The 1,109,872-nt window shown below is 49.6% G+C and overlaps 6 protein-coding genes, 1 long non-coding RNA gene and 2 pseudogenes across 27 annotated transcripts; 4 read left to right on the top strand and 5 right to left on the bottom strand.

Moving 5' to 3' along the window:
• Positions 1-13,832: 13,832 nt before the first annotated feature.
• On the bottom strand, positions 13,833-70,726 carry LDB3 (LIM domain binding 3). 10 transcript variants are annotated; one of them, XR_004815284.2, is made up of 14 exons: positions 69,848-70,004; positions 69,650-69,765; positions 61,412-61,563; positions 60,814-60,889; positions 59,187-59,461; positions 49,703-49,872; positions 49,405-49,441; positions 36,043-36,185; positions 29,505-29,859; positions 28,370-28,550; positions 27,717-27,837; positions 22,328-22,443; positions 16,519-16,725; positions 13,833-14,919 (listed from the first exon to the last, which is right to left on the bottom strand). XR_004815284.2 is itself a non-coding variant. In XM_049109097.1 (14 exons), the coding sequence occupies exons 2-14, from the start codon at positions 69,740-69,742 to the stop codon at positions 16,636-16,638; spliced, it is 2,013 nt and encodes a 670-aa protein (XP_048965054.1). In that variant the 5' UTR covers positions 69,743-69,765; positions 69,848-70,004; the 3' UTR covers positions 13,833-16,635. The 10 variants fall into 10 exon arrangements, 9 of the variants coding, with proteins under 9 accessions (XP_048965054.1, XP_025290236.1, XP_035571327.1 ...); XM_049109097.1 differs by adding an exon at positions 54,648-54,851 and having other exon boundaries at positions 13,833-16,725; XM_025434451.3 differs by lacking the exon at positions 59,187-59,461 and adding exons at positions 54,648-54,851; positions 55,817-55,839 and having other exon boundaries at positions 13,833-16,725.
• A 1,415-nt stretch (positions 70,727-72,141) lies between these two features.
• LOC112651684 (uncharacterized) lies at positions 72,142-74,009 on the bottom strand. Of its 2 annotated transcripts, none has more exons than XM_049109100.1 (2): positions 73,452-73,996; positions 72,142-72,858 (listed from the first exon to the last, which is right to left on the bottom strand). In XM_049109100.1, the coding sequence occupies exons 1-2, from the start codon at positions 73,786-73,788 to the stop codon at positions 72,287-72,289; spliced, it is 909 nt and encodes a 302-aa protein (XP_048965057.1). In that variant the 5' UTR covers positions 73,789-73,996; the 3' UTR covers positions 72,142-72,286. The 2 variants fall into 2 exon arrangements, 1 of the variants encoding a protein (XP_048965057.1); XR_003130959.3 differs by having other exon boundaries at positions 72,403-72,660; positions 73,452-74,009.
• A 295-nt stretch (positions 74,010-74,304) lies between these two features.
• Positions 74,305-87,719, bottom strand: OPN4 (opsin 4). Its single transcript, XM_025435445.2, has 17 exons — positions 87,652-87,719; positions 85,499-85,586; positions 85,322-85,385; positions 84,828-85,208; positions 83,517-83,706; positions 83,177-83,279; positions 82,509-82,769; positions 80,865-80,930; positions 80,617-80,807; positions 79,493-79,626; positions 79,067-79,270; positions 78,366-78,537; positions 77,881-78,045; positions 77,084-77,191; positions 76,196-76,376; positions 74,679-74,849; positions 74,305-74,337 (listed from the first exon to the last, which is right to left on the bottom strand). The coding sequence occupies exons 1-17, from the start codon at positions 87,717-87,719 to the stop codon at positions 74,305-74,307; spliced, it is 2,580 nt and encodes an 859-aa protein (XP_025291230.2).
• Positions 87,720-98,546: 10,827 nt separating this feature from the next.
• On the top strand, positions 98,547-98,922 carry LOC112651990 (60S ribosomal protein L34-like; annotated as a pseudogene).
• A 33,125-nt stretch (positions 98,923-132,047) lies between these two features.
• LOC112651483 (uncharacterized) lies at positions 132,048-138,618 on the bottom strand. The gene is made up of 2 exons (XR_003130834.3): positions 138,344-138,618; positions 132,048-134,527 (listed from the first exon to the last, which is right to left on the bottom strand). It is a non-coding gene; the product is annotated as an uncharacterized LOC112651483 (long non-coding RNA).
• Positions 138,619-138,885: 267 nt separating this feature from the next.
• Positions 138,886-220,701, top strand: WAPL (WAPL cohesin release factor). Of its 5 annotated transcripts, none has more exons than XM_025434197.3 (19): positions 138,886-138,966; positions 141,808-142,328; positions 165,502-166,545; positions 168,662-168,762; positions 194,564-194,659; positions 195,694-195,846; positions 196,092-196,228; positions 196,925-197,036; positions 197,646-197,873; positions 201,366-201,477; positions 201,846-201,943; positions 202,930-203,006; positions 205,994-206,169; positions 206,511-206,626; positions 207,000-207,164; positions 210,213-210,420; positions 212,648-212,736; positions 217,748-217,843; positions 218,336-220,701. In XM_025434197.3, exons 2-19 carry the CDS (start codon positions 141,830-141,832, stop codon positions 218,399-218,401), a joined length of 3,573 nt encoding a protein of 1,190 aa, XP_025289982.1. In that variant the 5' UTR covers positions 138,886-138,966; positions 141,808-141,829; the 3' UTR covers positions 218,402-220,701. The 5 variants fall into 5 exon arrangements, with proteins under 5 accessions (XP_025289982.1, XP_025289980.1, XP_048965047.1 ...); XM_025434195.3 differs by having other exon boundaries at positions 168,644-168,762; XM_049109089.1 differs by lacking the exon at positions 138,886-138,966 and adding an exon at positions 138,994-139,327.
• Positions 220,702-282,714: 62,013 nt separating this feature from the next.
• Positions 282,715-922,364, top strand: GRID1 (glutamate ionotropic receptor delta type subunit 1). 3 transcript variants are annotated; one of them, XM_035715125.2, is made up of 18 exons: positions 282,715-282,870; positions 284,836-284,991; positions 415,121-415,405; positions 471,027-471,232; positions 675,232-675,285; positions 693,375-693,431; positions 707,666-707,836; positions 719,237-719,398; positions 720,887-721,006; positions 807,277-807,378; positions 808,794-808,991; positions 813,261-813,585; positions 814,701-814,839; positions 879,429-879,624; positions 905,511-905,677; positions 911,723-911,963; positions 912,215-912,305; positions 921,649-921,787. In XM_035715125.2, exons 1-17 carry the CDS (start codon positions 282,792-282,794, stop codon positions 912,302-912,304), a joined length of 2,748 nt encoding a protein of 915 aa, XP_035571018.1. In that variant the 5' UTR covers positions 282,715-282,791; the 3' UTR covers position 912,305; positions 921,649-921,787. The 3 variants fall into 3 exon arrangements, with proteins under 3 accessions (XP_035571018.1, XP_035571017.1, XP_025291180.1); XM_035715124.2 differs by lacking the exon at positions 912,215-912,305 and having other exon boundaries at positions 921,649-922,364; XM_025435395.3 differs by lacking the exons at positions 693,375-693,431; positions 912,215-912,305 and having other exon boundaries at positions 921,649-922,364.
• LOC112651968 (basic proline-rich protein-like) lies at positions 364,768-368,353 on the bottom strand. 5 transcript variants are annotated; one of them, XR_007410187.1, is made up of 5 exons: positions 367,124-367,247; positions 366,557-366,668; positions 366,342-366,443; positions 365,853-366,236; positions 364,768-365,617 (listed from the first exon to the last, which is right to left on the bottom strand). XR_007410187.1 is itself a non-coding variant. In XM_049109088.1 (5 exons), the coding sequence occupies exons 1-5, from the start codon at positions 368,277-368,279 to the stop codon at positions 365,239-365,241; spliced, it is 1,215 nt and encodes a 404-aa protein (XP_048965045.1). In that variant the 5' UTR covers positions 368,280-368,351; the 3' UTR covers positions 364,768-365,238. The 5 variants fall into 5 exon arrangements, 2 of the variants coding, with proteins under 2 accessions (XP_048965045.1, XP_048965044.1); XM_049109088.1 differs by lacking the exons at positions 366,342-366,443; positions 367,124-367,247 and adding an exon at positions 367,747-368,351 and having other exon boundaries at positions 364,768-365,283; positions 365,477-365,617; XR_007410188.1 differs by lacking the exon at positions 366,342-366,443 and having other exon boundaries at positions 365,853-366,121.
• On the top strand, positions 656,931-658,323 carry LOC112651967 (glutamine synthetase-like; annotated as a pseudogene).
• Positions 922,365-1,109,872: the final 187,508 nt, after the last annotated feature.

Genomic DNA, 1,109,872 nt, shown 5'->3' with positions numbered 1-1,109,872 from the left:
AGCCAGGACCCAGACGTGCTTGGGGAGCCCCGACCGCGGCACCTTTCTTAGAACTGACTTTCTTAGCCCTTTCCTTGTGCTTGAAGCCCTGGCCTCCCAACCCATGTGGAACTTGAGGTTTCTCTGCCTGCCTGGACTCTGCTCTCTCGAGTCGGCCCCAGCCCTGCAATGCACTCTGCTGTGCACGGTTTCCCTTGGTGGCAACACTTAGTGACCTCCGGCTGTTTGTTCCAGATTCCCTCTGCCCGTATTCTGCCCATGTGCCCTCCTCTACCCATTACCTCGGGCTGGACGTCCTGATGCCTGCTGCTCTCCCGGACTACCACCTGTTGTTTGCTCAGCTCTCTGGCTATCAGGCACTGCCTAGAGGCCTGGAGTTCCTCTCACCTGGCACCTGGAGCTGGGGCCTCCCCACCCCAGCTCCGCAGTAAATCTTTTCCTTCTCCATTTTTAGCAGTCCCTCACCCTGCCTTTCCCTTTCCCGAGAGCAGTGGATTTATGACTTACTGTACTTTGGTTATTTGTTAACCAGATAAAACCAAAACACAACTGGAGCGCCTGGGTGCCTCCTTCGGTTGTCTGCCTTGGGCTCAGGTCATGATCCCAGGGTCCTGGGATCCTCCCCCACATGGCGCTCCCTGCTCAATGGGGCGTCTGCTCCCCCCCCCTTCTCCACTCACCCCTGCCATTGTCATGCTCTTTCTCTCGCTGTCTCTCTAATAAATAAATAAAATCTTTAAAAACAAAGACAGCAACAAAAAACAACTATATATATTATGTGTGTGTGTGTTTGCTTTTATCTGGTTAACAAAGTATAGGAGGTGTGTGTGTAAAAACCCATATCTGATTCTACTCGCTGCTCCTAAACACCAGTTCTACTCAAGTATTTCTTTGGGACCAGAAGCGCAGAAACCCCTGCCTCTGGAGCTGAGGGTGATTACCTTGTGAATGGCTAGTTGAAGGAAGACAAGGTGTCGTGGTAAAGATCCGGGCTGAGATAACGGGGGAAGTGCAGTCCTGGATCAGGAGTGCTGAGTCATGAGCAGCTGTACTGCACCTGCTCTCTGTGGCCTGCATGGTTACCCAGATGTGTCCCAGGGGTGGGGGGTGCCACCGATGCGACCAGGCATTCTGGTTTATCCACCACACACGCTGGGGGTGCCTGTCTTTCTGCTGAACACAAAGTTCTGGGGGATAGAGACCATCTTATTTTCACTCCCCTGTATCCCCAGGATCTAGCATATGGCCTGGCACACGAGTAGGTGGTTAGTGGATGAATGACTGAATGCACTGGGATTTTATTGGACTCCTATCTTCTAAAGGTTTAAAATCTAGTAAAAAAAAAAAAAAAAAAAAGACCTGCAGATAACTCCTTCATTTGATATTTGCTTCTGAGTCAAGGTTTATTGCCCTGAAGATTGTTGATACTTCATTTTGTTCTCTACTGCTAGTTTGCCCTTACTCATTTATTTTGTTTTTATCAACTAAGGCAGGGTTGTATCATTAACTTTGAATTCCAACAGCTGGTTTTCAATAAATACAACTTGAGTTTTAGAGTTCTATATGCTCTTTAAGACAACTTCCTCACTTCTTTCACGGGGAAGCATAATCATACAGATATACAACCAGCAGCCAATACCTGTCAGTGTTTCTATAAAAATGTAGATTATTTTACATGTAGTTTGCTGCCCACCTTGACACCTGTCTTCCTCACTATCTACCTGAATTGTACGAGCTGTCCTCCGACTTGGTCATTCCCTCTTTAACTGCTCTTGCTCAGTTTTTCCAGCTTTCTCTTAATGAAACAATACTGTAATCAAACATCTGGGAGCCACCGACGTGTGGCAATATTCTGTTAGGCTGGTCTCTCTGACCCTGCAACATGGGCCACATTCATTCTTTTGATGTGATTCCTGCCTGCGATGCCCAAGTACCGCCTCTTGTGGGAGTCCTCCTAGATGGCTCCATCCTAAACCCCTTAGGCTTTTCTCTCTATATCATTGACATTTTTCATAATCTCTTTTTTTTCATAGTTTCTTAGGTGTCTCTCCTAAATAAGATTTTATACCTTGATTCTCTTACGTGTGAGTAGGGGCTTCCGAGCCCCCCAGCCTGGGGAAGGATAGGTAAAGACTGTCAGCATGCAGGGGGTCTCAAAACAGCAGCCCCACGCTGGGGCCTACCACTGTAATTGCGAAAGCCTTGCCTCTGCCAATCCTTTGTTTTCAAAGTCCAACCAGGGTCAGAGGTGGTCCCAAACTCCTCAGCGCATCTGCCGGGCTGCCTCAAGGTCAGAGAGGGCATTCCTCCCTCCTTTCTGCCCTCCCTTCCCTGGCTCTTAGCACGGTTGCTGTGGTCACTGCACTGAGCATCAGGGTGCTTATGTAGCAGGACTTGACACCATTTGGATCCTGCTCCGTAGGAAAGGTGCTCCCTGGGGTTATGCAGCCTAATACCTCCACCTGGCCCTGCTGAACCCCAGAAAGCTACCACCCCAATTGCAGGCAGGGAGCCTCATCCCAGGCTTGCTTGAAGAACCAGCTTTTTTTTTTTTTTTTTTTAATTTATTTATTTATGATAGTCACAGAGAGAGAGAGAGAAAGAGGCAGAGACACAGGCAGAGGGAGAAGCAGGCTCCATGCACCGGGAGCCCGATGTGGGATTGGATCCCGGGTCTCCAGGATCGCGCCCTGGGCCAAAGGCAGGCGCCAAACCGCTGCGCCACCCAGGGATCCCAAGAACCAGCTTTTTAATTAACATTATACATTTTACATAATGTTAACATATAATAATACGTACATGTACTATATACGTGTAACGTATCTTATTGTATAACATTAAATACCTTATACCTGGGCCACCTGGGTGGCCCAGTGGTTTAGCGCCTGCCTTCGGCCCAGGGCGTGATCCTGGCGACCCAGGGTCAAGTCCCACGTTGGACTTCCTGCATGGAGCCTGCTTCTCCCTCTGCCTCTCTCTCTCTCTGTGTGTCTCTCATGAATAAATAAATAAAATCTTAAAAAAAAAATACCTTATACCTTTCAGGGCATTTGGGGGAAATGAAAATGGCAGGATGCGTATTTGTCAGAATTAAGTCAGTGAGAATCCCATGTGAGATGTGTGATTAATCAAAAATTTTATTTATTTGATCAAAGTGGATGTTCTTAATAACAAAAGTTGTTTCAGGTTGCCTGGGGGGCTCAGCAGTTAAGCGCATCTGCCTTTGGCTCAGGGCGTGACCCCGGGGTCCTGGGATCGAGTCCCGCATCGGGCTCCCTGCATGGAGCCTGCTTCTACCTCCGCCTGTGTCTCTCTGCCTCTCTCTCTGTGTCTCATGAATAAATAAATAAAATATTTAAAAAACTATATTAAAAAATAACAAAAACTGTTTCATTGTTATACTTACAAAAATACACCCTTCTAATAAAAATTTAACCATATACACACCATATTTCATCAAAACTAAGATGTTATCGGTTGTAAGAAGCATTATTTCATGTACAACTAGGAAAGAAAAACACTGCCAATTAAATTAAACTCTGACACATTATCTGTTGTAAGACATTCGAATTTCAAAGATGATGGAATGTCCAAAAATGTGCATCTAAGAATTGATGAAATACAGTGTGTTTTAAGGCATCTACAAGGCAAAGCAACACCATACAGGCCAATAGTTTGAAATGCTGAGTTTCTAGGTTTTGACATATAATCTTATTTGTTTGTTATGCACAATCCTCGAATAGCCACACTATGAATGTTAACCACAAAAGCAGAAACAGCACAGTTCAACTGTATATAAACATGTAAAACAAAAGTGAATATCTTGGGATTCAGTCACAAAGTTCAGAAGAAAGGCCATCGAGTCACAGGCATGGGTTATATTACAAATAAAAAAGTAACTTTTTGACAGCTGCTTATACTGAAAACATGCAACGACCAGAAGAATTGTAACGTGGATGTTACCCAGGTTTTTGTCTTTGGAAAAGTCAAACCAAACAATCATAAAAATCTCGGCGGCGCAGTAGAATGACTTTACATCTATCCCGGAAGCTGAACAATGGTGCTCGTAGCTTATGGGGCCATCAGGAAAAGCCAGCTGTGGATTTCTTTCTAGTACAATTAATTGCTTCCGCTGTATATAAAATTGAAAGAATTGGGTGCTTTAGTGCGGAAAAAGGATATCCTGCTACACTGCTCCTATTTCCTCACAGAGGCTATTAGCGAGCCTTTTGCCATTAATTCACATGCATTGGATTATCCTGTGATGAAAGACCAAAGGCTTTTCATTTTTATAGTCTCTTATCTCCTATTTATTTGGCACCTCTCTGGAGATACCTGCTCTTCTCCCAGGACTGGCTAATTGCTAGGATGTCAGAAGGTGGCTAATGACCGACTTCCTTTCCAGAGACTAATTGTGAGCCCGTCTCCGTATTTTTCTTTCTTGGAGTGGCCCTTGTCATCGCTGAGGAGTATTCTGAGCTACGTCATTATGGGAGATGACGGATGCGGCCTGCTGGTGCCAAGTGTCAGTCCCTGCCCGTCGCCCACTTTGGGACCAGCAAGCGACCCATCTCTAAGCGCCTGCGGGGGCCTGAACTGCAGGGGGTGCGATAGTCACTGGCCGTGTGTCACTGTGTACATTTTAACTCAGTTCGAAGTAAATAAAATTAAAATTCAGTCTCTCAGCCTAGGCCCCCTAGTGCTCAATCGCCACATGAGGTTAGTGGTGACCATCGTGGAAGAGTGTGGCTAGAGGACATTTCCAACCTCACGGAAAGTTGTGTTGGCCCCGGTGATAGCGCCTGTGACCTGCTCGGCTTGGGCCTCCTGAACCGTATCTGAGCCCGTCTCCCGAACCGACTCTTCTCTGTTCCTGTTCTCACCATGCAAAACAAAGAGCAGACAGACAGCTATCAGGCATCACTGCTATAGTTTGCTACCAGCGAAGTCTTGGTGGACGTGTCAAAGTGCCAGAAATAGAGGGTTGCTGTTCACGAGGTATAACATTACAGTTACGTGATAAGTGTTCTCACCACAGTAAAATAAATAATAAAGTTTTTAAAGAGTAGAAAATAAAAATAAAATAAAACCCTAGAAAATAAGCCAAAATACTAATAGTGGTTGTCTCCAGGTAGTGGGACTAGGATTGCTTTTTTCTTCTTCCTGTTTATATGTTGTTTTTTTTTTTTTTTTTTTTGGATTTTATTAAATACGTATAGCTTTCTTAATTAAAAAATTACATCTGTTAAGCTTCAGGCTAAGGTGGTTTTATCCAGTCCCTGAGTCTGAGACAGAAGGTAGTCATTCTGAGCCACTGCTTCTTTAAAAACGACTCCCAGCCAGCAGCTTTTAATTGAGAGATCAGTATTCCCGTTTGATCGTTGATCGTAGCATGAAAACCGTCAGAACCAGCCAACGGGGTGCCCTCGAGCCCTGCTAAATAGAACTGCGGTCCATCCCTCTGGAAGAGAGGGCTCGGGGTCACTAGCAGTCCCCCCACCACCCCGATCTGTTGAGCACCGCGCCCTTCTAGAGTGCGGGGCAGTCTCGGGATCAAGGCCTCGCAGGTTACGGAGGCTCGTCGAGCTGAAGAGGGCTCTGGTTTTACCGCTGAGAAGAGAACCATAAAAAGGAGCCCTCGTTTCCTAAAAGTTCAGGCATGATCGTACAGGTTTAATTAGGAACAGCAAGGCTGTTTACAGCAAATTATAAACTGTATAAAGCAGACCTCAGAGGACACGCCCAGAGGATGTCCCATGAACCCTTACTTCTCCAAGTCCAGATTCAGCAGATCTGGCCTGGTGAGGTCGGGTGCTGCAGTGCCAGCCAGAGGAGTATCCCAGAAGTCCCTTTCCAGAACTTTCCATGACCAAAGGAGATGGCCAAATCGCTCGTGGAAAACGTATGTTTTTCTTTCCTTTTGTCCTCAAAACTTGCAGCCAATCCACCGTTTTCTGGCCTGCTACTGCCCCCACCCAGCAGAGAGACACTTCAGAACGAGCTAAGCAGTACGATACGGAGTGCAGAACACCAACTTTGGAGTCAGCATTCTGGCTGAACTTCTTGATTTTTGACCTTGTGTGGACTTGGTCAAACTCTCTGAATCCCAGGCTCTTCCTCTGTAACACGGGGACAAGTAACTAATATCAAACCTAATGAGACCGATGTGAAGATGACCTGAGAATATATGGAAACCAGTTGGCATAGAGTCAACACTCAATTAATTCTCGATACCTTTGTTTTTCCTTCTAGAAAGTGATCGGTCCATCAGTGTTTATGTTGAAGGGGAAAGAAAACAAACTGTAAAACTCTTAATGAGACTTACTTCAAATACAGCCCAGCACAGTTCAGTAATTAGTATAGAAGCTCTGGTGCAGCTTGGGCTGGGCTCCAGTTCTCCGTTCCAGCGTTGGCTCAGGAATTTCCTTCCCTAGGAAGCCTTCGCTGCCCACCCCAGGCTGAACTATGTCCCTCCTGACTGGCCCCGTGGCACCTCAAGCTTATTTCTGGCCTATCATTTACCTCGCATTCTGCTTCTCAGTCCAGAGTACCTAGCATTGGGCATGGAGTACATGATGTTATGGGGCATCTTCTCCAGGGCATCGGTTTACCTAATAATAAATGACTTAAAGCAAAGGGTGTAAAAACAAAAAAACAAAAAACAAAAGCAAAGAGCGTACCTTTTTTTTAAAGCTAAAAATTAGATTATAAAAGAAATTTCAGAATTGCATAGGGTCCCTGGAATGTTGTTTTTTTTGTATGTTGGTGGCCCTTTGCTTATAAGTCTGCTTTGCAGAAAAGCTGGAGAAGCATTTATTACCATAGGATAGTGAAATCACAGGGGAACTCGTGAGATTCTTCCACCAGACTGTGAGCTCTTTAGGGCAGGAACTGTGCCTCATCAACCTCTGAACTCACAATATATAGCTACTTAGCCTGAGGCCAGGCTCCAAGTAGAGGCTCCGTGAATGTGGACCTGAACTCAACTGTCTTCTCCCAGGACTTTGAGGAGAATATCGTATTTCCACTCAAGACAGGAACTTTGAAACTGTATAACGGACAGGACTTCACATTGAGTCCCTAATGGGAAGAATACAATTCAAGCTGTACTTTTTGAGGAGAGTATTTAACCTATCTGACCTCTGGCTTCCCGACCTGCCAGGGTCATGAAGATTCAGTGAAAAAAGATTCATAAGTGCCAACCACTGTCCTTGATACAGAGAAGGTGCATGGAAAAAAAAAAAAAAAGAAAAAGAAAAAGCTTATTTACTTTCCCCTGAAGTCACATTCTGGTTGTTAATCTACAAGCTTAGAGATGATTCTTACCATTTTAATGATTCCAAGCATCTCAAAAAGGACCTGATATCCATGGTTCAGGCTGAGCCAGTGCCTGGGGCTTCTTGTGCGACACTCTGGTCCTTCCTCCTAAACCTCCGACCTAATATTATATTGCCATTCCACAGCTTACTTACTGCCTCCGTTACCTTTCCATCAAATCTGGGCTTATCAGCTGGGAATAATTTAAGAAGAGGGTAGAAAGATACAACCACCTGTTAGGAGCTACAGGCTGCGAGTCAGGGCCCATTTCAAGCCTTACCTCACTCAGTAATCTGATTTACTCTCCCCACTTTGAGGCATGTCTCTGTCCTGGTTCTGGAGACAGCTCTGGACAAATATTGCCAATTCCTACCAGAGCATGAGCCAGGCAATCATGATCCCCAGATGGCTTCATTCTATTGGCCTGGGTCCAGGCTAGCTTTACCAGGAAACTAGTGAAGCTTAAGCGTCAGGGTCCCTCACTTTCAAAGGCCCCTGTGAATGCTGAGGGGCTGGAATGTTCTAGATTGAGAGAGGGAAGTCAGGTTACAACTGGGGAGCATTCCTCCTTTTTTTTTTTTTTATAAGATTTTATTTATTTGTGAGAGACACACAGAGAGAGGCAGAGACACAGGCAGAGGGAGAAGCAGGCTCCCTGCAGGGAACCCGCTGTGGGACCTGATCCCGGAACCCCAGGGTCACGGCCTGAACTGAAGGCAGACGCTCCACTGCTGATCCCCCGGGCTCCCCAGGGAGCAGTCATATGTACACTTTCCTGACAATCTGCTTGAAGAGCTTTCAGAAGAAAGAGACCTAGCGATCCCATGGTTCTAATCATTTGTTCTGATTCTTTCTTCTCATTTTAAATGACTGCTTGGTTTTAGAATTAATTTGGTGTTTGGAATTTTATTATAGTCTTTTTCTTAAAGATGGACCCATAAAACCTGGATCCCAAACCGGATCAGGTCCTTACCCAACCTTTGCCTACTTTTCTTCAGTGCCTCCTTAGCCGAAGAGTCACAAGCGTGGAAGGGGACCCTGCAGGGGTGTCTGTAGTGATGACAACACGCAGAATGGATGTGCCCTCACTGCTGGCCGTCTAGCTTGGGCCGCAGGCACACACTGGAGGCCTTTCACCAATTCTGCAAATGCAAGGACCCTCTGGCATTCAAAGTGCTTCATTAGAAGTGAAAGATAAGACTCTAGTAACTGGATTCTCCCCCTGAATCTGCAAACTCTTTTGAAATAGTCTCTTTATACCTACTTTTATGCATCAATGAGACTTTGAGATGGGCTCAAGGAAGAGGACAGCTGACGTGCAAAAGGAATTTCAGCCCTCAGAATTTACTTAATGAAATGTTTTGGTTTTTTAAATGGGATTTCTTTGTGAAAGAAGGAACTCGGCTCCCAGCTAAGCCGCATCAACGGTGCCATGCTTTTGCCATTTCAGTCCTAAATCTCCCCAGCGCACTGCCGAGCCATAGATGGGGTTGGGGGAGATGGTGACCAATGCTTACGCTGCTGTGGAAAAGCGTTCAGTTTTCACAGTTTGGCTAACCCATAAAGGTGCTCCAAACGGCTGTTGCTTCTAGCTGCTTCTTGTGTAAACAGGTGAGAAAGACTTGGATAAACAGTCCGTTATTAAGTAATGGGAAAGTGCAAGAAGGCTGTGGAAGTACTGAGGGCAGAAGGCTGGCCCCAGGGAGGCTGGCACCAGAGGGTAAGGCCATGACAGGGCGACAGGCAGGGAAAGCAATGGGGCTGGCGTGTGGGGTCTCGTGTGCAGGCCACTTTGGGCTCCACTGAGGGGTGGCGGGCAGCCATCTGTCGGGGGAAGCAGGAGGTCGCACGGTCAGATTTATGAAGATCTCACTACGGGTGGTGGGAGGGAGGGGGTTGCGGGGGGGGGCCCAGGTCCGGGAGCTGGGGAGCTGACCGCGAGGGAGCCGTTTGGAGCCAGGAGGGTCCTGAACTCTCCAAGACAGGTGAGGACATAAACCAGGCAGTGTGCGGGAGAGCGACCCGGTGACTCCCAGATTTCCGGGTGCAGTGTCGGGGTGCCATCCCCTGCGGGGAGCAACGCGGTGGTGACTCGGCCGGGCAGGCCCGGGACTCCTGGGGGAAGAGGTGCCGGCAGCAGGACGGGGACTGGTCCTGGGCTACGTGCGCAAGACCAAGCACCAAGCACCCTGTCTCTTCAGACGAACGGCAGGGGTGAGGAGTGGCAGGCAGGTTACTGGGGCTGAGTTCACCCTGAACTAGTTGGGGGGCTCCTGGTTGCAAGTGACAGAAACCCAATGTAAACAAGCTCCAGGGGCGAGGGGACAGGCCTTGAATCAATGAAGAGCTGCAGGCCCCGGCCCCAGGCTCCGTGCTGCTCACGTCTAACCTCGGTTCTCGGTGCGTTGGCTCTGTGCCCTCCTGCCTTGGCACTAGCGGCCTCGCAGCTCAGCCGCCAGCCAGGGCAAAGCCCATCTCCCTCCAAGCTCCGGGTTCAAGCAAACCTCAGGGGAAGGTTCTGGTAGTTCGCTGTGGTTCGCAGACCTGCTTCTTGAACCCAGCACCTGCCTGAAGGGAACCTGGGGAAGAGAAGGCAGGACTACAGCCACGGCCACTCCTCCGGCCTCGGCCTCGGGGGAGGCTTTCAGGTGGGCCAGGAGGCTGACCCCGGATATGCGGGTCTGAGGGTCTGAGGGGGCGCCCGAAGATGCAGATGTTTACCCATCAGAAAAGCAGCTCCAGGCCTTGTCAAAATTCATGGCTCAACCTATTCCCACGAGCTCAATAAGTAGATTAATTTAGGATCATTATTATTGAGATATCTCTTAATATGGATTTTATGGGGTTTCTTAATCTATTTTTTTTAAATAATCTCTAGGGATCCCTGGGGGGCTCAGTGGTTCAGCGTCTGCCTTGGGCCCAGGCCATGACCCCGGGGTCCCAGGATTGAGTCCTGCGTCGGGCTCCCCGCATGGAGCCTGCTTCTCCCTTTGCCTGGGTCTCTGCCTCTCTCTGTGTCTCTCATGAATGAATGAATGAATGAATGAATGAATGAATAATAAAATAAATAAAAAATAACCTGTACACCCATCTTGGGGCTTGAGTGATGACACTGCGCTCAAGAGCCACATGCTCGGCACTGAGCCAGCCGGCACCCGTCGGGGTTTAGGCAGGACCCGACTGTGAAGCTTGTAGTTGAAACGTGAACGGTTTCCAGAAGACGGCAGGTCTCCAGGCAGTACGTGTGGTAGGGCTCCAGTCAAGCAGGACACGACGCGCGTGCGGTTGGCGTGGCTGCGAGCACAGCGTGGGGCTGTTTGCCACGTTTTGGAGGCCGGCGTGGGCCGCGTGCACAGAGCGGCCTCCCACCCTTCACACAACCGCGCGGAGCCAGCTTTGCCATATGCAGCCAGAACTGCTGGATGGACAGTCTCGATGGTTTTTTTCAAGTGAAATGTATTGCAGGAAAAGTTAAAAAAAAAATTGCTTTTTGAGTGAGGGAGCGAGCAGGGTGGGGACAGGGCCGGAGCAGAGGGAGGACCCTGAGGGGAGCCCACCCCGGTTCGGCCTCGCACTCCAGCATCACGGCCTGAGCTGCATCAAGAGTCGGGGCTCGCAGCCCACGAGCCGGCAGGTGCCCCGGGACGAGCCGAATATATTCTTCTCTGCAAGTGGGAGTTCTCGCCCTCCCCCAACGGCCCTGGCCACCCTCCTGCCACCCCGACCCGGGCCCCCCGGGGCCGTCAGCCCCACCTCAGCCCAGGTGTCACCTGCCCAGCAAGGTCTTCCCCGTGCGGCCCAAGTGGCGCCTTGCAGGCCCAGCTGCTGGGTGTCCCCACGTGTCTCGGGTCACAGCATCACCCGCTTGTCGCTCGTCCCCCGTCCCCACAGCAGGCTTGGCTGCAGGCTGAACGGCCGCCGCCGGGACACGTTGCCGGGCCAGAGCTCCGTGCGGTCAGGAGCTGCGAGAGGCGGCCACCCGCTGTCACTGGCCCGGGACGCCTGAGCGAGGCCCGGGTGGGTGCTGTGTGGCGCGGGAGCAGGGCACCTGGGGAGCCTCGCTGTGAGCCTGAGGCCGCTCTGAAAACTAAATCTGCTTTTTAGCAACAACAGCAACCACATACGGTGGCCCAGGTGTTGAGAGGCTCTCGGGGAGGGACGGGAACGCCGCGGGGGCCGCCCCGCGAGCTCGGCCGGGAAGTGGGGGGGCGGGAAGCCCACGCCGGCCCTGCGGTGCTCTCCAGCCGGTCCCACCGGCTGCATCCAGGCAATAGGCGACAGGTGAGGGCCAGCCACGGGGGCTGAAGCCCTGGGGGCCCAGCAGATGCAGCCACATCCCAGGGCCCACCCAGAACCCCTTCTTCGTGCCAGGTCTGTATCATTAAGGAGCCTAAGTGCAGGGCAGCCCGGCGGGGGGGGGGGGGGGGCGGGGGGCAGCGGTTGAGCACCGCCTTCAGCCCAGGGCGTGACCCCGGGGTCCCGGGATGGAGTCCCACGTCGGGCTCCCTGCATGGAGCCTGCTTCTCCCTCTGCCTGTGTCTCTGCCTCTCTCTCTCTTTCTGTGTCTGTCATGAATAAATAAATAAAATCTTAAAAAAAAAAAAAAAGACTAAGTCCCACTGAATGCCAGCGGATACTCCTGGAGCAGCTTTAAATGATCATGTATTTCTCTTCAGAACCAACCCAACAGCAGTCAGTTATCATCCTGTTTTGCTGATTCCAAACCGCTGGAACCTAAGTTCCGGGAGAATAGTGGTTTTTGTCTCTTTTATTTACTATTATGTTCCCAGGGTCCAGAGCAGCGTTTGGCATATAGCAGGTGCTCAGGAAACATCTGTCGAAAGAACAAATGAATGTACCAATAAACAATTCTGTGAAAAGGGAAGAAATTTAAAAAAGAAAAAGAAAAAGAAAAAGAAAAAGGGCAGAAATTCTGGTACAAGGTAATTATACCAAACTGATCTGGGTGGTTCATATTTCTGGGCTATTTGTGTAACATTTCTCTTTTTGTGTAACATTTCTCTTTTTGTGTAACATTTCTCTTTTTTAAAGATTTTTTTTTTTTTTTTTATGATAGTCATACAGAGAGAGAGAGAGAGAGGCAGAGACATAGGCAGAGGGAGAAGCAGGCTCCATGCACCGGGAGCCCGACGTGGGATTCGATCCCGGGTCTCCAGGATTGCGCCCTGGGCCAAAGGCAGGCGCCAAACCGCTGCGCCACCCAGGGATCCCTTTTTTAAAGATTTTAATTAACTTATTTGACAAAGAGAGAGAGAGAGAGAGAGAGAGAGGGAGGGAGGGAGGGAGGGAGGGAGCCCAAGCAGGGGGAGCAGCAGAGGCGCAGGGAGAAGCAGGCTCCCCGCCGCTCAGAGAGCCCATGGTGGGGCTCGAGCCCAGGCCCCCCGGGATCATGAGCTGAGCCGAAGGCCGACACTTAACCCACTGAGCCCCGGCGCCCCGTGTGATAGGCATTCTTGTTGCCCGCTTCCCCCAAGCATCTCTTTCTGAAGGGACACGCAGAAGGACTTAAGGAATCCAAGGATGGGCCCACCCCATTGCTGGTAACGCTGATGATCCTGTTGGTATTTCCAACAAAAGTCACTGCATTTGGCTCTCGAAACACCTGTGAGGCAAGTGTCATTACCTCCACTTTGCAGAGAGATGAGAGACACTCTCCCAGTGTCACCGCAGTGATGCTAGATCAGCCTTGACCTGAGCCCTGGTCTTAACGTGTCAAAGCCCCTGCTCATTCCGGGGCCCCGCTCCCACATCTGGAAAATGCCCAGGGGCTCTTAGAGGCCCTCCAGCTTTACAGTCTGTGATTCTAGGAGCCTGGGGGCCGGGTGTCTGCATCTAAATTGCTACAGCTTTAAAAAGTGCTAAAATAGTATCTTGTTCCTTCTTGCAATTGCACAGCTCTTCTAAAATCTGATTGAGGTGCTAAAAAACTCAAGTAAATTGTGAAAAATTTCTCTTTTTATGTAATGCCTGGAAACAGAATACCTTAACAAAGAATGAATTGGTTTTGTGGAGCATGATATCCCCTGAAAGGTCTTCCTTTTTAAAAAAAAAAGAAAAAAATTGCCTTGAGAGAGTTTCTCGGAACTTATCTCAAAACAAAAGACATGGAAGAAAATACAGCAACTTTTCTAGAAATGAAGCCATTTAGAATAAAAATAAATAAATCTGAAATATTTCATCACCTAGTAGCCAAATAAAAAAACCTTTCCAGAAAGAAAAAAGCAAAGCTTGGTCTTCACTTTATTATTTACGTGGTAAATTCCCTTTTATGCAAGATATTTGTATTATTCGCATATCTCTGTCTGTTGAAACGAGTCAATTAAACTGCTTGTTGGGCCAGACAGCCAACAGAGCAAGTGAGTTTTATGTGCGTTCATACTCCACAGGACATTTTGTTTTGTCTCAAACTTTTATTTTTTTTTTTTTGCAGCCACACAGAAATAATCTGCTTTTGGTGTCATGTAAAAAAAAAAAAACCTTAACACAGAAAAATCTGTATTTGCACATCCTTTTTAGGTTTTATTGTGCTAAAAAGTAGATTCACACAAGCAAAAAAACAAAACAAAACAAAGAAACATGCAAAACATTTTTGTGCACACGTCTAACACACTACTTTCCACTTTTGAAATCTGAAAATTAAAAAAAAAAAAAATCCCAAAGCAAGAGTACTTAGGTTGAAACGCTAACATTATAAAAGCTACATTCCTGACAGGAACACTGCAGACACAAGTCACTCCATTGCAAAAAGTTAAGGTTTCTAAGTGTTACATAAACGTCAACAATGAGGAGACAAGAACTGTAGATCCAACGTGTACTCCCCAGAGGAACTATTAGAAATTGCCTGGCGTCCTAGGACACTCTGATGTTACCTTGAAGTAGATCCCACCTTAACCCCAAAGCTACACCCACCCTGCAAACACCGAGGGAACCCGGTAATCAGAGCTACCTCCTTCTCCTGCTGCCTTTAAGATGGTTTTGCCCTTCTTTTGTGTTTTGGTGAATGAGAGTCCCTCGGATCGACACTCGCTCTGAGATGTGGAAAACCCGAATCAGTTAGTGACCCGACGAAGTCCTCCGGGAGGCCTCCCTTCTCGTTCCATCCATCAGGTACTTTGAAATGATCGCACGTGCACGCGGGCACGGCCGTGTGTGCATGAGGCCTTTTAAAAGGTATTTTTGGAGACTTAACTCTCAGGAACTTTTCTTCCTTTTCTCGAGACCAGTCCCTGAAAACGTGTTTTCGTTTGTGCTTTAAGAGAAAACCTTTTTTTTTCTTTTTTCCTAGAGCTTTTCTGTACAGCCAGCGACCTCCTTATCCCCGTATATTTGAACTTTCCAAAAATAACAGAATGCTCCAAGGTACTTGTTTGCAAGTCCTGAAAAATCTCAGTCACTCCCAGCAGGTTTTACTGTGTGGTCCTGGAGATGGACTTTCTTACTGCGCCGCAGGTGGAGAAGGGCCCTGTGGTAGGAACACATTTAAGGCCCTCCTGGTGCTCCCTCGGGGACGGCTCCCCCCTTGGGAGAAAGGCCAGGGCCTCCTGCCGCTTCTTAGGGACGCATCCTGCGGCTTCTTTCTCCCTGGGGAGAGGGGACACACTAGGTAGGAAGGCAGGCCCTTGGAAGCCTCAATTCTCAGAAGAAAACATGTTCTAATGCATTCTCGGAAAACATGCAAAGAGAAAACCCAAAGCAGGAGCGAGGAGAGGGGCGGGGCGTTGGAGGGGCCCGGGGCAATCGCCCGGCACCCCTGGAAGGCCTGCATCCCGTGGGCTCTGTGGGCTCGGGGCTTCCCAGAGGGAGAGGCTGTGCCCCAGCGGCTCCGCCCCAGCTGTGCGGTTGCCGGGCCCCAGGGATGATGCCGCGACAATCTCATGATCTCGACTCTCGGCCTGAGCGGTGGGCAGGTACGTGGGCCCTGTTCCCTCCCTGTTCCCTCCCGGTTCCCTCCCGACAGTCAAGGCCATGGCCCGGGGAGGCCAAGCAGGTCCCGCCCAGACACCTGCCTCTAGGGACGCGGGAGTGCGCTCCCCTTCCCAGCCTGGCTTGGGCTGGAGGGGGGGGCGGGGGGGGGGCATTCTGCAGGGCATGGGGGTGCTGGAGGGCAGGGGGTGCGGGGGTGTGCTGGAGGGAAGGGGGGGTTGGAGGGCAGAGGGGGGCTGGAGAGCAGGGGGGCTGGAGAGTGTGGGGGGTTGCTGGAGGGCAGGGGGTGCTGGAGGGCAGAGGGGGGCTGGAGGGCGGGGGGCTGTAGGGCACGGGGTGGATTGGAGGGCAGGGGAGCTGGAGGGCACGGGGGTGCTGGAGGACAGGGGTGCTGCAGGGCGGGGGGGTGCTGGAGGGAAGGGGGTGTTGGAGGGCAGAGGGGGGCTGGAGGGCACGGGGGTCCTGGAGGGCAGAGGGGCGGGGCTGGAGGGCGGGGTGCTGGAGGGCTCGGGGCAGCTGGAGGGCGCGGGGGTGGGGGCTGGAGGGCGGGGGCTGGAGGGCGGAGGGGGGGTAGAGCAGCCCAGGGCTGGGGGTGCAGTAGGAGCGCGGCCCCACGGGAGGCAAGACACCGGAGTCGCCTTGAGATCTCCTCTCACGCAGCAAAGCAAAACTGGAGAAGCGCAGCTCCACCTCCCCGCGCAAGTCAGGAAGGAGCTAAGCCTTCGGGAACACGGGATGTGGGAGACGGAAGTGCGGTGGCGCAGGGCCCAGGCGGTGTGGGGTGTGGGCCGCAGCCCTCCAGCCCCCTCCCCGGCCCCCCTCCCTGTCCCCGGGGACACCTGCTGGGCCCCAGCCCTGCCTGCCGAGGGACAAGGGACAAGGAACGGAACATGCTTCCTTTTTAGGCGCCGAGAGCCACCCTCGGCCTTGGCTCTAAATATAGCCAATGGGCGGGTGGCCTGCGGGGGAGGCCTGCGGGGGTGGCCCCGGGGGGGGGGGGTGGCCTGTGGGGTGGCCTGCGGGGATGGCCCTGCGGTGGCGGCCTGCAGTGGCCGCGGGTCGGCTCCCCCACCCGGGAGCGCGGCGCCCCGCAGGGTGACCAGTGTCCCTGCAGTCCTCGAAGCCTGCCCCAGCCCAGCGGGGACCTACAGCTGCAGCCGCGGACTCCCTGGAGCTCGGTCAGGCATCTTCGTTTGGCTTCTAGACTCAGCTATGCAAGTACGCACTCTGTGTGCAGAAGAAGGACTAAAATCTTACTTCAAAGGGCTCAGTAGCTTCCTGTCTCCCCCTTTCCCCCCAGAAACACCAGCCTCCTCGCTCCTCTGTCGCCGGCAGCAGGCGGCCGGCCTGTCAGCGTCAGGTGCTCCGGGCTCCCTACACGTTGATGGCGTGCGCGTGCTTCTTGCACAGGGGCTTGTCCTTCTTGGAGTAGAACGGCTGTCCCTCCAGATTCACGTGGCACACCTGCGAGAGAGCGCGGCATGAGGCACGGCCTACCTCTCCCCGCCCCAAGCCCTGGCGGGCTTTCTTTAGATTGTGTTTATTTATTCCTGAGAGACTGAGAGAGGCAGGGACACAGGCAAGGGGAGGAGCAGGCTCCCTGCAGGGACCCAGAGGCGGGACTTGATCTTGATCTTCGGGGTCACGACTGGAGTGGAAGGCAGATGCTCCCCCCCGCTGAGCCCACCAGGCACCCCTCACCACTCCAAAGTCTTAATGCTGTAAGCAGAGTAGAGAGTCGAACTACAAAAAAATGTAAGACTTCCAAAGAGGAGCGGGGAACTAAATTCAAATGAAATTAAATGGAATACACAAAATACAAAAGATGAAGATGATCCATCGATGCTCTCCAGAAGGTACAAGAAACCAATACAAACTCGTGAGTCACTATCCGCAGAGGTGATTAACATCAAAAAAAAAAAAAAAATACCGTGAGTAAATGAACAAACCCATCAGAAAAAATTATCCTCACTAATAATTAAAGGAAAAATAAATCAAAATCTCCCTGAGAGACCACTGGGTATCTGTTAATCTAACAAAATCAAACAAACAAACAAAAACCCTCAATCTTTTGTTATCTTTAATGTTACAAGACCGCAACCAAAGTAAAAGAGAAAAAATAAAATACAAGCAACAGTGAACAATGCCAAGGGGGTCAGGCCTCCTTGCACCCTGCTAGGGACACAGCCCAGGGAATCGCCCCAATCTCCCGCGGGGGATGCGGCAGCCCGAGGGAGCCCTATCGCACAGGAGGCGTTTATCTTGCCAAACCTACTGCATGGGACAAGGTAGGCTCAAGCGCAAAACCGAAAACCACTAAAACGTCTCTCTGCAGGGAGACGATGACGTAAATTCCCGCCGTACGTTGTCCAGTGGGATGCGGTCACGGGAAAGGTCAGTTCAACATGGGAAATGGCATGCGGGGAGATACTACAGGAAACGAAGAGGCAAAGTTATATGTCCCTGTGATGACAACACATGAGGGCAGTTTGAAGATGGCGTCATCACAGAAAGAAGAAAACCAAGTAATATTTGTTGAGGTTACGGCGGGTCAGGCGGGAGCCCAGACCCTCTGTCTGCATGATCCCATTAATTCTCACGAAGACGTACGGGAAGGTATGACTTTCCCCCATCTCACAACTGAAAACGGCAGCTGCGAGAGCCAAGTGTCTCGCTGAAGCTGCAGACCAGGCAAGTCGGGGAGCTGGGTCTCCGGCTCCAGCTCGATTTCCCCACGCCCCCCAGCAAGAGGGGCTACACTTACTTGAAATTGTTCTGGGAGTACGGACGTGCACGGAGGTAGCCCTCCACGTTTGCTGGACTACGGGTGTGTAGGCCGGCCCTGGGTGCGGGATAGGCCAAGGTGTCGGAGTCCGCTGGGAAGTCACAGTGGCTGGGATGCGGCCCAGTGTCATAGAGGACATGGAATACACCAAACAGGGAGCACAGCTGGGGGCCACATCCCAGACACTGACATCAGAACAGGTGCAGGAAGGGCCGCTCTTGTGGCTCAGCGTATGCCCTTGGGCTCAGGGCATGACCCCGGGGTCCTAGGATCGAGTCCCGCATCAGGCTCCCTGCAGGGAGTCTCCTTCTCCCTCTGCCTGGGTATCTGCCTCTCTCTGTGTGTCTCTCATGAATAAATAGATTAAAAAAAGAAGAAAAAAAAAGATTCTCTCTCCCTCTCCCTCTGTCCCTCCTCCCCTCTCTGAAAGAGGCGGCAGGGAGAGTTCACATACAGAGGCACAAGGATAGACAAATCAGCCTCTCGAGAGGATCTCAGGTCTGCACGTGTGACGGCTCCGAGACAGCTGGAAAGAAAACTGGTGCCATAGTGGGCCCCTGAGCCAGTGAGAATTTTATGCCTGGGATTACTCAGGGCTGCCGACGGGCCCTGGAAACCAATGACCTAAAACGAGTGACTGAGCGGCACCTGGGTGGCCCGGTCAGTTAGGTGTCTGCCTTTGGCTCAGGTCGGGATCTTGGGGCCCTGGGATCGAGTCCCACATCAGGCTCCTCGCTCAGCAGGGGAGCTGCTCCTCCTCGTCCTCCCCCATGCCTGCTCCTGTGTGTGCGCTCTCTCTCTCTCTCAAATAAAGAAATAAAGAAATAAAATCTTTAAAACACAGAAGTGGCTGAAAGCATCGCAGGTGGGCGCGGTGATGTTGAGTGTAACCAGGCTCTCGTGGGCTTCAAGCTGCTGGTGAAAACATGAAGTCGAGCCCAAGGTCCGACCGTGAAGATGGGCAGGATGGAGACAGGCGGCTCCGGAGCGAGTCGTCAAGGAGCTGCCTGAGGACATCTGGGGCTCCGGCTACAAGACCCCGCCTTGTCTGGGACAACGCTGCCCACTTGTGAGACCTCTGGGGTGAGCTGGAGAGCTACCGGGAGGCTAAAGAACAAGAAGGGAGGACGGGCCAGAGCCTCGGGGGTGGCCCATTGATAAGATGGAGCTGAGGGCAGAAAACATCATAGAAAGGTCGGGCTCAGTGTCCTGGGCTGGGAGACTGGGGGATGCACGGTGCTTCCTAGTGGAGACCCCCAAACTACTCAGCAGAAGGTCCAACCCGCGGGCTCCGTGGTCTAGTGACATCAGGACCTGGTAGGAAGGAGTAGTGGTCATGGCCAGTGTTGGGAGGCAACGAAACAGAGCAGCGGCCGTGGCCTGTGGCACCGCCTGCAGGTCCTCTGCTGCCCTCCTCCCCGATGCCCACACCAGTGGGGACGGGCTGGAGGCCGGGAAGACTCCCGGGAAGAGAGGAGCCCCAGGAAGACACCTCTGACCCGCTGAGATGGGCCCCACATCCCTTCCGTTGGAACTCAAGTTCCAAAGCCAGGCAGGAGCTTAATCCCTCACCCCACCTTGACACAGCCCTTCTCAGCCATCATTTTATTTTTTTACTTTTATTGTTTTTCTTATTGAGAGAGAAGAACAGAGAGAGAGAGAGAGAGGGTGAGCAGGGAAGGGGAGAGGGAGAAAGAATCTTCAGCAGGCTCCAGGCTCAGCACAGAGCCTGATGCGAGGCTCAATCTCGCAACCCTGAGATCGTGAGCTGAGTCTAAATCAAGAGTCGGACGCTGAATTGACCAAGCCCCCAGGGGCCCCATCTCAGCCATCATTTTATATGCCTGAGGCTTTAGAGGGGCTGTCTTGTTCTATAATTGCTTGTATGTGCCAACTTTGTTTTCCTTTCAAGATCCAAACTCCTTGAAGGTGGAGATTTGTATTTCCCCAAACTCAAGCAATATTTGGTAAATTGAAGTAGCCTCAAGTTATCTGCTCTCCTGAGATCTGACTGATGGGTAAACAGCTTATCAGCTGGAAGAGCCAGTTCTGATCTTCCTAAGTCTGTTTGTTTTAGTTATAAGAAAACATGTTCATCAAAGATGAGTTAGAAATATAAAGTGATGGAAAAGGACTCCCCTCGCCCCCCCACCAAAAAAAAATCCTCAGAGTTTTCCCATCAAAAGATTGCCTTCCAAAAATCAAAACCAAAACCATGTTCCTCTTCGGTACATCTCAGCAGGGCAGTGAGTGGCCCAGAGGCCCATCCTGGTGGAAGACGCAGGATTCACCAGGCTGAGTCTCTAAAGGACAGGATCTGCCTGGCTTCCCGGGTAGACCCTTTGTCAGCGCGACGGGTCTCTCAGGCTTTTACTGGAACTTGCTTGTAATCATGGCCTGAACAACCCTATGCTCTCCTGCTCCTTCTGGTTTCTCTCTGGGGTTTGTGCCACTGTCAAGCTCAGCCAGACTCAGTGGCGCAAGGGAGCAGCCTCAGGCTCACCCTTTGCCATGGTGCCCTCTGCATGTGACATCAGCCTGCCCTGAGAGCACAGACCTTCTGTGCCACGGCCTGCCCTGGACCTTCTCCAAAGTCTCTTGGATCCTTCTAGAAGTTGGGCCACCAGGCTTGCAGGCGGTGTCTTAGCCTCAGACAAGCCACGGCTTGAACGTAGGGGTCAGAGGGCCCTGCGGGCCTCACTGAGCCGTGGCTCTGTAGGGGCAACCCGAAAGCCCATAAATTTTTTTTTTTAAAGCCCGTAAATTAACATTGTTGTCCCTCTTCGGTGGGGAGGGCCTGATGTAGGTAAAGGACCCTAAAAGGCCATTAGAAACACATTTTCCCAAAGCTGGAAAATCAGAGTGTTTTGACTGAATTGTGTTGTTTCCTCCCCCAAATTCACATGCCGAAGTCCCGACTCCCGGGACCGTCAATCGACTCGGTGCAGGGACACACCACTGACCTTATCCAGAAGCAGGATCTTTGCAGATATAATTAAGCTGTGAGTTAAATAAGATGAGCCCTTAATCCAACACGACCAGCGTCCTTATAAGAGGAGAAACATATAGAGACGGACGCACGGAGAGAGCCGCCTAAGGACACATGCGCAGCGGGCAGGCCGCCGGGTGACCCCGGGGCCAGAGACTGGGGTCCTACGGCTGTGACTCAAGGAACACGAGGACTGCTGGCAACGGCTGGAAGCTAGGCCCTGCCGACACCCGAAGCTGGACTTCCAGCCTCCAGAACCACCGAGAGCAGTAGCGTTTAGTCGCTGAAGCCATCAGACTGTGGTCGTGTAACCCCAGCCCCGGCAAGCGAAGGCTCGGAGTCAACACGGGGCACCCACCCCATCACCCCCTAAAAGGTGGAGTGTGGCCGTGGCGTGGAGCCCGGAGCGCAGCAGACTTTCTGGTGAGGGTGGTCCTCTACCGGAAGTCTATAAAATTGTCCGGTCTAAACCGCGTGGATGCCTTAGCCGTTGCCACACTTCACCTCAAGCAGCTCTGCTAAAACAAACAGGACAGTCGTCGTCGCAGCTCGCTGGTTTTCCCAAGTAAAGTCCAACTGATCGCAGACTCACATTACAGGCCTTTCCCAGGGAGGAATAATTCTCGGATCTAAGCAGAGTCTCCACGTCAGTGAACTGACTTCCGTGTCCCCTCTCCAACCCCACCCCTCGCAGGGAAATGCGTCTCACGGGGAAATGACCCGGCCGTTGAGTAGACCTCGACGGCACATGGGTAAGAGTTCATCCTGGGCCCATGTCAAGGCAGCTGCCTGTCATGTCAGGAGCTTAGGAAAGTAAAGGGATGCAGGTTCTATCAAAGGAGCCTTCTCTCAGCTTTTCATAGAATGAGTCAACGGGCTCCAATCCAGTGTTTCGGGGTGAAAATCTGGGGGAAAACGCTCGAATCACTTCATCATATCCACAGCAACTGCTAGGAAACCAGCCTGCTTGGCTCTGACCCGAGCATCATTTGCTGCTTCCAACTATGAGGGCCGTGCTGGTGAGGAAGCTGCTGGCTTGAAGATCCTGAGAGGACACCCTGTTTTCCTTAATGGAACGGGGAGCCACAAGGCCACGTTGGTTCCTAAGTAACTATTAGTAATAAAACTCCGCTAGACTGTGACGTACGGAGGCGCCATGGTACCTGCCGGCTCTTAAAAACCATCAGAATATCAGAATGTCACAGTGAAAGGATGTGGAGAGCTGACCGCGCGGCCCCACTAGGCCCCTCCTGCCCCTCCTCGGAGAGCGAGAACCCCGGCCAAACACATACTGCGCAGATGAAGCAGGTGTCGTGCCAGGTATGCCCCAGGGCTTCGATAAACTTGTCGCCGGCCTCCACAGGGAAATCACAGCCATGACACTTGGTGCTGAACAGGTTGACGTAGTCTGAAATGAAAGGCAGAGTGAGGACCGGGCCTCTGGGCGGGCTGGGAGAAGCATGCTGGCCACGCTGACCCGCTGCCACAGCAATGACACAGCCCCCCGGGTCACCGAGCTGGGGCAGCGGGTGGGACCTGCTTGGTTCCTCGTCATCATGCAGACGAAATGCTCAGCTACAGGGCTGTGTTCTTTTCCTTGCAATAATTGGCCCTGGGGTCGTATGGATTCACGCTTAGTTGCTACTCTGTGCTGGTTTGATTTGCAAACACTTTCCAGATCTCTCATTAACTTTCTACAGGGTGATTTTCTCCTCTTTTCTCTGTCACCCAAACAGACCAATCTCCCCAAAAAAAGAAAAAAAAAATCATGTTTCCCAATAGCTATGCTTAATTTGGAAGAAGGAGAGCTGTTAGACAGTATGTTCTTTGCCTGGCGGTTCTTTGGTCATTGGGCATTTGGGTTAATAACAAACTTCCGCTCCTGGAAACAATATTTGAGCTACTGCGTGAAGACATGCCTCCCCGCCCCACATCACCGAAGCGGTAACAGTACTATGTACTGTTTGTATGATGCTCTACAGTTCGCCAAGCTTTCCCGCACACATAGCCTCCTCCACCAGCATCTCGATGTCCCGATCTGTGGGTTAGTCAGTCCTAGTTTTCTTCCCACCCTCGACACGGTGCCTGGCACACAAGTCAGTACCCGACATACGTGTGGCCTGAGAGCGTGAATGGATGAACCAGTGAGTCAACAAGCCCATGAATGAACTTAATCTTCTAAAAAAGTCCCTCAGACATTGAACTTTCATTATTTTTCTGTTTTGTCTTGTGGATGAGGAAGCCGAGGCTTGCCAGAGTCACGGAGCTGAGACGCGGTGGGCCAGGTCCTAACTCCAATGCAAGGGCTGTGTTCTCTGGGCCCGAGGGCAAGCGGCCGACCACTCGGTGCAGAACCTTCCAGATTCCTTCGGAGCAGCCAGATGCCTCTCACAAAGCCTTCATTCCCCTCCAGGTGCCCTTGCCTCTCCTCGGCTCTGCCGCCCATGGCCTCCCCTTACGGCTTCCTGTCTCTGCTCCGACCTCCTGTGGGCGGTGTGCGCGCTCGCCACCCCCGCCCGCGAGCCAAGAGGCAGTGTGCCACGGGGACGGTGGGTTTGGGTTCTGAAGAACCAAAGCTCTGAGCTCAAGTCCTGGCTCTGTTCAGGAACCGGTCCTTCCAGGGGAGTTGCCTAACCTCAGCGCCTGTTTCGGCGTCTGCAGAACGGGAGCATGAAGCGGTACTCGGGTCCCTGGGCCCTGAGCCGTGGGCTTGCTGTGCGGGCTCGGGAAGGTCACGTATGTGGAAGGACTTGGCACAGGACTCAAAAACGTGGCTCTTACTGTGAATGTCTTTATAAATGACGAAAGGAGGGGAAGAAACGTGGTTCTGGGGCCTACTCGGCCCCAGCCCCATACTAATGCTTTTCTAGGTTTCCCGTTTCATCTTCACTGTGCAAAGATGCATTATTCCCATTTTAAAGACGAGGCAACTGGCCGCAGAGGTTCTATCCCACCGGCAGCACGGGGCCTGAGCTCCCTCCTCTTTCCAGGACTTCATATGGGGCCGAGGTCCCTCCTCTTTCCAGGACTTCCCACGGTCTCTAGCTCTCCGTCTGCCTTTGAGCTCTGATACCTTCCATCTCTCGCCTACTTTTCCCGATGCACGGTTTCCCGGTCCGTGTCTGACTGGCGTTTGCCACGTGCAAATGCTGTCACAAAGTCAGAGCAGGTTTACGACAACTCTGTGCTCTGCAGGAGCCGGCGTGGGTGAGAAGCGGGGCCCCGGCCTGCCGTATCTCCGTGGGGTGGAGCCCCGTGCCCCTCCTCGGCCTTCTCGCGCCTCACTCCGGGCCCAGGTGCCCTGGGCTCTCTCCTCTACCTCAGGCCTGTGCAGGAACCAGGCCCGGGCCTGGAAAGCCCTCCCTGCCTTGCCTACCTGGATCTCCCAACCCTTTGGGCCAGGTCTTGCTTCCAGAAAGTCCTCGTCCCCCACCCCACCCAGGATGGCTGAGCTGGCCTTCCTGAGGGCTTCTCTGGGGTTTCCCTGCCTTCTCACCAGATTCGTTCATTCATTCAATCATTATCTCTTGACTATCCATTTATGGGCCAGCATATCGCAGGATAAGGTATCCGCTTGAGGTTTTTGAGGGCAGAGACCCACTCCTAATGCTCAGCGTCTTTCACAGTAACTGGCACACATTTGATGGACCCGTGACGAATGGACAAATAAATGATTCGGGAAACCTTATTAATGATTCCTTCTCTTGTTGTGCAGCCTAATAGTAAAGCTCTTACAATGGAACGTCCAGTCTTGCCTGCCGATAGGTTTTTCTGCCTTGTACTTGATTCCGTATGGTCTGGAGAACTGCCACTTTGCTTTAAAATCTGGTAGCACAGGTCTTGATCCTAATACATTTTTTTTTTAAAGTTCACATATTTCATCATTTACCCCACCCCCTAAAAAATCTGAGAATATAATTGGAATTAAGTTTGTGCCTGTGGCTTCCCCACCATGAGCAAAATCTAGTTCCTCATGTATTTATTTCTTTATTTCTCCTATTCGGTCTTTGTAATTTTCTTTGACTAACTCACTTATGCCCCAAGTTGAATTCATACCCTGTAGTTAATGGATTTTATTGCTATTGTAAAAGGGTTTCCATCCATCAAATCACAGGTGCTCTCTCTGTTGAAAAAGGGCTTAGTGCTTTCCGAGAGCAGTGGTTCTCCAACGTTAGGATCACTCCAAGGGTTCACTAAAACACAGATTGCTGGGCCCCACCCCTCAGAGTTTCTGATTCAGCAGATCTGGGGTGGGGCCCAAAGATCTGCATTTCTGTGATCCTGATACTGCTGGTCTTGGGGTTATACTTTGATTCTCAAACTTAACTGAGTATAGAATCATCTGGGTGGAGGTAGGAGGGTGATGAAATTCTGCATCTGTAGGTCTGGGAATTGGCCTTCTATACTTTAAAGCTTCCCAGGTGACCATGATGCCCCATCAGGTCTGGGCGCTGCTCAGGGACAGGCCCATCCATGAGGGGGGCTGACCTTCCTAACTCTCTCATTCATGCACAAGGGATCATATGTGACAGTGTCAGCTCATCGTGGCAGTTGACAAAATCTTTTTGAGTCTAGATCCTATCATTCTGGCATTCTCCCTTCTGTCTTTTCTTCCAAGTTGTTGATAAAAATGATGACAAGGTACCACAATGAGACACCACCTCACCCTCATTAGGATGGCTGCTATCAAAAACCCAGTAAAATAGCAAGTGTAGGCAAAGATGGAGTAAAATCGGAACCCCGTGCATGGTTGGTAGGATCGTAAAATGGTGTGAGGCTGTTATGAGCATATTATGGAGGTTCCTGAAAAACTCAAAAATAGAAATACCATGTGACCCAGCAATCTTACCTTGGGGCGTATACCCCCAAAGAACTGCAAGCAGTTCATAGCAGCATTATTCACGATAGCCCAGAAGTGAAGCAACCAAAACGTCCATCAGATTGGGGGGGGGGGGTGTTACTATGGAGAGGGGCAGTGATGATAGTAGAAATCTATCATTCTTCTGCAAGCCTCAGACACGAATTCTAGAAGTTGTAATGCTTTTAGTCAATTAATAATAGCAATCCGGGTTTTTGTGGGTTTTTTAAAAGGTCTTATTTATTTATTTATTTAGAGAAAGAGCATGAGCAGGGAGGAGGGGCAAAGGAAGGGGGAGAGAGAGAGAATCCCAAGCAGACTGCGCACTGAGCACGGAGCCCAACATGAGGCTCCATCCCATGACCCTGAGATCATGACCTGAGCTGAAACCAAGAGTCCGATGCTTAACCGACTGAGCCGCCCAGGTGCCCCAGTAACAGAGTCTGTACTGGACTGGCATGACGACACAGCTACCAATTATCTGCTAATTATCTAACAATTATCACCACACACTCCCAATAAGGGAAAAGACATTCTTATGTTCTCCCTTTTACAGATATGGAAACTGAGATATTGAGTGACCAAGTAGCTAAGTCATTCAATGGGTGAGACCTACAAAGAGATATCAGCCAAGAAGCTTTTTGTCCTATAGTCTGTTGCCAGGGGAGAATAGCGTTGCTGCTCTGCTTGCCCCCTGGAGGGGCTGCGGTGTTCTCTCCCTCCTGACTCTCAAGTCTGCGAACTCCCTGTGTTTCTTTCCGCCCTCAGCTTTGCTGCGCAGGCGCCGTTGCTCTGTTTCCCTTCAGCAGCAGCACGCTGGCTTCTCCCTCTTTTATTTGGTGCTGATTTTTTAGTTCGATCGTCTTAACTCCATGTCTAGGCACCTCTGCTGGAATCGGCCTCGCGTCCTCTTCCGAGAGAGGCAGTCTAAGGGGCACCTGGGCGGCCCAGTCCGTTGAGCTCCCGACTCTGGATTTCAGCACAGGTCATGATCTCAGAATAGTGCCATCAAGCCTGGTGTCCAGCTCCCCCTGGGGAGTCTGCTTCTCTCTCTCTCTCCCCCTGCTCCTGCCCCTTCCCCACCCCACCCCCCACTCAGGTGCTCTTTCTCTCCAAAATAAATAAATAAGTCATAAAAAAAATAGGCCGTCTATGAATAAATGAATAAATAAATGAGAAAGTGGCTCATCAGCCAGGACAGCTAATTCTCTAATGGAGTGCTCCCTCTACAATAACTTATTCCAAGTTTTAAGGTTAAATGTAGCATTTTGGGGAACAGAGAAACTCTGAATTCAGGCAGGGAGATTACGGGACTCTGAAGGAACATCAGAGGAGCAGGGAAAGGGATTTTCACGGGCTCGTGCTCGAGGGTTGCCCACTTCCTGGGGTTAGTTCTCACCACGCCACGTGGGGCAGGTGTTTCACAGGCCCCTTTGTACAGATGCGGGCAGTAAGGCTCAGACAAGCTGAGTAACTCGTCCAGGGTCACAGAGCCAGCCCAAGGTGGAGCCTGAACAGAACCTAAAATGAAGTCCAGAGCCACAGCCTTTTCAAACTCCAGATCAAAATCATCTGGAAGGTTTCCCAGGTGGTTGCAAGATGCCAATGCGTGACCCACATATTTGGTGCAGAGAAGGGAACGGAGATCAAGCATGCAAAAAAAGAGAAGATGAAGAAGACGGTGCTACAGGCCTGGCCCCCGCCCAGCAAAGCCCGATTCTGCTGCTGGGAGCCTCCTAAGGGTGCCCCAGAGTGCGTGCAGGCAGGGGTCCCCGTGCCGCCGCCCCCCCACGTGGGGCCTCCCTCAGGCACCGTGGTCCTACCTTTCTCACAGTAGGGCTCCCCGTCTTCCATGTGGAAGAGGCTGTTCCCGAAGGGCTTTTTGCAAGCTGCGCAGACGAAGCAGGTGGTGTGCCAAGTCTGCCGCAGGGCGTGCATCACTTCCTGGGGGAAAGCCTCAGCTCAGGCTGGGAGGGCCGGGGGCAGCGGGAGCTGGGCGCCCTCGGCCTCCGTGGGTGCGTCCCATCGGGGAGCAGGGCAGGCGAGCCCGGGAAGGGGGTCAGACGCGCAGAGCCCAGGCCCGGAGGGCAGGGAGCTCACACTCGCGCGTAGCGCTTGCTGGGGGCTGGGTTCTGTGAGCAAAGCACCCTCGAGGCGGTTAGGGAAGCTGTGGTTCTCCCAGCTTTGCCGGGAGGGAGCAGCTGCCCATGGGGGCCGGGCCACCTGGGCACGGCGGGGTCACCGAAGGCAGCCTGTAAATGGACGACTTGCTTTGCGGCAAGGGCCCCGGCACCCAGTCACCTCTGCCCCTGTGCTCCTGGGGCACAGCCCTCCTCCCCCCCCCGCCGCCCCCCCGCCCAGGACAGCAAGCGGCTCTCGCTGTCAGCCACCTCCTCTTCCTAGCTTCCCAATGGGGCCCCCATGGAGGTGGTGGACGGCGAAGACAAGGGTCGGGGGAGGGGTGCCGCCCACTTACCCCCATGATTTTGGTGTTGCACTTGGCGCAGATCGGAGCAAAGAACTGCTCATAACAGCGCTCGCAGTAAACGTTGCTCTGCTCCTCCACGAAGCACACGTCCGCCAGGGAGGTCTTGCAGTAGGCGCAATTGAACTCCTCCGGGTGCCAGGAACGGCCCATGGCTACCAGAAAGGGGCCCCTGGGGGAGCGGGGAACGGCACCTGTCAGGCACCCTGAAAGCCTGGGGCCAGAGATTCCGGACCCCCAGCAGCGTGCAGACTTTGGCCCGATGACCCTGACTTTGTGACCATTCTAATGAGCAAATGTGAAGTTCGGAAAAAGCTCTATGCAAACCGAGATTCATCGTTGCATCAATAACAATAAAGAGACAGCGGGGAGGGACTCCGATATCTGCCGGTGGGGGGCAGGAGGCACGGGTACCCCGTCCTTCAGTGGACAGCTGATGACCGATGATCCATCGAGGAGGGCTCCCCTGCCCTGTGCGGCTTAAGAAGAAACGTGCCTTTGCCAGCTTGTTTAGGCCTCACAACAACTCTAACAGGTAGGACTGTGGTCCCCACTTTCAGATAAGGAGGCTGAGGCACAGAGAGGCGAGGCCAGCTGTTCAAGGCCGCAGACCCCGGGCACAGCCTGGGCAGCCCAGCTCCGGCCTAGCAGCCAAGCAGTGAGACTACGAGACGTTTTGCATTTTAAGTTTTACTTTTCTGAACTCTATACATCCGTGAAAGGACTGGGCTTCCTTCCAGGGTGGCTGCTGCACGCCTCAGGCCTGAGCGGCCCTGGCCTGTCTGGGAAAGACCCAGGGGCAACCCTAAGGGAAAGCTGGGTCAAGGCCAGCACCACCCGCCGGCTTGCAGCATGCCCACCAGACCCACCAACAGCAAGACCCGGGGTCCCCGAACTCGGCCTTGGCCCGGGGGCGGCCCTGGCGCCCGGCAGCCTGCTGGGAGCTTCCCCCGCTTACCTCACACAGTCGTCCCGACTCCCCAGGGACGTGGGTGTCCCACGGGTGTGGAAGCTGGAGCCCCAATGGGGCCAGACAAGCTGGCGAGCCGGGGGAGGCTGAGGCCGCCAGCGGGCAGCCTTCGTGTCCCCCCCTGCTCCCCAGGGCTCAGGGCACAGCTGACCGTACCTGATGACGTTGTTGCAGTGGCCGCAGAGCGGGGTCCTGCTGCTGGCCGGGAAGCGCTCCGCCCGCTGCACGATGCCCCTGGCCAGGGGGGACACTTGGGGCCCGGGGGGGCCGTAGGTGGGGGCCCCTCGCGGCAGGGTCTGTCTGCTGGCCGAGCTGCTGCTCTTGCCGGGGGCAAACTTCTGAGAGAAGCTGTCGTCTGCCACCCACGGGGGACGGCTGGCCGACTCCACGGGGCCGCCACCGTAGGCCGCGGACGGCGTGGGGCTGTAGCCCGGGCCCGGGGCCGGCGAGGGGGTGTAGGGAGCTGGGCTGTAGCTGGGCCCCGGGGAGGGGCTGTAGGTCGCCGCGGGCACTGCCAAGCCAAAAACAGCCCAAGAAAAGCACATCAGGAATTCCTTTCCCCCGCGCCCACCCCGGCCAGGGCCCCAGAACAGAGGCCTGTGACTTGCCGCCCAATCCCCGTGTTTGTGGAGGACGCGGTTCCCAACCTCCAGATGCCCAGTGCTGGACCTGGGAGCCCGCATGGGCTGGGAAGGGACGTCAAGTCTCTGGAGGCACCACCAGAGGCCTGCAGGTCGCGGGGAGCGGGCCCGGCGTGCCTAGGTCCCCCCGCTGGGCCGGGCCTGGAGCCGGGCAGCGTGGCCTTGACCCCAAGTGCTCTCGGTTGCACTCTGACCGGCGGTGGGACACCCGAAGTGCCTCAGGTCCGTGTACTTGCTGAACCGGGACCTAGTCCAGCCCTTGGGACAAAGGGGCGATTGGATTTTCGGGTTCAGGTTTCACGTTTAGCCATAATCATCAGCTCAATTTGTACTGGGGGGAGCATTTCACCTTGGTTTGATCAGGGTGGGGGGTCTGAACCATTCAGAGGGAGCCTGCGCACAGGGGCTGGGGTGACACAGATTGGCTGCTTCTGGGAGCCCCTGCTCCCCGACATGGTTTTGGGGGGCACAGAGTAGGCCTGGGCAGCTGCGAGGACATCACCGTGAAGTCAGAGCACAGGACAATGTGCTGCGTCCCTTCTGGAACCCCTTCCTGCAGCTTTCCCAGAGCTGAAAATTCTTTTGGGGTGACAACACAGAGGAGCACTGCAGCTGCTCACCCGAGGCCCTCTGAGGCCCGGGCCCTCAAAACGTAGGCTTTGAGGTTCTGCTTCCTCCCACGTGGAGCCTGCACGCACATTCCAGCCAGGGAGGTTCCAGAAGCCTCACCTGCCGTCCTGGGGAAGCATGTTGGGGCAGCCTCCCTCCATTCCCGAGCCTGCCCCTGTGGCTGCATACGCCGAGGGGTGCTGAGACAGACCCCGCGGTGTCTGGCTGGGAAGGAAGGTCTTGCTCAGGGGCTCACGTCCCCCCTGCCTCTGTCTCTCCCACCTCGTCCTCCTGACCACCTGGGGTGGCCTGTGGCCAAATGCTCTCCTCCCAGATGACTGGCCCTTCAGAGCCAGGTAACACAGGAACCAGTGCTGTGGGTGGGTGGATGGTGGGTGGGTGGGTGGGGAGTGGGAGGGGTAAGTCCTCCAGGCCCTGCACTGGGGCCATCCTGGGAGCGATGCTGGCTTCAGAATGTCACACCCTGTCCGTGAGGAATCCATCTTCTTCCCACTTACTAAGGGAGTGGCTGGGCTCCTACCAGGTCACCGGGCTAGTCTCCTGAACGGTGAGGTCACTGGGGTGCAGACAGAGCCAGTAAGTGGCAGAGTGAGTCTCCAAAACCATTCCTTTGCCCCAAGCTGCCTCTGTAAAGATGAGTCTAATTTCCAGAAAATCTTGCCGCACCATGTCATTGAAGAATAACGACTGACTTGGAGGACATCCTACGCACCGGCATCTGCGCAGCACAGCCCTAGGTCGGGGCCCAGCACTACTACGCCCTGGCCATGTGTCCTCGGGGAAGTCCCTTACCCTCTCTGGGCCAGAATGTCCTTCTTTAAAAATGGCATTAATCATTCTTAGTACCTTGCGGGGTTATCATAAGGATTCGAGGGGACAAGGAATATAAAGCGCTTAGCCCAGTGCCTGGCATAGTGCATCACTTCACGTTAGTGAGGACAGTGACTCTGGGTCACCGGGTCTTTGGGCCTGGGTGGACTGTGAGCTCATCTAACTGCCTGATGGGCACCTGAGGGAACCGGTCCAGGGAGACTGAGGGGTGTCGGGGGTGGGGATGCGAGATGCAACATACTGAACTCAGATAACCTGGGACCGAGTCTGTGGCCAGAGGTAGGAAGCATGATGCTCCTGCCTGCCTCAAAGGGAGTGGCAGGGACCTCCTGGAAGGACATGATGCATGCACTCTGCATATATGGGAGGCCTAAAGTCGAAGCGTCAACACCCTTCCTAACAACCTTGTGTAGCACCCAAGTGCCCAGAGTAGGGGGTCTCAAAGTGCTAGCAGCAGGGGTGATGAGGGGAATGCCAGCAGGGAGACGGTGTGGGGATAGCTGATCTAGTAGAATTTCAGTGCAGCTTCATTCCTCTCTTTTACACATAATGGGGTCCTAAGCAAGATTTTGTCCCCCACTCCTTTGCTTTGTAAAGTGGGGGATCTCGGCGGAAAGGGATTAAGAACAAAGCCCCAATCCTGTGCCACTGCACAGCCCTCTGTGGCCGGTAAACTCTTGAGATGTGGCGAGTCCAAATGGAGACGTGCTACAAACATAAAATACACGCCAGATTTCAGGGCTTGGCTACCGTAATGCTACAAAATGCCTCATTAATAATTATTTTATATTGATCATATATTAAAATGACGCTTTAAAGATACTGAGTTAAATAAAATGTCAACATTATTTTCACCTGCTTCCTTTTCCCTTAAAAATGTGGCTCACCAGGAAATCTGTTTTTACTGGGGCTGCTGCCCTCATCAGCACAGCGGCCACCTGGTCTCGCTGCACGCAATGCTCGCTGCGACCCCTGAGGCCCGGGGTGCTTTCCAGCCCGTTCTGCAGCCAAAGGAGCGGAGCTGGGTGAGGAGCCTGGGTGACACCACAAGGTTTGGGGCTCCGATGTCCTGCTTAACCGCGGAACAGACCCAGCGCGCCCCTTCCAAATCGGGCCCTTGCCCACTTTCCTGCTTCCCTCCAGCAACGCGAGCCTGTTCCCTCCGCAGGGCAGACTGTCCGCCCCCTTCGGAAGGCCTTCTGGGCTCCCCGGGCCAGCCTGGTCTGCAGCCCCCCCTCCCCCCCGCAGGGCTCGGCGGGTTGGAGGCCGGCGGACTTGGGCCCTGCTGGGGCGCGCTAGGGACCTCGGGTCCCGCTGGGCTGTGCTAGGGGCCTTGGATCCTGCTGGGGCTGCAGGTAGGGACCTCGGGCCCCGTTGGGGCTGCGGGTAGGGACCTTGGGTCCTGCTGGGGCTGCGGGTAGGGACCTTGGGTCCTGCTGGGGCTGCAGGTAGAGTCCTCGGGGTGTGCTGGGCCGCACTAGGGACCTCGGGTCCTGCTGGGGCTGCGGGTAGGGACCTTGGGTCCCCCTGGGCCGTGCTAGGGTCCTGGGCCCCCGCCGGGCTGCGCTTGGGACCTCGGGGCCGCTGGGGCTGCGGGTAGGGCCGGAGCAGCGGCCGCCCCGCCCCCCCCCCCCCCCCCCCCCCCGTGGCCTCCGCGCCCTTCCCGCCCCTGCCCGCGCCAGCAGCAGCTCCGCATCTCCCATCTCCCATCTCCCACCTCCCATCTCCGGGCCGGGGCTGTTGCTATTTCTACCCGACGGGCTGAGGCCCGGCTAAATTAGAAGGTGCGGGTCCATCTCTAATTGGCAAGTTCAAAAGGCCCCTATCGCACTCGGGGGCCGCGGGGATGTGTAATTAAACAAGGTGATTTCCGACTCCTTCCAGGTCGGGCCTGCCTCTCCCCCCGCCCCTCCCCCTGCTCCCCCCCGCGCCCCAGGTGCTCCCCCTCCCCCCTGCTCTCCCCCCCGCGCCCCAGGTGCTCTCCCCCTCCCCCCTGCTCCCCCCCGCGCCCCAGGTGCTCTCCCCCTCCCCCCTGCTCCCCCCCGCGCCCCAGGTGCTCTCCCCCTCCCCCCTGCTCCCCCCCGCGCCCCAGGTGCTCCGCCGGGCGCCGCGCAGGCGCGGAGGAGGCCGGCGGGGTCGGCGGAGGGCGGGAGCGGCCCGGCCCGCGTCCCCGCGTCTCCCCGGGCCGCCTGCTAGCCGCCGGGCTCTCGGGACAGGGGACAGGGGCGGCGGCCGGGCGCCTCCTCCCCCGCGGGCGGGCGTGAGTTCACGTCTGTGCGGCCCGGGAGCCGCGGAGGGAGGGGCCGCCTGCGCCCGGCCCGGGGAGGAGGGGGCGGCGCGGGCCGCGCGTCTTCGGAGCCCTGCCGCCCCCTGGCGGATCCGCCGCCGACAGCCCGCGCCCGGGGCCGCCCCGAAGGTGTCCCGGAGGCCTCGCCCGAGCAGGGAGCCGCGCCCCGCCGCCGAAACGCTCCTGCTCCTGCGCGGGCGGGGGGGGGTGGGGTGGGTGCAGAGCCTCACCTGCACGGGGGGGGGGTGCGTGTGTGCAGAGCTTCACCTGCACGGGGGGGGGGGGTGCGTGTGTGCAGAGCCTCACCTGCACGGGGGGGGGGGGGGGTGCGTGTGTGCAGAGCTTCACCTGCACGGGGGGGGGGGGGGATTGCGTGTGTGCAGAGCTTCACCTGCACGGGGGGGGGGTGCAGAGCCTCATCTGCGTGGGGCGGCCGCAGCCTCACCTGTACCCGCTGGGCTCACCTGAACTCCTCCCCACCCTCTGTCCCCTGGCCCCAGCCTCAAAGGGCAGCCGTGTCCTCAGGCTCCCTGGCTCCCTGGGAGATCGTCCCCCATCACAGCCAGCTCCAATTGCTCCCTAATCCTGTGGATTTGGAACCTCAGAACTCGGAGTCCCTGCCTCTCCAAGGACAGGGGAGGACACCTCCCAGGTGCCAGGTGCTGGGCCGCATGCTTCATTTCATCCCCAGAACACGAGGTCTACATAGCTTCCTGCCCATTTTTCCAGAGCTGGGAATTCAGGTGGCGGGGATGAGGTGCTCTGCCCGGGTGGGTGTGGGTGTGAGGCCCACTCAGGATCCGGTGTGATGCTGAAGTGGCCCCTCCGCCCTGCCGTCCGGGTGAGGGCCCCCGCGGCCCCCCACAAACACCCAGGCAAGCTATCCGCAGTTGAGGCCCTTGCTGCCCAGTCCCCAGCTGCCCCCCACATCTGCTCTCCAGCTCCCCTGGGGTCTCTCATTGTCCCTAAGAACTCCCGTCTGCCTCTGCTGTTTCCTTTACCTCATCACTTCTTGATCAACTCTCCCTCTCTTGCAAGACACAGAGAAGCCCCGTCCCTGTCCCCATTCTTCCCCAACCGAGTCATCAGCATCCTCACCCCACCACTGTTACCATAGGTAAGCAGAGTGCGTGTGTAATAATTTGCGAGGGGGCAGAGAACAGTGGGAACACTACTGCAGGAGGAAGACGCCACCGTGCCCTTGTATTCAGGGTGGCCCTAAGAGAAAGTGTAATGCTCTCTACGAGAAGTGTGCACGCACCTCAAATCCTATCTCAGCCACCCATGAAACTCGCACCAGGGTCGCCCCGGGAGCCCTTGTGACCATGGCCCATGTGTTTGGCTGCCGGAGGGCATGGTGCACAGCCTCTCCTCGTGCCACTCCTTCCCCCCGATGTGGGTTCCTTGCCGGCATCCACACACTCATTTATACCTTCACTCACGACCTGTGCTGAGCAGGCCGAGTCCTAGGCCTGGGTTGGGTGCGGGGCGTACAGGGAAGAAAACCCGCCGCAGCCCTCCCTGCCTTCCTGGGAAGGAGGGGCCAGTGCGGTCTCCGGCGGCAGCAGAGATGCCCACAGCCCTCCTGTGACACACCCATAGGCCAGGCACGCAGGCCCCCCGCCAGCCGGGGACATACCAGCTACAGGGCTCTCAGCTGTGCTTCGGGGAACGGGGGCGGGGGTGCAAGCCACATTAGAATTGCCCTCGGGCTCTGGGGAGCCTGCCAGCCTGTGCCTAGGAAAGAGGGGCTCCAGGCCGAGTCCTCATGCCTGTGAGGGGCCGGGCAGTGATGCAATAGGGACCAGAGCAACAGAGCCGACGGCCAAGTGAGCTCGGCTGGCCCTGTGCTGGGTCACCGCTGCTGATGGTGTCCCCCCACCCCGCGCCCCCAGCACCCTGCCTCAACGCAGGAAACCAGCACCAGGCGGGATGCGCATCAGGGCTGCCGAACCCTGCAGCATTTTCACTGCACCTGCAGCTGCCCCTTGCAGCTCTCCCCGGCCCCACACTCCTGGAGGAGCTAGCTCCTGCCCTGAACCCTGGCATCCTTCACCTTGAGCCTGGAGATGCCCAGCCAGGAACCCTACCGTCCTAGAGCTGGGCGGCTCCGTCCCTAGCTGCCACCTCCTTCCCAGGACCAGAGGCAGACTCCACAGGACTCTGGCCCACACTGGGGGCGGGGGGCGGGGGGGCGGCTCGGAGCCTCATTAGCAGGGCGCTTGTGGCCACGAACGCTCTGGGATGTGGCCGAGCAGCCACGTCCAGCCTGACCGCACGGCCTCCCCTCCCTTCTGCCTCTCACCTGGCTGGTAGACAGAAGGCCGGATGCTGGCGGTGGTGACAACCCGGGGCTTGGGCGCAGGGGCAGCTGAGGCCTCACTGTATGGATGAGAGGCGGGTGCCGGAGAGGTCGCCTTGGCCGGGCTGTAGGCAGAGGCCTGGGGCCTGAAACCAAGCGGGGAGGAGTTAGCAGCCAGAAGGATAGCCCCACCCAGGCCCTGGGGCCTGCAGCCCTGGACCGGCTCCCCCATCTTCAGGAGCCCCTGCGAGGAGGAAGCCTGACAGAGGTCACTGGGGAGCTGCCCGAGATCGTGAAGGAAAGACCCTGGTGGCCTTGGAGGGGGGGAGCTGCTTTTGAGTCTGGTTATAACACAGAGCCCCCTGCTGGTGCCGCCACCTGGGGAGGAGTCACCAGCCACACGGGGGACATATGGAAGAAGCCCCTGACTCCCTGGGGAGCCAGGTGGGGCTGAGCTGAGCAGGAGCGGGCGAGGGGGGGCAGAAGTGGGGAGCTGCCCCCATCCCTCAGCCTTTGGACCTTCTGGAGCACAGCCGCTGACCCCCCATTCCGCTTCCTGCTGTTGCTGGAGGGAGCCAGCAGGCCTCAGGTCTGGGTGCTCCAGGGAGGGCTCCTGGGAAGCCGGGGACCCCCATCCCCAACACACACACACAAGTACATGCAGAGGTTTCTCTGCACAGAGTTCCTGTTGGCCTCTTCCCACGGAGTTGGCGGCCAAAGGCTCCGAGCAGCCTCTTGCCCCTTATGACCCAGGAACCATGGGATCTCAGGGCTGGGGTGGGGGTGGGGGGGAATGTGCCCCAATTCATCGCCCGCCCTCAGGAAATGCCGTACTGGGCCCCTCCCCTCGGAGAGCTAAAGGCTGCAAGAACTGGGGTGAAGCAGCGTGTCCAACTTTGTCTCATTCCCAGTTCCACTCATCAGTGAACAAGCCCCCCCACCCCCGCCCTTTTTAAAATTTAAAACAGAAGGACACCTTATAAGCATGCCCTTGGTCTCTCCCTACATCTTTCAGATCCCGTTGGGGACCACAGGTGCACACCCTGGGCAAATGGGGCCTTGATGGGGATGCTAGTGACCCCCCACCCCTGCCGCCAGCCCATGGCTTCCCGCCTTCCTTCCAACTGCTCCCCACGGGCTGGGGTGCTGGGCAGAGTCAGTGGGTCAGGAGCCACCTTCTTCCCCAGGAGGGGTGGCCCTGGCTTAGATCCCACTGCCAAGCTCCTGAGTGGATCCATAAGGGCGTGCGGTGCCCCTGATCGTACGGAGTAGAAGCAGCCCTGAGGCCCGTGTCCCAGGCTTCGGGGAGCACACTTACCGCGCCCAGTTACCTCTCCCGGTGGGGCCGGGCCGTTGTCTCCCCTCCCTGAGCCTGCCTGCCCTGCTCTGCCCAACCAAGTGCAGGAGGAGCCTTACTGGAGGGGGCAGCACCGAGGGGTGCTCAGCTCCCACGGCGACAGGAGGAGGCTGCGGGTCAGGGGGCTTAGCCACTCTCCGTCGTGGAGGAAGCTTTGCCAGCACCCCGGCAGCCACAGGTCCTGTGTCAGGGGTTGGCGCTGGGGAAGGAGGCAAGGATGGAGGCAAGTCCCCATGCCCCCCACGGGCTCCCGGGGCATGGTCCCTTCTGCCCCACACAACGCTGGAACTCCCCCCTGAGCCGGGCTGGCGTCTGGAGCTTCTCCATCCGACTGGGGCGCATCTGCGCACCTGCCCACATAACAAGACATTCCTTACCCCCGCGAGCTTTCTTCCGTGTGTCCTTACCTGGAGAGACTCGTGTGCAGGGGGCAAGCGACGCGCTAAGGGACCCCAGGAAGCTGGAATCCAACAGCCCCTGGAAGCCCGGGCGGGCTCCCCCTGAGGCTGGAGTGGGGCTGGGCAGCACCGGGTCCTCGTGGAGCTGGGGGGGGCCGTGGCACACAGGCCCACGGGCCACTCTGCCCACCCGCTGTCCTGCCTCCAGCCGCGCCAGGGACTTCTGAACCCCGCCCCAGGGAACCCTGGACCTTGGCAGTGAGACCCTGGGAGGAGAGCACGGGACACTGGGAAAGCAGCTTGACAGCTCGAGGTGCCCACAGAGGGTTGTCCATCTGGCAGCGACCCCGCGAACCCCCCGACCCCACGCCCCAGCCTCGGCTGGGAACACAAGAGGTCAGACTGAAATGCAGCAGCTCCCGACACTCAGGACGCTCTGCGGGCCAGGGGTTTGTGCCCACTGTGTCCCCATCCTTAAACACAGATGTTGTGTCGACGTCTTAGCAGATGAGAAACTGAGCTTCAGAGAAACTAAGTCATTTTCTGTAGATTAGAGGCGGTAAGTGGAGCAGAGATTTAAGTCGCACGACGTCAGGTGCCTCTGGTGTCGCCTGCTCTCTATCAAGACAGCAGAGAGGGTGAAGGAAGAGGGCGCGCCAGTCACTAAGTATCTGCCCAGACCTGACCCACTTTACGTGGTCGGGTCAACACTGCCTCTGCTGCCTCCTCCAGGGAGCCTCCCTTGACTTCCCCAGGCCATAGGGACAGTTGCCATTCTTCCCTTTATCCGGGTGGTTCAGGGCCTCTCTTTGTTATCTAACTGTGTGTGTCTGTGTGTGTGTGTGTGTGAGAGAGAGAGAGAGAGAGAGAGAGAGAGAAGGAGAGACAGAGGCAGAGGGAGAGAGGGGGAGACTTTGCCCCCATCTTCAGAACACATGCTGGACGCAGGGCAGCACGGCCCCGGCCCCGCGCTGAGCCCCGCAGTGACCCCCAGTCTCCCCTTCGCTCTCAGGACCAGCCGCGCTGGGTCTGGCCCCCCAAGGACCCCGGGGTCCTCGCCCCCTTGGACCCGGTGGCCAAGGGGTGGACGTGGGCAAGGCCTCTCCTGCCTCCCGGCAGAGGGCATGGCGGGCACCATGGGCAGTTACCTCGGGCTGTCCGCAGGGCTGGAGGCGGGGGTGGCGGCGGCGGCACAGGCAGCGGCTGCGCTCGGGGGTGGCGAGGCTGCACTGCGGGGGGCGGCAGCGGGCGGCTGGGCAGAAGCGGGCGGCAGCGGGGTGGCAGCCTGGCTGGTGCACACTGGAGCATGCTCAGTGGGGGTGCTGATGAGGCGGGACCAAGAAAGACAACAGGTCAAGGGGGCCCCTGGCATGGGGGGTTGGGGGGCTGCAGCAGAGGCAGGCTGGGCGGAAGGCACCATCCACACTGCAAACGGAGTAGAATCTTCCGGAAGGCGTGTTTCCGGCTCCAGAAGAAAGCTCCCGAGGGCCCAAGAAGGAAGGGTGGCAAGCACTTGGGGGACCTCAGGACCGCCAGAAATGGTCTCCAGCCTGGCGAGTCCCCCCCAGTTTCTGGGTACGTCCTAATTCGTCCTTCTCGGTCTATACTGTGTCTATACTGTGAAGATACAGCGTGGTGGGAAAGCGGACTGCAGTGCCACCCGGGGCTCCGTGCCCATCTGTCTTCCTGCCCCTGCCCGTGTGGGCGCTACAGGCACTACGCGGGCCTGAGTGCGCCTGGAGGTGGATGGATGCGGGCGGCCAGGTCGATGGCACCTGGACCAGAGGGACGGCGGGGGGATTCCAGAGGACAGGCAGCCGTGTCCCCGACTGGGAGAAGCCCCACGGTCTCCCACTCGTGCTGGCTGCGGTCTGGCCAGCAGACCCAGGCAGCCCAAGGATCCCCGGGCCCTGGGGGGCCTAGGGGCTGGGAGGCTGCCCCACGCCCCCGAGGGACGGGCACATGCGGGCCATGCAGTGGGGACGGAGAGGTGCTGCGCTGCCAGCATGGACGGGCGGCCCGGGCGGTGGGAGGGGACGTCCCAGCAAAGGGCGGCAGCAGCCGGGGACCAGGTGCCCGCAGGCCCACCCACTCCCAGGCTCCTGTAAGCGCCCGTCCCCCCGGCCAGGCTGGGCACAGGAGAGCGGTGGAGCCTGTGGCGACGGGACTGGGCTCCTGCCATCCACACAGCAGGGCACCATAAAGATGCAGTTACGGGAAAGCAAAGAAATGCACGTTCTCTGCTTACGAGAGTCTCTGCACGAAGACTTGTAGTCGCTGCAGTAGCAGCAGGACACACAGCTCCCGCAAGTGGACGAGACCACCCAGGTGCCTGAGTCACTGGTCTGGCTCCTACCACCTGCCAGGCACGCGCACGTCCTTCGTCCTCACAACAACCCCTGGTTACGGACTGTTTCACCCGCGAGGGAGTGGAGGCCGAGGCAAGGCAATCCTGCAACCTGAGCCCGCACTGGTGCTGCCTGCAGGATCCGAGTGACGTGCAGGGGTCGGGGGGGCCTTACCCAGCGCCCCAAGCGGAGCCTCAGGGAGAAAGAAACTTCTTGTGATTAGCGAAGCAGACTCTTTGCCCAACAAAACACACTCTTCCCCCTTGAGGACAAGCGGGATCCTAACCTCCCCTCTGGGGGTGCTTCCTGGGCCTTGTGCTCAACGACTGAGCAAGGATCCCCCCGTTTGACCCCTGCCACCGCCCTGAGCGACGGGCATCGCCCTCCTGGTTTTAGGGGTGAAGAGCCCGAGGTCCAGAGAGACCGAATCTCCACTCCGTGGCACACGGAGCCCTGGGGAGGGCTGGGGGGTGCTGGGGGGGCGTGAGCCCTAATCACCACAAGCCTCAGCCTTGAGGAAGGCGGGCTGCCCGGGAATCTTGGTCGAGTGTGGCCTCAAGCTCAGCAGGCCTGGGGGCCGGGAGTCTACACTGCGATCGGCCCGCTCTGAGCTTGTGGCACCACGGAGGGCCACGGAGCACCATGGAGGGCCACGGAGGGCCACGGAGGACCACAGAGGGCCACTGAGGGTTGTCCTGTCCCTGGCAGAAGCGCGGCGTGAGAAAGGCATAGGGAGCGTGACCGGGCCGGGGAGAAGGGCACAGCGGGGGCCATGGCCGGTGGCAGGCACTGTCTCCGGGGGGGGGGGGGGGGGGTGTGCGGGGAGCGTGCTTCGGCCCCGTGACTGTGCCGCAAGCATCCGGGGTGGACAAGGCGGTGGCCGCGTCCCGTGTAGCCCTTTCTCAGCCTAGCAGCTGCACTCTCAGGCCCGCGTCAGTGCCACGAGGCCACTCTGCCGCCCGCCATGGAAGACCCTGGTTTCTGGAAGCCGTGCCTCTGAAGCCCCTGCCTCAGGAGGCACAGGGAGCGGCCCCCAGGCCCCCCAGGCCCCCCCCCCCCCGGCGTGGGCAGATGTGTGGGAAGGCTCAGGCTGACACAGGGCAAGCGTCTCCCCTCTTTGCCCTCCTTGACCCCGTCGCCTGCTCCTAGTGGCTTCTGGGAACCGAGGACACCCGGCAGGGCAAGAGTGACGGTGACGTGAATTCTGGGGGCGGGAGGGCGGCTGCAGGCAGGCCCCAGGAGGATTCATGGTCTTGCGTCCTGTGGGTGGACACACTGAGCCGCCGGGGCCTGGGGAGGCAGGGGCGGCCCTGAGGCTGTCCCGCAGGATCTTGGGTTCTTGTTCAGATCTCTCCTGGCCTGAGGTTCCATAGGCCCCAGGATCCCGAGAGCAAGCGCCCAGGGAACGTCCCTGCCTCCGCTGCAGGCCAAGGCCCAGGATTCGACCACCACCCCCGACTCAGTCATCATCCACCTTAAACATCAAAGCAAAACCCAAGCCAAACCAGCAAACCCCGTACATCCTCCGACGCTCACAGCCCCGCGGGAAGGAAAAGCACAGTCTGGCTGCGGCCCCCGGCTCACGTCTCCCCGCACCCTGGCTGGCACCAAGGAGAGCGTGGCCACCCCACCCCTGCCGGGTGCGATGGCCCCCGATGGGGGGAACAGCTGGGCCTGGGTGACGTGCTGGCTCTCAGGGTCTGGGGTTGGCGGGCCTGGGCTGGCACCATGGGGTGGCAGTGCCGTGGCTGAGCTGGGGAGTGGCTGCCCGCTGAGGCCGTGATGCTCTTGCTCTTTGTTAGAAGAATGGAGCATGAACGTCTCCACCGATTGGACGACGGCTGAACAGCCACTGGGCGGCTGGTCTGGAAGTCGTTCATGCCACCAACGACCTAGCTGGCATGCCATCCCACAGCCTCGTGCTGTTGCCCAGGTGGCCCTGGCCACACGGGAACAGTGGCGGGCGATCCCCGTGGGCTATAGTGTGAACCCTGAACCTCTGCTCGCTCCACGTGGCCTTCAGGGTGCCAAGTCCCCCGGCTCCGGACCACTGACCGTGATGTCCATCCCAGCCACGGGGGACTAGCTCATGGTTCCGGACACCCCCCTTCTCATCAGCACCCGTCGCCCCACTCAGCGCACCTGTCCACCCCCCGCTCCAACAGCACCTGCCCCATTCCTAAGTAGTCGTGCAGATGCCCTCCTCCAGGGGGCTTTCCTGGTCCCTTGCGGGGAGGTGTGCCCCCCGTCTCTGGGCCTCGCGTGACTGGCCCTGCGCCATGATCAGCACCGTCCACAGCGGCCCTTCTCACTCCCTTGGCACCCAGGCCGTCAGGCTTGGTGCCTTGGCCGATGCCCACAGACGCTGAGCGCCAGGTGCAGAAATCTGTCCCGTTTACTCCAGGGGGCTTTATGCAGATCCCTGGCCCGGGGCTGCCCAGGGCGCTCGTGCAGGGGCCGGGGTGTTGGGAGACACCAGGCAGGCCGGAAGCTAAGGAGGGCCTTGGGGCGGGGGGCAGAGGGAGGGCTGAAGGCAGGCGGCCACAAGCCCGGCAGCTCTGACCGGTTGGCCCAGGTCCTCTGCCAACCGCAGGACGCCCACGGCCTAGGACGTGTCTCCCTCTGGCAGCCCGAGGCCCCCACCTGCCCCTGGGCCTTGGAAGTCCCACTAAAGGTCAGCTAAATATAGGAAGGATGCCCTGACATGAGCAGAGCCCGCACCTGCACCCCCGCCCTGGCCTGGCCATGGCCCTACACTCAGTGCGGGAGCCAGGGAGGGGTGCGGGGCCCAGGCGCAGCAGGCTGGCACGGCCTGGGGCGCAGCTCCTGGTGGGCGGAGGGGCTCTCTCTGCGGCCAGCCCTCTGGTGGGTGGCCAGGTCCCTGGAGGCACAGAGGAAGCCCAGGCCCCGGTGAGGGGAGGGGAGCCGTGGGGGCAGCTGGGGGGCCCTGCGGACGGACCTTGGCATCTGCCTTTATTTCCAGCCTGTGGTTCCCTCAATCGGGGGTGGGCTGAGGGGTGGACGGGGGCAGGGAGGACAGGACCTGGCAGCCGTAACCCTCCTCAGTGCTCAGGGCGAGGAGGGGGCCTTCCATACCCGCCTGCCCGTCTCCCAGCTCCCCTCCTCTGAGTCCGGTCCGGGGCCCACCGAGGCCCCCAGCGGTTCCCCCGTGAGCTCTTTAGTCGGGGGGGGGGGCTTCTCTGGCTTCCCGGACCCACCCGGGCTGGCGTGACTCCTCGTGGGGGGAGCTCTGACCTGGGGGAGGACGGGCTCACCTGCTGCTTGCGCCTGGCTGTGGGAGGGCAGGCCGGGGCATTCCAGAACCACCCCCAGCCCCACCGCCTTCGGGGGGCCCTGGGGTCGGGACATCAGCAGTGGGGGGCGCTGCTCTGGGCCTGCCCCCGCCCCGGGGAGCACGCCGTGCCCCTGTCCTGGTGGTGCCTGGCCTCGCCCGCCTCGGGGAGCCCTAGCCCCTTGAACGGGGCACGCACGGGCACAGCAAGACGGGGGCCGGTTCGATTCACTTTAAATCCTCTTTATTTCAGAACAGGCCTTTATCTATGTACAGGGGGGAGCACTAGGGACACAGCACACAGCGCGGGGGAGCACGGCCAGCGTCACTGCGGCCTGCGGAGCCTCGGCCGCCTGCCCCGGGGACGCATGCCCTCGGCAGAGCCTGCTCCGGCCGCCCGGGCCGCTCCGTGGGCTTATTCCGGGACGGCCCGGGCCAGAGCGCCTCTCTCCGGGGCGAGGACGCTGGCACTGGGCCAGGGGCACGTCCCGCTTCCCCTGGGTCTGGGCTACTTGGCAGCAAGCCCTGCCCCGACCTCTGATCTACGGCGAAGGGCCTGGGCGGGGGGCAGAGGCTCGGGCCCTGTGAGGGGTGCCGAGGGGTGTAGCCGGGCGGGGCGGGGCGGGCGGGGCGGGGGCCGGACCTTTGCTGTCGGCTCTGGGGCAGGCAGGCGGCTATCAGAGGCGCCCCCAGCACAGCCGCACATTCTCAAGCATCACCGTGGGGCTCACATGCCAGAGCTGTGTGGGGTGTGGAGGGTGGGAGTCCAGCCTGAGAGGAGTGGGGGGTTCCAGACAGCCTTTTAGCTTTTAACATTAAGGATTTGGGCCGAAAGGCCATGGTGCCAGTTGCGCAATTTGGCAAAACGTGGGCTGTTACGTTCCGTTTCAAACCTTTCCCTGTGGCACAGAGAGAGAGAGAGAGACAGAGACAGAGACAGAGAGAAAAGGAGGAAAGAAAGGGGTTAGGGGATGTGTCCCATCGCCCTGGTGACAGCTTGGGCAGGGGGCATGGGAGTGAGGGGGCTGGTCCGAGAGGCTTTGCCACCCACGGAGCACTTTCCAGGCTTGGGGCGGGATCAGAGTCCCGAGGACCGGATGGGGGTGAGTGGGAAGCTGTGGACAGGGGCCTGGCTGGTGGGCCTGGGGGCCGGGCAGGGCTGCTTTGGCCGTGGGCTCTAGGACTGCACCAACAGGCAGGTGGGCCTAGCGAGGTCCCTGTCCCCAAGCTGGGCATCAAGAAGGAGCAACGCCTGTTCCCGTGACGAGGAAGCCTCTGAACCACCGCCGACTGCTCCCCCCGCCCAGGCCTGAGCACAACCAGGCACACGTGAGCACACGCGCACTCACGAGGCCACCGGCACACACACAGAGGACCCAGACATCCCACCGCTTCCCCCCAGGGGGGCCTCTGGGCTCCCCACCCAGCCTGCTGGGCCCCGGGCACAGGACGAGACCCGCAAGGCGCCCCCAGACACGTGGGGACCCAGGAGAGGGCGCGCCCGGGGGACACCAGGGCCGCAGGTGCCGGAGTCCTAGGCCGTGGAGGCAGCAGGGCCCGCTGGCATCCTCCAGCCCAGGCGTGCAGCAGGCGGCCCAGGGGCCACGTGTGGCCACACATGCCACGTTTCCAGGCGTGTTTAACCCGGACAGTGTTTGAAACTCCTTTTGAAACGTGATGGCTACATCCAGACCGGGCGGTAGTTAGTATTCAGTCGCCAACAGACACAGATGACCAGCTGGCACGCCCAGTAACTTGGGCGAACCCCCAGGGAGTGAGGCTGACAGGAGGAAACCAGCCCCGCAGGTCACGGGCTCAAGGACTCCGCGTACGGGACGTGGAGACGGAGGACGGCAGCGGCTGCCCCAGGCTGCGGGGCGCGAGCACGGCGGGGAGGGGGCTGCACCTGCAGACAGGGGAGGCTCCTGGGGGTGACGGAAACACCCTGCGAGCGACTTTTTGCCGCAGGTTTGCAGAGCTGTGACCGTGGGACCTCTCTGCGGGAGGTCTTACGACCTGCAACTCCCTCCCGACGCGACGCTGACCCAACGAATTGCCAGCAGGGAGCTGGGAGAGGAGCTGGGTCCCCGCATGGGAGGCGGGGGCAGTGCTGGTCTTACGTTCCTCGCGCAGTCGCCTTTCCACCCGCCCACGTCTGCCCAGCGGCCGGCTCGCCCTCCACGCCTCAGCCCTGCTCCGCACCTCCATCTGCGATTCCTACATGAGCCGCCCGCGGCCCACGTACTGGGAACTGAAGCCTCCCCCGTGCCAACGGGAAGCCAAGGCCCAAAGCCCGTGGAGGCTCAGCCACAGGGCTGCGCTCTACCTGGGATCTCGGGGGTGGGGGGCAGCTCACGCGGGGGCCCTGCTGGTTGCACGGTGCACGGCAATGGTGGGCCGACCCATAGAGACACCCCAGACACAGACCCGGCCGCCATCCTCGGTGCTCAGGCACAGCCCCGGACAGCGGGCGACTAGCGGGGCTCTTCTGCTCGCTGCTGTTGGTGAATCCCCAGGAGAGAAAGGACATGGGGACGTGCTGGGGCTTCTCAGGTGCGCCTGGCGGGGTCCTGGTTCCTCCAGGTGCGGTCGCCAAACGTTCCAGGCTGGCGAGCGCCAATAATGAGAAATCCCCGAGACGGACGTTCCCGTGGGGGAGGGCTGCAAGCTGGGCTGGCAGCAGGGGACGGTCAGCCCCAGGCGTGGGGATACAGCGGCCCGCGCGGGGCGGGGGGTGGGGGGAGAGGGCACTGAGGTGCCCAGAGGGGCCGCAGAGGGGACAGCGTAGACCCAGCGAGAGCCCCTGGGCTCTGTTGGGGGTGGGGCCCCGGATGGGGACCTGGAAGGGTTTTACTCGGTTTGTGGAGGACGGCACGAGGCCACCCTCACCCTCGCTCCTCTGTGAACGCGTCACTCGCCGCTTTGTTCCTTAACACTTGAGGCCTAAGGGAGGTGCCCAGGCGAGCACCAGGGAAATGCAGAAATCGCTCCGGTAAGACGTTTGAGCTACGAGCTGGGGGCCAGAGGACGTCCCTTGTGCACAGGTGACCTCCGGGATGGTTCCCCCAGGCACCAACAGCCCTAACCCGGCCTGGGACAAGCAAGGTTCGCCTCCAAGGCCACCCCTGCCAGGGCTGCCCAACGTGGGCCCACCTCCAAGCCAGCAGACCGCCGAGCACGGGGGCAGCTGTGGAGACCTCTCAGCAATGGGAGGCACCGCGGGTGCTCTGCTGCTGCAGACGGAGGCCAGCAGCCCCGGTACCCCTGCCCCTGTGGGTCGCCGGCCTACACTTTCCTAAGGCACGGGGGCCTCTCCTAGGAGGGGAGCCAGGTCCGCGGCAGACGCCTGGGCTATCCAGGGGCCCACCCTGCCTCACCTGTAAGGACAGGGGCCCTGGAGGGTAGGCTCTGCCTTGGGCTGGCCGGCAGGTGGGCACTGGAGCCCCAGAGGGGAGCCACCTGCTACCAGGGGCTGTCCAGGAGGATGGCGGGGGCTCCTGCGGGCCGGGGAGGGGAGAGCATGTGGGGCCCTCTGACAGGTGGGGCGGCCCCGACCCCAGGCCACCAAGTTGCCGCCTGCTACGGACCCTGCCACAGCTCACGCGCTCCTGCCTGTGCCCACCACACAGCCAGTGGGGAGCAAGCACCTCTGCAACACGCAGGGCCCCTGTGGGCCGTCAGCTGTCCCGGGCCAGCCTGGCAACCTCAGCGGAGTCAGCAATTGGAAGCCCCCCGGGGGAACCCTGAGGTTCCTTCCTGCCAGCACGCCAAACCAGGAGAGAGAGGAGGCGGTGGCCGCCCTTGGCCCACAAGACGGATCCACAGGGCCTGGGAGCGCAACTTCCGCCTTGGGCGTGCAGAAGGGTGGGCATGGGGCTCGGGCCCTGGGGAGCAGGATCCCTGCCCCACCCAGACCCCGGCTGGGGACAAGTGTGCTGCATCCTTCTCCCGGTGGCCCCTCGGGTGAGCCCGGGGCCCTGGCCGTGAGCAGTGGCCACAGCCACTATGTCGGATGCCGATCACAAGCCAAAGGGCATCGCCGCACCCGCTGCGAGCCTACTCTCAGGTCCTCGGGCTGCCGGGATGCAGGGAAGCACCAGTGCCCACCCACCTCCTAGGGCGGTGGGGAGAGTGCACATTTGGGGGAAGGCTTGGAGGACGACTCCCCAGAAAGTAAAGTGAGGAAGAGGGAGAGGAGCGGGAGGCCTGTGCCTTCCAGGCCCGGGCAGGCAGGTCAGCAGGTGCCACAGGGCCCTCACTGCAGGGCCAGGGGCCCCGGGCTGACGGCAGGGCAGGGCCTGCGGGGGAAGCCGCTTTCTCGGGGTGGGGGCCCACACTGAGAGAGGAGCGGGACAGAGCCTCTTGCTGGGCCCTCTTTCCAGGTTTCCCTTCAGAAACTCCTGCAGTAGCAGCTGGCGGGAGAGGCTACAAGGCCTGCAACCGAGTTATCACACCCCAGGGTCCCCTGCCTCCTGCTGGGGGCTGAACTATACCCCCCCGGGGATCGGGCCCTGGGAGGAAGGACTAACCTGCCCACATATCCCCAGGACTAGGGACAGCCAGCCCCAGCAGATGCTTCTGGAAGGAGGGAACGGCCTACGAGGCCCGGAGGTGCCCCTTCATACCCCCTTCGGTGTTGTCACTCAGTAGCCCGGCAGGTGTCCCCGAGGAAACACGCAGGAGGGGAGGCCTGCCTCGTACACGGGGTCTGCTTAGGGTGACTGGCCCCCGAGGGACCCCCCAGGCAGGGCTCTGTGTCGTGGGAGGGATGGGACAGCCCGTGGGCCCCTGGCGGGGGCTGGGGAAGCTGAGGCGTTGTCAGGCCCTTCCATCGGGGCGCCCACTGGGGAAGGCGGCAAAGCCGACACAGCGTGGCAGCGACGGAGCAGAGCAGCAGGGTGGCCGCGGTGCCGTCCCACCCCACACGCTGCCAACTAGCTTTGGAGTGCAGCATCTCATCGTCCCGGTTCGCGCCCTACAAGGTTAGGACCTGTCTGCGCCTCGTGAGCAGACCCGAGGGACCGCACCCCCAGCCGGGGCGCCCCAGCCCAACAGCCGGAGTGGCCGGGATTGGCCAACATAAGGGCCCGGAAGCAAAAGCCACGTCAACTCTGAGCCGGCGCTGGAGCCCCACTCACCACGCAATCCTGGGGTCACTACGTGCAGGTGAGCCAGGGCCCAGGTTCAGGGGCACCTGAGGCCCCGCCCTGACAGGGAGGCTGCCGCACGGTGTGCCGGCCCCGGCCACTGGCCCCGGAAGAACACGCATGACCCCGGCCGCCCAACGTGGAGCCGCGACGCAGAGCCCTGGCCTCACCAGGGAAGGCCCTAGCAGGTCCCGGCGGGCTCCGGGGTGGCGCGGCCCCTCGCGCCCAGGTCCACGAGCACCCGGCGGGGCGCAGGTGGAGGTTAGTGGCCGTGCCCCAGGCCGGCCACCGTGGGGGGATGTGCCTTGAGCCCCCAGCCCGGCAGTGGCGATCGTGCCTCGAGCAAGCCACGGAGCTCCTAGGCCAGCATACTAGGTGTGCACGGCAGAGTCCCAAGGTCGGTGCCCGTGCCCAGCACACCCTTGGCGGGCCTGCTGCCCAGCCTCCAGACTCACAGGGGACGGGCCCGAGGGGAGTGGGCAGGCAAGGCAGCCGGCTCGGTGCCCTCGCAGGGAGAGGTGCCCTCGTTCTCAACAGCCCAGCATAGGCCAAAGCAGCCCTGCCCCCTGCCCGGGGACAGAGCCAGGAGAGCCCACAGTCCTGATGCCTGCAGCCTGGGCCCGGGGGAGACGCTCGCTGACCCCCTCGCTGGCCTGGGACCAAGGCCTCCAGCCAGCCTGTGCTGGAGCCCGTCAGGGGCCAGGACCTTCCAAATACGTAAACTTGAGAGGTTCCTTCCGTGACTCATGTGACCTGGGAGCTGCCTGGGGAGGGACTGGGTTACAGGAGGGACACGGCCACCGAGCTGAGTCCAGGCACTTACCTTGACCTCCGCAGAGCTTCCTCATCAGGGTCTTGCACTGTGGGTAGAAAATTGCCAATGAGGAGGACACGCGGGGGACACGGGGTCCCTACCGACGACTGAGCGGTGCTTGCCCCTGGCCCAGAAGCTGGCAGGGAAAGGCTAGGCCCAGGGTGGGGCTCAGCCGTGGGTGGCCCAACGCTGGGGTCAGGTGCTGGGCGCAGGACCCGTGTCGCCCCGCAGCCCGCCCCGAGGTGCCATCTGTCCTGACGGCTCAGCCCCCGTGCCTCCCCGGGCGCCCCGCGCCCGCCTCACTTACTGTACTCTGTCCCGGTCATCTGGGCCAGGATGCGGAAGGAGCGAGACTGCAGGTTGGAGGAGCGGCGGGCCCACTCGTCAGCCTCGTCTTCTGGCTTGTTCTGGTTCTTGATCACGGCCTGGTACACGGGAGATGCGCTGTCCACGGCCAGGTCCTTAATAGGGAGGCTCCTGCGGGGCGCAGGGGAGCCGTGAATGGGGGCCAGGCTGGAGGGGCTCCTGACCCCGCACTCCGCCCCCAGCCGCCCCCTGCCACTCACCCGCTCGCACCCCACACCCCGCATGCCCAGCCCGCCGTGCCCTCCCCCCACCGACCCCGGGGGCCCGGACGGGGCTTGGCCTGGGTCCTCAGTGCTCAGGGTGGACGGCGAGACAGCGACTCCTCTCGGATCCCTCCTGCCACCCCCCAGCCCGCCCTGGGCTGACTGCACACACTGACCTGAAACTCCCAGCGTCCCAGCCGCCTCACCCCCCAGGGGGACGGCTGGGTCTCTTTTAAGGGAAGGAGGGGCAGGATAGGTCGTCTGAAATAATTTCCACCTCCCTGAGCAGCTCAAGTTTGGGGCTGGGGACAAAGGGCCTCCGGGGGCCTCAGAGGCTTCTTCAGGGTCAGTCCTAGTCCTCCTCGCACTGTGGGACCCACACGGGGAACCCCCAGGGCCGTGACCACCCTGGGAGGGGCTGATGGGCTCTTGCGCAGCAGAGGGGGCAGGCTCGGTGGGGCGGTGGCATGAGGAGCCAGGCAACAGGCTTGTGGGCCTGGCACTGCCTGCAGGGGGAGGGAGGGCCTTCTGGGCTGGGAGGGTGAGGGGCAGGGGGACCATCAGTCCTCTGCTCCAGGGCAGCATGGCCTTTGGAGGGGGACCCTGTGACCTTCCCTTACACCCCCAGGGTCTGGCACCCAGCAGGTGCTCCAAATGTACTTGAATGAATAACCTTAGCTCAGGGCCAGAAGGGACCCCAGAGCCCCTCGGGTCCAGTGCCTCCCAGCCTGAATCCAACTGCCCCGGCCAGTGAGAGCTGGGGGGCCTGCTGTCCACCCCCCTCCCAGGAGTTAGGGTGAACCAGGCTCAAGCCTATAGCAATGATGGCCTGGCTCCCCACCCTGCAGACCCGGGTAGAGGGGTCCAGCCTCTGCCTTACGGACGCCAACACTAAGGTCCCCGCAGGTCAGCCCATGAGCTCTCGGTGACGGCACCGAGGGGCCTGCTGATCACAGCCCAGGCTTCCCGAGTCCCACCCACTGTCCCTTCCTTCAAACTCGCTGCAGCAGCAACAGCTCAGAGAGGCGGTGTCTGCCCACCACCGGGGCCTCGCAAACCCCGGATGCTCACGCCTGGAGGCATGGCCTGGCCCAGGCGCTCGCTTGGCCAGGCATCCCCTTGCCGCTGCTATGGTGGGCCCTCCCTGCCCGCCAGAGGGCCAGCTCCTAGGAGAGGGACCTCCCCGGGGCCCTCATCTTCTGGCCTCTCTGCAAGGAGCTGGAAGGAGGCACTCGCCTACTTTCCCAGAACTGGTCCCCATGTCTGGCTCAGCGTGGGCTCTCAGCAGAGGTGCACAAAGGAGAGCAAGACTGCATGGAGCTGCCCCTGCTTCCCCGAGGGCCCTGCCCTGCCCCACAGAGCGACAGCTCCTGGCAGCCTCGGATCAGGTGGGGAAGACCAGTGGATCCTCGGGGCCCAGCCGGGAGAAGCCCGGGGCCGCCCAGGGAGCAGCGGACACGGTGGGATCTCCCTGGGGAGGCCGCTTCTGGCACCGGCAGGAGTCCCAAGGGCTCCCACACGGGTGCAGTAGGAAGGGGTGCAGTAGGGGGCACACGGGAAGGAGGAGGACCGTGCCACAGGAGAGGGAAGGTGTCCGCCCGGGCCCGGGCCTGCCCTGAGCCTGTCTACACAGCTCCGTGGTCCAGAAAGTGGCTGCAAGGTGGTGGCTGCCATTTCCCTGGAACGTGCCCTTGAGGCGACTACCCTGCTCCCTCCACAGCCCCGAGGGCTCCAGAAAGCTCCGCGGGTGAGTCCCTTAGGAGTCACATGGGCGGCTCCACTTCCCGCAAGGCTTTGCCAAGACCAGGGACTCGTGCTGCTGCTGCGATGGGCACTGGGAATCGAGGGAGGATGGGACGCGCCCCAGGGTCCCGGGCCCTGGGTCCGAGGCTGCTCTGGAGCCACTCCCGGCAGGGGCCTCTCACCACCAAAAGCCTTCACAGTCACCACAACGTCAAGGTCACCCCGGACACTGATTCCCCTGCACACTGCCCCAAATCTGCCTCGTCTTTGGCCTCGCCTGGGTGCTACTGCAGGCGCTGGCTCCTCCAGGTCCATCTCCCGTGAGGATCCCAGGGGGCCTCCAAAGCCCCTTTGTCCCCTTCTCCCCGCACAGTGGCCGGGCATGGATTGCAACATTGGTCTATGCCATCCCAGAGCAGACAGGAAAGGCGGTGGGGAGCGCCCGCAAAGCACAGCAGAGATCTGTTCCCAGCCTTGGGTGCAAGGGGGCCCGTGTGATGTCGTGACTCTGATTTCCGCGTCCACAGGAGGCGACCCCCGAAAGCACTTGCCTGCACAGGCCGCTGAGCATGTCGTTTGGCTGTGAGGTGGGTGTGAGGAGGAACACGCACAGAAGCACCGTCCTCGGGCATTTCCCACCAAACCCCACGCCATCCCTCAACCAGACAGACGACGACTGGACAGACACCGCGGGATCTACTTACGCCAGCGGCGATGCCCTGCCAAGCAGAGGAAAGCCCAGCAGTGAGTGCGTGTCCATCAGGGGATGGCAGGGGCCGCGCACACACAAGGGAGCGGGGGTAGGGTCGCAAGTGAGTTACGGGAGTGCGGGGTAACGGAGGAAGAGAAAGAGACAAAAAGAAAACTGTCAGTGAGGAAGGAACTGCGGATTCACAGCAGAGAAGGAGCACCTTAGGGCGCAGGGGGCAGCGCCTCCCCTGCACCGTGGCAGCGACAGCCCTGCAGGGCCCGGTTAGAAGGGAGGGGCGGGCGCGTCGCTCCCCTGCAAGGGGCGGGAGGACACGGGAGGGGACATGGGGGCAGACGGGAGAGGGACTCTGAGAAGCCCAGATTAGGTCCACGGTGCATCACGTTAAAAAAAAAAAATCACGGGTGCCCCAGGGGTAAAACCACGTGATAATCATCTTTTTTTCCAAGGCACAGAAAATATAAAGTTAGCGAAGAGCCATTCTTCCCTTATTTTCCACCGAACTTCCCTTTGGCGACGGTCACCACTCTTGAGAGCACACCAAGGACACACAGGGCCACCAACTGTTCGCAGGAAATCCCCGCGAGCCTCCTGGCTTAGTTGGGCAGCCTGGGTTTTCTGGGCGCACATGAGCTAATGGTTGTGTTTTTAAGCTGGCGGGGTCTTATTTTCTGCTTTGAACAGTGGGATTGAATAAATCAGCACTGTCTGGAGTTCTCCCAAGGGCTGCAGCTCCGAGCTCGGCAGGGGTGAGGCCCAGGGCTCTGGGGACAAGCAACCTCTGTCCCCCGGGGGCCCCAGGGAAACGGGTGAGGCTCAGAGGGGAGCCGGGAGGTCGCACCACACTCCATCCTGGGGCCGCTGGAGCCTCGGCCTGGGAGCATGCAGGTGGGTCCCGGCCATCAGGGCCCGGGTTCTGCAGGGGCCCGATGCCGCAGGAGTTACCCCGGACTCTGTACCCCTTTGCCCCCCCCACAACGTCTGCTTTCCCTGCAGCTTTGGGAAGGAACGCAACCGTCGCTTAAGACTTCCTGCCTTGAGCATTTTTGAGATCCTGACTTGGGGATGAGAAGTTGTCCAAAGAGATAATCGGTCGATTCCGACAGTCAACGACGACGACATTGTCAAGTAGAAAACAGTGAGAGTGTGTGAGAGACAGAGAGACAGACAGGGAGGCAGAAGCACGGAGGTAGAGAGAGAGACAGAGAGGAAGGCAGAGATACAGAGACAGAGACACAGAAAGGGAGAGATACAGAGCGACAAAGAGAGACACAGAGAAAGAGAAAGAGACAGAGGAAGACAGAGCTAGAGAGACAGAGACACAGAGAGACAAAGAGACACAGAGACAGAGACAGATAAGAAGACAGAGATAGAGAGACAGAGACACAGAGAGAGATACAGAGAGACAGACTAAGAGAGACCCAGAGAGAGAGACAGAGACAGAGAGGAAGACAGAGACAGAGAGGCAGAGACACACAGAGAGAGACAGACTAAGAGAGACACAGAGAGAGAAAGGGAGAGCGGTCCCTATCAACCTTTGCACTATTAGCGTTTCTTTCCCGCAAGTGACTTCAGCCAGCCGATTCCCTATCCAATGCTCGCGTTCCTCAAGCAGAGCTAGGAGGCAGACCCGAGGAGGGAAGGACGTTCCAAACCCCAGTGTGCGGGGCCAGGGCCGCCCCGGAGCACCAGGAGCGGGGGCGGCTGTGCTGGCTGCTTCCCAGAGGGCTGACGGCCCAGCACCTTGGACGCCCGCCCGGACGCCCCCCAACAGGACACCTGGTCACGCATCGGAAATCGCTCTCCTCATCGGAAGAACGCGGCCAACCCAAAGAATGGCTTAGTGTGTGAGAAGACTGGCTTATCCAGGACGTGACCCAGGGTTCCAGAAGTCTCTTTCTAAACCGACCCCCTCGTGGAGCCCCGGAAGACGCAGAAGCTGCAAGAAGCGCTTGGAGCAACCAGCACGTTCTTCGACTCTCCCCCTTCTCCTAAAGCTGACTGCGAGACTGAATCTGGAGGGAGCACGCGGTGTTCCGGAAGGCCCTGGCAAAGCGGGCTCCCCTCCGATGGTTGCGCCCAGAGGCCCAGGGCGAGGGGGAGAGCGGGTGGCGAAGCCTAAGGTCTCTGCTGGCGCCCGGCGGCCTGGTGCCTTGGCCTCCACGGGTGAGGAGGCCCAGCCAGCGGCGGAGGCTGCCCGAGGAGCGACGGCGAGGAGGGGAGGCGCTTACCCACTGAAGTCACTGCCCTGGGCCTGGGCCTGCCCAGCAATGGCGTCCATGATGGCGTCCTGGGAGTACATGCTGATGGGCGTGTTGTACTGCGCGTGGATGATGGTGGCCTTGCCGCCCAGCCCCTTCACCTCGATGGGCTTGTGGGTGGACAGGGCCGAGTCCTTCAGGGCGCTGGGGTTGAACCGCTCCTGGTAGTCGGCGCTGGGGGAGGCGGCGGGGGCGCAGGAGGAGGGAGGGAGGGAGGCGGGAGGAGAAAAGGCAACAGGTGGTGTTACAGGAGGCCGGGCCGAGGGCGGGCGGCGGAGACACTCCCCAGGCCGGACCGGTGGCCCACCCGAGCCGCCCAGCTGTGGCCCGCTGGCTCTGGAAGGGAGAGCCCTCAGCGCCCGAAGCGCTCCGCAGGCGGTCCTGCCCGTCCACCGCCCGGGGCAGCAGGGGGCGCCAGGCAGCGGCGCGCTCTCACCCCGCGGCGGGAAGCGGAGACACGCGGGCTGGGCCTCGAGCAGGCAGCGGCGGCCCAAGCCCAAGCAGGGTCGGGAACCCCCCAAAGGCAAAAAGCAGCTGCACGGGGCGCCCCGGGGCTTCGGAGCACGTTCCTCCGCGCAGGACCTCGTCCTGCTGGGCCTCCCGCTCGGTGGCGCGGGGCTCCGCTGCGCCGGGGGCTCCGGGGCAGGTGCGTCTTCCTCCAGGCCGGACGCAAGGCTGCTCGGCCTCCCGCAAGTCCACCTGGCCGCGGCCTCCGGGGCCCACCCAGCGCGCTCTCCCCGCCTAGGTGAGCACGCTCAGGTGAGAGGGGGCGCAGCCCAGCCAGGGCCTCCAGGATGCTGGCGTCTTCGGGCTCCCGGGGACCCAGCCCCGGTGCGGCACACCTGCGCGGCACACCTGCACCCGCCGCCCCCACAGCCGCCTGCGGGCCTCGAGCAGCCGCAGCAGGCAAGAGGGAAGGGAAGGCAATGAGACAGCGCTGGCGCCCTCCCCGGCGCCTCCACTCCGACCCTGCAGCTCCACACACATGCAGGCTCGCTCAGGGGCACGTAGGCACGCCCACGCACACATGCACACGCATGTACACATGCTGCCACGGCCGCGCTGTCCGGGTCTATGCACACGGACGCATGCGGGGATGTGCACACGAGCGCACGCACATGCTTTCCTTTGATACTAACTTGGCTGGAGAGTTGGCTACCACCTGGGAAGGAAAGAGCACAAAAGACAGAGGCATCAGTGAGGTCCTGAGGGCCGGGGCGCAGGGACCACCCCCAGGACCACCCCGCGTCCACAGAGGACGGGGGTGGGGGTGCAGGGAGCTCAGAGTCAGGGGCGGCCAGAGTTTGGGTCGGAGGTGCTGGCGGCGCTGTGTCCCCCTCAGTAGGCGCACAAGTCCCCAAAGCTTTGCCGGGAGTATGGGGTCTCCAGTCCATGTTCACAGGCACCCCACGCGCCCTGGCTGGAGACCCCAAGTCAGGAAGGTGCAGAGGGAGACGGGACGACGGCGGCTGCCCCGGGCGAACCAGAACCTGGGCTGCAGGTGCCTCCAGCTGGTCAGCGGCTCCGGGCCTCCCACTTACAACTTCCACGTTTAACAGGGTCAGTTCTGGGGGCTCCTCTCCTGGAGCAGGATTGCCGCAGTGGCCGCGGTGCTGGGGTGCACGCTGGGGTCACCCACCGCCCCCTGACATACCCTCCCTCCCGGAAGAGTGCAGGCAGCCCTGGCGGCTCCTTCTGGGGCTCCAGGGTGGGTGCAGTCCCCAGTGACTGCCCCTAAGGGCCCCATGGAGAGTCAGGAGAGCTACTGGCTCCAGGGCTTATTGCAGGAACGACCCCTGCCAAGGCAGCACAGCTTGGACACAGGGGACCCCACCCTCACTTTCGTCTGGAGCGAACCTCCGGGAACACTATGTCCTGGGGGACACAGGGTCTGCGGGACGTTTCCTTAGATGCATATCCCTGGCAGGGCAGGCCCTGGCGGAAACCTGAGAGGAGAGTGTAGAAGGTGGCACCCCTGCCCCCAAACTGCCGCTGTCCCAGCTCAGGCCGCTGCGGGCTCTGGCTGGGAGCCTGGGCCCCAACCGCCTGCCCCTGCCCCTCCCTGGGCCAGCACTGCGGGAGCCGGGCCAGAGCCGGGGGGCATCGAGCCCCAGGCCCTACGCTGCTTGGGAGCTGATACGGTTCCCTCGGTTCCAGGTCCTCTGGCTCCCACGGCGCCCAGCGGAGCTATATTAGGAAAGACGTTCCTTCCCATCTCCATTTCGGGCCAGCGCCGACAGCTGCAGGGTCAGCCCTCGCCCTGACCAGCCCGGGGCCCTAGGGAGGGCGGCGCCAGCCAGGGTGGGAGGGGTCCCGGCGCCTGGCGGCCAGCACCTTCCTTGGCTTTGACTCTGGCTCCCCGCTGGGCTCTGCCTGAGGCCCTGGAGGCTGAGCGCCCGCAGGGCAGGGCCAGGGGACAAGAAGCTGAGGAGGTAGGACCCACCCAGCGGCCCGAGGGATTGGCCTCTCACGCCCTGTCACGGAGGAGGGAAGCGGGCTGCAGGGACCTCTGCCACCTCGCCCCTGCTCGTCCCTCCCATCCCCCCCGAGGGGGCTCAGGCTGCTAAGCAGTCGCACCTGCGAGTCCAGAGAGGACAGGAGGGAGCTCCCTTCCGGAGCCAGGCCGGACAGAGTTCAAATCCCGACCCTGCGTCCTCCTGGGGACTCTGCCCAGGTCCCTGCCTGCCAGTCTCAGCCTCAGCCCCTCACTCACGGAGTCGGGACGGCGGTGCCCACGGCGCAGACGGGTCGTGCACCCTAAACAGAACCCTGAGCATAAAGCCCTCGGCGTGGCTTGAGCGTGTACCGGGCGGATGCGAGGATTGGCCTTTACCAACCCTGTCTCCCTGGAGCGCTTAGCCACTGGGCCATGGCGCAGCCTCGGCCAGCCCAGGTCAGGGGCTCCCCTCCCTGCCCGCGTCGCCTGGGGGCCGCAGCGCCAGCCTTGCCCGAGGGTGAAGCCCTGCGCCCCTGCCTGCGGCCCGCCTCCCCGCAGACACGCTTGGGCCCTGCTGCTCTGAGCACCCGGTAATAATCAGACGTTCGCCAGCTTCCGGGAAGCCCCTGCAACGGCAGGAAGGTGCCACCAGGGCCGCGGGAGGCTGGGGCGGGGCTGGCCCTCGACCTCCCTGGGCAGCCCGTCAGGTAGGGAGGAGCCAGGCCTTCCCGGCGGCCAGCCCGTCTGCCCTCGCTAGCTGTGTGCCACCTTGAGCCACTCACCTGCTCCGGGCATCTAGATCGCACTAAGAGGAGGGAGAGACACGGCTGACCTCTGAAGCTGCGGGGAGCCAAAGGTCACGGAGCACGCGGACCATTAGCTGGCTCCAAGCCTAGACTGCGGGCCCGTAACGGGACTGCCCCGTTCTTTGGGTTTTCTGGCGGAATGTCCTCGCTAGGAAAAGCCCGTGGCCCATGGCTCTGCCACTTTGGTCCAAGGGAGCAAGGTCCGGGTGCTTGGGCTGCAACGTGCACGAGGCCAGCTTCACTCGGGGTCCCAAAGAGCTGAGGGTCATGGGTGGCTGGTGGCAGGCGGGAGAGCAGCAAACTGTTGGGGGGCAGGCCCTCGCTGGAGCAAAGGCAACGGAAAGGCACGGACGCGGGTTAGGATTGTGATGCGGGGGCGCATCGGTGTGACCCAGGGAGCACACGGCAAGGGCGCCCGTAACCCGGAGAGCCTGCACGGAGGGGAGCCCTGAAGCCCTGACCGCCGGGCTCAATCGCCTCGACTCCGTGTGCTCTGCCTCTGGAGCACACGGATCCTGGGATCGCGCGGGAAAGGGTAGAGGACCCACACAGGAAGGGCCTAGAAGCTGGTAGGGCCTGGGCTCGGGGGTCCGTCCCCTCAGCCCCCGCACGATGCCTACCCTGGGCTGTAGGTTCCTTTAGCTCCTGCGCTCGCAGAGCCCCACCAGCTGGCTCGGGGTGGGGGCGGGCCCCTTTCCCCTTGGGGTCCTGCTTCCTTGCCTCGTCCCTCCTCAAGGGTCAGTCCTACAAGCCCAGGACACCCACCCCATCGCTGCACCTTTCCGCACCCAGCTCAGGCGCCCCCTCCTGCAGGCAGCCTTCCCAGCCCACGCCCAGCCCCCGAATCATGCCCTGCTCCTGCCTCACGGCTGCTGGGGGGACCAGCCTGACCCTCGGCCCAGTTCCTGGAGGCAGCAGGCATCCCCCTACCTGGGGTGGCGGCCTGAGCCTGGGGAAATCCGCGTCTCTCGAATTCAGACCTCACTCAGCCCCTTAGCAGCGGGACAGCTGGGCCTCGACTAGACCTCCTCTGAGCCTCAGTTTCCCCCTCCGCAGGATCCAGCAGTCACCCCAGGCTGTGTAAAGCAATGACCCGTCGGCTCAACTACCTCAAGGCGAATCTACCCGCAGGGCCGTTGCTTATCTGGCTTGGGCCTGGCCACCTCCTGGGCTGTGGAGGGCCGCTCCTGGGCCACCGCCTGCCAGGCCCTGGTGAGCACTGAGGACCCGGCCTGGACCAGCTGCAGGGAGCCGGGCGCTACCTACCCTCCTGGGAGTCCGGCCCCCCAGGCCTTCCCTCCGAGGCTCATCCGATACACCTGAGCCATCTCCCTCAGGGTCTCGGCCGAGTACAGCCCAATGGGGTTGTTGTACTGCGCGGGCCTGCCCTGCCCTCTCGGTCCCGGGGCTCCCTCCGTGCCCGGGCCGCCCCTTGGGGGACTCTGGGAGAAGGAGGGGCTAGAGCTGGGCCCGAGCTCCGGGGGGCCCAGGGGTCCGGGGCTGCGTGCCGTGGGGCTGCCGCTCATGTCCCCAGCAGGGTCCTGGCCGGGGCAGCGCCGTGAGGGGAGAGAGGAGAGAGCAGTTAGAGGCCACAGTGTCCCAGCGCCCCTGCACCCCTGCGCCCACCTGAAACAGGGGCGGCTGGCGAGCACCCTGTGCCCCCCAGCCTGCACCCCGCATTCTGCATGCACCCTGTGCCCCACACCCCACATCCTGCACCCCACAGCCTGTACCCCGCACCCACACCTGTGCCCCACACCCCAGGTCCTGCACACCACAGCCTGCACCCTGCACCCACACCTGAGCCCCATGCCCTGCGTCCTGCACCCCGCGCCCCTCAGCCACTGCGCAGAGCTCAGGAGGGCACAGGCCGACACCTGGAAGGGAAGGGCTTTGTCGGCAGGCTGAGGGAGCCGCGCGTCCCTGGCCCTGAGGCTGACAAAGTGGGGGCCCCACCTGAAAAGTCAAGCCCTCCTGCAGGGCTGGGCAGAGAGGGGCGTGGATCTCAGGGAGTTGGGGAGCCCCTTCTATCCTCTCTCTGCCCCCCTTCCCCTGAGTGGCAGCTCCTGTGGCCCAGCCCCACCTCCTGCCCCCGACCCCACACTGAGATGCCCCCCACCGCCCTCCGCTGGCAGGTGCAAGGCGGGGGAGACTAGGGAATGACCTTTGCTCACAGCCCACCTCTGCAACTTCTCCCGAGCAGCCCTCTGCCTCTTTGCCCAACCTGTCACCCACCCCAAGCCCATCAGCCTCTTCCTGTCCCCTGCCCCACCTGCCTATCCCCCCCACCCACTGGACAGACAGGGGGCAGTATGGAGTGGTGCAGGGAGGGGTGAGGCGAGCACCCCCGGTTTGGGTCAAGGCCTTCCGCCCACAGGCTGAGCTGCTTACAGGGACCCGGGAGCATGGCAGGTGTGCTGGGGAGGTGTGTCCCCCTGCACCTGCTGCCTGGCTACCACCCGCACCTCCAGTGGGGCTGACGGGTGGTCAGTCGGGAGGGAAAGTGGGAACCGCTGCGAGACCCGAAGTCAAAGGATAAACCCTGAGGCCCAGCGGGCCCCTCCCTGCCCGGGGTGGCCTCCGGCTTTCACGCCCCCTCCCAGTACCCTGTAGGCGAATGAGGGTCAGAGCCCTCCGGATACCTGCCTCCTTCGCCCCCCAGGCTGGCAGGTTGGTCCCTCTCCTAAAAACATCACGGCCTAGGCTGGGTTCCCAACAGCCCAGCCGTGAGGCCCCGGGGGGCGCGAGCACCCAGGCAGGCAGCCCGCACCCGGTATTTCACGGGGTCCGCCCCACAGCATCAGCAGGGGCAGGGCAGGGCTGCGCCAAGCCAGGACCAGGCAGGCCGATTCGGCGCAGTACCCCAGGAAGCGCAGCCAACCTCAGCACCTACCTTCTGGTGGGGGATCACCGGCAGAGGGGACTGGACCGGGGGCGCTGTCGTGGAGATGGGGATGGGGCGCTTCGACCTGGAGAAACCAGAAAGAGGGCCAAGTGAGGACACTTGCCAGGAGGACCGGGAGCTCCTGCGGGGGCAGGGCTGGTGACAGGAGAGCATCAGAGAGCTGGGGAGCCAGGCCAGGGACCCCGAGGCCCGCTGTCCACCGCACGGACTGGAGTGACCCCAGGAAGGCCCCGGGCCTGGTCAGGATGGAGGAGGCATGGCCCTTGGGCACTCTGCACTCATGGCCTCTGTTAGGTCCCTGGGAGGCTGTCTGGGGCAGCAAGGAGGCAGGGAAGACCCCAGCTGCCAGGCCCGCCTGCCCACACGCTGGCAGCACTGTGACCGCCCCCCACCCCCGACCTCATCCGTACAGTGAGACTCAGGCATGGCAGGCGTGGAAGGCCCGGTCCTTCTTCCCGTCCAGAGGCCGCCTCACCTCTCCGTGTGAGCCTGCAGCACGGGCCGGGCCCATGTGGCTGCTGCGGACACCCTGTCTTGGGCCTGATGCCCCCACCCCTTGACCCGTGCCCTGCAGAGCTCCACTCACTTCTGCAGCGTGAGACTCAGGTTGTAGCTGGCAGACTTGATCTTGTTCTGGGCTTCCAGGTGGGTCATGGTGTCTGTGTTGACTCCATCGATGGCTACCACGAGGTCACCCTGGCTGAGCTGGGACTGGGCGGCCTTGCTTCCTGGTGTGATCTGAGAGGATGGCAGATGGGGGGGGGGTGAGCGCATGAAGGGGGGGGCTGAGGATGGGCCAGTCGTCGGGGAAGAGTCCCCTGGGGTCATCCAGTAGAGGCCTGCCAGGTCCTCTTTCGTTCACTGTGGCCAGTGCCCGCTGCTTGCCACGTGCGACATCCCCACCCGGCGCACCGCCACCCCTGTGCCTAGCGTCCTGCGTCGAGTGCGACCGCGAGACTAGCTCTGCCCAGGGGACCGGGGCGGGAGCAATGCCACCGCCTGCAGGCCTGCCCCCAGCACCCGTCCTTACCACGCTGCGCTCCCTCTACTTGTCGGCAGGCTGGGCACAGAGGGCCCAGAGGGGGACACTGAGCCACTAATGGAGGGACCTGAGCCCTACGGTCGCTGCCTGGAGGACGGATGATTAAGAAGCGCTGCATCAGATGTCGCACGAGCGAGAAATGAGCTTCTGCTAGGCTAAGCCGTTGAGGCCTGGGGGCTTTGTGACACCAGGTCCCCTAACCTGCAGTCCGTACAGTAGCACTATGATGTCTGCACCCCCAAACACCCACGGGGCACTTTCTGGGCTCCGGGAGAGAGGGTATGCGTACAAGCGGACACTCAGCACCACGGCAGACTCGACCAGGCTAGCAGGCAGGACAGATGCACCGTCACAAAGTGTCCCGGTGCAGGTGCCTAGTGCCACCATGTGGGGGAGCTGGGGAACCCCGCCTGGGGAAACCAGGTCCCCAGGGGCAGGCGGCAGGGCTCAGCGTTCTGGGGCTGGCTCCGTACTTCCAGAAGGTGTGGGGACCATGTCCCAAATCCCTGCCAGCTAATGACATCACCACGTGTTAGAGTCCAAGGGTCCCCCACCGTGTGATCACTCAGAACACTGCAGATGCGGCACCCCGAGAATACCCCGTGCACGTCAGGAAGGCTGCACTCCAGGGACATCATGTGGAACGTCATGGTGGCTCAGACCCTCTCCCGATGACGTCATGCACAAGGCCAGACCCTGCAAGCCTGGCCCCTGGTAGCGGCGGGCTGAATGCGGTGGTAGCCACTCCCCTCCTCGGTGACGTCACTCAAAGCGCAAAATTCTGGAGGGCCTGGGTGATGTCACCTACAATGACTTGACGGCTGACCCCTAGTGACGTCACATGGGATGGATGAAGCTCCGCTTCTAAAGGCGTCTCGTGGAATGCCACAGAGACTGGCCTTACCCCGCGCCCCACATTGTGTCACCGCACGAAGTACCAGGCAAGCCCTACCCCCTACTGTAACACGCAGAATGACCTTACAACGCGACGCCCAGGACATCACGGGGAGGCCCCCCTGGGACACCGCGGGAATGCCGGCCAGGCCTCTGGGAGGCTGTAACTGGAGGACGGCCCTTGGCTCTTCTGCGCCAGCATGCCCACCGGCCAGCTTCCCGGCTTCCCAGTCACCTTCCTGTCTACCCCAGGGACAAGGCTGGCTTCTCGAGCTGGCGGGAGCCGTTTTCTGGCGCTGGCCCGAGGGACCATCCTAGAAGGAGTCCGAGGAGGACTCAGGGGAAGGCCCCTACCCTGGGTGCCAGGCCTGGGTGAGCCTCTGGCCGGCCTCCTGCCCCGCCTCCCAGAGGGACCTTCCCCGAGCAGGGCCACTGCATCACCAGCCTCCAGTCCCCGTGGGCTCTACAAGGCAGGCCACGAGCCGCGAGTGCTAACCCGGGGACAGCAGCAAGAGGGGGGTCCTTGCGGTGGCAGCGCCCGTTCGCCCTGGGCCCGAGCTAACTTCACAAGCACTGGCCCCTTGTGCCCAGACAGCTCCCCCCCGCCCACCCAGCCCCGAATCCGCTGAGTGTGGCGGGGACAGCGGAGGCAGCACCCCTGGGCTCTGGGAAACCAGGCCCAGCCCCCTCTCCTGCTCCTGCAGGCCCCTCCCAGGCTCGTGGCTGCGGGGCCTGCACGACCCACAGGAGCCGGTTATTTCCTGATTTCAGGGCTTGAACAAAGGGTAGAAACAGAAGAAAACAAAACACTTCCTGGCTGAGAGGGGACTCCCGAGGGCAAGCTGCCCGCCCAGAAAATCGCCTTTCCCGACGGTCAGACCCGTGTGATACCCGACGTCGGACTATCCACATCCTCAAGCAGAGAAAACCCGGAGAGAATTCTACGGAGGGCCCGCACACGCCTCGGCGGGCGTCTACACCAACGGGATGGGCGTCTACTGCGGCGTGGTGGGTGTCTACCCTGGCATGGCCGTGGGTGTCTACCCCGGTGTGCGGCATCGTCTGCCCGCCTCTCGCTGTGTCCCCCACCTTAGTCTACACACATTTCCCGGAAATGGCAGATACCATCTTGCTTCCTCGGGTGAGCTGTATAGCGCCTCTGCTGCCCTAGCAGGACACCCTAGGGGGGGTCCCACTGGACTCCCCCCACCGGGGTCACTCTCCAGGCCCCCCCACCGGGGTCACCCCACCAGGCTCCCCACACCAGGGTCACCCTCTCAGGGCCACCCTTCCAGGGTCACCCCCCAGCTGCTTCTCACCATCTCCAGAGTGGTAAGGCGCCCCGAGGTGGGCCACCCCAGACCCCAGACAGAGCGGAGGCTGCCAGGGGTGGAGCATGTTGGGGGAGCACAGATGACCGTGGGAGCAAGGACAGCAGGGTGGCGTCCAGGAGCGGCTGGGCCCGATGAGCTGGGGCCATGTGGGCCTGTCCGTGTCCCCCCCGCAGCGGCCCGCGACGTCTGCTTCCTCAGGAACCAGCGCACCACACCTTCCTACCAGGCCACTGCCTCCCCCTTGCCCACTGCCCGGTCCTCGGGTGTAGGCCAGGCAATCCCCGTTCCCGGGGTCCCAGCAGGCTCCTGCCTGCCCCGGCGCCCTCCTCCTGCACCTGTGGCTGCTCGTCAGGGCTCGGCTGGCCCGGGCAGGGTAAGGGTGCCGGGGGCACTGCTCGGGCTCCGGGAGCACAGTCCGGTCTCAAAGCCCCTTGGGACAGGCTCTCGGTGTTTGGGGGGCCAGGCCTGCCAGCAGGTCAAGGAGCCCTTCCTCCTCTCGGGCCATGGTCGAAGGCACCTGAGAGGGGACCCAGGGCTAGTCGGGGTCAGGGCGCAGCCATGGCCCCCACTACCGTGGACGCCTGGTGCGAAGGCAGTAGAGCCGGGCCGTGGGCCGGAACCAGGCCTGAGGGTACAGGGCGGCCTGCACAGCCCGCGTGAGGACAGCGGCAGCGCCCTCCTCCCACGAGGGCTGGGAGGGTTACATTTTTAAATGTGTTGCTCTGGAAGGAGGTGCAGAGCCGAGAAGGTTTCCGGGGGGGCTCCTGACAGGGGAAGTGCAGGTGCTGGCCGTGCCCGGGCCCCTCGAGGGTGCCCGGCTGGTGGCTGGGAAGCTGCGTCCCTGGCTCCACGGGGAAACAAGATCTGGAGCTGGCGGGGGGCCCCCTCCTACTGGCTGGGCCCAAGCCAGCCTGCCATCCCCAGAGGGGCCGAGCATCAGCCGGAGGGGAGAGTGCTGCCCAGGGTCCCAGGGAAGCAGGGCGCTGGCCAGGCCCAGCCGCCAGGGGCCTCTGTTTCCCCAGGTCCCCGCAGCAGAGTGGGTGGCGGGGCCCTCGGCCATTCCCAGCCGTTATGCTCCGTGCTCAGAACCACAGGCCCCGGCCTCGTTGCCCCTCTGGGTGTGCGGCGTCGGTGGGGCCGGGCCCAGGTGGCAGGGGGAGGTAGAAGGTGCCGTGGGCTGCGCAGTTTCCAGCTTCTCCTCCGCACCCGCCCACGCCGACCACCCCAGCACACTTGCCACAGAGCCCTAAGTGCATTCGGCTTCGTGTGATTAAGTTACCATCCCCGTGCTCTGCTCCCTTCCCATCTGGCCTCCCCGGGGGCCTTGCTCCATCCCTCATGCTTTCACCGGAACCTTCTGTCTCTGATAAAGAAGCCAGGATCGTGTCTAGGCTCCAGAAGCCCCTCGTTGCACAGAGGATTTCTGTGGCAGAGAGAACATCTTCTGTGATGCCGTGTTGTGGGTCTGTGTCGTTGGCCCCAGCCCGTGGAGGGAACCACACGAGGAGTGGACCCACGTGTAAACTGTGGACCCTGGGTGATACTTGTGTGCCAGTGTAGGTTTAGGATTTATAATAAACATGTCACTCTTGATAACGAGGGGAGGGAGGCTGTGCATGTGTGGGGCGGGGGGCATCTGGGAACTCTGTTACCTTCCACTCAATCTAGCTGGGAACCTAAAACTGCTCTTGAAAAACTAAGTCTTTGGGACGCCCGGGGGGCTCAGCGGTTGAGCGTCTGCTTTTGGCTCAGGGCGTGACCCCGGGGTCCTGGAATCGAGTCCTGCGTCGGGCTCCCTGCATGGAGCCTGCTTCTCCCTCTGCCTGTGTCTCTGCCTCTCTCTCTCTCTCTCTCTCAGGAATAAATAAATAAAATCTTTAAAAAACAAAACAAAACACTAAGTCTTAAAAAAAAAGAAAAAGGTCCTCCCTGCCTTAGCTCCTCCCACTGGCTCTTGTGGTCTCGTTTCTTCCCCCTGCTGGCTTCTCGGAGGATGAGCAGCAGGCCCCGCTCCCCGCTGCCTCCCACCCCTCTAGCGCCCAGCCCCACCGCTTCACACATTCCAGTGACCTCCCTGTGCCCCAACCTGGGGACACGGGTCCCCTCTTCTGCTGGCCACACCGTTCCCTGGCCTACGAGCCTGTCTCCCCGGATCCCGCAGTGCCGTGTCCTGGTGTCAGTAGAAGGCTCCCATGGGCCCGTCACTCCCAGTGGGCCCCAGTCAGCCCTGGCGGGGGGTGGGGAACCCCTTCGTGCCTCGTGGGCTGCTTCCTGGCTCCAAGGAGGCGCCGACGCTGTGTGCAAGCTGGCCTTGCTCAGCGCTGCCATCCCCCCGCGGCTTTAGCTCAGGAGCCCCGGGGCCTCCCCGGATGGGCCCGTCCTGTGTCCTGTGTCCTGTGTCCTGGCCACGGCCGGGAGGGTGCGCTCCTCAGGGCCCGGCCGCCTCCACCACCGCCTTCGGAGCCCTCACTGGGTGCGCAGCGGCTCCGCACCCCCGAAGGAGGCAGGCCGGGCTGGGGCCTGGCAGGGACCTCCACGACGCGTCCCCGGCCGCGGCCCCTGTTGGGTTAGCCTCCCCACTTGCGGCCAGGAAAGGGCCCTGCCAGCCTCCCAGCAGCCTCCGGAGGCTTGCCTGACCTTCAGCGCGGCTATAAACAGCTCAGCCTGTCAGCACCATGAGGCGCTGCCCGAGAAACCGCGCTATGGCCTCAAAATTCCAGGAATGGCCGGCACAGTTAACCCGGAATAGTCCCAGCCTGCGCCCCCCCTCCACCGGGGACCCTCCGTCCTCTGAATCCCCACACCCCCTGCAGCTAGGAGATCTGACACAGACTGGAACAGAGAGGCGCGAAGGAGCAGAGGCCTCTGGGCTGGTGCCCCGGGGAGCCTGCAAGGCCCGAAGGATGAGGCCGTAGGGCCAGGGCCTTGGAGCAGGCAGCCGCCCCCCCGCCCCGGGGGGCTCCCCGGGCTCAGCCCACAGCTCCCCAGCCTCGCCGCTGCCCGCCACAGGGAGAACCAGGAGGAACGACAGGTGCCCGCGGCTGCCCTGGTGGTGCTGGAAGCACTGCCACGTGCACGTCCCCACGTCACAGAGGCCGTGACAAGGTTGGGCAGGAAAACCCTCTTTTCTCAGGCGACGCTGGGAGCAGAGGACCAGGGCGCGCCTCTTCTCCTGGCAAGGGGAGGCTGGCCTCTGCAGCCGCTCCTTGGGGCCCCCCCACCCCTGGAGAGCTGGCTGGGGCTGGGGGGCGGTGAGCGGAGCTCATGTTGCAGGCCCAGCCGCACCTGTCCGGGATAAATAAAGGCATTTCCCCTCCGCCCTCCCATTCTGCCTCCTGCGCCCCTTCTCTGCGGGTCCTCAGCCTGGGGGTGGGCAGGCCGCCCAGGGCTCTCCCGCTGATCCCTAGCCCAAGGGCGGAGGGCGGGCCAGGGACGAGGGGTGACTGAGGTCACCGAGCGCCTGAGTCTGGGTGAGCAGGCGCCCGCCTCTCCCAGGACGCGCCCAGCCCGCCCCCGCGGCCCCGCCTCGCCCACCCCCCAAGGCAGATGCCACCCGCGCCCTGCCGCAGAGCCTCCGCCGCCCCTGGCAGCCACTGCAGAAGCCCCCCACCCGGCAGGACACGCCGCAGCCCAGCGGGACAGGGGCCCAGCGGCCGGGGCATTGGGGATCGGGGCTCCCAGGGAACCGGAGCGCCCAGCGCAGCTGGCCCGTGGCCCTGACGACGGGGGCGCCCCTGAAGGAAGCAGCCGGGCCCTGCACTACCGCCCGCCGCCCCCCGGAGCCGCGGCTCCTGCTTATAAAAGCCCTCAGGCGTGGGCTCCGTGCCGTCCCAGCGTGGCTTTCCCTGCGGTGGGGACAGTCTTCCTGCTGTCTAGCTTAAGGCCTCCCTGCTGCAATACAAGCCCGGGCGGCCGAGGCCAGGTGGCGCATAGATCCCGGGTGAGGTCATGGGCTATCCTGGTGCCACTGAGCCCGGAGGCTGGTTGCCACCCACTGGGGCAGGGGCACCAGCGTGAGGCCTTGAGGACTGTGGGGCTGGGGGACACGTGGCTCAGGCCCAGGCCTGGGGGGCTGTGGACCCATGACAGGGAAGAGGACAGCCCCCGGGCTGCTGGGGCACCATGTGGGGCCCTGGGGGCCGGCCGCGTGCACAGGGCTCAGATGCCCACGCAGCACATCAGCAGGCGGGGGTGTCAGGCCCTGGGTGTCCTTGGGGCTGCACGCTGTGGTCCCCAGGGTGGAGGGCCTGCAGCTCGACCTCCGGTGGGTGATGAGCATGGCCCCTCTCTGGGCTGGAGCCAGGCCAGTGCCACCCCCCCACCCCGGGGAGCATGGCCTCTCTAGCTGTTACAGCAGCCCAGAGGGGGCTCCTCCTTCTTGGGGTCCCCCCGAGGGCCACTGCTCCTACACTACCCCCTCTGCTGAGCCCTCCAGACCTCCCGCGGCTGCCCACTTGCCCGCCCCCACCCCGAGGCCCACGGCAAAGTCTCTGCTGTCCTGGCCCATCCGTCCCCCCCAGTGACAGCCTGGAGCCTCAGCCCGCGCCCTGGACCCCACAGCAGCAGGGACCCCATCAGGCAGGGCTGGTCTCCACCCACCCACACCTCACATCCCACCCTGAGCCCCGGGGTCTTCACCCCAGCTCTGCCAGACTTGCTGGGGGCCGCTCGACGAGGGTGACCAGAGTGCCCGCCGCGCTCTGGACGCTGGTGTAGGTCCTGGGGACCCTGCAGCTCTTGAGACCCGGAAAGCTTGGTCCCAAGCACATTGGGCTTCTCGCCTCTCTGGACCTGAATGTCTCCGGCCGGGCCAAAGACGGACTGAGCTGTGACGCCCCGGCAGGCTGGTCCCTGACCACAGACGACGCAGAACTCATGCATGGGCTGTTCCCCCCCGGGTGGGCGAGTGGAACGAGACGTCAGACAGGCAGTCAGGGCTGCTGAATGGGTGGGGGCTCGGCCAGGGGAGGGAGGAAGCTGCCGGAGGTCCCCAGCAGGCCCCGGAGGGCGGCGGGGGGCTGAGGTGACACAGTCACCCAGGTCCCACGGCGGCGTGGGGGCTGGGGCACAGTTACCGGCCAGCGCAGGCCCGGGCCCTGACAGCAGGCAGCCAAAGTCATCAGTCTACCCGCGTCCACCTGCGCTCTCCGTGCTAGGAGTGCTCTGGCCACAAAGCAGCTGCCCAGGTCCCCTGAGACGCTCCAGGCTTGGGGGCACCCTGGGCCCACACTTCCTGGGGAGGCCTTAGGCGGGCACTACACCTGGCCACCTGCTGCCCACGCAGCAAGCGTGGCATTGCCTTCTTGGCTCAAAACACCCACCACCTGCCCATCTTCCGCACCCACGATGGGCTGGCGGGCTCAGGTGGACCGCAGCCACGGCTGAGACCAGGGCCCGTGGCCGGCGTATCCCGTTGGAGCCCCAGACTGCGGATGGGCATGCGCGGCTTTGCCGGAGCCTCCGGGAGGGTGGTGGAGGGATGGAGGGAGCCCACCGCCTCCTCTGGCTGTGCCCCGTCCCTGTGGGTGCCAGGCTGCGCGGGCGGCACACTTACCCGGGAGATAGTGAGCGGCATGTTGAAGTCCTTGCCCCCCTGGAGACGGAAGCCCCAGGGCCCGGGCCCGGTCAGGGTCACGCTGTACGACATGCTCGTGCTGACCGCGGCGGCCTCTGCGGGTGAGACAGGAGGGGAGTGAGGGCCCGCGGCGCCCAGCTCCCGCCCGCAGCGCGCCCCACCCCGACCCAGCCTTGCCTGCTCCGTCCCTCGGTCTGGCGGCTGCGTGGAGCTCCCTAGACGCTCCTAAGAATAGCTGGGAACGAATGCCCTGGACACTGATATCTGCCCTCCGCTGCGCCCATAAATGGGCTGTAACCCTATACTCCGCCGCCCGCCGCCTCCCACCGTGACTCACCGGCTAATATTGCCCCCGGGGAGGGGAGTCCAGCACCCAGCACCCCCCGGTGGCAGGATGGGGCCGGCCGCACTGGCGATAACGCTGCCCCTGCCCTGGACAACCCAGATGTGTGTGCTCCCCGCTGCGCTCAGTCCCGCCCCTCCACCCAGGGATGCGGCGGGCTCCCCGGCGGGGGCTCCGACGAGGGCATCTGTCCATCCTTGCTGCCTGCAGAGCCCCCCAAGGGTGCGGCGTTTTCCCAGGACGGCCCGGGACCAGGCTGCACCTCCAGCTGCTCTGGACAGAGTCTGCCCGGGAGGCCGGCGCCCGGCCCAGGGTCGTCCAGCTGTAAGAGTGACGGCGACGGTAACGGGAGCTCTGGGCTTGGCCCCGGGAGCCCAAGGAGCCGCCCCACCTCCCTGCAGCCACCCGGGCTCAGGGAGGTGACGTGACGTTTCCAAGGTCACACAGGGAGCGCACCCAGGCCACCTGGAGCACCTGAGTGCTGCTTGTTCCTTCTGCTCTCGTGCCGGGTAGTGAGAGCCCCGCGGCCATCGGCGGCTCCCGACGCCCACAGCAGGCACCGAGTGAAGGGCACAGGGGCCTGGCTCAGGGTCAGGAAGCCGGTCGGTGCCCGGCAGGCTCACACCCTCCAGACCCCCCAGGGGCCCGGAGGTTATTCGTGGCTCTCCTGTCTCATTTGTGCTCTGGAAAACTTGACAGCAGCATGGAAAGCTCCAGCTGCCAAGGTCGCATGCCAGGTCCCCGTGCCCTTTGCACTGGAATGGCAGGGGGCAGGGAGGAGGGGAGGAGATGCCATTTGCTCAGCTGCTGGGACGGGGAAGTGCGTGCGGCATGTCAGCCCGTAACCCAGAGACAGTGTGTTCTGGGCAGGGTGGGTCCCGGGCCCCCAGGTCTCTAGCCAGGGAGGCCTTTGGGCCAAGATCCCTCCAGAAGCCCTTCCTCAGAAGAGACCTCAGGCCCTGTGAGGCCTGGAGATAGTTCAAACCTTTCTGGCTCTAGGCTGGGGAAACTGAGGCTCACTGAAGGGGAAGGTGACCGGACTGGCTGCTCCGCGGCCCTGAGGACCCAGTGCATGGACTGCAGGCCTGGCAGGGGCCCCACGCCACAGGGGCACCTGTAATCCACTGAAGTCCACAAAGATACTGAGTGCAAGGAGCAAAGAGCAACGTGTACCCCTTGCCCACGGAGCCACCTCGCCTGCTGTGTGTCCCGTAGCCCGACCTCCTACCCCAGTCACATCTGGCCCAGAAAGCCCAGCTGGGGCCAGCACCCCACAGCCCCCCCCCCCCGCCCCAGGCCATCCCCTGCTCCAGCCCCAGCCACATCCCATCCACACCCACCTGCAGTTTTACCCCCTTTCCTGGGAGGGGCTGGTCCTGCCAAGCTGGAGAGGACCCAGCAACCAGTCAGACTAGGGTGGGGAAAGGATGGAACCCGAGCTGCCCCCACAGGGGGAGGGGAAGCAGGGGGTGGGGAACGGAGGGGGGCCCTGTAGGCTCTTTCTGAGTCTTTGTTCTGGGTTAGGAGCCTCTGGGGATGGAGCGGGAAGGATGCTCTTAAAGGAGAAGGCCAGCCTCCCTCCATCTGCCTCCCCTGAGAGGCCAGAAGCCAGCCCAGCCAGAGAGCAGCTGGTCCCCACTGTGGGCACAAACTGCTTCCTGCTAACAGCGGCTCCTGGGGCAGTGAGGACGGCTGGTGGGCAGGGGGGACAGCTCCTGGGGCAGTGGGGACGGCTCCTGGGGCAATGGGACGGCTCCTGGGGCAGTGGGGATGGCTCCTGGGAGAGTGGGGACGGCTCCTGGGGCAGTGGGGACGGCTGGTGGGCAGTGGGGACAGCTAGTGGGCAGTGGGGACGGCTGGTGAGGAGTGGGGACAGCTCCTGGGCAGTGGGGATGGCTCCTGGGCAGTGGGGATGGCTCCTGGGGAGTGGGGATGGCTCCTGGAGAGTGGGGACGGCTCCTGGGGCAGTGGGGACAGCTCCTGGGCAGTGGGGACAGCTCCTGGGCAGTGGGGATGGCTCCTGGGGCAGTGGGGATGGCTCCTGGGCAGTGGGGACGGCTCCTGGGCAGTGGGGACGGCTCCTGGGCAGTGGGGATGGCTCCCGGGGCAGTGGGGATGGCTCCTGGGCAGTGGGGACGGCTCCTGGGCAGTGGGGACAGCTCCTGGGGAGTGGAGACGGCTCCTGGGCAGTGGGGACGGCTGGTGGGGAGTGGGGACATGGGAGTCTGCTGTGTCCCTCCTCCCTCTGCCCCTCGCAGGTTGAGATGGAGGCCTCAGGAGTGAGATCTGCGGGGCGGGGGGACAGAGAAAGAGGCGGCCCAGGGAGGCAGAGGCCGGGCCTGGGTCTCTCCCCGTCCGGGCACCACAGATGGAGACCATGCTCGTTGGGGAGAATTTGTCTGCTCTTTATTTCCCTCCGCCGCTGGAGCCGTGCCCCTGGGGCGACTTGGACCACGGATTGGAGGCAAAGCGCAGGCGGGATGTGTGCACGCTTGTGCATGGTGTGGGTGCAGAGGCGCTTGTGTAGGGGAGCGTGGGCCACAGGGGCGAGCAGAGGGGCAGCTCGGCTGCAGGCTTGTCCCTGTCACTGAAACGCCCAGCCCGGGTGCAAAGGCGGGTCCCACGCCGCCGTCGCCGTCGTCACCACCTGGACAATCACAGCACACGGCGTCTGAGGACCGGTGGACAGCTCGGGGCACAGGAGGGCCGGGGCTCCCACGCTTGGGGCTGAGCCAGGGAAACAGGCTGGGGAGATGCGAGGTGGGTGCAGAGCACCCGCAGGCAGGGGTTGTATGGTGCGGGCCGTGGATCCAGCATGGCCTGGGGGATGGGCCACTTGCAATGCCTGCGGGCACATGGGGTCACCCTGGGTCTGGGGACGGGGGGAGCCAATGGGCGCCCTCCCTGCTGGGGTCCAGGCTGGGGAGCCGCCCCTTGGTTGGCAGACGGCACACGTGTTCAGTCCAATGAGTACTCCCCTCCCCTGCAGCCGTGTCCCCGTGACCCTCCCCGGACAGGGTCACCGAGTGGTAGAGGGGGGCTGCTTGGAGGGGCCAGGCTGTCCTGCCATCTCCGACACACCACATGGCCAGATGGCCCGGGTCACCCACAGGATAGGACGTCTCCCAGGCTCTCAGGCTCCTGCAGTTGGTGGGGGGACCCCGGCTCGCCTCCCCCCCGCCCCCGCCGCCTCCCCTTTCCCTGCTGCCTTCAGGGCATCCCACACGCCCCAGCTCCTGCAGGCTTCTCCCCACTTGCTCCCGGCCCCCGCAGGGAGGCCCCGGTTACCTCAAGGCTGCCCCAGCCGTCCCAGGGCCTCCGTGGAGTCCTCCCAGGGTCCCCTGTGCCCAGGCTCGTGGCTGGATGCCCCTCAGCTCCACACCTGATCCACCCGCCCCCTCCCCCGGTTCCCGGCACCTCCCACCTTCTCTCCCTCACCTGTGTCCCCAGCGCCCGCTCCCAGAGTCCCTCTGGCTGCTCCCGGGCACACAGCAACCCTGTGTCCCAGGACACAGCAGGCCTCCCAGGCCCCGCCGCGTTCGCACAGCCTGGACCGCGCACCATGACCCCCCCACGTGGCCTGGAATCCTTGCTTCACCCCCACCTTCGCCGGGGGAGCCCTCGGGGACTGGCCTCTTCTTTCAGCACCCTGTGTGCTGATACCTCGATGGCAGTGCTTATCGCATGTGTTAGGTGACTGCTGTCGTGCTGTCCCTCTTGCCCCGTGTCCCGACCCCGCCAGGACTCCCTGCAGGCCAGGCCCGGTGCCTTTCATCACCGCCGCCCGCCCTGCCCCAGCCCAGGGGGCACGCGTCTCTGTCCTCTGCCCAGTGCTGGGTTCAGGCTGGGGACTCGGTCCTCCCTGGGGCTGGAGCTTCAAGGGAGCGGCCAGGCGTCCCCCTCCCCGGGACCCCCAGGGACCAGCCTGGGGACACGTGCGGCAGGACTTGTGTGGGGCCCCTGGGGAGAGCCCGGGAGCCGGGGTGCTGGGCAGGTGCCCGCGGAGGGGCGGGTGGGGAGCTGTGCGCTGGGGGTGGCCTTGGGCCTATGCACACGGCATTTGCAGCGTTCCAGAATATGGCCTTCTCTAATCGCCATCGACATTCCGTTCCATAGGCACTTGGGCTGACAGCTGGCCTTCTTTTAATAGCCACAAGTATTCTGGGTGACATCCTAATCTCAGGGCACTCAGAGCAAGCACACACCCGGCTGGCGGCACCCGCCCCAGGTATGTGCGGCCTCCAGCCACACACAGAGAGGTACACGCCACCCACGCTGGGTCACTCGCACCTCAGACGTGGTGGGGCACACGCAGTCCTGGCTCCTGGGACACAGGGACAGAAACACGCGCCGGGCACAGGGGCACACTCCCTTACACACGTGCTGGACAGCCACCACCACAGGCTCCATGTGTGCAGAGTCAGGGTCACACAATCACACCGACACTCAGGGGCCATCACAGAGCACACCCGGACCTGCTGGGGGCCTCTTGGACTCACAGAGACACCCTGTGCCTCCCGCCCGCCCCCCGCCCCGTACCCCAAGCAGGCAAGGGAAATCTGGGTGGGGAGGGAGGGACACCCAGAGAGCACTGGCCTGCCCAGGAGAACCGCTCCCTTTCCCGGGCCTCCCCTGGGTGACCAGCCCCCGTCCCCACCCCTTTACGGATGGGCAGGGGCCAGGCCCAATCACCTTCCCAGGCGTCTCCACCGCCTGTCCCCGGGGCCTGAGAGGGGCCTTGGCCTCCGCGTCCTCCAGGCCCTGAGTGCAGAGGAAGCGCCCGCCCGCTGGCTGGGCAGCCCCCCACACAGCTGCTGCCTCGGTGTCCATCCAGCCCTGGGGAGGGTGGAGAGTCCCTGTGAGGCTCTCCTGCCCCCTCCTGGTCCGAGCCCGCCCACCCTGCACACAGGACCTCCCTGAAGCGAGTGAGGCCCATGACGGCAGAGGCTTGTAGTCAGCACATCCTCGTGTACGGTGCGCCCATGTGCACGCGTGTGCATGTGTCTGTGAGCATGTGTGTGTCTGTGAGTGCATGTGCATGTCTGTGTGCACGTGTGCACTTGTCCCTGAACACACATGTGTCTGTGTACGCGTGTGTGCATGTGTGCGTGTGTGTCTGTGCACGTGTGTGAGCACAGGTGCACATGTGTGGGTGGGTGTCTGTGCATGTGTGCACATATGTGTCCCTGAGTGTGTGCCCATATGCAGGTCTGTGTGCATGTGTGCACATGTGCATGTGTGTCTGTGAGCGCATGCGCACATGTGTGGGTGTGCATGTGTGCACGTGTGTGCTCAGGCTCATGCCCCATGTGCCTGCGGAGGCGTGTGGGATGGCTCCATGTCTGTGAGGGTCTAGGCCTCCGCTGACAGACAACGTGCACCCCTTGCTGCCATCTGCTGCGTGCACAGGGGAAGGGGCCCCGACAGCTGCCCCCTCGGCCCCTTGAGCCAGGCCCGGGAAGGAAGCAGTGGGGGGAGGTCGCAGGAGGCTCTGGGGGCCACCCTGGCCCTCCGGTTACGGAGACGGAGGAGCCCCACTGCGGCTGGGTCGGGAGCACGGAGGGCTCCCCTGGGGCCCCGGGCCGGGCAGGCTGGCAGCTCCCAGGGCTCACGAGCACTGTGCGGTCAGCATCCGCTCACGTGCACCCTGGTCCGTCATGCACGGACAGACGACTGTTGTCCCTTTCAGAGAAGGACCCGGAGGCCCAGCACGGGTGAGTGACCTGCGCAAGCTCGCGCGGTGAGGAGGCGGTAGGCGGAGGCTTGAAGCCGGTCCCCTGACTCAAGGGCCGGGACGCCTTCCGCTGCACGCTCTGGGGTCCCCGTGGTCCCCTGGGGAGGGCATTGATGCTGAGAACGGGGGCCCCGAGCCAGCTCCTGCCTGTCTCTGGGAGGCCCCTCGAGGCCAGAGGCACCTGTCCTGTCAAGCTGCAGCTCTGGGCCCCCGGGGTCCTGCCGGCACGGAAGGCAGGGGCCTGGGTGGGGACACGCATGGTGGGTGGGTGGGTCCTGGCCCTGCTACTGGGCGACCTCGGGCCCACCCCCTGCCGTGCCCGGCTCTTGCTGCCGGCATCCCAGGGTCCTGAGGTTAGAGTCCCAGAGGCAGCCCCGCCCCGGGCCTGAGGCTGGCGGCTGAGGGGAGGAGGTGTGGTGCCAGGCTCCGGAGGCCATCGCAACCTTACCACCTCGCTCTCGGAGCCCAGGGACGCCTGGCGCCTGCGTCCGGAGATCCAGCTGAGGTCCGAGGCCTGGCTGCTCAGGGTGGAGCGGTGGGTGGAGCGGTAGCTGGCGTAGGGACCCGTGCGCTGGCCCGACACACCCAGCAGCACCCCCAGGCAGGGCAGGTGCTGGGCAATGGCCATTCTGCAGGGGTAGGACATCTGGTTAGGGGGACGGACAGGCGGACACCAGGACACGATGGCGGATGGACAGACTGATATGGGGCTAATGGGGTGGACGGGATGGGGAAATGCGGTGGCCCAGACATGGGGTCATGAGGACAGACAGACTGGCAGGCTCAGAGCTGGGGAGGGACACACAGACCCTGGGGCCACGGGCACGGAGGGAGCGCCTTTGGGTGGCGGGTTGGGCAGGGGCTTGGTGTCGGCGCCCAGGTGGCTGGGCCGAGCCGTCTCCCGCAGTGAGGACCAGGGACAGTCCCAGCAGCCTCCGGGGCTGCAGCCGGCCTCAGCCGGGCAGCGCGTTGCTGACACCTCCAGGCAAACGGGAGCACCGACAGGCCTCTGAGGAGAGCGGGCAGGGCTGGGCTCCCGTCAGCCAGCGGAGCCCCCCACCCCAGGCCAGGCCAGGGGGCTCCAGGGTACTGCTGCCTCGGGCCTTCGCTCTGTGGGGTACCACTGCCGAGCGGCCATCCTGGCTGGCCTGGATCATCCATCCAGGCAGGACTGGGCCCTCATGTCACCCCAACCGCCCCCCGGGAAACGGGAGCAGCAGAGGGGGGCACGCCCGCTCCAGACCCCGCCCCGAATCATGGCTTCGTGCTCAACGGGAGACCAGGAGGATGGCCTCGGCCCCATGCACTCCTTCAGGCCCTCCACCCCGGGGCACACCTGTACTTGGGGTGCGTGATGGCGTAAATGATGGGGTTGTGGATGGCGGAGGCCTTGGCGATGACGGCTGGCACGGAGTTCATGTAGGGCGTCAGGACGTGCGAATACCTAGGATGGAGGCGCTGTGGTCCCCTGCCGGCTGGCCCTCCCCGACCCTCTGCAGCCCCCTGCCCTCTCAGGGGCCTTCTTCCTCTGGGCCAGGCCCTGCGGGGTGTGGCCTGGCCTGGCCCAAAGTCCCCGGCCCACGAGAGGGACTGCTCTGACATGGGGCGAGTGGGGATCTGGGGGGCGTTAAGGCAGGGTCGCCAGAGGACGGTGGGCCAGGCTGCGGGGTCTCCTAGGGCCTTGATCCCTGTCCACCCCCGGGGCCCCAGTGCTGAGACCCCTGCCCTCCCACTCTCTCAGACTGACTCCCCAGGATCCCAGGCCCAGGCCCTTCCTGCACAGGCAGGTGTCGCACCCAACCCCCCCAGGTGGGTAACTCGGCCCGCGTCACAGCCGAAACTGGCCGTTGTCCACGCCGCTGCAGCCATTGCAGTCTGCACCTTGCGGCTACGCAGGACCCGCGGCAGGAGGCCCGCAGCCCAGGGGAGGAGGGAACAGGGCTCGGGGACGTCGCGTGCTCCCATGGATGTGGCAGGTGCGGGAGTCCTCGGGGCCCCAGGCCCAATTCAGCGGGGCCCTCAGGGAGACGGAAGAGGCGCGAGGCCCACGAGGCAGGGAGGCTGGCTGGGCTCCAGCTTGGGCCCTGCCGTCCCCCCGCACCCCCGCCCGCCCCAGCCCCTGCGCACGCTCACCCAGCGAAAGCCGTCAGGGCCACGGCAGAGTAGGGGGCCCAGGAGAGCACGAAGAGCAGGATGACCAGCAGCTCCATCTTGGCCATCTTCCACTCTCTCTGTAGCCGCTGCCGCTGTCGGGGGGACCTGGCCCCGCCCTCACAGGCCCTGAAGGTCTGGAGAGCCCTGGGGGGAGCCTGAGTCTGACCCGCCCTGTGGCCGTGAGCTGCCCTCCGTCGGGGCTTGCGGGGCGGTGGCCCGGGGAGCGCAGGCACCCCAAGGCTCCCCATCACGCCCCGCAGCAGCCTCCCTGGGTCCCCCCACGGGCCTCCCCATCAAGCCTAAAGGCCCCGCCCCAGAAGCCCCCCCACTTCTCCAGGCTCCCCCCCCCCAAGCGCATGTGCTCCTCTTGCCATGGCCTCGGAGCCCGGAATGTGGGGGGGGGGTGTCCTGGGAACCTTAGGCAGCGTAGCCCCCCCTTCCCCGCGCCCAGCGGCCGCCCTTACTGGCCTGTCTCCCGGATGGCCCTGAAGATGAACACGTAGCAGTAGACGATGACCAGCAGCGGCAGGAAGAACACGAAGCAGAAGAGCAGCATGGTGTAGGCGCGGACCGACGGCGTGAAGCTCATGTAGTCCCAGGAACAGGAGGTCAGCAGCCCCTCGGGGACGTAGGCACCTGGGGTAGCAGCAGGTGCTCAGCCGGGGGCTGCAGGCTTCGGGCCGCATCCGCCTGGGAGCCGTGGACGCTCGTCCCAGCGCCCGCCCTCGGGGGCTCCGTGGGAGCCCGGGCACCTGGAGGAGAGCTTGCCACCCGCCGCAGCCCATTTCCCCCAGCTTGGAGCAGAGCCCTCACCAGAGCCCCCAGCGTTTGCCCAGGTTTTTGATCCTGCCACTGAAAGGTGGGAGCCTAACTGCTACCTCTCCCCGCTGTGGGAGCCTCGCACCCCAACGCCTGCCCGGCTGACGCTGCAGCTCCTATTAGATGCACCTGTGCCTTCCCACCAAAACCGGGGACGGGAGCCCGGTTGTCCTCCGATCGCTGATGGTGCGAACTCAGTTTCCCCTACTGCAGTCATATCCCCTCAGTGTCCACCTGCCTTGAGGCTCAGGTGCTCCCTCGGGCGTGCGGGCCAGCCCGTCCACCCACCGGCCCCCTGACAGCCCCTCCAAGCGTATCGTCCTCTCCCGGGGCCCTGCGCACTCACTCCAGCCGAAGAAGGGCGGCAGACTCCAGGCCAGGGCATAGAGCCAGACGCCCAGCAGCACGAGCGCCGCCCGCCTCTTGGACACCACCCCGACGGCGGCCAGGGGGTGCGTGATGACCAGGTAGCGGTCCAGAGCGATGGCCGTCAGGGTGATCATAGAGGTAATGCCGAACAGAGCCCCGCAGAAGGCGTAGAACTCGCAGCCTGTGGGCATGCTCCCTGACCTCAGAGGGTGGCAGGAGCTGGGAGCTGCCCCGGGAGGGAGGGCCGGGGATGGCACACGTTCTCCAGCAGCTCTCCGCCTGTGGCCCGGAAGCCGCGCCTCCCCTCTGGTGGGCCACCTGGTGTCCTGAGGCCTCTCGCGGCGGGGTGTCCCCTGCCACAACCCTCCCCCTCCCTCCAGCCGGGGGGTCCTTGGCCGTCTACCTGCCTCCCCAAAGAGCCACCGCTTATGGAGGCTGCTGGCAAAGAAGACGGGCGCCTGGGTGAAGGACATGAAGAAGTCGCTGACAGCGAGGTTGATGATGAACATGTTGGAGGGTGTCCTGAGGCCTCTGGTCCTGTGAGGGCGAGGAGCAGAATCAGGAGGTGCGTGTGCCGGGGAGCTTCCCTGGGTTACACGCGCGCACACACACACACGTGTGTCCCTGCTCCGGCCCTCCGGCCCCCTCTGCAGGACCCACATCCCCTTCTCGGACACACCCCTCGTTCTCGGAACCCTCCAGGCTAATTCTCGCCGGGGGCTCCCCCTCTTGCGTGCTCAGCATTCCCCGAGCTCCTCACACCTCCTTCCTGCCCAGGCGCCCCTCCTGGTCTCCGCTCTTCTAGAATCTCTGCACTGTTCATTCTCAGGGACAGCCCAGGGCGCAGAGGCCGGCGCTTGCACAAATGCCTCCCCCCCCCCACCCTCTGTCACCCGCCTTTGCTTCTATCCCTCCCTCTTTCCCAGGGGGGAGCACTGGGGCCCCCGCTTGTCCAGACAACAAATCCTACAAGCAGCACGGCCAGGACTCAAGTAGTCGTTTGATGGGCCCCGCAGACGTGGACTTGCACAATCCTACATCGACTCCGTGAAGCGGATCCCGCCGCATCTTGCAGACAGGAAAATGGACCCGCAGAGGATAAGTGACTTGCCCAAAGTCAGTTCAGCTAGTAGGTAGCGGGGTCAGGGGGTCCCTTTGTCACCTGCCTGTCAGCCATTCAGCCCGAGAAGGGGGGCGGCTGGGGAAGGGAGCTGGGGTGGTGGCCAGGGGGCTTGGGGACGCAAGGGCTGCCTGCCGACACCGAGGGAGGATGCCCATGGGGGCAGGTGGCGTGGAGGTGAGCTGAGAGCAGGGCGCAGGGAACAGAAGCGTGTGGGCCCTAGGGACCCTCGTCCTACCCAGAGGGTGTGCCTGGAGCCCAGCTGGCATTGCCACTCATGTCGCCCTGGACCACTCCTCGCCCCTTCCCTAAGCTAGAAGACAGAGGCCTGTCCTGAGAGCTCCGAGGGCTTGGCCGTGCCGTCCCCTCTGTGGCTCAGTGGTGTCCTGGGGGAGCTGGCCCCGCACGGCTGGCTGCCCTTGATGCCCACGCCCGCCCCACCCACCAGGCACCTGCAGAAGGTATAGATGACCATCAGGTTGCCCAGCATCCCCGTGAGCCCCACCAGCAGGATCACGGTGCCCAGGATGTAGTGGGCGTGGTCTGGGACATCCACCGTTGGGAAGGGGGCCCAGGCCGCAGCCCGGGCCCCGGCTGCCTGCAGAGACACAGACCCCAGCTCGTCACCTCATCCCGCCATCTCCAGACAACTGACGAGGAACCGTTGGGGAGACCGAGGCTCAGCGTGGCACAGCCGCTTGCCCGCCATGCCCGGAGGTGGCTGAGTCCGGGTGGAAATGCAGGGCCCTCCCCGGTGAAGCCTGAGCACACCTGCAGCACGGCTCAGAGGGGATGCTGAGGGCAGCCGGCCACTCGGTCCACCACCCCTGGTGCAGACCCCAGGGCTTCCAGGGTCAGCTACGGAGGCTGCACAGACACATGGACACGTGTCGGATAAGTGAAGCCACGGCCGGGGTGAGACTACGACTCCCTGGGGCTGGGGGGAGCCATGCCCAGGCGCTTCCCCCCTCCCCCCATACGGCCCTGCCCCAGGCCCTCCAAGTGGTTAGCAGCGGTGCTCCCGGCCCTGTGGACCCCGGGGTGGGGGGGCGCCCTCCTCCGGAGCTGACCCCCAGCCTCAAGGAAGGGCTTGGACCCCCATGACTGGGTAGTGCCAACCTGGACACCTGGCAGGAGGCACAGGACAAGAATTCCCCTTATAATAGGACGCTTAGGGGCGCCCGGGGGGCTCAGCGGTTTAGTGCTACTTTCGGCCCAGGGCGAAACCCCGGGGTCCCGGGATCGAGTCCTGCGTCAGGCTCCCTGCAGGGAGCCTGCTGCTCCCTCTGCCTGGGTCTCTGCCTCTCTCGCTCTGTGTGTCTCATAAATAAATAAATAAATAAATAAATAAATAAATAAATAAATAAATCTTTTAAAAAGAAAAGGAAGCTTAGGTGACCCTTTGCTGGCAGAGGCGTGGCTCTTGATTTCGGGCAGGGTGACGGTCTGAGCCCCACATTGGGTGCAGAGAGTACGTAAATAAGAACATAAACTTGGCCCCTTGGGTGGCTCAGTGGGTTAAGCATCCAGTGCTTGGTGTTGGCTCAGGTCATGATCTCGGGGTCATGAGGTCAAGCCTTGCGTCGGGCTTTACGCTCGGCAGGGCTTCTTAGGGTTCTCTCTCCCTCTTCCCCTACCCCCCCTATATATAAATATATCTTAAATAAATAAATAGACGTAAAAAAGAAGAAAGAAAGCCTGGGTCCCCCAGGGTCCTGCAGGGAGGTCATGACCCTGTGAGGCCAACACAAGCAGCTTTAAGGAACCCTCAGGCTGACTCCTTTCCTGGGAAGGAGGGCAATTGGGTCCCTGCCTTGCCCCCCGCAGCTACAGAGCCTTCCCCCCCCCAGGATGCAGGCTGACGTCCCGGGGCCTCGGGGCCCCCTCGGCGTCCCCAGTTAACAGGGGGTTGGCGGGCTGTGACCCTGGGGCCCCGGCCAGACCACGGAGGCGGCACAAGGTACCCAACAGGGGACCCAGAGGCCCCTCCTCTCTGGAAGGCCCCGTGGGGTTTCAACCACCCTCAGAAAAGACCGGGTGCAGGTCTGGGCTGTTCCTCCGGTCCTTTAGGGCTGGCCTTTCTGTTCCTTGGATGCTTTCCGTGGGGAAGGACATTGCTTGCACCCCCTCTCTTGTCCTCTTTGTGTAGAACAGGCTCCACAGGTCCTGTCACACGCCCAAGGACCCCGCAGGGGCTCGGGCCTTTCCTGCCCCCCCACCCCGTCAGAACCCCCGTGTGTCCCCAGCGGGGAGGCTGGGCTGGGGAGGCTCTGGGCACGCCCACCTGGCCCGGGCTTACCGTGGGACCCGTGGGCAGTGCCTGGTCCAGGCCGACGGTGCTGCGCGGGGAGCCGTGCCACCTGCCGGGCGACGCTGCGGTGGCCACGCAGCCGGGCTCCTGGGCACCGGGCCCCGAAGGGGGGTTCATCCTGGGGGTGGTCCCTTCTGGAGCCCAGGAGAAGCCAAGGGCCCGGGAGCTCAGGGCATCAGCTGTGCCCACCCGCCTGCCGCCTGCCCTCTGCTGTGTGCGGCCGGCCCGGAGCTCTCCCCGCTGACGCCGCTGTGCCCAGTGAAGCACGACGGATGAGTCACAGCAGCCGCGGGGTCGGCCCGGCCTTTAAGGAGGGCGCCGGGCGTGCACGTGCCCCGTGGCTCAGCGCCGTGGGCTCCCGGGTGTCCCTGCGCGAGGCCTGAGGACAGCGGCGTGCACGTGTGAAAGTACGTGCGTGTGTCAGGGGATACGGTCCTGCCTGGGCCCGAGCTCATCTGAGCTGCATGTCCTGCCCTCAGCCTCCCGCCAGCCAGGGCCACTCGCCCTCCGCCTGGCACCCACGGCAGACGCAGAGTGAGGACCGTGGGATATCACGGCAGCGGGCTGAGATCAGCTCATGAGGCCCTTGTTTGCTTGTTGCCTTTTGACAAGAAACTTCTATTGAAGCATAAAGATTTTTTCTTAAAAAAACCCACCGAATGCAGAGCTGGTGGGAAGTCCGACCTGAGATGCGTGAACATCAGCAGTGGAGGGGCCCCGGCTGGCAGCTCCATCCTCCCTTGCAGGAGGGAGCAGGAGCTGGAGGGGATGGCAGCTGGGCCATCCTCAGGGGGCCACTCCACTGCCAGAACGTTCTAGCTGGGGCACGTCCTGAGACCCAGTGCGGAGGTTCGTGGAGCCGTGGAGCACAGGTGGCACCATCTCTTGCTCCAGGATGCCCCCCCCCCACCATCTTCACAAACAGTGGTCCTTGAGCCCCAGCGCTGGGCCGGGGTGGGAGCGCCCCCTCCTGCAGGGAGAAGCTGCCTGCCCCACGGTGTCAGCTCGGGGCTTGGACGCTTCCTCCGGAGGCCTTCCTTGGCAGGTCCTAGCTCGCAGAGGCTCCCCTGGGACACCCAGTGTGGCCTCCCCAGCCCTCGGCTCCCGGCTGCGGAGCCTCGCCTACTGGTCACAGCTGGGAGCAACACCGAGCTGCCGGGGGCCCGGGGGACATCCTTGCGGGAAGCTGTGGCCCCAAGCCGTAGGGTTTGTTGGGTGGGCCGATGGGAGGGGCCCCAGGGCACCACAGGCCCAGGAAGCACCTCTCCCGCTGGGGAGCCTTCGGAAGCCCATGCTACACATGCTCATGTCCCCAGAGGGCTCCTCCCAGCCTTACTCCCCTCGTGGGCCCCCCCGAGTTGCCCCCTGTGTACCCCATGGCAGCCCAAAGTGGGGCCGCCCGGGGTATCGCCATGGGGCAGGGTGAGCCCCTTTCCTGTCCCTCAGGAGCACCACAGGGGCTCCTGGGCTTGCCACCTCCCAGCCTGGAGTCCTGACCCGGCGCCTTCAGGGCTTTCCGGTGCCTGTCGTGCCCGGGCCACGCATGTTCTCAGTAAGTCCCGTCGGGGTGTCCCAACCTCACGCCGTCCCAGGACCGCGCGTTTGTCAAACGACCACTGTGTGCTAGCGCCGGGCCCGCATCAGTTACGGCGGCTGCCCTGGCACCTTCGCTGTGTCACCGGGAGGGGAACAACCCTCAGCCCCCCTCCGCCGACCCCAGAAACTAGCCTCTTCCTGCCCATAGCTGGAAGCTTCTGTCAAGGGCAGTCAGGGCTGGTTCACAGGTGCAAGAGAGGAGCAGGGACACAGAAGGTCAAGGAAGTACGAGCAAGGCCAAAAGAACCCTTTTTTTTTTTTTTAATTTTATTTATTTAGAGACAAAGCACATGGGTGCGGGAGCCGGGCGAGGGGCAGAGGGAGCAGGAGAGGGAGGGTCCCAAGCGGACCCTCCTGAGCTCCAAGCCTGACCCGGGGCTCCATCCCACAGCCTGGGGCCCAAGTCAAACCACTGAGCCACCCGGTGGCCTGGGAACAAACTTTTATCCTGAAAGCTGACCACACGCCCTGGGGAGGCATGCGCCTTGGGCGCCCCCGGGAGCCAGCAGGTGCAGGAGCTTGCCACCGGGTTCCAACCCCGGGCCTCACTGCCAGAGCCCTTGGCGTTCCCGGGGCTTGCCGAGCACCTGCCGGTGCACACACGCGGTCCTGGGCCATCTTGGGACTGTATACATATATTGTTTTGTTTTGACGTTTTGGTAACATGCTGGAGCCGCAGAGGAGCAGCCTTCCCCCCCACGATGCTCTGGCCTGCAGGGTGGCGCGAGGCTGGGGGAAGGGGCCCAGCGTCCCCGCGCTCTGTGACGCTCGGCTCCTGGCCGCTCGAGGGGACAGGCGTGGGGAGGCCACGAATCTCCAGGGACACGGAGGCGTGCTGGGCGCAGAGCAGCTCTGGGGGTTGCCTCAGGAACCAGGGGCCCCGTAAGGCCTGGGGTTCCCGAGCGTCCGCGTGCGGCCCTGGCGGAGCTGAGTGGGGCCCGTGGACCTCAGACGGCTTGTCTTCGTGTGTGACTGCGGCCCTGTGAGCCTGGCGGGGGCTCCAGAGGCCCAACACGCTCGGTGCCCTCCCAAGCCAGCCCCGCGGTCGGCAGCCCTGGCGGCCCCCAGCTTGGCCCCGGCTGCTGTCAGGACCTGGAGGATCAAGACCACGGAGGCTTGGTGTCCTCCTCAGGGCGACGGCGTGGACGCTTGGTCACAAGCCCCGCGGCCTCACCCAGAGGCGGCCCGAGGTTACAGGGCTTCACCCGGCTTCACCCTGGCTGTGATGCTGGCCCGGGACAAGTGCTGCAGGACCGTGCAGCCCAGGAGCTGCGGGACTTAGGAGCTGTCCCCAGCCTCAGGGGACTCTGCGTCACCCTCCGAGGGCCCCTCCCCATCTGCAGGATGGACATGGCTGCACTTCATCGGCGGCGGGGCTTCACTTGAGTCAGCGCCCCAGAGCCCAGCAGGCGGGAGCACCGCGGCCCGCAGTCCTTCTCCGTGCCGCCGGGGACCGAGAGGACAAGCAGTCTGGGCAGGGGCAGGGGTGGTGGGGTACAGGGCAGGCGTGGGGGGCGCAGCCCTGTTCCCCGAGTGGAGAGGCGAGCGAGCGTGAGCCCCTTGCCCCAGAACCCGGCCGCGTGTGCCCAGAGGCCTGGCCACCCGCAGGAACCTGGGGGCTGCTCTTTGGGGGGCTGGGGCTGGGGTGGGAGGTGCTCGTTCTCTGCTCTTTGAGGCTCCCCGACTCGGGAGCTGCCGGCAGTTTCCCGCGGCAAAGCCCAGGGCAGGGGCATCTGGCACCCTCTGCTCCGGGCTCTCAAAGTGAGCAGAAAGCTTCAGAGCCCCCAGGCCCCCTGCAGCCCCCACCTGGTCCCCTCCCCTCTCGGGCCGCTTGAGGCCCTGTCCTGAGGAGCCCGACCTGCTGGACAAACGTCCCGCCCCCTACCCGCCGCCGCCCGATCCCCGGAGTCACCAGGGAGCCCGGAACATGGGCGCGGAGCCCCCCGCAGGGACTCTGGCTCGCTGGACCCGGGGTGTGGCCCAGGCATCGGGATTTTGCCAAACGCCGCCTGACACGAAGGCTCACGTCTCTGCTTGTGCCTCGTACACGCCCACCTGGACTCACGGTGAGCCCGCGCCCACCCGCAGTCCCTCCTCACCGCGGCGCCCCCCCCCCCCCGGAGCAAACATCCCCCCCCCCCCCCCCAGCTTCTCCGACCTGGGCAGGGCCCGAAGTCAGGCTCCAGCGACCCGCCTGCGCCCTGCAACCTAGGAGAAGGGCTGGGCGCCAGGGGTCCGAGTGCCTGGCGCCCAAGGGCGGGGGGCTCAGGAGCGGCGCCAGAGGCAGGGCCCCTAGCTTAACCCCTCCTAGTCTGCAGGTGAGGCCGGGCATCCACGAACTTGGCTGAGGAAAAAGTGGTGTTGTCTGCAGTGACCCGAGCTGGGACCGAGCGCTCTCCTCCATTAGCAGCGTGCACAGAACCCCCGGTAGTGTTGCCCGTGACTTTGTCACCCATGGAAATCACTGCTACTTTCATAGGCCAGTGGGACTGTTGCACACGGGCACAGTGCTGGCTTTGCTCACCACTGCTTCAAAATGACGGGCCTGCTTACACCTGCCAGCAGGCCTCGTTGATCCGTTAAAGAAGAAGCAGGTTACGCCACCACATATTTATTCAACATTTTAGTGATGACATTTCGCCAGGATTGGTTTCCTCTTTTATTTATCGTATGCATTTTACACAACATTCCTGAAAAGGGCCCCATAGGCTGTGCAAGACTCCAGACGGGTCCCTGGTACAAAGGTTAAGAACTGTGGCATAGGGGCACCAGCGTGGCTCAGCAGTTGAGCAGCTGCCTTCAGCCCAGAGCGTGACCCCGGGTCTCAGGATCGAGTCCCGCTTCGGGCTCCCCGTGTGGAGCCTACTTCTCCCTCTGCCTGGGTCTCTGTCTCTCTCTCTCTCTGTGTGTCTCTCATGAATAAATAAATAAAATCTTAAAAAAAAAAAAAAAAAAAAAGAACTGTGGAGTAGAGGTTGAGGCAGGTATTCAGAGACCAGGGTGTAGAAGCCACGATCGAGGGCGACTGCATGGCCTCCCCTGAGGACCCCACAAAGGCTGCCTGGAGGTCTCAGGAACCGGGAGACACCTGCCTCGGACAAGGCCCTGGATCCTTCAGGGCTGATTATGTAGCTTGGCCTGGGCCCCTCGAGGCAGCCAGAGTCTGGCCAGAAGGGCCCGGCCTCAAAGCCCCACCAGCCACCCCAGTCCCTGAGCCCCGGCGCCTGGCTGTAAGTCCTGCCTCCCCCTTTTCTCAGATAAACCTCGATTCCCCGCAGCCACAGAGCTGACCGACAGCCCGTGAGAACAGAGTTTGCAGGAGGCCTTGGCCACCCAGAGACAAGGGCACCCAGAGTGCGGCCGCCGCCCCCGAGACAGGCCCGGAGCAAGGGAGTGCGCCTGGAGCCTGCCTTGCTGGCAAGCCAGACGCAGCCTTTGGGGCAGACCCGGGAAGCTGCTGGGCCTCTTGGAGACGGCCGGCCGGAGAGCAGAGGTGCTTTGGAGAGGGGGAGGTGGGCACAAGTGCAGGGCCCACTTGCAGAGCCCGGGGTCCCCCTCGGCTGCCAGCCGGCCAGCGCACACGGGACGGAGGCCCCCACACATGCCCCATAGCACAGACCCTGCAGCCAGGCCCCTCTGCTCTTCTCACTCTGAGAGGCTGTGGTCTCCACCAGGGACTCGGCCTTTCCCTCATCATCTAAAAGCTTCTCAGAATCCTGCTTCTGAGAGCAAAAGCTTCACAGCTTCTCCCTGAGGGCCGGGAAGCCTTGCATCACGCAGCTGCTCTGGCCACCCCCGCGCACACGACCCCACTCGGGACCCTGTGCACCAGCGGCAGGGTGAGCAACCAGCTGACGGGTTTGAAGAGTGAGGGCTCCCCGGCCCCACAAATCCCTGCGGACGACGGGACAGAGCGAGGGGATTCCTGGGATTGTTTCCTAGTTTTTATCTGTGTGATCTAATGGATAATGGCACATCTTTTAAAAATGAAATCTTAAAAAAAAATAAAAAATAAAAAATAAAAATGAAATCTTGGGGGTGCCTGGGGGGCTCAGCCAGTTAAGTATCTGACTCTCAATCTCAGCTCAGGTCTTGATCTCAGGGTTGTGAGCTCAGGCCCCGTGTTGGGCTCCACCCTGAGCATGGAGCCAAGTTCAAATAAAATAAAGTAGGACAAAATTAAATTATAAAATAAATTAAATTAAAATAAATTAAAATAAAATAAAATAAAATAAAAAATGAAGTCGTACCAAAAGGCTTATATGAGAAATAGTGCCCTGTCCATCCCTCCTTCTCCCTGGTTCCACCTCCCAGAAGCTTCCTTCCGCTAGCTGTCTCCATAGTTGTACACAAAACACTTAAGCTGCTGAATCTTGTTCAGAAGGATGTGGAAAGGGGTGCCTGGGGGGCTCAGCAGTTTAGTGCCACCTTCGGAAGCTCAGGGTATGACCCCGGGGTCCCGAGATCGAGTCCTGCCTCGGGTTCCCTGCATAGAGCCTGCCTCTCCCTCTGCCTGTGTCTCCGCCTCTCTCTCTCTCTGTCTCTCATGAATAAATTAAAAAAAAAAATAGAAAGATGTGGAAAGAGACTTTTCCTGTTGTTGGTACAGCCCCACAGCAGAAGCTGAGCAGCTTCAGGGCCCCCACATTGTAGGAAGAAGGTCACAGAGCTGCTCGCCAGCAGGGCAAGGTGGCCTCCGAGGAGCCGGACTGGCCCCTGCCCCCTTCCCCAGCGAGCTAGCCTCCCCCAACCCCCCCACTCCCACCCCAGTGCTTGCAGGAAGCACCTGCTGTCTTCCCTTCCAAGAGGCTGGAGGCCCAGTGAGTCCCCTGCCCTCTACCCCTTCACAGGGGGCCCCATGGGCTATTTCTTGGGGGACCCTGACTCCAGTTTCCCCAGAGAGGAGCACAGAGGACAGGGCTGCTGGGGAAGGGGCACCTCAGCGTTCACCCAGCCCCCGCTCCGGTTCGGTGCCTGCGCCTGATGCCCCCGACCCGCGCAGACCCCCTGATTTGCTGCTCCGGAGGGGCCCTGGGCCTTCGCCGAGCCGGGAGACAGCTGCGCGGGGTGGGCAGGGGGCTGACGGCTCCGGACACGGCGCTGTGACCCCCCTGTCAGCCCCGGTCGCCCTCACGGCGGCCAGGACGGCGGCCCCCACGAGGCGGAGGGACTTGGGTGGTTCCTGGGTGCCCCTTGCTGGCTCCAGGCCTGGCTTTCTCGGGCCACCTGCTCCGGGCTCTCCGGCTCCGCGCCCTGTCTTTGGGGGTTCGTGTTGGTGCGGTGGTTCCTGTGGAAGAGTCGGAGGGGCAGGGCCAGCCCGCGTCCTGACCTGGAGGTCCCATCTGCGCCCTGCGGGGCAGGAGAGGCTGGGTGCTCCCCGCCTCTCCTCTGCCAGCGGGTGACTGAGGACCCGAAGGGCCCGGCCTGTTCCGCCTTCTGCAGGCGCTTCCCTAGTCGCGGGGAGAGCAGCTGCGGCCAGCTCCGTCTCCGAGGTGCCTGATCGGGTCCTGGGCCCGTCACTGCCCCCAGGCCCCGCATGCCCGCCCCTGGGGGCCAGCAGAGGAGAACAGGCTGCCTCAGTGTGGGGGCTGGGGGTGCCGGGGGCTCAGCCTTCAGTTCAGGTCCTGGCCGGGGTCCTGGGAGGGAGCCCGCTTCCCCCCTGCCCTCCCCCCTGCTCGTGATCGCTCTCTCACTCTCTCTCTCTCAAATAAATAAAATCTTAAAGAAAAAAAAGAAAAACATTATTTGATTTTACAGAACCCTGAACTTTTAGGAATCTAAAAGTTCGTAATACATGCTCCCCACCCCCAACTCCAGGTCTAACTGACAAGCATTAGGAGCCCTTCGAATCCCCTCCCTAGCAGCCCAGCCCCGAGCTGCAGTGTCCCTGGGTCCGGCTTCCTGATCTTGAGACTTGCTGCACAGGACAGATGTGTCCCCACGAGAAAGAATCTGGGCCCGGGATCCCATCCCTCTGCTCTCAGCCCCACGGCAGACAGGCGGCTTGCATCTCTGTCTCTTACAGATTTTGCTGATCCTGTCTCTGGTTAGTGCCCCTAGAATTGGGGCTGGGGTGCTGGGTTCGAGACCTCCGGCACCTGTGAACCCCACAGAGGGTCGCAGCCGCAGGCCCTCTCCGGGAAGTCTGCTAAGGTCCTTGCCCCTCTGCCCTGGCCCCGGGCCTGGTCTCAGCCATCCTGTGCTGAGCTGGCTCCTTGCAGAGCCTTGCAACAGGGCTGACCCAGGCAGGGCCCTGGACGGGGTCCCCCGACGCGTCCTCCCTGGACCCCTGCAGCCTTACAAGAGGAAGGACTGTGGCTGGTGTCCTGTGGGCCTCCGGCTCACCGTGCCAGCCGCTGGACCCCGGCCCCCAGCCCCCTGCAGAGCCTGGAGCAGGGCCCTCCCGGCCGGCTCTTGAGGGCTCTTGAGCGTGAACAGCGTGGGGAGCGGGAAAGGCGGCCAGAAGTGTCCTGTCCCCATCTCAGCCTCCGTCCAATGCTCCTGGGAGCTCGGAGTGAGCGACCCTTGGGGCTTAATGGAACCTGGAGATGAGAGACGTGAGGCCGCCGTGCTGTGCTGTGGGCTCCCCTGCAGGCACCCATACACCCAAGCACTTCCAGCTCACTCCAGGGGAAGAGCACCCAGGCCTGCGGAGTGGCGGCTGCAGGACCTGGGCAGGGCCCCCGAAATGCCCGCTGCACTGAGCAAGTAACCGGGATGAGCTTCCCCAAAAGGCCGGTGAGCAGTGAGGCCCAGAATCCCAGAGCGGGAAGGAAGGCCGGCGGTCCCTACACATGGATTCCCAGCTTCTGGTCCTGCTCTGTGGGGATGGGGGGCTCCTTCCTCCACAGGCTAACGTTGTACATTTGTCATCCTCTCCCAAGTCCACCAGAACATCCTGTCCTGCAGCCCGCGGGGTCGGGCTGGCCACTTGGCGACACAGAGCCTTCCTTGGCCAGCGTCTTCTCAGGTGACAGCCGGGACCCCAGGACCCCCCTCACCTCGTAGACTTTCAGGAAAGAGACCGCCTGGCCGACAGGGTTTCTACTGCGCCGAGCCACAGCTCCCTTCCCCCTGCTTGGGGTTTTTGGAGTTGGCCGCCAATAGACATAAAGGCCTAAGTCTTCTAGAACTTTCCCTTCCTCCTCTTTCTATTTCTATTATACAGTGGGATGTTGGTCCCCTCATCTCCCTGGGCACGCCCCACACCCCTAGGGCTCGGGGCGTGAGGACTGCACCTGCCGTGTTGGCCACCACGTCCCCGAGGCCTCTCCGGGTGCCCAGCAAGCAGGAGGCGGCGCTAAGTGACTTTGATCAGAAAGGATGTCACGGGGTTTCTGTGAAAACAAGTGTGAAGAGTGAGCCTTATCTCAGCCTGAGCACCCTGGGAAACAGAATCTGAGGCCAGAGCTTGGATGCTGACGCTTTCTGAGGAGTGAAGCCCAGGGCAGCAGGAGTGAGGCAAGCAAAGGGGAGAGAGAGCCCGGGGGAGGGCTGACCGCAGAGCTGGGGCAGGCGGAGATGGCTCGTGTGAGCCTCCCTGACATCAGGAGGTCGGCCTCAGACGAGAAAGGGGCAAATACGCTCTTGTCCCCCCGCTGAGTTTCCTGGATGCCCCCCGGGGCCTCTGTACCCCTGCCCTTACTGCGGTGTCCCCTGGCCCCGTGGGACCTGGGAGCCCTGGCTCCCGGGGTGCAGGGGGACCCCTGGGGCAAGGCAGCCGGACCGAGGCCAGGGCACACCCCGACTGCTGGCTTGCAGCCCCAGCCCTGCAGGCCGTCATGCACACACAGGTGCCAGGGGTCTGCAGGTGCCTGCGTCCCCGCAGGGACAGGCCCTGGGACGGAGGAGAGCCGAGCAGCAAGAGCGTGGGGTGGGGGCGCTACAAGGCGGGACGGGGCGTAGGCTGTGCCCTGCTCAGCACACCCCGCCCGCTGAGGACCCACACCTTCCCCGTCCTCTGGGGTGGGCGGTGCCACCTGTATGCCAGGCGGACAGCGGCCAAGTAAACCCAGGGACACCGTGGACTGGGTCGGCCATAAGCGCTCCCAGCAGCTACAGGAGAAGACCGCGCCTGCCTCAGAGCTGCGGGGCTGGCCCCATGTCACTCAGGTCCCGTAACCCCGGTTCCCACAAGGAGGTTCTGGGAAGCGCCCCGAGAGCCTGAGACCTCAGCCGAGGAGGAGGGAGGCCGGGGCGTGGGGCAGCGCTGAGGATCCCGAGCCCACGGCCCGGGGAGTGGGCGCCCTGGAGACGAGAACTACGCGGGTGGAACTTCGCCTCGTTTACGGGTGAGCGAGCCAGGCTCAGGGACGCGAGGGTCACCTGCAGGACTAACGTCCCCGAGGGGGAGGGTCCCAGGTGGGCGAGGACTGGCCAGAGGGCTCCCCTGGGTTTGGATCTGCAGCGCGCGAAGGCAGACTCGGGGTCCCAGGGCCGTTAGCATGGGATGCCCCCGAGGGCCAGCAGCGCCACGGGGCTGGTGGCCGCCATGGGCACGACACACGTGCTGGAGCCTTCGCGACGCTGAAGGAGGCCGAACCGGCAGGCGCTGCACCCCTAGGGTGGGTGGGAGGACAGTCGGGGGGAGTGGAGGCCGCGGTCACCCGGGAGGACACGGCGTGGGGGCTGGAGGAGCGGCGGGCCCATCCTTCAGAGGGTCAGTAGCCGGTGGCCTGCAGTGCCCACCCCCCTGCATCAGGGCCCCGCACGCGTTCCCGGCCAGAGTGCGGCAAAGCACAAGTGGCCCGCGGCCCCGCGACCACGCGGGCAGACCGGAGCAGCACCGATGGCTCAGGGCCAAAGGCCACGACCAGCTCCAGTGACAGTTGGAGGGTGTTTGATAACCTTGGACATGTTTAGCGGTTTCCTGGCCGTGAGCCTGGGGGCTGGGCGGGAGCCTCCCTGCTGCCATGGGGGTGCGGACGGGGCGAGGGCTGCAGCGGAAACAAGAGTGCCCCAAGCCACGCAGGGGCGGACCGGCCTGTCCCCACCCACGGCGCAGGGTGGTGGGAGTCCAGGAGCCCCATCGCCCCTCCAGGCCGCCTGGGGCCTCCGTGGCAAGCACTAATGGCTGGGACGATGCTCTGCAGAGAGAAAGCCACCACCGGTCACACACCCGCCGGGGGAGCAGAGGGGACCGCCGGCCTGCACCTTTGGCCTGAGCATCGCCAGGCGTGCCCGGGGAGGCTGGAAGCCCTGCTGGCAACCCCGGCCCCTGCGGTCCCTGCAGAGCCTCGTCGGCTTAAGCCCGGGGCGTCCTCTAGGGATCAGCAGGTTGTCTGTGCGCTGTGACCAGAGAACCTCTGGGGGGTCCAGTCCGGGTGACAAGATCCTGACGTGGCGAGGCGTCCGTCCAGGGCACAGGAATGCCAGGCTGTTGGCCTCTGCCCTCGGTCTCTGGGGCCCTACCTAGGATTCTGAGGCTAGCGCGGGCCCCAGGCACTGGCACGCTCACACCTGGCTCCCGGGGTGCCTGTTGTGCTTGCCTCGTCCCCCTCCTCCCCAGCCCTGGGCACCACTGGGTCCCTTGGGGCCCTCTCAGGTGCTTCTGACATCCAGGCTAGAGGCCTGCTCTGGGGCTGGGTGCCGGGGGGACCCGCACTGTGGAGCAGCCTCAGGAGCCTCTGAGACGGACTCAACCCCACCCGGCTTCAGCAAGGAGAACCAGTCACGTGGGGCACCCAGGTAGCTCAGTCGGTCAAGCCTCTGACTCTTGGTTTCAGCTCAGGGCAGGATCTCGGGGCTGTGAGATCGAGTCCCGCATCAGGCTCCATGCTGGGTGTGTTAAGATTCTCTCTCTCTCCCTCCCCCACTAAAAACAAAAACAACAAAATCAGGATGCACGTCCCTTGCCAGGCAACTCTGTGCCCCCCTTTCTGTGTAGTTCGTGCAGGCATTCGTCACAGACCCGACCCCATTGTGTTGCTTCTCTCCCCCCACACGGGGCGGCTCTCCAGGTCACGCTCAGTCACGCTTCAGCTGTGGGGAGGGCAGAGGGCCCCACAGGCCACGGAGCAAGGACACCGGACAGCAGGTGTCCCCCCTTGCTGCCTCACCGGCTCGGCCAACGTGGCCCACGGAACTGGAACTAAAGATGTTCCAGAAGCAAAGGTGGATGGTCCTTGTTGATTTTCTTTCAGACAGCTAGCCAGCATGCCAGCACTACCCACAGCGATGAACTACCTCCTGGGTTACGTGTTCCAGTCTCAGGGGGGCTGCAATGATGTCTGGGCTCTCTCTCTCTTTTCTTTAAAGATTTTATTTATTTACTCATGAGAGACCCAGAGAGAGAGGCAGAGACACAGGCAGAAGGAGAAGCAGGCTCCCTGCAGGGAGCCCAATGCGGGACTTGATCCCAGGACCCTGGGGTCACGCCCTGGGATGAAAGCAGACGCTCAACCAGTGGGCCACCTGGGTGCCCCTGGACAAAATATTTTTAAAAGCCAACTGTTTGAAAGCATTTGAGGACAAACAAAAGTAGGCAGAAACTAGAGGGCATATGATTCTTGAAAAAAAGGGAAAAACTTGGAGTGAGATCCCCATTTACTCAGCTTTTCTCCCAGGTTTCTCAGTCTGCAGTGCGGGACCGGGTGGAGCAGGTGTGGGTGGAGTGGGGGAGGGGATAGATCTCAAGCAGAAGGAAGTCAACATACCTGGCTGAGGAATCACAGGTCAGGGCCTCAGGGCATCTAACAGTGAGGGGGGAACCCCAGAAAGAAGGGCATGCTGGAGGGCCCCAAGATCTGTGCACAGACTCCTCTGGAGTCCTTGGCTGACTCCTGTGCTGCACACGTGCAGGGCAGGACTCCAAGGAATCCAGAGGAAGGCAAAAGCTAAGCGGAAATTTCAACTGCCATCCAATGCTAGAGAAACAGAATTTTGGAGCTCAAATCCTGTCAAGTTAGAAAAGCCTGGTAAACATTCTACTTTCCACTGAAACCCCAGAAGGTCCACACCTTAAAAGGAAGGGTTCCACTTCCTGGAACCAAGGACTACACCCTAGGACTCGGGGCAAAATTTAAATTTAGATGAAAAAGTCTAAAACCAAGGCTTTGTAGGATCCAAATGATCTGCCTGTGGTTTAAGTTCCTTCAAGAATAAAACCTGACATTTGCAAGTGGAGGATAATGAAATTTAGAGTCTCTAAACTGTATCAACCACAATGTTCAGAAGCCAATAAGAATGTGCTGGCCATGCTGAAAAACGGGAAAATGTGACTCATAATACAGAGGGAAGTGGTCACGAGGACCGTACAAACACATGGTACAGATGTTGAAACTAGCAGACAAGGATTCTAAATACATTGAAGAATGTATGGGAAAGATAAACATAAAAAATAAAGAGATGGGGATTTCAGGAGAGGTGTAGAAATTCTAAGAAAGAAACCAAAGGCAAACTCTAAAACTAAGCACAATAAATAAATAAATAAATAAATAAATAAATAAATAAATAAATAAATATAAAAATAAAAACTAAGCACAAACAATATCCAAAGAACTGTATTATAGGATTTCAGCATCTTGATAGATTAAGTTTGCATATTACTACTAAAATACAGTGCAAAGAGCTCTAGGAAAATGTCAAAAAGGAGATGACATACAGTACTAAAAAAAGTGCTCCGTGGGGCGCCCGGGTAGCTCTCGGTTTCAGCTCAGGCCATGACCTCAGGGTCCCAACGTCAAGCCCCATGGTGGACTCTAAGTTTGGCTTGGGGTCGACTTGAGATTCTCGCCCTCCCCCTCCCCGTTCCCCAATTCGTGCACTGCATGCTTACTCTCTCAAATAAATAAATAGGTTAAAAAATAATAATAAATAAAAATAAATAAATAGATAGATAAATAAATAGATAAATAAATAAATAAATAAATAAAATCTTAAAAAAAAAAAACTTGTTTGACCCAAAAGAAACCAAGACAGGTGATACAAAGCATAAACAAGACAAATAATAAATAGGAAGATGGAGTACTTAAGCTCAATCATATAAAAATTACACTAAATAGGGATCCCTGGGTGGCGCAGCGGTTTAGCGCCTGCCTTTGGCCCAGGGTGTGATCCTGGAGACCCGGGATCAAATCCCACATTGGGCTCCCGGTGCATGGAGCCTGCTTCTCCCTCTGCCTGTGTCTCTGCCTCTCTCTCTCTCTGTGACTATCATAAAAAAAAATTACACTAAATAGAAGTTATTAACTCAAATTAATTTAGAAGGCAAAAGGTAAGGGGCGCCTGGCTGGCTCAGGTAGTAAAGTGTGTGACTCTCCATCTCAGGACCATGAATTCAAGCCCCACATAAAGGAGGCCTGGGGCCTACTTAAACAAATAAACAAGCAAACATAAATAGGCAAGGGCGCCTGGCGGCTCAGTCGGTTACGTGTCCCACTCTTGATTTTGGCTCATGTCATGATCTCAGGGTTGTGAGATCAAGTCCTATGTCGGGCTCCATGCTGGGCGTGAAGCCTGCTTAGGATTCTCTCTCTCTCCCTCTCCCCTCTTCCCCTCTCTAATAAATAAATAAATGAATAATGAAAACAGTAATCATAAAAAATCTGATAGGACTATACTATTATCAGATTAGACTTTAATTGCAAGGAGTCCTACCAAGGGTAGGGAGCATTTCATTATCGTTCTAAACAATTTGATTCAATCCACTGTATTCGCAACAACGTACCCACAGCTCTTTCTTCTCATCTCTGTCTATCTCTTTAACTCGGGTACCTTGAACCCATCAGGCATGGTGGGGGAGTGTTGTGGGATGAACTGCACCACCCCCACCCCAAATCCGTATGTTCAAGTCCTGACCCCCAGGACCTCAGATGATTTGGAGACAGAATTATTTTTTTTACATTTTGTTTATTTAAGTAATCTCTATATCCAGCATAGGGCTCAAACTCACAACCCTGACATTAAGAGTCCTATGCCCCTCTGAGCCAGCCAGGCGCCCTGCAGATGGGGTCTTGAAGAGATAATTGAGGGGCACACATGGGTGGCTCAGTTGGTTAGGCTCTGACTCTTGATGTAGGCTCAGGTCATGATCTCGGGATCATGAGACCAAGCCCCATGTGGGGCTCTGCGCTCAGCAGGGAGTCTGCTTGAGATTCTCTCTCTCTCCCTTTCTCTCTGTCCCTCCTCCTGCTGGCTCATGCTCTCTTTTTCTAAAATAAATATATATATTTTTTTATTTTTAAGAAGAGATGATTAAAGTAAATGAGGTCCTTGGGGTGGACTCTAATCCAATTTGACTGGTGTCTATATAGGAAGAGGCAATTAGGACACAGGCACATATAGAGGAGAGGCCTCATGAAAACAGGGGGGAGAAGATGGCCCGTCTAGAAGCCAAAGGGAGAGGCCTCGGGATGGAAGCAAGACCGCCACAACTCACTGCTCCCTGCCATTCCTGCTTAGGATAACATAGTCCGTTCTTTCCTGAGAATGCCTCTTGACATATCTTGTCTTATATAGTCAATATCAACCAACACAAGCTACTAACATTTGGTTTTTTAGAATCTTCTGGAGTTACAGGCTTACTGGTATCATGATCTACCTTCCAAGTAATTGTAGGTGGTGGTTTTATCAATTGTATCAGTGAGAAACAGCTTCCAAAACCAGCCCCATCAGTGGACTCCTAAGTCAAGGCCACAAAAGTTAGTTTGGTTGTTTTTTTTTTTAAGATTTTATTTATTTATTCATGAGAGACCCAGAGAGAGAGACAGAGACACAGGCAGAGGGAGAAGCAGGCTCCATGCAGGGAGCCCCACGTGGAACTCGATCCCAGGACTGAGCCACCCAGGGATCCCAAAAGTTAGGGTTTTGTGAAGGCACACTTCATCTCTTGGCATCAGTTCCTTCTTCTTCTTTTTTTAAAATTTAAATTCAATTAGCCAACATATGGTCCCTCATTGGTTCAGACGTGAGTTCAGTAATTCATCAGTTGTGTATAACACCCAGTGCTCATCCCATCACGTGCCATCCTTCATGCCCGTCACCCAGTGACCCCATCCCCTCCCCCCACCTCCCCTCCAGAGTCCCTCAGTTGTTTCCTACAGTTAGGAGTCTCTCGTGGTTTTTCTCCCTCCCTGATGACTGCCATCCAGGTTTCCTTCCCTTCCCCTACGATCCTCTGTGCTGTTTCTTCTATTCCACACCTGAGTGAAACCATAAGATAATTGTCTTTCTCTGACTGACTTACGTCACTCAGCATAATGCCCTCCAGTTCCATCCACATTGATGCAAACGGTAGGTATCCGTCCATTCTGATGGCTGAGGAATATTCCATTGTGTACGTGGATATCACACCCTCTTAGCCAGTAATCTGATGATGGACGTCTCGGCTCTTTCCACAGTTAGGCTATCGTGGGCATTCTCAGCATCAGTTTCTGTGTCAATCAGAGTATGCCAACTGTCTTCTGGGGACGGCACCTGTAGGCATTCAGAATGTTCCAGGGTTTGATGTACGGCCGTAAGCTGTCCTACAAGACAGCCTCTAACAGAACTAGGCTGTGCTGAACCCCTGGTAATAGAATCGTTTACCTTTGTCCCAAGAAGATTGGGAAAGCACCAAAATCTGCCCGTGCAAGTGCCCAGGCGGACCTCGAGGAGTTTGTGCTGGAGACCCCCAGTGCTCAGGAGCTTGTCTAAAATGAAAAAACACATCAGCGGGGCCTGTAATGGTTCCTTGTGTGCTGAGTGTGTTTGTGACAGGATCAAGTGTGCCTTCCTTCCCAAGGATCAGAAAACCGTTGTGAAAGTGTTGAAGGCGCAAGATCAGAGTCAGAAAGCTAAATTTAAAACTGAAGACTTTTTTGAGTAATAAAAAAGGCAAAAGAAAGAAAAGAAAGAAAGAAAGAAAGAAAGAAAGAAAGAAAGAAAGAAAGAAAGAAAGAAAGAAAGAACACCAAACCAGCTATGCTAAATTATGTCAAAACCTTAATGTTATGAAACAACGAAGTTTGGGCAGCCCCGGTGGCTCAGCAGTTTGGTGCCGCCTTCGGCCCAGGGTGTGATCCTGGGGTCCCGGGATCAAGTCCCACTTTGGGCTCCCTGCATGGAGCCTGCTTCTCCCTCTGCCTGTGTCTCTGCCTTTCTCTGTGTCTCTCATGAATAAGTAAATAAAATCTTTAAAAAACATAAACAAACAAAAGTTTTCTTTCTTGTTCATTCTGTATGTCTATTGCTGGTTACTTGGTCCCTTGACTTTCTCACTCTGGGATCTAGGCTGATGGAGCCGCTACCATCTTGAACACTGCCAGACTCACAAGCAGACAGATTGTTCTGGAGGGTGACAAATTGGCAACTAGATGTTCTGGTCCTGAAGTGACACATCTCATCTGATCATAACTGATAGGCCAGAAGTGCCATGTAGTGCCCTACCCAAGCACAAGGAGACAAGAAGTGCAAACAACCAGATGCCCTAAGGTAGACAGCAGGAGATATTTGACCAACACCATCAACCCCCCCAAATAAATACACAATAAAATAAATAGTTTTTTAAAAACCAGCATCACCCAGCTGCATTTGAAATATATAATCCAATGTACCCTAGGTCTGGTGAGTAGAGGCCCAGCTTTACTAGAGTGGCAGCCCCAGGTGAGCCCACTTCCAGAGCGAAGAGGCCGCTGACCATGTTTAACAGCACGAGTGTGTCCTATACACCCTCCTCCTAGTCTTTCACCAGGAACGTGTGGTGATCGTGCCGGGGAACTGTGCCACGTAAAGAAAATCCCCTCAAACTTTCAGTTACAATTATCCTCACTCTAAGATGGAACTAATTCCTTGATACTCAGACCACCAACGTGGCCCACCAGCCACGGCCTTAGCAGCATCAGATGACAACTGAGGCTTTGACCAGAGTCAGCACCAAGCCCTACGAAGCAGTAATCATCCGGCGCATTCCCGGTTTCAGAGAGTATAGGTGGCGCAGATGGCCTGAGTGCCGCAGACTGCCACGGACTTGAAGAGTATATCCATTGTAGGGACGCCTGGCTCAGGGTGTGACCCCAGGGTCCCGGGATCGAGTCCCGCATCGGGTCCCTGCAGGGAGCCTCCTTCTCCCTCTGCCTGTGTCTCTGCTTTTCTCTCTGTGTCTCTCATGAATAAATAAATAAAATCTTTTTTTTTTTAAAGAGCCAGTCTATTATAATAGGAAATACCAGGGAGAGGCCGCGGCATAGCCCTCCCGCGGAAGGGGGGCAACAGAAAGGAAATGAACTCCCCTAAGGTCTGGGGTCCTTACAGTTGTGTTTGCCTCGCTCGGCACTTGACTAATTGCTCCCATGTACCATGAAGGGTGCATAAAGCTAGGGGAAGTGCATCGGGGGGAAGCCAGCAGAGCCTCACATAAAAGGGGGCACAGCGAGTGGTACCTGAGGATGGTCACGACCAGGGACCAAATCCAGAGCATATTTAGAAAGTTCTCTGTGAAAAAAAAAAAAAAAAAGAAAGTTCTCTGTGTGGTCCAAGTGCAAAACCTAACCAAGAGCAATGGAAAGAGGAGTGACTTCGCAAAGTTCAAAAATAAATAAATAAATAAATAAAAATAAAAATAAAAATAAATGTGGAAGGACAAGGGAAGTCAGAGTCTTCTCTGGAAATTGCTCTCCTTCTGTAACTGAAAAAGCACCTTATACGACCCAATGCGCGGCAGCTCCTGATCAAAACATCTCTGTTTTTCCTACTTTCGTTCATCGTGACCATGTAAGACTTTTGAGATGTAGGAGAAATAGTTATGTCTGTGTTTATCTAGTGTACTAATTTAGCTAATCGTATTTTTAAATGCGTATTTTATAAAGTAACATTTCAATCTACAAACTTTTGCTTGTTGGTTCCATGTGGCATGAAACAGCCCCAGTGTTTTTATGGCCCCTAGAGCCTCTTGGGGAGTCACCCAACGGGTCTCTTTAAAAAACTCATTTCTTGAGAACAACAAAACCAGAAAGCCTTGAGAATTCCAATTCCCTGCTTACCATCAAAAAGGTCTCCAGGAAACAGGTTTTCATATGGTGCACTTATCATAGGTGGAAATGGGGGCCCCCTTGACAGCTCTGCGGAGGTGTGAAGCTGGCGTGACACCAAGGGAACGCCAGAGCACTGTCTCCTAAAGGGTGGGAAAAGCAAACAACCCTGCAACTCGCGACATGGTCACATCAGATTAGGTTATGGACAAAAGGTCCATATGGCTGCCTAGGTGGGAAAAAACAAAAGAGGGGAACTTTGAGAGATTCAAAGAAATATAACAGTCATGTCAAAAGAATGCAATGAGTGACTGAAACAAACATTTGGTGACAATCAGGGAAATTTGATCCTCAACTAGCTATTAGATGTTTTAAACAAATTATTATTATTATTTTTTTTTTGCAAAAATAAGATGATGGTATGGTGTTTGTGTTAAAAGAGTCCTTTTCTGGGCCACCTGGCTGGTTCCACCAGAAAAGAATGTGACTCTTGATCTCAAGACGGTGAGCTCCAGCCCCATGTTGGGTGCAGAGATTACTTAGGTAAAAACGTTTTGTTAAAAAAAAATTCCTTTTTTTTTATAGGTATATAATGTATAGAACTTAATTTAAAATAATCCAGCAGCAGAGGTTGGGGAGGAAACAGGGAGGAAGTCTGCGTGTGTGTGTGTGTGTGTGCACGTGCATGTGTGTTGGGGGGGAGAGTAAAGAGGAAACAAGATTGGCCACAACTGATAATTGGTCAAGCTGCATGATGAGCACTTGAGGGGTGATTACACGAATCTATTTTTAAGTATGACATCCTCTAATATTAAAATATAGATTAAAATGTTTGCAAAAATTTGTTTTTCTGAGGTAATTTAGAGGGTGTCCTATAACATGAGAGGCTTTTAAGGACTAGACTACTATTTTTTCCAACTAGGCCATTATTCATTAGTTTCTTGAAGCTTCAGGTATGTATAATAAGTACGGAACGCGGCATAGATATGGTCCCTTTCCCTCCCCTTCGAGCAATTTGCAAAGCTTCAAGAGGCTGGTTGACAGTTGAACAACTCTTTACATTTTCATAAGACCTTGCCAGAAGATGTTGTCATGTGTTATCAAAACCACCTGTCACCCCTTGCTAAAATGCTCTGCCACTTAAAATTGGAAATAAAAGTTGAACCTAATAATAATATTTCTTTCTTTCTTTCTTTCTTTCTTTCTTTCTTTCTTTCTTTCTTTCTTTCTTTTTTTTTTTTAACTAGATTGAAATTTTAGCTCTAGAATTTTCTACATGTCTTCACAAGTTCCTCCAGGGGCGCCGGGTGGCTCAGTCAGTTAGGCATCTGGTGTCAGCTCAGGTCGTGACCCCGGGTCCTGGGATCGAGCCCCGCATCGGGCTCCCTGCTCGGCAGGGAGTCTGCTTCTCCCTCTGCCTCTGCCCCCCCATGCCCTCTCTCTGTCTCTGTCTCTCTCTCTCACTCAAATAAATAAGATCTTTAAGAATAACTCCTCTAGCAGGAAAGAAGGCCTGCCACTCGTCCTGCTTGGGGACAGGGAGGAAGCCCTTTGGCCCCAGGCCAGGCAGCTTGAAAACTTCCCAGCTTTAGGCCGCGGCAGAGGAGCCGCAGGGCCCCCATCCCGGGCTCGGGTCACAGACATTGCAGGCGGCCCTTCCCCCTGAAGCAAATGAAGTTGTCTTGTGGGCAGGCAGCTCCGCAGCTGGGAGTCCATCCCCTGCCTTGGATCTAAGGGATCGTCCGCCTCCATCCTACAGGCCCCAGAGCTCCCTCGGCATCGTGCACACTCCATCTGGGATCGCTCTCCTTTCTCCAGCTCGGGGACACATCTAGGCACAGATCTTTCCCGTCTCAGGTCACGGTCAAAGGCCCCCATGGAGTAGGACAGGCTGCAGGGTCGTAGAAGGGCCCGTGGTCCCGGGGCCGGTGCCAGCCGTCAGAGGGTCCTCCTGTCCAGGCAGCGGTCAGGACAGAGGAAGTGGAGGGACCTGTGCTGCCACTCCGGGCTGTGGGGCCGTGTCCTCAGCCGGTGCCAGCAAAGTAGCTCTCAGCGGGACCCACCTTCCCGTCACGGCTTGTTTTTCTTGCCTTTATCTCCCATGGCCAGGACGACTGCTGACTGGTCTTCCCAGTTCAAAGCACAGAACTCTGTCCCAATGGTGGTGACACAGCCTCCTAAATGGCAAAGGGCCACCAGGCTGGTGGGGCCATACGCAGTCACTTGCTGTACACGTTTGCTGGGCAAACCCCACTGGCAGACCTTTTTTGCAGGAATATCCACAAAGAGCAAGGAGCCCCATACAGGACTCAATCCTAGGACCCTGGGTCATGACCTGAGCTGAAGGTAGATGCTTAGCCAACAAAGCCACCCAGAGGCTGAGCATCTGACTCTTGATTTCAGCTCAGGTCATGATCACAGGGTCATAAGATTGAGCCCCGCATTGGGTTCCATGCTGGGTACGGAGCCTGCTTAAGATCCTCTCTCCCTCTCCCTCTGCCCTTCCCTCCCTCTCTCTCTCTCTCTCTCTCTCTCTCTCAAAAAAAAAAATTAAAATAATAAAACAAAATCTTTTTTTTAAAAAGTACAGTTCAGTTAAGAGAGTTGCTATTGTATTTTTGAGGAAATAATGTATTAGTGAGCTCTGATGTGGTAACAAACAGTCCCCCACCCTAATCTCAGTGACTTGCGACAATGCACATTTCTCATTCACACTGCGTGTTGGTATCCGTGAGTCAGTGGGTGGCCCTGCTTCATGCAGCTTCTCATTCTGGAACCAACCTGAAGGATCAGCCCCAGTTTAGGAAATGCCACCTTTATGGCCAAAGAAAACAAACAAGAAACAGACTGCTGACCCATCTAAGGGCTCTTAAAATTTCTGCTTCTGTGGTGTATATCAGACCTGCTCACGTCCCGCTGTCCTGCAGTGCAAGTCATACTGACAGTGGGGCAGGGGGTACACCTGCCTGCGGGAAGGCACTGCAATTACACGTATAATCCCCTTACAGGAAGAGAGCAGGTGGTTGGAATCAATAACCCGATGGCCTGCATCTTCTACTGTTAACTGTTGCTGCGGTAGATCATAGGAATATTGCCGTCATTTTTCTATTCTCATATTTTCCATTTTTGCAGTATTTATATGCTCTTTATAAGTCAGCATCTGTTCTACTGGGGTACACCATAGTGTCCATTACTTGGCCTTTAGTACCTTGGAGACATTTGCTGACTATGAAAATCGTACCATTTATTTTGCATCAATCAATCACTTCACTTGATTTCTTTTAGAACAGAGCCCAGACTGCCCCACTCCTACCTTTACTGCACTTGTGATTGAATCCTGAATCCTGGACACCTACGAGCATTAGGAAAACTATGTGTATGAAAGAAGCTAACAGGTAGTAGATATTCACAAAGTCTTCTTAAATCTGAATTGTGTGTTATTTGTGTAGATAAAAATTTCAATGCAACATAATAAAAATATCTGATTTTATTTACAACACTTTATTTTGTAATTCAACTTGTGTTACAAAAGTAACAAATGTTCATTTTAGGAAGTGACAAAAATATAGAAACACAAAGAACATTGGGTAAAATCACTAGTCACCTCATACCCCAACATAATCACTGTTAACATTTTAGCGACTATGTTTTTAGTGATATTTCTAGTGTATGTTAATATATGAAAAGGGATCATTTTGTGATTGACTAGTCTCACTTTTCGTATGATGTGACTAGCTGTCGATGCCATTAGGTATTATCCTACATTAGCAATGGTTGCACAATATCCTATCCTACAGAAGCACTATAATTTAACTAATTCTCTATTAATTATCAATAATTCTATAAATGTCCTCATGCTCGCTTCAGTAACACATATTTTATAAATTTCTGCATAAATTATTAACTTCAAACAGCCACAATTAAAATTTCCATAGATCAGCTTTCTAGGATCAGAATCCTGGAGCAAATGGTTATATATAATTTTCAGTGCCACGGTATTGAATTTAAAGAAAAATACTCAAAATCATTTTATTTTGACAAACAAACATAGAAAAAAAGAGACAAACCAAAAAAACACACTCTTAACTATAGAGAACTGCTGGTGACCAGAAGAGAGGGGGGTGGGGGGATGCGAGAGATAGGTGACGGGGATTAAGGGGACACATCATGATGAACACTGAGTAATGTTTAGAATTGGTGAATCATTATACTGTACACCTGAAACTAATATGACACTGTATGTTAATTATACTGGAATTAGAATTAAATCTTATTCATTTATTCATGAGAGACACAGAGAGGCAGAGACACAGGCGGAGGGAAAAGCAGGCTCCAGGACGTGAGCCAAAGGCAGACGCTCAATCTTGAGTCACCCAGGTGCCCCTAAAATAATTTTTTAAAAAAATCCTTGTATTTTGGTATCTAATATGTGATTGCAGATCACCTATGCCTTCAGTCTTCCTGCATTCCTCCATCCTCTAGGGAGATACCAAGCTATGACACAATTTTAAACCAAGGAAAAAAACTCTCACTTTCGGAAACAGTGAACTCAATAATTCAGAACTAAGCTCCTCTAGAAGACAATGAAGATAATTCATATGAAAAAGTTTTTTCCTAAAAGCAGAAAAAAAGCTAACAAGGAGCAAGGAATCACCTTGCCAATTATTGGCAAGAGACAATTGCTCAGAAAATGTGAAAATTCAGAGACGAGAGCTCAGTTTGGGGGACACTTTTGCAACTAGAAGGAATGGCCAAAAAGCTGAGGGAGCTCACGCCATGTAAGTTGGAATCTAGGGCTTTTCCAGGCAGGGTCAACTCCGGAAAACTGCTGCACGCTCAGGCCTGTAATCCTGAGGGGCTGCACCCTGGAGGTAAGAGCAAACTGAAAGTAAACTAGCTAGCTCTCTCCTGTACTTCAGCTCAGTTTCAAGTGCTCTGGGTGATTCAGAAAAATCTCAAGCGCTGACAACACCTAAGGAGCTTCCAGGCTGCTATTGCCCCTACGCATTTGCAAAAGTCAATGAAAACCCTTTCTGTAAGAAGATATTAGTCTTAACATTACCCCAATAATTTTTCAAGTACAATTTTCAGCACACAATCAAAGATAATCAGACATAGAAGGAAAGAAAGTAAGAGCAAGAGCCAGTATAAACACTAGACAATAGAGTTTCCACACAGATAGTCCAGACAGTGGAATTATTAGACATAAACAAAAAAAAAACTATTATAGCATGGTCATTAGGATAAAATTTGAACTTTTGATACAAAATTAGAAACGAAACAAAATAGAAGGTGGGGCACGTGGCTGGCTCAGTCAGTAGTAGACCATGAGACTCTTGATCTTGAGGTTGTAAGGACAAGTCCCATGTTGAATGGAGAGATTACTTAAAATAAAATTTTTTAAACTTAAAAATATATATTTAATTTATTTATTCCTGAGAGACACACAGGGAGAGACAGAGGCAGAGACACAGGCAGAGGGAGAAGCAGGCTCCATGCAGGGAGCCTGATGCGGGATTTGATCCTGGGACTCCAGGATCACGCCCTGGGGCAAAGGCAGACACTCAACTGCTGAGCCACCTAGGCGTCCCACTTAAAATAAAATCTTAAAAAACAGAAATTGAAGATTCAGAAGCCGAATAATATAATGGGACAAACTAAGAACCGAAGATCCAGGTCTAAAAACAGTTCGATGAAGAAGGTAGCTTTGAAGAATCCATCCAGAATTTAAAAACTCGCATGTGTTTAGACTTTTACTCTCTGTAGGTTATCTTACGAGTCACAGGTTTGTTTAATATAGTTTTTCAGCTGCTCAGGGCCCGTATTTCCCCATTTTCATCAGAGATGACTTTCCTCCTTGCCTGCAGGGTGAGCATCTGTCATATTTGCTACCCTGTTTCTCATCAGTTCCTGCGGGTTGGGGAAGCCACACCTGGGCTCCGGCGCTGCCCACACCAGGGTGCCTCATTCCCTCCTGGGCCCGCTGTGGTGGTCCCCCCCATTTTCCCTCCATCTGAACCCAGACCTAAGATGTCTCTGCTTCTGGCTTCACCTTAGAGTAGATACATCCTTCCCGGGGGGAGCAGAATGTCCCTCCCCTTTGTCCCAGAGCTGCTCCTTCGTCTCTCAAAGCCAGAATCACTCCTTCTTCTCTGGGATACAGCTACTAGGGATAGCTGATTAGGGAGGCCTACGCTTGTAATGAGTCTTGCCAGTCCCAAAACCAAAAAGGCTGGAAGGTAGGGGCGGCTCAGGGAGAGGAAACAGCCTCTTCTTCTGAGATCAGAAGGCCTGGGCCCCCAACAGTATGACCTAGCGCCTTCTACTCCTCGAGGCCCAGAGACGGTGTGACACTCCCAGGACCGCGCCACGAGGCCACGGCAGCCAGGGCCAGGACGAGGTGGCTCACCAGGCCCCATGGAAGGCTGACTGTCCTCGCCCAGGCCCGTGCTGCGGGGTGAGAGGGACCCACACAGCCCCCATCCCAGGGCTGCGACTGAGAAACAGGGGCGCAGGGAACAGGCCTGGGCGCGCGGCCTCCCGCGTTCAGGCAGCTTCCCAAGGCCACGGTGTCGGTGGCTTCATCACCCCCGTTTTGCGGGGAAACTGAGACCAGGGAAATTCAGGGACCTGCCTGCAGTGTCAGACGTGTGCAAAGCGGGGCTTTGAATCTAGGCTGCAGGGCCGCAGGTGTGTGGGGGCGGGAGGGGGGCGGGGCGTGGGGGGAGGGAGGGGGCGTGGGGGGAGGCGGCGGCTGAGCCTCGGGGAGGGAGAAGGGACCCCGACGGGGAGACCGAGCACGTGCGCCTCCAGACGCAGCAGCGGGGAGCCCGGCCTCCGTGCGAGGACCCCGAGGGCAGCGGGAGGCTCGCCTGGCGTCCCTGCCCCTTCTGGCCTCGGCTGTGGGGTACTGGCAGGCCCTGGGGAGGGGTCCCCGCCCGGACGAGCGCTCAGCAGCGGAGGTGGGGGGGTGGGGGGGCCCGGCGAGCAGCCGCAACACAGCCGGCCCGCCACTGGGTGGCACTGTGACCGCTCGGGGACCGGACGGGCCGCGGGACGGGGGACGAGGGGGGGGGGGGACGGGGGGGCAGGGGGGCGGGGAGCAGGGCTGGGGAGCGGGCCGTGGGGGCTGGGGGGCTGGGCCGCGGGGTGGCGCGCGCGGGCCGTGGGGGGCCGGGGGCCGGGGGGATGGGGCGGGGGGGGGCGACGGGGAGTGGGGCGGGGGTAGAGGGCCGCAGGGGTGAAGGGCCGCGAGGGGACGGGGGACGGGGGGTGACGGGGGGCGGGGAGCGAGCCGCAGGGGGAGCGGGGAGCGGGCCGTGGGGGGACGAGCCATGGGGGAGAAGGGCCGCGGGGGGGAAGGGCCACGGGGCGGGGTGGGGAGCGGGTGGCGGGGCGGGGGGGCGGGCACCCGGCTCTACTGCACTGGGCATCGGGGTTCCACGAAGCACAAGGCCCGGTCCCCGCCTCCGGGAGCCCGCGACGGGACAGACGGGCACGTGGGTAACTAGCTGCCCCCCCGCCCCGGGGCCGCCGCGGGGGGGGCGCCGATGCAGGACGCGCGCCACCCCAGCACCTGGAGGCCGCGGCGGGTCGGCGCCCGGGGCACAGGGCGCAGCCGATGCTGGAGGATGCTGGAGGATGCTGGAGGATGCTCGAGGATGCTGGAGGATGTTGGAGGATCCTGGAGGATGCTGGAGGATGCTGGAGGATCCTGGAGGATGCTCGAGGATGCTGGAGGGTGCTGGAGGGTGCTGGAGGATGCTGGAGGATCCTGGAGGATGCTGGAGGATCCTGGAGGATGCTCGAGGATGCTGGAGGATGTTGGAGGATCCTGGAGGATGCTGGAGGATGCTGGAGGATCCTGGAGGATGCTGGAGGATGCTCGAGGATGCTGGAGGATCCTGGAGGATGCTGGAGGGTGCTGTAGGGTACTGGAGGATCCTGGAGGGTGCTGGAGGATGCTGGAGGATCCTGGAGGATGCTGGAGGGTGCTGGAGGGTGCTGGAGGATGCTGGAGGATGCTCGGGGATGCTGGGGGCACCGGCAACAGCAGGGCACCGGGGTGCGGTCTCCCCGCCAAGCTCCTCTGGGCTCAGCCTGCAGTCCCAGCGCTGCTACCAACCTGCTGTGGGGTCTGGGATCCCACACGCAGCTCTTGGGGCTCCATGACCACCTGTGTACAGGGGTCTTCGTGGGCACAGATATGTCAAAAAATGGAAAAGTTTAGTCAGAGGCCACAGAGTGGGGGAAAGCTGCCGAACAGCCCGAGATTGGGCGTGCTGTACCCACTCACCTGGGGGCACATCCCAGTCTCCTCCCGGCCGGGGGGCAGCTGCAGAGGAGGCCTGGCTCCCGGCACAAAACCAGGCCGTAGCCGTTCGTCCTTGGAGAACGATTTATCTCCACAAAGTCTGTAAGATTTAATAAGCAGAACTCTGCAGCAGGGAAACAATTTAGTATCTGGTAGATAGGTTTTCATTAAAAGTTTAAACATGGAACAAAGAGTCTTTTCAAATCTCCGATTCAGGAGTTCGCTCATCTGGCATCGAAATCCACACGGATGCGGTTGAACTGAAATGAGCTTCCTAAAGCAGGACGCAAGCAGAGGTGGGTGGGGAAGTTTGGGACCCAGGGCTTCAAACCAGCCCTGGTCTGTTGGCCCGGCCCTGCCTGACTCTGGTCCACATGCACCCGTCCCCACAAAGGGGCGCCTGTTGTGCCCCTTATCCCTCCCTGGGCATTGGCGTCGCCAAGGGTGCTCAGGGCCGCAGACCAGGACCCACAGTATCATCTCAAGCCGATGCTCCCCACCTCCTGTTCCCATTTACCAGTGAAACTGGTAAGAGGTGATAAGGTGCTTGGAGGACCCCAGAGCCTGCCAGGGAGGGCGCCACCCCCACCAGGGTCCAGCCCCAGAACCAGACTTGCCCAGCCCAGCTGGGAATCCAGTCCTGGCTTAGAGAGATTATTCCCCTCCCCGTGGAGGCCCCAGAGGAGGCACAGAGCAGAGCACGCACAACCTGCTCATCTAAGTGACACATTACAGTTCGGTTAAGTTACAGTTTTCTGAAGATGCTTTTATTTACACATTTCACTGTAAACAACACAAATTTTATGTGATTATTTCAATAATGATGAGGGGAAGAGGACGGAGGAGAGTTGGTGGAGATTGAGGGAGATAAAGCCCTTCCAGTCCCGCCCTCCCCTCTGCCTTGGTCTCTTTGCTCCTAACCAATTCCTTTTTGGAAGAGTAAAGAGTCAGCAGTAAATCCAGAAATGCTCTTGGCACAGGCTTTGGGGTCCCGCAGTATAGTCAGATGGTACGTAATAACATCCCCAAACTGACACGAAGTCAGCTCAGACCAGACCAGGTGCATAAATGCTTCAGCTCTATGCACAGAAAACTGGCCATGGAGGAGGGCAGCTGGAGTTTCCAGAAGGCACGATACGACGCCCACACACAGATTTATTACCTGCAACTGTGTGTCCCAAAAGAGGCTTTTGAGGCACATGGGGAGTTCTCTATCCCCATCTGTCCCCATCTGTCCTGCAGATTGCTTCGAGTCTCCAGCAGGGCGTCCGTCCTGGCTCCACTGCGGTCCTTTGATATGCTCTAGAGATGGAACTTAACAGCAAGTGACATTGTGACGGTTGGAGCTTACTGTTGACTGTCAGCATCTCGGTGGCGTGTTAACCTTAACCCACAAAGAACACATACAAACCAAATTTCAAAAAAATGAGTGCCCCAATTGAAAAAAGGTGAAAAGACATGAAAAATACAATCCATACAAGGCCGAGAAATGCCCAGTGTTAGCGAGATGCCACGATCCCTCTCCTCCTATGCGTATATGTATAATTTCATACAATTAAGAATTGTTTCCAATGTTTCCAACGTGTACACTCTTGATCAAGCCCTTCCATTTGTGCAAGTGTAGCATGTGGAAACACCTGCCCCATAAGCAGAGATGGAGGTAGCAGGATTTTCCTTGTAGCTTTATTTGCTATAGGAAATCTATTATGGAAAAACTGGGACAAGGCATAAAAGTCCATGGTGGGGGCTCCTCCAAGCCTTGGGAGGCCAGTGCACTTCTTTCCGCCTCGCACCTAGGCCCCTGTGCCCAGGCCCCCAGAGGGGCCCCGCCGAGCCCCCGACAACAGACACCGAGGGCGGCAGGGGAGCCAGCTCCTCGCCCACACACCACCCCACCCCCACCCTCTGTCCCCGCAGGGCAGGCCCGTCCCATCAGCAGGGCCGCTCTCCAGGTCACCTGCCACCGTGGGGCCGTGGCCTGGGGGCGCAGAGCCGGTGCCAGCTAGCCCCACAGTCCACCTGCACCCCCGTGGCCCTCACTGACCTTCCCCACCTGCCAACCTGTACACTCTTTTTTTTTTTTAATATTTTATTTATTCATGAGAGACACACAGAGGCAGAGACACAGGCAGAGGGAGAAGTAGGCTCCATGCAGGGAGCCTGACGTGGGACTAGATCCCGGGACTCCGGGGTCACGCCCTGAGCTGAAGGCAGACACTCAACCACTGAGCCCCTCGGATGCCTCCTGTATGCTCTCTTGATATGTTCACCTTCAGGTTTTCTCGAATGAAGTTCAAAGCAACGCCCCCTCCCAAAAATAATAGATTGGTTAAACTATTGGTAAATTATACACGGCCCACGAGACTATGAAAAAGGATAAAGTAAATCCATACCTCTTGATGTGTGCCAACATGTCCTCAAAATATTGTCAAGCAAAAAAAAAAAAAAAGGCAGATTAAAAACCAGTACATTCCCTATGAGTTCTTCTATGTAAACAAGTAAATTTATATAGACATAAAACCTGGAAAGTTATGCAGCTCATTAAGCTTTTATGATTGGCTACCTTTGGGGTGGATTTAAATTTAAATTTTTGTATTCTCTGGGACATCTGAGTGTCTCAGTGGTTAAAGTGTCTGCCTTCAGCCCAGGCCGTGATCCTGGGTCCCAGGTCAAGTCCTGCATCGGGCTTCCTGCAGGGAGTCTGCTTCTCTCTCTGCCTGTGTCTCTGCCTCACTCTGTATCTCTCAGGAATAAATAAATAAAATCTTTAAAAAAAAATAAACTTTTCTATTCTCTATACATCTGGATTTTTAAAAACCTTCTGTATTTCTTAGTATTATGATCAGTAAAAACAATAGGATTCCCAATTGGGGAAAAAACAAATATTCCAACACTTTAATTCCTGTATCCTGTTACATTTTATGAGCTCTCTGCCTTCTAGAGGTCAGGGAAGAAGCCCGTTGCATCATCACAGTCTTACACACGGGCACCTTGAAGCCCCAAAACAGCAGGTAGCTTGGCCAGGACCACACAGAAGTGCATGCTCACTTCCTCAACTGGATGTTTCACAGTGAACTTTGTTTTGTTTTGTTTTGTTCTTTCTGGGAGCCATCCTCTCTGCCCCAAGGATCTTCAGGCACAGCCACGCTGGAATCCCAGAGTTTCCTGTAACAAATGCTGCCAATGCCCTGCGTGTAGCCTCTTAACCTTTATCATTTCATGGCAAGCCGGCCTGACTTCTGAAGGCCAACAGCTGCAGGTAATTGCCTGAGCGCATCTTCTGGCTGCTGGAGCCCGCTCTGCCTTCAGAACAATCCAGAAGTGACAGAGTGTTAATCCCTCCAGGTAGCAGCACTGAACTTAATCATAGGCGGTAGCTGGTGTATAAATACCCCAGCACCCTCCCCTCACACCTCACAGGGTAACACTGAGGCAGGTGGTCTACACTGCCTTCCAGAGTTTTGTCATGGGACAGACCTCCAGATGCCTGCAGTGGTAACTTGCTTGATAACACACTCTGTGTTGACTTCCTTCCCACTTTCCCACACCCTTTTACTAGTATTTCTGGGAATCTCTTCCCAAACAGAACACTTTCACTGAAATCCTTATCTTAACAGTCTTGGAAAAATTGGACAGCCACATGCAAGAGAATGAAGCTGGACCACTATCTTAGACCATACACGAAAATTAACTCAAAATGGATTGAAGACTTGAATGTAAGGCATGAAACCATAGAACTCCTAGGGAAAAAAACATAGGAGGTAAGTAAGCAGTTTGACATTGGTCTTGGTGATCATTTTTTGGATTTGACACCAAAAGCAAAAGCAACAGGGGGCGCCTGGGTGGCTCAGTCAGCTAAACGTCTGCCTTTGGCTCAGGTGCCTTGACTCTGGGATCAAGCCCCGCATTAGGCTCTGTGCTCAGGAGAGAGCCTGCTTCTTCTTCCTCTGCTGCTCCCCCTGCTTATGCTCTCTCTCTCTCTCAAATAAATAAAACCTTAAAAAAAAAAGCAAAAGCAACAAAAAACAAAAACATATTGTACTACATCAAACTGAAAAGCTTCTGCACAAAAAAAAAGCTTCTGCACAGCAAAGGAACCCATCAACAAAATGAAAAGACAACCTGCTAAATGGGGGTAAAAATTTCCAAATCATATATATATATATATATATGACATAAACAAACACTAGTATATATATATATATATATATATATACACTTTGAATTATATTATATATTATAGTATATGTATTATAATATATTATATTATATTATATTATATTATATTATATTATATTATATTTATATATATAAATGCTTCTCCCTCTGCCTCTTCCACTGCTCATACTCTCTCTCTCAAATAAACAAAATATATATTTTAAAGATTTTATTTATTCATGAGAGGCAGAGACACAGGCAGAGGGAGAAGCAGGCTCCCGGTGGGAAGGGAGCCCCCCCAGGCGCCCCTTAACGAAACCTTTAAAAAAAAAGATGCTCAAAATCACTTATCCATAGGGAAAGGCAAGTCAAAACCATAATGAGCTATCACCTTACACCTGTTAGAATGGCTATTATCAAAAAGACAAGAAATAACGAGTGTTGGCCAGGAGGTAGAGAAAAGGGAACATTTGTGTAATGTTGGTGGAAATATAAATTTGTGTAGCCGCTAGGGAAAACAGTATGGAAGTTCCTCCAAACATTAAAAATAGAACTACCACATGATCTAGCAATTTCACTTTGGTATATTTATCTGAAGGCAACAAAACCACTAACTTGAAAGATATATGCACCCTCACACTCGTCACAGCATTACTTCCAACAGCCAAGACATGGAAGCCGCCTGAGGATCCATCAATAGATGCATAGATAAACAAAATGTGATACAAATAATGGAATATTATTCAGCCATAAAAAAGAAAAAAACCTCACCATTTACAACAACATGGGTGGAACTTAAAGGTATTATACTAAGTGAAATGTGGGATAGAGAAAGACAAATATTCTATGATCTCATTTATATGTGGAATCTGAACAACAAAGCAAACCAAAACTCACAGAGAACAGATTGGTGGCGGCCAAAGGTAGGGGTTGGGGAGGGAGGTGAAATAGAGGAAGGACGTCAAAAGGTACAAACGTCCAGTTATAAAATAAGTCCTGGGGATAAAATGTATAGCATGGTGGCTAAAATTAATAATACCATGCTTTATTAGAAGTTGCTAAGAAAGTAGATCTTAGAAGTTGTCATCACACAAAAAATGTGTAACTATGCGTGGTGACAGATGTTGTGGTCCTTTCACAGTGTATACATATATCGACTCGCTAGGATGTACACCTGAAGCGAACTAGATGTCAACTGTGCCAATTATATCTCAATTTAAAAATATAAGGTGGAATAGAAAAGGCAGAAACAGAACAGTGTAAATAACATGCTACCTATTTTCGTAAGAAAGAGTAAAAAGGGGCACCTGGGAGGCTCAGTTGGTTGAGCATCTGACTTCCGTTCAGGTCACGATCTCAGGGTCCTGGGACTGAGCTCCGAGTGGGGCTCTGCACTTGGGGAGTCTGCGTGTCCCACTTCCCCCTGCCCTCACCCCTCCCCCTGCCCCCCCCCCCCCCGCTCATGCACATTCTCACTCTTTCTCTAATAAATAAATTTTTTTTAAAAAGGTGGGGAAATAAGGAAAAAATATGTTTTTAAGCCACTTTATTGAGGTATGATTGATATACAAAAAGGTGTACAAATTTAACATGTACAACTTCATGAGTAACAGATACTTACCTATATTTAATTTTGATTGAGTTATAATTGACATATTAGTTTCGGGTGTGCTACGTAATGACTCACTATTTATACATATTGTCAAATGATCACCTTAATAAGTCTAGCTAACATCTACCACCCCAGGGACACCTGGGTGGCTCAGCGGTGGAGCAACTGCCTTTGGCTCAGGTCGTGACTCCAGGTTCCTGGGATTGAGTCCTGCGTCGGGCTCCCTGCAGGGGGCCTGCTTCTCCCTCTGCCTGTGTCTCAGCCTCTCTCTCTGGGTCTCTCATGAATAAACAAATTCTAAAAAAAAAAAAATCCATTACCACACATAGTTACAAAACTATTTTTCTCGTGATGGAAACTTTTTTTTTTAGATGTATTTACTAATTTGATAAAGAGAGAGCAGGCTTGCATGGGGAGGCGGGCAGGGGGGGAGGAGCAGAGGGAGAGGAAACTCAGGCAGACTCTGAACTGAACACAGAGCTGGAGGTGGGGCTCGATCCCAGGACCCTGAAATCATCACTCGAGCCGAGACCAAGAGTCGGACACTCAACTGACTGTGCCACCCAGCACCTCATGATGGGGACTGCCATGGCCATCCCAGCAGGCGATATACTGTTATTAGCTTCAGTCACCATTCTGTAGGTTATGCCTATATTTACTTTCATTTGCATAAACAAACACTAGACGCATTTGCAACAAACGAATAGGAACGGTGGTTTACAGAAGGCAGCAGGAAGGCAACAGGCCGAAGGCGGCACAGGTGCAACCAAGGCTTCTAAGCATGAACATTGTAATACCGTTTTGATATTTGAAACAGGTGTTACCTTTATGAAACTCCCAGCAACACGGTATCATCAAATCCAGTGAGGGTGCAGAGAAGCCGTTTTACACTCAGACACACACAGTCACCCCTGCCCAAGCAGCGTCACTCATTTGCCAACCTCAGAGGTCATTTTTCAGCTGGTTTTTAATTTTTTTCTTTAAATCTTCTAGAACTCTGCGGTACACGGCAAGGAAACGGGACATCGGGTGACGACTGGCCGCGCACCCCAGAAGCGGGGGGAACTGTGGGTACGGATGGCAAGAGGGAGCCTCGGCTTCCCTGGAAGGCTGCGCAGCCCTGCCCAATCTCCCCGGGGAAGGCCGAGGCCACCGCTGGGCCCTGCGGCGCACCCAGGCCCGGTGCCCTCCTGCGGCCCGGCGCAGAGGGCACTGACCCCCGGCCCTCCGGCCCCACCTGCACTCTGTGCTGACCCCGCCGTGACCCCCGTGACCCCTCCAGCTCTGCTGTCACTGTGCAGCGGCCCTGGCCACCGAATCTGTGGCTGCACAGCTTGACCTTCCTGCAGCGTGGCCCGCATCTCTGCGGGTCTCCCCCGATCGCCCTTCCATCTGCCCAGATTGGCTTCTGTGGCTGTGGCACCTGACTCCGGATGGCATTAGGGGTTCTCTAGCTGCGGATCGGAGGAAATAAGGGAACCGACAGCCTATAGCCAGGTCTCCAGGCCTTTACCTCTGGCGGAAAAGAAAGACAGAAGGGGAAGGGGCACCTGGGTGGCGCAGGCGGGTAAGGGTCTGCCTCCAGCTCAGTCACAATCCAGTCCTGGGATGGATCCCAGGCTCCCTGCTCGGCAGGCCTGCTTCTCCCTCCGCCCCCCACTCCCGCTCATGCTCTCTCTCCCTCTCTCTCTCTGATGAATGAATAAAATCTTTAAAAAGAGAAAGAAAGGGATCCCTGGGTGGCTCTGGGGCTTAGTGCCTGCCTTTGGCCCAGGGCGCGATCCTGGGGTCCCAGGATCCAGTCCCGCGTTGGGCTCCTGGCATGGAGCCTGCTTCTTCCTCTGCCTGTGTCTCTGCCTCTCTCTCTCTCTCTCTCTATCATGAATAAATAAATAAAATATTTAAAAAAATAAAAAGAGAAAGAAAGAGATAAGAGGGTAAAGCAGTCCCATCAATCTTAAAACTGTGCATGTGCATGCGTGTGCGTGTTTGTGCGTGTTACAGGGCAGCAGTGGGGGTGGGAGTCAGACTGAGAACACAGAGTCTTTCCTGAGACGAGGCCTCTGGTCCTGGCTCCCGGCTAAGCCACATCTAAATGTGTGGGGAAACCGTGACAGCTACACACAGGTGACGGCTGAGGCTAATTAATGATTGCAGGTAAAAACCTGCGAGTGAGGTAGGATGAGGAATCTGTGAGAGCGAGCTTTCTGCCATATAGTTAGTTTGAAATTGTATGATTTTTTTAAAAAGATTATTTATTTATATGATTTTTAAAAAAGATTATTTGTTTATTATTTATTTTAGAGAAAGAGAGAATGCTTGAGCAGTGGAGAGGGGTAGAGGGAGAGAGAGAGAGAAGCACGCTCCACATTGCGGGGCGGGGGTTCGAACCCAGGACCGTGAGATCATAACCTGAGCCAAAGGCAGATGCTTAACTGAGCTGCCCAGGCACTGCACATTGTATGATTTTTTAAAATCGTGATCCTGCGTTCATATGGCACATCTGGCCTTAGAAGCCAGAGGGGACAAAGGGCTGCAGGAGCAAAGGCACGATTGCTCCTCCGTGTATATCCAGAAAGACTGCGATCAGATCTGATTCATTTATTCATTTAACACAAGCTCACTGAGCAGATGCAGAGTGAATTAAAAGTGGGAATCTAATTTCACTCCTCTGAAAACCCCAATAAAACTTCAACAAAACTTCAAGGGTTATAACTCCTGTTTTCTGTGGATCTTTATATCTTTTTTATTGTGGTAAAATATACACAATACAAATTTTTATCATTTTAACCAATCATCCCGTATGCACTTCAATGGCACTAAGTACACTCACGACGCGTGTGGAGCCAAGCCACCACCCAAGTCCGGAACTTCATCTTTGCAGACGGGAGCCAACAGCCCTGCACACCCCGGCCGTGGCCCTGGCACCTCCATGCCTGTGACTTTGCCCACTCCGCACGCCTCACGTAAGCGCGACCCTACAGGATCTGGGGTTTGGCTTTGCTCTGGCTTACTTCCCTTGCAGCATGTTTTCAAGGTTCCTTGCGTTGTAACACGTACCAGAACCTCCTTTCGGAGGCTGGCTGGCACTCATGGTCTAAAGCATCACACAGCCTATCGCTCATCTGTGGGGAGGTCCTTGGGTGGGGCCCCCCAGCTGCTGTGAAGACACTGCTGTCGACGTGGGTGCGCACATACCTGCTGGAGCTCCTGCTTCCTGGTCTCCGGGGATGGCGGGAGGCATTGCTGGGTCACAGGGTAATGCTTTGCTCAACGTTCCGGGGCCCGCCGTGCTGTTTTCTACAGCAACAGCGTCTTTGGTTTCCCCACCAGCAACGTACAAGGGTTCCAAGTTCTCCACATCCCCAGCAGCACTTATTTTCCATTCTCAAAAATAAAAGCCCTCCAAGAGAGCATGAAGCGGTACCTCACTGAGGTGTCATTACTTCTTGATGCATAACCTCACTAAGCCAGGGACATACATCCACGCCTGTCAGACCTGAGCTTTCTTACTCCATATCCTGGTCCTTCTGAGGCCCAAGCACATTCGTTTTAATGAAGTAGAACATCCCCAAACTTTGCAGGACTTAACTTAGATATGCAGTCTTCGGTGTTGATGCCGGGTACCTCATCTTCAGGCCCACACGCTGGAGCCTTGCCTCAGGAACTTTGGGAAACTAAGCCTCAAGGAAGACCCGTGCTGGTGCATAAAAACATCCACCACAACATTTTCTTATAAAGGAAAAGAAAAAAAATCTAAAATAACATAAATGTACACTAGAGGAAGGCCAAATAAATGGCAGCGTATGCTCTTCATGGCTCTCACGCAGTGGTTACAGGACGATCCCTACGAAGCCTTGTTGAGCCACGGAACCACTGAAAACCCCATCAGTGAAGAAAGTGGTCTATATAGCTCTACAATAATATGAAGTCATACGAGCAACGTTGCTGTCTTAGGATGTAGGATTAGGGGTGATTTTCTTTTTAAAAAATGATCCCTGGGTGGCGCAGCGGTTTGGCGCCTGCCTTTGGCCCAGGGCGCGATCCTGGAGACCCGGGATCAAATCCCACATCGGGCTCCCGGTGCATGGAGCCTGCTTCTCCCTCTGCCTGTGTCTCTGCCTCTCTCTCTCTCTCTCTCTCTCTCTCTCTCTCTGTGACTATCATAAATAAATTAAAAAAAAAATTTAAAAAAAAAAATAAATAAATAAAAAATGTCACTCGTGGGATCCCTGGGTGGCGCAGCGGTTTAGCGCCTGTCTTTGGCCCAGGGCGCGATCCTGGAGACCCGGGATCGAATCCCACGTCGGGCTCCCGGTGCATGGAGCCTGCTTCTCCCTCTGCCTGTGTCTCTCTCTCTCTCTGTGTGACTATCATAAATAAATAAAAATTAAAAAAAAATTAAAAAATAAAAATTAAAAATGTCACTCGTGTCCTTACTTTGTATTTTCAATAACAACAACAGCAACAAAAGGAAGGACTCAGGGCGCCTGGCTGGCTCAGTTGATAGAGTATGTTATTCTTGATCTCAGGGTCTCGAGGTCAAGTCCCACTTGGGCATAGAGCCCACTTTAAAAGGAGAGAGTAAATAATAAATTTAAAAAAAAGGAATGCCTGGGTGGCTCAGCGGTTGAGTGTCTGCCTTCCGCCCAGGCCGTGACCCCGGGATCCTGGGATCGAGTCCCGCATTGGACTCCCCACTGGGAGCCTGCTTCTCCCTCTACCTGTGTCTCTGCCCCTCTCTCTGTGTGTCTCTCATGAATAAATAAATAAATCTTTTTTTAAAAATTGAATGTACTCTTCCTATTTTTTTAAGATTTTATTTATTTATTGGTGAGAGGGAGAGCATGCATAGGGGGCAGAGGGTAAAGGTGAAGCAGACTCCCCTCTGAGCCGGGAGCACCATGGGGCTCCATCCCAGGACCCCGGGATCACGACCTGACCCGAAGGCAGACGCTCAACCAACTGAGCCCCCAGGTGCCCCAAGAACTTGCTCTTTTCACTTAGTGATATATTGTTAACAACTTTCCAAATGAGTAAATATAGCTATTCTGCATTTTAAATGGTGGCTTCATAATATTAAGCCACAGCTTTTACGAGTTTTCCCAAGCTGAATATGCCACCAAGTAACACCCACCTACAGCCGGATAGCTTGTTGGTTCATTCGTTCTCTCACTCACTCATTCAAAACCGCATGAAATGTTCACTAAATGCCTAGTGGTGGTTTTGAGAGCATCAAGAACTTTTTAGAGCTGTAAGCCTAATTTTCTAAAGATAATTTTTGCTTAAGTTAGGGGAAATGGTCATCTTCTCTAAACAGGGTTGATTATTGTGATGGGCAACCTTTAAGATGATTCCCACAGCTCCTCCCCTCCTGCTGTTTATCTGGATCTAGTGACCTGCTTCTAACAAATATGCAAAAAGTACTGGGGTGATTAAGTTACAAATGGCCGGGACCTCCGTCTTGCCCTATGGCCCTCTGCATTTGCAAGCTTTAATGACGCTGGCTGACACGTTAGAGAGGTCCAAATGGCAAGGAACTAAATCCTGTCAACAGCCACGTGAGTGAGCCTGAACACGGATCCTTCCTCAGTCCTTATCTTCAGATAAAACCACAACCTTGACTGATAGCTGGATTGCCATCTGGAGAGAGACCTTGACATAGAAGATGTAGGTAAGGGACACCCGGGTGGTTCAGTGGTTGAGCTTTGGCCTTCGGCTCAGGGCGTGACCCTGGGTCCTGGGATCGAGTCCCACATCGGGCTCCCTGTGAGGAGCCGACTTCTCCCTCTGCCTATGTCTCTGCCTCTCTGTGTGTCTCTCATGAATAAATAAATAAAATCTTAAAAAAAAAAAAAAAAAAGATAAGCTGTGCCTGGATCCTAACCTGCAGACACTGAAATACCAAGCATGTTGTTTCAATATCCTAAATTGTAGAATAATTTGTTATGCACCAATAGATGACTAACAGTAATTGTTTAGGGATGAGACCTTGCAGATTATGGCATGTGGTTTCAGAATAAGTGATTTAACTATTGCTAGGGGTTGCTTGGGATGCAATATACACTGAGGCAAGGCTCTGGGGGTCCTAGTGGCTGCTGTCAGAAAGCATCATAGAGGAAACAAGGAATTCAAGGACTACAGACGGGTGAGGCCATTGCTTTGAACACTGGACAGTGTAAAGAAGAAGCTCGAGAAGCACAAGTTCACAGCTTCGTATTCCTCTTCCACTTCTGTTTATTTTTACTCTTCTCTTCTCTTCCCTTATGTTCCTGGAAAGTTCAGTCCTAAAGGCACTAGGCAGGACAGAGCGAGGAAGGTACACTGGGTCAGAAGAGCACCTGTGTAGGAGAGAGGCCTGCCACAGAAAGGGGGAACCCGAGCTGCCTGAGGAGGAGCAGGGCGTTTACATTGGACGGTGGCTTAGCATAAGTGTCAGAGCTGGAGAAGGGTCAGAAGGACAGCACTGCCAGGGGGTAGCTCGGTGAGGGTGTCGCAACCTGAGCAGGGTAATGAAAGTGCATTAGTTATCTCTCGTTGCATTAGAAATTACCCCCAATCCTAGTAGGGTAGGACAATAGTCTTTCACTATCTAAGAGTTTCTGGGAGTTGAGAATTCAGACAGGACATAGCAGGAATGACTTGTCTGCTGTGTGTTGTCTGAGGCCTAGCCTGGTGGACTCGATGGCTGAGAGCTGAAATAATCTGAAGTCTTGGCTGAGGCTGCAAGATCTGTTTCTACAGCGGCTCACTTCATGCCTGAAAAGTCGGCTTACAAGTTGATTTCTTTCTATGTGGACCTATCCACACATGACCCCCTCCGCAGGACTGTTGAGTGTCCTTATAACATGGCAACCGGCTTCCCTGAGAGCTAGTGATGCCAGAGAGTGAGCCAGGAAGAAGTTATCTTTTCTTAATGAAGTAACACAGGAAGTCATATGGCATCCTTTCTTTCATATTTTATTCATTAAAAGTGAGTCATGAAATCCAAACCATAGTCAAGGAGAGGAGAATTAGGTTAGACCTTTCGAAGGGAAGAGTATCAGAGAAATTGCAGATATGCTTTTAAACCACTACAGAAGACATGGAGGGGCAGCCTGGTTGGGGCTGGGGGTTCTCAGACCTGGAGTACAGGGGGGAGGGCGTGTATGCACAGAGGGGAAGCATGGCATGGGTTTTCAGAGCCTGAGCAGGATGGAGAAGGCATCCACGTGGGAGAAACAGACTGGCTGGGAAGCTGGAGCCCAAATGTATTTGAAGAAGGCATCTGTGCTAGTGTGGGGGTGGGAGTAGTGCTGGAAGATGGTTTGCATACAGGCGATTGATCACATAAGTAAATATATTAAGGATAATTAGAGCCAGGCTTCAGGCTTCTCACTGTCAGAAGAGTGAGTTACAAATATGGAAAGAGAGAAAATAACATAAATCCTGTGATCTTGGATTGGGGACTGTAGGTATGAGTGTGAACTCATGGCTTTCAAGGCGGAAAGATGGATAGACAGACAGGAGGTGTGTGTGTGTGTGTGTGCGCGCGCGCGCGCGCGCGCATTTCCTGTTGCTATCCAGAGGGCCTGGAAGAGCAGAATCCTAATAGCAATGAGTACCCAGAGCACCCAGGAATACCATTTCCCCTAAAAGGAACTAGCATTCTTTAGAGAAATGGCAGATTCCAGACTTAGAGCAGGGAACATACAAGATGAGCCCAGAACCCCATTTTAAACTAGAAAGCAAGGACTTGCTCAGGAATGTTGGGGGCATGTCAAACAGGGCTACGAGCCAGCATGAAGGGGCTCCCACTGGCCAAATCTGGGACAGTGTGAGCCAGCCAAAATAAAAAATGCCATTAAGAAAATATATCCCGTTGACATAAAATAGGAAAGCATGAATCTATATGTACTAATAAATGAGTAAATTGATGAGGAATGTGGTATTTACAGAGTTTCAAAGCATCTACTAGGTACTTATTCATTTCAAAGGAGAAACAAAAAAAAAAAAAAAAGGAGAAACAGTGGTTTACAGTGGAGAAGCAGGTGCCATCTTCATGAGCGGCCAAAATGAACACCACCGGTAATGTGACAAATCAAAATCACAGGCCACCTGACTGGATGCAGACAGAAGCACGTGGTATCACTTCTGTGACAACCTGAATCTGGTCATGAGGAAACAGCAGACAAACCAAAACTGGGGGCTCCAGAATAACTGGAGAACGACCTTCCAGAGTATCAAGGACATGAAAGTTAAGGAAACATCGAATAATTGTCTCGGAGTGAAGGGCACTAAACAGACATGAAAACTCAAAGCGAATTGCCGGTGTGAGATGGATCCTGATGTTTTAAGGGACCTGTGGCAAAGCTTGAATGGGATCTGAGGGTTAGATGGCAGCAACACCAATTTCCTGATTGTGATGTGGCTTGATTCTTTGTAGGATGGACATGCTTAGTGTTCTATCAGAGAAGAACAAGGAGCCCTGATACCTGGGGGCACCCCAGATATAATATGCATAATTCTCTCCTTCGCAGGATGCTAATTATGTACCATCTGTGGGAGAATTGGAATAAATGGTCCCTCAAATCCTTTTCTTCTCTTGCCATATTCCATTGAAGAACCCTGGTTGAGAAAGCCTGCACTTTAGTCTTGTAGGATGATCCTGTCTGGGGAGGGGAAAGAAAGAAGTCTGAGGTTGTTTCAAGGTCAAAAAGAAAGAAAGAGAAAAGGAGGAAAATGCTACAGATTCTTAATCCAAGGCACAGCCCAGGGACTCTCTATAATTCTGCTGAAAGAATCACTAAACCTCTTGTAATCACAGGGCTGAGGGAGCTAAAAATCAGATCCAAAGCTTGAGCAGTAATTTAATAAATTACAGTATCAGTTGGATTCATAGCCTCACCATTTAAAAAAAAAGATTTATTTATTTGAGAGAGAGAGTGAGAAAGAGAGCGGCGTATGTGCATGCACACACACGAGTTGGGGGGAAGGGCAGAGGGAAGGAATCTTCACGTGGACTCACTCTGGGTGTGAGCACAGTGCAAAGCTCGACCTCACTACCCACGAGATCGTGACCGGAGCCGACACCAACAGCCAGTCACTGAACCAACCGACTGGGCCGCGCAGGGCCGCCTGCCTCACCATTTCGTAGGTTAAAGTTAAGGCAGCGATGAAGGAAGAGCGGGCTTCTCACAGTTCAGAGAGGGTTACAGTACCTCAGCCACACTCCGTCTCCCGTGTCTGCGGGGTCACCTCGAGCCTGAAGACCCCCTAGAGAATCGAGAGCCAGCGCCTATGAAAGGAAGCCAGTCCCACCGTGCTGGCCCCACACCTGCTGTTGGCCGCTGGAGTCATCACCTAGGAAATCTTCAAACTCATCAGATCTCTGGATTGCATGCCCAGAAATTTTGATTATTGAACTGGTCTGGGGTCCAACCTAATTTGGGTCTTAGCAGCTCCCAAGGAGATCCTAACTTGCAGCCAAGGCTGAGGACTGCCTGCTGAACTAGAGATAAGACCCAGCATGCCCAAAGCTCAGATGACAACATAAAACCCAGGAGCAGCCTCATACGCAAAAGGAATTGCATTACTCGGCTAATTTATGCCAGCAACATACATTAGTTGGAATTTTTCTTCCAAACGGGAGGTTTGTCTTTTTTTTCCCATTTAAAAATTTTTTTCAATTGTTTATACCAGTATGACTCATGGATGTTTATATTTTGGGTTATAATCTAATGCTACTCAGATGGCTCAGATTGCTCCAGTCTTAGCCATTAGGAGCTCTTTCTGTTGGCTTCTGTGTCCCTTTGGCACCCCACAGCATTGTGGGGTCTTGTTTTTCAGTCCTTCCTTACTTTCTGGCACTCTGAGGTGCTCCAGGTTTATTTGTCACCAGCTACACCTTGAGACCTGACCTTCACCGTCCACCTTCTTGTACTCATGGACGTGTCTCACCTTTTCCCCTTAAACTCTTCTTTCTAGCTTACCTCTTAACTCAGGCAGATGGAAACTGAAACAACCCCTCAAGCCAAAGCAACTGCCTTGACAAGACCTCTGGCCAGCCCAGAGCACCCAGACCAATTTGAACTTAATCCTTGACTCATGCCTGTGCAGAGTCACATGGAGTGACCTGTAGAATGACCCACAACTACCTTTACCCCATTATAGCACTAAAATCTCCACCCAAGAAGGAGCACAAGCCTCATTTGTGTAACAAACAGTGTGTATAGAAGCATGTTTCCTTAAGACACACGTGCAACCTTATGCCTGTGTCTACGTGAGGTGACAAGGCTATCTAGCTAAATATTCATCCTAACCCTAAATAAAAGGAATCTTTTTATTCACCCTTGCTCAAGAGTTACAGCTTTGGAAGTCATTCCCTGTGATCTCCTTATTTGCTGCAAATAAAAGTCTTATTGTGCATGACAACTCAGCCTGGTTCAGTTTCTGACTCACCAAGGAGCAAACTCGTGTTGGTTGGGTTACATTATCTTGCACATTTCTTGTCCCAGTCTTAGAGTCAGCTCTTTCTCCAGGGTCCCTGGTTCCTTTTGTTGCAGAATGGTATTTGAAACCAAAATCTGAGAGCCAGGTGTAATTTTTATACCCTGCTATACTACAAGTAAAAAGCAAAACAAAACAAAAAAAGACTCAAATAAAAAAACCTGTTGGAGTTCCCAGGGCCAAGCTCCCCAGATTGGCATACCCAGCCTAGGAATCCTTTCCCTTTCCTGGCTGTCCTTTGGGAGTCAGAGTTGCAGGCTCTCCTGACCATTACTTGTTTGGTGGCCTTCCTTCAGGGGGGCACCAGTCTGGCTCCGGTGGGCACTGATAAATAATAGTGTAGGAAGTGCCCAAAGAGAGGAAAGTAAAGGTTCACAGAGCAAGGAGAAACTAATGTCGTGGGGAGGAGCTGGAACAATTTTTGAGGCTTGAGGGCAGCTCAGGAAGTGCTGCTTGAGAGCAGACGCCACGGCTGACAGGGCCTTGGTACCCAGAACACTCAACCTGCTGCCTGGCCCACCCCCGTCCTACACAAGCACCTGCTGGTGGTTCCACTCCACTGAGCTCAGAGCAGCCCACAGGATACTTGCAGGGCCCTCAGTCTGGGATGCCCGAAATAATGCTCCAGCCCTGCTGCTCGTTCTAGGCAAAAGAATTCTGCAAAATTTCTGATGCTTAAAAATTTATTCTAGGTGCCAGGGAGCCTGACTGGTTCAGTTGGAAGACCATGAGACTCTTGACCTCAGGGTGGTGAGTTCAAGCCCCACAGTGGGTGTAGAGATTACTAAAAAACATAATAATAAACTTTGGGGTGCCTGCGCAGCTCAGCTGGTTAAGTGACTGCCTTTGGCTCAGGTCACGATTCTGGAGTCCTGGGACTGAGCCCCACGTTGGGTTCTCTGCTCAGCAGGGAATCTGCTTCTCCAGCTCCCTCTGCTTGTGCTCTCTCTCTGTCAAATAAATAAATAAATTCTTTAAAAAAATTTAAATTTAAATAATTTTTAAAAAGAATTTATTCTGTGTGCTTTCTGAAGGTGGAGGGGAGGAGGGGAGGGTGATTTCATAGCACCCTTGGTGGCACCAAAGCAGCATTTGAGAGATTATTTTGGAGGTGAAGGTATTGAGTGAGTCCTAAAGTCACCTATGCAACCTGATAAACTAGATGGAGATAAAAGGATGGAGAAGGGAAGTCAAGGCCCTGTCCCAGGCTGTGTCTGTTGTGGGGACTGAGACAAAGCCAACCAAGACTTAACGTGGAGCAGCAGGCTCCAGATCAGAAGGTTCAACCAGGTGCTGTCGCAGTTGGGAGGTGATGACCCGTGGCTGCGGTGGTGGAAGGTGGAGGGTGAGGGGAAGGAGCTCCAAGTGGGGGCTCTCCTGTAGGCAGCCGATGGGAGCAAAAGCACTGAAGCCGCACAGCCCGGATACCTGCCGGGGGATAGCAAGGCGGGTTGGCAAGAGAAAGGAGGACAAGCAGGTAACAGGAGCCTGGGAAGGTCCTGGAACAGGATTCTTAAACCTGGACACATTTCACGGCCTAGAGCCTGAAACCGGGTGCAGAATTGCGCGTGCATTTTCCAGGGCGCAGAGTTAACAGAGCGTTTCCTTTGCCCAAACCTTGACACGCCTGCGGAGCCTCTGCACCGTCCGAGACCTCCTGCAGCTTCTGGGCAGAGCGAGATAAAGCGAGAAGCTGCCTGGGAGCCGACCCTGCGGTTTACCAACAGCGCCAGGGCCTGGGCCGCCCGCCGCCGGGCTCACCGCGCCTCCTAAAACCCTGGGGCGGGGGGGGGCGCGGAATTGCCCTCGTTTTACCCAAACTGACAAGTCATCCCCGCGCACGACCCCCGGGGCCCTCGCGGAGGGGCCTCTGTGATTCCAGGGAAGGGGCGCGGTCGGGGCGGGCGCGGACAGTCCGCCGCAGGCCCTGGGTCTTCGGGGGCAGGGACCCGGGCGCGGACCGGGCGGAGAGGCTCGGGGCCCACAGGCAGGTCGCCCGCGCCGGGGGAGGCCTCGCAGCGGGGGTGCGGGCGGCCGTGGACCTGCACCCGGCGGCCGGGCCTGCGGGGGGCGGGGGCGCGGGGCGCGGGGTCGCGAGGGCGCGCTCGCTGTCGCCCTGGGGCCGCGCAGGCCGCGCCCCGACGGCGCTCGCGGGCAGCCCGGGAGAGGCGCGGGGTGTGCACGCGGGGGGCCGGCCGAGCCCTCGGGCCCGCGATCCCGGGAAAGCGGCCAAAGCCCAGGCTGGGCTCCCAGGCGGGGCCGCGCCTCCTCGGGTGCGCGCAGCTCCGGGCCGCCTCCGTCCGCCGCCCGCATCCGCCCCCCTCACCCGGGCCCGACGCCCCGCTCAGCTCCCCCTACACCCGCATCGGTCCTCTCCCCTCCCCGCACTCAGCCCGCGGGCCGTCCGCACCACCCAGGCGGCCCCGAGCGGCGCCTCCCGTCTGGTAAATGCCAGCCCCGCCCCCGGGCGAGGGGGGGCTGCGGGGGGCTGCGGGGGGCTGCGGGGGGCACCGGCCCGCCCTGCCCCGCCCCGCCCCGCCCCGCCCCCGAGCGCTCGCGTCTGAAATGTTAATGCTGCGCAGCTTCCTTCGGGGCCAGAATCGAGTCGCGGAAAGGCCGCGGAAGCCTCCGGGATTAATGAACAAACCGGCTTTTGGCCTGGGCGGGAACAGGGTAAACATCGTGGGTCCAAGAGGGGCAGGTGCGCGGAGACAGACGCGGGTAAATGATTACACAGCCCGGGCCACGCGCTTTAGAAAGGCGGCTTTGGGGGCGCCCGGGCGGCTCAGCGGTTAGCGCCGCCCTCTGCCCAGGGCGTGACCCCGGGTCCGGGATCGAGTCCCGCGTCGGGTCCCCGCAGGGAGCCTGCTGCTCCCTCTGCCCGGGACTCCGCCTCTCTCTGGGTCTCTCATGAGTAAATAAGAATCTTAAAAAAAAAAAGAAAAAAGCTGCTTTGTGCACCGACCCCAGGATTTGGTGTTCTCCCCACGAGAAGGCCCGCATTTGCACCCTCAGCCCAGGGCCCGGGGGCGCCCCCCTCCGCTCGCGCCGGCGCAGAGGACCTGCGGGCAGGTGGACGCGCGGCGCTCGGGAGGAGCCAAGGCCGGCCCGCCCAGGTGTGCCCCGCCCAGGTGTCCCCCCATCCCGCCCAGGTGTCCCCCCGCCCTGATGTCCCCCCCCGCCCCGCCCAGGTGTCCCCCCGCCCCGATGTCCCCCTCCGCCCCGATGTCCCCCCCCGCCCCGATGTCCTCCCCCACCCCGCCCAGGTGTCCCCCAGGCCCCGCCCAAGTGTCCCCCCCCGCCCCCACCCAAGTGTCCCCCAGGACACGCCCAGGTGTCCCCTCCCCCCCGCTCCGCCTCCCCCCCCCCCCCCCGCCGCAGGGCTGGAGCCCCGCCCGCAGCCCCGCAGCCCCGCAGCCCCGCAGCCCCACCGCCCGCGGCCGCCAGGGTTCCAGCCTCCCGGGGACCCCGACCCCGGGCACCGCGAGGCTGGATGTCTCGGGGGACACGCAGGGCTGTCCAAGCAGGTGCTTCCTAAAAGTCTAGGCGTGCGTTTCCGTGTCCGCAGGCGATAGTTTGTCGGGGTTCTTGCCCGAATACCATGCAGTCGGATCCGCTGCCCAGCCCGCGCTGGCGGTGGCAACAGTCCCGGACCCCGTGGGGCGTCCGCACCCGCGCGCAGCGCCCGAAGCCCACCAGGAGCAACCCGTGATGCCCAAGTCAGCGACGTGCTCCTCTCCAGAACGGGGGCATCGCACGCTCCCCCCTGTCCTCGCAGAGTGCAAGCAAACGGGATTTGGGATCCCGGTTGTACAAGTAGGACTCCACGTGCCGCAGGCTCCGCTGGGCGGCCTGGGGGGGGGCGCGGAGGTGACCTGGGCACCACCGTGATCCTGGAACGCGGCGGGTGTCTGCACAATTCCCCAACTTCCGTATTTAATCCACTAAATCCTCCTCCCAGGCACAGCCTGGTCTTCCAAAAGCTTTTGCCCCAAGCTGGGAAAACCCAATAAAGGAATGATCATTTTTCAGCCATGGGAGCCAGCCTCGCTCATACATAATGAAGCAAGTCACACAAAGGAAAGAATTCTTTCCCATTCTCCTGGGAGAGGCCCCTCAGCCCAGGGAATCTTCGGAGCTGCCCAATCACCCAAACTGTGGGCCAGCCCAGGGGGTTAGAGGGGGGTGGAGGTTCACGGAGGAGCCCTCTTACCGCCCCGACCCCCCCCCAAGACGGAGTTGTCACCTGAAGAAATGCCAGCCCAGGTTATTCATGAACATTTCTTACAAATCCCGATTCCTGCATTTTCTCTGCCCCAAGTGCCAGTTTCGGATTCCCTGGGTCAGCTGAGTGACACAAAGAAGGGACAAAGAACAGCTTAGAGGACCACCCCTCTGGATAACACCTGGATGCCGTCAGAGGACCCAGTGGACAGGGTGGGAAGAGGTTGCACATCAACCCCTTTGGCCTCGGACTGGTAAATAAGCCTGGCCTCGTACACACCCCTCTGCCCCTCTGCCCTCAGTGCTCACAGATACTTGGTCTCCCAGGCTAGTTAGACCTTCCTGCAGGCACTAGACCATTCTAACTCCAACCCGGTCTCTTCCACTAAACACCCCTGGGGGCTCAACCAGATCCTTACTCCTCCAGGACCTCTGGCTGGAAAGGACAGCAAAAGAACAGGGTGGTGGTAAGCACCCAGGGGAGCTTCTGCTTCATGCCTGTGACCTGTGGAGGAAAACAGTCACCTATTAAGTAGCTGAGTGATCATGGGCAAGTCATTGATCTTTGTTCAGTATTCCTTGAGTTTCCCATTGGCAAAGTGGCCAGAAATAGAACACTCCTGGGATGCCTGGGTGGCCCAGTTGGTTAAGCATCTGACTCTTGATCTCAGGGTCATGAGTTGAAGCCTATGTTGGGCTCCACACTGGTCTTGGAACCTACTTAAAAAATGATAATAATAAAATAAAAGGAAAGGAAAGAAATAGGAGCACCTGGGTGGCTCAGTGGTTGAGCATCTGCCTTTGGCTCAAGTCATGATCCCGGGGTCCAGGAATGGAGTCCTACATCGGGTTCCCCACAGAGAGCCTGCTTCTCCCTCTCTCTCTCTCTCTCTCTGTCTCTCATGAGTAAATAAAATCTTAAAAAGAGAGAAAGAAATAGAAGATTCCTGGAAAGAAGGAGATGTGGGGAAACCTGCATCGTAAGCTCAGCATCTGGAAGCCTTCTCACACGTTCTCCTGAGGCTCCACTATATGATGGTAGAGAGGGAACTGTCACCACCACACTGTCATCTGCCCTGGAAGTGAAATGTCTGAAACTAAATCACCTTGGCATCCTGACTTGGGTGAGCTGCAGTCACAGGCAGATTGGCTTTCAGAGCAGGTGACAGCCCAGTGGCCTGTCTCCTATCACTGGAGGCAGGCAGTCAGCTAACACCGCCTCACTGCTGGGATGGATCCTACTCCCAGCGTGGCACCCCACGGCCGCCTGCCTGGGAGATGAGCCCAAGCCGATCTTCACTGACATTAAATAGCCTTGTTCTGCTCCCACTGTTTCCATCTCAAGGATATCAATCCCTAGCCTGCCCGTGGCTATCAGACTTCTTTTTCAACATTTCCGTATCCATTTTCCAAACTTAGAAAGAGGCACAAAGCTCCAAGACGACTACTTTTATTTATTTATCTGACAGAGAGAGGGAGTGCGTGTATGGCTACAAGCTGGGAGGAGGGGCAGAGGGAGAAGGAGAGGGAGAAGCAGGAGCTGGGCAAAGTAGGGAGCCCAATGTGGGGCTCGATCCCAGGACCCTCGGATCATGACCTGAGCTGAAGTCAGATGCTTAACCAACTGAGCCACCCAGTGCCCCTGTATCTACTTTTTAGATTTTTTTTTAAAGATTTTATTTATTTGAGATAGAGTCTGTGAGAGAGAGCATAAGCAGGGGAAGAGGCAGGTGAAGAGGGAGAGGAAGACTTCTGCTGAGCAAGCCCAATGTGGGGCTCTATCCCAAGACCCTGAGATCATGACCTGAGCCGACAGTTCACTGGCAGAGCCACCCAGGTGCCCCTTAATTTAGAATTTATAGAAACAAGGAATGGAGAATGATTGACTTACGTGGGGGGGGGGGGTATGACTCACTGGGTTCCACAAAGTGGAGAGGGAAAAGGACTTTCCAGGTTGAGGGGGCTGCATGAGTCCAGTGGAGGCCTAAGCCCATTGGCTGGTCTGGTACAGCTGGAGGGGAGACGCATTGCCTACAGGGTGGAGGGGAAGTGGTAACAACTATAAACACCAAAGCCCATCCCAGTGGATGTGAAGTATCCCATAGATAGTGGGGAGTCTTTTTTAAAAGAGGAAACTGGTTTGCTGAATTTATGCTTTAAATCATTTTGGTAGCTGTGCAAGGGTGAAGTAATTTTTTAAAATAGATTTTTTAATAATAGTTTGAGGTTCACAGAAAAATTGAGCATATAATACAGAGAATTCCTATATTCCCTCCCCTTCCCATAGTTTATTATTTTTGTCTTGAATTAGTGTGGTATATTTGCTACAGTCAAAGAAGCAAGACTATGCATTAACTCAAGTCCATAGTTTATATTAGGCTTCACTCTTGTCTTGTACACTTCTTTTTTTTTAAGATTTTTTTTATTCATGAGAGACACAGAGAGGCAGAGACACAGGCAGAGGGAGAGGCAGGCTCCCTGCAGGGGGCTCGATGTGGGACTCGATCCCAGGACCCCAGGACCACGCCCTAAGCCAAAGGTAGACGCTAAACCGCTGAGCCCCCCTGGGGGCCCCTGTCTTGTACACTTCCATGGGTTTTGACAAATATGTAATATGTACCCACAATTATAGTATTAGAATCATTTCAAATCCCCTAAAACTTCCCCCGCATTCCACTCCTATTATTCCCAGTTGCGCCCTGTAAGCCCTTGGCAACCACCTACTGCGACACTGTTGCCTTTTCCAGGACACCATATGGTACGTGGACTTTCCAGACTGGCTCCTTTCTCTTAGTCATATGTATTTAAGGTTCTTCTGTGTCTTTATGTGCCTTAATAGAGCAGTTCTTTCAGTAAGCCTTTAAAAAGTCTTTTCCTTTGATAAATATTTACTGTACTTCTGTATCAGTACTGATAGAAATATAATACGGGTCACAAACTTGCTTTTTCTAGTAGCCACTTTAAAAAGGCTAAAAAGAGGGATCCCTGGGTGGCTCAGTGGTTGAGCATCTGCCTTTGGCTCAGGTCGTAATCCCTGGGTCCTGGGATCGAGTCCTGCATCGCGCTCCTGCAGGGAGTCTACTTCTCCCTCTGCCTGTGTCTCTGTTTCTGTGTCTCTCATGAATAAATAAAATCTTAAAAAGCCTAAAAAGTAGAGCAGATGAAATTAATTTTAATAACACATTCTACTTAATATATTCAAAATACTGTCATTTCAGCATTTAATCAGTGTAAAAAGTATTGAGATATTTTATACATACATCTTTTGTACTCATCCTTTTATTTTTTTTTATTTTTAAAGATTTTATTTATTTATTTATGATAGACAGAAAGAGAGAGAGAGAGGGGCAGAGATACAGGCGGAAGGAGAAGCAGGCTCCATGCAGGGAGCCCAACATAGGACTCGATCCCAGAGTCGTGCCCTGGGCCAAAGGCAGGTGCCATCCAGGATCGTGCCCTGGGCCAAAGGCAGGTGCCATCCAGGGATCCCCTGCTCAGCCTTTTAGTATAAAATTCAGTGTGTTCTATTTTTTTCAGCACGTCCCCACTTGGACGGGCCACATTTCCAGCGCTTAGCAGACACACGCAGCAGGACACAGCAGCACTGTGCTGGGTGCTGAAGACAGAGCAGGGGACAAAAGGACAACGTCTCTGTCCTCACATAGTTGACAGTCTAGTCAATGATACAGAAGTAAACACACCATTTTGGAGGGCGAGGTGCCCGTCAGTGGTATCATAGGCTGGGAAGCTGACTTAGTTTGCCGGGGCAGTCAGGGAAGCTTTTCCGAGGCTGGGAACCGAGGAGGAGGCATTAACCATCAATTATCTATTGCCACAATAATGTAGTATAACGAACCACTCCAAAATGCACAGGCTTAGCGTAATAACTATTCATCATCACTCCCGAGTCTAAAGTCACCTGGGCAGCTCGTCTGGCCCCAGGTGGGCTCGCACACGCGTCTGTGGGCAGCAGCGGGTCAGGTAGGTGGCGATGCCAATCCTGGCTTGGCTTGAGTGTCTGAGGCCTGCTGGCTGGACTGGCGTAGGATGACCTCAGCTCTTTTCCATGTGGCTTCTCAGGCTCCAGCAGGCTAGCCCAGGCCTGTTCTTACGGTAGAGGCGGGGACCCAAGAGAGAATGTGCAAGCATTCAAGGTTTCCCGAGACTCCAGCTCAGAACTGTGTCACTTGGGCACGTTCCTCGGGCCACGCCAAGCTACCAGGCCAGCCCAGATCCCGCGAGGAGCTGTGAAGTCCCATTACAAAAGGTGTGCACTCGGGGGGGATGGAAAACTTAGGCGATTTCTGTCTTCCATCCTCCGTATTACTTAAAAGGCTTTCAATTCCACCAGGAAGTTATATGTAAAAAAGAATATTCTAAATTTGTATGTGACCAATAAAATATCCTCAAAATATATAAACACGAAAATAGAACTACAGGAAGAAATGGACACGCTCGCTCCTGACGGCGGCTGGTTTCAGGGGACCTTTTGCCATTATTGACAGGTCCAGCACACACACAGTTAGTGAGGACATAGAAGGGCCGAGCACATTCCCGAGGAATCCAGCGGACACATACAGCAGACGTTGTGTGTGAGGCTCCATTCTAGGTGTGCTGGGCATCTGGCAGTGAACAAGTCAACAATCCCTGTCCTCCTAGAGTTTATAGGCTGGTGGAAGGAAACAAATGATAAGCCAGTTAATAGGTAAGACAACTGTGAAGACTACCATCAAGAAAAACAAAGGGGGTGGATCCCTGGGTGGCGCAGCGGTTTGGCGCCTGCCTTTGGCCCAGGGCGCGATCCTGGAGACCGGGGATCGAATCCCACGTTGGGCTTCCGGTGCATGGAGCCTCTCCCTCTGCCTATGTCTCTGCCTCTCTCTCTCTCTCTGTGTCACTATCATAAATAAATAAATTAAAAAAAAGAAAAACAAAGGGGGAAGGGGAGATGAATGCTAGGCTGGCGGGGAGAGGGACTTAATTTAAACGGCACAGTCAGGGTAGATACTACCCAAGAGACACCTGAGGCCTAAAAGCAGTGAGTCAGGTAGGTGCTTATCTCCAGGACTAGAGGAGGGAACAGCAGCACAGAGGCCCTGAGGAGGAGCTGGTTTGGCAGGTTCTAGCAGTAGGCAGAGGCAGGCCTGGTAAGGTGTGCACCCTGCCAGGAGTGCTCAGGGGCCCAATCACCTGTGGCTTCATAGTTCACAAGACCATTTTGGATTTTAGTCTTGGTGATGGGAAGCTCCAGGAGGGCTTTTGTTGGGGGTGGGGTGGGTAGGAAGGACATCGGGAGCATTAGGGGTGAGAAGATGGCTGTTTGAAGACAATGGTCAGGTCGCCAGACCTTCAGAGGTTGCTGGGTATCAATCCTCGTCAGGCAACGCGTTCCCAGGGACCTTTCCTTGCTTTGCCTTTCAACTACCTAGACAGCAGTTTATTCCCCAAAGGATGTCACCATCTCAGGAGAAACATATTCCAATTATTCTGGAAAACAAGGTAATTGTGACTACAGTAGTGTTCATTTTCTCAATTCTCAGAATGAAAACCGATCCAAGGTGAGAACAAAGGGTAGCTGCAGGTAGCACTCCTCTCCCCCTTGGGAAAACCTAGTCAACTATTTATGGAGCTACAGGTTACTGAAACTATTGTCAGTTCCAAGTCACTTGCAAGATACAATCTTACAACAAAGACAAAGGTAAATGGGGGAGCATTTAAGCAAATACTTACTGAGCACCTACTATGTGCTGATTTAGCAGGACAAAGATCCTTCCCCTCATTGGGAAGATAAACATGTAACATAAACACAAAAATATGTGAGTAGTGAGCATTAGGACTGGGGTGTTACAATTCGAAATGGCCTGCTTGGGAGGGGAGACTACTTGAAAAGTCCTTTCTACCTCCTATGGGCAGAACAAAGAGAAGGGTTGGGGAGTGTCAGGGAGGTAGGGGTAGGGCCTGGCCCTTACACAACCACTATAACATGCAAGGGTGCGATTTGTAATTTATAATTTCATTCGCCGTCCTAAGACAAGGAAACATTTCCTGTAACCAGTGTGATCATCTCTGACTTCTGGTTCTCTGAAGTGAATCGTGTAAATTGTGATACATTTTACTACGCACTATCAGAAAAAGTTTATAGGGCTCTATTTAGCAACTCCAGTTCTGACAGTTCCCATGCCTGGGCTAGAACAGAGACCCAACAATGGCAGAACAGATTGTTCTATTAGTTTTCTTTGCAGGATTTTCTTTTTTCAGCCGAAACAAAGTATGAGTCCACCTGAGTGGCCCTGCCTGAAGAAGGCCCAGGGTTTGAATTTCCTCCAGGAGGGGCCTTAGAATAGGCAGTCTTTATTTTTTTATTTTAAATATTTTATTTCTTTATTCATGGGAGACACAGAGAGAGGGAGGCAGAGACACAGGAGGAGGGAGAAGCAGGCTCCATGCAGGGAGCCCGACGTGGGACTCCATCCCGGGTCTCCAGGATCAGGCCCTGGGCCTAAGGCAGATGCTCCACTGCTGAGCTCCCCGGGCGTCCCAAATAGGCAGTCTTTAGTGTGAGATGCAGGAGAGCAGAGAGCCCTAGCACAGTTCCGTTCAGAATAGACTACGCTTCCACAGACTAAACACACACATATCATTTTGTATTAGATTCAACAGTGTCGTAAGTAGTAATGGGTATCCCACGACCGGTGCGAAAAGATTTGATTTCCTCATTAGCTACCAAGGGAGTAGCAAATGCCAACCTCTCAATTTCCTCACTTGTAAAACAGGGATAACAGGCAGGGATGCAAATGAAAAGCCTGGCATCATACCTGTTGTATAATAGGTTCTCTCTCTCCCTTCCCCCATCTTAACAAAGATCAGAGATTAGGCATATCTATAGGCATCCTTTAAAAACTAGGGCTTCTCGATCCTTAATGTGTAGACCAGTTCCCTGGGGCATCCTGTTGAAAGTGCAGATTCTTTTTTTTTTTTTTTAAGATTTTATTTATTCAGTTATGATAGACACAAAGAGGGGCGGGGGGCAGAGACACAGGCAGAGGGAGAAGCAGGCTCCATGCCGGGAACCTGACGTGGGACTTGACGTGGGACTTGACCCTGGGGCTGCAGAATCATACCCTGGGCCAAAGACAGGCGCTAAACTGCTGAGCCACCCAGGGATCCCCAAAAGTGCAGATTCTGCTTCAGTGGAGTTGGGGCCCGGGGTTCTGTATTCCCGACAAGCTTCCAGGGTAATGACATGCTGCTGAGCTGGGATCACTCTTTGAGTAGCAAGAATTTAACACAATGCAAATTCCAAAAACACAGTTACTGCACAAAAAGCCCCTCAGTGGGCTCCATGGTTTGTCTCTTTCTATAAAAAAATTAACTCTTCTACTGAACGCCTCATGTGGAGTCACTTCCCCAACCAAGTAACCAGGCCAGGTTATAAAGAATACATCTTTTGGCGCAGGAGGGTTCACAGCACTACTTCTGCGGGAAGATCTTGCAATGGTCTCTCCACCGCTTCTGGCTTTTTGATCTTAGCCTTTTCCTCTGATGATAATTACCCTTTAATTAGCACCCACCACTCTGTCATCTGAGTAATTATAGTAAGTGCAGCTTGCACCTCTGCTGGCAATCTCTAAACGAAAAAATGATAAAATAAGATCCTGTATGCTGATGTTTTTTAAAAAGGCCCAAACTGACCCAAATACAAGTTTCTGCACACTCTGCCCAACACAGACCTGCTATAACTTCCAGTCCTGTAAGCCATCGAGAGTTGGTTTATTTTGAAACAACCAGGACAAAGTACGGTCATGATATTTTGGAAAACTGTAGATGTCAGAATACAAATTTTGCCAGCTGCTGCAGCAGCAGCAGCAGTGCAAAAGCAAAAACAATTCAGGCATTATAAACTCCACCTTAAATTCCTAGTGGGAAGGGCCGCAGGATCTCAGAAATTACTTTTTTTTTCTTTATTCGGAGTTTCCCCGAATCTATTGGAGGAATCCGGTTAACTCAAAGCAGATTACCCACATTGGAGGGAGAAGGGGCAGGGTTTTCACTAGAAGCAATTAGTTTTCTAATTTCCCAGGTGCACTCTTCCATTCACCACCCACCCAACAGCAGGGCCGTCCAGGCCCGATGAATCATGAGCCTCTCTCAGCACGAACTGCCTGTACTACTTTCTAGAACGCTGTTTTCCCCACTGCAGTCTTAAAAAAAAAGAAAAAAAAAAAGACAGAAATCCTCCCTAAATTTCCAATTTCTGCATCGGGGATACATTGACACGGAAAAAAAAGAGCCCAAGAGCACGGAGGAGCGCCCGGTGTAAGGGACATCCGAGGGGCTGGGGCAGCGGGCCGCGCAGGGATGGGAGGCGCGCCGCTGGCCTGCCTTGCCCCCTCGCCCCGCACCTGCAGGAGCCCTTTGCAAGTGCATCTCGGACTCCAAACGATCTGACAAAGCTGGCAAAACTTTTTTTTTTTTTCGTTCTTACGTAACCGCATCACCGTTATCACACCGCGCAAGGTCAACGGTGGTTCGTGTCGCCGGGGTCAGAGCCGGGGCGGCCCGGGCCGCAGCGGGAGCATCTCCCGGCCGGGGTGACGTCATCCGCGGTCCCCGCCGTCGGGCCGCCGCCCGCCCGGCTCCCGAGCTCCCCGCTCCCGGGCAGGCCTGGCGCAGCTGCACCGCCCGCCGTCCCCAGGCTCCGGCGGGTCCCTGGGGGGGAAGCGATTGACACAGCTGCCTGCGCCGCGCCCCCGGGGCCTCTCCCGCAGCACCTGCGTCTGTCCGCGGGGGGCCGGGCGCTGAAAGGGGGCTGCGAGCCGCCTCCCGGGCCGCCGCCGCCGCCGCCGCCGCCGCCGCCGCCCGCGCCTCCCGCCGCCCGCTCCCGCGCCCCGCGCCCCGCGCGCGCGCGCGCGCGGCGGCCTCGCGAACGCGGACTACAACTCCCGTCGGGCCCCGCGGCCGGGCCAATGGCGGGCGCCGGCGCATGCGGGGAGCGGCGCCTGCGCGGCGGGTTGAGTAAGCGGCCGCGTGATTGGCTGCGCGGCGCGCCGGCCGCGCGGGGCCTGTGGGAAGCGGAGTGACGGAGCGAGCGGCTGTTGGAGGAAGGAGGTGGGGGCCGGGAGCGCAAATGGCGTTGAGATGGTCCAGGGCCGCGTTCAAACTCCAGCGCTGACCACCCCCCGGCGGAAGCGGCGGCGCGGGAGGCGGCGGCGGCCTCGCGGGGGCCCGTAGCCGGCGCGGCGGCGGCCAGGGAGGCCTAGGCCCGGCGCGGCCGGCGGCGCTCGAGGCGGGGAGGGAAGTTGCGGGGCCGCCGCTCCCCCCCCGCCGGGCTTCCTATTTACCCCGAGCCGCGGCGCGGGCTCCGACGGCGGCCGAGCGGCGCGCGGGCCGGGCTGCTCTGCCGCGCGGGGCCGCGGGGAGCGGGAGAGGCGGTGGCGGCCCGAGGCCCGAGCACCCGCCCGGCGCCGGGGTAAGTGGGGGGGCGCGGCGGGGCGGGCGGGGGCGGCCGTCGCTCGGGTGCCCGCGTTCCGAGTTGCTTCCGGGCCGGCGCTGCCCGCGGGGCCCGGCGGCGGGGGCTTCCGGGGCGCCGGGGGCCGCATCCAGGTCCCGGCGGGGCGCGGCGGGGGGGCGCGGGGGGCGGGGAGGAAAGTTGCGGCCCGGGGCGCCGGCCCCTCCGCGGCAGCCCGGAGCCCGCGGGGGCCGCTGCGGACGCTGCCCTGCGCGGCGGGCGGGCCTCGGCTCCCCCCCTCCCCCCCCCCGCCCTGCGGCCGCCGCCGCCGCACTTGCCTGCACCTCGGACCCGGCCTGGGTCGGAAGCAAGGGCCCAGCGACCTGGGAAGACTTGGCCGCGAGTCCTGCGCCCCTCCCCGGGGCGGCGGAGCCCTGGGCGCCGTGCTCGGGTGCGGGCTCGGGTGCGGGCTGCCCCCCCCCCCCCCCCCGGGTTTGCACGCGCGCGGTCCGCCGGGCTCCCGCACATGCCATCAGCGCCGTCCCCGGAAAGACGGGGAGCCCTGGAGGGGGACCCGGGAGGATGGGGTGTTATGTAACGGGCGCCCGTGGCTCACGCTCAGCTCGGCGGCCGCCGGGTGCTAACCGAGCGTCGCCCCTGCACACCCTGCCCGTGCCCCCCCCCCCCCCCCCCCCGCCTTTCCAATCCGGGGCACCGCAGGCGCTGCTCTGTCCGCCTCCGAGCATCCAGGGCGCGCACAGGACGTGGAGTCTTAGGGGGACGGACGCGCGGTTGCTGCCACCTTCCACCGCGCCCCGCGCAGCGACCTCCCGTATGCCCAGGGCTGGTTTGCAGGCTCTGAACTCGCGGCAGGGCCGGTCCCGTGGCTCCTGGACACCCCCCCCCCCGCCCCCCTCCCGGGGCCCGAAGGAGCTTCAGTCTAGGTTTTTGGTCTGGCCTCTAGTCGACGTTTTTAGGCGATGACTGCTGTGTGAGCGTCTGCGAAAGGTTCCGGCTCCGGTGGTGTCTGCGCGCGCGGTGTGCGCGCCGGGGCCCCGCGTTCCCGCAGGACTGAGACGACCCGACTGCGTGGCCCCCACATGACCCCGGGTCCCCGGGCGGGTGGGGGCCGCACCCAACAGGCCATGCAGGCATCCCCCAGCCTGAGTCCGCCTCTCTCAGGAAAAGGGTTTGCCACCTGCCTGAAGGGCCTGCACCGCTGTTCTCGCTCCGCGCAGGTCTGTAGGACGACTCAACGGTCACTTTGTCAAGTTAGTTGGTCTCTCACAAAAGGAGAGGGAAAATCCTCCGCTGCACGCGTAGGAAACTCAGTTCACCAGCGACGGATGTTGTAAGAATTTAAGTTAGCAAAGGAAAAATGGGTTTACAGACCGAAATGTATTCCATGTCATTCCTAGTGCTGTATTTTAGATTTCAGAGTATGAAGAAGGTTGGCTTTTCAAGACCTACACAATGGTTTATTTTTCTCCCTAGATATTTAATATATGGATATTTAAACTTCAGAAGGTTTTAGTGTAAGAGATAGACAAGAATGGAGTGTTTAAAATGTACTGCAACTTGCTTTGAAAATGTTTTGCTCTTAATTTACTGTCCTGAAGTTTGTCATAGATGGGTTACTGTTCTGTAGACGCATCAGATGAGTACAATTTATCTTTTATAAAGCCGAGAGGGAAATAAACTTCTGCGTTTCCGTTGCTTCCTTTAATAGTCGGCAGGCCAGTGTAATTATGCTGCAGTTCACCAGCTTCAGTAACTCAGCAAGTGAGCACAGCACTAGAGGGACAAGGGAGACAGAACAAGTAGGGGTTCTTATGCACAGGGAGAGGACCAGCTGGGGAATATTTTTCAAGTCACAGTTCAGACCACATGAGACCAAGAATCAGAATCTTTACGATTGTGTTAAAAAATTTCAGGTTCTAATAAATGAAAAATAATACGTTTTTCTGGCTTTTCCCACTTTTTTTTCCTTTATATGAATAAATGCTCTAAAGTTTCAAAGACCTGATTGAGTCAGTTATTTGATGTTTCTGAGATCCTGGAAAAAAATTTACATTTCGTGCTTAAGATTTTATATTAGGAGTAATAACCCTAGTCATATTATTTTTTTAAGGTAACAGTGATATTTATGAGAATTGTGCATAGATTAATTTTAAACTTAAAAAAATTGATGTTCTGTTACTAAGTTGGTATTGGGGATAAGTTGGTTAGTCATTATACTTGCTTACTTTGTCAATAGCATATGAATGTGTACTCTTTGAGATAAGGAGATTAAGTTCTGGAAATCTATAGGATAAAAAAAATGAGTCCCTTTCTTTATATGCCCTTTCCATATTTATTCAAGCATTTTTAAATGTTTGTATCTTGCATGTTGAAAAGCCCCATGGGGAGAATCCCTGGGTTCTTATTTTTACATTCAGTGTTAACATTTGTTAAGTATCTGGTGATTATATGAATTCTTACTTTTTTTTCCCCCCCTACAGAGAATATGAAACAGGTGTCAAAATGACATCCAGATTTGGGAAAACATACAGTAGGAAAGGAGGAAATGGCAGTTCAAAATTCGATGAAGTCTTTTCCAATAAACGGACCACCCTTAGCACAAAATGGGGAGAGACCACATTTATGGCTAAATTAGGGCAGAAGAGGCCCAATTTCAAACCAGATATCCAAGAAATTCCGAAGAAACCTAAGGTGGAAGAAGAAAATACTGGAGATCCTTTTGGATTTGATAGTGATGATGAGTCTCTACCAGTTTCTTCAAAGAATTTAGCCCAGGGTAAGGGTTCCTCTTACTCAGAATCTAGTGAAGCTGCTCAGCTGGAAGAGGTCACTTCTGTACTTGAAGCTAATAGCAAAATTAGTCATGCAGTGGGCGAAGACAGTGTTGTATCTGATAAATGCTTACTTTTGGAAGAAACTTTGGTTGGGAAAGAAAAGAGCACAAACCGAATTTTAGAAGATGATGCAAGCAGAAGTAGCTGTGCTAAATTAGCGACTTCAGGTAAGTTTTGAATTTCTTTATCCTGAGCCAGAAGAGCTTTGTGTAAGCTGTTTTGGTAAATGCTTTAAATTCTAAAATACCGTGCTTCTTGGGTTCTCTTTTTGCATTTATGATTAATGGGGACTATAGACACTCTTGTAGAAGAGACCTAAGAACTTTAAAGAAACCAATTGGGGGTTGAAATTTTACTTAAGCAACTTGGATATGAATGTTTCCAGACTGTTTACTCACGGCACATTTTGGGAACAGTTTTTCCTACGTCTCTAACTCCATTTCCATTAAGAAGCATCTCTTTTTGTTGTGTTAGCGTGACACAGTATCTCGTTTCTGCTACTGTGGAGGGTTTGTATTGTTACTGATAATGGAAATAAGATGAGCATTTACAATGAGGATTAAGTTTAGGAGTGTTAGGCTTTCCTTCAAACCTAGTTTGGAAAGATTAAGGGGGTATTGTGGAAACATTGAAGAATTGAACTTCATTGCAATTTGAGATTTATTTGGAGTCTGGTGCTGGTAGCAACTTGTATTAATAGATTTTAATCCACAAGATCAGTTGTAGTTTTGAAGTGTTAATTTGTAAATCCGGCATCTAGCATTCATTCAAAAAAAAAAAAAAAAAAAAAACTGGTACGTTTTGTCTGTTGTACCTCTACTCCTTTTGTAAAAGATTTGAGACTTAGAGTAAATGGTAAAAGTGCAATTAATTAAAAGACCGAAGAGCTAAGATCAGAGATAGCAGGAGAGATCGCCTGCTTGGTTTATTAGCAACAGGACAAGGATGGCACTGTAGTTGCAAACAGACCTTAGTTTTTGACTTCCTGGCAAAGTTTGGTGATACAAAAAGTTATGTAGATCTCCTATTTTGAAAGGAAGGAAGAACGAAACTTTCCTAGTACTGAATTCTCAAGAGGAGTTTGCTCCCCTGAGGCTTAATGTAAGTGCTTCAAACAGTATAATAAAAGATGTTGCCTTGCATAGTTTTACGAAAAATGCTGAACGTTTTTCACTCTTTTTCTCACCCTTGGATGAGAGGATGAGCCAGCTGTTATTGTCATTCCCTTGATCCTCCCGGTTAATTTCGATTTGGCTGTCCTTATGCTTTGTCACAGTTCTTCTGAAACATTGTTCAAAACTTAAGGTTAGAATAAACTTTTTTTTTTTTTTTTTTTTTTTTAGAATAAACTTTTATTGAAAAAACAGATTAAAAACTGTTTCCCAGATCAGCTCCTAAAAACGTATCATAATCGTAGGACTGTTGAACCTAAATGAACTAATGCAGGTCTCTTTACTTTATAGATGAGGCTCAAAGAGGTCGAGTGACTCTCCAAGGTTGGCTAGTGGCAGAATTGGAATGAGGTTCATTTATCGATTTTTAATGTGTTAAGTGCATACTGCGTACCCTCCACTGTGATAGGCTGTGGGAGTGCCGTTGCACTTCAGTTATCCAGCGTTCCTACTGCTTGCTGTACCTTGTCCTCTGGTAGTTAATCCACAGCGCGGGGCACGTAACCTGGAGGAAGGAAGGTGAGGGTGAGAAAGTGGCGAAACTGGTCAAGGAATGCAGACCCAGCTTCCTCAAGTGCTTTTTGAGAACAGGGTATCCCTGGCAGGCAGGGGGTCACAACAGCAGGATGAACATTTGGGTAGAGGGACAATACGAATTTAGAAATTAAAAATACCTAGACAGCAGTTGCTTATACAGTTTTGCCGGTGTTACATCTGTACTGTGTCCCCACCGCCGTTTGAAGTTGTTTGGTGGGAACTGGAAACAGTTTTCTGTAGAAATGAGATATTAGATTCCCAGTCTGATATAGCTACCTTGTAGTTTTGCTGCTGATACCGTGGACTGAAGGGGAGCCCAAACTCCTGTTATAATAGTTTTGTGAGGAGAAAATGTGTGCTAGAGTACAGATAAATAGATATTTAAGAACATCTTGTCCCTCTTCCTCCTTCATGAGGTATATGTAGTGGAAAGGGCGTGGAGCAGCACTATGAATATTTTTTTGCCCTCTCTTTTCCCTTGACCACCTAGAGCTGCAGCAACCCACTTGTAGCATAAGAGGGAACTTTGAAGGAATGCTTTTAGTTCTCATGGTAGTCTTATTCTAAGTTCTTAAAAACCATTTATATGGGCAGCCCTGGGTGGCTCAGCGGTTTAGCGCCGCCTTCGGCCCAGGGCGTGATCTGGGGACCTGAGATTGAGTCCCACGTCGGGTTCCCTGCATGGAGCCTGCTTCTCCCTCTGCCTGCCTGTCTGTGTCTGTCTCTAAAAACAAACAAACAAACAAAACAAAACAAAAAACACACATTTATAGATTTGTGTGTTTATGAGTTGGTTATAGTTTTGGAAATACTTCTGTATGTTATGGCTTTCCTTTTTTTTGCCCCTACTCTCTAACATCTGGGCAGTTCCCTGTATCTAGACTCTTCTTGAATATGACTGTCAGCTTGTCATTGCCTTTACTCTCATTCAGAAAGCCTTCTGGTTTTAGTTGAAGTTTAGAAACCCAAATTTAAATTTCTGATAAAGGCGGTTTTCATAAATCTAAAGTGGTTCCTAACCTTTTTTGAGTTAAAGATCCTTTGAGAGTGATAAAATTTTGGACTTAGAAAAAAAAAACGCTTGTATGTGTGATGTTTCAAATCCTTTGCAGGTCATTTTTGCACACTTTATTCAAGAGCCTTTGAGAAATTTTGTGTTAACATTTGTTCAAAGTGCACAAGCTAAATTCCGTAATATCCTTTCAGTGGAATGTTCCTGCTCATTCAGATCATTTTCACTGTAGAATTATATCACATCAGTGAGAAGGGCTTATCCAAATTCAAATTTGCTGTATTATTTCTCCTGGCATTAAGTTTAAAGTGCATCTCTTTCTCTGTAGGGGAATATGTGGTTAATTTTTAACTACTATTAAGATTTTTTCATATATTATGTATTATGTTTTATACCTGGTAGTACTTTTATTTTTTTTTTTAAGATCAAGCCCAATCCTGGGACTCAATTCCACGACCCCAGAATCAAGAGTCAGATAGATGCTCAACCATCTGAGCCACCCGGGTGCCCATCAACTCACTTGATTCTTAAAACAACCTCACAAGATAGGTGCTATTATCATCTACATTTTTATTTTATTTATTTCTTAACGATTTTATTTATTTATTCATGAGAGACACAGAGAGGGGGAAAGAGGCAGAGGCACAGGCACAGGTAGAGGGAGAAGCAGGCTCCACGCAGGGAGCCCGACGTGGGACTCTGGGACTCGATCCCCGGTCTCCAGGATCACTCCCCGGGCTGAAGGCGGCGCTAAACCACTGAGCCACTGGGGCTGCCCTAACTCTTTGATTTTTAAAAAACAGAAAACTTAGGGGCACCTAGGTGGCTCAGTCAATTAAGCATCTGCCTTTGGCTCAGGTCATGATCTCAGAGTCTTGGAATGGAGCCCTGTGTGGGACTCCCTGCTCAGTGGAGAGTCTGCTTCTCCCTCTCCCTCGGCGCCCCCTCCCCTTGTGTGTGCACATACGTACGTTCTCTCTCTCTCTGATAAATAAAGTATTAAAAAAAACTTATACCAGCTTCAACAGTTGTCAGTATATGGGAAATCTTGTTTCATTTGCTCTATACTCTTTCTACTTCCCATCCTCTACTCCCTGGATTATTTTAAAGATTTATTTATTTATTTATTTGAGAAAGAGATTTGGAAAGGGAGGGAGAGAAAATGTGTGTATAGGTAGAGGGAGAGAAGCAGGCTTCCCTCTGAAAATGGAGCCCAATACAGGGCTTGGGGCTGATCTCCTGACCTTGAGGTCAAAATTCAAGCCAAAATCAAGAGTCAGATACTCAGCCTACTAAACTACCTGGGCACTTCTCCCTGGATGATGATGATGGTGATTATTATTATTATTAGAGATTTTATTTCTTTATCTGAGAGAGCACAACACGCAACAGAGGGAAGGAGCAAGAGAGAGAAGGAGACTCACTGCTGAGCCTGATGTAGGGCTTGATCTCAGGACCCTGAGATCATGACCCAAGCCAAAGGTGGATGGTTAACTAACTGAGCTATCCAGGCACCCCTCCCTGAATTATCTTTTTTTTTTTTTTTTTTAAAGATTTTATTTATTTATTCATGAGACAGACAGAGAGAGAGAGAGAGGCAAGGACACAGGCAGAGACACAGGCAGAGGGAGAAGCAGGCACCATGCAGGGAGCCCGATGTGGGACTTGATCCCAGGACCCCAGGACCACGCCCTGGGCCGAAGGCATGCGCCAAGCTGCTGAGCCACCCAGGCGTCCCTGCTCCCTGAATTATCTTAATGCAGATTCAGGACTTATATTTTTATCTGCAAGTACTTTAGTTGTAATTGCTGTTGAAGTGAGTTCTCAAAACAGGTGTGCCACTTAAAACTGACTGTTAGCAGGACCTAAAGGATTGCCTTTTTAAGAGGTCTTGGAATATTCTTTAAAGTGTGGAATCCAGGGCTGTGTGCATTAGGGGCAAAAGAAGGCTTCTCTTGCCTTTTGTATGAGGCTACTTCCATTTTCCATGTTTGTGCTTTCTGCTATACGTTTTTAATCTGGACTCTAGAATAAAGTATGCAAAGACTTATATTTCTACTTGGCACACTTTCCTTGCCAGCCAGCTGGGATTCAGTCTACACATCCTGCCAAACATTGAGATAACTACTGCATAGGCTCTTAATTTGCATGACTGGTTTTGTAGCCAATACATTTTTTCCATTTGCTTAAAGCTGTACTGAGTGTTTGTATGTTAGAGGGCTGTTATTGTCAGGAATTTAAGAATTTTGATTTGGAACTGAAGATGATTTTTAGCAAGGGATGCATTGTTCTATTCCTGAAAGCTTAAAGTAGGCCAGGAACTTGTGATGTGAGATGAGATTGTCATCTGCTTATTGGATAAAGTGTAGGTGATTAATGAGGATTATTAATTCTGAAAGTATAGTATCACCAACAATTCCTAGCCTTCATTTAGGTATTGAATGCATTTGTTTAGAATATAATCAAGTCATAACTGAAATCCTTTTAAGAGAAATAGATAAGAGACCTATTACTTATTTAGCTCCTACTTTATGTCGAACCCTGTATATATCAATTGATTCTTAATCACAACTATGTAAGTCAAGCTTTATTTCCATTTTATAGAGGTAGAGCACATTTCAGTGAATAATTTGAATTACTAATAGATCTGAGAAACATCCAAAGTGTTCTTTTCATGAATGAACATAATTTTGTCATATTAAAAGACTTATATTTAAAATAACAATGTTACTGGGGCACCTGGGTGGCAGAGTTGCTTAAGCGACTCTTGATTTTGGCTTAGGCTCGGGTCATGATCTCAGAGCAAGCCTGAGTCAGACTCTATGCTCAGTGGGGAGTCTGCTGGAGATTCCCCGCCCCCCACACCTTGTGTGTGTGCTCTCTCAAATCCTCTTAAAGTTGTTTCTTTTTTTTTTTTTTTTTTTTTTAGATTTTATTTATTTGACAGAGTGAGTGAGCAAGAGAGCGCAAGCAGAGGCAGAGGCAGAGAAACAGACTCCCCTCTGAGCAGGGCCTGGTTCGGGGCTTAATCCCAGGACCTGATCATGACCTGAGCTGAAGGCAGATGCTTAAGCGACTGAGCCATCCAGGCGCCTCGATAAAGAAATCTTTAAAAAAATATCAGTGTCACTGTATAATCAGTTTTATCTTGATGTTGGAAATGACTGATGGGAATGGATTCCCTCTTGCCGTTATTTAAATAGTTTTCTTTTTAATAAGAATTGTGTCCTAAGTAATTATAACAGTGAATAAAACTGACCTTATTTTTATAAGTAATAAGTTTTTTTTTAATTTTTTGTGCTGTGTACAAATGGAAATTCAATATGCAAATTCTGAAAGACTGTAATTTTAAGTTTCGTTTGTTTTAAAGTAGAATTTTTTTTAAAAAACTATTTATTTAGGGATGCCTGGGTGTGGTTCAGCGGTTGAGCGTCTGCCTTCTTTTTTTTTAAAGATTTTATTTATTTATTCATAGAGACAGAGAGAGAGGCAGAGACACAGGCAGAGGGAGAACCAGGCTCCCTGCGGGGAGCCCGATGTGGGACTCGATCCCGGGACTCCAGGAACATGCTCTGAGCAGAAGGCAGACGCTTGGGTAGCCCCAGTGGCGCAGCGGTTTGGCGCCGCCTGCAGCCCAGGGCGTGATCCTGGAGACCCTGGATCGAGTGGGGCCTGCCTTCTGCTCGGGGCATGTTCCTGGAGTCCCGGGATCGAGTCCCACATCGGGCTCCCCGCAGGGAGCCTGGTTCTCCCTCTGCCTGTGTCTCTGCCTCTCTCTCTGTGTCTCTCATGACTAAATAAATAAAATATTTTTAAGAAAAACAGATTTATTTTTTTTTCTAGTAATTTCTGTACCCAACATGGGGCTTGAACTCATAACCCCAAGATCAAGAGTTGCATGCTCTTCCACCTTAGCCAGTTAGGTGCCCCAGAACTTTAATTTCTTGTAAAATGTTTTTTAGTAAAAAAGAGAGTTAGTTTCAAGGTCTAAGTAATAACAAAAGTGCAGTTGGCTACTAAAATTTCTTTTGGATCCAGGTTGAATATCAGCCAGGAGAGGGTAGGTAGTACATAGAAACTATAAGCATAGTCTTTGCCCTTTAGGAATGGAGCTGTTGATTTCTCCTGGTAATAATAAATAACCTTTTTTTTTTTTTAAATAACTGTTTTTAAAACAGTAACAGTACAATTGTATAATACTTGATACTTTTTAGAGATTTTCCATATGCCATATTTTTAAAATTTAAAGCCAGCCGATACATCCATTGTTTTGGTCCAATATCTGACTCCAGGAAGCGGTCTACAACTTTTCCAGATCCCTGATGGAGAGGAGAATGAATTTGTTCATAAGAGGACCTAGGGGATGCCTTCTTTCCAACCATTCAGCAGTTATTTTAATGCCTCTGTATGCTGAGTGCTCATGTATGTCAGTGAACAAGATCTTGTCTGATTCACATTTTTTTTTTAAAGATTATACTTATTTACTCATGAGAGAGACACACACACACAAAGGCAGAGACACAGGCAGAGGGAGAAGCAGGCTCCATGCAGGGAGCCTGATGTGGGACTCTATCCCGGGTCCCCAAGACCACGCCCCATACTGAAGGTGGCGCTAAACCGCTGAGCTACTCGGGCTGCCCATTATTCACATTTTAGGAGGCAAGACAGTGATTGAATAGAGAATAAGAAGTATATGGAAAATCATGGGAAAATACAGGTTCTGAGGTCCCTGGCTGGCACGGTTGGAAGAGCCATGTGACTCTTGATTTTGGGGTTGTGAGTTGAAGCCCCATGTTGGGTGTAGAAATTACTTAACTAAATAAACTTTTTAAAAAAGAAAATAGGGTCCTATGATAGTGTATAGTGGGCTGTTTGCCTGGTCTGAGTGAGGGGTAAGGGCAAGGCTAACATTTAACTTGGGACCTTCTGCTGTACTGAGCAGGGATGAAAGTGGCAGAGCTTAGTGGCATAGGTAGTGAGGAAAAAGGATACATTAAGAATGATTCTTGGGTATTTAATGTGAGCACCTGAGCAAATGGGTAGTATTACTCATTGAAATAAAGGGATATTTTGTGGGCAGCTTCATCAGTTCAGGTTTGGGCACATTGGATTTGAGGTGTTTGTGAGGGGTAGGATATACTAGTATGGAACTTAGATAAGAAACCTTGGTTGGAGATAATACTTTTGAGATTCAGCATGTAAGTGTTATTTGAGGGGTGCCTGGCTGGCTTAGTCAGTTGAGTGTCCAACTCTTGATCTTAGCTCAGGTCTTGATTTCAGGGTCATGAGTTCAAGCCCCGTGTTGGGCTCCGTGCTGGGTGTGGAGCCTACCTAAAATAAATGAATGAATGAGCGAGTGAATGAATGAATGAATAAGTAAATGCTATTTGAAATTACAGGATTAGATGAAGTCATTAAGGAGAATGTTAGAGGAAAAAGCACTGAGCTATGAAGAACTTGCATTACTTAATTGACAGAAGAGGAAGAAAAACTAGATGAGGAAATTGAATAAGAGCAGCTAGAGCACTAAGTAGGAACATTGAGCCAGTGCTGTGTTATAGAAGCCAGCAGAAAGGAGCTCATGAAGGATCAACTGAACTGTAATGCTATTGCAAAGTTCATCAGAATGAGGATTGCAGGGATCCCTGGGTGGCGCAGCGGTTTGGCGCCTGCCTTTGGCCCAGGGCGCGATCCTGGGGACCCGGGATCGAATCCCACGTCAGGCTCCCGGTGCATGGAGCCTGCTTCTCCCTCTGCCTGTGTCTCTGCCTCATTCTATCTCTCTCTCTCCTTGACTATCACAAATAAAAAAAAAAAAAAAAATGAGGATTGCAAAGCTGGTATTGGAGTGTGCAGCTTGGGTTGGAACAGTCTAAATAGTACATAGTGAGGATGGGAGGGTGACAAGTATACACAAATCTTTAAAGATGTTTGAAGGAGAGGAGAGGTTCTGAAAAGTTACGAGATGATGAATTTTGGAAGGTTTAATTGCATGGGAGAGCTTCGGAGCATAGGCTTCAAATCACAGAGGGAAAGTGGTCTTGGGAGAAGGGATGCCACATTTTCTGGACAGAGGAAAGATGGATGAGAATGTGAGCTTACTGAGAGGTGGAAGATAAGGTGGTTTATGGAGGAAAGCATTATTTCCCCCCATGAAGTGATAGAAGAGGTTATCTTGGAAAGGGAGAAAGAAGGGTAAGGAAATGCAAGGGCTGGAATGAAGGAACAAGAGATTCAAACTGATGCAGAAAATGTTAGGAAGGAGCCATGTAGAGAGATTTTCTGAACATTAATGAGACCTTAGTGAAGTTTTATCGTAAAAACTCATGGTTATTTACTTCATTGTGTGAGTGGCCTCCCCTCCCCTTAGTAGGCCCTGTTAGCCAGAACCTGCACAGAATATAGAATAATTGGATAGTAAAATTGGATTATCTTGGATTGTCATTTTTGTCTGACAAGATGTAGAGTGAACAGATAGAAAAGAAAGAATTTAGGGTATTGTCTAGAGAATGATTGAAATGATGGACTATGGAATTTAAAATGTTTAGGAACTGGACAAGGCTGGTGGATAGGAAAAAGAAGGGTCAGTATATTGAGTCTTATTAAATAGGTTAAGAGTGGGGGCACAAATTGGATATTTGGTAGGTTGTGATTGAGAAATGGGTTATCTCATTTTAATATTTAAGAGGTGAAGCCTTCTAGGACATGACAGGTTTCTGCATCAAACAGATTTGGTGTCTGAGCTGGAATGTAGAAGACTATGGATGAGAGAAGGTTAAAGAACCGTGAGGTCAGGGGATTGGGATTTGGTGGAATTCAGCATGATGGGAAGACTGGCATGAAGGGTAGATTGTAAGTCCTGTGTAAAAACCCTTAAATGAAGAATAAGGTTGTTAAGAGACAGGTATGGGGAAGATTAGAAGGTAACTAGCTAAGTGGCACAAACCTCAAAAGAATGGGCTTTTATAAGAGGATGGAATAATAATAGTTTTATAAACAGGCTCTGGAGAGCCAGCATACCAGTGACCCCAAAGCATCCTTCTCTCAGATACTAAAAGGCGCTGCAGGAGAATAGGCGCGTGTAGTCAGGGTCCAGCTAGGGCATGGAAGTGGTAGAGGGAATGAATCCCCAGGTATATGTGAGTGTCTTGATCACTGAAGCCTGTGTGTTTGGATTTAAGGGTTTGGGTGGTGGTGGCGGCACTCAGTTGTTGGATTATGAGGTTGGAAAGAAGTACAGATACATTTTGAGTATTAGAGTTCAGGAGAAGGTAGATGGCAAGATGTATTTACATTTTGGATCATGACCCAGAGGAACAGATGAGAAGCATGGTGGCTTTATTTATTTATTTTTAATTTTTTTTAAGATTTTATTTATTCATGAGACACACACACAGAGAGAGAGAGAGAGAGAGAGAGAGAGGGGCAGACACATAGGCAGAGGGAGAAGCAGGCTCTCCATGGGGAACGCAATCCTTGATCCCAGGACCCCAGATCACAGCCCGAGCCTAGGGCAGACATCCAGCTACTGAACCACCCAGGTGCCCTCCATGGTGGCTTTATTTTATTTTTATTTTTATTTTTTAAAAAGATATTACTTATTAATGAGAGACAGAGAGGCTGAGACATAGGCAGAGGGAGAAGCAGGCTCCGTACAAGGAGCTGGATGCAGAACTTGATCCTAGGACCCCCAGGGTCACGACCTGAGCCAAAGACAGATGCTCAACCACTGAGCCACGCAGGTGCCCTATAGCATAATGCTTTTAAAGAGTATTCCATGTAATAGTATTTAATTTCTTTTTGATTGCTGAGTAGTATTCTATTATACATGTACCATAATTCATTCATTAGTTGAAGGACATTTGGATTGTTTGCAGTTTGGGGCAATTATGAATGAAGCTGCTGTCAACATTCACATTTAGGTTTTTGTTAGACGTATGTCCTTATTTCTTTTAAGTACTTAGGTGTGGGATTGCTGGTCATGATAACATTGATCTTAAATTTATATGCTTGCAAAGGATATAATTTCCCATAAAATAATATAATTTTAAAATAAAACTAACATTTTTAACTGTTTTATTGTAAAATAAAACACAGATATAGAAAACCACAGAATATAATGTATAAAAATATGTTTAATGAATTATTTATATAACCAACACCCACATTAAGAAATAGCATTTTGGCAACTACTCTAGAATCTTTCCATCTGTCCCTTCCTTCACCCCAAGAATAACTGGTTTCCTATCTTTTATCATAATCCCCTTCTTACGTGCAAGTGCTGTAATTATTTAGTGTTCACCTTCATATATTAAAAAAATTAATAAAAGAACAAATTGTTCTTTAACAGACAGAAGATTTACAATACCCTTTTTTTTTTTTTAAGATTTATTTATTAATGAGAGACACAGAGAGAGGCAGAGACATAGGCGGAGTAGGCTTCCTGTGGGGAGCCCGATGTGGGACTTGATCCCAAGATCACGACCTCAGCCAAAGGCAGATGCTCAACCACTGAGCCACCCAGTTGCCTCTCCCTTTTTCTTTTTGAGTTTGTGTTTCTTTTTCCTTTTTTTTTTTTTTTTTTTTATAATTTTTATTTATTTATGATAGTCATACAGAGAGAGAGAGAGGCAGAGACATAGGCAGAGGGAGAAGCAGGCTCCATGCACCGGGAGCCCGACGTGGGATTCGATCCCGGGTATCCAGGATCGCGCCCTGGGCCAAAGGCAGGCGCTAAACCGCTGCGCCACCCAGGGATCCCTTTCCTTTTTCTTTTTAAAGATTTTTATTTATTTATTCATGAGAGATGCAGAGGCACAGACACAGGCAGAGGGAGAAGCAGGCTCCATTCCATGCAGGGAGCCGGACGTGGGACTGGATTCCAGGTCTCCAGGACCACACCCTGGGCTGAAGGTGACACTAAACCACTGAGCCACCCGGGCTGTCCTGAATTTGTATTTCTATTCCACTTCCCTTTCAGAATTTTATCCTAATGAACATATTTATGCTTAGTCTTTTAATGATCATCCTTTTCATAATTCTTTGTGCAAAAATGTGTGTGTGTGTGTATATATATATATATATTTGTTTGTTTAAGCTTAAGCTTCTACGAACTTTCTGTGATTGTAATACCCTGAGTATTTAAAAATTCTTCTAGATTATTATGAACGCAGTTATTAGTGTGTATTTGATCAAATATGAATGCTATACATTTTAAAGGCAAATTTATTGGAAATGTAGGTCTGAATGATGATGGGTGGGGCTTTTTCCAGTTCATGTGTATGACTGTCATTGCTAGGCTAAGAAAAAGCTTTGGCATCAGTCTGTTCTAGGTTTTTTTTTTTTTTTCCTCTCTCTTTTTAAAAATATTTTATTTATTTATTCATGAGAGAGACAGAGAGGCAGAGACACAGGCAGAGGGAGAATTAGGCTCCATGCAGGGAGCCTGATTTAGAAATGAATTTCCTTAAACCTCAGTTGTGCCTATGTATGTTTTGGAAGTTTTTAGTGTAACTCTAGGGGTCTGTATATTCAATTTGAAGAGTTAATTGTCATCTGGAAGGGAGGACCACTGCTTGAGGAGTGACTGGAGTATATAGTACATTTCCAGTTTCCTGGTGGTCAAGATGGCCAGCTTGAGCAGGAGCCATGGTAGGAAATAAGCTCCTTGACTTGCTGGTGGGTTTTCACAGTTAACACAGGCTGTTGATTTGGGGATGTGGGAGGTTGAGTTGATGTGGACTGCTCTGTGATTTAGACTGTGTAGTGGGCCCAGCAGAATAGGACTTTTTTTTTTTTTTTTTAAGATTTTTGTTTATTTATTCATAGAGACAGAGAGAGAGGCAGAGACACAGGCAGAGGGAGAAGCAGGCTCCATGCAGGGAGCCCGACGCGGGACTTGGTCCCTGGTCTCCAGGATCACACCCTGGGCTGCAGGCGGTGCTAAACCGCTGTGCCACCGGGGCTGCCCAGAATAGCACTTTTGAAGTTATTTTATGTTTACTGATTTGTTTGTTTTTTACTGTTTAAATTATAAATAAATTTGGTATTTGATAGGTATGCTTTATAAAATATAAAAATGTTTTAAATTATTAAGAAAAGTTTTTTTTTTTTTTTTTTAAAGTACCTTTTACCATTCAAATCTTTGAGTAAAATTGAACCACTGAAGATGTGGCATCTTTTTCCTTTGGCTTTTTGGGTGCCTCTGATAAATAGCCACATATTCTTGTTACAGTGAAAAAAATCCACTCCCTTCCACAGAAGCAAATGCTGTTGACAGTTCATTTCTTTGTCTCTCTCTCTCTCTCTCTCTCTCTCTCTCGCTTGATTTTATTTATTTATTCATGAGAGACAGAGAGAAGCAGAGACGTAGGCAGAGGGAGAAGCAGGCTCCATGCTGGGAGCCCAATGTGGGACTTGATCCCAGGAGCCTGGGATCATGACCTGAGCTGAAGGCAGATGCTCAACCACTGAGCCACCCAGGCGCCCCTGTTGACAATTTCTTATATAGCTTTTCACAGTCTTCAGTATGCATAGCATATAAATCTATCTATCTATATATATTTAATTTATTCACGAGAGACACACACAGAGGGGGAAGCAGGCTCCTTGCGGGGAGCCTGATATGGGACTCGATCCCTGGACCAGGATCATGCCCTGAGCTGAAGGCAGACGCTCAAACACTGAGCCCCCCAGGCGTCCCAAAAATCTATATATTCTTAAACACACAGGCACATACAAATGATAATGCGATATAGATATAGATATATGTATGAATGTATGTATGGCATATTGTGCCTTAAAAAAACACTTAAATCTTTTAAGATGCACACTTACTAGTATTTATAGATCTACTTGTTTTTTTGTAGCAGTTTCATGGTTTTCCATTGTATGAACATACCATACTTTAAAACTAGTCTGTTAGGATTATTTTGACTGTTTTTAGTTCTTTGTTTTGTTTGTTTTTAGTTCATTATTTGTTGTTACAAATAATGGCTATATTGAACATCTCTCCACTTGTGTTTTTGATCATGTCTCAGTATAGTGGTCAAAGATGTTTCTAGAAGTAGAATGAAAGGGCGTATACATTTAAATTTTCAGTTGATGTTGCCAAATTTCCCATTACCAGTGTGGCGGCTTTTTTTTTTTCCTCCTCTTCCTATCAAACTTTGGACTTGGCCTAACTGAAAGAATACTGTTTATTTTGCAGGGGGGCGGGGGGTGTTAAATTTTTTTCATTTTAGAATAGAAATGGTTGAAAGCTTCCTAGCTCTTTTTCCCAGTCACCCCAGTTCTCCTTGGAGTGGCCATTTTTTGTTTGTTTCAGCCTTTCTGACATACACTGTACACATACAGTCAACACAAGTAGTGACGTGTATTTAAATCCACAAATGTTAACATGCTGTTTTGTACCTTGCTCTTTCTCTTAATGTATCTTGGGTGGTCGTGACGTGGGTATAATTCTTTTTTTTTTTTAATTTTTATTTATTTATGATAGAGAGAGAGAGAGAGAGGCAGAGACACAGGCAGAGGGAGAAGCAGGCTCCATGCACCAGGATCCTGACATGGGACTCGATCCCGGGTCTCCAGGATCGCGCCCTGGGCCAAAGGCAGGCGCCAAACTGCTGCGCCACTCAGGGATCCCTGGGATAATTCTATTGTAATACATTAAAGGGTTCTTTCTGGCCTCTCTACCTTTTTTATTTAAAATACTGCTGCATGGAGGGGTGCCTGGTTGGCTCAGTTGTTTGAGCGTCCGGCTGTCCGGCTCTTGATCTCAGCTCAGCTCTTGATCTCAGGGTCATGAGTTTGGGCCCTGCTTTGGGCTTGGCACTGGGCATGGAGCCTACTTAAGAAAAAAAAGTACTGCTGCGTGGTTATGTCAGTATCTGTGTGCTCTAAATTCCTTAAATGGTTCCTCGTTGATGTGAGACTTTGGTTTGCTTTTTGTCATCTAAGTTGCCTTATTTTTCAAATACCACTCTGTGACTGTCAACCAGTAACATATCTATTATGTTTCATCTGCAAAATGAGGTACAGTTTCACATTTCCTTATCTGAAACCTTAGGGGCCAGATTTGTCTTGGAATTTAGGATTATTTTGGAATAGAGAAAGTATATATTTTACATTAATAACCCATCAAAGTCTGAGGTGGCACTCAACTCAAAGACAGTGTTTAGAAAAAGAAAATACATTCCTAAGTAGGATAAATATTCTAAATAGCTTCATTTAGGTGAGGTCAGGTTTTGCTTCAGAATGTATTATGAAAAAAATTTAGTTTTCAGAGCTTCTTGGGTGTTGGAATTGTAGATAAAGGCTTATGAACTTCTAATAGTACATACTTCACATGGTTGCTATGAGATCAAATGAATTAATATGTGGAAAGTATTTAGAAGCCATTGGGGCACATACTGAGGGCTTAGTAAGTATAAATATTGTTCAGCTTTGTTTTACTTTTTTTTCCTCAACTTTATTGAGATGTAGTTAAACTATAACATTGTGTGCTTTTTTTTTTTTTTTTTAAGAGGCCGCAGGGTAGGGGTGTGGGAGGGGAGGGCAAAAGAAGAGGGAGAGAGAATTGCAAGCCGACTCCACACCCAGCATGGAGCCACACGTTGGACTGGTCTGATCTCAGGACCATGAAATCATGACCTGGGCCAAAATCAGGAGCCCGGTTCTTAACTGACTGAGCTACCCAGGTGTCCCATGTACTTTATTAGTTTTTGATATTTTTTTAAAGATTTTATTTTTAAGTAATCTCTACATCCAATGTGGGAATTGAACTCACAACCCCAAGATCAAGAGTTGCATGCTCGTTGCTTGACTGACTGAGCCAGCCAGATGCCCTGCACTTGGACTTTTTTTTTCTTTTCTTTTTTTTTTTACATTTTTTTTTTAATCTATTCTCTTTTTTTTTTATTTTTATTTTTTTATTTATTTATGATAGTCACAGAGAGAGAGAGAGAGAGAGAGAGAGAGAGAGGCAGAGACATAGGCAGAGGGAGAAGCAGGCTCCATGCACCGGGAGCCCGAAGTGGGATTCGATCCCGGGTCTCCAGGATCGCGCCCTGGGCCAAAGGCAGGCGCTAAACCGCTGTGCCACCCAGGGATCCCTTTTTTTTTACTTTTGATATTTAATTGTTAATGAAATAAAGTTTCTTTTCATAAGTTATTTATTTATATTTCTTTTTCTATAAATTGCCTCTTTATGTCTCTAGCTTTTTTTTTTTTTTTTTACTGAGATGATGGATTTACTGATGTGTAGGATTTTTTTTTTTAATTAAAAATTTTATTTATTTTTCATGAGAGAGAGAAAGAGAGAGAGAGGCAGAGACCCATGCAGGGAGTCTGATGCGGGACTTGATCCTGGAACTCTGGGACCATGCCCTGAGCTGAAGGCAGACACTCAACCACTGAGCCACCCAGGCATCCCAGAAGTTAACTAATTTTAATGAAGTACCATTTTATCAAATATTTCTTTTATAACAAAGGAGTACACACTTTTCCCTAGGTATTCTTTTTGTTGGACAGTTCTAATTTAACTTTAATATTCTTGCTCTTAGCCCTTATAGTTTGTATAAATTGAATGATTTCTACATATCGAGTAAGTTTGTTCCCTCTCCTCATGACAACCACTCCAATATTTAAAGGCAGCTTGCATGTAATGGAAGTTCCTCCTTACCCTATAAATTAATTTTTTTAGTTACCTCCCTGTTATTTAATGAGTAGTGATCTCCAAAAGCTGCTTCTGTATCTGTACAGTCTCCCTAGTCAGAAGTGAAAGGTTTTGTTTGTTTGTTTATTTAAAAGATTTATTTGTTCATGAGAAACACAGAGAGAGGGAGAGAGAGAGAGGCAGAGGGAGAAGCAGGCTTCATGCAGGGAGCCTGATGTGGGACTCTGTCCCAGGTCTCCAGGATCAGGCCCTGGACTGAAGGTGGCGCTAAACCGCCGAGCCACCCAGGCTGCGCAAAGGTTTTGTTTAAATTTAGGCCTCAGCACATCACGTGATAAATTTGTTCAAAATATTCAATATTTAACCTCTTCGAGTGGACCTTTTCTATTAATGTGGATTAAGATGATTTACCTGCTTTTAATATTTCAGTTTTTAGCAGCTACTACTATAGGTAGTATAATGTAATAGAGCTCAGTATGGGCCTTTTTATGAGGTCTTTTGGACATTGATTTAATTGGTAACTGTTGCTGTCATTGGCCTCTCTGGGCCTGTTTTTCCACATCTGTTGTAACAATAGGCTTGGTGAAAGTAAAAATATCTTCACTTTTTTTTTTACAAGAAGGATGAAGGAAGTATATATGTTAGTATATACAGACTAGCATGCAGTTGCACAGATGGGTATATATGTCTCTAGCTTGAGTAAACAATAATTCATAATCTTGTTTCATGTCTATCCCTACCTTCTTTTTTTATAATGTATTATTTTAAAGCAGAGTCCACACATTGTATTTCATATGTAAATATAGTTCTTTAACTCACCTGAGATCATGACCTAAGCAGAAATCAAGACTCTGGCACTTAACCAATTGAGCCATCCAGGCACCCTGTACCATTGTTGTTACTCTTTAAGGTTCTTAATATGTATCCTTGTCAGATTTTATAAGCTTTTGAACAGACTATTTTTTAAACAGTATATAATTCAAGAGATAGGAAAGTCTTTTTCATCAACGCCACCCCTCTGTACATAATATAGACCTGCCTCATTCTTGACTAGCTACATAGTATTTACATATGTAGCTGTATGATAATTTAAGTAGTTTTTTGTTTTTTTTAAGATATTACTTTTTATTTGACAGAGCTACAGAGCAACAAGCAGGGGGGGGCCAGGGAGGGAGAGGGAGAAGTAGAAGTAGCTCCCTGCTCAGCAGGGAGCCCAGTGTGGGGCTCAATCCCAAGACTCTGGGATGATGACCTGAGCCAAAGGCAGATACTTAACCGACTAAGCCACCCAGGCATCGCTAAGTAGTTTTTTTTTTTTTTTTTTTTAAGATTTTATTTATTTATGAGAGAGGCAGAGACACAAGCAGAGGGAGAAGCAGGCTCCATGAAGGGACCCTGACGTGGGACTCAATCCCGGGTCTCCAGGATCAGGCCCTGGGCTGAAGGCAGCACTAAACCGCTGAGCCACCGGGCTGCCCTAAGTAGTTCTTTACTGATAGGTGTTTTATTGTTTATAAAGGCAAAACCCAGGAAATTATAGTGAGTTTTCTTGTTTCTTACGTTATTTCACATTTATTGTTTGTAGAGTAAGTACATAATAAAGCTGCTTGCTTCAAAAGGGTAAGTTCATTTCTTTGACATGGACATTTTTAATTGTGGAAGATACTACCCAAATGCTCTTTGTTAGTGGTTATAAGATATGCTCCTATAGAAAGGTAGTTTTTAAATTTTATTTTATTTATTTATTTTTAAAGATTTTATTTATTAGAGAGAGAGAGAGAGGCAGAGACACAGGTAGAGGAAGAAGCAGGCTCCATGCAGGGAGCCTGACGTGGAACTCGATCCCAGGTCCCCAGGATCACGCCTTGGGCTGAAGGCGGCGCTAAACCGCTAAGCCCTCCGGGCTCCCCTGTAGTTTTATTTTTATTGCTCTGAAGTATTTCTTTGACCAGACCACTTTATTGACTGTCCCATTAATGAATATTTAGATTTCATTGGTTTGGAATGATGTTGCTATGAGCATACTTCTCATGCTGAACCATTTGGAATTGCTAATATTCAGTTATTTTTATTTTTATTTACTTGAAATATTTATTTATTTTAGAGAGAGAGAACACACACAAGCGGGAGGGGGAGAGGGAGAGAAAATCCCAAGCAGATTCTGTGCTGAGTGTGGAGCCTGACTTAGGGCTCGAATCCATGACCATGAAATGATGACCTGAGCCGAAACCAAAAGTTGGACACTGAACTGACTGAGCCACCCAGGCACCTCTGTCTCTCTGTCTGTCTGTCTATCTATCTATCTATCTATCGAATGCATGATTGGGGGTAAGGGAGAGGGAGAGAGAGAATCTTAAGCAGACCTCACACCCAGTGCAGAGCCCAGTGTGCTGTGCTTGAACTCATGACCCTGACCTCAAGATCTGAACTGATATCAAGAGCCTGCCAGGTACCCTTATGGAATATCCTTTCTTATTGAGTGAATGGTCAAGTCTCTTGATCATTTTTTTGGGGGGGGCATCTTTTTACTAGTGAGTTATATGCATTATTTATGTAGTGTCAGTACTTAGTGTTTTATGGACAGACTTAATTTTTGATGAAATTTCTTTTCATTTATGGTTAATGGTTTTTGTATCTCTTTGAAGTAAACTTTCCCTCCCTGAGGTCATAAAGATATACTCAGATATTTTAAAAACGTTCTATTTTTTCCATACTTAGGTTCTCTTAACTCATCTGGATGTGTAGGAGTTCTTTTAATGAAGGGAATTGACCTCTTTTTTGGTAGTATTAATTGCAATTATGTTTTTTACGTTTTATTGTTCCTTTAACTTGCTGAAATTTTAGATTTTATATAAATTAACATGGATTGGGGATCCCTGGGTGGCGCAGTGGTTTGGCGCCTGCCTTTGGCCCAGGGCGCGATCCTGGAGATCCGGGATCGAATCCCACATCGGGCTCCCGGTGCATGGAGCCTACTTCTCCCTCTGCCTATGTCTCTGCCCCTCTCTCTCTCTCTCTCTCTCTCTGTGACTATCATAAAAATAAATAAATTAATTAATTAAAATAAATAAATTAAAATGGATTATGGGCTTTGTCTTAGAGAACTTCCCCATTCCAGAGTAATGTATTTTTTAAAAAGATTTTATTTATTTATTCATGAGAGACACAGGGAAGGAGAGAGAGAGAGAGAGAGGCAGACACACAGGCAGAGGGAGAAGCAGGCTCCGTGCAGGGAACCTAATATGGGACTTGATCCTGGGACTCCAGGATCATGCCCTGGGCCGAAGGCAGGCACCAAACCACTGAGCCTCCCAGGGATCCCCCTAATGTGTTTTTAAAAATTCTGTTTTATTTTATAATATGTATATAGTTTCATTTTCCATATGCAAGTCTTTGTTTAATCTAGAATATATTTATTTTATTTTAAATTTATTTATTCATGAGAAACAGAGAGAGGCAGAGACCCAGGCAGAGGGAGAAGCAGGCTCCATGCAGGGAGCCCGATGTGGGACTTGATTCCGGGTCCTCAGGATCACGCCCTGAGCTGAAGGCAGCGCTAAACCGCTGAGCCACCCGGACCGTCCTAGAATATATTTTAATATTCAGTTTATTTCCCCCAGATGTTTCACTACCCTTGATTGAATAATCCATTTTTCCCATAGAAATTCGAAATTCTAGTCAATATACACTGACATACTGCATATATTTTCCTCCTTCTCTTTTTCGTTTAAACCAATAAAAGTATATTTTAGTTTGAAAACTTGCTGAAACTATACATACTATCCCTGAAAAATGTGTGCACATTTTCATACAGTTTCACAAAATATGAAGAACCTGTGAAACTCATTAATAAATCTCTGCTCACAAACTTACCTTCCTTTAAAATAAAAGATTTTATTTATTTATTCATGAGAGAGAGAGAGAGAGGCAGAGACACAGGCAGAGGGAGAAACAGGCTCCATGCAGGGAGCCTGATGTGGGACTCGATCCCGGGTCTCCGACTCGATCCCGGGTCTCCAGGATCACACCCTGGGCCGAAGGCAGGCGCTAAACCACTGAACCATTGGGGCTGCCCTCAAAACATTTTTTAAAATAAAGTTATATCTATAAGTTTCTTTAGCGAATATAATTTACTCATCTATTCAATTATATGGCAAAAACGGTCTTACAGATGAATTATTAAAGTACATTATGTATTTTTAAGTTTCTGAAATACATTACATAGATAAAAGCCAACGTAACCAACAGTTCTGCCTATGATGTCCAAGTTCTTTATAACCATATTCTAATACACAAAATAAACACTTTCCATAGTCCTTCATCATTTAGCTCTGAAACAAATATTTATAACTATACCTTCAGAAGAGAAAACAATACCTTACCCTGAAATGCAGAACTACTTTCAGCTGTCCTCCTCCCTCAAATACCCCAGCCTCTCTGTCACATAAATCCATTTAGCTTCTTAAAACATCAAGTAGCAAAGAACAAGGTTATTTTTTTGTAATTTTAAAAGATGTTACTTATTTATTCGTAAGAGACACAGAGAGAGCCAGAGACCTAGGAGGGGGAAACAGACTCCTCGCAGGGAGCCGGAAGTGGGACTGGATCCTGGGACTCCAGGATCACACCCTGAGCCGAAGACAGATACTCAACCACTGCTGAGCCTCCTAGGTATCCCATAAACTTTTTAAGTTAGAAGGAGGGACGCCTGGGGGCTCAACAGTTAAGCACCTGCCTTCAGCTCAGGGCGTGATCCTGGAGTCCCGGGATCAAGTCCCACTTCGGGCTCCCTGCATGGAGCCTGCCTTCTCCCTCTGCCTGTGTCTCTGCCTCTCTCTCTTTGGGTCTCTCATGAATAAATAAATAAAATCTTAAAAAAAAAAGGATATTTATTACATAAAGCAATTAGAAACAGCCTAAATTAGTTTTGTAACATTAAGACAATAGAATGCTGTACAATTATAAAAGTGATGTGTAGGGGTGACAGGGTGACTCAGTCGGTGAAGCATCCAAATCCAACTCTTGATTTCTACTCAGGTTGTGATCTCAGGACTGTGAGACTGAGCCAGCGCTCTGGCTGGTAATGGAGCCTGCTTAGTATTCTCTCTCTCCCTCTCCCTCTGTTCCACCTCTGTCTCTTAAAAAAAAGGAGGGGGGTAATACAATGTTTAATGACCTCCCAGAGACCTTCGTGTAGTAAGCATACTAAGTACTCCCATAAGCTATTTATTAGGAAATAATTCCTTCAGTAATGCTGTAAAGTACTCTAGGTCAGTGGCTTCCCTTTTGAACAGATGAAGTTGAAGCCCTCAGGAAAACTCCCAAAGTTAGGGGTCTTGCCTGAGCTCTGAAGAGCTAGTTTAGCCAGGGCAACATAAGTCTCCAGACTCCGCTACCATGCTCTCTCTCCACTTGTTAGTAAAAGCAGTGGTGATATTTTTTCTGGTTTGGTTTTAGCCTTGGTTTTGTTTCTATCCCTTTTAAGATATCAGATGTCAGAGTTAGCTTTTAATTTTTAGCTTTTCAGTATTTTAGGCTTAGCAAATGGTACTTCTGAGATTATGAAAACTATAGTTCTTTGCCTTCTGCTGGGGACTGTTTAAGAATAAAACAGGTCAGGTATTAGATTCCTTCTCTAAAGGTAAGTAAATATAAATCTAACAAGTTAAATTATGTTTAAACCCATTGGGTAGCATTAACAGCTGTGCATTGAATTTATGTTATCATTCCTTTGCCCATACTTGATGGCTTGTTAATTGAGATCTGTAATTGGCTTTTCTTAAATACAAGTGCACTTTTTAAGTACTTTTACTGCTTGGCATAAACGTTTTGCTAGTGTTTTTCTACCACTCAATGCTGGGAGAATTAATCATAATACCAATTCAAATCCTATTTTCATCTCTCATTTAGAAAGGTTAACAGAAATGTTTCTGATGATAAAAATTAAAGATAGCAAAAATGAATTCCTCAAGTTCAAAATGAATAGGAAGTTAAGGTTTACTAAATTGCTGGGGTAGCCAGTTATCCACCAGAGCCACTGTTAAAAAAAGAAAAAAAAAAATCTTTGAGGTTACATGGCATATAGGATTAGGAGAAAGACTGGAAAGCGGAAATAGTGAAAGAAACCTGACCCAGAGATGGGTTTCTTGACAGAGTGGCATGCCTTATGGGAGTTCTTACTCCAGAGAGATACATTGCCAGAATATTATAATTTATTGTGTTATACTGTTTATTATTATTTTTTAAATTTTATGTATTTTATTTGAGAGAGAGCACAAGCAGAGGGAAGGGCAAAGGGAGAGGGAGAAGCAGACCTCTCTGCTGAGCAGGGAGCCCAATGCAGGGCTCCTGGGATCACGACCAGAGCCGAAGGCAGATGCTTAACTGACTGAGCTACCCAGGCACCCCTGTGTTATACTCTTTAGATTCTACTAAGTAAATTTCAATTTAAGCATTATTATTTGCAAAACCTCTGAGAAGATTTGGCTTAGTCATTTAATTCTGAATTGATCTAGTTGCTTAACAATGTTGAAATCTCTTGAATTAAGGGTAACAATTTTAAGGGACTTGAATGTCTAGGGAGAGTTCACTAAAAGACATGAGAGCTCTGTGCTAAAAAAAAAAAAAAAAAGGCCTGGGTGGCTCAGTCAGTTAAGCATCCAACTCTTGATTTCAGCTCAGGTCTTGATCTCAAGGTCCTGGAGATGGAGCCCTGTGTAGGCCTCCCATGCTAGGCGTGGAGCCTGCTTAGGATTCTTTCCCTTTTCCTCCCCCCACCCCTTAAAAATAAAAAAGGTGGAAGGGGAAATGTCAGATATGTAAACATCCATTAATTTCTTCATAATTTAATGTAACTGCAGTTATTTCAAGATTGATTCTGTACTGTGAAGTAGCCAGATTTTCCTATTTGTTTTTTACCCTTGACTTATTTTTAATTTTTATAGATAAAGTGGAGAATTTTAGTGAAGAATATGAAAAGAATAGTCACCATATTTACAAAAATGCTGAAGACAGTACTAAGAAACCCAGTGCAGAAACAACAGTAGCTTCTGTATACAAAGCTGATGAAATCAAGGAAACAAATGACACTTGGAACTCTCAACTTGGAAAAAGGTCAGAATCTCCATCAGAAACATCTCCCATTAAGGGATCTGTAAGAACTGGTTTGTATGAATGGGATAATGATTTTGAAGATATCAGATCAGAAGATTGTATTTTAAGTTTGGATAGTGATCCTCTTTTGGAGATGAAGGATGAGGATTTTAAAAACCGGTTGGAAAATCTAAATGAAGCCATTGAGGAAGACATCATGCAAAGTGTTCTTAGGCCAAGCAACTGTAGGACGTACTGTAGGGCCAATAAAGCAAAATCCTCACAAGGAGCTTCAAATTTTGATAAGCTAATGGACGGAACCAGTCAGGCCTTAGCCAAAGCAAACAGTGAATCAAGTAAGGATGGCCTGAATCAGGCAAAGAAAGGCAGTGTAAGTTCTGGGACCAGTTTTAGAGGGACAGTTGGACGGACTAGAGATTACACTGTTTTACATCCATCTTGCTTGTCAGTTTGTAATGTTACCATACAGGATACTATGGAACGGAGCATGGATGAATTCACTGCATCAACCCCTGCAGATTTGGGCGAAGCTGGCCGCCTAAGAAAAAAGGCAGATATTGCGACTTCTAAGACCACTACTAGATTTCGACCTAGTAATACTAAATCTAAAAAGGATGTTAAACTTGAATTTTTTGGTTTTGAAGATCATGATGAGACAGGAGGTGATGAAGGAGGTTCTGGGAGTTCTAATTACAAAATTAAGTATTTTGGTTTTGATGATCTCAGTGAAAGTGAAGATGATGATGAAGATGACTGTCAAGTGGAAAGAAAGACAAGCAAAAAAAGAACTAAAACAGCTCCATCCCCCTCCTTGCAGCCTCCTCCTGAAAGCATTGATAATTCCCAGGACAGTCAGTCTAGTGCTAACAATGCAGGTAAGCCTTTAAAAAAAAAAAAAAAAATTTAAGTAAATGCCTTTTAGGTTTAAATCAGCAGCTACTTAGTTTCTACTTAGACAATTTTAACTTATGTTCAATTTTAGTAGAAGTACTCTTTAGGACTACAGATTACCTTATCCAGATTTACAGCATTTTAAATGTTAATTCCACATTGTAAGGATCAATTTATAGATTTATAACTGATCCTTATATAATTGTGTTTTAATTCCCATTAGAGAATTTTAAGAGTATGTGTGTATAGGAGTATTAGAGAACTTGATGTTTCCACTTTGAAAATCCAAATGCAGTGGAGACTTAAGGGTAGATTTTGGCAGTTTAGAACTACACTGATAATGGAATGTAATAATGGAAAAATTGGAAAATTAAAATTGATAAAAAGCTTTGTATTTGGCTCAAAATTAATGAACTAATAAATGTTTAAAACATTCTCAAGAAATCTTAAGTCTTAATCTTAAAAATCATCCTCTTGAGTTGATTTAATAAAATTGAAAAGTGCTAGTTAAGTATTTATTCACTCTTAACAGTGAAGTTTGTCTCTTAAAATAGGACGGCCAGTAATGACTAGAGGCTCTCAAAGAGTTGTTAGTCTACTGTGAGAGACAAACAAAAGAAGTAGGTTAGCTTTGCTGCAATTAAGTCATTACCTGACAAGGGTTTTGTGAGGAAGAGTAAGTGAAAGCCTATGGGATATAGGGGCTATATTTATATATATTTAACCAAGTACATAGTTTCTTTGTATTGGTTTACTTGCTACGTAAAGTTTTTGTACTGTAAGTCATACGAGAGGTGTCATTATGGTGAATTAGAATTCTGATAGTATTCTTACGTATAGATTCTCTTGTACATCATCATACTTGAGACTACTCTACCATTTTGTTATATTTGGCCTAAAAATAGTTTTGTTAGAGTCGCTTTTCAAAACTAGAATTTTATAGGAATAGTGCCTAAGGGCTCACTCCTTATTCCCAAAATAAAGTAATAAATAAAGGGTATTGTCAGAATTCATCCAGTGTTGTCTTGAATCTCTTCTGGAGCACTGAAGTTTGCAGCAGCCTTGCTAGTCACATGAGATCTGACTGGGGAGACAGTTTTACAGTTGGTTTCTTGGGAGGATGGTAAAATAATGATGTATGAAACCTGAGCTCCTGTCTTCCCGCAGTTTACTTAGCTCTTATCATTTATTAACTTTGATAGCAAGTTATCTTAATCAGCAATTGAAAATCTCTGGCTGAAATTTACACTTTGGGGTAATATAACTTTTAAGCTTTGAAATGTGAAATCATCAGGTTCAGAAACTTCATGGTGATACCAAATAAAATTTAAAAATTAGACACCATTTGATAGATATAGCCAAAGTTGGAATTTGGGTCTTCATCTGATATATAAAATAGCAAACATTTTTAGGGATTGGGCTAGCAAAAGTCTTCCTGTTTTTCTTTTTTGTGTTTAGGCTAGAAAAAAAAATATAGTCATTTAGGAATTAATCTAATTCTTTGCTTATTTTTTGTATGAAGACCAACAAATCATTGAGCTATATTGTACTAGGTCATTTTCTATCTTTTGCTAAGGATAGCTTCTTTTTTTTTGTTTTGTTTTGTTTTCTTTTTTTTTTCTGTTTTTGTAGATGTAAGCAGACATACTTTGAAGGCCAGCATGATTCAGTTTTACTTAAGTTCTAAGAAAATGTTAAAGGTAGATACCACCTGATATAGTGTGTATGTGTTTAAATTAGACCATCCTAATGTCATTGTCCATAGATATTCAACAGTTATTTTACAGAAAAATTAATTTTTCCATTTACATAAAATAAAACTGAAGCACGTACACTGTAACTAGATTTCTGATTTTCTCTTAGAGTAGGGATCTGATTTTTCTCCTAGAGTAGGGAGCAAACAGGAGGGTGAGAATGGCAAAATGGGACTTAATATTGTTAGGAATATTTTGTCAACTGAGTGGTGATTTTATTCCTTTTATTCTTTTCCCTCCCAATAAATCACTCCCCCAAATGTTCATAGTTTGTTTGGTAGTTAATTTGAAGTATTAGAAAGCTAGCTAGTTTTGATTACCATTTCAGAAAACTTGGATTTTACAGAGGACTTGCCTGGTGTGCCTGAAAGTGTGAAGAAGCCCCCAAATAAACAAGGAGATAAATCAAAAGAAAACACCAGAAAGATTTTTAGTGGTCCCAAACGGGTAAGTAAAGCATTATCAGTGATGTGTGTTATTTATTATTACACTAGGGCGCAGTTTTTACTTTTTCTATTTGAAAATTACTAACAAATTTCATCTTTTGAGGATGTAAGTCAATTTTTCAAACATTTTAAACCATTTTTTAAGTGTGAAAGATATACCTATTAAAATTTTTAGTATATATATAGTTCAGTAACATTAAATACATTCACAGTGTTTTGTAACCATCCCATTATCTATATCCAAAACATTTCATCATCACCAGCAAAAACTCTGTACCCATTAAACAATAATAACTCACCCTTTGTCCTTCCAGCCCCAGCTCCTGGTAAACACTGTTTTACTTTTTGTCTCTATGAATTTGCCTCTTCTGGTTAACTCCTGTAAGTGGAATCATACAATACTTACCTATCTGTGTCTTTATTTCACTAAGCATAGCGTGGTCAGGGTCCATCTATATCATAGCACATATCAAAATTTCATTCCTTTTTTTATGGCTGAAAAACATTATATTGTTGGTATATACTATATTTATTGTTGTTCAAGGGTATTCTGTTTATGAGAAGACCCTACTCTGCCATCCACTGGTACAACTCCTCTATTAGCTGATACTTCAAAAATACTGTTTGTATTAGTTTAAGCCCTAAACTGGCGGATTTAAAAACGTATTTATTCTCTTACAGTTCAACATGCCAGAGGTCCAAAATCAAGATGCTGGGAGGGCTATGCTTTTTCAAAGACTATAGGGGGAAATCCTTCCTTACCTCTTCCAGCTTCTAGTGACTCTGGGTATTTGGTTTGTGCTGCATAACTGCAGTGTATCCCTCTGTCACATGGCCTTCTCATCCTTTTCCCTGTGTCGTCTTTTAGAAGAACATTTTGTATATACAACATTTTGTTTATTCATCATTAGAGTTGTTTTCACCTTTTGGCTATTTGAGTCTCTGCCTTCAATACTTTTGGATATATACCTAAGAGTAGAATTTCTGTTTTAAGCGTCAAACTCTTTTCCACCGTGACTGAACCATTTTACATTTCCACCAGCAGTGCTCAAAGGTTCCATTTTCTCTGTCTTCACCAACACTTATTTTCTGTTTTTGTTGTTTTGTTTTTAAAGATTTATCTATTTGAGAGAACATGGGGGAAGGGGCAGAAAGAGGGGGATACGCAGACTCCCTGCCAACATAGGGGTTGAACTCATGACCCTGAGAGCAAGACCTGAGTTGGCATCAAGTTGGAGCCTAACCAGTTGAGCCACTGAGGAGGCCCTGTGGGGTTTTTTGTTTGTTTGTTTGTTTATTTAATTTTTAAATTTATTTATGATAGTCACACAGAGAGAGAGAGAGAGAGAGGCAGAGACACAGGCAGAGGGAGAAGCAGGCTCCATGCACCGGGAGCCCGACGTGGGACTCGATCCCGGGTCTCCAGGATCGCACCCTGGGCCAAAGGCAGGCGCTAAACCGCTGCGCCACCCAGGGATCCCTGTTTATTTTTTTAATAATAGCTATTCTAATGGGTATGAAATGGTATTTTATTTCCCTAGCTAGAGATATTGAGCATCTTTTTTTGTACTTCTTGGTTATTCTTATATCTTTTTTTGGATAAACAGCTATTCGAGTCCTTTGTGCATATTTGAATCAAGTCATTTATCTTTTTGTTGTTGAGTTATAGGGATTCTTTACATATTAATCCCGTATTAGAGAAATAATTTGCACATTGATACCTCATTCTGTGACTTGTCTCTTTTTAAAAAAAAAAAAAAACATTTTATTTATTTATTCATGAGAGAGACAGAGAGAGGCAGAGACACAGGCAGAGGGAGAAGCAGGCTCCATGCAAGGAGCCTGATGCGGGACTCGATCCTGGAAATCTGGGATCACACCCTGAGCCAAAGGCAGATGCTCAACCGCTGAGCCACCCAGGCATCCCAGATTGAATGTTTATAAACAGCAAAAGGATAAGCGTGTCTAAGAATGAATAAGGCTAAGTCATACAGCCTCATTTTATTTTTATTCTTTTATCTCTGTGAAGAGCTAATTGGGAATCATTTCAGAATAATTGTGCTATACTTTTGTACCCCCATATGCCCACCTCCTCACCAAAAAAAAAAAAAAAAAAAATGCTTAATGCTAATTTTAATAAGCTCAAGTTGTTCTGGGGCCAGGGCAGTGTGGAATATAGTGTGTATGGCCTGTATAGACTTTAGTCATTAATGCTGAGATGATGTTTTTGACTTATATGAGATTGTGTATGGCATATATTGGTTTGCAGAGCAATAGTTACCAATTTCTTTGGTCTCGGGACCACTTTACAATCTTTAAAAATTTACTGAGAATCACAAAGAACTTATTTATTTTTAAGATTTTATTTATTTGACAGAGAACACAAGCAGGGAGAGCAGGAGAGGGAAAAGCAGGCTCCCCACTGAACAGGGAGCCCAGTATGGGGCTCCATCCCAGGATCCTGGGATCATGACCTGGGCCAAAGGCAGATGCTTAACTAAGCCACCCAGATGCCCCCCAAATAACTTTTTTTTTTTTTAAAGATTTTATTTGTTTATTCATAAGAGACACAGAGAGAGGCAGAGACATGGGCAGAGGGAAAAGCAGGCTCGACGCAGGACTTGATCCCAGGACCCTGGGGTCTCAGCCTGAGCAGAAGGCAGAAGCTTAACCATCAAGCCACCCAGACATCTCTAAAGAACTTGTTGGGCAGCCCCGGTGGCTTAGCGGTTTAGTGCCGCCTGGCCTATTTAACTATTTTAATTTTTTAAATTTTTTAAATTTTAATTTTTTAATTTTTTTAAATTTTTATTTATTTTTATTTATTTTTATTTTTTTTAAGTACAAGCTTTTTTTTTTTTTTTGAGAATTTATTTATTCATGAGACAGAGAGAGGCAGAGACACAGGCAGAGGGAGAAGCAGGCCCCTTGCAGGGAGCCCGATGTGGGACTCGATCCTGGGACTTCAGGATCACGCCCTGGGTCCAAAGCAAGCACTCAACCGCTGAGCCACCCAGGTGTCCCCATTTAACTATTTTTAAATAAATAAAATCTTTAAAAAAAAAAGGAATTGTCTAAAGAACTTTTGATTATATGTGCAGAGACAATATTTATCAAGTTAGAGGTAAAAACTGAGAAAAAAAAACTGAGAAAAAGTGAGAAAAATAGGGACTGTTGGGTGGCTCAGAGGTTGAGCATCTGCCTTTGGCTCAGGGCATGATCCCCGGGGTCCGGGGATCGAGTCTCGCATCGGGCTCCTTGTGAGGCGCCTGCTTCTCCCTCTGTGTCTGTGTGTTTGTCTCATGAATAAATAAATAAAATCTTAAAAAAAGAAAGTAGTAAGAAAAATAACATTGTTTTACATTTTTTGCAAATCTTTTAAAAGTGGCTTAATGAAAGACAGCTGGATTCTCAGCCTCCTGCATTCAGTATATTTCATTATGATGTTTTAATTAAAATATATGAAGAAAATTCAGCTTCACACAGATATGTGGACATATTTTAAATAGCCTTTTCAGGTAATTGTGAATGTTCTTTGGTACTACACCAAAACTCAACAAATGGGCATTTTTTAAAGATTAGTTGCAATTGGAATCTAAAACCATGCCAATGAACCTTTCATTCTGTTATATTAAAATCTGTTGGTCTTTTACTTTTTTTTTTTTTTTTTTTGGTCTTTTACTTTTATTATTATTATTTATTCCTGAGAGACACAGAGTGAGGCAGAGAGAGAGAAGCAGGCTCCCTATGGGGAACTAGATGCAGGGTTTGATCCCAGGATCCTGGGATCATGACCTGAGCCACCCAGGCATCCCTGTTGTTGTTTTCTTATTTTTTGGTCTTTGATGTTGGGTGGATTTTTTACACATACATGCTTTGTGACATCATACATTGGGTCATTTGGAAAATATTGGTTACACTGATTTATGTGCATATCTTTCAAATGGTGACACATCTCATTATATGGTATCAAAAAATCGCATTAGTATCACTGCCAAACTCCTTAGAAAAGTCTTTTTTTTAAATTATTTTTAAGCAATCTCTACACCCAGTGTGGGGTTAAACTCATGACCCCAAGATCAAGAGTCTCATGCTCCACCAGCCAGGTGCCCCAAGATAGCATATGTCTTTTAAGCATACATATATATGCATATATATGCATATAACCAATTGCAGTTATATGACTACAGTACTTAAAAACACTAGCCATTCTTTTATATGGTGTGATGTCTAGTCCATATTCTGTTTCCCCCAACTATCTCTGAATTGTCTTTTAGTGTTTTTGTTTTTCTTTCAAACCATAATCATTTAGTTACATCTTTTAAGTCTTGAACAGTCCCCTTGTCTTTTAAAAATTTTCGTGGCACTGATTTATTTTGAAGAACTCATGATATTTGTCTTGTAGAATATTTCACATTCAGAATATATCTGATTTTTCTTTTTCCTGATGGTGTCCTTTACTATATTAAAGTAGTATAGTGGCATAAAACACTGGAAATTAAGTCTGATTAGGTTCAGGTTAAACATATTTTGGCCTGATTAGGTTCAAGTTAAAGGCTGATTAGGTTCAGGTTAAACATATTTTGGCAAGAATAAGTCTAAGTGATAATTGTGTATGTTGCTTTGCATTAGAAGCTACGTAGTACCTGGTTATTCTGCTCAATATTGTTTGACTACCAAATGAAGTTTGTGATCACCAAGTCTCCAATAAGGGCATATTTTTCCTTTTGTAATTTAGTTAGCTCAATTGGAAGTAAACTTCTAGGTACTACTGTGGCACCATGTGAATATACTGTTCCCCGTTATTGTTTCACTTCATCATTTTAGCATCCATTGTTGATCTTTGCATCATTTATTACATTGACAGTTGCAGAATGGTGAGTTTTCTAATTGCTGTTGCTTCCGCATTTAATAACTGGAATTCTGTAAAAAGTTGTCTTCCTCCTTTCCCCACTCGTTGCTTTTTCTCTCTCCTACACTACAGACTCAATAATTTTTATTTTTTAAATATATTTACAGGGGCACCTGGTTGGCTCAGTTGTTTGGGGGTCCAACTCTTGATTATGGCTCCAGTCATGATCTCAGGGTCAAGAGCTCAAACCCCATTTCAACTTCCATGCTAGGCATAGAGCCTGCTTAGGATTCTCTCTCTCCCTCTGCCGCTCCCCTCAACCTAGAATGGTGCGCGCGCGCACACACACACACACACACACACACACACACACACAGGTGTTCTCTCTCTCTTTCCCTCTCTCTCTCTCAAAAAAAAAAAAAAGTATTTACAATAGATTGGGCCATTGTGTACCATTTCAGCATATCACTTGTGTCCTATTGCTGTAACTGCATCATCTTTTTTTTCCCTTAGGATTTTATATTGTTTTTGTAGGTAATTTCTGCACCTGGCATGAGGCTTAAACTCACAATCCTGAGATCAAGAGTTGCTTGCTCCACCAGCTGAGCCAGCCAGGTGCCCCAACCCCATCATCTTTGAGTGTTTCCCTTGCATTTTGCACAAAAGATGACTGGGACTCACCTTGTATTTTACCTCTTTCAGTCATGGAACCATTCATTTATGCAAGGCTCCTTGGTTCTTTAGATGGGGATAGTACTTAGAAACCCAGATCTGGGTGCTGGGTGTCTTTGTTGCTTCTAGGTTCTGTTGTTGGACAGAGCTATGAAACATGTTGAAAAATAAACTGAGTTCATATTGTGATAGTTTCATTTCAAATTTAAGATTACAGAATTTTGTACTAGTTTACTTGCTTTATCCTACAGTACATATTACTTTTAAAATTATAATACCAATATTACTATGAACAGTAAATATACCGAGTGAAGTTTAAGATTTTTCCAGTTCTTTTTGTCTTTAGATTATTTCACTGAGGGGGTGCCTGGTTGGCTCGGTTGAGTGGGTGCCTTTGGGCTCAGGTCCTAGGATCTAGTCCTGCATTGGGCACCCTGCTCAGTGGAGAATCTGCTTCTCCCTCTGCCCCTCCCTCTGCTTGTGCTTACACATGTGTGCTCTCTCTCAAATAAATAAAATCTTAAAATTATTTCACTGATGATGAAGTCATGAAGTAACGTGTTCATAAATTCTGAACTCATTTTATCCTATGTGCTTATGTTACCTGATACTCATTTACATTCATTTATATTCCTTAGTGTTCAGTTTTTATTTATTTATTTTTTTTAATTTTTTTTTTAAGGTATTTATTTATTTATTTGTGATAGTCACAGAGAGAGAGAGAGGCAGAGACACAGGCAGAGGGAGAAGCAGGCTCCATGCACCGGGAGCCCGACGTGGGATTCGATCCCGGGTCTCCAGTTTTTAAACTTAGTTTTAAACTTAACATTGGAGTCATTTCTTTGCTACTAATGTGGCTTAGAAGACAGCAGTGTACATGTACTTGACCCGATTATGAAGCAGTCTCTCTGGCCTAAAGTAAATAGGTCATACCAACCTAGTATGCAGAAGACCTACTTACTGTTGATGGATAGTGTCTGAGAAAAATTGAGAAAGTGATTGCTAATTTATAAAACCAAGAGAGCTATGAAATTGAACTTACTTGAAAAATGTAATATGGGTAGAGCCCTGCCTTAAAACAATAGTCCTAGATAACATTTATTCCCTGAAGAGGCTCAACTTCAGTAAGTGTTGTTTTAACTTCCTTTTTAACCTCCTACTGAAATATTTGCCAAAGCCCTTTAAAGTGGGATTGTGTCAGAATCTTTTTACATTTATTAGTACTATTTAGTTGGATCAGTAATTTTCAAAAATGAAACTTATCCATGTGCTATTGTACTTTTGTACTTTTAAAAATAATAAAAAATGCTTTAGATCCAATGGAAGATATGTATCCTTTCAAAAGTATCTAGGTAAAGAATTTAGAAGTCTACTTCAGGACGAGAGCAACAAGAAGTTAAGCAGTATAAAATAGCTCATAGGAAATAGGTCATCCATTTGCCTTCAAGACACTAAAAGACTACTTCAGAGTTGTTAAAAAGGAGAAAGCCATTGAGAAATAGAAATAAGGGATATTTTACCTGTCAAGTTTTGATGAGTGTAAAGGAAGAGAGGAAATAAATGGATCAAAATTTTAAGCATTTTAAATTATATGTATAAAGTAATACAATGACAATGATAGATTTTTATATATAAGAAATTAGGATTCATGTTGTCTTTGCAAAAAAAAAAAAAATAGAGAAACTCAAGTCTCAAAGGAATTTTTATGTAGGTTACCCCCAAATCTCCAGAGAGAAAAGAAGGGGGGGTAAGTAGGTAGGTATAAGAAATGTTCTCAGCAGTTGTTCCAGTTCTCCTGGAACTGATAGGTCAAGTGGGAGTATCTGGGTCTTCTCTAATCTGATTAAAGACTCTAATGACCTCATTTCCGAGCAAAGAGGTAGTAGCCCATGGCTTGTGGTGGCAAGAGTTTCCCTCCCTACCTTTTGGGAGAGAATACTGTAGATATTTTGGACTGAATAAATCTTTATTTTGGGGTGGGCCCTAGTAAATTGGAGGCTATTTAGCAACACATCTGGCCTCTACCCATTAGATGCTGGTAGAACCTGTACCCCCACCCCCACCCCCAGTTATTTCAACCAAAAATGTCTGCAGATGTTGTCAAATGGCTTGTGAGGGTCAAAGTGGACTTCCCTCCCATTGGGGTGTGTGTGTGTCTTGAGAATAAGTTGCAGACCTGATGCTCATTACTCCTAAATCCTTTAGTTTGTACTTTTTTTCTTTTTCTTTTTTTTTTTTTTTTAAAGATTTTATTTATTCATGAAAGGGGCAGAGACACAGGCAGAGGGAGGAGCAGGCTCCTTGCTGGGAGCCTGATGTGTGAGACTCAATCCTGGGACTCGGGGATCATGCCCTGCACCTAGTCTGTACTTTCTAAACACAAGAGCACTCTATAGCTGCAGCATTCCCATCAAAACCAGGGATTTGTTTTGAAATTAATAAAGTAATAGAGATCCCATTCAGATTTTATTAATTGTCTCAGTAATGGCTTTATGGCAAAACAAATACACTCCTCCCTCCCAAAGAAAGAGCTCATGATCCAGTCCAGAATCACATGTTGTGTTTAGTTGTGACAAGTCGCTACTCCTTCAGTGTGGAACATCTGTGTCTTTCCTGGTCTTTCCATCGCGTTGACATCTTTGAAGAGTTAAGATCAGTTATTTGTTGTGTTGTGATTTAGTTATTTGTATTTGGTGGAAATACCACAGAAGAGGTACTACGTTCTCATTGCTTCATATCAGGTGGCACACAGTTGTCGCTTTGTACCATTACTATTGATGTTAACTGATCCCTTGATATCTATCAGGTTCTTTAGCTTTCCTCATCAAACTTTCACCCACTAATTTTAGCATTCATTTTTACCCATGTCAGTTGTTTACTATGGTGGTTGTTGAATGTTTTTTTCTAATTTGCATCATTCCTTCTACGGTTATTAGCAGTTGGCCCTTCTATTTTAAGAGAAATTTTTCTCACCTTCCTGTAAGACTGTGTGTATTTATATATTCATTTCTTTATGTCGGTATGAACATGGATTCCTGTTTTATTTAATCATTTATTGTTGTTATTTAAATAATAATACTATTGATACTTCAGTGCCCAGATTAGATTTGGCGTGTGGATGTTCTTCAAACTTCTTTTTAATGTGTCTAAGTCTTGTTTATTTCTTTACTTAATGACATACTGAGATGTTCAAGACTCATAGTGGGGCACCTGGGTGGCTAGGTGGTTCAGTGTCTGCCTTTGGCTCAGGTTGTGATCCCAGGGTCCTGGGATCAAGTCCCACATCTGGCTCCTTACATGGAGCCTGCTTCTCCCTCTGTCTGTGTCTCTGCCCCTCTCTCTGTGTCTCTCATGAATAAATAAATAAAATCTTTAAAAAAAAAAAAGACTCATCATATTACTTTCTCAGCCCTGGAATCAACCATTTACCCAAGGACCCCTGGTTGCTTCTTCTTCTTTTTTAATATTTTATTTATTTATTCATGAGAGAGAGAGTGAGAGAGGCAGAGACACAGGCAGAGGGAGAAGCAGGCCCCATGCAGGGAGCCCTACCACGTGGGACTCAATCCGGGGTCTCCAGGATCATGCCCTGGGCTGAAGGCGGCACTAAACTGCTGAGCCACCCAGGCTGCCCCCTTGTTTTCTTTTAGTGGAAAATGGTATTTAGAAATAAAGACTTGGTAGGGGTGCCTGGGTGGTTTAGTTGGTTAGGTGTCTAACTCTTGTTCTCAGCTTAGGTCTTGATCGTAGGGTCCTGAATTTGAGCCCCACGTTGGGCATAGAGATGAATGAATAAAACAAAAAAAGTTAAAAACTAAGAAAGTCTGGTGATTAGGTATGGTCATTTCTTTTGCATTGTCATTGCTTTGAGGAGGACTTTGAATTAAAAGGTAGGAAACATAAATATATGCATCTCCCACCCCCCCACCCTCCACTTACTTTGTATCTATATTTAGAACCATGAGTTCACACGATACCTAATTCAGGTTCAGTGCCATGTTTTATTCTAGGCTTTCCACATTTTGCTTCACTTTGCTGAGAAATCTGGTTTCCATTATCTTCAACATATTTATGTATTTTTTCAGTCTCATGTATATAACCAATTTCCTGACCACACAGGCCATCTCCTTGGCTTTAGTGCAACTAGCCAAGAGGTCCCTCTTGCCTCTCCCTGCCTCCCCATGTTAGAGAACATTACCTTTTTTAAGGATGCTACTCTGGTAATCTCCCCAGCACTTAACCAGGGATGCCAAAAAGGGTTGTTCGTAACAGGCTAGGGGAACACATGTGGCAGAAAGATGAGAAGGGTGAGGAAAACTTCTGGTAAGAATGTAGTTGAAGACACCTGGCTGGCTCAGTTGGTTAAACATCCCAACTCTTGATTTCAGCTCAGGTCATGATCTCTCAGGGTCGTGAGTTTGAGCCCTGCATCAGGCTCTGCTCAGCACAGAGTCTGCTTGTCCCTCTCCCTCTGCTTCTCCCCCTGCGCTCACTCTCATTCTCATGAATGAATGAATGAATGAATGAAAAAAATTTTTTAAGATTTTATTTATTTATTCATGAGAGACACAGAGAGAAGGCAGAGACCTAGGCAGAGGGAGAAGCAAGCTCCATGCAGGGAGCCCAATGTGGGACTCTGCCCTGAGCCAAAGGCAGATGCTCAACTGCTTAGCCACCCAGGCATCCCTAAATTTTTTTTTTTTTAATGAATGTAAAGATGATTTTAAAGAACGTTGAGATGATTACTCAGAAAAATTTTAACTCGCTAGGGAGAAAATTAGAATTTGAGGGATTAGGTTGGAACATATCGGTATTTAAGTGCCTGTTTCTCCTTATGGTTTTATTGGTCATTTGATGCCTTTTTTAAAAAGTGCCATCCTATTTTTGATAGCTGGGTATAGTTTCCCTCAATTCTGTTATTTGCAGTTGTCATATATGTGCTGAAATACTTAAATCATTTCTATTGCCTTCCCTGCTTTTTGCTTTATTTCTAGCTTCCATTCAGCTGCTGCCTTTCTCCTCTTTCTTAAGGGATTATCTGTGTGACCCTCAGTGCTTGGAGGATTCTATTTTACCAGAGACTTGGGTCAACTTACTTTGCTAATTAAAACTGCTGCTGGGTCACTGATGAAACTAATAACCGTATTTGTCAATCTCTGTTTCTTTTTTTTTTTTTTTTTTTAATTTTTATTTATTTACGATAGTCAGAGAGAGAGAGAGAGAGAGGCAGAGACACAGGCAGAGGGAGAAGCAGGCTCCATGCAGGGAGCCCGACGTGGGACTCGATCCCGGGTCTCCAGGATCGCGCCCTGGGCCAAAGGCAGGCGCCAAACCGCTGCGCCACCCAGGGATCCCCTCAATCTCTGTTTCAATTCCCAAATACTTGTATCTTCATTTTTATCATTTTCCTGTAGTTCAGTGTTGGGCCCATCTGACATTATCTTTTGTCTGACTCTCATAGGAACATTCTGGACTTTAGTTTTTTTCTACCTATCATTAAATATGACACTGGATTGCAGGCTTCTGGATAATTGAATTAAAATTTGCTTATCATTGTAAATTACTTGTTATTACATATTTATTATATTAAGATTACATGAAGCTGCAGTTTCACAGTTCAGTGTAATTTTATAGTTTCATAAACTCATTATTTTGTTCCATAAAATGAATTTAAATGGGTTGTCAAAAACAGAATCTTACAATTGAAGAGATTTTAAAGGACAACTCCTACCCAAGAGCAGATGTTCCTTAACAGTATCCATCATTAGCAGTTAACTCATGAAGCAGCTTATTTTTTTTGTCAGATTATTTTACCCACGATTACCTTTGTTGTTTGGAAATTCACTGACCATCCTGGGACCCAGTCATCAAGATGGCAGTGTGAAATTTACTGTATTGTCATGGACTAGAAACCTGAGATAACAGATGGATGTGCAGCCTTAAAAAAAAACAAAAGAGACTGGCCATTGATTTGCAAATCGGGGATACTGGCCAAAGTATAGGAGTAAAAAGCCATAGCTGCCCATTTATAGTTCCTAAGGTGCTGATCCAAAGAGTTGTCGAAGCTGAGCATATTCTGGCTGAGCCAGGCTGTGGTAGAGGGTCAGTTGTAGCTGGCTTTCTTTAGGATTGGTTTTATTCAGTATATACTACTTGGCTTTCCCAGGGCTAGGTGCTGAGAATTTTAAGCATCTTTAAGAGGCTGTCCAGTGAGGAAGAATATTTTTCTCCCTATGGAAGCTTTTTGGTAGTCTTAATATTTCCTCAAATGCGTTATTTCAAAGCAGAAGCATCTGTCATATTTTTTGTTTTGTTTTTTAAACATTATTTATTTGAGAGCGTGGGCCTGCACCAGCGAGCGGAGGGGCAGAGGGAGAGGGACAAGCAGACTCCCTGCTGAGCATGGGAGCCAGGATCACAAGATTGTGACATGAGCAGAAGTCTATCGCTCAGCTGAGCCACCCCGGTGCCCGTTATCTTTTTATATAGATAGAATTTAACTTAAATAGTAAATCAGGTACTTAAATTGTGGATCTGATTTACATAAAGGTTTAGGGAAGTGTGAATTCTTTTCTTGATTAATTCTTGAGAGGCGTTTTCTTGTAATATTTTTTAAAGATTTTAAAAAATGATTTTATTTATTTGAGAGGGCGAGCATGCAAGCAAGAGAGAGTGAGAGAGTACAAGCGGGGGGAGTAGCAGAGGGGGAGGGAGAAGCAGACTCCCCACTGAGCAGGGAGCCCAACATGGGGCTTGATCCCAGGACTCCGAGATCCGAGATCATGACCTGAGTCGGAAGGCAAATGCTTAACCAACTGAGCTCCTCAGGTACCCTATAGGATTTTTAAAAAGATTTATTAGGGTACTTGGAGTACCTTTAAAGTTTGAAAGTTCAAAATATTTTTCCATAACTTACTTCCCAGAAAATGAAGTTTGAAATGAGGAAATGAAACCATAGGTCAGTCAAACCTGACTCTCATTCAAACCTGAGAACTTGGGCAGCCCCGGTGGTTCAGCGGTTTAGTGCTGCCTGCAGCCCAGGGTGTGATCCTGGAGACTCGGGATCAAGTCCCGTGTCGGGCTCACTGCATGGAGCCTGTTTCTCTCTCTGCCTGTGTCTCTGCCTCTCTCTCTCTCTCTCTGTCTCATGAATAAATAAATCTTTTAAGAAGAAAAAAACTGAGAACTTTGGCATATATTTGAAACTTTGCTAAAGCATGTGTACCTGAGTATATTAGGGTGCTTAGATTTTGGATTTTGTTTTTCCATTTTATGATATATTTTAGTTAGAGTTTATTCAGAAATACAGAAAACTCACTAGGCTTTCTTTCCTTTTTTTCTTTTTCTTTTTTTTTTTTAAGATTTATTTATTTGTTTTGTTTTAAAGATTTATTTATTCATGAGAGACAGAGGCAGAGACACAGGCAGAGGGAGAAGCAGGCTCCATGCAGGGAGCCTGACGTGGGACACTATCCCTGGTCTCCGGGATCAGGCCCTGGGCTGAAGGTGGCGCTAAACCGCTGAGCCACTTGGGCTGCCCTTATTTATTTGCAAGAATGAGAGCATGCACATGTTGGGTGGGGAGGAACAAAGAGAGAGAATGAATATCTCAAGCAGATTCCCTGCTGAGCCCACCACAGAGCTGTATCCCAAAACCCAAAGATCATGCTATGATCATTATTAAGAGTCAGATGTGTAACTGAGCCACCCAAGTGCCCTTAGACTTTCTTTTCTTGATACTCTGATGACTTCATGCTAATGATTACCACAAATAAACATAAGATGTGTATTTTTTTTGAGGATGGTGACCCTATATATATTAGTTTTACCTTCATATTTTCTGAGATAAAGGAGGAGTTCATAAATGTTTATTTCTGGGATTCTTAGAAGTATCTTTCAGCAAAGAATATGTATTTAGTACTAAATATATATATAATATTTAATGGTTGCCAACCCTATCAAATTTGGAAAAATTTCAACCAGTATTCTTCAGATACTTTTGTCTCTTTGTTCATCTTTTGGTACTGCAGTGACTCTTGTCCTACCTCAGTCAGCCAAAAATCAACTGGTAAAACCTGTCGTCTGACAGAAACAGGCTTATTGACTTAACTGCAGTAAAGCGTACTGCGTAACAGAGGAACGATGAGACCTCTTACCAAGTAAAAGTTTTTGTAGGACAGGGGAGCTTGAGTGAAATTTAAATGAAACACTGAGAGGCTCAGAGCAAAGCGGTGTTATCTACAGAGGGATTGGTATCAGGTCTGGGCTGCAAAATGGACTAGGGTCTGGTTTACTTGAAACTATGAAGTTGGGCAGCCCGGGTGGCTCAGCGGTTTAGCGCTGCCTTCAGTCCAGGGCCTGATCCTGGAGACCTGGGATCGAGTCCCATGTCAGGCTCCCTGCATGGGGCCTGCTTCTCCTGCTTCTTCCTCTGCCTGTGTCTCTGCCTCTCTCTCTCTCTCTCTCTGTCTCTCATGAATAAATAAATAAATAAAGTATTAAAAGAAAGAAACTATGAAGTTAAAGTAATTAGGGATGTTGTGTCCAGAAACTGTTTGAAGCTGTCTCTCTCTTCAAAGTAGCTTAATTCTCCAAGTGAAAATGGGATATTTTTAAAAAATTAAAAAAATTTTTTAATATTTATTTACTCATGAGAGAGAGAGAGAGAGAAGCAGAGACACAGGCAGAGGGAGAAGCAGGCTCCACGCCCGATGTGGGACTCGATCCCAGGACTCCAGGATCACGCCCTGTGCCGAAGGGAGATGCCCAACCACTGAGCCACCCAAGCGTCCCTTTTTAAAAATTTTTTTAAAGATTTTATTTATTTGAGAAAGAGCATGAACAGGGGGAGGGGCAGAAGGAGAAGCTGACTTCCCCCTGGGCTAGGAGCCTCAAGTGGGGCTCAATTCCAGGACCCTGGGATCATGACATGAGCCTATGTCATATGCTTAACTGATTGAGCCACCCAGATGCCCCCATCTTTTTTTTTTTTTCTTAGTGAATCAACAGTCTATTGCCTTTTTAGTTTTAATTTCCTTATAGCTAACATACAGTGTTGTATCAGTTTTGGGTGTATAGTATAGTGATTCAACAATCCTGTACGTTACTCAGTGCTCATCGTGAGAAGTATTGTCTTTATCCAACCCTTGCCTATTTTACCCACTCCCCACCACTTCTCTTCTGGTAGCCATAATTTCTCTGTAGTCTTTTGTCCATTGTTTTTTGGTTTGTTTTGGTTTTGGGGTTTTGTTTTTTGTTTTGTTTTTTTTTTTTCTGTTTTATTTTGGATGGTTTCTCTTATTACATTTTGAAGTTGTTCTGCAGTATATAGTCAGCTATTAATCTCAACCATTAAAATTTTCATCTTGGGGATCCCTGGGTGGCTCAGTGGTTTAGCACCTGCCTTCAGCCCAGGGCTTGATACTGGAGTCTTGGGATCGAGTCCCACATCAGGCTCCCTGCATGGAGCCTGCGTCTCCTTCTGCCTATGTCTCTCTTTCTCTCTCTCATAAAATTAAAATAAAATAAAATAATAAAATAAAATAATAAAATAATAAATAAAATGAAGTAAAATAAAATAAAATAAAATAGAAAAACAAAATAAAATAAAATAAAAATAAATAAAATAAATACAGACCACAAAAATTTATAAAAAAGTTTTCATCTCTGTAAGTTTAGGTCTGTTTTATGTCTTCATTGTTTCAGTGTTTCCTCTACCTTAAAAATGTGGGATATAGCTACAGTTATTTTTAATGTTCTTGTCTGCTCATTCTGTCATCTGTATTGTTTCTGGGTCTGTTTCTGTGGATTGGTTTTTCTTATGGGTTGTATTTTCCTACTTTGCATGCCGGTTAATTTTTAATTGAATCCTAGTCATTTAGGCTTTTACTTTGTTGGGTGTTGGATGTTTCCGTATAAGATTTGACTTATTCTGAGATGCATCTAAGTTATATTTGATCCTTAAGAAGGTTTTAAATTTTAGGTGAGTGAGAGTCTTTAGGGATCACCCCTCTTCCCCCCAAAATAGATCACCTGATTCCCCTGAATTACAAGGTTTTCCACTATGGCTAGTGGGACCATGAACTTTTTCTAGCTCTGGGAAAGAAGAGTCTGGGGATTATTTCCTTGCTCTTCTGGGGGAAGTTCATGCCCTGCTTCAGGTCCTTTTTTCACGCATTCGCTCATCATTACTCAGCTACGTATTTGATGGGGACCCCTCTGTATGTCCAAAGTACTTTGAGCAGCTCTCTCCTCTGGTACTGTGCTCTACAAACTAGCCACCTTCGTCTTTCTGGTTCTGTCTCAATAAGAGAGAATGCTACTGGTTGAACTGTACTCCCTTCTTGGGCCATTGCCTGGAAACTCAGGCAATTATAGGATTTAGTTCATACTTTTGCCTTCTCAGGGATCATTGTGCTGTGCTGTCTGATGTCCATTTTCCAAAAATGGTTTCATAAATTTTGCCCAGTTATTTTCAGATGAAAAAGTGAATTTGGTCCCTGTTTCAGCATCAAATCCAGAAATGGAAACCCTAGATTCATGTATGTGTTAATGATAATCATTACATTTTTGTACCCTTGTAGTCTAATCATTTTTCTTCATGAGGACTTAAGAATATAAGGATTACCTCCAAAACTAATGGTCCATTCTTATTTCTCTCTCTTATGTTTTTTTTCTCTTTTATCCTTTTAACTGGACTTGATCTGGAATTTTGTATTAAGTTGAAATACAGTTGTATCTATTTATGTTTAGCTATGATTTCTGTGTTGCCCATATAAAAAACATTTGAGAAAGTATACAGATAGAAATTTGGTAGAACCAGGTTGAAAATAAATGAGGAAACTGTTAAGAAATGGTAAGGAATAGAATGAGGTGAAGTCTGAATTCAAGCCTTTTTGTCTTGATGGATTTCATAAGGCCTACCGCGAATAGAACCTTGAGAGTCTTAGAAGCTGGGGCAGAGATGGTTGTCAGTGGCCCCTTTACTTTTTAGGAAGAACCATTAAAAATAGAAAACCCTTACCATCCTTGGGTCAAGTATGTGGGTTATGTTTTAATCATCTTTTTATTACTCTTTGGTTTTTTAGTTGTCTTATCTAAACAACTTTGTCCTTTTTAGTTGTCTTATCTTGTCTGTATTTGATACAGTTGCTTCATGGAAATTAAAATATTAACTGATAGAATGATAAAAGACTTCTATCTTTTCAATTTTTTAAGTTTTCTAAGAGAACTTAAATTTTTAAAAACTGGTTTTATCTGGAAATACTTCGAAAATTACAGGAGAATTGCAAAAATAAACTAATACAAAGCACAGTCCTTATCCTGATTATCTTAGTATTGGGTTTTTCATTTATTTTTTCTGTCTCTTCTTGTGTGTATGTATACTCATATATGTGCATACTTGATTTTTTCCCCTGAATATTTAAAGGTAAATTACATATATCATAGTTTTTTACCCTTAAATATAGTGTATATTTCCTAGTCAGGTATAGGTCTCCATCTGTAGTAATCAAACTGCAGTAGTAAATTTAACATCGTTCCAATATTTTTACCTAATCTGCTGTTTCAGTTTGGTCATTTGACACAGTAACGTCCTTTATAACATTTTCTTCCCTCCTGGTACAGGGTCCAGTCTAGGGTGAGGTATTTTATTTAACTGCTAAATCTCTTTAGTCTCCTCTAACCTGGAATATTTCTATAATCTCTGTCTTTTATAACATTGGCATCCCCTGATCCCATTAAAAAAAGCATCTCATTTTGGTTTAGTCTCAAGTTTCTCTTGATTAGATTCAAGTTATTCATTCTAGGCCCGGTTACTGTATAAGTGATGATGTGTTCTTTTTTTTTTTCAGTGTATCACATCTGGAGGATATTCATTATGATCATCCAGTCAAGGGGTTGTCTCTTTATATATATATATATATATATATAAACTATTTTTTTCCCTTGCAACTCAAAAGCAGTCTTTGAAGAGATACTTTAAAACTATTCAAATACCCTATTTTTCATTAGACTATACTTTTAGATTTAGTATATGTGAGGATTCTTTCATGATCCAGTGTTTATTGTGCTGGTTGCAAAATAATCATTTTTCATCTCTCATACTCCCTCCACATTCACCAGTCAGTTCTTAGTACTGCTATAAGCCTGAGCCAACCCTTCTCCCTACTTTTTCTTTTATCAGTATAGACTCATGAATCTCTGTCCCTCTTTTTAAAGGTTGTATTTATTTGAGAGAGAGAAAGTGCACAAGTTGGGGGAGGGTGGGCAGCCCGGGTGGCTCAGCGGTTTAGTGCCGCCTTCAGCCCAGGGCCTGATCCTGGAGACCCTGGATTGAGTCCCACGTTGGGGTCCCTGCATGGAGCCTGCTTCTCCCTCTGCCTGTGTCTCTGCCTGCCCCCTCACCCCCCCCCCCGTGTATTCTCATGAATAAATAAATAAAATCTTAAAAAAAAAAAAAATCACAAGTTGGGGGAGGGGTAGAGGAGAGGGAGAGAATCTCAAGCTGACTGCAGTGAGTGCGGAGCCCAGTGTGGGACTTGATCTCACAACTCCCAAGATCTTGACCTAGGCCACAATCAGGAGTCAGATCCTTAACTGACTGAGCCACCCAGGTATCCCTCTCTCTCTTTTTTAATGGCTCATAATTCATTACTTATTTTGGAGCTAATTTATCTTGATTTGGCTGGTTAAAAGCTGGAACTCTTGTATCTGTGACATGCCATCTTCTGTGAGCACTTCCTTATTTTCTGGCAGAACACAATGTTCCAGGTTCATCTTGTACCTCTGCTCCATCCCTGGAATCAGGCCCATTCTCTGATGAGTCTCTCCATTCCCTCTGGGGAATGGTATTAGAGGCCAAGATCTGGGCACTAAATGTGTTCTCATTGCTTCTTGACCCTTTTAGCAGATGGCAGTAGGAAGCATGCATGTATATGCATATATGTTCACATACATGTATAGGTTTCTTTTTTTTTTAATTTTTTATTTATTTATGATAGTCACAGAGAGAGAGAGAGAGAGAGGCAGAGACACAGGCAGAGGGAGAAGCAGGCTCCATGCACCGGGAACCCGACGTGGGATTCGATCCCGGGTCTCCAGGATCACGCCCTGGGCCAAAGGCAGGCGCTAAACCGCTGTGCCACCCACGGATCCCCATGTATAGGTTTCTGCATGTGCACATACCTGTTCTAGAAATCATGAGTTCACAGTATCTCGAAACTGAACTATCTCCACAGGGTTCTTTCTTGCTTTCTCTCTAACCTTGACTCCCAGCAACATCAACACATTCACTCACCTATAACCTAAAATAGTTAGAGAATTGTTTTGTCCATTCTGTTAAAATAAATCTCATGTGTTCAGGATTTTGTTTTACTTTTTTGTTTTTGTAATCCTGTACTTGCCCCACCCTATGTTGCTACCTACCGACTAAGGGTATGAAGTGTAATACTGTGTTCATAAGTTGCTTAGATTAGTTCTGCCTGCCTCTTTGTCTTTCTGTCTTTTCTTCAGTGTTTGCTATTCATTTGAATTATGAATAAGTTTATTTGTTCTGGCTTGCTTTCAGTGTTAGGGTTTTTCCCCCTTTCATTCTTTCTAATTTGTTTTTTGAATATTTACAGCATTAATATGCTTCTAAAAATCACAAATACACAAAAAGTTCAGTGAAGAGTCACTTCATTGAGGTATGTTCCAGCCCATCACCCACCCCTTGTAGGGAACCAATTGCATTGTTATCTCCTTTATCCTTTTTGTGTTTCCTTTCTTATTTTAGGTATATGTGTGTGTGTGTGTGTGTGTGTGTGTATTTCTTAAAAGTAGGCTCCACACCCAGTGTGGAGCTTGAACTCACAACTCTGAGATCAAGAGTCGCATGCTTTATCAACTGAGCAAGCCAAGTGCTTGTGTTTCCTTTTTAAAAATAAACATGAATTTTCTTATTTTTGTTCCTTTTTATATAAAAAGTAGTATCTATATGTGCTCTTCTGTACTTTGTTTTTTTAAATTTAGTAATAACTCTTGGAAATCACTCTATAGGTTTATCATATATATATATATAATTTTTTTGAAAATTGGATTTGGATTATATTTTTTCCTTAGTTTCTTTCTTCCTCCATTCTCTTACATGTTGTATACGTCCTTTAAATTATAGTTATATATGTATGGATTATGTAAATATATACAATGTTGGGACAATTTTGTATATTCACATTCTTAAAATTATATGTTTTTTTTTATTTTAATGATATCGTTCTAATTTCAGTTGCAGATTTTATTTACATGTTGCTTTCTTAGCATTGGGCTTAGCTACTATAAAAGAAATCCCAAATAAGTTTTTAAACAGGTAGCTTCTTTTTCTCAGGCTTACCAATCCTTGGCTATTTATCTCCAGACTGATTTCAAGTTGCTCGGTTGTTAAGAGTCCAGCTTCCTCTGTGGTGGTGGTCTATCATCTCTACACTATTAAAGAGTATAGAAGGAGTGGGGAGATGAGGCAGCCATCCATCTCTAGGAGGCCAGGACCCATAAGGTGTACTGTACTTCTGTTCACACATCATTGACTAGGACTTAGTCATGTGCCCACATAAGCAGTAAGAGAAGTTGGAAAATCGGGACAAGCTTGTGTCCAGCTTAATATTTTTAAGAAAAAGAAGAGGAGAATGAATATTCTCTAATCATGGGTATCTCAAGATATTTACAGCTTCTCTTGCAACTGGTCCATTACATACTTAATGGCATTTTTAGTTGTAAAACCTGATACCTATTTTAGCTGATATTTTCACTGTGGCTCATTCTAGCATTTTTAATAGTTGCTGAATTGCAGGCTAAGATATATTAGTTTTCATCAAGTGCCAAATATTGAATTTATCTTTTATCTGGATGTTTTATAGTTTATGCTCAAATTTTGATTTTGAATTCTGATGTGATAATGGCTTGCTTCTATAAAATCATTGCTACCAATCATACTTTTGAAGTTACACTCACAACAATCGATTAGTAGTATGCATTGTTCTTCATGTAGATAGGAGTTAACACAATTTTTTATAAAAATAGCCTATTTCTTTAAAAGGTTTATTTGTGGAGTTTAATTGAATGAGGCAGAAAAGATCTTGAGCTCTTTCTCCCTTGTATCTGTGGATTACATTCTCTGCATAGTGCTCTATATTAACCTATTCTAAATGTCTTATTCTTAGCAGTTCATTCTTTTTTTTTTTTTATTTCTTTTTTTCTTTTTTTTTTTTTTTTTAGCAGTTCATTCTTGATTTTAGTTTAGGGCATGCTTGCATTTTCCCCTTTAAGTAATTTAATAATTTGAATATTTAACAAATTATGAAGATTTACTTAAGGATTCTTTTGGTCACAGGGTGGGACAATTTGAGATTATATAATTATGTTTAAAAGAAATTTCTTAAAGAACTAAAAGTTCTTCTAATCTTGGCAAAACTTTCTCCCTTGAACTCCTTCTCCTTCTCCCATCCGTCTTTTAAAAAATTCTTTGTAACTTTTTTTTAAATCAGTAATGTTATTTTAAAGATTTATTTATTTATTTATTCATGAGAGACACAGAGAGGCAGAGACATAGGTAGAGAAGTAGGCTCCCCATAGGGAGCCTGATACGGAATTTGATCCCAGGACCCCCGGGATCATGCCATGAGCTGAAGGATACACTCAACTACTAAGCCACTCAGGCATCCCAAGTCAATAAATTTTTATTTAAGGAATTTTACATATGATTCCTTTCACTACTGATCACCATAGTTCCTCCAAATTAGAATCATAATCTTCAAAATAGCCCTTTTAAAAAGAACTTTAATTCAGTCCAGTTGTCACTGTCAGTCCAGAGTTCTTCTGGTTAGGCTTCTTTGATCTCCACTTGAATATGGACAGACTTTAAATATTCTCCACCTGTAATCTTCGGGATCCAATTGCTTTACTTTAGCGCCCTAGAAATCAAACTGTGGAAGTACATGGATTGCTATTTTGGCAAGTGATCTAAAATTATTAGTCCTTAATTGTTTCTAATATTGAAAAGTCTTGTCATTTCTGCTCTACTCCATGAGCCTAACAGTAAATGCTACAGGTCTCATTGTCATTACTGCAGTAACTTGTGTCTCAGTGTAGCCACATTAACAATTTCTGGACACTGGGACGCCTGGGTGGCTCAGTGGTTGAGCATCTGCCTTGAGCTCAGGTTGTGATCCCGGGGTCCTGGAATCGAGTTCCGCATCAGGCTCCCAACAGTGAGTCTGCTTCTTCTGCCTCAGATTCTGCCTCTCTCTCTGTGTCTCTCATGAATAAATAAAATATAATAAAAAACAACAAAGAGCAATTTCTGGACACTTTAATTTTTTTTTAAAGCCAAATTTAAATTAATTTTCTGCCTTTTTGAATTGCCACTAAAGCCCTGCATATGCACTTTGATTTTTTGGAACTCATTTAGTTGTAGAGCATGCTGATTGAATTACTTGTGAGTGCAATTCTGTTATGATACCCTTGTGTGGGTAAGGCTAGATGAATTCTAATCAATGTACTATATTTGTCTTCATTTAGTACATAGTCTTCTTTAAAACTCAGAAATAGATTTGGTACTGTTGTTAAAAAAATTCATATGGCTTAAAAGCAGTTATTTCAATTTTTTTTTTTCCTTTTAGGAGCCAGCTCAATGAAAGATAGCATAATATTATCATTTCTTCTTAGCTTTTGATGAAGGAGTTCTTTCCTCTGCTTTATAATTGTGATTCAATAAGCCAATCTGTTAAGCATGGTCTTGGCATTAAAATTGTAAAACCCAATTTTATTCATTATTCTCTTAGAAACTGGGTTCTCTGTCATGGATAAATGCTCCATAGGTTTGTTACTGGCATGTTTTTCCTTTCACTGTAATAGAGTGTTGTACTTGGGTTTTTTTCTTTTTTGTTAGGCCCCTGGAGAATTAAATAGAAGAGAATAGTATGTTTAAGATTACTAGGACTGAAATATGCTAAAATAATTCGAAATCATTTTTTAGACTGTTATTCAGGAGCTTTCTTATTTTGTTCTAAATATTCTTCTCATTAGGTTAGATCAGAACAAGCAGAATCCACAAATATTTTAACACTGAGAAAAGTTCAGGAATTTGGTTAATGTGATATGTCTGCTTTTTAAACCAGAACAGAATTAACCAGATTAAAAAGGTAAGCCTAGTGCAATCTGGATGACCTGGTTAAAACTTAGCTGGGCTGCTGAATGATAAGGATGATTTTCATCTCCCTTGAAAAGTTGATTGCTATATGGCGTATTTACAGATACCGTACAGTGATTTTTACTAAGTGACCATAGCATGTAACATAGTATTTTTGTGGAGTCTCCATATACAAATCACTTAGGTGTATGTGGAATTTGGAGTGATGTAAAGAGCTCAAGAATTAATATCACCCTTCTTATCCACCCCCATCTCTTGTGTATGCGAGTGCATACTACATCCAAATGTTATTTTTTATTTTAATTTTTAATTAGTAGTATGTATCTTCATCTTCTCCCCCTCCTTATAATAAACCCTATATTAACCATGTAGAACTTTGAAGTAATAGTCAAGGAACAGTTCTAATTGGATCCACTTTCTTTTAGATGAGCATTAATATGATAAATCATCAAAACCTTTTAAAATAACAGTATTACTAAATTGCTTTATTCAACAGAGTAAACAAAGTTCATTGAATAGGTCCTTTTAACATAAGTTATTTGGTTATTCTATGTACTGTTAGGCTAAATCCATTTTGAGTTGATTTTTGTGTATAGTGTAAGATAATGGTCCAATTTCATTCTTTTGTGTATGAGACCTAGTTTTCCCAGCATCATCTGTTGAAGAGACTATCCCCATTGTGTGTGTAGGTTTGGCACCCTTGGTGAAGATCATTAGACTATGTACATTTATTTCTTAGCTCTCTGTTTTGTTCCATTGGTCTTTATATCTGTTTATGCCAGTACCTCACTGTTTTGCTGGGAGAGACACAGGCAGAGGGAGAAGCAGGCTCCATGCAGGGAGCCCGACATGGGTCTTGGTCCCGGGACTCCAGGATCATGCACTGGGCCAAAGGCAGGTGCTAAACTGCTGAGCCACCCAGGGATCCCCTCCATCAATCCTTTTTAAAAAGAAGTAAAGCACTTGCACTTTGAGGCATCTGTTCTTTCCAAATGTCCTTTATCTTTCTGGGCTCATGACTGTGCTTTGGGTATTAAAGTTGCTTAAATGAGGGATCTAACAACTAGTAGGCATATATAGCTGATGTTTGAGAGAAAAACAGTAAGGAATAAAGAGCTGGGTTTTAAAATTTATGTTGAGTCTGTTCTATGTGGTTGTGTCTTAAGAGGCCTGATCAAGTCATTGCCTGGATATATAAATTGCGTTAGATTACCATTGTATCCTCACTTTATGTAAATGTGGTATGTAAGAAAAATGGGTTTATATACATAATACAGGTGAGAGACTTTATGCTCCTACTTTCATAGTAGGATTCCTTTTAGTATTAAGCATCTTCTAACATTTAATATGCAAATCAATTTAAACTTTTAGCTTTTAATAAACCAGTTCTTATGGAGCTTACACTTGTTATCTTCATGTCACAATGTGGTTATTTAAAGATAATATTTGAAAAAAGATAACTTTGATGCTTAATTCTAGTCTGTTAACTGCAGCTGGTAAGGGAAGATGGTTACATTTTTGACGTAGACTTTTTTTTTAAAGATTTATTTATTTATTTATTTACTTACTTACTTACTTACTTACTTACTTATGATCGACATAGAGAGAGGAGAGAGGCAGAGACACAGGAGGAGGGAGAAGCAGGCTCCATGCCGGGAGCCTGATGTGGGACTCGATCCCGGGATTCCAGGATAGTGCCCTGGGCCAAAGGCAGGCGCTAAACCGCTGAGCCACCCAGGGATCCTCTTGACGTAGACTTTTGGCCTATCTTAAAGTATGTTTCCCCACTTGTACTCTTATTTTTTGTAGTACTGAAAATGTGAAGATTATTATACTCTCAAAATCAGAAAATCTCTAGGGACACCATTTCTTTGAAGCTTAAAGGATAAAATTTTTGTTTAAAGATTTTATATATTTGGGGGATGGGGAGAGAGAGCGCAAGCATGGGGAGAGGGAGAAGCAGGCTCCTTGGCTGAGCCTGAGAGCCTGACTTGGGGCTTGATTCCAGGACCCTGGGATCATGACCTGAGCCTACGGCAGGTGCTTCACTGTCTGAGCCACCCAGGCACCTCTTTTTTTTGTTTTTGTTTTTTTCAGGCGCCTCTTAAAGGACAAAATTTAACATTACTTTTGTAAAGGATAGAAAAAAAATGTTCTCCATTGTTTAATCAGTCTCCTTTGGAAAGTGAGGATTTTTTGTGGTTTTTATGCAGATTTAATTCTTTGGATTTGATTATAAAGGTTCATGGTTCTTTATTCTCAATTCTGAAATTCAGAGTGTTAAAACTGAAAATTATTTTCATTAAGTTTGCATTAAATTGATTTGCTAGTACACTGACCTGAACTGAGATGGAGCAGTTTACATCTTTATCCCACTTCATGGAAATATATATTTTGCTGCAGGAATCATATATGTTATTACATAGTACTGCTTTAGATTCCCCTGTGTTATGTAATATATGCTGTATATATACTATAACTACTTTTTAAAACTTTGAAAACTTCTTAGTAATGTTACTCATCTGGCCCCAACAGTTTCACTGAAAAATGAATAATATGGATCTTTGTTACTTTTCATAAGCTGCCTTAACATTATTGGAAGAATAAACAGCATGAATCAGTAGTATGTGGAATAAAGTATATGTTGAATTAACTATCTTTTTTTTTTTTTTTTTAAGATTTTATTCATGAGAGAGAGGCAGAGACACAGGTAGAGGGAGAAGCAGGCTTCCTTCCTGTGGGGAGCCTGATATAGGGCTCAATCCCAAGACCCTGGGATCACGCCCTGAGCCAAAGGCAGATGCTCAACCACTGAGCCACCCAGGGATCCCGAATTAACTATCTTGATTAGTAAGTTAGTACAGGCTGGTAATAGTTGCCCACAGCACCAATTGTTGATGTGATAGAACACCACAGTGATTCCATAGGCGTGGGGGCACATGCGAATACAAGCCAGGTATGGTCTATCCTGCTCTGTCTAGGATACGTGTTTAAGTATTTAAGTTATTCTTTGTGATTTTATTTTGTTTAGATGAGACACTTATATAAGGATGCAAAATGAGAAGGAAACAGTTAATCTTTTTCTCATTTCTCTAGTCTCCTACAAAAGCTGTATATAATGCTAGACATTGGAACCATCCAGACTCTGAAGAGCTGCCTGGGCCACCAATAGTAAAACCTCAGAGTGCCACAGTAAGTGAACTAAAAATTTTAATTTCATTTTTTTAAAGCTGTTGCTTTTTATTTACAGTTTGAAAATCTTTGACTTTAACAGTTTATTTTGGACTCCTCATTAAAATTGAGCAGCTTCAGTTTAATTCATGGGAAAAGTGAGGGTTGTGGACACGATTACTGAAGTTCTGATGCTACTAGTTTATAGATAAAAGCCTTAAAAACATTGGAACATGTTTTTCTCCTGACCCAGATCTTATGGAATTACTGTACTTAGTGTTTTAAGGGTAAATTATTTCATATTTGAAGTTTATGTTAGCTATTAAGACTATTATAAATTATATCCTATGTAGCTTTGAGTGGTTAATTTACTTTTTGGAGGAGAACTTTTTCCTGCATTCCAGTAATAGCTTTCAATTAAAAGCACATATGAAAAATTCTTATCAAGTTATTTTCTTTAGAATAACTGGAAGGACCATAGATTAATACTTTTAAATTATTGGTAATACCTCAGTCACAGTATGTCAAGGAATGAATCTTTATAACGACAAAAGAATTAGGGATAGAGCTCTTTCTAAAATATAATAATATACAGTTCCTTGTCTTCTTAAATTTGAATATATTAAACTCTGTATACTAGTATAAAATCATCCTTGTGTATATTAGTAATTATATACCAGGCTTTTATTATGATTATTTATACCCTACATTACAGATTCTTTATTTTAAAAGTTCTCTTGTCTATCTGTTGTGATTTTCTTGTCCCATTCCTGGCCTTTTATCAATGCTATTTATGTGTGTAATTGTGGTTCTTTATTCCTTCTAATGGTCTTGGAGACAAGTAACAAATCATGTCATGAGGTTCAAAAAGACCAGAAGGAATTCCTGAGCGGTTCTTTTATGAGTCTTACCTAGCAGTGCATAGAATTTTAAAGTAGCCCTTATGACCTTTCAGAGGCCTCCTTTTTTTAAATTTTTAAGCCAAATTTGCTAGGTAGATGAGATGTTACTATTTTTATATATTTAGAACAATAATTTAATACCTTTATTAATAGGTGAGGCTGTCTTCAAAGGAACCAAATCAAAAAGATGATGGAGTTTTTAAGGCTCCTGCACCACCACCCAAAGTGATAAAAACTGTGACAATACCTACTCAGCCCTACCAAGATATAGTTACTGCACTGAAATGCAGAAAAGAAGACAAAGAAGTAAGCAGCCATATACAGTTTTACTGCACGTGGATAGATTTTTGTATGTAACATTTAGCCTTTAAAAATGTCTTGAACAGATATCCACGAACTTACCTTTCCTAGTACTACCAGTGTTTTTAAAACATTTCTTTTAGTTGCCATATAATGAACTCTTCTATACACTTCTAAATGAAATACAGCTCATAGATTTTAATGTGCTGGTTCATGGTTACCAAAGAAGTGGACTTATTTTTTCTTCGCAGTTGTATACTGTTGTTCAGCATGTGAAGCACTTCAATGATGTGGTGGAATTTGGTGAGAATCAAGAATTCACTGATGACATTGAGTACCTGTTAAGTGGCTTAAAGAGCACTCAGCCTCTAAACACACGTTGCCTTAGGTGAGGTCTTATTTTTATATTTGATAAATGTATGCATGCTCTCACTAAAATTTTCCAACCAAAGAGCCAAACATTTGTGATTTTGTTATCATGAATATAGTTTATAGCCCATGGTAGTAAGTTAAAAGTGGCTGATTTTTTATATAGGGACTTGATTCTGCATGGACAGAGGAAAGGTGGATGCTTGTACCCTATTAGCCTAGTATATAGGCTTTAATTTAGAGATGCTTAAAAGAAGTGTTAGGCTAAAAAAATCTTTTTCAGTCCCAGATTTTAGACAAATGATAAATGTGTTTGATTTAAGCATGTTTTGATTTGGATCATCCTTCACATACTATAATGGATTGAATATCTTAATTTGATTGAATTATCCAGTCAGTTGGAATATATCCTTTCAAGTATTATCTATAGTCTTCCATGTATCAGAAGCATTATGAAAGGTAGTTGAGACTTTTTGCTTTTAATGGTAGTAGTAGTGTAAGGAATACAATGATGATCATTGTTATTTATACTAATCACTTAACTATGTATGATTTTTAATAATTAGGTTTGCCCGTGTGTTTTATATTGCTATCCATATGGGCAAGTGGCTTGACACCCCTTCCCTTCCCCATTTGCTTCTCTTGGTATTGTGCTAACAAAAAACTAATGACTACTTATTTTCAATACCCCCTAACCTGGTCTGTTTTCTCCTAGTGTTATTAGCTTGGCTACTAAATGTGCCATGCCCAGTTTTCGAATGCACCTGAGAGCACATGGAATGGTAGCAATGGTCTTTAAAACCTTGGATGATTCCCAGCACCATCAGGTATTTTTAAGTTTCTGGTTTTAGGAAGCATTATTTAAAAATTTTTAGTCTATTTGGCAGCACCTGGTGGCTCAGTCAGTTAAGCGCTTGACTCTTGATTTTGCTTGGGTCATGATCTCTTCTTGGTTGTGGGATTGAGTCATCCTAGCTTTATATTTTTGACAAATTTAGCTGTGTTTATTTTATAGAAAAAATAGCTAAGTGTCTGATGCAGACTTTAAGACCCCTATACATTATTGATTTAAGATTAAAATTCAACTTTATTAACTATATCATAAAGTGAGGTAGAGTATAAAAAATTTTGTGTGTATATGCAAAGCTGGAACAATGGTCTATAAATTCAGCATAGAATGGCTAAAGAGAAATGTATTGCCACTCACATTCTTCTAGTTTGGGAGTTTTGATATGGGGAAGACGTCTAGAAAGGAAAATTTTAAGTAACAGCTTTATTAAATTCATATTTTCCTAGAGTATTCTAAAGGAGGGGGGGGCATTTTCATTGAATAAAACATTTTCAAGGCTTCCAACATGTGAACAAATGTCAAAACAGTGTCATTAACTGAAATGTCACCAATTACTCACATTAACTTTTATTTTTATCTTTTGAAGAATCTGTCCCTTTGTACAGCTGCCCTCATGTACATACTGAGTAGAGATCGTCTGAACATGGATCTTGATAGAGCTAGCCTAGATCTAATGATTCGACTTCTAGAACTGGAACAAGATGCTTCTTCAGCTAAGCTACTGAATGAAAAAGACATGAACAAAATCAAAGAAAAAATTCGAAGGCTCTGTGAAACTGTACACAACAAGCATCTTGATCTAGAAAATATAACGGTGGGTTCCTTCCACTGTAAAATCTAAAATTACTTTCAGAAATTTTATATTAGTCACAGTAGGTGTGTGACTTTGAGAAATCATTTAACCTCTTGGTCAAAATTGGGAAGCTCTTCTAAAGTTTAGCTCTGAGCATAATTCTGTTCCTAAATTCCTAAACTATCCCGTGTATATTTAGATGGTTTGCCAGTAAATTTTCTTACATTTTGTCTATCCTTTCTCTTGTGTGTGTGTATATATTAACTATATTTAGGCTATTAGGGATTTTAATTCTCAGTCTCTGGGTTTCAGGAATAAAGATGCAGAGGATTTGCAAGGGCCATTTAAATGAGTAATCACTCCAGAGTATCTCAAGGTGTCTGGTTAACTCCTCCAGGGTCCAAGACCCAGAAGGAAGTTTTGTAGGCACCTGCCTTCCCTGGAACAGTGTTTGTCATAATACTGGGGTCTCTTAGGTTCAGCCCACCTCCTGAAGTTTAATCTGGCTGTCTTGCTTCTGGTTGATTCCAATTCTCCTTTCCTCTGGCTTTTTTTACTTATAGAATCAGTAATATCCCCACAGGTTACTAGCCAGTAGAAGATGATTTGCCTTGTCATTTTGAAAAGATAAGATTATTTATTTATATATAACCTGACTTTCAGATATTTCCAACATCAAAACTGTATAAACATTGTTTTTTCTACTGCCTCGTAAACTGAAGATTGCAGCATTTGCTTCAAAATTTATAGAATGCTTTTTGCTAGCCAACTATGACTTAGGGATATTGGTCTGTTTAAGGTAGAGTAAGATATTTGTATAAAACAGGCTTGAGGGAGAGAAGAGCAGGTTAACATTAAAAGGCAAGATACCAAATTGAATATACTCAGTACTTATTAAAGTTGAAAAAATACCTGCTAAGCTCAGGTGGTGTATAAAGATGCCTCTATCTCACTAGACTATTTGTATACTGTGTTTAAAATATATTTCTAGAGCAGCCCAGGTGGCTCAGTGGTTTAGTGCCGCCTTCAGCCCAGGGTGTGATCCTGGAGACCTGGGATGAGTCCCACGTTGGGCTCCCTGCAGGAAGCCTGCTTCTCCCTCTGCCTGTGTCTCTGCCTCTCTCTCTGTGTGCCTCTCATGAATAAATAAATAAAATCTTTAAAAATATATATTTCTAATTTTTAACACTTTTGCTGCCTATACAGATTTTTATTTAATGATATGAAAGAAGAAGTTTGAGATAATTTTTATTTGCTGCATCATTGAATAAATGTACCTTTTTTGCAGAGGTTTCCCATGTTCAACATTTTAGATTCTTCCCAGGCATTTGCTGTTAAAATAACATGGTGATAAACTTGTTCACTGAATTTTCTCCATGGTTTGTTGAATTTATTAGGATGGTAAATAGTGATATAATAACTTTCTTATATCATGTTAAGTAATTTACTTACTTGATTAAAATGAGAACACAGTTGCTAATTGCCTCTTTTCCCTCCCAATTTCGGTTTTCTTGAATATTGTATTTGTTTTAAATCTTACAACAGATGTTATTTTCTATATTGATTATCCCTCTACTCATTAGGGTTTTTTTTTATTAATTTTTCCTTGATATATGCTATTTTTGAAGTGCCATGGAAGATAATTTAAAATAGTTTTCTCATATAGAATTCATGTAACTGAGAGCTAACAATTGCTGATTAGTATTCTGATTAATGATTTGACTATGCTTTAACTCTCTGAGGACAAGTCCAATTTTTATATAAATTGAATTGTAGGTTATTTTTAATTGCTACCTTACGAGTAGGCTATATCAATATAGCCTAAAACATCAGACAATTCTTTTTATGTCTATAGGAGACAAACTGAAATCCCTTTTTAACATACAAACTTTATGATTTTTTGCTATTTTAACATCAAATTACTGTCCCCTTTCTATAACAAAGAAAGCCTCATTAGGCTTCAGCTTTATTATTACTGTGAGTTAGTATACCTGAATTGATCTCATTAAATTACTTTTTCCGGGACTTAGAATAAGAATTGGGCAAAATAGAATCTTTTTATAGTGACGTTTTCTAATTCTTTGTCACCTTGGACCGCATCAGCCTTTTCTTTTTTTTTTTTTTTTTTAAGGAATAGACTAAAATAGTCTAGATCTCTTCTAAGTCTATAATACTAAGATTTTTGCTGGTAAGCTCTGGTTTTTACATTTCTCTCTATCTAATCTATCTTCTAAATAGGCCAGGAGGACTTAATGTAAACTTGTATCTTTGAAAGGAAAGATGGTTTGGAAAGAAAACCAGGTCTTATCAGCTTTGCTAATTTTGTTATGCTGTTGTTCCTTATTGCAACAGGAACCAGATTGTTCTTTGTTGGAGGGTGGCCATATGCTTTTAAAAGGAAACACAGTGAGAAATAAAAATAATAATTAAAGTCAAATCAAGAGGAAGAAAACCTCTAGTCCAGTTGTAACTTACTGTTCTATGTTTCTTCTAGTGGTAGTTCTCAATCATTATTTACATATACTTTTGTCATGATAACTACAAGCTGCTAACCCTGCATATAAAGTTAAAGATTGGTGAATCTGAACCCCTAAAAGTAACAGGGTATTTATTTATTTATTTATTTATTTATTATTATTTATTATTTTTTTTAGGGTTTTTATTTAGAATAGATAAGAAAATCTACAGAAGAGTAAGAACAAAACAAGTAGCTTTACAAGGAAAATAATGATTGATAGGGGACTCACTTGTAGTAGGAGAAATACAGTTAGTTTATAAATATGTGAAAAAATATACAAGTTTACTGTAGTTAGAAAAATTCAAACCAAAGCAAGAAGAGATCATTGTTTAGCCTTTGGCAAAAATGTAGTGATAATGAGTGCTTTTGAGGATTTGGAGCCACTGACATACCTGCAGTTTGCTCCTGGATTTAAGTGTTACAGCTTTTGTGGTGAATTAATCCAATATAGTGATTTATAGTTAATATACATTTGCACTTTGATTCAACAGTTGTATTTTTGTGCCTCTGTACCAAAAAAATAACAGCACCAATTATTTTATTGGATTGACAAATGATAGACTACTTTAAATAAGGGGTTTTCTCTGTGAAACAAGCCAGTGGTTAAAAATGTTTCTTCAACTTAGACTATTCTGATAAAAATTAGTTCCATTTTGCTTATAAAAGTACTTACTGTATTATATATATATTTTTTAAAGATTTATTTTTATTTATTTATGAGAGAGAGATTGAGAGGCAGAGACACAGGCAGAGGGAGAAACAGGCTCCATGCCGGGAGCCCGACGTGGGACTCGATCCCGGGACTCCAGGATTGCGCCCTGGGCCAAAGGCAGGCGCGAAACCGCTGAGCCACCCAGGGATCCCTACTTACTGTATTATAAAGAATACTATGGGCTGGTCGCGTGCAGTGAACTTGTCTAAAAACAATCTCCAGAAGTGTTGCCTCAGAATTATTGCTAAAAGTCAATATTCATTAATGGTGCCTCTTGTTTTAGACTGGGCATTTAGCTATGGAGACCTTGCTGTCCCTTACTTCTAAACGAGCAGGAGACTGGTTTAAAGAAGAACTCCGGCTTTTGGGTGGTCTGGATCATATTGTAGATAAAGGTATGACATAAACACATACAACATTTTTATATGTTACTTAAAGCCTGAAGAAAATATTCTATGTACATACTTCAGAAAAATTACTGCATTATTTTAAAAGATCTGTTCTTTTTAGTAGCATCTTGTAAAATTTGAACTTTTAAAGGAAAAGCCATTAGATTAGCACTGTGATATTGGGGAATTATGGAAATAATTACAATAAAAGGCTCATATATTTCAACATGTCAGAGTTTTATGAAAGTCAGAATAAATAATGTTCAGAGAGGTTCTTGCATACTCAAATGTATACAGATATCTTTTAATGTTAGTTAAGGGGGCAAATATTGTGATGAGACATACTAATTTTATATCCATTTCATTTCTCCTAGTGAAAGAATGTGTGGATCATTTAAGTAGAGATGAAGATGAAGAGAAACTGGTAGCCTCATTATGGGGAGCAGAGAGATGTTTACGAGTTTTAGAAAGTGTAAGTATGGACAACTGTGTTGAGAAAATTATTTAATTATAACTGTGTGTGGGACACTGTCAAATATTTTATATTAAATGTACCCAAAGTTAGTTAGTTTTACTTCTGTAATCCAAATTGAAACTATTATGCATTCTTTGAGCAGCCAATGTTAATGAACAAGTTAACCAGTTTAGTTTAAGAACATGTATATTGTCACTCTTTGGGAAGCCTTGCATGTTCAGGTTTCGTTTTTTTTACTTCAGAATGTTACTGTTAATGTGGAATTCTGCTTACATATATTAACTTGTTTGTGGAAAATGATAGTTAAGAGGTGTCAGGTTTTTGTTTTTTAATTAATAAGGATTTCCATAACTTAGCTATTTGGGTCACATTGTAATCACAGCTTATATTTGGCTTTGAAGAATGATACTTTTAAACCGCGTGTGCTGTAAGTATATTTGTCCTTTGGCTTTTATGAGTGATTTAACCTAGTTCAGTGTAGGTTACAGTTTATGCTGCCAGTACATTTCAGAATGAATAGATTGGATTAGCTAGGTACTTTTTAAACCTCTGGGAAAATAACCTAGTGTACATTAAAAGTTCCTGGTGTGGGCAAACTGGAAATTGTTCTTCTCACTTTTAGAGTGCTTCAGGTGAATTAAGCCGGTAGTATTTTTTTTATTCTAAATGAATCCACTTAGGAGTTTATTAGTTATAAATTAGAGACTGCTCTTTTCTGACGTTCGGAGTGATTGGTAATTCGTTACAATGAATGTGTAGTGCAAAATTTGTTACTTAATGAGGAAGCAATTATAACAGTGTTTTAATTTTGTAATAAAGGAATAGCTCTCTACTGTAAATTTGGAACATGCTGGTTATTTCCTTAGATGACAAGGGCTGATTCTTTCCTATCTTTGTCTTTTACAGTATAGGGGATAGTATATTGTATGTGAATGAATGATAGCTATGGATTGCCACAGTTATTTCACATTTTCCCCTTTTAGGTAACAGTGCATAATCCAGAGAATCAAAGCTACTTGATAGCATATAAAGATTCACAACTCATTGTTTCTTCAGCTAAGTAAGTTTTTCTTAAATATCATGCTATTTACTCTGGTGCCTGGGTGGTACAGCTGGTTAAGTGTCCAGTTTGGCTCAGGTCATGATCTCAGGGTCCTGGGACCAAGCCCCTGTCCGGCTCCGTGTTCAGCAGGGAGTCTGCTTGAGATTATCTCTCTCTCCCTCTGTCCCTTTTGTTGTGTGCTCACTCTCTCGCTCTCTAAAATAAATAAATTTTAAAAAATAATAAATCTTGCTGTTTATTTAAGGCATTTGAGTTGACCATAAAGGTTTCTACTTCGTAAAATACTTCTGTCAAGTTCTGTGAACCAGAACTAGTATAGTGTAGTACAAAAGTTAGGAATACACATTCTGGAGCCAGAATGACTAAACGTAGTTCCCAGCTTCATGACTTCAGCCCTGTCACTTTGGGCAAGTCATTTACTGGGCTACACGTTCTCTAGAAGGGGGGGTAATAATTGCATCTACCTACCTGTTTTTTTTTTTTTTTTTTTTTAAGATTTTATGTATTTATTGATGAAAGACAGAGAGAGGCAGAGACACAGGCAGAGGGTGAAGCAGGCTCCCTGCAGGGAACCTGATGTGGGACTCGATCCTGGGACCCCAGGGTCACACCCTGAGCCAAAGGCAGACACTCAACCACTAAGCCACCTAGGCATCCCTACCTACCTGGTTGTAACAATAAAAAGAAATTTTATATATATGCTTAATATGTGTTAAACTATATACATTTTCAAAAATATGTATTAAATATGTGTATATGTAAAATATTTTAAGTGATTTTTAAATGTCTCATATACTGTGTACAATATGTATTAAGGTGTTAAAGTATAAAGGCCTAAACAATTCTTAGCATATGGTAAAAACTACATATTAATCCTTATTTTTACTGTATATGGTCTTTTTCTTTTTTTTTTTTTTTTATATGGTCTTTTTCTAACCCTCTTCATCCTTCGTACCTGTTCCTGCAGATCTCTGTTGCAGGTCCCCCTCTTTCACACTCTTTGTCCAGTTTATATGACATCAGGCTAATGCTATCACCTCAGTTCACGTAAAATTGCCAGTTTTTCTCCAGCCTTGGTTCAGTCTTACTACAACAGTCTCTTCCTAATATCTCCGTCCTAGTTCTTGGTATCTCTGCCCTAGTTCTCTGGCCTCCAGCATGTCCGACATGATACCACAGGGGCTCCACTTTTTAAAAATAATCCCAAATTCCAAATCTCTTATTGTCTTTCAGTGTGTGTCCAAAGTCCTTGGAATAATATCAGAGGCCCAGTGTTGCCTGACTCAAGTTCGTCTGTTTTTTAATCTCTTATTTTGGTGCATTTCAAACATAGACAAAAATAGACAAAATAGTATGATAAATCCTGATGCACATGCTATTCATCTTGAATAATCATCACCCATTGGCAGTCTTGTTTCCATCTGTAAACCCTATTTCTATATTATTTTGAAGCAAATTACAGATTTCATATAATTTAATCCATTAAAAACTTGAGTATAATTTCTTAAAAGAGGACTCTTTAAAAGATGTAACCACAGCACTATTTTCATACCCTATAAATGACTGATTGCTTAATATTATCATATGTCTAGTCAGTATCCAGATTTCCAATAGTCTTAAATTTCTGGTAGTCTTTAGTTTTCATTAGATCTATAGGTTTCCCCTCTTTTTTGGCCTTATGTTTATAAATTTTGTATCACACGTAGTACCCTAACACTCCTCTCTCTGGCTTTTTAACTTTTCAGTAGGAACCTGATAAATGCAGGGATAGCATATTGAAAGATGAATATACACCCCCACTGTTCTCCTCTCGTTTACCAACCCAAACCGTGACAATAACAGCATGGTAGTTCTGGTTAACATCTTCAAACATCTGAACAACAAATTATTTTAGATTAGATATGAGGAACACCTTCCTAACCGTATGGTCTGTTTTAAGGAGAAGCCTCTTAGAGAGGGACTAGATAACACCACAATTTTCTTTAAGGGTTTTGTATAGTATATATAGCACATGAGGAATCAACTGACAGAGTCAGCTTACTTCATCTCTCAGAGACTTTTTTAAATTAACAGACTTGATGATTTAAAGAGAGGCTTCAGGGATCCCTGGGTGGCGCAGAGGTTTGGCGCCTGCCTTTGGCCCAGGGGCGTGATCCTGGAGACCCGGGATCGAATCCCACATCGGGCTCCTGGTGCATGGAGCCTGCTTCTCCCTCTGCCTGTGTCTCTGCCCCCCCCTCTCTCTCTCTCTCTCTCTCTCTCTGTGTGACTATCATAAATAAAAAAATAAAAAAAAAAAAAAAGCCAGATTATGGAAATGTTAAAAAAATAAAAATAAAAAATAAATAAATAAATAAATAAATAAGTAAATAAAGAGAGGCTTCAGAAATACTACACTCACTTAAGGATTACATTTCCTTGTTATTTTGGATAGCATCTTGAGAATCTTTGGGATGCAGCTGATACCCTTATATGGCTGGCAGGAGACATGTCAGTTAAATGACTTCATGTTAAAAAATATGATTTGCTCTAATTTTTATGAACTATTTAATACCATCTATGCAGGATTATTTTTTTTATGCAGGATTATTTATTATGTATTATTTACCTGCTAAGAGCTTGCATCCTAAATAAAGAACATCTGAATGAAATTCAGAAATGTCCAGTGTTAGCTTTTAGAGGTTTTACCTTGTTTGGGGAGGCATTGTTTATTGTGTTGGAGAGATTGGTAAAATGGGGACTTTAGTACAAATGTAAACTTCTGCATTGACTTTATAATTTTAGCTTTGCTTAGAAAAATTTAAATTAATTGAGTTTTCTTAAAATTCAATGCTTAGTATGGTATTAATATATGACTAAATAGTTAATACATTATAACTTCTGGAGTAGAAAGAGAAATTAATTTGGCAGCATTTATGACATTTAAAATATTTAAGGTACAAGTAGTAGTTCTTAGTGTATAACTAAATTTGTTTTCTCTTAAGAGCATTACAGCATTGTGAAGGATTGATTCAGCAGTATAACCGTGCTGAGAACAGTATATGCTTACCTGACAGTAAGCCTCTGCCTCACCAGAATGTAACCAACCATGTGGGCAAAGCCGTAGAAGACTGCATGAGGGCCATCATTGGGGTATTGCTCAATTTAACTAATGATAATGGTAAGTAATATTTTCTACACATATTCTCACTGAAATAATGTATATTACATGTAAAAACAAGTTATTACCCTTGTTTCTTTTTTTAATGTAGTGATTTTTTTTTTTTTTTAAATCTCCATCATGTAATTCACTTATGTATATCGGTAGAGCTACTTATAGGGGTGATACTGTCAGGACTGGCCCAGTAGCTTGGTTTACAAGTACAGCCAAAAATATATTTCAATAAAGAAATAGCTATACATTTCTAACTTTTAATATCGATGTTAATGAATATTGTTTAGTATTGTCATATAGAAGAATCCCATTGTATAATTTTCACGTTGTAATCATCTTTATTGCAGAGTGGGGCAGCACCAAAACGGGAGAACAGGATGGCTTGATTGGCACAGCAATGAACTGTGTGCTTCAGGTTCCAAAGTACCTACCTCAGGAGCAGAGATTTGATATTCGAGTGCTGGTGAGTTAGAGGGACTGTTCCAGAAAGGAACATTTGATCTATTAAAATGATAAAAACATCATCTTAGTTTTGGGTTTAAGAACCAGCTGTTTGATATACTGTGGATTTCACTGGTTCCTTGTGAACATAATTCATATCGTACAAAAGGGAGCCATGAGGAGCTCTGTAAAAAATAAAACTGTAGGAACTAAAAGTGGCAATTTTTAAAAAGCGGTAAAATCATCGGAAGCACCACTCTCTTACATACTGGTTTTTAACCTTTAGTGGATGGTAGAGTACTGATTAGTTTTTTAGCTGAACAAAAATTATGTGTGTTGTGTTGCTATGCTTTTAATTCTCACCTGTAGTAATATGCATGTTTTGATTTTTGTAGGGCTTAGGTCTACTGATAAATCTAGTGGAGTATAGTGCTCGGAATCGGCACTGTCTTGTCAACATGGAAACATCATGTTCTTTTGATTCTTCCCTCTGTAGTGGAGAAGGAGATGATAGTTTAAGGATAGCTGGACAAATTCATGCCGTTCAGGCCTTAGTGCAGGTAAGCAGCAACTTAAAAAAAAAGCTAACATCTTCAGGTTGTTGTATTGTCCAACTTGTTCATCAGCTGCACCTCTCCCCCTTCGTCCTCTCCCCCTCCTTGTTTTGTGTGTGTGTGTCTGTCTCTCTCACCATTACCAGTTCACTGAGAGGTACACTGGGTTAAAGTGTATACCCTTCCTTACTTTATTCCACTGACAGTTCAACTGTAATAATCACTCCTTAGGCGTTGTTAGTGAAAAGTAGAAACAAGGTGTATTTGTTGATGAATCAAAAGTTTATTTTTTTCAGATTTTATTTACTCATGAGAGACACAGAGAGGCAGAGACATACATAGGCAGAGAGAGAAGCAGGCTCCCTGTGGGAGCTCAATCCTAGGACCCTGGGATTAATGATTAACTCACTGAGCCACGCAGGTCCCCTCAAAAAAGATCATTAATGACAAATTGTGAATCAAATCTCAGCCCTGATCCCATCCAGTTTCAAATCCTTCAGCATTTATTTCCTGGTCTGATCTAGGTCTAGTACTTTGTGTTCCTGAATATCGGGCCATACCTTTCTGCTTCTTTGGGCAGTGAGAGGGGAGTTACTTTTCAAAGTATGTCTGTGGAGTAATATCCTGGCTTAAGAATTGTGTCAGAGGGCACCTGGGTGGCCCAGTCAGTTAAGTGTCTGCCTTTAATTCAGGTCATGATTCCAGGGTCCTGGGATCAAGCCCAGGAATGGGCTCTCTGCTCAGTGGAGAGCCTCCTTCTTCCTCCCCCTGTCCTCATCCTGCTCACCACCCCCTTGTGCATACATGCACTCTCCCCCACCCCAAATACATAAATAAAATATTTTTATTTATTTTTATTTTTAAAAGATTTTATTTATTTATTCATGAGAGATAGAGGCAGACACAGGCAGAGGGAGAAGCAGGCTCCATGCAGGGAGCCTGACGCAGGACTCGATCCCAGGTGTCCAGGATCAGGTCCTGGGCGGAAGGCAGGCGTCAAACCGCTAAGCTACCCAGGCATCCTGAATAAAATCTCTAAAAAAGAATTGTGTCAGAATATGTATATTTAAAAATTGATGTCTCTGTGGGGTGTCTGGATGCCTCAGTTGGAAGAGCATGTGGCACTTGATTGCAGAGTCATGAGCTCGGGCCCCACGTTGAGTACAGAGATTAATAAATAAACGTAAAAAAAATAAAATTAATGTCCCCAATTCACCTGATCCTAGCCACTAAACATACTCCCTCTCCTCAATTTACATGTCAGTCTTTGTTTCTTAACAGTGGTGGTCATTGCAGTTTTTACTTCTTTTCCAGCCTAATAGGTTCCTAACTACCTTTGTTATTTCTTTCCTTAAATAACAATTGGCTTGTGTTCAGAACTGATAATAAACTATTTCATTGTTTCTGAAATCTTTGCCATTCTGTTAATCCTTTTGGTCTTTTTTCAAACTAGTAATACTTAAAAGAAGGTAATCCACAACAGTTTGATCTTTCCCTGAGTCATAACTAGGACTCCTCATTCTCTTCTCAAATATTTTAATCTCAGGAGTTCTTTTACACTCTTGAAAATTATTGAGGACTCCAGAGAATTTTAGATTATGTGTGTTCGAGCAATTGATATTTACTGAATTTGAAATCAAAACAAAATTACAAAACAAAGGCACTTGTTCCATTAGCCATCAGAGCAATATCAATCACACAGTATGTAGATCCTGGAAAACACTGTACACTTTCATTCGTGAGAGAATGAAAGAGGTCAGTTGACCTCTCAGTATTATTATGAATATGATTTTGACCTCATAGTTTTTCCAGAGGGGTTTTGGGGACCACTAAATTTTTAAAGAAATTTAAAAACTACTTTCATATAAGCTCAGATTTTATTTTCTTAAGGGGTTAATAGCTTAAAATCCACTCTTCCATATACTCAGCAAATTTTTGAGATCTAGTTGGCATTTGATTTTTGGTAGTTGTTTTTAGTAACTTGGAGTTTTTGTCAAATCGTAATATAGTAAATGCTTTATATTCACTCAGAGCACTGTATCAGCACAAGGAAGATAAAGCACATGAAAGCAAGGAATTCAGTGTGTTACCTTTTGACTTAAAAGCTTTCACTGTGTACTTCAAATGTTAATAATATTAGTTGGGGTCCAGTTCTGAGTCTGAGACCTTTTGCTTTTTAATTTACTGGTGCTTATTTATCTCTTTTTATTTAATTTTTAAATTTTTATCTATTTCCGTTAGAGAAAGCAAGCAGGCGGGGCGGGGGTAGTGATGGTGGGGAGGGGTAGAGGGAGAGAGAGAATCTTAAGCAGGCCCCACACCTACTGCAGAGCCTGACACAGAGCTTGATATCATAACCCTGAGATCATGATCTGAGCCAAAATCAAGAGTCCAACACTTAACCAACTGAGCCACCCAGGCATCACTTATCTCTTATCTTCTTTCTTTTTAAAGAAGTTATGTTGCTTTTTCCCAATATTATGTAGTTTTATTTAGTGTCCTTTCTTAATTTATTCAGTCTGCTTAGGCTTTAAAAACATTGTTTTACATCATTCGTATTTTTTGCTTGATCTATCCGGTCATTATTATCCAATTTAAAGGCAAGTGTCGAGATTTGCATTCTTTAAAACAGAATGTCTGTATTATTAGATACATATAATTTATTTGACTCCCAGTAGCATTTTTTTTTTTTAAAGATTTTATTTATTTATTCATGAGAGACACACAGAGAGAGGCAGAGACACAGGCAGAGGGAGAAGCAGGCTCCATGCAGGGAGCCTGACGTGGGACTTGATCCCGGGTCTCCAGGATCAGGCCCCGGGCGAAAGGCGGTGCTAAACTGCTGAGCCACCCGGGCTGCCCCCCAGTATCATTTATACTTCCTTTTTGCCTTCAGTTGGATGTAGAGTAAAACTTTTTATTGTAATTTACCCCTTTTAACCAGATAGCATGCTTCTTAGGGTTAGTGATTGTAAAAGCAAACAGACTTTGTATTTGAGTACATACATGTTAGTTGGTATTCTTTTAACGATCTTCAAAAATAATTTTTATCAGCTATTCCTTGAGCGAGAACGAGCAGCCCAGTTGGCAGAAAGTAAAACAGATGAATTGATCAAAGATGCTCCCACCACTCAGCATGATAAGAGTGGAGAGTGGCAAGAGACAAGTGGAGAAATACAGTGGGTATCAACTGAAAAGACTGATGGTACAGAAGAGAAACATAAGAAGGAAGAGGACGATGAAGAACTTGACCTCAATAAAGGTACATTTATTTTAAGTAGTGTATTCGAATTGAAAATGTTTTCTCCCTCTGCAACATATTTTTAATTTGTGTGTTGTCCTAATCTTGAAATTATTTTCCGGTCTCTCTAGCTCAGTGCAGACAAGCTTTAGTATCTCAGTGCACGTAGGAATTCTTCGCCAGCTCCCTTGCAGTGAGGAAGGCACACTCTAGTGCAGGAAAGGTCTGCCTTTCCTTCCTGCTCTGGCCTTTCTTTACTCACCTGAAAAGAGAGTGATGGAAAAATAGGATTCCTAAAGGTTTTCACGGTTTTGACATTTTGAGATTCTTTTATGAGCCTCACTTTATAAATTGAGATCTATTATCATAAATTACAGTAATAGTTCTCAAATGATATGTAGAAGCTTGCAAGCACAGTAAGGAAAACACTGACGGAGACATTACATTTATTATCTGTTGTCAGCAACTGGTATTGGATTTCTGTTTATGCAAGTACTGCAGGATAACCATTTGTAACCTTGTCACTCAAGTTATGAAATTAAATAATATGTTTAGCCTCACCAAATTAGGAAGCAAGTCCCAGCAAATGTCTTTTTCTGAGCCTAGTCTCTTTCTTATGCCCACTGTTCCACTAATGCCATTAGTTCTAATATTGTAAGAAATTGCCATTCTATTTTCTTATCAAGTATTCATGTTTTCTTTGGCATAATATTTTTGGTTGCTTAGCAGTTTTTTATACTAACAGTTTTATTGGGGTGTTAGCTTGTGAGGACTGCTATAACAAAGTACTGTAGACTGAGTGGCTTAAACAACACAAATGGATTTCCTCACAGTGTCAGGGTTGGTCTCAGGCTTGTCTCTCCTTGGAGTGTAGATGGATATCTTTGGCCTTCCCTCTGTGTATATCTTTGTTCTGATCTCCAGTTATGAGGATAGCAGACAGATTAGGACCCACCCCAGTGACCTCATTTAAACTACCTCTTGAATTAAACACCCTAGCCAAATGTGGTCATACCCTGAGGTACTAGGGGTTAGGAGCTCAACATATGCAGGGGGTGGGGCCAATGTTCAGCCCATAACAAGGTCAAATTCACCCTTTTAAAGTAAACAATTGAGTAGTTTTCAGTACATTCACAAGATTGTGCAACCATCACTACTGTCTAGTTTCAGAACATTTTATCCCCGCCCCCGCCCCTCCCCGCCAGAGAAAACCCCTACCTGTTCAGTGGCCATCACCCCCTGTTCTCCCCTCCCCAGCCAGTGGCAACCACTAATTTTGTCTCTGGATTTGCCTATACTGGACATTTCATGTAAGTGGAATAATCTGTAGCCCTTTGTGACTGGCTTCTTTCACTTAGCCTAATGTTTTTCAAGGTTCATTCATGTTATAACATGTTATTAGTACTTAATTCCTTTTTATAGCTAAATAATGCTCCACTGTTGGTATGTACTACACTTTGTTTAGTCATCAATTGATGGATGTTTGGGTTGTGTCCACCTGTGGCACTTAGGATGCTGCTGTGACATGGCATGCATGTACAATTTTTGTGTAAACATATTTTCACTTCTTTTGGGTATATACTTAAGAGTGGAAGTGTTGAATTATTTCTTAACTCAGGATTTAGCGTTTTAAGGAACTACCAAACACTTTTCCAAAATGACTGCTTCATTTAACATTCCTGCTGGCCACGTATAAGGGTTCTGGTTTCTCCAAATCCTTACAAATAGTTATTTGTCTTTTTTATTTTAGCCATCCTAGTGGGTGTGAAGGTATATGTCACTTGATTTGCAGTTCCCTGTTGAATAAATTGTATCAATATCAAGCATGTTTCCACGTGCTTATTGGTCATTTACATGTCTGTCTACGTTGTCTCTTCATTTTCTTGATGTTGTCTTTTGAAACACAAAAATTTTAAGTTCGATGAAGTTCAGTTTATCTTATTTTGTCACTTTTGGTTTTGGTATGGTATCTAAACAGCCATTTCCTAACCCAAGGTCATAAAAAGTGAGTCCTGTATTTTTGTCTAAGAGTTTTATGGTTTTTGTGCTTATATTAAGATCTTTCTTCCCATTTCAGTAATTTTTTGTTAATTTATTTGGAAATCCCATTTTCTTAGTACCATCTATCAGTGTTCAAGCAGTTCTGAAGAAAAGATAGCTAACAGAATTTTTGGTGTTATGGGGTGGAATTGGTTTTTTATTTGTTTAGGTGGTATACTGTTATAGTTGTTTGTTTAAATATTCTCAGCCCTTCAGCATGCTGGCAAACACATGGAGGATTGCATTGTGGCCTCATATACAGCACTACTTCTCGGGTGTCTCTGCCAGGAGAGTCCAGTAAGTAATAGTTCTGTGTTGTTTTATGTGTCTTAATAAGATTCCATTATGACTTCATACCATTACCTAATTAACTTACATTTTATGTATTTTCCGCCCTCATGTTAAAACTTTCACATATTTGGTGAATTTTTAAAAATTTATTTAATTATTTGGTAAATTTTAGAAGTACATTCCAAAATAATAATTTGGTTTATTTATATATATTTTTTAAAGATTTTATTCATTCATGAGAGACACAGAGAGGCAGAGACACAGGCAGAGGGAGAAGCAGGTTTCCTGGGGGGAGCCTGATGTGGGACTCGATCCCAGGACCCTGGGATCACGACCTGAGCCAAAGATAGATGCTCAACTTCTAGGCCACCCAGGTACCCAAAAGTAATTGGGTTTAATGAGAAAATTTTTTTAAATTTTATTTATTTATTTATTATATTTATTATGATAGTCACAGAGAGAGAGAGGCAGAGACACAGGCAGAGGGAGAAGCAGGCTCCATGCACCGGGAGCCCAATGTGGGACTCGATCCCGGGTCTCCAGGATCGCGCCCTGGGCCAAAGGCAGGCGCCAAACCGCTGCGCCACCCAGGGATCCCGGTTTAATGAGAAAATTTTTGATTGATGGATGAATCCAGTTACATGGCTTCAGTTGAAGTAAAAACATAAAACCTGTGCTCATCTGGCTTAAGATGGAAAAGTCTAGCAGTCTCAGTGATACTGTCAAGGAGTCAGAAAATTTGTCTTTAAACCCTACTCTTGGGGCGCCTGGTGGCTTAGTTGTTAAGTGTCTGCCTTCGGCTCAGGTCACGATCTCAGGGTCCTAGAATCTAGCCCCACATCAGACTCCCTGCTCAGGGAGTCTGCTTCTCCCTTTCCCTCTGCCCCTTCCTTGTGCCCACATTCTCTGTCCTAAATAAATAAATAAAATCTGTAAAAAACAAAACAAAAACATTCTCTGATTGTTGTCTTGTGCTAGGTCTCCTTCTGGCCCCATGCTGGCACTGGCTACATGTTAAATAATGTCAGATGAAAGTGGCCTCCTCTTGTCTTTAAGAGCAGTGCTTTTTTTCCCCCCTAGAATCCCTCCACACCCACTGTGCCAAGTAGACTTTCCCCTTATCTTGGCCAGCATTGGCTCACCTGGCTTTTGTTTAAACCACTTACTGGCAAGGAAAATGGGATTACTATGTGAGATTTAGATTATGATGATTTAACTAGATGTATTAGTGTCCAGATGGTGAGGCTGAGTCAGCATGGAAGTGGATAGTTCTGGCTACTAGGACAGTCATTGGGAAGACTTTTTTTTTTTTAAGATTTTATTTATTTATTCATGAGAGACACACAGAGAGGGGAAGAGACACAGGCAGAGAGAGAAGCAGGCTCTGTGCAGGGAGCCCGATGTGGGACTTGATCCTGGTTTTCCAGGATCACACCCTGGGCCTAAGGCAGGTGCTAAACCACTGAGCCACCCAGGGATCCCCTAGGAGGACTTTTTACAGGAAAGGTCTAATGGAAGAGCCAAAATTTAAAATAAAGGAGGTTCTTTTCCTTAGGAGCCAAGGGTATTCAGGAGGCAAGAATGGAACTCTATTCTATAGTGAAAGGGTTAGCTTCTCTTCTGTGTTAAGTTTTTTTTTCTTTTTGTCTCTTCCATATTTATATTATAGTCAAGCTCTGATCAAATGCATAGTAGCCTGCTCCATTGTGGCCCTTGCTGACACCATCGCTTTCAAGAACAAGACCAAAGTTCTCATCATGATTGTGGAGGGCCCTGCAGGATCTTTATCCCCTTTCCTGGAATCTTTTCAGTTCAGTCCTTTTCCTTAAATTCAGAGACCTTTTTTTTTTTCTTTTTTTTTTTAAGGTTTTATTTATTTAGTCATGAGAGAGACAGAAAGAGGTGGAGAAGCAGGCTCCCTGTGGGGAGCCCGATGCGGGACTCATCCCAGGACCTGGAATCATGCCCTGAGCCGAAGGAAGATGCTCAACTGCTGAGCCACCCAGGTGGCCTAAATTCAGAGATTTTAAGGGCAAATGAGAAGCACACATCAAGCAAAGGGGAAAGAGGAAGAGGCAGGTGTCCAAAAAAAAAAAAAATAGGCATACTATTTAAATTTAATGATTTTTAGATACTCTGTTTTGCACACACCCTAGTTTCAGTTATGTTCTTTCTTAAATATTGGGTCTAGACATTAACTTGTGATTCTAGCACATGTGATTTATTTTTGGTCATTTTTCTCATGTTAATAAATTCCTATTCGTGTATATCTCTTTAAAGAGATCATAAATTGTCTTTAAGTTCTAGGCAATGTGAATTCATAGAACTCTAATGTCTTTATTGCCTTGGGGGGGAATCATTATGATTAACCCCAGAAAAACTAGCTGATACACAAAATGGAAAGGAAATTGATTTGCCGAATGTATAAGTGGAAGAGAGATGAGACAAGAAAGCAGATGGTTGGGGATCCCTGGGTGGCTCAGCAGCTTAGCGCCTGCCTTCGGCCCAGGGCACGGTCCCAGAGTCCTGGGATCAAGTCCCACATCGGGCTCCCAGAATGGAGCCCGCTTCTCCCTCTGCCTGTGTCTCTGCCTCTCTCTCTCTCTCTCTCTCTCTCTCTATGTCTATCATAAATAAATAAATAAATCTTTAAAAAAAAAACAAAAAAACAAGCAGGTGGTTGTACTATAGTAAATGATGCTTTATGGTAAAGGGCTGCATGCTTATGCCCAGGATTCCCTGTGTCATCTTCCATTGCACATCATGGATCTGGTGAATTGCATTGGTCAATCTCCTCACTGGTCTTTGTCTTTCTTGCTTTCTTGGTTCCGTTCCTAAAATCTTGGACACTGCCACCATAGATAACTTCCTTAAGAGCACATCTGACCACTACTCTTCCCAGTCTTTCTTAGCTGACCATCGTTTAGGGAATCATGAACCTTGTTTTAGTACTACAAGTAAAACTTAATAAAACTGCTTCTGTGTTTTCTAAATCTGTCATACCCGTTGGGTACTTTCTAAATTTCCCAAATAGGCCATGCCATTTCTCATTTTTCTTTTTCCTAAGTTTATTTAAGTAATCTCTATACCCAACATGGGGCTCAAACTCACAATTCTGAGATTGAGTTGCATGCTTTTCTGAAAGAGCCTCTCTCATTTTTTTTTTTTTAACCTGCTGCTATTTAAAAACACGTGCTATGACTGCCTTTCCCATGCCAGCCACTGTATGCTGCATTCTGTGGAGTATTGATAGGAAAAGGGTTTGCTTATTGAGGATTTCACTCGAAACCTAGGGTCTAATTTATTCTGTATCATAGCAATATACTTTTCTACTGAGCAGCCTCCATGGTCACCATAGCTACTGCTCTTCCCACCACCATGCTGTCATGCTGCCTTCCTGGAAATTGGCTAAAGACATTCTTAAGCCCAACTTTCCTTTAGCTCTGTAGTTTTCATTGGGACTGCCCTTATTACATTCACCTCTTTGGCATAATTTTTAAAGCATTTTGTAAAATCTGTGTGCTTGGGGCACCTAGGTGGCTCAGTCAGTTGAGTATATCTCCTTTTTGCTCAGGTCATGATCTCAGGGTCCTGGGATCGAGCCCCCTATCTGGCTCCCTGCTCAGTGGGAAGCCTGCCTGTCTCCCTCTCTCTCTGCCTGCTGCTCCCTCTGCTCGTTTTCTGTCAAATAAATAAATCTTATCTATATATACACTGTTTTAGCTGCAAGATTAACTCTGTAGGAATAAATATGTACTCTAGCTCACAGCTAGGGACTGGTAGTGGCTTTAGATGGGAAGGTGGCTCACTTAGAATATGGGTGATTCATATTGCATAATGTAGTGTATGGTTACTTTAGTAACGTTGATTAGGTCTTTTCTGAAACTGTATTCTTACTATTATTTTGTTTCTTTATAATTTCAAAAGTTACCTGACATTTTTTTTTTTTTTTTTAAAGGTATAGAATGGGCGCTTGGGTAGCTCAGTCGGTTAAGCATCTGCCTTCAGCTCAGGTTATGATCCCAAGGTCCTAAAATAATAAAATCCTAAAAAAAAAAAAAAGAAAAAAGAAAAAGTGAGGCAGGGAGAGGTGCCTGGGTGGCTTAGTCATTTGAGCATCCGACTCTTGATTTTGTCTCAGGTCATGATCTCAGGTGCAGATCAAGCCCCCTATTGGGGCTTGATCTGCTCTGTAATGGAGCCTAAGATTTTCTCTCTTACCCTCCTCCCACCCCACCCCAACCCCCGTCAAAAATAAATAAATAAAAAGGGAGAGAGGGGACTGGTGGCAGATATCTTAAAAGCATAATATGTTATCTTCCTCCATGCCCCTATCAACAACAATCCAAAACTCCTCCCACCTTGTGGCCTGAAACTCGGGATAAATTTTCTTTTGTGCTTTTTGTTGTAGGTGAACATGCTTAAAAGAGCCTTTCGTTTTATTGTTTATGAACCTTTAAAACATTGAAAAAATATACGGAAATAGAAGAGGTTTTTAAAAGCAAGTAATATATTTTCCTTTAGCAGATTGGTTATAGATGTAGTTTGGCTGCTCCTCCTTAACCATGAAGGGCAACACCTAATGTCCTTTATTGACATTGCTGACTTTCTCTCATGAAACCAGTGTATCTTTGAAAATACCTAGTTAATTCCTAGCCTACATAGGAACATGAGAAGTCCATAAGCACCTGAGTACATCTCAGTTTCCAAAACACATACACTCAACAGTGCATTTTCTGATCTCAGGCATTTTTCTGTATATTTACAAAAATAAATATGGACACAAGTGTACCTTTTGCCAGTTTTACCTTTCTGAGGATGGGATGGGATAGAGAATGGACACACACACTTGTAGAGTTTTGGAGGGTGGAAAGGGAAATAACATGTTAACCAAGGAGTTCAAGGACCTCATAGAAGTTTGAAACAGGGTATGTGCCCAAACCAGCCACATTGTGCAGGGTGCAAACTCCTCTGTTTTCTGCCTCCTGACCAATATTTCTTTCATCTATTTCCTCAGATCAATGTGACCACTGTGCGAGAATATCTGCCAGAAGGCGACTTTTCAATAATGACAGAGATGCTCAAAAAATTCCTGAGCTTCATGAATCTTACTGTAAGTAACTTCTCTTGCAGTTTCTGTGGTCATAAATAGGATACATTAGTAACCATAGAAATTAAAATACTGTGTGGCCTTCGTGACTAGAAGCAAAAACAGGATTCTCTTTTGATGTGTTCTTTTTAAGATAATTTTTATTTATTTTAAGATTTTATTTATTTATTCATGAGAGACACAGGCAGAGGGAGAAGCAGGCTCCATGCAGGGAGCCCGGGACTCAATCCTGGGTCTCTAAGATCAGGCGCTGGGCTGAACGCAGCGCTAAACCGCTGAGCCACCCGGGCTGCCCTCTTTTTAAGATATTTTTTAATACAATATCACTATATATGACCATAGTAATTATCAAAGCCACAATTTAATCTTAGTGTGTTTTGATTCATAGTGTTCAGTTTAGTGAAGCTAAAGAATTTAAGCTTTGATTTGATGCTTGTTAAAATTTGTTAAATATTAACTGTTACTTCCTCTCTACCCCCCCCCCCCCCCCTTCAGTGTGCTGTTGGAACCACAGGCCAGAAATCTATCTCTAGAGTGATTGAATACTTGGAACATTGCTAGCTGCTTGCTTTACCTTTGCTTCAGGTGCTCGGTAATGCTGGAGCTATTCTTAGACAAAGAAAAGTCATGAAAGAAGTCCTTGAAGATATACCAAGAACATTCATCAGTATCATTCATGTTTGGATTTTTAAGGCCACCTGATTTCTTCGTCATGCATTCTGCATTTGCTAAATGACAGTTACTACATCAATCTGCAACTATCAAAAATGAGGGAAAAGGTTCAGGCTGTTAACAATTCCATGCAGTATTTAAATACACTTACTTTGGCAGAGTTTATACTCTCCCCTTGTTCTCTTGCTTTATTCTGGGCAAGTTGTAAGGGGAAAATTTGTGCTGCTGTTAGTGCAACTGCTGTGTATGTTGAGCCACTGTTGTCATGCCAGCCAGGTGCAGAGGCAGCTTAGCTACTGAGGTATCGAATGTTTTGAGGACATTCTAGACAACAGCTTAGTTCCTTTTTCAGGCTCATTTGCTTTTGCTTTTTGTTGAATGATTCCAATCGTAAATAAAGCTTTTAATAATTTTGTGAATTTTTTTTCTTTGTTGTTCCCTGAACTACTGTCTATATTTAAAATTAGATGGAATCCAAAGACACAAGGGATTAATAGTATATTTTTTTATTTTTCATTTGGTTTGGGTTGTTGAACTATTTTTCACTTTTGAGACCATGACCATATTATCATGCCATGATGAGTCATAGCTGTAGACACAAGAAAACCAACAACAGTTTGAGGGAATATTACATAAGATGATGTGCCCTGTTAAAGGATGAAGCAAAATAGACAAACCCAGGGTAGTTTCAGCTTAATGCTAGAGGAGGCTCTTGAAACATTGTGTTGAGGGAGGACCCTCTAGATATATTTTCTAATGTTCAGTACAATAAATATAAGGAAGCTAAAACACCAATGTGGAATTCATGTTTCCAGAAAATGTGTATATTCTTCTATAGAGTGACAGGATCAAATGCAAAAACGCAAAGCCTTAAATTGCTGGTTCAGAGAAAATCCTTTTTTTTTCCCCCATTCAGATTCTTAGTTCATAGAACAGTGTGTTTGGAAAACAGTCATGGAACACACAAAACACATTTTATATATTTAATTTCACAACATTGCAAATCTTTCTTGTGTTAATTATTGTTCAGACCACTGGTAAAACTTTTCTTTTTTTGTTGATTGGGCCTGAATACAGGCTTTCCAGAGATCTCTTTCATTAATACTTTTAAATACCTTTCGGGTAGTTATGTCATGTTTCTTCATTGGATTTGTAAAACTTGAAGCCATAAAAATATTAGTTTGGTGTGTATTGAGGAAAATAGCTAAAAGTCTAATTGTTACTCATTTAGACTTTGTTATTTCCTTGTATAAAGTGACAAATCGGGGCTCTTGTATCAGTGCCAGCTGTAATGTTTTTTAAATGCAGTGGCTGCCTTCTATTGTCTTCCTATTTTTGATAATGCAGATTGTTGGGAAATCTATAAGGAAGTAACTGATTCCAGGCAAATTGTTTTCTTCCTCCTACCCACCCAACCCCCACCCATCACCTTCTAACAGCATAGTTATGCCAGTGTAACTTGGGAAAGATTGAGGTCTTATTTGCCCTGAGTATAAAAGCTAGCTTAGCAAACTATTTTAAAAGTATATCAGTAAATGATATTCATAAATTGAATTAGTTAGATATATTTTGTTTAAAAAATTTAAAGTGCATTGATATTTATTAATCATTGGATTTAGGAAAAGGAACAGATTTCTGGTAAAACTGACATGCGGCAGATGGTAAAGAATATTATAAAATGTTTGGATGAGAACAATCAGGGCGAACTACATTTTTCTGTTACACTGGTAATCATTTGAGAATTGATTTACCTCAGTGTTTAACAGTTTTTTGTTTTGTTTTGTTTTTTAAATAATAACTAATTGTCAAGCACTGATAGAGATGCAGACTTTGGTGGGGGGGGGTGGGGGGAGAAATCACCTCACCAGCTGCAGTGCATTTGTGTGTTTTTAACCCTCAGAGAACTCTGCATTTTAGGGTACTTGAGGCTGACTTGCAAATTAAAGTTTTAAAGTAACCTTTTTTTCCATTGTAAATATTTCTGTAAATACTACCAATTGGAAATTAGAACAGTAGAGTACTTTTCTGAATCCAATCCTATTTTTATTTTATACAGTATTTCTCAGCTGTGATCTTTGGAGCAAAAGCCAACGGCAGGAAAAAAAAATAGTTTGTACCAGTTTCATGAAGTATGTCTTTGGGTTTTTGTAAATAATTTTAACTCAAATAAAATTGCTACTTTCAATACACATGTTGTCTTTAACATAATCTATTGAACTGTTTTTGATGAAGAAATCTCATGAACTTGATATAAATAAGGGGAAACGTGATGTGTACGTGAATTTCCCTTCAACATACATAAAAACCATTTTTTGTTAAATGTTATGTACTTCTCCATGTTTTTAATACTTCTCTGAATATGTTGACTCTCAGAAACTCAGGTTTATTAAGGATGGTGATTTTCTGCTTGTATAGTTATGCCCTTGATGTGTTAAGTTAGTTGCCTTAGTCTTTTTGCCCCTCTGAATATGACCCAAGACTTCTTTGTTTTTTATTTTTTTTTTACAGCTGCTTTTTAGTTTTTCACTTTTCTTGTCAGACTCTTAAGTTTCCCGCACGGAATACAAGTACATTCCTCGACCTCTCCTCACTGCTTTTAATCATAAAACTAGATTGAAGGGCGTCTCCTGTGAGTTCCCCTCCACTCTCCCTTCTTCCAGACGTAAACACAGTGTATCACCATGTTTTAAGAGTGCAGGCTGTGGATTTACAAAGACCTAAACCACACATACATTTGGAAAGCAAGTGCCGATGTGTTAGAGCAATTTCCCAAACTAACTTTTAACCTGCCTACTCAGCTAGAAGATGGGGTTCCTGCTTGCTTCAGAGTTGTGAAGACTCAAACTGCGTGAGAAGCAGTAGCACCGTGTTCCAAATGCAGGTCTTGGTAAATGTTAGCTTTCACCAAACAATTGTTTGGACTCTAAGTAGTTTATACTTGGTAGACTAATAATTTAGAGATAAACATAATAATCCCTAGAGCCAGTTTAAAAAAATGCAAAGACGTATAGGTAGAGCTACTTACAATAAAAATTCGACAGTGACAAATATTTCACTAACAAAAGGAAGATGGGGCAAGAGTAACAATGAGAAAAATAGAAAACAAAAGTAGCAAGAGCAAATAGATTTTAAAAGAATAAAAGCTTTCCTGCAAGACAAACAATATCCACTAAATCGAACAATACCAATAATTATATTAAATGTAGGTATACCAAATACTCCAATTACAAGGCAGAGATCATCAAACTGAAAAAGAGACCTGCTGCATACAAGTAGTTTGAAAGAAAAAAGGATGGGGAGAAAAAGACCATACAAACACTAATCACAAGTTGGAGTGATTATTTAAGACAAAAGATGAATATTAGGCCTAAAAAGCATTTCGTAATAATAATTATGTCTGTGTACCTAGTGGAATTTTAAAAATACAGCAAAAACTAAAAGGTAGAACTAGACAAGGTCACAATCAGATATTTTAACTCTCCACCCCACCCCCCACGGCCCCTGGGAATTGCTAGGATATATATATATTTTTTAAGTCTGTAGGAAACAGGGACGCCTGGGTGGCTCAGCGGTTGGGCATCTGCCTTCGGCTCAGGGAGTGATCCTGGAGTTCTGGGATCGAGTCCCACATCGGGCTCCCTGCATGGAGCCTGCTTCTCCCTCTGCCTTTGTCTCTGTGTCTCTCAGGAATAAATAAATAAAATCTTTAAAAAAAAAAAAAAGTCGGGATCCCTGGGTGGCGCAGCGGTTTGGCGCCTGCCTTTGGCCCAGGGCGCGATCCTGGAGATCCGGGATCGAATCCCACGTCAGGCTCCCGGTACATGGAGCCTGCTTCTCCCTCTGCCTGTGTCTCTGCCTCTCTCTCTCTCTCTCTGTGTGACTATCATAAATAAATAAAAATGTAAAAAAAAAAAAAAAAAAAAAAAGTCTGTAGGAAACCGTGATCTGAATGATCACCTACCTTGATATAACTGAAATTTATGGGACACTATTCCACAGTTCTTGGGATGTACCTGAAGCTTTCAGCAACACAAACTGCATGTTGAGTCCTAAAGCAAATCTTGACGTATGTATTTCAGATGACTGGAGCCTTGACCACAAGGACTTCTAGGAGACGTGTCAACATGTAGTACAATATGTAGAAAATAACATTTGAAAATCAAGTATACGTCTAACCTACGACTTATCACAAAGGAAATTCGTAGTTTGAGTCGAATGACAAAATACAAATTAAATCTATGGGATGCAGGTGAAACTGCTTAGAAGAAAATTAGCTTTAATGCTTAGGAAGAAGGCTTAAAATCTAAATACCTGAGGAAACTAGGGGGAGGACAAAAAGCAATTACACCCAAGTAAGCTGAAGGGAAAAAAAAAATAAGTGGAAAGCAATAAAAAAAGTTAAAAGAAAACCCAGAAATTTGGGGCGCCTTGGGTGGCTCAGTCAGTTAAACATCTGCCTTCGGCTGAGATCATGATCCCGGGGTCCTGGGGGCCCTGTGTTGGCTCCCTGCGCGACACGAGTCTGCTCCTCCCTCTGGCCCTCCACCCTGCTTATGATCTATCACTGTGTCTCTCAAATAAATAAAAGTCTTTAAAAAAAAAACAAATTTTACCAAAGCCAATATTCAGTTCTTTGAAAAATTAAATGGATAAACACTTAGCAGGACCAATCAAGAAAGAGAAGTCCCAAATTGCCAGCATCAGGAATGAAAGATGCAATATCAGTATAAACTCTATAGAGACATTTATTATTTAAAAATATATATTTTAGAGCAGAGCTATGGGGGGAGGGGCAAAGGACGAGGGATGGGATCTCAAGCCAACTCCTGCTGCCGAAGGGCTGAACCCATCGGGCTGCTGGGCTGGATCTCACCAGCCTGAGCCGAAATCACGAGTCAGAAGCTCCACTGAGCCTTCCAGGTGCCCTGATCTACAGACATTTAAAAGGATAATATTCTGAGTTAAGCAATCAAGTTTTACAACTTAGACAAAATGAGCAAACTCCTTGAAAAACAAAATTTACTAAGATTGACTTAAAGAACCTGGGGCGCCAGGGTAGCTCAGTTGGTTGAACTGACTGGGTTTCAACTCATGGGTCCTGGGATCAAGCCCACCTGGGGCTCTGTACTCAGTGGGGTGTCTGCTTGATGTTCTCTCCCTCTGCTCCACCCCCACTCGCAATGTACTCACTCCTTGAGTGAATAAACCTTAAAAAAAAAAAAGGGGTGAGCAGCCCCGGGGGGCTCGGGGTTTAGCTCTGCCTTCAGCCCAGGGCGTGGTCCTGGAGACCCGGGATCGAGTCCAACATCTGGCTGCCTGGAGCCTGCTTCTCCCTCTGCCTGTGTTTCTGCCTCTCTCTCTCTCTCATAAATAAAAAAAAAATATTTTCTTAAAAAAAAGGGAAACCTGACTTGCCCAATATCTAAAAAAAAAGCAAAAACAAAAAAAAATAAATTTTAAAACATACAAATAGAAGTCAGATCAGTGACACATTGTAAAACATTTAAGAAAAATTATTATGAAAAAAACAAAAAAGAAAAATTATTATGAATCTTACATAGACTTATTGAGAAAGCATAGAAAGGATACCAAATCATGGTATAAGGCTTACCCATAAAACCCCTAATATTAAAGGAAAAGGGGAAAAAAGAACATATAGACCAACATTCCATGACTACAGATGCAAAATCTTTAACAAAATATTTAAAAATAAAATCCTTTAGTGTATATACAAAACAATACATCACAACCAAGTGAGATTTATCAAAGGAGTACAAAGTTGGTTTTACAGTCAGAATCAATGTAATAAATTATATCAACAAATTACTAAAATTTATGTGATCATGTTTACATAGAGAAAACGTATGACAGTGCAGTACTCACTTATGATCCTAAAACCTCAGCAAACTAGTATATTGAAATTAAGATAAAAATCTAAAAACCATTTAAAAAAATCTAAAGACCAAACTGGGATTATAGGAGAACTACTAATCAGATAAAGAACATATATAAAAAGTGCTATTATATAATGTATAACATTTTACTCCTAAGATCAAGGCAAAGATATTCAATCTCAACACTTCTATTCTTTGGTTTTCTTAGACTAGAATTGAGAAACTGACCTAAAATTCACATGGAAATGCAAAGGGCCTAAAGTAATCAAAATAATCTTTAAGAATAACAAAGCTGTGGGGCACCTGGGTGAACCCAGGATCAGATGAGTTCCCCATGAGCCCCCCCCCCCCCCCCCCGCAGGGAACCTGCTTCTCCCTCCGCCTGTGTCTCTGCCTCTCTCTCTGTCTCTCATTCATACACACATACTGATTTTTGGCAGAGGCACCAAAGCAATTTAATGTAGAAACTATTCTAATACATGGTTCTGAAGGAACTGGATGTCAATTAAAACAAAAACGAAACAAAACCCTGACCGCCTACACCTCGTGCCAAACACAAACGTTAATAGCAGATGGATCATACAGACCTAAATGTAAAAGCTAAAACCATGAAGTTTCTGGAAGAAAGGATGAAGGACATATTTATTCATGATTTGGGGATCGGCAAAGATTTTTTTCAGATAACCAATAAAGGAAACAATGGGTTAGACTTCATCCAAATCAAAAACTTCTGCTTTTCAAAATATACCATTAAGAAATGAAAGGGCAAACCTCAGACTGGGAGAAAATACTCACAGATTGTATGTTTGACAAAGGACCTGCGCCCAGGAGAAAAAAACACAACTCAATAATAAAAACCAAACAATCCAATTTTAAAATGGGCAAAAATCCTGAGGAGGTGCCTCACCAAGAATGATATATGAATGACCAATAAATACGTGTAAAAGGGCAAAACATCTTTAGTCATCATTGGAGTGCAAATTTAAATTAGAAGATACTACTTATAAGAACAGATTTCAAAAAATATTAATACTGAATGTTGGCACAAACCAGCAATTGAAACTTTGGTGGGAACGTAAAATAACACCATTTTGGAAAAAATTTGGCAATTCCTTGTAAAATTAAAGATGCAACTGTCCCTCAATCCAGCATTTCCGTTTGGTCCTGAAGAAATGAAAACATTCAGTGGAAAAACTTGTGAAAAAATATTGATATCTACCATATTAACAATACCTACCACTAGAGGGGCACCTGGCTGGCCCTCAGTAGAGCGGGTGACTCTTCATCTCAGGGTCATGAGTTCGAGCACCATGTCAGGTGTAGAGATCGCTTAAAAGCATATGGCTAACACTGGAAAAAAAAAAAAAAACAAATATCTGTCGACAGGCAATGTATAAACAAATTGTGATATATTCAAGCAATTGAATACTACTTAGCAATTAAAAAGGAATAAACTCCTCTTTCAATTAGCAGCATGGATAAATATTTATAATGCTGAAGGGAAGATGAGTAAGAAAGTGAATATGCTTACAGTCTGAATCAATTGAGGCAAAGTTGTAGCGTAGCCAAAACTAGTCTAAGGGAAAAACATTCACAAGTTTATTTAGTAGATAAAAAGTTTGGTGGAAAATACTACATGTTTAGAAATTTTAAAACCCATCTTAATAATTCATAGGTTAAAATGAAATTTTTTAAAAATGTAGAACTCAATAATCGCACAAATAAAAAGGATAAAAAAATTACAGGATACAGCAAAACAGGACCTAACAATAGATGTTAACGTCTATATTTGAAAAACAGAGGAGCTGAAAAAGTCTAAAATACAAACATTCCATTTTAAAGAGAGAATAAACCATTGATGAGTAGAAAGAAGGTAATAGAAATATTTTAAAATTTAGCCTCAAATTGATTATTTGAAAAGGATAACCTAACTTTGAGGACACTGACCAAGAAAGAAGAAATCAAGTATAATTTAAATATTAAATATAAAAATGCATAAGTGCAGGGACAAATTAAAAAGACATTAACTAAATGGTACCTGGCTGGCTCAGTTGGTGGAGTGTGCGACTCTTGATCTCAGTGTCCTCATTTCAAGCTCTACATTGGGTGTGGGGCCTACTTAAAATTAAAATTAAAATTAAAATTAAAATTAAAATTAAAAAAAAAAAAAGAAGAAGAAGAGGGACATCAGGGTGGTATAGTTAAGTGACTGATTAATGGTTTCAGCTCAGGTTGTGATCTCAGGGTCATGACCCACATCAGGCTCCAGGCTCAGTGTGGCATCTACTTCAGATTCTCTCTCCCTTTCCCTCTGCCCCTCCCACCTATTCTCTTTCTAATAAATAAATCAATTCTTATAAAATATATTAACTGAAATAACAAAGATTAGAGGAGAAATAAATGAAACAGAGACTTTGCTTAGGGTTTTCTCTTTCATTGTAAGTAGGCTCCATGCCCAACATGGGGCTTGAACTCAGGACTCTGAGATTAAGAGTTGCATGCTCTACTAGCTGAGCCAGCCAGGCGCCCCTGAAACAGAGACTTTTGTTTTAATTCATTAACTAAGAAGATTTATTTATTTTAGAGAGAAAGAGAGAATGAGTGAAGGGAAGCGGCAGAGGGAGAGGGAGAGAATCTATGGTAGACTCCCTGCTGAGTACAGAGCCTGACACTGTGTTTGCCATGGTGCTCAATCCCACAGCCCCAAGCTCACTGCCCAAGCCAAAATCCAGAGTCAGATGCTAAATGGATTGAGCTACTCAGGTGTCCCTGAAGTAGAGACTTTAAAAAAAAAATAGAAAAGATCAATGAATCTAGGAGTTTGTTCTCTGAAAGGATAAACAAACAAACAAATAAAAAAGGACTTGAATAAATAAAATCAACTATGGAGGAGGAATAAGCACTAATACCACAGAAATGTAAATGATTATAAAAGAATACTCTGAAAAATTATATGCCAACAAATTGAACAACATAGAAGAAATGCATAAATTCCTAGAAACCTATAAACTACCAAGAGTAATCAGGAAGAAATAGAAAATTGGAACAGACTGATTATCAGCATTGAAATTGAATCAGTAATCAAGACCAGGACCAGATAGATGGCTTCACAGGGGACTCCTACCAAACATTTAAAGAAGAGTTAATACCTACCTTTTTTTTTTTTTTTTAAGATTTATTTATTTGAGAGAGAGCATGCATGCACACAAGGAGGGAGGGGCTGTGGGAGAGAGAGAATCTCAAGCAGACTCTTTGCTGAGCATGGAGACCAATGCAGGTCTCAATCTCATGACCCATGAGATCATGACCTGGGCTGAAATCAAGAGTTGGATGCTTAACTGACTGAGCCACCCAGGTGCCCTGAGTTAATATCTATTCTTAAACTATTCCAAAAAAAAATGGAAGAGGAAGGAGACCTTCCAAATTCATTCTTCAAGACTAGCATTACCCTGATACAAAACCAGTCAAGGAAACTACAAAAAAAGAAAACTATAGATTAATATCTTTGAACATAAATGCAAAAATCCTCAACAACATATTGGCAAACCGAATCCAATAATACATTAAAAAATTGTTCACCATGATCAAGTACGATTTATTCCAGAGATGCGAGGGTACTTCAATATTTACAATCAACAGGATACACTGTGTTAGCAATAGAAAGGATAAAAAACATATGATCATCCCGATAGACGCAAAGGAAGCATGTGACAAAATACAACATCCATTTGTGATTAAAAACTCTCAGCAAAATAGGCTTAAAGGGAACGTATCTCAACATGATAAAGGCCATTTATAAAAAACCCACAGATAACATACTTAATAGTGATCAGGAACAAGACAGGGATGTACACTGTCACCACTTTTATTTAACAAAATCCTGGAAGTCTAAGCTGCAGCAATAAGACAAGGAAAAGAAATAAAAGGCACTCATTTTTTTTTTCAGAAATAGGTGAAACTGTCACTATTTGCAGATGACATGACACTTTATATAGGAAACCCTAAGGGCAGCCCGGGTGGCTCAGCGGTTTAGCGCCGCCTTCGGCCCAGGGCCTAATCCTGGAGACCCGGGATCAAGTTCCACGTCGGGCTCCCTGCATGGAGCCTGCTTCTCCCTCTGCCTGTGTCTCTGCCTCTCTGCCTCTCTCTCTCTGTGTCTCTCATGAATAAATAAATAAAATATAAAAAAAAGAAAACCCTAAAGCCTCCACCAAAAAAACTATCAGAACTGATGAATGAATTCAGTAAACTTGTGGGATGCAGAATTAATACATAGAAATCTGTTGCATTTGTACACACTAATAACAAAGTAGCAGAAAGGGAAATTAAGAAAGCAATTCCATTTACAATTGTGCCAAGAATAATAAATTACCTAGGAATAAAGTTAACCAAGGTGGTGAAAGACCTGTACTCCGAAAGCTAAAAGGTCCCAATGATGGAAATTGAAGATGGCACTAAAAAATCCAAATCCATGATTATGGATTGGAAGAATTAATATTGTTAAAAAGTCTGTACTACTCAAACCAATCTACAGATTCAATGTAACTGCCATCAAAATATCAATAGCATTTTTCACTTAACTAGAACAAAAATACTAAAATTTGTATGGAACCACAAAAGACCCTAGATAGCCAGTTTTAAAGTTATTTATTGATTTGTTTGACAGAGAGCAAGAGCAAGCGCGCACAAGCAGAGGGAGTGGGAGAAGGAGAAGTAGGCTCCCCACTGAGCAGGGAGCCCGATGTGGGGCTTGATCCCAGAATCCTGGGACCATGACCTCATCCAAAGGCAGATGCTTAACTGACAGAGCCACCCAGGTGCCCCACAGCCAAAGCAATCTTGAGAAAAAAATAACAAAGGTGGAGGTATCACAATCCCAGATTTTGATCACTGCTCGGCCTTTTGGCTAAGATCAAGTGTACAAGTTTATTTGAGATCTACTGCACAGATGTAGTCATCAAAGCACACAAACAGACACATAGATCAATGGAACAGAACAGAGAGCTCAGAAATAAAGGCATGCTTATATGGTCACTTAATGTACGACAGAGAAGGCAAAAACATACAACAGGGCAAAGACGGTCTCTTCCTAAATGGTGCTGGGAAAACTACGTGTAAAAGAAGGAAACTGGACCACTTTCTTACACTATATAGAAAACGTATACACTATACCCAAAAATAATTTCAAAATGGATTATACACATAAACTTGAGACCTGAAACCATAAAATTCCTAGAAGAAAACACAGGCAGTAATTTCTCTGACATTGGCCATAGCAACACTTTTCTAGATACGTCTCCTTGGGCAAGGGAGACAAAAGCAAAAATAAACTATTGAGACTACAGTTAAACAAAAAAAGCTTTTGCACTGCGAAGGAAACCATTGGCATAATGAAAAGGCAACCTTTTCCATCCTGAGTGGTAAAGATATTTGCGAGTGATATATCCAATAAGGGGTTAATATCCAAAATATTTAAAGAGCTTACACAAATCGACACCAAAGAAACAAAGAATCTGACTTAAAAATGGGCAAAAGGGGATCCCTGAGTGGCTCAGCGGTTTAGCGCCTGCCTTTGGCCCAGGGCACGATCCTGGAGTCCTGGGATCGAGTCCTGCATCAGGCTACAGGCATGGAGCCTGCTTCTCCCTCTGCCTGTGTCTCTGCCTCTCTATCATCAATCAATCAATCAATCAATCCATCTATCTATCTTTAAAAATAAAAATAAATAAAAATGGGCAAAGGCCCAGAATAGTCGTTTTTCCAGAGAAGACATACAGATGGCCAACAGACACGTGACAATATTCTCAAAATCACTGATCGTCAGAGAAATGTAAATCAAAATTACAATGAGATAGCACCCGTCAGAATGGCCACAATCAAAAGGAAAAGGAATAACAAGTGTTGGTGAAGATATGGAGGAAAAAAAAAAGCAAAAAGCCCACCTTTGCGCTGCTGGTGGGAGTGCAAACTGGTGCAGCCCCTGCAGAAAACAGTGTGGAGGTTCCTCAGAAATATTAAAAATAGAAATACCACAGGATCCAGTAATTCTACTACTGGGTATTTACCCAAAGAGAATGAAAACACGATTTCAAAAAGATCCGTGTACCCCTATGCTGATTGCGCATTATTTACAATAGCCAAGACGTGGAAGCCGCCGAGGTCCGCGCTGTTCTGTGGCCATGAAAAAGAATGGGATCTTGCCATTTGCGGCAACACGGGTGGACCCGGAGGGCATTACGCTAAATTAAAGAGAGACAGTCAATTGCCACAGGATCTCACGTGCAGAATCTAAAAAACAAAACAAATAAAACCAGACCCTTAAATACAAGGAGCAAACTGATGGTTGCCAGAGGGAAGGTGGGTGGGTGGGGGGGATGAATAAAATAACGGGGATTAGGAGGTGTAAGCTTCAGGTTACAAAATAAGCCGTGGAGATAAAAAATACAGCACAGGGAATAGAGTCGATAATTTGTAATAATGTTTCTTGGTGACACATGGAGACTGCACTTACGGTGAGTAATGAATAATATATAGAATTGTTGAATCATTATATTGCACATCTGAATATAGATGTTGTTGGTTATGGCCGAGCAGTGATCAACCTATGACATTGTAGGTTAATTATACTTCAGTAAAATATATCAATAATATAAAAACACTGAGTCATATAAAATCACTGACTGAATCATATTTCCACCATAAGTAGACTCTGGAAATAAAGGGATAATAAAGAAATTATAGGGGGTCCAGCTTATACTAAGTCTTTTCCAACTTTCACTGGCAATACTGGTTTCCTGGTAAGACTGTTTAAACTGCAGTCGTTCCTTTTTTTTTTTTAAGATTTTATTTATTTATTCATGAGAGACACAGAGAGAGAGAGAGAGAGAGGGAGAGACACAGGCAGAGGGAGAAGCAGGCTCCCTGTGGGAAACTCAATGCGGGACTCGATCCCAGGACCCCGGGGGCAAGACCTGAGCCTGAGCTGAAGGCAGTCGCTCAATCCCTGAGCCACCCAGGCATCCCTGCAGTCATCTCTTTCAATTGTTAAAACGAAACCAATACTTCCTTCGCAACAGCAGAATTATGCAAATGTATTTGAAGTACTTTCTGGAGCTATTTATTGTTCAGATATTGCCAGAAACTGTAGCAAAGGAATTTGGTAGCTCTCTACTGAAAGCTCTTACTGGATGGGAGGAGAAAAAAAAAAAAAAAATTAACCAATTACTCCAAGTAAATATATGCTAATGAATTCAATAACTTACATGAGGTGAATAAATTTCTAGAACAATAAAGTGAACAAAAATTGACACAAAAAGAAATGGAAAGAAGAGTTTTTTGACTTCTAAAGAAATTTAATTAGCATTAAAAAAATTCCATGATGCATGTAATGGAAAGTTCACGGTTTTGAAAGTTGTTACCAATTTTCCAGATGTGGGTAATCTCAAACTTATGCAAATTATTCTGGAGCACCGAAAAAGAGAGAAATCCTCTACATACTCAATGAAGCCTAGGTAAGGTGGATAACAAAACAAGGACAATAGGAAAAAAATGGTAAGGTTATCCCACTCACAACCACAGGCACTAAATTCTTTTAAAATATGCTAGCAAATTGAGTACAGCAATTTTATAAAATGTATAAAAAAATACAACATGTCCACATAGGAGTTGTCACAGGAATGCAATGATAAATTTGCATCAGAAAAACCGGTAACTCCAACTCACCACATTAACAGAGTAAAGGAAGGACACCCATGGGTTCTTCTCAGTGGATGTACAAAAGGCATTCAATTGAATTCAAGTAATAGTCAAAGATCAATATTCAGAATAAACCAAAAGAGCAGCTAAAAGAAATCTTTTAAGATTTGATATCAATAAATCAAATGCAAGGATATATGTATATATATTTCTATTATATATAGATATATATTTAAGGTTTTAATTCCAGTTAACATACAGTGTTCTCTCAGTTGCAGGTGTACAACATAGTAACTTTTTTTTTTTAAGATTTTATTTATTAATTCATGAGAGACACACAGAGAGAGGCAGAGACACAGGCCGAGGGAGAAGCAGGCTCCATGCAGGGAGCCCTACATGGGACTTGATCCCGGGACTCCAGGATCATGCCCTGGGCCGAAGGCGGGGCTAAACCCCTGAGCCACCTGGGGATCCCATAACTTAACACTTCATATATCACCTGGTCCTCATCACATACGTGCACTCCTTAATCTCCATCACCTATTTTATTTAACCTATCCCCTCTACCCCCCCCAAAAGCAAAGATTTTTAAAGAAAAAAAAATCTTTTAACAAAACAGGAATGGGATTTCTTTGAAACAATTGAAGGTATTTAGTAAAAACCTACAGAAATTGACGTTAATAGTAAGATCCTAGAGGCATTTGCTTTAAATGTAGGGACAAAACAAGGATTTTTTAATGTTAATACTTCTTTTCAATATTACATTAGAGGTCCTAACTAGTGTGAAAGGACAAGAGAAATTGTTATAGATGCAAAAGTTTGAAAGGAATAAATAAAGCCTAAAAACTATTTGTAGATGATATGATTGCCTACAAAGAACATCCAAATATCTATAGATGATTGCTTTACAAATAAAAAGAGTGGCGCCTGGGTGACTCAGTCAGTTGAGTGTCAGAAACTCTTCATTTTGGCTCAGGTCGCGATCTCAGGGTCGTGATCTCAGGGTCTTGAGATCAAGCCCCCCGTTTGTCTCCTTGCTGGCCATGAAACCTGCTTAAGACCCTCTCTGCCCTCCTCCCCCTACCCTGCCCCGCACCGGTCATGCACATGCTCTTTCTCTCTCAAAAAAATCTTATACAAAAGCATTGAAGAGGCGACAGGATGAGAGGTCATCGGGCCTGAGAGGTGGGGAGGAGGCAGCCAGCACTCACGATCACTTTTGCCCTGAGGGATTTGCTAGTCCAGAAGGAACAACAGTGAAACGTCAAAGCAAAAAAAAAAAAAAAAAAAAAAAAAACCACCACAAATCATAAGCATTAGACTGTCACTTCCTAATGATAAAAATGGTCAATTTACAAGATACAAAAATTTAAAAATTGGTTTTTTACCTAATATGACCTCAAAATATGAGTACTGATTTCCATAATTCTAATGATAAATTGGTAAGCTAGACTTTATCAAAATTAAGGACTTCTATTCTTAAAGCATATTTATTCTTTTTACGTTATCTCTGCGCCCAACGTGGGGTTCAAACTCACAACCCCGAGATTGAGAGCCTCACAGTCCTTTGACCAAGTCAGCCAGTTGCCCCCCAAGAACTTCCGTTCTCACAGGGACTGTGCTCGGAGAACTGGCATACAAAACCCACCGACTGAGGAAATATTAGCAAATCTCCCATCAGATAAAAGATTTGAATCCATAATATATAAAGAACTGTTAAAACTCAATAAGGAAACAACTCAATTACAAATGGACAAGGTATTTCAATGGAACTTTGAATTAAAGTTTAGTATTTAGTATTTAGAATGTCGGAAAGCATGAGGAGCAGGAATGTGACCCAAAGCCACTCGCCACGGGTGGGAGGACAGGCCCACACCTGCGGGAGGAAAGCAGGGGCAGGAGCAGGAGAGCCCAGCCCAGGGAGGAGCCAGAGGGGCCTCACACCTTCAAAACTGCTCCTTCAGTTTCCAGCGATTCTAAGTGACATTTGGTTGAAAGTGTTTCCTTCCCAGGGCACTGGGCTGGCTTGGTCAGTAGAGCGTGCAACCCTTGACCTCAAGGTTGTGGGCTCCAGCACCGCACTGAGTGTAGAGGTGACTTAAAAATCTAAAGAAAGTCTTTATTTTTAAATATTTTATTTATTTATTTATCCATGAGAGACACACAGACTGAGGCAGAGACCCAGGCAGAGGGAGAAGCAGGATCCCTGCAGGGAGCCCCATGCGGGACTCGATCCCAGGACCCAGGGTCACGGCCTGAGCTGAAGGCAGATGCTCAACCATCAAGCGCCCCCCAAAAAATCTTTAAAAAGAAGTGTATTCTTCCCTTAGAACATGAAACACCAGGATTTTTTTTTTTTTTTTTTTAACTGGGGCTGGTTTTCTCAGCCACCACGAGGAGTTCCTGACATACAAAATTTGGGTCGAGCTCTGACCTGGGCACAAACTGAAATGAAATCATCACCTTCCAGCAAAATTCAGCTCATCTCTCCCCCAGCCACAAAGCCGTAAAAGTGCGCAACAAAGTCGCGGTGACCTTGGGGAGGAGGCCGGCCGATGTGGGGAAACCCTAAACAGTAAGGGAGGAACCGAGTCCCACAGGGCCGCCTTGCAGTGCTTCGGGGGAACAGGCTCAGGGTGTATGGAGGAGGATGAAGGGAGCTAGTGTTTCTCATCGTAAGCTTTCTCACTTTAAAAATTTTTTTAAGGGGATTCCTGGCTCAGCAGTTGAACACCTGCCTTCGGCCCAGGACGTGACCCCAGGGTCCTGGGATCGAGTCCTGCATCGGGCTCCCTGCATGGAGCCTGCTTCTCCCTCTGCCTCTCTCTCTCTCTCTCATGAATAAATAAATAAAATCTTAAAAAATATATACATTTTTTTAAAGATTTTATTTTTAAGCAATCTCTTCACCCACCGTGGGGCTTGAACTCACAACCCCGCAATGGAGAGTTGTTTGCTCCCCCAACCGAGCCCACCGGGCACCCGTCACTGTGAAACCTTTGACTTTTTAAGGTACCTGCACATATTGCTCTGGGAGGGAGGAAATCTAAATTGTGAAAGCGAGTGGCAGCCGAGCCTGGCTTCCGCGTGGTAACCACATCCTGAGTCGACCCTTTAGACCATGGAACAGTTTCTAAAGTACTTGAGCATGAATTCTTGCATGATGGGTCACGGGGAAAAAATAAAAGGGTCAGGGTCTCCGTACTGTAGCGCCCGCACTCCAGCTGTACAGCGCATCACGGAGAATAAAGTCACGTAGAGCACACAGCCCTTAGGCACATATCGCGGCTCCGACTCTGTTTTCTGCCGCTGCCATCCGAGGGGGAAACACAGGCGTGTCTTCGTAAAAACAGCCCACCTGCACGGAGCGCTCACTATGTACGACGTCCCAGACCCCGCACCGACCACATCCTGCCCGAAACCTTGGCATCCCTCAACAGTTTCTGAAGTCGTGAGCGTGAGTTGCTGCACGGTCTACCGTGGCCAGCCAGAAATAGTTTCGGTGGACTAATATCAAACACAACATTTATTTTTAGGGTTTTAGGAGTGAGTGACATAGCAAAATCACATACAAGAGAAACTAAAATAGCATAAAGTAAACCATCTATTTAAAGCACCTGTTATTTTTTTTTTTTTTTTTCAAGCACTACCTCCTCTTCCCTTCCAACCGGGGATGCTATTTTGGAGGATAATTTATTTTTAAAAGGATTTATTTATTTATTTTGGGGGAGGGGGAGGGGCAGAGGGAGGGAAGGTCTCAAGCAGACTCCGCATTGAGCTCACAGCCCCATGCGGGACTCGATCTCAGGACCCTGACACCGTGACCTGAGGCGAAACTAAGAGCCGGAGGGTCGGCCAGCTGAGCGCCACTGGGCGCCCCTGGAGGAGCATTTTTAATAGGGACTGCTAATGTCCGCCCAGCATCTAGGAGGGGTCTGGCGTGGCTTTTCAATTTTTGGAGGCTTTCAGAAGAGCTGACGAGCCAGCGCTGGCGCTCCGGGTCTGTGCCTGAGGAGTTCATAAAGCGTGGACAAGCTATCTTTTAACGAATTTTCAAGGCAATGTAAAGAGAAAAAAGGAAGGAGGAGGCACCTGGCTGGCTCGGTCAGTAGAGCATGTAACTCTCCACCTTGGGGTTGTGAGGTCAAGCCCCACGTTGGGCATAGAGCTTACATTAAAAAAAAAGAAGAAAAAGAAAGGAAAATTAAAAAAAAAAAGAAAAAAAGAAAAAAAGCTCTATTTTGAGCCTGGCCTGGAAGCTGACGAGGTATTTATGATGCAGGGTGCACATCTCGTCCACACATCACATTCATGCAATAGTTTAACCAAGTTTTGGAGCCGGTCAGACGACTGGACGGAGCCGCGCACGCTGGCCAGGGTGTGGAGGGGGTGGGAGCCCCAGGTACAGGGTGGGGGCGGCGGGGCCGGGCCGCTCCACGTGGCCCCTGGAAGCCAGCGTTTTCTGGGCACCTGTGAGGTGCTCAGGAGGGTGCTCGGGGCTTGGTGGGCGCCGTGGGGGCTGTGACCCGGTTCCCAGGCCTGTCCTGCAACAGCGGCCGCTCCCGGGGCTGCAAGCTTCCGCTCGGCTCCGCGGGTGTTTCCTGAAATAAGCGGCTGCATCAGAAGGCCCGGGCCCCCTGCTCTGCGCGGCTGCCACACGCGCCGCTGTCTTGCTCCACCCACGTTTGCACCAAAGCTTTATTTTATGAGGATCCAATGGGCAGAGCAGCTGAGGAAGTGGCTGGGTCCAGGGCAAGAGCCTCGAGGGGGGCCTGACCGGGTTTGCCCAAGACAGTCTCGGCTCTTTCTTAAAAGAGAGAAAAGGAAATCTTTTTAGGCCCGTCTGAGTGTCCTCACTGTGGGACGGGCAGGGTCTCGGGTGTCCCAGGCGGGTGGCTCAGCACACACAACGGCGGGGGGCCAGCCCGGGGCCCTGGGGTGCGTCCGCGTGCCTGTGTGCCCCTGCAGCCGCCAGCCGGTGTACTGGAGCCGGTGGGCCCCGAGCCCAGCTGCTGCCTTATGTGCTGCCCTAGGTGCTGCCCAGGGCGGCCAGGGCCCTCCGCTCCAGCTGGGAGGTGGCTTGGGTGCCCGGCCTGACCCCGCGGGGTGTGCGTGAGGCTGAAAGGGCAGGTGCAGGTGCAGGTGCGTGCGGCCCGGGCCCAGGTTCAGGGAGCCTGGTGCCTGGACCAGTGACTCCATGGGCAACGGGCTCTCCCCTCCGCATGTCCCCACGCCTCTCCACGGGCCGTGCCGTCGGGCCTCCAACGACACCCGCTCGCGTTGCTATGCTGGCGGCGGGCCCGGGGCATGCGGGCTGGAGAATCCGGCTGGAAGGAGACCCTGGACGATTTTTGAAAAAAAGGTTTTACCTGGACACAGACTGAATTTAAGTGTCTGCCGATGACTATACTGGGCGACCACCAGACCCAATCTGGAACATTTCCACGGCCAGCAGCACCCTGCGTGCAGTGCCCTGCCCTGGGCACCCCGTGGCCCGCCTTCACCTCTATCCTCACTCCGTCCTCACCGGCTGACTGCGGCCTTGGACTGCATATACACGGGCTCCCACAGTACGCGTCTGACTTCTGCTCAAGTGAGGCCAGAGGCCCATCGCGCGGCTGCACCAGCCCTTCCCCGGGACACGGGTGCCCGGATCCAGCCTGACGGCAACACGTGGGTTGTCAGCAGAGGCACGGCCCGGGCCCTCGGCTGCACGTCCAGGGGCCGCGCTGCGGCCCGCGAGCTCCGCCGCTGCCCTCACCTCCGGAGGTAGCGCTCACCGGTCTTCGGAAGCGGGGGGACCCGTCGCTCATGCCCCCCGGGGCCCCTGCCCAAGCGCCTCTGGTCCTTTGCCCATTTCCAGTGGAGTTGTCGGCCCTCCTGGGGGCCTGTAGCTGTCCTAGTCCCATAAGCGCCTCGTGAACCCCCCAGTGCGGTTGCGGGCGGGCTGGCTGGGAGGGGGTCTCTGGCTTCACGGAAGCCCTTAACTTTAACAATCCAGGACCTCAAAAACCAGACCACGTATATGTACGTTATAATGATAATAAAACGAACACCTACACACTGCCCCCAAGTAGAACATGGGCGGGCTCCCTCAGAGATCTCCTGCTCCCGCCTTCATGCTTTAAAAACAGTGTTAGGTATGAATCCGTCTCTAAACAACCTGTTGCTCAGTCTTGCTTCTTTTTGGGATTTATAAAAATAGTGCCTTACAGTGTTTTTTGTTTTTTTTTGCCTTCTGAGGCCTTCTTTTTTTCCACTCACTTTTTGCTTTCTAGGATCCATCTTTATTGCTGCAGACAGGAGTAGGTTCATTCCCACAGCTGGAAAATATTCTATTACACGGATTTTTTGCATTTGTACATTAGCGCATCTTTGGAAACAGCGGTCGTTCTCAGTATTTTTTTTTTTTTTTAATTTCGAAGAATGCTGTTGTGATCCATCTTGCAAATATCTCCTCATTCACCTGTGCAAGACTTCCTCTAAAGTACATCCCTGAATGGAAAATCCTGCTCATGGGATACGTACATATTGGGTCTTACAAAATAGTGAATTTTCCAGAGCGGTTTTCCAAATGTCTCTGAATGTTTTCCAAAATCCTTTATACTTCCACCTGCACTTAACAGTTGCTCCCACGGCCCCATGTTTCCCCCAACACTGTGAACTATCAGATTTAAAATTTTTTTTTCTGATTTTGTGGGTATAGAATGCCATCTCATCATCTTTTAAAGAAATATTATCTGCTTTTATTTATTTTATTTGGGATGATTTATCTTTTATTGGGCTAAGCATGGAGCCCAATGCAGGACACGAACCCACAACTCCGAGATCAAGGCTTGAGCTGAGATCAAGAGTCAGATGCTTAACCAACGGAGCCTCCAAGACACCCGTTTTTATTTTTAAAAAAACTGTCTTACATAAGCTCTATACCCAACATGAGACTTGAACTCATGGCCCCGGCATCAAGAGTCCTACGCTCTACTAACTGAGCCCACCAAGTGCCCTGCATCATCTGAACCTCCATTTTCCTCATGACTAACGAGGTGGAGCATGTTTATGGACCACTGGTCTCATGTCTGTATTTCTGTTGGGTTATCTTTTCCTTGCTGGCATTACAGTTATTTGTCCTCAGTACTGTTCCTTTGTTGGTTATGTATGTGGTGAATATCTCCTCCCAGTTTGGGGCTGGACCTTCCACTTTCTTTACAGTATCTTCCAACAAACAGAAGTTCTTAATTTTAATGTAGTTGCATTTGCTAATCTTTTCTTTCATGATTATGACTCTTTAATATTATTTAATGCAGGCATGCTCAGGATATATTGGGGGTTCAGTTCCAGACCACCACAATAAAGTGAGTCAAATGAATGTTTGGGGTTCCCAGGGCACATAAAAGATATGCTTATGCTATACTGTAGTCTATTTCGTGTGTGACTGTGTTGGGTCTAAAAAATGTGCCTACCTGAATTAAATACTTCACACTTGCTTTCAGCAAATCGTAATCTTTTTGCTTGTAGAGGGTCCCACCCCCATGTTGATGGCTGCTGAATCCCCAGGTGGTGGCTGCTGAGGGCGGGGGCGGCTGGGGCGTCTCTTACAATAGGACAACAGTGAAAGGTGCTGCACCGGTTGGCTCTTTGACAATTTCTGTGCAGCAAGCGGTGCTGTTTGACAGCATTTTACCCACCGTAGGGCTCCTTTCAGAACTGGAGTCAGTTCCCTCAAAACTTGCCACTGCTTTGTCAAATAAGTTTCTGTAATATTCTAAGTTTTTTGTCATCATTTCAACGATCTTCACAGCATCTTCCCGAGGAGTGGATTCCCCCTCAAGAGACCATGTGCTCCGAGAGGCTGGAGCCGTTCAGTTGCACCTTCAGCCTCCGCTTCTCATTCTAGGTCTCGGGCCATTTCCAGCTCATCTGCAGGTACTTCCTCCACTGAAGTCTCTGCTCCCTCAAAGTCATCCAGGAGGGTTGGAATCCACTTCTAAGTTTTGTGAATGTTGATACTTTGGCCTCTTCCCAAGGATCGTGAATATTTTTAATGGCTTCTAGAATGGCGAATCCTCTGCAGAAGGTTTTCGATGCACTTCTCCCCAAGCCCTTAGAGGAATCACTACCCATGGCAGCTGCAGCCATACGAAATGTATTTCTTAAATAATAAGACCTGAAAGTTGAAGTTGCTCCGTTGTCCCCAGGGTGCAGAATGGGTGCTGTTAGCCGGCATGAAAACATTAGCCTCGCTGTACATTGCCAGAGCTCTTGGGTGACCGGGTGCCTTGTCAGTGAGCAGTAGTATTTTGAAAGGAATCTTTATTTCTGAGCCCCATGTCTCAACAGTGGGCTTAAAACACTCAGTAAACCATGTTGCAAACAGATGTGCCATCACCAGGCTTGTGCTTCTGTTCACACGGCACAGAGTGGGTGTAACGGGATTCTTCTAGAGCCCGAGGGCCCGCAGGTGGCCAATGAGCGCTGCCTTCAGCTCAAAGGCAACAGCTGCACCAGTACCTACAGAGGGACCCGGCCTGTCCTTTGAAGCCAAGCGTGGACTTCTCTCTAGCTCTGAAAGTCCTGGAAGGGATCTTCTTCCAATTTAAGGCTCTTTTCTCCATATCTAAAATCTGTTGCTGAGGGTTGCTACCTTTGTCTATTATCTTGGCTAGATCTTCCAGATTACGGGCGCTTCACCTGCACTTGCACGTTCTGCAGGTGGCCTCTTTCCTTACGCCTCGGAACCAGCCTCTGCAGCTTCCTCACCTCTCCCAGCCTTCATGCAACGGGAGAAAGCTAGGGCCTCTCCTTGGCCTAATCCATGAAGGAATGTTGTGGCTGGTTTGATCTCTCCAGCCCAATGTTGTGGCTGGTTTGACCGCTCTAACTTTCTCCGTTTCACTCTCTTATCACGTACGTGTCGCTGGAGTGCACTTTTAATTTCCTTCACAGACTTTGCCTTTGCAGTGACAACCTGGCTGTTTGGTGCAAGAGGCCAAACCTTGGCCTGTCTTAGCTTTCGACATGCCTTCCTCACTAAGCTACGTCATTTCCAGCTTTTGATTTAAAGTAAGAGACATGCAACTCTTTCTTTCCCTTGACACTTAGAGGCCATTGTAGGGTTATTAACGGGCCTAATTTTAATATCGCTGGGTCTCTAGGAATAGGGAAGCCGAGGGAGAGGGAGACAGATCGGGGAATGGTCAGTAAGGGGAGCGGTCAGAAGACACACAACATTTGTCAATTGAGTTTACGGCCTTAGATGGACGCGGTTGTGGCATCCCAAAACAATTACAGTAACATCAAAGATCACCAATCACAGATTATCACAATAATGAAAAAATCTGAACTATTGAATTACCAAAACGTGACACAGACACAAAAGTGAGCAAATACTCTAGGGAAAATTGCACCGATAGACTTGCTGGATGCAGGGTTGCCACAAAATTTCAATTTCTAAAAAACACAATTTCTGCAAAGCACAATAAAGCAAGGCACAGGATATGATGGGATATGCCTGTAAATCATTCTCGACCTAAGTTGATAGACATTCTTCTATATTATCTTCTAAAAATATTAAGCTTTCCTTTCCACATTAAAAAAAAAATTTTTAGAGTACGCCAGCCCATGTAGGGGGAAGGACAGACTCCCTACTAAGTGCACAGCCTCACGTGGGGCTTGATCCCATGACCCATGAAATCATGACCTGAGCCAAAACTAAGAGTCCATCTCGCACGACCAACTGAGCCAGCCAGGTGCCCCCTTTTTCACATTTAAGGATGTGATCTATTTGGGATTGATTTTGTGTCACGAAGATCAGTTTCATTTTTCCGTACGAATAACTGACGACCTCGGCTCCATTTCTGCCCTCGCTCTGTCCGTCTCTGTGATCGGCTGAGTAATGGGTCCCCAGAGATGTCTGCTTCCTAATCCTTGAGACCTGCGAGCATGTTACCTGATACTGCAGAAGGGAATCGGCAGGGGTAGTTGGGACCCCAGGGTGGCTCAGTGGTTGAGTGCCAGCCTTCGGCCCAGGGCGTGGTCCTGGGGTCCCAGGATCGAGTCCCACGTCAGGCTCCTGCAGGGAGCCTGCTTCTCCCTCTGCCTGTGTCTCTGCCTCTCTCTCTCTGTGTGTCTCTCATGAATAAATAAATAAAATCTTAAAAAAAAAAAAAGGGTGGCGAGGATGGGAGATGATCTTGGATTATGTGGGTGAGGCCCATGCAGCCAGGAGGGCCCCCCAAGGAGGGAGGAGTTAGCGCAATGCTGTGCTCTGGAGAACAAGGAAGAGGTCACGGGCCAAGGGTGAGGGCAGCCTCTGGAAGCTAGAAAAGCCGTAAGACCACATTCTGCCCGAGAGCCTCCAAAAGGAACACAGCCCTGTAGACACACAGAGAGCCCTGCCTTCCAGAACCATCTGACTCAGTGTTGCTTTAACCGCTTAGTGGGTGGCGATTTGTTGCAGCGGTAACGGGAACTATGCAGTGTTCAGTGTCCCCTTCTGTCCTGTGCTAAGGGTTCACACTCCTCGGAGGCCGTTGTGAGCTCTTAATCTGCCCCGTTAGCCGTTAACTGTTCCTCCTGCTCACACCCCACTGTTCTAGTCAGCAGCAGCTTTGTAATAGATACTGATGCCTGGTAAAGCAGATCCTTCCTTTGCCGCCTCCGTATGTCTGGGCCACTTGACTCTCTTAGGCCTCCGCATTTCCAGATAAATTTCAGAATCTGCTTGTCAAGGTCCTTCAAAAGACCCTACTGGGGTTCTGTTCAGAATAACATTAGCTCTACAGTCAATCTGGGGAAATAGATCTCTATAAATATTGAGTTTTCCTAAGAATATGATATATTCTTTTAAAAAAAAATATTTATTTGACAGAGAGCGAGCGAGTGAGGACAAGCAGGGGGAGTGGCAGACAGAGGGAGAGGGACAAGTGGGCTCCCCACTGAGCAGGGGCTCAATCCCAGGACCCTGGGATCATGACCTGAGCCGAAGGCAGATGCTTAACCAACTGAGCCACCCAGGTGCCTCTGTATTTCTAGCTTTAAAAGAATTTCACCATTTTCTCATGACAATAACATCTGATGTGGATTCTTTTTAAACTACGGCCTGGTGTTGAACATCATCAAATCGTCCTCCACATGCTTTCCTTTTCAGTGAAATATAGCAACGTTTTCCAGTAAGAACGGACTGTCCCTGCTGTTGTCTTTGATGGCTCTCCCTGTCATCTCTATGAGACACACTGTTCAACTTCTGACCTCATTTGCTTTGCCAAAGCTCAGGAAGGGGCAGCCCTGGGTGACCTCAGCCAAGAGTAGACCTATGACCCTACGCACCTGTGGCTCAGTGCTGGCCAGGTATTCTGATGTCAAGCCCCCAGCCCGTGTTCAAAAGTAGGGAGCGTGGGAGCTTCCAAAGCACAGAGATGAGGAGTCAGAATTGGTCACGGCAACCCTGGATCGTTGCAGGATGAAGTCACAGGGAGCAGAAACCTGGAACCGTGGGACATGGGGTGGAGCCACAGAGAGGAGATACGTGGACCCCACACACATGCAAAGAGCTGCCTCCTCTGGGGGCGCCCGGGGGCTCAGTCTGTTAAGCATCTGCCTTGGGATCAGGTCGTGATCTCGGGTCTTGGGATTGAGTGCCAGGTCTGGGTCCTGCTCAGCAGGAAGGCTGCTTTTCCCTTTCCCTCTGCCCCTCCTGCGCCCCCCCCCCCCCCCGTGATCCTGCCTGTGCTCTGATAAATAAATAAAATCTAAAAAAAAAAAAGTTGGGATCCCTGGGTGGCGCAGCGGTTTGGCGCCTGACTTTGGCCCAGGGCGCGATCCTGGAGACCTGGGATCGAATCCCACGTCGGGCTCCCGGTGCATGGAGCCTGCTTCTCCCTCTGCCTGTGTCTCTGCCTCTCTCTTTCTCTCTCTGTGACTATCATAAATAAATTAAAAAAAAAAAAAAAGTTGCCTGCTCTGTCTGATCTTAATGATTCCGGTCCCCTCGCCCTCGTCCTCCCACCCGGTCCTCCCGCCCAGTCCCCCCACCGCCGTCCTCCCATCTGGTCTTCCCACCGCCATCCCTCCACCCGGTCCTCCAGCCTCCATCCCCCCACTCCGTCTTCCCACCCGATCCTCCCGCCTGGTCCTCCCAGTCGGTCCTCCCACCGCCATCCTCCTGCCTGGTCCTCCCACCCGGTCCTCCCGCCCGGTCCTCCTGCCGCCATCCTCCCACCCCGTCCTCCCACTTAGTCCTCCCACTCAGTCCTCCCACCGCCATCCTCCTGCCCGGTCCTCCCGCCCGGTCCTCTAGGCGCCATCCCCCTACCCAGTCCCTCCTCCCAGTCTCCCCACCCGGTCTTCCCATCACCATCCTCCCACCGCCATCCTCCCGCCTGGTCCTTCCGCCCACGGGGTCCGCAGCGCCCCCTGCACGAGGCAAGGCCCAACACGGTCCCAGCGCGGGGAGGCAGCCGCAGGGCCTCCCCCTACCTCGCCCTGCATCCCACCCGCAGCTCCCGGCTCTCACTGTGGATCCGACCTCCAACCCCCAATACACAGGGAACAACACCAAGACCAAGGTGAAGCCTAGAAGTTGTGATAAAATGAACGACCTCGCCGTCCCCATCCGGGCCAGGCGATAGGACTTCTCCAGCCTCTCCGGAGCCGCCACCCTAGGCCCCCTCCCAGCCTCAACCACCTCCCTTCCTCCGAAGGTACCCACTGGCCTGACCTATAGTAGTCACTCTCCTTGAGTTTCTTTAGAGGGGCTCCATTTATTATTATTATTCATGAGAGACACAGAGAGAGAGGCAGAGACACAGGCAGAGGGAGAAGCAGGCTCCCTGCGGGGAGCCTTATGTGGGACTCGATCCCGGGACTCCAGGGTGTCACGGCTTGAGCTGAAGGTAGACGCTCAAAGGCTGAGCCCCCCAGGAGCCCCCCACCTTCCTAAAATTCATTCCCGTGTGCCTCTCTAGGTGCTACAGGTTAGTCTTGCTCAGCTGTCTTTCAGGCCTTTGAACCTGCGGGTTCCTTATGCATCTCTCTTTTCCTTACAACATATCCCCGGGGAGACAGTGAGCCATTCCCCCTGCAGAGTTTTCCAGGCCAAATTTTGCAGACCGCATTCCCCGTGAGGTTTAGCACAGCCCTGTGTTCCCTACAGCTCCTGTAGATTGACCCCTGGAACCAGAGGCTTCATGGGACTCAGGATCAAGATTTTTTGATGATGTTCTAGGTGTTGATGTGCTTTCATCAGGGTCACAAAGCGCCTGCTTGTCTCTCTTTTTCTAAGATGCTAGCAGAGAGGATATTCAACTGTTCGATGCTTATATTCATTAACTCGTTGTGAAAAACGGTCAAATTCTAATTACATCATTTCCTTTTCATCTAGAAGCTGGATTGATTTTATAAGGACGACACCTCCTTTCATCTGCTACTTGGTTACCCAGTGAAGCAGTTCATAGAGGAGAGGCAGGACAGAGGTTTCTTTTCATTTATTTACCCATTTTCAAGATAATCAATTGCCACAGTCTCATCCTCCAAAGATGATAAATTAGTTTTTAACAATACCATGAGGGGGTGCCTGCGTGGCTCTGTCCGTTAAGCCTCCAACTCTCGTTTGGCTCAGGTCATGACCTTGTGGGTGGGGAGATCGAGCCCCACATGGGCGGGGAGTCTGCTTGAAGATTCTCTCCCTCAACCCCCCCCTTGCTCAGGCTCTCTCAAATATATAAACACCATGAGAACCTTAAGGATTTAAATATACTTGATGAATTTCAGTATATTTCAGTTATTATCATTACTGATGTTCAAAATATCCCATCTCTGGCCAATTGGAGCCTCTTCAGGTTAACTTCTAAGTCCTTCTGACACGACCTTCACGGGCTGAGTATTTCCTTGCTATTTGGTTTGGCAAGATTTTTTCCCAGCTCATCTTGTGTATTTTCTGCCCAGGGCTAGGAACAGTCATTTCTCCAAGAAGCCTTGATTTCTTTTAGTGGAGAAATAATAGTGAAGACCACGACTGGGATGTTAGAAATCTTCCTCACTTCTGGGTGGATCATTTTTAGGTCTTTTCAGTGGGAAAAGCTAGAAATGACATATATGACAAAATACTCTGGGAGTTTAGGTTGCTCCATCCAATTCCAGCTGAGGACTGCAGGGTTTTTACTTAACCTCTTTTGTGAAATGTGATTTCCTCTCTTCCACAGTGGGATACCTGGTTCTCAAGGACACAGTGAATAACTGCATTAGAATATGCAATTAGGGGATCCCTGGGTGGCGCAGCGGTTTAGCGCCTGCCTTTGGCCCAGGGTGCGATCCTGGAGACCCGGGATCAAATCCCACGTTGGGCTCCCGGTGCATGGAGCCTGCTTCTCCCTCTGCCTGTGTCTCTGCCTCTCTCTCTCTGTGACTATCATAAATAAATAAAAATTAAAAAAAAAAGAATATGCAATTAGTCGTTTGTTTTTATCTCATCTTATGCACACATGGGTTTAGAATAACAGTATCAATAATATCACAGAAGACATTGATGATGAAAGAACTTAAAGAAGACACAAATAAGAAAAAAGATATTTCATGGAAGAATATTATTAAAATGTTCATTTTAGGGACGCCTGGGTCACTCGGCAGTTGAGCATCTGCCTTGGGCCCAGGGCGTGACCCCAGCCGGGGTCCTGGGATCGAGTCTCACGTCGGGCTCCCTGCATGGAGCCTGCTTCTCCCTCTGCCTGTGTCTCTGCCTTTCTCTCTGTGTCTCTCATGAATAAATAAATAAAATCTTTTTTAAATGTTCATCATACCCAGAGAAATCTACAGATTCAATACAATCCCTATCAAAACTCCAATGGCATTTTTCCATAGAATGAATAATCTCAACATTTTATGGGAATATGAAACACCCTGAATAGCCAAAGCAATCTTAAGAAAGAGACACAAATTCTCTGTAATTTCAAACTGTATCACAAAGCTGCAGTAGTCAAAACAGTATGGTATCAGCATTAAAACAGACCCTTTCATCAGTGGAACAGAATAGAAAGCCCAGAAATAAATCCCTGCATGTACAGTCATTTAATTTACAACACAGGTGCCAAGAACATACAATGGGAAAGACAGTCTCTTTAATAAAATGGTGCTGGGAAAACTGAAGAGCCACACATAAAAAATGAAACTGGATCACCAGCTTGCACTATTCACAAAAATTAACTCAAAATAGATGAAAAAATTGGATGTAATACCTGAAACCATAAAGCTCTGAGAGGAAAACATGGGCCATAAACTCCATTGACATTGGCCTTGGGAAGATTTTTTTCAGTCTGACTCCAAAAGCAAAGTAAATAAAAGCAAAAAAAAAAAAAAAAAAAAATCAGACTAAGCTTCTGCAATGGCAAATGAAACCATCCACAAAATGAAGAGGTAACCTGACGAATAGGAGAAAATACTTGCAAATGATTGATAAGTGGTTAATATCGGTGATACATAAAGAATTCATACGAACAACTCAATAGCAAAAAGAAAAAAATTCAATTAGTGGGAAGAAGATCTGAATAGATATTTTCCCCCCAAAAAGGCACACAGATGGCCAGCGGACACACAAAAAGATGCTCAGCATCACTCATCATCAGGGAGATGCAAATGAGACACAATGAGATGTCACCTCACACCTGTTTGGAAGGGCTGTTACCAAACAGACAAGAAATAACAAGCGCTGGGATGTGGAGAAAAGAGGACCCTTGTGTGCAGTCGGTGGGAATGTAAATTGTGCAGCCACAGTAGAAAACAGTACGGAGGTTCCTCAAAAAATTAAAAATAGAGGCATCAGATGATCCAACAATTCTAATTCTGGGTATTCATTGTGAAGAAAACAAAAACGCTAAGTCAAAATGATCCCCGCACCCCCACGTCCACTGCAGCATTATTTACAACAGCCACGATATGGAGGCCACTGAGTGTCCACAGATGGATGAAAGCTTTACAAAAATGGTGTATACACACACACACACACACACACCCCAACATACCAACACGCAATGGCTGTAAAAAAAAGTTGTAAAAAAAGTTGTAAAAAAAGAATGAAATCTTCCCATTCGCTATAACGGAGGTGGAAATTCAGGGCATTCTGCTGAGTGGAACAAGGGAGACGGAGAACGACAAACCCCGCACCAGCTCGCTTGTGTGCGGCAAGTAAATAAAACACAACAGAACACCGAGCTCACAGATACAGGCCATAGGCTGGTGGTGCCAGAAGCGGGGAGGGTGGGGTGTCGATAAAATGAGTGAAGGTGGGCAAAGTACAAACTCCCGGGCAGCCAGGGGGCTCAGCGGTTCAGCGCCGCCTTCGGCCCAGGCCGTGACCCCCGGGTCCCGGGATCGAGTCCTGCTTCGGGGTCCCTGCTGGGAGCCTGCTTCTCCCTCTGCCTGTGTTATTAAAAATAAAATATTAAAAAAAAACTATTGCAGTAAAATCTCACTTACCTTGATTACTGAGTTGTTTGATGCTCCGTAAATGCTGTGCCCGAGGCTCGTGCCTTCCCCCTCACTCCAGTTCCAGCCTCAAGCGGGACACTGTCCTCGTCTCCGTCATCCCCGTCCTAGTTTCCATCTCCCCCCGGCCACTTGCTGTCTCGTGTGAGGCCCACTGCCAGGGCGGCTCAGGCCGGGCAGGGCGACAATCCCCAGGCCTTCGGACCCTGCCCCTTGCCTCCCCTTGCTGGCTGGCTGGCGAGCCCCCCGGGGCAGCGGCAGGTCCCCACTCAGCTTCCATGCTGTGCCCAGCATGCACAGGGCCCTCCCAGCGACGCATCCTGCTGCTTCCTGCTGCTTTCCCCAGTCCTCACGGGGAGGACAGGTGTCCTGGCTGTCGCCCACCCACCTCTATTTTGTGGTGACAGGGTCATCTTACCACCTAGTTCCGTAAAGACTGTCCACGTGTTTCGGTTTTAATGTCTCACTACTCAGGTGCGTGGGTGGCTCAGTCAGTTGAGCACGTGCCATTGGCTCAGGTCGTGGTCTCAAGTGTCCCTGCTGGCGGGGGTCTGCATCTCCCTCTGCCCTTCCCCACCTGCTCATGATCTATTTTTTAAAAATTTTATTTATTCATGAGAGACACAGAGAGAGGCAGAGACACAGGCAGAGGGAGAAGCAGGCTCCCTGCAGGGAGCCCGATGCGGGACTCGATCCCAGGGCCCCGGGGTCACACCCTGAGCCAAAGGCAGATGCTCAACTGGTGAGCCCCCCAGGAGTCCCTCTTTCTCTCAAATTAAAAAAAAAAATCTTACTGCTCTGTGTTTATGTGCAAATTCTGGAAGGCACAAAACTATATTTCCACTACCACCACCGTCTTCCTACAATTCTTATATATTTTTTAAAAAAATTTATCCATTTTTTTATTTGGGAGAGACAAAGAGCCAGCAAGCACAGGCTGGAGGAGGAGCACAGGGAGAGGGATAAGCAGACTCTGCCCTGAGCCTGGTTCGGGGCTCCATCTCACGACCCCCAAATCATGATTTGAACTGAAATCACAAGTTGGACGCTCAACTCACTGAGCCACCCAGGCGCCCTGAGAATGCTTCTATTTTTAAGGGGATACTTTACAAGAGAACAATGGAGAGCCAGGATTATCTTTTCATGTACAGAAAGCATTAAAAAAAAAAAAAAAAAAACTATGTAAAAAACCAGACTGCCGTCTGCTCAAGGCCTAGGTCTGGTCTCACTGCTAGGAAGGGCACAGCAGCTCCGAGGGACGTCCGGGGTCCTGGGCCCGGCAGCCCAGTCCCGGCACCCTTGCACCACAGACACGCAGACACGGGATGGCCTGGCTGAGCTCAGATGAGAGAAGAGCAAAGCCCCCTTGAGTGAAGAGCAAGGGGAAAAACCAGGGTGCAGGTGTGCAGGTGTGCGATCCAGTATCTCGGCTGTCGGGGGGGCTCCTGCACCGGTCTACGGAGCCAGGTGATCAGGCTTCACCGCCTTGTGATGGGAGAGCGGACAGGGCCTGGGGACGGAGGGACACACACTGCCAGGTGCCTGGGTGCCCCGCGCTCCTGACATGGGGTCGGCCAGACAGCATTCTGCTCCCCGAGGAAGTGTATTTTCTGGGCTCCGGGTAAGGAAAAGGCCCCCCCCCCCTTCACGGGGGTAAAATTCCTGGGTCCGTGTCACGGGCTGAATATCCCCCAATTCACATGCTGGAGCCCTAACCCCTCTGGTGGTGACGGAAGAATGAGGGGCCTTTGGGGCGTGATTAGGCGGTGAGGGCGAGTCCTCACGAGTGGGGTGAGCGCCCCTGCCCCCCACCCTGCGAGCCCAGCAGGACGATGGCTCCCCGCGCACAGAAGGCGGGCCTTCCAGACTCCAGTCTGCAGGCACCTTGATTTCGCATTTCTGAGCCTCCAGAACTGTGAGAAATACATTTATTTTGGTTTATATGCCACCCAGTCTGGTGGTTTGTTAGAGCAGCCCCAAGGGAGAGAGCCTGTGATTTGGACGGCTAGTGTCTGGGAAGTGTCATGGATATAAATAAAACAGAGGAAGGAGGTGGGGGACATTTTATTTCAACTAGGGTGAGAAGTGAAGCCTCTGTGTCAGGAAGAACATAAAGGAAATATTTAAGAAGAATACTACTTGTTCGCCTCCCTGGGGCCTAGACACGCATTTGAGAAGGTTCAATATCCTTTTTCTGATTGAAACCCCTTTAAGGAAATGTCAAGAGGGAGGATTAGATCCGCGCCCCCCCCCCCCCCCATTTTCAGAAATAGAATAATCTGATAAAACCATAAACTACATTGCTCTAAATCTGACCTCAAGGATTGCGGGAAACCACAAGTGAATAAGATAATACGAGAAGCCAACAGGAAAATGGAAAAATATAAACAATAGAAAAAGAATTTCTAAAACTCTCCTCTGCCCCCCCAGAAAAGCCCGGGAAGGAGGACACCACAGCGGGATGGGGGAGAACCAGGTTGGCCACAACTGAGGAGAGAGTCAGGAAACCGGAACGCCACGGGCTGTGGAGGGACAAAGTGGTGAAAAATAGAAAGAGATCACTCAGGAGAAGGACAGAATAAGAACATTTTTAGACAAGGAAAGACCGAGTTTGCCACGGCCAGGTTCCCACTGCGAGGCCGAAGGCACCTGCTGGGAAGGAGCCGGAGAGGCCCTGGGGGAGGAGCGGAGGCCAGGACGCGGAGGCAAGGGGTGGATGAACGAACGCCCGGCCCGGCGGCCCGTCGAGGCCAGAGTCACTGTCGAAAACACCAACCACAGTAGTAATAAATAGCGGTTCCCTTAGAAGGCGTAAAAATAACTCCTTCCTCACATGTTTTCTTTGTTCAGCATTTTTAGTTCTACTTCATTTCTATACCTTCTCAATTAGCCCCTGTTCTTGTATTACTCCTGCTTTTATTGTTGTTTCGCACAGTCAGAGCCGAGTGGGAAGGGGAATGCCAGCCAGACAGCACGTGGGAAGAGTGAGCGGTGCTGAGGCTGAAGCTCTCCTCAAGCCGTGGAATCGTGTGGGCAGCTAGAAATGCTGCGGACTTTCAGGCTTTGCTACCTGCACGTGTTTAAAGTTTAAGGACAATCACTACAGGATAGGAATATAATGTACAACCCTCATGAAACATAAAAACTCATCACATACGACCTGACCAAGCAAATCCCAACAAATCCCAAAGGACTGAGATCATGAAGATTATGTAATGCCAATAAAAATTTAAAACACAAGGGAATCCTGGGTGGCTCAGTGGTTGAGCGTCTGCCTTCAGCCGAGGGTGTGACCCCGGGGTCCCGGGATCGAGTCCCACGTCCGGCTTCCTGCGTGGAGCCTGCTTCTCCCTCTGCCTGTGTCTCTGCCTCTCTCTGTGTTTCTCTTATGAATAAATAAATATTTTTTTAAAAATTAAAAATATGAAGTTGTAAAAAATTCCCATACATTTGGAAATTCTAAACCTATTTCTAGAGAGGGGAAGACAGCAGAAGAGGAAGATGCTGAGCTTACCTCCTCCCATGGACACACCAAGGCTGCAACTACATACAGTGCAAATCATTCTAGAATCATCTGAAGACTAGCAGAACAGTTCTTCCATGGCCAAAGGTAGAGGGGGAAAAAAAACCCCACATTGAGGCCAGGAGGGGCAGAGATGAGGTGAGGAACGAAATCCCTGGTGTGTTAGCCCCTAAGATTCCACGGCAGAGATCCTCTGCGAGGCGTGGGATCTCTAAGGTCCATATTGAGCACTCCTGCTACTGGGCATCTGCACTGGGGAGACAAGCCCCACAGTGTCTGGCATGAAAACCGGTGGGACTTGGCTCAAGGAGCACCAGGCTGCGGAGGGACAATATGGCTCACTCCAGACTCAGCCCGGAGCCACAGGTCAAAAAGCACTTGGACTCTACGTGAAGGAGATTTGCCGACTGATTGTAAGGCATGTGCCGAAGGGGCAAGGACCTGTGGGAACTGTCTCTGGGAATGGAAGTGCTGGAAGGTGCCACCCCTTCAGCCTAGCTGGTGTGACGCTGGTGGCTGCTGGTTCTGATGCCACCTGGCTAGGACCGCTTGCTCTGCCCTGCTGTGCTGCTTCAAATCTACGCCCCCCACCTGCCCACCCCATCAGGTGTCCATCCAAAGTGGCTCCCACATGGCCACCCCTGGTAGACAGCCTAAATCAGGACTCCTGTCCCCACAAAGCAACTAGCACCTTGCCACACCTAGTTGGGAGCCCTCGCTGGGACGGGCACCCCGCCAATGTGACTTCTGCCTTAGGGACAAAGGGGCCAGCCCCACCTACTAGGGTACACATACCATAGCTACAGATAGAGAGAGCTTATAACCTGGAACTTTAAAAATCTGCAGGCTTAGGGGGCCTGGATGGCTCATTCAGTTAAATGTCCAACTCTTGGTTTCAGCTCAGGTCGTGGTCTCATGGGTTGTGGGACTGGGCCCCATGTCAGGCTCCCTGCTCAGCAGAGAGTCCGCTTGAAGATTCTCTCCCTCTCCCCCTCCCCCCACTCATGCAGGTGTGGGCACGTGCACATGCTTGCTCGCTCTCTCTCAAATAAAATGAATCTTAAAAATCAGCAGGCTCTGCTCTGGGAGAGCTGGAGGGTGATAGGAAATGGGAGTCTCTGCCCTTAAAGGGACAGCATAACAAACAGCTCTGCTGAGATACAGCATCAAAGCATCGGTTTGAGAAATGCCTGGAGTGTACAGAAGGGAGATTTGTGTACTAATCTGAGCATGTGCTGGAGGGGCAGAGAACCTGGGAGACTTCTCCAGGCATAAAGGCTGGTGGGTGCCGTTTCCCTCGTCTGCCCTCTAGCTTGATTCATGGACACCTGTAAGAACCAACTCAGCTCGAACATTCTCCACCTAACTTGCTAACAGAGTGTTCCTCTCCCATGCTCTCAGATGGATTTGCCCCCTCCAACCTGGCCTCTATAGTTTTCCAAAGTGGTGCCAGTGTGCGAGCAGTCCCTACTGGGATCAGCACCATTCCAAGTTGCTCCTAGCCCAGGAAGAGAGGAAGATAATCACATAGAGCAGTCAGACTGTGGCTTCAGCCATGGGCTAGGACCAGACATCTAGTCTGACTGCAGGCCCCATCCACCAATGAAAGCTTCTCAGGGGACAACACAGGGAGAGCATCCTGCAGCTCAGTGCTGTTGCAGCTTGGGCAAATGCCAGGTTTGACCCAACTCAAGCCCACAGTGGCCCCTGACCAGCCCACTAACAACATAGGGACCAAATCCTGCCTATAATAGGCAAAGAGAGTCATTGCAGATGGCTGGATGAGGGCAAACACAGCTCAATCACAACAGCAGGATGCACACAACACATAGGAGAGATGCCCCTGAAGTGCCAGATTCTGGTGAACAGGCAACATTGCAGTGCGGGGCACTATAAGGCCACTACTGGGACGCCTGAGTAGCTCAGTGGTTGAGCGTCTGCCTTTGGCTCAGGGTGTGATCTCAGAGTCCTGGGATCGAGTCCCACATCGGGCTCCCTGCAGGGAACCCACTTCTCCCTCTGCCTATGTCTTTGCCTCTCTTTGTGTGTCTCTCATGAATAAATGAATAAAAAAAAGGCCACTACTTTAAAAAAAAAAAAAAAAAGGGCCACTACTTTCAAGAGCAAGACATGCAGCTGACTTTCACAACATATGGAAACAGACACGACAGGTAAACAAAATGAGGAGACAGAGGAATATGTCCCAAATGAAAGAACAGGACAAAACTACACTGAGAGAGCTAAATGAAACAGAGATAAGTAATATGCCTGATAGAGAATTTAAAGTATTGATCGTAAAGATAATCACTGAACCTGAGAAAGAATTGAGAACCCCCAATGAGACTCTCAAAAAAGAAATTGAAAACATAAAAAAGAATCAATCAGAGGTGAAGAACTCAATAACTGAAATTAAAAATATGCTAGCAGAAGTAAATAGACTAGAGGAAGCAGAACAAATAAGTGATGTGGAGGTCAGAGTAATTGAGTTATGAGCTTTTATTTAAAGAGGGCAGAATAACTGAAAGCAATCAAGCTGAACAGGAGAAAGAAAAAATAATAAAAAATGAGAATAGGGATCCCTGGGTGGTGCAGCAGTTTAGCACCTGCCTTTGGCCCAGGGCGTGATCCTGGAGACCCGGGATCGATTCCCACGTTGGGCTCCTGGTGCATGGAGCCTGCTTCTCCCTCTGCCTGTGTCTCTGCCTCTCTCTGTGTGACTATCATAAATAAAAAAAAAGTGAGAATATATTAAGGGAATTCAGTGACACCATCAAACATAGTAACATTTGCATTATAGGGATCCAGAAAGAGAAAAACAAAAAGGGGACAGAAATAATAGCCAAAAACTTCCTGGATCTGAGGAAGGAAACAGATATCCAGATTCAGAAGGCAGTGAGAGTCCCCAACAAAGTCAACCCAAGGAAGTCCACACCAAGACACATGGTAAGTAAAATGGCAAAAAGCAGTGATAAAGAGAGAAAAAAAATTTTTTAACAAGTTTTATTTATTTATTCATGAGAGACACACAGAGAGGCAGAGACACAGGCAAAGGGAGAGGCAGGCTCCCTGCAAGTAACCTGTGATGTGGGATTCGATCCTGGGACCCCAGGATCACACCCTGAGCCAGAGGCAGATGCTCAACCACTGAGCCACCCAGGCTTCCTGATAAAGAGAAAAATTTTAAAGTAGCAAGAGAAAAGAAACCAGTTACATACAAGGGGAAATCCCATAAGGCTATCAGCTGATTTTTCAGTAGAAATTTTGTAGGCCAGAAAAAAGTAGCAGGATATATTCAAAATGCTGAAAGGAAAAAAGGTGCAACCAAGAATACTCTATCCATCAAGGCTACCATTCACAATAGAAGAGATAAAGAGTTTCTCCCACAAATAAAAGAGGAATTTATGATCTCTTAAACTGGCTCTATAAGAAATGTTAAAGGGGACTCTGAGTGGAAAGGAAAAAGCATAAGCAGGAGAAAGAAAAGTACTAAACAAAAAGCAGTAAAATTATGTAGATCTATAAAAATCAGCCAAAGGTTTCACAAAGTAAAAGGATGTAGAGAGTATGAAACCATACGCCTAAACTGTGGAGAGGGAGAGGAGTAAAAATCTAGTGCTTTTAGAATGGGTTCAAACTTGAGAGAATATAGACTTAATGTAGACGGCTACATGCAGAAGATGTTGTATGGAAATCTAAGTGTAACCAAAACGGTACCAAAAACTGATAATAGATATGCAAAAAAATAAAGAAACACAAGCCTGTCACTAAAGAAAGCCAGCTGACTGAGAGAAGAGAGTAAGAGAAGAAAGAACAGAGAGGAACCACAAAAACAACCATAAAACAAATAACAGAATGGCAATAAGTACATACCTATCAATAATTACTGTGAATGTAAATAGACTAAATGCTCTAAACAAAAGACACAGAGTGATGGCACAGATAAGCAGCAAAGGCCCATCTACCTGTTGTTCATGAGAGTTTCACTTGAAACCTAAAGACACATACCGACTGAAAGTAAAGGAATAGAAAAAGATACCCCATGTAAATGGAAACAAAACAAGACCTGGGGTAGCAGCACTTACATGGGACAAAGCAGACTTCAAAACAAAGACTGTAACAGGAGACAAAGAGGGGATTTACATAATGATGAAAGGGGAGCCCTCCAACAAGAGGACAGAACAACTGTCATTATCTATTCACCCAACACGGGAGCACAAAAATACATAAAGCAAATGTTAACAGACATAAAGGAAGACATAAAGGAAGAAATTGAGGCTAACACAGTAATACTTAACATCCCAAAATTAATACTTTAACACCCCAATCCCATCCATGGATAGAATCATCTAGACAGAAAGGTAATAAGCAAATTGACTTTGAACAACACCATAGACCATATGGACTTAACTGACAAACATAGAACATTCCATCCAAAACAAGCAGACACCGGTTTTTTGTTGTTGTTGTTGTTTGTTTGTATTTTTTTTCCCACATGCACGTGAAATAATCTCCAGGACAGATCATATGTTGGGCCACAGAACAATTCTATAAAAATTTGAGAAGACTGAAATTGTGTCAAGCATCTTTCCCAACCACCACGGGATGAAACTAGAAATCAATTACAAAAACAAAACAAAACATGGGGCACCTGGGTGGCTCAGTAGGTTAGGGTCTGCCTTTGGCTCAGGTCATAATCCCACGGTCCTGGGATTGAGCCCTGTTTCAGGCCCTAGGCATGGTGGGGACCTGGCTTTTCCCTCTCACTCTGCCTGCTGCTCCCCCTGCTTGTGCGTGTGTGCATGTGCTCTGTCAAATAAATAAAATTTTAAAACAAACAAGAAACCTGGAGACAAATGAAAATAGAAACCCAATGGTTCAAAATCCTTGGGATGCACCAAAAGCAGTCCTAAGAAGGAAATTAATAGCAATACAGGTTACCTCAAGAAACAAGAAAAATCTCAAATAAACAATCTGACCTTACACCTCAAAGAACTAGAAAAAAGAACAATCAGAGCTCAAAGTTAGTAGAAGGAAAAAAATATTAAAGGGCAGAGTGGAAATACATCAAATAGAGACCAAAAACCAAACCAACCAAAACCAAAATCATTAGGAACGATGAATGATACCAAGAGCTGATTCTTTGAAGACATAAACAAAAATGATAAACCTCTGGTCAGACTCTAGGAAAAAAAAAAAAAAAAGGAGAGAAAGAAGACTTAAATAAATAGGATCAGATATAAAAAAGAAGAAGAAATGACTGACAAAGCATTAAAGAAGAGTGCTATGTAAAAGTATATGCCGATGAATTAGACTACAAAGAAGCAATGGGTAAGTTCCTAGAAACACACAATATTCCAAAACAGAATCAGGAAGAAATATGAAATGAACATACCAATTTCTAGACATGAAATGGAACTGGTAATAAAAAAAAATTCACAGCAAACAAAATCCAGGACCAGATGGCTTCATAGATGAAATCTACCAAACATTGAGAGGTATAGCATTACTTGTTCTTCAAAACTACTCCAAAAAATAGAAGAGGAAGGATAATTTCTACACTCATTCTTCAAGACCAGCATTACCTTGATACCAAAAACTAGGCAAAAACCCTGCAAGAGGGACACCTGGGTGGTTCAGTGGTTGAGCATCTGCCTTTGGCTCAGGTTGTGACCCCAGGGTCCTGGGATCGAATCCCACATTGGGCTCCCCACAGGGAGCCTGCTTCTCCCTCTAGGTCTCTGCCTTTGTCTCTGGGTCTCTAATGAATAAATAAAGTCTTAAAAAAAAAATACCCTGCAAGAAAACTACAGGCCAATATCCCTCATAAACATACATGCAAAAATTAGCAACAAAGGGGATCCCTGGGTGGCTCAGTGGTTTAGCACCTGCCTTTGGTCCAGGGCACGATCCTGGAGTCCCGGGATCGAGTCCCACATCGGGCTTCTGGCATGGAGCCTGCTTCTCCCTCTGCCTGTGTCTCTGCCTCTCTCTCTCTCTCTCTCTATCATGAATGAATAAAATTAATAAAAAACAAAAAACAAAAAATAAACTAACACCAGAGCTATCTTAAAAAAATTAGCAACAAAATATTAGCAAACTGACTACAACATATTACAATGTGTTGTAATGAATCAACAATACAATAAGAAGGTCCTTCACCAAGGTCAAGTGGGATTTATTCCAGGAATGCAAGGATGGCTCAATATTTGCAAATTCATCAACATGATATATCACATCAACAAAACAAAGAAAACCATATAATCTCAATAGATGCAGAAATAGAATTCAATAAAATTCAACATTGATTTATGGGAACACTTTTCATAGCAGTGGGTTTAGGTGGGACATGCCTCAACATAAAACAGTAATATTATACTTATTGGGAAAAGATGGAGAGCTTTCCCTTAAGATCAGGGATAAGACAAAGATATCTACTCTCACTGTTTTGATTCGACATAGTACAGGAAGACCTTGCCATGGTATTCAAATAAGAAATAAAAGGCATCCAAATTGGTTTCTATTTGCAGATGACATAGTATTACATATAGAAAGTCTCAAAGACTCCACAAAACCAAATAAAACGTACTGAAAGTGATAAACGAATTCTGTAAAGTTGTAGGATACAAAATTAATATACAGAAAGATGAAGTATTTCTATAAACTTTTAACAAAGAAGTAGAAAGAGAAACTAAGAAAACAGTGCCATTTACAATTGTATGAAGAATAATAAAATATGTAAGAATAAAGTTAATCAAAGAAGTCAAAGACCTGCATTCTGAAAACTAGATGATACTGATGAAAGAAACAGAAGACTACACCAACAGAAAGGTATACCATGCTCATGGACTGGAAAAATTAATAATGTTGAAGGGTCCATGCTATCCAAATTGATCTACAGATTCATTGCAATCCCCCAAAATACCAATTCAATGCATTTTTCACAGACTAAATAACCCTAAAATTTGCATGCAACCACCAAAGACTCCAGATAGCCAAAGCAATCTTGAGAAAGAACAAAGCTGGAGGTAACTTAATGTCAGATTTCAAGATACTTTACAAAGCTATAATAATCCAAACATTATGGTACTGACACAAAAATAGACACCTAGATCAATGGAACAGAATAGAAAGCCCCCAAATAAACACATGCTTATATGGTCACTTAATGTATGACAAAAGAGGTGAGAACATACAGTGGAAAAAAGGCTTCTCTCCAATAAATGGTGCAGGGAAAATTGGACAGCTAAATGCAAAACAACTGGACCACTTTCATAAACCATATGAAAATAACTCAATGTGGATACAGACTTCAGTGTGAGACTTGAAACCATAAAACTCCAGAAGGACAGGAAATAATCTTTTGACATTGGTTGTAGCAACATTTTCCAGGATAGATCTCCTTGGGCAAAGGAAGCAAAAGCAAAAATAAACTACTGGGAATACACCACAATAAAAGCTTTTGTAAAGCAATAGGAATCATTGACAAATGAAAACACTACCTACTGAATGGGATATTTGCAAATGACATAGCCAATAAGAGGTTAATATCCAAGATATATAAAGAATTTACACAACTCAACACCACCACCCCCACACAGATAAACAATCCAATTAAAAGTGGGCAGAGGACCTAAATAGACATTTTTCCAAAGAAGACAAACGATAGCCAGCAGGTATGTGAAAAGTTGCTTAACATCACTCACCATCAGGAAAATGCAAATAAAAACCACAATGAGATATTACCTCACACCAGTCAGACTGGCTGGTATCAAAAAGACATCCAAAAACAAGAGCTGGCAAGGACGCAGAGAAAAATAGCCCTTGTGCACTGTTGGTGGCAATGTAAATTGGCGCAACCACTGTGGAGAATAGTATGGTGGTTCCTCAGAGTTAGAAGTATCATAGAATCCAGTAATTCCACAACCGAATATCCAAAGAAAATGAAAACTTTGAGTAGATAAATGCACTCATGTTTATTGCAGCATTATTTACTATAGCCAAGATATGGACGTAACCTGATTGTCCATTGATGGATGGATGAAGAAGATGTGGATGGAAGATAAAGAAGATATGGTATGGGGGGTGCTTGGGTAACTAGCTTCGTTAAGTGCCTGCCTTCAGCTTGGGTCATGATCCCAGGAGGCTGGGATCAAGCCTGGCACTGGGCTCCCTACTTGGCAGGAAGCCTGATTCTCCCTCTGCCATTCCCCTTGCTTGTGTTATCTGGCTCTATCTCTCTGCCAAATAAATAAAAGTCTTAAAATAAAATTGTTGACTCACTAGTTGCATATCTGAAAGTAATATGACATTGTATGTCAAGTATACTCATATTTTAAAAACTTGGTTCTAGATAACCTGGGGGTCAAAAAGTAATAACTTATATTAGAAAAACATTTAAAACTAAACGATGCTGGGGTGCCAGGGTGGCTCAGTGGGTTGAGTCCTACTCTTGATCTCAACTGAGGTTTTGATCTCAGAGTCCTGAGTGGAGGTCATGTTGGCCCCACGCTGTGGAGACTACTTAAACAAAGAAACCTAAACTACATGGAAAGCACTGCATATCAAAACTTGTGGCACTGAAAGAGTATTTACAGTGACATTTCCAGATGGATTCAAAACTTAACCATGAAAAGGAGAATTGTAAGATGTTTTATAAGAAATCTAAGAATGAAGGGCACCTGGGTGGCTCAGTCAGTTAAGTGTCTGACTCTTGATTTCAGCTCAGGGCATGATCTCAGGGCTGGGAGATGGAGCCTGCTTAAGATTCTCTCCCTGCCTCTCCCTCTGACTCTCCCCACATTCCCCTCCCTCAAAAAAATATGAATGTTTATTATGCTATTAGGGGTAAGAAGATATAATAAACTGAATGCGTAAAATAATGATACATTCGATATTAAATTTATAAATCAATAATAAACAAAGAGAAAAGTCAAAATACAGGGCCAGGGAAGGTATTTCCAATGCCTATAATAGACCATTAGCCTACGTGTGACAAACTTCCACAAAATAGTAAGAAAAAGATAATCCAATCAAAAATATGTGAAGGATAAGAACGGGCATTTCCCTAAGCAGAAAATATGATCGGCTATGAAGCACCACTTTACTAATAACAAGGAAATGCTAATTAAAAAAAAGGGATAGATACTTTTACACACCCACACATCTTGCAAAAAAAAAAAAAAAAAAAAAAAATCAAGGAGCCTGATAACAGGCGGAGCTGGTAAGAAGTGATGGAGTCAGGGAGCCCGGTACTTTGGTGGCTGAATAAGTGATGGGTCACTTGGAGAGTGCCTGGCCAGGCCCTGTCGGTCTCTGCACTGCCCGGATGGAGCCGCCCCCTGGTGTTGCTCCAGAGAAGTCCTTTCCCACCCTCGCTGGGGCACTCGCACCACGGTGTTTACTGGGTCACTGGTCAGTATGCGGAGGGGAACGACTCCACTCTTGCCGGTAGGGGAGGGGGGACGGGGAGGGAGGAAGGGGGAGGAGGATGGGGGAGGGGGGAGGGGAAGAGGATGGGGGAGGGGAGGAGGATGGGGGAGGGGAGGAGGATGGGGGAGGGGAGGAGGATGGGGGAGGGGAGGAGGATGGGGAGGAGGAGGGGCTGAAGTGCTGCGAGGCCGTGGAGCCAGGGGCAGAGCTCCGCCTGCTGCGAGCAGGAGCGGCGGCAGCACGGAGCACTTCCCACCCGCTAGTTGCCCAAGAACAACTGAAACCCGACGTGGGTGCCGCGGATGGACGCACCCAGCCCCGTGGGCACACGCCCTTGGCTCGCAGCGCCTGCCCGCCCGGCGCCCCTACCGCCCGCCCGAGCCGCGATGCGCACCCCTTCTTTCCAGGGGCGCCCACAGGCTCGGCCCTCTGTTCCCGCAGCGACCTGCCTCCCCGCCCCCGGGGCCCGCGCTGCGGGAAAAACGGGCCCAACTTCCCGTGCGCACATCCCCCTGCAACTGCCGCGACTGCCTCCCTTCTCTGCACCTAACGCTTCCTTTTTAAAAAAATTCATTCATTCATTCATTCATTCATTCATTCATTCATTCATGAGACACACAGAGGCAGAGACGCAGGCAGAGGGAGAAGCAGGCTCCCTGCGGGGACCCGATGCGGGACTCGACCCCGGGACCCCGGGGTCACGCCCGGCGCTGGGCCCCCCAGGCGCCCCTACACCTACAAGCTTCTAAGGGAAACCGTCTACACCGGCCCGCTCCCCGCCCCCATCTCCCTCTGCGCTTCTACTGCCCGGTTATGGCCTCTATCTGCAACCGGCGTCCCCCGTGACCTCTGGGGACCCCGTCCAAGCCCTGCCGTCACCCCCCCCCGCCGCTCTCCCTGCCCGACCCCCTACACCGGAGCTCCCCAGCCCCCGCCGTGCGCTCCAATCGCCCGGGAAGCTCGGTCTACGCCGCGGCCCAGGCGGATCGCGTCGGGTGGTTCCCGAAGCCCCAGGGGGCGCGCCGCCCGCCCCGCCGCCCGCCGGACCGGGGAGAGCGCCCGCGCCGGTGCGACAGCTCCACCTGGCGGCTCCCGCGGGACGAGAGCGGGGAAGCCGTTACACCTGTCACACCTGGGGGAGGGCGCTGAGCTCAGTTAAGGGCACCTGCGGGCTGTTAGGGCGGCCCCGCAGGACACGCCCCCCGCCCCCGCGCCGGTTCTTCCCACCCCAACAGCAAGCCCTTTACGAGAGGCGGGCGCTGTCTGAAGGGTTGTGTCGACACAACCCCGTGCACAACATCGTGCCCATTTCACAGACAAGGAAACGGAGGCACAAACCCTTGGCCAGGGCTGTGCAGGCGGCCGGAGCCGGTGACCAACGCAGCGGGCGCGGAGGTCCGCAGGGCGGGGGCAGCGGGCTGCGTCCTTCCCCGGCTCGGAGGGCGGGGTCACCCCTGGGGCGGGCCCGTAGTGGGGCACAGGGACAGGCAGGCTGCCGGCCTCGGCCTTTGGGGCACGCGCCCCCGGGCAGGCACCCAGAAGGGGAGTGAGCCTGCCAGGGCGCCCGGGTCGGTAAAGCGCAGTCGCACCCAGCCGCTCCGCTAGCGGACTCCTCGCGGCGCTTGGGGACACGGCCCGGGCCGCCAGCTGGAGCCTGGGCCGCTCCTCCCAGAGCCCTCGAGCCTCGCTGCCTCCCCTCTTGTCCCCCCGCCCCGGCCTCGAGCCCCCGGGCTGCAGACGGAACGCCGGCCCCCTACCTGGACGGCGCCCCATCCCGCGCATCCTCCCGGTGCCTGCGGTCGGGGTCCCCGTCGCTGCGGGTCCAGCAGCCCGGGCCCTGGCGCTCGCACCCAGAAGGCGCGGCACGCTCCGTCGGGCGCCCAGGTGCGCCCCCTGGGGCTCCCCGGCTGGAGCAGCCCGGCGCGGCCCCCACCTGGATGGAGGCGCTCGCAGGTGCTCCTTGCGCCTGCCCCGCCTTCGGACGCGTCCATCAAGCCAAGGGGGCGGAGCTTCTGGGCTCGGGCCCCGCCCCCTCCGCTCCCTGGGAGGCTAAACAGGTGCTGGGAGGCGAGCCTCACCCCTGCCTGGCGGGTCTGTGCGGTGGTGGCACCTGTCTTCCCTTGCTGCCCGAGGGCCGGCCCCTCCTGGGTGGTGCCAGGCGCTGTTCCAGGCCCTGGGAGCCCCACGGCGAGTGAAACCTGCGGAAGGCCTGTCTGCTCAGGGCCCACGGTCTAGTGTGGGGAGGCGATAATTAACAAATAGGCTTTAAAAAACATAGTTTGTTGGGGCACCTGGGTGGCCCAGTCAGGTGGAGCCTTGGGCTCTTGATTTCCACTCCAGTCCTGAACTCAGGAGTGTGAGGTGCAGCCCCTTGTTGGGCTCCATCCTCTGTAGGGAGTCTGCTTGAGATTCTCTCTTCCTCGCTCTCCTTTTGCCCCTCCCCCCAGAAAGAGAGGAAGAAAAAGAAGAAAGAGAGAGAAAAAAAAAAGAGAGAAAATAGTACGCTAACGATAAGTCCTGGGGAGAAAATGAAGCTGTAAAGGAGAACAGGGACTGTGGGAAAGAGGTTGTGAGTTTAGGCAGGGTGATTTGGGAGAAGCTTCCCTGACAGGGAGGAGGGATTAGAATTTGGAGAGAGGTGTGTGGGGGAAGAGCATTCCGGATAGGGCAAACAGCAAGTGCACAGGTGTGGTCAAGGAATTCAAACAGGCTGGGGTGCCTGAGGGGAGGGGGGCATCAAGGACGAGGCTAGGCCAGGGAGGTGAGCTTGTGAGGAGGTGACCTTTTTGTCTGAAAGAAGGAGAAGTGGAAGGGTGGGGAGAGGAGGAGGAGGGAGAGGGAGGAGGGATGGGGAGGGCTCCTGCCCAGGAGGAACTCGATTGACATAAAATTATTGAATCCCTGTGGCTGCTGCTGCTGGGAACAGACTGCTGGGCACAAGAGAGGAGTAGGGGGACTGGTTAGGAAACCAGTGAGGCAGTGGGGGACGCCTGAGAAGCAGGTGGATTCCAGATCTAAGCTGAGGCTAGAGATTTGTATTGGATCGGGCATGGGTTTGAGAGAAGGTCACGAGTTTCTGAACATCAGAAAGGATGGAATTACCTGGGGTGGGGAGGGCTGTGGGAGAAGCATGTTGGGGGCAGAGAGATGAGGAGCTCATCTCTGGACATGTCCAGTTAGAGCTGAATTTTGACCTCTCAGTGGTCATGCTGGTTTGATGCTGGTTGGTTCACCAGAGGATGGGCCTGGAAACCAAGATTGGGAGTCATGGTGTAGAGATGGTGTTTAAAGCCTTGGAACTGGGTGAGCTCATCCAGAGGGTCAGTGAAGAAGGAGCAAAGGCATGTGTGTAGGGATGGAGGGGGAGTGGAGGAGACTGAGCAGGAACAGTCGGGGTGGTAGGGGAAAACCCTGAAGGGAGGCTCCAAGGCCAAGTGAAGACAGCATTTCATAGAGGAAGGGATGGTGAGCCGCCCCACATGCCGATGGGCAATAGAGGACTGAGAGGAGACCCTACCCTTGGCAGCATGGAGGCCGTTGATGACCTTAACAGAGCAGTTTGGGTGAATGATGGGGGTAAAGCCTGGCTGGAGTGGGCTCTAGAGTCAGGGGAGAGCAGTTGGAGGTGAGTCTAGACAGACCTCGGACAGTGTTTGCTTTAAAGGGAAGGAGAGAGATGGGGTCGTAGCTGGAGGGAGATGAGAGGAACAACAGAGAGATAAACATTGATGCAAGAGAGAGAAAAGTTGCTGGAGGAACGTCCCCTGGTAGAGAGCTTGACCTTCCAGGGGCGAGTGCACTTTATTCACAGCAAGGAGAGAGAGAGTGGATTAGGCGTGCGCAGATGCAGCTGGGGGGGGGGGAGCTTGTGGATGTTCCCCTCCCCACCCCATTTAACTTGTGAAACATATTTACAGAAAACCACACAAAACACGTGTACCATTTTGTGAATAAGACAAGTACCTATGTAACCATCACCACGGCAAAAAAAAAAAAAAAAAAAGGACATTATTAACACCCTAAAAAGTTTTTTTCCAGTATTTCTCTCCAATCGGAATCCTTTCTTAGACGTAACCACCATCCCGGCTTCACTGATAATAGTTTAAAAAATAGCTTTACCACCTAATTGCCTTCCTAAGTCAGTTTTGGTGGATATTTAACGTCATTTGGTTGTTAAAGACCTAATTTAATTCCCTCTCCAGCTTCACTGAAGTGTAATTGGCAGGTAAAATTGTAGGATAGTCCTTTATTTATGTACTTGTTGACACGCAGCGTTACATTAGTTTCAGGTGTTCAACACGAGGGTTTGACCATTTTATACATTACTCAGCGCTCGCCACGTGAGATATTTAAAGTGCACAACATGATGATTTGATACATTGCGAAAGGCTTCCCTCTGAGTTAATTAACATATCCATCACCGCACATATTTATTTTTTCGTGTGAGAACGTTTAATTCCAGTCTCCCATCAAATCTTAATTAGGCAACGGAGGGTTATCAACTATAGTCACCACGTTATAAGTTACGTCCTCAGATCTTAGTCGTCTTAAAACTGACAATTTGTACCCTTTTATCACCTGCCCCATTGCCCCCACGCCCAGACCCTGCCTGGCAACCACTTTTCTATTCACTATTTCTAGGATTTCAATTTCTCTCTTTTTAAAAATTTCACATAGAAAAAAGATAAAAAAATAAAAATTTCACGTAGAAGCGATACCATGTGGTATTTATTGGTCTTTGTCCGTCTGGCTCACTTCATTTCAGTGGAACCCTACTACATAGAGTCTTCTTTGTTTCGTCTAGTTTCTGTCTTTTCAACATTACGCATGTGGCCATCATTCATGTTTTCTGTAGTTTTAGCTTGTTTCTGTGTCTGTCACTCGTGCGCCTGTGCAGGTGTCCCTAGCAGACGGTGGAATGCAGGGCACGTGTGTCTTCAGCTGGAACAGATGCTCAAACTGTTTCCAGAGTGGATATAAGAATGTACACCCCGATAGTTTGATGGGTATCTACCGGTTTCTCATTCTAGTCTGAATTTGCATTTCTCCCATCGTTCATGGGTTTTCTCTTTTGAAAAGTGCTCGTTCAAATTTTTTGCCCATTTTTCTCTTGGGTCGCTATCCGGGTTCTTTACTGCTGCATAAGGAAACCACGCCAAAGCTTTATGGTTTAAACAGCACCAGTGATTCACTTTGCTCGTGAATTGCCAACGTGAGCAGGGCTGGGCTCCCGCTGGCACGATTCAGCGGCTGCCTTCGGAACCAGCTGGAGAAGGGCTTCCTCGGAGCACGGCTGTCTTAGGGGAGTCAGACTTCTCAGGAGGCAGCCGGTTGGTCTCTCCCCCAGCAGGCCTTGCAAGAGGCGTGATGGAAATGGCCAGGCTTCTGACCTAATCTTGCACACCCCAGCTGTGTTCTATTTGTCAAGTGCGGACTTAGGTGGCAGAGCATGCAGCTCTTGATCTTGGGTCCATGAGTTCAAGCCCCACATTGGGCGTAGAGTTTAATATTCATCAAATGGGTCATAAGGCCAGATTCAAGAGAAGAGGAATTGGATTCCATCTTTCAAGGAGAGGAATAGGACAAATTTGTAATCATTTTTCGTCTCTTGTGGTCGTATAGCTTTTCCTTATAGTTTGTAGGATTTCTTTATATGTTCTGTATTAGTCCAATGTCAGTTACATGTTTGGGGATGACCTCTTCTATCACGGCTTTCTTTTCACTCATTTTAGGTCTTTTCCTCTGCTTGGTGGCTAATGCTTTTGAATCTTGTTTAGGAAGTTTTTCTCTCCCTCAAAATCATGAAGATATTTTCTTAAAAACTTTCTAAGTTTCAGGGCACCTGGGTGGGTCAGGCATTTATTTAAGCGTCTGCCTTTGGCTCAGGTCACGATCTCATGGGCATGGGGCTCCCTGCTCAGTGGGTAGTCTCCCTCTCCCTCTGTGCTCCCACCCTGTTCTCTCTCTCTCTCTCCTCTCTATATATCTCACTCACTCTCTCACATGCTCTCCCCCCATCAAATAAATAAATAAGATCTTAAGAAAGACCTTTCTATCTTTCTAAACTTTTTTTTTTTAAAGATTTTATTTATTCATGAGAGACACACAGAGAGAGAGGCAGAGACACAGGCAGAGGGAGAAGCAGGCTTCATGCAGGGAGCCCGACGTGGGACTTGATCCCAGGTCTCCAGGATCACGCCCTGGGCCAAAGGCAGGCGCTAAACTGCTGAGCCACCCAGGGATCTCCTCTTTCTAAACTTCTAAGAGCTTTTTAATTTTGTCTTTCCTATTTAAGTAATTAATTTACCTGGAATTTCCTTCAGTGCTTGTTGGTCCAGTAGTTTTCCCCGTATGGGTGTTTAAGCACCATCTACTAAGAAGAGAGAAGTCTCCCCTCGCTCTGTGCTGCCACTTCTTCTGGATGTCAGCTGTTGGTGGATGTGAACATCCTCTCGGGGCCTGCATTCTGTTCCACTCTACTTGTCTGTCCTTCAGTCAATACTACACCAGTGAATCCTGTTGAATTTCTGTAGCATTGTAATGGGTCTTGCCCTGTGGTAGAGTGAGTTTTCCCACCTTGTTCTTTAAGAGTGACTTAGCGATCTTGGCCCTTTACACTCCCCACAAATTTTAGAACCACTTGACACATTCCATAAAAATGTCTGCTGAGGTTTTGATTAGGATTGTCATCTATCCCATACTTTGTTTTCTCATATTTAATTCATGATGTGTTTATTTCCCCAATATTTAGGTGTTTTTTTTTTTTTTTTAAAGATGTTACTTGTTTATTCACGAGAGACACAGAGAGAGAGAGGCAGAGACACAGGCAGAGGGAGAAGCAGGCTCCATGCAGGGAGCCGGATGCGGGACTTGATCCCGGGACTCCAGGATCACGCCCTGGGTGGAAGGCAGGTGCTAAACCACTGAGCCACCCAGGGATCCCCTGGGTGTTCTTTTATCCTTATTTATAGTTTTCTTCTTGCCCACTTTTGGTCCCATTTAATGCACAAGTTTTTCATGATTTTTGACTTGACTATAAATTTGATCTCTTTTTTCTCTTTTAATCCAGTACAATGTGGTGAATATAATTGATTGATTTTATTCTTTTTTCTTTCTTTAAAAAGACTTTGAGAGAGAGAGAGCATGACTTAGGGGAGGGGCAGAGGGAGAAGCAGACGCCCCACTCAGCAGGGAGCCCCATGCAGGGCTCGATTCCAGGACCCGGAGATCATGAACTCAGCCCAAGGCAGATGCTTAACCAAATGAGCCACTCAGGGGCCACCACCTCCACCCCCACTAATATTTCTAGGATAGACCAGATTTTGTCATAATGAACTGTCCTCTTCGTATATTATTGGATTTGGTTAGCTAATGTTTTGTTTAGGATTTTTGTGTCTATTGTCATGAAAGTGATTGGCTTGTAATTTTTATTTCTATCTTTGTGAAGTTTTAGTATTAAGGTTAGACTGTTTTCATAAACAAACTGGGCTGAGTTTTCTCTTTTGAATTCTCTGGAAGAGTTTGTGTAGTGTTGATGTTATTTCTTTCTTAAATGTTTGGTAGAATTCACCAATGAAGCCATTTGGGGCTGGAAGATTTACATTTCTTTAATAATTATAGGACTATTTAGATTTTCCATTTCTTTTGGTGTGAGTTTTGAGAATTTGTATTTTTGAATGAAATTTATCCATTTCATCTGCATTTTCAAATAAATATTCATAACATTTTCTCATTATTTGTATTGTCTATAGGATCCTTAGTTTCTCTTTTTCCTTTTTTAATTAACACATGGTATATTAGTTTCTCTTTTTCTTAGACTTGGTTATTTTTGGGGTTATTTCTCTCTCTCCCTTTTTGATCAGTCTTGCCAGGGGCTTTCAACTGTATCAGTAATTTCAGAGAACCAACTTTTGGCATTTTGTTTTGATCTATCATATATATTCTATGCTTGCTTTATATATTTTTAATTTATACTCTATATATTCTTTTCTTTTTTGAGCTATTTTCTTTTTCTTTTTTTACTACCTGAAATGGATACTTCCTCATTAATTTTCCACTTTTCTCTCTTCAAGACCATATAAATATCTAAGTACTCTAAGGATTGTTTTTGACAAAAGCATGTATTTTGATACATAATGTCTTTGTTATTATTCTGTTCTAGGTATTTTCTAATTTCCATTTGTCATTCTCTTGTTCACTGAGTTGTTTAGGAAAATATTTCTTAACTTTCAAATAAGATGGAGATTTTCTAATTACCTTTTTTCTATTAGTTAGCAAGTTAATTACATTACTGTCAGAAATATTTTTTTGTTTGTTTTTTAGAAATCATGTTTAAGGGATGATTGGGTGTCTCAGTTGGTTAAATGTCTGCCTTCGGCTCAGGTCATGATCCTAGGATTGAGCCTCATGTTGGGCTCCCTGCTCAGTGGGGAGCCTGATTCTCCCTCTCCTCCCTGCTTGTGTTTTCTCTCATCATCTCTGTCTCTCTCTTAAATAAATAAATAAATAAATAAATAAACAAATAAATAATCTTTAAAAAATCGTGTTTAATACTTTTGTTATTAAAAAAAAGATTTATTTATTTATTTTAGAGAGAAAGACAGAGGGAGATGGAAAGAGACTCTCCAGTAGACTTCTGGATGAGCGGGGATCCTGATGTGGGGCCAATTTCACAACCCTGAGATCACATCCTGAGCTGAAACTAAGATTTGGGCACTTAACAGACTGAGCCCTCACAGGCCACCCACACGGAGGTTTAAAAAAAAAATGTTGCTATTATGTTTATTAGTGGTAGGAAATAGAACTTTTCTGAGCATGATTTACTTTTGGAACTTTCACATTACTTACATATACTGGGTTGGAATACTCTAGATTATTCAGTTATGTGTTTCATATCTACGTGTAGTGAACAGTGTTCTATGGGCACCTGGGGGGCTCAGCTGCTTAGGCCTCTGCCTCTTGATTCCAGCTCAGGTCATGATCTCCAGGTTGTAGGATCGAGTCCCGAGTTGGGCTCGGTGCTCAGTCGGGAGTCTGCTCCGGATCCCTCTCCCTCTGTCCTTCTCCCTGTTCACAAACTCACACATGTGCTCTCTCAAATAAATAAATCTTTAAAAAACCCAGCATGTTATATGATAAAGTATAAAAAATTTATTTTTTGACTTTTTAAAAAGGATTTTATTTATTTATTCATGAGAGACAGAGAGAAAGAGGCAGAGATACAGGGAGAGGGAGAAGCAGGCTCCTTGCAGGGACCCCGATGTGGGACTCGATCCCGGGACCCCGGGTCACGCCCTGAACCGAAGGCAGATGCTCAACCACGGAGCCCCCCAGGTGCCCTAAATATAAAAAATTCAAACAAATATTTCAAGTCAACTTTGAGTGAGACAGCTGTCACAAAACTGCAGAATTGTACATTTTTCTGGAACTTTTTGATCTTCCCAAATGGAAATTCTGTGTCCATTAGGCAGCTCCCTGTCTCCCTCCCCCAACCCCTGCCAACCACCATCCTACTTTCTGTTTCTATGAATGTGACTCCCCTAAGAAGCTCATTTAAGTGGTGTCGTATGGTGTTTGCCTTTTTGTGACTGGCTTGTTCACTTAGCGTAATGTCCTTGGGGCTCATCCATGTTGTGCCACGTGTAAGAGTTCCCTTCCATTTTAAAGCCAAGTAATATCCCATTTTATGGATGTATCCACCACATTTTGTTTATCCGTGTACCTACTGATAGACATTTGGGTTGCTTCCTCTGTTGGGCTATTGTGAATGCCATGAACATTGATTACAAACATCTTTTTTAGATCCTGCTTTCAATTCTTTTGAGTATATACCCAGAAGTGGAATCGCTGCATTACGTGGTAATCTTTTAAAGATTTTATTTATTTATTCATTAGAGACAGAGAGAGAGAGAGAGAGAGAGAGAGAGAGAGAGAGAGAGAGAGGCGGAGGGAGAAGCAGGCTCCATGCAGGGAGCCTGATGTGGGACTCTATCCTGGGACCCCAGGATCACGCCCTGGGCTGAAGGTGGTGCTAAACTGCTGAGCCACCCTCTTTTTTTTTTAGCTTGTATATTGCTAAGATTTTTAAAATTGAGATACAATTGACATATAACATATTAGTTTCGAGTGTACAATATGATCATTCAAAATGATCACAAGTCTAGTTAATAACATCACCACGCATAATTACAAAGTTTTTCTCTTGTGTAGTAATACTATTTTTTAAAAATTTATTTAATTGAGAGAGAGGGAGAGACTATGTGAGCTTGGGGAGGGGCAGAGGAAGAGGGAGAAGCTTATGCAGCTCCCCCCGCACCACCCGGATCCCTCAGACTTAGGGCTTGATGGGCTTGATCTCACAGCCCTGAGGTCACGAGCTGAGTGGAAATCAAGAGTCAGATGCTCAACCCAATAAGCCACCCAGGTGCCCCTGTGGTAATTCTATTTTTATTTTTTGAAGATTTGCTGTGCTATTTTCTAAAGTGCTGCACCTTTTTACATTCCCATCAACACCGCAGTTTCCAATTACTTCACATCCTTGCCAACAAGTGTTATTTTTTAATTTTTTTGATCCTATGGGTGTGAGGTGCTATCACATTGTGGTTTTGATTTGCATTTCCTTAATGACTAAAGATGCAGAGCATCTTTTCACTTGCTTAATGGCCATTTGTGTATCTTCTTTGGAGAAACATCTGTTTAAGTCCTTTTCCTATTTTTTAAATTAGGTTTCTGTTTTTCTGTTTTTGAGTTGGAGTAAAGGTTCTTTTTTTTTTTTTTTTTTTTAAGATTTTATATATTTATTCATGAGAGACACAGAGAGAAGGCAGAGACACAGGCAGAGGGAGAAGCAGGCAGGACTCGATGCCAGGACACTGGGGTCACGACCTGAGACGAAGGCAGACATTCAACCGCTGAGCCACCCAGGCGCCCCTGGTGTAAAGGGTTTTAAGCAGGGTGTCATAATTCGATCTATGGTTTAGAAGCTTAAAACTTCTGCAGTGACCAGGGTGAGAGAAGAGAACCAGAGCGCCAGCTGTGGAAGGACAGACGCTACGCAGGGTGCTCTTCACAAAGGCCCTCCTGGACCCCCTTCCTGCCCTGGATTTGGGTGGCCCAGGATGAGGGTGACCCAGGTCATTTCCTTGATTCTGGGGCCTGCGGAGATCCTAGCTTTTGAAAGCTTCCAGGGAAGGGTGGCAGGGATCCGGGCTCTCAGCCCTCCACACGGCCCGGGGAAGAGGATTCATAGCTGGGGCAAGAGGACACCTATCTGCTGTTCTGCGGCAATGGCCAGGCCAGGCCATGGGGTTTGGCCTCTAGAAGCCTCAGAACGTGACCGTCTGTTGGGTATATGAAGGCAAACTCTCCCAGTCCCCTTTCTGAGCAAATGGAGCAAAGGGCATGGAGCCAGACAGCGTGGGTCCGAGTCCTACTCTGGCACTCACTAGCTGGGCGGGTGTCCGGGCCTTGGAGCATCTCAGGGTCCTCTTCTGCAAGATGGGGATAGTTGGCACAGCGCCCTTCCTGAGGGGTGGGCCGGGTCAGGTGGATCAGAGCGGCACAGGGTCAGAACAATGCCGGGGTCGCAGGTGTTGGCGGGGGTCGTTACTCTCAGGGAGACTAGGACGCGACCGGCTTGGACCACAGCCGATGCCGCCGCTCCCCGCGCCCCGGGGTCACGGTGGAGCCCTGGGGTGGGGGTCAAGGCAGAGGCCCGGGGTCAAGGCGGAGCCCCAGGGTCACCGCGGAGCCCGGTCGAGGCGCCCGCCCCGCCGCCAGGCCCGCTCCCGGCGGCCGGCAGGGGGCAGCATCGCACCGCGGCTGCGACCGGGCGGCGCGGCGGGTCCCGGGGCGGTCCCTGGTCCCTCTGTCCCCGCGGCGGGGCGCGGACAGGTCGGCGTCCGCGGGCGCCCGGCGCCTGCCCTGCCTCCCACCCCGCCCCCGTCCCTCACCCCGGGCGGTGCAGGTGCCGGGCAGGAGCGGCTGGGGGCCTCCGCGCGGCTGGTCTCGGGGCGGAGCACGGGGCGGCTGCCCCCAGGTGGGGCGGGGCCTGACACCTGCCTCCGCTTCCTGGGCGGGGCCTCACCAGCTCGGCTGTGCCTTGTGCTCCGGGAGGGCCCGCTTGTCCTCTGCTCCTGGGACCGCCCCCCCCGCTTGTCCTCTGCTCCTTGGGACGCCCCCCACTCGTCCTCTGCTCCCTGGGACCTTGTCCTCTGCTCCTGGGACTCCCCCCCAGCTTTTCCTCTGCTCCTTGGGACGCCTCCCAACTTGTCCTCTGCTCCCTGAGACCCCCCGACTTGTCCTCTGCTCCTGGGACCCCCCCCCACTTGTCCTCTGCTCCCTGGGATGCCCCCACTTGTCCTCTGCTCCTGGGACGCCCCCCCTCCCGCTTGTCCCCTGCTCCCTGGGACACCCCCCCCCCCGCTTGTCCCCTGCTCCCTGGGACGCCCCCCTGTTTGTCTTTTGCTCCTTGGGGTGCCCCTGCTTGTCCTCTGCTCCCTGGGACCCCCCCCACTTGTCCCCTGCTCCCTGGGACACCCCCCCCCCGCTTGTCCTCTGCTTCCTGGGATGCCCCCTGCTTGTCCTCTGCCCCTGGGACGGCCCCCCCCGTTTGTCCTTTGGTCCTTGGGGTGCCCCTGCTTGTCCTCTGCTCCCTGGGATGCCCCCTATTTGTCCTTCTAAGGGAGCTTCTGCCTCTCAGAACTAGGGGTGGTAGAAGGGGAGGAGGGCGGGGGGTGGGAGTGAATGGGTGATGGGCACTGGGGGTTATTCTGTATGTTAGTAAATTGAACACCAATAAAAAATTAAAAAAAAAAAAAAAAAGAACTTCTTAGCAGCCTCCTAGGTCTCTCAGGCGTGGCGTCAGCTTCCCTTGGTCCCCCCAGGCAGCCCCAGCAGCAGTCCTGTCCCTGTCTGTGCTAGCTCGGGCTTCACACAGGGCTCCTGTTGGTGCCACCTTGGCCCTTTGCAGTGAAGCACGGGAGGGGCCTGGCAGGAGTCAAGGACCGCCTCAGGTCAATCCTTAAGATTCCAGGAGTCTAGCCCTTGGCTACCCTCCAGCCCCCTATAACTCCTGGAGGGGCTTGAACGCTGGCCAGGGGGACCCCCACCCGCCCTTCACATCTGTGCTCGCACGCCTCTAGCAGATGACGGCAGATGCAGCCACCCTCTTCAGGAACCTGGGACAGGAAGATGTGTCAAAGAGCCAGAAACTGCCAGAGAACACCCAGTGGCCCCAGTGAGCAGGAAATGCACCTTAAAACAACTTTGAGATGCAACTTTTCACTTACCAAAGTGAGCAAAATGTTAGAAATTAATAATGCCTAGTGTTGTGAAGGCACAGAGACACATTTTCATGAATTGTTCATGGAGATGTAAATTGGTTTTAAAAAACAGCTTTTGAGGGCAATTTTGGAAATACGTATTAAGAGATTTTAAATTATGCATAACCTTTCTAGGCATTTATCCTAAAAAAATAATTGCATAAAAGCTGAATATGTCTGTATAAGTATTTTTACAGTTGCATTGTTTATAATGGTAAAAGTGGGGAGAAGAATGTCCCACAGCAAGTGACTGGTTAAACGGTGTGTGGTAGGGCCGGGAACCGGAACCGCAATCAGCCCTTAAAAATCATGTTTTCCGAAAACGGTTGCGTGGCGTGGGGAAGCGCTCACATGAGAATGTTCATTCACTCATTAATCCATCGATTTAACTCACATTTATTGAACACCCAGCCATGCCCGACGTTGTTCTAGATACAGAGAATCCAATTATAGGCGAGGTAGGAACCCTCCTGCTTCTCGTGAGGCTCGGCGTCTCTCACAGGAGACACACCACAAACAAGCAAAAATTAAACAATTTCAGGTGGTGGTGCTTTTGTCTGCTTCTATGTAAAAATGATATATATGTATCTCCGAATAGAAAAAAGCCCGGGGCATCACACCATGGTGTCCACTACAGCTGCGTGTGGTGGGGGGACTTGGCTAGGACTGTGTGACGGTGACGGGTGACGGGACAGTCCCCGCAGCCGCTCAGAGTGGGGGGCCTGAGTGTCTCCCGGGCTGGAAGCTGGAAAAGCCTGCCGCTTTCATCCGGTGGCCCTGCCAGTCCCAGGCTTGGCTTCCAGGGGTCACAGGCTGGCAGCCTGGGTTCTGAGCTCCCGTGCACGTCCCAGGTTGGCGACAGGGCAGGGGACAGCACATCCCTCCCCTCCCGAAGCGTTGCCTCTTGTTCCCAGGAGCAGAGCTTCAGCCAGGGTCTCATGGGTCAGAAGGAGTCACACGGGCGCCCTTTGGGGAAGGAAGGTGCGGGGGGGACATGGAGGTGGTGTTAGGGGTGATTGTCATTTCCTTCTCCACATTTTCTGGCATTTTCTAAATCACACCAGACACTAAAACGAGCTTTTGCATACAGAAAGAAAAAAAGCGGGGGGGGGGGGGGCACTTTTTTTTTTTTGGTTTTAAGGCCTAGGGTGGGGGTGGGTTGCTGCATGAGACACAAGAGCAGAGCAAAGGCAGTGGCACCTGGGTCCCCGAGGCCTCTCCACCCATCCCCGCGGCTCCTGGCTTGCTGCCCAGGTGAGGCGAGGGCAGGTGCGCGGCCGCCCCCTCCGCCTCCACCGCTGGCCCGCAGGGAGCCAGGTGCAGCCGGGCTGATGCTGGGCCGGGCCGCTGGAGCCGTCCCCTGCAGCCTGGTGGCCCAGGCCGGCTGCCTCAGGCTGGCACCCTGGCTTTCCTCGCTCTGTTCCCATCCTGGGGCTGCCCACAGGGCCAGATCCGGCTGCCCTTGAATTCTGGAGGCCAGAGTGTGAAATCTGCTGGGGCCTGTTCCCTGCGGAGGCCCTGGGCAGCACCGGTCCTGGTGGCTTCCCTCACCTGGCAGGGGCCGCCTCTCTCCCATCCCTGCCTGCACAGTCGCGTCGCCTTCCGTCTGTGTGTCCACCTGTCTCTCTCTTGTAATGACACCTGTGACGGCATTTACTGTCCACCCGGGCAACCCAGGGCGGTCTCCTCACCTTGAGTCCCTAACTGACTCGCATCTGCAAAGACGCTTTTTCCCAATAAGGTCACAATTACAGGTTCTGAGGACTGGGATGCGGATCTTTCAGCCTATCACACCCCTTCCCTCACTGACCAGTGGTTTGACTGCTCTGAGCCTCTGTGATGGAATCTGTAGATCGGGGTGAGAAGCCTGTTCTCACAGGGTCTTGTGATGATCACCAACCACATGAATAGGAAGACGGGGCTTCTCTGTGGTTGAGCCCCCCCGGCCCCCGACCTCTGAAGGCTATTCTTAGGGCCTAGGGCAGCTTCTCCTTCCCTCCCTTTTATCTTTGGCCTGTCCTGATCCTGGAGACATTTGTAGAGCACCTGGGAGGTACACACCCTGCGGGGCCTCCGGTCTGCAGACTCTTGTCTCCGTCGCCACTCGCTCCTCCTCCTTGCATTTGGGCCCCCCTCAGGGTGTGCGGCGTTGAGGTGCCCAGGCCTGGAACTGTGAGACATGTGCAGGCTCCCTTCCTCCCCTGGGGGCCCCCCTGTGGGGCTTCTGTGCCCTCCTACCCTCTCTCCCATTTCTCCACTAAAACCCTGGGGCTCTCTATTTTTCAGATGAGTCTCTGGGAAGTTAGGGACCTTGCCCAAGGTTGCACAGCACATGAGGAGTGGATCCAGGGCCCTGTGCCATCTCCCCACCTCATCCAGAGTCACCCTGGGCCACCCCTGTTCCCAGCCAAGTCCCCAGGAACATCCCCGGGGAGGTAGCACCTTCATCCTTTGGGTTTACAGGGTGCTAAATGCGTCATGACAACCAGACTAGGAAAAAATCAATCACAACTTCATTTCATCTCCGGATAAAAGAAGAGGTTTACAGGCCAGAAAACCTCCTCGTGGAAATACGCGTGTCCATAAGCAGGTGCTCTGATCTGTTGGGGGTTGTTTCTAGCGAGGATGCCTAGATTTGGGAAAGGGGTTATTGGCCACCTGAACCAGGGCTGCAGGCAGATGCTCCCCTGGGAAAACGGAGGGGGCTCAGCTCTGGCTGCAGGCCCGGGTTGGTGGGAGCGGCTAGGCTGCACCTGGCTTAGGGTGGGATGAGGGGGGATGTGGCGGGCCTCTCACATTCATTTTACAAAGGGGCTGGGGTCTCCATGGTGTAGTTCCCTGTCGGCCACCCAGGGTGTGGGCTGACATCCCATCGCAGATCTGGAGCCGGCCAGGACTGGGGTCTAGGGAGCCTCACCTCACCTGTGGGCACCTGCTGCCCTTTCCCTGGGGAGGGAACAGAGTGTCCTCTGTAGAGCCAGCCCTGAGAGTCTCCTATGAGCTCCCTGGAGGCCAGGGGGACAAGGGTCTCCCTCACCCCTCTGTCATGACCCTCCATTGCAGATCAGTGGCTTTCTGGCTTCCCTTGGACGCTCACCGAAGACACGATGGTTGGCACATATCTGGCCAGGGCGCCACCCCAGGGTGCTGCTCTGTAGAAGCGTGTCTGGGAACCAGCGGGTCTTGGCCTCAGCCTCTCCTACCAGGACCATTCTGGCAACCTCTGCCCTGGCCACTCCACCCATTCCTCCCTCATGTCCCTTCCCCTCTGCATTCCTTATGTGCTTCTCGCTCTTTCCCTCTTGCTGTTCTCTCTCCTTTTCCCTTCACTCAGCTCCAGTCTCGCTCAACCTGCATGGAGCTCACTGCAGCAGACAGCAGGGGCGGGAAGAGGCGTGGGCCGTGGCGGGAGGGCCGAGGGGCATCTGTGGCGCTCCATGGCCTGGCTCTGGGGCCCTAGACAATGGCTGGTGGAGGTATGGAGACTTGAGTTTGGCTCTGGGGCAGATGGACAGGCCAGGGTGCAGTTCCCTGCTGCTTAGTCCTGCCTGGGGAATTGGGAGCTCCCCCAAATGTAAAGAAGCTGGGTGCAGGGGCTGGGGAAAGGGGGAAAAAACCTTCCCAGGCCTTGTCGTCGGGGAGCAGGGATTCCAACAAGCAGCCTGGCAGGGGCTTTGTGCTCAGGGAGAGACTCCTTGGGGAGGTGGTTTTCACATCTTGGACTCTCAGCTGCAGAATGCTTTCCTTACACGCAACGGACCCAGAGCACCCACCTGCAAGACCCAGGAAGGGAGGTGGAGGCCCTGAGCCTCCCCTGAAGAACCTCCAGGTCTAGGACAGGGAGCACACACCTGGAGAATCACAGCTGTGGGGGAGGTTGGGCTGCCCCAAGGCCTGGGACGACGATGACGGGTCACAGAGATCCTTCCTGGGAGCCTTCCATCCTTCCCTTTTTCTCCCGCGGCATGTGCTCATGCTTTGTGCCAACTTTGGCCTGATCTTCAGAGGGCCTGAGGAAAGGATGGACCTTGTGGGCCTCCCAGGGGGGCGGTGGCAAGGGGACCCTGGATGTCAGTGTGAGAGTCCCAGATGGGCCTGAGCCGGCGTGTGGTTCTCCACCCACCTTGCCTAGACAGTGTGGGTAGTCCAGGGACCAGACCTCTGCGGTCCAGCTCGTTTTTTTTTTTGACGGAAGCAGCTTTTCACGCAGGTAACTGTTGGGACTGAGCACCCAGGCCTGGGCCCCAGTTTCCTGACAGTAAATGGGGATAAAGATGGGTCCTTACCCTGCAAAAATAAGGTGCTCTATCCATCTAGGGAGGACACACTGTGTATGATTTTCTTCCTTGTCACCAGGCAGGGCTCCAGCAAGCAGCAGCCCTCCCCTACCTGGGCTGCCAGCCACGGGCGCCTACACTGTGCCATCGGCAGTGGGGTGGCGAGGGTCCCTGGAAGAGGTGCAGCAGCTGAATGTGGGTGGGGTGGGGGGCAGGGGCATACCAGCAGGTCCGGCCCTGGCGGCTCCACTCCCCCACCCTCAACCTCGGGGGGAAAAGCAAAGACCAAATGAATAGAAGGCCCGAATAGTGGAATGAGCGATGCAAAAGATTGCCAGCTTGGGAAATTGAAAGTAAAAACCCATGAGGCTACCCAAGAGTAAAAATAAAATAAAAAAGATGGCAGTATAAAAGGAGATCAAATAAAATAAATACAAGCTGAGAAACAGTGAGAATGAGATGAGAGAGGTTGGCAAGAAGGGGCAAGGAAGACCAAGTAGAAATGGACAACGGACATACAGAGGGAGGGCCAAAGCCGCGGTGGAGGGAAAGGGGGAAATAGGTAATAAATAAGGTGTTTTTTTTTTTTAAAGATTATTTATTTATGATAGAGAGAGAGAGAGAGAGAGAGAGAGAGAGAGATTGTGGAGCGACAAAGCTTTCAGTTTTACAATGATCGGGCTTCCCGGTGAAGCACCCCGGCCTCTCCCTCCGTGCTGCCGGTTCCTCCGTAGCTTCAGCAGTAAACTCCTGGAGCACTCTGACGGAGATCCCGATGGGCCAACGGATCTTGTTGCGTCCTTCTTTATTTCCTTGCAGGCAAAACGGGAATGCCACCTCATGGGTAAGACGCAGGGTGCCAGGCACAGTGCCCACATGCGGGCCATGCTCAACAGATGTAGTTAGAATCAGCATAACGGAAGATCTTCGTAAAAGTGGGCACCTGTGCTAGCTGAACTCTGCCAGAGGATTTTTGGACTCAGTTTTAGTTTCTGTGAACTCATCGTTGTGTAGTTAGGAGCACACCAAGAAGGTCGAGTCCTGAGTCTGCCAGCAACTGACCTGGTACCTTGGGGGGCATGTCACTCACTCCCTTCACTGAGCCTCATTTTCCCTCTCTGTGAAAGGGGTATGCATTGTAGGACCCAAGTTTGCCAATCTATCTTTTTTCAGCCCAGTTATATGAATGTAAGGGTGAACTTGCTCATGAGGCAGGGTGGCTTCCCCAGCAGGCAGCTTTTGCAGTCCCAGAGGTTATCAGGGCTTAAGGGGACCAGGCTGGCTGGGATCGATAAGTAATTAAGGGTTCAATGGACCTGATAAAACCCCCAGTCATAGCCCACGTCCCTGGAGCCTGGCAATCCCAACCTCAGGTGGCAGGGAAAACTAAATGTCTGGCCTAGAGGTGGGTGTGCATAGGGACAGGTGTCTTGGGGCCCACCTCCCAGCTCTAGGAGAAATGTGACCTGTGCAGAGTTCCCCCGTGTGGCTGGGCAAGTGCAACCCAGGCCATTCCAGTCTGGCAGGGAAAGCTGGCTTGGGAGTGTAGGCATTTGAGCACCAGGAGATGAGCATTTGGGGATGGTGAAGGACCCCCCCCCCCACTGTGGGAGGTAGAGGGGGAGGGGGCACCTAGGATATTGCCCCCAGGCAACAGCTTCCAGGGGATTCCAACTGGAGTCACAGCCCCCAGGTCCCAAACCAGAGGGGCCTCATCATCCAAACTACACACTGGTAGACGTCTCCTCAAAACTCTTGGGGTTGGCAGGTTGAAGGGAGTCTTGAGGGCTGTGGCGCTGCCATCACGCCGGCTCTACCTCCCGCACGACACACATCAAGACAATTTCCAACTGGGTCAGAAGCATCACGGGCTTTACTAACACACCGCGGAGGCCCCGACAGGTGAGTCTGGGCATCCCTGACCCTATGGCTCTTGACTTCAGATTTGAGCCCCTCTTGGTGATCACACCCACTCTCTCTCCAAGGCGGAGACAGTCCCATAGGGAGGGACCAGATCGACACACAATAAAATCCATCCTTTATTTCTCTTCTTTCTACAACTTTTTGGCCAGTGAAGGGTGGACTTTTGAGAGAATGAGGATGGGGGAGTGGCGGGGAGGCCGGGTGGGGAGTATTTTAGAACTGGAGGCCCCAGGATACCTAAGCTTCCCCGAGGAAGGGCGTTTGCGCGGCGGAGCACCCAGCTCCAGGCCCAGCCTCCTCCCCGCGCCCGCATTCCCCTCCTCTCGCCCGCGGGCCCTCCTGGAAGCCACCGCGTGCGCTCAGGTGGTTGGGGCCACCCGGCTCTGCCCCCCGCCGCTGAGTCAGCCCCATCAGCCACTGCAAGGGCTGCCCGGCTCGGCCCTGTCTGCACAGCCGCTCCCCCACCCTCTCCAAAGTAACATTTGTCAATGACTCCTGCGTGGTTGGCAGCTTGCGAGGCACACGCGCGCGCACACACTGCATCCTTTACCTCCCTGCCTCGGCTGCCCGGCCGGCGTCAATGCCCGAGGCCTGTCTTCCTTCTCTCTCGGTGCGCCTCGTTCCCCCTCCCCGCGGCGCCGCTCCCGCTAAGCTTTTAGAGCGGTCACCTCCTCCAGGAAGCCCTCCGGGCTCCTCCTCGCCGGCCGGGCCGCGTGCGTACGGGGCGGCTCCGGGGGCCTCGGCTGCGCCGCGCACCTGTGCCCCTGCGCGGGGAGCTCCCGCCGAGGTCTGCGGCTCGGCCCCGGGCTTTCCCGGGGGGCCCCCGCGCGAGGTGCGCCCCCCCGACCCCCGGAGTCTGCGGCGCGGAGCGGGGCCGGCGGGGCCGGGGGCGGCGGGGGCGCGGGCAGGCTCGGCCCCGGCAGCGGGCGCTGCGCCCGGGCCCGCGCGGGAGGCTCCGGGCGCTTGGGAGGCTCCTCACGTCCAGGCGCCGCGGCCACGGCTGCGCCGGTTTCCGGCCATGAATTAGGCTTCAGAGCCCGAGCCTCCGGCCCGACTCCGGGAGCCGCGGCCCGCGGGCGGGGGATGGGCGGCCGAGGTCCGCGCCGCGCCGCGCGGGGGTGCGAGCCGCCCGGGGTCCCCGCGCCGCCGCCTTGGGGGCCCCCGGCCCGCGCCCCGAGGGCAGCGCCCCGGCCCCCGCCCCCGCGCCCCGGGGCCCCCCCGCCCCCGGCCCGGAGCGCCGAGCCCCGGGCGCCCCCTGCGAGCCGCCGGCCGCCGAGCGCGCGCGGCGGGGCCGAGGCTCCGCAGTCACGTGGCCGGGAGGAGGGCGGGGAGCGGCGGGCGGAGGGGAGGGGGAGCGGCGCCGAGGGGCGGGGGAGGGGAGGGGGCGTCCTCCGCAGCTCGCTCCTCGCCGGGGCTCAGACGCGCCGCGAGCCCGGAGCCGCCCGCCGCCGCCGCCGCCGCCGCCGCCTCCGGAGCCTCCGGAGCCCCGAGCCGCCCCCGCCTCCCGGCCTGGGCCCGGGCCGCCCGCCGCCGCAGCCGCCGCGCAGGGGAGCGCAGGGGAGCGGGAGCCGAGCGCAGGGGAGCGCAGGGGAGCGCAGGGGAGCGGGGCCGGCGGCGGCGGGCGGGCGCGGGGCTGGGCGCGGAGGACCCCGCGGGCTCGCGCTGCACCCGGGCCGGCGCCTCCCGCCGCGCCGCCCTCGGCCTCGCCCCGGCCCGGGCGCAGGAGCCGCGCGCCCGGGGGACATGGAAGCGCTGACGCTGTGGCTTCTCCCCTGGATCTGCCAGTGCGTGTCGGTGCGGGCCGACTCCATCATCCACATCGGTGAGCGCGGGCGGGGGGCGGGGGGCGCGGCGTCCCAACTTGGCGGTCGGCGGGCCCCGCGCCCCCCCGCGCCCCCCGCGCCCCGCGCGCCCCGCGCCCCCGGGGCTCCGGCCCCTGCGGCCTCCTCCGGCGCCGGGGGCCGCGCGTCCACACCCGCGCCCGGGCTCGGGCTGGGGCGGCGGGGGGCGGCGGCGGGCACGGCCCCGGGCGCGCCAAGTTGGCGGGGCGGCATCCCCGAGGCCCGGCCGGACCGGGCGCGGGCGGGCGGGCGGGCGGGCGGGTGTCGCCGCGGGTGTCCGGCCGCTGCCCTCGGAGCCGTGCCGGGCGCGCACGACCGTCAGCCTGTTAGAGTGGACACGGCGCCCGCCTGCCTCCCCGCGCGCGTGTGTGTGCGCGTGTGTGCGCGTGTGTGCGCGCACCTCGGGGGCTGTGTGGGCGTCTGTGCACCTGCCGTGGCCGCCGCAGCCCGAGCCCGGACGGTCCCGGAGTTTCCCGCGGCCCCGGTCCCGGTCCCGGTCCCGGTCCCGGTCCAGGTGGCGGCGGCGGTGGGGGGGGAGCGTGGGCGGCGGGGGGTGGGGAGGACTGTGCGCGCCGAGCGGGAAGGGATGGAGGGAGGGAGGGAACAGGGAGGAGGTGGGGCGAGGCGGAGGGGGCGCGGGGGAGCGCGTGGGAGTCGGTGGCAACAGGGGGGGAATCCCAGGAAGTTGGGCCGGAGGGGGGGTGCCGAGGGCGGCTGCTCTGGGGGAGCCCCTCTGCAGTCGCCTTTCCGGAAGTTAGGAAAGACCAGCGAGCACAGAGAAACTGGGGGCTGGGAGGTGTGAGGAGGCAGGGATGATGGGACAGACGGGAGGGGAAGGGGGGAACTTGGGGGGAGGGGTGGTGAGGCACTAGGACCGGGCTTGAGCTTCGTGAGCTGCATCGCACCGCCCCCCCCACCCCAGGGCCCAGCACCGAACCCGCTTCCCACTCCGGGGAGGGGGGTCGGATCTGGCGGTCAGCATTGCGGCTCTGGGTGTAACGTGGAACCCGGGCCTCCCTCCTCCCAACCAGCCCCCAGCTCAGGGGGATCAGCGGGCCCACCCTGGGACCCTGGGGACCCTGGCGCCCCGGCGAGGGTGGGGAAAGACTCCTGAGTTGCCCAGGCTGCAGGGCTGGGCTCTGGCGAATGGGACGATCTCCCCTGGAAGCGCAGAGTCGCCACCGAGGCGGTGCTAAGCGCGTAAAGGGCCAGCGGGAGGCTGCCCTGGAGATGTTCGTGGTTCTAGAAGGCCCTTTCAAGAGCTGTGCCATAGGAGCTCCTCAGCCCCACCAGGTCCAAAGGCGAGGGGTCTAGGGTACAGTCTCCTGTCCTCCCACATACACGCAGGAAGGAGAGGCGGGGAGGGATGGAGAGCAGGAGGTGGAGCCCCCGGAGCCAGGCTGGGAGCGACCTGCTGGTCATCCAAGGCCCCTGCGCAAACAAGCCCCCAGGCGCAGCGAACTCACTGTGGACCTGCTTGCTCAGCTTCTCTCGAAGGGGGATTTCAGGGCAGAAGGAAGTCATTCCATCGTGGGTTCGGGGCCGGGGACATTGCCCTGCAGGGGAACTTTCTGGCTCCTGCTGTGGGATTCACAGGGCCGTATCAGGGCATTTGGGTGCTGCCCGAGGCCACCCCGGCTTGGCTCAGTCCGTCGTGTGGGGCACGGCTGGGACATGAGGTGGCTTGGTTGCAAGACACGTGTGTGACCTGGTGGCAGCATGTGCGGTGTGCATGTGTAACTCATGTCAACCGCGTGCACATGTGTGCTGTGTGGGGGCTGCACTCCCGCTGTGGTCGGCTGAGGCGAGCTGCAGCCCCAGCCTGAAATTCCCACCTGACAACCAGCTAACCTGCTGGCAGCGCGACCTGAGGGCCAAGGCGGGCTGGGGGGGTGGGGAGGGAGAGTCCCTCCTTGGGCTGAGTGGTAACCCCTCCTCTCCCGCAGGTGCCATCTTCGAGGAGAACGCGGCCAAGGACGACAGGGTGTTCCAGCTGGCCGTGTCCGACCTGAGCCTCAACGATGACATCCTGCAGAGCGAGAAGATCACCTACTCCATCAAGGTCATCGAGGCCAACAACCCGTTCCAGGCGGTGCAGGAAGGTGAGGCCCCAGGTGGCGGGGACACACAGGGGGTGGCGACCCGCTCAGCCGCGGGGAGCCCCCGGTGCGCCGGGGCAGGGTGCGCGTCATCCGACCCACCCCACCAAGTGGTGGTGAGCGGGGCCCCCTGCGGGGCGCGTGGCGCTGAGCGTGTGGGTGCGAGGGCGCCCCGTGCTGCCCGCGCAGGCGTGTGTGGCGCAGGCCCGTCTTTGTTGCCTGTTTGCGGGTGGGCGTGCCTGCGAGCGGGGTACCTGCGTCGTGCACCCCGACCTCCAGGGGCCGCGGGCTTGGTGTGTGAGTGGGGAGCGCCCGGAGCTGGAGCCCGCCGTCCCCGAGCCTGGAGCACCACCCCGGGGCGCGGTGTGTCGTGCCCCGCGGCCCCTCCGGGCTCCTGGCCCTGCTCCTCCTCCCGCTTTGGAGGAGCCGCTCTCGGTCTCGCCGTCCCTGCCGCGGGCGGAGGCGCTGTCGCCTGGGCCAGAGGTGGGCGCTGTTTGACCAGGAAAGGAGCGCAGCTGGGCCGGGCGGCTTCGGGAATCCTGGTCCTGCCGCTGTGCCGCCGGGCTGCAGCCTCTGCCTCGGGTCCAACCCCTGGCGGGGCGACAGGTGTGCGGGCCGCGGTCGCCACAGCGGCACCCTCTGTGGCACCCTCTGTCGTCCCCTTCTCCTTCTCTCGCTGTGACCAGGCTCGAGGCCGGGCTCTGGGACCCGAGTGTTTCCTGCCCGGTGCCAGCCACCCTCCCGGTCAAGGGCCTGTGGCGCTTTCCACTCCTGGCACCTGCTGCCTTTCCCTCTTGGCCTTGCTCCCCAAATCCCTAGGTTGACTCAGGCCCTGACCTGGGAGGGTGGAGATGGGGGACGCAGCTGGTGGCACAGGACTTGGGATTCCTCTCAGGAGGACCGGCAGGACAGTGGGTGTAGGGAGGAGGGGGGCTAGCTCAGGGTTCTAGGCCAGCTCCCCATCCCCAGCCCCATTCTCCGTGTCGCATCCTTCTGCTGCCTGGGGTCATATGCTGGCTGCTGGGCTTCTGGGCACCTGCAAGGGTAGGGCAGTCCGTGTCCAGAAGGTCACAGCTGGTGCTGGGGAGAACTTTGTGCTAGAAGGAGGTCTGCGGGAGTCTCTGTTGTTGGGTGCAGAGGAGGGGAAGGCTCACCTAGCTGTGAGCCCTGCAGGCCTAAGGAGGTCTTGAGATGGGGGTACAGACCTGTGGGTCTGAGTGTTTTTGGAGCAGCCGTGAGTGGGATGAGGCCAGCGGTGCCTATTGTGGGGTCTGCTGCTTCCAGCCTCAGGAGATCTCCATTGGCTGATGTCCACTGAGGTATGGGAGGGAGGATCTGTGTCCTTTGGTGTCTGAGTAGCCTACCAGCAGTCCCTGTCCCCCCCTCAACCCCGGGACTTCTCTTCTGTGTGCCCCCCTTGCATCTCCTTGCAAGTGTTTGCTGGGGGCTCCAGCCAGGGCGAGTGAGCCCTCCTTAGGCAGAATGACCCTAATTGGGGTGGGGATCGGGGGTGATGGACTTCCTCAGTTACATGCCACAGTTTTTACACTGCCTCCTGCTTCCTTTGACACTGTTTTGATATGTTTTTCTCTGTGGACAGTCAGTTTTTGTGCTTCAGAGTTGAGGACACAGGTGGACATATGCATTTCTGTGCTCCCAGGGGCTCCCAGCTCGGTGGAGATCTTGCCTGTGTTTCCCACATGCTGTTTTGGCTCCTCCTCATTCCCTGTTGACATTCCTTGCTTCCTTTGACTTCCCTCTGCCGTGTGGAGTACTCCAAGCTCGTTCATTTTGCTTCTGGATGATGCCCAACCCCCGCCGTCCTCCCCCCACCCCATCAGCAGGTCCCCAGGGAGTGAAGATAATGCTCTTGCCCAGGGTTACAGTCTCAGGCAGGTAACACACATAGGCGAACCGGGCAGCTGGACTCTGCAGGGCCTGGAGTGCGGGGTCTGGAGAGGTCATCACTGTTAAAAGGAGCAGCTGTTACACGGCTTTAGATGATTTTACCATTTGGGAATGAAAATCCTAGGGTTGTAGATGAACTTTTTTTTTTTTTTTTTCCTGAGAGGAGCCCCAAATCTGAACCTTTTTGTAAAATCTGATTTCTAACGGTTGTCAACTAATCAAGCAATTTAAGCAACACAGTGCAAACCAAGCAAAACACACTTACGGGCCATTCAGCCTTCAAACCCCAGTGTACCTTTGTCCTGGAGACACAGGGCTCCTCTGAGGGCCCGTTTGCGGTTGACACCTTGCTTTTCCGGATCTCTATTTTTATGATTGGAAAGATGTTTCAGGCTCCAGGGATGGCAGGTTGACAGCCTCAGGGGGTGTGAGAGGGAGGGTACGTATCTATCCAGAGGTATGGAGCTGGATTCTGATGACCGAGGGACATCTGAAGCCATCCAGGTAGAAGGATACTGGCCAGGTGTTGCTGGGCTGCCTGCTGCCCATAGAGTGCGTGCTGGTTAAGGCTGGCATGCGCTTTCCTCTGACTAGCCGTGTTGGCAGAAACCCATGACCTTGCACAGCCCTTGGGTATCTACAAGGGATGGGAGCACGCAGCCCCTCGAGGGCTCAGGGAGTGCAAAGCCGTGCTCAGCGGCTACTTTTCCCCAGCTTGGCGCTCAGCTGGGGAGGCCCTCAGCTCTCCGCAGGTCCCTCCTTCTGCGCTCCGGGATGCTGTCCATCTTGTGGCCTGGTCCTGCTTGGTGGGCACCTTCTCTGTCTCCTGGACCTGGACAGTCATTGCCGCAGGCTGTGGGTGGTAGACATGGTTTGGGTGGCAGAGGAAAGGACTTCTGGGTGGAGGGTGGACGCTGACGGAGGGCAAAGGCACACCGGGGCTCTGTGTCCATTGTGGACTGGACAGGCTCCCAGTGGATCCCCCCAGCGGGCTTTGGATTGAGGTAATGCTGCCTCCATTTGGCCGGAGTGGCAGCGCCGTGCAGGGACAAAAGCTTGGTTGCCGGAGCCCCAGAAACTGGGTTAAAATTCCTCTTGCCTCATTGGTAGTATGATCCTGGGGGGTGGCCCGGCCCCGCCTTGAGCTTCTGTTCACGTATCTGTTAAAAGGAACCAACCATAGTATCTGGCTCCTGGGATCATCGTGAGGATTAAATGAGATGAGACATGTATAAATCGTCTGCAGATCGCCTGTGAAAGGTGTTCAGTAAACACGAATTCCCTCTCTGTCCCTTGACCCAACTGTGAATCCATCTCGGCTTCTCTTGAGGCTGTTGATATTTCCAGCTGCACCACTTCTTAAGCTGCTGAATTCCTTGAGAGCAGACTCTCGCTGACCTTTTCATTTTCAGCATTTTGCTAAACGCCCCCCCCCCCGATTATAAAAGAAATGCATCGCTACAGTGAGCATGAATCAATTAAAGAATGGAGAAAAGGAAAAGGCTATGCACGCTCTTTATATAAAATATGGAAAGTACAGAAGAGCATCATGAAGCAGAACAGAATGCTTCAGAATTTTACCAGTTAGTTCCTTCTAGTCTTTTTTCACTCCCTGTATTTTGTAAGTGTTGAGAGCTCCTGTTCTGTGTCACCGGATAGCCTGTTTTTTTTTTTTTTTTTTTCATTTAACATCTTACTGGGTTTTTCTGAAATCGCTGTAAAGTACGTGTAAACACTACTTTTAGCGGCTGCATATATTTTACGATATTCAAGACAATGTATTTTTTTTAAAAAAATAGAATCATTTCCATGCTGAGATATGCTTAAGTATTACCGAAGAGAACAAGAGAATCTGCTTTGTTGGTCCTGAGATTTACACCTGCAGTTTCTTTGGTCTGATTTTTTTTTTTAAGGTTTTATTTATTTATTCATGAGAGACACACAGAGAGAGGCAGAGACACAGGCAGAGGGAGAAGCAGGCTCCATGCGGGGAGCCTGACGTGGGACTCGGTCCCAGGACCCAGGATCACTCTCTGGGCCGAAGGCGGCGCTCAACCGCTGAGCCCCCCGGGCTGCCCATTCGGTCTGATTTCTGTACAAGCTCCCAACAAACTGCCTTTTGAGACACTTGGTCAGTTGATGTGAGAGAATGGGTCCCGTTTAATAAAAATATGAGTTTGATGAGGATTTGAAGTTAGCAAGCGGTAACACCGCAACAATGTTTAAAACGTGTCTTGGATGGAGCTGGCAAAGTCCGTCTTAACAGTCAGTGAAAATTTGCCTTCTGGGTGCGAGAAGAAACACTCGTGTGTCAAAAAAATTTCATATTGTCTTAAACCGTTTGCCAAGAAGATTATATGAGCGCGTAGATGCATCGAAGAAGTGGCTGAGCAGGAGCGTTCTCCGTCCGCGGCATTACCTTCTGGAAGTAAAGGGCCTGGGTTATTGGTTACATAGTAGACATGTATCCCTCATAGGAAGGAGAACAATTTAGGGAAGAGGAAGGAAGGAGAAATGTACGCGAGGCACTCTTCCTTTTTTTTTTTTTTTTTAAAGATTTTATTTATTTATTCATGAGAGACATAGGGGGAGAGGCAGAGGCAAGGCAGAGGGAGAAGCAGGCTCCCTGCGGGGAGCCCTACACGGGACTGGATCCTGGGACCCCGGGGTCACGCCCTGGGCTGCAGGCGGTGCTAAACCGCTGCGCCACCCGGGCTGCCCTGCACTCTTCCTTTTAATGACAATAAGCACAGAAGTGTTTTAGGGAGACAGGGTCAAAGATTACCCAAGTATAGCTTTGGTGTTCGTAGAATAAAACAATGACACCAAGAAATAAGATGAGGATAAAATGGGAGTGAAGCCCGGTGAGGTTGCCGATGTCCGCCTGACGGTCTTGGCCACTTTGTGTTGGTCCCTCCTGTGGTCAGCCTGCCCCTCCCGGGCCTGCTGCTGCCTGGACACTCTGCTAGGTGTCCCTCTCTGAGCTTTGATGCCCCTGGCATCTTCCTTGGCTTCTGTTCAGGGGGGCACAGCCAGTGAGGCCAAGTCCTCGCAGACCTGCTGGCAGACCCGCTTCTCTCGGGGGGAGCCTACTCGGTCAGTGCCCCGGGGACCCTGGCCTCCCTGGCGTGACGTTAGTGATGTCGTAATGGTGCCCCGAGGCCCACGCCATCCTCCCGTCCACTCGGCTGTATTGATCTTCCCCGGGTGCTGAGACAAGCTTTGCCACTCGGTTAGCTGGTTAAAAGCAGAGATTCCTTGTCACGGTTCTGAGGTCCGAGGCCTGATGGATGGAGGTCTCGTTGGGCTAAAATCCGGATGCCGGCCGCGTGAGTTCCTTCCGGAGGCTCTAGGAGGGTGTCCGTTTTCTTGCCTTTCCAGCTTCCAGCGGCCGCCTACCCCCTCAGCCCCGCGCCCCTTCCTCGGCTCCCACCTGCAAGGGTGGGCAGGGCCCTTCTCGCAGGTGTCCCTCGGCCCCCACCCTTCTTCCTCCTCCTCGCCAGCACCCTGTGACTTCCCTGGGCCCGCCTGGACCATCCAGGATGCCCTCCCTGCCCTAAAGTTGGCCGATGAGCAGCCTTGATTCTCCGACATGAAGCCCAGCGTATCCCCGTGGCGGGGATCAGGATGTGGGCGTCTTTGCGGCCACCGTCCCGCGACCACGCTGGCAGAGCCGGCGGTGCCCGTTGTCGCCAGGGTGCGTCGTCCCCCTTCCCTTCCTTCTGCACGGCGACCTGCTCTCCAGCCCTGCTGGAGTCACGTGGGCCTGTGGCCACGTTTCCACATGGGCCACCTTGCCCTGGAGATGGCCTGCTGCGGGCCTGTGGCCTTACTCGAGCTCTCTGGTGACGTAGTGACATCCTTCCTGGGCCTGGAAGCTGCTTGTGCCTGAGGAAGTCCCAGGGAAACCTGCTTTCCCCAGAGCCGGACGGTGAGGCCCCAGTGTGTGCCGCCACGCAGGCCTGTACCCCCTTCCTGTCCGGGCACGTTCTCAGGCCCTCCCGCCTCCCTCACGTCATGCCTGGGCCCACCTGGGGTCCAAGGCGGTGCCTGTGCAGAGGCCATGGGCTCTTCTCGGCCCCAGGCGCGTTCTTGTGCGGGACAATGGCTGTGGCTGCAGGTGGCGGCAGGTGGTCACTAGAGGCGGCTGGGGCAGGGAACCATCTAGTCCCCCTGACCACTCACCAGCCTGTGGCTTCAGCATTCTCCTTCACTCTGGGGTCCACAAATGCTCACTTCGGAGACCCCGCTCCTGCCTACCCACATCCTTGTGGTTTGGGTTCTGGGGGCTTCCCCTTAGCATCCCCGTTGCTGTGGCCTCACCCTTCCTGCCCCCAGATTGGGTGGTTGGACGTAACTGGCAGCGAATAGATGGGCACCTGATGCCAGGCGAGCGGGTTGGAGCCATGTGGGTCCGGGTGACACGCGTGTCCTCCTGCTGCCTCCAAGCTGTGGCAGTCACCTCCCCTGGAGACACAGGAGCTGTCCCGGCCTTCCCGCCTGGAGCCGTGGGCTGGGTCTCCAGGTGTCTTGCAGAGGACAGCGGGCACCCAGAGCTGTAGCCTGTAATGGCGGAGAGACTTTCCCCGCATTCTTGTAGTTGTGAGGTCCCCGGCTTTGTCCCTTCCTCCTTCTCAACTTGGCCGTGCTGCTTCCGCCTAAACACCTGGATCGCGTAGCCTGTATTGCTTCCCCCCGAAGCCCTTATGACCCAGGTGGGTCCCTGAATGTGACTCTTCTGAGGCTCGGCTGCCCAGGCCCCTGCCCACTGGGTGTTCTGCGGTTCCCTCGTATCAGCTAGGAAGACCGAGCGACGTTGTCGTGACAGACAATCCCGATGCTTCAGTGGCTTTAACGTAACAAAAACGTGTCTCCTGCTCGTGCTGCGTGTCCAGCCCTGGTCGCTGTGGAGTTGGGCTCGTCGTGGCCGCTCGGCTTGAATATTGCCAGTTGCTGTGCCACATGGAAAGGGGCCCTGGGGGGTGGTTCTCAGGCTGGAGGGGACGCCGGTCACTTCTGCTTTACAGCCTGGTGGACAAAGCGAGTCATGTGGTTCCACTGGGGGTCTAGGAAGCCCAGACCTACCGTGTGCCCGGAAGGAGGGACAACTAGAGAGGTTTGCTGAGTGACGGAAAAGTCCTCGTGTTTCCTTGGTGGCTCCGTAAAACAACAACAAAGACACAAAACACCCCAGACAGCTTTGGGTATTGGGTCCTGGTGGGGCCAAAGCCGCGGCTCCTGTGGCTTCCCCTTTGCCCATGCACTCAGCTGTCGCCTGCTCTGGAAAGCTCGGGCTTCGGCATGTGGGGTGAGCGGGGGTGGCCAGGAAGCCTGGGTTCCCGTCCCCCCCAGACTCTCAAAAGAGAGCCAGTCTCGTGTGTGCCCATCTTGTCGTCTGTGAGCCGCGGATGGGACGGGCACAGCCTCAGAGGACTTGGGTCGCTGCCTCCTGAGTGGCCGGGGCAAGATGGGCGAGCAGGCCTGCTCGTTGCCGGGCCCACCCCAGGGGCCCCATGCAGCCGACCGCCCCTTTGCCCTCTGCCCAGGCCCCCCTGCCCGCGTCCTCCCCCGGGGGCAGCTCTGGCCGGCTCCAGCCCTGGGCTCGGGCCAAGGGCACGGCTGCCGTGGGCCGGGCATCCTGACAGGCCTGGGGCCCAGGGAGGCATCTGGGGCCATGTCCAGGGTCCCATCGGCTGGGTTCTGAGACCTTCCTTCCCACCTATGAACAACCGCATTTCTGGCCAGTGGACATGGATGGGGGCGGGGAGCCGCGATGCTCGGTTCCGGGCCGAGGCGTGGGCCGGGTAGTGGGCGGTGGCGAGACGGCCCTCTCCGGCTTGTCTCTGGGTCCAAGCTGTGGGCGAGGCGGGCTCCCGGGGGTGGCGCCAGGACTGCCTGCTGGGCCCCAGGGTGGTCTTCAGCGCGGGCTGCAGCCCCTCCCGGCAGCCCTGGGGCACGTGGCCCTGGCTGCTGCTGTCCATGCGTCCGCGTCCTCACATCAGTCTTTCCCTGGCCCCAGACAGGGGTGGCGGACCCCCAGGTGCGCTGCTGCCTGCCCGGCCTGCTCCCCGCCGCTGCCCAGCCTGGCCCTCCTGCTCCCCACGCGGGAGTGGACGAGATGCCCTGGGGCCACGGTGGGCATGGGGGCCTCGTGCTTCCACTGCGGACCCGGGTTCTCAGCCCTGCTGTGCCGCCCGACCCTGGGCAGGTGCCTCCTCAGCAGGCGGCGGGGTTGATGGCGGGGAGGCCAGCTGGACGGTCAGGCGGGAGAGGCCCCGTACTGCCCCGCCAAGGGCCGAACAGAGGCGCGGTCCCCGCGTGGTCCCACGGGGAACCAGCCCCCTCCTGGTTCCGGCCTGGGTGGGGTGGGCTCCCCAGGCCCCGGCAGCGCTTGGGCAGCGTGGAGCTGGGGTGGCCCTCGCGGGCGGCCCCGGAGGACGCACGCAGACCTCTCGGCTCCCATGGAGCTCGCTGGGGCCATCTCCGTGGGCCAGGGCTCAGGGCTCTGCAGACCGCCGTCCCACGCTGTCACTGTCGCGCGGCAGCTCTGCTCCTTGGCCTGCAGCCTGCCTGGCCCGGCCGCCTGCTCCATGTGGGCGGACAGGGGTCAGGCCGGTCCCAGTTCAGATCCCGGCTCTGTGACTCCCTAGCTGGGTCTTGAAAGGTCACTTGCCCCCATCGGAGCCTCAGTTGCACACCTGTGGAGTGGGGCTGCCTGGCGTTGTGCAGACGGGTGTGGAGGGGTCTCGCCAGCAGGGAGGGGCTATGACAGGCCCAGCCCCACGGTGGCCCAGCAGGAGCGCTCAGCCTTGCACGGGGTACTTAAGCGCGGGCGGGCACGTAGGGTGCGCGGGTGGCCTTTGCTTTTCCTGTGTCCTGGCACCGTGGTGAGGGTACATGACACCCCCTGGTCTCTGGGCCCCCTGGGTGCTGCCCCTCATTGGGGCAGGGACGCGGGCCCTGCAGCCGGCCCCTGCCTCTGCTCCTGGCCTGGGGCCGGGGGCTTTCTTGTGTTCTGTGGTCTGGGTGCGGGCAAGACAGGGAGGGCCGTCTCCTAGGCCCCGGCCTGGGCTCCCCGGGTCTGCCTTGACCGTGTCCTTTCGGGGGGCTGGCGCCCCAGCGGGGTGACCCGACCGAGCTCTGAGCTAGGTTTGGTGGCCTTCTGTCCTTGCCAGGCCTGCGGACGCCTGATGCTGCTGCCCCTCAGCCCCTGTTGGCTCCCAGGGTGCCTGCCATCGCCCGCCCCTCCCTGGGGCTCTTGGGGTCCCAATGAGCCCGTGGGCCGCCCCTGAGGCCTGCAGGCTGCCAGCCTGTGGGTACGTTTGTCCCTGTCCCTGAGCCCCCAGCGGGAGCCTTGGCTTGGGTGGCTCAGGGCCTCTCCTGTGCTCCTGTGTTTGGTGACATCCCCTGGAGGCGGTGGGCCGTGGGAAGGGATGACTTGGTCTCGTGCCTTATTATATCCTTAGTTCCAAGGCAGGGACGTGCGTGGGAAGCGGTCAATAAGCACCATTTTCCCTCCGTCCTCGGGGGGAGCCCTGGGTGGGTACGTGGTCCTGTTCCTGGGACCCTGGACGTCACCCCAGTGGGCGCTTGTTGTGGTTGGTCAGGAGGAGGCTGTGGGTGGCTGCCACGTGGCCCCTTGGTGTCATGGCAGTGGGGTGAGGAGCAGCCCCCCGGGGTCCCGGCCATGAGGGTCGGCAGGTGTCACCGGGTTCTGGTGTCTGGAGCCGGAGGAGGGCAGGCACGGCCGAGGCCAGGGGAGGTGCGGAGGGGCAGGGCTGCGCGGGCACCCGGAGATTCGTGCAGCGGAGACTTCACCCCCGGTGTGGCGGGTTCTGGAATAGGGTTTTGGGAGATGGTCAGGTTAAGATGAGATCTTGAGGGTGGGGCCCTCATGGTGGCATCAGATGCAAGGCCGGAGAACTGGCTGTCTCCTGCTCCTGGCCCCGCGCCCGGCCCCTGCATGCTCCCCGCCTATGCCCCCGCCTCAGCCTGCACCCAGCCCTCCGCGCCCGCACGCCGCTGTCCAGGCGGCACCCGAGCCACTGGAAAACAACCAATGCTGTCATCTCCCCCTCTGGCTGGAACCCTCGGGGGCTCCAGACCCTCGCCAGAGGTGCGGCTCCCAGGACCCCGGCAAGAGCGGGCCCCGGCTGCCTCCCTTTTGCGCTCCCCTCGGCCTCTCCGCTTCAGCCGTGGTGGCTTTCCTCCCGTCTCTCCAACGGGGACGCCTGCCCCTGCCCCGGGGCCTTTGCACATGTTTGTGTCTGGCATCCGGAAGGTGTTTGAATGACGGGCTCTGTCTGCTCCTTTCGGTGGCCTCAGGTCTCAGGGTCCTGGGAGGCCCCTTGGGCACCGCCATCCCCGATCCAGGCCTTCTTCGCGGGCTTCCCACCTGCACCTGGAGGTGTCTGTCTTCCCGAGCGTCGTCAGCTCTGTGGGGGCAGGGGAGCGTCAGCCGGGGCCAAGCCCGGTGCCTGGCCCTGCTCGTGGGTGCTCGGCAAGGCTCCCTGGGTGGCCGACGGGATGGGGGCCCAGGGGCCCTGCCCTCCGACACCCCTGCGAGCTCACAGCCCTGCCTTCAGCCTTGACGCTTGTCGCGTCTATAGCAGCCCCCAGCCCACTTGTGCCAACGCATCTCCTCTGCTCGGCTTCCTCCTGCCAGGAGAAGGGGGGGCCCATGGCACAGCCTCTCCGTGGCCGCGGGCGCTTCTACGGGGTGTCCAAGGGTGCGGTGCAGGGGGCCCAGTCACCAGGAAGGGTTCTTGCACTCACTGGCCAGAGCCAGAGGCCGTGTCAGGAGAAGGCCTTTCCTGACCCGAACTGCTGGGGCAGGGGTGAGGGTGTGCACAGGGGCGAGGAGGTGGAGGGGGCTGCGCAGGGGACTGGAGGCGGGAGGTGGAGACTGGGCTGCAGGTGCCGGCTGTGAGGCCCGTGGCTGGCAGGGTGTGGGGGCTGAGCCAGAACCCGTGTGTTGTTATTATTATTTTTTAAAAAGATTTATTTATTCGAGAATGAGACAGCAGAGGCAGGGGGGGTCTGCTGGGCCAGGCTGTGGAGCTCCTGCCCAGAACCTGAACTTCATTGGGGGCAGGACAGCAGGTGCGCGGGGCTGGTCAGGACTGGTGAGCGCCTGGGGACCTTCTGGACGGTGACATGCGGCTGCACGGGGACCACAGGCCTGCCCTGTCCTGGAGCCTCCCCATGCCCCCTGGTGCCTCCCCGTCCCCCTGGAGCCTCCCCACCCCTGGTACCTCCCTGTGCCCCCTGGAGCCTCCCTGTGCCCCCTGGAGCCTCCCCGTGCCCCCTGGTGCCTCCCTGTCCCCCTTGGAGCCTCCCCATGCCCTGGAGCCCCGCCATACCAGCAGAGAAGGCCGGCTCTCCCCCCTGCCTCGGGCCTCGGTCTCCGCGTCAGCTTGCAGTCCCAGCTGGGCAGGTTCTTCAGGAGGCCTCCCTGGCTGCTCTGCTCCCCTGGCCTGGGCCTCCTGTCCTGTGACCCCTGTTGCGTCGTGCCGCCGCCTGGCAGCGCTGCCTGCGGGGTTCCTGGCATATGTGGGGCTGGAGTCCTGTCCTGCCGTGTCCGTCCCTCTGGTATCACACGTGTGGGCCGCAGACACCTGCGGGAGTGCATACACGTGCGCCCTGCTGAGCTCACGGACATGCGCCTGCAGGCTGGCTGAGACCCCAGGGGTGGGTGGGCCCAGGGGTTGCCTCCCCAGGGAGCCCCGTCCTGGGGGAGCCTGTCTGGGGGCCTGCTAGGGGTGTGCTCGGGGTCCTGGTGGGACTGTGGCAGGGTGGCTGAGCCCGGGTGCCCCCGGGGGGCTGTGGAGAGTTCCTGCCTCTCTTGGCCTAGAAGTTGTTGCCCTCACACATTTGTGGGAATTCTAAGCCGAGTTCCCTAACCTCCTGTCAGGAAAGCCTGCTGGGGTCTGAAGCCACCCTTCGTATTAGCCACGTTCATCGTGTGGGCGTTAGGAGCCCCAGTGCTGGCCTCAGCAAAACGGGGATATTTACCCACCCAGAGGTCATGTAGCTTCAGGCGTGGCTGGATCCAGGAGCTCTGTGGTATCCTGGGACTCTGCTTCCATGTCTGTATCCGTGTTGCTCCCCCAGTGCTGGGTGGGCTTCCTTCCTGGGCTGCCCACCCGATGCCTCACCAGCCCAGCGCCCCCATCCTGCCCGTGGGGAGAGGCTAACAAGAGGCTCACAAGAGTCCCTGGATGGCTGCTCATCGGTCTGGCCTGGGGGTCGGCCCCTCCCGGGGTCCGTCCTGTGCCCATGGAGTGGGTGTCCTGCCTGGCCCGGCCTGTGGCTGCCCCAGCCCCTGTGCCAGGAGTGAAAGGGGTAGAGCGGGTGTGGCGGTGCAGCCCAAGAGGACGATGGATGCCGGCCCTCAGCAGCCTGCTGCCCCAGGGGCTCCCCACACGGAGCCTCTGGGAGACCCCAGACCGCGCTGCCTGGAATCCTCTCTGGGGCAGGTGGGACTTAGAGGGGCAGGAGCCGGGGTCGGAGCCCTGGGCTATGCCCACGGTGGGCAGGGGGGAGAGGAGGCCGGGGGTCCTGGGGGTCCTCCCGTGCTGGCCCGAGGGAGGAGGAGGGAGGCCGTGGGTCAGGTGTGTTGACACGTAGGACACAGCCATCTGAGCTGGGGGCGGGATTTGGGCCGTGGCGTGAGTGGGGGCCAGCCTGGGGTCAGTGCGGCGGGGTGGGAGGGCAGCAAGCGTGGCTGGGCCTTGAGCCCCCTCCTCCCCAGGGTCGCGAGGCCCCCATGGGCCTGGTGAGACCTGGGCTTCCCCATCCTGCCGGGAGGCAGTGCCTCATTCCCAGGAGGTGGCGCTCGCTGCTCCCTGGGCTCGTGCAGCTCCTGGGGTGACTGCGGTCCTGTCCCTCCCGCTGGGTGTGATATGAACACCCTTCCCTGCAGATGGGAGCAGGGGACCCATCTTGGCCGGATACCCTCGACCCCTGCTGTTCATGTAGCCGCAAGCTGGGCCTTGGCCCTAGATGCAGAATCGCCTCCCTGGCTAGTCTGTTCTATCCCCACGTCACCCGTGGCCTGGGCTCCCGCTCCCTTCTCCAGATGGCCCATTGGAGGCCACCCCTGGGAGCTGCCTCCTGGAGGGAGGGCGCCCGGGCTGGCGGCCAGGGACCCGGCCTCGCCCCATCCCCGCCCTGGCTCTGCTCATGCTTCTGCCCAGTGGGGCCGTTGCCCCCGATGTGGGGCCGCCGCCGCAATACTAGGAGCTGGGGGGTCCTCCCGGCCAGGGCTCCTGTGGCCTCCAGGCTCACCTCTGCCCCGCTCTGGATGACCGAGGGAACAAGACCCTCTGCACCGTGAGGCATGGCCCTGGCCCTGCCCGATCCCCAGGGGCCCCCGACGGTCTCGTTAGGCGGCTGGCTGTGTGGGGAGGGTGACCCCTGCCTCAGTGGTCAGGGCCCTGGAGGCTGGACCCGGGAGCAGGCCTGTGCCCCACTGCCCTCCAGATACAGGCCGGGGCGGAGGTGAGGCCGGGCGGTACCTAGTGGATTACAGTTTGCTGCACTCAGTGACAGCTGAGTGATTAACTCAGCTGGAGGAAGCAGGTGGTGGGGTCAAGGAAGACCCACGAGGCCCCTTAGGAGGTGCGGGGGCCCGCCCCGCCGAGGGAGAGGCTGTGCCATCCTGCCTGCTGCAGCCGCGGACCTGGGTTTACGACGTGATCCGGGCTGCCGGAGAGTGAAGCCAGCCCGGGAGACTGCTGTGCTGTCCAACCTGGCCTGGCCTTGGGGGCAATCACGGGAGGCTTTCTGGAAGCAGTGACTCCCGGGCCAGGTCTGAGTAGGGAGCAGGGGGCTGGTCACGTGAGGAAGGGGAGGCCCGCATTCCGAGGGGTGGCTTGGAGGTGAGGAAGAGTGGGATCAGTGAGCTGAGCAGGGTGATGCACAGCGTGGAGGAGGGTCTTGATGGTGCGGTGGGGTCTGTGGGGGGTCTCAGAGCTTCCTCTGTGGTCCTGGAAGTGGCCCAGGTTTGGGGACTGAGCCCGCAGGGCAGGCCGGGAGTGTAGGCTGTAGACCTTGGGGCCCAGAGCCACACTCCTACGTCCAGCTGAGCCGGGGGGAGAGATGGAGGGGGTCGGGGAGCACGAGGGGACAGTCCGCTCCCTGTGCCCCCTGCCTGTATGTGCTCTGGTCCCAGGGACTGAGGATGGGAGCCTGTCCTTGAGGATCCCGCATACAGACCTGGCCATTATTGGAGATTTCAGGGTCGCGGCACGGTGTGGCCCTGCCCCATAGCCCGGTTCCTGTTTCCATGCCCACCGCTGCCTGGACACCCGTGGGGAGGACAGGAGGGTGCTAGGCTCTTCTGGGAATACACCGCCTGGCCCCTTCTGGGCTGGGGGAGCGGGGCCCAGAGCCCCAGATTCCTGCTGGTAGGTGAGGTAGCTGCAACCCAAGCTGGGCCTTGCTTGATGACACTACTGTAGGTGACGAGAGTCCCTGCATTTCACGGAGTCAGCCTGAGGCCCCCCTGCCCAGGACCCAAGCAGAGCCCAAGATGGGCAGACGCATGGCAGCGTCCTGGGCAGTGGACCTGAGGGGATGGGCGGTGTGGACCAGGGAAGGAGGGAGAGCTGGTCACCGCCATGGGCAGCTGCGGTCCTCCCCATCGGGACCGTCCAGGGAGCCACGGAGACTAGCTCTTGGGTCACCTCCCTGCCCGGGGGAAGGCGGAGGGGAGTGTTTATCCAGTGGCCAGCCCCCCAGTGGTCAGCGTGGTCCAAGGGCATCCGTCCCCAGGTCTGTGCAGCAGCCTGGCTGGCTGGGCTCCTGTGGGCGCCTCATGCAGTGCCGGGGGGCGGGGCTGCAGGGGACGTGACCTGGGCCACCAGCATCGTCTGGATACTCAGATTTGGTCAGACTTTTTAGGATGACCTCGTGGTGAAATGTCAGGTGTCAGGTCAGAGACTTTCCTGCAATCATTTCCCGCCAGTGTCCCCGTTCCTCCCGCAGCCTCCGGCCTAGTGGGGGGCACACGACAGCCCTTGGCCAGTTCTGATGGACACGGTCAGGGAGGAGGGGGAAGGATGATGGCAGGTTCCAGAACGGCCTTTGACACTGGACTGTAACCCGGTTGGGCTTGAGTTCCTGCGGCGCTTCCCATCGGCCTGCGAGCCTTGGCACCTTCGCTCAGGTTTCCTGGCTTCTGTTTCCTTGCACGTGAGACGGTGACGCTCCTGTCTACCGTGAAGACTTGTCCACTGTGTCCCGCAGAGCTGCATCTGAAGAGCACAGGCACGCAGCAGGCGCCCGTCACGCCTCGCTTCCCCGCCCGCCGAGCCTTGAGCCCGTGTGGGGCTTGGAAGGCCGACGGCTGGACTCCTTCCTGGCCAGCAGGTGAGCTGACGGGTGCTTGGCGCCACTGGGGTCCTTCATCGCAGCTCTGGGCCGTGCTCCTCCCGGTCCTGCGTTTCCCTCCCCAGACGCTGGGCTCCGATGGCAGGTGCCCTGCTCACGCTGCTGGCGAGGAGGCCTTCGCGACATCTCATCCAGAATGTGCAGCAGTGGAGGGTGGGTGCGTGCGCGTTCTAATTCGTCATTTTACGGTAATTCAAAAAAAAAAAGACCTCAAGATACTGGTTTTCTTTCCATTAGTGAGCTGGTAGCAGACAGGAAAGCCCACTGTCTTTTTATAATCGGATTTAAATTGTTTTTAATTACACAGCCCATATTCTCCCAGTAACATACCATCTCTGTGAGTTAATGGCCTTTGAAATCTCTCTTTGTTCCTTACCCTGTAGATACAGATTTTTTTTGTTGTTAAATGATTTATTCGATACATAGAAATTTAGAGGATTAGCTGTGGGGTCGATTCGGAGGAGTACTGGGCGGTTCGGTCACTGTAGAAGAAGGTCAATCAACGCCTGCGGAAAAGGCCACCCGGATCCTGGGTGGGGTTCTGGGCACCCTGGGGCGGGGCAGGGCTTCGAGAGCACAGGTGACTGCGGAGCTGCCGCGGGGGGACGTTCCTGTGAGTTGCTCAGAGCCCTGCAGCGGAGACGGGACAAGGGCACGTCCGCCCCTTTGTTCATTTCCTGGGCGCCCGCGGGGGGCTCGGCCCTGAATCTGGGGACGTACAAAAGGGGCCAAAAGGGGCTCAGGAATGGTGGGATCTCTGGGGTGGACCGTGTCGCTCCGTTTGACTTCCTTATTTTTCCCCCCTGCCAGGCTTTCTGAGCATAGGGATGTGGCTCGCCCGCCTTAGCAGAGGCGCCAGGTGGTGGACACCTGTTCCCGCCACCTGCTCGGGGGCGGGGCAGCTCGGAGGGCTGTGATTGGCCGGCCGGGGGTCATGTGCCCATCCACGACCCAATCAGGTCTAGCAGGGCTGGGGGCGGCTCAGCCCGAGTCACGTGCCCGCCTGTGAGCCAATCAGCGCTTCGGGGGGCGTGGCATGTTTCCGAGGGGCCAGGTGCTCGCGCCTTTTCGACTCTCCATGGAATCGGAGGGAAGCAGGTGCAAGGGGAGAGGGGAGGCTGTTAGGACGAAGGGACAGGGTCACCCAGGCGGTAAGCGGCACAGTTGCCACCAGCATGGGACTGTGTTGTCCTCACCACGCTGTCTTGAGGGCTGACCTGGGCTCCCCTTGGCTCAGGACAGCACCTGCTACCCTTACCGCTCGGGGGAGGGTCCCAGAGGTGGGTTGGTGTCCCCCCCCACCCCACAGGGGTTCTGTGCTGGTCCAGCTGGGGCCCAGCTGTGGGGACCTGGCTGTCCCTTACAGGACAGCGGCCCTGGGGGCATGCCCTCGCCACTGGCTCCTTGGCACACAGGTCAAGAACTGGGGCCCCCCCAGGTCCTGCCCGACTGTGGGGCTGCCTCGGTGCTGGCCTGCCCACACCCAGCTGGGGGGGGTGGGCCGGCTCCCTGGGGGCCTCTCTGGGGGGCGTGGGGACACGTTCTCGGTGGCTGGGCTTGTGGTCACCCTGTTCACCGATTGGTCAGGCGGTGTGCACTGGAGTGGGCCAGGCCGCCAGCCGTGGTGTACGACAGGGTCTTTCTAGAATGTGTACAGATCAATGGGCCACACTCGCGTGAAATAAAACAACTGTCAGAAATAATTTGTAGACACGTTCCCGTGGAGCCAGGCCTGGTTATGACTTTGCATGTTGCCTCCCGGCAAATGAGGTTTGTCATTTAATCATCACACTTTAGTACCTATTACGAAGGTCGGCCCTGAAGCCGGGCGGGGAAGGAGCATCGCTGGGCTCTAGGCACCTAGGGGGTGTGGGGCGGGGGGTAGCTGGCCTGTGTCTGGGAAGGCAGGGAGCTGATGTGGGTGGCAAGTAGCCCTAGTTGTCACAGTGGGGATGTCATCATGGGGGACCAGGCTGTGGACAGACTCGGATTTCTTCTTCAGCTGCCTGCTTGGGCTCTAGAAGAGCACCTGAGCCACCGGGCTCCATGTGCTGTGACTCTGCCCAGGAACAGCGATGCTCCCGGAGGTGCTCAGGCCCTGCCCTCCTGTCTCAGGTGCCACAGTTCTCTGTTCCATCACCAAACCCTTTCTGAAGCCTAAATGCGTGCTTGGCCTGGAATTAGGGGCCAGGGATTACAGGGAGATGAACCTTTAGCATTTGCACCTGCTATCCTGATCACCACTACTGTTTACTAATGTGGGCACGTATACGTTTTATTTTTATTTATTTTTACTTTTATTTTTTTAATTTTTATTTACTTATAATAATCAGAGAGAGAGAGAGAGAGAGAGAGAGAGAGGCAGAGACAGAAGCAGGCTCCATGCACCGGGAGCCCGACGTGGGATTCGATCCCGGGTCTCCAGGATCGCGCCCTGGGCCAAAGGCAGGCGCCAAACCGCTGCGCCACCCAGGGATCCCGATACGTTTTATTGTGAGCATGGTGACACACACCTTCCAGACACGGCCTCGGACTGAGAAGCCCAGTGGCCACAATCCTAGGAGGGCGACTTAAAGTTGTCTGTGGCCAGCATAGGCTTCAGAGAGATGGTGCAGCCCCTGCCACCTTTCCGGCTCTGTTGAGGCTGACATTTGTGATCAACAGTTGTGACAGTCACGTGACCACTAGATTCCTGTCCTTCCACTGGCTGGTGAAGACTCATGGAAACCACGCTCAGCCTAACCCGGGGTGGCCTCCCTCACAGTTTGCTCTGGGCCAGGAACTGGCCAGGTGTCTGTATCTCTGTCCCATTTTATCTTTGTAGGCCCCCATCCCCCTGGGGGGACAGGGAGGGGAGGGCCCTCCTGTCGTCTTCGGAGAGGCAGCTGTGGGAGGGGCAAGGAGTTGGGAATCAGAGGCTTCTAGAGAGCTGTTCCTGCTCTCTCCCCTGTGTGCCATCCACTAGGCATCTCTCCTCAGCTCCCATCTTGGGTGGGGGCCTGCCGTGTGGGCGGGGCCCCTGCGCTGGGTGCTGGGGATCCTGTAGTTGATGGACTGACTCATGAGCTCGTGTCATTTTTCTCCGTGTAGACAGCCATAGCTGCTTTCCAGGGCTGATGAGGAATCAAATGAAGGATCTCTGCACAGCTCGTTCCGTAAACTGTCATGGGAGAAACAGGCTCGGCAGTTGCACACACTGTAGCCCAGGTAGATGCTTCCCCTGGAGACATCACTGTATGCGTGGGTTTCGTTAAGGCTCTGAGAAGTCCTGCAGTAAAGGGGCCTGTTGGCCTGTGTGAACTCTGCGTTTGTGGGCTCGGTTGGATGGGACTTTCTTTGGCAACGCCCTTGGTAACAGCCTGAGTATCTGCTGCTTCACGGAAACCCGTCTGGACATGCAGGCGGCAGATGCAGAATACCGCCCAGAGTGCTCTGTGCCTGGAGGTGCTCGGTCACCGTGTGCCGCCCCCACCTCGGTGTCCGGAAGGCGGCAGAGGGACATAGCCGGCCCCGTCTGCCCCCGAGTCAGCGTGGTGGGGCCCACAGTGGCTGTCACTCCGATCTCAGTGGCTACAGCTGCGGAAGGTGAAGGCAGTTGGATGCTGGGAAGGCCGGGGGTGATTTGCCCGCGCTCTGAGCGGGACTTGGGCAGCATCGGGGTGGGCGGGCCGGGGGCCGCCGGTTCCTGGCTGCGAGGTCTGCGCACCGCGCCGGAGCAGGGCCCGCGGAGCTCCCAGGCCACATGCCTGTTCCGGTTGGCAGCATGTGCTGCTTGGCGGTTGCCCTGTCGGTGCCACTAGCTGGGGTGGGATGGCAGAGGGGTTAAAGGCCCGTGCGCTGGAGGGGACGTCCCCGTGGCCACTGAAGTGGGAAGGGACTGAGGGCCCGGGAGTTTCAGCACATGCAGCCACCTCCACACGTGCCCTCCAGCCACGGGGCACGGGCAGAGAGCCTCAGTTTACGTCTGCGGAACACGGGACCGCCGTGCATAGATACTGCATTGACCCAGGGTGTCCCCGAAATCCTGCACGGGTGAGAATCAAAATTGGGCTTTGGAGCATGAGTAGGAGTTTCTGGTGCACGTACAGCAGGAGGAGGGCGTCCAGGCGGGTGGCGCTCCACGTGCAAAGGCATGAATCAGGTCCGAAGGACCCGCCCCGTGATGTGAGCCGCTTGGGACGAGGCACAGGGGCAGCAGGAGGGCCGGGTGAGGAACCGAAAACCCTTGTCCCTCGGGTCGGTGAGGGCAGCCCGGGGGATGTGTTCCCGTAGGAGAAGACACACCAGGGAGGGAAGCACGGTGTATCGGGAGGCGGCGGCGCCTCTGCCCCCATCCCGCTCTGAACAACTGGTTCACTTCATCCTGACAGGCAGTCGCGGCAATAAATGAAGGAGATGGAACGTGTTATTTTAATTATATACTCTCACCACCTAATTATAATTTTAATTGATATGTGAGCAGGTGCTGTGCTCTTCAAAGCAGTTTAAGGCGGGCACGTTCCCTGGAAAAGGAGCACAGGTTGTTCTGTTCATTAGTCAGGCAGATGGATGGGCTCCAGGGGCTGGGAGGGGGCCGTGGAGGCTGGGGGCCAGGGGAGAGCAGCTTTTGCCCTAAGGGGTGAGGGGGTGAGGGTCCTGCCCTGCACAGGCTGAGAGGAGGTGAGAACAGAGGGGAGGGCAGGAGGAAGGGAGGGAGGAGCAGGAGAGGGGATGGCGGGGGAGGGGTAGGGCAGGAGGAGGGCACCTTGGTGGTGCCTGGCATGACATGAGAAAGGGGGGAAGGAGAGGGGAGAAGGGAGGGGCAGGGGAGAGGGGGAGAGGGGAGGGGAGAGGAGGGAGCAGAGGGGAGGGCAGGGGGAGGGGAGGGCAAGGGAGGAGGAGAGGGGAGAAGTGGGGGAGGGGGAGAGGGGAGGGCAGGGGTGAGGAGAGGAGAGGTGGGAGAGGGGAAGGGAACCTGGGAGTGCCTGGCATGATATGAGAAGGAGGGTGGAGGAGAGCGAAGGGGAGAGGAGGGCAGAGGAGAGAACCCGGCAGTGCCTGGCATGACATGAGAAGAGAGGGGAGGGGGAGAGGGAAGTAGAAGGGGGGAGGAGAGGGAGCAGAGGGGAGGGTAGGGGGGAGGAGGGGAGGGGTGGGGGGAAGGGAGGGGAGGACGGAGGAGGAGGAGGGGGAGGGGACCTGGAGGTGCCTGGCAGGACATGAGAACAGAGGGGAGAGCAGCAGGAGGGGGGAGAGGGAGAGGGAAGGGCAGAGGGAGGGCAGGGCAGGGGAGGGGACCCAGCGGTGCCTGGCACTGGCAGGACTTGAGAAGGGAGGGGAAGGCAGAGGGAGGGGAGGGGAGGGGAGGGGACCCATTCATTCTGTCTACTCAGCCGATGTTTCCAGAGAGCTCCCTGGTGAGGCTCAGTGCTGGGCGCAGGGGATGCCAGGCCTGCGGGACTCCTCCCCTCTCCCGGCTGGTGGGGGTGTGGGACTGAGTCACTGCAATCAGGGACCACGTGCGAGGTTGCTGCAGGAGGGCACCAAGCGGGGCAGAGGCGGTGTCGTCTGGGGTGCAGGGGAGGCGTCCTGGAGGACCCCTGACTTGGGTCCTGACGTGCGGTTGCAGTTGGCTGCCGCCTGGCTGTGGTGGCGGTGGTGGCCTGGCTGGGTGGGGCGCCACGGGCTGCGCCTCGGCTGCGGGGATCGCTGGCACCACGGAAGGTCTGGGACTGGGACCGGGGGGTGCGCAGAGTTGGGTGGTGGGGGTGCCCCGCGGGTAGGAGTGATGCCTCCACGTGGCCACGGACACCTGCGGGGCGACGTCATGGGACTGGTGTTTCCGGGAGGTCACCCTGGTGGATGGCAGGAGGGCAGAGAGGGACTGCTGCATCACGCGGCAGTTCTTCGTCAGGTTGTTCAGGCTCAGCCCTCCCGTGAGGCGGCTGCACCCGCTAACGCTGTCAGGCTTGCAGGGTCCGCCCCTCACCTTGTGGCCTTTGTTTTGGTAATGACCATCCCACCGGACATGAGGTCTCATCGGTGGTTTTCGCTTGCCTATTCCTGCTGACGGACGACGTCGGGCACCTTTTCATGTACTTGTCGGCCCCTTGTCTTCCTTGGAGCGATGTCTAGTCAGGTCCTGTGCCCACTTTTCTGGGTTATCAGTATTTTGGTCATTGTCCATGTTGTTTGTTGGCTCCTGAGACACACAGACCAATGGGACGGTGCAGAGAGCCTAGGGATGAGTATGTCCCCCTACGGTCACCTGGTTGATGAGGGTGCCAGTGATCCGCAGCGGGGAAAGGATAGCCTGTCCGGCCAGCAGTGTTGGTAAAACTGAGTGTCCACACGCAAGACAGTGACACTGGGTCCTTATGTTACCCACACACGGAAGTCACCAAATCAACTCACAATGGGCTTAACCGTAAGACCCGACACTGCGGAACTCATGGAAGAAAGCAGGGGGAAAGTTTCGTGACCTGCGTCTCGACAGTGATTCATACACGTGACCCCAGAAGTATGGGCAACACAACGAAAGATAGACAAACGGGACAACATCAAAACTTACAGACTTGGACGGGAAAGGAAGCCGCCACCAGCGGGGAAGAGGTGGCCCATGGACGGGGAGAAAATATGTGCGCATCACATACCTAATACGGGGTTCGCTTCGGAAATACATGCAGGGCATGGCTTCTGGGAGGCTCAACAGCAGGCAGTCTGGGGGTCCACACCCGGCGCGGGGAGGCCCGGCCTCCATCCCCGAGTCAGAACGCCTCGTTGGGTCTGCAGGGCACCCAGGGGTCTGCTGGGCCTCGCCTGGAAAGGCCTCCCTGCTGGCCCTGCCCCGGCCCAGGCGGGCCCTGCCCCTTTCCTTCCCCTCCCCAGCCTGGTTCACTGGGCGACTGAGCCTCTCCCTGGGTGGGGGTGGGGGGACTCAGGAAGCCACGGAGGTCGTGTCCTGAGGGGGCTCACGGGCACACCCCTGATGGAGGCTCTGATGCCCGACTCCCCCAGGAGGGAGGGGAGGCCTGCCCGCTAGCTTGGGGGCCGGGGGCCAGGGCATCCTGCAGGGGCTGCACGGGGCCGGGGTGGAGCCAGGGGGAGCCATGGAACTGAGCCCACGGGCGGCGAGCAGTCCCCCATGGTGTGCTGGTTTGCACTGGAGGAGGTTCCCTCCCAGGGCTCTGGGCCCTTGGGGCTGGATCCTGCCGTCCCAGGACCTGGAAGGCGGGGTCCACCAGTGAGACTCGGCCTTGGGACAGGTCGGGGCACAGAAGGTGGCACGCACAGGTGGGGCGATGCGCCCTCTGACCTCTGACCCGAAGGCAGGGCCCAGAGCTCGGCCCTGGGGGGCGGGGGGGGCATGGCAGCCCGCGGACCCTGGTTCTCAGGGTGCCATGTCGGGCGCTCCCTCTCCGTCTCCCCGCCGGCGCCCTGCACGCGTGGTGGGGGACGCTCAGGGACGTGGCCCAGGGCGCGGGCAGGTGAGCCGGGCAGCCGCGTTGCTGTTTCACTTCAGAGGTGGGGGGGGACGTTGCCGCGTGTGTCCCCGCACAGGGAGGAGGATGGGCGGCCACAGTCGCTGAGGCCTCGGTGCTGGGGCTCGCTGTCTTGAGCGGGGGCTCTGGGACCCGCCTGGCGGTCCTGGCGGCAGGACTTCGGGCCGGGGGCGCGGTGCTCGGTCCTCGGGGGCTTGGGGGCCTGTGTGGTTCATCCTTGATCCCAGGCCCTGCTCTGTCAGCGCTTGGCAGCAGGAGGAGGTCGGGGCCCCCGACCGGTGGCGGGCGGGGGGCTGGGGTGAGAGGGTGAGAGCAGGGCGGGGGGTCTGCAAGGGGCCACACCCACAGCTGCGGGCCTCGCGCCGTGTCTCTGGGCCCCACAGAAACGGCGTGTCCTGGGCCCGGGTAGGTGCCGAGAGCCCTGGTGCCCTCGGTCCTGAGTTCATTCTCAGATTGTGAGAGAACCTGTGGGGACTCTCCTAGTGGGATGACGGGGCCCTGGCCGTTTGCACACAAAATGTTTCCAGAAATTTTCTGGTTGTAAAAGCGATACATCGGCTTCAAAGAAAAATTAGGACCTAATGAAAAGCACAAGAAAGTAGAAAAATGTTGCCAGGACCCCGACCATGCAGAGAACTGCTGTTCACACCTTCTGGCCTCCGGTCTTCGCAAACTTCCCTGCTGTAGGGTCGAGCTCGTCCTCTTAGTTTTGTCTTGGACCTCAGCACCTGTTTCTCTGACGGTCACAAATAGCACACAGATACGTTTCAGTATAAAGGAGTGAAGAATGATGAAAAGAAGTAAAAGTCCCATTTCTCTCCTCGGAGGGGAAACTGAAGTCCATTTGCTCTATATGCTTCCAGAACTTTCTCTTGGTATTGACATGGATGCACACAACAGAATGGAATACAGGGCGGGCATTTCTAGGAAACCTTTCAAAGTCCTATAAAGCAAACAGTATCACCTGTTTTTCGAAAGTCCGAAGGACACCGTTTTGCTGTTTATGAGAGATCGACGTTAGTATCTATTTTGCTGAGCTAAAGGAGGATTTTCCCCTTTACGAGAACAAGCCATAACTGTACTTACGTAGGCCTTGGGTGACATCGAAGTGACATTCTGGGAACTTTTGGAAACTAGGGATAACTGCATGGAGTTTTGTGTGTTTGGAATATATGAAGAATGCTGATGGCCCATATTCTTGCTCATTTTCATTCCCTGGTGTGTATGTCTTGGTGAGCTCACCGTGCTATTTCCTATAAATCTATTGCTTTTTTAAACAGAGGCTCATAACATGTTCCCCCGTTAATAAATATTTGTGGATTTTTCACAGTTACAAACCATATTGTGATTAAAATTCTTACACATGCCTCTGAGTATTAATCTAGGTAGATTCCAAGACGTGCAGTTGGTTGGCTGAATGGCACGCGCAATTAAATTTTTCAATGCTTCTGCCAAATTGCGCTCTAGAAAGCTGAATGAATCAATTTGCACTCCCACTCGGCAGTGTGAGAAGAGCACCAGCTTCCTCACATTCTTGCCAACACTTGATGTTATCAGCCTTTTGAGTCTTGCTAATCTGATGGCTAAGGGGTGGTGCTTCATTGTGATTTTAATTTGCATTTCCCTAATTACTGTGAGTCTTTTTGTAGGGCGGGTATGACGCATGACATCCTAGTAGATCTTGTTAATAAAAATTTATCAGTTGAGTTTACGTATCCAAATAGTTCATTGCAAGTACAATCAGCAGAGGCGCTGTCCTCTGATAGGGCGCTTGATAAGCTTCGGGTCGGGGCGGGGGGGCGTCCTGTGCCGCTCCAGGACTCATAGTGCTGCTGACTGGGATGGGGCCCCCTGTTGTTGCTGCTCTGGACGTGCTGAGCATTCTTGCTGCTTGTGTAAGTTCTTTGAGACTCGATCTTGGAAGCCTGGGTTCTCCAGCGGCAGGCCGGCAGGCCGAGTACCCGGGACAGATAACTAACGTGCACCCGGGGTTACATGCAACCCCTGGAATCTCTAGGCCACGGGATTTTAGGCCCCCCTACCTTCAGAGCTAATTCAAAATAAAAACAGCACCAACCTGTAACATAAATATAAGGATGTGCAGCAAAGGTATTATTTTCTCAGGATGGCTTTGAAACCCCTCAAAGGGTTTCAATTCGTTTCATTTTCATTTGAAAATAAATTATTTTCATTTATTTATTTTTACATTTAAAAAAAAGTTTAAATTCAATTTGCTGACATATAGCATCACACCCAGTGGTCATCCCATCGTGTGCCCTCCTCAGTGCCTGTCACCCAGGCACCCCATCCCCCCACCCACCTCCCCTTCTGCAGCCATTTGTGTTTCCCAGAGTTAGGGGTCTCTCGTAGTTTGTCTCCCTCTCTGATTTTCCCCACTCAGTTCGCCTCCTTACCCATCATTTGCTTCGACGTGTATGGAACTGGAGGGTATTATGCTGAGTGAAGTAAGTCCATCAGAGAAGGACGATCATCATATGATTTCACTCGCATGTGGAATATAAGAAATAGTGAGAGGGATTATAAGGAAAAGGAGGGGAAACCAATTGTTTTTAAAATGTGTTCTTGTTTTGGGGCTCCCTGCTTTGCTGGTTGCCTGCTGGGAGTCTAGCACGTACTTGACTTTTGCCTCCAGTTTTTTGTTTTTTTTTTTACATTTTTAAAAATTTAAATTCAATTTGCCAACATATAGAATAACACCCGGTGTGCATCCCATCACGTGCCTCCAGTTTAACCCATGACGTGCCTGCAGTCCCCTGTTATGCGTGTCCCAGGGACTGTCAGCCCACTGGTAATTGGAGCCTGGCACTCCCACTGGCCTGGTCCACTGTGCTCCGTGACGGCTCTTCAGGGACCAACCCTTCTCTTTCTTTTATGCCCTTTGGTGTCATTGTGGCCCTAGATTCTAATTTTCATCCTCTGGTCTATTTGAATTGCCTTTCATTATTTCATTAATGCTCTCCTGTGACTTCGCAGTGTTTGTTCATATGGTTCAGACCATTTTGCCCTTCTTAGAACTTTCAGACATTTGATTAGGTAAGTAAATGCTCGGGAAATGAATGCAGTTCTTCTAAACGATCATCTACTTGTCACCCACCGGTGTCAGCAGTTACAAATGAAACGGTGTGTCTGTCACCGAATGCTTTAAATATATAGGTTAATAAAGGAGGAGCTGTCATTTTCACATGCTGATAGTTACCATCCAGAGGCACAGTGCGTCTCTCCATTTAGTTGGAGTCTTTTAAATGCTTTTAGTAAAGTTTTGTGCTTTTCTTCCGATAGGTCTTGCACATTTCCTATTAGGTTTATCCCCAGGGGTTTTATAGATTTTTTTTTTCTAATATGAATGAGCTTTCTTTTGGATTACATTTTCTAATTGGGAATGCTGGCATACACGGAAGCTATTGATTTCTGCGTATGGATTTTTTTTTATCCGGGAGTTTTGTTGGACTTTCATGGGAGTTTTAACAGTTTATTAGTTGCTTCTCTTGGAGCTTATAGTTAGATGCTCATATTTTCTATAACATGCCGATTTTGTATCCCTTTTCAACGTTTGTCCCTATTTCTTTGTCTAGGACTGATAGTGGTGGAATATTGTGAAATTTCACATTGAAGTATGATGCTTGCTGTAGGTTTCTATCTAGGAGATGGCCTTTATTTGGTTAGGGTAGTTCTTTTTTTTTTTTTTTAAATCTCTTCTTTACTAAGAGTTATCAAGGATTTTACTAAGAGTATTATTTTGGTCAAATACCATAGGTGCCCCAATTCAAATTCATTTCTAAATACTTTGAATTTTTTTTTGGCTGTAATATCATAAGCCAGCAGTTATGAGAAAAAAAGAATGCTTTAAATTTTGTAAGTAGGTAGATTGAAGGGTAAGGTAGTTTTTTTTTTTTTTTTTATTCTTTTATTGCCTTGGACTCAATGTACAGTGGGCTTCTGAATAATTTCTCCTCTAGGGTTTTGCCGAGATATCCACTGTTGGAGAGTTGGGTATGCATGGGAGAGGTTGCGTGCTCCCTGTTGGGTCCCATGAAAAAGCGTGGAAGTGTGACATGAGAGCAGATTAGGGCAGGCCTGGGTCCCAGCCTTCCTTCTGCTGGTTGCGCGGTGGTGAAAGGTGGCTGGGCATCAGTTTCATCGTGTGTAAAATGAGCTTGATGTAGTGCCAATGCTGTAGCATCATGGAAGGACTAAACTCAATAAAACAGAAGCTGGGACACAATTCAAATGTTTAGTAAATAAATATTAATAGGTAAACTTAGAGGTGCGACACGCACATCTTCCATATTACTGCCTTCCGTATTTTTGCCTGCCGAATCAAACGAAAGTGGTGAAGTCACCTTTAGGATCACGGATTTGGCCGTACCCTCTTTAATGATTGACAGTTTGGCCTTACTTATTTTGAAGTTGTGAGGTTGATAAAATGCCACAACTGTTCTGTTTTTTTTTTGTTTTTTTGTTTTTTTTGTGTTTTTTGTTTTTTTTGGTGTGGCTTTTATCTTTTATCAATATGGAGTTTCCGTGGCTCTTCCTTTTTTTTTAAATTATTTTTTTATTTTATTTTATTTTTTTCCGTGGCTCTTCCTTTGAGTGCTTTCCACCTGGAATTCCATTTTGTCCGAGAAACAGCTTCTTTTTCTGGCTTATCTTTGGCTTGATATTGCCTTTCTCAACCCATTATTTTAAATCCTTTGGAGAGTTTATCTTCGTATCTTTTGTAAAAATAATTTAAAAAATCTGATCCGTTTATTGAGGTAGTAGGCAGAGTGACCCTATTTACATTTAATGAGATGACTGACACACTTGGACTTTTTCCTTGCTATCTTACGTTGTGTTTCTCATCTACCATGGTTTCTTAGGCAGTTTTCCCCCTTTCTTTCCTCTTCTTGGTTTGATTGGGTTTCTCTTGTCCCAGTTTTTTGTTCCTTAAAGCAATGTTCTCAATAGGAGCACTGCTATCATTTTGGGCAGGACTGTCTTTTGGGATGTGGCACTCTTCCCTTTTTGGAGGACATTTAGTGTTCTTGGCTCTGAATGCTGAATTTTAGTAGACCCCTGCCTGTCATCGTGGCAACCCAAAATGCCCCCTTCCCTCTGTTCCCAGTGGAGAGCCATCTGCTAAGCACTCAAATAATACATTATATTTTTGCTTTCTAGCGGTTACTTGTGTTTTAAAGATATATTGTGGCTCGTATTCATCCCTCACCACATAATCAGGGTTTCCATGGTTTTCCCAAACAAATCAAGAACTTTAATATGCCTTAACGCTTCCACACCTGAGTCTTATCACCACTTAAAAATGAGGCCAACTGGGATTTTTGTTTCGAATTTTAATAACAGCCAATAAATTGTTTTAACAGTAAATTTAAAATTTTTCATGCTGCTGCTTTTGTGTTCCCCATTTTGTTCTTGGATTCATTTTTTTTTTTGCTGCTATTGAGGCAGATTTCACATAAATCATAAGTCATAAATCATAAGTCATGATTTTGACCATTTTAAGGTGTACAATTCAGTAATTCCCAGCGTATTTGCGATGTTGTACAGCCCATCACCACTAATTCCAGAACATTTTCATCACCACCCCCCAGAGAAACCCCTTTCCCCTTAGCAGTCACTCCCTGTTCCTTGCTCCCCCAGCCCCTGGCGACCAGTCATCTGTTCTCTATCTGGACTCATTTTTGCGGTTGCTGGAGCATACCATTTGGTAATCCTTTCCAAGAGGGTTTGTGGGGGATGAACTTCCTATGTCCTCACATGTCGGAAACGTCCTGTTTTCTTTCCAAAGGCTGTGCATTCAAGGTTTATACCATTTCTCCCCTAAGCACATGTTCTGAGATACTGTCTCCCTGGCTTGTGTGTGTCTCACGTCCACATACAGCAAGAGCGGAGTCTTACCTAGTGGGCACTCCGTGCCAGGGCTTATGCCCAGCAACCCACGTAACTCTGGCATCAACGGTGGGAGACTGTTGTGGGCACTGTCCCCCCCACAATGGACAGGAAGAGTGAGGCAGAGTGAGGAGGAGCCCCGCAGCTGTGGAAGAGGGGTACCCTGCTGATGCCTGGCTCCCAAGAAGTCGACACCAATCACATTGACTTGCGTTCTGCTGTAGGCAGTCTGTGTTGTGTCTTCCCTGGAAGCCTTTGGCATTTTTCCTTTTTCCCTTCAGAAATTTCACCACTTTGTGCCTAAATATTGTCTTTTTTTACAGACTCTCACCTCGCGTGTGATGAATCCTTTCAAAGTGAGGATTGTGTCTTTCTGCAGTTATTTATCTTCCTGGTTTCCTGTGTTTTCCCAGGCCTCTCCCAAGAATTCCTTTTAGGAATTTTAGGGGGTGGTTGAAGCTTATACCCCTCACCCCACATTGCCTCTCCTTTCCTTTCATTCTTTCCATTGCTGAGCTTTTGTACCACCATCCAGGAGAATTCCTATCTCAGTCCTCGGTCAGTAACTGGATCTTCCGATGCTCCAAGCTGCTGTTCAGCCTGTGTTTATACTTTAACAGTGGAGTGTTTGGTTCCCACATCTAGTCCATTCTTCTTCTTCTTTTTTTTTTTTTTTTTAATGGATGGTATCCCATCGGTCTCTCCTGTTATTCTTGTTCTAAAGCGTCATCCTGTCTGTCCTGATGTTTCTCTATCCTCTGGTGTGTGTTCCGGTAGGCGCTGCGTTTGGTGTGCCTCTTTCAAATATAGGTGGCTGATTCTGGGTTGTGTTCTCCTTGGGTTTGAAATTTCTGGTTGGAGTCTCTGTGAGGCTGAACCCAGCCTCAGCAATGCGGGGCTGGGTTGGGTCCCTGGGTTACTGTGTTGGTGCTACCAGATTCCAGTGTCTGGGGTGTAGGGATTCCACTTTCCTCCTGGATGTTGGTGCCACTCTAGGGCTCCTGCCCCCGGGGAATCAAGGGCTCCTACTTCTTGCTCCTGTGGGCAGTCACTTTTATAGTTTGCTGCTTTACTCCATGGGAAGGGGCACCTGGATGCATCTCCCAAGGCCCCACCATCACCACCCTCAAATGTTCTTTTTTTTTTTTTTCCTGCTCTCAAATTCCATCATGGATTTCTTCCATGTCTTCATGTCCTCAGCCTCCTGGCCCAGAGCTGCCACCTTCATGGCAGCTATTTCTTGGGTGTCTTTGGGCTTTGGTGCCATTTCCAATCTAAACCCATCAGCCTTTGGCCTTTCACAGATTGCTGATGATTTTCTAGCCTTGTTACGGTTTTTTTTTTTTTAATTATTTACGTTTTATGTCATTTTAAGAGTTTTGTATTGGGAAGGAGAAGAACATGTCCTTAGGCTACCATTTTGATCCAATCTGTGTTCATTTTTTTATGGATGACCTCATATCAGAGGGCCTCATGATGTTGCATGCAGTTCCTTCCATATAATTGCTGTGAAGTGGTAACCATTCCCCAGGTCACTGAGAGCAATCACTAGTTCAGTGATTGCATAACATTTCTTTTAGTAGCTATACCTTAATTGACTCAAATGTTTCCTTCTACTTCCCAACATTTTACTATAATAAAAAATGTAGCAACCAGCATCTTGTACCCGAAACTTTGTCCACATCTGGGACAACACACAGTCCCTGACTAGCAATGGTTTGACTTAACGACTGTTTGATTTTATGTTGGTGCAAAGGCAATAAGCATTCGGTAGAAAGCGCACTTTGAATTTTGAATCGTGGTCCTTAGGCCGGTGGCATGCAGGACAATACTCTTGTGATGCTGGGTGGTGGCACTGAGCCTCAGCTCCCATCAGCCTCACGGACCATTCTGTGCTTCACTCTCAGTCCAGTATTCGATAAATCACAGGAGATACTCAACACTTTATTATAGAATAGGCTTTGTATTAGATGATTTTGTCCAGTCGTAGGCTCATGTAGGTGTTTTGGGCATGTTTAAGGTAGGCTAGGCTAAGCTGTGATGTTCGGTAGGTGAGGAGTATTCAATACGTTTTTGACTTATAATATTCTCATCTTAAAATGGGTTTATTGGGATGTGACCCCATCATATAAGTCAAGGAAGATTGGTGTTTTCCTGGGAGAGAGTCCTCAGAGGATCATCATCGTTTCACACCCGGTAAACAGCTTCTCGTCCACCCTTGCCGCAGCCTGTGACCTCGACCCGTGTACTTGCAGCGTCTGGTTTTCACTTCCCAAGGTGCCTCGTGTAGAGGAGTCGGACGCTATTTGTCCTTGGGGGACCAGCTTACTCACTCAGCGTGTTTCTAGGGTTCGTCTGCGCTGTTAGCGTGTGTTTCACCACGTCCCCGCGGTCTCCCCGTGCCCCCAAGCCCGCGCCCCAGCCTGTGTCCGGGAGCCCATGGTGCTCTCCCACGAGGTGGCCTGGGGGTCCATCTCCCTTCACCCATGTGCGGGGAGAAGGCTCAGCCGTCCTCCTCCGCGCAGGGCTGCGTCTTGGAGCCAGAGCGGGGTCCTGGCTGGTCCCGAGTCCATGTGGCGGGCTGGCCCTGCGCTCCCGCGTCGGTGGCGCCCCGCCGGCCACCCTGCCCCCCCCCGCCCCCGCGAGGGGTCGCGACCCATGCTCCGAGGCCTGGGCCCAGCGGTGGCTGCGGTGGTGACAGGGCGGTGGCAGGCGCGGGCGTTTCTGTGCTCACCGCGCTCCCGCATACCGTCCGCCTGGGGAGGGGACTGGACAGGCACCAGGGCGCCGGGTGCCAGGCCCAGCAGGTGCTCCCCGCCCTCTGCGCTTGCACTCAGGGAAACCGAGGCACCTCGGCGGGAGCGGGGCTCAGGTCGCCTCGGCGGGGTGTGTGCCTTCTTGGCTCTGGGACTGATGGGCTGGCGGCGGCCGGGGTCCCGGGGGCCCTGGTGGGGCACGAGCGGTAGGGAGCGGCGGTCCTGGGCTCCGGGGCCCAGCTTGCAGGCCTGGCTGCGATTCGGCCGGGTGCCCTGACTCGGCGCCCCCCCTCCCCCCGACACTGGGCCTGGCGGCCGCCGCTGCTCTGGGGAGCCGTGGCAGGTCCGGTATCCAGGCTCTTCGCTGCCTCCTTGGCCGGTGGAGCCTTGGAGAGCGTGGCCCGGGTGCAAGCTCTGCGGAGGGAAGGGGCAGGGCGCCCAGAACGGGCAGCGGGAGCTGGGGCACAGCCCGCAGTCGTGGGACGAACACCGCCGGCCGGAAGCCCCATGTGAGGGGCCGGGTGACCACACTCGGGCCGTGTCCCTAACCTGCACGACTGTCGGGTCTCTGTTGTGCACCCGAGGATGGCGTAGCGTATGCCCACTATGCTTCGGTCAAAGAAAACGCCCCCCTCAAAACAGACTGAGAATGAGTGACGGCAAGGTCCTGGTCAGTCATCCCGGATGCCCTTGCGTCCCGGGGGAACGTTCCTTTGAGCCTCAGGCCCCTTCCAGCCCTTTTGTACAAGTACTCAGGTGTGTCACTTACATAAAGACACTTTAAGGACCAAAACACGCACACACACCAGAGGTGGCTCACACTGTCCTGCCCCCAGCCTGCCAAGGCTCCCTGCATTTCCCTTGGAGTTCAACCGGGGGGTCCCCGTGATCTGGTCCCCTGTTACCTCCTTTCCCTGTGCTCTCTGCACTCCAGCCACACCAGCTTCCTCCCTGCGCCTCACGCTCCCGGTCATGGTCCCGCCCCAGGGCCTTTGCACTCCCCGTTCCTTGTGTGCGGGGTGCCCTCTACAAGACCCTCCCATGGTTTGTCTCCCCATCTTCTCTGAGTATTTGCTTACATGCCACCTTCTCTGGGACACCTACCCTAACCCTCTGTTCTCAGTTAAAGCCCTCTCCCCAGTCCCTCTTTCCTCTGCCCTAATTTTTCCATAGAACACTTACCACCACCCCATCCTGTGTGTAAGCGTTTGGTTGTTTATTTTTGACACCCTCTTTCCTGCTGGACTGCAAGCTCCATGAGGCTAGGGTTCTAACTCTGTGTGGTTCTCGGTTAAATCCCAAGCGCTGGGTACACAGTAGAGGCTCAGCCGAATGGATGAGTGAGTGAGTGGATGAGAGCATCCAGCAGGTGGTCCTGCCCATGATAGGGCCTCAGGGAGAGCGGGGCCTTTTCTCTCCCACACTCTCTTCTTCTGGCCTCACACCAGCCTCTTGACTCAGATGTGTCCCCAGCAGGGCGTGGGCAGGGAGGACGCGAAGCCTGGCCTGGTTGGGTCCTCAGGAGACGGACCCCAGAACACCCGTGGGATGTGGGAAGTGGGGTTTTCACAGCAGGAGGAGCAGCGATGAGAGCTTGACCCTCAGCTCACCGACCTGGTGGCCTTGGCTGTGGCTGGCCCTGGCAGGCGGGGGGCTGGGGCCTTGGAGCCGCCTTGGGAGCAGAGCACAGAGCTTGACGGGGCGCAGAGGAGGCGTTTTCCAGCCCTGGTGGGGCTTCTGTGGGGCAGCTGTGGCTGTGACCATGTCCAAATTAAGTGAAATGTGTAGAATGAAAGCCAGAATGAGAGATGGTTTCTGGGGTCAGCCTTGTTCCATGGCAGAGAAGGACTTTGGTGGACGGCTTGGGGGCTGGCTGCTTAGGTCCTGTGTGTCCCTCGGGCCCAAAGCCACTGCTCCCTGCCCCTCTCGCCCTCAGGGTCCTATTGATGCCCGACTGTGCTGACTCCTGACAGGGGGCACGGCCCTATGGGGAGCTCCTGCCCCGATGTTTGCTCAGGAATAATAGAACAGCTAGAGAGAGGGGTCAGGGTCCATTAGAATAGTGAAATGCCGGGTCCCTCATGGCCTGAGAGCGGCCCTGACTCCCTGCTGGATGACAAGCAGAAGGAGGCTCAGACCACCAGCAGGGTCGGCAGGGAGGAGCTGTTGAAGACACCTCTGCCCTTGGGTTCCTCACCTGGCAGGTGAGCAGCCCCACCTGGCACCAGCACTCAAGTACCGAGTCAGTGCTAGCACCTGCCCGCATTGAGGTGGGCCGCAGCCCTTCCATGCCTCTGAAGAGGAGGCGGGCAGTGGATGAGGTACTCTCAGCACCGGGGGCCTTCTCTTTCCACCTGGGCAGCCCAGTTGGGCCTTTCAGCCTCCATGAGCTAAACAGACACGGCCCGGGAGGGACCACCTGGCCTCCGTGTCCCTGAGGCACAGCCCAGGAAGGGGCCTGCTTGCCTTTGTGGTCCAGCCGGGTATGCTGGCTCAGATCACCAGGTACAGGGCTCCCAGTGCATGGGGCCTGCTCGCCTCTCCTCGCCGTCCCAGCAGAGGTGGGGCACAGCAATGCCAGATGGGTGCCCCCACGGAAAATGGGAGTGTGGAGATTGCATTTTCAGGAGGTGAGATGTAATGGTGGGTAATTGAAAACACTGTCGAGCTATTTGTCATAATTTTTGCAAGTGCTTTCTCCCCGGGTCATCCATAACACTGGCGGAAGCTTCCAGGCCACAGAGCACACAGATGCTGCATCCCTCTCTCCCGTAGGGTCTGTCTCGTTCTGAGTGGGTGCTTGTGGGTGGGCCAGTCCCTGGGTGGGGACTCGGGTACTTCTCCTCTGGGGTGATTCAGATGTGTAGTTCTTTAGTGGGTGGCCCTGGGGCCGTCGGTATTGGACTTTACAGGGCTGCCTGCGCCCACCTAGCCTACCGAGTCTCTTGGGGAAGGACCTGGGATTCCTGCCAAGGTGGGGCTTGTGACTGTGCACACCACAGTGTGAGGAGCACTGGCTTGGAGTAGGGTGTTCTGAACTGTGGCCTGTCCCTGCCTCGGGGGGAGCCACACAAGACTGAGACGGGCCCCTTACCTGGGGGTGAACAGGTTGGTAGTAGGGGGATTATGCATTACGAGCGATGCCGCAAAGATGATCCTGGAGTGGCCGAAGCCTGGCGTCCAGGAGCCCTCAGGCTTTGCGCGCTCATTGCTGGGCCATTCTCTGCTGGGCTCTGCGTGCCTGTCTCCTGCCCCTGCCAAACCTGAAGGTCTTGCCTGTGCTCTTCTGACGTGGCTGGAGCGGTTTTGAAGGGCCTCTGGGTTAAGTGTTGGCGAAAGTTTCTTTCATCTGGTTTCAGGAGTGTGCAGAGCCTTCGGGGCCAGACTGGCCTTGCCGCATGTGGCTACTCAGCTCTGGAGACTCTGGAGGGGGCAGTGAGTGACACATGATCTGACTCACTTGCAAGTCAGGGCTCCGAAGTCCCTGACACAAAGCAGCTGGCAGTCCTGGCTTATGGGAATGTGCGGATAGGATGCAGGGTGAGCCCGGGGTGATCCTCACAGGACATGCTGGGGGCACAGAATTTGCCTGGGGGATTAGGGGAGTCTTCCAAGAGCGCAGGGCCTAATGGTTGTGAGGAGTGTTGACTGAGTAGAGGGTCCCAGGATCTCCCAGAGTGGACAGGGTTGCCATGGGCTGGGTCTGTGGCCATTGCTAACCCACCGTGTTGCATTCTGTGACACGTTTGCTCAGGCTTAGGAGAAGAGCAGAGGGACGGAGGTTGGCTGGATGAGTAGGTGGGTGGATGATGGTGGATGTGTGGCTGTGTGGATGGGTGGATGGGTAGATGGGGGTTAGATGGATGAGTGGATAGAGTTGATAGATGGCATTGAGAAAGATGTGAGCTGTAGGTGTGTATGGATGGATGAATGGGTGATTGAGTTCATGGCTGGCTGGCTGGGTGGGTGGCCAGTGGGAAGATGTCTAGAGGGAGAGTTGATGGGGATTGGAGTTGGATGGGTAGATGGATGGGGATGGCAGGGTGGATGGAGAAGAGATGGGAATGGACGGATGGCTGGATGATTGGAGGGACAGATGTGAGATGACTGAAGAAGACGGGTAGGTGAGGCTGTAAGTGCGAGTGGCTGGGAAGATGGGTGGGTGAAGAGTAGGTTGAATGGATGGATGGATCTACGGGTGGCTGGTGAGTGGGCATGGAAGAATGGATTGCTGGGTAGGGTAGTAGGCAGCTCGGGTGGGTGATGAGGCTAGATAATACAAGTACATAAGAAATAATATAAAATTAAGCTGCAGCTAGATATGCAAAAATCAAGGTTCAGAGAGGCTGTGGGGGTTCTGGGAGGAGTTGCCCAGCCTCAGACCCATTAGGGGAGGTAGCCCTATACCCCTCCCTGGGCCACCCAGGCCATGTTCCTGCCCTGAAAGTCTCTCTCTTCCCTGTGGCCTCAGCCATCCTTCCTTGGTGGTTGGAGCTCCTACCCAGGATGTGGCTGTGCCTGGCCCGGGTGACAAGGCAAGAGCTGTGACACGGGGCCTGGGGGACAAAGGCTGAGGGCAAGGCGTGACCTTTGCTCAATGGAATTGGAATCAGGTATGCACACTTGGCCTACATTGCACATTTCGTCCTCATGACAGCTGAGGAGGTGTTGGCCCCGCGGAGGAGTCAGAGCTCAGGAGGTTGAGTGACCAGCTCAAGGCTGTGCTGACGGAGACAGAGCCTGGAGGCCTTGCGGAGGCAGGCGGCTCTGGACTGGAGACCTTGCAGTGGGATCAGGGCAGCAGGGGGTCAGTCCTGAGGGACAGGTCGGGTGGGGAGCCCTGGCTGCAGGCTGGGGCAGCAGGTGGGTGCCCAGGAGAGCTCCCTGGGGGGCGGACAGACCCAGGGGCCTGTGGGCTCAGCCACGGGGCCCTGGTCCTCCGTCTGGGCTCCATGCCCACATGGCCTTTCTGGGGCGCCTGGGCAGGGCTATGGAACGGCCGCACCACGTCCCTGCAAGGACACGGAGGGCTGGCGGCTGGCGTACCTGCGAGAAGTGCTGGGGGGAGGGACTGCGGGCCCAAGGGTCCAGGTGGCTTCCTAGGAGGTGCTACGTCCTCAGGCCTCTGGTGAGCAGCAGGTGCCTCCTGAAGCCCACCCCTGGGCCAGCTCCTGCTTTCCCCTGATGTCTTCCCAGGCTGGGCCCTCTGGGCACAGCTGGTGGCATCTCGGGGTGGGGCGGGGGGACAGACGGCCCTGGGCAGACACACAGCGATGGGGCGAGCCCTGCTCCCGGAGCCACTCTGGGCCGCCCGGGTTTCTGGGCTCCTCATCACTTAGACCCGGGGCCCAGCTGAAGCGGCCAGGCCCCCCGTCTTGGTGGAAGAGAGCGGAGCCCCGGGAGCCAGGAGCCGAGGCCCGGGTGTTAGGGAGCAAGGAGGGAGGAAGCTGGACCCGAGCTGGCTTTAGCAAAGAAAGATAAAGTAGGAAAAACAGAAGTAATTTGAGTGCATTAGGCTAGAGATGTGAGAATGTTTACGGATCATTTAGTTTACGGATGGTGATAGGTTAGTGGTTAGATTAGCAGGAAGCCAGTCAGCTTGAAAGGAGGGAATTAATTTATGAGATTGCAAAGGGGAAAATTGTTTGCAAGAAATACAGGAGTTTTGTTGTAATAGCATCAAGTTTAGCAGAAACAACAAGCGCTGGCAGGCCCGGCTGTCCGTCAGGGAGCCAGCCACCGGGAGGGCAAGTCCTGGGCTGAGGAAGGGGAAGCAGCCGGCACCCCCCCGCCCTCCCCCCCCCCGGGAGAAAAGGGGGCTCCTCTCCCGTGGATTTCCTGGGCTTTGGCATTGAGGTTGTAGGACCTGGATCAGGGTCAGGGTTGGGGGGGAGCCTGGGTAATATGTGCAGGGCAGGGGACGGCAAGGCCCAGGATGCGACTCAGTCCTGGGTCATCAATACATCGGGGCCAGGTCAGGCTGTGCTGCACGTCCAGATGCGGGCCCTCCCTGCCTGGAGACCTGGGGGGAGGCTCCTGCACACACGGGGAGACCGGGGGGCTGCACAGGGAGCTCTGGAGACCTGGAGGGGAGGCTCCTGCACACGTGGGGAGACCGGGGGGCTGCACAGGGAGCTCTGGAGACCTGGAGGGGAGGCTCCTGCACACGTGGGGAGACTGGGGGGCTGAAGGCTGCACAGGGAGCCCAGGAGACCTGGGGAGGAGGCTCCTGCACACACGGGGAGACCGGGGGGCCGAGGGCTGCACAGGGAGCCCCAGAGACCTGGGGGGAGGCTCCTGCACACGTGGGGAGACTGGGGGGCTGAGGGCTGCACAGGGAGCCCAGGAGACCTGGGGAAGAGGCTCCTGCACACGTGGGGAGACCGGGGGGCCGAGGGCTGCACAGGGAGCCCCAGAGACCTGGAGGGGAGGCTCCTGCACACGTGGGGAGACTGGGGGGCCGAGGACTGCACAGGGAGCCCCGGAGACCTGGGGAGGAGGCTCCTGCACATGTGGGGAGACTGGGGGGCTGCACAGGGAGCCCCAGAGACCTGGGGGGAGGCTCCTGCACATGCGGGGAGACCGGGGAGAGGCTGGGGAGGCCTCTGCTCCTTATAGAGACGCTCCTACCCTCAGCCGAGACCCAGGAGATGGGCACGGAGGGAGAGCCTGGGGCCAGGCCTGGGGCAGCGGCGGGGCCTCTCAGAACCTCTGTGTCCCCCTCTGTAGGCGTCTCCTGTTGGTCTCCTGGCCTGAGACAGTGTCAGGAGCCGGATGCAGTCGGGGCACACGGTTAGTGCAGGGTCACGGCAGCCGTCGCGGTGACCCTGTGCTCTCCATGGCAGGGGTGCTAGTGGGACCCGCTGCAGCCCAGGCCCTGCCGCCCTCCAGCGCTGCCACCCCCGCCCCGCTTTCCTGCGCAGGACGTGCCTCCTGCCCGGCCCCTCGTCCCCAGGCCTGCCCAGCCTGTTGCTGAGCCCGTGGCTTGCGGTGTCGCACCGCTGCTGCGGCGCCCTGTGGTCTGGGGGCAGGAGCTCTTGCGTTCTGCCTCCTCCGTCGTGGGTTCCTGTCCCGGGGCGCTGCTCTGAGGTCCCTGTCCTAGGACGGGGCACAGCCCTGGGCACTGTCGCTGACGTCACCGTTCTTGGTGCCTGGGGCGGTGGTGGGCAGCAGCCCGGACAGCAGGTCACCATTTGCAAGGAGCTCCGTCTCCCTAGTCCCTGTGTGGGCTGTGACCCGCAGTGACGTTGGGGCAGGAACGGGGGGAGCTGGCGAATGACCGCGCGGGGCTCCTGTGCGGGCAGCGCAGCGCCTGAACCCACTGCCCGAGGCTGCCCCGGAGCCCCGGGCTCCAGTGAAGCAGCCGCTCCCCCTTGGCCGATGGCTGGAGGGGACGTGGCGCCGCCATCGGGGCAGGGCTCGGCCGCCCAGTGCGCCTCCTCCGCTCCCCGTCAGCAGCGTGGGAAAGGGTTTCCCCAGGCTGGGCATTGCCGTGTTGAAGGTGAAAGGACTCTGACGTCACCGGGCTTGACGGAGCCACCCCAGCTCGGATATCTGGAGACAGCTTTGCTTTGTTTCCGCGCCCATTTAACTTAGCGGAGGCCAAGGTCACGTGGACCTCACCAAAGTGCCCCCATCAGCAGGAGGCGCCCCACAAATCACAAGGGCAGGGAAGCAGAGGCCGCCCTCGGGAGGCCCTGGGGCCCCCTTCCTCCGTGTGGGGAGGGTGCCCCGGGCTGGGTCCTCGGGGGCCTCAGGACTGTACACCCGTGGGTTTTAAAACTCGCTGATTAAAATAGTGGTGCTGCTCGGGGGATCTGACTCCGCTTCTGAACCGCAGCTCGGCTGGAGGGCCGAGGGCCAGGGAGAGGGAGGCGGAGGCGGAGGTGGGCCAGGCGCCTTCCTTCTCCAGTGCCCCGTGTTCTCGGGGGCTGGGGAGCCCCTGACACCATGTAAGGGGCCTGTGCTGCCTTGGGAGGGGAGGTGCGTGTGGGAACCGGTAAATCTGTGAGGCTTGGATGGAGAGGCGGCCTGTGGACCTGGGGAGGGGGCACAGCCCATGCCTGGTTCGTGGAGCATTACGGGGACTGGCATGGGGCGGCCCAACTGCCGGCACCAGCCCTCCCGGCTGCCCCGGGGCTTTCTCCCCCTGCCCCTTGGCCATGGCCTGGTGCAGTGGCGGGAGCACGGCCCTCACGCCGGACAGTCTGCAGCTGTACGGGACTGGCTGTATGATTTCAAGGACGTTTCTTGGCCTCCCTGAGGCTTGGCTTCCTCGCTGGTAAACAGGGAATAGTTCGTACCAGGCTCTTGGGGGATTGAACGACATAGCAATGCGTGATGACTTGGCTCCCTGCTGGCGCCAAGGAGGACTCTGGGAACACTGGTGTGTCCCTCCAACCCTCCCTGCCTGCTGCTGCTCCTCTTCCCACCACCTTCTCTTGCTCCTCCTCCTCCAACTTGACCCATGAGGCTCTTGCAGGATGGATCAGCTGGGATTGGGTCTCACTCCCCTTCCTGGGTCGATCAGCTGGGGTTGGGTCACGCTCCCTTCCTGCAGCCTCTGCTGTCTGGGCCAACAGACCTGGGCTCAGAGGGTCAGCCTATGGACTGTGCGTGGTGCCGTGCGGTGCTAGCAAACCTGGCCGACTTGTGTGTCTGACTTTGGCCTTTTGGAAACTCCCCGAATAAACGTAGGAACATTTCAGGCTCTGGCCATTGGGAGTGCATGTGGAGTCTGGGGGACAAGGTGGCAGAAGGGCGGCAGGTATGTCTGGCTGAGGCTGAGTGGGGTCAATGGCCTCCTCTGGAATTTCCATCCTCTTTGCAGAAACCACGAGCTACGTGGTGGGAAACATAGATTCTGGACCCACACGTGCACAAGGGTGCACATCCTGTGGGTGCCTGGGGTCCCTGCACGTGCAGGGCTGGCTGCCGCAGCAGACTGTGGTTGAGGTCCTGGGGCCTCCCAGCTCCTTGGTGGGGTCAGGCACGGGCGGTGAGTGGATGCAGCCCTGTTTCTACCGTGGCGCCCTGCCCAGGCCTGGGATACAGCCGCCGCAGATGCTGGCCCTGGCCCTGGTGAGAGTGCTCGGCAAGAGGGGCCCAGCGCACGTGTACGTGGAGCCCTGTGGCTCTGTCCAAGGAGCCCCTTGGGGTTCAGTCCGTTGAGAAGGGCGTTGAAAGCTTTGGGGCATTGGGCTGTGTCTGTTCACAGTGAGAGCTCATTAGTGGCTGTGGGCGTGGTAAGAGGGGTGTCGGTTTGAGGATGGGGAGGGGGGTGCGAGGGCTGCCACTGGATTGCTCTGGATGCGGTGGAGGCCTCAGGAGAGGAGGACAATGGGGCACCGCCCTGGGCCCTGGGCTCTGGCGTGGGGAACGGTGGGAGCAACCTGCAGCGGTCCTGGTGGGAGAGCTGAGGCGGGCACCTGAGGGCTGGGGTAGGCTTGAGCCGCTCCGGCTGCCAGTCCTCAGAATTCTCTGGGGGTGGGGGCGTAGGGTGGAGTGGGCCCGGTGCTAAGTTTGTGCACAGCGCAGGGGTGGGGCGGAGGGCAGGGGTTTAGAGGCTGAGCTCGTGGAGGACGGGCTTCAAGGGAGCCCGGGGAGGACGGTCTCTCCTAGCAAGGGGGCTTTGCAGGAGGGACGTCAGTGCAACCTTCACATGCAAATGGTGCAGCGGTGTCTCAGAAGGAAGGCTGTCATGGGTATTGATCCTCTCCCACTTACTGGGCTCCCCTTGGGGGAAATCTTTGATGGCGCTAACTATGGAGTCTGGAGTTTCCAATGCTGGTAATTCAAGCCCCTCCCAAGAGTTGCCGGGGGAACAAATGCTGCCCTCCCTGGCCCAGGCTTCCTCCCAGCGAGGGGTGCCGTGGACAGAACAGACGGCGCGGTGTGGATGTCTCTGATTCTTCACCCTGGTTCAGACAGGGCCCACAGGGCTGTGATAGACAGATGCCAGGCCCAGAACTCTCCAGAACACAGGCTCAGCCCATTCCTTTATGGATCGCCACGGTCATCTTTGTGGCTCAACGTGTCCCAGCTCCACGCTAGCAGGTCCCCCAGGGTGGTCTGCGGAGGACCGAGTGCCGTTGGTTACTTCAATGCTGTGGCTTTGTGAATTGTCGCTCGTTGGCATGAGTAGGGGCCCCGCTTTGGTCTCAGGGTCAGTTGCTCCTCTTTGTTCACTTTGTCAAATGCAGCTGTTCAGGGCTCACTGTCGTCTCGAGAGCACCGATGCTCTGCAGCTTCCCACCCCTTCTCTCTCCTGTGACTTGATAAATCTTAAGTTCTAAGACAAGTTCTCCTAAATCTTCTAATTTTTTGTATCATCGTCCTATTAACATAAAATACGGACTATTTCCAAACGTAAATAATGGAACGACTGTGTGTTTAGAATCCCTCTAACCGAGAAAATTTCTTATGCTGCTCTCACACCGAATACCTTTTCCTTTTCCTTTTCCAACGGGTTTCTTCTTTGGCCCACAGCAGCCCGTGGGAGGATTTGTGATGTGGGCCTGGGTGTTTTGGTTCTTAGCCCACTGATACACTTGGGCAGGCGTTAGACTCCCACGCTTGTCGGGAGCGATAGCCCACTTGAACCCACTGTTCACAGATTCTGGAAGCGGGTTCTCAGGCTGCTGCCAAGGGCCAGGGCCTCGCGGCAGAATCTGATGGGCCCTGGTGCAGGTCTGGGGGTGGAGGAAGCCAGGGGGCCTCAGTTCACAGGGCTGTGAAGCCAGAGATTGGCTGCCTCTGGGGCAGGGTCCCGCTGGAGAGTTAGCTGTCCGGGGAGGGGACCCCAGAAGGGCAGGGGGGCGGGAAGTGAGGGCAGACCTGGCTCCCGAATTCTGGACAGCACGCTTCACCCCTCGTGGCAGCCAGGTGCGGGTCAGGGGTGTCCCTCCCCATCCTCATGCTCATCGAAGCACTTCTGAGGTGGACCTTCCGAGTCCACGTTGGGTGCGCTGCCCTCTCTGTGGGACTTCCATTGTTGGAGGACCTTAGGTCCCTTTATGTCACGTGCCTTTGGGTTTGGGATCTCTGGTCGGGGGAGGTCCCGTCTCCTGGCCTGGGAAGTGGGCCTCCTTCCTCCCTGTCCCTCTCCGTTTCTCCAGCAACACCCAGACTAGGGTTGGAGCAAACAGCCAGCCGCCACGGCCTGGCCAAAGTGACACCTAGAATCAGCCACTGCTGTTGGGGACAGGGTCACCCAGGGGCTTAAAAATGCTCCTTTAGCTCATGTTTACTTTCAAGGGGCTCAAGTGTGAGGATACCCACACCCCGACCATGGGAACGGCGTGGCCTTTTTCTTTTTTTTTTTTTGTTCATTGCTTTGACTGTTGGCTTCTGGGATCCAGACTCATGGCAAGGGCGGGAGAGGGAGCATGGGGGGAATGAGGCCCAGATCTAGGGAGTCCGACTCTCTGGGAGAGCCTTTGTCTTCTGAGCCCAGATTGCCGCAGGTTTATGTTTGGGCGTTTCTGGATAGCGCCTCTGTCTTTCCCTGGGATTTGGAAGTCTCCTAGAAGGAGATAAGGCAGTGCCAGATGTGATTAGGAGCGATTTTAAATCAATCAGAGGACAGTGTCGGGGAAGGTTACCCAAACGAAGAGCCTTTTCCATTGGCCTTGGCTCAAGAGAACCCTCGACAAGCCATCAGGGCCCATTAACACTCACAGGTCTTGCAGAACTCGGGGCCAGGGCGGGGGGTCAATGGGGATCTGAGGCTGTAGCAGGAGAGGCCCGACAGTGGGCCTGGCAGGGGGAGGACTCTTCCTTTCAAGTTGTGGACTAGAGGCTGGGATTGCAGCTGGTTGAAAGGTTTGTTGAAGGGGTCTGGGGGGGGATGATCCCCAAAGGCACTTCTTCTCTACAGTCTTGTGTTACGTGGAGTCGGCATTTCTCTTGACCAGGAGACACATGAGGAGGGATCGTTTTACTTACTATTTTTAAATTTTTATTTTATTTTTTTAAAAAAGATTTTATTTATTTATTCACGAGAGACACACACACGCACACAGAGGCAGAGACACAGGCAGAGGGAGAAGCAGGCTCCATGCAGGGAGCCCGATGTGGGACTCGATCCTGGGTCTCCAGGATCATGCTCTGGACTGAAGGCGGCGCTAAACCACTGAGCCACCTGGGCTGCCTGAGGGATCGTTTTAAAATGTGGTCAGGGTAAATGTTGGGGGCACTGTGCACCCCCAGGTGTTGGTGGGAGGACCTGGGCTGGAACGCAGAAGCGTGCATTTTGTAAAATCCGTAGAAGCGTGCATTTTGTAAAATCCGTAGGCCTGGCTTCCTACCGTCTTGTTACAAGATCTTCGGAAGGAGGGCTTGTGACAGGTCTTGTTGAGGCTTGTTCCTCAAGCGTAAACGGGGACAGTGTCGCTTACCGAACTGTCATTGTGAAGGTTGGAGACGAAGCAGACAGTGGGAGTCTCAGCCCTCCCTTCCCAGAGTGTCCAAGAAATGTCGCACGATCCTGCTTTCTCAAGTCTTCGGGGCGGCCGTGGTGGTCTGGCCTTGGGGGGAGACCTCAATGGAATTTCCAATTCCCATAGTTTCTGGGAGCTGATGCCCAGACTGCTGAAGACCCCCACCGCCGTCTGTCTGCGTGGAGACGCCTCACAGAGGAGCTTCTCTGCGCAGGGGGTTCTCAGCCGGAGGCCCCTCCCCTTCTGTTCTGCTCCCGCAGCCTTAGGGGCCCCTGATGTACATGCTGGATCTTCTATTGCTTCTGAGGGCAGGAGGCACTGGGGGGGGGGGGTTGGAGGTCTGAGAGCCACATGGTCGTAAACTAACTCAACACCGTTGAATTTTACATCATCGTAAAGACCAGATCAATCCTTAGCCATTTTACTTTCCGGTCACTTTAAGGGAAATAAAGAAAGCTTTCCGGGGTGGCTTCTCTGCTGGCCCCTCCACACCCCCATACTCCCGACTGACCGGTGGCAGGATCCTGGGCGAGGGCTCTTTCCTGGGACGCGGAGTGTGAGTTAGGGGTTTCCAGAGAAATAGCACCGCCAGGCATGCACGTTTCCCTCTCTCTCTTCTCATCATTTATTGGGAGAAACCGCGACACACAGATATAGAAACAGAGACAAACAGCAAGTGAGAGCGGGAGAAAGATTTATTTTAAGGGACTGGCTCATGTGATTCTGGGTGCCGGCTAATCACAGCATGCAGAGCAGGCCAGCAGGCTAGAGACCCAGGGCTGAGTTGAGGTTGCAGGCCTGGATGTTACAGCCGACTCAAGGCTGAAGCTCTGGAGAGACCTCACTCGATCTTAGCTCTTTTTTTTAAATTTTATTAAATATTTTATTTTATATCAATTTTATTTTATTTTTTTTAAATAATAAATTTATTTTTTATTGGTGTTCAATTTGCCAAGATCTTAGCTCTTAAGGCCTTCGACTGATTAGGTGAGGCCCACCCACACTATGGAGGATGATCTGCTTTGCTCAGAGTCCACTGCTTTAAATGTTAATCACATGTAAAAAAATACCTTTGCAGCAACATGTGGACTGGTGCGTTTGACACAATAACTGGCCACCCAGGCCTAGCCGTGTTGACACACAAAAGTAGCCATCACAGAGAGGGACCATGCCATCCAGTGGCTTAAAAATGCTCCTGTGGCCGTGTTTACATCAAGAAGTTTGGAGGGGATCCCTGGGTGGCTCAGCAGTTTAGCGCCTGCCTTCGGCCCAGGGCATGATCCTGGAGCCCCGGGATCGAGTCCCACATCATGCTCCCTGCATGGAGCCTGCTTCTCCCTCTGCCTCTGTCTCCGTTTCTCTATCTCTCATGAATAAATAAATAAAATCTTAAAAAAAATAAATCAAGAAGTTCAGGTCTGGGAAGTACCCTGCACCCACCACAGAGAGAATGTGGATTTCCGCACGTCCGTCTGGATGCCGATCTTTGCCTCCCCACTTTCTTGGCAATGACAACAAGACATCTCGTCCTTTTATTTTATTTTTCTTGTCAGCCCAGGCCCAGGGAAGACAACGGGCTGTGTTTTACGGGAGTGCGGAGACTGAGGTCACAGATGCGGCAGGGCCAGGCATCGCGTTGGCTTCCTCCACGCTTTCCTGCCTGCCGCTCTGGCACCTGTCGTGCCGCCTGGGCTGCGGGAGGGCGACCAAGCTCCGTGGGGCTCAGCACATGCCCGCTGGGTCCGGATCAGGGGTCCAGGAGCAGGTCTGTGGGACTCCAGCAGCAGACACGACGCACCAAATGCGGCGGCTGAGGATGGGCCACGCGAAGCATGAGTTCAAGTGTGGGGAGTGGGGAGGAGGTCCTCCTGCTGGTGTCCTCACTTACTCCGGTCCCTGCTGGTGCCCCCTCTCTGTCTCGGTGCATTGTCAACACGCCACGTCCGGACTCCCCAGCAAAGGTCACAGGTGGGCCAAGGGGCAGAGCACGTTTTGAAGCAGGTTCTCGAGGGGTCAGGATACGTGGTACGGAACAGTGCCGTGGAGCGAGCTGGGAATTGGGCCCGGGGGCCCCCTCAGTGCTTCCTTTGGTGGAGCTGAGAGCGGAGAGGGTCACCTCCAGGGTCAGGGGCCTACCAGCTGCCGGGGAAGAGTGGCTGAGGACATTCGGCGTCGCACGTTCCCCCGGCACGGCCTGTGGCTACCCTGTGTGAGCATCCGGTCAGGGGAGAGGTTGGAGACCAAGAAGGCAGTGAGCAGTGGTGATGTGAGCCTGGAAAGAGGTGACTCGTCAGGGCTTCACAAGGTAGTGGCCATGAGCTCGATTACCTGGAGATGCGGTGCCGCGGTGGGGCTGGGAGCATTGTCCCCAGGGCACTGGTGTGGGTCGGAAGCAGCTGAGGACAAGCCTTGGCATCCCTCCTCCAGCACCGCAGCGGCCGGCAGGGAGTCCAGGGGAGGCTTCTGAAGGCCTGTGGAGCCAGGTGGGGAGGACCAGGGCTGCTGCCCAAGTCCTGACCTCTGGGGTGACGTGGTGTCCAGTAGGCAGCTGTTTCCTTACCTGTAAGATGGGGCTGATAAGACCAAGGTCGCGGGGGTGATGTGAAGATAAGTGAGGAGAACAGGTACCAACTACTCTCATGCCTGAGTACGTAGTCAGTGCTCAAGTCGGTGTGTTTGCCTGTTGCCTGTCCCTTCCCCACGCGCCGCCTACCCGCCGAGCCTAATCCCTGCCCAGAAGGGAAGTCACCTGAGCAGGCTCCTACCTGAGCATACTCTACTTTTTGTTTAGAAAAATCCCTCTAATGAAGTAAAAGATTATTTCTAATTTTTATTTTACGAATTTTTCATACACATGGAGAAGTAGTAGAATAGTATCACGGGCGCCCACATGTGCATCACCTACAATCTAATAGTTGCTGCCGTTTTGCTGTGTATCTGCTTTATCTGTTTATTTTTCTTTCCTATCTTTTTTTTTTAATAATAAATTTATTTTTGCTTTATCTGTTATTTTTTTGTGGAAATATTTTAGAGTAAATTACAGGCATCGTGACATTTGGCTCCTAAATACTTTCGTATGTAACCCTAAAAATTTAAGGATGTTTTCCTACGTAATCATACCCCATTCTCATACCTAGCAGAATAATCATAATTTCTTGTTATTGTAATCTAATAGTCCCCAAGTTCAAGTTCCCCTAGTTGCCTCCAAAGTTTCTCTTACAGCCGATTGGTTGAAGTCAGTATCCGATCAAGGACTATCCATTGCCATTGGTTGTTATTTCTTCCAAGTCTCTTCTTATTTAGACCAGTGCTTGTCAGACTTTCATATGTACATATGGTCACCTGGAGTTCTTGCCAAAGTGCAGATTCTGGGGTTGGCGAGGAGCCCAAGCTTCTGCATTTCTAGCAAACTCTTCTCCTTTTTCCTCCTCTTCCTCTTCCTCCTCCTCTTTTTCTCTTCTCCTTCTCCCTCTCCCTCTCCTTCTTCTCCTTTTTCTTCTGTTTGTGGATTGATTTATTTAAGCAATCTCTATCCTTGACATGAGGCTTGAACTAGCAACCCTGAGATCAAGAGTTGCACAGCCTGCTGACCGACCCAGCCAGGCACCCCTTTAATGAACTCTTAGGTGATGCTGCGGGAAGCCCATGGAATACAGCTTGAGTAACAAAGATCTAGAACAGGCTCCTCTATTTCTTTCCTTGACATCGACTTCTCGAGGGTGGGCCAGTCGTCCTGTAGAATGGTTCCTCTACTGCGTCCGGCTGGTTGCTTCCTCATGGTGTCATTTCACTTGTTCCTCTATCCGCTTTATTGCCCGGAAACTGGAAGTTCGGTCTGGAGGTGAGTGTCCTCAGTGTAAGTACATCACTGGGCACACTGCATGCTTCCTGTTTTATCACAGCAAGAGGTCCATAAAAACATCTTTCAGTGTGAGTCATGGTCTGGCATCCAGGGGCCCTTGACCACTTGGAATTGCAGGTAGGTGCTGTTGGGTGTGAGTATTACACATCTGGGGAGGAGGGGGAAGGGTTTATCAGTTGTGGAAGGTTCTCAAAGAGGTGTTAGAAGTTCTCACTCATGAAAGATGACCTGGAGTACTTCTCAAAGCCTTGAGGAATGTCAGCGCTGTTCCTGGCTCCTCTTTCTGTCCCCACCTCCTCGCCCATAGAGTGTCTGTGCAGGGTGATGACACAGGGTGACACCTCTAGCAAAGGTGTGTTTGCCTCTGTGGAGTGAGTCCCAGGGAGGACCTTGGTCACAGGTGCTGCTGTTTGTGTCCACGATCTGCCTGCTGGGACCCTGGCTGGCCGTGGTCCATCCTAGGTGCTAGGAAAGAGGCAGACGGTCCAAGAAAGATACGCAGGCAGAGGTGAGGCTTTCAGCAGAGAAACAGGTGTCAGGCCAGGAACCAGGGAGGGTGGGAAGTGGAGTTGGGGACCAGTGGGGTGTGTGACTTAGAGGTGGTGAACCATGCTCTGAGTCAGAAACCGGCTATTTTTGGGGGCGGGTGTGAGGGCTTAAGGGGCTCCTTCAGGTACTGGACAGCCAGAGGCTTCAGAATGTGTTCACTCTGTTCAATCAGAACAGCTGCTCCTCGAAGTGGTACTGAGGCCTCAAGAAGGGGACCCTGGTCTCTGCTACTGGTGATACTTGTCAACCTGGGGGCCAGTGATGCCAGCAGTCCAGGCAAATGCTGCCCAGAGGCCAGGTGAGACGAGGGCTGATGTGCTGGCTCGCTCCTTCCCCAGCCATTGGGGCCCCTCCTGCTCCTTTCCTTGGGAAGGCTGGGATACAGCGTAGGATGCTCTGTGCCTGGGGGCCCATCTGCTGGGCCAGTGGCAGTGGCCCCTTGAGAGATGGGTCTAAATCTGGTTGAGATTTGGCGTCCACTCCCTTCTCTAAAGCGTCAGCAGAGCTGGAGCAAAAAGCACATGGGCTTGGGCTCAGGGGAAAGATAATGCTGTATAATTTTATATCTCCTTTTATGCTGTGGCTTAGCCACACACCATTAGCACAACAGGAAGGAAAATGAATGGAAATGAAGGGTGTCAGTGGCAGATACAGACAGACGGGGCTGATTGATTTTGGGTTTTTCTTCAGTGCAACCCGATGCAGAAAGTCAACGAGCTGCCCTGAGCCTGAGTCAGCTGGGGCCCCGGGCACACAGCTGAGCTAGGGCATCGCGGCCCCGGGTCGTGGGCCTGTGGGCCTCCCAGCTGGTCTGTGACCCCGCAGGGAACCTCTTCAGCTGCCTCTTTTCTGCGCCTTTCGGGGAGCGGGGTTTGTTTTACTTTCCAAATAAGGATTTATTCCCTTCACCTGCTGTGGACGGTGGGCGGACGCTCCGGGTCCCGCTTGCGTATTTTCGCCCTACAGGATGGACCGGCCATACAGGGCAGCGGGGGCGCCGCGCTCTCACACGATCCCCCCGTTTCAGTGACGTCTCCAGGACCACCCAGCTGGTAGATGATACAACTTGAACTGGCTGCCTGCTTCCCAAGCTCCTGCTGTCCTGGCGCCCCTGGAGGCCGTGGGCCTGTCTTCTCCTAGCTTTTCCTCCTGACACAGACCTCGAGGGCCCCACGCTGGGCTCTGAGCCCATTTCCCAGGTTGAGGTGGGGAGGTTAGGGGTTGGGGTCAGTGGTTGGCTCCAGTGGCGTGGAGCCCAGGCCTCAGAGGCTCTACTGCAGATTGCTACGGCTCCATGCACCTGTTTGATGGCTCTGCTGGGACCTCTGAGAGGTCGGCCCATGTGGCCTTAGGGCACAGGGCAGGGTCTGGCCAGCGGCTGGAGCCCCTAGAGGACTCCATATGAAGAAAGGCTGCTTCTAGGTGAACCAGGGCACTGTCCTGTTCCATCCTGCCAGGGCTGCCGTATCGAATTATCACAAACTGGGTGGCTTAAAATAACAGAAGTGCACTCTTCCCCCAGTGCTGGAGGCTAGAAGTCTGAAATCAGGGTGTCAGCAGGGCCATGCTCCCTCTGAGGGCTCAAGGGACGAATCCTTCCCCGCCTCTTTCCCTAGCTTCTGGTGGCTTCCAGCAGTCCTTGACATTCCATGGCCGGTGGGTGCACCTCCATCGTCACGAGACCGTCCCTTTCTGTGTTTCAGGCTGTGCTCTCCCCTTCTCATTAAGACCCTGGGCCATGTGAAGACCCAGGATGATCTCCTCTTAACTAATGACATCTGCAAACATCCGATTTCCAAAAATAGGTCACGTTCTGAGGTTGCAGTAAACGTGACGTTTTGGGGGGAGACCGCTGAACCCACCACATGTCCGGTGTGGCTGGGGCAAGGCAGATGCTTGGTGGACCCAGTGACTTGGCGGTGGCCGCACGTCTTGGCAGCCGTCGGGCCGCGGGCGCATCCCTGGTCCCCACACCGCCTCGGGGGTGGGCACAGCTCTCCTAACGACACCGCCGGTGTTTCTCGCCGCAGCTGCGGTTGTCCCGGTCGCCACCTGGGGCCACACGGTGGGTGGTGGCGGCTGTGCCTGGCTGCGAGATCGGCTGTGCCTGGGGTGTCGTCTGTCACGCTGCACTGAACGTCTCGAGGGCACCCATCCTTTCCACCTGTTTTCTCAGGGGACGCGAGCTTGGGCGGTGGCACGCCTGTGGGGCGGCCCGGGGCGGGGGGGACCCTTCCCGCCGCACCCATCGGGGGCCCTGTTGCTGTCTTCATAGACGTGGGCCGACTCCCTGCTCGTTCCTGGGAGCTGGCGCATTTCTGCTCGCGGGTGGCCCGGCCCTGCCCTGCGCGGGTGGCTGTCACCCGTGCACCTGCCGCCATCTCCAGGTGCTCACGCCATGTGTGGGCCCTTCTTGCCACGGCGCGGCCAACACTCAGCCTGACGCGTAGCCGCTAATATTTCTCGTAGACTCTCTTAATTTTAGTCATCTTGTTCCTTTTCTACAAGGCTTTTGTACTTCTGTGATGTTGAATCTGTTCCTTTTTTTTTTTTTGGTACTTCGTTTTATTGGGCGTGAAACTTGAAAAGTTATCACTCCCTCCAGAGAACACATAAATATTTCCCGAGAAGTTAGTTTCTTTCTTTCTCTTTCTTTCTTTCTTTTTTTTTGCCATTCAACTTCTACATCTGCCTCTCTCATCCTGCTAGGGTTTATTTTTTTGGTGTGAGAGGTAAAGTGCGTTTCTGATTTAATTACTTTTCTTTAAAACGTTCCAGTTATTGCAGCACAGTTTATTAATCACGAATTTCTCTCTGTGTTATTTGGTGATGCCGACTTTGTGATACATTATCACGTGCAGTTGGGTCTATTCCTGGATTTTAAAAATCAGATCCATAGTCTGTATTTGTGCCACTTAGATAGGACTTTAATTATTACTGCCATGTAGTATATTTTTATATCTAGTTTCCTTTCACTTTTTTCCTTTACAGAATTTTGTTTAATATTCTCATCTGTTTTCAAAAAAACGATTCTATAATGATTTTGATTCCTTTAGGAAATCCTTTCAAGATTTTGATTGGGACTGAATTAAATTTATAAATTAACTTTTGGGAAAATTGACATTTCTATAACAAAGTCTTCCCAGCTGGGAATGGTTATTTTCTGTATTCATTCAAATCTAGTTCAAATTTGTCTTTTATAAATCCCGGCAAAGTTTGCTAGTTTTCTTTAGTAGGTTGCGCACATCTCCTGCTAAGTTTATTTCTGGATAGTTAACATTTGTTTTATCTGTATTGTACTTGTTCTATTTTGTATTTGTTACGTTGCTTCTGTGAATGGGCTCTCCTTTCCCTTTATTTTACAAACACGCCTGTCTAGAATAACAGTAGTAGAAGAATTCATTTTAAAAAGTTAGACTTTTTTTTATTCATTGTATGACCAAGATGGCAATAACAATTGCAGAATTTAAAAAAAAAAAAAACCAAAGAAAAGAAAAAAAACCCCAAAAAAACCCCAAAGCAGCAAGTCATAACCTGCAACCTCAGCATTTTACCAGGTAAATGATTTTGATTTTTTTTGTGTGTGTGTGGCTCCTCCTGGAACTCCCCGCAAACAGACGTGCACAGCTGTGACCACAGCGGTGATCGCTCGACAGCCCGTGGCGTCTCTTATGTTGTATCAGAAGCGTTTCCCCCTCTTGCTGAGGAATCTTGCTCGTGATCCCATTGAATGGCGAACGGTGGGGACGGGATGTGGGCTTTCCACTGTCTGGGGGCATGCGGGGCGCGTGGGAAACCGGCTGCGGCTGCCGGAGTGGACACGGGATGGGTGGCCTGGGCCCCAGGGAGGCTTGCCAGGGCCAGCCCAGCCCCACGAGCCTCCCCGGACACCAGAGGACCTAGGAATCGGAAGCCCAGTATGCGGAAGTGGGGGCGGTGACTTTGGAGTCGACCGATCAAAATTGCCCCCCACAGTCCAGATGGACAGGATACGCCCCAGATCTCCTTGGCTTTGGCGCCAGGTGGGCTCAGCGTCTGTCTCCTTGGGGCATCTGCCTCCCCAGCCTTCCTTGTCGCCAACGTCTGCCGAGTACGTGCAGAGTGTTGTTAGGTGCAGAGGACACAGATGAACACGACGGGTGTGACGTTGTCACTGGGAGAAACCCCAACCTTTGCTCCTGGTGGAGAAGAGTGGATGTCCGCGTGGGCGGGCCAGTCTCACCGGAGCCACCATCGGGGGACACTGGGACTGCCAGCCACTCCCAGTGGGCTTCTCTGGCCCATTCACTCGGCCACGGCTCTTGGCTTTCCTTCTCTTCCCTTTGAGACCCTCAGGCGCCTCCCCCTGTGTGCCCCCTGCCCCCGCCCCAGCAGAAGACTTCCTATGAACTTCATGGACCAAAGAGCAGCCCGAGGGATGGAGCTGTTCGCGCTCTCCAGCACTGTGGCAGCCCCGCCCGCCCCGCAGTCCGTGCCCGGGGTCCCTCCTGATGACCGTGCCCCTGTCTGGGAGCCCGTCCCCTGGGGCAGCAGGTGGCCCTGGCTCACTCGGGTCCACTCCCACCTGCAGGGGTGTGCGGCACTCCCGTTGGCTCTGCAGCGGGCCGGGCTGTCTCCTGCCCCCGCCAGCGCCCCGTGTGGCCCCCTCCCTCCACTGCTGCCCTATGTCCTACCCATCTACGGCCAGTCTGTGTGCCCTCGGCTCTGCCCTGGGTCCCGCGGTCAGGGCATGGCCTTGTGACGCTGGGAGAAGGGCCTCTGTCCACTGCACGGTCACCTCAGTCCTCACCTGACCCAGCGGCGTCTGGGGGCCTCGCAACACCGCCCCCCTCTCTCTGGGGCTTAGGGCAGCAGCTCCCTCCTGGCGGCTCTGGGACCACCCTCCTGGCTCTACTGCTTCCTGTCCTCCCGTCGCTGCACACGGTGCTCCCCACATCTCAGCCCTTGAAGCTGCCCTCCCAGGGACCGATCTTCTCATACCTTCACACACCTGTGCGCACCAGGGACCCCTCACTGTCCTGCTCCGGTGGCCTCTGTCCTCAGCTCCTGACTGTCTTGCCACTTGGGTGGCCAGGCTGTCCACCTGGGTGGCTCATGGGCTTCTCGGAGGCGCAGGTGCCCAAGCAGGAGCCCAGATTCTCTTTGCGTGCTCCTTGTTCCCGGTGCTTGTGTTCAACCCCTTGGGGTCCCCGCCACCCTCCTCTTGTCTCACCCTATCTGCCCACCCTGCCTGCGGGGGCCCTCACCTCCGCACGGCCGAGCCTGCAGCGTGGCTCACCTGGGCTATCAGGACGGCCTCCAGCTTCTGTCCTCTGGCTTCTGTCCTCCAGCTTGGTCTGCGTCGGCCTGGTAGCCTGCTCCCACCCCTCCCTGTGCCTCTGACCGATGCCCCTCACCTCACGGGGCAAAGCTAAGGTTGGGGAGGCCAGGCCGCGTCGCCCTGCCCCTGCGCCCGCCCCACAGGTCCCTCCCCCAGCTCCCGAGGCTCCCCCTTGGGCCCCTCTGTCTCCGACCCTTGGCCTACAGGATGCCCTTCTCGGGTTTAGCTCACCCCCCACTGGGACCACCACCAACCCCATCACCTGCGTGGTCATTTTCTACTGTGTTAGCGGGAGCGCAGGCCTGAGACCTCAGAGACGTGTGACCACTGCGACTCGACGGCCCTGGCGTGGCGCTGGACGGGCTGAGTGCTGCGGTGCTCGTGGCATGGATGAGGGACGAGTGAGTCCTCCCCTGCACCTGCTGCCCAGGCGGCTCCGCCTTCTGAACCCTGATGATGACACTCCTCCTGAGGGCTGCGGCTTTGTCCTGCGAGCGTTGTACATGTGCCTTTGCCAGAAGGCGAGGGGGAGACAGTACAGCATCCCCCGAGGTGAGGAGGTGCTTTGAGACCAGGGACCAAAGCAGGCCGCTCTGTGCCGTCTGCACCGAGTTTTATGCAGGGTAACTTACCGAGCGGGGAGCTCGGGTGGAGGACGACGCACGGCAGCTGCATCATGGTTTCTGCACAAAATCCAGACCTCAGTGCACAGACTTGATAGGGTGAGGGACGCGCAGAAGGGCCTGTGGGACTCTCGTGCACCTCGGAGGACTTGCTGCACCTGATGGACTGCGGACCTTTAATGAGGTCTCAGGACACTGCGTCAGGAAGGGGAGGACTGTGTCATCTGGAACAGGACCCTGGGAAGCCAAGGCAGGCCTCCCCCACCAGCCTGGGCTCGGCAGGCATTAACCTTGCAGGGGCCCAGAGCATGTTGCCCCGCGGGAGGGCACCGAGCACACAGGGCCAGGGTGCAGGCCCGAGGTGGAGTCCGTGTGGCCAGCCCCTCTGCAGGGTTGACCCGCGGCGCCCCCTCTCCCGCTGGTGCCACGTGGTGCACCTGGGTCCTGCCGCTGCGACAGCAGCCTGCCTCATGGCAAACGCAGAGGGGTTTTGCTCTGAGCACTGGTTTGGGGCTTTTTTGAGATGTAACATAAAGAATAATGACAATAGGAGGAAAAAAGTCTTTAACATGTAAGTGGCTCTATTTGGAGGAGCCAAGTCATCAAATCAAGTGGCGCTTCTGCTTCCTTTCTGTCCACTGGGGTTCCCAAGGCATTTGCTAGCTCTGGAAAGCTCCTGTGGGGGCGGCCGTGGGGGCGGGGCAGCGGGGCCTTAGGGGTGGCTGCCTGTTGGGGTCGGGGCGGGACATGGGGCTGGGGGCTGCCCCTCCCCCCGTCTGCTGCTGCGCGTGTTGAGCTCCAAGGGACCATGTGGCGGCCCCGGGGGGGCTATGACTGCACGGCTGGTATCGGAGCTTCACTGGACCTTCCCGGTACGATGACGAGTACTGGGCACCGTTGTGGGCTGAGAACTCTGCACGTCCACTCACAGAGCACCTTGTCCCCCCCGAGGAGAGGCAGGAGGGGGCCGGACCAAGGCCTGGCACAGCTGGGCTCCCTCTCAGCCCTGAGGCCCAGGGGAGGAGCCCACGCGGACACTTGTCCCCAAGCCATCAGCACAGCTCACCGACCCATGCACTGGGCTGTGCATGCTGTGGGCTCCGCCATCCTCAGCAGGGAGCCTTTCCTCCTGGGGACCCGATGCTTCCCGGGGGCACGTGGCTGCAGGGCGACGTGGCACTCCATGGTTCTTGCCGCTGTCACCCTGTGCATCTTGGCTGCCGTGGGTCCTGACAGGTCTTGTAGTGGGGCCTGCGGATGAGCAAAGAGCTCCCTGCGGCGTGGGGCCTGTCCCGGCAGTGAGGCTGCTGTGCAGAGCCGGGGGCGCGGTGCCGCTGGGGGTGCTGGGGCTCAGCCTCCTTCCCTGGACGGGCCTGCAGCTCTGCTCCCCCTGTGCCTGCCGGGCTGGGGGCGTCTGTGCGGGGGAAGCAGAGGCCACCTCGCTGCTCTGACGTCTAGGGCTGCAGCCCACACGCCAGGTGATGGTGACAGCGAAGGGGATGAAGAGGCTCTGGCCAGCTTGGAATCCTTCCAGTGGTGGGGTCATTGTCCTGGGTTTTCTTTGTCAAACTGGCATGCTGACACTCCCCTCCCCGCCGCACGCTGGGGCTGGAGGGTGTGGGGCCCTGGGATCCCCTCCATTCTGATGTGCTTACATGGGTTGTGGCCCCGGGGCTCCTGTGCCACACCTGCTGCCCCGGCCGCACCTGCCACCCTCCCGGACCTGTGCTCGTCGCTGCTCTGGCACCGGGACTCCTGCATGTGGCTCGGGGGGCCACAGTCCTGGGGGGCCCTGAGCCTCTGGGCACAGGGTGCAGGGGCTCCCGGTACCTTCATGGGCTCCCCTGGTCCTGGAGACTCATAGGGACAGGTGCATGGTTGCTCTTCGCCGTGCGTTGCTGGACTGGGCACGGGTTGGTCGGGCCCCACGCCCTCCCTGGGGGCTTCCGTCCCAGAGCGGTTCTCCCGGCCGGGGCCTCGGGGATGCAGGGCGGTGGGAGGGCAGGTTTCCTGTCTGTGGTCCAGGAAGGGAGGTATCGGGGCTTCCCAACTGCCCCTTGCCCCGTTGCCCTGGCACGTCACGGTGGCTTTTCATGCTTTGTCTTTGCTGTTCCCTCTCCTGGAACATCTTTGGAGAGATTACTTGGAGGGGTGCCAGGGGTTCGGTCAGTCCGGCGTCCAGCTCCTGGCTTCAGCTGAGGTCGTGATGCCGGGGTCCTGAGCTGTTGCCCCCGCATAAGGCTCTGCACTCAGTGTGGCCTCAGCTCGTGCCTCTCCCTCTGCTCCGCCCCTGCGCGCCCTCTCTCTCTGTTTTATAAATAAATAAAATCTTAAAAAAAAAAAAGACACACAGCTTGGAAGTTTCGGAGCCCCCCGCAGCTCTCAGGGCGTTTGCTCCATCTTCAGTGCTCCCAAGTGCACTTTGCGGTCTCCTTGCCGTGTCAGGCGTCCAGGTCAGGATAATTACCTATTTGTCTCTCACTGAGTCCACTGCCTTTTGGAGTCGTAGGAATCCGTACTCGGCCGGACTGTTTGAGCTATAAGTGACAGAAATCCATGGTAAACTGGTTTAAGAAGGGAAGTCTTCGAAGCTTATAGACTGGGTGGTGTATGGGTATGTCTGGCTTCAGGCCCGGCTGGATCCAGGGGTTAAATATCATCCTGAAGACCCAGGCTTTCTCTTTCTTGCCCTTTCTATGTGTCTTGCTTCTCTCAATTGTCTTCGCTCTCAGGAATGACCTCTGCACCTGGTGACAGATGACCAACGGGTGCCCCAGCTTATCTGGTCTTTGGTGTCCGTAACCCCCCCATGGTTGAGGGTTTCCATCCTGAAAGCTGCAGCACAGGCTCTGGGGGTGTTGTGGTGCCTCAGCTTGGTCGCTGGCCCATGTCTGAACCGTTCCAGGACGACAGGCTCTCTGGGGGGGTGGGTGGGGGTCACCGCTGAGTAGGGCAGTGGGAGCAGCCCACCAGAAGCCTTGGACTGGGGGTGGAGGTGTGTGGCCCTGCAGAGGATGTGGGGGAGAGGAGACTGGGCGGGGGCAGCCCCATAAGAGCCATGGGAGCTCAGCAGGGGATCAGAGATGCGTCTAGAAGGACTGAGCTGGCAGCGGCTATGAGAGCGGGCTGGTCCGGGCGGGCCTTGGTCCACAGAGGCCGGTGGAAGAGGCGGGGGTAAGAGGACTGGAGTGTGGGCTGTGCCGATTCACGAGGGCAAGGAAGGGGGAGGGGCGGACTGCGAACGACGGTGGTTCTGCTCGCCTGTGTGTTTATCAGGGCTCCAGACAGAAGCGACATGATGCTCCCGGTGGCCTCGGAGGCCGTCCTGCCTCGCTCACGCAGCTGCATGCCTCTGGGCCTGTACCTGGCCTGCGGCAGGCCGTGGGGAAGCAGAGGACGCGGGGCCTCGTGGGCTGCATGTCCCCGTACGCAGGGGGCTCCGTGGGTCTCTCCGTCTGCTGACCTCGGGCGACAGACTTAGGCGTCGGCCTCTGGAGCTTCTGGTTCTGCTGAGACTGGGCTCTGGGGCCCAACGGGAGCAAGGGCGTGGGGGGCAGAGCATGTTTCCGTTCACGGGCGAGCTGGGGCGGACGGGAGGGGTGCCAGGCGCGTGTCGGGCCAGCTCCTGCACCGGGCGACTAGGTCCACGCGGCCTGCGGTTTGCGTGTTTGCGTGCTGCGGTCTGGGGCCCCGGGTGGCGATGGTCGCAGCGGAGCTTGGGGGAGCCTGGAGACCCGGTGCCACCTTGAAGAGGCTGCCTTACAGCCGGTCCCTGAGGGGCGGCGGGGCACTTGGCGGGGTGTCGGCGGCCCTCCGGGTTCTGTGAGGCCCTGCCTGCTTTCCAGGGTCTGCGGCGACTGGGAGCAAGGCTCCAAAGTGAACGGGGACCGCGCGCTGGAATCACCCGCCCCCCCGACGCTGCTCAGGGGCCTCTTCCCCCGCTGAGCCGAGTGTTGCTGCTTCACACGTGAGTGACGCTCGCTCCCCACGCCAGCGGCACCGCTGTTATCCTTGTACCGTCCTAGCCGGGGACACAGGCTCTTGGCCTCCCGGGTGCGGTCCCGGCCGGCAGCGCCGGTTAGTGCTCAGGGCGCAGCTCTGGCGGCAGGGAGCGGCCTGGCGGGGCTTCTGAGCTGGGCAGCCCGGGCACTGAGAGTCCCGCCCTCCGCCTGCAAGCGGGCATGCAGGCCTTGCCATCCTCGTGGCCTGGCGCCCGCGAGCGTCTTCAGGCTGCCGGGGGCACCGCCTGGGGCCTTCCCCAGGAGGCGACGGTGGGGCTCAGCAGCCAGCACCGCCAGTGGGGGCAGGACCCGCAGGGACAGAGCGTCGTGGCAGGTGGCCCGGCTGCAGGATGTGAGCCCACGTTTGCGGCCCCGGCTCCGTGCGATGCTGAGCAGGAGCTTCCTGGGGTTTGTGTGCTTCCGCTGTGGCTCAGACTGCAGCCACCCTCACCTCTGGCTTGGGGTCTTCGGAGGACCCCGGGGCGACAAGATTCTCAGCCAGATGCCAGAGCTCAGAGTGAGGCCCATCCGGTTAGATGGCACCCAACAGGGCGCTTCTAGAGTAAAGGAGGTGCCATGCATAGCGACGCCCCGAGGGCGAGCACACAGGCTTGGCCCTGCGGCCTCTGTGGGCCCACCTGTTGGGCTCGGCGGCTGCCCGGTCGGCCTGAGGAGGGAGGGTCGCGTCCTCAGGACCAGCCCACTCGGCAACCCCCGTTGGATGCGGGCGTGGCCCTACAGCCCCTCTGAACCGCTGAGCAGTCATTTGTTTGCATCTTTTCCCTCTGTTGCAAAAAGCACTCGGGGCAACCATCGCAGCTGCTGCCCTGAGGGGGGAGATCCGTGAGGCGGGGCTCCCTGCCTGGTGTGCGGGCGCTGGGCGCTGCATTCGTGAGCACCCAGCCCGCTCTTGGGGGATAGCAGGGTGTTGGGTGACCCTTCCTCCGCCCAGCATCCTGTGCGGCGTGCCTGCCTTCCGTCCTCGCCCGCCCGCAAGCTGCCTGTGCCTGTCTGCGGACAGGCCCCAGTGCATCCTGCTCCCCGCGCCCCCAGGGCACCAGCAGGAGCCCCGTGTCACGGGGCCGCCTCCCCCCGGCCCGAGGGTGTTCTGAGAGCCGAGAGCCTCCCGGAGGCTGGCTTCACTCCGCGAACACACGCGGCCAAGTGTGCGGCCCAGGGCCTGGGACCTTGTGGGTGCCCGGGCAGCGGTAACCCCTCCCAGGGGCTTCCTGCTGGGGATGGGCCCCAGGGCCCCGAAGTGTCCCCCGATGGCTCTCTGCACGCCCCCTGAGTGCCTCCCAGGGATGAGGGGAGCCAGCAGCACGACCCGGCGTTTGCTGAGCTGAGAGCCATGCGTCCCTTCGGAGGTGTCACGGCTGTCATCCCTGCCGCCCAACCGGGAGCAAGGTTAGGCGTCAGGTAACTTGGTCCCGTAGCTGGTGCTGGCAGGGCCGTGACTTCACCCCGTGTCCTCAGCTGGATCCCGGGGTCCCAGCTGCCCGGGGAGCTACTTAGGCGTGTCCGCTGCCTGCCCTTCCCGGGGGCCTTCCTGCCGCGAATTCCCTGTCGTGCTGAGGCCTCCCCGCAGCTGAGCTGGCGCCTGTGGAGCCCGTGGTGGTTTCTGCAAACCTGGTTAAAAGGCAGGGAGCCCAGGCTGTGTGGCCAGGGCTCTTCCCCGATGACAGCGTGGTGACCTGCCTGCCCGTCCCTGGGCCGTTCAGAGATGGGGGCACACGGGCTGCCCCCCAGGGGTCTTTCCCAGGTCCTCCCTCGACGGGGGCCAGGCCTCCAGAGGCTGGCCTCCAGGCTGGTGGTGGCCCGGGCTCGCTGCCAGCCTGCTTCCTCGTCTGTGGGGTACCTGTCCTGTGCCGGGGCTGTGCTGAGGGTCAGGTAGAGCCGTGCGCCTCGCCCTTGCCACGCCTGATATATGCCTGCATCCGCGCGTGAACACACCCCTGACCCGCCCCACACCTGCGCTCGCCTGTACCTGCCTGCGCCTCTGGCTGCCGGCCCCAGAGCAGGCTGGCCTCGGGCACGCCGTGCACGTGGGAGCAGACCCATGATCATTGTTCCCCCAAGGCCAAGTGCGGGCCACAGCGCTTGGTCTCTGTGAGGGACTGGAAGCACGCTCACCCTATGCCGCCTACCCCACGCTACCCTCTGCGTCCACCCCAGCCTGTGCTGCCTCAGGCCTGACCTGCGGGTTACGTGGCACCTGTGTCCTGTCTCCCTGGATGCATCCCCTCTGGGGGCCATTAGGAATGTCACATTTGGTTTAAGCAAGCAAGTCACCGTAGGGTTTCTCTGCGAGCGTCTCATAGAGCAATCCTGCGGGCACCGCCCAGGAACCGCCGCACCGCAGCCCGAGATGGTGCACGAAGCCCACGTGTCATCCTGGGGGCAGCACTGCCCTGGCTTGGGGGATGCAGGGCCTCACCGGGTGCTAGCGGCTGGTCTGCGGGACCTCCCTGGCCTCTTCCCAGGTCTTCTTGTGTCTCCTCCAGCACGTGGGGCTGGGTAGGTGGTGACACCCCCTCTGTAGCTCTGATGGAATCAGACCTGAAGGACCACAGGTGGGCTTGGCTCCCCCTGAACCACTGCACCTTGCTGGCGGCCTCTGACCTCATCCCTGTGCTGTGATGCTGCCCTTTCCTCAGACTGACCTGAGATGCTGGTGCCTGACAGCAGACGATGTCGTGTCTGGCCTTCTCTGTAGCCTCCGCTTCTTCCTAGGGGGCTTGCTTGGCCTTTCTGCTTGCCCCACTGACACCCCTTGTCACCCCCTGGACCATACTGCAGCGTGGCCTGGGGGCCCACGTCATCATCAGGCCTGCTCCGTCCCGGTGGTACCGGTGGGTGATGGTGCCTGATGGCCTTCTGGCTCCTCTCCCTACCTCGGGGGCTGGCGGAGGGGCTGGTCCATTCCAGCAGCGGGCAGGGGGCCTCAGCTCAGCGGGGGTGGAAGTGGATGCAGTTACACCAGCTGGTTTGTTCAAAGAAGAGCATTTGGAGTTTCTTTGGCTTGGAGAGCGAGCCTCCCAATGTCTGTGCTCCTATGAAGCAGAACCAGGCTACGGGGTGGCTAAGCTGCTGGAGGGGCCTCCATCTGTAACTCCAACATAGTGGTCATTAGAGGCACAGGCCGTGTGCGTGTGTGCATGTGAGGGAGGGAGGGCAGGTGTGTGAGGGGTGTGTGCAGGTGTGTGTGTGAAGTGTGTGTGCAGGTGTGTGTGAGGGCAGGTATGTATGTGCAGGTGTGTGTGAGGGCAGGTATGTGTGTGTGCAGGTGTGTGTGTGTGCAGGTGTGTGTGAGAGGGCAGGTGTGTATGTGCAGGTGTGTGTGCAGGTGTGTGTGAGGGCAGGTATGTGTGTGCAGGTGTGTGTGTGCAGATATATGAGAGGGCAGGTATGTGTGTGCAGGTGTGTGTGTGTGCAGGTGCATGTGCAGGTGTGTGCAAGGGCAGGTGTGTGCGCACATGGGTTATGGGCAGGCCGGAGAGCTGTAGCCTGTTGGGAGAACCCGGTCTGCCCAGGCCTCCGTAACGAGGCAGGTTCCATGGAAACGGCTCCGGGGCCCTGAAGTCTGCCCGCCGGCCGGGCACTGGGCGATAGGCCGCTGCCGCCTGTGGCGAGTGGAGTAGAGTGCGGCCCTGGGCCATGAGAGGCTCCACGGCCTCTGCGGCCTCCCCGGCCTCCGCAGCCTCCCAGGTCCTTCCCGTCTTTGTAAACGCCCGACTGAGGGGACAGCATAGGGCCTGGGCTGGCCCACGGGTCCCCTAACCCAGCCTGGGGAGCGGTTTGCTGACCAGGCTCCCGGGTGGAAGGGGTGGCTGAGTGGGGCCTGGGAGGAAGCCGCTAGGCACACGGGCAGGGAGGGCGTTCCGGGCCCAGGGACAGTGCGGATGGGCACGGGGTGCCCAGGACGGGGGCCCCTGGGCCTCAGAGGAAGAGGAAGCATTTGGAGTTAGCATGGTGTGGGAGACGGGAAGACGTCGGGGGTGGTAGGCAGGGCTCCGGTCGAGCACCAAGGGTCCCGCCACCGCAGCCGACTGCGTGCTCTGAGCAGTGTAGGCTGGGGAGTCACGTGTGAGGCGTGGATTCCAGGAGGACCCCCTTGTTGGCGGTGGAGCGGGGGCTGGAGGCAGGGTTGGTTTGAGCATCTGGGTGGGAGGCGATGGCTGATACGGGCCGTGGCAGTGGGGAGAAGGGGCTCAGAGGTCCTGGGAGGGGATCCTCCAGGGAGGGCTTGGGCCTGGAGAGGTGAAGCAGACGAGGGAGAGGCCGAGACGCCTGCGGTGGGGTGTGTCTGGGGACAGGAATTCGGTGCCCCCGCGGTTGTCCTGGAGGTCCCCCCATCCTAAACAGGATCGTTGCTCACGGTGACTCCTTAATTAGGCACAGACATTCTCCAGGAACCGTCTCTTTTCTGCCTCCACTGGCAGAGACTTAAGAGCTTGCTGACAGATCCTGCTCTTTGAACTCCTGCCCGATGGGCCACAGATCCCCTGCAAGGGTGGGCCCAGGCGGTACCTGGACCCACGGGAGGGCTGTGCCCAAAGGCTCCCTGTGCCTGATTTCCCCGATGCAGCGAAGAAGGGCTCAGATAATAATAATAATAATAATAATAATAATAATAATAATAATAATAAAAAGTCTTGGCTACTGCTTTTAGTTACCTGCATGAAGCCCAGGGAGGTCTGATGACCAATACAGGAAGCGAAGGGGACGCCTGGACATCTGCCTCTGTGTTTAGAGGCTAGGCTGACAGTGTGAGCACTGCTTGAACATGTGCGTGTTCTGGGGTCTCTATGGGGCTCCTGCAGTGTACCTTCCCATTTAATGTTCCTGGCAGCCACGCAAGTGAGGATTGTCTTCTCAATTTGCTGGTGAGCCCACCAAGACTTTATGTGGTAGAGTCGGCGTGCAAGGTCCCACCCTGTAGGATTGGGATGCAAGCCCCGATGACGGATTCTAGGGCCCTTCTACACCACTAGGCTACCTGGCTTTCCACGGAGGGGCCCGGGGTGGAGTGGTGTTTAAGCAGGCCTGGCAGAGAGTGGCAGGTGCCTTCCCTCGGCACCTGTGGGCTGGCTCAGCGGCTCAGCCTGCTCGCCCAGCAGCAGCACTGTGGGAGCTTGTAAGGCGTCATACCTGGGCCCAAGTTCTGATCAGTTAAGATTCCATTGCTGGAGGTGGGACACGGGCAATTATATTTTAAAAACTGCCCCGGCGAATTCTCGTGCCCAGGTAAGGCTTCAGACGTATGTGGGCAGCAGGAGGCCCAGAGTCCGTGCTGCTTCTGCCCTCTAGCTGCTGGACGTGGCTCTCTTGAATCTGGAAAATCTCCTGAAGGACAAAGTCACTTTTCATGATAGTTTTTTTGTGCTGGATTTTCAGATGAAATCTGAAAAGGCCGCATTGAAGCCAAACCACCTGGCTGGGGGGCAGGAGAGGAGAGTAGATGAAGAAACCCGAAAGGCCGCACTTTTCCTCAGTGTAGCACAGCCCCGGCAAGAGACTCCTCGAGCAGCCCCCCTCCCTTGCTGCACCTTGTAACCCCGTAGCCGCTCCTGGCTGTGGTGAGGGCAGCTCCTCTGTGTCCCTCAACCTCTGCAATCCCGGCAGCGCGGGGCCAAGAATGAGACGAATGTCAGATCCCCTCCCACCACCATTTGCTGCCTCCCTTTATCCACGTGTTTCATTTTCTTCCTCCAGAAGGAGCTGCCTTCCGCCTTTCCTTCCAGCACTGACTGATGGTTTCTTCTGTCTGCGCCGGGCCCTGCTGGAGGTGCTTCGGGGTTGTAGACATGAGCCAGATACAGTGTCTGCATCTGCATTTTCAGTACAAGGATCTGACAAGAAACATGTCCCAAAGGGAAAGGTCTCCTGGCCTCCGTTGAGGGACAGAGGGCCTTGGGAGCTCAGAGGAAGTGTGATCCCCTTGACTGGTAGTCAGGAAAGCCTTCTTAGAGGAAGAGGCATTTTCAGCTGGTCTCTGAGTGCAGGGGAGAACAGCGATGTGAGCAAAAGGAGGAGTATTTGAGGTTGGGGCGGGGACCATCCAAGGGCAGAGGAGAGCAAATACTTGGAAGTTTTATGCACTGCTAAGGGACACTCTAGGGAATGTATGGGGAATAGTGAAGGGTGGAAGGGTCAGCGAAGAGGGGAATAATGTTGGAAAGGTGGGTAGGGGCTGGATCACGGCCTTGAAAGCTGTGGTGGTTGGACTTGGTTACATGGTGGGGGGATATGATGAGAACGTCTGTAAAATTAATTAAGAGAGGAGAGGTGGGACATAGGGAGAGCCACTAGCTCATTACCATCCAGGTTACCAGTGACTGAGAGAGGAGGGCTTTGCTCCCTTGGCTTTCCTGAGGGTTCTTATCGTGAAGACTGATACCAAGTAAACTGTAGAGTCCCGTTGCATTCAGTAACATTGATGTTCTGAGTCTGCTGACCACGCTGAGGACTTGTTGGGTTTGGCCTTGACCCCGCTCCTGACATGAAGGAGCAGCAAATAGAAGAGGGAGAAGCAGGGAGGAGTGAGGGCTGAAACTGTCATGGTGGAGCTTTCGTCAGATTTGTCTCTAAATCATGATGCTATGGTGAATCATATTGTATTTTTTTAAAAAAAATTTTGACTTCTGATTGCTCATTGCTGGTATGTTGATAGAGTGGACTTTGTATATTTATCTTGTATCTAACGATGCTGCCAAACTCCCTTAGTTCCTGTGTGTGTGTGTTCCATCCAGTTTTCCATATAAATTATCACATTGTGAATAAAGACCGTTTTATTTTGTCTCCAATCTGGATGTCTTTTATTTCATTTTCTTGCCTTACTGCAATGACTAGAACTTCCAATAGAATATTAAATAAAAGTGATGAGAATGAACATCCCTTTTTCCTAATCCTAGCAGAAATCATTTAGTTTTTTAGGATTAAATATGATTATTAGTTATAGTTTTTTTTCTAGATGTCCTTTATAAGTTTCTTTTTCTGTCTAGTTTTTTGAGAGTTTTTATTATGATCACTGTTTGAATATATATAATGTATATACTTTTGAATCTATGTTGAATATAATGTATATATATTAGTTTGTTAATACGGTGCATTACATCAGCTGATTTTCAAATATTAAATTACTCTTGCGTTCCTGGGATTAAATCCTCCTTAATCTTGATTTATTATCATTTTTATATGTTGTTGGACTTGATTTGCTAAATTAAAAATATCTGTATTCATGAGGGATATTGATATAGTTCATTCTTTTTTTCTTGTAATGTCTTCAGGGTTGTCAGGGTAATTTGTTATCAGGGTAATTTTGGCTTAGCAGAGTGAATTGGGGGAATATTTATTCCTTTAAAATTTTCTGGAAGAGTCTATGTAGAATTGGTATCTTTCTTACATGTTTGATAGAATTTACCAGTGAAGCCACTGGGGTCTAGAGTTTCCTTTATTGGAAGTTATAAGCTAAAAATTCCATTTCTTCAATGCACATTACAGCTGTCTAGGTTATCTATTTAATTTTGAGTGAGCTTTAGTAGTTTATATATTTCGAATCAGTCCATTTCATCTATGTTGCTGAATTTATTGCTGTTCATAATATGCCCTTATTCATTTATTATCTGTGGAATCTATAGTTATGTCACTTCTCTCATTCTCAATACTGGTAATTTTTATCTTCTGGCTTTATCCTGATCAGTGTGGTAGAGGTTTGTCTGTATTATTGATTAAAAAGTTAGGTTTTGGTTTCATTGATTCCCCTTTTGTTTTTCGGTTTCATTCATTTTTGATCTGAACTTTATTATTTCCTTTTTTCTACATATTTTGGATTTAGTTTGCTCTTTTTTTTTAAAGTCATTTTTTTTTTTTTTTAAACAGCAGACTTAGGTTTACAACAGAATCGAGAGGGCGGTACAGAGAATTCCCATATATCTCTGCTTTCACACATGCATAGCCTCCTCCATTAGCAACATTACTCACCAGAATGTCAGCATGATAGTTGTTTTTTTTAAACTGGGGATGAACCTACACTGACATGTTATAACTACTCGGAGTCTGTAGTTTAGCTTAGGATTCACTCTTGGTGTTGTACATTCTGTGGGTTTGGACAAATGTCTAATTAAATTACATAAACAGTCATTATGATGTTTTATCAGTCATTATAGTATACAGACTATTTTTCACTGCCCTAAAACTTCTCTGTATTCTCGTACTCATCTCTTCCTCCCTACCTCTGGCAAACACTAATCTTTTTATTGTCTCTGTAGTTTTGCCTTTTTCATCATGTCATGTACTTGGAATCGTACAGTATGCAGCCTTTCCAGATTGGCTTCTTTCACTTAGTACGGAGAGACTTTTATTGTGCTTTGCTTTATTGGGTTTCACAGATAATGCCTTTTTTCCCCTTACAAATTGGAGGTTTATGGTAACCCTGTGTTGAGCAAGTCTATCGGTGTTATTTTCCCAACAGCATTCGCTCATTTTGTGTCTCTGTGTCACATTGTGGTAACTCTTGCAATAACTTTCTCATCATTATTATATCTGAATTGCTGCAGTCTCATGATAAAACTAACAGATGAGGATTTGCTTCTTACGGTTGAGCAAGGAAAGTGGCTTACAGAGATGGAATCTGCTCCTGGTGAAGATGCTCTGAAGATTGTTGAGATGACAACAAAGAATTCAGAATATTACATAAACCTAGTTGATAAAGCAGTGGCAGGGTTTGAGAAGATTGACTCCAATTTTGAAAGAAGATCTACTGTGGGCAAAATGCTAGCAAACAGCATCATGTGTACAGGAAATTTGTTTGTGAAAGGAACAGTCAGTTGATATGGCAAACTTCATCTTGATCTTATTTTAAGCACTTGCCGAAGCTGCCTCAGCCTCCGGCAACCACGCCCCATCAGTCTGCAGCCGTCTGCTTGGAGACAAGACTCTCCACCAGCAAAAAGATTATGACTTGCTGAAAGCTCAGATGATACTTAGCATTTTTTAAGCAGTAAAGTATCTTTAAATTAAGGTATGTGTTTTTTTTTTTTCTTCACTTGATAGACTGCAGTATCGTGGAAACCTAACTTATGTGGACTGGGAAATCAAAAAGTTTATTTGATTTGCTTTATAGTGATGCTCGCTTTTTGTGGTGGCCTGGCACCAAACCTGTAATAACCTCAGGGATGCCTCTAAAATTTATTTAAAGTTCCTTCGTATCTTTTCATGGCTTGACAGCTCATTTATTTGTAGCACTGGATATTATTCCTTTGTCTGAATGTACCACAGTGCACTTCTCCGTTCACCTACTGATGGACGTCTTGGTTGCTTCCAAGTTTTGGAAATTATGAATTAAGCTACTATAAACATCCTTGTCCAGGTTTTTGTATGAATATAAGTTTTTAATTCTGTCAGGTAAATGCCAAGGAGTGTGATTGCTGGATTGCATGGTAAGAGTATGTTTAGTTTCGTATGACACCTCCAAACTGCCTTCTAGCGTGGCTGTGCCATTTTGCGCTCAATCCCATAGTCATTAGGTGAGAGTTCCTTTTGTTCTGCAACCTTGTCAGCATTTGCTGTTGTCAGTGTTTCAGATTTTGGCCATTTTCATAGGCATGTAGTGGTATTTCATTGTTGTTTTAACTTGCTGATGTGTGACGTGGAACATCTTTTCATATGCCTATTTGCCATCTGTATCTCTTCTTAAGTGAGGTTTCTAGTAAGGTCTTTTGCCCATTTTTAAAAATTGGGTTGTTTGTTTTCTTATTATTAAGTTTTAAGAGTTCTTTGTACTTATCTAAAGCGTACTTTAGATAACAGTCCTTCGTCAAATGTGTCTCTCTTAAGTATTTTCTCCTGGTCTGTAGTTTTTAAATTTTTAAGATTTTTTTTTTTTAATTTTTAAGATTTAAATTCAATTTGCTAACATATAGTATCACACCCAGTGCTCATCCCGTCAAGTGCCCCCCTTCACTGCCCGTCACCCAGTCACCCCCACCCCCGCCCTCCTCCCCTTCCACTACCCCTTGTTCGTTTCCCAGAGTCGGGAGTCTCTCATGGTTTGTCTCCCTCTCTCTTTTTTCCCATTCAGTTCCCCTCCTTTCCTTATAGTCCCTTTCACTATTTCTTATATTCCCCGTATGAGTGAGACCATATGATGTTTGTCCTTCTCCGATTGACTTACTTCACTCAACATAATACCCTCCAGTTCCATCCATGTCAAAGCAAATGGTGGGTATTCATCTTTTGAACTGAAGATTTTAATTTTGGTGAAGTCCAGCTTATCAGCTATTTCTTTCATGGATCATAATTTGTATCTAAAAAGGCATCACTAAACCCTAGGTCATCTAGATTTTCTCCTATTTTACCTTCTAGGAGTTTTATAGTTTTGTGCTTTACATTTAAGTCTATGATACATTTTGAGTTAATTTTTGTGAAGTATGTAAAGTCTGTGTCTAGATTCGTTTTTTCTTTGCACGTGGACTGCCAATTATTGAAGAGACTATCTAAAGATAGTGCTTCTTTGTCAAAGATCAGTTGACTGTATTTATGTGGGACAATTTCTGAGCTCTCTGTTCTGTTGATCTATTTGTCTGTTCTCTTGCCAGTACCTCCCTGTCTTGATTACTATAGTTTTATAGTAAGTCTTGAAGTCATGTAGTGTCAGTTCTCCAACTTTGTTCTTTTTCTTCAATATTGTGTTAGCTATTCTGCAACTTTTGCCTCTCCATGTAAACTTTAGAATCAGTTTGTCAATGTCCATAAAATAGCTTGCTGGAATTTTTATTAGGATTGCATTGAATCTTATAGAGCAATGTGGGAAGAACTGATATCTTGATAATATTGAGCTTCCCTATCCATGAACATGGAGAGTCTCTCCATTTAGTTCTTTGATTTTGTTCATCAGAAATTTGTAGCTTTATTCATATAGATTTTATATATATCTTGTTAGGTTCATACCTAAGCATTTCTTTGGGTGCTAATATGAATGATATGTTCAATTTCAAAGTCTAATGCTTATTGTTGGTATATAGGAAAGCAATTGACTTTTGAATATTAACCTTATATCTGGCAAACTTATTGTAATCCTTTAGTTTTGTCCATTCTTTTAGATTTTCTACATAGATGATTATGTCATCTGTGAATAAAGACAGTTTTATATCAATCCATATACTTTTTTTAATATCCTTTTTTTTTTTGCATTTTGGTATTTTTAGTAAGGACTCCCACTATGATGTTGAAAAGGAGTGATGAGAGAAGTCATCTTGCTTTGTACCTGATCTTAGTGGGAAAACTTTGAGTTTGATGTTAGTTTGATGTTGATAATTTTTAAAACTTACAAATGGGTGTTGAATATCGTCAAATGCTTTTTCTGCAATTGATGATATGATCATGTGATTTTCTTCTTTAGTATATAATATGATGGATTTTGCTAATTGAGTTTTTGAATATTAAATTAGCCTTGTGTACCTTGGTTAAGTCCCAGTTCATCATGGGGTATGGTTCTTTTTATACATTGTTGGATTTGATGTGCTAATTTGTTGGGGATTTTTGCATCTCTGTTCAGGAGATGTATTGGTCTATAGTTTTCTTTTCTTATAAAGTCTTTGTCTGATTTTGATGTTAGAGTAATACTGGCCTTATAGAATCAGTAAGGAAGTGTTCCCTCTGCTTTCATCTTCTGAAAGAGATTATTGAGAAATGGGGTAATATTTTCTTTATGTTTGGTAGAATTCACCAGTGAATCCATCTGGGCCTTGTACTTTCTGTTTTGGAAGGTTATTAAATATTGACTCAATTTCTTTCTTTTTAAAAAGATTTTATTTATTTATTTGAGAGAGAGAGAGAAAGGGAGAAAGAATTAGCAGGTGGGAGGAGCAGAAGCGGGGAGAGAGAGAGAGAGAGAGAGAGAGCGAGAGCAGACTCCTTGCTGTGCAGGGAGCCCAACTCAGACTCGATCCCAGGACCCAGAGATCATGACCTGAGGTTTAACCAACTGAGCCACCCAGGTGCCTCTCAAATTTCTTTAATAGATATAGATGTAGTCAGATGATCTGTTTCTTCCTGTGTGCAGTTTGTCTTTCAAGGAATTGGTCCATTTCATCAGGGTTATCAAATTCGTGGGCATAGACTTATTCTTAATGTTCCTTTATTATCCTTTTAATTTCCATGGGATCTATAGTGATGTCCACTCTTTCATTTATGATATTAGTAATTTTTGTGTCTTACCTCTTTTTTTTTTTCTAAATTATCCTAGGTAGAGACTTATGGATTTTATTTTATTTCTTTTTTTCAAAGAGCCAGGTTTGGTTTTGTTGATTTTCTCTATTGATTTCCTGTTTTCAATTTCATTGATTTCTGCTCTGATTCTTATTAATTACATTCTTCTGCTTGGCTTAGATTTAATGTGCTCTTCTTTTAGTTTCCTAAAGTGAAGCTTAGATTATTGATTTTAAGTCCTTCCTCTTTTTAAATTTATGCATTGAGTGCTATAAATTTCCCTCTAAGCACTGTTTTCCCTGCATCCCAGAAATTTTGATAAATTGTGCTTTCATTTTTATTTAGTTCAAAATATTGTAAATATTCTTTGACTTATGTTATTTAGAAGGGTGTTGTTTAGTCTAGAAGTACTTGGGATTTTCCAGTTCTCTTTTATTAGTTTCTAGTTTAATTCCATTATGATCTCAGAGCAGACATTGTGTGATTTCTATCCTTTTAAATTTGTTACAGTGTGTTCTGTGGCTGAAAATGTCTGTCTCGAACGTTCCCTGTGAGTCTGAGAAAAATGTGTATTCTGCTGTTGCTGCATGAAGTCGTCTATAGATGTCAATTAAATCCAGTTGACTGATGGTGTTGTTGAGTCCAACTATATCCTTATTGATTTTCTGCCTGCTGGTTTTGTCCATTTCTGAGTGAGGGGTGTTGAAGTCTCCAACTATGATAGTGGATTCATCTATTTTTTCCATACAATTCTATCAGCTTTTGTTTCATGTAATTTGATGCTCTCTCATTAGGTGCATACACATTAAAAACTGTTATGTCTTTTTGGAGAATTGACCCCTTTAGTCATTATGCAATACCTTTTTAAATCCCTGATTTTTTTTTACCTTAGTTTCATGTCTGCTCTGTCTGAAATTAATATAGTTACTCCTGCTTTCTCTTGATTAATGTTAGCACAGTGTATTTTTCTCTACCCATTTTCTTTTGATCTATGTGCATCTTTATATTTAAAGTGGATTTCTTATAGACACCATATAGTTGGCTCATGTTTTTTGATCCACTCTGACAATCTCTAAACTGGTGCATTTAGACCAGACATTCAAAGTGATTATTGATATAGTTGAAATAATATATATTTGTTACTGTTTTCTATTTGTTACCCTGTTCTTTTTTCCTGTTTTTATCTTCTACTCTTTTTCTGCCTTTTGTATTTTTTTTTTTTTTGAAAGAGAGAGCCCAAGCAGGGGGTGGGGAAGGACAGATGGAGCAGGAGAGAGAATCCCAAGCAGACTCAATGCTCAGCACTGAGCCCACACAGGGCTCAATCTTGTGACCCTGAGATCATTACCTGACCCAAAATCAAGAGTTGGATGCTGGGATCCCTGGGTGGCTCAGTGGTTTGGTGCCTGCCTTTGGCCCAGGGCGTGGTCCTGGAGTCCCGGGGTCGAGTCCCACGTCAGGCTCCTGGCGTGGAGCCTGCTTCTCCCTCTGCCTGTGTCTCTGCCTCTTTCTCTCTCTCTCTCTCTGTGTCTATCATAAGTAAATAAATAAATAAATAAATAAATAAATATTTAAAAAAAAGAGAGTTGGATGCTTAACCAACTGAGCCACCCAGGCATCCTTGCCTTTTGTGGTTTTAATTGAACATGTATTTACATTTTTTCTATTATGTCAATCACATTTAAGTTTTGAGAATTTGTATTTACAAATAGAGCTCAGTACATTTCCAGGAGAATATCTATATCTATATCTATATTTATTATTTTATTTTTTCAAAAATGAAATGAAAGCAAAATACAATTATTATGATAATTAATTAGGTAGCTTAATGAACATCTTGCTTGGTGTCTGATTACTCAGTGTTTAAATGAAAATTCGGATTTTCCTTTTGGTTTTCAGCTAGAGCTGAGAGAGTCTTCCCTTTTCCCAAACTTTGATTTTTTTTTGCATTTTTGAAGGCTAAATAATCCATTATTTAGTGATTTTTCAAACTGCTTTTGAAAAGACTGTATACTGTGTTTTATGTGGTTACTGAAGTCTGTCCTTTAGTTTTTGCTCAGGTAATGTTTTGAGAGAGATTTCCTTGAATTCCTGGAGTTCAGAACAAAACAAAACAAGATAAGTAACAGCAGCAATACAACAAACACAGATACAAACAAAACAAAAACTCCAAACTTTTTCCCCAATCTTTATAGGTTGACTTTCTGTTGGAGAACTCCTTCAGCACTTAGCCAGGCTTGCACTGAATCTACAGATCAGTCTGAGCTGAAATCTTAGGGTCTTCTCAGGTCTCTTCTGGGCGTGCAGCTTTCCTTGGGTGTAGTGTGGCTTTCTAAATTGACCCCTATCAGTGGGTGCTTTTGAATGTCTTAATTTCCCAAAAAATCCCTCCCAGATTCTTCTCCTGGGTCTCAGGTAGTTTATTTTATGTCTTGAGTATACCTTTTTCCCCAGGTATCTGGGGGTTCATCTTGCAGTGTTTCAACCAACACCTATGAGTTTCAGTTTCAGTTCTGAGTTGCAGAATGCAGATGAGTGCCTTGCATATGTCCTTCAGGTAGCCTCCAGACAGCCTATGACACACATACAAAATGATTTGTGAACAAAGTTTATTCTACTTTCTCTAGAGTCAGGGATTAAGGTCTCTGTCTGGGAACATGAGCTGTCACCACTTCAAGACTGCTGTCATGCTGGAGATTAAGTGGAGCAAGTTCAAGTGAAAATGTCACAATGCTTTCCTACTGTTTTTAAGGTCCATTTTTTTCAAAACAGATTATTTATTCAACAGAGAAGGAGAGAGAACACAAGCAGGGGAGCAGCAGAGGGAGAGGGATAAACGGGGTCCCTGCTGAGCATGGAGCCTGATGCAGGGCTCCATCCCAGGACCCCAGGATCATGACTCAAGCAGAAAGCAGATGCTTAAACGACTGAGCCACCCAGGTGTCCCTGTTTGTTTGTTTTTAATGAACTGTTCTCTTGGTTGTTGTAAACCTTTGACTCTTTCCCAGAATTCTGACAAAGTTGGTTCTGGCCACTTCTCTCTCTCTCTCTCTCTCTCTCTGTATTTATCTTTATAGGTATAAGAGCTTAGAGCTGCTTACTCTGCTCGTATTTACTCCACCTTCAGTTTTTTGGAAGATATTTTTGCTGGGTATAAAAATCTAGGTTCAGAGTTTTTCTCTTTCAGAACTTAATGTTGTTGCTCCACTTCTCTTTTGCGTTGTGTCTGATACTAAATTTGTTGTCATCTTTATCCTTGTTCCTCTGTAATAACATGTCTTATTTCTCTGCTGCCTTTATGATTTTGTCTGTATCCCAGTTTTGAGCATTTCAATTATGATGATGTACCTTGATGTAGTTTCCTTCTTTGTGTTTCTTGTGCTTGGGGTTTCTTAAGATTCTTAGATCTGTGGGTTTACAGTTTTCATAAAACTTGGAGATTTTTCATGAGTTATTTCTATAAATATATTTTCCTTTCCCTCTCCCTTTCCTCTCCTTTGGGACTCAAATTACACATATGTTATATTGTGTGAAGTTGTCCCACAGTTCACTAATATGCTTTTCATTTCTTTCCTTCCCTTTTTCTTCTCTTTCTCTCATTCACTTCCTTCCTCCTTCCCTTTTTCCTCTTTTCTGCATTTCATTTTGAATGCTTTCTTTTACCATCATTTTAAGTTCTTTTTTCCTGCCATATCTCATCTGACACTAAACCAATTCAGTTTATTTTTTAATCTCCTACATTGCAGTTTTTATTTCTAGAAGTCTCATTTGCATCTTCTTTTCAATCTTTCATGCATTTGTTTAACTTTTGAACATATGGCATATAATAGTAATGACTGTTTTAATATTGTGGTCTGTTAATTCTGACATCTTTGCCAGTTTTGGCTTAGTTTGGATTGATTGATTTTCTTTTCATAGGGGCCATATTGTTGACCCTTAAGCAACATGAATTTGAACTGTGTGGGTCCACTTATTCATGGATTTTTTTTCCCCAAATAAATATAGTACAGTACTGTCAGTATATTTTTTCTCTTTTATGATTTATTAATGATATTTTCTCTAGCTTACTTTATTGTAAGAATACAGTATATAATGCACATAACATACACAATATGGTCAATCAACTATTTAAGTTATTGGTGAGGCTTCCAGTCAACAGTAGGTTGTTACTAGTTAAGTTTTGGGGGAATAAAAAGTTGTATATGAATTTTTGACTGCACAGGAGATTGGCACCTCTATCCCTTATGTTGTTCAAAAGTCAGTGATATTTTCCTGCTTCTTTACATACCTCATGAGTTTTGATTGGGTTACAGATATTGTGATGGATATTTTTGTATTCCTAGAAAATATTTTTGAGTTTTATTCTGGGATGAAGTTAAGTTACTTGGAAGCAGTTTGATTTTTTTTTTTAGGTTTTATTTATTTATTAATGAGACACACACAGAGAGAAGCAGACACACAGGCAGAGGGAGAAGCAGGCTCCCTGTGGGGAGCCCAATGCAGGACTTGATCCCAGGACCTCAGGATCACGCCTGGACCAAAGGCAGACTCTCAACCACGGAGCCACCCAGGCTTCCCTGGTTTGATCCTTTGAGTCTTGCTTTTCCCACTTGTTAGGCAGGAGCACAGCTATTCCTGCTGAGGCAATACCTTTCTATGTACTCTACCCAATGTGAATCATGAGATTCCCATTGAAAATACCACTGTTCTTGGCCCTATGAAGTACTAGACCCTCAAATTTCTGGGGGTGTTTCTTTACCTGACCTTGGAAAAGCTCAACTCTGCTAAATACTTCAGTGAAATCTTTAGAAAAATCCCTAGGTTTCACCTCCTTGGTACTCTGTCTTGGTTCTCTGGCTGCCTTGATCTCCCTGATACTTAGATTCAATTCCTCGACTCAGGGCATCCCCTCCCCCAACACCTGTGTTGTTTTGGAAGCTTAAAGCAGTAAGCTGAGGCAATCGTAGGGTTCACCTTGTTTTATTTTAGTCTCCCAGGCATTGCTGTCCTTTTTTTTGCCTCATCTCTAGTATCTTGAAAAACATTATTTCATATACTTTACCATTTTTTTGAGTTGTTTTGGAAGGAGGGTAAATCTGCCCTGTTATTCCATCTTGATCAAAAGGAGAAATCTGAGGTGTTTTTTAAAATATGGATAATTAAAAAAAATAAAATATGGATAATTTGAGTTTATTTAATGATTGAGGGAATGGAGAGGATGATGATGTGAAGGATGATGGAGAGGAGGCAAATGTTGGAATGAGATGAGAAGGGACAATTTAATGTTTTAATCTGCTATTGATCTTTGCCAGGCTCCTGTGGGTGTTGGGTAGGATAATTCATAGCCCCTGGCTTCAAGGAGCCCATGATCTGAAGGGGCAGGAGAATGGTTTATAGTTGTTTTAATCAAGAGGTACAGTTGCTGAGACAAAGCAGATGTTTCATGTTTCCAAACTATGAAGAATTAGATTCATTTAAAACATTTTTCACCGAATGCAATTATAAATGCTGTTTCAGGAAAGCCTACAAATCAGGATAGATTTGTTCAGCCATTAAGGGAAGAGGGTTGTTAATTTCGTGAGGTTTCTGTAGGAAGGAGCTTGAGACCCACGTGTGAGCCTCCTTGGTCCTTCATCTGCAGGAGCCACGGTGCCCCCACACAGGCAGCTTGCAGAGTTCTTATGGGGTGTGCAGGTAAGGCACCCATTAGGGTGCTGGCACCTAGGAAGTGATCAGCAAATGTGGTTCCCATGTCTGTGCCAATGAGTCCTTGGTTTGTGCCTTTGCACAGTGTGATGTTGTGATGGGCATTTCCTCGTGAGTCCCAAGTCCCTGTGCCCATCAGGGTTGGAGCCTCCCCGGACAGGAGCTGTGGTGGCTTTCTGCATTCTGGAAGATGCCCTTTCTGGCTCCTATGGGACCCTTTGTTAGGAGTCACTTACCCTTATGCCCCTTAACCAGATAAGTCAGAAGGCTTAGAAGGACAATAGGAAGCAACAGGATGTGCCCCTATCCCCAGAAAGCTGCTGCCAACCTGCCTCAAAATTGTCTTCTGAGTTGAACCTGAGGAAAGGGCCAGCTGTGGTCAGGGAGGAAGAGAGGAAGGGCTGAGGACCAGAACAGGCATGAGGATGAGGACAGGAGGACCCCTGATGAACAAAGGGTCCGTGCAGGCCAGAGCTGAGGTGCCCCAGAGGAGGCAGAAATCTCAGGATGCTGCCCTTGTGTGCCCGTGGGGTGGGGGTGGGGGTGGGGATGTAACCTGAGCACTGGCTTGGCGGCCTCCCTGAGTGCAGCTCGCTGGGAGTCCGGGGCCTCTCTGTGCCCTGCGTAGGTGACAGCATCTCTGATGCGGCCTGTCCTGAGGTGGCTGGCTGGTTACCCTGCTCCTCACCCCCCAGGCATCTTGGAGCTAATGTGAGGGACTGGCAGGCACAAGCGATGGAAGGCTCCCAGTGTGCCCCGCACTTTACAGGCAGTTTGTACTCCTGACATCTCAAGAACGCCCTGCGGGGGTAGGTATTGATTTTATGAGAAGAAAGCTGAGGTTCCCAGAGGCGAAGGGACTTGTTCAAGGTCATGGGTGTGTGTTAGCTCGGCTATGCACTCAGGTGTCTGCCTCCAAGGCTCAGTCTTCCTAACATGCCCCACAAACTTTCTTCCTGTTTTAAACATTTGTTGTGGGGTCGTCATGATGTGACAAGCCTACTTAGAAAGCCAGCTGGGGCGTGCGTCCTGGGCAGGTGCACGAGGCATTTGTTGCTCATTCCTTGCGTCGCTGGAGTAGGCCAGCCTGTGTGGCAGTCGCAGCAGCCCCTGAGCCCACGCAGGCCGCATGTCCGTCCTGGGCTGGCCCGGGGCTGCTGTGAGCCTGTGGTCATCTCCCCCACTTCAGGAACCAGGCTGAGAAGCGAGTGCTCTCCAAAAATGCTTTCAGTGCTATGGGTGGAGAAGCGAGAACCGGCTCAGGCTTCTGCTTGGAATAAACGTGTCTCAGCGGCTGCCGTGGCATCGGCCGGAGCAGGCCACTCACCAGGCTTGACCAAGTAACAGACTGTAACAGTCCTCAGGGGACACTCTGTGCCGTCCCCCCAGTGATGACTTCCTGGGAGCTCCTGTGGGTGCTCCCCCACCCCCTGCTGGGGCTGGAACCGCTTGGTGGAGAAGGGCCCTGCTCCCTGCCTCCAGGGGCTCACCATCCAGTGGAGGGATGGCGCAGCCCCAAGAAAGGGAGGCCTCTGGGAGAGATGGTGTTGTGGGGTACATGGCAGCCGTGACACATTTTGCTTAAAGGGGGAATTACTGAGGGCGGGGCAGGGGCCACATCGGAGCCTCTGGTTCAAGGATGAGAGGTCTCAGCAAGGGATGAGAAAGGAAGGGGCTTTGCAGGCTGAGGGACCGGGGTGCAGAGGTACAGAGAGGGCGTGGTGTTGGGTGAGGGCCTGTGGCCAGGTGTTTGGAGCCACCAGGTCCTATGGGAGTGTGGTGGAGAGCAAGAGGCCCAGCAGTGGGAGGGCCAGCAGTGGGGCTCGCCCTGTGGATCCCTGGTGTGGGGTTCTGGCCAGCGGTGTGGACAGCACTGGGAATGCTGCTTTGGAGCCCAGCTGGGGCATGGGGGCTCCCCGGGGGCATCAGCTGGGCCTGGGCCACTCCTGGCTGCATGGGGTCTAGACCCTCCTCTGCTGCTGCTGGCAGCCCCTGCTGTTCACCCTTTGGGGGGATGAATCAGCTCCATTCTTCAAGAACAAAAGCTCCTGGGTTGCCAGGGAGATGCAGGGGCTGCTGCCTGCACTTCCTGGAGTTGTGGTTTGGAGTCAGGAGGAAATGGGTCCTCCTGTGCCTGGAGCCTGGAGCTGCACTCCGTCTGGCTCTGGCCGCACAGGGCAGGGCTGGGCCGAGCTGCCCTAATGCGTCGTCCCTGTTGCATGGGGCTCTCTGGGGGTCAGCACTGAGCAGAGGCCCTGGACCGGGAGTGCCCTGTGTCTGTGCCTCTGCTGGTTGAGGGCTGCGGGAATTAGGCCTCGTCTGCTCTGTTTCCTCTAATCAGTACCTAGCTTGCGGGGCGGCGAGGGGATTTCACAGGAGCACAGGTCCAAAGGCCTCTGTTCATTTATTCCATAGATGCTTCTTGCTCTCCCCGCATGCCAGGCACTGCTCCGGGGCTGGAGTCCATGCAGTGACGTGAGGCTGGCCTGGCCCCAAGATGGACAGACAGCCTGGCGGGCACCGTGCTGTGCACACGGGAGCACTCACTACATGGTAGTGTTGTTCTTGGGGTCAGGGGCTCCGGGGAGGGTGGGACTAGGAGAGAAGCATTTGGGGAGGTGGAGGGCTGGAGCAGGGTGCAGCCCTGGGTGCCATAGCCCTGCAGGAAAGGGGGTGAGGGTCACTGGAAGACCCTCCCATGAACTTAAGCTTCCTCGTGGCTGTGAGTCCTAGGGTGCAGGGGAGCCCTTGGGGGGTTTCCTGAGCCAGGCTGCTGTGTTTGGCTTTGGGGCCCCCCAGCGAGCCCCAGTCCAGGGCCGGGCTGGCCTTGCTGTCCTTTCTCTTAGCAGGTGCAGAGCTGGCTGTGGCGAACTGCACCTGGTGACTCTGAGCTGAGCCGACGGCCCAGCAGAGATCGGAGGTCGGGAGAGTGGGCAGAGGGCCTTCCTCTGGAGAAGGCTCCATCTCATCTGCCTCTGCCCCCCGCCCCCCCCCCCCCGCACAGATGGGGGAAGCCTTGGGTGGGACTCAGGGGCTCCCCAGCTGTGTGGGAGTGCTGGGAATCTGTGAGGTGCATTTGGGGGTCAGACATGGTGTTGGGGTTGATGATGACATTGGAGGTGGTCAGGGGTGCCAGGTATTGGAGTGCTCTGCAGTCGGGCCTGGGGACGGAGAAGGGGGTGCTTGGGGGACTTCCCGAGAGCGTCGTTGGTGCTGTGCCTTGAGGGTTGATGGCAGGTGCTGGGGCCAGAGGCATGTTGGGGGGTGTGTGATGATGGAGGTGGGGGTGCGGATCAGTGAGGATGAGGGAGCCATCAGCGCCTGTGCCGGTGGCTTCATGTCTGAGCTCTGCAGTGTCCCAGGGAGGGCGGCTCGGGCTTGATGCCCTGCGACGCGTTCTTGGGCAGAGGGGTGACTCTGTGGGCTCGGTCTGGGGAGCGAGGGGCAGGGGGCTGTTGATCAGGCACAGAAGGGTGGGGGGCGCTGAACCAGGGCAGCCAGGAGCCAGGGGTGTGGGTGGCTGGGCTGCTGCTCCGCGACTTTGCAGATGCCCAGGGTCGTTACCTGCCGTTGTCACCAGGGAAAGTTGCAAAATGAAAATTAACTGTCAGAGAAGATGGATTCGTTTGATGTCTAACCAGGAGCGGCCTTTTATTGCTGCAAAATGCTGATTTCCATTCGCGCTGCCAATGACAGGTGAGTCTTAGCGGCCCTGAAGGAAGCCAGACCCCCAGTTAGAACGCCCAGGACACACGGCCTGCAGGGCCCAGCTCTCCTCCATCCTGCGTGGCTGTGGGAGTGAGGCTCCGTGTCTGATTTCATTCATGGGGAAGAACAGCTGTGTGGGCGGGCTAGCCCCCGCGGCCTGCTGGGAAGGCTTGGGGCTCTGGATTCACACACATCTGGGTTTAAATTCAGGCTGGGCCACTTAGAAGCATTGTGCCTGGGGGCCGGCCTGTGTCCTCCCCTGTAAGACGGGAGGCGTGTTCTCCAGCCGAGCCTGAGACTGCAGAGCACTTGGCACAGTGCCTGGCACGGGGTATCAGGGGCTGGGGCCAGCTGAAGTGGTCCGAAGCCGCTGCGACTCAGGATTCAGATCACTTTCCCAGGAGCAGCACTGGTCGGGGTGCCCATGAGCTGCAGGGTGGACAGGAGTCAAAAGAGAGGGAGCAGCCAGGGAGGTAAAGCAGGGGGCTAGTGAGGACAGTTATTTAAGATGAGACTGTGCTCAGGGCAGGGGTGTCAGGAGCACGAGCCTGCTGGGACTGCTGAGCGGCCCCAGTCTGCCCCACTCTGCCCCCAGTGGGTGGCCTGGGGACTTTCTTCTTGCCTCCAGCACTTTGATGTTCTCCGAGTTGGCTAGGAAGGAAAGGGCTGGGCTGGTTCGGGTCTCGGCAGGCCTCAGGAGCAGATGGCAACGGTCAGAGGGTTTCCTGGAGGTTCGGAGGCAGCTGTTCTCCTCTGGGAGCTTCTGGTTGGCAAAGGGTACAGTTGGTGACAGGTCGGAGGGGCTTCCCCCTCTGTGGGGCCGGGAGGAGGGGGCAGATAGTGACACAGCAATCGAGTGGGAGGTCTCTGTGGTGGGCGTCTGTCTGCCCGCATGCCTGCCTCTTTGTTGCTCGGAAGGAGGCAGGGGCTGGGCCTGCAGCTGCCTGGGCAGAGCGGCTCCTGCGTGGGACAGAGCTTCTCCCTGGTTACAGACTCACCGCTTCACTCTCCACTCGCCTCAGCAGCCTGCGTGGGGCCTCGGGCTGCCTCTCCCGGGCAAGAAGACTGTGGAAGCGTCCTTCTCCAGGTGGAACTCCCGGCCCTCTGGGAGGTGTTTGGGGCTGGGCCTGGCTGGGGAGAGCCCCAGAGGGGTGCGGTGAGCTCAGGCTGGGTGCGTGCGGGCCAGTGCCGCATCCAAGGCTCTGGTGGACGTGGTGGCCGGGCGGGCGCAGCAGGCCCCAGGTGTCACCTAGTGCTGGGTTCCAGCCTGTAGGGCAGGGCACAGACTCAGCCCTGGGGATGAAGGTACAGGGTGCCAAGGGGCAGACAAGATCTAGAGAGGACACATAGGAAATTCCAGCAATTTCTGGGCCAAGGAGATGCTGCAGAGAAGCAGAAGATGAAATGAGAAATGAAGGATATATGTGCAGGGGTGGCCAGCCCCCCGGGGTGTGGGGTGTTAAAGTCTGAGGGTCTCGGGGTTTCACCTGCCGTAGGTTAGGTTCTCAGCTCCTGGGGTGGGGGGTGCTCCAGCTGCTGGGAGGGGAGAGGAGGGTGCCCAGCTGGGCATCGTGATGGGTGGTCCTGACCTGGTGATAGAGAGGCTGCTGAGCTCCTCACTGAAAATGGGGTGAGTGGGCAGGAAGTCTCCTGCTGCAGGGAAATAAAACCGAATCAAAAAGCCCAGAACCAAGAGCTGGACCTGGGGGATAGAAGCCCTGGATTCTCCTTCCAGTTCTGCTGTGAACTTGCTGAACGCTGGACGGGTCCCTTCCCCTCTCTGGCTTTCAGTTTGCTCCTCTGTAAAACGCAAGCTGTGGGGCGGAAAAAGGGATTTCAGACACGTTCAAGCAGTGGGACCCTTTGCTGGAATGAGCTATTCCATGACCCTCCTACCATGACCACCCTCAACTGAGTGAAGTGGGTGGAGGTGGGTGGGGGGGCAGCAGACCAGTGCCCTACGCCCCTTTGTCACATTTAGGACCCAGAACTGTGGCTCCTCTCCAAAGCCCTGCTTACAAACACTTATGTGGATTTTAAACATTATCTATATTTTAAACTAATTTTTATGCAACAACAACCATGTGCCAGGCACTGTTCTAAGCACCTTAAATACATATTAACTCTTTCATTTCTCACAATAGCCCTAAGTAGGAGGTGGTGAAACTGAGGCACAGAAGGTGGTGATATTTTAAGGTCACCCAGCTCCTGAGTGGCACAGCCGGGATTCCAGCCCAGACAGTGGGGGTCCGGGTTTGAGGTGTCCTACCTCTTCCCTACCACCTGTAGATGGTGGCGGAAGGAGGTGGCTTGTCTCCAGGTCCGCCAGCCAGGAGAGGGTCCGGGTCTGGGTGGGGCGGGGAGAGGGGTTCGGGTCCGGGTGGGGTGGAGGCGGGAGAGGGGTTCGGGTCCGGGTGGGGCCGAGAGAAGGGTTTGGGTGGGTCCAGGTGGGGCTGGAGAGGGTCAGGGTCCGGGTGGAGCTGGGTCCGGGTGGAGCTAGGAGAAGGGTTCAGTTGGGGTGGGGCGGGGAGAGGGGTTCGGGTCTGGGCGGGGCCAGAACAGGGTCAGGGTCCGGGTGGGGTGGGGAGAGGGTCCGGGTCTGGGTGGGGCGGGGAGAGGGGTTCATGTCTGGGTGGTGCCGGGAGAGGGTCCGGGTTCGGGAGGGGCTGGGAGAGTGGTTTGGGTTCGGGTCCGGATGGGGCTAGGAGAAGGGTTTGGGTCCGGGTGAGTCGGGGAGAGGGGTCTGGGTCTGGGTCCGGGGGCGTCTGGGAGAGGGGTTCGGGTCCGGGTCCAGGTGGGGCTAGGAGAAGGGTTCGGATCCAGGTCCATGCAGGGCCGGAAGAGGGTCCGGGTCCGGGCGGGTTGGGGTCGGGGTCCGGATTGGGGTCCCACCGAGCGGGCCAGGCGGGGTGCGGGTCGGGGTCCGGGTCGGTCCCGTTGAGCGGGTCGGGCCGGGTCCGGGTCGGGTCCCGCCGAGTGGGTCGGGCCGGGTCGGGGTCTGGGTCGGGGTCCGGGTCGGTCCCGCCGAGCGGGTCGGGCCGGGTCCGGGTCGGGGTCCGGGTCGGGGTCCCGCCGAGCGGGCCGGGTCGGGGTCCGGTTCGGGGTCGGGGTCCGGGTCGGGGTTCCGCCGGGCGGGGTCCGGGTCGGGGTCCGGGTCCGGGTCCGGGCCGGGTCCGGGTCGGGGTCCGGGTCGGGTGCGGCCGCGGCCCCGCAGAGCCCCAGGAGGGTAAGGCGAGCTGGCGAGGCTCGGGCGCACGCGTTGGCGCGTCGGAAATGGGACGCGCGGGTTTCTCCGCCAGGCGCACACTCCACCCACCAAATTTATTTAAGCAGATCAGATGCAGGGGGTGTAATGTCAGATTAATGGATAAATAACCGTCCTGGCTTTTGGCAGGACGGCGGGGAGCGGCAGTGAGAAGCCTCATTATGTGCGGCTCCGCCTCGAGGACCGAGCCTCGCGCTGCCGCCCCACCCCCGGGCCCGCGAACAGAGCATTAAATTGTTGCAAAGGGCTCCCCTTCACTCGCAGAACAAAGATGTTTTCTCCAGAATAAATCGACTCCCTCTCCGCGCGCGGAGCCCGGCTTCCCACAAACGCGGCCTATGCTCGGGCTCCGCTCGCCGGGGGAGGGGGCGGCGGGGCCTGGGAACGCGGGGCGCTTCCTGCCGGGCGGGGGCGGGGGCGGGCCCCGGGGCGCGGAGGGCGCCCCAGCCGAGCATCTGGGCGGGGTCTCTAACTCCTCGGAGCTCCAGGGGCCGCTCCCGTGGACGCGGGTTAGAGAGCGCGGACTGGAGAGCCGGGTCTCTAACCTTGGGGGCGGAGCGGCGGGCGGGCTCCGCCCAGGCCACGCCCACCACAGACCAGGCCACGCCCATTCCAGTCCAGGCCACGCCCACTCCAGCCCAGGCCCCGCCCGTGCCCCTGGAGCCTGATGCCCAAGCAGAGGAGAGGTGTGGGGGACTCTGGAGTCCGGGTGCTGCTGAACCCTGACCCCGGGCCTGGACCAGGGGCCTGGGCTGAAGGACCCAAGATCCTCAGGGTGGCTGGGCCCCCTCCCGGCTCCCCAGGGGTGGCCCAGTGCCTGGCAGGCTCCTGGCAGGGTGGGACCAGGATCTCAGGGGAGACTTGGCTCTGGCCTGAGCTAAATTTTGGCAGATTTGGAGCAGCTGCCCCGGCTGCCCTGGGCTCGGTAGGCACAGGGCTCAGAGAAGCTGCTCGGGGAGAGTAAATACTCTCTCTGTTCCAAAAGAGCCCCTTTCTCGTCCATCCTCACCCTAGGAGGCACGTGTAGCAGTGGAAGGAGCATAGGCCAAGGCCGACTCGCTGCCATCACCCCCTGGCGGTGTTAACTCTAGGCAAATGGCTTCTTCCCCTCTGAGCCTCCCTTTTGCCACCTGGCAACCCTGGTGTAATGCTTCCACTTTGCCCAAGGAGCCTGGTTATGAAGAGTGAAGCTCCTGGAGCAGTGCCCCGCACCCAGTAGGCTCCTTGGGCAGTGATTTCTGTAACAAATATTGATGAAATGCCTACTCTGGACTAGGTCCCGTGCTGGTCTCTGGAGACGTGATGGTGAGCGGGGTGGCCGTGTTGTGCTTCCTGGGGGTCGGACTGGGGAGCAGGGCTGGCTGGTGTGCTGGTGCTGCCCGGACACATACGTCCCCTGGATGCTGCTTCTGTGCACCCGCCCGGGGCCCTTGAGTTTGGGTTGCCCGTGGTGGGGTCTGGCCTTTGGGGCGGTGTGCTGTCTGCATCTTGCTCTGCCTCCTGCCTCCTTCGTCATGTCTCTTCCCCGCTCACTCCTCACCTGCCACACCAGAATGTCTGACTGATCAAGCCAAGAGCTTGGAAAAGGAAAGTTCTGAAAATGTTCTGGGCTTGGGTCTGGAGTGTGGAGCCTATCGCAGAACCACAGAGCATCCGTGGGGCCCAGATCCCTAGTTGCTGAGCATCTCCTGGCAGGGCCACCAGGCACCCTTGAGGCCCTGGCATCCCAGGGGGGCAGAGCAAATGAGGTCGCTGCCCTCATGGGGCCTTCAGCCTTCGGGGTAGTGGCAGTTACTGAGCACTTCCCTGGTGCCAGGCTTGGTGCTAGTGTTTTCACACCTAATCCTTGCCACGGCGTGGGACCATCTGTGGCCAGTTTCGAACCCTACCCCCTTCCCATGCTGGCAGGCCCTGTCTGACCTGCCTGTTTCCTGGGCTCCTGCAGGCCCTACCACCTGGAGCTCTGGGCTCTCACAGGGTGACTTGCAACTTGGCTCTGTCTGTGATGCTGCAGAGTCACACGATCCAGGTGAGCCTGTCTCCTCATCCACAAAATTGGGATAATATTCGTACCACCTCCCACGGTGTGAGGAGGAAGCCTCCACGAACAGAGCCTGGACCCTTGTGGGGCTTGCCCGAGGTGGCCGCGTGTTCCGATCCCCAGGGGTGGGCCGGGAGGTCCTGGGATGGGCCCTTCCAAGGACGACAGTGATGTCCCCTGCAGCCCCAGCTGTTCCGCTGGTTTCGGAACCCTGTTTGGGAGGCATGGATGGGCTCCCTGGGCAGCACTCCATCTCCCACCTGCCAGGTCTTTGTTTAGCTCAGAATTAAAGCCGAAGCAGAAAACACAAAACATTTCCTGCATCGCAGGCGAGGGAACTGTCTGTCTTGTCAGCTCCAGAGCTGCCGGCGAGCGGCTGGTAATTGTGGAGTCTGGCCGCAGGGCCTCCCCTGGGAGCTCGCCTTCCATCACTGTCCGTGTCTGTTATCATGGTTATCACACTCCTGAGCGGGCTCTGGGGAAGTGGGGCTGACCGGTGATTTTCCATTTTCTGGAGGTGCCGTGCCCACCTCCCCTCACTCGCTTATTCCTTGGGCCCAGCTCCTTGAACACGGCCTCTCCGGCCTCGCGTTGGGCCCGCCGTGATGTCACCTGCTATGGCGTGCTTCATTTCACTGTGTCTGTGTCCCTGCCGGGATCGTGAGCTCCCGGGGACCTTGCTGGGGTCCAGGCTGAAGTGCGCTGCAGGGACCGTTTAAGCAGTGCCCACGAGGAAGGCAGCGGGGCACCTGCGGGTCGCTCAGGCCCCACCTGGCTTCTAAATCTAGCCCTGTCACTTGCTCTGTGACCTTGGGAGAGTCACCTAACTTCCCGAGCCTTGCTTCCTTCATTTCTAAGATGAGGATGATACTGGTACCCGCTGGCTGTAAGAGATGCTGGGAGGATTGTCATGAAGTTGTCTCCACAGCGTGGAGCTTCATGCCTGGCATGTTGTCAGTCTTAGAGGTCACACGGGCCGTGCTTGAATTTCCCCGTGGAAGATAGAAGGGAGAACGGGGCACTGGGGAGGAGGGCGGTTGTTGCCTGGGCCGCCCCACAGGCTGTGGGGTTGAGGGGTGCAGACTCGGGTGTCTAAGGATTAGGTGGGGGTGACTCACAGAAGCTTAAGGAGAGACTGATTTTGGTTGAATACATGCCAGCAGGTTAAGAAACCACCTCCCCCAGGAAGGACTCGTACGGGGAAGTCCTGTGTTGGCCAGCTTCTCCAGGAGCCTGGCGGTCGGGGGCCTCCCACGGCTATGTCCCCTGGGAGGGCCCTACTGCTTGGCTCCAGGGAACAACTACTTCTACTACTACTACTATTAATACTACTACTACTACTATTCTTCTTCTTCTTCTTCCTCCTGGGAGGGCCCTACTGCTTGGCTCCAGGGAACAACAACAACTACCACTTTTATTACTACTACTACTACTACTACTACTACTACTACTACTACTACCTCTTCTTCTTCTTCTTCTCCTCCTCCTCTTCCTCCTTTTTAAGATTTTATCTATTTATTTATTTATTTTTTGATTTTATCTATTTAATAATGAGAGACAGAGAGAGGCAGACACAGGCAGAGGGAGAAGCAGGCTCCCTGCAGGGACTTGATCTCGGGTCTCCAGGACCACACCCTGGGCCGAAGGCAGATGCTCCACTGCTGAGCTCCCCAGGTGCTCTAGGGACCTTCTTGCTCACCATCTGCTCTGGATGGAGGTCAGGGCATGGCCTCTAACCGGCCTGCTTCACTTGCTCCCTTTCCTTTACTGGATTCTTTCCATCCTTCTCCTTCCTCTTCTCTCTGCCTCCATCTCTGTCTCTGGTCCGCCCCCTGCTCCCATCTGTGCCCCCACGCAGACATGAGCTCTTAGGGATGCGATTCCCTGGGGGGCAGGGGGAAGGAGGGCTCTCAGCTGGATTACATTTGAAGTAATTAACTTTTTCTCTGATTTGAAGATGATTTCACCCGCATGGTGGTGGTCCCCATGCTTCTCCTGTTTTTCTTTGTAATTATATATTCATGTTTTTATTTCTATGCATTTATGTGAGTTCATCATTTTCAATATTTCAGAAACGTTTTGTTTTCTGCATGCAAATAGTTTACAGACGCACCTGAGGAAGGATGGGCCCTAGAGTGTCCTCAGTGAACGTGGGCGGATCCAGATTTATGGGTGAGAGGAGAGAACAATGCTTCTGGGGTCTGAGAGCAGCCATTCTGGTCTTTATGCCTCCGGGGTGGCCTGGGCCGTCTGCCCATCGGCAGGGGCTGAGCTCATTAAAGGAGGCACATCCCATGTTCTTACGGGTTCTCTCCAGGCTTTGAGGCCATGGCCGTGAAGGACGTGGGACGCACTTCCCCTGTCAGCACGCGCCTCTCTGAAGCCCACAAGTACACCATGTCTCTCATCAGGATACCTCTTTCTCTTTTTCTTTGAGATTTAAACATTTATTCAGTCATGAAATTTAGCATTCCTTTCAGTGCATCAGCGTTTCCTTAGGTGGGTTGTGTCCTTCTGATTTCTAATGTGGGTTCTTTGTTCAGCTCTGGGAACTCTTCCGGTAGACTGGGGCCTATAGCTTCAGTCTGTTTCTTGTGTCTTCTTGGGGAATCAGAGCCCCTACCTTTGGGTTCTTCCAGCATTTTCTCTTATATTTATCACCTTTCCCACGAAACAAAGCTTCTACTCGCTGATTCTATGTCCTGGCTGGACGTGCTGGGCTGCCTTATTGTTCAAAATATTCAGTGCGGCTCTCAGGGGGAAGCTGCACGGGCTGCTCTGATGGTGTCGTCCCTGCCCATCTGACTTGCTCAGCCGGTGACGCGGGGGCGAGCGTGCCTTAGGCCTCTCCTGGATGGAGGCCTGAGAGCCGTCGCACGGTTCTGGCATGTTTGGTTTCCCTTCAGCCAGGAGCGCTGGGGGCTGCTTCCTCAGACCAAGAGCCATGGCCCACCTGCAGCTAACGTGTCGGCCCCTGAGACCTTGGGCTTGCTTATTGTCACAGCGCATCTTAGCTTAAACTGACTAATGTGCTACTAATACTAATTGTCACAGATTTCTTGTGTGTGTGTGTGTTCCTGGCACGGGTCTGGCAATGTCATTTCTGTTTTTTACTGTTTCCAACAGCAGTCTTATTCAGGGCATAGAGATTATACTGATGTAAAGGTTTATTGGGGTGCAGTTAACATGCAGTGTCCCATTAGTTTCAGGTGTACAGCGTTTGAGTCAGTCATTCTGCGCATTGCTCAGGGCTCACCACCGTGAGTGTAGTCCCCATCCGTCACCAGTCATTATTACGATATTATTGATTATATTCCCTGTGCCGTACTTTTCATCTCCGTGGCATATTTATTTTATTTTTTATTTTTTAATTTATTTATCTTTTCATATTTATTTTACACCTGAAAGTTTGTACCCTTAATCTCCTCTATTTCTCCCACACCCCCTCCAGACCTCCCGCCTGGCACCCACCGATTTGTATAGAGATATTAATTTTGTTTTAACCCCTGTTATTCAATTGATGCGTTTCTTGTTCTCTTTGAAAACAACTGGTAGCATTTTCCCAAAGTCTTCTTACGCTCTGTGCTGGAATCTATTTTCAAGTTGGCTATTCCTCTGGAATTGTACTGTTTGCTTTCTTTTATTTATTTATTTTTTATGGGACTAAAGACATTTTACTTCCTTTACCTATTTGTTCATCTTTGCGTTCTCTCTGTTGTTCCTTCCTGCTTTGCCGATGGATTCGGGGGCCTCCTTGGGGTGGGACGCTAGCTTGAAGGCCTGGAGTAAGACCCCCCGCCCCGAACCCTGGCTGGCGGTAGGAAGCTTGTGGTTTGAGGCTGGGCCCGTGTTCTGCGTGTGACTGTTGGTGCTGCTGGTGCTCTTTTTTTTAGTGGCTGCAGACGACTTTAATTGGATCAGAGGGAGAGAGTCCTTGGCACTGCTCCCCTGTTCTTTATCTTCTTGGAGATAATCCCTTTAGGTGTCTGGAGCTGGCTCTCATGTCACCTTCTCACTTGGCTGGCCGCTTGCCAGGCTTTTCTCTGGGCTCCTTAGCCACACTCGGTGATGCGTGCCTGTGTCCTGCACCCTGGCCTGGCTGTCCCCTCCAAGCCTTTCCCAGGGTACCGCTGCCTTTATTGAATTTGAGCACAGAGTGGAGCTCAGCTCTACGCTGATGTCTGGTGATCTTTCTGGATCCCAACACTGCCATTCGGGGTCAGTAGCTGTCACTATCCTCTATTAAATCCCTCTTAAAAGTTGAATGGACAGACCTGAGGACAGGGCCAGCAGGCATCCCTAGGGACACTTTGCTGGTTGTTGTGAATTGTCCTGCTTTGGACCTGGTTAATCCCCGAGTCCACCTAATGGTAACTGGCACCCAGCCCACCTTGGAGAAGGTTCTGGAATACTTTGCTGAAACCCAGCTCTTTAGGCTTTAGCCTGAAGGTGCCGAGTCTCCACGTGAATCAGCCAGCGTTGGGCGAGAAGCAGATCACACATCCCTAAGGGCCACAACAGTTGATGAAGAGGAACTGACCTGGGATAGGGGACCAGCCTTCCCTGTGGGCCGGAGGGGCAGGGGAAGGGCTGTGTTGCTGAGCCTCTGAGGAGGATGCAGCCGGCGGGGGGAAGCTGCGTCCTCAAGTGGACCCACAGCTGTTGCCAGTCTGGGCCCAGCTCAGCTCTCTGCCTGCTGGTGCCTCCGGGTGGCTAAAGCCAAGCAGGAGCCTGGGGGTTAGGGCAGCCCGGGGTGGGGGAGTCCCCAGGGACTCGCTTCATGGGAAACATGCCAGGGTGAACCTGGAGGTGCCGCTAGAGAAGCCGACTGCCCAGTCGGCCGTGACTGCACCTGCTTCTACAGAAGTGCGACCTAATCTCCGTGCGGTTCCCCATCGACGCCCTCCCACCCGATTCTGTGAATGAGATGCTTGTTAGGGAGCTGCGTCCCTGGAGTGGAGACAGGGCTTCTTTGTCTGTCATCACCTGTAGATTCTCTTGCCAATAGGGTGAGTTTAATTATAGTCGTGGGCATGTGATGACACATTTAACTTTTGCAGATTAAATGCCGTGGGAGTAGAGCCCCTGCCTTGGCCAGACGAGAGAGGGAAGCACAGCCGGTCGAGCCCCCAGGAGGGAGAGAGGTTTGGTGGGTGCCTGTGGAATTGCCCCTCTGCCGAGGGCTGTCCTAAGCAAGACAACAGACACACCCGGGGGCGGTAACTTCTGAGGACTTGGGCATTTCTGTTCCAGGCTTGCTTCAAGGGGAGGCAGGGCTGCGGTCTGAATGATCCTGTTTGTCCAGGAGCTCTGGTGACTGACTGTCGTGTGCATCCTGGGGCCAGCTGTATGGTGCTCCAGGGGCGGGTGCGTGGGGTGCAGAGAGCGGAGAAGGAGTCTGTGCTGGGCTGAGCAGCCGAGGTGAGGGCCCTGGAAGTCCCCTCGAGTTACCTGTGTACCTGTCGACCCCGCCCAGCACAGGTGAGTAGACGGGCCTGGTGTCCTTAGCTGCCACAGCCAGGGCCTCTGCCCGAGAGGGCCAGGTTATCTTCTTACGGAGACAGTGCTGAGGTACCCCAGGGCTCCTGGGGGCCGTGTGGGATTCCTTTGAGGCCCGAGGCTGGCCGCGGGGTAAGGGAGCTGGTGATGGCCGGAGGAGGAGGGCCCCTAAGCCGTGGGTGCTCCGAGCTCAGCCAGGTGTGCACACAGATGTTGGGAGCTCAGCCAAGGCATCCCAAGGGTGCAGAGGCCAGGGAAGGTGTGCGCCATTGACCTAGGCCCTGAGGTATAGGGAAGATTTGTTTTAATTATTAATTTTAAAGTATAAGTGTAACATAAGAATTATAGGACAGGATCTTTGAAAATGAAAGAAAAGAAGAAAAGCCCACATCCACTTTGACCAGTTGGGGTTGCATTTCGGCTTGTTTTCTTCCGGGCCTTTCTCAATCAAGTTCGTGTTTGTGGGTGACAAGGGAAGAGGGCAGGGGTCGCCGTGGGGTGACGTTCAGGTGGGGCTGGAGATAAGGCGGGGAGCATCAGGGAGAGATGCTGGCTACCGAGGACGGGCTGGGTCTTGGGTTTCAGGGTCCCAGCCTAGGCAGGACTTGTCACATGGGTTCCCTCAGGCAGCCTGCCCTGGGGGCCAGCCCTTAATCTGGGTCCTGGACGCTTTCCCGTTACTGCAGCCGGCCGTCAGTGGGGTGATGAGCAGCACCTCTGCAGGCACGGCTGTGGGGTACCCGGCAGCTCAGGGACACCTGGTGGGGGGGTGGCACACGTGGGTCTGGGCAGGTCTGCTGCCAGGTTCTCTGGTCCCCTGGGCATTTTTGTGGCCTCGAGGCAGCTGTTGGACATCAGACAGGTGATGGCCAGTGTCAGGCATGGGGTGGGAGCTTGTTGGGCCCTAGCTGCCATGCTAGACACGCGTCCGGGCCAGAGCTTGTGCTTCCTGGGGCCGGCTGTGTGGCTCTCCGCTCCAGCTGCACAGAGAGCCACGTGGGAACTTGCACAGTCGGGGACACCAGGGCCCCTGCAGTCTGGGGGGTGCAACCTGGGTCTCAGGGTTTTTGAAAGCTCCCCAGGTGATTTTTTTAAAAAAAGATTTTATTTATTTATTAGAGAGAGAGAGCGAGAGAGCACGCAAGGGGAGGGGCAGAGGGAGAAGCAGACGCCCTGCCGGGCAGGGAGCCTGACGCGGGGCTGGATCCCAGGACCCCAGATCATAGCCTGAGCTGAAGGGAGCCGCTCACCCCACTGAGCTGCCCAGGCGCCCCTTCCCCAGGTGAACTTAAAGAGCAATCACTGTGGTTGCATGAGAATCACCTGGAAATCTTGCTAAAAACCACAAATTTCAGGGCCCCACCTCCAAAGTTTCCGACTCATTAGGTTTGGGTGGGGCCTGAGAACTTGGAAGACGTTGAGTTCTGACAAGTTCCCAGGAGACGCTAATGCTGTCGGCCCGAGGACCACGTTTTGAGACCCGCTGGCCCAGAGGAAGATGACTGGGGAAAACCCTGGTCCTTTGCAAGTGATGAGGACAGGCCCGGCGTCTCCTCTCCCGGGGGTGACAGAGGGGCTTGCTGTCACATCCCCAGGTGCCGGCTGACACGCGTGTGGAGGAGGGTGTGGCTGGTATCTGGGAATGAGGACGGCTCTCGGCCGGAGGGGTAGGAGGCCCAGGGGGCTTATGCTGTGACAGGTGGCAGCAGAGCGTGTTCGTGTTCATGGGTGACAAGGAAAGCTGGGGGCTTTGTGTGGGGCCGGAGAGGGACGGTACCGGGCCGCCAGGTGCTGGAGAAGCCGTCGCTGGTCACGCACATGAGATGAGGGAAGGTGGTGCTTGTCATAGATGTGAGGGAAGGTGGGGGCAGTTCCAGGTGATGCAGGGACATGCTGGCCCATCTCGCTGGCTAACAGGCTCCTTCCACCAGTTTCACTGCCCCTGAGGCTTCCGGAAGTGCCCCCCAGCCCCTGGGCCTGCTGCGCGTCCTCCCGGTTCCCGGAGCCTTCAGGTGCTGCCTGCACCTGGTGGGTGTGAGCAGCCAGGAGCTCCGAGGTTGCTCTGCGGGGAGGGGCTTGTTCCCTGGTCTTGGAGGGAGGGCTGCGAGGGTCGGGCTGGGAGCCGGGAGCCGGCAGTGTGGGCCCCTGCGTGGGGAAGTGCTTCGCACCACAGAACGCTGCCCGTAAATAATGCATTTGCCTCAGCCGGGGAGGAGGGCCCGGCACCCGTTCTGGAGGCACATTCCCGTGCGGAAGCCACAGGACGAGCATCCTTCCTCGGCTCTGTCTTGGGTCATTCGTTTCCAGTGGAGGATCGCAGCAGCCCGGTCGTGGGGCCCGTGGGGAAAACAGTTCCCCCAAGAGCAGGCTGCTGGGATGCATGACTTAAAGCCTGGTCTTTGGAGACGACAACGTGCAGATGAGCCGTTCTGGGGGGTGGGGTGGGGGGGGGACCGAGATGCCAGCCGGCTCAGCCTCCCGTCCCGTGTTTCTATAGCTACAGGAGATGTAATTACCAGAGAGTAACCCTTTGCGGATTGCGTTGTAACCTCGGATCGCTAATGACATTTACTGGGTTTCTAGCAATCTGGGACAAAATGCTCATTTTTGAATTTAACATGAGTAATGCCATTTTCCATCTTAGTTAAGTACTTTGTGTCATAAAAGAGTTATCTGCACAGAGCCCCCGGTCCTGTCAGTAAACATATTACAAATATTATCACCGCTTCTTCTCTGGATGAAAGATGCGGTGAAGGCCGGGAGAAACGTGCCTCCTTTACGTTTATGACTCTGCTCGGAGACTCAGCAAATTCAGCGTGAAATCGTCGTGGAGGTAACTCAGACTGCGCCAGCGTCTGGCACGCGGCTGGAGGCGCCCGGAGACGCGCCGTTATTTCCAGGGAGCACGGACTGTGCAGACGCCCCCTCCACCTGCGTGCACGGTGGGCGTCAGACGGTGTCCCTCAGCTGCCCCACGGCTCATAAGGCGAGCGTCTCGGGCCTGGGAAAATGGAAGCCTTTGGCTGCAGCCTGTTAGGGGAAGGCTCATCTCGTCTCTGTTCCCAGACTCACGAAGAATGCACGCACCAGAGTGAGTTGGTGCCAAACCACATATATCCGTTCGTTCATCCCTTTAATCTCGCACCCTCCCGATCCATTCGCACGGCCCCGTCGGTGATCAAGGCGCGGTGTGCTCGGTGTTGTGAGGAGGGAGGGGACCGGGAGTGCTGGGGTGGGGGGAAGCTGAGGCATGGGAGCTGCCGGGGGGAGTCCAGGGCGCCCAGGGTCTGAGTGGACGTGACAGCTGTGGGCAGCCCGGGGCTGGAGGCAGATCCTCTGGGTTGGGCATGATGGCAAACGTCTTCGTGGACTAAGTCCAGTGTCTGCCTCCCCGTAGGCCCATCATTGCTTCAGAGGTCTGTGGGACCAGGGGACAGCCCCAGTGGGCTTGGGGCTCAGTAGGGCCTGGACTCTGCACCGGGCTCTGCTGCTTAGTCATGGGGCTCCTGGCGGTCAGCTCACAGCCTCTGTTTCCCTGCGTATAAAACAGGGACACTGACCGTCATCCCCCCGAGGGGCGATAGAGATGACATGAAGCAGTGCCCAACAGGCACATGCTGCCCAAGGTCTTGCTGGAGGCACCTGCTTTAGGACATGAAAGGCCCGTCAGGACGTTCCTGTAGGAGGTTTGGCTCACGGGGCTTTCCCGCACAGCCCTTGGCCCAGCTGGGCCTCGAGAAGCCTCTGCAGGTGCCTGGCCCTGAGCTGTCACCTGCATGCGCAGGTGGGTGGGAGGTGTCCGCGCTCGCTGGTGCCTGGTGATACTGCTGAGTGACCGCAGAGGCAGCTGGGTAATCGAGGGCCTGTTCCCTGTGGCCACCACCTTCCCCGGCTCTGATCCTGATGGCAGGCAAATTCCAAAGCGTGAGGCCTCTGGAGGAGGCCCTCCTGTGGCGCCCTTCTGGGTCGTGGATTGAGTAGGCTCGGGGGGCAGTGCCCGCCCCCGACTCCAGACCCGCAGGCCTCCCATCTGGGGCCTGCTGTTACAGGGCACTGCACAGAAGGTCACATATCTAGGATTTTGCAGGAAGAGCTGGGTGGTGGCCCTTCAAGGGCCTTCAAGGCCTGACGGCACCAGCTCCTGGCGGAGATGAGGGGCCTGTGAACTGCAGGTGCAGGAGTTGGTGGCAGCCCCAAGACCATGTGTGGTTGGTTGTGATTTTGTCACGTTGCATGTAAGACACACAGAATTCTAAAAGGGCCCCTGGACACGCCTGCTGAGCATCCCTTTGGGAAACTGAGGTGCAGCATACCTGTGTGAGCTGGGTCGGCACCCTGCCACTTACTGGAAGCATCTCCCTTGGCCCACGAAGACCCCCTGATGCTGTGGCCTCCGCACGCCACCCTCCTAGAGGGCCTGTGCACTGAGAAAGTAACTAGAAGTGAAGGGGCTGCTGGCAGGTGGTGGGACGGGGGAGCTCACTGTTGAGGTGCTGCCGGAGAGGTTGCCTCGTCCAGCCCTGAGCCTCTGCACAGAGCTGCCTGAACGCCACGGACAGAGCAAATGTGCTGGTTCTCCCTGTGCTGGGGCCGCTCTGCATGGACGCAGTCTTGGCCCCTGGAGACACGTCCGTGTTGACTCCTGCCTTTGCGGCTTCTTCATGTGGCATCCTTAGTGGGACAGTTCGTCCATCTTGTGCAATCATTCCCTTCTATCTGTCTGTCCATCCATCTATCTCTCCATCCAGGCATCTGTCCATCTATCTGTCCATCATCCATCTATCCATCCATCCGTCTGTTCATCTGTCCATCATCTGCCCATCCGTCCATCTATCCATCTGTCTATCCGTCTATCCATCATCCATCTATACATCTGTCCATCAATCCATCTGTCCATCTGTCTATCCATCATCCATCTATCCATCCATCTGTCCATCAATCCATCTGTCCATCCGTTATCCATCTATCCGTCCATCCCATCTCTCCATCCATCCGTCTGTCCATCCATCATCCGTCCATTCTCTGTCATCCGTCCATCCATCCATCCATCCATCCATCCGTCCATCCATCTGTCCATCCATCATCCATCCATTCTCTGTCATCTGTCCGTCCATCCGTCCATCCATCCATCTGTCCATCCAGTTATCCATAATCCACTCCTCAAACGATGATGGGCCTCTGTAACTGAGGACTGGAAGAGTCTGTTGTGCAGGGACAGACGTACAAGCAAACTTGTGTGAGGGGACCTGGTGGCCCCGTAACTGGGTGGGATTGGAGGTTTCCTCAGGGAGGGGGCAGTGCCCTGCGTCTGAAATGAAAAGATTCATTGGCCAGATGGGGCGGTGGTCGAGGGCAAGGAGCCCCAGGCGCCCCCGCCTAGAACGCCTCTCTGCTTGCGGCAGGGAAGGGGGGGGGACGGGTGGAGGTGAGTCAGGGTCAGTGGAGGACAGATGGGGGTGCAGGGTGGGAGAGGAGCCTGGGAGGTGGGCATGGCCCTCAGGGAGGGGTAACTGTTGGACTTGTGGTCTGGGGTTGAGAGGGCAGGGCAGTCAGGTGTGTGTGGGGGCTGCAGGGGGAGGGCTGACGCAGCTCGCGGGGAGTCGTGAAGGCGGGACTGGGGGCAGCTCGCTGGCCTGTGGTGGCCAGGGTGGGTCCTGTCCTGCCTCCCAGTCATCGCCCCAGTGCCCAGGTCCTGTGTCAGGAGGGGGCACTGCAGGAACCCTCCGTCTCTGAGGAGTAGGGACGACTCGGTGTGGGGCCCTTTGCTCATCGGAAGGGGAAAGTGTTCGGGGCTGGGAGGGTTTTTGGGGCTCGTGTGCTGCTCTGCGCCAAGGTCAGCGCCGTTTCAGCCCCCTAGGGTCCTGCTTCCTCCTGCGGAGAGGGGCGGGTACTGGGGGGTCAGCACCCTCGGGGGGGGTCCGGCGGGTGTGTGTCCCATCCTCCCCTCCTCCGCCCCCCTCCCGCTGGTGGGGGGCGCTGACCGCGGGTGAAGGTGACTGCTGGTAGAGGCCGCCCTTTCCATGCTGCCTCTGAGCTTTGCTCCTGGGTTTTTGGGGAAGGAGTTTCACAGGCCAGGATGGAAAGTCTGCATTTCCTGGACTCCAGAAAATGGGTGGAGACAGAGGCGCAAAGGCCAGGGCCTCTTGGCGTGCTCGTTGGGGAGCTCCAGCTCTGCCCAGGCAGCCACCCTCACCCCGGCCGGCTGTGCTGGGCCGCCCGAGCGCTCAGAGCCGGGAGAGGGGTGCGCGTGGCACCCGAGCGTCCTAGGGCCTGGGGGCCTTCCAGCCTCTGCCCCATCCCGTCCGTCTAGCTCATGGCTTGGTGCCCTCGGTGCCTCCTGGGCCCGGCCGGCGGCTCTCCGCGCTGCCTGGTGCACCTGGCTCCCATGCGCCTCTGTCCCTTCCACTTCTCGACCCTGCGCCCCAGCCCCCCCCACTTTGGAGAAACCCTTAGGCGGCAGACCTGCCAGTCCTGGCCCTCTACTGGAGCCCCGGGGCCGGTCTTCCGAACCTTTTGGGGAGATCACTGATTAGTTTGAGAGTTTATCTGTCCATCCGTTTCTCTGTCCGTCCGTCCCTCTGTTCTTACATCCTTCCCCCTACCCGTCGGTCCACCCGTCTGTCCATCTGTGCATTCATCCACGAATCCGTCATCCATTCATCTGTCCATCTGCCTGTCCGTGTGTCTGTGCCATCCTCCCGCCAGCAGGTGTCTAATGAAGCCGACAGTGTGCCAGGCACAGTGCCCTGTACGGGACTCTAAGGTAGACAGTCCTGTCTGCACGTGGGGAGGGGAGCCCTTTCCTCATCTGTGCAGAGGGGCCTTCAGTCACCCTCGGGCCCTTGTGGGGTGACCAAGGCTGCCACGGCCCGGTGAGCTGCCCAAGGGCTCGGCATAGGTGGACTCATCTCAGTGGTTACCAGTGAAGGCTCTGAGCTGGGCGGGCTGGAGGGGCGGGCAGGGGCCTGCACTGGGGGGTGGGGAGGCCCTGGGTGGGGTGTGGCTGTGGAGAGGGACAGTGGTGACACCCATGCTTTCAGAGTGTGTCAGGAAGACGCAGGGGTCCCTTGTGCAGGGTGCACAGGTGGGAAGGGCTCTGGGCAGTGGTGACCTGGAGAGACCCGGGCAGTAGCACCCCTGGGGCGGGGGCGAGTCTGGGGGAGGCAGGGCCAGGGGGCTACAGCGGGGATGTCAGCGAGGGGAGCCTCAGCTCTGTGACCCTGTGTGGCCGGACCGACCCTCAGTTCCTTCAGGGTCACACCGCTCTGCTTGGGAACTGGCCCCGGGGGTGGCTGGGTTTGGGGCAGCGAGAGGCGGCTGAGCCGTCTACGGGAACTCCCTGCCTGTTTCTTCTGGTGGTTGGAGCCCAGCCCCTGCCTGGGCGTCTCTTGGCTCTCAGACACTGTCCCTGGCACCGGGGCGGCCATGGCATGAGGAGGGATGCCTTCAGCATCCCTCGGGGAGCCCAGGTGGGCCATGGGGCTGGTTCCCAGGGGCCTGTGGCTTTGCCTGAGTTGCTGTGGTCAGAGGAGGGCAGGAGGTGGCCGGGCCAGGGAAGAGGTGAGGGCAGAGCATCCTCTGCTTCCCCAGCTGGCCCTGAGCCCAAGGCAGAGAGGCCTGGGTGGGGGGTGGTTCTGGGCGGCTTGGTCCCCGGACTCTAGTGCCTTAAATGTCTGATACATGCTGGCTCTAAGTTGCGGAGTGAGGCTAATGACGATAGGAGCTCTGATAATGATAATGAGCCTTGGGAACAGTCGAGTGTCTGGGGGAGGAGTGCGTGCTGGGAGGTGCGCCTCCGGGTGGGCCGCGTCCTCGCCTCCCAAGACACTAGGCCCACACAGCCTCCCTGCCCTGAGGATTTCCGTGCCAGCCCACCCAGGATGGGGAGGGGGGTCGTGTCTCCGGCTGACTCCACACGGGGGGAGTCGGCTGCCCAGAACCCGGGAGAGGAGCTTCTGGGGGAGGAGAGCGGACACAGGCCCCTGGGGCTGCACCAGGCCACGTTCCTAGCGCCCGAGGGACCCGCCATTGCTTCTGGAAGAGAAAGGAAGAGATGAAAATGCTGAATCAATGAGACAGGGGTCTAATTACTCTGGGTAGCATCAAACCTCCAATTTTGGGCCCGGGTGCTCTCTTTAATTTGGGGTGTTTAAATATTTACCTGAAATGGAGGGGAAAAAATCTTTTGGGCTGCAAGGCTATTCTGGCAGCAGTGCGCTGAGAAATTCATTAAACCACAGTTAATTAGGGGATGAAGGATACATATATAGCTCATTAGCTCAACCCACATAATTTACATCTCTGAGGATATTCGAGTAGGAGCGCAGCTCTGGCTCTCAGAAATGGTGTCTTGAATCACAGCCACTCACTGGGGCGGTGCCTCTGGGCCGTGGGACGCAGAGGGAGCCTGGGCCGCCGTCCGGCTGTCTGTCCGTCTGGGAGAGGGCAAGGTGCCCCTCCCGCCCCCCTCCCCTGGAGGGCGGTGGCCAGGCCTGTGCTCCTGCTGCCAGGATGATGGACGAGGCCTCGTGCAGCCCCCCCACCGCTGAGCTGCTTAGCATAATGGTTCGGAGGAGGCACAGGTCTTAAGCTGCAGCAGCGAATCCAGCTCCTGGATGGGGGACATGATCCCCGTTTAATCTGTAGCAGCCAGAGAAGTCAGGGCTCCCGCATCAAATCCTGTGTCTCTGCCAGACGCTAGTTCTTGCTCTGCAGTGTGTGCCTGGGCCTCCCGGGGGGCTGGGGGCAGCCTGGGCTCTGCTGCTCCCCGGGCCCGCCTTGGACAGAGACCAGGTGGGCCCTGGAAGAAGAGCCTGCCCCTCCCAGGGACCCTGTGCTGCAGTTGGGGGCGATGACGGGATTGCCGACATTGCTGGGCGTTCCCATGTGTTGCTGTGTCCTGGGGGCTGGGGCTGGGGAAGGGGTGCTGTGGGGAGTGGGGTTGCTTTAGAGAGAGTGTCTGCTCTGGCATCACCGCCCAGTGCTCCCTAGTTATGCCTCCGTTTGGGAACAGAGACATGGAGAGGAACAGAGGAGCTGTGTGTGCATGCGCATGTGTGCATGTGTGCGTGCATGTGTGTGTGTGTTCAAGTGCGTGCATGTGTGTATGTGTGTGCACACCTATGCATATATGCATGTGCACATGTGCACCCGTGTGTGCATGCATGTGCATGTCTGCATATGTGCAGGTGGGTGTGTGCATACGTGTGTGTGCATGCATGTAAACGCGTGCATACAGTGCGCATGCATATGTGCATGTGTGTGCACGTCTGCATAGGAGCATGTGGGTGTGTGCATGTGTGTGCATACATGTACATGCATGCGAGCATGTGTGCATGCATGTGAATGCCTATGCATATGTGCATGTGGGTGCATGTGTGTGCACATATGCATATGTGCATGTGTGCACGTGTATGCATGTGTATGTATATGTGTGCGCATATGTGCATGTGCATACATGTGTGCATGTGAGCATGTTTGTGCACGTGTATGCATGTGTGCGCACATGTGTGTGTGCATGTGTGTGTGTTGTGCATGTGGGTGTGCATGTGTGGAAGGGGCAGCAGCGCGGCCTGGAAGCCCGCATCAGACACCCCAGGGGATCGGGCCCTGCTTCGCCTGGTGCCTGGGCCCTGCTGGGGCAGCGGGGACAGGCCTGGGAACCCTACACCCTAGCACTTTGGGCAGGTGATTCTTGCCTCCGTGCCTTGGTTTCCCCATCTGCAAATGGGCAGCGACAGTGTAGCTCAGAGGCTGTTTCTGCGACGTGCCGGAGGCCTTTAGCTCGCAGCGTGGCCCTGGCTCCCCCAGCCTTAGCGCCTCCCATGGCCACCTCGTTCCCTCCGTCAGGTTCCCCGTCTGGCCGGGCTCGCAGGCTGCGGGGAGGAGCCGAGCCCCATGGCACCTGGTCGCAGGGGCCGTGTGCAGAGGGTGGGCGGGGGCGGCTGAGCCTCAGGCTTCCTGTGCGGATTCCCGGCCCCCGGACTGTCTTCCCCCAGCGGACACCTGCCCCAGGAGCTCCGGTCTGTCGTGTCCTGCCTGTGCCAGGGTCCTTGCTAGGAACATGGCATGCACCCTAGCAGTGGGGGCCCCTGGGTGTGTGCGGGCTGTGAGCCTGGGCGAGGCCCTGCGGGAGGCCGTGACCCCCGCTCGTCCACCGTCAGGGTCCAATCCCTGTGCAGCCCCTGTCGTCGTTGTGCCTGGGGGCAGGTTGCCCTTATGAGCTCGAGCTCCCTGGGCTGTGACCAGGCTGTCATCCCTCGGAGAGATGGTTTAGGCACAGGCAGCAACTAGCCCCATGCCAGGCACCGGGAGGCTCTGCTTGCTGGGGGATGAGGGGCGCAGAGTGTGTGCTCCTAGTGGGGCCTCTGAGACGAGGGGGCCCGGGGCTGGCACCGAGGTCCTAGGGCCGGCGTGGACCGCGTCCCCTCCTGGGGGCTCCCCAGCTCGGGCCCCCTGCCGTCTGCCGTCTCACCCATGTGGACTGGCAGAAGCCGTCCAAGAGGGGCTGAGCCAGGTCCTTCAGAGGGAGGTTCCCCCGGGGTCCCTCCTCCGACAGCAGCTCTGGGGGCTTCCCCCTCCACCCTTCCCCCCCGGAAGTAGAAGCGTGGGTACCCTGCCTGGCTGACCTTGGGCTGGCCCCCCCAGGCTCGCAGTGGCCGGGGCTGGCCGGGGGAACACCTCTGGGCCCTCCGTAGCCCTCTTTGCTTTGTGTGGGCCCCGGATGCTCCCTCTGGGATCTGGAAACTGGCCGCTGACCCCCAGACCACAGGGGCCTCCTGTCTCCAGGCCTTGTGCACCTGTTCCTCCTGCCCGGGATGCTGGCCCTGTTCCTCACGAGGTCTTCAAAGCTGAGTGATACTCTTAGAGTCCCCCGAGTTCTGCTGAGCGGGGTCATTGCTGCACAGACTGCACCGTGTCACCAGAACCCGGCACCGGGCTTGGCACGTCCTAGATCCACGTGACTCGGGTAGCATACGTTACTTCCATCGGTCTGGGTCCTGTCTCTGTGATTGTCCCCATCGAGCCCCTGGGGCAGGACCCTCCCCCCCCCCCCCCCCCCGAGTGCGGAGCTGCTGCATCCCTGTGTGCAGGGGCCCCTTGGGCATTGGCATGCGAGGTGCTTCCCGAAGATCTCTTCAGCCCCCAGGCTCCTGGCCACGTGGGGCTGGGCATCTCCTGTGTCAGGCCAGGCGGGGCCGGGTGTCCTTCAGCTCCTGGCAGGACAACTGTTTGCTGTCACGGGCTGCCTGGGGGGCAGCCGCCCAGAGTCTGTCCCAGTGGGACTTTGAGTAGGACCTTGTGCTTGCACACTCATAACTAATTAATTATATTGTGGAATTGAGACTTATTCCCATTATGCGCTGATGAGAAAATTAAAGATCTATTGATATTGCAATAATTAATTGAACAAAAAAGTAGAAAAAGCTATGCAAAGTCTGGGATTAGGTCAGTGCTATTAACTCCTTGATGGTCAGATAGTGGGGAAGGAGTCTTGCCTCAGGGGAACGTGGACCGGCCAGGACGTGGGGGCCCTGCTGGGCATCGGGGAGGGGCTGTGCCTGGGCTGTCAGGGCGGTGGGCCCCAAACCTCCCAGGACAAAGGGGTCCTTGCAGCCAGGCCTAGCCAGGGGTCGGAGCCTTTCTGGGGGAGGGTTGGCACCGGGGCTGGAGTCACCAAGCAGACTCCGCGTAACCGCGGGGAGCGCGTGGCCCGGCGTGTGGGAGCCGGTGTGGGGAGCAGGGGCAGCCAGCCCGGTGCGGTGGCTGGGGGCTCGGCAGCGTGACAGCGGCCAGCAGGGCCATGGCGGTGGCTTGAGGTTCAGGCTTGAACCCCTTCTGGGAGCCGGGTCACTCTTCCCAAAGCCGCATCGGCTGGCCTTGCGCATCCGGCTCTCTCCTTGCGTGACCCCATAGAGGGAGCGTGTCCCCTCAGGCTGCAGCTCCCCGGGGCCGGGAGCCTCCTCAGAGGCTCAGACTCCACCGGGCCCTGGGGTTGGGTGCTCAGGGTGCCTTTCCATGGCTGGGTGCTGCTTCACACCTGGCCCGCGGCTGTCCTGAGTGTTTGGCGCCCTGAGGCGGGTCCTGGGTCCTGGGTGTCCGTCTTGTCACCCGCGGAGAATGAAGGCCTGGAGCCACACGGGGGAGCCGCGGCTTGGTGTGGCCTTGGTGTGGTGGCTGGGGCGCTGGCACATTCTGGCCGCGGCTGTGTGGGGGGCTAGGGGGTAGGCTGGTACGGGCTCGGGTGGGGTGCTGTGAGAGCCCCGCGGCTCCTCCGTGTGCGTGGCCGCCCTGGCCCTCCCGTCCACCAGGGAGCACGTCCCACGGTGGGCAATTGGTCTCCCCCCTCTGGGGCTGGAATCCACTTTGTGTGAGTCCTGGGGTGCCCCTCCACGAGGAGGCAGTGCCCTGGGGCACGTCTGTCTTCCCTGCAGGACTTAGTTCCTGAGGTCTTGCTTGGGGTCTGCCTCAGGTTCTCACTGACCTGCGTCCCCTCAGGCCCCCTGAGCCCCCTATGTCCCCTGCCAGGTCCCGTGTCCTAGTGGGGCATGTGCTGGGGTGGCCTGGGGTGGAGGGGCAGGATGGAGACCTAGGTCCTGGAGCCAGGTGCCCTGGGACTGCGTGTTCCCAGCCATGGGCCTCAGGTGCTGTGCCACCCTCTGAGCCTCAGTGTCCGTGTCTGGAAATGGGCTGTTAGCGTGTTGCGGCTGCCATGGCAAGGTCACCGTGCCAGGCGGCCGGGGGGCGGGGGTTAAACAGCAGACACTTATCTTCTCATGGTCCTGGGGCTGAAGATGGGTTCCAGGTGTCCGCAGGGCTGGGCTCTGCTGAGCCGCTCCCCCGCCTACATGGCTGCCTTCCCCTCGTGGTGTGGTCTTCCCTCTGTGTAATTGTGTCCTAATCCCCTCTTCTGATGAGGACTGCAGTCACAGTGGATTAGGACCCACACCGATGGTCTCATTTTGCTCAGTTTTACCTCTTTAAAGGCCCTCTTTACACATTGAGGTGCTGTGGGTTAGGTCTTCAGCATCGCAGTTTGGGGACCCGGTCCGCTCCTAATATGGGGCAGTGTCACCTGGTCTCAGGACCATAGTGAGGGGATGATGCGGTGTCCAGGCGCAGCTCCCGACCCCAGGGCTCACCTCCCGGTTCTCCTGGGCTGTGGGCTCCTTCTCGGGAAGGAGCATGGAAGCAGAAGCACAGGCTGTGTGTGGGATTGAGGATTCCCCGCGAATGCGTCTTTGGCACGTCGCCGTCTCAGCAGAGATGCCCCAGGGGCTCCAGGATGGCCTGGCTCTGCAGGGCGCCCCTCGCCCCCGGGCGACCCTGGGCACTTGCTGTCCTCCCCTGCTGGCATCCTGTCACCTCCGAGGCTGTGCTCCCTTCTTGGTGTTTCCACGAGGCGCTGTCTGCTGCCCTTGCTCTGTGACGTCCAGGGCTGGGCTGCTGAGGGTACCTGGGGGGTCCTGGACACAATATGCAGGGGGGGCAGCACGTGGGGCACCCTTCTCTGCACTAGGCCCCACACGAGCCGCTTCAAGTCCAAGGTAAAGACCGCACCCTGACGTCCAGGGGTGACAGTGACGGCGGCGGCGATGGGGGCGGCTCAGGTACTGAGGGCCTGCTGCGTGGCCGGCCCCGTGCCAGGCTTGCCACACACAGGGAACCGGTGCTGTGTGGACGTGGGGCGACTGGGGCCCTTGTGCGGGGCTGTTAGAGGTACAACGCCGGTGGCTTCTTAACCGTCGCAAGTGCTCGGGGCGCCTGGATGGCTCGGTCACTTTGGCATCTGATTCTTGATTTCGGCTCCGGTCACGCTCTGGTGCATCGGGCTCTGCGCTCGGCAGGGAGTCTGCTTGTCCCTGTCCTTCTTCCCCTTCCCTCTGGTCTCTCTCTCTCTGTAAAATAAATAAAATCTTTAAAAGAAGGTAAGCATACATTTAATCATGTTCTTCAGCAACTCCACTGCGAGGACGTCACACGAGAGCTGTGGAGCCGCCGCTCCCACGGAGACCTGCACGAGGGTGCTCCCCTGCATGGGCCGCTGATTGCTCCAGCCCAACAACCGCTTCCGTGTCCGCCAGCCGGCGAGCAGCGGGCCGGTCCGCGTGTCTCCGTCCCGGGACTCTGTCCGGCAGTAACGCGGAGTGAAACGCCGAACCCCGCGGCCACGTGCGCGAACCCCGGAAGCCTACTCGAGGTGGAAAAAAAAAAAAAGCCGGGCCCAGAGGACGGCGGCTGGCTCCTGTCCCGTTTGTGGGATCTTTCTTGCAGAGGCTGATGGTGGAGCAGAGGGCCGAGCGCTGGTTGCCTGGGGCGGGGGCTGGAAGCGAGGACTGCTGCAAACCGGTGGTGGGAGGGTGTTCTGGGGGTGATGGTGGGGGGTGGCGACCCAGGTCAGCACAACTACACACACTGGCTAAGACCCAAGGAAGCGCACACTCAGTACGGGTGACTGGTGGCACCTCGAGAGAGACCGAATCTTGCTGACGACCAGACGGCTTACAAAGGGCTGAGGCAGCTTGCAGCCGGGGTTCACCTGGTGCAGAGCCCTGGCCTCAGGCCGTCGGTGCCCGGTGGGGATGGAGAGACAAGCCTGTGCAGGAGCCGAGACAGGCCTGGTCTCGGCGCCGGCGGTGGCGGGTGAGGCCACTGTTGCGTTAGGCGGCTGGGAAGGGCGTGGGGTCGGGACGTGCCTTCCGGGAGGCCCAGACTCTCAGGAGGTGTGTGCCTGTGTTGGGGGAACCTGCGCCCTCCACGAGGGCGTCCCATGTGTGTCACGCCCCGTCCTGTCTGTGCCGCACCTCCCTCCTCTTGAGGTGTCTCTGGTGCTGCCGAGGGGGCGGGTGGGGGGTGGGGCTCTGCGGCCGGTGCACCTGCAGGTCCATTAAGGTAGCCTGTGGCTCCCGGGGCCTCCGGGAGGGCCCAGGACCGCAGAGGCTGTTTTCCTGCCCTCCCAGTTCCGGTCATTAGCATTCCAAGGTGGAAAACAAGCCTGGTGCTTGCCGCCTAAATATTTATGGACTTCGGCTGGGGTCAGAGGACAGCGCAGCAAATGAAATTAAAGATTTACGCCGAAATACCAGCCAGGGGAGGGCTCAGGCCGCGGCTCGCTTTCCGCGTTGCTTGGAGAAAAGGGTTTTCTTTTTCTCTTCTAAGAAACTTAGTTTTTATAGATTTTCGAAGCAAAATGCATGAAATTTTAATCCATTGCTTCACATCGCATCTTCATAAGTCGTTAGTTACCGAGGAGCGGGCAGGCTGCAGGTTCAGGCACCTCCGTGCGTCTGGATGCACTTGGGGATTTTGGAAAAATCAATTCCTCTGCTTGGCTTTGCTCCTACGGCCCCGCCGGGGAGGAGGCCCGTTCTCCAGTGCAGGGAGCTGTGCCCAGTGTCGGGTAACTTAGCTGGGAGCGCAAGCGGGGCGGGGGGAGGTGGCTTGACAGCCCCGAGCGCCCCGGACTTGTCTTTCTGGGGCTGCCTGTGATGAAGGCACCATTTACCCTGACGGGGTGGGGCCGTGGGAAGGGAGACTGTGCTCAGGGGTGCTGGGAGCCGGGCTGATGAACGGAGGGCTCCCCAAGCGGAAGGCCGCCAGCAGCTCTGCAGAAGCACCTGAGCATGTGCAACGGGGGGGCGGTTCCCTTCCCTGACCCCGCGGGAGCGGAGGGAGGGGACAGTGGTTAGTGCACAGAGGCAGCCCTGCCACCCAGGGAGGGGGGAGGGCTCAGGACCTGCTGCGACCCTGGCCTCAGTGATTAGCCCTGCAGAGCGCCGGGGTGGCTCCCGAGGAGCAGAGCCTGGGACAGGGCTTGGGGGGTGCGGTTTACTGGATGAAGTAGGTCAGAGAAGGTCAAAGACCTGAGCCGGGGTCTGGTGTCATGTAAGCATGACCCTGTGTGGGGGCCACAGGGTTGTCCCCGCTCGGGGAGGCGGGGGAAGGAGGGGCCCTGTGTCTACTACCATGGCCGTCGGTCCCCGGGTGAGAGCTGCCCCGGGTGTGGAGCGGGGCGGTCAGCTGGGTAAGGTGGCTCCCGCAGGGGAGGACAGGGCGCTGGAGAAGGGGTCGCTACACTTGAGGCAGGCGGGAGCGGGGGCACCGCCCGGGGAGGAGCACCGCCCCGCCCCGCCCCGCACTATGATTTTGGGGACGACAGGCACAGTCAGCAGACACCTCCAGATTGTAGGGACCCGCACCTTGCTTCCCGGCCGTCCCCCGTGGGTGTTGGCCTGTCTTCGCCGTCCCCGGGCCTGGCTGGGGTTGTGGCAGCAGAGCCAAGCCCCCTCCGAGGGGCCACGTTTCCCCGTCTGAGTGCCGCCCCGGCCCCCCCGCAGGCTCCGAGGCCCTGCCAGCTCTGGCCAGAGCGCTCCCCCTGGGCGTCCCGAGAAACGATACCGAAGGGTTCCTGCAAGTGAGGAATTTTAGATGAGGGTATTTATCAGAGCCGAGCATTAATAATAAATGCCGCATGATTTTTTTATTAGAGGAGCCACAGAAATGTGGCTGCTTCAACTTTTTAAGTCTCTGGGAAGCTTGAAGTCGGAGACCACTCTGCGGTGGGAAAAAGCGTGGGCTAATCAGTTTCCATTCATATGCAAAGCACTCCCTTCGCAGAGTTCATCAAAATTCAGTTGTTTCTTAAAAAAAAATATTTATAGACTTCCCCTCCCTGCAAAGGAGACCATGAGGAAGATGGATGGTGAGAAGATACAAATGGTTAGCACCCTGCGAGAAGCCTCACTCCGAGCCCCGCCGAGCACTCTTTATTCTTTGAGAAGAAGCCAAGTGGGCGCTCCTCCTTCCCTTCACCAAGGCCTCTCCAGCCTGCTGTGGCCACTGGTGGCGGTGGCCGTGGGCTGGGCAGGACGCAGAGCAAGCCCCACCTTGACCTTGCCGGGCACTGTGCGCCCTCCGGGCTCGCAAAGCATCGCTGAGCTCTGTCCCCATCACGGGGATGCAAGACCGAGGCTCCGAGAGACGCCGGCCGCCGCCAGCTGGACGATCCTCACTGTGCCCGTTCCTAAAGGAGCAGCTTTATGGGATCTGCAGGGCAGCTTCCGCCTTTGCGTGGCCCCAGTGGGATGGCTCCTCTGTTACCCCGTGGCCCGCCGGACCTGGCATTCTGCAGGAGACTGAGGATTTGGGGCCCCCACGACCTCCTCCTTGCTTTCCTCCCCCCCCCACCGCCCTCCAGGTGCAGTGAGAGCAGGGCACCCCGATCCCCGGAGGGAGAGGAGCCGCCAGTGCAGGCGCAGGGGGGCTGTGGAGTCGTGGTCCCAGAGGCCCTGGAGCGCCTGCTCCCATGGGGATGCAGACGGGCAGTGCAGGTCACGCTGGCGGTCTTGCTGTGGAGTAAATGGACCACACAGAACAGGTGCTGGGTCAGCACGGGCAGCTGGTGACCCCGGGGGGGCTTTACAGCAGCGCTCCCCATCTGCCACCTCCCATGGGAGCAAATATCCTTGTTTTTTTTTTTTTTTTTTAAATTATTTGAGAGGAGGAGGGGGTGGGAGAGAGCGCGGTGGGCAGAGGGAGAGAGCCCCAAGCAGATGCCTCACAGCGCCCAGTGCGGGGCTGGGTCCTGGGACCCCGAAACCACGACCTGAGCTGAGACCAAGAGTCGGATGCTTAACTGACGGAGCCTCCTGGGCACCCCGCGAATATGCTGTTGGGAGGGTTGGAAGGGTCATTCCTGCCACTTGCCAGGCGGGAGGATGGAGAACAGAGAGACCCCGAAAGCCAGCTTCTGGGGGGCGCAGCTTGGACCCTGCGGGTGATACAGGCCCAGGTGGGTCCCGGGCGGGTAGTGGGAGCCATGCCTGCTGAGGCTCAGGGGTGCACGGGGTGGGACTGACGCAGGCTTGGGGGGGGCTGTGGTTCAGGGGTCACCAGGGCTGCACCCCCCGACTTGGGTGCAGACGACTGTCCTCAATTCCCAGCAGAGGGGCTGCGCCCTGAGCACGCGGAGGTCGGGAGCCGGCCCCAGACCCTTGCCACCCCCCCGGGCCATACTCTCGCCAGATCCTTAGGCAAACTGTAGAGCTTCCGCTCACCCACTGTTGCCGCTGGGAATTTTGGACTGATCATAGACTCCTGCGCTTTGCAAAACTGTCTCCCCGGCCCCTCCTGGAAGCCAGGCCAGGGAGGCGGCGTTTCCTCTGTCCCTGGCCACGCCCCGGGTCTCCAGGTTTGCTCGAGCCAGGGTTCTGCTTGGACACCTTGGGAGAGCCGGAGCTGACAGGCTGGGTCCTCAGGAAGGTCTCGGGGAGCCTGGGGGGCAGTGTGGGCAGATGCAGGGCTGCCTGGGGCCCATCCCTGTCCGCAGGTGGGCAGGGTGAGTGTGCATCAGTCCAGAGCCCGTCTGTGGAAGGAGCCACCTGCCAAGGCTCCTTCCTGCCAGCCCCGTGCAGAAGAGGAAGCCATGGCTTGGATGTGGCCCTGTGCCTACAGGAGCTCCTAGACCAGGGCAGGGAGGCAGTTCTGGGATGCAGAGGGGGACCCAGGAGAAACCAGGGAAGGCTTCCTGGAGGAGGCGGCAGCTGAGCACGTTCCTGAGGCATGAGTAGGAGTTTACAGTGTCCGGGGCAGAGTTCTGCAGCCTGAGGTCACGGGTCGCGCAGAATCACACTCTGGGAAGGTAAGGGGGTTCAGGGCACAGATGGGGGCCTGTGTGCGTGCTCTGGGCTGGCAAGGAGGGTGACCCCCAGAATGGATGGGAGCGGCCGCAGGAGCTCTGTCTGCTGCCCTTGCAGTGTCTGTGGTGTGGCCGAGCGTCTGTGAGACGGACGTGGTCGCCCTTAATGTCCCGCAGGGCTGCTGAGGTGGGCAGAGGCTCCGGGAGGGGCAGGAACTCTAGGGCCAGGGTGGGCAGAGTCTGCAGCCGGCTTCCCAGACACATTGGGCTGTGCGAAGGGTGGGGGTGTGGACGGGACAGAGAGGATGGGAGGACAAAGAGGATGGGAGGAGGGGGAGGAGGGCAGGACAGGGAGGAGGGGAAGGTCGGGAGGATGGAGAGGATGGGTGGACGGAGGGGATGGGAGGATGAGGAGGACGGGGAGGATGAAGAGGACAGGAGGATGTGGAGGAGGGGGAGGATGAGGAGGATGGGAGGTTGGAGAGGACAGGCAGACGGGCAGGATGGGCAGATGGGGAGGATGGGAGGTCGGGAGGACGGCTGAGGCAGAGACAGGGAGTGTCTTCCATCACCCGGGCCCCGGGAGCTCAGGATGCCTGGACAGTGTAGCTCCATAACTTACCGACAGACACTTTTTCAGTTGACAAACAGCCACGGGGCCTGCGATGGGGAGTCCAGGGTGGTCAGATGTTGGGAGGGTGCCCTGAGCGTGGGGCAGTGTGCATGCAGAGGACACGGCTGGAGCTGGGACGGAGGCCTGGGGGCCCTGGGGGCTGCAGGGCATGGGGGCCGGGGGCCAGGGGGCAGAAAGGGGGGCCGGAGGGCACTGGGGGGCTGCAGGGAGTTGGGGGGCTAGGGGGCTGGGGGGTGGGAGGTGAGAGGGAGGCAGGGGCCTGGGCCAGCACTGGCCCAGGCAGCCTTCCTGGAGATACAGAGGCTGGGCAATGGGCGGGGCCTGAGGACGACTGGGGGTCTCCCCGGGGCCCCCACGACCCGAAGCAGCACCGGGCAGAGGCCTGAGACGTTTGCATGGTTGTGGCTCCCGCGGCACCAGGTCTAATGCACCTGCTCGGGGCTTGGGCTTCCAGGGGATGGGGGGTGGAGCACCTGCTCCTGGAGGTGCCCCTGCCCTATGCGGGTTGTAGCTGAGGTGTGTGTGTGTGCGTGTGGGGGGTGTGTCTGAGGGCCCAGCTCTGTGCCTAGCGCTTGGTCCTACAGACCCCCGGCTACAGCACGTCGTGCCTCGACAAACCCACTGTGAGCCGACTGCACTTAGCACACTGACCTCGGAGCACCACAGCTCGGCCCAGCCGGCCCTAAATGTGCACGAGCACTTACATGAGGCTGCAGTGGGCCCACGTCGTCTGACCTGAAGCCCAGTGCGTTTTTAGAGATTTTTTATTAGAGAGAGTGCGAGCGAGCAAGCACGCGCACAGGAGCATGGGCGCAGGTGGGGGCAGAGGGAGCGGAAGAGACCCTCCAGCACACCCTTGCTGTGCTCCATCCCCCGTCCTGAGGTCCTGACCTGAGCTGAACCCAGAGTCGGAGCTTGCTGGACCCACTGAGCCGCCCCCGAGCCGCTCAGAGCCTGTTTATGAGAAGCGCTGAGGGTCTCCTGCAAGTGACTGAAGGGTGGCGGGAAGAGGACCCGAGTGGTCTCGGTGTGTGGGCGCGGACCCCGCGAGCATGGGGCTGACCTGGAGCCCAGGCCTGCGCCGGGAGGGCTGTCCAGCCACATGCTGCTGGCCTGGGCAGAGCCCACGGTTCAGGGTAGGGTTGCTATCGAACGCCTGTCCTTTCTCATCAGCGTGGAATTAGGGAAAGGTTCAGTCCGTCGTTGCAGGTCGGGGACTGTACTCAGCCCGTTCGCTGCTGGGGACGCTGGGCACAGAGGTCGCGTGTCTTGCCCAGGATCGCACTGCTCGTGAACGTGGCAGCCTGACTCCCCTCCCGACTCAGAACCCTGCACGCTCCCTGGTGTTTTGGGGGCTGCCCTTCTGCCCAGGGAGGGGGGCCTGGCCTGCTGCTGCTGAGTGACGGGGTCAGCATGGGAGGCAGGGAGGGCGTACGGCTGGAGAGCCCGGGTGGCCGGGGGCTGGGACAGGTGTGGATGGCCCACGGGAGATCCACGGGCCCCCTCCGGGGTTGTATGCTCTGCCCGTGGGAGGTGCCGAGGGCCCCCCCACCCAACCACGGCAGCCCCTCCCCACGGCGGTGCGGGTCACGTCCCCACCGCCCGCCCTCCCACGGCACCCGTGGGCAGGCCGTCCTCTGCCTCACTCCCTCGCATCCTTACCGAGATGCCGTTGTTACTTTCTGGGTTTGAAGAGGCTCCGTATTCCAACACCTGACGCCCCTGGAAGCCCTCCTGGGGGTCCCGGCTCTTTAGAGCCTTGGACGGTGTCGGGAATTGAGAGGACAGGGGCCGGGGCATGGGGCCAGGTGCTTGTTTCCCAAGGTGCCCAGGCCCCTGGGGGACGGGTAGGGTCTCCTGAGGTCTCTAAGCTCTGCAGCTCCTGCGTCGGGGACCCAGGGGGGTGACTTCTCGGGCCTCGGCTGGAGGCGCTCCAGCCCCTGCGACCTCCAATGGGGCCGACACCTGGCTGCCTTACGGTTCCTGGCGGGGTGTCAGGCGGCATTATCGGGCGGCGGGGGGACAGGTGGGCGTTGATTGAGGCTGATTGCTGGGAGGCGGCGTCTGCAGGCCACGAGCTATTTGCAGCCGCTGCAATTGTATCAAGGAGGCTTAATCCTTCTAAGTGCCTTTGTGCTCTATGGTGGGGTGGGGGGCCAAGGCCGGAGCAAGGTCACACGTCCCCTGCTCGTCTGCAGTGCCCTTCCCTATTACCCGCCCGACTGCCCGTCCACCTGTCCACCCTCCGGTCCAGCCACCCCCCCGCCTCTGTGTTCACCGGTTTGCCATGTGCTGGGAACCGTGCTGGGGCCCAATTCCTGGGCCGCCTGGGGGCTCACAGTCTAGTGGTGGCGGCAGTGCCCCGAGGCCCTGTGAGGGAGGAGCTGCCCTGAGCAGCGTCCTGGGACCGAGCAGGGACTCCGTGGGCAGGACGCCGGTCAGGGCGCGGAGGAGGGAGTCCCCCATGTGGCGCAGCATGGGGGGGCAGGCGCTGGGGACAGCGGCGGAGGGCTGGGTAGGAGCCCTTGAGACCCGAAGCAGGGGTTTTAGGGAGCCTGCTCAGGGAGGAGGGAGCCAGAGGGGCAGGAAGACGGAAGGGCCATGAGCCTTGCTTAGAGTCCCGCTCCCCCCTGGTGCCAGGCCCTGTCCCTCCCCCGGTCAGGCTGTGCCCGGCTGCCATCTAGCTGCACTGCGGGTGTCGGTGCCAGGCCCGCCCTCTGCCCCAGAGGGGCCCCCGTGTGGATGGGGCCACTGGCCTGTGACGTCCCTTCCGTGACCATGCCTCCCCCTGGGTTCAGGGTGCCTGTCATTCCTGTCCCCCCTCCCCCCCCCCCGGAGGAGGACCGGCTGAGGCAACCCTGTGGCCGCCGGGGAGGCCTGTCCGGGAGGTGCCCGCGTTCCCCTGGCAGTTCCGTGAGTGTTGGGGCCGTTGGCCGTTGCCCCAGGAGAACCAGGAGAGGCCAAGCTGAGGGCCCTGCAGCCACGGGCCAGGTGGGGAGGGGGGAGCTGGAGAGGGGAGGGGAGGGGAGGGGGCGGGTAAACCAGGGAGACGGCAAGGTTCTCTGGTTCTCCGAGCTGGTCTCTCTCCGCGACATCAGGTGCTCTTTTCCTAAGCAGGGCGCTGGCTGCCTGCACCAGGGCACTGTGGGCAGGCGAGGTCGGCTCGGTCTCTGCTCACGCTGCTCCCCAGCTGCTTCTGGTGGGGGGGCCTGGATGTTGGGGCTAGAGGGGGGAGGGCGTGCTGGGGGCGCTCCGGGAGCTCTGGCTCGAGTTTGGCAGGTGAGTGTGTGCGTGTGGGTGTATGTGGCATGAGGTGTACTGTGTGGGTGTGTGCGGTGGCCAGGAGGAGCAGAGTGACCCCTCCAGGTGTCCAGCCCTGGGAGTGTCTGGGATGCCTTGGGGTGACATCTGTGATCCCCTGTCCCTGTTCCCCAGGCTTCTCCATGTACCCCCCCAATCCTGGCACCACCGCCCGGTCCATGTGCCCTCCCAGCCCGGCGGCCCCCTATGTGTCCCCCCAGCCCGGTGAGCCACCTGGTCCGTGTGCCCCCCCTAGCCTGGCGACCCCCCTGGTCTGTGTGCCCCCCCCAGCCCGGCGACCCCCCTGTCCGTGTGCCCCCCAGCCCGGCGGCACCCCCCCCCGTCCATGTGTCCCCAGCCCAGTGGCCCCCCGGTCTGCAGCAGGGCCATGACCCCACAAGCACGCCCACCCTGACCCTGGCTCACGCGTGGCCCCGAGGTCGCCGTGGTCCGTGCTCGGGGCACCCCACGCAGGTTCGCTTGCTGAAGGCTTACCTGTGTGTCAGGAATGTTCGCAGTCCGTGGATACTTCACGTCCAACCACCTCGGGTCGGGGCCGGTTTTGAATTTTACAAGCGGGCCTGTTGCTCAGAGCTGTGGGACGGCCATGCCACGAAAACGGATTCCTAGCACGTTATTCTGTGTCTCCTGACGACTGAGGGCGCCTCGACCTCGGTGTCCTCGCTTCAGGGCAGGCGCGGCCTTGCGTGCCAGGACAGGGCCTCCTCGGGCCCCTGCAGGGCCTGCGGGCTCCGGGCCACCGCCCGTGCTCAGCCCTGCTCCCCTGCACACGCGTGTGCTTCGAAGAAGGGTGCAAACTGCTGAGGGGTAACGCCGTCCTCTTCTGATATGAATCTGCTCAGCCTCGCGTGGCCCCTCCTCGGGGTTACCTCCTTCTAGAACCATGCAACAGGTCCACCATTTCGGGCTAACAGGTGTTGTGCTTGCTCTGGGCGGCCTCCCTGGCTGCTGCCTCGGCCGCAGAGATGCAGGCGCGAGTGGAGCTTGGAGCTTGGACGTGCGGCTTACCTGGGGCCTTGGCCAGGCCGCTGGGCACGGCCGGCTCACCCGCTGGCGCTGCAGGAGGGACGGGGAAGTGGCACTGCCCGCCTCCCCACCGCCTCACACCGCTGCTCTGCAGAATTGATCACGGGTGTGTAACTAGCCCTCAGCACCTCCGCTTGATCTGACTCAGCAGTTTCATTCACCCCTCCCGTAATGTTCCCCGGGCGCCTGCACCCCGGGGATCCTGCAGTGGCCTGGACAGTTTGGTGGCGGAGACAGAGGGCGATCATTCAGAGTGACAGGTGCTGGGCTGAGCTGAACTACGTGTGTGTGGGGGAAGGTGTGAGGGTCCCAGGAGACTTCACGGAGGGTGTGCTTGAGCAGAGCTTTGGGGGATGACAACGGGGAGCTGGGGTGTTGGTGTGACAATGGCTAGTGCTCTGGACGGCTGTGTCGAGTGGGTGCATAGTGGAAGTCTGCTGGTTGTCTCCCCAGGTGAGGTTAGGGCCCCTGGGGCATGGTGGATGTATGGGGGGGTCAGGTGCAGCATGGAGGTGGGATCTTTGGGAGGAATGGACGGTGTCTGACCTATTTGTGTGTCACGGCCAGCCTCTGTGTGGCCGTGTCAGAGCAGAAGCTGCCATGCTGGGAGGGCAGGGTGGCCATGGATCCAACCATGGCCTCGATAGCTGCAGCACCCAGTGCCCACACCTCCTTGGGTCTGCGCATTTCTAGGCTCTGAGGTTTAGGGATCATCTTCCTGATAATGGTGTGAGAGTGTGGGCTGCTGGGGTGGGGAGTGGTGTTCCTCTTTAGTAAGGCTCTGCCCAGATAGGTGCTGATGCTTAGTCTCCCTCAGCTGGTTTAAATAGATGCAGGAAGTAGATTTGTTTGTCTATGTTGGGAGTGTTGGGGGGGCTTAAGAGGGTGGGAATTCTGGGGATTCAGTAGGAGGTGGGAAGTGGGGAAGATGGAGCCCAGTTAGTGGAGACCTGTGCCTGGGATGAGAACAGGAAGGTTTTTCTTCTTTCATTTTTGTAGGTGACTTTGAATATCAGTCTTGCCAGCCCTTGGTCTTCACGTGTTGGCTCTTGGTCTTCACGTGTTGGCCCTTGGTCTTCACTTGCTGGCTGTTGGTCTTCACCTGTGGCCCTTGGTCTTCACGTGTTGGCTCTTGATCTTCACGTGTTGGCCCTTGGGCTTCACCTGCTAATCCTTGGTCTTTGCCTTCTGGTCCTCGGTCTTCACCTGCTGGTCCTTGGTCTTCATGTGTTGGCCCTTGGGCTTCACCTGCTAATCCTTGGTCTTCACCTGCTGGTCCTTGGTCTTCACATGTTGGCTCTTGGTCTTCACGTGTTGGCTCTTGGTCTTCATCTGCTGGTCCTTGGTCTTCACGTTTTGGCTCTTGGTTTTCACGTGTTGGCTCTTGGTCTTCACCTGCTGGTCCTTGGTCTTCACGTGTTGGCTCTTGGTCTTCATCTGTTGGCCCTTGGTCTTCACATGTTGGCTCTTGGTCTTCACCTGCTGGTCCTTGGTCTTTACCTGCTGGTCCTTGGTCTTCACGTGTTGGCTCTTGGTCTTCACTTGCTGGTCCTTGCTCTTTAGATGTTGGCTCTTGGTCTTCACCTGCTGGCTCTTGGTCTTCATGTGTTGGCCCTTGGTCTTCACCTGCTGGTCCTTGGTCTTCACGTTTTGGCCCTTGGTCTTTACCTGCTGATCCTTGGTCTTCACCTGCTGATCCTTCTTCTTCACATGTTGGCTCTTGGTCTTTACTTGCTGGCCCTTAGTCTTCACCTGCTGGTCCTTGCTCTTTAGGTGTTGGCTTTTGGTCTTCACCTGCTGGCTCTTGGTCTTCATGTGTTGGCTCTTGGTCTTCACCTGTACCACTTGGGAGAATGGGAATAGCAGGATCAGCAGTGTCAGACCTAACTTGAGTTTGAACTTAGGCTCCATTGTCTTTTGCTGGTGACCTTGGGCAGGCGACTTGGCTGTCTGAGCCTCAGTGTCCTCATTGGAAAAATGTTGACAATCATCCTTACCTCAGAATTATCAGGCAAAACAAATGAGATCAGTGAGGGATGCTGCCATGAGCAGAGTAGTTTGCTCAGTAAGTTAGGTCTTTCCTTTGGTCTGTTTTGCACACAGTATCTCCATACCTCTGTGATGAGGCACAGCATGTGGTTGTCACTTGCTCCCATGCCACCTCACATCTTGGAGAGCAGACTCAGGCCTGGCTGGGGGTCTGCCCACTTGTGTGGGCACTTGCCCAAAGGGCCTAGCTGGACTGCCCTTCCAGGGCAGGTCATGGCATTCAGGTATCTCCACATCCACCTGGAATCATCCTTGCCAAACCCTGGGGAGGCTCAGCTGTCTGGGGTGTGGGGCTGCCTGCATCACATGAGAGCTCCTTGGCACAGAGCAGTCTCTGGTGCATGTGGGGCCATGTGGGTGCAGGTGTGTTTGCTGGGTAGGGATTTGCAGGGACCAAGCTGGACCCTGCAGAGCCCCATTCCTCTCTGGTGTGGGGGTGGCTGCGTCCTCCCACCCTCTGTGTCTCCCTGTCTCTCTCCAGCAAAGGTGTCTGGGCAGAGGACAGGGACACTGTCTTCCCTGGCCAGGCCAGGGCTGGAGCTGGGCTTCCCGTCAGCCTGTGGAGCCTTCTAGGCCTAGCCATCTGGGTGGAGCCTGGTTCGTAGCAAGAAAAGGCCCCGAGGGAGTGCATGGCACCATGAGCATCATGTTGTGTCGGGCTGCCTGGGGATGGAGGGCACTGCTCGGCTGTGTCAGAGCCTCCCGCCTGGGCCTGATGAGCCACAGTGCCCCCCAGAAGCAGGCCTGCAGCGTGGGGACACGTGTCCCAGGCTCGTTTCCGGCCCGTGGGAGCACACCCGGGGACCCCTGAGCTTGCCCCATACACAGCCTCACATGTGCCCCCTCCCCCCCCAGCGAGATGCTGTCCTGCACATGTGCCCCTGGCACTGCCACCTCCTGCTCCCCTCGGGCTGGGCCCCAAGGGAAGGCTTGTGGCCCGCTGCGCCCACTCTGACTTGGAGGGCCTGTGACGCAGCTCTACCCGTGTGTCCCCATCAGATGTGGTCACTGGGAGTGATGAGCCTACACGTGGCTCTCCCTTGACTTCCTGCACACCGTGTGGCAAGGCCAGCTCTCTTGTGCTGCGGCACTCTCCTACTGGCTGCCAGGCCAGCCAGTGTCTGTCCCTTGGGTTCGCATGGGCCCCCATGGGTTTCCATTAGGGGCAGAGGTGGCGGACAGGCCCACCTTGCCTTTCCCAACTCCTTCTCTGTCCCTTCCCAGGGGCAGGAGCCTCAGGGGGCATTACAGGTGCTGACTGCAGCTGAAGGGCTGGCCTCACTCCCTGCAGGGCTGGAAGGCACCAGCTCCCATCCTACCCTGCCCCTTGGGTCCTCAGCCCAGGCTTGGGGTGGGCAGCCTGTGGCTCTTGGGAGGCCTGGGTTCTTGGTCTCATACTAGCTGGGGGGCGGGTCATACCTGGTGAGAGACCTCACGTCGCCAAGCCCCAGCTGTCCCCTCTGTGTGCGGGGGGGACGGTGATACCCTTCTAGGGCCGTGGGACATGCCAGGCGATGGCCTGTAAGGGGAGATGTGCCACTAGGTGACAGGTGTTTCACCGCTATCCTGCTGGCTCTGCGGTGGGGGGCTCGGGCCTCTGGGTTGCCCGCCTGCTTGCTCACATCTGCGGTGGCCCTGACTGTCCTCACTGCCTCCTGCCCCTGCCCTCCTTGGCCCCGGTCCTGCCAGGGCATAGGCGGAGCCTCACCTGTGCTCAGGGGCTCCCCAAGGCTTCCTCATGGGATGGAAACAGAGGCCCTCAGCTGAGCGGACAAGACCTCTGCCCTGCACTCCTCCCTCGTGTATCTGCCCCAGCAGGAGCGGCTCCCTCCTGGCGGATCCACAGGTGCCATTGTGTGCACGTCTTGGCTCCCGCCATGCCGCTAGCCTCGTTCTTCTCTCTCGGTCCCCCTGGTATCTGCGCTCTGTCCCAGCCTCGGCTGTTCTGTGCCCTGTGAAGCCCCCTTGCCACCCGGGGCCGCGTGACGACACACCCGCACCCCTCCTGCCTGATATCCCTCCCTGGACTCCCGGCCCGTGATCCAGTTCCCTCTCCAGGTGGTGCTCCTAGGACCTGGGGCCCGATCCGCATCCTCTCTGCGTTCCCGGCCTGGGCCCTGGCTGGGTGCAGAGTGGGTGCTTGGAGGGGTTTGTGTGGGTTCTGGGAGGCAGTTTGACTGCCTAGTAGGGAGACCTGGTTCCCAGTTGGTTTTCTCAGGGCTGGAGAGGTGCCAAGGGGAAAGCAGCCCTGCTGATCAGGGTTCTCTGAAGTTTCTGATTTGTGAATTTTGTGGTATTGTTTTTCAATTTTCTCCAAGCATCTGCTACTGTGAAATTTTTCATTATCACTGGCAAGGATCCCTTCTCATCCCTGCTGGCTGCAGGAGATTTCTGATGTCTCTCCCCGTCTGCTCCGAAGCACCTGGGACCCGATGGCTAATGTCCCTGGGCTAGCTGGGCTCTGGCTCGCACATCTCCCGGCTGGGCTCAGCAGGCCCGTCCTCAGTGGCCAGGGTGGCGTGGGCCGTGGCCTGCGTCCTGAGGCTTTGCCTCTGTTCCCTTGGCATGCAGGGTGGTCCAGCTGGGAAGGCTGCCGGCGGGGGCCGAGCCAGCGCCCCCACCAGTCCTTCCTGAGAGGCCGTCAGGTGGTGGCTGCTGGGAGCAGAGCCCACTGCCTCCTCCGGACGCATCCTGTAAGAGTGGCTCCGACTCTTGAGTTTTGCAGGCTGGTATTGTGGTGGCTGCTGGGGTGGTAATGAGGGAACAACGCAGAGCCGCGCAGGGCCTTGGGGGCGGTGAGAGAGGCAGCTGCAGGCCTCGGCAGGTAGATGCTCGGGGGAGCTGCCCTCGCCTCGGGCCAGCAGACCCGCCCCTGGACCCCTGTAGGGGGGACACGCAGGTGGGCCCACGGTGGCCTCTCGGGCACTCGCCCTCAGCCCGTTTTGCACCTGGCTGGGCTGCTTTCTTCTCTGGTCCTAGCTCCCTCCTGTGCAGATGCCCAGCCGGTCATGTTTACCGGTGGGGGCTGGGGTGCTTTCTGGGTTCTGACTCACCTGAGTCTGGTTCCTATCCTGTGAGTTATAGGCACTGTGGGTTTCGTGTGCTCCTTTGCTTCTGCTGGTCGGATGCACTGATTTGATTTGAAAGGACCGTGAGGCCGTTTCTGTGGTGGGACAAGGAGAGGGGGCGACTTGCCCAGAGCCGCTCACAGCCGAAGGCAGAGAGCAGGGATTGGGTCTGGGCAGTGGAGCTCTGGAATGTGCCATCTTCCCAGGGGGCAGCGGGTGCAGCTCTCTGAACAGGCAAGGGCGCTGCGTTTCCTTGGGTTTCAGCCCCCGGGGGGCTGGGCGGCAGCCTTCCCCTCTGTCATTGCATGTCCTCTGCACCAGCGTGTGCTGGGCGGGAGGGTGCTGAGCACCTGATAAGTGAATGGATGATGAATGAGTGAGCAGACACTTCCCGAGGGGCAGGAATTAGCATCGTAGAATTGATTCAAGATGTATTTTGTGCCAGTGGCTTTATTTTCATGTCTTGAGTGTAACGCGGGTGCTGTGACCCATTCCTCCTTTGTCCTCCTACTTTAAAACCTAAATATGTGGATGTTCTGAAAGGAGACGGGCCAGGGCTCCTGGACGCCAAGGGACAGGATAGGGCTTGGGCTTTGCGATTGCCGCCTCCGGGCCGAGAAATGGGAAATGGGCTGAATGGAATGAAGTTCATCTGTAAGATGCAGGTCAGGAATTTGTGGGGCCGCTTCCCCCTGCTGCTCCGTTCGCAGTCAGCTGTGGGTCGGGGCCGGCACGTGTGAGACAGCAGCCTGCTCGGACTGCTCCACGCAGGGAGTGTGACGATGAGGGGAGGGACACGCGGGCCCCGGGGCCCTGGGTGGAGAAGTCCTCCCGAGAGGGAGAGGCACGTGAACTGGGCTGCAAGGCTGAGTGTCTAGCAGGAGAATGCACGTGACAGAGACATGGGCCTGACACGGCAGAGCCTCCGGGACCCCTGCTTCAGGCCTCAGAGCCCGGAGGTGGCCTCCTGGAAGCCCGCTGAGAGGCCAGGCTGCAGGGTGAGTGCAAGGTCTCGGAGCTGGAGCTCCGTGCTGGAGCTTGGCAGGATGGGGACATTTCTGTGGCTCCCCCGCAGGCGTCCTGGAAGGGGCGCTGGCTGAGAGGTGATGCTTCCTTCTGCTACGCTGATCCCGGTGGTTGGAGGGCACGGGGAGCTGAGGGCCTAGCCGGCGGGCATCCGTGGGTCAGCTTCCAAAGCCAGGGAGGAGATTGGGAGTCAAGGCCTGGACGTGGGGCTCTGCCCCTCTGGGCCAGTCAGTCCTATTGGGGGTGGAGGGCATAGGCTGGCGGGGGAGAGATGCATGCACAAGCGTGCACCCTGAGAGAGGACCAACACTCAGAAAGTGAGAAGCAAAAACGGAGAGAGAGACAGAGGCAGAGAGAGCTCAAAAAGTCAGCCATAGGTGGAGATGGGAAGGGAGGTCCCGCAGCCTCAGCGAGCCTCGGTTCTCCTCCAAGAGGCCTGTGCTGGGCCTGCCAGGAGCACTCGGGCCAGGCAGCCCTGGCGACGGGATGGCCTCTGCTTTGGGAAGACAAATGCAGGTGTGGGGAGGGGAGAGGCACCACGGAACCGGCCTTGGCAGCTGGGGGGTGTGGGGAGGGCCGAGGTCAGGCCCTGGGGTCCGGCCTGTTGGCCTATGTCCAGCCTTGGCATCTGGCTCATTCCATCCTCCTGAGGGCCCTGCAGGTGGGGGCTGCAGCTCAGCCAGCTGAAGGGACTTGCTGAGGGCCCTGCCTGTCTCCTGGGCCCCTGCGTTTAACTTGGGGGTCAGAGGCAGCCCAGGGTGTGAACCCCAGCTCCTCTGTGACTTTGGGCAACACCCTAACCCTGGGTCCCTGCTCCTGTCGGGTGTGGGGAGCGGTGCTCCCTTCCCAGGGGAACCATGGGTTCAGTCTTAGGCGGATGGGCCGGACCCCATAGGGCATCTGCTGAGATGCAGACGGGCTCCGTGTTCCCTTCTGTGGTCCAGAGCGGCAGAGGGGTTGTGTCCTCAGCTCCAGCCCAACCCTACCATGGCCCTTCCCTGCTTTTCACCCTGGCTCTAGAGCTGGAAGCACCTTGGATACCTTGGGGTATCCATGCCTGGCCCAGCTGTGGCCACGCAGGGACGCCCCATGTCCCCGGGACACTGAGCTCCCCAAATGGCCTCTGCTGCTGTCTTCTCTGAGCCAGGCTGCCAGCTGGGTTCGGGCCTGAGCTGTCCCGGGTAACCTGTGCTCCTCAGGGCTGGCTGTCTCCCTTGCCTCGCCGGCTGTGGGGTGGCACCGTTCCTTTCTTCACAGTTCTCACTCTCCTTTTTCCCACCTCTAAGCAGTCCCTCCCTCTTGGGCGGAATTAGAGGAAATGAGTGTCCCCTGGCTCATCCACGCCGGGACTGGATTCTGAGCCAAGTCTGGAGGCCCCAGAGCCCAAGATCCTAATTCTCCCTATGCTGCTTGTAGGGCGAGGCACGCTTTGTCGTTGCCTGGTTCCTGACGTGCATCCCACCCACGGATTCTCTGGGTGCCTCGTTCCCCTGGTAGCATGGACATTTCCAGCTGCTTCAGCCAGTCCCCATGCATCTGTGCTTTCCCTCGCTCCTTCCTGCCGTGAACGTTCTCCGGGCATCTCCATATCGGGCCCTGAGCCCGGGCCTCCAGAAAGCCTGGAAGCTTTTCTTGGGACCTGAGGAATGAAGCAGGAAGTCAAATAATACATACTTGATAGAAAGGATAAAGTACTTCCGACCCCTGGGGAAAGGGATGATTAATCTTCCTAAGTGAGGGGAAGTCAAGGAAGGTTCCATGGGGAAAGAAGCATCTGGGATGAGTCTTGGAGGAAGGGGAGGAGTTTGAAGGGCACAGCGTGGAGGAAAGGCCTCAAGAAAGAGGAATCGACACGTGCAAAGTTAGAGATTGGGGGGGCACGGTGGCATGAGCACGCTGCACAGTACTGGGGGCCACGCTGGGGTGGAGTTGGGGGTTCCTGGGGGCTCCCACAGGCTGGACCTGGACTCCCAGGTGGTGGGGAGCACGGCCCGTATTTTGGGGCCACGCTCAGCTGTGGAACTTTGGTCCGCAGGGTGGGTTGGGGAGAGAAATGCTGGAGGCCGGGAGGCCAGGAGGCTGACGGGTGTGGCAGGTGCAGGAGCCCTTCAGAGGCAGGTGGGCGAGCAGCCAAGAGCCGTCTGGGCTGGGGCCGCGGCGAGAGCGGCAGAAGGCCCCTGGGTGCTCGGCTGCTTTCGAGGTTCGAGTCTCCCGGGACTTGTCACCGTCCTGGTTTAGCTTCTACAGCGTGTGCCTCATGTGCATCGGCCGGAGCCCGGCCCCCACTGGCGGAGCCGTGAGAGCCATGAACGAGGAGCTGGAGGCCTATAAGTATGCCGGCAGGTCCCACCCAGTGTTCCCCGTGTTTCCAGTCTGTGGGAGTGGGGAGTCGGGTTTGATTCATTAACTGGCACGAGGATGAGGCTCTGGAGATCGGCCTGGCACCGCCGGCTCTCCTCCACCCTCCCGCTGGGCTCCATGCCTCCTGCTTGCCCCCGCTGCCCGCTTGTGTTGGGCTGAGGTCCCATGACCAGTGGGGCTCTTGTCCCTGCTCCTGGGGGGGTCCCGGGGGGCTGACGTGAGGCTGGAGGGCGTGGGAGCTCCCAGCACAGGGTGCTGGGGGCCTGAGGCCCTGCCGACGACCTCAGGGCCCCCCGGCGCCCTAGCCCACGCCCCCTCCCTCCCTCCTGCCCACCCTATCCCATGCCCCCCCCTTCTGGCACCCTATCCCGCAGGACCCCCCATCCCACATATCCTCCCCCAGCCCGCATCCTCCCCCTGCACCCTATCCCATGCCCCCCCCACACACACTAGCCCGCACCCACCCCCCACGTCCTATCCCATGCCCCTATGCCCCCCCCCCAGCCGGCACCCTCCCTCTGTACCCTAGTCCACGCCCCCCCACCCCTGTGCCCTATCTCCCCCCCGCCCCCCCCCGCCCTAGAGCCTCTTGGTGCCACTGTCCTTAGCAGGGCAGGGTGGGGCGGTTCTCGGAAACTGTCCTCCGCGCTGTGGACCGCCGAGGCTGCCCCCAGGGAGGACCTGGGCCCGGGGGGGCTCCGCAGGCTCGGGAGTTTGGTCACGGAGGGAGTGCGGATGGCGGGGGGCCTACGATGCCGAGGGGTCGGTGCCCCCTGGGCTGCGCTGGGTGCTAGGCAGGCCTCAACGGTGAGAGGCCCCCCACGCTGCTGCACCTGCACTCACAGCTCGGAGACCCTCGGGGCCGTAGCTGCTGCACCCACAGGCCAGGGACGCAGACGTCGGTGGGTGGCGGGTGGGCACAGTAACGGGGAGATGGAGGTCGTGCAAGGTTGTCGGTGGGAGTGACGGTGGCCCACAAAACTGCGGGCGAGGGGAGCCAGGCAGCGGGTGCAGGCAGGGCGGGGTGGTGGGGAGCCAGAGCAGGGGGAGCTCGGGGGAGCTGGGCTGGGGCTCCGAGGGGTGGGTGTGGGCCACCCAGGGCTTCGCAGGTGTCGCTGGGGTGATGGTGACTTTAAAGGCAGTGGGGTGCAGTCCTCATGGGGAAGCACGCTGCTTGAGGCTTCAGGAAGGCCACTCGGCGGTGGTGCCTGGAACGGAAGGCGGCAGGTGGAGGAGTCGGATGTACGGGGTCCCGCGGGGACGTCCTAGTGGCTGAAGCCACGGCGGGGGGAGGAAAGCTGGGGAGAAAACCTCGAGGACCTGGCGGTGGCGTGCATGCAGAGGGTCTGGAGGACGGGGTCGCTGGTCTGGGACCAGGGCTCCAGCACCCGCCACCCTTTCCCCCTCATTTCGTGGGTTTGTTTACCTTTTACGTGTCTTAATAAAACATGAAAAAATATTTATTCTCCGTGGATCAATAATTTACTATGAGTTATGACAATACTAAATTTGGTCAATTATTCATGGACTATAAAGTATTTATAAATGCTACCTTAATTTAAAGTATTAGCCATTAGAATTCAAATATTAATAAAGCCGGTGCCAGCTTAAAGGAGGAGAAGGAAGGGCACGGATAATGAGGGCGGCTCGGGGAGGGGGAGGGCTCCTGGCTGTTACGATGATCCCGATAATGGGTTTTCCCTGGGAGCCCCACTTCCGGGGCAGGCAGAGGTGCGGGGGCCCCTGGGGTGGCCTGGGGACCCCCTCGGAGCGGGAGCCCGTGCCCTCTGGAGGGCAGGGTGGAGCCCCCGGCTGCCCAGAGCCTGGCTCCCCCTTCTGTTGCCTGCTGAGATAAGTGGAGTCTTGCCAGGCCTCGCCGGGCACCTCCTTCTACCAGGTGCAGTGCCACCCGCAACACAGGTGGTTCTCGAAGGGGCCACCCGGAGGCCATGGGGTGGAGGGATCCGATCCTCAGAACAGCAGGGCCCCCACGGGTGGACCCTGCCTGTGCCGGGAGCGCCGGGTCTTCTGGGAGGAGCAGGCGTGGAGGTGCCAGGGGCCCCGGTGGAGGGGCTGGGATAGCTGTGCCAGCAGCGCTGGTGGGTGGTGGCCCCGGGAGTTGTGTGTCTCTTCCAGCTCAAGCCTTCTGGGGCGGCTGCTTCCCCCTCCCTCCCACCTTGGTCTGAGAATTTTCCAGGAACCTCCATGGGGATGGAGAAGCCTGGGTATGAAACAGGGGTGGTGCCTGGAGTGACCTCAGTGCCCGAGGCCGCCTCTCTTACCAACAGCGTCATCTGCAGGCACCAGCCAGGGGTTTGCTATCGGGAGGGAGAGGCCTTGTCCCCCCAGCTCCCTCCCTGGGGTCTGCCCTACGAGTTTCTCCCCAGGAACGTTCTGGGCAGCACGGGCTGCAGGATCCCGCGGGCTCTGTCTGCTGGGCCCGGCTCTAGAGGCTCCTGCTGGTCTGCCTCTGGTGGGCCCTTTGTCGTCGCCCTGCGGCTGTGTGGCCCCAGCCCAGCCAGCCCTCTCCGTGCTTCAGTTTCCTCACTAGGAGATCAGAAGGCTCAGGTGGGACGAGGCTTGTGGAGATCCCATGGTCCTACACCTGCACGTCCTGCCCTGGGGGGCTCGTGTCCGGGAAGGCCTGGGTCAGCGGGATGCTGGCGTCCCCACGGCACAGCGGCGGGAATTTGTGGGGCTGCCCGGGGCCGCCGGCAGAGCTCGTGGGCCCTCTGGTTTGGGTCCCGGCTTGAGCTCTGAGCGCCCTCTTCCTCCAAGTCCCGGGAAGCCAGTGGGCCATGCGGTGACCTTTGCAGACACCCTCCTCTCTCCCAGCCCCCACGGTCAGGCCGGGGCTCGAAGCTGATGGTTGCATCCACCTGGGCTGCTCGTTTCCTGCTGATGAGCCGCCCAGGGTCGAGCCATCAAGCCCGCGTGGTTGCAGTCAGGACCCAGATCTGCTTTATGGCCACGTGGTATTGGAGGCAAAGAATGATAGCAGAGGCCGCTCTCTTGTCATGAGCTGCAGAGCAGTCTCCACAAAGCAGGAGAGGCAGTAACCCTGGTGGCCTCTGCACCCCCCCTGCGTGGGGTGGCTCCACATGCCCGACACCTTTCACGGTCCCGGCTCCGTGGAGGAGGTGCCGTCGTCCTGTGCGTCGGAGGCCCAGCAAGGGCCAGCACTCGGCACGGGTGTGTGCGGCAGGGCCCGACCGAGGCTCTGGCCAGGGCGCCCTGGCGCGGGGGTTCAGCGTGAGCGTGTGCGGCGCAGGTGTGAGTCGTAGAACGTCCTGTCCCGGGGATGAGCGCACAACCTTCATTAAGCTAATAGCTGATTGGCTTTGATCTGATGTATTTTGATCACATTATTTTTATGTTAGGAGCCTCTAAATACCCATCATTTCAACTGTGCCCCAATTAGCAGGCCATTCACCGCGGAGTGCAAATTGACTCGCATCAGGCCTCTCCATTAGTGCCTGCCAGAAGCTTCTAGCCTCGACGGCCCGCCCCGTCCCCCAGCCCGGCGGCCGAGTGGCTCGCGTGGTGCTGCAGGTGGCTGTCCTGGGCAGGCCGCGCTGCTCACCTCCCCGGGGAGGGCTGCCATGCCAGGGGCGAGGCCGTTCTGCTGTCTTGGGCTCCTGGGCACGGCTCTCGTGGGATGGCGGGGGTGGGGGGTGCCCGAGGAGCGGGGCAGGAGACCGGCTCCTATGGAAGTGCTTTCGGGCACTCAGCGGGGTTCACAGGGCTGTGTCCTAGGTCGGTGCTCCCCGAGCTCTCCCGGGGAAGGATTCAGAGCCTCACTTCGTGGGACACAGGGCTCAGGAAGGAGACAGGCCTGTGGTTGCAGACCGCTGGCCAGATGAGCCTGAACCAGAGCTGTGGTTGGTGAGGCTCTAGGGCCTGTGCTCCTGCCCCCGTGGGCCTGGGCCCCGCCGACAAGGTGGTGTCCCCGGCTGCCAGCAGGACCGGGCGGGTGACCCCCCGGGCAGTGCCTCCCAGAGGGTTCCTGCTGCCCAGCCCTGGGTCTTTGTCACCCTGGCCCCTCTCACGCTGCTCTCCTTCGTCTGCTGGTGTGAATCCTTGTTCCTCGAGGCTCTGCTGTCCCTGCTGTCCAGGCCCAAGGAGCTTGGTCTCTCCCTCCTCATGGGCTGACGCGTGGGTCTGTCTTGGTGGAGTCAAACTCCTCAAAGTTGGGGCTTGGTGTCCTCTTGGTCTTTGCTTTCCCCAACCCACAGGGCAGGGGTTTGCACATCGCGAGGGGGGTGGGTCCTGAGTCTACGTAGGAAGCTTGCAGGAGGGAAGAGGCCAGGCTGCAGTGGGCAGCGGGATGCATGCCCTGATGGGTAAACTGAGGCTCAGAGAGGTTCAGCGACTTCAGAACCTGTGTATGTGGGGCATCTGGGTGGCTCAGCGGTTGAGCATCTGCTTTCGGTCCAGGGTGTGACCCCAGGGTCCCAGGATCGAGTCCCGTGTCGGGCTCCCTGCAGGGAGCCTGCTCCTTCCTCCGCCTGTGTCTCTGCCTCTCTCTCTATGTCTCTCATGAATAAATACATAAAATCTTTAAAAAAAGAACGCTTGTATATGGGGTGGGCAGAGGGTTTGCCGTCGGAGGTCAGGTGATGACGCAGGAGGGAGTTTGAGGGTGGGCGACGGAGAGCCGGAGGGCAGTGTGTGTGGGCAGCTTGACATCCTAGCAATGTGCAGGTTATTTTGTACGGTTACTTCTCAGAGTTAGAAATTCGGGGTATTGGCATCGAAGAAAGCATGTACCAGAGAATAAAGAGAAATCCACTCAGCATCACAGCACTTTGGGTTTTTTTTCTTGCCTTTCGGTGATTTCTCCTGCCTTTTCCATAAGCATGCTTTTTAGTTGCAATCCTGGTGAGCATATAATTTCATGCCCCGCTGTTGTCACTTAGCTGCCTCTCAGTGTTTTTTAGAGTAGCTGGCATCTCCGTTCAGCCCCGTTCTTATCGGTTGTTTGGTCTCACGACTGGGTTATCTGGAAAATGGACCCAGTGACGCCCGCTCCAACAGGTGTCGTGAGAGTAAGATACACGAAGTACTCAACAGGGTTTGGCACAGGGAAGATTCTCACAGGATCGTCCCTCCTCCCACGTAGCTTCACAACTTACCCATTATTGGAAGATTATTTTCCCCTTCTGAAAGAATTATCTGTTCACGACTTGAAATTTTGGCAAGATACAGAAAGGAAGGAAAACTCAGTTCAGGCCTCTTGTAAAATGCGGTCGCTTTTTAGCATTTTGCAGTATTTCCTTCCGGCTTTTCTTGCGTGTGTGTTGTATTTAATTGACATAATAAAATGCATACAGTTTTGTATTATTTTCACGTGACTTTTTTAGGATAAGCACTTTCCCATGTGATCGTAGCGTCTTTGTAAGTAATTTTAAAGGCCTCACGTGCTGTCAACAAACAGCGGTTTTCGTAACCACTCGCCTATTTGCATCGTTTAGACTGTGAACGCTATTTCGGGAGTCTGGATAAGTATCCTCTGAATGTTTGGGGATCTCAAGCCATTCCCATAATTGGGATAGGTGCCCGAGATGGAATTACGGAGCAGAGGCTCCATGATGAAAATGTTAAGGCTCACTGTAGCCTTGCCCCGGTCTTTGCTGAGTGCCGTGTGTCTGGGGAAGGCACAACCTGTGGCCCCCTGAGTTTGTGGCCTCTGCATCGTGCTGGGATGGGGAAGTGCGGGGTGACGGGGGCCCTTAGCCAGCCTGAGGATGTGGAGTCTGCGTCTTGAGGACTGAGTGCGAAGGTTCAAGAGGCAACAGAAAACGTGGTGGGTCCCGGGGGCTGAAAGGTGGGCTGTTGGCCTGAGCACAATGAGGGCAGGGGCATGTGAAGAGCACGGAGCCCGCAAGACAGCCCTCGGGGGTTTGACTGTGTCCCGAGGCCCCCGGGAGCCACAGAAGGACTAGGCAACGCCCGTGCCTGTCCGAGGACAGCAGGAGCACGACACAGCTGCATCTCTTTAGGAGGAATGCCGCGTGAAGCTTGGATGGGAGGTCAGAGCGTTTGGGTGGCTGCACGACTCCTGGGGTGGCCTGGGGACTCTCACTGCAGCACGCCCACTCCCGTGCATGGTGCATGGGTGTCGAGGGCCCAGCAGGGAGAACCGCGGGCACCCGGGTCATCATCCTGCCCACTTGTGAGCGTGCCCAGGGAGCAGCCGAGCGTCGGTGTCGGGAAGCCTGCTCTCCTTCCCAGGCCCCCACCGCCCTCTCCTTGGGCCGGTGTCCCCGGCTCCCGCTCTCCTTCCCTTAGCCCTGTCTGAGACGTTACATAAACCCAAAGGCTCTCAACCGAAAGAACCGCATTGTCAAAGTTGTTCAAAAGTCTGCCGTGTGCGGCAGATGGCCTGCTGACACGCGCGGGCTGTGTTTTGAAATTGCATCTGCTTTCCCACATTCCTTCGTCGCATACGCGTTATTAATAAATGTTTGCTTCGAAACTGGTGCAGTGGGTTGCGGTGTCGGGAGGTGCATCTTTCTATGAATTGATGTCTGATGTCCCCAGAGGACGTAAGTGGGCGGCCCAAAGGGGCAACCCTCGCGGATCCGGGCTGACTGCTGACCACGGGCGGGGCCGTGAGCCCCGCAGCCCCGGGCCGGCCGCGCCCCTGAGCTCCTCCTCCACCTCCTGTATTTGCCTTTGTGATTACCAGCTGGGTTTTGAGTAATGCTGGGCTTCTGGAAGCACCTGCTTCTTCTGGGGTTTGGCCCAGTATTTTATGATATGAATCAAGTGGACTTGGCCAGAAGACCTGGGGTTTCTCTCTCTCTTTTTTTTTTTGCCTGCACCCTGAGTCCCCTGGGGTAAGTGTCGCCCTGACTCTCTGATGTAATTCGTTCCCTTCAGCCCTATCAGCTCCGCAGAACACACACAGCATATTCATGGCCTAGGGGGTACAGAGATCCACAAAACGAGTTCTTGGCTCTTTTTAAAGGGCTCAGATCCAGATGGAAGGCAGGGTGGCTACTGTAGCAGCTCTGACGGGCGTCTCAAGCAGATGGGGCTGGATCCTTGTCCTGCCACCCCTCCTTGAGTAGTCTGCAGCAAGTGATGCTGCCTCCCCGGCCTCGTGGACCCACGTGCTGAACGGGTGCCAGCACCCCCAGCCGGCTGGAGCCCTGAAAGCGCCAGTGGGCCTCTGCATGCGGGAGCTGCTGGCCTGGCGGGATGGGTCCGCCTCCGGAGCGAGGCAGCATTCCTCGGGGCCCGGGCGCCGGCTGCCAGGCGTGGGCCGTGTGGGTCGATGTGAGCGCAGCTGTGCCCCCATGCTGACTCCCCCTCTTCTCTCCCCTCTTTCCAGCCTGTGACCTCATGACCCAGGGGATTTTGGCCTTGGTCACATCCACCGGCTGTGCGTCAGCCAACGCCCTGCAGTCTCTCACAGATGCGATGCACATCCCACACCTGTTTGTCCAGCGCAACCCGGGAGGGTCCCCGCGAACCGCCTGCCACCTGAACCCCAGCCCTGACGGTGAGGCGTACACGCTGGCCTCCAGACCGCCCGTGCGCCTCAACGACGTCATGCTCAGGCTGGTGACGGAGCTCCGCTGGCAGAAGTTCGTCATGTTCTACGACAGCGAGTACGGTGAGTTGGGGCGGCGTGTCGGGCGCCGGGGGGCCCGTGAGCCGGGCGTCGCTGTGGTGGCCGAGTCCCTCTGGGTAGGCAGCGCGCACGCAGCGGCGGTGGTCCGCGTGGACTGCGTCCCGGGCTGGTGGGGCCTGACCTTGAGCTTCGCGAGGCGGGGAGGAGCTGCACGGACGCTCTGCAGACAGGCACGGGCGTTGCCTAGCAACAGCACCTTATCATGACAGCTGAAGTTTGAATCATCTTCGAGTTTTCAATAAAATATTAATAAACTGCTGGCAGGGACCCGACGGGCTCACGTAGGTAGCGACAGAAGCAGGTCGGCACGGTCCTCCCGGAAGATTCCTTCTTAAAGACTGGCCCTCACGCAGGGCAGTCAGCTGGCCCTTGCTCCGCCCTGGTCTCCCCTCAGTGTCAGGGTCTCAAGCTGGGGCGCAGGTCAGGGCACGGGCACCCCAAGGGTCATAGGGCCGGGCTGGGATCATCGGGGGATGGCTGGACATGGCTTCTTTGAAGACCTCCTGTATGAAAAAAAATTAAAAATCTGTTTGTTAAAAATGCACCAAAATGGGCTTTGGAGAAATAGTTTTAGGTTTTCTTATGGCTGCTCTGCCCAGACAGGCCAGTGCTAGGCCTGAAATGAGATGGTTTCCACATTATGTGTTTTTTTAAAAAAAGACTTTAAACTTTGTAACTGAGATTCCTCTGCAATTATGAGAACTAATGCAGAGAGACTCCATGTGCCCTGCACCCAGGTTCCCCATGGGCAACGCATTGTGACTCCTACAATGCCACGAGCGGGATTTGGCGTTGGTGTACTCTATCGAGCTTTTTCCATACTTCTCTAGTTTAAAGATCTTTGGGCATGTGTCTTCACGTCTGCGAGTTTTATCTTGGGGAAACTCATGTGGCCACGAGAGCAGGGATCCCCGTGCCACCTTTTCGTAGCCATCACCCTTCATATCACAGGTCTTTAAAAGACGTGGGGACGGTAAGGGTCGGCGGCCCCGCTGCTGGGGCCGGGGTAGGGTGGGTGGACCCTCAAAAGTCCTGCCTTGTCTTTTGGCGAAATAATTCCTTTGCCAAGAATGTAACTGAGAAGAGAAACCAGCACATGTTTGCATTTGCCTAAATACTCTGCTTAAGACTGGAATGTTGTCCTCAGCTCTTGAGCAAATAGGCTGTTTGGAGTCTTCCAGAAGGAATTGGAAGAACAAACAGTCACTGTGCTGAAAGGAAGATGAGGTGGTGATGGGGACAAGGGTGACCCGAGGCTCCGGGCGCTGGAGCTAGACGCTGTCCAGCACCTGGTCTCTCCCTCCTGCCCGTATTTAGCCCCTGGCCCTGGGGGCTGTTGGAGGTCGTGGCACAGCCCTGACGAGCCCGCAGGCCATCTCTCAAGGGCTGGCCTTCCCCGAGAACCCCTCGTGCTGATGTCGGCATCCAGTGTGCAATGTGGCTGGCCGGTGGGGAGGTGCGGACACCGCCGGGCTGGATGCTGTGGGGGCAGGGTCCAAGGTCCCCTGGCCCCCTTCTTCTGGCATCTTTGCTCCCTTTGCACTGTGGTCTATAGAAACTCTTCAGGCCTTGGTTCTCCCCAAGGCCTGGGAGGAAGGAACCTCAACCACCCTGCCTGGGCTCCTGAAGTCCTTGCACCCGATGAAGGACACCCGATGGCACTTGCTCAAACTACGTGGTTTTGTATTATTGTAGCCCTTCCCCTCAGTCAGCTCAAGGATCAAGACCCCAGGCAGAGGAGCCCCAATTCCTACATGTCTGAAGGTTCCTCTCTTTCCCTGGAGCTGGCTCCTTGGCTTGTTACATGCACTCACAGACCCGTCTCCTTCTCTCAGCCTGCTCTCAGCTTGTCCTGACGCGCTCCTGAGGGCTAATCGCCGACGAACATGGACTCTCGCACTGACTCTCGCACCAGGCTGTCAGCTCCAGGAGAGTGAGCCAGTAGCTGTTTGCTCCTGTGTCCCTGCTGCTTAGCACCATGTCTGGCACAGAGTAGGCCCCAAGAAATTATCACTATGTGAATGAGTCAACTCATTTATGAAGATAGGAGGTTTTCAGACCATTTTCACACAAGACAAAGGAAGGATGGGAAGAAAGACAAAGCGCCGGATAGTCTGGTGCCTGAGGCTGGGGAGGTGGGCTAGGATGTTCTGAAGATGCAGTGCCCTGTCCCTCTCCTCGCCTCTCCTACCCAGAACCTCCAATCAAACCAAGAGGTGTGCCCTCTTTTCTATTATTTTCTTTTTTTAATATTTTATTTATTTATTCATGAGAAACACAGAAAGAGACAGAGGCAGAGACACAGGCAGAGGGAGAAGCAGGCTCCATACAGAGCCCGCTGTGGGACTCGATTCCAGGACCCCAGGGTCACACCCTAGGCCGAAGGCAGACGCTAAACCACTGAGCCATCCAGGGATCTCCTGTGCCCTCCTTTCTGACATGGAACTGTTTGGTGCCTTTAGTGGGGTTGACGTTAGTTTTCTTTTCTTTTCTTTTTTCTTTTTTCTTTTTTTTTTTTTTAAAGATTTTATTTACTTATTTGGGAGAGAGAGAGCACAAGAGAGTGAGCATGAGCAGGGGGGAGGGGGCAGAGGGAGAAGCAGATTCCCCACTGAGCAGGGAGCCCTAGCAACCCCTGGGCTCAATCCTAGGACCCTGGATCGTGACCTGAGCCAAAGACAGACACTTGACTGACTGAGCCACCCAGGCGCCCCTTGAAGTTAGTTTTCAGCCAGACTGGCCTTTATCAGTGGTTCTGTAAAGACACAGGGAGACCAGTAGCTTTCCTCCTGTGGACAGGCAACTGGTTGAGCCTCAAATGTGCTGTTGGTAAGGATGCTGAGGCTGTATGTGGGCTCAGCAACAGAAAATGCCGTGACTGCTCCATGGGATTTCCATGATGCAGAGGAGGGACTGGCGGCAGCCTGCTGTTTGCTGATTCTGACGGGGGTGGTGGGGGTGCCTGGACACCTCAGCACCGCCATACTGGCCGGGGTGCCGCCGCTATCCTAGGTGCTGATCCACTTGGCTTTAGGCTTTCAAAGCCCTTCCACTGAATTCTGTGCAAGACCTCCTACCTTTGTGGGCTCCGCACATCAGTCCCTTGATTTGACAGCCTCTGCAGCCAGGTTTCTGCCCCAGGATTTAACCACTGTGACCACTCCAGCTCTCACTGCTTGTCCTGACTGTGCCTCTCATGCACAGCCTAGTCTCTGGCCTGCTTTCCCACCTGCCTTGTGTTAGGTGAGCCAAGGTGGTAGAAGCCCATGTGCTGTTTGATGCAGCTCATCCAGTGCCAAGGGTGCGGGATGTGGGTGCTTTCTCAGCACGGCTGGCATTGGCCTGTCTGAAAGCAGTGGGTGGACCTACACTGACTGCTGAGATGCCCAAGACCAGTGGTGCCTCCAGAAGTCCTCGGAGCCCCTCCTCCACCCCACCACTGCAGCACTAGCTGCAGATGAGCCCAATTAAAAAGCAAATTGAGTGTAAAGACTGTTTTATTCCTTCCAAAGTCAAACAGAAGTGGTTTGGGGATATGGTGACTTTTTTTGGATGCTGATCTGCAAGTATCTTTACATATATTAAATGTACATTACACATATGCATGTAAGCCCTTCAATGACTCTCTGAGGTGAGATTATTAGTGTGTTTTACAGGTAAAGAGCATGAGACCCAAAGAGGTTCTTTTTGACTTTAATGCCCATGCACTTAGCCAAGGCACCGTCCTATTTCTGAAATCTGGAGCTTGCTAGGCTCCAGCTTCCTTTTCCTGTCTCCAGCCAGGCAGAGTTGAAGCCAAGAAGTGGGGAAGAGTGATTTGGAATGGACTAGGCTGGTATGCTCAGGACTTCAGTGGATGTTAACGGAAAATCCCACCCCTGCTCAAGGAGCCCTGATTCTTCCTCATTTGCCCCCCAGCCTCCCTCTAAACCCAAGAATGACCTGTCCTGGGTGGAATTTGAGGGCCGGGAATTGGAGTCAGGAGTCGAGGGTCAAAGAAACCAAATCCCTGGTTCTCAAGATGGAGCTTGGCAGAGGGGTGGGAGAGGAGTTTGCATGTATATAGTTTACAAAATGAAAGATGTGCCATTTGGTAAGATTCCATCGAAAATACTTGTGTGCTTGTTGTGACAGTGAAAGGGAAAATAGAAGGGAAGCTGACATTTGGGAAAGAAAATCTGTAACATTAAAATACCAAAAGTTTGGATCGAACAGAACAGAGAACTTTCTGACGTGCCACTTCAAATTCTGGGATATTCATTTGTGTGTCGGGGGAGGTGGTGCTAGAAGCTGTAGCCACAATTTCTCCCTAGTGAATACATTGGGATGAGGGCGGTAGTTAAGAAGGAATCTTAGAAATCATTGACTCATTCATTCAACAAGTATTCACTGAGTCCCTATCATGTACGATGATGTTGCTAGGAACTCAATATAGGTGAAGAAATGAATGGGTAGAGGAAGTTTGCTAAGGCTGCGCAGGGCTGGGGTGTGAGGTCGGGACCCTGGGGCTCTTTCCTCCCTTGTATGTTCAGGGTGCAGAGGTTTGCTCTTGCCCCTGGGCCAGTCTGCAGGCTGGAGATGGGTTAGGATCTGCATGAGTGGCCATCGTCTATGGCTGAGTTATATGCTTCCCTCTCTCTCTCTCCATAGACACACACACACACAGACACACACACACACCCCACATCCTCTTTATCCATTCGTCAATTGATGGACACTTGGGCTGCTTCCATAATTTGGCTATTGTAAATAATGCTGCTATAAACCATGTATCCCTTTGAATTAGTGTTTTTATATTTTTTGGGTAAATACTCAGTAGTATGATTACTGGATCGAGGGCCGTTCTATATATATATTTTTAAAGCAGGCTCCATGCCCAACATGGAGCCCAATGGGGGGCTTGAACTCATGACCCTGGGGATCAAGACCTGAGCTGAGATCAAGAGTCAGATGCCGAACCAACTGAGCCCCCCAGGTGCCCCGTGGGAGTTCTGTTTTTAGCTTTTTGAGGGACCTCCGTAATGCTTTCCACAGTGACTGCACCAGCTTATGTGTGCAAGAGTATTTTGAGGGTCTATCCTGAGGAGCAGAATTGCTGGAGCATTTGTTCTAGGCATGTTTCACTTTATTAGGTTATTCCAAATTGTTTCCCAGAGCAAGTGTACTTGTTTGCACTGCCACCTGCTATGTACCAGAGTTCTCAAAGCTCCCCAGCCTCACTAACACCTGGTAGTCTTTTCACATTTAAGATTTTTTTTATGTTTAAGATTTTTATGTGAAATGGTATCTTGCCATGATTTAAATTTACATTTGCCTGATAGCAGATGAAGTTGAGCACCTCTTTATGGGCTGTTTTTGTTTTCTGTGAAAGGCCTGTTTACCATTTTAAGTTTTTGTCCCTTTCAAAAAAATTGAGACTTTTCTTTTTCTAAGTGTGGCAGACAGTCTCTTTGAGTCCATCTCAGTGGATGGGAGTTCTATATTGTATCGTTGTCAGATTTACTCATCTTTTGTAGGGCTAGTTCTCTTTCATCTGAGAAGTCCTCCCCGACCCAAACCTTGTATTCTCTGGCCAAAACTTCACTCTGCATGGAGGGAAGATGTTGCCCTCCTGGCCAGGTGACCTCAGCTAGGTCTCAGCACAGGACACACATGGCTCCTGACACTAGACCACCTGTCTCCCTGAAGCCGTGGGTTCCTCCCATGACTGTGCCATGGCCTCAGAGCCAATCTTGCTCTTGGTGGCGATTGTCTAGCCTGTGGTTAGGGAAAGCTTCCTGGAGGAAGTGATAAGGACCTAAGGACTATTAGGGGTTAGGTAAGCAAAGGGCAAGGTGGGGAAGAGGGTAGGAAGAGTGTCCCGGTCAGAGAGAAGAGCATGCTGGAAGGCCTGGGGAGCAGTGGGGAAGGGAGAGGGCATGTGCTGGATTGTGGGCAGTGGCCAGGGGTGAGGCTGGACTCTAGGTCTTGCAGGCCTGAGAGGCTCACCGAGGAGTTAGAACCGCCCCCCCCCCCCACATCCCTGGGGGCTGTACCTTGCTACCTCAGGTGGTGCCCTCGACTCCTATTTCTCATGCCCGCCCAGAGACCTGAGGGCAGCAGAGGACGTGGGGGTCTTCATCTCCAGATGGCCCCGGTCCTCCAGCTGCCCATGTGTAGACTCACTGACTGCTTACGAAAGAGAAGGAAGTAATGCACGGAGAGGAGCTGTGATGTGACTGCGTGCAAACCCCAGGCCCGGAGTCCACGCTGAGGGAGGGCCTCAAGCCCCAGGCGGCTCAGGTGCCGTGAGGAACAGCTCACATCTTTCCAGCCTGTGCTCGGTGCTGAGCGCGACGCAGCCTCAGGACCCCGGCTCGCGTCATCTCCTGGCCATTCTTCCAGGCGGATTTGTACTGTTCCTGTTTCACAGGCGAGGATCGAGGCTCAGACGAGTAAAGAGGCTTCCTCTGGGTCGTACGACCGAGGAGTGGGGGGCCGGCCGGGTCTGAGCCCCGGAGCGGGTGTTCCAGCTGTCCCACGGCCTCTGGCTCCTCGCAGCAAACAGTAGGGAGACTCTTCTTCACACGCAAAGGTTTATCGTAGCGTTGTTGGGACCAGCAGAGGTCACTGACAATCCGCCTGCAGCAACGTGGTCCATACGTCGCGATGTGTGTACGCCGGGGCCTTCACGTGCGGGGTGGCGGCAGTTCCAACACGTGGCACCGCTAGGCGACGACAGCTAAGCGAGAACAGGGCTGCGGCGCGTGGTTCTGCGTAAAAGCAAGCTTGCGTGTGTGCGGACTTGACACACATGGTCAGCGTTCGGAAATGCCGTCTTATGGACAAAAGCATGGGGACTCAGGACATGTAATTTTCACCGCATCACCACGAGAGACCCCTGACTCTGGGAAATAAGCAAAGGGTTGCAGAAGGGGAGGCGGGTGGGGGGTGGGGGTGACTGGGTGACGGGCACTGAGGGGGCACTTGACGGGATGGGCACTGGGGGGTCCTACTCTGTGTTGGCAAATCGAACTTAAATAAAAACAAATGAAAAAAAAATAAAAACACCCTTTGAGTTTTTTGTTCTAAGTGCAAAAAATAAGCAAATAAACAGAAAGTGGGGGTTGCCCTCCCTCCCTCCTTCTTCCCGCCTGTGGCTGCTTCTTGGAGCTTCTGCTCGCCCACCTCTGGAAGCAGGATGGGGGTTCATAAGCTGTACGAGTGAGCGCTCAGCGGAGTTCCTGGCGTGCAGCGGGTGGTCTGTATGATGGTCACAGGCCCTGTGGGGGAACCAGGAGTGGCCCTCGTTGCCCGCCCCCCCTCCCCCGGACTGGGTGTGGGTACAGGGCCTCAGCAGCGTCTTGGCACGAGGGGCCAGCTGTTTGCACGCTTACCATGGTCAGGGTGAGCGGGAGTGTGGTGCGTCCGTGTCATGCAGCAGCCTCTTCATTTGTGGGGTGAGCGTCAAGTGGTGACCCCGCCTGATGGGGTCCCCGCGTGAGGACACTGGTTCATGCATGCTCAGTGCTCAGCGAGACGGACTTCTCAGGAGCCGTGGCCAGTGCTGGTCCCATTGAGCTGGCGAGTCTCTGTTGTGGTGTGTTCTGAGCCCTGGGCCACGTGTTGGTTGTGTTCTTGGTATGTGGCGGGGACAGAGTTCGGGGGTCACCTGTCTGGCCCGCATGGGACACTCAGAGCAGAGTCGCAGGTGAAGCCATCACGCGCTCTCGGCGGTGCGGCCTCACTGGTCCTCACAGTGAACACTCGTCGCCGTTGGGCCTCAGCCCCGAGTCTCCCCACCTTGAAGCTCCCGGGAGGGTCACGTGGCCCAGAGGCTCCCTTAGCGCTCACGCCCACAGTGTGTCTTCCGGTGACTCAGCTGCGCGCCCACGATCTCGCTAACCCACGTCGTATCATCACGGCATTAGCTGAAATTGAAGTAACATACGCTTTTTCCGGGTGAAATGAGTAAGTGCGGTCTAACGGCCAGGAAACCTACCAAGAAGTTCGACGGTCACTTTCCCAGGACGGGTGTCTGGGGTTTCGTTCTTCCGTCTAATTACAAAGTAACTGCACTTCGGGGCGTGGGAATGGTAGCGTTCCCTGGAAGGTTGAAGTTCATTAGCTCTGAAGTTGCTCAGCCCTCGGCCAGATTCCGAGTGTGGCTGGGGACGGGAGGAGGTGCCTGATGCAGGCCCGGATACGGGACGGGAAGGCCGGCCCCGCTGCCTCCACATGCCCACTGTGCGGCAGCAGCGAGGACCGGCCAGGCCTTCCGTGCTTTCCTCTGCGGCGTCCCCTTGGAAGACGATGTGGCCCCACAGGCCGCCCCTCTGATCCTGGGGGCCCAGCCAGGGTGACAGCTCTGACCATCTGCTCGCTGCCCAGAGGGGGCTGCTTGTCCCTCCCTCAGCAGGGACCAGCTCCTTGGCAGGTGGGATTGGGGTGGTTGTGAACGGGCCGCAGGGTCACAAGGAGCTCGATTCAGGCCCCTGTCGCGCGGTTTGCTGCGTCCCAGGTGAGCCACCTGCCCCTGGAGGCCCGCTGTCCCTGCTCTGTGAGAGGCGCAGCTGGTACTTCCATCCGGGCCGGTGGAGCGGGGCCCCTGTAGGGGCTCGGCGCACAGTCGGGGCGTTAGGACCATAGGCCTTGGAAGGTTTTCCTTTGCTTTTTGCAAGCGGGTCCCCTGGCGGCTGATGCCCCCCAGCTCCGAAGAATCCCAAGAAGCCTTTTGGAGCCTGGGAGGGGGTCCCTGCCTGGCGCTCGGCCCTGGCTTGGCCGGTGGAGCTCCGTGCTCATTGGGGGGGGGCTGTGGTCCACGCGGCTGGTGCAGGCTCTTGGAGTCAGCTTTCGGAAGGTCCTTCCCCACCAGGAGGCAGGACCGTGCAGGGGGCCCTGAGGGCCTTCCCTGGGGGAGCCTCACTGTGGCCCCTGGAGCTTTCCCTTCTTACTGGAACGACGGCCAGAGCCCTTGCAGCGGCATTCGTGCCCAGCCCGCTGTCACAGCCACCCAGTCCCCAATCCCATCCGTCCCCCTCTCCTTCCATTGCTGCTGCGGTACGATGTGGGGCGCAGTCTGGCCTCAGAACAGTGGTGCGGGCCGCTCCCTCCCTGGGGACCCCCTAGACGAGTCAGTGTCCGCAGGCGGCTCCCTCACCCTCGGGGCCTGGCTGAGCCCCAGCTGCCTTCCCTCGCAGTCCCCGCCCCCCGTTTGAAGACGGCACCCTGTTTCCTCCCGGCACCCTCTCCTCCCTTCCTGCCTTATTTGTTTCCATTAAGTTCACCACCACTTGCATGCTTTTTGGATGTCTGTCTGCCCGCCTAGGAGTTCTGTGCAGGCGGGGACTTTGGTCGCGCAGTGCTGTGTCCCCAGCACTTAGAAGGGCGCCTGGGACGTAGTAGGTGTTCAGTAAATGTTCGGTGAACGCGTGCACGAAGGAAGCTGTGTTTTGGGGCATCTCATCGCCCATTTATTCTTCCAGGAGGCATTTGTTTCTTTGTGGGAGGTTTTGGTTGCCGTTGCCATTGTCGACATGCAGGTGAGTCACGTTACATTGGTTTCAGGGACGCGATAGAGCGACCAGACGACTAGGCGTTGGGCTGTGGTGGCTGCAGGGTAGCTCGCACCTGTCCCCGTACAGCCCTGTCACCGTACCCCGGCCTCTGTTCCCTGCGCTGGGCCTTTTGTCCTAGGACGTGTTCATTCCGTAACTGGAGGCCTGCGTGGAGTCTCCAGGTAGAGCAGTGACCGTCGTCTCCGTGGATGTTCCCGTCCTGTCCGACCCGTACAGTCAGGCCCACGGCTGCCTCAGCTCCCAGCTCGGAACCCCTGTGTCCGCCGCCTGCTTCCTCAGCAGGTGTGCAGGGGCACCTGCGTGTCCAGGCCCGGGCCTGCGGGTGGTTCAGACGGGCTCAGCTCACCGCAAAGCTCTCCGCAGGCTTCGGCAGGCGGCGTGGCTGCTCCTGCCAGGCGAGGGCGGTGGGCGAGCCTGCGGGGGACTGGCATCCCCCCTCTGCCCCCGCCCCTCTGCCCAGGGCGCGCTGACACGTCCTTCCCACCTTCAGCTTCCTGCCTTGGGCAGTGGGGGTAGTAGCGATGCCTCCCTTGGAGACTTCGGGGCTCGAAAGGAAATGCTGGGTCTGAGGGCTCGAGTCCCCCGCGGCCCCACCACCTCTCGCCTTGCCTGCGCCTCCAGGGATCAGGACCCAGGTGGGGCGTGCTGGCCTCTCCCTGAGCCTCGCGGGGAATGGGGTTCCCTGGGGTAGGCGGGCAGGGGCTGGGGGTTCCCGGGAAAGGTGGGGCAGGGGCCGGGGGGTGTTCCGGGGAAGGTGGGCAGGGCCCGGGGGGTGTCCCGGGGGAGGTGTGTAGGGACCCGGGGGGTGTCCCGGGAGAGGTGTCCCATGGGGCCTTCCCTGCTGTCCCCCCGCCCCCCACTCCGCCCCCGCCACACGGGCCTGCACACTGTTTTGATTTTTGGTATAATTGTTTCGGGCTCCTTTGTCTGCGTGTCGGCCTATCCGTGCGTTGCCCGTGCACATCTGCAGAGGGTTTGCCGAGGCTTCTGATGGGGCTCCCGGATGCGGAGCTTAAGAAGGGGGCCATTAGAGAGTGAGGACAAGGCCTCCGAGGCTGTGCTGCTGGGAGGGTGGCAGGGCCCAGCCTGTCACCTTGTCTTGGCTGCAGGGACGGGAGGAAGCCACAGCTTGCAGGGCCTCCTTGTCCTTGGGGAGAAAGAAGCCAGGCAGGGGCAGGTGGCTAATCGGGGCCCGGCCTCTGCGGTTCTTCTGAGAACCCCCCAGAGGAACCCGATCGTGCCATCGAGCCCGGGACCCACGGGCGGCCACGCAGAGAGAGGTGGGTTTGTTGGGCTGTTCCTCCGTTGAGCGCCGTTCCCCGTCTGTGCAGTAGGCCCTTCTCGCGCCTGGTGGGTCCCTGCTGGTCCCAGTTTCAGAGGAGTGGGGGGGCCCAGAGGGCAGGGCCAGGCCGCCCCACAGGAGCTTCCAGCAGGCCGGCCTTGGAAAAGGCCACGGAACCCGCAGGTGCCTGTCCCGGCATCTTGAGGCCCAGGGAGGGGTCTGGTGTCCAGCCAGTCTGGCCCACCGGGCAGGTGCCGCTGAATTCCAGGTGAGGCCCCAGGGAGCCGGAGGTGAGCGAGGCAGGTGTGGCCTTCGCCTCCTCGGCTGTGAGTGGGGATGAGGCTCGTGATGGAGGCCGGGCTATGGGGCCACCTGAGCGGCAGGCAGTGAGGTCTGGGGAGGCCTCGTGGGGTCCTGCTGAGTCCTGGAGGAGTGAGGAGGGCAGAGCAGGGGTGGGGGTGGCTGGGGAGCCGGGGCTGATAGAGAGCAGAGATGTTCTGGGCTGGCCTGGGTTTGCCCGGCTGGGGCCTTGTCCGCGGGGTCAGCGGCTGCGACACGGAGAGCCCGGCCAGACAGCACAGGGGCCTCCAGTCCTGAGGGCAGTGAGGACACACGGGAGCGCAGGCCACTCTGCTCTCTTTCCTTTGTGATGTTTCTCTTTGAAATTATTTTTTATTACGTAAAGAACACAGGAGAGAAGTATGTTCTTGCTGAAGAAGTGCAAGTGATGTAGGCCCCGAGGGCGAGCTGCCCAGGGCCTGCCGCAGCGCTCCCCGCCCGTCCACCTGCTGCCCTGCCCCGTCCGGGGTCCGGAGAGGGCTGCCCGGGCACGCCTCACCTGTGTGCGCACCCTCACGTTCATGTACACTGTTATTTTCAAAACCAGGAGCAGGATCAGGCCGCAAGTATTGATTGGGGCTGAGCTGGGCTCTGGGGCTTCCGCTGCTCTGGGCTGCTCTGGGGCTTCCGCTCGGCACCGGCCCACGTGGCTCTCCCTGGCTGTCCTCACCTGAGGGCAGTGTTCCATGGGTGGACCGTGGGCTTACTTTATTTCTTTATTTTTTTTAAAGATGTTTTAGAAAATTTATTTATTCTTAAGAGACACACAGAGAGAGGGAGAGACCCAGGCAGAGGGAGACGCAGGCTCCCTGCAGGAGTGCGATCAATGCGGGACTTGATCCAGGGGCCCCGGGGTCACGCCCCGAGCCGGAGGCAGCGGCTCCACCGCGGAGCCCCGGCCGCCCCCTCGGGCTTCTGTGACGGCCCCCCACTGCTGTGGCACGCCCCCACTGAGCGCTCCCACGCGGGGCGCTGAAGGCACAGCCCGGTGCACGGGCCGGGCGTTCCTGTGGGGCCGACCTGCTAGGCAGCAGCGTGGCTGGGCCCGGGGGCCTCCGTGTTCCAGGTGGGAGGCTGGAAGGATAGTGGTGGAGGGCCGGGCACCCGCAGGAGGCAGGCGGTACCAAGCGTTTGGGGGAGAACAGACCTGGTTCTGGCCCCTGGGTTTTTGACGGCGGGAGGAAGGCAGGCTCCGGCTGCCACGCTGCTGGGGAGGCAGAAATTCAGGGGTGCAGCCCTGGGCGGCCCTGCAGGGTCAGTCCCTCCCCGGGACAAGGGGTTTGGGAGTGGACTCGGTGTAGCCGGTGCCCGCAGGGTGTCCCACACCAGAGGGATCACCTGTGTCTCTAGCCGAGGCGTCCAGCCCGATGGGAGCCCGGAGCCGGGGACCCCAGGCTCTGGGCTGGAGCAGCCGAGGGGGCCGCAGGCGGGGCTAATGTGAGCTGAGGGCCCCGGGACCAGGGCCTCCGCCGGGGAGGGGCTCCGGGGTCCGGAGCAGCTGTCTGTGCTGATCTGGGCTGCACGGGGCTGCCTGACGTGGGGCTCGATCCCGGAGCCCGGGATCACGATCTGAGTCAGAGGCAGCCGGTGGTCCAGACGCAGAGGACTCTTAAGGGCAAGGTTTATGCTGGGGGGAAGTAGCACGGGCTGCATCACGACACAGCTTCTGTGGGATCCTCGCTGGACCCTGACAGTCAGGGAGGCTCGGGGTGGGTGGAGACAAGGGCTCCGGGGGGCAGCGGTCTGCGCATAGACAAGCGTCTGGCGTCCGAATCTGGGAGCTGTGGGAGATAGTGTACCCATTTGTGGGTACAAATGAAGGATCTGGAAAGCTAGAGGTTTGGTCTTCACCCTACAGGGCCATCAGCATAGGCCTGGAGGTGGTTCTGGTCTTTACAGCAGGTGTGGGGAGGGGCCGAGGATGCTGCTACATCTCCAGTGCTGCTCTCCCCAGGACAGCCCCCGACAACGCTCACGTGGCCCCTGCTGTTGGGGCTACTGTAGGTTCACAGTCAGGGGTGTACGGAGTCGTGATTCCAGGGCAGGGTGTGTGCGACAGAGAGGGAGAAGGAAGTTTGGTTATGGCGGGGGGTGTGGGGGGCCATCACGTCCTCCTTGAGGGTCTGAGTGCCAGCCTGGAAGGGCAGTGGTTCATTAATGCCAGAGCGGGGAGGGGGAGAGGGAAGGGGAGGGGGAGGAGGGAGGGAGAGAGGGAGGGGGAGAGGAGGGAGGGAGAGTGGGAGGGGGAGGGGAGGGAGGGAGAGTGGGAGGAGGAGGGGGGAAGGGGAGGAAGGGGGAAGGAGGGGAGGAGGGGGGACAAGGAGGGGAGAGGGAGAGGGAGGGGAGTGGGGAGAAGCCAAGGCCCAGCCTGCTGAAGTCAAAGCGGGTGCCTGGCACAGCGGGTGCTCTTGTCCCTGTGAGTTCCCTCCTCGCCGTGCCCTCCCTGCAGTCCACGCCCGGGCTGGGCCTGGCTCCGCTCTCCGGGGCCTGGAAGGTGACGTCGGCTGCACGCTGTCCCCTCACCCAGAGCACCAAAGGAAGAGCTCTCAGTGGCTCCTAAAAGTAAACAGCTTTCTCCGGTAACGAGATTATGTATTTTCTGATTTCTGTAACGGTGTAAACAACACTGATTTATACAAAGTAAACCCCAAATTTCCCTTTTGAAACCCCCCTCACCCCCCCCCGCCCCGTGTTCCATCCCCTTCCTGCCCTGGGCACCCGGACGGTGTCTTCTCGAGGTGTGCCTGGGTGGGACAGCCGCAGCTGCTTCTGTCCTGTGTGCGTGTCGAGGGCGCAGGGCCACATATGTTCACTCTCACATTCATTTTGTCACATATGTCCCTTTGCATGTCGCCTGTCGATGCTCTTTGAGGTTCTGTCCTTCTGTGGGCTGCAGAGGATGGACGGGCCAAAGCTTGGAACCCCTGGCTTGGTCCTGGCTGCCATCGCCAGCCGGGCAGGCCGTGGGTAGATCTCTCCTGCTGAGACTCTTCCCCTGCTACTTGTGGGTCTGGGGGGCTTCCCGTGGCTCTGACATTTCTACTTGTGTGTCTTACGTGGCAGCTGCCAAGTGGAAGCTCTTAGGAGTGGGTGGTGGGCACTTGAGTTCATTCTCCCATGAAGCCGCCCTATATGCAAGTGAGCCGGGACGGCCCGTTCCTGGTGCAAATCAGCTCCAGGCTCAGCTCAGCCTGAGCAGACACGACGCCTTCTGCAGGATAAATACCTCTGCTTGCAGGAGGGCAGCCCTGAGAGTGTCCCCAAGGCCTCTTAGCTGCGCAGCCACCAGGAACATCACCTGTTCTGCCTGGGGCTCCCCGGACCTCTGGCTCTTCCCAGGGATCTCGCATTTCCTGGCCTAGTTCAGTGCTGGGCTCCTGGGGTATATTCATTAAATCTCACAAAACCCTGGGAGGATCGTATAATTAGCAGCAATGGATGGTGGTTTCACACTCGGGGCCCTGGGGCCGACTGTCGAGCCCACACTCTGTAGCTGATGTGAACCCGGGTAAGGTGTTTGATCTGTGTCTCAGATTTTGCCAATGATAAAACTGAGCCGCAGGAAGGTGAAGTTACTTGTCTGGGGTCGTAGATCCAGACCATATTTTTCCTACTATGACCCACATGGATCCGTGTTCTCGGAGGATTTGTTGGTTGGAGGGTCAAATGCTAAGGAAAGTTGAAAGGGGCTCGGAGATGCCACCTCTTGGTTATCCTCTGGGGAGGCCCACCAAGCCCACTGGTGTCATGGGAAAGCTGTCTCTGGGTTTCTGCTGGTACCTCTGAAGTTAACCTGCAGGAATAGATGGTTCTGGACGGAGAAGTCAGATCTGGGCTTTTGTGGCTGCACCGATTTCTGTATCTGTGGCTGTGAGCTACTTCCACGCCCTTAGGTGTCACTCAAGGAGGTGATGGGGATGATTGCTTGTGACAGGAAGGGAAGCAGCACAGATCCAACAACTGCTGTGCTAATACTGGCTTTAAAATTTGGCGTTGGGTTTAAAATCTGACATCGGGGCAGCCCGGGTGGCTCAGCAGTTTAGCGCTGCCTTTGGCCCAGGGCCTGATCCTGGAGCCCCGGGATCGAGTCCTACGTCGGGCTCCCTGCATGGAGCCTGCTTCTCCCTCTGCCTGTGTCTCTGCCTCTCTCTCTGTCTCTCATGAATAAATAAAATCTTTAAAAAAAATAAAATCTGACATCAATGAATTGTTATAACAATTCTTTGCCTCCTTTTCGAGATGAGAAAACTGAGGTTCAGACAGTTATTTTATGACTGAGACTAGGGTTTGCACAACCAGAAATTCACGAAAACCAGCTATGGGGCTTCCAGGTCCTTTGCCTCTTAGAATAAGGCAGAAAGGTCTCGAATCAATGACCTGATTAACTTTTCCACCTAAGAAGCTGGAAATTAAAAGAGCAAATGAAATTGAAAATAAGTAGAAGAAAAGAAATAAAGATCAGAGCAGAAAGCCAAGATATAGAAAACAGAAAACCAATAGAGGGAAATAAATGAAGCCAAGTGCTGGTTCTTTGTGAAGATAAAATGGATAACAGGCCGAACAGGAAGGAAAAGAAAGAAAGAAAACACAAAATTGCTGACATCAGGAATGAGAAAAGTGACATTACTACAGATTCTATAGGAATTAGAAGAATAATAAGGAAATATTATGAAAAACTTTGTGCCAACAGATTTGACAAACAAGCTGAAATGAGTGAATTTCTCCAAAGACACAAACTACTAAAGCACCTGCAAGAATAGGAAATTTGAATAGCCCTATACTGACAAAGAAATCGAATATGGAGTTAAAAAAACCTCTGAGAAGGAAAACTCTAGACCAAGATGGTTTCACTGTTGAATTCTGCAGTATATTTGAGGAATAAACATTATCAATTCTATATGGTCGCCCAGAAAATTGAAGAGAAGGGAATGCTTCCCCACTCATGCTGTGAGACTAGTGTTCTCCTGAGACTAAAACTGACAACCTTGCAAAAAAAACTAAACCAATATCCTTCATAAACACAGAACTGTAAAAAAAACCTCAACAGAATATTATCAACAGCACATAAAAGAGATGATACATTATGACCAAGTAGGGCTTACTTAGCCGGCGACGCAAGCTTGCTTTAGCGCTCAGAATTCGATTGATGTGATTCCTTCCCCATGACTCTAGACTTTTAAAAGAAAAACCATGTGATTATGTTTTAGGAAAAAAAAAAGCATTTGACAAAATCCAACATCTTATTCTATTGAGACTCTCAGCAAACTAGGGATATAAGGGAACGTCTCTACCTTACAAAGGGCATTTATGGACGACCCCCAAATAACATTATACTTAATGGCAAAAGACTGAGTATTTTCTCTTTAAGATCAGAAACAAGACAGAGATGTTCATTCTCACCACATCTATTCAACACTGTACCTGAAGTTTTAGCCAGTGCAATTAGACGGGGGGAAAAAAAAGAAAAAAAAAGAAAAGGCATCTAGATTAGGAAGGAAAAACTGAAACTTTTTATTTACTGATGACATGATCATCTCTGTGCAAAATTCAGCATGATCTATAAAACTACTGGAATGAACAAGTGAGTTTAGCAGCAATATTGTGATATTAAAAAAATCAATAAGCAAAAATCAATTGTATCTATATCCTGGCAATGGATAGTTGCAGCCAAAATAAAAAAAAATACTGTTTATTATAATAGCATAAAAAATGTGAAATCCTGAGGGATCAATCTGACAAAAATCAGCAAGACCTGTACACTGAGAACCGTGTAACATTGAAAGACATTAAAGAGGACCGAAGTAGATGGAGGGATACATTGTGCTCATGGATCGGAAGACTCATTAGTATCAAAACATCAGTTCTTCTAAAATTACTCTATGGATTCAGTGCATCCCAATAAAAATCCCAGCATGCTTTTTTTTTTTTTTTTTTTTGTGGAGTAAAAATCGACAAACTGATTTTAATATTCACAGGGAGATGCAAAGCACCGAGAATAGCCAAAACCACTTTGAAAAGGATGAACTCCGTGACTTTGGAACATTAAAAAAGCTGCAGTAATGAAGACAGTGTGTTTTTGGTGTAAACATAGGCAGGCCACTGGAACGGAGTAGAGAACCCCAAAAATAGACTCCCACATATCTAGATGATTGATTTTTCAACAGAGGTACAAAGGTAATTCAATGGAGAAAGTATATTTTGTTCGACAAATGGTGCTGGAACAAGCACATATCTATGTGCAAAGAAAGAAACTTCGATCCATACCTTGTACTATATATAAAAAATAAATTAAAGAAAAATGGATCACAGATGTGAGAAGCCTGAAACCATAATGTTTCTGTGAGAAAGCACAATAGAAAATCGTCACGGCCTTAGGATAGGCAAAGGTTTCTTAGATACAACACGGAAAGCACAATCTGTAAAGGGGAAAAAAAAATTGACTGGATTTCACGACAATTAGGACCTCTTTAAGAATTAAGGGCTCCTTAAGATCTCTCTTTAGGAATTAGACTCTTTGAAGGGCACCGTGAACTGAATGAAAAGACAAGCCATGGCCTTGGGAGGAAATATTTACAAATCACGTAGCTGATGAAGGAATCCCACATAGAATGTAACGAACTCTTAAAACTCAGTGATAACAAACACCACGAGGAAGTTTGGGGCCGATATTTGAAGACACTTTACAAAAGAGGATCGTGTGGATGGCAGACGGGCACCGGCCAAGATGCTTCTTGGCGATTAGGGGAGCGCTAGTTAGAAGCGCCCCTAAAACCTACCCCATCCCTGTAGAGTGACTTAAATTTAAAAAAGGGAGGCTAAGGGCAGCCCTGGGGGCTCAGCGGTTGAGCATCTTCCTTCGGCCCAGGGCGTGACCCCGGGGTCCCGGGATCGAGTCCCATGTCAGGCTCCTTGCATGGAGCCTGCTTCTCCCCCTGCCTGGGTCTCTGCCTCTCTCTCTGTGTCTCTCATGAATAAATAAATAAAATCTTTAAAAAGAAATAAAAAATAAAAAAAGGGAGGGTAAGAGCAAGCGTTCTGGGGTTCGGAGCAGCTGGAATTCTTAGGCGCTGCCGGGGGGACCTAAGACGGCGCAGCCCCTCTGGAGATGGGGTTCAACAGCTTCTTGAAGGCGTCGTCACACCCGCCGTCGTAGCCAAGCCACTCGGGGGGTTCACCCAGGAGGAGCGTGAGGACCTGTCCACACAAACACTTCCAGGGCCGCTTAAATAAAATCTTTAAAAAACAAAACAAAACAAAAACCAAAGAAGTTCGTTACTGGGCCCTTGATGGGATGAGCACCGGGCGTTATGCTGTATGTTGGCAAATTGAATTTAAATAAAAAAAAAAAAAAAGTAAAAAAAAAAAAAAAACCAACAAGAAAAACGAGTTCCTTAGTGGAGACCAGTGGTGAGCAGTGTGCCCCTCCCCCCCATTGCAATCCCAAGGCCTGGCCACAGGCTGGCTCCCGGGCCAGGCAGGGGCAGCAACCTCAGGGCAAGGCTTCCGGGGAGCACCCGCCGACCTGCTGGCTCACCCCAGAATCCGAAGGCAGGGGCCAGCGCTCTGTGGCCCCGGGGCTCTGTGCTCCCGTGGGGGATGCTGTGCACCTGACGCCAGGGTCCGGTTCTGGTGCCAGTGGGTCTGAAGTGGCCGCGTCCTTTCTGTCACTGGTCCCGTGCCATTTTGCTGATTAATGGGAACAAGGCTGCGGTGGCTTCCAAGTGCTGGAGCACAAAAGTTCTCGATGCATTTATTCATCCAGCAAGTGTTAATGATGTGCCTTCTGGATGCCTGGCTCCGTGTGAGATGCTGGGGACCCCGAGGATGACAGAGTCAGGGTTCCTGCTGTCGTGGAGCGTACGGTCTAGCATAGGAGACAGAGAATAAATAGGGAAGGAAGGAAAAGGGGATTAGTAAGACTAGCTCTTTTTAGTGCTCAGAATATGTATGACTTCCTCTCATCCTGAGGTTCTCTTCCTGGGTTCACGGACTCCATAAGCTCCTTGGAATTGTATGGAAGAGAATGCCCGTGTGTGTGTGCATGCGTGTGTGCAGGTGTGTGCATGCACATGCACTTTCTACTTCTTCTCGGGGAAGAGCCTGCAGTTCGTGCCAGAGGCTGAAGCATCCACATCCCAAGGGAGAGCAAGCAGGCTGGTGACTCTGGCTCCCCAGGCCTCACACCCGGGCACTGGTGTCCCTTCCGCAGCCTGCCCGGGGCCCACCACGGCCGCTTCCTCCTTGGATCTCTGGGTGGGCTCACCGCAGAGAGACCCGCGCTCCTTCCCCCGGTGGGGCCTGGAGCCCTCGCCACGCTCTGTGGCTCTGCATCTGTGTGGCCTGGAGGCTGCTGTTTATCTGGTGCTCTGAGCAGCAGCAGCCAGGGCCCCACAGGCAGCTGGAGGAGGGACCGATCAGCTCCGCCATCCCCCCAAGCCCGGCCGCCCAGGCCTGTACGCTGGCAGCTGCCGTGGGGAGGCCTCGAGTGCCCATCTGCAGGTAGCAGAGCACAGGGCAGGTGCAGGTAGCTAGGTGCACCTGTGGGGGTCTGCGTGAGGGCTCCAAAGGTAAGCCCCCCTCGGGCGGAGTCTTGGGCCTCTCCGGGAACGTGTGCTGCTCCTGCCTCTGCTGGGAGATGACATGGACACTCCAGGAGTCATTCCAGGTGCCTGGTGGGTCGCTGGAGCTGCATCCTGGGTGTCGTGCAGCAGTCCCGGGGCCCCCCGCGGGTGCACCGCCAATGCCAGCCTCTCTCCCATCTCCCTGCCCACCCGGGCAGCCTGAGCATTGCACCGTGTGCAGAGCCAGGTTCTCAGTGGTGAACCCTTTGCCAGTGCCTGGCACGAATTTCCCAAAGCTGTAGGGCAGGTGTCCGTGGTGTTGGGGTGGACAACCTTGATGTGCTGGGCTCTGTCTCCTCCCCTGGAAGCCTCCCTGAAGCTGCAGACCCCCAAGTCCAAGTAACCCGTGTGGGTTACAGCCAGGATTTATTTCGGCTTGAGGGCCCCAGGGAGCCATGGAAGGTCTCTTGCCATCTGGTGCTTAGCATCTCAGGACATTTTCTGTAGAACAAAATGCTCAGAAGACCTGAGACATGGTGACTAGCCCTTTTAATTTTTTATTTTTTTTGGTCGGTGCAGAGTGCTGGTGCTGGTTGCAGCCAGGGCGTGGGGGCTTGCAGGCACCCATGGGTACTTTCACTGCCCACTTTCAGGGACGGCCCCTGGGTGGTGGAGAAGCTCTCATAGCTGCTTTCTGAGGAGTTTCCTCCCTAAAAAGCTGGGGATAGAAGTGAGAGTCTGCTGGGGCTGTGGTGAGAGTCAGAGGAGCTAGCCTCGCTCAGGATGGCTGGCACATGGTCAGGGATGGCCTGGGTGCCCTTGATGGCTCCATGTTCCCCTGGGTCCCAGGAGGGTGGGAAGGAAGGGGGGGGGGTCAGAGCTGCTGGACACTGGTAGGCTCGAGCTGACGAGCCCTGTGCTTCCCGTTACTTCCTCTGCTGTGGCTGGGCTGGGACCCTGGAGGGGCCTGCGGTGGCGAGTGGGGCTGGAATAGGGCCTGAGGATGGACCTGAGCCTGCAGCCTTGACGGTGCTTGCCTGCCCATGGCCAAGGCCCTCTGCTCAAAGCTGAAGAGAAAATCCTTCCTGTTGGACAACTTTTTGAGGCCCGCCTTCTTTGTTGTGGCGCTGGTTTTAGGGATCTCTGGATGGACGATCCTACTGAGATGGAAGCTGGGATGCTGGGGAACAGGTGTCTGCTGGCAGGCAGGTGGGCTGGGGAGGGTAGAGAAAGGAGGGCCTGGAAAGGCCTGGCGGTGGCTCCCAGGCCCCAAAGGTGGACCAAGGGGTGCTTCATCCAAGAGTTCCTGGTTCACCTTGTGCAGAACGTGGTTGTTCTGAGGAGCAAGCCTCGTGTTGGTCCCCTGGAGGCAGGCATGCCAGGGCGAGGCCTCTAATGGGTCCGTCCTCCGTGGCAGGTGTTGGAAACCCTTCGTGGGCCCACCGGCTGCAGCCCCGCGGCCTGCGGACAATTCGCAGGCGTGGATGGGCACTGCCTGCACGTGCTCATCAGTGGCCCTGCGCCCCTTTGCCGACGTCAGGCCGCTTTGTCCTTAGAGCGAGTCACTGAATGACCCGTTTGCTGGAGGCTTGAAGAGGTCTTGGTGAGTTTTGCTTTCGCCGTAGCCCTGGTCTCCGCCTTGGGTGTCTTCCTCCTCCTGGCCGTCCCCCCTCCCGTCCCTGCCGTCCAGGCTTATATGCTAGTGATGGGCGGGAGGAGGGGCCAGCTGAGGCGGCTTCCCCCCCCCCCCCGTGGGGTGGCTCAGAAAGCCACTGCGATTGGAGGGAGTGGGGAAAGGACACTAAATAGCCCTCCTCACGGAATGTTAAGTTCTCCAGGAGCGACTCAGCGTTTGCCTTGCTTGGGTTCTCTTACGCCCGCCTGGAAGCGCTTGACCTCAGAGGGTGTACTCAGGTGTACTCACCTCTCCCTGCAGGGTGGGTGGGCCCAGGGAGGGTGCTGCTGAGGCTGTGCAGTGCGTGCCTGGGGCTGACCTCCCCGTGTCTCCCCCGGACCTGGTCCCCTCCTGTCCTGGCTGGTGGCATCACCGTCACCTCCCTTACTTTCTCTCCCGGCGCTCTACTGATCGATCCCCAGCACTTTCTGGGCTTCCCTGACTCTCCTTTCTCTCCATCCCCATGAAGCCAGACCCTCATCATCTCTTGCCTGGTTCATGACGGCGACCTATCAACGTTTCCTCTCTCTCCGATCTGCTCCCATGGCCAAGAGAGGGGACTTGGGAGGTGGGATTTGATCGGTTAGACCCCAGCCTGAAAGTCTTGGGTGGCTGTGTCTTGGCTCAGGATCGAGTTGAGGTTTGCCACACGATGTGTAAGACCCTTTCCAACCTGACCTTCCTGCTCTTGCTGGCGCCGTCGGTCCACGCTCCCCGTCTTTGCTGCTATGCTCCGCGGTGTGCGGTGCTTCAGTTCTCAGAACGCCTGTGCACTGCTCCCTACTCGTGCCTCCATCTTTCCGTGCCTCAGTGCCTTTGCATATGCCCATCTCCCTGCCCAGGAGCGCCTTCCTTGCACTTTACAATCCAGTAACTTTGATAGGCTTTCACGACCCAGCTCGGGGAACATCTCTGTTCTTCCTGGTACAGTTAGATGCCCTCCGCCTGTGGTTTTTCTGCTTTTCTTCTTCCAACTCCTTTGCGATGACGACGATATTGCTTCTAGCACCGCTCTCTACCTAACTGGTTTCCGTGCTCTGCTGTCTTGTCGCCCCCGCTGCCCAGAGCATGACATCTCTAGACAGATCCCATGCTTTGTCTACACCTGGCTAGCGTCTGGCCCGGGACTTGGCACATGCTGGTCCTCCAGAATAGAGGCCTCTTCTCCCTGGATGGGCTTGTTTCACAAGTGTCTATCCAACACCTGCCATATGCCAGGCACAGCTCCAGGCACTGGAGGCACAGTAATGGACCTGACCCCCTGGAGCCTTCAGTCTAGTGCGGAAAGGTGGGTAGTAGACAAACAAGTAAACGTGTCAGATGAAGCCACCAAAACCCAGCCAAGGACACTGAGAAAAGAAGCAGCCAAGAAAATAGGAGTAGGATAACTAGAGGGGAGGCCAGGAGGGCATTGCAGGGGAGAGTGGGGGTAAGACAGCCTCTCTGTCCTGCATCCCGGGCACGCGAGTTGTGCGCAGGCCTCACCTGGCCGCCTTGCTGTCTTTGCAGCTGGGTCAGCGCTCATGGGGCATTTAGGGTCTGTGGGGGCTTGTGCTTCTGATGACCGGAGCTCCTTGCTCTCGCTGAGGCTGCCCCTGTCTGGCCTGACGGTTATCAATCATCTACTCCAAGGAAAATACTGAAACCGGGCGTTCTTTATCTGGTTCATTCTCACGGCAAGGTCATTACCTGCTTTTGCAGGTGAGGAAACTGAGGCACAGGAGGGCTGAGTGTTGTCCAAGATCACACAGCTCATGACAGGCAGCGCGGCTGCAGGGGCTGGTCTGCTGGACACCCCCGAATGTCCAGAACCTTTCCTGCTGGCCGTTAAGCCACGAGCTCTTCTGAGGGTGTCCTGCGTTGGTGTATGTGAAGTCGCTCATGGGCGCGCTTGTGGACAAAGCGAGGACCGTCCTTGACAGTTGCAGGCAGTGTCGTGGGATGACAGCTGGTTGAAGGGGGCAGGAAGGGTCCTGAAGAGCCCCTGGAGTCGGAGGTGGAGAGGACAGGAGGCAGGGTGAGGGGTACTCGTGGCCGAGTGAACAGCATGAGTCCGGCCCACAGTCGTGGGGTGGCTCAGGCATCCTCCGCCCGCTGCCTGGAGCCCGGTGTGCTCGGAGTCTGTCCCCAGTTCCCTCCAGAGCCAGCCCCTAGTTTGCACATGTGCATACATGTACGTGTGCAAGCGCATGTGTGGGCAGCAGCGGGGAAAGTGTGCATCCTCCCCCCCGCCGTCTCTATGTCTGGCGTTGTGATTCGTCCATCTGTAGCCATCACTGGCTTGTCTCTGTGTCTCCAGTGTTCGGCACAGAAGGTGCTTCCTTAGCGTTCCAGGGCTGATGTCTGTCTCCGTGTCAGCGTGGCTTTACGCCCGTGTGTTACACATGCCGCCCCCGCCCCTGCTAAGAGCTCCCTCTACCTTGGGCGGGTGCCCCACGCCCACTCAGGGCATCCCAGGCCCTGCCCTCTGCTGGGGGTCTCTTGGGCGTGCAGGATGGTGCACAGGTGGGTGGCCTGTGGGAGGTGAGCCAGTGGCGGGGTGGGGGGGCTGTCTTCAGGGGCCCCTCCCACTCTCATCCTCTCTCCCCTGATCCCTCTTAACACAAGCTTTGCCTGGTGCCCTATTTCCTCTCTTTCCAGTTTGCTTTTTTAGTTTCATTTGGCCTTTGCTTTTACTGTCCTCCAAGCTGGATCCATCTAGAATCTCAGAAGTGAGAAATGGAAAAACTAGCCCTGAATCTTCTCAAATGTAGGGCAGACCTTTCTTTGAGGTATTTTATTTTATTTTATTTTTTATTTTATTTTAGATTTTATTTATTTTATTTTATTTTATTTTATTTATTTATTTATTTATTTATTTATTTATTTATTTGTTTGTTTGTTTGTTTGTTTGTTTATTTTCTCCCTGCTTTGCAGAGGGCAGGGAAGTGGAAGAAATATGTCCTGGGAGTCAGGGGGTACGAGGAGGGAGAGAAACACCAGGGGATGACCAGATCGATATGCTGGGGCACTGTGTCTCTCTGTATTGCCCTCTGTATGTAGATAGGTGTGCCCCCACCCACATGCACACATTCACACGTACATCTTTTAAAAAAAAATTTTTTTTTTCACGTACATCTTTATATAACTTCTCATGATCCTTGGAGACCCTGGGCAATACTCGGTGCTGCTTTAGAGAATGAAAGGAGACAGAGGAGACAAAGGGGGCAAAGTAGAGACAGAAGCGACCGGAGATACATACAGCACTTGGCCACAGGTCATGGACTTTATCAGGATCCTGATTTGACAAAAAAAAAAAAAAAAAAAATTCAAATATCACTTACAGGAAATTAGAAAACCAACGGGATGTTGGGACATATTAAAGGGATTGTTCGCTTTTTTAGGCAGACTCATGATATTGTGTTTGTGTATTTAAAAGATGTCCCTCGTCTTTTTTTTTTTTTACCCTTGTCTTTAAGAGGTACAATTAAAATGTTTGCGTGAGAAGGATACAGTATTGGGGATCTTTTTCAGAATAATTTGGAAGGGGGGGCGAAGGGGTGCCTGATAGGACCTGACGCTGTGTGATGGGTACCTGGGGGTTTCGTTACATTTTCTCAGTGTGTGAAATTTTCCATAACGTGCAGTAAAGTAAAAATCACACGATGGCAATTTTTCTCCAGTTACGCAAAGACTATTGTTTGTTTTTCGTTTTGGTTTTCATACCTTAACTTTTCTGGAATCTTAGGTGCTGTTATCACTTGCTGGCGAGAGAGGAGCAGATGGCAGGATGAATGGATAAGCAACGAGCAAATATTAATGAGAGCAGGAAACGATCAATCGAGTTTCCTAGACAGCTTGCTTTTAGCCCTGGATACTTCTGCAAAATTACATGCATAGAATATAGCCATTATTTTTTTTTGCAGGAAAATGAGTCATACCATGGGCTTAAACAGGCCAGCACTTGATGGTGGGAGGCCCAAGCGGCTTCAGCGTGGGCCCTGGAGGCAGACTGCCTGGTTCTGCACGGGGCCATCCCCTGACCTTGGGTAGGAACCCCCCGTTTGCAAAGTGAGGACTGATGGCAACCACTGTGCACCCAGACGGTGGAATATCATTCAGCCCCCGAAAGGAATAAAGTGCCAAAAAACGCTGCAGTGGCGGTGAACCTCACGCACGCTGTGTGAAGTGAAAGGACAGTCGTGAAAGGCCCCTTATTGTGGGATCGCATTTGTATGAAATGCCTAAAATGGCAAAATGCATAGAGACAGAAAGTGGTTGTCAGGGGCTAGGGTGGGGGTGCGGGGTATCTGGGGAATATCCTGGACTGGGTGGCTGATGAGCAACAAGCATTTACTTCTGAAAGCTGGGGAGTCCAGGATCGTGGTCACCAGCGGATTCAGGGTCTGGTGAAGGCCTTCTTCTGGGCTGGGGACTGCCAGCGTGTGCTCACGGGGTGGAGACAGGTAGGGAGCTCTGCGGTGTCTGAGCTCACAGGGGGGCTCAAGCCTTGTGACTTAAGGACCTCGCAGTCCTGATGTCACAGGAGGGCACCGCTCTCGTGATCTACGCACGTCCCAACGCCGTGATGTTAGGATTTAACAAATGAATCATGGGGGTGGGGGGTGGGGGGGTATCGACATCTAGACCTTAGCAGGGAGCAGCTGCTAATGGCCACGAGGCTTCCTTTTAAAGATGATGACATGTTCTAAAATTAGATTGTGGTGATGGCTGCACGACTCTGAATATAATTTAAAAAACATTGACTTGTACGCGCATCATGGGTGAGTTTCGGGGCATGTAAATTATATATCAATAAAGCTGTTTGGGGTGGGGGAAAAAAGCACCCACATCCCAGAGTTGAGTTAAGGATAAAAAAAAAATACTATGCGTAAAGTGTTTAGAAGAGGGCCTGGCGCATCATGTAGGGTTTATAATTCTAAGTGCTTTACTGAAATTATTGTGTGTGTGGGGGGCGCATTTTCCTCTAGCATTTGCTTTCTCAAGTGTTTAATATGTATCATGCTATGAAAACTCTGGAAGTCAGTGGTTTAGGTAGAATTACCATCTCAAGGTTTTAATGACCGTACTCTGGTCTGGAATTAAGAGCCTTCTAAGCGTCCCTAAAATAGACTCTTTATCTCCCTCCATATTTTCGGTCGTTAAAAAACGTCTCTTAGAGAAACCTGAAAATCCTTCGGGCAGTATCTGGGCAGTGGAGTATTTTTGGGGGGTGCTGTCCCCGTTCCTACCCCGTCCTTGAGCTGTCCTTGAGCTGCCCTGTATCCCCCGCCGGTGTTTTTCAGGTCGTAGAACTTGGAACATCCGAATCTTGGTGCCTCTTGAGGTTCTCGCCTGCGTTAACAGATCCCACGCTAACGAGTAGTTCATCGGACTGATTCGCCGTCTCCTAATTCCTCTCTCTTCCTCCAACAGTTCCTTAATTGACTAAACCGAGGCGAGAGAAGGAGAGACACCCGGCTTGACGAATTGGCCTTGAGGTTGGGGTGTCCGGGCCCCAGGCTTGCGGACGGAGCCTGGGCTCGGCGTGGAAGGTCTCCGCGCCCTCACCGGCTCCCTTCCCGGGCGTTCCCGGGTCGGAGGCGGGGGCAGGCAGGGGGCACCATCCCGTTGGTTTGAACTCCCGCTGCGCTGGCAGGGCCAACGCCCGCTGCCTGTAGAGTCTGCCTGTTGGAATCGCTTGGAAAGGTTAAAAAAAAACAAAAAAAACAAAAACTACCGCTGCCTGAGCCCTGCCTGGGCGTGGGGGTGGGGAGGGGGTGCTCTGCTGTAACAGGTGCAGAGCCCAGAGGTTCGTAGACGCTTCTGGGTGGTTTGGATTCGCCGCCAAGCTTGAGAACTGCTGCCTCTGGGGAGGACGCACCGCGTGGGCGGTGGGAAGGCAGGGAAGGCCGCGTCCTGGTCGTAGGGGCAGAGGCGGGGACAGACGTTGCCTGGCGCGTGTAGGGCGACACCTGCGAGTAAACGTGCTGCTTCCAGCTGGCTTTCTGCTGGGGTTGGACGGGAGCCCGGCCCGTGATCCCCTCAGCCTTTGAACGTGGGCCACCCTAGCTTCCCTTCTGCGCGGACACATGCGCCTTTATCAACCAGACGGGTCAGTGGCGTTGTCCTGGGGGCCCGGAATGTGACAGCCGGAGGTGGCTCGGCCTGGGCCCTTTGCCGACGGCCCCTGGGGGCGCAGAGGAGGTAGCGCCCCGAGAGGAGCTGCCCCCGGGAGGGGAGAATGGCTCCAGGAGGAGGGCTGCTGCAGCTCCACTTCACAGGGGGGTAAACTGAGGCTGGGAGAGTGTGTGCGGGGGCTTAGAGAGGCGGGTGCAGCCCGCAGGAGGACATCCCTGCCCCCCAGCTGGGCGGGCACTCGCTCGGCCCACCGTGCAGCTGCCCTTGTCAGTGCAGGCCCGGCCCCGGGGTGCTGGGGTGGGTGCTGCCTTGGATTCCTCATTCCCCAGAGTCCTGGGAGTGCCGGGGGGCTTCCTGGAAGAGGCCTGGGCAGTTTGCTTTCCGTCAAGGGTGGTGGGCAAGGCGCACCTTCCTGGAGGCCAGGTGCCTGTCCCCTCTCCCCCTGCCCGCTCCGCTGACCACCCCCCAAGCCACAGGGCGAGGGACGTGAGTGTACCCTGGAGAAGGTGGGAAGGTGGGTGCTCAGCCCCCAGGCTGGGCTGCGTGGTGGCCGCGGGGGGTTGAACCTTTTGGGGGCGCAGCATCTGCAGGCAGCTCCTCCTGCAGGATGTGGGGATGGGACTGGTTGTAGGGTGGGAGCCCTTCCTCCATGTGGGAGGGGCTGAGTCCCAGAAATCTCCCCTGGATCTCGGCTGGGAAACTTCTGGAGGAGTTTTGCATCTCTCTGACTTGCTCGAATCAGTAGGCCGTCACCCCTGGCTCTCCTGCATCCCCCGGGGGCGCTGTTCCGTTTCCGCCCGTTTTTTTCTTGCCGGCTTCCTCCCGCACCCCACATAGGCCAGGCACCAGCAGGTGCCACCCCGGGGCTGGAGTGCGCAGGACGAGGCCGCAGCACCGCTTCCTGAGTCTGCGCTCGCGGACGTCACTCGGGTAGTTTGGGTGGATTGCGGCGCGGGGGCTGCAGATCCGGGACTCAGCCGCCAGCCACCTGTTTGTTGATCCATCAGCGATCTTCAGCTCTCCGCATCCACTCGCGCAGTGGCGTCCGGTGCAGGCCCCCTGCCCTCGCAGGCCCGGCACCTGGCTCCCCGGAGCATGTGGCCCATGTGCCCTGCGTGGCCCGTCCGGGCGTCAGCTCAGCTCTCCGCCTGGACTGCTGCCCGGAGCCACCCCGCGCCACAGCCTGTGGCCTGGAGCAGCCCCAAGAGGCCGGGGCTGCAGCAAGCCGTCCTCCCCTCACTGGTGCCGGGTGGGTGTGCTGAGCTGCGCCCCTCCTTATGCAGTGCCCCCCCGCCCTCCCCCACCTCCCCCTCTTCTCCCCCCCATGCTAGGGTGGGTGTGCTGAGCCCGCACCCCTCCCTCTTGCAGCGGCCTCCCTCTCCTCTCCCCCCCTCCATTCCTCCTCCCCCTGCTCCCCCCCCAGCCTATGGGCTAGGGTGGGAGTGCTGAGCCTGCACCCCTCCCTCCTGGATCACCCCCTGCCCCAGCAGAGAGGTGAGCTCACAAAATTTTCCTCCCCGTTCAGGCCTGGGAGCTTGGAGCTGTACTGCCCTGCCATCACCCACTGGGGTGCACGCCTCCCCTGTCCCCCTGGCCTGTCCCCCGGGGTGGGGGGAGCAGATGGGGTGGTCAAGAATTCATGTGCATGTCTGAGCTCACCAAGTCTCCATGTGTGGGTGTCACTGCCTCCTTCCCCCGTGTCCCTGGGGCCGCCTCAGGGCTGCAGAGGCTGCCTGGGTCCTCCCACGTCTGTCCAGGCAGGGAGGATGCGCCCCAGCAGTTGCGAGAGTGGCAGGCAGTCACCCTGGGCCCGGAGGTCTTGGGCTGCACTCATGCCGTGAGGGATTCCAAACCACAGAAGCCTGTGTCTGCCTCTTCCAGGCAGCCTGCCCTGACTGCTCCCTTCTCTTGCCCTCGCTGTACTCACGTGGCTCTCGGCCCTGAGCTGTGTGCCCAGACTGTGGGGCCCACGTGGCTGCTTGTGCTCCTCGCTGTCCTGAGAAGCCCGGGTGGGCCTGCGGGGGTGCGTCCCTCGGGGCCCAGTGCCTCCACCCTGGCCCCTCGTCCCCTGGAAGGTGGTACGTGTGGTGTCACACACGTCCCTTGAGATGCTCAGGCAGGATGCCTGCCCGTGTCTGGCCCAGGTCATCCCCGTTGCTTAGTCAACCCGCTTCTGCGTCCCAGAGCCATAGGCTGAGGACCAGACGGGGAGAGAGACCCACAAGGAGGAGGAGGTGGGGCCACGGCGTCCTCACCTATAAAGCGGGGACTGTGGGGCCCGCAGGCCTGGGGGAGGACTGCATGCGCTGGTCCAGCCCCAGCTTGTTGGCAGAACTGGGGGGTGCTCCGGGGAGCCCTCCCTGCCGCCACCCCTGCGGCAGCCCTTGAGCCCAACTGTGTGCTCCTGGCGTCTGTGGGGAGAACTGGGGCAGGGCTGCGAGTGGCCCCTGGGAGCTCCCCTGTGCACCCGGGGGGGGCCCACGTGGCTCTCTTCCGGGGGAGGGGTGAGCGGTCTCTGTGGGGCCGGCTGCGTGGTTCCGGCGGTACAGACATTTAGTGACTGTGGCCTCTCCCCTGCCCACCCCCAGGGAAGAAGCAGCAGGGAGGGCCTGGCCAGGGCTCAGCTGGTGCCGTCGGCTGCTGCCCACAGCTGGAGACCTCTGGGGCCGGGCCTCCGTTGGCTCTCTAACCCACCAGGCCTCTGACGGCGGAATGCTCTGGGCGCCCTGACGGGACGGCTGTGGGGCGGCTGGGGACGACGGCAGTGCTGTAGGGAGGGCAGGACGCCGCTCTTCCTGCCACACTTGCCTGGGCCTTTCCTGGGCTGCAGGGGTGGCCTCCACTCAGCCTCCCTGCCAGCAGAGCCCTGGCCTCCCTCCTGCAGCAGGCAGCCCGCACACCCATCGGGTCCCAGCCACGAAGGCAGGAAGGTTCTGAGCTTGAGAACTCAGGGCTCCGGGTCTGGGGCAAGGCTCAGGCGTCACTGGGACGTGAGCAGGCACAGGTGTAGGGTACGGACGCTCTGCCCCAAACAGTGTGGAAATAGAGACTGCCCAGCACGCTTTGCCGTGGCTGCGGGGACGGGTGGAAACTGCGTCCTGGTCACACTTAACCTTCGGGTGGGAAGGCAAGGGGGGCATGTTTGTTCTTACCTAAACTTCTAAATATCAGCTGGGCCAGCGTCTGAGGGCAGCCATTGGCCATCTAGTCGGCAGGGCCTGCTGTCACGCTACCCAGCTCTGGGACTGCGCTGGGCTGCATGAGTTCTCTGAGCCTCAGTGTGCTCATCAGCAGAATGGGACAGTCCTGTAGACCCTACAGGGTCCTTGTGGGAACTCAGGGAGGAACGGCAGCAGCAGACAGTTTTGTGGACTCTACAGAGTCCTTGTGAGAACTCACTGAGCAACAGCAATAGGGACAGTTGTGTTGACCCTACAGGGTCCTCATGGGAACTCACTGAGCAATAGCAGAAGGGGACAGTCCTGTAGACCCTACAGGGTCTTCGTGAGAATCAGGGAGGAATAGCAGAAGGGGACAGTCGTGTAGACCGTACAGGGTCCTCGTGGGAACTCACTGAACAATAGCAGAAGGGGACAGTTGTGTAGACCCTACAGGGTCCTAGTGAGAACTACTGAGCAACAGCAAATGGGACAGTCATGTAGACCCTACAGTGTCTTCGTGAGAATCAGGGAGGAATAGCAGAAGTGGACAGTGTTGTGGACCCTACAGGATCCTCGTGGGCACTCAGCGAGTGACCGTATGTAACGTGCTGGTAAGTGGCCCCAATCCTAGTACTGGTGCTTCCTGAGGGAGGGACAAGGAGCACAGCTGAGGTGGGCAGATCCCAGCCTGGAGGCCCGCCTGGGGCTGAGGTTGCTCTGTAGTCAGCCCAGGCGTCCTGAGCCTTAAACCTTTTCCTGTGTCTTCCGCAGTCTGGCCTTTCTGTGGGCTCAGATGTCCCACCAACGTGACCCCGGTCTCCTCTCGGGTGTGAGTCAGCAGCACACTGTGCTGCTCAGGAGTTTGGGGTGTGAGTGTCACCTCCTGAATCCCAGGGGCCCCCTGCAGATATGGTCCCGTGGCCACTCACCGCCCCACGCTTCCTCCCCGGCACCCCAGGACATGGAGATCTAGGGGGTGGACTCTCCCTGAGCATTTGGGAATAAAGGAAGGGATTGCGCTCACCATGCTCAGCCCCAGCTCCAAGTCTCCTCCTGCCCCCACCTCAGGCCAACCCTAGTCTTGACCCTTAGTCCTACCCTTAATCCAAACCCAGATCTCGAAACGGTGCCCGTCTGTTTGTAAAGTGCTCCGGCCCAGCGCCCCGAGCCCCAGGCTCCCGCAGGCACTGACCCACGCTGGCCTGTGGGGGTCTGTCCGATGCTCTGTGTCCCCTCCCAGCCCCCAATCTTCAGGACGCCAGCGCCCGGGGCACAGTCCTGCCTCTCGGGGCCTGCTGTCCGCCCTCCTTGGCGTCGCCTGGGCCTGGCCCTTCGTGCGGAAACAGGGCTCCCCGGGCCCTTCCTCAACAAAGCTGGAGCGCGAGTGACACGGTCATCCATCTACCCGGTCCCGGGGCTCCCTGCCCCTCAGCGTAGGATGCCAGGAAGGAGAGCAGGCCGGGTGCCCTGGGAGCGGACCCCCGGGGCCACCGCACGGGTCTCCTGTGGCGGGCGCCCCGGGGCCGGTGGGTCGCCCCGGCCTCTGCTCTGCGGCCCTCTGTCCTGACCAGAGCTCCGTCTGCCTCTGGAGTGCCTGGGGCCAGCGGAGGGCAGCCCCACCGCACCGGCTCCTGGATTTCCACTTGTGCTCACTCATGTGCCTCTGAGCCCTGTTCCTTGCTCCTCCCCCCGGCTTTGCCCCCACACGTGCCCTGCTGTGAGAGCATCCACCACGGCCCCCGCTGCTGCTGGCAGAGGGAGGCTGCCCACCCGTCCTCGTCCTCTGAGACCTTGGGCCGGGCCGGGTGATGCGACGCCAGGGTCAGGGGAAGGGGCTGCTCTCGGGTCCGTGAGGGAACTGAGCTCCCAGCCTTCGCCTTGCTCTTCCATCACCCGAATGCTGTTCGTCCCCGCCCCGGCCTCCCCCTCCCCGGGGCCTCAGCCTAAGGTCACTGCTCTGGCCCTGAGCCTCCTGAGCGGCAGTGGCGCCTGCACCTGACCCTGCGGTTGCTGGGGATGTGCCGGCCCTTCGGGTCCTCCCCTGTGTCAGCGTCCAGGGGCTGCCTGGACAGGTGTCACGCTTGGCCCGGGGCGTGGGGTGGGGCTGGAGTGGGCGCTCGGCTCTGCCACCGTGGACCCCCCCCCCCCCACTCCGCCGCCCCTCCTGGGGCTGCTTCCTCACGGTCCTGGGCTGCTGTTCCAAGTCACTGGGCTGGAGCCTCCCCCAGATTTTGTCCTTTAAAACTCATTGATTTTTGCGCTGACTTTTACAGTACAAATGTCATCGTTAGATAAAGTAATTGAAGCGGGTAATCTATGCGCCGAGCGCCCACGGCCCCCCTCGCTGCCCGGCCCGGGGCGGCCTCAGGAGCGCTGGGGCTCATGTCCCCGGAGGCCCCCCACCCAGGGCCTCAGGTGGAGCCCTTCGCGGGTGCGCGGGGTGGTCGGAGGGCGCCGTCGCCGGCATCTGGGCCCAGGGGCCCTCCTCATCCTCAGCCCTGCGGCTGGGCCGGTGGGACGTCCCCAGGGAGAAGACGCAGGAGGAGGGCGCGGTGGTGGCCCCAGGGCCCCTGCCTCCCAGCCGGGATTTGGCAGGCGCCCTTGTCCCCTGGCCTGAGCAATCCCTCGGGGGGTGCAGCCTGCACCCCATGCCCCGCACATGCCATGTCCCCTATGAACGCAGCCACTGGAAGCCCCGGGGAAGCGCGTTCACCTGCCCACCTCCTTTGTTCTCGGGAGCCTACATCCTAGGTGAGGCCTGTAGTGGTGCCCACGAGCCTCCATCACCGAGTCTGCAGAGTGGCCTGCGGAGCTGTGGGGTTTCCCTTTCCAGTGCGTGACAAGGGTCTTGGGAGCCTTGGGGCGTGAGGCACCTCTCGGCCGCGCCCAACCTCGCCTCCCTTGTCTCTGGAAGGTCGCCCACCTGTGGATGGTGCAGGTGGGAAGGCCCCGGGTGAGGCAGGTGCCGGTTTGGGCCCCACCCCCCGCCCAGCTGAGCGTGTGCACTGCCTCCTTGGTGCTGGGCGGCTGAGCGGGGCCCCGGGGGAGGAGCAGATGACAGGAGGCTGACCTCCAGCCCCCAAGGCAGAGTGAGCGGGTATGCGGGGAGATGCGTGTAGACCCCGGAGCTAGAGCAGGCCTGGGCCTGGGAGCACAGGAGACGGGGGCCCCGGAGGAAGCCGTCAGGCCTGGGCTGATCTACGGGAGTGCCTTAGTGGAGGAACTCTGTCCTTCCAGATGCAGACCCGCATCTGATCCCAGGCTCCGTCCCACATTCACCCCGGGCAGCCTGGAGAAGCGGGACAGGGCGAGCCTGAGGCTTGGGCCGTGGACGGTGACTCCTCTGGGCCCTTCCTGGGGCTCAGTGAGGTTCTGTGGGCCCTGGCTGGCCTGGGGCTTTCTGGCTGCCCTTGCCCCCGCCCCTTGCAGGCCCCAGGAGCCCCTTCTGGGGCCACGAGCTCCTGGGGGAGGGCGGGCAGGGCTGGTCAGGGAGGGCTGGGGGAGACGCTAGCTTGTCCTGGGTGCAGTGTTGCTAACTGAGCATTGATGGGGCGCCTGGGGCAGCTGTACCTGGTAACTTGTTCTCTCTCTCTTTTTTTATTTTAAAGATCTTATTTATTTATTCATGAGAGACACAGAGAGAGGGGCAGAGACATAGGCAGAGGGAGAAGCAGGCGCCATGCAAGGAGCCCGACGCGGGCCTCGATCCCGGGACCCCGGGGTCATGCCCTGAGCAGAAGGCAGACGCTCCACCGTGAGCCCCCAGGTGCCCTGTTCTCAGTGTGGTGTGGGCCTCGAGCTGGCAAGTGGCCCGGAGAAGACATTGCTTGTCCAGGCTTTATTTTTCTGTGGGAGCAGCCCCTCCCCCGACACCCACGCCAGCCCCCAGGGAATGCCGTGGGCCATGGCCGCACACTCCTGAGGCCGGGAAGACAAGCGGGGCTGTGGGGGTTGCTCTCTCCGCTGGCAGCCTGGCGGGACTTGGGGTGCGCATGTGAGCCTCAGGGCCTTCAGGAATCCAGGCTCAGGTCGGGTTGCTGTGTTGGAGAGCCCTGTACGGAGTAGGCCGCGGGAGGGGTAGCGGGCAGCCCCGGGGTGGCAGTGGGCAGGGTCCCTGGGCCTCCACTCCGTCCGGGCCTGTACGGGGCCGCTGAGCCCCTGAGAGGTGGTGGTGGGGGACCGGGCGGGAGCTGCAGCCTGGCCAGGCCCTGGCCCTGACCTGTGGGCTGTCCCGGCGGGGCGCCGGGTGGCCCTCCTCGCCCTGGAGGGGGGCAGCGGCTGCATGGCGGGCCGGGGGGACCCCCGTGAGCACCGAGAGCCCAGTGTTGGCGCTGGAGGGGCCGCTGGCCAGCCAACCGCAGCTCCGAGGGTCAAGCCGGAGCGGCTGTGCGGTCGATGCCCAGGTCCCTCGCTCCAGCAGGGCCGTCCTGGGGGCTGCGTGGCCCCAGGCGTGGGCGGAGGGCAGCTGGGGGGATCCTTCCTGCCAAGCAGGGTTCGCTGGCCTGTGTCCTGGCCGTGGGGACCCTTGGGGCAGCGGAGAAGGAGCAGGGTGGGGGGTGGGGGTGCCGACGCTGCCATCCTGTCCCGCCTTCCAGATGCCCCAGGCCCACGGCCTCCTGGAGGGGCCACGGCTGGAGGCGGCCGGGCTCTTGGGGCTCTTGGTCCCTGGTGTCCCCTCCTGGCCTCAGCGCCGACACGGAAAAGGCGGCCCGTGCTTTGCCCTTTGCCCGTTGCTCTGGGTGCGTCCCTCCCTGTGATGCCTGCGCCTCCTCCCCCGACCCCGTGAGCCTTCGGGCCTGGGCCCCGTGGGCAGGACCGGCTCCAGCTCCACAACACACCCGTTTACCTGACGTGGTTTCAGTTAGAAACGTTCCTAATGCCCCCGGGACACGTCCAGGCCCGGCCTCGCCGTCCCCAGAACACGGCGAGGCTCCCTGCGCCCGCCCGCGTTTTCCTCCCGTGAACAGAGTGTGACAATTGGAAGTTGGTAGAAAATAAAGCAGTCTTGTTTTTCTGCCTTCTCTATTGATCCGGTTTTAGCAGGGAGGCGCGGGCTGTAATTTGTTTCATTTTCCCTTTGGTTTCCGAGGGGATGGAGATGTCATCAGGAGCCCCTCCGCCCGCCCTCTCCGCGCGCCGCTGCCTTCGGGACCACCGGCACCTGCTCGCAGGCCTCGTGGGCAGGTCGACCAGCGGGTCATCCATCCCCGCCTCCTTTGCCGAGTGCCCTGCCGGGAGCGGCGGACGTGCCGAGAAGCCTGGGGTGCGTTTGGGCGGGCGCCTCCCGACCCACGCAAACACGGGCCCTGCGGGAGAGCACCCCCAGTAGCTGTGCCCTGGGACGGCCTCCGCTGGAGAGCTTCTTTCCTGGCTCAGTGCACGGTCTGAACCTCGGTGCTCTCACGTGTGTCATAGGCTTGCGACATTTCTCCCGGGAACTGGGGATGCTCGGTGGGGGGGACACGCGTCACCATTTGCCCCCACATCTGCACCCCGGGCGCAATGAGATTTTCACAGATGCTATCCCTTCCCATGGCTCTGCCTGTCCTGACCCAGCTTCTCAGGCCGTCCCCTCTGCTCGTGTCCCTCCTCTCCTCTTAGGCCACCTACCCCATAAGGCTTCAGAAGCCCCAGCATAGGAATCCCCACACCCCCGAGCCACCTGATTGTGCTAGGATGTCAGACGGTGGCCCTATGTTTGTTTCTCTTTTCTGACCTTCCTTGGTGTATCAGCTTATTTTCTCTTGCCATCTCTGACTGCAGAGTGTGGCTCACAGCGGGTTCTCTGGGCGACTGGGTCACGTGACCAGGGGAAGGGGGCTCTCACGTGGCTGCAGCCTTTCTCAGGTTTCACACACTCAGACTGTCAGTGCTGGTAGTGACAGCAGAGAAGTGGGAAGCCCGTGATGGATGCACAGCTTTCCTGAGAGCCAGCTGGGCAAACGCTTCTTAACAAGAACTCCCTGGTTCTCGAGCATTGGGAGGAACTTCCAAACAGATGTCGAAAGACGGATGAAGGCTTTCGGCCCCAGTGTGTGAGTGTGTACTTGACAGTAGGCTACATGATCCTAAGACGACAGCTTAGGAGCTGGGCTCCCCTAAATCCCATGCCTTGCTTCCCCGCTTACGCCCCGTGTGACCCTGGGCAGGTCACCTGAGGTGAGCCTCAGGTTACTGATCTAAAAAACGAGGGTGCTTATTCCCAGCTGGAAGGATCGTTTTGAGGGCTAAATGGGTAGAGAGTTTCTGGTTCCTGGCACAAGGCAGGCCCTCAATGCACGTGGATAGCTTTCTTCTCCCTGTAGTGCTGGAGGTTGCTGCTGCTGAGCCTCTCTCAGAGCTGTGGGCAGGTCCTCGGGCTGGAGAATGGTGACGCCTAGCAGGTGCTTGGCTCCTGGCCACTCAGCCTTCAGACCCTTTGTGGACCATGCCTCCTTCTTCCCTTCTTCCTTCTCGGTGGCATGGTTGTGTACACTGTTCATCTTTCCCAAAGAGTAACTTGAGAGTGGTCATGCTGCAGTTGGCCTGCAGAAGGCATGGCAGCTGGGAGAGGAAGGGCGGGATAGGTGATCTGGGCCCAGCTGGGAATTCCGCATGGCCGAGATGGAATGTGTGCTTTGGAGAAGTTTCCTCAACAGAGATGAGGCTAGGCACACAGTGGGCGTTCACAGGGTGTCTTTGCCCTCAGCCAGGGACTTCGGCAAGAGCTAGCATAACATATACCTACCTTGGGCCCTCAGGATGGAAATCAGACCCAGCCTGTCCTAGTTTAGAGGTTGAAATCAGACCCACTATCCTAGTTTAGAGATTGAAGTTCATGTAGGGGTGGACAAGTGTACCTTGGCATACATGGTGGTGGTGGTGGTGGTGGTGGTGGTGCTGCTGCTGCTGCTGGTGGTGCTGGTGATGCTGGTGGTGGTGGTGGTGATGATGGGGCTGGTGGTGGTGATGATGATGATGGTGGCGATGGTGGTGGTGATGATGGTGGTGCTGTTGGTGGTGGTGGTGGTGGTGTTGTTGGTGCTGGTGCTGGTGGTGATGGTGGTGGTGGTGGTGGTACTGGTGGTGGTGGTGGTGGTGCTGCTGCTGCTGCTAGTGCTGGTGGTGCTACTTGTGGTGGTGCTATTGGTGGTAGTGATGCTGGTGGTGGTGATGATGATGATGGTGTTGGTGGTGGTGCTGGTGATGCTGGTGGTGGTGGTGGTGGTGATGGTGCTGATGGTGCTGGTGGTGCTGGTGGTGGTGGTGCTGTTGTTGGTGGTGCTGCTGGTGGTGGTGGTGGTGATGGTGGTGCTGGTGATGATGATGATGGTGCTGGTGGTGGTGATGATGGTGCTGGTGGTGGTGGTGATGGTGCTGGTGGTGCTGGTGGTGGTGGTGGTGGTGGTGATGATGATGGTGCTGATGCTGGTGGTGCTGGTGGTAGTGATGGTGGTGGTGGTGGTGGTGCTGGTGGTGGTGACAGATGGGATTCAGCACTTAGTATATGCAAGATACTTATCTACCTGCTTTACGTGGGTGTCAATTCCTTCAACACTCCTAAGAATCCTACGAGCTTACCGCTGCTTGTTATCTTCACGTTACGGATGGAGAACAGGGGCAGAGAGAGATTCAGCCAAGTGTCCAGCGTCAGGGGCTAGAGCGCAGTGTTGAACCCTGGCTGACTTAATTGTGCTGCCACCCTGCCTCTCTCCCAAGCATGCCAACCTGCTATGCTGAGTAAGGCAGCGTCCTGTGGGGCAGACAAGGTTGTGGCCTAATGACGTCTAACAGAAATACAACATGAACCACATGTATAATTTAAGATTTAGAAAGTAAGAAAGATCCAGGTGAGATTTATTTAACATATTTTATTTAGCTCAATGCATTTATTTAGTTCATTATTATTGTTCCAACATGTAATTAATAGGAAAAATTATTAACGGAATAGTTTATATCCCTTGTTTTGTCCTAAGCCTTTGAAATCTGGTGTCTGCTTTATAACTTACAACGTTTCTCAATCGGGTCAGCCGTGTACGTGCTCAGTGGCCACCTGTGGCCTGTGGCTCTCAGAGGATCACCCATCCCTTGTCCTCCTGTGGCTCACAGCCTGACCGGAAGACATATCCCCCTGCTGTTTGCTTCGCCTTTGCTTGGACGGTTTCCCATCTTTCTTGTATCTCTGAGACTTCACGCAGTTGCTCCTTTCTGTGATTTCAGGAGGGGCTGGCGCTGAGTCCTATCGGTCAGAGGAACTTTGGAAAGGTCAGGCCTGGGGGTGCCCGTGAAAGTCAAAGCCGGCAGGGGCAAGTCACATCTGCTGCTTTCTGGGGGGTCAGGAGGTGGGAATCTGGGCCGGGGAATTTCTGATGATGCCATTTGCTGGATACCGACACCATATGCTTGACGTTTTTCACTTTATTTTACCCAATAGCCCCATGATGTAATCCCCTCTTTTATTTTAACCAGTGGATCGACTCTAGGGAAACTGAGGCTCAGAGAGGGTGGAGGCACCTCATTCGCCGGGTGGTGGAGCCAAGGTGGAGGCCTGGGGCTGTGTGACTCCCAAGGCCAGGCCTTTCTCTGGTCAACACGCTCTAGCTCAGCTCAGGACAAGGAACGGGAATTATTCTCCATAGGAACCAGGAGGCCCTTGATGCTTGTGGACAGGGGACAAACCTGGCAGCGGGGGGACTGGTGGGGCTGTATTTTCTTTAGCTCGCTGGATACGTTGGGCGTGGTATGACATGACGTAGTAGAAAGTCCCAAGGGTGCTCCCTGGTTTGGATGGGCCCCTCGGGACTCTTCTGGTCCATGCGCCAAGGCCTACAGCACCCCTGCGGGGGAGACACTCTGCCGGCTGTGGGTGCAGCTGGGAGTCGGAGACAAGGCTGCTCCGATGGTCGGGATGCAGCGCCCCCATGAGCCCATCGGTGGCAGGCGGCCCCCGGATGTCCCTGCTCACCACGATGAGGATGGAGAGGACGCTGGTGGGCACCTGTAGTGACCGCCCACTGTCACTAGCATTTATAAACGGAGCAGAGTCCAGCTTATCCTGGGGTAGCCTCACTGCCCCTCTCTGGCCTTTTCCCCTGCTTTATTCCTGGGGAAACAGAGGTGGCCTGAGGACCTAGGTCACTGGGAAGTGTCCTCACCCGGAGGCATCTGTGCAAGGAATTTATGCAGGTGGAAGGCCACCAGTTGTGCTCTCAAGGGAAAGGAGAGCATTGAGCACGGTAGGCCTTGGTCATCCCCCTGCTCCGAGGCCTCTAAACGGGGACGCTGGGTTCCTTGAAGGACCCACCATGTGTCCGGGCTGTCCCGCAGTGGGAGCTTGCAGGACATGAAGACCTGCTCAGAGGTGTGCTGAGCGCTTCTGCTTTGGCTGAGATCTCAGAGGCTCCCTGGCCGGCCGTGGGCGTCGGGGTGGGCTTCCCTTTATTCCGGCTCAGCAGGAGAGAAGGCGGAGGGTCAGCCGTTGGCTGCAGCGTGGGGGCATCTAGGCGCCCGGACGAGACGTAGGAGGCAACATCTAGCACTGCCCCATCCGCTCCTCCTCGTTGTAGCAAGGTCCACAGCCCCCGGCTGCTAGTGGTGGGACCTGATGGCATTGCTCCTTCCGTGCCCTTATCCACAGTCCTGGGCTGGCTCATCTCCTTATGGGGTGTCGAGCAGATTTGGGGCCCAGCATCTGCTTCCGTGCCGGGCTGCTCATGAAGGTTTCGGCTGTCACCCGTCATCTGGTGGCCCATGGAGAACCTGCTGGCTCTCGTCCCCTCGGCTCTCTCCGGGGGCCTTGCTCTCACATCACTTTCTCTGTTTCCTGAAACGTGCGTCTTTCCTTGCCTGGGTTCCTTCCCCATCCACACGGGGCAAGGAGAAACCTCGTGCCTTCCCCACCACCCTGCCTCCCGGCTCGGCGCCCGTGTCCCCCTGGAGCCCGTGCCTGAAAAGCGTCCTCGGTCTTCGGCAGCCTCGCCGCCTCCGCGGAGACGCTCTCCTGAGCGCCTGCCACGGTTGGTTTTGCGTGTCGGGGAGCGAGGCCGTGGCACTCAGTTACTCAGACACGAGTCTAGAGGTCTCCGCGGAGGTGCTTGCAGCCAGAGCTAACGGCCATCGTCGGTTGGCCTCCAATAAAGGCGAGGAGGGTGGACCTCATCCAATCATCGCGAAGCCTTAAGCCCAGAATGTTCCCTGGGGAAGAGGAAATTCTGCTTCCGGGCTGCTGGGTGCTCTACACGGCTCAGACCTGCCGGCCCCGACGGCTCCCTAAGCCAGCTGTTAAATACACACCCAGTCAGGGCTCTGTCCCCCCCTTTTCCTTCCATGTCTCCTGCACGCTGGCCTGTGCCCTCAGCCTTGCTTCCTCCCTCTGGCAAGGGCCCGGCAGCCGTCCCCTCGGGCTCGCTCGGGGAGCCCTGGCGCTGCAGTGCTGGCCGCTCTGCCCTTGGTTCCAGCTTGTGAACGGTCGGGATGGGCTGTTTGGGGCTGGGCTGTTTGGGGCTGGCCTGGGTGGGGAGCAGGGGTGGGTGGCAGCTGCTCCTAGGCCTGCAGGAGAGGGGACACGTTCCTTGGAGCAGGGGCAGGGAGGCATTCCCAGAAGATAGGGGCATGTGTGGTGCACAAGCTGCGCACCACCTGTGCCCTCCTGTCCCCTGTGGCCTCCACGCGCTGCTCACACGGCTTGAGCCAGGCCCTGGTGTCACTGCTGCTGGGACTGCAGGCCAGCATCCCAGTGTCGGGCTTGTCCCCCCGCCAGCCATGGAGGGCAGTGCTCGTGCTGCTGCCCCAGCCTCTCCTGCAGTGGTGAGCGCCGTGCCGGCCGCCTGGCTTGCTTCTCCCCTGCTCATGCATCACTTTTCCAACTCCCGCTCTCACGTGGGTGTGTTGGCATCTGCTGCTGTGGCAGCAATGGGGACTGCGGCCCGGTGTGTCCTGGCGCCTTCCCTTGCTACCCCTGTTGCTCCGGCCGCCCCGCGGAGGCTCTGCGAGCCGCCTCCTCTGGCCGGGAGAGCTGCGGCTTGGAGAGCTCGGCAGCCACAAGCCCAAACCCGGGCTGTCCGCCCCGCAGCCCACCGTCCCTCACTGGCCTGCGCCCCCGCTGACCCTTCTGTCCGAGTCGCCCCGTGTGCTGGCGGCCGCAGAGGGACACAATGCACAAGGACTGGCCAACGGGGGTGATGGTGTCATGAAGAGGGCATAGGGATGCTCCAGAGCCACAGCTGGGGAGCCCGGCAGCTCGAGGAAGGTCGTCCCCTGAGGAGGCCACGCTGGGGTCCCCACCGCCATGCTTTGCAGGCCTATCAGACCTGTGGATCTTGGCTCTTAATGAGTGGAGATGTGGGTTTAATTTTGGGATTAGCAGCGGGTGGTGTGGGGCTGCAGAGACCCTAGGCCGCTTGCGTGCATCCCCAGGGTGGTGCAGCCACGCCGTCCCTCCTCGCAGGGCTCCCGGTTTCTACTGACCGTCAGCCCCGTCATCCCAGCATGTTGCTTGCTGTGACCAAAGGGTGGCACCTGAGGGAGGGGCTGAGCTTCTGCCTGCGGGGCCGCGTTGAGGGGGGCGCACAGTGTGGACCCCTTCTGGGCCTGGGGAGGCTGGGGGGCCAGGCCCGGCAGGGTGTGCTGCTCTTCACCCTCCATTCCCGGGGCGTGGGGGGTGGTTCCTGACCCTCTCCACGACACACTCGGAGCTGAAGTGCGGGCACGCAAGTAAGGGGGGAGTGCACCGTGCGTGTGCTTGTGTGCCCATGTGCGCGTGGTGCTCCCGTAGGAGTGGGTGTGCGTGGGCGCGGGCATGTGAGCAGCGCCGTGCTGGTAAGTGTGCGACGACCAGCCCGCTGAGAACACGGGGTGCCCCGGTTTAGGCTGGGCTGCCTTTTGGGGTGGGAACACTCACAGGGCGGCCGGCGTTGGGGTGGAGCGTGGGTGAGGGTACGGGTGTCTCGGGCGGGACGGCGCGGAGCGTGGGGATCCTAGTGAGATGCGGCGGAGGGCTGGGGCCGGGAGCTTTGTGTGTCCGGCAGCGGGTTTGTGACGCGATTTGTTCAATTATACGATTGCACGGTTCCTTCGATAGCGGCTGCGTGCGACGTGTGGCTCATGGAGTCGAAACTTTGACAGCAGGCTGGTCCCAGCACGTGGGCCGTGAGGGCACGAGTGTGCAAGTGAGTGTGTGTGAGCAAGTGCATGTGTCCCTGCAGATACTGGGCGTGCAGGTGTGCACGTGTGATGTGTGTGTGTGTGTGTGTGTGGGGGTTGCACACCCCTCGGAGGCCGGGCCCGTGTATCCTGTGTCGCCGGGCCGGGCCTCCCGCTGTCCCCTCCCACCTCCTTCTGGTGGTTCTGTCCTTCTGTCCTTCTGTCCCGACCCCACAGGCTTGACCTGGGAGTGCCTCCTGGTGCCCTCCTGGCCTGGCGTCTCCTGGCCGCCTTCTCTGCAGCCAGAGGCCTCCTGTGTGCTCTGTGCCTCTCACCCAGACCCCAGCTCCACTAGGTCCCGCCAGGGCCTCCGCTGGCCCTCTGTCCCCCGGCTCGTGCCCCCACTCGTGCCCCCGCTTGTGCCCCCTCCCAGAGAACTGCCAGAGGAACGGATCAGAAGCAAAGCCTGCCTTCTGGCCCGTGGCTCCTCGGCACTGCCCTGTGTGGTCGGCCCCACCGGGGGTCCAGCGTCACGTGCGTCATGACCAGGCCTGGTCTCTGCAGCTGGGATAGCCCCAGCGGTGCCATCGGTGCGCTCAGGGCTGCCAACTGCAGCTCAGCCCCACGCCTGGCTCGGCGCCCTCGGCGGCCCACCCTGTGCGAGGGGCTCCTGCCCCCCTGGACCGCCCGCGCCTCCCTCCGGGGCTGGCACGAGAGCTGTTGCCGGGCGGGACTTCCTGCGCGTCCCTGTGGCTCAGGCCCCCACGCGGCGGGCAGGGTGCGGGGCGCAGAGGCGGCCCTCGGGGCTCCCGCCCACAGATGGTGGCATCCACGGCCCTGCCGCTCCCCTCGCCTGGCTCTGCTGGCACCGCGTCTTCAGAGGCGAGTTCCAAAGGAAACAAATTAAATCTGAGTAAATATCAGAGAGTAATTATGTAAATTAGACATGCAAGTAAAAGAACTTCTGTCGTGAGGTCAGCGGAGAGCCGCGAACACAGAGGCTTCCTGTCCGGGTCAGCGGGGAGGTGGGGGGGCCAGGTGGCGGAGACGGTGGTGACGCCGCAGACGCGGGCGCATCGTGCCCGGCCCTCGCCACCTTGGGCTGCGTCCCCGGGGCCTGCTGGTCATCGTGGCTTTGCTCCTCACGGGAGCACCATGACCCGCGTGCCCCTGCCTGTCTCCTGGGGGTGGCACCCGAGACGCCAAGAGCCGAGGACACGTGCCTGGGTCCGACCCCAGGGCCCGCTCCTTCAGCGTGGTGACTGCAGCCTCGACAGGCCCCCTGGGGGCAGCAGCTGCTGGGGCCGTGTGGCTTGGGTCGTGCAGGGCTCTCCCGGGACTTGGGGGACTCGGGGGCCTGGGGCGGGGTCCGGGGTGCTGCCCTCCGAGGCATGTTGTTCACAGGCAGGAGGGGCTGCCTTGGCTCTGGGTGTGGGCCCCGGGCCCAGCTGACCGGCTGGCCAGCCTGTGCTTCCTGCTCCCGCAGCTCCCTGGGCTGCCCTACGGGTGCCCCGGGGTCCCGCAGGGGGGCCGCCCCCGCAGGTGGGCCGCCGGGCTCCCAGGCCTCTGACCCTGTCGCGTCCCGGCCCCGAGCGCTCGTCCCTCCTGTCCACACAGCCGCGGTGCTCCGGCTGCAGCCTGGCCTCTGTGTTAAGCTCCCGGGGGTTTCCTGGCGGCCCTGGCTCTCCGGACACCACGTGGGAAAGAGGCCGCCCCTCCCCGGGGCCCTCCCGTGGGTCCGTGCACATCCCATGCGCCCGTCCCGTCTCAGCCTCCACGGTGGGCTCTGGGCTCGAGGTGCAGCGGTGAAGCCGTGGGGTCAGCAGCCCCCGGGCTGGTCTGCAGACGGGGACCCCGGCCCGGGGCCGCTTCCACGTGAGGCCGGAAGAGCTGCGGCTCCCGGGAGGGTGGGCTTTTCCTCGGCGCGATAATTCACGGAATCGATGAAGACGCTGCGGCTCACTGTGCGATGCCGTTACCGGTGCCGACGGCGGCTGAACAGCAGGGCGGCGATCCCCGCTTGGCCTGCCACCTCTTGGGAGCTGGGCCCTGGCCCTTGAGCGGGGTGCGGTGCGGCCTCCCTGGGGCTCCGGGGGCCCTGGTAGCTGTCCCGAAGGCCTGGGTGGGGGCGGGGGCGGCCCCGGCTCTGCCGTGCCTCGGAGGACGCGGCCTCTCCCGGCGGGTGACCTGGAGCAGCGTCTCGGTGCCGTTGTGAGCCTGGGACTTGCCCGGGACGTGGCGTCATCTGGTGCCTCCTGGGAGCTCCAGGCGCAGCTCAGGTGTGTGTCCGGCGCCTGGGTCGGCCTCTGCGGCGGCTGGGGGCCCTGGCCTGCCTCCTCCTCATCCCTTTCCAGGCGTCGCTGGCTGCTTGGCCAAGGTGGGGGAAGAGGCCTGGATTGGAACCCTAGTCCCCCCCAACTGGGCTGCACGACCTTGGGCCTGACAGCAGGGTGTCATGGAGACCGGAAGAGGCAGCGTGGTGTCGCGCCCGGCGTGAGGTCAGGCCCTCGTCACATGTGCCCTCATGTCCTCCTCGCGGGCGGCCCCCATCCTGCCCTGCCGTGGGGGAGGTCATTTCTCTGTGGCATTAGCGAAAAGCAAAGTCACTGGATTTGGGGTCCCTTAGAAATTCAAACGGGGGGCACCTGGGGGTCTCAGCAGTGGAGCATCTGCCTTTGGCCCAGGGCGTGACCCCGGGGTTCCAGGATCGAGTCCCGCGTCGGGCTCCCTGCATGGAGCCTGCTTCTCCCTTTCCCTGGGTCTCTGCCTCTCTCTCTGGGCCTCGTGAATAAATAAACACAATCTTTAAATAAAGAAAAAAAAAATTCAGATGGGTCTCTTCCGGGTAGACACTTGGAAGTTGTTTCTCTAGATTTGCTTCGGGAGCCGATGCAAGTTAGAAGTCTGGGAAAACATCCAGAACTTTCTCAAAGCGCGAGCGCGAGCTGTTGCTCTCGTGGGCCGTGTGGTGTTGCTAGAGGGACCCCCCCCAGCTTCAGTTTGCTCATGTGTGAAATGGGATGGTTATGCCCCCCTCACAGGCTGTGGGGGGAGAGAACACGAGGCATCTAATCGTCCAGTGGCTCTGAGGGAGCGAGTTCCCGCTCTGGGCCCGTCTCCCAGGTCCTCAGCACCCGGAGATGAGGAGCGGCTGCTGGGGCTGCCGGCCAGTGTCCCGAGGGCCGTGTGTTGGCCTCCCGCGCGCACAGTGGGGTTTGTTCCCTTTCCGGTGCACCTGTTGGCCCAGGGAAGAAGCCGTTATCCCTTATCCTGATCCCTTATCCTGAAGAACCGCAGGGCTTTGCAGACCAGCCCTACAAATCCTGGAGAACTGCTAAAACCAATACCAAATACCCTGTAAGTATGAAATGGCAGGAGCATCTAACTTTATTTGTGAAACTTCTGAGAACGATTAGCTTATCACGGATGCTTTAAAAATATGGCCTCGGGGATCCCTGGGTGACTCAGCAGTTTGGCGCCTGCTTTCGGCCCAGGGCATGACCCCGGGGTCCCCAGATTGAGTCCTGCATGGAGCCTGCTTCTCCCTCTGCCTGTGTCTCTGCCTCTCTCTCTCTCTGTCTCATGAATAAATAAATCTTTAAAAAAAAAAAAATAATATGGCCTCACTCGGTGGAAGGGGATTGCAAATCAGAGGGACTGTTTATCACGGTAAGAGTGAGGGACCCGCCAGATGAGCAAAAAAATATTGAAGGAGCCAGAGCTCTGGAACATGAAGGACAGGAGCGGATCAGCGCCACGGACTTCTACCCAAAGGCCAGAACTTGAGTTGGAGCAGAAGTTGGTGAAGAATTATTTTATAAGCCCATTTTCATCATAACATGTGTAAAATGCAAATTTTGATCATTATGTAAATTAGTTACTTGGTGTAATTTACTTAATTCAAAGCACTTAATGCAGCGTGGTATGTTTTTTTCCAAAGTGCCAGAGTAGATGTTTATTTTAAATTGTTTTTAATCTCGATCTTCCAGCCTGATTATTTAAAATGTTTTTCTCTTCTATTTGTTTTTCACATGGAAGGGAATGGAGCTTGGTGAGAGATGGGTGTGTTCCCATCAGGGGTGCCCTGGGTCTCCGGGCCCCAATGGGGGTGGGGTGGGGGGCAGGAGCTGGCTCGGGGACCCCGGGTCTGAAGGGCCACCGTGCATGTGCGCGTGCCTTGGGGATGTGCACCCGGGGACTTCGCCAGAGCCCCCGTTGCCCCGTGTGGGGTCCACGCTTCTGGGCTTCCCGGCCAGTTCTGAACCCTGGTGGAGGCTCCTCCGTGTTGTGCGCCCGACCGAGGGGGGGATATCTGATGGTCAGAGTCCTCAGGGACCGTTCCTTCAGCCGCTTGGGTGCTTTGTGATTTCCGCAGAGGGAGAGCCCAGCCTCCCTGTGTCCATCGAGTGGGCCTACGGGCCCTGGAGCCCCCAGAGCGGAAGCGCCCATTTCCCCATCTCCAGGGTGCTCTGGGTGCTGAGGTCTGGGCCCACGGGGACGTGGGGTCAGCTCCGACGGCAGGGGCTGTGAGGCGGCCCAGGCTGCACTGCTGCTCCCTGGCTCCGGGGGGTGTCCTGGCAGCTGCCTCCCCCTCTGCCTCCTTGCCCTGGAGGCCACCTGGGGCGAGGGAGGGGAGCGGGGCTGGAGCCCTTCCCCTGACTCCAAGGAAGGGAGGGAAACAGAGCGCATGGGTTCAGGAGGAGCAGGTTTGAATGCCCTGAGCGGGCTCCAGGGCCCCGCGCTGTCCCGGGTCCTCCGGGCGCTGGTTCTAGGGTGGTTAGAGCACCCACGGCCTGAGAGCCAGACTGGGGGGTGGCTCGGGGTGGGGGTGGAGGGGCTAGTTGGCCCCTGAAAGGAGTGGGTTCCTGCCTGTAGGGACCGGCTAACCCTGCAAGGGGTGGGTGTCCCTCAGGGTCAGCAGGGCCCTGGAGGTCATAGCGTCAGACCATAGAATGTGAAAGTCATGTCAGCACAGAGAGCTGTGCTTCCTGGGCGTGGCGGGGTGAGAGGTTGCCCTGCAGGACTCCTGGTGCGACTCATGTCTGGGCAGCTGAGACTGTGACTGGGATGCGGGTGGGGACGCAGGCGGGGTAAGATCTGCCTCCCACGCCAGGCCCTCAGCAAGAGGACATGGAGTAGTGGCCGTGTGCCGCCGGGGCCCGTTCTTGTGCCCTCCTGAAGCAGGCCCCTGCCTGGACGCTGGGGGTCTGCTCCTCCTCTTGCTGAACCCTTGAGGGCCTGCTTTGTGCCCGCCTGACTCCCGGGGAGAGATATACATATATATATTTTAAATCACACCTACATTGACTGCAATGAATTAATTCATCCATGAAATGTAGTCTGCAAACAGAAGGCACTGTGGCAAGTCGGAGATGCGCAGCACGTGGAGGAAGGGGAGCTGCGTTCTGCTTCAGGCTCAGTCTTAGCTCAGGACTCAATGCTCCTTGCGGGTGGGGTGGTGAAGTCTTCAAACGCGGCTGCTCCAGGAGCCAGCCTCTGGCCTGGCCCAGAAAGGCTCAGGAAATACTTGAGGAGGGAAGGAAGGAAGAAAGGAAGCTTGCATGGTGGCAGGGAGGGGAGGGGAAGGAGGGAAGGAGGGGAGCAAGAATGCAGGGTGAGAGGGTGGAGGGATGGAGGGAAGGATGCAGGGTGGGGGGGAGGGAAGGAAGGAGGGGAGCAAGGATGCAGGGAGGGGGAGGGGGAGGGTGGGAGGGGAGGAAGGATGCAGGGTGGGGGGGAGGGAGGGAGGGGAGGAAGGACACAGGGTGGCAAAGGGGGAGAGAGGAGAGAAAGGATGCAGGGTGGGGGGAGGGGAGGAAGGATGCAGGGTGGGGGGAGGGGAGGGAGGGAAGGAGGGGAGCAAGGATTCAGGGTGGCAAGGGGGCAGGGGGAGGGAGGGAGGGAGAAAGGATGCAGGGTGGGGGAAGGGGGAGGGGAGGAAGGATATAGAGTGGTGAAGGGGGAGAAAGAGGGGAGCAAGGACTCAGGGTGGGGGGGGGGTAGGGGGGAGGGCCGTGAAGCAGAGAGCGCATGGCCCGCAGACCCCAGCGGACTGGGGGCAAAGGAGGGGGAGCTGGTTTTGATGGGAGCCTTTGGGTCTGTCCTCTGGGCCATGCTGGCCCCTCCTCACCTGAAGACCCAGCCTTGGCTTGGCCATTCCTGAGCCCTCCGGGGCCTGGGACAAGCACGGTGGCTTCTGGGTCCCTGGAGCGGGAGGGACGGGCAACCAAGAGAGGAGAGGAGCCGGGCGGGGGTCTTGGGAGTGAACGTGAATGGGGATGAACCTGAACCGAGAACCTTCGGAGAAACTGAGACCTGTATCTGGGCCCAGGTAAGAAAGACGTTTTCAAAGAAGTCAAGGCTGTGTCTCAGCTGGTGGACGGTGTGCTCCCGGCCCTAACGCCTGAGCTGCGAGCTTCCGCGTGTGAGGTGGCGGCCGTGTGTACGCCCGCGTGCACTGGGGATGGCGACGTGCCTTTCGGACGTCCTTGCGGCGCCAGCGCCTTTCTCGGAAATTGAAAATAGTCGGAGAAGCAACGTGAAATGCGTGAAATGCGTGCTTTCATTTCAATTACTTTACGGAAAGACAGGATTTAAAATACCCACAGACTATCTGGTTTTTTCCCAGGAGTGGTGGGTAGTCACAGCCACGAGCTCAGACTTGGATGCGACTTTGGCCCGTTTGAGCTCCTGGGCCTACCGCGTGGCTTTGCGTGGTTGCTGGACGTCAGGCTGGCTCCGGCTTCAGTTCAGTTTGACTCCGCAAACCTCTGCTGTCCTGACCATGTGCCGGGCCCCAAGCCCGGGGTTAGAGCGAGGAGAGGCCTCGCTCCTGCTTCCCGTGTCTGTGAGTCCTGAACCTGTGACGGCTCGGGGAGGCCTGACTCCAGCTCGGTCGTGGTGCAGGCCAGCGGGCGTACGCTTCAGGTTGGGAGCATCCGGGTGGAGAAGGTGTACCCAGGGGCGTGTGCATGGGGTGTGAGTGTGTGGGACGGCGTGTGCATGTGTGTGGGGTGTGTGTGGGGGGGCGAGTACGTAGGGAAGGTCAGAGAGCTTCTGCTTCTGATATTTAGGTGCATGGTTTCTGCTACTGGTAGTGCTGGTGGTGGTGCTGGTGGTGGTGCTGGTGCTGATGGTGCTGGTGGTGGTGCTGCTGGTGCCGCTGCTGGTGCTGGTGGTGCTGGTGCTGCTGGTGCTGCTGCTGGTGCTGGTGGTGGTGCTGCTGGTGGTGATACAAAAGCAGAACAGACAAGCCCCCAGGGCCACGCGGTCCCTTATGTAACACACAGCAGACACCTCGGCCCCACGATGTGGGCATTTTGTTTGTGATCCATCGATGCTCTTGAGGATGTTAATTTCTCTGCAACTTTATTTTTTTTAAAGATTTTATTTACTTATGCATGAGACACACAGAGAGAGAGAGGCAGAGACCCAGGCAGAGGGAGAAGCAGGCTCCCTGCAGGGAGCCCGATGCGGGACTCGATCCCGGGACCCCAGGGTCACGACCGCTGAGCCACCCAGGCGTCTCTCTCTGCAACTTGAAAATAAACCTGTGCTTTTTATGGAAAGAGGAGGGCTCTGCGGTGAGCAGACAGGAGCTTGGAAGCTATCCCGGCCGGAGGCATCGGAGGGGAGGACCCCAGGGTCTGGGGACGTCGCAGGAATCTCTGACAGGAGGCCTGGGGGGGCCCAGGAAGGGGTCGTGGAGATGAGAGGAGCAGCGGGAGCGGGAGCAGGGGTGCGGTCCCGGGAAGTGGAAGCAGAAGGGGCTTCCAGGACCGTGTGGCCGCCCAGGGCGAGGGCCCTTCAAGGACGGTGGTCCCAGCTGGAATTGGCGAGCGCCCGTGAGCAGTGACGGAGAGGCCGACGCGTGCGTGGACAGCTGGCGTGAGCTCCAGCGCAGGGGTGTGGGCAGCCGTGGCAGGGAGCGGAGGGCTGAGGGGTGCTGGGGGTGCAGGGGCCCGGAGTCAGGGGCCGGGCGGTGGGGGCAGGAGGCCCTGGCTCTTGGGACTGTGTCCTTTGCTCTTCTGCTGTGGCGGGTGCTCCCCGGGGACCCCGCTTCCTTCCCTCGTGGCCCCGCGGTCCAGGCTGCGTGGTCCCCATCGTGGGAGTGAGCAAGGCCTCCTTCCCTCCGTGACCCAGATGCCTCATTCTGGAACTTTCCACGTACCGTTCCTGCCGTCGGCGGTGTCCTGGTGTCCTCCCCTGAGGTTTCCAGAGCTGGCTCCTTCTCAGGGACGCCGGTTCCTGCAGCCCAACATCTCCGTTCTTCGGGCTCTTTCCGCTGTTAGAAATTATCTGTTAACGTGGTGATTGTTTGTTCTGGTCTGTTCCCCGGCCCCGAGACGTGAGCCCCGCGCTCTGGGTGGCCCTGGCCTGGAGGAAGCTCTCCGTGAACAGAGGAGAAAAGAGGGAGGCTGGGTCCGGTTCGGGTGCTAGCAAGGCTCCGGGCAAGCAGGTCCCTCGGGATCCCAAGGGCGGGCGGGAGGCTGGGCACCTTGGCGTGGAGGCCTCACGGGGACCCACCCATGCTCCCCCAGCGGTCCCTTGCCCCGGGGCACAGGACGCCTGTCCCCAGGAGATGCCCTTTGCTGCCTCCCCTTGCAGCCCTGGGGAGCCTGGGCTGCCGGCCGCCCCCTGCCTGTCCTGGGTGGGCTGGCATGTGGTCCCCCTGGTGGGCGCAGGTCTGGCTGGGGGGCTGGCCGGTGTGCACGGCACGCTTGCTGGCGACGGCCTGGGGAGGCCCAGGCTCCGTGGGGGCCAGCGGGCGCCTGGCCCGCCCCCTCCGTGGCCCGTGGGAGCAGCCTCAGCCGTGGCCCTAGGCCACCTTCTTGGAGAAACCCCTTCCTGGGGAGCAGCGGAGGGTGTCTCTGGGGCGAGGGGGGCGGAGGCCGCTGCACACCAGGCCTGGGAGGGGGAAGGGACTACGTTGGAGGCGGGGGCTTCCTTGGCCCCGTGCCCGGGGGAGAGCAGGACAGCCGCAGAGGTGGCCTGCGCTCCGGGTGGTTCTCTGCCCCCCGCCCCTCCCCGCCCCCCAACAGCAGTAGAGCTCCAAAGACTGTAGATGTCGGGCTGAGGGGACCTGTGTCGCAGCTGGGGGACCGGCCACGCTGGCCCCATGTGTGTGGTCCCTGGAGCCCCACCAGCCGCCTGGGCCCACAGGTGTGCCCACATGGCCACGCGGGGGTCCTCGCTGTGCACACGCTCCCCCGGGGGACAGCCAGCGTGCCTGCTGACGTGGCTGGGCCTGGCCGCTGCAGAGACTTGCTGTGGCCTCACTGGAGCCAGAGAGTGGCCGCTGGCAGATGAGGTCTCTGGAGGCTGGGCCTGGTCGGCGGCCACTGGGCTGCCAGCTGTGCTCAGATCGGGTGAGCTCCAGGCCGAGGGGCAGGGAGGACCGTGGGGAAGTGGGGGGGGCCTCTGGGGAAGGGGGGGCTGCAGAGGCCACCAGGGCCTTGGCCCAACAGGCTGACGCTCAGCCCCTTGTGGGCAGCACCATGGGACAGCTGTGTGCGGCGGTGGCTTCTCTTTCCCGCTTCCCTCTCCCCCTCCCCCTCCCTCTCCCCCTCCCCCTCCTCCCTCTCCCTCTCCCTCTCCTTCTCCTTCTCTTCTCCTTCCCCTCCCCTTCCCTTCTCTTCTCTTTCCCTTCCCTTCCCTTCCCTTCCCTTCCCTTCCCTTCCCTTCCCTTCCCTTCCCCTCCCCTCCCCTCCCCTCCCCTCTCCTCCCCTCCCCTCCTTCCCTTCTCCTTCCCTCCCCTCCCCTCCTTCCCTTCTCCTTCCCTCCCCTCCTTCCTTTCCCCCTCCCCTCCCCTCCCCTGCCCTTCCCTCCCCTCCTCTTCCCTTCCCTCCCCTCCCCTTCCCTTCCTCCGTTCATTGGGACAGCAAGAGAGAGTGTGAGCAAGCAGGGAGAGAGGGAGAGGGAGAGAATCCCCATCGGGCTGCACACCCAGTGCAGAGCCTCACGTGGGGAAGGATCTCAGGACTCTGAGGTCACGACCGGAGCTGGAATCAAGAGTCAGATGCTCAAGTCTCTGGGCCACCCGGTGCCCCCGTGTGGGGCCACGTTGAGGGTAGCAGCCCTGTTCTTTCACTGCAGTTGTCTTAGGGTAGGCGACACATAGGTGTGTGACAAGCTCAGTGCGTCAGTCTGTTATGCCAAAAAGCAACGCCCCCAAGCTTAGCGACCGAGAGCAGGGGCCACGGACTGTTGTGCGTGTGGAGACGGCCACGGATCCGCTCTAGGCTCGCTGGTGCAGCTCGTCCCTTCAGCAGGACAGCCCGGGGCCTCTGCTTACGCCAAGTCACAGCCGGTCGTAGGTCCAGGGAGGTCGTGTGTCCCAGGGGAGGAGCTCGAGGGCCTTCGGAGGGACAGGCCAGAGGCAGGAGAGCGGGGAGGCGGTCACCACACCCCAGAATTGGGGGCGTCCCTACAGCACTCTGGGCAGCGCTGTGCACCAGAGCCCATCGTATATGCCGTGTATGCGCCACCCAGGGTGGAGCTGCTCACTAGATGCGGCAGTTGAGGACGTAAAATGTGGCCCGTGTGGCCGGGAACGGGAACGGACGTACAGTCTTATTGAATTTCCGTGAATGGAAGTTCAGACTTGAATACGCACGCGTGGCTAGTGGCCGCTGCCCTGGCATCCAGGGGAGGGGAAGCCCATCCCGGGCCCGGAGGGGAGGCTCCATGTGCCCAGCAGAGGAGCGCTGCTGGCCTGGGTCTGCCTGGCGCTGAGATGTCCGAGGTGTGCTGTGCTCAGGACAGGGAGCGGCAGGCTCGACACCAGCTCTGAGGCCTTCGGGGTCCCCCCCCCCCGGGCACTTCTGTCCCCTGAGCCCCCTGTGCATGCCGCCCTGCCACCCCCTCTGTTGGGCGAGGGCGCTCTGAAGAACCTCCTAGCCTTTCAAGAGGCTTGGGGGTCCCGGCAGGCTGTGGGGGTCGCACGGCCCCCTGGAATCCAAGGGGCATGGACAGCCCTGGTGTGGCAGGAGCCCCTGGCGCGGGGCAGGACCTACTTTGCAGCTGTTTTGGGGGCTTGGTGAAGAGAGCCCGTCCTGCCATCCCGCCGGCTGGCTCGGTTCCCCTGTCTGGCTCAGTGGGCAGAGCAGCAGAGACCCTGACGTGTTGCCAGGCAAGCGGCTCCGGGGCCAGGCCGCTGATGGGTGCAGCTGGCCAAGGTCAGGGCTGCACTTGAGTCCAGCTGCCCCAGGCCTGGGTGTCAGGGATGCCGTTGCTGTCCCTAGGGAGGTGCGTGAGCCCCCGGGCATTTGGCAGTGCCTCCTGTGTCCTGGCCCCAGACCCAAGCAGGTGAGCCCTTCAGGAATCCTGGTTCTCCTTAGTCTCGTGAAAGCGGGAGTCACAGAGTTCTGGCCCCGGTTTACAGGTGAGCAAACTGAGGCACTGCGGTGCTCAGGGCCTGTCCGGGTGGGAGGGAGGGAGCCCGGCACCCGGTCACGACTGCCACGCTCTCGGTCTCCTCCCCGGCGCCGTGTTGGGTGTTCCGGGCCGCCCTGGTTACACCCGCGCCATCGGGACGAGGCTTACCGCTGGGGGTTCGTCCTGGCAAGACGGGCACCGAGGATGTGCTGCAGCGGTGGTGCGGGGGCCCGGAGTGAGAGTCGGGGAGCAGGCTGGGCTGGGGAAGGCAGTCGGGGTGGGCGGGTGCTGTTCCCTACTGTGCATTTGATTTTGGGCGACTGGATGGGCCCGGGCGAGCCTGGGGTGGCCCACGGGCACCGCAGGTGCTGGGAGAGAGCTGCGCGGGTGACCCGGGCGGGCCCAAGGTGTCCCTTGGGGGGCTGCTCAGGTGTGGGCTTGCCCTTGGGGCCGCAGCACACACGGGCCACGACAGAACAGCCCAGGCTTCGGAAAAGTGGCCTCGGGGTCGGGACTCGGGGCTGCAGGGGACAGAAACACAGCTCACGTCGGCTGGGGCAGGAGCGGGGCTCTTTGGCTCATCGGAGCCCGGGAGGCCGGATCCGCAGCTGTGCAGAGGCTCCGTGACGCCATCAGGACCGGGCATCCTGCTGGCCCCAGAGTTGGCTCCAGTTGAGGGGTCTTTCTGTGGAGGACAGAGGTGGCCCATGCAGGGGGCAGAGGAGATTTGGGCCCTGGGGCTCGTGTACATGACGGGGCCGGGCCCTAGTAACTGGCTCCCTTCCGGCCCTGGCCTCCTCCCCTGCCTCTCGGCAGCCACAGAGGAGAGGGCAGCCTGGCTCCCAGGTGCCCCGTGGACCCGTCAGGATGTGAAGTTCGGGTTGGATTTGGGCAGAGCCATGCGGGGACATCAGGTCCTGGAACAGGCTGGGGTCCCGAGCCTCAGGACCGGAGGGCGAGGGCGGGATGTTCAGCCACTGGCTTGGAGCAGGGCCGAGGCTGGGGCGGCCACAGCGGGGTGGGCGGCGGGTCTTAGCTGGCGGCCGAGGGTCAAAGCGCTGGAGCCGAGCACACAGAGCAGGTGCAGGGGGCCGGGGCTGCCACCGCACGTGGCCCCCAGGACACAGCTGTTGGGCCTCTACTCCCATTGGGTGGGAGCCGCGGGACGGACGGGGAGGTCATCATAAAGGGCTCTCGGGCACAGCACGCCCCTCGCGGTGGGAGCCCCTTACCCGGGGCTGGACACGGGGCCCGAGAGAGCCACCCCTGTCGTCCAGCCTCCGTGGGGTGGCCCCCGAGGCACGCGTGCGCCCCGGCCTCTGGCCGTGGTCTGTATCCAGGGGGCCGGGGCGGCGCATCGGGGTTAGAACCTTCCTGCTCAAAGGTCATTCTTTCCTCCCCTTCCTGCTCAGATATCCGTGGGCTCCAAGGCTTTCTGGATCAGGCCTCGCGGCTGGGCCTGGACGTGTCCTTACAAAAGGTGGACAAGAACATTAGCCACGTGTTCACCAGCCTCTTCACCACCATGAAGACGGAGGAACTGAACCGCTACCGGGACACGCTGCGCCGCGCCATCCTGTTGCTCAGCCCGCAGGGGGCCCACTCCTTCATCAATGAGGTAGGTGGCGGGGCGCGGGGCTGCAGGCGCGTCTGCCCGGCACCGTGGTGGCCGGCGGCCCGTGGCCAAGGCAGACGTGGGGACTCCCAGGTGCTGGGGCAGTGGCGCAGGCTGCACAGAGTCAGATTCCCAGCACAGCCTGGCCCCTGCCTGCTCCTAGCAGGTGACCCCAGGCCGACCTGGACTCGGAGAGCTCAGTCCCTGCCAGAGATTCTGGAGGCAAAACTCAGGCGGCTGTTTGCGTCGTTGTTGTTTTAATTTTCCCTCTTCGTTAGCGGGTGTGGGCCTCTAGGGCTACAGTAAACCCCCGGCTTCCCGCAGAGGTGGGCAGCCCTGCTGGGTATTTGTCAGCCCCTGGAGGAGGTGTTGGTCGCACGTCACCGGATGATACTTGGTGCGCGGGCTTGTGTTTTTGGTACCTGAGCTGATGAGGAATGGATTTATTTATTTATTTATTTATTTATTTATTTATTTATTTAATCCCTTTGTTAGAAGTCAGGGCCTTCCAAGGAAGACAGGGCCCCGCAGTGTAACGGGCGCTCCCGTAACTTGGAGAAGAGACGGCCGGCGGCGTTCTGGGAGCTGGCTCACGGGGCCAGCCCGCGGGTCTGACGGCAGGAGGGTGATGAGCTGGCGCTGGCAGGTCCCTCTCTGGCCCGGGTCGGCTGTGGGGCGGATGGGCTGGGGTGCATGGCATGCCTGGGATATACTGATTCTACTTGATGTCCTTTGGTTGCTTATTCTGCTTCCCCCTCTAATTAATCGTCACTCAAAACGCTGCCTCATGCATCGGGAGCCAGCACGAGGCCCGCTGCTGGAGAGCTTGAGATTCGGACGCTTAACTTGGTGCCATTGGCCGGCGGCCCCGGTCTGTCAAGTAGGGGTGGAGGAGACCAGGGCCCTGGGCAAGCACTTGGGGCTTCTCAGGAAACGCGGGTCCTCTCTCATCACATCCGTTGTCCCTCCCGCACGACCCCAGCCCTTGCTCGGTCTCTAGGCCCTGCAGGGACTTGACGCGGAGGCCGGACTGGCCTGAGGATGCTATTTACAGGTGGTTCGCTATGCAAACTCCTGCAGCATTGGAAACGCCTGGCCAGGCTGTGGCCTGTTGCGGGTTTGGTCTCCCCACGGCCCCCAACGACTGTGTTTGCAAAGGGATGCAGGGCTCGCGGTGCCTCACGAGCGGCTCCTCTTAATGTCAGGGTGACAAAGACACCCTGGGAGTGGGGGCCGGAGACGGTGGGCGGGGGGGGGGGGTGGCGCGCAGGCTTTGTTGCCTTCAGCTACAGCTGGTCAGGGTCCTGGGGCGGGGAGGGGAGGCTCTGTTTCCTGCGCGCCCACCGAGGTTCTGGCGCCTGGTGCGCTCGCCCTGATTCTCATGCTCTGCAAATGAGGCAGCTGAGGTGGAGGAAGGGAAATGTTGCCTTAGGTCAGGCAAGTAGCCACCAGGGGGTCAAGCGGTGTCCAAGCCGGATGTGACCCACTGTGGGGTCCCTGCCTCCCTGGGGTCCCTGCTGCCCTGTCGCTGTGAGGATGGCGCCGGGAACAGTGTGGCTGTGTTGCCCCATGGGGAGCACGTGGAGCTGCCTCCATCCCAGGTCTGGCAGGGACCCCGGGTGCTTGTGCCTGAAGAGTCTTGGTCCTTCCCAGGGGCCCCGGGTGCTTGTGCCGGAAGAGTCTTGGTCCTTAGCAGGGGCCCCGGGTGCTTGTGCTGGAAGAGTCTTTGTCCTTAACAGGGGCCCCGGGTGCTTGTGCCCGAAGAGTCTTGGTCCTTTGCAGGGGCCCCGGGTGCTTGTGCCTGAAGAGTCTTGGTCCTTAGCAGGGGCCCTGGGTGCTTGTGCCCAAAGAGTCTTGGTCCTTAGCAGGGGCCCCGGGTGCTTGTGCCCAAAGAGTCTTGGTCCTTGGCAGGGGCCCCAGGTGCTTGTGCCTGAAGAGTCTTGGTCCTTGGCAGGGGCCCCAGGTGCTTGTGCCCAAAGAGTCTCGGTCCTTGGCAGGGCCCTTAAGTGCTTGTGCCCAAAGAGTCTCAGTCCTTGGTAGGGGCCCCTGGGTGCTTGTGCCCAAAGAGTCTTGGTCCTTGGCAGGGCCCCCGGGTGCTTGTGCCTGAAAGGTCTTGGTCCTTGGCAGGGCCCTTAAGTGCTTGTACCCAAAGAGATTCAGTCCTTGGTAGGGGCCCCTGGGTGCTTGTGCCTGAAGAGTCTCAGTCCTTGGCAGGGCCCCCGGGTGCTTGTGCCTGAAGGGTCTTGGTCCTTCCCAGGGCCCCCAGGTGCTTGTGCCCAAAGTCTCGGTCCTTGGCAGGGCCCCCGGGTGCTTGTGCCTGAAGAGTCTTGGTCCTTCACAGGGGCCCCGGGTGCTTGTGCCCAAAGAGTCTCGGTCCTTGGCAGGGCCCCCGGGTGCTTGTGCCTGAAGAGTCTTGGTCCTTCACAGGGGCCCCGGGTGCTTGTGCCCAAAGAGTCTCGGTCCTTGGCAGGGCCCCCAGGTGCTTGTGCCTGAAGAGTCTCGGTCCTTGCTTGGCAGGGCCCTCTGGTACAAGTTCCAGTGTGTATACTGAGTGCATAGGGGAAGGACACTGGACTCCAAGAGGAGTGGGGCCCGTGTGGCTGGTTGGCCCAGAAGGTCCCTGGGAGGGACCCGGCCAGGCCGTCCCAGCACAAAGCCTTCACTCACTGCCTGGCGGCACTGCTTGGGCTTTTCCAGCTGACGCACCGACCTCTCCTTGGCTGTGACAAGGACACGGAGCTGATCTGCTGCCATGACATGTCCTCAATTTTATGAAACTCAAAACACTGTTATGGGCCAGTAAATGGCCTCAGGGCCCCACGATGTTGGGGACAGGTGGCTTTGTCCCCACTCAGGACGCGTGTGCGTGAGCTACGGTGGGGCGGGGAGTGCGGTCCTCCTGCTGTACCTTCCCCTGGCCCCTGGCCCCCTGCCCCCGGCCCCCTTGTCCCCTTGGCCCCCAGACCCCTGGCCCGGCTGTGGGAGGAGGGACCAAGACGGTGCTGCTTGGATCTTCCTACATTTCATTGTCGTCAGTGCACCTTGCGTCTGACACGGACTTGGCTGCCCGGGAGGTGCCAGGCTGTGCTGGGAGCTGCTCCTCTGTCCAGGCTGGGGTGCAGGCCCCCGCTGCAGCCTCTCTGTGGTCCCCTTACTTTGCGAGGGGCTGTCCCAGCTGGGGGCCCGGGGGAGCCTGGCCTCGGTAGTGGCTGAGGCTTGGGGTGGGCAACGCGTGGGCTCAGACAACAGCCCCACCTCAAGACCCCCTTACCTTCCACTGAATCCACAGGCCCTGACCCGAGAGCTTTTCTTCATCGTCTAAACAAGCGCCTCGTGAGTGCATTATCTTTAAAAGGCTCCCCTTGGGGAGACTGGCTCAGCATGGACAGCACCCTGGGCTCCTGGTGCTGGACCTGGAGCCCCCCGTGCAATGCCCTTGGGTGCTGCTGAGGGTAGGTGGCACCTTTTAATCACCCCAACTGGGAAGGGAGTTGGGCCCCTTCTATCCTCAGCTGGGCCTTGGTTTGCCTCTAGACCATGGACGGCTAAGCGGGGCCTCTGGGCCAAGGATGGGGCGACGCCCTCTGGCCAGGGGTTAGCGATGCTTCCTGGAGTGGGCGACACTGGGGCTGGGTCTACAGGAATGACCCTTCATCAACCCTATAGCCAAGGTGGGGGCTGAGGGCAGGGGTCTGGAGAGCCCCATGTATTCAGGGACCCCTGAGTCAGGCGGTTGCAGTGCTGGGTGTACTGGATAGGGAGAGGCTGGGGCATCAGCAGGAGGGTGTCCCTAATCCAGCGGGGAGAACCTGAACCTCAGGACCAGTTTGTTCTTGGGGCCCCTTTGGGGTGCCTGCAGTACACTCTCCAACTGCGGCCCCAGTGCCGGGGGGTTAGGGTATCGTACTGGTCTGTCTTCTTCAGGCCAGATGTGATGGAGAGACCTCCAGTGCACGTGCAGTTTTGGCTCTGGGCTTTGTCTCATCTTCCTGGAGGGTATTCCATCCATCTGTGCATGTGTCCATCCATGCATCCGCCCATCGATCTGTCCTTCAGCCACCCATCCACCCACCTAAACACTCACCTGTTTAGTACAGACTGGGTGCCTACTGCAGACCAGGAACCATATCAAGTACGGGGTGGGGACACAGAGGTGGCGTCTCCCCCTGGGGACCTTACTTGACGTCACATATTGTGGCAACACACCACCCCCATCGTCCCACGGGCATTCCCAGTGGGTGACTGCGAGGGCGCGCCCCAGGTCTCTCGTCCGCTGAGTCCTCCTCTGGGCGTGGTGGGGGTGCCCCAGGACTCAGTTGTCATTTCTGTGCCCCCGTCACTAGTTGGACGTAGGCCTTCCTCGTTCCTTTGTGTTTCTTCTCCTTTCCCTCCCTGTGTCTTTTGTTTTGCTGGAAAGAGTAGAAAACTTGGACTATTTGAAACATTGATGTGCTGTCTGGAGACCACTGGCCTCTCCTTGCTCCTAGTTCTTGCGGCAGACGGAGCAGCCTGCCGGGGCCTGCAGCCCGGGCACCATCCAGCCCTGGGCGGCCCGCAGATCCTGGGCAGCCTCTCCGCCCTACAAGAAAGCGAGCCCCTCGTGGACAGGGACTGGGTGGCATCCGCCTTTGTATCTTCCAAGAGCAGCATGAGGCTGCTGAGGGAATAAATGCAAGGATATTTTATGTTTCTCACCTCCCATAGGAAGGGCTCGAAGCTAGGTCTTCTGGTGTGTGTGCCTCGGTTGCCTTTTCAGCTTGTCTTCAAGTCCTTGGCCAGCCTGTCAGCAGAGGCTTTGGTCGTAAACCTTGTGCTCTTGGGAAGGCTTGCATTTGCTTAAGAACCCTGCCTGCGGCGTGGGCAGGTCAGCAAACGGGAGTGGCTGCTTCCGTGGGGGGACATTCCCAGGCCCAGCTTTGGTACAGGGTAGGGGAGAGCAGTGTGCAGAAGAGTAGGTGTCTTGGGGGACGACTGACCATCAGCAGCAGTGCAAGCCAGCATGGGAGGCTGGACGCGCATGTGCACATACACGCACGTACACGCACGCGGACACAGGTTGGCACAGTCATACCGCTAACTAGCCACATGGCTGGTACAAGCAGACCCCCAGATGAGCACAGCCTAACAGAGACTCCACCCCACCCTGGCCTGTGCAGGCCTGCACACACATATGCACGCACACACGTACCGGATGAAGGCGTTACTGGAGGCAGAGCAGTCTGGGAAGGCCTTGCAACGTTGGAAAAGGCACAGCAGTTGGCGAGTGATGGCGCAGCAGGTGGCTGTTACCTCTGCAGCTAGACAGTGATCAGTGATCTCCTATTGTGGCAAAAGGATGGGCGAAGACACCGGGAGGGGAGCAGCCTGTCATCCAGATTGCGAGGAACGGGTGGAAAAAAGGGACAGAGGTGGAAGGCTGCTCCCCATCTCCCTCCTTGCCCCCACCCACGCTGGCTTCCCGGGCAAGGAGTGTGGCCGGAAGCCACTTTAATCCTTACTAGAGGCACAACCTGGGTTAGCTCCTGGCTTCGAATCAATTGCTTCTCAGACCTCGCTGCAGTGAGTGACTTTGCTCCTGCAATTTGAGTCTAAAGACTGTGTTTTTTTAAATACGTTTATAGCAAAGGAAAATTAGGTAATCTCCGTGTTCTGTTGTCCCACATGATACATGCAAATATTTCTTACTCCAACATGGCGCATCTTCAGCAGGCGACTTTATCACTCAGAGCTAGGATGATTCTCTGCCATTTAAGTATCATTTACCAGAATATTTTAAATTACTAATTAATTACAGAAGATTGATTTTTAAATGTGGCCCTGCATTTGCATTTAATTATATCCTACTGTTTACAGATTTTAAAACCTTAGTACTTCAGCAAAAGTGCTATGAGTCTGAGAAATTCATTTTTTCCCCTTCGAAATTCTTAGAAGTGAGCTCACGAGGAGGAGATATTATGGTGATGAGTTTGTTCTGGTGGGTTTGGAGCTCAGGGATGCTCAAGGCAACCGCAGCTTGGGGCTTGGCTGAGATGGGGAAGGGAACGGAGACTCTCCGTGGCCACTGTCCCCTCCCTTCTCTGCCCTCCCTCCCCATAGTCCTTGCAAACCCCCCCTTCCCTTGCATGCTGGGGAAGCCATTGTGGGCCCCTCCCTGTGGGACCTGCTGCATTCCGGGCATGCCCTCCATGCCCCCGCCATCCCAGGGCCCTCGAGGTGCCCGCTACTTGTGCTGGAACTCTTTCTACTTCCCTCCCCATGGGACCTAGGAACGTGTGAGGGCAGGAGCTGGTTCATCTTTATTATCACCTTTTCGTAGCCCGTGGATGATGGACGAAGGCTGGAATCCCAGGCGCTCCGACCTCTGCTGCATGCAAACCTTCTCTAGAAGCCTGATTGCCCAGCGGGCAGACCAAACACATTCTTGATGCTCTGGCCAAGCAGGAGCACCTGAGCAAGCCAGTGTTTTGAAAGAATTTAATGCTTGGTTTTTAATATTTCAAAGGTGCTCGCAAGCCCTCATCAAGGGAAAAATGCTTGACTGTGGCCGGGTCTTCTGGTGTTTGTTTTCTGGTTGAGTGCTGTTTCTGTGTTGAGCTGCACCTTGAATCACGCCACCCCATTCCTGGTGCTCAGGACGGCCTTCCTTGGCTGTCTGGGAGGATGGTCTGCTCCTTCCTGGGGTCAAAGTGTGAGATCACGAACCTCACCCGTGGGCCTGGGGACACCCGGTGTTCTTTCCACCCTTCGTGGGCCGTTAAATAGCCAGCAAAGGGTCTTTGCGGCTTGTTAGCGGGTAGCCGCTTTGGCTGGGGAGCGGGCAGGCGTGAGAAATCAGCATTTACAAAGGGAAATAGCCTGTAGCCGTGGAATGACTCCGTTACCCTTTCTGCTCCTGGATCCCTGAGGATCTTCGGCTTGGGGGCCTGCCCTGAGGGGGTGAGTCAGCCTGCCCTGAGGGGGTGAGTCAGCCCACTTGTTGACTGAAGGGCCGGGTGGGGAGCCCAGCAGGGAGCAGCAGCAGAGTCTCCCCAGGGCTGCAGGAGGCCAGAGGGAGGCTGAGCCGCTGCCTCTGAGAGGCAGAGGGGAGGCGAGGTTGTCCTGGTTGCCTGGATTCATCTCACAGACGCTCTCTGTGCCATGCAGCCCGCATCTGTTGTCGTCCTCTGCACGCTCCCGAGTGGGGCCTTGGCTCCGTGCCGCCAAGAACTCGGCCTTGGTCACCTGACACCTGTGCCCACATGGCCAGTTAGCTTGGAGGAGCGAAGGCCTCTGCATTGGTTAGCTGGTGCGGGCTAACAAACCGCCCCGAAACTAGGGGTCGCGAAGCAGTAAGCCTTTGTTGTTACTCAGTAGGCTCGCCATCTGCAGACCTGGGTCACACACAACTAATCTTGTCTGGGCTTGCTCACGCATCTGCACTCAGCCGGCCCTTCAGCAGGAGCTGGCTGGTTAGGAGGGCAGTGGGCTGGCTGTAAGTCAGGGTGACAGGGTGACCAGGCCACGGGTCCCTCATCATCACACACGCTAGCCCACACCTACTTATGTGACAGCAGCAGAGTTCCAAGAGAGCAAATGCAAGTGCTCTCGGCCACTGGAGGCCTGGGGGGGGCTCAGACCTGGTGCCTTGTTACTTCTGAACATCTCTTGGCTGAAGCAAGCCAAGAGGTCAGCCCAGATTTAAGGGGTGGGGAGGGAGCCTCCTGGGAAACTTCTGGTGGGGGAAGTGCAAGGTCACATTGCAGAGGCAGCGGGTACACTGGAGGATGGTGCGTTGGGGCCGTTCTATAATCTGCCAACCGTGTCCCAGTGTGCAGGTGAGCCTCCCAGGAGCAAGCAGGGGTCCCGCGGCTCTGGGTGGTGGGGGCCCTGCACCTCCTGTCTCCTACTGTGTTTCAACCTGGCTCAACCTTGGGGTGAAAGGGATGAGGGGGGGCATGCGGGCCTGAGGGGGAGCTGGAACGGGCCTTTATTTGTCAAGCTTGCCTGTGTGGCCTCAGCGGCTCCCCTAATCTCAACAGGGCTAGGAAGGAAGGGCTGTTACAGAACGTTGGAACCTGGGGGTTTGGGGACCTATTCACGCCCCCAGATCTAGTGACAGAGCTGGGATGTCAGTTCAGAGCTGCTTGACTCACAGCCCAGCTCTGTTCCACCGCATGCTGTGGGGAGGAGGGGAGGCTTGTTGTCCTTGACAGATCAAGGGAAGCTCATTTTCCTCCTAGAACATGACAAAGGGTGGAGTCTGTGAACATTACCATTAAGGAGCAGGTGGGATGGGGGAAGGTGGACCGGGCACCTTTGCGGGAGCATCTCAGGAACGTGGGACACCCCCTGGACCCTCTGGTCCTATCTCTGCCAACACACCTGCAGAGGGCAGGATGGGGTGGGCAGGCTGCCTGTACCTGCCCCTTGGTAACCAGAAGAGCAGCTTCCGTGAGACTCCAAGGTCACCAGGGAGTCTGAGCGCATTTACTTAACCCTTCTGCGGTGTGGTCCATGGGGCAGGGTTCCAGGTAGAGTGGTTCAGGACCCGTGTCCTCCTCATGCAGCTTTCTGAGTTTGGGTTCCCCATCCGTACGGTGCACTTAAAATGCCACTTGACCCCCACAGGCTCCTCTAAGATTTAAGCACGGGGAATCTTCTGGGGCGCAGGTCTCTCCTTGTTCCTCCTCCATAGGGCCGGCAGCCATGGAGACAGGGAGGCAGGTACGTCTTAGGAAATTTAAGGATACGGGGCGCGGAGAACATTGAGGAAAACGGAAATCTTGACTGCAGGCAAGGCTGACGTTCTGAATTTTGAAATGTTTCGTGGTTGACATTAGGGATTCTCGTGGTGACCTGTTGCTGGGTCGATTGACCAAGGGGGGAAGCGGGCACGGTTGATGGCCTGGTAACAGGTGTGTCTGATGCTCATTTCTCGGCTGTTTGCTGTGGCGTCTCCCTCCCCAGGGTGTTACGTGTCCCCAGGGTCTGCGTCCATGAGCCGTGTTATGGGGGAAGTGGGGACGGGGCTGTGGTCCGTGCCTGGGGCCGTGGAACTGGGGGGAAGATGCGGCTGTGGCAGTCCCATGTGAAGGATGGGGGGCGGGAACCGGGTGGGCGTGGGAGGTGGGGGAAGGTGCACGCACTCCAGGTGCAGCCGCGGAGCCCGGAGCCCGGAGGCCGCAGGGCAGAGGGCATAGCTTGGTTCCTACCGTGGCCGACGCAACGCTTTGACCTCAGTCGCAGGGGACGGGCCGGGCCATCTCCCTCCCTCCTCCTCCCCACGCCGGCTCATCCCCTTCCTTGCAGAGGAAATCTGAACATTAGCTGCTTGGCTGGGGGCCCGTGCTGCTTCCTGGGGGTGAGGGCTGCTGGCGGCAGAGGGGGCCGCCCCCGGAGGCTGGGGCACCGTCAGGCCCTGCTCTCTGTGGAGCCGCCATTGGGGCCTGGTTCCTGGTCCTAACTGTATAGAAGGGGAGGTAATCCGTTCCCGGAGGCTTGCCATGGGAATGAGCTAAAGCCTGAGGAGGCCCGCTGCAGGGCTGCACCCTGCATGGGAGAGCGTCACCCCATGGGAGGGTGGTTGCTGGGACCCGCGCCCCAAGGGTGCACCTGTTACAGGCTGGGGGGCCTCACTAGGGCCAGTCTGGCAGGAGGGCGCCTCGTGCGTTCTCCATGGGAAACCATAGCTTCTGGAGCCAGGTGAGGAGAACCCGGTGCGGGGCACCTGCTGGCAGGTGGGGCCAACAAAGGTGACAGGTGCTCAGGGCCCTTAGCGCTGGTGCTGGGATCAGGCCTGGCCTCTCTGCCCAGTGCTCAGCCGGAGAGGCGCTGGAGTCATGCGGGGCAGAGCGGGGAGGGACAGGGAGGAGAGGCCCCCAGTGCCACAGGCCGGGCACGTCCTGCTCCGGCCACCTCCCGTCTGGGCTCTCGGCTGCCCGTCTAGGCGGGCACAGCGGCCAGTGGCTCCTCGGGGCTGTGGGCTGCTGGGCTCCTGGGGGGGAGCTGCTGGCGCTCTCTGGCCACAGACTTACTTTGGGGTGAGAAGCGCTCCTCTAACAGCCTGTCGGGGGGCCAGCCCCCAACAAGACACATGGACAGGCCCCTTCCCAGGACCCCTTGCAAGGACCCAGCTTCTGCTCCCAAAGAGCTGCCACCCTTAACTGGAGGGAAACCTCATGCTGGGGCAGAGCCATGAGCGACCACCGGATGCCCAGTGGGGAGCACCCAGCCCGGCCAGCGTGGCGGAGGGGGCAGAGAGCCAGGGCCTGCGGCTCTGCAGGAGTCACGTGGCCCGTCGAGTGCAGGTAACTGCGTGGGCCTCCCATGGGTCCTCTGCAACTTGGGGCTTTTGAAGCCAATTGTGGGATGGGTAAAATTGGCTAAGAGCCTCTCTTTGGCTTGCCAGCCGGGTGCAACCAAGTTGCAGATCTGAATGCCCGTGCCATCCAGGCAGGAAAATATATTTTTAAAAATATTTTATTTATTCATGAGAGACACACAGAGAGAGGCAGAAACACAGGCAGAGGGAGAAGTGGGCTCCATGCAGGGAGTCCGACGTGGGACTCGATCCCGGGACCCTGGGGTCACGGCCTGGGCCAGAAACAGGTGCTAAACTGCTGAGCCACCCAGGGATCCCCTGTTGGCAACTAATTAGAACAAATCATATGTGCCCCGTTGGCAGCTCTGCCTGCAGCAGGACTGAGAGGCTTGCAGCGAGCCCCGCTCTCCTTGGCCAGGCCTTAGCAAGCCCCGCAGTCGTGCTCCGTGCTCTGGAGAGTTCCCGCTCCCTCCTGGATCCCGGAGCACACCCTCGATCCCTTGAACCCGCCTTGGCTTCGTCCCGTGTAGATGCGGGAAGGTCAGGGTCTGAGCCCGTGGAGGGCAGCTCTGTAGCCGGAGGGTCATTGTGGGTTTTGGTTGGAGCTGCGCTCGTCCCCGACCTCCGGGGGGCCGTGGGGAGTCCCTGGGTGCGGGAAGGGCCACGGGGCTGTTCCTGGGGTCCCTGCTCCTGCCCGTGGTGTGTCGCCGAGCCCTCCCTGCACGGCCCTATCTGAGCACCGGGAAGCATGCGGCTGGGTCCTTCCTGCGAGGAGGGAGACGTGGTTTAGAGGAGTGGGAGGTGAGCCCACCGCCTGGGCAGTGGACGCCTGTGGGCTTGCCTGCCATGCGGCCCCTGCAGACCGGCCTCTCCGGGTCTCCGTGCGCATCTTCACGTGGATCAAACGCTGATCAAGGAGCTGACGCGGCTCGGGCTCTCTTGTCGGCACCGGGCATAGTGGGGCTGAGCCGGGCCAGGTCCCTGACGTCCAGGAGCTGACGTTTCAGCCAAGGCAGGGGCGGTCACTAAATAAAGAAATGAATAAACTTGGAGTAACAGGTAGCGATGAGCCCCACGAAGAAAGACCAAGCAAGGTAAGAAGAGAGGATGGTGGGGACGGCGCTTGGGATGTGGGGTCAGGGATGCTGCTGCCTGGTGCTCGTGGAGGGACGGGGAGGCCTGATGGGACCCGTCAGGCTGGAGCGGCTGCAGAGCGGCAACAGCAGGTGGAGCAGCACGTGCAAGGGCCCTGCAGGTGGGTGAGCGTGGCAGGCTGGGGTGAGCCCGGGGACAGTGGTGGAAAGCCCATGCGGAGGGGCCCCAGGTCAGAGCCCACAAGACCCCATGGGCCGCGGCGGGACTTGGGACTTGGTGTCTCTAATGGGCAAGCCTGTGAGCGGGCAGCGGCGAGGCCTGTGAGGGGACCGGGCCAGAGTGTCCTCTGGCCATCCTCTGGCTCTCCGGGGAGTGGCTCAGGGACGTGGGAAGCCTAAGGGGCTGACAGGTCGTAGGTGCCAGGCTCCAGGTAGCCAAGGAACGGGGCCTGGGAAGGGCTGCTCTGGGGCAGGCCCTCGCCTCTCTCCCTGTGGGCCCGAGGGGGCGGCCTCTGTACGTGGGCCCTGCACCAGGCGTCCCTTGGCGTGTTCTTGGGGTGAGCCCGGCCCTGGCCGCTTCCTGCAGAGCCGGCGCTCAGCCTACAGAGCTCCACGCTCCACAAAGGTGTGTGGCGGGGGGGCCGCCTGGCTGTTGCTGGGCCCTCCTGGGAGGGCTGAGCCGCCGCACGGCCCTCTTCCCTCTGCCTTCCCGGGGTTCAGGCCTCAGCCTGCAGCCCACTGTCCTCAGCGGCTGAGCCCCTGCCGGCCTCGCCACCCATGGACCGCCGGGGGTTTACATGTGTGCCGACAGGTAGACAGGTTTGGGCTGGCGTGTGTGTTCGTGTGCACGTGTGTGCGATGGGGGCGGTTGGCTCCCATGTCCACCTTGTCTGGCTGCTTCCACGTGGACTTGTGAGCCTCCCCCCGCCTCCACGGTGGGCCCCGCAATGTGGTGGGACAGGTGATGTGGGACTCCTCCTCCTCCTTCACCCACCCTCTGCTGCCCCCAACTGCAGCACCCGCCCCCAGCCCTCAGCACCACCTGTGGGCTCTAGGCTGAGGCTGGGTGGTCAGAGCTGTGACTGCTGCTCTCTGGGTTGGGGTCGTGGCTCTCCCCTTAGGACAGGCCAGCGTGGGTAGTGTCCCTTCTCTGCTGTGACCCAGTGGACTCCAATCCCGCTCCTGCCCCTCCTTCCAGACCCCAGGGGGGCCAGTGGGCAGGCCTGGGTCCCTTGGCTCTGCTGCCTCGAGGCCTCATTCTGAAGTCTGGACTCCACCACGGCCCGGCCCCCCGGGGGGTGGGGGATGCTGTAGAGCTGCAGTGACTGGGACCAGGCGCTCGGGGCTGCCTTGCTTCCCACCTGTCCCCACTGTCCCCCTCCACAGCCAGCTCCAGCTGTCCGGGTGCTTGGACCCGCAGGGGGAGCCCGCAGGGCCAGTCCCGTGGTCCCAGCAGGGGCGGTGACCACAGCCTGGGCATAGTGGGAAGCCTCAGAGGCAAGTAAAAGGTAAAAAAGAAAACCAAAACCCTCTTTCCTGCATAATGGGGAATGCCGTTTGCACACTTACCTCAGTGGCCGCGTACAAAAAAAAATCATGACCTTTTCTTTCTGCGAAGGGAGGTGTCCTTTCAAATCTGGCAAGTTTTAGCTTCCAGAAGAAGGGAAGTTGCATAAGGAGCTAGCTGGGCACCCAGACTGGGCCCTGGAGCCAGGGAGAGGCTGAGCGGGGGTGTCGGCCCGGGGGCCGTGCACATCACTGGCTCGTTACCTACTCCGAGCAAAAGCATGGAGAACAGCTCTGCTTCTCCGACGGGGTCAGGTCGGGGCCTTGGCATGTGGCACGTGGGACCTGTCCTCAAGGTGGAAGGACATTTGGGGCCACAGAAGGAGCACGGGCTTGGAAGTTACACATCTGGGTTTATACTCTGAGTCCCAGCTCGCTGACAAAAAAGGGACACTCATCCCTGCCTCCCCCGAGCCTTGCGGTGAAGTTAATGGGACCGTGTGTGGGGCAAGTGCCCAGTATGATCTGACTTAGAGGAGGTGCTCAGTGACGGGCTGTGCCCTGTCCCCTCTCGTGGCACAATGCTGCTCCCTCTGCTCAATGCTAGGCTGTTGTCACCGCCCCCATTTTCCCGGTGCAGAGACTGAGGCACTGCAGGGTCGTGCTTGGGGGCCTGGGGTCTTCAGTGAAATACTTTTTTCTTTTTTTTTTTTTTCTAGAGGGGGTAGGGGGCGGGGGAGAGGAAAGAGAGAGAATCCCAAGCGGACTCCACACACTGTCGAGCTTGACGCGGGGCTCGATGTCACGATCCCGGCATCATGACCTGAGCCGCAATCAAGAGTCAGATGCCCAACCGACTGAGCCACCCTGGCGCCCCATCCAGTAGAATATATTTTATTTATTTATTTGTTTGTTTGTTTGTTTATTTATTTATTTTATTTATTTATTTATTTATTTATTTATTTATTTATTTATTTATGATAGTTACACAGAGAGAGAGAGAGAGGCAGAGACACAGGCAGAGGGAGAAGCAGGCTCCATGCACCGGGAGCCTGACGTGGGATTCGATCCCGGGTCTCCAGGATCGTGCCCTGGGCCAAAGGCAGGCGCCAAACCACTGCACCACCCAGGGATCCCCAGTGGAATATTTGTAAAGACACTCAGGATGAGGAACCATGGGGTGGGCTTGAAGCCGGAGGATCCAGGCAAGTAAGACTGTGCCCAGCCTTTGGAGTTAGTGCATTTGAGGTGAGAATCCTAGCCTTGCCCTTATGGCTGGTGGCTGTGGGCCAGTTATGAAACTGCTCCAGTCCTTTGTTCTCTCATCTCTAAGGGGATGAGGGGGAGAGTAGCACATGCGTAGGACCACATGGTGAGGATATGATGAACGTTTGAAAAGACGGGGTACCTGACGTGCCCAGGACAGTTTCTGGTGCTCATTACACCTCCCTGGTATCACCTGGTGATGGTGGTGATGGTGGTGGTGGGGAAGGTGATTATGACAGTGGTGTTGATCATGATGATGTGGGTGATTGGTGATGGTGCTCACGATGGCTGTGATGATGGTAGTTGTGATGATGATGATGATGACAGTGATGATGGCGGGGATGATAATAGATATGATGATGATGGTGATCATGAGACTATGATGATCATAGTGGTTATGATGACAGTGCTGGCAGTGGTTATAGTGATGATGGTGATGATGATGGTGATGACGATGATGGTGATGGTGATGATGATGGTGATGATGGTGATGATGATGATGGTGATGATAATGATGGTGGTGATGATGACGGTGGTGATAATGACGGTGATGGTGGTGACGATGATGTGATGATGGTGATGACAGTGATGATGATGACGGTGATGATGATGAAGATGGTGATGATGATGATGGTGATGATGATGATGGTGATGATGATGATGTAGTCTATACTTCCCAGTAGAACCACTGCCTTTGGCATTATCTTTGTCTTACTTGGAGATGCGAGTAAACCGGAGGTCTCAGCTCAATCATAGAGTGCTCAAAGGTGATTTTTGTTTTGTTTCTGGATTGATGGCTGAGAGTGACGTAGGGACAAGGAGTCCTTGCTATGTGGGGCTAAGGGGACTGAGGGAGTCCCAAGCCTTGTGGTTGTGGGGTCTGAATGACTGTTTCAGGGAGATGTTTGCACCATGAGCCTCAGTGCATCCTTCTCTTTCCCATGGCAGGACCAGGGCTCTGTGGGAGGCTGAAGTCCAGTTTGGCTCCTGGAAGAAGGATCTGAGAGCTGTTGGTTCACTACTGTGCCTCTGAGGTTGGACCTTGGTTCTGATCCTCTATTGCTCTGGGAGGAACCACCCCAAAACTTAGCGGCTTAAAACACAAATCATTTTATTATCTCTCATGTTTTCTTTGGATCAAAATTTTGGTAAGGGCTCAGCTTGGTGGTTTTGGCTCAGAGTCTGTCATGTGGTTCCAGTCAGTCATCCAGGGGCTGGATCTGGAAGGGCAAGGGGCAGGAGAAGCTGGAGACTGGCTGGCTGGGCACCTCTCCCTCTTCGTTTGGTTTGTCTGAATAGGCTAGCTGGAGCTTCCTCACGGTGGGGTGGCCTTAGGGTGGCAGGATTCCTTACGTGGCTGCCCAGCTCTGGTATAAGTGCTGCAGGAAGCTAGAGGAGGCTCGGGCTGATCTGTTCCAGAGTTCTGGCTGGGTCCAGGGTGAGAGACGGGCTAGGCTGGGGCACTGCGTCCTGTATTTGAGTTTTGTGGATATATTCATGGTCCTATCACTTGAGAGCGGCCTAAAGACAACTGACAGGTGGCGGTGTCTCAGTCAAGGCACAGAATGAAATCACAGTCACTGTGAGGTTGGAGCCCCAGCCAGGTGTGTGAGGGCCTGGGGGAGAGGGCATGCTGGAACAATGAAGTCCCAAGATGCAGTCTTCCTGTTCCACAGCAAGCTTAGCACCCCCTGACGTGGGTGGTGCTGTCTCTGTCTCTTGCTCCTCATGCTTGCTCTTCCTTCTTGTTTTGGAGGGAAAATGAGGTCATGAAAGGGTACATGACTCAGGGACCTACCAATGGGTCTCGACAGATCCCTCGAGAAATTCCTCTGCCTCAGGACCTCAGCCAGAACCAGGCGAGATCCGTGGTCTGCACTGGGGTGTGTGAGCGATGGAGCCCACCTCAGGGTCATGACTGCTGGGAGCCCAACCTCAAGCTGCCTCGAGGCCAGTGGCAGCCTGCAAACCAGGTGTTCTACTTGGCATCGCTTCCCTTATGACAAAGGCACTTCTCATCAAAAACTGGTGTTTCTAAACCCAGTAATCACACAGTTAGAGAATAGTTACACTGAAGGTAATATTTAATATTTATGTCCAAACGGGCAATACCTTGACATTAATTATCCTGTTATAATTAAATCTAGTAATCCGTTACATTGCCATATAATGGAATGTGGTTATATAGGACTCTAGTGAGCATAATAGAGTTCTGAAGAGTAGAATTTGTAATTTAATACCTAGGAACAAAAGGTCTAGATCGCTGGTTATGATTTCTCACCTCATCTTTTTTCTCTAGTGACTTACTCATCATTAAATAAGCATTCGGTGGAGATTGCACCAGAGATACACGGGGAGAGCCCGTCCTTACGGGAAGTAGGCGACCATTGACAGTGGGCGGTAGGGGTAAGTGGAGGGATGATTGGGGTGCCCACCAAAGCCAACATAACCATCCTGGGGTGAAGGAAGGCTTTCTGTAGAAAGCTGTATCTGAGTTCTGTCTTGAAGGACACATGCAAGTGAGCCAGGGAAAACAGTGAGGAGAGGCCATCCCAGGTGAGGAACTAGCAAATTCAGGAGCATGGAAGGGGGGAAGCCCAGGAGAGCTGGAGGATTAGAGTGGTGGTTTTTTTTTCTTCTGGAAAAGCCACTTATATTTTGATATGGCACCATTGAGAGAGGCATGTAAAAGCGAAGGAAACCATGAACAAAACAAAAAAGTCAAGCTATTGAATGAGAGAAGGTATTTGCTAATGATATCTCTCATGGCAGTTTTATGTCCAAAAAAATAAAGAACTTATCCAACTCAATACCAAAAAATACCCCCCAAATAATGCAATGGAAAAATGGGCAGAGGTCCTGAATAGACATTTTTCCAAAGAAGACATCCAAATGGCCAACAGACACATCACAAGATGCTCAGCATCCCTCAGCATCAGGGAAACACAAATCAAAACCACAATGAGATATCACTTCATACCTGTCAGACTGGCCAGACTCAAAAAGCCCAGAAATAACAAATGTTGGTGAAGATGTGGAGAATAGAGGAGCCCTTGTGCATTGTTGGTGGGAACGTGACCTGGTGTCAACACTATGGAAAATAGTATGGAGTTTCCTCAAAGAAATTAGAGATAGAATTAATTTTTCTGCTGGGTATTTGCCCAAGGAAAACAAAAGTAATTCAAACAGATGTATATTCACGCCGTGCCTGTTGCAGCATTCTTTACAACAGCCAAGATGTGGAAACAACCAAAGTGTCCATCGGTAGAAATATTACTCAGCCATGAAAGAAAATGAAATCTTGCCATTTGCAACAACACGGATGGATCTAGAGGATATTATGCTACGTGGAGTAAGTCAGATAAAGACAAATACCGTATGGTTTCACTTATAGGTGGAACCTAAAAAAACAAAGCGCAACAACAAAAAGCAGAAAGAGACCCATAAATACAGGTGATGGTTGTCAGAGGGGAGGGGGGCCAGGGGGATGGGCAAAATGGGTGATGGGGAGTCAGAGAGACAGGCCTCCAGGTATGGAACGAACAAGCGACGGGGATAAGAGGCAAGCATAGGGACTGAAGTCATCGGTTTCATAACAGTGCTGTATGGTGACAGATGGGAGCTACACTTCCGAGCACAGCATGACCCGTAGAGTTGTCGGGTCACTGGGTTGTACACCTGAAACTCATGTAACGTCATATGTCAGCTCTACTTCAGTTAAATAAAATGCTAAAGAGAGAGAGAGAGAGAGAGAGAGAGAGAGAGAGAGAGAGAAGTGCGTCAAAGAAGAGTAGGGACGAGGCTGTGTGAGGACACGCATTCCTGCTAGGGATCAGAAGCCACCCTGAAGGCGGAGGGAGTCGTTGCCACGTGGCTGTGTCTCATCACATCTGAGCTGCCAAAGCTCTGAGTGCCTCAGGGAGTGTGATGGATTGGACGGTGGGCCAGGGGCCAGGGAGGAAGGGTGGTGCCAATACCTGGGTGAGTGTTGACATCGCGCTGAGGAAGCAAGTCGGGGATAACTGGGGAGAAGGGACCACTTTTGAGGCCTGTTTTAGAAGCATATTCTACAGAATTCAGGATGGGAGTCCAATTCTTAAAAATAAACTCTTAATTTTAGAGTAGTTTCTGATTTACAGACAAACTGCCAAGATGGCACAGAGAGTTGTGATTCACGCCACACCCAGTTTCCCCTAATATGAGCATTTACATGCTTATCTTACATCTTATGGTACAGTTGTCTCCACTAATGACATTGTTGATACATTTTTGTTAGCTAAAGTTCAGGCTTTATTCAAATTTCCTTAGTTTTTACCCCACTGTGCTTTTTTTCTTTCTTTTTTTTTTTTCCTGCCCCAGGATCCCATCCAGGACACCGCAGTACATTAGTCATCCTGTCACCTTAGGCCACTCTTGGCTGTGACAATTTCCCAGACTTTCCTTGCTTTTGATGACCTTAGCAGTTTTGAGAAGTCCTGGTCAGGTATTTTGTAACATGCCCCACAACTGGGATTTATCTGATATTTTCTCATGATTAGACTGGGATTATGGGTTTCAGGAAGAAAGAGTGCCACGGTAAATTGCCATTCTGGTCACTCTGTATCAAGTGTGCGTGCTCTCAACATGACTGTCACCATTGATGTTGACTTTGACCACCTGGCTGAGGTCGTGTTTGTCAAGTGTGTCTGCTTTGAAGTTCTTCTTTTTTTCCCCTTCTCCGTGCTATTTTCTTTGGAAAGACGTCACTATGTGCAGCCCTCGCTTAGAAGGAGTAGGGGGCTATGTTGTACCCCCTTAAAGGCGGTGTATCTATTTGGAATTCTTTGGCACAGACGATTCCCGATTCCCTTTCTGAAGCGGGGGTGGTTAGCTAGTTGAGGCCTGTGGGGTTGATGGTGGACGAGGTGGTAGGAGAAGACTCAGAGTTTCCTTGGAGAATCATCCTTTGGGCCGCCTGTGCCCCTCCAGGCCTGGCTCCGAAGGACAGTCTGACTGCTGTGGATGGATGACTTGAGCCGCAGCCTGGGCCTCCCAGATGAGTGAGGCTCAGCCTCCTCTGGGTGAGCCGTCGCCCCTGGCACACGGTCTGTCTGTGCTCTTCTCCCGGAGTAGAGAAGGCCGTTCAGTCCAACTTGATTCACTGCAGGTAAAACCCACAAGCACTCTTACATACCGACCTTGGGGCTCTTCCCTAAGAAGGAAAGAAGGCAGCGCTGTTGCTTTGGGGCATTTACAGGACAGATTCTGGGGATAGAGGCATTCCGGCCATTTCTCGGCCTCAATGTGAGAGGCCCAGTCCTTTCCAAACACCTCTATTTTTCCTCTTGTTGTGTTTCTACGAAATACAGTTTTGTGAGTACTTAGTGATGATAGCCAAGGAGATGGCAGCTGCATTTGGTTGGGTTTTCTGTTCATCCCGAAGCTGTTAGAGCTACACATGTTTTGGCCTCCCCGGGTAACAGCCCTGGGCTCCCTCCTCCAGGAGCGGCTGGGTTGGGGCTGACCCCGTAGCTGGCGCTGTAAGGCATTTTCGACCAGGAAGCCGGGTCTCCACACAGGTTGGTGGAGTAGCCAAGCAAGCAAGCCTAGAGCCGTCTTCCTGAGGCAGACTTCTGGTCTACCGCTCACTCGTGGTGGGACCTAAAGGGACTGTCTCACCTGTAATACACGGGGCATGTCATTCCCTACCTGGAGGATGGCCGTCAAGATTAAAGGAGTTAGGACACGTAAACGGGGGCCTCCCCCAGAGCAAACCTTTACCCAGGAAGTGTTAGCTGTTATCATTGCAAACATAGGCAAGAAAGACTTAAGACCCTGGGAGCTGAACGGTGGGTTTGGGGTTCTCATTCACGCATTTGCTCATTCATCTGCTTCAAGATTTTTTTTTTCTTAACGTGACCCAAACGTTCTATTAAATGAATTTACATATATTTGCAGATCTTTTGGTAGTGAGTACTAAAATAGACATTTACAGTTTCAGAATTTTCATTCAAGAGCTTCTTTTTTTTTTTTGTGCAAGGGATGGTGTGGGGGCAATGGGCTTAACTGTGAGATGGAAAAAGAGCTAAGCTGCTTTGTATGACTAATTCTAAATACATCCAACACAGTAAGTCACAGGTGCTTATCCCAGGAGGTAGTGTTTCGTTCCTTTGTGATCCGAATGAAACCGGGGGCGTCTCCCATCCCGGCCTCAGTAGAGTCACATTAGGAAGAAAACCAGGAAAAGTAATGCTGTACCCAGCAAGTCTTTGCTGGTGTCCTTTGAAGACCGTTGGAGGATCCTGTTCATAATTCTGAGCAATGCTGCTTAGACTCTGCCTTCTCTCTCTCCCCGCCCACCCCCCATCTCTTACTGGACATGGTCTCCCTAAACCCCCAGGTATGTCACATAGTTCGCCTGTGCTCTTGCTTCTCTTCCCCTCCCCTCCTTCTTTCTGTCCTTATTTTATCTTTCCCACAAAAGCTCAGGAGCCAGCCTAGGAAGCCCAAGGAAGTAGAGAAGATAAGGGGCTTTATCGGATCCCGTCAGAGGCTGGGGGGGAGGATAGTCGGCTGTGACTTTGTCCTGCCATGGATATTTGGCCCATCGGAGCTGAGCGCCTCCGTGAGCACCTGTGCCAGGTGATGAAGGAGACTGTGGCACGCCCAGGGAACTCTGTGCCTGCACCTGGCTGGGAGGAGGGGTTGTGGGAACACGCGCTTTCTACTAGCTTCCTTCCGCATGGGCCTGGGGCTGGATGATGGAACAGGGAGCTGAATGCAGTTCAGACGGGCTCCACCTGGGGGGATTCAAGGGGCCTCGGTTTCTCAGAAGATGGGGACGCCTTGAGAATGGATCCACCTGGCAGGGAAGCAGCTGATCTGTTGGGGGTTAAGGGGCAGGAACGCAGGCTGTGGCAGCTGTTCGATCTGAGCTCAACCCCGAGCAGCCCAGATGTGCTCTAGGACACAGACAAGCAGCTTGGCCCTTCTAGGCCTTGGTTTCATTGTCTGTGGGAGGTGCCACGTCCCCCGTCCCACCCGGCCCGCCCCATGGGCTGTGGGGAGGACCCACTGAGGCAAGCAGTCAGAGTACAGGTTGTGGCATTCCCTGACTGCCACCTCTCCCGCCTCCTCCCCTGGGCAGTGTCCGGGCTGGTGTCCCCAGAGGGCAGTGGAGGCTCCAAGCTCCCCTCCTTCGGTGGGGGGGCTGCCTCCACTTGGGGCCCCGTGGAGTTGGCCCTGCCTCGAGCCCCCTGCTTCACTGCATGTCTGGTGGACGGGTGCGCCCCATCCCTGCCCATGGTCCTGCCTGTGCCGGGTGCTGTGGGGCCGTGCCCGGGAGCATGTCCCTGCCCTTGTTCAGGGGACTGTGATCTGGGCAGCAAGAAGACCGAGACAGAAGAAACCACAGTGAATGTTGATAACGGCTCGTGGACTTAGGGACTGAGGAGGATGCTCGTCTTCCCAGTACATAGGCTCCAGCAGTGCCCTCTGCTTACATACTTCCAGAGACAGGCAACTCATCATCTTATAAGGAAACCTCTTCTGTTGTTGGGTAGCTCAACAGTGAGAAAACTTACATTTAATATTAGCAGAATCTGTCCCATGGCTTCTCCCTCTTAGTCCTGGATCAGTGTTCTGGGGCTTCCCCGTGTCAGCCCCTCCGTCCCCTGAAGATAGCATGCAGGTACCTCATGGTCCTCTTGGTAAGCAGACCCCACCAGTCCCCCCCCCCCCCCCCCCCCCCCCCGCTGATCTGGAGGCCCTCATTATTGAGCACCTACCATGTGTCAGGTGCTTTCCAATCCTGCAAGGTGCTGGGATAGGACGAAGAACAAGACAGGTGGTGTCTCGATACCTACGAAACCTACATCGTGAGCACAAGAGGAGGAAACAAAAGCAAGGGGACATCAAAGATGAGGAGTTCCATGGGAACAGGCCCAGGTGACAGGGAGTGACTGCAGCTGCTGTCGACTGTGCAGCCACCCTCCCTGCCCCTTGAGCTGAGACCTGACTGGTGGAGTCAGGCCTAGGAAGGCCTTTGCTTTCCTAAGGGAGACCTTTGCCATTGCCAAGATCCCAAGATGGGAATATAGGCTGGCTGGTCGGAAGAGCAGAAGAGAAAGGCTGTGCGGTTAGAGCTTAGCCTGGGGTGGGGAGAGGGGACCCACAGGTGAGAGAGGTGGGCGAGGGTATGCCACCTGTACTCTGCAGCCCGGGTGAGGAGCTGGGTTTTATTTGAAGCATACCAGGGTGTCATTAGAGGATTTTTATAAGGCAGTGACATGGCCTGTGCCCCATATTGTGATTCCTCTGGCTGTTCTGTGGGGATGGGCCTGTAAGAAGGCAGCAGTGGAGGGAGAATGCATATCATTGCAGACGTGGCAGGAACGGGATCCTTGAAGACTTGCTTTGACAGGCACTGGACAAACCAGAGGCTAAAGGTCTAGTCTCTTCCAAGACTTGGTGTCAACGAGAGCTTCCGAGCCGTGGTACCTCAGATACCCAAATTCTGTGGATATTTCCTACTTGTGCAGAATTATGGGTATATTTTCCACCCTCCAATTCTCAGTAACCCGAGCCAATGCGAAGCCCACACCTCAGCCAAGGACCCCCGGCTCCTAGCACGGCTGGGACCGGGGAGAAGAAATCTCATGATACCTTCACATCAGCAGTCCCCAGAGGCATATCCTTCTGATGATGTGTCGTTAGAAAACATATCCGTGGAAATTGGTCTTTCATCTCCATCAGCATCACTTTTATGTTGTGGAAAAGGCCCATCCTCATTAGGAGGCGAGGAGGAGGTGAGATTCGAAGCAGGAGCTCTGTGGCAGATCCCGCCATCACGTCCCCCACTCCCGCCCCGACTCAGCCACGGCTGTCGTCAATCTGTATTTCACTCCTGCTTTCATCCTTCACTTGCTGTTTGTCATTTTTGGAGAAGGATCCTCTCTGTTAGCACATTTGGAAACCTATTTTATTGCAGAGGAGAAGGGAACAATACAGGTTTTCATCTCAGACTAATTATGCCTCCAATACACTGATGCTAAATAAAACCAAGGGGAAGGTAATTGGAGATTCTTGACGTGACATTCACAGCTTTGAGAAAAACAGATGTTCTCTTGAGGAGCTGGGAAGAGAATGCATATTCCCACAACTGGCCAATGAGATCGGTTCCAGGAAGTTGTGAGTGGGAGCGGGGCCACCCCTCGTCCTGTGGACGTGCGTGAGGATTCTCTGCAAGCCCATCTGTTCTCTGTTGGCCTCGCCTGTACTCTGTCTTCACCTGGGTCGACACGGACGACGCCTGTGTTGAGTCATCTAAGGCATTTAGTGGCAACTCAGGTCTTGCAACAGAGAGAGTTTGCCTACAGCCTTACCCCTGCCGTTCACCAGCTATGAGACTTTGGGCAAGGACTCTGGTGTCTATCATTGGTCATTTCCTCGCCCATCACATGGAGCTAGCACCTCATAGCACCTCATGGGGCTCTTGGGAGAAGCTGATAAGGTCTGTAACATGCCCAGAACATGGAGGGCCCTCCAGAATTTCTATTTTCTTTCCAAAGGATGGTACCTTCCTGCAGATTAAGGCTATGCCTCACCACGGGTGCTTTTTCCCATCAACTTGAATTTTTTGGCCTCCTTCGGGGCATGACTGCTTGGACCAGTCCGGCTCTGGTTTCTGCTAGCCTGGGAAGCTACGCACACCAGGTCCACTTCCCTTACCAAATATACATGTTAGCCAAATGCAAATAATAGCAGAGAACTGAGTGATCGAGTGAGTCTCGGGTGAGCCCCTTTATCCCTCCAAGTTGCCTGTTCTCCACCTGTCACGTGATAGGAGGACTGCCTGGTCTAATTTGTAGATGTCTATATAGGGGGAGTGTGATATGAGATACGTGTCCTTCAGGCTGGAAAGGCCGCAGGTCCCACATGAGGCCCGTGATTGACCCTACTGTGCTTTGGTTATTCTGGACACATGGCCCTCTGTGTGCAGGCCAGTGGGAACTCTTGACGGGCAGAGGCTGGGTGTGGCCTGTTGAATGGTTACCTTCAGTTCTAGATCATACCCTTGCTGTGGCCTCATGGCAGGTAAGGTATACCTTCCTGTGCCTTAGCTTTGGGTTTGGCCATGCAACGGGGTTTGTGGCAGCAGCATGTAGGCACGGGTGACAGTGCGTCTGCATGAGGGTTCTGAGCCTGAGTGCCGAGCGTGGGCCCTTAGACACATTGCATATTTCCATCTCTCCTCCTGAGTTTCTACCAGAAAGCAAGACTAAGCCGGGGCCATCTATTGGTCCCAGGAGGATGAGAAAGGTAAGAGAGCAGAGCCACTAAACTGAGCCACAGGCCCTCAGTGAGAAACATCCCCCCCCCACACACACACACCTGTGAGGGTAATTGATAGTTGTTGTAGCCACTGAGTTTTTGGGTGCTCTGTTACACAGCAGTATTATAGCAATAGCTAACTGATACACCGAGTCACGTTTGTTTCTGTGTTCCTCATTCCAGCGCTATGCCTGGTACAGATGAGGCTGCTGTGACTGTACTGGCTGAGCGGATGAATGAATGAGGGAGGAATATTTTTTGGTTATGAAACCTCATTATTTCGTTGGTCCTCTCATTGAGTTGTCATATATAGGGACACTCTGAGCCCAAGAGCCTGCTGGCTGCTCCTGAGGAGCCCACCCCACCTGGCTGACTCAGAGTTTTGTTCAGATGGAAGATAACGAGGCCAGTTCTTTCCTCGAGGTCAGCTGGGGAGAGTGAGCAGGAGGTATGGGCCATGGGAACCCACAGGGAGCTCTGAGCCTGGTTCTGTTAGGGCCGTCCCTTTGGTGCCCCGAGGAGCACAGCAGTGAACCCTGGGCTTCTGGGTGGTAGAGACTGTACGTCTTGTAGAAGTCACTGCTGGTGTTACAGCTGGTGCCCAGCCTACCGCTTATCCCCCTTGAGGCGATGGTACCCTCCTCCCCAGGACATGGTTGCCCTGTGGCAGGTACTGGGAGCCAGGTCATCTTTCTCACTGCCTGAAGCAGTCAGCTCAACCTCAGAGATGGACTTTACACTTTGCACTTCCCTTTGCACTTCCCTGTGAAAAGCCCTTTGCAGAGCCTGCGCCGAATGGGGAGAGAATTGGATCTTGATGAGATGACCCAGGGGTGAATTAGGAATGGTTATGTTAAATATTTATTGAATGCTTACTTTTTTTTTTTTAAATTCAAATTAAATTAATACATAATGTCTTACTGGTTTCATATGTAGAGGTGGGTGACTCATCAGTCTTACATAACACCCAGTGCTCATCCCGTCACATGCCCTCCTTCATGCCCATCACCCAGTGACCCCATCCCCCACCCACCTCCCCTCCAGCGACCCTCAGTTTGTTTCCCATGGTTAAGAATCTCTGATGGTTTGTCTCCCTCTCTAATTTTGTCTTGTTTTATTTTTTCCTCTCTTCCCCTATGATCCTCTGTTTTGTTTCTTAAATTCCACGAGTGAGATCATATGATAATTATCTTTCTCTGATTGACTTACTTCGCTTAGCATAATATCCCCCAGTTCCATCCACGTCATTGCAAATGGCAAGATTTCATTTTATTTTTGATGGCTGAGTGGTTGAATGCTTACTTTGTGCGAAGCTCTTTACATGCATTTCCTTCTTCACCTAGTGGAAGTGCTGTTTTAATTCTCATTTTGATAGCTGAGGACACCAAGGCCTAGTGAGGCCAGTAACTTGCTGGAGGCGGTTTGTGGAAGTAGGATTTGGATCCCAGTTGTGCGGATCCAGAGTTCCTGCTGCTGGAAGCCCAGTGATGTCAGCCCAGTTTGCACATCAGAGGTACCTAGAGAGCTTCCAGACGGCACTGAGGCTCAGGCCTCAACATAGCCGAGTAAGAGGGAGCCCTAGGGCTGAGGCCGGGCATGCTCTGTGCAGGCCTTGCTGCCTCCAGCTGGGCTGTAGCAGTAGAGCCTGTCGGGCATTGGGACACAGACCCGTGGGTGTGGTTGTCCCTCTGCAGAACTGTGTGTGAGAGGGAGCTGGAGCGCACATGGGGCAGGCCTTGAGCTGTCCTGGCCACTGTGACCTTGAGGGCAGTCATTGTTCCTAGGCTTGGTGATAGAAGCTTCTGGAGCAGGTTAATGAGGCCCCATGTATTGGGAGCCCTGGCTCTTTGCTAAGAACATCCTAAGTGGTGCTCAAGCCTGGCAGGGAGGGGTGAGGGCATCATCTTCCCTCTCTCTCTGCACGCATCAGATTTGCAGCTCCCTCCCTTTGGTCAGCGGGTCCTGGTAGCTGCCGGCCCTGGCTGGAGTTGAGGGAGTGGCTGTTTGAACTTGCAGAGGAAGGAAGCCACCTTGATGCAGGATATATAGGAAGGCAGATCCACGTTGTGAAAGATGCTCACTCTGTAACCACAGCTGGGAGGAAGTTTGCATAGAGAAGGGTTAGGAGGGAAGCAGAAGAAAAAGATGAGAGGAGAACATGCAACGCCCACTGCTCTTGAACGTGGGAGGCCGGCAGGGCTGGGCGGAGGGGGGACTGGGCAGTAGCATGGGGGGAAGGGAGGGGCTGCCCCGAAACGACTCGGGGAGACTGAGTCACAGCCCGGAACCCCAGCCAGACTTCCAGGCGCCACGGGGCCTCTGACGCGTGCGTCTTTTCCAAAGAGAGCTGATGGGGTTTTGAGGGTGATCAGAGGCCTTCCCTGTTAGACCCAGGATGAAGACTCAAATGGGGGAGTCGGGAGGACTGGCGGCCAGGCAGGTCAGGACGGGTAGGCAGCCCCAGGGAGCGGGGGTGACGGGAGACGGGGCGCGTGAGCCCTGCTGCTCCACCCTGGCACCTCCGCCCTTGGCGGGGGCAGAGCTAGGTCCCTGCACGTGTGCATGTGTATGTGTGCATGCGTGCATGTTACGTGTGCACGTGTGTGTGCTTGCACATGTGTGAGCGTGTCTGCAGGTTATGTATGCACACTTGTGTGTATTTGCTCATGGAAGATTCCTGCCCCAGAGAGGACGGCAGGGCCATGTGGTGGACAAAGCCCCATTGCAAGCGGCAGGAGTGACAGCTGCGTTTTGCCGAGGCTACCACAGGCCAAGTGATTTCCGAACATTTATGGGGTCTTGTCTCATTGAGTCCCCTCCATTCTAGGACGTAGATCTTTACATTTTCCCCATGATATTTGGGAAACTGAGATGCAGAGAGGTTAGGTAACCTGGTCAGGACTTGGGGTTCCATAGGCAGGTTAGACCCCAGCCCAGCAGGGTTGTCCGGGTTCACTTGACCTGCTAGCCTTCTCGCCTAACCTCATCCCCTGCCCCCCACCTTGTTGCCGCCACCAGTTCATTTTCTTCTTCGGCTCCAGGTGCCTGTACAGCTTCAGTAGCATCTGCCTTGGCCGCCAACTCCCAATGACCTCATCCTGGAGCTTGCCCAGCCCCAGCCCCGCTCCACCTCTTGCTTCTGCCTTCCAGCCCTCCCATCCTGCTGCAGTGCGTCCCTAGACATGCCCTGTGGTCTCACCGAGGCATGCCCAGCCTCGTCTCCTCACTGAGCAGGAATCAGAAGTAAAGGACTTGGCTCACAGGTGCAGCCCAGGCATAGAGCTTTAATTTGAACTCATGTCTCTCTCCTCCCAACCCCACACCTGCAGGCAGGTCCCCCCCTCCCATCCTCACACCTGCAGGCAGGTCCCCCCTCCCATCCTCACACCTGCAGGAAGGCCCCTCCTCCCATCCGCACACCTGCAGGCAGGTCTCCCATCCCTATTCTTGCAGGCAGGTCCCCCCTCCCATCCTCACACCTGCAGGCAGGTCCCCAGTCCCTATTCCTGCAGGCAGATCTCCCCTCCCATCCTCACATCTACAGGCAGGGCCCCCCTCCCATCCTCATACCTGCAGGCAGGACCCCCGTCCCTATTCCTGCAGGCAGGCCCCTCTTCATACCCTAACGTCTATTTTGCTTATTTTAAAACCACTCTGACACCAGCAGGAAGAACTTCATAACCTCACTGCCTTGCCCAGTTGCTGTTTTCATTTTCTGTGTTCTCTGACCATATGTGCACCTATTTTAGATAGAGATACTCATAATCTAGATGCAATTTTGTGTTCTGCTTTTTTGACCTAACATCCTGGCATAAACATTTCCTGTGTTGCTGCAAAGCCTTCCTAATGATCATTTGTAATGATTGCATTGAGATGAAGAATTGATGTTCCATAACCCACCTAATGTTTCCTGTTATTGGACATTGTGTCTGTTTCCAATTCTTCAGTCAATTTTTTTTTTCTTTTTTAGACGGTGTTTCAGTGACCATCTTTGTGTGTCGTGTTGTCTTTTTCTCCTTAGATTCTTGCTGGTGGGAAATTTCCAGGGGTGGGTCAGGAGGCTCAGAAGGCAGGGCCCTGAGCCTCTGTCTTGGCTACCACACCCGGCAGTGGGTATCATCATCCTCCTGTCACAAATGAGAAAACTGGCCTTTCCAGGATGTTCTTACTCTGAATCCCTTTCTGGAGCAGTCTTCATTGCTCTGTGGGTGCTCTGCACACCTCGATAATCCCGGTCGTCCTTCCTCTCCCAGTCTGGGGAGGAGCAGCCTATCCCGGGCGCCCCACGGAGCCCAGGCCTCTTAGACACGCTCAAGGGTGAGAGTGCATGACTCCTCTGTGCTCACGCATCACTCTTACAATTATTTGCTTAACGTCTGTCTTGCCCCCTGGATCCTAATCTGCCCTGGAGGGGGTTTGTGGTGGCCTTTCATCCCCCGGGGCCAGCCTGGTGCCTGGCGTGTGGAGGGGTCCAACGGGTGCATGTTGATGAGGAACGAAGGCTCCGTGCACCCGGGACACCCAGATGAGGGGCAGGCGGCCCTTTGTGCTCTGCTGTCCTGGAAGGAGACGTCCCCCCGCATGGTCTGGATGCGAGAGCCCAGGGACGCAGGAGGCCAGAGTGGCGGCCAAACCCGTGATGCCCTCGGGAGACAGCGCGGTGTGGGAGGCCCACGAAGCCTCTGTAGCGGAGAGGACCTACCTGTGACCAAGTCTGACTCAGGGACTTCGGGCGGGGCATTCAGGGCGCCCGGGCCGTGGGCACACGCCTGACAGGCTTGGCGATGGCCTGCCTTCCTCCATGGGCTCCTGGAGCATCTTTTTTTTTTTTTTTAAGATTTATTTTTATTTATTTATATAGACAGACAGACAGACAGAGAGAGAGAGAGGCAGAGACACAGGCAGAGGGAGAAGCAGACTCCATGCAGGGAGCCCGACACGGGACTCAATCCCAGGACCCCAAGATCGCGCCCTGGGCCAAAGGCAGGCGCTAACTGCTGAGCCACCCAGGGATCCCTCCTTGAGCATCTTGACGCTGCCCCAGTGCCTGTACCGTTCGGCTTTCTTCCCAGGCGTTTAGAGGAGTGCTTTTTGGGAGAACACAGCCCCTTGAATCAAAAGTACCCCTTCACCCTCCTGGAAGGGAAGGTGCTGTTACTCTCATCCCGAAGTTCAGAGCCACTGTATAGCACAATTTTTTTTTTCAAAAACTCGGGTGTAATTATGTGAATAAATCATGGAGCCAGAAGTGGGCAGGGTCGGGTCGTCAGGTAAATTAATCGGAGCAGCAGGTGGAGCACGTGGGGGCGTGGGACCTGTCACAGCCCTGTCACCTGCTGTGGGTCCTGTTTACCACCAGCTCCCGGTTGCTGCCTTCTGTCCTCCTGTCCTTCTGTCCTCCCGCTCATGGCCCTCCAGCCTGCTGCCCCGCGGTCCGCCACGTGGAAGGACCCGATGCACCATCTCAGGCCCTGGGGGTCATGACAGCAAGGTGCTGGCACTGAGTTTCAGCTGAACTAGGGTGTAGTGTGAGCCTGGGGGCAGGCGTGTGTCTGAAAGGGAAGGACGGGGCAGGGGGTCCCCCCCAAGAAGCCATAGCTGGCTTCCCACTTTCAGACTGATGAGGGCTGCCGCTGAAGTGTGGTGTGAGCTGTTCTCTGAATACAGACAGGGTGGCCTCGCCATCTGCCTGCCTGCTTCCAGCTGGGGCTGGGCCTTGGGTCCTCGGGATGCACCGAGTTTGGGGGTGTGACCCCGTCGGGGCTGCCCTTGTAGCAGAGACCTGCACCCTGGGGGGGACCCCAGCCTGCCACCGGCCAAGTGGGTGTGAGCTGTGCCCCCCAGAGGTTAAAAGACACAGGTGGGGGAGACTGGCTGTTCCTGGGCCTTCTCGGGAGCCTCCAGGCCGTCCTGCACTGGCTGAGGCCTGGCCTGCAGAGCGCGGGGGTCTCTAGGGGTGGGGTGGACACCGACGCAGGTGCGCCCTAGGTCCCGAGCTTTGCCAGACCAAGCCCTTCTGCCTGCGGGGCATGCTTACATGTGAGCACGTTTATTTCCTACAGCCCCAGGAGAGACATCCTAACAGGTGAGGAAGCTGAGGCTTGCACAGGGTTACCTGTAACCTGCACGAATCACACAGCCGGCCAGTGGCGGGTTCGGGATTTGAATCCAGGGTCACGTGTCTCCAAGTGCGCCTTTCTCCACGCTGTGATCCCGAAGGGTCCGTCGGGCAGTGGCCGGGCCGTCCCCAGGGGAGGAGGTTGGTCCCCCTCTCTACAGCTGGAGCTGCGGTGTGGCCGGGATGGACCTGCGGCCACATGGCGGGCGATGCCCACGCGGAGAGTCCGGCAGACGGGCCCATCCTCCCCAGGTCCGGGGTGGACACCGCACAACAGATGTCTGCAGGCGGAGTGGGAATGCTGAGGGATGTGGCCGGCGTCCGTCACCGATGGCGAAGTCCTTTCTGAGTGCGCAGGGCTCAACCCGACAGTGCTCAGTAATGATTTTCTGCTTCCCGGTGACGTGGTTGTGGTGTGGGGCCCAGCCCCGCCCTCACAGGCTCATGGGCACTGCTGAGGGGTCTGGGATGCGCCCCTGGGGAGCTCAGGGTGAGCCCAGGCCCTGGTCTGGAGGAGCCAGGCCGCTGTGGATGGCTTTGGGGACAGTGTGTGGCTCCTTCCCGGCTGCCCTCCCCGGGATGCACCCCCGCCCCACGGGTCGATGAGCCTGAGTGAGGCCAGACCCCAGCCCCTCGCCCACCGCCCGCCTCGCGGGACACTTGCTCCCCTGCCCATGGCGCCGTGCTCATTATCAGAAGGCCTCTCAGTTGGCTCCCCCACGAGCGGCCGTCGCCTGCCTGGGTCCTTCCTCGAGGACCCTCTCGCAGCGTGAGTTCTCCCCAGCAGGGAAACACTTGCTCTTGTCCTGGACACTAGGCCAGGGGTATGGTGCACGTACGGCGTCCTCTCCGCTCTAAGCCTGGGTGGCCGCCTCCGTAGGAGGGACCGACTGCCCTTGTTTCCAGTTGCTCAGGTCAGAGATCTCAGTGTTGCGTGCATGCTGTTGCTTCTCGCACGTCCTAAATGGCCCAGCAGCACGTGTGGCAGCTCTGGCCTCCGGGGATCTGGGCTCTGCTTACTCTGAGCCACCGGCCCAGTCTGGCCTGGTCTGAGCCTCCGGTCTTCCAGCCACAGGTGCGATTGGCCTCCCTGCCTCTGCGCTGGCCGCCTGGAGCCAGAGTGATCCTGCTCACGTGTCCGCGGACCACACCGCTTCTCTGCTCGGCCTCTTCCCACAGCCAGAGGCCCTCCTGTGGCCCACGTGGGGTGAGCGCCCTTCCCAGGCTGCGTAGGATGCTCCCCCTCCACATCTCTTGCCCCAGAGGGATTACTCGCCCTCGGCCTTGTCCTGGTTTGCTGTAGGCAGATGCTTACGGCGGCTTAATTCACGACAATCCCAGGCTGGAAATAACCTGCATGTCTTTTAGCTGCCGAGTGGATTCCAAACTGCGGTGCATCCGCACAGTGGACCATGGTTCGTGCCGGACGGGAGCAAACCGGTGACACCCACAGCAACGGGATGATCCTCACAAGTGTGTGACACGTGGAAGGAGCCAGACTCAAAACGTCTTTGTTCTCCACGAGTCCATCGAACGATGTTTGGAGGCAGACGGGGCTAGAGGCACAGGCACCTGCTCAGCGTTGGCCGGGGCCGGGGCAGCGGGGGAGGGGAGGGCCTGACTACGTACGACAGGCAGGGGGAGTTTCCACGGGGCGTGGATGTTCCGTATCTTCCTTAGGATATTGGTTCCTGCCTGTCCGAGTTCATCAAACAAAGAGAATCGTACAGAACAGGATGTATTTGACTAGATGCAGATCGTGTTTCAGTTTTCAAAGTGTGTTTTGGTTTGACTGCTAAATGACCTGCTTGCCCAGCCTCTCAAGTCTCATGGGGTCCAGCCATCTCTCTTGTCTCTGACCTCTGTTCCTGCTACAGGCCTCTCTGCTATCTCTCCCGAATACGCCAGGTGGGCCCCTTACTCTCGGCTTCCTCCGTACCTGGAGCAGTCTTCCTCCGGATGGTCACGGTGCTCCTTAAGCTCTTTCCTCGAATTTCCTCTCTCAGTCACCGGTGACTGCACGATGCTGCATAACAAACAACCCCAGATCCCACCGAGACCCAGCATCTCGTGCGTCCCTGCAGGCTGGCGGGGCTGGCTGACCCAGGCTGGCCTCGGTAGGTTCCCTTGCCACCTGTGGGTCTGCTTGCTGGCATCCCATCGGGATCCGAGGGTAGAGGAACAGGAGCCACCAGTGAATGCCTCGTTTGGCCTTGGCAGAGCACCAGGTGGTGAGCACCAGGCAGCGTGTGCAAACGTGCTTGAAGCTCCTGCATGTGTCATGTCTGTTAACATCCCATTTGCCAAAGAAGTGGAGTTATGCCGTGTATCCCACCTGCGTGGCGGAGAAGTGAATTTATTACCAATGATCCAAACCATCACTGCCAGCTTCCCAGTGAGGCCTTCCCTGGCCAGCTGATTAAAATTTCACCCCCAACCTGACATGGGCTATTCCTCCTCTCCTCAGCACTCACGACGGTAGAGCTTATTGCACATTTTGCTTATTTATCTTATTTATTTTCCGCCTTACAGGAACGTGTGTTCCATCAGAGCAGGGACATCTGTCCCTTTTACACGCTACTGTATCTCCAGTACCTCAAAAATGCTCCGTAAATATTTGGCTAAATGATCGAATGGGGTTATGCTAAGAAATTACGAAGATGATGTATGGGATATGCTTGGGCTACCGCCTTGTGCACAGGAAGTGCTTGGCAGTTGGCGGCTGCTCCTTACTCTACAGCTCACACGCCGTTGGGACAATTGGAGCCTCCGTCACGTACGTGATTGCAGTGATCTGTGTGATAGACCCTTGAAGCCGGGTCTGTTTTTAGTCCTGGCTTCAGAGACAAGGCAGTGAGACACGGAGAGGCCGTCATTTGGCCCGGGTCACCTGAGCAGCCAGGGCCACTTTGATGGGGGGGCTCATGTGTTTCTCTAACCCTGTGCTGCCTCCTGACCTCCATCCAGGCCGGTTATGGGGCTCCGGCCTCTTGTCCGGCATCTGAGCGCCCGTGGAAGGAGAATACGGGACCAGGTTAGAGGCGCCTGGGCCGTCGGTGGGCTTTGAGAGTCAGCCGCCAGCATCCCTCCTGGCTCCCCGGGGGTGGGCGCAGGGGCAGTCCGGCCCTGAGGATGGGGGCTGGGTCTCTGGGCAGAGAGAACCATAGACGTATCTTATCGGGCAAAGCGTAGGCTCCTCCGGCTGAGGGCAGAGGCACGGAGCGCGGGCTTGATGGATGGGACGTGTAAGAATTTATGAGAGTCGTTCCGTTTGGTCTGATGACCCCTCATCGATGGCGATGGGCGGGAGGAGCCAGGCTGCTGCGACGGGAGACTTCAGAAGGATGAACTTGACCCTGCGCGCTGGATTCTGCTCTGCTGGGGGGACAGGGGTCTGGGTCGCGCCCACTCAATGCCTCGTTTGTGCGTAAGCGAGGGCTCTGCCTCAGGGATTGGCGTTGGCAGGGTGTCCGTCTGCTTTCCCTGCCTGCCAGCCTCCGAACTCCTGCTCATCGTGGTGCTCGCTCGGCCAAGCAGAGCGGCCCTGGCGACACCGGCAACCGTGTGTGACGTGAATGATGTACGGGGCGGTCCCTGGGAGCCCGTGATCTCACGCCACCCTTTCCCTCGCCCTTGGAGGAAATTGCTGCTGTGGTCCCTGGGGCCCAGAGAGGTCTGCACTTGTCTGCGGGGTGCAGGTGCCCAGAGCAGAGCTGCTTTGTAGACTTGGACTCTTGACCCCATGCCACCTTTTCTCATGAAATGGGAGGATGTTTCTGGCCCCAGCCCTGCTGGTCGGGTTCCGTGTGGTCCTGGGGGAGCCAAGCCAGTCACTTGGGGCCCCTGCTTTCTGTTTGGTCAAATGGGGGTTCCAAATCCCACGAGTCCTACAAATAGGGCTGCTGTGCGAACCGGACCGGAATGCTTATGTCGAGGGCCTCGTAGATCTGGGATTTCGTAGCTGTCACTATTTCAAGTGGGCACCAGCGGCAGGCGGCGAACAGGGCAGTTGCCGCAGAAGCGGGACCCAGAGAACCCTGAGAAACTGAAATACGGCACTGATCACCCTCGGGTGAGTGTGCAGGCAACATGATCCATCAAATCCAACCACTGAAACTTCAGCTGTAATCAAAGCAAAGCCACCTGAGGTGGGTGCCACCTTTCACCGCTCAGTCACGGGATACCCCGTCGCGGATGCTCGCCTCCCCCGCCGCGCGCCGGTCACCACTTGCCGGCAGATACCTAGTAATGAGTAACATAAAACATATTTTTCGACCTGGAAATCCCAGTGCTAGGAGTCTCTCCTAAGGGATTATCCTAAGGACACAGAAGGCTTCCTGGATGACGTCATTCACAACAGCGGGATAAGAAATTGGCGATAACCAAAGAAGCCAACGTTAGGAGCGTGGTTCCAGAAAGCGTGGCACAGCCGCGTGATGGAGTGTGGTGCCCGTGGCCATCCCGTGGGTGCTTGCCGGGTGTGGATGAGCACCTAGACTCTGAGGGAGAAGGCAAGCCGCCGGGCACCTTACTGCAAACGTACGAGGTGCCCTCGGGAGCTTCGCGTGGAACCACATCTGGACGTCAGTAAAGCAAAAACGGGCCGTGGTGGTGGTTGCGTCAGAGTGGAGTGAATATGGGGATTTAAAAGTATTATTATTTTTTTAATAGTAAGCCGGCTCCCCTTTCATAGGGGAGCAGCAGCGTGGGAGCTACGTTGATCGGGCCGTGTACACGGAGGCCTGGGAAGTGCCACGGTCGGCAAAGCCAGGTCAGGAAACCACCGCTTTCTTATGCAGTCGTTTCATCTAGAATTTATGTTGTTGAAAATCAAGGGATGGTTTCTGATGATGAGCCATGCCGGAGAGTCATCACTTGATTTCATTCTCTTCATGTCTGGAATTTTTTGGGTTTTTATATTATTTATATAAAGATACATATTTTATATTATTTGTTTTATTTTTATATTTTATATTATTTATTATTTTTTTTGTATTTTATATTACAAATTTTTTTAAAAGATTTTATTTATTTATATGAGACACAGAGAGAGGTAGAGACACAGGCAGAGGGAGAAGCAGGCTCAAGGCGGGGAGCCCGACACGGAACTCAATCCCGGAACCCCGGGGTCACACCCGGAGCTGAAGGTAGATGCTCAACCACTGAGCCACACAGGCGTCCCATTTTTTCTTTTCTTTCTTTTTTTTTTTTTTTTTCCATTTTTTCTTTTTTTAAAAGAAACTGCCACACTATTTTCCAGAGTGGTTTTTACGTTTTTTAAATTCCCACCAGCAATGTATTGAATTGATCTGGTTTATCCTCATCCTCAGGAGGATGCTGTCACTATTTTTTTCATCTACTGGGTACATGATGATAGATCATTGTGGCTGTAATTTCCATCTCCCTAGTGGCTGATGATGTTGAACATCTTTTCATGTGCTTATTTGCCATCGGTAGAGCCTCTTCAGTGAAATGTCTTCATGTCTTTGGCTCATTTTCTAATTGGAATGTTTTTTTTTTTTTTTTTTTTGTAACTGTTGAGTTTTGGGATTTCTTTATATTCCTTGTCAGATACGTGATCTGCAAATATTTTCTTCCAGTTTAGTTTGTTTTTTTTCATTCCTTTGTAGCTTGACAGGTCCCAGGATCTTTCACAGAAAATATGTTTTTCATTTTGATGGAGTCCGATTTATTAATTTTTAATTTTGGGATCATGTTTTTGATGTTAAGTCTAAGAATTCTCTGCTGCCTTGGCCTCCACTCTGAAGATTGTCTCCTATTTTTTTTTCCTTAAAAGTTTTATAGCTTTAGGTCTTACATTTAAGTCTGTGATGTATATGGAGTTAATTTTTATATATCAGATGAGACTTAGTTCAAGGTTAGATTTTTAATTAAATTAATTTTTTTTTTTTTGCCCATGGATGTCCATTGACTCCAGTAGGGTTTGTTAAAAAGGCTGTCCTTCCCCCGTTGAGTTACTTTGTACTTCTGCTAAGGATCTGTTTGGCATATTTGTGCGGGTCTATTTTTGGGTTCTGAATTCTGTTCCATTGATCTGTGGGTTTCTTCTCCCCCTACCAATACCACACAATCTTGATCACTGTAGCTCTATAGTAAGTCTCAAAATCGAGTAGGCTAATCCTTCCCGATCTACTCTTTTAATTTTTTTCCCCTCAAAATTGTCTTAGCTATGCTAGTTCCTTTGCCTTTCAGATTAGTCTTGTCTATATCTGGGAAAATCTTGCTGAGATTTTGCTAGGAATTACTTAAGCCTGTATATCAATTTGGGTAGAATTGATATCTTCACTCTGTTGAGTCTTGCAATCTATAAACATGCTATGTCTCTCCATTTATTTAAATCTCTTTCCTTTTATTTCTTTCATCAGCATCTTGTAGTTCTCAGCACACAAGTCCTATACATGTGTTGTTTAGATTTACATTTAGATATTTCCTTCATTTCTTGCCATTGTACATGGTATTGTATTTCTAATTTCAGTGTCCGTATGTTCACTGCTAGTATATAAAAATATAGTTGATTTTTGTACGTGTACCTTGTATCGTGTGGCCTTGCTAAGCTCATTTATTGTTCCTAAAAGTTCTTTTCTAGGTACCTTGTGATTTTCTTTACAATCATGTCATGTGCAAAAAGGAGCAGTTTTATTTCTTCCTTTCCCATCTGTAGGCTTTCTATTTCCATTTTTTGTTTTATTGAAGTGGCTGAAACTACCTATACTAAGTTGTGTAAGAGTAGCAAGAACATACATTCTTGCTTTGTTCCCTTTCAAATAAGGAGCAAATGAAAGAAGAGAGCATTCGGTTTTTTTTTTTTTTTTTCCTCCTGCTCTTAAATATAATGTTAGCAGTAGGTTTTTTGGTGGATGCACTTTGTCAAGTGGAGGAGTCCGCTCTATTCCTTTTTCCATGTGTTTTTATCATGAATGGGTATTGAAATTCGTGAAATACCCTTTCTGCTTTGATGGATACGATCACGTGACCTTTCTTCTTCTTGCCTGTTAATATGGTGGATTATTACATTGATTGATTTTCAAATATTGAAACATCCTTGCATTCCTGGAATAAGCCCTACTTTGTCATGTTGTGTAGTCCTTTTTATATATTACTGGATTCCATTTGCTAATAGTTTGCTAAGGATTTATGCATCTGGGGACGCCTGGGTGGCTCAGCTGTTTAGCGCCTGCCTTCGGCCCAGGGCATGATCCTGGGGACCCAGGATCGAGTCCCACATCGGGCTCCCTGCAAGGAGCCTACTTCTCCCTCTGCCTATGTCTCTGCCTCTCTCTTTGTGTGTCTCTCATGAATAAATAAATAACATTTAAGAAAAAGGATTTATGCATCCATATGCTTTGGTGATATTGGTGTAATGTTTCCTTCTTTTCTATGATGTCTGGTTTGGTATTAGGGTGATACTAGCTTCATAGATAGAATTGGGAAGTATTTCCTCCTCTTTTATTTTTTGGAGGAGATTGTATAGAATTAGTATTCATTTTTGAACACGTGATAGAATTCTTCGGTGAAACTGTCGGGATCTGGAGATTTCTTTTTGGGGGGTTTTAAGATTATGAATTCAGTTTCTTAATGGTTATAAGATTATCTGTTCCATATTGGGTAAATCATGTGTTTTTTTGTTGTTCTTTTCTTGTCTTTTTTTTTTGAATTGGGCTATTTCACCTAAGTTGTCAAATTTCGACATGTAGAGTTGTTCACAGCATTCTCTTCCTACCTTTTGGTGTCTGCAGGCCTACAACGATATTCCCTGTTTCCTTGCTGATATTGGTCATTTGTGTCTCTTTTTTTTCTTTGTCAGTCTTGCTAGAGGTTTGTCAATTTTATTGATCTCTTCAAAGAACTAACTTTTTAAAAATTTACCCTTTCTATTCTTTTTCTGTTTTCAGTTTCATTGATTTGGGGTTTTCTTTATTAATTACTTTCTTCTGTTTGTTTCTGGTTTATTTTGCTCTTTTTTTTGAGACTCTTGAGGTGGGAGCTTAGGTTACTGATTTGAGGCTTTTCCTTTTCCTAATGTGTGCTTTTAGCATTATACATTTTCCTTTTTTTTAAAAAAAGGTTCTTTTTTTTTTTTAAAGATTTTATTTATTTGAGAGAGAGAGAGAGAGAGTGCACAAGCAGGGGAAGCAGCAAAGGCAGAGGGAGAAGCTGGTTCCCTGCAGGGAACCTGATGTGGGACTCCATCCCAGGACCCGGGATCATGACCTGAGCCAAAGGCAGATGCTCAACCACTGAGCCACCCAGGCATCCCTCCATCTTCCTTTCATTGTGACTTTAACTGTCTCCCACAAATTTGGATTGGTTTTATTTTCTTTTTTTTTTTTTTTTTTTTTTTTTTTTTTATTTATTTATGATAGGCACACAGTGAGAGAGAGAGAGAGAGAGGCAGAGACACAGGCAGAGGGAGAAGCAGGCTCCATGCACCGGGAGCCTGACGTGGGATTCGATCCCGGGTCTCCAGGATCGCGCCCTGGGCCAAAGGCAGGCGCTAAACCGCTGCGCCACCCAGGGATCCCTGGTTTTATTTTCATTTTCACGCCGTTAATTATATTTTTCGTTTTCCTCGAGACCTCCTCTTTGACCCATGGACTACTTTGTAGTGTGTTGTTTGATTTCCAAGTGTTTGGAGATTTTACAGTTATTAATTTCTAGTTTGATTCAGTGGTGGTTAGAGAATGAAATTTCAATTCTTTCAAATTTATTGATATTTGCTTTATGGCTCAAAATATTGTTTATCTTGGTAGATGTTCTCTGAGCACTTGAAAAAAATGGGTATTTTGCTCTTATTGAGTGGAGTGTTTTATAAATATGTATATAGGGGCACTTGGGTGGCTCAGTGGTTGAGCGTCTGCTTTCGGCCCAGGCCGTGATCCCGGGGTCCCGGGATCGAGTCCCATGTCGGGCTCCCTACATGGAGCCTGTTTCTCCCTCTGCCTGTGTCTCTGCCTCTTTGTGTCTCTCATGGATAAATAAAATCTTTTAAAAATATATGCATATATATGTATATGGCTGATGACAGTGTTAGGTTCTTGTCTATTCTTGCTAATTTTCTGTCTAGTTCTGCCAACTGTTGAGAGAGTTGGGAGGAAGCCTCCAACTCTAGTTATGGACACAAATTCCCTTCAGTTCTATCAATTTTTCTTTTCCATAATTGTAGAGCTCTGTTGTTTGGTGCATATGCCTTAGCGATTGCTGTGTTTTCTTGGTGGATTGACCCTTTTATTATCATGTAATGTCCCTTCTGTCTCTGGCAGTTTTCTTTGATCTAATGTCTACTGTATCGAGTATTATTATGATCACTTCTGCCTTCTTTTATTTATCTATTCATGTTTGAAAAAAGATTTACTTATTTATTTTAGAGAGAGAGTGAGCATGCTTGTGAGCAGGGAGAGTGGCAGAGGGAGAGAGAGGGAGAGAAGCTGACTTCCCACTGAGCGTGGAGCTTTGGCTCTAATTCGATGAGCCTGAAATCCTGACCTGAGCTCAAATGCAGAGTAGGATGCTTACCTACTTGAGCCACCCAGGAGCCCTGCTCCTGCCTTCTTTTTTATTATTTTTTAAGATTTTATTTATTTATTCATGCTCTCATGACACACAGAGAGAGACACAGGCAGAGGGAGAAGCAAGCTCCATGCAGGGAGCCTGATGCAGGACTCGATCTGGCATCTCCAGGATGACTCCCTGGGCTGAAGGCGGCGCTGAGCTGCTGAGCCACCCTGGGATCCCCTCCTGCTTCTTCTGATCAATGTTTGCAGATACGTCTTTTTCCGTTCTTTTACTTTCAACCTCCATATTGTTACACTGGGATGATGTTCCTACAGCAAACCTGAATTTTCTGTGGACAGCAGAGAGGTGCTTATAATTTTCAATCCACTCTGCCAATCTCTATTTTTTAGTGGTTGTATTTAGAACATTTCCATATAATGTCATTTCTGATCTATTTGAGCATTAGGCTGCCATCTTATTTATTGTTTTGTTTGTTTCTGTGTTTCCTGTGTCTGGCCTCCCTCTGGATTACTTGAACATTTTTTTTAGAATTCCATTTTGATTTATCTATAGAGGTTTTATTGTGTATCTCTTTGCTTCATTGTGAAAGTGGTTTCTCTAAGGATGACTCTCGACAGACACACACACACACACACACACACACACACACACACAGAGTCTTGTCACAATAGGATGATATCGGCATTTTGCCAGTTCAGGTGAAGTGCAGAAATCTCTATTTTTTTTTTACCTGTCCCATTTACAATATATGATATATGTTATCTCACATCTTTATGCTACATACATTTAGAAACACATTAGACAGTGCTGCAATTTTTATCCAACCTTCAAACATAGGTTAGAAAGCTAAAGAGGAGAAGGGAAGTATACTGTGTGTACCCATACTTTGGCTTACTCTGTTCTTTTCTCCTTTGTCATGTTCCAAGGTATTGTGTTTTATCATTGTCTTTCTCTTCAGAGAACTTCCTTTGGCCATTGGGATAGGTCTGCTGGCAACACGTTCTCTTAAATTTTTTCACATGAGAATATCCTTATTTTCCCATCATTCCTGAAGACTATTTTTACTGGTTATAGGATTCTGGGTGACAGGTCTTTTCTTTCAGCACTTGAAAAATGTAGTGTCACTTTCTTATGGGCTGCATGGTTCTGATGAGGAATCTACTGTCATTTGAATTGCTTTTCCTCTGTAGATAAGGTGCTCTTTATCTCTTGCTGCTTTTTTTTTTTTTTTATCTCTTGCTGCTTTAAAGAATTTTTTCTTTGTCTTTAATTTTCAGAAGTTTGACACTGCTGTGTCTTGATATGGATTTCTTTGTGTTTTTCCTGTTTGGGGTTTACTCATATTTTTGAATCTGTAGATTTATGTCTTTTGCCCAGTTTGAGAAGTTTTCAGCCATAATTTCTTCAAGCAGTTTTACATCCCCACCCTCTTTCTTCTCTCCTTCTAAGACTCTGATGACTCAAACGTAGGATTTTTTTTTTTAGTAGTCCCTCAAGTCCCTGAAGCTATGTTCTGTTTTTTTTTTTTTTTTTTTTTTTTAAGTTCATTTTATCTGTGATGTTTAGACTGAATGATTTCTATTGTACTTCTCTATTCCCTCCGTTCGGCTGTTGATCCCCTCCACTGAGCTTTATTTTCAGTTATTGTATGTTTTGGTTCAAAAATTTCCATTTGCTTCTTCTTAATATCTTCTGCTTCTTTGCTGAGGCTTTTTATTTTTTTCATTTGTTTCAAGCATATTTGCAATTGCTCATTGAAGCATTTGTATGATGGCAGCTTTAAAATCTCTGCCAGACTGTTATGAACATTTTCGATCATCTTACTGTTGGAAACTGTTGCTCGTTTTTTTTCCCATTCACTTTGAGCTCTTCCTGGTTCTTGGTATGAATAGTGATGTTCACTGGAATCCTGGACATTTTTGAGTATTATGTTATAGGGCTCTGGGTCTTCCTGAAGCCTTCTGTTTTCATTGGTTTCTTCTGACACCACTCTGGGGAGGGGGTTGTTCTCTCATTACTGCTGGGAAGGATAAAGTCCAGGATCCCCTCCTGGCCTCTGTTGACATTTGAGGTCTCTTCTGGGCAGGAAACCCGAGAATCTCAGCACCATGTTCCTGTAGTCCCAGGTGGCCTCTACAGGTGGAGAGGAATGTGGCCTTTTTTATCTCTGGCTGGTGGTAAGAGTCCTAACTCACTGCTAAGCCTCCTCTGGGATCTTCTTGGTCAGGGAAGGAAACATGTTGCATGCAGCATGCGTCTTCTATGCCTTTGCTGGTGTGAGTGAGTTCGGGGCCACATGGAGTTTTGTGGTGTTTGGTTAGAGTGGAATGGTTATTGTCTAAGAGTTTTCTGTCTTGCTGAGCTCATCCATTTTCTGGGTCTCTGGCTGGAAAGAGTAGCTTTTTTTTTTCTGCTTGTACCCTTTGGTGTTTCTGGGTGGCCACCTCTTCAGCTCCAAGTCTAGAATATATGAAGTGAATAGAAAACGTGGGGATCTAGTGACTGTGTTCCTAAGGTCCTGCGGTCCTAGCTGGCCTACCCTTTCTCTAGGGCTCAGACTCATCTGAAATTGCTTCCGTTTAACATTGGGGGCTCTTACTTACACTTGGAAGAATAGGGAAGGATGCATCTACTCCATTTCCTGGAAGCAGAGGTTCACACTCTGGCCTGCCCTCAACTACTAATGCATCCTTTTTTTTGAGTTCAGGTTCCCCCTCGTCTCCCAGATTTGTCCTGGAGAAGCAGAGTCACTGCTTCAGAGCTGGAATTCTAATGCTTCTTGGGACATGCCTGCCGTTCTTTAAATGAGGAGATACAAAGTTAGTCAAAGTACAGTTGCTCATGTTTCAGACACGTTTGATTCTAGATGTCATTTGCATGCTAAACAAATGTATCTGGACTCTAAGAAAGTATTTAAGGAATCTCAAGTGGAGGATATTTATTTAGTTCTAAATTAACAGTTGTGATCTCTCTTTTTTCCTTTTTATTTGCTTTTTATCCCATTGTTGTCTTTTAATTAAACAATTCCTTTGCAGGATGTTCTTTCATTGAGAATTATTAAAGATGTCAGCCTTCCTTTATCAAACTGTGAGCTGTGTAATTGTATACACTTTACATTTGGCTCTGGGGAAATTTAAGAGTTGTGGGAGAGAAGGTGCTTCGTTAATTGGTTGAGCAAGATTGCGCCTTTAATGGAGACAAAGCCACGGAAGCGTTTGTGGGGCTGGAACAGTCCGCGGTTGTTGGTGAGGACAGAGGCAGCCAGTGTTGGGAACTCTGCAGACAGTTCCTCCTTCTGCACTGGCCGCAGGACGTGCCCTGCATGAGTGGATGGAGGGTGTTGGGGGCGGGGAGGACGGGCCTCTGCATCCATCCCCTGAATGGGAGCTGGTGATGGCACCACCATCCAGAGCAGACCCTGGAGAACTTTCCAGGGGGGATTATCAGTGGTCCGGGGGGGCTGGGCCAGAGAGTGTCAGGGGGGCTGCAGCATGAGCTGTCTCATAACTCTGGGAAGCCGTGTGGATGGGCATCCAGGGGAAAGGCGAGCCCTGCGCTCATCTGCTATTAATTAACAAATTCATCATTTATGCTTATTGGACCCAGGAAGTGGCCAGTGATGGAAAACAGGGGAAAGCCCACCTGGTCTCTCTGTTGTCAGGACTTCACAGTGTGGAGAGGGAGGCACCATGCACACACAGATGTGCATGGAGAGTCGTAGCCATGGTCTGTCCCCGCGATGCGCCACACTCAGGGCTGCATACACACGCGCATGGACACCCACAGACGGACACCCAGGCCTGCACCCCCAGGGCACGTGCTCACGCAGACACGTACTGTGTCTTCCAGTACAGAGGAGATGCGGGAGGCCGGACACAGAGGCCCAGATGGGGCGAGGGCAGAGCCATTCCAGAGACAGGATCGTGCTGAGTCCATGCCTCCTGCTCTCTGTGTACATGCATTCAGCTTCAACCCCTGGACGATGGCTAATGTGGCCTCTAGAGACGCAGGTGCACTCATTCTCTGACGTCCACACAGAAAAGCAAAGGAATGTCAAACACTGAGAGCTCCCGGGTACACTGCTCTTGAGTATGTAATCGTTCAGTAAGCTTTTGCTGAAGTTCAGTTGAAGGTCCTATGGAATGTTCTGGATGCAGAAATATGAACAAGATAAGGTATCTTTCTTCCAAGAGCACCTGGGCTCGGTGTGGAGCCCTGTCCCACCCCAGGGGCACAGACGCACATGTGCACACCCATGCTCGTGTGCTTCTTGGGTCCTTCTGGGCCCTACAGGACCTTCTGACCCATGTGGCTGTGACTCCAGGCCCTGCCTCTGCCTCGGCGGGTGACTAGCACTCAGCCTCCTGGGGCTCAGTTTCCTCATCGATGATGTGGGGATGGTAATTCCCATCCCAAAGCAGTGACCTGACAGCAAATGAGAGGACAGTCGCAAAAGCACTTGGTAGATAATACTCATTGGTTCTTTTATTCTACAAATATTTTTGACTTCTACGTGCCCGGGACTCAAACTGCGTGCGAGGCCAGAAATGACAGGCAAGGCCCCAGCCCTCATGGAACCATATGCTCGTAGGAGACAAACCGTGAACAAGTGAGTGAATAAAGGGAGACCGTGGGGGTGGGACGGATAATTAGGGAGAGTGATGAGCTCAGTAGGGGAAGGAGCAGGGATGTCAGAGCTGGGCGGTCAGGGAGGGCCTCTCGGAGGTGGTGACGTATGTATAGTTGCCACACTGTTACCTTAGTCGCAGGTGTATAAGGTGATTCAGCAGCTCCTATGTTACGCCCTGCTTACGGCAGGTGCCGTCCGTCACCGCACGTTCTCTTATAGCATCGTGACTCTGTTCCCTCTGCTGTACCTTTCATTCCTGTGACCTACTCATTTTATAGCTGGGGGCCTGTGTCTCCCACTCCCCGTCTCTCATTTTGCATGCCCCCACCCCCTTTCCTCTGGCAACCGTCAGTTTATTTTGTATATTAACAGGTCTGATTCTCCTTTTTGTTGTTAACTTATTCCTTTTTTAAAAAATTCTACTTATGAGTGAAATCATATAGTGTTTGTCTTCCCCTGAATTATTGCACTTAGTGTAATACACCCTAGCTCCATCCATGTGGTTGCAAATAGCAAGATCTCATTCTTTTTGATGGTTGAGTCATATTCCATTATATATATCTACACACACACACACACACACACACACACACATCGTCTTTATCCAGTCGTCACTCGTCGGACATTTGGATTACTTCCATACCTTGACTATCGTAAATAATGCTGCAATAAATATAAGGGTGCATGTATATTTTTGAATTAGCGTTTTTATTTTCTTTAGGCAAATACCCAGTAGTGGAATTACTGGGTCCTATGGTATTTCTATTATTAATTTTCGGGGGAACCTCCATACTATTTTCCACAGTGCCTGCACCAGTTTACCTTCCCACCAACAGTGCACGGGGGTTCCTAAGATTCCAAAAAGCCAAAGCAATCTCGACAGAGAAGAACAAAGCTGGAGGTATAATAATTCCAGTTTTCAAGCTATACCGTAAAGTTGTGGTGATCAAAACAGTATGGTACAGGCACAAAAATAGACACGTTGATCAACGGAACAGATTAGAGAATCTGAAATAATTCCACGCTTATATGGCCAATTAATCGACAACAAAGGGGGCAAAATATCCGATGGGGAAAAGACCATCTTGTCAATAAATGATGCTACGAAAACTGGACAGTTGCATGAAGAATGAAACTGGACCACTTACTTACACCAGATACAGAAATAAACACAAAATACGTTAAAGACCTAAATGTCAGACCTGCAGCCATAAAAATCCTAGAAGAGAGCACAAGCAGTGATTTCTCTGAGATTGGCTGTAGCAACATTTTTCTAGATCTGTCTCCTCAGGCAAAAGCAAAAATAAACTGTTGGCTCTACATCAAGAATGAAAAGTGTTTGCACGACAAGGAAACCATCCACAAAACAAAAAGGCAGCCCACTGAACGGGAGAAGGTATTTGCAAATGGCAGATCTGATGAGGGGTTGATATCCAAAATATATTAAAAACTTACACAACTCAACGCCAAAAAAAAAAAAAAAAAAAACCCAAAGAATCCAATTTTTTAAAAAAAATGGTCAGAGTACCTGAACAGACGTTTCTCCAGAGGAGGCGTGCAGATGGCCAACAGACACGTGGAAAGATGCTCAGCGCCCTTCATCATCCAGGAAGCGCAGATCAAAACCGCTACGAGACGCCCGCACCCCGGTCAGGATGGCTGGGGTCCGGGGTCCGACCAGAGATGGCAGGTGTGGGTGGGGCTGTGAGAACAGGGAGCCCTCGGAGGGGGGCAGGGGAGCTGCGGCCTGAGCACCAGCGGCCCCAGGATCCGGGAGCAGTGGTCCGGGGGTGCGGGGTGGTGCCGAGGCTGTGGCGGGAGCCGAGCGATCCGGGAGGGCTGCAGTCAGGGCCCGGGGCGGGTCGGGCGCCAGGGGGCAGTGGGCGAGGCCTGGGCCTGCCCCTGGGCACCGGGCTCGGGAGGTCAGGGCCTTCTGTTCCTCCCTGCACCTCGCCGTGGAGCACATGGTCCGCAGGGGCCGGGGCGGGTTTCCTGCCTCTGCCTGGAGCCCTGTGCAGAGCTGGGGCCCTGAGGGACGTGGGGGGCGCGGGGGTGGTCTGAGCAGGTGGCCCTCCTGGGCGGGGGCCCCGTAACTCCCGAGGGCACCTGTGGGCGGGTCGCGTGTCCCCTGCCGGCCCAGCACCCCCTTCTGCTGACCTCGCCCAGGCCACGTGCGGTGTTTCCTCACACTGGCCAGCGCCTTCGGCCCCCCGGAACCTCCCGGGGCCCGTGGGGTCGGCCTGCACCCGTGGCCCAGCGGCCTGAGCTCTGTGGGCAGGAGGTGTGGGCGCCCAGACCCCGCGCAGCGCCCCGCCGGTGAGCCCCAGGAGCCAGGGCACAGGCCCCTGCTCGCTCCGAGGGCCCCTGCTCCTCTTCTGTGGTTCTTAGATGCAGTGCGCGAGTCCCCCGGGGCCTCTCTCCAGAAACGCTGGCCCTGGAGCCTCCTCTTTGCACGGATTTTAGTTTTTGAGTGGTGGTGGGGGTGCATGACGTGAACTTTGCCACCTTAACCATTTTTAAGCGTACGCTGTGGCAGCACTGCACTCCCAGGGCCGTGCACCCTCACGGCCGTCCATCCCCACACCTTTCCCAACCTCCCCACTGTAACTCCCCCCCAGGAAACGTTAGCTGCCTGTTTGCTCCCAGCTCTGCAGCCTCGGCGGCGGCGGCCTCCTTTCTAATCCCTCTCTCTCTCTCTCTCTCTGTGAGTCTGACTACGCTTGGTCCCTCATCAGTGGGATCAATTTGTCTTTGGGCTGACTTGTTCTCTACGGTGACCGTGGACCGAGCATCACACCCTCAAGGCCTGTCCATGTAGCATGTGTCGCAATGGTCCTCATGTCTCAGGTTGAAGAGTATCCCAGGGTATGGATGTAGCCCACTGTGTTTATCCGTTCATCCACGGGCGGAAGTTTGGGTTTCTCCCCCTCTGGATGTTGTGAGTGATCTGCTATAAGCACGGATGTGTGGACACCTGTGGGAAACCCGGCCGTCAGTCCCTTTAGACGCTACCCAGGTGTGGAACTGCAGGATCACGTGGTGGTTCCATTATCTAATTTTTTGAGGGACCACCATACTGTTTTCCACGCGGCAGTTCCGTTTTACCTTCCTACCAACAGTGCACGAGGGTTGCGATTTCTCTACATCCTCACCCACACGAGTTCTTTGGTTTTGTTTTGATGGTAGCCAACCTGGTGGGTGTGAGGCCTCTCCTCTCCTCTCCTCTCCTCTCCTCTCCTCTCCTCTCCTCTCCTCTCCTCTCCTCTCCTCTCCTCTCCTCTCCTCTCCTCTCCTCTCCTCTCTTCCTTTTTTTTTTTTTTTTGCCTCTTCTTAAGACACAGGTCAGCCATCGCCTCTTCCAGGAAGTCTTCCCTGGTGCTCCCAGCCTGGTCAGGCTCCTGTCCTCCATACTTCCGCAGGACCCTGCGCTTCCCTTCATTATGTTTGGTTGTGTGCATGTTTCCTCCCTTGCTGTTCCACAAGCTTCTAGAAGGAACATGCGGTGGCTGTCCAGCTCTATTCTCTCTGTCATGTCAGGGCCTGCCCCCGGGAGGTGCTCAGGATACTTGTGGGATGAATGCGTGGCCCCTAGGGTCTGGCAGCAGGGACTCCAGGCTCAGGGAGGAGAGCCCCCCACCCCTGGGGCTGCAGGGCCTAGGACACCAGCAGAGCTTGTCGGGGGCGCTGACCCCTGTGGGGGTCAGAGCTGGACCTAGGGGCACAGCTTCGTGTGAGCTGAACCTGAGTTTGGTGTGTGGACAGAGGAGGGAGTCCACGCAGACGGCTGCACGCAAGGTGTGTGCTGAGCACAGGTCACTGGCCAAGGTGGCCCGCTTCCCGGTGCCAACGGTGCAGATTTATCATCCTCTTTCCCGGCGATGAAGATGACGCCATAACCTACGTTCCTCGTGATGTATAGCAGCCCCTTCGCTTCTCAGAATGGCCAAGAGACTTGGGTCTGAAGGGAGGATGGCATCACTGCATCACTGGAAAAAGCAGTGTAAGTTGGAGCAAACTGTGACCCCCGTGCCCTCGTCAGACTGCGCAGTTCCCAGCGAGCGACACTCTAGGGACAAGAGATCTAATATTCAAGAGAAGAAGCAAGTGCTGCTTTTTTTTTTTAAGATTTAAAAAAAAGGGATCCCTGGGTGGCACAGCGGTTTGGCACCTGCCTTTGGCCCAGGGCGCGATCCTGGAGACCCGGGATCGAATCCCATGTCGGGCTCCCGGTGCATGGAGCCTGCTTCTCCCTCTGCCTATGTCTCTGCCTCTCTCTCTGTGTGTGACTATCATAAATAAATAAAAACTAAAAAAAAATAAAAAATAAAAAATAAAAAAAAAATAATTTATTCATGACAGAGAGAGGCAGAGACACAGGCAGAGGCAGAAGCAGGCTCCACGCAGGGAGCCCGACGTGGGACTCGATCCCGGGACCCAGGATCACGCCCTGGGCCGAAGGCGGCGCTCAACTGCTGAGCCCCCCGGGCTGCCCAAGTGCTGCTTTTAATTTCGAGTTTGGGTGGGCGGTGGGCGGGGTGTCTCCAGCCCTCTCCATTCACTCGGTCATTCCAGAGTCTCCTGAGTGCCCACCGGGCGTCTGGCTTCACGCGGAGTGTGATGATAGGATCAACAACGTGCTGTCCTCCATCTGAGGCAGCTCGCGGTCCCATGGGCAGCGGGGCACTGGCCCTTCCACGGTGGCCAGAGCAGGAGTGGGAACAGTAGGACCGGGCACACACTGCTGCTTGGGCGCCCTCCCCATGCAACCCCGACGCCCTGCACACCCCTCAAAGCCCTGCAGGGAGGACCACCGACACCTTGCGGGGAGGACGCCTGAAGCCCCGTGGGGAGGATGCCTGATACCCGCCCGATGCCCTGCAAGGAGGACCCTCGAAGCCCCCTGAGGAGGACCCCGGGGGAGGATGCCTGATGCCCGCCTGATGCCCTGCAAGGAGGACCCTCAAAGCACCCTGGGGAGGACCACTGAAGCCCCACAGGGAGGACCCCTGAAGCACCACGGGAGGATGCCCAATGCCCTGCAAGGAGGACCCTTGAAGCCCCCTGGGGAGGACCCCTGAAGTCCCGCAAGGAGGACCACTGACACCTTGCGGGGAGGATCCCTGATGCCCTGCAAGGAAGACCCTCAAAGCCCCCTGGGGAGGACCCTGAACCCTGCAGGGAGGACCACAGAAGCTAGAGCTGAGGATGAGGGCAAAGAGAGGGCAGGAGAGGGGGGGAGAGGTGACAGTGCGTGCGGAAGCAGAGCCGCGGTCTGGGAGGCCCTGCGTGGCAGAGGCAAGAGGCCGTGGGGGGCTGCGGGAGGGGGCGGGAGGGTTCCTGCTGGGTCGTGCACGAGGGAGCCGCGGCTTATCGTGAGGCAGCTCGGGAAGAGGGGCGGTGACCCCTGAGATGAGCTTTCCACGGAGCCCGGGCCGCGATGTTGAGGCTGGACTGGAGCCTCGGGTGGCCGCGGGGAGAAGCACCGGTCCTGGTGCAGGGCAGGCGGGGACGGGAGCCGACGCCGGGAGGCTCAGAGCCCGGGGTCTGGGTCCCCACGTGTTCCGGCTGCGCACCTGCCAGCCCCACAGGAGAGGGGCGCCGAGGCGCCGGGCCCTGTGCCCCACCAGCGCCCGCAGGCCGTCGCCGCTGTCCTGGGCCCCCATGTCACCTGCTGCCTCTCGACTCTCCCAGGCTCCTTCTGTACTGGTTTTCTCGCTGATTTTTTTTTCGGGGGGTGGGGTGCTTTTTTTCCTTTGTAAAAAATTAATATACATTGCTTTTCGGAAGAGTTTTAGGTCTTACAGAAAGATTCCGCAGAAAGCACAGAGGTTCCTTAGCTGCCCTCGGTCCCCTCCATGTCCCCCGCTCGTACCTGCGTCAGTGCCGTACGCTTGTCACGAACGATGAGCTAGGATTGAACCATCGTCCACCCGAGCCCTGGCTGACCTCAGGGTCCGCTCTCGGGGGTGGGTGTTCCGTGGGTCCGCCGCTGGAGCCTCACACAGAGGGTGTCCCTACCCTGGGGCCCTCTGGACGCCACCTTGCCGCCGCCGCCTCCCCAGCCCCTGGTACCCACCAACCGTCTAGTCTCCGCGGCCCCGCGTTTCCTGGGGCATCCCGGGGTTGGGGCCCCGCGGGATGTGGCCTTCTCAGCTTGCTTCTGGGCAGTAGTGGGCTTCCTAACACGCATTCCCATTCCCTGCATGTCTTTCACGGCCTGACAGCTCATCTCTTTTTTAGGAGTGAATAATGTTCCTGCGTCTGGATGCGGTGACCTCCCGGAGGGCAGCCGGGTTGCTTGTAGGCTTTGGCAGTGGTGCACGAAGCTGCGATAGACCACAATGACCTTGCTTTTTTAATCACAGGAAAGAGAACGGGAAGGCCGCTGCCCCGCTCTCCGGCCGCCCTTGGCAGTGACCCCCCCACCCCCGTGGGCCCTCGCGTGGGTGCCGGGATCCGTCCCTGCCGCCTGCTCGAGGGTGGATGTCCTGTCCCACTGGCGTCTCCTTGCCAGGCACACGGTGTCCCCCGGCGCTACCCTGCGCCTTTGCATGGCCCTCCCTGGACCCCACGCGTTCTGCCCCATTTCTCGGCTCCTCTTTCAGCGACACGCTCACAAGCAGCTGTCCACGCTTGCTGTCCGCAGCTCGCCGCCTCGGGTTGCCCCCCGGAGCCCCGTGGAGAGGGCGCGGGCGGGAACTGACCCTCCCGTTCCCTGGGGCCCCATCTGTCTGCTCCCCCGTGCCCGGAGGGTTTTTCCTGGACCGTCCAAGCCCGTGCTCTGCTTGCCCTCACGGCCGGGAGGACGTGCTGGGGCGTGAGCATGGATGGCAGTGGGGTTCCTCCTGTGTCTCCGGGCCCCGGGGCGGCACAGTCCCAGGGCCTGCCCTGCTTCTCTGGGCTTCCCTGCAGGAGGAAGCGCCGGTCTCTTCGCGCAAGTCTCCTAGTGAGGTCTGTGATTGGCGCCTTCCCTTCCCTGCCCACCCCCCGTCCAGTGAGGTTCTCTGAGCCTCCCCGGTTAACCCCTGTACTTGAACCCCTGGCTCAGAGTTCGCTTCGGGGGACCCAAGCCCAGACACCTTCCCATCAGGCGATGCCCGCTATCCCAGGTGCTGATCCAGGGCGCTCACCGGGGACCCTGCGGGCCCAGGCTCTCCCCGGGGCCTCACCTGACTCCACCTCTCCGCCCCCGGCACAGGGCACGTTTCCTCACTGGGACGTCGGGACCCCTCGCCTTGGGTTTGCTTGACTGGCTGCTTCCCTTCATCCTGCCCCCACTGCCAAAATGTACAGAAACAAGGTAGCACCCACATCCAGCAGAGCCAGCGTTCATTTTCTCGATGACTTTTAGGTCGAGGGGAGGGGGGCAGTGACCGCGTTGACCGAGGGCTGATGGGTGCCAGGCACTTGGCATCACTGACTCATTTGATCCCGACAAGCAGGCCGCAGTGGAGATGCTATTTGTTGCCACGTACGGAGCGGGAGGCAGAGGGTGAGAGAGGGCGAAGGATGTGGTCGAGGGCGTTCAGGGTGGTGCTGGGACCCCAGGCTGCCGCACCCCTTCCCCTTAGTGGAGGATGCTGCGTCCTGAGCCAGCGCCGCTGTCTGGACCCTGACTTCTTTTCCTCCTTCTTTCTTCCTTGTTTCCTGGTGTGATGGATGCCTTGTTCCCTCCGGCCCAGTGCCCCAGCCCATGATTTGGCTGAGCCACGGAATAAGCCCCAGAGAAAAACGGATGATTAAATCATCAATAGTGCGGAGCCCCAGCCACTTGCAGGCAGACCTCTCCCTCACCCGCCTGAAGCATTCAGCTTCCACCAGGGAGGAGGAGGCCGCCTTCCAAAATCCCTTTTCAGAACTGTGTTCACGGGGAAATCAGCCCTTACCCAGGCCGCTGCCCAAAATGGGGCCGAGTAATTCAGCAGCTCACCCTGGACGGTCCCTGGGACTTGGCCTGAGCTGCTGAGGCTGATGATGGGGTTTCCTGGAAACGACGGGCTCACATCTGTGCCCTCGCTTCTCTGAAGCACACGCGGTGGCCCCATGAGGGAGCACGGGCCTGAGCAGGGAAGCCCCTCCGTGCCAGTGATGGCAAGTGCAGCTGCTGGCCGGTCTCAGCCTCCGGGGCTGTGGCACCATGAGGCACCTCTGCTCGTGGGCCGCCTCTGCTTGTGGCTCTTGAGCCCCTCTGGAGGTGGACCCCAGTCTGTGCAGGTCCCCACACAGGGTCTGGTCGGGGCCGATGGCACCAGGAAGGCCTTGCTGGCTCCCCTCCCTTCCCCCGAGGTTCCCGGGGAAGGTGAACGCAGTCCCCGGGGTTTTGCTGCGATGCCCCGGGAGGGGCTGGGCTCCTGGGGAAGGCTGGGGTTGGCCACCTGCCTCCCCTCCCTAGCTCCCTGCGTGGCTCCTGCTGCCCCGCGGCCCTGGCCCTGGGTCAGGCCTGCCGCCCCATGACTAGTGCTCCCATACAGATCCCGCGTCTGATGCCCTGTTTGGAGGAGATGGGACATGAGGCAAGGCTTTTGAGAGCATCAAGGCTTTGGAGAAAGAAGGTGTGAGCCCTGATTTACATGACGGGGTGGCGAGGAGGGAGCGAGAGGGAAGCAGAGCAAGCAGCCGGTGGTGTGTGGAGAAGCTGCTGCAGGTGCGGGGAACACCCGCTCCGCCTCCTGACTGTGCCCAGGGCGGCCAGCTGCTGACCATCCACAGGGGGACATGTCTGATTTGCAGGTTTTACACTGAGGGGTTTTGCAGCGAGCAAGCAGGAAGCTGAAAGGAGGCACAGAGCCCAGGCAGGAGAGGATTGACTGTGTTGCCCATTCATTTCATTCCAGGGCTTTGCTAAGCATATCCTTGGACGCGTCACCATCTCTTAGCCTTTGGGAAAGGCAAGCCGTGTGATCGCTGCCCTTTGCTACGGGGTTGAAAATCAAGCTCTCTGCATTTCTTTGGCGATGGCCGGTGGGTGCTCATGGTCAGGCCTGCCAAGGGAGAGATGAGTGCCAGCCCTGTGTTGGAGAGCCCTCGAGCATTAAAGCCGCCAGACTGGCTGCAGGTCGGGATGTTGGCTCCTGCAGGCTCCTGGGGAAGCCTCCGAGGAACCTTCTGGATGAGCTTTGGTACTGAAGCTCCCTGGGCTTGCTGTGTAGGTCACGCCAAGTGAGCCACTGTACTTGTCACTGAATGTCCATGCTGTGTCCATGCAGAGGTGATGGGGGGGGGGGGCTCCAAAGCCAAGGCTTCTTCCCATCCATCATTTGTCTGCCTTCCAGCCATGCATTCACCAGCCTCCCATCCTGACATCTGTTTCCCAATATATGTCCCCAGGAGGCCCCCAAGGAGCTCCCAATCTGCAAGGAGGGATGGCTCAGCTAACGGTCACACGAGGGTGTGGACAGACTCCTCCTTCAATGCACACAAATCACCGACCGTAGTCACACAACGTGTGACTTGATGCAGGTCCGTGCAGATGAAGGCGTGCAAAATAAAGACACGATTCTGATTCTGGGGAGCAGGGAACGCTTCGTGCAGCAGGAGTCCCGGATAACAAGGGTCAGATGGGACAGAGCCAGAAGAAGGAGGAGCCTTCCAGGACGGACAAGGACACAGTAGCTGGGGAATTCAAGCAGAGCAGCATGGGTTGGAATTATTAGATCAAGAGGCTTCATGTGAAAAAGTTGGTGGCCACCAGGTCCGGAGGGGTTTTGGAGGCTGTGGTGAGGAGTTGGGCTTATGCTGCAGGTGATCCGGAGGCTGCGGCAAGGTGTGGAAGGAGGGGACAGTGAGTTGCAAATATTAAAGTCTGACCTGTGGGTCCGTTTTGGAGGGGGCTGGATGGGGGGAGGTCAGGAGGGCAGTGAGGGGGTTGGCACAGGGCCCAGCGGTGAAGCCGATGGGGCTCTTCTCCAGATGTGGGGGCCGCTCTGGTCATTAGACTGAAGTCCAGGGAACCATTCCATGGTGGCCTTCAGTCCTCTCCAGCAGCGCCTCAAACGTTCCTTCTCTAGATGTGACGCTTAGTTCTATGGCGACTGGGCTGGCTCATGGTGCTCAGATACGCAAGCAAACATCATTCCGGAAGTTTCTGTGTGGGTGTTTTTGGATGAACCTTGACTAGAACGAAGGACTGACCTCTCTTGAGCAGGAGGGGAATCTGCAGGAGGTACCTGGTTTAGGACTCGAACTTCCCCCCTCCCTTCCCCGAGTCCTTCCCGGGTCCTCAGCCTGACGGCCTTCAGACTTGAACTATAGTGGTACCACCTGTTGTCGGGATCTCCAGCCTCACAGTCCACCTTACGGGTCTTGACTTGCCAGCCTCCATAATCACGTGTGCCAATTCCTCCCAATACATCTCTTTCTCGCTCGCTCTTTCTCTCAACACACTGGTGGTCGGTTTTGTTTCTCCGAGAACCCTGACAAGTACTCCAGGTTTGGCCAGGCTGTGGCCGATGGTGGCAGCAGCAGAGCCTCAGGTACTCCAGACCAGTGGGCCCAAACCCCAGTGACTCATGACTGACTTTCATAATTTGCCCTGTCTTGTCCATTATGTGCCATTTTTCTTTAAACCCACTCACTTCTTAAATGTTTCCTCATCTTCAGAGATAATTTCTGTGAAATCATGGACCCAATATCAATATACTGGCAGTGAATGGTTTCCCAATTAAAACTAACGAGAGTAAATATATACCTATTTTTTTTTTTAAATATATACCTATTAAAAACGTCTGCCTCTGTACCCCTATGTCATGTCTCACACACCCTTAGCTGAGAGCATGCTGACGAACGTAGCGGGGCCTTTTCTGGGAGCTGGGCGCCATCTTGGTTGAGTTCCCACGAGCCTTTCTTTCTTGCTTCTGTCTGTCCTTCAAAACGCTGTGGAGCATCTAGTGAGTGCCCGGCCTGGGGCAAGGGTTGGGGTACTGATGACAGTTCTGGCTTTGACTTGCTTGGCTCCATGGGGAGAGTTAACATGTCAACAGTCACAACAGTATGGGAATGGCCCAGGGCACAGGGGGCAGCGAGCCTGCCTCTGGCAGTCTGATGGTGTCCCTACGTTTCAGTGCTTCTGAATGTATTCCTGGGTAATACCTGAGTGTAATACCTGGCCACCGTCACTGGGTGCAGTGCTTTCCTTCTTTGTGAATGAGCGGAGGGAGCCGCTGTGTTTTCCCTAAGGAGCTGCCATCTGCTCCACAACAAGCTGGTGTCATGGTGGCCGTTGGCACTTCCTGGTGGCATGGTGTCACAGTGGCTGTTGGCGCTTCCCGGTGGCATGGTGTCATGGTGGCCATTGGCGCTTCCCGGTGTCATGGTGTCATGGTGGCCGTTGGCTTTTCCTGGTGTCATGGTGTCCTGGTGGCCGTTGGCGCTTCCCAGTGTCATGGTGTCATGGTAGCTGTTGACGTTTCCTGGTGTCATGGTGGCTGCTGGCGCTTCCCAGTGTCATGGTGTCACGGTGGCTGTTGGCACTTCCTGGTGTCATGGTGTCACAGTGGCCATTGGTGCTTCTTGGTGTCATGGTAGCCGTTGGCGCTTCCTGGTGTCATGGTGTCATGGTGTCATGGTGGCCATTGGCGCTTCCTGGTCCTGAGGAGAATCTCAGCCCGGCCTGTGAGAGCTGGCTGGGGCTGCTGTAACACAGGGCCACCACGGGCATGGCTTACACAGCGGGAGTTTATCGTCTCGCTGCTCTGATGGCTGGACGTCCAGGATTGAGATGTCGGAAGGGCTGGTTCCTTCTGAGGACGGAGAGGGAGAGCCTGCCCCCAGCCTCTCTGGCTCCTGGTGGTTTGCTGGCAGTGTCTGGCCTCCCTTGGCTCATGGAAGCGCTCTGGTCTCTGCCCTTCTCCCTGCATTCCGCCCGTGTGCGCGTCTGTCTCTAAATTCCACCTTTTTATAAGGGCACTGGTCCTGTTCTCACCCTGTCTCCCTAATGACTTCATTTTAACTCAATTATCTCTGTAAAGACTATTTCCAAATAAGGTCATACTCTGAGGCTTTGGGGTTAGGACTCCAACATGTACATTTTGGGGGACCACAATTCACCCCGTCACAGGCTACAAGCGCCATTGAAGTGGCGGGGTTGGGTGGTGTGTGAGTGAGCTGAGCCAGGGCCCCCGCTTCCCATCATCTTTCTGTCATGTGATGCCCAAGTTGAAGCTCATTCCTTCACTGCGTGTAACTCAGTCATTCATTCAACATGCACATACTGCTTAGTGATCCCCCCATTCAGTTCATCAGTCCTGCTTGGTTCGCTCAGTCACACAAGTGTGGACTTCATTCATTCATCAACCACATTATTCAGTCGTCACTGCTTCCCTCCAGCATCCATATATCAACACTTCTTCCCTCCTTCATTCATTTGTTCAACCCCACATTAAAGGTGGTGGGGCCCTCTCTTGCCCCGTCCCTGTGCTAGGAGCTGAGGTCAGAGTGCTTTTTTTTTTTTTAAGATTTATTTATTTATTTATTTTAGAGATATATAGATAGATGGATAGATAGATAGAAAAAAAAATAAAAAAAAAGATAGAATGATGAGTGGGGGTGGGGCTGAGGGAGAGAGAGAGAGAGAGAGAGAGAGAGAGAATATCCACAAGCAGACTACCTGCTGAGCACGGAGCCCAACACAGGGCTCTATCCGAGCACCCTGAGATCATGATCTAAGTCAAGACCAAGAGTCTGCCGTTTAACTAGCTGGGCCACCCAGATTTTAGTAGGACCCATGCCCTTCCCTTACGGTACTCCCCTGGATTCAGAAGGGAGGGAGGGATTTTTTTTTTTCCTCTACTGTGCTTTGACGATGGGACTGTTTAGCTCTCTTCATGTCTTCAAAGTGGGATGCTTTTCTGAAATGGAGGGGAAGTAATGGTTGGTGAGGATTGGATCTGCAGTCTGTGTCTACACTTGATTTCTTGGCCACCTCTGCTCAGAAGCGTGGGGATGTCCCCGAGGTGGGTGTGGCCAGCTGTGTTCTGCGTTGCCGTCACAGATCCCCGGGAGGCACTCCCCTGAAGCCTGGTCGCTGTCTGCTGCCGTCCTGACTGTCCACACCTCTCTGAGCGAGAGGAGGGCCTGGGAGCTGACACAGGCCAGCTGCGCAGCCCATGTGGATTCTTTCCTCCTATCCTTGCTTTTGTCCAGGTCCTGAGTCTGGCTCTGAGGGTTTGGGCCCAGCCTCACACAGCCATTTGAGTGGCATCTACACTGTAACCTGGCTTTCACTGGAGGCCTGGCAGTGTCCTCGGTTGAACAGCTGGCCCCTGTCTCCCCCCAAATCACCCCAACAGGAGGCAAGAAAACAGCCTCATTGGCAACCTCTGTTTCTAGGCTGTGTAACTGCATCCCCATGAAATCCACCGGACAAAGTTCTGCGGTTGGGTGGACACTGGGAACCAACGACCCCACTTGCAGGAGGCAGGGGCTCCAATCTGAGTGACACCCACCCTCCCAGGACACAGAAAATATCTCCTCGCCCCTCCAGTATGGAAGGGCAGTAAACGCTGGTTCCCTGCTGCATGGATCTGAAGGGATGGGTCCCACCCTGCGGGTCGCTCCGGGGGAGAGCAGGGCGGCATTATGCGCACGTGTGTCAGTCTGTCTAGATGCTTGGGAGTCTCTATTCTGCTAATCATTTTATTCAGAATTTGTTTCTCTTGCTGAGTAATATTTGGGGTCGTTATGTATTATGTCTCCTCCTGAATCCCTTCAACAAGCAAAGAATTTTCCTTTAATAAGTTACCAATAGGAAATGTGAATAGAGCTGCCGCTCTCTGTTCGTTTATTCCTTATTCTCAAGATTCACAAAGCCCATGTCTGGATATGAAGGGAAAATTCGAGGGGCGCCTGGGTGGCTCAGTTGGTTAAGCACCCGACTCTTTATTTCGGTTCAGGTCATGATCTCAGGGTCATGAGATTAGCCTCGCATTGGGCTCCACCCTCAGCACGGAGTCTGCTTGAGATGCTTTCTCCCTCTCCCTCTGTCCCTCCCCCGGCACACACGCGTGCCCTCTCTCAAATAAATTAAATCATAAAAAAGAAGGGAAACTTCTGCCAGCTAGCTCCATGTTTCCAAATATTGTGGCTTTGGCATAGAATAAAAAAAATTTCATCTCATCTGCGTGCTGTGTAGACACAGCGTGTGCTCTCTGGGAACCTGCACCGTTCACAAGCTGCGGTAGTATGGGTGAGGTGGGAGCAAGTAGGGCGGTTGTTTCCCTACACTAGTGAAGTGCAGACTGAGGTCTGAGACCATGAAGGGGTGTGGGGTGGAGACGAAGACTCTTCACTGGATGAAGAGTCTCAGTGGAATGGATTGACGAAAACAGATGAACAAAAGCGCATTAAAAAGGTAAACTCATCATGCTGATCACGTCGGAGCTACTGTTTTAGGTATGGTTCCTAACGCCGGTGTGTGTTTGGATCTTAGCTCTTCTTGTTTTTAAGATTTTATTTATTTATTCCTGAGACACACAGAGAGAGAAGCAGAGACACAGGCAGGGGGAGAAGCAGGCTCCATGCAGGGAGCCCCATGCAGGACTCGATCCCGGGACCCTGGGGTCACGTCCTGGGGTGAAGGCGACGCTCAACTGCAGAGCTGCCCCCCCCCCCCCCGGACGTCCCTGGATTTTACTTCTTGACTCAACTTGAGAACTTACATTTGTCATCCTAAAAGATAGATTTGGTTTTATTTCTGATATTTTACCTTATATATATATATTTTTTTTTGCTGTTTTTTTTTTTCTGATATGTTATTTGAGCTTCCATAGGGGATTATTTTCCTTAGTAATTTGGAAGGATTACATCTTATTTCATCTCTGCAGTATTGTCTTTAACTTCCGATGCTATTTAAAAAACATAACCTGTGTTTCCCGAAGCGTGCCCGTGTTTCTTTACTGAATAGAGCGCACACGCACACGCACACACACGCACACAGAGAAGGTATTGATTCCTCTGGCTAAGATGAAGGAATACCTGGTTCTGTCTGCAGCAAAAAACACATCTACTGGCCTGAAAAATGGCTGGGCAGTGTCCTGCCCATGAGTCTTCTTTTGGCAACTTAGAGGTTACAAATTGCAGAAGTTTCTCCTGGCATCTGGCCCTTGGTTAGTGATAAATCTTGGTTTACCGTTTTTATCTTGGTCTGGGTCGTCATAGATTTTTTTTTTTTTTTTTTTTTGGAGGAAGGTTGGCTGAGCTATGGATTGTTGCCAGTCTTTTTTCTTTTTCTTTCTTTCTTTTTTTTTTTTTAAAGATAGATTTATTTATTTATTTATTTATTTATTTATTTATTTATTTATTTATTTATTTATTTATTTATGATAGATATAGAGAGAGAGAGAGGTAGAGACACAGGCAGAGGGAGAAGCAGGCTCCATGCCAGGAGCCCGACGCGGGACTCGATCCCGGGACCCCAGAATCGCGCCCTAGGCCAAAGGCAGGCGCCAAACCACTGAGCCGCCCAGGGATCCCCTGCCAGACAGTCTTAAACGTGAAAGTCTAAAATACAAGACTTACCTTGTCACTCCTCTGCAGGACACCCTTCTGTGGTCCTCCTCTGCCCCAGAATGATGTCTTGTTCCTTTGGCCCCCATGGGGTCCTCAAAGAGCTGCCAACCCTTCCCCTGCACCCCCACCCCGCCCGTTCTCCCATTGCTCTCCCCTTCCCCTTCTCTGCCAGCGACACCCAGTGACCCACAGTCCTGTCTTCTCCACCCTGTCCTCTGCTCTGTGGTCCATCTGTCTGTCTCCACTGGGCCATCACATCCTTCAACACTCTGGTGTCCTCCCCCTCGGAGGCTGTCTCGAGCACCAGGCCCCCTGGCTCCTCTCACGGCCATTTGGGCTGTCCTGTCTTTCCAGGCCACTGTCTTGTATTCACATTATGGATCATTTTGGGGTATCTCTCTCTCTCCAAGCCCCGTAAGGCCCCTGCCTCACCCCCTCACGCATGGAGCACAGAACTCAGCACATAATCGTGCTCAAAAGACGTTTGTCATAACTTGCAAAGAGAAAGGTGTCAGTCTTGGTTTAGCCTGAAGGGAGTTGTGGGAGTTTAATGGAAGGAGACTAAAACTGGAATAAGGACATGGCTTGGGTTTGAAGAAAAGTGCAGCTTTCAGAGGCTGCTGTCTGACTTTCCACTTGCTGAGCATGCACAGCACAGCTTCCAGAGTCTTCTGCACCCCAATCTTCACATGAGGGCCCAAGGCTCCGGGGGACGGGCACGTGGCTGAGCTGCCGCAGCGCGGCCGGCAGAGCCAGGACCCAGTGCGAGGGCCCCCAGCTGCGCATGGGAACTCAGGGCGCTTATGTGGGGTGGGCGTTGTGGGGAGCACGGGGCTCTGCTCCCCGTTTCTGGGACGGGGGTCAGCTGCCCTCCCCTCCCAGCGAGGAGCCTGCTCGGACCAGGCCGGGCGTGGCTGGCTGTGCCTGTGGATCCTGCCGGGCAGGTGCTCTGTTAGAATTTGTTCCTGCTCGGCGCTGCGTGTAGGGATGTGATGGAGACGTCCATACGAGGGAGCCGAGTGCGTGCAGCGGGTTGGCTGGGCGCCACTCACCCAGAGGCCGTCCTGTGTTCTCAAATGTACCTGTAACCTGCCACCTTCGAATTGAGAGACGAGGTGCACAGACCCTGGGGCTGCAGGGACCCGGGCTGCTCCCTCCTCGGAGGCTTTAGGGGGACAGACGGGGGCAGGTGGTAGCTCTCAGCCCTGCCCTGACACTTCTCTCTCTGCTTTTTTTTTTTTTTTTTTTTTTTAAGATTGATTTATTTATTAGAGAGTGCGAGCGAGCAGGGCAGCATATGGAGTGGGGCAAAGGCGGAGGCAGACAGGTGAACTCCACGGAAGCCCGACGTGGGGCTCCATCTCCCCTCCCTCAGATCATGACCTGAGCCCCGGGGCCCCGACACTTCCCTCTTCGTGGGGTCCCCTGCATTAGCCCAGGGCTCCTCCAGGTGGGAAGAGAAACCCAGTCAGTGCCTGGTTCAGCGCCCCGAGGAGGATGAGAGGCTCACGGTTGGCGCGAGTGGAGCGTCCGGGTGGACACACGGGCCGTGCTTGGCGGCTGCGCTGGGAGCCCCAGGGGCGCTGACGAAACCTTGGCTGTGTCCGCTGTGGAGGAAGTGGGGCTTGGGCGACTGTGGGATTTGTCTCCCTCTGTTCTGAGCTGGTCGGGAGCCGGGGTGAGGATTCCGGGGAGCGTCCGGCAGGCAGGATGGATGCGGGAGACCAGGCCTGGGACCCGAGCCCCCCCTCTCCTGGCCGGTCCGGAGGTGCAAACAAACGACCTTGACTTGGGCCCAGGACCCGAGGGCCATGTCCGGGGGAGACTGCGTCCCCGTGGGGCCCCCTTCTCTGTCGGGAGAGGCGGGCCAGGTAGCAGTGGCGGCCCGTGCGGCCCAGCCCGGCCCTCACCAGGTGCCGGGGCCACACGCCACTGTCCTGCCAGCCTGCAGACCTGGTGTCCGCCTGGGTGGACCAGCCAGAGAGCAAGGGCCGAGATCCCAACGGCTTCTCTGAACCTTGAGGGCACATAATGAGGTGGCGCGGGGCGCGTGGAGCAACCGCTGGCCGTCCTGGGGCTGATGCTCTGCTTTCCAACACCTTCCAACGGAGACTCTCTGTGTGGCTGTGACGGCCCCTTGCTTTGCTTCCGCGAGCTTGGCCTCGGGCAGGCCCCCTGTTGGGACTCACGGCAATGCAGGAGTCTCCTCCTGGGCGTCCCCGACTCTCCATGGTCAAGAGCAAGCGACCTCAGCTCCCTCACACACCCGCAGCTGCTTGCGCTTTCAGGGCTCTCTGCACCAGCAGAGACCTTCCCCCTCCATCAGACCCCGACTAAGGTGGAGAGGAAGGTTCAGGCCGACAAGTGAAGGCGGCGCTGGACTAGCTCCTTGTGACTTCCTGAGCGTTGTCTCCACTGGAAACGGGGCTTGGCAGGGTCTTGCTGAGGAGGCTTCTTGGCCGTTCGGGGCGTCTGTGCTCTCGGGGCCTGGCCCCGCGTCCTGGGGGAACCCCCACCCCTGAAGGCTGGGGCCTGTGGAGCATTCTGCTCACCCCTGGGGCCGGGTGCACCCCCAAGCCATTGGCGTGTCTGCAGCACCAGGCAGGGGTGCAGGCCTGGCCCGGGTGAGTGGAGCCCCTTCCTCGGGGCAGCACCCGTCAGGGAGACGGGAACACATCTGCACCCAGCCCAGGGCCCGGCCAGCCCCGGCCGTCTGCACACAGCTCCCTGCCTGCCCCCTTCCCCGAGGTATTCTCGGGGCAGATCAAGCCAGAGGCACAGGGACCGCAGACTCGACTAGAGTTTCTGGCTGTGGCCGTGGGACCAGGACTTGCCCAACCCCATGTGGTCGCAGAGTGGCACGTCATTGAGGAAGGGGCTTCCCACTCAGCTCCTGGCTCCTGCCCCCAGGGTCGTGCCCGCCAGCCGGGCGGCCTTGGGACACACGGGGGGCACATTCCCCCCCCCCGCCGGTGTGCTTGGAGGTTAGGCTGCGTCCCCCTCCCAGGCGCCGCGGCATCCCCGGGGGGCACCGTCCGAGCAGCTTGGTTGCCTCTCCCGAGATGCTCACCCCGGAGCACGTTGCAATGAAGCTACAGCGTCAGGCTGTGCCCGCGGGCTCCATTGCTGGCAGACGTCTTCTTTACGTTTACAGAGACGGTGAGGGCCTCGGGGCGGGAGCCCAGCATGGGAACATTCACCTCCGTGCAGGACCGTGAGCTATGCAGCCAAGTGCAAATGCAGGGTCGCCTCCCAGTCGGGAGCCAGAGACGGGCCAATGATTCGTGTCTTGGCAGGCGGAGTGTGGGGGTCCCCTGGGGGTGTCAGGGGGCATACAGCACGGGGACTCGAGGACCTGAGCGTCTCAGCTTGGGTGGGAGGGTGTCCTCCCTTCCTGCCCGTCTGCCTGCCCTTGGCCTCACGTGTCCTTGCAGATGAGTATCTTTGTCACGAGCTCTGTCCTCTCCTGTCGTTGCGCAGCTAGTCAATGTGTGGAGTGGCCGGAGTCATGGAAACCGACTGGCTTTGACCTCAGCATCGATGACCTGTGCCGTTTAGGCACCGTGTGGCCTTGGCGGAGTCGCCGTGCGGCCCAGAGTCCCTGCCGCCTTCCCCGTGAGCGGTGACGCCGTGCCGGACCTCCCGAGGTGGCCGAGGAAGGCTCATGGAGCAGTGCAGGGCAGGCTCGAACACGGTGTCGGCGCATCCTGGGGCTCACCCATGAGCAGCCCCCGCCTCTCTGCCCCCGGCTGAGTCTGGCTTCCTAGAAGCAGTGCCTGGCACTCCACACGCCCCGGGCTCCAGGGCAGCTCTCAGGGGGGACCCAGGGGTGCGAAGGAAGCGGGAGGGAGCCACGGAGGCGACTCAGCGGAGCCGGGCTTCCTGGGGTAGGAATCGCACCACACAGTTATCCTGACTCGAGGTGGAAGGCCCAGCCCTGTGTGCCCGCTGCAGTCACCCCCACTGTCGGCCGCCCCGCTGCGGGGCACAGCTGAGCCTGCAGGACAGCAGCTGGGGACGGCACGCAGCTGGCATGGTGATCTGGGCATGGCACCAGCAGCCTCTTGCCTGCTCCGAACCTTTCCATCCCGTGGGTTTCCCGTCAGTTCTAAGTGTAGGAATGTTCCGGAAAGTTTTAACCGCACCCCCCGACAGCCGACCCCTGCTGGTTCGTTCCCTGGGCTGTGAGGGATGCGGGTCCACCTCTCCGGGCTCTTGGGGTGACGTCCGTCCCTCGGCACTAGGCTCAGACTCTGGCCCATCGGGGCAGCTCTGGGCCGTGGGAGAGGCTCTGGGCTCCCGTCCCTGTGCTGCTGGGCCGCCGCTGCCCAGCACTCGCTAAGGTTATTAGCACCTTATTGGGCCTTGGGATGGCTCAGCGTAGCTGCGTCCTCGATGGCACCGTCTCACTCCGGGAAATCTGAAAACACGAGCCGTTCGGAGCACACTGGGTGTGAGGCCCGGGGAGGGGCAGGGGGCAGCCCGCCAGTGCCACATGATGCTAAAGGAGGGGTGACAGGTGGGGGGTCCTGTCCGGAGGCTCCGCAAGCACCGCCGGTGGCCGGGTGCTGTGACGACAGCCCACGAGAACCTCAGCGAGGTGAGTGTTTCCCCATTAGGGAGAAATGTGACGCCCCTGCCTGGCAGCCTGTCGGAAACTTCCGGACACGTATTAGCTGCTCAACTATTAGTCACCTTTTTATTATTGCTCTCGAGTGTTACTTATTTATTTTTTAAAGATCTTATTTATTTATTCCCGAGAGACATGGAGAGTGAGGCAGAGACTCAGGCAGAGGGAGAAGCAGGCTCCCTGTGGGGAGCCCGACGTGGGACTCGATCCCGGGACCCTGGGGTCACGCCCTGAGCCAAGGGCAGATGCTCAACCGCTGAGCCTCCCAGGGATCCCGGATTGCTCTCAGATTTTAATTCTCAGCTTGGGTTTGAGCTTGTTGGGAGCACACGGTCCCGGTGGGCATGTCTTCGGCCTTGGGAGGGAGCCGCCCGAGGACGGACATCTGGGAATCCCTCGGGCTGGGAAGGGGTGGACAGCTATGACGAATGCCTTTTTTCCCAAATCTTGCATTCCAGTCCACGCAGCCTCCCGCAGTGGGAGGGAAATGGCACCACCTTCGCACCTCTCTCCCCCCTCCTTCAATCCGTCTTTTCAGAGTGCTCTGTCAATTAGAAAATGCTCGTCAGCTAAGAGACTATTCGGAAAACAACCTACACGGCTTCTCTAGCACTTGAAGAATTTGAAATAATGGAAGGGGATTAACTTGCCGGGGATGGCGTCGTGGGGAAGGAGGGCTGCTATTCACAGCCGCCTCCCGGGCTGCACGGTCTCATTAATAACACCTTTCAGGCTCTAGCCCCTCGAATCTGGAGGGATCTCGAGTGATTAGCAGATGCCGGGAATAGGAATTACTTCATCTGCTGCTGCAGTGTGCCTTCTCCTAGAGCTGCAGGCCCCGGAGTCTTGATACCCTCGTCATGTCAGAGGAGGGCTGAGGCTGCCTCGCGGTCACTCTTGCTTCGATGACGGAGGCAGACAGAAATATCACCAGTCGAGTCCCTTCTGTTCCGGAGAAGTCTCTCAGCTGGCCTCGAAGGCCTGGTTCTGTGCTGGGTGCTGGGGCGGGGGGCCTGGAGCAGGACAGCCCAGCTGAAAGGATTTCACGGGGCGGGAAGGTAGACAGGTGAATGGCCTGCGGCCGCGGGGCAGGGGGTGTATGTGCCGGAGGGGCACTGCCTGTGGTCTTGCACATACACAGGGCTGAGCTTTGTGGTGACCGAGGGCGGGAGGGTAGAGGTCCGGGATGGGGAAGGCTGGCAGGAGACGCGCACCGGCTGCTTGGGTGAGATCCTGTGATGGTACAGGACAGACTCACAAATTTGAGTGCGAGCTGTGTGACTTTGGGCGGGCTCCTGGACCCCGGCCTTGCAGTTTCTGCCTCCGTGGATCCAGGGTGGGGCTGGAGATTGTGCAAGTGTCCGGGGGATGCTGATGCCCGTGGACATGCCCCGAGGACCACCAGGCGGGGGTGCTGCATGCAGGGATGGGGCACGGGCGGGGTCCGTGGCCGCCTGAGGGGCCAGCCCCCTGTCGAGGGAGCAGCTGCTACTCAGCCACAGCCGCGGTTGCTGTGCGGAGGTGGGATGAGTATTACTAGATCTTTCATTTGGTCTGGGAAGACTGGGAATCTCCAAGTGTTTACGTGAAATGTCCTTAGTTTTTATACTTTCTCATGGGTCTGAGAAAACATATATGCAGCCTCCGTGTGTCGTTTGTCTGTGACCCGTCCTTTGGAGGACGGAATTTGCCAGGTGGTCAGGGAGGGAAGTGCGGCTCATGCAAAGGGAACCTCGTGTGCATATACCTTGAGTGCAGAAGGGCACGGCCTTCTGAAGGGCCTGAGTAGATGCCCCATGAATGGGTGGCTAGGGATGGGTGGCGAGGAAGCCGGAGGAGGAGGGGGAGGTGGGGAGGGAGGAGCCCCTGCAGCCCTGGGGAGGCTTAGAGCTGCTCCCTGACCTCAGCACGGCGGCTCCTCCCGCTGAGCTCCGTGCTTCTGGGTCCCGGGATACGGGAGCACTTCGGTGCCCACTATGGTGGGCCTGCTGGGTGGAGGTCGGCGCCGCGGGCTCTGAGCCGCATGCAGTGCTCTGAAGCTTTGTGTCTTCCTGAGACGCTTCCTATGGAGGCCGGCTTCCTGGAGGACGGGCTGTGGGTTGACTTGGTGACGCTCCCACAGACGGCCACTTTGTCCCTGTCTTCTGGGGGAGGAGCCTGGGGCCTTTCTTCCATCACGGTCCTGAGAAGGTCCTTGGGTCGGCCAGACCCAGGCTGAGGTCTCACGTGCCCTGCTTGCTGTGTGACTTTGGGCAGATAGCTAGAAGTTTCTCGAATCTGGCTCCTCAGCTGTAACGTGGAGGAGAATCATTGTGAGCATTGTGAAATTAGTAAACATGCCGATTGATCCAATAGATGGTTTTCCTAAGTGACGTGCTTTTTAGGAGATATTCCATGACCGTGGTAGAAAAATATCAATCTATAACTAAGCGTAAAGGAAGAAGGCCACGAAAGGTAAAATCACCCAGCTTTCCACTACGTCGAGATAAACAGCATCAACATGTTGGTATGGGTGCTCACTCTCTACCTGCTAAGCCAGGGCTAGCGGGCTCTTGCGTAGAGACCTGAGTCGCACGTATCACTGGTCGGAAGCCCCTGGGGTCCCTGTTGTATCTCCTCAGCTCTACCTTGTAGCCTGAAAATAGCCACAGGAAATTCCTAAAGGAAGGGGTGTGTGTGTGTCCTTATTGCAACCACAGGCCCACGGGTTGAAGTTGACCCTTCCCAGGCCATCCTGGTGCCTCGCACTCCCTCCCCACTCACTCCTCCATCCCCTGGAGGTGCAGCCCAAGGGCTATGTGGCCACCTGGAGGAAGACACAGGCCGCAGCAGGAGATGTGGGGTCCTGCCCAGCAGAGGGCTGCTCTGGCCCTTTCCTTGGCGGATTCGGATTCGGGAAGGGCAAGGGAAGGGTCCATTGACGACCTGGTTGGTGGCTGAGAGGCCAGAGCTCAGCTCATCCTCCGACTCCATTGGGATGGACTCTACATAGGCCTTGGCCTCTACAAAGGAGAAGGGTGCTGCAGGGGGGAGGACACATTCAAAGGTTAGTCCAAGAGGATCCAAGAGACCCATGGTGCTTGCTTGGGGCCTGGAGGCTGCGAGTGTTGAGCCCGGACCGGGTTTCACGTTCTTGAGAGGGACAGAGACCACCGCTAGGGGTCTAGTTCACCCTGAGCTCCCGAGTGCTCCTCAGGTGCCCACCCCGGCAGGCGGGTGACAAGATTCAGGCTCTGGTCCTGCTTCGTCCTCTGGGCCCGTGCCCTTGAGCAGCTCAGCTTCAGGGCCTCTCGGGACCCGACCCCTTGGTAACCGAGGATGTGCTCCCTGCAAAGCTTGGGTGCACGGGTCGGGTGCTCCAGCTGGCAGGGCCGCTCTGCCTGGTGGGAAGAAGTGGGTGAGCTCCCAGCCCCGTCCCCTGCACCCCTGCAGCTGGTTCCTGTAGACGCCCGAGTAGAGAACAGCTCCATTCCTACTAGAAAGTGCTTTTTTTTTTCTTTTTTTTGCATTTTCGAAGTGGGAAGACCCTGTCCTTAGGAGAGAGGGTCCACTTGACGTTGAACATGGAGACTCAGAGAGGCAGATCAAAGAGCCAGACGTCTATTTGTAGCGTGGGATTTATTAATTTAGCTGCACATACATATTTAAACTCACATGTTATGTAAAACAGCATGTTAATTTAGAAGGGCTGCTTTTTCCCTCCTCTCCCATTGCATGGGATGATTGTATTTGAAGCTTTCCTGGGCCTCTTGGGCAGTCGGGCCACTGTATGCAGTGACTAACCCGGTTTCCCGGGCCATGGAAGTCTCTGCTTCTGCTGTGGATGTTTGAGATCTGCTGCTTTGCGGATTTTGTGTGAAATGCCGTCACTGAAGATTTTATCCTAAGCCCCCCGCGCTTATCTGCTGACCAGCACAAGCGTCTCATCCTACCTGCCCCCACCTCGTTGCATAGGACGTGCATGTTCTACCTGCCCCCACCTTGTTGTGTAGGACGTGCATGACCCTGATCTCCACAATAAAGCTGCTTGTGGTCTTGCTTTCGCAAGTAATTTGTAAGAGACTTGTTTACAATGATGCCCCCAGCTCACAATTCGAAGGTCATACTCAGGAACGATTATTAAGGAGGGTTAACTATCTTTGCCTCTTTTTTTTTTTTTAAATGATTCCATCCGGCAACCTCCTATGGCCATCCCAAACTAGCATTGATTGAGGTCATTTCAGGCTAATGTCTTTTCCCCAAACAGTGCTTTATTGTTGAAAAGAAAGTAAATGAGCGAACTGCCCTTTAATAGGAGAGACTTGGTCAGGAATTTGAATATAAGTTCACTCATTCTTTTTTTTTTTTTTTTTTTTGAAGGATGATTTTGGAAAAAACAATTACCCTTGCCTTTCTCTACTTGCCAGTGGAGAAAAGCAGTGACTCGATAGCTATTTGTTGAGTTTGAACGATTGGACGAATGTAAGGGTTTCGTAGATACTTGGTGCCACATGGTGCCTGACACGGAGGAGCGTTCAGGAAAGGCTGGTGCTTTTCCCACTTGCCTGGGTCCTGCTCCATCTGTTTTGCCTCACGTCTGCCTACCCACTATGATGTTGTGGGGCTCCCTAGGAGCGGGGTCCTCTGATGTCGTCCTGTGCGGTGGGACCCAGGACTTGGTCTGGCCAACCTGCTTCCCCGCCTGCCTTGTGTCACAGCACACCTGCTCTCATTGTCTGCTTTGTCGTGATCCTGCCATCAGAGGGCTTTGCACATGCTGTTCCCTCTGCTGTGCTGGCTTTTCCCTGCACCTCCTTCTTTCTCTTACCTCCAGCATCTCTCTGGTGGTGATCCTTCCTCATGGAGGCAACCCTGGCCTCTGGATGGGGTCAGTCCCCCCTGTGACCTGCCCCATGGTATGCTCTCCTAGGGCCAAATACCTGCCTTCCCGGGTGGTAATTGAACATGCATTTTGGTGGTTGATGGATGCATGTCCTCCGCCCTGGATCAGACCCCCCTCAAGGTCAGGGACCTGCTCTGCCTTCACAGCGGCGCTGCCAGCACTCTCTGCGGTGCCGGACACAGTAGGTGCCCAAGACACGTGCTGGACACGTGGTTGAGTGCATGGTGCTTGCAGAGGAACAGGTTTGAGGGAGGAGCAGTGCTCTTTGTAAAATCTTGCCCTGCCTCCTGAACACCTCTGGCAGATGTTGGCTTCTGTCATTTTGCCTCAATATGATAGGAAATAAGGGAAATACAGGTGCGCGGAGGCCTGGAGCCACACCTGTGCATCATGGTCTCCCTATAAGGTGCCCCTTCTTCCTCTGGAAGGAATGAGTTGGACCTTTCAGTGTAGTCAGCCAATGTCGGTATTTTGTGGAGCCAGGAAGTGAGGGCTCTCTGAAAAAGATTCTTGTACTGGCGCACCTGAAATTGTGCTCATGGGAACCAGCAGGAGAAGCAGAGAGGCTGGAGCTGAGAGCTTTCATGTCAGCAAGCCTGGGATTTGGGGCTGGAATCGCTTGAAATCAAGTAGAAAACCCAGCAGACGTGGGCAGATCTCTTCCTTTCTCCGACCTGACCTGTCATGCACATAGGTGCTCCACCCGCCTCTCTCTTCCCCCTTTCCCCCAGCCCTCTGGTCCAGGGGTCTACTGTATGCACCCTGGCTTCCTTCCCTGTCTCTCTTCCCCATTCCCTTAGCAATTCTTCCCGATTTTACTGCAAATAAATACATTAACTTCTACTCAAGTGTTTGAACCCTAGCACCTGCTTTTGGGGACACCCAGCCTAAGACACTGTGGATACTCCATTCTCCAGAGCAGAATTTCCAGTTAGAATTCTTTTTTTTTTTTTAAGATTTTATTTATTCATGAGTGACCTAGAGAGAGGCAGAGACACAGGCAGAGGGAGAAGCAGGCTTCATGCAGGGAGCCCGATGTGGGACTCAATCCCGGGACCCCAGGGTCATGCTCTGAGCCAAAGGCAGATGCTCAACCACTGAGCCACCCAGGCATCCCAGGAATTCTTGTGGTGCTCAGCAGGCTATCCCTCCGTCCATCCATCCATCCATCCATCCATCCATCCATCCATCCATCCATCCAGCAAGTATCTGTTGAGCGTATACCACGTGCCTGGCACTATGTCAGCTATGGAGCATACAGATGTAAGCAAAGGCAGACATGATTCCTACTCTCATGAGGCTTCCTGATTAGTGGGAAAGACAGACATTAAGGGAAAAATTCTAACAGGGATAGAACTTCAAGATGCATTACACACAGTGAAAGAAAGAGGCGTGGTTCCATGGGTTGGGGGTAGACCTGAGGAGGCTGATCCAAGGTGGAAAGTCAAGGGAGACTGCCCTGTTGAAGTGACCCTTGTGCCGAGATGACTGAAGGGCAGTGGAGACACGCATGCATGGGTCTGAGGGTGAGGGTGCCTCGAGGAACTGAGGGAAAGCCATGCTACTGGGAAGATGACGAGGGAGGGGGAGACTGGACGCACTGGAATGGGCAGAGACACAGCTGTAGGCTCCTGTGACCATATGGAAGACTGTAATCTTCATTTAACAAAAACAAAGAAAACCATGGTGTGGTCTCAGGCAGCACAGTGACAGTAAGTAGAGTGGGGACCCCGCCATTTTGTTGGTCGTTGAAGGAGAAGGTGAGCCCAGATGCTGGAGAGCTCGGCACATCTAGGGGGTCAGTGTTTGGGGAACGCAGGAGACAGAGTTCTCATCTGCATCATTCCTGACCTGAATCCTATGCAGCACCAGGGCAACCTCAGAAGTGATGGCAAGAAAGATCTTGAAGGCCCAGCCCAAAGGTCCTGTCCTCCAAAAAAAGCTTGACCTACCTTCCTTCCTTCCTTCCTTCCTTCCTTCCTTCCTTCCTTCCTTCCTTCCTTCCTTCCTTCCTTCCTCCCTCCCTCCCTCCCTCCCTCCCTCCCTTCCTTCCAAATTAAGTAGCTCCATGCCCAATGTGGAGTGTAAACTCATGACCCTGAGATCAAGAGTCGCATGCTCTACCAACTGAACTAGCCAGGAGCCCCCAATAACCTTCTTAAAGGGCCCTTCCTGCCCCCTCTCCCTCCAGAACAGAATTAGGTGTTGTTTATGCATGCCCACAACTGTATCAGCCTCTGTAGGTCGATCACTACTTGACTAGGGGCCCTTGAGGGCCAGAGCCGTATCTTTGTTCGAGAGTGTCCCCAGAGACGCAGCTCTTTGCCTGTGTGCAGAGCGAACTTCATCTTCTCTAAGAGTTCCACCATAGCCTAAAGGCTGGGGCAGTGCTCCAGCTCAGAGGGAAGCACACAGTGTCCTCTGATGCTTCGTGGCATCTGAAATGAAGCTCTATCTTTGCACAGCAGATGGGCCCCAGGCCCTAGGGGCTCCCGATTGCTGTGTGGTTTGCAAGCTCTTAGAAGTAGCTGCCAGGCCGCCATATGCATGGGAACAGCCAAACTGGCTACATAAGCTGCATTCTCTGCTGCAAGATCTTCCATGTGGCCTTGGAGAAGCTGTGAGGGTCACCCAAGAGCCCTGTCTCTTACATGGGTACAGAGTACTGCTGCCTTTACAAGGCTGGTGGGCCGAAGCAGCTGCATTTCCTTGGATGTCCCATAGGGACCCAGGCCCTGCCATCTGCTGTGCTACATCAACTGCATGGCTCAGCGGGCTGATTTGTGGAGAAGAGTTTGGCGAAGGGGCTTGATTGCGTAGGAATTTCTCAGTAGCTCCCAGGAATTGTGGCTCCTGGACCTCAAGACTGGGTCACTTGGGGCACTGGGGTTGGGAGCAAGAGGAGCGTTCCTGAAGGACAGCCCTTCCTCATGTACATGACTCCTGGAGAGGCAGATCAGCCAGTGTGGATCAGTGAGCACTTCCCTGGGAGCTCAGAGACCTTTGCTTTAGCCTTTTCTTTGCCTTTACGTATAGTCTGAACCATTTATTTGGATCACCTGGTCTTCAGCATCATCACCTATTCAGCCAGGCAGCTGGAGTTAATGTCCTCCAGGTCTGTTTCCAGCATTGCAGGTCCAGGTAGCTAGGACATTCAGGTTCCAGGATAGCTCGAGGCAGAGAGCAGCCCCGTGCATGTGGCAGAGAGATTCCCTGCAAGTGGGGTTGCTCTGCTCTGATTGCAGCCCCAAGGCTGGGCAGGAAGTCTTGGACTCTTTCTTGAGAGTGCAGGCTTTGGATCCTCACTCTTGTTGCCTACTGGCTGTGGGATCTGCTTGGGCTCCTGTAACAAAATCCTGCAAGCTGGGGGCGTAGACATAGAAATGTATTTTCTCCCAGTTCCGGAGGCTGAAGTCCAAGATCAGGGTGCCAGCATGGTTGGGTTCCTGGCAAAGCCCCTCTCTGTGGCTTGTAGAGGCCTGACTTCTTGCTGGGTGCTCTCATAGTAGATGGGCAGAGTTGGGGGTGGGGAGAGTGTGAGGGAGATGCTGGTGCTTGCTCTGGCTGTTTGTTCTTATAACGGCAATAATCTCATCAGACCAGCGCCCTCTGTCAATGCTAACTCCCGAAGGCCCCATCGGCAAACACCAACATCTTGAGGGGTAGGGCTTAAGGTGAATTTTGAGGGGACACTGGTTTCACTCACTTCTGTGGTCAGCTGGGGGGTTGACTGGGTTAGGGTGGCCTCCGCTGGGCCATCTCTCTTCTACATGGCCTCTCATGCTCCAGCAGGCTAGCCCAGGCTTGTCCCCACGGAGAGTCAGGATTCCAGGGGAATGAGTGCAAGCGAATGGATGTGAAGGCCTCGGCTTAGAATTGGCACTTCGTCACTTCTTTGGCCATGAAAGTCACGACATCTGCCCAGAGTCAAGGGATGAACAATAGACACGACCTCGTAACAGGAGGAGCTGCAGAGTCCCACGGCGAAGAGTGTGGGTGCCGGAAGGAGTAGGGAGCGGGGCCGCTTTCACAGTGAGTCTGCTACGGTGCCTCTCACCCTTGCTGTTGGGCTTGAATATTGTTGTTTCCGGAGCAGAGGGCCTGACAAATAGAGGAAACCCATTAATTGCGAGCTGCTGTTGTATTAGGTGGATGACTTTGGGGGGTTAGTCCAGGGTCAGCAGCTTCATACAGCCCGGGGCCCACGTGTGAAAAGTGCATCTGACCTCGGCTCTTGCGGGGCACGTGCTCCCTACGAGTGACCTCCTTTTAGAGTCAGGCAGGTGAGCCCGAGTCTTGACTGTCCAGCTCCGAGCCTCCCTCCTGGATGTGGGGTGTGGCTCAGCGCGGTGCGCCACACCTGCTGGGGCTGGGGGGGGGGGGACTGTGCCCCGGCCTCGGGATTCCTGTGCTCCTCAGGTGCCCGCTCTGGTGTCCCCTGCCTGTCAGGGACACCACCCCTCTCCCGTGGAGGCCGACCGGCCCACCCTCTCCTCCCAATGAGTCCTGTCCAATCGCACCTCTGGGCCTTCACTCACGCTTTCATCTGCCCACGATAAAAGCCCTTCAGGCTCATTACCTCGGTTCCGAGAAGCCTTTTTCAGGGGTAATGAGAGTTAAGTGGTTTCTTGGTGCTCAGATGAGGCCTAAGGACAGAGCTTCATGGGGGCAGCACATCTGTGGTTTTTCATCTGCAGGCTCTTTTATTAAAGTTAAATCTTAGGCAGAAAGCCTCTTTACAGAACTTGGGGTGTGTGCGTGTGTAGGGTGGGAGCAACTGGGTGTGGAGCAGAGTCTCCTGCATCCCTCCCTCTCGCCCTTTGCAGCCCCCGAGGAGAGCTTTTGGATTTCACTGTGGCACCATTTAAAAAATAGTGGAGCAGAGAATCCAGACAAGCGGTGGCCATTAGAGCAGTTCTCTTGGCTATCAATCAGCAAAGCAGGGCTTTCCTTTATTCCCCCCCTCTTTTTAAATAACTTTTATTGTTTTTTTTATTACACAAGTAATACATATTCATTGTAGAAAAATTAGAAAATATTAATATGCAGGAAGAATAAAAGTCATCCATAATACTCCTCTCGGAGATAACCGCCGCGAATGTTTTAGTGTATAGCCTTGCCAGCAGAGAGTAAACATCTTTCAGTATCACTAAATATTCTCTGGCATAAATTTGGTGCCTGCTTGGCATCCCGTTGTATAGGAGGGCATGATTTATTTAACGAATCATCTATTGTTGAGCATTTGAGTATGAGATGCTGTGCTGCACCTAAGTCTCTGAGCACATTCTTAATGATTTCCTTGAAGAAGGTGTCTAGATGTACCGTTGCTGGGGGCAAAGGGCATTCACTGCTCACTAAAGTACTTTGAATTATGAAAAATGCAGATGCATATGTGAGTTTTGTACAAAGTACCTGAATAGTTGGGAAACACTGGGGGAGCATCCTCCTTATGTTCTGTTCCTTCCCAGGAATTTTTTTTTTTTTGTCTTGCAGAGTTGGCTTTTCTCCCCCCGCCCCCGAACCCCCCCAACCCCCGCCCTTGCATGTTCTCTATCTCTGCAGTTCTGGGGTTTCACTTTACTTTTGTGGACTCTCTCATTTTTCCCATTAACATTTATTTTTCTTTTGAAAAACTAACATGTCTGTTTACTTTTTGAATAGATACTGCATTCCCATGGTTCAGAAATTAACAGATTTTTGTAAAAGGTGCAGAGTGAAAATTCTCCTAAGCTTCATTTTGCTCCGTCCCTTCCCAGTCCCTTCAATAAACACATTGTTAATTTGGAAAGGGGTCCTTCCAGATTTTCACTATGAATTATAAGCACGTATGAACATAAATTCCCATTCCCCACCCCCACCTTCCTATGCAAATGGAGTTGTGCTGTGTGCATAACCTGCTCTACATCTTGTTTTTCCAAACTTGGGGTATCCCATCTTAGAGATATTTCCGTATCAGTATATAAAGGGCTTTCCTATTGTCTTCGCTGACTGCACAGTATTTTATCATATGGATGTGCCCTAACCCACTTAGCCAGCCTCCTGATGCCAACACCTAGGTTTTATCCCGTCTTTTGCTGTGAAAAACAGTGCTGCAAAGACTAATCTTGTAATTAGGTCAGTTTGTATTTTTCCAAGTATCAGATAACATCCTAAAAATGGAATTGCAGAGTAAAAGGATTTTTGCATTTGTAATTTTGATAGATATTGCAAAATTCCCTTCCAGAAGGGTTAGGCCAACTTACACTCTCATGAGCAATGAATAAGTGGGCCTGTTTTCCCCTAGTTTGGTCAACAGAATGCGTTATCTAGCTTTTGGATTTTTGCCAATCTGATGGATTAAAAATAGTATGAGAGCAGAGTTTGGATTTGCATTTCTATTTTGAGTGAGATTAAGCATCTTCTCACGTGCTCAGGAGTTGTCTGTATTTCATTTTCTGTGAATCATACGCTTTGCTTATCTTTCTGTTGGTTTGGGGAAGCTCTTTATATGAGGGATTTTAACCACCCTGCCCCATGATCTTTCGTGTGAGTTGAAAGTATTCCACCCAATTGACTATTGTTTTTACTTTGCTTTTTTTTTTTTCCATCCCAAAATCTTAAATTTCTACAGTCAGATTTTCAATCTTTTCTTTTATAGCCTCTGAATTTTAATTCATAGGAAAATACACCCCAGGATAAAGTGAGAAAGACTTTTCTCTACTTCTCCTATGAGTACTTCTATGCTCCCATTTTAAACACTTAAAAATCTAAGATCCATTTAGAAAATGGCTTTGTGTGTACTTTCAATACCATTTACTGAAAATTTTATCTTTTCTCATTGATTTGCAATAGCACCTTTATGATATACCAAAATCCTGTGTATAATTGTATCTGTTTCTGGAAATTCTATTCTGTTTCATCGATCTTCCCTGCAGTCTTTAGCATGTCTGTACCACACTGTTTCAGTGATGTTTTCTAAAATGTGTATTTTCATATCTGGTAGGATTAGGTCTCCCCAAGCCCCCTGATGATGATGATGATGATGATGATGATGATGATTTTAGTTTTTTTTTTAAAGATCTTTTCTTATTCTTCTACTCTTTTGAACTTTAAAATTAGCTTGTTTAGTGTCAGAGAAACAGCCTATGGACACTGAGTTGGGATTGCTTTTAACATATAAATGAACTTAAGGAGGATCCAAATCTTTTTTTTTTTTTTAAGATTTTATTTATTTATTCAGGAGAGACACACACACAGAGAGGCAGAGACACAGGCAGAGGGAGAAGCAGGCTCCATGCAGGGAGCCCGATGTGGGGCTCGATCTCGGGTCTCCAGGGTCAGGCCCTGGGCCAAAGGCGGCGCTAAACTGCTGAGCCATCTGGGCTGCCCGGAGGATCCAAATCTTTGTGATGTTGAGTCCTACTCAAGAAAATGGGATGCTTTTCCAGGTTCTTCAAGCCTTCTTTTGCATCCTTTGGTACCATGTAACCATTTTCTTCATACAGATTTGTGCATTTCTATTTTAGGGTATTCCTGGGGATGTTATTGTCTTCCTTGGTTTATAAATCTTTTTCCCTTCCTGAATCTTTATAATTAGTCATTTTTTTTGTATAATTGAGAATCACTGACCTTTTTCAGTTGATTGTGTTTCCTGATATATTACCAAATTTTCTCCTTTTTTTTTGCTTACCAGAAGTAGATCAGCATTTTTTCACTTGTTTCACAGAGCTCTTGTGCCGGGTCAGCCACGTTTACACATTTAAAAGATTTTCCCACCCATTATCAAATAAATAAATGTTCAGAATGTATAAAATCACTTAATTACTAAAACTTTTGAGCACTGCATGGTCCAAATCAATTTTACCAGTTGAGATATTCTGGGCTGCAGTTTTAAAAGCTTAAGGAAATCATCAGAAGCAGACATTCCTTATAAAGTGTCACCACCAACCTGTCACATGGTCACACCCCTCATACGTTTATTGACTTGAGTTTCCAGTCACCCGTGGATGTGCAGGATCTGTGAAATCACACCTGGCTGAGTCTCGTGGGGATGCTTGTGTGCATAGGTCCTGTCATTTTCACACTGCGTTCCAGATCTTGACTGGTTTGGACAAGCAACCCATTTAAGGTTGAGCTCTGGCAAGTGCTGAATACACATGTATGGGCTCTGTGGCAAGGGTGAGAGAACTTCTCACCTTTTAAAACCAGCCACGTCAGGCCCAACACGGACATTCTCTGTGATGCAAGGGGGCGATGTGGTCATTCTGTTAAGGAAAACCTGACAGCAGCCTGACGGGCTGGAGAAGGGGAAGGGTGGAGCTGCAGGCAGGCCCCAAATGTGTTTCGAGAAGAGTTTTGTGCTTCTTGAGGACTCGGACAGGTAAGACTCTTAGAGTGGAATCTGGTCCCAGTAGTAGTCGAAGCCAAGCAATGCAGCCATTCTCACCAACAGGCCTGTGTTTTGGAGGAGGCATGCCATTCGGGGTCACCCCGATGCTGGTGGGGTCCCCACTGCTACCCAAGGGCTGAATTTTCTCCATGCTGGTGAGAAGCAGCCTCTCACTTACCCAGGCACTGGGTCTGTCTGTCCTTGGTTTATGATCCTAGACTTGTTTTCTGCTTTCTGGGTCAGTCCCCCAACCTCACTAGCAGGCCAGGCTTTTCTGGGCCATACAGTAGCTCCATCTATACTACCAGGCCTCCTTCTTCAGGAATAATGTTTTTAAGAAGGAAATTCAATGGGTCAAAAAAATGTATTTTGTTGGAATGTTGGGTCAGATGTAACAAGATAAAGTTCGATAGGGATCAGCGCAACGTGTAAGAGTTAACCTCCCCACCACCATCCCGAGCATCTGATGCATCTGTTGGTGGGGGTGGGGGCAGCAAGGTCTTGGGGCAGCAAGGTCATGACACCACATAGGAACCTGCTGCGGACCTGCCATTCGCTCATTCGCTGAGCATCATGTGGCCGTGACGCACCCCAGACCTGTCGTCAACACACTACATTCCCATCTCAGCCCTGCCCGTTACTAAGTGATGGCTTTTGGACGAAGCTACCTAACTTCTCTCTCTCTCTCTCTGCTTTGCTTCTCTAAACGTCAACTCCGCATCTGTAAAATAGGGGCAATAGTAATGTCTAGCTCACGGAACAACTCGAGTAAGGCAACATCTACGAGGGGACCGGCTCGAGGCTTGACATATATAGAAGGAATCTTTATGTCTATTTTCAGTTCTTATACTAATTCTGTGAGAGGTGAGTCACTATGTCTGTTTTATAGAGGAGACTCTGAGTCTCTGAACAGGGAAGGAATAAAGGATGTGTACCCAGGCCTGCAGGGCTCTGTAGCTGGTACGCTTTCCCACGCCCCGCGGCGCCCCGTGGTCATCGTAGTGGTGTCTCCTGACATTACGAACAAAGTGAGCCTCCGGTGCGATGTGTCATGAATAAACAGCTAACGTGGCTTTAGTCCGTGGATCTGCCACTCTCAGCTCTCCTTCCTCCTCTCCCGAATGGTGTCTCTACGCGCAAGATCTCACTCCGATTCCTGGCTTAGGAGGGGAGGGGCCATTAGCATCGGGGGGAAGGCCTGCCGTGCCGTGGGCCCTGGGTGCGGGATCCTGAGCCCAGCCCACTGACCTAGCCCCACTTTTCCTTGAAATGGTTTCATTTCCAAGTCTTGTGGTGCCCCTGCCTCTGGGTCTGGAGGAGCCGTTCTGAATGCGTGACCTGCGGTTCCTCCAAGTGGCCTTAGACTATTCTGTTGCACTGGTTGCGGTTTTGGTGCTTTTTCTCCCCGGAGGCCCCTGTAAGGCTTTGCAAAGCTCCAAGTAAAATGATGGTGTTGATAGACTCATAATCTCAGGGTGGCTGTCTCTGTGCCCTACTTTTGCCTAAGACTGGCACTCAAGCGGTCCTTCAGAGGTCAGAGAAGTCAGGGTCTCTATTAAAAAAAATAAGGCACTTTGCTTCATATGTCAGTGGACTGGAAATGAAATGAATGCCACTTAGAGCCCTTAACTGGTGACCTCTGATCCTGGAGCCTCAAAATAGTTTGTCTCCTTCACTGGGCATTCGGAGTCCGCTTCCCAAAGTGAGGAGAACCTGCACATGTGTTTATTTATCTGGGGATGATAATAGGCTTGAGGTCGGAGGGCCAGGAGAGCAAAAAGCAGGAGAGGCCAAGGGAATGCAGCCACCGCGTCGCCCCATGGGGTGTTTCCAATGAGGACAAAGCAACCACTATTTTCCTCCTGGGAAGTTCCGGTCAGCCCGGGAAGGAAAGTCCAAATGCTTTCATCAGCACAGTTGATGCCCAGGCGCTGGCTGGCCACGGCCGACGGAAGCTCGATATTACAGCGAGCTCCATTGCTTGTGGTTTTGTGGCTGTTTCTATCTAATTACACATGTAATTCCATTTCCCAGGCTTGATTAAAAGTCATTTTTCTCCCTGGAAACCACATCTGCGGGGCTGCTCGTGCACCGGCGGGGGCGGGGGCACCGCGCGGCTCGGAGGCCCTGGGGCTGGCTCGCCGGCCGTGAGTGCGGGGCTCCAGTTGGCCCAGAGCCGCTTTGAGTTTTCCCGCCCTTTTAAGTTGACTTCATCCCAGCGTCAAGGCAAAGGTTGGGGTGAGGAACTCTGCTTAGGCTGCGTGATGTGGCGGGGCCCCCCGAGTCCTAATGAACCGCCAGGCGGCACGCGTGTGGGGCCGGAATGGGCCGTGCACCTGTCTGTCCATCACTGGCACGATCGCCCCATCCGGCCAAGGGGGCCCCAGTAGTCACCTGGTGCAGAGTGACTGGGTTTCAGCTTCCGTTGGAACAGTGGGCGCCGGGCTCGGGGCCGTGTCCTGGGCATGGCTCGGCCCCACGCGGATTTCGGTTTCAGCCCGTGGCCGCGCTCCCACCGCTCCCCTGCCTGGGGTCCCCGGAGCCCCAGTTGCTCCAACAAGTGGGTTTCCTGCTGGGACTTGTCTCTGATGACAAATTCAGGTTTGGTATTTTCAGCCACTGAGGGTGAGGCTTCAGTGAGCTTAACTAAGATTAATTGGTTTTGAATATGAGCAGCTAATTAGCTGTGAGGCCATCCTCTGTTCTGAGGCTTGGGCGGTGGCTACGCGGGCCACCGTGGTTCCCGTGGGGACGTGGCCTTTGCTGTGGGACAGAGGCCCTGGGCGGTATCCGCACGTGACTGCTTGCTCCCCACGGGCCGCGGCAATGATTCGGCCTCGCCAGGCCTCCATGTCTTCCATGCGAGGTGGGCCTAACACTTCGCAGCTTTGTTGCGGGGTTTCTTGGCATCTGTATACGTGCATCTAAGTGATCGGCGATGGGGAGTTTTATGGGGGTTATTGTCCAGGGATGAGCAAATGGCATTTCCTCCTTTGTCAATGTCACTTGTCGGGATGACGATCTCTCTTTCCTCCGTCATTGGCGTGGGCAGACTAATCCAGATGGATCGAGGTGAATTTTGGGTTTAACTATTACATACAGTATTTATCAAACCAACTCCTTTGGGGGAAGTAAACTGTAAGAAGACAGTGAAGGGAGAAGTTCTTGACTGTCCCATCTGGTGTGGCCATGTTCCCATAACCAAGAACACAGACAAGGGCCACTTCGTGTTTCAAGACCAAGGCATCCAAGTCTGTGGCCGGTGGAAGCCCAAAGCTCATCGCATCACCGAGGGGTTAGAATCTGTTGACCTCTTTTGTCTCTGAGCCACAATTTCAGTACGTGTGGCCTCTCCGGTGGGAACCTTAGCCCTCCTCTGGTTCCAGCAACAAACAGAACCACCCTTACACCCGTGAACAATCATCACACTGATCAGTCATGAGATTGGTAGGTTTTCCTCAAGATTTGCAGGAGGGGTATCCTGAGGACTCAGCCCAGCCTTCCTTTTGTCATCCTGCGCTCTCCTTTCTTCCTCCCTCCATGTCTGCTCCTTATCATTTGTCCCCCCCAGGTCATGTCCCAGGAGCCCCATACTTGTCTCTGTTATATGGGCTTCTCTGAAGCTTGAGGCTGGTCCACACTCAGGCTTTATGTGGCTTGTCCATTGCCCTAAACAAATGTCACCTGCTGTCTCCAGTAGACAATTCTGTCCCTGCGGAAAATCCCAGTCTAACCTGTCCAGATAACGCCCCCGCTCATGACCGTTGACCACCTGTTGATCTCCACATCATATGTTCGTGTGGCTCTGCAGTAACTGTTGGAGAACGTGTAGACGTGGTTAACCCAGTACGTCCAGACCTCTGCTCCATCAAGCTGCCGTAGCGATCGCAAGTGAGGACTTCAGAAGAGGTGCAAAGTCATGAACTGTTGTGTGGCCTTGAGCAAGTGGCGTAGCCTCTCTGTGCCTCAGTTTCCCCACATGAAAAACAGAGATAATGATGGAGTCTACCCACATTGGATTGCTTGTGGATTAAATGAGTCAATACAGATAAAGGTCCAAGAACAGTACCTGGCACCTCATGAGCACTCAGTAAACGTTAGTGATGTTGAAATGATTTCCATCCAACTACAGGATCCACGAACAACGATTTGTACGTCCTTGTGTTCCATTGTTGAGAGAAGGGCCTGGCACGTGACAGGTGCCCAGTAATCATCTGAGGAAGGAACGTGTGATGACTTTGCATGATTTTGCCTGGCGCTGACACAGGCCCAAGGATGTTGTGCACTGGGCCAGGGCTCTTTGGTGCAGCACCCAGTTCGGCAGTGTACACGGAATGGACTTCTGACCTGCGTAGACAGCTTGTCAAAATGAACTGCCATGTTCTACCCAAGAACGAAGGGCTTTGACTCCTCCTTTTGCAGAGGAATGTGTGACTTCCAGGAGGCTCCCTGAAAGTCTGGAAATCACTCACATTCCTCTCCTCCCCGCCCCATATCTCAGGCAGTTGGGACGTTCCAGGGGGACCCTGTAATAGCACCTTTGTGATGCGATTAGTAGTTTTCTTTTCCCCTTTAGCAGGGTCTTCGATGGGAGGTGGGGTGTCCGACTGTGGAAGGACTCGGTGGTCTGTAACGGCTCCCAGTGGCTATGCCATAGACAGAAGCAAGATGCATGGACACCGTTGCCTTGACGAACGCCTCGTTCTTCTTTTCTAATCAAATCCTATATCCTCTGTAGATCAGCAGTGTTCCAGGCCTTCCTGGCTCTGCAGAAGGACTGGCAATTAAAATATAATCAAAGTTAAAATCACTTGCTGGTGTGTCAGAAGTGGTTAGGCCGATGCAGGTTTACAAGTTGTATGCCTGAGGATTGCTGAGTAGCGAAAGGAGGCAGGCTGTGTGGGTGTTTGCCTGGGATTTGAAAATTAAACACTCAATGCATTAGAATGCCATGAGTTTCTTTACTCCTTCGTTCAGCAAACATCGATATGGCACTTATTATGTGCCTGGCACTTATTAGGCACTGGGTAGAGAGACCGAACAAAAGCATAGTTCAATTCTTGACCTCAATCTCGTTGAGTGGTGTTTCCATGTTGGAGCCTGGCTGATGTTTCTTTTGTGGACTATTGAAAACAGATGTGAAACTGGTACAGCGTGAGACTATGTTACTTGCTTTCTTGATGTTGAATATGTATAATGGATGGTGTTCAGCAAGTCTTTAATTGTCATATTAAAGTGTTTTGTTTTCAGTTTCTGTTGTTATGCATTAATTCCCACTGAAATCGAAAATCCCCTAGGTGCACGTCACGTGGGATAATTCACCTTGCAGGTAAAGCTCCAGTTATTTCAAGTTCCAGGAAGTAAAAGAAGTTTTCGTAGATTGGTGAGTCTCAGGAGAAAGCCTGACGTTGGAGGAACAGAAATGGAAGACGTAAGAAGAAATTATTTTTGTAAGAGTGGTAAAAAATCTGGTAGTTGGGTTATTTATGATGCAGCATGCATTTCCGGAGGGGGTTTTCTTAAATTCAATTAGCTGCAAATTTGCCCGAGTTCAAATTGTAGCTCCAGCTGGATGCAGAACGGAGGTGGGTCACCTATAGCCTGCAGCCCGCCCACCTGTGCCCTTCCCTGTGCCTCCAGGCTCCAGCCAGCCGGTAATGAGGGCAGGGCCAGGGGGCCGTGGGCAAGGAGCCTGCAGCCGAGCCTTCGAGTCACATTCCCAGGCAAGGCCTGCCTTGGGCTCCTCAGTGCCTTCAGGAAGATCATGGGGATGGAGAGGGAGTGCTTTTCTTTCTTTCAGTGCTCAGATTCTCTGTAGTCTTCTGAGGAAGCTGAAGGGGTGGCGGATTCAGGGTGTGGAGAGAAGAGGGGGTCTGGGTGAGGCCCTGCTGGGTGCCTGGGACAAAGGGCTGGAGCCAAGAGAGGGCATCTCCTGATCGGGAGTTCCAGGTATGTCAGCCTGGATGCTGCTGTGTTGGAGGAGCACTCTGTTGCCCTCTCAGGAAGCCTTTCCTCTGTGCAGGGATCGTGAGGTCCCTGAGCTGCTCAGACATGAACAGGAAGATGTTCCAGGTGCAGCTTGCATGGTGCAGGAAAGGCGGGACCACCATTTGCTTCTCAATGGCCCCTTGGTTCCCATGGAATTCTCTGGAGGCGACCCTGTAGAGCTGGAGTTTGCTCTTAGTCTGCTGCTTTGGTGTAGGCAGTATCTCCTGCAGCTTTCAAAGCCTCAGGCTTCTAGAAGCTTCTCAGACCACTGAGCAATCCTTCCAGCTCCCAGGGCCTCTGCTTACCCTTGGTTCTGGGGCCCTGGACAGGTGGGGCTTTACTGTTCCTGGTTGAGTCCCTCCTTCTCCCCTTCCTCCAGGCATGTTGGCCCCACTTTGTACCCAGAGGTGACTGTGCCTGTCATGGAGGCTCCCACCCTTCTGCCAGAGGCTGTGTGGGCCACAAGTATGGTGTCTGGGAGCCTAGAGGCCTGACTGCTGGACCAGGCTGACCTCCTCTGGCTGAGGAAAGACTCGAAGCATAGAGACAACCATCCTGACTCATTGGGGCTGGAGACAGTCTTCTGGAAGGAAGCTTTAGGACTAGATGAACCTCTGTGCTTATAGAGAGCTTTGTGATAGATTGGCTGAGGCCCCCTTTGGCACCTACACAGTTCCCCCATTGCATAGATCCAGACCGTCTGAGGGGCTGGTGGACCTGTTCCTATTTCAGGGTGGAGACTGCTTGGAGGGGTCACCACCGGACAAGGTGGTTGGCTTTGCTTGGTGTCCTTGGAGTGGTCCCCAGGATGGGGCTGGAACCAGGGGGATGGGCTCACCTACTCAGGTGGGAAGGCCTGAGAGGCTGTCCCCCAGTGAGAGGCTGTCCCCCAGTGACAGGCTGTGTGAGGCATTAACATCTCAGCTGTCGAAACAGAGGTCACAGTCATCAGAGCTCCAGCAGACGGCTCTGCGCTCGCGTTCCCTTAAGGTACCCAAGCTGGTAACTGTGGGATTTAAGGAGGGACTTTGGGGCCATGAAATGTACATTTGTGCTCCCTGTTGTGCTTCTCAAAGACCTTGACTGACAGAGCAAGGTTTCTAGATTAGGAGGGTAAAGTCTGGTGGAGTCAAGGACCGGCCCAGGTTACCTGACGAGGATGAAGGTGAGCTGGGATTTGAACCCAGGACGTGTGAATGCAGAGCCCCTGCTCTGTGGGAAAGCCAGGCTGTCTCAGGTGGATTCCCCAGCTGGCTCCACCGGGGAAAGCAAACCATCAGGCACCCCTTCCTGCTCTTTTTTAGTGTTGCTACCTCGTAAACAACACTGGCCAGGGAAGTTTCTAAACAAGGTCAGCCTCCTCCCTGTGGGTCACGGGCCAGGCGGTGGCTCATAGACTTGTGCCTCAAAGACCCTTGGTTCTGTCTGAGCCCCTGGTGGTGGTGGTGGTGTAAGCAGATGGACCTTCTGCTCTTCTGCTGTGGTGTTCGCAAGACCTCAGGGCTCGCAAGAGGCCTCACAGGGGCCCAAGGCCTTGCCCCACTACTGACCCTCTGGGTTGATTTGCAGGAACAGATTTCAGCAGATCGGCCTCCAAAACTGCTGGTCTGAGGTATTGCGGGTGGTCTCTGTGTTGATGAGTGGGTGCAACATGAGCCCTCTGCCTCTGACACCCCAGCACCTGTGGGCGGCCACATCACAGACGTGCAGCAAGTGAGAGAGGGGTGGGAGGAGAAGGGACCAAGCAACAGAGCAGGACACAGAGGGGCAGACCTAGAGAGAAAGTGGGCTGGGAGCCGCGTCTGGATCCCTCCATGGTGAGCCCGTCCCTGCCTTGCATGGCGGGCGGCTTGGGCCCTGCAGCCCAGAGACCATCTCGGCTCAGCTCTTCCGAAGCATTCGGGTCCTACCTTGCTTGATGCCCTGCCTGACCTGGGATGGGCGCTCTCTGCTTTTCGAGTGCATTCTGTTCAGTGAAGAAGAGACTCAACCCGTGCCCTCCTCCTGGGGCTCACTGTCGGTGGAAGGAGACCGACACGTTAGCAGATAATTACGACCCTGAGTACAGATCTCCTCCTGCCACACAAGTTCTGGGTTTGGAGGGCTAATTATTCATACTCAAGTCTTCTGTAGGTCCTGGATGATTGAGAAACATATAGAAGAGTCAGATAAAGAGGAAAAGGAGATGTTTTATTGTTGAATAAAACAGCTGCTTTGGAGCTGAGGTCAAAACAGACTTTCTGTTATTTGCCCCCACCCCAACCTCAAATGCATTAGTTGGCCTCACACGTAGGGACAGTGGAGATCCAGCCTCCACTGAGGCAGCTGCTGGGGAACCGGGCTGAGCCTTGGTCCTCACCCTTCTACTCAGTCTTGTAGGGCACTAGAGATAAGTGAGCCAATGGGCATCGAGCTCAAACCTCCCCCTAAGGTGGAGGGACTCAGAGAGGTGAAAGGAAGAGCAGCAGCTTCTCTCTTAATACATTTATTATGAAATTTCTTAATACATTTATTAAGAAGAAATTTCTTCTTTAGATTCTTGGACAAAACACGGGAAGGGGATTGAGCTGTTTCTCATAATGATTTGTCAGTATCGGCTGGGAGAACTCAAAGGGGTGAGGAGGAATCCAGGTGGTCCAGTGGGGGTGAGGACGGGAACTTCAAGTGAAAGGAACTGCATGGGCCAAGATGCAGAGCTGCACACCATCCTGGGGTCCAGCCTAGGGCCTGGAAGTGCTGAAGTCGAGGATGGGATTGGGGGAGCCCAGGGGAATGACCAGGTCAGATTTCCATCTTGAGTTCTCTCTCTAGTTGAGTCGAGGTGGGAAGGACAGAAGAAGTGAGATTAGAGAAATGTGATGAGCTGGAGGACAACTGAGTAGCCTTGGCGGAGATGATGAGGCTCTGAGAGAAGGAAGTAGGGGTAGAGGCAGAGCGTAGGGACAGGTTTCAGTGCTTCTTAGAAAGCAGCAGACCGGGACTTGCCGATTGCTTGGTTGGTCACCACCAAACGTTGGCTCTGAGTAGGGTTTGGAGTCACAAACAATGACAATGAGGTGGGTCCCCTACTGCAAAAACCAGGAAATAAGAGCAATAAGACCATATTCTGAAGAGTTACCACTTTGGCCAACACAAAATAGATCTGCATGGACGTGTGCGAGAGAAGGGAATGGCTTTGGCTGCCAGGACAAAATGGGACGTTCAGAAGGACTGGGAAACAGAGGTTGGTCTTCCCAGGGGCAAAGGCAAAGGAGAGCTGTGGGGCCCAGGGTTGGCCATGTCCATCTAAGCACAGTGCCAGTCGGGGAGGGGTACCCTGGGGCTTGCAGGGCATGGTTTCCCTGGTGGCGCCATCGCCACTGTGGGCACAGCACCTGAAGCCAGTGGACTTCCAGGCCCATCTGCAAGCCCGTCAGCTCTGCAGAGAATTGTGCCCTCAGCTACCTCCACTCATCCCGTGAGTCATCCGCTGCCTAGGAGCAGCCCAGGGGATCTGCTTTCAGAAGAGGATGCGGCTTGTCTCTTGGAGGCAGGATTGCAATCCCAGGCTCAGTTTTAGCTGGTGCTGTGCTGGACCAACCTATACCGGCTTGTGGGAGTTGACTGTGTGTATCTGTTCCCAGCTTTGTTGTGCTTGGTGCCATCACCTAGATAGCTTGGGATTGGTTATGGTGGGAGGTTGTATAAGGCTGGCAAATCCTACAACTCAGGGCTTCCCTCTCACCTCCACCCCCACCACCTGAGAGTTGGCTGTTCAACATCTACCAGCACGTCACGGGTTGTAGCTCTCACTGCTATTTGTTTATTGGCCTTTTGGCAAGAATATCCATTTCAGTGGGCTTGGTGTTTCCTCCAAGAGGAGCAGTTTTTGAGTTTCTGAATAAATAAGGCTAAGAACAGGTGCCAGAGTGTCCCAGGTGGAAAGGATGAGGCATCTAGGCCACCAGCCCATAAGGCGAAGACAACACCCTCAGAGTCTTCTAGTGGAAGTGTGTCCTCGTCGTACGGACCAGGCCCTGGTCTAAGCCCTTGGCACGAAGTAGCACATCAGTCCTCACTGTAACCCTACAAGGCAGGTATTATTGTTACCATATCAGTTTCTGGATGAGAAACCTGCCTAACACCGCACAGCCAACAGGCGGCTGAGTCAGAGTTCCATCCCCACTGCCCGACGCCCTCCATCATCAGGCTCCTGAGGCTCAGCATTCCTCACTTCGCGTTGCCTCAAGTAACTAATTGTTATTAACGCTTTTCCAGAGGCCAGGTCTCGGTCCTTGACAGCTTTTGTTCCCTTTCCAGGGAAAAAAAAGATAAATCTTTGCAAACACCGTTGTGGTTCGGAGCTTGGATGGCGAGTTTGATGATATTTCTAGCTGCCTTGAACCCCTTGTTCTGTCCCAGAAAGTGGTACCAAAAGGGCACCTTTAGAATTCACTCTGATTGCATAAGTTCTTTTAATAATACATCTGTAATTTGAGACATATATTCTCTAAGCAAAATATAGTAAGCCATGCTTCAGGGAACACACTGTGCTGCTGTACTAATTAATTTGTCAAGTTGTGGCTAATTATAAAATGCAATGTTGCTTATTTTGATTTGTAATGTATCCCACATTGTTTGAACCACTAAATGGGAAGTGGCAGGGTGTGGGAGAGTGGAACATTCCCTCCAGGCTACAGAGCCCTGGGTCTGGCATCCGGGGATGCCAAGGTAACCCCCCCACCCAGCCCTGCCTTTTGAGGTCACACCCAGGGCCACTTGGGCTAGACTGCAGGCGGCTCTCCAAACTTGGCCTGAGGCTCCAAGTGTCTGATGATGCCAATTTTCTGATAGTCCCCCACATTTTGCCACCTCCAGGTTATTCTATCAAAGCACCTGCTGTTTTCAGCTTATACTTACCTATTTATTAATATTTATGTATTTATGCCATGTATAATGTCGTATTATAAACATTTGTTTACACTGTGCTCATTGTTTGTCCTGGACCATGTCTGTTTCATTCACCTGGGCATGCGTGGTGCCAGCCCGAGACCTGGCATCTAGTGGGCGCTCACTAACATGAGTTTCGGATGCACAAAAAATTCAGCCCCGAGAGAAAGGACCCCAGGAACACCTCATAAACCCACTCTACATGCCAGCTCTTGACTCTGGGCACTGTTCACTGTGCTTGCCAGGCTGGTGCCTCCTCTTCTGGGACCTGCAGGCACCTGGTTGGTGCTGGATCCTGCATAGCACATTCCCATCCTTGGTGCTTTTATAGTCAAGAGGACACTTGATGAAATTAAGAGCCTGCAAATTTAAAATAGACACGCGGGAACCCCTTTTTTGGCAACATACAATTAATCAACCTTTGGAACTCAATCCTGCAGGATATCATTGAGGCAAATAATTCAGCATGACTAAGGAGGGGATTAGAAACCTCTATGAATAAGAATAGCGTCTATTAGCAGAGAGCTTTCCTGTCCAGAGAAATCCATCCACGCTGTTAGGTAAAATCTCATCATCAGCTCTGATGGAGGGATAATAGGCCTATTAGAACAGAGTAGATAAAATAAAGGGGGCTGTAAAGGTTGGCTGTGATCGCTGCCCTTTGACCAGGGAGAGAGGCCCTTGTCGCAGGTGGTGTAGCCCCCAAAGGCTCCTGAACAAATAACCATGATCCCCAAAGGCTAGAACCTAGGCTCACTTAACCCTATGAATCCATGCATCTGTCCTCCCATCCACTTCTTCAACTATCCAACCACCCATCTGCTTACCTGCCTGTCCATCCATCCATCCATCCATCCATCCATCCATCCATCCATCCATGTCTCCATCCATCCATCCATCCATCCATCCATCCATCCATCCATCCATCCATTTATGTCTCCATCCATCCATCCATCCATCCATCCATCCATCCGTCCATCCGTCCATCCGTCCGTCCGTCCATTTATGTCTCCATCCATCCATCCATCCATCCATCCACCTATCCATCCATCATCCCATCCTTCCACTTGCCTGTCTTCTGTCCTTCCATGCAGGCACAGCTGGGCGGGGGGGTAAGTGTGAAAAGATAGACAAGACCCTTGTTCTCAGAAACTGACAGTCCAGGAAAGGAAATCGAAGAGAAAACAGACGGTTGCAGCCGTACATGGTGAATGTGATTACAGGAGGCCTCCGAGCTGCTGTGGGAGCCCAGGCGAGCGCTCCTTAGCAGGAAGTGAACTTTGTCTGGTTCCTGGGAGGCGGTGCAGTTCTGTGGAAAGAACATTTCCTTTGGGCCTAGTTGGCAATGGATTTGAGTGACTTTGCCACTTACGATTTGAGGGACTGTGGGCAAGTTCCGGAAGCCCTCAGGACCTTCATTTTCCTCACCTCTGAAATGGAGACAATGCTCCCCAGCAGGGCTCTGTGGGTTTTCAGTGAAGGGGTGTCTGTGAACGGGGCTCAGCAGAAGCCTGCCATTAGCTTGGGAGGAAGGGAGTGTCCTTCTCTCTCTCTGTCCTGGTCTAAGCCTCTCTTTGGTTAATTTATTAGTGAAATACGGATCTTGTTTAAAGACATCTCTCTCCTGTTTTACACACTCACACTCGCACGCATCCCTAGAAGTTCGAACTCTCAGTTCAGCATCAAAGCCGTCCATTTTCCTGGGCAACTTGGAAGGACATCTGCTACCTCAATGCCATTAGCTGTGTTAGCACACATATAAGTACCTCGTTAAAAAAAAAACAAATATTAACACACAGAGCAGGAGCCCCAGGCTTTCTGTTTGATTACTCTGAAGGGTAAGTTTGCTTAATATAAGCTAACTTATAATTCCGAAGTTGTAAATTTGAATAAGCATGTCTCCTGAAAACTTTTCCCGATGAATCCAAGTCTAGAACGGGTTCTGCATTTTCTGTAGGGGAGACCCCGGGGAAAATGGGGCTGGGGCGGTGCTGGGGGACGCCTCTCTCCGAGGACACATACTTCGCATGTCTTAATGCCAGAGGGGCGACGGCGGGGCTTTGGCCCATGCGGCCGTGCTAAGGGGTGATTGCCATTTCCACCTGGCAGGCCCCCCAGTGGGCCCTTGGTTCTCAGGGTGCAGTGGAAGGAGAGCTGGCGTGCTCACTTGCCGGGTGGCTGGTCCCGTCCAGAGCCCCAGCCCCTCGCTGACAGGGGTCAGGGGATACATCAGCGTGGGGCTGTGGGGGGAGGGAAGGGTGATGCTTCTTTCAGCCCGTGTGCTCCATGGGGCCATCTTCCAGTTCACACGTGTGTAGGACAAGCCTGCTATCCTCTTTTAATGGCTTAGGGAGCTTTCCACGCAGGCTTAAATTGTGTTTTTTTTTTTTTTTCAAAGTAGTGCAATTCCCGTCTTGTCTACACCAATTCCTAGCCGCCTTTGACTCTGCTTTGTTCTCCAGCCCATGGGCAGTACAGAGGCTGAAGCATCATTCATATTAATGGGCCTCCCATTGTCTGCTGTTCTAGTTTTCTCTTATTTCTCTGAGGAGCCTGCCAAGCAGGGCACCATGTGCTCATGGGCCCTTAATAAATGTTTGATGATGATAATTAGATCATGGGCAATTTGTTACCATAACATTTATTTTTCACATTTTTCTTGGAAATGTTATCTGTCTCCAGCTCTGCTTGACTCAGGACAGTGATTTCAATTTCTACGAAGAATGTGGCCCAGAGATGCAATTCATTGTTGAAGAGCAAAGGTTACAGAGCATCACGATCTGGGCTCACAGTGCAGATTTTCTACTTTCTAGCTGGATGGATTTGGGTGAGCTTGAATTTCTGGGCTTAAATTTCCATGACTGGTTAAAGATACTAGCTTCTGAAGATAATTCTCCTCATCTCCAAAGCATTCCAGGGCAGACAAGAGGTATTCATTTTGTTGGCAGGAAGATTGGGGCCCATTCAGTAGGCGGGCTCACTTGAGGTCACACAGTAGAGTCAGGGCACATGGAGGACTTGGGCTTCTTCTAGTCCTTGGCAAGGACCCCGATAACCACCCCGCTTTCTCTCTCCCTTATTCTCCCCTCTTACAAATATTTAATGAGCATCTATGATATGCCGGCCATGAGATATGGTGATGAGCCAAACTAACCCCCCCTTTATGATGGCACTTACATTCTGGTGAACTGAGACAGGGAACAGCCAGATAGGCATATAAATATATGAGAGACGTACAGTGAAGGAAAATAAAGACGAGGGAGGAGAAAAGAGAGGAGGATTGGGGAGGCCCCTCTGATGTGGGGCCATTTGAGCTGAGGTCCAAAGGAAATAGCAGGTGCAGAGACTCTGAGCAGGGGTGTCTTTGGCACGTTCAAGAAACTGGAAGCAGCTGGGTGTGGAGCTGTGGTCAGAGAAGCAGGTTGGCAGCACGTCTGGTAGGGCCTCGTGGGCTTAGTAAGGAAATTGGATTTGACTCTAGGATGGAAGCTGTTAGAGGGTTTTGGGCAGGTGCACAGGGAAGAACAGACTATAATGGGAGAGAGAGGGAGACGGCCTCTTAGGACGCTCCCAAAACAATCCAGGCAGAGGTGCTGGGGGCAGGGGAGCAGAGGTGGGAAGCCTGGAGAGTAGTCTGGCTCTGGATGTGTTTTGAAGGCAGATTGACAGGTTTGGCAGCAGCATGGATGTGAGTCTTGAGGGAAAGAGGAGCCAAGGATGGGGCATTTGGGCTCTAGCACTGAGAACAGTGTGGCCATTAGTGGAGCGAGGAGGATGGCGCAGGAGTGGGCTGTGGGGGGCACGACCGCCAGGAGACCCACCCTAGACATCCATCAGGAGGCGGTTGGATTTTCCATGTTGGGGGTGAAGGGGTGGTCGGTTTGGCAGGTATCCCGCAGATGTCAAAAGCCAGGATACTAGGTGAGGCTGACCTTGGGGGGGAGTGAAGGTGGAGAAGAGATGAGATCAGGGCACTGGTAGCAGAAGGGCTATTTTAAGAACTGAAGGTGGGAAGGGCATCTGGGTGGCTCCGTCGGTTAAGCATCTGCTGTTGGCTCAGGTCATGATCCCGGGGTCCTGGGATCGAGTCCCTCGTTGGGCTCCCTGCTCACTGGGGGATCCTGATTCACCCTCTCCCCTGCTTGAACTCTCTCTCTCTCTCTCTCTCTCTAATAAATAATAATAAAAAAAAAACCTTAAAAAAAAAAAAGAAAAAAGAACGGAAGCCTTCCTGCCTCTCAGCCCTGAGAATTCATGGGAACGTTTTGATCTTTGAACATCTCACTTTGGAAGTCTCCTACTGGAAGGCCTGGGACATTTTCTAAAAAGCATGAGTATTTCTCTCGTGATGATGCGGATATCACAAGGCTGTCATTTGAGACGGACAACACCGCCTTTCCCGGGGGCCCTGACGTCCTACCCTTGGCCCTTCAGAGCCAGTAGGTGCTCCCGGGGCCCCAGGGCTGGCTGACGGGTACCCTGGCTGTTCCCATCACCTCGTGTCTGGTAAGTGAACATCACACACTCTCCTCCTCTGGATGCAAGCCCAGGCGTCCCATGTGAGTGTGCACACAAGTAGCTGAAGATGCCAACACGTAAAGACAGTTCTCACCGTTCCCAGGACGTGGCATGGCAGCAACAGACGCCCGCTCTGCTGGCAGGAAGCTGAGGACCGGTTTGGTGAACTGGCTTACCTGACGTCGGACAGAAACTCAGGAGACCTGGGCGCCTCGTGTCTTTTGGGCCAGGGTCCCAATCCCATAACTTTGCTGAGCGCCTGAAATTCCGTTACTTCCCCAGAATGAAGACGGTGAGTTCGCTCTCCTTAGCTGTACCATTTGAGACACATCACTTCGTCTCTCTGAGTTTGATTTTTCTCATTCACGGGACAGAGGGCAGTTGTGAGGATCAAGGATCAAGCACAGCGCCCGGCACAGCCCGGAGCTTGCCCAGTGTCCCTTCTCTCTCTCTGGTCTGTATGTAGCCAACAAGAAGCTCACGATGCCGAGTTACAGGGTAATGATGCGCAGTTTCTGTAATTACTGTTACAGTGATGTGAGGGTGGATTTTGTGTCAATAAATCAGTTAGGAAACACAACGTGGTGGCTGCTGTGGAAGCAAAACAGAGTGTGTACGAACAGAAAAGCCCTCAGCTGCTGGCTTCCCCTGAAGACATCCTGGCCTTCGGGGACGTTGGGAGGAGCAGCCCCAGACCCCACAAGGATGCTAGGCTGTGATGGCGAGAGGTAGTGAACACGGCACCCCGAAATCGAGGCAGTGGGGATCCCATCATGGAAACTGGATGAGGTTTCCCGGCAGCTCCAGAGGGGGAACGACCCAAAAGTACGCTGGCCGTTGAATGGATGCACGGAGAGCGCCGTGTCCACACAGCGCAGTATGAGCCAGCCGTGAGAAGCACGAGCGCGGATCATGGCACAACGTGGATGAAATTTGAACACATTATGCTTCGTGGAGGAAGCCAGACATAAAGGGGCAAATATGATTTGTCATGTGATTCCACTTACGGGAAGCTCCATGGAGAGGAAGCAGGTTGGAGGCTGTTGGGGCTGGGGAGGGGGAAGTAGAGTGTGACAGCTAATGGGCCTGGGGTTTCCTTCGGGAGGATGCGAATGTTCTGGAAGTAGATACAAGGGATGGTTGACGACACTGTGAATGCACTAAATGCCATGAAATCATGCACCTTAGAAGGGCTACGGTGGTGGATTTTTTTATCACGTGTGTTTTCCTGCAGCTGGAAGCTCACACTGGGTGGTCTCTGTGTGGGGCTCCGTTCACTGCCCCTCCGGGGGCCGCATGCAGGGCAGCGCACGTTAGACGTGTCATTTCTTGGTCCCCGCGGCAGGTTTACAAGGGCGGAGGCGTTGGTCCTACCTTACAGGCCCGGAGGCTGAGGCTGGGGGTGGGGGTGGGGGCACTCGGTTCCTCCGGTCACAGAGCCCGTGTGCCCGGAGCTGGCATGCAAGCCCCGCCTGTGTCCGCCTCTGTTTCGGGGCCCGGCCTGCCTCACAGACACATCCTAGTCTTTGCATTTATGGAGCTCCTGCTGTATGCCAGGCTCTGCTCTGGGTGCATGTGGCCGCTCCCCGGTGGCTCCCTCCCGGGCTCCCCGTGGGGGGTGCCGCACCTGACCTCTGGCGCGCGCGTGTGTCATCAATACACGGCAGGTGTCTCGTCATCGAGGTTATTGACTCGGCGGTCGGTCATGGATTGGACAGGGGCACGGCTTCCTCTTCGACAGCCATTAGCATGAGTGATTTTCACAGAAGGGAGCCTGACTCCGACCTTCTCCGAGGTGAAGCTTCTCAAAGCCATCATCCTCCTTTTCCCTGATGCTTGGCAGCCACAGCTCATCAAGCTGTTGGAGATCATTTATGTGCTCAGAGACGGACAGTTTAGTGTTGTAGATTTTAAAATTAACGAACTGTCGAAGGATCAGTGCTGCCCCTCCAAGCTGTGGCAGAAAGGGAGCAGGTCTCAGTTCTCGTGAGAGCAACGTGTGCGTGTTCTGGAGACTTCTACCTAGGGGACATATGCCCGTGCCTGTAGCCTGCCATCTGCGTGCAGATGGGGTGCAGGTATCCCCACAAACCATGTGCAATGTCTATAAATCACACAATAATATAGATGCTGCACATATGTTATTTTGAGCTAATTGTCAGCAAAACTCTGGGCTTAGATGGGCTCCTGATAGGTGTGTTGGCACCACCATCGCCGGCCGGGGCCAGCGGCTCCCTGGTTTCGCTGTACCGGAGCGTGTAGCCCGGGGGGCGACCCGTGGCTGCTGCAGGGTGCACAGGGGCTACATCCCGAGGCCAGAGGCTCGCGGACATGTTCCCCAGGCCCGGCAGGGGCGGGAGGACGGGGCACTTGGCTTCCAATCTTTCAGGCTTGAAATCCAGTTTTGCCGGCGCCCTGGGAAGGGGACAGGCTGGAGGTCCGGCTGCAGGTCAGCTGAAGTCCTGGGACGGTTACTCACAGCGAGGAGGCCGGAATGAGCAGGGCTCCTCTTGGTGACACAGTGCGGGGCACAGACCTCAGGATCTGCTCTGGGTTCACAGTCCGGCCCTGCCCTTGCTGGGTCCATGTGACCCTGGACGGAAACGCTACCCCTTTCTAAAGGTCAATTTTCTCGGTGAAATGCAGAGGGACCAGGTCCTCTCTTAGGGTCGTGGTGGGGACCAAAGGGATGCTATCTGGCAAGAACTTGGTGTGTATGGTGTACGGTGATGCTCAGCTGGTGGCCCCTGGCTGTGACCATCGGAAGGCCACTGGGGGTGGGGGGCATTCTAGTGGGAAGACTGTTGGGTCTCCCGGAGCTGGGTGACGTCAAGGGCTCCACTGCTGAGGGGCGCTGCAGGGTGCAGCCGTCAGCTGGACATGGGAACGGCCTGAATCCTTGCATGCAAGGACCTACTATGTGCCAGGCCCTAAGGGCACTATATGTCTTTTATTTTCCATTCCTCCCAAATAGGAGAGGTGGCACCATTGCCATTCCAGCTCAGCGAGGGGTAGCTGTGTCCCCAGGTCCCAGGGCTGCTCGGGGCCGCCAGGATCTGCTCTGTGGCTGCCTCTCCCTGAATGACGCCGGCCACTTGGGGACACATTTCTGCCTTCGGAGCCTCTCTCCTCACATGATCTGTGTTTAAGGCAATTTCAATACATCAGTGCTGTTCCAGGTTTCTGCTCATGGCTGACATTGCCAGCCTCCCCCCCGCCCCAGGCCTGGTTTCTGGATTTAGCCTGGTGGAAAGAGCCCCTGAGCCTCAGGGGGACATGTTTGACATGTTTGGGTGTTTTTCTCGTTTACAGCTTGGCCGAGGGGGCCGAGGACCTGTCCACCCCCACCCACCGTCTCCCTGGGCTGAGGAACCAGCAGCCCCCTGCACCCCTGGGCTGGCAGCAGGCGATGAGGTTGGGCTGGGTGTTCACCGAAGAGAGACGTCCAGGTCTAGACCTGGGGCCCAGCTAGGTCACTGCGAGGCCACTGGGCCGGAGAGCGGTGCAGCGGCCAGAAGGAAATGGGACTGTGCGCAGGCAGGGAAGCGAGTCTCAGGGGATGGTGGTGCCGTTTGTTGAGAGGAGCTGGCTCGGAAGTGCTCACCTTGCGGACGCCCAGCTCCCACCACGTTGTGCTGGGGTTTCTCACGCCCTCTTATAGAACACTGTGTACCATTTAGAGCATCGCACGAGCAAATTTAGCCAAGCATATTTTGGGCCAATTGAAGTTGTAGGCATGCTGCCTGGGGAAAAAATAGATCTTTTCTTACTTGATGTGTGACAGATGAGAGCGACGGAGAGGCCCGCGCACTCTGTCCTGCACACACAGGGGCGCCGCCCAGGGGCCCCGGACTGGTCCCTCCTTATCCTGCTCCTTGCCGTCACTTCGGAGATGTTTAAACGGGTTGTTTTCTTTCCCCAGACAGCTGGGGGAGAGCGGAAGGGAGGGGGCACAGACAGCGCGGGGAAATTATTCTGCAGGGTGCCCATGAGGTAGAGCTGCTCATCTACTGGAACAGGGTGGGGGCAGGGGATTGCCCCGCACTGACCGTTGCAGCTGTTGCCTCACCGGTCCGTGGCCCACGGGTCGTCCGAGCGTGACACCCGCCTCCTCCCCATCCTCTGGTGGAGGCTGGGGGCCCCTGACAGGGAAATGTGGTAGCTCTTGTGCAGTCTGCGACCCCTGGAGCCGTACCTGGCTGGCCTCGGCTCACAGTGGCCCTAGAGGATGGAAAGGAGAGGAGGGCATGGGGTCCGCACAATGAGGGAGCACTCGATCGCTGTGTGCTAGGCATTCAGACGTGCTCGTGAGTAGTCTGTGTGTAGCTGTTTGTTTTCCCTGCAATCCAAGTGAGAGCTGGTGAGGCCCCTCCCACGTGCAGGGGTGGGTGGGGACAGGAGTCAATATGTGGCACGTGCAGGGGGCGTGCAGTTGACTTTGGTAGGAGCCACATGGGGCAGAGGACGGGCTGCGACGGGGCGGGGGTGCTTGCTGCGTGGCGGTGTAGACCATACGTGATTCATGGACTGTAAGAAGTGAGGAGGGGGCCCCTGGGTGGCTCAGTCATTCAGCATCTGCCTTTGGCTCAGTGCATGACCCCGGGGTCCTGGGATCAAGTCCCACATCGGGTTCTGCATGGAGCCTGCTTCTCCCTCTGCCTGGATCTCTGCCTCTCTCTCCCTCTCTCTCTCTCTCTCTCTCTCTCTCTATATATATATATATATATATATATATATATATGTGTGTGTGTGTGTGTGTGTGTGTCTCTCATGAATAAATAAATAAAATATTTTAAAAAAAGAAGTGAGGAGGAAGCACATGTCCAGCCGGGGCACCTGGGGAGCCCAGTGTCTGCGTGGGAGGCCCGTGCAGGGAATTGCAGTACGTGGTGTTCTAGAGAGGGTCTGGACTGCAGGCCTGGCTGGGAGCAGCAGTGGGTGAGCAACGGGGTTGCTTGGCGAGAGAGATGGTCTAGAAGGAAGGTGACCTGGGGACGGAGCAGGACCCAGGGCCTGGGCAGAGGCTGTGGAGGTCAGGGTTGCTCTGCCAAGTGGGAGCAGAACAGGCTGAGCTGTGGCTCCGTGGGCAGGCATGAGGCGGGGCCCCGCAGCACAGTAAGTCCGCAGGCCGCGCGGCCGCTGTCGTGCATTGTGGTGGCGCCCGCTGGTCTGACTTGATCAGCTCCTGCAGCCCTTCTGGGAGCACACATTTCACCTCTGGAGTGAGTCAGACTTGAGTGGGGGGCGGGAGCTGGGAGTCTGGTCCTTATTCCTCAGCGGGGCAGGGGGCGGTGCAAGGTGGGGGGACCTCTGAGCGCCCGGGGGTGGGCACGAGGCCTCTGGGCAGGAGCGGGCCGCCCGGGGGGCAAAGTTAACGTCTCCTGTGGGCGTCCCCAACGTGTGGCCACGGTTTGGGCCGGGTCTCTTTGCTGGGCATTGGCAGCACTCGTCGCCCAGGAGACCCACAGCCTTGACTAGGCCTTCAAGGAGACCGTGAGAAGGAAGGAACTTCAGGTCTACTATCATTTTTACACCTTTAATCAGCTTTGGGGCCATGGAACAATGACCATTGTGGGCAGAAGCCGGCACCAGCCGACACGTGGGCCGCCCCGGCCTTGCCCCCCACTTCTGCTCTGACCCAGGACCCCCAGCCCCGTGTGGATGCTGAGTGCTTGAGGTGGGGCTAGTGCATCGGAGGACCCGCGTTTATGATAATATTTCATTCTAATCGATCTAGATGAAAAATAATCATATTCAATTTAAGCATTAGAAAAATCGGTTAAGTATGTTTGGAACAACCTGATTATGCGATTCTACTTTTCCAGGGAAAATTCGATGAAACCTAAAATTAGGTCGAGTTTTTCCTGATGAAAACGTAGCATTTAAATGGAGATGTGCTAGAAGTATAAAATACACGTCACTTTGGAAGACGCAGTACGGGGCGCGCCTGGACGGTGCCGTTGGTTGAGCATCTGACTTTGGGTTTTGGCTCAGGTCGTGATCTCGGGGTCGAGGGACTGAGCGCCGTGTGGGGCTGCACACTCAGCAAGGAGCCTGCTGAGATTCCCTCGGCCTGCCCGAGCGCGTCTGTGCTCTCGCACTCTCTCTCTCAAAAAAAAAAAAAAAAAAAAAAAAAAAGATCTTTAAAAAAAAGAATATTCAGTACATTCAGTAATAATTTACTGATTTTTGTATTGATTGCATGTGGAGATGTTAATATTTTGGATATATTGGGCTAAAGAAAAATTTTTTTAAAATATTTTATTTATTTATTCATGAGACACACAAAGGGAGGCAGAGACAGAGGCAGAGGGAGAAGCAGGCTCCATGCATGAAGCCTGATGCAGGATTCGATCCCAGGACCCTGGGATCACGCCCCGAGCCAAAGGCAGATGCTCAACCGCTGAGCCCCCCATGAGGCGTCCCAAGAAAATATGTTTTTGAAATTAATTTCACCCATTGTTTTTTATCTTCTTAAGCCCCCGGCTTCACTGAGAGCCTGTGCTGTGGGGTGAACGAGACGGACATGCAGGCTTGGGGCAGACATCAACTGACGTGAATGATGGAGCTGGGTGATGGCGATGTGTCCGTGTAGGCTTATCAGCCGTAACAAAAGGAACACCCGGGAAGGGGACGGTGATGGTGGCAGAGGATTTGGGTGGGAGGGGCAGGGGCTGTACCGGAGATCTCTGTACCTTCCCTTCAATTGTACTGTGAACCTGAAACTTTAAAAAAAAAAAAAAAGCAACAAAACCTCAAGCAGAAGAGTAAGAAAAGCAAACAACAAACCTAGAAGCAAAAGCCTAAACCCCAGACATCTGAGCGCCATCAGTTTCTTTTGGGGTGAGAAGCAGTGTGCTCAGCGCCCTACTAATCAGGGAAGGCGCCTGCTCGTCCGGGCCCCTTGGCATCCGTGTCCCGAGCACCCAGGACCTGGCACGGCCGAGCCGTGTCGCGTCATCAGCAGGAGCGTGTCCCCAGTCTTGTCACTCACCAAGACCCCAGGAGGGCCCGGAAAGGAAGAGAACGCCTTTCCTTGGTTTGCCTGGCCTCCGTTTAGGAGATCAAGGCCTTAAATCAAGCCCGCGGTTACAGGTGGGCATGCCCCCGGCTTAGATCACGGCCACCGCCTTGGTGTCTGGGGATGGGGGTCCCCAGGGTCCCCGGCACCTGTCCTGCTGCCACGCAGGCGCTGCTGGCAGCCAGTGTCCTCGCCGCTGTGTCTTCTCCTCCGAACGCTCCTCAGGCTTCGGACTCCGCGCTCTTGCGCGGGCGTGACCCGCGGACACGGTCTTCGACAGAAGGCTCCGGGGTCGCTGCCACTGCCACTGCCACTGCAGCGGAGGGGCCGGGCCGGCGCTGCTCCCGGGGTGGGGGGTCCCTTGCTGCCGTTGCACGAGGACGGGGACGGTGGGGCTTTAGGGTTTCACAGGTGGCAGGGCCGGAGGTGATGCTGGGGGTTACAAAGCCGTCCTGTCTCCCCTTTCCTGTCGCGCCCCCTGATGCACAGTTGCGTTGGCGTGCCCGACTCCGTGTCACTAGGCTGGGGAGGGGGGCCGAGGGGAGCCCAGAGATAGCAGCAGGGTCGCCGGGCAGAGCTCTGAGCTCTGGAATCCCCAGAGTCCCCTGGGCCCTGCGGGCTGTGCCTGGGGCCACGGGCACAGAGGGGCCTGCGGGCTGGAGCTGGGGGGTGCTCGTCCTGCTGGGCCCAGTGCACCCGTCTGGCCGTGGCTTGGAGCCATCCTGCCAGTCGCTGGAGGCGGGGTAGCCGGCTCCACCCAGGGCCCCGTCCTGTGCCAGGCTACATCCTGGTGCCTGCTGGGCACTCGCCCCGCGTGAGGCGGTCACCGGGTTTTCTCTCCCCTGTCCGTGGTCTGTGCTGTCTCACCCCGGCCTGGTGTCGCCCGCCCTCTAAGGGCAGAGAGCCGAATGCCCCTCGAGTCCCCCGGGTATGGCACCGGGGACATGTTTGTGTCATGCACAGGGACGAATGGAGTCTGGCTTCGGGTGTGTATGGGGTCTGTCCTGCCTGGCCCCGCAGTAGGACAGCTGGAGGAGAGCTGGTTTGTCCCGGGTTGCGTTGCGCACGTCTAAGCCTTCGGCTGGTCTGCGGCTGCCGGTTCCCTTTGTAAGCAATGGGGAGGGGCCCGCAGCAGCCGGGCCTGCCAGGCTCGGTGCCCTGACCCGCGGCATGCCCACCTGGGGTGCCCACCCGGGGACCCACCGACCCCGAGCAGATGTGCCTCTGCCTCCTGTGGCCCTGTGGCCCCTGAAGACCCAGCTGGGAGCCGGACAGGCCTCTGTTTGGATCCTGTGCTCCTCATCAGCTGCCACCTGGGGCATGGCTCACAGCAGGTCACGACCTGTTCTGGGGCTGGATGCTAACTTCCACTGAGAAGTTTCTGGGAGGATCAGGTGGGCAGTCTGACAGGGGCCTGGAACTGCTTTCCCTCACCGAAAATTCAGAGTGTGGAGCCACCTGCTTGCCCGGCCGAGCTGGAGTGGGGTTGGGGTCACGGGCAGGAAAAGGGGAAGCATTCTGGATCCCAAAGCCTCCCCGCTGTGCCCGCCGGCCCCCACGTCCCATGGAAGCCCGAGCTGGCTGCCTCCTTCCTGACAGGGATGCCATGACCAACCGTGAGGGCCCTGTGCTGAGGCCTCGGGGGCTTGCTTTGTGGGGCCCTGGGGAGTGCCGTCACAGCAAGGGGGGTCTGTGCCGAGGGCAGCTGGGGAGGCACGCAGCTGGGAGGCAGGCTTTGGGGTCGTCAGCACCCAGGGCAGGGGCAGGCTGAGGTTCCAGGTACGTCTGCAATGCAGAAGCCAAGCCTGGTGCAGAGGTGTCCCTGCCTGGGCTTCCAGGCGGCTGCCAGGCTCTGGCTCAAGCCGCTCATGTCCATCCCCTGCCTGCACTCTCCGTGCAGAGAGGGGGCTCCACCTTCCTGAGGCACTTTTGTGTCGGGTCAGGGCCTCCGTGTTCTGGAACGCCCTTGCAGCCTGGCGCCCAGGGTTAGGTCCTGACCGTGCATCCTAATCGGGGTTTGCAAACTCTGCATTCCACGTCCGAGGGTCTTTCGGAGGACTCCATGTGTGTTCCCCCCTGAGTCTCCCGCGTGCAGAGAAATACCTGGTTGCATCATGAGGAGGGAGGGGGTGTGTTTTGTGGATGGTGTCAGAGCCCTCCGTCGGCGGCCAGTGGAAGCCACTGAGCACACCCGTGTGGCAAGTCTGGGGGCGTCGGTAACCCCAGCTTTCCAGGGCGGGCGGGCCCACGGACCCTCCCGGAGGTTGGAGGCTGCAGCTGGAAGGCCGAGGCTGGGCCCTGCAGGAGACCCGGGGCCCAGGGGACCCGTAGTCACGCGGCCTACAGCGAAGCCAGCTCTTGGCCCTTGGCCTTGGGGCCGGAACGAGGAACCCGGGCCTGGCGGTCACGCGGGGCTGAGAGGGATGCGGCGCCGGCAGGTAGGCCCTTCGGCCTGTGGCGGGGTTGCCATCGTCCGCAGCCTCTCCTGACTGCTTCACATGCGCCTGCCTGTCCCTCCCCGCAGAGTTGGGGGCGGCAGAGAGTGGGCCACCATTTCACGGGGGTCCCCGACAGGTGGTTGGGGACCATGACCAGACTGGGGCATTTACGCTGTGCTTCCAGGAGGGTTTCTGGTGGGTTTGGCTGTGGCTCGTGGTGGAGGGGAGCTCCTGAGAAGTCTGTGTTCCCGGGGCCCAGGGGGACAGCCCAGCACCAGGGCACCCCTGCACTTCACCGTGGGGTCATCCTGCCTGGTGTGACATTGCCGCAGATGGTTCCCCGTTTGGCAGAGACGTGAGGCCAGCGTCTGGCAGCGTCTGAGGAGCACGGTGCAGAGGTCTATGGTGCGGTGGCGTGGGTCAGAGCCAAGCGCTGGGGGTGCGCCAATGTCCTCCCTGTCCTTCTCCCTCCTCCTCTCTTGGTAGCTGTCCAAAGTCCACAGAGGACTGGCATCCTCCCACCTCTCATCGTCTTCCCCGCTTGGACTCCCCGCGGTGGCCTCTCTTGCCACACCGTGCGTAGCTCCCAAATTGTCCTCGGTTGTCAAGACTGGCTACATTGACCCAGATGACTCAAGCTTGGAAGGATGTCTGAGCTGTCAGCTGGATCGTGTGGTTCTCCATGCTGGATGTTGGCCATCCATGCCCGACCCTTGTGCCGGGGACGCCAGGACCAACGCGGCCAAACGGGCTGTGACATTGGGCAATGACCCTGGGTGCCTGCTCAAGGGCCCCAGAGAAAGTGGCTGGTGAACCCCAACTTGTGCAAACACAGCTGGGGCTGGGGGCGGCCAGGTGCCCAGGCCTGTCTCTGAGGACTGATGACTGCGAGCGTTGTAGGAGAAGGTGAGGCAGCAGTGGGGGCTGGGTCGGCCCAGGCTTCCCCAGCGATTCATATTTTGAGCGCTTGCTGTATGCCTAGCCATGGATTAGTCTTAAGGAGAGATGCAGGGGAAGGAGCAGGAGAGCAAAGAAACGTGATAGATGTCTCTCGATACTTATCCATATGCCAAGACTTTTAGGTTTAGGTATCCTCCTAGATAAACAGGGGAACCGGGCCTCAGAGAACTCTGTACATTTGCTTAATGTCTCACTCTGGTACATGCAGGGGGAGAATGTGTGTACCCAGAAATACTTGCCAGCAAGTCCAGTTTTTTCCTCTACCCTTTGATCTCCATGGTTGTGTGCACGTGACCTCTTCTTAGGGTTTCAGACTCTTTCTAGCTCAAGGCCCAGCCAGGTGGTCGCACTCAGTAAAGTGAAGGTTTATTGAGTGAATGAATGAGCCAGCGCCAGACTCAAGGCCTGTTTTGTCCGTCATCAGAGCACCCTTGTCCTGTGGATGCTGAGAGTGAGAAATGGTGTCTCAGCTCTCAAGTCTGCGGCCTCTCTGCCACGTGTTTCCGGCCATCAAGGTGCTCACTGTTTTGTGGGGAGACAGGATGGTATACACAGAAGAGGGAGATGATTTTAGAGATCGTAGCCAAGGCTCTGAGAGAGACAGAGAAATGGACCGAAGTATATGGCCAGCTAGTCTTCAGAGTGTCAAAAATAAAGTATTACAGCAGCAGGAAATCATGAAATGAAGGAAAGTGAAATTTCAGTTCATTCATTTATTTTATATTCCATAAGTATTTACTTCGGACCTGTACTGTGTCAGGCACTGTTCTAGGCCTCTAGGTGATAAGACTGAATGAGCCAGTCCTAGAAGTGAGCTCGGGCAGTAATGTCTCCAACATCGGCTGTAACAACATTTTTCTAGATATGTCTCCTGAGGCAAGGGAAGTAAAAGCAAACATAATTATTGAGACTACATCAAAATAAAAAGCTTCTGCACGGTGAAGGGCATGATCAACAGAACTCAAAGGTGACCTACGAAATAGGAGAAGATATTTGCAAATGACATATTCGATAAAGAGTTAGTATCCAGAATATATAAAGAACCCATACAGCTCAACACCCCAAAATTGAATAATCCATTAAAAAATGAGGACACCAACAGACATTTCTCCAAAGAAAACATCCAGATGGCCAACAGACACATGAAGAGAGCTCAACATCACTCGTCGTCAGGGAAATGCACATCAAAAGGACAATGAGCTATCACCTCACACCTGCCAGACTGGCTATAGAACCAACAATATAAGAAACAGGAGGTGTTGGGGAGGATGTGGAGAAAGGGGGGCCCTCCTGCACCGCTGGTGGGAATGCAAGCTGGTGCAACCCCTCTGGGAAACAGTATGGGGGCTTCTCAAGAAGGTAAAAATAGAGCTACCCCATGATCCAGCAATTGCACTGCTGGGTATTTACCCAAATAATGCAAAAACATTAATTTGAAGGGATGTGGGCACGCCTATGTTTATTCCTATTATTTACAATAGCCAATCTAGGGAAGCAGCTAAAGTGTCCATCCATAGATGAATGGATAAAGGAGAGGTGATCGGTCTATCTGTCTATCTATTTATCTATCTATCTATCATCTATCTATCATCTATCATCTATCTATCTAGAGCTACCCTATGATCCAGCAATTGCACTGCTGGGTATTTACCCAAAGAATCTATCTATCTATCTGTCTATCTATCTATCTATCTATCTATCTATCTATCTATCATCTATCTATCTATCTATCTATCATCTATCTATTATTTCTCTATCTATAATGAGATATTATTCAGCCATAAAAAAAGAATAAAATTTTTCTATTTGCAGCAACATGGATGGAAGTAGAGCATATTATTCTAAGTGAGATGTCAGTCAGAGAAAGACAAATACCATATGGTTTCACCAATATGTGGAATATAAGAAACAGAATGAACAAGCAAAGAAAAAAAAAAAAGACAAACCAAGAGATAGACTCTTAGCTGTAGAGAACAAACTGATGGTGACCAGAGGGAAGGTGGTTGGGGGGATGGAAAAACAGGTGAAGGGGATTAAGAGGACACTTACCGTGACTTGCACTGAGTACTGTGTAGACTTGTTGAATCCCTATACTGTACATCAGGAATGAATACGCCGCTGTACGTTCACTATTAAAAACTTAATTACACTTAAAGAAAAAATAATTAAAAAATAACTATGAAAAAAAGAATGAACAAAACAAAAAAAAAATCTGTATACTCACACATGCCCACCTTAAAGAGGAGTCAGAAGGCGAACTCTTATTAGAACTCTTACTTATGTGGTGAAACATGAAGAAGGCTGGCTTCATGTGACTCCCCAGTGCATGTGTGCTATTCTAGGCCCCAGGAATTCGGGAATGGAGCGCTTCGGTGCTCTTGCACGATATCCTGCCTTTGGGACTCATCGACAACTTAGCCCACTCACTGTTTATTCCCGCTCATTCATGTAGGATGTTAGCCCCTGGGTAGCCATCTTCCTCGGCCAGTCCCAGTGCAGGCGTAATGCTGGCTGACTTCACCTCCATAATCTCCTGTTGCTTTGACCTTGTTTCCAGGGACCCCATCCTCCACTGCCCGTGGGCTTCCTCCCTCCACGGCCACCTGATCCTTAGCATCCTCGAAACAGTTCCATTCCAGCTCCTGTGTTCTGGCCACAACCTTGATGCGTGCCTCTCCCCCACTTCCAGTACCTTTGGAGTTATGATCACAAATGATGTAAGTCAGCTCCCACTAGCCTAAAGAGTGAAAATGAATTGTTAGGATGTTGGGCAGCTCCTAGAATTGATGCGAAGTCTGGAAAATCTGATTAAGGAAATGGGCACCAACCAAGGGAATGTGAACCACGGAGAACAGTGAGGTCGCACATTCAGTGACACCTTGGTGAGGTGATAGGGTCATCGCTGAGCTCTAGATGCCACTTCCACTCCTCACCACTGCCATCATGGTGGCCTTCTTGACTGCACTGTCATGGTGCCCAAACTCTCTTAGACCTCTTGGTGCACTTTGCTCAGAGTTGAAGAATTGGGCAAGATTATCCAGTTTCCCCTTTTTACTATAGCTGCCAGGGTGTTGGGAGAGAAAATATCTAGCGCCGTTCGACGTTCTTAGTAAGAGGAATGACCTTTTCCTCTAGAAAGACTAACCCTTTGGTTGAATTTCCCCAAAAGGATGCTGGGCAGCCAAAAACAAAGCCAAGTGTTCACCCCATTATATCCGTTTGGCCACCTGATACCCACAAACATTAATTATGCAACTGTTTTTGAACACCTGCTATACATAGATTGGCTCAGTTTTAGAGGCTTGGGACAGTGAACAAAATATAAGAATTCCTTCTGAGGTGAAACTCTGGGGAGATGGGCAATGAATGGAATAAATAAGGATACAATATGTTATGTGATGGTAAGTTCTATGGGGAGGAAAATACAAGAAAAGATGTAAACCATTAAGAGAGATTCAGTTTTAAATATGGCGGGAAGGGAAGGGCTTCCTAGGAAGTTGAAATTTGAGCAAAGATGTAAAGGATGAAGGCGTGAGCTCTCGGAATGACTGGGAAAGGGCCTTTTGAACCGAGAGGACAAGAAATGAGAAGACTTTAATGTGGGGATGAGGATGGATGTGGAGCATGCTTTACTTGTGTGGGCTCCACGATGCATCCTGAGTTACCGGAGCCACTTTGAATCCTGAGCTAGGAGAGCTGAGTGTCAGCACTATTAGTGCTGCAGCGGGGACAAGGAGAGCCTGCTCTCTTTGGGGGGCCCTACTCAAAGTTGTCAGAATTTCAGCTCCCCCGGTGAGTAGATGAGAGCGGCACACCTAAATCTGGTGTCTATTACCTCTCAAATCCGAGGGGCCCAGCTACTGTTATGCCTCTTTATTAATAACAAGGGATGTGGGGAGCGACATTTATCCTGTATGTCACAGAACATATTCTGGAAGACTCCAGAGCACTGGGACTCCAAAAACCTTGACCAAGTTTTCGAGTTCCCCTATTTTCTTAGAAATTATTTCCTCCCAGATTTAACTATACATGCATATGTGTGTATACTTATTTATGCACACGTTTGGTACCTGCTAACATATGCTGTCTGCATCTTATCAGCATGATGTCACCCGTGTCCTGCACTAGCATGATGGTCTGGTAGATGATTGGAGTCAAAGTCATGTGGACTGTGTGGTTTGGAGCCAGAATGGTGACTTGGCCCTCAGGTAGGATAGTGCAGTTTCATCGTTATGTCCATCCGGAGAAATCTAACTGCTCCTAGCAGTTTTTGTTTCTTAGGAGAGAGGAAAAATATGCTGACAGATCAATAACTGTGTGCCAGTTGCTAGGGTCTGTATTGATTTGATCCAATGAGGAGGTCGTATCAGGAACAACAGATACAAATAGAAGTAACCACTTGATTGAGTTCATGATAATCCACTGTTACTCCATTGGACTCATTATCTTTTGAATCTGCCAACCTAGAAAATTATGTAGGGGTGTGATTGGGATCTTCTGTGTTGCACCTTTCAAATATTTAATAATGACGCTGAGGTCTTTGATTTCCCCAGGGATGTGGCCGTGCTTTTGTTTTCTAATTTTGGCAGGGAGAGGGAAACGGCTTCCACGTTGCCCTTTCTGCCTTATTAGCCCTTGGTCAATTTCTAGGGAGTCAATTAGGAAGTTCATCAGATTGCTGAAGATCTTTTTCAAGTGTTCACTCTGGAAAGGGGGAAACAACCATTGAGGAGGTCTGGGGCCCCTTGGATGTTCTCTGAGGTACCTGCTAACTTGGGTCAAAACTCGATTTCTCATTTGACCTCCATTAGCCCCTACTCTGACGGATGCCCCAGTGCTGTGCCAGGTTTCTAGGAATTAGAATGAGCCAAGATTCAGCATTCAGCAATAATACCCAGGGGGTCACGGTACCTCCTGGCTGCCAGTGCAAAGTGATCTTGATAAGTAGTTTCACGTCCCTTTGAGAAAGGCTAAGAGGGGTAGTCACAGTATTTAACTGTGATGTTCGAGGGAGAGTTCAGGGCTTCTTTCATTTAAAGGGTTCAGGGTTGTTCAAGGGGCTCAGGGTTTGGAGATTGGATGAAAACAGTCTGTGCTTTCATTTTTATGGCTTAAACAGGACCTCTTCCCCCCTGCCCCTCCGTCAGTTTTACACATTAAGTAAGATCTTAGTGAGTCGCCCTTTGACTTTTGTTTTGGGGATCTCAGGGTCAGCTAATCACCGTCAGCCATCCCAGTGGGTGAGAATATTGTGAGGACCCCTCTGGCCCTGCTGCTTCTCCCAGTCCCCGGCTCACGTTACTCCACGTGGCCTCTGCCCTTCTGTTTGAATCACAACTTCCACTGTGGTTGAACCCGTACCTTATAGCCTACAGAGTCCCGGCCCTGAAACGTTTCCCCGCAATGCCGGTGCTTCCCCCACCTTAGTACATATCAGCACTCGGGGGAGGGAGTGGCTTTCGGGGAGTGTGGTTAAGGGAGAGTAGAGGGGATGGCTCCTGTTCAGTGGATTTCAGTATTCTGTGGTCTTTGGACTACTTCGTCTACATTATGTCAAAGTTCTGGCATCTCAAGTTCATTTAGAGTAGCTCACTGCTGAGTTTAGATTTTTAGAGGGCTGAGCAAATGACGAGAGCCGCTCCCAGCTGCTTGAGCTAGGGACACCGGATTTAGGAGTCTTGCAAGCCACCGTAGCAGTGATTTCAGTCTGGTCTGAGACTATATTCGCCTCTCTGCAGTCTAGTCCTCTCAGGGCCCATTCTTATACATTTATTTCTGGTGTAAATTAGCCAAGTCCTGCTATATTTTTTTTGTATGAGTAAGCCTTCTGCTCCCAGGCTTAACTTTGTAATTGGCCCTCCAGGAGATGCCGAGATGATACTCTCATTACAGATATAGAAACAATGAAGTGTGTGTGTGTGTGTGTGTGTGCGTGCATGTGATAGTTTGGAGTGGTGTGAGGGCATGTGGAAAATGAGTTTCTTGTTTCAAAATAGAAGCCACAATCAAGGGAGTTTTGAGTCTTCAAACAAAGAAGGATTGTGCCAACAGGGAAGGGAGGAGAGGCGGCTTCAGCCCGTGGTGGGGACTGGCAGGGTTGGGGACAGAGAGGCCACTCTGAGTTGTCTTATTCTCCCGTTGATAACCATTTGAACTCTCAGCTCCTGCCGGGTTCCCTGTCAATGCCGCATCTTCACCATAAGACACTTGGTGAGGTTGTGAATGCAGCTATATTATAATTCAGCACCTACGGGGCCTAAATTCAGAGATCTGAGTTTTTCTTTCTCATTCTTACATTTATACGGTACAGTTAGGACCGCCACTGTGACTTACTCCATTGGCATTATTGCTTTTGGGGAATGGAGCTTTAGTTCCCCAAAACCCTATTACCTTCAGTCCATCCATCCATCCATCCATCCATCCGACAAATATTTAATGAGTATCTATTGTTTATTAGATATTATTTTAGGTGTTAGAATGCTGCAAAGGATACAAAGTAACTGCGAAAAATCCCTGACCTCATGGAGTTTCCCAGTCTGTAGACATTTTATTTCAAATGATCGCAGGCAATAATTAATGAGTTATTTCATGACTGCAAAGTATCTGTTTTCTGCCTCTCATTCCTGAATCCTAGTAAGATTTTCATTACTGTAGCTCCCAATGGGGCCAGGATATCAGTCCCGGATACCATCCATTATCTCTTATTGCAGTAGACTATTAACTTATTCTCACAATTTCACTGTGACCGCCTTTAATTTTTATTCAGAGTGATTTTTATTTTTCAAAAGGCAAAATGAAGAAGTCATTTCCTGCACCTACGGTCTCCTACCTCAGGTTCCTTTTAATATTTCCATTGGATTATGGTAAAGACCAGAGTCTTTTTTTTTTATTCAAGTATAGATAATATACACAATTATATTAGTTTCAGGTATACAGTACAGTGATTCAGTGAGTCCTATACATTTCCCCGTGCTCATCACAATAAATGTGCTCTCAATCTCCTTCATTCCCCCCACCATGCCCCTCCCCACCGGAAAGCATCAGTTTGTTCTCTGTATTTGAGAATTTGTGTCGGTTTTTGTTGTTGTTGTTTGTTTGTCTCTTTTTTTGTTGTTCATTTGTTTGTGTTTTTTTTTCTTAAATTCCACATATGGGTGAAATATCTGGTATTTGTGTTTGACTGACTTGTTTCACTTAGCATTATACCCTCTAGATCCATCCACGTTGTTGCAAATGGCAAGATTTCATTCTTTGTTATGGCTGAGTAATATCCCATTGTGTGTGTACATGTGTGTGTACACAGCACACCTTCTCTATGCATTCCTTTCTCGACAGACACTTGGGAATCTTGAATGTGGCCTTTTTGGTCCATCTAGCAACACAGCTGTGCACTTACTTCTTCTGCTTTATTTGCCCTTCTACTCAAACACACACACGTATACATGCATGTGCACACATACTCCTTCAACAGATTACTTCCTTTTTATCTTTCAAAAAACAATTTAGACATCACTTCCTGACCTCACTCCCACAGCTGCCAACACAATCTGGTCCCTCAGTGCCCTGCCTGCTCTTCATTGCTCTTAGTTTCATTTGTAATCATGACACTATTAGGACTATCTGATGAAGGGCTTTTCCCTTGCCACCAAGTGGCCCCCTGACAGCAGGTGTCCTCTTTGTGTTCATTTACTGCTATAGTCCCAGTTCTCAGCACACTGTCTGGCACATGGCGATATTTAATGGTATTTGTCTAATGAATTAATAACACCATGATACCCATTCTAATGATTGCTCATTGTTTGAGTCCAGGATAGGCACAGTACTGACACCGCTGTCAGTTGGGTAAGAGACCATTCAAAGGTTTCAGGGGCAATCGGGGTTGGCTTCCTGGAGGATAAAGACTTTGAGCCAAGAAGTGAGCTGCATCTGTCTCTAAATGGATGCTTGACAGTAGTGAGGATCTTTTTGTTCTGGACCCAATTCTGTGTCTGGTGACAACTGGATGAGGTAATTGTTGGTTGAAAATAACTGTCTGGAGAGGAGGAAGTGGAAAGAGGTAGCATTTTTGTGACAGCCACTGGGGACCCTTGAGACGCCTTGGGTTTTCAGCCTAGGGCTTTCAGCCTTATAATCTCTCTGTTCATTTATCTGCTGATTGTGACCCAGCCTTTTGGGTTTATCCCCTTTTTTGTCCTTTGTGGTGCCTGATGACAGATAATTTAGGCAGCTTACAGACCTCGGCTTAGGTAGGATTAGGTAATGTGTTCATGTCCCTGGTTCTCGGAAGTCTTTAAGAAACTGAGAAAGGCTTTGCAGAGGAGGAGCACAAACAGTGCTTGCAAGGCTGGAGCCTAACAACAGCTCTTCCCATTCTTCTAGTTCTATTTACCTTCCCTCTTGGCAACAAGGTTACCTCTTTTATCACTGCTGTTTCATTTGTCCAATAAAGTCCCGGTTATCCATCTTCAAGAGCGTGGCCTGGCTTTATCTCAGGCAATCGGTTCCATCAGACAGACTGATTAGAAGCCATTTCCTTCCCAAATTCTGTAGCTTCATGTTCCTGCTCACTTCTACCCTCGCGTTGAAGCATCCTCTCTTCGCTCTGCCTGAATGCATGCATAAGTAAAGATGGCTGCAGTAAGCCCCCGTCCTCTGTCATTTAAATCCCAATTTATCTCACTCTGGGATGCTGGCATAGAAATTTCACTTACAGTTTGGGTGTGAGGAGTGTCAGAAGGGACTCGCTATTAGAAAATTCTCCTGGAATAAACATTTGTGTCTCTTGCAAGGATGAGGTCACTGCATTTGTCTGACCAGGCAAAGATAGGTGTCCTTTCAAAGATTTTTTTTTCTGCTGCTTTTCATTTATGTTTTGGACCTTAGATTGTATTAATCATAATCTCTGGTCTATGACACGCTCTCATTATTACGGTGTGTAGCCAGAGTTTGTCACATAACCCTCGAGTACTGTACGTTACAATGGGATGCTGTTGTGAATGGTGTCGCCTTCCTAATCCATTCTCCTGTTGATGGGCATTAGGCACGATGCCAGGATTTTGCTATTATGAACTGTGCTGCTATGAACATTCTTGTGCATGTTTCCTGCTATACATGTCCAAGTTTCTCTTGGAGTGGCATTATTGGATTGTCGGGGACTGAATGTTTAATTTTACAAGAAAATCACAAATTATTTTCTGAACTCACTGTATCAATCTGTCCTCCTGCCAGCGACATCTAGGAGATACTCTTGCCCCACGCACTCTGCAACACATGGGGGCTTCTTAATCTGTGTGGACAGAATGTATGTAAAGTGGTATTTTATTAGGGTCTTTATTAGCATTTCTCTGACCACCAAGGAGAGTCAAGATCTTACAGCTTTATTTTTCACAGGTGTTTACTTTTCTGTGAACCACCTATTTATGTCTTTTGATCTTTTGATCCTTTTTCTATTGGTTTAAAGATCCTTACTGATTTGTAGTTCTTTATATTTCATGGATATTAATCCATTGTCAGTGATAATGTTAGAAATATTATTTTCCTATTTGCCCTTTTACCATCTTGATTTTTATTGATAAATAGGAGCTCTTAATTGGATATAGTCAAGATTTATCAACCATTTATTTCATGTGCTTTTTTTCTTTTGTTTTAAGAAGTCTTTTTTTTTTCCATCCCCAGACCAGAATATTTAGCTATATGAAAGGGTTAAAGTTGAGTTTCATCATTTAAGTTCTTAATCTAACTACAGTTAATTTTTATGTTTGTCTCACCACTGCTATTCAACACAGTACTAGAAGGCCTAGCCTCAGCAATCAGATGACAAAAAGAAATAAAAGGCATTCAAATTGGCAAAGAAGTCAAACTCTCCCTCTTCACAGATGACATTACACTGTACATAGAAAACCCAAAGACTCCACCCCAAGATTGCTAGAACTCATACAGCAATTCGGCAGTGTGGCAGGATACAAAATCAATGCCCAGAAATCAGTGGCATTTCTATACACTAACAATGAAACAGAAGAAAGAGAAATTAAGGCATCAACCCCATTTACAATTGCACCCAAAAGCATAAGATATTTAGGAGTAAACCTAACCAAAGAGGTAAAGGATCTATACCTTATAAACTACAGAACATTTCTGAAAGAAACTGAGGAAGACACAAAGAGATGGAAAAATATTCCATGCTCATGGATTGGAAGAATTTATATTGTGAAAATGTCTCTGTCACCCAGAACAATTTACACATTTAATGCAATCCCTATCAAAACACCGTGGACTTTCTTCAGAGAGTTGGAACAAATCATCTTAAGATTTGTGTGGAATCAGAAAAGACACCGAATAGCCAGGGGGAATATTGAAAAAGAAAACCAGAGCCGGGGGCATCACAATGCCAGATTTCAGGTTGTACTACAAAGCTGTGGTCATCAAGACAGTGTGGTACTGGTACAAAAACAGACACATAGATCAATGGAACAGAATAGAGAACCCGGAAATGGGCCCTCAACTCTATGGTCAACTACTATTCGACAAAGCAGGAAAGACTATCCACTGGAAAAGGACAGTGTCTTCAATAAATGGTGCTGGGAAAATTGGACAGCCACATGCAGAAGAATGAAACTAGCGCATTATCTTACACCAGACACAAATATAAACTCAAAATGGATTAATGATCTACATGTGATACAAGAATCCACCAAAATCCTAGGGGAGAACACAGGCAACACCCTTTTTGAACTTGGCCACAGCAACTTCTTGCAAGATACATCCATGAAGGCAAAAGAAACAAAAGCAAAAGTGAATTATTGGGACTTAATCAAGATAAAAAGCTTCTGCACAGCAAAAGAAACAGTCACCAAAACTAAAAGACAACCTACAGAATGGGAGAAGATATTTGCAAATGACCTGTCAGATAAAGGGCTAGTATCCAAGATCTATAAAGAACTTATTAAACTCAACAGCAAAGAAACAAACAATCCAATCATGAAATGGGCAAAAGACATGAACAGAAATCTCACAGAGGAAGACATAGACATGGCCAACATGCACATGAGAACATGCTCCTCATCACTTGCCATCAGGGAAATACAAATCAAAACCACAATGAGATACCACCTCACACCAGTGAGAATGGGGAACATTAACAAGACAGGAAACCACAAATGTTGGAGAGGATGTGGAGAAAGGGGAACCCTCTACATTGTCGGTGGGAATGTGAACTGGTGCAGCCACTCTGGAAAACTGTGTGGAGGTTCCTCAAAGAGTTAAAAATAGATCTGCCCTATGACCCAGCAATTGCACTGCTGGGGATTTACCCCAAAGATACAGATGCAGTGAAACGTCGGGACATCTGCACCCCAATGTTCACAGCAGCAATGTCCACAATAGCCAAGCTGTGGAAGGAGCCTCGATGTCCATCGAAAGATGAATGGATAGAGAAGCTGTGGTCTATGTATACAATGGAATGTTACTCAGCCATTAGAAATGACAAATACCCACCATTTGCTTCAACGTGGAGGGAACTGGAGGGTATTGTGCTGAGTGAAGTAAGTCAGTCAGAGAAGGACAATCATTATATGGTTTCATTCATATGGGGAATGTAAGAAATAATGAAAGGGATCATAGGGTAAAGGAGAGAAAATGATTGGGAAAAATCAGAGAGGGTGACAGAACATGAGAGACTCCTAACTCAGGGAAACGAACAAGGGGTAGTGGAAGGGGATGTGGGTAGGGGGTGGGGGTGACTAGGTGATAGGCACTGAGGCGGGCACTTGATGGATGAGAACAGGGGTGTTATACTTTATGTTGGCAAATTGAACTCCAATAAAAAAATACAAAAAAAATTGTTATGTTTGGATGAGTTAGGAATTGATGTTCACTGTTTTCCCCAAGTGGACAACCATATTTTTTGGCTCCATTCATTGACTGGTTCTTCTTGTTTTACATGACCTGACCTGCCACTCCTGTCATCTAGACAATTTTCATATAATTTTAGCATCTGTTTCAGGGCTTGGTATTCTATTCTGTTGGCTAATTTATCTATTACTACATTAGTGTCACAACATCTTAATCCTTATGACTTCATAATAATTCTTGAGATCTAGTAAAACAAGCCTCTCTTCATCAATCTTCTTTCTCAGAAGTGTATTGGCTCGTCATTGTTCTTTATTCTTCTGTGTAAATTTTAGAATCAGGTTGGTAGGGTCCCTGAAAATATTGTTGGAATCATGAATAGAATTGGTTTAAATATACAGATAAATTTGGGAAGAATTTACATCTACATAACAGTATATATTTCTGTCCATGAGTATGGTATGTATTTTCATTCGTTTAAGGTTTTCAGAGCTCAGCCAGGACTTGTACTGCAATATTTCTGTTGCCTGCTGCTGTGAGAAGTCCCCATCTGTTCCTCCATAGTCCTCACAGGAGTTGCGCCCTGTAGTTACACATTCCTATATATTTTCTTAATTCAGTGTCTGCTCAATTACTCAAGATTACTAGGTGGTAGTGGTGATCTGACACTGAGGATTCTGGGTGTGTGTATTGGAGCCATTATGGTGTCCCTCATCAGGATTTTGACCACACTGTGGGATCCCTTATCTGAACTTGGCAGTTAATGTAATAGTGATTTCTATAGATATTTTCTTTCATTGCTCTTTGTGCTATTTTCTTATAGTCTGGGTACCTTGTGCTTTGTCATTAGGTATTTCAATCAAATCACACTCTCTTCCATCTACTCCCTAATCTACATGATTAACCAGTACACTCCCCAGTAACATTTACCCTTGTCCTTGGTTTCTGTCCTTACAAGGGAAGCCCCATCTGGAGGAGGAGGGTATCTGTAAGTTTTGACTTATTTAACATGTACTTATCCATTTAGCAAGTACTCACTGAGTGGAGCTGACCACTGGAAGACAAAGAAAACTATGATCTGGTTGAGGAAGGCGTGCAGGGAACACAGGGCAGAGCCATTGTGGTTGGTTGGCTAGAGCTGTGGGCCAAGCATAAGGTCTTCTGCAGTGAGAAGCATATTATGTCAGTGACCTTAGTACCCAAACTGGTCAACTCTTAGGATTCCTGGCATTTGCCTTATTTGGGTTTGATTATTGGCAGAATCAAGGTGTACCCACAGGTGGTGCTTCCTGTATGCTTTAGGGGAATGTGCTTTGTCTTTACCTGATGAGAGAATTGGCAAGCTATTTAGCTCCTCTGAGCCTCAGTTTTTCTTCTTATAAGATGGAATTAGCAATAGCTACCTTGGAGTATAATGTTCTGATAATTAATGGCTCCTTTAGGGTTATTTCTCTCAAGACTCCAGACAGGAAGGAGTAGGAGCAACCCAGCCAGGCCTCTTTCCATCTGTCCTTTGACAACTGTACTACATTCTGCTAGGCAAGGGCTGGAGGGAGGGTGTATTAGTTAGGGTTCACCACAGAAACAGCACCAATAGGATATGAACAACACATGTGTGTGTACATTGCAATATTTATATATGCAGTGCGTATCTATCTGTCAATCTGGAGAAAGTGAAAGAGATGTAAAGAATCTTGTACTGCAAGTTCTCATGCAGTTCTGGAGGCTGGCAAGCCCCAAATCTGCAGGGTGGGCCTGCATGCTGGAGCCCCAGGTAGGGCTGATGTTGTAGATCACACCTGAAGGCTGTCTGCTGGGAATTCCCTCTTTTTGGGGGGAAGTCAGCCTTTTGTTCTGTTTGGGCCTTTAACTGATGAGGCCCATTCAAATTATGGAAGGCAATCTACTTTACCCAAAGTCCACTGATTTAAATGTAAATATCATCTGAAAACATCCTCACAGAAATATCCAGAATCACATTTGATGAAATATCTGATCACTCTGGGCCAGCCAAGTTGACACAAAATTAACCATCACAGAGGGGCTTTGGGAGGTTCTTTCTTGTAGCACTTCTAGCTCTTCTTTGATAATTAGGAAAATTTTCAAACATCTAAGCCTCAGGGAGAATTGCAATATACCTCTGTGTCCATTCTGCAGAATCAGGATTCCAGAATGGTTAAGAGCACAGATTTTGGGCCCGCTGGCCTGAGTTTAAACCCCCAGATGTATGAGTTTGGGCAAATTTTTTGGCATTTCAGTGCCTCAGTTGTCCTATTATGAAATGGGAGTAAATAATATACTTCCCTTACAGAGGTGTAGTCAGGGTCACATGATTAAACATATGTAGAGCATAGACCAGTGCCTGACACACGGCTACTTCCATCATTCACCTCCGAGGGTTGATAAATCTCAACCATTTTGATGTGATGTGTTTGCTTCCAGTTTTTTAAATAAAAAGGAACCTCTAGTTGAAGCCTCCTTTGTTTCCCTCCTTGCTCAAATGCAGCATTGTCTTAAACTTGGCATCTAATTTGGCACTGATTTTTTCTATGTTTTAACTACATATTCATTAACAAGATATAGCAGCGTTTTCTCTTTCCGGTGATAGAATGTGGTATCATTTTGTACATAATATTCTCTAACTTGCTTTGTTTTGTCACTCAGCAATATGTTTTGGGGATCTTACAAACCTGAATATACAGAGATTTGCTTTGTTTTACCCGCTGATGGGATTCCCTTGGATGGCTGGTTTACCTTCCCGATCCTCCGCTGCCAGACGCTGGGGAGTTTCTGATGTTGTGTGGTAACAAGCAGTGCTATGACAAACGCACCCTGTGGCTTCCTTGTGGCCTGTGTGATGGGCTGCCCTGTGGGCACTCGTGCTGGAAGGTTCCCTGGGTACTGCCCAGGAGCTCTCCAACTTAGTTGTATTTTGTTTTCCACATCCGGGCAAATACGTGGTTGATGTTGTTAGACTTTAAAGTCCTTGCCCACCAGGTGGGCATAAGCAGTGCCTTGTTATAACATACATCCCCCTGTTTGCAGATGTTTGAGCATCTTTTCAGATACTCATTGGCCCCTGGGTTCCAAAGTCTTAGAGAAAGAGAGCCACTCTCATGTTTGGGGTCTGCTACGGCAGCCTCCTCCACGCTCTTGGGCCTGGTGGGGTTGGGACGCAGTCGGGCCCACCTAGGGCTGCGTGAGGACACCCTGTGTCCGGCCGGCTGCTCGTAGCCTTTGTACCTTTGGCACGCTGCCTGAGCTCTTGGGAGTCTGGAGCAGTTGGGCTCCCCGATTAGTGACTGAAGCAATAATTCTAAGTGGGGCACAAGTGCCAGGAATTAAAAATAATTCTTGTTTTTGAATAAGAAGCTGACACGTTCTCAGGACAGCAGAGCTATATCTGGATGAGCAGCTGTCGGCTGCCTCGCGGGCTCTCCCAGCCAGCTCATGTGCCACGGGCTCCCCATTTTCCTAGCTCCCTGGCGTCCTAGGAGCCAGTCTTCTGTAGTCAGGGGCTCAGGGAGGGCCGTGCCCTGTGGTCTTCCTCCTCTAGCTCCACGGCCTGACACCAGGCTTGGCATCTGACAGTTATACACTTCAGTTTTTTTTTTTTAAGTAATATCTACACACAACGTGAGGCTCGAACCATGACCCCGAGATTGAGTCACATGCTCTACTTACTGAGATGGCCAGGTGCACCTGTACCCTGCCGTTTGTTAAATGAATGCGTCGGGCGCCTCTGGTTGCTCTAGAGGTTCTGAGCTAGTCCGATTCTGGGCTGCTTCAGGTGGGGGAGAGTTTTTTGTCCTTGGGGGTTTGCCATTGACTTGGTGAAATGAGTCAAACTGGTTGAATGATAGTCACCCTTCACCCTTGGGAGGAGTTAAGAGCCCCAAGATCCCGAGGTACCTTTTTGTAATCCCATGAAAATGCTTAAAACCCTGCATTTTCATCAGTGTTATGGCTTGTCCTATTTGTCTTTGTACCTCTAGTATGACACAGGGTGCAGAGCTAGTGTGTGCTCAGTGACTATTTATGAGGTGAATGTATGAACCAGTGGAGGAAGCTCCAAGCATCCTCACCAGCTGTCGTTTTGACATGTTGCTTTTGTTTCTAAATTTTAAATTCCACGTTTTCATGTATGTGTAGTTGGACATAGTACCTTTAAACAAAGGAACGCAGTGATAAATATGGCTCCTTCTGCCTAGAACACGTGGCTGAGTCTGGGGGGCAGTAAGGGGAGAGAGATTGGTTTATATCCCTCCCAGGCCCACTAAGTACCATGATAATTTTGTGAAAAGGCCAACCGGTTAAATAAGGATTTTGCTGAGACTTGGGAAATCGAAACACAGCAGAAACAAGTGCAAAAAAAAAAAAATCATTAAATTTTACATCAGTGAGGGCTGGTTTGAAAAGTTTAAAAAGAGGTGCAGGCTGCATTATATATATATAAAAAATACAACTCAGGGGAGGCTTTGTTTTTCTGAGCAATTCGGAAAGGTGATTCAGGGTAAGGAGAGCAGAGACTTCATGCCAGTCAACCTCTTTAGAATCCATTGCTATGAGTACTTTAAGCAAATGAATGCCGGTGCTATTGTTTTATCTTTCATTTCTGATTTTCTGTGAAATTTTGATGGTATGGGTTGAATTGTATTCTCCCAAAGGTATGTGGAAATTCTAATTCCTCGTACCAGCGAGTATGACCTTGTGTGGAAGTAGAGCCCTTGATGTGATCACGTTGAAATGAGGTCTAATTAGGGTGGGCCTTAATCCAGTATGACTGGTGTCCTTATAAGAGGAGGGACCTTCAGACACACAGGGAGGAGAGCACCACTTGATGACATAGGCACAGAGGGAAGACAGCCGTGTAAAGGGATTGGGAGTCATGTGGCCACAAGCCACGGGATCCCCGAGGAAGAGGCAGGTTCCTCCCGTAGGGGCTTTGGAGAAAGCATGGCCCTGCCAACTCCTTGATTTGGGACTTCTGGTTTCCAGGACCATGAGAGGATAGAGTTCTTGGTTTGAAACCACCCAATTTGTGGTACCTGGTAACAGCAGCCCTAGAAAACTAACATAGTTGCTACACCTGTCGGTTCAACAGTCCTGCTGATTGTCAGACATATATCCCACAGATGATAAGGGAACTTTCCAGATCATCGGATGCTGAAATCACGTGGCCATATCACAGGCACCACTGAAGCTGCACCTCTGCGTTTGTACGGATGCCCTTCTGCTTCAAGGCCAGGTTCCTCTAGGAAGCCTTTGCAGACGCTATATACAAGCAGATTTGAGGGCCGATGCTCTCGGGACTCACGGCGTCCAGGAAAGGGGGCTGAACGGTGCTCCAGGCTGGGGAGGAGGGAGCTTGGACGTGAAGTCAGGAGGTCCTCAAGAGTCTGCGTCTGGCTCTTCTATGCTTTGTCGATCTTTTTCTGGGTCTTCTGGTTTCCAGTGCATTTCTTGTCCTACTTGTAGGTTTTTAGGCTGAGAAGCTCAGGCACGGAGCCTTGGGGACCCACTGAGGGCTGCTGTGGTGCCCCATCCCACTTGGGTCATGTTTCTTGTTGTGATTTCATTTTATTTTGTTTTTTAATTTTTTAATTTTTACATGTAAAAATGTTCCCTGAATCTCAACACACGTGGAGATTCATGGAGTCGCCACCCCAATCGGGAATACACAACAGTTCCATCAGAAAGCTCCTTCATGCTGTTCCTTTATGATCCCAGCATTTCTGAACCCCTGATCTGTTCTGTGTCACAATAGTTTCATAATTTCATGACTATCATATGAGTGGAATCAGCCTGTAGACTTTTGAAACTGTCCTCTTTTACTGAGTATAATGCCTTTGAGGTTCCTCTATGTGTGTGTCAATAGTTCGCTCATCTTGTTGCAGAAGAGCATTTTATTGGATCAACCTTAGCGTGTTTATCATTCTCCTGCGGAAGGATGTTTGGGTTTGTTTCCAATTTTTGGCGACTATGAATAGTGATTCTAAAAACTCTCATGTTTACATTTTTGTCTGAAGATTTCATTCCTCTTGGATAAATACCCAGGAGCAGGTTTGCTGGATCATGTGGTTAAGTGTATATTTGACTTCATTAAAATAGCCAAACTTTTCCAGAATGGCTGATCCATTTTGAGTTAACTTTTGTATAAGTTGTGAGGTTTAATTAGTTCAAGTCTTTTTGTTTGTTTTTGGATGTGTAGTTGTTCTTACACCATTTGTTGAAAAGACTGTCTTTTCTGCATAGAATTTTCTTTTGCAATGTTAAAATCAATTGGCCATTTTTATGTGGTTCTGTTTCTAGACTCTACCCCGTTCCACTGATCTAGCTGTCTACCCGGTCACTAACATGATATCTTAATTTCTGTAGCTCTATTGCTCTATCTCTATTGTAGCTCTTAAAACTGGGTAAAGTGATTCTTTCAACTTATTTTTCAAAATTGTTTTAGCTACTCTAATTCTTTTCGTTTCCACATACATTTTAGAAACAACTTGTCTATATTTAAAAAATCCTTCTGGGACTTTGATCAGAATTAGCTTAATGCCATAGACCAATTTGGGGAGAATTAGCCTCACTGTGATGTTGAGTCTTCCCATCTGTGAACATAGTTTATCCTTCCATTTATTTAGTTCTTTGATTTCCTGTGGCAGTGTTCTGTATAGATCCTTCATAAGTGATATTAGCTTTATAATTTATTTCTTTTGGGGGAACTACTGTAAATAGCATTCTTTTTAAATTTGGTTTTTCAATTCTACATTGCCGGTGTATAGAGAAATACTACTGATTTTTTTTTTTTTTGAGTGTGTTGACCTTGTATTCTCCAACTTTGATACACTTAATTTTCGATTCTAGGAATTGTTTTGTAGATTAATTGGGTTTTTCTATGTTGAAAATCTTGTTGGTTGTGAATAGGTCAGTTTTATTTCTTCCTTTCAAATCCATGTGCTTTAGATTTTTTATTTTGTTAATGAGGTAAAATTGGTACATGGAATTATATTAGTTTTAGGCGTACAATATAGTAATTTGTTATTTGTATACAGTACAAAGTAATGATCACAGTAAATCTAGTTGCCATCCATCACCATACAGCTGACCCCCTTTAACCTTATTGCCCATCCCTCAACCACCAATCTGTTCCTTGTATCTATGAGGTTTGTTTTGTTCTTTAGATTCCACATGTACCCGGAATCATACTGTATTTATATTTCTCTGTCTGACTTACTTCGCTTAGTGTAATAACTTCAAAGTCAATCCATATTGTAGCAAATAGTAATGGTTCCTTTTTAAAGCTGAGTAGTATTCCGTTGTAGATACGTACTGCATCTTCTTTATCTATTCATCCATCAATAGACACTTAGGTTGTTTCCATATATTGGCTATTGTAAATAATGCTGCAATGAACAGAAGGATGCAGATTTTTTTTTTGATGCAGATTTTTTTTTGTGAATTAGTATTTTTATTTTCTTCAGATAAATACCTGGAAGGGGACTAGCTGGATCATATAGTAAATCTATTTTTAATTTTTTCAGGACCCTCCATACTGTTTTCCATAGTAGATATATTAATTAGCATTCCTACCAACAGTGTAAGAGGGTTCCCTTCTCTCCATATCCTCTTCAATGTTTGTTATCTTTTATCTTTTTGATAATAGCTATTCTAACAAGTATGGGGTAATGTCTCGGTGTGGTTTTAATATGTATTTCCCTGATAGTGATGTTGAACACCTTTTCATGTCTGCTGGCCATCTGGATGTCTTCTTTGGAAAAGTGTTTATTTAGATCTTTTGCTCATTTAAAAATCAGATTGTTTTGTTTTGTTTTTGCTATTGAGTTCTTTGAGTCTGTCCTTCCTACCTTTTTTCCTCCTTCCTAACTTCTTTCCTTTTTTCACAATTTTATTTCCAGTACAGTTAACATACAGTGTTATAGTAGTTTCAGGTGTTTGAATTCTTTATATATTTTGGGTATTGACATTTACAAATATATTCTCCCATTTAGTAGGTTGACTTTTCAATTTGTTGATGATTTACTTTGCTGTGAAAAAGCTCTTTAGTTTGATGTAGTTCCACTTGTTTATTTTTGCTTTTGGAGTCAGATCCAAAAAAAAAAAAAAAACCCAACAACACAAAAACCAATGTCAAGAAGGTTACTGCCTGTGTTTTCTTTTAGGAGTTTTATGGTTTCAAGGCTTACATTCAAGTCCTTAATCCAGGTGAGTTTATTTTTGTGTATGATTTAAGACAGTGATCTCTTTCCATTCTTTTGCATGTGGTTGCCCAGTTTTTCCAACATTTATTGAAAAGATTGTCCTTTCTTCATTGTCTATTCTTGGCTGCTTTGTCATAAATCAGTTGACCATATAAGCATGGATTTATTTCCAGGCTTTCTATTCTGTTCCATTTATTTGTGTGTCTGTTGTTATGACAATATCATACTGTTTTGATTACTGTAGTATTGTAGTGTAGTGTGAAATCAGAAAGTGTGGTTTCACCAGCTCTTTTCTTTCCTTTTTTTTTTTCAGGATTGCTTTGGCTATTCTGGGTCTTTTGTGATTCCATACAAATTTTAGAATTATTTGTTCTAATTCTGTGAAAAATGTCATTGGAATTTTGACAGGGATTTTATTGAGTTTGTAGGTTGCTTTGGGTACTATGGACATTTTGGAAATGGTAATTCCTCCCATCCATGTACACAGAATATATTTCCATTTATTTGTGCTGCTTCTATGTCTTACAGTTTTCAGTATATAAGTCTTTTCACCTCCTTGATTAAATTTATTCCTAGGTATTTAATTCCCTTTGATGCAATTGTAAATGGCATTAGTTTTGTAATTTCTCCCTCTGATTGTTATTAGTGTATAGGAACAAAATACATTTCTGTATATTGATTTTGTATCCTGCAACTTTACTGCATTCATCTAGTCTAAATTTTTTTTTAGAGTCTTTAGGATTTTCTATATATAGTATTGTATCATCTGCAAATAGTGATGTCTTACTTTTTCCTTTCCAATTTGGATACCTTTTGTTTCTTTTTTTTTTTTTTTCGCCATGACAAATGATTTCTAATATTATGTTGAATAAAAGTGGTAAGAGTGGGCATCCTTTCTTGTTCCTGATCTTTGAGGAAAAACTTTTATCTTTTGATCATTAGGTATGATGTTAGCTGTGGGTTTGTCATATATGGTTTCTATTAGTTGAGGTATATTCCCTCTATACTCACTTCATTAAGTATTTTTATCCTAAATGGGTATTGAATTTTGTCAAATACTTTTTCTACACCTATTGAGATCATCATATGATTGGATCTTCATTTTGTTAATGTGGTGCATGATGTTGAACCATCCTTGCATCCTGGAATAAAACCCACTTGATCATGGGATATTATCTTTATAATTTGTTGTTGAATTTTGTCTGCTAATATTTTGTTGAGGATTTTTGTATTTATGCGTATTAGGTATATTGGCTTATAACAGTCTTTTTTGGTGTGTTTTTATCTGGTATGTTGGCCTTGTAAAGTGAATTTGGTTGCATTCCCTTCTATCCATTGTTTTGGAAAGAGTTTGAGAAGGATCTTGAAATGTTTGGAAGAATTCACTGGGGAATCTGTCTGGTCCTGGACTTCTGTTTTTTGGGAGGTTGTTTGATTTTTTTTTCAATCTCTTTTTTGGTAGTCTATTTGGTTTTTCTATTTCTTCATGATTCAGTGTTAGAAGATTGTATGTTTCTAGGAATTTATTTCTCCTATATTGTTTATTTTGTTGGCAGATAATTGTTCATAGTAGTAATGATATTTTATATTTCTGTGGTATCAGTTGTAATTTCTCTTTCATTCTGATTTTGTTTGAATCCTCTTTTTTTTTCTTGGTGAGTCTGATTAATGGCATGTCAATTTTATTTATCCTTTCAGAGAACCAGCTTTTAATTTCATTGATCTTTTCTACTTGTTTTAGTCTCTATTTCATTTATTTCCTTTTTTTTATTATTTCCTTTTTAATATTATTATATCCTTTCTTTTACCAACTTTTGGCTTCATTTGTTCTTTTTTAGTTTCTTTAGGTGTAAAGTTAGACTATTTGAGATTTTTCTTGTTTCTTCAGGTAGGCTCTGTTGCTATGAATTTACTTTTTAGACTCACTTTTTCTACATCCTGTAGATTTTGGATTGTTGTATTTCCATTTTCTTGTATCAAGGTATTTTCCTATTTCCCTTTTAATTTTTTCATTTCTTCATTGAGTCATTGATTGTTCAGTAGTTCTATTTTATCTCACATATTTGTGATTTTTCCACTATTTTTCTTGTAATTGGTTTCTTGTTTCATACTATCATGGTTGTAAAAGATGCTTGATATAACTTCAGTTTTCTTAAATTTATTGAAACCTGTTTTGTGGCCTAACATGTGGTCTACTATGGAGAATGTTCCATGTACAATTGAGAAGACTGTATATTATACTTCTATTGGATGGCATATTCTGTATATATCTATTTAATTCATCTGGTCTAATGTGTTATTTAAGGATGCTGTTTGCTTATTGATTTTCCTTCTGGATGACCTATCCATTGATGTAAGTGGAGTACTAGAGTCCCTTAGTATTGCATTGCTGTTAATTTCTCCCTTTATGTCTGTTAATATTTGCTTTAAATATTTAGGTACTCTTATGTTGTATACGTAAATACTTGCAGGTGTTATTAGCCTCTTGTTGAATTGACACCTTTATCATTATGTAATGCCATTCTTTGTCTTTTAATACAATTTTTGTTTTGAAGTCTATTTTGTCTGATATAAGTATAGCTGTACCAACTTTCTTTTTGTTTCCATTTATATAGAATATTTTTTCTATTACTTCACTTTTAGTTTCTGTGTGTCCTTAGACCTGAAGTGAGTCTCTTATAGGTGACATTATATATATATATATATATATTCTTATCCATTTAGCAACTCATATCTTTCAATTTCAAAATTTAATCCATTTATATTTAATGTAATTATTGATAGAGATGTACTCACTGCCATTTTGTTAATTGTTTCCTGGCTGTTTCTGTAGTTCTTCTTCGTTCCTTTCTTTTCTTGTTCTCTTCCCTCATTGTCTGATGACTGTTTTTAGTATTATGTTTAGATTTATTTCTCATGATCTTTTTGCATTTACCATATAGGTTTTTGTTTTGTGGTTACCATGAGGATTACATATGACAGTTCATATATATAATAGTTGATAATACCTTAAGTTGAAAGAAACTTAAAAAAAACCTCTTCATTTTTTTATTGGAGTTCAATTTGCCAACATATAGCATATCACCCAGTGCTCATCCTGTCAAGTGCCCCCCTAAGTGAAACCTCTTCATTTTCATTCCCCATCACAGTTTATGTTTTTGATGTCATATTTTACATTTTTTTGGTGTGTGTATCCTTTAATTGTAGTTATAGTTAGTTTCATTGCTTTTGTTTGCTAACCTTTATACTAGCTTTACAAGTGATTAATCTACAACATTTACTATGTTTTTGAATTTAGCAGTGAGATTTTTATTTTCAAATGTTTTCTTGTTATGAGTTAGTGCTTTTTATGCATAAAGAAGTCTTTTTTAAACATTTATTGTAAGGGTGGTTTAGTGGTTAACTCTTCTAGCTTTTGCTTGTCTGGAAAACCTCTTATGTCTTCTTCAATTATGAACAATAGCCTTGTGGGATAGAGTATTCTTGGTTGAAAGTCTTTTCCTTTTAGGACTTTGAATATGCCATGCAAAGTTTCTTTGTTAAAATCAGCTAGTAAAAAAAATAAAATAAGATCAGCTAGTGGTTGCACAGGTGTTCCCTTGTATGTAACAAATTGTTTTTCTCTTGCTCCTTTTATCCCTATCTTTATCTTGGTATGGATCTTTTTGGATTCATCTTGTTTGGAACTCTCTGTGCATCCTGGATTTAGATGTCTCTTTCCTTTCCCAGGTTAGAAAAGGTTTCAGTCATTATTTCTTCAAATACATTTTTTCTCCTTTCTCTCTCTTTTCTCCTTTTGGGACACCTACAATTCAAATATCATTCCATAGGTCTTTTAAACTATCTTCACTTTTTAAAAAGGTTTTATTTATTTATTCATGAGAGACACACAGAGAGAGGCAGAGACATAGGCAGAGGGAGAAGCAGACTCCCTGCAGGGAGCTCGATTTGGGACTTGATGCCAGGACCCTGGGATCACGACCTGAGCCAAAGGCAGATGCTCAACCACTGAGCCACTCAGGAATCCCAAACTATCTTCACTATTTAAAATTCTTTTTTTCTCATTGCTACTTTATTTGTGTGAGTTCCACTGATCTGTCTTCTGGGTGATTGATCCCATTCTCCTTCATTTAGTTTGCTGTTGAACCTCTCTAGTGTATTTTTCAGTTCAATGATTATACTCTCCAGCTCTGTATCTTCTGTTTCATACTTTCTTATATTTTATATTTCTTTGTTGAAGTTTTCACATGTTCATTCATTCTTCTCCCAGGCTTGGTAAGCATCTTTAGGACTATTACTTTGAACTCTTTTTCATATAGATTACTTATCTCTGTTTCATTAAGGTGTTTTTCTGAGGTTTTGTCTTTTTCTTTTGCTTGTTACATATCCCTCTGTTTTCTCATTTTTCCTAACTTTCTGTGTTTGTTTCTATGTATTATGCAAGACAACTACCTCTCTCAGTCTTGAAGAAATGGCTTTGTGTAGGAGATGAAACTTATTGTTCAAATCTGCCAATTTTTTTGGTCTCTCAAACCTTTATGATTGTCTAAGTAACCTGACTTTATTCTTGATACGTCCCAGTTGTTGAGGGTGTTCCAAGACCTGTCAGTGTTTTAGAGGGAGGGATTTCCATCAGCGCCTAATTTCAGGCTGATGGGAAGCCAGATCCTCAGGCAGCAGCTTTTAATGTAAGCAAACATATATAATTCCTTGGGGCTACAATTATAAACCTTTCTTATCTCCAGAGCTGGAGATCTGGAGATGTCCCCTTTCCAGAATTAAAGCTTCAGACAAGTGTATAATATCCTTTCTGGGAAGTCCCAGTGAGCTGTGGCAAGGTCAACAGAAGGTGCAAAGAGAGTGTTTCCCTGTCTACATTACCTGAGAGCATCTGTAGCCTCTAGATATGTGGCAAACTTAAAGCCTAACCCTCAGGTTGAAGCTCCAGGAAAAGTAAATGGCCCTTTTTCACAAGCAGACTGGGGGTGTATTTCAGTCTGTTGTCTGTGCAATGGTCTGGTGTGATAGCCTGCCTTGAATTGTCTTTCCAGTGGTTACAGTCCTGAAGGGCCCAGGAGCACAAGCCATCTGGCCACCAAAGCCAGTCAATCTAGAGGCATCTCCTGTTTGGACCACATTCATGACCAACTTTAGTGAGGTTGCAGGAGAATGTTAAGCTTATGACCTGTCCACAGAGTTAACAATGCTGGAGGAGAGTGCTGTTTGCAGGACACATCTGCAGGTTTAGTGAAATTGGGGAAGAACATTGGTGACAAGCATGCCTGTCCTGTGGTTTTAGTGTGGCCAGGAGAAAGCACTGGGGGCAAAGTACACTGGTATCTTTAGTGTCCTAGAAGAGTATCAGAGGCAAAGCACCCTGCAGTGTTAGCAAGGCTGTGTGTGAGCATGCCTGTGTGTGCTAGCAAGGTAGAAGGAGCGTGCAAAAATGGGTGCTAGCCACCAACTCAGTCCCTGAAGAATGTCCCAGTTGATTCCTGCCCCTGTGGCAGATGCCTTAAAATTTGCAAAGGAAACTCCTTCGCATATAATTCAGTCATTTCTCAGACTACTGTCTTTGTACTGGGTCTTGGGATGAGTGAATCTGCATATGAGCCCCTCAAAAGCAATATTTCAGATCCCCACAGCCCCCCAGGTCTCCTTGATGTAAACTCCAGTGATTCCCAGAGCTCAACATTTTTTGGGTCTTTTCTCTCTGGTGCAAGTCGCTAGGATTGGGGTGCCTGATGTAGGGCAGAAAGTCCTTGCTTCTTAGGGAGAAGCCTTGGACCCACGAGATCCCTCCCTATTGTATCCTTGCACTGAGAGAGACTGCATCTCTGCCTTTCCTGTTTCAATATTGTGCTTTTATTTTTTATCTTGAAGAGAGCTATTCAGCTAGTTTTCAGTGGTGTTTTTTTTTTTTTTTTCCATATGTAGCTGTAGATTGTGTGTGTCTGTAGGATGAGGTGAGTTTAGACTATTTCTATGTTGTTATTTTGGACTACCCCTATTTTTCTTGCCATGTTGCTCTGACTATAACTTCTAATAAGATATGAAATAGTAATGATGAGAGTAGAAATCTGCCTTTTTCTTATTTTCGGAGAAAAGCTTTTTCAATGGTAAGTACAATGCTAGCCATAGTTGTGTGTGTGTGTGTGTGTGTGTGTGTGTCTGTGTGTGTGTGTGTGGCATAAATCATGCCAAAATTTATGAAATTATTTTTCTGCATCTTTTGTGTAGGTTTTCTTCTTTGGACTTAAAATGGTGTAATACATTGCTTTATTTTTAAGTATTGAAATTAGTCTTGTATTTCTAAGTTAGATCTTATGTGGTTTTAGTTTTTTCTTTTATATGTTGCTAGAGTCAGTTTGCCAATATTTAACATTTTCTTGAAGATCTTTTTGTCTATGTTCTTTTAAAAAATATATTTAAATTTTAATTTCAGTTAACATACAGTGTTATATCAATTTCAGGTGTACAAGATAGTGATTCAACAGCTCCATACATCACTCAGTGCTCATCACAACAAGTATACTCCTTAATCCCCATCCCCTATTTAACTCATCCTTCCACCCGCTTCCCCTCTGATAACCATCAGTTTGTTTTCTATAATTAAGAGTCTGTTTCTTATTTCTCTTTTTCGTTATTCCTTTGCGTATTTGTTTTGTTTTTTAAATTTCACACATGAGTGTACAGTTGTTCATTTTATTCCTTTCTTTTCCTTTTAGTATCTGTGGGGAGTCTGTAGTAATGTCTCTTTTTACATGTCTGACATTGATAGTTTGTGTCCTTGCTGTCTTTTTTCTTTGTTAGTTTTTCCAGAGTTTTATCAATTTTGTAGCTCTTCTGAAAGAACCTGTTTTGGTTCTGTTTATCTGTTGTTTCCATGTTTTCAATTTCTTTGATTTCTGATGTTATCTTTTTATTTCCTGCCTTGTGCTTGCTTTGGGTTTAATATGTTCTTCCTTTTCTAGTCTCTTAAGATGGAAGCTTAGATTATTGTTTTGAGTTCTTTTTTCATTTTAATATAAGTATTTCAATGCTACAGTTTTTCTCTAAGCACTGCTTTTTACTTGCATTTCACAAATTGAAAATTTTGAAGTTTTACAATTCATTTTACAATGCAAATTGTGAAATGTTGAAGTTTTATTTTTGTTTAGTTCAAAATATTTTGACTTTTATTTAGACTTTATCTTTGATCTATAGATTATTTATAAGTGTATCCAAGTGTTTGGAGATTTTCATTCTTATTTTTCTATTGCTCAATTCTAGTTTAATTCCATTATGGTCACAAAGCCTTTTTATGATTCAATTATTTTAAATTTTTTAAAAATTATTTTAAATTTTTAAAGATTTCTTTATGATATGAGATATAGTCTTGGGGACCATATCTTGGGGAATGTTCCATGTGCAGTTGATAATAAAGTGTATTCTGTTGTGTGAAGTGTTCTATAAATGTGAATACACATTTAAGATAGTAGGGGGGATTGAACTTTTTATTAGTAAGTAGGGTTTCTCTTTATGGTAATTTTCTTTGCTCTGACGTCTTCTTTGTCTGATATTAATATAGAAGCTCCAGCTTTTTTAAAAAAATACATTTTTTACTTTTTCATAAGAGACACAGAGAAAGGCAGAGACATAGGCAGGGGGAGAGGCAGCTCCCTGCAGGGAACCTGATATGGGACTCCATCCCAGGACCCCAGGATCATGACCTGAGATGAAGGCAAATGCTCAACCACTGAGCCATCCCGTGCCCCTCCAGCTTTCATTTGCTGATGTGGTTACAGGAAGTATCTTCCCACCCTTTTATCTTTAATCTTGCATCATTATATCTGAAGTGAGTTTTTTTTGTAGGAAGTTTGTGTCTGTGTTTGAAACTAATCATTCAAACCATCTGTCTTTTAATTTATATGTTTAGGGCATTTACATTTAATGCATTTGTTGGTATGTTTCCAGTTAGATCTTCCATTTTTGTGTGTTTGTTTTCTTTTTCTTCTGGTTTTCATTCTTCTGTTTTCTCTTTCCTGCCTTTTTTGGGTTATATGAACTTTCTTTAGTATTTCTTTTGGATATATATGTTGTGATTTGACTCTCTTTCTTTGATTGTTTTATATAATGGTTGTCTTAGAGGTAAAAATATACATACTTATATTTTCATAGTGTGTTGAGAATCAATACTTTACACTTTAAATGAATGTATGAATCTTATCAGCATTTCATTCTTTTTACTCTACCCCATTTATAATTGTCTTATATGTTGTATGTATACATCAAAACCCCTACCAGACTATATTATAGTTTTTTTTTTCTTTTAGCCTTCAAACATGAGTTAAAGAACTCAAGAGGAGAATAGTCTATTTATAAACTTGTTTTTTATTTTCTCTTTGTGCCTAGTTTTAAACAATTTGACTATGCTATGTTTGAACATGAGTTTCTTTAGGTTTATCCTATTTGGTATATACTGAACTTGGTTTTCATCTTCCACTGAATTTGAGAAGTTTTCAGTCATTGTTCTTCAAGTAGTTTTTCATTTTCATTTTTCAGAGTCCCAGGATGACCTTTTGTTTTTGTGGTATAGATGTTTGAGGCTCTGTTATTTAAAAAAAAAAAAACAACTTGTTTCTTTCTCTTGTTCTGTTTGGATAATATCTATTAATGTATCTTCAACTATGTCGACTCCTCTGTCTTCTTCATTTCTGCTCTTGAGCTAATCCAGTGAGGTTTTTTTTTATTTTTTTTATTTTTTTTTTAAGTTTCTGTATATTTCAGCTTAACTTTTCGATTTGGGTTTTCTTTATCACGTTGATTTCTTTGCTGAGACTTTTTATTTTCTCATTTGTTTTTAGAATACTCATGATTTCTTGTTGGAACTTATTTTAAATAGTCACCTTAAAGCCTTTTCTAGAACATTTCAACATCTCATCTTGGAGTTGATGTGTATTTTGTTTTTGTTTTTGATACGAGTTGAGATTTTTCTGGTTCTTCTTACTCTGAGAATTTTTGGATTTTATCTTAGATATTTTGAATATTATGTGACTCTTGGTCTCATAGGATATTGATATTTTTGTTTTAGCAGGTTAGGTTAAGGCTACAAATTCTAGTGTGTTGCCTGTGGACAGTTTCTAACATCACTTCAGTTTTCAAAGCATTTGCAGTGCTCTTTTGACCAATGACTGGTCTGAAACCCGGGTGCTAATTTGCCTTTAATTTTAGTTCTCATAGTTTTTTTTTTTTTTTTTTTTTTAATATCCTGATTAGGACCTTATTCATGTCTGAGCAGTTCAGGGGTATGCTTGAACTGATGGAGCTGCTTTCCTGAGCTCCTCCCTCTGTGTGATATCCCCAGTCTCTCCTGTTCCGGGGATCTCCTTTGATGGTCCTTCAGCCAGAGAACTGTGTTTTTTGTGATCTTGCCCTGCTGTACACTTTTGCAGCCGCACCTGTCTCCAAGGCTAAGTGGCAAGAGGAACAGAAGATAAAAACTTGGTAAACTTCAGGCCGATTTACTGGAACTTCAAATGCATGTCGTCTTCCCTTCCCTGCCTGCCACTGCTTATTTTTCAGATTCCTCTAATAGCTTCCCCTTGCATTCTATCCAGGTTTCATGGCTACATTCTGGGGGAGAATCACGGTGGAACCTGTCATGTCCTATCAGTGCTTCTTAACCAGATGTGTACTTCGCAATTAGCTGTGGAATGGGTTTTCCCTTGCGTAGTTTTAATGGAGCCCTCTAAGGCGGAGACCCTTGAACAGCATAGCCATGGTGGGGAAGTGCCTGGAAACTAAGCCAGAGCCAACAGATGAAGAGCAGAGAATCCAACTGCTCACTAGTTGGGCACTGCTTCCCTAGCCAGATGCTCTTAGAACACTTGGTCTACCCAGAACCAAAATACAAGGTAGCTGATAGAGGGCAAATCAAAGAATTGGCTCATCATACCAGGGAACGACTTTGTTTCTAGATGACTCCTGAATTAGGTTGGTATAGGGGAAGCCTCAATTTCCAGTGGGTACAACATTATTTCCTATGGGTACAGGATTGTACTTTTGGAAAACCACTTTATAAGATAAAACCCCAAGTCTAACATGACCATAAAAATATAAAACACAAATACACGCTTTTCAAACATTTATAGTAAGTTTTTAAAACTGAGCAGGAACTATAAAGGTTACTTTTATATTTGCATCTGTTTCAGCCAGGTCGTGGCCAGCAGAAATGATAAAAAAAATATAAACCCAATGGCATTGGGACCAAAAATACTGTCTTCTTAATAAGTCCAAGATTAGGCACTTTTTTTTTTTTACTGCTCCAGGAACCTTTAAACTGCATTTAGAAGTTGGGGATTCTTGTCTAGGAGGTTCTCTCGTTAAAATCAGATGCCACCACTGCTAATCCTGCGTAGGCACCTGGAGATAAGGTTCCAGCGTTGTTCCCAGACCATTGCGATGACCCCAGCATTCCGTCCACTTGCGACACATACTCACGTGCTGAGCACCAATAGCTCGCCAGTAGGTGAAGTGCACGAATGATGCTCTGGCCAAGAAGGGCCTCTATTTCCCCATCCCAAGTCCTCTCAGTATCTCGGGTTCGGTCAGTTTTATAGCTACACGGAAGTGGACAGCTGGGGCTCTTGTGGTCCTCAACCTTTCATTCCAGGTATGTGACTTCAGGGCAGGGATGCTGGATGTAGACGTCACTGTTGTGGGCAGTTTTTGGCTGGATTTCAGGCAACTTCAGTCCTGCAACTTTCTTCCCGGGAAACCACCCTGCCTCACCACTGCCCACTCATAGGCACAGTCACCGTGCGATGCTCGGGACTTCCCTGTGGGGCCAGGCTGCCTGATGGTGGGTCACTGAACAACATCTGTCAGCCCAGATGGAAGGTCTGTTTCTTGGCTGGAAGAGCTATTTGGGGGCATTGGGTCGAGCCTCTTTCTGGGTCTGGTTGATCATTTTTCTTTCCCATTGTTTACTGTGTTTGAAAAATCAAGCACCTTGCAGCCCCTGGTCCAGGACGTGTCTGGTCAGCTGACTCACCATGGAGGATGGCTCGGCAGGGCCAGGGTCCAATGAGGTTAAAAGGTACGGCTTTCAGGTCCATGGCAAGGGGGAGCTGCTCTGTATTTAAACTGGTTTCTTGATGGGGGCAACTACCTGACAAGACTCAGAGCACAGCTTCTATGGGTAGGAGACATCATGTCCAACAACAGGTGGGGGTGTCTGCCTTTGACTTTGGACATGTCTCATTGCTAAGTCACCAGGACATCATCTATAAAATGGGTAGATCATGCAATTTACTTTATTAGTTTTTTCATGAGAATTAAATAAAGACAATACGTGTAAAAGCAATTAGCCATAGGTCGGCCATAAATAAGTTCTAAATAAATCTAAATAATGCTACATCTCATCATTTCCTTCTCCTTCCTCTTCGACTATTACTTGCTAGCTGGGGGCCCCCTGGGGTGGGGTACGTAATTTCTCTGAACCTTGTTCTCACCTATAAAGTGGAACAATCATGCTTTCTCCATGGACTTGCCAGAGGATTCAGGGGGCATAAGTATCCATGTCCTGGGACCAGTAGGTTTCCAATATTCCCTCCGTCATCTTCCTTGATGAACCCACGTGTTTGTCCTTTGAAAATGTTGGCAAAAATAAAAAGAAAGGCGGAGGATGGGCCGAGTGAGGGGGCGTCCTGGGATTAGCCCCCCGTCAGCCAGCGCCCTGGAGATGTCAGCTGCAGAACTGTCCCATGCCCCCTGTGCTCCTTGTACTTCCCATCCTGCTGTTCCTGGGTCACAGCTGTCCCCGAGCCTGCACAAGCTCCACCTGCTGTCCCCTTTCCCACCCTTTGTCTCGCCCTGGGGTTGAGCGCCCTTGTCTTCCCTACTTACCTTCCCTGACACCTGCTTATCCTCTGGGGTTCACCTGTCAGGTTGAAGGTCTTCCTCCCCTCGGGTTTACCCTGCCCGTCCCAGACCTGCCTCGTTCCTGAGGACGGCCGCATCTTGGCCGCTCGTTTCCGTTACCTTCTTATCCTCTAGTTAGATTCCCCCGGCCTGAGCCTTCCAGCCTCGCGGACCTCATACTCCGGCGACAGCCACCCCGAACCCCACGTCACAGGCACGGTCGACCCTTCTCGCTGGAAGAGGGACACCTCTGACCCCCTCTTCTTCCACAAAGCCCTCGTCCCCGTGTCTTCTGCGCTAGCTTCACCAGGCCACGCGTGATGATCAGCCCTGCCTGCCCGGGCCCGAGCCCATCCCCCTGTGGCATTCAGCGGGACCGCACCTGTGGCGGCCGTGCTGGGCCGGGGACAGTGGGTGGGGCCGTCGTGTCCCTGGCCGCCCTTGCCCCTGCCCCAGCCTCTCCTGCAGCCCTCGGGGCTCCGGCCTGCGACCCGCCTGGGCCCCCCACCCACACCCCCGCTCATGGCCGTGGCCTGCTGCTCCCGGGGAGGCAGGTGTCACACAGATCCCACCCTGGGCTCTGAGGCCGAGCCTTGCCCGTCGTCCCCAGGAGCTGGCCTGGCCCGAGTCCCGCCTGCGTCCCGCCTGCGTCCCGCCTTATCCCCCCTTCACTGCTGCTCTGCCTCAAAACCTGTTGCAGAGGTTTGTTTTTCTATCGAAAAAACCAAACCGTGGGGCTCCCGGTGGTTGAGCATCTGCCTTCGGCTCAGGGCATGACCCCAGGGTCCTGGGATCGAGTCCCGCATCCAGCTCCCTGCATGGAGCCTGCTTCTCCCTCGGCCTGTGTCTCTGCCCCTCTCTGTGTATCTCTTATGAATAAATAAGTAAAATTAAAAAAAAATAGAAAAAAGGAAAAGCCAACCCTCAGAGCCGCTCCCTGGCCTTCCCCCTCAGCTTCTCGTCGCCAGGCCCTCTCCTCCCATCCACGTACCTCCCCGTGGCCCGGCCGCCTGCCCCTTGCGGAGCCCCCTTTGTGCAGGTCAGCCGTCTTCGTCCCCCACCTGGAGCCCGTCGCCCTGGTTGACAAGGGTGAGCGCCACCTCCGGGACGCAGCCTCCTCCCGGGTCTTCGCTGGCTCTAGCTGCCATCCCCCTGCTGCGTGGCTCCCCGCGGGCCGCTGGTCTCCTGCCTGGACCCCAACTCTCAGCAGTCCCGGGGCAGGGCAGTGCCACCGTCCTTCTCCCTGCCCCTCTCTGGGTGACCTCATCTATCTGGGGGGCTTTGCATGTTGCCACAGCAAAGCACTCCACATGCTGGGCTCCAGCCCAGACCTTGCCTCTGGGCCTTGACACCCTCCAGCTCAGCTCCTACGCACCATGGCCTTTGCAGACCCCAGGGGGCCTCTGTGGCCTCTTCCTCCCCATGGACCTCACCTCACACAACCTCACCTCCACAACCATCCAGATGCTCGAGCCCCAAACAGACATCACCACTGGTCATCCTGTTTGTCACTGTCCACACCCCACGCAGTGGGGGACCCCCCCCCCCATGATGAGGAACCAGGTCCAGCCAGAGGGCAACCAGGGGCGCCTCGGCTCATCCCACCGATCAGACACCTGGGACAACGCCAGGCACTCTCTACACTTGCCCCTGCCGCCGCGGGCCAAGGAGGGGGCCTGAGGACAAGGTGGGGGTACGAAAAGCATCTCCTGGAAATCCTGCTTCCTCCCCCAGGACAAAGGTTAGCCGTGGCTCGCGGGGCGGTGGATGGAAGCCCTGAAGGGGCTGAGTGCAGCCTGGACCTCTTGATAATCAACAGCGATGGGAGTTTGGGGTGTCATTCTGGAACTAAGGACAAGGACTAAACGAAAAGAAACTTAATATTTTTGTTCTCCTGGGTTCGGGCTGTTCAATAAGTTAACGACTATACAAGTGACCTCGTCACCTCCTGTGTAAGACTTTTCAATGGTTTTCTATTAAAATAAAACTCAAACTCCTCGCAGGGGCCTCTCTGCCCAGCCTGTGTTAGGAGCAGGGATTCCGCGGTGAGTACACCCAGCTCTTTACCTGCCTCCGTGTGGTTTCGGGGGGGGGGGGTAGACATCAGGTAAATAATTGCTCAGTTTCATCAAATAGAGGAAATTCTGATGCCTGTGAAGGAAAAGTCAAGTGTGTTAAGATGGGGCAGTGGTGTTAGGGGTCTGGTCCAGATGCAAGGGCTGCGGAGACCCCTGAGGAAGTGTCACCCACAGCTGGACCTGAAGGGCGAGAGTGCTCCATCCTGGCAGTGATGGCGGGAGCGTCCTGGACCCAGGTGGAAGAAATGGAGGCCTAGAGGGAGAGGGAGCTGAGTGAGGTGAGGTTCGGAGCGGGGAAGTGAGGACGAGAGGAGGCAGGGAGATGAGGGACAGGGAGGTGAGGATGGGGCTAAGTAGGTGAAGCTGGGAGGAAGCAGGGAGGTTAGGAGGGTGCAGGTGAGGCTGAGACGAGGCTGGGAGGAGGGGGTGAAGCTGGGAGGAGGCAGGGAGGTTAGGAGGAGGATGCAGGGAGGTTGGGAGGAGGCTGGGAGGAAGGAGGTGAAGCTGGGAGGAGGCAGGGAGGTTAGGAGGGTGCAGGTGAGGCTGAGAGGACCGAGGTGAAGCTGGGAGGAGGCAGGTGAGGCTGGGAAGAGGCAGGCCCTCTCCGGGTGGGGGGGTGCTGCTCCTGGTCAGGGGTGTCGCTCCGGGTCTGGGGTGCTGCTCAGGCTCAGGAGCGTCCCTCCGGGTCAGGGGTCCATCCCGGGTCAGGTGCTGCAGGGGCGCGGGCGGGATTCGGGTCCCGCGGTGAAGCCAGCGCGAGGCGTCCTTCTCCTTCGGGCTCATGTGGGGCTGGGGCGGACCCCGAGTGCCGGGCTGCCCTGGGCCGGGTCCTTGGGGGTCGGCTCCGTGCTCCGCAGACGCGCGTGGCCTGAAGGGCGGTGGCGCCCGCGTGAGGCTCAGGTGCAAGTGCGGGCCGCGCGGCTGTGGAGCCGGGGCGCTTTTAGGGAGGCGCGGGGTCCCTGCCCACGTCCCCCCTGCGGGGGGGTCCCCTCGCGCTCGGGCCGAGCCCTCCTTCCCCGAGGGCGTCGGGGATGCCGAGTCCCAGATGCTATGCCTCCGCCCAACCCAGTCCTGTGTCCCCGAAGAGCAGTTATCCGCAGGCCACCTCCCGCCCTAGGGGTGTCTTCCTAGGTCTTGGGACCCCCAGCTCCCAGGGCTGTGCTGCCCCCGCCCCCAGCTCCCTGTGCGCCCCCGCCCCCCAGCTCCCTGCGCGCGCCCGCGCCCCCCAGCTCCCTGCGCGCGCCCGCGCCCCCCAGCCCCGTGCGCGCCCCCGCCCCAGCTCCCTGCGCTCGTCCCCCGTCCCAGCTCCCTGTGCGCGCCCAGGCCCCAGCCCCGTGCGCGCCCCTCCCCAGCTCCCTGCGCGCGCCCCCGCCCCCAGCTCCCTGTGTACGCCGGCCCCAGCTCCCCTGTGCGCCCCCCCCTTAGCTCCCTGCGCGCCTCCCCGCCCCCCAGCTCCCTGCGCACGCCCCCGCCCCCAGCTCCCTGAGCGCGCCGGCCCCAGCTCCCTGTGCGCCCCCTCCCCAGCTCCCTGCGCGCGCCCCCGCCCCCCAGCTCCTTGTGCGCGCCCCCGCCCCAGCTCCCTGCGTGCGCCGGCCCCAGCTCCCCTGTGGGCCCCGCCCCACCTCCCTGTGCGTCCCCGCCCCCCACCTCCCTGTGCGTGCCCCCGCCCCAGCTCCCTGTGCAGGCCCCCGCCCCAGCCACGTGCGCGCCCCCGCCCCAGCCACGTGTGCGCCCCCGCCCCCCAGTTCCCTGCGCGCGCCCCCGCCCCAGTTCCCTGTGCGCGCCCCCGCCCCAGCCACGTGCGCGCCCCCGCCCCAGCTCCCTGTGTGACCCCGCCCCCCAGCTCCCTGCGCGCGCCCCCTCCCCCAGCTCCCTGCGCGCGCCCCCGCCCCAGCTCCCTATGTGACCCCGCCCCCCAGCTCCCTGCGCACGCCCCCTCCCCCAGCTCCCTGTGCGCGCCCCCGCCCCAGCTCCCTGCGCGCCCCCCTGCCCCAGCTCCCTGTGCGCGCCCCCACCCCAGCCACGTGCGCGCCCCCGCCCCAGCTCCCTGTGTGACCCCGCCCCGCAGTTCCCTGCGCGCGCCCCCGCCCCAGCTCCCAGGGCTAGTTACCCGCAGCACCTGGGCTTGGTTGGTGGCCCAGGGCCTGGGTGCCGCGGGGTGTCCAGGCGGTGGGTGGGCGGGTAGGCAGGGGCCGAGGCTCCTGCGTTCCTTCCTGCGGTGCAATGACGCCCGCCAGGGGTGCCTGAGGCCCGGGGGGTGGAAGCTGGGGCGCTGGGTCCGCGAGGCCCCTGGGAGGGCGCCGCCTGCAACACGCTCAAGGAAGCTTCGGGGAGCAGGGAGGCGGCGGGGGCGGCGCGGGGCCTCCCTGCGGGTCGGGAGCGTGGTGAGGCGAGGACGGGGTGCGGGGCTGGACCCGGATCCTTCGAGGCCGCGGCCACTGTGGACCGTGGGGTCCCATGCCTGGGCCCTGCCCGGTCACACGGCTCCGTCTCTGGCTGAACACGGCCACCCGCGAACACCCCCAGACCCCCCTGATCTCACCTCTTAAATACAACCCAGACCAGTCTTGCTTCAAACGCTCCCAGGGATGCCCGTGCCCACTCTATGCCATCCTGAGCCCGTCATCGCCCCCAGGCCCCCGCCTCTGGCCTTGCCTCCCTGTGACTTCCATCCCTCAGGCCTGCCTGCTGCGCCTCTGTGGCCCTCGACTGTGCCCAGCAAACTGCCACCTCGGGACCTTGGCACGGGCTCCCCGAGCTGCACGGCGCTGGCCCAGATGGCCGCAGGCTCGCTCCGTTGTCCGGCCCGCACCTGCTGTGTGCTGTGGCGTTTGTCACGACCCCGCGGCATGGCCCGTGTTAGCTTGAGAGTCACTTGACGGCATCTGCCCTCCCAGGCGGCGGTGAGAGGCTGTGCCTTTGCTGCCCCTCCTTCCTCCGTGCTGGCCATGGTGCGTGGTCACTGCTGGTGGACGGAGGCCTCGCTGCGCCATCACCAGGGTCTGGCGTGACGACGGTGACGGGGCTGTGATGCAGCACTGGTCAGGGAAAGGGGAGGCCAGGTCTTCTGGCGGGAACATCCCAGTGTCGGCGTCTATTTGTGGGGCCCGGGCTGCCAGGGCCGGGTGGGAGGCCTGCCTGAGGGGGACCCGCCGGAGCCTTCGACAGGCTTCCAGTGGCTGCTGGGCCCGTCTGAAGCCTGCCAGGCCGTGAGGCCCCTGTGAGGTCGGCGCCCCGGTGGCCGGATGCCTCCAGGTTCCCTCCACGACAGCTGATGACCGTGAGGCCCTTGCCCCGGGGCCACTGTGGCTCGTGTCCCTGCCTGCATGCCTCAAGGCCCAGAACAGAGCAAAACCCGACGGAAAATGGAGCTGCTCATGGGACCAAAGGTGCTGCTCGCAGAGGCGCGGCTCCCCTCCGGGTGGACAGGCCTGGTCCCTGATGGGCTGCGGGAGCCCTTCCTTCCAGGCATCGACCCGGGATGTGCGGCCCGTTGGGCAGTTCTCGATCCTCTGCTCGCAGGCTGCTGCTGCGTGTGGTGGTTGTCGGAGCCGCACCCCACGCAGCGCCTCGTGAGGATCCGCACGGGGTGCCCGAGCTGGGCTTACCCAGGATGAAGGGAGAGACGGTCAGTCACCGCCTGCGTGCCCGCGGGGCCCTGCATCGGGCATCTGTGGTGCCCCGAGTTCTCGTGGAAACTCTCTTTCCCGTATTAGAGGAGCGCAGTGGGATCGAGGGAGCCGTGGGGGTGCTACTTCCCCACGTTCCTGCCCTGTAAGTGGCGGAAGCGACAGCTGAGGCCTCACCCGGGACGCTGGCTCCACGGCTGCACTCGCGGTGATGCCTTTAAGGAGGCAGGCCCCCCACCAGCCCGCGTGGGCACGGCCAGCATGCTTGGCCATTGGCCTCATTACCCTCTTATCTGCTTTCTGCCTCGTGCCCTCTGATGGCACCCAAGGGGGTTTCTCCAGGGAGAAGGTGGCGCAGGGGTTTGTCTGCTGGCCAAGGAACGGCAGAGATGAGCCGCGGGCCGGGGCATCCGAGCCGACCTGAGAAGCCCAGCTTGCAGCGCCAGGAGAGCATGGAGTCGAGAAGTGGGGCTCGGGTCACTCCGCGTGACCTCGAACCCTCGCCTGGTCTCGGAAGTTCCGGATCCTCATCTGTTATACGGAGATAAAGGTGGCGTCTGTGTCCGGGCCTCCTCGTCGGGCTGCCTTGTGCACAGTAAGGCCTCAGGAAACATTCCCAGGCAGAGGGAAAGCACCCCAGGGGCGTAGACGCAGCTGTGTCGCCGGCGCACTGTGTTCCCGTGACAGATCCCGAGCGCTGGCATCCTGGGCGCTGCTGTAGGCGCTGGGCATCCAGTGGTGAGCAAGGCCGCCTGGAGCTGTGGGGCTGGGGGCTGGCGAGTGCCATCACACCCTTGGGGAGAAGACCCTGAGCCGGGATCCGGCAGGCGAGGCACTTCACTGGGACGTGGGTGAGTGCCAGGTGGGGGGAGGAGAAAAGGGAGAGCATTCCAGGACCCCGCACCACATTTGGAGCGTCATGAGGATGGAGCGGCTTTGGTCTGTCCCCCGAGCCTGAAGGGCAGCCACTGAAGCCTTCTGAGCAGCAACGGCTATTATGAGGTTTATGTTCGATCGAAAAGCTCCTTCTGGTTCTTGGGTGGGGCCTGGATGCAGGTGACAGTTGTGGACTATGGGAGACCGGGTAGGAGGCCATTGAGGCTGTTTTGGCAACAAAGGAGACTTGGCATAGGCCGGTGGGTGGACCTGGACCCGGGCAGAGGCCTGGCCCCCTGGCCCCTTCCTGATGGCCGTGGACCAGGGTCTGTCACCGAGGATGTCCACGCGGTAGCCCTTGGTTATGAGTTGAGTTGTGTACCCTCAAAAAAGATGTTGGAGTCCTAACCCCGCTACCTGAGCATGTGACCTTATTTGGACCTAGGGTCTTTGTAGATACTCAAGATGGGGCCATTAGGGTGACCATATATGAGATCATTATAAGGTGCCAGTGTCCTTATCAGAAGGAGAACTTTAGACACAGAGACAGACATGCCCAGAGGGAAGACAGGGTGAAGCCACAGGGAGCAGACACCGTCTGGAGGCCAAGGAGAGAGGCCCGGAACAGAGGACCGGCACCGCCAACACCTTGACCTCGGGCTCTGGCCTCTAGAATTGGGAGACAGTACATTTCTGTTGTTTAAGCCACTCAGTCTGTGGTCACTTTTGTCACAGTGACCCCAGCAGAAGAATACCTTGCGTGTCTTTTTACAGAGAACCTTGGGGACCTACAGACCATCAGCACCTGGTTGCCACGCTCGGAGATGCAGCTGTGGTGGTGGGTGGGCCTCTCTGGGGGGTGCTGATGAGTATCCGGGGCGTGGGGAGGGTGGGCCGCAGGGCACGGGTCTCACACCAGCCTCCTTCTGTGCCTTCGCACCCGTAGTGCTCAGATCTGTCCGTGGAGGAGCCCGTCCACCAGAAAGTTGTGCACGTGGCTTTCAGCGTGTCCCTGGGCCCCTCCAGAGCCCCCTACGGTGCCCCTTCTGAGCGGTCACGTGCTCACGGGCTCCTGCAGGCTGGGGCGGCCCTCTGTGCCCAGGTCTCTTAGCTTCCCAGCATACAGCTGGCAGTTTGCTTTTCCCCTTGGAGAAATGTGTCCATCACACAACCTGGAGGGACATCTTGCAGAAGTTAACAAACACTAGGGCGCACGTAACCGGGTGTATCTCTCTTTCTCGTTCTCACCGTCACCATTCCTTCTCAGGTCTGTTCAGTTGTCGTCCTCTTTCCTCCCGTTCCAACTTCTTACATGTTATTTATGTTGTATCGGGGGATCAAATAAGTTCTTTGTGGTAAGCGACCCCATTTCCCTTGAGGAGATGTTTAGAAGTACATGTGGTGCGTTTTCCGACTTTGGCCAGCACATCGTGGGGCCGTCCTGGTCCTTCAGCGTGGCGGCCGGTCTGACATGGGTGAAGCAGCCTGGCAGCTGTGTGGCCTTGAGCCTGAACCCCAAGCATGAGGCCTCAGGGATCGCAGGGTGAGCGGGTAGGCTGCTGCATGGCCTGGAAACATGCCCATCTCCGCATCACCTGTTGATGGCTTTCTTTTCTCTCATGAGCAAGAATTAAAAGGAGGATAACTCCAGGTAATTGGGGGAGCTCCAGGAGGGTAGCAAAGTGCTTTCAGAGAGCTGGATGAGCTCTGGGCCCTTTTGGCCCTCTGGTCCAACTTGACCTGGGCACCTCCCGAGGGCTGTGCAGCGGCCAGCAGTCACCGTCCCTACCATCAGGTCCATCCTCCATGGCACTGGCCGGCCAGCGTCTGCGAGGCTCCTGGGCTGCTCCACGAGGCAGCCTGACGGTCAGCCTTGCCCGTTTGCTTAAACAGTGCCAAGGATTTCACTTTCAGTGGAGGGTTTTTGGCCTCCACCAGATAGTGGGTTTTGGGCCATGTGTAGACTGGCCCGGGGTTTCTACGTGCCGTTTGAGGGTTTGTGATCTGATCCAGGGGAACAAGGAGGGCACCTCCCAGTGTTGCATCCTGAGGGGGAGCCTTGCGTGCCCACGTGCACGAGTGAGAGCTCTGGGCTTAGCAAGTTGTTGTGGGGGCCTCACTCCGACCCACTCACTTTGCATCGCTAAAAATGCCCCCACAGCTATATTATTCTCTGGCTTTCCAGGTTTTCCTCTTGGGCAGAACTGAAACCTCACTGCCCCTGTGCTGGGCTCAGCTTGGGACGCATGCGAGTGGCCAGCACGGTCTCCTACGGCGCACGGCGGAGTAGGTGGCTTTAGGTGGGGTGGATGCCCCCGGGTCAGGCTCCGGCTGGCCCCTCCCTGTGGGCTCTCTGCCTCCCGGTCCCCCTCTCCTCGCCCCGCGATCTGCCTGGGGCACTTGTGTGTTGCACGGTCACCACAACAGGCTGTGGCACGGAAGCCAGACCTTTCCCGATCATCCACCACGTGTCCCTCGCTGTTCCAAGCACGTTTACAGCTCTACCCGTCAATGTTAACTCTACAGTGTAGACATGAGCTACATACACAGCGGAGGGCTGAACCCCAGCCAACTGTGTGGGCAGAGTGTGCTCTGGGATTTGAGCATCTTGGCATCTACACAGGTTTTCTGGGCTTTACCTCTCCCCCCGGGGAGCTGGACTTTGTCAGGGAAGAGACTGCACTGGAATTCATGGGCCAGTGGCTGCTGCTTAGAAGTAAGTCCCCACAAGGGCCGTCCTGGGTCGGGGGGTAGAAGGAGAATGGCTTCTGGGCTCCTGGGCTGATTTCAGGTCCCTTAGGGCTGCGGCTCGCACATCCCTCCCATCCTAGGCGGAGCAAACTGCACCGAGTGGCATATTTTCCAGGGGCCTGGGCAACTCTGGATTTTTGTTTTTGCGTGTCATCTGGGGCCTTTGAGGACTGTCGGGACTGAAGGCGGAGGGTTGCAGAGCACACGCGGAGAGGAGATGGGCGGTGGCTGAAGGGCAGCGGGAGACGGGAGGACTGTCTCCCGGGAATCAGCCCAGAGGCCCGGCGCCCTTCTGCCAGTGCACACCCAGGGCAGGCCGAGGGGCGGCAAGGGGCCGGGGCGAGGCCTGGGGAGGGTTCCTAAGATGAGGAGGCAGGAACCCACCCCGTGGTGTCCGAAAAGAGCCAGGCATGGGTGTGATGAGCAGTGTCTCCCTGCCTTCCCTCGGTCTGGAGGCATCCCCGCTCCTCCGGGCAGCGATTCCAAATCATGTCACTGCTGGCCACTCTAGTAATTGCGCTGTATTGATGGAGAGCGGTCCCCAGTCATGATTAACGGGGATCAAAGTGCTCAGCAGAACACGGCCTTACAGACAGATTAATCGCTGCAGGAAATGATCACAGTTTGATCGCTGGCCATTTTGTTTTTACTTGAAAACAGAACAAAAACCCGATAATCAAATTAGACAAAATAAATGCTTTTATATTAATGAGGAAAAAGGGAGTGAATAGCACAATCACATTCAGATTTGAAGAGGGACGGGACACACCACGCAGAGGCATTAGTGTCTATGAGACAGCACTCACCAACCCAGCGATCAGCTGGCAAAGTGGACAGGGCTCCCCACACGCTCATGTATGACGCACCACTCAAGTGATAGGTTTTGGAACAGTGATAAAGAAAAGGCATATAAATATGTTGATATTTTTCTTAGAGGTAAAATCTATGTTACATGAAAAAAATCGCTATCTTTTTCGGGGAGCGCAAATCAACCTGGTTTTTGGGCAGACGGCCTACGTGAGAGCTTGGCCTCAAGCACTGACTTTCTTGATCACCTTTTGGGTGGTCTCCTGCCTTTTGGGAGCTTGGTTGAAGCCAGGCTGCTTGGAGACCCACATAGCACAAGTCTGGACCAGGGAAAGTCAGTCCTTGGAGTTTCTGGCTCAGCCCCGCCTACTGCAGACTGGCCCCAGCTCATTATCTACACGGAGGCCAGTTGGCTTCCTCCCTTTGAAAATTCCAGGCTGACCCCCTAAGCTGATCCCAATCACAGACAAGCCATCTGCTAGGTCTCATGGAGCATCTTACAGCTTCTTGATGCTTTTATTTCCCATATGACAGAAGGTTTTGATGAGGACAGTTTTTACCTTCGCCCTCAATGTGGCCAATATGGAGGAATCATTTGGTAAAGTGGAAGTGAGGGGAGCCTTGTGGAAGACTTCCCAGATGACCTTTCAGTTTCCAAAGCCAGGAAAGGCTTACTTTATACCTTAATACAAGGGATTTCAAGAGTCCCAAAGAAATCCCAGTATTTTTTGTCAAAATAAGGAAAGATGGCTCTTTGGGCTGTGGAAACTGAGCTGAACATGGGCACATAATCGCGGATGCCTCTAGCAGAGACCGGGAAGGTCAGAATGAAACAACAGAGCCCTATGCAGAGACTTCGGAGAAATTCATACTCAGGACGTGGATACATGATAGGAGTGGGGGTGCCTATTCACATACGTATGAGGCCCTGGGTAGAGCCCTTCTAGAGAAAACAGGGAAACACAGAATTTTAGGCAGGACAGTTAGGTCGATGTGTAACTTTAGACATGTATTCAGAGGCTATTGATCCACTGATCGATGTCAATCAGGAGAAGACATTCAGCATTGGCCCTGTCTCCTTCAACACGTCCACCATCTGTGAAGCTCTGTGGCATGAAGATTGAACACACAAATGACAGCAAGTCAAGAAGGATGGCTGTTGCATCAGTCCCGCACAAGCCTGCCAAATAATAATGTATGGGAACCTATGTAGTGTAGTGCTCTCAGAATTTGTTTATTTGCTTGATAGATGGTGATTCCAAATATCTCCAATGACTGGAACAATGTGTCAGAGATAACAAGATAAAACCCTGAAACATGGGGGAAAAAAAAGAAAGTCTTCCACCTGGGTTTGAAAGGTTAATTGTAGCAGTTTGGTCTAGAATTAAGAACAATAACACTTGACATTTATTGAGCTCTGTTCCTCATCATTCATGATGCTGAGTGGGTTTTTAGACATTATCCCATTTATTCCTCATGGAAGCCCCACGAATTGGTCGGGTGATAATTTCTGTTTCACAAAAAAAATGGAAATTGAGCCTTGGGTTTTAAGTAAACCTCCCTAGGTCACATGGTACTGTAGGTGAAATTCTTGTACAGTAGATATTCATTCCCAACCCTAAATAGCCATCAAGGAGTTTACTTCCAGGTACCATTGGCCCATGTCACATGAGCAGAAGTGAATGTGTAAGCTCGGAGCCTTTTCAGGGGCAAGGCATGTTTCCACCTGTGCCTCCACTTCTGCCCACAGCAAGAACATGCCCCAGGTGCTCACTCACTGTCCTCACACCTGAGCACAGAGTGAGGCATGTAGAACAGCTGACCCAGAGACCTGCCAGTGGGAGAAATATGTCCTTGATCTTGTATGCCACAGAGATTTTTCTGGTTGTCACTTAGTAATGCTGACGGATATATAGCTCCAGTTGGTAGATGACCTGGCATTCAAACCCAGATAATCTACTCCAGAGCCCCTGTTCTTTGGCACTTCCCCATATTTCATTGAAAGTAATAGGGAAGAATAATGGGGGAGACTTATGATATTCCCAGATACTGTGTTTTGGCTAAATATGAAAAAAATTGCTTTTATTTATTTGCTCAATTTATAATTTAGTTCAACCTCTATCAAAATCCCAATCAGTTCTTTACTGGACTTTTACAAGATAATTAGAAATAGCACTGGAAAAGGAAAACTAGTTAATATAAAAATACCCAGAAAACAGGAAATAATGAAGGGGAATAGTATTAACAGATTTTAGAACATACACACTAATAATTAAATCAAGAGATACTTCGATGCTGTGCAAAACAGACATTTAGAGCAACAGCAAAGACTGAAGGAGATCCTACACCAAATAATTTAATAGAAGATAAAGGAGGAATCACACACTATGGAGTAAGGAAGCATTATTGAATAAATGATTTTAGCGGAATTTGTTAGTGATTGGAGACAGGGAAGCTATATACCTCATCATGATTCAAAACTTAAAAACAGTTCTGTTAAGGAATTAAGTAGGAAAAATAATCATGGAAAATGAGCACATGACAGGCCATAAGATTTTTCAGATAATTTCCTAAAATTTAAAGTGACAAAAAATATTATAGAGGTAAACAGTTGACCTTTGAACAGTGTGAGGGTTAGGGCACCAATCCCACCCCTGCCACCACCACCATGTGCTGTCAAAAATCTGCATTTAACTTTTTGACTCATCCCAACCTTGGCTACCAATAGCCTACTGTCGACTGGAAGCCTTACCCGTAACCTAAACGCTTAATTAACACATAGCTTGTATATTACAGGTATTACATATTGTATTCTTAGCATAAAGTAAGCTAGAGAAGAGAAAATGCTAAGAAAACCCTAAGAAGAGAAAGTACATTTACAGTACGAGACTGTATTTGTTGAAAAAAAAAATCCACATATAAAATATAAGCGGGCTTACACACTTCAAACCTGTGTTGTTCTAGGGTCTAGTAGAGACACAACTTTATGAAAATTTAAAACCTCTTTTTCTATCATCTATCTATCTATCTATCTATCTATCATCTATCTATCTATCTATCTATCTATCTATCTATCTATCATCTATTTATCTATATTTTTAGAGACAGAAAGAGTGAGCAGGGGGAGAGGGGCAGAGGAAGAGAGAAAGAGGGAATCCTAAGCAGACTCTGTGCTCGGTGTAGAGCCTGACGTGGGCTCAATCTCACAACCCTAATATCATGGCCTGAGCCAAAATCAAGAGTTGTGTGCTTAACCCATGGCCACCCAGGTGCCCCAAAATTTAAAGCTTCTTTTAAGGAAAACAAAAATGGTAACAGAGGGTAGAGTAGCAGATGTTATGGATACGACACAGTGGAGATGCTTACGTTGCCTCTTTCAGATCCGTCAAGCATACGTTAGAACTTAGATTTAAAAATGGGCAAAGGTTTACCCCAAAGATACAGATGCAATGAAACGTGGGACACCTGCACCCCGATGTTTATAGCAGCAATGTCCACAATAGCCAAACTGTGGAAGGAGCCTCGGTGTCCATCGACAGATGATGGATAAAGAAGCTGTGTTCTCTGTATACAGTGGGATATTCCTCAGCCATTAGAAACGACAAATACCCACCATTTGCTTCGACGTGGATGGACCTGGAGGGTATTATGCTGAGTGAAATAAGTCAATTGGAGAAGGACAAACATTATATGGTCTCATTCATTTGGGGAATATAAGTAATAGTGAAAGGGAATAAAGGGGAAAGGAGAAAAAATAAGTGGGAAATATCAGAAAGGGAGACAGAACATGAGAGACTCCTAACTCTGGGAAACGAACTAGGGGTGGTGGAAGGGGAAGCGGGTGGGGGTGGGGGTGGCTGGGTGGCGGGCACTGAGGTGGGTACTTGACAGGATGAGCACATATTCTGTATGTTGGCAAATTGAACACCAATAAGAAATAAATTTATTAAAAATAATAAAAAATAAATAAAAATGGGCAAAGGCATGAATATAACTGACAACATAAGAAATAAAGCTGAGTTCACTTCAAAAGATGTTTATCACACTCTTCCTCCATACCTGGCTCTGTAGCAGATACCAGCATTTCAAACATACATGGCAGGAAGGACAACAGAATTATAAAATGAAATTTATGAAATAATCATATGTCTATTGCATGTGATTAAAAGTCATAATACTATCATATTATACATATACTAATACTAATACATATACTAATACTGTCACTAAAAGTGATAATACTGTCAAGGTCATGATAAAGCTATATTTCTACATTGTTGGTGGTCATGTTAATTAGGATATCATTTTGCAAAACATACCTAGAATCATACCTTTGACCCAATAATCTTGCTTCTAGGAAGTGGGCCTAATGGTATAATTTAAATGAGAAATACATGAATATATAAGCATTTCATTGCAGTGCTATCTATCATACTGAGAAATTGGAAATAACCTCAACGTTCAATACAGGGAGTAGCTAAGAAAATTATGGGTATAGCTGCACCACAGACTATTCTGCAACCAATAAAAATGATAATTGTAAAGACTATGGGAATTATTTATGATGTAACAGTATGTATATTTAAAACAGAATAGCAGACTTGTATCTATGAGGTGATTATAAGTACATAAAAATTAAATATGTAAGTGGACAGGGAATGGAGGGCCCTGGAACTTGACAATTTGTGGGATGGCTGGCCTGTGGGAAACTTTCCTTTTCCCAATTGCATTTGATTTCCATTAGGGTTGTTACCTCTTGCAGTAAGAAGTAATAATAATAACATTAAAAATGTTTTAAAGATGCAAAAGGACAGAATGAGGACAATGGGCCCTAGCTGTGCATGGGGAAAAAGAGACTTGGAAATTTTAGTGGAAGAGAGTTCACTATGAGCCGTCAACATTTTGAGTCAGTAAAAAATGCTTAGGAGATCCTTGACTGCCTTTACGGAGGCACAGCTGGAGGCCCGTGGGACGTGGGGAGTAGATACGATGTGTGTCGGGTGCAGGGGCGGACTCAGGCCAGAGTCCTAGATACAGTCTTTTAAATAATGTATGCTGTTAGGTATTACTTAATATATTTTAATTTTATCTTTGATGATGTTATCAAAAACTTTTTTTGTTTTTAAGATTTTATTTATTTAGTTGAGAGAAGTAGAGACACAGGCAGAGGGAGAAGCAGGCTCCATGCAGGGAGCCCGATGCGGGACACGATCCTGGGACTCCGTGGTCACACCCTGAGCTGAAGGCAGACGCTCAACCATGGAGTCCCCCAAACATCCTCAGAAAATCATTTTAATCACAGTTGGGTAAAATACATAAAAACATTGATTTTTTTTTTAAAACATTGATTTTAAGTGCACAGCTTGATTTGTTTTTACCTATGAAACTAGCACCTGGATCAGGGTAATATTGATATTCCAGAAGTTTCCATCATGTTCTAGTCCAGTTCTCATCTATTTCTCACCTGATGGTAACCACTGACTCTTTTCATCATCAATGCAGTTATGCGCAAACTTCGTATAAATGGAATCATAAAGACCATGCTTTTTAATGTCTGACTTTTGTCACGCAACATGACCTCTTGAGACTATTCTGTGTTGTCACGTCTGTCTGGTATTCGTTGCTGTGCAGAATTCCACTGAATGAACACACTGCAATTTACCCATTTCCTAGTTGATGGACATTTGAGTTCGTTCTGATTTTGTGATATAATGAATAGGTCTGCCCTGAATGTTCTTGTCTGTGTCTTTGGTGGAGTCTCTTTCCGTCCAATGCGCGGATAGGAATGGGACCATAGTGTCACAAAATAAGCCGATGTCTAGCTGTAGAGGATACAGCCCCTCTTTGGGCCAAAGTGGTTGCAAGAGTTCTTACTCCTGTAAGCAATATAGGCAAACGTCAGCTACTCTACATTCTCACCAGCACTTCGTGTTGTTGGTCTTTTTAATTTTAGGCCTTTGGAAAGCTGTAGAGTCATGTCTCACTATGACTTTAATTCCTATTTCAAAAAAAAAAAAACAAAAAAACAAAAAAAATCATTATTAGATATATATTTTATAAATATATATTTTATAGTTTTTAGCTCTCTTAGTTTGTGTGTACCTTAGACTTGTCCGCTTACAAGTTCCTATCATCTACCAATAGAGATAGTCTTGCTTTTTCCTTCTTACTTGTAGATGTCATTTAATTTCTTCACTTGCCTAATTGGCATGACCAGAGCCTCCAGTACAGCGTTGAGTAGAAGTGCGATTCCTCGGTGCATCTCCGTCCTTGCCACGTTCGTAGTCTTAGAGGGAAAGCATCCAATCTTTCATCGTTAAGTATGTTAGCTGTGGGTTTTCTCACAGAGGCCCTTATTCAAGTGGAGAAAGTTTGCTTTTATTCCTAATTTGTTGAGTGTTTTACATGAAAGGGTTGTTGGAGTTTTTCAAAAGCTTTTTCTGTGTCAATGAGGTAAATCATGTGGTTTTTGTGCTTTATCTGTTAATACAGCGTATTACATTGACTGATTTTCAGAAGTTAAACAAATCTTGCATTCCTGGAATAAATGTCCTTGATCATCGTGCATAATCCTTTTTATATGCTGCTAGATTTAGTTTGCTATTTTTTGTGTCTATAGTCATAAGGGATGTTGATTTGTGGTTTTCTTTTCTTGTGATTTTTTTTTTTTTTTGCCTGATTTTAGAATCAGGGTAAGAATACTAGCCTCATAGGATGAGTTGGAAAATATTCCTTCTTTTCGGGGGAGTGAGTGAGTAGAGGAGAGTTTGTGAAAGCCTGGTATTAATTCTTCTTTAAATGAAAATTTGCCAGTGAAGACATCTGGGCCTTGGCTTTTCTTTGTGGGAAGTTTTCAAATTACTAATTCAATTTCCTTACCGGTTAAAAGTCTATTCTGACATTCCATTTCTTCTTGAGACAGTTTCAGTAGTTTGTGTCTTTCCAGGAATTTGTCCATTCACCAAAATTATGTAATTTGTTGCCTGTACAGTGATTCATAGTATTCTCTTGTAATTCTTTTTATTTTGTAAGGTTAGTAATGATATCTTCTCATTCCTGATCCTACTGATTTGAATCCTCTGTCCTTTTTCCCTGGTAAGTCTAGGTAAAAGTTTATTAATTTTGTGGAACTTGTCAAATAACTAATGTTTTGTGTACTGGTTTTCTCTATTGTTTTCTATTTTCTATTTTGTATATTTTCACTCTAAGCTTTATTATTTCCGTCTTTTTTGCTTGCTTTGGGTTTTGTTTAGTCTTCATTTTTTTACAGTTACTTAAGGGGGAAGGTTAGATTGCTGACTTGAGATCTTTCTTTTAAAAAAATAGAGGTGTTTACCACTGCAAATCTCCCTCTAAGCACTTTTCTCATTGCATGGCACATTTTGGTATGTTGTGGGGTTTTCCCCATTTATCTCAAAGCATTTTAAAATTTCCTTTGTGAATTCATATTTGAAACATTGGTTTTTGAGGAGCGTGTTGTCTAATTTTCACACACTCATGGGTTTCCAACATTTCCTTCTGTTCTGGATTTCTTTTCTTTAAAGATTTTATTTTTAAGTAATCCCCATACCCAACCTGGGGTTTGAACTCACAACCCTGAGATCAAGAGTTGCATGCTTTCCTGCCCGAGCCCGCCAGGCACCCGCTGTTCTAGATTTTTAATTTAATTTCACTGAAGCCAGATAACACACTTTATGTGATTTTTAACCCTTTTCATTTGTTGAGGCTTGTTTAATGGCAGAGCATATGATCTATCGGGGAGGAATGTTCCATGTGTGCATGAGAAGAATGTATATTTTTCTTTTTTCAGAGTGTTCTATAGACATGTTAGGTCTACTTAATTCTTCATGTTACTCAGGTCTGTTTCATTGTTGACCTTCCGCTTTATTCTTCCATCAATTATTGAAAGTGAGGTGTTACAGTTTCCAATTATTATTGTTCAATGATCTATTTCTGCTTTCAGTTCTGTCAATTTTTGTTTCATGTGTTTTGGGGCTCTGCTGTTACATATATATATCTCTTATATAACATGTATATCTAGTTATATAATATATATGTAATACAATTAGAATTGGATAGCATTATTTATTTAATGCAATTAGATATTATATCTTCTTGATGGATTGACAGTTTTAACATTATGAAGTATCCTTCTATCTATACAAATACTCTTAAAGTCTATTTTGTCTAATATTAGTCTCTTTTGGTTAATGTTCCTATGGTACTTCGTTTCCCATCTTTCACTTTTTACCTATTGTATCTTTGAATCCACAGTGTGTTTCTTGTAGACTGCATCTTTAGATTTTTTTAAAAAGTTGCTAAATCTCAATCTTTGCCTTTTGAATGGAATATTTGAATCACTTACACTTAATGGAATTAAGTGTAATTTGCATCTTACATTTGGATGAAGTATAATTTGCCCCTTCCATTTTGCCATTTGTTCTCTGTATGCCTTATATCTCTGTTCCTCTATTCCTCCATTACTGCCTAATTTTGTGTTAAATAGATGTCTTTTAGTGTAGCCTTTTAATTCTGTTGTTTATTTTATTATATACTGTTTGAGTTATTTTCTTAGTAATTATCCTGCGGATTAAATTAACATTTAACTTAAAACAATGTAGTTCAGATTAATAGTAGTTTAATTTTAATATCATACAAAAACTTTACTCCAGCATAGCTCTTTATAATATGATTGCCATACAAATTAAGCAGAGAGTTGATGACCAGCACCTGGGACTAAAACCGTGGCAGTGGACTAGGGCAGGAGAGGTCAAAGTGGAGAGAGATTATCAGTAGTGGAATCCATAGGCCTGGGACCTGGTTGCATATGGAAGAAAAGGTCAGAAGAATCATTTTGTGTCTGAAAGATGTAGTTTGTTCCATATGAAGAATATCATGGGCTCTGTGCTTGAACTACCTTTAGAAACATGTCTCAGAATCCACAATATGTTTGCAGAGAAGTGAATAGAGGAGAAACACCTTCATCTTAGACATCGGCAACACAGATCAGATTCCCCTGGCTGGGTTGGGCATCTCTTTGTAGGCCCACACAATCTGTATTTTATCTCCTGTGGAGTACTTAGTATAATATTTTAAACTATCTACTTATGTGCCTATCTTTCCCTGTATATTGTGACTGCCTTAAATATAGGAACCATCACTGTGTTGCTAGCTTGTTCCAGAGCAGGGGCTTCACAGTCGTAGGTTGAGCTGAGGTTGGATATAGTAGGTTGGGAGGAAAAGAGAATCTGGCAGACTGGTACTGAGTGAGTCCATCAGTTCCTAAATCCTCTCCCAGTTCAGGACTCCCAAACCTGAGCATTTTGCTCAGTGTCTTCACCCCAAAGGGCTGACAGTCCACAGATTGTGTCCCTGGTATCCTATCCAGTGATCAACATGCCAAGGCTAGGCAGCGTTATGATTATACATTGAGCAAGAAACTTCAGCCTTTTGACTCAGGATGGCTGGTTCCAACTTGTCCACTCCCTGCTTGCATCTGCCATCCTTGTTCTGTTCATCAGCTGAAGTCATGTGAAACTTTGGTCCCTCTCCCAGCCCTGCTGACTCTTTCCCTCTAGGAGCTTAGGAGATCTGCACAGACTTAGGGGAAGGGCTTACTGAACTAGGGCTCCTGTATTTGTTTCCACATGCTTAGCAGAACTGTGGCCACCTTCCAGTACTGGGCCCTTGCATACTAGTTAGGCGTGAGGTTGTCAAGGTCCTCTTCAGTGCTTGAGACCCCTACTCTCCCTGGAACAAGGGTGACCTCTGATGCACAGTGGTTTCTCCAGAGCCCTCATCTTGCTCTTCAGAATCCCTGCTGAGAGCTCCCAGTAGGCCTGGAGGCCCAACCAACAACATGGTGATGTTGTACTCTTCCCTTCCTCCCGATTCGGGGGGCTAATATGGCTCTAAGCAGTTTAACTTAGCTGGACATCAGTAGGGAGTGTGGCTTTTGAACAGTCATGGAGTTTGCTGAGCAGAGGCTGTGCAGGAGCTTTTTCTGATGTGAGAGACAGGCAGCTTCAGGTTGACTCCTTACTTAAGTGAAACAAAGTGGAAACTAGGAGAGAAGGCTGTAGGGAGGACCACCCAGGTCCAGCCCACGGATATGAGGTGTCTTCATAGCCAAAAATGTTAATCTGTGGATGTTGGGAAGGAAGGAAGATTGGTGTTAACCATGAATCCTGGGGTCTGAGGCCTTGGAGTACATGCTTCCTTTGGTCTCAGAGCCCCAGTGATGGGAAACCAACTCTATTGGTCTGGGTCTGACAACATTCCTCGTACAGGGTCACTGGTGGATGCTGACAGTGGGTCTGTCTATAGCTTTTAGGCCAACAGAACATGAGGATTTGTTCAGCACAGCTAATGAGCCTGGTGGCGCTGGTGGGCAGCATGAGGAGAACCAAGTGCTGCATGATAATAGGGCCTAACATTTGGGGAGCAATTTAGTGTTTTCAGAGCACTATCATGTACACGATCTCATTCCAGCCTCAGAGCGATGCCGTGAATGTGTTATCACCACGCTGTTCTTTCCAGAGGAGAAAACCTGGGTGTAGAATGGTCTTGCCACTTAGCCAAGGTGGCGACCTCTCCTGAGATTCATGAGACCCAGCTCTGGAGCCCTGCACCTCCAGGCCCGGGACAGCCACACAGGAGAGCTGTTTTCTAGTGTGGAAGCAAAGACTGTGTGTGTGGAAAGCAAAGCTCCACCCGGGGGGGACTCCCTGTGTCGGTCCTCAGAGGGACGGCAAGAGTTAGCAGGGAATGCCCCAGAGGCCCCTGCTCTCTCCCCGAGTGGTCAACAACAGGTTAGCTTTCTTCTCGGAAGACTGAGAGAAGTGTTTTCCCCAAGAGAGGCCAGTGCTCAAATCATGAGCCCAAGAGGAGAAAGCAGTGGTCCAAGTGAGTGAGACAGGCATAGAGACAGACGTTATTAAGCCAGATTCCATTTATTCACTCGGTTATTCATCACACATGTACCAGCAAGTGGTAATGCCAGACACGGTGCAAGATTCCTGGGGGGCTGGGGGTCAGAGGGAGAGACCCCAGGTCAGTAAACTGCAGGCCTGTCCTTGAGCCCTTGGCTGCTAGACACATGCAGTGCTCTCCCTCCCCAGCATGGCCAGTGCCACGTGGGTGCACGTGGATCACTGTGCACACCGAGCTGCCGAGGAGCGTGCAAAACTGAAGGCCCGCCATGCTGTGATACCGAAACAACGTCTTCCGGCCCCCATACCCTGTAGGCCCTGCATGAGCACCTGTCCACCTGTCTGTGGGGGCAGAGTGATGTGAAAATTTTGCTCCTGGGAGTGGAAGATGGTGCAGTCACTTTGGGAAACAATCTGTCCGTTGCTTATCAAGTGAAGCATGAACTTATCTTACGAGCTACTCTTCTGCACCTAAATATTTGCTCAGAAGAAATGAAAACACAGGCTCACATGATGACTTGGAGGTGAATGTTTTGAACAGCTTTAATCATAATACGGAAAAAAATGGAAATAATCCAGATGGCCATCAGCTGGTGACTAGACGAAGAAATGGTGAAGTATTCAGGTAACAGAAAACTAAATGGTAATAAAACAGCCCATTGACACACACAATAAGAATGAACCTCGAGAACATTATGATGCAGGAAAGATGTTACGGTTTGAAGCCAACAGCCACGTGAGATGTCTTTGGTGCCAAAAGGTGGTTTTATTAGTTTTATTAAAGCATGGGGACAGGACCCGTGGGCAGAAAGAGCTGTACTGGGGTCCTGAGGAGCGGCCCTTTATATACACTCAAGCTGGAGGGGGTGGTTAGGGAGAGCGTGAGTCTCTAAGGAACTTTGGAAGCAAGGTTTCCAGGACCTCGAGGGGGGCCACCTATTATTAGGACAAGGTCATTTATTACTGTGTAATAAAACCTGGGTCATGAGGCCCTTCAGATGTGTCAGTGGGTCATATGTTGGGGGATGATTGCCAACATGGATCTTAGGGGAGCAGGAAGTAGAAATAAAGGAAGTTTTCAAAGGAATTTTATATGTTCAAGTAGACTTACAGGAGGCCGTGGGCCTGGCTAAGACTGCCTTTTGCCCTCAACAAAGTATTAACAGCAACGCAGCTGAGTTTCTGGAGGAAGGTCACTCTGCCTATTTCAAGGGCTTGTCAGTGGGCTACGGGTAGTGAGGAAATTTAATTTTTCTTCTGCCTTTGGTTCCTACATCATATTATGTTGAGCCAAGGAAGCCAGAGGTGTGTATGATTCCACGTGTGTGAAACCCTAGAAAAGACGGGTCTGATGGATGGTGATGTGTCCGGGTTTCGTGGGCTGAGGTGTGGAGGGAGCTTGGTGGGCCGGGCCTGGGAGCTCTCCAGGGTGATGCTTCTAGTGATGTGTGCACAGGTGTATACCCTTGTCACTCTGTGACCTCTGCACCTCCAGGCGGGTGTCGGCAGACTGGCCTGTGTCCCCGAGACCCCTGCTGCGCCCAGCTCCACCTTGACCTGCTAGATTAGGACGAGGCCCAGGGCTTCCCAGGGAGGATCCAGTGTCACCAAGGGACTTAGTGAGGGGTGCTGTATTCAGGTTCTCCTGAAACACAGAGTTAATAGGATGTATGTGCATAAAGAGATTTATTATGAGGAGTTGGCTCACATGATTAGGGCAGCTGAGACGTCCCAGGCTCTGCAGTCGGCAAGCTGGAGACCCAGAAGAGCCAGTGATGTAATTCCAGCCTGCGGCCAAAGGCCTGGGATTCAAGGAGAGCCAGGGTGCAAATGCCAGCGTGAAACCCAACGGGCTGGAGACCCACGAAGAGCTGATGTGTCGGGCCGAAGGCTGGAGAAGGCGGGTGCCCCAGCTCCAACATCCAGGCAGGAGGAGTTCCCTCTCCCCTTCTAGTTCCATTCAGTCTTCAACTGATTGGGTCAGGCCTGCCCACATTAAGGAGGTCAATTGACTTTCCTCAGTCTATTTATTCAAATGCTAATCTCCTCCAGAACCTCCCTCAAGGACAGCCCCAGAATGATGTCTGACCAAATATCTGGTACCCCATGGCCGGGTCAAGCTGACACATAAAATTACCCGACACAGGAGACACCGGGGGTCTCGGAGCGGCGGGCGGCTGCCGTGCTGCGTGTCGTAGGCGCTCGGGTTCGGGCCCCAGGCGGGGGAGGGAAGGTAGCTGTGAGAACCCCTCGCCCTAAGGCATCTGATCCCTAAGGCATCTGATCCCTAAGGCATCTGATCCGCCCGCACAAGGGCCCCTTCCACCCCACCCCTTCAGTCCAGGTTTAGATTGCCGCGGTACTACTACCGAGGAAAACTGGCATTTTCTGTGGAGCGTTGGCCACGTGGAGGTAAGAGTGGTGGATGGGGACTGGGCCGTGGAAAACAAGCGAGTCAGGCTCAGCTTGTTTGTTCATTTATTCACTCATTGCCTAATTCACGTATTTCCGGAGTTCCTGCTTCTGCGGATCAGATGCTGAACACCAGGGACATTGGTGGGAACAAAGACCAGACGGGGTCCCTGCTTTTGAGGTCACTCTGCCCCAGGGAGACGCTATCACTGAAATGTCGCCCCCCGAGGAAGCGTTCAGACCGCAGGCCTGGCCCCGAGGACGCGGCGCGGGCTCGAGAGGTGGCCCGGGCTCACCCGACCGCAGGCCGCGCGTGCTGGCGCCGGGGCCGCGGCCTTGCTGCCCTGTCCGCCTGCCGGGTCCTGCCGTCACACACCTGAGGAGCTGGCACCTTGCTGACCCCTCAGGTTCCGTTTTCATTTTAAGCCGAGGTTGTGATCCTCCATTTGGGGGGAAGGTCCCTGTTTCCAGCAGGTCTCAGCCTTGGCCCGTGACTGCTGAGCTTGCAGAGCTGCCTCGGTGGCGGCTCCACCTGGTGGGACACGCAGGACGTCCCCAGCCTCTCTGCCTTCCCACAAACCCCTCGCGTCTCTCCAGCTCTGGGGAAGCCTGTCCTGACCTTCAGGGTGGGTGCGGGGAGAGGGCGGTCTGCACGGCGGGCTGGGGGGCTTTCCAGGCCAACCCTGGCTGGAGGTGGGGTGCCGGTGACCCCACCAGGTGAGCCCGGGGGGCCAGGACCACCCTCTTGGCTTCATTTTCACCTGGGGGGGTGGGTATTTATCCTTTCTTCTTTCCTGCAGCTCTCCGATTTCCTTTTGGAGAGCTGCCACTTGCCCCTGCGGAGAGGCTGAGGGGATGTTCCCATTGACAGGTGCCGGAGGGCCGGATGTTTCTTGTCACGGCCTGGGACAACCGGGGGAGCACCTGGACGTGGCCTCGCTGACCACATGCTTCTTGTGGGGCTTGGGAGATGGGGGGACCAAAGACTGGGGGCGGTGTGAGGCTGGGGACGGATTGGCCACTCTCTCCCCGCTCCAAGAGCCCTTGCTCCCGTTTGCTCTTCAGTCCCCTGGCGCTGCCCTCTGCCCCAGCTCCATCCGCCAGCCTTGGCAGCGACTCCGTGAGCTCCCAGAGTCCTTCCAATAACTCCTCGACTTTAATTAGGATTAATTTTTGTTGCTCACACTAAAACACCCAGGGATGGTGGTAGCAGCTTCCTAGAGCCTTTGCAAATGGACGCTGCCCGTTCCCACCCTGCTCTGCACTGACCTCCCCACTGCGAGAAGCCCAGGATTTGCCTGGCAGGCACCGGCCATTTGAGGCCGCAGCGTATGGTCGGATTCAGGCAGTGATCGTGATTAAAATTCAAACAAGAAGAAAAATATGTGTATGATGGCACATGTGCCCAATGGGTGTGCCCAGGAGAGAGCCTGAGCCTTGCAGCAGGTAGCCAGGCTGCCTGTGTGCCAGGGGCCACGCATCCCCGGCGACCGCGTCTGGACCAGGCCCCGATGAGGAGGATCCGAGGGCAGACTGTCCCCGGCACGGGGGTCTGGAGGCGACTCTGCCAGCCCAGTTTCCTTGCATGCAGAGGATTAGGAAGGGGCCGGGGTTCCCGGGATGGAGGCTGGCCAGCAGGCCACCTGGTGAAGCTGGGCGGGAAGAGCTCCGGGGGGCCCGGCAGCACACGGGTGCTGGGGGTGCAGAGGGCCCACAGGGGAGGCAGGAAGCCCGGTCACAGGGCGCCCACGGCTGGGGCTGAGTGGGGGAGGCGGGGAGGCCCAGAGCCCGCTGGACCCCTGCCCGAGAGCCTAGAGCTCTTCTTTCTCATCCCAGGCGAACCTGGAGACCTGGCAACACTTTTCTCTCCTTTGCTCTGCCCATGTCGTCCGCAGAGGGGTCCCCTGGAGGAGTTCCCGTGGCTGGGCCCTGCCGTTCCTGCGTGGACGGCCGAGACCTCCGCGGACGGTGGGTGGGGGCGCGCCAGGCCTCCTCCACCGGCTTCATCCCTCCACGGCCCTTGCGTGCAGCCCTCGAGTCCGCGTGGCCCGGCCTGGCTGCCTGGATGCGGGCTGCAAGCATCTTCCCACTTTCTCCAGGTGTTGCTTGCTCGGGGCTCGAGGTGGCCTCACCGCAGTCCTTCGCCCCTGTGTCGGAGGACGCGCTTGGGAGGGAGGGAGACCTAACATCCCACGAGCATCTGCAATGGGTTTGATACTTCGTACCTGGGGCCTCATTTAAGTTTCGCAGGGACACCTTGAGGACCTGTGGCTCTGAGGGACTAAGCGGCCTCTCGTGGGTCACACGATTAGTGGGTGTTGAGTTCACACGGCGTCAACACTCAGTCGCGCAATCTCCTCCTTTGATCTGCAGTTTTGGGGTCTCACACAGTTCAGCAAGCCCGTGAGGACCCGGAGACGGGTGGCGGGATGAATGTCACCAGATTTCGTTATTTTTGCTCACGTTAGAGCACAGAGTCTATCAGAAGGGCCACATGGCGTAGTGATGCTGTCGGTCTGGGGATGGCTTTCTCTAATGTAACCAGGGCCAACTCTGTCCTTGGTGAGCTGTTTTGTTTTATAATAAAAAGGTATAAAGTTGTCTTTTTTTTTTTTTTTTTTTTTGCTTGCCAGGAGTGTTGATTAAAAGGGTCATTTGTTTCTCCTGTGTCTATGACTCACACGTTCGTGTAGACTTCATTTCTGAAGATTTCCCTTTACAATTGGTTACTCTTGGTCTGTTAAATGGGGCGCGGGGCAAGGAGCGGGGACATTCATAATCACCCGGCAGGCTTGCTTGGTGCGATGACTGGCATCCCCTGGTTTGCAGTGCGAGTGGAGTCCCTTCTGGTATGGTGTATATTTAATTGAACATCCTGAGAGTACCGCTCCGTCATTATCTTTATTAGTGGCATTTCATGGCCTGGTTTTCCGGGGCCGGGGCTTCCCGCTGGCTCCCCTTCTTGCCCCCATTTTGTGCACTTGTTAATTCTGGGGCAGTTGTAGCCACTTTCTGTAATTTGTGGAGCAGCCCTAGGCCCCCCTCCCCCCCGTCCGCCACCCCCCTTTTCTATCTGACTTGGGCGTGAAGTGCCAAAATCCCAAGTTCAGGAGAATTTGTTACTTGGAAATTATTTTTCCCCCCTCTTTTGTAAATTAATTTCCTTTCCCGCAAAGACAGCCAAAACACCACAATGATTTTCTACCACCGAGAGGTAATGAGGCTTAGGGGAGAATGTTTAATAGGAAAACATTGTCCCACACTGAGAATTAGGAATTCTGGGTGGAGGAGGAGCTGATGAATATTAAAACCAGAGAGTGTGAGGAGCGTCCCTGGGAGAGTGTGCTTGCACATATTGTCTGGAAGGAGTTGGCTGTGCCTTCCTGCCTGGCATCGATGGACCTAACTAGGGACACTGTGACACGGCTAAAGACTTTATTTTTATTAATTTATTTTTAAAGATATTATTTCTTCATGGGAGAGAGAGCGAGCGAGCACAGGGAGGGCAGAGGGAGAGGGAGAAGCAGGCTGCCTGCTGAGCAGGGAGCTGATGGATGCAGGGCTGGACCCCAGGGCCCCGGGATCACGACCTGAGCCAGAAGCAGGTGCTTAACCAGCTGAGCCACCCAGATGCCCCTGGTTAAAGACGTTAAAGTGCACAGGGGCTGAACACGAGAGAAGGTACATGCTGAAAGTTGTTTGTTTATTTAAAATATTTTATTTATTTATTCATGAGACACAGAGAGAGAGGCAGAGACACAGGCAGAGGGAGAAGCAGGCTCCATGCAGGGAGCCCAACGCAGGACTCGATCCCAGGATCCCGGGGTCATGGCCTGGGCCCAAGGCAGGCGCTCCACCGCGGAGCCCCCCAGGCATCCCCGTGTTGAAAGTTTAATGTCGGGAAGCCAGCTGTGCTCCGGAGCCCAGGGGTTCTGCTCCGAGGGAAGCCTTTTCCAATTTTATGAGGCCTGCAAGTCTCTTCTTACAAAATATCCCGTGAACCGTACAGTCCTCTCAAGATGATCGCTTCCGTCGGTTGTGTTTGGGGAATGCAGACCCGCGGGTCCACGGCACCAGATGGGGTTCACTGTGTCAGACCCCGTGTCTGTTATGTATTCACTTATTTAGGGGGCAGAGGCTTTATTTGGGAGAGGGAGGCACGTTTTGGAGGAAATCAAAACTCCTCCCAAACCAGATGTGGCATGGATGATGTTGCACTTGAGGCCCACGCGGCCGTGTCATCACAGGTTAGTTGGACACTTTGGGTGCACTGGGAGTTCACTTGAATCCGGGGATTCAGGAGACCCCGGAGAGAATCAGTGCAAGAAAAGAGGAATTCTGAAAACAGTACGTTTGTGTAGCTTTCCCTGTGGACAGACCTTTGAAAAGGGCCGTTTTTGTTGTTTCTCTGACCTGACTTGAAACATGTGCCTGCCCAGGTGACTCCTCCTCGTGTGCCCCAGGTCTTCAGGTCCACGTGGGGTCCCCCGCCCCTTGTTCATGCAGCCCCGGGTTTGCACCTCGCAGCTCCAGGGAAGCCTGCCCTGCGAGGGATGGAAGGGGCTCCAGGTGCAGCTGGTTTTCAAGAGATGTGTTGGGGAGACGAGTGTCACCTGGGTCGTATTCTTGGGGTCCACAGTGGCCTGCAGTGCCCACATGCATTACTTAGGGGGGAGGGTCCTGAGGACGGGGCGGGCGGCTCCAGAACGTGGGCCCCAGACGAACCAAGCTTCAGCCTGACCCCTGCAGTGTGAACGGTGGTGGGGGGCGAGTGTCGCCTTGGGGGGCGAGAGCCAGCCTCGGGTCTCCGGCCAGCGGGTGCTGGTGCGGGGCCCGGCAGAGAAGGAGGCCCCAGGCACCTCAGGCCTTCGGCTGCCCTGGGGAAGGTGCACACCTGAGCCTTCGCCCAGCACCCGGAGCCTTTGGGGCCGCTCACAGCCGCTGATCCCCTAGAGGGGTCCCGGGGCAGGGGTGGGCACCGCCAATGTGTGCAGCGGCCCTGTCCCTGAGCCTTAAGTCAAGGTAGAAAATAAGAAACGTTTAAAGGTTTCAATAATAGAGATTTAAATAGGGTGCGATTGCAGTTTACAAGGCACAGAGGGTACCTGGCCTGGGAGCCTCTGGGAAGGTTGCAGGAGAGAACTAGCATATGAAAAAGCCCGGGGAGGTTTGAGTTTTTGAACATGTGTTGGGGAGGCTCTTTGGGGTTATTTGAGATGGAGCCAGGGTACGAAGAAATGCAGAAATGGAATGTATGAGTGGACTTAGTTGGGAAGCCTAGAGGGCACAACAGGAATCTGTTGGTCCTATTATATGCCCGCTGGTCTAATTTGATCCGGTTTCATTAATTCATTCAACAAATAAGCATGTGCTCTGTGCCCACCAGAACCCCCTGCCCTTGTGGAGTTCGGGGATCAGTTTCCCCGAGGTGGGTAGGATGGTGGCTGGGCGCCCCAGCCCACATTTTAATAGCTTCTCCCCCCAAGGGCCATAGAGGCTGAGTCTGCCCCTGCACTCATCGGCCGCTCTGAGAAAGGCTGGACTTGCTCTGGCTTCAATTACGTGCCTATCCTATGAGCTGGTCGCTGAGAGCAGGAGGCAGGGATCCCCCAGTGGCCAACGGTAGGGTGGTATCTTGAGGGTGCTGTTTGCTCAGAACCAGCTGAGCTCATATAGGGACCATTTCCAGATGGAACGGGGGTGCTAACAGGCCCCAAACTCTAGGTGTCCCCCCGTATACTCCAGGCCCAGCGTGCAGGTCAGGCAGTCCTCCCTGCAGAAGGGGGCTGTGCCACCAGAGTAATCAGAGTGGAGGTAGACGGAGGAGAGCAGTGCAGGTCAGGCTGGGACCACACTTAGGAGACTTCTGCATGCCAGGCCAGGACTTCAGACTTTATTCTGTAAATCACAGAGGAATAGAGGCCCTGGGCACGATCAACAGTGGGTTTAGGAAGATCACTTCGGCGGGAGGTTTGTACCAGGCATAAGGTTTATGGGATTTGAGAACTGATTAAATTAGAGGATGAATCAAAGGTGGTTGCAAGGCTGTGCTCCTGCTTTTAAATATTTTGTTATCTCATAGGTCTTTTGAGATAGTCCCCTCTTCTGCTCCTTCCCAGGACTATTTATTATAGTCCGGTCAGGTTTGGATTCCAGGAGCCTCCCACATCTGAAGCTTTCTCATTTTTAATAGTCTTAGTCTTGCTTTTCTCTAGGTATTTTACAATCTCTCCAGCCAAAGTCTGGGATGCATTTGTGGTTATATAGAGCTTTACCCTCCCTGGCTAACACACGCTATTAAAATGACAGGGTCACTTTTTCTCAATGTTCTTGCTGTCCCTATTTCTGGAACTACTTCTTCTTAGACCCAGAAGAGTACCATCTCCTCTGACCCTTCCTCCACCTTCTGAGGTGGGTGACTGTCACTTCCAGGTGTCTTATCACTGTCCTTAGTTTAATGAATCTTTAAGCAGATACCTTGGAGGATTTAATCCCCTGTTGCTTTGGTGCTTTGTCGGCTCCCTATTTCTGTGAATGGAAAAGGAAGGAACTTAAGTTTGTTGATCATTGAGATTCCCCACGCCATGTTCTGTGAGTGAAGAATAACTCTTGGGAGTCTTCCTCACATAACAGGTATCTATCCATCTATCTGTTAATTCATCTCTTCATCCATCCATCTCTCCACCCACCCATCCATCTCTCCATCCATCCATGTATCCATCCATCCATCCATCCATCCATCCATCCATCCATCCATCCATGTATTCATCCATCTCTCCATCCATCCATCCATCCATCCATCCATCCATCCATCCATGTATCCATCCATGTACCCATGCATCCATCCATCCATCAGTTTGTCCATTGGTTCATCCATTTTTATCTCTATATTCCTCTGTCTGTCTGTCTCTCCCCTCTCTCCATCTATAGACACACACACACACACACACACACACACACACACACACAATCAGGGAAACTACCTGACATTTTCTTTCATTCGGTTTCACTTGTTAACACAAACTCATTTAATCCACACAACCTCCCCATAAGGTAGATATTATCTCCAATTAAAATGAGGGCACTGAGTTTCAGGGAGGTTAAATAATCTGTCTAACTGCAGAGTTAGTCTTTGGAAGTACGTGGAAGCTCAGAGGGCTTGATGTAAAGATTGTGCTCATTAGAGCACAATGTGGCAGCATCATCTATAATAGCAAGAAACTGGAAGCACTGTAAATGAAAATCAATAGGAGACTGGATAAATAATTTAAGGTTTATCCATAAAATGGAATACAATGCAGCTTCTCAAAAGAATGACTTAGACCTACAAACACAAAGGGTAGGAAAATGACCACGATCTATTGTTTCATGAAAAAAGCAAATTATACAGTAGTGTATGTATATGACTCCATATCTGTAAAGATTATCTTTATATCTTTATAGATGCATAGAGAGAGTCTGGAAGGATGCCCGAAAGTGTGCAGTTGCCAGCAGTTACTTTGGGGAAATGAGGTTAGGGGATAGAAAGGAGTCTTTAATTAAAACTTGTTTGGAATTTTTATGAATATAATTATTTTAATAATAATAATAGTTATCATTTTTTTAGAGAGAGAGAGAGAGAGAGAGAGAATGAGTGCGCACAACCAGGGAGCTAGAGGGGCAGAGGGTGAGGGGGAAAGAGACCCTAAGCAGGCTCTACACCCAGTGTGGCTCGGGCATGGGACTAGATCTCATTACCCTGAGACCATGACCCGAGCTGAAATCACGAGGCAGATGCTGGACTGACTGGGCCACCCGGGTGCCCCAATGATAGTTATTTTTGTCATAGAAGTATCAGTGCCTTTCTGGCTTTCACACTCTGATCCCGGGGAACGGCTGACATCTCCCCCTCCTTCCCAGGCGTCTTTTCCATCCCTGCAGGGAGAGCCCTTCCTTTGCCCTCTGCTGGAGTTAGCCGTCGGGTCCACATGGCTCCACCTGTCTCCGGTTCTCCTGGCCTGGAAGCCTCTTGCTCTGTATACTGTTTTCCCATCACAAAAGTCATACTTAATAATGACGAAATGCAAACTAAGACAACAGATGCCATCATCTACCTCCCAGAATGGCTGAGGGATCTGGGCAGGGGTTTGTTACATATAAACATTCTTCCATAAAGCACGTGTTTTTATTTAAAGTGCTTAGAATGTCAACAAGATAGTTGCGACTTTCTTTTATTATTAAGCTGGTGTTCCATTCACAGAGCAATGATTTAATAGAAGTTGCATCAAAAGCAAAACTACCCCCCCGCCATGAGTAATTTGTGTTCTACACGACCCGCTTTAAATTTCCAGGCCAGCTGACGGCCTTCATACTGCACTCTACAAGGTTAATGGCGATTGCAAATCTCCCTGAAAGACAGGGTTATCTCAAGGCTAGATTTAGTACTGGACAAACACATGAGCTTTCATACCCTTGTGATTTCAGTTGTATTTTGTGAAAAACACGTGAGATGTGTCCATGAGTGAATTCCTTGTGACAGAAGGAAACCCTGCAGTAGGGCCAACTAGTTTTGACCACTTCATCGTCTTCTTTTTCTTCTTTTTTAAGTTTTTATTTAAATTCCACTTAGCATATCGCCTAATGTTGGTTTCAAGAGTAGAATCTAGTGATTCATCACTTCCGTGCAACACCCCGAGCTCCTCACAAGTGCCCTCCTTCATCCCCTTGCCCATCTGGCCCATCGGCCTGTCTCTTATCTTTGACAACGTCTCGTCTCAAAAATAAACTCTCTTTGGAATAAGCTTTGATTGTTGAGCACAGTGCAGAGGGCTGCCCCACCTCCCTTTACCCTGTCCCCCCCACCCCCCGTGGTCTTACGTTACCACAGTGCATTTGCCAAAACTAAGAAACCAACCTGGCACGTAACCATTAGTTAAACCCCAGGCTTTATTTGGATTTGACTAGTTTTTCCACTGTTGTCCTTTTTCTGACCCAGCGTCCCAGCAGGGATACCAGCCTGCATTTAGGTCAGTGTCCTCTCTTCCTAGGTCAGAGTCTCTTTCGATCCAGCAAAGCAATACCATTTTCAAAATTTTCCTTGGGATCGTGGACTTGCCATAAGGTTGCTTGTCATCCGCAGAGTTGTTCCACATTCCCCCAGTTATTCTGCAACCTCCCCGAGGCGCTCTCCCGTGATGTCTGGATGACATGCGGAGCGAACCAAGAACAAGGTCGCAGGAGGCTGTTCTTGTATATACTTTGTCACGTGCCCAAGTTTTCCTTTTAGCCGACATGGTGGTTTTCTCCTTATAAAGTATTACGGGGAAAATTCTGTGAGGTTGACTGAAGCATCTGCGTGCTGCCTCCTCCGCGTCTTCCTGTAGAACAACATCTTGTAAGAACATCGCCCGGCTTCCCGCTGCAGCGCTGCTCAGTCCAGGCCTGGCGGCAAAGCACAGCTCCCTCAGGACACCTGCTGGGTCTTCTCGGGGAGAAACCTGTGAACACAGCTTCACGGGCAAAACCAGCCGCAAAACCAGCCGGCCTGTGGGGACACGCCCTACATATATATATTTTTAATTATATTTTATCTGAATCACGAAGCTATCAATGAGCATCAGGAACAATGTAGGGACACCTGGGTGGCTCAGTGGTTAGGTGTCTGCCTTCGGCTCAGGGCATGACCCCGAAGTCCCGGGATCGAGTCCCACGTCGGGCTCTCTGCATGGAGCCTGCTTCTCCCTCTGCCTGGGTCTCTGCCTCTCTCTCTGTGTCTCTCATGAATAAATAAAATCTTAAAAAGAAAAAAGAACTGTGTAAAGCAGCATAAATCAGTGCTTGCACCCCCACCGCATGCCACCCTCCAACCCCAGCCTGCTGGACTAGCCCGTTCGTAGCCTGGAGCGAGTCCTTGCACATCTCTGTGTGGGCACAGATGTAGGACATGCATCGTGCAGATTAATCTCAAACCACAAATTCAGACGTGAACGCAATGTCACTTCCTGCGTCTGTAGATGAACTTAATATTTACCTTGAGCTCCTCAGGTCAGAGGCAGGGTCACAGGCATGTTGAGCTTCCCGTCTCTCTGACTGGGGTGGAAGTGCTGGTGGAGGAGGGACACTGATGGCACGGACCGCTCTGCTCCGGGCTCAGCATCTCCCCCTTCCTCTGAGCTGCACACTGGTCTTTCTAGAACGTCCTGGCTCTTGTCCTGCTGTGGTCCCACCTCCACATCTCTAGTTGTTGACGCTTCTCCTGTGCCCTTCTCATCTGCATCTGTGCTTGTTTCTGTCCACAACTCCCGGATCACCAGGCAGTGGTTCTGTCTCACGTCTGCCATCCCAGATGCCAGGGAACACTTGGCTCCTGATTTCGGAGGCCAGCTCAGCTCGTGTGTATCCAGAGCCACTCAACACGGAGCAGCTCTCTCAACACCCCTCTCAGGGATGATTTGGGGTTGGGTGCCGGGCCCGGGGAGCCGACACAGCACAGCCTTCAGACACCTCCTTGGGCTCATTTCTCAGGGGCCTCATGCTCCCTTGCCTTGGCAAGGTGTTTTTATCTCCTTGTGGCATAGGAAGTCTTTTTCCAAGTGGGTTACTTAAAGTAGTGCTCTCCAAAGCAGGTTGTATGGAGGCCCCTGGGGGGCACGGTTGTTTGGGTGTCTGACTCTTCGTAGGGTAGTGGGATCCAGCCCTGCATCCGGCTCAGCACTCAGTGCAGGGTCTGCCTAAAGATGCTCTCCCTTCCTCTCCCTCAGTACCTCCACTCCCCTGAAATAGATAGATAGATAGATCTATAAATCTATCTATCTATCTATCTATCTATCTATCTATCTATCTATCTATCTTAAATAAATCTATCTATCTTTAAAAAAAGCGGGTTGTCACAGTTGATTTTCTGTGGCATGAGAGGAAAATATTAAAATTTCTATTTTTAAAAAAATTTTATTTCTTTGGGAGAGGGCATGAGTAGGGGAGGGAAAGACAGAGAGAGAGAGAAGTAGGCTTCCTGCTGAGTGAGGAGCCCGACATGGAGCTTAATCTCAGGACCCTGAGATCAATCCCAGGACCTCAATTCATGACCTTCATGAATTGAAGTTCGTTGCCTAACCGACTGAGCCTCCCAGGTGCCCCAAAACTTCTGTTTATTTTATTCAAGAAAGGAAGGAAGTAACCTTTGCAAATATTTGCTGTGAGTTGGCACCTGGGCCAATGGAGTGGACAGGGTGGGCCGTGAAGAGTTTGGAGTGACAACCACACCCGTCTGTATCTTCAGGGGCTCACGTTGTGTATCTGTACATCTGTATCAGCATCTGTATCATGGTATGGCTACACCTTCATTGATTGTTTTGCTAAAAACAAGACCTTTAAAAGATAGAATTCTTCATAGTCCTTTGTAATGAAATGGAGAGAAATTTTGAAATCTTTTGTAGTACCCAGGGCTTCGGGGATGATCTTGTGGCAAAGTGTTGAAAAGACTCATTGAAGTTGATGTTAAGATATTTTTGTTCCACAAAATGACAGACGTTCAAGTTTACTGACCTCTGTTGGCGATGACAGTATTAGTTCAATGCTACCTGGCAGCTATTTTTGAAAAATTAAACATATTTAATCTGTTCCTTCAATGGGAGATCCTGTGTTTTAACAATGCATGAGAAAGTAATTGCTTTTTGAAAGAAATTCTTGCTCTTGAGCATTTTGAAAATGAATGTTTGGAAATATTTCTATTATTTTGTTGCTGAAAGCAACATATGTCATTCACAAAGAATAATTTAAAAAAAAAAAAACCTTCTCAGATCTGCCAATTGAAACAAACAAACAAAAAATCCTGGCAAACAGTATTTTCTAACCTGTATGTAACAATCTTTCGGAGTAAAAACCTTCAATGTGTTTTGAAATGATTTCCTAAGAATTTCGGTGTGTTCCGAAGCCTTTGCAAGAAGAAATGATTAACACCTGGGAAGGTGAAAATGTTTTAGCTGACTTTGGACGTATTTTTTTTGGTGGCTGAGACTGAGCAAGCAGTACCACCAACGATGAACTTCCTCCGTTTGGACAAAGGAAACTCTGAAAGTTATAGTAACCATTAAAATCAAATATGAAATTACATTGAAGGTGGAATTAGGACTTTGAATTGCTGTATCACAAAGGGTTAAACCAATATATTTTTTAAAAGTATATTGGGGGCGCCCAGGTGGCTCAGTCAGTGAAGTGTCCGACACCTGGTTTCAGCTCAGGTCATGGTCTCATGGGTCACGAGGGGTTGTGCTATCGAGCTCTGCGTTGGACTCTGCACCCAGTGGAGTCCGCGTGAAGATTCTCACCCTCTGGCCTCCCTCCCGCTTGTGTGCACAAGCACTCCCTCTCTTTCAAATAATAAATCTTAACAAAAAAAAAGTAAAGCCTTTTCAATTCCATTGATATAATTAAAAATTGTTTATGACATGTTTTAATTATAGCAAAACAATTTTGTACTATTAACAAAAATATATATATGAAATATATATTTAATATATAATACTTATATATAATACTATGATGTATTTAAAATAGTCTATTTCCCTTTTTGTCTTTTTTTGAATATTTATATTTTTGTGTATGGTTTTACTCTATAGTACGTCATGTACCTAACTTTTAAGTACCTGATACACTTCTAAGGGGGCACCTGCTTCAAAGGTTTTCCTGACCCGTGTGTACAGTTAGGATGTTTGGTGGTCATAGTTTAGGTGAGGACCTCAGAATTTGAAACTCGCAAGCCATGAACTGACCTCTGCTGTGGCATACATGATTTCCGGGTACTTAGGGGGCCACTGTCGAACAGGAATTGGCAAAATGAAAGCGTGTCAATACTATTCTGCTAAAACTTGTACACATGTATCATCCTTTTTATTTTAGAAAAAAGGAATTATATCCACTACATTGTAAGCTGCTTTAAAAAAATTTAACAGTACATCAAATTCATGCCTTCAAATTAGGAGATATAGCTTGAATTCATTTCTTTAATATTTATATGCTAATCCATAATATGCATGCACTGCATTTTATTATAGTTTCCTTTTGAGAGATAAACATGTTTACCCTGGGTTTCTTTCCTTGTTCCTATCCTTCGCTGTCTTCTTTCCTTCTCCCTCCCCTCCTTTCTTCTTTCTTTCTTTCTGTGATGGTCCCCCCCAAAAAATACAAACAATGCTCCAATAAATATTCTTAAACATTTTTTTCCTTGTAAGATAAATCCCCCAAAGTGGCCAAAGGGTACATGTATTTTCAGTTTTAATCTGTATTGTCACATTGCTTCTCAAGTAAGTTTGCAGCAATTTACACTCTTGTCAGCAATGAATGAAAATATTTATTTCTTCACATCCTTGCCTGAACTGAAGTTTCCATTCTTCTTCATTTTTGTCAATTTGATGGCTAAAAAAAAAAAAAAAAATTATGTTCTGTTTTAAATTTGCTGCTTGTGAATTTGAACATTTTATTTATTAGCTGTTTTTGTTAGCTTTTGCTGCCTCATAAACCACCCCCAAAACTTGGTGGCCCGAAGCAGCAGCTATCCATTCAGCTTACGAGTCCGTGGGTCCGCAGTCTGGGTTGGGTTGGGCCTCGACTCCTGGGCCCGGCGCAGGCCCCTCGGGGGTGGTTAGCAGCTGGCAGCTAAGCAGCTGTGGCCCCTGCAGCCACTAGCTGTTGACTGGGGTCGGGGACGGGAGTGGCTGCGGCCGTCCTCATGCACCAGGGTGGCTGGGCCACGGGGGGCAAGGCGGGTCTGCAGAGCAGCTGCGCCAGGCGAGCCCACCACCAACTACTTGTCTCTGCTCCTGTTAGGACTGTCGCTTTCCCTGGGCCAAAGCAGGTGGAATGGCCAGTGGGCTGGAGGTGGGGCCAGAGGCACAGAAATAGACCCCATCTCCTGATGGGGGAGTCGTGTGGGTGTTGTTGGCAATCGCCCCCATGAGCCTTTTCTTTTTCTTTAAGATTTTATTTATTTATTTGAGAGACAGAGACAGAGACAGAGAGAGACAGAGAGAGAGAGCGCGCACGGGCAGGGGGAGGGACAAGCAGACTCCCCGTTGAGCAGAAGGCTGAAAGCGGGGCTGGATCCCAAGACCCTGACCTGAGCCGCAGGCAGTGGCTTCACTGACTCAGCCACCCCGGTGGCCCCCACATTAGCCTTTTCTAATTTCTTCTTCTCTGCATTGCATTTTGCAATCTTTGTTCTTCTGTTTTCTTATGAATTCTAAGGGAGTTCTGTGTTTAGTGGTGTTAGCCGGGTGCCTGTCATATCCACTAGAAATAGATTCCCTCATCCTTCATGTATCTCTAGGCTTTGTTTATGATATCTTTTACTGTATTAAAATAATCTGGTTTAAGAAATTCTTCCTCATTTCAAGGTGAGATAATACTCGTGTTCCTAGTATTTTCTCTCCTCAGGGTTTAGTCATTTTATTGTTTCCATTGCATATGATTTTTTAATATACTATATATCTTAGGTAGCTTTGATTTATTCTGATTTATTCAAGCATTCTTTATTACATTTATTTATTAAGTATCATTTTTTACACAGAATTCGATTTCTTAGACTTATAATATTCCCATATATATTTTGTTGACGGGGACTGCAGAACAATATCCTTTGACATAACAACCCCACCTCTAGGAGTTTATCCTGCAGAAATAATTGATCAAGTGGACAAGAGATAACGAACAAGACTGTTCACTGCAGCATTATAATAGTGAAGAATCGGGAACTATTCTATTTTTGGGAGAGGATTAGATAACCAAACAGGACAATAAAATATTACTCAGCTGAAAGTATGTATGGTATGATTCCACTGTGATACTACTCTTCAACTATCTATATATTCATATTTCCCATACCCAAAGGTACAAATACAGCAAGCGAATATTCTAAAATATTCACAGATGTGTTTTTCTGCTCTTTCTGTGCCAGGCCCCCAAACCCCTCAAACAAGGTCATTTCTGGGTCCTGCTGTAAGGAGGAGATGATAATGCTACTGCAGAACATGAAACCACTAGAAGCAAAGGCTTATTATGGGGTCTCCAGGCTGAGTCAAAGGGCTCTCGACCTCAGGCTTATGTCATACGCCTCGGGTATCCCAGCTGGCCATCTGACCCACAGAGAGGAAGTGAAGATCACAGATCATACCCACCTTAGGAACAGAGGATCTGAGTCAAAAGAGTGCTCTTGGAGTGTAGTGGGCATCAGGGAGGACTCGGTGTCTGTGAGGCTCTCCCAGAGTGAAGAATGAAAGCTGGGTCACAGGTCTCAGATCACTGGTCATGGGTGTCAGAGACCCCACCAGAACTCCGTGGGCTTGTAACCCTTGCAAACGTCCCCTGAGCAGAGCCAGCCGGCTGCAGCATCAGAATAGAAATTTCTCTTAGAGCCCTGAGAGAGCCCAAGAAGGTTTGAGGGATGAGTGGGAGAGCATGCAAAAGTTTTCCATGTGAAATAGAGATCCAAAGCTGCTGGACCAGAAGGGAGCTCCCAGTCGAGAAAGGTGTTCCAGAATGTTTGACATGATTGATAAGTAGATTTGGGAAACTTGATGTTTCCCAGAGCCTGCCAGTTGGGTTAGATCCTGCAGACCAAAGCCAGACAAAAGGTATCTCTCTGCTTACTCAAGCAAAGTCAGATGGTAAGTGAGGGCCAGACACCCCACAGACCTGGCTACCATGTCAGCCCCCTAAGTTGAAGATGCAAATCCAAGTAAAAGAAGTGGGGAGGGCACCTGGGAGGCTCAGGGATTGAACATCTGCCTTTGGCTTAGGTCGTGACCCCAGGGTCCCGGGATCAAGTTCTGCATCGGGCTCCTTGCATGGAGCCTGCATCTCCCTCTGCCTGTGTCTCTGCTTCTCTCTCTGTGTCTCATGAATAAATACATAAAATCTTAAAAAAAAAAAAGTAGGGGGGTGGGTTAGTTAAAAAACATTTATTTGAGTGTAATCTACTGCTTGAAAAAGTGTCTGCCACTAGGTGGAATGGGGGGCTCGAGATTGAAAGAAAATTCAGGTACAGAAAACTAAAGCTGCCCTCTTTTGCACACCTGAATTTTTGGCCTGTGAAACTCATGCCCTCTACATATATATTTAGACATGCACAGAAAACATCTGCAAGAATTCATAACAAGCTTTTCCCAGTGGTAACAAAGTTTAATTTCCTACACTGAACATGGATCACTTTTGCAATAAAAATGCAAATCTAGAAAAATATTTCAAAGTATGTCATGTTCATTGTAGGCAATTTGGAAAATATGAAAAGTACATTTAAAAATTAAATCATCTGAATTCCCACCATGAAAATAACTATCGTTAATATTTTTATTTTCTTTTATATGTGCATACATTTTATTTTCTTTCATATGTGCATACATAGATGGGCACATATTCAAAGTATATATATTCTTTTTACAAAATCAGAATTATATTAGTATTTGCCATCTACTTTTTATTCTTTTTAATGTTGTTAAAGAAAGAGGATTTTCCCATGCTATTAAATGTTTTTTGAAAACACCCCTTGAAAGGTACATGCTCGGGATACCTGGGTGGCTCAGTGGTTTAGCGCCTGCCTTCGGCCCAGGGTGTGACCCTGGGGTCCTGGGATTGAGTCCCATGTCGGGCTCCCTGCATGGGGCCTGCTTCTCCCTCTGCCTGTGTCTCTGCTTCTCTCTCTGTGTCTCTCATGAATAAATGAATAAAATCTTAAAAAAAAGGTACATGCTCTGTGAGGTATATACTGTATTACATAGAATATATAACTAATTTTATATGTATAAACTTATATATAAAATCTGTGTTTAGAAATTATTATTATACTATTTATACTATAGAAATTGTTATGCTACTATTTATACTATAATACATTTAATATAGAGTAATATACTATATAGTAATAATATAGTAATAACAATATAGTAATAGACTATATATAGTAATTTTAAAATACATTACTATGTTAAAATAATTTTTACTTTATTTTTTATTTTTTAAAGCTTTTATTTATTTATTCATGAGAGACCCAGAGAGAGAGAGAGGCAGAGACACAGGCAGAGGGAGAAGCAGGCTCCATGCAGGCAGCCCGATGCAGAACTCAATCCCAGGACCCCGGGGTCATGACCTGAGCCAAAGGCAGGCGCTTAACCGCTGAACTACCCAGGCATCCCTTGAAATAATTTTTAAATAAATAGCTACATATTATACACAAAAATTACTATGTATTATATATATATATATATATATATATATATATATATATATATATGCAGATGAGAAGATGATGGTTATAAAGGGTAATTAACTTACCCAGGGACACTGAGCTAGCATAAGGTACAGCTGGGATTTTAACCTCTACCTTCCTGACTATTAAGACCAATCCTCCCAAGGCTGGAAGAATAAATGAGTAAATGTCACAGGTTGGTGGGAAGTACCTAGCATGTGTCGGTGCTTAATAAATAAAATTCTTCTCCCTCATCCTGCCTTGCAGTCCCCAGGCGGGCAGCTCGTAAGCCCCACCTGGTTTCTGCTTCTGTGTCCTGGTTTGTATCCACCCTCTCACAGTAGTCCTCGTTGCTTAAGCTGCTACTTCAGGAGCTCTTCCCTCTGGACCAGAGCCTTCGCTGTGGTCTGCTCTCTGAGGTTCTGGCCGGCGCCCTTCTCCAGCCCAGCTCTGGCCCTGTCGCCTTTGCATTTCCCACCCCCGCTGGCGCCATGTTGTTACCATGGACCTACAGTGCTTTGTGTTCAGGTCATCCACAAGTATAACAGAACCTTCCACAAAGCACAAGATTTAAACAGTTCAGGCAGCCAAAGTTCTCCCAGTGCCCCTTTAAATTTAAAGCGATCAATCCAATGAGTTATTGTGGAAGCAGTAACTGGGTTTCAGCTGGGAAAAGTCTAGGGTCTATAAAATTCAGATAAATCATTCTGGAGATATATATCTAGAGCTGTAAGTCACCCAGACATCAATAGAAACAAATGCTTCTTGAATTTCTTTTTTGGAAGTCACATCATTGCGTGTGTATCCCAGAATCTGCATTCATTATTCACTCTAGTAGCTTTGGAGAGGCCTGGGGATGGCATGGTGCCAGGAACTCTTGGGGTCCATTCACAAGATCACTCCTCTGAGCTCAGCTTCCTGAGAAAAGAGCTTAAGTTAAGCAAGACTGTCCCTCTCCTGAAGATTCGCTACACCCGGGTTGGAAAACCCAAATGCCTCCTTGGTCTAGGCAGATAAGGTAAATGAGGGCAGAGGACTGGGGAAAGACAGTAGAGAGTGACAGGAACTGGGCAAACTGGACAGGGCATGCCCCATAGCAAGGCCTTCAAATTCTTGTGGGGGCCAACATTCTCTACCAGTTTGCTACCCCATCTAACAGGTGTGTGGTAGCAGAATAATGCCTCCCTGTCCTCTTTTCCCCAAAGTCATGTCTTAACCCCTGGAAACTGTGAATATGGTAGGTTGTATGGCAAAGGAGAGGTTGCAGATGGAATTAAGATTGCTAATCTGCTGACCTTAAAATAAAGAGAGTTGCCTGGATTATTCATGTGGGCCCAGTGTAATCTTGAGGGTCCTGAAAAGTGGAAGAGGGAGCCAGAAGAGTCAGAGGACTGTGTGACTATTGAAGATAGGTCCAGTGAGATGCACTGCTGCTGAATTTGAAGAAAAAGCAGCACCATGTGCCATGGAATGAGAATAGCTTCTGAAAGTTGGAAAGAACAAGGAAACAGGTTCTATCCTCCGGAAGAGCCTCCGGAAAAGAGTAAGCTCTGCTGACATGATTTTTAGCCCAGGGAGACCCATATTGGAATTCCAACTTGCAGGACTCCAAAGTAATAAATCTGTGTTGTTTGAGCTTTTAAATTTGGGGTAATTTTTTGCAACATTAAGAGAGAACTAACCAAAAAGACAACCTACAGGATGGGAGAAGATATTTGCAAATGTCTTATTGATAAAGGACTAGTATTCAAAATCTATAAAGAACTTACCAAACTCAACACCCAAAAAAACAACCCTGTCAAGAAATGGGCAGAAGACATGAACAGGCATTTCTCCAAAGAAGACATAACACATGGCTAAGAGACATGAAAAAATGTTCAACATCACCCGGCATCTGGGAAATACAGATCAAAACCACCTCACGCTGGTCAGAATGGCTATAATTAACAAGTCAGGAAATAAACAAATGTTGATGAGGATGTGGAAAAAGGGAAACCCTCTATCCTGCTGGTGGGAATGCAAGCTGGTGCAGCCACTCTGGGAAACAGTATGGAGGTTCCTATAAACCTCCAATTGCGCTACTGGGTTTTTACCTTAAAGATACAAATGTGGTGTTCTGAAGGAGCACCTGCACCCTGATGTTTATAGAAGCAATGTCCACAATAGCCAAATTATGGAGAGAGCCCAGCTTTCCATTGACAGGTGAATGGATAAAGAAAATGTGGTATAAATATACAATGGAGTATTGTTCAGCCACCCCCCCCCCAAAAAAAAGAAAGAAAAAAGAACAAGAAATATTACCATTTGCAATGATGTGGATGGAACTAGAAGGTATTACGCTAAGTGAAATAAGTCGACCAGAGAAACACAATTATCATATTAATTCACTCATGTAGAATTTAAGAAACAAAAGAGAAAATGGAGGGAAAAATAAAATAAGATGAAATCAGAGAGGGAGACAAGTCATAAGAGTCTCTCAACTCTAGGAGACAAACTGAGGGTCACTGGAGGGGAGGGGTGTAGGAGGACAGGGTAACTGGGTGATGAACATGAAGGAGGGCATGTGATGGGATGAGCACTGGGTGTCATATGCAACTGATGAGTCACTGGCCTCTACCTCTGAAATGAATAATACACTATATGTTAACTAATTGAATTTAAATTAAATTAAATTAAATTAAATTTAAGAAACCCCAGAGAACTAACATAGGTGGTGTCTTTTCTATAAACCAATTAAAAGAACATCCCAGTCTGCATCACGGGGCCCAACAAGGCCTTCTTGGATAGAGTGAGGTGGGAAGGAATTGACTTGACTTGGTTGTTGACGCAGGTGAGAGGGATTAACCCCTCCTCCCCTCCCCCTGCCCAGCTGCACACATCCCCACCCCCACCCCCCACCCCGGGCAGTTTGGGCGAGCAGGCAGAGAAGCCAACCTACTAACAAGGCACCAGGTGGAACAGGACCTGAGCAATGACCCATCTGTAGAATTCTGGCCTCAGGGCACAGCCGTTTGGCAAGGCCGAGTTTTCTAGGAGGCCACAACTGTCACTGTCCATTCTTAAACTAACCAGCCTTTGGCAGGTCTGAACAGCTATGCTCAAGTTTATTTGAGCAATTTTTGTTACTTTTAGGGAAATAATTTTAAAAAGGAATTTTACGTAATGCATTTCTGTGTGACTACTTTGGGTTCAATATGAGAGGTTTTTTTTTTTTTTTTTTTTTCTGGTGTTAGCAGATTTTAATTTTTTAAAGCTTTTTGAGTCAAAGATTAAGTGACTATATCTCTGATGCCCATTAGGGGCCAACAAAATTGGTTCCTGGCCTATTTTCCCACAGTTGCTATGTTGTTACAGGTGATGTCCCGTGGGCAACTGGGTTGTTGACAACCACGTGGACCTTCCTATGGGTCATAATTGGAGAGGCTTTTGTACATTTTCGGTGCTTATTCACTCTCCCTGCAGTGAAATCCTGGCTGTGTTGTGTCATGGTGTATCATCATGTGTCTGAGCCTCATATTTCTCATTTGTATAATGGGCATAATAACAGAAACTACCCCATAGGATTGCTCTATGCCTTCAAGGAGCTAAACCACATAAAGCATCGCCTAGCACAGAGTAAGTACTCAGATAAAAATAACAATTTCTCTTCCTTGTTCTTCTAAATTTAGAATCTATAATATGAAAAATTGGAGAATACTTGCTGTATTGAGTTTCAGGGGAGGAGAAGAGGGTAGAGTTTCATCCCAGCTGAGCCTTTAGATGTTGGCGATCCAGGAAGGGGTCTTGAGTGTGACAAAAATCACTCTCTCAGCACTGGGCCCTACATATAGATAAGTTCAGATGGTTTTTCCTGGAGAATTAGCCCTAGGGAGACAGTCTTTCCCATTCGCATTCCCCTGTCAAGAGCTTTGGGTAGCATCCCTGGAATGGAGGCATTCAGACCTCCTGAAGGAACTCCATTGGTTAATATACTAAGTTCAAAATCTTGTCTTGAATTGAGACCAGGTAGCTAACAAATCTGGTATGAGGAGTCTCGATGTTGATAGATCACATTGGTCTTATCTGGGTGATGAATACCTGTGGGAAGAAGAAAGTTCTTGATGAGAATAATTTTCTGATATTTAGTGTCAAGTCTATCAACTGTTAGACTAAACTAGGGTTTCTCAACCTAGGTACTATTGACATTTTGGGCCAGATCGTTCTTTGTGGTGGGGGACTCCCCTGTGCATTGTAGGATGTGTAGCCTCATGCCCACCCTCTACCCACTAGAGGCCAGTTAGTTAGCATCCCCCTCCCCAAGTCTGACAACCCAAAAAATCTCCTGATACTCCCAAATGTTCTCTGGGGGTGGGAGGATCATAATTGCTCCTGGTGGAGGCCCATGGGACTCGGTGATGGGGTCATAGAAATTTATCAGACTCAGCCTTTGCCATCAAAAACCTCACAATTTCTAGGGGAGACCCTCCTCCCCCACCGTGAGCAGTGGGCCATGATGGCATAGTCAGACTCACCACTGGGCTGACGGCATACCGAGGAAAGACTGAGATGGGCCAGGGAGTGGCTGTACCTCCACTACGGCTGCTTTGCTGGACACAAAGGCCAAAGACCCATTTATTGTAGTTATAGGTCAGTGTTTTGAATATCAGTTTTGGTTTCCTGATACCTACAGGGGCCAATCAGAGGGCACTCCTTTTTGTCCCTATTAGCAAATGACCCCAGACGGCTCTATATTTTGACTTCCTGAATCTGGTTTTTGTGTGTGAGAGCAGACACTTCCTATTGCTCAGTAGTCTCTGTCTCTAGCGTTTTTGCTCTTCTCTCAAAATGCTTGTCCTTGCTCAGACCCACTTGGGTTAATTAAATCAGAAGAAGTGGAGCCTGAACTAGGGTATTTTTCTAAAGCTTGCTAGGTGAACCCAGTGTACTTAAGACTGCCAGTATGAGACTGAGGAACTGTTTGGGTGAAGCAGATGGGGATGTGGGCTTGCTGAATCTCTCAAAATCTGCTCTCGGGCCTGGGCCAGCTCACGTCTGTAAAGTGGGGGAATGGCCACTTTGAGGCAATCAACACATTGTTTTAATTTATGAAATTAAATTCTGGTGACGGGCACTGAGGGGGGCACTTGATGGGATGAGCACTGGGTGTTATGCTATATGTTGGCAAATTGAACTCCAATAAAAAAATAAATTCTGTTGATCCAAAAAACAAATATGAATTAAAATTATTAAACTACTGTTAAAGCTTAGTATCAGAAGAGATTTTATTAATGTCATTTTAACCACTGTCTTTTAACTAGATATTTTTTAATTGAATCTCAAAATAGCTCACCAGAGATATTTAATGTCAGCTTTTTCTCTCAAACCAGAGTCAGGCTCTTCTCTTGAATAGAGTCTATGAGCTAGTTTTCAAAAGGTCCAGTTCTCATGAACATGGACTCAGGAATGAGGAGTGAATCATACCCACTTCAAATCAGTTCAGTTGCATTTAGTTCCAGACAGCTCACTTCAGTTTAATAGGACTCTGTGGTGCCCACTGTGGGCCCAGCACAGTCCCAGAAGTTGGGAGGCAGATGGGTAAAGAATCATCTCGTGAGGAATGCATGCATAAAGTGCACGGAACATACACTGTGCCCTACGCCTCTTCATCTTCACGTTCCCTGTGCCAGCCAGGAGGCATGTTGAATCGACAAGGGATCTGAACATTTCCATGTGTCTTCTGGGGAGGGCAGAAGACAGCTGCGTTCAGAATTGCCATGGAGAAGGAGAAAATGTCCTTTGGATAGGGCCATTCTGTGTAATCTGTGGTCAAAGGCAGGACATGGCTGAAATTTGAGAGACGTCTCAATGTCATGGGAGCCAAGTCAGCCAGGCAAGACCACCAGGCCTTCACCTAGCCAGGAAACGGACCACCAACCTCACCAACAAGACCAGCACATGGGGTGAAGAGACGGACAGACTAGCCTAGATGAGCTGGGTCAGAGGAGCATGCTCCATTCCAAGACCCTCCATACCATTAGGTCATGAAAACCTGTCATGGGAAGAAGGAGCAGGGTCAAGGGGAGGATATCTAGAAGACATCCGCTAGAGCCAACAAAACCTGGAATCCTGGAGAGACACACCTATGGATACGTCTGTTTCCCTGGTCCTCAAGGGTGGGGATGGAGAATTGTGAAGAACATTCTGGAAAATAAGAGGCTAGGTTATCTTTGCACATTGAGTAAAAGGAGTAAGTTTGCAACTTAGCTATAGATCATGTCATCTGTTCAGATCTGTTGTTTGTTGTCATTGATTTGTTCCAACAGTATTTATCAAGTGAGTACTGTGTTCTCAGCATGGAGTGTCTGGCTGCTTTTAAGGGCCAGGATTTGCATTAGGCACTGGAGGCTCAAGCAGTGACAGCCCTCATCCTTCTGGAGACTGCAGTCAGCATGGGGAGAGCAAATAAAGAGATCATCTTTATGCCAGCCGATGCCAGGTGCTTCATATGTATCATCTTTGTAATGCTTCATAGCAACCTCATTTTGTAAATGGGGATAAAAGGAGCATTGGTCATGCTGAGATGGAGCAGAAAGGTTAGGGTGGATTTGGGTAGACACAGACACAGACGCCCGTGCGCACACACGCACTTTGTGAAAGACGGCCACACACTCCTTTACACCGTAGTTATCTCAAGTGCCTCTCAGCAGCTGGCCCTGATGCTTGGAGTTCTGGAAAGACATGTCTTCGGGGTTTTCTTGAAGTCCTGGAGAGGGTCACAGCTGCAGAAGTGTGACTTACAACTCTTCTGTTCTGAGAGGAGATGCCGCATCGCAGATCCCACAGGCGGCAGACAGGGGCCGTTTTGGCTCACAGACCTTTCCTATTTGACTGTAGACCTAGACTCATTCCTTCTGGGGTATGGAGGGACACTCACGGTTTGAAGAAAATAACTAATGGGGAATTGTAGGTATCTGCACGTAGGGGAGCAGGGTGGCCTTGAGTGTGAAGCAAGCCTGCTAAACCTGTTTTCCATATGCTGAACTGTTTAACACTAGTGTTGACAACTCGAGGTCTAGTTACAAAATGATATAAAACCTTGGGGATCCCTGGGTGGCCCAGCGGTTTAGCACCTGCCTTCAGCTCAGGGCGTGATCCTGGAGACCCAGGATCGAGTCCCACATCGGGCTCCCTGCATGGAGCCTGCTTCTCCCTCTGCCTGTGTCTCTGCCTCTCTGTCTCTGTCTCTGTCTCTCATGAATAAATAAATAAAATCTTTTTTTAACAAAATGATATGAAACCTCAAATCCATTAAAACAAAGGCACGGTGTTGAGCACCAAATAATCAAGGACCGGAAAACTTAGGCTACAGGAGACTCGGAATATGGTTCTGAGCTTCCTGGTAGGCAAGACAATGACGGACGCGGATAGGCTGTGTAGCCCACACTGCCTACCATAAAGAATACCAGTCCACTGGGAGAGAGGTTTCTATTCTGTGTTTTATTTTTTAGTTTAGAGCTCTGGGAGACATTTATCACATCAGTCTGTAGATAAGGGACGGAGAACAACATAATGGATAGTGTCTTTGCTAGCAGTTTTACAAACAATGCAAATGTGATTCATATGACTGCTTCTTATATCAGCCCTGGCTGAAAGCCAAAGGCATAAACAATGTGATATTCTAGTTCAGTGCAAATTCTTCTGTGGAAAGCTGAAATGATATCATTCAGACTTGGAGCTTCCTAGGGATTTGATTTGGCACAAGGTAGAGCTTAAAAGCTTTAGAAGAATTAAAGTGTGTTTCATAGGTTGTCTTGCTGGCCAGCTTCTACTTCATTTTTAAGATGTAGCTCCAGCATCGTCTGCTCCAAGAAACCTTCTCTGACCCCTCCAGGTCGAGTCAGGTGCCCTGCTGTGTGCTCCCCGAAGCCCTGTGTGCTCCTCCTCTCCAGAGCACTCTTACCTCCTCATACCTGATTATGTGCCTGTGCTAAAGGCAGTGAGATCCTGAAAGGCATGCCCGCACTTACGTTTGTATTCCCAGCTTGTACGGTGGTTTGGATATCGTAAGCCTTTGTGATGTCGACTAGCTATGCCCAAACTCAGAGCGGTTCTTGGTATAGGGACACGTGGTACAGAGAGTGGTTCGAATCCGGGCTTTGGTACCAGAGTGCTGGGTTCAAATTAGGGCCTCTGCCACTATCTAGCTTTGCTGCCTTGGATGAGTTAATGAATTACTTTGTGCCTCAGTTTGTTCACCTGAAATACGGGACTAATATTAGTACCTACCTCATAGGATCGCTGGCGGAGTTAAGGGAATGGATGCATGGAATGCACCCAGTGCAGTGCCTGATGCACAGACGCTGCCAAGTGTGTAATTGGCTGCGATGACTGGTGTCTCTGACATCCCAGCAGCTCTTCCGCTAGGGTTAGAGGACAGACGGGCTGAGCTGTGGTCCACGCTGGGCCTGGCACACGGGATACCCACTGGTCACTCCAGAGCAGCACCTGTGCCGGGGGAACCAGGCTGACAGTCTGTGCTCATAGGCTTTCCAGGCTGCCTGTGTTTAGCAGTTGGACATCCCCATGTGTCCTTCTCAGAGCTCCCTGTCCAGCTACACGGGGGCAGGGTTTTGTGATTCCCAGATTGGAACTCCATCTCTGAAGCTTTCCAGCCTCCTCCAGATGGTGTCTTGCCCTGCCTCGGTTTCCCTCAGGTGGCAGTTCAGAAATCTTTGGCTCCCAGCACACTTGGGATCTTCTCTTGCTCAGTCTTTTATTCCCTGTGTGAACTAGGGTGAGTAACATACGTCTGCAATCTCTACTGTCTCATCTTTAATGGTAGGGTTGATGGTACCGCCTGACGGGGTGGCTATTGCAAGGATTCAGTGAGGTCATCCACGTACAGCACTTGGCTGGGACCTGGCGTGTGGTTAGTCCATATTCAGTGTAAGAACCTGCTGTTTTATGAAACTTTTCTGAGGTCTGCACCCAGCATTTCTCCTCATGACATTAACTCACTTTGGAGTTCATCTTTGTCAAAATAGACAGGAAAACTGGCAGAGCCGAGAATGGGAGCGGAGGGGAGCTTCTGAGCAGCGCCCGGGCCTCCTCTCCTCGCCGCACCTCGCTCTCACGGCCTGCCCGCCCTGCTGCCTGCGACCCACCCAGAACAACTTCCACCATGGCCACCTCTGCGAGTTCCCACTTGAACAAAGGCATCAAGCAGGTGTACATGTCCCTGCCTCAGGGCGAGAAAGTGCAAGCTATGTATATTTGGATTGACAGGACTGGAGAAGGATTACGTTGCAAGACCCGGACCTTGGACAGTGAGCCCAAGGGTGTTGAAGAGTTGCCTGAATGGAATTTTGATGGCTCTAGCACCTTTCAATCTGAAGGCTCCAACAGTGACATGTATCTTGTCCCTGCTGCCCTGTTTCGCGACCCTTTCCGCAAGGACCCCAACAAGCTGGTATTCTGTGAAGTCTTCAAATACAACAGAAAGCCTGCAGAAACCAATTTAAGGCATACCTGTAAAAGGATAATGGACATGGTGAGCAACTAGCACCCCTGGTTTGGAATGGAGCAGGAATATACTCTCATGGGCACAGATGGGCACCCTTTTGGTTGGCCTTCCAATGGCTTCCCTGGGCCCTAAGGTCCATACTACTGTGGTGTAGGAGCAGACAAAGCCTATGGCAGGGATATCGTGGAGGCTCACAACCGGGCCTGCTTGTACTCTGGCATCAAGATTGCTGGGACAAACGCTGAGGTCATGCCTGCCCAGTGGGAATTCCAGATAGGACCCTGTGAAGGAATCGACATGGGAGATCATCTCTGGGTGGCCCGTTTCATCTTGCATCGTGTATGTGAAGACTTCGGAGTGATAGCAACCTTTGATCCTAAGCCCATTCCCAGAAGCTGGAATGGTGCAGGCTGCCACACCAATTTCAGCACCAAGGCCATGCGAGAGGAGAATGGTCTAAAGTACATTGAGGAGTCCATTGAGAAACTGAGCAAGCGGCACCAGTACCACATCTGAGCCTACGATCCCAAGGGAGGCCTGGATAATGCCTGGCGCCTAACTGGATTCCATGAGACATCCAACATCAACGACTTTTCCACTGGCGTGGCCAACCCTGGTGCTAGCATCCACATTCCCTGGACTGTCGGCCAGGAGAAAAAGGGTTACTTTGAAGACCGTCGCCCCTCTGCCAACTGCGACCCCTTTTCGGTGACAGAAGCCCTCATCCGCACATGTCTTCTCAACGAAACTGGCGATGAACCCTTCCAGTACAAAAATTAAGCGGACTAGACTTGCAGCCATCGAACCCCTCCTAATTAATTCTCCATCCTGCCTCCGTGTTTGCCCCTCTCTTGACTGTCCTAATAGCTGTAACTCAAAGGGCAGAATATCAAGGTCTTTTTTATTCCTCATGCCCAGTTAATATCTCTTGCTTTCTTTGGCCAGGATAGAGGAGTCAAGTTCTTAATCTTTTTACACCCCCCCCTTTTTTTTCCCTGTCACTGAAAGCTATCTAGTATGTTAATAGGGAGGGGGGTAGGGAGACATAACCACTGTTCCCGTTTCATCAGGTGTGTTTGTCCAATAGGCGTTGCTATCCAGACAGAGAATAGTGTTTGTGAAGGGAGGGGGAGGGCTCTTTCTTCCGAGGTAGCTGAGTGTTGGGGAGAGGGAGGGTTACTTACTCTGGGGTTAGGTTAGGATTTCCCCTCCTGGTGGGAAGTTCCACTTTGAATAAGGTTATAACCAACTTTCTATTAAAAGTGAGACTTAAGAGAGAATCAGGCAGGAATATGCCTCCCGTTGTCCTGGTGCAGGGCTTCCCCAACCTGGGGTGAGATAGCCCTCACCTGAAGACAAGCTCAGCGTAAGGATGGATTGACCTACCTTAGCAGAAAAAGTTCTTATTGCTTGGTCCTCCATTTATAACACAAAGCAGAGTAGTATTTTTATATTTAAATGTAAAAACAAAAAAAATTATATATATGGGTGTGCAGATATGTGTGGTTTTTTTCCTAAAGGAGGAAAAATATTCTGGTCACGGAGAGCCAGACTTGAGGTGAATAGTCTGGAAATAAGGATCTCCTACTGAGTGGAGACTTGGTATTCCCTCACTGCCACTATAGGGCTCCCATGTGCCCTGCCCACCCTTCTGCAATTGGGGGTAGACACCGGTAGGTTGACAGGTGGAAAGCACAGTGTAGAAGGAGGAGTCACCTGAGCCCCGTGGCTTTGGTTTAAAAGACACACATATTTCTAAACACAGAGGTTTAGAAATAAAGAGTTGGCTGGTCAGCTTGCATAGTTACTGACAAGGGGTTATTGGGATTATTTTCTGATGGGACTAGCATGTCACTAAAGCAGGCCTTTTGATATATTAAAATTTTTTAAAAAGCAAAAATAAAACAAACAAACAAACAAACAAACAAACAGGAAAACTCGGGAGGACTCCAAGTTCCCAAGTGGATTTATCCCAACGGTCCCAAGGTCCTTAGGGCTCAGTTGTGCCCGCCAACCTGAGCCTGGAGGTATAGGACTCCCTGCAAGCCCCCTCCCACAAGGCCTTCCTGCAGTAGGTAGACTGCCTGGCACTTGGGCCCCAGCCTGGCCAGCGACCCCAGCTGATCCTCCTGGCTTCCCATCTGCCAATGTTCATCCAGGCCAGGAGAAGCTGTTCACTGCCCTGTTCATACTAACTGCATTTTCCGTTCTAAAAAGGCACAAGGTATTTTATTTGCTAAGAAGGATTAGGAAAAAAATTTAAATACTTTTTATCATAGTTGTACAGAAAGGGATTTGTGAAGTGGTTTTGTTGAGAAAAAACATGATGTTGTTCATGTAAATATGGTAGTTGTGCACTAGAGTCAAAGAAGAAGCCATGAGTTTCGGGTTTGCAGAGAAATCTGAGGCCTGCAGGGACACACACATGCTCCCGAATACGCATGGTGCTGGGGGCCACACATGAGCATCTAGACTCGCCGAGGAGTGGCCCAGAGCTGGCTCTGAGCCGCCATTTTGGTTGAGCGTGCTCTAGGTGAGCGGCCATCCCTACTGTGGGTTTTTTGGTGTTTTCCATCCCGGCCACTAGGGGCATTTCCAGCCACTATTTTGGGGCATACTGTAGGCACTTAGGATTCGGAGCAATTTGTCTCTATACTTGTTATATTGAGAGCAGGGGGATGTTTTACTTTCCTGCCTTCACGGTTTTGCTCATCCTTGTTCTTCCTACGCAGGATTTTAATGACGTCCTTTTCCCTTCAGGTCTCTCTAAACGTCCTCACCCTCCCAGCCCAGCCCATCCATGAAGCCTTTCCTACTCCTCTAGCCTGCTCTCCCTTCCCTGTCGGAGGCTGTCCGGACAGCTCGCCTGTCCACAAACAGCACGCCTCATCTGTCCCTCATCTCCCTCCTCCTGATAGAACCTGGACTGACTGGGGAATGAGACATGGTGTTTGGCTTCCCTTGTTGCCCGCAGGCTCACCCTCACCAAGGACAGGATGCCTAGGAAACCCTCACCCTAGATTTATGTTAAAGGAGCCCAGATCCCTGTATTCTGTAGATTTTTAAATCATTCATCCTTCTAGAGGGATGTGTTGATCAAAGTGAGCCAGTGTGTTTGAACTATTTCTTTGAACAGGCTATTATAAATCCCCAGACCTCATGCACATCCATTGATATAATGTCAGTCCTGAGGTTACTGACGGATCTTTCCCTCACCTTACCTTGGGTTGGCTGTTTATTTAAATGGGCGGTGGAATGAAGTTGTCAGATAAGAATCTGACATCCTTCCCCTCGAGCAGTGATAAACAGAACCTAAGCCTAAAATGGACTGTGGGCTTGATCAAGAATTCTCTGTGAAATCGTACCTGTTTGGTTGTATGTTCTCCCAAAGAACACACCGTCCCAAAAAGCCTCCAGGGGCTGTAGATTAGAGTAGAGAAGGCAGCTGTCCCTCTCTCACCCCAAAGTCTGGGCAGGCAGCCTCAGCGCCCCAAAGCTTACGAAAATGCATTCTTATGAGAAGTTTTAGATTTTGGGTTCTCTGCTAGCTTTTCAGGGTTGGTGCAGGAAAACAATGTTCCCTTTGTTTCTAGTTTTGCTAGGAGTTGCCCTTCATACTCAGCCCTGGCAATGGACATACTCATCCCTACTGGGTCCTCCTGCAGCCTTCTGTACCAGTCAGTGTTCTCAGTTGCCTACAAGCACTTACTCTAGCTAGCTTGAGCAAAAAGGGAATTTACTGTCCTCTGATCAACTTCTGACTTATGGGTTTCTGATTGGTGAGCCAATTCTGATTGGTTGCCCATACTATTGCCTACTTTCCCCTACATGATTCTAAAATAACAGTAAAGTTAAATGTTAGAAACCAGCAAGATCAAAGAGTACATGAGAAGAGACAGCAGTGGGGGAGAGCTTGGAGCTAGTTTTTAGAAAAGTAGAAAGTACGTGGAAGAAGGGGACCTGGTTCAACAGATTAAGGATATAATACCTTCAGTGCCTGATGATAGAGATGCAGGGAAATGAGCTGGTTCTCTCTGCTCTGAGAGCCTCGCACCCGGAGACCCCAGAAAGTGGGGATGGGGTGGGTAGCAGAAACGGGGAAATTTGACAAAGATTTGCATTTGCATGGTGGGTAGTGGGACTTGTACTTCTTTCGCCTGCCGTGCTCCCAGAATGCCAGCAGCGGGAGCATACCATTCACAGAATAGTAAAAGAATCTTTTCTGGAGAATCTGAACAACTCTGGAGAAAAGACCTCCAAGAGCTGAGACTGTAGAGGAGAGGGGTGGGCCTTGCGATGCAAAGGCAAGGAAGCCCACCAATCCTGCCATGCACCCACAGGCCACACCCATGCCTGTCAGGGACATTTTGAATGCCTGGGTGGCTCAGTTGGTTGAGCTTCTGACTCTTAATTTCAGCTCAGGTCATGATCTCAGGGTTGTGAGATCACGATGGGCATGGAGCCTGCTTGGATTCAATCTATCTCCCTCTGCCCCGCCCCCTTCTCTCACTTAACAGCAGAAAAAAAACAAAACAAAGAAAAATATAAAAAGACAACTCAAGATCATTATGCATTTGAGGAACTTATAGGAACAAAAAAATACAAAACAAACATAAAAAAGGAATCCAGGACAAAGTTAGTTTAGGGAACAGCACATCAAAATCCTGTCACTGATTATCTTAAAAAGATTTTTAAAAAGTTACATCCTTAAGACATGAACAGGATGCTATGAAAAAGAACAGAGAACACAAAATAGCAGCTGAAGATTAAAAAAAAAAATGTGACAACTACAATTGTAAAAATCCAGTGGAAGTTTTAGACAAAATTGAGGAAAGTAAAACCCAGAGTAACGTAGTATAAAATGAGAGAGAAGAATTGACAGGAGTGAGTGGCTTCATCCAGGAAGTTCAATATTCTTCTGAGAGAAATTCTGGAGAGAGAACTGAAAACAATGGAGAAAGCAAACAAAACAAAACAAAACAAAACAACAATAACAAAAAAACAAGAATTAAGTCTTAGAGCTAAAGGACCTGTGTCTCCAGGCTACACAGCCCTACCAACCATTTAGCTCTCACCAAAATAAATGAAAAGAACACCCATATCAAAGCACTGCAATGGTAAGACTCAGAGCATCAGGGAGAGATGGGAAGACAGAGAGAAGAGCAGGAGAAGGACGAAGAGCGGTGGTATTCAAGGAACAGGAGCGAGAGGAATCGGAATGGCATTAGGATGCTGCAGAGGGACACTGGTTGCTAGAAGATACTGGAGAGACACTTTCTGTGGAAGAACTCAGATTGCCATAGCCTAAGGTATTAAGTAAAACAATCCATATGGCAGCAAAATTTTTTTTTAAAAAGATTTTATTTATTTATTTAAGAGAGAAAGAGCACAAAGCAGAGAGAGGGAGAAGCAGGCTGCCTGCTCCGTGGACTCTATCCCAGGACCCCGAGGTCATGACCTGAGCTGCAGACAGGCACTTAACTCACGGGCCACCCAGGTGCCCCTGTGGTAGCAAAGTTTAAAAAAAAATTTCATATAGGCAAAGACTAACAAATTTACACCTCATGGACCTTTTCTTAGGAAAATACTCTAAGATGGGCTTCAGAAAAATAAAATAAAAGCCAAAAGAATAGTAAGCAATAAGAGGTACAAAGATTGCAAGCAGTAGAGCAGAAAGGGAGGTGTCAGGATGGTTGCTGGTCATCCAACCCAAGACCAAGGGTCCGCGTGGGAGCAGGGGAGACAGGGCTCTGACAGGCTGTCACTGAGGTGTCAAGGGATGAAAGATTATTTTACACGGTTGAGCATTTAGGCATGTATACTATAGCACTTGTGTAAATAACTACAAATTGAGGCCATTGGCCCCAAAGAAGCAGAAGTTGTATGAGCAAGGAAGTAACCATCATAGTCCACTACTTGGCTCAGTAGGGAATGGTATCTCATGGTCCGAATGGAGTCAACGCTTTTGATTTTATTTAAAAACCGTGATACAAGTCGATGGGGAATATTGGGACAGGAAATGAAAGGCTGAAGGGTTGTGTAAGAAGTTAAGTCCTCATTCCCGTAGCCGGAGGATAATGGACGATGCTAACGTCCAAAACTGAGCGACCAAGTGCAGCAGTGTGAACGTAAGATTGAGAAACACCGAACTGAATCCCAAAGAAATAGCTAAAGCGGTTAGGAGGGTTTGCCTCTGGAGGGCGGGACTAGAGCAGGAGTAGGGCCAGGGACTGCCACCTGTCAACAGGGGGGCTTTTAGTACCACTTATTTTTTTTTAAACATTTTAAAAAAAATTTTTATTTATTTATGATGGTCACAGAGACAGAGAGAGAGAGAGAGAGGCAGAGACATAGGCAGAGGGAGAAGCAGGCTCCATGCACCGGGAGCCCAATGTGGGATTCGATCCCGGGTCTCAAGGATCGCGCCCTGGGCCAAAGGCAGGCGCTAAACCGCTGCGCCACCCAGGGATCCCCCACTTGGTTTTAAGATATAATTTTGTATATAGAATAACAGGTTTATGAACTATGGTTCGTTGTTGTCAAAGTGTGCTTTGAAATTGCTCCATTTATGCTCCCTTAAAAAACCATGTTCTTGTTTAGCACATTGGTCTTACTAGTGTTTGATATTCAGATTTTAAAAATAAATATTATTTTTCCTTATTGCTTGTAAATAAGCAGCTGCAAAAAGTTTTAAAACAGAGTTAATAGGACATGGAAGGAACGTATTCGAATGATATTGGGCAGCTCGCAAAGATGGGCAGAAGGACGGGGAGTCAGGGCTGAAAACCTCTGGGAAGCCAGATGGTGGGGATGTGATCAAGGTCACTTCTAAGCACAGTCTAGACAGGCCACCGTCATTGGACTCACAACGCTACCCTCATTGCTGGGATTAACTTTTCAATTAGATCTTTGGGTCACTTTCTCACGGTTCGAGGGAGTCCATGGAGCTAAGCTTAGGTCTGTGGTGACCTGTGTCGCCTGGGGAGAGGGACCTTCTCCCTCTGCAGCCCCTCACCTCTGGCCGAGACACATACAGTGGGCGTCTCCACAAATCAAGGGTGTTCTGATATTGGATGGCGAAGACCCCACATGTGGCCAAGACCCCCATTCCTTGCATATGGGATGGCCCGAACCACTGGGGACCTGCCCATGGAACCGTAGCATATGCTGAGAACCACACATCGCTCTTGCCTTTCTCTCAGACCTTTCAGATGAAGAAGATGAGGCCCAGAGGAGTTACCTGAGGTAGAGGAGAAGCACGGACTAGCACCCAGGTCTCCTCCACGTACAGGTCTCCCTTGCCTGATCACCAGGAGGCCGGCCTGATAACCGCCCCCCCCTTAATAAATCCAAGAGGAAGAGCATGACGTCACAAGGCAGGAAGAAACCCCAGGCTGGTGTGAACCGTTGGGATAGAGAAGCAGACAGATTCCAACAGCACAGAATTCTCAAGGATGCTGTGGAGCCTTCCTCGAGGTTTAGAGCCCTGTGGGTCAGTCCCGGGTACGGCGGAAGGCAGGGGAGTGTGTGAGTGTGAGTGTGAGTGTGTAACTCCTAATTTACCAACCGTGTTCCGGGCAGCGGGGCAGCCGCCGTGCGCTGCAGCCCCGGGAGGTGGCGGCTTGGCTGCAGCGCCCAAGCGGCCGCCGTCGGAAGGGCCACGTCCCATGGTGGCGGGAGGCCGGGGGCGCCTCTAGGCCAAGCTGGCGCCGCTGTTGCGCTGCTGCCCGGGAGAGGCTCTTGCCCGCCCGGGGCTCACAGCCGTGGCTCCGTCTCCCACGCCCTCGGGGCCGCCGCCCTGGCTCCCGCTGTCCCGAGGCTGGGCCCGTCCACCTCTGCTCTGCTGTGGCTGCGCCCCGCATCACATCGGATCTCCTCCTGTCCTTCCCCCTTCGCCCAGTGCCCGGGGACGGCCACATCCGGCCCGCGCTGCCTTCGCAACACTTGCACTGCATCCCCTCCTCTCCAGCCTGGGGCCCCACTCCGGGCCCGCTGCCAGCTGGCCCCCGCGCTCCTCGTGCTGGGGCACTTTCCTCCAGCGGCGGCCCCCCCACAATCCATCCTCTCCCGAGGACGCCTAGACCACCATGTACCCCCTCCCCCCCCGCGCTGTTCTGTTGCAGTCTTGAGATCTCGTGACATGTCTGCGTGTCCCTTGAACAAAGAAACTTCACACTCTGGGCGAGGTGGTCTTGATAAACACGGGGTTCAGCCAAGGTCGATGCTTTTCTGTGAGATGAGGACTTGTCTGATAGCGTGCCCCGCGGTTCCCCGAGGTGGGGATATCAGTGTGTCATATCTCAAACCTCCTGACCACAGTTAGGAGCTTGTGTTTTGCAGGACTTTTAGCATCTCCTGCATTAGGTTGCTGGGACTGCCGGAACAAAGCACCACGGCCTGGGCGGCCTAGACCACAGAAATGAATCGTCTCGTGGTTCTGGGGGCCCGAGGTCCAAGATCAAGGTGTCAGCAGGGGTGGTTTCTTTTGAGGCCTCTCTTCCTGCTTTGTAGATGGCTGTCATCTCATTGTGACCTCACGTGGCCTCTTCTCTATGAGCACGTATCCCTGGTGTCTTGTACTCTTCTTCTTTTTTTTTTTAAAACATTTTATTTATTTAATCATGAGAGAGAGAGAGAGAGAGAGAGAGAGAGAGGCAGAGGCACAGGCAGAGGAGGAGGAGAAGCAGGCTCCCTGCAGAGACCCCAATGTGGGACTCTATCCCAGGACCCAGGATCACGCCCCGAGCCGAAGGCAGACGCTCAACCACTGAGCCCCCCAGGAGTCCCTCGTACTCTTCTTATAAGGACACCAGTCATACTGGATTAGGCCCATCCTGATGGCCTCATTTCAACTCAATCATCACTTTAAATACCTTATCAGCAAATACAGTTACATTCGGAGGTACTGGGGATTAGGACTTCAACATAGGAATCTGGAGGGGCCGCAGTGTAGCCCGTCACGTTCCAGCCACATTTCTGTTAGTGTCCTTTATGGTTCTGCAGGGTGCAGTTCATCTCAAAGTTTCTGAGCATAGATTTTTGTTTTTTCTTAAATAGGAGAACTCTTAGCAACCCCTCAGCCTCTTCTATTCCCTTGTACTCAACCTGGGGGCTCCGGATTTACAAGATAAAAGCCTGGCTTGGCTGCGTAAGTCCTGCCTGTTTGGGACCTGGCAATATTTTGGGTCACAGCTCATTCCTCATGCTACTGATTCTCCTGCCTTTGATTTTGAGCCACAGAATGACCAATAGTAGGGATGCTTCCTGTGCAGATTTAACTCCAGTCAATAGGCACGTAGGCAATGCCACAGTGGCCTCCTCAATAGGCAATGGGCACTGTAAAGCTTGACACCGTAGAGAACCTGCTAGAAGGAATGTGTGCATGGTCTCAAGAGCTTCTCCGCACGGCCAGCCTGACCTCCCTAGAATGCGAGGCTGACCATAAACCTCCCATCTTTACTTGCAAGGCAGGAAGAGATTCCAAAATGGTGTGGTCTGACTAACTGGATGGAGCAGCCATCTGGCAGGACAGGATAGGGATCGTGGGTTTCCGGGGCCAGGCAAGTGGGTGATGGTTTAGTCAATACACGCGGGGATGAAAATGAAGCTCTAATTGAGGGCCATAGAGACACATTGATTAATGAAGGTCAGAGGAGTGGATCCAGGATTCTTTACACAGATTATATTTTCTGCACTACACTTTATCCATGAGCTAAGGAGTCTTCATGGCTAATTTTGATTATAATTGATTTTCGCCTCATCTAATGACTTTAGGATCAAATCTTTCTTCACAAGGTGTGAAGATGTGACTCGACCGTCACGCCCTAACCTAATGCCCTTTCTCACCTCCAGGCTTCCACATGCCGTCCCCTTGGCCTGGAATTCCTGACCGCCCCCACTACTGCCCACTCCCAACATGGGGACGTCCCCTCTGCAGGACGGACTTGGTACCTGGCTCCTCGTTCACTGAACATTCTCCCATCACTGCACCTTCTCCTTTTATCCAGGAGCATTTTCTCTCTGTATCGGACTGTCTCTCTAAGTACGCTGGATTCACTCAAGGACAGGGCCCAAGACTTCCTTACGTCCTTGTCCAGATTGCTCATAGCACCCGGCACCTAGGAGGAACCCATGTACATGGTTGTTCAGTGGGTGGGTGGATCCTGCTCTTGTCTCTCTCACACTTGTTCATGGATTTTCTCGAGGTTGATACCTGCTTCTTTGACTTTTTAATTCCATGATTTCCCAAAGTGGATGAATCCAAGAAGTCTTTTTTATTTTTTCCTCCTTTGGGCCTCCCGCATGCCTTACTGTTTCTCTAGGTCAGGCAAGTTCCTCAGGAAGCCTATGTGGCTAGTCCCTTTCTAGCCTGAGGCCTCTTGCCTTGTGCCAGTAGTCCTTCCCCTGAGCCCAGACCAGCACCAGTTGGCACTTGGCCTTCCCCCTGGGCTATACCCAACCTGGTCTTAGGGAGCACAGAGTCGAGAAGCATCAAGTCTATAGCGAATGACCACAAAGAAGGGGCCCGAAACCATCACGAGTCTCCCCATTCTTGGGGTCTGGTGGGCCCGATAGCTACTGCAGGTAGGCTGACAGGTTGTCTCCTGCTCTCATTATGGGGCTGTACTTCTGGGTCCTCCAGTCTAGGCAGAGACGATGCTATTCCTGTCTGTGAACCCAAAGAGCTGGCTGTTTTGTCATTTCCTAGTTTGCTTTCCTCTTCTTTTAAAAGGGATCAGAGATGGTCGCCTTTCAGGATTTGTTGCAAGAAATAATGCCAATATAGATAGAGAATCGATATTTTTGGAATAAGCACCTCGGAGGCCACGTGGAAAGTCTGGTCATGAAAGCAAGAAAGACCAGTGTGAATCTGAGGTGGGACTTGAGAGAGATGCGACGTTGCCCATCCTGGGCATTTTGTGTTTGTTGATTCATTGCTATTTCTTTTTATCTGTGCCCCACTTTGCCTACAAAGGTGTATGAAGTGGACTTTGTGTGTGTGTTTATGTGTCTATGCATGTGCACGTGCACGTGGATGGGAGAATTTGGGGAGTTTAAGGTTTAACGTTGTCCTGGGGGTCAGGTAGGGTTGCCTCCTATCTTCATGTCTGTCACCAAGATCATCCAATTAGAGGAAACCAGTGTGATGCTTCAGACCTACAGCTCGAAGGCAAGTAAGCATAGGGCACAGCTATGGTGGGTTTTCCCCTGCTCTTTCTACTCCAGATACTCAGCCGAGGAGCCCTGCACTCAGAGCGCCCTCCTCAAGCAGGGTCGTTGCATGGGTAGGGCCTTTCTGAGCACCACGTGCTGGTCACCAGAGTGGAGGATGCGGCGGGACAGCCACAGCCCACAGACGAAGCATATGTGTATTTGGCCTAGAGGACTTTGGGCAAAAACCAAGGTCTTGGCCATGCCTGGGCCTGGGACCCAATTGCACAGAAGTTTTGTACTTGGAGAGAAGCTGTTTGAAAGGTTGTAGGGCAGCTTACATTATGGATTCTAAAGAACATAGGTCCCCCTTCTCTCTTTTCACTGAATCTGCAATATCCTCCCCTCCTTACTCCCCAGGACCTCCTGGTCCCATCCCTGGCCTCTCTGAATCACTGTCAGTGGGGCGAGAGGAGAGTGTCGAGGGGAGCTTGAGGCCCCTCTGCTGGTGCAGGGCACTTCCCTGGCTTTCCCACGTCACAAATCAGGGACTTGTTTCCTGACAATTCCCGAGCCAGAGAACCCCTCCCCAGCACCCTGAGGAAGAAGCAGCTCTTGTCTCCAGAACTGAAAAGGAGATATTTTTCTTTCTATTCCATTCTCCGAAAAGTCAGGCTCATAAAAAAGAATACAAATTACACCCAGCAGCTCTTATCAGCTTGGTAAAGAATTGCTACTTTCAACTTTATTGCCTTAAAAAGAATTCAAACGCTTCCATCTTTTAAAAACAATTTAGGTTGAGCAAAGGAATTAGATCCGTGTGCAGAAGCGGCTCGCCTGGCAGGATTGGAAGGGGTCACGGTATTAACCTTGAACGCTGATGCTTTAATTGAGCAGCCCGGGCAGTGTAGATGCTCTCCCGGTGGGTGTGTGCGGGGGTCCGGTCTCCGGGGCCAACGGCCACACAGGGGGGCAGGCCTGGGGGACTGGATGTGACCCAGCGGCCCTGGGAGGGGTTTTCTGCCCCAGATGGTCCCCAGCCCCTCCCTTCTCTCTGTAGCCCTGATGCTCCGGGTCCCCGGGGCCAGTCCTGCGGATGCAGGCAGCGCCTCCTCAGGCTCTGGCACGAACGTGTAAATACTCGTGGGAGGGAGGAGAAAACCTTTTTAATCAGTTTTAGACTTTGCTTTGCTTATATCTGAAAACGGCTGGAAGCTGGAGCTGAGGAGCAGGCTGTGGAGAAGCGGCTCAGCCGCCACCTGCTGCCGAGAGCTGCGTCCCTGGGCCCGTGGGGCCGCATCCAGGACTGTCCTGGGCCCGCTGCACAGGCCGCCGGCTGTTCTCGCCGACCCAGGGCGGAAATACGCTCAGAAGTGCCTGGTTCTGCTGAACGTCGGGGTCCTCGGTAGGACTGTGCGGGAGTGCCCCTGACTCCCGGGGAGGCCCCCTGGCGTCCGGGGCTCCAGGTGGCAGGGCAGTCGGGGGCATCGGGGCCCTCTGATGGAACCCGAGCATCCACCGGCTGCTGCTGGCCGCCAGCTCCCGGCTGCGCTTTCCCCGGGGCTCCCGACCCGCGGCGCATGGGGAGCGGACCCCATTTCATTTTTCTGCTGATATTAACGCCTCCTCATAAATCATCCGCATGTAGCGTGTTCTCACTTTTTATTACACGAAGTTGCACCTGCAGCACAGCCCTGGGACCTGCCTCTCGTTCTTCTGAAGGACCCACAGCTGGTCTGTGGTGAGTCTCCGTCCCTGGAGGCCGTGAGCTGGGGTGCCCGCCCTGTGCGTGGACCACGAGGCCGGGGAGCCACCTGTCTCCCACTTGGTAAACAGTGGGGACCAGGGCCGGGGGGTCTGCTGATTGACTAGGACCACTCAGCCCTATCAAGCTTTTACATGTGTTTAGCCAACGATGCTTTCTTTATTTCTTTTTTTTTTCAATAGCAACGTAATAGGTTTTCTGAGATCAACGCTGGTGCTAAAACAAAAACAAAAAAACAAAAAACAAACCACCCGAGGATGAATACCCTCTCTCCAATGTTACAGTAATATCTTTTAAAATGCCACTGATTGACCAGACTCGTCCAGAACTCACTGTGTCCTAAGCAGGTTATATATGGAGCTCCAGCACTCAGCACAAATGAAGATGCAATTATATCCCCACAGCAAAGCTCTAAAACTTGATCATGTTTCCATCAGCTCCCAAAGGTCACGATGTCTTGCATTTATCCACCTTTCAAGTTCACTTTGTTTCATTTCACCTTCTCTCAGATGTGTAGGAAAACGGTACTATTTTCAATCACAGGCAGCACTTTGCACGGAACAGTGTTAACCAGAAATCAAGTGCACATCCAAACCGCGCAGAACAAGGACACGGGGCCCGGATGCGCGGGTTTCCGTTAAGGCAGGACCACGCAAAGGGAAGAGTACCCGAATGTCAGGACCCCTTTTGACTCTTTGGGGGCTTCCGGCCTGTGTCCTTGGCCGTCGTCATTCTCAGCATCAGGGAAGTGGGCAGTAGTGTGAGTCTGTCGTTCGTTGATTCCAGATGCGTCTTTCAAAGTTCATCGTCTGCCAGGGGCTATGTTGAGAAGGAGCTGCCTGTTATCGACACAAGGCCGTAGCCCTTAAGGAACCCCGATCCAAGAGTTTAGAGGGTTGGTGGTGGGGGGTTGGCGCTGGCAGGAAACTGCAGAATCCAGGACCCCAACCCGAAGTCCCCGGGGCTTCCCAGGCAGGCTGGCCAGGCCTCATCACCATCTGCATTGCCTTCCAGCCTGGCTCTTGCTTTCCTATGAAACATCCCCACGAAGTGACCAGATTGAGTTTGTCTTCAGGTTGGCGCGACGCCCTGGAAGGGGCCTCGGTGACACTTTGGGCAAGCTTCCCCATCCGTCTGCTCAGCTCGGAAGCCACTTTCAGTGGCGTGGCGTGGCGTGGCGTGGTGTGGCGTGAGGACTCGCTGGGGCCTCCTGTGTAGATGCTTCGCTCAGGGCCTGGGTAAGGGAGCTATTCAGAAGGGGTGAGCGGCTGCACCCAGTCTGCAAGCAGCCCTTACCTGCAGCCTTTCCATCCAGTGTCTTCCCTGAATCCCCAACAGCAGGCTCCCATTTCCCACAGCAGCAGCCCTCTGAGCATCCCCCAGAGGAGTGTTTGGACTCCACATGGGCCTAGTTCTCCCACACTTTCCCCCACGGCCCTGTGTGGCTGGACATGACTGCCTTGTCTCCAGTGTCCGCCAGCAACCAAGCCTCCCGCCATCACTTGCATGCCAAGCAGCCCCTGCCTGTGCCCAGGTCACTGAGGCTCCTGCTCCCTCCAAGGGCCCTTGGCTTCAAGGATGCTCCAGCACAATGGCAGGTGAGGTGGGAACACGTGACTCATGCTGGGTCGAGAGGGGCTGTTTCCTAGGAGAAGAAACTGGAAAGGGAACCCACATCCGGTTCAGGATTCCCTGGTGGGACCTAGGACCTAGGGCAGGGCCGGCAGGAGGAGCCGTGGACTTGGGGAGAGCATGGAGGCAGTTTGCCGTCGAGAGCAAGGCTCCAGGAAGTTCTAGAGACGAGGCTGAGGTGAACAGGAGACATATCTGGTCCGGAATCTCAGGCCCCTTGCTCGAGGAGCTGGGCCTCTGGGAAGCCCAGCATGGCCAGGAAGGGTTCCGTGGAGGCTCGTGGTTCTGGACTGTAGCTTGTGAACTTGGGCCTCGCGGTGGTTGCTTTGCCGATTTCCTTGTAAACAGGCTGCTGGGTCGTCTGTAGTCTTGTAGCCAGCTGCTCCCCTTCTTTGCAGATGGGGGAGCTCCAGGGGGTGACGTTGCACAGAGAGCATGGCTCCTAAGCAGCACACTGTTGCAAAAGGCAGCAGCGGGTCTTTGAAGTTAGCGGGCTCTCCATCCTTGGGAAAATGCCAGGGTCTGCGCTCCATGGAAGGAATGTTCTGAAATGTTACGAGTTAGGGCTTTAAAAAGATGCTAATTGTCGACAAGTGTTCATTATCTCGGGCTCCCAGTGTTGGGGGGGTGCTAGAGAAGTGGCCAACAATTAACACATACATAAATAATCGGTGGCACTTGCACTTTGTGAAATAAATCCTCAGCGATGCTGCTGGAAGGCTTCCATGTGGAGGTTTTTTTTTTCTTCTTTTTTTTTTTTTTCCCCATTCCATTTATTATTCCTTTAGGCCCAGATAGAGTAAAACAGGCTCATACTTAAGCAACGCCAGTGGAATAATGGTCTCGGGCTGGTGAGAACAAGTTAACCTGGAGATGGAAGGCGCTGCTGCTCGTAACGTTTTTCTCAGTTGTGAGAAAAAAAGAGATCATTGTGTCCCCATTGTCCGGGGCCGGGGCTGGGTGCAGGCCCGAAGGCTCGCACGCTTGCTCTGACAGCTGTGTAGGCCTTTTGAGCAGCAGCGTGACCGAGGGAAGGAACTCAGGCTTTGGAGACAGACAGACCTGAGTTCAAATCCAGCCCCTGCCAAGTCCTGGCTGAGCGACCTGTGTGAGCTACAGGGTCGGATCTAGGTCTTGGCTCCCCATCCATGTGATGGGGATGAGAACGCTGCCTGGCTCGGTGGGCTGTGTGAACCAAGGGGGGGGTGTGTGGTGAAGTGGGGGAGGTTCAAGTATGCAGTGGGGTGCTCGATCCAAGGGGATGGCTCAGTGTTGGTGCTGTGTGAGTGGTGGGGAACACAGAGGCAGGGGACCCGGCGGGAGGCGCGTCCTGCAGCCCCGTGGAGCCGCTGTCTTCCCGGCCTCCTTTTAGGTGTTTGGGTATCAGAGCCGATCTCTGCCTGCATGCGGCCGGGGCCTCTCCAGCCCTGCCCGGCCGGCCACCCTGCATATACTCCCCGTCAGCAGTAGGCGCTGCTTGCTGTCTAGCGCTGTGGGAGTCAGGAGCTGGGCTCGGGGCTGCACCCACTTCTCTAGGGGAGCTGTGGACTCAGAGTGGCTGAGTAGCCAGGACAGGAGCCCAATGCGCCCTCCCCCAGGAGGACCTGCAGGATGGCATGTTAGTGTCCTGGGTCACTCCTGTTCCAGCTCTGTTGTTGCAGCTGGCCGTGGGAAAACTGTTACAGGCCTGACGTTCAGACAGGGGCTGCTCCTCATGGACAAGGGGGCATACTCCCTTCCTCAGATGGCGGAAGACACGTGCCTCCCACCTCCTTAGCAGGTGTCTAGCTCTGACACTGTACTTGCTTTCTCGAGGAGGTGGTGTGCGGGCGTCGGGTCAAGTGTAGACACCTAGCTCTGCCTCACAAGTGATGCCCTCACCGCTGGCCAGCTGTGTCCACCATCCCAGCCCTCTCCACGGGCTGCATGCCATGGCCAGCTCTTTGGGTCCCCTATAGAAAAAGGGGCTCAAGCAGGAGTCAGCAAGAGCCGTTGGCAGTTTCCACCTTCTCAGATCTTCTCACGTTCTACGTCGGCCAACCTACTGACGGACCACGAGAGCTGGGAAGTCGGTCACTGATGGCTTGGCAAGGCCTCGCAGGGCTCGCGGCAGCGGCTCGACCTGGTGCAGCGTGGAGGCACTGCGCCACTACAGGGGCCGCTGGGGTTCACCGGGATGTGGTCCCCGCCTCCCACGGGGTCTAGGCGGGGTCCTACAGTTGTCAGGACGCTCCCACCTGCCGCCGCATTGCTTTGACGGCTGTCCTGCTGCACGGCCCACGGCCCCAGCAGAGAAGCCCGACTGCAGGTTCCGGGCCCCCCACTTGCCGAAGGCCAGACTGGAGCTGAAGGCCAGCTCCACTCCCTTCGCCCCCGTGGAAGGAAGGGCTGCCCTTTATTTGCCTGGTTAGCTTGACGCTGCTCTGCCTCCTCCCCAGTGGCTCCTCGGCTCCTGGAATCTGTGAGGAGGGCTTCGCGCGCAGCCCTGTTAACCCGCTGTTAGCGTCCTCATGTTAGCGTCCATGCGGTTTAGGCTTCGGGCTTTCCAGCCCTGAGCACGCGTCCCAGCGCCGCATCCTGTGCGCATCTCTGGGGGGTGTCTCCAGGCTTCCCGGAGGCCCTGTGGTCGCGCCGGCCTCCCGCGCCCCCGCCCAGGCCTGCGGGTTTCCGGGGACCTGTGTGGACAGGAGGGAGGCCCTGGGCTGGGCGGTCAGGGCGAGGGCTGCTGGACAGAGCACAGTGTAGACGGGGGGAGCGTATCTGGGCCAGGGACCCCCGGGGGCACCCTTGCCTCGGGTGCAGGTCTGGGCACAGCTGGGGCCTCCTCCCGGGCCTTGCAGACGTACTTGCCCCAGGAGCCGAGAGTTTGGGGGGCTCCCGAGGAGGAAGCCAGGCAGAGAGGAGCCCCGGAATCCGAGACTGGGCGAGGCAAGGCCCGTGGGTGGAGCCTGCAGATGGAGGGGTGGGCAAGGCAGGCCAAGCTGGGGATCGAGCCGCCCGGGGCAGAGGAGAGGCCGCGCCGTCTGCATCTCCGCAGCCCGAGAGCAGGTGCCCGACTGACTGTCCCGCTGTCATCACGGCCACCCCGCTCACTCCCGGGCGGGTGCGTGGAGCTCGGAGGACAGGGGCAGGCAGGGCCCGTGTTCAGAGGATGCGCCCTGTGGCCCTGGGGCCGTGTTTCCTGAAGGCCGCCTCCGAGAGCCACGTCGGTGGGGCCTCGCCTCGGCGGCTCCTGCGTCCGCTGGCTGCTCCTGCTTCGTTCACGTTTGTTTTCCTTTCCTCTCTGCAGGCCGTGGAGACCAACCTGGCTTCCAAGGACAGCCACTGGGTCTTTGTGAATGAGGTAAGAGCCCAGGACGCGGAGGGGCGCAGCCTGCCCCGAACCCCCTGCCCCTGGGGAGTGCCCAGAGGGACGCCCTAGCGCTCCACCGTGTGACACAGGGGTCCAGGGGCTTGGACCTGACCTGCCAGCATGCTCACCTGCGGCAGGTGGGAACCAGTGGAAGGGCTGAAACTGGAGCGCAGGAAGGAGTCAGGAGTGAGAGGTGGTGTCAGGTGTGGATGTGCGGAATGAGGGGAGGCCGCCAGTCAGGGGCCAGGGGCTGCAGAGGTTAGGGCAGGTTAGAGAAGGGGGTGCAGAGGGGGTGGGGTGGAGTAATGAGGGGTGAAGGGGGTGGGGCGGAGGAGTGAGGGGTGCAAAGGGATGGGGTGGAGGAATGAAGGGTGCAGGGCGGTGGAGGGGAGGAATGAGGGATACAGGGGGTGGGGTGGAGGAATGAGGGGTGCAGAGGGATGGGGTGGAGGAATGAAGGGTGCAGGGGGGTGGGGCAGAGGAATGAGGGGTTCAGGGGGTGGGGTGGAGGAATGAAGGGTGCAGGGCAGTGGGACACAGGAATGAGGGGTATAGAGGGGGTAGGGCACAGAAATGAGGGGTGCAGGGGGTGGGATGGAGGAATGAGGGGTGCAGAGGGGGTGGGGCACAGGAATGAGGGGTGTAGAGGGGGTGGGGCACAGAAATGAGGGGTGCAGAGGGGTGGGGTGGAGGATTGAAGGGTGCAGGGGGTGGGGTGGAGGAATGAGGGGTACAGAGGGGTGGGGCACAGGAATGAGGGGTGAAAAGGGGGTGGGGCACAAGAATGGGGGTGCAGGGTTGGGGTGGAGGAATGAGGGGTGCAGAGGGGGTGGGGCACAGGAATGAGGGGTGCAGAGGGGTGGGGTGGAGGATTGAAGGGTGCAGGGGGTTAGGGTGGAGGAATGAGGGGTTCAGGGGGTGTGAGGCACAGGAATGAGGGGTGCAGAGGTGGGTTGGAGGAATGAGGGGTGCAGAGGGGGTGGGGCACAGGGTGAGGTGGTGGAGAAGGCTGATTTCCGGCAGGAGGCGGTGGTGACTGTGTGTGTATGTACGTATGAGAGTGCGCACCCGCATGTAGGTGTGTGTGAGTGTGCTCACCCCTGCGCAGCCGGTGCAGCAGCAATCAGTGTAGCCACTCAAGGGGTGGATCCAAAGTGTCTCCCGAGACAGCCCGTCCCACTGCTTTGGCCCTGGGAGGAGGGGGCGCCTGGGTCTTCCCTGTGCCTGACGGCTCTGGGCCCTCCCACCACGAATGGCCTGCAACCCCGCGCCCTGGCCTTCCCGAGGGAGCCCCTCTGCCCACACACCCCTTGAGGAACCGCCACGGGGGAGGCTGCGTGACCCCAGCACGCCGTTGGCAGAGCTGATTCTAGAAGGCGCTTCTCGGGATGCCTTCCATCAGGCCTTCAGCCTTCAGTTGCTCCCAGAGTAATGGATCAGTTGCTTATGGCCTCTTTCTAGAAGATGCAAGGCCTGTTGCGTGGGCCCTTTACTCTTTGACGGTGTGTGTTTCCTCATTAGCCCATGTTCTGAGGCTGAGAGGTCTGGGTGGCTTATTTTCATGATTTTGCAGGGAGCGTCAGAGAGTAGCTCCTGCAGGCACTTCTCATGGCTTTCCTCCCTAAATTCACACCCTCGGAGCTCTTCCGGGCCTGCTGGAGACACGTGGTAACTGCCCGTTTCCCTCGGTCGCGGGTGGTTGTGCTGCTAATCAGGGGAGACGCGAAGGCCACCACCCCAATCTCTGGGGCCTGTCGGAGTGCTCCTTGGTCCAGGGAAGTTCTGATCCTCTGGGCTTCCTCAGCTTCTCCACAAGCTTTAAAGTCGGGTTTCCTTGGTTCCGGAGAGGGGGTGCATTCCCCATGCCCCATGAGGCCGATGCCTGGTGCTGGCTTTCGTTTAGTGGGGACCCTTCTGAACCGGATCGCCGGTGTTTCTCTGTGGCCAGCCTTCAAAAAGTGTTCTGTCTTTATGTTTCTAACCTGTATCTTTTTTTCCTCCCCTGCATCTGACCCGCCTCCAGAACCCTCTGTCCCTCCTGCCCCCGTCTTCAGGGCTGGGGGTAATTTCAGCATGGCTAGTGGCGAAATGCCCCCGAGGGCATTGCTGGGGCAGCTGGAACAGCCTCCCTTGGGGGGATGGCTATGGGACTGCCCCTGGTCAACAGTCCACTGGGGGCCACACACACATCATGTGAGTGTCCCGCGCTATGTGTGTTCTTCTCCAGAAGTGACCTCCCCACCTCTTGGCTTCCTCTTCTACGGGGAGGCTCTTCCTCTCGAGAGTGAAGTACAACATCTGCTGTATCTCGATCGCCCGTTATATGGCAGGCACTTGCCAGGGCATTTGATATTTGGCACCACCCTTTGTCCTCATCGACAACCCTCTGTGACTGTTATTATCATCCCCATTTTACAGATGGGAAAAGGCAGGCTCTAGAGGTTAAATCATCAGCCCAAGGTCATATAATTATGAAATGGTGCGTTTGGGATTCTGTATGAAGACTGTCTGACTCCAAAGTCCTTTCTAGCAAAGGACATCATCATGCGTGTGGCCCTAACAAAGATCCTTGACCTTTGGTCGGGGTCTGATTCAGTAAAGCCAGTGGTAAGGCTCAGATATGCACACTGGTGGAGACACCCTTGGCTTTGGTGTCAGCTCATGGACATTCTTGAATTCTACGATGTGAAGGTAGGTCCTCCTATAAAGCTTTGGTTCTTAGACCCCAGGGTGGCCTCTGGTTAGTGACCAAGATATTTTCTAAGTTGCATGTAGACTTGCCCTTCGGATCCAGCCGTGTTCAGAACTGCTGTCTCCTGTTGGCCCCAATGGAGACAAAAGTCAGGTTATTCTTCCAATAGTTCTACCGTCTAGACCCTATCTAAATACAGAGCCACAGGTGGAGCTTCCTAGTTGCTTCTCTGTCATACGTGATAGATCAACTAAGGTGGGAAGAAGGGAAGCGGGGGAAGGGACTTGGTGGTTCCAACATGGTCTCTCAAATTCAGCAACTGTACTGGGGCCCCATCTTCCCATTTCCTGAGCTGCTCCCCACGTCTCTGGGGGAAGTTCAGTTTGTCTGCCAGGCTCAGGTTTGTGTGTCTGCATCCCACATCCTTCCCCAGGGGGGCCTGCACTGTGCTCCCCAGCTCTGCCCCTGCTTCTCTCGTTCCTCACTGGCTCTGTCCTCCAGCTTCTCCCTCTGTATCTGACTTTGCTTAGTGTATTTTCCTGGATTCAAGATAAACACTCAAAGGCACATGTTTTTGTTATTTTCTTTTTTTAAAAATAAATTTATTTTTTATTGGTGTTCAATTTGTCAACATATAGAATAACACCCAGTGCTCATCCCATCAAGTGCCCTTTCAGTGCCTGTCACCCAGTCACCCCCACCCCCCGCCCTCCTCCCCTTCCACCACCCTAGTTCGTTTCCCAGAGTTAGGAGTTGTTATTTTCTTAATGGGATAATTTTCTTAATCTGTCTACCCTTTCACTGGTGTATGTTTGAGGTCTGTCTCATTTGGAGAAGGGGTGATTGTATGCAGAGAAAGGCTTGTGAGTGTATGAGCCTCATCGATAGTTTCTAGTCTCTGCAGGTCTCCAGGTTTGACTGTGGGGACACGGGCAAGCAGATGCGCTCTTGGGTATAAACTGTATTTTCACGGATTGATTAAATCACATGTTAGCTTGGAGGAGGGTGGGGGATTTGAAATAACTCGTGGAATGCAGAGTGAGCCACTAATCAAGATGGCTACTAGGTCATGAGTCCCTTGAAGCCACGGCCAGAATCCAGCTCATCCTTGAATGGCATGCCCCATGCAAAGAGTAGGTCCTTAGAAAGGTTTGGTGGAAGGCAGGTCAACACACTTAGGGTAGAGCAAGTTCCTTTGAAAAGCATTTCCCAGGAGGCCTTCAAGGAAAAACAAAGGCAATGATTCAACTCGAGACTCCAGGATGGAGGAGACCACTCTGGGTCATTCATCAGAAGCTGCTGGTTGAGGACCAGTCAAGACTTGACTCTGGATGAGCTAGGTGGCTTCTGGAAACTCTTCTCCAGTGGCTCTGGAGTGCTTCCTCTCCATGTGGCTTTCAGCAGATCCCAGGCCTGAGCCACGGCCGAGGACACATGTCCTTAGTGCCAGGTGGAGTTTGGGTGCAGAAGAGAATGCTCTGTCCATGAAGATCTGTGTCTTGGGAACCTTGTAGAGGAAATTTTTTTATGGAATTTATATGCAGGTCTCCAGCCTCTTCCAGAACTGAGCTTGACTGGACTTGAAGGGCTCTTTGTTGCTGATCAGCTCAGATGGTTAGACTGGTTCTTGCAGACGTGAGACCAAAGCATGTTTTGATGGAAATGGTTTAAGGTGTTTAGAAAGCAGCGCAGAAGCTCATATGTGACCTTTGTGCTTCTGTTTCTCGGTGGGTGAGGCTCTGAGCTGTGGTCTGTGGAAGAGACAGAGTCAGGGGTCCTTGGCACCCCTGCCCATTTCCAGCAGATGTCAATGACCCCCACATTCCATGTTCGTTCCAGACCTTGCCTCTGGGCTCCAGACCCGGAGATTCAGTTGCCTTCTGGACTCAACTGCTTGGAAGCCTCTTGACCACCTCCAGCTCAGTGTGTCTCTCTCTGCACTCATCATCCCCCCACCCCCACCGCCAAGATCTGATTCTCACTTGGTGTTCCAGTCCTGAGGGCCAGTGCCCCCACCCTTCTGGGTGGCTCCCTCCTCAGTGGAGAAAAAGCCAGCATCATGGGCCCTGCCTCAGAGCCTGTCCAGGATGACCCTGACCACACCTGTGCCCCCTCATTTGCTTCTTACCTGTCTGCCCATTCTCCCGTGGCTCATCCCGGCAAGCAGATGAGAGACTTACTTCCTATATTTATCTTCCATTCCTGGCCCTGGCCTTTGCCAGGATTTCCCTTTATACCTGGCATGCTCTTCCTGAATCTCTGACTGCCAAGGACTTCCCTTTCCTGCAGGGATCTGCTAAACCTCTCCTTTGCCAGAAGGTCTTTCTGGATTTGCCCATTATTCTTTCTACCATTGTGCGCTCCTTGCCGCAGCAATGTGCATTGGGGGCCTGGTGCACGTGATGGACTCCTTGAATAGCCTGTAAGTGGGACCTCCTTTCTGTCAGGCTTCCTGGAGTTCCTAGCACGAGGGTCTCACACACAGGCTGTGCCGTGTTAAGGCTCCTGCTTCCTCACCTTGACTGTGCTTTATCTACTTGCCTACATGTGGAAGAAGAGCATTTGTAACCACATCCCAGCCCTTCACAGACTCAGAAAGCCTTCATCCTGCTCTGTGAGCTCCAGCTGTCTGCACCCCCTATTCCCTGCACCCCCTTGCCCTGGGCTTAGGAGTCCCCTGGGGCACAAGCTGTTCCTCTGGGACGAATGCATGTCCCCCTGAGCCCTGGGCCAGGCCATTAGCCAATGGCAGAGCAGCCAGGGAAGAAGGGCAGGGGAAGTGCTGGCTGGGCTTCCTACAGCAGGCTCCAACTTGCATTCGGGAACATATGTTCTGCTAATTTGTAGGTGCTTTGTGGAAAAAGGATTCTGTGCTCAAAGAGGGTGGCTAAGTTAGAGTTAAAGAGTGAGAAACAGGTGTCTCCTGTAGGCATCTTCCGTCTCTGATGCTGGCCGCGCTTTCCAAGGATGAGGCTGTGCACGCTGGCGGCCGCGTGCATTTGTCCCAAACGCACTGGTGGTTTTCTTTTGATGGGCTCTCCTCTGCTCTTGAATAGGTTGCTGGAAGGTGGTGGAGTGTCAAGGCCCATGGGATCGAGTTCACATTCCTCCACATGACTCATGAGGTTGTTCATGAGCCGACCTCCGAGCCCTCTCTGGTCTTAACTCCTGCTGCCTCTGGTCAAGAGAGCTGCTCTGGCTGCATCCTAAGAGACAGCCACCGCCCCAAGCTCAGGGTCATCCCAGTGTCCGGGCCCTTCAGCCAGCCTTTGCCCAGAATTCTCTTGTATTGTTGGCCCCCGGGCCTCAGCCCCCACCTTATTACTTTCCCTGGTTTGCCACCAACACCTACTCCATGAGATCCTCCGGGTGCAGACCTCGGCCTGGCCCAGAGGGGACTTCTGTCAACATCCCATCCCAGAGAATGGCAGTCCAGACTTCCAGATCTTCCCTACCCCCAAACACACAGTGAGGCAAAGCACATGAAAATGAGATTAGGCTACACATGAATCATGTGGGGGAAAGAAATGCTAATGCACTAATTGACGAACACAAGGAAAAAAGAGGCCATGATACGAATGGTGAATCAAATCGCTTTAAGAAATCTCTATTTGGGACACAGAGAGAGATTGGGAAAAGATTTAATTCTTCTCTCTTCATTTTGAAAACTCGAATTCTGTTTGGATATTAAGTCCCTGTACCATTTCCTGTCTACAAATTTAATTTAGTAACACTCAAAACCAATTATGTGTGTTGTAATTGAGCTGCTTGTGTGTCTCCTTCGTCCCACCGACGAGCCCTTGAGGACCAGGGACCACATCCTACCCCCTCTGTAGCCTCAGCTGGAAACCTGGAGCAAGAGTAGGAGTCATTGTTTATCAGACATTGCAGATCCAGGCACTGTTTTTTTGAGCATTACGCTTTTCATCTTTTTTTTTTTTTTTTTTTTTTTGCTTAAAAGTTCACAGCTTTATTGAGGTCTAATTCACGTACAATACATGCACATATTTAATGTACAGCTGAGATTTGACACTTGAGTGCACCCATGAACAATGAAGATAGTGAACATGGTCATCCTTGACCCAAAAAGTATCCTTGTGTCCCTTGGCAATCCCACCACCAGCCCCATCTTCTCTTGCTTTCCAGTCCATCACTGATCCGTTCCTGGAGCTATAGATTATTTGTAATTTCTAGAGTCTTACATAAATGGAATCATACAGTATGTACTCTTTTTTTTTTCTATTTTGCTTTGGTTTTTTCTATCTAGATAATTGTTTTGAGATTCACCCATATTGCAATGTATACTGTATTGATGACGGGTATCCAAATATATGGCTACATCATAATTTGAATATCTCTTTACTCATCGATGGACATTTGGGTTGTTCTAGATTTTTAGTGATTACAAATAAGGCTATTATGAACGTTCATCCTTTGTATGGACATATGCTTTCATTTTTCTTGGATTGGCAAGTGGGATTGCTGGGCCATATGGTTAGATGTATGTTTAACTTTTTAAGAAACTTTCAGGTTGTATGAGAGTTCCAATTGCCCCACATTGTGTTAAGGAGTTGGTTTGATCAGGTTTTTGAGATCAGCTATTGGGCTGGTGTGTGTAATGGCAACTCGTTATGATTGTAATTTTAATTTCCCTCAGGACTAATGATACTGAGCATCTTTTCATGCATCTATTTGGCATCTGCACCTATATCTTTCTTAGAGGGAGAAGCTGAGAGCATGGACTCGAGAACTTTAGCTTTAGTGCTATTGACTTCCCCTCAAGTGATTTAATGGCATCCACAAATTTTGCAATCTTGTGTTTTCATTGTTATACAGTTTAAAATACTTTCTGTATTACCTTTTGATTTCTTCTTTGACCCATGGGCTGTTTTAGAAGTATGTTATTTAGTTTCCAAATATTTGGGGATTTTTAAAGGATCTCTCTCTTATTGATTTTTAATTTAGTTCCACTGTGGTCAAAGAACATTGTTTCTATTACTTGCATCTTTTAAAATTTATTGAGACTTATTTGATAGCCTAGTATATTGTCTTTCTTGATAAATGTTTTATGTGCACTTGAAAAAGATGTGTTATCTCTTGTTGCTGTGTGGAATGTTCTATAAATGTCAATTAGGTCAATTTAGTTGGTAGGGTTGTTTATGTCTTCTGTATCCCAGATGATTTTTTTGTCTATTTGTTCTATCAATTATTGAGAGAGGAGTATCAAAATATTCAACTTTAATTGTGAGTTTGCCTGTTTCTTCTTGCGGTTTTATCTGTTGTTCTTTAATGTATTTTGAAGCTTTGTTACAAGAGGCATAAATGTTTAGGATTTTATGTCCTGGTGATTAATCGATCTGTTATTATTACAAAATGACCTTCTTTATCCTTCTGCTCTGAAATTTTCTCTATTTTGAAATATAATTTGATATTACTGCAGCTATTACAGATTTATTTTGACTAGTGTTAGCCTAATATATCTTTTTCCATTCTTTTACTTTTAACCTACGTGTTTCTTTGTGTTTAAAATACAGCATGTTTCTTGAAGGCCATTCATACTTGGATCTTGCTTTTTTATCTATTATAACACCTGGCCTTTTAATTGCAGTTCTTACATAATTTATACTTAATGTGAGTATTGATATGATTAGTAGATATGATTTCTTCACCTGGAAGCCAAGTGAAGAATCAATCTATCTTTCTATCTTTCTTTCTTTCTTTCTTTCTTTCTTTCTTTCTTTCTTTCTTTCTTTCTTTCTTTCTTTCTTTTTCTTCTTCTTTCTTTCTTTCTTTCTTTCTTTCTTTCTTTCTTTCTTCTTTCTTTCTTTCTTTTTTTCTTTCTTCAAAAGGTTTTACTTATTAATTTGAGAGAGAGAGAGCACAAGTAGGAGGGGCAGAGGGAGAGAGAATCTCAGGCAGATCCTGTGTTGAGGGGGGAGCCCAGCGTGGGGCTTGATCTCAAGACCCTGGGATCATGACCTGAGCTGAAGCCAAGAGTGAGATGCTTAACTGACTGTGCCACACAGGCGCCCTTGAAGAAACCATTTGTAAGGGGAGGGAGAGACCACTGATGCCAAGTGCTACTGTCAAGAGATGTGAGTCATCACATAGGGGGTCAAAAGTGGAACGGAGTTGAGGGGCCAATTCCCCAGGTACTTCAACTTCTATCATTCCATTTCATAGATAAGGAAACAGGCTTAGAGAGATGGGTTGACTTTTCAACATTGCTTGGAAGTGGCAGAGTCAGGACCTGAACTTAGGTGCGGGTGACTCCAAATTTAAGAAAAATATATGCCCTTTGCCATGCTGCTCACTCATACCTTTCCCCCTCATACTCAGCACTAACTAAAAACTAAACACGTGACTGGAATTGCAGTAAAACTTACATGTTTTTGTCATTTGGAAGTGGCAATACAAGTGTTATGGAAAGTCTTATTATAAAACTTCTGTTATTTATTATTAGAGTTCTTCCCTTTATGTGATTTTACATATTACCACCTGGTTTTTTTAGATCTTCTGTGGAAATGATGAAAGACCCCCATGAAAACGCACACAATTAAGCTAATATGTGTCATATGAGTAGCATTGCAAGGGAACAGACCATATTTACTAGAAATGTACTTCCACTCTTCCCTTAGAATGTGTCTATGTTGCTTTCTCAGTGCAAAAGGAATCTGTGAACTTTAACCCTTAAGGTGACTGATCCAAGAGGAAATTTTATTGTCTGGTACCGTTCTTTCACCCTTTTCAAAGCTCCATGGGGAGGGTATTTGGAGCTGCACAGATGGGTTTGGGATAGAACTGAGAGAGCAGTGATGGACAACTGTGTTTTAGTCTTTGGGAATGCACCACGGATACTTCTTTGACTCTTGGTAAACTGTTTTATTTCCTTCCTTGAATCTTATTTTCTTCATCTGCTCAATAGGGCTCGTCAAAGCTACCTCTTAGGACAGGTGTGAAGGTTAAGGACGGTAACTCACCTGAAGTGACCCATCACAGGGTCTGGCATATAGCAAGCGCTACTGGAAGATAGTTCCTCTTATTAACAAATCACTAATGTCCTGCAGGAAAGTTCATCTTTGGAATTTAATCAAGGAACTAGGTAACAGGTCAGTGCATGTCTTTATGAGGACTGCCAGGGGATGGAGGCATGGCTTGACCCTTCACTGGGGTGAACCTGAGTTGCAATATTTCTAACTGTGTGTTGGGCTTGCTGGGACCCTAGTTCTTCCTTTCAAACCCTTACGCCTCTTTTGAGACTCAGCCCAAATTACCCTCCCCTCACTTTGCAACACCTATGAATTTCTTCCATAACCTTTCTTTTTTCCAACACCCCAGAGAACTCAGGCTGTGATTCTTTCCTTGTCCTTAGCTTCTTCTCCCATGTCCTGTCTCCCTCCCGCAATTTGCAGCTCTTAACAACCTATAATTCGCTTATGATACTGTCCTGAACACCTGGGAGGCACTGGGCCGAAGCATGTGCTCATGGATCACTAACCTACAGTGAGGCGGTGCTTACAGGGGCCACTCCAGATCCCCTGCTGCTTGCAACCAACTTCAAGCTCCCTGCAGACAGAACAGCTCAGCCAAATCCCTGCCACTGACATGGAATCAGACTCCATGCTTTAGATGTGAATCAACTGGCCCCAACAAGCACATGGTTGTTTGTAGCATTTTGACAGAAGGATGCTTGGGAAAGAGAGTGTTGACACTTAGGAGTCTTACAAATGGCTTTAAATACTACATGCAGCAAACGTACCTGAAAACTGATGGATAGTGTTTACCCTTGTGCATTCCTATCCATCGCTCTTCCCGCAAATGGGTTCTGATGGATTCCGATGAGCTCACTGCTTGTGCCAGGAAGACCCTTTTATCTGTGCCTTCCACTCCGTTATCACACCTCCTCTGCCGTGCTGACTGGTCACCATGTGCCACACGGAGAGGTGAGAGTGAGCACGCGCGCATGCCGGGGCACCGCTGGGACTCCGGGCCCTGGGGGGCTCCCAGGCCATGTGCTTTCAGCCCCGGTAGGGAAGCGAGGTGGGCCCAGCGGTGCTCGGCGCCGAAACTTCGCGTGCAGGGTCCGTAAGCACGTTTTGGGGCTTTGGCTCTTTGTCCCACTGCCTAAGCCAGGGATGTCCGGGCACCGGGCCCACTGTCTCTGAGCTAGGAACCCCCAGTGAGGGCTGTCTGAGCCAGGTGAAGAACCCCAGGTGAGGATTGTCCACGCCAGGTGAAGAACTCCAGGTGAGGGCTGTCCAAGCCAGGTGAAGAACCCCAAGTGAGGGCTGTCCGAGCCAGATGAAGAACCCCCGGTGAGGGCTGCCCTGTTTTGGAAAGGGGAGCAGAGAGGGCCTTCACCTGGCAGCGGCGCCCAAGGATGGGGTTCTGCACCTTGCAGGCTGGCTCGTTGGCTGTGGAGCAATGAGGGCTGAGGAGCTGGGGCCACCTCGAGGGTGCCTGGCCCTCGGCCCCGCTCGGGCACGGATGGGGCTCCTGGGCCAGCACCACTGAGGAGCCCCCCTTGGGAGGCCAGTGGTGTCCTCACAGCCTCTGTTGCTCTGTGGCAGCGCAGAGCGGGGAGCCCAGGGGCCCTTCAGAGGTGGGGAGGCTTGCATCCAAGTACCTGCTGCAGGCCAGGCCCCACCTGGGATGCTTTGTGGACATTATTTCCAAACAAATTGAATTTATCCATGAAATCCCGCTTACAGGGGTGGCGGGAGATTTGAGCCCATCGTACTGGGATACCTGCCTCCTCGCTTTCACCAAGGTTTTGCAAAGGCCCCTGGATTTCTCAGTGTTAGGATTGATCATAGAACATCTCTGTACACAGATACTCCGGCGGTTCCAACGTACTTTGGGCCTCAAGCCTGGGCATGGGCATGGGATTGTGTTCTTTCCTGAGCCTGCAGGACCCCCATGTGCTGGGCTCAGCCTTCCTGAGTGAGTACCACCTGCTCCTCTCTGACACCCTACCTCGGATTAGCGTGTGTCAGGGGATGGGTAGACCCACAAACCCCTCTTCTGTCTCCTTTCCATCTCAACTGAAAGCTTCCCAGCTCAAGCCTCTGACCACTCCCATCCTCTGAGCCAGAAGCTTTGTAGCCGACATGATTGCAAGTCCACGTACCTGTAGAAAGAAAATATCTTGGGAGAAAGAAGAGCATAAAGTGTTGCTTATTTTTGTAGGTGTACATGGACACAGGCATGGTAGGAAGAGAGGGACAGGGATAGAAGGAAAGCAGTGGAAAATTCCTCTGGTTTTCTTTTTTTCCCTGATTCTTCTACAATAGTAAAACAAAATACAAACTAATATACTAATGAATTATCCTTTCCAAAGCCTTATATATGTAGTTTGTTTTGCCAAATTGAGGGTTCTCTGTTACGTTCAGCTCTGTAGCCTACTGTTTTCAATGAATAATGTACAATTCACATTTTATCATGTCAGTAACTGGCTCTTGGGATAATATTTGATGGTCTTGTAGTAGTCTGTCATTTGGAGGACTCATAGCTTATGCAAATCTTCATCTTTGGAAACTTAGGTTAGTTAGTGCTTCTTGTAAATGATGCTGCAACCAGCATATTTCCACCTACATCTGATGGATCTGGTTCCTAGTGATGGTAAAAAATATTGTTTCAAAGTATGGGAACTCTCAAAGAGCCTGAGCCCCTTTTATCAGAGCGCCTGTCTCATCCCACTCTTGCGTCTTGTGAATATGAATGTAATCGTTTTTCATCTTTGCCAATATTATAGATAAAAAGGCTCACCACATTGTGTTAATTTGTATCTCTTTGCTTATTAGCTAAGCCCAACACTTTGAACATTTATTTTTTTGATCATACCTGTTTCTAATTTTGTGACTTGTGCTTTGTGCAGATGTATTAGTCTTTTGTTATAGGACTGGATCCGTACAACAACCTTCTGAGAGGGATGGTTCACTAACGCCGGAGTAGAGATTACAAACCTGATGGTCATGAAGGGTCTAAGGTATCACAACCGTATTAAGACAGGCCGGAATTTTGAGCTCAAGCTGATTTCGCTCAATGAGGTGCTTCCTCTGCGCCAGCCCAGTCCTACCTTAAAGGGAGATACATGTTCATTTATGCCTTCTAAAGGTCAAAATTTCTGCACCAAAGAAATCTTCCAATTCTTATATTGGATTAGATCATTTTAATTCCTGATTCAAAACTTAGTTTTACGACTTAAAGTGATAGAATTTTCTATTAACCTTGGTTAAGACCCAGAAAAGTCATGAAACTTTTTCTAACTTGTGTTCAATCGAAGGGAGTGAGCGGTGTCAATGGGCCCATGGAAGACACATAAAGGAGCTTTTATGACTCAACCCAAAGAGTCCTGTGTATGGCCCTGGCTCTGTGTTGTGGGATTCATCAATGGCCCCAGTGAAGCCCCTCCAGGAAGACTTGCAGTGAGGGAGCAAGCACGCTCCTTTCTCTTAGGGGGAGTGGAATCACATCCATGTAGATTGCCCCTCAAAGAAATGTTCCCCGCTAAATCCCCTTTCCTTCAGTTTTGACTCTTCTGGTTGTTTTGTTTTGATTTTTCTGTTTTTGGTTTTTTTGGTAGACTCCTTGTGGGTGAGACTTTTTCTCAAGAAACTCATTCTCAGCCATCCTCCTTGGCCAGTCTCCATGTGTACCAACTGCTTGACTATGGAATTTCATATCATTGAAGCTTGGTGCCCCCAAGGGAAATTCCAATTTAGCATAGTGGCTTAGTTTAATATAAAATGCTATTTCCTCTTCCAAATATTGGCTTCAAGAAGAGGGGTTTTATGATCCATTAGGTTTCTGTACCTCTGCTCCCATGCCACAGCCTAGGGATGCAAGTGCACCCAAGTGAAAAGTAGTCACAGCGATGAGCTGCTAAGCCTGGGAAGTGTGGTGACAATTAGGGGATGGTGTGGGCAGGCATCTAATTGGGCAATATTTTGGAGTGTAAGGTGCTAATATGTGAGGAAGGGCACAAAGAGCTTCTGCTACATCTGCTCCTACAAGGATTTTGACTTTTATTCTGAGCGAGCTGAGACACCACTGGAGCATTTTGAGCTGAGAACTGATGTAATCTGAGTTATGTTTTGGAAGAACCCTTAACTTCTGTGTTGAAAATATACTGTGGGCATCGGGGTGGGAAAAGACTGGAAAAAAAAGGGAAAAAAATTAAAAATTAGGGTCTTTAATTAGAGATGATGGTAACTTGGACCAGGGTGGTATGAGCAGAGGCAGTGAAATATGGTCAGATTCTGGAATTTTGAAGGCAAGGCTGACAGGCATTGCTGGACAAACTGATGTATACAGAGGGCAAATGACTAACCCAAGGGCAATCACCTAGCAAGTGTTTAAAGTAGAGGAAGGGAAAAGGAGGTTTTAGGATGTATGGGGGGGTGAGCAGTATTTTTATGGAGGGTGTGCTGGATTTGAACCAGGCAGTCTGGCTCTCGTGCATGCACTAATTATTTTACAAACTGAAATATCATTGACATTAAAAATGCTGCACAATTTGATGGGCTATGGTTTGGAGTTTTGACACATACACTTTGAGATTATTGCCACAGACAGGATAATGCACCTTTCTATTATCCACAAAAGATTTTTTTTATGCCCTTAAATAACCAGTTTCTCTCTCTCTGGCCAATCCCAAGTAAGCTCTGATCTGTTTTCTGTCACTGTAAATTACTTTGCATTTTCTAGGACTTTATATTAGCAGAATCAAACAAGACATATTCTTTTTTGTCTAGCTTTTTTCACTCCACATGATTCTGAGATGAATTCATGTTGTTACGTATACTGATGGTTAATTTTTCTATATTGTGTGAGGTAAAAGTTGAGATTGATTTTTATTTTATTTTGATTTATTTTTGTGCATGAATATTTAATTGTTCCAGCACCATTTGTTGAAAATAAATCTTCTTTCCCCTTTGGATCATTTGTCAAATATCAACTGGCCTTCAATGTTTGGATCTGTTCCTAGATTCTCCCTTCTGTTTCATTGACCTATGTGTCTATTTTCACACCAGTGCCACACTGTCTTTATAACTGTAGCTTTAGTCTTGAAATCAAGTGGAGTAAGTTTTCCACCTTTGTCTTCTTTAAAAATTTGCTTTTCCCCTCTACATCCTTCACATTTTCACAGGACTGGGACTAGAATGAGGCAAGCAAGGCACCTAAGGCACAAAATTTAAGGGGGAATTCGCCCTCCAGTGCTTCACCTTAGTTCAGCCCTACATTTCCATACAAACTTTAGAAAAAGACCTGCTAGGATTTTAATCCATTTGTATTGAATCTAGAGATAATTTGAGGGGGAATTGAGAGCTTCAGTGCTTTGAGTCTTCTGATCCATGAACAAGGCGTATCTTTTCACTTATGTATATCTTCCTTAATTATTTTTAGCAGTGTTCTGCAGTGTTAAATATACAGGTCTTGTTAAATTCATCCCTACGTTTCTGATATTTTTGATCAATTGAGAATGGTGCTGCTTTTTCAATTTAAGTTTATAATTGTTAGTTACTAGTGTGTAGAAAATACAAATGATTTTTGAACATTGACCTTGTATCTCACAACCTTGCTCACCTTACATATTAGTTCCAGTGGCTTTATTTTGTAGATTTACTGAGATTTGCTCTATAGGCAATCATGTCATCTGTGAATAAAGATGGTTCTGCTTCTCCCTTTCTAATCCAGATCTCTCTGATGTCTTTTTCTTGCCCTGTTGCACTGGCTAGAACCTCCAGCATAATGTGGGATAGAGTTAATAAGAGTGTACATCTCTTGCTTTTCCCCTGATATTAGGGGGATACATTCAACTTTCCACCTTCAATTAAGAGTTTACATATAGGTTGATCATAGATACTCTTAATCAGGTTGAAGAAGTTTTCCTTTATTCTTGGTTTACTGAGGGTTTTTCATAGAATTAGAAATTGGATTTTCTCAAATATTTTCTTATGCACCTATTGATATAGTCACATGGTTTTTCTTTTTTCCCCCCCTGTGGATATACAGTACCAAACAGATCCATTTTCAAGTGTGAGACCAACTCTTACAGTTCTGAGATGAACCCCACTTGATCATGATATTGCTGGGTTTTGTTTTGTGTTGTTGAATTTATACTTAACTAAACTATTGGCTAAGATATTTTAAGGAAGTTTTATATCTAAGTTCATGAGGGATGTTAGTTTGTAGTTTTCTTACCGTGTAAACTCTTTGTTTGGTTTTGTTATCAGGGTTGTGGTGGCCCCTTGGAATAAGAATGTGTTTCTTTCTCTTCAGTTTTCTGAAATGATTTGTATAGAATTGACATATCTTCCTTAAACATATGTAGAATTCACCAGTGAAGACATCTGGCTCTAGAGGTTTCCCTACCTGCCCACCCGTCTTCACCATAGGAGGACTTTTAATAACAGATCCAACTTCTTTAGTAGATACAAAGATATATAGATCTCTGCATATTGGATCTTTATCTTCTGGTTGCTTTTAAGATTTTTCTTTTTCTAAGCCTTCTTGACTCACTTTAACTTCTTTAGCTTCACTGCTATGTTTGTTGCCTTCTCACATCTGAGAGAAGATGCCAGCAAGGTGTGTACCTTTTTCTGTAATACGTCAGAAAATACCAGCTGTAGGTGGTTTTGGCAGACAATGGTCTTCACCCAAGGAAATCCCTGTTGTACAAAGTCTACCAGCATTTACCACTTTCTGTCAGAATCTTAAAAATTAGACCATCAAATCATTACATCATACATCTGAAACTTATATAATATGTTAATTATACCTCAGTAATAAAAAAAAAGAAAAAAAGATTTTTCTTTTTCTGATTGTGTGGTTGGGTGTGGTTGTCATCAAATTTAGAAATTGTTTGACCATTATTTCTTCCAATATTTTTTCTGTCCTTCCCTTTCTCTCTTCTCTTTCATGGACTTAAACGACATGTTTATTAGGTTGCTTGAATTGTTCCCCTGTGCACTAATGACTAATGCTCTGTTGTTTTTTTCCCAGTCTTTTATTTTTTTTCCCCCTCTGTGATTCATTTTGGGACTTTTTGTTTTGATACTTTCAGGTTCATTTATTTTTCCTCAAATCTGCTGTTGATTTTATCTAGAGTAATTTTCATCACAGACATTGCATATTTTATTTGTAGAAATTCAATTTGCGTCTTTTCTTTTTCTCCCTATCATGTACATACTTTGCTCTACATTCTTGAACATATGGTGTGTGTTTATACTATTTATAATATCTGTTTTAATGTCCTGTTCTACTAGTTCTGCCGGCTGTATTATTTCTGGGCCTGTTTCAATTGATTGATTCTTCTTCTCATAATAGAAGAGCATTTTCCTGTGTCTTTGCATGCCTGGTAATTTTAGATTAGATGCCAGACACTGAATTTTACATGGCCGAGTGCTTGATGCTTTCCTTCCTTTAACTACTTATCCCCCTACCTTTCTCCCCTTGAACAGAGTTATGTTACTTCGGAACATTTTGATTTTTTGAGCTTGCTCAGAAGCTTTGTTAGGTCAAAAACAGTTTTAGTCTGTTGCTAACCTGACCCATTATTGAGGATGATTAAGCCCTGATCCTTCTAGGTGGTCCTTTCCTTAGACTCTGGTAGTTATCTCACTCACTTGCACTAATCAATATGCAGCTAAAGACTCAAAGGGAACTTTCAATAGATTTCTGGAGGGCATTTTTTTTTGTTTTGTTTTTGTGTAGCTCTTTTTTCTCCATCATTCTGCCTTATGAATTGCAACTGTTGGCCTCCTCAAAACCCAAACTCTCTCTTCAACTCTTGGAGGCCATTAGGCTCCACCTAGGTTTCCTCTTCCTCTGCTGCAACCTGGAAAGTCTGTGAGCATTAAGTTCACGCTCACTTCATTTGTTTTTTGGGGTGGTGTCACTTTCAGCTATGCCTGTTGTCTGATACCTGAAAACTGCCCTTTCATATGTTTTATTTTTTTATTTAAGGTAAATGGTTAGACACCGAAGCTCCTTCCACAATTTGGCTATCGTGGCCATTGCTGCTATAAACATTGGGGTGCAGGTGTCCCGGCGTTTCATTGCATTTGTATCTTTGGGGTAAATCCCCAACAGTCCAACGAAAGATGAATGGATAAAGAAGATGTGGTTTATGTATACAATGGAATATTCCTCAGCTATTAGAAATGACAAATACCCACCATTTGCTTCAACGTGGATGGAACTGGAGGGTATCATGCTGAGTGAAGTAAGTCAGTCGGAGAAGGACAAACATTATATGCTCTCATTCATTTGGGGAATATAAATAATAGTGAAAGGTAAATGGTTAGTTCAGTCCATCATGGTCAGATTTATACATTGACTAACATGCTCTCTATCTTCTGTTCTTCTGAATTTCTATTCTCAGATCTTTATACTTGGTTCTACACAACTGGATCCAGTTCAGATGCAAGAGCTTGATGTGGTAAACATGGGGCTGTAAACTTCAGAGCCATCCACTTCAGGGTCCTGGGTCACACAATTTTATTTTCATATCCTATTTGAAAAAATTTTTAAGTAATATTTCAGGATTTTAAATTATAATGCAATTAAAAATTATAATTTTCTGCCAATTCCTTGGGGATTAAAAAACCATGAAGTATTAATGTGAAACATAAGGTCTCATTTTCCTAGTAGTAGGGATAGTTGTGCACAAATAAAAGCAGATTTAAATATTCTCCTGAGACAAACAAATGGGTATTGCAAACAAAATAATTAAAGTGGTTAGTAGCAAGCAAGCAAATGAGTGCCATGAAGGATCAGCCACTATTATATTTATTTTTCTGTTTGAATATCTGCCTGGGAGTGAGCTGAAAATTGAAACCCTGATCAGCTTTTGAAAATTGAACAGCAGAATGAAGAGCATTGGCTTTATGTTGTAGAATTACTTTAGGTCAGAGTCTCAGATACTAAAATTTTTGAGGTTTACCTTTTTAGTGTGTGAAATTCCAAAGAACTCCTTCTCCCCTTTGCTCCATTTCTCTCTCCGTCCCTCTTTTCTTGTCTCTTTTCCTCCTTCACTCTTTTCTCCTTCTCTTTCTTTCTTCATAAGTATTTCCTAGGCCTGGTGCTCGATACTAGAGACCAGAGAATATGAGAGACACACCCCTCACCCTCAAGGAGCTGTGCTTGGTTCCAAGTCCAGCATATATGGAGCAATGATCAGCCCCTTCAGTTCCCTTCTGGTTCTGCAGGGAACACAGAATTTGCAGTGCCCCCACGTCTGAATCAGGGTTGTGGGTATACAAGAAAGGGCCAGAGGATCCTTACAGATATTGGGTCTGAGTAAATCAAGTTACCTTACTCAGTTCTTCAGACCCCCTTTCCAGGTGAATTATGTAGTGTTCTACTGGGACCATGAGGTTGCATGAAGGGCCACTTTTTTTACTATGACTGTAGAGCCTTATTACCTGGACAAGTCTTACTCAGACTCTGCCCTGAGCTGTTAAACTGTGTAGACACTACTCTATGGCCCTTCCCTCCGAATGGCAGACAAAGCTATGTTTAACTTGTGCTTACAGTTATTAGTGCTTTTAATACTCAGGCCCACACCTGCGAAGAATACATTTCAGGTCCAACTTAGAGCATATTTCAGGAATATCACATCTGAAGAAGGGAGGGTCAGGTTAGCAATCACTGAACAACTTCTGGGAATTGCTGTGCCCTGCCTTAGAGGTTCTGAGTGCCTTGGAATTAAGGGAAACTACCTGAGCAGAGGGGAGTGACATGAGGTGGTGGGAATGCAGAACTTACCAGGCCACAGGGAACAGGAAGGCCTAAAAAGATGGGGGCAGGGAAAAGAGGGAGGAAGGAAGAGTGAGATCCACGGGGGCGGGGAGAGGGGTGAAAATGGGAAAGGAGAAAGTGAAAGGAAGAGACATGAAAGAGAGGAGAGGAGAGAACGGGGTGTAAATCTCACAGACAGCCCACTCCAGCTCAGCCGTCATCCATAAATAACTCACAGCCAGAGGAGCTTTACCGACTGTCTCTCGTAAATGCTGGGGACATGTGTGGGTCCCCTAGCTCATTGGAGGGCAGATGTCCACCTTGTGCTCATGGTCAAATATAATAGAACACAATGTGGTGAAATAAAAACTCAATTAAATAAAATGGAATAAACAGGACACTAAACATGCAAAACCCAGAGGACATTTTTGGACAAGATAGCAGATTCTCCTGTGGAGGCGTTTCCCAGGATTGCACAGGAAGCCTGAGGGGACATGTGTTTCACCCTATGGCCCTGGCCAGGTGTAGGTCTTTAGGAAACAGAGCCAGCGGCTCACTGCTAGCTGGTCTGACGGGACCACTCAGGGGAATGGGCTGTGAGGGAGGAGGAAGAATTGGGGACAGCTCTGCCTCCTGTCCTCTGGGCAGCCCTGGGTAAAAAGGGCAGGCGACACACGCTGGCTTTACTGTGAGCAGAACCCATTTGTGTCACTTACACAAATAAAAGAAGCCATACAAATCTCAATAATGGGCCATTTGATTTAATGACAGGATGGTGGAGGCCTGATTTGATGTCTTGGCGGGGAGTCAAGTGAAAGCAGGGCCTCTTGGAGATGAGGAACGGGGAACAACCACGTGCGGACTGAGATGCTCGGGAGCCCCCTTAGGGGTTTGCATGGGGCTGCAGGGGCCTTGGGGTGGCAAAGGGCAGGAGGGGGGCTGCTCTGGCTTCCCCAGGGCTGTGCTGTGACAGCTGTTTTGCTGGACTTCAAAGGTTGTACGGAGAGCTTCAGCTTCTGAGTTAGAAGGATCAAGCGTGCTCACTGCGAAGCTCTCCACTAGACATGCTGAATCCCGTTGTATTAGAGTCACCGAATTAAGTCAGAGCCCCGGGGAGCGCTGTTACCCTTCGACAGCTGACACTCAGAGGAATCAAGTGCCTTGTCCAAGCCATACAGCCAGGAAGAGGAGAAGCCAGGACTGGAACGCAAACCCGTTGGACTCCAGATCCTCTCCTCCCTTCACCTCACTGCCTAGTATCTCAGACCAGCGCTTCCTAAAGTTGAGCCTGCCTAGGAGTCGAAGTGCAGACCTCGGTTAGCTAGGTCCAGGAGAAAGCCTGAGCTCTGCATTTTTTAAGAAACTCAGAGATGATGCTGATTCTCTTGGTGCATGGACCACACGCTGGGGAGCAAGGGCTTCTTCTATGGCAATTTTCTACATCTTGTGTAAAATAGGGAAACTCATGCAGACTCCATGAGTTTTCAGGGGATGATGAATGAGAAAGGGCATCTCTGTCCGTCTGAACCACCACTCAGAAAGTGCCCTCCTGCCACCTTCTGTGTCCTGGAGCTGTGACCAGCACCAAGCTTTGGCAGCTTCCTCCCACCCTCTCTTCCTCACCAGGATGTCCTGGTCTCCGCAGAGCCCTAGCTCACCTTGCCGTAAGCACTCCGTAGGGATCTGAGTGCAGCAGATATTCTAAAAAGCCTGTTGGCTTCAATGGGAGGAAATCTTCCATCATGACTTTATTGAATCTTCCTTATTTTTTCTCAGCTTCTCTCAAGCCAGCTTTGTCTGTGGAGTTTCCTTACTATCATCAACTTTAGATTACTGGCACCATGGTTGTTAGGAGGCAAATAAACTTTATTATTCCTCCAGAGATGGAATAATGCTGGTATCACACAGATGTTTGATAGATCTAGGTCCTTCTAAAGAATAAAAGGAAATGACTAATACTGTGATTACACAGCACTATATAAGTTTAGAGCCCTATATAAATGTTTAATAATATTTCCCCCTGATATCAGAAGGTTCAGACATTTTACTGAAGTGTTAAAGATCAGACAGGAACTTATTTGTGCATGCGTTTTGCATCAGATTTGCCCAAGTATATATTTAGAAAAAGGAGATCCTTTCCATTTTAATTGCTGTTTTGAAGATTTCTCCTCATTATGAAAATTTATCCTCTATGCTGCTCAAACAGACATGGAGTAAGACTTCTGCAGTGAGTGTCTCTGTTTTAAACAAAAATTTCCAAGAGGCGTAAAAGATACAGGGAATGGTATTATGAACACTCACGTGTCCACTGTTCAAATTTTGCCGTAATTGAGATCTCAATTTTTAAGAAGCTGACCATTTCAGATATAATTGAAGTCTGCTCTGTACCCACTTACATTAAGTCCCATTAAATTCTGTGTCAGTCAGGTTGTTTTTTACTACAAGTAACAGTAAAATATGAATCCGATTTCCATCAGTGATCTGAGGGCGTATCATCTCACCTTAGCGAAGGCCTGGAGGTAGGTCGGGAGATCACAGGGCAGGGTGATTCAGCGGCTAACTAGTCTCCCTGGGGATCCCTGGGCTGTCTGCTGTGTTCAGTATGCTCAGCCTGCCATCACGGGGAATTTCCCATGACTCAAGCCTCCAGAGGCATGAAAGGTGCTATGTTTTCGTGGTGGTCATCTTAGGATTGAGCAGACCTTCTCAGAATCCCTCAAGGAGAACCCCTTCATACCTCAACAAACAGAGATGGAGTCATGAACCTTCTCCTAGAAGTCCCTAGAGTGGTCGGACCACTTGGCTCAGACCAAGCAAGATGCCCCACGGTTCTGAGTCCAGAGGTCTTTTCCTGCCACTTCAAATCCCAACGTGGAGGGAAGGGCATCTGTTCACACTGGGTTATGCCAGCATAGAAGAGGAGGGATAAGGCTGGCAGGCAGGTAGGCAGCAAATCTATTTGCTGGCCCGCTCTGTTTCCACAGTGTCCACCACTCTCCTGAAGCTGACGTATGTCCTTCACATCTGTTTTTACTGTTGTGCGTATCTCTACTATAAAAGTCCTGCATTTGAGGTGTCATTCTGCAACTTGCTCCGCCTTTCCTTCCTTTCTTGTCTGTTTTCCTTGCCTCTAGTATCCACATGCTGCAGGTGGTGATGTCGTAGTACTGTAGGTGTATTCAGTGATTTTCGTAGCTGCACAGTAGTTCCTCACATAAATCTCATTGTCACCTAGGAGGCCCAAGTGGAAGTGAGGAAGAAGCAGCTGAGTCGGATAGACATGAAGACTCTTGTGTCTCTCAATTATCCTGTTGTTGTTGTCCTCATTGTTTTCATTCTTCTCGTAGTTAGCAATAAGGAGAACTTTCAAAATTGTTACTAGCTTCAATATCAGTTGTTTGCTAGCTTTTTGGGGTCAAAGGCTTCTTTGAAAATCAAATAGAGCTCATGGGCTTTCTCCACAGGAAAAGGCACACATACTTGTATACTTAACATTTTTTTTTTTTTAATGGTGAGCCCCCCTGAAGCCAGCCAGAGACCCTGGCTGAAGACACACATGGCCTCTGAATGGAGGTAATCAGGTCTTATTCTGTTCCATGTTGTGCTCTTTAAGAAGGACAGTTTTGCTTTCAACCAGTGGATTAAATAACACCTGAAAGGATGTGAGGATTCGCTTTTCTTTAGAACTTTTCTGATTTTTCTTTAGTCTTAGTTGTGTGTACAGGGAAATTTGTAGAGGTTTCCTGATAATTTATTTGACTCAAAATGAACATGGTCTAAGTGCATGTGTTCAGTACAAAATTAGAGGGAGTGGGTATTTTTATTATTCCATCTCATGTTTGGTTCTTTTCATAGAAATCTTCCTTTTAGTATGCTGCAAGGCATAAGAGTCTCCCCCCACCCTCGCCCCATCCCGATGTCTAGAAGAATGGATATTTCCTGGGAATTCTATCCCTGTTTTCTTCTCTACTTGTTTTAGTTGTTACAATATTTTTGTTATCAAACTACAAGCATTTCTTACATTGAAAAAGGATTCAGTGGTACTTTGCCATCACTCTGTTCCAATCTCATCAGTCAACCTGTGCTGTAGGTTCTGCATTTCAGCTATCTAAAGATGATCCATTTGCAACAACCCTAGTCCAAGACACCATCATCTTTCACAGAGATGGTCTTTTGAGTGAGCAGTATTGATGAGAAAGGATTTATGGGGGGGGTGGGTAGCTATTAGATTGTAGGATTGCAAGGTAACAGAATATTTTAGGGGAGATAGTCCTGGAGCAACAGACAAAATAATTTGGAACCTGTAGAATATTTACCTTTTTGGAAACACAACTGGGAGATAATTAATTGAAGAATGCAATTGGGATTTGACCAAATGGAGAAGATTGTCTTCTCTTGGGCCCCTCAGAGATAGCTTTCCTTCTAACATTAATGACAGTGAACTTAGGGAAAGGCAGTAAAATAAAGCAAATAGAAATTGTAGCACAATCACTAAAGTTTAGTCAAACAGCCAACACATAAGAGGAGTTTGGGAGGTGGGTGTGTGTCCCAGGAAAAGAGTGGGGCATATGCTAAAGAAAGAAAATTCCATATAAAAGGATTAGTGGTATGTCTTTATGGAAGAATAATTAGCCTGAATGACACTCCCAGAAGGAGACCTAGAAAATCTGGGTAGAATATTCTTTAAAAATATTTTTAAATGGATCACTTAGCAGTCAAAAGTAATGTCCACAGAGGCCAAATATAAAGTGAATACTGAAACTTTGGGAAATACAGGAGCTTCAGATTTAGTTTTTGCCTTGAATCTATTGCCCAAACTGTGGGAACTTTGAGCTTTTGTTCTTCTGTCTGTGTGGGGCATGGAACACATGAAATCAATGTAAGAACCAATCAGATGTGGGGCTTAGTGAGAGATTTTATTATAAAGCTGGAAACTCAGATCCTCGATATAAAGGTTAACTAGAAATGAACTCACTGTGCAGAAGAGAATAGCATGGAAAATGTTCTGTCTTAGTCTTGGAGTTGCATGGAAGGGGTAAATTTTCTCGAGAATTGATGAGCCCAATGCAGGTTTGTGACCCAAGTCATACCAACTGTGGTGCCTAATGAAGCTCAGAGGAAAGTTTAATATTAATGTCTGGGGTTATAGATTGGTAGTGCTCCTAGGTAGGCTGTAGGAGCGAGCATAAATATTTCCTGAAGTAATGCAAATTTGAGTCAGATTTCAAGGAATTCATAAGGAAGTTTTGAGGGAAATAAGATTATACACACAAGAAAGGGAAGGAAGGAAAGAAAAAGAAAGAAAGAATAGAGGGAGGGAGGGAGGGAGGAAGGGAGGGAGGGAGGGAGGGAGGGAGGGAGGGAGGGAGGGAGGAAGGAAGGAAGGAAACCACCATGAGTGAGAACCAGGGGGCCGGTGGGGGTGGGGACGGTTTAATCAGATCTGAAATGAACTGTAGATTTTAAAATGATCTGACATAAACTATTAAATAAATATGCTTATATATGTTAAAAGAATAAAGAGATGCTGGAAAATATAAGCAAAAAATAAAAGCCATTTAAAATTGAAGTGGAATTGAGAAATAAATGCCTTCAGGCAATTAAAAACCTAATCACTGAAGTTAAAAAATTTAAAGGATTAATTAACTATCAAAGTGGATACATATATAAAGAATTGGTGAATAGGAAAATGTGGAGAGGTTATATAGAAGGCAGCCCAGAGATATAAAGAGATGGAGACTATGAAAGGGAGATGAAAGCACATGGAAGAGAGATGAGAATATTGGATTTCTAGGAGGAAATAGGAGATGATGGGGAAGAAATAATATGAAAGGGTAGTATGGTCTAGAATTCTCTGAAATTACTGAAGGAAACCAAACCCCAGATCTAGGAGGCCACAGGATAAAAATAAAAGCTGCATACCTAGAGACCTCATTGGCCTGATACCACAGAATACCAAAGACAAAGAAAAATCTAGAGAGCATCCAGGGAGAAAACACAGGTCTCCTTCAAAGAAATGGCAGTTAAACGGATTCCTAATATCTGGAGTTAGTAGGCTGGATAATGGTGCACAAAGATATCTAGGGCCTAATCCCTGGACACTGTGTTACCTTATATAGCAGAAGAGATTTTGCAGAAGTGATTAAGTTAATGAGATGGAGAGATTATCTTGGGTTATCTGGGTGGGCGCTTGAAATGCAATTTCAAGTGTCCTTGTGAAAGGAAGCAAAGGGAGATTTAAGAGAAGAGGAGGAATATGCCGCAGAGGAAGAGATTAGAGTGATGTGATGATAAGCCAAGATGTGCTGGCATTCACCAGAAGCTGTGAGAGGCAGGAGCATCTCCCCTAGAGCCTCTGGAAGCTGCGCATCCCTGCCAAAGTCGGGTTCCAGCCTAGTGAGGGACATCAGGCTTCCGGCCTTCAGAACTGTGGCGGAGTGCAGTTCTGTCCTAAGCCGCCCAGCCTGTGATGATTTGTTACTGCCGCCAGAGGAAGTTGACGTAGCGAACAGAAATGGAAGCCGGGAGCCAATGTCATAGTAAATTCAGTGTGCTAAGAGCAAGTAGGAGTCAATTTAGACTTTTATCTTTCAAGAGTAAGACTTAAAAAAAGACACTTTCCAGCATAGAAAACTGAGTGTATGACTCACAAAATGACATTAAAGGAAATTCTAAATGATGTACGTCAGAAGTACTTCTGTCAGATTTGAGTTCAGAAAAGAATGCCTAACAAATGCATTGATAAATATCGGTTAAATGGAAAGCTACTGACTGTATAAAGAAATGGGAGTTATATGTAATAGGAAGGGCCACAGAAAGATAGAATTAAAATACTGGATATTATTATCACATTAGTTGGGATGATGGTGATTAGAAATAAATGTTGGAGGAGAGAGTAAGAATACTGATTGACTTCATGCCTTATTTAGTATGCATTTTGAAATATCTAAGATAGCCAAGAAAAGAATAATGTGGAGAGCCTAACTTCTGAAAGAGGGTAAAATAATGAAAATAGGAAGAATAGTCATTCCATGGGGGAGTGAAGAAGGAGAAAAAAAAGAAATAGGAAGATGTGTAATATGAATAATAGGATAGAAGTCAAAGTAAATGTAAGTAATCATAGTCCAATATAAATAGATTAAGATTTCTACTAAAAAGTCAAAGATGAATGTAAAAACACGTAGTATATTTTGCTTCTAATAGACTCCAACTAAAGTGTGAGACAGAGAAAGATGGAATCGCAAAGAGGCAGAAGAAGTTAGAGCAAGCAGCTAGTAACCAAAATAAAAGTGGTGTCGCTGTGTTAATATTGGATACAATACACGAGGAGGCAGGAGGAGTTACTAGAACTAAGGAGGTTATCTAAATAATGGTAAAAGACTCAATCCAGGAAGGCATTATAGTTTTCCATGTATATGTACCTAATAAAACACTGAAAATATGTTTTTTTTTAATTTTTGAAAATATAGGCTGAATTCAGACAGAAATAGACTAATTCCTAAGCTAACGGACCTAAAAGTAGGCCACTGAAACCTACAGCAATGGGACAGTTAACGCACATGAAACATTCAGGCACACTGACCACATGATAAGCCACAAAGCAAAGCTCAACACATTTTAAAGGATTAGCTTTATACAATCTATATTCTCAGGTCACAGTGCATTCAAGTTAGAAATCAATAGGAAGATACTAAGAAGAATACGCTCGTGTTAGGAAATTTTTGAAAAATCCCTAGTAAAGTACTTATGGGTCAAAAATAAATCAAAATAGGATTTTAAAAAGAGTGATACAATTTATATGTATAACCTGTGGGACACCGCTAAAGCAAGGTTTGGGTGTAGATTGATTGTCTTCATTATTTTTCTAGAAAAGACAAAAGGTGTAAGATTCCACCGCTGAGCTTCATACCTAAAAAGTTGGAAAAATAGCTACTTAATAAAGTCAAAGACAATAGAAAAACAATGAAGAGTAGAAATTAATGAAATAGAAAACCATGGAAACTCATAAAACAGTACCAGTTAAGCCAAAACTTACTTATTAAAAAGAATTTAGGGGTGCTTGGGTGGCTCAGTTGGTTGGGTGTCTGACTCTTGATGTTGGCTTGGGTAGTGGTCCTGGGGTCATGGGATCAAGCCCTGTGTTGGGCTCTGCGATCTGGGCAAAGTCTGCTTGGGATTCTCTCTCTCACTCTCCCATTGCCCCCCACCTCTGCTTTCCTCTCTCTCAAGTGAATTAAAAAAAAATTATTAAATAAACTTTTAGCATCAAAGTAAGAGAGAGGGCACAAATCATGTTGTTCTCAGTGGATGAGCTCACACAGCTTTAGATGCATCAGAGAGAGAGAAGTAGAGAGACATTGTGAAAAACATATTCCAATCAACTAGAAAGTTTGAACAACATGGCTGAATTTTTAGAAGAAAAAAGTGACTTAGGGCAAAGAAGGAGAAACAAGCAAAATCCCTATATTAAAAAAAGGAAATTTAATCAGTAATAAGAGAGAACACCAGGTTAGATGAGTTTATAGGCCAATTCTACCAAACATTCTAGAAAGTGGAGAAGATATTTATGACATGTGACAAAGAATCACCCAGAATTTTTTTTTTTAAAACGTTCCCACAAATCTAAATGCAAGAGACCCAGCCCAATGGAAACTGGACAAAAAGACAAATACAAGAGGAAACACAAATGATTCAGTTATATGAAAGCTATTTAACCATATTAAGAATTAGAGAAGTGGAATTAAAATCCAGTAATGAGGGGATCCCTGGATGGCTCAGCGGTTTAGTGCCTGCCTTCGGCCCAGGGTGTGGTCCTGGAGTCCCGGAATTGAGTCCTGCATCAGGCTCCCCGCATGGAGCCTGCTTCTCCCTCTGCCTGTGTCTCTGCCTCTCTCTTTGTGTGTCTCCCATGAATAAATAAATAAATTAAAAAAAATCCAGTGATGCAATTCCTACTCAACAGGGTGACAGACAAAATGTTAGGTACCAGCAGGGCTGCAGGGGCTCTCTTTACAACACAAGATCATAAATTGGTGCAATTACTTTGGAAATTTGGACATGTCCACATTCTCCTATTGAGGAATTCTAATTCTAGGTGTATACCCTAGAGAAATTCTTACACAGTGCACCAACACATGTGCCCAAGAAGAACGTATGCAGAAGCTTCATAATAGCAAACAAACACGTTCCGATGGTAAGGAGCACTAGGGTAAATAAATGGCGGCCTAGTCATACAGGGTGCAGTTGTGAAAACAAGTAAGCTAATCTGCACCCATCACCGTGAACAGATTACAAAAAATGGTAAACCAGTGGGTTTTAGATGTTCACGAGCATTGGGATTATCTAGAGGGCTCACGGAGAACACCGGCTTCGCTTGTCAAAGTGGGACACGGCTGACCTCTGTAGGGTATCGAGTTCCCGAGGAGATGCAGATACACCACAAAGTTTGTGAACCACTGCGTTAACACACAATTGCGGGGGGCGGGGGATATGCAGAGATTCAGCTTGCACAAAGCTGAACAATATATGTAAGACAAAGTTATACATTATTGGGGCTACACACGTAAGCCGGAGCATGACATTTAGCCGCTGGCAAGGAGGAAGGGGCGAGCATCTGGGGAGGAGGCTTCCAACCAAGAGGCAGGATACACTTTATTTCTTAGCTGGGCGGAAGGCACACTGATCATTTTATGATTCATACTTAGGTTTGTGCCTAAGACCTACTCCACAGTAGAAGCTTACAAAGTCATAAAAGCAAGATTTATTTCCAGCCCGTGCATCCCAGTGGGCATCTGGGTGGGACACGTAATTGCTGCCATGGCCGACTTGCAGACTTGGGTGAGGGGGGTGCAGGTCACGCGGTGTATGCACATTGTCTTTCCTCTGCTGCTCATCAGCAGCACTGTCTGGAAGGCGTGTTCTACTGGGGCAAAGGGCGAGCTGGTTTCCCAGGTGGGTTGTAGACATTGGCTGCTCCATGGGGAGGCCCATAGGTTGGATGTCTTCACATCAGTCTGGGGCTGACCCGGGGTGAAGCCCGGAGGCAGTGCCTGACAGCAGCAAGTAGGGAGTGGGTGGATCCCTGGGGGTCGCCCTGTGCCACTGAAGGGACCCCGGGGGGACCAACGGCACAGGAGAGGGCCCGGCACAGAGCTACTGGAATTGACTGATGATGCCGGGTGGCAATTTTTGGAGGGGAAGGACACATCCCTCGGAGGAGAGGTGACCCTTTTCGTTGCTCCCCTCCCCTCAAGGGATCTAGGGGAATTGTTTCCATGGATTCTTAGATTCTGGGCAACTGTCTCTGTAACGGACATTAAGGATGGACCCAGAAGTGCAGGGAGGCTGGGAGGAGTGTGCTGGGAGGCGGGGTGTGTGCTGTGACCCCGAGTGATGGAGGAGAACCGGGCCAGAGGAGACGGGATCTGCAGACGCCATCACTAATGTAGCTCGTGGGTTGGGTTGAGCTGTTCCAGGTTTGCAAGGGGTTCTGGGCAGGCAGGATGAAGGGTAGTATAAGGCCCACAGCAGCTGGGGGCAGCCCCCCACCCCCTTACGTGGTGGCTGCCCTTGGCTCCCTTAGCCTCTCCCCCCAGGTTCTGCTGCAGCTTGCTGGGGAAGGTGATGGGCGTGCTTTCCAGAGAGGTACCATGCGCCCATAAGTCAGGCTCTCCGCAAGCCCGGGGGTCCTGCGCGGGGTGCAGTGGGCAGTGCGCAGTCCGCTGACCAGCCGGGACGTTGAGAATGTGGGAGGGGTTTAACAAGAGAGCATATCTAGTGGTCCTGCCATTAAGGAGTCAGGGAGGAAAACCAAAGGTAGGTGACCCCCCCACTTCTCCACAGTGCGTGGGCTCTGATTAACCCTCTTGCGTGGAATTGAACTGACCTCATGGTTTTTCGAGATAAAATCCGCTACATTCCTTGTCCAAGGAGTGCCACCGCCTTCGTCGTCGCTGCTCCCTACCACCCTACCGACCGTCAGGCCACAGGTGATTTCGCTCAACCCGCTGTCGTGTGCTCAGGGCCGCTGAGAGCAGAGCCCAAGCATCCTGCTCACTGGGGAGCCCCACGGTGGGAACACTTCGCGGTTGTCCCACCTCTGGCCTGTTGATCCCCATCCAACAAACCATCTTCCTTGAAACAGTCTTTTGTTTGAAATACAAAGTTTAGTGGTTCAAACCCAGATTCACGTTAATTCTTTTGAGATCACTGTGAGTCTGCCCCCTTGGGGACTAGCCGTCATCCCAAAGGGCTGCAAGGCTTCGTGTCCTACTCCTCCGGGCCGGCCCGGGGCGTCAGGCTCCTGGGACAGTCCCGGCCTCGGTGGCGGCCACAGCACACTCTGCTGTGGCCTCCGCGGCTTGAACCGCGGCCGTGGTCGCCGTCCCAGCTCCCTTCAGGACCACTCCACTGCCCCTAAGCTGGGACGTGTGGTCTGCAAGCAGGAGGATTTACGACCTATTCTAAGGCCTAGTGACCCTGACTTGGCGCCAACCACCGGTGTAGATGCGCTTGGCAAATGAGAGCCTCTTCTGGCCAGCCCGGGCCTGGCTCTGCCTCTAAAGCCCTTGATTTCTGTTAGTCCGGATTTTCTGTCACTCCTGTGTCGCGCCTGGCCTGGAAGCCATTTTGTTACTTCCCTGTCGCCTCGCATCTCCCCACAGCAAGCTTGCAGCCCCAGGTTGGGAAGGCCCGGCGGTGGCTGCCCTGCCTCCCAGCCTGCAGGTGTAGGAGCCTGTCCCGCACCCCGGGTGGCTCCCCCTCTCTGCTGGGGCCTCAGGTCAGAGGGGCCCAACTTCCTGGGCCTCCCCCCTGCCCCCCAAAAGCCCGCGCCCCAGGCTGGGCCCGTCCCCAGGCTCGGCTTCAGGGCTGCTTCTCGTGGAAGCCGCCTCAGCCTGCAGGGAGCTCCCGGTGGCCTGCTGCCTCCTCCATTTCCAAGCCTGCGAGTGCTCAGGAAAATGGGGCAATGGTAGGATTTGCCTCATGGAATTCCTGGAGCATGGGAACCAAAGGAGGTAACGTGTGCAGAGAGCTTAAAGCACGTCCACGTGGAAGCACAATGGTTCGGTTTCCTTGGCTCCTAGATCTCCCGTGGCAGCGCTCAGCACCTTTCATCTAGGAAGGCCTCGAACTTTCCTGGGTGGGATTAGGCCTGACTCCTTCAAGGCCATGTCTGCAGAGCTTGAGACAAAACAAACCACACAGAGGCAGCCCGTGTGGCTCAGGGGTTTATGCCGCCTTCAGCCCAGGGCGTGATCCTGGAGACTCGGGATCAAGTCCCGCGTCAGGCTCCCTCCCTCTGCCTCTGTCTCTCTCTCTCTCTCTTTCTCTCTTTCTCTCTGTTTCTCATTAATAAATAAATAAAATCTTTTTTAAAAAACAAAACAAACCACACAGGAGATGTTGGGTAGGTTTCTGTGCAATGAATGAATGAATGAGTGGATTTAGTTTCAGAATTTGTATGTAGATCTGAAAAAAAAAGCAGCAAATCTAGTTATTAAAGGCTTAAGGGAAACACTGCATTTTGGTCAATGTCAGAGAAAACCAGCATTGTTGCTCTCAGCTAGAGAGAAAATTGGGAAAATTTCCTTTTCCCAATAGGAAACTTAGCTTTTACTCCCCACCCCAATGTCTACCCTGGCATTCGATGGTTCTTGAGCTTGACCCTGTGGAAGCCAATACATCAATGGTTTGGCTGCAGACATTTTTTTTTTTTTTTCTGGATTTCAGGAAAGCTGCTGAATAGTCCTGTTTGGATTTTAGGGTTAGCAAGTGTCATTTATGACCAACTGACGCACCGTGTGACCTGGGCCCCATCCCTTGACCCCTTTGGCACCAGCTCTTCGGGCCGGTGGCCCTCGGTAGCTCCCGGGGGGCCTTCTGCAGACGTAGTTCATGAGCCAATGGTAAGCATCGGTGTGGTTGTCTTCCCAGGAAATCAGCGACCCGGAGATCCTGGATCTGGTGCACAGCGCCCTGGGCAGGATGACCGTGGTCCGGCAGATTTTCCCGTCTGCAAAGGACAACCAGAAATGCATGAGGAACAACCACCGCATCTCCTCCCTGCTCTGTGACCCCCAGGAAGGCTACCTCCAGATGCTGCAGGTCAGTGCTTCCCTCCTGAGCTCCCTCCAGAAGGAGGTCTCGCCGGTGCCCTTGGCCCGCTGCGGGCGACGGGAGAAGCGTCGGCTGAGTGCCGTTGCCTCTGACTTTAATTACTGGAACCCTGTCATTTGCTGAAATTGAAACCTGTCGGCTGGTCAGTGCCTCCGAGCAGCATTAGCAGGCAGTTATGCCTGTTGCCAGCAGACGGGGCATATTAGCTCACTGGGTGCCTCTTGTATTTAAAAGTTACGTGTTCAGGGGGAAGGAGATGAGATCACCGTCTCTGCGGGTCTGTGCTGGCTGCTCTGTGGGTGGCGGGTTCCCCGGCAGGATGGGGGATGGAGCTTTCCTATGGGGACTCATCACTTTGAACCTGTGTCAGGGTCATCCCCGTAGGAAGGCGATCATGTGGACGTAGCTCTCGTGCAACAACTAGGGCCGGTCCTGGCTCATCTCTGAGCGCTGCGGCTTCGCTCGACCCCACGCTGCTGGAGTCCCGGCTGGGCAGGGAGAGGCCAGCGGGTGGAGAGGACACGGCCCGCTGTTGCGCTCTTTGCAAGGCAACAGGTAGTGAGTGTTCCCAGACAGTGCTTCTCCCGCATCTCACGCCGCCCTGTGTGCGACCCGCGTCACCTTCTCTTGGGACTAAGAGGTGCAGTCGTGAGCCCATCAAGAGAGGTGGTTTTCTCTCTGGATGAAGCACACTGGAGACTGGCCATTGGCAGATCAGAACCCACTTCTCCGTTAAAAATATTGTGCATAAGAAAACCATCATTGGGAGGCCCCCGGGGGGCTCAGTTGGTTACACGTCTGACTCTTGGCTTTGGCTCAGGTCACGACCACACGGCTGTGGGGTGGAGCCCCAGTGGGGCTCTGTGCTCAGTGCAAAGTCCACCTCAGATTCTCTCTGCCTCCCTCTCACTCGCGCAAGCTCTCAGTCTCTCTCTTTCTCAAATAAATAAAATCCTTAAGGGAAACCCAAAAAACGTTCTTTGATGCTTGGTGGGTGACACAGAGCAGAAGGAAGTTTCTCCTAATGGAGTTTGCAAAAATTGCCCAGAAGTTTGTGCATGTGGTAAGCTTGCCACCCGGCACTTGAAAATCACCAGCCCTTCTTTAGCGAGCCGGGCATGAGGCGTGGAAACCAGGGTTTGGGACAGAGATGGGCTGTATCTGCCTCCCGAGTGTCCGTTCCATCCTAGGACACTTTGGTGTTACCTCCTCGGGGCCACACATCCTGGGGAGCAGACTGTTGGAGTCTCCGGAGTGGCCTGGGTACCCGCGTAACTCCCCACAGCATCACATCCGGTCTAGGATCTTATGTCTAGGGAAGGAAGAAGGAAACATCCTGGGACAGGAGGGGGACCCTGACACTCCCGGTGTGGCCAGACCCCAAGAGGATAGCACTCCCAGGCAGGTCTCCCCAGGCCGTCTCACCTTGACGGCTCATCCCTCTCCCGCCCCGCCCCCACCTGGCCCCACCATCGCATCAGCTTCTCCAGTCCTTGCCAGCTTGTCTGTACTCTTTCTCCCTGAGGAGCGCGGGGCCCTTCCACAGCACACTAGTTAGGGTAGCCGCAGCAGGGCAGGGTCAGGACTAGTTAGGGTAGTCAGGACTAGTTAGGGTAGCCGTCGCAGGGCAGTAACAAGCAATAGAAACCGCAGCAGAAGAGCCACATCGCCGGGTTCAAGTCCCTGGAACTGCAGCTACTAATGAAGTATATAATCACGATTATTTATTTGTCACCTAGTTCCCAGCCTCCTGTCCTGTAACCTGGCAGGGTCGTGCCCGCCCCTTAGAGACGTGCGATCCTTGCACTCAGGGGCACACGGAAGGTGTCTAGAGAGGACGGAACTATTCACCGTGTCACTACGGGAGGCACTGCGGTGCGTTCAGCTTCTGCGGAGAGGCCGCCGCGGTCACCTGGGTCTTGCTGAGCACGCTGTCTGGGGACGTCCCAGCCCCTCTCAGGGCTTCGTACCACTTACTGACCCCGGCCCCCCCGCCCCCACGGGCTGCTCTGTTGGGGGAGGCCGTGTCCCGAGACCGCTTAGCCCCCGTTGCAGACCCCGCTCCTCGCACACCCTCCCTGAGGACTGTGGGGGAGGATCTGTTAATAGTGCAGGTCTTCCCACCACTTTAAGTGTTTCTAGAAGTCTCTTTATGTATCGATACATAAAGCACTTTATTAAAGGAATCTGTCTGCATTTGCTGCCTCTGCCTGGAGCGGGTGTGGCGAGAGGGGACTGGGGATCACTTCCTCGTCCCGCCCCTCCACCCCCTCCATGCAGGGGCAGCTCCTCATTCATCTCATTTACAAGCCATTCTCTTCCAGCTTCCTCAGTAGCTATCACCGCGTCTTTATTTCTTAATGACACTAGAGAAGACAAACTAATTTCTACTAGCCTCTAGCTGTGAGATTTATCGAGAAGGCGCTAATATGTTTAGAACAACTAACTCAAGAAAAAAATAAAACATTTGTGTCATGGATTATTAACTTTGTCTTGATGGAATTAATGAAAATCCTTTTGGAAATGGAGCTCTCAAGTCCATCTTTCAGTTCTTCCCGCAGACGGCTGCTCTTGGGACAATAACTCTGGGTTAGAAGCCTTCCTGAGGGTCATCATGAATCGTCTCTCCCTTGGCTTCTCCACTGAGCTGGTCTCAGAAACTCCATCGTCTTCTATTAGGCCTGTGGTCAGGGCTTTCTGTGCCCCAAAGCCAAGCCAGCAGTCTCACAGCAAATCAGTCTGGTTCCCACTTAGTACAAAGAAAGCCCCTTGGAGGAGAAAATACCTCGGTCAGTGAGTTCTCATGGCTCCGAGCGCCTTGCTTGCCAGTGTGCTGTTGTTTATTTTCCCCTACAAAGTGCCATCTCATTTGGGTGTTTGTCATTCTTGTTTTCCTGACAAGTGGGCCCAGGGCTCGTCTGACTCGGCCAGTAATGGAAGTGATACCCGGTGTCTGAAAACCTCGAGACTTGGCTGCGATTGTGCGGGCGGCCTTGCTTGGAGGAGCGTCTGTAAGGCCCTCGGTCTTCAGAACCACACAGTCCGGTGACTCCGGGGCTGCCAGCCAAGTAACAGACACGTGGTCATGCTGCCACCCCAGTTAGTCACACGGGCTCCCCAAGGGGGACAGGCACGTGATGTAAGTGGTATCTTCTGGTCCCCATGGAGCCTGGTCCTTGAATTAAGCTGTGGGGCCCAAGGCCACATACTAGTATGAAATGCTCCCTCAGGTTGGAATTTCTCCTCTGTGCATTTAAAAGTGGTTGCACGGCTTGATAGATGTGACCACTCTTCCCTCGCTCCGTCTATTAAAACATTTCAAACCTCCCCCTTCCCAGCTATTCCTAGTTCTTCAGGGCTTTCTGTATTATTCTCTGGCTACAAGTTGTTTGTCACCCTGCCAGGATAGTCCTTTACTCTGGGCAACAGCCACCCCACGCCACAGCTACCTTGGGCTTCATGTCGCTTGCCCTGGTTTCCTTCTTTTTTTAAAAAATTTTACCCTAAATGTTCCGATGGAACGTGCAGCCACTGTCAGTCCTGAGGCGCGACGGGAGCGGGGTCGTCGCTGCCTTCGTCGGAGCTGGTTGCGCCCCGGTCTCTGGCCGAGCCTGGCTGCCATCGTGGCCGCGCACAGTTGGCGGCCGGGGAGCCCCAGGCATGCAGCGTGCACCTGCACCCTGCCCACTGTGCACACCGGGCCCTCGGACTCTGTGGGAGCAGGGCCCCTCACGGGACAGGCAGGCGGGCAGCAGTCCGCCCAAAGGCCTCGCCGGAGTGACCTCTCTGGCTGCGACAGCCGGGCGTCAGCGTGTCCTCCCAGGCGGACCCTCCGCTGGCTGCTTGTCTGACATTGCTGGATGACCAGAGCCGTTGAGGACATGGTCGGAGGTCAGTCCCTTGGCTTGATGAGCGATGGAGGGAGGAGAAAGTGGGGCCCAAGACTTGCTGGGTGAAGACATTTCTCGGGTTTCTGCTTTTGGAGCGGGGCAGGTGGCGGCCGGGGGCCGAGGTGCAGTGGCCCGTGCGGGGGGACCAGCCTGCTGGGCGTAGCTGCCCCGAAGAGCCCCGAAGAGCCCCGAAGAGCCTGGCATGGCTCAGGGGCCAGGGGGCTTCTAGTCTGCGTGGCCGGGCGCTTACCCTGCTTCCGGGGCCTCGCGTAAGTACACCGCCCTGCGCCTGCCGGGCCTGCGCCTCCCTCAGTGCTGACCCGGGGGGAAAGCAGCGCCTTCCTGGCTTCACTGGCAAATCCAAGGCTCAACGGTTCTCTTACATGGGGTCGGGGTCCTGGGGGTGGGGGTGGGGTCCCAGCCTGTGGTGGCACAAGCAGCCTGTGAGGTCCTTAGTCCCTTCTTGCTGCAGAATGTTCCCTGCCTGTCCCTCCCCTTGGGGCTCCAACCTCTCTTCCCTGGTGGCCTCCTTATCCAGCCTCGATTTTCTCTCTCTGGGTCTTGACTCCAACGTAGATTCTCCTTATTTTTTTCATGAACATCAACCTAACAGTTTTCCCGGTCGTCTTTGCTCCTGCTGACACAAGGTCTTTTCCTAAACAAAATATGGTTACTGATGTTGCAGGGATTCTGGTGCTAACTCTGAAAAAAAAAATCTGTTTTTGTTTTTTTTTTTTTTTTTCATCCTGGGTCCTCAGTTGGCTTTGTGCAACTGGTCTTTGGTGATCCAGCAGCCAGGAGGGCCTACCCGGGTTTCTCAAGAGCTTGTGAGCCCCAGTCAGGAGCTCCTGGCCAAGTTCTGTCCTCTACCTCCCAGAAATGTGTCCTCACCTTTCCCATCTCCCTTCTCAGGACCCACTTCCTGCATAGATTTTTGGCTTTGGAAAGGCAAGCCTTGCCAGGACCCCCACCCAACATCTCCCAGATGCACATACCCCAGGTTCTGATTGGAGATGGACACTTCCCCATGGGACATGTTGGGCCAGAGCTCCTGCACCCTTTACCAGGGTGGCTTCTACCTACTGACAACCATATTCTAAGAAGAATCCTTTGTACAAATACCTTGCTGTATCTTTACCTTGCTGTTCTTCTTCTAAGAACGTATTTAAATCTATTCATCTGGCATTCATTAATTCCACAAACACTCATCATGCACTTATTATGTGCCAGTTCCTATGTTAGACATTTCACAGATGCTCTGTCTCTTAATTCTCACCAACTCTAAATAAATGGGGCAAGTTTCATCTCTATTCTGTGGCATAGGCTCCGTAGGAAAACTGGCCTATGCCCCAAACCCGGAGGCCCAGGAGAGCAGGGGCAGAGAGTTCAGTGCGTCTGAGGCTCGGGGTGTGAGGCAAGAAGTGTTGGAGCTCAGTCAGAGAAGAGGGCAGCCGCCAGGGTCCTAAGGATGGGGTGTAGCCCCTGGAGATGTGACGGGGAGGGATGTGCCTCCAAGGAGACAACTGTGTGCAGGGGGGAGGCAGGGGGAGGGCCTGAGGCTGGGAGACAAGGCAACCAGGGGTCACTGTCTCCCTAGGGAGAAATGAGGGCACTTGGACCCTGCTGTGGCCATGGGAGGTGACCACAGAGAGAGGATAAAGGAAGCTTCCTTGCGAGGGAAACCCCTCAGTTGGGATGGGGGACAGGTGGCAGGTGGTGCAGTAGAGAACACAGTGCTCCCGCGGGGCTGGCCTGCAGCTGCCCCTGCCTGCCTCCCCTTGTCTCCTGCACTCCCGGGTGGTCTCACTGTCGGGTGGGCTATGCGGAAGGCTCCTGTGGGCGAGCCAGCCCCACGGTGCAAACGTCAGACCTTTGACTGCAGTGGGCCAAGCCACCTCCCTTGCAGGAACCTGCGTCAGGGCATGGTGAGGCCCCCGCTCTGGGCCCTCCTGTATTGGGACCTTTTATGGAACATCCTGGGGGTGGAGAAGTAGAAGTGGCCTTTCCCATAATGGGGAGCTCTGTAGCCTCTCAGCCCACACAGCCCCTAAAGGCCTGGCTCAGGCTCTGGGGGCCGTGGCAGCTGTAACTTTGCTGCGGGGCCAGGGGGAAACCAGGGACATGTGTCCAGGTGAGCAGTTTTCAGGCCGAGCGGACATGCAAGGCTCAGGAGGATCCTTGCTCAGACTTCCTAGACACAAGCTGCAAAATCCTGATAGGACTCGTGCTCAGACCCAGGGGCACCGGGGGGAGGGTGCACGGTATTGGCAGGTACGAGTTCATTTCCCAGGGGGCTGAAGGCTTCTGTGTACCAGCCCCGTCCTGGGCTCAGAGAGAGGACACCCTGGAGGAGCTCCAGACCATCCACATTGGAGTCTGGAGCCGGTGTAGATCCTTTATCCCCACTTCCCATTTCTTCCTGTCTCTGCTCCCTCCAAAAATAAAGCAGCACACAGAGGGCTTAGGACAGCGCTTGGCCACAGGACTACTGTCATTGCATTTCTTGGGGGGCTAGGTCAGGGCCACCCCTACTGCACTTCTCTGGGGGCATTGGTCATATTGGGTTTGATTGTCGCCAAGATGAATCCAGAGCACCAAATGGCTTGTTCAGCATGACTCTGCAAGCGGGTGTAAGTGGAGATTCGGGTCACCGTTCAGGCAGCATTGACCAAGCACTCACTAGGGGCACGCGCTGGGGGAAAGGGGGGCAGTGACAGGGCCGGCCCAGGTTGGACTGAAGCCCAAGCTCTTGCCCATCCTACCAGGCCACCCGGCTAAGCTGCACACATGGTAGAGCGAGCGTCGCTCTGTATGGCAGTGAGAGAGCCATCAGGTGCTCCTCTCCAGGGTGGCGAACCGAGCTGGCTGGGCCCCGTTCCAGCTCTGACCCCACCGAGGACGGAGGCCACGGGCTCCAGCCTCGGGCCCCTGCCTGGCTCTGGCTCTTGTCTGCCTCTGGCATCCCTGACCTGGCTCCAGGTCTTATGTGCCATGCCCTTGGCCTCAAACTTCAGTCTGTCTTCAGCTTCTCAGGTCTACTTTCACTTGAAATGCCTGTCCGTCCTTCCTTCCTTCCTTCCTTCCTTCCTTCCTTCCTTCCTTCCTTCCTTCCTTCTTTCCTTCCTTCCTTCCTCCCTTCCTTCCTTCCTTCCTTCCTTCCGTCCTTCCTTCCTCCTTTCTTCTTTTATTCTTTTGGCTTCTGTGTGCAATGTCCCCAGGCTAGCCAGAGAGGATGAGGGTTTAAACAGTGACAGCACCTGCTCTGCTTGTCTGTCTTCTGTGAATGAGCTCTGTGCTGCACCTTCCCTGAGAAGCGAGGGAAAGAGGCAAGGGTTCCTTCAGACCAGGCCCCTTCTCCCTGCCCCTGTGGCCTGGAGCTCCACCTTGGGGCATGAGCCCCGAGAGCCTGGCAGCGAGTGGGTGTTCATGCAGGTAGGTGTCTTTCTCCTTCTAGATGGCGGCTCTTGGCTCAGCGGCTCATCATGACCCTGCCCTCAGGCTGGGTCTCCACCCACCTCCCCTGAGAAGAGGCCTGCCTTCCGCTTGTCAGGACTCAGATGGACCCCAAGCAGAGGCTGCCTTTCTACTATTTGCTCATGATCCTTCCCCCCAAGGTTCTGTTTCTAATCTCCAATCAGACTGACATGGCCTCATAGTGGGAGAAGGGACAGGAATGGGAGAAGGTGGAGCTCCAAGTGGGCATCAAGAGGACATTTTGAGTGGGCTGTAAATGAGCAGCAAGTTGTTATTTGAACAAAGGGTGTTCCTTCCTGAGTCAAAGTGGAGATGGCCAACCCCTTTTTCCTACTACTTTCTCTTTTTGGGGAACCAAGATCAGTGTGTACCCTTCTAGCAGAAGATCCATCCATCATCCATCCATCCATCCATCCATCCCCTCATCCATCCATCCATCCATCCCCTCATCCATCCATCCATCCATCTCCCATCCATCCATCCATCCATCCATCCATCCATCCATCCATCCATCTCCCCCTCCATCCATCCCTCCCATCCATCCATCCATCCATCCATCTATCCATCCATCCATCCATCCATCCATCTCCCCATCTCCCCCTCCATCCATCCATCCCTCCCATCCATCCATCCATCCATCCATCCATCTTCCATCCATCCATCCATCCATCCATCCATCCATCCATCCATCCATCTCCCCCTCCATCCATCCCTCCCATCCATCCATCCATCCATCCATCCATCCATCCATCCATCCATCCCTCCCATCCATCCATCCATCCATCCATCCATCCATCTCCCCCTCCATCCTTCTATCCATCTGCCCCTCGCCTCTCCCATCTACGTACCCCTTCATCCAACTATCCATTTGTCCTTCCATCCATCTACCATGCATCCATCCATCCATCAAACATACGTTAAGCACCACTGTCTGCCTTGGTTGGTGCTGGATGCTGTGTTTAGAGATAGTAAGAAAAAAGTCATATACATACATACGTATACATACCCACTTATATGTAAAAGTCATCTACAAGTCGTAGAGGAGTATGCATACAGTCACACATATAAGATGCATACGCCTAAGTTCTATCTCTAACATACATACATATTTCTAGATATATCTATCTGAAAAAGAGCATTTCTAAAGCCTTTGAACTGAAAGCTTATTTCTTTGACCTGAAATGTGTTCACCTTTCCCAGCAGACATACTTGTGGGAGGGCTGAGGGCTTCCTTTAGTCTTTCTGAGTCACATCCTGTTTTTGCCTCTTCATTGCCAGCCTCTCTGCATTCACACACTCGTTAAGTACCTTAATTCACTGTGAACACAAGTGCTGGAGGCAAACAGGGATATTCTGTTGGGTGTTGGTCGGGGCCTCAGCTGGGGTGGTGCCGTCCCAAGGGGTGTGCATGTGTACGCGTGGGAGGTAATGTGGGTCAGAGGGTCCCGGCTGGTTGAATAGCATCGGCTATGAGTGGGTGGCTGGGAGCCCGATGAATGTCTCAAGAAGAGAAGTCTTCACATCATCAAGGACTCTCAGCTTCGAGTTATTCTTTTGGAAAAAATAAAATAGACCAAGCCAACTCTAAGTGGCCGACACTGTCCTGTAACAACATCTCCATTATGAGTTGGCATTCCAGAGGGGCGCTGGACGTGTCAGAAATAATTTCACGAGTGGTAGGAGCTCCTGGGCCGGCAGAGAGGGGGGCGACCTGCAGAGGGAGCGGGTTCATCCTCAGCGAGGGAACGTGCCCTCAGGGCTCGAGGGGCAGGAGGCCCAGTTCTATCAGGGTGTTCCTGCAGGAGGGAGCCGGCTTCTCTCCACTGTCAGGTAAGCCTCTGTGTACCGCAGGCCCTGGAACGTGTCCCCAGGCACTGAAATGCCTGCCTCTTCTTGGCCTGAGGCCATGGTTGAGTCAGCAGTACTGAGGAGTCCCGGGCACACTCCTGCCACATCTGAAACGTTGCCTGTCCATCCTGCACCCACTGCTTACACAGGCCATAGTGGCACACATCCTTGTGCCCACCGTAAGGATGCGGGTTGAAGGTGGAGAAGACAGGGAATCTGCAGGCATGGCCAGGGCACAGGGACACCCACAGAACAAGTGGCCAGCTCTGCCCGATGTGCCGTGGCACACGAGGGTCCGCGTGAGCTGGGGGACAGTCATGGTGTAGCACGTGCTCTTGATGTCGCACCCTGGCTCCCTCAGCGCACTGCTGAGGCCACTTGCAGAGGGCGGTCCGTGCTGCCCAAGCTCTTGTCTGGGGCTCTGCTTTGGGGGCACCCAGTCCAAGACACGTGAGGAGAGAAATTGCAGGTGCGGCACAGGGCACGCAGGTCCCGGGGGTGTGAAGTCCATACCGGGGGCTGGTGAGACGTGAGGCTGGGAGGCAGTAGGGGTTCTTCCTGCAGACCAAGGATCTTACTTGATTCTCCCGGGAGTCCTGTGAGGTTGACACATTCTCCTATTTATATCCAGTGATTTTGTTTTTCTGAAATATTTTTAGCAGACCCCTTGCTGCTTAGGTGTGCGGAGACTATCCCCTTGACCCACTTTGGCTGATGGTTGTTTGTGCAACAGTTACCCAGGACGGACCACACACCTGAACAGGGGTGGACGTTACCTCCTCTCCACCCGCTCCCCTCACTCCCCCCACCCCGTGTGCTCTGTGACATCCCCTTGGGCGAGAGGGGTAATGGGAAGGTAACACCCGAGAACAGGGCTGCCTTCCTTCCTACAGAGGGCTCTGGGTGGGCCCTGAGAGGATGGGTGCTGGTGTTCAGGCTCATATGGATCAGGGTCTTGAATCCCCGTTAGGAGGGAGAGCCAGACCTGTCCCATCCCTGGATACCAGCGCTAGGGCGGTATCCTCTCCTCACTGTTGTTCCAGTCTCTTCCTCACACTCATGCTCTCAGGGGCTCTGTGAGCCATCTCTACTCATCCAGCAGCTAAGCAGGGGGGTAGTTCTCATATGTGCACAGTTGCAATTCCCAAATGTATCCCCTGGCTGGCAGCGATGCCACTGCAGAGCAGGCTCTATGGGCTCAGGATCTCCATCAACACAAGTGACCAGCATCACTCAGGCCACCGAGGCCCATTTGGGGACCAGAGCAATCTTTCCAAGACACAGATCTGACTCTCGGGCACAGATCCATCCATGGCATCCTCCTCCCTAAAGTCACCTATGTGGTTACTCCTTAGTGTGGCCCATGAGGCTCCCCTTGGCTGGATCCCTGATGCCTGACTCCCCTCGATCCCACTGCCTCTCTCCTGTACCCATAGATGCAGACATTTGGCACTGTTTTCAGTCCCTCTCACCCAGGGCTTGGCCACTTGTGGTCCTCGGGCTGAATCCAGATCATTGCCCATTTTTTTTTTAAATCTAATTTTAACTAAATCTTTATTTTTTTCATAAAGATGTATTGCCACATCCTTTGTTTATGTATTGTCCATGGCTGTTTTCCTGCCCTAACAGCAGAGTTGAGCATTGAGAAAGAGATTTTAGGGTCCACAGGGCCTAAGGTCTTTCATATCTGGTCCTTTATAGGCAGTGCTGCTGGACCCTGCCCTACCTGACTCTGCTCCTTTGTACCTTCATGTCTTTGCATAATGTGACCTCCCCGTAATGCTCCCCATCCTTTATCCTACTAATCCTTCCAGACCAAGCTTTCTGTCCTTCCATCCCGTCCAACGCCCCCCCCTCCCCCCCCCCGTCCTGTGTCCCCTGAGCAGGATTTCACCTTCTAACCTTGCACCTATCTCAACCATGATGCTGACCATGCTGGTTCTCCTACTGAGGTACAGACCCACCTCTCACTCTAGTTCCTGAAGCAGGCCTAGTGCTTCCTACTTAGGACTCCATCACCTGGTCAGGTTTTTAAGCAAAGTTGGAGGATTGTGGTGTAGGTACTGGACACCACTTGTTGGTGCTGGCACCCTGGATCACCAAAGCCCTCTGCTAGTTTCTCCTCATATCTGAAAATACATCAATGGAAAGGGTTTCACTGCCTTTGTGTTTGCAGATCTCCAACCTCTACCTGTATGACAGTGTCCTGATGTTGGCCAACGCCTTCCACCGGAAGCTGGAGGACCGCAAGTGGCACAGCATGGCCAGCCTGAATTGTATACGCAAGTCCACCAAGCCATGGAATGGAGGACGGTCCATGCTTGACACAATCAAAAAGGTGTGTGCGAGGGAACACCTGCTGGGCTAAGGCTGAAGACAGGCCTTCCGTTGCATATGCACACACACGTTGAGCAGGTGGTCTGAAGCTAAGTTCTCTGTGTGGTTACCCCGCAGGCCTGTCCTAGGCCTCTCTCCATGCCGCTCTTCCTTTTCCAGCATTGAGGGCTGGTGGGCTGGGCTTCATGGATATGCTGCATCATCATCATCATCATGATCATGATCATCATCATTATTATTATCATCTCTGTTTTTCTACAAGGAGATTGGACTTTAGAGAGGTTAAGTAACCCGCCCAAGGTCACAAGTAAGCAAACAATGGAGACCGCTGCCCAGCTCACAGGTGCCACTGTTCCTAAGAGAGGCTGTCTCAGTCAGCAGTGCATGTGCTCATCGCCCAGACCTTAGCTTGTGTGAGCATTTGTGTGTGTGTGAGCATTTGTGTGTGTGCACATGCATTCATTTATGGCATGTGGCCCACACTGAGGAGTGACACCAAGTTGGAAGGCTGGGTTTGGAGAGCATTGAGCAATCCATAGAAGACTTGTTAGAGTGGATTGGCTTTCAGAGGCTTCAGAAGAGCATTTAGGGGAGTCTATGGTGCTGAGGGCTGTGGTCACGGTCACGATAAATTGTGCGTGGTGTCATTAACAGCGAACATATTCTGGTGTTGGTTGAATCTACTGCAGCCGGGGCCGGAGCTGGGCCCCTCCTTGGCCAGTTCGGGCTCCGGGACTCTCCCAGCTTGCAGTCTGTGGGAGACCGAGGCTGGATGACACCCCCACCCTAGGCCTGAGGAGAGAAGGGGCTCCCCACAGGCTCCTTCTGCCATCTGCTCGCAGGGGGCCCACTGAGTGGCCAGAGAGGGGCAGGACTTCCACACCCACCACATCCCATCTGGGCCAGACACCGTGCTTTGTATACATTTCACCCCTTAACCCTTGCAGGCTCTGTGGCGTGGACCTGCTCTAATTAACCCCAGGCTGGAGGTGACAGGCGACGGCTTGCCCCAGGTGGCGCAGGCGTCGGGGCCAGGACTGGAGCTGGTGTGGGCCTCCGGTGTGCACGTTTGCTGCCCTGTAGCTTAGCACCCTGTGACCTCCCTCTTGGCTCTGGCCAAGGGCACCCCTGGAGCAGATCGCAAGGGAAGACCGTATGCTCCGGGGAGGTGGACACGAAGCCATCGTTCTTTGATCTCGTGGCTAGCGTGGTATGTGGCACAGCGCAGGCGCACTAATCATACTGCCCACGGGAGTGCCAAGGGCAAGCCTTAGGAATCTCCCCTGTGAGCAGAGGTCTGGGCGGCGGGGAGCCTACCCGGGGCTTCAGGACTGTGAGGAGCCCTGGCCTCATCACAGCCTCTCCACTGCTTCCTCAGGACCTCGGCTGTCCTCTTCTTGGCCATCCCTCCTTCCTCTTCTTTGTCGTCGGGATTCCATCCCTCACCTCATCCATATTTTCCTCAATGGGTTTTTCTTCTCTCCTGCAGGGCCACATCACTGGTCTCACGGGCGTGATGGAGTTTCGGGAGGACAGCTCAAATCCCTACGTCCAGTTTGAAATCCTGGGCACAACCTACAGTGAGACCTTTGGCAAAGACATGCGGAAGGTGAGTCTCCGCGTGCCTGCCTGCCTCTCCCCGGCGGCAGTGCCCCTGAGTGGGCTCCGAGCGGGCGCTAACCAGCACACGACGTCCCCTCCCCGTGATGCTGCTGTGCACGCTGGTGTTACGGGGCGTGGTGTGGAGAGGGCACGGGCGGTTCTGCTAACGCCATCTCAATACAGTGGGGCCCTGGCACCACCCGGTCCCGCTGCTTGGCCCTGGGCAGCCAGCCAGTGGCCGAGGCCGAGGCTGGAAGGTGCAACACGTTTTCCCAGAGCAGCTGAAATGCGCCCTACCGCAGGGCCAGGTGTCACGGTGGCTGAGGCAGGAGTCCGGGCTTGCAGCCAGCGTCTCCCAGATCTAAGACTGAGACAAAGCCACCAGTGAGACAATGGCCATGAGGAGAATGAGAAGCAGGGGGCAGTGGAGCCCAGTGGAGGGAGAAGGGAGAGGCAGACACGCTACTGCGTAGCTTAGGGTGGGATCGGGCTGTCTTATTTGGTGCTAATGCAAGCGGCAGGCCTGGGATCTCGTTGTCTCTTCCCCCTCTCCCTGCTGAAGGAGCAAAGACGAGGGTGTGGGAGGAGGCAGCCCTTGCCCGGAGGTGGAACCCCCAAGGTTAAGGGGAGGCTTGTGAAGTCAGGGATCTAATGGGTACGGGGACAGAGAGGTCGCTGCAGCAAGCAGGGGTTGGAACAGCTGTCCTAGAACCCCAGATGTGGCTCCTGTGAGCCAGCACGGAGCTGATGTGAGCTGGCAGCCCTGGCCGCCCGCTGGCTCATGTGCACTCCTAGAGTGGACCACATGGAAGGCCCGCGTGTTTGTCGGGGCCTTACCCGCTGGCATATGCTCAGGCGTAGGCTCATGCAACCACACGCATGGAGAGCCTGGCTGGCTGGGGTCCACGTGCAAGGTGGGAACTGGGGAGCTCCGGCCCATCTTCGAACGGAAGGTGAGGTCACAGGACGGTCGTGTAAATCATGGCAGGTCGAATAATTGGTTGTGATGCAGCAGTGATGCTTTGGCACTCAGAGGTTTATTGGTGGCATCATAAAGCGTGTTGGCCATGATGGTGTGATACCCCGGGGGTGCCAAGGTGAGATGTGTGATGTCGGGGGCGTCAGGGATGACGCGTGATATCCATCAGGGACAGCTGGGGGTGTGGGGCTTGGTGGGGGTTGTTCGGGACGGCAACAGAAATGGGCTTGTGTTGGGACTCCCAGCCTGGTAAGGAGCAATCAGAGTCAGGGGGCCTCTGAGTCCCTCCATACAAGGGGCTTGCAGAGCGTAGCTACCTGCTGAGGTGGCTGTTGCCTCTGCACTTGCCTCCATCCTGCAGGGGTCCCCCCAACCCCAGGCCCTGCCAGCCGGCTCCCTTGCCACCTCCACAGCAGCGTCCCACCGTCATGGGGGGTTGGCCTTGGGGGTGCCTGCCTGCCAGGGCCTGGGAGCCCGAGAGGCACGGCGCCCTGCACCCCCTTTTCCAGGTGTCCGGGCCTTCCCCGTTGCCGTGGCAACGCTCCTCCAGGACCCGAAGCCACTGGGAGCTGGAGTCGCTCCATGCGAGGAGCTCCGGAGAGCAATAGGCCCGCCTGTAATTGAGTTGCAAGGGAAGCTGATTTTCAAGTGGGCTTTATTTTAAAACGTATCCTTTTGTCATTTTAAAATCTGACCTTAATAACTGCATATCCCAGTTGTTATCTGTCTGCCTGGCGGCTTATCTCGGTTAAGGAGAAGTTATCTGGAAAGCAGGGAATGGGATTTGCCACAGCAAATGTTGGTTATTCAGGCCCGTGGTGCATCCAAGCGAGGTCCGGGAGGTTTCGGGGTGAAGCCAGGCAAGGGGATTGGGACAGAGGGTGTCGCCGGTCCAGAGCAGCATTTGAAGGCAGGACTGAGCTCCAGTCGCCGGTGGAAGACGGGGCCGTGCAGGCGAGGGCTGGGAATTGGGGGTGACCTAAATGCGACGTTTAGGGCAGGCCGCAGGATGGAGGGCAGGGCTAGGGTCCCGAAGCACCCAAAGGCGGTACAAGGGTCATTCGTCCTAAGGAGGCAGGGGCAACCCCGAGGAAGGCCCTCAGGGGCACGTCCCTGGCTGCGCCCCGTTCCAGATGGCTGGAGGAGCCAATGGGGCTGATGCGTCGACGCTGTCGCGTTGGAGCGGAGTCGGGCTCTCTGTGAAGACGACCTACGTCCCAATATGTGTCTATACCCTGATCGCTTCCTCTCTGTCGACATGTATCTAATTTCTCCGTGTTACGTATCACGGGGTCTATTGTGAGCTACGTAACTTGTCGGTATTGGGTGCGTGCACGTGTGTGTATGCGCGTGCGTGCGTGTCGATGTGGCTGTAAGTGTACGTGGGTGCGGAGAAGTCTGCAAACAGCTATAGGGAGACGAGCAAACAGGCCCAACAACAAAAACCAAGTAGCTTCCTTAAGATTTAAACCAAGAGGAACTGTTTAAATTAGGGAGCAAATGGATGTTTTCTTGAAGCAAATGCTCTGGAGGGAAATCTCAGGGAGGGTGAGTCACCCGGACGTTTTAGATTAAGTGGCACCGAGAGGCTGCGGATTACTCAGCCCCTCCAAAGCGGGGAGGGGTCGGCAATGGCCCTTCGCTGCAGGGTGCTGGACAAACACTAATTAAATTATCTCATCCAGGAAGTGCGTTCTGGTTGAGGGACGCCGGGTGGCAAAATCAAAGGTCTGTGTCACCAGCCTGCTGTGCAACTCCAGGCAAAACATCCATCTTCCCCGGGTTCTGCGTGGAGCCGTCTGGCCCCCGTGATCGCCACGCAACCCCGCAGGGGGCAGGCTTTGCTGGCAAGTCGCGTCGGGCTCCCACGGGACTCAGCCCGGCGTTTGTCCTGGGGGGACATGCTTGCTGCTGTCACAGCTCCGCAGGCCTCTCCTTGGTTTTCTCTGTGTCCAGACAGAGGTCAGCAGCGGGGAGCCCCCCGGGCCTACCCAGGCAAATGTCCTTGGCTGATAATGTGAGCTGGGGCAGGGTGCTTGGAAGCCTCCCCAACCCCTGCCCTCGCCCCTGTAGGGAGGTTTCCAAGGTGGGGGGGCATGGGCAGCTGGGCAGCAAGGAAGGGAGCAGGGCACAAACTCGTGAGCATCTGTGAACAAAGGGGCCTTGCAAGCCCGGTGTGTCACTGACCCGGGTCCCTTGCGTCCCTCCTGGCCCCGCCTCTCCTGAGCTCCTGCAGCCGCTTCCCTCCTCCGCTCCTCCGTGTTTTCAGATGGGGCCTCCAGATGCCCGAGCCTCCTGATTGAACCGAGGGGCCATCAGTCGTCATGATGACCCTGATGCGGCCCTTGGCCCTGAGCCCCGTCCTGTGTTCCGCGGGCCCTCGCTTCTGGCAGCGGGGCCCTACCCCTTCCCTGTGCAGCCTACTTCCGACCTCATGAAAGCAGAGGCTTGCAGGCGGGCTTCGAGGATGGCCCTCCACCTTGACGCGCCCCGGACCCCCGCGCCTCACCATTACAAGTGCCCAAGCCTGGGGCCCGAGGCAGGAGGAGGCCTCTGTGTGCCCGGCATATCCACTCTCTGTAAAGACCAAGGAGAGTGTGCCGGGAACTTGGGCTCAGATGAAATTGTGTTTTTAGGACATTTTTGGTGTGATTAAAGGAGGAAGGAAAACAAGGTTGCCCCCCCTCCCGCCCCCTGCCCTGTAAGCATGACTTGCCTGCAGTATAGCACCAGCCACGGCCTTGCAGGAACATTGTTCCATGACCTGGTTGCTGAGGATGTCCACCCTGTTCCGTCCTGATGATACTCATGCAGGAGACTCATTCCCTTGTACCGACGCGGAGTCCCTGCTGTACTGATGTCCAGGAGAAACGGCCAACTGCCTGGATGAAGGCCCTTTGAACCTCATTTCCCACGGGCGCCTCCACCTGATTCACGGTCTCTTTGGCCAGGAGGTGGGGAAGGGGGCGAGAGGCATTGGGGGAGCCTGTGAGTTTGCTCTGGGTGTTGGCATTCCAGGGCGAAGAGCGCTCTGCCGAGAGGACAGGCCCGCCTCTGCTCCCTGAGACAGTGGGATCCAGTTAGAACCAAGAGGCTGAGATGGAATTTAGACCAGTGTCTCCAAGCTTTTCTTTACTCCTAGAAAGTCTGTTCCAGCAGAATCGAACTGGAACCCGACACGTCCAACAGCTGTAGAAGCAGACACGTGCTGGTTGCAGTAGGGGGTGGGGCCTGGGATCCAGGGTCCTGAGGCTCCCCCGTACCCTCGCCCCCGTCCCGAGTATCTCTGCAGTTTTCTGGCAAGCTCCATGTGGGAGACTGAGGCCCAGAGACTGGGAAGACTCAGTCACACAGCACCGCAAGCACGTGGCTGTGCGGGGGCTGGAAGGCGGGTTTCCCGAGGGCCTCAGAGCCCAGGACCCCCTCGCTCCACTCAGTCCGCCTCCCACCCCATCCTCCTATCGCCCCGCCCTACCTGCCCCCACAAAGCCAGCAGTCAGGCCTCAGAGCCCACCCTCCCGTCGGTGTGGAGCCCGCGGATGTCTCACCGATGCCCTCGGCTCAGCCTCCCAGCAGTGACCCAGAGGGGAGGGCAGCCTTTGTTCTCCTCTGACAGCTCAGGACGCTTCTTCTATCTTCTCTGTCAATGTCCATCTTCATGATGTCCAAAGCTGGCTTTGGACAGGAATCAAATGCCCTCCTCGACGTCCTGTCCCTGGGCAGGCCTTGAGGCTGCTAATTCACAAAGTGCTAATTGCTCATCATGTAGTGCTCGTCGCCATAGGACCCACAGGATGCACAGGTGTGTCGCTAGCATCCTCACCCAGGTCTCCTGCGCCGCCTTACAAACCTTCCCACCTTCTCAGGCTCCGGAGCCTGTGGGCGGCGAGGCCAGGGGGGAAGAGGCAGCAGCCAGGAGACGGGATAGCTCTGGTGGTGATGTGGGGGCTGCACTTGGAGCGCAGGTGGGATCCTGTACCCGGTGGCCCCACATCCGCTACCAGGAGCCGCATGGTGGCCTTGGCGAAGAAGAAGGGGAGGTGGGCTGTGGCGGGACTGGGAGTCTCCAGCCTGAGGGGATTGTGCAGTGTCTCTATTAAGCTGCTCTGAGAGAGGCTCCCAGCTGTGCGCAGTGAGTCACAGAAGAGACATAAACTTCAGTCTCTTCGTGGATTAGCATTCTTGCAGCGTATTTCCCGAGTAAAATGTCAACCGTTCCGAACCCTTGTGCAGAACCACTTTCCACGGAGCTGAGAACCAAAACAAACCCTGCCGCTGCATCTGAGCAGAGGGATAAGGAGGAGATACGATTAAGTAGTTCATTTTAAGTGCGTTTATCACTTCGTTTTGAGGAGAGCATCAATACATGCTCATTTAGGGCAGAATGATCAGAAAACACAGATAAATGAAAAGAAGAATGTAAAAGTCAGCTGTCATCTCTGAACCAACAAATAAATACCGTTAGCATTTCTGGTGCATTTACCTTCTTTATTATTTTCTTTCTTTTTTTCCCTTGCTCTGTACATAGAGATACAGAGAGTGATTTGTATATTTATCAAATTGCTATTTATTGTGCATCCATTTTATATCCTGACTTTCTACTTAAGGCTGTATTGGGAGCATTTTTTTTTTCATTCTTTCATTCTTTACTGGGATTTTTAATGGAAATACATTCCTCAGCTTACAGGGAGCCATCACTTATTTTATCTTCCTATATGATGACTGTTTAAAGCATTTATGCCATATTATCATGGAATAAGGTAGTAATGAACATCCAAAATATAGGCAGCTTCCTTGCACTTATATCTGTTTCCTTCTACTTTTTAAGAAGTGGAATTACCAAACCAAGAATAATAATTTTTTTAAAGTTCTTTATATTGTTGATACCTATTTTCAAATTGATTACAGAAAAGTATAATCATTTGCACATAGTCTCTGTTGCATCCTGTGCTCAAAACATTGAGTGACATAGTAAACGTTTTTACTCATTTGGTAGCAGTGTGGAAACATAATATTGATAAATTTGCATCTCTGTGGGATTTCGCATTTAAAAATGTAGTCATTGGTCAGTTGCATTTCACATTTTTGTAAACTGCATCTCAGGTCCTTTGCTCTTTTATATCGGGGATGAAGTTTTTTCTTGTCCAGTCCTATAACCTGTCTTTCAGAAGGGGGTTGATAGTTATTTGTGTCGAATATTTTGTTCCCATGAATTGTTTGCCTTTGAAGAAAATAATGTCACACAGGGACATTTAACAATTTATGTATTTGCATTTTTTAGAAAGTCATTTCTAATTCTCAAAGTAGATGCTCTTCATCCATACTTTCTTCTAGTATATTTACGGTTTGGTTTTACTTCAGTGTAACCTGCCGTCTACTTGGGACTGATCTGGGGTAAACTGTGATGCGGTGACCTAGCTTTTACATTTTTCAGTACTGATCTCCTTCCCTTTCTGTCCAGGAACCCTCCCTTTCCCTGTTGACTTGAATGTTGCATCTATCCCGTGTGCTGCCGAATTTCCCAGATCTTGCCATTGATTTTTAAAACATTCTTAGGCCCGTTTCTTCCCTTTGCTCTCCGCTTAAATTTAATCAGTCTTTGCACACTTTTAGAACGTACTTGTCTGCAAGGAACAGAATGCTCATCTCGAGTGGATTCAACAAGAAGGAGGACTTATTATCTCACATAAAAAGAGGCCTGGAGCTAGGGTAGCTCCAGAGTTGGCCAAGGCAGACGTTCTGTGCCCAGATCAAAGGCCCGGGTCTTTTTCATCTCCCTACTTGGTGATCCTCAGGGCGTAGTCTGAGCTGTCTTCATGATTTCAGGATGGCTGTGGTAGTTACAGCTGTCCTACCAGAAAGACAGTAGCAAGTGGAAGGAGAGGCCTGTTTTCTTTCTGTGTGTCATTTCCTTTTTTTTTTTTTTTAAGATTTTATTTATTTATTCATGAGAGACACATAGAGAGAGAGAGGCAGAGACATAGGCAGAGGGAGAAGTAGGCCCCTCACCGGGAGCCCGACGTGGGACTCATCCCAGGTCTCCAGGATCATGCCCTGGGCCGATTGAGCCACCCGGCTGCCCGTTGTTTCCTTTTATAAATGAGGAGACCTCTCCCAGGAGTTGAGCCTGGCCACCTGTTTTTATAGAATGACGGTCTTACTTTTTTTGTTATTACAGGTGAGGTTTTCCAGCTACATATGTATGTGACACTGACCTATGGTTTCCCTCTCAGGTGCTTTTGTTCAACCCACGTTAGGCTTGTACACCCTGCTTAACGTGGGTAGAGAATCGCTTGTAGGGACACAGCTCTTGAGAGCTGGAAATGATTTAACTTGCAAAATTACTTGGGCTAGTTGTTGGGTCTTGGAGCTATTACTTTGCTATCTTGGAAATTCTTTCCTAGTTTCTACATTTCTTTGAGTAATTTTTAGTAATCTGCTTTACAGGAAGTCTTGTATAACCCCGACATTTTCCAATTCATGACTGAAACTCTGTACAATATTGGCAAATAATTTTAAAAGGATCTATCGGTTGAAATAGGCCTCTTTCCATTGCTCCTGTTCTGTATTTGTGTTGTCTCTCTTTGTGGCTTGATTAGCTAGACACAAGGTTTTTTATTGATCTTTTTCAAAGAACTAGGTCTGATTTGTTTAATCAATTCTGTTGTATCTTATGTTTCTCTAATTAATTGATTTGTTTTTCTTCCCGTCTCCCTGCTACCTTGTGTTTGCTTTATTGTTAATTTTTAGACTTATTATAGGAGGTATCTGATGATTTATTCTTTCCAGTTTTGGAATGCTCCCTATTTTATTCTGAATATCGTTGTAGCTGAATCTTAGTGGTTTTTCTAATGTGAACTGACATGTAACACTCATACAGAAAAGGGCCTAAAACCCTGAGTAAATCACAGTGTGTGTTCCAAAAGTGGACGTACCCACGCAGTCTGCACCCACATCAAGAAACAGGACGTTCTCAGTGACTACAGGGGTTGCCCTTGTGCCCCCTTCCCATCACTACACCCACAGGCAGAAACACTATTGACGTCCAAAGCACACGCTCCGCACACTTTTGCCTTCTTTTGACCAACATCATGTTTGTGAGATTCACTATTACTGTTGTATATACTTTAGTTCATTCATTCTTACTGTGTTTAAAAATGTAGGTTTTATTATTATTCCGGTATGGTGAGGACAACAGATCCAGAGATGCCTACCGTTGAAAGACAGTTTGTTACAGTTCCTAAGAAGTGGGCACATGCCCCAGCACCACATGGGGCTGCAAGGGGAAGCACCAGGGTCGGTCAGGCCACAGAGGGAGCCGGAGAAAGAGCTTTTATCATGGTTTTTGTGGGAATGAATAGGTGAGGCCGTGCAAACAGGCTCAGGTCCAGGTAGTTTGAATTGACGTAATGTCAGTGGGCTCTGGAGTTTACGGGTTGCCCCTAGCTGCCTGCTGGCTCACCCTACGGTGAGGGCAGAGGAGTAGTGGCTCAGAGTGGAGGAGCTCCATGAAGCAGGTGTTGGGGCGGGGGTGGGGTGGGGGGGCAGCAGGCTCTGGATTGGTTAGTCTGCACTAGGAAGGCGCACCTGCCAGAGAGTCATTTCCTGAATTGGCTAGCCCTGGGAGGAGCAGCCTCTCCTAGGATTAGCGAGACCCTAGGTAGCAAAGCTTTAGAAACACAGAAATGAAGAAGACGTGATTAATATACTCTGCCTTTTATGACTATTTCCCACTCGGTTTATGTGTTCCATTGTTGAAGACACTTGAGTTGTTTGCAGATTTTATCTATTACCAATAATACTGCTATGAATATTCTTAGATACATCTTTTTGAAGACATATATATGTCTTTCTGTTGGGTATATACCTGAGAGCGGAATTGCTAAGTCAAAAGATAATGTGTATGATTAACAGATACTGCCAAACACTGATCTAAAATACTTGTTTTCGGGCACCAGGGTGGCTCAGTGGTTGGGTGTCTGCCTTTAGCTCAGGGCATGACCTTGGGGTCCTGGGATCGAGTCCTGCATTGGGCTCCCTGCAGGGAGCCTGGTTCTCCCTCTGCCTGTGTCTCCGCCTCTCTCTCTCTGTGTCTCTTCATGAATAAATAAATAAATAAATAAATAAATAAATAAATAAATAAATAAAATCTTTAAAAAATATATAAAATAAAATATATACTTGTTAACAGTTTACATTCCTAGGTTGGTTCCTAAGAGTTTCCCTGATGCTTCACTGACCCTCAGGGAACTAACACGGGTTGTAAGTCTTTACACATTAGCCATTCTGGTGGGTGGGCAATGGTGTTTCACTGTGGCGATTTTATTTCCATGATGATTGATGATGTTGAGCTCCTTTCCATGTGTTTTCTAGTCATTTGGAGATCTCCTTTGTGAGGTGCCTGTTCAAACAGTCTTCATGCCCTTTTCTTTTTACAATTTGGCTTTTGGCCTTTTCCTTAGTGATTTGTAGGTGAACTAGATATATGTCCTTTACAAATATGTATTGGAATTGTTTTCACATGCTGTTCCTTGCCTCTCTAATGCTCTTCAATGCCATCTTTTAATGCATAGAAATTCTGAATTTTAATGCAGTTCAATTTATCCAATATACTATTTTTTTTTCCTATTTGTGTACTGCATTTGGTGGGCTGTTTAAAAATGCGAACCTATTTAAGAACATAGAGCTGTCATCCTATATTTTCTTTTAAATATGTTCTTGTCTTAAACTGCTCATTTTTATCTGCATTACATCTGGAATTGATCTCTGTGCAATGTGTGTTTCAAAGCTAGATGCATTCAAAAAAATACAGATACTTGATTGGCCCAGTACCATTTATTGAAAGAATAAACTCTTTCCTACTGCTTTGCCATATTACTTTTCTTAGAGGTCAGGTAACTGTATATTGTGAGTCTGGTTATGGACATTCTCTTCCATTTCATTTGGTCATTTGCATCTATATCTGTATCATACTGTTCTAATAATTAAAGTTTTTCTTCTTTTTTTTTTAAAGAGAGCATGTAAGCGGGGGTGGGGGGGCAGAGGCATAAAGAGAGAGAATTTTAAGCAGGATCCATACCGAGCAGTGAGCCCAATGCAGGGCTCAATTCCATAACCCTGAGATCATGACCTGAGATGAAATCAAGAGTTGAACCACCCAGGCGCCCCAATAATCATAGTTTTATAATAGCTCTTGAGGGATGATAGTGTAAGTCCTCTAGCTTTCTTCTTTTTTTCAAGATAGACTTGATTATATGTGGCCCTTTGCATTTCCTCAGACATTTTAAAATTAGATTTTTCTTTTTGTGAGAAAAATTTAGGATATTGATTGAGATTGCATGGACTCTAGATCAACTTAGGGAGAATTGACACCTGACCAACATTGAGTAACATACTCTGCCCCTCGATTCATTTAGCTCTTCTTGAATTTCTCTCAGGAAAGCTTTGTAGTTTTAACTGCAGAGATCTTGAATAAATTTTGCTTGATTTTTCCCCATATATTAATATTTGTGGTTATCTTATAGATAGTATACATTCAAATTTGTTTTCCTGCTTGTTTGTTGCGTGTATGTAGAAATGTTATGGGTTTTGTGTATTAAACTTACTTTTGGTAAACCAGTCACTGATTTATTCTAATAGTTTGCCTGTAGATTCTTAAGAATTTCTATTTATATAGTCACATCATGTATTCAAAATGAGAGTGATTTTTTCTTTACCATTTTTATGACTTTCATTCCTTTCTCTTTCCTTATTGCATTACTTAGGGTATTTAGTTCAAGTTGAATTAATGGAGTGATAGTGGGCATTCTTATTCTGTTCTTCATCTCAGAGGACAGCTTTTTATAATGCACAATTTTACATCATGTTTGCTACATATTTTTAGTAGCTGCCTATTTTAAGATTGAGAAAATTCAGGACACCTGGGTGGCTCAGCGGTTGAGCATCTGCCTTTGGTTCAGGTCGTGATCCTGGGTCCAGAGATTGAGTCCCGCATTGGGCTCCCCACAGGGAGCCTGCTTCTCCCTCTGTTTGTGTCTCTGCTTCTCTCTGTGTGTCTCTCATGATGAATAAATGGAATCTTAAAAAAATTGTGAACATTCCCCTGAGTTCTTGGCTTGCTAACAGTTTTGTCAAGAAGGCATATTAATCCCGTCAAAGTCTCTTTTACATCTATCAAGATAATTATATAATTTATATTTTCACTTTTTCCTGTAAATATGGTTAAGTTACATTGACTGATTTTTTTTTGCCTTTTTCATGCTGCTTATTATTTCTCTTTTCTATACCAGTTCTATACCTTGCTGTTTTGATTCTTATCATTTTATAATATGTTCCATTATTTGGAAAGGTTGGTACCGTCTGATTTCTCTTTCTTTTCAGAATATTCTCCTTTACATTAAGCTTTTATGTTGAGATTAACATAATTCCCATTCAGTTGTAAGAAATAATAGAGATCCAGAGATCTAGTATGCCCTTATTGAGTTTCCCCCAGTGGTGATGCCCTGTAATACTTATGTACAATAACAACCAGGATATTGATATTGATACAGGTTATGAATCTGATTCAGTTTTAGATTTCCTCAGTTCCATTTGTACTTGTGCACGTGTGTGTGTGTGTGTGTGTGTGTGTTTGCTCTGGGCATTACTATATACATGTGTGACTTATGATATGTCTACTCATATCACCATTCTGTCATATCAAGTGACGTCTGGGAATCTTACTTTCATTTAGGTCCTTTTTCCTTCTTTACTTTTAACTATTACTGTCTTGCATATCAGATGGTATTATAATTTATCTTTTAATCATCAAATATGATTTATAAAACTCACGAGGAGGACAGCCTATTGCATATACTCATATCTATGGTCTTTTTGCTCTTCTTTCATCTTTCTGATGCTCCAATAACTAATTTATCCTTTCCTTTTTGTTTAATAAACTTCCTTTGGCAATCTTTAAGGATCTGCTAGCCACACGTTCTTTTAGTTTTCCTTCATCTGATCATGTCTTTATTTTCTCTTCATCCCTGAAAGATAGTTTTGCCAGATATAGAATTTGTGGAGGAGAGTCCTCTTTTCCCTCTGGAGAAGTGAGAAGTGGAGAAATGTTGTGCCATTTCCTACTGGCCTCCATGGTTTCAGATGAGGAATTCACATGTCATGTCACTTGACTTTCTTCTTCATAGCTTCTCTCTGGATGCTTTAAAGATTTTATTTTTCATCTTTAGTTTTCAGAAGTTTTATCATGATGCCTCTTGATATGGATTTCTTTGAATTTATCCTGTTTGCAGTTCCTGTGTTCTTGACTCAGATTTATATGTCTTTTGTGAAATTCAGGAAATTGCTAACAATACTCTTTCAGCCCCCACTCTTTCTTTTCTCCTTCCAGGATTCCAGTGGAATGAAATTTAGGTTTTTTTTGTCCTCCAAGTCCCTAGCTGAGATCCTATTCATCCCTTTTTCAGTCTGTTTTCTCTCTGCTGCTCATGTTGGGTTCATTTCATTGCTCTGTTCTCCAGTTGTGGATTGTATTTCCTGTCATTTAAATTCTATGATTGATTCCATCCAGTGGCTTTTAAATTTTTGTTATTATATTTTTTCCAGTGGCATGGCTTCCTTTTCATTCTATTTTATACTCTCTTTGCTGAGATTTTCTACCTTTTTTTGCATTTGTTTCAAGAGAATTTGTAATTGCTTGTTGCAGCATTTTTATGATGACATTTAAAATCCTTATCAGATAATTCTGACATCTGATCTTCTAGTCTTAGCACTAGTTGCTTTTTCTCAACCAAATTGTGATTTTTGCTGGTTCTTGGCATGATGGGTAATTTATTTATTATATTCTGAACATTGTGGTAATTATCTTAGGAGGCTATGTTCTATTTAAATCTTTTTATTTTATTAGGGAGTTACCCTCTTTAGTTTTGGCACACAAGTCTGTACTACTTTTCTCTGCTGGGCTTCCAATGATTACTTAATTTTAAGGGCTGATATTGTTTTGTTCTGCTTTTGGTGTTTATCTGGTGCTTTGGGGGCTTCTTTTGTTTCCTCTTCATGCTGCCTGGGAAGAGCGAATGAGTTTCTCTAGGATGGGTCACCTGGTACCTCTTGTCCAAGGAAGGGAGTCTCTGGCCTATGAAGGTGAGGACCACTTCCCAAGCTGGACATTTGTGGTGGGATCATCCTGTCTCTGAGGAATGGAAGGCACTTCTCTGGCTGAGCCTTGATTATTGTGGCAGGATTCACCCTGTTAATGCTGTCAGGGGAGGTGGGGATTCTCGGGCCCATGGGGACACAGAGGCCTCATGGATTGGGCACTGGTGGAATCACCCCTGTTGGTTTTGCCCAACTGCCCAAGTAGCTCGTGGTGGGTTAGGGGAGGTGCATGCTGACACGGAAGGGAAGGATTTCCTAGGCTGTGCCATTTGTTGCCAGAAGAACTTCTAAAGGATTTCCCTGTCAGGTGCTTCTGGGCTGGGCTGGCTGGGGAAGAATTAACCTCCTCAGGCTACCTCCTGTGGCTATGTTGGGAGTTCCCAATTCCAGGCCTGAGAGGCTTTCTTCTGGTGTTTGGGGACCAAAAGGCACTCTGCCACTGTGTGCTTCCAGTCCTGAGCTCCCTAGCCCATTTTTGTCCTCCTCTCCCTATCTTTCCAAGGTCTCCTTTGGTTGCCTCTTGCATCATGTCCAGGGATTCCAATTGTACTTATTTTACTATGATTTGTTATTCTTTTCAATGGCTTCTTGATATGTTTGGTTACATAATTTATTTTTGTTTTTCTTCTTTTCATTTAAAGCTACTGATATCCTTTTCAATATAGTATAATTCTAGACTTTTGATTGGTGGCATTTTGTCTATTTACATTCTAAGAAATGGCTAATCTATTTGGGCTTATGGCCATCATTTCCAATTTATTTTCTATTTGATCTACATGCTTCATATTCTTTTTTCTTTTTTTGCCTTGACATTGTTTATTTTTATTTTTTTAATGTGGTTTATTTTTAAAAAATTACTTTATTTTCTCTCTCATAACTGTTGAACCTACATGTATTTTAAAACCCTACAGGTTATTACTATTCAGTTTGTACAATCAATATTTTTATATTAGACACAGATAAGTTCTTCCTTCAATTTTCTGGAAGAGATTGTATAAAGTAGTGATTATTTCTTCCTGAAGTCTTTGGTGGATTTCATCAAGGAAATCATCTATGCCTGAAATTTTCTTTTTTGAAAGGTTTTTTTTTTTTAAGATTTTATTTATTATTCATGAGAGACACATACACACACACAGAGGAAGAGATACAGGCAGAGGGAGAAGCAGGCTCCATGCAGGGAGCCTGAAGTGGGACTCAATCCTGGGACTCCGGGGTCACACCCTGAGCTAAAGATGCTCAACCGCTGAGACACCCAGGCGTCCCTTGAAAGGCTTTTAATGACAATTTTTATGCATTGAATACATATTAGGGATATTCTGGTTATCTATCTCTTTATGAGTAAATTATGATACTTTATGTCTTTCAAGAAACTGGTGCTTATCATTTAAGTTGTTTAATTTATGAGCATATAATTATTTATAATATTTACTTATTGTTTTAGAGTCTGTAGTTATGTCTCATTTTCATGGAGGATTTTGGTCATTTGTGTCATTATTTCTTGATCAGTCTGACTAGTTTTATCAAATTTTTAAAAGATTCTATTTATTTATTCATGAGAGACACAGAGAGAAAGAGAGGCAGAGATATAGGCAGAAGGAGAAGCAGGCACCATGCAGGGAGCCTGATGGGAGACTCCATCCCAGGTCTCCAGGATCACACCCTGGGCCGACAGCAGCACTAAACTGCTAAGCCACTGGAGCTGCCCTAGTTTTAGCAATCTTATTGATTTTTTTCGAAAGCTAGGTTTTAGTTTCATTTATTTCTCTCTGTATTGTTTTTCCTGTTTCCAAATTTAATGACTGTTTCTCTTATCTATATTATTTCCCTTCTTTTGTTTGTTTTGGGTTTAATTTCCTTTTTTTTCTCTAAGGTGGAAACTTAGGTTACTTATTTTATCTCTTAAGTCTTTCTCTATATAAACTTTTAATGCTATACATTTCTCTGTAAGCACTGCTTTGGCTACATTCCATAAAATTTGAGAGGTTTTACCATTATCCACCTATTTATTTTCAGTCTGTTTAGTATTTATGTTTAAATTCTGACTTCTATAGGGAGTTCATACTCCCTACTTTTTGTCTAACCTGTTGATATCTGCTATTAAATCGGAGTTTCAGACCACTACCATTTTAGGTAATTATTGACAGAGTTAGATTTATTTCTACAAGTTTGTTAATTGTTTTATTTTCTTTTTATCTTGGTATTTTGTGCTCCCTTTCTTGCCTTCCTTTAGATTACATGTTTGAATACTTGTAATGTTCCATTTTAGTTTATTTATTTGATTTTAGGGGTTATCTCTTTGTATCAATATTTCAGGACCTTATTTAGGGCTATATTTATCTATATGTCTGTCTCTATATCTGTCCATATTTCATAGTATACCTCGAGCTAATATTGTACTATGCTACATAAAAGGTAACATGGAGGTTCTTATAACTGTCTCAGCTTATCTTTAATATACTTTGTGTTATAAGTGTCATATATATCTACATACATCTCTCATATAATATAATGGTTTTTAAAATTTCAGCAGTCATACATATTTGAAAGTACTTCCGGTGGGGAAAAAAGTCTTTAGATATTTACATTAATCCTAGTCTCCTTCCCCCCAAAGATCCATGTTGCCCTTTGAAACTGTCTTCCTTTTAGCCTGAAACAATTCGTTTAGCATTATTTGTAGTGCAGGTCTGCTGGCAAAAAATTCTCCTGGTTTCCCTTGTTCTGAGAAGATCTTAATTCTTCTATATTCCTGAAGGATATTTTAACTTTGTATAGAATTCTAAGCTGATAGTTTTTTATCCTGGCCTCTCTATTCTCTGAGAGCAATCTATGGTCATCCCAATCCTAGTTTCCAGTGTGTAATGTGCTATTTTCTTCTGGCTGCTTTCAAATTTTTTTCTTTGGTTTTCAGCAACTTAGTTAAGATGCATCGAAGCATAGTTTTCTTTGTGTACATGCCTTTTTAAAAAGATTTTACTTATTCATGAAAGACACAGAGAGAAGGCAGAGGCAGAGACACAGGCAGAGGGAAAAGCAGGCTCCCCACAGGGAGCCCGATGTGGGACTGGATCCCAGGACTCTGGGATCAAGCCCTGAGCCAAAGGCAGACACTCAACCACTGAGCCACCCAGGCATTCCTATGTAAATGATTTTAAGAGTTCACTGAGTGTCTTGCATTTGTAAATGTATATCTTTTACTAATACTGAGAAATTGTCTGTATTTATTACTTTAAATAGTTTGTGTGTGTTGTGAGAAAACCTTTTTCTTCTGGGGTTCCAATGGCACATATATCCATAATAGTATTTATATTGTCTAGTAGGTTCCTGGCCTATTTCATTTTCAAAATTTACTGTCCCTATTTGTTTTTCAGATTGCATAATTTTTGTTTGTTCAGGTTCACTGAATCTAGAGCAGTGATGGGTTTCCATGCTGCCCTTAGGTACCACTGCTATCACCCAAACACTGATGATAACAAGCCCCCCCTTAGGGGTAGAATGGAGGGAGAACAGTGGGGAGAAAAAAAAAAAAATATATATATATATATGTATTCACATGCATATATATGCGATTAATACAACATATATCTCTGTGTCTAGTCCACATCTTTGTCTATGTCTGTACAGAGAGAGAGAGAGAGAGAGAGGGAAAGAGGAAACTCATCCATGTACAGTTTGCTTTTCTACATTTTGACATTTTCCCTACACTTTTTTGTCACCCATTAGAATCCTCAGGTGATTGTTTTCTGCATTTTACCCAGAAATTAGAGTTCCATCAAGCAGGAGCTATGAGGTATAGCCACCATTACAGAACTGGAACTCCAGTTATAGGTCTTTTAATAAATTAAGAGAAGAAAGTAAAAAAAATAAAAGTGCTTCTAACAACTTCAGCTGTACAAGAGGGCTTCTACAACTACTTTATTTCATGGCCATTATCACAGGGTATCTCACCATCATTTTTTGAAATATTTTCACTGGGTATCAAATTCAGGTTTTCAGTTATTTTAAAAAGTACTTTATAAATGTAATTTCATTATCTTCTGTCTACCTAGATTTTATTTTGATAAGACAGTCATCAATCTTATTGTTGTACCTTTCCAGGGAGTGTGTGTGTATATATATATATTTTTTTTTTCAAGCTGCCTTTAAGATTTTCTCTGTCTTTGATTTTCAGAAGTTTGAGTATAATATGTCTAGATAGGTATACACTACCTAGGGTAGGTATACCCCCTTTATCCTTTTTTCCCCCTCCTTTCCCCTCCCTCCTTTATCCTGCTGTATTTGTTGAGTCAATGGTTTAATGTATTTCATTAGATTTGGTAAATTCTCAGCCATTATTTCTTTTAATGTTGCTTGTGACACTTTCTCTCCCTTTTTCAGACAATTAAACATTTATGAGGCATGTTTAACAAGAACCCATGTCTTTTGTACTATATTTTCCCCATTTTTCCACTCTCTGAGCTTCATTTGAATATTGGGTATAAACATATCTTTGAGTTAACTAGTCCCATCTTCTCTTGGGCCCTGTTTTTACACTGATTCAGTGAATATCTAATTTTACATTTTTATTTTACAGTTCATGACTGTCTTTATAATTCTTTTTTATGGGTTTAAATTATGCGTGTAAAAATTTCAACTTTATATCCAGACTTTTCTCATTTCTTTTGTTTTTCTTAACATACAGATGTGACCTGGATGTATTATTTATTTTCAAATCTTGGTCTGTTTTCTGCAACATTCATGTACTAAAGATTTAATTTTATTGGCTGTTTTATCTCTTGATTATCATTACTTTAAAAAAAATTAAACTAGTATAACAGTAACTTATGTTTGATCCTCAGCTGTGGGAGGAGATAGGCTGTAGGATCTGGCTTATATTATGTTTTTCTGATGACTGTGAAATGCTGTGCTCAAACACAATCTGAGTTATTAACAAACCATCTTGATACTCTTGAGGTTTGGTTTTAGAACTGGTTACAGTGATTCTATTGTAGGTCTTTCCCTCACTCTTAGGACTGGATTCTTACACTTAGGACCTCGCCTCCTGGGGTCTCAATTGAAGGTGAATGGTATTCATCAAGATATTGAAACTCAAGCTTTTAGTCTACAGTTTGACATGTCTCTAGCATTCTGCATCCTCCAAAATATCTACTCATTTCTCCATTCTCCCAGTGGGTCAGTCACATCCTCTTAGATTCTTTGCAAGCTAGACACACATCTGAGGAGTCATCTAAAAACTTCTGTATAATTTTTACAGAGATTTTTTTTACCTTTCCTCTTCATCTCCTTTCCCTCTCGTAACACACTTCAGAGTTTTGTTTCACCTCAATACCACACACTGTCCCCTCCACCTAGTGAGACTGCCCTTCCTTGCTCTTGTTTGATTTCCATCCAAAATGAACCAAAACTGTCTTCAGGTGAGAAGATCTAGCGTGACTATCAGGCTTTTTCTTCTCAGGGTTTTTTCATGATCTCAAACGCAGTCTTGTATTGGTTGATATATAAAGGCCTCAAAACAGTTTTTTACATTTGAATAAGTTTTATAATTGCTTACTGTGGTCAGTTCTGTCATTTTTAAAAATATTTGATTTATTTATTCATGAGAGACTGAGAGAGAGGCAGAGACACGCAGAGGGAGGAGCAGGCTCCCTGTGGGGACCCGATGTGGGACTCGATCCCAGGATTGAGTGGGACTGTGATCCCAGGGGTCACAACCTGAGCCTAAGGCAGACACTCAACAGCTGAGTCACCCGGGTGCTCCAAGTTCCATTATTTTTATGATCCTTTCACATATGATTCTGCCCCCTATCACAGCTTGGCACATTATTCAATTTAAATAGTTTTGAGATTTCAAACAAGGGTATCATGTTGTAAATATTCTCCTAGAACTTAACTTTTAAGTTCAACATAATGTTAATAATGTTTGTTATTTGTAGCCGAGTTGTTTAATTTTTAGGGATATATAATATTTTATTTTCTGAGGACATGATTTATTTATTTTCCTGAACATGGACACTTGATTTATTTCTGGTTGTTTTTTTCCATTTTAGAAATGTTACTGTTATGAACATTATTTGGCATACGTGTGTTTATGTACAAGAGTTTTCCTTGACCGTGTACAGACATGGAATTGCTGGGTTGTGAACAATCAACCTAAAAATCAATTTATAATAATGGTTTGTTTTCCAAAGTGGTAGTTTATACTGCCAGCAATGTATATGATATCCCATTGATCCACATCTTTTTCACCCTTTATTATTTTTTTGATTTATTTTTGCCAGTCAAGACAGTATAAAATGGGGCCATATTTTGATCTCGGTTTGTATACTCCTGATCACTGTGAAGATTGATCATCTCATCCCATGTTTATTGAGCATATATTTTTCCTGTTAATGTTTACTCCTTCTCATTTTTTCTGTTTATTATTGATTATTGGATTATTTCTGATTTTCTCATGATTAAGTATCTCATTCTTCAGAGTTCTTCAGTTGTTCCTGGAGCTTATACTTTTTGGCTTTAAGTCATGCAGTTACCAGCTATGATTTATATCAGGGTTTTTTCCCCTCCATCTCTTTCTCTGTTTTAAAAGAATCATATATTTATTTCAGAGAGAGCGAGCATGACTAGAGGGTCAGAGGAAGAGGAAGAGAGAATCTCATACAGACTCCATGCTGAGCATGGAGCCCAATGTGGAGCTGATTCCCCAACTATGAAATCATGACCTGAGCTGAAGCCAAGAGTCAGGCATGCTTAACTGATTGAGCTGCCCAGTTGCCCCATTTTTCCTCTATCTCTTCAAGATATCTTTAAAATAATAAATTCTTTTTTTAAAAGATTTTATTTATTTATTCATGAGAGACACACACACAGAGTGAGAGAGAGAGAGAGAGAGAGAGAGGCAGAGACACAGGCAGAGGGAGAAGCAGGCTCCACACAGGAAGCCCGATATGGGACTTGATCCCAGGTCTCCAGGATCATGCCCTGGGCCGAAAGCGGTGCTAAACTGCTGAGCCACCCGGGCTGCCCCCTAAAATAATAAATTCTTAAGAAGATTGATTTCACTTTGCTATCAAAATTAACATCTTTTTAGATTTATCTGTTTATTTTAGAGAGAAAGAGTATGCAAGTGCAAGAGAGGGGAGGGGCAGAGGGAGAAGGAAAGAGAGTCTCAAGCAGACTCTGTGCTGAGTGTGGGGCAGACATAGGGCTTGATCTCACAACCTTGAGATTATTACCTGAGCTGAAACCAAGAGGCTGATGCTTAACCAGCTATGTCACCCAAGTGCCCCTAAAATTAGTACTTTTTGTCTAAATCTAAGGTAAGATATTTTTTTATATTTTCTAGCAAAAGCTTTTAAAATAAATTTTGTTGAGATATAATTTGCAAACAATAATGTGCACCCATTTTAACTGCACAATTAGATGAATGATGATAAATGTGTTCACTACTCTGTTTAAAGGGTAGGACAGTTCCATGGCCCTTTGACTTCAGTGCCCCCTCTGTTGTATGCAAATGATGATCTCATATCTGTCACTATAGATTTGTTATATCGCTTCTGGAACATGTAAGTAAAGTGCATAGTCACTTTTTTTTTTTTTTAGAGGTTAATGATTTAATAGTCATCTTTTGTATCAACTTTCTTTACTTGGCTTAATATTTTTGAGTTTTTCTATGTTTTTTTTAACATTTTATTTATCTGAGAGAGAGAGGTGGGGGAGAGAGTGCATGAGAGGGGGAGGGGAAGAGGGAGAAGCAAACTCTCTGCTAAGTAGGGAGCTGGGTGCCGGACTTGATCCCAGGACCCTGAGATCATGACCCGAGCCAAGGGCAGATGCTTAACTGACCCAGCCTCCCAGGCACCCCTCCTATGTTGTTCTGTTCATGAGTAGTTTGTTCCTTGTTATTGATGAATTGCATTCTATCATATGAATATTAGCACAATTTAATGGACATTTGTAGTCTTTCCAACTCTGGATCATGAATACAGGTACTGAGAACATTCACATACAATTTGTTATGTGGATGTGAACTTACGCTTTTATTTCTCTTGGGTAAATAACTAGGGTTATGACAATTGTGTGTCTAGCTTTATAAGAAATTTCCAGAGTATTTTTCAAATTGATTATACCAGCAATACTACCAGCAATGTGTGAAAGTTCTCGTTGCTCCACATTTTGCCAAAACTTGGTATAGCTATTAAATTTTTATCATTCTAGAGGCTGTGCAGTGGTATCTCTGTGTTTTCAAATTCCTCTTCTGTATTGGCTGATGATGTTGAGCACCATTTTATTTACTTTCCTAAAGTGTCCTTTTGTGAAGTGCGTATTCAATCTTTTGCCCATTTAGAACATTGGATTGCTTGTCTTCTTTTGTTGAGTTGTATGATTTCTTTAATATTCTGGATCCAGTCATTTATTGAAGATATATATTAATAGTTTTTCCAGTCCATAGTTTGCTTTTTTATTTCCTTAATGGTGTTCTTTAAAAGGCTGTTTTTAATAGTTATGCAATCCAGTTTATCTTTTTTTAAAATGGCCATCACCTTTTGTTTCCTTTATATATAAAAATTATTTGCCTACACAAAGCTACAAATACTGCCCCCTACATTTTCTTCTAGAAGATTTGTAGTTTTAGATTTTGCTTTTTTGTCTGTGATCCTTTTGTGAATTATTGTTTTGCATATGATGTGAGCTACGCATCAAAGTTTTTATTTATTTACAAATGGTATCTAACAGTTGAAAAACTACCTTAATGAGTTACTTTGGCATCTCTGTTGGAAATCAATTGAGCACGTATATGGGATCTTTTTTCTGGACTCTCTTCTGTTTTATTTTTTCCATGCATCTGTCCTTATGCTAATACCACATTTTATTACTGAAACTTTATGGTAAATCTTGAAATTAGGTAATAAAAATTCTCTACTTTTGTTCTCCTCAGTAAAAATTATTTTTTCTGTTTTACGTCCTTTAAATTTTTAGAATCACAGGGGAGTCTGGATGGCTCAGTTGGTTGAGCATCTGACTCTTGCTTTTGGCTTAGGTTGTGATCTCAGGGTTATGGGATAGAGCTCAGTGTGGGATCCTCTCTCTCCCTCTCCCATTGCCCCTCCCCATGCTCATGCATCTTTCTCTCTCTCTTAAAAAAATAAAAATAAAAAATAAAATAAAAAAGTTTTTAGAATCACATAATTTCTTCAGAATTATATCGTTAATTTCTCAAAATACCTACTGGGATATTTTGGAAGATTGTCAAATCTTTTGACCACTATGGGGTTTATTAAACATCTTAACAATATTGAGTATATTTCCTCTATGAACATAGCAGATCTTTCCATTAATTTAGGTTTTATTTCATTTCTTTCAACAATATTGTGTAGTTTTTAATGTATAGGTCTTATACATATTTTATTTAACTTGTCGTTATGTATTCTATGTGTTGTACAGTTTCAAATGCTATGTTTAAATTTCACTTTTTTAGTTGATAATTGCCGGTATGTAGAAATACACTAGATGTTTACCTATTGACATTGTGCCCAATGATCTTAGTAAAACTACATCTTAGATCTAGTAGTTTTTTCCTAGATTTCTATATACATGACCAAAAAAGACAATCAACTTCTTTCTACCTCCCTTCTTCCTCCCACCTCTCTTTTTCCTCTCTTTTTTTGTTTCCTTCCTTTTACACCTCTAAAAAGATGTTGAAAAGACATGAGGAGAGTAGATATCCTTTCTTTGTCTTGGTCTCAGTGGGGAAGTGTTCAGACTCTTCTCATTAAGTATGATGTGAAATGAAAGGTTTTTTTGAGCATAAGCTCTTATCCAGTTCCTACTTTTTAAAATTTCTTTAGTAATTATTGGTCTATTCAGAATTCTTGTTTCTTCTAGTGTCACTTTTGGTTGTTTCAATCTCAAAGTTGTTTGTTTGTTTTGGCTTTACATTTCATTTAGGCTTTCAAACTTATTGGTGTATTTTATTTTTAACATTTCTTCACTATTTTTATCTCTGTAGAATCTGTACTGGTTTTCCCTCCTTTACTCCTTATATCAGTAATTTATTGTTTATTTCATTTTCTTTCTCCCTTTGATCAGTCCAAAAGGGTTTTATCAATTTTCATTGACATTTTCAAGAACTAATTTATGACATCGCTATTTTTTCCCATTTTTTCTATTTCCTTTATTTCCCTTTTTAAAGTTTTCTTATTTCTACCTACTTTGTTTCAATTTGTTCTTCTTTTTATCTCCTACTAAACAAAAGCTTGAGCTAGTGATCTTAAGTCTTTTTCTTTTTAGAAATGTTTAAGTATTTAGGACTTAATTATTTGTTAAGTATGGATTTAAATGTTTCCCACAAACTTTGATATACTGGATGTGTATTTTGTTTTAGTTCAAAATGTTTTCTAATTTTCACTGTGATTTTTTTGACCCAGTGTTTATTTACATGCATATTTGAACACTTTCATTATTTAGAAAATATTTAGAATATTTTGTTACTAATTTTTAAACTGATTTTGCTCTGGTTACAGAATATTATCTGTATGATTTTAGTTCTTTGAAATTTATTGAAACCTGTTTGATGAAAGAACAGTAGTTTATTGGGGTCAGTAGTAGTTCATTTGCACTGTGGTTACTAGATGTAGTGTGCCATAAATGCCAGCTAGGGTGAAGTTTGTACATAGTGATGTTTCAGTCTTCTGTATACTTACTGATATTGTTTAAATACCAATTGCTGAGAAAAGAATATTGGAATTTTCAGTCATCTTTGGGTCATATATTTCAGTATTCTTTTATCAGATACATACATAGATGAATTATTCTAATTTTAAAGGGGGGGACAGAGAGAGAGAAAGAGAATCTTAAGCAGGCTCCACACCCAGTGTCCCATGTGGGGCTTGATCCCATGATCCTGAGATCATGACCTGAGCTGAAATCAAGAGTTGGATCCTTAACCAACTGAGCCACCCAGGTGCCCTTCTTTTATTATCATAAAAAGCCCTTCTACTCAGAGCCACAAATGGTGCTCATTCCCTCACTTCTTGATCCACTTTAATTCTTTTTACCCTTAAATGTCACCTCTGCTGGGCTTCATGCTTTATCCAGTGCTATGACCCAAACCCTGACCCTGACAAGTCTGGGCTTCTAGGAATAATACTTCTCAGGCTGGTTGTAATTCACAGCCACAATCGGCCAAGGTAGCACCTAGAGGCACCCAAAGGATCACAGGATTTCCTTCCTGCACCCACCATGGTAACAGGGTTATAACACCTCCCAGTAAGCTTGCTGTCTTCTTTTTTCACTTGCTGGTCCTTGGACGCCAAGAGTTAAAGAGAAAGAAGGAAAGTAAGTAAGCAAGGAAGAAAGGAAGGAAAGGAAAGGGAAAGATTTTGCACGCATGTCATATGTCATTTTTCATCCTTTTATTTTTAACCTGTTTCTTTACATGTGAACACATCTTATAGACAACATATTTGGCTTTAACAAAATCTATTCCAACATTCTTTACCTTTATGTGTGTGTTTATTTTGTTTGCATTTGCTATCAGTATTTATATGGTTAGAGCTAGGTCTATAAGTTTGCTATTTGTCTATTTGTATCATCTGGGTTTTCGTTGTTTCTTTCTCTTTTACTTTCTACTTTGGTTTTCTCTTTTATCTCCTGTATTGGTTTGTTAGATATATGTCTTTAATTTTTAAATGTATTTTTAGCGCTTGTTATAGGGTTTATCATAATCATTTTTATTTTATTACCTTCTACCTTCAAATAATATTATACCAATTCATGTATAATGTAAGAATCTTGTAACGGTATACTTTCAGTTTCCAATATCCTATACTTTATTGTCATTAATTTTGTTTTTACTTATGTTTTAAAGCCACAGTTTAGTCTTATTAATTTTGTTTTACACACTCAAATGTCTTTAGAAATGAAAAAAAAAGAAATCAATTATATATATAATTACTATATATATATTAATTACTATATGTATATTATATATATAATTATATATATAATTTCCTTCACTTTTTATTGTTTGGATATAGATTCACATTTCCATGTGATATTACTTCAGCAGTCTGAAAAAAACTTCCTTTAAAAGTTTTTGTTGGGAATTTCACTGTCTGTAAATATGTTTTCTTTTCTCTAAAGGGATTTTATGTTTGCTGCATATAGATTTCTACTTTGATCATTAAATTTTTTTTCACTAACAATTTTGTTTCATTATCCTGTGCCTTGTATTGTAATTGCTAAAAAGTCTGCAGTACCGTTTGCATCTTTTTTTCTACTCTAAACAGTATTTCTTTCTTCTCTGCCTGATTTTTAAGACTTTCTCTTTATTTTAGCAGTTGTATTATAATGTGCCTTGGTGGGATGTGTGTGTGTGCGTGTGTGTGTTTACTCTGCTTGGGGTTCTAGTGAGGCTGTAAGGCTCTCCTCATTTCTTTTCTCTCAAGGACCACGCCTTGCACTGCTGCCTCTTTTCTAATACCTGACATAGTTGTTTCCAATTATAGAGTGCAACTTTTTAGTGATTTTTGTCGGAAGGGCTACTGTGATAGTGATTACTCTGTTATGACTGGGATTAAGAGTACTCCTTATTAAAGTTTAAATGTTTTTGTTTTATTTTTTAAATAAATTTATTTTTTATTGGTGTTCAATTTGCCAACATACAGAATAACACCCAGTGCTCATCCCGTCAAGTGCCCCCCTCAGTGCCCGTCACCCATTCACCCCCACCCCCCGCCCTCCTCCCCTTCCACCACCCCTAGTTCGTTTCCCAGAGTTAGGAATCTCTCATGTTCTGTCTCCCTTTCTGATATTTCCCACTCATTTTTTCTCCTTTCCCCTTATTTCCTTTCACTCTTTTTATATTCCCTCATTGATTTGGGGAATGTTTTTCTTTTAAACTTCAGGTCTAAATGTATCAGGAAGTGATTTTTATGCATTATGTAAGTTAGATATAATTTTGTTGTTTTTTTAAAGTTATGGACTACCATTTAGCCCAGTTCCATTTATTGAATAGTTCTTTCCCTATTGAGTTATTGTGCCTCCTCCTCCCCCATGACAAATTTCCATATACGTGCGGGTCTGTTTCTGGCTTTCTATGCTATTATGTTGACCAGTTGATCTAACCTTGTACAAATACTGAGGTATCATAATTTCTATGGCCTAATTATACATTATATGGATTTTACTATCTTTTAACTTGGGTCCTCTGTCCCAGTTCTTTGGAAATTTCTTAGGTATTCTTAGCTCTGTATTGTTCCAAGTTCATTGGAAAATACTGCTTTTTTGTTTGGAATTTCTTTGCCTGTATAGATCAACATGAGAAGAATTGATATCTTCAGCATATTATGTCTGTCTTCCTTCAACGTGGGTTAACTGTTCTTCTTTTTTTAGTTCTCTAATGATCTTCAGTAATTTTTAATGATTTTCCCCATATGGATCATGTAAACATTTTGTTAGAATTATCTGCTATTATAAATGCTGTCCTTTAAAGACTTTTTTTCTAATTGTTTGGTGCATAGACAAGCAATTGACTTTAGATGGAACAGATTTTATAATCATTCTTCTTGCTAAATTCATCTGTTATAGCTAGTAATTTTTCTTGAGATTATTTTGTTTTATATATACATGAACATGTAATCTAAAAATAATAACTTTGATTTCCCTCTCTATAATCCTTAAGTCTTTTTTTAATTTCTTTTACTATATATATATTCTGTAACCTCTAGTATAATATTGAATAGATTTGATAATAGTGAGCATCCTCTTGTCTTTCTGATTTTAAAGTAATAGCTTTACTATTTCCCCATTTAGGATTGTGTTTAGTAAGTGTACTTTGCAGATACCTTTTATCAGATTAAAGAACTTTTCTTAATGTATCATGATTTTCATCATGAATAGATATTGAGTATTATGGAGAGCTTTTTCTGACTCTGTGAGGTAAGGACATGGGTTTTTTTCCATTAATTGTTTAGAATTCTATTTCAGATATTTTTGTTTAGATATTTTGCATCTATGTTTATGAATGAAATGTCTTGGTGATATTTTCTTGTACTACTTTTGTGTCTTTGGGGATCAAATTTATAGTGGATCTGGAGATGGTTTAAGTCTGCTCCTTATTATTATTTTTTTAAAAAAACATACTCTATAAATTTACTCTAAGTTGCTTATAAAACTGCCAAGAAATTATTTGTGGGTAAAATATAAACTACGGCTTTAAAATTTCTTGAGAAGCTGTAGAAATTGTCATGTATTATTTCTTCTTGGCTCATTTACGTATTAGTTTTAACAAATATATTTAAAATTTTTTCACAAGCTATTAGTATAAAAGCATTAATATTGTCATACTTTTTATTCTCTGCTATATTGGTAGTTAGGTACTTTTCCATTCACTTTTTTTTGGTTTGTTTTTTAGAGTGAGAGAGTGTAGGCAGAGAGAGAATCTTAGCAGGCTCCACGCCTAGAGTGGTGCCCAACCTGGGGCTTGATCTCACAACCCTTACTTAGAACATGACCTGAGAGGAAACCAAAAGTGCATCATGTAACTAACTGAGCCACCCAGGCTCCCCTCATTCACAGTATTTTTTATTTGTACCTTTTCTCCCTCTCTTTCTTTTTCTTTAAAAATCATTAATCCAAGAAGCCTATGTCATTATTCTTTTTTTTTTAAATTAACTTTCATTCTTGATTTAATGCTTTCTACTTTAACAGAGGAAATAGCCTCAACTTTGTAGTCAGATTCTGACAGTGGCGATTATTAATTGTGTGGTCTTGTGTAAATTACTTAAGCTCTCTGTGCTTCAGTTTCCATCTTTTCCTAAATAATATGGTTGTTATGAAGATTAGATGAGTTACTAAAATATAAGGCACTTAAAACAGCATGTGGCAAATAGTTATATAAAAATAATTTTTGGGATCCCTGGGTGGCGCAGCGGTTTGGTGCCTGCCTTTGGCCCAGGGCACGATCCTGGAGATCCAGGATCGAATCCCACATCAGGCTCCCGGTGCACGGAGCCTGCTTCTCCCTCTGCCTATGTCTCTGCCTCTCTCTCTCTCTGTGACTATCATAAATAAATAAAAATTAAAAAAAATAATAATAATAATTTTTAATAAACAGATTTTTTGGTCTTTTCTGTTCTTATCTTTATCTCCTTTTTAATGTATCTTTGGAATTGTTGTTATCTTCTTTGTAAATATTTAGGTCTTACTTCTCTTTTAAGAATTGGAAGCTATACATTTTCCTCAAGTTACTATTTTTGCTACATTCTATAAATTTTGTTATGTGTGTGGCAGTGCTGATTGTTATTTTATTATTATTTAGTGCTATGTGGTTTTGAATTTTGAACTATGCACTATGAATTTCTTATGATTTCTGAGTTACTTAGAAGTATTTAAAATTTTTTTATATAATACAGGAATATCTTATTTTTGTTTTTATTATTAACTTGTAACTTTTGGTCAAAAACATAAGTTGTTCATGTTTAGTATATAATTGGTTTTAAGAAATGTACCATAATGTATCTGAGAAGAATGTGTATTTTTAAATTATCCAGTACATAATTATATGTTTATTATTTCATGCTATTCACATTTTCTGTATCTTTGGTAATTATTTGGTCTGCTTGACCAGTGATTGAAGTAGCTTCTTAGAAATTAATCACTATGTTGCTAGATTTTCACATTTCTCTTTGCAGTTCTGTCTATGTTTGCTTTATACATTTTGAGGCTAATTATTAGGTACATATTTGTTTAGACATATCTTTTTGATTAGTCTTCAACATTTTATAGTGACTCTCTGTATTCTTTATACTTTCTGCCTTAATGTTTATCATGGCTGATATTGTTTTCATTTTTTTTTCTTAATTAGTATTCCATGATATTTTTTTCTCATCCTTTTTCTTTTAACCTCTCTGTGTTCTTAAACATAATTTGTAAACAAGTCACAGCAGATTCCCTCCCTGCCATTTATGGTCTTTAAACTGGAAATAATATTTATTGTGATTACCAAGAACTTTGAATTTTTCTATCATTTGAGGACTTGATATAAAATTTCCAAATTTTTCTGTCTTTTAAAATATCTTTTGCCTTTTCCCAAGTAATTAAAATGTAACTGCTTTGTACCATTTAGTTTCTCCCGTTGCCCTCATCATCTTGCTGTTTTCTAGAATTTTCATTTTGGTTTCTTATAGATTTACTTTGTCTTTTTCTTTTGGGGGTGCTTTAGACTTTTGAAATACAAAAGGCAACTTTATAAGTATTATTCTCCCCAACTTTATGAATCTCTTACAACATGCTAGATTTGTTCTTTTTCTTATTTGAGTACTTTCTCACAGAGTCTTTTTAAAATGTGCCTTTGTGTGACAAACCTAATGAACCCTTGTATGTCTGACAGTTATTTTATGACATTTGAAAGGCAATTTGGCTGGTTATAAAATTCAAGATTTAATGTTCCTTTGCTTCAAAGCCTGAAGAAATACGACTCCATTGTCTTGTGAACCCAGTGTTGCTGCTGAGAAGTCTGATGTCGAATGGTTCCGATAGGTTATTTGCCCTACCTTTTAGGAAACAGTGAATATTTTCCTTCATTTAGAGTATTCTTAAATTTCATTATAATATTGATTCTTACATTTTCTTGTTTCCCTTTATGCCGTCCTGTGGTGCTTTCAATACCCGGTCATTCAGGGTCTTTAAGTCTTAGAAAACGTATCTCCAGAGTTTCCTCATTATTTTCTCCTCCACATGCTTCACCACATGCTCTCACCCATAGACTGCTTTTCAGTTCCTTTCTTTGCTCTTCCTCTTTCCTTTTCTGTGGTGCCCAGCATGGCTCAGGGATACTTTTACTACCATCCTACACCTTGCATTCCTATGTTCCAAATGAGGGCACTTAATATTGTGTTGTGATTTTTGTTTTGTTTTGTTTTTTGCCTTTTGTTGTTGTTTGTTTTTTGATATTCTGTCTACTGTGGAGAGGAAAGAGGATGACTGGCATATAATTATCAGAAATGCAAAGATTCAAGTTAAAACATATTAAGTAAGTGCTTAAGTTATTTCAGCGTTCAGTGTCATCGTTTTTCTACTGTGATTTGCCAATCTTGATTTCTGGGCTCTGTTATCTCTTTCAGGTGGCTGGATTATATATTCATGCAATTTTTCCAACTATGTCCCTTTTTATTAATTTCTGAGCCTTTTATATCTGGCAGTGCCCTTCTTAACCTACAATGCGTATCTTGTGTTATTACACAAGCTGGAGACATTTACTTTTTTTTTTCTGTTTGTAATGTAAGAAAGGGAAAATCTGAATCTCACTGATTTTAGTAAACAGGATTTTTTTTCCTGTAAAATGTTGTTGTAGCATATATCCTTTCTCTAATTAAAGTACTTTTTACTAGAATAGGTATAGATTTATTTGAAATGATTTTGTTTTGAGCATCATAAGTCCCTTTGATTTCCTGTTGATTCATTTAAAACCCAAAAAACATTTCTTTGTTTGTGTTCTCTTTGGTTTGGTGAAAGTGTGTGTGTTTGCCGGTTTGTACATCTATTTCTCAAGAGTCTTCTGCATTTCTGGTGTTGCTCCCCATTCTTTGTCCTCCCCACACTTTTCACTTTAGCCCTTGTCATTACTGTCTCTCACATTGCCAGAGAGAGAAGGTGTCACCTCACCAATTCTGTCTTCGCTTCGTCGATTCTGATGTAGACTTGAACTTGGGGATTAGAAGTTTGGTATAATTTACAACCCTTCCTTCTTTAACTCACCAACTTCGCTCAAGCTAATTTAAGACATATTTGTGTCTCCTTCTGTGATTTTTTTTTTTTTGTCTCAGCTTGTATTCTTCTTTTAGTTCTTTGTAACAGTTTCATAAAAAAAGAAATGTCCTCTGAATTATTTTGCAAATGTTGTTTGCTACATTGTACATTGTTCTATCTATGGTCATTCTCTGGCCCTCAAAATAGATTATCAATAAGCTACTACAATGCCTGCTGTAAGAAGTTAATGATTCTTTCTAAAGTGTCTTGGCCAAATGAGCCTTGCTGTCGGGGACTACATTTCCTGGGACTCAGTATGTCCTCACCTGCTCCCTTTCCTCTCCACTTCTAGCCCAGGAATTCTCAAAAAATTATTTTCCCTGAATGAATAGAGCATTTTCTGAAAATACGTTTGAGGGAACAGTAGTTCTTCTCAATGTGCATAGATGTTAAGTGAAAAGTAAAAATACTATGTATTCAAATGCATTTTAAAAATACTGAATGACAGGAACCCTGGGTGGCGCAGTGGTTTATCGCCTGCCTTTAGCCCAGGGCACGATCCTGGAGACCTGGGATCGAATCCCACGTCGGGCTCCCGGTGCATGGAGCCTGCTTCTCCCTCTCCCTCTACCTATGTCTCTGCCTCTCTCTCTCTCTGTGTGTGACTATCATAAATAAATAAAAATTTTTAAAAAATTTTAAAAATAACAAAATAAAAAAATAAAAATACTGAATGAAACAAAACTCTAAAAGATGTTTATATTGGATGGCTTCTGAGAGTCTTTAGTGGCTCTGTAGGTCTTTGAGATGGGGGCTAGCTGAAGGTCTTTGAGAGATACCTTGTAAGACTGATGTTCTGCAGGATACCTCTTAGGAACCTTTGCTATCAAAAATTTGGGAAGATCCAGAAAATCATCTGGATGCCCAGAAGCAGGAAGCATACACTAAGGGAATTGATGTACACTATAGGAGTCAGTGTAGACCCCAGGCTCCAGTCTTAAGAGCAAGCAAAGAAGGGGAGGGTGATGTTAGAATATCCACTGATGATGTTTCAGAAACGTGGGGCTGCCCTGTCTTTTGCAGAAGAGTATAGGCGGTGCACTGATTATATTTCTCAATCCATATCCATCAACCTTATATTCAATGGAAATTTCCCCAATATTTACAACAAGATGATTGCCAGTATTGTCTTCATCTTTTTTCTTGATTTTTTTTTTTTTAAATCGTTTCTGTGTCTTTGTAAATATTTTAGTTAGAAGTTGGGGGAGAATGTGCCATCTGCCATTTTAAATGAGAGACCTATCTAAATAGTGCAAGGGGTTGGTAAATAATCCACATTGAATTTGCTGTCTCTTTGGGGGCAGGGAAAGCAATCACTTGGAAGTATGCCAGCTTTATGCTTCTCCATGAGTGTTTGACCTCAAGGGCACGGCTGTGTTGCCTCATGATTACAGCAGGCAAATGCACCGTCTTATCTCTGGCTCAGCTGCTTCCACAGCATGGGGCTCTATTGGCACCCAGTGGTAAGTACTGGCTGCGCCCCAGCACTTGTTTAGAAGTAAAACGTTGACCTTGCCCCTACTGGCACCCCATCAGAGGTAGGTGGGGAGAACCGATGCGTTTAGTAGATTACCTGAAAGGTCTTCAAGGTATCCACCCTTTAGGCACTCTAAGGTTTATAATCTGGGAAGGGCTGGGCGGGGAGCATGCCTCCTCTGTTGAGACTCCCTCTCCTTCATGGGCGCCCTGAAATATTTTTGGTCTGATGTCATTGGCTGTCGTTGAGGGGCAGGGTTAGAAACATGCTCAAGAATTAAGAAACTGGGGCAGCCCGGTGGCTCAGCGGTTTAGTGATGCCTTCGGCCCGGGGTGTGATCCTGGGGACCCGGGATTGAGTCCCACGTCGGGCTCCCTGCATGGAGCCTGCTTCTCCCTCTGCCTGTGTCTCTGCCCCTCTCTCTGTGTCTCTCATGAATAAATAAATAAAATCTTTTAAAAAAAGAAACTCATGATCAGCTTTATTGTGGGCATGAGCTTGAAAACACTCTCTGCCTGACATGTTTTCTCCATAAGCCCTGACACACTGAGATCTGGTCTCTTAGAAATAGCTCTGCTTTTCCTTGTCCTGTGATATTATAAATCATGTAAATGATTAAGTTACTGATCATGTTAAGTAGCTAAAATGATGGGTGATAGAGTTGATATTCAAATCATTATCGCAGACTCGGGGAGGCTAACGAAATAACCTCAGCAGGGGAGACTCTGCAGCCTTCATTTGGGTGAAAAACAATCCACTGAAACACCTGTCCTGACAGAGAGATTAATATGGCATTTCCAAGAGTGTGTTCTGAGCAACAGTGCTTCAAGGAAATGCTTCCAGAAGGAGGGGGCTCGAGGAAAACGCAGTATGGGGAACTCTACATGTTAAATCTATCTTGCGATGATTCACAGCACACGTTAGTGTATTAAAAGTTTGTAGTAAAGAAATCTGTTTAATTTTTGTCAGAGCCATTTTTTTTCTTCCAAAGTTCATTTACCACGGACTTTCCTGGTTGCTGCTCCTGCTCTTCCCCATAGAGATATGGTGCTGTTCGAGGACCACTCCATAGGGCTCACTTAGAAAATGTGGGGTTAAATCAGGCAACCTAAGAGCCGTGGATTTTTCCTTATGCCACGGGCTGTCTCCCAGTATAATCGTGCTCGTGTTTTCCATCTGCTCATCCTAATCTGCCTGAAACTTTGTTTTCTCGGCAATAGTCGTGGTAGTTGCCGTCTGTGGGGTGTCTAGGACCCGTTCCCCCTTGGGGCAGAGTTATTATCTGTACGCAAAACAGGAACACTGGAAGATGGGGCCCTGCGGAGACCACCGGGCGCCTGAGTGGGACAACGCGTGACTGCTAGCGGCCTAGAAGCAGGACTGGACTTCTTCGTTCCCATCCTCGCTGGCCTTCCGGGCCTGTGCCAGGTTCTGGGAGTGGTTACACATGCACGAAGATGTAGACGTTGACTCCCAGGGCTGGGCACCTGGAGCGGGGGCAGGTAAGTGAAGGTACGGGGCCTGGCGTGTGACAAGGCCCGGGGAGGAGGCTGCTCTGGAAGACGAAGCGAGGAGTCCGGGGTCCAGGGACACTGGGTGAGGAGAGCACAGCTGGGCTGCTGCGGGAGTCCCGGGCAGAGGACGTGGCAGCCCAGGCTGCAGGGTCAGCAGGTGCCAGTGGCTGCCTCCACCGGGGAAAGCGGGAGGAGGGTGGCCACGCACAGGACCCCGGAGGAAGGGAAGGTCGAAGGAACGAGTTGGGCCTGGAGGGGCTGCCAAGGCCCATCTTTGGGGGCTGACCTGCAGCAGGCGGGGGTGCACCCGCCGTGTGCCAGAAACACGTGAGCTGGGATCTGACCTCTGGCCCTTGACAGCTGCTTAGTCTCGAGAAAGCTACTTAGAGATTTGCTAAAGGTCCTGCTCTTGTGAAGTGCAGACTTTGTACGGGGCTTATTACCTAGGGTGGTGCGGGCGTAGCCCAGGGCCTGGCGTGTCCGCTGAGCTCCAGGCAGGTTGCCTGCTCCCCGATGGCTGGGTTTCATTTTAGAAGATCAGTCCGTGTGGTGAGGGCTTGGGGGGAAGAGGGCCTGGAGGCATGCGGCCAGGTGACAAATGTCTGAGAGAGGAACGTGCCAAGTGTTTAGCGAGGCTCTGGCAGGGGGGCTGGAAAGCATGGAAAGGTTTGAAGGAATCCAAGAAGGGCAATGGGGCTTGAGGGCTGCTTGGGACGACGAGTGACCTTAGATTCTTGAGACCCTGTCTCCTGAAAGCACGCATGTCCCTAGGAGTAGAATGGCCGCGTGTCTTATAGAGGAGCGGGGCTGTGCTCTGTGTTGTTCCAGAAGAAAGAGATTATAGGAAGACAGCTTTCGACGAAAGGAAGTTTCCAACAGAGCTGTCAGGAGAGAGTAGGGAGCGCCCCGTCACTGGGGGTATTCTCGTAGCATCCATACGCCATGGAGGGGCTTTCTGTTGCCTCTGGGGTTTTTCACTATCTCTCCTCCAAAAGGAGAAGTGTCTGTAATTCAGAGCCTCGTGCAGATTCTAAGGTAGTCGCTGGTTCCTACAACCAGTCGTAAGGATGGGGGCAGATTGCAGGCTACACCGTACAGGTAACCATACAGCAGCTTCTCTTCTGTCGTGATGGAGGGACCTGCACACATGGGTTTGGGCTGGGCAAGCTCCTCTCCATCCTGGAGGCCTCTGGAAGCCTAGCAGCTCCCATACGGGGCCATGTGGGTCCTGGTGGCCACGCTCCGGCTGAGGTGCTCAGCGTCAGGCACCGTAAGGGCCAGAGCTAAGTAGGCACCCTGGGCTTTCTGTCTGCATCTCCCTGAGGAGGCCCACGTGGATTTCCTCCTTGGGGGCTTCTGAGCGTCAGGCGCATGACCCACCAGCAAGTAGGTGGTTTGAAGGTGGTAGGAAGAAAAGGGTTCCGGCGACAGTCCTGGGGGTGCAGGACCTGGCCTGCCAGGGCTCCCAGAGACCGAACACCTTGGCCACACCAAGTGCTCCTTCCTGGGCCACACCAAGTGCTCCTTCCTGCGGGGCGCCTACCTTGAGTGGGAAGGGGGTGGCTGGGACGCATGTGGGCCAGGGCCGGACAGTCTGAGCAGAGTTGCATTGCTGGGACTGTGGTCGTTTTGTTGGGCAAGGAAGGGCCTGAGCCGCCCTCCGCTTTGCTGGCTGCCTTCTCCCGAGCGCAGCACTCTGGCCTGGCTTTGTGGAAGGGCCATGGCTGCGGGTCCCCCCCGGGGGTGGCATTCTCCGGCCGTGGGGACGGACTCCCACTGCAGGTAGAAGAGGACGGCCTGCACGGAGGAGGCCCTGGGGGGCCCTGCCCGGGAAGCTGCCCCGGGGATCTGGGGGTGCCCGACAGGTGGCCACTGCACTAGCCTGCACCGGGGGGGAGGGGTGCCGAGGCCTCGGGGAGCCCTCAGTGTGGACCCTGAGCTCTGTTCCAGGGTAGTCGGCCCCAAAAGCAATCACTGCGGCAAGAAAGGGCTCTGGTTCTCATGTCTGATAACTTACTATGAGGAAGAACCAAGAGGGAAAATCATCTGAAAAATATTGAAGGGCACCTGGCCGGGGCTCCACTGGCGGTAGAAACATCGGAAACCCCGGTACAGGATTATTCAGGGCCGCGAGCCCCGCGGCATCATCCGGAGCCCCGACAACACTGTCCGCGTTTCGGGGGTGATGGCGGCCTGTGGGTCCCACTGCCCTTTTCAGAGCCTTGCAGGCCCCGGTGCTCAGGTGGCTGGCAGTGGGGTCGCAACCCCAAATGGTCCACCCCTGCCCCTGGGTGGTGCTTCCAGGGAGGCAGGGACCCCAGGCCCGGGAAGTAGGGTTTGGGGGTGCGTGGCCAGGAGGAGGCCGAGAACTTGAGCAACACCCTCGCCCCAAAGGCGCTCCTCCCCTCTGCTGGCACCCCTGCACCTCCCCTCACGCCTCCCCTCCAGCCCCCCTGCAGCCCCTGCACTGGGCCCGGGGTCCCCCGCTTCTCCTTCCTGAGCCCCACTATTTTCCATCGTCCCTGTTGTTTTACAATCTCTCTTCTTTGAAATGGGGTTTCTGCTGTCGCTTCTCTGAGCCCGGAGGGAGCAGCTGTCTGGGCTCTCGGTCTTCTTTCCCTCAGAGATCCCACCTTGCGGGTTGGACCCTGTCAGCCTCTGCCCTTTAGACGCCTTTCTTCCCCGCCTGCCCGGGCGCCCCCCACCCACTGGGGGAAAGTTCTCTTGGTCATTGCTCCTTTTTGGTGGTTGCCCATGTTTGGGGGGCACCCGCCCCCTGCCCCGGGAGGCTGGGGGGAGGCTGGGAGCCAGGATGGGGTGGGGGGAGGCCATAAGGAGGTGGAGGGCCCGGCCTGGGGTGGGGTGGGATGGGGGGAGGCTGGGGTAGGGTGCTTCCTCCACATGATGCCTCCTCCACATGTTGCCAGGTGCCGCAGCAGGGCCGCGAACCCGTCTCACCCCCAGAGGCGGTGTCGTCCCCCAGCTCCGCTTTCCGGGCCAGCGAGCAACTCCTGGTGACTCCCCGGCCTCTGCTGTGCCGCCCCCGGTGCGTCCTGAGCCTCCTGGCGACCCGGGCCCCTCCCAGGCCCTCGGGCCGGGCCACCGGGCGCCTGCCTTGGCAGGTGGCTCCGTCCCACGGCAGCTCCGGGGCTCCTGCTCACGCAGCCTGAATCCTGGAATTCGAAAATAGATCAGAGACACGTGGATGACCTAAATCCAAGTGGAGTGGGGCACCCTGGGGGAAGACGGAGCTTATTTATTTATTTATATTTATTTATTTATATCCTGCCTCATGCCAAGAAAGGATTAGCGGCGGCTTACGGAAATATTAATGTCCGCGTGGAGGTTGGCTCCCCCGCCCCAATCAAAAAAATGGGGGAAATCAGGGCGAAGAGAAAGGAGGGCAGGGATGCGAGATGAAGCCAGTGGGAAGAGGAGTCCAGAAACCGCGTGCGCCCGCGCTGCCCGCCCCCTCCCGCCCGGCTGTCCCTCCGGGCACGTCCTGGCCTGGGCCTAAGCCGTCATGGGCGCCCCCCCAACCGCCCCGCTGGTGCGGTTCTGCTCCCTTGGACCCGGAGCCGACTACCGGCCACACTGAAGAAGGAAACAAGTCCCGGTCAGAGGGCCAGGCTGGTCTATGGAGAAAAGAAATCGGGCACCACTGGAGGAGATGAGCCTTCCCGGATACTCGGGACTTAAGAAATCTTCAGTTGATGGCTTATATTTATTTAGTTTTTAAAGATTTATTTACTTATTTGAGAGAAAGAGCACGAGCAGGAGGGCCGAGGAGGGGAGAGACTCTCAAGCAGGCTCCTCGCCGAGTGTGGAGCCCGACGCAGGGCTCAATCCCAGGACCCCGGGATCAGGGCCTGAGCGGAAACCAAGAGCTGATCGCCTAACCCGCTGTACCCCCTGGGTGCCCCGGAGGTTTCTATTCAGAAACATCTAGGGCTTGTGTTCCGTCGGAGAGTAAAGTCATGTGCCCAGGCCACAAACCCGCCCTGACCCTCCGCGGGGCTGGCCACTGCGCCCGGTGTTGCAGGGAGGACAGCGGGGAGACAGACCGTCGCAAGAACACCCCTAAGCATAAACATTAAAGGTTGTGGTAAGCGTTAAGGAGGAGACGGGAGGGCTTCTGATGGAGCCAGGGTGGTGCTGGGGGCAGGCTCCTCCGAGCCTGATACAAACGGAAGCCCAAACCCTGAGCCGGTGAAAGCCGCGTGAAGAGCCGGCGGAAGTGTGCTGCCAGCCGAGGAAGGGAGGAGGCAAAGGCACCGGGGCGACAAATGTTGGAGAGTCCTAGGGATTGATGGAGGTTGTGGCTTCGACGACTTCTTTGATTCCACAACTTCTGTTTCTATGCTAGGGCTCCTAGGGCTTCTTCCTGAGAGCCTGCCTCTGAGACTAGCCCAGGTGACCATCTTCTGACTCTAGCCCAGGTGACGGTCTGGGTCCTCTGACTGTAGCCCAGGTGATGGTCCGGGTCCTCTGACTCTAGCCCAGGTGACGGTCCGGGTCCCGTGATTCTAGCCCGGGTGACGGTCCAGGTCCTCTGATTCTAGCCCAGGTGACTATCCGGGTCCTCTGACTGTAGCCCAAGTGACGATCCGGGTCCTCTGACTCTAGCCCAGGTGACAGTCCAGGTCCTCTGACTCTAGCCCAGGTGACGGTCCGGGTCCTCTGACTGTAGCCCAGGTGACAGTCCGGGTCCTCTGACTCTAGCCCAGGTGACAGTCCGGGTTCTCTGACTCTAGCCCACGTGACGGTCCGGGTCCTCTGACTGTAGCCCAGGTGATGGTCTCGGTCCTCTGACTCTAGCCCACGTGACGGTCTGGGTCCTCTGACTCTAGCCCAGGTGACGGCCCGGGTCCTCTGACTCTAGCCCAGGTGACAGTCCGGGTCCTCTTGCAGGCACAAGAGGCTCAGGAGGATTCAATGGTTGTGCCCCGTCAAGGAGAGGGAACCCATCGGGCTGGCTGGATGCCGGCTTAGGATGCTGTGCTCCAGCAGGGGGACTTCATCTTCTCTGCTCGGGATTGGCCCCACCTGATGAGAAGGGGAGGTGTTGGAAGAGGAGGCTGCATACCTGAGGCAGCTCTTGATTTGGGGCAAAGGACTGGAGCACAGAACCAAGGCCAGGAAATCAGGCATCCTCCAAACGGTGCCCTCATACCAAGTCATCAGGTGATTCCTCCTAGAAGGACCCACGGTGAGCATGGTCTCCCTGAGGACTGCATGATACAGAGCCGCGTGCAGACACCCTCTGGTCATTGCGTCAGTTTACCCATTACTGGTTAACACGTCCCCAAGATGGAGAAGAGGGGGTCAAACTCAGCGTTCTATTTGGGGCACGAAAGAAAGTGGCCTTGCCTGGTTCCCCAACCAGTGAGATCTGATCGTGGGCATTACGTGGCGCAGAAGGGCCCATATCGGACCTGCCTTATCAGCTACTGCCTTTGGGAGAGGCCATCAGGGGCATCGGGAGAATGTGAAGGGCAGAGAGAGAGGCCCCCCCGGGGGGATCTGTTTCCTGGGAGGCTGGGTCCCAAAAGCCCTTCTGAGGCTCCGTATCGCTGCAGATGCTCCCAGGGCGAGGCTGTTGAGTGTGTGGGAAGCGAGCCTTCAGGTGTGTGGCGGTGGGACATACAGGTGGGGGCGGGGTTGTCCAGGTGATGGAGCAGCGCTGCCCGTGCTCTCGGTTCACCGATACATCTGCACTTTGCTTTTGTATCCGGAGGGCAGGGGCCAACGGACAAACCATTGAGCCCGAACGTAAAAAACTGGCCCGGTCGCAACTCGCAGATCTTCAGAAAAGCATTTAGGCTGAATTCAGTTGTTCTTGGTGAACGTAAGGAGCGAAGACGGTCCTCGAGTAGCGTGAGCCAAGCGTGTGCAAGCTGCATGTCGAGCCTGGGGTTCCCATCCTACCAGGTAGGAGGAGGCCACAGGGAGCCCCCCATCTTCTGGGCTGCTTACTTTCACTAAGGCTTTATCTCCAGGGCTTAGGATTAGCCTGTCAGAGCCGAGGTCTCCCAGGGCTTTCCAGCTCCGTTCACATGCGTTATTTCCCCAGAGAGAATGGAGGCCCCCTTTGTCATTTGCTGCACCTTCCTCCCTCCCAGACTCGTGGGTCCAGGGCCCTGCATGGCATGGCCCCGAGCCCTCCTGACTACGGTTCCCTAAGGAAAGCCCCCCCCACCCCCACTCCACAGAGGAGGAAATGAAGAAAGTTAGAGGCTGGCAAGCTCTAGGCATTAATACTTTCTTTTTTTTTTTTTTTCATTCATTCATCAACTCTTAATTGGAGTCTTCGTGTGTCAGACACTCTGCTGAGGGGTAATTAAAGGCAAAATAACTTTTTTTTTTTAAACGAAGTTTATAGCCTCCAGAGGGTGACCGATGAGTAAGCAGATACTTGTGATAAGCATTTTGCAGGGGTAGGAGATGAGAGCAGAGAGCACAGCTGGGAGCAAACCCTGGGGGAGGAATTTTGGAATGAATTCCATGAGCCCTGGGATCCCTCCTCGGGGACGGGGCAGGATCCTCATGCATGGGAAGAAATGCTGGCAGGGCGTGCTGGCGGCATTGGCCCTCAGCTGATGGGCGTCAGCAGGACAGAGCGTCAGAGGGGGTTGGGCTTTGGCAGTAGACTCATCTCCTGAGCCTGGCCAAGGGGCGGTCTGGCCAGGGGATGGCGGAGGCCCAGCTGGTGGGGCAGGGCTCTTGGCTGGACGGACACCTGTTTCAGACAGATAAGTGGCCCTGAGTGTCCCAGTAGCGGTAGGTGTCACTGAAGCTAAGCAGACTCTGGGAAGGGAGATAGGGCTGGGTGGGCAGGAGAGCGCCATGACGTCAGCTCCCAGTTACCCCACGCCAGGACTCAAAATAGGGCTGTAATTCCGGTAGGGGAGACGAGTGAAGGGAGGCTCGGGAGGCTGCCACCAAGGTGGGTCCCCAACCCATGAACAAGCCAGGAGCTGCTCAGGTGGCCCTTATGTGAATGGGGTCCAGGTAGACAGCAGGGCCTTTGCTCAGAGGGCAGGGCCGATTGGCCTCTGCATGGCCGAGGCAGCTCAGGCTCTGCTCCTTCTAGGGCATTGTTCAGATCAGGGGGCCGGGCTGGCCCTGAGGAATCCAGTGGGATGGGAGTGGCCAGGACAATGGAAGGAGTAGTCACACTTGCCAGGCCCTTCTCCCTGCTGGGCCCAGGCTGTCCTGGACGCTCCAGGTCTGTGGTCTCACTACCACGTAACGGGTACGGGAACAGGAGCAAGGCTCAGAGGGCGTCCGTGTTGCTTGGTGGGTCCTGTGCTCCCGGCAGACACCGTGGCCCCGTTGCAGGTAGCAGAGCTGGGAGGCCGAGGGGAAAGTCCGTCCAGAGCAGAAGGACTCTGTCCTCGGTTACACTGGATCATCGTGGGAAGCCTGGCCACGACCGTGCCTCTCACCCGGGCTGCGGGGTTGGCTGGCTGTGACCCCGGGGCAGGCTGGCAAGAGACCTCATTCTCTAATGGCTCGTTTATTTGCAGGTTGAAAACTCCTGCCTCCCACTGCCCCTCCTCAGCCTCCCTGCCCTTTGCAGCCTGGGCCCAGGGAGGCTGGAGTGACATCCAACGCTCACAGCGGGTTCATCGCCCTCTGCACAAATCTGCTTCATATCAGCCGGGTCCTGGGGGGGAGGGGTGGGCGTGCTAATCTAATCGGCCCTTTCCCCTCTGTAATTACTGTAATCTATAACAATAATTACAGTCCATTTTATTTTAGTGCCACTTATCTAAATGTGGATGTGCACCACTGAGATTGCCAATAGCAGTAAGCCCCTGGGGGAGGGAGGGAGGGAGGGGGAGGAGGCTGCCTCACAGCTCACGGCGACCACTTTTGCCTTCCCGAGTTCCTTGCTACCCTCCCGGGATGCCCCCCACCCCACTTTCTGCTGGAGTTCAGCTACCTGCAGACAGGTGAGCCATCGAGCCGTTGGGAAGGAGGCAGCACTGTCCCATCAACCGGAGGGGTAACTCACCAGGGACGGGGTCCTCTTGGGTCTGAGAGCCAGAGTGACTACCAGCTCCAGCGGCTGGGGGGTGGCCACTGCCATCTGGGGGCAAAGTCCCCTGAGGACGGGGAGGCCTTCCTCTACGCCCGGTTTCTCAGACGCCACCCTTGCCGTCTGGCACGTGATAGGTGCCTTGCAAGTGTTTGGCTTCTGATTGTCTCTCTGCAAGTCTGTGCTTTACCCATCAGCCTCCACAGCCACATCCGAGGTGGGCACTGTGGTCTACACGTGTATGACTGTGGGCTTGAAAAGTGGTTTACGCAAACCAGCAGTCCGAGCTTGTGTTTGGCGTTCATGTGTGTACTGGTGGAGAAGACACCGGAACCTGCTACTGAGAGGAGTCAAACGTGCTCTGACTTGGAGCTGGCGTGATTTTATCTTTTTTAATTTTAAAAACGTATTTATTTACTTTAGAGTGAGAGTGAGCAGGGGCAGAGGCAGAGGGAGAGGGAGAGAGAATCTCAAGCAGACATGCGGCGCCCAACATGGGGCTCAATCCCGGGACCCTGAGATCAGGACCTGAGCCAAGATCAGGGGTCGGGTGCATGAGTGACTGAGCCGCCCAGGTGCCCCTGGAGCCCACATGCTTTTCACACCTTGAACGGGGAGAGTCCTGATCAGACAATAAACCCTCTGGGAGAGTTATTCCAGAACAAGACCCACGTTTCTTCTACTTTCCTAAAATTCATGCTATTTTCCAGCTCTCCTTCATCTGTAGCAGATTTTGGTGAAGGTCTGACACGGTGGAGACATCACGGCCTCGTGCGGGAAGAGATTCAACGAGACGCGCTCTCGCCCTTACGGGGCTCCCCCTGCCACTCCCCGCCCTGTCACACCCGCGGCACCCCGACCTGAACTACCCAACGCCTTGCGCACACCTGGCCTCCTGCACTGTCCTGGTCCGACCGTTCTCAGAGGCTGCACTTTTGTGATGCTCTGGAGAGGGGGCCGGGGAGGGGGCGGTTCTTTTGGCTCAAGCAAGTGTCCCCTGGCAATGACTTTACATTTTTTTTCGGAGTAAAATGATTGATTCTGGCCGTGCTAGATGAAAAGGAGGGTTGGTCGGCTCCCGACCGCCCATTTGTCCGGCGCTGAAGCGCTTTCCTGCCGTGATTCCTGGTCCCACCCACGCTAATCCTTGGCACAAGTGAGACACGGTCCTATTAGCATCCATGGTTTCTACAAAAGGACGTCGTCTCTGCCTGGCTCCACCTCCTGCTAAGGCTTCGAGGTCCCTACTTGACTGGCAAGCAGAGAGCTGATCTCCTGGAGCTCGCTGGGCAGCTCCAGGACTGTCCTGAGGTCCCCATCGCTCTTTATGTCTAGCAATCAGCCGCAGGAGGGCCCACTTAGGATCGTAGGAAGGCAAGGGTCTCTCGCCTCTTCTCGGTGTCACAAAGTGCAAGCTGAAGTCCGCGTGTGCATCTCAGGGTGGCACCCTAGAAGGCCTGGCCCTCCCCACCCTGGTGGGGGCAGGACTAGTGTGGGTCCTCGTGCATTGCCACCCGAAAAATGGGATCTGGAAAGCTTTTCCCTGCATTCCTTGCAAGCAGGCTGCTGCTGCTGTTGGCCACTTTTTCCCACGGAGTCTGGGCATTGTCATGCCAAAAATAGTCGTGATCCCCAGGGTGATTTGTCTGCACGCCTCTTCTGGAAATGAGGCACTGGGGGCCAACAACGCTTCCCCGTTGGTGCTGCTTCCGGGGAGCCTGGGAACAGAAGTGGGCTCACCCGTTGGAGATGCAGAGACCGTCTTTGATTTCTAGTCAGGTGCTGGCTCCGGTTCATTTCCACCCTTGCTTATTTCTTTCTTCTCTTGAGCCCAGGTCAGTGTAAGCTGTTGCAGTCAGCTTCGTGCGTTGCCCTAAATCCCTCCTGGAGACAGGTGTGTCCATACAAACACACACAGGCTGGTTCATGAGTCTTGTCTAGCGGAGCCCCCGAGGCCAATGTGACTTGCCACCCCTGACCTCCCTGACTCCACTGAGCTGCCCTGGCCTCCTCCTCCCAGGCACACACTTCCTCAGGGTTTTTGCACCTGCTGTTCCTTTAGCTTGGAATGCTTTCCTTCCATACTTGCTCAAATCCTTCAGGGTTTTACTGAAATATCTCCTCTTCCCCTCCCCCGCCCTCCCCTCTCCTCTTCCTAAAAATTTTTTTTAAATTTATTTGAGAGAGACACAGTGCTCATGAGTAGGGGGGATGCAGGAGTGGGGGAGTGAGCAGGGAGAAGCAGACGTCCCTCTGAACAGGAAGCCTGATGAGGGCTCGATCCCAGGACCTGGAGATGATGACCTGAGCTGAAGGCAGGCGCTTAACCAAGGAAGCCACCCAGGTGCCCCAAATACCTCCTTCAATGAATCCTTCAATGAATCCTTTTTTTTTCTTTTGTCCACTTAAAATTCAACACCTGAACATTCTCCATCCCTCCTCCCCTATAACCATTCACATTAGTCGGCTAGGGCTCTCCAGAGAAACAGAACCAATGGGAGAAATATATATATGTATAATTAAATATACCGAATATGAATATGTTATTAAATATGCATATGTATGAACTGGCTCACGTGGTTATGGAGGCTGACAAGTCCCCAGATCTGCCGGGTGAGTTGGCAAGCGGGAGACTCAGGAGGCCTGAGGGTGTAATTGCAGTCTGAGGCCATAGGCTCAGGACCTAGGGGAAGCTCGTGTTGTAGTTTGAGCGCGAAGGCAGGAGAAAGCCGATGACCCAGTGTGAAGGCAGTCAGGCTTCGGGGGGACTTGTCTCTCCCTTGCAGAGGGTCTGCCCTTTTGTTGGATCCAGGCCTTCCACGGATTGGATGAGGCCCACCCTCACGGGGGGAGAACCATGTACTTTAGTCTACAGATTCAAATGTGAACCTCATCCAAAAATAGCCCCACAGCAACACCCAGAATAATGTTTGACCAAATATTTGGCCACCCTATGGCCCGGTCACCTTGCCCTATGAGCTGAACCATCATGCTCTCTTACCATACTCTCTGTTTTTACTTTCTTTGCTTTGTTTTCGGTCTTACTCCCTCTACTAGATCATAGCGTACAGGAGAGCTGTGAGTTTTTGCTAGTTTAGGTTTAGAATGAGGCCTGGTAGGCTCAACCAACATTTTTAAAATGAAGAGATTCTGTTTTCAAGCTGACAGTAGACGATGATACCGTCCATCCCACAGAGATCTCGGGAAAGGCATCGGTTGCCAGCAATTGAAGCATTTTCCTGGCGTGATGTTACGATACACAGACTACTGTGTGCACACACCTTTCTGATCCTAAGGTTAATTGTTAAGCATTATAATTAGTATCGTTGCTATCATTATCATCCTGTGTTCACTCGAGTGACTCCCAGACCTGGCTGGCTTCTCAACGTAGGGGTGTCATGACATTCTTAAAAGAATATTAATTTGGATTTTTATAATTAAACTTCTCATTCACGCCCCAAGGAAGATTAATCTTGAGACAAAAGACTCACAAAAATAGGTTAAATCCAGTGCTAACCTAGTGAGAATTCCTGGCCTCCTGAATGACTCGCAAGGTGTGTAAGACCTTGTCGGGGCTTCCGAGACCAGACGTGTCAGGGTTCAAATCTAAGTCCGACCCATCACTGACTGTGAAAACTAATCTGCACTATATCTATCTATCTATTTATATATATATATTTATTTTTTTATTTTTTATTTTTATTTTTTATTTTTTATATATATATTTTTAAATGCACAATAAATCTCCATTTCTTCACTGGAAATTGGAGAAAGGGATATTTACTTCACAGGCTCACGGAATATGATTCTTGGTGTAATGTGGCTGCTGCAAATTCCGTCGTGTAGTAGGTGTTCATTAAGTACCGGTTCTACTCAGGAGGCTGAAAGGAATGAGTCAGCACTTAGTGAGCCAAGGCCTCGGCTTGGAAGGTGTTGACTAGCCGAGAGGCATTTTCTCAGCTCAGCTGCCTGCTCATGCTGGTCAAGCCCCCCTGTAGGAACGCTTCTGTCATCAATGATGCCACATTTTTATTTTATTTTTTTAAGTATTTATTTTAGAGAGAGAGAAAGAGAGCATATGAGTGGTGAGAGGGGCAGAGAGAGAGAGAGACAGAGAGAGGAAAAGCAGACGCCCCACTGAGTGGGGATAACCATATTGGTTATTCCAATTATGGTTACTCTCTTTACTCAGATGTATGGTGATTTTTTTTTTTAAAGATTTTATTTGTTTATTCATGAGAGACACACAGAGAGAGAGAGACCCAGGCAGAGGGAGAAGCAGGCTCCCCGTGGGGAGCCCAATGCAGGACTCGATCCCCGGACCCTGGGGTCGCACCCTGGGCCCAAGGCAGACGCTCCACAGCTGAGCCCCCCAGGTGCCCCTCGTCATGTTTTAATTAAAACAGAAAAGCTGGGGCTGGGCAGGGAGAGGAGTGGCTGAGCCCGTCCTTTTGCATTTGCCCAGCAGCTCAGCGTCCTACTGGTCTCTGTCCTTCTGGAACACCCGGGGCGGTGCATGCTGGGCACTCTCCCGAGGCAGGCTTTGCACTTTCCTGAGCCAGGCAAGCCGGAGCAGGAGCAGGAGCGGGAGCAGGAACCGAGCCTCGTGGGTTGGCAGGGCGGCTGGAGGCAGGGTGCTCTGCAAGCTACTCACCTCCTCCCTGACGGTCAGGCTCCACGGCGCCCAGCGACATCTCCGGCAGGAAGTGGGGCGCGGGGACAGCAGGACGGAGCAAGGTAGCCTCCTTGGCCTAAGACACGTGGAGGAGTGACAGGAGGAAAGGGTCCTGGTCCCAAGTCGGCTCCCTATGGGCCCTGCACACTCTCCTCTGCTCCCATCCGTCCACGCGCCGTGCCACCCCAGCCACCCGGCTAGTCTCACCCTGGCGAGGGGCCTCCCGCAAGCCCCGCTCAGGGGGCCTTGCCTCTGCTTGGGGTTTTCGGTTTCCTGTGCACCCTAAGTTGAGATGCAAACCGTGGGCGCAGCCTGCGTGGCCTGCGTGCCCCCGTGCTCCACAGGCGTTTCTTCTGGGTCCTCCCATCTTCTAGAAGTGAGCTCCCTGAGGCCGGGAACCGCAGCTTTTGCCTGTCCCGGGGCCTCAAGGGCCTCCAGCCACTGGCCGTGAGCAGCACCATGTGCACGTGTGTGGACGTGTACGTACGTAGAGGAACAACTACACGATTCTGGACAACTGGGCAGGTGTCCCCTGCCGCCATCCCACCTCGGTTTCCCCATGTCTCCCTGAGACTCGCTGGCTGGAACCAGACGTCGGATGTGCTTATCCCACGTCTGTTCTCGTGCCTCCGGGACCCCTTCTGCTGGAGCTGGGGCTCTGTGCTCCCCGGGACCCCCTGTCCTCCGTGGTCACCCTCGTCCCATTGCCTCCTGCTTCCATCCCCTGTCTACCCATCGTTGACATCCCCCAGGGCACACAGCCTCTCGCTGGAGATTCTGGGGACAGCACGATCCCGGCACTTAGACGTCTGCCCAGGAATTGGTGAGATGAGTGAGCCCCCCGTGTCCGTGACCATGGACAGACGTGCATCTGGGGTGTGGATTCGTTCTCTCCTCAGTACGTTCCCTAGGATTTCGGTAGAAACTTCTGCACATACGAGTATCTGATGACGTTCAACGTCTGTCCAGGACTGTGACCGACGTGGTGCCCTGAGCTATGGTGACCGACCCCCCAGGTTCACCTGCGAGATAGGGTTTGAAAGGTGCTCACCCTGCCAGAGTCCTGGGCCAGCCTGGTCTGTCTCCTGAGCCGTGGCCAATGAAGAAATCTCCTTAGTAGGTGAAAGGCTGCGTATTTGCTGCTGTAATGATCTTTGGCGCCTCCGTCAGTTTATAATATCCATGAAGACAGGTAATGACACCTTCAAAGAAATAAGACAGTGATAGCATACAGGCTTCTGGAAGCTCTAAAAAATTCCAGTGCCCACGTCCCACCCCATACCAGTTAAATCATATGTCTTGGGGGTGGGAGTGGCCTTCCATCTATTTTAAAGACCTCCGGGGGGGATCTGGGTGGCTCAGGTGGTTGAGCCTTCAGCTCAGGTCATGATCCCAGGGTCCTGGGATGGAGCCCCACGGTGGGCTTGCTTCTCCCTCCGCCCTGCTAATGCTATCTATCTCCCTCTCTCAAATAAATAAATCTTTTTTAAAAAAATAAAGATTCCCGGGAGGTTCTCATGTTGAGCAGGGTTGGGACCCCGATGATGTGGAGCTATGAGGACCCAACTCTGAATGGGTTTGATGATGAGTGGACTGGAGGTGGAAGGTAGGCAGAGCACTGGTAGCAAGATTGTTGGCTGGCTGGGAGGAAGGGGAGGCCCTGGACACGGTGGACCCCTGGTATTGGGCACTCCCATCACCCAGTGATGGGAGTGCTTGCTTCTTTGCAGAGGAGGATCCAAGTGAGACATCCTGAGTTGGGGCTTTGGCCATCGTGCTTGGTGGAAGCCACCCATCTGGGGGTCTGCAACTTCCCTTTGGCCCCTGGGCACTGTAAGTCCTGGCACAGGCCACACCAGCTCATGCCCATGCTTTGCTTAGGCGACCTTCAGCTCTGCCCCAGCCAGGATCCTCACCCTGCCTTGTAAAAGTGTGTTTCTGTATTCCTTATGAGAGGGGTGAGTGAGGAAGCATTTCTTATTTTTAATCTTTGGCATTTTGTCTTCTGTTCATTGTCTCCCATGTCCTTTATTGAGGAAACCATGCTATTGAACTAAGCTTCAGATTTCTTATTTATAAAACAAGATTGCTCTGAATATAAATTTTTACTACACATGTACATGCTAAGCGCTCGTTCTTGGGCCCGTCCCGCCAAGAGCTCCTTGCTGTATCTTCATAGCCTTCTGTCATCAGAGCAGCAAGGACCGTGGCCACCATCTCCTCCAACATGTGAGGCCCAGGAGTGTTGGGCGAGTTGGGGTTAAGGAACGAGGAGGGGTTAAGGTCAGGAGGTACGCCTCTGTGCCTCGGTCCACAGCTTCTAGCTAGCCACCGTGCCGACACCACCATCAACAGAAAGTATTTGACTGTTTTCCTGATGGTATAGAACTCAGGCAAATATTATTTTAAAAGTTCATCAAGTTCGATTTTTTTTTTTAAGATTTTATTTATTTCCTTGACAGAGAAGAGAGCCAGAGAGCACAAGGCAAGGGGAATGGAAGAGGGAGAAGGAGAAGCAGGCTCCCCACTGAGCAGGGAGGGAGTCTGATGCAGGGCTCCATCCCAGGACCCTGGGGTCATGACCTGACCCGAAGGCAGACCCCTAACTGACTGAGCCACCCAGGACCCCAGAATTTTTTTGATTTTTGAATTGTTTGATCATGTAATATATTTACATGGTTCGAATTTTTTTTTTTAAGGATTAGAAAGATAGGCAGTGAAATTTTCCTCATATTACTTCAGAAAGAACTGCTCGATTCTGTTTTTACAGGTGCATTACTACAGGTTTTTGTTCATTTACCACTGCAGTAGTTTCCTGTGTGTGACTGGAGCAGGATTTATTTTAGCAGTAGTCAATAGAGGGATGTTGAGGCTGTTTCCAGTCTTTGGTACTGGAAACGTCGTAGAATGAGCAACACGGAACATATATTCATTCACAAGTACGTGAGAACAACTTTAACAGAAATACCTAGGAAGAGAATTTCTGGTTAAAAGGATTTTTGTGCGTGTAATTTTGCTGAATATGGCCAACTTGCCTTCCCGAGGGTCAAGGCTATGTCTCGGGCCATCAACAATATTCGGAGGCAGCGAGTTCCCTCCAGCCTTGTTCACACAGTGCCTTACGTGAGATCTGTGCCAACGTGATAGGCGGAACACTGTAATCTAGAATAATTGGAATTTATGTTTTTCATTGTCCTCCACAAGGCTGTATACCTTTCCAAATACGTTAAAACCATTTTCTGTTAACTGCTATTCGTATACTTGCCCATGTTAAAAATTGGGTTTTTGGTGTGTCTCATTCTTGCTCTTTTTTTTTTTTAATAAAGATTTTTATTTTTTTTTAATTTTTATTTACTTATGATAGGCACACAGTGAGAGAGAGAGAGGCAGAGACACAGGCAGAGGGAGAAGCAGGCTCCATGCACCAGGAGCCCGACGTGGGATTCGATCCTGGGTCTCCAGGATCGCGCCCTGGGCCAAAGGCAGGCGCTAAACCGCTACGCCACCCAGGGATCCCTCATTCTTGCTCTTTTGTAGGTGTTTTGATACATCAGGATACATCAGGGAGATTCCCCTTTAACAAAATTGCGGAGAAAATACTGGCAATATTTTTCTCCGCGATATTGTTAATTTATTGTCATTATTGTTGTTATTGTTACTTTCGTACCACACGGAGGGTTTCTGTGTAGTCCAGTTACCATTCCTTTCCCTTTATGGACCTTAGATCTAAATCGTTTTCTGTGTTTTCTTCTAGTATTTTTAGTTTTAATTTGCTACGTTGAAAGCTTTGATCCTCTTGGAATTCATCCTGGTGTGTCGTGTGCCCCGTGTGAAGAATGGATCCCACTTAATATTTTTCCAGATGGTCACCCAGTTGTCCCAGTACCATTTATTGAATAATTCATACTGTCTGTACTTTCTTAGGGTTTGGTTAAGGGCAACACATTCTCAACTTGCATCCTGCCTTAATGGATTTTTAGCCTGGGATTTCCTGGGAAGGTGATAAATCTCTTTGTTCGGGTCTCTGGTGTTTGCCTTTCCCGTTCTGTCTGGGATTATTGTGCACTTCATAACTCCGGCACCTGATGGATTTCCAAGGTTCTGTGGCCGCCTCCCTCGGCAACAAGATTCGTTTCCTACAAAAAAAGCAAGTTGAAGGCTTTCTGTGTCTGATGTGCCTTCGTGGTGGCCTTAGCACCAGTACCGGCCAGAGCCAATGACCAGCAGAGAGCTTTCCCTTAATACCCCCGGCTCGCTAGGCTTGCAAATTCTACCAAATGATTCTGCCTCGGGATAGAAAGGGTGCTTCCAGCCAAGAGAAATACCCGCAGGTGGCATAGGGGCTACATTTGGGAAGCGAGAGAGTAAAGGTGGAGGAAGGTGTCAGCCGTCAAGCACATGGAATGCGCAGCCCCTTCCCTGAATTCCACCTCCCTGATTTTCCAATTTTCCGTCTCCCACCCCAAACTCTTGCGGATGGAATGACTAACAAAGAGCTGAAAACTCCAGCAAAATGCCAATGACTCAGGACTTCTGGGCCCTGTTTCTCTACTGAGGCGGTTCCCTATAATGTTTATTTCCCCTTAGAAAAATAAGCATGCTTATCGTGTATGAATACACTTTTTAACTTTTTTGCACTGTTAAATGAATCTCATTCAATAAAGAATAGGACGCAGCTAAAGAAATGTCTAAAAAGATAAGAAAGAGTAGCTGGTGGATTTAGCGCCTACATAATGAAGGAGAAGAGATTAATAAAGCCCGGGGCTGGGGGATGGTGGTCTGGGAAGAGGGTGGAGTCACAGAAATGTGAATTATAGGGCAACCTCACACACAAATTTGACGAGTCACAACCTTTACTGTAAGATAAAGAGCCGGCAGGTGAGAAGCCCAGCTTGGCTTGACATCACCTCCCAGGGCCTAGCTCTCCCTCAGGTCCAGATGCTCATGGGACGATGGTCACGTGTGTGGATGTGCTTACAGGGGACGGGAGGAGCGAAAATGTACCCTGACCCCGTGCAGCAAAGATCCTTTACTTCTAGTTGGCTTTGCAAGCTGGGTGGATCCCTGTTTTGTGAGACGTGAAGGGTATGCAGTTCCAAAGGACTTTTTTTTTTTTTTTTTAAGGAAAATAACATGAAATCGTGAATATAAAATCAGGTGTGACATTGAATATTTATACACTGAGAATATAAATCATAACACAAATCATATGCATGAAAAAGTTGACAAATGCAACAGAATCACACACACACAGACATAACACGCTGCCTTGTGCACTGTCCTATGATACTTTTCTCCCCTTTCCTTTTTTATTTTTTATTTTTTTAAAAGATTTTTATTTATTTATTCATGAGAGACACAGAGAGAGAGAGAGTCAGAGACTCAGGCAGAGGGAGAAGCAGGCTCCCTGGATGGAGCCTGATGCGGGACTCGATCCCAGAACCCCAGGATCACGACCTGAGCGGAAGGCAGAGTCTCAACCCAGGTGCCCCTCCCCTTTCCTTTTTTTTTTTTTTTTAAAGTTTTAGTTAGTGCATCATCATTGCTGTGGTTCTGTAAATTCAAGATTCTTGTCGAATGTGGGATTTTTGTGTGTGACCTGTGAGATCTGGGACATTTCCCCATGGCTGGCTTCTGACCTGGTTTCTTTCAAACCTGGTCTCTCCAGCCCTGCCGCCTGCGTCTGGTGGCAGGGGCTGCAGGATGTCCGCAGCACCTTGGTGGTTCGAGGCCAGGTGAGCCGGCATGCAGGGTGGTTAAGAGGAATCCTAGGCTGCAGCCCTGAGACAGGTGACGGCCCACTCACTGCACAGAAGTGAGACCACGGAAACGCGTCCTGCCCAACTCACACCAGAGGTACCCCTTGGCTCCCCCAAGTTTCCACCAGCTGCCCCATGTGCAGTAAGTAGAAGAGCAGGCGGTTGGAGACAGTTGGAGTGGGACAACGGCCCTACTGGTTTCAGTTAACAATCTCACTTTTCACATTTTATAAAACCAAAGGGGCGTGGGGAGCACCCAGCCAGGCCCTTCCCTCGTGGTTGGCCAAGGCCAGAGCAACAGGAGGGCTGCGGGCCCAAGGAATTCCCCGGGGCTCGGGGGCCTGCAGCTTGCGGACTTCACAGGGTGGCCGTGGTCACCGCCAGGCCTCTGTGGGCTTTAACATAGGGGGTTTGGGGGTTGGCCCCAGATCCCAATGGATCGTGCGTGACCCGGCTGAGGCTTGGGTCTCAGATCCCCTGATCCTCCTCTGTTCATCGGCTTGGGCACGGAGATCACTGTCCTACCAGGAATGAGCAGGGTCTAGATTACATGAGATACGTGTCAGCGGTGGTCTTGTGTAGCACCCGGCACTTCATTTGCTTTAAATAAATACCACGTAGGGAGCCAAACCGGGCACTTGGAGAGAGACCATTGAACCATGACCTGTCTGTCCTCTGTGGGGCCAAGAAAAGTCCCTGCTGCTTCTGTGCTGTATTGTCGAACTACCCTTGATATTTGAGAACCATAAAGGTCTGCCCTTTCGACAGGTAGAGCCTGATTTCAACTTTCCCCTTCTCTTTTCCTCGAGTTGTGCTTATGTCCGCGACTCTGACCAACCCTGGACATTAGCCAGAAAGAAGCGTGTAAGTGGAAACCGGAGCAAAGTCTGGCTGCTGTGAAGGGGCTTGCCTAGTGCAGGTGGCAGGGGGCCGACTTGCGGACACAGGTTCACTGACTTAGAGTAGATGTGGGAGTAAGATCCTGGGAGAGTTTTCAAGGGTTTGGGGTGAAGCCTCAGCGCAGGTGTCTCTCCCCACCATAGAGCGGGCCCTGGTTGGCCCTGGGCCCTGTGTGCCTGGGGACCCACAGCGCCCGGGCGGGGGCTGAGTTTCTCCCTGAGGCTGGTCCTTCGGGGGACCACGGAAGCCCACCTGGGTTCGCTCCATCTGTCCCTATAGGGTATCACCCAGGGCTCGTGAATGCCGCCGAGAGGCGTTGCTTGGGGCCAGGCAAAGACACTGCATCTATGTGCAGCTCTGCGATGGGGCGATGTGCCCCATGTGCCCCCTACTAAAAATGGTGCTTCTCAAGGGGACTCTGTGCTGTCCTGTGGGACAACCCCTTTTCAGGACGGCCCCTTTGCCCCGGCCGTGTAGAGAGACATGGATCGCTCTGGTTATTAGACACGGGCTGCCCCTTGGCCCGGGAAGAAGGATTTATTGAGCATTTCGGATCACCTCGTGTCACCCTTCATGGAAAGGGTCCCCATTTGAGAGGCCCATCCTCCCTTTCCGGAACACACTGGATTTCTGCGGGCGGAAGACATATTTATTTAACTTTTACTAAGAGCTAATGCGGGAGCATCCAGCAGTCTCCAGAGGTCTTCTCTGTGGCCTCCTCTGTAATTTATGTATGATTTAATCTTCAGAAGCAGCCTCCCAGAGACTGCTGGATTTTCCTCATCTACCTTCTCACACAGAGAAGCAATTATTCCCCAAGCGTCTTAGATCACGAAATGGTACCTTTTGGAAATGAAAAGATAATACTGTTTATGTACGAGTACGAGAGAATTACTTTACTTGTCTGTAGTAACACTGATTAAATTGAAATGTCAGAGCTAATGTTACAGCTAATAAATGTTATACATATTCAAATCTGTCTAAATACTGAAGATTGTGACTAATGCAAGAGGATGCTATTTAAAATTGCGGGAATACCCGAATCTCCTTGTGAATGCCACTTGTGCTATCCGTTTTCGGTGACTAAGGTACGAACGTGTATTATAAATGAGGCCCGTGTTGGTGATACCTGCCAGCGATGTTTTGTCACTTGGAGTTCCCTTAACCGGATAAATTGGTGCCGTCACAAAAAATCTACCTCGCATTTGGGGAATGTTTTGTGAGATAAGCTGCATTATGGAAATCAGAAGGGAAAGGGCGAGTGGCGTGATGTCCGTCCTGCGCGATGGAAACGTGGAGAGGCAGGCATCGCGGTGCCGAGGTCCACCAATGGGCCTCCCCTCGTGCTCCCCTCTCGGAGTCTCGTGAAGAAGATCTATGGTGCCTTTTCTGCTCCGTAAGATAAAAGGCAGCCAACCGCTGCCTCGGTGGGTGCCCTTGGGAAGACAGCCACAGCGTCCTTTCTTTCAAGGAACAGAATGCAGCAGAAGATGTGAGAGGGAGGAACCCAGAGGGGTGGGGATTAGGGCAGCTGCCTCAGGGTCACTGGCCAACGGGGGCCAAGAACCCATTGCGCTTGGCCTGTCCTCTGATGGCCAAGTCCCAAGTTTTGAAGAAGGGTTGGCCGCCTCTTGCTCTGGCCGCGGGACGGCTTTGTCCGCTTGCTGCCCACCTGCAGCCTCTCCCCAGGTGCTCTGCATTCTGCTGCAGTTTCCCAGCTTCCAGAACGAGCACGAGATTGCCCAGCCCCGTAGATGTAGTTGCACGGTCCAGCCTGTCCCATGCTACGTGTGCGACTTCAGGCTTTAACAGTGAGGCCGCTCAGGAGCCCCGAGGGGTGACCGGGGTAGACCTGAGCCGATGCTGTGATCCTGCTCCTCGCCGTGCACCGCTGTGTGTCAGGCACCTGCTAGATCACCCACTTGAGCTATGCTCGCTCCCACGCGCTCCACACCACTGGCTGTTTTACACGTTTTTACACATGAGGGTTCTCCTCTTCTCCCCTCTGCACCCCTCTGTGCGGGCAAAGCCCACTCAACTTTTCTGATGAGCAGGAAGGGAGCAAGCAGTCTGTCTTCCTTCTTGCTGGCGTGAGGACCGGCCCGGGGCTGAGCTAGAAGGGACGAGGCCAGAGGCAGCACAGTCCTTCAGTCAGGGCAGATCCGGGCGTGGCAGAATGTCCAGGACAGAGGAGCTCATCACCCTTGGAGGATTCTAATTCAGCAGGATTTGGCCAGCAAGTGACTGTAACAAAGAGAGGATATATTAAAGTGTGCATTAGGGATTGTGGTTATTATAAATTCTTTGAAATCTCATTTAGATCCAGGAAACAGACTGCGTCTGGAAGGCTCTGAGGATTAATCCTTTTTGAACAATGGAGTGTCAGTGATCATTTGGAAAAGTGATTATGCCAAATTTAATTAGCGTGCACGTGCGTTTCATCGGCATCATGGTGCGCGCCCAGAGGGCGGTGGGGGGAGCCTGCCCCAGCGCCCGCCCGGGACCGAGGAACGCGGTGGAAAACGGTAACGCGTCGTAAGTGAGCGCCACGTAATGTGAGGCTTGATGGATAGGAGGGAGATGTGGGTGGAGCAAATAGGAGGGGGCCTTTGGCGCGCTCAGCAGATGTTCCAGATATCTGTAAGGCTTTTCAGTGTTTTCAACACGCTGGAGAGAGGAGCAAACCACATTTCAAGCAGCCTGATAAAAACGTTTCCCTGTCCTAAGCATTTCTTTTGTGCTGTGTTCTTGCGGTAGCCTCACCTCTTCTGAATTGCAAAATTTGGTTCGGGACAGTCAAGGGAGCTGCTCAACGGAAGGACCGATGGACCATGACAGTGCAAATCCCAAGATTTTCAGAGCTTGTGATTTTGGAGGGTGACCAGTTGGGGACTCCTGTCAGGTTTATCCATCTCCGGGACCCCATCGCGCTGTCCTCCCTCTGGCTGGCTAGCAGTTATGCTTTCGAACCTACTCTCACGGTCTCTTCTTTAGAGGGCCTCCCCTGATGGCCTTGGGTTGTGTTGAGTGCCAGGCACTGACTTGCACAGCACAGCAATACCATTGCTTGTTGATATGCCTATTATTTCTGTTCACCGTGGGCGCCTGCCCTGAGGGAAGTGGCCACATCCCACACTCAGCACTGGCGCCCCAGCCCCCAGCATCACCACACCGTCTAGAGAGGGCTCAGCAAGTATTTGTTGGAACGGATGATTCCCAAACTGGAAAGAACAGGCGTCAGTTCTTCCTCTGTACACATCCCTATCCGTGCTAAAGCTGGAACAAGCTGCTGGAGGGAGTGATCTATAGCACTCGAGGCAAAACCACTGGTGTTTGGAACATGGATCTTCCACTTGATGTGTGACAGGAGCTCCTGGGTGAGCGTCTCTGGGGCTCAGTGAGCATCGTAAAGTCTACAGCATTGGCTGTAGACTTCCTGAAGAGGACAAACCAAATAGTGTATAGCAGGTGCTCGGGCCTTCTGGGATGCTCATGAAGTGTTGCTTTTTATTTGCTCAGCTGAGCTCAGAATCTCTTTATCTTTTGAAGAGCTGGCCACAAACTTATTAGGGATCTAAAAGTGAGAACCTTTAAGTTCGGGTTAGGAGTGTTTCTGTATTACCAATGCCACGGGGCTGAGGTCAGAGCTCAGAGATGGGAGTGGTCAGTGGGAATACGTGTCCACATTGGAGAAAGACCTCCTGCCTCTGCTCTTGGCAAGAACCTCACTGCCACAAGTGGGTTCGGTGGCCCTGCTGGGGTTTGGTATGCATGAGATCCAGCCTTCCCTGGCAGGGGTGTTTGACCCAGGCCCATAACTCTCAAATCACTCCAGCCAAGCCAACTGGCTACCACGCTGGAAATCCAGGCGTACCCACTCCCTTGCGGAGCTCTTTGGAGAGATAAAGTGGGAAAATTATGGAGGAGGTGCTTGAGAAATCACACAGAGCATCGCAAGTGTACACGACTGTCAACCTCCATCTCACTAGCTAATACAATGAGTGTGACCAACTGCGATTGCTCTTTCAAGATATGGGCGGGCTTAACGACAGAGGGGCGCAAGACCCCTGTGACCTCTGTGGAGTTCATCCAGTCTTCCTGACGGCAAGTGAATGAAGCCAACCCCAAAATAGGCAAAGCAGGGGAACTCAATTACTCAGAATTTGGCTGGCATGTCAAGGCAGAGCACTAAGTACAGTATCTCGCATATTTTCATCCGATTCTCCCGACAACCTGAGAAGTAGGTGCTACTGACTCAATTTATAGGTGAGTAGCCCAGGTCATGCTGTTCATAAAAAGAATAATGGGGAAAAAGAACATCTGAAATATGCTGGGCGCTTGCCTTACGTAGGCATTCAGTAAAACCGGACCCTACGAAATAGCCCTACGTGTAGGTCAAAAACAGTTGATGGTCAACCTTGCGTGTTTCTCTTCTGTGGCTGGACTAACATGGCGGAGAGGGCTGGCGGCCTCCAGATTTTCTTCTATGACACCACCAGAATCGGATGTCAGCATGCTATTTTATAGATTCATAATAACCACCATTGTTATTATTTTATTTATTTATTTATTTATTTATTTATTTATTTATTTATTTATTTAACCACTGTTATTTTTAAACAGCCCTGCCAGCCCCCATGGAGAAGGCAGGGGCCTGGCGGTGGAAGGAGATGGTGAGGATATGGGAGGGGGTGTGAGCACGTCCCCAGGCACCGTGCTTTAGGGATCAATTTCTTAAGCTAATTCTTCACCTGGCATGGCAGGGTGCCCTCAGAGGTGGAAGATGGTTTTGCTGTATTAAGTTTAAAATGTCATCACTAATTAGCTAGGATTGCAGGCTGGAGCGTTATAGCACCAGGCCTGGGGACTTAACTTTATAGACACAGAATCGTAGGGGGGGGAAAATACATTTTACAAACTCATTTTAAAAATAGTTTCCCTTGGAAATTAAAACCATTAAATGTACATCATTATGCAGATCAGTATTCATGCTTTAAAGAAACATAATTTTGCCTTCATTTAATTTGTTTCTCCTAGACCTAATTATGGATTGGATAAAAAGTTATTTTTCTATCTCCGAGCAAATCGCCTTTTACCCCCCAGGAGGACAGTTCTCTCTGGTTTTCCAGAGTTGTTTCCACGCTGTGACTAGCGAAGGAAGAGTCCAGGCGATGTATTCCAGGAGGGAGCTGCGTGTTGGGGGAGAAGAGGAAGCAGGGCAAGTGCACTAAGAAGACAGAGTGGTGGGGACTGGCTGGGCTGGGGCTCCAGGTCTGTCCCCCAAGAACAGGTGCAGTCGGTCACCTGGGCAGGCCCTGCAGGTGTGAGGATGCTGTAGGCCCCGGGGTGATCCAGGGGCCCGGGGCGGGTCCCCTCAAACTGGGCTGCCTGCAGGGGGCCCCAGGAGGCCAGACGGGAGGGCGGGGCGGGGATAGTACTCAGCGACCCCTCCCGACCTTCAGGCAGAAGCCTGGAGGGAGGTGGATCCTGAGATTCGAGTGGGCTCTGATCAGGGTTAGAATAACAGCAGATGCGTCTAGCGTGTGCCCTGTGTGCAGGCCCTTGCGTGTTGTCAGACACCAGTGCTCGTGCATTTTACTGTTGACGTGCATTTGAAACACTTTGCAAACACCCACTAGTCCTCACAGCGACTCCAGAGGCAGGTGTGCTGTTACGGTCTGTGAGCTGCAGGTAAGGACTTCGGGGTGCCCGGGGATAAGGAGATGTCTTGGGTCACGTCGCTGGTGGGCGATGGGAGTTCAGCGCTGCGCTGGGTTCTTTAGCTTTGCCCCCTCCGCCGTCCCACCTCTCCTACGGCAGCTCACCCATGGCCTGCCGAGGCCTGTACCTTCAGGCGTGCGCTAAGGCTTTCACTGAGGCAGACGGAAGGCCGGTGGGCTGTTACCCTGTGGCCTCGGCGTATCACACCTCCTGGTGCTCAAGCCCTTTTCTTGTGCCTCCCCTTGCACTTGGACCGACCTATGCCATGCCTTAATCCATGGAAGCTGGTGGAACTGGCCCTGTGACAGTTCTGGGCCTCGACCTCGTGATGCTCGTCAGCCTCTCCTGTGTTTTCTGGCAGAAGCCAGTCGCCTCGTCAGAAGGCTGACGCTCCCTGCAACCACCACTCTAGGCAACGCGGAGAAGCGACTTGGAGGTAAACGGAGGCCCCAGCCAGCAGCTCCTGCCGGGCTCCCATCGCCTTGCAGCCGGCAAGCGAGGCCACCCCCGTGATCTTTCCCGGCTGATGCCACGCGAGGCAGCGATGAGCTCTTGCCAGACTCTGTCCAAATCACACTAGCGTGAGCAAATAAATGAGCCAACACGAGCTTTGTCTTAAGCCGCCAAGTTTTGCGACTGTTCGACAGTGCAGCAGCAGATCACTGAAACGCCTGTGAACCTCACGTTACAGGTGAGGACTCGGAGGCACAGAGAGGCTGTGGCACTTGCCCCAAGTGATGTCGCTGGGAAGTGGCAGGTGCAGAAATTGAATCAGGGAGTGTGAGTGCAGAGACCCCTCCGAGCACTTCCCGGCTTCCTCTGTTGGTGCCACCGCGAGGGTTTGCCTCTGTTGGTGCCACCGCCATGGTTTGCCGAGGACCGTCTGGTGCCCTCCGGCCCACGGGGCGGGGAGCGCTGTGATTCATGACCCCCTCCCCTTGCCTCCTGGGCCTTCTTGGTCTGGCTGGAGCCCACGTTGCCCCCTGGAATTCTTCCCAGCATTGGGGGGCGCTGCGGGCTTTACTCGACTCCGGGATGCACTAGATGCCTTTAGGCGTCCTGATCACAGGATCTGAGAGCAGGTGAGATGAGCGCTCCCACCTGGCGGCAAGAAAGCTGCGCCTCGGAGGGCTGGTTGGGGCTGGCGCAGCGCGCGGAGAGTGCAGCCGGCGATGGAACCTGCTTCCCGAGCTCGCTCAGGGCCCGGGGCCCAGCCTGGCCTCCCGCACCTGCGGCCAGATGCGGGAGGCCAGACACGCTGTCCCACCATCTCCCCTGTTCCTGGGTCCAAATTCAGCTTCTTCCCCGCGTCACCCAACGCCGGGGGCGGCCGCGGCCCAGAGAGGCTTTGCGGGCCGGTAAGACCGCGCACCTGCCAGCCTCTCCTCCAGCCTCGTCGGGACTGCTGTGTCCCTCTGTCCGTCTGTCCGTGAATGGCAGCTCCCGCGGAGGACAGCTGGAGGATTCCCTGCCCTCACTCTCCCCGCGCCGCTCAGCTCCGCTGTGCATCAACAGAGCTCGGCAGGGCGGTCAGGATGGGCTCTGGCGGGGCCGTGGAGTCCTCCTCCCGTGGGTGATGATGAGCAGGGAGGTGCTCCTGGTGAAGGGCTGTTCCTCCTGGGAGGGGGCGCTGGGGCCTCAAGGGGAATGAGAGGCCTCAGGCTGTGTGGAGGCCCCTGAAGGGGCGGCTGCCAAGAGCCTGAGTCCCCTGGCCTCTCCTCTGGTGGCTTCATGTGTCTCTTGCACCTTAATCCTGCTCCCAGCTCAGGGCATGACCCAACAGCCCAACCCCTGTAGGTCTGTGTGCAAGAAGCTGGCAGACCAGGAGCACATTGGGATGAAACAGGTGCAGCTCACCTCAAGCTTGAAAATGACTCCCTGCCGCCACCTCCCCACTGTACCTGGAATTGGTGATGGTGTGGTGAGGGGGGGCGGGGTTCATGTTTGTGCAGAGCTCAGCAGCGCCTGGCATAACCTGTGTATTTGTTGGTTAAATCCATAAAGGGATGAGTAGCCCTGTGTACGGGACAAGGGGACAAGTGGCTGGATGCCTATGCCTACGTGTCGCTGAGGGATGAGAGACAGGGATGGAGTGGGTGGGAGGGAGAGCAACACAGTGAGGGAACTTCTTTCTTTCTTCCTTTCCTTCTTTTTAAAGATTTTATGTATTTATTCATGAGACACCCAGAGAGAGGCAGAGACGCAGGCAGAGAGAGAAGCAGGCTCCCTGCACGGAGCCCGACGCAGGACTTGATCCTGGGACCCCAGGGTCACACCCCTGGGCTGAAGGCAGATGCTTAACCTCTGAGCCCCCCAGGAGTCCCCGAGGGATGTTTCCAAGCTAGTCTTATCCAGCTCATGAGCCGTGTCCTTGCAGGGCATGGAAGGGCTCTGAGAACTCTGGATTCCATTCCCTTATTTTAGGAAGAGGGGGCTGAGGCCCTGGGCCCTGGGAGAGGCCTATGTCATTTGGAGGTCATGTCAGACCTTTCCCATCAGGTCACGAAGATAAGGGTCCTGGAGGGATGTGGGGGTCAGACCTGGGGATCCTTGGGGGGGGGCATCTGGTGTGGGGTTTGCTGTGCCTTGGGCTTCCTGCACAGGTGCCCAGATGTCCCTGAGCAGAAGTGCCATGTCAGAGCTCGAGGGTGACAATGTCACCGTCCTGGCTGGGTCAGGCTCTCTCAGGGTGACAGCTTCCTCAGCTCTGTATGCACCCTTGGCATTTGCCCTTTGCTGCCCCTTCCTTCCAGACAGGGAGTCTCTTGCTCTGCCCTAGGAGACTAGGCTGGCCAGTGTCACGCTTTGACCCATAGAAAGTGGCACAGGTGACATTGCGGAAGTTTCAGAGCCTCAGGAGGCCACTCAGCTCCTGCTTGGTACACGTGGATGCTGCCCTGAGCCGGGCACATGCAGAGGAGCCCAGGTTGGAACCATAGGAGAGCAGGGCCCGGTGCCTCCCGTGCCCTGCTGGCCCACCCGCTGCATGCAGGTGCCCCAGTGGGCCCCGTTAGCCCGCTGACTTGTTAAAAATAACTGATTGTGGGTGCTTTCAGCCACCAGGCTTTGGGTGGTTGGTTTTGCTGCAGTAGGTAACTCAAACGCCTGCCCAGGTCGTACTAGGCTTGGAGTCTGGCTCCTTTTCTAGGTGCTCCTCTACCAACTGATGAAGTAAAATTGATTAACGTGAAGTAAAAGTAAAAATGGATTGAGTTTGGGCAGGGCCCCTGGGACACTAGCCTCAGGAGGAAGGGTGGGAGGAGCTGGCGAGAAAGCCTGAAGCCTCGAGGCCACAGGGTCAGGCGCTTCGTTTCCTGCCCAGCTGACCCTGACCCTGCAAACAACTTGTTGAGTTGAAGAAGCAGGGAGGCTAAGTGACTGAGCCAGGATCTCCCGGCGTGGGGGGCGGGGGGCACGAGGCTCTGAACCTGGCTTTGACTCCCCAGTTCACCCTCTGTCCCTGAAGGCTCCATCTCCGTCCACGGGATGGGTGGAGCTCAAGGAAAGTTCTGGAAGGAAGGAGGTGCTCTCTCTACCCCCATGATGTTGCGCGTGCCCTTCCTTAAACAGCAGGGACTTTCTCCCGTTCTCTGCTTGGGGAAGTCCCACTCAGCCTTTGGTACCGCAGGGCGCTCTTTGTCCTGCCTCTCCCCAGGGTTCGGGATGCAGAGGTCGTCCTCCCCGCAGACTTCTCGCAGTGCCACCTACAAACCCTCTTCTCCGGGGTCCCCATGATTTTCGATAAGTATTTATTTATTTATTATTTATTAATTTATTAATTTATTTATGTGTTTGTCCATTTAATAAGCATCTTGACAATTCAATAGAAGACAGAAGCCTGTGGGCCCTTTTGCCCAGATTTGGGAAATGACCCTTCGTGTTGGGGGTGAGCTCCCTTCAGCTCTACCTCCACCTGCTGGGGGTCTAAGTAGTCACGGAGGCTCTTGTGGGGTGGCTTCTGAGGCCACGGGAGGATCTTACCAGATCAGGATCTCATGAGCGAAATGGGCCATGGGAGGTAGAGGATAAAATTAGAACATTTCTTCATAGTTTTATTATTATTATTATTATTATTATTATTATTATTATTATTATTTCCTGGAACTTGAGAAGGAAATGACGCTTTACGGTATTTACCGTGCAGAGTGACATGGGGCAGCTGGGGACTGGCTGTCGCTGCGGCTAACGCGGGTCCTCCTGGAAGGAGACGAAGGGAGGCCTGGGAGCAGGTGCTGCGATTGTCTCCCACCCCGTCCCTCTTTCTCCGGGGGGCTGTCCTGGGACAGTTGCTCATCGCTTCTCAGGCTGTGATGTGTACGGGCGTAGCCCAGGCCTGTGAAACTGCCGCATTGAGGTCGGAACGGCCGTCCCGCAGCAGGGCACCCGGCACCCCGCAGTTCCCGGGACAGTACTGCGGGCCCTTTTGCTTCAGGCCTGCATCATTTTCAACGTATGGCAGCAAGACCCAGGAGCTGGTGCATCCTTTCTCTGTCTATATAAGTAACGGACTGTCTGAATTTTTTTAAAGATCATTTACTTATTAATTCATGAGAGACACAGAGAGAGAGGCAGAGACACACGGGCAGAGGGAGAAGCAGGCTCCATGCAGGGAGCCCCATGCAGGACTCGATCCCAGGACCCTGGGGTCCCGCCCTGGGCCGCAGGCAGACGCTCCACCGCCGAGCCACCAGGTGCCCCACGGGGGGTCTGGACCTGGAGGTGGCTGGTTGTATCTTTAGCAGGCCACCCGGTCTAGGCCTTGGCTGCGGCCTCCCTCTGTCCACACGGCCGTCCACCCACGTGTCCGCACAGCGACAGTGCTCAGCTGTCTGTAATAAAGGACGCCTCCTTTTTATGTTTGCTCTGCCCCCGACCAGCATTTTCATGAAGTGTAGTAAAATCAACTTCCGAAAAGATAAAATGGAAAACAAGGCCTGCAAAATGCAAGCCCGTCCCTCTCTCAGTTAAATCAGATTCCACAGTGGAATCCGTCAAACTGCTAGATGTCTACACACACTTTCTTTTGATTTCTCTGCTTATTTCATTGAGGACTAGAAACAGTTTGAGGGCTGGCACCACTCCATGGATGACCCTCCGGGCAGCACCGCTGTGGGGAACGTGGGGTACCCCAGGGGGAGGTGGCGATTTCAGAACGCAGATGGTTTGCCCCCAAGCCCAAGTTTTCATTTGATTTCAGTAAATTATAATATATTCTAATTCGTATCTGCCCGTTAAGGGATTTATGGATAACACTGAATTTATAACTGAAATAGTCCTTAGAGAATGAGAAAAAGAAATGGTTTAAAAGTTATCTGTCAATAATTTACAGGTTAAAGATAATACTAACCAGGCAAATACAGCTAACTGTGTGAAAATGGTTGGAGGGGACATTTCTCCAGATCTAAGACCGAGCTCACTGTTAACCATATTAGGAGGTAAAAGCAGGGACATTATATTCTGATATTACAGGAAGTGCTTTAAAAAATTCCAAGTTATCAGTAGAAGTATTTATGAAGACAAATTAATGTATAGTGGTTGATGATGGACCTTGCCTTAAGTGTATATTGGCTCTTGAAATATTCCCTAATGGTGATATGATCTATCAAGTCCAGCGGGACATTTAACCCGTAGGTTTTTGCATCTGTAGCTCCAGTTGTGAAATTCTACATTTATATACATTTTATAATACATATAATATAATTCCACTTTACACAGTATGTTCGTATACATGTATGTTATATATGGTATATTTATGCGTCATAAGTGAGCATCTGCCTATTGTTTCAAGATTAACCTTCTTCCACTGAAGGAGTGGTATCCAGGAAGTAGGGAGCCGAGGTGGCACGAGGTTACTTACCTTCTTGGCCCCCCCAACCTTGGAGAAGGTGGCCGCCCACATCTCCACCTTTAACCCTACAAGTGCAGGTGGAAATTTCTGGACTTTCTTCAGCTAGAGTGCGTCTCCAAGAGCAGGGCCTCAGTGCTGGGTTGTGTTTCCCAACGATCCTAGCTCATAAAGGGCCTGAGTGCTGGGACTGTGTGTGCTTTGGTCTTGTACCAATTACGAGGATCATAAAGATACACTCGAGGGGCACATCGACTCTTTCCACAGTTTGTCTATTCCAAGCTTCATTAAAGAATGTGGATTAAAGAAAGGCCGTTTGGGGAAGGCTGATGTGGCTTGGTCGTGGCCAGAGTGGGCTGGCCGGCATCAATGCAGGGATGATGGCTTTCAGCTGCTCACTGGCACGGCGCGGTCCGTGGCCTTCTCTGCCAGTGAACGCTGGAGCTTCCTTGCATAATAGCATGGCCCAATTTAAAGTTACAGTTATTTTTCTTATTAGAAAAGCAAGTCAGTCTCGTTATATAGGACGCTTTAAAACTGCATTGAATTCTAAAGAAAAACATTCAGCAATAATTTCGTTATTTAAAGGAATCATTAAAAAAAAAGGAATCATTAACTTTTGTATCTGTATCTGCCTATCAATCTATGTAAGATATATCCCCCCATACTATGTACCATCTATATGTGTGTATGTATATATATATATATATATATATATATATATATATATATTACTAAATATATATGGTGGCAATAAGAATATATACTTATCATTTACCTTTTCTATTTCTTTTGAAATCATGTAATTTTGATTCCCCACCTGTACCCGCAGTGACCCCCAAAACCACTGAGGACAGTGAGGTGTCCCGGTCTTAGCAGGTGAGGTTTCTTCTCCATGTGACCAAAGGCGCCAGACTGAACAGGTGTGTGTGGACTCAGGCTGCGATGGGGCCGTCTCGGTGGCAGTGACAGCAGATCTGGTGTTCTCCAGCTTTGGACTAGCTGCTCATTCACATGTGGAGCATGCCAGGGTCTCTCCCCAGTCACCCTTTGCGTCCTGCACAAGCCCTTCCCAAACTTCCCCAGACCTGCCTGGAGGCACAGCTTCCTGGAGCCAACCTCTCCCTCCCCCAGTAGCTGCCTCCTGCATTTGCATGTGATTTGGCCCACTTATAATGTCATTATCCAGGAGAGGGAGGACCGTAACCCGGGCAACCAGAAGAGGTAGTTTTGCAATTCAGACTTTCTGCTCCATTTAGTTGGATTCTGATCCCCTCTTGGCTCCCTCCTCTCTTGAGATTGTAAGAATGTAAACACCCAGAATCTTCCTTCATCTCCTGTCCTTTGCTCCCAGGGCCTCCCCTCAGCCCACTGACACAGCACATTCTAGGTCTACTGACTAAACGTTTCTTCAACAGTGACGAGGTTTCCTTTCTCATTACTATTACCCAACATTTAGGATCATCTTTTCTAGTGTTATTATGATCTCTAATAATCATTTTTAATGCTGCATAATATTATACCTGGGGGCGGACCATAACTACTTCACAATTCTCACGTAATGGGCTTTTAAAGTTTCTGTTGTTATTTATTTTAACCATTATATTTATTTCTCTGAGGACCATTTCTGCGGATTTTTTTTTTTTTTTTTTTGGTTACTTGTATATAGAATTCCTTCCCTATGAAAGTCCCCTAGAATTGAAATGACTGGTCAAGAGCTATGTTTGTTCGGCTCTTGATGGATACTGCTAAGTACCCTCCACAGAGTGTCAATTTAGCCTCTATTATGATCGTGTTCATTTTACTCTATCGGCACCAGGTGGTTTACTATTTAAAAATATTTTTATAAGCAAGAAAGAGCATATCACTACAACTTGTTTTTTATGATATTAAATTGAATATATTCCCATACTTGGTAAGTAATTGCATATTCTCTTTTGTGGAAATTATTTGTTTATTGGTTTTTTTTTCCCTCCATTAAATTACTGGCTTCCTTTCTTTTTGGTTTTTAAAAGTGTTTTATGTTGCAAGGTATTCCTTCTGTGAGGCCAGGGCCTAAGCCCGGTTTTGGACATAAGAGTATGATACCTTCCAAACAATCATGGTGGATGATCAGATGCCCAAACTTGAGATCGGGTCAGAAGAGTCATGTGCTTCTGAGCAGAGCTGAAGCTTCTCTGAACTTTATTTTTTTTTAAAGATTTTATTTATTTATTCATGAGAGAGACAGAGAGAGAGGCAGAGACACAGGCTGAGGGAAAAGCAAGCTCATGCATGGAGCCTGACATGGGACTCGATCCCGGGTCTCTAGGATCAGACCCTGGGCTGAAGGCGGTGCTAAACCGCTGAGCCATCTGGGCCGCCTGTCTCTGAACTTTAGGTGAGGGAAGGCTGCCTATGATCTCACAGTAGGATTCCTCTACATCCGGACTCCAGCCACCCATCTGCACCCGGATTGATGTTCTGTTGGAACTCAGCTAACTATAGGCAGAGGTTTCTGCATTGTTTGTTATTTTTTTTGTATTGTCTGTTATAATAATAGTAATAATCGTTAGCTTTTACTGAATGCTTGATCTGTGTCCAGCATTTAACAAGTGCTGAGCAGACTGCTGAACATGGGTCAAAAGTATTCTATCCTCATGTAGCTTATATTCCGGCTTGGGTAGATACACTCTACGTGTATATAAATTTTATCAATTAAATAATAAGATAAGTTGGATAATTTCACATAGCCACCCTTACTCTTTGGAAATGAATGAGGAAAATAGGATAGAGAGGGACTCAGTAGGAGAGTCTGTTTGGATAGAATTGGCAAGGATTCCCTTCCAAGAAAATGAGGACTAAATAATGCATAAAAGCCAACTCATGATAGTTTAAGGTACAAATGCTTCTAGAAGAAGAACATGTACAAAAGCTCTAAACCAGAAAGAGTCTTAGAATGGTTGACAAACAGAAAGAAGGCCAACGTGGCAGTTTTAGATAACTAGGAGGAAGTGATAGGATGCTGTGGGATAACTAAGCCAGGACAAGAGCTCGGAGAGTAGGTCATGCTTAGGCACTTGGCTCTTATTTTAATTGGGAGCTCAGGGAGCCTTTAACATGAAGGAGTGATATGAAACCATTTATGTTTCTGAAATGTCACTCTGCCTGCTGTGCGAAGGATGGGCTTTGCTCGGGGTAAGCCGGAGTGTGTTATTGTCAGAGGCTTGATAGCGTATGTTTATTTCCTGGTCACACAAAGTTGGTTGCTTAAGAGGACTCATCCTTGATTTCACCTCTTGCAGAAAGCCAGACACGAGTCGTGAGGCCCCCCGTCCCTGAGTCCTAACAAATGAGAATGTTTGCAAAAAGGATTCTGACTTTTGGTCCAGTATGTATAAGTGCTTGTGTGTTTATCATTCTACCTCCTCGTTGGTGCCACAGAGGTCACATGCCGAGAGTGTATAATCATGGGATAGATGTAGTGTGGGTCCCTGAGTCACTGCGTGGAGGAGATATTCCCTAGAGGTGGCCCTAACCTCACTGAAATGAGGCTGAGAAATTTAGGGGAACATACTGATATTCAATAAATAATACCTGCATGTAACCACATGAGCCTGGTCATGAACCTAAGTAATGTCATTTATGTCACAAAACGGTTTTAGTGATGTAAATGATAACCATGGTTGAGATTTGCAAGGTAGAAATAGAGATGGTTCAGTTTCAGGATGTATTTTAGAAGCAGAGTCAAGGGACACCTGGGGGGGCTCAGCAGTTGAGCTTCTGCCTTTAGCTCAGGGTGTGATCCTGGGGTCCCAGGATCGAGTCCCACATCAGGCTCCCTGCAGGGAGCCTGCTTCTCCCCCTGCCTGGGTCTCTGCCTCTCTCTCTCTGTCTCATGAATAAATACATAAAATCTTAAAAAAAAAAAAGCAGAGTCAAAAGCAGATGGTTTTTATATGGGAAGTAGAATCAAGGATGATGCTGCCACGTTTGGCTTATGCAACTGGGTGGATGATGGTGTTTGTCACTGGCACAAGGAAGAAAGCAAAAGACGAGCACATGATGTGTATTTGGGGAGTTAGAGGATCAAAAGTTATGTTTTAGAGGTTTTCAATTCTGAGTTGTCTCTTACGTACTCAAATGGAGTTGTCAAGTTGGAATCTGAACATTGGAGTTGAGAGTCCAGGAAAGAAAGTTGATCCAGGAATAGAAATTTGGAAGTGATCAGAACATTGGTGGATTTTAAAACTCCTAAAAACCTGCCATCAGCACTATTATATCCTCTGCTTTAAAGAAGCAAAACTTGAGACTAAAAAGGGTTCAGTAACTTGCTCAGGATCTTAATTAGCATATGATTGAGGTAGGATTCAAATTCAAGTCTGTCCAAACTCATTCTGCCAAAGATAATGATTACATTAGTATCATTAATACAACATCCACTTTTTGTTCCATTTTATTAGCTCTCAACCCTCTTTTTCATACATGGTTTCACTAGTGGAAGGGGTAGATATAAAAAAATTCCTACCCGCTCCCCCCCACAATTTTCAGGTGATGACAATGAGACATAGAATATTCAAGTTTATTGACTAAGGTCATATAGTATTTCCTGGGCAATCATACCGTTGATTTGCAAGTTTTTCAACCATACCACATTATAATCTATTATACTGCCTTTCAACCAATAGTCACGTGAACATTCTACGCCATTCTATTCATTTCAGTTCAGTTATAAATGTCCTTTTATGAAATGTCCTTACTGAGTTATTTGCTGTGAGTCCAGAGTCTCTGGAGGCTGCAAAGAGGCACCCTTAGTTGCCAGCCTTCAGCTGCACACAGCCAAGATGACCAGATGTCTTTCACTCTAATGACTCATTTCCCTGCACATAGCCTTGAAGCTCATCAAATGCAGAGCCCCCTCCAAATTTTTACAAAATCAAGTACTGATCATTCTGTTTTTTACTATTGTAGAAGTAAAGGTGCTTTATTTGGCTACCATCAGATCTGAGTTAAATGTGTAAGTAAGAATCACTGGTATAGAAGCAAATACCATTTTACCTTCTTATTATGAACTATGAAAGGGAAAATTAGAAACGAAAAAAGCTGTCTTTCTCCTCCTGCTCTGTCTCTGTAGCAGCTCCAGGCTTCCACTATCCCACATAACATGAAATCTCCATCCCTTGGTACCTATTTCCTAATATCACTCCCCAGATTATAATTACAGTCACTTTTAGGTTTTAGCTCTCTCCTTGCCACCCTTATATACATTTTCTGGGTGAGAATGATTGACTCTGGTGCTAAGGGAATGAGAGTCCATTTGCCTTCTGTGCAGTTGGAGAGATTTCTAAAGTATAGGACTTAGAGCCAGGGGCAGGAAGAAGTAGGTCTGAGCCCCGTGAGGTTTCCACATTACACCAGTGTAATGATCTGGCTCCCAGAACATCAAATAAAATTTTGGAAGAATGGGAGCTCGCAAATGCTGACCTCAAGGGTGTCAACCTTTGTAAATCTGGGCTCGATGCCTCATCAGTAACCCCAGAGTCCAGATGAGATTCCATTACTATCAAAATTAGCAGCCTTGGGCACATTCGTTCTTTCTTTCTGTCTTTATGAAATGAGTAAATGCTGTTGTAGACCCTGCTGTGTGCAGAAAAAGTGTTTCACAAGAGAAGTCCAGTGGACTTATATTCAGAAGTCTAGAGTTCACAGCCTCCCCAAACTATTTAATAGACACACAGCAGGTCATGCAACTTCCCTGAGCCTCAATTTCTCCATTGGCAGGACTTCTCTCACAAAGCATTGGTGGCACTCCAATGAGATGTTGGGTATTGGGATCCCTGGGTGGCCCAGTGGTTTAGTGCCTACCTTCAGCCCAGGACATGGTCCTGGGGTCCCAGGATCGAGTCCCACATTGGGCTCCCTGCTTCTCCCTCTGCCTATGTCTCTGCCTCTCTCTCTCTCTCTCTCTCTCTCTGTCTCTCATGAATAAATAAATAAAATCTAAAAAATAAAAGATGTTAGGTACAACAATGCTTTGTGGAGTATAAACAAATAAGTCCACCCATTGTGTGCTGTCAGCCCACCTGTTGGATGCTGTGAGAATGCAGAGATCCAGACATTCTTAGAAGATGAGCATGAGGACAAATGCTTGGGAAACTGTTAGTATTGATGTAAAACAAACTGCCCCAAACTTTAGTGGCTTCAAACAACAATCATTTTATTGTATCTTGCAGATTCTATAGGTCAAGACTTTGAGTAGAGTTCAGACGGGTGATTTTTTTGCTCCTTGTGGCATCAATGAGATCATTTAGTTGTACACAGTCTGCTGATAGACCCAGTTTGGAAAGTTTAAGAGGGCTTCACTCACATGTCTGACACCATGGCAGGGGTGATGGAAGGCTGAGCTCATCTAGATATGCCAGGGCACCTACGTATGGCCTCTTCAGCATATGGTCTCAGGGCTCTTAGGTTTCTTATGTAGTAACTGGCTTCCCCCAGAGCAAATGTCACAACAGAACCAAGTAGATATTGCATGATCATTTAAAATGTAGCCTTAGAAATCACAGTGTTACTTCCACCACAATTTATAAATCACACATGAAACCAGTCAAGATCCAAGGGAGAGGAGAGGGGTTGGGCTCCACGTGTTGATGAGGAAGTGGTGAAGTCATGTTCTAGAAAAGCATATGGTATAGATGATTTTGTTGTTTCCCCTCGAACACACCATCTGGAAGTTTCACTCTTTCCTCTGGCCACAACGATCCACACCCCTTTGCATGAAAAATATTCCTCATTCCTTCCCCTAAGAACCCCAGAGCCTTGCTCCATTGTGTCATTGGCTCATATCTCATCTAGATCAGGTCAAAGTAAGGATGAAGTTCCTCGGTACGGATTCTTGGATGTAGCTCTCTGAGTGCCGTTCGTCTCAATCTGAAGACCTCAGTCTAAAGAGACAGATTGTCCGACCTCCCCACAGTCAATATATGTAAAGGTAAGACGGTGATAGTATAACTGCAATAAACACTCCCCTTCAGAAGAGAGGGAGGAGATAAGAGGCACACGGTGATCACCGGTCCATATCGGTTCCCATAGCCAGCCACCTGGGCTCATGTCATTAGCTCCTTAATTAGGGCCTGTTACTGTTTCCCGGAAGTGATTCTCTATCTGATCTTCTTTGAGGTCTTGATTCTCCCTCCGAAGTCATCTCTACTTTCCATAAAATTTATACTGTGTTGGCAGCTGTACAGTTTTCACAACTGCTTCCTGCCCAGAGGAATCTCTGGTCTCTCTTCCTTTTACATCCTCTCTGTACTATTTAGTTTGAGCTGGCTGTGCTTCTGTCATTACAATTCTGTTAAAAATCATGTGGATTTTTATTAAGTTTATTGTTTGTTCACTACACCAGATGACAACCATGCCCACAACTTTGAGTCAGGCCCGTCTCTATCTGGAGCTCCCTGGCAGGCTGCTATGGAACTCTAGAAGCTCTGTTGTCTAATAGAGAAGGTCTGAGACACACACCTTCAGATTATAGAGGTTGATCTCTCTGAAGGTATACAGGATGCTTTCCTGAGTATTTCTAAGACCTTAAGGAAGGGTATTATCATCATACCTTTGATTTCATGGTGCCACATTTTCTGGGATTTGTTCCTTGCATCAAGAACCTCTATTATTTTAGAATTCTCTGCTAGAAGAGGCTGGGCCTGAGAAGGTTTCATTTTTGAATCCAACATATCATGGCTTCTGTGTATTTTCTCTAAATTTTGCTTGAAAACAAAATTCCTTCTGTAGTTTATTCAAGAATCATCTATGCATATATGCCTACAGGATGACACACAGCTAAGAGAAAATAGAATACAATTCTGCGTGATACCGTCTTAGCCAGGTCTATCAGCTTATTAAGGAGATATGGTTTTCCTTATTATTGCAGATAATGGTTTTGCTAAATTTTCTGCCGCTGTATCACAACAGTATTCTTTCCTGCAGCTTTCAATAAAACTTTCCTCATTTTCCTTTAAACTTTCATCATTTGTCCCCTCAGAGCTTATTTTACTTCCACCAAAGTCTCCTCTAGGTCCTTCTAGGCTTCTCCTGCTACACAATCCCAAAGCCGATTCTACATACTTTATATGTTTGTCATAGTGACACCACATTTCCAGGTACCAAATTCTGTTCAAGTTATTATTGCTGCATAACAAATGTCCACAAGTTTACAATTATAAATAAAAATTTTATTATACCGTATGTATTCTTCACATCAGACATTTGGTCAGGGCTTGGCTTGGCAACTTTTTTGACATTAACTGAGACCACCTGATGCTACTTATCTGGCTGATGGGCTGATCTTAAGGATTCAAAATGGCTTTGCTCACATTTCTAGCACTTTGGCAGAGGTAGCTGGAAGGCTGAATTCATCTGGAACTGTTGCCCAGAATACCTACATGTGATTCTTCAAGTGATTTTTCCGTGTGGTTTCGGGGTGTTGAAACGTTTTCCACGGCAGCTGGCTTCTCCTAGATAAGTGGTCCTAAACGGGAGGCAGTTATGTCCCCCAGAGGATATTTGGCAATGTCTGAAGATATTTCTGGTTATTATTCTGTGGGAAGGGGACGCTACTGGCATCTGGTTAGTAGAGGTCAAAGATGTTGCTAAATAACCTAAAATGCACAGGCCACCCTCTTCCTCCCAACAAAGAACCTCTGGCCCAAAATGTCAGTGATGTCAAGGTGGAGAAGCCTTGTCTTAGAGCAAGTATCTCAAGAATTAGGCAGAAGCTTCGTGGCCTTTTTGTAACCTTGCCTCAAAGACATGTAGCATCAGATGCAGACCAGATTTTAAGAGAGAGGAATTAAACCTCACTTCTTGATAGAGGGTGGTGAAGCCACACTGTAGAGGAACGGGTGGGATGGGAAATATTGTCACAACCATCTTTAGAAAATACAGTGCGCTACAGGAACTGTCAAAGAAACCCGAATGTAATTAGTGCCGTGGAAAAGGGACAAGTATAAGGCTTTAAAGGTGCAGGCGGATCTGTCACCTTTGATTGGAGGGATAAAATGAGGTTTCCTAAAAACATGACAATTAAATATTTTTTAAATGATAAATTAAGTCTTGAAAGAAGGGTAGTGTTTTAAAAAGTTCAACTGGAGGGGAGAACATTCTAGGCAGAGGGAACAAGAGAAATGAAGGTATCAATTATTAGGGATTAGTAAACTATATATAGGCTTTGGGCCAAATCCAGCCTGCCACTTATGTTGTTTATTGGAACCCAACCACACTCATTGGGTGGTTGACCACAGAGACCATATCGCCCAAGAAGACTAAAATATTTCCTGTCTAGCCCTTTCTGGAAAAGTGCTGCCCCTAGCCTAAGTTATTAATTGGTTTGCTTATTCAACAAAAACTCGTTAAGAGCTCGGCTCACTATATGCCAGAAATTGTATCAGATGTTTACTATACGACGCTGGGCAAAAACAAGTAGGACAAACATCATTTCTATTGTGGAGGGTGATTTTTAGAAATTACAACATCTGAGAGCTATAAAGAAAATAACAAAGTCTTGCACTTGAGAATTTAGGAAGAGTGACCTGGGAGGCTTTATCAAGAGGATAACTCAGCGGGTAAGACCTGCCAGGTGGGAAAGAGCCAACCATAGGATGTGAAGGATGGAGATAAGGGTTATCAGGGAAGAGAAGGGTGTACACAGAGTTCCTAAGGCAGGAAAGATGTTGGCTTGAGAGAGCAATTCAAAGGTGATCAGCATCTGCGGGGCACAGTGAGCAAGGTGGGACTCGTGGCCCGAGATGAGGTTGACGGGCAGGTATGGACTAGGTCTCAGAGACTCTCCAGGCCATGAAAAGGAGATATACTTATTTTTGTTTTTGTTTTTCTAAAACGCACTTCATATTTCCTCTTTTATTATGTGGATATCAGTTTAACCTTTTACTGTGAGAATATAAACGTTTTAGGAGGATCTCTGTTATTATTTGTACCAGTTCACAAACAGTACAATGAATTGATAAAGGTCTCTGAGTTTCTTTAACTCCATTGGTCTCGCATGTTGCTCTGGAGGATTCTAAAAAAATAAACAAAAACTCCAAAAAAATATACATTCTACTCAAAAGTGGTTTTTTTAAAAGCCACAAGTCCCAACCCCCACCAAAATAAAGAAAGCCATATATATATATTTTTTGATTATTTAATTATTCATGAGAGACACACAGGGAGAGAGGCAGAGACACAGGCAGAGGGAGACGCAGGCTCCATGCAGGGAACCTGATGCGGGACTCAATCCTGGAATCCCGGGATCACGCCCTGAGCTGGAGGCAGATACTCAACCACTGAGTCACCCAGCTGACCCTAAAGAAAGCCATCTAGTCCTCCATTTAGAAACAGATTTTTGTAAAACCCACAACTCCCGTTTTATTAACAGAACAGAGATAAAACAATAATTTCAGGCTCCTCCCTTTCACGTTGCAGCCCCGGGGGCTCCATAGGCCAACTGTGCTTCTGCTTCCAACAGGAACCCTCCCCACGTGAGCTTTTTGTCGGGAATCTTGGAAGAGGATGAGGCTGGGGCATAATTTGCATATGTAATAATCATTTTTAAGACACAATCTGCATCCCAAATAAACAAAGTTCAACTCTCATTTCTTCCACACATTTGTGCTATAAATTAAGTCAAGATTTATGAACATTCTGGCTGTAAGTTTCTTCTCCTTGCCCATTGGGATTTGAGGATATATGCTTTTAATCTGGATTTAACTGGGAACCACGTGAGAATTTTAAGAAAGAGAATGAAATAAAACAATTTTCATGAAAAGAAGAAAAGGAAACTCTAGCTGCTGTGTAGAATTTCAATAGGAAGCAGATCAGAGAGGAATTGTGAGATGGGTAAAGCAGCTTATGAAGATTCCAGGTAAGGGATAATGATGGCGTGATCTAGAAACTGCTCTCAAACTCCACTGCGCCTATGTGTGACCTGAGATTCTTATCAGAATGCAGACCCCGACTCAGTAGTCATGGGGGTAGGGCCAAGATTCTTGGATTTAAACAAGTTCCCCGGTGACCAGGCACAGACCTCATGTTGTGTAACAAAAGTCTAGGGGTAAAGATGTAAAATGTTTTAAGAAAGGTCTTCTGAATCATTCACTTTACTAACACTTTTTCAATGACTCAAAGTCTTAAAGTAAGTTTGCAAAACAAAACCACGCAAAGGAGAAAATCCAGTGCAGGCACTTCCAACCATCATAAATAAATCAGTGCTGACTAAGAAAGCCTCTTGCAGAGCTTCAGATGTGAGACCTACCTGAAGCTTAAGTTTGCGAAGAGCATGAAATTCCGACCAGTTAATGGGGAAGTGCCCAGGACGTGGTCAATTTTATTAATTTTTCCAATAAATTTTTATCGAGCGAGTCGCAGTGAAGAACAGATCGTCTCTGCCACACAAGAGATAGCAGTCTATTTATGAATAGGTAGACGTGGAATTTAATGTATCATGAAAAGCATTTCCACCAGCAAGTGGTGTAAGGTGGAAGGAGTAGGGTGTAGGGTGCAAGGAGTGATCTTTACTCTTGGTGTAGGGTGCAAGGAGTGATCTTTAAGGGGTAACGAGGCGTCAGAGAACAAAGGAAGAGAAGAGCGGTCTAGAGAGAGGAAAAGAGCCAAAAGCTTATATGGAGTATTTGGTCAGAGACACCTACTTTTATGATGCAGGGACTCCTAGTGCCTGGGATCCACGGGCTGAGGAAGGTATCTTGTCAGACTTCCGACTGATGTATAGTGCGTAAAGTGCATTAATTCTAGTCAATGCAAGCTGGCAAGAATTTCTTGAGCTGCTAATTTCTTGAGCTGCTAGTACGGGCCCGTGCAAAATAGAGACCTGAAAGCAAAGAATGCATTGTCGATGACAAAAGCTCGCGTCTATTAATAACTAATAACAGATTAGGACACTTGAGGACAGAGATAGAATATGACCAAGTCAAGTAACTCTCCAGAGGCATCCGGCCTGCTAGTCGAAGAAACAGAATTCCAGCCTGGCTCGTCTCACTGTAGACGGTGCCCGTGCTGAATGTACCGTTTATCTAGAGAGACAAAACCAATACACCTAAGCAATTAGAGATACAAAATCAACATTACAGTTACAAGCTAGATTGCAGCGCGTTTTCAAAGTGAAAGCAGCTTTATTGTATTTCCTCTGATTATAAAAGCGATGCTTTCTCTCTGTAAAACATTTCAAACAGTACAGGGTAGCGTAGTGCAGGAGACAAACATCCCTACAGTCCCACTGCTCTGTCTAAGGCCGGAAATAGCCATTCAACCTACCGATTCGTCTTAGGTGTGCTTGTGTAGCATCTCACAAAAAGAAATGAGCATTAAAGAGGTGGATCATACTACATACAACGTTAGGAGGTCAGTCCCTGCCCACCCCCCCACAAACACACTAAGAAACTATTTGAAGGTAAAACTGCACTTCTGTTCTTCCTAAACCTTTATGCAGACACACTCAGTTCTTCTGGATTAATAGGTAATTTCTTGGCCACTTGATGCCTGCTTAGCTTCAGCTAGTTCAAGAATGACGGTACCAGAGCGCTAACGTCAGTCATCATTAGTATCATGTCGCCGTCCTTGCTTTAGAAGTCGTCATTCTTGCCAAAGGGTCGTAGGTGGTCCACCTATGAGAGGTTAGTGCTCTACTCCACTTCTCCAGCACACGGCTTCATCGCTTTCCAAATCACTAGCATGTGTGTGTGTGTGTGTGTGTGTGTTTGTATAAAACAAGTTAGGCCTATTTGGAGGCAATTTTGTGCAATTAACTCAGCCACTGCAGGTGCACACTGTCCGGTCCAATGCACCCAGTGGTACGTGTACACTTCAGCCCTCAAAACAAGGACTACATCCACTACCCTGCCCTTCTTCCTCTCTGCATCCGACACCTTCCTCCCATTCCTGGCTCCAGGCAACCACTGATCTATTTTCAGGACCAATAATATTGCCTTTTCAAGCAAGTCATGGAAATGGGGTCGTAAAGTCTCTGGTGGCTGGCTTCATTCCCTGGGTGTGATGCATGTGACCTTCATCCGTGCGGTTACACAGGTCAGTAGCTTGTTGCTTTTTATTGTTGAGTAGTGTTCCATTGTATAAGTGCCACATTTTGTCTATCCATTCATGGATCGCCGTGTCCAACATTTGGAGCTTTTCCATTTTGGAGGTAATTGTGAATAAAGCTTCTGGGAACAGCCACACACTGACCTTTGTATGGATGTACTTTAGATCTCCCTTAGGTAAGTGACTAGGAGTGGAATTGCTGGGTGGGAGAGTCAGTGAGTATTTGACTTTATAGGAAATTGCCAAATTGTTGTCTGCTGTGGCTGCACTTTTTGCCTTTCAGATCCTCACCAACACGTGGTAATGTCAGTCTTTGATTTTAGCCTCTCTCGTGAGGCTTAGTGGTGTGTCTTTGTGGTCTTATTTTGCATTTCTCCGATGACATATGATGTTGAGCATACATAGTTTTGTGTTCACATTATCCTTTCACGTATTCCTGGAAAAATAAGTCCTTTTTCAATTTTTAAAAATTACAATTTCTTCTTATAATTGAGTTATAAGACTTACTCAGGTATAACAGACACAAGCCCAATAATAGATAAACTCATATCAGATATTGTCCTATAACTTTTGGACGCTCTGTACCTCTGTCCTGTTTTTGTTTCTCTCACTCCACCTCCCACCCCCCTCCCCCAGGCTTGGAGGAAAGAGCTGATGAGTGGGTGTGGCCTCCCTTGTGTCTGGGCTCCCAGGGAACCTCACTACAACTGGGTCTTTAAAAATCTGGTGAAATTTCAGTCTTTTATTTTTCTTCTTATCTGCTGTTATTAACTACAACTTTTCTTCTTCCATCATCTATCAGAGATGAAACATTCCTTGTGTCCTGTCTGTCCTTAGAGGGGCTTCTCATCTTTTGCAGTTTGCAAATTTACCAGATGGTTGTGTGACCACAGCTCTCTTGGAGGCTAAATTTTTAAAAATATAGTTTTATTGATTATCTGGTTCTTTGTTACAATGGAAGAAACTTTGTCTTGCTGTTTTCCACGTCTTAGGCCGAGTGGAACTGCCTCCATCCTTGCTCTTAACGTGGCAGAGAGACTCCATCACTGGCACCATTGGAGTTGGTCAGTCCTTTTATCCCTTTGTTGGCCCAGTGGGTCCTGCGTGCCTGTACTTTTAGATAGTGGAGGCTAGTACTGGGGCATGTCCGTGGTCTCCATCATGAATGACCTGGTTGCCAATGTTGATGGCACTTCTGCTTGTTTTTCTGGTCCCCTTCTCCAGCACTATTGGGGAGAATCCTTCTCCCGTCCTTGCTAAAGGTTTTTCATGAAACCCCCATTTGTGACAGCTCTCTGGCCTATTTTACTCTTCTTTTAGTTTCTCATGGCTCTGCCCTCTGGACGTGTAACACAAGTTCTGTTGAGGCGTGTTTTTAAGAAGTACAAGCTTTTGCCAAATGTATGATTCCTTGCACACATATGTCCTGGGCTGAGACTTTCAGTTCTCCCCTAAATTCTTCACTTCCACATGAGTCTCCTCTTGTTATAGCCTGTCCGGGGCTTCAGGAATGGCCCTGATGATCATCTTCTGTGGTTCATACTCTACGAGGCCCATATCTTAGTGGCTCTGATAGCCTGGAATTCCCAAAATGAAATTTAACTTTTTTATTTTTATTTTTTAATTTTTATTTATGATAGAGAGAGAGATAGAGAGAGAGAGGCAGAGACACAGGCAGAGGGAGAAGCAGGCTCCATGCACCGGGAGCCCGACGTGGGATTCGATCCCGGGTCTCCAGGATCGTGCCCTGGGTCAAAGGCAGGCTCTAAATCGCTGCGCCACCCAGGGATCCCGAAATTTAACTTTTTTAAACAAAGATTTTATGGGGGATCCCTGGGTGGCGCAGCGGTTTAGCGCCTGCCTTCAGCCCAGGGTGTGATCCTGGAGTCCTGGGATTGAGTCCCACGTCGGGCTCCCTGCATGGAGCCTGCTTCTCCCTCTGCCCGTGTCTCTGCCTCTCTCTCTCTCTCTCTCTCTCTCATGAATAAATAAATAAATAAAATCTTTAAATAAAAAGATTTTATTCATTTATTCATGTAGGCAGAGGGAGAAGCAGGGTCCCTGCAGGGATCCTGTTGTGGGACTCCATCCCCGGACACCAGGATCACACCCTGAGCCGAAGGCAGATGCTTAACCACTGAGCCACCCAAGCATCCCTACCAAAATGAACTTTAAAATTAGACCTTACTTTAGACACCCTGGCCACAAATGATATTCTATGCTCCGATTCTTACATTCAGTTCCCAAGATGCATTTTTGTGTCTAAACATGTTGTGCATGCATTTAGCTAAAGCTTAAAATGTGCAATGGACTCTCTGAAGCCAGGGCTGGCTGGATGCCCCAACTCAAGCTGAGTCAAGATGTGGGTGCCCCCTCTACTCCAGACCTCCCCAGGACTGTGATCCTTTGAAATATACATTGAACCCGTCTATTTACCCATAAAAATGGACAATAGAACAACAGCTAATAGAGGATTGTTGCTTTAGAAAAGTCCATGCACTGCCATGAGGATAAACCCACTGTGGCTGTCACTACGGCAGCCCATATCTCAGCCGAGGCCGCGCGCAGCTGAATGCAGTCACCGGTCAATGAGGGTACGGCTCAAACTGGACTCCGGCAATGGCTGTGAGGTCTGAGAGACGTGGTCATAAAAACTTCACTTCCTGCCTTCAGTGCTCTCTTGAGATAAGCTTATCACTGAAGTAGTTGGTCACTTAGTTGTAAAATGCGGCTGTAGGTTATTGATCTATTGTCTTGCTGGATATAGTTAAATATGGGATTTGGAGTTAAGCAAACCTACTTTCTTTCCTTCCCTCACCTCCTCCCCAGGAATTGCTGAGGCTCTCTATATGAAACTGGTCACACTCCGTCGCTGGGCTGTAAAGCAGTTGGATGGCCTCTCCTCTCCCCCCCCACCTCCCCATGGAAAGGGATGACACTTTAAGAAACCTCTGTAACTAGATTATAGACCAGAAAGACCATTCTTCCAAGGAAGGCCTGTCCCATTTATGGTTAATAGCCCTGCATTTATTAAAGACAAGGCCGCAAAGTCCCAAATCCCCACGTCTCACAACTCAAACGCTAACATGAAGAACACCCCGATTGACTCAGGAAATATATTTTCCCGAGACCAGTGGTTTATGAAATTTATTCTCCAATTGGCTGGTCTCTTGAACAGTTGTTTGTCATAATCAGATTTTGAAACCATATATCTCCTTTCAGGGGATGGTTGTGCAGTAACCTCTGGCTCTATCCACACTTCTGGTCTGGGCGCAGTAGACCTCCCGCATGAATGAGAACCACGGCTGTCTTATCAAATCGTGGCAGTTCTCGTTTTGTTTAACAGTGCTGGAAATTAGTTTTTCAGGCACTGATCTTGACAGGTCAGCTGTCAAAAGTGGGTGTCTGTGGCCATAAAATTCATCGATCCCATAAACAAAATCCTGTCTGCAAAATACAAGGGAAAGTCAGAACAGACGCCCTTATGTACAAATGAAATGGTCTGCAGCTGTGTGACTAAGTGTCAGGACTTCTCCGAGGGAAAGGTTTTTCTGGCTTCCCATTTATCAAGTCTATCAGCCTCATTTGGCTCTCGTTGACTGCACCTTTTTCCTCGGCATCCTGAACCAGGAGAACCAGGCGCCCTCGGGAGGGAAGCCGGATACCGTCTCTCTTAATCTGGGTCGGCAGCATGTTTGGGAATCCACTTAAAGGCTTTGTTTTATTTCTTTTCAAAAGAAAAGTCCACTGGAGTCTTCTGTTTGGGCTGTGCTTTTTTTTCCGTGTTCTGGTCTGAACATATCAGGTGTTCAGAGGGATGGCCTCACTCAGAAATGAAGGGTTTCTGCTCTGGTCTTAAGATTTGGGCAAGAACACAAGGCTTTGTGAAAATGGGGGGGATTCACTCAGCCTGGGGCGCTTGGCTTGAGGCTGATGTGAGGGAATAATAAACTTCCCTGCCCAACTCAAGGATCCTGGTTCCTAGAACATGGTTGCACTTTGATGTGTTTGAAGGCGGAATTTTGGTTTCACTTTGAAGTATTTTTTCTTTCTCTGTCAGAGTACAGGATGCCCTGAAGGCCAGGGAGGCAGAGGTCTGTATTAAAAAACAAAAACACACAAAAATAAAAGCCTCTAAGTCCTGAATACTTGCAGGAAAATAAAAATAGGGGTAATTATAGGCTTGGAGGAATTTTTTTTCCCCCTCTCAGGTACTTGCATTTTGATTTAAATGGCTTTGCCTTAGGATTGCTGTCCTTCTTTCTTAGTGGAGAAAGCTTGTCTGTCTTCATGGAGCTGGGCCTCAGCAGTGGCTACTTCCCTGTCTCCAAACCCAGCAGGCTCACCGGGCCCCGTGCCATGTTGAGGAGGTCACAGAATGGGAGACGCCGTGCTGGATGACCCACAATTGCCTCTTCTAGGAGATGGGCACGCCTTGGCCACTGCTCCTTGCAGCCCGAGGACTGATTCATTGGGTTCTGACGCTCAGGCTGGTCTTGACACACCAACTCTGATAATTTAACCCTCCATTCAGTCCTTAGTCGTACAAATGCGTGTGACAGGACCTTGTCACCTATGCTAGTTATTTTGATCAAAAGCATATTTTCCCTCCTGTGAAAGTGGTGAAAAACCTGTTGGAAACACAGAACAATGTCAAGAAGTTGCAATGATTACTCATAATTCCACCACCTGGATGTATCCATATATTACATTTCAACAAAGCTCCACCCATTTTTACCACCACCCTTTTAAAAAACCATAATTGAGGTTTTATTGCACACAGAGGTTTATATCCTGATTTTTTTGTGATTATTATTTTATAGCAGATTATTTCAAAGTGATTTTTTTTTTCCCTTTTGAATAACCCCTAAGTGTTTGGTAGGCAGGGAAAGTATTCTTATTTCACTTTTTAGATAAGAAAATGGAATCTTAATGGAGTCAAATTTATGCAAAATTCTAAGCACCATGGTAAAATGTGCTCTCTGAGGTCACCCAGGTAAGTGGTGGAAACACAGCTAGATATAGGTCAGTCGACTACCAAACTTACGCTGCTTTCATACCTCTGAGTTCCTCTCTTCTTCCCCAGATCTTTACCGAGTGTAGTAAGTTGATCTTTGAGAGGAGAACATGGCGTTCAAATCAAGGTTGGAAACCCTGAGATGGGAATAAGCAAGGCAAGGTCTAGTCCAAGAGCCTGAAATTCTAGACAGTTTCTGAAGACAGGGTTTTGTTCGAAAGGGACAGGGTAACCAACCCAAATTGCACAGCAGGGTCACAACCTTAGGTCCAGCATGGAAGACAATGGGGATCATCTCTACCCAGCTCTGTGTAAATGGTCGAGATTGGGCTCATCAGCATTGCATTCGCTGCGAGCAGTGTGTTACACTAATGTAACATCTTGGATACGGAAAACTGGATGTGGGGAATATGGACAGCCTCTGCACAACCTCTACAACTTTTCTGTAAAACTAAAACTATTCTAAAGTGAAATCTTATTAAAAAAATATGAGTTAAGAATGTACCAGACCCAACCAAAGAGGAATGGTATTACAGGCAGAAGGAACTGGAGGAAGCATGCCATGTGAGGTGCATGAGGAGGGTGAGGCATTTGCTGGGGTGGGAGTGGACTGGGCCTACACAAACCTCAGTGAAGCTGATTGTCAGGCTTGATCTCCATAAGGAAGGCCTTTTTCTTTAAGGCCAGGCTTCAGAGTGTTACGATTTATTCTGCAGGAAATGGGAAGTCGTTTGAAACTTTTCGTTAACACAGTTCATGTTTGGGTTTATTTATTATAAAGGTACAAATCAGCACAATGGGAGAGGCTGTCAGAGAGAGGTTGGGGTTCATGAGATCAAAGGAGAGGCTGCTGCCTTGAGCCAGGCAATGAGCTAGAAGAGGGTTGTACCGTTAGGGACTGAGAGGCAGAGCCCTTCTCGCAGCTGAGCTAAAACTCTAGGACAGAGCTTCATCCCAGCTGCTTTTTCCTGCCTCTCTTCCCCATCCTCAAGACTGATTACAACCCCGGGAGACAGACAGGTAGAGTTTGTTTGCTCAAGGCCAAGCAGAGCCCCATTCCAGGTGCTTACTCATGCAGGTGCTAGCAGGGAGTTGAGGTGCCCCTTTGGCTCTGTCACGGAGGTTTGGCAGCACATGATAGGACGTCAAGTCCTGCTGCAAGGCGAAATATCTGGTACGTGGCACTAACATGTCATTGTTAGGACGAGCTTGCCTTCATTAGGACTTTATCAGTCATTGAGGTGGTCCAGGGGCCTTCTTACCACCACCCAACCCAGGAGGGGCAGCAGATTACCCATCAGGGCTAAGCAGCTCCAAGGCTGGGCCAGCAGGCAGCCCAGATACACATCATGAGTACCCTGGTCCATATCGGAGGGTCCACAGGATGTAGGGAATCAACACCTTGACTCTTTTCATCTAGGTTGGTCTCTTCCCTTTGACCAGCATTTTAATCCAGATGCAAGAATTGATTCTGGATCCCAGGGCTGTTTCCTGAGACCCAAGGGGGAAACAGCCTTGAGCTTTCCTTCTCACGATGCCAGTTCCCAGAGTGTGAATTCTTTGATGTCCTTGAACAGGAGTTTGGGTAGATTTTAACTTTGCCCTTAACTGCAGTGCCCCTCAAATTAATTGGTGGCGGCTGTGAGGAGCTCCTGAGAGCACATGGCCATGCTCTTAACTAAATGATTCATTCATCACTGCCAGGCATCCTATACCTTAGGATGGAGTGGGTCTTAGTTGGTATTGTGTCCAAAGTGACAGCCAGAGTTTCCAGGTTCCTTTTAAACTGCTTCGACAACCATGTGTCTCATCCCGGTGTTCCTGCCTCAGGGTTCTAGTATGTTCCAGATGGAATGGTCCCACAGATTCTGCAACTGTGGCCTCGTAGTCAACGCTCGGAGTGCAGACCCTGCTGCAGATGTCAAGGCTAAGGGACATGCTGGGAGAGTAGAAGTGTCCTGAAGTAGTGCTATTGGTGGCTCCTTTAGGGCAGCTGGTGACATTTCTCCACAGAGGGATGGCTCTGCCCAGCCTAACTAGGGGACTTGTCGGTTTTCTCTGATGAAGTAGATGCTGCCCACAGTGGTCTGATCTTTTAACTCCTTGCTGCTTAAATGGTGGTCATGGAGCAGCAGCAGCAGCAGCATCACCTGGGAGCTTGTTAGACAGGAATAACCACAGGCCCCAGAATCAGAAAGTGCATATAAAATCCCTGGATAATTTGTGTGCATATTACAGTTTGAGAATCACCTGCTTTAATCTAGAGCAGAGGTTTACAATCCTGGCTGTGCATTAGAATCACCTGGGGAGCTGAAATATTCATATCTAGCCCACCACAGACCAATTAAATTCAAATCTCTGGGGATGAGGCCCAGCCTTCGGTATGTTTTAAAAGCCTTCTTAAGAGAACCTAATCTGCAGCGACCTAAAAGGACAGGGTTTCTCAATGATGGTGGCTGGGGTTGCATTACAATCCCTGGCGCCCAAGTGCTGAGATCCTGCTTAAGGTGCCTTGTACCTTTTTACCAATTAATGATGGAGAATCATTGATGAGACCAAGATTTCACCGTGGTTTCCCGGGCCTGCAGGGATGCAGAGAGGGGACGCCGTGTGAAGGACATTGCATCGCCTGTTGTTTCTGAGCCGTAGAGGGGCTCCCCAATCGCCCTGGGGGGCCTATCAGAGCTGTCTCTGGCCGTGGGAGGGACTCCGCAGCCCTGGGGGGCTATGGCAGATCCAGAGCCTGGGTGTTCCAGGCCTGTACCTGTACCTGTACCTGCATATCAAAGAGAATCATGACATCTGCCCCCTCAGCGAAGACAGGCCGCGAGCTCTCGACCCTGCCTGCAGTGGGCATCGGGGCGCAAGGCGAGCCGGACATGCTGCTCAGCCTCATCTTGCCCTGGTGGCAGCATTGGCTGAACTCAGGGGCCCTCCGGCCTGGGCAAGTCACAGGGTAATTAAAGAAAGAAGACACTTTGTGGGAGACGTGGTGATCTGAACCCCATGGGTGGATAGGATAACGTTAGACAGAAATGTTCATTCTGGAAACAATTTCTTACCAACTGGCTTTACTTGAAGGATGTGACAAGTCCTCCGAGTTCCAGATGAGTTGCTGGAGGAAGGGAGACCTTCGTCACTCACGTATTCTTTCTAAGGTTTTAAGGTGGCCTTGAGTCTCCGGGACACGGGGGGACCGCTATCCTCCCAGTGGCGGGACCCAGGATCCCGGTTTGAGGGCCGCAGTCCTGGGCTGCACGCAGATGCCATTCTGCCCCTCACACTCCCTTTTTCCTTCACAGCTGGCGACGTGGGACTCAGAGAAAGGCCTGAATGGCAGCCTGCAAGAGAGGCCCATGGGCAGCCGCCTCCAAGGACTGACTCTCAAAGTGGTGACTGTCTTGGTAGGATCACGGGCATTTTGGGGCGGTTCACCATTTGGGCTTTGGAGTTAGGGGCTTCTCTCTGTTTGGCTTCATGCTGGGCTTGGGGGGAAGGGGATCTCGTGTAGTGGCTTGGGGGCTCATAAGGCCTTTCTGGCAAATAATTTTGCAAGTAATGAAGGAAGAGGAGGGTTGGAGATTCTGTCCCAGGGCCTTCCACGGAGGTGACTGAGCTGCTCGGGAGAAGAACCACTAATCTCCACGGCCAAACTTCTAAGCAGACGCAGCCCTACCTGTTCCTGGACGTAAACAGTATCTTGACCTCCTGGTAGTCCTCTAGAGAGCTTTGCTGGCAGCCAGAGTCCTCAAAGGTGCTTGGAGGAGGCCACTCTTCCGGCACCCAAACTCGCCGATGGCCCCGTGGGACACAAACTTCACAACAAAGACCGTCTGTTGCAGTTTTCCTGCACGGTAGTCTTGGAATCGTAGACTTTTATATCTTTAAGAGACTAGGGGCATCTTCCGGCCAAGTTCTTCCTTCAGCTTTTTAGGGCTGTAGGAGACATTTTAGATTCACACGATTCAAATGGTCCCTGTGTCCCGTCAGATGCTGATGTCTCTTCAGCCCTAGAAGCCTTTAGCAGCAGCGTTCTCCTCCATCCCGTGTGCACATCACAGAATAAGCATTATGCCATAACCCCCCACGGCCCCAGGGACACTAATGAGATATATTCTCCGGGGCCGTTTGCCCAAAGTCTTGTTCGGTTTCATACGAGTGTGATGGGGAAGGCTAAGGCTTTCTCCAGAGGACCACGTGCCCTGCAGAAGCACATATGTCACAGGACAAAATGTGTGAATGTGGCTTTGGGCTCAGGAACGGCGGGCTTTAATTCTGTCCCAGGCTTTGACTTATGGTGTGACCTTCTTCCATGAATCAGAATCCATTTTCTAGTACAATCTGATGGATGTAATATTGTCTTCTCTCAATCTAATATCATAGAGCTTTTATTGTCGCTCTTTATCCTGGATGAGAAGTAACCACATTTCTCATGTGGGTCCTGAAGAATTATGGCATTTCCTAAGAACAGAGTCCTGAATGTCACAAATAAAGGAATGAAAACAAATCATGTCATTCTGGCAATGGGGTTCCGAGCAGAGGCTGGGAAAGTGTCACACAGCACAAGTAAATCTCCGTCCCTCCGTCAATGTGCTGGTGGCAGGGATCTTCCTATCCAGCGCGCGCCAAGTGTCCATAAACTGCTTTAATCCAGGGCCGAGATCTTCAGACCTCAGGCCTAAGTTGGGTGAACACATGCCCACGTCCGCAAACATTCTAAAGCGGATTCATCAGGTTGGTCTCTCCAGCAGTACCCTGGAAAGGTGTGTATCCCGGAACCCGTGATTTAATTGAAGAGCATTCGTTCTGTTGTCCTCAGGAAGAGCCTTTCGTGATGGTGGCTGAGAACATCCTTGGACAGCCCAAGCGCTATAAAGGGTTCTCCATAGATGTCCTGGATGCGCTGGCCAAGGCTCTGGGCTTCAAATATGAGATTTACCAGGCCCCCGATGGCAGGTACGGCCACCAGCTCCATAACACCTCCTGGAACGGGATGATCGGGGAACTCATCAGCAAGGTAGGTCCCGGGGCCGGCCCACGGGGTTGGGGGGGGGCACCTTGCCTGCCTCTGCGGTGATCCCTAAATTTGGCCCATTAGGCATTTAGAACTCTGGAACTAGCTAAGCAGATCACAGGTCACCACTCTTCACCCACTAGAGCTCTCTCTTCTTGAGCCCACCCCGCCCCGCCATGCTCCACCTCTGGGTTCTATCTCTCACTCTGTCTTCCTTCCGTACCTACTGCTGCCATTTCTCCAGAGCCTGCCCTGTAGCACACCCTTCCTGCAACCCACCCCACGTTTGGGCTGAAATAGGAACTTGGTTCTCGCAGGCAGTGTTAGTGAGTGCTGATTCTTTTCCCCCTCGTGGCTCACGGTGGGGTGTGTCTATACAGATGCACGCGTGTGAGTGTGTGCGTGTGTCTGCACTGTCGTGTGTAAGTGATACGACATTCCTCAGATTAATTTCACATAATTACTCTTCCTCTCTCCTGTAGAGCCTGGGTCCTCATTGAGACTCATGGTATGAGGCCAATTCACCGTGTCCCCGTCCTCACCCCTGTCACCCCAGACCCGTGGGTCATCTCCTGACAGTTATTTATGATGGTGGCATCTGCTCCAGGCCTCGTTCCCTAGTGCTGCTGTTGCCGCCATCTCTGACGTTACAGACATCCCCAGGGGACCCCAGTGTTCTGACTGCCCTGCCTCCCTCCGGTGACCTCTGTTTGTGCTCCATGGCAGTGTCTGTACCCATGCGTTCTGTTAACATCTTGCATGTTGCTGTCACTGTTCCACTCTGACACTACCACCTGCTGTGTCCTACCACTACCACGTCTTTTGAACTTTTGCTCCTAAAACATAGGTCCTTTGCTTTATAGACCCACAAAGGCACACACAATCTCTCCAACTTCTCCTAAGTTATTTAAAAAACAATTTTATTGCAGTACTATTTTATTTATTTTTTATAATAAATTTATTTTTTATTGGTGTTCAATTTGCCAACATACAGAATAACACCCAGTGCTCATCCCATCAAGTGCCCCCCTCAGTGCCCGTCACCCATTCACCCCCACCCCCCGCCCTCCTCCCCTTCCACCACCCCTAGTTCATTTCCCAGGGTTAGGAGTCTTCATGTTCTGTCTCCCTTTCTGATATTTCCTACCCATTTCTTCTCCCTTCCCTCTTATTCCCTTTCACTATTATTTATATTCCCCAAATGAATGAGACCATATAATGTTTTATATATAAAATACACCCATTTCAAATAATTCAGTGACTTTTAGGAAATCTACTGAGTTGTGCCAACCATCTTCATAATCTAGTTTTGGGGAGCACCTGGGTGGCTCAGTCGGTTAAATGTCTGCCTTTGATGATCTCAGCCCCTTGTTGGGCTTCCTGCCTCAGTGGGGAGTCTGCTTCTCCCTCTCCCTCTGCTCCCCTCTCCCCCGGCACGTGTGCTCACATACTCTCTCTCTGTCTCAAATAAACAAAATCTTTTTAAAAACAATCTAGTTTTAGGATAATTCCATCAATTCAGTGAGATCCCTCATACTTATTTATAGTTAATTCCATTCCTGACCCCAGACCTAGGCAGCCATCAATCTATTTTCTATTTCCATAGATTTGCTTTGGTGAACATTTAATTTAAATGGAGTCATACATGGTTTTTTGTGTCTGGCCCTTTCTACTTAGCACATGTATTTGAGGTTCATCTTTCTTTAAGATTTTTGTGTCCTTGTGATACCGCATCCTTCCCTGGCTGGCATACCCTCAATATTGGACCAGATAATCCTGTGTCCTTCATCTTTTGTGATTCTCTTTGTTCTTGGTTTCTTACTGTACTGAAACCCCGACTTGATTATATTATCTACCCTCTGAATCTGACATCCAAGTTGCTGCATTCAATTAGAGAAGAAAATCACAAATCTGCCCAAATGGAAGTATGAACATTGTGTGGCCTCCAACCTGAGCTAGGCCTTCAGGACAGACTGAGTTCCTTAACTTGTCCTTTGTTGGACCCCTTGGCTATATCCTTTAGCGACTGTTTCAAAAGTTTGTCTTTCTCTTTAAGCAACCTAAAAGTCTTCTCTCCTAAGTAAAAAAAAAAAAAAAAAAAAAAAAAAAAAAATTGTGCTCCTATATTAGGCAAAGAAATGGAGATTTGTGGGCTTGAAATACTATTTCAACTACCTATGAAATTCACATCTGCAGACACCTGCTCTAACCTCCAGTTTCAGAGGTGGGAGTGTTATGACCCCTCTACTGGGGTCATAACTCAATCTCCCTGTGCTTCTTCTAGTCCTGGCTTCATAAATTACTTTCTCTTCTTCCCATGTTATGAACCTGTCCTGCTCCACAAGATCTCTTCTTAGTCCTTACATACGCTTTGAATGCTCCAAATTCTTAAAAGGAAATCTCTGGATCTTGAGTTTTTAAAAAGAGAGGCAAGAACCAGAGATACAAATGTGATAAGTCTAAGAGGAGAGCTTCACCCTCGTTACCTCCAATATTTTTTCTTTTTACTTTAGATATGTTGTTGATTTCACAGTTTATTTATTTAATTTTTTTGGATTTTATAGTTAATTTTTAAAATATTTTATTTATTTATTCATAAGAGACACACAGAGAGACAGAGACACAGGCAGAGGGAGAAGCAGGCTCCCTGCAGGGAGCCCCATGTGGGACTTGATCCCAGGACCCCTGGATCCCGCCCTGAGCCAAAGGCAGAGGCTCGACCACTGAGCCACCCAGGCATCCCTGGATTTCATAGATTAGAATATCAGTTTATTTGTCAGTCTAGTCCACATATTAAACCTGATAAAAATCTTTTCCCGATAAAGTCTTTTTATGTATGTTTTCCCAATGTAATTTATTTTTTTAAAAGATTTTATTTATTAGAGAGAGAGAAGAGAAAGAGGAGGAGAGAGAGAGAAAGAGAAAACCTAAAGCAGACTCCATACTGAACACAGAACCTGACACGGGGCTTGATCCCACAATGGCAGGATCATGACCTGAGCTGAAACCAAGAGTTGGCTGCTTGATCGACTGAGCCACCCAGGCACCCCTCTTTTCCCTATTTATTTATTTATTTATTTATTTATTTATTTATTTTTATTATTTTTTTTTAATATTTTTTTCTTTATTTATTTATGATAGTCACACAGAGAGAGAGAGAGAGAGAGAGAGAGAGAGAGAGAGGCAGAGACATAGGCAGAGGGAGAAGCAGGCTCCATGCACCGGGAGCCCGACGTGGGATTCGATCCCGGGTCTCCAGGATCGCGCCCTGGGCCAAAGGCAGGCGCCAAACCGCTGCGCCACCCAGGGATCCCCTTTTTTCCCAATTTAAATATGCACATTGGATCAGTTGTCAGAGCTGATTACTCTAAACTAAGCAGTTCTGATGATGCCTCCTACTTAAAGGTCCAAGAGCCAAGATTAGGATGATCAGTGTATATTTTGATGCTCTTGTGGTTGGAGTGGGGACTGCAGGCCCATTATTACCCACCATCATCCCCTGGGGCCTACTTATCCTAACCTCCACCAGTCTTGGCACTCTCATCTTTCAGTCTAGTTCCATCTTATTGGAGTCTTTGTCTATTTTTAAAATTAAGTCCATCTTAGAAAGCAAAAATATTGCAAGGTGCTTTTTAAAGTCCAGCGTGCCCAGAAAGTTCCCTCCCAACATGGCTTTAGTATATGAAAAATCAACCCATATGTCTGCGAGGCCATGAATTAAGGGCTGATCAATGACAGTACATAACCCCTTTCGTCTTGGAGGATATTACTCTCTGGCATAAAGTCTGCATATAAAACAACCAGAGACTGGGACATTAATGAGATTTCTAGTAGTCGTACAACTTACCACGTAATTCTGAAGCATCTGAAGAGAGGGAGACATCCATGTGGGCTAATGGAAGCTTGGAGAGGCTTGATGAAAGTATAGCAAGGATGCAGATAAGTCTAGAAGAAGATAGAAGGAAGGGCCTTCTTGGTGGGAAGCAGGGCTGGGGTAGAAGGAAGAACCGGCAAAAGAAAGAAGATAGTGGAAGTTTCCGAGAACAACAAGAAAGTGAAGAAAAACTATAATTCAAACAGACAACTTAGTGGGGTTTTTTTTTTTTTTTTTTTTTTTTTTTTTTTTACAATATTCGAGGTCACAGGTTGTCACCTCTTGAATCTGTTTCCTCTTGACAAAACAGCCCAAAGGGTAGAGGGCAGGCCTTGCCCCGGGGTGGGACCCTGCAGGAAGTGGGGACCGATGCCTGATGAGTTGGTTTTGCCTTTCAGAGAGCAGACCTGGCCATCTCGGCCATCACAATCACCCCGGAGAGGGAGAGCGTTGTGGACTTCAGCAAGCGCTACATGGACTATTCGGTGGGCATCCTGATCAAGAAGCCCGAGGAGAAAATCAGCATCTTCTCTCTTTTTGCTCCGTTTGATTTTGCCGTGTGGGCCTGCATTGCAGCAGCCATCCCCGTGGTGGGCGTGCTGATATTTGTGTTGAACCGGATCCAGGCCGTGAGGGCTCAGAGTGCTGCCCAGCCCCGACCCTCCGCTTCGGCCACCTTGCACAGTGCCATCTGGATAGTCTACGGGGCCTTCGTACAGCAAGGTACGAGTCCTGGTTTCCTGATGTCGCCGGAGCCCCAGGGGCCTGAGAGAACTTGCCCACTGGCCGAGTTCTTAGATAGGTTTTGGCAAAGTCATTTTAAATGCAGTTTTATTTCATCTCTAGGACAGGACCAATATCAGGCTGCCCCCAATTTCTCTGAGTAATACAGATAGAAATTAAATGAAGTGACAAGGAACTCAACTTCAAAGCCCGGTTCTCCGCTTTAGATAAAATTAACTTTGGAGTTCTGCTTTGCACTCTTCTCCCCTCCCACATTAGGTTGATTGTTATGCATCCGGGGTTGTCAGATGAAACTGAATCTTGCTTAAATTTGCAGTCTTAATAGGAAAAAAAAAAATCACAATTGCTTTTCAATCATCTAAGCAATACTCCATCCATTCTTGAGATACAAAGTCTCCTTCCTCTGTGAAGTCTGGAGAGCACTTGGTAAGTTCCTGGTTCGTGCAGTTTTGACCTAAACTATGAATTGCAAAGTTCCTAATGTGAGTGTTGGCTTTGTTTGCACCATGGCAAAACATGTACCGCCTGTTCACCAGGTTATATAAGATTAGTCGGTGAAACGCTTTCTTCTGCTACCACCGAAGGGACCGAGGAGAAATAATTGGCCTCAACGGGGCAGCTTCAGACTACAAGTCACAGGCAATGACTTCTGAAAATCCTAGGAAAAAAGTCATCTAGTGAGGGCTGAATATTAATAAAAGTGAGATCTCATTTCTGAGGTTTATAAGAAAGCCAGGGAACCCTCCAGGTAGGAGGTAATTCTATATTTACAGAATTCCTGAGACTACTCTCTCTGAATTCGAAATGGGGAAAGGCTCTTACATCAGGTTGCAGCCCTGGAAGTAGGCAACCCAGTGAAGTCCTGGATCTTTGTATTTGGTGGTCCTTCATCCCTTTCCAAGATGGATAATCTTTGGATTCCTTCCCAGAATTGTCACAGTCCCCCATAACCAGCCAGCAACTCAGTTCCCTGCTCCCTAGCCCAACCTCTTGGTGGTTCCTTGAGCCCGGCTGCAGGGTGGAGCTGGAGCATTTCTGTGGGGATGGGAGTGAGCACGAAGTCCAGGGCCAACCACTTTGCTGGCCTCCTGCAGGTGGCGAATCCTCCGTGAACTCCATGGCCATGCGCATCGTGATGGGTAGCTGGTGGCTCTTCACCCTCATTGTGTGCTCCTCCTACACAGCGAATCTTGCTGCATTCCTTACAGTGTCCAGGATGGACAACCCCATAAGGTAAGATCCATTCCTCCCTCCAGATCTGGGATCATGCAGCTCCGAAAAGCTGTAAAGACAATATAGCCTCATGTTATAGAGGTAAACAGACTCAGATCCCAGATCTGCAGTTTGATCATCGTACTCAATGCATTGGAGAGCTTTGCTCCTCTTGTATTTTACTTCATACACAATTATATAAATGCATAAATGAATTAAATAATACTTCTCTGAACATTTAAATGCTGCTTATAAGACTAAGAAATCAAAACATTAAAAATTAACAAATTAAATTTCCTCAGGCATTTAAACGTTGATTACAAACTTATTTAATCAAAATTTTCTAAACATTAAATTAAAATTAATTAAGACCACAAGTCTAAGATATTTTCCCAAATCTTCAAACACCTTAAACTTATTTTTAAAGACATGCCACTATCACGGTGATTAGAAAACTTATTTCACTTATACTTGTGAAATTATTGAAATCAGGGAATAAAAACATTTCTTTGTTTTACCAAAGTTTTAAAAATATGGTGTAAAAGAATTAGTTCAACATAGTGGAATAACATGGGAGCACCTTTGTTTTAGGATCAGAATTCCACATACTGTGTAAATTGCAGATGAACTTGGGCCAAGTGAAGGGGTGTTTGCAATGCTGTTGCTGAAGTGACCGTGGGCACTAGTCTGCGTTTCCTCCGGTACCATATTGGCCGCAATATCCCCTCTCACTGGATTCCTGATTATCGTGTGTAATTTCTCCCTTAATTCATCATACTCACTATCATTATATGGATTCTTTTGATCCACAGCCCTACCTGGTCATCCGTACTTAACTAGCTTCTATGGCTCCCAGCGGCCTATTTAAAAGAGTTCAGACTCTGGCCAGGATTCAAAATTTAGTATGATAGCATCCAGTCTTATTTTTCAGTTGGCATTTTTATTGAGATAATTATAGATTCACATGCAGTTGTAAGAAATAATGCAGAGAGATCTCATAATACCCTTTAACTGGTTTCCCCCCATGGTCACATTTTGCAAAACTGTAGTCATCTTATCACAGCCAGAGTATTGATATTAAGAGAACTGGCTGATTCTATTCAGATTTCCCCTCTTGTACTCATTTCCCTGCGCACGTGCATGTGCGTGCATCTGGTGCTACACAGTCTCGTCAAGTGTGTAGATGTGTGTATTCATCACCACAGTAAAGATGATAAAGAATTTTATTCCTACGAGGATCCCTTGTATTTTCCTCTTATGGCCACACCCATCTCACACACACTTCTTCCCCTCTAGTCCTGCTCTCAACCCCTGGTGACCACTCATGTGTTCTCCATTTCTAAGATGTTATCATTTCAGGGCACCTGGGCGGCTCAGTCAGTGAAGCGTCCAACTTTTGATTTCAGCTCAGGTCACAATGTCAGGGTTCTGGAGTTCTGGAGTTGGGCCCCACCTCGGGCTCATGCTCAGTACCAAGTCTGCTTGTCTCTCTTCCTCTGCTCCTCCCCCCTGCTCACTCATGTTCTCTCTCTCTCTCTCAAATAAATAAGTAAATAAAAATCTTTAAAATGTTGTCATTTTATATATGTTATATGAATGGAATCATAGCTTTTGGATTGCCTTTTTCATTTAGTGCCATTCTCTGGAGGTTCATCCAGGTTGGTGTGTGTATTAATAATTCATTGCCTTTTTGTTGCTTAGTAGTATTACATGCACCACAGCTTGTTCGTGAGTTCACACACTGGAGGATGTCAGCTTGTTTTCGCCCTTATGCAATTATGAAGAAAGCCACTGTACGTATTTGTGCGTAGGTTTTGGTGTGAACACAAGTTTTCATTTGTTTGTGATACATATCCAAGAGTGCAATTGCTGGGTCATGTGGTAATAGCAGGTTTTATAAGAAATTATGTTTTATAAGAAACTATCAACCCATATTCTAGAGTGACTGGAACTTTATATTACTACTAGTGGTATGGTAATGATCCGGTTTCTTTGCATCTTTGCCAGCATTTAGGATTTTCACTATTTTTTTATTTTACCATTCTGATAGGCATGGACTGATATCTCATTCTGGTTTTAATTTGCATTTCCCTAATGAGCAATTGTGTTGAACACCTTTTAATGTGCTTATTGCTAACTATATAGTAACCTCTTTGGTGAAATATCCATTTGAGTATTTTGCCCATTTTCTTTTTCTTCCTTTCTCTCTCTCTCTCTCTCTCTCTCTCTCTCTCTCTCTCTCTTTTTTAGAGAGAGAGAAAGAGAGCACACATGCATGAGCAGGGGGAAGAGCAGAGGGAGAGAGAATCCCAAGCAGGTTCCATCGCAGTACAGAGCCTGACTTGGAACTCGAATCTCACGACCCTGAGATCATGACCTAACCCAAAATCCAGAGTGGGGTGCTTACCCAACTGAGCCACCCAGGAGCCCCTTGCCCATTTTCCAAATCGGTTGTTTGACTATTACTCTTGTGTTTTGAAAGTTCTTTATATATTTTAGATACTAGTTCTTTGTCAGACATCTTATTTGTAAATATTTTCCCCACTCTGTACTTTCTCTTTTCAACATCTTAACAAGTTCTTTCACAGAGAAAAAAAATGTTAATTCCTGTGAAGTCCAATTTATAAATTTATTCTTTTGTGGATCATACCTTTGGTGTCAAGTCTAACTCTTGCCTAACCTTAGACCATGAAGATAATCCCCTGTTTTTTCTGTTTTTCCTCAAAGTGTTGTAATTTTACATTTTACGTTTCAGTCTACAGTCAATTTTGAGTTAATTTTTGTATAAGGCATGAGGTTAAGTGAGTTTTAGATACATAATTCTGTTACACACACACACAAACACACATATATGGTTTTGTCTATGAACATCCAATTACTTTAGCATCATTTATTAAAAAGGCTGTTCTTCCTTCATTGAATTGCTTTTGCAATTTGTCAGAAATCAGCTGGGTGCATGTGGGTCTACTTCTGAGTTTTCCATTCAGTTCCATTGATCTATGTGCCTGTGCCTTTGCCGATACCACACTGTCTTGGTTACTATAGCTACAGAGTAAACCTTAATATTGGGCAGAGTGACCCCTCTCATTTTATTCTTCTTTGTTCAGCTTGTTTTAACTATTCTGGGGCCTGCATCTTTCTACTCAAATTTTATAAACATATGTTTATAAAAAATTTTCCAAGATTTTGATAGGAATTGCATTAATTATAGTTAAAATTGCATTAAACCAATAGATCATAACTTGCTGAGACTATCATGAATGGGTATTAGATTTCTCAAATGCTTTTTTTTTTTTCCTTGCTTGACAGGACCATATGATTTTTCTTCTTTGGCTTACTAATATGATAGATTACAGTGATTGTTTTTCAAATGTTGTGTACCTTGAACGAATCTCCCCTGGTCATGATCTATGATTCTTTGCATATATTTCGGATTCTTTCTGCTGATATTCTGGTTGAGGATTTTTACATCTAAATTTATGAGAATTGGGCAACCCAGGTGACTCAGCGGTTTAGCACTGTCTTCAGTCCGGGGTGTGATCCTGGAGACCTGGGATCAAGTCCCATGTCAGGTTCCCTGCATGGAGCCTGCTTCTTCTGCCTGTGTCTGTTCCTCTCTCTCTCTCTCTCTCTCTCTCTCTCTCTGTGTGTCTCTCATGAATAAATAAAATCTTAAATAAATAAAAAAATTTATGAGAATTATCAGTTTTCACTTTTATTTATTGTGCTATTTTTGTCTAGTTTTGGTTTCAGGGTAGCACTGGCTTCATAAAATGATTTAGGAAGCCTTCTTATCTTCTGTTTTCTGTGAGAGATTATATAAAGTTGGTGTTAATTCATCTTTAAATGTATAATTCTCCAGGGAAACCTTCTAGAAGATCCATGTTCTTGGAGCTTTTAAGTTAATAAATACAATTTTCAAAGTAAAGGGCAATTCATATTGTCTATTTCATCTTCAGGTTTAGTTGGCTTATAGTGTTGTTCATGTTTTTCATTTAGTTGCTGATCTTCTATTGTTGTTGTGGATCAATTATTGAATGTGGGATATTAAAGTCTCTAGCCATTTTTTTCAGAACTGCCTATTTTTCCCTTCAGTTTTATCAATTTTGATCCGTATGTTTTGGGACTCTATTGTTAGATGTACATATGTTTCTAATTGTAATTTTTTATATTCTTATCAAATGACCCTTTTATATACTGCTCTTCTTTGTCTCTTACAAAAACTTTTCCCTTAATGTTTACTTTGTCTGGTATTAGTATCCCATTCCAGTTCTCTTTTGGTTATTGTTTGAACAAAATTTTTTTATTCTTTTATTTTCGATCTATTTGTCTTGGGATCTAAAGTGAGTCACGTCCATATAACATATAGTTCAATCATGTTTTTTCATCTGTTCTACCAATCTCTGCTTTAATTGGATAGTTTAATCCATTTACATCTAATGTAATTAGTGATAAGGAAGAAATTACTTCTGCCATGTTATTATTAGTTCTTTTTCTGTCTTACACCTCTGTTGTTCCTCATTTCCTCCATTACTTCTTTCTTTTGTGTTAAATAGATATATTCCTTATACCATTTTGATTCCCCTGTTTTTCTTTTACTATATAGAGTTTTGAGTTATATTTTTAAGTGGTTGCCCAAGGCATGTCAATTCCCATCTTAATTTACAACAATGTAATTTGGATCAAAGCCAACTTTATTTTAATAGTATGAAAAAATTGAAAAAATGTTTCTCTCTGTTCTACTCCACCTCTGCCCCAGGAATTCCTTTATGAAGCTGTCGGATCCCTTACTTTTTTGGGAAGTAACAAAATTTTTCCCAATTTATTCAATGGATGCTCTTCTATATTTAATTTTTAAATTCTTTTTTTTTGGTTTTTTTTTTTACTTATTGAATAAATTTCATAATTTGTTTCAAAACAACTTTAATTTTAATTTTTAAATCGTGATGAAATATACATAACATAAATTTTATCATTTTAATTATTTTTAAGTGTACAGTTTATTTATTTTTATTTTTTTAAGATTTTATTTATTTATTCATGAGTGACACAGAGAGAGAGGCAGAGACACAGGCAGAGGGAAAAGCAGGCTCCATGCAGGGAGCCCGATGTGGAACTGGATCCCGGGACTTCAGTATCACGCCCTTGGCAGAAGGTAGATGCTCAACCTCTGAGCCACCCAGGTGTCCCTTAAGTGTACAGTTTAATGTCATCAAGTATATTCACATTGTTCTATAAACATCATCACCATCCATCTCTAGAATGCTTCATATTGTAAAACTGAAAGTCTATACAGTACTCCCCATTCCCTACTTTCCCAGACTCTGGAAACCATAGTCCTGTTATCTCTCTATAAATTTGACTACTCTAGGTACCTTGGATAAGTGAAACAATACAGTTTTTGTCCTTTCGTGACTAACTTATTTCACTTAGCATGTCTTAAAGCTTCATTGATGTTGTAGCGTGTGTATAAATATGCAGCATATATATCACATTTTGTTTATACATTCATCTGTTGAGAGATGCATCTGTTGCTTCCATCCTTTGGCTATTTAATAATGCTGTTTTAAACACAGGTGTATAGGTATATGTTCAAGTCCTGGCTTTACGTACTCTTGGGTATATACTCAGAAGTGGAATTGTTGTATCATATGGTAATTCTATGTTTAACTTTTTTTATTAGGAACTACTTTATCATATTCTACAGCAATTCCACCATTTCACAGTCCCACCAGCAACTAACAAGAATTCCAGTTTCTTTACAACCTTACCCATACTTATTTTTTGTTTTGTTTTCATAATAGCTATCCTAATGGGTGTAAAGTGGTATCTCATTTTGGTTATGATTGGCATTTCCCTGATAATTAGTGATACTGAGCATCTTTTCATGTGTTAATGGCCATTTGCATATCTTCTTTGGAGAAATGTCTGTTTAAGTTTATTGCCCATTTTTAATTAGATTGTTTTTATTACTGGGCTGTAGTTTTTTATGTATATCTCAGGTATTAATCTCTCATTAGATATTGTAAATATCTTCTCCCATTTTATGGGTAGCCTTTTAATTCTGTTGGTAGTGTCTTTGGATGCAGAGAAGTTTTTAATTTTGATGAAGCCCATATTATCTATTTTTTGTTATTGTCAGCTTTCCTTTTATTGTCATATCTAAGAAATTATTGCCAGATCCAATGTCATGAAATCCTTCCTGAATGTTTTATTCTAGGAGTTTTATAGTCTTAGGTCTTATATTTAAGATTTTGATCCATTTTGTTAATTTTTATACATGGTGTAAGGTTAGGGTCCTATTTCATTCTTTTGCATGAGGATACTGTGTTTTCCCAGCACCATTTATTAAAAAAGACTGTCCTTTCCTCATTGAGTGGATTTGTTTCAAACCTTTGTTTGAAATGATTTGAATATAAATGAGATCTGGGCTTTTTATTCTATTCCATTGGCCTGTCTGTGCATCTCTCTTCATGTCAGTACACACTATTTTGATTACTATAGCTTTGTAGTACATTTTGAATTCAGGACATTTGAGATCATCAACTTTATTCTTTATCAAAATTGTCTTGACTAATTGGGGATCCTTGAGGGGGAAATTTTACAATGGATTTTTCTATTTCTGCCTGAACCATCATTGGAATTTTGATAGAGATCACACTGAATTTGTAAATTGCTTTAAGTAGTATTGACATTTTAACAATATGAAGTATTTCAATCCATGAGCATAGATAGGTGTCTTATCATTTATTTGTGTCTTTAACTTATTTCAGAAACATTATTTAGTTTTCAGTATATATGTCTTTTGCCTTTTTGATTAAGTTTATTCTTAGGTATTTATTCTTTTTGACATTATTATAACTGGGATTGTTTTTGTATTTCCCTTTCAGAGGATTCACTATTAATGTACAGAAATGCAACTGATCTTGGTTTATTATTTTTTTTTAGCCTACAACTTTGCTGATTTATTTATTCTAGTATTTGTGGTTTTTGTGTGTGTCCAATTTTAAGGTTTTCTACATATCAGGTCATGTTGTCTGACAGCAGAGATACTTCCACTTCTTTCCTTCCAACTTGAAAATCTTTTATTTCTTTTTCTTGCCTAATTGTCTGACTATGACTTCCAGTACTATGTTGAATGGAAGTGGTGAAAATAGGCATTCTTGTCTTGTTCCTGACCTTAGAGGAAAAGCCTTGAGTATAATGTTAGCTTTGAGTTTCTTTTATATGGCCTTTATTACATCAAGGTAGCTTCCTTTTCTTCCTAGCCTGTTAAGTTTTTATCATGAAAGGGTATTTCATTTTGTCAAATGCTTTTCCTGCCTTGAGATGATAATGTGGTTTTTTTCCGCCTTCATTTGGGTAACATAGAATTTTATACTGATGGATCTTGGTATGTTGAACCATCCTTACATTTCAGAATAAATATTGGTTGGTCCATATTTAAAAACATATGCTGTTGAATTCAGTTTCCTAGTATTTTTTAAAAAGATTTTATTTATTTATTCATGAGAGACAGAGAGAGAGAGAGAGAGAGAGAGAGAGAGAGAGAGGCAGAGACACAGGCAGAGGGAGAAGCAGACTCCATGCAGGGATCCAGACGTGGGACTCAATCCCGGGACTCCAGGGTCAGGCCTTGGGCTGAAGGCGGCGCTAAACTGCTAGGCCACCAGGGCTGCCCAGTTTCCTAGTATTTTGTTGAAGATTGTTGAATCCACATTACTCAGGAATATTGGTTTGTAGTTTTCTTTTCTTCTTCTTTTTTTTTTTATTGGAGTTCAATTTGCCAACATATAGCATAACACCCAGTGCTCATCCCATCAGGTTTGCAGTTTTCTTTTCCTGTAATGTGTTTTTAAGGTTCTGACCTCTTAGAATGAGTTAGGAAGCATTCCCTCCTCTTGCATTTTTGGAGTAAGAATTTGAGGAGGATTGGTGTCCATTCTTTAAATGTATATTGTATGTTTCTAGGAATTTGTTTATTTCAACTTATTGGTGGACCACTGACAGGTTGTATAATATAAATATATTTAATTTTCTCTCATGTCTACTTATGCATTCTAAATTATTTTCATGATGTTTAGCATTCTATTACCATTATTATTAATATGGTTCCCTAGGAACCACCACCACCACAACTGGAAGTTAAGGATCCTCTCTTAACCACCAGTGGTTTCCTTTAGGCTTCAATATACATGCACTGTTGTTTCTCTTTCAGAATCAAGCTTGAAACCATATATTTATATCTTTCCCTCGATGGTCCTGGAATACCTTTTTGTCCTTCCCTCCTACTCAATCATGTTTTAGTAATATAATCTGAGATTTGGGGCCCAGTTTACTATTGTTATTTCTTTCCTTCTCCTTCTCCTCCTCCTAATATTTGATGGTTTCTCTAATATATATATAGCATTTCATTCTTTTGTTTTATCACATCTACATTTATAGTCATTATTTGGACTGAAATCTATGTTCCAGGGGTTTCAGTGATTGTTGAATGTTTCTCTACTCTGTGATTTGCCATAGTTCATTTCTTTATTTTGATAAATTTTTGTTCAGCTAGAGTAGTTATTTGAGCAATAGGTCTAGCAAGAATGGTATATGTTGTGAGATAATATATCGGAGAATCTTTTTCTGTTGCATTTATGCATGAATTAAAAAAACTAATCTGGTATAATATTCTAGTTACATCTTTTCCTCTTCATATTGTATAGAATTTCCTCTATTGTCTGAATTCTATAGGATTTGCTCCGTTGTTCTTCCTGTATGTAATGCCTCAGAGAAGCATGAGAATACCCCATTCACCTCCTTTTCCTCTGCTCCTCTTTCCTTTCCTATCTTTTCTTCTCACTCTTTCCTCTACTCTCTTTTTTCTGTCTCCTTTTTCTCCCTTGTCTTCTCCTTCCTCCTTCCCTTTCACTTAACTTCCGTCCTCCTCTCTCCTTCCTACTCTTGTTGCTTTTCCTCTTCCTCCCTCTATTTTAATCCCTCCTTCTCCTTCTTCTCTTCCCTCCTCTTCCTTCTTCTCTACCTCTTCCTTCTCTGTGTCACTTTCCTTTTCACTTTCTCCTCCTCCCCCTCCTTCCTTCTCCCTCTATTCTTCCCCACTGTTCCCCCTTCTTCCTTCCTCTCCATGTCTTCTTCCCATTATTTCCCACTTTTTTCCTTATATCCCTGCTCATCATCATCTTCCTTCTCCCCTTCTCTCCTTATGATCCCTTTTCTTTCTTCTCCCCTCCTTTTTATTTTCTTCCTCATTTACTTCTCCTTTCTTATGCTTTCTTCTTTGCCATTAACCTTAATATCCTTGAATATAAAAACTTCTATCAATATTTAATGAGTTGGCCTACATGTCATTAATTATGATTTGAATTCTGAATTCTTTATTACATGCAAAAAACAACCTGATAGCTTTAGCTCATTAATTTTGTCATTTATTAAATCTTCCCTTATCTATTACATCTTTTGCATTTGTCTTTGTCTTGTTTCCAGGAACATTGAATTTTTGTATGTTGATACTATGAGTCCTTTATGTCTGTTGTACTCTCTGATAATTTCCACTCATTTATCTTTTTCTTTTTATTCAGAGAGTTCTTTATCTTGTCTTTCAAATTTCTGATTATATTTTTTCCAGTGTTCATATGTTTTTCAACATTAATGAGTATATAAATTCTCCTTGTTATTTGTATTTCTCCTTCATTTTTCCTCTCTACCACTGTTAATACCTCTTTTATGTCTCAGCCACTCTTTATGAAATTAATATTTATTTTTTGTTTTAAAGAGTCTTTAATTATAGTGGATTATACCTATAGAAAAACAAATATTTTTAAAACTTAATTTCCCTTAGTATATACTTTTCAAACAGTATGTTTTTAGGGTCTTTGATGCACTATAATATATTTACACATTATTTCTTTCATGCTAAATCCCTTCCTTATACCTACATGTTGTTGTTTTTATGTTTAGTATGCTCTTTCGTGATTCTAGAGAACTCTTTCCATAAACAGGGAGTCCAGAGACTCCCTGAATCTCCTAATATTTCACCTGGCTACCGGTAGAATCATCCTCTCAGATCTTAACCTGATCTTGTGAATTTAGCTGGAGACTGTGATGTAAATCCCCATTACAAGCCCTGTGCCTTGGTGGAAAGCTTCCTTTTTAGAGTTTTTGCCTTGATAAAGTTTCTGTTTCTAGAATCCTGATTGATGCAGCCCCTGCAACAGTATGAAAAGTCACTGTATTTCTTAACCTTCTTTCTGGCAATGCTCTTCTCTCTGTCAGAGACAAATGCCAGTGAATTGGGATTTCTGAATATTGTATCTGCAGAGGCCAGAGGAATTCAAGGGCCTTCCATTATTGCTACTTTGAATTGCTTTGTCTATGTAGGTATAAAAGGAAATCCACTGAGATGATGACTTTCAATGCAAGATGAATTTGAGTCTTGCATTGCTGTGTCCCACTAATTTGCTTCTCCCAAATATCTGATAAATGGGTGGCATCCTTCCCTAGGTTCATGATATATGATCGCCTGTAGTTTACAAAATTACATGGTCATTTCGGAGTTATCTGGAAGGCTTAATGATGGATATCTGTCCTCTTTTTACTGATGAGTCTTTCTTATAAATCCAAATGGTCTCTGGCCTATGCATTTTCAAACTAATATAAAACCATTCAGTAATGATTGTTAAACTCCTTATAAATGTTCATATTCAGTGTCCATGTAAATGTCCTAGTCTTTAAAACCTATAAATTCCTTTACAAGCTTAAGGAAAGCTGGTATTCAAGAGAGACTGATTATATATATATATATATATATATATATATATATATATATATATATATTAGAACAGAAATATACTTAATAATTACCTTAAGCAATTTTTAGCTTTCTTGTTTGGAATGGGTATAAAGTCCATTCAAGGAAGAGGACCTATCTTCATTTTAGTTCACTAAACTTATCTCAAAATATAATTACTTTTATCTCCATTACAATTACAAGTAGATCTTTACCTATTATCATGAAGAAAGCAGAGTCATTTGGAAAAGGTAGCATTGACAGGTAGTTTGGCACTACAAGCATCAATGCCCTATATTTAGGAAATGCTTTGGTTAAAAGTTCTAGATTAGTAGAATTCAGAGGGATCACATTCAGAGGGATCCCAATTATCCTACAGGCTTGTGTTGGCAGGCAGAAGCACAGTGGTATGACTAGGAGATATAACAAAGTGCAGTTGTAATGAGCATAGCCAGTTAAGCTTAATTGCCAGGGTTCACATCTTCTCTCCCACTTACTAACTATGTGATCTTGGGTGATTTACCTAATCTCTATACACCTTTCTTTTCTCATCTATGTATAAGAGTAAGAGTAGCATCTATATCATAGGACTATTGAGGGAGATTAACAAACATATGTTAGAGTTTAGAACATTACCTGGCACATAGAAAGGACCATATATAAGTCTAGAAACAATTGTTGTTGACAAGGACCTTGGCAGTCAAAGTAATAGCTCTGGGATTTGGAATCCTGGATTGAGGAAAAGCAGCATGACTGGAAGATGTGGGTAAGAAGATGACAGTCTAGGAAGTAGAAAACTGTTTTGGTAAAGTCACCAGCTGGCTGGCTGACATTAATCATACCTCCTTTCTCATTCTTAGTTTCTCTATCTGTAAAATGGGGAGGTTGCTATAAATGGCCTTATTATGATATTTTAGATGTCTGTTCATCTTTCCATTGAATTTGGAAACCTCACATTTGTAAACTAAAATGACCAAAAACTTCCTACAGATAAATTCTTGGCTAAGCTGGGGAAAGATAGACCATCCATAATAAGAGCTTTTTCTTGTGTCCACACATTCATATAGTTTCAGAAGGAAAAATAAAATGATTGAACATAACAGCAATCAAATTTATCCCAAGATAATTTTACCTCTAGTCTTCTTGGTTTAAAAATTGATCTTTATTCACATAAACTTGCTGTAACTTTTTATTACAAAATTTTTATGATTATTTGCAATCTTATGATAAACTGGAAATCTAGTTCACCTTGGATGTGGTGATGACTTCTTAGCTACAACACCAAAAGTACAATCAATAAAAGAAAAATTGATAGATTGGGCTTCATTAAAATTTAAAACTTCTGTGACAAAGATGCTGGTAAGATAATGAGAAGACAAGTCAGAGATTGGGAAAGAATCTTGGCAAAATATATATCAAATACAGCATTAGTATCTAAAATGGATAAAGAACTCTTAAAATTGAACAATAAGAGAACAAATAACTCATTTAAAAAACAGGCAAAAGAGCTGAACAGGCATCTCACCCAGAAGATTTGCATATGGCAAACAGCCCTGTGGACAGATGCCTAATATCATATATCATTAGGGAACCGAAAAATAAGATAACGAGGTACCACTACATTAGAATGGCCATAGCGCAAAACCACTGACAGCACCAAATACTGGTGAGGATGTGGAGCAAAAACTACTCTCTTTCATTTCATTTCCATTCATTGGGAATGGAAAATGGCCACTTCAGAAGAAATTTTGACAGTTTCTTACAAAACTAAACCTATGCTTATCATATGATCCAGCAGTCACACTCCATGGTATTTACCCAAATGAATTGAAATCACATATCTACACTAAAACTTGCACACGAATTTTTATGACAGCTTTACTTGTGATTACCAAAATATGGAAGCAAGAGATGAATGGATAAACTCAGGTACATCCACTCAATGGAATATTATTCAGTACTAAAAATAAATGAGCTATCAAGATGTAAAAAGACATAGAGGAACTTTAAATATATATTAATAAGTGAAAGTGTTATGCAAGATAAATAAATATATATTTAAAATTATTTATACTTTATTTGTAATATTACTTATATGTAATTATAAATATTTATGTTTATTTGTATACTAGTAAATTATTATTTATATTTGAAAAATATATATGGATTTTACTAAGACCTATCTCAGTTTTAAGATAACTTGTGGATAAAATGAGGAAAAATATGAAGGGCAGGGCTAGTTATCAATTAGGCCAAATGAAGCCAACTTACCAATTTTTCTTTTTTTGATCATGTTTTTGGTATTATATCTAAGAAATCAAACCCAAGGTCAAACCCAAGGTGGATCAGTTGCTGTTTAGAGTTATTTAAAGGCTGTTTACATTTAGATTATTGTTAATTTATATGTGAAGTTTCCATTTTTATAATTACTATATGCTTAAAGACATTGAACGAGAATCATAAACAGTTGGATATGATGTGAATTTACCTTAAAAGCTGTTTGTTTGTTTTTAATCTGGGCAGATAATGTTTTAAATATTTAAATTTGAATGACTTTGATGGTGCTAGTACTCTTCTGATTGCCTCTGGTCCCACCATCCTGTTTTGTTTTTGTTTTTACACCTGCTGGTTTCACACTTTCATATACCCACCTTCCACCATCAAGTTATTAAAGTCGGTAACCTGTGACAGAGAAGACCTGCATGACTCTTGGTGAGTTAGCAAGTCCTATACATTCTTGCTATTCAAACCATGTCCCACAGACCAGCTCTCATCTCAGATCTCCTGATTCAAAATTTTTATCTAAGTCTCTAAGTGATTTCTATTTATGTTAAAGGTTAGAAAGAATTGCCTCTGATTAGAAAAAAATGATCTATAAAATTCTAATAGACTGAAGTGATTGGCTGCATGTAGCAAATGCATTTTAACACAACTACACATCAGTTCCTACCTTTGGGGGACCACAACCTGGAAAAGAATGGTGATGCATATTAATGGTGTTCATAAAAAAAGAATGTGGGACTTCTACCTGCCTTAATGGAGTACCAAGTATCTGACTAAACTTTCCATCATCAACAACAATAAAACATGGGGGAAAAATTGCTGTCTACAAGCATTTTGAACTTAGGGGCACAGGTTGAAAGGGAAGAGAAAATATATACCATGCAAATAGTAAGCAGAAGAAAGTTGGTGAGGCTGTCTTGATGTTAAGGTAGACTTCATAGTTGACCCTTGACCAACATGGGGATTGGGGATGTTGACCTTTGAACAGCCAAAATTTTGCATATCACATTTGACTTCCCAGAAACTTAGCTACTAATAGCCTACTATTGACCAGAAGCCTTACTGATAACATAGTCAACACATATTTTGTATGTTATATGTATTATATATCATATTACTACAATAAAGTAAGCTAGAGAAAAGAAGATGCTATTGAGAATATCATAAGGAACCCTATTTAAAGTACTATACTTTATAAAAAAAAAATAATCCACAGATAAGTGGACCCACACAGTTCAAACCTATGTTGTTCAAAGGTCAACTGTATACCATACAGTATTACAAGGGAAAAAGAGATATTATCTGATGGTTAAAGGAGCAATTTCACCAGAAAAGCAATTCTAAATATGTATCCATCTAATAAGGAAGCATCAAAATGTATGAGGTAAAATTTGACAAATCTAATGGGAGAAACAGAAAGATCTAAAACAGTTCACATTTTTTAAAAAAGATTTTATTTATTTATTCATGAGAAACACAGAGAGAGGCAGAGACACAGGCAGAGGGAAAAGCAGGCTCCCTGCAGGGAGCCTGATGTGGGACTCGATCCCGGGACTGGGACATGATCTGAGCTGAAGGCAGACACTCAACCGCTGAGCCACCCAGGTGTCCCAAAAACAGTTCACACTTTAACTTCATTCTATTAGAAATTGACCTCTCAAGTAAACAAAAGACCAGTAAGGCTGTAGAAGACCTGAACAACACTATCAACCAACTTGTCAACCAATGTGGTGGACATTTATAGAATACTTCACCCAACAATTGTAGAATACACATTTCTTTTGAGTATACAGGGAACACTCACGAAGACAGATCATTTCTTGGCTCATAAAATTAAATCTCAATCCATTTCAAAAAAGTAAAATCTTACAGAGTATATTCTATCAGTATAATTAACTTAGAATTTTTTTATTTTTTAAAAGATTTTATTTATTTATTTATTTATTTATTTATTTATTTATTTATTTATTTATTCCTGAGAGAGAGAGAGAGAGAGAGAGAGACAGAGACACAGGCAGAGGGAGAAGCAGGCTCCATGCAGGGAGCCACATGTGGGACTTGATCCCAGGACTCCAGGATCACGCCCTGGGCTGAAGGTGGCGCTAAACCATTGAGCCACTCAGGCTGCTCAAGTTAACTTAAAATGCAATGAAAATAAACAATCTAAAAAACCTTCAGTGGCATTTAAATAACATAATTCTAAACCTGTGGGTCAAAGGAAAAACATCAGAAATAAATCACAAAAGATATATAAAAAATATTTCTAACTAATTAATAATGAAAAAATGTATCAAAATTTGTGCAATGTTGTTAAAATAGTGCTTATGGGAAAGTTTATAGTTTTAAATGCCTATTAAAAAGCACAGCAATGCTTAAATTCATGATTCTTAGTTTCCCCTTTAAAAAGAAAGAAAAGTAAGAATAAGCTATACTCAAAGTAATTTTAAAGAAAGAAATGGAATAGGTATGACAGTACAGAAAACTAGCAAAAGTGAAAGTTGGTTTTTTGATAAATTTAATATGTTGATAAACCCTAAGCAAGACTAATCCAGAACAGTAAATGAAAAAAAAAAAAAAAAAAAAAAAAACAGAAAAGAAAAATAAATGAAAGAAAAGTGAAATTATCAATATCAGGAATGACAGGATTTCACCTTAGAAATTTCAGATATTAAAAGGATAATAAGATAATATTTTGAAAGTTGACAACTTTATGCTGAAAAATTAAACAACTTAGATGAATATGGATTTTTTTAAGCCACAATTTATAAAAACTGATTTGGAAAGAGACAGAAATCTGAATATCTTTATAATAAAGATAATGGATTTGTGAGCCTCACCACAAATGAAATTACAGGCCCAGATGGCTTCACTGGTGAGATCTATCCAACATTCAAAGAACTAAGACTAATCATAAGCTCTTTCAGAAAATAAAAGTGGAGAAAATGTTTTTAGATTCATTTAATTAAACTGCCATAACGCTGATACCAAAAGCTAGAAAAGGTAGTAAAAGGAAAGAAAATTGATGGCTGGTATCCTCCGTGAACTTAGATGCAAAAATCCTCAACAAAATAGGAACAGACTGAATTCAGCAATGTGTAAACAGAACACATCATATTCAAGTGAAGTTTTTTTTTCCCTGGGATACAGTTTTGTTTCAGTATCTGAGAACCAATCAATGTGATTCAGCACATTAACAAAGTAAAGGACAAAAATCCCATCATCATCTCAAATGATACAGAAGAGCATCCGACAAAATTCAACACCCATTTATTATTCAAAAATAAGTAAATAAAAGGAAACTTCCCCACCCTGATTAACAGCCCTAGGGAACCGACTGCTAACAACGTACTTAATGGTGACATTTTTACTGTGCTTCTCAGCATTGTCTTATGTGTCCCTGCCTCACCAAGAAGCAATAAAAGAAAAAGAAAGTATACAGTCTTGGGGCATCTGGGGGGCTCAGTCGGTTAAGCATCTGCCTTTAGCTCAGGTCATGATCCCAGGACTCTGGGATGGAGCCCTGGTTGGGCTCCCTGCTCAGTGGGGTGTCAGTTTCTCCCTCTCCCTTTGAACTCCCCCACTCATGTTCTCACCCTCTCTCTCTCTCAAATAAATAAATAAAATATATTTTTTAAAAAGTGTACGGACTTGAAAGGGAGAATTAACCCTGTCTGTATTTTCTGATGGCATGATAGTCTTTGTAGAAAATCCTAACCATCTTCTGATAAAAAATTAAATAAATTTAATAAATAGATTTAATAAAATTAAACCTAATAAATCTTCATAGTTTGCAAGAAATAAAGTCACCATATAAAAATCAATTGTATTTTTATATACTAGCAACTAACATTTTAAAAAATTACAATATTATCAAAAATATAAAATTCTTAGGAACATATGTTTTAAAAAACGTGAAAGAATTATATCCTTAGTGGAAAAATTAGTGGAAGATATTGCTGAGAGAAATTAACCGTCTAAAAATTAAATGGACAGATATCCAATATTCATGGATGGAATTGGAATGCTCAATACTGTGGAGCTGGAAGGCCTTCCTAATTGAGCTATAGATTCAATGAGGTCGCCATCAAAATTTCAGCAGACTTCATACACACACATAAAGGATGTAGAATGGGGAAAGAGTTTTGATGAAGAGCAAAGTTGGGAGACCAACACCGCTTTATTTCAGGACTTTGTACAAGGCTGAGGGGCATTGTACAGCCCTCTCTAGCTTTATCTGCTATAATTTCTTAATGCTCTTACTTTCCTGACTTTGGTATATTCATCAAAGATCATGGGTAGTTTCCTGCTTTGGCCTTCACTTAAGCTAATTCATATTTTTAGAACATTCTTCTCTCTTTCTGTGTTTTTTTTTTTTTTTTTTTAACCTAGTCAACTCTGACTCATCCTTCAAGCCTCTGCTCAAATGTCATTTCCTCTGAATGGCCTTTCTGGATACACCGCAACTTAAATCACCCTTTTCTGTGTTTCTTTCATAGACTCCAGTACTTTTCTTTCTTAGCAGTTATCACATTGTGTAGCTAAATGTTTATGTGCATGTGATACCCATGCAATGAAGGAATTGGCTTTGGAGTTTTTGTTTTTCTCTATTTATTTTTATCTTGAGGGCAAGTGCTTATGTTGGGTATACATATTGGTCTCCTGCTGGGCAAAATGTTGACATACACTTTTTTCTAAAGGTCAAATTGGAGATTTTCCACATCTTTTGATTTTTTTCATCTTTCTTATTCCTCTTTGCTCCTGTATTCATGGATCCATTAGAATTGTGTGAAATGCAGCTTTGCAGTCTGCTTACTGTTTCACATTTGAACCATGAGATTCATGAATTGAAAAGCTCCAGACTTTATAGCTGTGCTAAGTCATCCATATACACAAACTGGCTGTTGAATCGGTATTCACGCTCAGGCTTATGAATGCAAAAATAATACGATTCGAGGGAGCTGGGTTCATCAGGGGCAAATGTATTGTGCAACTCCCGTGATGGGGTGTACGCCCAGTTCTCTCCTGTCACATCTACAGCTGCAACGTCATGTTGTTAAAGAACTTCACAGGCACAGAGTCCAGTCCTCTAAGGCAGACATTGGCTTCCTAAGGAACTTACTCTGTCTACTGTGCTCAAGAGATGGCCCTCCTCAATGCTAACCTAAAGTGCCACGCCCATGGTGCTGGGAGGTCCCAAGCTGGTACTTCTTGCACCTTCATTTTGTCTTTTAACAGTAGATTATTTCCTTGAACAGTTTCACGTTTATAGGAAAATTGAATGGGAAGTATGGAGAGTTCCTTTATATTCTCTCTCACTAATTTCCCCCAACCAATAATGTTTTACATTTGTGTGGTCCATTTGATGAGCCAGCACGCATGCATTAGTATAAAATAAATGTCATGGTTTACTTAAGGCTCACTTGTTTTGTTGCATGTTGCGTAGATTTTGACAAATGTATAGAGATACGTGTCCACCATTATAGCAGCATACACGATAACTTTCACTGCACTAAAACTTTCCTTTGCTCCACCGATTGATCCTACCTTCTTTATCCTCAAATATTATTTTTAACTAAGCAGAAATTGGGATCACTCTAAACACCTACCACGCCATATTCTGTGAGACTGCTCTGTCAATAGATAATATCCATTCTGCCTCCTAAATCTCTTGAATAGTTGTCCTTTCTTTCTTTCTCTTTTTTAAAGAGTTTATTTATTTGAGAGGCAGAAGAAGCGAGAGAGAAAGAGCACAGGAGCAGGGGTGGGGAGGCAGAAGGACAAGCAGGCTCTCTGGCTGAGGAGGGAGCCCAACATGGGGCTCTATCTCAGGACCCTGGGATCATGACTGGAGCCCAAGGCAGATGATTAATGGACTGAGCCACCCAGGGGTCCCATCAAATAGTTGTCATTTCTCTCTCTCTCTCTCTCTCTCTCTCTCTCTCTCTCTCTACCATATCCAGGTCCTGATGACTACTTAGATTACAGCAGCCTTTTGACTTTCCTTTTTCTCCTCTTTTCACTTCTTCAACCCTTTCTTCATCGAGCCAGCAGAAACACCTTTGTAAAATAAGCTCTGATCAAACCTGGTGTTTAAATCTCCAGTGGCTTTGAATATATTTCCGGTTAAGATTCACATTCCTTAGTACAGCATTTTCACTTGGCCTCGGCCACCTTTCCAGCTTTCCCTTTATTTATCTCCTGCATGTACTGTCCTGCCTCACATGGCTAAGCCCTGGTGGGTATCTTAAGATACGTCCTGTGCTAGCTAGTTTAAGAGTTGAATTCTTCGAGATGCCATTTTGTCTTCTTTTGTTTTTTATCTTGTATGTTTTTTTTTTTTAAAGATTTTATTTATTTATCCATGAGAGACACAGAGGAAGAGAGGCAGAGACACAACACAGGCAGAGGGAGAAGCAGGCTCCAGGCAGGGAGCCCAACGTGGGACTCGATCCCAGGTCTCCAGGATCACGCCCTGGGCTGAAGGCGGCGCTAAACCGCTGAGCCACCCAGGCTGCCCTCTTGTATGGTTTTTAAAATTCTTTTCTATGGCAGCTTCTATGTCGAGCTTCTTAAATTCAATTTTAACCTTTATTCATTTCTTTTCTTTGTGTTTCTGTCATTGGACTTATTAATGGAATTATTACCATTTGTCTATAGGTTATTTCCTGCACTAAACCACAAGCTCGCTGAGGGTGGAAACTGTGTCACAGTCATATTAGAATTCTCCATGCTAAGCAAAGGACTTGGGCACTAGGCTAGAATTTAGTAGGGCTGCGGTAAATGCATGAATGAATAAACTGGGAACTTGACAGACTCTGGCAACCTGGAGTCAGGAAGAAAACAAATAATAATAAAAATGAGCATTGAAAGTTGGAAGAAAAGGATGATGGGTGTAGAGAGAAAGTCGCGTACACAGGGCTGCCAGTGAAACCAGGGACAATATTTGCTGCTGAGAACAAGCTCCTCCATGGGCTCGTGCTGTGTGATGGAGGATAGTTGGGTGTCAGAGAGGCTGGCTCAGGAACTACTGAGAGGGACACAGTGACAACTTGAAGTGAGACCCACAGTGTCCAATGGGACTCCGACTCCAGTATCCCCTGGAGTGGAAGCAAGTAGTTCCAAAGGCCACTGTTGTTGGTGTTCAGTGACTGTGGGGACATTTATCTTCCAGCCAGCCCAGGTGTTTTGGGTGTTCAGTGACTGCCTTCTAACGAGACGAGGTCAAAGTATCTTGGAAAACAACCAAGATTTTTATGGCAAATGTGAAACCATGTGAAGCTGTTCTCATTTTAATTATTATGAAAAGAAAATGATTTGTTGATAATGCAAAGTGATGGGAAGTTTGGAAGGAAGAGAAGCTACCTTAATGAAATTTATTGTAACCAACGTGAAAAAGAAGGAAGGGCCAGGCATAATTTGGCTGTTATCTCAGGCTCTAGGAGGTTTCAGAGGGAAAGGTCTTTAAGCCATGAAATGGTAGTAGTCTAATCACATATTACTCCAGCGTGGAAGGGACGGGCAGATGCCCAGGGGCCCTCCCCGGGAGTCAGATGGCGACGAGACAAGTGCTGACGTTGAAAGGCAGTGCCCCGGGTAAGAAAGCAGGGACATCCTGTGATGCAGGTAGGGTCGAGTTAGAGAACTAGCTTCGACTGGGGAAGACCGCCAAAGAAAACAAGTGTAAAGTTTGGGCACAGTTAGTTTCTAAGCCCTAATTTTGCTTAAAAAATGTTTCTCAAGGAAAGAGAAGCTAGTGCTTAAGGCCTACTGGCCCCGTGTGTTAACGGAATACAAAGGAGAATCGTGCTGCAATATAAAAATCATTGGATTTGAATGCTGTGCTAAGCGGGTGGTGTGCTCTCTATGGCTTTAGGTGGTCACTTTACGGGTCAGAGCCTTTGCTTTCTCACCCCCACAACATACACAATTCAGCCAATTCAGTGGTGTACCCTGTCGGTTAAAGTAAACTCTGTGCGGTCCACCATGACATTGGCACGCCACTGGGCCTCAGTAAATAAACCCATTCGTCTTTCGCTTGATGCCTTTTGAGATCTTGCTTCCAGATGCCGTCGGATAGTTTATTCCAAGACATTGGAAACTTAGAGAAATATATGCAAGTACACTGTTCATAATACTTGAAAATGGGAATGGTGTCAGATTATTGTTGATGGTTAAATATTTGAAAAACAGGTGTATTTCTGGATTTTTTTATTTGCTATGCCAGTGAATTTGATGTGCAACCATGGAAAAATTTATAAATGATCCACTTGGAAGGAGATTTGTGAAAATTTAGGAAAGATCCGTAGGAGGTGGTACCAATTTCCCAGGAAAAAGATCATGTTGGGTTAGACTAACCTCTTTCAGTTTGTTTTTGTTTGTTTTTGATAGGCTTATTAGATGGGCAAATTAGAATAAATCTACGGATATAGTGAATCTTGATTTCAGCAGTACCGTTGATGGGTTTCCATAGTCATCTTGTGAATAAGATGGAAAATGTTGTTTATAGTTAAATAGATTTGCAATCGGTTAAAAGTGGTCCCAGAGCATTAATAATACTTGGCTCAACTTGGCAGATGATTCCTAGTTGAGTAGCATAAAGTTCTGACCTTGGAACCATAGCGTTAAGCAATCATCAAAGACTTAGATTAAGATAGCAGAGACACACTAACCAATTTCACAGATGATATAAAATTTAAAGGACTTATAAATACATTTTATACAAAGTCTAGTATTTAAAAAATAAATACACAACTTAAAGCCCCCCAAATAAAAGACCGTGTATTTCAATGCATAATTATGTTATCGCAGATTCAATTCATGGCCAGTTCTAATAGGTATGGATTATCAAAATATTTCTGCTTAAGAAATTTTAATAAGCTGGATATGGCTCCTGCTGATAGGTTTTTAAAAATTTAAATATCATTCTACATACAGTTTTTCTATATTTAGGTTTTTTACTGTCAATTTAACTCTTGATTGGCTAAAATATGTCTTCAGTAGGTGTTTCAACAACAGAATATAGGCATTTTCTCTTCTAATCTCCTTTCTTTACTGCAGATGTGTTTCATTTCTGGTTCTTTATATATGAAGGATAACCGGCTGGACCTAAGTTTATATTCTCTACCTTGTAGGGCTCCACTGGGTGTGAATGACCAGCTTTATTTTTCTTCCTTTGGCTCTGTACCCTACTCCAATTTTTAAGCTTGAATTCCTGTAATTCATTTCCGACAAATTTTTGTTAGTATGTGTACACGTGGTGTATGTTTCTTTTCATTGGATTTCCTTCGAATGTAGTGGACCCTCACAATTTTCATGCTTCTTATTTTGTTCATTGTATTTGAGGATGTTTTCTTCAATTATAACTATGATTATTGTACATGTATACTTACCACTGGTATCTTCTGAGGGTGATGCTCCGGTCTCCAGGCTCGGTAACTATCACCATTGTTTTCTCACTTGCCTTCCATTGCTTTGTTCTTTTATTCTGAATTCAGAGGCAACTTTTGACATGTGTTCTTCACCCTCATGCCACCCATCCTGTTTTCTCTACGTCAGTGTGGATTTCACTTGAGTAACTACAGTTTTTCTCCCTGCAATTCATTTTATTGACCATTTTCCTTTACACTTCATCCTGTTGACTCTTCACTTCTGGCACTTATCCTCTTAGGCTCTAGGTACCAGTTCCAAAAATATTTGTAAAAAGCGGCACATTTGCTATTTTACTAACTTGTAATTATTGAGTGATTGTGTGACATTTTCCCCCCTATTATGGTTATTTCATTAGGAAGTTGAGAGAGTAGTATGTGCTGTGAGAAACCATTTTAAACTGGAAGTTCTGGGATGGCTAATCTGTCGACGGATAGGATCAAGACTCTAAATGATATCAACAAGATGGAAGAAAGTGCTGAAACCAACAAGATGGATAATGTAATCTGACAAGCTGCCTAAAAATAATCAACCACTTAAATACAGCAGAGGCTAGAGGATGCCTGACATAGTATATTTCTAAGCTTACACATTCAGCTCACTGCTTAGCTCACTCTCCTGCCCTTCCTGGGCAATCTAATCTACTCCGAAGGCTTCAATTACCAGCAAATACTGAAGATGTGACATCTGTGGCCCTGGTCCAGGCCAGGCACCTAAACTCAACATGTTCAGTGCCGAGCTCATTAGCTTGACCCCTGAACCATTCCACCAACATTATTCATTAGTTGAAAAGCATCGCCATCCACCTGGTCACGGAATCGTCCCTAACCTAGTCTGTCCGCATTTCCCATGGGCAATCATTTGTTACCTTTAGATGTTTTGTAAATATTTCTCAAAATCTTCCCTTCTTCACTATACTTTGGGAGCAGGTGCTCAGACACCTGGATGATTTCCCCTTTGCCTTTAAATGTATTGAAACCCATCTTTCCTGCTCTTCTTTTACCAGTACTTTCTGAATATCTTTTTATCATTTTACTTGTTTATTTTTTAAAATATGTATTTATTTGAGAGAGGGAGAGAGAGTAAGAGAGCGAGAGAGCCTGAGTAGGGGGAGGGCAGGGGGAGAGAGAGAGAAAGAGAGAATCTCAAGCAGACTCCCCACCGAGCATGGAGCCTTATGCAGGGCTCAGTCTCAGGACCTTGAGATCATGATCTAAGCCACGATCAAGAGTCAGACACTCAACCAACTGAGCCACCCACCTACCCACTGAGTATCTTTACAAAAGGCAAATTGATCATGTTATTTCCCAGCGCCCAAGGAAAAGCCTGTTAGTGTTGCGCCACTCGCAGTCAAAACTCTCTCAGAAAGCCCCAGAAGCAGTAATCTTTCAACCCCTGCTGCCTTTGACACCCCACCCTTCTCCATTCCTCCTCATACATATTATAATTCCAACAAGTTGTCTCCTTCCTGTGTATTTTATTTTGTTTTAGTTTTTACATCTCGGAATACTTTATTCCTCTCACCTTCCTGGAAAACTCATCATTTTCTGTTCAAGAATCTAGTCAAGTGTTCTGTCCTCTGTGCATCTTTCTGGGATCTACCAGACTTGGTGAACAGCCCCCTGTTCCTGTGCTTTCCCAGCACTTTTCACATACAATTTTATTAGCCAGTTTCCTCTACTGAAACTGTGTCATTAACAAACTATCAATCTCCACACCTTTTCTGGGTTTTTAAATTCATTTCAGAAGTAGAATTTAGTGATTCATCAGTTGCATATAACACCCAGTGCTCGTGCCCTCCTTAATGCCCATCATCCAGTCACCCCATCCCTCACCCACCTCCTCTCTAACGACCTTCAGTGTTTCCTAGAGTTAAGAGTCTTTTATGGTTTGTCTGTTTTTATCTTTTTTTTTCCTTCCTTTCCCCTGTATTCATTGGTTTTGTTTCTTAAATTCCACATATGAGTGAAATCATAGGATTTCCGTCTTTCTCTGACTTAATTCACATAATACCTTCTAGTTCCATCCACATTGTGGCAAATAGCAAGATTTCATTCTTTCTGGAGGCTGAGTAATATTCCATATTCTCTCTCTCTCTCTCTCTCATATCTTCTTTATCCATTCATCAGTCAATGGACATCTGGGCTCTTTACATTGTTTGGCTATTGCAGACATTGCTGCTGTGACCATTTAATCCTTACACTTTTAAATGTAGGTGTTTCACTGTTCTTTGAACCAGTTATTTTCAGATTTGCTTTCCTCTACTTCCCACCACACATCCAGTCCTTCAGTTCTTTGTGATACTTGACCATTCCTCCTGGTCTATATACAGACTGCTCTTCCTTAGATTGTTCTTGAACTTTTCCAATTGAGTTAGTATTTCCTACCTTAAAATTCCTTGTCATGTACTATCTAGTTCTTACAGGTTGTACCTAATTCTCATTGCCTTATTAGTCTTAAAATAATGGTGTATTTTTAATAAATATCTTTTATTCATATCATAAAAATTCAAATGAAAAAAGTAATCATCCAAAAATTTTCCCTCTGCCTCAAATACTCAGTATCTTTATTTGGAGAAAATAATTTTGGGTATCTGGCTGTGCATATTTATAGATGGATATAGAGACGTAATGTAGAAAAAAAAAGAGATCATATGATCAAATCTATTTTTAGTAAAATGGTTACGTTTATTTTTACTTTGAGAAAAAATGAACGTAAGTAAAATTAAACATACTACTGAAATTTGATAGCTTTTTTTATCACAGGAAACATTAGTTTCTAAATTATTCTTCTGTGGTTATATAATTAAATCTGAAAACTGAAAATTCATGTACATTTTAACTACCTGCTTCCATTATTTGTATCTCTACTAAGAAATTCTCACACACAATTTGCCTCCCATTTCCCTAAGCATTACTTTTCATTTTTGCAAGTTATCATATTTGTGTTGTAAAAAAATTATGACATTTGCATTCCTTTTCTGTAACCACAATAACCCAGAATTGCCAAATGTTGGTTCTGCAGGTAAATGAATCCAGGACTTGCTCAATATTTGTATTTTCACCACAGTTCACATCTCTTTAGTTATCTCGGATTTGTACAAAACATTTAAATTGTAAGAAATATTTTAAAATAACACAAGAAACACTTATGTCCCACCACCCACATGTAACCAATGTTAATCAATTTCCCTCAAAATATGCTTTTGAAAAAAAATCTTATGCAGTTGAACACACATTCAAACTTATCCTGTTTTATTTTTTTCCTATTCTATCCAGAGCCATTTACTAACATGAATTCAGAGTCTATTAAGTTCACATATATACTATATATATAAAATTGTGCTGTATATAATATGCATCTGTAAAAAATAGGATTATTTTTAATATATCTAATATATTTTTATATATTAATATATTCATATCTATTCAGATATTTCATATATTTAATATACTAGTGTGTTTTTAACATATAAATATATAACATGTAATTTTAATATGTAAATATATGATATATTTATATTTATGTTACCTGTCTCCCTACTGACATTTGGGTTTTTTCCAATATTTTGCCAGAATTAATAGCCCTGCACTATGTATCTTGGTATCTGTCTAATGAACACATGGATGTATTTCTAGGGATCCAAACCTTGAAATAGAATTGCTGGCTCATTGATGTAGGCCTGTTTAATTTTGTTAGATATTGCCAAATTGCTCTCTAATGTGGTTTTGCAAATTTATATTCTTAATAGCTGTGTAACAGTACCCATTGTTTATCAACCTTGTGAATATTTGATGATTTCATACTTTTCACTTTTGAAAATCTGATGGGTATGACATGATATTTTATGTCTATATTAATTTGCAGTTGCCTGGTTACAAGTAGGCTAAGCATTCTTTCATAAATTTATTTTCACTTAGGCTTATCCTTCTGCACATCTCTTATTCATATTCTTTGCTTTTGTTTATTAGATTATTTGTTTTAATCTTATCAATCATACATTTATCTGTCACATTTGTACAAATATTTTCCTCCTGTCTGTGGCTTAAATTTCATTTTGCTTACAGTGTCTTTTACTGTCAAGATTTAATATTAATATGGTCAACTTTATCAGTTACTCCTATTAGGATTTGTTCTACTTGTGTGTTATTTAACAAATATCACTGCTAACTCCAGATCATATAATTTGCTTTAAAAATTGTACACTATTGAGTTTTCACATATATGTTTTTTATCCATCTTGAATTTATTTTGAAGACTATCATTTAACCCATATGAATAAACAATTTTTATGCACCACTTATTGAAGAGATCACACTTTCCCCTCTGCTGCTTTTAAATAAATATTTTATTTTAGAATTATTTACATTTATGTAAAAATTATAACTAGTACAGAGAGTTTTTGTGTACTCTTTACCCAGTTTCCCCTATTGGTAACATCTTACATTATGATGGTATTTTGTTACCACTGAAATTTGACATTAATCTATTACTGTTAACTAAACACCACAGTTTTCCCCAGTGTCCTCCTTCTGTTCTGGGATTCCATGCAGGATACCACATTACATTAAGTTTTCATGTCTTCTTTGTATTTCTGGTCTATTATGGTTTCTCAGACTTTGTTTCTCATGACCTTGGCAGTTCTGAGAAGCATTGGTCTGATATTTTGTAGAATGTTCCTCAGTTCGGGTTTGCCTGATTTCTTTTTTTCATGGGTTTTTGGAAGAATGCCCTTCTCATCACATCATGTCAGATTTACATTCTATGGACATTACTTATCACTGGTGCTATTAGTTTTGTTCTCTGGCCAAAGTAGGGGTCACCAGGTTTCTCCAACGTGGAGTTATTTTCCTTCTTTTCCCTATTCTATGCTTTAGAAACAAGCCATTAAGCACAAAGACTTAATTTCTACTTCCTGGAGGAGAGAGTATCTATGTAAGTTAGTTGGAATTCTTTGAGGGAGGTTTATTCCTTCTCTCTCCCTTTATTTATTTATTCAACCATTAATTTGTGTTACTATGAACTCATGAATCTTTTATCCTTCGAGTTATAATCCAATATTACTGGGATGCCTGCGGGGTTTAGTGGTTGAGCATCTGTCTTTGACTCAAGTCGTGATCCTGTCAGTGTCCTGGGATCGAGTCCCACTTCGGGCCCCCTGCATGGAGCCTGCTTCTCCCTCTGCCTGTGTCTCTGCCTCTCTCTCTGTGTGTTTCTCATGAATAAATAAATAAAATATTAAAAAAATTATCCAATTCTACTATATTTATTTTGTTGCTAAAATGATTTCGGTTTTGGCAGTTGGGAGCTCTTTTGGTTTGGCTCTTGTGTCCCTTTGGTACACCCCCATTCTTTTTCTGCCTTCTGACATTGTAGAGGTGTTCCACGATCACCTCGTGTGTTCCCTGCCCCAGTCCCAGAATCAGTCATTTCTCCAAAGACCTTTATTTATGAATGGTACTAGAAATCTAAGATATGGGCTCTAGGTGTGCTCCTTGCTACTAGACATCACTCCTGCTGGCCCATCTCAGAGGTTAGAGCTAGGAAGTATCTGTATGTGCACTAATGCACGTACATCAATGCAGTTGTTTCATTTGTACCTTCACTGAGCTACACTCGAGTTCATTCTGTTGTCTCTGACTCTCATCTAGTACCACATGGGTCATTCTAGTTTTCTCCCTTTGCTTCTTTGTAATTTCTCTCCCCAACAGTCAGAATCACGTAGCCACCATTCATTTATTTGTTGAACTCCAGCATATGTGCACACCAGTTTCAGAATCATTAACCCATACTCCCATGAGAGACAAATATACCAACTAGAACACAGTGTTTATGGACACTTCCTTTTGCCTTGAGCCTTACACTTTACAGGAAAACACTGTTTACCAAAGTTACTTACATTAGCTTGTTCTTCCCCCAGCCTTTCAGAGGTTCAACCAGACATTTAATTATAGTTAGATTTCTGTCTTGCAACTTACATTCCATTCTGGATTCCCTCCAAATCCTGGTCCATCTGTAAAAACTTGTATGCATTAAAGTTCACTATTTGTGCTGTATACTTATTTAGGGGTTCTGACAAGCCCCACCAGTTTCCAGGGCCTGTTCTATCATACAAGAAGTCTTTGTATCACACAACAGTCCTAGAGACTGTTGCTGGGCTTTATTTTCTCTTCCAGTGATCTATTTGTCTGTCCCTAGACAATGTAATAACTTTTTGTAATTGCCAAACTCATTTTGGCTTTTCTTTCCCAGAACTCCCTTGGACAGTATTCTTTGTTATACATTTTTAAATCCGCTTCTTAGATTTCACAAAAATAGTACATATATTTACAGATAAATTTTGAGATAATTGGCCTCATTAATGAGCCTTTCTACTTATGAACATTGTGTATCTGTCTTTCCATTTTTTATTTATTGTAATTTTCTTCAATATTGAATATTCTAACCTATGTAATGGTACTCTCTCCATTTATATAAGGATTTTTCCCCTCTGTTTAATTTCTCTAATAATGATTTTGCCACAAAGAAAGACAACTTTTGTTAGAATTATTACTTGGTACTGGAAATTTTCATGCCATTTTAAATGATATCAGTTACCACTTTATTTTGAATGTTTATGTTGCTGGTATGTAGAAAAACTATTTGCATGGTGATTTAATTTAATTTAATTTTTATTTTTGTTAAAAGATTTTATTTATTCATGAGAGACAGAGAGAGAGAGAGAGGCAGAGACAAAGGCAGAGGGAGAAGCAGTTTCCATGCAGGGAGCCTGATGTGGGACTCGATCCCAGGACCTCAAGATCTTGACCTGAGCTGAAGGCAGGTGCTCAACTGCTGAGCCCCCCAGGCACCCCTGCACAGTGATTTTAAATCTAGTTATTGTTCAGGACCATCTTAGTAATGATAATAATTTAACTATAGGTTTTCTTGGAATTCCTATGTACATAATCATATCACTCATGAAAAATCAGAATTTCGTTTATTTTTTCCATTCCTTAGAGTTTTATTCCCTCTTCCCTTTAATGCATCAAATAGGACCTCCAGCATAATGTCAAATAAAAGCAATGTTGGTGGGTACTGTAGAGTGAATTGTATCTCCCAAAATTGAAGCCCTAAACTGCAATGTGACTCTATCTGGAGTTAGAGTATCTAGGAATTAAGGTTCAGTGAGGTCATAAAGATGGAGCTCTAATCTGATAATATTATGGCCTTATAAAAAGAGCAAGAGAGATCCCTGTCTCTCTCTATCTCTGTGACATGTGAGGACACAGTGAGAAGGTGGCCATCTGCAAGCCAGAAGAGAGCCCTCAGCAGAATGTGACCCTGCTGGCACTCTGATATTGGACTTCCAGCCTCCAGAACTGGGAGAAAATAAATTTCTGTTTTTTAAGCCATTCCGTCTGGTACTTTGTTAAGGAAATCTGGACTAACACAGATGTTGGTGTGTGAAGTGGGGTGCAACCATAACAAACACCTAAACATCTGGAAGCAGCTTTGGAACTGGGTAATAGTTACAGGCTGGAAGAATTTCGAGGTGCACACTGGAAATACGGATGTTAAGGACAATTCTGGGGAGTTGTCAGATGAAAATATGGAACAGGTTATTGGGAGCTGGAGGAAAGGCAGCTATCAGTTGGCAAAGAACTTGGCTGAACTGTGTTCTGGTGTTTTGTGGAACTAAATCTCGTGAGCAATGCAAGAGATAGTTCACTGAGGAGGTTTCAAAGCAAAGTGTCGAAGGAGCCCCTTGGTTCTTCCTGACTGTGGTTAAGACACGGAAGAAGAGATGGCTTGAAGGAGGTGTAACACAGGATGGAATCAGAACTCAAAGATTTGGAAAATCATCAGCCTACCCATATTGCCAAAAAAAAAAAAGAGAGAGAGAGAGAGAGAGAGAGAAAGCTTATTCTAAGTAGAACACTAAGGATGTGCCTGAACAACCATTTAATAAAGAGATCAGGAGTGTGACTCATGGACCTAATCAGCTGTCTCAGCAGAAGCCAGGAATAGATTGGAATATACCGGCAAAGACTCTTCCAGTTTGAGATAAAGGGTACAGAGAAAGCGGGTGGGATGAAGGAAGCCATTTTGTACTTCTTGGGTTCTGCAGGACCGAGCCATAGAGCTGTCTGGCTGAGTGTGTACGGTTCTTCAAGGAGAGAGAAGAATGAATCTGAAGGTGATTCAGAGATCTTAGGGCTGCCAGTCCCACCCCAGGCCCAGGTGGAAAAGATGTTTCCTACCTGGTTTCAAGGAGTGGAGCCCACCTCTCTGGTTTCAGAGGGCTAAGATGACACTGCCCAGTGCTTTGAGGTGGGAGCACTGCACTCAGAGCCTCTTGGGCAGGGCACTCACCGAGAACCAACGGGGAGGGGTGGCCTGCAGAGCTCCTGATGGGCAAGTAAGCAAAGAGGATGGTTCTCCAGCCTTAAGATCTAATGGGATTTACCTTACTAGGTATTGGACTTGCTTGGGGCCCATCATCCATCCAGCTCGTCCGTCCTTCCTTCCTTCCTTCCTTCCTTCCTTCCTTCCTTCCTTCCTTCCTTCCTTCCTCTTTCCAGGTTTTCCCTTTAAAGTGGGTATGCTGATTCAATACCAGATCATTGTATTTTGGAAGTACATAACTTGTCTGGTTTCCTGAGTTCAGAGTAGGAGAGGAATTTTGCCTCAGGATGAATCATATGCGACTTCAAGTCACACCCATATCTGATTTAGACAATATTTAGATGAGACCTTAGGCTTTAGAATTGATCCTGAAATTAGTTAAGACTTTTAGGGCTATAAGGATGTAATACATGAATTTGGAATATGGTAAGGATATTAATTTTGGCAGGCCAGGGATGGAATGTGTCCTTCAGAACCCAGCCGTGATCTCAGACTTCCAGCCTCCAGGACTGTGAGATAATACATCTTTGATATTTAAACCAGGTAGCCTATGGTATTTTGTTATGGCAGCCCAAGCTGACTAATACAGTGGGCCTGTTCATCTTGTTTCGTGTCTCAGAGGGAAAACTTTCAGTATTTTGCCATTTAGGGTGATGTGTGTTATGTTTTACAAATAAAGATTCTTAAGAATCTCCTTCATTCCTATGAAGAAAGTTTTGTTTTGTTTTGTTTCTTTAAAGATGAATAGATATTTTTATTAAATCCTAGAGGATTTAGCCATAGAGGTAGAAACCTCTATGAAGATGATCATAGGGTTTTCTTTTTTCTGTTTTAATGTGTTCACTAGTAAATTATATTGATAGTTCTAAAGCTATACCAACTTTATTTCTGAAAGAAACACAATTAGGTTACAAAGTTTATCTTTAAAAATATAGATTACTGTGTTCATTTTTCTGATATTTTCTTTAGGATGTTTACATCTATATTTATGATTTTGACCTCTAATTTTTCATTCTCTTACTCTCTTTGTCAGATTTTATTATCAAAGTTCTGCTGGTTTCATAAATTGTGTTGGGGGAAGGCTACCTGGGTGGCTCAGTGGTCAAGGGTCTGCCTTTGGCTCAGGTTGTGATCCCAGGGCCATGGGATCGAGTGTCGCATCGGGCTCCCTACAGGGAGCCTGCTTCTCCCTCTGCCCATGTCTTTGCCTGTCTCTCTGTGTTTCTCATGAATAAATAGATAAAAATCTTTTAAAAAATAGATAAATAAATTGTGTTGGGGTATGTATATCTATCAGGTTAGTCTGGGCTATACTGAGTTGATAATCAAATGCCAAAATGTCTTAATACAATTCATTCTGGCTTTTATTAGTATCCAGTACACTTCAGGGGATTCCCCATAGGGATGACTAAGAGATCTGTAATATGTGTATATTGTGAGACTTTCATTTCCTATGTATGGTTTTTCAGAATTATATAACATTCTGCCCATATGCCATTCATTTGAATCTAATCAGATGACCCCAACCCAACTGCAGGATGTAGTGTTGTGTCCAAGAAGAAGAAATAGGTTTAATTAATAAGCGTTCAGCCACTGCTGATCACAGGAGGAAGCCTCCACTGGCTATTATGTATACTGGAATTTATTGAAGACTGGGACTATTTAGTTCCTAAATATTTGGTAGAATGCTAGAGTGAAGTTGTCTGGGCCAAGAGTTTTCAATGTAGGAAGGTTTCAAAATATAGATCTGGTTTCTTTAGTACTTACTTGTAGGACTATTCAAGTTTTCTATTTTTTCTCACATCAGATTTTACCAGAGGCAGTTTCTAGATTTTGCTTGACACAGTTTCAAGCATTTTTTCATGGACAGTGGCCATGAAAAGCTGTAGCCTTGAGGATTGCATGACAAGCTTCTGCTGCTTTTGATGAAGAAAGGAGGAAATGTGAATGCCTTTGAGTTGACTTCATGACCTTTGCATGGTCCATAGCACCATGTCTCAGCTCTCCAATCCTCAGGACACTTCAAATGCCCCATGTCAAGTCTTTACTAAAGGCCTTAAAACAATATTGTGAAGAACCATTCATGTTATTTATCAGATCATAACTTTAAAAAATTCCTCTCTTAAGGTTTAGAGATTATGTCTCTAATGGGATTTGTATATTGCTGCTGAGAGGGACTTGGTTTTCACCCTATTTTGACACTCATGCATCCCTTAAAACATATGGCAAGAGAACACTTCCACTTTTGTCCAGTGAAATTTTGTTTTTCTATTTTTTCCTGTATGTCTAAAACAACCTCTAGAACTTTCTATCTAGTGAGGTCTCTCTTGTTGAGTAGGTTCCAGTTAGAGACAGGAGGATCATCTGTCAGAATTGTTGTTGATGTGGGGTAGTGGTGAGCCGGGTGTGAGAGGGCTACTAGCCCAACATGTTGCCATGGGAACTGAGTGCCACTTAAGTACTGATTGTAGAAAGAAGTTGCTTTACCAGACCAGCTGAGGCAAACTGAGAAAAAAGTAGAAATGAATCCTGAGGGAAAATGCAGGCTGTTTTTCATATCCTTGGAAACTGGGAAATTTCTGAAGAGCTGTCTAGCCATGAGCCATCTTCCTCGGAGGATGCCAGGGGGAGGCTTTTCTTTGAGGAGAATTCTCAGAATAGGCAGGCTTGTGGTTCTTTCCCAGCACCTACATTCCATGAGCTTGGCTGTGCCCCAGATGCAGGGACTAATCCAGTCTGATTTCTGGACTGCTGAGACCATGCAGGCTGTGGGGAGGAGGCCTCAGTCCCTGCCGGCAAGGGTGTCTGAAGTCTCAGTCTCCTATTCACACTCCATTGGATGTCACAGGTCCTGTTTCTCTTCCACCTAGTGAAGAAATCTGTCTGTGTTTACAGGGAGGTGGAGGGAGTGGCAAATGTAATTTTTTTCTTTCTTTCTTTCTTTCTTTCTTTCTTTCTTTCTTTCTTTCTTTCTTTCTTTTCTTTCTTTCTTTCTGACCCACAAACAATGATATCCTGGAGCTAACTAGCCATAGTTCTGTGACATCATGTTGCTAGCTTGAAATTGGTCACGGTAAGAGCATCTATACCATAGAAATTGGTGAACTCTACAATTCAGAGCTTTTTATTTATTAACTAATTAACTTTTATTTTTTTCTAATTTTACTTTTGCTGATGTAGCTTTAAGAATCTGTTTTTGAATATTTACCTTATCAACCATAGCACAGAATTGCTGCATACCCACTATGTGCTAGACTCTCTAGTAAATATCGTATTTTTTTATGTCTTATAAACATAATCTCATATTATCATCCCAACTCTCTGAGAGGAGTATACTATGTTTTCCCTCATGTCACTGAAGAGGAAACAGAGGATGTAGGAAGTTGGGAGACTTGCTCACTATTACATGACAGCTCATGGACGTGCTGGTCCTGGGCTTCATCCTTTACTGTTGGCTAGGATCCTTGCCTCTTGCTGCTGACAAGGCTGCTGATTCTGAGAGGGCAAGTATGTCTTCCTGGTCCTCATCACCCAGCACCTATTGTTCTCTGCTGCTTCCCTACCTAAAGAAAACTGCAGACCATGATGAGAAAGGGAATGGGATGCTCTCGCCATGCCTGCTAATACATGAGCTCATCCAGGGATGTCACTGAACACACTTTTGAATGAATTGCCTGAGCTACCCCAGTGTTCATTCAACTCTGGTTGAGAATCAGCTCTGTGAAAAACATTGTGCTGCACGTGTATGGGGAGAATGGAGCATCTACTGTCATCCTTGGAAAGGACCCTCCATCAGAAAGATTATTGTGTGAGATGGGAAGTAGGAAAGAAACAGAAATGCCAGCAGAACAACCTAGAATGATGTGTCAGATGCGTGGGCCAAAGGCAGCGTGGAGGAAATAATTATTCTCAGCTGAGGTAGCAGGAAGGGAGCTGGGCTGTGAGGGAGGTGTAAGATCTAGAAAGTGATGGCAAATGGCAGGGCATTCTAGGTAGAGACAGTGCATGTTGGGTAAAAGCAGAGGTGAGAATTCACAGCGTGTTCTGGAGATGCGTCAGGTTGGACCAAAAGGAGCAAAGATATGGAAATTGTCAGACCAAGATCTGAGTCCCTGCCCTAAGAATGAACAAACCCCATGAAAGTAAACTTTTCTTACCTTGTTTTTTTCTTCTTTTCCCTTTTTCCCCGAAATACATGAAAATGCTGATATCTGCTTTATGAGGGTTGTTTGGATTGGGGAAAAAAAAGCTAATGCGTTTAAAAGTGCTGGATGTAGTGCTGGACCCCAAGGAGGTGCCTGGAGAATCCATTCAGGGCTCCTTTTCTCTCTTCCTGGGTTCAGAGTAGGTGGAGAACAGGGCTCATAGGGGAGCTAGGGGATTAAACTTGTTTAATATAAGATATGGCTGAGGAAGAGGGTGGCAGTCTGTGGTTAGAGAGGTGGGAGGGAGGCCCAGGGACCTGGATTGCCATGGTGTTCTAGGGGACAGCAGGGATACAGCAGGGGTAGTGGAGGCGGTTGGCCTGGGGTTGATATCTGTTTCCCTTGGTGTTCTGAGACTACGCTCCCTAACACCACAAGAACCATCTCCAGGAGAGTTAAGCCTTGCTGCCAACAGGCGGATGTTCTCTCCCTGGATGTGATAGGGCCTGCGAAACTAGAACGAACACTGGCTTAAATGACAAATGAAGTCATCAGCATTCTTTGAGAGCCTGTTTTCTCTATGGCAGGTGTAGATTACCTATAATGAGGCATGTTAAGCAGCAGCGTGGGACTTGGCTGAGTGTAGCTCGCTCTCCTTTATCCACTGAGAGAGAAATTTAGTTGCATGCTAAGGGTGTAATTTAAATTTCAAGGAGTATAAACCAAAGTTGAAGAAGTGAGGATATATCATTATTGAGACCTTAAATGGTGAGAGGCAGAGGAAGGGCGGCAGTGGCTTGCAGAGGGGGTGGCAGCAGGGTGGGAGGTGGGGAGGAGCTGTCCAGGGAAATGTGAATGTTGTAGGCATGGGTTTTGGATGAAGAGGACCTGATCATGCTTTTAGATTGAGAGGAACCAGAGGGAAGAGAAAGAGGGCCTGGCTGATCAAGGGGCAAAGTCTCTAAGACTAGATAAAATGAGATTAGCAGCGACATTCGAGTAGAGAAGGGAACCTGAGAATAGACGTACAGAGACCACCCGAGGAGATGAGTCCTCTCCACTGGCCACCAGCTGCTGAAGAAGCCAAGCTTCCAGCCTGCCTTTGGGTATTTGTCCTTCTAGAAGTCCCTATTTACTATTTTTGCTCCTAGGGCTGAGAAAGGGCAGAAGGGGAGCCTGAATTCATAACTGTCTTTGAACATGTTTGAAGAATGCTGGAGGAGAAGTCAAATGAGTGCGTAATGTCCAGCCTCTGTTTGATCTTCTCCTTCAGGGCACCGATAAGAAAAGCCCCTTCTCTGTGAATCATTCCAGTTGAGGTTTCCTCTCGGGGCACACCAGCCAGCAGGAGGGTGGTCATTCCTCTTGGCACTCAGCAGGGCCCTGAGCCTCCTGCCCCACAGAAGCCTCAGTTGAAAAGCTCATTAGAAAAGACTTCCTTTGTGCCAGGAAGCCTGCTCCAGGCCTTGCCTCCACTCTGGCCAACTTCAAGTCTGGGTGTAGGAGTCGGGTGGGGAGGGCAGGAGAAATGGGATTCTTGGCCTTTGAGCACCATGTCACTGAAACAGCATCCTGCCTGCACGTGTCCTAGCTAAAACCCTTCAGCAGATTCCAGATTGCTTGGTGTCTGAGAGGGCCCTGGAAACCATCATGCTCTGAAGTATCTTGATTTTGTGTCTCAAGATGCAGCTCTATCAACTCACTTCTCTAAATCTCCCTAGTCTTCAAAGTGCATCATGTCCTTTACCCCCTCGTTCACGTTGTTCCTATTTCCTGGTTTGTTCTTTGCAGCTTATGTACCTCTAATATTCTACTTTTCATTCTCAGCTCAGCTCATAAGCACTACTTCATAAGGGAGATTCAGAGTCAGACCCAAGATTCCATTCTCACCAGAGAAGTTCCCATCTGACTGGGATTCCAGAAAAGTATTGAGTGTAGAACTATGATGGATGAAAATCACCCTGACTGATGCAGGCTTATGTCTCCTCAGCTCTGTTTCCTTGGGGCTCTTAGATAGAAATATGAATCCCTTCTCTATAAGGCTGAAAAGGTTAATAAGAGATGACTATGGGAACGCATCTAGCACATGCTTGTTTCTCCGTTAGGATTACTGCCTCTTTGTTCTTTCCCTCTCCTTAAGTTTCTGATTCTTGACATATCCAGGAACTCATTGACTTCTGACCTCACTCTTCTCTCACCTCCCAAATCACAAGGGTGACTCAGGCTACAACTTCCTCCTCCTGCTTACTGGCTAGTTGGTACTGAGTATACTGCCCAATGGAGGACTCGATCTACAGCCACCACCCCTGACTGAGTCCCATTTTCTCTCTTTTCCTATTGGATGCTTTGGCTCCGGAGATTTTGCTTCAGAAATAGATTCCAGGCTTAATACTGAAATGATCCTGGCTATTTTGGGGGTCAGGAAGCCCTGCTCTGAGATTACCAGAGGAGACCTTGTCCAGAAGCATCAGGACAGCTTAGCATGTACAGTGCAACGTAGGGGCTAAAGAATTGGTTTCCCGAAACAAAACAGGATTATAGGGGAAAGGAGGAAAAAATAAAATAAGACAAAACCAGAGAGGGAGACAAACTATAAGAGACTCTTAATTCTAGGAAACAAAAAGGGATGCTGGAGGGGTCATGGGTGGGGGGATGGGGTAACTGGGTGATGGGCATTAAAGAGGGGACTTAATGTAATGAGCATTGGGTTATATGCAACTGGTGAATCCCTAAACTCTACCTCTGAACCTAAAAATTAATTAATTAGTTAATTAATCAATTTCTCAGCTTGTCTAAAAACAGCCTCCACTGTGGAGCCAGGTTTCCTCCTAGACCTTAATTATTTATTTTTTCCCCAAACAGAAAAATGATGGTTCCGATAACTGCCTGCCATTAAATAATGGCAAACTCAGTGACTAATTGTGCTTGAATCTGGTGAGCAAGTGAAGTTAATTGTCCTTGTAGATCCTGGTTCCTGCAGACTCAGGGGAGAACAGAGAATCGGGTGTGCAGAGAGCAAACCATATGAAAATAGGGAGTTTTGTCAATCAGGTCAGACCTCTGGGATTTAATGGGTGCCCATGACATGCTCAATTCTGTGCCTCCTAACTTGGAAGTATATGCCTTTCTAGCTTCTACCTGCCTTCCCCGGGCTAGGAGAAGCTCATTGGAGTCTGCATCTTCATTATGGTATGTTCGGCCCCATTGCTCCAGGCCTCTTGCCTCTCACTGGGACCCCTGCAAGCAGAGCCTGAGCCAAGGAATCTTGCACAAATGATTTGGGGGGGGGTGAGCTGAGGGGATGGGAGCAAGAGGGTAGAGTCTCAGGAGAAGCGCAATTAGGGAAATTGGGTGAGACAGGAAAACCTTGTTAAGCCAAAGATGTTCTATCAGTCAGAAACTAGCTCCAGACTGATCCCACAAGAGCTCTGGTGTGAGGGTTGCCCCACAGAGTACGGAGTTGGTCCAACCATCAGGCAAAGGGGCTGGCCTTTTACAAGTCATTCAGTTGTTGGGTGTGGGCTGCCCCTGCAGAGGAGATGGGGAAGAGATCATTTCTAGGAGAAGCAGCAACCTCCAAGGAGGGTGGCGCTCCTGGCCACTAGCAGCCAGCACTCACAGGAGGATGGTACATCCTTGCAGGGTGGGAGCCCAGGCAGGGCCCAGACAGCGGTCTGGCTGCAGGTCTGACTGCCCTTGCTTCCATGAGCAGGGGCTCAGAATATACCCACGTTCTTTGCTGCCATGAAACCCCTCCTGTTAACAGCTGTCCCTTGTGCACTGCATAACCTTTTTAGTAAAAACCACCTGGCCACAGGCAGGGCAGGAGACAGAATTGGACAGCCGCCCTTTGACCAAGCTCAGGATTCTGAACCCATGGCCTGACCCTGGAACTTCAGTTCCCCATCACGGCCTCCCTCACAGGTCCCAGCCCTCACAGGGTGCCTGGAATGCTCACGGTGCCTCCCCATGGCCACCTGACATGGACTCCACCCCGGCCTCAGACTTGGCCTCAGAGGTCCATCACCAGGCCTGCCCTGCTCCTGCACACACACCTTGGGTGGACACCTCCAGTTTTGTCTGTACCGGTTATTGTCACACGTGGCTCTGCAGCATTCTTATGCGGGGGCCCTGCTTTGCAGGGAGAGGGCATGATTCCTCTAATCCCTGAAGTTTGAATGCCGACTTCATTGTGTTTATGATCGTCCTCTGTCTGGGAGAGATAACGATGGAGAGAGCGGTAGGGGTTCATTCTCCACCATGTAAACACATTTTATTTATTTATTTACTTACTTATTTACTTATTTATTTGTTTGTTTGTTTGTTTATTTATTTATTTATTTATTTATTTATTTATTTTGCATTTTAATTAACTTACTCTGTCCTGCCCTCAGACATCTCCCTTAAGGATCTTGAGCCATAGTCCACAAGACCCAATAGACAACCCCTCAAGTGACATGCAGACAATGTCATTCCTCAAAGCAGCTTTCCTTCCAGCAGTCATGTCAAGCTCCCCCTGCAGTGACCTGCCCCAGGTCAAGTTCTTTATTGTCTCCTGACATGGGAGAAACTGGGGGAAGGGGAGGGGGCACTCGCGCCCTAGTCCATCCATGCAGGGCCAGCTGCCAGCCCTGCACGATCCCATCCCTTCCTCCCAGCCACGTCTCTCCTGTGTGCGCCGCCCCAGGGTAGACACTAACAGTAGGCTCCTTCTGGACGCTCTAACAGTGTGAATAATTTCTGGAAACTTTCCCTGAGATAGGTTTCTCCTTTCTTCTGGGCAATTTTCCTAAGAGGAAATGACACAAACCAGCAGCATTGAGCCTGATGGACGGTCTCTTATCTCCTCCGAAACAGCTGTAAAGCCATTGATAGAACATTGAACATGAACCCAGAAATGAGCTCTAAAAAATAATTTTCAATAAACTCCAATGGAATATATCAGCAGTTAAGGCAGAATGATTCTCTGCATCTCCTCAGTTCCACACCCTGGGTTTGTCCTATATATTTATCTCCTCCTGGGGTGAAGGACCTGGTGGGCATTTGGTTATGATTTGCATTAATAATGAATGAGCATCCTATTAACATACACTGGGTGTGTCAGTGGCAGGTAATCCACTTGTCTCTGCCGTGGATGGACTTAGGTAGCACCTGTAAAGTCTACAATGTCAACTCTGAACTTCTTTTGTGTTAGCCGATATGGCAGAGAGGTCAGGTGATGGCGTCCCACAAAGTACTAGCTCCGTGATCCAGAATAACCCGTAACCTCTTAGAACTTTCATTTCCTGATCTTTCAAATGAGGATAATTAATCGTAGTTGATCTCAGGGAATAGTCATCTTGCTCAATCAATGTCACCCATGTGCTGATTCCCAAAATACTGTAAAATGTCACAAGAGATATAACTTATAAGCTTTTATGATTTATCAATCTTTGATATAGGACTTCTATCGTTTTATAATTTGTCTTTCCTGAGCTTTGAGTTGTGCAGCAGGATATGTGGGAGGTGTTCTCCAAGTGGAGAAAGATGCAGACTTCCTCCTCTGGGTAGTACAAGGGGAGAACACGCCAGCCTGCAGCTTTGTAGCTAATGAGCAAGTCACGGCACGTGAGCCAGAGAAGAGAGAAGGGCAAGCTCACACACTCAGTCTGGAAAGGCGGATGGAAAGGAGCAGTAAGGAAGTCACCTCTGAACTGGAACAGGTGTGGCAAGTAGAACACGCAGAGACACAGGAAACAGGAATCAACAATTTTTAATGTGAACCAGGTTAAAAATCTGGATCTTCCCAGGGGCGCCACGATTGTGAAAAGAGATGCTGTCTGTAGAGTGCTCTTCACAGCACCTGGCATGTGGGGAGATCTCAATAAATAGGAGACTCCCCCACCTGCCCCCCTCCATCCTTCCCCTCTACTCACGCCCTGCCCCACCTGCCATGGACTTGGTGGAGCCAGAAGGGAAGACAGTGTCCTAGATTGGGTTATGACCTGAAATAGCCACTGGCAGAGGAAGTCAAGTCAAGCTTGCTTGGTACCACATGCTTGTTCAGGCCTGGCCCTGGGGATCCTGTGATTAGCACTGTCTTATCCTATGGGAACCAAAAGAGGATTCCTGACTTGGATAATTCTTCCCGAACACCTGACTTTGCAGGCAGTTTGGGTCACTTATTTTGCCAGTTTGGGTCACTTCTTTTCCCTCTGGCCTCCTGAGCTCTGGACCCCCTTAGACCACAGTCCACTGTCATGAAGAGTTGTGAGCTGTTGAGAACACCATGACCAACGTGACTCTCTGAGGTGCCACACTGAGTGTGAGTACTGGTGGCCTTCCTCTGCAGCCTTCTCTCACGGCATAGCTGAAGTGTGGGATGAAGTCTGCCTTTGAGCTGCGGCAGGCTCCTTAGCAGCCCCTCAGACATTGCTCAGAGTCCCCTGGATCGGAACTGAGAGTGCTGGCACCCTCACCAGCCACGTGTCCTTGGAAAAGTGACGTCCTTTCTGGGTCTCATTTTCTTGGTGTGTACAATGAGGGGATTTCATAAGACCCCTGAAGAGTCCTCCCACTCCAGTAGTTTGTGAGCTTATCAGCCGTGTGGCTGTGACTCTGGTCTTACAAACTAGTTTCTGTAGAACTTCTCGGAATTGGCTTCTCCTGGCTCAGCACATTAGGAAAATCAGGCCTCAGACTACGGGCAGGAATAGACACATTTTCTTCCCTCTGCTGCAGAGCTCCACATGAAGAGGACACACATCAGCCCACGCACACCCACTCAGAGGGGCCCACCCCCCCCACACACACACAATGTCATAACCATACACTCTGTTGCTCATATGCAGAAGCAAATTTAATCTTTGCTTTGCCTTCTTTTATGTCCCTCTCTGCTTTTGGCTGCTAAGGGCAGGGCTGGAACTGAATTTCTCTGTCTAGGATTTCTCTCGAGCCTCTGCATCAGAGCATTTCCTGTGTCTGATGGGCTGCGAGATGCACGTGCATGCCTGATACCTCCACGTGGCTAATGCACCTTATATTGTAACAACAACAATCAAAATACCCAGCAGGTTAGCATAGGCTTTTCCTCCAGGCATGGGGAGAACTCAGCTGGCAAGATGTACGTGATCTCTGCGGGGCTGGGCTTTGCCCGGGCATGGCGGGTACTCTCCCATGGAGGACACTGGCCCAGCCCGAGGGGATGGTGAGGTGAGGAGGGGATAGGTTTCATGTCTTGCAGGGGAGGGAAGCTGAGTCACGCAGCAGGGCCAGGAGCAGAGAGTCGCTGAACCATTGCAGGGTTTACATAATGCGGTGCACTGCGGTGGGGCAGGCTGGCCTCAGCTACTCACCCACTGACCACCCTCTTGATTACCTACTATGTGCCAGGCACTCTGCTCAGTTTGGGGATGCAACGGGGAAGAAGCCAGACAGGTCAAACGTTTTCATGGAGCTCAAAACACAGAAGCATGGCTAGGAATGCAGGCTGGGGAGCCAGGTGCCCTGATCTTACATCCTGGACCCAGTGGTTTAATGGACGCATCCCTTTGGGCAACTCAAACTTCCGGGCTCCAGATTTGTCTTTTGTAAATTGGGAAGAATAATAGATCCTACCTAAAAAGCTGCTCTGCAAATACTCAGAACAGTGCTCTGTACTGTAATCTGTGCAGTAATAATCTTCTTCCATTTGTCTTTCTTCCTGTTTTTTTGTTTTTAAAAATAACTTATTAGGAGAGCAATCAAGCAAATATGGGACGTATACTATATATAAGACTTTGGTTAAAGAAGACTCTGTGCTACATAGCAGATCGTCGGCCCCAACCTGGGGTCCTCGAATGACACCAGAGGGGTGAGGTCTGTAGTAACGAGACTTCTCTCTCCTCAGTCTGTTCCTCTCTACCTCTGCTTGGATCTCCTGTCCTCACAGCCTAGTGAACATTCTCTGGATTTTCCTGACCTAGGGCAGTGACATTATTTGAGGAGGAGACAGATCTGAGAAAGATGGAGGAAGCTGGGTTGGTCAAGGGTTTCTGGATGTGACAGGTGGGAGGGGGCAGGCAGCTCAGGCTGGAGGGCTGGGGGTGCCGGTGGTGCTTGAACCTGACATGAGGGGTACAAGGGAAGAGCAGATGGGCCCCGCGAGGTCCAGTTGGGACCAGATGTTTTAGATGCGTATGGATGCCCAACAAGTGATGCTGGTGAGGGGGCTCAGGATAAGCTGCGGTTATATCCCTTACGGTTCTGGAACTCAGGGCACACGGCACGGGGGCTGAGAAAACTGATGCACTGACCACAATGGAATTGACCTAAATAAAACCATGCGAGCACGAGAGTCCCTAAAATCATGCATCATCTCCTGAGGTCTTCCGGGTTAACCCCAGCTGAATCTTGGACTTCTCCACCCAGGTGGTGGGAGGGGCGACAGCAGGTGATGGTCCTCTGGAGGGAAGCTCTGACCCCATTCGTTCCACCTGCCCTGCCATTCCTCCCGGTTTACCGCAGCAGTGGCAGGGAGTGGTCTTCCTCAAACCTGGTTTTGAATGCTGGCCAAGACATTGAGTAACCACGGTGGGCCTCAGTGTCTTCATCTATAAAATGGCACCACTCCATCTTTGTCAATATTGTGAGAATTAACGGAGTATATCATAACTACCCATCGCGTGTTAGCTACTCCCCAGGCCGTATCAGGGAGCATTTACAGAGATAATGGTCTAGTTCCTTACGAAAAAGGGGGCTTAATTGGATAGTTGCTCTTGGCTGAGGTTCTTTGTCCGGTCTGGGGGAGCCTTCACCAGCACCAGAGCTGTGACCTCCAGGGGTGAGCTGCGCACACTCCTCTCCACCTTCCCCGTGGTAAAATTATGCTGATCTTGCCTGGCCACGTGCCTCCCTTCCTAAGACAGCCTGGAGATGCATATTTATGTATTTCCAGTCATCACCCCAAGAGCTCAGATTTTCCTGTCCTTGGTGTCACTTTAATTAATACACTCCCGTGTGCTGGGTGACAAAATTAGGTTGCAGGGGTGGCAGGCGTTTATATCACGAAAGGAGAGAAAAAGGTGTTTTGTACCATTTTCCTTCTTAAGCTCCATTATTAATCTTTGCAATCAATACTCCTTTATTTTTGGCTCTAGGAGGTGGTGGGATGGAATCAGACTGTCAAGCAATTTAAGGCCACATCTGCATAAGTAATAGAGATGGTTTGTTACTTTCATTCTAGGTGAGAACATGTGTCCCCGGCCAGATGTGGCAGGGCTTGGCTCTGTGATTCTCATGCCAACTTTATGATATGTTTGATTTAGGTAAAGTGCCTGGAACCTGCTGGGACTAAGTTGTTATTAAACACCATCTGCGGTTTTCACTTTAATTAATATCATAAGAATTAGGATCTCATACTTTAATTACCATGGTAACCCTTTACAGTCATGGGAAGAGGGAGAGAAATCTGGCAGTGGGGACCAGAGTGGCTCTTGAGAGGCCTTTGGATCTATGTGTTGATGCCCTTTACCCTGAGCCCCATGGCTTTGAGCACGTGCTGTGGGCTGGCCGTGCCCCAGTGTGGCCCTGGGCTGCCGGGGTTTGCTCATGTGGAAAGGGAACTGGACTATATGGCCCCAGTGGAGAAGGAGTCTGCTGAAATATCAGCCACACCCATTCCCATCAGGGGGTATTATTTGTCAATGAATTGCTGTTATTTTACTATATTATCTGATATGCACTCTCTCCATCTGCATGTATGTCATATATATACATTGCGTCATACGATACAGTTATGTGCCTTGAGCTGTCTAAGTGCTCTACATGCATTTTTATCATTTTTAATAAGATTTTACTATTTATTTGAGAGAGAGTGCGAGCAAGAGAGAGAGAGAGCATGAGCAGGGTGGGAGGAGGGGCAGAGACAGAGGGAGAAGCAGAATCCTTGTTGAGCAGGGAGCCGGATGTGGGGCCCCAAGATCATGACCTGAGTCAAATGCAGATGCTTAACTGACTGAGCCCACCAGACGCCCTTACATTTTTATCATTTAATTTTTACCGCATTGAGCTATTATTGCCGAAAAGGAAACCAAGGCGGAGATCCAGTCCACACACCGGGTATGTAGCAGAGCCTGGATTCAAATGTCTGCTTGTTTGCAGCAAAGCCAATGCTCTTCCTGACATACACCACTTAATAAAATATTCATGGTGAAAGTTGAGAGGAAATTCTCCAAGTTGAGAGGGGATCTGTTGGGCCCTCCTGAGTTTCATTTTCTTTGATTCTAGTATCACTGCCGCCGCCACCTCTGAGGTACCCATAGCCATGGCTGTGTACTCTACTCTCAGCAGAGACTGAGCTCATTGCTCGGGTTCCCCAAGCACAGCTAAGGTTGGCTGGGACTTTTAAAATGCTTTTTCAGCCCATGTGGAATGATAAAACATGAATACATTAAGACATGACAAGAGATGAAAAACTGAAAACACACAGTGAAATCTGAGGCGGAAGTCTGGCCTCAAAGTAACCCTCCAGGTCCAAGGGAAGAGCATTTTGGAGTCAGACCCCACTGTGAAATCTTTGCCCACACCCTTGCCAGCTGCAGGGCCATAGACAAGTCACCTCTCCCATAATGCCTTGGATTCCTCATAGGAAAATGAAGATGTTCATGCTTAGGTCTCTTGGGGTTCGTGAAGATTTGGCATGTTTCCCGACACATGGTAGGTGTTCTTTAAGCAGCGTAATTCCACTTGCTGAAGGCTTGTCAAAGTGGACTGTCACACTAAATGTGCAAGGGGGCTATGATCTTTGCCTCCTGGGTGGGAGCTCTCCACTGGGCATCTCCATCTCTCTGTGTTCCTGCTCTTCTACAGGTCAAGGACTGTTCATCCCTAAGAGTCTGATGCCAGAAATAAACTCCTCCTAGAGGGGAAACTGAGCTTTCTCCATTCCAGGAAAATCCCAGGCCTCTTCACACATTAGTTGATACGGTTGTTCATTTACTCATTCATCACACAGTTACTAAGCATCGTAGTTATTGGGCTGGGCATTAGTGGGGTGACAGTGCTGTGATGCTACCGCCATGTGATTGACACAATGACCATGATTATAAGAGTTCCCCATAACCAGGGGTTGTTCTATCCACTTGTTAATTCACTCACTCATTCCTACAACAAAGAGATCGTGTGTTATTGTGTGTCTGGTGTTGTGTTAAGCTCTAGAGAAAAAAATGTCAATGAGAAAAACATACGGTCCATCTTCATAGAGTGGCACTTGCCAATTCAGAGGAACCAGCAGACCAGTGACTCAGTGCAGCACAGTGAGGAAAGGGCTGTGAGAGAGGAAGTGTTGCTGATTATCAGAGCACACGGGAGGTATATGTACGTATTTCCTGGGGCCGCTGTTACAGAGTACAGGCACCCCTCAGAGATACTAGGGGTTCAGCTCCAGACTGTCACAATCAAGTGAATATAACAATAAAGTGGATCAAATGAATTTTAGGGGTTCCCAGTGCATATAAAGCTATGTTTACACTATAGTGTAGTCTATTTAAGTGTGTAATAGCATTAGGCCTAACAAAACAATGCATGTATATTAATTTAAAAATACTTTATTGTTAAAAAATCCTAACCATCATCTGAGTTTTCAGTGAATCATAAACTTTTTGCTGGTGGAAGGTCTTACTTCCATGCCGATGGTTGCTGATTGATCAGGATGGTGATTGCTGAAGGCTGGGGTGGCTGGGGCAATTTCTTAAAACAAGACAAAAGTGAAGTTTGCTGCATCAACTGACTCGCTTATGAACAATAGCTCTGTAGTGCGCTGTGCGTATTTGATAGCATTTTACTCACAGTAGAACTTATTTCAGAATTGGAGTCAATCCTCTCAAACCCCGCTGCTGCTTTATCAACTAAGTTTGTGGAGTCCTCTGAATCTTCTGTTGTCATTTCAACAGTCTTCACCAAGAGTGGTTTCCATCATGAGAAATCCCTTGATTTTGCTCATCCGTAAGAGGCACCTACTCATCCATTCAAGTTTGATCGTGGGATTGCAGCAATTCGGTCATGTCTTCAGGCTTCAGGTCTACTTCTCGTTTTCTTGCTGTTGCCACCACATCTCCACTTGCTTCCTCCATGAAGCCTTGAATCCCTCAAAGTCATCCCTGAGGGATGGAATCAACTTCTTCTTTCAAACTCTGGTTAATTGTGACACTTTGACCTCTGCCCATGAGTCCTGAGTGTTCTTCATGGTGTCTAGAATGGTGAATGCTTTCCAGAAGGTTTTCCATTTACTTTGCCCAGATCTGTCAGAGGAATGCCTGTCAATGGCAGCAATGTATTACAGAATATATTTCTTAAATAATAAGACTTGAAAGTTGAAATTATTCTTGATCCATGGGCTGCAGGAGGGCTGTTGTGTTAGCAGGTGTGAAAACAACATTAATCTCATTGTACGTCTCCATTAGTGCTCTTGAGTGACCAGCTGCATTGTCAGGGAGAGTAATATTTTGAAAGGAATCTTTTCTTCTGAGCCATAGGTCTCAACAGTTGCCTTAAAATATTCAGTAAACTGAGTTGTAAACAGATGCACAGTCATTCAAGCTTTGTTGTTCCATTTATTGAGCGCAGGCAGAGTAGATTTAGCATAATTCTTAAGGGCCCCAGGACTTTTGGAATGCTAAATGAGCAGTGCCTTCATCTTAGTCAACAGCTGCATTGGCCCCTGTCCTTTGAGGCTTTGAAGTCCGGCATTGACTTCCCCGTAGCTATTAGAGTCCTAGAAAGCATCTTCACTGGTAGAAGGTGTTTTGTCTTCATTGAAAATCCATTGTGGTGTGTTGCTGCCTTCCTGAATTGCCTTAGCTAGGTCCTCCGCATAACTTGCTGCATCTTCTACATCAGCACCGGCCGCTTCAGCTCGCACTTGCATGTTACGCCGATGGCCTCTTTCCTTAAACCTCGGGAACCTTAAATCTCTGCAGCTTCCAGCTTCCCTCCTGCAGCCTCCTTGCCTCTCCCAGCCTTCACGGCATTGAGGAGAGTTAGCACCTTGCTCTGGATGAGGCTTTGGCTTGAGGGAATGTTGTGGCTGGCTTGATCTTCTCTCCAGACCACGGAAACTTTCTCTCTATCAGCAATAAGGCTGTTTCACTCTCTTATCATTTGTGTGTTCACTGGAGTAGTGCTTTTAATTTCCTTCAAGAACTTTCCCTCTACATTCACAGCTTGGATAACTATTTGGTACAAAAGGCCTAGCTTTTGGCTTATCTCAGCTTCTGACAGGTTCTCCTCACTAAGCTGAATCATTTCTAGCTTTTGATTTAAGGTGAGAGACCTGCAACTCTTCCTTTTGCTTGGACACATAGAGGCAATTGTAGGGTTATTAAATGGCCTAATTTCAATATTGTTGTGTCTCAGGAAATAGGGAAGCCCGGGGAGAGGGAGAGAGATGAGGGGAATGGCTGGTCAGTGGGCAGTCAGAACACACACATTTATTAAGTCTGCCGCCTTCTCTGGGTGCAGTTGTGGTACAATTACAATAGTAGCGTCAAAGATCACTGGTCATAGATCACCACAACAGATATAATAATAATGAAAAAGTTTGAAATATTGTAAGAATTATTGAAATATGACAGGAACATGAAGTGAGCAAATGCTGCTGGGCCAACAGTGCTAGTAGATTTGCTGACACAGGGTTGCCACGATCCTTCAGTCTGTAAAACACGCAATGTCTGCAAAGCCCTGTAGAGTGAAGCGCAGTAAAGCGAGGTATGTCTGCATTGCAACTGGGTGACTGAACAGAGATCCGTTGCCTCCCATTCTGGAGGCTGACAGTTGGAGAACAAGGTGTCGGTGGGGTTGGTTCCTTCCCCGGACTACAGCAGACTCTCTTCCGTGTGTCTCTCCTGGCTTCTGGGGGTTTGCTGGAAATCTTTGGAATTTCTCGGCCTGTGGATGCATTCATTACCCTGATCTCAGCTTCATTTTCGTGTGGCATTCTCCCAGCGTGCATGACGTGTCCAAGTTTCTCTTCTATAAGGACACCAATCATTGGATTACGGCCCATTCTAATGACCTCATTGAGATTGACTGCCTCTGTAAAGATGTAAAGACGCTGTCTCCAAACAGGGTCATGTTCTGAGGTCCTGGGGGTTAGGACGCTGACATACCTATTTTGGGGACATAGTTCAAGCCATAACAGAGAGAGTTTTAAGCTGAGTCCTGGAGGTAGTGATATGTAACCCAAGACCTAGAAGATGAGGGGGTAGCTGTGTGTTTAGGAAGGAGAAGTGGCCACATGGCAGATAGGAAGGACCAGAGGTGAGGGGAAGCCCAGTGGTCTTGAGGAACAGAGTGGCCAGGACAGGAAATATAGACGTGCTGGCTGGAGGACCAGGTAGGCATGAGTTCTAGAGGGCTTAGAAGGCCCTCATGTTTAGGAGGGGCCGCCCTGTTCTGAAAGAAATGGGGATCCGTGGAGGATTGGCCAGACAAGCATCGTGGTCAGAACTCACCATAGCCTCCCACTCAGAACACGGTCATGCCAGCGGCAGGGAGCCGCGCCTCCTGAAACTCAGAATGCAGCTCTGGTCACCCGAGTTCCCCTGGTAGGCCTAACACACTGTACATGGCTCCTTCAGGCACGGGGACAATGTGGCCTCCTCCCTGGAGATAAGTGCTGGCGTGTGCAAGACAGGGGGCTGCCTCTGGTTGGCATTGGCCAACGTCAGCAGGGAGGAGCATGGGAAGAGGGATGAGAGAACCGTGTGCGGGGCTGGAGAGGTGGGCTCCATTGGATGGCCCTGCCCTTCCCACGGCACCATGCTGAGTCCCATGGTGCATGATAACCTCTCCTCCTTGCATCTGAGCCCCCTCCCAGCTGGTGGTCTCCTCATGCCAACCTCCCTCAGATCCCTTTACCCTTGTTTTCTCCAGACTGGCTGGTCACACCCATAAGGGGTATTTTTCAAAAAGGCCTTTCTAGGGGATCCCTGGGTGGCTCAGTGGTTTAGCGCCTGCCTTTGGCCCAGGGCGCGATCCTGGAGTCCCGGGATCAAGTTCCGCATCGGGCTCCCGGCATGGAGCCTGCTTCTCCCTCCTCCTGTGTCTCTGCCTCTCTCTCTCTGTATCTGTCATAAATCAATCAATCAATCAATCAATCTTAAAAAAAAAAAAAAAAAAAGGCCTTTCTAGAGAGCTTTCAGCAACCCGTTTGTCTGACCGGAACATCCAGAATAGAAAAGAAGGTGAGGAAATGCATGAGGCAGCAGAGGTATGTGGCTTACACGTCATTCGTCCACTCAAACACAGCGAGACGTACTGTGTACTGAGTGACTCTTGTGATCTGGGCATCGACATGCAGATACAGTTGGGTCTCGGTCTCTGGAACGGGAGGCAGCCTCTGCCCTGCCTGGCCCGCTGCCCTGTGACTGTGGCAGGAGGGGGACACTTCAGGGGGACACAGCTATCTGAAGGGACAAAGAAAGCACACCGACTTTGAATAGCACAGGCCTCTGAGGGATCCCATGGCAGGCTCTTTTCTCTTGAAGACGGCAGGCAGCTTCTTCCTAATATTCACTGTCAACCCTTCCTGCCAAGAGCTTCTCTTGCCCTACCGAGGAAGGGAATGGCTCTACCTGGAGTCTGTGGCTGGGTTTGGTGCGTTGTCTTTCATCCCGAGGCCCTGTGGGGACAGTCTTGTGTTGCTGAGAGTCAGGGAGGCCCACGGAGACCTTTGCCCTGTCGAGTGTGGTATGGCCGTGGCCTTGACAGGACTTGAAGACAAGCCCCGGCAGACCCTGATGCCGGGGAGGTGACTGCAGACCCTCCATAGAGGCAAAGCTCCTGGTGTCCAGGCATGCTGAGTTTAAATTGGCAGAGGCCTGTTCTTTGTGAGATCCTCCCCACGGTAGCTCTGAGTCCCGACAGGCTTCAAAATGAGATTCTAGTTTTCAGAGAAAAAACAGCCACGTTTCAGGGAAAACAGTCCACGGTGCTGCTTTGTTGGAGAGAGAATCCTAAATGAGATAAGGATTCAGTGCCAACCCAGGCGATAGAGTCGTGAAATACCACCGTGAGGAGCTCGGAGGGCTCGTCGTGGCCGGGGGTTTCAATCACAGAGGTTTACAGGGCAAGACGAGGGGGTCAGTGTGGGTTTAAGACCGGGGAGAGTGCGAGGGTTCGGGGTGACCGGGAGATGGCGCGCCCACGTTAAAAGCATTCAAATTCGAAACAGACAAACCCTGTGCTAGCCAAGCCAGCCACTTCCGGACCCGTCGCAGAGACGGGCATCCTGTCACCGTAATACAGCACAAATCTCCCGTCGAATCACTGGGCTCGTGGATGCGACCACATACCAGGTGTCCCCCATGGGCCTGCACTGCTCTCGCTGCGTTGGGCTCAACCCGTGGACATCCCCATTGTACAGAGAGGGAAACTGATGCACCGGTGGGGGGGGGGGGGCTTACCCCGGGCCCAGGGCTGGCAAGTGTCGGGGGGAAATTCTCCACCATAACCTGACCCCAGTGTCAAAGTTGGGAACCCTAGCCCTGCGTGGCCGTGTGTGCCCCTCAGAGCCGGAACCCAGGCCCCAGACCTCCGGTCTGAGAGCTCCCAAGTGGACCACATTGCTCCCACTTCTCAAGAGCGTAGCAGGTCATGGCAGGGCCAGCCTTCGGAGCCCCATCAGACTGGTTTGTGAGCCCGGCTCTAGTTCTGGCTGGCGGTAGGTCCCAGGTAAGCTGGTGTGCGTCTCTAACTCTTGGGCAACTTAGTTCAGCTCTCGGGGTTCTGAGAATAAGGAGTGTGATAGCTTCCGCCAGGGCCGTCAGGAGGATTCAATAAGGAGGGAATAGCATAGGCCTGCATGTGTTTGGATGCCATACATGCCAGTGCTTTCCTCCCTGTCCTCTGGGCCGTGGAAGCTACGGCGTACTTCCCCAATAGCCACCCTTTGGTGATTCATCTCGTGCTCTGCAGCTGGGGGTGTTGCTCCCGTCGGACAGCTTCCTGGTGGGCGTTGGCAGAGTAGTCCCAAGTGTCCTGCCCAAACCCTAAGAAGTTAATGGGATGGATGATTATCTTAAGCAAAAAGCAGGATCATGGGCAGTCCTGCCAGCATCAGATGCTGCAGTGTAGGCCATGTGTCTCTGATGAAGGCACCCACGGCGACCAGCAGGCCCCACCAGAGAGAGTGCCCGGCGCAGGCCCCGAAGGCTCCCGGGGTGTATGGCTGGCACCCGGCATTGCTAATGGCACTTGAAGAGCCTTTTGTCCAAGTCAAAACCAGTTATCACTGGATGGCCTGTGGCACAGACACCATCCTTGGTCGGAGCTGATAGAGGATCTCGAGTGTCTTAGAAACACAGGCCCGAGAAGCTCAGCATCAGGCCGGCCAGCGAGCCCCACCTGGTTCTCATGCCCAGAAAACCTCATCACTTCCTCATGGATCAGGCGAGATGAATCACTTATCACAAAGGCTGATTCTAGGGATGAAACGAGCCGAGCCTCATGCGGCACTTGACACCGAGTAGGGCCTCTCGCCATCCCTGTGCCCAAACCAGACCGCCAACAATACAGCGTGCCGTTCTCCTCCCGCCGCCCTCCCTTCTCCTCCCCATCAGTCTTGTCTCCTCGTTGAAGTGATTTTTCTGCCCACGGATTCAGAACAGCCAGCGTCTTGTAGCTTCGCGTTTAATTGCAGTCGGTTCTGTGTTGTTCAGTAACAGGCTCGCGCGTGCTCCAGGTTTCTTCCCCGCTTCCCCGTGTGGGGAGAGCCCGGGTCTCTGCTTTCCAGGCCCAGAAACAAGCTCAGGTGGGCAGACGTGGCATGAGACACGATCCCCGCGCTGGCTGCTTTGTTTGGCTCCTTGTCACACAAATCTGCCTCCCGTGCGGTCGCTGTTCCACCCGAGGAGCCCCTCGCTGCTCCTTTCTTTTCAAGCCTGTCACAGTGCATGACATCTCTCCGTCTGAGCGTCCCAGCCCCCAGCAGCGCCCCCTCCGCCTGGCCCCCTTCCTCGCACCCTGGGGTCCCGCCAGGCACACTCCTACGTGTACACGCCCAGGCCCTAAACACACGGACACCTGCACACGTGCACACACGTGTACAAGTGCACGGGTTCACCATGGCTCCTCAGCCCTGCTTCCCGCAGTTTCCCCACCGCCTGGTGTACACAGGTGCGCACCTGTTCTCTGGGGCTGGAATCATCTGGGGGACGTCAGCCCTTCCTCCTCCATCAGGTCTGAGCTTCCATCTCATTCCAGTGTCCTCAGTAGTTTCTAAGTAATTAGCCCTTGGTCCTCTCCATAGTAGCTTCCTAGTTATTGACCCTTCCCGCTCCCTTACCTGGTAGTAGTTCCCAGAGGGTTCACCCTCCAAACCCCCGTGGTTTGAGTGTACGGTCACCCTCGCCCAGAACATCTCTTGTCCGTCTCCTCCATGCATCTGCTTCTGGTTGCTCCTTAAGGCGGAACTTAAGCCTCACTTTTCTGCTGACCTTCCCTGCAGGCCCCCACCCCAGTCTCTCTTCCGCGGAGCTGCGGTTGGCTCACCAGCGTGTCCCAACTACCCTGAGCTTCCTGCCAACAGTGCGTTTCGCCTGGTATTTTTGACTGTCTGCTCGTTCATCCTGCCCACGTGGCGGGCTGCTTGACATCACTGCGGGATGACAGTCAGGTGGGTGGAAAGGTGCTGAGTGGAAAGACAGCTCTCCTACTTTCTGCCTCTCCAGCCTTCCATGGGCTGCTTAATCTCCTTGAGCCTTGATTTCTTCATCTCTAAAATGGGGGGTTAATAATGACTTTATGTAAGAGTTCAGCCAAGGTTAATGAAGCAACACAAATGAAGTGTTAGCACAGTGACTGGAAGTTAGCATTATTCCAGCTTTCTTGCAGCCTATCGAGTGACTGCCTGGGAAGCTGACATAATTGAGGGGCTCAGTCAGACATCGAGAAAGGAGAAGAGGGAGGGAAGGACAGTGAAAACAAAAGCCGGCAGTAAGAGGAGAGACTCAGGCTGTTTCTCTGGAGCAGAGGGGGACGCAGGCTGTGCCAGGAGGCAATGAAGGCACCTTCACATCCTCCCGAAGGGCTGCTGCTCCCATTTGCATTTCGGTCACATTTATGACAGCCTCATAATGGATTAAGAGTCCCAGCACTGATATATTAAAGGTTAATGGTGCATCCTGCTTTTGTATTGATTTGTGGCAGCAAATATTTGCGGGTGTTGAGAGCTGGGAGTCAGCCGTGTTCCTGGCGTGGAGGTACTGCCGGCTGGCGGGGCTGTTTTGCGCAGGACTCTCCCGGAGGGCAAGGGGCATGGGAGCCAGGGAAGCAGACTGCATGGAGGGTTCAGGACCAGAGGATTCTCTTTGCCAATGCTGCTTCCCTTAGATCCACAGAGAAGCTGGGTCTTGAAGCTTCAGTATCCTGAGGAGGAAGCCTGGGGATGACCCGGTCCCATCCCCGAGTTCCTCGGTGGCTGGTTCCTGGGCCGACTCTGACCGCATAGCTGTGTGCTGTGTGTCCTGGCTCAAAGCTGCATACAGTTCCTCTATTCAAGTCTCAAGCCGTCATTATGCCTGCCTCTCTGCAGATGACTGACCCGCTTTTGTCCTGAAAGGAGAATGGTCAACTCAAGACAAAGACCTTTCCAACGCAATATCCAACCTACCCATTTGGAAAGTGAGAAAAAAAGCGAATTCATTAATATATTATTCATGCACATAATAATAACCCATATTTATTCGAGTGTCTGCTCTGTGCCGGGCACTGTTGTAAGTAGGGATGCAAATTATCCCAGTTTGGCTGCAACTATCCTGGTTTTAGCACTGGAAGTCCTGTGTCCCAGGAAATCTCTCTGCCCTGTGCAAACCAGGATGATTGGTCATGCAGTTGTCGGCACTGGTGGTGTAGCAGTAAACCCAACGACCAAGTCCCATTCTAGGGAGAGAACTGACATTAAAAACCTGTGATATCTTTCTTTGCTTTTATCCTATAATTTAAGAAGTGTGGTATTTTATATAGGGCTGTCAGCAGAGGCCTCACGGAGAAGGTGACATTTGATCAGAGACCCAAGACAACTGAGGAAGTGAGCCAATTAAAGATGTGAGCGAAGAGTATTTGGGAAGAGGGAAAACAGCTACAGAAACCCTGGGGTGGGAAGGGAAGATAAGCCAGTGTGATGAGAGCAGAGGTGTTGGGTTCTGGTCGTGTGGGACTCTTCAGGCCGTGTGAGGATTTGGGGTGTTTCTTCGAGAGAGAGGAAGCAACTGAGGATTTTGGACAAAGAGGTGACATGATGTGACTTAGACTTTAAAAGGATCATTCTGCCCATCGCCCTGAGGCATAGATTGTTGACTGAAAGGTGGAGGCAGGGAGACCATGGGGAGACGGCCCCAGTATCCACCTAAGACACAGAGTGGTACACGGTGAAGGTGATGAGACATAGTCTGCTTCTGGAGCTCTCTCAATGATAGAAGAGAGAAAATATGCTGAGATAGTGTGTGAGATACACAAGGAAGAGAGGAATCAGCAGGAATTCCAAGGCTTTGTCCACAGCATCTCAAAAAATAGAGGCATGTTCGTTGGACACGGACAAAGGAAAGGAGGAATAGGTTTGGTGGTGGGTTCTTGGGCTCCCAATTCAAGAGCTTGGGTTTGAACGTGTTCTGTCTCGGGCCCTATTAACCATCCAAATGGAGATGTCGAGTGTGGGCAATTTGCTAGAATTCAACGGGATGGGTCAGGACTGGGGTGGCCCCTTGGAGGCATCAGGGTGTAGATGTATTTGCAGCCGGTTGACTTGACCAGATCATGGTGAAAGGGATGTCACTAGAGAAGAGAGGGAATCTGTGGGCTGAACCTGTGACACCCCAAGATTCAGAGTCTGGGAAGAGAAGGAGTGGAAAGGAGAGGGATAGGGAGGCACCTGCGAGGTGAGAGAACTAAGAAAGAGTCATGTCCCAGAAGCCAAGTGAGGGAAAGCCTTCAAGAAGGACAGAGTGGTCAAGTTTGTCAAATTCCACTGGAGTGGGGATTTGCTGCCGTCTTTGGGAGATCGTTAATGACCTTGACAAAGACAGTTTCAGTTCAGTGTTGGGATGAAAACTTAATCAAGGTAGGTTGATAAGAAATGGGAACAGTGACTATGGATACCTTCCCAGAAGAACTGGAGAGTGGTTGCAGGAGGGCATGATCTCAAAGAATGAGTTAGTTGGGTTTTATTTTTTCTTCTTTTTTAAAGACAGAAGATGTTTGTGTTCCATGCTGATGGAAATGATCCGTAGAGAGAAGCAATTTGATGATGTAGGAGGTAGAGGTGGCAACTGGAAGAGCAATGTATTTGAGAAGGCAAGGATGTCTGGGCTCCAGGAGACAGAGTAAGACGTCATTTGGAGCAAGGACAGACCGCCATTTAAAAGTAGGGCCAGCAGGTATTCAGTGGTTTTAGGAATGGAAGTTCTTTTTCTTTTTTAATTTTTAAAATAAATTTATTTTTTATTGGTGTTCAATTTGCCAACATATAGAATAGCACCCAGTGCTCATCCCGTCAAGCGCCCCCCTCAGTGCCCGTCACCCAGTCACCCCCACCCCCCGCCCACCTCCCCTTCCACCACCCCTAGTTCATCTCCCAGAGTCAGGAGTCTTTCATGTTCTGCCTCCAGGAAAGGAAGTTCTTGATAGAGAAGCAAAGTTCTCTACTATTGCTTCTACTGTCTTAAGAGATGGGAAGCAGGGTCATCGTCTGAGAGTCATCCAGGGACAGGATGAATCGAGGAGGGGAGTCTGGAAGCCCGACAGGCAGCACGAGGTCCACCTGAGGTTAGTGGTCGTGATTCTACAGTGAGACCTATCACCACGCTGGTCTCCAGCCTAGATTTTGTTCCCCCCATGATATTTAGCTATAAACACAGAGTTGTTGTAAACCAGAGTTGATTCTTCCAGAAAACACGAAGTCAGCACCTCTTGTCTTCAGTCTCAGTGTGGGGTCATAGGGAGCCAGACATGGGCAGAGTTCAGCCCCAGTGGGGCTCACCGTTGAGGTGGGGAGACAGACGTGTCGATGGACACATGAAGTCCAAGGGGGTCGATGTGACAGGGCCTGGATCCTGGGGGTGGGGCATCCGTTGTGCCCGCTGGAGATGTCAGCGGAGATGATCCCTAGGATGGGAGGGAGTATAGGAGGGGTTTAGTCCTGTGCAGAAGGCAGGGCACGGAGGGTGGACAGATAGCGAGCCTGTGTGGAGGCGTGGAGGCTCGGAGAGCTGAGGAACCTGAGGCTGGATGAGACGGATCTGGAATGCAAGAGGCTTCCAGACTGAGCACCCTTTACCGAGGCTTTTAGGGGTCCCCGGTTTTGACTTAGTGGAGGATGTGGATGCTCAGCCTCCGACACACCCCAGGGCCTCCGCTCAGTCCCTGGCCCAGCGCCATCCGACCCGGCCCCCTCCCTTGGGGCCCGTTACTGAGCCCTGCTCACTTCCAGGGTCTAGGCCGAGTTGGCAGACCAGAAGCACCTGAGCACGTGGGCCCACCTTTCAGAAACGTTGCCCCCCTCCCCCAGGACAGCAGGCAGGGCATGTGCCAGAGAGGGAGGTTGCAGCCTTTGTCGGGGAGGGCCCTCCGTCCCATAGGCCCTGGCTGCCCCCAACGGCCCAGCCCTCAGGGTCAGCCTGCAGGGCAGGAGCTCGTGGGGCAGCAGAGGGGCCGCTCTCCCCTCCGCGGGTCCCTGCGGCCCTGCGCAGCTGGCCAGGGTGCACACGGGGCGCACGGAGAGCGTGGATAGCCCACAGCGTCCCTTGGGCAGCAGCAGGGTTTTAAATGTTTAAGGATTTGTGTTGTGTTTACAGTGTAATTAAAAAAATGCAAAATTTACAGAAACACGTTTGTAAAAACTGGAAGTCTCGCCACCACTCAGTACTTATCCCCCCCTCCCTCTTTTTGTTCCTCTATTTATTTACCTTTAGTAATGGTTACTTTTTACCCCAATGCAAATATACTGTCTATAAATACAGTCCTTTCATAGGAGTTTATTTGGGGCATCTTTTTATGTCAACAGCATTCCGAAAAATGGAAAGGGAATTGTAGAGAGAAAACAATGCAGGTGGTGGGGTGGGGAGGGGGGTGGATGTGACTGGGCGCTGGGCGCTGAGCGTGTATCCCCCTCTGTGGCCGCCGCAGGGCTCGCCTTTCAAGGTGAGGACTTGGTCAAGGACGTGGCTCCCTGTCGTGGGCCCCGCCTCCCTCCTCCCGGTGGGTCACCAAGCATCCCCAGGAGGTTGTAGCCTGGCAGTTGTCCCCGCTGGGATTCACACCTGCAGTCACTGCCATGGCCAGCAGCCTCCAGAGGATTGCGTGCACCACCCCAGGGACCCTTGGGCTTCCACGATGACGGGGGCCCTGCCAAGCTGTGCTAGGGAAGGACAGGCTGACGGACTTGGAGCCTGCCCGTCTCTGCTCCCCGGGAGGCAAGGCTTCTCCAGGTGTCAGCCCACTCCCCAGGGCGCCCTCAGGGGGCCCCGAAGCACCTGCCCCCCGTGTCAGGTTCGGTGGCCATCCCCTCCCACCCCCCGCCCTGTGCACTTGATCTAATCACTTCCTCCCTTATTCTCTAGCATCCTTACTCTGCTTTCTTAATCTTCTAGCACCTTTGGTCACCAGGTATGCCATTAGGGGTCTGCCGACCACGGCCCCTGCAGGCCGCAGGAGCAGCCTGTAAGCTGAGACGGTTTTTGTTTTTGGAAACATTTTCAAAGCATTCTAGAAAAACAAAAGCACAAAGGGCCAGAGCGTGCGAGGCCCTTGTCGCCCGCACCTGTGTGCTTCCCCCCCTTTCCAGAAAGCTTGCTGACCCTGGCGTGCCTTAATTATTTGTGTGTTTGTGCCTGTGTCCATGTGTGTCTCCGCCTCCCTACCGCCGCCACACAGAAGCCAGGAGGGCGGGAACTCTGTGCTCCCCACGCTGGCCCCCGAGGGCCACGCTTGATGCAAGCAGATGCCGAGGAAATGGGCTTGTGGATGAATGAATGAATGAAGAAGAATGAATGAATGAATGAATGAATGAATGAACGAAGGCACTTGTGAAGCCTTTCAGAACCCAAGGTTGGGAGGCATCTTGGGGTGTCTCAGCCTTCGCTTGAGGCCCAATCCACCTTGAGGGACCCTGGGGTGGGGGAGGCGAGAACAGGGATTGGCAAAGCCCCGGATGGGAGAGTGCTGTGTGGGGGGAGAGCCAGAGGGGCCCCGTGGGAGGTGGGAGCTGGGGGCACCGATGCCCGATGTCCCCATCAGCGGTCTGGCGAACCCAGCCAGGCAATCCCAAGTGACTCGCACAGCGTCCTTCCTAGAGGATCGGACGGGAGCGATGGGTCCAGGCTGCTGGGTCCACGTCAAGGCATCTGTGGGCCGTAGCTGAAACACCTTCAGATTACGAGGCAGAGCACCCCCACCCTGCCATGCCTTTGGGGTCCTTCCACTATATTCTTTTCCTTTTACGGAATGATAACGGGGCTTTGGGATTTGGATTTGTCGGGCTGTGATTACGGCAGCCCCGCAGTTGTTAAAATCTGCTTTACCTGTACTGTACATTGATTCTGCTCCTGCTACGAGGGCATTTATCTCTATTGCCAACGTAAATCTCTCTGTAACATGCAAAGATGTATTTATAAATTCTGTATCATTGATTTTCCTCATGCTGCAAACGCATTTATCTCTTTGTTAATGAAAACGTATCTAGGAAATAGTAAGACGGATTCACGGAGAAAGGTACAGGGAGGGAGGGGGGCGGCACCGAGCCGGCGGGGCACCCCTGGCCGCAGCCGGAGGAGACCGCGTGGGGCTGCCCGAGTGCCTGTTCCACGCGAGGGCACGGCTTGCAGAGGCGGACGCTGCTTGCAAGGCCCTTTGCCAGGCAGTCGGGTGCATTCGTGGGAGCCAGCCGTGCCTCGTCTAGGGGAGACCCCCCGGATAAGCCCCCCCGGGCAGGAGGTGCAGAGGAGCCCCTCCCCGGGTCTCAAACCTGGTTTCCGTAGAGCACAACCGAGTGAAAGACACTGGCTCAGAAGTGAGCTCGGGGGAAAGGCCGGGCTTTGCCACGGGAGGATTCAACACTGCGTGTTGTCAGAGGACCGACGGCGAGGGACGGGCGCAAACCACAGGGCCACGTTCCTACGGTGTGACCCTGCGCAGTGACCGCAGGCCTCCGCAGGCCAGCCCAGGAAGGACGCTCTTCAGGACTTCTCTCCCTAACACAGACGGCTGCTGTCCCCAGAGCATCGCATGGTGACAGGTGGCCACGGCACTCGGGCTGAGCGTCGCCTAAGGTACAGACTTGCTCAGTCACCATGTCATACACCTGAAACCAATGGGACATTGCGTGTCAACTGCACTTCAGTAGAAATAAACGAATAAAGACGCCCTTCCTGGGAGTTCCCCGCCTCCCGCCCCCGGCACTCACTGCGTTCCCAGGGAGCCACTGCAAGCCCTTACCATCGTGCTCTTCACAAGAAACCAAGCTCCATGTGGCCTGCCGGTCGACTTGGGTATCTTCATGCTCCTTCTGAGTTCAGGCTCTTTCCGGTTGTCACTTAGGGCATCCCGGGGACTTAAAATGTGTCCTGCTCACAAGGTGGCCCATCACATGCTGCTCAGGAGCCGTTTGCATGTCCCTTGGCGACAGTCTGGGCAGCAGAAGCTTGAGCGCGGGCTCCTTAGTGGGGAGGCACGTGGGCAGATGCCAAGGCAGCCTTCAGTCTCGTGAGCCCAGAAAAGTCTAGGGGAGCTGCCTGTCCTGAGTTGCTTCCATCCGAGTGTGGCCGTGTCGGCCCCGTCACTGAGGACTCCTGTGTACCATTCTCTGCTTCCACCACTTGAGTTACCTCCTGACAGCCGCACAGAAGGGCTGCCGTTTCTACACAGCGACTCCGTGCGGGGCATATGTCTGTGACCCTTGATTTTCACCACAGATGTGAGAAAGGTGAGAGTTGGGGAGACCAAGTTCTGCTCCGGTGATGCTGAGGCCTGTGTGCACACCCCCTGGGGGGCCGTGAAGGCCATGCGAGCACAGATTGCTGAGGGCCCCCCGACCAAGTGTCAGACTCAGCAGTTCTGAGAGTGGACCCCAGAATCTGCACGTGTTCGAGGCTCCTGGGTGATGCTGATGCCGTGACTCTGAGGACCATACTTTGAGAACTACTGGTCTACCTCCCACAGGCAGGGTTCACACCCACACCTGCAGGATTCCAAAACCTATGTCATCTTAGCCCATAGGAATTGCCCTGGGGCGTGTGTCCCTGCTGGACTCTCAACGCCTGCTCAGGTGATAGCTTGTCTTGCTGGAGCACCTTACCCTCGACTCTCCATCCAGCTACCCCCACCCATCCTTCATGGCTCTGCTTCACGTTTCCTCTTCCGCGAAGCCTTCCCTTAGCTCTGACCATAGCCAGCTGCTCCACCCCTGGGCTTTCCAGGGTCCCCCAGGCAGGACCCTGTTTCACGTTGCTCACGTTTAGTTCCCGATCACTGTTCCACCCCTCCCCGTGAAGCCCGTGAGGATGCCCAACATTCATTCCTTGCTCTCTGAACCTCTGTGCTGTAGCTCGTGGCTGTTCCATAGCTGTAGGATGAGTTGTTGAACGACTGTAGCCAGTGGCGGCATGCATATGGAGGTCACACCGGCTGTGACGGACAGATCTTCATCCCTCTGTGGTGCGGGTGCATCGACACTCTGCAGCAGTTGTTGCTAAAGGGACTAATTTGAGGAAAATGTTAAATTAAGTGTGCTGGTGCTGCCTTCTCCAAGCTCGGCATCTCCCGCTTGTTCGGATGGGTGTCCTATCTGATGTGCACATCTGTTTTCTCTGACTGCCAGTGTTGGCTCGGAGCCTGGCGGGCTAGCTGCTCCCGTCCTCCTTTACTCCTCCCTCTGTGTCCCTTCCAAAGCTGCACACTCTGACGAGAGGGTGAGAGTGCCCCAAGGAGATGATGGCTCTGGTGTATGTATAGTTGGGTCCTCCCGTCTAAACCTTTGATGGTGTTAATTGACTCTGAAAGATGGTGGAAATCCCTACTGTGTGCTGGGCATGTTAGTGAGCTTGGGAAGTTCCCTTGAAAGAGGAGGTGCGCATCTGAGATGAGAGAGCTCCCTCTGCAATGACTCATGGCTTCAGGAGATGAACTATGGAGGCCGTGGGGGCAGAACCATGAGGCTGGCACAGCAAATGGAGGTGGTGTTTGGGGGCGGGAACAATGAGGTCTCCTGGGACAGAAGTGGACATGAAGCCATAAACATTCGGGCTGCCTACTTGTCATCCAGAGATGATCCCTGAGCCTCTGGCCAGGGGCACAGTCATGAATAAATACTGAGAAGAGAGAAGAAATCTCCATTTCAAATGTGGGGATGGAACAGTAGTGCTGAGCTCCTTGGCAGTTACGCATTCATTCCATACTCATGGAAACTGCAGTAATTTAGAGCAGTTCAGTATTTAGACTCAACTGTGTAATTCATCCTGATGTTTCCCATTCATCAAAGCCTTGTGTTTGTTTGTATTACCATGAGAAAAATAAAAAAAATGTGGGAAAAAAGATTCCTCCTCCTTTCATTACAGGCAGATTACGACAGAGTTACAACCCTTGGGGCCCTTCAAGCAAAGGAACATCTTGCTTCAATTAGATATAAATAATGAACAATAATTAGAAAGATTTCTTCATCGAATTTGTTATTTTATGTTTCCTTTCATCTGTAATGTATGGAAACAAATACCGAGCTCTGTTTCTGGGCCATGTAGCAGGGCCTGAAGGAACTCCGTGGAGTGTGTCCCCAGAGCAGAAGGAAGCATCCATGGCTGGCTCCTCTGTGCGCATGCTGTGGAGGCTGGTGTCAGCCCTGGATCCAGGGCCACGGGTGCAGAGAGGAGGCTGCCTCGGCCCCAGCCCTCCAAATTCTTACAGCCTGCTGTGCAGAATAATTGTTACTAGCTACTGGCCACTGAGTTTGTGTCAGGCCCTGCTTTATGAGCTGAGCACACAGCACCTCAGTTAGGCTTAACGGCGACCCCATGCCATGGACTCTGCTTCTTGCCCTGCTTTAAGAGATTTGAAGACTGAGGCACAGAGAGTTTAGAGCTAACCTGCCAGTCCTGCAGTGTCAGTGATGGTGGAGCTTCAAGGTAAGGCAGATGGTTAGACTCCCGAGATCTGCTTCCTCTCGCTCTAGGATGCTGTCCTCTGAAATCACAGTGATATTATGCTGCCATAGAAACCGTGCAAGGTGTAGAGATGGCACGGGAAGGAAAGGGATGGTGATGGCTTTGCACGGGGAAGGAAGGCATCTGGATCTCCAGGGTGTGTGCAGGAAAATATCAGGTGGATAAGTGAGATAAAGGGGTTCCAGGCAGAGGAAGCACCATGGCCTGGTGCCGTAGAGGAGGACTGTGTAGGATTTCTCCTATCAGCATTGGCTCTGGAGCTGCGAGGAGACAGGTGCAGCAGCTGGAGATGAGACCAGAAGATGGAAGGGTGTGCAGGTCAGGTTAAGAAGATGGGATCCCCTCATGGAAAGGGTGGCTCAGGGAGAGGCGGCGATGATGATCCTGGTTGGCACAAAGGAGAAACAGGTTTCTGGAAGAGAAAATGAAGAGTGATCAAGGTGGAGCCCGGAGAGAGAGCATTTAGGGGATTGTTGTTCTTTTTGCCATTTTATTCTACATGTGACGATCTCTCAACACTCTGAACCAGGTGGTGCTCATTTAAGGCGAGGGAGAGCTTTGTGCCAAGTGGTCCTTCCCGGTCTGACTATTGCCCCTACCCCAAGGAAGCCTCTCCTTATCCACCCCCAGCTCAGACATCCGCTGCTGAGCCTTCCTCGTGCTCTCCCTCCCCCCAATATGCACATGGCCTGAGCTGCCTGCTTCTCCTTCAGTGTACAACAAACCCCAGGCTCTCAGAAGTGCTTTGTTTTTATCTTTGCCATCTTTTAATAATTGTCAACACCTAAAAATCAGGACACTTCATATAAAATCACAGATTTCTTTGTTTACTGAAGACAAATTGAGGGGTGGTGCTCAAAATGCAACAACTGGGTGGGACTCTAGAAGAGCTGCAAGCTTTGGCGGGGACATGGCTCTTCACTGCACATCCTGAGTGTGTGTCCCTGCCCACACCAGTTCTAAATGGCAGGGACTTGTCATCATCATCATCATCATCAATCTTGCCAACAATGTATTTCCTCCCGGTGCTGTAGGCGCTGGAGTTAGAGACCTTTGACGTCCAGCCACCCATGTTGCCCTGACTCTTATGCTGTGGTTGTCTGTATGCTTCTATGGCTGAGGGCAGGAATGATGGCTTATTCACCCTTTTGTCCCTCGAACTCAGCACAGGACCTGGTTTTGGGTGTTCAGTAACCCTATTGAATTAATCTACACTGAGGAAACATCATTGTGATAGGATTAGGCCCTGGCCAGTCATGCTCTGGGCTGAGGAACTGCAGCTACTTGGGGTTTGGAGTGAAGAATGTGGATAATGGGCCACACTGGGGCTTGGTCCTCAGGAGAACCTTGCAGCCCGTTCATATCCCTGCAGTGTGTGACATACACCCACCCTTCACTGCCTTTTTGCCCTTTCAGGACGTTCCAAGACCTCTCCAAACAAGTCGACATATCTTACGGCACCGTCCGGGATTCTGCCGTGTATGAGTACTTCCGAGCCAAGGGCACCAACCCCCTGGAACAAGACAGCACGTTTGCTGAACTCTGGCGGACCATCAGCAAGAATGGAGGGGCTGACAACTGTGTGTCCAGTCCTTCGGAAGGCATCAGGAAGGTAGGCGGGAGCTGGCCTTGGCCTCGTGTGTGCTGTGACGGGCCGTGGGCACCGTCGACTCCAAGGTAGGAGACACCTTCCTAGAGCATCTCCTCTGAGTAGCCCTGTCACCTGCAGGGCGATCCGTCTTCAGCCAGTTGGATAGAAATTTGTCACAGGCACGTGAGTGCGGTACACACATTCTTTAGGTAAGATGCCCGTTCTTGGCAACAGAAGCAGAGGGGCTACTCATTAGGTATCTTCTAAGTTTCCAAAGTTTCAGTGAAGAGCAGACAAGTTAAGCCTGAGACATAGACCCCCTGCCTCCTGGGCTTATAGGATGGGGGCCCACAGGGGCCTGCCCAGCCCAAGGGAGAACACTCAGCAAAAGCAGAAGCAGAGGACCAGGTAAGAGGTGGAGGGACTGAGGGCACAAGGTTGAGAAGAGGGTGGGCACACCCCGGGCAGGGTTAGAGTGGGGAAGAGCACACGTGAGGGGCGGAAGGCCCGGAGCGAGAACTGGACAGTTGGCCTGGCGTGTCTGGGGGGCCTGTGCTTTGGAAAAGAGGTGTGTTTGGGGGATGGTGATGAGGATAGCAAACCCAGGATGGAGTCTATGGTGGGGGAAGCTGAAGGGGAGCAGATGAGAGGGAGCCGGGGCCAGAGAGAGGGAGGACGCAGAAAAGCCATCACCTTCTTCAGCAGCGGGTTAGACTCTGTTCATTTATATCATATAATTGCCCACAATGACCTGAATTAATCATCGTCCTCCCGTTATACAGATGAGGGGGTCAGAGACAGGGGGTCACACTCCGAGGTAGGTTCTGATGCCTGGGGTCCGGGCTGTGTTTGGCATTTATCCACCACAGTGCTTGCGGAGCCCTCGAAGGTCAACGCGGAAGAAGATGGCGGGACGAAGGCAGGTGTCGCATCAGGGAGCTGCTGGTGGTGGTGTCCTGTCCGGGGACCCTCCCGTGCAGTAGCTGCTGTCCCTGAGGTTGCTAGTGAATGGTGTGAGAAAGCTGTGCCCCTGTGCAAGGCTGCTGTCTCCGCGCAGACGAGCAGTCCAGCCTGCCTCCGCGCCTCCTCCTTTGCCTTCTGTTCTCACGCAGCAGCTCGCCCGGGATGGCTTCTTGCTGTTGAGCCACACTGAGCAGCGGAACGTGTCTGGGCTCTAAAGCCTGACGCGCTTGGGTGTGAATCCCAGCTCCCTGCTCACCAACGATGTAAAACCGGGGACAGCGCTCTTCCTGTCTGGAACCTTCTCAGAGTAGAGAGAGGCCCTGTGGGGGCCTCCTCAGAAACTTAAAATATTCAGAAGAACGTGTTATGGTGGATACCGCGCCCAAGTGATAACCTGACAAAAATAGTAGAATGCAATATAAAAAATGTGCTATTCCCTTGCTTACAGCATTTATTAAAATCTTTGTTTTTAGTGAATTACAAAGGATGGCGCTCTAACCCCGAGCTCCTAGGTCTTTTTTCATCCCTGACAGTGAATCTTTGCAGCTGTAGGCGACCTTGTTTGGAGAGAATGAATACAAAGTTGACTTAAGGCTTCTTATGAATGTAAGGCCTAGGCCAAATGGCCTTTGAGTTTCTGCTGCCTGCTTGCTTTGTCTCTCAGAGAGAGCCAATAGTCCCATTCACATAGGATTTTTTTTTTTTGAGAATTTTTTTTTATAAATTTATTTTTTATTGGTGTTCAATTTGCCAGCATACAGAATAACACCCAGTGCTCATCCCATCAAGTGCCCCCCTCAGTGCCCGTCACCCAGTCACCCCCACTCCCCGCCCACCTCCCTTTCTACCACCCCTTGTTCGTTTCCCAGAGTTAGGAGTCTCTAATGTTCTGTCTCCCTTTCTGATATTTCCCACTCATTTTTTCTCCTTTCCCTCTTTATTCCCTTTCACTATTTTTTTATATTCCCCAAATGAATGAGACCATATAATGTTTGTCCTTCTCCGATTGACTTATTTCACTCAGCATAATACCCTCCAGTTCCATCCATGTCGAAGCAAATGGTGGGTATCTGTCTTTTCTAATGGCTGAGGAATATTCCATCGGATACATAAACCACATCTTCTTTATCCATTCATCTTGGATGTGAGGGCGATCTGGCTGCGACATCTGTCACCCCATTGATCGCCAGGGTTGATTCACATAGGATTCTTATGAGGATTCATTGCAACGGTGCTACAAAAAGTACTCCTTATAAGGAAAAGATGGCTACTTTTGACTTTATTAAACTTCCATTCATCGTTAGACACTTTAAAGAAAAAAAAAAGACAAGTCACACACTAGGAGGGAATATTTACGATGCATTATAACCAAGATAGGATTGAATATCAAGGTTATAGGAAGAGCTTTTCCAAATCCATAGGAAAAATTCAAACAATTTAACAGGAAAATGGGCAAAAGACTTGCACAGGCCTTTCACAGAAGAGGCAATGCGTATGGCCAGGAGGCCTAGGAAGAGATGCTCCAAATCATTAGTGATCGAGGATATGCAAATCAAGACCATAAAGGTATATCATTTTACACCAATTAGACTGGCATAAAACGAGAGGTGGTGGAGAGGACGGGAGTAACAGGTGGTTAATTGCTGGTGGGAGTGTACCCAGTACAACCACTTTGGAAATGAGCGTGCTATTCTCTTATAAAACGGAACATTCAAATACCCTGTGACCCAGCGAGGCCACTCCTATGTATCCGCCGAAAGGACACTCCTGCACACACTTCAGAAGTGAGAAAGGTCAGGGTAGTATTGCTTATAGAGTCAGAACCCTGGAAATGATCCAAATGAGCTTTAACAAGGTGAAAAAATATGACCTGCAATGAAATGAATGGCCTACAGCTTCGTGGAATAGCACAGTTGAATCTTCGCAGAATAACACATCGAATCAGAAAAAGCATTAACGGCAATTTCATGTGGGCCCACTAATAGGAAACAACGTACTTCTTAATACCCCATTTAAAATGTGTGAAACACATGCACGCACACACATCCCAAGTAACAATGGGGCACAAAATCCACGAGAGTGGCTAATACAGATGGGAGAGCCGGAGCAACAGGGAGCAGAGGAGCAAATGACTGTATGTAAGTCAAGGTCAGTGTTAGCTTCAGATTCACAGGGTCTAAAAAATTTTTTTTTCATTTCTCATTATAAAAAATGATTAATGAGTTAATGAAAAAGAGGGTCATTCCTGGACAAAAGTGTGTTCATGGTGTCCTGGACCTAGGGTTGTGATTAATCCCGGATTGCGTACCTACCTACCCTTCCAGATGAGTAAGTCCCAACCAAGCCAGGCAGAGGTTGGCTCCTAGAGACGCCAGGCCGTTTTGTCCTTGCCTGCTGGCCTCGCTCCTGGTGCACCTTAAGAGAACAAACAGCACCGCAGGGCCCTCACCGCAGGGAGATGAATCTGGAGATGGGTCGTCAAGGAAGTGTCTCCCCATCATCCTACTCACCCCTAGCCCATTGCTGGCACATTAAAAATCATCCCCCCATGGTGATGTGTAGGGTCTGAACTCACAATTAAAGCAACGTAGAGAAGGTAAGTAGGGGAAGATGCAAAGAAAGGATTCCTTCCAAGTGCCTGTAGCTTCATGGTACAGAACCTAATCTTTCTCCAGTACATAGGATGTGTTACTTTTATGACACCTTCATTTTATAAACCCCAAACCAGCTTTGGGATCACAAATCTCCCTCGTACATTCAGATCTTTAAGAAAAGAAAAAAAAAAAAAAGACCGACTGCCAGCACTAGACAAATGTTAAGGGTTTTATAACTAGTGTCATAAAAGTGAGTTTATGGTATTGTCAGAAAGTGGAGTGGGCTGCATTTTTTACTGGAAGGAGAGCTCAGCTTTGCTCTCAGATCCTCTTCGTGGGCCTAGGAGGCAGCGGCGAGGAGGGGGGCCTCCTATATTTAAATGGTTACCTCAAACTCTCCCTGTCTCCTGCCCCCATGGGGCGGCCCCTCACCTGTCCCCCCACCCCCACCCCCTTGCCAGGCTACAGCTTCAGAAACCTGGAGAATGCCACCCACCAGCTGCAGACCAGGCTGAGGGGGGCGCCGCCCCAAGTGAGGGTCGTGTCCTGAATTCAGGAACTATTAAGGAAAAATCCAGCCAAAGACACCCTGCTTCTGTGCAGCGTAGGCAGCCTGGCAAAGGTGAGGAGGGGGTGCCCTCCCCCCGAGGGACGTCGCCAAAAGCTCTTTTAGCAAGGGGAGGGTGACCTCGCTTCTAATTTCCAGTTACTCTTTGGCGACTCTGGCTCCATTTCTGGAGGGCGCTCGGGAGTGGAGCGATGTCTAATTGCTACTAAAGTCAAGGAGCTTGGAGTAGAGGGTAACCTCAGAGAGCTGCTATTATTTTTTCTTTGGGAGTGCTACAGCTTTTAATGACTTGAAACCAATTTAGGTGGGAAATTGCTTAGCAAGAGGTGATTACTTCTCCGCAACATCAGAACCAGGGGAAGGGATCGTGTCACGGTGGCCCCACCTCTGCGACCCACTCCTTCCTGCTGGTGGCTGCTCAGACGTGGAGGGGGTGGCCCTGGCTGGGCCCTGGAGAGAACAGGAAGGAGTGTGTGAGGGGAAGGCAGTTTTGTTTATTTATTTATTTATTATTATTATTATTTTAATAATAAATTTCTTTTTTATTGATGTTCAATTTGCCAACATACAGAATAACACCCAGTGCTCATCCCGTCAAGTGCCCCCCTCAGTGCCCGCCACCCAGTCACCCCCACCCCCCGCCCTCCTCCCCTTCCACCACCCCTAGTTGGTTGCCCAGAGTTAGGAGTCTTTATGTTCTGTCTCCCTTTCTGATATTTCCCACACATTTCTTCTCCCTTCCCCTCTATTCCCTTTCACTATTTTTTATATTCCCCAAATGAATGAGGCCATATAATGTTTGTCCTTCTCCGATTGACTTATTTCACTCAGCATAATACCCTCCAGGTCCATCCACGTCGAAGCAAATGGTGGGTATTTGTCGTTTCTAATGGCCGAGGAATATTCCATTATATACATAGACCACATCTTCTTTATCCATTCATCTTTCGATGGACACCAAGGCTCCTTCCACAGTTGGGCTATTGTGGACATTGCTGCTATGAACATTGGGGTGCAGGTGTCCCGGCGTTTCACTGCATCTGTATCTTTGGGGTAAATCCCCAGCAGTGCAATTGCTGGGTCGTAGGGCAGGTCTATTTTTAACTCTTTGAGGAACCTCCACACAGTTTTCCAGAGTGGCTGCACCAGTTCACATTCCCACCAACAGTGCAAGAGGGTTCCCCTTTCTCCGCATCCTCTCCAACATTTGTGGTTTCCTATTAAGTGCCCACAGCATGCAGTTCTACCAACAGTCCTGCCTGCGCTCCGTAAGTCTCCTAAACACGGGGTTGTCCCGGAATGAGTCACGTGCTGGCTGGCTGAGCAGAAATGCATAAATCTGAGATGTAGTTGGTGCCATCGGTTAGCAGGTCACCCCCGTGGATTCCCTGATGGGACTGGGAAGGGAGGTCACTCCGGGCTCCGGCTCAGGCTTGCTGCTTAACGGCCCTGTCTTAGGAAGGAAACCCGGCCGGTCCGCACAGAGGAGAGGGGCTGCCTTCCTCTCCCTCCGCCACCCGCTCCTGTCGGCCCAGGAAGGCGTAGACCCATACGGGCAAACCCCGGTCCATGGGCGAAATCTGGCCTCCCGCCTGCTGTTGTAAATGAAGCTTTACTGGGGCACGGCCACACTCCTTCACTTACGTGCGGTCTACGATGTCTCCCCTACTGCCTCAGCACAATTGGGTAGTTGTGACAGAGACCATAAGGCCTTCAAAGCCTAGAAGGTACATGGCGTGGCCCTTTGCAGGACACGTTTGCAGATCCCTGGTGTGGGCCAGCAGCGGGGCCGGGGACGCTGCCCTAGTGTGTATCTAAGAGCTCATATGTGTGTCCAGTCCCTTGTCATCTGGCTCTGCATTGTCTCAGGGTGTGCAAGGATACCAAGGCAGGAGCCCGTTCTCTAGTTCTGCGCCATCTAACAGCCCCTAGGTGCCTGCGGCAGCACAGCACCCAGCTCTGGGCCACCCAGTGGTACGCTGGTGTGTCTAGCCGTGCGTCATCTTAGCTCTGTGCCATCTAGTGGCTCACGGGCTCTGCCCACACGCTGTCCTCTCTTGTCCTTCTTAGGTCTAACCCTAGTGGCCCAGGGGCTTCTCCTTCACGATCCCGGGTCCCAGCTCTGCTCCTAGCCCAGCCTTCTTCCCCCTGAAATCTGTTTAGCCGTCTCTGTAGTCCAGGCCCTGTGCCAGACGATCTACGTGTATTATTCTTTTCATCCTAAACGGAACTACTTGATTATCATTATCTACATCGTATAGAACTGGGACCTGAGCCCCAGAGAGATGAAGTGGCTTTTGCCCAAGGTCACAGGGACCTGAGTAAGTCATGGCACAGTCCAAGCCAAGGCTCATTCCAAACTTCCTCTCCCCAGGGGGTAGCATTCCCATCTCTATGCCTCACTGTGCCTCTCTCCCTCGCGTACTCTTTACCTGTGCTTTTATTTCCCTTCCTCTTTTATGCCAAAGTAAGGAGACACCGGCTTTTAAAAGCCTTACCTGTCCTTCTGTACCTTAGCAAAGCTTTCTTCAGTCTCTGATTTTGATCTTTTGATTTCTAAACTACTAAAATATCAATTAAAGACATTTTGAGATGCAGAATTGGGCTGGCAGGTGGTTCAGATTTATACAAGAATAACTTCGTCACATGAAATCAAACTTCCATGTTGTTGGAATTTTTTTCTTCAGCTTTTGATCAACACTAGCAAGTAATATCCAGTGTAACCCAATTTCGGTGCAGTGCCAGGGCTGACCTGGACTGCCAATTATTAAGGCTTTCCATAATCAGACCTCATATTTAATAACATTGTCAAATAGAATACGGTGTTAATAGTTCAAATGTCAATCTTTGCAGCTCATTGAGCTCTTCGGATACATACACAAGTTGCTTGTTTCAGACCCTGTGGCTAGAGATAGTATTTTTCCGAGGGAGGTAGCTTTTGAGTCCAGCAGTCGTAACAGAAGGTGGTTTTTTCCACTCGGTAAATACCGCTGAGGTCATAAAGTGTGAATGCAAATTCAGGAAGAAAACAGGCCCACAAATCTTATTTATTTCCACACTGATCTAATGCTTGCCATGGACCAGATTGGGTATCACCCATCAGCCCCTGTGCTTTGTCCCTTCCTCTTGCTCTCTGCTCTGTGACAAGGGCTGCCTCTTTTGCATACGCTGTCTGCTGAATGTCAGGAACTGTACCCTGTGGCAGAAAAGGATAGGGTTAGGGGCCGTACTCTGAGGCGGGAAGGTCCTTCTCGGGGTCCCCAGAAAGACTGCAGCTTTCCATGGGAGGACAGGGAACGTGGGTGCCCCACGGGGTCTTCATCTGGAAGGAGCAAGTTGAGGAAGCATCCTGGTTTCCCAGCCTCTGGAAGTTCTCACTGAGGAGTGAGGGGGAAGAGGCTTCGATGGAACGTGTTCCTTTGTATTTGGGGGATGCTAGGTGCAATGACCAGGGAGATTTGGCCAGTTTGATCAAAGGGACTCTTAATGTGGCTCTGGCCTCCTGGAAAGGGGACCGGTACAGACAGGCAGCCCCTGCAGAGGAAAGGAACAACACAGGCTCGGCAGCAGCCAGGCCTTCGAGGCTTGTCCAGGACACCTGTTCAGCTCTTTCTCTGCTTCCGAGTCCATGCAGAACAGGGATTTGATGTGCCTCCTTCCTTCTGAGATGCTCACATGGGATAACTGTTCATCTCTATATCTTTTATACTTGCTCGAAAGCACCATATCCATTTTTCGAGTTGGATAGTCTCTTTTTATTCGTTCATTTATTCACTTACTCATCCATTCAAGACACGTAGCTTGGATAGCTTCTCCTAGGAGTTTGAAGATGGGAGTTTAAGTCCCACTTTTGACTTAATATAATCTGTGGCTTGTCTCTGGTCAAGTGAATTCACCTTCTGAGCCATCTGTGAGACTGAGAAGAGCCTGCCCAGGTTAGCGGTGAGCCTACCAATGCATTCAGCAGAAAGCGTCCAATATGGTAGCGAAAGATGGACATTCAATTGGAGAAGGACCATCATTATATGGTCTCATTCGTTTGGGGAATATAAAAAATAGTGAAAGGGAATAAAGGGGAAAGGAGAAAAAAATGAGTGGGAAATATCAGAAAGGGAGAAGAAAATGAGAGACTCCTAACTCTGGAAACGAACTAGGGGTGGTGGAAAGGGAGGAGGGCGGGGGGTGGGGGTGAATAGGTGATGGGCACTGAGGGGGGGCACTTGACGGGATGAGCACTGGGTGTTATTCTGTATGTTAGCAAATTGAACACCAATAAAAAATAAATTTATAAAAAAAAAGAAAGTGACATTCGGTAGCTGTCAGCAAACTGCCTCAGCGTCTACTCTTTGTGAGGAAAACAAGATAGCTAACATATAAAGACAAGTATCACCTAGTCCTTTTATGAGGTATAACTGACAGACAATGAAATGCACATGTATTAAGTGTTTGTTGAATGGGTTTAGACAACTGTATACAGTTGTATAATCAACACCGAAAACAAGCTACAGAAGCTCTCCATCATTTGGGGAAATTTTCTCATGTCACTTTCTGGATACTGCTTATGCCCAGAAGCAACCACTTACAACTTTCTAGAAACACAGATTAGATTTACCTGTTCTTGGAGCCCCTTGGTGGCTCAGCGGTTGAGCGTCTGCCTTTGGCTCAAGGTGTGTTCCCAGGGTCCTGGGATCGAGTCCCATATCGAGTCTCCATCCCCCATGGAGCCTGCTTCTCCCTCTGCCTGTGTCTCTGCCTCTCTCTCTCTGTGTCTCTCAGGAATAAATAAAATTAAAAAAATATTTACCTGTTCTTGTAATTCATATAAACAGAATAATATAAAATATGCGTATTGTGCTCAGTTTCTTTCACCCAGTGAAACACCAATGAGATTTAAGTTGTGGATATCAGTACTTCTTTTTCTTTCTTCTTTTTGAGTAGTATTCCATTATATGAAAAAGCCTCAATGTGTTCATCCATTCTCCAGTTGACATGCATTCAGTTGTTGCCAATTTGGGGCTGATACGACTAAGACTGTATGATCATTTTTATACAGATCTTTTGTGGAGATATGTTTCCATTTTTCTTTACTGAATACAAAAGTGGAATTCTTGGGTCATGGGGTAGATGTGTGTTTGCCTCTATAAGGAATTGCCCAAGCACCTCCACCTCTATTTTTGCTCCTACTAGTCGTACCTGAGCCATATACTTGTAAGCTCCAGTTACTGGACATCCTAACCAACATTTAGTGTTGTAGTCTTTTTGACTGTAGACAATTTAGTGGATGTGAAGGATGGTTCTAGATAATTTTGCTGCAGACATCCTGCTGCAAGCATTTTCACTGCAAACATTTTCGCCACATAACTAATTAGCGACCAGGCAATTTTGCCATAAAAGATAGAATAACTGGTTGACAATCTGGTTTCATTTCTCCATTGAAAAATTCTTCTTTTTTTATATTATATAAATCTTAGCTAGCCCTCATAATTTCTACACAGTAACATGTAGAGATGATGGTCTTAAAATAGTGAATGATGACAAATCCATATGTTGACTTGATAGAAAATACAGTGATAAAACTTACTGGAAGTGTGAAATAAGGGAGTGTAAAGCCAGATTGCACTCTAGACAACACTAGAAAATGACGACAGATCAGTTACAATGATCACAAAGCTCAGTTACAAATGTATTACAGCGTTAGCATTTCTTCCACATTTTCCATAGAACTTTAGAGCATCTGTCAGTGGACGTGTGACCCTATGCCTATGGGAGTGTAGGAGGCTCCCATAATGCAATACAAAGCTCAGTTACAAATATGCATCCTAGTATTTGGAAAACCGATATCTATCTTAATAATTAATTTTATTTTTTTTTCATGTTTCATTATGTCCTTTGTAATGTCCTTCTTTTCTTTTTCATTATGTTATCTTTTATAGCAAAATTGCCTTATGGCCAGTTAGTTATGTGGTAGAAATGCTTTCAGCAAAGATGACTGGCAAAGATGCTTATGACAAAAACGTGGACATGGTGAAGGATATCCCATTTTTTAATTGGCATTATTTTGGCGGCTAATGATGGCTGGCATCTCTCATGTGCTTATTGGCCATCCACATAGCCTCTTTCGAGAAGTGTGCACACAATCTTTTGTTAATTTTTACAGGCCACTGCAGCTTTTCATTATAGATTTAGGTGAGTTTTCAATATCTTCTAGATGTAAGTCCTTGATCAAATGCAAGTCCTGCAGCTATAATTTCCAGTCTGTAACTTGCCCGTTCATTTTCTTAATGGTGTTTTTTAAAGAGTAGAATTTTTAAATGTTGATAAAACCCCACATATAAGGGTTTTTTTTTCTTTTATGGTTTTAATGCCTTTTTGTCCTAAGAAAATTTCCTACCTTAAAGTTGCACGTTTTATTCTAGAAGATTTTCACATTTTTTCATCTATTTATGTTTCACACCTATGTTGCATATCATATTAATTTTTGTATATGGAATAAAGAAGTGGTTCAGGTTCACTCCCCCCATACGTATATCCAATTGATTTAGCACCATTTATTAAAATAAAAAATAAAAACATGTTTGCCTAACAAGGAGAATAGATGTGTTGATTGAAAATTAACTGGCCATATATTTGTTGGTCTCTTTCTGGATTCCATATTCTGTTCCACCGATCTATATACTTACACTTTTTTAAAAAGATTTTATTTATTTACCCATGAGAAATACAGAGAGAGAGGCAGAGACAAAGGCAGAGGGAGAAGTAGGCTCCATGCGGGAAACCTTGATGTGGGACTCAATCCCAGGACCCCGGGGTCATGACCTGAGCCAAAGGCAGACGTTCAGCCTCTGAGCCACCCACGTGACCTGATCTATATATTTATTCTTATGCCAATACAATAGTGTCTTGATCACTGTAGCTTTGTAATAATTCTAATACCTCCTTAAATCAGGTAGTGTAAGTCCTTCAACTTTGTTTCTCTCTTATAAGAGTATTTGGGCAATTCTAGATCATTTCCATTTCCATTTAAATTTTAGAATCATCTCATCAAACTTCTTCAAAAATGCTTGAAACTCTGATAGCTCTTATACTGAATCTATAGATCATTTGAAGTAAAATTGATATCTTCACAATTTTGAGTCTTCTAATCCACAACAGTAGTTTTTCCTTTCAAAATACCCAACTTTTGACTTCATTGATTTTTCTCTGTTGTTATAGTTTGTTGATTTCAGATTTTTTGTTAAAATCTTTTTCTCCTATTCACTGTGGTTTTAATTTGCTCTTACTTCTTGCTTCTTAATGTTGAAACTTATACCATTGCATTTTACTCTTGTTCTCTCTCCTGATACAAGCATTTAAAGCTATAAATTTGCTTCTATGCCCTGTTTCAGCTGAATCCCATGGATTTTTATGTTGTATTTTCATTATCATTAAGCTCAAAATATGAAGTGTCAGACTTAGTCTTTTTCTTTACAATGTCCCTATTGAGTTCTGGAGGACAGCAAATGGCTGTGATTTAATGTGGGAAGAGGTTATGGGTATAGAGAGCAGGGATTTATTCTGTTTAGTGAGACTGAGGAAAGCTTCCTAAGGTTCTTCAGTCATGAACTCACATTTACAATCCAAACACCTCAATTCCTTTTCAGTTTTGAGGATGCGAGGGTGAGAATGTGAGAGAAAACTGGCAAGCAGAAAATCAAACACACAGAAAAATAAAGGAAACCGTAGCAGCGAAAAAGAGAGTTGACTGCCGCGCAAACAAAATCCATTTTTATTTCTATGGAACGTATAGGTTCCTTGTAGGAGGATGAAGGCAGTGGTGTTTTCCGTGCTGAGCAGTTGCTGTCTACACAACCCCTTCCTGGGGCCTTGGGCTGAATTCTAAGTGTCTTAGCCATGTAATATACCTCGGCCTTTAACTCTGGCCCAACCCAACTCCAAGCACACTAAGGTTAAATATCCCCCAATCCATGCCAGGGTTTAAAGTAATAAGGGCTTTTAAGAGGAAATCATATAGATTTATAATTTAAATGTAATATATCACCATTAAGAAAAGCTTGAAGTACTCCTAAAAGTAAGCAGAGAAGAACCAGCCAGACTTTTTTTTTCATCACCTAAATAAGCCTCCAGGGATTTCTTGTATACATTCCTGTCTAGTCTTTTTTGAATCTCTACAAATACCTTTTTTTCTACAAAGATTTTATATAATTACAATGTTACAGAAAATATATTTTATCCTGTTTTTCTAATACTATTACAGAACCTCATAAAAATTATTTTTGTGGCTAATTAATATTGCATCAAATAGATGTAAAACAATTTATTTAAATATTTTCTTCTTGTTTATCATTTGGATTATTCCTTAGTTTTCACAAATATAAATAACATTATTATGAACATCTTCAGGTGTAATGGTTTTTTAGGTACTATATTTATTCCTTGTAAGATCAAATTCTCAAAAGTAGAATTATACTATCAGAAAAGAATATATACATTGAAAGCTCTTGACACAATACTGTTGAGTATCGCCAAAAGTAGAATTTTAAATAAATTACATTCTTATTTTTGAGATCAGAAGAATACTCAGGTTTCAAAAACTTTTTTCTCATCAAAACCTTGTGGATTTATCTTTAGTATAAAAGATCTTTTTTATAAAATGGTACTTTTTCTACTTTTCTCATGTCCTCTGTTGTGATTTTCTTCCTTCCTTTCTTTTTCTTTTTATATAGGTACATATGTATTTTGCTTTATTTTGTTTTATTATTCTGGGAATGGAAGTAAAGAAGAAATCACTTCCTTTTCAACTCATTTTTCCCTTGGCCCACATTAGGTATCGCAATCCATGAATTTTGGTGGGTTTGAGAAAGTTAAGATCATGGTTAGATATCTATCTTTATTTAATAATCAGAATTGATGCAAATACAAACCCCTTCCTCAAATATGTATTTTTTCAGCAATTTACTTTGGTCTCTTATTCATTCATTAACTCATTTATGAGTGCTGAGCTCAGTTAATATGTAAAAGTGGGCTTGATACTTTCCTTCTAAAATTGAGTTAGAATTGATGTAAGGCCAAAATAAAGACTGAGGCTGATTTTGGACAGTATGTTCTTTCAACATTAAAAAAAATAATTTATTTCTTTTCTTACTTTATCCATGCCTTTCCTTCCTTCTGTTGGAGCCTGGGGTCAATGTTTGGATAATCAGGAGATTCATATAACATGTTGGCTGCCATCAGAGAGACATGGGATGGCTCAGGTGTGGTGTGAAGCTTCTGCCATGTTTTAGCTGAGTTATGCTTTAGCACAACCTGTTTATTAAAGAGAAAAACTGTAATTCGAGGAGGATGAGGGACTTCCTGAAAGTCAGTCTTGAAGTCCGTTTGGGACCTGGGGCTTGAGCTCAGTATTTCCCTCACTCCAGCACTTCCAGGCACATTGCAGAAGTGAGGGAGAGACATGATCAGAGTAAAACTTCACCTCTTGCCTTCCACTCATCTGGTAGCCCGAGTGCTTCCCTTCCCTGTCCCCTCGTTTATACATCACCTGACGCTTGGAACATCCTTCCCTTTCTTGGTTGGCCAGACTGCTTCCTAGTTATTCCTCCACTCTTAGCAGAGGCATTAACTCTTCCTGAAGCTCCTACCCTCCACCCCATCCCTAACTCCCCCTTCCCCTGGGGCAGGGCCAGAGGCTCCCTTATCACACTGTGTATCCTCGAGCAAGGCTTCATCAGATGCCATCCCGTCCTTAGTGCCCTACTTTGCCACAACCCCAATACACTCAGAGGCTCCTTAGGCCTGTGTCTTAATCATTCATCTGTCCTCAGGGCCTGGAGCAGAGGTAGGCATAGCAGCAAAGCACGTGGATGTCCATCTATCCCTTCTAAAAATCAAACAAAATAAATGCTCAATGAGTAACAAATGAGAGTGTGCAGAAATGTAGGCATGTGCAACTTTCTTCAACACAAATGTGTGGGATTGCTGGTACCCAGTTGCCAAGAGGGCAAGAAGGGGTGAGGAGGGGCAGGGAAGGCGGGGGGTGGGGGGGACTTAGTCAGTCTCCTGGAGCAGGTTCCCATACAATGGACTAAGTTGGCCCCTTCGTAACACCCTGCTGCTTAATTCTGTTTGATGATGATTGGTTTGGGATAATATAGTCCAAAGATCAAGGAAAGCCCCTACTGTGCTTCTCTTATTAAATTACTTTGCTTTGGGTTTTGACCATTGCCAAGCAAATCTCGTTATGAATTCTTCAATTACTTTCTTTTGCGATTTTAATAATTTGGTAGGGTAAGCTCTGGAATCAAACCAATATCCGTGCCATCATGCTAACTTTGATTATTTTCAAATTCTTCATTAGAGGGGTGGGAGGATATTCACTCCCCTTAAATCTGATTTTATTTTTCAGATTTGCTCTGCCCCATAATTTGCTTTGTACCCAGGTCTGATATGCTTCACCTTAGTGCTGGCTGTAAATGTGGGCTGATTCCATTCTGTTTGTTCCACTGAGTATTATTGCTTTGGGTTTTATGATTTAAGTTTTTACATGTTGAATTGAATTGTTTTGTTATTTGATTACATTAAAATCAAAAAGCGATTGCTGATGAAAACAATTTTGATTTATTGCGTCAGCCAGATTGTTGGCAATTTCTGTTTAGCTTAGTTTTATTTCCATTTTGTTGGTATAATGTTGTTTCTGCAGAAACAGGGAGAAAGGGAGGAAGGGAAATAACATTTATAAAGAATGATTCCATGGGACATTGTGCTTCTGTACTTTATCTTCACCATTGATGGCATTTTGCGATATTTCCATTTTGCAAATGAGGAACACAAAACACAAGAAGGTTGAACAGTTTGTCCAAAGATTATCGGACTCTTTCTGCCATCCATGTGTTCATTATTATTACTATTATTATTATTACCATCACCATCACCATCATCATCAATAATATAAAACCTATTTGAGTAGAAGTAGTGGTTTCCAGTGGGATGCGTAGCTCTAATGAAGAGTCTCTTTATCTTCCAGTAGAGATATTAAGGTTGGCTTCGAACCTGACATTTGAAAATTTTAGTATGTGTTGGCATGTGTGTGAAAGGCGCACATACACATGCACACACACACACAAACACAGAGAAGGGCAGAGACAGAAGGAATGAGGGGTGGATGAGCTTAAATCAGGAGCGGCCTTAAGAACAGTAAAAGCTCTGAAGGTCGTGCCCCCCAAGAATCAGATCAAGAAAGCAACCAGGGATGGCGCGGAGCTGGTGAAGAGCACGCTGAGCAGGGAGACCCGGTGTCCCTGGGATCTGCAGCACCCCCGCCTGGAAGAGGCCTCGGACCCCCGTGTGCAGCCCAGATCTCAGACCCAGCTTCCTACGCGAGAAGCGGTCTCCGCGCTTTCTCGAGGCCTCGGCACCCCTGGGCCGTGTGCCCACCACGTGCTGCCAGGTGGAGCTCAGAGTTTGTCCACTTCAAGCTCTCTGGTCCGGGTGTGGCCTCTCTTGTAGCTCCTCAAAGCGCTTTCAGGCTATTGCGGGAGCTTTTTGTCTCAAGGCCGACATTTCAGCAAAGGCCATAAAGATGGGCTTGGAGAAGGAGACTCCTCACCAGGAACCCCCGGAGATGGCCTCCCAACACCTGAGGCGGTTGTCTTTAATATGAATCATGACCACACACGATTTTACTGCCTCCCTGTCCTTCGGGCACAAGATGCCAATTCCCAACACCTTTTATGGCTAAACTAAAAGTGGGAGGAAGTGACTACAGATGGCAAAGCCACCCTGGCCTGGGGCGGCATTGCGGGGGGGCGGGGGGGGGGGATTCATGCATCTCCTTTGAACTTTGTCAAGTGCTTGGTTAAAGCACCATAGGTGGGGGGAGTGCTGCAAGGGATTGGGGCTAACAAGAACTGGGTTTGGTTCTGGCCTTCCCTCTTGTGCCAGAGGCGAGACTTTGGGGAGTTAACTCACTCCCAAAGTTATGGCCTCTGAAAAATAGGAATGATCATCCTGTGTCTTTCCAGGTTTACCTTCCAGTTTAGAGGTGATGTGAGGTGATGGGTGCAGTGCCTGAGAGAGCACGTCATTCTCAGAGTGTGGCCCTTGGACCAGCAATACCAGCATCATCCAGAACATGTTAGAAGTGAAATTCTTGAGCTCTGCTTTCAACCCTAGTGAATCAGAAGCTGAGGGTGGGGCACAAGGCAGAGATTAATAATCTGTATTTGAAGATACCCTCCTGGTGATTCTTATTCCTTCTTCAGTTTGAGAACATGCATTTGAATGAGTGGTGTTTATGGTTATTGTTATGATCGATGTTTTGTTAGTATGAATATTTGATTTATTCCTGGATCTTAGAAAGTGACTCTTGGCCAGAGACCCAAGGGTGTCCTCTGATGCTGCCCATGAAGGTCAGCCTCTGGAGGAGAGAACAGGACTGAGAGGAGCAAACCTGATGGGGTGCACAGGACATATCCAGTCCAGCTCCAGTGATGCTGATGCTGCAGGTCCAGGGAACACACTTCGAGAACCACTGGTCCATATCATAGATTTTTGAGGCTATTAAAGCCGCAGAAGACGTTAAGGACGATGTCCACTCGCCTTCCATATTTACAAGTCAGTAGTGAGTTGGTAACCGGGCCAAGACTGTGACCCAGGCTAGCAGTCTTTCTAATTTACCAGGCTAATGACTGAGGAAGATCTCAAGTGTTGTTTCCCCCAAGACATTTGTATTTTAATGCAAAAAATCAGGCTTCCCAGATTCTAGCATTTGTGCCTTCAGTTCTTCACTTTATACACATTTATTCAGCACCAACTGTATACCAGATATCATTCTGGGCAGTGACTAGGACATGCATGGCCATGGGGCTGACATTCCTTCCTGTGTGTGTGTGTGTGTGTGTGTGTGTGTGTACATGCGCACACAGGGAGTATCTGCACGGCCCCAGCCCCGGGCTTCTTCGTAGGATGTTTGACCACATGCCTGTCCTCTGTCTGCCAGATTCATCTATTCTTGAGTTGGTTCCCTTTCCTAAGACGACATTTTTCATTCTGTATTCTTTTCTCTTTATAACCTATTTTGTATCTAAGCAAGTCAGTTTTCTCTTTCTTTTAGATCATTCTTAATCTTTCCCATGGAAAAACTCAGATTAGATTGCTGTTTACCATGGTCTTTGGACAATTTAAAGTTTTGACAAATCATCTAAAATCAATGTGTCCCTCTGCCCTGCTGGGAAAGCTGTTTATAAAGCCCCTGGTTTTGCTGACAGTGAGCAGTTTTAGACTTTGAGGGAGGAGCCATTGATTATTCTAAGTTAGGACTTTTCTTTTTCCTTTGTACTGAACCAGCTCCTTCTCCCTTTGAGATGTGAGAAACCTTCTCCCACTAGGATAGTACTTAATTCACTAAATAAGACTTTCTCCGAGCGTTAGAGGCCCAGAAAAGGAATGCAGCCATAAAGCTTCCATAGGGTCAGATGCTGGAGGCAGACATCATTAACAAAAGCTTGGCCAGAATCTGGTAGCAAAAGAGGAAAGAAAAAATCAGTATGATGACAGAGACAGCTGCTCAGGAAGCTCTATGTGGCTCTTCGGGGCTACTAGGTCGAACTTTTGATTTGGGAGAGTAGAAGGCCATCTGCAGTCAAGGAGACCTGGGGAGACGTTCAATCTCTGTCAATAGCTGATCCTGTGGTTTTGGGCACAGGCCTTTTTGAGCCTCGGTCCTTTTGGTAAGTGGACAGTTTGTGCTGTGGAAATTTATCCTGAGCTTTCTAGGAAGAGAACGGATGGGAAAGCATCAAGGAGCGCACTTTGCAGGAAGAAGATGCAAAGTGTAACTTTCCTTTAGTGTTAGCTTTCAGTAGTCTTGCTGTCTCAGCTCAGTGCCTTCGCTCCTCCATTTAGTGCCCTAACTCTCGACCCTAGAGCCGTAATGCTCTCCCCTTTCTCAACCTCCTCTCAAGAAAAGATCAGAAATTAACTGACACAGAGGCCGAAATCACTGGATCTCTCAGCTTTAGTAGCACATATCAGCACCACCCAGAGAGATTAGTAGATCTTTGGGCTCCACTCCCAGAGTCTCTTATTCAGTGGCTCTGGTATGGAGTCTGAGCATTTATATTTCTTATTAAGTTCTCCAGTGATGCTGATGCTGCAGGTCCAGTGAACACACTTTGAGAACCACTGGTCCATATCATAGATTTTTGAGGCTGTTAAAGCTGGAGAAGACGTTAAGGACGATGTCCACTCGCCTTCCATATTTACAAGTCAGTAGTGAGTTGGTAACCGGGCCAAGACTGTGACCCAGGCTAGCAGTCTTTCTAATTTACCAGGCTGATGACTGAGGAAGATCTCAAGTGTTGTTTTCCCCAAGACATTTGCATTTTAATGTGGGCCCAAACTCTAAGCTATAAGGATGATGCTGGTGATTATCATGCTCATGAGGACCGTGTCTTATTGTTTGAGTTCTTCAATGCATCAGACACCTGCCATGCTATCTGTTCCTGTGATGGGCCTGTGACGTGGGCTCGTGATTCCTGCCTTCTAGATGAGGTCATGCAGGCTTAGAGGCTTCAGGTGGCTGAAGCTCCACCTGAAGTCCCCTGACTCCAGGGGAAGTCCTGGTCTGCGCATACCCAGACCCCTATTCTCACAGGTACACCACCCCTTGCTCTGTATGAATGGAGCTAAAGATTCTATAAAGTTAAGGTATCAAAGAGAAAATAATAAAGAGTAAGGACATCAGTGGCCTGAGGACTTATGTGCCATTCATTCTCTCTACCCCTTGCTGTGGTCCTCACTATTAACTGTGTTCCTCTAGGACATAGGAATACCAGGATGGAGCAGGCAATCATTGCAGACATCTTGCAGGCCTAACGCCTGGCCATCAGGAGCCATTTGATGCTGCTGTAGGCCTTAGGACATTTCCCTTATCCCTCTCTTCTCATTCAGGTAGTGGGCAGCCTCCCTGGGAACCCCATGACAAACCTGCAGCATTGCCCTCAGACCTGCTCTCAGGTCCACACGCAGACACACTACACACAGACACACAGACACACACGCAGGACATCCCAATACCAGAAGGCCTCGTCATCTCCTCTGTTGTGTTATCTCATTATCCAGCTCCATCCCATTCATGCTGGTCTGCAGCCAGGAGCCAGATTGACTGTGCACCCCATGGACACTTTGGAAGAGCAGCCATAAGACTAACTGTTCAGTTGCTATCTCTCCTGCCATGGAACCTCTCTGATTTGCCTGTGTTTTCTGGTCCAGGAGCTGATCCAGGCAAGTGGTCAAGATATCTCATTCCTCAGGTGACAAGTTTCCTTACAGCCTCCTGAGATTGGCTTGTGAACCCTTTGGAGAGTCCTACTGATTGTCTGCCCCACATTTGCACATCATTTTGGACAAACTATCCGTTGTTGTGTCCAGGACAGGCAGGCTGCTTACTGGCTGGTGGTCTACTATCCTCAACCCTTTGTGTTTCTTCAGGCACTTGGTACCTGAGTTCACTTCTCTGCTGCTTCCCTGGGGGCTGTGGTACTCACACACACACATACACACGCACAGTAGCATGCACTCACATGTACACATTCTCAGTACACACTCACTCACATACCACACACTCCCACAGAGTACATGGATGACTTCATCAAGGTGGAAGAATGACTGGCACAGGGGAGTGGATGGGAAGAAAGACGTTCTCTTAAATGCTGACAGATTGGTCTCCTGAATCAAGCTGAGGACTGCAGAAAGGAGGAGAGGAGCACTACCATGCCCTATAATGTCACACTCAAAATAGCCTTCTAGGAAATATTAGTCCCCAAGATTGTAGGTTCACTGAAGGGTTGCGATGTGGTCCTGGGTTTGCCTTTGTCTAGAACTCTACTCTTTTCACTACACTGTGCTCAAGGAAGGAGGCCAAATCCCTAAAAATCTCCCCTTGGACAGCTGTAGTCGCAGAAGAAAAGCTTGCCAAGCTGCCAAAACCATAGACAACATGACAGATTGAAAGAAACCACCAGACGTCACCTGTGGTGGCATCATTCCAAGATGACCATTGTTGGTATTTAGTGCGTGGTTTTGATTCTCCATACACCTAAAAACATTATTTTTACACAATGATTTAAAAAAGATATCACAAATACTCATGCAACAACAGATTCTCATCCACTAAACAGCATAATACTGGTTGTCATTTATTTAGCATCCACCATATGCGAGGCAAGGCCCAAACCATGTCACACTTACTGAAGGGTTTATACCTCATCGGAGCTCTGTGAGGTATGGACCGTGTTTCATCCAGGAGAACAGAGGCCCAGAGATGTTAAGCGACTTGCCTGCAATCACACAGCCAGCAAGCAGTAGAGCTGGGATTCAGATAAATATAGTCAGAGTCCAGAACCCAGTCTGGTCCTTGTGTACCACAATTATTTTCCTTAGTTTCTTAAAACTCCATAGTAACAGTAATGTAATATTCCATCATTTGATACTATCCTTTACCCCGTTGATTCTCAAGTGTTGAACATTTAGTTTATTTCCAATGCTTGCTAGTTTAAACAGTGTTACTCTGAAAATCTTTGTGCAAACATCTTTTCAGAAACTGAATAATTCCTTAGGATAAATCCTTAGGGGTACAATTGCTGCATCCGCACATTTTAAAAGCGTTTGAGTCTCCCCACCAAATTGCCATTCCAGAAATATCACGCCAGCCCGCATTCCTACCAGCAGACTGTAAAATTGTCCTTTCCTCTACAGATGGTCTGGGTTTTCACTGCGCATCTTGTGATTTGGTACCGTGCAAAATACAGGTGTCACTGTAGCCGGGGTTCAGGCTGTGCGTGGCAATGCGTTGCCAGTTTGCAAACATGACCACAGGAGCTAAGACTTGGGATGCTTGAGAGGGCCAAGCTCTACTTTGCTGGAGTGAGAGGTAGATGCCAGGAGAGGCACCGGGGATGCCCCCGGATGGTGGATGCACATGAAGAGGCAACGAGTCCACAGAGTCCCTTGTATCCAACGACTCCATCCAGAGACACGGTATGGGTCCCCGTGACCTCCAGCTCACTGAATTTCAGCAGCTCCACAAGCCGCCTCTGTTTGCAGAGCTGGAGTGGGAGAGCTCCAAGTGCTCTGCCCTGGGAAGTCCCCAGCAGGCGAGAACACCAGGAGCGGCTTCCTTCCCCAGCCCAAGCAGGCAGAGGGGAGAGCCAGAGCGACAGGGCCCTCCCCTTGACCTGGCTCCGCCATTCACGATCTGGGTTTGTTTGGGGCAAGTCACTTTCTTTCTCTGAATCTCAGTTGTTTTGTCTGCAGAAGGGGATTCATGTTCTGCTCCTGACAGTGATCCCAGGGATGGAGAAGGAATCAGGTTCCCGAAGGTCCGGGTAGCCAGCAGGGACTCTACGCCTGCTCTGTCCCTGGCTCTGCAGACACCTGACGTCCTTCAGCACTTCCCTTCCAGTAACATTCACGTTCGACGTTTCAGTACCAGCATTCTTGTTTTGGGGAGCGACGCAGCTGTTTGCCCCTTTCCAAGAGCACTTAGAATGGAGTAGAAGAGCATAATGAAGTTCTTGCTTCCGAGGCTGTTGTCTCTGAAAGCTGGTGCTCCGTGTGAGTTCTGGGAAGGGTGGAATCAGCGGTGCCAAGAAAGGCAGTGCCGTCTCGTTTTAGGATCAGTGTGGAGCAATGGAGTGAGTCAGTCCAATATCCCAGCGCACCCTCGGCTTTGTGTATTGCGCCCCAAACGTTCCTCCAGCCATAGAGGTGGGTTGCTTTCCCCCAGATTTTGGGAAGGGTGCTGCAAGCGCTGAGGCCAGGCACCTCATGTCTCCATCCCTTCCCATTCATAGTGTTCCAGCATGGGCGCAGCGCAGCAGAGCAGACTTCAGGGAAGGCCGTGGGTCCTGTTCACTAAGATGCTTGCAGGGACATAGGTCGGGGTGGCCTGTCTACCTGCTGCTTTCCTAACTTCCTGGGGTTGGATGTCCAGACCCCTTTGACTTTCCCTCTTATGGAAGCTGTTCTTGGCCTCCTGCCCCCGAATCTCCACATCTTTTCATTTTTATGTCTGAACCTCGTGTTTTTCCTTTTCCTTCCAGGGAAAAGGGGAAAATGAAACAAAGAAGAACGTTTAGAGGCAGCCCAGGGAAATACGGGTTGGGTTGTATTTGGGTAACGTCTGGAAGATTGGAGAGCTCTGTAGGAGCCCGTGTTCTATTGACAGGCAGTGGCACACGGGGGAGCCAGGATAGTGTGGGATAGCACAGACCGGGCAACAAGATTAAAGAGCAGCCTTTAAGCACCTTGTCCCACGAATCACCAATACCCCTCCGTTAGGTTTTGGCAGATGACATGTGTACAGAACAGTAATAATACTTCATCCATCCTATTGTTTTCTGCTACTTTCACCTTGTATTATGTGCTTTTGCACATGGACGTATCCATGTGCACACACGCCAGGCGTGGTGGATAGGTGGCGCAGGACGAGGAGGTGGATAGGGACCGGGGAGAACTGGTTCTGGCCCTATGAAGGAGAAGCATGTGTTAGAATTTGGGTGTGTGTTGGGGGGGGTGCTGTGCAGACCTCATTCCACGCGGGGACAAAAGGGTCTATAGCAAGGGGACATGACCATGACGGATGGTGTGTTCGGGCTTCTTATAATGAGCGTCTGAAATGTTCCTGAGGGCAGACCCAGAGCTAAGAAGGCTTCTGTGCCGCACAGGAAGATAGGGAGACATCTGCGAGGCCCAGAAAGTTTCCCTGGAAACTATGGGACTGGGAAGCCCAGGGAAGGGTCTGGGGCTGCGTTTACTCCGTGTGGTGCTGAGAGGAGGATGAAGGAAGCTCTGAGAGGCTGGGGTGTGGGGAATGGAGAGTATGTCATAAAGATCGAAGGGGCTCTGGCATGGCTCTCCTACAAGATCCCCTCCGGATCCCCCTGTTGGGCGTCCTCAGGTCAATTCGGGATCGTGCTTCTTGAAGCAAACATAGGAAACAGAAGAGTTAATTTAGTCCCCGTTTACAAATGGGGAGACCGCCTGTGTGGGGTGCCAGGCATCCCGAGAAAGAGAACCACCTTCCCCTCTTCCCTCCGCTGCCTGCTCGCCAGGGGCTCGCCGCTGGGCCATCGTAGCATCTTAGCATCGCTTCTGTGGGCTTCCTGCCGTCTCACGCAGGTCTGACACCAAAGATGCTTCCTTCATGCACCTGCGCTCACCTGTCCCTGAGCCCGCAGTGCGGCCACCAGGGCCGGGGCCAGACGGAAGGAAGGTGGCCCATGGCCGTGCGGCCTTCGTCAGCATCGGTTTCCGCTCGATCGGGGCCAGCTTCTTTCCTCTTCCTCCTTGGAGCCCCACGTGAAAGGCGGCAGCGAACCCCGTCTTCCTTCTTCCTCCACCATGACCTCCCCTTTTGAAATCCTACAAATAACAACGTCTGATTGTCCCGTTGAATCGCGAGCGTGAATGTGAATGGCTCCAAAGGCAGAACGCAGCCAAATATTAGGTCCTAAGTCAACGTTTTGCTGAGAAACTCGGATAGTAAGAGGTTGAAAATGTCTGTCTTTTCCTGAGAAAACTTGTTTGCCGGCAGGAAAAAAATTTCAAAGACTGTTGTCTTCCCATGTGGGGGGCAGGAGAGGAGGGTGATTTCGCGAGCAGGGCCAGAGTCCTTTAGGGGCTTGGCTTGGCTTGGCCCAGGAGCGAGGCTTTGCGGTGATACTTGGATGGCTCCCTGGGGCCGGGCCCACGGCGGCCGGGCACCTGTGAAGAAGGAGGAGGAACGGGTTAAATGGCAAGACCAGAGCACTGCCTATAAAGGGCCCCGTGTCTTGATCAGAGAAACTTCAAGGAAGGAGAACAAGAAGGAGCAATCTAAGATGAGAAATGAAAGAAAGAAAGAAAGAAAGAAGAAAGAAAGAAAGAAAGAAAGAAAGAAAGAAAGAAAGAAAGAAAGAAAGAAAGAGAAAGAAAGAAAGAGAAAGAAAGAAAGAAAAGAAAGAAAGAAAGAAAGAAAGAAAGAAAGAAAGAAAGAAAGAAAGAAAGAAAGAAAGAGAAAGAAAGAAAGAAGAAAGAAAGAAAGAAAGAAAGAAAGAAAGAAAGAAAGAAAGAAAGAAAGAAAGAAGAAAGAAAGAAGAAAAGGAAAGGAAAAGAAAGGAAAGGAAAGGATTGGATTTAAGAGGCATATCAACCAAGTGCAACGTATGGACATATGTACATATGATGGGTATTGGGCAACCTGAGCTCTTTGGTCATGTCTGGGATTTGCTCTGCAAAAACCTGGTGGGCCTGGGAGGGAGCCAGGAGAGTCTTGCTGAAACAAGGGTGGCCGCGTCATGGCAACCGTCGGAGCAGAATGGCAGGCTTCGAAGGGGTTCATCCTCCGATTTTCTTTATTTTTACATCTATTTGAATTTTTCCAATCTCTTACAAGGTCCTTGGGCACAATTGTATGAGTGGCCGGGAGCAGCGGCTTCCTGCCGGGGGGGCGGGGGGCACCACACTCTACCCACAAACCTTCTGAGAGAAAATGAGCTATTCTGGCCTGTGGGCACTTCAAGTTCTAGTAGGCATGGCCCTGGGTGGGACGTCTTGGGGCCCTGAGCCCCCAGCTCAAGGGAGCCCCCAACTCACGGGTGCCCCCACCTCAAGGGAGCCCCCAGCTCATGGGTGCCCGCAGCTCGCGGGTGCCCCCAGCTCACAGACGCCCCCAGCTCACAGGCGCCTCCAGCTCACGGGTGCCCCCAGCTCACGGGAGCCCCAGCTCAAGGGAGCCCCCAGCTCAAGGGCATCCCCAGCTCACGGGCATCCCCAGCTCAAGGGAGCCCCCAGCTCGTGGGCGCCCCCAGCTCACGGGCATCCCCAGCTCAAGGGAGCCCCCAGCTCAAGGGGACCATGCAGCAGGCCCGCGAGGGACTAGTAAGCCTACAGCCCGGGGTCGCAGTGGCCCAGCCCGCCCCCAGCCCTCAGGGGAGGGAGGAAGTGACAAAGGGGCATCTGTGCTCTCTCTGCGGAGTCAGAACCCCGCGCTTGGCCGCATCGGGAACAGTAGGCTCTGTTTTCAGGGGGTCCAGTGACAGCGTCTCGGGTGCTTCTCCTTCCATGGAGCAGAGCCGCTGCCTCCCCTCTGAGTCCGCAGGCGGCGGGCAGAGTCTCGGTTAAGGCCCAGAGAGACCAGATGGGCGCTGCAGGCTGCGCGTGAGCGCGTGGGCCTCCGTGTGGCCGCGGGCAGGTGCCTCATGGAAGGGTGTGCAGCCGTCGGGCGACGGGGAAGCCTGCTGCGTGTGCTCCTGCACACGTGGGTGCGCGTGCCCCGGCATCTGCACTTGCATGCACGTGGCAATGTGTGTATGTGTACGTGTTGGTGCAGCTCCGTGTACATGGGGACACTGTGGGGACCCTGAAAGGTGGCACCGCAGTCACCAGGACCCTGAGCTCAAAGGGTCCTCACCTTGCAGGGCGGGACAGGACTTGGCGGTGAAGTCATGGCCACTCGGGCGCTGCAACCAGGGCTGCTTCCACGCTCACCCTGAGCGGGGGCCGGGTTGGGTCCTAAGCAGGAATACCAGGTGGGGACCAACAGATGCCCCTGTGTGTCCGAGGTCCGTGGCTCACCCTCGTGCACTCCCCAAGGACAGGGCCCACCTGAGGGTGAGCCCCCAAGGGGAGCTCGTGGCCAGGCCGGCAGGCGGGGGCTGCGCGAGGGTCCCGCAGATCCCACGGGGGCTGCCCGTGCCCCAGACCGACTAGGGCCTGCCTGACTCGCTGTGATTTTGGTCTTTCAGGCAAAGAAGGGGAGCTACGCCTTTCTGTGGGACGTGGCAGTGGTGGAGTACGCGGCCCTCACGGACGACGACTGCTCCGTGACCGTCACCGGCAACAGCGTCAGCAGCAAGGGCTACGGGATTGCCCTGCAGCACGGCAGCCCCTACAGGGACCTCTTCTCCCAGAGGTGGGCGCCGTCCGCCCGGGCCCGGGGGGTGGCCTTCCCCTGGGATGAGGGCCGCGCGCACCGGCTCCCCGGTTTCCCCAGCACCCGCCCCTGCCCTCCACCTGCTAGGCCCGGGTGGCCCGAGCCAAAGACGCCAAGTACCTGGTCCCTCCTGCGGGGGCACAGGCCGTGCTGTGGCCGTGGGCGCCCACGCGGGGCGCTCAGGGCGGCGGGGAGGCTTCCTCGGGCAGCAAGAGGGCAGAGGAGAGCAGACCAGACCCGCCGGGAGCCCAGGGAGGACTTCCCGGAGGAAGTGACACCTGAGGCCCCAAGGGCGAACAGGACTTAGCGGGTAGGCCCAGTCATAGTTAATTGGATCTCACAAGGACCCAGCAATTACGTACCCCAATAAGTAATAGGAACTCCTCAAGTTGGCTTTCCGTGAGAAAAGTCAATGTGGGAAGTGTTGATGTGGAATCTCGCAAAGTGTGGTCAGAGAAGCACATTGATGCTGTCGTCATGTGCACACGGGCCGGGGGGCAGATGCTGGGGCCTCCAGGGACCTGTGTTCCACGGCACAGTGGACGGCGGCCCACCCCTGCCCCTCCCCATCCCCCCAGATCCGCCTCCTGGTAACCCACAAGCGCGTGGGGGTGGGGTGGGGTGGGGGTGACAGTGGCGGGGAGGGCTGCGTGGGGTGGGCAATGGCCCAAGCAGAGGCACCTGGTACCCTGCACCAGAGACAAACCAGTGTCCAGTGTGGATTGGCCTGGTTAGCTGCCCGCGTGATCTGCTGGGAGGCATCCATCCCTTGTTGAGCCTCATCGTCTCTGAGCCCTGAGGCAGAACTCACGCGGAGGGGCAAGAGTGGCTGGAGGTCCTTTGTTTAACACCCCGAAGCTTGGAGAGGGTCCTCAGCCAGCTCCTGGCAGAGTCAGGGTGAGAACACAAGTCCCTGAGCCCCAATCCTGCACCCGTGTTGCCGTCTGGCCCCCGATCCCCACGGCCTCCTTTCCCTCCTTGTAGAGGTGGGTTGGGGTTCTGTGATCATGAGCAGCGGAACCTTAACCCCATCAGGGACAGGCTGAAGAGGACACCCTGTGACCCATCCGTTCAGTGGTTTGTCTGCAAACCTGGAAAAGGGGGTAGAACTAATAACATTAAATGAAGCTTTGGGTTTTTTTCTGAAATTCAGTCAAGTATCCATTCTGTGCCTCCCTCTGCTCCCTGGAGAGACAAGGGGGAAGGAGGAGCAGAGTCCGAGCAATTGCTCAGATAGAAGGTGTAAGGAAGGAAGGGCTTCTCTCCAGGAGGGGTGTTACCTTGGTGTTCGGAGGTTTACCCCACTAGGTTTTCTGAGACAGGAGGCTCAGGGCATTGCACATGCCAGCAGCCTGTGAGCAGTTTTCTGGGGCACATGGTAAGGGAGCTGGTGGGGCCAATGTGGCAGCAGCATCAAGACAGCTGATGGGCCCAAAATAGCACCCGCGGGAGCCCAGGGTCCCCAGTGAGGGATGCTTAGGGTCCCCACATACTTGAACTGTCGAGAGAGCTCCCACGGTCTGCAGAAGCAATCGTTGGTGCCCTGGAGAGAGGAGAGAGCTTGCTTCCCAGCTGGATTATTCAGTGAGTCAGGGCAAGAGAAGGGCCGAAACCGGCTCCGAGGGGAAGCTAAGGATGTTCAACCCAGAGCAGGAAACGGGTGAGAAGAGGGTGGTTTTGCTCACTTCCAATACTTCGAGGCCTGCTGGGCAGAAGGAATGCTGCCTGCTGGGATGCAGAAGGAATTCCGCATCCTTTGTGTGGCCCTAGAGGGCAATGGACCAGGACCAGCGCCGGTGTGTGGGGTCCCAGAATCCAGGCTTGCCCTGGGACAGGCCTGCTCATTATCCATGCACTTGCTGACCGTGAGGTGCTATTGTAAATGTCGCACCATGGAGACTCTGTTGGCTGCTCCCCCAACCCCAAGAGTGACCATAAACAAAGCGCCTGGCCCAGTTTCCTGGTTATTCTGGTCATTACCCTCTGCTTTCACGAGGAAGCCAGGTGCTCCGTGACTGTAAGTAACTGTCCCTAGTGGGCTGCGCCAGCCTCCCGATTATCACTGCCCGTCTCTGTGTTGCAGCCCCTCTTGAGCCCCTTTAAGGGGCTCCGTTGTAAGGTGCATACACAACGGTGAGCTGCCCCTACGCGGGGCGTGCCTCAGAGCAGCAAGGGGGCAGACCCAGGAAGCAACGCTCCATCCCATTGGTAGCAAAAAAGGTCTTATGTAAGTAGCAGAGCCTGGTCTTCCCTGGAGTTTCTGGAACTTCCTTTCCCTTAGTTCTGAGAATTAAGCCATACAGATATGCTCCCTTGCTTTGGCTGAGGGCGCGGGCCACGGCCTACACCTTAGGAGTGTGCACGGTGGCGGCTGCGTGCTGCGGCCTGTTCGTGGACCAGGGCATGCCGAGCAGGCATTCGATAAATGTTTAACAACTTAATAGCCATTTATGGGGCACCTACTGTGTAGCCAGCTCCATGACTATTGACCAAAAGAAAGCACCTGCAATTATATCTGTCTGGAAAAATAGAACAACTGGCTCCAGGAAGTGGCTATTATCACTCTGGCTTATTCCTAAGCAGGAGTACGGATTATCACGGCGTGCGTTATGTTTAGCCTCGTTCTAGGCCTCGTTTTGTGCCCGTGACTTGTTTTATCTTTCCTCTGCTGCTTACATATTTAAATTTTCCTTTTGATTTGTTTTTATTTTATTATATGTTTTCCTAATAAATTGCCTTCCATTCTTCCCGGAATAAATATCAGGCATAAAAATGCATACAATTAAAAGGAAGAGAAGCATCAGCAGAACTAAGCTGCCTGCCCGATGTTGCAGGTCGATGAGCGGAGGAGCAGGAGTCAGACCCCACAGCCGTGCTCTGGCCAGAGTCCCATGGTCTCCTAGACCAGAACCGAACTCTCCGAGAGCAGGCTGCCTGCACTTACCAGCCTGATGTTCTTGGAAGAGCGTGGCTTCTCGGGACAGCGTGACCCAGCTCTGAAGAGCAGCCTTGCCACCTTCTAATTGCTACCGGGGGCAAGTCATCTAAGATGTTCAGCCTCAGGTCTTCAAGACGTAAAAACTGACATAATAAGACCTACTTTACAGGCTGTTAGGGGATCACAACAATGGAAAATGATCAGTCGGCCCGTGTCTATACTGGACTGGATAGGGCCGCTGGTCAGCGTGGCCATCGGACCATGCAACGGGAACCAGCCTTTATGGAACCCTTACTACTTGCCAGATCTTGAGCTGAGTGGGGCGCACGTGTCCGTCCGTTCGTTCTTTCTTTCTTTCTTTCTTTCTTTCTTTCTTTCTTTCTTTCTTCTCTCTTTCTTTCTTATTTATTTTTATTTTTTATTTTTTTAATTTTTATTTTTTACTTATTTATTTTTTTGTGTCCCCTCTTTCTACTTTGTCACAAGAATTCTGTGATAGGAGTTATTTTGATCTCCGTTTTTTTTTTTTTAAGATTTTATTTATTTATTCATGAGAGACAGACAGACAGAGAGAGAAAGAGGCAGAGACACAGGCAGAGGGAGAAGCAGGCTCCATGCAGGGAGCCCGACGTGGGACTTGATCCCGGGTCTCCAGGATCACACCCTGGGCTGAAGGTGGCACTAAACCGCTGAGCCACCAGGGCTGCCCCTGATCTCCAGTTTTTGTAATAAGGGCTGCAAAGGGCAGAGGTGTCCTGCCACGGCTCGCGTGTCTGCAGGTCTGAGTTTGGACTGGTGTCTGTCAGAGCAGGATCCGCATAATAAATACGAAGCTGTGCTGTCTCTCCTTGGCGAGCCAGCCGTCTGCCCATGAGGCTTCTCACAGCTCTGAGATCTTGCGTGCCCAGCCCTGGGGTTCCTATAACTGCCAGGAGGCCCAGCTTCCTGGGACCTGCCAACGGAGACTTAGGCGATGGCCTTTCAGCATGAACAAACTGGTGGACCACTTCCCTAACGTGTCCAGAGCCACACGGAGGTAGTGGGATGCAGCAGCTGCCCAGTTAATCATGGCTGTGCCATGGGAGAGGTCTGCGGCACCCAGCAGCCTACTGAGCATGAGCCCTGAGTGCGCACCTGCACATGCTGATCATGGATTTATCTCAACGACCAAACCCCTACGTGCACAGTGGCATTTTAGGTCTTTTGTGCCGACTTGTGTCCTTGGCACTTGACAGACATTATCTCATTATCTCACCACGACCATTTCAGTTTAGATTAGTGTTCACGATTCAATTAATGCCTTCATAATATATGGGTGCAACAAACATCCGCCGATGGCCCGAGTTGGGCCCCACTGCGCTTGCTCAGGAGAAACCATGGAGAGTAACACACAGCCCTGGACCTGAAGGATTTGCTCACCTGGCGGGGTTGTGGGTCTGTCTTGCAAAGATGGGACAGCTAGTCACTTGTCCCGTGACACTCGGCTAAGATCTGGTGCCTCCGTAGCCTGCTCTTTGCACCGAGCCAGGCTGTTCACAGCCCGTGAGAGCCATGCTGTGCTGCACCCATGGTGCTGGCAGGTCAGAGGACTCCCTCTGGGCTGTCACCTTCCCTCTCCACCAGTCACAGCTCACGCGGAGTCACAGAGCCCAGCCTCAGCCTGTAGTCGGAGCTGGCCTGCAATGCAGGTGCAGACAGAAACCAGCTCCTCAAGTGGCCACTTGCAAGTGAGCTTCTCCTGACTGCACACCCAGAGGGCTCAGAGCCGCCACCACAGGTGTTATCCCCCGGCTGTGGGGGGGTGAACTAGGTGGGAAGAGGGAAGAGCTCGGGTTGGAGGGGCCTGGGGACGATCAGCTACTACCAGCTCAGTGTTCAGACCCCTGCGCTATGGGGGAAATCCATCAGATACCACAACAAAGGACAACCACCAACCAGACACCTACATGGGAAATAGGAGAGCAGCGCGGGCCGCCCCACCTTGGCCAGCGGGTTGGGATCCAGACTCCCTCTCAGACCTTCTCCGAGCCCACGTTCTTGGCTCTTCCTGCTTTACCGACTTCATCTTCCACCATCCTCCTCCTCAGCCACCATCCTCCAGCCTCAGTGGCCACGTTGTCACATCTCAGACATACTGGGGACATAGCCGAGAGCAGACTCTCAAGCATGGTGGTAGTCTCTCCTTGTTGAATGCCATCCCTGCCAACCATCAAGTGACTTAGTCAAGATGCTCTCTATCTCCCTGTGCCTCCATTTCCTTCTCTGGAAAAATGGGAAAATGGAAGGAACCATCCCAAAGGGTTGACATAAGAACAAAATACTATTTGTCCAGTGCTTAGGATCTGTCCTGGCATGTAGAATGTGCTGGACAAGTACGTGCTATTTGATGACCAACCTTCCTTGAGGCATGTGCCCCCCATCACCTCCTGCAACACCCCAGCCTGGACTACCCTCCCTGTGCACCATGTCTTAGCTCTTCTCTTTCCATATCCTAGTATTGATCACAGCTTCTGTCTCTATACCAATTGCTGTGATTGTTTCGAGGTCCATGTCGGTGTCTCTGATCTCCCCCGCAGCCGTGTGGGACATCCTACACTCACGAGGCAGACACTCCTTAGACCAAATGAACGAATGAGTGAATAATTTGGTGAATCCTAGCAGGGAGAGACTCCCGATGCTGTTCCTGAATTTGAAAGAAAGCGTCTTTGTAAATCCGTGGTCTCAGGGTTGCCTCATCCAGTTCTTTATTTTCCGATTTTATCCCCAGAGCCTTGGCCCTGATCCCACGTGAAGGGTCCTTGTGTCCTTTGCTATGGAACTTTATCCCTGGGCAGCAAGACGGGGTGGGAGGGAGCATCGAGGCTTTTGAGGAGGAGAGAGACAAAGGCTGATGTGTTTCGGTCCAGAGCCCTCTGCCTGCAGAGTGGAGAACGGGGTGGGGAAGGGAAAGGCTGGAGCAGCAGAAGCGCTACCGGGGCGGTTCAGCAGCGTCTCAGGAAGGGCCAGCCTGCTGGGGGAGGGCCTGGGGTCCCCAGGACCACATCCGGGGGGCCAGTGGTGTGGCTCATGTGAATCGTGTCTTGCAGGATCCTGGAGTTGCAGGACACCGGGGACCTCGACGTGCTCAAGCAGAAGTGGTGGCCGCACATGGGCCGCTGCGACCTCACCAGCCCTGCCAGTGCCCAGGCCGATGGCAAGTCCCTCAAGCTGCACAGCTTCGCTGGGGTCTTCTGCATCCTGGCCATCGGCCTCCTCCTCGCCTGCCTGGTGGCCGCCCTGGAGTTGTGGTGGAACAGCAACCGGTGCCACCAGGAGACCCCCAAAGAGGTCCGTGCCCTGAGTGCAGCTTCTCCCTTCTGCAGCCTAGAGGCAGGAGAGCCACACTGGGCAGTTTTCTTCCAGTTAGTATTTACCGGAGTCGCTCGTGTGGAGACAGCGGTGTTTTATTTGGGGTGGGGGGCTGGTGTCGTTTTATGTGGATTTTTAAAGCAAGAGAGCAAATGGAGGGGATGTTTTTGTGTTTGAACAAAGGGCCAAGGCACCAGCCGTGGCCACTAAAGTCCTGTATTTATCTGTAGAGCGGGTACAGCATGAGCAGCGCCAGAGAGCCCTTCCCTACCCTGCCCCGCCCATGTGCCTCCACCCTGACCTGGAGAGAACAACTGTAGGGTAAGAGAGGAAACGGAATTCCTTCTTGGTTCTCTTTGCTTTCACATCAAGGGCCATAGGGCTCTGCTCTTCCAGCATGCAGGTAGGGACTGGCCCCTGCCCTCATCCCTGCCTCCCCTCCCTGCCTCATCTTCACAGGGTGCAGCCGGGCCCACGTCCATCCAGGCCCTCCCGGCACAGGGATCGCCGTGGCTCTGTCCACACTCCAGGTTCTGGCACACGTCCCTCCTCGCGTGTGCCAACTGCAAGCTGATTCTGCCCACGACACTTCCTTCTATTGGGGTTTTAATCTTCAAGCTCTTTGAGGATTTTTGTTTTGTTTTGTTTTGTTTTTTTATGAAGCCTTCACCAAGGCAGCCTGGAGTCCGCTCCCCAAATGGAGGGTGGCAAGAGTGCCATCTGGGGAATCGGGGGGTGATATCCTGCCAGCAGAAGCCTACACGCAGGCAGCAGGGCGTGAGCCCAGCCACTCCCTGGCAGGGCTGCCACGGTGTGCTGCATACACCTCAGCCTCCTCGGAATCATAATCAGCAGATTATGTGGCGACAGGCAGGTGTCAGTTCCAAACAAGATGCAACAGCCCAGAATTGGACCACGTGATGGGCCACAGCGCCTAAGTGGGTCCTGTAACGGGGACCCCACGGGTGGAGGTGGTAACACACTCTCCATTCCTCTCAGGCAGCAGCAACTCTCCGTCATCACACTTAGTTTTTGCCGGAAGGACCTTGACGTTGGACTCAGTGTGTTGGAAGTGTTTGGGGACATCCATCTTCTGCCTTCCGTGTGCCTCCTTGCAAGGAAGCACAGGGCTTGGCTCTCCCATGGCCTCCTGCTTCCGCTCCTGCTCCTGGGCCTACAAGCAGAGGCGGGCTGAGGCGTAAGGGGAGGCCGCTCAGCGGGATGGGTAATGATCTGCCTGCGTGTCTATGGCTCCTGGAGATTTTTTTTGTGAAAAAAGTCACGGGGAGGACCTGCGAATTATTTGAGGAGTCGTTTCAAGGAAAGGCCGCAGATGCGTCCCATTACCGAATTGCGTCTCACCACCCAAGCCTATATGTACAGAAGCATCAGCGTACACCGAGGGTGGAAGGCTGGGCCTGGAGCTTCACCCCCATGGGACCAGAGAGGACCAGATCCCATTGCGCCCACTCTGTGTTGTTTGCTTTGAGTTTTTTTTTTTCCAAACCCAATGAGCCATAGCTTGATTTCCTCTGTGCAAATGTCCTTGGGTCAGGGGAGCAGAAAGTGTTCCCTGCAAACCTCACTGTCATGGGAGCACTGACAGGGATGGCATGGGCAGAGTGGGTGCCCAGGCTCAGCCCTCCAGGACGCCACTCGTGAGCCAGGTGCAGAGAGAGGCCATTCTTCCCCTGGATCAGGCGTCCTCATCTGCATCCAGTCACCACATCCCTTCACATCCCCTGTTTAGTGTTTAGGGACAAGCCTGGCCTGAGTGGCCCAGAATGAATGATCACAGTGTGTGTGTGTGTGTGTGTGTGTGTGTGAGAGAGAGAGAGAGAGAGAGAGAGAAGGGGGAGGAGGAGAAGGACCAGCATCGGGATCAATTATTGGAGAGACATGAAAGGCAGGGGTAAAAGAGAGAAGCGCAGAGAGATGACCAGGAGACCAGGGAGGAACAGCTCCCTGTGGGGAACAGCTCTCTCCTTGCCAGTAAAGCACCCTGCCTTCTCTCCTGGCTTTTGCATAAGCCCAGGATCTCAGGCACGAGAGGTAGGGATGAAATACATTGGTCCTGCCTAGAAAGTGCGGGAATTTCTGCCTCTGCCACCCACCTGCTTCCAGGTAGGAATGGGGACCAATAAAGAGGTGGGTTGGAAAAGCATAGTTGCTGCCTTTCCTCCAGCCCCTTCTGGTGTTGCTAAGAAGGAGTGCAAGGTGGGAGAGGGAAGTAGCCCATCTTCTTCCTGGTTTTTGTAGGTTCCCGACTTCCCAGTGAAATTTCTTCCTCCCTCTTCTTCCTTTCATAAATACGCCGATAGGGGCACAAGCCTGCGTCCTTGGGGAACGTGCACCCGCAGGGGTGGACGGGGTGGAGAGGTTGACCTCTTCGTTGAGCACGAGCATTCTCAAGTGATCAGAGGCTACCTCGGATGTACCAAGGGGACACCCAGCCCCACTTGGGAGTGGTGGGGACACAGGGGCAGAGGTCCTGGCTAGTGAAGAGCTCGTGGGACTTGGAGTTGCTAGAAGCCTGATGCTGAGGGGCTGGTACAGATCCTAGAGCTGGAGGGGAGATTGCGAGTGGCCTTCGGGGCAGGGTGAGCCCAGAGAGGGCAGTAGTCCTCGCAGCCTCCAGGAGCTCCGCAGTGTCAGCATTGGCAGCGGGAAGGAGCGGAGCAAGGGGCAGGGGCTTGCTCTGACAGACTCGGGTGCCAGGCCAAGTGGTAGGAACCTCCTCCCAAAGGGAAGAGCCACCAGGAGGGGGCTGGCACACCAGGATAGTCGGGGCACGTCTTTCAAACCTTTGACAAATAATAACGGTATTTAATCCAGAACCACTTTGTGTTACCGGTTGCCCGTGTTTTATGGAGCAGCATTTGCAATTAGGTGAGAGTGTCCGGTTAATCTTAGAGCGCTTCATTTCGGGGCATTGGCCATATTTCTTAGGAGCCCGAAAGCTGTCTTTGGGTGCAGTCCTAGCTGTGTTTAACGGCTTGTGCTGAGATGTCTTCAGACTTTAGACACCTACTTGAGGAAGAGTAGTAATGTGCGTTCAACCCCTTAATATTCATGTGGGTTTGGGCTCATATTTTTTCTAAGGAATCAGACTATTATGTAGTTACCCAGTGCAGGTGAGTGCAGCAGGCACTGCGGCTGCAGGGAAGAGCCACCCTCTAGATTTATGGGGGCGATGGAGCCATTGCTCTGAGAATAAAATATTCATGAAATAAAGATGAGAAGCGCACAAATGGGAGATGACATGAAGAGGGAGGGATGAATCATCTGTCGCTGGGCTGGGAGCCTGGAATGCTTGTGCTTCCTGCCTTGCCTGCCCGGCCCGGGCCCTGCTGCCACCGCAGACGGAGCTGACAGGGGCCAGGGCGTGGGGGCAGCAGCAGAGTCGCCGCCCCTACAGCACCCCCCTCCCCCTGGGGAAGATTTGTCTCCGGGGACACTCCCTTTGGCTCTGTGCCCTTCTCTGCCTCCACTCCTCTGGCGCTTCTTCAACTCATCGAGGGGTTATTGTCCCCTGTGCCTACCACCCCCCACCCCCTGGTCCTTTGAGCAGCCACCCAGTATTGCCCTGAGGTCCCAGGAAGGAAGGTGTGGAAAGGGCCATAAAGAGCACCTGTCCCCGGGACGTGCTTGGTGAGCGGGAGCCCACGCGCTGCTGCTTCCCAAGGACCTAGAGGTGGGCAGTCAGGGGGTGGGGAAGGCACGTCACATCCCAGGGCACCTTCTCTGTGCCACATGTTCTCTTCTTAACTGTCCTGATTCTCTTCGAGGACATTGGAGGGAGGCATCCTTAGCTCCAGAGAAACAGGACGCAGAAGTGGCAGGGACAGAAGTGGGATGTGAAGGATGTGTGTGCCGCTGGGCCTCCCCTGGGTTGTGTGCAGGAGCAGGGCATCCTACCTAACGTTCTCCGGGAAATTTGGGGGAACGACAGGTGTTGGGATTTTTCTTGAGCCAGAATGCTGGCTCCCAGCTACGCTCTGACGTCCTCTGACTCCCAGTTTCTCTCTTCTGCTGAGAACTGAGCCTGGCCCCACGGCTATGCTGCTGATACCAGACCTCTCAGTGGGAGGGCGAGGGGAGCGAGTGCACGTTCCGCGCCGGTGATAAGTGTACGCTGACCACACGCCGGCGCGTAGCTCAAGACCAGTTCAGACGTTGACTGCCCCGTAGCACGTCCCGCGCTCCCCCGTGGGCTGCCTCCTTGCGCATGCACACTGGTGCTGGCGGCCAACGGTCTGCCGCCTGCCCCCGCTCGCAGCCCGCTGGCACTTCTCCACCTCTGCATCCCCATCGCTTAGCCCCGTCTCTGATAGCAGAGCCTCTGGTTATGCGGTGATGGATGTAACTGGAGTATTGAGCGCCTTCTGTATGCCAGGGACCAAGACGGATGCTTTACCCAGAACATTAGCTCGTCTGGTGCTTGGAGCTCAAAAGTGTTTATCGAATGAATGAACCAGCCTGGGCTCCTATAAGGAAAACGTTATTAATGTTAAATTGTGGTGTAATCATTGCAGCTGGATCAATGGCTTTCAATTCTGGCTACACCTCAGAGGTGATTAATCCTGGAGCTTTTTAGAAATACAGATGCTTGGGCTCCAGTCCCCCAAGGGGTGGTTTCAGGTAGATCATTTCGAAAGGCTCCACACATGCTTCGGAGATCCTGCCAAGGACGAAAACCACGGGTCTACACCATCCTTCCGAGGCGGAATTGGGAACACACAGCCTGGCATGGTGGAAAAGAGCCCAGTGTTTGGAGCCAGGTAGATGTGAGTTCAGATCCTGATGCTCCACTTACCATGCAGTTGCATGACCTTGAGCAACTGTCTTCACCCCGAGCCTCGGTTCACCCCTTGTGTGCCCGCTGCCACCATCTATGACAGGGAGTTTTCATTAGCTCTCTCCTCTTGTTGCCTTCTCCTGTGAAATCTGTGACGGAGCATCAGAACTCTTTCTCATGATGCTCAGGAAACTGCCCATCATCTCCCAAGACCACTTCATCAACTGTTGAACTGCTTCGCTCTCACCCCACGGCCATCCTCAGCCCTCCAGCCCAGCCCTTTGGAGTTGGGCAAGTCTTTGGAGCAATACTTAAGGAGACCATCTGGATGGTGCTTGTCCCCACCATTGGGTCTCATTTGCAACCCAGCCAGTCTCAGAGCTGAGCAGGGAACCACACCTCTACAACCACCGCAGTCCGGGGGGAAGCTCCTCGTCCCATTTTGTTCCATCCCAGCTTAAAGTAAAAGCCATTGGAAACCACACAAAGCTGGTTCTAACGAGTCCCACGTGTAACCAGCTGCTACATAGATGATAGTTGAGTTAATTACCGTTTTCCAGCGCGCTGAATTATTTCCACGTTGGCGAACAGCGGCTTAATTACAGAACTTCATCTCCCTGCAAGACAATGCCTGGGAGAGGGTCCCTGGTAACCTCAGTTGGTGCATCTGTCATCATGTTTAATGCGAGGTGAGAAGCACAGAGCTGGAATTCAGCCGGACTCGTGGAAAAATGCGGTCTGTGAATTTTCTGTCATATTCAGGGATGTTTGACTAGGTCAGTTACCTGCAGTAAATTAATGAAGACAGCAGCAAGTTTCCGTGCGGTTGAACACCGAAAACTTGAGATAATGAGGATGTAAACTGATGTAGTTCACATAAAAAAGTCCATTATTTGAATTTACATAACATAATAGAATGTCCCGTTTTGTCTAAAATATAGATAATTATTCAAATCACTCCTGCCTCTTTCCTCGAGCAGGCGGGTTATTTCCGCCTCCTCATTCCTTGGCCGGGGGCCCCTGGAGATGACTTCGTGGGGGCGAAGCCTGCGGCCCCAGGTGACCCAGGATCGACCGCACGGGGGTTTCTCCAGTTCTCTGCGTGTCAGCTCCGAGCCCTGGCAGGCCGCTGAGGACGTCACCACGCACGTGGCCCGACTGCAGGTGCTGGCAGGGCGCTAGGCATTTCCCTTCTTGTTTTGCCAGTCCAGTTGAACAGTCAAGTATGGGCAGCTCCTGGCGGCGCCTTGCCCTCCTGGGTTCGTCTCGTGTTGGAGCTACCAGCGCTATAGAAGCTGAGTACAATGAGGTCCCGCTGGTGCACAGAGTATTAATGACTTGACTGCCATTTGGGGTGGGAAGGTCTCCCTGGGGAGTCTGTTTGGCTGGCGTGGACCTTCTCTCTGCGTCCTGACACAGGGAGGTCACGGGCTAATGACGAGCCTCCCTGGAAGCCGACACCCGCCACTTCATAGGACGGCTTCATTTGTCCTGAACTTGAGGCAGGAGAAAAGCTCTTTGGATTCAGGAAATGATTCAAGCTCTTTCCTCTCAAAAATACTGATTCTAGGGTAATTGGGCTGTCTCCACACCTCCACTCTGGGCTGGTTTTTATTCTAGATGCTTTGGTATTACCAGGTCAAGTCCTCACAGCCGTGATCAGTATGCTAGGCCGGGGCCCACAGCCGACCCCTTTTAGAATCCTACTCTCGGAGCCTCTTCTCCCTTGTACCTCCCCTGGTGAGGGATTCCATCTCGAGACCCTCTTCTGCTCACGTTCTTCTTCAAGGATTCTGGGTAGTTGGTCTTTCCCCAGGGCTCTCCTTCTGTTTTGTGTCTGTGGCATTAGGGAGAGAGGGGGCTCCCTTCACTGGGCCCCGGCTCTCTGCTCTCTGCCTCCTGGTGGCCTCCTTGGACAGGACGTTCCCCTTCCCCTTTCTCTAGACCCCAGCAAAAGGGGGAGCATCTCCTGGACACTTTCCTTCTGACTTCCAGAGTGAACAGGGCTGGGACCAAGACACTTGCCTCCCACTGCAGACTAGTCCACTTCTAAACTTGACTACTTTCCATTACCCCAAAAGATCCTTAAAGCCCTGGAAAGAAAATCTAAAGGAGGAAAAGGTGAGATTCCGTAACTAACCACTGCTTCTCATGATCCCAAATCCCGTGTCCATCGGTTTTCCTTTGATGGAAACTGAAGGCTCTGCCAATGGGGACATCGGCTCAACCAGCCTTCTACGAGCTTCGCTGTCTGCAAAGAGAAGGGAGGGTTATATTATTAAACCCCAAAATTGTCTGAACTTCTCTTTTAATGTGTCCAGCTTCCAAGACCTCTGATACTTGTGGCCTGTCCCATATTTTGAAATGAAAATAACCAAGAGATAGAGGTATTTACCCACATTGCTGTGGCACTGACTTTGGGCCAATGCCGATAAAAGAATTGTATCCGTGTTCTATCGGGGGCACACAAGACGGCTGGAGAAGCAGGATGGGTTGGGGGCCAGGAGTCAGGCCTGTCCGCAGACTTGGGGGACAAGATCCAGGAGGACGGTCATGGCACAGAAAGTTTGTTGAAGTACTACTGCTGTATTGGAAGGTCAATCACCTTTTTCTGTCTTTCTCTCTTAGTTCAGGATTCAGATTCAGTCCTATTGCTCTTGCCTGCATCGTGGGCCTGCATCTTATCTACAGGTGGGCAGGACACCTGCCAAACCATCATCCGGTGAGGAAGAAGTAGTTCCCCAAAGCACACAAACCATGGTGTCCTTAGGAAGGGCTAATTGATGCACGGTGGCCTTAAAACAGCCAGGGCTAATACAGCAGGTTAAAAAACTATTAAAAAGAGTTTCATAGGCAAGAATAAAAACAAAGCAGATAAAACACAGAGAAGGGAAGCAAGGTTGCACAGAGCTGGATCAATATGCTGTAAAGTAATTAAGAGAACTGAATTTGGCGTCTTGTATTTTTTCACGAACTTGAAAGAGTCCATGAAAGACCAACACATGCATCACAGTCAGTCTGGCTGAGTAAAGGCCTGGTACTCTCCAGCCACTCCGTGCAGTTTCACCAGCGACATTCGCCACCCAGAGGTGTCCTCAGCTTGGAGCTGATTTCCTTGCATCGGGACCTGAGCTCTGCTGTGTGGGGCTCAGGTCCCTGGAGTGTTGGCTCCGCCCGTGGGGCTCTGCGAGCCATCTGTTTCCATCCAGGACACAGAGCCGCGGCCCCGTCGTGTCTTCCATCCTCAAGCCAGTTGGCTTTCTGATTCTCAACAAGCAACAAGATGCTTGTTTCTTTGCTCTTGACCCGGAATGAGTTCTTGACTGTCTTGTGGGTGTTGTTAGTTTTTCTGGGAAAGAATCTGGGAAGACGGCAGCTGCCCCACAGAAGCCAACCTCTGTCTACCAGTCATGAACTCCGCAAAGGTGCGGAGAGGGCCGTGGGCCTGCCTTCATGCCAGGGGGCACTGGGAGCAAAGAGTAGACTGAGAGGCAACGTCCTTGCCGGAGGAAGGCTAGGTTGAGACTTCCCGGGTGTCAGCCCACCCATGGAAGGGAGACTTTCACCACCTACTTGGTGGCCTCTTTCTGGGGAAAACCGTCTCCCTACCAGCTTCCTAGGAGCTCAGAGCAGCCACTGGGATGGCCCTCGGATTTGTACAGTTCCTTTTCTCCTTTGAAAGCACATCCAGGCCTTTTCTGTTCTGTGGGATTTTTAACCACCCTACAAGATGGGCAGGGGACAGGTTCTTCTCTCAACCTTATGGGTGTCTCCATTAGACGGCCTGTGATGTTTGATCTTGGAGCGGAGCTTTGACATGGTATTTCTCTAGGAGCTTGGCATCAGAAGCTTGAGCAGTAGGCATGACCTTGCCTGGCACATTGGCACACTCATGCTGCCTGCAAATTGGAGTGAAACTTTGAACCCCTCATCGGGGAGCTGGGGTGGCTATGGACACCTGATCTTCTGCCCCACCTCCTTGGGGACCCCAAGCAAACCAAGTGCATCATCTTTGTCCTTTAGGAGAGCTTCTAAGCAGCTCAGCCTCCTTGATTTATTTTGATGTTGTAGACGAAACATCAAGTTATTTGAAAGGAGTGATAGTTGTTCCGTTTTATTCTCTTTCTTAAGCACACAACCAAACCCATTTCCTTGCCGCCATTTGCCATACGGAGAAAGAGTCAAGGGAGAGGGTCACCCATCTTGGCGGTCTCAACGCTTTGGATACCAGCAACGTCATCTGAGAAGTCCCTTTCCTCACCATCCCCACCCTCTTCCTCATCTAGGAATCGGCCCCGTGAGCCTTGGAGCCAGGGAAATGCCTGTTGGCTGGCGTCTCTGGAGATCCTTCCCTGGGGGTGGGGGACGGGGGTTTCAGGGTGAGCCAGGACTTCACTTCGTCCTGCAGGCTTCCCAGGCCACCCCTGCCAATCACAAGGGAGGCCACTGACCTTCCTGAACCCAAGCCTCCTTTTGTTGGATGATGGGGATGATCACACAAGGCTTCCTGAACATTGTAAACTCTGTGACAAATACATGGGGGGCCCCAGGGGCTCAAGGACCAATTGTGTTTATTCCCACGGGGACTCCCTCATTCTCCTTTTGTCTCTGCTAGTTCTTCAAGGCATCTCCTCGCAAGGGCTGCATCCGGGTGTGATCTGCTTGCTGGGTCTTCGTGACCTAGGGGCAGTGTGAGGGGGCGCGGGGGGATCAGGGGAATGCTCACCCCCTGCCCGCCCCCCTCTCCCCCCAGTGTCCAGCAGGCTGAGCAGGCCTGAGGTGGTCTCCAGGCCTCCCAAAGTTCGTAGAAAGCCAGCCGTGGCTCATGTTAGGGCTCGGCCTGACCTTCCTGTGCTTTCCCTCCAGGATAAAGAAGTGAATCTGGAGCAGGTTCACCGGCGCATGAACAGCCTGATGGATGAAGACATTGCCCACAAGCAGATTTCCCCAGCGTCCATTGAGCTTTCGGCCCTGGAGATGGGGGGCCTGGCTCCCAGCCAGGCCTTGGAGCCGACGCGCGAGTACCAGAACACACAGCTCTCGGTCAGCACTTTCCTGCCCGAGCAGAGCAGCCACGGCACCAGCCGGACACTGTCGTCAGGGCCGGGCAGCAACCTGCCGCTGCCGCTGAGCAGCTCCGCCACCATGCCCTCCATGCAGTGCAAACACAGGTCGCCCAATGGGGGCCTGTTCCGCCAGAGCCCGGTCAAGACCCCCATCCCCATGTCCTTCCAGCCTGTGCCGGGGGGCGTCCTTCCAGAGGCCTTGGACACCTCCCACGGCACCTCCATCTGACCGCGCCGCCTGCCCTCCCGCCCGCCCATCCACCCACCCGACCAGCAGAGCTTTTTAATACGAGACAACGACAACACACACCACACACACCTGCGCACACACACACAGAGACTCTTTCATTTCTCTTGTACATACGTGTAAATAATGACAGAATGGAGTGGGGTAAAAGTGTATTTTGAATATTCCCAATTTTCGAAGTCAGTAAAAAAAAAAAAAACACAAAAACTGTATGAATGACTTTGTAAATTTTGTTCTATATGAATAAAAAGGCAAATTACTTGTGATCATTCTGAAGTGCCAAAGAAGCCCCGTGTTCCTGGGCCTTTCTGAAGGCAGGAGGTGTGATCAGACCAGGAGCCCCTTCTTGCTGGGGGAGAGGGGAAGACAAGCAGCCACCCCTTTAGAGGAACCCCAGATGCTGCTTGTTGCCATGCCCTGTGGTTTATGGCCACGTCCCCCCGCGCCTGGCCCTCTGTTCCTCTTCAGTCCTCTGGGCTGGATAACGGGGAGCCAGCCTTGGCGCAACCCTGGGCCACTGTGCTGGGAGGTGACCAGCTGTTCCTGTCCGACCAGCTGGGTCCTGGGAGACTCCTGGGACATGGGGCAGTCCTCTTGGTCACTCCCTGCATGACTTGGGGGCTGTGGACCCCAGAGAGGCACCCCAGTGAGCTGACCACCAGAGAGTATTGAGGCTGACGCGCTCTAGGTTCGTACAGTTGGCCTTATTGTTTGACTCTCTTCCCCTGATGAGAGAAACCGACAAGGATAGACTGTGGGAGAAGGCAGAGAGGCCCCACCATGGGCCAGCTGGACCTGCGCTTGCACGCTGGGTGTTGAGGTGTGAGGCCAGGTAGGCAGGGAATAGCCCCTGGGGGTTGGGGCCTGTGGTTTCAGGTGGAAGGACTCCGTTGCAGGAGGAGGGACATACCCCGGTGAGCAGGCGAGGCTCCGGGTGGCGGTGAGCCCTGGGATGAGGTCACAGGGGCCGCGGTCCTTCGCAAAGGCAGGAGCCTGGGCCCCTGGAGGAGCAGCTCCTCCGCAGGAAAGAGCCCCCGACGTGAGTGGATGTCTCCAGGTGCAAAACCCAGCGGGCAGACGCCAGTACCCAGTGCCCGTCGGCTTTGCCCGCCTTCTCCGGAGCAGCCCCCAGTGGGGACCCCCTGGCTGGGAGCACCCTGTAGTCTCTGTGGCTTCCAGAACAATCCCCGCCCTGGTGAACCACTGGGCGGCTCTGTCCCCAAAGGCCAGGACAGCAGCCATCTGCCCCCCACCCCGACGTCCTGGCACCGTCAGGAGCAGAGCCGTTGGGTGTCCGCGCTGTGTCGCTCCAGCCCTTCTCCCGAGGGCAAAGGTGACTGTGCCCTCCTGACCTGCCAGGGTGGTGCATGCAGATGACCGGGGCACCCCAAGGCCCGGCCCCCCGACCCCCACCTCCGCGGGCGCTGGGACCCCTGCCGGCCCGCTAGCCACCTGTCCCTGGCCTCGTAGGTGGCTCCAGGGCCGTGGCCAGGCCGGGGTCACCTGCCCGGGGGATTCCTTCCCTGACGTCCCGATGGCTGAGCAGAGAGGACTGGCTGCCCCACGGTCGCCGCAAGCCCCAGGGACAAGTGTTCGTAGTTCTTTATCTGCGGCGGCTGAGTGTGGCCCGACCGTTCCCGCCACCAAGGCCGCCCACGGACATGTCTCGGGTGGGAGCGCGGGCTCACTGTCCCCCAGCAGCACCCAGGGGCCCGGCCCTGCATGGTCAAGGGTTTCATATATATCTATTTTTTTAATCAGATTCTGGTCTCACTGCCTTATCTCACTCCCAAGTCTGGTGTTTCTTTGTCTTTTGTTTTTTTCCCCGAGATGACCAGTCTTCCGGGGCACACCATGGATGTGTTCTCGGGCAGCCTTGCTGAGAATGGGTGTCAGGGAGAGGAGAGACGGCCCGTGTGCGCGTGCACGCGTGTGTGTGCGTGCGTGTGCCTGCGAGAGACACAGAGAGCACACATCTTTGGGGAAAAGGCATTTCTGCTTATATATATATATATAAATCCCTTAACACCTCATGGTGTTATTCTTCACCATGTTTATGTTATTTTTAAAATTCTCTACCCTTGGCATGAGGGGAAATGATCGATATTCAAGGAAGTCCTCCAGAAAACAACGACGACAAAACTTCCCACCTCGGATTTCTGTGTCAGCTCAGAATGTATCTTTTTTTTTTTTTTTTCATGCTTTGCTCTTTGGATTTATAACTCTGTTTAGACGATTCCATACATTTTAGGTATATTTTGTGCCTTCCGACACTGCAAATAATCAGCATTTGGATTAAAGTTGTTTCATAATAAAACTTGCCTCTGCTCCCTACCCTCTTCTCCTCTGGGGTGAGCAAATGCTACCTTTGTGTTCCCGGGGAGGCTGTGGCCGTGAGCTGAGCTCCGCCCCATGGGGACGGGTGGGCATGAAGGAAGCCTCTCGACCGAGTGGGTGTCAGACATGCCTGGGAGGGGGCGCCTTCCCTGCTGGGTGTAGGCCCTCAGCCCCCCACGCCACCCAGGGAGCGAAGCAATTCTAATTTTCAGTTAACCTAATAATTTCCTGCAAAATTATTAGTGAGTCACTAGCAAACTCCTAGGAGACAGTTTGGCCATACTGCATGGAGAAGGGTTCCCGTGGCTTCGGGGAGTGACACTTAAGTGTCAGTGGACTTTGTTTCTTGTCTCATCCCTACACCTACACTCACTCTTACCTCAGAGGAGTTTTTTTCTCGGCGCTTCGGCCTCAGGGCTAAGGGGTGGCCGTTCTCCGGGGACCCCCAGCTTGGCTCTCCTGTCTCAGACCCCCAGAAGCTCTGTGGGTACCGTTCTCCAATGAAGATCCATCAGCCTGGAATCACCAGCCTGGGGCCCGGGACCCTGCAGACTCATAGGCTCCCCGTCCCCACCTTCTGCGTCGTAAGGCTCCCCCTCTGACTTCTGGGCCCTCCGCGGCTCTACCGTCAGCCTTGGGCCAAATGGGGCCCACCCGAGGGGCTTGGTTTTCATGATCAGAACCTCAGCTTCCAGGAGCTGAGACGAGAGTGTCGGGCCCTTGGGCTGTGCTCTGCGCCGGTGAGCAGCTTCTCCAGTGATGGGTACAAACTCGGAAGGCTGGGGGGCGGCAGGCAGAGACCCAGCAGACGCTCCCGATTATCTGGCGGCGCTGGCCCGAGCGCCCAAAAGCTACGTTTTCTTAAGAAACCGCCCAGTTCCTAAATCCTAAATCCCCCAAATCATGCCAAGGTCGAGCCAATTCCACGGAAAGAAGAACAAAGACACACAAAGAAGACAAGATCACCGGGCCTGAAGGCCCCGATGGCGGGGAAGGGATAGCTGCTTCCTCTGGCTTACGCCGTCTCCCATAACCATCACAGGGCCGGGCAAGGCCTGGCGAGGAATGTGTGACCTCGTGCTCGCGCGACAAGGGGGCTGTTTACCCCCAGGCCCCCGCTGGCCTGCATGCTCAGGTGCTCAGGTCCCTCCCTCCAGGAGCTCACCTTTCACTCTCATAGGTATGTGCTCACGAATTAGCATCTTCGTCTCTGCCAAGGCCCTGCTTTGTGCTCCTGGCTTCGGCCACGCGAGCTGTAGGTAAAAGCTCCGAGAATTCTTATTGCTACAGACACAATAAAAGAGACCGCGTTTCCGTTCCTAATGTGACGTTCCTTACATCGAAATCACTATTTTATTTCACCCCCATTAGTTGCTTTTAATAAATGAAATCATGTTTGATTCTTATTACGCTCACCTTTCACACCAGGAAACTCCAGATAGGTAACAATTTTCTATGCTAATAACTTTAATCATTGTCTCCCCCCACCCACCCGCCCATGGTAGGTAGCTGGAGAGATTAATTATGAGAAAAGCGCACAAATTGCGAGCAAATCAGGTGAGCTAACCGTCACATCCTACGAAGGAGGGAGGGACAGTTGTCGGGGATGTGAGTCAGACCCACCCTCCAGCTTTCACTCTTGCACCTCCGAACTTGACCTTGGGTGCTGAACCCCGGGAGAGAGCGTTCTCAGATTCCTACTAGGGAATTTTGCAGTGACCAGCAGCCAGGATCTGGAAGAGGAGGCACCAGGGGAAGTGACCACATGTGTCTCCAGGAGGGTTCAGCTGCTGGCAGACGCATGCGTACGGTTGCCAGGACAACCAGGTGTCCAGGCTCAGAGGGAAACACAATAGTCCCCAACACTGAGACTTGTCAACACACAAAATAAGCATACAGAGGCACACGAACACCTGTGCACATGCTCATGCATGCACTCTGAGGTCCATGCACGCGTACTCGTTAGTTCAGGCTCGTGCACACGGAGTTCTGAGCAGCATTCGGCCGTGGACCTGGGCCACGCAAGCAGGGGAAGTCCTGCTTGTCAGATGTGGGAAGAAGAACCTACGAGAGGAGGGAGCTGCTTCAGGCCTGCCCTGCCCAGCGCATAACCTCAGTGGAAGGTCAGCTGGGGGTGCCGTGGAGGGAGACGCGTCTCCGGCCCAGCGGCTCCCCTCTGGCCAGGGCTGTGCGTGCCAACCGTCCTCTGCCGCCAAACGCCGGCTCTGAAATCCTCCTGATTTGCAACCCAAATCCCCAAAATATGCAGAGAAGTGTCGAGTGCTCCCCAAGCAGCGGAAGGCTCTCTAAACAAGAACACCCTTTATGGTTTCGGCTCAGCGGCTGTGTCCGGCTTGGGCGTCGGGTGGCGTCGCAGGGACTGGCTCACCCTCACAGCAGCCCCGCAAGGTAGAAAGCACTGTCCAATTCTTAGGAAGGGAAAATGAGCCCCGCACAGGCGCCGGGCCAGCGTTGGAGTCCCACGTCCTCACCCACCTCACCCTGCTCCCGTCGCAGCCGCAGGTCCTTGCTGCCCTGTCCCGCAGTGCAGGGCCACCAGCACGGCCACGGCCCGGGCCCACATCCGCGGCCTCCTCCCCACAGCCTCTGAGCACACTGGGGCCTGCTGGGACAGCTCTGTGGTGGCCGCGGCCCTCCCGGCCTAACAGGGTCGCTCTTGGCCCCGCCAACTGCCTCCTGACTCTGCCGCCAGCCACGCAGCGCACCAAGGTCTGCAAGGCTCACCGCGAAGGTGAGATGGGCTGCTCCTCCCAGGCCTCTCCTCCCCTTGCCTCCCCCCACCAGCCGCTCCGCCTGCGGATGGTCAACCGTGCGCCAGGCCAAGGGATGCTCTGGGGCCGATGAGTGCTCTAAAGTGCTCTGGGATTCTCTCTCAGGGCGGGAATGCCTCTCCTGGAGTCGCTGGGTAGGTCTCGGGGTGCTTGAGAACCTTCTGAAATCGCTTGCCAAGGGGTGCCTGGGTGGCTCAGCCGGTTAAGTGCTCTCTGGCCTCTTGGTTCCCACACAGGTCATGCTCTCCGGGTCATGGATGGAGCCCTGGGCTTGGCAGCCAGTCTGCTTGAGAGTCTTTGTCTCCCTTTCTCTGTCCCTCCCCTTGCTTGTGGGCACCTTCCCTGTCTCTCTCTCTCTTTCTCTCTCAAATAAATAGGATCTTGGAAGTTGCTTGCCATATTGCTGAGGGTGTGTCTGCATTTATTCCAGGAACAGGGCCCACATCTACCAATAAATTCTTAGAGTTCCCTTGTAAGGGCTTGAAGCCACTGCCCTGCGGAGCCAGGAGTCAGGCAAGGCCCTGGGTTGCAAACTGTCAGCGGGTGTTTAGGGGCAACCCTGTGTCAGCGCCTTGAGAGGAGGGAGTGTAGGAAATGCACTGCAAGTAAGGCCTGGGTTTGTTTTGTTTTTTTTTAGGCCTGGGTTTTTTTGTTTTTTTGTTTTTTTCTTTTTTAGCTCTAACCTGGAGGCAGGGAAGCCCCACTGGCAGGACACAGGGGAGCTGCGAGGTGCAGGAACACTGGGCCATTGCATTGCCCTATTGCACAGGAAGGTGGCTCCGACAAGGCAAAGAAGATTGAAACTGGCCGAGCCTGGGCTGTCCTGGCCACGCTATCCTCAGCACATAGTTTTGTGTTTTTTTGTCTTTTTTTTTTACTTTTTTTGGACTTCACTGCTTCCATCATATATTGACGACAGTCATATCCATCACGGGCTTTTGCGAGGACCTCTTAACTGGTAATCCTAATGAAAACTGGAAGCCATGGAGAGCTCACTGCGTGCCAGAGCCTTTTCTGTACCATTTCATTTGCTGACGAGGACGTGCTCACCTGGTGGAGAAGGGATGTGACGCTGCCCAAGCCTGTGCCCAGAGCCCGGACCTCCCCGGGACCCAGTCTGAGTACTTTATTTTGCAAGCACCCCCACGGCGCCTACAGTGTACCTGCACTTGCCTCGTTCTGCTGGGTCTGGCTCCGGGGGCGGCAGGCTCGAGAGGAAGGGGTCGGCGCCTCCCAGACTCCGAGCTCGGCCAACGGCGAGCGTCATTGAAGTCGGTGAAACTCGGTTTACATTTTGATTCTGGATATCCTAGCTGTGTGATCTCGGATTTGAAACAACGAGGTGGTGCTGTCCGTGACCCCGTCTCCCAGTTTACAAGCTCCCCTCTTCCGACACCTGAGCCTCTTACGCCACCTACGCGGGTCCCAAAGGCCAGCGCCGGCTCCGACAAGCAAGGCCCTTGCTTCGTGGAGGTCAGACTACTGTCCTCTGCATTAAGGTGGAGCCAGGTGTGTGGTCTAGTGCTCAGACCAGGGGTGCGAACCGGGCATCAGGCACACCCGGCTTAAAAAGCTTAAAATCTGTTTCTTAGCACTCACAAGTGGGTATCTGCAGCCCCGTTGCCATCACCTCCCAGCCTGCATGGTGTCCCCTCCCCGTAGTGAGTCCCGAGTCCTGAGCCGCGCTGAGGATCAGTGATGTCAGGAGAGGCGGTGTCATGCGCCTTGGCAGGAACTGCAAGGCTCTGGGGGCCCCCGGGTGTTCACGGCCCTCCAGCCTGGGCAGGGCGTGGAATTGCCCCCCGGCTCAGGGAGCAGCAGCCCTGGGGTCCTTGGATGCCCCTGTCCTGTCCCGCGGGGCACGGGCAGGCCTCACTGTTCCCGGGACTCGCTCAGGTAGTGGTTCTGGGTGTTCCCAGAAAACGAACGAAGAGCAGCCCGGCGTCCTGTGGGCTGTGGGCCCCGCGCCTCCCGGGCACCTGGCTGCCGCTGCACTGGGGATGGGCCGCAGGGAGCACCCGCCTCGGCCGGAGGACTCCCTCCACTCTCCGAAGGTGGAGGCGCCTGGCAGGCCGGGTCTCGGTCCGTAGGACCTTGGGCCTGGGGCCCTTCCTGGTGTGACAGCCTTTGCTTCTGAGGTAAGATCCAACCAACTTCCTCACATTTCGTGGGAAAAATAAATGCATAAATTTGGAGCGACAAAAAGCACACGGGCTGAGATACCTTTACATTTACTCTGTGCCTTTTTTTTTTTTTTTTAACCTTCTGCCTCTTTCTTCCATCTGCAGCTCACAATAGCCAGGTCACCCTCAGTCAGCAACTTGTGTCCTGGACAAGCCAAGTTATCTCACGGGGAAGGTGCTCCTCACACATGGGAGGACGTGACCGCGTGGGATCAGCGTGGATCCCGCCTGCCCAGGGAGATAGCGCACGCTGAACCGCAGGGACTGGGGCCGGGCTACTCAGAACGATGAACCCCAGGGGGTCGTGGAAAGCCACGGGAGAGTGGAGACAGCTGTAGACAGAAAGAGCAGCATCCCTTTATGCCCTCACGCCAGGCAGGACATTAGGATGCAGGGTGTCTTCTCATTGAGACAGGAAGGGTCGGAGCAACCCACTGGCCTGCTTCCAGAGAATGGGCCATGGATGGTGATCCCACCAGGAGCGTGGGGAGCCCCTCCTCCGAACCCACTGCCCCCTGCCTCCCATGTCCTGCCAAGCACAAGAGCCGAGGACAGGGTGCCACGCTGACCAGCCCGGGGCAGAGGAGGGTAGAGAGGGGTGGCTAATGGGTACAGAGCTGTGGAGGTGTGCAAGACTCAGAGATAAAAGACATTTATGTAATACAGCGGGGGCCGGGGAGGAAAGCAAAGGGATTCACAGGGATTCTATGCCTCTCCTGTCCTAGGACAACTAATTCATTTCTTAACATTGGAAAATCAAGAAATCTCTTTCTGACAAATGAGGAAATTGAGACTCAGAATAATTAAGTGGTTTGCTCCAGGTAATCCAACTCACTGGTCAGCCTAAATAAAACCTGTGCTCCTTCTACCCCGCACGGCCCATGTGTGCAGGAGATGGAGATGTGAGACACCATCAGGCAGAGGGTCACTTCCCAAGACAGCGGGCTCAGCCACCAAGGGTTGTAGGCTTGTGCAGAAGGGCGGGCGGCGTGGAGGAGGTGGCACCTAGAGGAGACACTCACCGGCCTTCTGGCGGCGGAGGCGGGGTGACTCAGTTCTACACAACTGACTTGGTTGTTGGAGGCCAGGCCGCTGAACAGATCCCCAGAGACTACTGAGGCCGAGCTGGGATCAGAAAGCTGTGCTTTCAAAGTCAGGTCCTACTGCTTTCTAGTGACATGATGAGGAGTAAGTCATGAGCCCCTCTGAACGTCGGCTTCCACACCCCTGAGGTCGACACAATGAGGGCAGATGTCCCATCTCAAAAGACGAAGTAAAAAACTCGGGATAAAGCCTCTCGTTCTGGCATCAGTGGGCGGCTCAGCACAAGCGTTCAATCGATGTCGACCCCGATGAGTGTAGGAAATCGGGTGCAAAGGGCCTGATGATGAGCCTCAATTTTTAAATAGGCTTTTAAAAAATATATATCATAAAATATGTGCAGAAAAGTGCACAAATCATAACCGTAGAGCTTGATTCATTTTAACAAGCTGAGTCCTCCTGCGTAACCACCAACCAAAATAAAATTAGAAGGTTACCGCTCTCCTGACTGAAACCTCCAGAACCCCAAAGGTAACCATGACTCTCGGTTCCATAACCACTGATTAATTCCATGTATATTTGAAATCTGTATACTTAGAATCAATTACCTCTTTCTGTCTGGCTTTTCTTCGCTTGACACTGGCTTTAGAGACTTACCTATGTCTCCGCGTGAGGCTCATCTTCGTTGCTGTCGAGGATTTCACTGTGTAAACATCACAATGTATATGTTCTACTGGCGACGGACTTTTGGTTGGTTTTCATTGTGAATTATTACAGGTCGTGTTCCTATGAACGTTTTTTGTATGTGGTTTTGGGTGAATCGATGTATGCCTTTCGGTTGCCGTGCCGGGCCGTCCGTGTGCATCCGCGTGCCCTTAAGAACATACCGCTCAAAAGTTTTCGGAAATAGCTGTTAGTGACTGATGTGCTTTATGTGAGATGTTTGCGATTTGTGATTATTCCACATCCTCACTGTCAGGTCTTTTAATTTCAGCTACTGTAGCGGGAATGCAGTATACCTACTTGTGGCTTTCGCGTGCATTTTCCAGAGGGGTAATGAGATTGAGCCCTGAGGTAGGCCTTTGTGAAATCTGTCTTCCACGCCGTGGCTTGCCTTCTCACTCCCTTCCTGGGGTGTTTTGATGAACACAAGTTCTTCATCTTAATGTAGGTTCACGTATCAACTTTTCCCTTATCCTCAGTGCTGGGTGTGTCCTGTTCTGAAAGCTTTACCTTAACGCAGGCAGGGGAGGCATTCTCTGTTTCTGTTGTTGCCTTTTGTTTTGCCTTTCACATTTACATCTATAACCCTCCTGGAGTTGGTCTTTGACCATGATGTGAGATAGAGGTTGAAGACATTTTCAAAAATACAGATCTTTGCTTATTCTAGCACCCTCCACAGGAGCAAAAAAAAGTCCCTTTGCCATCAACGTCATAGGGTCACGTTATCTTAAATATCTTGTATGTGTTGGCCCATTTTCCTATCCGTCCCATTGGCCTATATGTCCATTTGGCACTAACACCACTCACACCGTGGACGGTCTTGATACCTGGCAGTGTAGGCACATCCTTTGCATTCACACAAAAGTTGTATTTATTGTATTTAATGGATTATTTTATTTGAATTCAATTTGCCAACATACAGTATAACACCCAGTGCTCATCTCATCAAGCCACACGCAAAGTTTAGAATCAACATCCTATTTGCACAGGAATCGTCTTGAGATTTTAATTGACACTGCACTGAATCCAAAATCAAATGAAGAAAATTGACACTTTTTCATTCCTTACTTTCAACTTTTCTGTGCTCTTGTACTTAAGTTCTGGCATTTGTAAGCAGATTAAATTTCATTGTAAGCATGTACAAGGCGAGTGTGTTTAATTTATTATAGTTCCTTAAATCTGTAGTTGAAGTGATTAGTCCCTTCACATTCAATGTAATTGATGACATATTTGGGTTAGATCTATAATCTTACTACTTTTTTCTATTTGCTCCTCTCATTTTAGGTTAATTATAACCCTTTTTGCCTTCTTTTGTACTTAAAATAATGCTTTGTTATTCAATATCTCATCTCGGTTACTTGTTGGTTATGCATTCTTATATTCTCCAAATTCGTAAAGGAAATGCCCTAAAAATAGAAACCTGTATTTTTACTATGCCCAAGGCAAGACCAGGACCTTACAACACTTTAAATTCATTTATCACTTTATTTCCTACCTTTTATTATTTAATTTCTACATATATTTTCAGCAAGATGAGATGTAATCATTGCTGTAGGCAGTCAGGAATCATTTGAGTTTATCAGTGTGTTTATCTTTTCTACATCTCTTCTTTCTGAAAAAAAGTTTTTCTGCCTCAAAAATTCTCTTAAGAATTTCTTTAGCTGTTGGTCTGTTGATGGCAAAAATCAACCCCCTTTTTTGGGAGAAGTCTGGAAATCCATCCTTATTTTTTACTTTCAGGGAATGTTTTCACTGGGTACAGAATTATAGGTTGGTTCTTATTTTTCTCAACATCTTAAAAATATCACTCCTTTGTTGCTCTCAGGCTTCCAGGGTTTCTGCTGAGGTCACTTCTCATTACCTTTGTTTTTCTTTGAACATAATGTCTTCTTTTCTGGCTGCTTTAAGAATTTCAATTTTGTTTGGCTTTTTAGCAATATTACTATGATGTACTTAGGTGTGTTTTTTTTTTTATAAATGTCTTCTGCTTAGTGTTTTTGAGTATGAGCTATTGTCATTCATCAGTATTAGTAAAATATCAACCACTCTTTCTGTGGCTCTACCTGTATTCAAACTTGTGATTTTTAAAAAACATGCCATTATAGGTCTCTTAGGCTTTTTTTTTTTTTTTTTTTGCTACATTTTCTTTTCTTTACTTTTTGTTTTTAACTACCTTCTTCAGTCTAGCTATTCTTAAGACCGAGCACAATTTTTTTCTTTGTCCAAATCCTAGGTCACCTATCAGTCTGATTTTATTATTTATATTTTTCTCTTTTTATGTTTTTAATGTGCTTTTTTGTTCTATATTTTAAAAAACTTTTTCCACCTTTCACATATTACATATACATCCTTATTAGAGTAAGTATTACTATTTTAATAGGCTCTCTTTTTAGAGTACTTTTAGGTTCACAGCAAAATCGAGCGGAAATTAAAGTTCCCACATATTCACCGTTCTCACATGTGCACTGCCTTCTCCACTATCAGCACTCCACACTAGAGTGGTCCATTTGTTATAATTGATGAATATACACCAAGACATCCTATCACCCAAAGTCCATTGTTTACAACGGTGCTGATCACATCCTATGGTTTAACAAACATATAACAAACAAACATTACAGATAGTAATCTGTATCTACCTGACGTATCACACAGGATAACTGCACTGCCCTCAAATCCTCTGCACTCTTTATTCCTCCTTCCCTATCTCCTGACAACCACTGACATTCTTACTGTCTCCATAGTTTTGCCTTTTCCAGACTCTCATGTAGTTGGAATCATACAGTATGCACCTTTTCAGGTTGGCTTCTTTCACTTAGCAATAGGCATTTAAGATTTCTCAGTGTCCTTTTATGATTTGATAGCTCATTTCTCTCTAGCACTGAATAATATTCCATTGACTGGATATACCACAGTTTATTTATCTGGTCACCTATTGAAGGACATCTTGTTTGTTTCGGTAATTGTGAATAGGATTGCAGGTTTTTGTGTGAACATGAATTTTCAATTCTTTGAGGTTGAAATACCAGTGATTATTAGTTCCTTATACCAAGATATACTAAGCATTTTGTATCTGGGCCATTCTGAAAGGTGTGGGGTAGGACCTTGTTTTAATTTGCAATTTCTTGAAGACAGTGATGTGGAGCATCTTTTCACATGCTTGTTTGCCATCTTTCTCCTTTGATGAGATGTCCAAGTTTTTTCCCCATTTTTAACTTGGAATCTTCAGATAGTCTTAGTTGTGGGGAGTCCTCTTGCAAAACACTGAAAGCTGGGGGAAGAGGGCCTGGAAATTCTAAGGACTGAGCAAGCCTAGCAGTAACACCAGAACATGACACAGGGACCTGGATTTAAAGGTCTGAGAGACTCAATACAATACTCAGACTAGCAGCCATCAACCCAATGGCAACTATTCTCAAACCTAAGTGCATGACTGGAGATACTTACGATATCCTATAAGTTTGGGATAATTAGGTCTTCTCTCCCTGTTTGTAAGTAATATTCCTTTGGAGGCATTTCACATGTGTCTTAGAAGAGCTTAGCAGAATCCTTTCTTTGTTATATGAGTCTGGGAGATCTCAGAAGGATGGGGAGAGTGTACCTAAATGGACTGCATGGTGAGGACCACAGAGATGAATGAAAACCAGGATGGGCCAAGAGAGGTGGTCAACATTTATCAAACACAACAGCATGCAGGGTAACAGCTTCTTCTGGGGATGCAGTGATGCATAGAGACTTCTATGGGGATATCAAAGCACACTGTTGTGAGACTACACTGTGAATGACCTTGCATCCTCGCCTGCCAGAGACAGTCCCAGTTGTGCCTATTGTCCCAGAACTTATTAATAGTTTTTAGTTAGAAGGAAAAATTACCTGGTTACTCTAGGTACCATGGATTTTTGGTTAGTTTCATGCATCCACTTGGCCGGGCCACAGCTCCCGGACGTTTAGTCAAATACAGTCTAGATGTCATTGTGACGTTATGTGGTAGAACAGCTCAACATTTAGATGGATAAACTTTGAACAAGGCCGTAAACCTAAACAATGAGAATAGGCCTTGTCCAGTCCGCGGAGGTCCCCAGGGGGTGGGGATCTGCCTCTCTTCTGCCTTCATACTTGAGTTGCCACATCAACTCCTCCTGGCTCTCCAGCCCGCTAGTTTGTCCTGCAGATTTCATACTCGCCAGCCTCCTCCATGAATGCTTGAGCCAATTCTTTAAAATAAATCTCTCTTTTCTTTCTGTGTACACACACCCACACCCACACTCAGATACACCCTATTTCTGTTTCTCTGGAGAATTCTGACTAATACAATGGACTCACACATACGGGGCTATGGGGACATTGTTGCAGGAGGCTTTGTTTCTTCAACACCCAGGCTTTTGAAGGGGATGCTGTCTGAATAACAAGGCTGGGGAGGGAAGAGCTTGAGGATGCTGAGGAGTCCTGTGTGTCTGGTAACTTGGTGGGTGGGGCCTGGTAGAGGGAGGGGGGGTATAAACTCTGAAGGGCCAAAGCCTGTTTACGCTTCTGATAAGGTGCTCCCCAGGTAATGGCCAACTACTGGGGGCTTTTAAGCTGGGGAAAACCTGGGTGGGTTTCCTTTTTCCCAAGCCTCTCCCTTGCAGTGGATCAAGTGGTAGGATGGGGAGAGGGTGACAGTAGGGATGGTGAGGAGGTGCTGGCCAGAGCTCAGAGAGCAAGACCATGATTCCGAGCAGAGGCAGCCGCAGTGAGCATGGCAAGGACAGAGATAGATTTCAGAGTTCTCCCTCCTTTCTTGTTGTTGGGGCGCCTGTTGAGTGACACCTGTATCCTGAATAAATCCAACCACCTGCTTTCTCTATTCCTCCACCCAGACGGTGGAGCTCGAGGGATGTAAGCCACGCAGCTGAGCAGATTGCTGGTGTTAGAAATGCATGATCCCCCGTCTCCAAGAGCCCGGCAACTGCTACCATGACTTTTGGGCCAATTCAAGCCTCACATTTATCCGGAAACTGTTCATATTTTTAAAATTCATGAACATCGCTTTTCTCCCCCACTCAACATTTTTAATTTAATTGTATTTTATTTTATTGCATTATGATTTTATTTATTCATGAGAGACACAGACAGAGGCAGAGACACAGGCAGAGGGAGAAGCAGGCTCCATGCAGGGAGCCCAATGTGGGACTCAATCCTGGGACCCCGGGATCATGCCCTGGGCCAAAGGCAGACGCTCAACTGCTGAGCCACCCAGATGTCCCTCAACATTTTTTAAACTGAAATTTAAAAAATTTTAAAGATAGAGGCACCTGGGTGGTCAGTTCGTTTTTTTTTTTTTTTTTAATTTATTTTTTATTGGTGTTCAATTTACTAACATACAGAATAACACCCAGTGCCCGTCACCCATTCACTCCCACCCCCCGCCCTCCTCCCCTTCTACCACCCCTAGTTCGTTTCCCAGAGTTAGCAGTTCGTTAAGCATCAGACTCTTGGATTTGGCTCACGTTCTGATCTCATGGCTCATGAGATTGAGCCCCGCGTCAGGCTCCCTGCTCAGCAGGAGTCTGCTTGGACATTCTCTTCCTCTGCCTCTCCCCTCTCAAATAAATAAATACATCTTTTAAAGATATTTGAAAGATAATTATAGATTCACACGTAGTTGTAAAGAACAATCCAGAAAGATCCACAGTACCCTTTGGTCAGGTTCTCTAATGGTAATGTTCTGCAAAACTGCAGCACAGTATCCCCACAGGAGGTTGTTAGCTAGCTACCCAGGATGGAGAATGTCTTTGCCATCATTGGACTCTTCATTGTATCTTTTACAGCCACATCCATTTCCTTGTGCAACTCCCTAACTCAGGGCAACCGCGAATCCATTCTTCATTTCCATAATTTTGTCATTTCAAGAATATTACATGTAGAATCATGCAATATATAACTTTTGGGAATTGGCTTTTATCACTCAGGATAATTCTCTGAAGATTCTTCCAAGTTGTTATGTGTATAAGTAGTTTGATTGTTTTTATTGCTGAGTAATATTTCAGGATGTGGATATACCACTATCATTTTAACCATTCACTCATTGAAGGACATTTTGGGTGTTTGCAGTTTTTGCCTATTACAAATAAACCTGCTACAGACATACACACACAGGTTTTAATGTGACCATAAGCATTTGTTTTTATGGAATAAAAATGCAGGAGTGCGATTGCCAGATTGCAATTGCTATGATGGTTACACACTGGTTTTCCAAGAAATGCCACATTGTTTTCCCGAGTGGCTGCACCATTTTACATTCCCACCATCAATTTGGTGGTGATCCAGTTTCTCCATAACCTCTCTAGCATTTGATATTGTCATTATTGTTTATTTTAGTCATTGTGATAGGTTTGTAGTAATAGCTCATTGTGACTTTCATTTTTATTTCCCTAATGGCCAGTTATATTGGACATCTTTCCTTGCCATCTGAACATCCTCTTTGGTGAAATGTCTCTGTGGTTTTTTTGTCTGTTTTCTGAGTAGATTATTTTGCTGTTCAGTTTTGAGAGTTTTTTAAATATATTCTAGATATCAGTCATTCGTCAGGTATGAGGTTTTATTGGGAGAGGTCATTGAAAAGACGTGACTGCCAAGTGACCTATGAGCTAGACCTGGGTGCTGGGAGGTCCCCCCATGCCTCCCCGTCCTTGGGCTGTGGGCTCTGCTTATCTTTCCTACTGCCAGAGGCTGCTCCAGGAACATAGCCTTGAGATAGGGATGTAGTATTGGGAACAGCTGTTAGGTATACACAGCTGAAGCCAACTAAGGCCTCTCTATAAACTCTGTGATTTGGGTGAGCAGTGAGGGTCTTGCTATCCATTGGTCTTGCTGCAGCCCCAAGACAAGCATCATATGTAAGTTCCCTTTACATAACAAAACTGCCACTTGCCAACCTGGAGTTTCCTTGCTTCTTCCTTTGGTCTCTCCCTGCCCTTCCTGTTAGGGGACCAGTGACAGATTTCGCCTGGAAAGCTCCCAAGAAGGTTTTGAACCAACAGGTTTGCAAATGTTTTCTCCCAGCTGTCACTTGTCTTTTCATTCTCTTCGTGGGGTCTCTCAGATGGCAAACATTTTAAATTTTGTTGGACTCTAATTTATCAGTTTTTTTCTTTTATGAATAGTGCTTTGATGTCAAGTTTAAAAGCTCTTTGCCTGGCCTTAGGTCTCAAAGATTTTTTTTCTTTTAATAAGTTGTTTTATGGTTTTATATTTTACATTTAAGTTTGTGATCCATTTTTACTGACTTTTAAAATAAGGTATAATAAGACTTTGGTTGAGTTCCAATTTTTTGCCCGAGGATGTCCACTTGTTCCATCACCATCTTTTAAAAAGGCTTTTTTATCTTTTTATCTTTCCTCTGTTGACTTACTTTTATTCTTTTGTCAAAATCTAGTTGGGGGATCCCTGGGTGGCTCAGCGGTTTAGAGCCTGCCTTTGACCCAGGGCGTGATTCTGGAGTCCCAGGATCGAGTCCCACGTCAGGCTCCCTGCATGGAGCCTGCTTCTCCCTCTGCCTGTGTCTCTGCCTCTCTCTCTCTCTCTCTCTCTCTCTCTCTCTCTGTGTGTGTGTCTCTTGTGAATAAATAAATAAAATATTTTTTAAAAAATCTAGTTGGGCATATTTATGTGTTTTCTGGGTTCTCTGTTCGATTCCACTGATCTAAATGTGCATCCCTCCATCAATACCACACAGTCTGAATTACTGTAGCTATAAGTCTTGAAACCAGACAGATGAACTTATTACTCTTTATTCTTCTTCAAAATTATTTTGGTATTCTAGTCCTTTGCCTTTTCATTGCATTTAGAACAATCTTTTCCATATTTACAAAATCCTTGCTGTGAATGTTACAGTAATTGCATTAAACTTGTATATTAATTTGGGGAGAATTGACATCTTTACTATATGTGTTCCAACCTATGAACATGGTATGTATCTTCCTTTATCTAGATCTTATATAATTTTATCAACAGTTTGTAGGTTTTTAGCATAAAGTTGTAGACATATTTTATTATATTTATGCCAACGGGTCTTATGTCTAAAGTAAATGATTTGTATTATATTTTCAAATTGTGGTATCCATGTGTTCATTTCTATTATACACAAAATTGATTTTTTGTATGTTTATTTTGCATCCTGCAACCTTACTAAACTCATGTATTAATTCTAACAAGTTTTTTGTAGATTTCTTGAAATTGTCTGTGTAGGCAATCATGTCATTTTCAGATAAAGATAGTTTTATTTCTTCCTTCCCAATCTGTATGTCCTTTGTTTCCTTTTCTTCTCATGGCTAAAACATCCAGGACTATGTTAAATAAGATGCTTTGTTCCTGATTCATTCTTTCATGAATAAGTATAATGTTAGATGTAGATATTTTTGTAGATGTTCTTTATCAAGTTGTAGATTCCCATATGCTCCTCTCAACAATCAAAGACAACCTGACAAGAAGTCTAGAATCCTTATTTGACTTTTGTTGGCAGGAGTTGAGGTGAAGCCATGGTTTTGAGGTTGTTCCTTTCTTCTTTTTCCTGCTGTTTTACTATAGTAGAGTTGTTTTGTCTATAGTTTTCTGCCTTCCTAGGCTATCTCCTGGCCCTTTGGCTAGAAAGATCAGGCTTTTGTTGAATCTCTCTCCTCTCTCTCCCTCTGGTCTGTTTCTATTTGTGTTCCTAGGTTGCAGGCTTCTTGCAATAAGTCTGGACTGTATAAGACAAAAAGAAAACCCAGGAAACTCACTACTGTGTTGTTCCTTCTGATCCCAAAGCCCAGTCTGCCACCTTCTCATACTTCAGAGTCTTCTGCTATTTGCTCTAAGTCTGATGTTAGGATGTATTTTATATACAATGTAGTCGGAGGGAGAAGTAGGGAAAAATATGTCTACCCCATCTTTCTCGAAGTAGAAGTTCTTGCTCAATTTTATTCCATGTCCACTTTACAGAAAAAAAATGAAACAAAATAGAAGCTACCAAACAAGAATTCCCTTGTCTTCCCAATTACAAACCTATAAAATGATCTACATACTCCCAAAACTAATCTCCCTTTTGTTTTTTCTTGTTATAACAGAGGAGACTTCCCACTTGGGAGCCAAGACCAAACCTACTGAACACTAAATCCCATCCACTCCTATTTCCCCAGGAACATTAAAAATAGATTATTTTTCCTTTCCCTTGTACATAGGTTCCTCTTGTTAACTAGATTTTTCTATTAGATTTAAATTGTGCTTGTGCCCTTTCCATTAAATACAAGCCAAATCTTGGTTGCACATTTCTTCCAGCTCTGGCTCCCTTCTTCCTTTATTGAATTTCTCAAAAGAAAATAACTTTATTTCCTTATGTCATATCTACTCCCCAACAATTCCTATGTGGCTTTGGTTCACATAATTTCACCTCTGAGTAGCCTATTGAATAGAAGTATTTCTATATGCTGTCTTTCTTGATCACTCCACATCTTTTAGCTCTGATGATTACTGCCTACTTCTTGAAACACTCTCTGCCCTCAGCTTCTGTAAGACAGCACTCTCCTGGTTTTTCTCTTACATCTCATGCTCCTTCTCTATTTTCTGAGCTCATTCTCTTTTACCCTACCAGTAAATGTTGTTCTCAGAGCTTGGTCACGTGCTTTTTTTCTCAGATCACTCAAGTTTTTCTCCCTGAACATTTTCACCTACTCCATAACCTGTTATCAACTACATGCAGATAGTTCACACATGTATATCAAGCCTCATTTCTCCTCTGAGTTTCACACTTGTAATGTCTAATCTCTTTTTGAAGGTTGAGAATCCCTACAAACCAATATGCTCTAAATTGAAATTGAGATCTCCTTAACAGTTCCCTGGTACTCTCTGACATCACATAATCCTCTCCCCTTGTTCTTTGAGCTAGTGAATGGCACCAGCTTTCATTCAGTTATAAAAGCCAGGAATCTATGTAGGAATCAGATATGATATTTTTTTTTATCTCTCATATTCAACACACTACTGTGTCCTTTTGATTTTACCTCCCAAATAACTCAATAACCTACTCACTCATCTCCAATCCCACTGCCCTCACTCTAATCCCAAAGGCCATCACCTCTCTTCTGCTCTAGCTGCCTAAACATTCCAAGCATCTAGCCCTGCTCCTCACCAAGCTGGTCACCACATTGAAGAAGAGAAATTTTTTTCAAGCTTCAAGTTTGATTCCCTGTTTCTGTATTTTTATTTTTTATTTATTTATTTATTTATTTATTTATTTATTTATTTATTTATTTATTTATGACAAGGGGGAGAGGGGGAGAGGGAAAGAATCTTCAAGCAGATTCCTTGCTGAATGTAGAGTTCAATGTGGGGCTTGATCTTAAGAGCCAGGAAATCATAACCTGAGCCAAAATCAAGAGTCAGATGCTTAGCCAACTAGCTACCAGGCACCCAGCATCTCTCTGTCTTGTTCTCTCCTTCTCTTTCTTTCTCTCACACATACATACTCTAATGCTTAAAATCTGTAGATATCTGCAGTTGTCTTGCCAATACTCTTAGGGCAGAGACCTAACTTGTTTATGTGGTCTAAAGTTCTGTGTGGTCAGATTCTCCCTTAATATTCAATCCTATTTTGTCCAACTTCCCCCATTTACCCCCCAATTTCTGCTTCAGCTACACTGGCCTTTCAGTGACAAGTATGCTTCACAGTGACTCTGCCCTAAGACATTTGCCTGCATGACTTTTGTCCTTCTTTATTCAACTCTTTATCTTTCCCTCATCTTTCAATTTCTGGCTCAGTCATCATTTCCTACTATATCTTTGCAGTGTTTCATTTATTTGATAGCCACTTTATTTATGTCTGTGCTCTTTCGTTAGATTTTAAGAGCCATGCAGGCAGAGAATATCCTTTATTGCATGTTCTTATATCCCCCATGTGTAGCATTATCCCTCACAGAATCATTGTGTTGCACAAAATGCATGATGCCCCTAAAGTTGTGCATTGTTGCAGGTAGAATTTTTTACTTCATATGCAGGGGATTTCAAATAAATACTTTGAAATGAATGAATGAGAGTAAATCAATGGTACTTAATATTGATTAGGCATATGTATGGGAACACCTAATAAGAAAAAGTAAAACATCACTCTTAAGTTTTGACCTTGAGGAATTGTATCCATTTTAATGCCATTAACTAAAACCAAGATTTCAGAAAATTATTTGAGGACAAGGAGGTTGGGCTTAGTTTTTGGCATACAATTTTTTGCTATGTAAGTGCAGATCTCTGTCTTAAGTTAAGATCTGGGCTTGGGAAACTGATTTGAAATCATTAGCTAATAATATTCAGTGGAGGAGTGGGAGCAGGTAAAGTAAGAAGAAAGGAGGGTCAAAGATAAGACCCTGAACAGCCTGCCCTGAGACTTAAAAAAAAAAAAAAAAAAGCATCAGCATAGAAGTCACAGAAGGAGGAAGTATCAAAAGGAGGGCATGATAAGCACTATTAAAAGTTATAAATTTCCATTAAGATGAGGAATGGAGTGGAGACTATGGACTTAGTCCATATCTTTCCAGAGGGACCATGGGGAGATGGCAGGGGACTCAGGAGTGAATGGAATATTTGATGGTCAACCTAAGTACACAGTGGACATTTAATGGCATGGCAGGGTCCAGGGAGCTCTTTGACAAAGTGAGATCCTACTGAAGACTGTTGGGATATTTGAAATCTGGGGGATCGGTTGGTACACAAATAGAGAAGGTAAAGGGATTTTAGAGAAAAATTGAAGTAGTTCATGCTTAGTGATCTCAATTGTCTCAGTGACATAGACTATTTCTTCATCAGCTGAGAGAATGAGGGCAGGAACCTGGTAGGGTGCCTGAAGACAAAGACAAGACTGAGAGTCACCACCATGGTGCATAGGATAAAGCATTTTTGAGTGAGATTGGTACCTTAACAGCAGGTAAATTCACATGTGTGTCATGGATTTTATCCAGCAGCACTGTATCCCCAGGGCAACAAAGGGAAAAGCAGGTGGTTGTATTAATCCAGGGCTAGACATCATCAGAATCTGTGCTGAGAAAGATTAAGGGATCAGAGGAGTGGAGGGAGTTGGTAAACACGAAATGACTGACCTAATAACCAGGTTGACAGGGAAGGAAGTGAGGCTGAGCTGAAGTTTGTAGATGGGGATGATGAAGCAGGACATGGGCCTGGGGTTCTCCGTGAGGCTTAAATTAGAGTAATTTTATTGGGATAGGTGAAGAGAGAGGCTTTAGGCAGGTGCTGCAATGTCAAATCAGAGATCGTAGAAAAGAAGCAATGAGGGCAGCCCCAGTGGCTCAGCGGTTTGGCTCCGCCTTCAGCCCAGGGTGTGATCCTGGGGTTCCAGGATCGAAGTCCGCGTTGGGCTCCCTGCATGGAGCCTGCTTCTCTCTGCCTGTGTCTCTGCCTGTGTCTGCCTGCCTCTCTCTCTCTCTCTCTCTCTCTCTCTCTCTCTCTGTGTGTGTGTGTGTGTGTCTCTCATGAATAAAATAAATAAAATCTTAAAAAAAAAACAGAAAAGAAGCAATGAGAAACTGATAAAAAAATATATATCCTGTGATATTAGACACACCTGTGTATAAGTTCTGTCTCTTAGTTATTAGCTGTATGAGCTTGGAACTCAGTTGCTTTATCTGTAGAAGATGATATTAGTTCCTATGTCCAAAGCTTGTGGTGAGAATTTAATGTGATAATGCACATGAAGTGTAGACCGTGGTAAGCTTTGTAGGTATAGGTAGATATTTCTGCTCTTACTATTATGATGGTCATGATGTGACCTTGGAGTGTGGCTATGATGGGGAGTAACTGAAGATGTGCAGTGGTGCAGGATTTAGGAGGGGAGAAGGCTTGAGACCAGCACTACAGGAAGGGTGATTCACATGGATCGGTGAATATCCTTGCTTTGTCTTCATGACTGGCATGGCTGCCACAGCTGTAGATTAGAGACACTTCTTATGCTTCCCCTGCACCACAAAAGGAACTTAGCAGAGGCAGCCCGAGGCTCAACCTATTTGGGATCTCCTTGCAACTGGAGGTACATGTACAGCTTTGTTTGCTCATCGCCATTCCATGTGGATCACGGTGCTTCACTTGCATAAAAAGGATGCCCAGGTTTTAGTAATGAGACCTTTTTAATTGTTTGGTTTCTGCACATAAATTGGTTCTGAGTCAGCCAAATATGCTCATAATTAGGAGACAAACAGCAGAGGCCAGTGAGTAGCATTTCCTTTTGCTTAAATAGTTGGCTTACTTGGAGTCAAGCCATATTGATTCTGAGAAAGCTTTATTCAATTAGTGCCCACATGTGTTTTCAGCACTGTGTAGTCACTAAGGACTCAGGTGGGCTTGGGAGTGACTCCAGGTACTTCCCAGGAGTGTTTGGTCACCACTGGTCCTGCATAGAAGATGAAGAGAGTCTGGTCCCTGCAAGATGTCACTTGTGTTATCTCTTTAGAAACTGACCAAATCAGCACCTGCAAGGTCCCTATAGTCCAGCTGGCAACCCATTAAAGCCCATGGATTTCAGTGCCCAGAGTAGTCTGAAAGACCTGGGGAAGAGAAGTTCTAGTCCCTAGCTTAAGGGAAGAAAGAAACCTAGCAGTTAGTAACTGCCTACTGCTTACCAGGTACTGTTCTAAGTACATTACTGATACCAATAATTTAATCATTGTCCTGTCCTCCAGCAAGGAGAACTAGACTCAAAGAATTGCCTTTCCTAAGATCACACGAAGTGGTGAAACTGGAATATGGCATCTAAGGTGCACATGCTTAATGGACTGCTAGTGTGTTTTTTCCTTTGTGTGTATATGTGTGTTTTTGTTTTGTTTTTCAGGGCTTACCTGGAAATTTGAATAAATTACAAAAAGGGTTTTGTGCTCATAGGTAGAGAGACTGCCTATGTGGGGCACATCCAGGCTCAAGGTGAGACTCTGGCATTTAAGAGCAGGGTCCTTGTCATCCAGGACCCCCAAAGCCTATTGGAAAAGTGATGATGAGACTCACTGGGGCTGATAGTTACCTACAAAGTCCATAAGAAATCTCCTGGCACAGGGGATCCCTGGGTGGCTCAGCGGTTGAGCATCTCCCTTCAGCCAAGGGCGTGATCCTGGGGTTCCAGGATCGAGTCCCACATCGGGCTCCCTGCATGGAGCCTGCTTCTCCCTCTGCCTGTGTCTCTGCCTCTCTTTCTCTCTCTCTTCCTCCCTCTCTCTCTTTGTGTGTGTGTGCCTCTCATGAATAAATAAATAAAATCTTAAAAAAAAGAAATCTGGTACATTTCAAGATCAGAGATCAAGGTCTGTCAGTCTTGGATCTAATAGGAGAATTTCTAATAGGAGATTGCCACACTGGAGGGAGGACAGCCATCTTTCTCTTTGGCTTAAACAACCTTTAAAAGAATTGAGAAAGACCCAGGGGTGGTATCAAGATGTAGTATATGAAGGCTCTAGCGATGTTGGCAGAAGTACTTCATGGAGTTCACTGGTAGGATCAATGAGATCTCCCCTTAGCAGGGAAAAGAACAAAACAGTTAAGTGCAAGAGTAAGGCTTGAGGGTGTTCAGTCGTCTAGTTTGCTTAGATCTGTCATGGTTTTGCACTGAAAACCCTACTTCTGGGAAATCCTTCATTCTGGGTTGAGTCAGGAATGAGTCATCAATGCAGATTTCATGAGAGGCTCAGGAAAAAGGTAGGGAGAGATGATGGGGCAGCTAAGTGCTTCGTCACTATAATGGATTCTCTCTCTCAGCTTCAGTATCCTTAAATATGCAGTAGAGAATGGGATTCCTCTCTTGCGTGGTTACTGTGAGGCCAAGGGTATGATGGGGTTTGGAATGAAAGGAACAAGGGACTAAAATCATGCAGCATTCTCTTTGAACCCATGCTGGCACTACACTCTCTCCTTCAATATGGACTTGTAATATTAATGACAATTTTCCTTATTTTATAGAAAAAAATGAGTTAAATGAATTAACACACTAAGCAACTTGTCCCCCATGACTAGGAAGTAGTAGAGTTACATTTGAGAGCCAGATGCGAGGGATAGGGAATTACACAGAGCTGAAATAATTCACTTGCCAGTAGGACTTGTGAAAAATCCAGAGTTGGTTATCCCACTATTCTAGTGAGGTCTTGCTATTAGGAAGAATGGCTGGGGTTGATGTCATTCTGGTTTAAAGTGTCTAAGCTATAGGATGATGGATGGATCTCAAAGAAGCTGACTTTTTTTACCTGAAACTTTGTATTTCTTTAAAAAAGAAAAATCATCATATTTTTGAATTTCCGTTAAGGAGAGAGTTGGCTATTCCAAGCAAATAAGGCAGAGATAAAATGGAATAAGATCTGCTGCAGTAATGCAAAAGAGTGTTTGTCAGGGATTATTTCTTCTTAACTTGAAAGAGGCTAATCAGCTCAGAGAAGAGAAGATGCCTTTGGGTTTGAAATCTGTTTTTACAGAAGCTGGTTGGCAAGCATTCAATCAGGTGGATATACACACACCTTGATCCACTGCAATCCAGAAGTCCACTCCATTGGGAGTGTTTCCATTGGGAAATTAATCATTTTTAACTGAATTAACAAGGAAGGGGCCTTTCCAAAACCAGCTCATGGGAACTTCAGAGATCCATGGGATATTTCTAGGTCCTGGCTCTTGGAACTTCATGGAGGCCTGGAGATGCCATCCTGCTTTGAGGAAGAAAACTTTAGTCAGACTGGCCTTCACACCTAGCATACAGGACATCTCAAAAAGAACACCTGGCCTGCAAATGTTGCCCTTTGAAATGATAATTTTCTAAGTTTTATTCATTAGCTTTTAATTTCTGTAGAGATATTTCTAAAGGAGAAAAAGTGACAGCTAATCAATATAGAATTTGAAAATTACCAGTTTGCAACCCCTAATATAAAAACTTATTGAAGCAAATATTAACAAATGGATGCAAACTCCTTTGGGTAAAATATTCTTGAGGAAAGAAGATATTCACGTAGTGACAAATATCACTACCCATTTATTTGCCACTTATATAGATATAGGTGTATAATACAGTATTATATTACATATATATGATAATAAAAGTGCAAAGGACAATTAAAAAATAAAACTTAAAAAAAATAAAAAAATAAAACTTATACTATGGCAAGTTTCTTATATTCATGGCAAAGTTAAATAATATTAACCTTTAAAGTAAGATTCTTTTTTTTTAAAGATTTTATTTATTTATTTATGGGAGACACACACATACAGAGGCAGAGACACAGAGAAAGGGAGAAGCAGGCTCCATGCAGAGAGCCCAATGCGGGACTCGATCCCGGGACTCTAGGATCACACCCTGGGCTGAAGGCAGATGCTCAACCACTTGAGCCACCCAGGTATCCCAAATTAAGATTCTTACTATAGGGATCCCTGGGTGGCGCAGCGGTTTAGCGCCTGCCTTTGGCCCAGGGCGCGATCCTGGAGACCCGGGATCGAATCCCACGTCGGGCTCCTGGTGCATGGAGCCTGCTTCTCCCTCTGCCTCTCTCTCTCTCTGTGACTATCATAAATAAATAAAAATTAAAAAAAAAAAAGATTCTTACTATAATTTCTAGAATTAATACTAAACATATACAAAGATGTATAACTGAAATCCTAACAGAGAAATTAAAATCAATTACTAAAAAATGTAAACAAAAATGATAGGAAAGGAATAACAGAAAAATTAAAAATATATAGGATGAATTGAAAACAAATAAAATAATACACCTAGATCCAGCATGTCAATAACTACATTAAGTGAAAAGGATAAAACGCTTTAACTAATTAACACAGCCTATCAGGTTAGATTATTTAAAAATGACAACAGGGTTTAGCTATCTATTGTCTATGAAAGATAAAATTGAAATATACTTAGATGGTTGAGTAAAAATTTGAAAAAAATAAACCATGTAGCTAAAGGAAAATTGCAGTGGCAATAGTCATTGTAGACCAAATAGACTTCAAGTCATGGAGATTTGTTTAGAGAAAAAGAGGAATATTTAATAATAACAAAACTATCAACTCATTAGAAATATTCAGCAATCATAAATGATTAGTAATAAGTAACCAAATAGTTAACAATAGTAAGAGCAGAAAGCAATGAGAGTAAACAGAACAACAAAACAGAAAATCAACAAATGTGAAAATTGTCTTAAAAAAATTTTAATGAAGGGACACCTCATTGGCTTAGCTGGTTGAGTGTTGAACTCTTGATTTACAATGAGGTCATGATCTCCGGATTGTGGGATCAGCCCCAAGTCTGGCTTGGGCCTCAGTGGGAGTCTGCTTCTCTCTCCCTTTTCCTCTGCCACTCCCCTACCTCACACATACTTTCTCTAAATAAATAAATAGATAAATAAATAAATAAATAAAATAATTTTAAAAAATTAATAAAATGAAATATATAATCCTTGAGCAAGGCTAATCAAGAAGAGAGGAAAAACAAATATCCACATCAAGTCTGTAAAAGAGAAGATAGCTACAGATTCTACAATTATTAAAGAAAATAAGAAACTATTATTAACAGTTTTATACCAATAAATTTTACCATCTAAATGGACTAATTCCTTGAATGCATGTCTTAAAACTGACACAAAAGGAGTTAGAAATTCTGAATGGTTGTCTATTTAGTAAAAGAATTTAAGCAAAAAAAAAAAAAAAAAGGAATTTAGGTATTATTCAAATATGATTTACATTTGCTTGTGAATTCTACCAAACACTGGAGGAGGAAGCAATACCAATCCTACACAAATTCTTTTAGGAAACAGAGAGGAGGGAAAATTTGTCAACTTATTTTACAAAGAAAACATGACACAGATATCAAAATCTTACAAAGATATTACCAAAACCAAAGAATAACAAGTCAATACCATCATGGATATAGAAACACATCCTTAACATGATACATGCAAATTGAATCTAGAGTATATGAAAAATTATAATAGATTATAATGAAATAGGGTTTATTCCAGGAATGTAAGTTTTTCTATATTTGAAAATCAATGCAATAACCAGATTTTCAGAACAAAGGTAAAGAATCATGATTGTCATTATTGGTGCCTACAAATAATTTGATAAAATTTAAAACCTATTCATGTTGAGAACATACTGAAAGCTATAAATAAAAAGAAAATTCCTCAATCTGAAAAAGGTCATAGGAAAAACACCTAACAATAGACTCAATGACAAACTATTAAACATTGTCAGCTAGTATTCAGATCAAGGCAGAGATGTCTGATATTACCACTCCTATTTAGCATTATGTGGGATTATTATTTATATACGTTATTAATAATTATTTATATAAATTATATTTATTAATTTTATAAATATATTTTATTTATTATTATTTGTATAAATAATCCCAAGAAACCTATGAAAAACCCAACTTGGATGAGTAAATTAAGTAAGATTGCAGGATACCGATTTAGTAAGATTGCAGGATACCTGAGCAATATACAGAAAAAAATTTTTTTTATAGAATAGCAGCAAATAATGAGAAAATGGAATATGAATAAAGGTAAAAGATAATTCAGCTAAAATAGTCTAAAAGCAACACAAAATAAGAATAGGTATAATGAAAGACATGCAATAAAAAATTTAATATGTAGCTGAAAAAAATTGAGACCTAAATAAATGGCAACACCCTTATACCATGTTTATGATTAGAAGTTTCCATATTTTATCATGTCAGTTTCCCCAAATTGATCTGTAGGTTTAAGGTAATACTAGTCATAATCTCAATTAGTGTCTAGTAGAAATTTATAAGCTAACTCTACAGCCATGACAGTCTTGAAAAATAAAAACAAATATAAAGGAATTAAACTTTATGACTTCAAGATTTAATATAAAGCTACATTAATAAGACAGTGTAGATTTTGGCACTGATTATGGAAACAGTAAACAGATTATTGGAAGAGAAAAGGAGAGTCTAGAAAGAGACCCCCACTATTAATTTGTTTAGAGGTGATATTATTATTTTTTAAATTACTTTTTGATGTATGATTGACAAAATTATAAGATATTTAAAATGTACAAAGTGATGATTTGATGTATATTGTGAAAGCTTTTCCCTCATCAAGTTAATTAACACACCCATCACCTCACATATTTATTATTATTTTAGAACACTTAGTTCTATTCTCTCAGGAAATTTCAATTATATGATGCAGTATTACCAATATAGTTAGCATGTTTTACTTTAGATCCTCAGGCCTCATTCATCTCATAAGTGAAAGTTTGTACCTTTTATTAACTCTTCTTACTTTCTCCACTTCCAACCCCTTTTGGGCAATCACATTTCTTCTCACTGTTTCTATGAGTTCAGGGTTTTTTCTTTTTTTCTTTTTCTTTTTTTTACACGCGGTATTGGCATGGAATCAATAGAAGGCAGAAAGAAAAGTTAAAAAAAATTGCGTGAGGACACCATTGACAGAATATTCATAAAGGAAAAGCAAATTAACATCAACTCTTACCTCATAAAACTTAATTCAAAAAAGGATGTAAAGGTTAGATATAAAAAGCATATCATAGAAAACAGAAGAGAATATCTTTGTGATGTGGACATAGACAAAAATTTCTTAGAAAGGGCAGAGGCTGTGAAATCCATAAATCATACTTCGAAATTCTGCTAATTGGAAGATATTCTTAATACAATATCTAGGCAAGCCAAAGGTAGAAAATATTTGTACTTACAGCACAGAGCTGATGAAAGACTTGCATCCACTATACCTAAAGGGCAGTAACAACTTAGTGAGAAAAAGTCAAATAATTGAACAGAAACATCACCTAAGTGATGGTGGAATGATCAGTAAGCCCATGTAAGGGTGTTGCACATCATCATCCCTCCTCCCCTCTCAGACCCTTGCTTTGATGAAGCTGCAGTGTTGTGAACCCCCGTTCGGAGAGGCCCACGAGGGAAGGAACGGAGGCCTTGTGTCCAACCACCTGCCAAGAACTGAATCTTGCTCACAACCACGTGAGTGAGCTTGAGTCCTCTCCTTTCCCAGCAGCATTTTGAGCCAACTAAGCTTCCAACTACACCCTGATGGCATTGCAGAGAGACCCGGAGGCAGCAGACCCGGCTTGGCAGTGCCAAGATTCTCTTTTTCTTTTTTAAGATTTTATTTATTTATTCATGAGAGACACACAGAGAGAGGCAGAGACCCAGGCAGAGGGAGAAGCAGGCTCCATGCAGGGAGCCTGATGTGGGACTTGATCCCAGGACCCCAGGGTCACGCCCTGAGCTGAAGGCAGATGCTCAACCACTGAGCCCCCCAGGTGCCCCCAGGGCCAAGATTCTTAACCCACAAAAATTCTGAAATAATAAATGTCTGTTGCTTTGAGCTACTAAGTTTTGTGGTAATTTACAATGAAACAATAGATACCTGATATAGTGACGTTGTAAAAAAAAAAATCAATTGACTTATTGGCTCCATTTCCAGTCTCTTTATTGACCTATTTGTCTATCTTTACCCCAAGAACATACTCCCATGATTTTTGTAGTTTTCAAATTAGCTATCACAAGTCCTCCAATTTTGTTATTCTTCCTCAAAATCGTTTTATTCTAGGCTCTTTGTTTCTCATGTTGATTTTAGAATTATAGTACCAACTTCTTTTTTCCCCCCACTTTTTTCAGCTCTATTGAGGTATAATTGAAAAATAAAAATTGTCAATATCATAGGTCATAATAATACAAATACATTAAAAAGTTGGACTAGTTTACACTCCAGTTAATAGTAGCTGAGAGTACCTCTTTTTCTGTATCTTGTCAACAGCAAGTATTAACAAACTTTTAAATCTTTATCAATTTGGCAGGTGAAAAATGTATCATTTTAATTTGTTGCTTGTTTACTCATTAGGTAACATTTTCTTTCTTTTTTTTTTGTATTTTTTTTATTGGAGTTCGATTTGCCAACATATATAACACCCAGTGCTCATCCCGTCAAGTGCCCTTTCTAAAGCACGTAAGTAAATAAATAATAAAAGCCTGGTGTGATTTTGACTGAGACGGCATTGGATCTAGATCATTTGAAAAGAGTTGACATCTCAACCACATTGAGTTTTCTAAAATAGGAACATAAGAGATAACCTCTCTCTTTCGCTTGCTCTCCTTTAACTTTTTGCCTTTAATTTTTTTAAAGAAAGATATTAAGAATTTCTTTATTTGAAAGAGAGAGAGGGAACAAGCAGAAGCAGAGGGAGAGGGAGCAGCAGACGCCCTGCTGAGCAGGGACACCAACACGGAGCTCAAGCCCAGGACCCCGGGATCAGGACTTGACCCAAAGGCAGATGCTTAACTGACTGAGCCACCCAGGTACCCCTTGTCTTTAATTTCGTTCTGCAATATTTTGTAGTCTTTAGTATAGGAAACTTGCATATTTTAGTTTTTTTTTCCTAAATATGTTTATGATACTGTTGGTGGCATTATTGTTTTGTTTGTCCATTGTTATTTGCTAGAATTAGAATTATATTCGGTTTCTGTATATTGACACTACCTTCTGTGACCATGCTACATTTAATTTTTACTTCTGGTACATTTTTCAGTAGATTCCACAGGGAATCACGTAAATCATTTTTCTGCAAATAAGCCAATAATTTTTTTAAAAAATTTATTTATTTATTCATGCAGGACAGAGAGAGAGAGAGAGAGAGAGAGAGGCAGAGACACAGGCAGAGGGAGAAGCAGGCTCCATGCAGGGAGCCCGATGTGGGACTCAATCCCGGGTCTCCAGGATCAGGCCCTGGGCTGAAGGCAGTGCTAAACTGCTGAGCCACTTGGGATGCCCTAAGCCAATAATTTTATGTTTTCTTTTCCAATTTTTTTTTTCCATTCCCCTTCCTCCCAGCTCCTTCCCTGCCCCCGCCCCCCCCTTTATTTTCACTGGTTCAGACTTTCAGTACAACGTTAAACACAAATTAGGACAGCAGATATTTTTGCTTTCTTCTTGATCTTTGTGGAAAATCATTCAACATTTCACAATTAAGCATGATGTTAGCTACAGTGGGGTTTGTTTTTGTTTTTGTTGCATAAATGTGCTTTATCAGAATGAGGAATTTCTCTTCTGTTCTTGGTTTCCTGAGAGTTATTATCATGAAGAGGTGGTAAATTCAATCAAATGCTTTCCTGCATTTACTGAAATGATCATTTTTCCCCCTCTTCATTCTGTTAATGTGCTGAATTGCATTGCTTGATTTTCAAATGTTAAAACAACCTTGCACTCCTGAGATAATTTGCACTTGATGATTTATTATCCTTTCTAAAGACTACTGGGAAAGATTTACTAATATTTTATAAAGTATCTTGTGTTCATGTTCATGAAGGATATTGATCTGCAATTGTTTTCCTTTTAATGTCTTTGATAGGTATTGGTATCAAGATTATGTCAGTTTTATAAAATGTGTAAGGAATTGCCTTTTGAATTTTGAAAAAGTTTGTGTTTAATTTGCATCTTCTCTCTTAATGTATTAATGAGTTGTGATGAGGTCATCTGAGCGTGGATTGTTCTTTGTGAAAAGATTTTTTATTATTAAAAAGTTATAAATTATTTTAAAAATTAATTTTGTGATAGATATTGAGATTTTTAGATATCTAGATTTTTAGATTTTCTATTTCTACTTGTTTTAACCTTGGTCGGTTTTACTTTTCAAAAGTTTGTTCATTTAAGCTATGGTAAGGATTTATTGTCATAATGCTTCTTACACTATTCCCTTATTTGCTTTTAATGTTTATAGACCTATAATGACATCCTTTCTATTATCCCTGACGTTGGCAATTTAGGTTTGCTCTCTTTACCTTAACCATTCTTCCTAAGTTTTTGGCTAATTTTATTACTATTTTCAAAGCACTGAGTTATTGATTTTTGTATTTATCATTTTTCTATTTTATTGACTTCCAGTATGTTTTTCCCTTCTACTTACTTTTGCTATAATTTCCTTTTTTTCTAGCTTCTTAAGGTGAAGCTATTGTAATTGGTTTCAACCCTCTTTTCTTGTCTACTATAGTCATTTAAAGCGATTTCATTTTCTCTAAGCACTTCTTTAGCTATAACCTACACATTTAGGAATGTCATGTTTTCATTATCACTCAGTTTGAAATACGTTTCAATTTTCTTTTGATAACTTGTTTGACTCATGAGTTATTTAAAGTGATATTACTAAATTGCCACATATTTGGGGGTTTTCTGGATCTCTTGATGCTGTTTATTTCTAATTTAAAATCCTTTTGGCCAGATGATACATTCTGGGTAATTCCATCCTTTTATATTGATTGAAACTTGTGTTACGACCTAGAATATTGGTCTACCTTGATGACTGTCCCATATGCAACTGAAAATAATGCATCTCTGCCATTTTGAGGTGCGATGTTCTATAAATGCCACTTAGGTCAAATATCATGATAACATTTTTCACATCTTGTCTTTTACTGATTTTTGTATACTTTATTACTCAGAAAAGAGTGTAAAAATACCCAACTATAGTTTCTCTTAGCTCTCTGCTCTACCCTTAGCCTTTCCTTTGAAAGCCTGGCTGGTCTTGATCATTTAATTTCTCTCAGTTCCCTTCCTGCCTCTGCTCTTGGAGGATATTTGTTTTGCAGTTGAGGAAAGGCCCATGCACCTCGCTGCAATCTCTCGCAGCTCTTATCCTGCTTTCAACCTTTCACATGTTACCCTTGAGCCTTCAGTGAAGATCCATGCCAGAGAGTTGGTGGGTAGAGCGGTGGCTAAGGTGGCTCAAAATTTCAAACTACCATGAAAGCCCACTCACGGCTGTGTCAAGAATGTTAAAAGTTTTTGTATATTCTGGAGTGCCTGGGTGGCTTGATTGGTTAAGTATTGGATTCTTGGTTTCAGCTCAAGTCATGATCTCCGGGTCTTAAGATCAAGCCCCATGTGGGATCAGTGGGGAGTCTGCTTGGGATTCTCTCCCTCTCCCTCTGTCCCTTCCCCTGCTCATGCTCTCTCTCTCTCTCTTTCAGATAAATAAATCTTTAAAAGTTTTTGTATATTCTCCTAAACCTCATCCATGATAGAATATTTTCCCCTTTACAATTCCATGAGCCATCAGTTTCATTTATCCTATAATGTGTTTATCCTTTTCTGGAATATAGTACATTTGCATTCTCAAGTTTCTGATTTTTTTTTAAATATAATTTTGTTGCTTAACCAGCTTGTTTTGGATAATAGTGTAAAAACAATGGATTCATGCAACTTTCTAAACACTAACAGGAGGAGAAAGTCTGTTTCAGTTGATTTTTCATTGTAGGTATTACTTTTTAAAGTTGCTTTTGAATACGTAAAACATTTACTTGGTTCAAAACCAAAAGTGCATAAAAAGTGTACTGTGAGAATTTTTATTTTAATTCTTCTTTTCTCCTTTAAAAAAAAAAAAAAAAAAAAAAAACGGGATCCCTGGGTGGCGCAGCGGTTTAGCGCCTGCCTTTGGCCCAGGGCGCGATCCTGGAGACCTGGGATCTAATCCCACGTCGGGCTCCTGGTGCATGGAGCCTGCTTCTCCCTCTGCCTATGTCTCTGCCTCTCTCTCTCTCTCTCTCTCTCTCTCTCTCTCTGTGTGACTATCATAAATAAATAAACATTTAAAAAAAATAAAAAAATAAAAATAATGGCTGTGCTTTGCTTCTTGTCTGTTTTTTTAGTATTTCTATTTTCCAATATAAATGTATGAGTCTATGTGTGTGGTGTGTAGACCAACAGATAGATAGTTTAATTTTAATTTTAATTTCCCTTTGTTTCTTTTTTTTAAGACTATTTATTTATCCATGAGAGACACAGAGAGAGAGAGAGAGAGAGAGAGGCAGAGACACAGGCAGAGGGAGAAGCAGTCTCCATGTAGGGAACCTGACGTGGGACTCAATCCCGGGACCCCGGGGTCACGCCCTGGGCCAAAGGCAGCACTAAACCACTGAGCCACCCAGGGATCCCTCCCGTCATTTCTTGTAAGAAAAAATTACCATTCTAAAATTGTTTTTTACGTAGTTGGATTGCAAACAACAATAACAAATGTAAAGTTGAGTATAATAGAGAAAAGTAAAAATAAGTAGCAAGAATATAGAGTAGTAAATAATTATAAATGAATACATTTGTGTGATCACTACATTTTCTGAGAAATATTAATTGAAACGCATAACTCTCCCTCATGTCCCCTCTTAATTACTACACTCTTCTTTGCCTCAAATACAGCAAATATCTAGACTTTTACCATCACTAATTAGTCCTGACGGCTTTGAAATTTTATAGGTGAAAGTACACAGACATTCTTTTGTGTCTGACTTATGTAGTCAACCATATTTTTGTAAGAGACAACAGTGACTTGATGAAAAGCCCTTAGTTCATTCATTTTTTTTTTATAGCTGCACACTATTCCATTGTAGGAATACCATGAAATTTATTTTGCTCTTCTATTCCTCATTGATATTTGCTATTGGAAACTGCATTTGTAAATCATACATCATCTAAAAATAATTGTAGCTTTAATTCTTACTTTCTGATCCTTATATACTTGCTTTCTTTCCTTGCCTTACAATGTCAAATAGAAGGAATAAGAGTGAACAAATTAGTTGCTAAATGTCATAAGTATTTTTTTTTATTTTTTTGAGGACTGAGGTGAATGTTTATATTTTGGATTTACTAGTTTTTTTTTTTTTTTGATTTGTGTCATCAGTAGAGGTTGAATATTATCAAACAATACCTGAGCATCTTATGAGATAATATTTTTCTCCCTTGTCCTGTTAATGAGTCACATTACATTGAGTTTTAGATGTTAAACCAACCTTGCAGTCCTGTGATAAACTTAAATTGGACATAAAATGTCATTTTTACATACTACTGCATTTTTTGCAAATATTAACTTTTAAAATTATAATTTACATTTATAAGTAGGATGGGCCAATACTTTTACTTTCATATAGTGCCTTCATTGTGTTTTAAAACCAAGTGAATTCTATTTTCTTAAAATCAGAGAGTGAGTGCTCCCTCTTGTCCCATCCTCTGGAATGATTTTAAAAGCTTAGGTTATTCCATCATTACAAGTTTAGCAGGATTTGTCCTGTGAAGTCCTATGGGACTGCCCTTTCATTTTTGGGGAGTTCTTTTTCTTTAAGGATACAATATCCTTTAATATCCTAAGGATATTAAAGAAAAAGAACTATTTACATTTTCTCTTTCTTCCTTCATCAATTTTTTAAAATTATGATTTTTCTAAGAATATATTGATTTCATCTAAATTATGAACTTTATTGTCAAAAAGATTATCATAATACCTTCTATTTTTAATTGTGACTTCCTCCTCTTTCTAATTTAGGGAATTTTTCTTTTCTTTTTTCTCTGTATTAGTATTAAAAATTTTTAAATCAATTTTTTACTCTTTCTAAAGCACCAGTTTTTGTTTTTTATCAATCCTATCTCATATTTTTATTCTCTATTTCATTTATTTCTTTTCTAATGATATTGATATTTCTTCATGGATTCCTTTTGTGCTTTCTTTTTGGATCTCTGATTCACCCTCATGGTGGATCATTTTCCTATTTTATGTAAGCATATCTTCAACAGAGACTATTTTTGTCTATAGATATCTTATACCCTTTAATTTATATAGCACTTAATATGAATTGCTTTGCATTTGATTTTGCCAAAGAGTTTCAATAGTTTGAAGCTAGACTTTACTTTTGTTTTTCTCATTTGTGAATCATCATGAATTTGGTTTTCATAGGAGACAGAGGGCATTTTTACCCACCCAAAGCCCTAGGCAGGAGTATGCTCACTCCTCATTTCCCAGTGTCATAGGGAAGAGGGCAGGTATTCTCTTTCTCTTCTTTCTCTTGTCATTCAGATACAACCCTTCCATGATTCTGGTTCTGAAATAGGCCTCATTTGCCCTCCTTGACTCATTTGAGCCCAAAGCCAAGTATTCTGTTTCTAAGACAGTGCTGAAATGCCAAATTTTTCCTCTGAGGCCTCAATCTGTCATGCTGTTCTTCTACAGTGACATCTAAAGGGCTTATTATTAATTCTACCTAATTTTGCTCCTGGTTTCTGGGTTTTCTTTAGGCTTTGGAATAAGTATTTCATTGGGATAGAGGTTTATGCTAACTCTATGACATTACTGGGCTTCTGATTCTAGGCTACCTTTATAAAAATTAGACTGGAGTCTGATTACTTTGTTTCAAATGAAGGGAGTGGCAATATTCATGGGGATATGATAGAAATGAAAGAATGCATTTGGATGATTAGAAAACAAAACAAAATGGATGAATTGTGTAACATGCATTGTATTCTGTTGCCAAGATAGCCAACATAGAAATATACCACTTCCAAGATATCTGAAATATCAAAAAAGTCTCAGCAAAGAATGTGTCTGTGGAAGTAAAGATAAATTAATCATAACATAAGAGTTACACCTCTCTATAATGCAAATTTATGTGGGATTTGAGGTTTAATATACATCTACATCAGGGAAAAATTTAAGCTCATCAACATGTATTGGGTTTTAGTGAACTTGACTTTACTCACCCCTAATTTAGAGTGTTCTAAAGTTTTCAATTAAAAACTGAAACTGAACAGTGGCTAAACATAGATTCATTAGTACAGAGTTACAAAAGCTTAAGAAAAATCACCTAAATTGTAGACCTTGGCTGTTCACAAGGCTTCAAATTTGGCAAATCAGTGTTTTGGCAAATCAGTGTTTCAAAGGTATAAGTGTCTGGCTGGGGAAGGGATTGTATTTATTGCTTACTGTGTATTTATTTATATCAATCTTCTATTGTATCTCAGAGAGATGTGCTTCACTAGAACGCCACCATTCAATCACCCAGTATAAAACCTCCTTCCTTTTTTTTCTTAAAAATTTTAGAGCGGCAATGCCTGGATGGCTCAGCAGTTGAACATCTGCCTCCGGCTCAGGGTATGATCCTGGGGTCTGGGGATCGAGTCCCGCATCGGTCCCCGCAGCAAGCCTGCTTCTCCCTCTACCTATGTCTTTGCCTCCCTCTCTGTCACTCATGAACAAAGAAATAAGATCTTTAAAAATTAGAGCAGTTTTAAGTTCACAGCAAGTTTGAGAGGAAGGTACAGAGATATCTCCTATTGCTTCTACCTCCATACATGTATACCTTCCCTTGTTATCAATATCCCCCACCAGAGTGGTTCATTTGTTACAATTGATAAACCTACAGTGACATATCGAAATCACCCAAAGTCCATAGTTGACAATAGAGTTCACTCTTGATATTATGTATTCTATGGATTTAGACAAAAGTATAATGACATGGATCCACCATTACAGTATCATAGAAAGTATTTTCACATCCTTAAAAATCTTCTCTTCTCTGCCTCTGCACTTTTGCCTTTTCCAGAGTGTCATATAGTTGGGATGTAATTTAGTCTTTTAGATTGGCTTAATGCACTTAGCAATATGCCCTTTGAGTTTTTATTTCACCCATCCCTAACTTCATTTCTTTTTCCCAGAACAGGTACCATAATGCATAAAATTCACATGGTTGGAAGCATATATTCATGCTTAAAAATGAATAGATTATAGTAGATAATGTTGGTAGCCTGCAGCATCCCCTAACTGCCACAAATGTTGACTGATAACACCCCTAGTTGCCCCTTGTCTGGAGAACTGCCCTTAGTTACATGGGAGACCTATCTCCCACCCTATTTGCTTCCATCATTCTCTTCTCAAGAGAAGCATTTCCACAAGAACTCCTCTCTCAGGCTCTGCTTTTGTAAAATCTAAACTAAGACACAGGTTTGTCACAGAAATTAACAATGTGATTCATAATATATAATATGCAAATATCATAGATTTATATGCTGTATAAGTTTTAAATTTATATGTAATTTGAATATATTATAAATAATATAAATAAAATAACCACATAAGTTATAAATATATGAATATATTATATATTATATCAAATATTGTATTTATATAAATGTGTAAATTATAAACATTATGCATATGTCAAAAGGGTCAAGAATAATCAGAATAATTTGAAAAAGAGTAACAAGAGGGGGAATTTTCTCTGATAGATGTTATGATTAAGTGAATATTATATTATTTAAAGAGAGCTTCAAAGCTTTGAGGTTTTTAGGAACAGGGATATCAATTTAAATAAGAGAATAGAACAGAAACCCAGAATGAGACTCAGCATTAATTATTTAATCATATATATGTGTGTATATATACACACACACACACACATATATACATATGTATGTAATACATTTATAAAAACATATCCAAATATATGGCAGATAACAAAAACATGCTGAATGAATGGAAAATTGATATATGATAGAATTGATGTAACAAACCAGTTGGGAAAGAAGGGGTAATTCAGTAAATGTTTCTGGAACAATAGTAGGTGAAAAAAATACTGTATTCCATTTCACACTATAAAAACAAATCAGTTCCAGTCAGTTAAAGATCTAAATGTGAAAAGTAAAACTCAAAAATGTTTAGCAGGAAATATAGAAAAATATCTTTATGATCTGGGTATAGGAGAATGTAGTTGGATTTTTATCCACTAAAAAAAAAAATGAACAATAGAGGAAAACGTGGATTAGTTTTACTATTAAACAAGTTTTTGTATCAAAAACATAAACCCACTGAAAAGATAAGCCACAAATGAAGAAAGCTATTTGCAATATATAAAACTGACAAAGGATTAGTATTTGCTGTATACAAAAGTTACTATAAATCAGCAAGAAAACAGATGAAAATGGAAAAATAGACAAAAGATATGAAAAGGCAAATCCAAAAGAGTAAACGAAAACAAGATTTTCAACCTCAGATGACTTTTTATATTCATCAGATAAATAAAATTCTAAAACAACATCTACCAATCCCTGAATGTGCCACATGTCACAAGGACGTGCAAAAGCAGGTGCATTTGTGCAGTGCTGATGAGAACGTAAATCCGTATTATCTCTTTGGATAACCATTAGCAATATAGCCAGGGAAATGTGAACACCAATGCCACAGGAATTCCAGTTGTAGTTTTATGCCATAGGTCAGCCCATATGTACAAAAATGTTCATTTCAACATTATTGGTAATGTCAAAAATATTGAAACAATCTGCCCATCAACAAGACAAGGAAAAATAATATATTGCAGTCATACAATGAAATACTCTACAGTCAAAATGAATATACTTGATGTTCAGGAACAACAGAAAAACATTTAAAGATAATGTTGAATAGATCGAGGTAGTTTCAAAAGGATATGTACAGTATGATGTCTTTTTTATAAAGCTTTAAACAGGGAAGTCATGCTATATGTTGCTTCTGCACAAATACGCATTTGGTAAAAGTATGAAAGCATGAATGGAAATGATCAGAAAGTCAGGCTAGCTTTAAACTATTATCACGGGGGAGGGGAGTATGTTCTCAGAGATTTAATTTTCAACAATAAGTGGGTTGAATTTTACCAGTAATGTTTTATTCCTTAAGCTGAGTGGCAGGTATATGGATTTTTTAGTTCTATTATGTAAACATTTGTATGCCCAAAACTTTCTTGATAAGAACAATATATTTTATACTGTTTCCTATGCATTTAAATTTACCTACATATACACACACTGCTTTGTTTTATACTTTATTCCCTCAGGATTTGTTTTGTTACATTTTTTTTGTATTACTTGTGTAGCTCCATGCAGATCTCAATGTTTCTGAGCGCTACTCGGCATTCCTGTGTTCATCCCTCACATTTTTATCTTTATTCTTCCAGTGAGGGACAGATAATTCCCCACCACCTTTTCACCTGTCCTCTTGCCCTTGCACAGGAGTTTGCTTCGTGTATTGCTGGATCGTAGGAGGCACACATATGTAATTTCATGAGATACCCCCAGATAGCTTTATATCAGATAGTTCCAAATGACATCTCATTTCCTACTTCTACCAGAAGGGACTCTATTTTCCCACCATCTTGTAGTCCATCATTGGTTAACAAAACCTACAGCATCCTTTGTCAAAAGGGAGTTCCTAATGTGAGGTAGAAAAATAAATTCATCTTTACTTCATATTATGTACTTTTTTTTTTTTTTTTTTTTTTTTTGCATCTGATTTAGGAAATTCATTGCCACCCATGGTTACAAAGATATTTGGGCCTAAGGATTGTTTGTTCTAAAAGGTCTATCATTCTACCAGAGAAGCACAGCTCTTTGAATGTTCTTGGTCCCAGAACTGTTCTCCTCTATCTGGGGACATGATCCTTCTCTACCATAGGGGCAGTTTCAGGAGGAATGTCCCTGGAATTTGAGGGCGAGGACTGTATTTAGAACACCAGAGTACATGTGCTGTCCAGGACCCCCCGTGGGGCATGAGTCATAGGGCATTCTCACCTGGGAGAGTGAGACACTTGAAGGCAAGACTTAACAAAGCCACACTGGACCCAGCCTTCCCGTTTCTGTACCTAGGGTTCCCATACGTAGTATGAAGAAGCTGGGCAGTAAGATCTCTATTGCCTCCTTTACCTCAAACAGTCCATGATAGAATATTTTTTAAAACCAATTTATAAATTTCATCTCTAGAGCTGTAGAAATAAAGTTTGTTGATAATTTCTCATGTGCCCTAGACCAAGGCATTCGGGAACCAAAGTGATCTGCTATTCTAGGTGAGACCATATTACACTGTTCACAAAGTGCATTACTCTAGCATTCACTGTCTTACATATAAATTCTTAAGCCTCAATAACTTACTGCAATGGAATCCAGTGTCTCATTTCTCATTTCCCATTTCTTTTTAACAAGACTTATTTATCTATTTGAGAGAGAGAGAGAGAGTGAGAATTTGAGCAGGGGCAAGGGGCAGAGGGAGAGGGAGAGAGAATCCTGGAGCGGACTCCATGTTGCGTGCAGAGCCCAGTGCAGGGCTCGATCTCACGACCCTGAGATCATGGCCTGCGCTGAAATCAAGTGTGGCAGCTTGACTGAGCGGCCCAGGCGCTCCAGTCTCATCCATTTAACAATCAAGAACAATCAAGCGTTTCTAGTTGGGTAGCTTTCCAAGCCATTATTCAAGGACCTGAGAGTTCTCCATCTGTGGTTCTTCTCTTTTTAAGATTCTTGAAATTCTTGCTAGTCACCTTCTAGATTAAAAGAGAAGAGAGTTCACCGTGGGAGGCTATCTATTAAGATTTGAAGTGGGACACATCACTACTGTTCACATTGGCTTTGCCAGAACTTAACCCCCTGGCCACATTAACAGAGACGGAGGCAAGTGTGTGCCATGAAGAGAAGCTAACACCTTTTGAATAACACAGAGTAGTCTCTGCTGTGCCAAGAGTACCTGGCAGGCAGCCGCAGAACACATTAGTTTTGTTTTCATTTTAATGTTATTTTAAATTTTTTTAAAGATTTATTTGAGAGAGAGGAAGAGAAAGAGCAAGTGAGTAGAGGGAGAGAGAGAACCCTGAAGCCGACTCCCCACTGAGTACAGAGCCCAATGTGGGGCTCTGTCCTAGGACCGAGAGAGAGATCATGACCTGAGCTGAAACCAAGAGTTGGCTGTTTAATGGCCTGAGCCACCCAGGCACCCAAATTTTATTTTAATTTTTGAAGTAATGTAACAACATTAAAAAAATGGTGCTTCAAATAACCCATAATCCCATGCCAGGAATAAAATATCTGTTAGTATTTATGCAATTTTACATAGCTATAATTTTGGAAGAATTATTCCCTCTCCCTTTCTTCTTCCCTTCCCTTCCCTTCCCTTCCCTTCCCTTCCCTTCCCTTCCCTTCCCTTCCCTTCCCTTCCCTTCCCTTCTCTTCCCCTTCATTCCCTTCTCTCCCCTCCCTTCTTCCTTCCCTCTATTTCTCCCTCCCTCCTGATTTTCTAACTTTTTAAAACATTTTTGATTGTCTACTGGGTGGACTAGATGCCAAGAACACAGAGATCAATAAGACATAGCATTTTGAATTTGCCTTCAAGAAGTTCCACTAGTGTGAGAGCAGGCAAGTAACCCCCCATTACACCGTAGTGTGGCAAAGGCTGATAGAAATAAATACAGAGTATTGTGGAAGCCCTTATCCCCACCAGAAAGATGTTTAGAGAAGGTGGTATGTGGGCTGAGCAATAAGGATACATAGACACTTGTGTGTGGTTAAAAACAAAAACAAAAAAGTTGAAGAGCCTTCTGGAATGGCATCATTCTCAAAGGCCGGGAGGCATGAGATAGAACCATGAGCTCTGGGAACTACACAAGGGTGTGATTGATCAGAAAATGGAGTGTGTATGGGCAGTGGTGAGCACTGAGTCAGAAGAGTTCTGGTGGATCAGATTGTGAAAGATTGTTAACTCAGGTAAGGAGATAAAATTTTAAACACAAGAGGGGGTGTGGAAGTATTTTAATCAGAGAAGTGATATGATCAGAACCTTGCTTGAGAACGATAACCCTGGTTGCTGTGTGAAAAGAAGAACTACAGAGGGAAAACAAGGCACGAGGCCAGTTAAGGGACTAGTTTCACAATTCATAGGAGGTATGATGGCGGGGGGCAGGGGGTTGCTTGACTTTGGAGGCAAACATGTGGTATCCAGGAGATATTCAGTGGGACTTCGGAAATGACTGGGTATGAAGGGTCGGAGAGAGAAATATGTTCAGATTGCCCCTCAGGATTCCAGTTTGGGTCATCGGATTGACAATTAATCCAGGAATGATTGGGGAAGAAGAGTGAGTAATGAATTCAGATTTATATTTTAATTTTGAGGTACTTTTGGAAATATAAGCAGAGGAGGCTGGTAGCAGGTAGATTGAAAAACTGAAATTCAGGAGAGAGGCCTACAGGGAAATTAATATTCTTAATTGAACGTATACGAGTGAAAGAGGTTGTCTAGAGACCATGTGTAGAACATGAGGTCTACTCCAATGTTCTCCAGTTTTCAAGTGAAGAGTAAGGAATAAAAGCAGACAGTGGAGGGAGGTTCTGAGGAGGCAAGCAAACAAATAAAAATGAGCCACGGAATAAGAGTGTCATTAAGTCACAGAAACCAAGGGGAAAAAAATTTTAAGGGCTAAGAAGGGATCAAGGCAAATAAAGATGAAAAACTGCCCATTAGATCTGGGATCAGGCTGCTCATTGGCGCCTTTGTGACTACAATTTTTATGGAAAAGAATCAGATGGTTTGGATTGAGCTGTCAATGGAAAGTGAGGAATCAGAGATAATGACAGTAGATAGCTAATAATAAGAAGGAGAGAGAATAGGATAAAAGCTCTAATGTTTATTTGAAGAGGGATTTTTTTCCCCAAGTGGAAAAAATTTGATAAAGTATAATGCTTTATGGAAAAATCTCGCAGAGAGGGGTACTTTGAAAATAATAGAATGATAAGAGAGGATAAGAGAGGAAGAGTAATTAGTAGGGTGAGCTTTTGAGGAGACCAGACGGGAGGAATAAACCTTTCATTTTAATAGGCAGAAACAAGGATTCTGGATGGGGCCACTTTTGTGAGCTCAGTAGGGGGAATTGAGGGTGGGTCTCCTGTGGCGGCTCCTATTTCATTTGTGATAAAACCCCAACTGCTGAGAGAAGGCAGGATGATAGGGTCAGATATTTGAGAAAAATGAAGTTGAAAGCCACCATTGAGGATGAAGATCTCATGAGAAATATATAACAGGACCACTGAATAGTGCCGGGCACTGGGCACCTCCGGGAAGTCCAAGGTGCTGCCATGACCACGTCCCAGGATCTGCTTCAGGGACTTTCTCCAGCAGTGCTCAGGGTCCTCTGTGTGGGAGAGGAAAAGGAAGACAGGTGAATGGCTGCATGCTTGTCAGGTGCATTTGGCAAAGGGAAGTAAAGAAATATCACTCAGAAAATCTAAACTGACTGTGGAAGAAGGAAAAAATCTCCATGGGACTGGTGAGTCTTATAAAATGGAGATTAGCCGACACTAATGGGGTAAAAGAAGAAGAGTACCTGACTTCTATTTTCAACTTGCTTTTTATTTATTTGTTTATTTTTTTCAACTTGCTTTTTTATTTTTTTAATAATAAATTTGTTTTTTATTGGTGTTCAATTTGCCAACATACAGAATAACACCCAGTGCTCATCCCGTCAAGTGCCCCCCTCAGTGCCCGTCACCTCAACTTGCTTTTTAAATGATCAACACAGTAAAATGGATTTTTATTTTAGTGTGTTGCTCTATGACTTTTTAAATAATAGAATGATTTTTTAAAAAAAGATTTTATTTATTTATTCATGAGAGACACACAGAGAGAGGCAGAGACACAGGCAGAGGAAGAAGCAGGCTCCCTGTGGGGAGCCCAATATGGGACTTGATCTCGGGACCCCAGGGTCACAGCCTGAGCTGAAGGTGCATACTGCACACCACTGAGCCCCCCACAAGCCCCTTAATAGATTATTCTTAGAGCACTTTTAGCTTTGCAGAAAAATCAACACATGGTACAGAGTTCCCATACACCACCGCCTCTTCCCCCCACCCCCCATACACAGTGATCAACATCTTGTATGACTAGTGTTATGATCAACAGAGCGGTACTGATACATTATTATTGATGAAATCCCATAGTTTACATTAGGATTCACCTTTTTGGGTCGTTTGGGTCTATGGGCTTTGAGAAGTGCACATGTGACGCACCCCCCGCCCCCGTACAGTCCAGTTTTACCATTCTAAAAATCTCCTGCGCTCCACCCCTTCACCCCCCCCCGTCCCTGGCAATCATTGATCTTTTTTCTCTACGGTGTTGCCTAAATGAGAAGGTCATGGGGCAGGAATCATACGGGATGTGGCTCTTTCAGACTGATTTCTTTCACTTAAAACAGGCCTTGAAGTTCCCTCCATGCCTTTTTGTGGCTTGATAGCTCATTCACGTTCAGTGCGAACTACATTTCATCACCTGGATGCACCACGATTTATTTACCCGTTTGCCTCCTGAAAGACATCCTGGCTGCTTCTAAGGTTTAGCAAATTCATGTGTTGGTATTTGTGTGGACCAGCAAGGAGAGTTCTCGCTGGATCGTACGGTTTTGCATTTCCACAAGCAATGGTGGAGGGTCCCGTTGTTCCAAACCCTCAGTGGCACCCGAGGTTGTAAGTGTGCTGGATGGAAACTGGGCTGAAGGGTGGCAGTGGTGTAACGTTGTTACTTTAATTTGCCACACTTGATGATATGCGGTGTTTAACATTTTTTTCTTATCTTTATTTACCATCTGTTTATCTTCTTGGGTGAATTGTCCGTTTGAATCTTTTGCCCATTTTAGTTGAGTTGTTTGCGTTCTTGCTTTAAAGTTTGAAGAATTCTTCATGTATTTTGAGAGTTCTTCATTGGCCTTTGTTGTATGTTTGGAAACTATTTTGTCCCAGTCTGTGGCTTGTTTTTACATTCCCTTAACAGTGCCTTTTTAGAGCAGAAGTTTTATACTTCAATGAGGTCCAGTTTATCCAGTTCCCTTCTCTTTCTACATTTTTTTTAAGTTCCTGATTTGTTTATTTTATTTTATTTTATTTTATTTTATTTTATTTTATTTTATTTTTAAATTTTTCTTAAATTTTTTTTGTATAATTTTTATTGAAGTTTGATTTGCCAACATATAGCATAACACCCAGTGCTCATCCCGTCAAGTGCCCCCCTCACTGCCTGTCGCCCAGTCACCTCATGCCCCCGCCCACCTCTCTCTTCCTATATTTTTATCATGAATTAATACTGATTTTTAAAAACTAGTTTCCTCCATCACTTGATCCAGTAACGTATCTTTTCTTCTTTGGACTTTGAATATTGTGGATCACACTGATTGCTTTTAAAACACCAGCCTTAGTCTCTTGGGATAAATTCCACTTGGTTGTGGTGCATTATGATTACGATTACATCACTTCATCTAATTTGGTAATATGGTGTTGATGGTTTTTGCATCTCTTTTAGTAAAGATTTTATTTATTTATAAGAGAGCGAGAGCAGGAGAATGAGGAGCAGAGAGAGAGGGACAGCAGACTCCACGCTGAGCACCGAGCCTGACTCGAAGCTTGATCACAGGACCCTGAAATCATGATTCGAGCTGATAGAAGAGTCAGATGCTTCGCTGACTGAGCCACCCAGGTGTCCCAGTGTTTGCACCTTTTGATAAAAGATATTGATCTGTAGTTGTCTTTTTTCCCGTGGTCTTTGTCTAGTTTCGGCACAGTGTGATGTGTGCTTCACAATATGATTTATGAAATGTTTCCCTTTGTTCTATTATCTAAGAGACACTGTGTACAATTGGTGTTAATTCTTTGAATCTTTCATGTAATTCACCTGTAAAACCATCTGGGCCTGATAATTTCTTTTTCAGGAGATTTTTAAACTACAAATTCTAATTCTCCAATATTTATTCCATTTCTCTAATATTTATAAGACTATTATTGCCTTCTGTGAGTTGGGTAGTTTATAGTTTTCAAGGAATTGCACCATTTTAAGTAAATTCTTGACCACAGTGCAAAGAGTTGGGCAGAGTATTCACTCATTATCCTTTTAAATGTCTATGGCATCTTTAGGGAAATGTCTTTTTTCATTTCTACAATTAGTAATTTGTGTCTTCTTCCTTTTTTATCATTTTTTAAAAAGATTTTATTTATTTATTCATGAGAGAGAGAGAGAGAGAGAGAGAGAGGCAGAGACACAGGCAGAGGGAGAAACAGGCTCCATGCGGGAGCCCAACATGGGACTCGATCCCGGGTCTCCAGGATCACAACCTGGGCTGAAGGCGGCGCTAAACTGCTGAGCCACCTAGGCTTCCCTTTTTTCTTATCAGTTTTGATAGAGGTTTGTCAGTTTTATTAATAATTCAAAGAACCAACTTTTGCTTTAATTTTTATTTTTTGTTTTCAATTTTATTGAATTTTATTCTTATCTTTATTATTTCCTTCTTTAGGCTTGTTTGAGTTTATTTTACTCTTCCTTTCCGCAGTTATTAAGTTAGAAGCACAGATTACTGATTTGACACATTTTTCTTCTTTAATAAAAGCATTTCTTGCTATGAATTTCACCCCAAGCATTATTTAAATACACTTCAAACTCCTGATATTGTTGTATTTTGATTTTTATTTAAATTCACATTTTTTTTTCTAATTTACCTTGGGACTTCCTCTTTGACCTATGAATTATTTAGAAGTGTTTTGTTTGATGGCATTCGGAGATTTTCCAGTTATCTGTTATTAATTTCCAGTTTAATTTCACTGATATCTGAAAACATACTTAAGATTTAATTATTTTAAATGTATATTGAAGTTTGTTTTATAACCCAAACTATGGAATATCTTGGCGAGTGTTCCATGTGGACTTAAGAAGAGTGTATATTCTGCTATTGTTGGGTGTAGTGTTCTATAGATGTCATTTTGATCCAGTTGGTCGGTGGTTTTGTTTAATTCTTCAAGATCCTTGCTAGTAGCCTGACTTCTAGTTCTATTACTCAGTAATGTGTTTTGAATTCTCCAAATATAACTGTGAATGTTCCCATTTCTCTTTTAATATCTGTAAGGTTTTGCATATTGGATCTGTTCTCGGGTACATATGCACGTAGGATTGTATTTCTTTTCCATGAATTGAATCTCTGATCAACATGCAGTGACCCTCATAACCCCTGGTAACTTTCTCTATCCTGAAGTCTTCTTTGTCTTATTTTTAAAAAGATTTTATTTGAGAGGCAGAGAGAGAGAAAGAGAGAAAAAGAGAGAGCACGCATGAACAAGCGGTGGAGGATGGGGCGCAAAGGGAGAGGAAGAAGCAGGCTGCGCACTGAGCAGGGAGCCTGGCATGGCCTTGACCCCAGGACCCTGAGCTGAAGGCATATCCTTACCCAACAGAGCCACCCAGGTGTCTTATCTGATATTAATATAGCTACTCCAGCTATCTCTGGACCAATGTTTTCACGAGACATAATTAACTGTATTTTTTTCACCTCTTTCATTGTATTTGTAGTGAGTTTGCTGTAGACAGCATGTAGTTGGGTCATTTTAGAAAATCCACTCTGGAAACTTCTCTCATTTAATTGCTGTGCTTGGACTGTTTGCATTTAATATAATTATTGATAAGTTTAGATTTAGGTCTGCTACTTGATTGTCTGTTTTCTGACTGTTTCCTCTATTTTCATTCCTTTGTCATCGGGTGAATTTTATGTTTTTTAATTACATTTTAATTTATATATTGTGATTTTGACTTTATATAGATTTTTTAGTGGCAAATCTTATAGTTACAATATGCCTATTTAGTTTTTACTGAATCCAAAGTATTTTACCATATCAAGTGGAATATGTAACATTTATCATCATCTAGAATTTTTTTAATCTTTTTTAAATTTTTATTTATTTATGATAGTCACAGAGAGAGAGAGAGAGAGAGAGAGAGAGAGAGAGGCAGAGACACAAGCAGGCTCCATGCACCGGGAGCCCGACATGGGATTCGATCCCGGGTCTCCAGGATCACGCCCTGGGCCAAAGGCAGGCGCTAAACCGCTGCGCCATCCAGGGATCCCCCATCATTTATAATTTTTACTCTCCCTCTTTTATAGCAAGTGGTCTTACATACTTCAATTTACATTAAAAACCTAATTAGATAATGTTAAAAAATTTAATTTTCAGTCATTGAATATATTTTTAGAACCCGAGAAGAGGCTACCACATTGACCAAGATATTTAGCATTTTTGTTACTCTTCGTTCACTCCTGATATTCCAAGTTTCCTTCTGATAGCAATTCTTTTCTGTTTGAAGAATGAGCAATTCTTTTTAAGCAAATCTGCTAACAAAAATTGTCTTAATTTTCTTTTATATGGGAGTGTCTTTATTTTATCATAACTCCAGAGAATAATTTTACTGTAGGTAGAATTCTTGGTCAATAGGACTTTTCTTTCATCATTTAAAAAATATGATACTTCTGGCAGGTCTGAAAGTGGTTAAGTTATCTCAACTGATTATTCATAGTCAGTTATGGATCAAACTCTTTGTTCTAATCTTACCCCCTCTTACCACTGCATTCAGTCCCCCCTCCCCCAGAAAAAAAAAGTGCTACTTCTTTCTGGCCTTCATGATTTCTGATGAGGAATATGCAGTCATTTTAAATCACTGCTTCTTTAAAGATAATGTGTTGTTTTCTCCTAAATACTTTCATAATTTCTTTTACTTTAATTTTCAGCAGTTTGGCTATGGATTTCCTTGGGTTTATCCTGGTTAGGGGTTATTGACTTTGGATCTATAGAGTTCTATCTTTTGCCAAAATTGGGACATTTTAAGCCATTTCTTCTCTAAATAGTTTTCTAACACTGTAGTTCTTCACTTTTTAGAATTCCAGTGAAATGAATGTTAACTCTCCTGTTATTGTCACACAGTCTCTGGAGCTCTGTTCATTTTTTCCCCCAGTCTGTTTTCTCTCTGTTGTTGCTCTTAAGCTCATCCAATGGGTTTTCAATTTTGGTTGTTATACATTTCAGTTCCAATATTTCTGTTTGGCTATTCTTCATATATTCTATTTCATTACTGACTTTCTGTTTTGCCCCCCCCCCTTTTTTTTGAGTGTTTACTATTGCTTATTGGATTATTCGTGTAATAGCTGCTTTTGTACTCTTTATCAGGTAATTCCAACATCACTGTCATATTGATATTTTTTAATTGTCTTTTCCCATGCAAGTTGAAATATTTCCTGTTTTTCTTCTCTTCGTAAGGCAAGTAATTTTGGATTGTTTCCTGGTATTTTTTTTTTCTAACTTTATTTATGATAGGCATACAGAGAGAAAGAGAGAGGCAGAGACATAGGCAGAGGGAGAAGCAGGCTCCATGCACCAGGAGCCTGATGTGGGATTCGATCCCGGGTCTCCAGGATCGCACCCTGGGCCAAAGGCAGGCACCAAACCGCTGCGCCACCCAGGGATCCCTTTCCTGGTATTTTGAATATTGTATATGTATTTTTGGATCTTATTTAATTCTATGGAATACTTGGTATTGTTCTTTGAGCAGTCAATTGCCTTGGCTTGATATTAGACTACAAGTTCATCCAGTCTCAGTTTAGTGTTCAATGTCTTGCAGTATTATTCGGAATTGTCCCAGGTATGTGCCGCCCTGTACTCAGTATGGGCTCTGGACGATAACCTATTTGTTAGTTCAGTTCTCTAAATCTTTCTTATACTCAGTTGAATCAGATCCATGTGTGTATAGTGTGAAGTGAGCCCAGGAGTTCCGATACCACTTTGTGGGGTAGTTTTCTTGATATCCTCCTTCTTCAGTCTCCTGGGTCCAATATATCCATCAAGTTTTAACAGATTGCAAAGGGTCCCTGGAGCTACTCCTCTTTACCTGCCAGACAAAGTTCTGTGGCATTATTTTCCTTCCTCTGCCCTGCACTTCTGAGACTGCACCTATATCGGGGGTCAAGTGGAAGGAGGATATGGGGGGTAAAAAACAATGGTGGTTCACTCTACACTCCTGAGATCCCAACCTCGATGACTAGAGAGGCCTCTGCCACCATATTATTGCTTGGGGCCTGGGTATGAGATATCAGAGAAAAGAAAACAAACAAAAACAACAGCAAAACTTCAGGGGACTTTCACATTCTCTTTGCAATTTCAGACTTCCTTTCCAGCTCCTGGAGTGAGGACCAGAGGCCCCTTCCTGGAGGTCTCTCTGTGCTGACAGCCACTTCTAAGTTTCAGTTTGATTTACATGCAGGCCAAAGGATCTTGGAGGAAAAAAAACATGCAAACCCACCACTATTTTGATGGTATTTTGAATTCTGGTCCTCTTTCCCAATCCACCTGCTACTATTTACTTTTCAGAGTCCTAAAATAGCTCCTCCAGGTATTGAAGTCACAGCAGTGGGGGAGACATAGGAGCATACTTACTCCACTTAACAGAACTGAAAACTTGCCATCAGGTTCTGTAAAATTTTTTGGCAGTTTTTTTTAACTTTTTAAATTTTAAACTAACTTTAAACTCACAGAAGTTGCAAAAAGAATAGTTTCTGTGGATTCACCCCGCTTTCCCCAGTGATAGTATTTTATATACCATAGTGCATTTTCAAAACCAGGAAGCTGGCAGTGGCACAGTACTATTGATTAAACTATAAACCTTATTTGCTTTTCATCAGGTTTGGATGATGCTGGTGTGTATAGCACTATGAGACTGTAGCACATCACAGTCAAAACAGAGGACTCTTTATCACTACAAAGAAACTCCTTCATGCTACCTCTGAATGGTCATACCCTCCCCCAAACCTATCCCCGGGCAACCACTGATCTGTTCTCCATCACTATAATTTTGTCATTTCAAGGTTATTCTGTAAATGGAATCTTACAGCATATCCATCAGTTTTTTAATAGACTCCAATCTTTGGTACCATGTGTTTTGCTGCTATTGGGCATTCAGACATTCAGCAAGATACCCTTTCTGGGACAAAAGCTGCAAAATACCGCCCTGTCTCCTCAAATCCCTCTAACCAGTATAAGAGTTTAAAAAGAAGGAATTGGGGACACCTGGGTGGCTCGGTGGTTGAGCAGCTGCCTTTGGCTCAGGTCGTGATCCCAGGGTCCCGGGATCGAATCCCACATCGGGCTCCCTGCATGGAGTCTGCTTCTCCCTCTGCCTGTGTCTCTGCCTCTCTCTTTGTGTGTGTCTCTCGTGAATAAATAAGTAAAATCTTTTTTTAAAAAAGAAGGAATTACAGCCTATCATATATAAAGCAACTAGGGTCTGTTAAAGGACCAAATACTCATAACTGCCCATTTCTGAACACCCAGCCACTGGCCTTTGGAAGTCTGAATGAAACCAGCTTCCCGGACATAACACATCTCAGTCATTGCCTCAGTTCCCAGGCTATGTCCAGGGATCCATGCATGCTCTACCCCTAGCGCCAGTGGCTCCTCTGCCTTCCTGTGGCTTTGAGGGCTGGAGAAAGGTATGTTAGCACACCACAGTGAAGCTGTACCAAAAAAAAAAAAAAAAAAAAAAAGGCTGGCACATTTAAACACACCGATTATCCCTGTGGCTTTGTCAACAAAATATTTCAACTCCTGATGAATCTCTGTGTTCCTAGATTTATTTTTAGGGGCAGTGCAACAGATTGTTTCTTTGTTTGCTCTTCTATTTGCTCATGGTTATGACTTCCTCCTGAATGGTTCATCATAGCAGCAGTCATGCAGGAACCATCTGACAGTATATTATTATTTATTATGTATCAAGCTCCATAAAGCTTCATAAAGCTTACCAGGTGCCTATTATGATAGAGCAGTAGCCTGCAGAGCTTACTGATGCACGTGGGCACTTACTGGGGAGCAGGAACTGGAGGCCCAGATGGGGCAGGCAGTCCTGGGAGTGTTCTATCATGTCTTGCTTCCTCTTGGCAGGGAAATGGACACAGAGCACAGGAAGCTCCGTGGGGCCGGGGCACGGCGGAGGAAGTAGATGGCACAAGATCTTGATGTGGATCTCACAGGTGAAGGTGGTGGTACCTGTCCTAGCTTGGGTGGCTTGACTCCTTCAGTTATGAAATCACAACTCTGATTGTCCTATCTTCTGAAGTGAGAGTCTATATTTAGGAAAGAGGGTGGGGAAGGAGAAAAGGGAGCCAAGTTAACTCATGTTTATGCATCACCTCTGTCTGCCAGCACTGATGTAGGTGTTGGGGTATGGAGGACAGAACTCATGGTTAGACAGACAGACAATGGATGAATAAATAAATGTACATTGGGATGTTTAAAAAAGTGATGCAAGATGGGCAAGGAGATAAAGCATGGGGAGATGGTTATTTTTGATAGATTGGTCAGCAAATAGTGCTCTGAAGATTGGCCTTGGAGCAGAGACCCTGGTGAACTGAGGGAGTGAGCCAACATCTGAGGAGGAGTACTGTGTAAGGGGGAACAGCACGTGCAAAGGCCCCGAGTTGGGGCACCGTCGGCAGGTGAAGGAGCACGGATTCTATCCGTGGAGCCAGAACCCAGCAGGGAGGGGAGGGAGACAAAGATGGGGTTGGAACAGCAGCCGTGGACAGGCTGTGCAGACCACGGGGAGACCTGTAGATTTGCCCGCAGAGTGATGAGGAGCCATGGAAAGCTGAAGTGGGGGAGCTGCATGGTCCTGGCCATGATTTCAAAGGTTCACTTTGAGTGTCGTGTTAACGTGTAGAAAATAGAGTGGGGTGCACAAGGGTAAGGATGGGTCTGCGTGTGGGCGACAGTCGCCTGCTGGACCAGCGTACCTGTCACGTTGGATTCCAACACTGACACGGGAGCTGGGTGATAGTCTCCCCACGCACAAGGGTCTGCCACACGAATAAGTCGGGCAACCTGGTCCCTGCATTCACATAACTGAAGAGTCAAGCTGGCATTTGAACCCAGACCTCCTCTACTTCAGAGCCTCCTTTGCACAGTAATAGCCTGAGTGTGGGTGCCTCGCCCTCGAGAGCCCAGGAAGCCCTCACCCCTGCATCCCCTCTCTGCCCACGGCATTCTCGGCTTAGAGCTCCCAGCCACTTTGTGCCTGTGCACGACACTCCCCAGCTGCCCCCCCGGGGCCCACAGAGGTCACCAGAGGTCACGTGCCCTGGCCAGCTGAGGCTGGGCCTCTGGGGACACCCTTCTCCTCCGGAGTTGCTACCTCCCTGTTGAAGACACTAGGGCTTTTCTCTCGTCCCCATTCACCAGTGCAGTCGTCCCAAGAAGTGTGGTTTCCCTAAATGTGCTCACCCTTGGAGCCCCAATCCTGTGTCAGCCAGTATGGTCCTTTAGCGGAACAGTAACCGGGGTGGGTTGTCAGAGAGTCGTCATGATCTCTGGCCAAGTGCTCCCAGGACACACCAAGGGGGAGAGAAAGGTTCTTTCTAATAATTGATGAAAAAGTCCAGCAATTTTGCAGCACTGAGCAGAGGGAGGAGGGAGCTTGCATAGTCCCACTGGAGCCCTAAGATGCCTGAGATCCTTCTTCTGGGGGGAGGTGATACCAGGGCCAACTCCCTGCGGTGGCTTCCACCTGTGAACATGTGAACGTGTGAACGTGGCTCCCCTTTGTAGCAGCGCTCCCTGTCCTTCCTGAAGGAGGGTTTCCTCCCTCCCTCCTGGGAACATTCCAGTCACAGGAGGGCAGCGCTGTGCTCCGTGGGGGTGTGACGGGTGTTTTTCCTCTTTTCCCTCCTGTGCAGGGTAATATTTCACACTTGTTCCCCCATCTCTTACTCGGCGTTTACAAGCCCCAATCAGCTAAGATTTTGTCAAATTTAATTTTTGAGGTTTGTTTATAAACCAGTGCTCCCACGGACTCTGCTTTATCAGCCGACTCCAAGACCCTCTGGAGATTTAGGCTCGCCTGTTTATTTCCTCCTGGATGAAAATAAGGTATAATTTAGAGATCCCTGAAGGTCATTCTTTACTTTTGATTGCAACTCAAGCCTGATGAAAAATTTTCCCCATTTTTATTACTTAACAATCCTTCTAATGAAATTAATGGAAATAGACGCAGTTAGACCCCTGTGCTCAAATCACTATCTCACCCAAAGTCCTAGGCGAGACCAGTACTTTGAAGGACACAATGGTCACACATTCCTAGATAAACCTGCCCAATGCCTCTAGGTTCACGCTTCCTGTCGGACTCCTCCGCCTTCCCAGGCAGGCTCAGGTGAAGTCTGGAGCTTCTGGGAAGCCATGGAGCTCTCCCCATGCATAACAGGGATACGGCCTTGGTTTTGAACACCCCTCCAGCCAATCTCTAGGCCCGTCACAGGATCTCCAGCCCATGACGCATGTCTGCCTCGGGCCCGGTGCTCACAGCCACCACTGTCCTCTAGGCCCTAACTCTGTATCTGTGTGGCGGCTCAGGTCACAAAGACCTGGAATAGAAGTTCCATGAGGACAGGGTCTGGACTGCCCTTGCTCTTCCAGACCCACGTCAGGGACTTTCCCAAACCCACACTGATGTTTGGCACAGTGTAAATTCTGGACATTTACTGAAAAATGAATGAATGTGATCTGAATTATGAGCTAGATACGTTTCATACTGTATTTTGCCTGGATGGGGGAGGCTTTGTCTGCCCAGAGCACACGGAAGATTTTAACAAACTCTTTTAGCTTTGGTAATAGCGCACTGTAGCATATATTTAAATATAAACAAAGTAGAAAATTACAAAAAATTTTGTAAATCAATTCATAAAGAAATAAACATCTAGTTTTAATGAAAAACTTTCTTACCTTATGGTGGTCCTGTTTTTAACTAATCTGATAGTTGATAGACAAATGTTGATTATCTACTCCTATTGCAGGGCATGGGATTATATACATAATCTGTATGAAAGTATATAATCAGGGATTATATACATAATCTAGCACCTGAGACAACCCAACTAAACCACCGGTCTCCATGGGATTGTTCTTCCCAACCTCAGGAAACGTTGACTTTGTATATATTCCTCCTGAGTCTTAACCAGGTGCTTCAGAAATTGAGTTTGACTCACTCTCACATGCTCTGATTTTTCAGTGATACTAACTCAAGAAAATTGTTGAACAACCTCTGTTTCTATTTGATTTCTCCCTCTGCCACTGGTGCCCCGCTCACTTTTATTCAATCTCCTGGTCTTTCTTATTTTGCAATGTGAGGCATCCTCTTCGAGAACATTCAAGAGAGCATGGAAGAGGAAACAGGGAGGGAAACCATTCTTCTCTAGAAACATAGCAGTGGTAGGCAAAAGTTCTAGGAACGGCACTCAAGATTCTACACCGTAATCCTTGGAGCCTATGGATTTGCAGAGGTATCATTCCCACGGTTGTGTTGTGTTGTATACGGCACACTTGACCCGTCTAGAGAAGGAAAAATTCTCCCTCTACCCTTCAAGATCTTCTTAGCAAAGAATTACATTGATGTAAGATTAACAGGAGGGAAAAACGAAGTCTCATTACTTGCACATGGAGGCTCAATGATGAAACAGACTTAAAGAAAGGACCAAGGCAGCCAGTTTTTTTTTTTTTTAAGATTTTATTTATTTATTCATGAGAGACAGGCAAAAGACACAGGCAGAGGGAGAAGCAGGTCCCATGCAGGGAGCCCGACGTGGGACTCGATCCCGGGACTCGATCCCGGGACTCCAGGTTCACACCCTGGGCTGAAGGCGGCGCTAAACCACTGAGCCACCCGGGTTGCCCCAAGGCAGCCAGTTTTTATACTTTTTAGGCAAAGAGACAACAAACCCATGAGGAATTGACAAGACAAAGCAAACTTGGGCATTTCACTTAGTAAGGAATTCTAAACAGTACTTGGACTGGGGTAGTAAATGAGTTAAGAAGAACTAAGGTTGTTGATGCAGCCTCCTTGGCTTTAAATTTTCTATCTCTGGTCGTAAGGATGTGTCTTATGTCCTTGTACGGGTACCTTTCCCACGGGAGATTTCTTTCCTGCTTTCGGAAGGGAGGCAGAGGAGGCTCTCAGTGTCCTGCTTGTCCAGGCTCTTAAGTAACTTTTCTTGAAAATAATCAATACGTCCAAGCAGCACACTTTGAGGTGGCCTGCCCTTGGCCCCTACACATAACAAAAGGGAGATTATCCAGGGGGACCCGATCTGATCATATGAACCTTGAAGCACAGAACTTTCTCTGGTAGCAGAGAGAAGACTCGAGAGCTGTAAAGACAGAGAGGTAGGAGAGCTTGTGAGAAGGGATGTAGACGCTTCTAGCAGCAGAGAGCATCCCCTGCTACAGCCAGGATGGAATTTTGCCAACAATCTCTGCGACCTTGGGAGTGGGTCCTTTCCCAGAGCCTCCAGGAAAGGCCGCAGCCAGGCCGCGTTCATCTTGCTTTCCCCTTGTGAGACCCAGAGACCAGCACCCAGAGGAGCCCTCTCAGATGTCTGACTTACAGAGTAGGAGCTAACAAACAAAATTTTGTTTCATGATGCTGACTCCATAGCACTCACTTTATTACAGTGTCGAGGGAAAGCTAACACATCCCTTTCGTGTGTAATTAAACTCTCTACACAGAAGAGGTAAATGGAGCCCCTGAATATACTACCTGTGGACGCTAAATTAGTGGGTGTGGATTCATTTGCGGGAGGAAAACATTCTTTACATTACAAAAGGATGAAGAAGTCCCTCTAAGTGGCCCTTCTTCAAGTGTTTACAGATCATTACTTGCTTAACAGGGGAAGAGATGGAAGGCTGACGTGTTCCAAGCTATTGCTGGTTAAATAGCAATCAGAGATGAAGATAAAGTATGAGATTATCATAGCAAATGGACATTTACACACGCACCTCAAGTATTTTCACTCTGCACAACTGAAAGCAAAAATACCCGCATCTCCTGTTCTTTCCAGAACATGGGCCCTTCTCATCGAAGTCACACCTAGTGGCTGCTCTGGACGCCCTAAGAGTACAAACAGGAGACAAGGGATTCTTGCCCTTGGGTCCTTTGCTCCAAACTAGTGCGCCTCTTAATTCTTTCTAACGCTGAACTTCTGACTAGAGGAGCAGGTAGGGAGCAAAAACCTCAAGAATCTCAAAGGGGGAAGGAATGAATCCCAATAGCAGGGATCTTGATTCTGGGGAAGGAAACGGGAAAACTTTTATTGGTCCCCCATCCCAGGGTCTCGTGGGAAGGGAAAATAAATCCAATGACATTTGTCAAAGATGACAAGGCCGACTATATTTAGGACCATTGCCACGGGCCCACGGTAATGGGGTTTTACAGCAGGGGGAGGGGGAGAGAGGTTGGACACAACTCTGACTACAGGTGTGCAAGTGGGAATTTATAGCCAGGGTGCAAGCTGAGGTTAATGCGTGGGAAATTAAAGAAAACCTCAAGAGTAAGGGCCTTCTGGTTGGATGGATCTAACGGGACTCTTGCTGAAGGCAGGCCAGGTGGCTCAGACATCTCCTGGGGCCCGGCCAGTGGAGGATGGGATATGGAGGATGAGGCTGAGGAGTTACAGAGGGTAAAGGATTCTTGCTAAACCCATGTAGCAGGATTCTGGCTAAAACTGGAGTTTACAAGCCAGGGTGTATACATGAGCCCAGGGAAGGTGCAGGACCCTGGCTGGGGTTTGGCCAACCAAAGAATCTTTGTCACCAGGCCGGGCCCACTGGATTCATCTCATTCGATTCTGCAAGACGGCCAGTTTTGCCCCCATGTTTCAGGTAAATTAACCAAGGTTCCAAGAGGAAAGCCAATTTGCTCAGGTTTACAAACACCAGAACAAAAGGCAGACTCCGTTTGCGTCCCAAGCCCCTGCCGCTTCTGTTTGCTGCTCCAGACGCTTGTGGACGATGACGAGAAGTTACAGAATGAACACTAGGGCAACGTGCCTCAAGTCTACCTTTGTGACAGTGATCTTGGGACTCTGGCCAGGTAGCAACCAATCAAAAATTTTGACTGGAAGATTCCTAAGTGCTTTGGCACTTCCTCTTTCTATCTACATTTTTTAAACACAATTATAGTTAGTCCTGAAAATTTTCACAATTACCTTTGATGGTTAGATTCAGGATTAAGTTGAAGCGGAGACGCATCAGCTGCAAGGGACCCGTTGTCAATCAAAACCTACAGTGGAACTAGGCCCCATCATTGCCAGTGTCTCCTACTGCCCTGAACTCAAATTTTACCTTCAGGATATAATAACTTCTAAAATTTATTCAAACCAAGTACATACATTCATTCTTTTACTCTCAGCTTGGTGAATACTGAGGTAGTTTCTCATAGAAGCTCAGGGTGACTGGGTGATGGGCACTGAGGGGGGCACTTGATGGGATGAGCACTGGGTGTTATACTATATGTTGGCAAATTGAACTCAATAAAAAACATTAAATAAAATAAATTAAAAAAAGATAAAATAGTGCAAAGTGCAGAGCATGGAGCCTGGTACTCAGTAGGTGCTTAATAAGTGCTGAGTGACTGAACTGAAGGAACATTCCCATCTTCTAAGGACAAGCCATATACTCACAGATGACCATGCAGGGGGCCTACCGAGCTCCAGGGCTTTGATTTGGTGTCATGGACCCTGCCTTTCCCTCCCACCCAGACAGCGGATGCCGTTGCCAGCTGTCAGATATGGAATCAAAGATTAAATGTTGAGGCTGCTGTAAAAACAAAAAACGAAAAACAAAAACAAAAAACAAAAAACAGCTCAGGCTTATTAAATATTTCATCAGGCATAAACCAGGCATCCCATAAGTATTAAATTAACAATAGTGGTCTCTAGATAATTCTGGCCCTTTCTTGTAATCCCATGGGTTCTACGATGCCGTCGCTCATACCCTCATTCACACTCTGACTCATGAAATAATTAAAACTCTTATGATCAGTTCTGTTTCATTTATATTCACTTACCTCACTCTCTTGAGTGTTTTGCGTCCAGTTTTGTTTTTCTAGCTCAAGTAAGAGTCCAGCATTTATTGAATGATTTCTATGTGGCAAAGACGTTCTCATGTCTAATTTTGATACTGGTCTTATGCAAGATGGTATGCTTGGTGGCAGTGGGATTCTGAACATAACTACAAAGCGCTCATTCATTCAACAAATATTTACCAAGTGCCAGCTATTTGCCACACACCAGGAATGTGAATACAGAGGTGGCTGACATGTCTTCCGTCCCTTGCAGTGCTTCTAATACGCGTGGGAGAGAAAGAAGATCTTACCGATGACAAGAAACACTGGTAAGTACTTCGATGCTGGCAGGATTCAAAGAAGAATGCAAACACAAGGAGGAGGCCTAACAGGTGGGGAGGAGGGTGATAAAAGGGCTTTCTAGAAAAGTTACAAAATGAGTGCAATTGTAAAAAATAAGCAGCATCGAACCAGGTGGATAAGGGAAGAAACGAAGGATGAAGCGTAGGCTTTGGAGAGCATGGTATTCTGAGGGCTGTATTGAGAAGCTCAGACGTGGCTGAGTGATGTGTAGGAACAAAGAAGGTGCGAGGAGGAGCTGGGAAGGTCGGCCTAATTCCCTTGCCCTGTGGCTGCGCTTGCACACAGGCTGAGCTGATGAGCGCCGTGTCCGACAAGGTCCTGGCCGAGAAGCAAGGCCGACGGCTGCCCGGCTCCTGCTTGAAGTGGAGGCTGTCCCCCAAGGTGAGCCTGGGCTTGCCTGCCACCATCCACCCCAGCTGGGGATGGAGTGAGGGACAGGTCGGGAGCTCGCCATGGGACCACTGCGGGCATCCGTGCGCTTATCTGCATATGTGAACTGGGGACTGGGTCCTCCTGGGTCATCAGCCACTGCCCAGAGGCCCCGGAGCCCCGCTCATATCAAGACAAAAGCAGGCAATCTTCAGGCCTGCACGTTGTCTTCAGGCCTGAAATAGTCCTGCCAAATGTCCCAAGAGAGCACGAGATGAACTGCTGCAGCCCAGCTCCTGCTGCACCTGCGGGGCTCCTGCTGCACCTGCTGGCCGTCCCGCCCTCACTGTGTCACTAACACCTTGGGTCTCCTTCCCTGCCCTCAGGGCACGAGGGGTTCCGACCTGGCCTCCGCTGGAAAACACATAACAGAACTCTGGGAGCCACCCGGTCTCCTTGGGGGGACCACCAAACAAAAAGGGGCGGAGGGAGACGGCCGGCTGCTTAGCGCAGAAGCCGAGGTGAGACCCACGAATGCAGTCGGTGTCAGAAGAAGGTCAGGTAAGCCCATCTGCAGCCTCCCCGGGCGGGCGTACACTGAGCAAAACCAAACCCATCCTGTCGGCCCGGGGCATTGTCAGGAATTTTGCATTTTAAGAACCAAGTGTGTTAGAGTCCCTTTGCTTCCTTATTGACTTTTCCGCCAGGAATCTGATTAGTAAAGTTGAGATTTTGTTTCCAACGTCAAGAGCCAAGTCTAGAGGGAGAGCCCTAGTCACCATCTCCCCACGGGCTTCCTGTCCTTGTTCTCCCCACATCTGTCTGTCTTCCCATCCACTCTGGCATCTGTCTGTCTTCCCAACCCCAACCCCCCCTCCCCCACCCCAGGTGAGCTGCATTATCTTTGCCCGTGATTCCCACCTCGGCCGCCCTTCCTGGGACACTCTCCTGCTGCTTTCCCGCGAAGCTGAGTTGATCCGAACCATTTCTGAGAGGTTTTCCCTTCCCCCTGGTCCGTCCTCTGCAGCTGGCCTCATATCAAGGGGCAGCTGGCCTCACAAGACCTGTGCGACGCCTAGACCTTTCCTTCCTCCTTGCTCAGGGGAATCAAAGGCAGAGCCTCCTCACATGGGAAAATGGGAAACATTTGCAAAGATCACTCCTCTGCAGCCTCGTTGCGGGGGGCGGGGCGGGGGGGTGGTGCATCGTCTGGCGATGGTTCCCAGAGACGTGAGGGCGAGGATCCCCCGCCACTTGCCCTAACCAGCCTCATAAGGAAATCCCAAAAGAAACATCGTTCTCCAGGGAGAAGGGGAGGGAAGCCCTGCAACCAAGCAGCCGTCGCTTCCCTGGGGCCCAGCACCCAGAAAGCAAACCCTCCAAGGAGCCCGTATTTTCCATCGTTTTCCTTGCTAGCATTTCACAGCTGGCTTTCTGGATAAGAACGATTCCTAACATCTGTAACATAGCTTCACATCTGCGGATGAATCTCTTACACCTGCTGCAGCCTTGGCTATTCATTGTCTTATTCGATCCCGATAACTGTCATGGATAATCATAATGATGATGATAAAAATTATTTAATACTGAATCTATTCCAAGCAGTGACCTAGAGGTTTTATGCGAACCCCATAAGGGAGAGATTTTATTATCCCCACTTTTCAGATGTGGAAACAGAACTCTGTTATATCCCCCGGGGCAAAGCATCCAGGTTTTCAAGGTCATGCTGTTTCTTGGTCACAGGGCCGTGAGGGGTGATGGAATATGCCAGCCCCAAATTTGGCACTTTGGCATTTTGAACTGAAGGTGCTTGAGAACAAACCAATACAGGGAAAGCTCTCTGCCTTCCCCCGGGGCCTAGGAGTAGGACGGACCTGGTGAAGGTGTCCTAACCCTACCAGGAAGGACAGAAGTCAATCACCAGAGGTAAGTCTAGACCCTTATCAGCCCAGGGGCAGCGCAGAGCAGTGTAGATAGCAGACTTAGCAAAACCAGCCCCTCTGTACCGTGCGTTTCCCTGTGTATTTACTTTTCCATGGTTTGCCAACCCTAGAAACTCAAAAGCCCTTTTCTCTGGTCATGCTACTTCTCTAAAAATGTACTGTTCTTTTGTGAAGATGCCAAACAAGCCCACGCTTTAGGCACCCCTTTGAGTTACTCAACGCAGGCGCTCCCATGTGTATGGCAGCTGCACGTGCTGATCAACGTCTGTTTGTTTTTCTTGTTAATCTGTCTTTTTCGGTCTAATGTATAGGGCCCCAGCCAATGAACCTAAGGCGGGCAGAGGGAAAATTTTGTTTTTCATCCATATAGTTGGTACCAAAGATCAGATACCCCATTGCATCAGTTTGTGCTTCTTATGTTATACCAGGTTCCTGCAAATGTATCCTATAGAATAACACTTATCAAACCTTAATGTGCACGGGAGCCCCTGGGGATCTTAAAATGCAGATTCCAATCTAGTAGGTCTGGGGTGAAGCCCATGAACATGCACTTCTAACAGGCCCCTGGGTGCTGCTGCTGTTGCTGGTCCAGGGACCACACTTTGAGTAGCAAGGCTTTAGGAAACTGGAAATGTGCTCCCAGTCTTCAGTTCCCTTTTGAGATAAAAACGACGTCCAGAGGAAGTGCCACCTGGCCCTCATCTTATTGCTCTGACTCCCCTGCCTTGAGGGGGCAGCTGAGCTGACCATTTGAAAGGCAAAGAGCAATTCCTAAAGAACCTCTGAGAATCTACATTGTGTGGGCATCAGAGCCTCTTTCTGGGGGCTGGGGAAGGTGTTGGTTAGAGAAGCAGCCCAGGGCCCTTCATCTCTAAGGCAGCCGGACCTGGTATAGCAGAAGGAGGAGGCAAGGCAGTAGGTACATCTTTAATTCCAAATGATGCATTTCCCCCTCAGTTTATCGAAGCCTCGTGTATCTTTCACAAATCATTTGCAAGATACTTGGAATAACAAAAGAACTATTTAGCTCACTCAGAGCTTAAAATCTAGCAATAACCACTATTTACAGTTTTTACGTACTCACAATGAGTTTTTAAGCTGGATGTTGCCATCAACTGGTAAAGAAAACAGTTGAGATCACACAGCATTTTTAGATTTATGTGCAGCAATGGGCTTAAAATTCTGCTAGAAGTATCTCCTTACGTTATTAAGGATCCTTTGTAAACATCATTTTTGATGGTTGCATAATTTTCCACCATGATTTCCTAAACTATTCCAATATTTCTATTCTTTCAAGTTACCACTGTCATGATCGATATTGAAATAAATCTCAGTTTACATTTCTTTGTGGTTTCCTTACAATAAACTCCTACGAGAGGAGCTAGTGAGGTTTTAGACAGTTTGAAGACTTTTGTGGCATACTGCCAAGTGGCTTTCTAGAAACGCTGTTTTCTGGAGAAGACATTTTTCAGATGTCTTCTTCAAGATGTGATCCTGTGTCATGAGACTGAGCTCACCCACAGAGGCTTCCTCCTGGGGGAAGTTCACATTGGACTCCAGCTATTTGCTTTGTGACTGTGTTCCCAATCTTTGCTCCCTCTCATTTTCGGAAAAGTGGTGGTAGAGGACCAATTTGATTCTTAATGCACTTTTACTAATTGCACCGTATGTTACACATTCAGGTCAAAGTAGTTTTGGATTCTGTGTGCGAGTCTTCAGGGAAGGAGATGAAAATGAGCCAACAGAGGAAGGAACCAGTGATGTGGGGAGCTGGGCTCTGCTCTCCATCTTGAAGGCTGCAAGCCATGCTGAAGGGGACTGGGCACAAAGACCACCACAAGATTGTCTTTTCGGTCCATATTCATCATCTGGCAATTTAACTGTAGTTAAGTTTAACTGTAGCTAAATTGCCTACAATTTAATTGTGGGTTCTTCTCCACCCTTGATGCTGTGTTTTGTCGTTCAGTAACATGTCTTCTGACACATTTCCCCGTGGAAGACGTGAGAATAGCATGGGCTGTATGGGAGATGCTGTCCCCTGGCAGTGTCCTGCATCCCCTGGTATTGCCACTGTGGAGCAGAGCCTGGCCTGTATTGGGCATGAGGTGGGCCAGGGTGCTGGGAACCTCGGGCAGCCTATGTGTGCAGTGGAGCATGGCCACGTGCGGGAGAGGCAGCGGCCACATGCTAATGACTGCCAACTCCGGTGAGGCGTTGAGGCACAGGGACAGAAATTAACTCTAAGCCTGCAGGACTTCAATATAGGAATTGGGGGGACACACACATTCATGCGTAACCTTCTCAGTTGACACGGGACAAAGGCTCTGTATCGCCAACCTGGCGAATGTAGGTAGGGGTCACCTGTTAATGACGCCAAATGATCATTCCCGACCCATTAATAATTCAGCCAGTGATGCTAGGCCTCTAGTGGCACATGGGAGCCTGTGACCTCATCAGGCGGACTTCCTCCTTTAAAGGTAAATACCTGGGCATCCTGAACACCCTTGCTCTGCATGATACCTGCTATTATGGTAAATTTCCACCCGGCATCAACCCCCCGAGTTCATGGCCACTGTCCAGTAACTCAGAAATGATTCTATTCTGGATAAGCCCTCAATCACCAGATCTCACTGGCATTGAACCTGCAAGAACTGTTCATCTCTCTCAGAGATGCGAGGGAAGGCCGGCATAGGTGAATCCCCTTCCACTCTTCTACGGAGAACTGGGCCGCAGAAACCACCAGAGTGGGGCTCCTTTTTTGTTAGCAACAGACTGGCCCAGATTCATGAAGATGTGGGAGGGAGGAGTTGCAGCCTTCTTATACAAAGCAATGAAAAGATCATATTGCTCGATCCTTAATACAGCGTTTTAAGTCAGTATAATTATCCCCATTTGCTTAAAAAATTGAAGCTCTGAGATGTTCAAGAAATTGCAAGCCCGCACTGTTACCAATCTAAGTGAGGGTTGAAGAGCTAATTTCTACATTGAGGTGGCCGTGCTCTTACATAGAGAAAAACCACAAATCAGTTTGTGGGACACAAGAATGAACCTCAAGTTTTATACATTTTTGTGATGCGTTTTCACTAGGCCCACTCCTCTTGTCCCTGCCTGAGATGTCTGGAACTTTGGAGTATGACAAGGTCTTCCAGACCCCCTAGGTCGATATCCAAGCTCCACAGAATGGGAAACCAAGGTCAGGTTGCTTATGTGACAAGCTGATTACCAGCGAGAGGGATTTTCCAGATCACGGGGAAAAACCCACAAGTTTTGTAGTAGACCAGAGACAAATTTCTTGGCATCTTTCAAACGTCTCTGCTTCCTTATTTGTAAAATGGGAATAATAATAATACCTGCCATCCAGGCCCATGGAAAGAATTAAATGAAAGTACATTTCTGAACCATCTGTCACTGTGCCATAAAGGTTTAAAGAAAAAAATAAAAGTTCCAACTTGCAGAGTGCTTCTAAAGTCTAAGAAGTTGGGAATCCAGTTCCAGTCCCCTGTGGACGTGTCTCCCCTCCTCTCCCGACCTTTGCCTCCTCCTTCCTGCTGCCGCCCTCTGCAGGGCTCAGAGCTGCCCACCTGCTCTCCCTCCCCTCCTGGAAGTGCACTTTATGTGTGCTCGGTCCCCAGGTAGCCTCTCTCCACTACTGCCTGCTTGAGTAAACTATTTCAGGTGTCAGAGGACACCTGTTTGGCCAACTCGAAGCCTGTGACCTCTACCTTCCTTATTGTTTGTTGTATAGTCAAAGACAAGTAATGGCACCAAAAAATGCTTGGTGTGCTCCGCGCCCGGAGTCTTAGAGCTGTTTTATCTGGGGGATTTATAAAGCCCCGACAGGAGGAGCCTTCATTCTCAGCTCAGCGGAGTGCATGCTTCGGCTCAGGAGAGCAGCGCTAGGCCTGCCCTGGCCCCTTAGCCCATCCCGGACCCGAACAGCTTAGAACAGGGCATGGGCTACGGGGGACAGGGGCCTGGGGCGGGAGGTGTCGGACTCTTGGTGTCAGCTCGGGCCATGACCTCAGGGTCGTGGGATGGAGCCCCACATTGGCCTTGTGCTCAGTGTGGAGTCCACTTGAGGTTCCCTCTCCCTCTTTCTCGGCCCTGGCTGCTCACGTTCTCTCTCTCTCAAATAAATAAATAAAACTTCACGAAAAATAAAAGAATATGGAAGAGAAAGGAGGGAGAGAGGTTAGCACCTTCTGCTGTGCTGTTCCTCCTTCCACGGCTCTCCACACTTGCCTCGCGTGCACACTCACACACACCCTCTCATACTTAGCAAAACAGAGCACAGGACTGGACAAGTTGCACAGCAACGTCTTGTGACTGGTTTCTTTGAAGTGTCCTCTTGGGAATCGCCACCTTTATGAACTCAGGTTTCGCCCATGACCGAATTTATCTAAACAAGTCAGGCTAATTTTGTCACTAAAGACTCTAGGCTTTGGCTGATTGCTTAGTGCTCTGACTGATGGAGGAGTCTTGCCTCAGCTGCATGAGGTGCATACGATGAAGAGCGTGAATAAAGAAGCTAACCCACTGGGTTTGTTCCCCTGATGTTGAAAGATTGAGAGAAAATCCGAGCCTAAACACTTTCCAGAAAATTCCATAAGGCTTGCTTTAAACACAGACCTATCCTGAAGCTACACGCGTATAATCTGACAGGGCACACTTAATTTTCCCCACTCGGAACAGTCTCTCAGTTGTTCCCAATTGCCTCAGAGACGATAGAAAAAGGGAGTCAGAGCAAAATCAGATTACTTCTGATTTGATTTCTTTCTCAGTTTCATGGATCATAGGTTTAGGTTATTTTAAGAACCGCTGCCAAAGAAGAAACGGCAAGGAATCCAATATATAACACTAGTGACATGACGGAATGGGTCTGTGAAAATTTCTGCTTGCCCTTCTTCCTTCCCTTCTTCCCATGTATCCTCTTTTCCTTTCTCGAATACAAGTTATGGAGCGCGAGGCCACAAACTAGGTCCTGAAGACAAGGAGATGAGCAGGAACAACACCTTCTCCACAGGCTAGTGGGCCGGGGGGACAGCCTAGAGGGACCCACTTTCAGATCAAAGCTCTGGCAATAGCTGCAGAGTTATGCTAAGCATGTCCTTCCCTTGCTCCACCCCAGTGTCCCCACTGGGATCACTGGGATTACGGTTATCTTTCAGATTCTGTGGCACCAAAAGGGAGAGACCTTCATGAAGAGGGGGGTTCCAGTGAGAAAGAAGAGATTGCAGCAGCAAGATTATAGCCAATTCTGAATTTCAGGATTCTTCCGTATTTGTTCCTTTTTTGCACTATTTGTTTTTAATAGACTTTCTTCTTACACATAAAAGCTCATGTTAGAACTATTATTTAGAAAATAATAGCTCACGTCCACTAAGTTCCTACTTGGTTGCTGGGCCTTGCACACAGTGCTGTCTGTGAATTACGCCCCTCGTTGTTACTGAGACCGACGGGTTGCATTACTTAGGTGCTAGAGCAAGTAAATAGCAAACTGGGACTTTAATCAGGGTGTGTTAATGTTAGAATACAGCATTTAACTATGAACCTATTCTGTCAAGAAAAATAGGGTCGCTAAATCCCATTGTGACGTTATCTTGGTTAGTATGTTTTCTACTTTCTAAATTTTACAACTCTTATTTTGACACCAATTATATTGGGTTCCACTTCCATATTGACATTCAGTAATATTGACAATAGCACATCACTTTACCTTGTCTCAGGTTTCAAAGTTTTACCAAGCATAGATGCTTAATTTTATCAAAATCTTTCTTAGGAACCATTAGGATTCTTTTGCCCTGCAAATGTGGTTAATAATATCAATAAGTGTGTGGATATGGAAGCTTCTGTGCATTTCTAGTCAAGGTTGATGTGAAAGTGAATGGCTGATATAGCGTCCTTCCTTCATGGATCATACGTTACTGAGGGAGGTACATATCTCCCCTGGTAGCAGGAGTAATAGATAATGCATAAGAAAAGAAATACAGCATTTAGCACTGTGATTAGTACCACCAAGAGAATAAACAATATCTGTGATAGAGAATAATGGTGAGGAGTTGTTGCTACATTTATATGTAACCAATGGAGGACTCCTAAGAAGGTGAGATTTAAGCTGACTTCTAGAAACCAAGAAAGAGTATGTCATGTAAAAAGCGAAGACAGTTGAAATCCAGGAATCTGGCAGGTACAAATAGGCTGAATTCAAATTTTAAAAATCATTGTCAGGTCCCTTTTAGCTAGAGAGGCAGACACAGGTCTGACCATAATCTGGTAGGTCATGGCAAAGTTTTCATGCTAAATACAATGGGTAACCTCTGAAGAGTTTTAAGCAATGAAAGGGTAGGATATAATTAATGTCTTTAAAGCCTTTATTTGGTTACTGTGTAAAATCAGGACTTCTTCTGATAAGGGATTGATATCCAGAATATATAAAGAACTCCCACAACTCAACCACTAAAAACAACCTAAGTCAAAAATGGACAAAGGACTTGAACAGACATTTCTCCAAAAAAGATATACAAATGAACAATAAACACATAAAAGATGCTGAACATCACTAAGGATTAAGGAAATGCAAATCAAAACCACAATGAGATACCACTTCCAACTAATAATGGTTTCTAATGTTGGTGAGAATGTGGAGAAATCGAACCCTTTTCACTGCTAGTGGGGATATAAAATGGCATAACTGCTCTGAAACAACAGTATGGTAGTTACTCAGAAATTAAAAATAGAATTAATATATGATCCAGCAATTCCATTTCTGAGAATAAATTCAAAGGAACTGCAAAGAGAGACACTTGGGATATTTGGGCACCCATGGCCATAACAGCATTATTCGGAATAGCCAAAATGAGGAGGCAACACGAGTCTCTGGCCATAGATATACAGATAAGCAAAATATTGTATAAACATACAATAGAATATTATTTAGCCTTAAAAAGGAAGGAAATTCTGACATAGGCTATGACATGAATGAGCCTTGAAAGCATTACGCCTTATGCTAAGTGCAATAAATCAATCACAAAAGGAAAAATACTATATGATTCCATTTATATGAGGTGCCTAGAATAGTGAAATTCACAGAAACATAAAGTAGAATAATGGCTGCCAGGGGCTAGGGAGAGAAGGGAATGGGAAGTTAGTGTTTAATGGGCCTACAGTTTCAGTTTGGGGAAAATGAAAATGTTCTGAAGATGGATGATGGTGATGGTTGCACAAAAATGTGAATATATTTAATACTACTAAACTTTACACTTAAAAAAGGTTAAAATGGTAAGTTTTATGTTATATATATTTTACCACAATAAAAATGATGGTACTTCTGCTTCTGACTATGACAGAGGAACTGGCATTAGATGATCTGAACTCTCTTGCTGCAAACATAAAACTGGACAAAATGTATGAAGTAATCTTTCAGCCAGGGTAGCACCACACCTGGAAAAGAAGGAATATTCATTAGGCAAACCTCATCATGGCTTCAGGTTTCTTCTGGGAGGTGATTTCCTAATCGCAGTGCCATGAGCTAGAGTCCAAGCAGGGAGCAGCACCACCACTGATCAGAGAAGGCAGACATTAGGGTTTGAGGAAGTGTTGGAGTTTGAGAGGCTGGCAACTTGGAGATGCAGCTGCCACAGAGTACAGGGAGAATGAAACAGGCACTAGAGCTCAAGCACTGCTCAGGGATGCTGGAGGCATTCAGCTGAGACATCAGGAAGGCCTGGCCTCCCGAGGAAGGATTGCACTCTAAAGCAAGACCTGCTTTAGTCCACTCTGACAAAGTCTGAAAGCAAACTCTAACAAGATTCTGAGAAGAGACAGAGTTTGGAGGTTGAGTCTTGCCTGTTGGAGAGGCTAGGGAAACCGATTTGGCTTTCAACACGTCTTCTGTAATAGAATGTAAAACAAACCTAGTCAGTCCCAAGGTGGGCAGCCAATAGTCAGACTACCTATTAGGACATTCTTCACAGGAAGATAACAAAATCTAACATACAATTTTAAGTCCATACAACTTAAAACAACCATGTCCAGTTTACAATAACAAAAATGCTGAATGCAGAAATGAACCAAGACAATGTGACACATAGTTGGGGCAAAAAGTCAACAGAGACTGACCAAACAGTGGCCATTAATACAGTCAGCAGCAAACAACCAAAGCTTTAAAGCAGCTACCATGAAAGTGTTCAAGAAACGAATGAAAATATTTTCAAAGAATTTAAAGAAATTACTTATGTGAAGGGATCAGGGATCTCCACAGGAAAATGGAAACCATAAAAAGTAATCAAATACAAATTTGGAAATTGACTAAGATGAAAAAATCATTGATGGCTCTATTGGCAGGCTGGAGATAAAGCAAGGGAGAAAGAGACGGTGTGAACTGGAGTTAGATCCAAAGAATCTAATCAGAAGAAGAGATAAAATATAGGAAAAACTCAACAGAGCCTTAAGGATATGTGGGTCAGTGTCCTATCATCTAGCACATACATAAGTAGGATTTCCAGAAGGAGAAGAGATTTATATAATATAGGAAAAAAAAACAGTTGAAATACAATAACTGAAAAGTTACAAAATGTGATGAGAAACATCGACTTAATAGAAGCTCAGTGATCTAGAAACAGGATAAATACAAGGAAAGTCACCTGTGTGCATATCATTGTCACATTACAGAAAACCAAAGAGAAAGAGAAAGTCTTGAAAGCACCCAGTGCTAAAAAGTCTTATTCTGCACATGAGAAACAGATGAGACTGTCTACTACCTTCTCCTGAGAATACGATGGAAGGCCAACCTTAAAGCATGGGGGAGTGGGGGGTAGAGCCGGTCTGCCAGCATTCTATCTAAACTAGAACATCTTTCAAAAATGAGAGTCGAGGGACGCCTGGGTGGCTCAGAGGTTGGGCGTATGCCTTCAGCCCAGGGCGCGATCCTGGAGACCCAAGATTGAGTCCCACGTCGGGCTTCCTGCATGGAGCCTGCTTCTCCCTCTGCCTCTGCCTATGTCTCTGCCTCTCTTCCTATGTGTCTCTCATGAATAAATAAATAAATAAAATCTTTAAAAAACAAAAACAAAAACCCAAAAATGAGAGTCGAATAAAGAAATCTTCAGAGAAACAAAAGGTTAGAGGATTTGTGACCAGCAGGCCTGCAATAGAAGAAATTTGAAATCATATCCCAAGAGCCGAAGCAAATGATATCAGGGAAAAAAACTCCAGACACCTAAGAAGGTAAAAAGGCAAGAGAAATTGAAATTAAGCAGTTAAACACAAAAGAATGTGCATTTTTTTTTATTTAGAATACCTATAAATATGAACCGACTGTTTCAAATGAAAATAATGACATCATAAGAACTCACAGTGTAGGTAGAAATAAACAAGCCCCAGGGCACAAACGAAAGGTTCGTGTACGTAAAATTATACTTTTCATTGGTTATTTCATTTGAAAGGTGGTAAGTAGGAGGTGTGAAGAGTAAAGTGGAAAGTTGTACCATCAGAAATGGAAAGCCTCAGGTGTGAAGTGGCACAGTCTTCATCTAGCTGGATATGGAAAGTGAACAATACATCCTGTTAGCCCTACAGCGACTGTTAAAAGACAACCAAAGAGGTATTGCTAAGGAGTGTAGAGAGAAAGCGAAACCGAGTGTTATGCTCGACTCCCCCCACTACTCCCCCCAAGGAAGAAAGAGAGAAGACAAGAGCAGAACAAAAATAGTAGATCCAAATGGCAACCCAAGGGCAAGACGGTGGCCTTCAACCAGCCACAGGAACAGTCGCACAGAATGTGACCCGACTACACGCTCCCAAGTCAGGGCTTCTCAGCCTGGGGAGAGGCCCCAGAGCCCACCCCATGCACACCGAGCCCGCGTGCTCCCACCTGTCACGTCTATCGTTCAAGGAGGAGAGGATCCCACTGGTGTGCAACTCTTGCAGAGGCTGCCTCGTGTTGTGAATTCCGTATTATTCACCTGGATTCCCAAACGAGACGCGTATATCACAAAAACTACACATAGAACAAAAGCTACGGAGGAATGTCCCTCATGAACTTGTCTATGAAATCCCTAAAATATCAGCCAGTTGTTATCTGTCGTTGGGCCCGCCTCCCCACGCCCAACGTTTTCTCCTTAGCCCCTTAGCGAAATGTGTCAGGACGCTGTTTGCTTCCTTGATATTTACGGAGACACGTAAAGGTGTTCATTCTAATTTGGATTTTGTTTTAATAGCATTTCAGCTTTTAGGCTGTATTTAGGGTCTGTGTATGTCTACAGGGTAATATTATGTTTTATTTAGTTTCCAATACCCTACTGTCATTTAAAAAAGATGGCTGAGTACAAAACATATACATCTAGCAAATTAGTTTTATTTACTGTATTATCCAGTTCCCTTAAAACCCATTGTTCTTGTCTACATGATGGATTAAAGATTTAGAGAATTGGCTTGCTTTCCTAACTTGATTATGATTCCACTAATTTCCCCTCATATTTCAGCAGTTTTATATTTACGCTAATGCACTGTTATTCCACATACACACTTTGTGATATGTCTATGGAGAGCAATTATCATTATCAATAATGCTATTAATACTAAATATAGTTCCCACTTATCTTTAAATATCCAGTTCAGGAAGCACCTCCTCCAAGAAGCCTTGCTCTGGTCCCCCAGGCTCCCTTTTTTCTACATCCCTCAGCCCCCATGCTTAATTCTTTTAATTTTTAATTTTTATTTATTTTTTTTATTGAAGTATAGTGACACACACTGTGACATTACTTTCAGGTGTACAACATAATGACTTGGTTAAGCCCAACTGCACTTAATTTTTCTGCTGTACTTAGAGTTCTTTGTTAATATGCTGCATTGTGTGACATTCTTCATCATTAGATTGTGAGAATAGGGTTCATTTTCTTTTAAATTCCAATTCGTTCTTTTTTTAAGATTTATTTATTTATTCATGAGAGACACAGAGAGAGAGGCAGAGACACAGGCAGAGGGAAATGTAGGTTCCTGCCTCTGAGCCTCCAGGCGTCCCTTAAATTCCAATTCTTAGCCTAGTTCCTGAATTGGGGGTGGAGCTGGGTAAAATTTGTGGAATTAGACTGGAAAAAAAAAAGTGACAAAAAACAATAGCATTTGGAAATAGTCATCACAGGCCTTAGAGGGTGAGCTGGGTATGTCAGACAATGTGAAGAATCTGAAAACAAAGAGAAAAACAGAAGGAAAACTGCAGTCAGCTGAGCACCTGCCCTCACCACCCAGCCCCACCTCACCCCCAGCAGCTTCCCGAATCCCTCTGTTTGCCGGGCCCTTCTGGCCCAGCGTCAACCTGCGCCCTGCAGGCTCTTCCCTCCCCTCGGCCCGGAGTGCAGCAGGTCAGACGGCGGCGTGCGGTTTGTGTGGCACGTCCTCAGGCTAAAACAGAACAAAACCAAAACCAAACCAACCCTCAAGAGCAGTGTTTTCCCAGCTCCGCGGGGTGAAGTCCTTCCTTACGGGCCACCTCTTTGTGCTTCTGCCTTACATGGGGCTGGACAAGGCAGCAGCCGGGGCGCTGTGTGGAGACACGGACGGGCAGGGGAGAGGCCCGTGTTCTCGCTCCAGTGTCAGACCCCACGGACACCCGGCCCGGAGCACTCGGGGGGAGGCCGGCGGCAAGCCTGGGCCTGCAGAGCAGCAACATGGTGCCGTCAGCCCCAGGGGCCACCCGCTCCCCTCCTGTGCGTTCCTAAGGCCTCCTGAGCTATAGCTTCAGCCGAAGTCACCCCAGGGAGACACGAGTCCAGGCCTAACCTATTCCTTCTCCAGCCCATCCCCCCCCAGGAGGGGAAGGGATCTGACCAAGAAAACTGCATTTAATTCGCGAAAATAGGATTGTGTGCTTTCCACTTTAGCCTCTGCACCTGCTCTTCCCTGATCCCGGAAGGCTCACTGCCCTCCCCATCGGACCTCCTGTGATTCCATACGTCCTCCAGGAACCAGCTCCTCCGTGAAGACTTCCTTTTCTCCTAAGCAGTGTTGATAATGTCCTTCCGTGTGCTTCTAACGCAGCCTGGTTATTTAGCTGTCATAATAAAATTTTAAGATACGCAGTAATGTTCACGGCAGTGAATATTTTTGTTAAGATATCTTTTTCTTAGCCTGTGGGATTCTCACAGACAATGAGATCTTAGTCACCTTTTGCATTCTCAGTACCTGATGGTTGGGACACGCTAGCACACAATGAAAGCTGCGAACGCTCTGGAATCGAGGGTGTAGATGTACTAACCCACTGATAACCCTAGAGAAGCATGCTTTAGTATGGAGGACCGGCCTTTCTGGAAATGTATGGGGTATTTCTGATTCCCAGAACCTTGCCCATGTAAGTTCCCTCTGTCTAAAAAGCCCCCTCTCCTTACTCACGCTTCAAGGAATAATAAGGACCACGTGTACCTGCTGGAAGGAACTCCGGCTCCCCTTAAGCACTAAAGCAACATCGTCTGCAGGCTCTGGATCCCAACCCACACTGAGTCGTGCTTCTGCTCTAGTATCAGTAGAGCCTTGGTCTTGGTCAGGTTATCTCTCTCTCTCTTTTTTTTTTTTTTTTTTTGAGTCAATTTATTCATGTGATAGAATGCAGATATTAACCCCTACTTCTTTTGGTAGAACCACGGCTTGTGACTTCTTTTATTCTAATAATTTTTGTATGAAATCTAGCCTATGACTTAAGGCATCCCTGACCTCCCCGGAGTATCATAGAAATTAAATGAGATGATGGAGAACCCCGATCAGGACAGCACTGGGAGCCCATGCTGCGAATCTCCCTTTGCTTTAAGCACATCAGTGATGGATGAGCTGTGCTCACAAGCAAGAGGAAACGCTTGGGAGCCCAGAGCATAACTGAAGCCCTCTGTGGTGAGCAGGAGAGGTCACAGGCCTGCTGGGCCTAAGTCTGGAAGCAGGCAGAAGCAGCTTGGAGTGGGGTGTGACATCTGTGGGGTAATGGGAACTAAATGCACCCGGTGTGGGGTGGGGGTCCCATGCCAGCAGGTTGCATGAAACAATGGTAATGGCAGGGTTCTTGCACCTGGGGAAGAAGGCTGATGAGATGCCGTTGACCCTGTCCTGTGATCAGTGTGCACAACGTGTCCTGTGGCTCCTCGCGCATGCCTCAGCTGAGAAAGGATTTTACAGTTCACTTAGGACTGGACCCAATCCCCTGCTAACATGGTTGCTGGATCTGCTAGGTGACATTTGCAATATGCGTCCAGGATGGCGCCCCAGGCCACCAATGGAACACCTGCTTATGGACTGGATGACACAGGGACATGCCGATACAGCCGTGAAGACAAATAAATTGCCAAACAATGAAAAGAGTCTCTCCAGATGAGTCTGCAGAAGAGCAGTACCACACAGCCTGGCACGTCCTAGGAGCTTGCCAAATATTAGTACCATCTCTCCCCTCCTGCAGAGACCCTATCACTTTCTCCTTTTCCTTATGTACCTTTAAGTGCTCGTGTTTTCCTTCTAGACCATGCGCTTCTTGAGGACAGTGACTTCTTCTAAGCCCCCGTCCCCAACTCCTCCCTGCAGGGTACAGGACAAACGGTAGGAGCTCAAGAACTGTTTGTTTTCGGCAGAACTCTGTGTACACCAAACACTGTGACTCTGTCGCGGAATCACTGCAAAGAGCACAGGGGGTGTGATCAATGTCTTTGTGAAAGGGAGCTTCAGATACTGTCTTTTCCTTGGACCATTTCTGAAGATTGGGTAGTCGCTCCGGGGAGCTTTGCCTATTTCTTAGCACTAATGACGTCTCCACAACACAGCCTCGGTGCCCAGACATCCTTCTGGCCATGGATATGGCCTCCATCACAGAGCAGAAAAGTCCCAGACCAACCACCTCCCATGTTCAAGGCTCATCAAGTGTGTTTCATCTCTCTGGCCGGCCGGTGTTCAGTGTTATTCTCTCCGCTGCCTCTTCAGATCTTTCTTTTCCCCTCCCCTCTATTTTGCTTGCCTGGCTGGCAGCTGCATGCTCTAAAGTTGAGGAAGCCAGTTTGCCTTCAAAACAGTAGGATGGTTTCTTTTGTTTCTTCCTCTTTTCCCCCCTTCCAAGTGTTTGATATTTTCTGCGAATCTGACATCCTTGGGTAGCATCTGTCACTGCCTACCCTGGGGCTGCAGTTTAGGAGTGAAATTAATTTTTTGCCTCTGAAATTCTCTCCATTAATTATTGCTGTTTTGCTCCTGGTCCGTTTGCTCCTCTCCGCTCATCAGCTCTGGTCCTGTTCACGTCTGGTCTAGCTCCCTGTCACTTCTCTTTGCTCTGAAGGGCCTGGTTTCCAGAGGCAGAGCCTGCGCCTTGCTAAGGTAGTCCTCTTCTATTAAGTCTCCTCTTCACTGTATCGAAATCTTGGCCAGGGGTCACACACTATTCACGTCCTGCTTTGAACTCACAACATTCTCAACTGAGTCCGAATAAGACAAAATCCAGGCAAGGAAGGCAAACGACAAGGTGATGGCTTTTAGACTCCAGGCCAGACCTCCCTGACTCCAGAGTTTGAGTTTCCTCCATCCCTGCGGGATGACCCCTCTCCCTGACCACCACACACGGTGGCCAGCCTTCTCTCGGCCTGACCATGTCGTGCCCCATGCTTCTTTCTGGTGTTGCCAGTCTGTCTGCTTAGAATGCATCAGCATGTTTGAAAGAAGGATCTAAATCTTCTGCTTGGGGGATGCCTGGGTGGCTCATGGGACGTCTGGGTGGCTCAGCGGTTGAGCATCTTCCTTCCTCCCTGGAGTCCTGGGATCAAGTCCCACATTGGGCTCCCTGCATTGAGCCTGCTTCTCCCTCTGCCTGTGTCTCTGCCTCCCTCTCTGTGTCTCTCATGAATAAATAAATAAAATCTTTAAAAAAGATAAATCTTCTGCTTGGGTGGACATATTCACACAGTCTGCTACGGCCCTGACCAATTTATCGGAATTAGAATCCTGGCTTTTTCTCCTCGGTCCTCACCCTATTGTTGAAAACTTTACTCTTCTCTAGTCCATAGCTTTGCCTTTTCCTAATACTGTGTCTGCGCCCTCCCATGGCTTCCTTTCTGGACTCCGGTGTGAAAGCAAGCAGATGTTAGACTAACGCAGTCTGCTTTTCTGCTTCTCAGCATTCGTCCTTAACTTCTGCCTTCATTTAACCTGCATACAGCAGCGACTTCATGAGGCAGAGGGGAAGCAACATGTCCTGCTATCGGCTGTGCCCAGAGCAGAGTCTAGCATCTCCAGGTATCCATTGCCTTCCCTACTACATCTGGATGCAGTTTTTATATGGTCTATTGATCCACGAAGTGAAATGTAAATATAAGCACCACTTAACATACCTCAAAATAATAGGGGGAGGGAAAAATAAAAGAAAGAATTGATTGATGTATACTTTTACACTTAAAAACAGCATAGCTGCTGCAGTCTTGTTTCTGTACCTGGTCATGGGCTATAATGTCTTCCCTACAACACTTTCCATATTGTTAATTTTCGCCATATTGATAAGGTATAGATATATTCCATTTTGGTTTTAATTTTTATTTCTCTGATGACTGAAGATGATGAACACATTCTCATATAGTCTTTGGACATTTAGATAGCCCCTCTGTAAAATACTGTTGAAGTATTTTTCCCACTTTTAGTTCTATACATTAAGCTGAATTGTTTGTTTTATTCTTATTGATTCATACATATTCTTATGTAAAATCTCTAGACAAGAGGTGATGATAGATCAATAGGTGATAGATAGATCGATAGAATATCCTCCCACAGGCATGCATATTCATTTTCTCATTGCTGTTTTGGACTAAAAGAAACTCATTCTATTAAAGTCCAGTTTATAGATTTTTTTTCTTTAATTATTTGTTTTGCTTATGAAATTTTTGATTTCAAGTGTTGATGAGAATTTCGAACAGTCAAAACCATCTATATGTTGGATAACTGGCAGTTATCTGTTAAAGCTAGGAATCATCTATTTTTATTTTTTTTAATGATTTTATTTATTTATTCATGAGAGACACACAGAGAGACAGGCAGAGACAGAGGCAGAGGGAGAAGCAGGCTCAATGCAGGAGCCTGATGTGGGACTCGATCCCGAGTCTCCAGGATCACGCCCTGAGCTGAAGGCAGATGCTCAACTGCTGAGCCACCCAGGTGCCCCTAAAGCTAGGAGTCATCTAACCACAATTCCACTTGTAAGTATACAATCAAAAGAAGTGTATTTATATGCTTACTAAAACACACACGAACACACATACATGTACGCTGATAAAGATTTATATAATAGTCCAAAACTGAAAAAAAATTCTATGGTGGATTATTTCCAAAGATAACCAAAGCAATATCCCCCCCCTTTTTTTTACATTTTTAAAATTTAAATTCAGTTTGTCAACATATAGTATATAACACCCAGTGCTCATCCCATCAAGTGCCCTCCTTAGTGCCCATCACCCAGTTACCACATCTCTCCACCCACCTCCCCTTCTGGAACTCTTTGTTTCCCAGAGTTAGGAGTCTCTCATATTTTCCCTTCTTTAAGAATTTTAATTCCAGGGGTGCCTAATTGGCTGAGTTGAGGTCAGCCCTGGACTCATGTCATGATCCTGGGGTCCTGGGATAGAGCCCCTTGTCAGGCTCCTTGTTCAGCAGGGAACCTGCTTCATTAGTTTCAGGCGTACAATATAATGATTTAATGCTTCCTTCCATACAACACCTGGTGCTCACTACAGGTGCGCTCCTTAATCCCCATAACCCGTCTCCCCCATGTCCCCACCCACCTCCCCTCTGGTAACAGTTCATTCTCCATAGTTAAGAGTCTGCTTCTTGGTTTGTCTCATTCTCTCTCTCTCTCTCTCTCTTCTTTTTTTCTTTTGCCCATTTGTTTTGTTTCCTATTCTTTATACTTTCTGAAACGAGATTGTGCCACTGCTATCAAGTGGTAGGGCCTATTTATTTTTTCTCTCCTGAATCTGCACTGGCCTTGTGATTTGCTCAAACCAGTATCTTCTATTTTTCTTCTTCTTGGAGCCTAAACAAAATTATGTGAAGAAATCCAGGCTAGTCTTGGTACAAGAGTACCAAAATGCGAGAAAAGCCTTCTTAGATCTTCAAGTTCAACCCAACTACAGCTGAATAGATATATTCCATTTTGGATTCAACCGAAGAATGACCCCAGCCAAAGCTATTTGGATCAAGCAGAGGTGTACAGTTCTACCCTGCTTGAATTTCTGAACTAGAGAAACAAAAGAAAGATTATAAGTCATTGTTCAAAGAGCTAAAAAAGCTAATTAGAGGACAATGAGGTGACCTAGAATTGACCACTGTACTCCAAGAGATAGATGGAAACAGGTGGTATTATTATAGGGCAGGGGCCAGTCTGTGGAAGTTGGTGCAGTGGCAGTGCTGTTTTGTGGTCCCAAGACCACAATGGGAGGCTTGTGGAAATGGAAATCGTGGAGAAGATGCAGCCACAGACAGTTTCTGCTTCTGATTGACTTAATTTAAAACAAAGAAGGGGGGAAATACCCTGGCTTCTCCCTCCCTCCCTCCTTCCTACCTTTCAGTAGCCCTCTAGTGTTTCCGTTTGCCTGAATTTATCTGGAAACCAGTTAGGGAGTTTTGGAAAGGTAGTCTGAAGGGTTCAATTGTTCAGTCCCTTGTGATGTTGAAGAGCCAGTGAAGGTCATGAAAAGTATGAGAGCTAACAAGAAAAACCATAAAAGCATAGACTCTTTTGACCTTCAGAAGAGAGAATATATGGAGCATCTTTGCAAAAGTTTGCGTAAGAATATTTTATTTAGGGAAGGAGAGCGAATTCTATTTGAAACACAATTTCCTACTAAAAATGGTGAAATGGCTTCTTATTTTGCTGAATACTTTGAAGGTTGTTTTGAAGGTTGTTTTAGAGATAAGGGTGGGGAGAATTGAATGAGTTTGCCTAAAGTAGGGAGTAAAATATGGAGTTTCTGAAATAACTAGAAAGAGGGGAAGAAACCTGAAAAAATAGTGTGAGGCCAAGAGCTCTGTGAAGAAAAGTGCCAGTGCCAGCTCTGTGGTGGTAAGTCAAGTCAAGTGAAGAAAATTTTACCACTTTGAGCTAAGTGTGGAATTTTTGTTTCAATCATCAAATGTGATTTTAAAAACTCATGAAGAGAAAGATTGCCTATTGTATGTATCCATATTTATGTTCATTCCATATTTTTTTTTCTTCCTTCAAAATGCCCCAGGTCTCTTTCTTTTGTCATTTCTTTCTTATTTGAAGAAGTTCCTTTAGTTACTTTTTAAAGACAGGCCTGTTGGTGAGAAATTACTTTTAGTTTTCTTTCATCTAAGAATGTCTTTTGTTTCCTCTTTATTTCTGAAGGAAAGTTTCACTGAATATAGAAATCCCAGTTAATAATTCTTTTCTTCAAGCACTTGAAAAATATTATGCCATTTCCTTCTGGCCTCAGTGATATCAGAAAAGAAAGAAGTTTGGTTCAGACTGAGCCAATTCCTGTCTTTAGGAAATATGTTGTTTCTCTTTGAATGGTTTCAATATGTTGTCTTTAGTTTTCAGAAATTTAATTGTTAGGTGCATTAGTGCGGATTTCTTTAGGTTCATCCTGTTTAGCCTTTGATTAGCTTCATGAATCCAAAGTTTTATGTCTCTCATTAAATTTGGGATATATTCAGCCATTATTTCTTCGAATACCCTTGTAGACACTCTTTTTCCTTGTTTTCTGGGACTCTGATCATGTAAATGTTGGATATTTTGTTATTGTTTCACAAGTAGCAGAGACTTTATTTTTTTAATCTGTTTTTTTCTATGTTTTTCAAATTGGAATGATCATAGTGATGTCTTCTCAAATTTACTGACTCTATCTTTTGTCATATCCTCCCTAGTATTGAGTCTATCCCATGAATTTTAAAAATTTCTGTTACTGCATTATTCAGGTTTATCAATTCTCTTTTGTTTCTTTTTCATAATTTCTTTTTTTTTTTTTTTTTGGTTGATCTTTTCTATCACTTGTTTCAAATGAATTGTTACCTACTTGTTGAAGCGGTTTTATGATGGCTCATTTAAAGTCCTTGTCAGATAATTCCAATATCTGATTCATCTCAATGTTGTTATGAGTTGGCTGTCTTGCCTTTCAAATTGTAATCTTGGTATGAATGAGTGATTTTTAAATTTTGTCCTGACGTTTTTATTATTATGTTACGATATTCAGGATCCTATGGAAATCTGTTATTTTAGCAGGCAGTCACCTGTTTAGGTTTCACATGTGGGTTTTGGACTACTTTGGTGACTTTTGGTTTCAAAGATCATTTAATTTGAAGAGTCATTTTGGTGTACTCAGTTTATCATGTTTGGTAGGACTCTCACTGCTCCCTGCTGATAATTCTTGAGGAACTGGAAGGTTTTCACCAGGCAGGAATGCCTGGTGACTCTAGGTGGGCAAATGATTATAAGCCATGGGAATGAAGAGTGCTTCCCAGACTGGGCTTCTTGTTATGGGAAGATATCCTTTAGCAGTGCTTTCAAACTTACCCAGTGTTGTGAGAGGGACTTTCACTCAGTCTGGTGGAGGAATGACCCTACCCTGCATGGCTTTCTGTTGCTAAGTTGGGGATTGGAAAGGGCTGAGCCTGAACTGCTTTCCTTTGTTGGATGGGATACGGGGATCTAAGACTACTTACCTCTACCTTTTTCTCTGGTTCCTGTTTCTCTAACCAGTTTGCCTTTCTCTTTCCACCTTTCAGAGTTCCTGATTGGCTCTTGCATTATTTCCAAGGGTTATAGTTGTTCTGAAGAGAGAAACTAGTTTATGACATCTTCTCTGAATAGGAATTTCTCAAGAGAAGAAATTTTAAGCACTAAGGTGTCTATAGTTTCACATTGTTGCTAAATCAAATCTTTCTTAATCTCTCCATTCCCATCGACAACCAGTTTTCATAAAGTCTATCATACACTCAAAGATACACAGTTGTCAGTAAAATCCATGCCTAAGAATACCGGGGTCTGTGTGTATATGAGAGAGTGAGAGCAAGAGAGTAAGTGTGCAAGAGAGAGAATAATCTAAGAGAATTTTTTTTTAATTAGAGAGAGGGAGAGCAGAGTGACAGAGCAGGAGCCGGAGGGGGGCGGTAAAAGGAGAGGGTGGAATAGGCCTCCCCCCCCCCCCCCCCCCGAGCAGGGAGCCCAAAGCTGGGCTCAATCCCAGGATCCTTGGTCCTGGTTAGGAACTAAGCCACCCAGACACCCCTAAGAGAATGTTTCTCACAGCAGTATGCTATAGAGCCAGCAATAATATTTATAGAAGGAATCATTAACCCAGAAACTATTGAACTCCAGTGCTAGCTGAAATCAGAGGAAAGGCTATCATAAGAACCTCAGCCTATTGTGTATTTAAAAACAATCTCTGAGAAAACAAACATTTGACCAAATATAGAATAGGGTATCTTAATAAGGTATCAAAGGCCAGAAGATGCCAGCTGATGTGTGAAGTAATGTGTTTTTCCTTATCACAGTCAGGACTTGTGCTGTTACTAATTGTAAAATTGCTAACGTGTTTGGAAATAAGTTGGATATGTAAGTAAAGTCACTCTGGATTCATTATAATCACCTGTTTGTGATGTCTGTGTTTGAGTTGAAAGGTAGCCAGCTAATGTAAATTGTCCCTTTGATGCCATGAGCTGTCAAGAGAATCAAAGCTATGCTCACTTGTCTATTCATAACCCATGTACATGACTGTGAATTTTGAGTAGGAACAAGCATTTCTACCCAAGTGCTCAACATCTGGTTGGTGGCTGGTTCTGTGGGCATGGTTGGAATTACTAGCAGGAATATACAGAGAGAGGGGACACTGGAGTAGTCTCAGGAGACCAACATATCTACGGGGCAAGGTAAGGGCAAAGATCTAAGGATGGCGACTAATTACAGAACAGGAAAATAGTGACAAGGAAATGGTCATATTGTTTATCATATTACTCCAGGGAGAGAGAAATGGTAAGAAGGTCAAGGAGTTGCTCTTGTAGCCGTCTGAGATGGCCTAGGGGAGGCCAGTCCCAGTGAGCGGTGGGAAAGGAAGACAGATTGTAGCGGTTGCACAGGGTTCATGACACAAAGAAGACTGATCTTTAAGGACAAATAATAATCTTGGTGAATTTTGCGTTCTCAATAATTCCCTGTAGAGAATTGGCATATGGCAGATGTTTAATAATATTCTCATTGCCCCTCAGAGTCTGGGTTTCTTTGCCTCCTCTAGGGAGCGGGTCTGAGCCTCCTTCTAGGACTGGCTAGGTTTCCTGCGGCGGGGCTGGTGATGGCGCCTCCTAATGGAGCTTGACGTGCACCTGGGTATTGGGCCCTGAGCCCGAGCTCTGCAGTGCCCGACCCGCAGCCTGCTCACTAGCCAGGGCTTGATGCTTATTATCCCACAGAGGATAGAGAGGGCATTGCAATGCACGCAAGCTTTTGCTTAGATAATTTCACACAGTAATGACAAGTCATCCATTATATGTACAAATGTTAGGATAAGGGAAACACACTGTTTAACAGCTGTAGGGTTAAGAGACGGTGTTGTCAATCATGGCTCCTCACTGGGCAAAGACATTTTTAATTAGCTGGTTTGGGGAAATAATCAAATATAGGACATTGTTCTAGAATTGATGAGTTAGTATCGGGTGCTGTGCAAATTTTACGTTTTCCCTCTGTGATGCTGACCACATGATCAGCAGTTCTTTGCCACCATTTTTCATCTCAGTGGTCTGTCTCTTCTGGAGTAGAGCTTCTTCCTCAGCCATGACCTCAATGCCACTTAGCCTCACCATTCAGTCTCTCTCGTCAACAGCAAATGGGTTGTGGTTTCTCTGGATTTTCTCCCCTGGCTCCTCCTTCCTGTGTCCCTTTGAGTCTTAGAAGTATGCTTTTGAAATAAAGGAGTGCACAGAAGAAGCATTATGTTCCTTGCCTTTCCAAGAAAAAGAGCCTAAAATGCATTGCTTCTCTACTATATGCTAAGCACTTCCGCATATTTTATCTAATTTAATCTTCACCACACTATAATGAAGTGTATTTTATCCCACTTCAGAGATAAAGAAATTGAGTCTCAGGTAAGTGACTTGCTTATGCTGATATATTCATTTTATAATAAAACCATTATTTATAGCCAAGTCTGTCTTATCCAGTGCATTCCATACAGCATATTAAATCCACATGATAACAAGTGGCATCTTGTACCACTTGCTATTTGCTTTACCTGGAATGGTCTTCTCCTGTGGCCAGATTCTTCTTTTCATTTGGACATATGCTTAAAAATCATCTCTTTATAGAGCCTCTTATGACCACTCTAGGCCTCCAGTACTTTCAATTATCAATACTGGACAGTTTGCTTTTTATTTTGTGACCTCATCATGTGTTTTCCCCTTTTAGGATGAAAATTAACTAGTCACCAGCATATCTAGTCTCTATAATAGTGTCTGGCATGTCCTAGCCATCCAATAATTTCTTGGTGAATGAGTCAATAAGTAAATGGATTATGGATGAAGCAAATGATGGAATAAATGAATCAGTAGAAATTTTCTTTTCCACAAACTATATATTTTAACTATTAAGTTTTACCTAATAATATAAATTATAAATTGATAGTTCTAGGAAGGAATGAAGCATTCTTTTCAAACTGAATGAAGTTTAGTTGACTTAAAAAATATACACAGCTTTGGTAAATAATGGCCAGTAGGAAAAAAATGAACACTGATGGGGACATAAGGGGCCTGGGTACTATCACTTAGTTAGCAATGTCTGGCTATGTGATTCAAATAAGTAACTTTTGTGGAATCAAATTTTCCATTCTTTCTTGGTTTTAAAATATAAAAGTGTGTGTAAATATTTGCCTAGTTTTTTTTTTTAAGGGAAAGCCCCAATTGGCATTCAGGGACTTGGCACGTAGAATATGTTTCTTGAAAAGAATCCTTGATATGAATGCAGAACATGAAAAAGTGCATATCAATTTACATTCCTGGGTGTGTGGGCATATTAGTTTCCTATTGTTATTGTAATAAATTACCATAAACTTAGTGACTTAAAACAGCACATATTTTTTCTCTTAAATTTCTGGAGGTTAGAATTCCCAAATGGGTCATTTTCTTTGTAAGGTTCATAGGCTTGGCAAATAGTATGAGGGCATGTTCGAGAGTCCATTATTCTGTGTACCCCAAACTTTTGGGTATTCTTAGCATGGCCTGCAAAGCTGTACACTATCTGACCTACATGTTTCCTGCATTGTTTTGTATTGTTTTCCCCTTTATGAACTATATTTGCTATGTTACATTTTTCAGCTCCCCATGGTCTTTTCCATTCTTACCTTTCTTTCCCCTCATTCTTACCTTTTTGCTTATTCCATCAAGTATCTCATTGTCTTGTTTATTCCCATTATTTTTTATCATATCTTAGAATTATTTTATGTCTTTTGCTTTGTTGTTTTTTTTTCATTTTTTGATCCTCCAGTAGAAAACATTCTCTTAAAAAAGAACTGTGTTTGCTTTTCTCTTTTGCTCAAGGCACCTCCAGTGCTTGTACAGAGCAACCAGTCAACAGGAGTCTGTTAAATAAATAAACCAACAAATGGCTTGAAGTTCTTTTAAAGACATTCTTCTTTATTTTAATAGTGAGGAAGACTTTAAAGGGAATAGGACTGAGATGGATTTGACATGATCTTTTTACATTTTGAAAATATTATTTTGACTGATGTGTAGAGAAGGGTTCCAAGACAAGCAAGAATGGGTGCATAAAGGCCAGTCCACAAAAGAAGTGATGTTCACTTGACATAGGTATATGAAATTGAAGAGGGAGGGAAATCTTGATGTCATGGAGAAACAGGTATAAAGAATGACAATTAGGCTTCTTCTTTACTCAACTGAATGTTGATGCCATTCCCTGAGGTTGGTAAGAAGAGATTGCTTTTTGGTAGAGAAGAGTGAATTTAATCTTAAAAATATTGAGTCTGAGAGATCTCAGGGACATCCAAGTGGAAAAGTCAAAGAGGAAATTGTTATACCTTGGGTGGCCATGTGTTCAGGTTTGCAAGACAGATCATAAAATGAGCATAAGGTGAGAAAAGAAAAAGATCAAGTACCAAGGCTTTGAAAATTCCAGTGATGGCATTGAAAATATTGATCTTACACAGGAGACAGAGAAGATAGGACTAGTCCTAGAGAAGATAAGGAAAGAGAAAATAAATCTTACATTTCTTTTTTTTTCTTTTTTTAAATAATTTTTTTAGTTAAGTGCTCTCTATGCCTAATGTGGGGCTTGAACTCACAACCCTGAGATCAAGAGTCACATGCTCTACCAACTGAACCAGGCAGCTGCCCCTCTTACTTTCTATGTAAAAAATATCAAATGCCTCCAAGTTGACAGTCTTGATAGATTTAAGGTCAATATGCAATATTAATACATTTGATCCAAGACCCCTATCATCTTTTCCAAAGTAGTGCTCTTGAGACAGTGCTACTATATGATGAAAAGGAGGAAATCAGAGCATAGAAAAAAGCATACAGAAGAGAGGGAGGGAAAAATGTTGATCCAGGCCTGAGCCAGGAAGGATATCTGGTCATTCTGTTTGGTTAAACAAATAGTGAAGAAGCTTGGAGAGGTTTGAATTTTAGGCTATAAAGACTTCAAACCATCTTCCAGAGTTGCTGGATATCCACAGCACACATAACAGTGATATGAACACATCAGAAGCTCTATAAATATTGGGTTGCAGAGGAAGTAATTTGCTTGCTTGGCTTTTATTATAAAGTCTTAGTCTTCACACCAACTGTGGTAGGTGGAATAATGGACTCTTTAAGATGCCCAAGTACTAATTCCCAAGCCTGTGAATATGCTGCTTTACACAGAAAATGGAATTTTGTATATGTGATTAAGTTAAGGCTGTTGAGGTGGGAAGATTACCCTGCACCATATGAATAGGTTCTTTGTATCAGAGTAGGAATATCAGAGTAGGGGAGATATTTAGAGATGGTAGCCTGCTGGCTTTGAACATGGAAGGAAGGGCCACAAGCCAGAGAAAGTAAGCAGCACATAGAAACTGGAAAGGACAAAGAAATCCATTCTCTCCTACAGCCTCCAGAGGAGTGTATCTTGGTCAACATTTTGGTAGCAAATTGAGGGGAAAGGGAGAAATCATGAAGTATTTCTAAGATTATGGTTTGAGTACCTGGAGGAATGGCAGTTCTATGAGAGAAATCTAGAGGAAGAGTGAGTTTTTCAGGTATGTAATGCCCATTACACCATCAGGAAGAAGCGTTGAGTGGCCAGTTGGATATAGAAGTCTGGAGTTCAAGACAGTGATTAGGTGTGGAAACATTCAGTGAGGGAAAGACATTTCCTCATGCTAACAGTTTAATTACCAATTCTAATATGCATGCTCCTACTAAGGGCATGTTTGAGAGTCCATTACTTTGAATGCAAAGCCCGACAAGTACAAAGGGAAAGAGACTAATCTAAATTAGATCTGGAAATTTTAACATTCCTCTCTCAGTAACTGGTCAAAGAAGTAGCAAAATAATCAATAAGGATATGAAAGATTTGAACAGAATGATTAGCAAATTTGACAAAATAAGCAACATATAGAACATTGCAAACAGCAAACACAGAATGAACCTCATTTTCAAGAATACATGGAATTTTTACCCAATATTGACACGTGCTGAGTGGTAAAGGGAATCTGAACAAATTTTGAAGGATTGAAATTCTACAGAGTGGCTCATTGACCAGAGTGACATTGAGCTAGAACTCAATAACAAAAATGATTAGGAAATTCCCAGATGTCTTCCAGTTAAGGAGCACAGTTCCAAATACCCATGTGTCAACATAAATATCAAATAATGTTTGAACTGAATGATAATGAAAGTTCATATCAAAATTTGTAGAATGTATGTAAACACAATCTTAGAGTAAAATTTATGACTTTAAATATGGATATCATAAAAAAATAAAAGTTGAAAAGTTAGTATCCTAAGTATCTTTCGCAGGAAGTTAGGAAAGTAAAACAAGTTAAACTCACATAAAGCAAACTTCAATAAAAAAATATGCAAAAAAAAAAAAAACCAAAAAACAAAAACCAACCCACAGGACTACGAATCAGGACTGAGTTTTACTGTATGTAAATTACAAATAAAAATCTCTAATAGAATAGATATATTTTTACCTATTCAATGAGCAGAGATTTATAAAACGAGAGAAAGGTCATATTTTATGAATGTGTGGAGAAATACACACATTTATACACCACTGATAGGAATGTAATTTGTACAACTATACTGAGGACAATTCAACAACATCTTTCAGATGCCCGAATAATGGTCTCATCACTTAAACTCAGTAATTCCAATTCTAGAAATTTGACTGCAAAGAAATAATTAGGAATGTACATAATGATTAATGTACAATGTTTATTACATTTTATAGGCAAAATTGGTAATATGCAAAATGTCCAAGAGCATGCAATCATTTACCTAAATTTTGTGAGATCCATATGAAATATTATGTAACACTTAATACTGTGTTTTCAAAGGATGCTAATGACATGGAAATACATTGTTTATTTTCAAATGAAAAAAATGGAGAACAACATATACAGTATGATGTCAATATTTGTTTTTAAATTATACACCTAAAACTAATATAACACTGTATACGAACTGAAATTAAAATAAAAACTTAAAAGGAAACACACACACACAAAAACCTCACATAAAGCTTAGAGAAGGAAACTACAGAGGTATGAAAAGAAAGCACATGAGATTGAAAACATGCAAGGAGGGGATTAAAAGTAAAAGTTTTTCCTTGAAAAAATTAATAAAATTTTTAGGGGTCTGACATAAACACACGTGCACGTGTGCACACACAAACATGCTTGTGTGCACACAAAAGAAGACTCAATTATTCATTTTGAGGAATGAAAAGGAAACGTCAGTACAGGTGCTAAAGACTCAGGGTAGATAATGAGAGTGTATGATGAATGGCATTACAACAATACATTTGAAAATAAATACCCACAAAATTAAATGCTATAATAAATACCTAAAAAATAGAAATGTTTTAATTGATCAAAGGAAAAAAATAGTAGAGTATCCTAAATGCTAAAGAGGTGAATCTGGAATTTAAAACCATCTAGCCAAGGAAACTTCACACCCAAGTAGAATGTCCTTGGAAAATTCTATCAATATTTAGGGAAAAATAATGGTGAAAGTTGAAAACTTTCTTTCTTTATTTTCCCCCCATTAATGTTGTATTATTTTTATCTTTAAAAATGTCAAACCCATAAAAAAGTTAAAAGCTGTACAGTGAAAACTTAAATAAGTTTACCCCTTACCCACATAGTCCTTAATGTCTTGCCACGACCATTCCATCCCATTCCATCTCTCCTTATATATACAGGCACTCTTTTGCCAACTACAGGCATCATGACACATCACTAAATATCTTGGCATGTTTTTCCTTGAGAAAGGATATTTTACTGCACAACCATACCACTTTTACCATACCTTAAAAAAATAATATACACTTTATTGATTGATTGATTGATTTGATTTGATTTAGAGAGAGAGAGTATGGGGGGAGGTGGGAGTAGAGGGAGAGCAAAAGATTCTTAAGCAGGCTCCACCCTGAGTGCAGAGCCTTTTGTGGGGCTTGATCTCAGGATCCTGAGGTCATGACCTGAGCTGAAATCAACAGTTGGTTGCTCAACTGACCTAGCCACCCAGCCACACCAAAAATCAATATTATTTTAACTTATACTCACTTGTAAAGGTAGATCCAGAGAACTTACCACATTTTTGCAAACAGAGCCTGTTTTATTTCTATATATATACACATATATATACATTTGCATGCATTGAATATTAAAAAGTGTATATAAATGTATATATACAAATGTATTTATTGAATGTTAAAAAATTAAGTAATGTGATTTATTACATTAACAGAATAAAGAAGAATAAATATGTGATCACTGCAAAAGAGGCAAAGATGCTGATAAAATATAACATCCATCCATCTTTGATGTCTTAGTGCCTATGAATAGAAGGGATTTGCCTTGATCTGATAAAGAAATTCTTTAAAGAATGTTATTCCAAATATCATGCATAATGCAGTATGATGTTTTATAAATTATACAAGTAGACCAAAGGAATAACAGACAGCCCAGATTCATACCTACTCATAAAGAGTCTTTTGATTTAAACAAAGGAGGAATTATAGAGCAATAGGAAAACAAACCTAATATAAATATAATACATAATAAATGGCAGTGGGTCAATTGTCCAAGCGGAGAAAAATGAGACTTGAGCCCTATCTTGTACCTAACACAAAAATAAATTTCAAGGAGGCTGTAAATCTCTATATGAATTATAAAACACTAAACATTTTCTAGGAGATAATGAAAGTATGTGCATGATCTTAGTGTAGGAAAAGCCTTTTATTTATGTAAATATCTGTAAGTCTAGAGGAAAATATTGAAAATAGAGCTATATTAAAGTGAAGCACTTTGGTTTAACAAAAGGCCAGTATTGAGAAAGGAAAAAAACAAACAAAAAAACAAGCTACAAAGTAGAAGAAGATATCTGTAGCCTGTATAACCAATAAAGCACTTATATAGAGAATCTATAACTACTTCATTGAGAAAACATAATAAACTAGAAAAATGGGCAAGAGACCTGAACAAACACTTTACCAAAGTTGTTTGTCCAATTGGCCATTAATATATTTCAAAAAGTGCTCTACTTTAAGACAATAATCAGAGAACTGCAAATTAAATCACAGTGTAATACAAGATTCCATACACCGGAATGGCTAAGAGAGAAAGTAAAAATGACTCCTGTTTCTAAGTGCCGACAAATTTGATGTGCCGTGAAGAAACTCTCATACACGGCTGGTGGGAGTGTAAGGTGGTCTAAGTATTTTGGAAAACATTTGGCATTATCTATTAAAGTCGAAGATATATAAAGCCTGCAATCCCTCATTTTAATGTCTATACATGCAAAACGGGTCTCTATAGGTACATACCACAGGCATGTGCAAGGATGTTCATAAGCATTATTCCTAAGAGCCCCAAACGGTGAACAATCCAGTGTTCTATCAAAAATAGAATAAAGAGGTACATTCATATAACCGAAGATTTCTTTAGTAATGCAAATGTATAAGTTACAGCTTTGTGCAACAACATGATGAATCTCACAAGCATGGTATTGATCGGAAGGAAGCGGATCCAAATAATTTCCTACCATATGGTTACGTTTATATAAATATACAACTTCAGGCAAGCTAAACTGTAGCGTTTAGGGATGCAAGCATAGGTGGTAAAACTACAAAGCAAAGTAAAAAAAAAAAATGTCGAATAAAATAAGAATAGTTAAATTGGGAGTGCAGAGAGAGACCGGCAGGGAAGGGCGGTTCTTCTAAGGCGGTGACAGGGTTCTGTTACTCTGTTTTTGACCTGGGTGGTGATTAATTGGCTGTTGGATTTATATGAAAGGGTGCTATATTTTACAATTTAAATAAAATTGTGCTCCTGTGTGTGTGTGTGTGTGTGTATGGGAGAGAGACAGAGACAGAGACAGAGACAGAGACAGAGACAGAGAAGAAAGGTGGAAAATTGCTCATGAAGACAATTTTATCTTTTATTTTTTAAAAGATTTTATTGATTTGAAATAGAGGGAGTGAGGGGTAGCGAGGGCCCCAGAAGAGGCTCTGCCCTGAACAGGGTCCCAGGCCCCGAGGTCGCGGCAGGTGCTTCCCCCACCGAGCGGCCGGCGCCCTAAAGAATCGTATTTAGAAAAGGGCAAAGGAGAGCACGGGGGAGAGGTCAGAGGCCTGTGGTCTCCAGGCAGTGAGTGTGGAGGCCAGGAGGCGGCCGCAGTGCTTCCTTCTCACAACGATTCTGCGGCAGAGAAACGAGGGAAAGGGTCCTCGGTGGGTGATGCGGAACCCAGGGGAGCCCTGGGAGGGAGGCGCGGGCAGGAGTGGAGGGTGGGCCCGGAGGGAGGAGCGCCCGCGGGGGTGCGGAGGGGCGGGGCTGGGTGCGGTGGCGGGGGGGAGTGCGGGAGGGGCCGGCCTGGGTGCAGGGGGCTGTGCGGGAGGGGATGGGCTGGGTGCACGAGGGTGCGGAAGGGGCCGGGCTGGGTGCAGGGGGGTGTGCGGGAGGGGCCGGGCTGGGTGCACGAGGGTGCGGAAGGGGCCGGGCTGGGCGCCCTTGAGGGCTGCGGGAGGGGCCGGGCTGGGTGCAGGGGGCGGTGTGCGGGAGGGGGGGGGGTGCGGAGGGGGCGGGGTGGGAGTGGGAGGTGGGGGCACGGCCTAGGAGCCTCAGCAGGCCGCGCTGTGCTCCCCTGGGAGGATGTGCACCTGCCTCCCTTGCTCAGAGCGCCCCGGGGCCATCGGGGTCCTGGAGCACCGAGCTCCTGCCCCTGCAGCTCCTGCCCCTAAAGCCCGGGGCCCAGACCTGGTGGCACAGGGCGGCGGGGCCTGCAGGTGGGCTCAGGCCTCAGAGCCCGGCTCCCGGGGCGAGGCCGCAGCACTTCCCGAGGCTGTCGGGCTCGAGGCAGCAGGCGCTCCATTCGGGGAGCCTGCTCTCGGGGCACACCCCTGCACAGCGCCCACGCCGCAGAGGTGCCGTGTTTTAAACGCATGAACGCCTGAAGAAATGAAGGTCGCACCGAGTATTTTTAGAAATACTGTTTGAAGGAGTCAGAACGTGTTGGCAAAAAAATGTTATTAGTGATGATGTTTCTGCTCACTGATCAAATGCTCTAATATATCTAACCTAATAAATCATACATTCATTGAGACAGCCACTCATTAATAAACATGTATTTAGTAATGACATTATGGGAATGGTCAAAGGCAATCCCGTCTGCACGGAGGTAGGAGAGCTCTGGAAACAGCCCTGGCTTTGGGGCTGGGGGTGTAAATTTTAATTCCAGCTCTTCTTACAAATTTATAGGCATTGGGTGTCTTGTTATTGGGAAAATGGGACTCCTCGTTCATCCGTTGCATTATTTTTTTATCTTCCAATATTTTAAAGCCTTGTAAGGCGCCTGGTCCGAAGCTGTGTCTTGCCCTTGGTCAACATCTAAGAGGAGAAATGAGGCAAGAAGCGTGGGCCCTAAGCATGTCCAGCCTCTGCACATTCATGGGGAAGGGGGACCGGGGCTAAAGGAGGGCTTGGGTTGATCCTCAGGTCCTGGGCCACACGGAACTTAGGATTCACGTAGTCAGAAGACCTTCTTCACAGGTGAGGCCTCGGTGGCTCCGAGCCGGAAGGGCTGATGCAGGCCTGCGGCTCCGTCTTGGAGCAGAGGGCAGCCTGTATCTTAGAGACGGCACACTTCTTCCCGCTTTGCCTGTGGGGGCTCTCAGCTGGGGCGCTAACAGGCAAGCTATTTTGAGCCAGGAGTCATAGAAAGAAAGGCTCCCAGCAGTGCCTGGCCTTGGTCTTGCCATTCTGTTGGCCTCCTGTGATGCTTCCCTCCTTGCGAGGCACTTTGTGTCAGCAGGAACGGGAGGCAAGTTGCGAAATTCAATTAATTCTACAGCCAGCCCACACCCCTCCTTCTGGGGCTGGCCGCGGACTGGGAGGCAGGACCTGCTCTGGAGCACCAGGTTTTCTGACCAGCACCCTCCCCTTCCCCTCCCTTCCACCAGCTCTCTGTTAGGTCTTCCCTCATCCTCTCTCTCCGTCCTGTTCTTGCTGGAAGATGAAGCTGATCTGCGGGGATATGTTGCAATATTAAAAAAAAATGTTGCATACTTAATTTTGATTTGCAATCTCTGAAAGCCTGAATTAAAGATTTGCTTTTGTTGACTTTGGGAGAGAGGGACTAAGATATCCTCTCCTTCTCTCTAGAGTTCTAACAGAGAGAAGGCAAAAACATGACTATCTATATGACTGCTGTGTTTCTGGGATGCACCTGTAATCCTTAAGTCTAAGGCTTCCAGTAAAGCAGAGGCAAAATAGGACCACCGGTTCTCTCTTCTATGAAGGAGAGGGCAAGGAGCAAAGACTTGCCTGAGTTTTTAGTGCATGAGGTGAGGAAACAGAGTCCAATGCTCTTGTAATAGATCTACATGTCAGGAGGTAGGGGTGTGGGGTGTGGGGAGGAGGTGAGGAAGTAGGGGGGCATCTTATTACAGCCTGGAGCAAATTAAGTGCTCCGTCCCTCAAAGCTAGGGAGTGTTCTAGACTCTAATTAAGTACAGTAAGAGAAAATACAAGAGTTCAGAGAAGAGCTCAAGTATTCAGACCACTATTTTCATCTTCTGGGAAGTTAAATAAAAGTCCCCCTTTTTATGGATAAAGTGAACACAGGGAAACACTGGATGTCTGCTGACATTCTCCAAAATATTTGACATTCATATATTGAATTTGGGAGTATGCAGTGAACCAAAACTGTAGCTATCATTTTTGAGGCTAAAGCTCTATGACTTTTCAGAACAGGCCCGTCTTTCCTTTCATGAGGTCACTCTTGATTAGAGGTGGAAGCTCAGATATGCTCTCCCACCCAGAAGATTGAAATGGATTAGAGTGAGTCATTAATTAAATCAGATTTTAAGGTCAGTTTTTGCTCTTGGGAAGTGGTTTACCCGTGATTCTGTCTCCATCCCACATGAAGCCCAGCAGAGAAGACCACGGAAGGCGGTATAACAAACAGGGCATATAGTGCATATTACCGGCACCTTCAGAGCTGAGTGCCCATCTCCAAACCGCTTATGCTTCCACATTTGTGAAAAGTCCACAGCAATGTTCCCAGCAGCATTATTCCAATGCCACAAAGTAGAAACAGTTGAACTAATGAATAGGTAACACATGCGGTGGGGGGTGGGGGTGGGGTGGATAGCTACACCAATGGAATATTGTTCAGCAATAAAGTTGTGTGAAGTACTGATACATACTATTACGTGGATAAACCTTGAACATATTAAGCTAAGTGAAACAAGCCAGACACAAAAGGACATATATGGCTCCTTTTATGTGGCCTGTCCAGAAAAGGCAAGTCCATGCACACAGAAGGTTGGTTCAGGGATCCCTGGGTGGTGCAGCGGTTTGGCACCTGCCTTTGGCCCAGGGCGCGATCCTGGAGACCCGGGATCGAATCCCACGTCAGGCTCCCGGTGCATGGAGCCTGCTTCTCCCTCTGCCTGTGTCTCTGCCTCTCTCTCTCTCTCCGTGTGACTATCATGAATAAATAAATTAAAAAAAAAAAAAAAAGAAGGTTGGTTCATTGTTTCCAGGGGCTGCAGGCAGGGGGAAATGAGGAGTGACTGCTATAGGGCTTGGGGCTTCTCTTTTGAGGTGTGAAAATGTTATGGAGTTATATAGTGATGATGGTTTCACAAATTTGTGAATATACAGGGGATTCCCGGGTGGTTCAGTGGTTTACTGCCTGCCTTCAGCCCGAGGCCTGATCCTGGGGTCCCGGGATCGAGTCCCATGTCGGGCTCCCTACATGGAGCCTGCTTCTCCCTCTGCCTGTGTCTCTGCCTCTGTGTGTGTCTCTCATGAATAAAAAAATAAAATCTTAAAAAAAAATTTTGAATATACCAAAACCCACTCATTATTCACTTTAAAACTTTTATTGGTGAATTTTATGTTATGTGAATTATATCTCAGTAAAACATATGTCTCTATTGGCATTTCCTCACTTAATAGCACAGAATGATGATCCAGATTGATTCTGTATTTTTCCTTCTTCCACCCTGGAACCAGACTGTTCTTCAAAGAGCTCTGATTTCTTTTGGTTGAAAACACATTTAGAAACTAAGATGTGGGTTTAAGTACGTTTATTACTATAATGGTGTTATTGCTTCGTCTTCCTTCCTTCCTTTTCACCTCCTTCCTTCCATCCATCCATCCATCCATCCATCCATCCATATCTATCATCTGTCTATCTATGTAATCTATTTATCTCTTTTTATGTTAAAAAAGCATGAGTTTGTACTCATCCTTCCCAAGGAAAACCAAACCAAACATGAGTCCCATTATCTGCAATAAGCTTACTTACTTGATTAAACTAGAGTACATAATTCTATCAGTGTTTGCTACTTAATTTTTTATTTTGAGTGTATTACTGGGCTCATAAATTGAATTTTTATATATTCCTAGACATGTAGAATTGTTATATGACATTTTTATCATAATGATTATCATTTTTTTTCTTTAGTAAATCTGTCTTTGGGTCTTTGTCAGGCTACATAAGAGTTTTGGTTAATTTATATGATACATATAAATTTATTTTTACTTGTAAACTCTCTATGTCTTTATATTTAACCTGTGAAATCTTCAAACTAGTTAATCCATCCTGCTTCATGTCCACACAATTCTTTATGCTATCACATGGCACAAGCCTTTTCTTAACCTCAGGTTATTTTAGAGTTCTTCTGATTCCAATAATCTACCTGTGTGCTCTGTTGACCTTCCCTCAGGCACTGGTGTCTTTAAGGTCTTGTTATATGTGAAATAGGTACATACCCATCATCAAAGTCCTCACTGGATCTTCCTTCTACTTGATAAACTATGATTCCACATCTCTTCTTTCTCTTTTTTTTTGGGGGGGGGGTAGGGAGAGAGAGAGAGTGCATGAGCTGCAGAGAGGGGCAGAGGGAAAGGGAGAAGCAGACTCCCTGCTGAACAGGGAGCCCCATGCGGGGCTGGATCCCAACCCAAGACTGAGCCACCCGGGTGCCCCCCACAGCCTCTATTTCTTGCCACTCTCATCAGCAGGTGTTCATCATCCCCTTACTCCTCAGCACCCCTTTCAATCCTTCACCCTATATTCACATTCACCACGCCTCCCAATTGCAGCAGTGGCTAAATGTGCCCAACTGGGAGTCAGATAGCCTGGAAGAAAATCCTGCTGTACTGCTTACTGAAAGGTTATTTGACCAGTGCTCATTTGTAAATTGGGGAGAATAACAGTAGATTCCCCCATAGGGACATTTTGAGGATTAAGTTAATAGAGGTATTACTGCCTGGCTCACAGAAAGTACTTCATAAATGTTAGCAATTACGATGGTATTGTTTGAGGCTCATGATGTCCAAATATAACATTTTCTGCTGCTTTCTTTTTACTATCAGGTTAGTCATTCATCACAATTTGGGTGATTTGGCCACCTGGTCTACAGTGTTCTATACCTTCAAGACCTGCTTTCACTCCAGGTCACATGCAAAAATATCCACTTGACTTCCTTGCGTCTGGGATCCTCCCATTTCTGGATCCTACTACTTTCTGAATTCTTTCTTCTATGCCTTCAGCCATTTAGGCCCTGCATCAAATCTTTCAGTTTATTGAGATGACAGACCTTTGCTTTTCTATGCTCTCCCATCTATCAATGTCCTTTCAAATTCATCCTTTTTCTATAGAGCATTCTGCCCAATACCTTCATCCCCCCCCCCCCCCCCCCCCGGTCTGTAAATAATTCCATGAGCCTAGATAAATAAAAACATCTGCCATCATTTTTCTTGCATTGGAACTGCTGGGTATACCTACAGAACAGTAGACAGACCTGAACATTGGTGCTACTTTGGATTCATGGTCACCAGTAGCTATTGGGACCTTAGTATTTTCTGATAATCTTTCCAGATAGCCCTTCCTTAACTGTTTTTTCATTTATCTTTCCACTCTCATTTAAGAGTATAACTATTTAGAAAAAAATTTTCTCTGATACCAAGCTAGGTGGGTGTTTCTCCTTCATGCTTATATACCATCCTGGCTTGTCTCTTCCACAGCTCATGTTAAATGGGGTGGTAATTTATTCCTTAATTATCTCAATCTACTACTAGACTGTAAGCTCCTTACCAGCAGGGTACTCATTTGAATAGTGTTACCCCCAAATTAATGTCCACTTGGAACCCCTGAATGTATTTGGAAAGAGGGTTTTGCAGATATAATTACTTGATTTAGGATGAGGTCATATTGAATTAGGGTGGACTCCAAATCCATGAAAGAAGACCATGTGAAGACAGGTAGAGATTGGAGTGATGCATTTGCAAATCAAGAAATGCCAAGAATTAGCAGCAACAATCGGAAACTGGGACAAAGCAATGGAACAGATTTTCCTTCAGAGACTCCTGAAGAAACCAACGCTGCTTACACACTGACTTTGGATTTCTGTACTTCAGGAGAGTGAGACAGTAAATTTCTGTAATTTAAGCCTCCCAGTTCCTGGTATTTGCTAAAGCAGTCTAGGAAACTAATGCAAATGGAAACCCTATCTTTCACATCCATACATTTAGCTTCTAACTCGGAGCATGGCACAAGGTGAATTCTCAGTAAATGACTGTTGAATGAATGATCAAAGCAAAAAAGGAAATCTAGCTTGTAAGCTTGGTACTAGTATTCGGGTTGATTTAGTCTAGTTTGCTGAGTGTAGTAAAGGCTGAGCCACAAAGATTAGATCAGAAAGACCATATGGCAGTTCTGCTTCTGGCCCTCTGCTCAAGGGGATTCTGGGAAATAGGAAAGATTTTCCCTACTTTGTCGTCGTCATGGGAAAAGTTGGGTGGATGCATGAATGTGGGAGCCAAAAGAGCTGACACATCACAACAGGAAACTCGGAAGTAATGTGGCCAATGCCTGGGGTTGAGAGAAGACCAGATTCTGTGCAACAAACCAACTTATTAGGAGGGGAGAGTAGAAGGATCATCATCAGTAGGGGAAACGGAACGAGCATAAAGAGGAACAGAGAGGGATGGCGGTTCTTAGCCATAAGGTGAATTTATTTGAACACAGATAAAACAATCATATCACAAACATGTCACAAGCATGCTTCAGGAAGAGAAATTATTCCTGGAGTTCTCAGGATTCTGAAACTGGAGGAAATATTCTGTTTCTATTACTAGGGTGTTAGCTTTCATAAAACTAGGTGCAACTTGTGATTCAATTATCTCCACCCAGAGGCCCATACAACTTGCAGATAGAATGAGAATTCACTTCCTCACACCCAGGAAGGCTTAACCTCTCTAATGCAGATGAGAATTTGACTAAAAACACTTGGCTTATAGCACCTGGAGAGGCAAGCACAGTCATCTCATTTAGTGGTTGTTTCACTGCTAAGTGTTATTAAAGGAAAGCATTTGCTTAGAACTTCAGGCCGGTTATTTGGTCATTCTTCTGCTCCTTTTGTTTCCTTTGTCTTTTTGCAAATGCACCCCTGGGCTAGAAGCCATTCTTGTTTCCATTTTGCTAGAATCCTAAACCCAGACAAATAAAGGTGGCGTTTGGCATAATCACACACGAACCATCTCAGTAATTAGAATAGCCCATGGATTCCAGCAAAACAAGAGGACTACTGGACTGGAGCCTGGGACTTGTTAACGACAACCCCATCCACGAATCTGTTGTTTTCTTGCTTGGAGATCAGCGGCAGGTGAAATCCATTGTAGTTCCCTTTTGAGCCTGTGCAAGTCCCATCAGAGAATTTTGGTTCATATGTACAATTTCCTTACCTGTTTGCTGTTTGGGTTCAGGAGTGTGCGTGCTGCAGGTGGGCTACTGTTGAGGCACAGATTTGGCAAATCAAGCAAAGATGTTGCCTCCCCACAGGGTAGGCTGAACTATGGAAGGAGTCCGTAGAGTAACTGAAAAAAAAAAATGGCTAAGGATACAAGGAAGAGAAGGAAGTCTGTGGAACTCAAGCTGCTAGCCAGTGGCGGTTCCCTGTTTATGGAAACAGGGGCTAAGGGATATCAGCATGAATGGAAGGGAAATGGCGGGTAGCAGAGAATTCTAATGAATCTGTAATAATGTAGTTATTTGGATTCTAAAACTGAGGTCGACCCCACTTACTGTGTTCTCACTATGTGCTATAGACTGTGTAAGTGCTTTATATATTGACAGGTTTGATGTCACAAGGTAAAGACTATTCTTTTACAGATGAGGGTATTGAAGCAAGGTCGCACAGACCCCAATGGCATGACACCAGGATCCAGTCTCTTAAACCCCCAAGCTATATTCTCTTTCATGCCTCCTGTTTATGTGTATGTGTTTAGCTGGTCATGGAGATAACATGATGATCCATCCTTGGCACTGGATGATTACCAGTTCAAGGTCAGGCATTGAGGAAGTTGTCGGTGAGGCTGACCATATAATTTACTGAATAAAATAGGATAATTTTTGACCAGCAATTTGGACTTATTATATTTGTAACATAGAAAATGGTTCTTTTCAAAAATATTTTTTATGATTACTTCTAAAGCAAATATAATGCTGTCTTTCTGTGTCCATTAAAACAAGACAAACTTTATATTGATTATCTGAAATGAAAAAAGTAACATTAAACAAAATAACGTATTATTGGGTGTACTCTCACCCATCTAGTCACAGAGAGAGAGAGAGAGAGAGAGAGAGAGGCAGAGACACAGGCAGAGGGAGAAGCAGGCTCCATGCACCGGGAGCCCGATGTGGGATTCGATCCCGGGTCTCCAGGATCGTGCCCTGGGCCAAAGGCAGGCGCCAAACCGCTGCGCCACCCAGGGATCCCTACTCTCACCCATCTTAAGCGATTTTGTTGCTTTATGTATCTCCCTTGGATTTTTAAAAACCGCATTTTTCATATGATCTTAATTGTATTATTACATAAAATTATCTTAAAATTCTTCAAGGTTACATTTCATGGTTACTAAATTCCAAATTGTGATATTTTGAATCAATCTTCTGTTGACCATAATATATATTTTTTTGACCACAATATTTTTAAATGAAAAAGTACTGTCTTTACAAGCTTTGAGATACTTGGCAATTTCAAAGATAATGTTTACATTTAGCAGTCTAAATGGAAGTTATTCATAATTCTAATTTTTGCAGTAAAATTGGTGTCTATTTTAGACTACATATTTTCACAGGACTGTTACTTTGCCTTAATCAAGTGTACCTTTCTTTGAAAAATATTTTTACCAGTAAAATCATGTCAAATTATGTTGAATGTTTCACCAAATGTGGATGCTCCAAAAACAGAGGACATCTCAATTTTATTCTGCTCTGGTGTTAAATATCAATTTATTGAAACAAATATAGAAACTCTATCAAAAGATCCTTCCCACAGTTGAGATATTTGAAAGAGTAATTACAGAATTTGAAACTTAAATCTTGAACACCATTTGAATTCTCTTTGTTTAATTTGTTCAATTTTACTTTTGCTTTTGCAAGATTAAATTTAAATGTCTACCTGTTTGCAAGCGTGGCTTTCAAAAGTCTCAATTTACTGAAAATTGAAAGGCTAAATTTTTTTGTACTCTTCTTGTTGAATATGCTGGTTAAAGATTTACAGCTCATTTTTAATAGAATGCATCCCATATATAGAAGGTTGATTTAAAACAATGTTTAATACCATTGTAGGACATTTAAATGGACTTACAAAGTACTATGTTCAAAAGTCCAAACAGTACTAAAAACTGGCTGATGTTAAGAAACAAAGAGGGAAAATACGTGCTGTCAAAGCTGAATTTTTAAAGTCAACATTCTTGTCACACTAATTCTGTAATTAATTTGCTCTGTGTATATGTAAATATTTATTTTTTCTATAGTTTTTACCTCAACCTTTGAAATGTTGGTGCTTCTTTGAAAGCAGCTGGGAATACACAAGTATACTGCAAACAATTTTGAGTGCATTTTTGTTCCATCAGTACATTAACTTAGTGAAAATAATCTACTTGTCATGATGCTATGCTTCACAGAGTATTCGGTATTTTTACTGAAAACAAATTATTTCTTAAAGTTGAATTTTTAGCTGAATTTAAATTGCACTAGTGGGATACCCGGGTGGCTCAGTGGTTGAGCATCTGCCTTCAGCTCAGGTTGTGACACCAGGATCCTGGGATCGAGTCCTACATCGGCCTCCCCACAGGGATCCTGCTTCTCTCTCTGCCTGTGTCTCTGCCTCTCTCTCTGTGTCTCTCATGAATAAATAAATAAAATCTTTAAAAAATAAATAAATGAAATTGCATTCATAGTAACATCAGATGTTTTACCTTCCACAAAATGAACTTCAAACCAGCTTTTGTTTAGCTTCTCTGAAAGGACTTAAATCCAGCCCATTATTGGAATCAACTTCACTGGTTTCCTTTTTGAAGCATCTAATAATACTTATGTAAGTCTTACTTCATTTAACTATTTGCAAAATCTACCTTCTGCTATTGAAGGTAACTTAATAGCAACTATTCTTCACCCCTTTTTATGTTCCTAAGAAGATTTGAAACCAAATACAAATGAAATCAATTTAGAAAATCAGTCATTTGAAAAGTTATGAAAAGTCATGGTCATTATATAAATATAACTTTTGCATGAATGAATTAAATTAGGCTTCATTTAATTTATTTTTTTAAATTTATTTTAAAAAATGTTTATTTATTTATTTATTTATTTATTTATTTATTTATTTAATTTATTTATTCATGCCTATACAACAATTTGTTTATCCATTTTCACTAGTTAAGAGACACTTGAGTTGTTCCCATCTTTGAGTGCTACTATACACACGCACATACATATACTTGTTTGAGTCCCTTTTTTTACCTTTTGGGGGTATGTATTCAGGAGGAAAGTTGCAGGGTCATGTGATCATTCTTTACTGAATTTTTTGACAAATTGCCAAACGTTCAGTGCTTTGTGGGCGATGGCTAATGGTGATGCCTAATGGTCAGGGACTTGGAATGATAAGATTTGAAGATTAGTGACAAAGAATCTAGAAAAATAAAGAGATATAGGGAAAGATCTCTCAACATGAGCACTGGAGAGGATATTTATTTTCTTTGTGTGAATGCACACCAAAGGGAATCCACTGTAGTTTTTCAATAATCAGGGTGAAAAAAATGACAAAATGACAAAATTGTGGCTGTTGTTGATCTCTTTTCTTGGCCACTGAAGTGCTCGTTCATAGAATTCAAGGATGAAGAGGCTAAGGTAGCTGGGATGGAGGATTATACGTGGGCTTGACAACACAGTTTTCCCCTGACTGAAACTGACCTGGCCATCTTTTCTTTTATGTGTTTACCTGCCAATGACAGAGACCAATGGTAAGCCCCCAGTACAATCACATCTTACAGGGGGATCAGTCATCTACCTAGTGGCAGATGAATTACAATGACCTCTTCCATCATGAGTGGGCTTTCCATCATGGATATATTTGTATTCAGTAGAGAACCTTTTTGCTTTAGGTATGGACTTGCTTTAATATCCCAATACTTTTGCCAGCATCACCACCAAGAGATTTATGGAACACCTTATTCATTCACTATCCTTTTATCCCAAACAATATTGCTTCTGAGCATGGGACTCATTTCTATACTGTTTTTTTAAAGTGGTTTTTATCATTACATGTTTCTGTTCAAGTAGATGATAGTCTTCATTGCCACACATCCCCAACAGCACTGATTATCATCCTATTCAATTTAGGGGTAAACAATTTGTCATTTTCTGGTGAAACTGAAATGAGAATACCTTACAGCTTAGCAAATAATTTCATTGGTACATACTCTAAAATACTCTTGAGAAAGTTCATGAGAACATACATATACAAATGTTCATATCACCATCATTCATAATACCAAACAAATGGGAAAAAATCTGTATTTACTTCAACAGTAGAACAGACAAATAAATGTTGGTATATTTATACAATACAACACTTGCAAGCAATGAAAATAAATAAATTAGAGCTGTATGTTTCAGTGTGAATAAATTTCAACAGCATAATATTGAGCCAAAACAGCAGCCATGAAAGAATATATGCATTTTGACTTATTTATATAAGGTTCAAGAACAGAAAATCTTGCCCTCTCTCTCTATTTTTTTAGGAAGTACAGATAAATGTTGGCATCTATATAGATGAGTAAGGGATTGATTGGTCAACACAAAATTTAAGATTGCACTTTCCAATTTTAGTATATGTGCTGCCGAAGCAAGCACTAGATTGCACTTTCCAACGGGAGGGTGATGAAATGGAGCATGTTTGCGCTTCTACAATACTGTAGAAGTCCTTGTTGAGCTGAGTGATAAGTGCCTGCATATTCACTTTATTATTTTCTTTAAGCTGTGTTTTCCGAAGAATATACTCTGTGCTCACTAGACCTTTTCCTCTTCCTGGTTGCATAAGGGCACAATGTCTCCTAGCTTCCTTCTCAGTAGGGGAAACCATGACATCAATTCTAGCCAAGGAATTGTGAGGGCTGTCCATCATTTCCAGGCTGAGAGAGTAAAAGCAGCTACATGACTCTCTTCTCCTGTCCCCTTGGTTCATGTCATGATGAGGACAGCTTGGACCTCTGAGTTACTCAGAAGGGGTATCCTGTGGAACCTCTGGGTCTGCAGTGGACTGTGTGGGTAAGAGCTATAGTGTATGTGCCAAGCTACTGAGATATGATTGTTATTGCAGTATAAACTAGTTATTCCTGTCTAATGCAATGCACTTACATGATTTATGTATTTACTCTCGTATGTAGTACATTTCTCAATATAAAAAGAAAGCTTCTGCTTTGGAGCCAAGCGTGGAGAGAGAAGTTATGAGGAGCAGCATCACTCACAGCTCCATTCCATAGCAGGCAGGCTCTTTATTCAAGTAAGGAATTCCCTGGAGCATCAGTTGCTTCATTAAAGAGGAAGAAGAAGAAGAAGAAGAAGAAGAAGAAGAAGAAGAAGAAGAAGAAGAAGAAGAAGAAGAAGAAGGAGGAGGAGGAGGAGGAGGAGGAGGAGGAGGAGGAGGAGGAGGAGAGAAGAAGAAGAAGAAGAAGAAGAAGAAGAAGAAGAAGAAGAAGAAGAAGAAGAAGAAGAAGAAGGAGAATGTCTACCTTGTAGGGTTGTCTGGGTATGGCATGGGATAATGTATGTCATTGGCTTGGTGAAATGGCAGTATGTAGTGAATGTCGAATGAGTACATCTTAATTTGTCCCTTTCTTCTCAGAAAGGAAGTGAGAGATGGTACAGAAAAGGTAAAAGGGCCATGGTTTATTAGATGAAGATATTGTGGTGGTATGACTGAATTAAGACCAAACAACAAGGAAGCCGAGAGAACTAAAATCTCTCTCTCTCTCTCTCTCTCTATCTCTATCTCTCTCTATATATAGGTATTTATATATATATAAATGTATATGTGTATACATATATATATATGTATATAGAGAGATACATAATATATATCAGTCAAAGGAAAGCCCAAGTAAACCTCAGGTGTGGATGGTTAGGATTTTCCTCCTCCCCGTGCTAGAATCTGATACTGGGAAAACATGAGGGTCGTCACAAAGGTGATATTGGGTCACGATTCACGGTCTCCACAACTAGAACTAACTTGAATGCTAAGAAATCCATTGTGACTTCGAACCAGCCTCCGCAGAGTTACGTCTTTTCTGGGGCCTTTCTGGTTAGAGCTGTGACTAGTGGGCTTCAGGGTAGGGTCAGCCAGTGGTCTGTCCCTGGCCAGCCAGTTCCTAATGACCAGAAGGTCTCATGCTTCTCTATGTATATACTTCTTGCCACAGCTTTCCTTTCCTTCCCAGAGTCCTAGCAACTTTAAAAAGAGCTAAGATTTCTGGACCAGTGGATTCCAAACTTGTGTGTACATAAAAATCACCTGGAAATTCTTGTTAAAACACAAATGGTTCGGCTTCTCTCTCAGAACTTTGGACTCAGTAGGTGACACTGAGGCCCCAGAATTTGCATTTTGAATAAATTCTCCTGTGATTCAGATGCTGCTAGTCTGGGAACCCCACTGTGAGAACCATTGCTCAAGAGCCTCTTATCTTTTGATTTTCTCCAGTGCTCAGAAAGGTTGGGGAAGGCAGGAGCCCCAACTTTACTAGAGGGTCCGATTCGCAGGGCTCTGCATTTCAACCTGGATATGCATTTGCCGGGTCCCGCAGTCTAGGGCTGGATGTCTGCCCTCCTGATTCGGGAGTAATCCCAGCATTTACTTTGGCTTCTTTCATGTGATTAGATTAAACCGCAGGAAGTGATGGAAGAAACCAGGGAAGAGGCAGGAGCTGGACTCCTTGAAATGGACTTTTTCATGAGAAAATCTGTTAGCCTTTGTGTTTCTCAGAAGCCGTTGCTGTAGGCTGATTGTGGAACAACCCTTTTTAGGAAAAGGGAGAAGGCAGCTTTGGGCACCCAGTGGGACCCTCCCGGCTCTAATTTCTCTCATTGTAATGAAGACTGATGGGTTACAGGATCAGCTTTTTGCCCAAAGGCCTGTATGGTTCTACAGGAACCGCCTCCCACTGTGGCACATTTAGTCCATGGGGAGAGGATGGATGCTGGAGGCAGGCCTGCTGACAGGAAGCCAAATTCAGGCTGGCCTCCTATCATCTGATTCCCTGTGTATTTGGCTGGCCCAAGGGAACCACATGCCCTCCTTCTTACTCAAGGTCGAGCAAGGAACAGCAAGAGCTGATGGCTGCCCCTAGTTACAGCCCTTCAGGGCAGGCGCTGTGGAGGATTGTGATTCCATTAAAACATAGCCATCCCCTTGGGGCAGCTGAAGGAGACAGTAATAATCTTTAAATCCAACCCTGAAGTTTAAAGAAATTACTGAGAATAAAAACATGTCAGCACACTTTGAAAAAAAAAAAAAAAAAAACTAGACCAAGTCTAAGCCAGTTAGGAAAGTTGGGATGAAGGAGAAGAACTAAGATTTCTTGAGCATTTTCTAAGTACCTGGTGATTTAAATACCTTCTCTAAATGCACATTTAGGGAAACCCTGGAAACTAGAATTTATCATCTTAATTATATAAGGACGTAAACTCGAGTCAGAGTGAGTAATTGATTTGCTGAAGTGTGATAAGCGGCAGAGCCACATCCATGGCCCTACAGCCCTGCTTTCCAAAATGTTAGGTGGCATTTGGATCAGAATTAAGCCGGCCACCAGGGAACAAAATGCCTATACACATTGAGTATATGTCTTTAATGCTTTCTGGAAGGTTCACATGTTTGACAAACTCCATGCTTTGTTCTTGGTGCAAATGGAATATTCCATTTCTATTATCCTTAATCTTACCTTAAGAATCAGCACAAATGCCTAATGCCTAACAATTTCTTCCTTAGCTTTGTGCTACCAGGAATCTTTCCCTCTCAACTTTTGTGTTTCACGATGGTATTTTTCACCTCATTCATTCGTTGAATAGATATTTATTGAGAGTCACCTACTGTATTCCAGACACTTGTTCTAGGTTTTAGGGATGCAGAGATGTACAAAATAGGCCAAGGCCTTACTTCCCTGGACCTCTATCATCATAATAAAATATATATTATTTGATTTCAGCTGGTAAAGCTTGTTATGATGAAAAATACATTAGAATAAGGAGTTTGAGAGTATTTGGGGGAAGGACCCATTAGAGAAAAAAAGGTCATTAAAGGCCTTGATGAAGAGAGGACATCTGAGAGGACAACTTAAAACTATGGAGTGAGGGATGTGAATACATGGAGGGAAGAAGAATATTCTGGGTGGATAGAGCAACACATTCAAAAGGGCTGTGTTGGAAATGAGTTAGTGTGTTTCATGGAACAGCATGAAGTCATGTGTGGCTGGGGTGGGGACCTCTAAGGGGATAGTTGACAGTACAGTGGTAGAGCAGGCAGGGTGTGGACAGCTCAGAGCTTCCTAGCTCAACCTTGGACAAGGCAATTGTCTTTTTTGAGCCCAGTCTGCTCACGTATATAATAAGGGCTACAAATGCCTATTGTGCTGGATTGTTTGGAAGATGAACCTAGAAAATATGTTAAAGGCCCTGGCTCAGATAGGACTCAACTGTATTTACTTTTCTTCCAATTTTTCTCTTATTTTCCATTTTTTCCTCTTCTTCTCTCCCTTTTTATCTTCTAGAAAACAATCTATCCATCCTGGAAACCAGAACCTGTGCTGGTCCTTGAGCTTATAGAAATGATTGAATTTCTTGCTCTGTCAGAGGGAGAGGTCACAGGGACAGGAGAACTTGCCTGATGGTCTGAGAACAGGATCTGATCCTGCCATACCAGGGAGAAGAAAGGGAGTATCTCTGCCGGGGGTGGGGGGTGTTACTGAATGAATGCTAGAGGATGTGCTATTTGAGCTATATATTGAAGAAGGTGTGAAATATTCCAGGACACTCCAAGTAGGGAAAAGCGTATTTCTCATGACAATAAGAACAGTGGACTCCCAAAATGTCTGCATCTTAACCCTCAGAACCTGTGAATAGGTTCCCTTCTGTGGCAAGTTGGATATGATTAGGGTTAGGATCTTAAGATGGGAAGAGTATCCTGGATCATCCAGGTAGGCCTAATGTGATCATAAGCATCCTTATAAGTGAGGGTAGCAAGAGAGTCGTAACCAGAGAGGGAACCGCAGATGCTAGTTGGTTGGCTTTGCAGATGAGGGAAAGGGATAATGAGCCCAAGAATGCTGGCAGCACCTACAAGCTGGAAAAGCTTCTCGTCTAGAGTCTCCAGAAAGAACATAACACTACCCAAACCTTGGTAGTGGCCCTAGAAGACCCATTTCAGACTTCTGACCTCCAGAAGCATAAGATAATAACTTTGGATTGTTTGAAGCCACTACCTTTGTGGGAATTTGTTACAGCAGCAACAGGAAACTAATACATTCTCATTCCAAAAGCAAGGAAATGGTGAGTCGGATCCAGAGAGAGGAGTGGGCTTCAAACTGGGAAGGGTCTGGTCCTCCATGCAACTGAATCCTGTCATCCGGGGACATTTACCCTTTTCCTCTGCTTTATCTTAGAGCATTTTAGCATCTAGCAAACGACACTTCTAAAATCCTGGTTACCTAGTTCAAAATCCTCTTCACGACTGGAGCCCTCCTTCCTCACTTCCCCTTCAAAATTCATCATCGTATCTGTCAGGCAATCTGTAGAACCATTCCCAGGCCAGAGCTGCTTTATATCAGACATCTCAAGCCCGTAACTGGTCCCAGACTACAGCTTCCTTATCTTGCTTTTCACTCCTTTGAAACACCCATCACCACGTTGTAGTTCTCATATCAGACCCATACTTCCAGTTACCAAATTTAGCATCTCAATTTGGATGTCTTGAGGCAAATTAATTTTGTAACTGAATTATACTCCCCTCTCAAATAACCCTGCTATGTTATAATGAAGGACATAAATATCTTCATGGAAAGATGCTCAAATGTCAGAGGCATACTTGGTTTCTCCCTTTCCACCCTACCCTGATGTCTAGGTGCCAATGTGCTTTGATGCCAACCTTTTTGTTTGTTTGTTTGTTTGTTTGTTTTTGCAGCTGTCCCTCCTTCCACTGTCCACAGTCATTTTCCCTCTTTACTGTTTGCCTCTTGCCTGACCTTCTGCAGCCAGCCTCAGTGTCCTCCAGCCTACACCGGAGGTATCCAGTGAGGTTGGTGCCACAACACATCTCAGACGGAGCAAGTCACTCCCCGTCAAGCGTATCCTGTCGCATACATAATGAAGTCTCTTATTCTTTGTCTGGCATTTCAAAACCTCCCCAATTTGGCACCAGCCTACTTTGTCATACGAAGCTCACCACATTTCCTTCCCAGCCTACTATGCATTGCACCATTCCTGGCAATTCTCCAATCCTTGAATATACATTTATTCTTCTGATTCCATGCCTTTGTTCAAACCACATCCTCCATGCTATGACCTTCTCCCTATTGAAGTGCTTCCTCTTACAGATCTACAGGAAATATTAACATATTTTTCCAAACCCTTATGCGATTTTCTTATTGATCTTCTTAATTAACAGCCCTCTCTCTTATTTCCCAGTACTGAATATGGAAGTGGAGCTCTCATTGTAATGAGAAATGAGTCATCTGGTATAATTTTATGTCTCATAACCCTTAAAGTTCATAGCAACATTTTATTTCATTTGAAAGACCACTAGATGGGATGCCTGGGTGGCTCAGCGGTTGAGCATCTGCCTTCAGCTCAGGCCATGACCCCGGGGTCCTGGGATCGAGTCCCACATCGGGCTCCCTGCGGGGAGCCTGCTTCTCCCTCTGCCTGTGTCTCTGCCTCTCTCTCTGGTTCTCTCATGAATAAATAAATACAATCTTAAAAAAAGAAAGAGAAAGACTATTGAGGTTCCTAGGTTGGGTAGTTATGAATTGGGGTAGACTCCCTCTTCTCCCCACCTTCCTATGTGGAACTAAATGCCTATCCTCAAGGTTCCCTTTCTCTCAAATATAGCTCTAGTCTTGGGAAATGTGCTAGACCCCTTCCATTCACCCCACTAATTCTGCTCCCCAACCTTCTCTACCCTGCTCTGTATCCCTGGAGGCAGAGCTGTATGGGTTCCATTGATCATTTCCATTGCCCACTGGCTTTGGGTTGAATTTGTCCAGTGAGGAGCCTCAGTAGGAGATTAGAGCGAAGAAGATTAGAGAAGAAGAGAGACTTTTTTTTCTTTTTTTCTGGCTGTTCCTTCTGGTGGCATCATTGAAGGCTGGCTACATCCTTGCTTAAAGGCCATGACTCCTTTCAGGCCTCCCCACCTTCATACCTCAGTGTTTTATGGGAGGTAAAGGCCCATTCTGCTCTTCCAAATAGGACACTGCACCATTATTTGTTTCACTTTTCCTAAACCCTGCCTATATCTTTTCAAATATTCCTGTTGCTAAGCTCTCCTAAAACTATCAAATGTGAGTATGCAATGCCTTTTCTAGCAGGACTCTAACAGGCAGCCTAATTGTGTGCTATCCTTTGAGCCCCTGCTCCGCCCTCTCCCGATCCATGGTGCACAGAGCACGGCCCAGCATGTAGGCTCCAGCAAATCTTTGTAATGGGAAGGCCGTGTGGAAGCTGCCCAAGCTCTTTCTGCTGCCACAGATCCTACAATGATGGTAGTGCAGATGTCACTGTGGTCATTCTTATGAACTTCTGGAGCAATAGTCACCAAGCATCTCTGGGTCCCCACAGTGCACAGTACGTGATGATCGTTTGGGAAAGCAGGGTGGAAAGGACCTACGGCTGACTTCTCTTTTCCCTACAGTTGTTGGAACTCAGAAATGCCTACTGCTGGCGGCAGAATGATATACCTGGGTCACATAATCTCATTCTCGCCCAAACCTCACTGCTTTCATATATGTGATAAAATTGCCCCAAAGGCCATTCTGATTCTTTCTTGCATCAAAAGAGCATGGAGATATTTGCTTGGTAGTCTAGAAAAGGCAGCTTCTCTGGGAAACAAGGCTAGATGGCTCTGAGGGAGTGAAACAGGGACATCTCTGGGGACATGGAACCCCAGCCCTTGGCTGACACACAATTGTGGAGAACAGCTCCCCAGAAAGAAACCCCACTCAACCTGCCAAATAAAGATGCTCACTCCACTCCAGTCCTTGCGCTAATCACAGGGAGAGAAGAGTAGTTCAGAGAAACCCCCATATATGGTGTTGGGACAAGGAAGAAGCCTTTCTGGAGGAGATGGGGCAACAGAAGGCCAAAGTGTTGGAAAGGAGCCTCACAGAACAAGTCTAAAGTGGAGATACTTGGGTATGCCTGGGCATGGTCTCCGGGGTGCACCGACATTTGAGCCTGGAGTGGGTTCCAGCAGCCAAGTTCTGGCACTTTGAGGAAGACGGTGAGGTCCTCAAAGTGTGGGCCTGGAACGGAAGCCTGGGCATCGCCTGGGAATGTGTAAGGGATTCAAATCCTCAGGCTCCGTCAGCTGTTCAGAATCGGAAGCTCTGATGGAGGGGGCCAGGGAGGGGTTCTCTGAGCCGTCCAGTGATTCTGAGGCTTGCTACAGTGTGACAGCTGAGTCAGACCAACATATTGGGACGGTGGCTCCTGGGACCCCGGGTCTATTAGGCGCCCTCCTCCTGCCTCTTGGAGCCTTGGTGTGGGAAGATAGAAGGCACTTATTAAAAAAAAAAAAAAAAAAAGTCAGCTTTTTTGCCCCAAATGCCGTTCACAATTCTTTCTTTGTGGAGCCTGGGATGGCTGGAGGCCGGGGATTCCTCCTCAAAGACGGAGGAGTAGGTTGGAGTCAAGCCCCACTTAGCAGGCATGGTCCCCTTGCTTGGGATCAAGCAGCCTCTTGCTTAGGATCACACAAAGGGTCTAGGTCACACCACATTTTTTTTTTTGTAAATTTATTTTTAATTGGTGTTCAATTTTCCAACATATAGAATAACACCCAGTGCTCATCCCATCAAGTGCCCCACTCAGTGCCCGTCACCCATTCACCCCCACCCCCGCCCTCCGCCCCTTCCACCACCCCCAGTTCGTTTCCCAGAGTTAGGAGTCTTCCATGTCTCCCTTTCTGATATTTCCCAATCATTTTTTCTCCTTTCCCCTTTATTCCTTTTCACTATTATTTATATTACCCAAATGAATGAGACCATATAATGCTTGTCCTTCTCCAATTGACTTACTTCACTCAGCATAATACCCTCCAGGTCCATCCACGTCGAAGCAAATGGTGGGTATTTGTCGTTTGTAATGGGTCACGCCACATTTCTGCGACCGAGAAGCTAGGTGGAGTTGGGACAGCCTTAGTGTCCAGCGATTGCTAAATAAGAGCAACGCGAGGGAGATGCTCAGGTGTAGACATCTCAGGGAAGTAGTCAAGACCCTGGCATCAGGGCAGGAGCCTCACATTCCAGAGGCTGCGAGCAAGGGAAGGGAGGCTGAAGGCCGGAGGCCCGAGGAAACACCATCAGCTGAATGCTTCGGCCCGTGGGTCTCATCAGGTGGACGCAGCTCTGTTTCTTTGGCTGATGTATGACTCGGGACAGACAAGATCAATGCTCAGGTCAGTAAGAGCTCAGCTCTGCATTCTCGGAACCCCTCAGCTCGGTCGGAGGTCCTTTTATTGGGGCTTTTGAATAGACGCAAAATGTTAATCCTGTTATAGCTGTAACTATGCTGGATGTCAGGGCTGTTTGAAGATATTCAGCTGATATTTTTGTGATATTTGGGAACAGTCAAATCAGCTGTAGATGCCATTGACACGTCACCTCTCCCTACGAGGCTCTCGTGGGACATACGTGTGCAGAGAATAAAGCCAGGCAAAGCAGCACTTTTTTTTTCCTGACACAGTTTGGTTCCAATCACTGCGAATAAGTGCAGAGTGTCTCCTGCACGTTGGAGAACCTTTGACCTCGGCCGGGTCATCTGCTCTGACCTCCTCCTCCTGGAAACCTGTGTCACAGAGGTTCATTCCATAGCCCTGGAAAGGTCACATGGGCAGGAAGGGAGAGAGAAGGATGCCAGAGATGGGAGACAGACACCAGGGAAAGCGGCTGGGAAAAAGGGGGAGGTCAACCCCCACAGGGCCACTGAGAAGTTAATCGAGGTCCGAGATACTCTTTAGGCTTCTTATTATTAGAAACACGAAGAAATTGAAAAGAGGGTCATAAAGATGAGAGATTACATGTTTCCTTTGAGCAAAGTGATGCTTTAGCACAAATGAAGCGGAGATTAGCCTGTGCAGCCTCCGGAGTTTAAGGAGATCCCAAGCGTGGAGCAGATGCCCTAGGAGGGTGGTGCAGGAAAGCAGGGCCCGGGAGGGCTTGGTTGGGGTCTCCTGCCTCCGGTCGGCCCGGTTAGTTCTCTGACTGCCCGTGCATGGTACCTGATGAACCATCCAAGGCGTGGCGCCTTCCTGCGTGATCCGCTTCCCGACGGGCCCAGAGGCGGCCCGAGCACGACTGTCGTTGCAGGCGGCGGCCTTCGTGCTGAATTGCCCTCCCAGAGCGCCACAGGCTGGCCGCGTAGACGGCAGGAGTGTCTCCCGTCCCGGCCTGGAGGCTGGAGGTCCAATGTCAGGGCATTGGCAGCGGGTGGCAGCTCTTGGCGTCCGTGCTCTCGGCTTGGGGACGGGGGTCCCTTCTCGCGCCACCCCGAGGCTTCCTGCCAGGCAAGCTTGTCCGAATCTCCTCTGCGGATGAGGACCCCAGTTACGGTGGATCAGGGCCCGCCCGGAGGACATCGATGTCACTGAGTTACCTCTGGAGGGACCGGATCTCCCAATAGGTCCTGGGATGCGGGGGGCGGGACGGGCGGGGACACCACCTGGCCGATCCGGCAAATGAAACAGGGCCCCCCAGTTCGGCCAGGCCCGTCAGTGACAGCTGGCGTGCGGGAGGGACGCCTCAGGCTGAGGCCAGGGATGAACAGGAGCAGAGGCCTCCACTCCCCTTCTAGAAGCAGCCGGAGCCTTGGGACACAGCGAGGTCTCGGGAAGCCAAGAGATGAGGCCTGGGTGGAGGTGACAAAGGGAGAAACACCGCTGCTGAACCCGGGCTCCCCTGGCCCATGGTTTCTCCGAGCAGGGGGGCATCGGTGGCATCCCTGGGACTGGCCATGTCTGTCACCGTTGCGCCCTTGAGCAGACCCGAGTTTGCCTGGTGTTCAATGCACACACAGCGCTTTTGTCCTGCTGTCAGGTCCCTCACGGCTTCCTGGAGGCTTCCAGGGCTGTCGCCTGCCAGTTGGAGAGAGGCAGGGGTGACGGGGCCCCGCTGTCCCCTCCCCTGCTGCCACCCTGGCCCTGGGAGCCTGCGGGGACATTAAGCTGCTCCCTGGGCAGCAGCGGGGAGCGGGGAGCAGAGAGCTGGGGTGGGGGAGACACCCTGTCCCCGGGCCGTCACCTTGAGTGCCCATCAAGCTCCGTTGGTCTAAAACACGATCTGGAGACTGGATCTCTCTGGAAGTGTGGAACTGGTTCCTCTAGCAAGGGAGGAGCACACGACGGGGCCCAAGGGCAAGGACGCCCTGGGCCAGGCCTGCAGCGTCTGGGTCCCCAGCCAGAAGCTCAGGAAGGTACAGGCGGGTTATCTGTCGTGTATTGAGCACCTGCCGGGCGCTCATGGAATCTTCCAGCTGCCTCGTAGGAGGAGTATCCTCCCTGCCCCCCGAGTTCTATACGAAGAGACTGGGGGGGAAAAGGAAAGAAAGAGATTGAGGGTCGAGAGGGAGGCCTGGGTGGCTCAGTGGTTGAGCGTCTGCCTTTGGCTCAGGGTGTGACCCCGGGGTCCTGGGATCGAGTCTCGCGTCGGGCTCCCTGCATGGAGCCTGCTTCTCCCTCGCCTGGGTCTCTGCCTCTCTCTCTGTGTCTCTCATGAATTAACAAATGTAATCTTAAAAAATAAATAAAAGAAAGGGATTGAGGGTGTCAGAGAAGCTAAAACATTTGCCTGAAGTGACCTGGCTCGGCCTTGGAGAGAGGGACGGAACCCGAGGTGATTGGACTTCTGAGCCATGCTCCCTCCGGAGCGCTCTGTTTTGGGGCCACATGACACCTGAACCGCGTGTGAAACGAGGCTCCCCGGCTGGACCCGAGCCAAGAAGTGGTGGCGGAGGGAAGACAGACCCAGAGAAGGGATGTGTCCCCTGCGCAGGGCAGGCCAGCCAGGCCGCAGGAAACACGGAAGCCGAGGCAGCCGCGCCAAAGCTCCTTCAGCTCCCAGGCCCCTTGGGGACAACGTGAGATTTGTGAGGCTTTTCCCTGGAAAAGAATCACACTGAGCTCCGCGAGTCGGCTCCCACTGTGCAGCACGCCCACCCTGGGGCCTCGGTCTTGCCTAACGGAGGGGACAGAGGGGACGGAGGCGATGGAAGGGATGGAGGGGCCTGAGGGGACACAGGGGAAGGAGGGCACAGAGGGGACAGAGGGGCTGGAGGGGACGGAGGGGATGGAGAGGCCTGAGGGGATGCAGGGGATGCAGGGGACAGAGGGCTGGAGGGGATGGAAGGGCCGGAGGGGATGCAGGGGCCAGAGGGGCCAGGCCTGGAAGGCCGCGGGCCCCCCCGTAGCTTTCAAGAATTCATTCCGCCGCCTGTGGCCCGGCTCAGGGGAAGCCAGAGACGCGCTCAGCTCCTGGGTGGGCACCGCGCCTGCAGCCCCGAGGCCAGGCTCTTCCTCGTCGGTGTTGGGGAGCATGAGGATGTGCATCTGGTGCCCTGTGCCTCCTCGGCCCGTCACCCGCACCCCGTGCACCTGCGATGCCAGTGGGGCATGACCAGTGAGCAGAGTGGAGGCCCGAGTGTTCGTGGGCTTCGGGGCACATGGTGGCCACCTGGTCCGGGTGTCCCGTGGGCGCCGTCCAGCGGCCCCAGCACCCCCGAAGCTGGGGTGCCCACACGCTGACCCCGGCCCGGCTCCCAGCGCCGGAGAGCAAGACGGAGCACTGGCTGGCGGCGGGCAGGCCCTGGCTCCCGCGGAGGCACGGCGGCCCAGGCGCGGGAGGTGGCGGCCCCTGCAGATCTCCAGGTGCAGGGGACACAGCACCTCGAGCTCGCCCACGGTGCGCCCCAGCCTCCCAAGGGGCTGCCTGCCATCCGACCTTGTCCCCCACGCCTTCCTCACCAGGCCCGGCCACCTGTCCCCTGCAGCCTTGATGACCTCACTGGGCATTGGCCTTGCAGCACCTGCTGGGGGCCCTGCTGTGGAGGCCCTGCTAGAGGCCCTGCCCCGCACACAGGCCGCATCCTCCACCCTCTCCCACCGACCGGCCCCCTCTCCCTCTGCTTCTTCCTCTCTTTACCCCATTACGTGTCAGCTGTGGATCTGGCCATCCTCTGGTCTGACCTGTCACTTGCATCTCACCTGTTGGAGATCCCGTCTCTTGCTAAAGGGAAAGTCCGCAGAGCAGGGCGCTCGGGTCCCCTCTTAACGGTCTATCCCCAGCACGGGGAGGAAGCACACGGAGCCAGTTTTGTTGAACCAAGCGCTCGTGACCATACAGGGCCATCTATGGGTTCAAGACTTTGCCCCGAGTCTTGTCTTACCAGGGCTTTTATCTGTCCGGGAGGGAAGGATTCAGGAAGCTTTGTAGACGAGGCGCTGAGGTCGGTTGTAGCTCTCAGATGACATGAGCTCCCAGATCCTACGTCTGATTTCTGCCTGTTTCTCTTGCTTCTCAAACTCAGCCTCACCATCGTGCATGTGATTTCTGGCTCCCGGGAATGGCCTGTCGGCCCGGCCACGGCATCTGACCCCAGCCTTTGCCGTGCCCCTGCCATGGGGCTCCGCCTGACCACCTGGCATGCTGGCTCCCACGAGGGAGCTCGTGGACCGGAGGGAGCTCGGAGCAAGGTCAGCTCCTCCCTTAACTGTGACACATGGAGCCACGGAGGGTCACGAAGCTCTGTGGCCCGTCACCAGGAGAAGCTGGGCTGACTGGTATCCGAGCATAGCATGGTGATGGTGGCTGATGATCACGGTGGTGATGATGGTTAGATTATGTCAAATGCTTACACTCTGATGAGAGCTCTGCTAATTATTCTATATTATTCTATATGTAATTGCATCCAGCACCCACAGCAACCTGACAACATAGGTCTTATTCATAGTTTTTCAGATGAGGAAACTGAGGTCCAAAGACATTAAGTAACTAGGACTCGAGTGTGACTCTAAAGCCTGCCCTTTTAACCACTGTGTTCTGTGGCTTTGGGTCCCACGGATGGGGGAGCCTGGATGGGCAGGAGCGTGCTTGAGCGTGGAGAGGCTGTCTAGGAGGCTCCTGCAGCCTCTCAGGTGGGGTCGTGGGTGGCTGAAGCTGGGCAGGAGCATGAAGTGGTTTTCCTGAGGTGCCCCTCTTGACCAAGGGGGCAGAAACAGGGAAGAAGAGGTTTAGTGAGAGGAGGATTTTGGGAAAATGTCCTAAGATGTGAAGCAGAGAACATGAAGGTGGCCAAGGCCAGGGGGGAGGACATGTGTGCCCCTGAGTAATGGTGGCGGGGGTGGGACAAGAAAGCCTTGGGTCTACAGCGAGCTGGGGAGTTCCAAAGAGATCGGGACACAGTATGCTGGGGGGTGTGCGGAGTGGGAGATAGGCAGGGTTATGGGGCCTTGGAGACCTAGTGGCAGCTGGGAAGTGACAGGAGTGACTGTCCACCTGGTGCCATGAACGATGCTGGGTTGAGGTGCCAGTTGCAGATTTCATAGAAGGTAAGATGTTTTCCAGATAGTTGGTCAGAGCTGCCAAGTTGGGAAACCAGGCTTCCAAGCTCTCACATTAAAGACTTTTTCAGAACTGTGTTATTCTCTTCATTTGTCCCATACACTCTTCCCTACATGTGGCATTTTCTTAGATTAGACTCTACAGTATCATGATCTTCTGAAGGTCTGTGAGCACCAAAACAAAACAAAACACCCCAAAAAACCTTTTTGTTTTGTTTCTTATATAAACACATATGATTCTTCCCTGTTAAATTTTGAGGGCAAAATGATTTACCAACACTACTGACAAAATGATCACAAAGCATTTGTTCAGTGCACATTGTCCTGGTGTCTTCCCAACACGGGGCTGAGTTGAGGGAATCCAGCTCTTTGCGTTTTCCTAGACGACTGGAAGAGATAGCCAGCATGCACCCAGATGTGGGTCCTCTCTCTCCTCCATACTGTGAGAAAAGCACTTCCCATTTCCCTGGCAGTTAGGTGAGGTCCAGTGACTAGTTCCAGTCAATTAAATAGGGATGGGGAAAATGCATCACTTCTGGGCTGCATTACTGCACAGCCAGGTTTCTCCCGTGTGACCCTGGGGGTCATCACCTATCTCAACTTGGTTCTTTTAGTGACCAAGTGGAGCAGCATCCAGATCCTCTCAACCCCGTCCCAGACCCTCACTGGATATGCAAAGTAAACTACTGTGAATTTTTTTTAAAGATTTTATTTATTTATTCATGAGAGAGAGAGAAAGAGAGAGAGACAGAGGAAGAAGCAGGCTCCACACAGGGAGCCCAATGTGGAACCCGATCCCTGTACTCCAGGATCATGCCCTGAGCCGAAGGCAGACGCCCAACCGCTGAGCCACCCAGGCGTCCCTACTGTGAATCTTTGTTATCTTAAGCCCCTGATATTTTAGGGATTGTTACTAATACACTCTCCACTTACATGCTCTTTCCTTTGTCTGGAATGTTTCCCTTTTCCTTTTCTGCATGACAAATAGCTACATTTTTTTATATACCCAGCTGTCATAGCACCATCTTGTAGGGGATTTTCACCACTTTTAGGCACAATTACTTGCTCCCTTTGTCCCCTATACACTTTGCATGTACCTTATTATTACTTTGCCTTGTGCCTATCTGTCCCTTATGAGGCTGTGAGCTCTTTGGAGACCAGGACCATGCACTGTTCATCTCCCCATCCTTAGCGCCAGCACAGGCAGGGCTCTCCGAAGGAAGTCACACAATTTGGGTGATTGAGCTTCAGCAGGACACTGTTATATCTCTGATAGATTAACTGAGACTTTTCCCCAGAATTTCTTTCAGTTTTGTTCATTCAGATTTTTATTCCTGGCATCTTCATGGCCAATGAGGCCCCACACATTTTGCCTTAATACCAGGTCCTCTGGATATTTAGGAAACCACTCCTGAGAATGGATTCCTTCTTTCTTCTTCTCAGTTAACATCCTACTATTATTACTTGGCTATTAAGTCTTAGAACCTGCATCACAGCTTGATTGTGGCTACACCACACTGGAATATTAAATTAAAGCATAAGATTTGGGCGTGGATTTGGTTCCTGATTGCTTCACCTATTGATGTTGCCTTGACCAAGTCACATCTGTCTTAGGCTCCCACATCATAATCTGGAATCAAGAACAACATCCTCCTTCTCAGATTTGTTATGGGGTTTAAATAGATAGAACCAATTTGTATTTTTCTCTAATTGAAATGCCTCCAAGTAAGCAAACAAGAAAGTATGGGAAAAAATGCCTGGACACTCCTATCTCCACCTATCTCAGATATGATCTTCCATCCAGGCCTTGTTGGGTGAGAATGGGTGAGAACTCTGCACATCCCAACATAGGCATTTACCACTCACGTTGCAGGGGAGGCCCTACAATTCAAATGTGGGGTGCCAATGGGGCAGATGCTGGCCGATGAACACATTGCTGCCATGGAAGCTTGCATTTTCATATAGAATATCTACCACGGAGGATGAGGGGATGGACTTGCCTGTTGCCCACCATCCTCCAGATCTGGGTTTTCACATGTTGTCTGAGGATAGGCTTCACGTGGAGTGTCTGTGGCATCCGAGTTGCATATACATAGTTACGAAAAGCTTTGTGTTCATCTTTCTGAGGTACAGATCCAGTGCATTCACCAGTTTCTCAAGGAGCTCTGTGATCCAGAAGAATTGAAGGAAGGCCAAGTCCTAGATGACAATCCACAACAGAGAGAGCAGCCTGGTACCCAGCCACACTGTGGACTCCAATAAACACTGAAACAGAGGCGAGGGGACAGGGATGTGAGATGTGTGACAGCCTCCTCACACTCTAATGTCTTCTCTTTTTGAAGATGTCTGTGCTAGATGAGGCCAGTCGAAACAAATCTGGTGGCGGGGAGTGGGGTGGGGCAGCTTCCTGCATCCTCTGGGTCAGCCTTTGCCTCTGTAATCCCCTGGAGCCTCGTGGATAACCTCGAAGGGTGGTGCTGTACAGTGGGGAGAAGCAGCTCAGCAAACAAGGCAATTTTTTTTTTTAAGGTAACCAGCTAATAAGTATAAGATCAAGGATCTTAAACTCAAATGTGCCTGACTCCCTTGTCAGAATTTTTTGAAAAGAGAAGTGAGAATAGAGAAGAACAGTTATCATCATTAGAAGCAACCCCTCATATCTTAGCAAATATGAGAGCTGTGATAGACTCAGGGACTAACATCACCATGGGTGACACGGAAAAAATAATCAATTTTTGAATAAATGATTAAAAACACATTTTTAATTTTTCTTCCTTTCCACCCATTCTTTTTCCCTTTTTCCACCTTCCTCTCTCTCTGTCTTTTTCTCTCTTCTTCTTTTCTCTCTTCCATCTTTTTTCCTTTCCCCTTCCTCCCACAAATGTCTCCTGCACCACTTTTAGGTGAAATATAGAGTATAGTGCATCGGGGGTCAGACAAGGACCAGAAAACCTGCTTGATGTCTCCCACTCTCAAGAAAATCTTAAAGTACTGGGACACTTATATCTAACCCAATATCCCAGGAGAGAAACTACTTAACTGCTTTACTAAAAAAAAAAAAAATTCTAGGTGAAAATTTAGAATACTTGTTGAATGGTTGGGTGGAGACATATTTTAGGGAAGAAAACTCAGTGTGTATGGCTGGAGAAATGCCGTTATAGCAAAATAGATAGGGTATTAGTCAGGTCTCTTTCTTTTGCAAGTGAAAAAATACAAGTAAAGCTAATTTAAGTTAAAAGAAAATTTAGAGGCATTCATAGCTGGAAATCCAAATTGAACATGGTACCAAAGGTTAATTCCCTAAATATATCAGAAGTTCCCACATCTTGATATGGTGCCTACCTGGAAACACCTGCGTGAGTTTAGGTATGGGGAAATGTACACATTGCTGAAGGATCTGTAAATCCATGTAACTTGTTAGAAGAGCAACATTGGAGTTTTAAGGGCAATTGAAAATATCCATATATTTTGACCTTCTGGAAGTTGATAGTAGGAGCATACGTGGACCAGGACGTTTAACACAACATTTGCAGTATCCTAAGGAAATGGAAAAATAAAAAACCATAAAGATAATACAATGACATATCCACTGGAAGGGGAATAAGCCATGGAACATTCTTACCATGAGATTTTATGCTGTTGTTTAAAAGGCAGAATGAGGTCCATGTGCGGGTCAGAGGGCTGCCTATGAGGGGTTAGTATGTGAATGCAAATCAAGGTACAGAGCTGTGTACAACATCTTCACACTTCTGTAAAATAATGCAAATGGAAAACAGCATTTGTGCATCACATATATGGTGTGTGTGTCTTCATCCAATCAGAGAGAAGGTGAGGGACAATGCATGTAGATTCCACTGCTAATGCTCAATTCAGTGGAATTAGAGGTGGAGAGAAGTCGCAATCCTAGTATTTCTATTTTTCCAACTGCATTTTTAAATGTCTTAGAACTACCATGCCTTTTTTTTTTCCATTTCTACAAGCAACCGAAAAAGGGAAAAATAGAAAATCAAACAGGGAGGTGAAATTCAACATAGTTTTCTGCATTAAGAGGGAATGTGTGTGTGTGGGGGAGACGGGGGTCGTTGAGGCTGAGGCATAGGAAGACTGGGCCTTTTGTGGAAGTCAGTGTGGTGCTGTTGTGTCAGTGTCGGGGTGGCTGCGCTGACTCGGGACCCACCCTGCAGACAGGAAGATGGCCTGACTCTCCAGAGGCATCAGGGGTGGGGGGAGATGCACAAGACCCCCCACATTTCACGGCCCCTTGATGTTAAGAAGTGAGACAATGGTGATACGCTGTTTGTCATGTGATTGAAAAGCTTCCAATTTTTATTGTAATCGTTAAAAAAAAGGAAAGTATTTTTTTAAGAGTATGGTTTTTTTAATCTTTGTTATAACTCAGCATAATTTCTCTGTTGTCTGTTGCAGACCATTCCTTGTAAAGCAATTCATGGTCCTCAGTCCCAGCAAGTGTCTATCTTACCTTCAGCAGTTGCAGCAAGTTGGATCACGATAGACATCAATTTAAAAACCATGAGACACTTGCCGAAGTGAGAAGACTTGGGGACATTTTTTCAAAGTGCAAATTAGATGGAAGACACAGATCCTAGCTGGTTGTATTGGTGCCAAAGGACAAGTTCGTCTTCTCGGATGCTACCGAGCGGCATAATAAAGGCTGTGTCACGGGCCTCCAAGTCATGTAAGCTGTTTGATTTCAAACCCCACCTGTCTTATAAGCAACTGGATCATTAACCTTAAAAATGTCAACTTGTTCATGTTAATGGGAAGTGCGTTCCAAGCCGAGGGAGCCTGCAGGACCGGCAGGTGTTAGGGACGTGTACCAACATTCTGCCTCACGTCCTCAGGCCGGAGGTCAAGAGACGGGCAGAGAGCGGTGTCACCTGTGGGAGCCTGTGTCTGTCAGCACTGTGTCCAGGGGGAGGAGGGACGGCAGGATGGGAGGAGCCGGGATGGAGCCATCGTGGAAGGTCCAGGGCATGGGCTGAAGCTGAACTGAAGGCTGACCATGAGCATGGACTAGGGGAGGAGCCCAGAAATAGGGGTTCAACAGGCAGGAAAAGGGGGTGTTGCACCAGAAGGACCTTGTGGGGTGAAGAGCATGCAAATGTGCCCCCAGCTCAGCCTTTCCCCCATAGTTCTGTGGCCCCGACCCTCCACCCTCTACTTCAAGGATCCTGACCTGGGAAAAGCAGGAAATTCTTTACAGGAATTCATTTAGAGTTAATGGCCAATTATAGACTGTGTTAATTTGCTCAGGCTGCCTTTACATGGTACCACGGGCTGAGTGGCTTAAACAACAGAAATTGATTTTCTTATAGTTCTGGAGGTGAGAAGACTAAGATCAAGATGTCAACAGGGTTGGTTTCTTCCGAGGCTTCTACCCTTGGTTTTTGGATGGTCGTCATCCCTTTCTGTCCTCATAGGATCTTCCCTCTGTGTGCATCTGTGTCCTAATATTTTCTTCTTGTAAGGACACTGGCCGTGTTGGGGTAGGGCCCACCCACAGGACCTCAGTTTAACTTAATCACATCTTTAAAGGCCCTATCGTAAGGGATCCCTGGGTGGCTCAGCAGTTTGGTGCCTGTCTTTGGCCCGGGGCGTGATCCTGGAGTCCTGGGATCGAGTCCCATGTTGGGCTCCCGGCATGGAGCCTGCTTCTCCCTCTGCCTGTGTCTCTGCCTCTCTCTCTCTATGTCTATCATGAATAAATAAATAAAATCTTAAAAAAAAATAAAGGCCCTATTGCTAAGTACAGTCACATTCTGAGGTGTTAGGGCTTAGGACTTCAACATTTGAACTTAGGGAGACACCATTCGACCCATAACATCAGCTTTTCCCATCTTCCCCTCAAATAACACCAAATGCCCAGTAAAAAGTGCATGCATTTGTGTAGATGTGTGTGTATTTATGCATGAATATGAAACAGTTATTTTCTTCCTCATAGTCTATTTTCCCTAGGTTTCAACAACTACACATAAGCAACCCCCGAGCTACATACCTCCGAAGAGCATGACAGCAAGATCCCTCAGAGGGACAACAGACCTCCAGGCATATTCACATAAACGAGCTTTGAAACCCATTTCCATCACTGGCCCCGAGCTGGGCAGAAGCACTAACTCCTTACAGAGGGCCTGAGGTCAGGATCTGATTTTGATGACAGCCCCCTCAGTCTGCCTAGACCCTAAAGGTGCAGCCATCATTTACCAAGTGCTCGCTCTGTGCTCAGCCCTTCGCCAGGTTCTCTATGGGGTTTGGTGCACTGACATAGAGAGGATAGGATCCTCTCTATCTCTGTGTCACCATAGGTATGTATACATATTTGCATGTTGACTGTCCTATGCTTCTTTTTGGATTTCTGGACCCAATTCCAGCATGAAGGGTCCCTCCTTCTGTAACACCAAGCAGGTTATCCTCAAATTCAACTCAATTCTGACACTATCTACTTGGAAATAGCATCAGAGTCTACAGGTGAAGAGTTTAATCCTACAAGATTGCCCCCCATCCATCACTTTCGACACCAGTCAGAAGCCCCAGCCTGTTAACCTGTGCTTCTGATTGATTGGCTACAGATTGGAGGTTCCAATGACCTCTTCCTTAGGTTCAACTAATTTGCTGGAACAGCTTACAGAATTCAGGGACACACTTATTCTCATTTATCAGCTTATTAAAGGATATAATAAAGGACACGAGTCACCAGCTAGATGAAGAGATACAAAGGGTGAGACCCTGAACAAATGAGCTTCCGTCTTCTTGCTGCTTAGGGTCCAGCTCAGTGGCACAGAGAAGCATTCTGGTTCCCCAAGTATGGAAGCTCTCCAAGAAGGGCTGTTGTCTAGTGTTTGCTGGAGGCCTCGTTACGTAGTCCTGATTGACTAAGTTATTGGCCAGTGGCTGATTCACCGTCCAGCCCCCTCTCCCATCCCAGGAGGTCAGGACAACTGAAAGTTTCAACCCTCAGATCACACCCATCCTTGGGTGGGGTCCAAAGGTCATCCATATTACTAACAACACATCCACTTCACCTTTACGGCTCTGAAGCATGTTCAGGAACTGTGGGTGAAGACCAAATATATCTAAGAAATATATATTTGGCCATTTCTTATAAGTCATTTTGTTCCAATACCACTTACTTGGGGCCAGATATTCTGGGTGCGGTGTACGTGTTAATTCATCTAATCTTCACAACAACCCTGGAACACATTATGCCCATTCTTCGGTTGAAGACGGAAGCAGGGGGAAGCAAAGCCCCTTCTCTGAGGTTAAACACCCGCCAGCCAGTGCTGGAGCCTGCACCCAAAACCAGGTGGTCCAGAGCATATTTATTCTTCATACAGTCTTGTGAGGGAGTATCTGCCATCACTGTCTCGCAGATGAAGAAAGAGATTTATCGCTGGTTAGGCCTAGGGGTGTCGAATTCTAAAACCATTTTTCTTTCCATTGTGCCAGCCTGTTTGCTTGGACACTGCCTATTCCCCAGAGCCTAGGCTAATCCTCCCCCTTGTCACACATCCCTCGTGAACACCCAGAGACAAGCACAGTTGCTTCTTCACATCAATATTTCAGAGCGTCAAGTGCTGTCAGGTCCATTTGGTGAGATGGAAAAAGCGCAGGCTTTAGAGTCAAGTAAATCTTGCTTCAAATCTCAGGTCTCTGGATCTCCAGCAGTGTGGTCTTTGCCAAGTTATTTAGCTCCTCTGAGTCTCTGTTTTCTCATCATCAAAATAAAGCTACTAATAACTAGGTAATAGTGGGTCTTAAGTGTTTCCCAGGTGGTGGTTAACCCGCTCACCGTGTCACCACTGACCACTGTGGTAGGTTGATGGCAACGTGACTCTGCAGTTCTCCCCAGCAAGAAATGACACTCGCTTCTCTACCCTGAAATCTGAGTCGGCCTTGGGGTTCGTTTTAGCCAAACGCTGATGACAGAAGTGATGGCGTGTCAATTCCGAGTATTAGGAGACCTTGTACTTCCACTTTTCTCTTAGACTCGTACGGCTATCGTGAGAACAAGCCAGGACTAACATGCTGGAAAATTAAAAAACAAGCAAACAAACAATAAAAACCACGTGGAACAGAACAGAGTCATTTCAGCTGAGGCCATCCGAGACCAGCAAGTCCCACCTGACTGGCCATCTGTTCCACAGATGTAGGAACAAACCCAGCTGAGATCAACCGACCACCCGGCCACCCTGTCTGACTCCTGAGAAATAAGACACTTGTTATTTCAATTGTTAATTCTGGTGTGGTTTGTTATGCAGCAAGAGCTAACTGATAACCATTAGAAATAATACTATCAGGAGCTCAGAAACATGCTCAGCTGTACCCGGGACAGTGCTCCCCATCTTGTGCACAGTATCGTGAGCAGACTCCTATTCTCCCCACGTGTTCACAAGAGAAGATCACGCAGGCTAATGGATGATGATTCTAACAACAAATGAGAGCAGTGGATTTTTGTTTCCATAGAAATAGTTTCAAATAAACGTTCTTTACACATGCTTCTCATTGTCCTTATGTCAATATTGGCTTATGGAACTGGAATGTTTTTATGAGGCCTTTAGAGTTTGATTTTAGCAAAGAGGCTAACATTTCTTTTTGGCAAAGAAGACACAATTCAAATGGCATTAGAGCGTTAGAACGTGTCAGCTTCCTTCCAACCTGGTCAGTTCAATGGGGCCGGAGGCCCACAGTCATGGTTCTGCGTCCTTGCTACAGTCAGAGTCCTAGGGGTACTCGTTTGGATGGCCGAGGTACACCCCAAGTCCTTGCAACAACCGCTGGCCTCACATGAGCCTGCAGGGCTGATAGCGTTCAGCAGCCCGATGTGGCTATTGCTCATGTGTGTGCACGTGCGTGTGTCTTCCTCCCACATTACACTACGTGGCAGCGAGTTTGAAGAAGGCTGTCCTTTATGGGGGCCTGTGTATTTACAACAGATGCTTCCTACCGCAGTTGGAAGCTGGATCAGGAGTTCCCACCAAAGCTGCCTGACTTTGGGGAACCTGGCAGCCCCAGCTCTAGAAGAACAAACACAGGGACCCTTGTGAGGATTCTCACGCCGCATCCACACAGCCCCCTGGTCAACGTCTGCTGCATGACTGAGTGAACCTGCAACCACGGTCCATGCAGAACCCTTCCAGCGCTCCCCACCCTCAGACAAAATGTTCATTTCTTGGACACCAGCATGATCGTTAGGAGCCTAGGTTGCATTCAGATCTCTGCTCCAGCACTTTCTACGAGACACAGCTTTTACGAGCCCATTAACACTGATGAGCCTCAGGGTGCTCACATGTAAAATACCCAATATTTACCGTGTGGTGGTGAGGAAGTGCACGCAGGGTTGGTGTGAGTCCATGCAGGATGCTTAGACCCCTGCCTGGTGCACGGTAGGCGCTGGATGCCCATCACCTCCTCTCCATTCATACATCTGTTTAAATCCCATTTTCAGAGCAGCAATTATTTGCCAGCTGCGAAGTAGGCAGAGATACAGGGGTTAGAGACCTGGTCCCCCGTGTGCAGCTCTCCTGCTAAGGGGGAAAGTGACAGTAAATAAGCACATCCGGATTGATGGGGGGGAAGTTGTTTCAGAGATGACATTGCAGAGGGGGGCACTCGGGCGGGAGCATCCAAGTCCTTCTCTGTCCCCAGTCCTGGGGAGAAGCTGCCCACGAGGTGGTATGTGAGCCCAGTTGAGGAGGAAGAGGGGGATTTGACCTTTGTAAAGGCAGAGGGAAGGGCCCGTGGGAAGGGGCAGGGCACGCGGGGCCCGGGGTGCTTTGTGGGGGGATCCGGGCAGCTCGATGGTCAGAGGGCTGCTGGGAAGAGGGTGCATGGGCCTCCGTGGGCTGTGGGGTGCGTGGCCTCCAAGGGGAGCAGGTGGGGAGCACCGAGGGTGCTGGTGGGGAGTCGGGGAGCGGGACGGCCGAGCTCCGGGCAGAGGTAGCCAGCAAGGGGGCACAGGCCAGGGTGCCCGCTGGTCCCGGGGGTGCGGGCCTGCCTTCGGGCCAGGGCCCCACGGGCGTCCCTGCTCAGCGGAGGCGCTGCCCTGCCGCCCGACTCATGCTCTCTCTCTCTCTCTCTCTAATAAATAAAACCTTGAACAGAGAGGCACGCCTCGCAGGCAGGCGACAAACGCAGGGCCCCGGGAAGTCACTGAGGCGTTGGGCTCGTGTCACCCCCCGAACGGACTTAGCGGAAAGTCCTGACTCGGTTTCGCCTTTGGCCTGAAGAGCTAAGACAGCGAAGCGGGCGCTGCCGCCTCCCACGTATGTCGCGTGTCCCCCGCGGTATTGGCCGGCGTGACGTCGTCTCTAGGACACAAGTGCGGCTGTCACCTCTTCAGGCCAGGGTGGGGGGGACGGCAGATTGTGAGGCGACTTAAGCTCGGGGCCTGCCCTCTCGCGGTGTCACGGCGCCTTTCCTGCGCAGAGAGGCTGGGACGCCCTGGGCTTTCACCGTCCCCCGGAACTCACGGTCAAGAGCATGGGTCGCGGGTGGCCCAAGGTCTGCGGCCACATCCAGGAGCGAACAAACAGACCTGGAAAGTCAGGGCAAGGTCGCAGCCCGCTGTCAAGGGGCCACGCGGTGTCCCGCTTCTCCAGCTGCACTCCTGTGGACTGGGCCTTCGGGGGCTCCCCAGGCTGGTGCCTCTCCACCTCCCTTCGGGTTCCTGGGTTGTCACTGTGCACGGGCTGCTGGGTTGGAGTCCCCGTCCCTCCCTGGGCCTGGACAGGGCGGCAGGTCACAGGGAAGGGGAACCTCACACACCAAAGGAGCTGGTTGCAAAGAAATAAGATAAATAAAAATGCCCTCCTGGCTGTTGAGGGGAATTGCTGCAAGTGATGAGGTGTCCCCCGCAAGAAGGGGACACTGGTTTGTAGAGCACTGTGTCGCAGGACCCCACGCCCCACACTTCCCTCTTACCTCGCTTCCTCCTGCCTCGGGGCGGGGACGTGGCGGCCCTCCTTTCCCAACGAGGAACTTGCTCGCACCTTAGGGCCTTATTAGGGGGGTCACAGGTCATCCTGTAGGTGTCCCCATTCTTCCCGAATGGGAGCAAGCTGACAGCACCCCTCTGTCGCCCGAGATTGGCTCTTGGCACCCCGGGCCCTCCTAGCCCCTGGCTCCACCGGCCTCTGGAAGGTGCTAGACGCGTAGTGGGGGCCTTGCCACCACCCCGGGCTGGTGGTCGCTTATGAGTGTGCAGCAGCAGCTCTTTAGGGGCCACAGATACACAGTCGTCCTGTGAACAGCCAGCTGAGGGAAGGAAGGGCTTTTAGATCAACGAGTGAGCGCAGGCGGCCAGTCCACACGGCCACGCAGGGTGATCCCGCTTGTGCACCACGGTCAAGGCCTGGGCGTGCACCCTGACCCGGTCTTTCACAGACCTATGCATGCGCGCACACACACGTCCCTACACAACGTGCACGGAGATACACACATTTGCCTCCTACATCGTGCACACACACACACACACACACAACCACACACGATACACTGGGTTTACAGGGCATGAGGCCGGGGGTTTCATCTCAGCTTTGCCTCTGCTGCCCGCCCGAGTGATCCTGGACAAATCTTCCCATCGCTCTGATGCACACTTTCAGCATCAACAAAATGAAAGTAATTATAGATCCTCAAAGGTGGTATGAGGATCAACTGAGATGGAACCTGTAGAAAACCCAATGCCTCCCATGCATTTAGCTATGTATACATTTAAATTAAATAAAAAGTCTTATTAAGCTACATGTACATAGACCCACACGCGTACACATTCATTCACAGGACGCACACACACACTCTGTACACAGTCGTCTCTGCATACGTACAAGCACGTGTACAACCGTAAATACTATGACGATTTTATGCACATGCGTGTATGAACATTTATAATCATTCATATCCCTGTGTTTGCATATATACACCTGAGCATAGACTTATCGGGCGCCCAGGAGGCTCAGTGGTGGAGCGTCTACCTTCAGCCCAGGGCGTGGCCTCGGGGTCCTGGGATCGAGTTCCGCATCGGGCTCCTTGGATGGAGCCTGCTTCTCCCTCTGCCTGTGTCTCTGCCTCTCTCTCTGTGTCTCTCATGAGTAAATAAATAAAAAAATCCTAATAAAGCACATAGACTCCGTTCGCATACATCGACTTGCTCTCGGATGCACCACAGTGCTAGCCTTATACACACGCACACATACACATGATATGTACCATGCATATGTATGCATATCGGGCACGCATCTGTGAATATACATGTACATATATGCCCTATAAACACATTTTACAGAGTTAGGATTTATCTCCAATGTGAAGACAAGTGGAGACAATTCACAGCTCTGAAAATAACCCTCCGAGGTGTTGATCTTATTGCCATCTGTATGGAAAGCCATTCCTGTTGCTTCTTTTGGGGAAAAACACCATGGCTCGGGACATGGATCCCCTGATCTTCATCGGCCTGTTGGTGGTGGCGAAGGCCATCACTTCCTGCCAGGTGTGGGGGAGACGCACCTGCTCCCCAGGTTCGGGAGGGGACCTGGGCACTGCTCCACCGGCCTGAGGAGCCAGGGTACATTTGGGGTAGCCCTGGCCATTGGTGAGCGGGGCTGGGCGTGCTGGATGCACGGAGGGCTTGCACTCTCAGCGACAGGCTGCAGGGAGAGGCCTGCCTTCGGTGCGTCTGCAGTGGGGGTGCACGGGCAAGGCTCCGGCATCCCGCTAGCTGCGCATCCCAGTGTGTCTGGGGGCTCAGGGGCTCTGGCTGGAGGCGGCCGGCCTGTCCCCTGGCCTTGGGGGAGCCCCCAGCCGTCAGGCCTGCCTCATTGGTAGGACTGCGCGTCCACTTGTGAGTTTCAGGAGGGATGGGGAAGAAGACTTTGGTCCATCAGATTCAGGGATTCAACAACTGCTGCCATCTCAGACAGCTGGATCCCTGAGAATTCTTTTTGCAAGTATGCGTGGGGAGCAGAGAGGAGAGGCAGGTGCTAAGTGTGCCGACTGTTTATGAAATGTCACACGTGCTTGCCGGGGTCATTACGTGCGGACGGCACAGCCCCGCTGGGGTTTACAGCCCCCTGCGGCTGCCACATCCCCCGGCCCAGAGCCCCCCGGGAGCAGGAGCCCCCCAGGAGCAGCAGCCAGGGCCTGCCCGCCCTGCCCAGTGGCCCAGATAGCGCCTGGCTGCGGCCCTGTCAGGCCCGGGGCATCCACAGCATAAGGAAGACACGGAGTTGACCTTAAGCAGCTCAGGGCACTTCTCAAGGAGAGGTTTTATGGTGATTTTCCCAGAGCTGGTGGGACAGCACACAGCGTAGGAGAACCTAGGGCTGTTCTCCGGGGTGCGTGTGGGGGGGTGAATCATTCCTTTCCTGGTTTTTCCAAAATCTTGGCATCTTCTTTGACGAAGAAAGACACCCTAGATTTTGGCAGGCACGATAGCTCCGTATTATCTGAGGCCAAGTCACTCGGACTTGCCCAGCTGCAAGTCTAGGGAGGTACTAAGACATGGGGGTGTGTGCTAGTCCCGGTTTTTGTTAAGTCAGTTGACTAGTCTGGGGGGTGCTCTCAAGTCCTCTTTCACTTTGATCACTGATAACTTTTGTCACAGACGTGACTGCTTGAACCTCAAGAGGGTCTCTCAGAGGCCTGGTTTGCTTTGCCACCGTCTTTCCTCAGGCCTCCCAGGATGACCTGAATGACATCTTATTTGTCCCTCTGCCTCTAGTTCATCCTTCACTTATCTCCCAGGGTGGCTTTGTCTTTAGGATGTCGTGGTTATACTTACATGCACACCACCCCCTGCCTCCCCTAAACCCTGTGCCACGGCTCCTCTTTGCCTCTCACTTTGCTTCCTCAGTCCCCACGGGCTCCCCAAACCTCAGCACCTTTTTCCATGTGGCCTCCACTGCGCAGAGGGCCCCTTTCTTTTTTTTTCTTTTTTTGAAGATTTATTTATTTATTTATTTATTTATTTATTTATTTATTTATGATAGACATAGAGAAAGAGAGAGAGGTGCAGAGACACAGGAGGAGGGAGAAGCAGGCTCCATGCCGGGAGCCTGACACAGGACTCAATCCCGGGACTCCAGGGTCCCGCCCTGGGCCAAAGGCAGGCGCCAAACTGCTGAGCCACCCAGGGATCCCTACCCCTTCCTTTTCTACACCCAACTCAGTCCTACTGACCCACTGACGTATCTCGTTCAGACGCTAAAAATGACTGCTCTGCTGAGAGCACTTGGCCACCGAATATAAAATCTCCTTTTTCCAGGGCCCACCCAGATATGGGCCAGTCCAAGATAGAGTCCTGTGAGAATTTCAGTTATTATGCTGACATGCCAGAAGTTTGGAGGCAAAGGGAAGAGAAGAGGGAGACAGTCCTAAGGGAGATGATTGAATGATGTGTGGGATCAGAACTGATTGGTCCCAGAGTGAAGGATAAGGATGAGTCCAGGACGGTTCCTACTGTCCCAGGCAAGGAAGGGACCTGGGGGGGAAGGATGGATGGTGTGGTGACAAGTAGGGTGAAGCTGGGGAGTGTTGGAGAAAGGACGGCACAGATGTCCCAACCGGGCCATCCAAGTGGACCCGAAGAGGGTTAGTAATATCGGGAACACTGTCCACTGTTATAATTTATAGGCTTAGGCAACTTGCCTTTGCTTGCATTTGGGTAACATGTTCTAGCAGTCAGTTCCAGGGATCATAGCCCCTAGCTGTAATCATCCCCTCTTTTAGGATAATTATAGGATTCCTCAGTGGTTACATTCTTCCCTCTGATCCTATTGTGCTTCATCCACGCTGAGAGGGCTCCAGAGAGATGTAGGGAAGCTCTACTCATCTCTGTGCTAAAGCTCTGAGCACCTGGCATATATCTGCCTTTGATAAGACCGTGTCCTGGCCTTCCCTCACCACCCACTAAAGAATGCCACCCTGTGGTCATCGAAGCTTCTCATCTCAAGAGCTTTGCCTACACCTCTGCTTGAGGTCTCAGGCCGTGTTAAGCACTTTCCTCCTGTCGTCTACTCTTGTTCATTTGGGAGGCATTTCTCTTCTCAGTGCCAAGGAAGTAGAGAGCCCTTATTTAACTGAAAAACACAGAACAAAGACACGCTTAATTCTTCTAGCCATATGCTACATTTCAAGAATGCCTAAGGCCTCAAGTTGGCAAATTAGATCCAAGATAAGGCTCTTGAGTATAAACATCTCGTCCAGGGGCAGACTGAAGTCTACACTTCAGACCCACGTCTCTCTCTCTCTCTCTGGATAATGCCCTAGACATCCATAATGGATGTTGGTATTAAAACAGTGAAAGAAACCTGAACCAAGAGGGAATTAAACCTGAACTGGGAGGGGATTATGCAATCCTGAAGGGGATAGGTCAGATTTCTTCCATTATTTTAGTATCTGCATTCTACGATGGCGATCTACATACATACATACATAGATGTGTGTGCATATATAAACTATACGTGTGTGCACATGCACATGTAAATATATACACACACACGTTACTAGAAGGGAGTACTTTGAGCCATGATCCAGTCTGTTCCTACGATGGCAACGAGCATGATGAGACGAAAACAAGAAACAAAGCAAATAAAATTTCCAAATGACTGCAAGACAGATTGACCTTTCTGTTCTCTGTATGACCAAAAACTCTCCACAACATGGACCACCAAAGGACTGGAGATGAGGAAGGCGGGCTTCTTGTGCCGGGGACCTCTCCAGCACCACAATTCCAACACGTTCAATACATCAGAATGGAGACGCCGATTCCCACTTGTTTTCCTCAAGATACCACATCCCCTCAGGATTGGAGTGCGACGTTCTCACCTCTGCATTCCTCATGCTAACTATAGAACCTGGTACATACTCATCCAATTTATATATATTATATATATATATATAATATATATAAATTCATATTTGGACTGAAAAATGTCCTTGGCTAATTGTCATGTATTTTCATGAAATTTGATCTTGCTAAATTGTATATGCACAGATGGAATAGGGTCTTACTAATAAAATTTTGAGACAATTTCTTCTTCCATGAATTTTGAGGAAAGGCAGGGAAGGGCCAGCTTAAATAAGCTATGGAAAATGGAGACATTATAGATACTCTTAAAGGCCTTTCAACTTGAGGGCCCAGCAATTAATTTTAAAAGCCTTCTGTGTTTCTGAGATTCTGTTATATAATATAGGCATATAATGAATATCTTCGCTTTTACTTATTATATTTTTGTCTATCTACCCGTCTCTCTGTCATCTATCATCATGGCTCGCTGTGTATATTGGCACCTGTGTATAGGCACAGTAACTACAGAGGAGAGGCTTTTTACTATTTCCCCAACTGCTAGACCTCTGTGGGTAGAGACTTCCCCTTCTACATTGTACAGAAAGACTGCACGAGCTAACACCATTGGATCATGATTGGGGAGGGGGGTGTTTTCTCATTCTCGAAAACACCTGTTCCATCTTTCCCAAAGTGCCATCTGGAAGCCCTGCCACTCTCCATGATGCCGAACATGAATCTCAGCTGCTGGATGCAGTTACTTCTCCGCTTGTCTTTGGTTTCAGCCCATTGTTCACGGTCCGTACATTTCTAAGAGCGCAATCTGGACTCATTGTATCAGCCCCGAACCAGCAATGCAAGACTCTATGGGAAGGGAGTGTAAACCAATCTTGTCTGACAGGTTCACCTAATGAAATGTTTTCAAGGCCATGCAAGGTGAATGTAACCATGTTCTGCTCCGAAGGGGCATAAAGCTTCACGGGCCTGAACTGCCTCCCCTCCTTCCTTGGGTGTCCCCATTTCCCCTTGTCTTCCTGTATTCTTCTTGCTTGCAGCCCTCTCCCGGTGTCCTGAAACTCTTTCTCCCCCTGCTCTGTGACAGTAACCTTAGTCTTTCCAGTCTTTAGGTCCTCTTATAAGTCCCAGAGCCTCACGGTTTATTCTGTTGATTCCAAATGAGCTCTGGACAAGAAAATTGGTGATGATCAGGGAACTTCCAACCGTGGCTGTGCAAAGAAATATTAATTTTATGAGAATGAATTGCATTCAGAAGACCATCTAGCCTGACCTTTGTCCTTAGGGTTCTGGTAATGCTAACAATGGCCTTAAGGTGCCAAGGGCAGAGGCCCCTCTCCTTACCTTAGAGTTTAGTCTAGAACCATCTTGTGTTAATAGACAGAGTGTACCATGCTCAAACAGTTTCTGCCAAATCACTGGTAAGAAAGAGGGAACAACTCTGATTTCCAAACCCAAACCCTCCCAGTTCTTTTTTTTTTTTTCCAGAGCAGTACGTGGTGGACTAAGCCTTTATCTTTGTGACTCAGCCAGCCATTAACCATAAGGTTATTGGCTGGCCCTTATTGTGCATTTCAAACAGATTAATAGATTGAAAGTCAAGATCCCCTTCCCATAGATTCTTGCATTGCTGGTTCTGTGCTGATACAATGAGTCCAGATTGCGCTCTTAGAAATGTATGGACCGTGAACAATGGGCTGAGACCAAAGAGAAGCAGCGAAATAACTGCATCCAGCAGCTGAGATTCATGCTGGGCATCATGGAGAGTGGCAGGGCTTCCAGATGGCAGCCCAGACTGCTGCACACCCTGTATCTCTAGTGCCTTGGACAATAAGCCTCCTTGAAAAATATTAATAAATGAAAGAATGGATAAACTGATTAAAGTTTAGTGCCCTACTTACCCTATCCCAAAGTGATTGCTTCCGGGAAAATATTATGGTAACAAAGGATAGTTAAAACATCTTTTATTATCTTTTGACAGAAATCTTCCAGTCTTTGGTTGAAACAGTATGTTTCAATCTATGAGCAATCTGCTAAGGAATCTTACTTTCAGAAACTGAATTTGTTCTGGAAAATCTATTGGGAATAAATGACAAGGTAACTCAAAACAGCACTTTTCAGGCTGTAATGTACACTTGGATCATCTTGGGGATCTTGTTAAAATGCACATTCTGGTTCTGTAGGACCAAGAAGAGGCATGAAATTCTTTATTCTTAATAAGCTCTTAGATGATGTGGATGCTGAAGCTGTTGGTCCCTGGACCACACTTTGAGTGGCCAGGCTTTAGAGGCAGACGCTACAGGGTCTTAATATGCGGTAGGGGTGGGGAAAAAGGGTTTGCCTCTCCTTTGGTCAGATATTTGGTCATGTCTGGGGATTTTTTCGATTGCCACAATTAGAAGGATGCCACCATCCTTCTAATTGCCACCAAATTAGAAGTAATTTGGTAGTAGAAGTGAGGAAAGCTGCTAAACATCCTACAAAGCACAGGATGGGACCCACACGAAGGCATTCTCTGGCCCAACATGTCGATAGTGCTGAGGTTGAGAAATTCTGCTGTAGAGGAAGGAACATAGATATGCAGTCTGCTTGACCTGGGATCAATCCATGAACATTCCACTTCACTGCCATAACCCTTAACAATACTCTCAGAAGCTCAGTTCTTTGGAGAACTACCTAACTAGGATCAGTAGAGTGTCTGGATATGCAGTAAGTGCTCAATAACACTTGATATCAATTAAAAGGTCAAAGAATCGTCTTCCTTAGAGACTTATAGAAAAGCAATTACGGTTATTGAGTACCTATTATTGTATATCTAGATAAATATTTTGGGTATTTCAGAGATACTTCAGATTACACGGGCTGAGCCAGGGGCATACACTGCCTCTTGACAGTCTCTTGAGTCTGTAATTTTAGACTTAAAAAAAATAGTGCTCCAATCCCCATTGTTAGACACATATTGACAGCAGCTGTTTTCTCAAAGTAACCAATTGTAATGGCCAGTAGATGGAGAGAGCTGAGCACTGGGTCTTTGACCATCCCAACAGCAACGGTGTTTTCTCATCTCAGGGACACCCGGCTTTGACCTGGCAAAGGCCTGGGTACCACAGAGCCCCACTGCTGGTGATTTCATAGGCTGGCTTGGCTTGGTGTCAGAACAAGACAAAGCTCTAGCCCAATAGAGAGGTCCCAGCAAGGGTGGTGGGGTGGTGTCTGAGAGTATTTTCCACATGTTTTTCCCATGCCAGACCCACCCTGCCACTCCTCTGCCCACTGCATAAACAGATGAGCACAAACGTACATAGACCCCCTCTACCTTCCTCCCCATATTCCCCCGTCTACATCTCAACAGATGAGTCTTTCTGCTGACTGCCTGTAAAAAAGAAAAAAACAACCAGATGGCACAGCTGGAAAAAAATGTCTGTGTTTTAGAGGGTATACAGAGCTCTTTATCATCCCAGCAGGAATGGGTAAGAACCTGGCAGGACACGGGGGTGCTCAAGAAGAATGTGAGCATCTGCTTGACATGTTGGTGGAGCTTTCAAAAATCATCTCCAGGCTGCTCTCTTGCTAAAGATACCTGCATGATAATCCTGGGACCCGGGGGCTGCCCTTTCCTTCTTCCTCCATTGTTTACTGTGTTGCTCTCCAGCTTGTCTGCCCGTGGAATCTCATGGAGATTGTTCCTGAGTCAGACCAGTTCATGCGGTAAGGTGGTAGGGTAGACAGTCAGGGATGTGGGACTGGCTTAGCCAGGGGTACTGGCAGGACTGGTGCACGGTCATCCTTGTGGCTGTGACGTTCTACAAGCAAAAGGCTACTAAGTACCATCAGCCAAGGGAAGAGGCACAGGAGGCAAGGTCTGGAGGAGGCCAGCTGCAGCATTTAGGGTCCTCTCCCGCTAGAATCACACAGGATACTTACCCATCCCCCCCCCAGCAACATGGGTGAAGGGTTGCTAACCAAGAAAGCTCATTAGAGACTCAGGGCAGAGGTTTTCTGTTGGGGGCTGGTCCCATTGGCAGCCTCTAGGTGGATGTGCCCAAATTCCAGACTCCCAGAAAGAAAGCAGGTGTTCAGCATAAACCATGTTGTTCACACAAACAGCACAGTGAGCCACTCTCATCACGTTATGGTGGGAACCTTCTTGAAATATGGGTTTCCAGACACCAGCAAGGAGCCCACACTGCAAGCCGGCCTTTCCTGGGGTCACAGTTGAGACCTGACATGTTTTCTGCACAATCATGGATCCTATGCTGGTTCCTCTCGCTTCTTCCCCGGGACAGGTGACAGCTCAGTGGGACCCCAGAGCTCCAGAGCCGTGACAAGGTGCCTTGGGGCCCACATTCCTCCCACCAAGGCAGAGGCAGCTGGTTCTCCTCCATGCTGCCTGGAGTCTTTGAAGATGGAGGTCCCGCGGGAGAGCACCACAATTCCTAGGGATAACAGGTTATGCCAAAAAAAAAAAAAAAAGGCAATCTCTTCTCTTCTCAAAACCTCTGTCTGTAAGATGAGCTGCTCCATTTTCTTCTTTGTTGAATTAGGAACACTCAGGGTTTTATTCCTGTAAGTCAAAGGATCTTTTTGAAGGATGGCTTGTAAGTTTTTTTCCCTCCTATTTGGCCTAAAAGCTTCCAGGAGTCTTTCTTTATCTTTGAAATTGAAAGCTTTTCCCTCCTTCCCGTAGGATATGGTTGGGCATATTTCCTTACCATTAACTCTGTCCAGCATGCGATGATCCCTCTAAATTTCTTATCTCACATCTTTTAAAATATTTTCTTTTCAGTTCTGCACCGTTTCCTTTTATTAGGCCTGTGATTATTGATGCTCATCCTTGAGATACTGACCATTCGGGAGCTGAATGTTCCTGTTCTGCTTTGTCATTCATTCTCTAACTCATTCATGTATTTAAGTCAGAGATGTGTTCATTGATTCAATCAACAGTTCCCAAACATTCATATCCGTTAGAGGTGCTACCAGACGCTGGAGATTCAGAGACAACGGTCTTAGTTCAGGTTGCTGTAACAAACTGGGTGGCTTATATGGCAAACCTTATTTCTCATAGTTCTGGAGGTTGGGACATCCGAGATAAAGGTAGCAGCAGATCCAGGGGCTGGTGAGGGCGCAGATGGCTGTCTTCTGGTAGCCTTGTAGGGTGGAGGGCAGAGCTAGCTAGCTCTCTGCTCTCTTCTTATAAGGGCATTAATCCTATTCATGACAACTCCATCCTCAAGACCTTGTTATTTTTCAAAGGCTCCACTTCCAAATACCATCGCATTTGGATTTGAGTTTCGACATACAAACTTTGCAGGAGGTGGAGGTGGGGGGCACCCAAACATTCAGTGCATTATAATAACTAAGGTGTATTGTTGGCCACTTAAGATCTCAATAGTGAAAACACATGCACACAAATCCCTGGAACAATGAGGGCTTTAGTGGAGGCTTACCCAGCATTCCGGGAGCACAAAGAATGGGGGGCTTTTGAGTGGTGGGGTCCTATTTGTGGACTGTTTTTCTATTTTTTAATTTTAATTTTTAAAAATTTTTATTGGAGTTTAATTTGCCAACATATAGCATAACACCCAGTGCTCATCCCTACAAGTGCTCCCCTCAGTGTCCATCACCCGGTCACCCCAACCCCCACCCACCTCCCCTTCCACTACCCCTTGTTCATTTCCCAGAGTTAGGTGTCTCTCATGTTTTGTCACCCTCACTGATATTTTCACTCATTTTCTCTCCTTTCCCTTTATTCCTTTTCACTAATTTTTATATTCTCCAAATGAATGAGACCATATAATGTTTGTCCTTTTCCGGTGGACTCTATTTCTTAAGTTTATCCTCTATGTTAACATTTGGTTCTCTGGGGAGCCACACTTTGCTTAGTCCAAGATCACCTGTCTTTGGTTGGCTGTGGTGTCTATTCTTTCACATTTCATTCATAAAAGCCAGGATTTTGTATTTAGTGTGAGGTGTGGGTGTCCATTCTTCCCTAACTGTCTTAAGGAGATGCTTTAAGGCTAGTTCCCACCCTGTCCTGCATGGATCTAGTCCTAAAGAAGAAGGCAATGAGAGAAGCCACTTTTTGCTCTTTCTTCTACACCTTGGGGCTGACAATGCCCTCACCTCAACCCAGATGCAGAAAGTAGAACAGGGAGAGGCTTGAGTGCTTTTACTCATCTGCCTAGAGCCACCAGATGTGGAGGGTGTCATCTGGGACTGAGCCTGGAGAGATGGTCTGAGAGCCTTGGGGAGAAAGCCACAGAGACATCATCAGTCTGGCTGCACTGGGGAGCCTCCCACTGGATCACAGGTGGGATGAGAGGTGGGAGCTGCTCCTGAACCAGCCCCAGGGGCCAGGCACTTTCAGATGGTCTCCTAGACCCTCAAGGGTACCACTGCTGGGGAAGGGGAGCGGGTTCCTACCACCACCAAGGAGGCAAGGCTGCACAGAGAGTCCGCCCTTCAGTGCTGCGGGAGTGGTGTGGCTGAAAGGAAAAATGGGATGTGTCTTCCATCCCCGAGAGTCCCCATGAGTCCCTGTAATTGCTGTTGCTGCAAACTCCTTGGATTGGATGATTTAATAGTAATAACGGTGAGCATTAGGGGGAACGGATTCCTTGTTATTCATCTTACTCTACCTCTCTTCGGGATTCTTTTTACCAGTTTATCTTCAAATAGAGGTAATTGAAAATTAATTTTTTGTCATAAAAAATAAAAGCTCTCTTGATATAATTGGAGCCACTGGAGAGGGTCTGTTTAATCAAAAAAAAAAAAACAATCCCTCCCAGTTACCGCTTTCCGGGGGGTGTTTGGAGGGATTATTTCAGGTTATCTTGCTAGAAAAAAGGGTCGGCTGCCCTCTATTGAGTACTTACCACCAGTTGGGTGCTGGGAGCAAATCTCTACCTGTGTTACTTCATGGAGGCCACAAAACAAACCAACAAATGAAATCATAGTATCCCTACCTGGCAGATGATGAAACAGGTTGGTATAGGTGAGGCTGGGAGAGCTATACCTGAAGAAAGTTGAGGAGTTTCAGTGGTTTCTGGCCCATGGTATCTAGAAGCACACTTATCTCAAAAGGTTAACTCACCTCTCAACTGCACAGGTTACGGAGGTCCTTCCCAAGAGGAAGGATCTCTCCATTTGCTTTGCCTAGTTCCGGGTCAACATCCTTCCTCATTAGAGCTTGCTGAGTCTTTTAGGGACCAGGAAGAACCTTCACACGATCCCCACCCCCCAAACCGAAGCTCATGGTTGTCTCTCCAACCTAACCCTGGTACTGGTTTGTCGGCAGGCTGAGTTTACGATGTGCCTCTTGGTCATTTGGCTGCTCAACGTTCACCATGAGTGGCCATTTTTCATTAGTTTCCATTCTAATTACTTATCTGGAACTGTTTTTTTTTTTTTTTTTTTTTTTTTTTTTAATCACTAGATCATTTTCAGATGCATTACCACGACATTTCTTTTTCTAAAAAGACCTTTAATCTAGGCATCTCACTGCTTGCATAGGTCCTGAAGGCTGGACAGTATACCCGTGCCCTAGGTGGGGCTAGCTCCAGGAAGCAGAAGACTCAGTATGTGCTCATGCCTCTTGGATTACACAGATGTCATATAAATGGAGGAGCTAGTTATTTGTTTCAAGGGCTAAAACTGTTTTTGGTCCTGTCAGGAAAAAAGTAAAAAAAAAAAAAAAAAGTGTTTGGGAAAAGAAATCCAAAGCAAGGCTCTGGGGTACCTGGGGATGGTGAGTATGCTCTCCGGTTGTTGATGGGCTTGAGGCTCCATCAAAGGGGTACTCTGATGGCCCTAGAGTAGAACACATTTGCAGCTCCTTCCAAGCTGCTGCTTTTGCCACTAACAGTACTGCCCCTGGCCTCACATGGGAAACCTTCCCATATATGTGGTTGTGAGACTGTCAATTCAAGACATTGTTTGGAACCTTTGGGGGGAGAAAACATCTTTGCTGAGGTCAGCTCTGAAGGTTGCACTGTCCTTTTTTTTTATTAAGACTTTATTTATGTATGAGAGAGAGTGAATGAGTGAGAGCATGAGCAGTGGGGAGGGGAGAGGCAAAGGGAGAGGGCCAAGCAGACTCCCCATGGAGCAGGGAGATGAACAGGGCCTGATCCCAGAACCCTGAGATCCTGACCTGAGCCCAAGGCAGACACGACCTACTGAACCACCCAGCGTCCCAGAGCGCCAACAGTCTTTCATCTACATGTTTGTCATGTGGATTTTCCCAGCCACCATGTTACCTTGTGGACGAGAATATTTTTGCCCTAGGTTGTCATGATCAAAGAAGGGCATCAATGATGCACCCAAAACAAATCCATGTCTCCAGTTTTCTTGTTTGTCATTTGTTTTCCCTTTCTCTTTTCATTTGATGATGCATTTGTCTGCCTGGTAGGGGTGAGAAGAGGGTCATCTAGCACTAGATGGAGGGTCTTTGCAAGACTAGTCAAACCTTAATCACAGTTTTAGTCATTTGTTCCTCCCAGGGTTCATAAACAGGAACCACCTGTTAGCACTGCATGTCATAATATAGCATTGCTTCTTCACTTTTTTAGTTTTTTTAGTGTGATGGATCCATTCCAGTGCCTGACGTCAGCAGTAGGCAGCATCCTACTTTTCAAGGTGTGATTACCTTGACACTAATATATGGGCCCAAATCAAGAAACCACAAGCTAGATCAACTCCAATGTCTCTTCTGATTTTTAGTGCCTATGATTCATTTTTAATTATGCATATATAAATAATGAGATTTCTAGGTAGGGAATTAAAAAATAAACAACCCTCCTCTCCATCCCTTCCATCACTACTCAATTTAAAAAAAAAAAAAAACAGCCTCAGGGTGCCTGGGTAGCACAGTAGGTTAGGTCATGATCTCAGGGTCTTTACCCTCAGTGTGGAGTCTGCTTAAGACTCTCTCTCTTTCTGTCTCTCTCTGCCCATCCCTCCCTCTCTCAAATAAATAAATAACTTAAAACAAACAAACAAACAACGTCTTTGATTTGACCCTAAAAGTGGCCAGCTTCAACGTGTGAAATCTAAAATGTGTATTTGATAGCGTAAGGCAGAAACTGGCCAACGTCTCCGTTGGGAAGGGCTAAGGGAGGCAAGCACCACACCTGTGCAAAGCCGTGTGGGGGTGGGAGCCACTCTACTGAAAGCCTCTCAGCAATCACAGCCCCTTCCACTCCGAGCCAAGTGCCCCTCATTATGTGTGTAGGCGTCAAAAAGCAATGAAACCCTAATTAAGGAGCTGCTACCGTTTTTAAGTACGGGCTCACAGGCCTAGCCTGCTGCCATTTCAGAACTAATTCAGACCATTCATCTGGAGGGGAGTAAGTCCTGGAAGTTTTAATTCCCAGCCAAAATATGTCCTGATTGGATCCTCTCCTTTTCTCTCTCTCGAGCTTATTGAGATGAACCTTCCAATTACTTGGGAAAGTAAAGGAGGCTTGTGGAGGGTAATTGAGGCAGGTGGGGGCCCTTAATTGAGGAGCCCACATGCATGTTAACTCCAAGGGACAGCTAAAGGAAAATGAACAGGAGGGAAAATTTCCCCTTCAAACCAGTTGATTCTTCAACAACAACAGGAAAATTGAAGCTGAAAAATCAATGGAGCTCCAGCTCATGAAAAGCTCCAGTGAGGGCTCTGGGGAAGACAGGAGACACCTGCTAATGAGAAGAGTTTAAAAACAATTGCAAGTCTGAGTTTTTATTATTTAAAAAAAAAAGCACCCCTAGAATGACAATTTCTAAAACTGGAGGGGAAGATAGAAAGGGTTGAGATTTTTTTAAAGATGGAATCTCTTGCTGAGAGAAACTGTCAAATTTTTCATTATATCCGTTTCAAGGCAGGCATTTATTACCTTTCCAGTGACTATATATCTCCTGTAATGTTCTTACTGGGGTTTGCCTCTTAATTACCTGCAAAATTTGCATTTAAACGGAGTTAAAGTGTGCTCTCCACTCTTCCTCTTCCCACAGTTGTTTCCATGGTAACCAAAGGGGTCTCCCAGAGCCGGGCTGGGCTGGAATGTCTGCTTCAGCAGGCCTGGAAACATCTCGCCTTCACCATCTCCTGCACTTCACGGAGGAAGGGAATGGAAAGCACCAAAGGATCCACTGACCCCTGTCGGATTCTTCTGGAAACTACTTTCAGTAGCAAAATTTTCCCTTTTTGGAAGAGTCTTTCAGGACTGGGATCTGGGCCGATTTCTCCCTATGTGGTCTGCCCGGATTGCTCCCCGTAGCTCCAGATACATGAACTGATCAGACCCAATATCCGGTCTTCTCCGTTGACCCAGAGACCTTAGCACAGGTCCCAAGCCAGGGCCCCTCCTTGCCTGGAGTGTGTAAGTGGACCCTCTTCTGATGGGGAAGCAGCGTGACCCTACATCAGCAACATTAAGATGTCATTGCCCAACTTGCACAAAATTGGTTCAGTGCACCAAAGCTAAGCAAAAGTGAAAGGAAGGTAGATTTGTACTGGGTGATTTTCCTTGATCCCTTTGGCACTGAAAGCACATATTTCTAAGGCCACTTTTTTTCTCAAAGAGAAATGGATTAAAAGCAAACAGGCAAAGGTACAGCATAATCATTTTGGAAAAAAATCTGTGGTACGGCCCTCTGCCTACCACCAGGGAAGAAACACAAATTCCTGACCCAACCCGTGGAATGGCCTAGGACTTTGAGACAAGGAAGCAAGAAGGGAACCACGCAGCTCTCTGTGTGATTCTTGGCCTCAGCTCTCTGAAAAGGCTAACACTATGCTCACACTTCCAATAGCCCAGCTCCTCAATATTTGCCCGTAATGCTCTCTACTAACCCGTTGCTGGGGTTGGGCTGAGAAAAGGCACACATCTAAGTCTGCCATGTGCTTTTTTTATATAACATCTCATAATGGAAGAAGGAACCCACATGGGTGGGGGGCATGGTAAAAAGACTCCCAAACCACATGGATGGGAAGTCTGTGAGAATAAGCAGCCAGTCTGGGATTCTAACTAATTCTACTTGATTATCCTGACAACCAACTTTCTAACACAACCAGATTTCAGAAGGTAAGAGTATGGGTCACGTCAGTTATTATATCTCCATATTTATTAACATCCTTCAGAAAAGCTGCTTTTTTTGGGGTGACTGGGTGGCCCAGTTGGTTAAGTATCTGACTCTTGGTTTCAGCTCAGATTGTGGCCTCAGGGTCATGAGATCTGTCTCTCTCTCCCTTTGCCCCTGCTCTTGTATCACCTCACATGTGCCCTCTCTCTCTCAAATAAACAAACAAAAAAAAAAAAAAGGGAAAAAAGAAACATTGGTTTGTTGGATCAAAACACTTAATCTGGTTTGTCCTCATAATTAATCGTATGTGGACCTGTAATAATGTTTTTTACTGTACGGCTTTCTTTTCTCATTTGATGCTGCAATAAACTTATTTCAAGTACCTCTTGAAATACTTTTTTTTTTAATGCCTTTTTTTTAAAAATAATAATTTCAAGTACCTCAATTTCAAATTCATCTGTGATTTAGACTGAATGTCTGTGGCATGTGGGGGTTGTTACACATCTTCTTAGCATAATTCCCTAGTGATCTCTGGGCTGACTTCCTGAGAGAGAATGTGCTCCCTGTACTCATCTTGGCCTGTTTCCATTGGGCCCCAGAGTGGACCACAAGTGGTATGTATCTGTCTGGTATGTGCTCATCAGGGTGGTAATTATGAATATAAAACTTTCAGCAACTTGGATTTAGAAAAAAGCCTGCCTGGCAAGCACTTAAGCAGTTGGATGGTTGGGGTAAAATTTGGGAACCTCCGGGGCCTGTAGGCATGGAGGCTGAGTCTTTTTATGAACTGAGTAATCACAGACCTGTATCTACCACTCTTAGTTCCTCTCTCTTCTTACAACTATTGGAAAATGAAACTTTCTCTAGGTTTTCTGTCCCCTGAGCTTTAGGTGTCATTTTTCTGAGGCCTGACTCCAATGGCTTCCATTTTGGTTCCTGCTCCAAAGAGATTCAAAACAAATATAACCCTACTGAAGACTAGGAGACACAGAGGCTAATGACTTGTCTTTTTTTTTTTTCTTTCTTTCTCTTAAGTCTTTTAAAATCTAACCTTTGAAGGTACATAATTTGAGTCCCAGGATATAAGTTTCATGGATATATTGAGTTATATATATATATATATATACATATTTGTGTGGCTCATGTCTACATGATATGAGTGAACAACTTCCCATCCAGTAATGGAGGGGTTCCCGTGATCTTCCAGTGAAACAGTCAGTGCTATCTTAAAGGTAATCACTTTTAATAGCTCACTCCTGATTTTAATTATCTCATTAATTATTTCTCTTTCTGATGCAATTAAGAGAGACTCAACCTAAAATATCCTAAAAAAAAAAAAAGATGGGAAGCAATATATTGGTTCATGGAGTTGAAACTACCATGGAAGAGCTGACTTAGAATGGATGGATCCATGGACTCACATGAGGCCATTTGGAGCATGTGTCTCATCTCCTGGCTCTGTTTCTCTTTGTATTGCTTTCACAGTCAGGTAGGTTTTTCATTTGAGGTGGCAAGATGGTAGTCACAGTTCCAAGCTTATAGGGTATCTTCCTTCCACTAACAACAGACAGAAGAAAGGGAAGTTCTCTTTCTCACTAAAAATTTAAGAGGTGCTACTCATTGGATCAAGTTAGGTCACATTATACATATTTGACCCAACAACCACTGTGGCCACAGAGATGAAGAACAATGATTGGTTTAGGTTTGGTCCCTCTGATGGGTAGGCTGGGACCAATCCCACATAAACAATATGGAGCAGAAAAATCAGAATACTACAACAAGAAGTATAACTAATCCATTTTTTTCTTTATTTCACCAGTGTGAAAAAAAAGAGTTATTTTCCTTATGCAAATAAAGCAAGTAATGCCATGGGTAGTAACATTACAATACTGCGGAGCTAATAGACTGTGATCGGGACACCTGTCTTTCTGGCACCACAGTCCGTTTCTTGATACTCAGTTCTCATGCTCGGTTTTCTCATGGTCACATTGTGGACATTAGGCTCAGATAACTTTCAGGTTTGGCTCCTCAAAGTATGCTAACTTCAGTACTCTGAATCTTACACAATGATGATAATGATTTCTTTAGTTGGTATTACAGTATGCATTTCTAAATATGTTCCCATCCATTATTTTCCTACTCGCTGGTGATTTAAGCAAGCGTTTTTGCCCCCATTTGTGTTTTGAAGCTGAACAAGACATAGGCAATTTGCATGGTCACCCAGTTAGTGAGGGGGTGAGCCAGGATTACAAACTGGGTCTCTGGTTTTTTATTTCAGAAATTCTTCCAATCCTTTGTTTTCATTTCCTTTCCTTTGCCCAGCACAGATACCCTGAGGAGTTGAGTGAAACCCTAAGCATCCGTATAGAAGAGGTCTTAACTAGTCCTGTTGGAAAAGCCAGGTGAAATGGTCTGCAGGTAAGTGGATGAACACGTATGAGGGTTTATAAATGGCTGTATGACCCGAGAAGCCACCTTTGCTATGAGACTAAGAATTGCAGGCCCACCAGACATCTCTGTTGGCCCTAGTTTGTTTTCGTTTCTCTGAAGGATTTCTAGAATACTGTGAGGATGAGGAGCTCTTGGCACCCCCCCTTCCCTTGTTCCCAAGATCCCTCTATTTCTGCAGCAACCCCAGTGGTCCACACCTAAGGCAGAGGACATGCCAATCTGAGAGGTCTGATCCTATGACAGGGACTGGCCATGTGAACTCATGAGCAAGATCACTGATGTCCAGGTGGGTAGTGGTGTCTCACAGGTAAGGCGGTGGGGACGTCGGCCTTGGCTGGACACCATAAGGGGATACACGGTCTGCCCGGGGTTGAAAAACAATGCTAACATTGACAGCTAGAAGGTGGTTTGCTTTTCATTACCACTATGCTCCTGCAATTGTAAACTCAAAGTCAGTGATAAAACCCTTCTCCTCATGGAAGCATCTGCCCCCACTACCCCCTCATCCTTTATATACCACTGCAGGTGGGTCAAACAGGTGTAGAGGTCAGGGGAGTCGGATAGAAACCTGCAACTCTTAGCATTTACTGAAGCTGAACCCGCCTCCTCCCCCTGCCAGCCCCTCCCCCAGCCTGCCCACAGATGTTCTGGAGGAGCACACTCCACAGGAGATTTCTACTGATCTATAATTGAAAACCGTCTGAGCTCCCTTTGGGGTGTTTGCCTCTCTCAAGCAACTCCCGGCCAGAAAGTGCTCAGCAGCGGGATTCCCAGGGGCAGCATAATGGCCCAGACTGTACATGCAGTTATTGGCACCGCAGCCCTAGAGAGAGAGGAGGAGGGGGACGGGGAGAGCGAGAGCGAGGGGGCCTCTGGGGTGAGTACAGGAGCAGGGGGCACAAGGGCATTGAGTCAGCGGAGACAGCGAGTGGGTGAGTGTGGATGCGGGTGGCTACACCTGAGGGGTGGGGAAGGAGGTGGGGGCATGCAAGAGAGGGTCATTGCGGCATGAGCCCACCCTGCCTTCCGACCCTCAGCTCCTGGATAAGCGGGGCCTTCACTTTCTATTCTTTGCCTTTCTCAGCAACCTGTCCTCACCAGGGTCACCACCTACACCTCCTAACCCCACTGTTCTAGGGAAGAGCTGGCTGCCTTAGGAAAGGAAGCAGGGCGTGGGGGGAGCCTTTCCAGGCTCCCTGGGTCCGCGGCACACGCTCACGCCCCGTGCGATGGCCTCGCGCCGTGTCCCGGGATGGTGGCTTTCCTGCTTCCCGAGTCCCGGAGGCCGCAGGCCCAAGGTTGAGGCATTGGTGGGGTCGGCGGGGTCGCGCCCCCCTCCTTGGCTGTAGATGGTGTGGTCTCGTCTCTCCGTGTCCTCACGCAGCCTCTCCTCTGCTGTGCGTGCTTCCCTGCTGTCCGCTTGGTGTCTTCGAATCTCCTCTTCTCATAAGGACACCGGTCACATTGGCTTAAGGCCCCACTCAAGGCTTCATTTTAACTTAATTACCTCTTTAGAGGCCCTATCTCCAAGAAACACTCACATTTGAGGCGCTGGGGGTTAGGGCTTCCACATAGGAATTTTGAAGGCTCACAATGCAGCCCATAACAACATCCGTCTCATGCTCCAGTAATCCTAAACAATTTCAGTAATAACATTTTCTTTGCCCCAAAATTCTCTTTGTGATCTAAGTTCTAAGCAATTGCTCTCATTATTATTGATTTTTTATTACCTAAGCTTTAATAAAAAGATACGTAATGTTGAAATTAATGTAAAGAAACACCAGTTACATGTTTGGCCCCTGGAACACACGGACTGAAGCTATATGTTGTTAATTTTAAGAGTTCGTTCTTAGAAGTTTGAATCCTTTAAGCTCCCATCTGGTACAGTTTATGTCCCCAACCCTTCTAGCTCCTCCATACACCTGTGTTTAAACGATCAATTAGAAATTAAGGGTAATTTTAAAGATGAACAAGTACAACTCACGTTACTTCAGTTGAAATTAATGTTTAAATTTTAAAACAGTGAAACAAATGGTTATTTTAGTCTTACCTCCAGAAATTCATAGTTGAAATTCCATAAGAGATTTGCATTGTCTGTAGGTAGTCTATAGACACAGTCTATAATTTCTGGCCATCGCCATCACATGACTGACAATGGACATAACTCGACATAAGACTGGGAACGTTAAGACAAAAATGTCAACATGTGAAGATCTTTAGTGCCAGGAAAGCAGTTGGCATTGAGATTTAGAGGAAAAGGCGAGAGGGAGCCCGCAGGTGGGCACAGGTTCAAATGAAGACAGCCAGTGACTAGGGTGAAGGCAGGAAACTCAGGATTCAGTGCGCACACACCCATGCTCACGCCCACGCCCATGCCCACACCCACGCACACACCCATGCACACCCACACGCACACACCCAGGCACACGCCCAGGCACACACCTATGCACACACACACACACACGCACACACCCAGGCACACACCCATGCACTTGCCCAGGCACACCCACGCACGCACCCACGCCCACGCACACACCCATGCACATGCCCAGGCACACCCACACACACATCCATGCACACACCCGTGGAGATGAGTGAGATCGTAGCAGTGACACCAGACAGATGTCCACTTCCCTGGGGCCAGGTGTAGGGGCCCTAACGGGGCTGCGTCTCCTGCAGGTCACAGCCACGTCGGACCCTCTGTCACTGCAGGGAAGGTGGTGGCCAGGACCCCAAGGGAGGCTCAGGGCCTGCCTCTGGGTTTCAGGCAGGACCCGCAGGGACTGTCAACTCCCACTTGCCCCTTCACTGAGCTGAACCCCCCACCCTTGTGCTGCCTGCTGCAGAGTACCAGGCAGGGCCACAGCGATGACCGGTGGGTGGGACGGGAGGTTGCCCTCAGGGAACCAGTGCCCGGGGCGCCAGAGATGTAAAGGAACACCCTCCCTGGGGCTGGATCTCCCCCTCTGCCCGAGAGCAAAGTGGGGAATGCGTGTGGGGTCAGCGGAGACCTTCTGGCACCCAGGGCTCGTTCCAGCCTCTGGGGAGCAGGGGCCCTGGGTGTCTGCCTGGGGTCATGCCCCTCGAGCCCACAGCCGTGCCCCAACCGGCTGGGCCAGGCTGGCGCAGTGCCCGGCCTGCTCTCCCGCACCACCCCGGGGTGCTGGGCCCGGGGCTTGGGGCTGCCTGCGAAGCCAGCTGTCAGGACAAAATCACTTACCTCGGTCGAGGGAACGAGAAGGACAAGGGGGGCGCAGCAGTGGGTGCCGGGGAGCTCCCCGTGGGGCTGCTCCCTGGGGTGGAAAGGATTCAGTTTGGGCAAGAGCAGGAGAAGACAGGCAGGTCCCAGGAAGAGGCGTTCAGGGAGCCGACCTGGTCCTGGGGGTCCCCCGGGGGAGCTACTGTGCGGCCAAGCACCTGTGGACACTGGAAACACAAAGCCCACGCTGGCTCTGGGCTCCAGAACATTCCGTGCCTCCTGCGGAAAGACAAGGAGTCAGGCCAGCAGTGCCGGAGCTCCGTGTTCTAGGTCAGTCCTCAGGGAGGGTGACTCTGGCCCCGCCACCTGGCTGCCCCAGGAATTGGGACAGGACGGCCCCTGCAGGTGGAGAGATGAGAGGCTCAGCAGGGGAGGCAAGGCAGGACTGGCTGGCTTCTGTAATGGCCTCAGTGGGGTGTATCCAGCTTGTTAAAATGCAGGTTGAATTAAGCTTCAGGCATTATCTCCTCTCTGTCCTCTGATCCTGGGTTAACTTTCTTCAATTACTGCAAGAGATAAGAAAAAGCTCAAATGAGAGAGAGGCAGGTGGAGGCCGGTGCCTCTTCACCCCACTAAGAAGGAAATGTAGGGGGAAGAAGTCAGGCCTTGGGAAAGTGGATTCACTCCTGAGCAAATTAAAATCAACAAATTGGCCAAACTCTAGGATGTGCTCATTATGGCTACTTGAGACAGGAATTCCCAGGAACCTGAGCATTCACTGTTGACCTCCAGAGATCAGCTAGGTCGCTCCTCCCTACTGAAAACTTTTACTTAAAATTTATGTCTTTTTAAAAAATAACTTTTTTTTCTTATTATTCAAGAAATATATGCATTGTAGAATCTTTGGGAAATAGAAAAAACTTGAGACCCTCCACAAAACCTAATACTTGGCCACAGCCAATGTTAAGATCTTGTTTTAATCTTTCCAATCTTTTTACATACACACACCCACCCTCCACACACACACACACACACGTGTGCACGCTCATTCAGTACATCTTGTTTTACCAGTAGAATGGGATGGTACTGTTTAAAAACCTGATCTTTAACATTAATTAATCCATTCATAAAGCACGTACTAAAGCCTCTTGTAAAAAAAAAAAAAAAAAGCCTCTTGTGAAGGCCCCCTCTAGGCTTGAGGATGCAGGGGCATCAACAGCCCTCCTGGAACTGAATGGGTGTAGAAGGATATAACATCCTATAAACCCCAAACCAGAGCTTACGATCAAGTATTCTGATGGTCTGAGGTGCTGAAGCAGAGCTTAGCAGGGCTGGAGCAGGGCTTCTGGAGCCAGGTGATGTGACACCTGAGATCTGTTTGAGATGGGACAGTCAGAAGAGTGTCCCAGGTAGAGGAACAGCAACCTGAACTCCACAGGTCTTGGTGTGGGAGAGAACTTGGTAAGTGTGACACACCGGAGGGAGGGCAGTGTGGCCAAAGCAGAGGGAACTATGAAGCTGGAGACACAAGGTCAAGCTGGAGGGGGCGGCTAGGGCCTCATGAGTCACAGAAGGATTTAATTTAAATAAAGTAGGAAGACAGGAATGGGTTTTAAGCAATAGAATTTATTAAATAATCATATAAATTATCTTAAAACGTCACTTTGGCTAGCTGTGTGAAGAACATAGTGAAGGGAGCTTATCAAGAGTAGAGAGAGGCTGTCCTAGGGGTGCAGGCAACGTGCTACGCATTGTGGCTTGGCCTGGGTCAGTAGCATCAGAGATGGAGAAAAGCACGTGCTTCTGAGATATACTTTGGAGGTTAGACCAAATGTCTGTGCTAGCGGCTTGGAGGTGAGTGGTCAGTTGTGTCCTCCACGTTTCTAAAAGGGTGTGATGTTTACTAATACGGGCCAGGTTGAATGAAGACTAACTTTGAGTTGCTTTCTTTCGGGGGAGGGGGGTAGGAACGGGGAAATAAAGATAATCCATTTTGGGCATTTGTTATTATTTGAGACGCTGTGAAATACCCAAGTGGGGGTTTTAAGGAGGCAGTTAGATCTGCTCATCTGGAGTTCATAGGAAAGGTCCAGACTGGATATATGAAGGTGGGGCATTGACCTTGGCACTGGTCTAAGCACTGGAGTTGGAGAACAGAGTATATGCACAATCAGTGGAGACCTTGGAAGGAAGTTCTGCAGTTGTCAAGGGAGGGAAAAGTCAATGAAGAAGACAGAAAAAAGAGAGGCCAGTGGGGCTGGGATGGGGACAGTATGAGAACACGGTTTCATAGAGGCAGAGAGAGGAGCGTGTCTTACCTTTCACGTGACTAAATACATCAACCTTAGGTTTTAAGACCTGTACGATAGTTTATTGAGTGGCTGTACCAAAGATTATTGAAGCCCCCTCACTCCCCGCACCTGCATGCACACACCTGTATTAGAGGATATTTTGACTGTTTACAACTTTTTTGCCCCGGTAAGTAAGGATGCGATGAACATTATGGCAGTAAACCTTTGGGCACATACACGATTCATTCTGAAGGTAGATATTAGAAACAGTCCTGTAGACTAAATGGTAATGTATGACGTCTTGTCAATATGTTTATGAAAGCACTGAGGAGATTAAATGGCATAATTTCCATTGGAAAAAAGCTCATAGTCTAGCAAAGCCAATCCAGAAAGAACACACACAAAAAAAGCATGAACTAAATACTACGGAGTCTTACATATCATGAGATATGTTAGAACTCCTACTTCCTAGGTGTAGCACTGAAATTCAGGCATCTCCCTGAGCCCTCAAATGACCTGTTTTGTTATAAAGTTGTAAAGACTGGAGCTGATGTGTGTCCGTCTCTGTATTATTTATTTAGCTAACCTAAATCTCTCTAATCATTTCTTTCAACTATTCCTCCTCTATCTATTCCAAAGTCTGCGTTGTCCCTTGCCATAGTGGACACATTCACACTCCAACACCTTCTTTCCAATGTTGGACAACTCCTTCTGGTTTTGTCCTAGTCAGTCTCCTGTCCTCACCCACTTTCATGAGTGACTGATCCTCACCAATTCCTCCTTACAGCCTCTTCTCCATTATGAGGTCGTTTTCTGCAGACTGTAGTGTTGCGTGCTCCTTACCCCAACATCACTAGACAGAGCCCCCAAACCACATCTAATTCGTCTCTGTAAGGCTTCAGTAATTCTAGAATGCATACATGTTCGTTAAAACTAATCAATACTCATCTTATGGATTAACAAATATAATAACCATCACATCATGACAATCATTTCTCCAACGTACCATGCTTTGTGCTCATCAGTTTACATATAAAAATACTAATCCTAGAATCAACACTGTAACACAAATGAGATCTCCATTTAAAAAAATAAGGGAAGCCAACCCTGCAATAAAAAAAAAATCTTCATTTTAGATGAGAAATGTTAAGAGAGATAAAATATATTATCTGAAGTATCACTGGTTCTCTAGGGACAGAATTTAATTCAAATCTGCCTGACTCTGAAGTCCATGCATTTTATCATCGCACAATCTTGCTTGCATGCATACAGAAAGTACCATTTACAGGTTTACCATAAAATTGTTCTGAGAAAAATCTTGGAATCTTCAATTAATACAACCTTATTTCACATTTTCCAAAGACTGGAATATTTTTCCATGAATAAGTATAGCAAAATGCCTTATTACCTACCGTGAAACATGAGCGATAGGAGCCACTCTGAATGAATGTTTTGTAAATGAATGAGTACAACCACAGCAATGGAGTTTTCACCTCGGGGGAGACCTGTCCATTCTTCCCAAAAATCACCTTTCCTTTTCTCACTCCTGCCACCATGCCTTGGCCCTACTCTCGCTTCTAGGGTCTTTGAATTCTGGGGCACATTTGAAGAGAATGGAGCAGAATCTTGTAGGACTGATCAACTTAACGCCTGTGTGAAAGTCAACAGGGCACATGCTAGCTGCTGTCCACAGAAGCAGAGACTGCAGCGGACCAGGAATTAAGACAGCACCTCCATAGAGGTGATGCGCGGCCCTTCTCCAAAAAGGAACTGTGTTAATAAGGGTTGTCTAGAGAAACAGAATCAATGGGAGATTTTTAAAAATAAAATCCTTCTTTTTAAAAAGATTTTATTTATGTATTTGACAGAGAGAACCACAGAGAGAGAGCACAAGCAGGGGGAGGGACAGATGCAGGCTTCTCTCTGAGCGGGGAGCTGGCTCCGGGCTTGATCCCAGGATCATAGCCTGAGCCAAAGGCAGACGCTTAACTGACTGAGCCCCCCAGGCGCCCCTCAATTGGAGATTATATATATATATATATATATATATATATATCTGTATCAGAAAGAGAAAAAGGATGTATTACAGGAATTGGCTCACGTAGTTTTAGAGGCTGAGAAGTTTCATAATTTTCCATCTGCAAATCGGAGAACCAGGAAAACCTTCAATGTAATTCAGTCCAAATCCAAGGCCTGAGAACTAGAGGAAGCAAGAGTGTAAACACAATCTAAGGCTGAAGGCCAGGGAAGCAGGGGAGCCACTGATATCAATCTCACAGTCCAAAGGCTGGAGAACTAGGAGCTCAGATGACTGAGGGCAGAAGACGGATATTGCAACTTAAGAAGAGAAAGAAATAATTCGTTCTTCGGTCCCTTTGTTCTACTCAGGCATTTAGTGGATTGGATGATGCCCATCCACATGGTGCCAGTGGATCTTCTATACTCAGTCTACAGATTCAAACAGTAATCTCTTCCAGAAGCACCCTTACAGACACACCAGAAATAATGTTTTACCAGTAACCTGGGCAATCTTCAGTGCAGTCAGGTTGACACATAAAATTATCACAATAACTCCTGGCAGGTGGGCTCAGGACGTGCTTCCATGATTCTCGATCAGATGGAGGCTGGACTTCCCTTGATGCTAACTGGGTTTATCATCAATGTTTCTCAGAGATTGTCACTTCCCTCCTCTTTCCAGGCATGTGGAGAATGGCTCCTCTGGATCCTTGAGTTTGGGCAGAACTATGTGACCACATCTGGCCAGTGACTTTTAAGTATATACATAGGGGATATATATCATCTTGGCCGGAGGATTTTTTTTTTAATTTTTATTTATTTATGATAGTCACAGAGAGAGAAAGAGAGAGAGACAGAGAAATAGGCAGAGGGAGAAGCAGGCTCCATGCACCGGGAGCCCGATGTGGGATTCGATCCCGGGTCTCCAGGATCGCGCCCTGGGCCAAAGGCAGGCGCCAAACCACTGCACCATTGACAAGGCGACTGGCCACATTCAAGATGGTAACTGCTTGGTCAGCCAAGGTCTGATTAATTGGAATGGATAGATTTCTCCAAATGACCCTTAATAGACATATTTAAATATATATATAAATATATTTATAAATTTATTTATATAAATATTATATATATTATATATATATTTAAGCCTCTGAGATCTAGGGGTTGTTACTGCAGCATGTCCTAACCTAATTCACTATTTCCTTTTCTGCCTCTTTGTTCCCTTGAGATCTAGTCACCTCAAGTCCAGCTTCATCAACCTCTACTCCAGGCCCTGTGCCTCGTAGCCTTTTTCCTCTCCATGACTTGAGGAACCTTATCTAGCATGTGGCTGGAGGTGGAAACCATATTCAGACCATATGCTTTTCTTTTTCTTTTTTTTCTTTTGATGCCTTGTATCCTTTCAGGATTAAGGTTTTGAAGCTTTAGAAGGCTCTAATAACCCTTCTCTGAGGCTTCACTGGGGAAGGCCAGGGACTAAAAAATATCTGGGAAAAAAAAAAGAAACACACCATTTAATATATTAAAATGTTGTTCCAACTCAGGTATATCACACTGAATCCCTATAAACCACTTTATTAAACTGTGCTTTTGTGTGGCACTATATGATTAAATTTAAGGACACTATAAGGAATAATTCATTCTTGTGAGTGCTGTCAAAATGTTACTGAGGACCCTATTTATTTTATCATATATGGTTCTCTGTGTGAAGATACTCAGGAAAAATTTTGAACTAAGAATGATCATAACTTTTGGCAATTTTTAGAATATTATTGATACCGTGAGCCATGCAAATAATTAGATGCAGATCCATTTATCTAACTACCTGTGATTATTGAATAAGATAATCCTCATTGTACATATAGTCAAGCAAACCCAGTAGTAGGATTGAACTTGGCTATTCCTGCTCCACGGCGCACTATAACCCTGGGTTGTCCCCTGAGCCAGGGCCAGCTGGCCTTCAGCTTTTGCATTTTGGGAAGAAGGGCTCTGTCAAACTTGAATTTGGGTCACTTCTCAGTAGCTTCAAAGGATTAATAGAGGCTATAACAGCTTAAGCCCAAGATTTAAGTGTTCCTTGTTAAGAGTAACAGATTGACCATGGAATTATCCCAGATATCCAATATTGTTTTGATGCATCAGGTATCCAGCTGCAGTAAGAAGTAATCACACCTCAGAGCTTCCAAGATCCTCTTCTTTAACTCCAACATCAATATTTCTGGGCGTTGCATCTTTGCAAGATGACGTCAGTGTGGTTAGGCTGAGCTATCCTTCCCCAAATTCCCTTTCATCTACGTTCTCAGTAAGGGCGGGCCACAGGAAGCTTCCTGAAATATTTGGAGGCAGAAAGGAAGCATCAGCCAAGTGGCAGCTCACACACATTGTTGCCTATCAAACCACTCACCTCGACATGAGGCTTCAACTGGGTCCACCATTGCTCCACCTGGCCCTGGAGACTCCTTTGCTTCTCTTGATTCTTGGCCCATGTGTGTGTTTAGTTCCAAACAAAGGGCCCTGGCTTCTGCAGGACATCCATACCTCCTTGATTCTGCTTCTCTGGCTGAGCCCTGACTGGTACCCTGGGATCCGCATAACACAGGGTAAGGAATCCGCATGGCCAGTCTGCAATAAGAGGCTCTTCTAAGTCCTTCCTGGGAAGCTCCATTCCCCAGGATATTCTATTTCTGCCAAATGTGATGTTTCATTTCTGACTCACAGCCTTGCCTGTTGGTCCGTAGATTTGTACGTATCCCTTAATTCAGGACATAGGGATTCAGCCTCTAATATCTAACGTACCTCAGTCGCTTAGATTCTGGGAGTACAAAGATAGATGATGTGGGTAGAGATAGTGTGCAAATCACGGATAAAACATGGTAGGAGGCAACGAACAGATGCATGTTTTCATAATAGGAAATGGGAGAGAACGACTGCTGTTTCCTAGGAAAGACCTGAGATCAGAGAGGGCCTCACAGGGAGATAAGCAACGTCAGGCCTTACGTGACCCATTCATCTGGCATTGGTATTCTTTGAAATCACAGAAAAATCCCTTGCAAGGTGACCCTTGCACTTGGCTGTTAAGTGAAGAAGGGTACATAGGAGCAGCAGTGAGGTGTAGACGGATAGAAGCTGTTAATTCTCTTTTGTTGATGCCAGGGCAGCAGCCAAAGAAAGCCGTCCCAGAGAATGTTGTCTGTCTTAGCCCAGGCCTTCTGAGAGAGGGTTTTGGGCTGGAGGTACAGATTTGAAGGCTTTCAGCGCAGAGCTGGGACGTGGAGTCATGGACTCAATCCCAAGCCAGGCAGCTTGCCTCAGCCCGTGTCTCTGCTCACTGCGGCGGGAACCACAGACTCCAGCTCCTTGCTCGGTTTCCCAAGATCCATGTCCCCCCGTTCGCCCCGGGCTTTGACTCCCCAGTTCCGACTCTGCCGGCTTCATGTCTTGGTTCATGCTTCTTATCATATGCCTCCCCAGTGTGGTGCCCTAGCCATAGCGTCTGCTTACATATTCCATTTGGAGATCACATGGGTCCACCTTCCGAATGTCCCCTAGCATTCCTGGGACCTGGCATCGGGGACTCCGGTGTTCTCTGCTGCCGTCTCGAATCCTGTCCTAGTGATGCTAGCTGCTTCCAAAACATGCTCTGCTGCTGTGAGTGCCATTGCTGCTGCGGCCCCGATCTAAGCTACCCATCGTATTTCATCCGGATGGGACTGTGGCCTCGTCACCACCTCCCTGCTGCCAAACTAGGCCCCTATAATTCACTCCCTACACAGCCGCCGGGGTGATCCCTTCAAAATAAATCGGATCCTTTTCCTCCCCCACTTTAGCAGCGGTTAGTGGCCTCCCATTACACTTCGTATAACTCCAATTCCTCACCATGGCAGAGATGGCCTTGCGTCATCTGTCTCCTGGCCTCTTTTCAAGGGTTGTCATGTGTCCCTTCCATCCTGGAGTGGCACCTGCTTCGGCCACACTGGCCCCGCTCCTGCTCCTGGAATGCGCCAAGACCTTCCTCCCTTCCTCCCTTCACGTTGGCTGCTTGCCCCACTACGTACAATTCCTTCTCCCGGCTCTCCGAAGGCCCTGTTCACCCTTCAGCCGCCGGCTTCAATGTCTGTCCCTCAGCGCGCGGTCCAGAAGAGCGCCACCGCCGTCCCGCACCCTCGCCATTGCCATGCTCCTCTCTCACTCCCCACAGCCAGGGAGCGCGTGTTCTCTCGCCTGCTTTCTTGTTGGTCTGCGGCGCCCCACACCTCGCTGAGCTTGTGAAGACACACGTTTACCCCTTCTCTTCCCGTCTCCACTGCTCAGGTCAGTGTTTCGCACAGGAGGTTGCTCGGATTTGTGCCGTGATGTTTGTGAGTCATCTGGAGGTAGTAAGGGGTGTGTGTGTGTGTGTGTGTGTGTGCACGCGCGTGTGTAGGGGGGTAACCTTCTCCGTATCTGAGGAAGATGACTTGATTTGATTGTTTATGAGCCAAGGAAGAAAGGCTGAGTCCTAGAATATGTTCTTACCATTCCGCGGTCTCTACTATTTGCATTTTGCTTTACTTCACACTTATTCCAAGCCGGACATTGCCCGAATAATTTTTTTATTTGGAAAGTAAATCATGTCTCTTTGTGTTGATTTATCATCCTCTGCATTTGCTTGGTTGGTGATTGGATTATTTACCAGAGTTGTGTTTTTTTTTTTTTTTTTTTTTTTCTTTTCTTCTATTTTCAATTGTATTTCTAGGAAAACCTAAATTTTCGTTTACTTTATCCAGGAGAATTTCTTGGGGGATATAATCACAGAATTAGAGTTTCTGGGTCAAAACTGTGAACAATCTTAAAGGTCTTATTTCTCAGCCACACGTTTCTCCTTAGAAAGATGGGCCCAATTTGCTAAGCCAAAAGCAATGCACAGCTGTGCCTGTTTCCCCATGGCCTTTTCAACATGGACTTTAAATATATATATATTTTTTTTATCACTCGTACCTTGTTTTGCTAATTAGGTACGTCAGGAGGCACCACGGACCATTTCACAGGGGAGAAGTCGCACAGCAGTCACTTGCTCTGAGACAGTCATTTCTGCAATCCTAGAGACTTGACCTTGTCAGAGGCCGTGTCTGTTAGAATGTTCTAGGCCACAGGGAACAGAAACACCAATTCAGACGCGCTGGCTTCAGGAAGCAGATGTCCTGAGGCAGGCGGGGGTTCTGGGCAGGGGGCCGGGCTGCATGTCGCTGTCATTCGTGCTCTGGGCTTTGGCTTCCCGTCAGGGTCCTCTTGGCGGGCGAGGGAAGCCTGCTGAAGCCACGCTAAGCCTCACATTGGCGTGTGACAATCCCCAGCTGATGAAGGAATCCTGATTTCCGGCGACTCTCTTGTAAGATTGAGGAGACTTTCCAAAAATCGCTCCTCTCCTCTCTCCGGTAGATCCCTTGGGTCTTGTTGAACTCAACTGGGTCCCCTGCTTATTTCTGAACTAATTGCTGCATGTCAGCAGTAAGTGCGGGGATTATTTTAAGCCTCCTTTATAGTCCTTTCTCTTGTAAACGGCTCAAGAATCTGATTTTCTCTTTTTAAAAATGAATTAGTTAATTTATTTTACATTTTTTAATTTAAATTCTATTTGCCAACATATAGTATTGCTGCCATGCTCATCCCGTCAAGTGTCCTCCTCAGTGCCCGTCGCTCGATCACCCCATCCCTCCACCCACCTCCCCTTCCGCAACCTTTTGTGTGTTTCCCAGAGTTAGGGGTCTCCGACTTGCTTTTGTAGGTTTCCCCACTTTGGTTTTAGTACCTGTGGGTGATTCAGACTGTTCCCAGGTTTTGCAGCCAGATAAGCAAATTTTATTTTTATATTTTTCCCATTATTTATTATCTCCAAGATGTTTGGCTTATGCGGGGAATTTATAGCAGTATCAGTGAAATTACTTTTACCAGTGTTTTTTTTTTTTTTTAATAGAATTGTCAAAATTGTAATGATTTGTAGGAATTCTTTGTTTTGGATACAATCTTTTTGTTGGATATATGTGTTGCAAAAAGGCTTATCTTTTCACTTTTTAAAGTCTATCTTTCAGGTTAATCTCCAGAAAACATATTTATTTACTCCAAGTCATGACAATATTTTTTCCTATTTTATCCAGTTTTGTAATATACATGTAAGTTTTTTGGATTTCAGTGATATATGCTAAACTCCAAAACTTGTGAAGTTTTGATGTATGTTTATACTTGTGAAGGCACTTCCACAATTTAAAAAAATGAACATAGTGTGATGCCGGGGTGGCTCAGTGGTCAGGCGTCTGCCTTCAGCTCAGGGCGTAGCCCGGAGGTCCTGGGATCAAGTCCCGCATCGAGCTCCCTGCGAGGAGCCTGCTTCTCCCTCTGCCTGTGTCTCTGCCTCTCTCTGTGTGTCTCTCATGAATAAATAAATAAAATCTTTAAAGAAAAAAAGTGAACATATTCATGCCCCCTAAGTTTCCTCCTACTCCTTGGTAGTTCCTCCCTCTGGCCCTGCTGGATCCACTGTCCTCCTGAAGCTTTTTGGCCACTATTCATTTCTATTACTGATCTGTTTTCCATCATTGGTTGTTAGCTTATTTTTTGAAATATTTATTATACATATTATAAGTGGAATAATATAGTATGCAAGGATTATTTTGACCTTTTTGCTTATTTTGGTTTTGCTCCTTTCCTTTGGCATAGTTGTTCTAAAATTTATCCATGTTGTTGCTCTTTATTGCTGAGAACTCACTCTTGCATGGACATACAGCAATTTGCTTATTTATTAATCTGTTTATGGACATTTAGGTTGTTTCCATTCCAGGACTATTACAAATGAACTTACTATGAACATTTGTGCAAAAAAAAAAAGCAACATGCTTTCATTTCTCTTGAGTAAATACTTAGGATGTTTATTACCGGATCATGTGTTAGGTATATAATTAAATATTTTTAAAACTGCCAAAATTTGGGGTTCCTGGGTGGATCAGTCAGTTAAATGTTGAATTCTTGATTTTAGCTTGGGCCATGATCTCCGGGTCATGAGATTGAGGCTCAAATTAGGCTCTGGGCTGGGCATGCAGCCTACTTAAGACTCTCTCCTTCTCCCTTCGCTCCCCACCTCTGCTTGAGTGCATGCACTCTTTTATCTCCTTTCTCCAAAAAACAAACAAACATAAAAATCTGCCAAGCTTTAATCTGTTAATCTTGGGCTTTATTTCTTCTTTATTTTCATTTTTATTTTAGTTTCCTAAAATGACAATTTAAGTCATCAATTTGAGCTCTTTGTCCTTCTGTAATATAAATGTTTAGTGCTATAAATTTCCCTCTACGCACTGCATTGGCAGCATCCCACAAACTCTATATTGTATTTTCATTTTCATTAAACTCTGAGTGGGTCTTAACTCCCCTGTTAATTACCATATTTACTAAATAGGAGTGCATTAGTTAATTTCCAAGCATTTGGGGATTTTCCAGATAATTTTTTGTTCTTGATTCAAATTTAATTCCACCGTGGCTAGAGAAAATACTTTGCATGATTTAAATCATGTTAAATTTATTGAGACTAGCTTTATGACCCAGACGATGGGCTATCTTGGTAAATGCTTCAGGTGTCCTGGAAGATGTGTGCACTCTACTGCTGTGCGGTAGAGTGTTACAGAAATGTCAGTCAGGTCAAATTGTCACTGGGGTCACTCAAGTCTTCTATATCCTTCATGGAATTTCTGTCTAGTTGTCCTATCAATTATTGAAAGAAGGGCATTGAAGTGTTTGTCTATTCCTTCTTTACGGTTTTGTCAGCTTTTGCTTCATGTATGTCAGAACTCCTTAATTAAGTGCATAAACATTTAGAGTTGTATTTTTTCTTTATGAATTGACTGCTCTATCATGATGAAATGCATTTATTACTGGTAATACTCTTCTCTGAAATCTGCTTTGTCTACTGTTATTAGCTATTCCAGCTTTCTTTCATTTAGCTTGACCATGGTATGTATGTTTCTTGATCTCTTTACACTTAATCTGTTTGCTTAATTATTTTTAAATTGAGTTTTTTAAAAAAGATATTTATTTATTTATTTATTTATGAAAGACACAGATTGAGAGAGGCAGAGACACAGGCAGAGGGAGAAGCAGGCTCCTCACAGGGAGCCTGATGTGGGACAAGATCCTGGGACTCCAAGATCACGACCTGAACCAAAGGCAGGCACTCAACCACTGAGCCATCCAGGGGCCCCCTTTAAAGTGAGATTTTTGGGATGTCTGGGTGGTGCAGCGGTTGAGCACCTGCCTTTGGCCCAGGGCATGATCCTGGAGTCCCCGGATCGAGTCCCATGTCGGGGTCCCTGCGAGGAACCTGCTTCTCCCTCTGCCTGTGTCTCTGCCTCTCTCTCTGTGTCTCTGCCTCTCTCTCTGTGTCTCTCATGAATAAATAAATAAAATCTTTAAAAAAAATAAAGTGAGTTTTTGTGTCCAGTATTTCTATGTTGCTTTTTCATTCAGTCTGACAATTGCTTCTTTGTATTTGGGAGAGATGGTGATTTAGACCATTTAAAATGAATGTATTTATTGATATGCTTAGCTTTAAATTTACCATCTTGTTTTTGTTTTTTATTTTTTCTATTTCTTTTCTTCTTTTTTTCTCTTCTTTTGAATAAACTGAATACTATTTGTGATTCTATTTATCTCCTTGTTGTCTTACTAGCTATGATTCTTTGATTTGTTATTTTACATTTGCTCTAGATTTTGAAGAATACATTTTTCCTTTAACATTGTCTACCTTCAAGTGACATATCATTTCCTCTGTGGTATGAAAATCTAATAAAAATAGACTTCCATTCCTCCAGTCTCTGGTTTTCTTATTTTTGTCATTCACTTTACTTCTACATAAATTATGAGCTCACACTACCATGTTATTGTATTTTAGTTAATTATCCTTTAAAATATTTACATAATAAACATTTCTCCTATATCTGCCCCCAGAATAACCATTTTAAAAATTTTCTTCAGTCTTTCATATAAATTATTATTTTCATCTAATATCATCTTTCTTTTGTCCCAAGGACTTCCTTAACATTTTTTTGTAGTGTAGGTCTGCTGGTGATGAATTCTTTCAGCTTTTGTATGTTTGCAGAGAGACCATTTTTCCTGATTTTGAACAGTATTTTCGTTTTTTTTTTTTTTGAACAGTATTTTCAAATTGTATAGACTTCTTGTTTAGCTGAATTTTTTATTTTACTGTTTAAAACATTTAACTCAATGAGTAGTCTGCTGTTATTTTCATCTTTCTCCTCTAGTACTTAGATTGTCCTTTTTTTCTAGCTACTTTGATGATTTCTTTCTATCGCTGGCTTTGAGCAGTGATATCTATCTATCCACCTATCTATCATCTATCAATTCTATAATCCATCTATCTACCCACCTACTTACCTATCTATCTACCTATGTTCTGACATCTTTGCCTAGCTCCTACATCTATTGCTTTTTTTCTAATAATTTTTACTTCTTTATTTCACTTTCCTATCCTTGGAAATTTTCATTTATTTCTTCAATATCTCATCTATTGTATATATTCACTCTCCTCTGGGGATTATGCAATGTGTTCTTTATTATTGAGATGATAGCTCTTCTTTTTTTTTCTTTTTTTTTTTGATAGCTCTTCTTATTTAATTTTATTTCCTGACGTCAATCAGCTCCTTACATCTTTTCTTTGAACATTTCTTTTTTGTTTTAAAGATTTTATTTATTTATCCATGAGAGAGAGAGAGAGAGAGAGAGGCAGAGATACAGGGAGAGGGAGAAGCAGGCTCCATGCAGGGAGCCTGACGTGGGACTCGATTCTGGGTCTCCAGGATCATGCCCTGGGCTGAAGGCAGTGCTGCCCTCCCTGAACATTTCTAATTCAAGTTTGATATCACAAGTTAATATATATAATTTTATTTATAATTTTCAATTATTTGTATTAACTTCTTTCATTTAAAATAATGTTTTTGAGAGTTAGCTGCATGTATCATTAGCCCATTATTTTTTATTGTATGGATATACTGCAATTTGTTCTCATCTACTGGTGGGCTAGAAATTTGGGTTATTTCCAATTTGGGGTTATTTTTGATTAAGTGCCTAAACTTTTGCATGCAAGCTTTCATGTGGACAGAAGTTTCATTTCTTCTGGAGTGGGATTCCTGAGTCTACTGTTGCAAGTACACGTTTAACTTTATAAGAAATCATCAAATTGCATTCTCAGAAATGACATATGAGTGTGTCAGTTACTCTAGATCATCAGTATGAGTTGGTAGTGTGAGTCTAACATTTCTAGTGACTGTGTAGTAGCAGTGACTCATTGTGGTCACAATTTGAATTTCCCTAATGTTTAATTTTATTTTTATTCTTTTCACTTGGTTATTTGCTCTTCATCTACCTTCGTTGGTAAATTTCTATTCTAATCCTTTGCCTAATTTTTTAAATTTATTTTTTATTTTTGCTTGTTTTATACATATATAACTTTTATACATAAAAGTTCTTTACATATTCTGGATAAAGGCATTTATGTTATAAATATTTCCCCCTACTTTGTGACTTATCTTTTCTTTTTATTACTTTACTAGTAGTGACTTGAAAAACAAGGGAAAACTGGGTCACAAGATTTTCTCCTCTATTTTCTTCCAGAAGGTTTATAGGTTTAAGTTTTACATTTAGATCTTAGTGACTTGGATTAGGCAGAGATTTCTTAGATAAGACACAAATACATGAACCTTAAAAGAGAGAAAAAATACATTAGACTTCTCCTTGGAAATAATATAAGGCAGAAGACACTGGAGAAATATCTTTACAGTACTGAAAGAAACAAAGCAAAACAAAACTGTCAACCTAGAATTCAATGCCTAATAAGATTTCCTGCAATGTTGAAGATGAAATGAAGATTTTTTTTTCTGAACGCACAGAAGATGAAGGAATTTATAAGCAGCAGACTTACACTATAAAAAAATATTAAAGGAAGTCCTTCTAACAGAAGGAAAAATGATGTGAGATGGAAGTTAGATCTCCATGAAATAATGAATACCACTGAAATTGTCAAATATGTGGGGAAATACAAAAGGATTTTTTCTAGCTTTGTAAAAATCTCTTTATAAGATAATTGAGTATTTAAAGTAGAAACAGGGCAGCCCCGGTGGCTCAGCAGTTTAGCGCCGCCTTTAGCCCAGGGCATGATCCTTGAGACCGGGGATCGAGTCCCATGTTGGGCTCCCTGCATGGAGCCTGCTTCTCCTTCTGCCTGTGTCTCTGCCTCTCTCTCTGTGTTTCTCATGAATAAATAAATAAAATATTAAAAAAAATAAAAAAGAAAGTAAAAACAATGTATGATGGTTTATAACACGTGTAGAAGCGAAAGTATGTTAATAATAGCACAAAGTCCAATAAAGGGAAAATGGAAGTATACTGTTGTAAGGTTCCTATACAATATGTCGAATGTTATGATGTTACTTGAAGGGTGGCTAAGTTAAAGATGCATACTGTAAACCCAAAAGAAACCATTAAAAACAAAATAAACCAGCATAGCTAATAAACCAATTAGAGAAGTAAAGTAAAATTATAAAATATTTTATGTCTGAACACAGGCACACACGCATAAAACTTGGAACTTTTTTACATGTGTAGGAATTTTCCAAATATAGAAGTTCAATGAATGTTGAGCAAATTTATTAAAATAGCAAAATGAAATATCTTCTCATTAGTGTGTAGGAACTGCTGATTGACTTCAGGAAACATGGAAATATACAAGTCCAATTTCTGCAAATACCACTGCATAATTGGAATGGAAAATGATGCTATGATTAATTACATACAGCCAATGATGACCTTCTTCATTTAGATTCATGAATGTTTGTGAGGCATCTTTTTCAGATACTATAAGCCATCTTTTTTAGATACTATAATCCAAGGATCAAAATAAACTGAACTTAGAACCAGACTTTTGAATTTCTACATCACCAGTAGTGAAACAAATATTATTTTAAAATGGCACATATTCAAACACATTGTTCCTATTACAATTTTATTATTTATGAGAATATTTACTGTAAGAAGGTTTTATGTATATTTAATATGCAAAATAAATTTTAAAATAGAAACATGGGTTATTTCATCTTTATCTCATTGTTTTACTTTTATGTCATCTATAATTTACACAATGCAGTATCTACTTCTGTATTTTACAACTGCAATTTATTCTATTATATATCATTTATCATAAGAATTGTCTTACATGTAACATATACATATATAGTATAAAATACATGTAAAATATGTAACATAAGTCTACTTTACAATATCACATAACCATAAGAATGAGCATTATATAATATTAATAATTTGGACAGTAAAACAAATAAGCATAATAAGGTTTTAATTCATGAGAGGTTCTGTTCCAAAAGCTTGGCACCTTTGCCTGTGAGACACAATGTAACTGGATGGTCAAGCATGAACTTCCAGAGAGAGACTTGCATGGATTCAGGTCCAGTTTTAGCATTTTCCAGTACAAGAAAATTCCTTTTCAAGTCTTTAATTCAGTGCCTTTAATTCATGCATTGTAGCCTTTTCCCCCTTTTTCATAAAAAGGAGCATGTGTTAATACCTATCTCAGTGAATTACTGAAGGGCTTAAACAACATATGCAAAATAATTAGGATTTGTAATTAAACCATGTAAATTAATTAGAATAGTGCACGATACACAGAGCTTACAGCTATGACTATTGTTACTACCAATAATGATTGCTAATATTTATATAGCATTTAATAATTGCTAGGCACTATTTTGAAAGGAATTTACGTACATCAACTCACTGAATTCTCATTTTTAAAAACCCAAAATGTATGCAGAGCCACTGCATGAGACAGTATTCCCACTTTAGAGATGAGAAAATTGGCATACAGGACTTAAATTTCATTATTATAGTGTGGTGTGTTAAAGTAACCTTCTATTTGGAGAATGAGTGATTTTGATCATAGCAGATAAATAAGATTTTATGTTGGTTAAGGTAAGCTTGAAAAATAATTTTGCATTGATTGCCACAAGTTAGGTGAGAATGTAATGCTATTTTTTTGTTCTCAACTTCATATTTGACAGTCAAAGTCAGATTTGCTTCATAATAAGAGAGCATATTTGCCTTAATCTTTTAAATCTACTTTGAAATAGTTTATGTAATATAGGAATTATTTCATCTTTGATATAAAAAAATCTGGAAAAAATTAAATTAAGGCCAGCTGTGTGTGTGTGTATTAACACACAACTAATTATAGCATGCTGTGAGGCATATTTCTTTGAACTCAAATGATGATGGAAAAATATAACCACTCCATACATATAAGCATCCGACAACCGAAGATTTTCAAGGCACCTTTGGGTATACTGTGTGAATGATCATTATGATTTCTATTAGCTCTTAATAATTAATCCTTCTCTAGCCAACGACTTATTGAAGGCATAGATCCATCAGATCAATGACTGCAACCTTTATTTTTAGAAATAAAGCAGTAGATACCTCATGATGTCTTTTCAATTAGCATTTATTGTGTACCTACTTTTATGCCTAGCACTGTGATAAGTTATGGGCAGCTACCAATGGGAGAAATCAGAATTCTTGTCCGGAGCAACTCACACTAAGTGAGACAGTCGTGCAGGAAAATAATGACGATACACAGTCATAGGTGCTGTAATAGGTGAATACAGTTATGGATTCAAGAAGGTCTCCATAAAGGAGCTGACATTTCAGTTTCATCCTCAAGACAAAAGTTCCCCCTCCCTCTCGCATGAACTAGACATTCAACACAGTAGATGTGAAAAGGTATCAGGTATATTTTTTTAATGATTTTATTTTATTATTCATGAGACACACAGAGAGGGAGGCAGAGACATAGGCAGAGGGGGAAGCAGGCTCCCTGCAGGGAGCCTGATGTGGGACTTGATCCCAGGACCCTGGGATCATGCCCTGGGCCAAGGGCAGAAGCTCAACCACTGAGTCACCTGGGCGTCCCAAAAGTGATCAGATTTTGAAAGAACAGGGCAGGTATAGAAGTAGTTCACAGTGTCTGGGGCTAGTTGCTGGAGGTAAAGATGGACAGGCAAGCTGGGGTTCATTCATGAATGAACTGTTTAGCTTTGTTCCTTATAGAGAATAGGAAACCAATTAAGGTAATTTCCACATCAGATGTGTTCTTTTGATCAACAAAAAGTCAGTTCAAATGTCACCTCCTCAAAGAGGGCTTCTATGGCCACCTTAGACAAAGAAAATGCTTTCCCTAGTCACTTTCTACCCCGCGACCCTAATTTATTTTCTGAACACATTTTCCTGCCTGGAATCATCTTATTTATCTATTTGTTCATCTTCTGTTTTCCTCGGCTGGAATGGGAACTGTATGAGGGCAGAGAAGTGGTCTGTTTTGCTCACCACTTGATCCCAGGGATGGGAGCATCACAGGCTCTCAGGACACTTTTGTTCTGTGTTGAGTTGATGGACATAAGAGAGAGGGCTCTGGTTAAATTGGAAGTCAATGGTGTTAAGCTCCCTGTGGGTAAAGGTGTTGGGGAGGATAAAGTCAGACTTTTGAGACACATTTCTGGCATTTTTTTTTTTTTTACTTCCTCCTCTTCTCTAAAGGGCAAGATGACTTACAGAGGCCATTTTGTTCATCATGATGGGAGGAACCACATTGTTCATTCTCCAAACTAGAGGATTTTTGAAAGTGAGAAAGTGTTGTGTTAATAACTAAATCAGGATAACAAGTATAAACAGAACCATTCCAGGCAAACCAGAATACACAGCAGCCACATAACTCTTCATGCTTCTTTGTATTGGATTAAAATTTAGTGCCAGATGCCAGCTAGGCCATTTGAAGTCTTTTTTTCTAGGGATTTTAAGACTGGTGGTACATATGGCTGTCCTTCTCTTTCTGGCTAATAAAGCTAATCATGCCAATCTACCAGTGGCCATGTTTTCCACAGTGTCACCTGAAGGACTATGGGTGTAGGTATGGGGACAGAGTGAAAGACCCTAGAACAACACATGATCTGCACATGTGGTCACCACGTGGTTGGCACTCAACCCCTAGGAAGATGACTGGGTTGGGCTGATTGGAGAAGGTAGCTGAAAACACTAGATGACCAAGAGGTGGGTGAACCCTTCAGAAAGGCCAAGTGCGGCCTCTATCCCTTTGACCATCAATGCCACCCCTAGTGGGCCTCTTCCAGACATAGTGTCTGGAGCTATCAGAGCCCCAGTCCACTTCATGACGTGCCCATAGATGTGGTGGTCACTTAAAAGCCTCACTCTTCTCATGATACCACAAGGCGGGGTTGGATGGTAGGTCATATGATAGCATCCACTTGAAGTCTGCTGCTAAACGTTTTCTCCACTTTAGGACTTTCCTCTCCTGGAGGAGTCTGTAGTTTTCCCTCAGAAGTGACATGTCTGATCAGGATTTCCCCCCAAAGTCTCCTCCTCTCAGGCCTGAGGAGGGTCTTGAGTTTCCTGGAAAACAACGTGAATGTAGTTTTAGGGCAATACCTAGGATATCACACTTGTACTTCATCTCTTACCCCAAATGAGTGGGCTTGAAGGCAACTGAGAGTTCTGGGTGAGTTCCTGTGCTCTCCCTGGAAATCACAAAAAAGAACCATCAAGATAAGAAGCATCCACGGGCACCACCCAGCCGGAGAGAGGGAACCAGGAATCCTGGGACATTTGCAACTTTACCTAGTTGTTTGCATTTTTTTTTCTTAAAACTCTTCAATCTTCATCTTTTACTTTATGCTCTCTTTTTATAGTTTTTCCCTCTCTCATTTCATTCTCCTTGTCCTTTATATCTATCTGCCTCTCAGCCATCACACCTTCTTTCCTATTCCCCTATTCCTTTGCTTCTTCTCTTCCTTCCTCCTCATTGTCTCTCTACCCGTCTTTCCTCCATGAGTAGACACTGTCCACCTACCAAATACATTTGCCCCTGGCCCTACCTGCTGCTTGAAATGAGACGCACTCCTGGCTCTGAGGACACTGTTCTGCTTCACCACTTAGGGGCTGTGGTGTCAGCATTGGTGTGAGTTAAATGACAGCTGGTCTTGGAGGAGCACCATCCCCTGAGGGTCCTTTAGAAGGAACTCAGTGAATCATCCAATCCTAGGTCCTCTCTCTACAGCTGGGCTTGGAGGTTCAGAACTGATCGGCCTGAGCTCCTTTGGGGGCAGGCATTTCCTGCGGCCTGACCCTTTCCACAGAGCCTGCTTCCTCGGCTGAACTCCAGCTTTGACCGCGGTCTCTTTGGTGTACGATTTGCCCGTGGGCCACATGCACATAGACTGTGGTCAGCAGCAGATCTTCAGTCGCCACTCCACAGTTTCAGCACAGCACCAGGAAGTGAGCAGAGAAGGAAACACAGAAACTCAATGACAGCTATGAGGATCAGGAAAAGCTAATTCGGAAAATGAAAAAGAAACTGTAAAGAGACCTCTCCCTTCTCCTGAGAAGAAAAAAACGATATTCACAGCCTTTCCTGTTGAACTTGAAAAATACTTCATAATATACTTTTCTCTCATGTTACAGTAAAATTCTGTATTCAGGACTTTGGAGGGAGCATGTGCTTTACTACTCGACCATGGTGAATACCCCCTATTCATTCGTTGGACAAATATGCCTTGAGCTCCCATAATGTGTTGGCTACTATAGCACACGCCGGGTTAGAGAGGCAACCAGGACAGGTCAGTTTTCTGCTATTCAAAGTGCTTTTGTTCTCTTGACTAAAGATACAAACAATTGAATCAACATGTGATTTCAGATTACTGCATTTATGAAATAGAAGGAAGGCCAATATGGCCTTAGTGTTGTGAATAGGGTCTTGATTGTGTAGGATGAAGCTGGAACGGGCAGCGACGGGTCATGACATGTCATTGTAAGGAGCATAGACTATTCTCGGTGGAAGTGATGCTTCAAAATCATGACTTTATCTTCAAGGCCAAAGCCAGAGACCTGGTCCTCTAACGCCTCTCCCTCTCCTCACTACCTCCTTTAACTGAATGTGGCAAAAATCACCCACTTCAGAACCCCTTTCAGCAGAATTAATTCCAATTGCCCCTTGATCTCCCACAACTTATTTCACAAAACTCAGCTCTCTAGTAGCATGTCTGCTTTCACCGCGAGCTTCCAGGGGCTGCTTATCTCCTCCTGATCTCCTGGTCACTCTCTGTCTCTGTGATTATGGGTAAAATCTGTCATGTGCATTTTTCTGGCTCTTCCTCCACCCAGTGCTTGATGGAATAAAATATGAATTAAAGAATAAGCCATTTCAGTTACTTTCCCTTTAATCTTTACAGACAGCTGGGGAATGTGCCATATCAAGCATCTTGTTTAGTATCCTCTCAGAGGCATGAAATATCTGCAGTTTGTCAAACATCGCCAAGTATGACAAAGTGGATTGAGCACTTTTAATGTCTCTTTTACCCAAATTGACCTCTCGATCCCCCCAAAATGTGTGTAATATTTCACAATAAAAGTAAAACTTGGCTGCAATTTTCTAAGAGTCAGAATCCAGTTTAGTGGATCTTGGCTTTATGTTTTCCCTGTTTAGCTCTTATAGAATTTTCATATTTACTACATTTTTTAATTAAAGGAAAGTTGCAGAAGTTTGATCCTGTGTATTCAGCTAGTCTTCATGGAATTGTGCGTTTTAATAGAAACTTCTCATTTTAAGAGCTCTACTCGGAGAAACTCCTTAATGGAGGAGCACTTTCCAGTAAGATCAAGAGTCAGTAGATGCAAGCAAACTGCAGCTGAATTCAGGCTTTCATGTGGCTGAGTTACTATGAGCCATGCATTGTTCCTATTGTTCTGTAGATCTTTGCTGGAATGTTGTTGATGCTTATTGATTTCTCAAGGCAAGTACTGGAGCTCAGTGAAATTTCTTTCTAAAAAGAAAAGTGTACAACAGGAGAACTCAGATGTCCTTACACTACCTTATTTGTACCTCTGACTTCACCTCCCTCCAAGGAAGGAGAATTATGTGGGCAGCAGAAAGTATGGAATGGTGGATAAAAAATAGGATAAGGGAAATGACGGAAAGGGGAAGAGTCTAATGGACAGGTAGAGAGTGCGAGAAGAGATGTGAGGAGTTGAAGTTGGAAGAAGGTGAGTATGGGACCACCTCCAAAGTAGGAGGTGGAAGTGAGAGGAAAAAGCTGAAGGAGGTAAGAGGTGAGCAAAAAGAGATTGGGGTTTTAAGAATTAATGGGGACGGGGTGCCTGGGTAGCTCAGTCTGTTAAGTGCCTGTCTTTGATCGAGTCCTGGGATTGAGCCCTGTGTTAGGTTCCCTGCCCCACGGGGATCCTGCTTCTCACTCTCCCTCTGATCCCCCACCCCCTGCTCCTGCTCTCTCAGTTTCTCTCTTTCTCAAATAAATAAGTTGAATCTTAAAAAAAAAAAAAAAAAGAGTTAATGAGGAGAAAGGATGCAATTTTTTGGCCTGAAATTGACCTACCCTTGTATTAGTATCCTGTGGCTGCTTAACAAATTATCATAAATGCAGTGGCTTACACATCACAAATACATTGTCTTATATCTTTTGAGTTCAGATGTCTGAAATTGGTCTCAGTGGTCTAAAAGTAAGGTGTTGGCTGAGCCATGTTTCTTTTTTGAGGTGGTAAGGGAGAATCTGACTCCTAATTTTCCAACCTTCTAGAGGATGCCCACACTACTAAATCATCAAAAGCCAGTAATGCCGATGTTGTCTTTCTCAAACCAAATTTCTCTGACCTCTGCTCCACATCTCTGTCTCTGACTCTCTCTTTTGTCTCCCTCTCCTACTTATAAGACATTTGTGATTACATCCAGGTAATTCAGGATCATCTCTTTATCTCAAGATCAGATGATTAACAATCTTAATTCTATCTTCCACCTTAATTCTTCTTTGCCATGTAACCTAACATAGGCACAGATTCTGAGGATTAGTATGTAGACATCTTCTGGTGGGGGAATGTTATTCTATCCATAGTAATCCTTGTATTATGATAGGGATCTGCCTGACTCTTGGACTTCTGAGGCCAACAACTCCACAACTGATCTATTTGTTGTCACATTTTCATCTAGAAAATGAAGGTTGGTACAAGGTTGGTCTTCATTGGCTTCCTTACAGAGGCCACAGGGAATCACTCTTCCCATACATCTAGTATCTGGAATCTATTTTCCAAGTTCTACTTCTGTTCATAAACTCCACCAAACGTGATACAGTTTTTAAGCAAGATGAGTTCTCATTTGGCAAACTTAACTCCTGGGAAGGCAAGGATAAGGTGAAGGGTATGAAAATGCATAGGGATGTTTTGATCTCTCTAACTGGTTACCACATTCTGTAAAGAGAAAGTCCTTGCATTCTATGTGAACAACACCAACTAAAGGAAGAACTGGCCCATAAGGCCGAGGGACCTAGGCTGGGGTTAGAGGAGGTGCTCTAATAAAAACTTCAGGAAAATACCAGAGAAAGTGTTATACAACTTCTTTGCAGTTTTTGCATTTCCTGCCTGGCTCGGAGGATATAATTATTATTTAATAATTGATATATTAACTGACAAAACAAGACAAGCTAATATTGTAATGGTTGAGAGCCTAATATTTTAGATAATAGAAAAACAAAGTAGAATTTAAAAATTAATGGGGATATTGAAGAGAAAATGGTCTAAGCCAACAAAAATAAGGGTGAGAAAGGAGCAAACAACAACATCAATAAATAATAGAGAGTTTAATAAATAGAAAATACAAATTAGGATGAAAGGAACAAAACCAAATAATTTAGCCAGCACGATAAATACTAATGAATGAAATATTCTATTATGATGTTGGTTTTTAGAATATTATACACAAATATACATATGCATACATGATTTGCTAGATATTTTCAAGTAGTATGCTCAATGAAACTATCCAAGAAAAATTTTAAAGAAATAATCTAGCAAGGATAAGTCAAACAAGCTTAATATAATGAAAGTAGGATGAATGGCCAAGGCCAAAGCTGAACACGAAGCCAAATGCATGAGCCAGGAAGAAGAAAGATATGATGTGTAAAGAATTATGATTACATCTTTTTTATGGAAAAACAAAATGGCAGCCAAATACATAAAGCAAAACTACAGGAAATAAAACTCACTAACATTATTATATACGATATCAATAAAACTTTCAGAATGGAAAAATTAAGTGGACAATAAATGAACACAGATAAAGAGAATGTAGATGATCAAATAAAATAATTTCATAGACTTAGACAGAGATAATTTTCTCTATTGATTATGTGTTGTTTTGCATGTACAGAATTAAATAACATTTAAAATTCCAAGTTGAGATCTTATTAGCCTCCTTAATTGCTCATACATTTGTAAAAAATGCCAACCTTAAAATTAAATGAAAAATTAATACAGCAATGAAGACACTCCTTAAATAATCTCTGAGGCAAAAAGGATATCATTTATGGAACTGAAGCTATTTGAAGAAAAGCTTAACTCCTGGGGTATGTATGTGCTAAAATATATATGGCACAGTGAAATATATACCTATAGGAAATTTAGGATGGCATATTTATCATTATTTTTAAAGATTTATTTATTTATTTGAAAGAGAACATATGCAGTGGTGAGAGGCAGAGGGGGAGAGAGAGAGAGAGAGAGAATCTCAAGCAGACTCTCGGCTGAGCACAGAGTCTGATACGGGGCTGGATCTCACAACCCTGAGATCATGACCTGAGCTGAAATCAAGAGTCCCACACTCACCCAACTGAGCCATCCAGGCTCCCCTGGCATTTTTATTATTAAAAAATAATTAAGAATGCATTGAGTATTTGCCTACAAAATTAACAATATAAGAATAAGAGAGGGAGATTATTCAAGATTAAGAGCTAAAATTGAAGGAATAGAAAACAACTACAGTGGTGATACAGGACAATTAATAAAATACTTTCTCTTCCAGCAATAGTAAAATAAATAAAATCCTAACAGGCTATGTTTACAAGAAGAGACTACAAACATTAGGAATGATAAGGGAGGTGTAAGCTCAAGTACAAATAAATTAAAATATTGATTTAAAAAATTAAGCTTAGCACTTTGACTGTGACAATCACGTAGAAATAGATAATTGCCTAGCCAAAGAAGAAATTTTCCTGTTTTATGATGGAAAGGTGAGCTTTATGACTTACCCCACACTTAACCCCACCACTGCCATGAATGGCTTCACAGAGTAGAGGATATTAAAAGAAAAACTGACCAAACTAAACCAAACAACAGCAACACATGAACAGCAATGAGTGGTAAAGAAATAGAGTTAATCCAAAAAGTCACTGAAATCATAAAAGGTTATTTTTGGGAGAAAGTAGACAAATACCTGAAACCCGTAAACATATACTTTTAGATGAAAAAATAAACCACTGGCAAACGTGAAAAATGGGCACAGAAGAAGATTGCTAATATGGTGGAAGTGTTTTCAGAATCTCTCTTAGCCTGCAGATGGAAGATTCTGGTAATAGATGGGGGCCTACTGTTCATAAGCAGGATGATCGGTTGTGACACCCAACTAGGCCAGGTTTTTGACACCTGTTTCATCTGTCCCATGCAGCATTTGCGATACCACAAAGCTGCCTTGGAGGGCTCAGGGCAGGGGCAGTGAATTGGGTGCTGGGGTCAACATTTCGGGCCTATCCCAGAAATCCATGGGCGGAGGTGGCACACGGCTGCCTCCAAGCACCCTGCATGGATCACAGAGTGCTCCCAATCACACCAAGTAACTCTCACTAAAAAATATGCTCAGCATAACTACTTAAGAAAAATTTGTAGCATGATAGAGATCACATTCAACCAATGAAAATCCTTATATTGAGTTGAAAATAAAAGGGATTTTTCTTTGTTGTCCTGGATAAGGATTTGAAAGGGTTGGTGGGAGGAGGGCAATACAGGTATAGATTAATGTTAGCCAGATTTTGTTTGACAAATATAACTTCAAGTACAAGTGTTAGCACCTTAGGATAAACACTTGAAAAATGGAAATAGAATTCATAACTTTCAGATCATTAGAGGAACAAAAACAACAAAAAAATCCTTGAAGGAAGTGTGGTAAGTAAAGACATACGTAAAAATCCAAAAAGTGAAGGGGAAAGGGGGTTAGATATCAGGATAAGTATAAATCACTAAATAGGGCAGAGGATGTGTCCAGATTATTTGTAATAATGTATCACATTATTTTTGAGTGGATAAAATTTATGTATTAAAAACAGATTTTTAAATTGCAAGAAAAAATAAATAAAGCAAGCAGTATCAAGTAAAATTCAGGATGAAAATCTTTAAAAGCAAAAACAAAATTTTTCATTTTGATGAAAGGAACAATCCAGCGTGAAAATATTACAGTCAATAATATTTATGTACCCAACAACATAGCTTGAAATATATAAAGGAGAAATGATTAGCCATGGAGAACAAATTGACTAAGCTACAAACCTAGTGAGAGAGTTTATTACACCTCTCAGAAATGACAGAACAGATAAGTAGACCAAAATAAGTCTAGGTGTATTGAATAATAAAATGTTTGAACAAAGAATTTGAATTCAGTAGAAATAGCACATTGTTTTGTGAATTTGAATAATGAAAAAATTAAGCAAATACATATTACTTCAAATTTCACAAAACTGTACTTCTAAAAAATATATAAAAAACATCCACACATATTAATTATGAATCAGAACCCAAAGGAATCTCAATAAATTACAAAAAGCTGATTTCATGTAATCTATAGCCATTAAACAAAGCATGATACAATTTAGAATTAACAACAAAATAGAAGCCAAAAATTGCATTCGCTGAAAAATAAAGCACATAAAACACAGTTTTACCGAACTTCTATACTGAGTCAGAGAAAATATAAAAATGGCAATTATTACTTAGAAGACTTTTGTCAAAGATAATGCCTAGATATAAAAAACAATAAACACTGAATAATTTATGGCCTCAAAATAATACGTTAGAAAAATAAGAAATTTTGTAAATAAATGAACTTTCAATTTATTTATTTATTTATTTTTAGAATTATAAATTTATTTTTTTATTGGTGTTCAATTTGCCAACATATAGAATAACACCCAGTGCTCATCCCATCAAGCGCCCCCCTCAGTGCCCGCCACCCGGTCATCCCCACCGCCCGCCCACCTCCCCTTCCACCACCCCTAGTTCGCCTCCCAGAGTTAGGAGTCTCTCATGTTCTGTCTCCCATTCTGATATTTCTCACTCATTTTTTCTCCTTTCCCATTTATTCCCTTTCACTATTTTTTATATTCCCCAAATGAATGAGACCATATAATGTTTGTCCTCTGATTGACTTATTTCACTCAGCATCATACCCTCCAGGTCTATCCACGTCGAAGTAAATGGTGGGTGTCCATCGAAAGATGAATGGATAAAGAAGATGTGGTCTATGTATACAATAGAATATTCCTCAGCCATTAGAAACGACAAATACCCACCATTTGCTTTGCCGTGGATGACCTTTCAATTTAAAAAGCTAGAATAGGACAATTTTAAAAAGCGGAAATAATAAGGTAATAGCTAAAAATAATAACATAAAAAAGTAAAACATAAAGTTAAACAAAAAAGACAGAGAAGTCTTTATTTATATTAATACTTATAGCATTAATATATAATAATATTTATACAACTTCAATGTATTTGAGGTTACTTCTCAGCGTCCTGGGGAAGTGCCTGGTTTATATAATCCTCGGCAGAAATTGCGTGCTTTATTGCCAATAACTGACTAATCGTCTGATTGATCCATCTTACAGTCCGGAGGCCAAACACACTGAACTACCCTTGTCCTTACAGAGAAATGCAGAGAAGGTGAGGAGCTCCATTCACCTGCTGAAAATGCTGATGATCGGACCCAAAACAAGACAAGTTGGGGAGCCCTGAGCAGGGCGATGGATTGCATTTCATACAACCCCAAATCGTCGGTGCCCAGGTACCAACCCGGAGGGCCCTCGTCAGGCCGAGGGCGCTCTTCCAGGAAGTAGACACTAAAGCGGTGACCTTGAATCTTGGCTGGCTGATGATGGACCACAAAGAATTGACAAAATCCAGCAGCTCGCCGGAAGATACATGGCTTCCTTCAGCGGGCAGTGAAAGATGAACTAGATTGGCTTTAAAAAAAACACCAAAGAGCTTTGGGCTTATTGATTTTTTATAAACAAAACCCTTTGGGTGCCCTATGAGTAGAAAGACACTATGACTATTTGTCTTCCTGGAATAAAAGTAGAAACATGTATAAATTAAATATACTTTACCCCTGAAATATATGCTAAGGTAGGAGTAGCCTTAATGACTGCTGGACCTTTTCCTTTTGTTGTTTGTTAAATGAAAAAAAAGCTTATTTAGCTCTTTCTTTCTAATGAAGTGGAGACCAAGGAGGCAAGGTCTCTCCAGATCCTTGATTTTCACAGAGATCAGGAGTTGGATTGAAGCTGGATCTTTCCCATCTTCATCCACCCTCAATCTTCACTAGACAAACCCATACGCATTTCATAAGTTTTCATGTAAATGGACATTTTGTAGTATCCTGGGTAGTTAAAATATTCTCCATTTCTGGGTTTATAAAAATTTTGTTCATTTTTCCATTATGAAATTTGTTAGGTGATATTGTCTGTTTGTCAACCCTTCCTCCCCACAACTCCCAGCCCCCTTCTTGAGGAAGCAAACTAAAAGTTCACTGTGTATACAAGAGGTGAAAAACCAAATTTTTTTTTTTTAAGATTCTATTTATGTGAGAGAGGGCTCCTCAGAGCACAAGTTGGGTGGGGGGCGCAGAGGGAGAGAAGCAGACTCCTCGCTGAGCAGGGAGCCCATGGGGGACCCCAGGCTCATGACCTGAGCCGAAGACAGATGCTTAACCAACTGAGCCACCCAGGAGCCCAAAACCAAATCTCATTTTTGTTTCTAAGACCAGAGAGAAAGAGCAAAGAAAGGAGGGAGTAGGATCATGAAGTTAAATTTTAGTGAGCGATTACTCTGTATAAGACATTATCCAGGTCATTTCACATTATATTACATTTAATCTGTACACCAACCTAGCTGTATTGACGCTGATCTCTTCAGATCATATATAAAGCTCACAAAATTTAAGGGCGTTAGCCCAGGTCACGGAGTTGGTTAACATTATACCTTTCATCTCATTCCAAAGAGTGTGCTCTCTTTGCTGCTACATAATCATGCCAAATTTGAAAGCAAAAAAGTTCCCTTCAATATTGTCATTCCCCACAGGAGACGAGCCTCTAAGATGTACAGCGGGCCTTTCAATTGCCAATGATCATGAGAAAAATCAGAGCAGGTGATATGACACCTTTTGATGATGGTGTTTATTTAAGTGGAACAAGCCTGAATTTAAAACATAGCCCAGATAAGATAGAGAAGACCTTGCTAGCATTGAATGGAGTTGTCAAAGAAAATGCACAATTTAACTGTTTGTCACTCGGTAGGAATCGGAACACAAATCCATTGAAGGTATTTCTAGATCTGATTTGATATTTAAAGTTAGGGCAGCCCGGGTGGCTCAGCGGTTTAGCGCCGCCTTGGGCCCAGGGCGTGATCCTGGAGTCCCGGGATCAAGTCCCACGTCGGGCTCCCTGCATGGAGCCTGCTTCTCCCTCTGCCTGTGTCTCTGCCTCTCTCTGTCTCTCATGAATAAATAAATAAAATCTTTTTAAAAAAAGTTACAGCAAGATCATTCTCTTTGGCATGACATTAAATTAACAAAATAAATATATAAAAATGAATCTATAAAGTTAATTTGCCAGCTTCATAGCCTTCAGTTTTGATGAAGCTGAATGCCCGAGTAATTTCTTTCTGGCCACAAAAAGATTTTGACCACTCAATTTTAATTATACGTTTTTTACATATTATTAAATATATATCCATACTACAATACATGTATTTATATACATAAATAGTATATACATACCTATGTACATATAGCATATACCACATGTATATAGGTGTATATATATGTGGTGTACATGTGTGTATGAATCATAGGTATACATATTCATACATGGGTATAGAGAGAGATCATTTTGTTTCAAATGACATGAAGCAATTTTAAGTAGTTTAAGTTAAACATAAATGGGAATGATGTTCTGCCATCTTATGAAATCAAAGAAAATAGTGAATCAAACATTATTAGGGAGGCAACAAGAACGTATCTAACCCAAGATATTTGGTATCAGAAATACATCAACCAGGGGCACCCGGGGGGCTCAGGGGTTGAGCATCTGCCTTTGGCCCAGGACGTGACCCCGGGGTCCCGGTATCGAGTCCTACCTGGGGCCCCTGCAGGGAGCCTACTTCTCCCTCTGTCTGTGTCTCTGCCTCTCTCTCTCTCTCTCTCTCTCATGAATAAATAAATAAAATATTAAAAAGAAGAAATGCATCAAACTTCTGCCCAACTGTTAATACAAATAGATTCAGCTCTCAATATGATCGACCCACCTCGGACCAATCGGAACTGTCTGCTGGTGCAAAGTCATTTCATACGGACGCGGCTGATGGGGGTGGGAGAGAGTCCCCACTGTTCCCAGGGAGGGAGTCTTGAATCTGAGTGATACATCCTGTTATGAGTATCTTGATGAAAGTTTTCTCCAAACTTTATTTTTATGTTTCCAATATGTTCCACATTCCACGTTAAGCACCGAGCAAGCATTTTCACCAGACTGGAAACTCTGATTCTACTTAGCTGGGCCCACCTGCTGTAGCGATCGTCCTAACGGTGACATGGTATATGAAGAAACCAGAATGATGTATTCAGGATGACTAAGCCCCTACTCTTTGAGAACTGTCTAGACTGCAGTTCTTAATCTGTTCAATTCTCAGTATTTTTTTTTTTTTTTCCAAGCCAGGCCCACCATGCTTGGCTTCTCTAGCATTGCTACCTGCTGACTTCCCACGTCTCCGGGGACTGTCTGGGTGAAGCTGTGGCTCTCCGTCTCCTTAGCGGGAGAGCGCTGTCTCCGTGTGGTCTGTCCATCAGCAACGTCCTGTTGCAGCTTTGGAATACGAGCCGGGCCTCCAGGAACGTCCGCGGGAGAAGCTGATGAGAGCAGATGCCCAGTGTGCGGAAGGCTGGAGCCTCCTGCATCCTACCTTTGCACAACCCTCCAGCAGCCACAGCTCAAGGGCGTCCTTGCTGGTTTACACCCAGTGTCACGGTCTGTTTCATGTGCAAATACCTTTGCTTTAATCAAAGTGTTCATTCTATATAACACTTTTTTCTTCCTCAGCTGAAACTAATGTATGTCAATTTCCTACACGATTTTTGAAAACATAATTTTAACATTTGCATGTAACATTCGATTCCGTGGATCAACTGTAATTTACTCAACCACTCCACTATCATCGAAACAGCGGATTGTGTCCTTTCACTACTGTGAATCCTACATACGTGCAGACCCGGATAATGGTTCTTCCCAAATAGTGGACCATTCATTTAATCCTGTCAAGAAGTAAAAATCTGTTTATGTTTTCTAACACTGATTGTCATTTCTTATTCCTCGACATTTTCAGTTCTCATTTTCATTGTCACTTTCATTATACGGGACAGAATTTTTCTTTTTCTTCCTAGGATCAGATATTTATTTACATCCTGCTGGTTTCATAAATGTAAAAAGTGCTGGTTGCCCCTTTTTCCCCCCTTAATTATCAGCAAAGGTGAACCATTTTTTTCATGTCCTTGCTTAAAATATTTACTAGTTCCTATTTCTCCAGCGAAATGTCTAATTTTTGTTGTTGTTGTTGTTGTTGTTGTTGATTTACCTTTGCCAAGGGTCATTAGCATGACTTCCCTGCACGGTCTAGGTTTGAAGCCAGGATTGTCAGACCTTGGGCAAGTCATGTCATGTCTTTTCTCATCTATATGCCTCAGGGACGTATGGCATTTCAATGACATAATAGATGTAAGACTAAAATTTGAAAATATTGGATATTCAAGAAATGGTTCTTGATAATTATATCGTTATTTTTGTTGTTCTTATTACATAAGTGACCTGATGATCCAGAGAGTACTAAAGACCAGTGATGGCACAGTCATCCTTATTTGATTCTTCATGTTTATTGATTTATTGCTTCATTGCTTCACATTGGTAATTATCATCTTGAATATTGGCCCTTGGTATATACCGCTTATTAGAAGGAATTTAATAATTTAACAAGGCTTTTTGGTTTCTATTGTGATAAATTTTGTTTTGCTTTGTTTTTGATTTGACCAATTGATTTCGTGTTTCATTATGATAAAGTTATTGAGACTTAACCATTTTTGTGTTTGAAAGATTATTAAACCTTATTTGGGTATGGTGGAACTGTTTTAGTGAGACACTAGCTGCTATTAAGAAAGACTTGAGGGTTTTCAAATCTATATTTATTGATCTGTTTTTGGCTTATATTAACCTGGTAGTTTTTGATATCAGGACCATATTCCTTTATAAGTCAAACTGGTCTGCTTTATTTCTTCTGGGTGTTAGATCATTTTCTGTTCTGTGAAAAATGTTCTGCTGCTGAATATTTAGAAGAACTAGCTTTTATAACCAACAAGACCTGAGGCTTCAAGTGGATCACTCTATAACACATTTCTGAACCACGTTTCATGTTATATATGTATTCTGTGTTTCTACTTGATTTGGTAGTAACTTACATATTTTGAATTTTTAACATTCTGTGAAAATTACCTGTGCATAAGATTTCAGATTAATCAATATACGCTGTTTTATTTTATTATCAATTAGATATCTCTTCTGAAATCACCATCCCATCTCCTTTCTTCTCACTTTATTTGCATATTTTTCCATTTTTAAAATTTGTTTTGCTGGACATTTATTTTTCAAAACACAGAATATTATTGCTTTCTAATTCACTTTAACATTTCTAATATTCATTTTTATAAGCTCAAGTCTTTTGTAAATTTCCAGTGCTGACATTATTATTTTATCATTATCGTTATTGTTAAAAATGTTAATCTGCAAATTCACCTTTTCTTGCACCTTTGCAATAAGATATAACTCTAGATAAGGTGCTTTTATAAATTGCATTCATTGAAGTAGTATTTATTTATTACCGACTCTGTACTAGGCCATTACTAGGAATTTACGATATAATTATGACTATGATGTTTATTTTACCACTTGGAGCTTACACAGGAAAAAAGGAGATTACTAAGTAGGGATGCTTTAAACACCATGGTAAGTATTAAAATAATAACCATATGGAAACACAGAAAAAGAAGCACATATAAGCAGTACCATAAAATGCTGTATAAATATTAAATACTGCTTTTGCTTTGCTTTATTTTTTGCCCGTGTCATCCTTAAGGCATTACACAAAATACTTGAGTGTGTCTGTCCTCCACCACCCCTCTGTCACTCATTTGATAGGATACTAATGAAATATGTCCAAACGGTGGCTCCTATCTATCTATTCTCCTTCTCTCCCTCTCTGTCTACCTCCGTCCCTATCATTTATCTGTATATCGAATCTGTCTATCCATGCAGCCACAGCGTATTCTGTTTCTTATAACACAATGTTTACCAAACTGGCTTCCACAATTGATAGGTATTATATGAAAAAAAAAATAACCTGGGAATCTCTAAGTCACATAATTATATTTCCTATTAGATTGTTAAGGACTTGAATGTGCTTTGAAGCCCCTGCAAAGGGATATAATATATAGAATTTTTTGTATTAATTTCATCATGGGTTTCTTTGATTTGGGGCCTTCTTGAGAGAACAATGTTCCTTGTTCTTCTTGTGAAGAGCTCTTTTATATTCCCATGGATATATTTGGGTTGGAATCCTGCCAGCCTCAGAGAGGGAGACGTAGAAAGGCTACTGAATGTATCTACATGTATTGGGAAATGTTAATTGCATGATAAATCACAAGTAAAAAGGAAAGCATACACATAATAAAATGTACAATATGATATGTAAATATGTATACCATTTAGAATACAAATCCTATAGTGCTTTGCAGTGTCATACAAAACGATTTTTTTTAAAATGAGACATAGCATGTGTGTGATGCATTGCCTAAGAATGCCTATTAGACAATTTAGGAGGAAAAAAAGTGGATCTTTCATGAGACAGTCAGCAAAATGGCCCAGACGATGTAAAAAAATGATCGGAAGACTGACTTTTTATTTTTAAATTGGTGAAACTTATGATTCACATTTACAGGAACCAAACCATATCCAGCTGGGTAAATGGTATAACAAATTGAATCTACCCCTACTTGGATGACACCAAAGAGAAATTCATAGTGAGAAGAGAACTTCTATACTCTTAGGGCATGGAGACCAGGAGGATTGACTGAAGTTTGGTGATAAGCAAAGCAGGACAACGACACGGCACATCAACCCAGGGGATCTTTATTTCCAAAGCAGAATATTATCAGACTCTGTATCACTCTTTTCTTTAATTTTTTTGAGATGATTTCAGACATAGAGAAGAGTTGCAAAGATGGTTTCTGTAGACCATGCGCACAGCTTCTCCTAATGTTAACATCTTACATAATCGTGGCTCAATGATTAAAACTAAGAAATTAACATGTGAATGATACTATGAATCATGAAAATTACAGACTTTATCTAGATTTCCTCAGTTTTCCCAGTAGTGCCCTTTTCTTTTTAAATTCTTAGGATCCAATCCTGCATTGTACATTGCATTTAGTTGCTAGATATCCTTAATCTAATCTATAATAATTCTTCAATTGTTCCTTGTCTAGTGACCTTGACACTTCTGAAATGTATTAGTCAGCTATTTTATAAAATGCTCCCTGATTTATGTTTGTGTGTTTCTCATGATTAGAATGAGGTTGTACATTTTGAGGAAGAACATTCGAGAGCTGATGGCCCCTTGCTATGGCATCATTATCAGACCCATGTGATCCTAATACGACAGGTGCTTTTCACCTTGATCACTGGGTCACAGACTCTGCCAGATTTATCTATTGTAAAGTCATTATTTTTTCCTGTCCTTATTCTACTTATTAGCTGTGACTGCCTAAATCTAACCCATGCCTTGTGGTGAGGAGTTAACTGCCACTACCTGGAAGGAGTATCAATGAGTTGGTACCCATATGTTAAAATCACCATACCAGTTAATAAATATTTCAGGAGAGATACTTTGAAGATATTCAAATATCCTAATTCTCTTTAATATTGCCTCCGGTAAATTTAGCATTTATTAGTGGGTTTTGTTTGCAGTGATTATTACAGTGGCATTTCAATGGCGATTTTTTCATTTCTCTCATTCTTCTATGTTTATCAATTGGGATTCTTCTCTAAGGACACATGGCCCTTTATACCTCATTTATTTATTCAGTCATGTATTCTCTGGGTTGTAACCCAAAACTACAATTTTTCATTTTCTTGCTCAAATAATTCCAACTTTGGTCACTGGGAGCTCTTTAAGATTAGTTCCTGTGAACCTTGGACAGGCCCCATACTTTGTGTTTCTTCCTTTTAAATCATTTCCTTATTTCTGGCACCAAAAGATGCTCCATGTTTATCTTGTTTTCATCTTTTTTCCAGCCCTGGAATCATCTATTCCCCCCAAGGAACCCAGTTTGGTTGTTAGAAACCAAGGTGTCTGCCTGTGGATCTGTCTGCCTCTCTCTAATTTTCATTCTGGTTCCAGAAATATATAGACTCTTACTTACGTATCTCTGTATCTGTGCACATATCAAGAGTCTTATGTTCTATCAATTGAGCTAGGCAGGCGGCCCAAGTACATTTATTAAAAAATATAAATTCATACTGATTTATTCAACCCCAATCCAGCTTCATGGGTTCATTCTAACATTACCTCATTATTTATTTGTTTCACTCTGACAATGATAAACCTGGCTTTCTGCTGTCTACATAGATATTGTTTTGTCCAAACTTAGTGTGCGTGTAACCTAGTTTCAGCATAACTAACTTGTACTCCTGTGAGGAACAAATTTACCAATTAGAATACAGCATTTACATATAGTCTTTTTTTTTTTAAGATTTTATTTATCTATTTGAGAGGGAGAGAGCGCTTGCATGCACGTTGAGGTGTGAAAGGGGCAGAGGGAGAGAAAGAGGGAGAGACTCTCCAAGACTCTGCTCTGAGACCATAGCCTGACGTTGGGCTCAGTCCCAGGACCCTGAGGTTGTGACCTGAGCTGAAATCAGGAGTCAGGCGCTCACTGAGCTGTGCAGGGGCCCCATACGTATGGTTCTTTTTGTTTTCAGCCCCATGATATACTGGGTTGACCTCATTGTTTCTCAGAGACAACGAGGTCCGATCCTTTCTCGCCTACATCCTTCGGCCTGGTTATGTTATACATTTGTAATACAGTTAGAGTCGTTTGTCAAAGCCTAGATTGCATTTTGGAGTGCGAGGATCTACTGATTTTCTGCCTACTTATACTATCAAGGGAGAAGTGTAGGAGCCTCTGCTCTGATCCTAGGCATGGATTTGTTGATGTCTCAATTCAGTTCTGCCAATTTCTCCTTATGTGTTTTGAGGCTCTGTTGTTAGATGCACATACTTTTATAATTAATATGTCTTCTTGAGGGTCCTGGGACTGAACCCTGAGTCGAGTTCCCTGCGCAGTGGGGAGTCTGCTTTTCCCTCTCCCTCTGCCCTCCCCTCCCACCTGTGCTCTCTCTCACTCTCTCTCAAACAAATACATAAAATATCTTTAAAAACCATATGTCTTCTTGGACAACTGAGCTCTTTCATCTTTAATTAATGTCCATTTTGTTCCTGAAAATGTTCCTTGTTTTGAAGTCCACTTTGTGTGAAATTAATATGGCTACTACAGCTTTCTTTGGTCTGTCTTTGGATGGTACATTCTTTGGTCCTTTACTTTTAACTCACCTCTTTTTTAATTTAATGTGATTTCTTGTAGATAGCATTTGTCA

Source organism: Canis lupus, chromosome 4, assembly GCF_003254725.2.
Source record: "Canis lupus dingo isolate Sandy chromosome 4, ASM325472v2, whole genome shotgun sequence".
Taxonomy (NCBI): domain Eukaryota; kingdom Metazoa; phylum Chordata; class Mammalia; order Carnivora; family Canidae; genus Canis; species Canis lupus.
This window is presented reverse-complemented; position numbering and strand designations above follow the sequence as displayed.

Coding starts and splice junctions, on each gene's coding strand:
- LDB3 (XM_049109097.1), bottom strand. CDS start 69,742: ATGTCGTACAGCGTGACCCTGACCGGGCCCGGGCCCTGGGGCTTCCGT. Junction 54,852..59,186: donor GGGGCCGGACTCCCAGGAGG/GTAGGTAGCGCC, acceptor CGCCTCCCCCAG/CGCCGACTACCAGGAGCGGT. Junction 28,551..29,504: donor CACTGCAACAACGTCATCAG/GTACGGTCAGCT, acceptor CCGCTCCCCCAG/GGGCCCCTTTCTGGTAGCCA.
- LOC112651684 (XM_049109100.1), bottom strand. CDS start 73,788: ATGAAAGGCACCGGGCCTGGCCTGCAGGGAGTCCTGGCGGGGTCGGGA. Junction 72,859..73,451: donor AGCGGGCGCTGGGGACACAG/GTGAGGGAGAGA, acceptor ATGTGCCCGCAG/GCATTGCAAGTGGCCCATCC.
- OPN4 (XM_025435445.2), bottom strand. CDS start 87,719: ATGTGTGGGGGCCTCCGTCCCGTGTGCGCTGGCCGGCTGGCAGCCGAG. Junction 82,770..83,176: donor TCCCACCAGCTCTGCATTCG/GTGGGTTTTTTT, acceptor CACTGGGCACAG/CGGCGTCAGCGGGGAGAGCT. Junction 79,271..79,492: donor GTGGCTCTTTGGGGAGGCAG/GTAGACGGCCAA, acceptor GCATGCCCACAG/GCTGCGAGTTCTACGCCTTC.
- WAPL (XM_025434195.3), top strand. CDS start 141,830: ATGACATCCAGATTTGGGAAAACATACAGTAGGAAAGGAGGAAATGGC. Junction 142,329..165,501: donor TGCTAAATTAGCGACTTCAG/GTAAGTTTTGAA, acceptor TAATTTTTATAG/ATAAAGTGGAGAATTTTAGT. Junction 197,874..201,365: donor TTGATCTAGAAAATATAACG/GTGGGTTCCTTC, acceptor CTCTTGTTTTAG/ACTGGGCATTTAGCTATGGA.
- GRID1 (XM_035715124.2), top strand. CDS start 282,792: ATGGAAGCGCTGACGCTGTGGCTTCTCCCCTGGATCTGCCAGTGCGTG. Junction 284,992..415,120: donor GTTCCAGGCGGTGCAGGAAG/GTGAGGCCCCAG, acceptor CCCTCTTTCCAG/CCTGTGACCTCATGACCCAG. Junction 807,379..808,793: donor TCAAAGTGGTGACTGTCTTG/GTAGGATCACGG, acceptor TGTTGTCCTCAG/GAAGAGCCTTTCGTGATGGT.
- LOC112651968 (XM_049109087.1), bottom strand. CDS start 368,279: ATGAGGCTTCTCACTGCCGCTCCCCGCCGTCCTGCCAAAAGCCAGGAC. Junction 366,669..367,746: donor CACCCCGCCTGGCCCGCTCG/GTGGGACCCCAA, acceptor TCCGCCCCACAG/CTTGCGTTTTACAGAGGAGC. Junction 366,237..366,556: donor CCAGGGCTTCTATCCCCCAG/GTCCAGCTCTTG, acceptor GCTTCTCTGCAG/CATCTCCTTGGCCCAGAAAT.